The following is a 1,153,433-nucleotide window of genomic DNA, read 5'->3' as shown; positions in this document are numbered from 1 at the left end:
GAATACGATGGGAATAGAAGGATGAGGACCCGGAAGTGCGGAAGGTTTTAGTTCAGACATGCATCATGATCAGCTCAGGCTTCACGCTTGGAGGGCTGAAAGGCCTGTTCCTGTGCTGTATAGTTTTTGGTTCTTTGTTCTTTGAATGCCTCAATTGAACTGACGTCCACCACACTTTTAGTCTGTGTATCCCAGATCCTAACCACTTGCTGCGTGAAAATTTTCCATCGTTTTATTATTGTTTCTTTTCTCGATTATCTTAAATCTGTGACCTCCAGCCCTTGGCCTTTCCACCAATGAGAACAGTTTTTCCCTATCTACAGCAGTGTTGGGCAACCTAGGCGAGTGGGTGGACCACATGAGTGACACTCCTTCATCTCAGTGGGCCACAAGACTGAAATCGGGCTTGTTCACTAACCAGGCCCTATGAATAAGATTAAATATGCTTCACACGCTGACTATTTCCATAATGAGTTATAGAAAATGATTAAACGTCAGTGTTAAAGAGTAATGGTTTTACTGGAGACTATTTAACATATTTGTACAATGCTTTACTTATTGCTCTAAGGAAGCTGCTGATCCACTTAAAAACCATGAGCTAACAACAGTTCTAAATTAAAAGCTGGTGGAATGCCACTTTAAGGAGGCACATGCTGCTATTACTAACAATATTTGCTAAATTTAGAGCCACTAAACAGGTTTGCTGTTTAATATAATTTCTGAATAAAGTGAAAAAATAATCATTTTAAGAGCTTAGTGCTTGTCTTTTTTTCAGTTCAGTGCATTTTCCCTGCATGAACTAATATAGAGTGAGGAGTCACAGATTTGATTGGAGGGCCCAGTATCCAGCCTTCAGGATCTAAGCATTGACTCAGAGGATGACACATTAACTGTTTGAGAAAAGGAAACAGTTACTTTGTGCAGAGCTGGAAAATATTGAATTTTATTAAAACACACAAATAATTCAACATCTGAGACGGCAGTTAACTGAGGCATAATGATGTTTGGATGCAGAAGATTGGAGAATGTTATTTTTCTGAGAGCTGGGGAAAGCTAAAGGTTTCCTTAGCAACTGTGTCAAATGTGGAGTTCGGTGCTCTGGTTTTGACTTGTGTCGGACTCTGGTTTCTGTTACTCTCCATGCTTTATCTGATAGGTGGTTTGGCGAGAAGGGTATTGTCTGGGGCTCCAAGATGGCATTTCGACTTCCTCAAATTCCTACTGCTGTATGATTTACATATTTAATGGTCACTCTAGCCGCAAGCACAAATCCCGTAATAGTCATTAAATCTCGTGAGAGGCTGGAAACAGGATTTAGCCGGCGATATTTCAGTTTGAGATTTTTCACAAACCCATTCTGATGATGCAAGCAGGTTCATACCCAGGAAGGGCGCGACCCCGATTTGCATATATTAGCACATATTAAAATATTATTAGCGGGCTTGACGCCGCTAGTTATGCCCTTAATGCACATCCCACCCTGCTAGCATAGCGTTACCCCGCTGTGAATCACTACTGGTTTTCAAAAATGATGACAACGCCCGGGGTACACGGATATATATAAGCCCTGCACTGCCCCCTGGCACCCTGGCAGTGCCAGCCTATATATGCCAGGGTGGCAGTGCCGATGCCTTTGGGGGGAAAGTGCCCCAATTCGTTTAGGGGCGGGATAGTGCCCTGGTGTCTTTGGGGGGAGGGGGGGCCCGATGCTTGTGGGGGGGGGAGAGGGGGGGATCGCCCCGATGGTTGTGACGGGGGTCAACCCAATGCTTATGGGGGAATCCTCCTTGCCCATGGGGGTTGTGAGGGGCGCCCTTTAATCATAGAATTTACAGTGTAGAAGGAGGCCACTCGGCCTATTGTGTCTGCACCGGCTCTTGGAAAGTGCACCCTACTTAAGCCCACACCTCCACCCTATCCCCGTAACCCAGCAATCCCACCGAACCTTTTTGGACACTAAGGGCAATTTAGCCTGGCCAATGCACATCTTCTGACTGTGGGAGGAAACCCGAGCACCCGGAGGAAACCCACGCAGCCACGGGGAGAACGTGCAGTCTCCACACAGACTGTGACCCAAGCCGGGAATCGAACCTGGGACCCTGGAGCTGTGAAACAACTGTGCTAACAACTGTGTTACCGTGCTCCCTACATGGTCCCAGATCTTTGTGGAGCTGGTCTTGGCGGCTCCATGAGGCCCTGTCAGAATGGTGGCGGAAACCACGCCCCTAGCTTCCCTGTGCATCAAATGCCAGAGGATCTGAAGAGAACACACAGCTGTGCGGCTGGAGAGATACTCGCCAGTTGTCAGACTGAAACAAGCACTGACAAATTTTGGGAAGATTTCACCCCAAATCTTTCAGGGCCTCAGGACATACAACGTGCTTTATCGCCAATAACATACGTCTGAAGCACAGTAACTCTTTTAATGTAGAAAATGTAGCTGCCAATTTGTGGAGAGCGAGGTCTCTAATAAACAGCAATAAGTTAATGGCCACATAATCTGTTTTGTTGATTTTGGTTGTGGGGTGAATATTGCCCAAGTATTCCCCCTCAAGAATACCCTGCTCTTGTCTAAAATAGTGCAATGGCATCTTCTATATCCACCTGCCAGGAAGGCATTTCTTTAAACATCTCGGGCAGGATTCTCCGATGCACACATGATGATCCAGTGGACTCTTTTACCGTTGCAAAGTTTAATAATTATGGCGGTGCCTTCAGTGATTTTTTTTTTTCAAAGAGGCTTTTGGTGGAAACGGAAGGGGCAAGCAGGTGACATGGACTGGGAGCAGCTCCCTGAAAACAAGGATTCCTCTTGCCTTGTCTCCCGGGTTGACATCTCCTCACTAAGCTTTCACAGCAACAACTGGCATCCAGATTGTGCATGTAACATGGAAAAATATCCCAAGGCATTTCACTCATCACCATCAATGAAGGCAAAACTAACTATCACCTTCCACCAAAAAAAGAGTGGGGTGGATGTATTTTTAAAAAATTAATTTAGAGCACCCAATTCATTTTTTCCAATCACGGGGCAATTTAGTCTGGCCAATCCACCTACCCTGCACATCTTTGTGTTATGGGGGTGAAACCCACGCAAACACGGGATGGATATCTAGTTAATAGGTCAGCCCACATTGTGGAGGAAAGTGACAGAGGCATCATAAAGGCTGTGCAAAACATTGTTCAATGCGCTGTACAATACCCCGCACCCGATTGTGCCGCCCCCCCCCCAACCACCTTGGGCTCCATCGCCAGCACCCACCCGACTCCCTACCCCGGTGCCCTCAGTGATGCTCAACATGCCTGGCCCTCCTAGCTCTACCACTATGTCTTGGTGTTTCCCCAGGATGCACATCTGAGGTGGGGGCAGCCAGCTGCTTACCTGTGGCCTTCGATGCCCCTGGCAGGCGTCCTGTTGGAGCTCTGGAGCCGGAGGGCCCCTGCTCACTGGTCGGCGGCGGCACATGCACAGACGTGCCACCCTGTCCCGAGGGGTGGAACTCGGGGGAGCTGGTCCATGTGACGGGTCCGGGTTGGCACTCAGCGCTCTCTCTTCTCGATCGGAGCCCATAGGACCCTGGGGTTCACTTTGGGACAGAGGGGCAGTTAGTTTGAACCCCGGCTGCCCATGCATTATCTGGCTCTGCCAGCCCTGGTCCGCACCATCACGTTGACACCCTCAGCGATGCTCCTCAGTGACTGGATCACATCCCCCAGTGACCGGGCCATGCTTGCAGAGCCTCAGCCATGCCCACCTGCAGCACCTCGGCCATTCCCATCTGAGAGGGGGACATGTCCCGCAGAACCCCATCAAGGTCGGCCTGATACTGGGTGATACTCACCAGCGAGGCAGATATACCGCTGAGACCCTCAGACATGACCGTCACCGACTGCGCGACGCCTTGGACACCTTCACTCATGGTGCCAACATCGTGCACCAGGCTCTCTACTGCGGTCGCCACCCCAGCAGTGTTGGCCTCGATGCCACTCATTGCTGGTGACATCTCCTGCGCCCCTAGCCTCTGGACTCCTCCAAGCGACTATGGATCTGCTGCCATCTCCCTCTGAATGTCCTGGCCACTCCCTAACGTCTCCAGCAGCTCTGGGAAACTCTGTGCCAGGGTCGCAGAATCAGGCTGGGACCCAGCTGGGTCCTGGGATCCAGCAAACCTCCGACTGCTGTCTTGCCTGGGGGTTCCTGCCTCCACCAGATGTAGATCAGCAGCTGTGTGGTGCTCAACAGATTGTGCCCCCGAAGCCTGACCACTAACATTTCCCACTGAGGTGTGTGTATCTGCGCTGGTGGAGGGTGGGGATGTCAGCTATGCCGCGACTATAACAGTTGCATCCTCGGAGCTCTCCCAGTGTTCTCCCTGGAGTCAGGAGAGGTGCTGCTCGGGGTGAGCCGGCGCCGTCGGCTGGAGGACTTGCGGGAGAATGGACATGTGGTCAGTGGGAGGGATGGGTCAGTCAGTAATGTAATCACTACTCACGTTTGACAGGTTCTCCTGGTGGAGCCCGGTCGTTTCTCACCTCTGCGGTGTCCGCCAGCCTCCGCATGGATCACCGCGGTGTCCTCGGCCACACCGGTCACCGCCAGGGCACGCTCCACGAAGGTGGTGAGGATTCTCCAGTCTGGCACCCCACCGCCAGTCTGGGCCCTCACCCGCCGATTATGGGGGAGCTTTTCCTGAGGGGACACAGAGAGGGCACCGTTAGCCAAACACGTGATTCGCAGTTGTGGGGGGTTGTGAAGGGAGGGTTGGGGTGGAGGGAGGGTTGAAGGAGTGGGTGGAGGGAGTGTTGAAGGGGGATGAGGATGGAGGGAGGGTTGAGGGCCGCCTGGGGGGGTTACCCCCTTGGGGGTTGGAAGTTGGGACGTTGGTATCTACTCACACTGGCCGTCTGGTGTAGGTCGTTGACCTGCTTCTGACACTGGAGGTCAGTCCTCCTGGTCGCACTGCCCAAGCAGATTGTTCCCGTCACCTCACCCCAGGCAGCACTGGCTGCCTTGTGGCTCATCCTCCGTGATCCTCGGGGGAACTGGACAGCCCTCCTGGTCACCACTGTGTCCAGGAGCCTCCCCAGGTCAGCATCCCCGAATCTTGGGGCCGGTCTTCTCGGTGCCATTGTTGTGAGCTGGCTGGGGTTGGCTGAGCAGGTACAGCCTAAGTGCTGCTCGACCTTGTTTTAGCGCATGTGGGATGGTGAGCGTGGTCCCGGCGAATCAGCTGGTGAGCCGGCATTTGGAGTGAGAAGCCCGTGAGGCCCCATTAATTGGACCTATTAACGTTGAATAGTGTTGCCGGCCTCACCGGACCGAGTGCCAAGGAAACACGTGGCAATTCCCGCTCGCTACAGTACTTGGAAATGTTTCCACAGAATCGGGCCCATTCATATAATCTGTGAATCTCTCCAAGGTTAGATCATTGGATTCTAATATGTGGAATCAAATCAGCCCGAGCTGAATTATATAAATTCTTATGTTAAAATCATCCCAGAAATTTATTTTCACTGCCTTTGGGGTGCATTGTAATCTACCTCAGCAATGGAGTCCATGATAGTGGAGGTTTGGTATAATTGTCATGGGAATGTCACTTTAAGAAATGTTTATCTTCCTGGTACTCCGGTTTCGTCCGACAATCCAGGTTAGATGGATCGCCCATGCTAAATTGTCCGTTAATGACCAAAGATATGCAGGTTAGGTGGGATTACGGAGATCGGGCGGGTAAATGAGCCAATGTAAGGTGCTCTTTCGGCGCAGACTCGATAGGCCGAATGGCCTTCTTCTGTGCTGTTGGAATTCTGCTCTATGTTCCCATTGCATATTTTAAAGGGAGAAAAAAGTCGAAAGGAATGTATCTTCTGTAAAACAAAAACAAAGCCAGGAATCAATGGGTATTTATTTCCTCAGTTCTAATGTGAGAATGTAAGCTGGTTGGTGAATGCAGAACCTTGTCTCGTGGTCAAATTAATCTCACTAAGTTGCAGGCTCGGATAACATATTACAAATCTTGCTCCAGTCATCCGAACATGAAACTGTCCAAATGAGATAAACCTGCATTTGGGTTTTCCATCGATTGTTGACTTGATTCCAGCAATTGAAGCTATTTTCCTACTGTCTGCATGTGTCATTTTGAAGGTCTGTGGTTGCAATTGCCATTTGTGATGTATTTTTGAAACCACTTCAATGAACAAGGTCACCCAGCTGATAGCAAAATGATTCACCCTGGTTTTAATCCAAAAGGCTTTACCAGGTGTTGACTTCAATTGTTGAACAATCCCCTCACTGAGAACAGTTTATTTTATTGAGGAATCTCAGTGAAAAGCCACGATCTATTGGACACACCTCCCAGGTTTGAAGCAGTGTTCACTTTCTAATTAAGACTGCCAGGAGAAGCAGAAATGATGGATTTTCCTCCTTAACTAGTTCAGAGATAACTGGGGGGTGGGGGGCGGGGGGGGGTGAAGTTGGTTCACACCAGTTAGCAACTGGGCTCATGTTGAATTACTCTCCCATGTGGTGATATGCCTGTCGATAATATTACATGTACTCAGCAGTGTGACCTCCCGCCAGCAGGTGGCGTCAGACCATCAGTCAGGTGACACCCGGCTACCAGCAGAAGGTTGTAAGGTGTACACGAGGACAGTCGCACATAAGGGGAGTTCTGGGAGAGTCTAATCTAACTCTATGATAACTTGGGTCTGTATAAGATTCTGATCATTACCTTACCACATGTACATTAATAAATCATCATTCTGACTAAGTCACTAACAGTTCTGTAGAATCATTACAAGACAAGATCACGGAATACAACAACACAGTGCAATGGGGGTGGGGGGATGGGGGGGTGGAGATTGCGTGAGAAGGGAGGAGGACTTCCTTGTAAGCCTGCTCCTGGGTCAGACCAAGATGACCATTAACAGGTCCAGGCAGTGGGCGATCGAAGGGGGTCGTCCGGCCTGAACGTTTTGCCTCTTTTCCGTAGCCATGTTCATGGTTGAGTGCCCCTGAAGAGGCAGCATATGGTATCCACTGGTACATGTGAGGCCCTCCCTCATCAGCCCCAGGAATTATATTTTAGTTTGATTTCCCTTTGTAGATGTTATTTTTGTCATAGCGCCCTTTAAGGAGCGATCAAATTAATTTGTTATTTTATTGATTTATGGTTTTATTAAAAGGGCATATTGAATCGGCAGGTGACTTTCCACCATGCCCAATCTTGAATTGAAGTTCAGAGCAGCAGATCAAGCCCTTTATTGAAAATTAAAAAGTCTTGGCAATATTTTACAAGTCAATGGAAAATTTTAAAACATTGGCGCTGTGAAAAGCAAGCTGTCAATTCACTACTAAGTCGTTTTGCACTGCTGGTATTATTGGGATTTCACTCATACATTTAAAAAAAAATTAGAGTACCCAATTCACTTTTTTTTGCTCAATTAAGGGGTAATTTAGTGTGGCCAATCCATCTACTCTGCACATCTTTGGGTTGTGGGGTGAGACCCAGACAGACATGAGGAGAATGTGCAAACACCACGCGAACAGTGACCCGGGTCCCCAGCACCGTGCGGCAGCAGTGCTAACCACTGCACCAGCATGCCTCCTTTATTTTACCCATACTGAGTCCAATTGTGGCAGTGTTATCCCAGCCCAGGAGATCCACACACCCATCATAGGCCAGGAATCTGGGGCGAAATTCTCCCCCAACGGCGCGATGTCCGCCGACTGGCGCCAAAGACGGCGCCAATCAGACGGGCATCGCGCCGGCCCAAAGGTGCGGAATGCTCCGCATCTTTGGTGGCCTAGCCCCAACATTGAGGAGCTAGGCCGACGCCGGAGGGATTTCCGCCCCGCCAGCTGGCGGAAATGGCGTTTGTTGCCCCGCCAGCTGCCGCGGAAATGCGGCGCATGCGCGGGAGCGTCAGCGGCCGCTGTCAGTTTCCCGGCGCATGCGCGGGAGCGTCAGCGGCCACTGAAAGTTTCCCACGCATGCGCAGTGGGGAGAGTCTCTTCCGCTTCCGCCATGGTGGAGGCCGTAGCGGAGGCGGAAGGGAAAGAGTGCCCCCATGGCGCAGGCCCGCCCGCGGATCGGTGGGCCCCGATCGCGGGCCAGGCCACCGTGGGGGCACCCCCCGGGGTCAGATCGCCCCGCGCCCCCCCCCCCCCCCAGGACCCCGGAGCCCGCCCACGCCGCCTGGTCCCGCCGGTAAATACCAGGTTTGATTTACGCCGGCGGGACAGGCAATTTCTGGGCGGGACTTCGGCCCATCCGGGCCGGAGAATTGAACGGGGGGGCCCGCCAACCGGCGCGGCCCGATTCCCGCCCCCGCCCAATCTCCGGTACCGGAGACCTCGGCGGGGGCGGGATTCACGGCGGCCAACGGCCATTCTCCGACCCGGCGGGGGGTCGGAGAATGACGCCCAAGATCCAGGAATTTGTAATTTGATGATTTCGTATTTCCATGAATTGTGTTTTTGATTATTAACTCTTTAGAGGTATGCTAAGAAGAAATGTTTGTTTTAGGCCAGCACGGTGGCAAAGGTGCCTACGGCGCTGAGGGCCTGTGTTCAAATCTTGGCCCTGGGTCACTGTCCGTGTGGAGTTTGCTCGTTCTCCCTGTGTCTGCGTGGGTTTCACCCCCACAACCCAAAGATGTGCAAGGTAGGTGGATTGGCCACGCCAAATTGCCCCTTAATTGGAAAACATAATTGGGCACTCTAAATTTATAAGAAAAAAGGTACGTTTTTAAGCAGGTTTTAGAAAGAAGGAATAATTTGAACCTTGATATTTGACTCCCGTGAGGGTGACCCGTACATTACTTTATGATACACATTGGAAATGTTTTAGTCAGTTTGAAATCTGACTTTATTGGCCCAGGTAATCTGAGATCCTGGTGGCAACATAGGGATTAGACTGTCACTGCCAAAGCTGCGAGGGGCTGCAGAATCACTGGGAAATCAGGCAATCTGCATGAGGGGGCAGGAGACAGGAGCTAACATCCCTGGCCTAACCTTTGGACACATTCGCTACATCTCAATGATGTCAGTCTCACAGCCGCCTCTCGCTGCCTCCACACAGCTCCAGTTAATCAGTCATGGCGGACACATCACCCAAACACAGTGCAACAGTATCACTGACATTCCTCCCTTTCTCTTGTAGGACAAGGTGGCACAGAGCAGAATGAGCAGGGCAGAAGCAGCAGGACACAGGCACACCTGTATCTACTAAGTCCCATAGAGAAGATAGTTTTCTGCCTCTCAGATCCAGGTGCGACAGGCCATTGCATGCAGCATCACAGAACATTGAGGATGATGCACTGACCCTGATGCCCCTTCTCAAACCCCACCTCAGCCACATTCTACTACATGACATAAAGTAACCACTTTGGCTTTCAGGCCAGCCATTAAGGCCCCCACGCCAAAATCCTGATCAAGTAGGGAGTTCAAAGGTATTGCTTGGAAGATACAGGAGCATAACTTGTTGTAAACTGTCCTACATGCAACCTTCCACCACAGTAGATATCCATCAAATTGCTTCAAGGGAATCTCTGAGACTTGGATTGGCATCTGCTGAAAAGTTATCTCTGAAGGCTAGATTAACTCATGTGATATATTTATGCAGGATTTATAAATTGGCTGGGATTGAGTTAGGATTTATAGAATCCCCACACTGCAGAAGGAGGCCATTCAGCCCATTGAGTCCGCACTGACCATCCAAACAAGCACTCTACCTAGGCTCATTCCCCACCTACCCCCATAGCCCCACACATTGATTATGGCCAATCCACCTAATCTGCACATTTTTGGACACTTAAGGGGCAATTTGGCATGATCAACCAACCTAACCTGCACATCTTTGTAATGTGAGAGGAAACCGGAGCACCCGGAGGAAACCCACACAGACACAGGGAGAAAGTGCAAACTCCACACGGACAGTCACCCAAGTCCGGAATGAACCTGGGTCCCTGATGCTGTGAGGCAGTAGTGCTAACCACTATGCCAGTGTGCCACCCCTTGTTGAGGGGTTCCTTCATCCCATTCAAATATGATTCAAAGGGGCATGGTGTGTAATTAGTTGTGACCAAATGGGTGCTGGAAACTGGTCTGAGCTGCATCTTTTTACCTTGGACTGTAGATGAGGAACGTAGTCCATAGACAAACTCTAGGCATATTCTAGTATCTGTTTTACACTGCTCTATTAGTTCTACATCTAAACAGGTTACAGAGAAGTCATGTTGCTCCTAGATATAATTCCAACCTCTCTCTCTCTCTCTCTCTTACGTTGGTCCCTGTAACAAATTTAGTAATACCAATCCCTCATTGAAAAACAATGGAAAGATTTCCAATGCTTTATGCCATTGAACTGCCTGATGTTAACTTGTTAAACACCAGCAGATCTCCTACAAATGAAGATGTGACTGTTAATAACCTGTGCCGATGTTGTCCGTCCCTCTGCGGGGGAAAGTGTATGTCTTAGGTAAATGGCAAGTCCATCAGCATGGGTTCCTCATTCGTTTAGGATAAGCATGCTGGTTGGTTCACTGGGCGTGTGTGTCCAACAATCAGCTGCCTCAAAGAATTCCCTTTTAATTCACCAGGCATCAGATAATTGCCAAAGAACACGGGCAAACAGACCTGGTTTGTTCAGAAGATGATACGAACATGTCACTATTCAGCTGTCATTTTTCCAATTCTGAACCAGAAGTCCACAGGTTACAACACTGGCTCGACTGAGATGCATTCTCCCTGTTCGCTGTACCCCTATCATTTACACTTTGTGGGATGCGTATACCCTCTGTTGTAGTCCTGAGTCATTGTGTAGCCGGTATTAGGGGTATTACGGTACCTAGGTTGGAGTACCTGATGATGTAAGATCATTGGTGTTGGAGGTACCTGATACTGTAAGATCATTGGTGAAGCCTGCCTGCTGGTTCCGCCCATTAAGGCGGAGTATAGGAGTCTGTGTTTCTCTAGCTGCTGCATTCTGTACCTGCACTGCTGGGGGAAACATCTAGTTCAATAAAGCCTTCAATTGTCCTACAATCTCGATTCGGGAGTTATTGATCGTGCATCAATTTATTGAACTAGATTTGGAGCTCCGCATCAAGCTGGAGTGTCTGGAACTTGGGCCCCATGCAGCAAACTCAGCAGCGACCTTTAAACACTGGCTAGTGTGTTTCAACGGATATATCAGGACGGCCACAACTACATCCACAGAGGACCAGAAACTGCAGGTTCTCCATTCAAGGGTGAGCCCAGAAATCTACACGCTCAAAGAGGACGCGGACGGTTTTGCGGCCGCGATGACCCAGTTGAAAGAACATTGCATTCGCCCAGTAAATCATGTTTACACCCGACATCTTCTAGCTACCAGACGACATATTCCGGGGGAATCGCTAGACGAATTCTACCGTGCACTGCTGGTACTAGGTAGGAACTGTGACTGCCCGCAAGTTTCAGCCAACGACCACACCGAACCTTTAATCCGGGCCGCCTTCGTTGCAGGTATGCTGTCCTCCCAGATCCGCCAGAGGCTGCTGGAAAAGGAGACGCTTGGCCTCAAGGAGGCACGGGCCCTCGCAAGCTCCTTAGACATAGCCTCCCGCAACGCCCGAGCGTACGTCCCTGACCATGCGGCAGCCCCATGGGCAGCGTGGACCCCACCCGCAGCCGATTCCGGCGCATCCCCAACCCCCCACAAGCTTGTGCCGTGCAGCTGCCAGGCAACCCCGGAGGGCCCCGATGTTATTTTTGCCGGCAAGCCAAGCACCCCCGGCAACGCTGCCCGACCCGCTCCGCAACTTGCAAGGGCTGTGGAAAAAAGGGGCATTTTGTGGCGGTATGCCAGGCCCGGGTGGTCGCCGCTGTCTCTGGGGGCAAACCGGGACACCGCCATTACCCTCATCGCAGGCCACATGCGGCCCGTGGCGCTGCCATCTTCGATCCCGCGAGCCACGTGGGACCCCGGGTGCCGCCATCTTGTTCCTCAGAGACCAAGTGCGATTCGTGGGCGCCGCCATCTTGCCCACCCTCGGCCATGTGCGACCCGTGGGCGCCGCCATCTTGGCTGGAGTCGCAAGACCCCAATTCGGATGACCGCACACCGCCCGAGGAAATCCATCAGCTTCTGCCACGACTCGCCTCGGTGACTCTGGACCAGTCTCGGCCCCAAACCCTTTCGACCGCTACAACGTCTGTACTCATCAACGGACACAAGACATCCTGCCTGATCGACTCCGGGAGCACAGAGAGCTTTATACACCCCAACATGCTAAGGCTGTAGCGGGTTCCATTCTTGCTTTACTCCACTACTGGGCCGATATCTGAGGTTTGTATATCTGTGTGTGTCTCTCTCCAGCTGTCACTGAAACTTCAGAGACATGGGGATGCCGCACTGGGACACCTCCGTGGGAGAGAGCACTGAATCAAGCCTGCCATTTATCCCTAACCGGAAGCCTGAGGCTTATATCACACAGATATCCAGACCCCCACCTATGCCCAGGTGATTCTCTCTTTTGCCGGTGGTACAACACCCACCCTGTTCCTACTTCACTGGAGTAGCTTTCCCAAGAGAGAGAATAGGACACTGCTGTTTATCACGTAACCAGCAGCCTGTCCTGAGTGAACGGGTTCGAATCGTTCCAAGATTACCCTAGGTTCTCGACCCCGGAATTAGGGTGAGGAGTATTTTAAATGTGACTTGGTCAGAGATCGCTGTTGAGAGATCGAAGAATTGAAACGGACTCCAATTACAAACAAATCAAGGTTTATTGAAAAACCCAGGTCAAAATCACCAAAACAGAAGAAAATGCAATAAAAACCTTAAACTCTACCAAAACTATGCCTATCAAGAAATTGCTATAACGGACACAATGTAAAAGCTTACTGTTACACAGTTTCTTAGCAATGTTTCAAAACAATTAATAAACAAGTCAAACCCCCCTTTCCCCAGATTCTCAACACCTATGAATCTCTCGGGAAGCTTCGCAAGCTGCTTGAGGTACTCACAGTTTAAAAGGTCCGATTTCTCAGCAGACTGTAGACACAAAAACGGCAGGAGCGTAGAATCAGGAGCATTTAGAACTGAACTGTTCGCTCAACTGAACTTGAGTTACTTAGCTGAACTTGAGTCACTGGAACCACTTGATTGAACTGAAAAATGGCTGTCCTGGCCCCTTACTTTATAATATGATTTCAAAGCTCCCGCAGTCTCTGCCCACTCTCCAACAGGCAACGTTCCTATGACAAAAGCCACTATCTCTTTATCTGCAAGATAAAAGGACTTCTTAACAGCCGTTCCTTGTTTCTCCGGAGATTCTGAACTTACTTCCCCATCATGGTAATGGGTATCTCCTTACCCTGAGATAAGGCCGTTAGCACCTGTATTGAAGTCCAGTTTCTGTGCTCTGACCTCCTGCTGGTTGGGTCCAGGGCCATTATTACCTGTATTGAAGTCCAGTTTCTGTGCTCTTGACCTCCTGCTGGTTGGGTCTGGTGACATCATTCACTCCATTGTTCTGTTGGTTGAACTAATCAGTGGCTGTCTGGCATCTTGCAGTTTGTCAATTCAAAGGCTGGGGTTTCTCACACACACACACACACACCCACCGTTGCATGCTGAGCCTACTGGGAGATTTGGTCAGGTTTTGCAGCCAAACGTGGCCAACTTTCACAGTTCCTTGATTTCAATCCTCTCCCAGCTCAGAGAAAAGCCTGAGTTGCCCGAAAAACTTACAAGGCGCTGCTCCCTGCCTATACACCCAGTTAACCAGAAATTCTCCCTGGCCTCCGGGTCTCACTCTGTAGAAATCAAGGGGTACTGCATAGCTAACCTCACAGTCCAGGAAAGAGAATTTAACAATTTCTGACTCTATGTCCTCCCTCACCTCTGCGCTGCCACACTCCTGGGCTTGGACTTCCAATGTAACCTCCAGAGCTTAACCTTTAAATTCAGCGGCCCTACACCCCCTCTCACTGTCTGCAGCCTCGCGACCCTCAAGGTCGACCTGCCTTCCCTGTTTGCAAACCTCACCCCTGAATGCAAACTGTCGCCACCAGGAGCAGATGGTACAGTGCTCAGGACCGGACCTTCATCAGGTCGGAAGTCCAGCGGTTACTGAAGGAAAGTATTATCGAGGCTATCAACAGCCCTTGGAGAGCTCAAGTAGTGGTTGTAAAGACCGGGGAGAAGCACAGGATGGTCATTGATTATAGTCAGACCATCAACAGGTATACGCAGCCCGACACGTACCCTCTCCTCCGCATATCTGACTTAGTCAATCAGATTGCACAATACAAGGGGCGTCATTCTCCGACCCCCCAGATGGGCCGAAGTCCCGTCGACGTGATGACCGTTCACGTCGACGTAAATCAAACCTCCTTTTCATCGGCGTGAACCTGTGCTCCAGGTTCACGCCGACCAGCGTGGAGGTGAGTGACGGCCTGGGGGGTTGGCTCTGGGCAGGCGATGGCGTGGCCGCAGTCTAAATGTGTGGGGAGAGGTGTGTCTAGGGTTGTGTGTGTGTGTGTGCGGCGGGGGGGGGGGGGTTTAGAGTGGGATGGGCTCCGAAGGAGTGCCGGGAGGGGGGCCTGTGCCGGGGAGGAGATTGGGGTCCGTGCCGGGAGGGGGATGGGGGGTTCATGCCGGGGAGGGGGATGGGGAGTCCGTGCCGGGGAGGGGGATGGGGGGTCCGTGCGGGGGAGGGGGATGGGGATCCATGCCGGGGAGGGGGGGCCCGTGCCGGGGAGGGGGATGGGGGGTCCGTGCGGGGGAGTGGGATGGGGGATCCGTGCCGGGGAGGGGGGGCCCGTGCCGGGGAGGAGGTTGGGGTCCGTGCCGGGGAGGGTGATGGGGGGCCGGTGCCGGGGAGGGGGGGCCCGTGCCGGGGAGGAGGTTGGGGTCCGTGCCGGGGAGGGGGATGGGGGGTCCGTGCCGGGGAGGGGGGTGGGGGGGGTCCGTGCCGGGAAGGGGGATGGGGGGGTCCGTGCCGGGGAGGGGGATGGCGGGTCTGTGCCGGGGAGGGGGATGGGGGGGTCCGTGCTGGGGAGGGGGATGGGGGGGGTCCGTGCCGGGGAGGGGGATGGGGGGGGGTCCGTGCCGGGGAGGGGGATGGGGGGTCCGTGCCGGGGCGGGGGATGGGGGGTCCGTGCCGGGGAGGCGGGGCCCGTGCCGGGGAGGAGGTTGGGGTCCGTGCCGGGAGGGGGATGGGGGGTCCGTGCCGGGGAGGGGGGGCCCGTGCCGGGGAGGAGGTTGGGGTCCGTGCCAGGGAGGGGGATGGGGGGGGGGTCCGTGCCGGGGAGGGGGATGGGGGGGGGGGGTCAGTGCCAGGGAGGGGGATGGGGGGTCCGTGCCGGGGAGGGGGATGGGGGGTCCGTGCCGGGGAGGGGGAATGGGGGGGGGTCCGTGCCGGGGAGGGGGGGTGCGAGGACAAGTGAGTTGGTCCACCTGGCCAGGTGCCAGCCTCCAACAGTTGGACCCATGCGGTCCATGCCACCTGGCTGGGGGAAGGAGGGGATATGGGCAATGAAGATATGTCGTCATTCTCCTCCCCCCCCCACCCAACCAGGCCGTCATGTTTTCCGATCATCCAGCGATGTTGGCCGCCGTGGCGGCAGCCGCTAATGTCCATGTTGCCCTGGATGAGGAGGAGGAGCGTGCCAGAGAGGCAGCGCAGGCTGCCGCAGAGGGGCAGGCGGCAGCCGCCCAGGCTGGAGGGACACCTGACCGACAGGACAAGGATGGGGAGGAGGACGTCGCGGCCCCACAGCAACGGAGGCACCCGAGGGCGCCCCGTGTGTACCGGCCCCGGCAGTCATACCAGGACCTCACGGACCGGGAATGCAGGAGGAGACTCCGGATGAGCCGGGAAACCGTGGCACACATCTGCCACCTGCTGGCACACCTGTCACCGCGTGGCACTGGCGGGGGACACCCTCTCCCCGTGTCCGTCAAGGTTACGGTGGCCCTGAACTTTTATGCAACGGGGTCATTCCAGGCACCGAGTGGGGACCTGTCCGGCATATCGCAGACATCGGTGCATCCGGGCAGTGACAGGTGCCCTATATGCCATGGCGCACCGCTACATCCGCTTCCCTGTGGACCGGGCCAGCCAAGATGCCCGGGCCATGGGCTTCTCTGCCGTGGCCGGGTTCCCCATGGTCCAGGGCGCGATTGATGATTGATGGGATGCACGTCGCCGTGCGGCCACCTGCAGATAACAGGGCCGTGTTCACCAATAGGAAGGGGACCTATTCGATGAACGTACAGGTGGTCTGCGACCACCGCATGATGATCCTGCAAGTCTGCGCCCGTTACCCAGGCAGTGTACACGACTCATACGTGTTGTCGCGGTCATCCATCCCCAGCATGTTCGAGGGACGACATCCCCGGCTGAGGGGCTGGTTGCTGGGCGACAGGGGCTACCCATTGCAATCGTAGCTGATGACGCCTACACAGAGGTCACGCAATGAGGCAGAGAACCGCTACAATGATGCCCATGTAGCGACAAGGGGAGTGATAGAGAGGTGCTTTGGCGTGCTGAAGATGCGTTTCAGGTGCCTGGACCTCTCTGGGGGCGCCCTCCAGTATCGGTCAGATAGGGTCGGCCGCATCATTGTGGTGTGCTGCGTCCTGCACAACATAGCCCAGCAGAGGGGCGATGTGCCGCAGGCAGAGGAGGGCGGAGTGGAGGAGCAGCAGGAAGAGGCCCAGTCCTCCCCAGATGAGGGGGATGGGGGCAATGGTCAGAGCAGATGGGGTAGACACAGGCGGGTGGCTGTCCACCGTTACCAGCTGGCCCAGCGGGCACGGGACAGACTGATAGACGCCCGCTTCACTGACTAGATGGGCGTGGGAATCGGGTAGTATGGCCACAGACCGCACACCATGGCAACAGCCGACCACCCACACCCCCCACCCATCCACCCACCCAGCACCCTCACCTCCCTCCCCAACCCCACCCACCCCACCCGCATGCACACCACCCCCCCCATTGCCGATCCACCTGTGGCACAACGGGCCGGGCTCACACAGTTGCGGGTGGACGCGTGTCTATTGCAGGCCATGGAGGATGATGACAACCCACCCCGCGGTGAGCTCCTGGCTCCACATCGTTGGACTATGTCTGACCCATGGCCACAGTACCACCATCCACCCAGACCATCCCTGCATGCGGCTGTGACATTGCAGCGCATGGTCCCGTCCTCTGCCCGGGGGGATGTTGATGGCGGCCCAGGGGGAAGGGGGCAGACTCACCTGGGGCTGAGGAAAGACCACCCCTCACACACACACTTGCGCTCAGCGTACATGACACCCCCGCACGCTTTGGACAGAGCACAAAGGCAGCTTCTGTAGGTGTAACATTGACTTTAATAACCAAAGGAGTTCATGCACGTGCCCTAGCCCCTAAAACTCATCTGTGCCCTGCACCCGTGCCAACTTACTCAGTGTCTAATTGTTTGGCCTTACGGGCCCTTTGACTACGTCTACGTGGTTCCCCAGACGGTACAGCAGAACTGGAGGTGGACTCCTGTGATTCCTGCCCTCTGACACGGGATCCCTTTGGCGGCCGTTTCGTGGGGCGTCCTGGCCTAGATGGGCCAGGCTGCGGCCCGGGCGACTGGGATGGTGAGCTGCCAGCCTGTCCTGCCTGTTGCCCACTCGATGCACCTGGGACGGAAGGGGGGGAGTCCGAGGTGTCGCGGTGTTCCGGGACCTCCCCTACAGGGGGAGCCGGGACGGACCACACCACCTCCTCCTCCCTCGGTGTGCCCGATGGCCCCCAGGCCTCTACATGGGTGGGGGATGCAAACGGACTGGCCATCCGACGCCCCCCCGACATCTGGCGCTGCCAGTCCTGGAGGCCCGTGCTGGTATCGACAGGGGTCTGCAGGTTTGCAGCCATGGAGCCCAGGGGGTTGGCAAACCCTGTCTGTGACAGTGCGACGCCGGCTCGCACATGGCCACTGGCGCCGATGCCCTCAGCGATGGCCTGCAGAGACTGGGCCATGGCCTGCTGAGACTGGGCCATGGTCTGCAGAGACTGGGCTATGGCGTTGAGCGCCTCTGCCATCTGGCACTGGCACTGGCTCATGGCCTCCTGTGAGAGGGCAGCCGTGTCCTGGGCCACAGACGCCGCCTGCACGGAAAGCCCCGGCCTCGCAAACCGTTCCCCATGTCTGACACCGTCGCACCCATTGCCTCCACCGCGGACGCCACCCGTGCGGTGTCGGCCTGGGTGGCACGCATGACCGGCACCACTTCCAGCTCCTGGACGCGGGTGGACTCCTCCACCTGCGACTGCAGCCGCCGCAAGCCGGCCGTCACCCTCTTCGCTCGTCTCCGGGTCGGTGGTTGCATCGGATCTATGTGTGGGTGTGGAAACTCCAGGAACCCGGGATCCATCTGGGCGGCAGATGTTCGCTTGGGCTGGGCTGCCCTCCGACCGCCCGGCCCCTCTGCTGCTCCTACCTCCACCTGCTGTACCGGGACGGCTGTGTTGTGCGCACCAGTGAGTGTACCAGACGCCTCATCACTAAAGTGCCCAACCGAGGTGAGTGTTTCTGCGATGGTGGAGGGTGTTGGTGACAGCAGTGGCGTTGTGTCGTGCTCTTCGTCCCACTCTGAGTCCATGGCACTTTGAGGTGGGGGTTCGTCTCCACCCATCCACTCTGAGTCACTGTCCGGTATTTCGTCTTCCTGGGTAGTGCTGTCCCGGGTAGGGGTGTCCTGGGCAGTGCTGTCCCGGGTAGTGGTGTCCTGGGTAGTGGTGTCCTGGGTAGTGGTGTCCTGGGTAGTGGTGTCCTGGCTCGGATGTGACGGAGGCCTGTGGCTGCCCCCCTCGTCGCTGGGTGGTCGCTCCTGCACGTGACGGGGGTGTCGTCTCCCTGTTGCTCCAGGTCTCTCTGTCTCCCGTGGTGTGCGAGGGGCATCCTGCGGGCGTCGCATGCTGGAGTGTCCGGGTCTCTCTGTCTCCCGTGGCCTCCGAGGGGCATCCTGCGGGCGTCGCATGCTGGAGGGTCCGGGTCTCTCTGTCTCCCGTGGCCTCCGAGAGGCATCCTGCGGGCGGTCTGCATCTGCGGGGATGGGTGCCTGGACGTTTGGTCCTGCGATACACAATGAAGCATGCATGGTTAGACATCAGGCAGTGATCAGGTGATATGGGGGAGGGGGATATAGGGGAGGGGGGATATGGGTACGGGCTGTCGGTGGCTCACTTGCTAGTACGCCCCCGACCTCTGAATCAGCAACCTCCCGGTCCTCAGGTCCGCCAGCCAGTTCCAAGCACCTTTCCTCATGTACGGTCAGTGGCCTCTCATCAGCGGGGCCTCCTCCAGTCCTCACATGCTCCCTATAGTTGTGTGCGCACTTCTCCTGTTGGGCGGGGGGGGGGGGGGGGGGGGGGGGGGGGGGGGGTGGCAGGGGTAAAAGGCAACACTGTTAGGCAGGTATATGAATGCACGCCATCGGTTGCGCGTGCATTGCAGAGGTTAAGGTTAGGGCTGGATTCACTTGGGGATATGGGGGAGGGGGGATATGGGGGAGGGGGGATATGGGGGAGGGGGGATATGGGGGATATGGGGAGGGGGGATATGGGGGAGGGGGGATATGGGGGAGGGGGTACATGGGGGAGGGGGAATATGGGGGAGGGGGGATATGGGGGAGGGGGGATATGGGGGAGGGGGGATATGTGGAGGCTCACCCTGCCTGCTCTGACGAGGTCGTTCACCTTCCTGTGGCACTGGGTGCCTGTCCGTGGTGTCAGGGCCGCAGCGGTGACGGCCTCTGCCCCTTCCCTCCACAGACGCCGGCTGTGGCGTGGGGCAACTCTGCGGCCGTGCCCGGGATACAGGGCGTCCCTCCTCTGCTCCACTGCGTCCAGGAGCGCCTCTATATCCTGTGACTCGAACCTCGGGGCTGAGCGGCGGCCAGCCATCCAGTCGGGTGTTCCGGTCGGGTGTTCCGGTCGGGTGGGGGGGAGCAGCGCGGCCTTATGAGCCGTCATGCCGTGCGGCGCGTATGACGCTGCAGGGCGTCAACCACGTGCGCAAGCGCGGATCCCGTTACGTCGCTGCTGGCCCATTTCGGGCCGGAGACTTTCGACCCATTTTTCCGACGTGACGCAAGTCGGATTTGCGCCGTTTTTTTGCGCCGATCGGTGGACTTTGCGCCGATAACGGAGAATTTCGCCCAAGGTCTTTTCCACGGTGGACCTCAAATCCGCCTACCACCAACTCCCCATTCGCCCGGACGACCGCAAGTGCACTGCATTCGCAGCAGATTCGCAGCTCTACCACTTCCTAAGGGTGACCTTCGGTGTCACAAATGGGGTCTCGGTCTTCCAACGGGGAGATGGGCTGAATGGTTGACCGGTACGGTTTGCAGGCCATGTTTCCGTACCTCGACAACGTCACCATTTGTGGCTATGACCAGCAGGATCACGACACCAGCCTCCGCAAATTTCTCCATACCGCCAGTCTCCTTAATCTGACCTTTAACAAGGAGAAATGCGTATTCAGCACCGATCGTTTTGCCATCCTTGGCTACATAGTGCACGATGGAGTCATAGGCCCCGACCCCGAACGCATGCGCCCCCTCATGGATTTTCCCCTCACACACTGCTCCAAGGCCCTGAAACGTTGCCTGGGTTTTTTTTCAAATTACGCCCAGTGGGTCCCCAATTATGCGGGCAAGGCCCGCCCACTATTCCAATCCATGGTTTTCCCCCTGTCGGCAGAGGCCCGCCAGGCCTTCAGTCGCATAAAAGCAGACATCGCAAAGGCCATGAAGCACGCAATCAATGAGTCCCTTCCCTTCCAAGTCGAGAGCGACGCATCCGACGTAGCTCTGGCTGCCACCCTCAACCAAGGGGGCAGGCCCGTGGCCTTCTTCTCACGCACCCTCCATGCCTCCAAAATCCGCCATTCCTCCATTGAAAAGGAGGCCCAGGCCATAGTAGAAGCTGTGCGGCATTGGGGGCATTACCTGGCCGGCAGGAGATTCACGCTCCTCACTGACTAACGGTCGGTAGCTTTCATGTTCGATAATGCACAGCGGGGCAAGATAAAGAACGATAAGATTTTTCGGTGGAGGATCGAGCTCTCCACCTACAACTACGAGAATTTGTATCGTCCCGGGAAGCTAAACAAGCCTCCTGATGCCCTATCCCGTGGCACATGTGCCAACGCACAAGTGGACCGACTCCGGACCCTTCACGATGACCTCTGCCACCCAGGGGTCACTCGTTTCTTCCATTTTATCAAAGCCTGTAACCTGCCCTACTCCATCGAGGAGGTCAGGACTGTCACCAGGAACTGCGCGGAATGCAAGCCGCACTTCTACCGGCCAGAGAAAGCACACCCGGTGAAGGCTTCCCGCCCCTTTGAAAGCCTCAGCATGGACTTCAAAGGGCCCCTCCCCTCCACCGACTGCAACACGTACTTCCTGAACATGATTGACGAGTACTCCCGGTTCCCGTTCGCCATCCCCTGTCTCGACATGACTGCTGCCACCGTCATTAAAGCCCTCCATAGTATCTTTACCCTGTTCGGTTTCCCCGCCTACGTCTACAGCGATAGCGGGTCCCCTTCATGAGCGCCGAACTGCATCAATTCCTGCTCAGCAAGGGCATTGCCTCAAGCAGGACGACCAGTTACAGCCCCCGGGGAAATGGGCAAGTGGAGAGGGAGAACGGAACGATCTGGAAGACCGTCCGACTGGCCCTACGGTCCAGGAATCTCCCAGTCTCCCGCTGGAAGGAGGTCCTCCCCGATGCACTCCACTCCATTCGATCACTACTGTGTACCACGATCAACGAAACACCTCATGAACGTCTCCTTGTCTTCCCTAGGAATTCCTCCTCCGGGACCTCGTTCCCAACCTGGCTGGCAGATCCTGGACCCATTCTGCTCTGCAAACACGTGCGGGCGCACAAGTCGGACTCGTTGGTCGAGAGGGTACACCTCCTTCGTGTTAACCCTCAGTGGCGTAGCCCGACGTCGGCAGGATACGGTCTCCCTCCGGGACCTGGTGCCTGCTGGATCCCCACCCACACCCCCCTCACCAATCCCACCCATCCTCCCACCGGCACACCCCATGGCTGCCCCCTTCCCTGGGGGATCTGTCCTTCCACTGGTTCTACCCAGGGGTGATGAAACTGAAGACGCCACACTCCCGGAGTCACGGATGCCCAAGCCGTCGCCTGCATCACCGACGAAACTGTGATGATCACAGAGGACGACCAGGGCTCACGATCGACTAATAACTTCATTATGAAGTGTACCTGTAAATAAATACCTGTAAATAATTTGTGTGACATGTAAAAAGGCAAAACACTGTACCACCGACGGGTACCGCCATAACCTCCACCACTGTATAATGCAAGACCACCACCCCCGCCGGACTCTTTTTTTTAACAGGGGGTGAATGTGGTAGTTGGTATTAGGGGTATTACGGTACCTAGGTTGGAGGTACCTGATGCTGTAAGATCATTGGTGTTGGAGGTACCTGATACTGTAAGATCATTGGTGAAGCCTGCCTGCTGGTTCCGCCCAGTAAGGCGGAGTATAAGAGTCTGTGTTTCTCTAGCTGCTGCATTCTGTACCTGCGATGCTGGGGGAAACATGCTTCCTCTCCACTTGTGCGCCACAAACTTGGATTTTTTAGAAAGTTAAAATGATATTTTCATTTTGTCAGACAATATCAATAATTTAATATTGATATTGGAGGGGTGGGGGGGGGGGGGGGGGTGGGGGAGGTGGGGGCTGGCGGTGGAATCTCAGCCATATACCAGTTTTGACCCCGGTGTTCTCTGGGTTCAATTACCTAATTTCATCCTGCAGTATGACTGCTACAATTAATGGGTGGCACAATGATTAGCACTGCTGACTCACAGCATGAGGGTCCCGGGATCAATTCTGACCTTGAGTGGCTGCCTGTGTGGCGTTTGCAAGTTCTCCCCGTGAATGTGTGGGTTTCCTCCGGGTGATCCAGTTTTCTCTCACAGTCCAAAGATTTGCAGGTTAGGTGGCTCGGGTAAATTGCCCCGTAATGTCCATAGGTTGGATGGGGTTACAGGGACAGTGTGGGGATATGGGCCTGGGTCGAGTGCTCTTTCGGGGGTGTTGGTGCAGGCTCGATGGGCCGAGTGGCGTCCTTCTGCACTGTCGGTTTTCTATTAATGGGGGAAAAAAGTCATGTTTCAGCTGTAGCTAAGTCGCTCTCTAGCCACTGAGTCACACGATTCTGGCTTCAATTTCCACTCCTAGGTTCGAGCTCAAAAACCACTGGGGCAACATTCTCCGACCCCCCGCCGGGTCGGAGAATCGCCGGGGGCTGGCGTGAATCCCGCCCCCGCCAGTTGCCGAAGTCTCCGGCACCGGATATTCGGCGGGGGCGGGAATCGCGCCGCGCCAGTTGGCAGGCCCCCCCCCCCCCGCTCGATTCTCCAGCCCGGATGGGCCGAAGTCCCATCGATAAATTGCCTGTCCCGCCGGAGTAAATTAAATCACCTACCTTACCGGCGGGACAAGGCGGCGTGGGCGGGCTCCGGGGTCCTGGGGGGGGCGCGGGGCGATCTGACCCCGGGGGGTGCCCCCACGGTGGCCTGGCCTGCGATCGGGGCCCACCGATCCGCGGGCGGGCCTGTGCCGTGGGGGCACTCTTTCCCTTCCACCTCCGCCACGGTCTCCACCATGGCAGAGGTGGAAGAGACTCCCTCCACTGCGCATGCGTGGGAAACTGTCAGCGGCCGCTGACACTCCCGCGCATGCGCCGCCCGGAGATGTCATTTCCGCGCCAGCTGGCGGGGCAACAAAGGCCGTTTCCGCCAGCTGGCGGGGCGGAAATTCCTCCGGTGTCGGCCTAGCCCCTCAATGTTGGGGCTCGGCCCCCAAAGATGCGGAGCATTCCGCACCTTTGGGGCGGCGCGATGCCCGTCTGATTGGCGCCGTTTTGGGCGCCAAACGGCGGACATTGCGCCGTTTCTGGAGAATTTCGCCCCTGGGTAGTACTGAGCGAGTTGAAAGATTTTGGATGAGACCTTAAACCAAGGTGCCATCTGCCTGTTTGGCACAATGGCACTATTTTAAGGAAGAGGAGAGCACATTTTCCTGGCCAATATTTATCTCACAGTCAACACAGCAGAAGCAGATACCTCAGCTCATTGTGACATTGCTGTTTGTGGGAGCTTGCTATGATTGGCTCTCACCTATTCTAGATGACATCAGTGACCAGGCTTACTGATTGGCTGTAAAGCTATTTGAGATATCGGGCCCGTCATCAAAGGTACTATGTAATGGCACACCTTTCTTTCTTTGAGGATTTACACTTTAGATTTCTATCCAATGAACTCTATAGTGGAAGTGCACATGTGTGGATCTCAGGTGAAGATAGGGTGGGACACAGTTGCAGAAGCCCCCCTGGTTGAATTGCTTGCTTGTGTTGAGGCTCAAACATTACCAATGTGTAAGGCACAGAACACCTGAGGCGCTGTGTTGATGAAATGGGCCAAGGTCTTTAGAAGTGAGAAGAGGAAATTGGCAATATAAATAACGTGTTGTTGGAAAACGTCTGTTTGGCCACATTCCAAAATAGAAGGAACAAATGTTAACATAGGAATTTTACAAAATAAATCTTACAAACCTACTTAGAGATCAAATCAGCATTTAAATTACCTCAGGTCGGAAATGAGTTGTTCACATTTAGCATTTTAAAACATGTCTTGAGATGATGTCCTTGAGGCACCGAATGTTTAATGCCATGTTTATGTTTGTTAAATGAAGCATCCGGTTGGGGAGTGAAAGAAAGGTTTTCTTTCGCAAAATCTGCAAGTTCAGACCAGTACTCCTTTTCCCCCCATTTTTAGTGGTTTTGTTCCTACACATTGCCCATTTTCCAAATGCCAATCATCCTCCGGATCCTCCAATATGTTGGGAATAAAAGAGCATGGGCGTCATTCTCCGACCCCCCAGCGGGTCGGAGAATGGCCGTTGGCCGCCGTGAACCCCGCCCCCGCCGGTTGCCGAAGTCTCCGAAGGGAGAAAAGTCGGCGGGGCGTTAATGGCGCAGCTGCCGCGGAGAATGTCACGGGTCTGCGCAAGGCAGCCGATTTTCGGCCTGCCGATATTCTCCCTTCCGGATGGGCCGAAGTCCCGTCGACGTGATGACCGTTCACGTTCACGTCAACGTAAATTAAACCTCCTTTTCATCGGCGTGACCCGGTGCTCCAGGCTCACGCCGACCAGCGTGGAGGTGAGTGACGGCCTGGGGGGTTGGCTCTGGGCAGGCAATGGCGTGGCCGCAGTCTGAATGCGTGAGGAGAGGTGTGTCTCGGGTTGTGTGTGTGTGTGTGCGGCGGGGGGGGTGGGGGGGGGCGTTAGAGTAGGCTGGGCTCCGGGGGAGTGCCGGGAGGGGGTCCGTGCCGGGGAGGTGGATGGGGGGTCCGTGCCGGGGTGGAGGTTGGGGGGGGGGGTCCGTGCCGTGCCGGGGTGGAGGTTGGGGGGGGTCCGTGCTGGGGTGGAGGTTGGGGGGGGGTCCGTGCCGGGGTGAGGTTGGGGGGGGTCCGTGCCGGGGTGGAGGTTGGGGGGGGGTCCGTGCTGGGGTGGAGGTTGGGGGGGGGTCCGTGCCGGGGTGAGGTTGGGTGGGGGGGTCCGTGCCGGGGTGGACGTTGGGGGGGCTCCGTGCCGTGCCGGGGTGGAGGTTGGGGGGGGTCCGTGCTGGGGTGGAGGTTGGGGGGGGGGTCTGTGCCGGGGTGAGGTTGGGGGGGGGTCCGTGCCGGGGTGGAGGTTGGGGGGGGTCCGTGCCGGGGTGGAGGTTGAGGGGGGGTCCGTGCCGTGCCGGGGTGAGGTTGGGGGGGGGGTCCGTGCTGGGGTGGAGGTTGGGGGGTTCCGTGCCGTGCCGGGGTGATGGTTGGGGGGGGGGGTCCGTGCCAGGGTGGAGGTTGGGGGGGGTCCGTGCCGTGCCGGGGTGGATCTCGTTACGTCGCTGCTAGCCCATTTCGGGCCGGAGACTATCGACCCATTTTTCCGACGTGACGGATTTGCGCCGTTTTTTGCGCCGATCGGCGGACTTTCCGCCGATAACGGAGAATTTCGCCCAAAGTGTCCCTTCTTCCCACATCCATTGCAGGTCGCACTACGTGCCGGGCAGCGCTGCCTGGGGTGTTAGTTCGGCCTGCAAAAATAGCACTTGAGCCCCCCAGGGTTGGCTGGATGCTGCACGGCGCAGGCTTGCAATGAGCTGGAGTCGGCATCTGGTGGGGCCCACGATGCCCAGGAGGGTGCCGCGCGGTCGGGGGCGTATGCCTGGACATTACGGGAGGCCACTTCTAACGTGTTAGCGAGCTGCCTAGTTCCCGCAAGATCAAGCGTACCCCCATCCAGTAGCCGCTGGCGGATATGCTTTGGGCAGCACGGTAGCATTGTGGATAGCACAATTGCTTCACAGCTCCAGGGTCCCAGGTTAGATTCCGGCTTGGGTCACTGTCTGTGCGGAGTCTGCACATCCTCCCAGTGTGTGTGTGAGTTTCCTCCGGGTGCTCCGGTTTCCTCCCACAGTCCAAAGATGTGCAGGTTAGGTGGATTGGCCATGATAAATTGTCCGTAGTGTCCAAAATTGCCCTTGGTGTTGGGTGGAGGTGTTGAGTTTGGGCAGGGGGCTCTTTCCAAGAGCCAGAGCAGACTCGAATGGCCTCCTTCTGCACTGTAAATTAAATGATAATCTATGATTAATCTAGGACAAAGGTTCGGCACAACATCGTGGGCCGAAGGGCCTGTTCTGTGCTGTATTTTCTATGTTCTATGTTCTATACGCAGACCTCATGCCCATAGCGAAAGCATCTCGAATGAAAAGGTCTGTGTGCTGGACTGCCGAAACTGCCTGGCAGTCACAGTTCCTACCTAGGATCGGCAGGGCACGTAGAAATCATCCAGAGACACCCCGGGGAGTTGCTGTCTCGTGGCCAGGAGGTGCCTGGCGTATAGTTGATTTAATGGTTGAACGTAATGTTCCTTCAGGAGCTCCATCGCTTTGGAGTAAGTGGCGCATCCCGGATGAGAGGAATAATGTCAGGGCTTACCCGTGACTAAAGGACTTGGAGCTTCTGCGAGTCCGAGGGTTCCTCAGCGGATGTTCGGAGGTAGCTTTCGAAGCAGGCTAGCCAGTGCTCAAAGGCGGACGTAGCGTTGGCTGCTTGAGGGCTCAGCTGCAGGCGATCAGGTTTGATGCGGAGATCCATCGTTTTAAAAATCTTTGCTCAATTAATTGATGCACTATCAATTACCACAAGACGAGAGTCGTGGAATAATCGAGGCTTTATTGAGCAAGATGTTGTGCCTCCTGTAGCTGGAACCAGAATGGCTGCAGCACAGGCGAGCACACACATTTATACTCCGCCTACTGGGCGGAGCCAGCAGGCAGGGATTTACCCATGAACCTCTACTATACGGGCAGTACCGTAATACATGTAATGTACTACTAGTGGTGACTACCACAGCTTCTTGCAACTTTTATATCCAACATGTATTATTGGAACACACGGCAGCGTGGTCGCATAGTGGTTAGCGCAGTTGCTTCACAGCTTCAGGGTCCCAGGTCCTGCTTCGGTCACTGTGCGGAGTCTGCACGTTCTCCCCGTGTCTGCGTGGGTTTCCTCCGGGTGCTCCGGTTTCCTCCCACAGTCCAAAGATGTGCAGCGTGGATTGGCCATGCTAAATTGCCCTTAGGTTAGGTGGGGTTACTGGGTTACGGGGATAGGGTGGAGGTGTGGGCTTAAGTGGGGTGCTCTTTCCAAGAGCCGGTGCAGACCCGATGGGCCGAATGGCCTCCTTCTGCACTGTAAATTCTATGATCTCTATGAACACAGATTTAAAAAACTACATATTTTCCAGAAATAGCACACTTAAATAATTCTAGATGAGAGTGTTAGTTGAAGATGTATAATTGATTTTCCACATAGGGACCCAGAGGTAATTTCTTCACACCATGGAAACGTTGAACCCTGGCGTTTAGTTGGTGGATTTTCCAGCCGTATGGATTCTGCTGCAAATCTATCAGTGAAGCTAAAAGCCATAAAGCATTAGTTTGGATTCTCGCCTCTGAGCCAAAAGGTCATGGATTCAAATTAACTTAGCTTGGCACTTCAGTGCAGAACTGCTCTGTTGCGGGTTAAATTGCAATCTTCCTTGCATGCTGTAAAAGTTCAAAGCAGGGAGCTTTCTCAGTGTTTTCTTTTCAACATTTACCTTTTAACAAACATCATGAAAAACATTTGTCCCAAGATTATTCATCCCATTGCTGTTTGTGACACCTTGCTGCACACAAATTGTGTGTCATGTTTTCCCTATACTACTTTCCAAAGTGACTTGTGCTTGACTGGAATTCACTTTGGGGTGCGAGAAGCTATGAACGGCGCTATATACAAATCACTTCTTTCTTTGCAGGATGTAGTTTTACATTTTAAAAGGCATTTGTAGGAAGTTTTTGACCTGCCTCTCTCCAATTCAGCAGTACAGGTCAGCCCCATAAAGCAGCCTCAGGGGTGTACCGGCTGCATATCTAATGACCAGGGGTGCCTATTGGAATCCCTGTGATCTGAGCTGCATATTGTAATCCAATCTTTCCAAAGATAGGCCGAAAGACTGAGCAAGACAAAGCCAGGCAGAAATCTTTAAAACTGCTTTATTTCACAGGCAGCTTGTGAACGCAGAGTAACATGTTGCATCTTATGTCAACAAGCTGCAGAGGCCTCCTCGAGAAGAAGGGAAATGTAAGGTTCATTTAACTTCCTATTCAGACTCCTGTTTCTCATCGGCCTTGTGTGAGAGGTAGAGGAGGTTTTCCCACACTGGCCTGGCTTTCAGCCCAGATCTGGCTGGCTGACTGATCCGATGTTGTTTTATTTCTGTATTCCAAGTGAGCTGTTTTCCTCAGAACAGAGTTTAAGCGCATTTAAAATTAGGAAGGATGGGGGGGGTGGGGGGGAGTAGATAGAAAAAGATTATAATTGAGGGTAAAGGGGTGCAGATAAGATTAAATATGTAGGGCTGGATTCTCCGATTTTGAGGCTATGCCCCCACGCCGGCGTGGAAACGACAGACAAAATGGCGTAAAACAGCCACCGGTCCTCCGTTTGGCTGGGGTCTAGCATCAAGGCAGCGTAGAGACCCGGTTGTAGCTGCCGATACAGCCCGGAGAATTGCAGGGTCCGTGGCCGCGCATGCGCACGGTGCCGACATGCAGCGACCACACCGTGCAACATGGCAGCGGACGCTCGCGGACCCGGCCTGCGAAATAGTGCCACCCCCTTGGCCGGCTCGCCCGCCCTGGACCAGCCCCAACAGTGCCCCCAGCCCCTGGCAAAGTCCCCCCTATCTGCGGATTGATCCTACTCCCCACTGTGGCGGCGCTGAACTGAGTCCACAGCCACCATGCCGAGTTCCTGATGGATGAGACCACCCACGACTGACACTGCCGGGAACCCGGCCAGTCTGGGGCACAGAATCAGGGGGTGGGCCCAGGGAATGTCCTAAGGCCGTCGATACGGCGCGCGGCGTACTCTTCCAGTATGCTGCTTTGGAGGGGGCAGAGCATCGCAAAAGCGGCACCGCCCCCAATTCGGTTATGAACGGGGATTCTCCGGCCGATAACCGAATGCTATTTTGGCGTTGGTGACCGGAGAATCCCACCCATAAGGTTTGAGACAGAGCACAGATTTGTAATATGCCTTTAAGGGATAGCAGCTGAAACCACAATCACGTCATCCAGTTTTAGTTTCACTTTGACTGTGAGCAAAGTACAGCGCAGATAGCTCTGCTGCTGAGGTCTTTATGCTTTCTATCCATGTATAAGTGTTGCCATGTGCTGAATGTGATTAATTCGGAATTTTGTAATACTATAATACAATACTATATTGTATTGTAGGTATTTGTTGAAGAAAGGCTTAGAAACCTGGGTTAAAGTGTGCTGGAATGCTTAAATTATGCTTTAAAAGATTCTTAGGTTGGAAGCCAACAAAACTTACTGAAGCCATAGGTGCAATTAACCACCGTAAAAAGCTTGGGCTAATGCAATTTTGTTTTGGTTAAGAGTATTCCCTGGGAAGTTAATTAGTTTTCAGCTTGGTAAGGCGATGTCATTGCTGGGTGGAGCTAAGGCATCATGCTTTTTGAGAAAGCATTTTCAGTTCAGCTCTGATCTAGCTGAAGCTAGACAACCCTCAACACCCTGATCAGGCCGCAATGGAGTTGCAACATTGGGGGGTTGAAATCACAACATGGTGACTGTTGAACAATTTTGAAGACACAGGTCGGGCGTGTGCTAAGTAAAGACCTGGTAAACAGACGGATCCCTCAGTGCAGTGCACAGCCTGCAGGCTCCATGCATGAGACAGCACATCAAGAGGATCTTCACCAGGTTAGTTCAGTCACCTTGAATGACCAGGGTGTGGGCCAGGTCGATAGTGAATAAGGGAAGAGTCAAAACAAAACAAAAAACAATCAAAACCCTCATGAAACCCAGACCAGAGAAGGTTGCATTTAAAAGGGGATATGGTTTTGGAGTTGCTGAACAATACATTGCATAAACAAGGAGGAAGGTCATAGGGGTGTTGTTAAAATGTCCACAATTCCCCCCTATTTGAATTAGATGCTGTTGATCTATTAACCAAATTCAAAATGTTTAGACACTGTAAGGGTCCTTCCTGTTTACTCCCTGTTAATTCCCTTATTCCCCCTTTCTTTTATTATGCTGTTGCATTTTTGATCTATGGATGATTAATGGATTAATGATACGTTTTTCAGAGTCAGGTTTCATTCTGGCAGCCCTGTGAAGAGAGATCAAACTAACTCTCTCCAAAAAGATCCAGCTAATTCTCCCAAAAGGGCTCCTCTGAGGGCTGACTCTTTCTCCAGCAAGTTTGGGTGCTCGTCTCTTGAGACTGCAGAGACCTGGGGCGGGATTCTCTGACCCCCCCCCGGCGAAGCTCCGGCCCGCGATGGGCCGAAGTCCCGCTGCTGTAATGCCGGTCCCGCCGGCGTTAATTAAGCCACCTACCTTACCGGCGGGACCAGGCGGCGCGAGCGGGCTCTGGGGCCCTGCGGGGGAGGGGGCGGGGCGATCTGGCCCAGGGGGATTCCCCACGGTGGCCTGGCCCGCAATCGGGGCCCACCGATCCGCCGGCGGGCCTGAGCCGTGGGGGTACTCTCTTACTACGTGTCAGCCGTGTAGGTCTCCGCGATAGCCGACGTATAGGTGACCCCCCTGCGCATGTGCGGGGATGACTTCAGCAGCCGCTGACACTCCCGCGCATGCACGGACTTCCGCCGGCCGGCAGAGTTCCTTCGGCCCCGGCTGGCGTGCCGCCAAAGGCCTTCCACGCCAGCCGGCGGGACGGCAACCACTCTGACGCGGGCCTAGCCCCTAAAGGTTAGGGCCTGGCCCCTAAAGGTGCGTAGAAAACCTGGAGCTCATTAGCAAGGGTGCATTGACTGTCCATAACACTCCCCATTTAGGTTTAAGACCTATGACTTCCTAAATTCGCACCTTTGGGGCGGCCTGACGCCAGAGTGGTTCACGCCACCCCATCCCGCCGGGACCCCCCGCCCCCCCGGGTAGGGGAGAATCCCACCCCTGGGGCGAAATTCTCCCCCAAAGGCACGATGTCTGCCGACTGGTGCCAGAAACGGCGCCAATCAGACGGGCATCGCGCCGGCCCAAAGGTGCGGAATGCTCCGCATCTTTGGGGGCCGAGCCCCAACATTGAGGGGCTAGGCCGACGCCGGAGGGATTTCCGCCCCGCCAGCTGGCGGAAATGGCGTTTGTTGCCCCGCCAGCTGGCGGAAATGGCGTTTGTTGCCCCGCCAGCTGGCGCGGAAATGCGGCGCATGCGCGGGAGCGTCAGCGGGCGCCGACATTTTCCCGCGCATGCGCAGTGGGGAGAGTCTCTTCCGCCTCCGCCATGGTGGAGGCCGTGGCGGAGGCGGAAGGGAAAGAGTGCCCCCACGGCACAGGCCCGCCCGCAGATCGGTGGGCCCCGATCACGGGCCAGGCCACCGTGGGGGCACCCCCCCGGGGTCAGATCGCCCCGGCGGGGGGTCGGAGAATGACGCCCCTGAAGTTAAACCACGAGCAGGAAGCAAGGTTTGATGTGAAATCGTGTGTCTCTCTGCAGCAAGATAGAGGCCTGAATGTGAACCTAGAGCTGAAGGCCCAATTTGATGAGAAATAAGGGGCTGAATTCTCCGCCGTCGGGATTCTCCGTTTTGCCGACAGCCCGGGAGTTACCTGACGGCGTGGGGCTGCCACACAATGGTAAACCCCATTGAGCCTCCGGCGAAATGGAGAATCCCGACGGCGTACCACGCCAGAAATCTGGTGCGGTGGGATGGAGAAACCTGCCCACGTTGTCTCTCCAGAAAGCCTGCTGCCTGTGAGTGCCGGATTTTCCAAACTAGCGCGACCCTGAATGAATGACTCTACAAAAAAAACCATTACTGGCTGTAAACCAGAGATTTTGATCAGCAAGCTTGCTGTGAAGAAAGTGTGCTGAAGGACCACTATCTGAAGCAAAGACTCTTGAGCAGGATTCTCCATCCCGCCAATCCCGTTTTCCGAAACGGGACCGCTGTTCCAGCAGCCGGCCAAATGGGGTTTCCCATTGTGGCCATCCCACGCTTTCAGGAAACCGTCGGGCATGGGTGCGCTGTCGACGAAGAGGAGGATCCCATCGACAAAGAATTCTGCAGCTTATCTTTTGACCTTCATCCTTATTTTCTTAACCCTTTCCACCCCTCTGTGTTTATCTGTCTTGTGTGTAGGTCGAGGGTTGGACTAGGTATTAGCTTGTTGTTAACCAGTTGTATTTACTGTACATTTCATGATATAAATCCTTGTTATAAATTAAAAGTAATTGTGTGTAAACTTACAAATCTGGTGACTGCAATTATTGGGCACCAAGGGCCAAAGACTTTGAGTATTTTATAAGAATTATTGGTTAATCCATTATTTGTGTTGTGTCTCCGGGGCGTGTGGATTTGGAATTGACCATGCACTAGCCTAGGGTGTTGTAACAACAGCTTACAATACAGAGCTATAATTTCTTGATAAAGGTGCATCAGAACCAGATAAGCAACCCTTAAAATTTAGCCAAGCAATTGGGAATGAAGCTCTACACTGGCTGACCACATCAGGATTAACAGCACAAGAGCTAAATCCCCAAAAGATGTGGGGCTGTATTCTCCGCCCCGTTGAGCCACATTTCTGTTTCAGCACGGCAGCAGGATGCTCCGTTATGCTGGCTGATTAATGGGGTTTCGCATTGTGGGGCAGCCCCATGCCGTCAGAAAATCCCCGGGCTGCCGACAAAATGGAGCATCCCGCAGGCGGAGAATCCAGCCCATGGACTACATTGGATGATTGGTTCAATATCAGCTTAAACTTCCATGTTCATTGATGAGAGTTCATGTCATATTGACAGCAGCCGATAGAATCCATGGACAACTTCATCAGTAAATGCAGAGAAAAGGCTACATATTGTGATTTTTGAAATGCAGAACTAGCAGACTGAATTGTTGAGTTGGTGATATCATCTACTCCCATAATAATAATAATCGCTTATTGTCACAAGTAGGCTTCAATGAAGTTACTGTGAAAAGCCCATGGTCGCCGCATTCCGGCGCCTGTTCGGGGAGGCCAGTATGGGAATGAACCCACGCTGCTGGCCCTGTTCTGCATTACAAGCCAGCTATTTAGCCCACTGTGCTGAACCAGCACAATGGCAACATTCCGGCAAGATCTACCAGGAAAGTCCAAAACCATAGCATCGAAGAGGTACTCAACAATCAACATCAGTATGAAGTGATCTTCACAGGCCAACAAAGTTTACATGTCCTAAGTGAAATCACAATTGTTGATGCACTCACTAGAGCAACCAAGACAAGCAAGCATGTGGAAAGTGGGGTCTTCCTCCTTGCACGAAGAAAGCCCCCAGTTTTTCATCAATTCTGAAAGGCATGTGGCAGAAAGGGCCATTGGCAGTGGCAGTTCGCTGGAGCAAAGGCTGATACAGCTGCGAGGAGCTGAGCACTGATCCAAACAGACCATATACAATGGATCCCTTCAAGCAATAAGAATGACTAACTGGTATTTCACCAAAAACGTGTACATGGGTTGACTGGCAAACTGGAAAACAAGGAAAATGTGCATGATGAGACAAAGAGCAGTGAATACAGGTTTCACACCATCAATCTCATGGAAAACATAGACACCGTCACACTTTGCCAACATTTTAATTATCTGCCACAAAAAGTTGGTAACTACTCATTATTAGCTACGATTATTCGGGAAGTGCCAACATACTATTCTTATGAATTCTAAAACACATGCATCCACAGACATGGAAGGACATGGCGAAAGCTACTATTATGAAACTTTCGGCCCATAATGGTTCATGTGCAGGGTCCACAGTCCTGGAGAGAAAGTACAATCAATCCTTTTGGGTGTTACAAATGTTCTACGTTGTGGAGTCTTAAAGTCCTGTGATTGTGGATCTACTGGCCTGCTGTGACCTCACACTACTGACAATCTGTGGAATCAGTCAGACCTCCTACGGCAGATCAACTTGAGAAATCAGGCATAGCACCGCCGTTCATAACCAAACGTTGAAATATCCATAATATTTCAATAAAATTGTGAATTCAAAGGGAGGTGCAATATTACGCATGCAAAGAATGCTTGACAGTCAACTGATCTGGTACATTTTGCACAACACAAATGCCAGCAGCTACAACAAGAAATGGCAAAATATTCCACCCTACAGAAAGTGTGAAAACTATCATTGAAGGATGACCCGATTCAATTCAGCAAGCCCGTGAACACGTGAGACCACTTTAGCTTTACTGGGGCATGCTAGCCATCTCCAGGGTATCATTTTTAAAAGCAGACTGGTCATCATACTGGAGTCTTTGACCTGATATTTTTCAACGATTCCATCACTCACACAAGGGCATAGATCGGTTAAGAAGACATGAGGCGGGTGTTGAAGAAAATAATAGTCAGCACTTCAAGTTTTCATGGAAGGTCCTTTATTTAACACAAAGTTCTTGGGGGGATTAGATAGACCAAAGTCATTCCAAATGTCCCCTCTCTACAGAGGTAAGGCAAGCAATTTATATGTTACAGTGAGCAATATCTCGGACAAAATGCATTCTTTAGATAAGCAGAAAGACAGAAAAAATGAGCAGGCTTGAGTCCCTCGCCTAAGAAAAATAATAATTGCCTGCTGTCAGCAAAACAGTGTGCAGCTGTATGCTTGTTTACATTGTATGACCTTCTGGCTGTTTCATACAGAACCTCTTGACTAAAAAATAAGGCTAAATATCCATCATGCTTTGCCAAGTGCCTATTTCCATGAAATATAGTCAAGCTACCAGTTAAAATAAATACAGAGTATTAAGGCAGCTAATCCGCCAACTAAAGTCCCTTCTACAATTCCCTCCTTGTTGATCTTATGATCAACACATTGTTAGTACATTACAGTATCCTCAGCAGCAAAGGGTGGGTTATAATGTAAGGGGAATGGGCGTATGATAGGTACCTGATTGTTAAGTGGCTGGGACAATGGAGGCAATGCTGACATACTCGTCCCCATGCCCTGACAACATCCCAAGCAACACTTAAACAGTAACCATACGACGATCAAGATTACAACAATGATTATAATCCAGAACACAATCCTCTGTCCTGACGATCCTAACCACCCAAAGCCAAAGTCCCATCCCTCATTTTAATGTAATCTTGTCACCTCTCTACGAATGTGATCCACCAGATTTTCAATTTTTTCTGAGTTATCAGGGATGTACGCGCAGCAGTCACTTCCAATCAGGGCACAAGTACCTCCCTTTCCAGCTGACAGGAAATCAAGAGCCATTCTATTCTGCAGGGCAACCGCTCTTATAGCGACCATCTCAGTTTCTATCTGGTTAACAGCTTCTGCAGTGTCATTAGCTACCTGCTCAAGGATGTCTCGTAGTTTGTATGCATTAGTGGCTATTCCTAATGGTGGTATCATTATTCCCAACATTTGTGCCCATGTCATTATACTTTGTGTCGTCCTGTGATGGGAATGGTCCTGCAGTTGCTGAATGTGATGCACATAAGGGACTACCTATCCCAAATAGCAGGAGCCTTCACAATTTTCTGGTCTGGCCACAGATAAAATACGTGCCGTGATATGCGGTCAGGTTTCATTTACTATCAGTCATCATTAGTCGAATCGATCCCCTTCCCAGGAGCCTCCACTCGTTTGATTTTCAACTCTTGACCAATCAAAGATGAATTATCCTTTATCTGTAAGGTGGAACATAGGGGTTTGCCAATTCAAGGTCTGATCACACTGACTCGTACCTACTGAGTGGGTCCCATACGTTTTATGGTTCATAAAGCATATACTTCCTTTTGGGACTCCAGTATAATTGGGAAGGATCAGCCAGGGCGGTTGACGTGTTACATTAAACCTAGGCCCCCACCATTTCTCAAACCTATTCATATCTGTGGTGAATGTATTCACCATAATGCATGACACTGTAACCATTGTATCCACCTCATGTAACCTTTGACCTGGAAGTGGTGATACGAGCTGCTTCCAGGTACTGTACTGTAACCCTGGTGGGCTCCGCCTCACTGGGGCCATATATAACCTGGCCACCTACGAGTGGCACTCATCTGCACAACCGACTCTGGCTAGGCAAGTTCACGACTAATAAAGCCTTATGTTCACTCGCTCGCTCGGCCTCTTGGTGAATTGAAGGTATATCAATTTATTAGTCATTGACAGCCTGTGGAAGCCGCTCTAAAGCCAGACAGGCTCGAACTCGACGCCCGCGAGTCCGAAGCCAAGAAAATATTTGAACATTGGCTTCGATGGTTCAAGGCCTCCATCGACTCCTCCACAACGGCTCCCTCGGAGACCCTCAAACTGCGACTCCTCCACTCTCGGGTGAGCCATCGAATCTCGGTAATGATTGAGGAGGCGGTCGCAACCCTCAAGGCGCACTTTGTGAAGCCTGTAAACGAGGTGTTCGCTAGACACCTCCTCACTACTCGCCGTCAACGCGCCAGAGAATCGTTGGACGAGTACCTGGAAACACTGACTACTCGCGAGGAACTGCAGCTATCGAGATGTGACGGCGGAGGAGCATATGAACTCACAGATCCGGGACACCTACGTGGCGGGGGTCCGCTCGAACTATATCAGGCAGCGTCTGCTGGAAAACGGGACCTCCGACCTGCGGGACATGGTAAAGCTAGCTACCTCGCTAGAGGTGGCCTACCAGAACCTTAGCGTGTTCCCTGTGGGCCCGACAAACCTCTCATGGACACTATCGTCGCGGCCCCCTTCGGACCTGCCTACGTCGCAGGCCTGCGCCGCGTGTTTGCCAACCCAGCCCGGAGAACCGCAATGCTACATCTGCGGCCAGGGCCAACACCTCCGGCAGCGTTGCCCAACCCGCTCAGCGACGTGCAGCGACTGCAGGAAAAAGGGGTACTATGCGAGAGTCTGTCTGGGCCGACCTAAAGCCCAGAAATCGAAAATTCACCAGGCCCGACCTATGGACTCGCAGCCCCACAGAACCCGCAATGTGGCTGCGTGCCTGCCCGGACGCCCCCTCCAGATGCGTCATCGGCATCGTGCGAATCGTGGGGGCCGCCATCTTGGCCGCCGGCCCCAACACCGACTGACACGTGCGACTCATGGGGCCGCCATCTTGTCCGCCGACCCCGGCACTGACCGACACGTGCGACCGATGGGGGCAGCCACCTTCGATCCCGTCCGACACGTGTGACACATGGGGGGCGCCGTCTTGTGACTCCACCGACTACGCAGGCTACCCGCAGCTGGGCGCGGTGACCCTCGATCAGTCGCAGCCGAAACCGCTAAAGAACTCCATGATGTCGTCCGGGTCAACGGGCACGAGACCCCCTGCCTCTTCGACTCCGGAAGCAAGGAGAGCTTTGTCCACCCCAACACGGTAAGGCGCTGCTCCCTCCACACCTACCCCACCTCACAAACAATGTCCCTTGCCTCCGGGTCTCATTCGGTCCAGATCCGGGTATCTCGCAATCTCGCAATGCAGTGCGCGAATAATACCCGCTTTAAGCTCTACGTCCTCCCCTACATCTGCGCCCCCCTACTGCTCGGATTGGATTTTCAGTGTAATCACCGAAGCCTGACCCTACAGTTCGGCAGACCCTTGCCCCCACTTCACAGTATGCAGCCTCGTGACCCTCAAGGTCCCCCCCCCCTTCACTCTTTGCGAATCTCACTCCTGACTGGAAGCCCATTGCCACCAGGAGCAGGCGGTACAGCTCGCTAGACATGGTATTTATCAAGTCGGAGGTCCAACGACTGTTGAGTGAAGGGATCATAGAGGCCAGCAACAGATCCTGGAGAGCGCAAGTGGTGGTCGTCCGGACCGGAGAATAGAACCGGATGATTGTGGACTACAGCCAGACAATTAACCGGTTCAGTCAACTGGATGCGTACCCCCTCCCCCACATAGCGGAGATGGTGAAACAGATCGCACAGTACCGTGTGTTCTCAATGGTCGATCTGAAGTTGGTCTATCACCAGCTCCCAATCCGCCCGGAAGAGCGCCACTACACTGCTTTTGAAGCAGCCGGCCGATTCTTCCACTTCCTCAGAGTTCCCTTCGGCGTCACTAATGGGGTCTCGGTGTTTCAGAGAACGATGGACTGAATGGTGGACCAGTACGTACCCGTACCTGGACAACGTGACCATCTGCAGCCATGATCAGCAAGACCATGACGTCAACTTTCAGAGGTTCCTCCAGGCCGCCCAATCCCTCGATCTTACATACAGCAAAGAAAAGTGTGTCTTCCGTATTACCCGACTGGCCATCCTCAGCTACGTCGTGGAGAAAGGAGTCCTAGGGCCCGACCCCGACCGTATGTGCCCCCTCACAGAACTCCCCCCTCCCCACAGCCTCAAGGCCCTAAAACGATGCATGGGGCTGTTCTCCTCCTACGCCCAATGGGTCCCCAACTACGCGGACAAAGCCCGCCCACGTATTCAAAACACCAGTTTCCCCTGACATCACTAAGGCCGCAATGCACATGGTGGACGTGTCCGTCCCCTTCCAGGTAGAGAGCGATGCATCAGACGTCACCCTGGCCGCCACCCTCAACCAGGAGGGCAGGCCAGTAGCCTTCTTCTCTAGGACCCTCCACGCTTCTGAAATCCGACACTCCTTGGTCGAGAAGGAAGTACAAGCCATATTGGAAGCCGTGCGGCACTGGAGGCACTACCTAGCCGGTAGGAGGTTCATCCTCGTCACCGACCAGCGGTTGGTCGCCTTCATGTTCGACAACGCACAACGGGGCAAAATAAAAATGACAAAATCCTGAGGTGGAGGATCGAGCTCTCCACCTACAATTACGATATCAAGTATCGTCCTGGAAAGCTCAACGAGCCCCCAGATGCCCTGTCTCGTGGCACATGCGCCAGCATGCAAGATCACCGACTTCAGGGTATCCATAATGGCCTCTGTCACCCGGGGGTCACCCGGCTTACCCACTTCATGAAGGCCCGCAATCTGCCCTTCTCCACCGAGGAGGTCAAGACAATGACCAGGGACTGCCAAGTCTGTGCGGAGTGCAAACCGCACTTCTACCGGCCAGACAAGGCCCGCCTGGTAAAGGCCTCCCGGCCCTTTGAGCGCCTAAGTATCAATTTCAAAGAGCCCCTCCCCTTCACCAACCGTAATACATATTTTCTCACCGTCATCGACGAGTACTCCCGCTTCCCCTTTGCTGCCCCCTGTCCCGACATGGCCTCGGCCACTGCAATAAAGGCACTGCACAGCATCTTCACACTGTTCGGTTTCCCTGCCTACATCCACAGCGACCAGGGTACATCGTTCATGAGCAATGAGCCAAGCCAGTACCTGCTCAGCAAAGGCATCGCCTCAAGCAGGACTACGAGCTATAATCCGCAGGGAAACAGGCAGGTGGAGAGGGAGAACGCGACGGTATGGAAGGCCGTCCTTCTGACCCTCAGGTCTCGAAGTCTCCAATCTCCCACTGGCAGGAGGACCTCCCCGACGCCCTCCACTCGATCAGATCACTCTTCTGCACAGCCACAAATGAGACCCCTCACAATCGTTTGTTTATCTTCCCCAGGAAGTCCATCTCCGGGGTCTCAGTTCCACCTTGGCTGTCAGCTCCGGGACCTGTCCTTCTCCAGAGGCTCATGAGGAGCCATAAGACCGACCCGCTCATCGAGAGCGTCCAGCTGCTCCACACCAACCCCCAGTACGCCTACATCGCGTACCAGGACGGACGGCAAGATACGGTCTTCCTATGAGACCTGGTACCAGCTGGTTCCCCTGCCAACGCGCCACCCCCCGCTACCCGCCCCCACCCCCAGCGCACCGTACGCCCTCCTGGGTCTCCTGTACTTTCCCACACCGACACTGCCGCCATCTACCACCCCCCTGTCTACCCCCACACCCTAACCGTCTCCGACTCGCCGGACTGAGGCTCCAGCTCCAGACAAACGCCCCTGGTGTCACCACCTGCAACAACCGTGCCCGCCGCACCGCCAGAGCTGAGGAGGTCGAAGAGAACGATCTGGGCCTCCAGAGAGACTGAATATGTAATGACCCCACGTCACCCCCGCTGGACTTGATTTTTTAACAGGGGGTGAATGTGAAACTAAATTAAATGAAAATCGCTTATTGTCACAAGTAGGCTTCAAATGAAGTTACTGTGAAAAGCCCCTCGTCGCCACATTCCGGCACCTGTTTGGGGAGGCTGTTACAGGAATGCATTCACTATAATGCATGACACTGTAACCATTGTATCCACCTAATGTCACTTTTGACCTGGAAGTGGTGATACGAGCTGCTTCCAGGTACTGTACTGTAACCCCGGTGGGCTCTGCCTCTGTCTCCGCCCTCACCGGGGCCAAATATAACCTGGCCACCTGCGGGTGTCACTTATCTTCACAACCAACTCTGGCTAGGCAAGTTCACGACTAATAAAGCCTTATGTTCACTCGCTCTCTCGGCCTCTTGGTGAATTTAAGGTATATCAATATCGTATCCAGCTAATCTCCAATCTAACATATTCTGTGTATCCTTCCCATGCCATGTATTATTTCATCTTAGGGCCCACTTTACTATCTCGTTACTGATGAATGGGATGGGTCGCCCGGGGATGCCCTCCCCTCAGCATCTGGGAATTTGTGTATAAACCCAACAACTGAATTTATTTACCCTCTCTGCGTATGAGTGAGACATGTATATTAAGGTGTTAGTATGCAGTTTACCGCTACATGATGTTGGATTAATATGATAATATAAAAACATCAACGCCGTCATTCTCTTCAGGTCAGCGTTTCACTAGTATTCTCAAAGTTCGTATGATGTAGTTTACACGAGTTGCGTGGATCCTATCTGGCTTTCCTTTTACTTTAATGGCTGTTCGGGTTGTTAGCAGCACTTGGTAGGGTCCATTCCACCTAGGAGTAAAATAATCTTTGTTTAGAGTTTTCACATATACTTGATCTCCAGGTTTAAAGGGTGTGTATTTCTCTCTTTTCGATGCATCTGAGCCTGTCGCACCTTTTCATGGTTTTTTTTTCCGTTTCTTTTCCGTCAGCGGTTTCACACATGTCCTGGGCGTATTTTAGTGATGCCTCATCTGCCCATATTAAGGCTACTGCCGCTGGAGTCATTGGGGGTTTAATTCCACTTGTCATGGGACGTTCCATTAATATCTCATACAGGGTTAAACACTTATTACGATTTCTCGAATTTTGCAGGGCATACATTACTATGGGTATGCCATCTGGCCATAGCAGCCCATTATGTTGACACACTTTTGTAACTGCAGTTTTAATTATTCCATCCGCCCTTTCCACCATTCCTGAGGATTATGGCTCCTAGGCATATGCAATTTCCAATCAAATCCCATGGCTTCTTTTGGTGCTTTGGTCAATTTGCTAGTGAAATGAGTTCCCCTGTCACTGTTAATACCCATTGGTATCCCAATCCCAGGATATTCGTCATTCTACACTTCAGCCGTCGGATTCTCCACTGGCTTATCAACCACAGTAGGCATCACTCCCACCTGCGATCCTGCTATATCATTACCAAAGATAAACTGTATTCCTGGACAAGATAATTTATCTATTACTCCTACTACCACTTCACCACTCTTCACTGGACCTTCCAACCCCACCTTATATAATGGAACACTACTCCTCTCACCCTGAATTCCACATATTACCACCTTTTCTGGCAACATTCTTCCCAGACTACATAACTCCTCATCTCTTACCGTCAAAGATTAACTAGCTCCCGTATCTCTTAAAATTGTGACTTATTTACCTGCTCCTCCTGATACACATGAGTAAACTTTACCCACACAAGTAAATTCTTTCAAGAGATCTGGCACCTTCTTATCAATCACCTCTTGATCAGGCTGTACAATCTTTTGCACCTCCTTCGCTTCACTTGGGTTTTCCTTTACCACATTAACAAACCCCACTGTCTTATCCTGTTTCACCACATCAGCCTTCCCAGTGCTTTTCTTCAACCACCAACACTGTGAATATACATGGCCTAGTTTATTACAGTGAAAACATCTGAAACTTTTCATCTCTTTTCCACCCTCCTGGATTTCTTTTTTAATCTGAGGTACACTCTCCTTATTATCTCCCATCAGATCACCCCCACTCTTACCACTTGAGTATTTCTCATGTCCCCAGTTTCTACCCCTCACAGGCTGAAACTGATGTCGGAAACCAAACTTTGATTTATGAACTAATTCATAATCATCTGCCATTTCTGCTGCTAATCTCGTAGTTTTACCCCTCTGCTCTTCCACATGAGGGGCGAAATTCTCCGGAAACGGCGTGATGTCCCCCGACTGGCGCCCAAAATGGCGCCAATCAGATGGGCATCGCGCCGCCCCAAAGGTGCGGAATGCTCCGCATCTTTGGGGGCCGAGCCCCAACATTGAGGGGCTAGGCCGACACAGGAGGAATTTCCGCCCCGCCAGCTGGCGGAAACGGCCTTTGTTGCCCCGCAAGCTGGCGCGGAAATGACATCTCCGGGCGGCGCATGCGCGGGAGCGGTAGCGGCCGCTGACAGTTTCCCATGCATGCGCAGTAGAGGGAGTCTCTTCCACCTCCGCCATGGTGGAGACCGTGGCGGAGGCGGAAGGGAAAGAGTGCCCCCACGGCACAGGCCCGCCCGCGGATCGGTGGGCCCCGATCGCGGGCCAGGCCACCGTGGGGACACCCCCCGGTGTAAGATCGCCCCGCGCCCCCCCCCCCCCAGGACCCCGGAGCCCACCCACGCCGCCTTGTCCCGCCGGTAAGGTAGGTGATTTAATTTACGCCGGCAGGACAGGCAATTTATCGGCGGGACTTCGGCCCATCCGGGCCGGAGAATCGAGCGGGGGGGCCCACCAACCGGTGCGGCGCGATTCCCACCCCCGCCGAATCTCCGGTGCCGGAGACTTCGGCAACCGGTGGGGCGGGATTCACGCCAGCCCCCGGCGATTCTCCGACCCGGCGGGGGGGTCGGAGAATGCCGCCCGAGTTCTCACTACATCAGGAATTGAATTTTTAAACTCCTCCAAAAGTATAATTTCTCGGAGAGCTTCATACGTTTGGTCTATTTTCAAAGCCTTATCCAGCTATCCAAATTGGCTTGATAGCAACCTGCTTGCAGTTGTGGCTGCTGTTTGAGAGCCAATTCCTTTGCTATTTTATCAGCAAGCCTTTGCAGCATGAGACTTCATCGTCTGCGGGAGTATGTGCTTCACACAGCTATCTTGATGGGCAGCTGAACAGCATCTAGTAAATTTAAAACCAATTTAGTATGTTAAATAGGTTGGCCGAAGGAAGTTATGAATCCCCTATTTTTCCATATTTGGCCAAAATCATGTCCTACCCCAAAAACGGATCGGGAATCAGTATAAATATTGACTGTTTCATTTTCAGCTAGAATACATGCTTTAGTAAGTGCAAACTATTTGGCCGCTTGAGCAAACGTCCCCGAAGGCAGAGCAAAAGCTTCCACTATCTTGAATGGAGTTACTGTTGCAAAGCCGGCCAGGAGGGTCATATCATTTGGTCGGTTTACTGACCCATTGGTGAAAAAGATGATATCTGGATTTAAATCAGGTCGAGGGGTTGTGGTGGCTTCAACCAATTGTAAACAGTCATGATCAGACATATGTTCTGCTTCCGAGGGCGCGGGCAAGAAAGTAGCAGGGTTGACAGCTGGCACTCGCTTGCAGGTAAAGTTGGTTTTAGAGAGGATTACTTCGTACCCAGTGTGTCGAGCCGTAGTAAAATGCTGCATTGCGGATGAATTAAGCAGCAGCAAAACTGATTTTTTTTCTCCATGGCCGCTGTGGCTGCTGCTGCTCTTAAGCAATTTGGCATACCCTTTACCATAGCACATAGGGCCACCGGGTAATAGGCAAGGGGTCTTTTCCCTCCTCAATGCTCTTGCACCAGGACCCCTGTTGCAAATCCCTCTGCTTCATTCACATAAAGAGTAAAGGGCTTGCTGAAATTAGGAAGTGCCAAGGCAGGGGTGCTAATCATGGCTCGTTTCAAATTCCGAAATGCTTGCTCCCTCTTTGGGATCCAGGTAACAACTGAAGGGGCATTCTGTAGGGTAGCCTTGCGCAGTACTGCGTCCATCACCCTATAGTCCGGTATCCACTGCTTGCAATAGCCCACTATGCTGAGGAAGGTGAGGATTTCCTCTTTCGTACGCGGAGTTGGAACCCTTGCTACAGCCTGTATTCTTTCAGACCCAAGCCTCCGCTGTCCTTGCTGCAGCTGAAATCCCAAATAGTGAACTGTCTCCTGACAGAATTGCAGTTTGTCCATTGAGACCCTCTGCCCTCTTTCTGCCAGATGTGAGAATAACAAAAGTGTATTCTGTTGACAACCCTCCCTCTGAGCCTATCAATAAATCGTCATCATATTGAGAGAATGTTGAGCATGCAGACAACTGGCACTCGTCCAAGTCCCTTTTAATACTGTTAATTCCGATATGTAAAGCAAATAGATATTGGCTTTCTGGGTGCAATGGTATGGAGAAAAAGGCTGAGAAAGTATTCGTTGTTGGTGGTATAGAAGACAAAATGACATTTGTGTCCGGCATCAATGGAGCAATCGTGATAACAATTTTATTGATGGCTCTGAGATCTTGCACAAACCACCACTCGTTGGGTCTTCCTACCTTTGGAATGGGGAGTGTTGGGATGTTACAGGGGCTTTGTGTTCTCTTCAGCACCCCTTGCTGTAATAGTGCATTGATCACTCCCTCTCCCCCTTTTTCTGCTTCCGGTGCCAACCTGTATAGTTTTAAGCAGGGCAGGGCAACGCTCTTCTGTAACTGCACCCTATGCGCTGGGGCAGAATGTACTTTTCCAACATGATTTTTATGTTGGGCCCATAGATGTGCCAGTACCTGGGCCAGGATTGAAGGGAGTAAATGATGTCTCTCTCGGGGAGGTTGTTGTCTTTCAAATGTAGCGAGCCATTGCTCCTCTTTCCAGGTCACTCTGCCCTCCTGTTTGCCATAAAATTCTATCAGGCAATTTCGTCCGTCCATTTCAATATAAATCCCATGTATTACTTTTTTCCTTTGGCCTCTTTTATCACTTCTCCAATTTGCTTTGCCTTAGCGGGATGTCTTACGGCCAATGTTAAATGGGGTTCTGAAGTTAAACCCATCCTAAAAAGGTCCCTCTGACTATGGGTCAACTGTACTCACATTCCAAATCCCATAACACCGAAAAATAAAAATGGGGTGACATGCAATGAGGTCTGCTTTCCTAGATGACATTGCGCTTGTAAATTGTATATGGGCTCATCCTCACGAGCATACCAAGCCATGCAATGGTTCACGATATTCTCTCGGCTGGACACTATCAGGTGTTTTAATAGCTGTGCCCAAGGGTCATTAATCTTTTGTAAGGCTTCCTGCAGGTTTTAAAATCTTTTTTTTTAACAGCGGTACTGTAAGGGTTAACATTCAGCTGCCAGCAGACAACACAGACACATAGCGATCGGGCGCAGGTTCAGAAGTTATTGGACGTGATTCTCCGACGCCGCGCCGGTTGGGAGAATAGCCTGGCGCTCCATTTTTCCACGCGACGCCCTCCCGCGCTTCACCCAAGCGGCGAGATCGGCCCCGTCGAGTTCTGCGCGGCGCAGGCTGGAAAATTGCCCGAGACACCCAAAATGGCGATTCTCCGCTACCCCCACTGTTCTCCAGCCCAAATGGGCTGAAGTCCCGACGGCGTGACCCCAGTTCACACCGTCGCCGTTCACACCTGGTAAATAAAGTTGTCAGCCAGTCGTGCTGGCTGAAGCTGAGCAGTGAGGAGGTGAGCGGACTTTCCCGGAGCTCCTGCAGACCGGGTCGGCTTCCCCGAGAACGCTGCGGCCAACGGAGGGGGGGTGGGAGGGGGGGTGAGGGAGAGTGTGGAGTTGGGAGGGGGGGTGAGGGAGGGAGTGGAGGTGGGAGGGGGGTGAAGGAGGGAGTGGAGGTGGGAGGGGGGGTGAAGGAGTGAGTGGAGGGGGGGTGAGGGTGGGAGTGGAGATGGGGGGCGGGTGAGGGATGGAGTCGAGGTGGGAGGGGGTGAGGGACGGAGTGGGTGGGAGGGGGTTGAGGGATGGAGTGGAGGTGGGAGGGGGTGAGGGAGGGAGTGGAGGTGGGAGGGGGGTGAGGGAGAGTGTGGAGTTGGGAGGGGGGGTGAGGGAGGGAGTGGAGGTGGGAGGGGGGTGAGGGAGGGAGTGGAGGTGGGAGGGGGGTGAAGGAGTGAGTGGAGGGGGGTGAGGGTGGGGGTGGAGATGGGGGGCGGGTGAGGGATGGAGTGGAGGTGGGAGGGGGTGAGGGACGGAGTGGGTGGGAGGGGGTTGAGGGATGGAGTGGAGGTGGGAGGGGGTGAGGGAGGGAGTGGAGGTGGGAGGGGGGTGAGGGAGGGAGTGGAGGTGGGAGGGAGAGTGTGGAGGTGGGAGGGGGGTGAGGGAGGGAGTGGAGATGGGAGGGGGGTGAGGGAGGGAGTGGAGGTGGGAGGGGGGTGAGGGAGGGAGTGGAGGTGGGAGTGGGGTGAGGGAGGGAGTGGAGGTGGGAGGGGGGTGAGGGAGGGAGTAGAGGTGGGAGTGGGGTGAGGGAGAGTGTGGAGGGTGTCGTACATCCGTGGATGCCACATGTCAGCCGCCCTGATATGGCAGGACGGTGACGAGGACACGGCTGCAGGTTGTCATGTGGCTGATGGGCACAGGTGACTGGCACACTTGTGAGGAGGACGGTGTGAACTGACCGTTGGACGCAGACAGTGACCAGGTGTTAGGCTTGCTGCGTATCTTCAGCGCGACCAGGCCAATGGGGCACACAGTTATCCCATGCAACACGGCTGGCGAGGTGTGGAAGAACCTCCGTGTAACATGTCGTTTCTCTGCCCCTCACCACCCTCCTGCAGGTCACTATGTATGCCAACCAGACAGCGATGTTCACTGCCGTGGTTGGAGCCGCAGCACTGCAGGTGGCCATCCGGCAGCGTAGACTCAGACGGCCCACAGTGGCTGCAGATGCAGCGGCTTCTGCTGCAGCAGAGGGGATGGCCGCGGAGTGGCCCATCGTCGCCGTGCAGGCGCTCAGGCCCGGAATGTCCAGGTGGATGCCGAGGGGAACATTGACCCCCCCCCCCCCCCTCCGACGGCGAGGAATGCACAGGAAGCAGGCACTAATATCGAAGTGCTTGGGGGGGGAGGGGGGAGGAGGGGGAGGAGGAGGAGCCACTGATGGTGGTGCCAGGGCACCACAGGTGTCTAGCAAGGGGTACCGTGACAGAATGTCGTTCGATGCCCTACCGGACATTACATGCAGGAGGAGACTACGGTTCAGCAGGGCGACAGTCGAACATATATGCCACCTCGTGGCGCACCTCGCACCACTTGGAACGGGTGGAGGACACGCTATACCAGTCTCCGTCAAGGTGACGGTGGCCCTAAACTTTTATGCTACCGGTTCCTTCCAGGCACCGAGCGGGGACCTATCCGGGATCTCACAGGCATCAGTTCCCAGGTGCATCAGGGCCGTGACCGACGGCTTGTACGCCATCGCGGACAGGTACATTAAATTCCCCGAGGACCGAGCACAGCAGGAAGCACGGGCACACGGGCACATTGCCAAGGTGGCCGGGATACCGATGGTCCAGGGTGTCATCGATGGTGTGCACGTCCCCATGCGCCCACCTGCAGTCAACAGGGAAGTGTTCATGAACAGTAAGGGCGCATACTCCATGAATATTCAGGTGGTGTGCGACCTCCACATGAAGATCATGCACGTGTGTGCAAGGTACCCCGGGAGTGTGCATGACGCCTACATTCTGGCACAGTTGCTCATCCCCGCGATGTTCAATGGATGCCCCCCCCGGCTGAGGGTCTGGTTGCTGGGCGACAGGGGCTATCCGTTGAGGTCATGGCTGATGACGCCAATACGGAGGCCTCAGACCAACGCGGAGAGCCTATACAGCGAGGCCCATGCAGCAACCAGGGTTATGGTGGCGCGGTGCTTCGGGCTGCTGAAGATGAGATTCAGATGCCTGGACCACTCCGGAGGGGCCCTGCAGTACCGGCCCGACAGGGTCGGTCGCATAGTTGTGGCCTGCTGTGCGCTGCACAACATTGCCATGCAGAGGGGAGATGCCCTGGTGGAGGAGTCGGAGGGAGGACCCGACGGCACCGGAGCTAACGCAAACGAGGAAGAGGAGGAGGAGGAGGAGGATGGCATGCATCAGGGTGGGGGGAGGGGCGCAGGACACAGACACTGCCCGGGAGCTGGTTACGTCCAGGAGGCCGCACGACGGCACCGTCGAGGACAGCGGGCACGCGACGCGTTGGTGGCCACACGGTTCACGCACCGTGGGGGAGGGATTCGCCGAACACTGCCAGTTGCACCATCAGTCCTGAACACGGGCACCACACAGCACCCACCCCACCCCCCCACCCCCCCGCACCGCGTTCACGGCACCAATTCCACATCATCTCACCATTGCGGCACTACGGGATTGCACAACATTGACGATTGTGTAAGCGGGTGTGATCAGTGCCATGTTGAATGATGACAGCCCGCTCTGCGATGAGCTGTGAGCTCAGATTCACCAGCCGGGGTCTGACTCATGGCTATAGCTGAACCATACACTCCGGTGGTCACAGCCTTCGTAACGGACATTTCATCCCGTGCCCGTGTGGGGTAGCTGGCGTCAGAGTGCCGAGGACTATGGTGTCTGATTTTGGGAGGCAGGGAGGAAAGGGACAGCACATCCGGCACCAACGTTGAACCGCTCGTTAACCCAAGTGCCACTCGGTCACCCTCACGATCCCCCTGGCACCGGACATTGCACAGAGTCTTACAAGTTAAGTGCAACAGTGAGTTTAATTGTGACATTCACATACAGATGCCCTATCCCCTACAACTAAACTGTGCCCTGCACCCATGCCAACTTATTATGTTCCCAACTTCTTTGCCTTACAGGCCCAACCACTACGTCTAGGTGTCACCCCAGATGGTGCAGCAGGAGTGGAGGCGGACTGCTGAGAATCAAGCCCTGTGACATGGCTCCCCATTGGTAAACATTTCCTGGGGCGGCCCGGCGTCGATGGGCCAGGCTGCTCGGCGGGCGTGCTGGATGGTATGGTCCCACCATGTCCTGCCCGCTGCCCACCAGGTGCGCCAGGGACGGAACGGGGGGAGGCCGAGTGTTCAGGGACACCCCTTGCTGGCGGTACTGGGACGGGCCCCAGAACCTCCTCCTCCCTCGGGGAGCCCGGTGGCCCCGTCGCACCACCGACACCTGGCGCTGCCAGTCCTGGAGACCTGCAGCGGTATCGACCACGGTCCGAATGTTCGCAGAGACGGAGCCCAGGGTGTGCGACATTCCTGCCAGGGACTGTGCTATCTCAACCTGTGAGTGCGCTACGCCATCCATCACGTGCGCCAGGCGGTCAATGCTCTCCGCGACTGACTGCTGGGACTGTGCTATCGCCTGCTGGGACCGGGCCATGGCATGGTGAGACTCGGCCAGGGCCCGGAGAGCGGCAGCAATGCCGTGTTGGCTGTGGCGCATGGCTACCTGTGAGAGGGCAGCCCTCTCCTGGGCCATGGATGACGCGTGCACGTGAATCCCAATGCCTTGCAGAAACTGACCAATGGCCAAAACCGTTTCAACCATTGCCTCCACCGCAGAGGCCACCTGTGTGGTGTCGGCCTGGGTGGCTGCGATGAGCACCACTCCCTGCTCCTGGACGTGGGCGGGGATGATTCGCCTGCCCGCCTTCCGTCGGCGTTAGCAGGCCGTCTCATAGCGCAGGCCTGCGGGGTCAGGGGGAAGGTCTGTGGGGCTGCCGCTGCGGGGTGCCACGCAGTCCAGGGGGCCGCCGCGTGGTCGGGCGCATAGGACTGCGGGTTTTTGTAGGCAACGTCCATGGACCCTGCCAGGGCCCGTGCCTCTCTAAGTCCCAGGGTGTCCTTTTCTAGGAGTCTTCGGCGGATATCTGAGGAGCTCATACCTGCTACGAAGGCATCCTGATTAAAAGTTCCGTGTGCTTGCTCCCCGAAACTTGCGGGCAGCCACAGTTTCGGCCCAGCACCAGTAGCGCCCGGTAGAAATCTTCCAACGATTCCCCGGGGCTTTGCCGTCTAGTTTCAAGCAGGTGACGTGCGTAGACCTGATTTACAGGGCGGATATAATGTCCTTTTAGCAGTTCGAACGCGGCATCATAGTCCTTCGCCTCCTCGATAAGGGGGTAGACCCCAGGGCTGACCCTTGAGGGCAGGAGGTGCATTTTCTGTTCTTCTGAGGGTGTGCCTCCGGCCGTCTCGAGGTAGCCCTTAAAGCACGCCAGCCCGTGTTTAAATATTGCAGCCGAGTTCTCCGCGTGGGGGCTGAATTGAAGGCACTCCGGTTTGATTCAGAGATCCATCCTTCCAGTTTAAGACTAGTAGATTAAATTGATGCGCGATCAATTACACTCAAGACGAGGTGATTTCATAACTGAAGGCTTTAATCTACTAGAACCTGTTCCCCAGCAGCTTCGGTACAGAAAGTGAAGGCTGCTGGGACGGCACCGTTTCTTATACTCCGTCTGTCAGGGTGGAGCTACGTAATACAGCCAATGGTAGACTCCTGGGTCTAACCAATGGTCATCAGCCTCTTAGGTACCGCAATACCTGGTACTACCACAATGTGGTTGTGGGCTGTCTTATCCTGGGGGAGGGGAAGGGTGGGTTGGATAAAGCATCACAATTAGGCGGGTATCATCAGGGCGCGCAGATGTAGGCTACATTAATGCTGGATGGGGAGACAGTTGGAGCCACGCCATGGCACCTCTCCAGGGGGTCGCGGTGCTCATGTGGGTCGAGTACAACATTGTGCACCCTGAACCCCCCCCCTCCACTCCCCCACCCCACTTCTCCACCTCTTGCCCGGGGTGGGGGGGGGGTTTGTTGTGACCCGGGTGCACCCTCATGGCACTTACCCTGGCAGCCCGAGTGAGGTCGTACAGCTTCTTCCTACACTGCTCCCCATACCGGGCGGTGTGCCCCACAGCATTCACAGCGGTGCCAACTTCTAGCCAACTGCACCTCACCGTGCTGGACGGCTGGCGATGCCCACGTCTTGGGCAGAGGGTGGCCCTTAATTTTCAACCTCATCGAGGAGGGTGTCCAGGTCCGTGTCCCAGAACCTCGGTGCGGCTCATCGGGGCTCAGCCATCTCTCCTTCTTTTCCTCCTCCTGGGTCCTTCCGTGCGCGGATCGTGCCATTTATGGCGCAGCGCTGCTCCATTCGGGCATCGCGCGCTTACGACGCTGCTTTCACGCCACGCCCCCCCCCGGGTTCCTCGTGGCCCCGCTCCTAGCCCATTTTCGGGCCCTGAATCGATCGCGATCGGGGCCGTTTCGTGCCGGCGTGAAACTCGACAGCGTTCACGACGGCGTGGGCACTTAGTCGCGGGAGCGGAGAATCGCGGCCATTAAATTTTGCAGCTGGTGAGCTTGTATTTGAGACAGTTCTATAAACATTCCATTGTCAATGCAATGTATTACCGCTCCCAATTTGCAGAGTGTCTGTCTGCCTAATAGGGGAAGGTGTCGCTAGGTGAGGTACATCCTTCCTGGGGGTTAAATGCTTCTTGGCCCCTTGCATGATAGCTTCTTTCCCTCTATTTGCTAACCAGTGTTTGAGGGACTCATTTCCTTCATTCAAATCATTATCATTATTGGGAACCCAGGCCCATATTTATGCTGGACGAGACTGCAATCCCATCCTTCAAAGCTGGCCAAGATGCACCATAAGAGTATTTTAGAAGCAGCAAAACATCCAAGGGGAAGGGGCTATAAATACCACACATTTAAGTCAATTTCCAATGATTGATTTTCTAGGCATTAGTTATTCTTAGAGACGTATATTTTTCTTTGTCAATTCAGAAAAAGTCAACTGTCTGCTGAAATCGTTAATGTTTCCTGCAGAAATTAAGGGGCGGAGAACTTGGAATGATGCCATTTACGTATTTTCACGTAATCTAAAAAGTTATTCATATTCAATTACTTTTATTCGTAAAGGCACTTTCTTTCTTTTAAACTGATCGTAATTTCCAATGTTTCAGTTCATTAGAGAAATCTCAACAAAAATCACTTAAGTTATAGAGCGGGATTCTCCGACCCCCCCGTTGGGTTGGAGAATCGCCGGGGATCGGCGTGAATCCCGCCTCTGCCCCCGTCGTCCTCCGAATTCTCCGACCCCCAAAAATTTGGCCCCGCGTCAATCGCGCCACCTGCCTCAGAGATTGGGGGGGTCCGGCGCAACTCTATGGGCCCCGGGGCTGCCCGAATTCTCCAGGCCGGATGGGCCGAAGTCCCGCCGACATGACCACGGGTCAGGCCAGCGTAAATTGAACCACTTATATAACGCCATCAACCAGTTCTGATGGTTGACGGCGGACAGCGCGGAGGTAGGTCACGGCGTGGGGTGGCCGCAGGAGAAGTGACGGTGCGGCCGCAGTCGGAGTGGAGGGGGTGTGCATGTGTGTGGAGGGGGGGGTGTGGACGGGGGGGTGGAGAGGAGGTGTGTGAGGGGGGGGTGAGGGGGGGTGAGGGGGAGTTGTGTGCAGGGGGTTGCAGAGGTGGGGAGCGGAGGGCGAGTACCGGGTTGAGGGGGTGAGTGCCGGGGAGGGGAGGGCGAGTGCCGGGGTGAGGGGGTGAGTGCCGGAGAGGGGAGGGCGAGTGCTGGGGAGGGGAGGGCGAGTGCCGGGGTGAGGGGGCGAGTGCCGGGGAGGGGAGGGCAAGTGCCCGGGAGGGGAGGGCGAGTGCCGGGGAGGGGGGAGAGGGCGAGTGCTGGTGAAGGGGGGAGAGGGCGAGTGCCGGGGAGGGGAGGGCGAATGCCGGGGAGGGGAGCACGAGTGCCGGGGAGGGGGGAGAGGGCGAGTGCCGGGGAAGGGGGAGAGGGCGAGTGCCGGGGAGTGGAGGGCGAATGCCGGGGAGGGGGGAGAGGGCGAGTGCCGGGGAGGGGGGAGAGGGTAAGTGCCGGGGAGGGGAGGACGAGTGCCGGGGAGGGGAGGGCAAGTGCTGGGGTGAGGGGGCGAGTGCCGGGGAGGGGAGGGCGAGTGCCGAGGTGAGAGGGCGAGTGCCGGGGAGGGGAGGGCGAGTGCCGGGGTGAGGGAGCGAGTGCCGGGGAGGGGAGGGCGAGTGCCGGGGAGGGGAGGGCGAGTGCCGGGGTGAGGGGGCGAGTGCCGGGGAGGGGAGGGCGAATGCCGGGGAGGGAGTGCGAGTGCCGGGGTGAGGGGGCGAGTGCTGGGGAGGGGAACGCGAGTGCCGTGGTGAGGGGGAGAGTGCCGGTGAGGGGAGGGCAAGTGCCGGGGAGGTGAGGGCAGGTGCCGGGGTGAGGAGGCGAGTGCCGGGAAGTGGAGGGCGAGTGCCGGGGAGGGGAGGACAAGTGCCGGGGAGGGGAGGGCGTGTGCCGGGGTGAGGGGCGAGTGTCGAGGAGGGAAGGTTGAGTGCCATCAAGGGGAGGGCGAGTGCCACGGGGCGGGGAGAGGGCAAGTGCCGGGGAGGGGAGGGTGAGTGCCGGGGAGGGGAGGGCAAGTGCCGGGGAGGTGAGGGCAGGTGCCGGGGTGAGGAGGCGAGTGCCGGGAAGTGGAGGGCGAGTGCCGGGGAGGGGAGGACAAGTGCCGGGGAGGGGAGGGTGTGTGCCGGGGTGAGGGGCGAGTGTCGAGGAGGGAAGGTTGAGTGCCATCAAGGGGAGGGCGAGTGCCACGGGGCGGGGAGAGGGCATGTGCCGGGGAGGGGAGGGTGAGTGCCAGGGTGAGGGGCCGAGTGCCGGGGATGGGAGGGCAAGTGCCGGGGAGGGGAGGAGGGCATGTGCCGGGGAGGGGAGGGTGAGTGCCGGGGAGGGGAGGGTGAGTGCTGGGGAAGGGGGGAGAGGGCGAGTGCCGGGGAAGGGGGGGAGAGGGCGAATGCCGGGGAGGGGAGAGCGAGTGCCAGGGAGGGTAGGGCGAGTCCCGGGGAGGGGGGAGAAGGCGAGTGCCGGTGAAGGGGGGAGAGGGCGAATGCCGGGGAGGGGAGCGCGAGTGCCGGGGAGGTAAGGGCGAGTGCCGGGGAGGGGAGGGCGAGTGCCGGGATGTGGGGGCGAGTGCCGGGTAGGGGAGGGCGAGTGCCGGGGAGGGGAGGGCGAGTGACGGGGAGAGGGCGAGTGCTGGGGAGGGGAGGGTGAGTGCCGGGGGATGGGGGAGAGGGCGAGTGCCGGGGAGGGGAGAGCGAGTGCCAGGGTGAGGGGGCGAGTGCTGGGGAAGGGAGGGCGAGTGCCAGGGAGGGGATGGCGAGAGCCGGAGTGAGGGGGCGAGTGCCAGGGAGAAGAGGGCGAGTCCCGGGGAGGGGGGAGAGGGCGAGTGCCGGTGAAGGGGGGGAGAGGGCGAATGCCGGGGAGGGGAGCGTGAGTGCCGGGGAGGGGAGGGCGAGTGCCGGGGAGGGGGGAGAGGGCGAGTGCCGGGGAGGGGAGGGCGAGTGCCGGGATGTGGGGGCGAGTGCCGGGTAGGGGAGGGCGAGTGCCGGGGAGGGGAGGGCGAGTGCCGGGGAGGGGGGAGAGGGCGAGTGCCGGGGAGGGGAGGGCGAGTGCCGGGATGTGGGGGCGAGTGCCGGGTAGGGGAGGGCGAGTGCCGGGGAGGGGAGGGCGAGTGCCGGGGAGGGGGGAGAGGGCGAGTGTCGAGGAGGGGAGGGTGAGTGCCGGGGGATGGGGGAGAGCGCGAGTGCCGGGGAGGGGAGAGCGAGTGCCAGGGTGAGGGGGCGAGTGCTGGGGAAGGGAGGGCGAGTGCCAGGGAGGGGATGGCGAGAGCCGGAGTGAGGGGGCGAGTGCCAGGGAGGGGAGGGCGAGTGCGAGGGAAGGGATGGCGAGAGCCGGAGTGAGGGGGCGAGTGCTGGGGAGGGGAGCTAGTGCCTGGGAGGGGAGGGCGAGTGCCAGGGAGGGAATGGCGAGAGCCGGGGTGAGGGGGCGAGTGCCGGGTAGGGGAGGGCGAGTGCCGGGGAGGGGAGGGCGAGTGCCGGGGAGGGGGGAGAGGGGAGAGGGCGAGTGCCGGGGAGGGGAGGGCGAGTGCCGGGATGTGGGGGCGAGTGCCGGGTAGGGGAGGGCGAGTGCCGGGGAGGGGAGGGCGAGTGCCGGGGAGGGGGGAGAGGGCGAGTGTCGAGGAGGGGAGGGTGAGTGCCGGGGGATGGGGGAGAGCGCGAGTGCCGGGGAGGGGAGAGCGAGTGCCAGGGTGAGGGGGCGAGTGCTGGGGAAGGGAGGGCGAGTGCCAGGGAGGGGATGGCGAGAGCCGGAGTGAGGGGGCGAGTGCCAGGGAGGGGAGGGCGAGTGCGAGGGAAGGGATGGCGAGAGCCGGAGTGAGGGGGCGAGTGCTGGGGAGGGGAGCTAGTGCCTGGGAGGGGAGGGCGAGTGCCAGGGAGGGAATGGCGAGAGCCGGGGTGAGGGGGCGAGTGCCGGGGAGGGGAGGGCGAGTGCGGGGGAAGGGATGGCGAGAGCCGGGGAGAGGGGGCGAGTGCCGGGGAGGGGAGGGCGAGTGCCGGGGAGGGGAGGGCGAGTGCCGGGGAGAGGGCGAGTGCTGGGGAGGGGAGGGTGAGTGCCGGGGGATGGGGGAGAGGGCGAGTGCCGGGGAGGGGAGAGCGAGTGCCAGGGTGAGGGGGCGAGTGCTGGGGAAGGGAGGGCGAGTGCCAGGGAGGGGATGGCGAGAGCCGGAGTGAGGGGGCGAGTGCCAGGGAGGGGAGGGCGAGTCCCGGGGAGGGGGGAGAGGGCGAGTGCCGGTGAAGGGGGGAGAGGGCGAGTGCCGGGGAGGGGAGCGCGAGTGCCGGGAAGGGGAGGGCGAGTGCCGGGGAGGGGGGAGAGGGCGAGTGTCGGGGAGGGGAGGGTGAGTGCCGGGTGATGGGGGAGAGCGCGAGTGCCGGGGAGGGGAGAGCGAGTGCCAGGGTGAGGAGGCGAGTGCTGGGGAAGGGAGGGCGAGTGCCAGGGAGGAGATGGCGAGAGCCGGAGTGAGGGGGCGAGTGCCAGGGAGGGGAGGGCGAGTGCGGGGGAAGGGATGGCGAGAGCCGGGGAGAGGGGGCGAGTGCCGGGGAGGGGAGGGCGAGTGCCGGGAAGGGGAGGGCGAGTGCCGGGGAGGGGGGAGAGGGCGAGTGTCGGGGAGGGGAGGGTGAGTGCCGGGTGATGGGGGAGAGCGCGAGTGCCGGGGAGGGGAGAGCGAGTGCCAGGGTGAGGAGGCGAGTGCTGGGGAAGGGAGGGCGAGTGCCAGGGAGGAGATGGCGAGAGCCGGAGTGAGGGGGCGAGTGCCAGGGAGGGGAGGGCGAGTGCGGGGGAAGGGATGGCGAGAGCCGGGGAGAGGGGGCGAGTGCCGGGGAGGGGAGGGCGAGTGCCGGGGAGGTGAGGGCGAGTGCCGGGAGGGGGCAGAGGGCGAGGGCCGGGGAGGAGAGGGCGCGTGCCAGGGAGGGAATGGCGAGAGCCGGAGTGAGGGGGCGAGTGCCGGGGAGGGGAGGGCGAGTGCCGGGGAGGTGAGGGCGAGTGCCGGGAGGGGGCAGAGGGCGAGGGCCGGGGAGGAGAGGGCGGGTGCCAGGGTGAGGGGGCGAGTGCCGGGGGGGGGGGGTGGGTTGCCTGTGCCGGGGAGGGGAGGGCGAGTGCCGGGGAGGTGAGGGCGAGTGCCGGGCGGGGGGATAGGGCGAGTGCCGGGGAGGGGAGGGTGAATACCGGAGTGAGGGGGCGAGTGCCGGGCAGGGGAGTGCGAGTGCCCGGGAGGGGAGGGCGAGAGCCAGGGTGCGGTGGCGTGTGTCGGGGAGGGGAGGGCAAGTGCCAGGTTGCGGGGGCGTGTGCCGGGGAGGGGAGGGCGAGTGCCGGGGAGGGGAGAAAGGGCGAGTGTCAGGGAGGGTGGAGAGGGCCGTGGATGGGAGGGCAAGTGCCGGGGTGAGGGGGCGAGTGCCGGGGAGGAGAGGGCGAGTGCCGGGGAGGGGGGAGAGGGCGAGTGCCGGGGAGGGGAGGGCGAGTGTGGGGAGGGGTGGTCGAGTGCCGGGGAGGAGGGAGAGGGCGAGTGCTGGGAGGGGAGAGAGGGCGAGTGCCGGGAAGGGGGGAGAGGGTGAGTGCCGGGGAGGGGAGGGCGAATACCGGGGTGAGTGGGCGAGTGCCGGGCAGGGGAGGGCAAGTGCCCGGGAGGGGAGGGCGAGAGCCAGGGTGCGGTGGCGTGTGTCGGGGTGGGGAGGGCGAGTGCCAGGGTGCGGGGGCGTGTGCCGGGGAGGGGAGGGCGAGTGCCGGGGAGGGGATGGCGAGTGCCGGGGTGCGGAAAGAGGGCGCGTGCCGGTGAAGGGGGGAGAGGGCGAATGCCGGGGATGGGAGAGCGAGTGTCGGGGTGAGAGGGCGAGTGCCGGGGAGGGGAGGACGAGTGCCGGGGAGGGTAGGATGAGTGCCGGGGTGAGAGGGCGAGTGCAGGGGATGGGACGCCGAGTGCTGGGGAGGGTGCAGAAGCTGAGTGCCGGGTAGGGGAGGGTGAGTGCCGGGTGAGGGGGCGAGTGCCGGGGAGGGGGGAGAGGGTGAGTTCCGGGGAGGGGAGAAAGTGCGAGTGCCGGGGAGGGGGGAGAGGGCGAGTGCCGGGGAGGGGGGAGAGGGCGAGTGCCGGGGAGGGGGGAGAGGGCGAGTGCCGGGGAGGGGAGGGCGAATACCGGGGTGAGGGGGCGAGTGCTGGGCAGGGGAGGGCGAGTGCCCGGGAGGGGAGGGCGAGAGCCAGGGTGTGGTGGCGTGTGTCGGGGTGGGGAGGGCGAGTGCCAGGGTGCGGGGGCGTGTGCCGGGGAGGGGAGGGCGAGTGCCGGGGTGCGGGGAGAGGGTGGAGAAGCTGAGTGCCGGGTAGGGGAGGGTGAGTGCCGGGTGAGGGGGCGAGTGCCGGGGAGGGAGGAGAGGGTGAGTTCCGGGGAGGGGAGAAAGGGGGAGTGCCGGGGAGGGGGGGGAGTGCCGGGGAGGGGAGGGCGAGTGCCGGGGTGCGGGGAGAGGACGAGTGCCGGTGAAGGGGGGCTGAGGGCGAATGCCGGGGATGGGAGAGCGAGTGTCGGGGTTAGAGGGCGAGTGCCGGGGAAGGGATGACGAGTGCCATGGAGGGGGGAGAGGCCGATTGCCGGGGAGGGCGAGTGCCGGGGAGGGTAGGACGAGTGCCGGGGTGAGGGGGCGAGTGCCGGGGATGCGACGCCGAGTGCTGGGGAGGGTGGAGAAGCTGAGTGCCGGGTAGGGGAGGGTGAGTGCCGGGTGAGGGGGCGAGTGCCGGGGAGGGAGGAGAGGGCGAGTGCCAGGGAGGGGAGAGGGCGAGTGCCGGGGAGGGGGGAGAGGGCTGGGAGGGGTGGGAGGGCAAGGGGTGTCAGCCGCCTGGCCAGGTGCCAGCTTCCAACAGACACAACCGTGGAGCCCATGGCACCTGTCTGCGGGGTGTGGGGTGGGAGGGAGGGGGTGTACAGGCAATGCTGACATGTCGTCGTTCCCCCCCCACCCCCACCCCCAACCCCCTGCAGGTCGTTATGATCAGCCAGCGATGTTGGCCGCCATGGCGGGAGCCGCAGTTCTACATGTTGCCCTGGGGGAGCAGGAGGAGGACTGTGCCAGGGAGGCTGCGGAGGCTGCCGCAGAGGAGCGTGCCGCAGAGGGGCAGGCGGCAGCCGCCCAGGCTGGAAGGCCACCCGCCCGACAGGACAAGGAGCACGAGGAGCAGGAGGAGGGGGAGGAGGAGGTGGTGGCGCCACGGCGACGGAGATGCCCGAGGAGGTCCCGTGTGTACCGACCCCGCTCGTCGTATCAGGACCTCATGGATCGGGCATGCAGGAGGAGACTTCCGATGAGCCGACCACCGTGGCACACATCTGCCACCTGATGGCACACCTGGCACCGTGTGGCACTGGGAGAGGACACCCTCTCCCAGTGTCCGTCACGGTTACGGTGGCCCTGAACATTTATGCCCCGGGGTAATTCCAGGCACCGAGTGGGGACCTGTCCGGCATCTCGCAGACATAGGTGCACCGGCGCATCCGGCAGTGACAGACGCCCTATATGCCATTGCGGCCGCTACTTCCAGTTCCCTGTGGACTGGGCCAGCCAGGATGCCCGGGCAGCGGACTTCGCTGCCGTGGTCGGGTTTCCCATGATCCAGGGCGCTAGCGATGGGATGCACGTCGCGATGCGGCCATCTGCAGATAACAGGGCCGTGTTCACCAATAGGAAGGGGACCTATTCCATGAACATTCAGGTGGTCTGTGACCACCGCATGATGATCCTACAGCCGGTACCCGGGCAGTGTACATGACTAATTCGTATTGGCGCAGTCTTACATCCCCGACATGTTCAAGGGACGCCCCCCCGGCTGAGGGGCTGGTTGCTGGGCGACAGGGGTTACCCGTTGCGGTCGTGGTTGATGATGCCTAGACGGAGGCCACAGACTGACCCGGAGAACCGTTACAACGATGCCCATGCAGCGACCAGGGGTGTGATAGAGAGGTGCTTTGGGCTGCTAATAATGCATTTCAGGTGCCTGGACCGCTCTGGAGGGGCCCTCCAGTACCCACCAGATAGGGTCGGCCGCATTATAAGACCATAAGACCATAAGACATAGGAGCGGAAGTAAGGCCATTTGGCCCATCGAGTCCACTCCACCATTCAATCATGGCTGATTTCAACTCCATTTACCCGCTCTCTCTCCATAGCCCTTAATTCCTCGAGAAATCAAGAATTTATCAACTTCTGTCTTAAAGACACTCAACGTCCTGGCCTCCACCGCCCTCTGTGGCAGTGAATTCCACAGACCCACCACTCTCTGGCTGAAGAAATTTCTCCTCATCTCTGTTCTAAAGTGACTCCCTTTTATTCTAAGGCTGTGCCCCCGGGTCCTAGACTCCCCTGCTAATGGGAACAACTTCCCTACATCCACCCTATCTAAGCCATTCATTATCTTGTAAGTTTCTATTAGATCTCCCCTCAACCTCCTAAACTCCAATGAATATAATCCCAGGATCCTCAGACGTTCATCGTATGTTAGGCCTACCATTCCTGGGATCATCCGTGTGAATCTCCGCTGGACCCGCTCCAGTGCCAGTATGTCCTTCCTGAGGTGTGGGGCCCAAAATTGCTCACAGTATTCTAAATGGGGCCTAACTAATGCTTTATAAAGCTTCAGAAGTACATCCCTGCTTTTACATTCCAAGCCTCTTGAGATGAATGACAACATTGCATTTGCTTTCTTAATTACGGACTCAACCTGCAAGTTTACCTTTAGAGAATCCTGGACTAGGACTCCCAAGTCCCTTTGCACTTCAGCATTATGAATGTTGTCACCGTTTAGAAAATAGTCCATGCCTCTATTCTTTTTTCCAAAGTGCAAGACCTCGCACTTGCTCACGTTGAATTTCATCAGCCATTTCTTGGACCACTCTCCTAAACTGGCTAAATCTTTCTGCAGCCTCCCCACCTCCTCCATACTACCTGCCCCTCCACCTATCTTTGTATCATCGGCAAACTTAGCCAGAATGCCCCCAGTCCCGTCATCTAGATCGTTAATATATAAAGAGAACAGCTGTGGCCCCAACACTGAACCCTGCGGGACACCACTCGTCACCGGTTGCCATTCCGAAAAAGAACCTTTTATCCCAACTCTCTGCCTTCTGCCTGACAGCCAATCATCAATCCATGTTAGTACCTTGCCTCGAATACCATGGGCCCTTATTTTACTCAGCAGTCTCCCGTGAGGCACCTTATCAAAGGCCTTTTGGAAGTCAAGATAGATAACATCCATTGGCTCTCCTTGGTCTAACCTATTTGTTATCTCTTCAAAGAACTCTAACAGGTTTGTCAGGCATGACCTCCCCTTACTAAATCCATGCTGACTTGTCCTAATCCGACCCTGCACTTCCAAGAATTTAGAAATCTCATCCTTAACAATGGATTCTAGAATCTTGCCAACAACCGAGGTTAGGCTAATTGGCCTATAATTTTCCATCTTTTTCCTTGTTCCCTTCTTGAACAGGGGGGTTACAACAGCGATTTTCCAATCCTCTGGGACTTTCCCTGACTCCAGTGACTTTTGAAAGATCATAACTAACGCCTCCACTATTTCTTCAGCTAGCTCCTTTAGAACTCTAGGATGTAGTCCATCTGGGCCCGGAGATTTATCAATTTTTAGACCTCTTAGTTTCTCTAGCACTTTCTCCTTTGTGTTGGCTACCATATTCAACTCTGCCCCCTGACTCTCCGGAATTGTTGGGATATTACTCATGTCTTCTACTGTGAAGACTGACGCAAAGTACTTATTTAGTTCCTCAGCTATTTCCTTGTCTCCCATCACAAAATTACCAGCGTCATTTTGGAGCGGCCCAATGTCAACTTTTGCCTCCCGTTTGTTTTTAATGTATTTAAAGAAACTTTTACTATAATTCCTAATGTTACTGGCTAGCCTACCTTCATATTTGATCCTCTCTTTCCTTATTTCTCTCTTTGTTATCATCTGTTTGTTTTTGTAGCCTTCCCAATCTTCTGACTTCCCACTACTCTTTGCCACATTATAGGCTCTCTCTTTTGCTTTGATGCATTCCCTAACTTCCTTTGTCAGCCATGGCTGCCTAATCCCCCCTCTGATAACCTTTCTTTTCTTTGGGATGAACCTCTGTACTGTGTCCTCAATTACTCCCAGAAACTCCTGCCATTGCTGTTCTACTGTCTTTCCCACTAGGCTCTGCTCCCAGTCGATTTTCGTCAGTTCCTCCCTCATGCCCCTGTAGTTACCTTTATTTAACTGTAACACCTTTACATCTGATTCTACCTTCTTTCTTTCAAATTGGAGATTGAATTCTACCATATTATGATCACTGCCTCCTAAGTGCTCCCTTACTTTAAGATCTTTAATCAAGTCTGGCTCATTACATAACACTAAGTCCAGAATGGCCTGTTCCCTCGTGGGCTCCATCACAAGCTGTTCCAAAAAGCCCTCCTGTAAACATTCAATGAATTCCCTTTCCTTAGGTCCACTGGCAGCATTATTTACCCAGTCCACCTGCATATTGAAGTCCCCCATGATCACTGTGACCTTGCCTTTCTGACATGCACTTTCTATTTCGTGGTGCATTTTGTGCCCCCGGTCCTGGCCACTGTTAGGAGGCCTGTACATAACTCCCATTATGGTTTTTTTGCCTTTGTGGTTCCTCAACTCTACCCACACAGACTCCACATCATCTGACCCTATGTCATTTAGTGCTATTGATTTAATTTCATTCCTAATTAACAAGGCAACACCGCCCCCTCTGCCCACCTCCCTGTCTTTTCGATAGGTTGTGACTCCCTGGATGTTTAAATGCCAGTCCTGAACCCCCTGCAACCATGTCTCTGTGATGCCTACCACATCATACCTGCCAGTCACAATCTGGGCCGCAAGCTCATCTACCTTGTTCCGTACACTGCGCGCATTTAAATATAGCACCTTTAATTCTCTAATTGTTGTGGTCTGCTGCGTCCTGCACAACGTAGCCCAGCAGAGGGGCGATGTGCTGCAGGCAGAGGAGGGGGGAGTGGAGGAGCAGCAGGATGAGGCGCAGTCCTCCCCAGATGAGGAGGATGGGGGCAATGGTCAGGACAGACGGGCTGGACATGGGCGGGAGGCTGCCCACCGTTACCGGCTGGGCCAGCGGACACGGGACAGGCTGATAGCCGCCCGGTTCACTGACTAGGAGGGCGTGGGAATCGCCGAGTATGGGCACAGACCGCAATCCACGGCACCAGCCGACCACCCTCACCCCCTCCCTCACCCACCACCAACCACACTCAACCCCCCACCCACCCACCACCAACCACACTCACCAGCCACCCCCACCCACCCACCACCAACCACCCTCACCCCGCCCACCCAACACCAACCACCCTCACCCCACCTGCATGCACACCACCCCTCCATTGCACATCTACATGCGGCACAACGGCCGGGCTCACACGGTCGTCGGTGGAAGCATGTCTATTGCAGGCCATGGAGGATGATGACGACCCACTCTGTGGTGAGCTCTGGGCTCTACATCGTTGGACAATATCTGACCCATGGCCACAGTACGACCCTCCACCCGGACCATCCCTGCATGTGGCCGTGACACTGCAGCGCACAGTCCCGTCGTCTGCCCGTGAGGATGGCGAGGGCGACCCGGGGGGAGGGGGGGGCACACTCACCTGGGGCCGACGTAATACCACCCCTCACACACACACTGGCGCTCACCTCACACCACACCCCCGCACGCCACGGAAAGAGCACAAAGGCAGCTTCTGTAGGTGTGAAAGTGATTTTAATAACAAACAGTTCATACACGTGCCCTATCCCCTATAACTCGTCTGTGCCCTGCACCCGTGCCAACTTACACAGTGTCTAATTGTTTGGCCTTATGGGCCCTTTGACTATGTCTAGGTGGTTCCCCAGACGGTACAGCAGAACTGGAGGTGGACTCCTGTGATTCCTGCCCTGTGACTCGGGATCCCTTTGGCGGCCGTTTCCTGGGGCGGACCGGCCTAGATGGGCCACGCTGCGGCTCGGGCGACTGGGATGGCGGACTGCCAGCCTGTCCTGCCCACTGCCCACCAGATGCACCTGGGATAGAAGGGGGAGGAGTTTGAGGTGCCGTGGTAATCCGGGACCTCCCGTACAGGGGGACCCGGAACGGGCCCCAGCACCTCCTCCTCCCTCGGGGTGCCCGATGGCCCCCAGGCCTCCACATGGGTCGGGGGTGCGATCGGACCGGCCATCCGATGCCCCCCTGACACCTGGCGCTGCCAATCCTGGAGGCCCGTCCTGTTATCAACAAGGGTCTGCAAGTTTGCAGCCATTGGAGCTCAGGGAGTTGGCCATCCCTGTCTGTGTCTGGGCGATGCCGGCCAGCACCTGGGCAATGGCGCCGATGCCCTCAGCGATGGACTGCTGAGACTAGGCCACTGTCTGCAGAGACTGTGCCATGGCCTGCTGAGACTGGGCCACGGCGTTGAGCGCCTCTGCAATCTGCAGCTGGCTCTGGCTTATGGCCTCCTGTGAGAGGGCAGCCATGTCCTGGGCCACAGACGCTGCCTGCATGGAATGCCCCAGGCCTTGCATACTGCTCCCATGTCTGACACCGTCGCACCCATTGCCTTCACTGCGGAACCCACCCGTGCAGTTTCGGCCTGGGTGGCATGCATGACCGGCACCACTCCCAGCTCCTGGACGCGGGTGGACTCCTCTCTGCAGCCGCCGCAAGCCGGCCGTTACCGCCTTCGATCGTCCCTTGGTCCGTTACTGCATCGGGTCTATGGGTGGGTGTGGTAATTCCAGGAACCCGGCACCCGTCTGGGCGGCAGGTGGTTGCGTGCGCCGGGCTGCCCTCCGACCTCCCGGCCCCTCGGCTGCTCCTACCTCCTCCACCTGCTGTACCAGGACGGCTGTGTTGTGCGCACCAGTGAGTGTACCAGACGCCTCATCACTAAAGTGCCCAACCGAGGTGAGTGTTTCTGCGATGGTGGAGGGTGTAAGAGATAGCAGTGGCGTTGTGTCGTGCTCATCGTCCGACCCAGAGTCCATGATCCCCTGGGGTGGCGGTTCCTGTTCACCCGTCCCCTGTGTGTCAGTGTCCTGTGTATCGGTGTCCCGGGTAGGGGTGCCCTGGGTAGGGGTGCCCTGGGTAGGGGTGTCCTGGGTAGGGGTGCCCTGGGTAGGGCTGTCCTGGGTAGGGCTGTCCTGGGTAGGGCTGTCCTGGGTAGGGGTGTCCTGGGTAGGAGTGTCCTGGGTGGGAGTGTCCTGGGTAGGGGTGTCCTGAGTAGGGGTGTCCTGGGTAGGGGTGTCCTGGGTAGGAGTGCCCTGGGTAGGAGTGTCCTGGGTAGGGGTGTCCAGGGTAGTGGTGTCCTGGGTCGGGGTGTCCTGAGTAGGAGTGTCCTGGGTAGGGGTGTCCTGGGGAGGGGTGTCCTGGGTAGGGATGTCCTGTCTCAGCTGCGACGGGGGCCTGTGGCTGCCCCCCTCGTCGCTGGGTGTCGCACGCTTGTGTCGCCGCACTTGCACGAGACGGGGGCCTCGTCTCCCTGTTCCAGTCCTGTCCCAGTCCTGGGCGCCTGTCCCAGTCTCGTGGCCGCTGTGGGGCATCCTGGGAGCGTCGCATGCCGGAGGGGCCGGGCCGCTCCCTGTCTCTGGCCGCCCTGGATTGTCCTGGAGGCGATCGGCATCCGCGGGAACGGGTGCCTCGACGTTTGGTCCTGCAATACACAATACAACATGCATGGTTAGACACGCAGGCGGTGATCGGGGGATACAGGGGAGGGGGGTACGGGGGAGGGGGGATATGGGAGATATGGGGGAGGGGGGATATGGGGTAGGGAGGATATGGGAGATGGGGGATATGGGGATATGGGGAGGGGGATATGGGGGGTATGGGGAGGGATATGGGGAGGGGGATATGGGGTTATGGGGAGGGAGAATATGGGGGATATGGGGAGGGGGATATGGGGGTATGGGGAGGGGGAATATGGGGGAGGGGGATATGGGGGTGGGGGGATATGGGGGCTATGGGGGAGTGGGGATATGGGGGAGGTAGGATATGGGGGAGAGAATATATGGGGGATATGGCGGAGGAGGAGATGGAGAGGGAGGAATGGGGGATATGGGGAGGGGGGATATGGGGTTATGGGGAGGGAGATATGGGGGAGGGCGGATATGTGGGGTATGGGGAGGGGGATATGGGGGGATATGGGGGAGGGGGGATATGGGAGTTATGAGGAGGGGGGATATGGGGGAGGTCGGATATGGAGGAAGGGGGGCGGGCCGCGGAGGGTCTCACTTGGTGGTGCGCCCCCGACCTCTGCATCGGCAACCTCCCGGTCCTTGAGTCCACCTGCCAGTTTCAGGGCGCCTCTCCTCATGAATGGTGAGTGGTCTCTCATCAGCTGGGCCCCCTCCGGTCCTCTCACGCTCCCTGTTGTTGTGTGCGCGCTTCACCTGTGGGTGGCGGACAGGTGGGTGGCAGGGATAAAGGGCAACAGTGTTAGGCAGGAATATACATGCAGGCCAGCGGTTGTGCGTACATTGGTAGAGGTGCGCAGCACAGTAGGGTTAGGGTTAAGGTTAGGGCTAGGGTTAGGTTAGGGTTAGGGGTAGGGGTAGGGTTAGGGTTAGGGTTAGGGTTAGGGTTAGGGTTAGGGTTAGGGTTAGTTGCACCTGGGGATGTGCCGCACATAAGGGGGGGGTGCATTAGGGTTAGGGTTAGTTGCACCTGGGGATGTGCCGCACATGGGGGGGAGTTAGGGTTAGGATTAGGGTTAGGGCTAGGGTAAGGGTTAGGGTTAGTTGCACCTGGGTGTGTGCCGCATTTGGTGGGGGGGGGGGGGGGTACTCACCCTGGCTGCCCTGACAAGGTCATTCACCTTCCTGTGGCACTGGGCGCCTGTCCTTGGTGTCACAGCCACAGCCTGACGGCCTCTGCCACCTCCCTCCACAGGTGCCGGCTAAGGCGTGGGGCGACCCTGTGGCCATGTCCGGGGTACAGGGCCTCCCTCCTCTGCTCTACTGCGTACAGGAGGACCTCGATATCGCGCTCATGGAACCTCGGAGCTGCGTGGCGGGTGGCCATCATGACAGCTCTCCGGGGGGGGGAGGGCAGCGTTTTTTCTGCTGTGATGCCGCGCGGCGTCAATGACGCGGCGCCTCCGTGGCGGGTGACACCATCGCGAATGACATCACACCGCTACTAGCTCATTCCGGGCCAGAGACTTTGCGCCATTTGGGGGGGGCCCTTCGCTGGAGTGGTCCGCGCTGTTTTTGGCGCCGGGTTCCGGCGATCGCACCGATTATGGGAGAATCCCGCCCACAATCTCTGACTCACAATGACAGGCGATAAAAAATCCAACCCACTTCGCACTTCATGCTTTGACTTAAATTAATAGGTTAAACAAAACACACAGATTCTCACAGCTCTCACAGTTGACCGTTAGTCTTATCTCACACACAAATCTGAATTCCCTTTTCGACAGGAACCTACCTGTTATGCTTTTACCTTAATCTTCTATTTACTTTTACTCCCCTGTTTTTTTGTTTTGAGAGGGGGTCAGCTTCATTAGATTCCGATGCGGGACATATAGGTTTTCCTACCTCATTCCGTTGCTTTACGATTGTTTCTTTTCATTTTCTTACTCATTTTGACTCCATAATCTGTCCTCTTTAAGGAGTTCACCTTCTTTCTCGCTCCAGATGTCTTTACGTCATGTCAGCAAAATAGTATGCAGCTGTATGCTTATTTGCATTGTATGACCTTCTGACTGTTTCACACAGAACCTCTTGACTAAAAAATAAGGCTAAATATCCATCATGCTTTGCCAAGTGCCAATTTCCATGCAATATAGTCAAGCAGCCGGTTAAAATGAATACAGAGTATTAAGGCAGCTAATCCGCCAACTAAAGTCCCTTCTACAGCGGGATTCTCCGACCCCCCTTCGGGTCGGAGAATCCCCGGGGTGGGGCGGGGGGGGCAGTGCGAATCCCATCCCGCCGCCCCAACGCCGGCTGCCGTATTCTCCGGCTCTGTTTTTGGGTCAGGGGCGCGATTCACGCCATGCCGGTCGGGGGCCGTTGGCAGCGCCCCCCACCCCCCGGAAATTCTCCGGGTCCCGATGGGCCATGCGGCCGTCCGTTTTTGGTCAGTCATGCCAGCGCGTGGGATACGTATGATCCCACACGGTGGGACCTGGCAGGTAAGTCGGCGGTCCTCGGTGGGCCGCGGGGGGATCCGACCCCAGGAGGGCCCCCACCCTGGCCTGGCCCGCGATCAGGGCCCACCGATCTGCGGGCGGGCCTGTTCTGTGGGGGCACTTCTTTCGTCCGTGCTGACCCCTGTAGAGCTCCGCCATGGCCGGCGCAGAGAAAAGAACCCCCTGCACATGCGCCAAAATATGCCGGTCGGTCTGCACATGCGTGGAACCAAGTCTGCAGTACCACGCATGCGCAAGATCACATCGGCCCTTCGGCGCATGCGCGAACTCGCGCCGTCCCTTTGCTGCCGGCTGGAGTGGCACCAACCCCTCCGGCGTCCATCTAGCCCCCGAGACAGGTGAGAATTCATCACCTTGGGGGCCCATTGACGCCAGAGTCGTTGGTGCCGGTTTTCCTGCCGGCGTGGGAACTTAGTCCCCGAAAGTGAGGGCACCGGCCATGAAGAGGGATGGGGCTGGATTCTCCCCTGCTGTGCCAGATTTCTGGGGCGAGATTCCCGACCCCCCGCCGGATTGGAGAATCGGCAGGGGCTGGCGTGAATCCCGCCCCCGCCGGTTGCCGAATTCTCCGGCACCGGATATTCGGCGGGGGCGGGAATTGTGCCGCGCCAGTTGGCGGGGCCCCCCCAGCGAGTCTCCGGCCCGGATGGGCCGAAGTCCCACTGCTAGAATGCCTGTCGCACCGGCGTGGATTAAACCACCTCTCTTACCGGCGGGACAAGGCGGCGCGGGCGGGCTCCGGGTTCCTGAGGGGGGGCGCGGGGCGATCTGGCCCCGGGGGGTGCCCCCACAGTGGCCTGGCCCGTGATTGGGGTCCACCGATCCTGTGCTGTGGGGGCACTCTTTTCCTTCCGCCCTCGCCACAGTCTCCACCATGGCGGAGGCGGAAGAGACTCCTCCACTGCGCATGCGCGGGGATGCCGTGAGCGGCCGCTGATGCTCCCGCGGATGCGCCGCCCGGCAATGTCATTTCCGCACCAGCTGGCGGAGCGCCAAAGGACTTTCCCGCCAGTTGGCGGGGTGGAAATCAGTCCGGCGTGGGCCTAGCACCTCAAGGTTAGGACTCGGCCGCTCAAGGGGCGGAGGATTCCGCCCCTTTGTGGCGGCGCGATGCCGGACTGATTCGTGCCGTTTTTGACGCCGTTCGGCTGACATCGCGCCGATTACGGAGAATTTCGCCCCTGGTTCAGCACACCGGAGGGATGCTCCATTTCGCAGCTGGTCAATGGGGTTTCCCATTGTGGGGCAACACCACACCGTTGGGAAACCGCTGGGCTGCCGGCAAAACGGAGGATCCGATGGCGGAGAATCTAGCCCATAGTCTATTGACTGGGTATGAATAATGATACTGAAGTATGACGTCATCGTCAAGAAGTGCGAGGCATGCAAACAGCATGAGCGGGATTCTCTGCTGCCCAGTGCCGAAATCGGGAATGGTGATCGGGTGGAGAATGGCCCCGACGTCGGTTTGACTCCGGGTCGCCCCCTCCAAATCGGCATAATCGAGACTTGCGGCGGAACCCCATTGGACTATCACTAGCGGGCCCACCCATGATTCTCCACCTCCAATGGGCCAGGTTCCCGACGGTGCGGGCTATGTGTGGTCTCAGCGGTCGTGAGCCTGGCGTGACGGCTGTGGAGGGGAAGAGCGGGCATGTGGACAGTGTCCAGCACCGCTGCACTCTGCCGAGATCCGTGCCGCTGGCTGGGAGAGCTTCTTCCAGGGCTGGGGAGAGTAGTGGGAGGTGGCCAGGAGGTGGGCTGTCTGGTCGGCGTGGGTGGGTATGCGGTCCAGCACAACCGGTGCCATCTTTTCCGTCGCCGATTGGTGCGTGTGTGGGGAGTGTAGGCGGTCGCGTGGCTGCAGCTTGTCAACACTACACATGTCCAGCACGGACCTGGCGATTCTCCAACTGTTCTCCACACATTCTGCGGGTGTTTCACGCGGTGCCAGCCCCTCACCGGTCACAGAATCGGTGCAGCTGTGACACCGATGTTTCTGACGTGAAAGTCCACGGATTCTCCGTTGGCGTGAACACTTCGACTCAGAAACGGAGAATCCGGCCCCATATACCAAGTCAGCACAAAGGACCACTGATTATACATGAAGTTCCTACCCATCCTTGGTCTAAACTTGTGTCCACCTCTTTCATATCCATGGCATTGACTTCACCGTCATTGTCAACTTCTTTACTAAGTTCCACAATATTCAATAATTGCACAATTTGTCATGAACAACTGTTGCATACACCCTCAGTGCTGTTTTCAGCACTTGGTGTGCCTAGATGGATCATTATGGATAACGATCTGCAATTTATTGGTAAACCATTTCAGGATATGTTTGAGAAGTGAAATATTGAGCACACCAGTTCTTCACATCATTACCCTAGATTTAATAGTTGAGCTGAATGAATGATTCACATAGTGAAGTCCTTAATTCTCAAATGTAGACAGACAAAATGAGATCTCGACATTACAATGCAATGTTACATCTATCATAGATCATAGAATTTACAGTGCAGAAGGAGGCCATTCGGCCCATCGCGTCTGCACCGGACCTTACAAAGAGTACCCTATTCAAGCTCACGTATCTACCCTATCCTCCTAACACAGTAACCCCCACTTAACATTTTTGGACACTAAGGACAATTTAGCATGGCCAATCCACCTAACTCGCACATCTTTGGACTGTGAAAGGAATCCGGAGCACCCGGAGGAAGCCCACGCAGACACGGGGAGAGCATGCAGACTCTGCACAGACAGTGACCCAGCCGGGAATTGAACCTGGGACCCTGGAGCTGTGAAGCAACTGTGCTAACCACCATGCTACCGTGCTGCCCACGGTATCTATCTGAGAGTGAAAATTGTTTGTGCAAGTATTCCATTCCCGGCAGAACTCTTGTTTTGCAGACCAATGTGCTCCAGTCTACCTACGCTTATCCATTCTACTTTCTCAGAAACTAGAGAGCAACTTTTGAAACTGCAAGAGAAGATGACTAATGAATGTGATAAAAATGCAGAGACAGAATTTCTGAGTTTACCGTTGGGACAGTTTGTGTCCAGGATCCTACAGAAGGGTACATAGAAAGCAGGTGAGGGAACAAAGATTTGTTCGGAGCCAAGGTCCTATGAAATAATTACCCATAAAGGTGCAATAGTGAGACATAACGGAGGACAAATCAGATCCGTTTCATTTCCTCCATACAATCCTATTACATCTAAGACAAGATCCCAAATCCAAAATGAAAAACATCCAACAATGACCATCCCACAGATAACTGTGAGGAGTTAAAGACACCTTTGGGCAAGGTTACCATTAAAAGGTCTGGCAGGAGAAATAGATTACCTCTACACTTTAGAGACACATAAGTCACCAAACTTAAACACTCATGTAATGGTAAAGAAACATGAACAATATATTATGAATAGTCATATTTCTTTGGAAGAAGGGAAAGTTAAAGGGAGGGGGGATGTTGTAATGTGCCTTTAAGGGATAGCAGCTTGACATCCAGGGTTTTTAAGCTGAGGACTACACCATTGAAGTGTTGAAACTAAGACCATTAAAACATTTAAGAATAGGTTCAATAGATGGTTATAGGAAAGAAAAATAATAAGGGTATAGGATTAAGGTTATTACTCTTTTATGATCGCATGATTTCCATAGAGCTTTTGGTCTGATTCAGAGTGAGAACTTATGTGGAACTCTGGAGCACATGACTGGCAAGTGACATCTGCAATGATATCCTCCTCAATATCCATGCACAAGCAATGATCAATGAAGCATTTGAAGACACATAATCTGGCATCAATATTAGAGGTGGGCGGAGAGTCAGGGTGAATGATGACATCAGTTGGATTTGCAGATGACAAACACTTGTGGCATGCATGGAAGAAAGATTATCAGTGTCTCCACAGCACTCTGGGGTAGAGAATTGCAAATATTCACCGCCTTTCTGATCGACAAAATTCCTCCTCATCTCAATCCTAAATAGTCCACCTCTTATCCTGAGACTCAAACTGGTGAAAAATTATTTTCGGGGAAGCAAACATTAGTAGAAGTTATTCATAGGCCACCAAAGAGTAGTGCTAATGGAGGACATGGTATAAATCAGAAAATTAGAACTGCATATAACAGGGGTAATACAGTAATCATGGCTGACACCAATCCATATATAGACAGGGTAAATCTAATGAGCACTAATCCTGCAGCAGCAAATGGCTGAAGAATTCCGACCAAAGTGGGAAGACATGAAAGATGTTTTTAGTTTGGAGAAGTTGAGCTCAAAGAGATGTTGGAAGACAATGGAATCTGAGATGAAAAGGGAAAAAGATATTTTAGGAGAGATATTTAACTGCGTCATGGGGGCAATGTGGGGAAAAGGCCTGAAGACTGTGCTGAGATGGGTAAGTTATTAATTTGAAGCAGCTATCCAGTTTCAAGTCAGAAAAGTCTTTGGGTGGGATTCTCCGTTGGCTGACGCCAAAATCGTGAAACGCGCTTGGGCGGAGAATAGATTTGAGCGCTACAATTGTGGCGGGTACCAATTTGTCGCCTAGCCGCAATTCCCCATCACCTCAACGGGGGGGCGTCAATGAAGTCCAGAATGCACGCATTGTAAACACCATTTGTATGTCATTAACAGGCCCGACCCGATATTCTCCAAGGCCTCCATGATGCTCCACCTCCAATGGGCTGAGTTCCCGATGGCGCGGTTCACTTATGCTTTTAAAATCATGACACCAGCGTCATGGCTGCTGAGGGAGAGAGAGGGGGTACGGAAAGGAACCAACATCGCCATATTTGCTGACGGTAGTGCCGCTAGCCGGGGGACTTCTGCCAGGGCTGGGTGCAGTAGCGAGGGGTGGCCAGGAGGTGAGCTGTGGGGTCAGGGTGAACGGGCACGGAACGCCATTGCCGCAGTCGACAAGGCAGCCATGCAGCTGCTTAGGCCACTAACAGCCCACTGTGAACTTTGGGTCATAGCTCGTATAGGTGTCCCCCCTTGGCCACCCCCTGGGTGCTCTCTGGCCCCAGCCGAACAATCAGTTGTAGGGGCGCACTCCAACACATACAGTGCCATTTTGTTGGCTAGGATGAGTGTGTGTGGGGATTGTAACGTGTATATACGACTGCAGCTTGTCAGCCCCCCGAGTGTCAATCACGGACCCAGCAAATCCCGCACTGTTTTTCATTGGAATCGATTGTGTTCCACATGGCGCCGGTGCTAGCTCCTCCACAGTTAATGAATCGATCCAGGTTCAGCACCAGCTTTACTGTCATTAAAGTCTACAATTTCTGCGTCGGCGTCAACACTTAGTCCCAGAAACAGAGAACCCGTCCTTTGTTTTTTAGAAAACAGTTTGATTTTGAACCTTCTTTTTGGATTTAGCATCTGAGTGGGAGTATTTGAGGAGTTATGTGGTTTACCTTTATGTGATGAATGTAGGAATTTCAGATGTATTGTACTATAGGTATTTGGTGCATTAAAGGTTAAAAGCCTGCGTTAGTGTGTGTGTGACTACTGCAATCATGTTATAAAATAAATCCTAGTTTGAATGGCAAGTATATTTTGAGAGCCGGGGGTGCAATTAAACCATCTTAAAAGGCTTGGGATAATGCAATTTTGTTTGGATTAAGGGGATTCCCTGTGGAGTAATTAGATTTCAGCTTGGTACGATGCTGGGTGGAGCGAAGGCATCAGGCATTTTGCATAAAGCAGTTCAGACTTGAGCTGAATGAAGCTGTGACCAGAAGTGGTGCAGTTCGTTCTCACTGTAATTCAGTTAAAATAGGGAACGGTGTTTCAAGCAGTGCAGACTTGTCTGAGTAGAAAGAGGAGCTGAAACAAGCTGAGAAACAGCTTCTGAATTCATACAGCCCGAGTCGCTGCATGGTTATGACAGGAATCAAGTATTTTCTTTAAATCAGTGTCAAGAGATCTTTCTTTCACAAAGAACATCTCTGTAAAATATTCCTGAGTGCCAATGGTTTAACAGTGGGATGTGGGCTGAGATGTTTTTTCATATTGTTTGAATGGGAATAAAGATTACAGGTAAGTGTATTGTATTCACTGTATTGCGTAGCATTGATTAAGAGGTAATTGTAAGTTATACTCTGATGTGATGTTGATTATATTTTATTACTGTGTTAATAATAAAATTTGTTTTGGTACACCACATTCCTATTTCTTCGTATAATCACTCCTGGAGTGAGGTAGCCTTTATTCACAGTCTTACAAAATCAAAATCAAATATTAGGGTTTCTGTCCAGTACCTAGCCATTATTGGAGTCTGATCTGGGATCATAATGCTTTATTAAAGTGACAAATTCTCTGTTTTGTTTAAAATAAAGGAATTGTCATCAAGAAAGATGTTTATTTGCATATTTTATCAAGTGGGTTCTTGGGGTTGTTCTGTAAGACTTTTTTGAGTGTGTAACTTTAATCTTATGTGCCTAAGTATATTTCTTTTTTAATAAATCTTTTAATTTTAAAATCCCTATTATAACCCCCACGAGACCCAAGGAGATGAAGCGATTAATCTCCCCGTGAGACTCGTGGAATATGAGCTCCCCATTGAGGGGTGCAGATCCAGAAGCGGGTTATTGGACTTGGAACATGAAATATGGCCAAGTAGCAGCTGGGCTATTGTATGAAACCATGGCTGGGACTTGATTTGTTCTTGTACATAGTTTAATTTGACTATAAAACTTTTTTGTTGAACTCTCTTACTCTGTGACCACTAATTTGGCGATGAGGATGGAATCCCAATTTAGTGGTCACAGAGCAGTCTGGTTAGACCACAACAAGACATAGGAGCAGTATTAGGCCATTCGGCCGATGGGATCTGCTCCGCGATTCAATCATGGCTGACGTTTTTCTCATCCCCATTCTTCTGCCTTCCCCCCATAACCCCGATCCCCTTATTAATCAAGAACCTATCTATCTCTGTCTTAAAGACACTCAATGACTTGACCTCCACAGCCTTCGGCGGCAAAGAGTTCCACAGATTCACCACCATCTGGCTGAATAAATTCCTCCTCATCTCTATTTTAAAGGGCGTCCCTTCAGTCTGAGGCTGTGCCCTTGGGTTCTAGTTTCTCCTACAAGTGGAAACATAGGGCTGGTTTAGCTCACTGGGCTAGACAGCTGGTTTGCGATGCAGAACAAGGCCAGCAGCGTGGGTTCAATTCCCGTACCAGCTTACCCGACCGGGCGCTGGAATGTGGCAACTAGGGGCTTTTCACAGTAGCTTCATACTTGTGACAATAAAAGGCTATTATTATTATTATCCTTTCCATGTCCACTTTACCTAGGCCAGTCAGTATCCTGTAAGTTTCAATAAGATCCCCCTTGTCCTTCTAAACTCCATCGAGTGCAGACCCAGAATCCTCAACCGCTCATCATATGACAAGACCTTCATTCCGGGGATCATTCTTGTGAACATTCTCTGGACCTTTTCCAAGGTCAACACATCCTTCCTTAGATTCGGGGCTCAAAACTGCTCACAATATTCCAAATGGGGTCTGACCAGAGCCTTATATAGCCTCTGCAGTACATCCCTGCTCTTGTACTTTAGCACTCTCGACATGAACGCCAACATTGCATTTGCCTTCCTAACGGCCAACTGATCCTGCATGCTAACCTTAAAAGAATCCTGAAGTAGGACTTCTATGTCCCTTTGTGCTTCTGATTTTCGAAGCCTTTTCCTATTTGGAAAATAGTCTATGTATCTTTTCTGCCTACAAAAGTGCATAACTTCACACTTTTCTATATTGTATTCCATCTGCCACTTCTTTGCCCACTCTCCTACCCTCACCAGGTCCTTCTGCAGCCTCTCTGCTTCCTCAACACAACCTGCCCCTTTACATAACTTTATATCACCTGCAAACTTAGCAACAATGCCCGCAGTTCCTGCTTCAAGATCATTAATGTATATCGTGAACAGCTGTGGTCCCAACACTTTAAAAAAAATTTAAAGTAGCCAATTCATTTTTTTTCCAAATAAGGGGCAATTTGGCGTGGCCAATCCAACTACCCTGCTCATCTTTGGGTTGTGGGGGTGAGATGCACGCAAACATGGGGAGAATGTGCAAACTCAACACAGACAGGGCCGGAATCGAACATGGGTTCTTGCCGCCGTGGGGCAGCAGTGCTAATCACTGGGCCACCATGCCACACTGTGGTCCCAAACTGACCTCGGTGGAACACCACTAGTCATCAGCTGCCAAACTGCAGTGGTGAGGTTGGGAATGGCATTAAACAAGAAATTAGAGATGCATGTAACAAGAGAATATCGGTGATCATGGGTGATTTTAATCTTCACATAGATTGGGCAAATCAAATTCGCCACAATACCTTAGAGGAGGAATTCCTGGAGTATATACGGGATGGTTTTCTTGACCAATATGTGGAGGAACTAACTAGAGAGCAGGCTATCTTAGACGGGGTACTGTGTCATGAGACGGGGATCATTGCCAACCTGGCTGTGCGAGACCCCTTGGGGATGAGCCACCATAACATGATGGAATTTTTTATCAAGATGAAGAGTGAAGTAGTTGATTCAGAGACTAGGGTGCTGAATCTTAATAAAGGGAACTATGAGTACATGAGGCGTGAGTTGGCCTTGATAGATTGGGAAGAGTTACATAAAGGGATGACAGTGGATAGACAATGGCAAACATTCAAGGAACACATGGAGGAACTACAGCAACTGTTCATTCCTGTCTGGCACAAAAGCAAAGGGGGTAAGAGGGCCAATCCATGGCTTACAAAGGAAATTAGAAATAGTATCCAATACAAGGAAGAAGCATACAGATTGGCCAAGAATAATAATAGGTCTGAGGATTGGGAGCAGTTTAGAATTCAGCATAGAAGGACGAAGGGATTGATTAAGAAGGGGAAAGTGCTGTATGAAAGGAAGCTTGCAGGGAACATAAAGACTGACACTAAGAGTTTCTACAGATATGTGACGAGAAACAGATTGGTAAAGAGAAAGGTAGGCCCCCTACAGACAGAAACAAGGGCATGCATAATAATGGACAAAGAAATGGCTGGGCAATTGAATACATACTTTGGTTCTGGCTTCACAAATCTCGGGTGGGATTCTCCGACCCACGCCGGGTCGGAGAATCGCCGGGATCTGGCGTGATTCCCGCCCTGCCGGTTGCCCAATTCTCCGGCACCGGATATTCGGCGGGGGCGGGAATCACGCCGCACCGGTCAGCGAGCCCCTCCCCCCCGGCGATTCTCCGGCCCGCGATGGGTCGAAAACCCGCTGATGGAATGCCTGTCCCGCCGGCGAGGCTCAAACTACCTCTCTTCGTGGCGGGACTAGGCGGCGCGGGCGGGTTCCGGGGTCCTGGGGGGGCGCGGGGAGATCTGGCCCTGGGGGGTGCCCTCATGGTGGCCTGGTCTGCGATCGGCCCCGGAGCCCGCCCGCGCCACATTGTCCTGCCGTTCAAAAGGTGGTTTAATCCACGCTGGCGGGACAGGCATTCCAGCAGTGGGACTTCTGCCCATCGCGGGCCGGAGAATCGGCGGGGGTCGGCCCGCTGACTGGCGCGGCGCGATTCCCGCCCCGCCAAATCTCTGGTGGTGGAGACTTTGGGACACGGCGGGGGCGGGATTCACGCCAGCCCCCGGCGATTCTCCGACCCTTCGCGGGGGGGTTTGGAGAATCCCACCCATGATCCCAGGAATGTTGGAGAATGAAAGGTTTAGTGAGAGGGAAGAACTGAGGGAGATCAACATTCGTAGAGAAATGGTGCTAGGGACACTGTTGGGATTGAAGGTGGATAAATCCCCAGGGCCTGAGAATCTGCATCCCAGAGTGCTTAAGGAGGTGGCTCTGGAAATAGTGGATGCATTGTTGGTCATCTTCCGGGATTCTATAGACTCTGGAACTGTCCCTGCAGATTGGAGGGTGGCTCACGTCACTCCGATATTCAAAAAGGGAGGTAGTGAGAAAGCAGGGAATTATAGACCAGGAAGCCTAACATCGGTAGTGGGAAAATGCTTGAATCCATTATCAAGGACTTTATAGCGGAACATTCCGGTAGCAGTGGCAGGATCAGTCAGAGTCAGCATGGATTTATGAACAGAAAACCATGCTTGATAAATCTGTTGGAATTCTTTGAAGAGGTAACCAGTACAGTCGACAAGGGGGAGCCAGTCGATGTGGTATATTTGGACTTTCAGAAGGCGTTTGACAAAGTCCCGCAAAAGAAATTATTGTGCAAAATTAAAGCGCATGTGATTGGGGGAAATGTATGGAGGTGGATAGAAAACTGGTTGCCCGAGAGGAAACAAAGAGTAGGTATTAATGGGACCTTTTCAAATTGGCAGGCAGTAACTAGTGGGGTACCACAGGGATCGGTTCTGGGACCCCAGTTATTCACAATATATATTAATGATTTGGATGAGGGAACAAAATGTAACATCTCAAAATTTGCAGTTGATACCAAATTAGGTGAGAGGGTGAAATGTGACGAGGAAGCAGGGATCCTACAGCATGATCTGGACAGGTTGGGCGAGTGGGCAAATCAATGGCCGATGCAGTATAATTTGGATAAGTGTGAGGTTATTCATTTTGGAAGCAAAAACAGGAAGACAGATTACTACCTGAATGGTTGTAGCTTGGGAGAGGGGAGTGTGCAGTGGGACCTGGGTGTCCTGGTGCACCATTCGCTGAAGGTGAGCATGCAGGTGCAGCAGGCGGTAAAGAAGTCTAATGGTATTTTGGCCTTTATTGCAAGAGGTTTCGAGTATAGAAGCAGGGATGTGTTGCCACAATTGTACAGGGCCTTGGTGAGGCCACACTTAGAGTATTGTGTGCAATTTTGGTCTCCTTCTCTGAGGAAGGATGTTTCTGGAAATCCAAATAGATCACGTCCACTTGTTCTCCTTTGTCTATCTTCCTCGTTCCCTCCTCAAAGAATTCTAACAGACTCCCCTTGTCCAGAGTTCAACAAAACATTTTATTGTCAAAGTAAACTATGTACAAGCACAATTCAAGTCCCAGCCAGGACTGCACACAACAGCCGACCCCTACCTGGCCGGCTTTTATGTCCCATGTCCAATATCCCACTGAGGAGTCTCCGCCTCTCAACAAGGGTGGCATGGTAGCACAAAGGGTGGCACAGTAGCACTTTGGTTAGCACTGTTGCTTCACAGCGCCAGGGCCCTGGGTTCGATTCCCAGCTTGGGTCGCTGTCTGGGCGGAGCCTGCACGTTCTCCTCCTTTCTGCGTGGCTTTCCTCTGGGTGCTCCGGTTTCCTCCCACAAGTCCCGAAAGTCGTGCTTGTTAGGTGAATTGGACATTCTGTATTCTCCCTCAGTGTACTGTTATGGGTCCGGGTTTACAGAACCCCAAAGTGTTTCATGACGTTCAACCGACCCACAACTTTTAATAGATTGTGGTGTGGGAAGCACACGGCGTACTCTCCAGGTGTGATACAGCAGAAATGGACAAGTGGTTTTAAAAAAAAACAATGTTTATTTTATGAACTCAAGTTAACTTTTTTGAAACAAACATTGAATATCTTAACACCCATTACTTCAAATATAACCCCAAAAGACTGCAACACTAAATAATCCTTCAAACTGTTCCTTTAAACATCCAAAAGACTTCAAACCTTCCGAAATAGGAGCACATTAGGTTACATTCAATATATCTATAGTCTTTGCATTGCAGAAATCAACAGACCAGCTCTGTGTTTCTTCATGCAGCTCACAGCAAAACACACAGACACTCCAAGCTGCGTTCTCAAACTGAAACTCAAAAAGCAGAAGTGAGCTCAGCTTCCCCCCCACCCTCTGACATCACTTCAGTAATATGGTCAGCTCCATTTCTTAAAGGTACATTGCTTAAACATCCATTTCTTAAAGGTACTCTCACATGACAGTACCCGAACAGGCGCTGGAGTATGGTGACTAGGGGATTTTCCCAGCAACTTCATTGCTTTGTTAATGTAAGCCTACTTGTGACACTAATAAAGATTATTATTATTATACTCCACGAGGCTGATGGGGAGATTTAACGGTTCATACCCGTGGGCCAGTGGCAGTTATAACAAACCCTAAAGTATTTCTGGAATTCTATGCTTTTGGGTTCAGTAGCTCATCATTTGCAAATTACACAAAAAGGTTTACAGTCAGTAGCAGGTTTCATTTTGGGATGTAGCTTGCTCAGAAAATAACATCTACTGTGGTCATAACAACAATCATTTCTTTCAACACTGGAATGAAGATCATCAGGAACGGGGGATTCATCAACTTCCAGTCCCATTAACCTCTCCAGTACTACTTTTTCACTCATAGTACCTCATTCTCGCTAGGCCCTTGATTCTCTAGTGTTCCTGGGAGGATATTGTCTTTCTCCGCGAAGGCAGGGACAAAGTAATTGTTTAGTTTTTCTACGATTTCCTTAATCCCCATTATAAATTCTCCTCCTTCTGTTTGTAATGGGCCCACATTTGTCTTTGCTTAACATTTCCTTTCTACATACTTAGAAATGCTTTTTCAGTCGGCTTTTACTTTTCTCAAGAGCTCACATTCATATTCTATTTTCACTTTTTTAATCAGTTTCTTGGTCTTCCTTGGAGTGTTGTTTTGTTGGATGTGAGTCTTGGATCTTACAGAAAGAGGAGGCTAACTTGCTAAGTATGTTTAAAATGTGGGCATGGAGGAGAATGGGAAGTATGTGCTGGGTAGAAAAAATAACAAATAATGAGGAGAGTGAATGAACAAAGATATTTGCTGAGCGTAATTAGGAAAATGCAGAGATCCTGGGTACAGCACATCTTAGGAGCAAACAGACGAATAAGATATGTTATGGAGAGGATTTCAATGAGAAAGAGAAAGGGGAAGAGTGGGAATGTCAAGATTGGATGGCTTGAAAATTGAAGAAAGTTACTGGCAAATGGAAAGATTGACACGGGATGAAATGAAACAAAATGTCACCACAATCCCAGAGGACCATCGGCGGTTGTCCCGTTGAGTGGCAGAGAGCTGACTGATGGTGAATTACAGCACCTCAGGCAAGGAGCACGGTTAAGAAGGCAGGTCCTTCATGAACATGGTAGCACAGTGGTTAGCACTGTTGCTTCACAGTGCCAGGGATCCGAGTTCGATTCCTGGTTATGTCCCTGTCTGTGCGGAGTCTGCACGTTCTCCCCGTGTCTGTGTGGGTTTCCTCCGGGTGCTCTGGTTTCCTCCCTCAACTCACCTGTTTGTTAGGTGAATTGGATATTCTGAATTCTCCCTCTGTGTACCCGAACAGGCGTTGAAATATGGCGACTAGGCGATTTTCACTGTAAATTCATTGCAGTGTTAATGCAAGCCTGCTTGTGACACTAATAAAGATTATTATTGTTATTATTATCTCAAAATCTGCAAAGACAAAAGAAAAACCGAGACCAACATGGATGCTGTGCGAAAAACAGATAACTTCAAGATATCTGATAAATTAAGCTTGAATTGGAAAACCATCACGCAGCAGTTTGAAGTCTTTCTCTCTGCCTCTGCGCTTAACTCAGCTCCTGATGATAGAAAAATAGCTCTCCTCCTAAATCTGGCAGGTCCGCAAGCATTTGAACTGTTCAACTCGTTTGATTTCTCAGAAAATGAAGATAAAATTAGTATGAGAAAGTAATGGAAACATTTGACTCCCATTGCAAAAAACAGGTCAATGAGGTGTATGAGAGATACATGTTTCAAAAAGGGGCGCAGCTAAAAGGGGAATCTTTTGACTCTTTTCTAACTAATTTGAGGCTCTGGGAGCAGTCCTGCAATTTTTCCTCAATTACTGAATCAGTCCTGCGTGACCAAATTGTGTTTGGCATATTTGTAGAGCAAATGCAGGAATGTTTATTAAGAAAACCAAACTTAACTTTAGAAGAAGCCATCAACCTCTGTAAAGCAAGTCACCAATGACTATGCTGAATTCCGATCCCGTGAAAAGGGTGAGAACTTCAGCAAAGTGGTTGGAGCCATTGCCTTTGTGGCACAGTTTAAAACTAATCGCACTGCAGGAGGTAGCTGTTATCCGCAGACGCGGGTAAGAAAACACCACAAAACAGGTATTTGACGTTCTGCGCATGTGCAGGATTAGTTTGCACATGCACACGAGAGGTTTATGCATGACGCCACCAACGTAATGACGTGTAGATGCTGTGGACACTCCCACTTGGAGAAACAATATCCTGCATTGGGAAAAAGATGTACAACATGTAACAAACTCAATCATTTTGCTACAAAATGCCAATTTAACACATCAACACAGCAGAATAATTTAAAAAAGACATTTTAACAGCAGAAAAAAAGTTAACAGTATACAAAACATGGAAGAAGAAGAAAAATTTAAAATCAAAGATTCATCTCACTATGCCTAGTTCACTGGACAATATCATAATAGAAGCAATCACTAGAACAAATGGAAATTATACTGCTGATAAACCAATTAGGCAACTATCTGATAGAAATAAAGATTGGATAGAAACATTGATAATAAATTGATCAGAGGTACAGTTTAAATTGATCACTGGCGCACATGCTAATCTGATAACAGAATCAAATTTGGGCAAAGTAGAAACCTGTCCAAAATATAAAAAGATACATTGCAGGTTAACAGACTACAATGGAAATGAAATAGCAACAAAAGGTACATGCTACCTCATGGTTCAGAGCAGTGACATTAAAATTCCACTTGATTTTGAAATGTGGATGACACAAAATCCTCACTAATTGGAGTAGATGCATGTATCCAGCTAAACCTCATTCAGAGAATTCACAATGCTAAATCTTTCACTGATTCGCTGAACAACAACATTGAATCCATTTTGAGCAACTTCACGTATGTATTTAATGGAATGGGGACATTACCATTTACCTACTGCATCAAGTTAAAAGAGAATGCTAAACCTGTTATTCATGCTCCCAGACGAGTAACAGCACCTCTGAGAGAACAACTAAAGGAAGAACTAGATAGTATGCAGCAGAGTGGCATCATATCAAAAGTTACCGACCCAACGGACTGGGTAAGCTCAATGGTCTGTGTTAAAAAACCAGATGGCGACCTGAGAATCTGTATAAACCCCAAGGATTTAAATGAAAATATCAAACGCAAACATTATCAGATTCCAAAATGGGAAGAAATTACAGCAGAATGGTGCATACCAAGTTCTTTACCAAGCTTAACGCGTCTAAGGGATTTTGGCAACTATGTCTGAACAGGGAGAGTGAACAACTCTGCACTTTCAACACTCCTTATGGTCAATATTGTTTTAATCGACTGCCCTTCGGCATAATTTCAGCTTCCGAAATATTTCATCGCGCAATGGAAACAATCATTGAAGGCATTCCAGGTGTACCCGTGTATGTGCATGATGTCATCACATGGTCCAACACAAAGGAAGAACACTGTGAGAGACTGGTTAAAGTTCTCAAAAGAATTGACTCCTATGGACTCAAACTAAATGAAGGAAAATGCCAATTTGGCATTTAAAAACTAAAATTTTGGAGAGATGTCATCTCAAATGATGGAGTGCAACCTGACCAATCAAAGGTTGAAGCTGTTGATCATATGCAAACACCAAAGGACAAGAAATCCATATGGAGAATGCTCGGGGTTGTCAACTTTATAGGGAAATTCATTCCAAATTTATCAAGTAACCAGATAAAGAAAAATGTTGCATTAATTTGGACTCCACAACATGAAGAGGAATGGCAAGATCTGAAGTGATGATGTGGAGATGCATGCGTTGGACTGGGGTGAGCACAGTACGAAGTCTTACAATACCAGGTTAAAGTCCAACAGATCTGAAGTCACCGCACAAACAGTGACCCAGCCAGGAATCGAACCTGGGACCCTGGAGCTGTGAAGCAACTGTGCTGACCACTATGCTACCGTGCTGCCCAAAATGACTATGTTTATGGACTACTACACTTCTTCATTGAGACAGATCACCGTCCGCTGGTGAATATCATCAAGATTGAAATGACACTTTGCTGAGACTTCAACGCATGATGCTGAAGCTGCGTCGATATGACTTTGAACTAATATATACACCAGAGAAAGAATTAGTACTTGTGCATACGTTGTCCAGAGCCACAATGCACGAGGATAACAAAGTTGTTGACGTTGTACTCAGTATTGAAGCACAAGGCAATGCTACCTGTCACAGATGCTAAACTACAAATAATCAAGGCAGAAACTCTACTAGATATGACACTTCAGCAAGTGACATAATATCTACGTATTGACTGGCCAAAAGGGAAATGTGCAAACTTTCGCAACATCAAAGAAGACCTGACAATCATAGACGGCTTTCTATTGAAAGGGGACCGCATTATAATTCCATCATGGCTTAGACAAGACATTCACACACAAATCCACAAAGGACATTAAGGCATTGAGAAATGTAGAAGAAGAGCACGGCCATCGGTGTATTGGCCGGGAATCCGCAAGGATATAGACAACTACATTCAGCAGTGTTGGGTATGCCAAATGCACCAACCGGCACAATGTAAGCAAACTTTGGTGGAAAGTGAACTAGTTACTCCACCATGGGCAAAAGTTGCCATGGATATATTTTATTTTCAAGGCTGTGATTATTTGATAATCGTTGACTGTTACTCAAATTATCCGGAGGTTATCAAGTTATCCGACTCAACAACGCATTCAGTTATCAGGGAAACAAAAAATGTATTTGCCAGACATGGCATACCAGTTGGTGTTGTCACAGACAATGGACCGTGTTTTAGCAGCCTGGAGTGGTTACAATTTGCCAATGAATATAAGTTCACACATGTACCTTCCAGCTCACTATACCCGCAGGCAAACGGGAAAGCTGAAAAAGGGGTGGGAATTGTGAAGCAGCTTTTCAAGAAAGCAATGGATGACAAGAAGGAATTTGATTTAGCACTCTTAGCATACAGGGCTACACCATTGTTATCGGGGTTTTCTCCAGCATAACTATTGATGGGACGAAAATACGTACTACGTTACCAACTTTAATTGTTCCAAACAAAGATGAGCAAGTCATGCATCAAAAAATGCAGCAACTGAAGAACAAGCAAAAGGAATATTGTGACAAAAACCCCAAACCACTATCTCCTCTCAGAGAGGGTGATATTGTGCGCGTTTGTGGTCCTGAGGGTGGATGGATGGACATTGCAAAAGTACTCAATGAACTCACACCAAGATCATATGTGATCAGAACAGAATCTGGAAAGATTTTTCGCAGAAACAGAAGAGATCTCTTGAACCATAAACAACCTGTTACATTCACAGAATCAGCTACGACGAGTCAATAACTCATATTTCCTATCAATGACTTTCCAAAAGCTATATTATCAAATGTACCAGACAAGTCAAATAACAATGTTGTAACATTAAGAAGGTCTATAAGATGTAAGAAACTTCCAAATAGATTGAATCTGTAAATCTAACATTAGTTCTATCAGTGTTGACATGCTATATGATACTTTAAACAAGAAGATATATAGCCACTCAACCTTGTATGGAAAAGAAAAAAAAATGGAACATTTTGTTCTCGAAGAAAGGGGGATGTGACATTATACAGATGTACAGCATGTGAGAAGTTAATGTTATGTTAAGCCTAGCCACTAGAGGGAGCTAAGGGACAGTACTATAAATTGCACTGGCTCTTGGGCTCGGGGGAGGTGATTAGATTAGAGCTGAAGAATACAAGATTCGTAGTGTATTGCAGAGCTAGTTAAGATATAATAGTTATAGTTAGTAGATAGATATAGTGTTAGTGAGTGTAGTTCAATTCTGACATGTATGTTTGCTATTTAGAATAAGTGTCGAACTCAAATTTAGTAGTGTTCATAAAATTAGTTTCACTCTTCAAAAGAGCTCCATGTGTCTTTGTGATCACTACACCTTCCACACTGGAAACCCTCACAAAGATCACCACAACCCTCTGCACCCAGCCGATCCTTCACACTCTGAAGATGAGGCAGGTCGGAAGATCGATGAACATGTGGTTATTGGTGACAGTGGTACATACATTAACTGTGCCCTAGCCCCTAACGCTATCCTATGTGTTGCACCCGTGCCAAATTAACTGTTGTCTAACTTTCTAGCCTTAGGAGCCCTAATGCTCCTTCTAGGTGGTTCCCCCAGGCAATTGGCCTGCTGCGTATCTCACCCTTTGACCTGAGTCCGCTTTGGTGGACGTCCTCTGGAGCTGATGTTTTCCAGGTGTCATAGGTGGTGTGGTGCCACCCTGCTTTGCCTACTGCCCATCAGATGCGCCCAGGGCAGGTAGAGGGGTTTCAGAGGCACTACAGTGTTCTGGCACTTCCCATGTGGGTGTCACCGGCACGGGCCCAAGCACCTCCTCCTCCTGCATGGTGTCCTATGGTCCCTGGGTTACTCCTTGGGATGGGGGCGCAGTCTGAGCAAGCTCCTGGGGTTCCGTCATCAGCTGGTGCTGCCAGTCCTTGAGGCCCGCTCTCGTCTCAACCAGGGTCTCCGTGCTCACGGCCATGGAGCAGAGGGACTGTGCTGTGTCCTTCTGGGATTGTGCCACGCCACTCAGTGACCATGTCAGATCTGTCTGGGGCTGGATCAGGTCAGCCAGCAGCATGGCAGTGCTCTCGATGCCTGCAGTCATGGCCCATTGTGATTGGGCCGCACTCTAGAGCGCCACAGCAATGACCCTTGTAAACCTGGTACATGGCCACCTGTGACATGCCCATCCTGTCCTGTGCCTCAGCCACCGCCCACCAACTTTGCCCCAGGTTTTGGACTTCCTGACCCATGGCCAAACCTTTACACCCAAGGCCAAACCGTGGATGCCACCCATGCGGTGTTGGCCTAGGTGGCATGCATGATCAGTACTGCCTCCTGCTTCTGAAGGTGATTGGACTCCTCCAACTGCACCTGCAGACGTTGGGTGGTTGCTGACAGCCCCTCATGTTGCCCCTGACTCTGTGTCTGCATCTTCAGCATCGATGGGACTGCCCTTTCCAGAAGTGCAAGACCTATCTGGACGGCAGCTAGTTCCTTTGGTGGGGCAGCCCTCCAACCATTCGCCCTCTCGGGGGTTCTTACCCCCACCTGATGCACCGCTGCATGTAAGTGGTGCACACCAGATTGTGTCCCAGGACCATCTTCACCAACATGCCCAGCCAAGGTGAGTGTCCCTGGGACAGCGGAGGGTGCTGGTGACAACGGTGACACCTTCCATCACTTTACTGATGATTGAGGGTGGCCTTATGGGCGATAATTGGCTGGGTTGAGTTTGTCCTGCTTTTCATGGACAGTGCAATTTTCCACATTGCCGGCTAAATGCCAGTGTTACAGCTGTAATCAAACATCGTTGCTATTTCTGGAGTTTAAATATTCAGTACTACTGTCAGGGTGTTGTCAAGGTCCATAGCCTTTGGAGTATCCAGTGCCTTCAGCTGTTTCTTAAAGTGATGGAGTGAATTGAATTGGTTGAAGAATGGCATCTGTGATGCTGGGGTCCTCAGGAGGATGACACGATTGATCATCCACTCAGCAGCTCGGGTTGAAGGCAGTCGTAAATGCTACAGACTTGTCTTTTGTGCTGATCTGCTGCGCTCTCCCATCATTGAGGATGGAAATATTTGTAGAACCTCTTCCAGTTAGTTGTTTAATTGCCCACCACCATTCATAACTGCATATGCCATGACTGCAGAGCTTTAATCTAATCCGTTGGTTGTGGAATTACTTAGCTCTGTCTACTGCATGCTGCTCCTGCTGTTTTGACACACAAGTAGTCCTTGCGTTGTAGCTTCACCAGGTTGACACATGATTTTCGGTATGCCCGGTGCTGCTCTCGGCATGCTCTCCTGCACTCTTCATTGAACCAGGGTTGATCCCCCCGTTTGATGGTAATGATAGAGTGAGTGTCATTAAATTATTGTGGTCCAGTACAATTATGATGCTGGCATCCCATAGCAGCCCATGGATGGGTTATAAGTGGTAATAGCATCATTTTAGAGGCAACATTACTGATGTGGTACAATTAGACTGACCTGGAATTAGCATTTTGGTCTTAATTATTTTACAGCTGAGGCAAATGGTTTTTTTAGAACAAATTTCATCAACAGTCTTAGAAAAGGCCGAAATAAATTAAATTTCCCTGAATGCTTCCTTCACAGAATCAAATTACTTTCCATGCTATTTTACCAATATTAGTCACCCTGTGATCTTACTGGATGCAATGAGTTTTATCAAAGTAACAAACTGAAGACTCTGCTGTGAAATATTGAACAAGGAGAATGCATTACAAGGGGGACAGTTATGGAGGGTCAGTGGGCTCTAAGAAAAAGAGAGAGGATTGCTGGTGAAGTGCCCTGAATTCAGGGTGAAATGAGGGAACGGACATGGCAGCAATGAATGGGAAGTTTTAAGCTATTAAATGATGCAACTTCTTAGTGCAGAGTCACTCCCAGTTCAGGAGACCCTCTGGTGAGCATGTGATCTTTTGGAATGAACGTTGCATTTTCAGAAAAATGTCTTTCTCCAGAAGGCTGGGCAAACTTCTTCTTAACATCTTTGCTTATTACACCTCTTGAATCCAAGAATGAAGGAAGGTCTCCCTCCCTTGAAGATAGAATTAGCTTCCCACTTCAAATATTAAAGAGAATGAGAGCCCTCATACACTGGGGAATTCTCATGCTCCTCTGTTACAATCGTACTGGATGATTGACCAGAGAAACAAATGGCTGGCTGGCTGTCAACAGCCTTTTTGCTGATTCTCTAGGGTTCAATTATCTCCCACCTAAGACAGGAGACTAAGATCTTTGGTAGTATTTCACAGTCTTTGTATTACCTTTCCCCTCCCCCACACTCTCTAATTCTCAATTATTTTCTTCTGAAGAAACAAGTGCATCCTGGAAGATGGTGCAGCACAGGTCTCAGCTACCTTGTTCAGGAGAGAGATGTTCTCTGTTCCCTGCAAATGCAAGGAAGATATTACACTGTGAGGGCAATTACAACTGAGCTTGATCCTGTGCTTGCCTGATGCCAATGCATTTTTCATCGGAGCCTCTATTTAGTCAGATGCTTACATAAAGCTACTCGCTTAGAGCCACTTCAAATATTCACTCCCTTCATCACCATGAGTCCAGCGTGCACCATCTACAGAAATTCACTGCAGCAACAAGTCTTTGTCAACAACACCCTCCCAATGCATAATGGAGACACTACCACCTGCTAGGTCCCCTCCAAGTCACACGCCATCCTTACCCGGAAATGTGCTGCTGTTCCTTCATTGTAGCGGGGTTAAAACCCTGGAACTCACATCGCAAATGCACTATGGGCCTACTTATACCACAGTGATCCAAGAAGGGGACTTACCACCTTAATCTCAAGGGCAATTTGGGTTGATCATAAATGCTGGCTGAGCCAGTAACTTCCACATCCTGTGGAAATACAATTGTCTGCCCGAGGAAAGTTCCCATTTCCCCTGATCAGCCAATATTCGAAGGATTGATGGTAAAATTCCTGCTTTTAAGGATAACCTTCTCTGTCCAAGAAGGGAAAGAGAACCAGTTGGGATTTGTACTTGGGGTTCAATGGGAGTACATGGCTGCAAAGAATGGGAGAGACATTGTCAAAATAATGACAGAAATACGGGGGTACGACTATCTATAAATAATAATCTTTATTAGTGTCACAAGTAGGCTTCCATTAACACTGCAATGAAGTTACTGCGAAAATCCCCTAGCCGCCACACTCCGGCACCTGTTTCGGGTACATGGAGGGAAAGTTCAGAGTGTCCAATTCACCTAACAAACACGTCTTTTGAGACTTGTGGGAGGAAACCGGAGCACCCGGAGGAAACCCACTCAGACACGGGGAGAACATACAGGCTCCGCACAGACAGTGACCCAAGCCGGGAATCGAGCCTGGGAACCTGGTTCTGTGAAGCAACAGTGCAAACCACTGTGTTACAGTGCTGAATTGGCTGGGTCGCTTTCTCTTGAAAACATAAGTCCAAGAGGAGACCTTACAAAAATATGAAAATTATGAAGGGGTTCTACAGGATAAGCATAGAGAAGATGTTTCTATCTGTGTGAAGTGCAAAACTCAGGTCCATAAGTATAAGATGGTGACTACAAAATCCAGTCAGGAGTTCAGGAGAAACCTTTTTACTCAGGTTGAAATGTGAAACTTTCTGCCGCATGCGATGGCTGAGGTGAATAGCCACAGATGTGTTAAAAGGGAACATGAACGAGTGAAAAAATAATAGAGATAAGCTGAAAGAGGTAGATAATGCAAGTCGGAAGGGAACTTGTAAGCACCAGCATTGACATGGTGGACAAGTGGCCTATTTCTGTGCTGCAAGATTCAATACCATTTTATGTTAACGCAACTCCCAAGCTGGAATCTACTCAACAATGCTCAAACAAGTGGATCAAGGTGCCCAGGTCCTTGCTGGACCTTCAGTATCTCGCAGTGGGCATAGATCTTTTCTACGCACTGTATTGACTGAGTGTGGAAAAGATTTTAAATTGAGTATGTTGGAGGCACACAAATATGGCAGCTACATGTGGCACTTTGCTTCTTCCACCACATGAGCTCTTGTTATCTAAGTTATTTCTCAAGTGGAGGGGCTGCAAACCATCCAGGGGTAATTCATGAAACATGGCCACAACAAATGCGTCCTCATATGCGGATCATCCAATCAAAGCTTCAAATCAAGTGTATCATGGCTCAGTGGATAGCAATCTCATCTCTGAGTCAGAAATGTATGGGTTTATGCCCTGCCTCAGACCTGCGTACAAAATCCAGTCTGATACTGAAGTGCATTACTGAGGGAGAGCTGCACTGTTAGATGTGATGTCTTTTGGTTGAAATATAAAAACGAGATTCCATGTGTCATCTCAGGTAGTTGTATAATATCCCATGGCGTTATCTGATTCAGAGGAGGATGTCCTGATGAATTTAACCAACAATCAACACCTCAAAAATATAGGCAGCACGGTGGTTAGCACTGCTACCTCACGGCGCTGAGGACCCGGGTTTGATCTCAGCCCCGAGTCACTGTCCATGTGGAGTTTGCATATTCTTCCCGTGTTTGCATGGGTTTCGCCCCCACAACCCAAAGATGTGCAGGCTTGGGGGGTTGGCCACGCTAAATTGCCCCTTAATTGGAAAAGATAAGTGGGTACTCTAAATTTATTAAAAACAAATATGGAGCAAAGTCCTCTGGCCTCTCCCATGGCGTGTTCCCCGGTAGCAGGAGGAAGCCCGCTGTTAGCTGGCGGTGTGATCTTCTGGTCCCACCGCTGTCAATGGGATTTCCAATTGAATCCACCCCACGCCACCGGGAAACCTGTGGCGGAGGTGGGCCATCAGCACGACCAGGAGATTCCGCCGTTATGAACAGCTGGAAGATCGCGCCCATGATCTGGTCATTTGACCCACTGCAGTTTGTGGGGCTCTGCTGTGTGAAGTTTGGTAAGCTTGCATAGGTCATAAACACTAGCATCGATCGGTGGAGCCAATCTCCTACCTAAAATTGAGTGCACTTAAAATGCACTCTACATTTTGGGATGTCCTGTAGTGGAGAAAGGTGCTATATGGGGTGGTTATTGTGCAGCTTTGACAAGCGGCCATTTTAATGGCCTAGATCTTTTTTTTTTTAATTTAGAATACCCAATTCATTTTTTCCAATTAAGGGGAAATTTAGCGTGGATAATTCACCTATCCTGCACATCTTTTGGGTTGTGGGGGCAAAACCAACACAAACACGGGGAGAATGTGCAAACTCCACACAGACAGCGACCCAGAGCCGGGATCAAGTCTGGGACCTCGGTGCCGTGAGGCAGCAGGGCTAACCCACTGCGCCACCGTGCTGCCCTGGCCTAGATCTAAGATTTGGTCAGCAGGTAGATTTTCCCCTGGGATTAATTGCCGTAAGTGTAAAAAAGCACTGATAAATATGTGAGTCGATGAATTAATAGATGCTCTGTTGTCTGAATGGTTAAGATGTTTTATTCTGTTCACTTGAGTTAACAAGACGATATTAAAGTTAGCCATGATTTTGTAACAAAAACTAAGGTGAAGTTTACCGTTCTGGGGGTTTCTCACGAAGGAGGGTGATGGGAATTCATGCCAGAGCACGATGCTGGCCAAATTCATTATGCAATTAGCAGTTTCCCAAACATTTTGCTTGGTATGACATTCTGAAGTCTAATTGCTGGAGGCCTCCATCTTCCCTTCCAAGCTGTCCTAGGCCTTCTATGCAGGTAAGTCTGATATTTACGCACCACTTTAGTCCAGACATGTTTAGACTGCCGTGAATACCCACTGGCGGTATGGATGATTGGAAGTGGGGGGGAGGGGGAGGGGGGGGGGGGGGGGCGGTAGAAACAGATTTTTCGGCTCCCACCACATTGTTGCCCCCTCCACCCATGATTAAACCCGCCTTGCGGATGGCGTGTTCTGGAAATCCCGCCCCTAGTTTATTTAGGGGAAATTCTCAATGCTTGGCTTCCCACTGGTCTGTCCACATACGTCTTTTTTCACTCAATCACCAAGGAATTTAGGGATATTTTAATGGAACCAACCCCCTACAGCTGAGAGTAGGCGATGGGTGTGGGCTGGGAGGAAAGGAGGGGGTAGCCCTGCAGAAGTTTGAGAACACAATTATTGCAGCAGACATTGCCACAGCTCTTTAATTCAAACATAGCATTAGCATCCCACTTATCCAGACCTCTCGATCAATCACAGATTGTAGGCATGGTGACAGCTTGCACCAGTCAGTGGAATGGTTTTTAGTTAAAGGGATTGCGGCAGGGGTCAGAATGGCTGAATTCTACATTGACACTACAGGTCTGGCAACCACAGAAGGAAAGCCAGACGTGTGCACGCTGCCCTCACAGCTCCCGGTTCCCTAATTCTTTACTGGAGGATAAGGGGTGCCTCGGCGAAGGGCTTCTTCCTCAACAGAAGAAAGAGGCCAGTCCCACAGAACAAGGAACCTGACTGGGAGTTGCAGAATTAGCCTGCAGCAAGCATATGGTCTCCAGTTTCCACAGGGTGCAGGCAAGTGATGCAAGAAACTTGATCTAGTCTTGGTTTTAACACTGTAATAATCCTCATGAGACCCACAGGAACACTTCGATTGACCTCCCTTGTGGGACTCGTGCAATACGAGCTCCCCTGCTCATGGACGGAGGCCCATCAGCTGGGGCTCGTAAAGATCGCTTCATAAAACCGGGCCCGGACTGGGACCAGCGAGAACAGCAGTCACGTAGTGGGGCCTCTGTGAAGAGGATGTGATGAGTGGGGGTCTGGATTCAAGATGTTTAAAGAATGGGATGACCTTGAGGGGCATGGTGGTGCCTCAGATCAAGCCAGGTGACCCGCAAAGGGGTTCCCCCCACTTTGCCCGATGCCAGCTCGTGCAGATAAAGTTGCCATGCTACCTGCGTTGCCTACCTCCACCACAGGTTGACTACTGGCGGTGGCAGGATGAGGCTCTTTAGTGGTAATTAATTTGCCACTTAAAGGCCTCAATGGATCCAAGGGTGTGCGGGGCACCTAACTTACCACCACCCACAGGTTGCGGGGTGAATGAATAGGCGGCATTTTACATGCCCCCCCTCATCTTCAAATCACCTTCAATGGGAGATAAGCATAAGAAACAACCCATAGCTTTCCACTTTCATTTGTTGCAGAAGAAGAGCGCTCACAAATTCAGGGAGAGGCAGTGAACTAAGATGTAGTCGTTAAGTCATAGTCACCTTAACAGTGGCAGAGGAAGAGTTGAGCAGGGTGGCAGAATGTATGTGTGAAGGAGATGGAGAGATGGGGTTCACCTACTTCCAGAAATAGAGATCACACTGCCACTTGGCATATAAACGTGGTGAACCACTGTGACCACAAACTGAAATGTCAAGATCTGCACATTGTAGACATTTAATCGTTCATCAGGCACGAATCAGTGACCGCTTTGCCCCCGGCATGGATCTGGGAGCAATGGGTGAATTGTAGAAGAGCCCCAAATCAGGATACGGGCCAGGCGGCCCCCTCGCTGGGTGAGATCCAGATCTGCATATATAAATGAGGCATTCGGCTCACTTAAACTCCCCGTGGCCCCAAAAAATGGCAAAGTGCCAGTGAATAGCGGGGTGAATCTCAATGCTACAGCCACCAAGAAACACCCCGACAAACGCACCCAAAAGTGGAGTTTAACCTTTGTCCTCTCAATCGCGTTCATCATGTCAGTTTGAATTCATGACTTTCAAATCCCAGGAGTCTTTCAAAGATAACTCAGTAACAAGAGCAGGAGGAGATGAATGAGTCCTTGGAGAAGGAGTGGCATGATGGCACAGTGGTTAGCACTGCTGCCTCACAGCACCAGGGACCCGGGTTCAATTGCGGCCTTGGGTGACTGTCTGTGTGGAGTCTGCACATTCTCCCTGTGTCTGCGTGAGTTTCCTCCGGGTGCTCCAGTTTCTTCCAGTCAAAAGATGTGCAGGTTAGGTGGATTGGCCATGATAAATTCCCCTTAATGTCAAAAGGTTAGTTGGGATAGAGGGATAGGGCAAGGGAGTGGTCCTAGGTAGGCTACTCTTTCAGATGGTCAGTGCAGATTTGATGGGCCAAATGGCCTCGTTCTGCATTGTAGGCATTCTATGATTCTTTGAAGTGTGTGAACCCTGTGGAAGCAGCATTATGGAACTCATGAATTAACCCAGTCAACCCCCATCTGACAAAGTGAGAAGCTGGATTCAGTCTATCTTCAATACAGATTTATTCACAAACCTCAGGATAACATAAATGCAGATTATGCTTCCCATAACCACAACTAGAGCATGTTCCCAAACTAAAACAGAAAATACTGGACAATCTCAGCAGGTCTGACAGCATCTGTGGAGAGAGAAAGAGCTAACGTTTCGAGTCTGGATGACTCTTTGTCATGCAGAGCATGCACTCAATTGTCACAAATATTAATACCCTCCTGTAGCGCACAAAGACTCCGTGAGACGAATAGAGTGAAGTCGATGAGGCTTTATTAAGCGTGTCTGTTCCCCCGCAGCTCGATAGTAAACTGGCCTGCGGGGGAAGACTCCGGCTTCTTATACTCCGCCTTCAGGGCGGAGCTAGAGGTCAACGGCCAACCAGGACCCGGAATCTGTCAGCCAATGACATATGGGCTTCCTGTCCCACATGACCCCCAATACATACTACCACATTCACCCCTTGTCAAAAATGAACCCGGCGGGGTGATGCTTCGTATGGTGGTAAGGGTAGTATGAAAAGAACCCCAAGCAGAGTTTCAGGGCTTTTGGGCAGTGCGGGAGGGGAAATTCCATGAGTGCGCGCATACGTTCGGGGTCGGGGCCTATTATCCCATTGCGCACTACGTAGCCCAGAATGGCTAGCCGGTTGGTGCTAAAAACGCACTTGTCCTCGTTGTACGTGAGGTTCAAGGCTTTGGCGGTCTGGAGGAATTTTTGGAGGTTGGCGTCGTGGTCCTGCTGATCGTGGCCGCGGATGGTTACATTGTCGAGATACGGAACCCGTGGCCCGCAACCCATGTTGATCAACCATTCGGTCCATCTCCCGTTGGAAGACCAAGACCCCGTTTGTGACGCCAAAAGGGACCCGTAGGAAATGGTATAATCGCCCGTCTGCCTCGAAGCCTGTGTACTTGCGGTCACATGGGCGGATGGGGAGCTGATGGTAGGCGGACTTGAGGTCCACGGTGGAGAAGACTTTATATTGGGCAATCCGGTTGACCATGTCGGATATGCGGGGGAGAGGGTACGCGTCTAGTTGTGTGTACCTGTTGATGGTCTGGCTATAGTCAATGACCATCCTTTGTTTCTCCCCTGTCTTCACTACTACCACCTGCGCTCTCCAGGGACTATTGCTGGCCTGGATTATGCCCTCCTTTAGTAGCTGCTGGACTTCGGACCGAATGAAGGTCCGGTCCTGGGCGCTGTACCGTCTGCTCCTAGTGGCGACGGGTTTGCAATCCGGGGTGAGGTTCGCAAAAAAGGACGGGGGTTGCACCTTGAGGGTTGCGAGGCCGCAGATAGTGAGTGGGGGTATGGGGCCGCCGAATTTGAACGTAAGGCTCTGTAGATTGCATTGGAAATCTAATCCCAGCAAGGTGGGGGCACAGAGTTGGGGAAGGACGTTTAGTTTGTAGTTTTTGAACTCCCTCCCCTGCACCATTAGGGTAACTATGCAGAATCGCTGGATCTGTACGGAGTGGGATCCTGCAGCTAGGGAAATCTTTTGTGCGCTGGGATAGGTGGTCAAGGAACAGCGTCTTACCGTGTCGGGGTGTATAAAGCTCTCCGTGCTCCCGGAGTTGACTAGGCATGGCGTCTCGTGGCCGTTTATTAGCACCGTTGTCGTCGTCGTCTGGAGTGTCCGGGGCCGAGCTTGATCGAGCGTAATTGACGCGAGACATGGTTGTAGTAGTGGAGTGGGGTCCGTTGTTGCCGTCCAAGATGGCGTCGGGGATGGACAAAATGGCCGCCCCCATACATCGCACGTGGCTGGGGGGTCACAAGATGGCGGCGGGGGTGGAGAAAATGGCCACCCCCACGCGTCGTACAGGTCTGGGGCGGTCCAAGATGGCGGCGCCCCTCCTCCCCTCGTGGTGGCCGGGACCCAAAATGGCGGCGTCCGCGGGTCGCACATCGGCGCCCCTCCTCCCCTCGTGGTGGCCGGGACCCAAAATGGCGGCGTCTGCGGGTCGCACATGGTGTGCTGGGGGGGCTGGGGAGCACTAGGACCGCGAGCGCTAGGACCGCGAGCACTAGGACCGCGCGGAGCTCCCTCACCGGGGACAGCGGTGGTCGGGGCCGAAGTAGGTGGCGCCGGCGGGTCAGGCGTGGGGCGCGGGGTGGGGGTTAGGGTGGCGTTAGGGAAGCGCAAAACTCCCTCCTCTCCGTGGAGAGTGTTGGCCAGGACCCAAAGCGGTAGCGCCGGCGGCGGGTCATACATGGGCTGCGGGGAGGGGGGTTGGGGAGCGTAAGCGGTGTGCAGAGCTCCCAGTTCTCCCGGGACCGCGGTGGTCGGGACCCAGAGCGGCTGCGCCTGCGGGTCATACATGGCGTGCTGGGGGGGTTGGGGCACGTAAACTGCTTGCAGGGCTCCCTGTGCTCCCGGGACAGCGGCGACCTCGCGGGACCTGCACACAACCGCATAATGGCCCTTTTCCCCGCAGCTTTTGCAGATAGCTGCGCGGGCCGGGCAGCGCTGTCAGGGGTGTTTCGCCTGGCCGCAGAAATAACAGCGGGCGCCCCCGGTGCGACTTGGCGTTTGGACTGCGCAAGCCTGTGGGGTGTCCGGGGGGGGGGTAGGGGGTTTGCCGTGACGGGTACGTACGGAGCCCAATGGGTTGCTGCGCGGTCGGGGCCGTAGGCGCGGGTATTACGCGCTGCCACGTCTAGGGAGGCTGCTAGGGCCCGTGCCTCTGAGAGTCCTAGCGACTCTTTTTCTAGAAGACTTTGGCGGATTTGGGAGGATTGCATACCTGCCACAAAAGCATCGCGCATTAACATGTCCGTGTGTTCGTTTGCGTTCACCGACGGGCAGCTGCAGGCTCGTCCCAAAATCAGCAGCGCGGCGTAGAATTCGTCCATCGATTCTCCGGGAGCTTGCCGTCTCGTCGCGAGCTGGTAGCGAGCGTAGGTTTGGTTAACTGGGCGGACATAGAGACTTTTCAGTGCTGCGAACGCCGTCTGGAAATCCTCCGAGTCTTCGACGATGGAGAAGATCTCCGTGCTCACCCTCGAGTGCAGGACCTGCAGTTTTTGGTCTTCTGAGAACCCGGCCGGTGGTCGTTCTGAGGTAGGCCTCGAAGCAAGTCTGCCAGTGCTTGAAGGCTGCTGCCGCGTTCACTGCGTGGGGGCTGATCCTCAGGCATTCCGGAATGATCCTGAGCTCCATAGTCCTTTTTAGGCACGCTTAATAAATTGTAGCGCACAAAGACTCCGTGAGACGAATAGAGTGAAGTCGATGCGGCTTTATTAAGCGTGTCTGTTCCCCCGCAGCTCGATAGTAAACTGGCCTGCGGGGGAAGACTCCGGCTTCTTATACTCCGCCTTCAGGGCGGAGCTAGAGGTCAATGGCCAACCAGGACCCGGGATCTGTCAGCCAATGACATTAGGGCTTCCAGTCCCACATGACCCCCATTACATACTACCACACCCCCAAAAGCAGATATGGGCCATAACTTACTCAGAGTGGCAATCAGCATCAGGTTGCCACTCTGTACGCACTTACCTGTGCTAAAAGTCTTCTGTAGCAGGTCCTCTTGTCCAGCGGAGTCTAAAAAAATCAGAGGATAGGAGGTCATGCCCCCTTTTACATGACATTTGATGCCATAAAGGTCCCAATGAAAATATAACAGGCCAGGGAGAAAGAAGTGTCGAAGGTAAGCGGATGGGATTTGGGGTGTGCGGGTCATGAGGGGTCGGGGAATACTGTGCGAGTGTGGGTGGGGAGGGAGCGCCGGGTGTGAAGGATACTGTGTGAGTCCCATGCAGAGCTCAGTCTGGGTGTTTAAAATAGTTGTCCTGAAGTTAAAAGTTGTTTTACTTCTTCTAACTATTTAAAATAGCTGGTAGCGTAATACTGGCAGAACCATCCTGAGTTAGCGATTTAAATCGCTTTGTCAGACGGTTCCCAGTACAGTGCAATTGTCCAAGGAAGTTAGCGCTTTCTGGACAATTACTGTGTGAATACTGTTCCTCACCTGGAACCTCTGGGAGAGGCTCCCCAGCTCATCTTTTGGCTCCCCCCAAAACCTGACACTGGGAAGCCAGGAATTAAAAAAATTAACAAGTATCTTGATGGGGACTCGAGATTGTCACATGGCAAGCCATACATCCCAGTACAGCACCATTTTATACTGCCAGGGAAAGCATTGGAAAGTCCTTGTCGGAAGTCACAGAACATTCAAGTCTATTCAGTTCAATCCGCAAGGGAGTCCCCAGCATTCCACTACCCTGTCATTTTAAACTCCACACTACTCCGACTCTGACATCTCTGTCCTTGGCCTGCAGTGAAACTCAACATAAATTCAAGGAATTGGACCTCATTCTTTGATGAAGCATTTTACATTCTTCCACTTTCTGATTATAACCTCTGCCAATTTCTTTTTTTTTTGTAATGGCGACTGTTGGCGATGATTCTGCTATTTCCATTTACTTCTCTTCCAGACCCATCTTCTGTCTCTTTACTTGAGCCTTTACTGTCTTCTTTTACCTTGCACCATCATCCCGTTTGTCATTTAATCTCTCCTTTCTTCCACCCTGCCACCATCCCTTTTGTTCCCCCCCCCACCCCCCCCACCCACCCCATCTCCGTACAAGGTGGTGAAAGACGCTACATAAATGAAACTCCTTTATAAAAAATTTTTTTTAGAGTGCCCAGTCATTTTTTCCAATTAAGGGGCAACTTAGCGTGGCCAATCCACCTATCCTGCACATTTTTGGGTCATGGGGGTGAAACCCATGCAAACACGGGGAGAATGTGCAAACTCCACACGGACAGTGACCCAGAGCCGGGATCAAACCTGGGACCTCAGCGCCGTGAGGCCACAGTGCTAACCCACTGCGCCACCAGGCTGCCCTTAAATGCAATTCCTTCCTTGTCCAAATATTGACTCTGTGGGCGGGATTCTCCACTCCCGCGCCAAAGTGGCCGCGCCGTCGTGAACGCCGACGAGGTTCACGACGGCGCAAAACGGCCCTGATCCCGAACAATTCAGGCCCTGACAATGGGCTAAGATCGGGGCCGTGTCATCTACACGCGCCAGGCCTTGTCGCCCGCGTAAAGGCGGCGCCGCATAGATGACGCGGCCGGCGCCGCATAACTGGCATCATCCGCGCATGCGCGGGTTGGCCGGCGCCAAACCGCGCATGCGTGATTGCCGTCCTCTATAAGTCCGTCCCGCAAGAAGATGGCGGACGGATCTTGAGGGGCCGCAGAAGGAAGGAGGTCCTCCTTCAGAGAGGAAGCCTCGACGATCTGTGGGCACCGATCGCGGGCCACCCCACATTTGAGGTACCCCCCGGTGCAGGATCCCCCCTACCCCCCCCCCCCCCCTTGCAGGCCGCCCCTCCCAGCGTTCACGCACTGTTCACGACGGCAGCAACCAGGTGTGGACGGCGCCGGGGGGAACCCGCCGTTTTAGCCTGGCCGCTCGGCCCATCCGGGCCTGAGAAGAGCGGGGGTGCTGGAGAATCGCCATTTTGTGTGGCTCCGGCGATTCTCCGGCCCGCAGCCCGCGGAACTCGACCGGGCCGTTCCCGCCGCTTGGGAGAATCGCGCCGCTTGGGAGGGCGTCGGACCGGCGTCCCGGGAAATTTTGGCGGCCCAGGCGATTCTCCCAACCGGCGTGGGAGTGGAAAATCTCGCCCTGTATCTTTGCATTTTGTAGCGAATGTCACATTTTGACTTGTTCAGGCTCATCTTGAATTCTCTGACTGAAGCTCTGGCTGGATCGTAATTCATTAAAACCTGTCTCACTAGTTTCCCACAACCTCGCTATGTATTTGCTAGGATCATTGACGACAGAACCACCTTTGTGCTGATACTGTACTTAGTGGGATCTTTAGTTAATGTATTTGTCATTACCTCCAAAATAGATTTTGTGACAAGCTTAAAATGACAATTTCATTCACAAGCCTTGATGAATGAGATTTCACCTTGGGTTTTGTGTTTCCATTCCAGCCCAATGTGCAGACCGAATCCTTGGATCAGTAAGCACTGGAAAATCCTTGACGGAAGTCACAGAACATTATAAAGTCTGGAATAAGAAAGTTGAATAAAAGCTAAGCTGCACTGATACTAATGCAAGTGAATAACGTCCATCTCAATGTGAGAGAGCGGCAGGTTGTAATAAGCAGTGGTTCGTGATGCAGGTTTAAGATGATGATAATATTGCATTGCCTGCGGTTTATCAATAATTAAGCCGTTTACGGGGACCAGGAGCCAATTAATTTCATCCGGCAGTTTCTAAATAATTGCGTGCTAGGTTACTTGAATGTTTTCGACATTAGATCCAGTCAATATAATTGCATTCAATATGATGAATCTAGTTACCATACACTGCCTGGTAGTAATATAGAAAGCCACTGTTAGTGATCCAAGGAGGTATTATTCATCAGTACCCAGTACTGAGGAACATGCTCTGATGTGATTCAAAGCAGTACATTGCTTTATATCAGTATAATTAATATTTGAGTAGATATATGGTGTGAACTTTATCAATGTAATCCCATTTCACAGACAGGGCATGTCCACATGAATAACATATTGTCGGGAAGATTGAACCAATTCTCATCTCTAAGTCAGTACATAGTGAGCTCAAACCCCATTCCAGGCTTTGAGCAGAGATCAAAGAGGTTCATCGCCACCTTCTCAAGTGCTAGTCGGGACAGGCAATAAATGTTGCCCCAGCCAGTGATGCTCATACCCCAAGAATTAATTGAAAAAAGATAATTTAGGCTGATGATTCAGCACAGTACTGAGAGAGTGCTGCAGTGTTTAAAGTCTTATCCTTCAGATGAAAAGACAGACTTGCATTTATATAGCATCTTTAATGACCTCAGGACATCGCAAAGTGCTTCAGAAACAATGGCACACGTTTGAAATGTAGTCACTCCTGCAAGAAACACAGCAGTTAGTTTTCGCCGAGCGAATTCTCCCAAACAATGTGATTGTGACCAGATAAATCAGTTTTTGTGATCATGATTGAGCGTAAATATTGACCCGGACACTGAGGAAAACTACCCTGCTCTTCTTCAATACAGTGAGGTGGAACTTTGTATGGCCTTGGTTTGACACTTCATCCAAAAGATAGCACCTCCGATAGTACAGCACTCCCTCAGTACTACACTGGAACATCAGTTGAGATTTCTATGCTCAAGTGTTGGAAAATTGGATTAGAATAGATAGGTGTTTGATGGCCGGCACAGATGCGATGGGACGAGGGGCCTCTTTCTGTGCTATGTCTCAATGAGATTGAATCTACAATTTTCTGATGCAGAGGCAAGAAGTGTTACCACCTGAACCTCTGCTGACAGCAGGTCAGGTTTGATATTAAACCAGTGGCTCGGGGGGGACATCAAGGATTCCCTATTTGTGAAGTGGTTCTTGCATTTTCCTGCACAAAAACAATCATTATATTCAAAATCACTGCATACGATGTGCTTTGAGACATTTCTGTGATAGGATGCTGTGTAAATGTTAGTCTTTCTTTTATTTTTATTTCAAACCAGACCGCCCATTTCAGAACCAGTACATACTTAAAACTAGTAGATTTTCCCATTCCGGATGACACATTTCCTGGAATACTGAGGGAAATTAGGGAGCGAGTTTGTTGGCCATTGACATGAAGGGATCATTAAGAATTGATTAGGTTTTACAGGACTGGGAGCAAGTGAACGTAGTGTATTTATTTTAAAAGCTTGCCTAGCCAATTAGAGGTAAAATAACAAAGGTTATCCTGAATGTAGGTTGGGGGATTATTTGTTAACAGGAACAACTTGACAAAAGGTAGTCAGCACAGATTTAGAAGACCTTGCCTGGCAAATCCTAGAATCCCTACAGTAGAGAAGGAGACCATTTGGCCCATCGAGTCTGCACCGACTCTCCAAAAGAGCACCCTACCTGGGCCCATTCCCCCACCTTATCCCAGTAAGCCCACCTAACCTGGATATCGTTCGGACACTAACTGGCAATTTTATTTAGCATGGCCAATGCACCTAACCTGCACATCTTTGGACTGTGGGAGGGAACCAGAGCACCCGGAGGAAATCCATGCAGACACGGGGAGAATGTACAAACTCCACACAGAGAGTCACCCAAGGCCAGAATTGAATCCGGGTCCCTGGCTAACCACTGTGCTACTGCGCCACCCCAGAATGGTCTGATCTCATTCTGATGGGAGGAGCAAGTTTGAACATGGACATGCTGGATGACTAATTAAAGGAGGAGAGCAGGGTTGGGGGTTCACACTGGTTTACTTATTGTTGGACCTACTAAAGATGATAGTCATTTTCTGCTGTTTATAATGCAATAATGGCAGCATAGATATACTGGGCTTTCGATTTACTGAAAAATTGGCCTCCATAGATGATTTAGGATTGAGGATTTTGAAAATGAATGGGGTCTGAATGAATCATCTCACAGGAATGCTCTTACCTCATTTGGATGTTTTACTGCAGGCCAGGCTTTTGGCAGAGTCAGGCAAATTGTACTTAAAAATGCCACCATTCAGTTGCCAAGTTGCGTACGGAGATAATTATCATGCTTAAATATTTTTTTTTTAGATATACTAAATGTATGACCAGTGATGCAACAATGTCATCTCATCATTGAGTGCATCGTTTCAACATTAAAACATGGCATCCAGCAAGCCCTGTTATCATGACAATGCCACCCAACATTGGTGTAGAATGTCTTTCCTTTCTTGTTCACTCATTTAGGATCATGTCAGATTTAACCCATGAGACGCAATTTTAAGTTCAGCATAAAAACCTTTCCAACTTGTTGAGAAAGGTTGCTTCTTAGGGATGTGCCCCCGATCAGTGTGAACCCTGATTGTAGGAGCCGCTTTAATGAATATATGACCGGATTTGGAACTCAGTGCTTCCTGCAGCTACACATGGAAATGAGTCACAATGATTAATTCCATTTATTAATTCCATTCCTTGCCGTATTCATTACGGAATCATTTGACTGACCACATAGCAGGGACACTGAATATACCCTGTGTGTGTTATTTTTTGAAACACTGGATTTTCATTTATCTGCAAGTTATATAATCTCCCCATTTGAAAAAGATAGCTTGGACATTAACTCATATCTCATCAGCTTCAGGCAACAGAGTTTAGAGAATCCCAAATGGCAATATTAAAAGGAAACTAAATGTGAACAGAAGCATAAATGTGAAAACAGCTTCAAGAGCAGGTCTTTGTTCCAGCTGGAGAACGTCCACTGCTGTTTTTCTTTCAGTAAATAACGAGCAAACATTTTTTTTTAACTGTGATCTGTAAGGAGGGACGACCTGATTAGTGTTGCCAACCCACCAGAATTGCCCTAGGGTCTCCTGAAATTAAAGATTATTCATCAGGATACAACTGTGAGGAGCCCAACAGGAAAACCATAGGGACATTAAACATACTGTTTAATTGAACAATTTGGTGTTCCATTATGAAAAGGTCAGAGATGAGAGAAAGGGAAGATTTTCTAACAGACAGGGACCAGCTGTTTTGATACGGAATAGAATCATAGAGTTCCTACAGTACAGAAGGAAGCCATTCAGCTTATCGAGTCTGCACCGACCCTCTGAAAGAGTACCCTACCTCGGTGCTTTTCAAAGTTGGGGTCGGGTGGGTCGTGGGATGATGGAAAATGGGTCGCCAAAAGATCTCCAAAAATGATCCCCAAGGCCTGAGCTTTATTGACATTTTCTCCCTGGGTGAATTACACGAGGCTGATGTAGAGGCCAGTGCCGTGGACTTTCTGCCTTCCTGGGTCACTTTTATAGTCACCGCCATCAACACAACCTCCAGCAGCAACTCCCATTTCTGCAGCAGCTGATCAGCCAGGTTAGTCAATACCTGCACCTACACCTACACCTGAAGAGTTTAAGAGAAAAAAAAATCAATTCTCTTTAAATTTATTTCCTGCAGATGCTCCATCTGCACAAAGCTAGTTTCCAGCAGTGCTTTGCGCTTTTTGAAACCAGGCCTGTATCTCCCACCCGAAACCAAGTGACTGCTGACTGGAATTATATTTCCACAAGTACCCCAGTCAGTAACTCACAGCCAGAATACTCCCTTATACAGGATCAAGTAGATCATTCCTGTGTATCCTGTGAAAATCTTCCCACTTTACAATTGGTCCATTGTCACAAAGCTGATTTATCTTTGCCCCATTCTGAACTGGGTTCTGGGGCGGCGGGTGTGGGTTTGGGAACTTCTTCCATCCCAGTTGGGGGGGAAATGCATCTGTTTGTGTACAGTTCATAGCAAGCAGGGAGTCAATGATCACACAAAGGGACCGACCTCAGGGTTAACGTTCTGAATCGAATGCATGTTTAATGTCTTGCCACTGTTACCATTGTCAATTAATCTTGAATTTCTGTTACCATCAACGTTGTCAGTGTTGGTTCAATTTCTGCGACACTTAATCTTGTTGATGTCTGTTGAGTTTCAATTATTCTTAACCTTGTCAATTCGATCTATGTTTAAAGTTGTGCTGTGTGTGCGTAAGGGGTTTGATCTATATTTGAAATGGGGAGCCGCTCCCCGCTCACTTTCTGAGATCAGTCGCTCTCTCGGTGAGGATAACTTTGCGATCAAAGGTGAGTCTCCTTTTTTCCCCATCAGCCCGAACTCCAGGCGTGTTTCCCCCTTCAAAAACCTCAGGAATTCTGTGATCAAAATTCTTGAACACAGGTCTACTCAGAAATTGTTACTACAGGTCATTTAGATCTCCAAATAACAAGAGATAGAAAATATATATTCATTTACAATTGGCTATGGAGGTGGCTGTGCTGTACCAGGCTGGAACTGGGAATATTTGCAATATCTCAGTTTGCCATCTATTGTTTTGTAAGGAAGGTCACTTAATCTCTGCATTCATTGAGAGTTAACATCATTTCATACTCTCCTGCCAGAGAAAATCAGGTGGATTGAGCACACACTACTGATGGTGCAAAATGGCCAGTATCAAATTAGCCAGTATTATACTGATGATCCTTCCTTTCATGAACTTTAGTGCAAAGGAATATAGTACATAATTGGTGACTAATTCAATACAGCCTTCTTACACCATCACTGTTATAACCCACACGGAGGTCACGGGGTGTGGACAATTAGCTTCCCCGTGACCTTGGCAGAATATAAACTTCCCCGTTAAAGGGGTGGGTCTTCCCCTTTAAAAAGGAAGCCAGGCTGGTATAAAAGCCCCAGCCCAGATGTGGGCTGGGGCAGGAGTAGACTTCAGGGAGTAGAGGGTGTAGTTGTGTAATTGATTAAACCTTTTGTTTTGCCTCCAAACATTCTTTACTTGTGGTCATTCTGCTCGGATCCAACACTGGCCTCGAGGGTAAAGTGGAGCTGCTGGCAGAACCAATTTTTTCAAACTCGTCCCGCTTTACAAAGGCCTCAGGAGCCCACTTTACCAACAGCAGGGATGCCACACATTGAGAAACTCGAACCTTTTGATGCAGGTTCGAATGACTGATTCCAATATGTGGAACGAATGCAGTATTTTTTCCAAATGAATGCCATTAGCAAGGACATGCACAAGATGGTCATCCTCTTTACGGGATGTGGAATAGCCACTTACAACGTTATTTTTAAAAAAATTTAGAGTACCCAATTCATTTTTCCAATTAAGGGGCAATTTAGTGTGGCCAATCCACCTACTCTGCAGGGGGCGAAACCCACGCAAATACGGAGAGAATGTGCAAATTCCACACGGACAGTGACCCAGAGCCGGGATTGAACCTGGGACCTTGGCGCGGTGAGGCTGCAGTGCTACCCACTGAGCCACCGTGCTGCCCACTTACAGCGTATTTAAGAGCCTTTAAAAGATGCACTGGATTTATGGTCTTTGGCCGCTTCGGTAGTGTTATTGGGTGAGCATTTCAACCCCAAGCCCCCCATAATAGTCTCACATTTCCATTTTCATATGGCTGCTCAAAGTCAAAGGGAGTGCTGAGGAAACTCATGGAGTTTTGTGAGGTCGGAGTATCCTTGTCAGAAACATTTCAAGACAGATTGGTTTGTGGGATCCGTGATGCGACAACCTACAAGGAACTACTGGCCAAACTGCGCTTGGATTTGCAGAGGGCCGTTGAAATCGCATTGTCCCGTGAGAGTGCTGGTCATAATCCACTTGGCACAGTTCGTGGATTGGGTGGCTCCAGTCTTGCCTGTGCTGAAACCCGATGGCTCCATGTGCCTTTGTGCTGATTATAAGATGACGGTCAACCTGGTTTTCCGTTTGGACCGCTACCCCTTCCTGCATATAGAGGACCTCTATATGAAGCTCAGTGGAGGCTGCACCTTTAGGAAGATTCACGCAAGCCAAGCTTACCTCCATCTTATCTTGGGCTCATATTCCAGGAAATTCATGTGAATACGCACCACAGGCTGTATGAGTATACCCGTCTACCTTTCAAGGTATTGTCATCATGCAGCACAGTGGTTAGCACTGTTGCTTCACAGCGCCAGGGACCCGGTTTGATTCCCGTCTTGGGTCACTGTCTGTGCGGAGTCTGCATGTTCTCCCCATGTCTGCGTGGGTTTCCTCCGGGAGCTCTGGCTTCCTCCCACAAGTCCCAAAAGACGTGCTTCTTAGGTGAATTGAACATTCTTAATTCTCCCTCAGTATACCCGAACAGGCGTCAGAGTGTGGCGACTAGGGGATTTTCACAGTAGCTTCATTGCAGTGTTAATGTAAGCCTACTTGTGACACCAATAAAGATTATTATAGATTATTATCCTGCGCGATATTCCTGGATGAACATACTGCAGGGATTACGGAGTATCGTGATCTACCTCGACGATGTGCTGATTACCGGTTCAACGGATCAGGAACACTTACAGAACCTCAAAGAAGTCCTCCGATGTTTTGCGGCCACTGGCGTTCAACTACGCAGGGAGAAGTGTGTGTTTCACACTGCGCAAGTCACATTCTTGGGTTACTGCATAGACCCCCACAGCCTTCACCTGGCCGAGGACAAGGTACGGGCAATCCGACAGGCACCCATGCCGAACAGACCAATGGAGCTCCGCTCTTTTTTAGGGCTCATAAATTATTATGGGAAATTTATCCTGAACCTAGAAACTTTGCTGGTCCCCTTACACCATCTGGTGAAAAAAGGGTCAACTGTGGGAATGATGTCAACCACAATGTATGGCTTTTGCGGTGGCGAAAAACAACTCTTGTTCTCGCAGATGCTGACTCATTTCGACCCTGCCAAGCGACTGATACTGACCTGCAAAGCCTTATTTTACAGTGTCGGGGTGGTCTTGGCCCACAAAATGGATGGAGGCAAAGAACAACCAATCGCATTTGCTTCTTGGATGCAAATGGCCGAGCGGAACTTCACCCAGATTGAGAAGGAGGGTTTGCCAGTGGTTTTCGCAGTAAAGAAATTCCATCAGTATGTCTATGGCCAAACCTTTACAATGCTGATGGACCACAAGCCCTTGCTGGGGTTGTTTAAAGAGGACAGGGCGACTCCACCCATGTCATCACGGATTCAACGCTGGTTGTTGCTGCTGGCGGCCTATGAGTATGTGATGGAACACCGCCCCAGAGTGAGGATTCCTCATGCAGACACGGTAAGTCGCCTTCCCCTCCCAACCAGGCCGCTAACGCCCGCTTTCGCCAGTGAAGTCATAGCCGCCTTGCATTTTATGGAACATTGCCTGTCATGGCGTTCTGATGGATCCGCAGCTAGCCCATCTGCTACTAAGGGATGGGTGAAACTACGGGAAGAATAATGGTTAATGACAAGCAAAGCAGCAGGTTAGCATGTGGGGAGGAGGGTTCAAATACAGGGAAAATTATGAAAAAAGTTAAAGGGAAAAAGGAGACGTGTTAGGATTCAAAAAGAAGAAACAAAAATCTAGTATAGGGGCACTTTACTTGAATGCTCGTAGCATTGGAAACAATGTAAATGAGTTGGTGGCATAAATCATTGCGAATGAGTATGAGTATTTAGTGGCCATTACGGAGACATGGTTGCAGGGTGGTCACAATTGGGAGTTAAATATCCAGGTGTATCAGACTATTTGGAAGGACAGACAGGGAGGTAAGGGAGGTGGCGTAGCTCTGATATGTAAGGATGGCATTAGGGTGGTAGTGAGAGATGGTGTCGGTCTATGGAGAAACAGGCTGAATCCATTTGGGTGGAAATTAGGAATAGTAAGGACAAAAGGTTGCTGATAGCGGTCGTCTATCGGCCACCAAATAATAACATCATGGCCGGGCGGGCAATAAACAAAGAAATAAAGAAATAACTGATGCATGTAAAAATGGTACGGCAATTGTCATGAGGGATTTTAATCTACATTTCGATTGGGCAAACCAAGTCGGTCAAAGCAGCCTTGAGGAGGAGTTCATAGAATATATCCGCGATAGTTTCCTCAAACAGTAATGGGTTCATAAAAGGCAGGTTATGTTCAACTAATTTATTGGAATTCTTTGAGGACATTACGAGCGCAGTGGACATTGGGGAACCGGTGGATGTGATGTATCTGGATTTCCAGAAGGTATTCGACAAGGTGTTGCACAAAAGGCTGTTGCATAAGATAAGGGTGCATGGCGTTACGGGTAATGTATTAGCATGGATAGAGGATTGGTTAACTCACAGGAAGCAAAGAGTGGGGATAAATGAGTGTTTTTCTGGTTGGCAATCAGTGGCTAGTGGTGTGCCTCAGCGACCACTGTTGAACCGGTGGATGTGATGTATCTGGATTTCCAGAAGGTATTCGACAAGGTGTTGCACAAAAGGCTGTTGCATAAGATAAGGGTGCATGGCGTTACGGGTAATGTATTAGCATGGATAGAGGATTGGTTAACTCACAGGAAGCAAAGAGTGGGGATAAATGAGTGTTTTTCTGGTTGGCAATCAGTGGCTAGTGGTGTGCCTCAGCGGTTCCCAATTGTTTACAATTTACATAGATGATTTGGAGTTGGGGACCAAGTGTAATGTGTCAAAGTTCACAGATGACACTAAGATGAGTGGTGAAATAAAGTGTGTGGAGGACACTGAAATTCTGCAGAGGGATATAGATAGTTTAAGAGAGTGGGCAAGGATCTGGCACATAGAGTACAATGTTGGTAAAGTGAAGTAATCCATTTTGGTAGGAATAAAAGCAAAATGGACGACAGTAAAAAAAATTGCAGCATGCTGCTGTGCTGAGCGACAGGGCGCACTTGTGCATGAATCGTAAAAAGTTGGTTTCCAAGTGTCGCAGTCCTTCATTGTTAGAGGGATGGAGTTTAAAAGTAGGGAGTTTATGTTGCAGCTATATAGGGTGCTGATGAGGTCACACCTGGAGTACTGTGTACAGTTTTGGTCTCGTTACTTGAGAAAGGATGTACTGGCGCTGGAGGGTCTGCAGAGTTGATTCACTAGGTTGATTCCGGAGTTGAAAGGATTGGTTTATAGGGCGAGAGAGATTGAGTAGACTGGGACTGTACTCATTGGAATTTAGAAGAATGGGAGAGATCTTATTGAAACATAAATTTATGAAAGGAATACTTAAGATAGAAACAAGGAGGCGATTTCCACTGCTGGGTGAAACTAGAGCTAGAGGGCATAGCCTCAAAATAAGGGGGAGCAGATTTAGGACTGAGTTGAGGAGGAACTTCTTCACCCAAAGGGTTGTAATTCTGTGGAATTGCCTGTCCAGTGAAGTAGTTGAGGCAACCTCATTAAATGTTTTGAAGGCAAAGGAAGATAGACTTTTGAACAGTAAAGGAATAAAGGGTTATGATGAGCGGGTGGGTAAGTGGAGCTGAGTCCACAAAAAGATCAGCCGTGATCTTATTGAATAGCGGAGCAGGCTCGAGGGGCCAGATGGGCCCTCTGGGGGGTCATGCATCGTGATCCGGGTTAAGGGTCATGGCCCTATTCTACAGGACCTCCACAATGTCCATCTCGGGGTCTCGAAGATGAAGATGTTGGCCCGCAGCTATTTGTGGTGGCCAGGCATCGACGCTGACATAGAGAAGCTAGCCAACGATGCGGTCAGTGTCAGAAGCACAAGAGGTTTCCGCCGACGGTGCCACTCCACCTTTGGGAATGGCCGGGGCGGCCTTGGTCTCGCCTTCACATTGATTTTGCACGGCCTTTCCGAGTGTCTATGTTCTAATCGTGGTCGAGGCCCACCCCAAGTGGGTGGATATCCAACGCATGCAATTCACAACTTCAAAGGCCACGATTGAACGATTCCGCCAGATGTTCAGCATCCACGGCATTCTGGAGGTACTCATTTCCAACAATGGGATGGCAGTTACCAGCGCTGAATTCACCAGTTTTTTGAGGACTATCGGGATCCGCGAGGTCTGCACCACTCCTTACCACCCGGCCTCGAACGGGTTAGCTGAGCAGGCGGTACAGACTTTCAAGCATGGAATGCGAAAGCAGACAATGGGATCCCTTGAGACACGTCTGGACCATTTTCTTTTTTGTTATAGGACCACGTCACACGCCACGAGGTGTGGCACCGTCGCAGCTACAAATGGGATAACGCCTTCGCACATGCTTGGGTTGGGTGCTTCTAGACATTAGCAACAAGGCATGTAGTGGACAGATCCGTCCGAAGAGGATTCAGGCAGACGGGCACCCCGCGACGATTTTCACCGGGCGAATTTGTTCCTTCTGGACACTCTGCATGGATCCAACAATTATCCTCAGTTAAAGTTACACATTTGGGCTTTTTGCATGGACGTAAATATTAAGCCTCTGATTTTCTGTCATATAGAAGCCTATGTAACAAATAACTTCACCATCATATTGGATTTCAAGGTGTACCCATCTGCAGCAAATTACTCACCTCCTGACTCTCCAAAGCCTGTCCACCATCTATAATAATAATTTATAATAAGCTTTGTTGTCACAAGTAGTCATACATTAACACTGAAATGTAGTTACTGTGAAAACCCCTAGTCGCCACATTTTGGCACCTGTTTGGGTACACAGAGGGAGAAGTCAGAATGTCCAACTTACCTCACTACACCTCTTTCGGGACTTGTGTGAGGAAACCGGAGCACCAGGAGGAAACCCATGCAGACACGAGAAGAACGTGCAGACTCCGCACGGACAGTGATCCAAGCGGGAATTGAACCTGGGACCCTGGTGCTGTGAAGCCATATTGCTAACCACTATGCTACCGTGCTGCCCGCTTTACAAGGCACAAGTCAGGAGTGTAATGGAATATATTCTTCACTTGTGTGGATAAGTGTAGCTCCAACAAGAAGCACAACACTATCCAGGAGAAAACAGCCTGCTTGATTGGCACCCCATCCACAAATATTCGCACCCTTCGCTACCGATGTACAGTGGCAGCCGTGTACCATCTGCAAGATGCACTGCAGGAACTTAGCAAGGTTCTTTAGGCTGTACCTTCCAAACTCATGACCACTAACATCTATAAGGACAAGGGCAGCAGACACCTGGGAACACTGCATGGGAAGTTCCCCTCCAAGCTACTCAACACCCCGACTGGGAAATATATCACCTTTCCTTCACTGTCGCTGGGTCAAAGTCACAAAACTCCATCCCTGGCAGCACTGTGGGTGTTCCTACACCACATGGACTGCAGTGGTTCAGGATAGCTCAAGGGCAATTAGGGCTGGAAAATAAATGCCAACCTCACCAGCAATGCCCACATCCTGCAGACGCACCAGAGGGCAGTAGAGCAGAGCTGCTGATTGGCCGTTGCAGGGGAAATTTGAATACGTCCGTGTGCTCACCCTAACTTGGAGGCGTACCTGAACAAGAGACCTTAGCTGTTCAAGTGAAGGAAAGCATCCAGCAGAGGACAGTATAGCGGAGCTGCTGATTGGCCATTGCAGGGGAAATTTGCATACGTCCGTGTACTCACCCTAACTTGGAAGTAGTTTGTGGAGGAGCTCTTGTCAAGTGATTCTGGATAGGAGCGAAAGCAACAGGGTAGTTGTTATGGGGGACTTTAACTTTCCAAATATTGACTGGAAACGCCATAGTTTGAGTACATTAGATGGGTCCGTTTTTGTCCAATGTGTGCAGGAGGGTTTCCTGACACAGTATGTAGATAGACCAACGAGAGGTGAGGCCATATTGGATTTTGTACTGGGTAATGAACCAGGACAGGTGTTAGATTTGGAGGTAGGTGAGCACTTTGGTGATAGTGACCACAATTCGATTATGTTTACTTTAGTGATGAAAAGGGATAGGTATATACCGCAGGGCAAGAGTTATATCTGGGGGAAAGGCAATTATGATGCGATGAGGCAAGACTTAGGATACATCGGATGGAGAGGAAAACTGCAGGGGATGGGTACAATGGAAATGTGGAGCTTGTTCAAGGAACAGCTACTGTGTGTCCTTGATAAGTATGTATCTGTCAGGCAGGGCGGAAGTGGTCGAGTGAGGGAACCGTGGTTTACTAAAGCAGTCAAAACACTTGTCAAGAGGAAGAAGGAGACTTATGTAAAGCTGAGACATGAAGGTTCAGTTAGGGCGCTCGAGAGTTACAAGTTAGCTAGGAAGGACCTAAAGAAAGAGCTGAGAAGAGCCAGGAGGGGACATGAGAAGTCTTTGGCAGGTAGGATCAAGGATAACCCTAAAGCTTTCTATAGATATGTGAGGAATAAACGAATGACTAGGGTAAGAGTAGGGCCAGTCAAGGACAGTAGAGGGAAGTTGTGCTTGGAGTCCGAGGAGATAGGAGAGGTGCTAAATGAATATTTTTCGTCAGTATTCACAGAGGAAAAAGACAATGTTGTCGAGGAGAATACTGAGATTCAGGCTACTAGACTAGAAGGGCTTGAGGTTCATAAGGAGGAGGTATTAGCAATTCTGGAAAGTGTGAAAATAGATAAGTCACCTGGGCCGGATGGGATTTATCCTCGGATTCTCTGGGAAGCTAGGGAGGAGATTGCTGAGCCTTTGGCCTTGATCTTTCAGTCATCTTTGTCTCCAGGAATAGTGCCAGAAGACTGGAGGATAGCAAATGTTGTCCCCTTGTTCTGGAAGGGGAGTAGAGATAACCTCGGTAACTATAGACCAGTGAGCCTTACTTCTGTTGTGGGAAAAATCTTGGAAAGGGTTATAAGAGATAGGATGTATAATCATCTGGAAAGGAATAATTTGATTAGAGATAGACAACACGGTTTTGTGAAGGGTAGGTCGTGCCTCACAAACCTTATAGAGTTCTTTGAGAAGGTGACCAAACAGGTGGATGAGGGTAAAGCAGTTGATGTGGTGTATATGGATTTCAGTAAAGCGTTTGATAAGGTTCTCCATGGTAGGCTACTGCAGGAAATACGGAGGCATGGGATTCAGGGTGGTTTAGCAGTTTGGATCAGAAATTGGCTAGCTGGAAGAAGACAAAGGGTGGTGGTTGATGGGAAATATTCAGACTGGAGTCCAGTTACTAGTGATGTACCACAAGGATCTGTTTTGGGCCACCTCTGTTTGTCATTTTTATAAATAACCTGGAGGAGGGCGTAGAAGGATGGGTGAGTAAATTTGCAGATGACACTAAAGTTGGTGGAGTTGTGGACAGTGCTGAAGGATGTTACAAGCTACAGAGGGACATAGATAAGCTGCAGCGCTGGGCTGAGAGGAGGCAAATGGAGTTTAATGCAGAAAAGTGTGAGGTGATTCATTTTGGAAGGAATAACAGGAAGACTGAGTACTGGGCTAATGGTAAGATTCTTGGCAGTGTGGATGAGCAGAGAGATCTCGGTGTCCATGTACATAGATCCCTGAAAGTTGCCACCCAGTTTGAGAGGGTTGTTAAGAAGGCGTACGGTGTGTTAGCTTTTATTGGTAGAGGCATTGAGTTTCAGAGACATGAGGTCATGTTGCAGCTATACAACACTCTGGTGCGGCCGCATTTGGAGTATTGCGTGCAATTCTGGTCGCCGCATTATAGGAAGAATGTGGAAGCATTGGAAAGGGTGCAGAGGAGATTTACCAGAATGTTGCCTGGTATAGAGGGAAGATCTTATGAGGAAAGGCTGAGGGACTTGAGGCTGTTTTCGTTAGAGAGAAGGTCAAGAGGTGACTTAATTGAGGCATACAAGATGATCAGAGGATTGGATAGTGTGGACAGTGAGAGCCTTTTTCCTCGGGTGGTGATGTCTAGCACTAGGGGACATACCTTTAAATTGAGGGGAGATAGATATAAGACAGATGTCAGAGGTAGGTTCTTTACTCAGAGAGTAGTAAGGGCGTGGAATGCCCTGCCTGCAACAGTAGTGGACTCGCCAACACTAAGGACTTCAAATGGTCATTGGATAGACATATGGACAATAAGGGAATCGTGTAGATGGGCTTTAGAGTGGTTTCACAGGTCGGCGCAACATCGAGGGCCGAAGAGCCTGTACTGCGCTGTAATGTTCTATGTTCTATGAATGAATTAAAAAGAGCAGACACCTTCATTATCTTGGTAGCTTCACTTTCACAGCCACATGTTCATCTTGATGTGTTTTATAAGTAATGCCAAGATGCAGCCAGCAGAGAATGTTTTCCATGGTTCTGGTGGATGGTTATCTCGCTTTTATCATGCCTGTCCAAATGTTCAGCTGCAAACCTATAATGGCTGGTAAGCTGGAGAGTGAGATTCTGATTCAGTATGTAACTTTGGAAAAATCTATTTTGTGTTCTGGCTGTGGGAAATAATGACCAGATTGTATATCTTACATTTCCCTGGTCACCCTGGAAAGATGATAGTTGACCATATCGAGTAACGTTTCACAACAAATCATGATGGGATCTGATGAACCCCCGACAGTCCAATACTCAACTGATATTTGGTCGAACAACTATGAGAAAAGTATCTGCAGCATTCATTCTCCTGCTCAGGTTTGCTCTTTCTAGGAGGTAAAATATATTATATTATAGTCTTTCCAATTGAATTAATTAGGCTACCAACTGTGCAGCATAATTGGTTTAACTTGCAAGAAAGACCTGCCTGAGCATGCCAATAATGCTGCTAGTTGCCAACCTAGTTCCATAATTGTTCTCATTCTCAAGGGCATAAGCTAATCACTAGATGGAACTTTCACACGGGGTGATCCAATAAAGCAGCCATTCCAATACTGGCTTCACTTTTTATTCTTGTCATTATTCCCATCTCCATTTTCTCCCAGTTCATTCCTGATGGTGCTCTTCTGCCAGCGTTTGCTGAGCTTCAATATCCAATTGGCTTTGGCTCTCCATCCATTCAAGAGAGGAGTTTGCACGTTCTCCCCTGGTCTGCGTGTGTTTCCTGTGGATGCTCCAGTTTCCTCCTACAGTCCAAAGATGTGCCAGGTTAGGTGGATTGGCCATGCTTGCCCTTTTGGATTGTCGGTACAGATTTGATGAGTCGAATGGCCTCCTTTCGTACTGTAGGGATTCCACAATCTCCACAGCCACCTCTTTCAACACTCTGGGATGTGGATCATCTAGTCCAGAGGATTTATCTACTTTAATCCTATTGATTTCTATAGTAACATGTCTTTATGAATATTCGTATCTCACAGTTCCTCATTTACACTCGTCCCTTGGTTCTCCATCTTTTCTCGGATGTTTTTAGAAATTTCCTCCTGTAAGTAAAGTCGCCATAGTCCCAGCTGCTTTCCCCTTTGAGGGAGAGAGCTGACTGGTGGTGATTTAACTTGAGCATCACCACATTTCAGATGAAGGGCAATGTTGAGAAGGCGGTGTCGTCATGAATAGCCTCAGCTGGTACGGGAATTTAACTCGCGCTGTTGGCCTCAATCTGCGCAGCTGTCCAGCCAACTGAGCTAAACCGGCCCTCTCTCTGTGAAGACAGACACAAAGGGCAGAATTCTCCCATTTTGAGAGTAAGTCCAATGGTGGGAGTGGGACTGTGGAGTGTTTTCTAATGCAGAAACTGGCGGGGAAAGACATCTTTCTGCCCTGACTTTATTAATTATGCAACCGGGTGTTTTGCACCATATTCTGTGATGGGGCAGGCCTAATGGTGCGTAGTCTGCCATCCTATCTGGGAACCATCCTGAAAAGCGGCTCAACATTACTGACCCAGCAGTGAAGAAAGAAGGTGGATCCCCTGTAAAAGAGGATGAATGGGCAGAAACATTCTGTGGCGGATAGATGGACACCGAATCTGGAAGATCCGTCTGCAGATGCTCCTACCACCCATTGCTGTGGTGCTCAGGGTCCAGGGTTCCTGGTAGCCTCCATCTTGAATTCTGGTGGCAGCCCCAGGCATTATTCAGATGTCCTGCCATCTGTATGCCATGTTATTCCAGGCGCGCTTGACACCTGTGTGGTTTCCTGCTGGCATGCGGAGAATTGGACGTGGGTGGTCGGCCCTTCATCTGCATCCCATTAGCCGACCTCCATTGGCCTTGTCAATCCATCATGGTGGGCACCAGCGGAAGATCCTGCTCTTTCTGCCATCGTAAACAGGTTTTAGGACTTCCCGTTGAATTCTCCCATCGCCCATCTGCCATTGATCCCAACGTTGAGCGACTTCCTCCCAATGTATTTGTTTAGTTTCTCTACCATTTCCTTATTCCATTATAAATTCTCCTGACTCTTTTTGAAATGAATCCATATTTGTTTTTGCTAACCATATCCGTTTTACATAACTATCAAAATGTTTACAATTATTTTTTATGTTTTTAACTAGCTTACCCTCATTTTCTATTTTTCCTTTCTTAATCTTTATTGAGGTCCTCTTTTGCAGAATTCTAAAATGCTCCCAACTCTCAGGCTTATCTTTTCTTCAGCAACTTTAAACACTTCTTTCGTGGCTCTAATATGCATGGTAGCACAAGTGGATAGCACTGTGGCTTCACAGCGCCAGGGTCCCAGGTTCGATTCCCCGCTGGGTCATTGTCTGTGTGGAGTCTGCACGTTCTCCCTGTATCTGTGTGGGTTTCCTCCGGGTGCTCCGGTTTCCTCCCACAGTCCAAAGACGTGCATGTTAGATGGATTGGCTATGTTAAATTGCCCTTAGTGTCCAAAAAGGTTAGGAGGGTTAGTGGATTACGGGGATAGGGTGGAAGTTAGGGCTTAATGTGGATCAGTGCAGACTCGATGGGCCGAATGGCCTCCTTCGGCACTGTATGTTCTATGTTCTGAAGTCCTTCATTTCTTTTGTTAACCACGGTTGGAACACTTCCCCAGCTGGGCTTTTATGCATTAAAGGAGTGCATTTTTGTTGTAAACTATGAATTTGTTCTTTAAATGTAAGCCATTGCCGGTCTCGCATCATGGGTGGGATTCTCTGATCCCGAGGCTAAGTGTTGACGCCGTCGTAAACGCCGTCGCTAAGGAGCCCTAAGGAGCAGCAATTCTGACCCCGATAGGGGGCCAGCACGGCACAGGAGCGACCCACGCCGCTCCAGCTGCTGATGCCGGCGTCAAATCGGCGCCGCGGATCTGCGCATGCGCACTGTGACCGGTGCCAGTGTGTGCATGCGCAGTGGCTCCCTTCTCTGCGCCGGCCTCGACTCAAAATGGCGTAGGGCTACAGGGCCCGGCGCAGAGCAAAGGTGGCCCCCAGCCCGAGAGGCCGGCCCGCCGATCGGTAGGCCCTGATCGCGGGCCAGGCCACAGCGGAGGCTCCCTCCGGGATTGGACCCCCTCCAAACCAGGCCGCTCCGAAAAGATACACGCCGAGGTCCCGCCAGGTAAGACCACACGTGGACAACGCCAACAGATTTTTGTACAGCCGCTCGGCCCATCCCAGGTGGAGAATTGCCGGGGGAGCCGCGTAGAGCAGCCCCTGACCGGCGCCATGCTGAACCGCCGGTGCCAATGGCATAGATTCTCCGCTCTCCAGCGCCGGTAGAGGTATGCGCCGACTCTCCGGCCAGATGGGCCGAGTGGCCATCAACAAAAAGCCGAGACCCGCGGGCGCCATTCTAACATCCTCTGAGCCGGCGGGACCTCGGCGTTAAAGGGCCCGGAGGCGGCCTGTGGGGGGGGAGGTGGGGACCGGCCCCGGGGGGCCTCTGTAGTGGCCCGGCCCGTGATCGGGGCCCACTGATCGGTGGGCCGGCCTCTCTGTCCCCTGGCCTCCTTTCCTCCGCGCCATCTACTGTAGCCCTGTGTCATTTGGCATTGGGGCCGGCGTGGGGAAAAAGGCCGCTCCAGTGCCGGCCTAGACCCCTGTGGGCCGCAGAATGTTACATTCCCATTTTTACTCCGGCGTTGGCACTTAGCCGCCCATTGGGAGAATCCTGCCCAATGCATTGTTTCCTTTGTTTAGATTTGAGACCAGACTATCTGATTGAAATACATCACTTTCAAACTTTTAATGTAAAACTCTACCATATTATGGTCACTCTTTCCTGAAGGCTCCTCTACAACAAGATTATTAATGAGCACTTTTTCATTGCACAATACTTGATTAAAATAGCCCACTCAGTAGTTGGTTTCTCAACATCCTGCTCCAGAAAACCATCTTGTATACAGTCCAAAAATGTGTCCTCTACAACATTAGTACTAATGCAGTCCCAGTCTATATGCAGATCCGAATCCCCCATGATTACAGTATTAACCTTGTTACATGCACCTCTAATTTCCTGATTTATACTGCATATTACCACTGCTGTACTTCACCTACATCTTGATCTTTAGAATTAAGGTCATCTCTTTCCATAGTCCCAGTGCCTTCAATGAGTCATAGAAACACCCCACCACCTTTTCCCAATTTCCTGAATGTCACATACCCTTGGATATCCAGGTCCTAGCTTTGGTTTCCTTGACTCTGTAATGGCTATTGCGTCATACATATGAACTTCTGTTTGGGCAGATAATTCATTAGTTTTACTGTGAATGCCTTGGGCATTCAGATACAGAGCTCTTAATTCAGTTTTGTTTTATTGCTTTTCTAAACGCTGACCCTTACCAGTACACACTTACATTTTCAATCATTATCCCTGTGGTAGTCACCACTGTTGTATTATATTGTAGATATGGGTATTACGGTGAGGCCCCTGTACTACAGGTACGGGGGTAGATCCCTGCCTGTTGGCTCCGCCCAGGAGGCGGAGTATACATGTGTGTGCTCTCCGAGCAGCAGCCATTTCGTAAGCTGCTGTAGGAGGCCACACATCTCTGTGTAATAAAGCCTCGATTACATTCTACTCTTGTCTCGTCATAATTGAGAGTGCATCAATCCCTTCCTGCCATACTCTGATTATCATTACCTTTATCACCACCATGATCGATTGCCTTGTCATTTCCCTTTAATTTATTCAAACAACCCCAACATGATGCCTTCTCTCTTGGTTTAGTTTAAAGCCCATGTCATGCATCTTGCTCACTGATCCCATTACAATTCAAATGAAGTCCATTGATACAGCCCCCACTTTTCCCAGTACTGATGCCAGTGCTACATGAACCAGGACCTACTTCTCCGACATGATTCTTTGAGTCAAGTGTTCTCTCTTTAATTGCCATGTGCCAATAAACACGTGGTTATCCACAGATTGTAACCTTTGCATATCTGCTTTTCAATTTAGGATCTAGCTCTTCATAGTCTCCATCCAGATCCTCTTCTCTAATTCTACCCTATGTCATTGATGCCAAAACAACTGGATCCTTCCACTCCCACTGCGAGTTCTTCTGCAGCCCTGAGCAGATATCCTTAACCCTGGCACAGGGCAGCCAACACAGCTTTCTGGATTCTCACTCTTGACTGCAGAGGGTAGTGTCTAGCTCCCTGACAATACTGTCCCCTCCTACCACTACAAGTTGCAAGATCCTTAAACTTGTTGGTAGGTTACAAGGGCTGAGACTCCTCCACTCGCACTTTCTCGATCTCCTTGCCTACCTGTCTCGCAGTCAAAGCTGACCAAAACTGATTATCCTAACCCAAGGGGTGTGAATACCTTCTGGAATAAAGTGTTACCGGCATCTGAGGACTGTTAAGGGAGAGGCGTTTTCAGAATCCCAAAATGTATCATGGAGTTCAACCAACCTCCCCTTTTAATGTATGTGTTGCTTTTCCGAGCACACGGCTTGTTCTCCAGGTGTGGTATTACAATTATGGACACGTGGGTTTTTAAACACAAAACAATGTTTATTCCATGAACTCAACTTAACCCTTTTAAATAAACATTGGATCCCTTAACACCCCTTACTTCAAAGATAACCCCGAAAATATTACAACACTAAATAATCCTTCAGTTATTCCTTTCAACATCCAAGAGAGACTTAACACATTTAAACAGGAACACATCAGGTTAAAGGCTTTACTATTATGAGTTTAAATCACCCAAATGATCCAGAGATAGTCTTTCATGGCAGAGATCACAGCAGATCCAGCTCACTGCAAACACAGACACCCCCAGCTCTTTTCAAACTGTAACTAAAAACTCAGAACTAACCTCACAACGGCCGAACTGAGCTCGGCTCCACCCACTCTCTGACATCACTGCATTTCTTAAAGGTACATTGCTTAAACATCCATTTCTTAAAGGCACTCTCACATGACAGGACCAAAAGGCAACAGGTACACGCAGCAGCCCCCATTGCCATAAGTGTTCACTCCTGCCTGGAGGGAATATATGCTTTCTATTTCCCATGCTGTGAACCCACCCACCCACACCCCCAGTCTATCACTTCTTTCATTTGATAAAAATGTCGAACTTTGGTCAAATGAGAAGCAATTTCCTGCTGTTTTTTTTTTCCAAAGTTACGAAGCAGCAGATTGAGATAGCTCAAATTAATTTCAGAGTTCTCATCAAAGAGCCCACAACTGTAAAGTTAACTCATCTATTCTCACTAATGATGACTAACCTGCTGAGTATTTCTGATCCTCTGGGTTTTCACATAGGACATTAACGGATACAGGAGGCTTTGTTCTCATCAGTCTCAGCAGGATTGAAGCCCGGGCCTTGGAGGTGAGAGGTCAAGAGGCCAAGGTTGAGTCCCCGACATCCATTACGATTTTTAATCAGATTTACTGTTTGAGACATTAAATCGGAGAACTAATTTAAAACCTCAGAGTTATACAGCTCTTTTGCAAAATCACATGGGATTTAGTCGAACGTGGAATGCTAGGATTATAATCCTACTTGTGATTGAAAACTTATGAATGAAGAGCATTTTTAGAATCCTCTTTATGTTATGAGGGTTACTTACAACACAAGCCTGGTGACTTTTTCGACCTACCGGTGAGAAATGGAATTCTTTTATGATGGTGCAAAGATGGATGAGGCTGCAAATACGCGGGGGAATAATGTTGCAAATGCCAATTAAATCGCAGACATGATTTGAAACAACCTGGTGAAACACAAGTACTGATGGTAATATCAAACATTAATCCTGCAGCAGCCAGATCCGAACAATCGTGCATGATGTCGGAGAGGGCAAGCTGAACAAGGGAGCATTTGCAGCCACAGAAAGTGGGACCACTTCAGCAACAGCAGAAGATGATGTGGATTCATTAGGATGCCAAATAGAGCATGATGTGGAGATGCCGGCGTTGGACTGTGGTGAGCACAGTAAGAACTCTTGCAACGCCAGGTTAAAGTCCAACAGGTTTGTTTCAAACACTAGCTTTCGGAGCACTGCTCCTTTCACCTGAGGAAGGAGCTATGCTCCGAAAGCTAGTGTTTGAAACAGACCTGTTGGACTTTAACCTGGTGTTGTAAGACTTCTTACAATAGAGCATGAGTTTGCTCTACCAATCAATCACACTTCAAACTTCCTTTGTACTCCACCGTCCCCCAAGAATAAAACTTGCTGACATTCTTCATGAAATAGCGTCTTGGGTTGTACCGTAGCAGTCTCCACCCCCCACCGCCCCATCTGCCCACCTCCAAAGAAATGAATGAAGAAACAACGAGAGCCCACGGCTAGAATAACTTCTCAGGCCCAAACGTATATCAGGCATGGAAAAGCTATTCTCTCCTCCTTCAGAGACACACACTGACTTCTGTGTTGATATGTTACTTTGAGTAACATAAGCCACTACTTGGTGTCCGCGTTGCTGAAGGATACTCCAGACTCTGAGGTGAATTGAACGTATTTATTGAGCGATTAACAAAGTTCCTAAATGAGTTCTACACTCTACTAATCTGACTCTAGTAACACAGTATACTCTACTAACTATATGAGCTTGCTCTAGACCACGTGCTATGGTGTGACGGTGCTGTTAACGACACACGTCTTGCTCTCTTGGTTTCTGCCGGTGGAAGGGCCTGTGTGCTTTGTCCTTTTTATAGTGGTCATGTGGTGCCCTCGTGTGGTGATGCCACCTCTGGGTGTCCTGATTAGCCATTGGTTGTGTCTTGTTCTGATGACCCATTGGTTACGTTTCTGCATATCATGACATCTCTCCCCCTCTTTTTTTTCCATATGCCTGTCTAATGTGGTAATGGGAGCTATGGTTGACAGTGTTATCGAAAACAACCTGATATTCATGACTTGTATATACAGTGGTCATAAGAAGACAAATGTTCATAAGCCCAGTCTCTGGGGTCTCCATCTTATCCTTGATGACCTCTGGAGAGGTGGCGGAAGGGATGCCGCTGTCTTGATAGATGTGTGGGAGTCACGACTGGTGGAATCGTGGTTTGTGGTGTCTTGAGGTGGCGCTTCAACAGACGGAAGTGGAGGGGGAATTGGTTGTGGGCGTATGATTTTCCGAAGTGCCCTTCGATTTCGTCGAACGATGGTGCCATCAGCCGTTTTTATCACATAGGATCTGGGCGCGGCCTGCCGAATGATGACAGCTGGGGCAGAACACCCACCATCAGGTGTTTTGATCCTGACAGTGTCTGCTGGGGATAGCGCATCCAGATCGATGGCATGTGCGTTATAGTTCTGTTTCTGACTGTCAAAAGCTGTTGCATCTTTTGTAGTACCGGTTGGTGATCTGGGTTGGGCAGTTGTCGGGATGGAAGTGTTGTCCTCAGGTCCCTGTTCATCAGCAGTTGAGCTGGTGACATGCCAGTTGATAAGGGAGTCGCTCAGTATGTTAGCAGTGCAAGGTGTATGTCGGAGGCAGAGTCTGAGGCTTTGTGGATAAGTTGCTTGACGATGTGCACCCCCTTTTCAACTTTGCCGTTGGACTGTGGGTAGTGTGGACTGGAGGTAACGTGTTTGAAGTTGTAGCTTTTAGGAAACGTGGTCCATTTTCGACTGTGGAAACACAGGCCATTGTCGCTCATGACAGTATTCGGGTTGCCATGCCGTGAGAACGTCTCTTTGCACGCTTTGATGACAGTCTTTGAGGTGAGGTCGGACAGCTTCAGCACCTCAGGATAGTTTGAGAAGTAATCAATGAGTAGGATGTAGTCACGACCATTCGCATGGAATAGGTCAATGGCGACCTTGGACCATGGAGATGTTTCCAGGTTGTATTGTTGGAGTGTCTCCTTGCTCTGAGCTGGTTGGAACCTATGACAGGTCTCGCAGTCCAGGACCATGTCCGTGATGTCCTGTTTGATGCCGGGCCAGTAGATAGCTTGCCGGGCCCTGCGTCTACATTTTTCTTGTCCCAGGTGTCCCTCGTGAATCTGCCGCAGTACCATGCACTGGAGACACAGCAGGATCACTATTCTCTCCATCTACAACAGGATTCCGTTGATCAGCGTTAGGTCATCTTTGACGTTGTAGAATTGAGGGCATTGCCCTTTCGGCCACCCATTGTTGAGGTTGTGGATGACTCGCTGCAACAGGGGGTCTTTGGCCGTCTCTTCTCTGATGAGAACAAGTTTTTCGTCTGTTGCAGGGAGGTTGCTTGCGCACATTTGTACCTGCGATTCAATATGCTGGATGATCCCCAGTGGCTCACTCGGTGAGGTGACGGAGCCGGACAATGCACCTGCAATGATCAGCTCTTTGCCAGGCGTGTACACCAGATTAAAATCGTACCTCCGGAGTTTGAGCAGAATTCTCTGCGATCGGGGCGTCATGTCATTCAGGTCCTTTTGGATGATGTGGACTAGAGGTCTGTGATCTGTTTTAACGGTAAATGTTGGCAGGCCGTACACGTAGTCATGGAATTTGAGGATGCCGGTGAGAAGACCGAAACACTCCTTTCCAATCTGCGCGTACCTGGCCTCCACCGGTATCATTGCCTGAGGACACGTAAGCTACAGGGACCCATGATGATGTGTCGTTTTTCTGTAGCTGTACTGCTCCAATGTCATCCTGACTCGCATCAGTCGAAATCTTAGTTTCTCGATCTGGGTCAAAGAATGCAAGGACGGGTGCAGTGGTGAGCTTGGCCTTCAGCTCCAACCACTCTGTCTGGTGTTCCGTCTTCCACTTGAAGGCGGTTGATTTCTTGATCAGTTTTCTTTGGGATGAATTTGCCGAGGAAGTTTACCACTCCAAGGAAGCGCAGCACTGCTTTCTTGTCATCGGGGACTTTCATTGCCTCAATGGCTTTTAATTTGTCTGTGTCCGGGCGTACACCGTGTTTCGATATCTGATCACCCAGGAACTTCAGAGTCGACGTTCCAAAGCAGCACTTGGATTTGTTTAGCTGAGGCCATGCTCATGTATGCGTCGGAATACTCTCTTTAATCGTGACACATGTTCCTCCGGAGTTGAAGACCAGATTATGACATCGTCAACGGAGACACAAGTCGGCTGCTTCTACATATATGTTGGAATTTTTGTTTAAACGAACACCAGTTAGCACTAAGATTACCGATGGTCCTGAGTTGATGAGGAGCCTGTATCTTGTCCATCGTGCCTGGATTCGGTCGCTGTTTGTCTGAGTTTGTCTCTGACCTTACTGAGATGAACTAGGGAGATTGAGTACCCACTCCTGTACCATATGTTGTTGAGTAACATAAGCCGCTACTTGGTGTCCGCGTTGCTGAAGGATACTCCAGACTCTGAGGTGAGTTGAACGTATTTATTGAGCGATTAACAAAGTTCCTAAATGAGTTCTACACTCTACTAATCTGACTCTAGTAACACAGTACACTCTGCTAACGATGTGAGCTTGCTCGAGACCACGTGCTATGGTGTGACGGTGCTGTTAACGACACACGTCTTGCTCTCTAGGTTTCTGCCGGTGGAAGAGGCAGGGCCTGTGTGCCTTGTCCTTTTTATAGTGGTCATGTGGTGCTCTCTTGTGGTGATGCCACCTCTGGGTGTCCTGATTACCCATTGGTTGTGTCCTGTTCTGATGACCCATTGGTTACGTGTCTGCATGTCACTACAACTTCAGTTTCAGGGCAGACACCATGCTCCAAGCTCTGTGTGCTGCCAATTATATAACTCCTTTTATTGCTGATGTGCAGTTCTGTCTGCCTCTGTGCACACAGAGTCCCAATCTCAAACTTTATTTACTCAGAACACAGATAACCCATGGCATAATACAAAAAAGACATTGCTTTCAAAAGCATCAGAAGTAAACTGAAAAACTTAAACCACCCTCCCCGCCCCCCGCCTCCATCCCCTATTCTATCGGTCACCTAATTGCGCAGACATATAATGGATTTGTGACAAGTCGAGACTTTGCCTTCATGATTTACAGGACGCACGTTAACGGACAAGTTTCTAAGTGTGGTAACAAGCGATAACTGCCGCGAGCTTCTCGACAGTCGACCCAGCGAGGCCATCACCGGTATCAAACGTCAATCGGACCACTTAACGGGGCCTCGCAGGCTTCACGCCGCAAATGATTGTGCTGCTGACTGATTTGCTGGAATCACGTCCACCACTAAAAGGGGGAGCAGCTATTAAACCGATCCCGCAGAACAAACACCACACAGCGTGCAACCATGCCACCAAGGAGATCAGCTCAAGATTCAGGAATGCCAACCTGGCCAGAATGTTGGAGTCCAATGGGATGCCCTGTTCCTCTGAGGGACTCGGAGGGTCAGCCACAGGGCAGTCAGTGCCATCTGGGAGGAAGTAGCAGCGGCCGACAGCTCGGGGAGTGTCCCAGTCCCAAGTGGACTTTTCTGAGGGTTGTGGAGCATATCCCAGTCTCTGGTGGTCATTGCCAAGGCACTCCAGAGCACATCCCAGTCACTGGAGTCCATGTCCTGGACTCAGGTGGACTTTGCCGGGGCGCTCCAGAGAACGTCCCAGTCACTGGGAGCATCGTTGAGGGCAACGACACCATTGTTCAAACATTTGGGAGTTGGCAGAGCTGGCAGAGCAAGGTGAGGCAGGGGCATCCGGAGCTCAATCCAGCTGCCCCACCATCCCAAAGTGACCCCCAGGACCCTACGGGCACTGACCAAGAGGAAAGGGTGCTTGGTGCCAACCCTGAGCCTCATTATGGGTGGCGACAGTGGGCATGAGCTCCCCTGAGTCCCCCCCAACCCCGGACAGTGTCAGGTCTCGGAGTCAGCCTCCGGAACCTGGTGGCACAGAGAGGTATGTTCCACCGGCACCATTGGAGGCTAGGGGCAGATGGGGGTCACAATTGTACAACATTAAAGCACGTTGCACCCGAGACATGTGAAGCCTCTGGTATATCATTCTGCAATTCGGTTAACCTCCAAGCCAGGAATGGTGGTCCTGGATTTATTCCCCCCCCCCCCCCCAAGGCATACCACATGGAGGTGATGGGTGTGAACACGCACTCACTGTCCAGGCAAGTGTCAGGCTATGGCATAGATTGAGGAGCACCAGAGCTCAGATTACAGCGGGTTGTCATTACTGCCGGTTGTGACCAGATCGCCACTGGAAATGGCTGCTTTCGTAAAATATCTTTTAGAGCAGGAGCCATTTGGTTTGAATTATAGGAGGCAGGGTGGCATAGTGGTTAGCACTGTTACTTCACAGCGCCAGGGACCTGTGTTTGATTCCTGGCTTGGATCACTGTCTGTGCAGAGTCTGCACATTCTTCCCGTGTCTGCGTGGTCTTCCTCCGGGTGCTCCGGTTTCCTCCCACAAGTCCTGTGCTAGTTAGGTGAATTGGACATTTTGAATTCTTCCTCAGTGTACCCGAACAGACACCAGAGTGTGGCGACGAGGAGATTTTCACAGTAAATTCATTGCAGTGACACTAATTACTTATGACACTAATAAAGATTATTATCTGCTGCATGAAATTGAACCCCTGTCAGTATTAGAAATCCATACACAATCCAGTAACTTGTCTGCAAGCACAGGCAGGCAGGATGTGAGTGAACTAGAGGGTGTGCAGAGGAGATTCACCAGGATGATGCCTGGACTAGAGCATTTCAGCTATGAAGAGAGGCTGTATAGGCTGATGTTATTCTCCTTCGAACAGGGAAGGCTGAGGGGGACATAATTGAGGTGTACAAAATTATGATGGCCATAGATAACGTAGATAGGAAGGAACTTTTCCCCTTAGTTGAGGGGTCAATAACCAGGTTTAATATAAGGGGAGGAGATTTAGAGGGGATTTGAGTAAAAAGGTTTCCAATCAGCAGGTGGTGGGAATCTGGTATTCACTGCCTCAAAGTATGGTAAAGGCAGGAACCCTCATATTTAGATGAACACTTGAAACACCACAGCATACAAGGTTATGGACCAGGAGCTGAAATGTGATGTGAATAGATAGGTGCTTGATGGCTGATGCAGACACGATGGGTTAAAGAGCCTCTTTCTCTTCTGTAAAAGCCTATGACTGTGACTCAGGGATCTCTCAGTCAAACTTTATCAATTTCTTATACAACCTATCATATTCCAGAATATGCTCTGCCATGGACTAATTGTCCATTTTCTTAAAAATTATAAAAGGTTGTCCACGCTTCATAGGCTTCCAAAAGATCCTCTTTCTTGTAACTCCATAGCATCATAGAAGAGCTAATCCCTCTGTAGCATCCAGATCCAAAAATACTTTACTTCCCATCTTACGTTTTCTTGGCCGTTACAACACCAAGGCCATTCAGTGCTCCCTGTTGGAGAATGAAATAACGCTAGTCCACACCTGCACTTTATTTTTCCATTACTCATGCAGTTCAGACTCCAAAAATACACAACAATGGATGATTAAAGGTTGAAATTTGCATCAGACCTCAGCCATTTCACACTGGAGGCTGCAGGAACAATGGGCTGGATTCTCCGCACCCCGACGCCGAAATCGCATCCGGCGCAGGCGTGGAGTATCCAGTTTCACGCATGGAATCGGGACCCATGCTGATTCCTCGATTCTCCGGCCCCCGAAAAGCGGCGTACTCCTGCGCCGCATATCCACCACCTGCGCCCATTGCTTGTGGCCCGCCCCGCTATTCTCCACCCCCGACCGGCCAAAGTCCCGATGGCGTATTCTTAATATGGTCCCAGCTGTTCGGGAAACTCGCAATGGTCGGAGGCGGGCCGATCGTTGGGCAGGGGTGCCTCATACGGGACTGGGGGACTGGGCCTTTATTGTGCGGGTGGTCCGGGTCGGCCGATTGGGGGCACTATTTCCGCGGTCCCGGTCCGCGGTCTGAGTCCACCATGGAGCACGGTGTGGCCGCTGGAGGCCCGAAAGTGCTGGGGGGCCGTATCTGCAGCTGGAGTTGTGAGCTCCATGACGGCTCCCTGCTAGCCCCTGCAGGCCTGTGAATCTGTGGCCTTCTGACACCAGTTTTTCTGGCATAAAAGATCACAGTTTCACGACGGCGTGGGGACATAATCCAGCCCCATTACTTTAGTCAGAAAACAGGGAGGAAAATAATTCTTATTCAGTTACAACCTACCACAGATTGATGTTAATCCTCTGCTAACAATGTGAAATATTATTAGGAACATACAGAGATAGAAACATAAATAGGAAACAGATGCAGAAGGTCATTTGGCCCTTCAGGCCTGCTCCATCATTCATTATGATCATGGCTGATCATCAAGTTCAATACCTTAATCCAGCCTTCCCCCCATGTCACTTGATCCCTTTAGCCCAACGAGTTATATCTAGGTCAGCACGGTGGCACAGTGGTTAGCACTGCCACCTCATAGTGCCAAGGACCTGGTTCGATTCGGGACTTGGGTGACTGTCTCTGCAGTTTTCTCTTTCTCCCTGTGTCTGCGTGGATTTCCTCCGGATGCTCTGGTTTCAAAAGATGTGCGGGTTAGGTGGATTGGCTATGCTAAATTGCCCCTTAGTGCCCAAAAATGTGCAGGTTAGGTGGGATTATGGGGATAAGGCAGTGGAGTGAGCATAGGTAGGATGTTCCTTCAGAGGACCGGTGCAGAATTGATGGGCTGAATGGTCTCCTTCTGCATTGTCGGGATTCTTCGATTCTAGGATTGCTGAGCGAGCACCTGGTGAAGTAAGAAGATGGAGCCACTTTGTCTTCAACATCGGTTGACTCACAAAAGCCAGTAAAAGATGCATGCAGACTTTTCCCTTCTACAGTTCCTTCACCACTCAGTGAGAAACTGGTTCTTAAATGCGTGCCCTAACTGTCATAATATACACCAGTATATTATCATGCAGACACGCACACACACACTGATGGACATGCAGTGGGACCAATCAGCATACACAACACCGCAGCCAATCACCAGTGAGAGCACACGCACTATAAAGACAGGGGACAGGAGAGTTCCTGCTCATTCTAGTAGCATCCAGCTCGGAGCACAGAGCTCACAGCCTGCAACACAGACATTCACCATGTGCTGAGTGCATCACCTGGTTAGGACTAGGCAAGGGTCAACAGTTAAAGCTGGTATTGCATTTACCCACAGTTCAAATATGTTAATATAGTTAACCTTATAATAAAATAGAGTTGCACCACTTCCAGTGTTGGTGACCTATTTGTGATCCAGAACACCCAACACATCATGTACAAGGAGTGGTTGCATACTAGCACTTCTGAGACCCACCTGCAACTAATCAGCATTCTGGCATCCTGAAGTATGGAGAACATCAACCCGCCGCCGCTGCTCTGCATCGCCGGCAATCTCGGGGTCAATTGGAAGATTTTTAAACAGCGCTTCCAGCTCTTCCTCGAAGCCACGGACAGGGAGAACGCCTCGGACACCAGGAAGATTGCTCTGCTCCTCTCCACGGCCGGGCAACACACCATCCACATTTTCAACTCCCTCACATTCGCAGACGACGAGGACAAGACAAAGTACAAGACGGTTCTCCTCAAATTCGATACCCACTTCAGCATAGAGGTCAATGAAAGCTTCGAAAGATACCTGTTCCAGCAACGCTTGCAGGGTAACGACGAGCCTTTCCAATCCTTTTTAACACACCTCCGCATCCTTGCACAGTCCTGCGGTTACGGGCCCACCTCCGACTCCATGATACGCGACCAGATCATATTTGGTGTTCTGTTGGACCCCCTGCGTCAGCAGCTCCTCAAAATTAAGCAACTCTCCCTCGCGACTGCCATCGAGACCTGTGTCCTGCATGAAAATGCCACCAGCCGGTACTCCCACATCCAGGCGGCTGAAACGGCGCGGCAAGGTCCCCACGAGGCAGAACGGGTCCAAACAATTGAACACCTCCAAGGCTGCAGCCTGGATGAGGGCGGCCATTTCACGCACTTTTTGCGGCCTCACGCGCTTGTACGCGCCAAACGAGGGAACAGTGACGTGGAGGAACCTGATGCGCAGGCACGCACAATGCAGGACCGCACCGCGCATGCGCGATGGTGCAACGAGTGTATTGACGTCACGACGTGCGGCAACTGTGTCTCCGCCTATTTAAAGCAGCAATGTCCTGCAAAATCGTGACAATTCCTATGATGTGGCAGACTTGGCCACTATGCTGCCTGCTGTCGAGCAGCTCAGCCTGCCAATTTGCATTGCTTCAGCCAGCCTCTCAGTAACATTCGGGCATTCAACTCACGTTCACCGAGTCCGATTCCAACTTCCCGCAGATCAGTGACACCGAGGACCCGAGGGACCCTTTTCAAGTCACTGTTATAACAAAGAATAGGCTGTCCCCGAATCAAAACCACCAGCCGCTGTCGGTGCACAGCATTGATTCAGACGACGAGTGGTGTGCCACTCTGACGGTCAACCAATCCCAGATACGATTCCGCCTGGGCACTGGTACTTCCGCTAATCTCTTAGCGTGGTCAGACTTTCAGACCCTTGGGGTTAAACCAACCATTCTTCCGTCGACCTGCCAACTAGTGGACCATAATGGCAACGTCATTCCTGCTACCGGTTCATGCCAACTCGAAGTGACGCACAACTCGCGAAAAGCCATCCTTCCCATCGAGATCGTGGTCTCCTCAAAGGACTCTTTGCTCGGCGCATAGGCGTGCAAACTCCTCAACCTCGTTCAATGAGTACACTCTCTCTCTCCAGAGAACACGTCTGCCTTCCAGGATGCGGACTTCAGGGCGCAACTCAATGCCATCATCGACCAGCACCGTGACGTTTTCGAAGGCATGGGCACGCTTCCATACACTTACAAAATCCTGCTCAAACAAGACGCCACGCCTGTGGTTCATGCACCTCGCAGAGTCCCAGCACCCCTCAAGGACCGCCTCAAGCAGCAGCTGCAGGACCTCCAGGACCAAGGAGTGCTCTCCAGAGTGACGGAACCAACCGACTGGGTCAGTTCCATGGTGTGCATAAAGAAGCCTTCCGGCGAGCTCCGGATCTGCATTGACCCAACGGATCTGAATCGCAACATAATGAGGGAGCATTACCCTATCCCCAAGCGCGAGGAGATCACATGCGAGATGGCTCGGGCCAACACCTTCACCAAACTTGACACCGCGAAAGGTTTCTGGCAAATTCAACTAGACAGGTCCAGCAGAAAGCTGTGTACCTTTAATACCCCGTTTGGCAGATACTGCTACAACAGGATGCCGTTTGGGATTATATCGGCATCAGAAGTATTCCACCGGATCATGGAGCAAATGATGGAGGGCATTGAGGGTGTGCGCGTCTATGTTGATGACATCATCATTTGGCCCACCACCCCGCAGGAGAATATCAGTCACCTCCAGCACGTTTTCAAACAAATACGGGACCAAGGCCTTCGCCTCAACAGAGCCGAATATTCCTTCGGCCAGACGGAACTCAAGTTCCTAGGGGACCACATCTCCCGGTTGGGTGTGCGGCCGGATGCGGACAAGGTGGCAGCCATCACGGCCATGCAGCAGCCTGCGGATAAGAAGGCGGTCCTACGATTTTTGGGCATGGTCAACTTCCTGGGGAAGTTCATCCCCAACCTCGCCTCCCATACCACAGCTCTCGGAACCTGGTCAGGAAGGCGACAGACTTCCAATGGCTTCCCGCCTACTAGCGCGAATGGGAGGACCTTGAGACCAACGGCCCCGGTATTGGCATTTTTTGATCCCATGAAGGAAACAAAAATTTCAACGGATGCCAGCCAATCCGGCAATGGGGCAGTGCTCCTGCAACGCAATGAGGCCTCATCATGGGCCCCCGTTGCATATGTGTCACGTGCCATGATCCCCACGGAATAGTGCGACGCGCAGATCGAAAAGGAGTGCCTGGACCTGTTGACTGGGGTCGACAAATTTCATGATTACGTGTACGGCCTCCCCCAATTCACTGTCGAGACCGACCATCACCCGCTAGTCAACAATATACAAAAAGACATGGATGATATGACCCCTCGCCTCCAGCACATTCTGCTTAAACTCCGGTGGTACGATTTCCAGCTCCTATACACCCCGGGCAAGAACCTGATCATAGCCGACGCTCTGTCCAGGGCAGTCAACACCCCATGTGACCCAGAGGAGTTCATCTGCCAGGTTGACGCCCATGTGGCCTTCACGGCCTCCAATCTTCTGGCCACGGATGAACGCCTTATCCACATTCGCCGCGAGACTGCGGCTGACCCCCACTACAGCGTGTCATGCGCCACATGACGGACGGGTGGCTCAAAGGCCAATGCCCCCAGTTCTACAATATCAGGGACGAACTGGCAGTAGGCGATGGTGTCCTCCTGAAGCTGGACCGCATCGTGATCCCGCACAGCATGCGCCAGCTCGTTTTGGAACAGCTACACGAGGGCCATCTTGGCGTGGAGAAGTGCCGACGGAGGGCCCGAGAGACTGTGTACTGGCCCGGCATCAATGAGGACATCGCCAACACAGTGCTCAACTGCCCCTCCTGTCAGCGGTTCCAGCCGGCCCAACCACGTGAGACCCTACAGCCCCATGAGTTGGAAAAGTCCCATTGGTCTAAGGTAGGCGTTGACCTGTTCCATGCGCTCGGCAGGGACTATGTTCTGATTGTAGACTATTTTTGAACTACCCGGAGGTCGTACGCCTGCAGGACATCACATCATCGGTGGTCATTCGTGCCTGCAAGGAGTCCTTTGCTCGTCACGGCATCCCACTCACTGTGATGTCGGACAATGGTCCCTGCTTCGCGAGCCAGGAATGGTCCAACTTTGCCAGCAGGTACAACTTTGTGCATGTGACATCCAGTCCCCTGCACCCCCAATCCAATGGCAAAGCGGAAAAGGGCGTCCACATCGTCAAACGGCTCCTCTGCAAGGTTGCCGATGCAGGATCCGACTTCTACCTCGCTTTGCTGGCCTATCGTTCGGCCCCACTCTCCATGGGCCTGTCGCCAGCCCAGCTGCTCATGGGTCGCACCCTCAGGACCATGGTGCCGTCCATTCACGTCCCAGACCTCGACCACGTTCCGGTCCGTCAGCGGATGCAACAGTCTCGTGCACAACACAAGGCGACGCATGACGCTCGGGCGACTGATCTCCCTGCTCTGGCTCCAGATGACAACGTCCGCATCCATCTTCCGGAGGGTGGCTGGTCTGCAACTGCTGTGGTTCTTCAGCAGGTGTCTCCCCACTCGTTCCTGGTTCGTACAGATGGTTCCATTCGCCGCCGCAATCGGCGTGCCCTTCGTCTCGTTCCACGCTCGCTACGTGATCCTCCACCGGTGCCACGCCCTCCTGTTGTCCCTAACCTGGACGATGTGGAGATTCCGAATACTCTGCATCCTCCTCACTCTGCCGTGGCCCAGCCCGTTCCTCAGCCGGTGGCTCCTGACCCACCCTTGAGGCGGTCAACCAGAATTCGTCGCCCACCTCAGAAACTTGACGTATGAGTTTTACGATGTTGGACTCTTTGATCTGTTCTGTTATCCTGTTTCATCGTTCCAGTAGTTTGTATATAATGTTCATTTCGTTGTTGGTGTGACACCCTATTTCTCGGCACCAGGCACCTTCCTGTGTAAATAGATTAGCCTCATGTACATAGTCATGTAAATAACACGCACACACATAGGTACATTCACGACACAATATTTATTGTCACGCAGGCACATGTTCTTTATATAAAAGGGGGGATGTCATAATATACACCAGTATATTATGGTGCAGCCACACACACACACTGATGGACATGCAGTGGGACCAATCAGCATACACAACACTGCAGCCAATCACCAGTGAGAGCACACGCACTATAAAGACAGGGGACAGGAGAGTTCCCACTCATTCTAGTAGCAGCCAGCTCAGAGCACAGAGCTCACAGCCTGCAACACAGACATTCACCATGTGCTGAGTGCATCACCTGGTTAGGACTAGGCAAGGGTCAACAGTTAAAGCTGGTATTGCATTTACCCACAGTTCAAGTATGTTAATATAGTTAACCTTATAATAAAATTAAGTTGCACCACTTCCAGTGTTGGTGACCTGTTTGTGATCCAGAACACCCTAACCTTTCCCAATTAGTATCAGATGCTCTTAATCACAATGGGAGCAGACACTAAGTTGTCGCAGCATTTGCAATGCTAGCATGGGGAGGTTGCCAGAGCCAGAAGACCAGCCGGGTGCCCAAGGCACCTCTTCAAAGGTGCTTGCAAACATGACATGAAAGTCCTAAACATCTATTGTCACAGCTGGGAAACACCAAAGTGAAAGCAGCCACCTTGTTTTCTAATGGAAATTGGTCTGTCATTTGTTTTATTACTGCATGTTTACAGCAAACAGAGGCAGAAATTAAGACTGAAATGAACATTTGAAGTCAGTTAATCATAGGAATCCCAATTCTGTGCAGTAACATGGGCTGCATTCTCCGATTTTGAGGCTACGTCCGGAAGACGTGTCTGATTTTACAATGAAAAAGTCGGGGCCGCCCCTGCATCAATGCTCCGCCCGGTGGGAGAGTTAGCAGCTGTGCCACGTAAAGCTCCTGGCATTTCGTGGCCGCGCATTCGCACAGCAATGACCTGCAGTGGTCGCGCGTTACAACCCGGCTGGCCAAATAGTGTCCCCCTGGTCACAGCCTCGCCACCCCCTTGATACCCCCTAACAGTTCCCCCAGCCCTTGCCGGAAGCACCCCCCCCCCCCCCGCCTCACCAGCAGCACAATTCCCGCCCGACTGAGGCGGCGCTGGACACAGGGCGTAGCCGCCACGCCGGGTTTACGAAAACTCAGACCACAGGCGACCCGCGCGGTCGGGAACTCGGCCCATCGGAGGCAGAGCATCTGGGGAGGGCCTCAAAGCGATGCGCTGATGCTGTCGCAAGGTGTGCGGCGCGCGTCTCGATGACGCCGATTTAGTGGGGGCGGAGCATCTGAAAAAAGGCCGCCGCCCCGATTCGGTCACAAACAGGCATTCTCCACCCGACTTCTGAATCCGATTTTGGCGTCGGGCAACGGAGAATCCTGCCCCATGTCTTTGCACATCGAAGGAATTGATCAGTATATTCTGTTGGATAGCCTGTACACATAGTCAGCAGAAAGCCTATCATGAATTAATATAGTTTGGATTGTATGGAGCATATGTCAAAGGTTCCCAATCATAAAGTGTGGGTGAACAAAGGCTATGGAAGTTGGAGATTCAGTATAAATTATCATTCCGTGATTGCAGATCCAAAACTGCATTGTAGAAGAGTTCCCAGGTGAATTAGTGTAACCACATCAGGAATAACAATAGACAGACAATTAAAAATGAATCAACCGAACCTCTAACTGCACCAGACACTTTCCAAAGTTGAATTTGTGACTGCATCAGTTTCTTCATTGATGATTTAAGCCAAGGTTCTAGATTATGGTGGAAATTTATGTTGCTCACAGGTATTTTATTAAACTGAGCATATGTGCTTTGATCACATGCAACTGTGTTTCCAGATGATTTATCATAAGGTAACAAAATGCTCTTGGTGTGACTTAGATACCGAATGGTCAGGTCATCAAACCACACACCTAACTGCTGCTAGAGAGCTCTCTTTGATCAATTGATTGATGGAATTTATCCACATCTAAATGCTTCTGTTGGCTTTTGAAGTCTGCAGTTGAGCCTTGAACCTAGCCTTGAAAAAAAAAAATCTTTATTAGTGTCACAAGTAGGTTTACATTAACGCTGCAATGAAGTTACTGTGAAAATCCCTTTGTCGCCACATTCCGCCGCCTGTCCGGGTCCACTGTGGAAGAATTCAGAATGTCCAATTCACCTAACAGCACGTCTTTCGGGACTTGTGGGAGGAGACCGGAGCACTCGAAGGAAACCCACGTAGACACGGGGAGAATGTGCAGACTCCGCACAGATTGTGCAGGTATGCTTATTATATTCACCTGGGGGCCTATGTATGTCTGGATACAAACAAATTGCAAAGGATGCTCAAGTGATAAATAGTGTCAGTTGTTTATTTCCAAAGAATGTATATTCGTCTAAACTTAGAAATCACTATCAGTGCTGGGAGCAGATGATTAGCTAACACGGCGAGTCGGGATACCCGCTGGAGGTTGGCGAGAAATTGATTTCCATCACGTTAATGGGATGCAGATGAAGGCTTGACCAGAATCTTCCACCCATGCCTGATTGTCCGTGACGCCAGCGGGAAAACACGCCTGTGCAAAACATACCTGCACAGCGTAAAGTCGCCACAGTCCCAGGTGCCCTTTGAGTGGGGAGAGCTGACTGGTGGTGATTTAACCTGAGGTTCACTACACCTCAGGTGAGGGGCAAGTTGAGAATGTGGGCCTTCATGAATAATCTCAGCCAGTATGGGAATTGAACCCGCACTGCTGGCCTCGCTCTGCATCATGAACCAGCTGTCCGGCCAGCTGAGCTAAACTGGTCCCCAATGTCTGGTCAAAGAGATATGCAGATGCTGAGATTCCCCTGAATAATGCCATGGGCTGCTGGTGGAGTCGGGATAGAGACCACCAGAAATCCTGAGCCCCAGAACACCACAGCATTGGGGGGCCATCTGCAGGTGAATCTTCCAAATTGAATGGCCGGAATTCTCTCTCCATTTATGCCAGCGGGATTGGAGGATCACGCTGTAATGAATGGAGTTTTGGCAGAGCGCCAAGTTCTCCATTCTCACTGGCTGCAGTGGCGGGCAGCCGCGGATCTGAGAATTCCCGCCAGTGCCATCTGTCGTGTCAATCACCCTGGGGTAACATGGACTGTAACTGGGTGTAGTTGTACTGGAAAGTAGACTCCAAACTTTGGTGTTGGCTTTATTGAACTTGTTAAACTGTGCACACAGTTCCCCGTGGGTTTGACACTACTAATCTAAGCATGCTTACTACAACTAGACCAGACTAGCTCTGAGCCACGTGTAGAAGGTGCTAAATGATAAATACACCCTGACTGTCTCTCCAGTTGTCACCAGTGGAAAGAGGCAGAGTGTTTATAGTGGGAGACCACCTTCTAGCGTTCTGCCTGGTGATTGGTTGTGCTCTATCCTGTGTGTTGATTGGCTGTGCTGGGTGTCTGTCACTGCCTGTCTGTATCTCATTATGTGCATGAGTGCATATCATGACATCTCCCCCTTTAAAAAAAAAAATGGTTGGTTGCTTGGAGCATATGCGACTGTATTTACATGTAGAACTATTTACATTAAATGGCGAGTGGATGAATATATACATAAGAGGTGTCTAGCGTGCAGATACAGAACAAAATCTACGAGATAAATGTCTATAAGTCCAATCTTTGGTGCTTGCGTCTGATCCTTGTCGACCGCCTGAGAGGTGGAGGTGGGGACGACGGCGCCTTGACAGGCGGGATTGCTGCCAGATTGGTGGCCTCGTGGTGCGAGGTGTCCGGAGGAGGCACGACAACATATGGAAAAGTAGGATCTGGTGGTGGGCAGGCAACTTTGCGCAGCGCCCTTCTGTTGTGCCTGACAATGGAGCCATCAGCCATACGAACTACAAACGATCTGGGAGCAGCCTGTCGAACAACAACAGCTGGAGCTGACCAGCCTCCATCAGGTAGCTTGATCCGAACAACATCTTCCGGAGATAGCACAGGCAAATCGGTAGCATGAGCATTGTACGTCAGCTTTTGCCGGTTCCTGAGTTGCTGCACCTTTTGCAGCACTGGGAGGTGATCCAGGTCTGGTAAGTGTATGGCTGGAACAGTCGTCCGCAGGTCCCTATTCATGAGGAGTTGAGCCGGAGACATACCGGTGGATAGAGGGATTGCCCTGTACGCCAACAGCGCAATGTTGAAGTCAGAAGCAGAGTTTGCAGCATTGCAGAGCAGTTGCTTCACTATATGGACCCCTTTCTCAAACTTCCCATTGGACTGCGGGTAGTGTGGGCTTGAGGTGGTGTGGTTGAATTGGTACGACTTGGCAAAATTGGACCACTCTTGGCTGGTGGAAGCAGGGACCATTGTCACTCATGACAGTGAGTGGAACACCATGCCTGGCAAATGTCTCCAGGCAGGCCTTGATGACTGTCCTTAATGTGAGGTCTGACAGCTTCACAACGTCCGGGTAATTTGAGAAGTAATCTATGATGAGCACATAGTCACGCCCATTGGCGTGAAAAAGGTTGATTCCCACCTTGGACCACGGAGAGGTCACGATCACGTGTTGCTGGAGTGTTTATTTTGTTTGAGCAGGCTGGAAAAGCTGGCAGATCGCACAATTGAGGACCATGTTGGATAAGTCCTGGCTGATTCCAGGCCAATAGACAGCCTGCCGGGCCCTGCGCCTACACATTTTGACACCGAGGTGTCCCTCGTGGATTTGTTTGAGCACTAAGCTCTGCAGACTGTGAGGAATAACGATACGATCCAGCTTGAGGAGGTTCCCTTTGGCGACTGTCAGGTCGTCCTTCACATTAAAAAACTGAGGGCATTGCCCTTTTTGTCAGCCATTTGCGAGGTGGTGCATTACACGCTGCAGAAGAGAATCTTTGGCAGTATCTTCACGAATGCTGATCACTCTTTCATCTGAGGCCAGGAGGTTGCTAGCACACAGCTGCACCTGTGCCTCAATCTGGCGGATGAAGTCAATCTGTTCACAGGGCGAGGTGAAGGAGCGCGACAGGGCATCCGCAATTATCAGCTCCTTGCGTGGTGTGTATACTAACTCAAAATCGTACCTTCGGAGTCGAAGGAGAATGCGCTGAAGCCTGGGCGTCATGTCATTCAAGTCCTTATGAATGATATGGACCAAGGGTCTGTGGTCAGTCTCCACCGTGAATATAGGTAGACCGTAGACGTAGTCATGGAACTTTACAATGCTGGTTAGGAGGCCCAGGCACTCTTTTTCTATTTGGGCATACATCTGTTCAGTCGGAGTCATAGCACTTGACACATAAGCAACTGGAGCCCAGGACGAGGAGTCATCCCTCTGGAGGAGCACCGCACCAATGCCATCCTGGCTTGCATCTGTGGAAATTTTTGTTTCCCTGTCCGGGTCAAAAACGCTAGTAATAGAGCAGTGGTGAGCTTTGCTTTGAGCTCGAGCCACACTGCTTGATGTGTGGGTAGCCATTTGAATGCAGTGGACTTCTTCACCAGATGCCTGAGAGCCGTGGTGTGTGAGGCCAAGTTGGGAATGAATTTTCCCAAGAAGTTCACCATTCCGAGGAAGCGTAGTACCGCCTTCTTGTCTTCCGGGGTCTTCATGGCGTTAATGGCCTTGACCTTGTCCGAATCTGGTCGCACACCCTGCTGGGATATCTGGTTGCCCAAGAGCTTGATGGTTGACATGCCAAAGGAGCACTTGGCCTTGTTCAGCTTGAGGCCGTTTGCATGGACACGTCGAAAAACTTGTTTGAGGCGAGATATGTGTTCTTCGGGGGTCGTGGACCATATGATTACATCATCTACGTAGACACGCACACCCTCGATGCCCTCCATCATCTGCTCCGTGATCCTGTGGAAGATTTCAGAGGTTGAGACAATGCCGAACGACATACGGTTATAACAGTACCTGCCAAATGGTGTGTTGAATGTGCAAAGCTTCCTGCTGGACTCGTCCAGTTGTATCTGCCAGAAACCACGCGATGCATCTAGCTTCGTGAAGAATTTGGCGTGTGACATCTCACTGGTCAGTTCCTCCCACTTCGGGATCGGGTAGTGTTCCCGCATTATGTTCTGGTTAAGATCTTTGGGAACTATGCATATCCGCAACTCTCCTGAGGGCTCCTTCACAAAGACCATCGAGCTGACCCAGTCAGTCGGTTCCGTCATTTTGGAGATGATGCCCTGGTCTTGGAGCTCCTGCAGCTGCGCCTTTAAACGTTCCTTCAGAGGAGCCGGCACCTGGCGTGGTGCATGGATTACAGGTGTGGCATCAGGCCTGAGTAGGATCTTGTAACAGTATGGCAGAGTGCCCATTCCATCAAACACATCCGGATATTGAGCAAGGATGTCATCAATGTCAGCCTGAAGATCCACATTGGAAGAAGACATGGTATGGACTCGCTGTACGAGGTTGAGTAGCTTGCATGCATGGGCACCGAGCAGGGATGCCTTATCAGGCTTGACGATTTCGAATCGCAGTGTGACATTGATGGTCTTGTTGGAGACGAATAGATGACAAGATTCAAGTGCAGTTATGGCACTGACATTATAATCGAGGAGCTGGCAGGCTGGCGGAAGAATTTTGGGTTGCTTTTTAATGCGGTCAAAATCAGATTGAGAGATGAGATTGGCAGAAGCACCAGTGTCTAGCTTGAACTGGAGGCTGCATTGATGAACTTGTAAGAGAGCACGCCATTCGTCCGTGGAATCCACATTGAGGATAGATAGGCATCTTGCTGCATTTGAGGAGGCATACTCACATGTAGTGATGATGCCCACACGAGAGGGGGACTCCAGGCAGTTGTCCTCTGGATCCGAAGTGCTACCAGGATCAGAATCCAGTAAACCTTGCTGTACATATCGAACGCGCTTGTGTTGAAATTGGGATCGCTGGCCCTTGACTGGTGGTGCAGACCTGCACAAGGCTGCATAATGTCCAGGCTTCCTGCAATTTAAACATCGCCTATCTTGGGCAGCACGGTGGCGCAGTGGGTTAGCCCTGCTGCCTCACAGCGCCGAGGTCCCAGGTTCGATCCCAGCTCTGGGTCACTGTCCGTGTGGAGTTTGCACATTCTCCCTGTGCTTGCGTGGGTTTCGCCCCCACAACCCAAAGATGTGCAGCTTAGGTGGATTGGCCACACTAAATTGCTCCTTAATTGGAAAAAATGAATTGGGTACTCTAAATTTAAAAAAAAACATCGCTTATCATTTGCAGGGCATTGCCGCATTAAGTGGCCGATTTCTCGCATGCTCAGGCACTATACACGTCTCGATTGCAACTGGCAGGGTCATGTGCTTAATTTTGAGGAGATGGTCCCGCAAGGAATCGGAGTGCACCCCAAACACGATCTGATCCCTGATCATGGAATCAGCAGTTGCACTATAATTGCAGGACTGCGCTAATATACAGAGATGAGTTAGAAAGGATTGGAACGGTTCATCCTTACCCTGAAGGCGTTGCTGGAAGATATAGAGCTCAAAGGTCTTGTTTGTTTCGACTTCACAGTGACTGTTGAACTTCTCCAAAACCATCTTGAATTTGGTCTTGCCCTGGCCGTCGGTAAAATTAAGTGAGTTGAAAATCTGGATGGCTTGGTCCCCCGCAGTTGATAGGAGCTGTGCTGTTTTCTGGCATCGGACGCATCCTTGAGGTCAGAGGCCTCAACGTAGAGAAGGAACCTTTGCTTGAAGACCCGCCAGTTGGCGCCGAGATTGCCGAAGATCCGTAGCTGTGGAGGGACATGGATCTTCTCCATGCCGCTGGAAGGCACTTTCTGGTCGCCACAGAATCACTCGAGGTGAACCACTTAGAGATAGTAGACTACTGGTACCATGTCATGTTAATCACCCTGGGGTAACACACTGCAACTGGATGCAGTTGTACTTGAAAGTAGACTCCAAACTTTGGTGTTGGTTCAATACGCTTTATTGAACTTGTTAAGCAGTGCACACAGTTCGCTGTGGGTTTGACACTCTACTAATCTAAGCGTGCTTTCTATAACTAACTAGACCAGACTAGCTCTGAGCAACGTGTAGAAGGTGCTAACTTATATATACTGTCACTCCAGTTGTCACCAGTGGAAAGAGGCAGAGTGTTGATGCTTCGTATGTTTTATAGTGGGAGACCACCTTCTAGTGTTCTGCCTGGTGAATGGTTGTGTTCTGTCCTGTGTGTTGATTGGCTGTACTGGGTGTCAGTCACTGCCTGTCTGTATCTCATTGTGTGCATGAGTGCATATCATGACACCATCGAGGAGGCCCATCTTCCAGCCTCAGAATGGGAGATCGATCTTCACTTTCAGGAGGTCCATCTTCTTTCTTCAATAGTGGATCAGTCACGTTGGGTGGTTTTTATGACACCCAGACAAAACGGTGGACTATGCGCCATCAGGCCGACACCGCCATGGAATGTCATGCAAAACATCCTGTTGCAGAGTGAATGAGGTTGGGGCCAGATGGCATGGTATGGTTTCCCAACGGCTCCATGTTTCCGCCCCGGCCACGGGGATGAGGCCCAGATAAAGGAATTTTGCCCAGTGGTTCGCCCAGTACTGAGATGAGCCCGAATTTGATGCCTCTACAGTGGGGCTTAAGCCCATGGCTAGTGACCCAGAGCTGAGTGTACGAGAACTGAATCCAGGCTGACCTCCAAAACGTAGCATAAAGCCTCTGTGGAAAATAAACTATTGGTGCATTTTGTAGATTTTTCTTCACATTTTCACAATACTTGTTCATGTGCAGTCCCACACAAAGCTGCTCAGTCATGAAGATTATATCCCATGCTACCTGAGGTGTCAGCAATAGAAACTGTAGAAATTATTAAACAATTCAAGAGCTGTGAAGAATAAGATAGCTCAGAAATTATCTTTACTGTTTGACAGGGTTATTGAGCACTGCACATTCGGACCCTCAGGGCAGAGAATTACCAGTATAAATGTAATGCTGAATTGTTTTAAGAAAAATCCCGTACACAGCTTAAAAGTAAAATTTTCTTTTAGTGGCTTCTCTTAATACAATTTGCAAGAGATGAATTATGGTTATGTACGCCTAAAACAATCAGGACCAAAAATGCAATTTCACAGCCTATACATTGTAAAAGTCTCCGAATAGTTTAGTGAGCAAAATTAATGAGCTGGAAAGTTACTTAGATTGTGAGAGGCTCACCCTCAATTCCCAATCTCTTCTCAATTCACTGATCTCCAGTTTTGATAATGATAAGAACACTCACATTTACCTCCAGAGTATCTCCAGAGTAAGGGAGAGAATGATTAGCTGCGGCCCCAGCTTCTGGGGCAGGAGCCCCCTCTAGGAAGCGCAGGAAGAGTCTTTATTTGGGCATTGACCGAGGCCAGAATCATATTCAATTGTAACAAAGACAGAAAATGCAAGACAAACCTCAGCAGGTCTGACCGCATCGGTGGAGAGTGAAACAGAGTTTTCGAGTCCAATATGACCCTCTGTCATATCTTCAGATTCAACTGTCATGCCTTCTGCAAGCTAATAGACTGGCTTAGTCAGGATTAATAGAACATAGAACATAGAACGATACAGCGCAGTACAGCAGTACAGGCCCTTCGGCCCACGATGTTGCACCGAAACAAAAGCCATCTAACCTACACTATGCCATTATCATCCATATGCTTATCCAATAAACTTTTAAATGCCCTCAATGTTGGCGAGTTCACTACTGTTGCAGGCAGGGCATTCCACGGCCTCACCACTCTTTGCGTAAAGAACCTACCTCTGACCTCTGCCCTATATCTATTACCCCTCAGTTTAAAGCTATGTCCCCTCATGCTAGCCATTTCCATCCGTGGGAGAAGGCTCTCACTGTCCACCCTATCTAACCCCCTGATCATTTTGTATGCCTCTATTAAGTCTCCTCTTAACCTTCTTCTCTCTAATGAAAACAATCTCAAGTCCATCAGCCTTTCCTCATAAGATTTTCCCTCCATACCAGGCAACATCCTGGTAAATCTCCTCTGCACCCGCTCCAAAGCTTCCACGTCCTTCCTATAATGCGGTGACCAGAACTGTACGCAATACTCCAAATGCGGCCGTACCAGAGTTTTGTACAGCTGCAACATGACCTCATGACTCCGGAGCTCAATCCCTCTACCAATAAAGGCCAACACTCCATAGGCCTTCTTCACAACCCTATCAACCTGGGTGGCAACTTTCAGGGATCTACGTACATGGACACCTAGATCCCTCTGCTCATCCACACTTTCAAGAACTTTACCATTAGCCAAATATTCCGCATTCCTGTTATTCCTTCCAAAGTGAATCACCTCACACTTCTCTACATTAAACTCCATTTGCCACCTCTCAGCCCAGCTCTGCAGCTTATCTATGTCCCTCTGTAACCTGCTACATCCTTCCGCACTGTCGACAACACCACCGACTTTAGTGTCGTCTGCAAATTTACTCACCCACCCTTCTGCACCCTCCTCTAGGTCATTGATAAAAATGACAAACAGCAACGGCCCCAGAACAGATCCTTGTGGTACTCCACTTGTAACTGAACTCCATTCTGAACATTTCCCATCAACCACCACCCTCTGTCTTCTTTCAGACAGCCAATTTCTGATCCACATCTCTAAATCACCCTCAATCCTCATCCTCCGTATTTTCTGCAATAGCCTACCGTGGGGAACCTTATCAAACGCTTTACTGAAATCCATATACACCACATCAACTGCTCTACCCTCGTCTACCTGTTCAGTCACCTTCTCAAAGAACTCGATAAGGTTTGTGAGGCATGACCTACCCTTCACAAAGCCATGTCTACTTAAGGTCAGAGAAAGTATGTCGGGCTGGATTCTCCCAAAATGGGACTGTGTTCCCACGCCGGCGTAAAAAGGCTGGTGTTTCACTCCGGAGTTTCCTCAAACAAGAATAAGCAAATTCAATGCCCTGCAGGGGGCTATCAGGGACCTTGAGTGATTCACGTAGCTTTAGTTGCGGATACGAGCCCCCACACTTCCAGTTCCGAGTCCGCGCATGGCGGCGGCCTCTAGTGGCCGCGCCGAGCACCATGGCGGACTCGGACCGGGAAGGCAGCTTCGAAATGTAGGCCCCCCATCCCCCCGATCGACCGTGCGCCCTTGCATCTGACCACCCTGATCTGTCCCACGGCTGCCCAGAAGGCCCCTCCCGGTGCCCGGTCCCCCCACCCCCCATCAGCTATAATGGAGTCCGCAGCCGCCATTTAATGTTCCCTAACGGCAATAGGTGGTAAGAACCACGCCGACGGGAACTCGGCCAGTAGAGAGCGGAGGATCACTGGGCAAGCCTCTGCCAATGGCCCCCCAGCTGTGCGGAGTGCTCCGTGAACACGTCAATTCCCGGGTTCCGAAGAATCGGCGGACGGGTGCCGGGCCCTATTTCGGCGTGAAAGTTGATTATTCGCCCCAGCGTCAAATGCGATTTCGGCGCAGGGCTGCGGAGAATCCAACCCCTCGTGTTCATGGAATTGTGACTAGGCAAAGTGTTAACATCTTCAGAAAGAATGGGAGAAAGGAAGGCCTTACATTCACATAGTGCTTTTCATGACCTCAGAAGGCACAATGATTTAAGACCAACGTAACACTTTGAAGTGCAGTCACTGGTGGGGAATGCTGAAGAGCAGAAGGCAAGGGGAAATGGACAAAAATGAGCATCTCTGAGAAGTGTCCACACATCAGTCGGTAGGAGTTTCTACCATTATTGAAGCTATGGAGAGATGTCAGTGCTGCACCAGGTCTCCACTCGCTAGCTCCCGGGTCCGCCCTGCCTGGGACCCTTGATTTCAGGACCCTGGGCGTTTTCCCCATTGGTAGGGGTCAACGCGCTTCTGCGCGGTAGGCCCCAAGACAGTCACATGGATCGCGAGAGCTTGATCCTTAAAGGGGTGATGCCACCACAGTGAAGCATGAGGATAATGCAGAGAAAATCTATCAATTGTCCCAACTGTAGATGGGACCGTCAGTATCCTCACGACGCAGTTCGTAGCTGGGAACAGTTTGCCAATTTTCAAAATATGATTTTGATTGAGGGAGTTTAATGGCCGAGTGCTTATATTAGCAAAAGAGTACTGGATGTCCCATGTCATAAATAAGTGGGTAAATGGAGCTGAGGTTGAGCTAATTGAATAGTGGAGGAGGCTGAAGAGAAAAACTTGCTCCTGTTCTTAATGTTCCCAACGGCGAGTAAGTTACAAACTGTTTCCATAATTACAGCTTCACTAGCAGCAGCCATAAAGATCATAGCAAGAGCTGTTAAATTTGTTCTGTCATCGCTTTATAGATACCTTGTAGAAAGTACAGAGAGGTTAATCAAACATGCCACGGTGTTGGTTAGCTCAGTTGGCTGGACAGCTGGTTCGTGAAGAAGAGTTACGCCAACAGCAGGGGTTTAATACTGCCTCAGGTTATTCATGAAAGCCCCACGTTCTCAACCTTACCATTCACCCTCCAGTTAAATCACCACCAGTCAGTTCTCTCCCTCAAAGGGGTAAGCAGCCGATGGTCCTCTGGGACTGTGGTGACACTTTGCATACTAACGCATCGTTCAGCAGTACCTTCCAGTCATTTGTGTTATTGGCTGCAATCTGCGATTCTGTGTGCTACACCACTGTGTGGTTCGACTGCCAATACTCTTGATACCAGGGGCGTCATTCTCCGACCCCCCGCCGGGTCGGAGAATGGCCGTTGGCCGCCGTGAATCCCGCCCCCGCCCCCGCCGAAGTCTCCGCTCCCGGAGATTGGGCGGGGGCGGGAATCCGGCCGCGCCGGTTGGCGGGACCCCCCGCTGGATTCTCCGGCCCGGATGGGCCGAAGTCCCGCCCAGGAATTGCCTGTCCCGCCGGCGTAAATTAAACCTGGTATTTACCGGCGGGACCAGGCGGCGTGGGCGGGCTCCGGGGTCCTGGGGGGGGCGCGGGGCGATCTGACCCCGGGGGGTGCCCCCATGGTGGCCTGGCCTGCGATCGGGGCCCACCGATTCGCGGGCGGGCCTGTGCCGTGGGGGCACTCTTTCCCTTCCGCCTCCGCTACGGCCTCCACCATGGCGGAGGCGGAAGAGACTCTCCCCACTGCGCATGCGCGGGAAACTGACAGCGGCCGCTGACGCTCCCGCGCATGCGCTGGGAAACTGACAGCGGCCGCTGACGCTCCCGCGTGTGCACCGCATTTCCGCGCCTGCACCTTTGGCGCCCGCACCTTTGGGCCGGCGCGATGCCCGTCTGATTGGCGCCGGCTTTGGCGCCAGTCGGTGGGCATCCCGCCGCTGGGGGAGAATTTCGCCCCTAAAAACCACTCAAGATTGGGTTGTGCACAACAATCATTGTATCTCAAGATGTTGTTAATGCCTGACAGCCTTCATGAAATGAAGAGTTAGTGCAGATATACACCTGAACATTGCTGTCAATGCCCATATTTATATCAGCGTCTATTCTGCTTGACTCCTCAACACAATGAATAGTTAGCCCAAGTGGGCAATGTGTCAACTCACGTTTAATGCAGGTGGTTTGAAATCATAGAATCATAGAATTTACAGTGCAGAAGGAGGCCATTCGACCCATTAAGTCTGCACCGGCCCTTGGAAAGAGCACCTACTTTAGCCTACACCTCCACCCTATCCCCATAACCCAGCAACCCCAACTAACCTTTTTGGACGCTAAGGGAAATTTTGCATGGCCAATCCATCTAACCTGCACATGTTCGGACTGTGGGAGGAAACTGGGGCACACGGAGGAAACCCACGCAGACACGGGGAGAATGTGCAGACTCCGCACAGACAGTGTCCTAAGCCGGGGATCGAACCCTCGTCCCTGGTGCTGTGAAGCAATAGTGCTAACCACTGTGCTACCGTGTCACCCTTTTTAAAATTAATTTGTGGGATGTGTGTTGCTGGTTAGACCAGCATTTATTATCTATTCCTAATTACGCTTGAGAAGGTGGTGGCGAGCTGTCTCCCTGAATCGCTGCAGTCCATATGGTGTAGGTACACCCACGGTGCTGTTAGGGCAGGAGGTGCAGAATCTTGACCCAGCGACAGTGATGGAATGGCGGTGATATCTTTCCAAGTCAGGATGGCAAATGACTTAAGGGGAACTTCCAGGTGGTGGTGTTGGCTACGTTTATTTCGCTGCTGAAAAGGTAATACTGGCTAGTCATGCTTCTGAAGCTCCATCATTGTGTCAGCTAGAACCCTAAAGTATCATTCTCACCTTGGGGTCAGGAGACTGTGTTAAAGCCACACTCCTTACAACAGATCTGACATTGCAGTTGTAAATGAAAATGGGAAAGGAGAATGTAGTTTGGAACAAAATAAACAGAGTAAAGGAAGCATACAAAAATATAGGTAAAGGAACATACACAGAGGGAACGTCAGAGCGCTTCTTAAAAAAAAGCTTGAAGCCAGCAAGCACAGAAGAGGTTAAAAGTTTGTGAAAAACAGCAGGCATGGAAAAGGATGTTTAAGAATACTGCGAGTGTCTGAAATAGCCAGGATATAGCTGTCAATTAGTTTCAGAAGCGAAAGAGTCGTTAACATTTTTAAAAATTCTTTGAGAAAAAGGGAATAAATGAGGTTTTGTAAATCTGACAATCTTGAGAACAGGATGTGCCTGTTTTGGGAAAAATGTTACAAGTGGTTTTAAATGTACGGCAGTCTTAAGCCAGGTGCGAGATAGTGGGGTTTTTTTTGGAAATGTGCTGGAGAGGCGAATTCAAAAGTATAAAGTCTCGAATTGCCAGTGGCAAACACCCCATTCGGTACGAACTTTTTCTTCGATTCAATTCGAATCAGTTCACCGGTCCATGGTGATGTACCATCAATGACTACGAGACGAATGGTGAACAATTGAGGCTTTATTGGCTAGATGTTAAGCCTCCTGCAGCTGGAATCAGAATGGGGGCAGCGCAGGAGAGCATACACTTTTATACAGAGCCTGCTGGGTGGAGCCAGCAGGCCGGGATTTACTGTAATGACTGGAGTACAATGGCTGAGATACCCTCAATTACGACTCAGGAGAGAAGTTTGATAACACAAAGGCTTTAATAACCAGAAAACCAGACAGCTGCCAAGAAGTGTGCTCGCTGCACGCTGCCTACTGAACGTAACCTTATATACAGCTTTCTGGGGGCGGCGTCCCCCAGGGTTCCAAACCCGGTCTTAAAGGGGCCTACGCATTAAAGGTACATATGTATACAGATATCATTCATCACATTCACCCCCTGTTTAAAAAAAAAATGCATAGTCCATCGGGGGTGAAGTGGAATTACAAGTTCAGTCTTTTGGGTGGTCTGATTGCCCGTGTTGACCTTCTCAGCTCCGGTGGTGGTGCGGCGGATACAGTCGTCCTCGGTGGTGGTATATCCGGGAGCACGGTTGTCTGAGCCTTTGCCTGCATTGGGGCAAGGGGGGTATCCGGGATGACTAGGGTGATTGGTGCCGGCGCCGGCTGAGGGGAGGGGGGGCGCTATGGGGGGGGGGGGGCGCTGTCGGAGTCAACAGCCGGTGCGGGGAGGGGAGCGTCGGTGGAAGGGGGGGTGTCGGTGGGCGAGCCAGCAGGTGCCAGGTGTCGCAGGGAAACGGTGTCCTGCCTGCTGTCGGGGTGCTCGATGTAGGCGTATTGAGGGTTTGCGTGTAATAGTTGGACCCTCTCGACCAGTGGATCTGTCTTATGGCTCCTCATGTGCCCCCGGAGTAGAACTGGTCCTGGAGTCATCAGCCAACGTGGAAGCGAGACCCTAGAGGTGGACTTCCTGGGGAAGACAAACAAACGGTTGTGAGGGGTCTCGTTCGTGGCCGTACGGAGGAGCGACCTAATGGAGTGGAGGGCATCGGGTAGGACCTCCTGCCAGCGGGCAATTGGGAGACTTCTTGACCGTAGGGCTAGAAGAACAGCCTTCCAAACTGTTGTGTTCTCCCTCTCCACCTGCCCGTTTCCCCGCTGGTTATAGCTGGTCGTTCTGCTCGAGGCGATGCCCTTGTTGAGCAGATACGGACGCAGCTCATCGCTCATGAACGATGTACCCCGGTCACTGTGGATATAAGCGGGGAAACCAAACAGGGTGAAGGTGCTGTGCAGTGCCTTGATTACGGAGGCCGAGGTCATATCGGGGCAGGGGACAGCAAATGGGAAGCGGGAGAATTTGTCGATGACAGTCAGGAAGTAGGTGTTGCAGATGGTGGACGGGAGGGGCCCTTTGAAGTCCACGCTTAGTCGCTCAAAGGGCCCAGAGGCCTTTACCAGGCGAGCCTTGTCTGGTCGATAGAAGTGCGGTTTACACTCCGCACAGATCTCGCAAGCCTTGGTCATGGCCTTGACCTCCTCGGTGGAGTAAGGTAGGTTGCGGGACTTGATGAAATGGGCAAGCCAGGTGACCCCCGGGTGGCAGAGGTCATCGTGGATGGCCCGCAGACATTGACTTTCCCCGGACGATATGTAATATCGTACGTGTAGGCGGAGAGTTCGATCCTCCACCTCAGAATTTTATCATTCTTTATTTTGCCCCGTTGTGCGTTATCGAACATAAAGGCGACCGACCGTTGGTCGGTGACGAGGGCGAACCTCCTCCCAGCTAGGTAGTGCCTCCAGTGCCGCACAGCCTCCACTATGGCTTGTGCCTCCTTCTCGACTGCAGACTGGCAAATCTCCGAGGCGGTGAGGGTTCGGGAGAAGAACGCTACCGGTCTGCCTACCTGGTTGAGGGTAGCAGCCAGGGCGACGTCTGATGCGTCGCTTTCTACCTTGATGGGAATGGTTTCGTCCACCATGTGCATGGCGGCCTTGATGATATTGGCCTTGATACGGCTGAAGGCCGACTGAGCCTCAGCCGTCAGGGGAAAGACCGTGGTCTTAATGAGTGGACGGGCTTTGTCCGCATATCTGGGGACCCACTGGGCATAATAGGAAAAGAGCCCCAGGCACCGGTTGAGTGCCTTGAAGCTACAGGGGAGGGAAAGTTCCTTGAGGGGGCGCATGCGGTCGGCGTCTGGCCCTGGGACCCCGTTTTCCACAACGTAGCCGAGGATGGCTAGCCGGGTTGTGTGGAACACGCATTTCTCTTTATTGTATGTCAGATTGAGGGCCCATGCGGTCTGGAGGAACTTCCTCAGGTTTTCGTCATGGTCCTGCTGGTCATGGCCGCAGGTGGTGACGTTGTCCAAGTACGGGTATGTAGCCCGTGAGTCGTACTGGTCCACCATTTGATCCATCGCCCTTTGGAAAATGGAGACTCCGTTTGTGACACCGAAAGGGACCCTGAGGAAGTGGAAGAGCCGACCGGCTGCTTCGAGGGCCGTATAGGGGCGGTCCTCTGGGAGGATAGGGAGTTGATGATAGGCCGATTTCAGGTCGACCGTGGAGAATACTCGATACTGGGCGATTTAGTTCACCATTTCTGCTATGCGGGGGAGTGGGAACGCATCGAGTTGCGTAAAGCGGTTTATGGTCTGGCTATAGTCCACCACCATGTGTTGTTTTTCCCCGGAGCTGACTACCAGTACTTGTACCCTCCAAGGGCTGTTCCTAACCTCTATGGCCCCTTCTTTTAGTAGCTGCTGAACCTCTGACTTGATGAAAGTCATGTCTTGGGCTCTGTACCGCCGACTCCTGGTGGCGACGGGCTTACAGTCGGGGGTGAGGTTCGCGAAGAGGGGGGGCGGTGCAACTTTGAGTGTCGCCAGGCTACATACCGTGAGCAGGGGCAGGGGTCCGCCGAACTTCAGTGTCAGGCTTCGGTGGCTGCAATGAAAGTCCAGACCGAGCAGCAGGGAGGCACAGAGGTGAGGGAGGACATAATGTTTAAAACGGGCGTATTTGCGCCTTGAATAGCGAGGTTCGCGACACAATACCCCGTGATTTGGACCGAATGAGACCCAGATGCGAGGGCGATAGTTTGGGAGGCGGGATAGGTACGCAAGGAGCAGCGTGTTACCGTGTCTGGAGGGATAAAACTCTCTGTGCTCCCGGAGTCAAAAAGGCAGGGGGTGTCGCGGCCGTTGATTTGAACCTGCATCATTGAGTTTCGCAGGTGCTTCAGCCGAGATTGATCGAGCGTGATCGCTCCTAGTTGCGGGCTGTCAGAGTCCTCGGTTGAATCGGGAATCATGAGGGGTTCGCAAGGTCTGCGGAGTTCGTGCGGAGATTATGGCGGGCCGCTTCCACGGAAGAGGCGAGCATTACCGTGCCTTGGAGGTCCTTCGCTCCGTCTTCTAGGAGCCGCTGCCAGATGTACGTGGATCGGATCACGAAAGCATCACGAATATGTAAGTTCATATGGACTTCTGCCGTCACCTCTTTATGGTCGCAGTTCCTGGCAAGCGTGGTGAGTCTCTCCAAGTATTCATCTCGCGTTTCCCCGGAGCGAGTAAATCTCGAGAGTAAATGTCTGGCGTGTACCTCGTTTATCGGCTTTACGAAGCGCTTCTGTAGGATTTCGACCACCGTTTCATACATCGTAGATTTCCCGATCACGGAGGATAGTCGGTGGCCCACCCGGGCATGTAGTAAGCTCAGCTTGCGACGTCCGCCAACTTCAGTCTCTGAGGAATTCAGATAGGCCTCAAAGCACCGGAGCCAGTATTTAAAAATTTCAGTGGCTTCCGACGACCGAGCGTCCTAATTGAGCTTCTCCGGCTTTAGACCGCTGTCCATCTTGATGTAGTCTGATTATTTAATTGAGATACCCTCAATTACGACTCAGGAGAGGAGTTTGATAATACAAAGGCTTTAATTACCAGAGAACCAGACAGCTGCCGAGAAGTGTGCTCACTGCACGCTGCCTACTGAACGTAACCTTATATACAGCTTCCTGGGGGCGGTGCCGGAGGCGGAGTCCCCCAGAGTTCCAAACCCGGTCTTAAAGGGGCCTACGTATTAAAGGTACATATGTATACAGATATCATTCATCACAATGGCAGTATCGTAATGCACGCAGTGTATGATCAGTGGTGTTTACCACATTCACCCCCTGTTTAAAAAAGAGTCCAGCGGGGGTAAAGCGACGTTACAGGTCGAGTCTGTCGGGGGCTTTGACTCTCTGCCACGATCGCCTCAGTCCTGGTTGTGGTGTGGGCGCCGATGTGGGTACCTGCAACTCCAGGACCGTGTTGTCCTCTCCTTCTTCACCCAGTAGTGGATCCGGTGAGGGGACGGGCGCTGCCGGGGTGGGGGTTGCGGTGATTGTCGCTGGTGGGGAAGTGAACAGCACAGGGGCAGGGTGGAAACCGGAGGGGGAGGGGACGGTACCAGGTCGGGGGTGGTGGTGATGTTGGATGGGGAACCAGCGAGTCCTGCCACCCATCATGGTGTGCCACGTAGGCATACTGTGGGTTCGCATGGAGGAGGAGCACTTTTTCGACGAGGGGGTCTGATTTATGGCTCCTCTCATGCTTCCGGAGGAGGACGTGCCCAGGAACTGTCAGCCAGGTTGGGAGCGAGACCCCAGAGGTGGGCTTCCTAGGGAAGACAAACACACGTTCATGTGGAGTGTCATTGACCAGATGGAGTGGTGCGCATCGGGGAGGACCTCCTGCCAGTGGTAGACTGGGAGACTCTTAGACCGAAGGGCCAGCAGGATGGCCTTCCAGACCGTCGCGTTCTCCCTCTCCACCTGCCTGTTTCCCCAGGGGTTGTAGCTGGTCGTCCTGCTCGAGGCAATGCCTTTGCTGAGCAGGAACTGACGCAGCTCATCGCTCATGAAGGAGGATCCCCGATCGCTATGCATGTAGGTGGGGAAACTGAACAAGATGAAAAGTCTGTGTAGAGCCTTGATGACAGTGGCAGAAGACATGTCAGGGCATGGGATGGCGAAAGGGAATCGGGAGTACTCATCAATGATATTGAGAAAGTACACGTTACGGTCAGTGGAGGGGAAGGGCCCTTTGAAGTCCATGCTGAGGCGCTCAAAGGGGCTGGAGGCCTTTACCAGGAGTGCTCTGTCCGGCCGGTACAAGTGTGGTTTGCACTCCGCGCAGACCTGGCAGTCCCTGCTCACTGTCCTGATCTCCTCGATGGAGTAGGGCAGGTTGCGGGCCTTGATAAAGTGGAAGAACCGGGTGACCCCTGGGTGACAGAGGTCATTGTGGAGAGCATGAAGCCGGTCTGGGACAGCTTGTGCGCTGGCACATATACCACGGGATAGGGCATCTGGGGGCTCATTGAGCCCCCCAGGGTGATACAATATCTCGTAGTCATAGGTGGAGAGTTTTGGAGGCATGGAGGGTGTGGGAGAAGAAAGCCACAGGTCTGCCCGCCTGGTTGAGGGTGGCGACCAGAGCCACGTCTGATGCATCGCTCTCCACCTGAAAGGGGAGGGTCTCGCTGACCGCGTGCATCGTGGCCTTGGCGATGTCCGCCTTGATGTGGTTGAAGGCCCAGCGGGCCTCAGCTGTCAGGGGGAAAATGGTGGACTTGATGAGTGGGTGGGCCTTGTCCGCATAATTCGGGACCCACTGGGCATAATATGAGAAGAATCCCAGGCATTGTTTCAGAGCCTTGGGACAGTGATGGAGGGGTCGGGCCCTAGGACCCAATTTTCCACAACGTAGCCAAGAATGGCTAAGCGGGTTGTGTAGAAAACGCATTTTTCCTTATTATAGGTAAGGTTAAGGAGTTTAGCGGTGTGGAGGAATTTCTGGAGATTCACGTCGTGGTCCTGCTGGGCGTGGCCGCAGATGGTGACGTTATTCAGATACGGGAATGTGGTCCGCAATCCGTACTGGTCAACCATTCGGTCCATCTCTCGCTGGAAGACCGAGACCTCATTGGTGACGCCGAAGGGAACCCTAAGGAAATGGTAGAGGCGGCCATCTGCTTCGAATGCAGTGTATTGGTGGTCCTCCGGGCGGATGGAGAGCTGGTGGCATGCGGATTTCAAGTTAACTGTGGAGAAGACTCTATACTGCGCAATCTGGTTGACCATGTCAGATATGCGTGGAAGGGGGTACGCGTAGAGCTGCGTGTACCGGTGTTTCTCCCCAGTCTTAACTACCACCACTTGAGCTCTCCAGGGGCTGTTACTGGCCTCAATGACCCCCTCCCGCAGAAGCCTTGGACTTCCGACCTGATAAAGGTCCTGTCCTGTGCACTGTACCGTTTGCTCCTCGTGGCGATGGGCTTACAGTCTGGGGTGAGATTCGTGAAGAGTGAGGGGGGAATCGACCTTAAGGGTCATGAGGCCACAGACGGTGAGGGGGGGCAGGGGACCGCCTAACTTTAGAGTAAGGCTCTGGAGGTGGCACTGAAAGTCGAGACCCAGTAACAGGGCAGCGCAGAGGTGAGGGAGGACGTAGAGTCTGAAGTTGCTGCACTCTACGCACTGTACCGAGAGGGTCGTGACGCAGTACCCCCGGATCTGTACGGAATGGGATCCGGTGGCCAGGGACATATTCTGGGTGATGGGGAGAACCGGGAGGGAACAGCGCCTTACCGTGGCTGAGTGGTGAAACTCTCTGTGCTCCCGGAGTCGAAGAGGCAGGTCGTCGCGTGCCCGTTGATCCTGTAGCCATCTGGGATGGCCACTTACAGAACACAAAATGGATGCTCACAAAGAATGGAGGGAAATGTGGACACTGCTAGACAACAAGCAGGCACAGTGCCTGAATGTATATTTGGGAAGCAGTTACCAGACGGAATCAAAACTCTGGGTCGATTAACATATTGATGGCCCATCTCCGAGGATCAAAGGACTAACACTCAGGTAGTTGATACTGTTACAGACATTCCGCCGCCAGAAAGACACAGACAAAGCAAGGCCAACGGCCACCTAAGACACGCCCAGCCATCAGGGCACCCACCCCTTTTATTGGTTAAGATCGATAACAATGATCGAGAAGTGGCTCAATTAATTGGGACCAAGTTTAAGGCCCGCCTAAAAGCGCGCAAAGCCCCTCCAAGTATAAGAAGGAACCCCCACGAGAGATTCGCTCTCTTGGATTTGGCTCTCAGGCGGAGAGACCCATCCACCAGCATCACCAGAAGCAAGTATGTTCAAGGTCAACGTTCGCTACCAGACGGACGACCTTAGCTGTTCTCCTGCATCTCTTTGAACCCAACAGCCTCAGATCTGAACAATGGCCATTGTTCCTCTGACTAAGTGGGCACCCGAAGTTAAGTATAGGCGTTAGCGTTCGAGAGTTTAGTTTGTAGTACTGTTGTGCATGAGTAGATCTTACTGTGTGTGTAAATAAATAGTATTGACTTTGAACTAACTGACTGGTGTATTGGCTCTTTGATCGGTATTAGGGTTGAACCTTGTGACGGTATCGAGAGATACCTGGCGACTCTGAAAGTAGAAACATAATTAGGATTAAGAAAGGTGACCATATTGACCGCCATATTTATAACCAGATAAATAGAGCAACAATCCGTACGGTCATTGTAGTGGTCGCAAGGTTGCGAGGCCAAGACTGATCGAGGGTGATAGAGGCGAGCTGCGGAAGTTGGTGGGAGGGCCGATCGGCGGTGGAGGGGTATTGGCGACCAACGGACGGCCAGGCGTCCTGGGGTGCATTCCAAGATGGCGCCGAAGATGTCAGCGCCCACGGGGAGCACATGGCGGATGACATCCAAGATAGCGGCGCCCACAGGCCGCATGTTGCGGGCGGCGGGGGAGATGGCGGAACCCTGGATCGCACATGGGGGATGTAGCGATGCTGGGCCTAGAAATGGCAGCGACCGATCGGGCCTGACAAACGGAGACGCAGTGGCCCTTCTTGCCACACCCGTTGCAGGTCGAGCTCCGTGCTGGGCAGCGTTGTCTGGGGTGCTTGTTCTGGCCACAAAAGTAGCATTTGGGGCCTCCGGAGTTAGCTGGCTGCCGCGCGGCGCAGGCTTGCGGTGCACCCAGGTCGGATGATGGTGGGGCCCATGACGCCCACGAGGGTGCAGCGGGGCCGGAAGTGTAGGACTCCAGATTGCGGGAAGCCACTTCTAAGGAGATAGCGAGCTGTACAGTCTCCGTAAGGCCGAGTGTACCCCCCTCTAATAATCGCTGCCGGACGTAATTGGACTTAATGCCCGTGACATAGGCGTGTCTGATCAGCAGTTCCGTGTGTTGGACTGCCGACACCGCCTGGCAATTACAATTTCTGCCAAGTATCCGCAAAGCACGCAGGAAATCGTCCTAGGACTCCCCCGGGAGTTGCCGCCTCGTGGTCAGGAGGTGCCTGGCGAACACCTGATTAACAGTTTTGATGTACTGCCCTTTCAGCAGTTCCATCCCTTCCGTGTAAGTGGGAGCGTCCCGAATATGGAGGAAAACTCGTGGGCTCACCCGTGCGCAGAGTATTTGAAGCTTCTGTGTGTCTGAGATGACTTCTGCGGAGGCTCCGAGATATCCTTCAAAGCAGGCTAGCCAGTGCTCGAAAGTGTCTGTGGCATCGGCTGCATGAGGGTTCAGCTCCAGGCGATCCGGCTTGAGTAAGACGTTTATCTTCAAATTATAGCACAGTAAATTGATGTACCATCAATGAGTATGAGACAAATGGTGAACAATTAAGGCTTTATTGTGCTAGATGTTGTGTTGGGTGTTCTGGATCCGTGGAACACATACAGGTCACCAACACTTGAAATAGTGCAACACTATTTTATTGAACCATTAACTGTTTAACATACTCTGACTGTGAGTTAACACAATATTAGCTTTAACTAAAGACCTTTGCCTTGTGCTAACCAGTTGATGCACTCAGCACATGGTGAATGTCTGTGTTGCAGGCTGTGAGCTCTGTCCTCCCAGCTAGCTGCAGCTCGAATGAGCGGGAACTCTGATGCCCCCTGTCTTTGTAGTGCGTGTGCTCTAACTGGTGATTGGCTGAAGTGTTGTGTGTGTTGATTGGTCCCACTGTGTGTCCATCAGTGTGTGTCGGCACCATGATATACTGGTGTATATTATGGCAGATGTTAAGTCTCCTGCAGCTGGAACCAAAATGGGGGCAGCGCAGGAGAGCGTACACTTTTATACAGAGCCTGCTGGGTGGAGCCAGCAGGCCGGGATTTATTGTAATGACTGGAGTACAATGGCAGTACCGTAATACACGCAGTGTATTATCAGTGGTGTTTGCCACACATGGGAATCAGAAGAGGCTGGATGACCAAAGAATAAGAACAAGCTACCCAGACAGAAGAAGAATTTTTAAAGAGAGTTCTTGAAGTCTGATCAACTAAAAGAGTACTTTAAATACGAAGTAATTTGTGAAGATTTTGTGAAAGCAAATAAAAATGAGGGGCAGGGTTCTCCGACCCCCCGGCAGGTCGGAGAATCGCCGGGGGGCAGCGTGAATCCCGCCCCCGCTGGCTGCCGAATTCTCTGGCGCCAGGTGGCGGGAATTGCGCCGCGCAGGTCGGGGGCCGTTGGCAGCGATTCTCCGGCCCGCGATGGGCCGAGCAGCCGCCCGTTTTCGGCCGGTCCCGCCGGCGTAAATCACAACAGGTCTTTCCCGGCGGGACCTGACTCCACGGGCGGCCTGCAGAGTCCTCGGGGGGACGCGGGGGGATCTGGCCCTGGGGGTGCCCCCACGGTGGCCTGGGCGTGGAAAAGAACCCCCCTGTGCATGCGCTGGGATGACGCCAGCACACGCTGGCGCTCCCGCACATGCGCCAACTTGCGGCGGCTGGCGGAGGCCCTTTGGCGCCGGTTGGCATGGTGCCAAGCCCTTCCGCGCTGGCTGGCACGACAGCAAACACTCCTGCCCCAGCCTAGCCCTTGAAGGTGCGACGGAGTGGTTCATGCCACTCCTCGACGCCGGAGTGGCCCGTCCTGCCAATTCGCGGAGAAACCCGCCCAAGTTTTATTTTAAATATAAACCTGAAATAGTGATTTCCCCAAAAGTCTCACCTACACATCCTCAACAGATCCAGACACTTAAAGGACATTGAGTGGTAGGTGAGTTAAAATTCTTCCTTGTAGTTTTGGGTGCCTATAATAACTTGAAATATAGTTTGAAATAGGGCAGCACGGTAGCATAGTGGTTAGCACAGTTGCTTCACAGCTCCAAAGTCCCAGGTTCGATTCCCGGCTTGGGTCACTGTCTGTGTGGAGACTGCACGTTCTCCCCGTGTGTGCATGGGTTTCCTCGGGGTGCTCCGGTTTCCTCCCACAGTCCAAAGATGTGCGGGTTAGGTGGATTGGCCATGCTAAATTGCCCTTAGTGTCCAAAAAGGTTAAATGGGGTTACTGGGTTAAGGGGATGGGATGGAGGAGGTGTGTGCTTGAGTGGGCTGCTCTATCCAAGGGCCGGTGCAGACTCGATGGGCCGAATGGCCTCCTTCTGCACTGTAAATTCTATGAATCTATGATTAGTTCCCATCTGGTATCAGCAAGGGAGTCTAAGGGATAGAAGACCTTAGAGTAGCCAACTAGTTAAGAAGGCAGAGGGTATAGTAATTCAGAATGGATTAATATCTTTATTCTTCACGAGGGTTGACTGTAGAAATACACAGTAAAGCACTCCAGGAGATGTTTGTTGAATTTTCTGCCTCTGCAGCCATGTGTTTCTTGGCAGTACGCCGTCACTAGCAGCAGGATTCTCAGGTCCCGCTGCTGGCCAATGGGATTGCCCACTGTAGCCACCCCACACTTCTGGGAAACTCGCAGACGGAACGGGGAGCCCCGCCGGTAAAGAATTCACCCCTTTCTCTTTTGGATGCGATGATAAGCCAAGGCTCTCACTCTGCACTCAGATAGTTATGACGGCTGGAATTCTCTGATCATTGCGATTCACTGTTCCCGCCGGCAGCACATTCCGCCCGTGGGATTCCCGGGGTTTGGGGTGGCTTCTGGGAAAAATCCCATTGACAAACAGCGGGAGTAGTGAATTCCGCCACCACGGAACGGCGCCCCCGAGAAACTCACGACTGGGGGACTGGAGAATCCAGTCCAAGAGGTTTTATGCACTATTTCAAAAGAGAAGAGGGGATTCTCCCCAGCAGGTCGTGAGCAATATTTATTCCTCAAGCAGCATTACTCAGACAGGTTATCTAGTTGTTTAGGTCATCGCTGTCTGTGGGAGTTTACACTGCTTAAATTCATTCCCACGTGACTAGTGTCTACATTTCTTTGGCTCAGCAGTATGTTGGGACATCCTGAGGTTACAAAAGGTGCTATACAAATGCAAGATCTCTCTTTATTGTTCAGTGGGACTAAGAAGGGCTATTGTCTGTCGAACTGAAAACAGACAAGACAAAGACAGGAAGTCTTCTCTCTGCACAAATCTCTTCCACGTGAGAGAATTGGAGCTTTAACGCTTCGATCTTTCACCGAGGCAAGTTAGAATTTCTTGTCTTAAGTAAGAGAAATTTTAAGCAAGTTATTTCCCCAGCCCAATTGCCCTGTATGTGAGGCGTGCTGGAGAATATTCTGGATTGAAAGCTTTATTTGCAGTTCAGGAGGAACAAAATAAGCTCATCTCTCCTTACTGTGTGACTTGTAATGAATAAACAGAGCTCCTAGTGACCTGTAGCTGTTTTCTCATCATGTATGCTCTTGCACGTCTCCCCGTATGATTGGCCCAGCTCTGTTGAACCATGCCAGAAACACTGTCCTTTATTTCTGCTCGGACAAATTGAATCTTACGGCGTATTTGGAGATGACCAAATCAGCTGACCTTTGCTGGCTTGACTTTGTCTGATTCAATGTGACAAATGCCCATTAAAATCACCCTTGCCTTTGCTTTCTGTCTCCTCTTGTCTCATACAAAATACAAACAACACACTGTTGTTTTATGAAATGGCAATATCTTGTTTGCTGACACAAAATTAAACAAATTGAGGGTTTGAAAATAAATGCAAGGCCCTGGCATTAATACACAGGCTTCCCATCTCCCTACTCCTGCCCTGGTTTCATCCTCGGAAAAAGAATGGCAAATGTCACCCCGTCCCACGGCTTTGAAGTTTATGGCAACTTTTACCGGTGAATCTGCAGGTAGTCATATTGATGGATGTTTGAAACATGCACAACAAAGTTTGAAATGGGAAATAGAAACGTTCTTGCTGTTGGACTGTGGCCCATGAGGATGGACCTCAGAAGTTGGGGTTGAAGACACATTGTTGAGGCAGGAGCACACACAGAAGTAAGCTAAATAAACATGAGCTTTACTCTAGGCCCCGTCAATTTGGAAATTTTTCATGGCAAAATAAGCATTTCAGCCAGAAAATTGGGCAGAAATATAAATTTCACAGCACTTATGGAAAAAAATGTGTGTGAGTACAGAGTTAGAAATTGGTATTTTGTTCGGTTTAAGTTTATCAATGAGGAATTTACCCTCATTAGTTAGAAGCTTAAAAGTAAGCTTTTGCCATAAAATTATGGACTTGACTCGGGCGGTAACTTGTTCATGAAAAGCAATATGCCAACTTTTTTTTCTGAAGTGACTGCATTTTAGTGCCTCAGATTTCATGTGAAAATGGGGCTTATGAGAGTTTCTGAGCAGTGAGGTGGTTGGGGCAGACTTCAGCTTTTGAGCAGGGGGACCATGGCCGCCATTGTTACTTCTGAACTCGTGACCCCATGACCTCAACCTGTGACCCCACAGAATGTGTGACCCGGAATTGGGAGGACCTGTTCGACATAATTGCCTTCCTCTCAATGGTGGAGGTGCGTGTAGGGTGGAGGCTGGGCAGTGTGGAGGGCAGCAGGCAGGCCTGGGAGAGGGGAGGGCATTCCCATGACAGGGGACTGGCGTGAGGAGAGTCATGTGGGGTTGGTAGTTGGGGGCTGGGATGAGTCCCCTGGAGGGAGGGAGAGTCCCATGGGGTTCGGGAGTCCCTTGGGGAGGATTAGTGGGGGAGGGGGGTGGAGAATGGAGAGTTTCTTGGTGGGAGGGAGTCTGGAGGCAGGTGGGAGGTAGTCCCATGGGGTTGGGGAGTTCCATTGGGTAGGTAGTCGGATGGGGGAGTCCCGTGGAGTGGTAGTGATGAGGAGGGTAAAGTTCCCTCGGGATTTTGCAAGTGGTGGGGTTGACTGTCCCTTTGGGGTTTTGGGGCGGTGGGTGGTGTAGTCATGGCAGGAGTCCCTGGGGGAATCAGAGTGTGGGGGGTGGTGACAGAAGACCCCTTGCAGGTCCATGTAGATTTGTATATCGGTACAATAGTTACCCAAAAACGAGAAGTGGTTTACATTCTTCTAACTTTTCCTGGCAAACTAATGATGTAACATAGCTGTAATTATCCAAAGTTTGCAATTTAAATCACATTTTATGATGCTTCCCAGTGTAGGGTAATTGTCCATCGACATTTGCAGTTCCTGGGTAATTGTCATGCAGTCTTTACCTGGAAATATCCAATGATAGTTGGAGGAAATGTTCCCCACTTCATCTTTGAGGTACTTCCCAGATACATTGCCCCTGAACTTAGAAGTTACAGCCCATTATATCTCAAAAACTAATTGACCAACTCCAACAAAACTTGGCACACAGTTACGGCACAGCCCAAGGAAGAACTGATTAGTTTTCGGCAAAGACATGGATCTTAATTCAGATCCTGGACTTTTTTAAAGGATCTGACAAACGTTGGACATTGGCAAATTGACTTTTTTAGGAATATTGTGCATTGCCTCAGCTGTTGTGGTGCAATTTGTCATAGCTGTCAAAATGTGAATAGAGTTTTCAGAGCAGGTTGTTGGATGTGGATTGGCCTGAAGCTTCCTTGGTGAGACAAAAGCTCCTCATAAGACAATTTTGTTCCAGCTTTTATGATGACAGTGTAACAACCAGGCAGGGAAATGCCTCAAGGAAGAGCTGCATAATTGTAATAATATTGGGTAGGCAGAATGGCGGAGGCATGCACTCTAATGAATGCCCCCATCACTTATTAGAGCTGCATCTCAAGCTTAAGTCAAACCAGTATTTTGGTGTTAACAGTTTTAATTATTAAGTGTTTTCATAGAGTAACGAGGAAGAAATTGTTTCCACCAGCAGGAGGGTTGGTCTTCAAAGGACACAAATATAAAGATAATTGGGAAAAGAATGAGGGCAAGTCAGGAGGCTTTTTTTAATGCAGCCTGTTACCATGATCTCGCGTGCACTGTCTGAAAGGGTGATGGAAGAGATTCAGGAGTAACTTAGCAAAATGAATTGGTTAAATGTTTGAAAAAACTACAGTAAAAAAAAGAGAGAGGGGACTGATTAAAGAACTCTTTAAAACTGCTGGGGAGGCGGTGACATAGTGGTATTGCCACTGGACTAGAAAGCCAGAGGCCCAAAGTAATGCTCTGGGGACCCAGGTTCAAATTTCGCCACTACAGATGGTGAAATTTGAATGCAATAAAAGTCTGGAATTAAAAGTCAAATGATGTGCATGAAACATGAGGTACCCTCAATAATGACACTGGTGCGGCGGGCACGGACGTCCCGGTTGAGGGCACATCCGGGAGCACAGCGGTCGGAGCTTCGGTCCGGGTCGGGGCAAGGGAACTAGGCAGGGCCAGGGGTAGCGGAGTCAGCGCCAGCGGGGTGTGTTCAAGGGGGGGCGCACGGTAGGGGCTCACCAACTGGTGATAGGGCCGGAAGGGATTGTGTTTTAGGGGGCGACGGGTCCTGCAGGGGAGCGGCGCGGGAAGGGGCGTCTGTGGTGGAGGATCCAGCGGGTGCCAGATCCCGGAGGGAAACCGTATCTTGCCTGCCGTCGGAGTACTCCACGTAGGCGTAACTGGGGTTGGCGTGGAGCAGTCGGACCTTTCCAACTAGGGGGTCCGTTTTATGGCTCCTCGCATGCCTCCGGAGAAGAACAGGTCCCGGAACCATCAGCCAAGGTGGAAGCGAGACCCCGGAGGTAGACTTCCTGGGGAAGAGAAACAATCGGTTGTGAGGAGTCTCATTCGTGGCCGTGCAGAGGAGTGACCTAATGGAGTGTAGGGCATTGGGTAGGACCTCCTGCCAGCGGGTGGTTGGGAGATGTCTCGACCGCAGGGCCAGAAGGACAGCCTTCCACACGGTCGCGTTCTCCCTCTCCACCTGCCCGTTTCCCCGCGGGTTATAACTGGTCGTTCTGCTCGAGGCGATGCCTTTGCTGAGCAGATACTGACGCAGTTCATCGCTCATGAACGATGTACCCCGGTCGCTGTGGATATAAGCGGGGAAACCGAACAGGGTGAAGATGCTGTGCAGTGCCTTAATCACCGTGGCTGAGGTCATGTCGGGGCAGGGAATGGCGAATGGGAAACGGGAGAACTCATCGATCACGGTGAGGAAATAGGCATAACGGTTGGTGGACGGGAGGGGCCCCTTGAAGTCCACGCTCAGTCGCTCAAAGGGGCCCGAGGCCTTCACGAGCCGAAACTTGTCTGGCCGGTAGAAGTGCGGTTTGCACTCCGCACAGACTTGGCAGGCGCTGGCCATGGCCTTGACCTCCTTGGTTGAGTAAGGTAGGTTGCGGGACTTGATGAAATGGACGAGCCGGGTAACCCCCGGGTGGCAGAGGTCATTGTGGATGGCTTGCAGGCGGTCCTCCTGCGCATTGGCGCATGTGCCGCGGGACAGGGCATCTGGGGGCTCGTTGAGCTCCCCTGGACGATACTTGATATCGTACGAGTAGGTGGAGAGTTCGATCCTCCACCTCAAAATTTTATCGTTTTTTATTTTGCCCCGTTGCGTGTTATCAAACATATAGGCGACCGACCGTCGGTCGGTGACGAGGGTAAACCTCCTACCGGCTAGTTAGTGTCTCCAGCGCCGCACAGCCTCCACAATGGCTTGTGCCTCCTTTTCGACTGCAGAGTGTCGAACCTCGGAGGCGGTGAGGGTTCGGGAGAAGAACGCTACTGGTCTGCCTGCCTGATTGAGGGTAGCAGCCAGGGCGATGTCTGATGCATCGCACTCTACCTGGAAAGGGATGGTTTCGTCCACCGCGTGCATGGCGGCCTTGATGATGTCGGCCTTGATGCGGTTGAAGGCCAATTGAGCCTCAGCCGAGAGGGGAAAAGTGGTGGTCTTTAGGAGTGGGCGGGCTTTGTCTGCATACTTGGGGACCCACTGGGCGTAATAGGAGAAAAGCCCCAAGCACCGTTTGAGGGCGTTGCGGCTGCGGGTGGGAGGGAGTTCCTTAAGGGGGTGCATGCAGTCGGGGTCGGGTCCTAGGACCCCGACTTCCACGACATAGCCGAGGATGGCCAGCCGGGTGGTGTGGAAAACGTATTTGCCCTCGTTATAGGTCAGGTTAAGGGCTCGGGCGGTCTGGAGGAACCTTTTGAGGTTAGCGTCATGGTCCTGCTGATCATGGCCGCAGATGGTGGCATTGTCCAAGTACGGGTATGTAGCCCGCAAACCGTACTGGTCCACCATTTGGTCCATCGCCCTTTGAAAGGCGGAGACCCCATTTGTGACACCAAAGGGAAGTGGAAGTGGAAGAGCCGGCTGGCTGCTTCGAAGGCAGTATAGGGGCGGTCTTTTGGTCGGATGGGGAGCTGGTGGTAGGCAGATTTGAGGTCGACCGTGGAAAAGACTCGGTATTGGGCAATCCGATTTACCATTTCCGCGATGCGAGGAAGGGGGTACGCATCAAGCTGCGTGAATCGGTTTATGGTCTGGCTATAATCCACGACCATCCGTTTCTTCTCCCTGGACCGGACTACCACCATTTGCGCTCTCCAAGGGCTGTTGCTAGCCTCGATGACCCCTCTCCCAGTAAACGCTGGACCTCTGACTTGATAAAAGCCATATCTTGGGCACTGTAGCGCCAGCTCCTGGTGGCGACGGGCTTACAGTCAGGAGTGAGGTTAGCGAATAGCGAGGGGGGTGCGACTTTCAGTGTCGCAAGGCAGCACACCGTGAGGGGGGGCAAGGGTCCGCCGAACTTCAGTGTCAGGCTTCGGTGGCTACACTGGAAATCCAGTCCGAGCAGCAGGGGGGCACAGAGGTGAGGGAGGATATAAAATTTGAAACGGGTGTATTTGGCACCCTGGATCGAGAGTTCCGCAATACAGTACCCCGTAATTTGTCCCGAGTGGGGCCCAGATGCGAGGGCTATGGTTTGGGATGCGGGTGGGTGCGTAGGGAGCAGTGCCTTACTGTTTCAGGGTGGATAAAGCTCTCCGTGCTCCCGGAGTCGAAGAGGCATGCAGTGTCGTGCCCGTTGACCTGGACCTGCATCATGGAGTTCTGCAGGTGTTTTGGCCGAGTTTGATCGAGGGTGATCGCACCCAGTCGCGGGTAGTCAGAGTCGTCAGCCGAGTCGGACTCGTAAAATCGCCGCCGCCGCCGGCTGCGCGTGTCGGGTCGAGAAGGTGGCCGCCGACAAGATGGCCGCTCCTATGATTCGCACGAGGCTGATGACGCGTCAGAAGAGGCCGTGTCAGGTCGGTGCGCAGCAGCATTCCGAGGCCTGCGGGCCTGAGAGCCTGATTTTCGGGTCCAGCTGTTCTTTGTTTTTCTGGCCCCTGGGTCTGGCCAGGCAGACCCTTGCAAAGTGCCCTTTCTTCCCACAGTCGCTGCAGATCGCAGAGCGGGCTGGGCAGCGTGGGAGTGGGTGCTGGCCCTGCCCGCAGAAGTAGCATGGTGTGCCCCCATGGTGAGCGGGTCGCCGCGTGGCGCAGGCCTGTAATACGGTTGAGCCTGAGGAAGTCCGGGGGGGGCTGGCAGAGTCCGCGGGGTACGTACCCAAGTTATGTCGGGCCACCTCCAGCAAGGAGGCGTGCGTTAGCGTCTCCTGGAGGTCTTTTGCCCCGTTTTCAAGCAGCCGCTGCCGGATGTAGGTCGAGCGGATGCCGGACATGAAAGCGCCCCTGATGTGCAGGTTCATATGGACTTCCCCTGTCACATCCTGATGGTCACAGTCCCTGGCAAGCGCGGTGAGTTTCTCAACAAACTCGTCGAGCGATTCCCCCGAGTGCTGCCGGCAGGTAGAGAGCAGATGCCGGGCGTGCACCTCATTGATGGGTTTGACAAACCGCTTGCGGAGCAACTCGATCGCTTCCTCATAAGTCGTCGCCTTTTCGAGTGTGGCGGAGATTCTGTGACTCACCCGGGCGTGCAGTAAACGCAGTTTGCGTGGCCCCAGGGTGGGAGTCTCTGCGGAGTCCAGGTAGGCCTCGAAGCACCGCAGCCAGTATTTAAAAATTTCCTTCGCCTCCGGCGTTCGTGCTTCCAGATTGAGCTGCTCTGGTTTTAGGCCTGCGTCCATCCTGAATCTAGTTTAGTCTAATAAATTGAGGTACCCTCAATAATGGCACTTCGAGATTAAACTGTAAAGAAGGCTTTATTCGACTAATAACTATGCTAGAGCTAGAGACGAGAGCTGACTGTTACAGACCATGAGGCAGCCCTTATGTATGGCTCCCAGATGGGCGGAGCCAGAGGTGGAGTCCCCAGGGTTACAAGCCCGGTCTTAAAGGGGACATCACCTTACATGATGATAAGGCAGTAACCGTTCATCACAAAACCACTGTCAATTGTCGTAAAATCCCATCTGGTTCACTAATGTCCTTTAGGGAAGGAAATCTGCCTTCCTTACCTGGTCTGGTCTGGCCTACATGTGACTCCAGATCCACAGCAACGTGGCTGACTCTTAACTGCCCCGTCAGTGGTAATTAGGGATGGGCAATAAATGCTGGCCCAGCCGGCGATGCCCAAGCCCCATGAACGAATAAATAAAACATGCAGAACGGACTGAATGCTGACAATTCTGTGATTTATGCCTGAATAGGAATGCCATGATTGAACAGGCAACTGCTGACAGCAGTCGAGTGATACCAAAGTAAGACCACCTCAAAGAGATGCCTATCTTCACTATGAAGCACTCGTACCGGTTTTGAGTGAAATGCATGGGTTAAACATTCACAAATTCACCTTTGGCTTCAATCTCAAGTTACATGTTCATTCATCCACATCATTGAAATATAAATTTGTTTTCTGCTACTTTCATTTATTTTGGAACGTCAAATTAGAATTTAAAAAAACGGGCAGCCAAATATCGGTCAAATGCTGGCTGTTAGCAAACTACTTGAGAGTTGTTGTTGGCTTTCAATGCATTTGTAGTTTAAAAGCTGACTTCTGGGGCGTCATTCTCCGACCCCCCGCCGGGTCGGAGAATGGCCGTTGGCCGCCGTGAATCCCGCCCCCGCCGAAGTCTCCGGTACCGGAGATTGGGCGGGGGCGGGAATCGGGCCGCGCCGGTTGGCAGGACCCCCCGCTGGATTCTCCGGCCCGGATGGGCCGAAGTCCCACCCAGGAATTGCCTGTCCCGCCGACGTAAATCAAACCTGGTATTTACCGGCGGGACCAGGCGGCGTGGGCGGGCTCCAGGGTCCTGGGGGGGGGGGGCACGGGGCGATCTGACCCCGGGAGGTGCCCCCCCGGTGGCCTGGCCCGCGATCGGGGCCCACCGATCCGCGGGCGGGCCTGTGCCATGGGGGCACTCTTTCCCTTCCACGTCCGCTACGGCCTCCACCATGGCGGAGGCGGAAGAGACTCACCCCACTGCGCATGCGCGGGAAACTGACAGCGGCCGCTGACGCTCCCGCGCATGCGCCGGGAAACTGACAGTGGCCGCTGATGCTCCCGCGCATGCGCCGCATTTCCGCGCCAGCTGGCGGGGCAACAAACGCCATTTCCGCCAGCTGGCGGGGCGGAAATCCCTCCGGCGTCGGCCTAGCCCCTCAGTGTTGGGGCTAGGCCGCCAAAGATGCGGAGCATTCCGCACCTTTGGGCCGGCGCGATGCCCGTCTGATTGGCGCCGTGTTTGGCGCCAGTCGGCGGACATCCCGCCGTTGGGGGAGAATTTCGCCCCTGAAGTCTCACAGGTGGCTTAACATAAGACATCGAGTGGCAGACATTTTGAAGCAAATTTGAACTCTGACCCTCCTGCCTGGTGCAAATAAAGAAGACAATTAAGCAGTGACTTATAAGTATGACAGTTCTGTGAAAATATGCAAATATTTCCCATTGTTACATCTTCTGGAAAATTCTGTTAATTATCAGTAAAAATGAGGCTCTTTAATGCCTCACTAAGCAGGAATAATACAGCAATAACATAATTTTGGAACAGCTTATGGTAATTACAAGCTGTAGTTGAATGAATGATAGTAATGAGATTCAAGGTCATTAAGGAGCATAAAGATTGAGCCAAATGATAGATTTTTTTTTGTTATTGGTAAGTACTAATTTCCTGAAGCTCCTAGGCTATTTTGTTTGTAGTTATTTTTCAAACTATCTAAGCTGAAGCTCCAAAAGCAATAGCCAAAGACAATACACAACAACAAATCCTCTGTTTCTATCAACTGTTGATTTTGTCAAAGTTTCCTCCTTCTTATTTAGCTAATTACTAATTTCTACATCAAATACAATATCAACTTCTGTTTACAGAGTACGTTTAATGCACTTCGACATTCCAAGTTGCTTCCGCAGAGCACGATGGAGCAAATTTGAGAGCGAGCCACAGAAGGAGATAAAGGCCTGGATCTTGTTGTGTGGCCAGGTGTTCGATGTGGCGGTTTAGTTATGTGGCTGGGGTTAGTTGTGTGGGTTTAGTCGTGTGGCTGGGGGTTAGTTGTGTGGGGGTTTAGTCGTGTGGATGGGGTTAGTTGTGTGGGTTTAGTCGTGTGGCTGGGGGTTTAGTTGTGTGGGTGTTTAGTCGTGTGGCTGGGGGTAGTTATGTTGGGTTTAGTCGTGTGGCTGGGGTTAGCTGTGTGGGGCTTAGTCGTGTGGCCGGGGGTTAATGAATGGGTGTTTAGTCGTGTGGCTGGGGTTAGTCGTGTGGGGGATTAGTCGTGTGGCTGGGGGTTAGTTGTGTTGGGTTTAGTCGTGTGGCTGGGGTTAGTTGTGTGGGGTTTAGTCGTGTGGCCGGGGGTTAGTTGTGTCATGTTTAGTCGTGTAGCTGGGGGTTTATTTGTGTGGGGTTTAAACATGTGGCTGGGGGTTAATTGTGTGGGGGTTTAGTCGTGTGGCTGTGGTTAGTTGTGTTGGGTTACGTCCAGTGGCTGGGGGTTAGTTGTGTCGGGTTTAGTCATGTGGCTGGGGGTTAATTGTGTGGGAGTTTAGTCATGTGGCTGGGGGTTTAGTTGTGTGGGGTTTAGTCGTGTGACCAGGGGTTAGTTGTGTCGGGTTTAGTCGTGTGGCTGGGGGTTAGTTGTGTCGGGTATAGTCGTGTGGCTGGGATTAGTCGTGTGGGCGTTTAGTCGTGTGGCTGGGGGTTAGTTGTGTGGGGGTTTAGTCGTGTGGCTCGGGTTTATTTGTGTGGGGATTAGTCGTGTGGCTGGGGGTTAGTTGTGTCAGGTTTAGTCGTGTGGCTGGGTTTAGTTCTGTAGGAGTTTAGTCGTGTGGCTGGGATTAGTTGTGTGGGGGATTAGTCGTGTGGGCGTTTAGTCGTGTGGCTGGGGTTAATTGTGTGGGGGATTAGTCATGTGGCTGGGGGTTTACTTGTGTGGGTGTTTAGTCGCGTGGCTGGGGTTAAATATGTTGGTTTTAGTCGTGTGGCTGGGGTTTGTTGTGTGGGGTTTAGTCGTGTGGCCGGGGGTTAATGAATGGGTGTTTAGTCGTGTGGCTGGGGTTAGTCGTGTGGGGGATTAGTCGTTGGCTGGGGGTTAATGAATGGGTCTTTAGTCGTATGGCTGGGGTTAGTCGTGTGGGGGATTAGTCGTGTGGCTGGGGGTTAGTTGTGTTGGGTTTAGTCGTGTGGCTGGGGTTAGTTGTGTGGGGTTTAGTCGTGTGGCCGGGGGTTAATGAATGGGTGTTTAGTCGTGTGGCTGGGGTTAGTCGTGTGGGGGATTAGCCGTGTGGCTGGGGGTTAGTTGTGTGGGTGTTTAGTCGTGTGGCTGGGGTTAGTTGTGTCGGGTTTAGTCGTGTGGCAGGGGGTTAGTTGTGTGGGGGTTTAGCCGTGTGGCTGTGGTGTTAGTTGTGTCGGGTTTAGTCGTGTGGCTGGAGGTTTAGCTGTGTGTGGGTTTAGTCGTGTGGCTGGAGGTTAGTTGTGTGGGTGTTTAGTCGTGTGGCCGGGGGTTAGTTGTGTTGGGTTTAGTCGTGTGGCCGGGGGTTAGTTGTGTCGGGTTTAGTCATGTGGCTGAGGTTAGTTGTGTGGGGGTTTAGTCGTGTGGCCGGGGGTTAGTTGTGTCGGGTTTAGTCGTGTGTCTGGGGGTTAGTTGTGTGGGGGTTTAGTCGTGTGGCTGGGGGTTAGTTGTGTCGGGTTTAGTCATGTGGCTGGGGTTAGTTGTGTGGGTTTAGTCGTGTGGCTGGGTGTTTAGTTGTGTGGGGGTTTAGTCGTGTGGCTGGTGGTTAGTTGTGTCGGGATTAGTCGTGTAGCCGGGGGTTCGTTGTGTGGGATTTTAGTCGTGTGGCTGGGGTTTGTTGTGTGGGGGTTTAATCGTGTGGCTGGGGGTTAGTTGTGTCGGGATTAGTCATGTGGCTGGGGTTAGTTGTGTGGGGTTTAGTCATGTGGCCGGGGGTTAGTTGTGTGGGGGTTTAGTCGTGTGGCTGTGGTTAGTTGTGTGGGGGTTTAGTCATGTGGCTGGGGTTAGTTGTGTCGGGTGTAGTCGTGTGGCCGGGGGTTAATGAATGGGTGTTTAGTCGTGTGGCTGGGGTTAGTCGTGTGGGGGATTAGTCGTGTGGCTGGGGGTTAGTTGTGTGGGTGTTTAGTCGTGTGGCTGGGGTTAGTTGTGTCGCGTTTAGTCGTGTGGCTGGGGTGAGTTGTGTCAGGTTTAGTCGTGTGGCTGGGGGTGAATTGTGTGGCGATTTAGTCATGTGGCCGGGGGTTAGTTGTGGCAGGTTTAGTCGTGTGGCTGGGAGTTCGTTGTGTCGGGTTTAGTCGTGTGGCTGGGGGTTAGTTGTGTGGGGGTTTAGTCGTGTGGCTGGGGGTTAGTTGTTTCGGGTTTAGTCGTGTGGCCGGGGGTTAGTTGTGTGGGGGTTCAGTCGTGTGGCCGGGGGTTAGTTGTGGCAGGTTTAGTCGTGTGGCTGGGGGTTAGTTGTGTCGGGTTTAGTCGTGTGGCTGGGGGTTAGTTGTGTGGGGGTTTAGTCGTGTGGCTGGGGGTTAGTTGTGTTGGGTTTAGTCGTGTGGCTGGGGTTAGTTGTGTGGGGTTTAGTCGTGTGGCCGGGGGTTAGTTGTGTCATGTTTAGTCGTGTAGCTGGGGGTTTATTTGTGTGGGGTTTAAACATGTGGCTGGGGGTTAATTGTGTGGGGGTTTAGTCGTGTGGCTGTGGTTAGTTGTGTCGGGTTAAGTCCAGTGGCTGGGGGTTAGTTGTGTCGGGTTTAGTCGTGTGGCTGGGGGTTAATTGTGTGGGAGTTTAGTCGTGTGGCTGGGGGTTTAGTTGTGTGCGGTTTCGTCGTGTGACCAGGGGTTAGTTGTGTCGGGTTTAGTCGTGTGGCTGGGGGTTAGTTGTGTCGGGTATAGTCGTGTGGCTGGGATTAGTCGTGTGGGCGTTTAGTCGTGTGGCTGGGGGTTAGTTGTGTGGGGGTTTAGTCGTGTGGCTCGGGTTTATTTGTGTGGGGATTAGTCGTGTGGCCGGGCGTTAGTTGTGTCAGGTTTAGTTGTGTGGCTGGGTTTAGTTGTGTCGGGTCTAGTCGTGTGGCAGGGGGTTAGTTGTGTGGGGGTTTAGTCGTGTGGCTGGGGGTTAGTTGTGTGGGGTTTAGTCGTGTGGCTGCGGGGTCAGTTGTGTGGGGGTCTAGTCGTGTGGCTGGTGGTTAGTTGTGTCGGGATTAGTCGTGTAGCCGGGGGTTCGTTGTGTGGGATTTTAGTCGTGTGGCTGGGGTTTGTTGTGTGGGGGTTTAATCGTGTGGCTGGGGGTTAGTTATGTCGGGATTAGTCATGTGGCTGGGGTTAGTTGTGTGGGGTTTAGTCGTGTGGCCGGGGGTTAGTTGTGTGGGGGTTTAGTCGTGTGGCTGTGGTTAGTTGTGTGGGGGTTTAGTCATGTGGCTGGGGTTAGTTGTGTCGGGTGTAGTCGTGTGGCTGGGGTTAGTTGTGTAGGAGTTTAGTCGTGTGGCTGGGATTAGTTGTGTGGGGGATTAGTCGTGTGGGCGTTTAGTCGTGTGGCTGGGGTTAATTGTGTGGGGGATTAGTCATGTGGCTGGGGGTTTACTTGTGTGGGTGTTTAGTCGCGTGGCTGGGGTTAAATATGTTGGTTTTAGTCGTGTGGCTGGGGTTTGTTGTGTGGGGTTTAGTCGTGTGGCCGGGGGTTAATGAATGGGTGTTTAGTCGTGTGGCTGGGGTTAGTCGTGTGGGGGATTAGTCGTTGGCTGGGGGTTAATGAATGGGTCTTTAGTCGTATGGCTGGGGTTAGTCGTGTGGGGGATTAGTCGTGTGGCTGGGGGTTAGTTGTGTTGGGTTTAGTCGTGTGGCTGGGGTTAGTTGTGTGGGGTTTAGTCGTGTGGCCGGGGGTTAATGAATGGGTGTTTAGTCATGTGGCTGGGGTTAGTCGTGTGGGGGATTAGCCGTGTGGCTGGGGGTTAGTTGTGTGGGTGTTTAGTCGTGTGGCTGGGGTTAGTTGTGTCGGGTTTAGTCGTGTGGCAGGGGGTTAGTTGTGTGGGGGTTTAGTCGTGTGGCTGTGGTGTTAGTTGTGTCGGGTTTAGTCGTGTGGCTGGAGGTTTAGCTGTGTGTGGGTTTAGTCGTGTGGCTGGAGGTTAGTTGTGTGGGTGTTTAGTCGTGTGGCCGGGGGTTAGTTGTGTTGGATTTAATCGTGTGGCCGGGGGTTAGTTGTGTCGGGTTTAGTCATGTGGCTGAGGTTAGTTGTGTGGGGGTTTAGTCGTGTGGCCGGGGGTTAGTTGTGTCGGGTTTAGTCGTGTGTCTGGGGGTTAGTTGTGTGGGGGTTTAGTCGTGTGGCTGGGGGTTAGTTGTGTCGGGTTTAGTCATGTGGCTGGGGTTAGTTGTGTGGGTTTAGTCGTGTGGCTGGGTGTTTAGTTGTGTGGGGGTTTAGTCGTGTGGCTGGTGGTTAGTTGTGTCGGGATTAGTCGTGTAGCCGGGGGTTCGTTGTGTGGGATTTTAGTCGTGTGGCTGGGGTTTGTTGTGTGGGGGTTTAATCGTGTGGCTGGGGGTTAGTTGTGTCGGGATTAGTCATGTGGCTGGGGTTAGTTGTGTGGGGTTTAGTCGTGTGGCCGGGGGTTAGTTGTGTGGGGGTTTAGTCGTGTGGCTGGGGTTAGTTGTGTCGGGTGTAGTCGTGTGGCCGGGGGTTAATGAATGGGTCTTTAGTCGTGTGGCTGGGGTTAGTCGTGTGGGGGATTAGTCGTGTGGCTGGGGGTTAGTTGTGTGGGTGTTTAGTCGTGTGGCTGGGGTTAGTTGTGTCGCGTTTAGTCGTGTGGCTGGGGTGAGCTGTGTCAGGTTTAGTCGTGTGGCTGGGGGTGAATTGTGTGGCGATTTAGTCGTGTGGCCGGGGGTTCGTTGTGTCGGGTTTAGTCGTGTGGCTGGGGGTTAGTTGTGTGGGGGTTTAGTCGTGTGGCTGGGGGTTAGTTGTGTCGGGTTTAGTCGTGTGGCCGGGGGTTAGTTGTGTGGGGGTTCAGTCGTGTGGCCGGGGGTTAGTTGTGGCAGGTTTAGTCGTGTGGCTGGGGGTTAGTTGTGTCGGGTTTAGTCGTGTGGCTGGGGGTTAGTTGTGTGGGGGTTTAGTCGTGTGGCTGGGGTTTAGTTGTGTCGGGTTTAGTCGTGTGGCAGGGGGTTAGTTGTATGGGGGTTTAGTCGTGTGGCTCTGGTGTTAGTTGTGTCGGGTTTAGTCGTGTGGCTGGAGGTTTAGTTTTGTGTGGGTTTAGTCGTGTGGCCGGGGGTTAGTTGTGTCGGGTTTAGTCGTGTGGCTGGGGGTTAGTTGTGTGGGTGTTTAGTCTTATGGCTGGGGGTTAGTTGTGTGGGGGTTTAGTCGTGTGGCTGGGGGTTAGTTGTGTCGGGTTTAGTCGTGTGGCTGGGGTTAGTTGTGTGGGTTTAGTCGTGTGGCTGGGTGTTTAGTTGTGTGGGGGATTAGTCGTGTGGCTGGGGGTTTAGTTGTGTGGGTGTTTAGTCGTGTGGCTGGGGTTAATTGTGTGGGGGATTAGTCATGTGGCTGGGGGTTTACTTGTGTGGGTGTTTAGTCGCGTGGCTGGGGTTAAATATGTTGGTTTTAGTCGTGTGGCTGGGGTTTGTTGTGTGGGGTTTAGTCGTGTGGCCGGGGGTTAATGAATGGGTGTTTAGTCGTGTGGCTGGGGTTAGTCGTGCGGGGGATTAGTCGTGTGGCTGGGGGTTTAGTTGTGTGGGCGTTTAGTCGTGTGGCTGGGGTTAGTTGTGTGGGGTTTAGTCGTGTGGCCGGGGGTTAATGAATGGGTGTTTAGTCGTGTGGCTGGGGTTAGTCCTGTGGGGGATTAGTCGTGTGGGCGTTTAGTCGTGTGGCTGGGGTTAATTGTGTGGGGGATTAGTCATGTGGCTGGGGGTTTACTTGTGTGGGTGTTTAGTCGCGTGGCTGGGGTTAAATATGTTGGTTTTAGTCGTGTGGCTGGGATTTGTTGTGTGGGGTTGAGTCGTGTGGCCGGGGGTTAATGAATGGGTGTTTAGTCGTGTGGCTGGGGTTAGTCGTGTGGGGGATTAGTCGCGTGGCTGGGGTTAAATATGTTGGTTTTAGTCGTGTGGCTGGGATTTGTTGTGTGGGGTTTAGTCTTGTGGCTGGGGGTTAATGAATGGGTCTTTAGTCGTATGGCTGGGGTTAGTCGTGTGGGGGATTAGTCGTGTGGCTGGGGGTTAGTTGTGTTGGGTTTAGTCGTGTGGCTGGGGTTAGTTGTGTGGGGTTTAGTCGTGTGGCCGGGGGTTAATGAATGGGCGTTTAGTCGTGTGGCTGGGGTTAGTCGTGTGGGGGATTAGCCGTGTGGCTGGGGGTTAGTTGTGTGGGTGTTTAGTCGTGTGGCTGGGGTTAGTTGTGTCGGGTTTAGTCGTGTGGCAGGGGGTTAGTTGTGTGGGGGTTTAGTCGTGTGGCTGTGGTGTTAGTTGTGTCGGGTTTAGTCGTGTGGCTGGAGGTTTAGCTGTGTGTGGGTTTAGTCGTGTGGCTGGAGGTTAGTTGTGTGGGTGTTTAGTCGTGTGGCCGGAGGTTAGTTGTGTTGGGTTTAGTCGTGTGGCCGGGGGTTAGTTGTGTCGGGTTTAGTCATGTGGCTGAGGTTAGTTGTGTGGGGGTTTAGTCGTGTGGCCGGGGGTTAGTTGTGTCGGGTTTAGTCGTGTGGCTGGGGGTTAGTTGTGTGGGGGTTTAGTCGTGTGGCTGGGGGTTAGTTGTGTCGGGTTTAGTCGTGTGGCTGGGGTTAGTTGTGTGGGTTTAGTCGTGTGGCTGTGTGTTTAGTTGTGTGGGGGATTAGTCGTGTGGCTGGGGGTTTAGTTGTGTGGGTGTTTAGTCGTGTTTCTGGGGTTAGTTGTGTGGGGGATTAGTCGTGTGGCTGGGGGTTTAGTTGTGTGGGTGTTTAGTCGTGTGGCTGGGGTTAAATATGTTGGGTTTAGTCGTGTGGCTGGGGTTAGTTGTGTGGGGTTTAGTCGTGTGGCCGGGGGTTAATGAATGGGTGTTTAGTCGTGTGGCTGGGGTTAGTCGTGTGGGGGATTAGTCGTTGGCTGGGGGTTAATGAATGGGTCTTTAGTCGTATGGCTGGGGTTAGTTGTGTGGGGGATTAGTCGTGTGGCTGGGGGTTAGTTGTGTTGGGTTTAGTCGTGTGGCTGGGGTTAGTTGTGTGGGGTTTAGTCGTGTGGCCGGGGGTTAATGAATGGGTGTTTAGTCGTGTGGCTGGGGTTAGTCGTGTGGGGGATTAGTCGTGTGGCTGGGGGTTAGTTGTGTGGGTGTTTAGTCGTGTGGCTGGGGTTAGTTGTGTCGCGTTTAGTCGTGTGGCTGGGGTGAGTTGTGTCAGGTTTAGTCGTGTGGCTGGGGGTGAATTGTGTGGCGATTTAGTCGTGCGGCCGGGGGTTAGTTGTGGCAGGTTTAGTCGTGTGGCTGGGGGTTAGTTGTGTTGGGTTTAGTCGTGTGGCTGGGGGTTAGTTGTGTGGGGGTTTAGTCGTGTGGCTGGGGGTTAGTTGTGTTGGGTTTAGTCGTGGTGGCCGGGGGTTAGTTGTGTGGGGGTTCACTCGTGTGGCCGGGGGTTAGTTGTGGCAGGTTTAGTCATGTGGCTGGGGGTTAGTTGTGTTGGGTTTAGTCGTGTGGCTGGGGGTTATTTGTGTGGGGGTTTAGTCGTGTGGCTGGGGTTTAGTTGTGTCGGGTTTAGTCGTGTGGCAGGGGGTTAGTTGTGTGGGGGTTTAGTCGTGTGGCTGTGGTGTTAGATGTGTCGGGTTTAGTCGTGTGGCTGGAGGTTTAGTTGTGTGTGGGTTTAGTCGTGTGGCTGGAGGTTAGTTGTGTGGGTGTTTAGTCGTGTGGCCGGGGGTTAGTTGTGTTGTGTTTAGTCTTGTGGCCGGGGGTTAGTTATGCCGGGTTTAGTCATGTGGCTGGGGTTAGTTGTGTGGGGGTTTAGTCGTTTGGCCGGGGGTTAGTTGTGTCGGGTTTAGTCGTGTGGCTGGGGGTTAGTTGTGTCGGGGTTTAGCCGTGTGGCCGGGGGTTAGTTGTGTGGGTGTTTATTCTTATGGCTGGGGGTTAGTTGTGCGGGGGTTTAGTCGTGTGGCTGGGGGTTAGTTGTGTGGGTTTAGTCGTGTGGCTGGGGGTTTAGTTGTGTGGGTGTTTAGTCGTGTGGCTGTGGTTAGTTATGTTGGGTTTAGTCGTGTGGCTGGGGTTAGTTGTGTGGGTTTAGTCGTGTGGCTGGGGTTAGTCGTGTGGGGGATTAGTCGTGTGGCTGGGGGTTAGTTGTGTTGGGTTTAGTCGTGTGGCAGGGGTTAGATGTGTGGGGTTTAGTCATGTGGCTGGGGTTAATTGTTTGGGTGTTTAGTCGTGTGGCTGTGGTTAGTTGTGTGGGTGTTTAGTCGTGTGGCTGGGGTTAGTTGTGTCAGGTTTAGTCGTGTGGCTGTGGTTAGTTGTGTGGGGGATTAGTCGTGTGGCTGGGGGTTTGTTGTGTCGGGTTTAGTCGTGTGGCTGGGGTTAGTTGTGTAGGAATTTAGTCGTGTGGCTGGGGTTAGTTGTGTGGGTGTTTAGTAGTGTCGGTCGGAGTTAATTGTTTGGGTGTTTAGTCGTATGGCTGGGGGTTAGTTGTGTGGGTGTTCAGTCGTGTGGCTGGTGTTAGTTCTGTCAGGTTTAGTCGTGTGGCTGGGGGTTAGTTGTGTCAGGTTTAGTCGTGTGGCCGGGGGTTAGTTGTGTCGGGTTTAGTCCTGTGGCTGGGGGTTAGTTGTGTCAGGTTTAGTCGTGTGGCTGGGTTTAGTTGTGTCGGGTCTAGTCGTGTGGCTGGGGGTTAGTTGTGTGGGGGTTTAGTCATGTGGCTGGGGGTTAGTTGTGTGGGGTTTAGTCGTGTGGCTGGGGCTTAGTTGTGTGGGGGTTTATTCGTGTGGCTGGGGCTTAGTTGTGTGGGAGTTTAGTCGTGTGGCTGGAGTTTATTTGTGTGGGGTTTAGTCGTGTGGCCAGGGGTTAGTTGTGTCAGGTTTAGTCATGTGGCTGGGTTTAGTTGTGTCGGGTTTAGTCGTGTGGCTGCGAGGTTAGTTGTGTGGGGGTTTAGTCGTGTGGCTGGGAGTTAGTTGTGCGGGTGTTTAGTCGTGTAGCCGGGGGTTCGTTGTGTGGGACTTTAGTCGTGTGGCTGGGGTTTGTTGTGTGGGGGTTTAATCGTGTGGCTGGGGGTTAGTTGTGTCGGGTTTAGTCATGTGGCTGGGGTTAGTTGTGTGTGGTTTAGTCGTGTGGCTGCGGGTTAGTTGTGTGGGGGTTTAGTCGTGTGGCTGGGGGTTAATTGTTTGGGTGTTTAGTCGTGTGGCTGTGGTTGGTTGTGTGGGGGTTTAATCGTGTGGCTGGGGGTTAGTTGTGTCGCGTGTATTCGTGTGGCTGGCGTTAGTTGTGTAGGAGTTTAGTCGTGTGGCTGAGGGTTAGTTGTGTGGGGGTTTAGTCATGTGGCTCGGGGTTAATTGTTTGGGTGTTTAGTCGTGTGGCTGTGGTTAGTTGTGTGGGTGTTTAGTTGTGTGGCTGGGGTTAGTTGTGTGGGGTTTAGTCGTGTGGCTGGGGGTTAGTTATGTGGGGGTTTAGTCGTGTGGCTGGGGTTAGTTGTGTCAGGTTTAGTCGTGTGGCCGGGGATTAGTTGTGTCAGGTTTAGTCGTGTGGCCGTGGGTTAGTTGTGTGGGGTTTAGTCCTGTGGCTGGGGGTTTGTTGAGTGGGTGCTTAGTCGTGTGGCTTGGGGTTAGTTGTGTCAGGTTTATTCGTGTGGCTGGGGGTTAGTTGTTTGGGAGTTTAGTCGTGTGGCTGGGGTTTATTTGTGTGGGGTTTAGTCGTGTGGCCGGGGGTTAGTTGTGTCAGGTTTAGTAGTGTGGCTGGGTTTAGTTGTGTCGGGTGTAGTCGTGTGGCTGGGGGTTAGTTGTGTGGGGTTTAGCCGTGTGGCTGGGGGCTAGTTGTGTGGGGTTTAGTGGTGTGGCTGGAGGTTAGTTGTGTGGGGGTTTAATCGTGTGGCTGGGGGTTAGTTGTGTCGGGTTTATCGTGTGGCTGGGGCTTAGTATTGTGGGGTTTAGTCGTGTGTCTGGGCGTTAGTTGTGTGGTGGTTTAGTCGTGTGGCTGGGGGTTAATTGTTTGGGTGTTTAGTCATGTGGCTGTGGTTAGTTGTGTTGGGGTTTAGCCTTGTGGCTGGGGGTTAGTTGTGTCGGGTTTAGTCGTGTGGCTGGGGTTAGTTGTGTAGGAGTTTAGTCGTGTGGCTCGGGGTTAATTGTTTGGGTGTTTAGTTGTGTGGCCGGGGGTTAGTTGTGTCGGGTTTAGTCGTGTGGCTGGGGGTTAGTTATGTGGGGGTTTAGTCGTGTGGCTCGGGGTTAGTTGTGTGGGGTTTAGTCGTGTGGCTGTGGTGTTTGTTGTGTGGGTGTTTAGTCGTGTGGCTGGGGGTTGTTGTGTCAGGTTTAGTCGTGTGGCCGGGGGTTAGTTGTGTGGGGGTTTATTCGTGTGGCTGGGGGTTAGTTGTGTGGGGGTTTAGTCGTGTGGCTGGGGGTTAGTTGTGTCGGGGTTTAGTCATGTGGCTGGGGGTTAGTTGTGTTGGGGTTTGTCGTGTCGCCAGGTGTTAGTTCTGTGGGGGTTTAGTTGTGTGGCCGGGGGTTAGTTGTGTGGGGGTTTAGTCGTGTGGCTGGTGGTTAGTTGTGTCGGGGTTTAGTCATGTGGCTGGGGGTTAGTTGTGTCGGGTTTTGTCGTGTCGCCGGGTGTTAATTCAGTGGGGGTTTACTCGTGTGGCTGGAGGTTAGTTGTGTGTGTGTTTAGTCGTGTGGCTGGGGGTTTAATTGTGTTGTGTTTTAGGCATGTGGCTGGGGTTTATTTGTGTGCGGTTTAGTCGTGTGGCCGGGGGTTAGTTGTGTCGAGCAGCTGGAGAAATTTATTAAAGAGGGTTTCGTCAAGCAAAAGGAGGAAGGTTTAGACCCGATCAAGGCATCGAGCTACCCCCGTCGACAGACCTTGAGGATCGTCGACCTCCCTGAGTGCTGCAAGAGAATGGATGCAAGGGCCTATGTGGCGAATATGCTTGAGAAGTTAATGGGCGATGGGGCGCTTGCTCGACCCTTGGAAGTGGATAGAGCGCACAGAACGCTTGCGAGGAGACCGCATGTGAACGAGCCACCAAGGGCGATGGTGGTGCGAATGCACCGGTTCCTGGATAAGGAACATGTGGAACGTTAGAGGGCTGAATGGGCTGGTTAAGAGGGCTCGCATCTTCGCGCATTTGAGGGGATTGAAGGCAGACGTGGCAATGCTACAGGAGACACACCTGAGGGTAACATCTCAGACCAGATTGTGGAAACAGTGGGTCGGGTGGGTATTTCACTCGGGGTTGGACTCTAAGACTAGGGGGGTTGCGATCCTGATGAATAAACTGGTGGCATTTGAGGCGGGGAAAATAGTTGCGGATATGGGGGGCAGGTATATCATGATCAGCGGGAAGCTGGAGGGATGCTGGTGGTGCTCGTGAATGTCTACGCACCAAACTGGGATGCTGTGGAGTTTATAAGACGGGTGTCAGGGAAGACCTGGATTCACACAAGCTGATCATGGGGAGGGAGTTTAATACGGTCATTGATCCAAGGTTGGACCGTTCGAGCTCAAAGACAGGGAGGGTTCCAGCAATGGCGAAGGAACTAAAGGGGTCCACGGAGCAGATGGGTCCGACCCGTTAGGGGGATGGGAGAGATTATGAGGATTTTAGGGGTACAAATTGAATATGGGGAAATGTGAGATCCAGGCAAGGGGGCAGGAGAGGAGATTGGGAGAGCTGCCGTTCAGAGTGGTGGGAAGGAACTTTTGTTATTTGGGAATTCAGGTGGCACGGGACTAGGGGCTGTTCCATAAACTAAATTGACCCGGCTAGTAGAACAGATGAAGGAGGACTTTTGAAGATGGGACATGCTCCCGCTATCACTGGCAGGGAGAGTACAGACCGTGAAAATGGTTTCTTTTTGTTTTTCAGTGCCTCCCCATCTTTATCCCAAGGGCCTTTTTTAAACGAGTAAACAAAGGGCTGGTTTAGCACAGGGCTAAATAGCTGGCTTTTAAAGCAGACCAAGGCAGGCCAGCAGCGTGGGTTCAATTCCTGTACCAGCCTCCCAGAACAGGCCCCGGAATGTGGCGAGTCGGGGCTTTTCACAGTAACTTCATTTGAAGCCTACTTGTGACAATAAGCGATTTTCATTTCATTTCAAGGTGATTTGGGGTTTTGTGTGGGCGGGTAAAACCCCGCGAGTGAAGAAAGTGTTGCTGGAGCGTGGCTGAGGGGAGGGTGGGTTGGCGCTGCCGAACTTTAGCAACTATTACAGGGCGGCAAATATAGCCATGATTAGGAAGTGGGTAGTGGGAGGTTGGGGGGGGGGGGTGGGTCGTCAGTATGGGTGCGAGTCGAGGCGGCATCATGCAAGGACACAAGTTTGGGGCCATTGGTACGGCAGCTCTGCCATTCTTGCCGGCCTGACACTCAATAAACCCAGTGGTAGTGGCGGCCCAGAGAGTCTGAGGGAGGTGGAGGAAGCACATGAGAGTAGAGGGAGCTTTGGCCTGGGCTCCAATCGGCAATAACCATCGGTTTGTACTGGGAAGGCTGGATGGGGGGTTTCGGAGATGACAGAAAGCAGGGATTGAGAGGATGGGGGATCTATTTATAGATGGGAGCTTCCCCTGTTTGAAGGATTTAAGAGGAGAAATTTGAACTGCCAGCAGGAAATGGATTCAGATATCTGCAGGCACGGGATTTTCTGCGAAGGACCTCTCCGCTCCTACCGCCACGGGGGATACAGGACAGGGTAGTTTCCAGAATGGGGGTGGGAGAGGGCAAGGTTTCGGATATTTAGAAAGAACTCATGGAGTCGGAGGAAACACAGACAGAGAAGGTAAAGTGCAAATGGGAAGATGAGCTAGGGGGGGGAGATACAGGCAGGTCTTTGGGCGGATGCGTTAATCAGAGTCAGCATGTCGTCATCATGTGCCAGGCTCAGCCTGCTTCAGTTTAAGTTTGTTCACCGGGCACACATGACGGTGGCCCGGATGGGCAAGTTTTTTGCAATAGAGGACAGGTGTGCGAGCTGTGCGGAAGGGCCAACAAACCATGTCCATATGTTTTTGGCATGTCCGAAGCTTAGGGGATTTTGACAGGGATTTACAGATGTCGGGCGAGATTCTCCGACCCCCCCGCCGGGCAGGAGAATCACCGGGGGCGGGCGTGAATCCCGCCCCCGCCGGTTGCCGAATTCTCCGGCACCGGAGATTCGGCGGGGGCGGGAATCGCGCCGCGCCAGTTGGCGGGGCCCCCCCCCCCAGCGATTCTCCGGCCCGGATGGGCCGAAGTCCCGCTGCTGGAATGCCTGTCCCGCCGGCGTGGATTAAACCACCTCTCTTACCGGCGGGACAAGGCGGCGCCGGTGGGCTATGGGGTCCTGCGGGGGAGCGCAGGGCGATCTGGCCCCAGGGGGTGCCCCCACGGTGGCCTGGCCTGCGATCGGGGCCCACCGATCCGTGGGCGGGCCTGTGCCGTGGGGGCACTCTTTTCCTTCCTCCTTCGCCACGATCTCCACCATGGCGGAGGCGGAAAGACTCCCTCCACTGCGCGGGGATGCCGTGAGCGCCCGCTGACGCTCCCGCGCATGCGCCGCCCGGCAATGTCATTTCCGTGCCAGCTGGCGGGGCACCAAAGGCCTTTTCCACCAGCTGGCGGGGCGGAAATCAGTCTGGCTCGAGCCTAGCCCCTCAAGGTTAGGGCTCGGCCGGTCAAGATGCGGAGGATTCCGCACCTTTGGGGCGGCACGATGCCGGACTGATTTGCGCCGTTTTTGGCGCCGGTCAGCAGACATCGCGCCGATTAGGGAGAATTCCGCCCCTATGTCCACGGTGTTAAAAACAAGAGTGGTGCTGAGTCCAGAGGGGACGATTTTCGGAGTTTCGGAAGATACGGGAGACCAGGGGGTGAGAGAGGCTGACGTCTTGACCTTTGCCTTGGTAGCCCAGAGATGGATATTGTTAGTGTGGAGGGACTCGAAGCCCCCAAATTCAGAGTTCTGGCTTAGTGGCATGGCTTGGTTTCTCAGACTTGAGAAAATAAAGTTTGCTCGAAGAGGGTCAGTGCTAGGGTTCATCCGGAGGTGGCAGCCGTTTGTCGACTTCTTTGGAGAATACTAACTGTCAGCAGAGGTGGGGGGGTGGGGGGAGTTAGATTATTCTTTAGAGGAGGTGAGACTCATGAGGGAGGGAGCAGGTCTTTGCACCAGGTTTATATTTGTATTTGTACTGTTTACTTTTATTATTATAAAATTATAAATGCCTTAATAAAATGTTTTTCAAAAAAAAATTGGTTCCCACCACCTGGATTTCTCTGATTTCTCAACAGAGTATGTCTCCAAACTTATTGTGGTCCAGCTGTGGATTGCACCAGGTCGCCATGGGTGCAGCTGACTGCCTGCTCTGGCTGGGGCACTAGCAGAGTGTTGATAGTGGGGGCATAACAAGATCATTTTTGTCCCAGATCTTCCAGGTGGTCATAATACCTTCATTATCCAGCAGGTCGTGTGCCACTTGCTTTTGAGAAATCAGAAAGTGACTAACGGGCAATATAGGCTATCCATTGACCAGGTGGCTTCTGACGCCAGTGTGCTCCCCAAGCATCCACAGGTATCATGTATAAAGAAAGCCATGCAGATCACTGTGATGCTTAAAGAAATCTTTCACTGGCTGTGCCACTCTGGAGGAGCCTGACAGCACTTGGCAGACAGTTCAAGATTTATCATGGTCTGCTTCACAACCTCGCCAGCATGAGGGCACAGCAGCCACAACCACAGAAAACAATTGAAGAGGAGGAGCAGGGGGATTGGAGAATCTAAACAACACAGCCTTTTTCTAGCCAGGCTCTTTGTGTTTGGATCATCCCACTGTAGTACCGAATGCAGCCCCAATTTCCCTTCCTCTGTTAGCGAGCACCGCAATGTCCTCTTGGCCGCAATGCCAAAATAAAACCGTGCACAAAACCAAGGGTGGAATTCTCCCATCTGGAACTAAGTCCTGTGGCTGGGGCGGGGATGGAGAGTGTTTCCACTGTGGGAAACTACGCCATACCTTCCTGCCCCGATCTCATGAATTATGCATCTGGGGGTTTAGTGCCGTATTCCGTGGTGAGGTGGGGCTTGATTGCGTGCACCCAGCGTCATGGCTGGGTGCCATGTTGAAAAGGTGCCCAACATCACTGGCCCAATGTTGAAGGAAGAAGATGGATTTCCCGGAACATGCTGAGGCTGGAAGATGGACCTCCTCGCTGACACTGAAGCTGGAAGATCCATCTGATAGATGCTGTGGTGTTCCTGAGTCCAGGGCCACTGGTGGCCCCCATCCCAAACTCAGGAAGCAGCTCCAGGCAGTCTATAGGTAAATCCCACCGTCTGCACACCACATTGTTCCAGATGTGTCCTGGACAGGTGTGATTTCCCGCTGCCATCTCGGAGTATTAGATGGGGGGGGGGGGGGGGGAAGATAAGCAAGATGCAAATCAGTTTCATACCTGCCATCAGTGGGTTTCCCGATCTACCATGGTGGGCACCAGCAGAAGATGCCGTGGGAAATTCATACGGACGTAAAACTGATTTTTGGGCTTTACGCCGAGTTCTCTCTCCCCCCCCCCCCCCCCCCAACCCCCACCCCCCAGCATCCGCTCCCACTCTCACCCGCCAGCCTTGAACCCACCGGCGAGGGCATGGATGAATTCTACCCAAATATTTCAAACCAAATTTATGAATCATACCACACATTCAAAAGTGAACAAATCATCCTTGTGCCCGCTCTGTGCCTTTGCCTGACCCAACGCTCCGATACAGTGCTACCCCAGTGGCTGCAGCATGGCTGGTGAAATGGCTGCTGGATTTCAGTGGAGGAATCTGCAGAGGGCTTGTGGGATGACCTTGAGCAGGTCTCGGCCTTGAGACCCTGGCATCAGATTGCATAGGCAGCAGTGGACGGGGCAGACTGGCTGGCTGGTAGGCCGCAGAATGGGCACTCCCAGGGTAGCAGTGGTGAGAGGATATGCAAAACGTCGTGCAGAAATGTTTTAGTGGAAGCTGTTCACTGCGAAAATGACTGCCAGCCCTTCCTCCTTGATCTGAGCATGTTTAAGCTCTGCATCGGCCAAAGGCCTTGATGCATATGTTACTGGCCTCTCCATCCCGTCATCCATGTGATGGGATAACATTACCCCAATTCCATATGGGGAGGCGTCACGTGTGATCAAGAGTGACCTGGAAGGGTCACAGTGCACAGGTAGGCCCGAGGATGACAGCTGTTGCTTCTCCTTGGCAAATGCTTCTTCTTGTGGCGCCCTCCATGCCCAGCCTGAGTGTTATTTTAGTCGCACATGCAGTGGTGTTAGGATGGTTGCCATGTTTGGGATGAATTTGACGTACAAAGAACAAAGCACAAAGAAAAGTACAGCACAGGAACAGGCCCTTTGGCCCTCCAAGCCTGCGCCGACCATGCTGCCCGTCTAAACTAAAATCTTCTACACTTCCTGGGTCCGTATCCCTCTATTCCCATCCTATTCATGTATTTGTCAAGATGCCTCTTAAATGTCACTATCGTCCTTCCTTCCACCACCTCCTCCAGCAGCGAGTTCCAGGCACCCACTACCCTCTGCGTAAAAAAACATGCCTCGTACATCTCCTCTAAACCTTGCCCCTCGCACCTCAAACCTATGTCCCCTAGTAATTGACCCCTCTACCCTGGAAAAAGCCTCTGACTATCCATCCTGTCTATGCCCCTCATAATTTTGTAGACCTCTATCAGGTCTCCCCTCAACCTTCGTTGTTCCAGTAAGAACAAGCCGAGTTTATTCAACCGCTCCTCATAGCTAACGCCCCCCCATACCAGGCAACATCCTGATAATCTCTTCTGTACCCTCTCTAAAGCCTCCACATCCTTCTGGTAGTGTGGTGACCAGAATTGAACACTATACTCCAAGTGTGGCCTAACTAAGGTCCGAGACAGCTGTAACATAACTTGCCAATTCTTATACTCAATGCCCTGACCAATGAACGCAAGCATACCGTATGCCTTCTTGACTACCTTCTCCACCTGTGTTGCCTTTTTCAGTGACCTGTGGACCTGTACACCTAGATCTCTCTGACTTTCAATACTCTTGAGGGTTCTACCTGCATATTCCCTACCTGCATTAGACCTTCCAAAATGCATTACCTCACATTTGTCCGGATTAAATTCCATCTGCCATCTCTCCGCCCAAGTCTCCAAACGATCTAAATCCTGATGTATCCTCTGACAGTCCTCATCGCTATCTGTAATCCCACCAACCTTGGTGTTATCTGCAAACTTACTAATCAGACCAGTTACATTTTCCTCCAAATCATTTATATATACTACAAACAGCAAGGTCCCAGCACTGATCCCTGCAGAACACCACTAGTCACAGCCCTCCAATCAGAAAAGCACCCTTCCATTGCTACTCTCTGCCTTCTATGACCTGGTCAGTTCTGTATCCAGCTTGCCAGCTCACCCCTGATCCCGTGTGACTTCACCTTTTGTACCAGTCTACCATGAGGGACCTTGTCAATGGCCTGACTGAAATCCATATAGACAACATCCACTGCCCTACCTGCATCAATCATCTTTGTGACCTCTTTGAAAAACTCGATCAAGTTAGTGAGACACGACCTCCCCTTCACAAAACCATGCTGCCTCTCACTAATACGTCCATTTGCTTCCAAATAATTTACGAGTCCTACGAACAACCGTAGTTCGATCGTGTTCCCTGGCCTGGGGACTTGTTTGATGGACTGTACCTTCTCCTCCATCAGATGCAAGCCATATGTGTTGAGCCGGTACCCTAAGTACGTGACGTCTTTTGCGTGAAAAACACATTTGCCCTTTTTAAGGTGGAAGCCTGCCTCATAAAAATGGCGAGGACTTTCTCCAAGTTGCTCAGTTGCTCCTTCACGGTGGCTCTGGTGATCAGGACAACATTCAATAATAATAATAATATTTATTAGTGTCACAAGTAGGCTTACATTAACACTGCAATGAAGTTACTGTGAAAATCCCCTAGTCGCCACACTCCAGCGCCTCTTTGGGTACACTGAGGGAGAATTAAGAATGTCCAATTCACCGAACAAGCATGTCTTTCGGGACTTGTGGGAGGAAACCGGAGTACCCGGAGGAAACCTACGCAGACACGGGGAGAACGTGCAGACTCCGTACAGACGGTGACCCAAGCTTGGAATTGAACCCGGGTCCCTGGCACTGTGAAGCAACAGGGCTAACCACTGTGCTACCGTGCCTCCCACAAGCAAACTGTGACCCTTGGAAGCCCTTGGAGGATGCTTTCCAAGACTCTGTGAAAAATCGCGCAAGCTGATGATATCCTGAATGGCAGCCTTGTATATTCGTAAAGACCCCTATGGGAATCAATAGTCACGCACCTTCTGGATGGCCATGTCTTGCTCCAAACTGACTCATCAGGTTTTCAAAAGAAGTGCCCTCCAGCCTGCTTTTCATAGAGGTCCATGTTCAACATCAGGTACCCATCTAAATGAGGGGCCTTGTTCACTTGTAATCACCACATAGGTAGATGGTTTTAACTGGCTTCAGCACTGGGACTACAGGCACTGTCTACTCGCGAACTGCATAGGACGAATGATCCCCGACTTTCCAGCCGGTAGAGCTCATAGTCTACCTTCGTCAACAAGGCATAAGGAACTGGGTAGGCCCTAAAGTACCTCAGCTGTGCTTCTGCGTCTAAGTAGATTTTAGCCACGGCACCCTTTAATTTTCACAGGCCGTCCTGAGAAAACTTTCAAGTATTTCTCTAGGACCTCGTGCCCATCCTGAAAATCTGCTGCCAGGTGGAGCCTCTGCAGCAAGTCACAGCCCAACAGACTGGGTCTGTCCACTGTACCACTATCAATGGCAAACGGACAGACTGCTTCCCGGAGGCAACTGGGGTCATCGTCGTGCCCATGGTGGCCAACGGTTGTCCCGGGTACGTTGCCAAACATGCCTCAGTGTCCCTCAGGTCCAGGCATTGGATTCCTGTCTTCTCTTTCTGGAATGTTTGGCATCCTATTACTGAGACCACAGCCCCAGTGTCAAGTTCCATTACCAGTAGTTGGCCATTAACCGGGACAGTGACATTGATGGGGGCTACCCTCGGCACGTTGATGTACTTTAACTGCATGCACTCATCCTTGTTGCGCTGTGGCAGGTGGAAATCCCTGGCTCTAGGTGTGTACGTCCCCCAACCTGGGCGGCACACTTGTTGGCTGATCTGGTGTTCCTGGTCCCTCCAGTTCCACTGACCACAGACACAGCACCTATATGAGTTCTCCTCCTGGGGTTCAGGGGAGACATCTTACCAGGTTGCAAAGGCCCGCGCCAATGGGTCTGGCCCCGACGTTGCTTGGCAGTGGTTGGGTCCCAGAGGCTCTATTTGTAGGGGCACCATTCGCCTGTATGAGGGGCGTCCAGCACTATTCACCTCCACCTTTAACAAACCCTGGAGCTCCTGGACTCCCTTTTCCGTGCTTTCACGTGAGAGAGAGATCTCTATTGCCCTTTTCACGTTCAATGATTGTTCAAAAAGCAGCTCCCGCTAGTTTGCCATGTTGTTGATTCCGCACACAAGGCAGTCACTCAGCATCGCCGATCGGGATGGTACCTAATCACAGTGCTCAGCCAACTTGCGTAAGCTAGCCAAAGATTTTGTAACTGACTCCCCTGGGGTTCTCTCGGTCGTATTGAACCGGTATCTTTGGACAATGACCAAAAATTCTAGGGTCATCGTGGTCCACCACGAGCACCACCAGTTTATAAAGATTTTTGGAATCTGGGGCTGCAGGGTAGGTCAGGCTTGTAATGACACTAAAAATAGGGGCCCCACAGGCAGTCAGGAGTATCACCTTCTGGTGATCATCACCTATAATGACATTTGTCATGATATTCAAACACACACATCATGATAGACAGACCAACAGACCAATTAGCACACATAACACGACAGCCAATCACAGACAAGGACAGAGACAGTATAAGACAAGAAACACGACACCTGGTGGCCAGTCCATCTAGAGACCAGGACAAGGACAGGACCTGATTAACAACACACTCAGGGAGTCACCACGTGCAGAGTATCAAGACAAATCTGTAAATAGCAAGTTGGAATAAAACAGCGTTGTACCAATTGCAACCGTGTTGGTTCATCTGTACCTCAGAGCACCCAACACCACAACATTTGCCTTAAAAAAGTAACATATGCGCCCCGCGTACGGGCCTAGTCTTCTATATTCGCATCAAAAACATCAAGTCTTCCGGAGAGCAGCATTTTCATGTCTGTTCTAACCTTGCCCCTCTGCAGCCATGGTCTGGGCGTCCTGCTGCACCACCTGTAGTTAGGTTTTCTCCTCGCCATCAGTATTGTAATCGCGAGGAGCCCCGAAAAGGTTTGAAACAGACCACTTTATTCCGAAGCAAATTAAAGCCACAAAGCAGCAGGTGTACAACTAATTCCAGCTGGGACCATCCGAAGATGCCGGTCCCCTTCCGGGCCGGATTTTATCTGTGGACATTAACAAACCCCACTGTTGGGCTTCCGCCACTCAGCGGGGGAGCTCATTTTCCACAAGGCACATGGGGAGATCAATCAGGTCGCCCCTGTGGGTCTTGTGGGGGTTGTAACGTTCAAAATATTGAACAGTATTCTATGTAGCAGGCTATGTTTTAATGGATGGAATTGGACAGAGTTCAGTGAAGAACTAAAGGATACAGCTGTACATTAAAGAGCCTCAATTAAAACAGTTAAAACAAATACTGATGGGTAGAGTGGCAACTTTGGGAAGAGATGGATATATAAGGAAATTGTTAGTGACTAATGTGCACCTGAATGAAGGCCAAGATAACAGGAAACCTCAGAGTCAGGAAGGAAATATTGACCAGAAGGCATTTGTTTGAGACTGGATTGAGCACGCTGAAAATATGATGAGATGGCCAGGCCTGCCATCTATGGTTGAACTAAACAAAGTCCATTCACAACTGTGTCTGCCATTGAACTGTTGATTGCACATTCTATTGATCCACCTGAACTATGAATAAGATTGTACAAGGGGTCCTGGAAGGACTCTAAGGATGTATGAAATCTGGGAATGTTCTAAGTGGTGCATCATCAAGAGATGGATCCAAAGCAATAGGGCTGGTTTAGCACACTGGGCTAAATAGCTGGGATTTAAAGCAGACCAAGGCAGGCCAGCAGCACGGTTCAATTCCTTACCAGTCTCCCCGAACAGGCGCCGGAATGTGGCGACTAGGGGCTTTTCACAGTAACTTCATTTGAAGCCTACTTGTGACAATAAGCGATTTTCATTTTCATTTCATTTCAATGGCGAAGCTGTAGTGAATCAATTCAAGAAGGTATCCATCAAGAATACTCCGGTAATCCTCTCTTCCAATTTGGTCTACTGCATTCGCTGCTCCCAATGTGGTCTCCTCTATATCGGAGAGACCAAACGCAGACTGGGTGACCGCTTTGATGAGCATCTTCGGTCTGTGCGCTTTCAGGACCCTGACCTTCCTGTGGCTTGCCATTTTAACAAAAGACCCTGCTCCCATGCCCACATGTCTGTTCTTGGCCTGCTGCAATGTTCCAGTTAAGCTCAACGCAAACTGGAGGAACAACATCTCATCTTCCGGTTAGGCACACTACAGCCCTCCGGCCTGAACATCGAATTCAACAACTTCAGATGATCAGCTCTACCCCACCTCGACCCATTTGTTTTCATTTCATTTTAACTGTCTTTTACCATTTCTGTCTTTCTTAATATACATTTAATTTCGCCCCCCCGCCCCCCCCCAATCTTATCCACCTTTCCTTCACCTTTCTCCTCTTTGCTTCCCCCTTCCCCTCCCCCACATCTACAGTTCACCCTCTGATGTCAGTTTCCCTGCTGTTTGGCCTTTCACATCTTTTGTTCTCTCTGGGGACTGCCATTAGCACTCTTTCCCCTTGGTTTCTGTGGCCATTAGCACCCGATTTCCCTTGGACTCTGTGGCTATGACTCATCTTTCATTCTCACTTCTCAGTATAAATATTTCCCACTTTCTCTGTCTGTTAGCTTTGACAAAGAGCCATCGGACTCGAAACGTTAGCTCTTTTCTCTCTCTACAAATGCTGCCAGACTTGCTGAGATTTTCCAGCATTTTCTCTTTCATCAAGAATACTCCTTTTTTTTGGAAAATGTTTTTATTGGGAGTTTTTCATTTTATACACTACAAAGTAAACAAATCTGTACAAACCAAATGCAATTTGCAAAGACCAGACATTGAAAAAATACACCCCCAAAGCCAAACCCCTCTAACCCCTCCAACCCCATTCCCCCTTTTCCCCCCTTTTTGAAAATGTTTTTATTGCAGTTATTCATTTTATACACTGTATAATAGACAAGGGTCTGTGCATCGGCGACAATGTACAAGAACCTTTCCGTTGGTTTCGGCCCCCCTCTGTTTGGTTCTCCCACCCCCCCCCCCACCCCTTTTTGTTGCTTTAAGATACTTTCTTAGGTCACATATCATACAGTGGGCAATTATCATCTATTCACATATATGCGGATCTTTCCCCTTCCCGTTCTTTCCTTTGTCAATTGGCCCCGCCCCTTCTCCTCTCCCTCTCATCCTGTTTTAGGTGTTTCTTTGTGATCTTACTTTAGGCCCCTGTTATCCATTCCAGCGATTCTCCAGCCTCCCCCTCCTCTCTCACTGGCTTTTGCCACTCCCTTTCCCTCCCTGTCCGTACCCTGCTATCTCCTTGTCTCCCATGTGCCCCCCCACTTCCCTCGCTCTTTTGGCTGTTGGTTTCAAACAGGTCCTGGAACAAGTTGTTGAATGGCCTCCACGCTTTGTGCAAGCCATCCTCTGACCCTCGGATGGTCTGCAGCTGTGGAGGATGCTGTTGATCGCCAGCCGAGCAGGATTCTTTGACGGGCGATTAGGGAAGTAAAGGCAAGGGTGTTGATCCCTTTCCCCATAAATAGTACTGACTGGTCCGATACTCCAAAGACTGCCACCTTCGGGCTTGGCACCACCCTCACCCCCAAAACCTTGGGCATTGCATCGAAGAAGGCTGTCCAGAACCCGACAAGTCTGGAGCATGCCCAGAACATGTGGTTGGCCGGGCCTCCCTGACACTGCTCACGTTTGTCCTTCACCTCCGGGTAGAACCTACTCATTGCATTCTTGTCAGGTGTGCTCGGTGCACCACTTTCAATTGCATAAGGCCTTGCACAAGTGGAGGTGGAGTTGGCCCTGTTCAGCGCTTTGCTCCAGAGTCCCCACCCTATTTCCATACCTACTGCTTCCTCACATTTTTCATCCAGTGGGGAGCATGACCTTTCTAATAGTCACCCGTACAGGTCCCCGCAGTTCCCCCCTCCCAGGTTGCCCGCGTCCAGCAGTTTCTCCAGCATTGTGTGCCGGGATCCGCGGGTATGCTGCCGTCTCCTGGAGGAAGTTCTTAACCTGTAGGTGCCTGAGTTTGTTCCCGTTGGGTAGCCTGCCCTCTGTGTAAAAGTCCCTAACAGTCAGTGTCGCCCCATCCTGTCTCCATCTCTTATAGGTGGCATCTAGCATGGCTGGCACAAACTTGTGGTTGCCATGGTGGACATTTCAGTCAAGCCGAAGTAATGCCTCATATGGTTCCATTTTCAGAGTGTGGTTACCACCACTGGGCTTGTTGAGTGTTTTGCTGGTACTGATGGGAGCACTGTCATGGCAAGGGTCTGATGGTCATCCCTGTGCAGGAGCTAACCTCCATTCTCGCCCATTCCATTTCTGGTTCTTTCGCCCATCCCCTCACTCTTTCTGCCATGGCTCACCAGTGGCACTATTGTAGATTTGGGAGGGCCAGGCCCTCCACCCCCATGTTTCTTCTTCTCTGTAGGACTCTTTTGGGGATCCTTGAGTTTTTTCCCCCCCATCCCGCCGCAACCCCCTTCCCCCCCACACACAAACGCCATAATCATTTTGCGACCAAATTGACGAAGGCCTTGGGGGTGTAGATCGACATCAAGAACATCCCTAAGCATTATGCAGTCATCTTAGGGCTAACCACCTGAGGACTAACTGCGTGTTTTACAGAGGCTATTAAAACTTGCCTGAGCATTAGTTATTTAACAGAGGTGTTTCATTTAACCATGGCATTGAGAACATAATTCTCAGACTATTGAACATGGATTCTACATTGCTGAGTGGGATTGAAGATTAGAAGGATAGATGTAATTGGTTATGTGAGGAATTTAATGTTCCACATGCTCCTGTCAGGCATGGTTCATCTGGAGCACTTGGCTGTCCAAATTTAGAAGTGATGTAGAGATGTCGGCGTTGGACTGGGGTGAGCACAGTAAGAAGTCTTACAACACCAGGTTAAAGTCCAACAGGTTTGTTATGAATCACTAGCTTTCGGAGTATTGCTTCTTCCTCAGGTGACTCTTTTTCTTGGTGTGCATATAGGTGGCATTGTATCGTTGTCTCATCTGTTTGGCGGTGTTCCGCAGTTGGACTGCTGTATCCTGAGCGCAAGTTGAGAATATGGACTCTATCTTGGTTTCCAGGTTTCGGCGACTGCTGTAGAGCTGGTCTATGAGGTGGTTGAGGAGTGTGAGAGAGGTGCGATGGCAGAGTCTCTCAGCGTAGTCTGTGTTGTCGGTCGACTTGAGTGGGTCTGTGATCTGTAGCCCTTTTGGGACCTTGTCTGCTTTCTTGCATCTTTGTAGAAACTTAATGTCAGTGTCTATATGCGTGATCTTCTTGGAGATCCTCTCCACTTTGAGCCGACAGTTTGCGGTGTCGATGGTAGCCATGATGTGGAGATGCCGGTGTTGGACTGGGGTGAGCACAGTAAGAAGTCTTACAATACCAGGTTAAAGTCCAACAGCTTTGTTTCAAATCACTAGCTTTTGGAGCACTGCTCCTTCCTCAGCACTGCTCCTTCCTCCTTCCTTCAGCTGAGGAAGGAGCCGTGCTCCGAAAGCTAGTGATTCGAAACAACCCTGTTGGACTTTAACCTGGTGTTGTGAGTCTTCTTACTAGATTTAGAAGGGCATGGATTCCATCCCTCTCACTCCAGAGACTTGAGCATTGATGTAGCAGTGCTGGAGGAGAGCTGTACAGTTGGAGACACTGCCTTTCAGATGAAACGTTAAACCAAAGCCCGTCCACTCTCCCATGTGTATGTAAAAACTCCTTTAACACTATTCAGATGAGAACTAGGTGAGCGTCCCCCTGTGCGATGGAGGATCCCTCAATCAATAGCACAAGAATAAATTAGCTGGTCATTTATCTCATTGTGTTTGTGGGGTCTTGATGTGCGTAAGTTGGCTGCAGTGTTATATACAGTTACAGATGCATGGTCGGCTCTCAACAATGGCTAAGAAACTGGACCAGAGCCATAACCTTTTAAAGTTTTAAGATGGTACAGAAAGATCAATTAGTTCCAGGAGTGATAATATAAGTATTAGAGCTTGGTTATTTTAGAAACAAACTTTGGAAAACAATACAAAAAAAAACAATATTTAAACTTTTAAACTTTAACTCTAACACTTACAGATTACACATAGTTTCTTAATCTTAACACACGAGTTCCCATTAAACAGCATTTTAACAGAACACGCAGCTCTCATGCCACTTACACAGACAGACAAAAGCAATACTTGCATTTAACAAAGCACTTTTTCTTCTGTTCGCGACATTCTTTCAGAACGTTTTTCCAAAGCCTGCCTCGGTGGCAACTTTCATGATCTCTCTCGGTCGATTTCCAAAGCCTTCTGCTCTGTACCTGTTCCAAACAGGATAATTTTTCTCTTTATCTCTCTAAGCTCTGCCCAGCCCGTCAAACAATAGTTCTCTGGCGTTTTCAGAATTGAACCTATCATTATTATCTTGGCTGCTTGATTGCCCACTCCCGTTTATGCAAAATGATAATGATAATGATCTTTATTGTCACAAGTAGGCTTATAATAAAACTGCAATGAAGTTACTGTGAAAAGCCCCTCGTCGCCACATTCCGGCGCCTGTTTGGGTACACAGAGGGAGAATTCAGAATATCCAAATTGCCTAATAGCTCATCTTTCGGGACTTTTGGGAGGAACTAGAGCACCCGGAGGAAACCCACGCAGACACGGGGAGAACATGCAGACTCCGTACAGATTCCCAAGCCGGGAATCGAACCTGGGACCCTGCCGCTGTGGACCATAGTGCTAACCACTTGTTATGGGTGAGGCGTTTTCAGAACCCCAAAATGTATCATGGAGTTCAACCAACCTCTCCCTTTAATGGATTGTTGCTTTTGAAGCACGTGGCTTGTTCCCCAGGTGTGATATTACAATTATGGACACATCGGTTTTAACACAAAACAATGTTTATTCTATGAACTCAACTTAACCTTTCAAATAAACATTGGATCCCTGAACACCCCTTACTTCAACGATAACCCCGAAAATAACACACTAAATAATCCCTCAGCTATTCCTTTCAACATCCTTGAGACTTAACACCTTTAAACAGAAACACATCAGGTTAAAGACTTTACTATTATGAGTTTAAATCGCCCAAATGATCCAGAGATAGTCTTTCATGGCAGAGATCACAGCAAATCCAGCTCACTGCAAAACACAGACACACACCCAAGCTCTTTTCAAACTGAAACCAAAAGCAGAAGTGAGCTCAGCTCTCCCCCCTGTGACATCACTTCAGTAATATGATCAACTCCATTCCTTAAAGGTACGTTGCTTAAACATCCATTTCTTAAAGGTACTCTCACATGACATCTCCCCCCCAAGAAAAAAAAACCCATCAACTTCAAGATGGTTTCATTTTTCACTTTTGCACCATCCACTAAGAAATGCACACAGTAAAAATACACGCAAACAGCCATAATAATATAGTCCATTTTTCTTTGTTCTTCTTCCTCCAACCAAAATCCTTCTCGATTGACAGTCTCTTTGAACAAGAAAGTCTCTGCACAAGCCATCCACTCCTCTACACCTTGGCATTTCTCTTTAGAATCTGACCACAGAGCCCCTTGCAATTCTCCAATATAGGAGCATTGGTTACCACAGCTTTCGGGCAGTCAAATGCCTGTTGTCCATTGAAATTTTTGACGTTTCATTAGCAAGTCCATCAGTGGAGCAACCACGCTAAAAATCTTTTGCACAAAGGTTTGATCAAATTCATTCATGCTTAAGAGATCGCATTATTTCTCTTCGTCTTGAGGCTATCCCAGGGATGTTTAGCACAGGGCTAAATCGCTGGTTTTGAAAGCAGACCAAGGCAGGCCAGCAGCACGGTTCAATTCCCGTAACAGCCTTCCCGAACAGGTGCTGGAATGTGGCGACTTGGGGCTTTTCACAGTAACTTCATTTGAAGCCTACTTGTGACAATAAGCGATTTTCATTTTATTTCATTTTTCATTCATCAGAAACTCCGCAAGGAAAGTGATTCGGGCTACTCCAAATTCACTTTCGGCTAGGTTCATCACCAAACCCGCCTCCTGAATTCGATCGAAGAACTCCATAGGATGTTTGAAATGTTCTTTCCATGTCTGGAAGTTGTAAATAAAAGCAGATTGTCCCACTTTCTCAATGCAATCCTTCAAACGTGGGATAGGGTAAGAGTCCGTTCTTGTAACTGCATTCTCCTTTCTGTAGTCCACACACAACCATTGGGTACCGTCTGGTTTAGGTACCATCACTATGGGTGAGCTCCATTGGCTGCAGCCCACTTCAATTTTGCCATTTTTAAGCATACTCTCAACCTCTCTGTTAACCTGTGCCAATTTTAAAGGATTAAGTCGATATATATGTTGTTTGATAGGAACAGCATTTCCCACATCTACATCTTGTACAGCCATTTGAGTACTTCCCAATTTATCTCTACAAAATTGCCCATGTGATATCAATAACTCTTTCAGGTCAGTTTGTTTTTCCTCTGGAAGGTAACTTAACAATTCATCCCAATTTTTAAGAATGTCCTCATTTTCCAATTTAATTTGAGGTATGTCAAATTCACAGTCATCTGGATATCACCACCTTTTCTGGCAACATTCTTCCCAAACTACATAATTTCTCATCTCTTTCCATTAAAGGTTCACTAGGCCCTGTATCTCTTAAAATTGTGACTTCTTTACCTGCTCCACCTGATACACATGAGTAAACTTTACCCACACAAGTAAATTCTTTAAAGATATCTGGCACCTTCTTAACAATTACTTCTTGAACAGGCTGTACAATCGTTTGCACCTCCTTTGCTTCCCATGGGCTTTGCTTTACCACTCGAACAAATCCCACTGTCTTATCCTGTTTTACCACATCAGCCTTCCCAGTGCTTTTCTTCAACCACCAACACTGACTTTACATGGCCTAGTTTATTACAGTGAAAACATTTGAAACGTTTCCACCCTCCTGGATTTCTTTTTTAATCTGAGGTACACTCTCTTTATTGTCTCCCATCAGATCACCTTTACCTTTACCACTTGAGTATTTCTCATGTCCCCAGTTTCTATCCCTGACCGGCTGAAACTGGTGTTGGAAACCAATTTTTAATTCATAATCATCTGCCATTTCTGCTGCTAGTCTCGCAGTTTTAACCCTCTGTTCTTCCACATGAGTTCTCACTACATCAGGATTTGAATTTTTAAACTCATCAAAAAATATAATTTCTCTGAGAGCTTCATACGTTTGGTCTATTTTCAAAGCCCTTATCCACCTATCAAAATTACTCTGTTTGAGCCTTTCAAACTCCATGTATGTTTGACCAAATTCTTTCCTTCAATTTCTAAACCTTTGTCTGCAAACTTCAGGCACTAGCTCATATGCACTTAAGATGGATTTCTTCACCTCCTCACACGTTCCAGATACCTCCTCCGGTAGTGATGCAAACACTTCACTAGCCCTACCTACCAGCTTTGTTTGAATCAGTAATACCCACATGTCCTGTGGCCATTGCATTTTTTTAGCTACCTTCTCAAATGAAAAAGGCGTCTACCTCCTTCTCGGCAAACCTTGGCAATGCTTGGACATATTTAAATAGATCCCCATAAAGCATTCGTCTATGACGCTCTTTCTCATTATCCTCATCCAGCTCCTCCAACTGTACGTGTCCCTTTGCGTCTGCCAATTTTAACTGATTTTCATGTTTCAGAGCCATTTTCCGAAGTTCAAACTCTCTCTCTTTCCCTTTCCTCTCTATCTCTTTCTTTGTTTCTTTCTTCTTTCTCTTTTTCGTTTTCCTCTCTGTCTCTATCTCTTTCTTTTTCTTTCATTGCATATTCAAGACACTTTAATTCTTTTTCATGTTCAAGTTGCTTTAATTCTTTTTCATGTTCAAATTGCTTAATCTGCAACTGGAGGTTTGCCATATCTAATGAGTCAGAATGTATCACGGGCAAATGTAAATGCGCAGATACTGCGTTAAGTACTTCATCTTTTCGTAGTTTGCTAGGCAGTGTTAACTGCAATGCTTTTGCCAAACCTAATAGTCTGTCTTTACTCTCTGTCCGTAAGGTATCACCTGTTACCACGTCCAACCCCAAAATCTTCTGAGCCTCCGAAAGAGCCATTGTTCACAACACTCTCCCCACTTAAACTAAAATACCACACTGGAAAAGCAACAAACCTTCACTGTCTTTAAGTTCACAAAAGCCCATCTAATAGATAGACTTTTATCCCGGACAAGCCCCAATTGTTATGGGCGAGGCATTTTCAGAACCCCAAAATGTATCATGGAGTTCAACCAACCTTTCCTTTTATGGATTGTTGCTTTTGAAGCACGTGGCTTGTTCCCCAGGTGTGATATTACAATTATGGACATGTGATTTTTAACACAAAACAATGTTTATTCTATGAACTCAACTTAACCTTTTAAATAAACATTGGATCCCTGAACACCCCTTACTTCAACGATAACCCCAAAAATAACACAACACTAAATAATCCCTCAGCTATTCCTTTCAACATCCATGAGACTTAACACCTTTAAACAGAAAACATCAGGTTAAAGGCTTTACTATTATGAGTTTAAATCACCCAAATGATCCAGAGATAGTCTTTCATGGCAGAGATCACAGCAGATCCAACTCACTGCAAAACACAGACACACACCCAAGCTCTTTTCAAACTGAAACCAAAAGCAGTAGTGAGCACAGCTCCCCCCCGTGACATCACTTCAGTAATATGATCAACTCCATTTCTTAAAGGTACATCGCTTAAACATCCATTTCTTAAAGGTACTCTCACATGACACACTATGCTACCAAGAACAGAGCCATGCTATTGAGGTGCAACTAGCCTCCCATTGACAGACAAGGAGGCCATCAGACTCTATAGTGGGCTAACAGCTGGTCAGGCAGGAGTGCGCCGAGTAACAATGGTTTTGTGGAATCACGTGTATTCTCACTAATGAGTTTAAGTCTGACTGGGACAATGTAACCCGACCAGAAGTGGGTGTATCCCTCTGATTCCGTGCGAGGAAGTTTTTTTCCCCCTCAGTCTGTTTAACTTCTAAATTTCGTGCTGCATCTCAGGCCTCATTTCTGGGCACAATTTCCTAATATTTCCCATGCTTAACACTACGTCACAGCAGCGAATACACTTGGAAAGTATTTTATTGGTTACAAAGTGCTTTTGGACTACCTGAGGGCAGGCGCTATATAAATGTAAGTCATTGTCTATCTTGCGGCCAAGTACAGCTCAGGTTATATGATGTGGGATGATAAAGATTCGACAGGCACTAGTTCAGAGCAGTCTGACCTTTTTATAATAAAGTCTTCTCAGTATGAAATTCAGTTGATGAGGATATTGAAATAACAAAGCTGTTTTTGTGTCTGGTCCTGACAATCAAACAATCTCCGATGACATCTTTTATGAGTAGCTGAAAGAACAATCCTGAATGATTGCTCTATTCTGACTCTAATTAGCATCGACTTGTCATCGCGGACATGCTGTGTGTCTAGCTCAATGACACATGTAACCTTGATTGTTTCTACATTGATCTACACTGTGTCTTTCCAGACAGGCTATCCTTTTCCTGTCAGCCAACAACTTCACAGTATCATCAAGCAAACAAGCCTTGTTAATGTTTTCTACCTGAATGAGGAATCCATCCCGTTTCACAGTGAATTCAGTTAAAATAATCCAATATATTTTACAAATGGCACTCTGATCTCTCTATTGTGTTGTAGGCTTCTCTCCCCTCATTCGCCCCTCTATCCTCGGTACATCAAATGTCAGCCAATCCTTCATAATGATACTTGTATTAATATTGCACAAAATCATATCAAAATGATTTAGTGCTGCACGCAATGATCGATCTTTGTGGAATAGTGTAACTAGGGGATCTGTCATCTGTTTCACATCTCCCACAATTTCCATTTCCACTGACTTTGATTCACTATTACCTGTTTTACACTTCCTACACAGTCAAAATTTGCCCCAATCAATCACATTTGATGTGTTGTGACTGTTGCTATGTATTGCAAGTATATTCTCACTGTAACATACATGAAGTTTCCTCCCACAGGCTAAAGATGTGTAAGTTAGCTAGATTGGGCATTCAAAATTGCCCCTTTGGTGGGGCAATGGTGGATAGGGTTAACGGATAGGAGCTAAGTAGGGTGCTCTTTCAGATGGTCGGTGCAGACTTGACCGGCTAAATGACCTCCTTCTGCACTGTAGGGACTCCATAGATATGGAAATTCAGTAACCTGCATAACACTCATTTCTCCCTTCCTATTATCCTGTATTTATTCAAAAAAATAGTTGGATCCAAGATGATACGAATTCTCTGTGGAAAGTGCAGGTTTAATGTACCAAATGAAAGTTTCCACAATCTTGGCAATTATTTTATCCAGGTCAAGTTTAACAGCATAAAACAAACCAACTCTTTGAGAGATTTATCCATTTTGTCCTATTCTCTACCCTTTCCTCTCTCCACATTTTCTCAATATACCTCCACTTTTCTTTTACGAGCCATTTTTGATTTTGCTTCTGTCATAACCCCCACTAGACCCACGGGGGAATTATCGATCTCCCTGTGGGGCTTGTGGAGTACGAACTTCTCCAATAATGGGTGGAGGTCAACTCACCGCAGCTCATAAAACCGAGCACAAAATGCAAGCTGAGCAGGGATCTGACCCAATGGGTCTGTGATATGTATATTGTTATTGCTGTGGGCAGACTTTATGTTAAAGTAAAATAAACCTTTATCATTCCTACCGCCGGCTTCCTTGGTCATTAAACTGGCGATGAGAAAAAATAAACCTCCAGACTCTGTTACAAGACACCAAGTCATTCAATGAGTTATTTGCACTGGTGTCTGACCATCATCATCCAAAGCCATCAGTTATAATGCAACAGTACCGATTCAACAAGGCTGTGTGAATTACATGGGAGAGTCGGTGACTGAGTTTTTGACACGCCTCAAGCAGCTGGCAGAGCACTGTGAGTTCGGACAACCCCTATCTGAAATGTTGAGTGATAGGCTTTGTGTGGAATAAAAACAAAGCCACACAAAGGAAACTGTTGGCGGACCCCACATCGGACTTAAAGCAGGCTATTGAGTTAGCACTGTCCTGCAAACTTGTGGGGAAAAGGAATACAGGAGCTTCGGGGATCCATGGACTATGGGGTGACCCGACCTCCATATCTGACTTTGTGACATCCCAAGGCGGTGCCCGAATGGCCAAGTCACCTCCCAAGCGGCAACCAAAGGTACAATACAACACGATAGTCAGACCCAGTATTCAGGAGCCGCCTCAGACCTGCGAGACACCTCCCCCAAGGAAAAGGGGGAATTCTGACCACATTGCCAGATGTGTGGATGGAGAGCACACGGTAGTCAAGGCCTCCAGAATGGGAGGAGGGAACACCACCCAGGGCAGGCACTGAGGTCACAGCGGGCCAGGGCCTTGCATGTGGCCTCACCCGAGGAAGACAACATGAGGCAGCTAAACTACATCACCACCCCAAAGGTTGCACCAATCCGGGTCACACTACAATTGAACGGACATCCCCCACTGATCGAGATGGACAAAAGAGCTGCCAACTCCATCATTGGGCAGCAAAGCTTTCGCTGACTTTGTTCAGGGATTTGCCACTAACCCTACGAAACACAAAGGCCAGATTGGCGACTTATATGAGTGAACTACTGAGCATGGTTTGAACCACCCAGACCTCGGTGATGCATGGACAGCAAGCCGTCAGGCTACCTTTAGGCGTGGCGAGACGGCCGGGAGCTTACCGGCTGGGGCGTGATTAGCCAGTTTCGATTGGCAGCAGAGTTTCTAGATGGGCACGGGAAACTTGTATAGACGTCCTGGGAAAATATCAAGAAATATTCCAGGAGGGCCTGGGCAGAGTAAAGGCTCACATCTCCGTAGACCCAGAGACTCAGTCCAGGTATTTCAGGCCATGGCCCGGCACTTACGCCCTACTCGCCAATGTTGACGCAGAGCTGAAACACCTCGATGATCTGCAAATCATACGCCTTGTACAGTTATGAAGCCAGACAAACCTGTTTGACCCTGTGGGGATGACAAACTAATGATGAAGAGGCCTTCCCGCCAAATGACCGGAAGCCCTCGACGACCCTGGCTCAGAAGTGAACACAGAAGCATCTGCACGACAATGTTGTTTCCGGGGCTGAGATCCCGGCGAGAGCCCTCCTGAGGTTATCCAGGAAAAGACGGTCGCCACACCACCCAATGCAGTCCTGCCACCGCAGGCAGAGGCTTACCGTCGGGCAAAGCGGCACAGAAGGCCTCCTCAGATGATTGCAGAGAGGGAACATTCGGACTTGGGGGAAGGGTGTCACAGAACCCCACGAGGTCCACGGGGAAGCCATTATCGATCTTTCCCCGCAGGGTTCGTGGAGTACGAGCTTCCCTGATAGTGGTCCACTCAGCTGGGGCTTGTAAAACCAAACATAAAAACCCACCTGAGCAGGGACCGGCACGTTGGTTGTCCCAACGGGGACTGTGATATGTTTATAGTTATTTTTTAAAATAATTTTTATTAAGGTTTTCACAGAATATCAGTAACAAAATGAAAAAGGAACCCAACAGGGTTAAGTACAAAACACAGCCCAAAAAAGCAACCCTCCATACCCTCCTCCCCCCTGTAAATAAATAATAAATTAACACCCCGACTTAACACAAAGCAGACATAGCAAATATATACACCCCCTCAGACCCCCCAGTGTAAATAAACAAAAATAAAAAGAAAGTAACCCCCCCCGCCCGACTGACAGGAAGTCTAAGAACGGTTGCCACTGCCTAAAGAACCCTTGTACCGACCCTCTCAAGGCGAATTTCACCCTCTCCAACTTAATAAACCCCGCCATATCGTTGATCCAGGATTCCACGCTTGGGGGCCTCGCATCCTTCCACTGAAGAAGAATCCTCCGCCGGGCTACCAGGGACGCAAAGGCCAGAATACCGGCCTCTTTCGCCTCCTGCACTCCCGGCTCCTCTGCCACCCCAAATATTGCGAGCCCCCAGCCCGGCTTGACCCTGGAACCTACCACCCTCGACACCGTCCTCGCTACACCCCTCCAAAATTCCTCCAGCGCTGGGCATACCCAGAACATATGGGTGTGATTCGCTGGGCTCCCCAAGTACCTAACACACCTGTCCTCACCCCCAAAGAACCTGCTCATCCTTGTCCCGGTCATGTGTGCCCTGTGCAGCACCTTAAACTGTATGAGGCTGAGCCTCGCGCACGAAGAGGAAGAGTTCACCCTCCCTAGGGCATCTGCTCACGCCCCTTCCTCGATTTCCTCTCCCAACTCCTCCTCCCACTTATCTTTCACCTCCACCACCGGGACCTCCTCCTCCTCCTGCATCACCTGGTAAGTTTCCGAGATCTTCCCCTCCCCAACCCACCCCCCTGAGAGCAACCTGTCCTGTACTGTGTGTGGCAGCAGCCGTGGGAATTCCACCACCTGCTGCCTGGCAAACGTCCTTACCTGTAAGTACCTGAAGGTGTTCCCCGGGGGGAGCCCGTACTTCTCCTCCAGCTCACCCAGGCTCGCGAACTTCCTGTCCACAAACAGGTCTCCCAACCTTCGTATTCCTGCCCTGTGCCACTCCGAAAACCCTCCATCTGTTCTCCCTGGGACGAACCGGTGGTTCCCCCCATATTGGGGTCCACACCAAGGCCCCAACTTCCCCCCTGTGCCGCCTCCACTGCCCCCAGATTTTGAGGGCAGCCACCACTACCGGGCTCGTGGTATACCTCCTTGGAAGGAGCGGCAGCGGCGCCGTTGCCAGCGCCCCCAGACTCGTACCCACACAAGACGCCGTCTCCAGCCTCTTCCATGCAGCCCCCTCCATCACCCACTTGCGCACCATCGTCGCATTGGCGGCCCAGTAGTACCCACAGAGGTTGGGCAGCGCCATCCCCTCCCTATCTCTACTCCGCTCTAGGAACACCCTTCTCACCCTCAGAGTCCCTCGCGCCCACACAAACCCCATTATGCTCCTGTTGACCCGCCTAGAAAAGGCCTTTGGGATAAACACGGGGAGGCACTGGAACATGAACAAAAACTTTGGGAGCACCTTCATTTTGACTGACTGCACCCTACCCGCCAAGGACAGCGGCAACGCGTCCCACCCCTTGAACTCCTCCTCCATTTGCTCCACCAGCCTTGTGAAATTAAGCCTACGCAGGGCCCCCCAGCCCCTGGCCACCTGGACCCCAAATACCTGAAGCTCCTCTCCGCCCTTTTTAATGGGAGCTCGTTAATCCCCCTCTCCTGGTCCCCTGGGTGAACTACGAACAGTTCGCTCTTCCCCATGTTGAGCTTGTATCCCGAGAAATCCCCGAATTCCCTGAGGATCCTCATTACCTCCGGCATTCCCCCCACCGAGTCCGCCACGTATAGAAGCAATCCCTTTGGTCAGCTTCTCCAGCCCAATCGGGGCCCCCAATCCCGCCACCAGTCCCTCCTCCACCTTCGGAAACCTCAATTGGTCCAGAAAGCGGCCCATCCCTCCCTCCTGCAGTGGGGGTTCCCCATTATCGTCCTCATTGAGCGACACCCTATGCTCCTCCCCACCCCGCACCAACACCCTCCAGTTCCTCGACACCCTCAGTGCCATAGCCAGGGGTTCAATCGCCAGAGCAGGGGGGACAGGGGACAACCCGCCTCGTCCCTCGGTGCAATCAAAAGTACTCAGACCTCCTCCTGTTCGTAGCCACACTCGCCATCGGGACGTCATACAACAACCTAACCCACCTGACAAACCCCTCCCCAAACCCAAACCTCTTCAGCACCTCCCACAGGTACCCCCATTCTACCCTAACGAAGGCTTTCTCAGCGTCCATCGCCACCACTATCTCCGCCTCCCCCTCCCTCGCCGGCATCATGATAACGTTCAGAAGCCTCCGCACATTCGCGTTCAACTGCCTCCCCTTCACGAACCCCGTCTGGTCTTTGTGGATGACCTGCGGCACACAATCCTCAATCCTCGTGGCTAAGACCTTCACCAGCACCTTGGCATCTACATTTAGCAACAAAATCGGCCTGTAAGACCCACACTGCAAGGGATCCTTGTCCCGCTTCAGGATCAAGGAGATCAGTGCCCGGGACATCATCGGGGGCAAGGCCCCCCCTCCCTTGCCTCATTGAAGGTCCTAACTAGCAACGGGCCCAACAGGTCCATATATTTATAATAGAATTCGACTGGGAAACCGTCCGGCCCCGGTGCCTTTCCCGCCTGCATGCTCCCTATCCCTTTGGTCAGCTTCTCCAGCCCAATCGGGGCCCCCAATCCCGCCACCAGTCCCTCCTCCACCTTCGGAAACCTCAATTGGTCCAGAAAGCGGCCCATCCCTCCCTCCTCCAGTGGGAGTTCCCCATTATCGTTGGCCTCCAGATACCTCTCTATGCTTCCTCGGACCCGCTCACTCACCTCCTCGTCCGCCAACAGCCCCACCTCCAAGCACCACAACGGGCGCTGGTCCATCTCCTCCCCCAGCTCTAAGTCCACCCAATGCGGGGCGTGATCCGAAATGGCTATCGCCGAGTACTCGGTATCCTCTACTCTCGCTATCAGCACCTTGCTCAGAATAAAGAAGTCGATCTGGGAATAAGCCTTATGGACATGTGAGAAGAATGAAAATTCCCAGCCCCCTGCCTTGCAAATCTCCAAGGGTCCACCCCTCCCACCTGGTCCATAAACCCCCTCAGCCCCGTAGCCGCCGCCGGCTTCCTACCCGTCCTAGACCTGAAGCGATCCAGTGCCGGATCCAACACCATGTTAAAGTCTCCCACCATTATCAGGCCCCCCACTTCCAAGTCTGGGATCCGACCCAACATGCGCCGCATAAAACCCGCATCGTCCCAGTTCGGGGCATACACATTGATCAGTACCACCCTCTCTTCCTGCAACTTACCACTTACCATTACGTACCTACCGCCCTTGTCTGCCACAATGCTCAACACCTCGAACGACACCCTTGACCATAGCAGCAGCAACTCGATTCCCCCCCCACCAACCCCTTGATCGCACAGTCCTCCTTTTACAGGCCCAGTCCCCTCACCCCCGACTCAGGCCTCCCCCTCTCCCGTGGGGCCCCATCTCACTGCCGGCCATCCACCACTGTTCCTATGCTTACCCCCCTCCAAGAGCCCCCCCCGACCAACCCAACCAAAACAGTGCCCAACCCGCCCTAACCACCCGCACCGAACCAGAAAGAAAAAACAAGAGCAAAGGACCCCTCCTCAAAAAGTAACATATCAACCGCAATCCCCAAACGCCATCCCGACCCTCAATCTGTGTCCAACTTCTTGGCCTGAACAAAGGCCCACACCTCCTCCGGAGACTCAAAATAATGGTGCCGGTCCTTGTAGGTGACCCACAGTCGCGCTGCAACATGCCAAACTTCACCCCCTTCCTGTGCAGCACTGCCTTCGCTCGATTGTACCCGGCCCTCCTCTTCGCCACCTCCGCACTCCAGTCCTGGTATATTCGAACCTCAGCGTTCTCCCACCTGCTGCTCCTCTCCTTCTTGGCCCACCTGAGCACACACTCACGATCAGCAAACCGATGGAACCGCACCAGCACCGCCCGCGGAGGCTCGTTAGCCTTGGGCCTCCTCGCCAGCACTCTATGGCCCCCTTCCAGCTCCCGGAGCCCCTGGAAGGACCCCGCTCCCATCAGCGAGTTCAACATGGTGACCACACAGGCCCCCACGTCCGGCCCCTCCAGACCCTCTGGGAGGCCCAGAATCCGCAAGTTCTTCCGCCTCGACCGATTCTCCATCTCCTCGAACCGCCCCTGCCATTTCTTGTGGAGCGCCTCGTGCGCCTCCACCTTTACCGCCAGGCCTAAGATCTCATCCTCGTTGTCGGAGATCTTTTGTCGGGCCTCGCGGATCGCCACCCCCTGGGCCGTCTGTGTCTCCAGGAGCTTATCGATAGAAGCCTTCTTCAGCTCAAGCAGGTCCGCTTTAATCTCCCTGAAGCAGTGCTGGATACCCTCCTGTTGCTCCTCCGCCCACTGCATCCACACTGCCTGGTCCCCGCCCGCCGCCATTTTGTTCTTCTTCCCTCGCACATTCTTCGGGTCCACCACCACTTTTTTAGTAGCTCCACTCCTGGTAAAAGCCATATACTGTCGGGGAACTATTGTACTCTCCTTCCCACAGCGGGAAACATCGAAAAAAGTCCATTGGGGGCCCTGAAAAGAGCCCAAAAGTCCGTTTTTGGCAGGGGCTGCCGAATGTGCGACTTAGCTCCGCATAGCCGCAACCGGAAGTCCCATGTTTATAGTTATAATAATAATCTTAATTATTGTCACAAGTAAGCTTACATTAACACTGCAATGAAGTGACTGTGAAAAGCCCAGTCACCAGCGCCTGTTCGGGTACACGGAGGGAGAATTCAGAATGCCTAATTCACCTAAAAAAGCATGCCTTTTGGGACTTGCGGAAAGAAACCGGAGCACCCGGAGGAAGCCCACGCAGACACAGGGAGAACGCGCAGACTCCACACAGACAGTGACCCTAGCTGGGAATCAAACCTGGGAGCCTGGCACTGTGAAGCAACAGTGCTGCCCACTGTGCTACCATGCTGCCGTGGGCTGACTTTAAGTTAAAGTCAGATAAATCAAATAAATGAGATACAGAGTCTGGTGAACTGGTGCGACGACAATAATCTCTCCCTCAATGTCAACAAAACGAAGGAGATTGTCATCGACTTCAGGAAGCATAGTGGAGAACATGCCCCTGTCTACATCAATGGGAACAAAGTAGAAAGGGTTGAGAGCTTCACGTTTTTAGGTGTACAGATCACCAACAGCCTGTCCTGGTCCCCCATGCCGACACTATAGTTAAGAAAGCCCACCAACGAGTCTACTTTCTCAGAAGACTTAGGAAATGTGGCATGTCAGCTACGACCCTCACCAGCTTCTACAGATGCACCATAGAAAGCATCCTTTCTGGTTGTATCACAGTGTGATGAACGGTTCCTGTAGCACTGTACGCTTGTCATCATGTAAGGTGATGTCCCCTTTAAGACCGGGCTTGGAACCCTGGGGAACTCCTCCTCCGGCTCCCCCCATCTGGGAGCCGTATATAAGGGGCTGCCTTGTGGGCAGTGCAGTAGTTAGCACACGTCTCTGCACTAGTCTAGTTCTTAGTTTATTAAAGCCTTCTTTACTGTTTACACTCTAAGCGTCGTTATTGAGGGTACCACACACAGCTTGGTATGGAGCCTGCTTTGTCTAAGACCGCAGGAAACTACAAAAGGCCATGAATGTAGCCCAGTCCATCACACAAACCAGCCTCCTATCCATTGACTCTATCTATAATTCCCGCTGCCTCAGAAAGGCAGCCAGCATAATTAAGGACCCCACGCACCCCAGACATACTCTCTTCCACCTTCTTCCGTCAGGAAAATGATACCAAAGTTTGAGGTCACTTACCAACTGACTCAAGAACAGCTTCTTCCATACTGCCATCAGACTTTTGAATGGACCTACGTCGTATTATGTTGATCTTTTCACTACACCTTGCTCTAACTGCAACATAATATTCTGCAGTCTCTCCTTTCCCTATGTACGGTATGCATTGTTTGTACAGCATGTAAGAAACAATACTTTTCACTGCATACTAATACATGTGACAATAATAAATCAAATCAAATCTAAATCTAAATCTCACCGTTGGCTTTGTCGGTCATTAAAGCTTTCACTGTTGTCTCTAGTTGGCATCACCTGATCGCACAGTCCTCCATATCTCAGCTCAAACTTCTCCTAACCTCTCCCTTTTGTTCTTTTGATATGGACTCACTGCCTGTGGCAATCAAATTTTTCCCTGTCAACCTTCTTGGGGGAAAAAAATAGTCCCAGTATTCCAATCATTCCTGCAAAGATTATAAAGAATAATTCCATTGCTCTGCCAAAGATAGTGGATCACATTGCTGTAGGTCTGGAGTCATATGGAAGCCAGGCCAGATGAGGATGGTACATTTCATCCCCAAAAGGATACAAGTGAACCAGATGATTTTTACAGCAATCTGCAATAGTTTCCTGGACGTCATTAGACTTTTAATGAGAGACTTTTATAGAATTCAAATTTGACGCCTGATCATTTGATGATGCTGTGATTCTGGAGTCATTTTACTGACTTTATGAAGCTAAATGTAAACCTTGCTTGTTTTACATTGACTTGTTTCCTTTTTATTAATTTATTATTTGAATTTCCATTGAATGTTGAAGTTCCCTGAGGGAATAATCTGATGACTGTTTATTTTATTTATTATTCTTTATACATGTATTAAATTCTAATGAAGTTGATGAGAGGCTGGATCGGACTACATTTAGATGCAGTGGCTGGTGCAGTCTGACTGGAATTTGTTTCTGCATTTAGGTATAATAAAGTGTATAATAAAAAGGTAATTTAATTATTGTGCTGCATACTGCATCTACATTTGGCAAAATGCCTGAAAATGTATTTCGAATAATATTATCCATTGCCATTCAATGTTTTCTCTGCAGACCCTTGTGCTTTATACAATGAAGCATTTTTTGCGCAAAGATTTGGATCACATGGACTCAATATCATTATTCAGTGACCGTCAAACAGATCAATTGTGCAAAGGCTTATTGTAATAGTGGATCGCTCACACGAACAGTCGGAGAAGTAGATGTACCCAGCTCTTCTGATTGTTATTATTTTTAAATTAACACCCTTCAGAAAGGTTGGGCTGTGACCCAATGAGGTAGGCTACCATAGCAACCGTTTCTTTGCGCACAGTACCAGGTGACCAACTGCCCGATAAAAACACAGAATTGTCCTGTATTTACACTGTTTTTCCTGTGTGTTGTGTTGCCTCCACCCATGCTGCTTGTCCTGTGTTCAGCATTAGTGAATTTTGTGCTGTCTGCACATGTGCACCGTGATCTCCACGTGGCAGCTTGTTGTCTCGTACACCCCACCGATCTTCCAGGTCTGGCAGCAACCCGCCCACCAGGTCTGGGCCTGATTTTCAAAAACACCTCAAAAGTTTGGACGTGAGTTGGTATTCTGCCCAGTACAGCCAGAGATACCCTCCCTCCTGCCCCACAGCCCAACTCAGGGATATATGGCGCCACCACAGTTATAAAATTTGCAGTGCAAAAGGAGGCCATTCGGCCCTTTGAGTCTGCACCGGCCCTTGGAAAGGGCACCCCACCCAAGCCCATGTCTCCACCCTATCCCCGTAACCCCAGCTAACCTTTTTGGACACTAAGGGCAATTTAGCATGGCCAATCCACCTAACCGGCACATCTTTGGACTGTCGGAGGAAACCCACGCAGACATGGGGAGAACGTGCAGACTCCGCACAGACAGTGACCAGAGCCGGGAATCAAACCTGGGACCGTGGAGCTGTGAAGCAACTGTGCTAACCACTGTGATATCATGCTGCCCCTCTGTTCCTGGGTTAGTAATCCAGGAATCTGGTAGAAAATTGGTTCAAATCCTACCATGGCAATTTAAATCCAATTAAACAAAACTCTATGAATTAAAATAAAAGACCAGCTGTTTTGCTGAGGCCATTTAGGGAAGGAAACTAGCTGTACTTACCTGGTCCCAGCTTATGGACGGGATTTTCCCGAAAATGACAAAATGTAATTTTGGACGTGAAAGCCAGTGCAATTCCGTTGGCTCGGCCGGCCCAAAACTGATGCTGATCTTCCCACACTCAGTGCAATAAATGAACCCCCACGTGAAACACATGAGCCAGTGGGGTCAGGCATCTGATTTACCCAGCCTGGGGCACTGCGGTGCGCTGTTAACAACGGGAGTGGGGGCTGTCTTTAAACAGTCACTTGGCATTCACTCCCAGTCAAGCTGGAAGGGTGGCACCGCGGAGCCATACTCTTCACTTCCTGGAGGGAGGCCTGAACAGGCTTCTGGATGCCATGGAGTAGAGGCAGGGCACCCTGTGCCCCCGTGTGAGTAGGAGACCCCAACGTAATGTGACTAATCCCACCTGGGATGCGGTGGCAGCTGCAGCCACTGCCAGCAGCCTGGCAAGGAGGAACGGCGTCTCATGTCATAAGGAAATGAATGACCTCCTACAAGCTGAAAGGGTGAGTTTCCACCTGACTCCATCTGTCCCATCTGTCACCCCTGGAATCTTCCCGTTAATCCACTCCCTGCAACCCGCAGCATCCCAACATCTGATCTCTCAGTATCTTCCTCAGAACCTCCTGGCACTCCTCACCACTGCCTAGGTGTGATGCCCACATATGCCACTTGCCATAGACCCCCAACCGACCAGGCGTCCAGCTCACAATGTCCTCTTTGTGTCCCCACAGGGGAAGATAGCCCATAATAAAAGGGAGAGGGAGAAGGCAGGCGAGGGAATGCCCGAGTTACAACTCCCCACCCCCTATGAGGAAAGGGCGATGGAGATTGCAGGGGACACACAGGGGAGAGCTGTGACTGACTGCGTGGTTAGCCTGTGCCAGGGATGGGAGGATCCACTGTATCTTCATCCATTTGACCTATCTCAAGTGAATTCAAAGTTGCCCCAGAGCCTTGTCCTTCCCATTCACTACACAGCAGTTGATTCACATCAGGTGGAGGCAGGAAACGGGCGGTCGACGCCTGCTGGATCCCTGGAAACAGCTGGCCTCCAGCCAGATATCGAGCCTCTGGAAAAGATTCTCCGAGCTGCTGGAGATGCAAAGGCAGAGCCGGAAATTCCAGGAGGGGTTGACAGAAAAATCGCTGAAACTGCAAGGCCGATTGGAGGAGTCCCAAAGCCTTCAGTCGCAGGAGATGTTGTCAGCATTGAGTAGCATCCAAGCAAGGATGGTGACCTCAGTGGAAAGCCTAGGGCAAGATGTCCGAGCTATGAGTGGTAGAGTCTAAAGCATGGCTCAGTCCCTGAGGACTATGGCTGAGGGCCTCGAGAGTATGGCCCAGTCATAATGGACCATCACTGAGGGGCTCCAGGGCTTGGTTTGGATACAGAGGACCCTTGCTAAGGTCTTCAACACCATAGTGCAGACAATGACAGGCCTCCAGGACTGGCAGCACAGGTGACATTGAGGCTTCTGTAGCTCACACCAGCTGTTCCCGCATCCCATGGAGTAACCCAGGGATCCATGCGCATCCTAAGGGAAGAGGAAGCACTGGAGCCCATACCAGGGCCTTCCACCAAGTAAACTCTGGCGGTCTGCCCTTCTGTAACTGACCTTCCTCATATTGGCCAAGATAGGATCCCCTGTCTAAAGGAACCTTTTCCAGAGACCCATCCCACACAGACCCCTCCACCCCACACAGGAACCCCCCCCCCCCCTCCCCAGAAAAGGGACCAATGTCTGGAAGCTAACAGTCCAGACAGGGGCAGTGGGAAGCATTATAACTGTAATACTTACCTTGCAGCTCCCCATGTCCATTCCTGGAAGGAGAGCATCTGTGCCTGTGACTTTTTGGGACAAATTCCTTATTTGCAAGCCATTCATAGCTTTAGAGCAGTGATCTGTGATTGACAGTTCGTAAGAACCATCTGCAACGTTGATTCATTCATATCCTTTCACACTTCAGTGGTCCAAGTGGTGAAACTCCAATGTTTGTAAACATTGAGCACATCAAAGAGATGTAAGTGCATTCCAAGCAGTAAGTGCATTCCAATCACTCAAGAGTGTTTATTATTATTACAGAGGTCCCTGGGGATGGGCCCCCTATTACAGGAGTCTGTGGGGGGAGGGGGGCATGGGTGGGTTCACCCCTGTACTGGGGGGTAGGGCGGGAGGGCACCCAGGCAACTTTTCTTGGCCAATCTTTTAAATGTTATCTCCTTTTGTGCATGCTGGGAGAAGGGAATGTTTTGTGTGTGTATGTGTGTGTGTGTGTTTCTTGCATTTGTGGGAAGTTGGTTGTATTTGTACATTCTAAACCTTTTCTGTTAATTTCTGTCCCTTTACCTGAGTGAATTTTAGCAATCAAACAAACTGTTTACTTGTTAAGGAACCCAGCTGGCTTATTTCTTGCACCAAGCTGAACACGGTTAAGTAGATGTGTTGAATTAGCAATATCACCTTCCATTCAAATTCAAACTCTGTTATAACTAGCGCAGGAGTTGGACAGAGAGAGGAGTCAGTGCATCAACCCCAGCGCCACCCCTCCCCTGCTCCCCCATGCCCCCCTAAACTTGGCCTTAACAGAATAGATAAAGCATGGTGCATCTATTTGTGATGCAGCCAACATAACATGAATATGATATAGTTTGAGCTACGTTATTGACTGGTGTAGACATATCTATTTTTCCCTACATTCAGGAACTCAATCTCACTTCTGCTATCCTTTTATTCCTGTCACAAAATAAATATTGATTTTTTTTTGTCATATGAAGAATATCATAGTCTGAGTGTTTCAAGACCTTAGTATATCTCATTGTTCAGAAGATGCAGCTATGTCTTACAGAGTTTGAATCCACTGTTGAATGCCACCTCCTGCCATTTCATTAACGGACAAAGTGCTATTACCCCAATGGTGGTCCTGGCATCAGGACCATACAATTTCCCATGTCTTCCATGGAATATGAACTGCCCCTTTAAGGGGCAGGCCTTCCTCTGGTGGTGGTCCACAGGAGCGGGCTGATTTTGCTGGGGCGTGACTGGTTACAAAACCTACAACTGGATTGGCAGTGGGTGTCCCATATGCATCCATATGGCCCTGAAGGGTTTCTGACCAGGTTTCCGTCGGTATTCAAGAATGGCTTGGGAACCATCAAAGGGGCAGTGGCCTGAATAAGCATGGATCTGATGGCTCAACCACGCTACCTGTTCCATACACCTTATGATCCAAGATGGACACAGAATTGGACCAGGTGGAGAGTTTGGCCATCATACTCCAGGTGCAGTTCTCCGACTGGGCGGCACCAGTTGTCCCAGTCATGAAGCCTGAAGGATCAGTACGTTTATGCGGGGACTATAAGATGACGGTCAACCATGTGTCTTGGCAGGACCGTTATTTGGTCCCTCAGATCGAGGGTATTTATGCGAAGCTAAGCGGGGGTTGCTCTTTTACAAAACTCAACATGAGTTAATCCTGGTCCGAGTCCAGATGCTTCATCACTGTGAACAAGCATCAGGGGCTATACAAATACACCCGCCTGCCCTTTCGCGTTTCCTCCATGTGCACAATATTCCAGCGCGTAATGGAGAATGTCCTGCGATTTATCTGGATGACATCTTGATCACGGACTAACTCACTCGACCCATCACAACCGCACCTGTTGACCTGCGACGCTTCTCCATTTGGCTTTGGGGCCATGGTGGCCCAAACCATGGATGATGGATCTGAACATCCCATCGCCTTTGCCTCACAATCTTTGGCAGACACAAAGAAACGATACCTGCAGATGGAGAAAGAAGATTTGGCCATCGTGTTCAGACTCAAGAAATTTCAACAATATGTTTCTGGGCATCGCTTCACCGCCGTGAACCCCGCCGTGGGTTCTTCAAGGATTCTTCAAGGGTTCTTCAAGGAAGATCAGGCGCTTCATCCCATTGCTTCCACCGACGTCCAGCGCTCAGCACTGTTGCTCGCAGCATATGATTATGTCCTGGAACACCGCTCCAGAGTGACGATTCCCAACAATGATGCAATAAGTCATCTGCCTCTGCCATCCAGGCCACCTACACCAGTGGCGATCGGGTAGGTCGTATTTTCCCTCCATTTTATGGACTCGTTACTCGCGGGTGGATTCAAACTGACCCTCAGCTATCAAGCGTCCACCACATGGTGCAAGATGGGGCTCAGCACCGGGCTTTACCGTCAGACCTGAAGGCCTACACCATGAAGATGCAGGAGCTGAGCATGAAGGATGGAATACTCTTTTGGGGGACCCGGGTGGTGGCACAGCCCACTCCTGATAGACATCCAAAATGGACATTCAGAGGTGTCCGAGATGAAAAAGTTAGCTCGCAGCTACGTTTGGTGTGCCGGCATCGATGCAGACATCCTTTCAGGACGCAATGTTCCTCATCCTTGGCGATGCGAACTCCAAGTGGATGGAGGTCCTCAAGATAAGGGTGACAATGGCCCGGGCCACCACAGAGAAACTCTGGTACATTTTCAGCATGCACCGCATACCCGAGTTGCTAGTGTCAGACAATGGCACCAGTGCAGAATTTGCGGCATTCATATCCATCAACGGGATCTGTCACATGAGAATCACCCCAGACCACTTGGCTTCAAATGGGTGCAAACGTTCAAGCTTGGATTGAAGAAGCAGGCATCGGGTTCCCACATGCCACAACAGGCATTGCGCCAGCTAAGATGTTAATGGGTTGCTGTTCCCGACCCTGGTTAAATCTCGTCTTTCCCGATATTGGTGGGAAAGTCCACCGCGTTCAGGACCAAGCCAAAGCGATCGCAGGCTGCAGCAAGCCGCTGCGTGAGTTCATCCCAGGAGTCGTGGTATACGTCCAGAACTTCAGCAATGGAGCCAATTGGATCCCAGGCGTTGAGTTGGTGAAAAGGGGACCTGTTTCCTACCAAATGCGGGCACAGGGCTGCAAGTCTAATTACCACGTGGACTACCTTCAAAACCGCGTGCCATTCCGGCTGTTGATTCAGACATCCCAGTCCCACATCTGTCCCTGACACCCCAGTTACTGCCGCCGCCCCCGGCTCCCCAGCTGTCGAAGTTCCAGGGATCGGTTTTGAAGATACTGAGATGCTGGACGAGGAACCATCTCACTCCAACTCTGAGGCTGAGATGGACATTTCACGACTGCCAGTGGCACCTGTGCCGACTCTTGTGATCGCACTCACAATGCCGTCACTGCCCAGAAGCTCATCATGCCATCGCCAGTCCGATATACACCTCCTGACACTGCATGTTCTGTGCCTGAATATCGTCTGCGGGGGAAACAGTCAAAAGCCCTTACCCATGGATGTGAATGTTCCTCTGAACTTGGGGGGCTGGAAGATTGTTATTACTCCAATGGAGGTCCTGAGATCCAGACCATATGATTTCCCATGACCTTGGAATATGAATTGCCTCTTTAAGGGCGGAGCATGCCCTTAATATGGAGAGCCCCAACTCACATAAAAACCCCAGCCTGGTTGCAGATCGGGAAGGAGACCCTTAGGGGAGTTGCGGAGTTTGGATTTATATTGTAATAAACCTTGTACATTAATTTCTACCTATCCTCTATGCATCCTGCTTACCGCGGATTCAACATACAATTTCACGAGACAATAACTCAATTCAGTCGTTAGGTTCTCATTCATTTTCAGGCTTTCCCTGAGGGGGCCACACTTGGCAATGTCTGTCAGCGTTTCAGGGGAAGATAGCGCTAAGGTTTGACTCTGCCAACAGTGTTCGCATATGTCCCCTGGTGTTGGTGGTGTGGTGATGTGTCTGTTAATAAGATTGTATGCAGTTAGCAATGCAACCTCCAACCAGCTGGTGGCGTCAGACCTTGGTCACATGATGTTGCAGACTCACCAGTTGGTAGTAAGGTGTACAAACAGACAGTCGCACATCGGGTAGTTCCAGAGAAACCTAGTCTGTATAGCATTCTGCTTGCTATCCTTCCACATGTTAAATAATAAATCAGCATTCTAAGTAAATCAGAATTCTGTGAGTATCATTGCTACAGCAAGGCAACAGTACAAAACAGGTGGCATTCATGATGATTGCTGTAGGCCACCCTGGGTGTCGGCAGGACATGAGAAATGGCAAGTGATGCTCGATCGAATTGCTAATTTTAAAACTTAGATCGATAGATCTTTGTCAACCAAAGGTATTAAGGACATGAGGCAAAAGTGGGTATGAGGAATTAGGTCACAGATCAGCCATGATCTTATTGAATGACAGAATAGGTTCAAGGGGCTGAACAGCCTCCTCCTGAACCTACTGATTTGAGGCAACCTCAAACAAACCATTGTTTGCAGCAAACTACCCAGCCTTCAGAACAGTGACCACGACACCACACAACCCTGCCATGGCAATCTCTGCAAGACGTGCCAGATCATCGACATGGATACCACCATTACACGTGAGAACACCACCCACCAGGTACGCGGTACATACTTGTGCGACTCGGGCAACGTTGTCTACCTCATACGCTGCAGGAAAGGATGTCCCGAAGCGTGGTATATTGGCGAGACCATGCAGACGCTGCGACAACAAATGAACGGACATCGCGCGACAATCACCAGGCAGGAATGTTCCCTTCCAGTCGGGGAACACTTCAGCAGTCAAGGGCATTCAGCCTCTGATCTCCGGGTAAGCGTTCTCCAAGGCGGCCTTCAGGTCGCGCAACAACGCAGAATTGCCGAGCAGAAGCTTATAGCCACGTTCCACACACATGAGTGCGGCCTCAACCGGGACCTGGGATTCATGTCGCATTACATTCATCCCCCACCATCTGGCCTGCGAAATCCTACCAAATGTCCTGGCTTGACACAATTCACACCTCTTTAACCTGGGGTTACCCCATCTCTGGATCTGTAAAGATTTAATCACCTGCTAATGCTCGCATTCCAAGCATTGTCTGGCATCTTTGAATCTGTCTATATATATGTTTCTGGAGCATACCTCTTCATTCAACTGAGGAAGGAGCAGCGCTCCGAAAGCTAGTGACATGGAAACAAACCTGTTGGACTTTAACCTGGTGTTGTAAGACTTCTTACTGTACTGATTGCTGGCAGAAAAGCGTTTAACCTGAGGAGAAAAGGTAATAGCAATAATAGCATCCAGGGATGTGTAGGTTAAGTAGAGTTACGGGGATAAGATGGGGCAGTGGGCCTAGGTAGGGTACCCTTTCAGAGGGTGGGTACAGAATCTATGGGCTAAATGGCCTACTTCTGCACTGTAAGGATTCTATGGTTCCTGGACATGAAGTGGTAATTTTAGTATGACCAACCTGCACATCGATGGACTGATGGACTCTGCCTAAAATGAACAACTGTTACAATGTGCTGTTTGATTCAATCAGCTTGTCACTGGGGTGTACGGCCTATGTGCCTGGCATAGCGCTGGCACTGAAATTCATACACAATATTGCTCAGTTGTGTCGTAAGCAGAGCGCCGCATTGGACTGACAGCAGCATCCTGTGGAAAAGGCCCCTCGTGCAACCTCTGAATAGGGGCAGCTTGCTGAACGACTTGTGTAATACCCCATTGACCAGCCGGCGTAACGGAGAATCCCGCCGGCGGGTCGAGACAGAAAAGTGGCGTGGCGGGGCGGAAAATCCAACCCAAGGAGTTTCCCTCTCTTTCTTAGTGTTAGTGTGCGTGTATTGCAGCTAGAGGATAGACGTGGCCAGCTCAGAATGTAGTGTATTATATTCATTGTTAATTTAATCTAATCTTAGTTCATTCTATTGCTAGTCAAAGTATTGAAGTAAAAGAACTCACAAGTATATTATTTTGTTGCTCAAAAAATAATTTGTCATCAACTGGAAGACTTCGACTGTTTATCATCAAGTCAAATACAACTTGGCAAGACAAATGAGTAATATATATAGTACATCTCTGTAATATAACAGATTTAATAACTGGATGGCACAGTGGTTAGCACTGCTGCACCCGGTTCAATTCCGGCCTTGGGCGACTGTGTGCAGTTTGCACTTTTTCCCTGTGTCTGTGTGGATTTCTCTGGGTACTCCGGTTTCCTCCCATAGGTCAAAGATTATTATAGATTATAGAACATTACAGCGCAGTACAGCCCTCGATGTTGCGCCGACCTGTGAAACCACTCTAAAGCCCATCTACACTATTCCCTTATCGTCCATATGTCTATCCAATGACCATTTGAATGCCCTTAGTGTTGGTGAGTCCACCACTGTTGCAGCCAGGGCATTCCACGCTCTTACTACTCTCTGAGTAAAGAACCTACCTCTGACATCTGTCCTATATCTATCTCCCCTCAATTTAAAGCTATGTCCCCTCGTGCTAGACATCACCATCCGAGGAAAAAGGCTCTCACTGTCCACCCTATCCAATCCTCTGATCATCTTGTATGCCTCAATTAAGTCACCTCTTAGCCTTCTTCTCTCTAACGAAAACAGCCTCAAGCCCCTCAGCCTGTCCCTCATAAGATCTTCCCTCCATACCAGGCAACATTCTGGTAACTCTCCTCTGCACCCTTTCCAATGTGCAGTTTAGGTGGATTGTGTAAGGGTCCTTCCTGTTGATTCCTTTATTTCCCCTTTTTTTATTTTTGCCGTTATAACTTTTGATCCATGGATGCTTAATGGAAATGTATCTTTAAATCAAGCAGCAGAGAGAATGAGGAGTTCAAGAAGTTGCAACATAATATTTGATGCTAGTGTTCAAACAGGAGAACTCAAACTTTGTGACTCCCGAGAGATGGGATCCGACTCGGTTTGATTGGTTGGCTAGTGGCCAATGAATTGGCCAAAGGGACGTATTTTGCTCGCTAACAGGTGGTGATTGGGTCCTACTCGAGTGGAATGATTTTCAGAGGCACAAGGAGGTCAGTTTGAGTTCTGAGCGCTGAGAGAGAAGGATTTGCTCTCTCTTCTCTATTCCAGAAAGGCTTTTAATTGCTGGATTTCAGAAACTGCAGAGACCTGAATGAGTCTGCAGTGAAAACCATTACAGACTGTAAAGCAGAAATCTCGAACTGAAAGCCTGCTTTGAAGGACAGTGTGCTAGAAATAAACATCTGAAACAAAAGCTCTTGGCCGGGATTCGCCAAAAGCTCTTGGCCGGGATTCATGCCAGGTCGGAGAATCGCCGGGGGGGGAGAATCGCGCCACGCCGCCTCGGTGCCGCATTCTTTGGCGCTGATTTTCGGGCGTCCGCAGGATCGTCGCTGCGCCAGTCAGGAGCCGTTGAAAGCAGCCCCCCCCCCCCTACTAATTCTCCGGGCCTCGATGGGCCGAGTGCCCGCTGAGTTTGGCTGAGTCCTGCCGTCGTGTCTAACGTATGGTCCCACCCGGCGGGACCTCAGAGTTCTGTCTGCGGAAGCTGTTCTGGTCGGGGGGTGGGGGGATGCGACCCCGGGGGGGGCCTCCATGTGGCCTGGCCCACGATCGGGCATACCAATCAGCGGGTGGGCTAGTTCCGAGGGGGCCTATGTTCCGCCGTGCCGGGCTCCTGTAGGTCTCCATCATATTGCCCGGGGCCCAGCGCGGTGATGGGAACCCACGTGCATGCGCGAACCCGCGCCGGCCATGGCACACATGCGGGACTCGCGGCGGTTGTGGTGCACATGCGCGAACTCACGCCGGCTGTGGCATGCACGCCCGACCCGCGTCGGCCGTGGTGCGCATGCGCGGACTTGCGCCGGCTGTGGCGGACATGCGCAGACTCGCGCCAGCTTTCGGGTGCCGGAGCTGCAGACACCACTCCGGCGGTGTACTAGCCCCCTAGGAAGGGGTGAATACCTGCCAGTTGAGGCCCGTTGGCGCCGGAGTGGCATGCGCCGCTTTTCATGCCGGCGTCAGAACTTGGCCGCAGGATTGGAGAATCCCGGCCCTTATCTTTAAATTTAACTTTTTATTTCACCCCTCTCTTCCCCTCTGTGTTTCTCTATCTTGTGCGAGTGTGTGCAGAGGGTAGGACCAACTTTATGTGGGGGGAATTAGGAATTAGATGATACTTAACCAATTGTATTTGCTGCATATTTCATTATATTTCTTGTTATTAATAAAAAGTAATTGTGATTAAATTTACAAACCTGGGGCTGTAATTATTGGGCAGCCAAGTATCAAAGACTTTGGGTATTTTTCGAAGAATTATTTGTTAATTTAATTGTGTTGCGACTCAGGATCAAGGGTGTCTGGAATTGACCACGTCCTAGCCCAAGGTGTTGTAATAATTGACAATGCTTAGTGTCCAAAGATGTGCAGGTTAGGTGGGGTTATGGGGATAGGGAGGGGGCTTGGGTCTAGGTATAATGTCTTTCAGAGTGTCAGCGCAGACTTGATGGGCCAAATGGCTTTCTTCTGCACTGTAGGGATTCGATTGATCATCTATTCCTGTTTGGTGACGTTGAGTAGGTAAGCACCATGACACTGTGGATAACCTCCTGGCTCTTTTCTGAAATAACGCCACAGCAGTTTCACACCCAGAGGGGAGGGTTTAATCCAAACAAAAGCATCTTTAATTCTACAGGGAGTTTCAACAGTTTCCTCTGAACCATTCTGCTTAATGAATGAAAACCCAGTGCGAAGATTATTATCTTCTTTTGCTTTGTAGCAGCTGATTAAAGCTGACATTTTTTTCACCGTCCACCCGCCCTCCGCTGATTGCAAACTGCTCAGTGTTTCATTGTGAACCGAAAGAAGAAGATGGAGACGAAAGAACGACTTTTAAACAGCTTTAACCATGTCACTAGCGTGAGAGCAAAGTCACCGTACTCTGGATACAGCGATCTGTGTGTACCTTTGGGAATGAAATCGGCACTCTTCCAATTGGCCATTAAATTGAGAGTCTGCAGCAATCGTGACAAATTGAGACATTTCCAGTGGCAGGTGCTAAAAGCAGCCACCACGCTAATAGCAGACAACAAACAGCAATGTCTGAATCAGGACCACATGTTACCGCAGTGTGAGGAAAGAAATAGAACCTTACACCATTTTCTAACCCCTTTGAGGCACCTGATGCTATAATTTAAAACAACTAGGCTACTTAGAGCCACAGAATGGTGACAACAAATCATAGAACATACAGTGCAAAAGGAGGCCATTCGGCCCATCGAGTCTGCATCGACCCACTTAAGCCCTCACTTCCACCCTATCCCTGTAACCCCATAACCCAATAACCCCTCCTACCTCCTAACCTTTTTTTGGTCACTAAGGGCAATTTATCACGGCCAATCCACCTAACCTGCACGTCTTCGTGCTGTGGGAGGAACCGGAACACCCGGAGGAAACCCACGCAGACACGGGGAGAACATGCAGACTCCGCACAGACAGTGACCCAACGGGGAATCGAACCTGGGACCCTGGCGCTGTGAAGCCACAGTGCTATCCACTTGTGCAACCTGCTGCCCTAAATCAGGAGGCCATTCAGCGCATTGAGTCCTTACTGCAAGGACACTTGATCTAATCCCACTACTTCATCTTTTCCCTCCAGTCATAGAATCGCTACAGTGCAGAAGGAGGTCATTCAGCCCATCGGTTCTGCACCAACCCTCTGTAAGGGCACCCCAAGCCCACTCCCCCATCCTGTCCTGCATTATTTTGTTTCTCTTCAGGTGCTTATCTAATTGCCTTTTGAGAGCAAGGTTAGAATCTGCCTTCCCCACCCTTCAATGAGTTCTGAAGTTTAGCAGAACCATCGGGTGACTGGGCAAGTTTGAGGATATCCTTAGAAAGGTGACCATGGGACACTGGACAAGGGGTGCACTCCTAATGCCTTGCTTTGTGTTAAAGTTCACATTAACAAGTGCCCTTCATGGTCCAAACAAAAAATGCCTTATAGTGAAGGTTAGGACAATGCCTGAGTTTGAGGTGTGAGTTCAGGCTGCATTCGAGTGGTTGAAGCTGTCACCATTTGGTCATGTGGTGTGGTTGGTGCTAGCAGGTGGCTCTGGTCAACCATCATGCACACTAAACACTAAACATCAATGTGGTGGCCAAGACTCTGCCTTGCATAATGTGGCCTTCAGAGGCAATGAAGAATGGTCCTTAGCAGGCAAATCGTGACCATTGAGTCTCTCTCTTTGATTCTTTGATCTCTCTTCTCTTTATCTTAGGCAGTCCCCGGAGTGGAAGATGATTTGCTTTCACACTAAAAATGAGTTCTCAGGTGACTGAGGTGCCCAAAGCACGACCCACAGTCTCTGCCACAGGTGGGGCAGACTGTGGTTGGAGGAGCGGGTGGGTGGAGTGCCCGGATGGCCACGCGTTCCTTCAGCTGTTGACAATTGGCTTCAGCTTGCTCTCGGTGATTGAACACGGAGTGTTGAGCTCCTTCCCGGATGCTTTTTCTCCACTTTAGGCGGTCTTGTACCTGGGATTCCCAGCTGTTGGTGGGGATGTTGCACTTTTTCAAGGAGGGTTTGAGGATTTCCTTGAATCATTTCCTCTGCCCTCCGGGGGCTCACTTGTCATGTCAGAGCTCTGAGTTGAGCACTTGTTTCTGGAGTCTCGTGTCAGGCATGCAGGTGTTGTGCCCAACCCAGCAGAGCTGATTGAGTGTGGTCAATGGTTCAATGCTGGGGATGTTGGCCTGAGTGGGAACACTGATGTTGGAGTGCCTAACCCGCCAATAGATTTGCAGGATCTTGCAGAGGCAGCGCCAGTGGTACCTCTCCAGAGTTTTGAGGTGTCTGCTGTACATAGTCCACGTCCCTGAACCGTTTATGATGGAAAACAGCACTATTGCTCTGTAGACCATGAACTTGGTGTCAGGTCTGAGGCCCTGGTCAACTCATTTCCTCAGGCAACTGAAGACTGCCCTGGCACACTGAAGGTGATATTGCACATTGTCATCAATGTCTATCCTTGTTGCCAAGGTATGGAAAATGGTTCAGGATGTCCAAGGCCTCGACATGGATTTTGATATCTGGGAGCAGGTTGGTGGAGGACCTTTGTCTTACAGATGTTTGGTGGAAGGCACATGCTCTTGTACGCCTCAGTGAAGTTGTTGACCATGGCTTGGAGATTGACCTCCAGGTAGGCACAGAAGAGAGCATCGTCTGCACACTGTAGTTCAATGACAAAGGATGGGATGACCTTGGATCTGTCCTGCAGGCGATGGGGATTAAACAGGTTCTCGTTTGTGCCGTAGTTTTGCTCCACTCCAGCAGCGAGCTTGCTGATGGTGAGATGGAGCACTATGGTAAGGAAGATTGGGAATAGCATTAATGCAATGACACAGCCTTGCTTGACCCCAGTCCAAACATGGATTGGATTGTGGGAATCAGTTGGTCAGGATCATGGCTTGCATATCATTGTGGAGCAGGCGGAGGATGACGACAAACCTTTGGGGACAGCCGAAACGGAGGAGCAAGTTTCATAATCCCTCACGATTGACAGTGTCAAAGGCCTTTGTGAGGTCAAAGAATACCATGTACAAGGGTTGGCACTGTCCCCTGCATTTCTCTTGCTGCCCGACGAAGGACATGTCCCTCAGTGGGCAGAATCCCCATTGGAACTCTGGGAGGAGCTCTTCAGCCACTGGGAGAAGGCGATTAAGGAGGATTCTTGCAATGACCTCCAATAGCCTCTCTGCCATGTTTTAGTGCTTCGGCGAGACTTCTGGATGCTCCTGATTCCTTGTTGTCCTTTAGCTGTCCGATGGCCTTTTCTACCTCCTGCCGGGTTGGGGTTGTGCTGAGACGCTGGCTGAATAGGGCTCTCTTAACAGGGTCTTTGAGTGCCTCAGTGCCTGGTCGAGTGTCTCTGCACAGGTACTGATTATGGAGGTCCTGAGGGTAGACCGGGCTCTGTGAACACTCTGCTTCTCTGCACCACCAAAAACCATCAGATTGGCCTTGAGGCGCTGGCTGAATAGGGCTCTCTTAACAGGGTCTTTGAGTGCCTCAGTGCCTTGATTTTACTGCAGCAATGTTTCTGTTGCTGTTGCTGCATTGGAGTTACATTGACCTTGATCACAGAGTGGATTAGATGGTGTCGATCAAGCAGTTATCAGCTCCTGTCAAGGCGGGGGTGATATGCATGTCCTTGCGGTCCCTCGCACCGAGTAGGTGCCAGTGCTAGGAACAAGGGTGTTACCATGAAGCATCGTTCTTGTCTCCCTGATGGAACAAGGTGTTGGTTTCAACAAGGTCATGTTTTAGACGTTTTGTCAGGAGCAGGGTACCATTGGTTTGGATTTCTCTACATCCCTCTCTGCTGATTACACATCCCTAGAGATCTGTGTCCTTTCCTACTCTGGTGCTGAAGTTGTCAAGAAGGATCAGCTTGTTGCCCGTTGGGACCGGGCTCAGGATTGTTTGAGTTTGGAATAAAATTGTTCTTTGGACTTGTCTGTAGTTTCCCGTGTTGGGGTGTACATGCTGAGTATGGCAGCACACTGGTTCTCAGCTAGGTTGAGCGGAAGGTCCTGAGGCGTTCATTTATCGGGCAAGGGGAGTCGCTGAGACAGTCAACTAGTTTGTTTTTGATGGTGAAGCAAACCCTATGATGGTGGCTATCTTCCTCTGCTTGTTCTTTGATCTGGTCATCCCCTGCTCACTGGGTCTCACTTATGGTGGCAATGTCAATTTCAAATTGCCTCCGCTCCCACGCAACAATAGCAGTCCGTCGTTCTGATCTATTTCTGTTGGGATTCTCCATGCTGGCACCACATCCTGAATTTCATTTTAAGGGTTGAACGATGCCTGTGCGTAAATTCCTTCAATGTGAGGCGGCCATTGCACACAAGCTACCACAAGAGCTTGACGGAGCCAGCCCTTGGTCCAGAGATAAAGGGGCCCAAGACAGCTGGAGATCAGGCTGCACTGGATGGGCCTAGGACATAAAGGCACACATACTGCTCGTGTCTTCCTTTCGCCCTCCCACAGGAGCTCTCTCGGAGAGTCATAAAGTGCAACGGTGGCCTTATCAGCTCATGAGGGTGGTATCTTCTCACTGTTAATGACCGAATTACGCCTCTCTCACACTTAATTAGTACATTTCTCCTCTCACTGTTGATGGCCCCAGTCCTCCATTCTTGCTGTTATTGTTGCATTGATCCTCTCAGTGCTAATGACACCACTGCTCCACTATCGATGCTAATGGCCCCATGTGGTGGTATGTATTGGGGGTAATACGGTACACCACGTGTTGACAGGCTATTGGTGGAGGGATGCCAGGTCCTGATAGGATCTGCCACCTACCGGACTCCATCCAGAAATGCCGGTATAAGAACCCAGTTTTTCCCTCCATTTCCCTCAGCAGTTGCATTCTGTAACCACGCTGCTGGGGATAAAGTTCTGCTTAGTAAAGCCTTCAATTGACATTACCTCAACCTGCCTCGCGTCATATTGACGGTGCTACAATTTATTAAGCAGAATTTAAATTGAAGAAAACGACGTGGGAACATGGAGCTCCGAATCACCCGGAGTGCCTGCGCATCGCACCCCAAGCAGCTAACTCGGCTTCTATCTTCAAACACTGGATGGCATGCTTTGAGGGCTACCTCCGAACGGCCCCCGGCACACCGACTGACGAACAAAAGATGCAGGTCCTCTATTCCAGGGTGAGTCCTGACGTCTACTCCCTTATCGAGGACGAGGACGGTTTCACCGGTGCCATCGCCACGCTGAAGGATATCTACATCCGGCCCGCCAACCAGGTTTTTGCTCGCTACCAGCTCGCCACACGACGGCAATTTCCGGGGGAAACGCTGGACGAGTTTTATAACGCCCTGCAGATCCTGGGTCAAAACTGCAACTGTCCGGCGGTAACAGCGAGTGAACACACAGAGCTCCTGGTCCGCGATGCGTATGTGGCAGGTTTGGCCTCTTCCCAGATCCGCCAGAGGCTTCTGGAGAAAGAATCTCTGGGACTTACAGAAGCTCGGGCCCTGGCGGCATCCCTTGATGTGGCCTCGCGTAACGCCCGCGCCTACGCCCCCGATCGCACTACAGCCCCTTGGGCTCCGTGGACCCCCGCTGCGTCGACTCTCCGACATCCCCCCCACCCCCACAAACCTGCGCGGCCAAAACACCAAACCAACCGGGGGGACCCGCTGCTATTTTTGCGGCCAGCCGAAACACCCTCGGCAGCGCTGCCCGGCCCGCGCGGCTACCTGCAAAAGCTGCGGGAAGAAGGGCCACTACGCGACGGTGTGCAAGTCCCGCGGGGTCGCCGCTATCTCCAGGGAAGAAACGGGACCACAGACCCAGCCCCCCCAGCGATCCACGTGTGACCAACGGACGCCGACATTTTGGACCCCGGACGCCACGAGGGAGAGATGGGCGCCGCCATTTTGTCCACCCCCAACTGCGCTCGATCCGTGGACGCCGCCATCTTGGCTGAAGGACCCCGACACAGACGGCCACATACTGCCTGATTACGATGCTCAACTTCAACAACCACGTCTGGCTTCGACGACCCTCGACCAGTCGCGACCCCGGACGCTCCAGACTGCAACCACTACAGTCCTAGTGAATGGCTACGAGACGCCGTGTCCTATCGACTCTGGGAGCATGGAGAGCTTCATTCATCCGGACACGGTAAGGCGCTGTTCCCTTGTAATTCGGCCAAGCACCCAGAAAATTTTCCTGGCGGCGGGATCCCACTCCGTTCAGATCACGGGGTTCTGCATCGCTAACCTAACGGTGCAGGGGAGGGAGTTCCGAAATTACCGACTGTATGTCCTCCCCCATCTCTGTGCGCCCACACTCATAGAGTTGGACTTCCAATGCAACCTCCAGAGGTTAACATTTAAATTTGGCGGCCCTATACCCCCACTGACTGTCTGCGGCCTCGCGACCCTCAAGGTTGAACCGCCTTCCTTGTTTGCGAACTTCACACCGGATTGCAAACCCATCGCCACAAGGAGCAGACGGTACAGCGCCCAGGACCAAGCATTTATCCGGTCCGAAGTCCAGACCGGTCCGAATGCCAGAGGCTGCTGAAGGAAGGCATCATCCAGGCTAGCAACAGTCCCTGGAGAGCCCAGGTGGTAGTTGTTAAGACCGGGGAGAAACAGAGGATGGTCATCGACTATAGTCAGACCATCAACAGGTACACTCAGCTAGATGCGTACCCTCTCCCCCGCATATCCGACACGGTTAATCGGAATGCACAGTACAAGGTCTTTTCCACCGTGGAACTCAAGTCCGCCTACCACCAGCTCCCCATCCGTCCCGGTGACCGCAACTATACTGCCTTCGAAGCAGACGGGCGGTTATACCACTTTTTAAGGGTTCCATTCGGCGTCACGAACGGAGTCTCGGTCTTCCAACGAAAGATGGACCGAATGGTTGACCAGCACGGTTTACCGGCCACGTTCCCGTATCTCGACAACGTCACCATCTGCGGCCACGACCAGCAGGACCACGACGCCAACCTCCAAAAATTCCTCCAGACCACTCACGCCCTGAACCTCACTTACAACAAAAAAAATGCGTGTTCCGCACCGATCGTCTAGCCATCCTGGGCTACGTAGTGCGTAATGGAGTGATAGGCCCCGACCCTGAACGCATGCGCCCCCTCATGGAGTTCCCTCTCCCCCACTGTGCCAAAGCCCTGAAACTTTACCTGGGCTTCTTTTCTTATTACGCCCAGTGGGTCCCCCAGTACGCAGACAAGGCCCGTGCACTAATCCAGTCCACTACTTTTCCCCTGACGACAGAGGCATGCCAGGCCTTTAGCCGCATCAAAACGGATATCGCAAAGGCCACGATGCACGCCATCGACGAGTCCCTCCCCTTCCAGGTCGAGAGCGACGCATCGGATGTAGCTCTGGCGGCCACCCTCAACCAAGCAGGCAGACCCGTGACCTTCTTCTCCCGAACCCTCCACGCTTCAGAAATCCGCCACTCCTCAGTTGAAAAGGAGGCACAAGCAATAGTGGAAGCTGTGCGACACTGGAGGCATTACCTGGCCGGTAGGAGATTCACTCTCCTCACTGACCAACGGTCGGTTGCCTTCATGTTCGATAATGCACAGCGGGGCAATATCAAGAACGACACGATCTTGCGGTGGAGGATCGAACTCTCCAACTTCAATTATGAGATCTTGTATCGTCCCGGGGAGCTGAACGAGCCACAAGCCCTCCACGAGGACCTCTGCCACCCGGGGGTCACTCGTTTCTACCACTTCCTTAAGGCCCGCAACCTCCCTTACTCCGTCGAGGACGTCCGAACAGTCACCAGAAACTGCCAGATCTGCGCTGAGTGCAAACCTCACTTTTTCAGGCCAGATAGAGCGCACCTGGTTAAGGCCTCTCGACCCCTTGAACGCCTCAGTTTGGATTTCAAAGGCCCCCTCCGCTCCACCGATCGCAACGCGTACTTCCTGAACGTCGTTGACGAATACTCCCGTTTCCCTTTCGCCATCCCCTGCCCCGACATGACAGCGTCCACGGTCATTAAAGCCCTCGGTACCATTTTTACACTGTTCGGTTTCCCCGACTATATCCATAGCGACAGGGGGTCCTCCTTTATGAGTGACGAACTGTGTCAATTCCTGCTCAGCAGGGGCATAGCCTCGAGCAGGACGACCAGTTACAACCCCCGGGGGAGCGGACAGGTAGAAAGGGAGAATGGAACAGTCTGGAAGGCCGTCCTGCTGGCCCTCCGGTCTAGGAGCCTCCCAATTTCCCGCTGGCAGGAAGTCCCCCCGGATACCCTTCACTCTATCCGGTCCCTGCTGTGCACCACCACGAATCAAACGCCTCTCTCGCTAATAATGACCTCGTTGCTCCTCCTCTTTCCTAGGAAGTCCTCCTCTGGAACACCACTTCCGACCTGGCTAGCAGCTCCGGGACCCATTCTGCTCCGGAAACATGTGCGGGCGCACAAGTCAGATCCGTTGGTGGAACGGGTGCATCTCCTTCACGCCAACCCGCAATACGCCTATGTGGAGTACCCCGATGGGCGACAGGACACGGTCTCCCTGCGAGATCTGGCGCCCGCCGGAGCTACCCACACCCCCCCAACGCCAATCACCACCTCCTCACTCCCGCCGGTTCATCCCGCAGCCACCCCCTTCCCGGGGGGTTCGGTTCTCCTCCCAGACCCGCCCAGGAGAAAGGACACAGGGGACAGCGCAACGTTCCCAGAGTCGACGGGACTCGAGCCAGCGCCATCACCACCACGCCTGAGACAATCGGAAAGGACGACCAGGGTGCCCATCCGGCTCATCGAATCACTTCAACTCTCAACGTTTTCAGTTATTGTGTCTTGTTATAGTTATGGTATCATGCCGACCCTGTTTGGCCCGTTGGCCCAGTTGAAGCGATAATTTTGTGTTTTGTTCAAAGTTACGGCACAGTACCGACTCTGTAAACCCCTACCACCATGCGAACCACCATCCCGCCGGGTTTTTTTACAACAAGGGGTGAATGTGGGGGTATGTATTAGGGGTAATACGGTACACCACGTGTCGACAGGCTATTGGTGGAGGGGTGCCAGGTCCTGATAGGATCTGCCACCTACTGGACTCCACCCAGAAATGCAGGTATAAGAACCCAATTTTTCCCTTCATTTCCCTCAACAGTTGCATTCTGTAACCACGCTGCTGGGGACAAAGTTATGCTTAACAAAGCCTTCAATTGACATTACCTCAACCTGCCTCACGTCATATTGATGGTGCTACACCCCACTGCTCCTCTCTCGCTGTTAATGGACCCACTGCTCCTCTGTCACTGCTCCTCTCTCATTGCTAATGGCCCCACTGCTCCTCTCTCGCTGTTAACGGCCCCACTTCTCCTCTCTCACTGTCAATTACCCAGTGGCTCCTCTCTCATGGTTAATGATCCCATAGCTCCTCTCTTGCTATGAATGACCCCATTGCTTCTCACTCGCTGTTAATGGCCCAGTTGTTCCTCGCTCGCTGTTAATGACCTAGTTGCTCCTCTCTCAATGTTAATGACACCGTTGCTCCTCTCTTGCTACTAATGACCCAGTTGTTTTACTTTCGCTGTTAATGAATGAAAATGAAATGAAAATCGCTTATTGTCACATGTAGGCATCAAATGAAGTTACAGTGAAAAGCCCCTAGTCGCCACATTCCGTTGCCTGTTCTAGGTGGCTGGTACAGGAATTGAACTGTGCTGCTGGCCTGTTAATGACCTCGTTGCTCCTTTCTCGGTGATAATGACTGACTTGAAAATGAAAATAAAATGAAAATTGCTTATTGTCACAAGTACGCTTCTCTCTCGCTGATAATGACCCCGTTGCTCCTCTCTCGCTGATAATGACCCTGTTGATCCTCTCTCACTGATAATGACCCTGTTGATCCTCTCTCGCTGATAATGACCCCGTTGCTCTTCTCTCGGTGATAATGACCCCGTTGCTTCTCTCTAGCATTTAATGACCCCGTTGCTCCTCTCTCGCTGATAATGACCCCGTTGCTTCTCTCTCGCTGATAATGACCCTGTTGATCCTCTCTCGCTGTTCGTGACCCCGTTGCTCCTCTCTCGCTGTTAATGACCCCGTTGCTCCTCTCTCGCTGTTAATGACCCCGTTGCTCCTCTCGCTGATAATGACCCCGTTGCTCCTCTCTCGCTGATAATGACCCCGTTGCTTCTCTCTCGCTGATAATGACCCCGTTGCTCCTCTCTCACTGATAATGACGCTGTTGATCCTCTCTCGCTGATAATGACCCTGTTGCTCCTCTCTCGCTGTTAATGACCCTGTTGATCCTCTCTCGCTGATAAGGACCCTGTTGATTCTCTCTCGCTGATAATGACCCCGTTGCTCCTCTCTCGCTGATAATGACCCTGTTGATTCTCTCTCGCTGATAATGACGTTGTTGCTCCTCTCTCCCTGTTAATGACCCCGTTGCTCCTCTCTCGCTGATAATGACCCTGTTGATTCTCTCTCGCTGATAATGACCCTGTTGATCCTCTCTCGCTGATAATGACGCTGTTGATCCTCTCTCACTGATAATGACCCTGTTGCTCCTCTCTCGCTGATAATGACCCTGTTGATCCGCTCTCGCTGTTAGTGGCCCCGTTGCTCCTCTCTCGCTGTTAATGACCCCATTGCTCCTCTCTCGCTGTTAATTACCCCGTTGCTCCTCTCTCGCTGTTAATGACCCCGTTGCTCCTCTCACTGATAATGACCCCGTTGCTCCTCTCTCGCTGATAATGCCGCTGTTGATCCTCTCTCGCTGTTAATGACCCCGTTGCTCCTCTCTTGCTGATAATGAGCCTGTTGATCCTCTCTCACTAATAATGACCCCGTTGCTCCTCTCTTGCTGATAATGACCCCGTTGCTCCTCTCTCGCTGATAATGACCCTGTTGATCCTCTCTCGCTGTTAATGACCCCGTTGATCCTCTCTCGCTGATAATGACCCGGTTGATCCTCTCTCACTGTTGACGACGCTGTTGATCCTCTCTCGCTGATAATGACCCCGTTGCTCCTCTCTCGCTGATAATGACCCTGTATATCCTCTCTCGCTGATAATGACCCCGTTGCTCTTCTCTCGCTGATAATGACCCCTTTGCTCCTCTCTCGCTGCTAATGACCTCGTTGCTCCTCTCTTGCTGATAATGACCCTGTTTATCCTCTCACGCTGATAATGACCCTGTTGATCCTCTCTCGCTGATAATGACCCCGTTGCTGCTCTCGCTGATAATGACCCCGTTGCTCCTCTCTCGCTGTTAATGGCCCCGTTGCTCCTCTCTCGCTGTTAATGACCCCGTTGCTCCTCTCTCGCTGATAATGCCCCCGTTGCTCCTCTCTCACTGATAATGACCCCGTTGCTCCTCTCTCGCTGTTAATGACCCCGTTGGTCCTCTCTCGCTGTTAATGGCCCCGTTGCTCCTCTCTTGCTGTTAATGACCCCGTTGCTCCTCTCTCGCTGATAATGACCCCATTGCTCCTCTCGCACTGTTAATGACGCTGTTGATCCTCTCTCGCTGATAATGACCCTGTTGATCCTCTCTCACTGACAATGACCCCTTTGCTCCTCTCTCACTGATAATGACCCATTTGCTCTTCTCTTGTTCATAATGAGCCCGTTGCTCCTGTCTCATGTTAATGACCCAGTTGCTGCTCTCTCACTGATAATGACCCCGTTGATCCTCTCTAGCAGTTAATGAACCCGTTGCTTCTCTCTCGCAGTTAATGACCCCATTGCTCCTCTTTCGCTGATAATGACCCCGTTACTTCTCTCTCGCTGATAATGACCCTGTTGATCCTCTCTCGCTGTTCGTGACCCCGTTGCTCCTCTCTCGCTGTTAATGACCCCGTTGCTCCTCTCTCGCTGTTAATGACCCCGTTGCTCCTCTCGCTGATAATGACCCCGTTGCTCCTCTCTCGCTGATAATGACCCCGTTGCTTCTCTCTCGCTGATAATGACCCCGTTGATCCTCTCTCGCTGATAAGGACCCTGTTGATTCTCTCTCGCTGATAATGACACTGTTGATTCTCTCTCGCTGATAATGACGTTGTTGCTCCTCTCTCCCTGTTAATGACCCCGTTGCTACTCTCTCGCTGATAATGACCCCGTTGCTACTCTCTCGCTGTTAAAGATCCCGAAGCTCCTCTCTCGCTGATAAAGACCCTGTTGTTCGTCTCTCGCTGTTAAAGACCCCGTTGCTCCTCTCTCGCTGATAATGACGCTGTTGATCCTCTCTCACTGATAATGACCCTGTTGCTCCTCGCTCGCTGATAATGACCCTGTTGATCCTCTCTCGCTGTTAGTGGCCCCGTTGCTCCTCTCTCGCTGTTAATGACCCCATTGCTCCTCTCTCGCTGTTAATTACCCCGTTGCTCCTCTCTCGCTGTTAATGACCCCGTTGCTCCTCTCTCGCTGATAATGACCCCGTTGCTCCTCTCTCGCTGATAATGACCCTGTTGATCCTCTCTCACTGTTAACGACGCTGTTGATCCTCTCTCGCTGATAATGACCCCGTTGCTCCTCTCTCGCTGATAATGACCCTGTTGATCCTCTCTAACTGATAATGACTCTGTTGATCCTCTCTCGCTGAAAATGACCGCGTTGCTCTTCTCTCGCTGATAATGACCCCGTTGCTCCTCTCTCGCTGATAATGACCCTGTTGATGCTCTCTCACTGATAATGACGCTGTTGATCCTCTCTCGCTGATAATGTCCCTGTTGATCCTGTCTCGCTGTTAATGACCCTGTTGATCCTTTCTCGCTGTTAATGACCCTGTTGCTCCTCTCTCGTTGATAATGACCCTGTGGATCCTCTCTCGCTGTTAATGACCCTGTTGCTCCTCCCTTGCTGATAATGACCTCGTTGCTCCTCTCTCGCTGATAATGACCCCGTTGCTCCTCTCTTGCTGATAATGACCCCGTTGCTCTCTCTCACTGATAATGACTCCGTTGCTCCTCTCTCGCTGATAATGACCCCGTTGCTCCTCTCTCACTCTTAATGACGCTGTTGATCCTCTCTCGCTGATAATGACCCTGTTGATCCTCTCTCACTGACAATGACCCCGTTGCTCCTCTCTCACTGATAATGACCCATTTGCTCTTCTCTTGTTCATAATGAGCCCATTGCTCCTGTCTCATGTTAATGACCCAGTTGCTGCTCTCTCACTGATAATGACCCCGTTGATCCTCTCTCGCTGTTAATGAACCCGTTGCTCCTCTTTCGCTGATAATGACCCCGTTGCTACTCTCTCGCTGATAATGACCCTGTTGATTCTCTCTCGCTGTTCATGACCCCGTTGCTCCTGTCTCATGTTAATGACCCCGTTGCTCCTCTCACTGATAATGACCCTGTTGATCCTCTCTCGCTGATAATGACCCCGTTGCTCCTCTCTCACTGTTAATGACCCCGTTGCTCCTCTCTCGCTGATAATGACGCTGTTGCTCCTCTCTCGCTTATAATGACCCTGTTGCTCCTCTCTCGCTGATAATGACCCCGTTGATCCTCTCTCGCTGATAATGACGCTGTTGATCCTCTCTCGCTGTTAATGACCCCGTTGCTCCTCTCTCGCTGATAATGCCCCCGTTGCTCCTCTCTCACTGATAATGACCCCGTTGGTCCTCTCTCGCTGTTAATGACCCCGTTGGTCCTCTCTCGCTGTTAATGGCCCCGTTGCTCCTCTCTCGCTGTTAATGACCCCGATGCTCCTCTCTCGCTGTTAATGACCCCGTTGCTCCTCTCTCGCTGTTAATGACCCCGTTGCTCCTCTCTCGCTGTTAATGACCCCGTTGCTCCTCTCTCGCTGTTAATGACCCCGTTGCTCCTCTCTTGCTGATAATGACCCTGTTGATCCTCTCTCACTAATAATGTCCCCGTTGCTCCTCTCTTGCTGATAATGACCCCGTTGCTCCTCTCTCGCTGATAATGACCCTGTTGATCCTCTCTCGCTGTTAATGACCCCGTTGCTCCTCTCTCGCTGATAATGACCCTGTTGATCCTCTCTCACTGTTAACGACGCTGTTGATCCTCTCTCGCTGATAAAGACCCCGTTGCTCCTCTCTCGCTGATAATGACCCTGTTGATCCTCTCTCACTGATAATGACTCTGTTGCTCCTCTCTCGCTGTTAATGACCTCGTTGCTCCTCTCTTGCTGATAATGACCCTGTTGATCCTCTCACGCTGATAATGACCCCGTTGATCCTCTCTCGCTGATAATGACCCTGTTGATCCTCTCTCGCTGTTAATGACCCCGTTGCTCCTCTCTCGCTGATAATGCCCCCGTTGCTCCTCTCTCGCTGTTAATGGCCCCGTTGCTCCTCTCTCGCTGTTAATGACCCCGATGCTCCTCTCTCGCTGTTAATGACCCCGTTGCTCCTCTCTCGCTGATAATGACCCCATTGCTCCTCTCTCACTGTTAATGACGCTGTTGATCCTCTCTCGCTGATAATGACCCTGTTGATCCTCTCTCACTGACAATGGCCCCGTTGCTCCTCTCTCACTGATAATGACCCATTTGCTCTTCTCTTGTTCATAATGAGCCCGTTGCTCCTGTCTCATGTTAATGACCCAGTTGCTGCTCTCTCACTGATAATGACCCCGTTGATCCTCTCTAGCAGTTAATGAACCCGTTGCTTCTCTCTAGCAGTTAATGACGCCGTTGCTCCTCTTTCGCTGATAATGACCCCGTTGCTTCTCTCTCGCTGATAATGACCCTGTTGATTCTCTCTCGCTGTTCATGACCCCGTTGCTCCTCTCTCGCTGTTAATGACCCCGTTGCTCCTCTCTCGCTGTTAATGACCCCATTGCTCCTCTCTCGCTGATAATGACCCCGTTGCTCCTCTCTCGCTGATAATGACCCCGTTGCTTCTCTCTCGCTGATAATGACTCCGTTGCTCCTCTCTCACTGATAATGACGCTGTTGATCCTCTCTCGCTGATAATGACCCTGTTGCTCCTCTCTCACTGATAATGACCCTGTTGATCCTCTCTCACTGATAAGGACCCTGTTGATTCTCTCTCGCTGATAATGACACTGTTGATTCTCTCTCGCTGATAATGACGTTGTTGCTCCTCTCTCCCTGTTAATGACCCCGTTGCTACTCTCTCGCTGATAATGACCCCGTTGCTACTCTCTCGCTGTTAAAGATCCCGAAGCTCCTCTCTCGCTGATAAAGACCCTGTTGTTCGTCTCTCGCTGTTAATGACCTCGTTGCTCCTCTCTCGCTGATAATGACCCTGTTGATCCTCTCTCGCTGATAATGACGCTGTTGATCCTCTCTCACTGATAATGACCCTGTTGCTCCTCTCTCGCTGATAATGACGCTGTTGATCCTCTCTCGCTGTTAATGACCCTGTTGCGCCTCTTTCGATGTTAGTGGCCCCGTTGCTCCTCTCTCGCTGTTAATGACCCCATTGCTCCTCTCTCGCTGTTAATTACCCCGTTGCTCCTCTCTCGCTGTTAATGACCCAGTTGCTCCTCTCTCGATGTTAATGATCCCGTTGCTCCTCTCTCGCTGTTAATGACCCCGTTGCTCCTCTCTTGCTGATAATGACCCTGTTGATCCTCTCTCGCTAATAATGACCCCGTTGCTCCTCTCTTGCTGATAATGACCCTATTGATCCTCTCTCGCTGTTAATGACCCCGTTGCTCCTCTCTCGCTGATAATGACCCTGTTGATCCTCTCTCACTGTTAACGACGCTGTTGATCCTCTCTCGCTGATAATGACCCCGTTGCTCCTCTCTCGCTGATAATGACCCTGTTGATGCTCTCTCGCTGTTAATGACCCTGTTGCGCCTCTGTCGCAGTTAGTGGCCCCGGTGCTCCTCTCTCGCTGTTAATGACCCCGTTGCTCCTCTCTCGCTGTTAATGACCCCGTTGCTCCTCTCTCGCTGTTAATGACCCCGTTGCTCCTCTCTCGCTGTTAACGACCCCGTTGCTCCTCTCTTGCTGATAATGACCCCGTTGCTCCTCTCTTGCTGATAATGACCCCGTTGCTCCTCTCTCGCTGATAATGACCCTGTTGATCCTCTCTCGCTGTTAATGACCCCGTTGCTCCTCTCTCGCTGATAATGACCCTGTTGATCCTCTCTCACTGTTAACGACGCTGTTGATCCTCTCTCGCTGATAATGACCCCGTTGCTCCTCTCTCGCTGATAATGTCCCTGTTGATCCTCTCTCACTGATAATGACCCAGTTGCTCCTCTCTCGCTGTTAATGATCCCGTTGCTCCTCTCTCGCTATTAATGACCCCGTTGCTCCTCTCGCTGAAAATGACCCTTTTGCTCCTCTCTCACTGATAATGACTCTGTTGATCCTCTCTCGCTGAAAATGACCGCGTTGCTCTTCTCTCGCTGATAATGACCCCGTTGCTCCTCTCTCGCTGATAATGACCCTGTTGATGCTCTCTCACTGATAATGACGCTGTTGATCCTCTCTCGCTGATAATGTCCCTGTTGATCCTTTCTCGCTGTTAATGACCCTGTTGCTACTCTCTCGCTGATAATGACGCTGTTGATCCTCTCTCGCTGATAATGACCCTGTTGCTCCTCACTCGCTGATAATGACCCCGTTGATCCTCTCTCGCTGATAATGACCATGTTGCTCCTCTCTCGCTGATAATGACCCTGTTGATTCTCTCTCACTGATAATGACCCTGTTGCTCCTCTCTCGCTGATAATGACCCTGTTGATTCTCTCTCACGGATAATGACCCTGTTGATCCTCTCTCGCTGATAATGACCCTGTTGATCCTCTCTCGCTGATAATGACCCTGTTGCTCCTCTCTCGCTGATAATGACCCTGTTGATCCTCTCTCGCTGATAATGACCCTGTTGCTCCTCTCTCGCTGATAATGACCCTGTTGATTCTCTCTCGCTGATAATGACGCTGTTGATCCTCTCTCGCTGATAATGACCCTGTTGCTCCTCTCTCGCTGATAATGACCCTGTTGATTCTCTCTCACTGATAATAACCCTGTTGATCCTCTCTCGCTGATAATGACCCTGTTGCTCCTCTCTCGCTGATAATGACCCTGTTGATTCTCTCTCACTGATAATGGCCCTGTTGGTCCTCTCTCGCTGATAATGACGCTGTTGATCCTCTCTCGCTGATAATGACCCTGTTGCTCCTCTCTCGCTGATAATGACCCTGTTGATTCTCTCTCACTGATAATGACCCTGTTGATCCTCTCTCGCTGATAATGACCCCGTTGATCCTCTCTCGCTGATAATGACCCTGTTGCTCCTCTCTCGCTGATAATGACCCTGTTGATCCTCTCTCGCTGATAATGACCCCGTTGATCCTCTCTCACTGTTAATGACCCCGTTGCTCCTCTCTCGCTGATAATGACACTGTTGCTCCTCTCTCGCTTATAATGACCCTGTTCCTCCTCTCTCGCTGATAATGACCCCGTTGCTCCTCTCTCACTGATAATGACCCCGTTGATCCTCTCTCGCTGATAATGTCGCTGTTGATCCTCTCTCGCTGATAATGACACTCTTGATCCTCTCTCGCTGATAATGACCCTTTTGATCCTCTCTCGCTGTTAATGACCCAATTGCTCCTCTCTAGCTGTCAATGACCCCATTGCTCCTCTCTCACTATTAATGACCCCGTTGCTCCTCTCGCTGATAATGACCCCATTGCTTCTCTTGCGCTGTTATTGACCCCGATGCTCCTGTCTCATGTTAATGACCCCGCTGCTCCTCTCTCACTGATAATGACCCTGTTGATCCTCTCTCACTGATAATGACCCTGTCGATCCTCTCTCGTTGTTAATGACGCTGTTGATCCTCTCTCACTGTTAATGACCCCGATGCTCCTCTCTCGCTGTTAATGACCCCGTTGCTCCTCTCTCGCTGTCAATGACCCCGTTGATCCTCTCTCACTGATAATGACCCCGTTGCTCCGCTCTCACTGATAATGACGTTGTTGATCCTCTCTCGCGGATAATGACGCTGTTGATCATCTCTCGCTATTAATGACCCCGTTGCTCCTCTCACTGATAATGACGCTGTTGCTCCTCTCTCGCTGATAATGACCCAGTTGCTCCTCTCTCGCTGATAATGACCCCGCTGCTCCTCTCTCGCTGATAATGACCCAGTTGCTCCTCTCTCGCTGATAATGACCCCGTTGCTCCTCTCTCGCTATTAATGACCCCGTTGCTCCTCTCGCTGAAAATGACACTTTTGCTCCTCTCTCACTGATAATGACCCTGTTGATCCTCTCTCACTGATAATGACCCCGTTGCTCCTCTCTTGCTGATAATGACCCTGTTGATCCTCTCTCACTGTTAACGACGCTGTTGATCCTCTCTCGCTAATAATGACCCCGTTGCTCCTCTCTCGCTGATAATGTCCCTGTTGATCCTCTCTCACTGATAATGACTCTGTTGATCCTCTCTCGCTGAAAATGACCGCGTTGCTCTTCTCTCGCTGATAATGACCCCGTTGCTCCTCTCTCGCTGATAATGACCCTGTTGATGCTCTCTCACTGATAATGACGCTGTTGATCCTCTCTCGCTGATAATGTCCCTGTTGATCCTGTCTCGCTGTTAATGGCCCTGTTGATCCTTTCTCGCTGTTAATGACCCTGTTGCTCCTCTCTCGCTGATAATGACCCTGTGGATCCTCTCTCGCTGTTAATGACCCTGTTGCTCCTCTCTTGCTGACAATGACCCCGTTGCTCCTCTCTCGCTGATAATGACCCTGTTGATCCTCTCTCGCTGATAATGACCCTGTTGATCCTCTCTCGCTGATAATGACCCTGTTGCTCCTCTCTCGCTGTTAATGACCCTGTTGCTCCTCTCGCTGATAATGACGCTGTTGATCCTCTCTCGCTGATAATGACCCTGTTGGTCCTCTCTCGCTGATAATGACCCTGTTGATCCTCTCTCGCTGATAATGACACCGTTGCTCCTCTCTCACTGTTAATGACCATGTTGATCCTCTCTCGCTGATAATGACCCTGTTGATCCTCTCTCGCTGTTAATGACCCTGTTGATCCTCTCTCGCTGTTAATGACCCCGTTGCTCCTCTCTCGCTGAAAATGACCCTGGTGATCCTCTCTCGCTGATAATGACACCGTTTCTACTCTCTCGCTGTTAATGACCCCGTTGCTCCTCTCGCTGATAATGACCCCGTTGCTCCTCTCTCGCTGTTAATGACCCCGTTGCTCCTCTCACTGATAATGACCCCGTTGCTCCTCTCTCGCTGATAATGCCGCTGTTGATTCTCTCTCGCTGTTAATGACCCCGTTGCTCCTCTCTCGCTGATAATGACGCTGTTGATGCTCTCTCGCTGTTAATGACCCTGTTGCGCCTCTGTCGCTGTTAGTGGCCCCGGTGCTCCTCTCTCGCTGTTAATGACCCCGTTGCTCCTCTCTCGCTGTTAATGACCCCGTTGCTCCTCTCTCGCTGATAATGACCCTGTTGATGCTCTCTCACTGTTAATGACGCTGTTGATCCTCTCTCGCTGATAATGTCCCTGTTGATCCTGTCTCGCTGTTAATGACCCTATTGATCCTTTCTCGCTGTTAATGACCCTGTTGCTCCTCTCTCGCTGATAATGACCCTGTGGATCCTCTCTCGCTGTTAATGACCCAGTTGCTCCTCTCTTGCTGACAATGACCCCGTTGCTCCTCTCTCGCTGATAATGACCCTGTTGATCCTCTCTCGCTGATAATGACCCTGTTGATCCTCTCTCGCTGATAATGACCCTGTTGCTCCTCTCTCGCTGTTAATGACCCTGTTGCTCCTCTCGCTGATAATGACGCTGTTGATCCTCTCTCGCTGATAATGACCCTGCTGGTCCTCTCTCGCTGATAATGACCCTGTTGATCCTCTCTCGCTGATAATGACCCCGTTGCTCCTCTCTCACTGATAATGACGCTGTTGATCCTCTCTCACTGTTAATGACCCCGATGCTCCTCTCTCGCTGTTAATGACCCCGTTGCTCCTCTCTCGCTGTCAATGACCCCGTTGATCCTCTCTCACTGATAATGACCCCGTTGCTCCGCTCTCACTGATAATGACGTTGTTGATCCTCTCTCGCGGATAATGACGCTGTTGCTCCTCTCTCACTGATAATGACGCTGTTGATCATCTCTCGCTATTAATGACCCCGTTGCTCCTCTCACTGATAATGACGCTGTTGCTCCTCTCTCGCTGATAATGACCCAGTTGCTCCTCTCTCGCTGATAATGACCCCGCTGCTCCTCTCTCGCTGATAATGACCCAGTTGCTCCTCTCTCGCTGATAATGACCCCGTTGCTCCTCTCTCGCTATTAATGACCCCGTTGCTCCTCTCGCTGAAAATGACACTTTTGCTCCTCTCTCACTGATAATGACCCTGTTGATCCTCTCTCACTGATAATGACCCCGTTGCTCCTCTCTCGCTGATAATGACCCTGTTGATCCTCTCTCACTGTTAACGACGCTGTTGATCCTCTCTCGCTGATAATGACCCCGTTGCTCCTCTCTCGCTGATAATGTCCCTGTTGATGCTCTCTCACTGATAATGACTCTGTTGATCCTCTCTCGCTGAAAATGACCGCGTTGCTCTTCTCTCGCTGATAATGACCCCGTTGCTCCTCTCTCGCTGATAATGACCCTGTTGATGCTCTCTCACTGATAATGACGCTGTTGATCCTCTCTCGCTGATAATGTCCCTGTTGATCCTGTCTCGCTGTTAATGGCCCTGTTGATCCTTTCTCGCTGTTAATGACCCTGTTGCTCCTCTCTCGCTGATAATGACCCTGTGGATCCTCTCTCGCTGTTAATGACCCTGTTGCTCCTCTCTTGCTGACAATGACCCCGTTGCTCCTCTCTCGCTGATAATGACCCTGTTGATCCTCTCTCGCTGATAATGACCCTGTTGATCCTCTCTCGCTGATAATGACCCTGTTGCTCCTCTCTCGCTGTTAATGACCCTGTTGATCCTCTCGCTGATAATGACGCTGTTGATCCTCTCTCGCTGATAATGACCCTGTTGGTCCTCTCTCGCTGATAATGACCCTGTTGATCCTCTCTCGCTGATAATGACACCGTTGCTCCTCTCTCACTGTTAATGACCATGTTGATCCTCTCTCGCTGATAATGACCCTGTTGATCCTCTCTCGCTGTTAATGACCCTGTTGATCCTCTCTCGCTGTTAATGACCCCGTTGCTCCTCTCTCGCTGAAAATGACCCTGTTGCTCCTCTCTCGCTGATAATGACCCTGTGGATCCTCTCTCGCTGTTAATGACCCAGTTGCTCCTCTCTTGCTGACAATGACCCCGTTGCTCCTCTCTCGCTGATAATGACCCTGTTGATCCTCTCTCGCTGATAATGACCCTGTTGATCCTCTCTCGCTGATAATGACCCTGTTGCTCCTCTCTCGCTGTTAATGACCCTGTTGCTCCTCTCGCTGATAATGACGCTGTTGATCCTCTCTCGCTGATAATGACCCTGCTGGTCCTCTCTCGCTGATAATGACCCTGTTGATCCTCTCTCGCTGATAATGACCACGTTGCTCCTCTCTCACTGTTAATGACCCTGTTGATCCTCTCTCGCTGATAATGACCCTGTTGATCCTCTCTCGCTGTTAATGACCCATTTGATCCTCTCTTGCTGTTAATGACCCCGTTGCTCCTCTCTCGCTGAAAATGACCCTGGTGATCCTCTCTCGCTGATAATGACACCGTTTCTCCTCTCTCGCTGTTAATGACCCCGTTGCTCCTCTCGCTGATAATGACCCCGTTGCTCCTCTCTCGCTGTTAACGACCACTTTGCTCCTCTCACTGATAATGACCCCGTTGCTCCTCTCTCGCTGATAATGCCGCTGTTGATCCTCTCTCGCTGTTAATGACCCCGTTGCTCCGCTCTCGCTGATAATGACCCTGTTGATGCTCTCTCGCTGTTAATGACCCTGTTGCGCCTCTGTCGCAGTTAGTGGCCCCGGTGCTCCTCTCTCGCTGTTAATGACCCCGTTGCTCCTCTCTCGCTGTTAATGACCCCGTTGCTCCTCTCTCGCTGTTAATGACCCCGTTGCTCCTCTCTCGCTGTTAACGACCCCGTTGCTCCTCTCTTGCTGATAATGACCCCGTTGCTCCTCTCTTGCTGATAATGACCCCGTTGCTCCTCTCTCGCTGATAATGACCCTGTTGATCCTCTCTCGCTGTTAATGACCCCGTTGCTCCTCTCTCGCTGATAATGACCCTGTTGATCCTCTCTCACTGTTAACGACGCTGTTGATCCTCTCTCGCTGATAATGACCCCGTTGCTCCTCTCTCGCTGATAATGTCCCTGTTGATCCTCTCTCACTGATAATGACCCAGTTGCTCCTCTCTCGCTGTTAATGACCCCGTTGCTCCTCTCTCGCTATTAATGACCCCGTTGCTCCTCTCGCTGAAAATGACCCTTTTGCTCCTCTCTCACTGATAATGACTCTGTTGATCCTCTCTCGCTGAAAATGACCGCGTTGCTCTTCTCTCGCTGATAATGACCCCGTTGCTCCTCTCTCGCTGATAATGACCCTGTTGATGCTCTCTCACTGATAATGACGCTGTTGATCCTCTCTCTCTGATAATGTCCCTGTTGATCCTTTCTCGCTGTTAATGACCCTGTTGCTCCTCTCTCGCTGATAATGACGCTGTTGATCCTCTCTCGCTGATAATGACCCTGTTGCTCCTCACTCGCTGATAATGACCCCGTTGATCCTCTCTCGCTGATAATGACGCTGTTGATCCTCTCTCGCTGATAATGACCCCGTTGCTCCTCTCTCGCTGATAATGACCCTGTTGATCCTCTCTCGCTGATAATGACCCTGTTGCTCCTCTCTCGCTGATAATGACCCTGTTGATTCTCTCTCACTGATAATGACGCTGTTGATCCTCTCTCGCTGATAATGACCCTGTTGCTCCTCTCTCGCTGATAATGACCCTGTTGATTCTCTCTCACTGATAATGACCCTGTTGATCCTCTCTCGCTGATAATGATCCTGTTGCTCCTCTCTCGCTGATAATGACCCTGTTGATTCTCTCTCACTGATAATGGCCCTGTTGGTCCTCTCTCGCTGATAATGACGCTGTTGATCCTCTCTCGCTTATAATGACCCTGTTCCTCCTCTCTCGCTGATAATGACCCCGTTGCTCCTCTCTCACTGATAATGACCCCGTTGATCCTCTCTCGCTGATAATGTCGCTGTTGATCCTCTCTCGCTGATAATGACACTCTTGATCCTCTCTCGCTGATAATGACCCTTTTGATCCTCTCTCGCTGTTAATGACCCAATTGCTCCTCTCTAGCTGTCAATGACCCCATTGCTCCTCTCTCACTATTAATGACCCCGTTGCTCCTCTCGCTGATAATGACCCCATTGCTTCTCTTGCGCTGTTATTGACCCCGATGCTCCTGTCTCATGTTAATGACCCCGCTGCTCCTCTCTCACTGATAATGACCCTGTTGATCCTCTCTCACTGATAATGACCCTGTTGATCCTCTCTCGTTGTTAATGACGCTGTTGATCCTCTCTCACTGTTAATGACCCCGATGCTCCTCTCTCGCTGTTAATGACCCCGTTGCTCCTCTCTCGCTGTCAATGACCCCGTTGATCCTCTCTCACTGATAATGACCCCGTTGCTCCGCTCTCACTGATAATGACGTTGTTGATCCTCTCTCGCGGATAATGACGCTGTTGCTCCTCTCTCACTGATAATGACGCTGTTGATCATCTCTCGCTATTAATGACCCCGTTGCTCCTCTCACTGATAATGACGCTGTTGCTCCTCTCTCGCTGATAATGACCCAGTTGCTCCTCTCTCGCTGATAATGACCCCGCTGCTCCTCTCTCGCTGATAATGACCCAGTTGCTCCTCCCTCGCTGATAATGACCCCGTTGCTCCTCTCTCGCTATTAATGACCCCGTTGCTCCTCTCGCTGAAAATGACACTTTTGCTCCTCTCTCACTGATAATGACCCCGTTGCTCCTCTCTCACTGATAATGACCCCGTTGCTCCTCTCTCGCTGATAATGACCCTGTTGATCCTCTCTCGCTGATAATGACCCTGTTGATCCTCTCTCGCTGAAATGACCCCGTTGCTCCTCTCTCGCTGATAATGACCCTGTTGATCCCCTCTCACTGTTAATGACCCCGTTGCTCCTCTCTTGCTGATAATGATCCTGTTGCTCCTCTCTCACTGTTAATGACCCCGTTGATCCTCTCTCGCTGATAATGACGCTGTTGATGCTCTCTCGCTGATAATGACCCTGTTGCGCCTATCTCGCTGATAATGACCCCGTTGATCCTCTCTCGCTGATAATGACCCCGTTGCTCCTCTCTCGCTGTGAATGACCCCGTTGCTCCTCTCTCGCTGATAATGGCCCTGTTGATCCTCTCTCGCTGATAATGACGCTGTTGATCCTCTCTCGCTGATAATGACATGGTTGCTCCTCTCTCGCTGATAATGACCCCGTTGATCCTCTCTCGCTGATAATGACGCTGTTGATCCTCTCTCGCTGATAATGACCCAGTTGCTCCTCTCTCGCTGATAATGACCCCGCTGCTCCTCTCTCGCTGATAATGACCCAGTTGCTCCTCTCTCGCTGATAATGACCCCGTTGCTCCTCTCTCGCTATTAATGACCCCGTTGCTCCTCTCGCTGAAAATGACCCTGTTTCTCCTCTCTCACTGATAATGACCCCGTTGCTCCTCTCTCGCTGATAATGACCCTGTTGATCCTCTCTCGCTGATAATGACCCTATTGATCCTCTCTCACTGATAATGACCCCGTTGCTCCTGTCTCATGTTAATGACCCCGCTGCACCTCTCTCACTGAGAATGACCCTGTTGATCCTCTCTCGCTGTTAATGACGCTGTTGATCCTCTCTCGCTGTCAATGACCCCGTTGCTCCTCTCTCACTGATAATGACGCTGTTGATCCTCTCTCACTGATAATGACCCTGTTGATCCTCTCTCGCTGTTAATGACGCTGTTGATCCTCTCTCACTGTTAATGACCCCGTTGCTCCTCTCTCGCTGTTAATGACCCCGTTGCTCCTCTCTCACTGATAATGACGCTGTTGATCCTCTCTCGCGGATAATGACGCTGTTGATCCTCTCTCACTGATAATGACCCTGTTGATCCTCTCTCACTGATAATGACCCTGTTGATCCTCTCTCGCTGATAATGACCCTGTTGCTCCTCTCTCACTGATAATGACCCTGTTGATCCTCTCTCACTGATAATGACCCTGTTGATCCTCTCTCGCTGTTAATGACGCTGTTGATCCTCTCTCACTGTTAATGACCCCGTTGCTCCTCTCTCGCTGTTAATGACCCCGTTGCTCCTCTCTCACTGATAATGACGCTGTTGATCCTCTCTCGCGGATAATGACGCTGTTGCTCCTCTCTCGCTGATAATGACCCTGTTGATCCTCTCTCACTGATAATGACCCCGTTGCTCCTCTCTCGCTGTTAATGACCCCGTTGCTCCTCTCTCACTGATAATGACGCTGTTGATCCTCTCTCGCGGATAATGACGCTGTTGCTCCTCTCTCACTGATAATGACGCTGTTGATCCTCTCTCGCTATTAATGACCCCGTTGCTCCTCTCACTGATAATGACGCTGTTGCTCCTCTCTCGCTGATAATGACCCCGTTGCTCCTCTCTCACTGATAATGACCCCGTTGCTCCTCTCTCGCTGATAATGACCCTGTTGATCCTCACTCACTGTTAATGACCCCGGTGCTCCTCTCTCACTGTTATTGACCCCGATGCTCCTGTCTCATGTTAATGACCCCGTTGCTCCTCTCTTACTGATAATGACCCTGTTGATTCTCTCTCACTGATAATGACCCTGTTGATCCTCTCTCGCTGATAATGACCCCGTTGCTCCTCTCTCACTGTTAATGACCCCGTTGCTCCTCTCTCGCTGATAATGACGCTGTTGCTCCTCTGTCGCTCATAATGATCCTGTTGCTCCTCTCTCGCTGATAATGACCCCGTTGATCCTCTCTCGCTGATAATTACCCCTTTGATCCTCTCTCGCTGATAATGATGACGAATGTGATATAAAATAGTTACTTTAGAGATATTAGTTAATGTAATGTAGAAATAAGCCACTTTGATTCTGGCAAGTAGAGCCAAAGGATCTTAGACCGCATGGAAAAAAGCAGGAAGAGGTGTGTCTGTGAGAGTGATGCTGCATTGATAGGGGCCGGAGAAAGGGATTGGAAGTGAGCCAATCAGAATAGATCAAACAAGTCAGGAGGGACATAGGATGACCTATGGGTGTCGAGTATGTGAAACTTGATGCCATTTGAATGTATCAGTACTGATCTCTTTGTCTGGGACATTCACTTAGTCCCTGAGCTGCAGAGAGCAACATGTTATCTGTATCACTGTGGACTAAGTTTAGCTTGCAAGCTGAATAAAATAACTAATGTTATACTTGCAAATCCATCTCGACTTTTATTGAGGCCAGACTGACGGATAAAGAAATTTGGGATTCAACATTTGGTGCCGAAACCCGGGATTTCTCAGGACGATCCTGATCCAACTGCAAAATCAAAATTAGACTGATTATGAACAGGAAGATGGGGAACAAAGGGCCCTCAATGTAGAACTGGAAAACGACCGCACATTGATTGTTCCCCTCTTCTTATCGTCTGATTAGTCTGGTCACTCGCGGTTGGCACAGAAAGACCGCCTCGACGAAATCACACGTCAGTCTGGGGATTAGCAATTTAATTGATGGGATTTTATATTGTTGTTTCGGCTTGGGTTAGGGTTTTGGGTTGATGGGACATCTCAAATGATGATTCAATTCCAAGTATAAGGGTTCAGAGGCTGATGTGACTTCAGTAATGAAGGTTCAGTCTATTATATAGGTTCAGGGGCTGATGTGACTTCAGTAATGAAGGTTCAGTCTATTATATGGGTTCAGGGGCTGATGTGACTTCAGTAATGAAGGTTCAGTCTATTATATGGGTTCAGGGGCTGATGTGACTTCAGTAGATGAAGGTTCAGTCCAGTATAACTGTTTTTAAATCTGAAGATGGTTCAACTCTATGTGTGAGTGTTTTAAATATATAGTTGATTAAGCTAAAATTGTCTCCTTGGACTGTATTGGCGAAAAACGCAGTTCCGAGGTCTAGTTGAGATTGTGGGGAATGCTGCATATTGGTTGAAGCAGAAGTCTCTCAAAGGGTTAACGCAGCAGGCAAAGTTGAAAACAGACAGTGCTTCTCACTCAGGCCTTGAGATAACTGCACCAGTCGCTAGTGTAATCGGATACCTTTCCTTTGAGTCAGTGAACACCAGCAAAGTTACGTTTTGAATTAATTAAAGGAAACCAGTGGGTTTCTCCACCTCTTTGATAAAAGTTATTATTTTCGAAAGCAATTGATTGAAATTGCCAGAATCTTAAGTTTTATTTACTTGAAATAAGGTTTATCTCATTTTATCTGGAGATCAATAGAAACTTAAAGAAGATCATGGACACCATTTTAAAAAGTGTCAATCTGGAGATGATAGTTGATTTTGCTAATACTTATGTGTATGTAAAAGAACAAAAACTTGTTAAAAGAAAAATTGTTAAGATAAAAGAAATAATTAAGTTGTAAATGTTATACAAGTTTGTGTTAAGCAAATTGTAAATTTAGTTCTGAGTTGAGATCAGAGCTAAGCTTGCAAGTTGCAGTAATTCAATTTGAATTTTCAAACATTTTTAAGTTTAAAAAAAAAGAGCAAATAGAGAAAAGAAGGACACAGATCTTGAATGCGTTGAATAGCACATTTCAAAGGCCCATAAATCTTTCTGTTATCTTAGACCTAAAACCTAGGAAGACTGAGGAGCCAGAGGAGTTTCTGGAGCGTTTTAATGAAATCTACCGGGGGCCAGTCAGGCGATTTGCTGTCTCAAAATGGTCAGAATTCCCCTCAATACTGTGCTATGTTAATGCATTGCCTACCACCTTCTGTGGTTACTGCTGTGAAATGTAATAACATGAATTGGACAGAGAATGAACCTTCCCAGATGGCAAGGGCAGTCAGATTTTACTGGAAGGAGGGTATAGACCAAGAAGGAGGCTCAGTTACAAAGGTTAAGACTGAGTATGTAATGAAAAAGGATGATCTGCGACCCCAACAAGCGGCAGAAATGGTAGTTTACCAGCAGGAGCCCCAATATAGTGACTTTGGGTGGGTGGATCAGCGAAGAGGAGGATGAGACAACAGTGCTATATTTCTATCACCCCCCAGTGGTGGACGTTAGACGTTGAACAGTCACTGCATCACGTTACCCTGGCCTATGACAGAACTGGACGAAACAGGGAGTTGGAGGACAAATACCGGCCATTACTTGAGACCGAATGGCCAGTCAAGGTTACAGCCACAGTCACGGGAAAAGAAGGTACAGCCGATTTTGTTACAATATCACCACAATTATGGCCACAGTCAGCTTCGGTAAGCCCTCATATTACACGTCAGGTCCATGACCAGTACCATGCCAGGGATATGGGGCGAATGGTCAGCATCTTACCGCAGCTCGTCAGAATAGGTATGAGATATACCTTTTGAACAATCCACGTCTGACATTTAAATACTGTACCACTATCAATCCAGCCTGTTTTCTTAGCGGTCCCCCTGTCCATGAAGACGCACCTGGCCACGACTGTTTAGCCTTGATTCAGGAAACTACCACAATAAGGGGCGATTTGAGTGACATTTCGTCAGAACAACCTGACATGATTATGTGTGGTCAAATATCCCACCGGGGTTTAGTTAATGACCTACTGCAGGCCCTCCTTATGCCCGCGCAGATTTCCGTTATTAAATGCACTGCCCACACGAATGGTACAACCCCAGTTGACGTTGGTAATGAACGAGCAGATCGTGCAGCGCGAACAGCCGCGCAAATTCAGCAAGTGATGGTGCCTAAGATGTTGAGTCAGACTAAACGATCTACTATAAATATGTCTGCTTCTGACAAGTCAATGCCAACCATCCAAGACGTCATAAGGTTACAGGAGGACGCTCCTGAGAGTGATAAACAAATGTGGAAACGGTTAGGTTGTCCATATGATTCTGTTTCCTCTTTATGGACCACGCCTGCACATTAGACTTGTATGTCTGATGTGCTGGCTTCATGGGTCATTGAATGTGTACACTTTGCAACTCATTGTGGGGCTCGAGGGACTAGTGATTTGTTGCTGGACACTTGGTGGCACCCTAAAATGCAGGGGTTGGCCCAAAGTATCAGTAATCGGTGTTTGATTTGTCAGCAATATAACACCGGAAAAGGTATCCCTTGTGGGATGGGGCAAACCCCGTTGCCCAGTGGTCCCTTTGAGACGCTCCAAATGGATTACATTGAGTTGGAAAGGTGTCAATGTTATAAATATGTTTTGGTCATTGTGGATGTGTTCAGCAGATGGGTCGAGGCGTATCCGACTATCGATAATAAAGCTGCTACTGTGGTTAAAGTCTTGATGAGGGAAATCATTCCCCGGTACGGTATACCAGCTCAGTTAAGTTCTGATAATGGGCCTCATTTTATTGGACAAATTAACAAGGAGTTTTGCTCCCAGTTGGGCATACGCCAGCAGTTACACTGTGCTTACAGACCGCAGGCGGCCGGGTTGGTTGAGAGACACAATCAGACCCTAAAAACTAAATTGGCTAAATTAAGAGCAGACACGGGACTGACATGGCTTAAGTTGCTCCCCGTTGCCCTCTTCCAGCTGTGGGTTACACCTGCGGGACCGGCCCGGCTCTCTCCCGCCGAGATTCTTTATGGCAGGCCTCTTAGAACTCCCTGGAGCCTGCAGGTTCCCAGACTGGTTCAGTTTCATCAGATGACTGAAGAAATGGCCACCTATGTTCTAGCCCTCACGCAAGTGCTCAAGGAACTCCATGGCCAGGTCTGCGCGGCTCACCAGCCATTGCCCCCAGTACCTAGCTCACTTTCAGTCCAGCCCGGTAGTTATGTCATGGTCAAAAATTGGACTAGGAAGGGGTCGGAGCCGCGATGGGACGGGCCCTTCCAAGTTCTCCTTACCACCCCCACAGCAGTTAAAGTGGAGGGGCGAAGTGCTTGGGTCCACCTACATCACTGTAAATTGAGTCCATCTCCACTACTGTAAAAGGTCGGATACTAACCTGCCTCCCTTCTCCAGTGCTATTTTACAGGTGTGGAGCATGATGGAGTGGAACGCATCGTCTGTCTGATATTTGGCTTCACTTCGCTTGGCGTGTTATTGGCGATGGACATGGAAAAGGGGAATATTATGTATCTGTGTAGCCCCAACCAATCTACAAGGTTACATCACCTCTGCAAAGGTGATGTTCTTCGCTGCCCCCATATACGAGGACATGGTATCGTTTCATGGAAGGTCATCAAAGTCAAGGAGAATGCAGGAGTCATGAAGCAGTTGCACCGGTCCCGGCGATGGGAAGAGAACATTATATGGACATTGCCTTGTTTTTGGAATACATGTAAATTTGATTTTGGATGTGTTAAGAGTGGTACAATAAAGGTAAAATCAGGCTGTCAGAAGAGTGTAGGAAGAGGCTATGAGAAAGTGAAAGGGACTAGAGAGAGGACGGGGCGTATGAGAAGGGAAGTACAGCTAGAACGTAGGTTACCGGGAGATACACTTAAGTTAGTTAAAGGCCAAACTGAGGAAAACCCGGGTAGTAAACCTTGGGAGCCCTTGGGGCAATAACCAAGGAGTTGTCTCAGCTACGGTTGTTTGCAATGCAGAACCGGTATGCTCTTGACTATCTTCAGGCCCGTGAGGGTGGGGTATGCGCCATAGTACAGGGCAAGTATATCATGGGAGTTCAGGACATGACCGCTAACATTACTAAATTTATGGATCGCATACGGGATCACTTCGACGGGATGCAGGATCCTGGCTCTTGGGGTAACTGGGGATTTGGAGGATGGAAGGACTGGTTGATAAATATGGCCATGTATCTAGTGGTAGCTATCGGCTGCATCTTTGTGGGCCTGGCCATCCTTAAATGTGTGATGGGTAGAATGCGGGGCGCACTGGATCAGATCACCGCCCAAAAAAAAAATTTAACTGTTAAAATCCATGAGGGTGAGGCAGATGAAGGGGGGCTAAGACAGGAATTGGAAATGCAGCGACGGATCTTTTTAGATGGGGAACCGTAGCTATGGATTGGATAGTCCGGTTATTATGGAATGCTAAAAGGAGGGAATGACGAATGTGATATAAAATAGTTACTTTAGAGATATTAGTTAATGTAATGTAGAAATAAGCCACTTTAATTCTGGCAAGTAGAGACAAAGGATCTTAGACCGCATGGAAAAAAGCAGGAAGAGGTGTGTCTATGAGAGTGATGCTGAATTGATAGGGGCCGGAGAAAGGGATTGGAAGTGAGCCAATCAGAATAGATCAAACAAGTCAGGAGGGACATAGGATGACCTATGGGTGTCGAGTATGTGAAACTTGATGCCATTTGAATGTATCAGTACTGATCTCTTTGTCTGGGACATTCACTTAGTCCCGGAGCTGCAGAGAGCAACATGTTATCTGTATCACTGTGGGCTAAGTTTAGCTTGCAAGCTGAATAAAATAACTAATGTTATACTTGCAAATCCATCTCGACTTTTATTGAGGCCAGACTGACGGATAAAGAAATTTGGGATTCAACAATGACGCTGTTGATCCTCTCTCGCTGATAATGACCCTGTTGCGCATATCTCGCTGATAATGACCCCGTTGATCCTCTCTCGCTGATAATGACCCCATTGCTCCTCTCTCGCTGTGAATGACCCCGTTGCTCCTCTCTCGCTGATAATGGCCCTGTTGATCCTCTCTCGCTGATAATGACGCTGTTGATCCTCTCTCGCTGATAATGACGCTGTTGATCCTCTCTCGCTGATAATGACCCTGTTGCTCCTCTCTCGTTGATAATGACCCTGTTGATTCTCTCTCACTGATAATGACCCTGTTGATCCTCTCTCGCTGATAATGACCCCGTTGATCCTCTCTCACTGTTAATGACCCCGTTGCTCCTCTCTCGCTGATAATGACGCTGTTGCTCCTCACTCGCTTATAATGACCCTGTTCCTCCTCTCTCGCTGATAATGACCCCGTTGCTCCTCTCTCACTGATAATGACGCTGTTGATCCTCTCTCACTGGTAATGACGCTGTTGCTCCTCTCTCGTTGATAATGACGCTGTTGCTCCTCTCTCGCTGATAATGACCCCGTTGCTCCTCTCTCACTGATAATGTCGCTGTTGATCCTCTCTCGCTGATAATGACCCTCTTGATCCTCTCTCGTTGATAATGACGCTGTTGATCCTCTCTAGCTGTCGATGACCCCATTGCTCCTCTCTCACTAAAAATGACCCCATTGCTCCTCTCGCTGATAATGACCCCATTGCTTCTCTTGCGCTGTTATTGACCCCGATGCTCCTGTCTCATGTTAATGACCCCGCTGCTCCTCTCTCACTAATAATGACCCTGTTGATCCTCTCTCACTGATAATGACCCTGTTGATCCTCTCTCGCTGTTAATGACTCTGTTGATCCTCTCTCACTGTTAATGACCCCGATGCTCCTCTCTCGCTGTTAATGACCCTGTTGCTCCTCTCTCGCTGTCAATGACCCCGTTGATCCTCTCTCACTGATAATGACCCTGTTGATCCTCGCTTGCTGTTAATGACGCTGTTGATCCTCTCTCACTGTTAATGGCACCGATGCTCCTATATCATGTTAATGACCCTGTTGATCCTCTCTCGCTGATAATGACCCCGTTGCATCTCTCTCACTGATACTGACCCATTTGCTCTTCTCTTGCTCATAATGAGCCCGTTTCTCCTGTCTCATGTTAATGACCCCGTTGCTGCTCTCTCACAGATAATGACCCTGTTCATCTTCTCTTGCTGATAATGACCCTGTTGCTCCTCTCGCTGTTATTGACCCCGTTCCTCCTCTCTCACTGATAATGGCCCTGTTGATCCTCCCTCATTTTAATGACCCAGTTGCTCCTCTCGCTGTTATTGACCCCGTTGCTCCTCTCTCATTGATAATGACGCTGTTGATCCTCTCTCGCTGATAATGACCCTGTTGATCCTCTCTCGCTGATAATGACGCTGTTGATTCTCTCTCGCTGATAATAACCCTGTTGATCCTCTCTCGCTGATAATGACGCTGTTGATCCTCTCTCGCTGATAATGACCCTGTTGATCCTCTCTCGCTGATAATGACGCTGTTGATCCTCTCTCGCTGTTAATGACGCTGTTGATCCTCTCTCACTGATAATGACGCTGTTGATCCTCTCTCGCTGATAATGACCCTGTTGATCCTCTCTCGCTGATAATGACGCTGTTGATCCTCTCTCGCCGATAATGACCCTGTTGATCCTCTCTCGCTGATAATGACCCCGTTGCTCCTCTATCGCTGTTAATGACCCTGTTCCTCCTCTCGCTGATAATGACCCTGTTGCTCCACTCTCGCTGTTAATGACCCCGTTGCTCCACTCTCGCTGTTAATGACCCTGTTGATCCTCTCTCGCTGTTAATGACCCCGTTGTTCCTCTCTCACTGTCAAAGACCCAGTTGCTCCTCTCTCACTGTTAAAGATCCCGTTGCTCCTCTCTCGCTGTTAATGACCCCGTTGCTCCTCTCTCACTGTTAATGTCCCAGTTGCTCTCACTCGCTGTTAATAACCCCGTTGATCCTCTCTCGCTGATAATGACCCTGTTGATCCTCTCTCACTGATAATGACCCTGTTGATCCTCTCTCGCTGTTAATGACGCTGTTGATCCTCTCTCACTGTTAATGACCCCGTTGCTCCTCTCTCGCTATTAATGACCCCGTTGCTCCTGTCGCTGAAAATGACCCTGTTGCTCCTCTCTCACTGATAATGACCCCGTTGCTACTCTCTCGCTGATAATGACCCTGTTGCTCCTCTCTCACTGATAATGACCCCGTTGCTCCTCTCTCGCTGATAATGACCCTGTTGATCGTCTCTCACTGATAATGACCCTGTTGCTCCTCTCTCGCTGATAATGACCCTGTTGATCCTCTCTCGCTGTCAATGACCCCGTTGCTCCTCTCTTGCTGATAATGACCCCGTTGCTCCTCTCTCGCTGATAATGACCTTGTTGATCCTCTCTCACTGTTAATGACCCCGGTGCTCCTCTCTCACTGTTATTGACCCCGTTGCTCCTCTCTCGCTGATAATGACCCTGTTGCTCCTCTCTCACTAATAATGACCCTGTTGATCCTCTCTCGCTGCTAATGACCCCTTTGTTCCTCTCTCACTGTTAAAGACCCAGTTGCTCCTCTCTCGTTGTTAAATACCCCGTTACTCCTCTCTCGCTGTTAAAGACCCAGTTGCTCCTCTCTCACTGTTAAAGATCCCGTTGCTCCTCTCTCACTGTTAACGACGCTGTTGCTCCTCTCTCACTGTTAAAGATTCCGTTGCTCCTCTCTCGCTGTTAATGACCCCGTTGCTCCTCTCTCACTGTTAATGTCCCAGTTGCTCTCACTCGCTGTTAATGACACCGTTGCTCCTGTCTCATGTTAATGACCCCGTTGCTCCACTCTCACTGATAATGACGCTGTTGATCCTCTCTCGCTGATAATGACCCTGTTGCTCCTCTCTCACTGATAATGGCCCTGTTGATCCTCCCTCACTGAAAATGGCCCTGTTGATCCTCTCTCGCTGATAATGGCCCTGTTGATCCTCTCTCGCTGATAATGACCCTGTTGATCCTCTCTCGCCGATAATGACCCTGTTGATCCTCTTTCACCGATAATGACCCTGTTGATCCTCTCTCGCTGATAATGACCCTGTTGATCCTCTCTCGCTGATAATGACCCTGTTGCTCCTCTCTCGCTGTTAATGACCCCATTGCTCCTCTCTCGCTGTTAATGACCCTGTTGATCCTCTCTCGCTGTTAATGACCCCGTTGTTCCTCTCTCGCTGTTAATGACCCCGTTGTTCCTCTCTCACTGTTAAAGACCCAGTTGCTCCTCTCTCGCTGTTAAATACCCCGTTGCTCCTCTCTCGCTGTTAAAGACCCAGTTGCTCCTCTCTCACTGTTAAAGATCCCGTTGCTCCTCTCTCACTGTTAACGACGCTGTTGCTCCTCTCTCACTGTTAAAGATCCCGTTGCTCCTCTCTCGCTGTTAATGACCCAGTTGCTGTCACTCGCTGTTAATGACCCCGTTGTTCCTCTCTCACTGTTAATGACCCCGTTGCTCTTCTCTCACTGATAATGACGCTGTTGATCCTCTCTCGCTGATAATGACCCTGTTGCTCCTCTCTCGCTGATAATGACCCCGTTGCTACTCTCTCGCTGATAATGACCCTGTTGATCCTCTCTCGCTGATAATGACCCTGTTGATCCTCAACGCTGTTAATGACCCCGTTGCTCCTCTCTCGCTGATAATGACCTTGTTGATCCTCTCTCACTGTTAATGACCCCGGTGCTCCTCTCTCACTGTTATTGACCCCGTTGCTCCTCTCTCGCTGATAATGACCCTGTTGCTCCTCTCTCACTAATAATGACCCAGTTGATCCTCTCTCGCTGCTAATGACCCCTTTGTTCCTCTCTCACTGTTAAAGACCCAGTTGCTCCTCTCTCGTTGTTAAATACCCCGTTACTCCTCTCTCGCTGTTAAAGACCCAGTTGCTCCTCTCTCACTGTTAAAGATCCCGTTGCTCCTCTCTCACTGTTAATGACCCCGTTGCTCCTCTCTCACTGTTAATGACCCCGTTGCTCCTCTCTCACTGTTAAAGATCCCGTTGCTCCTCTCTCACTGTTAACGACGCTGTTGCTCCTCTCTCACTGTTAAAGATCCCGTTGCTCCTCTCTCGCTGTTAATGACCCCGTTGCTCCTCTCTCACTGTTAATGTCCCAGTTGCTCTCACTCGCTGTTAATGACACCGTTGCTCCTGTCTCATGTTAATGACCCCGTTGCTCCTCTCTCACTGATAATGACGCTGTTGATCCTCTCTCGCTGATAATGACCCTGTTGCTCCTCTCTCACTGATAATGGCCCTGTTGATCCTCCCTCACTGAAAATGGCCCTGTTGATCCTCTCTCGCTGATAATGGCCCTGTTGATCCTCTCTCGCTGATAATGACCCTGTTGATCCTCTCTCGCCGATAATGACCCTGTTGATCCTCTCTCGCCGATAATGACCCTGTTGATCCTCTCTCGCTGATAATGACCTTGTTGATCCTCTCTCACTGTTATTGACACTGTTCCTCCTCTCGCTGATAATGACCCTGTTGCTCCTCTCTAGCTGTTAATGACCCCATTGCTCCTCTCTCGCTGTTAATGACCCTGTTGATCCTCTCTCGCTGTTAATGACCCCGTTGTTCCTCTCTCGCTGTTAATGACCCCGTTGTTCCTCTCTCACTGTTAAAGACCCAGTTGCTCCTCTCTCGCTGTTAAATACCCCGTTGCTCCTCTCTCGCTGTTAAAGACCCAGTTGCTCCTCTCTCACTGTTAAAGATCCCGTTGCTCCTCTCTCGCTGTTAATGACCCAGTTGCTGTCACTCGCTGTTAATGACCCCGTTGCTCCTGTCTCATGTTAATGACCCCGTTGCTCCTCTCTCACTGATAATGACGCTGTTGATCCTCTCTCGCTGATAATGACCCTGTTGCTCCTCTCTCGCTGATAATGACCCTGTTGATCCTCTCTCGCTGATAATGACCCCGTTGATCCTCTCTCGCTGATAATGACCCTGTTGATCCTCTCTCGCTGATAATGACCCCGTTGCTCCTCTCTCACTGATAATGACGCTGTTGATCCTCTCTCGCTGATAATGACCCTGTTGCTCCTCTCTCGCTGATAATGACCCCGCTGCTCCTCTCTCACTGATAATGTCGCTGTTGATCCTCTCTCGCTGATAATGACCCTCTTAATGCTCTCTCGCTGATAATGAAACTGTTGATCCTCTCTCGCTGTTAATGACCCAATTGCTCCTCTCTAGCTGTCAATGACCCCATTGCTCCTCTCTCACTGATAATGACCCTGTTGATCCTCTCTCACTGATAATGACCCTGTTGATCCTCTCTCGCTGTTAATGACGCTGTTGATCCTCTCTCACTGTTAATGACCCCGATGCTCCTCTCTCGCTGTTAATGACCCCGTTGCTCCTCTCTCGCTGTCAATGACCCCGTTGCTCCTCTCTCACTGATAATGACGCTGTTGATCCTCTCTCGCGGATAATGACCCTGTTCCTCCTCTCTCGCTGTTAATGACCCCGTTCCTCCTCTCACTGATAATGACGCTGTTGCTCCTCTCTCGCTGATAATGACCCCGCTGCTCCTCTCTCGCTGATAATGACACAGTTGCTCCTCTCTCGCTGATAATTACCCCTTTGCTCCTCTCTCGCTATTAATTACCCCGTTGCTCCTCTCGCTGAAAATGACCCTGTTGATCCTCTCTCGCTGTTAATGACCCCGTTGCTCCTCTCTCGCTGATAATGACCCTGTTGATCCTCTCTCACTGTTAATGACCCCGGTGCTCCTCTCTCACTGTTATTGACCCCGTTGCTCCTCTCTCACTGATAATGACCCTGTTGATTCTCTCTCACTGATAATGACCCTGTTGATCCTCTCTCGCTGATAATGACCCCTTTGCTCCTCTCTCACTGTTAATGACCCCGTTGCTCCTCTCTCGCTGATAATGACGCTGTTGCTCCTCTCTTGCTTATAATGACCCTGTTGCTCCTCTCTCGCTGATAGTGACCCCGTTGATCCTCTCTCGCTGATAATGACCCCTTTCATCCTCTCTCGCTGATAATGACGCTGTTGATCCTCTCTTGCTGATAATGACCCTGTTGCGCCTATCTCGCTGATAATGACGCTGTTGATCCTCTCTCGCTGATAATGACCCAGTTGCTCCTCTCTCGCTGATAATGACCCCGTTGATCCTCTCTCGCTGATAATGACGCTGTTGATGCTCTCTCGCTGATAATGACCCAGTTGCTCCTCTCTCGCTGATAATGACCCTGTTGATTCTCTCTCACTGATAATGACCCTGTTGATCCTCTCTCGCTGATAATGACCCCGTTGATCCTCTCTCACTGTTAATGACCCCGTTGCTCCTCTCTCGCTGATAATGACGCTGTTGATCCTCTCTCGCTGATAATGACCCTGTTGCTCCTCTCTCACTAATAATGACCCTGTTGATCCTCTCTCACTGATAATGACCCTGTTGATCCTCTCTCGCTGATAATGGCCCTGTTGATCCTCTCTCGAAGATAATGACGCTGTTGATCCTCTCTCGCTGATAATGACCCTGTTGCTCCTCTCTCGCTGATAATGACCCCGTTGCTCCACTCTCGCTGTTACTGACCCTGTTGATCCTCTCTCGCTGTTAATGACCCCGTTGTTCCTCTCTCACTGTTAAAGACCCAGTTGCTCCTCTCTCGCTGTTAAATACCCCGTTGCTCCTCTCTCGCTGTTAAAGACCCAGTTGCTCCTCTCTCACTGTTAAAGATCGCGTTGCTCCTCTCTCACTGTTAACGACGCTGTTGCTCCTCTCTCACTGTTAAAGATCCCGTTGCTCCTCTCTCGCTGTTAATGACCCCGTTGCTCCTCTCTCACTGTTAATGTCCCAGTTGCTCTCACTCGCTGTTAATGACACCGTTGCTCCTGTCTCATGTTAATGACCCCGTTGCTCCTCTCTCACTGATAATGACGCTGTTGATCCTCTCTCGCTATTAATGACCCCGTTGCTCCTCTCACTGATAATGACGCTGTTGCTCCTCTCTCGCTGATCATGACCCAGTTGCTCCTCTCTCGCTGATAATGACCCCGCTGCTCCTCTCTCGCTAATAATGACCCAGTTGCTCCTCTCACGGTGATAATTACCCCTTTGCTCCTCTCTCGCTGTTAATGACCCCGTTGCTCCTCTCGCTGAAAATGACCCTGTTGCTCCTCTCTCGCTGATAATGACCCCGTTGCTCCTCTCTCGCTGATAATGACGCTGTTGATCCTCTCTCGCTGATAATGACCCCGTTGATCCTCTCTCGCTGTTAATGACCCCGTTGTTCCTCTCTCGCTGATAATGACCCTGTTGATCCTCTCTCACTGTTAATGACCCTGTTGCTCCTCTCTCGCTTATAATGACCCTGTTGATCCTCTCTCACTGTTATTGACCCCGATGCTCCTCTCTCATGTTAATGACCCCGTTGCTCCTCTCTCACTGATAATGACCCTGTTGATCCTCTCTCGCTGATACTGACCCTGTTGCTCCTCTCTCGCTGATAATGACCCCTTTGCTCCTCTCTCACTGTTAATGACCCCGTTGCTCCTCTCTCACTGATAATGACGCTGTTGCTCCCCTCTTGCTGATAATGACCCTGTTGCTCCTCTCTCGCTGATAATGACGCTGTTGATCCTCTCTCGCTGATAATGACCCAGTTGCTCCTCTCTCACTGATAATGACCCTGTTGATACTCTCTCACTGATAATGACCCTGTTGATCCATTCTCGCTGATAATGACCCCTTTGCTCCTCTCTCACTGTTAATGACCCCGATGCTCCTCTCTCGCTGATAATGACGCTGTTGCTCCTCTCTCGCTGATAATGACGCTGTTGATCCTCTCTTGCTGATAATGACCAAGTTGATCCTCTCTCGCTGATAATGACCTCATTGCTCCTCTCTCGCTGATAATGACGCTGTTGATCCTCTCTTGCTTATAATGACCCTGTTGATCCTCTCTTGCTGATAATGACCAAGTTGATCCTCTCTCGCTGATAATGACCTCATTGCTCCTCTCTCGCTGATAATGACGCTGTTGATCCTCTCTCGCTGATAATGACCCTGTTGATTCTCTCTCACTGATAATGACCCTGTTGCTCCTCTCTCGCTGATAATGACCCCGTTGCTTCTCTCTCGCTGATAATGACCCCGTTGCTCCTCTCTCGCTGATAATGACGCTGTTGCTCCTCTCTCGCTTATAATGACCCTGTTCCTCCTCTCTCGCTGATAATGACCCTGTTGATCCTCTCTCGCTGTTAATGACCCCGTTGCTCCTCTCTCGCTGATAATGACCCTGTTGATCCTCTCTCACTGTTAATGACCCCGGTGCTCCTCTCTCACTGTTATTGACCCCGTTGCTCCTCTCTCACTGATAATGACCCTGTTGATTCTCTCTCACTGATAATGACCCTGTTGATCCTCTCTCGCTGATAATGACCCCTTTGCTCCTCTCTCACTGTTAATGACCCCGTTGCTCCTCTCTCGCTGATAATGACGCTGTTGCTCCTCTCTCGCTGATAATGACCCTGTTGCTCCTCTCTCGCTGATAGTGACCCCGTTGATCCTCTCTCGCTGATAATGACCCCTTTCATCCTCTCTCGCTGATAATGACGCTGTTGATCCTCTCTTGCTGATAATGACCCTGTTGCGCCTATCTCGCTGATAATGACGCTGTTGATCCTCTCTCGCTGATAATGACCCAGTTGCTCCTCTCTCGCTGATAATGACCCCGTTGATCCTCTCTCGCTGATAATGACGCTGTTGATGCTCTCTCGCTGATAATGACCCAGTTGCTCCTCTCTCGCTGATAATGACCCTGTTGATTCTCTCTCACTGATAATGACCCTGTTGATACTCTCTCGCTGATAATGACCCCGTTGATCCTCTCTCACTGTTAATGACCCCGTTGCTCTTCTCTCGCTGATAATGACGCTGTTGCTCCTCTCTCGCTTATAATGACCCTGTTCCTCCTCTCTCGCTGATAATGACCCCGTTGCTCCTCTCTCACTGATAATGACGCTGTTGATCCTCTCTCGCTGATAATGACCCTGTTGCTCCTCTCTCACTAATAATGACCCTGTTGATCCTCTCTCACTGATAATGACCCTGTTGATCCTCTCTCGCTGATAATGGCCCTGTTGATCCTCTCTCGCTGATAATGACGCTGTTGATCCTCTCTCGCTGATAATGACCCTGTTGCTCCTCTCTCGCTGATAATGACCCCGTTGCTCCACTCTCGCTGTTACTGACCCTGTTGATCCTCTCTCGCTGTTAATGACCCCGTTGTTCCTCTCTCACTGTTAAAGACCCAGTTGCTCCTCTCTCGCTGTTAAATACCCCGTTGCTCCTCTCTCACTGTTAACGACGCTGTTGCTCCTCTCTCACTGTTAACGACGCTGTTGCTCCTCTCTCACTGTTAAAGATCCCGTTGCTCCTCTCTCGCTGTTAATGACCCCGTTGCTCCTCTCTCACTGTTAATGTCCCAGTTGCTCTCACTCGCTGTTAATGACACCGTTGCTCCTGTCTCATGTTAATGACCCCGTTGCTCCTCTCTCACTGATAATGACGCTGTTGATCCTCTCTCGCTATTAATGACCCCGTTGCTCCTCTCACTGATAATGACGCTGTTGCTCCTCTCTCACTGATCATGACCCAGTTGCTCCTCTCTCGCTGATAATGACCCCGCTGCTCCTCTCTCGCTAATAATGACCCAGTTGCTCCTCTCACGCTGATAATTACCCCTTTGCTCCTCTCTCGCTGTTAATGACCCCGTTGCTCCTCTCGCTGAAAATGACCCTGTTGCTCCTCTCTCACTGATAATGACCCCGTTGCTCCTCTCTCGCTGATAATGACCCTGTTGATCCTCTCTCACTGTTATTGACCCCGATGCTCCTCTCTCATGTTAATGACCCCGTTGCTCCTCTCTCACTGATAATGACCCTGTTGATCCATTCTCGCTGATAATGACCCCTTTGCTCCTCTCTCACTGTTAATGACCCCGTTGCTCCTCTCTCACTGATAATGACGCTGTTGCTCCTCTCTTGCTGATAATGACCCTGTTGCTCCTCTCTCGCTGATAATGACGCTGTTGATACTCTCTCGCTGATAATGACCCAGTTGCTCCTCTCTCACTGATAATGACCCTGTTGATACACTCTCACTGATAATGACCCTGTTGATCCATTCTCGCTGATAATGACCCCTTTGCTCCTCTCTCACTGTTAATGACCCCGATGCTCCTCTCTCGCTGATAATGACGCTGTTGCTCCTCTCTTGCTTATAATGACCCTGTTGATCCTCTCTTGCTGATAATGACCACGTTGATCCTCTCTCGCTGATAATGACGCTGTTGCTCCTCTCTCGCTGATAATGACCCTGTTGATCCTCTCTCGCTGATAATGACCCCGTTGATCCTCTCTCACTGTTAATGACCCCGTTGCTCCTCTCTCGCTGATAATGACGCTGTTGCTCCTCTCTCGCTTATAATGACCCTGTTCCTCCTCTCTCGCTGATAATGACCCCGTTGCTCCTCTCTCACTGATAATGACGCTGTTGATCCTCTCTCGCTGATAATGACCCTGTGGGTCCTCTCTCACTAATAATGACCCTGTTGATCCTCTCTCACTGATAATGACCCTGTTGATCCTCTCTCGCTGATAATGGCCCTGTTGATCCTCTCTCGCTGATAATGACGCTGTTGATCCTCTCTCGCTGATAATGACCCTGTTGCTCCTCTCTCGCTGATAATGACCCCGTTGCTCCACTCTCGCTGATAATGACCCCTTTGCTCCTCTCTCACTGTTAATGACTCCGTTGCTCCTCTCTTGCTTATAATGACCCTGTTGCTCCTCTCTCGCTGATAATGACCCCGTTGATCCTCTCTCGCTGATAATGACCCCTTTGATCCTATCTCGCTGATAATGACGCTGTTGATCCTCTCTTGCTGATAATGACCCTGTTGCGCCTATCTCGCTGATAATGACGCTGTTGATCCTCTCTCGCTGATAATGACCCAGTTGCTCCTCTCTCACTGATAATGACCCCGTTGATCCACTCTCACTGATAATGACGCTGTTGATGCTCTCTCGCTGATAATGACCCAGTTGCTCCTCTCTCGCTGATAATGACCCCGTTGATCCACTCTCACTGATAATGACGCTGTTGATGCTCTCTCGCTGATAATGACCCAGTTGCTCCTCTCTCGCTGATAATGACCCTGTTGATTCTCTCTCACTGATAATGACCCTGTTGATCCTCTCTCGCTGATAATGACCCCGTTGATCCTCTCTCACTGTTAAAGACCCCGTTGCTCCTCTCTCGCTGATAATGACGCTGTTGCTCCTCTCTCGCTTATAATGACCCTGTTCCTCCTCTCTCGCTGATAATGACCCCGTTGCTCCTCTCTCACTGATAATGACGCTGTTGATCCTCTCTCGCTGATAATGACCCTGTTGCTCCTCTCTCACTAATAATGACCCTGTTGGTCCTCTCTCACTGATAATGACCCTGTTGATCCTCTCTCGCTGATAATGGCCCTGTTGATCCTCTCTCGCTGATAATGACGCTGTTGATCCCCTCTCGCTGATAATGACCCTGTTGCTCCTCTCTCACTGTTAATGACCCCGTTGCTCCTCTCTCGCTGATAATGACGCTGTTGATCCTCTCTCGCTGATAATGACGCTGTTGATCCTCTCTCGCTGATAATGACCCAGTTGCTCCTCTCTCGCTTATAATGACCCAGTTGCTCCTCTCTCGCTGATAATTACCCTGTTGATCCACTCTCGCTGATAATGACCCTGTTGCTTCTCTCTCACTGATAATGACCCTGTTGATCCTCTCTCGCTGATAATGACCCCGTTGATCCTCTCTCACTGTTAATGACCCCGTTGCTCCTCTCTCGCTGATAATGACGCTGTTGCTCCTCTCCCGCTTATAATCACCCTGTTCCTCCTCTCTCGCTGACAATGACCCCGTTGCTCCTCTCTCACTGTTTTTGACACCGATGCTCCTCTCTCATGTTAATGACCCCGTTGCTCCTCTCTCACTGATAATGACCCTGTTGATACTCTCTCACTGATAATGACCCTGTTGATCCATTCTCGCTGATAATGACCCCTTTGCTCCTCTCTCACTGTTAATGACCCCGTTGCTCCTCTCTCGCTGATAATGACGCTGTTGCTCCTCTCTTGCTTCTCATGACCCTGTTGCTCCTCTCTTGCTGATAATGACCCCGCTGATCCTCTCTCGCTGATAATGACCTCGTTGCTCCTCTCTCGCTGATAATGACGCTGTTGATCCTCTCTCGCTGATAATGACCCAGTTGCTCCACTCTCGCTGATAATGAACCAGTTGCTCCTCTCTCGCTGATAATGACCCCGTTGATCCTCTCTCGCTGATAATGACCTCGTTGCTCCTCTCTCGCTGATAATGACGCTGTTGATCCTCTCTCGCTTATAATGACCCAGTTGCTCCTCTCTCGCTGATAATGACCCTGTTGATTCTCTCTCACTGATAATGACCCTGTTGATCCTCTCTCGCTGATAATGACCCCGTTGATCCTCTCTCACTGTTAATGACCCCGTTGCTCCTCTCTCGCTGATAATGACCCTGTTCCTCCTCTCTCGCCGATAATGACCCTGTTGGTCCTCTCTCACTAATAATGACCCTGTTGATCCTCTCTCACTGATAATGACCCTGTTGATCCTCTCTCGCTGATAATGGCCCTGTTGATCCTCTCTCGCTGATAATGACGCTGTTGATCCTCTCTCGCTGATAATGACCCTGTTGCTCCTCTCTCGCTGATAATGACCCCGTTGCTCCACTCTCGCTGATAATGACCCCTTTGCTCCTCTCTCACTGTTAATGACTCCGTTGCTCCTCTCTCGCTGATAATGACGCTGTTGCTCCTCTCTTGCTTATAATGACCCTCTTGCTCCTCTCTCGCTGATAATGACCCCGTTGATCCTCTCTCGCTGATAATGACCCCTTTGATCCTCTCTCGCTGATAATGACGCTGTTGATCCTCTCTTGCTGATAATGACCCTGTTGCGCCTATCTCGCTGATAATGACGCTGTTGATCCTCTCTCGCTGATAATGACCCAGTTGCTCCTCTCTCGCTGATAATGACCCCGTTGATCCTCTCTCACTGATAATGACGCTGTTGATGCTCTCTCGCTGATAATGACCCAGTTGCTCCTCTCTCGCTGATAATGACCCTGTTGATTCTCTCTCACTGATAATGACCCTGTTGATCCTCTCTCGCTGATAATGACCCCGTTGATCCTCTCTCACTGTTAAAGACCCCGTTGCTCCTCTCTCGCTGATAATGACGCCTTTGCTCCTCTCTCGCTTATAATGACCCTGTTCCTCCTCTCTTGCTGATAATGACCCCGTTGCTCCTCTCTCACTGATAATGACGCTGTTGATCCTCTCTCGCTGTTAATGACGCTGTTGCTCCTCTCTCACTGTTAAAGATCCCGTTGCTCCTCTCTCGCTGTTAATGACCCCGTTGCTCCTCTCTCACTGTTAATGTCCCAGTTGCTCTCACTCGCTGTTAATGACACCGTTGCTCCACTCTCGCTGTTAATGACCCTGTTGATCCTCTCTCGCTGTTAATGACCCCGTTGTTCCTCTCTCACTGTTAAAGACCCAGTTGCTCCTCTCTCGCTGTTAAATACCCCGTTGCTCCTCTCTCACTGTTAAAGACCCAGTTGCTCCTCTCTCACTGTTAAAGATCCCGTTGCTCCTCTCTCACTGTTAACGACGCTGTTGCTCCTCTCTCACTGTTAAAGATCCCGTTGCTCCTCTCTCGCTGTTAATGACCCCGTTGCTCCTCTCTCACTGTTAATGTCCCAGTTGCTCGCACTCACTGTTAATGACACCGTTGCTCCTGTCTCATGTTAATGACCCCGTTGCTGCTCTCTCACTGATAATGACTCCGTTGCTCCTCTCTCGCTGATAATGACCCCGTTGATCCTCTCTCGCTGATAATGACCCCTTTGATCCTCTCTCGCTGATAATGACGCTGTTGATCCTCTCTTGCTGATAATGACCCTGTTGCGCCTATCTCGCTGATAATGACGCTGTTGATCCTCTCTTGCTGATAATGACCCAGTTGCTCCTCTCTCGCTGATAATGACCCCGTTGATCCTCTCTCACTGATAATGACGCTGTTGATGCTCTCTCGCTGATAATGACCCAGTTGCTCCTCTCTCGCTGATAATGACCCTGTTTATTCTCTCTCACTGATAATGACCCTGTTGATCCTCTCTCGCTGATAATGACCCCGTTGATCCTCTCTCGCTGATAATGACCCTGTTGCTCCACTCTCGCTTATAATGACCCTGTTCCTCCTCTCTCGCTGATAATGACCCCGTTGCTCCTCTCTCACTGATAATGACGCTGTTGATCCTCTCTCGCTGATAATGACCCTGTTGCTCCTCTCTCACTCATAATGACCCTGTTGATCCTCTCTCACTGATAATGACCCTGTTGATCCTCTCTCGCTGATAATGACGCTGTTGATCCTCTCTCGCTGATAATGACCCTGTTGCTCCTCTCTCACTAATAATGACCCTGTTGATCCTCTCTCACTGATAATGACCCTGTTGATCCTCTCTCGCTGATAATGACCCTGTTGCTCCTCTCTCGCTGATAATGACCCCGTTGCTCCACTCTCGCTGTTAATTACCCTGTTGATCCTCTCTCGCTGTTAATGACCCCGTTGTTCCTCTCTCACTGTTAAAGACCCAGTTGCTCCTCTCTCGCTGTTAAATACCCCGTTGCTCCTCTCTCGCTGTTAAAGACCCAGTTGCTCCTCTCTCACTGTTAAAGATCCCGTTGCTCCTCTCTCACTGTTAACGACGCTGTTGCTCCTCTCTCACTGTTAAAGATCCCGTTGCTCCTCTCTCGCTGTTAATGACCCCGTTGCTCCTCTCTCACTGTTAATGTCCCAGTTGCTCGCACTCGCTGTTAATGACACCGTTGCTCCTGTCTCATGTTAATGACCCCGTTGCTGCTCTCTCACTGATAATGACCCCGTTGATCCTCTCGCTGATAATGACCCTGTTGATCCTCTCTCGCTGATAATAGCCTTGTTGATCCTCTCTCGCTGATAATGACCCTGTTGATCCTCTCTCGCTGATAATGACCCTGTTGCTCCTCTTGCTGATATTGACCCCGTTGCTCCTCTCTCACTGATAATGGCCCTGTTGATCCTCTCTCACTGATAATGACCCTGTTGATCCTCTCTCGCTGATAATGGCCCTGTTGATCCTCTCTCGCTGATAATGACCCTGTTGATCTTCTCTCGCTGATAATGACCTTGTTGATCTTCTCTCGCTGATAATGACGCTGTTGATCCTCTCTTGCTGATAATGACCCTGTTGATCCTCTCTCACTGATAATGACCCCATTGCTCCTCTATCGCTGTTAATGACCCTGTTCCTCCTCTCGCTGATAATGACCCTGTTGCTCCTCTCTCGCTGTTAATGACACCGTTGCTCCTCTCTCGCTGTTAATGACCCTGTTGCTCCTCTCTCACTGTTAAAGACACAGTTGCTCCTCTCTCGCTGTTAAATACACCGTTGCTCCTCTCTCGCTGTTAATGACCCTGTTGCTCCTCTCTCGCAGTTAATGACCCCGTTGCTCCTCCCTCACTGTTAAAGATCCCGTTGCTCCTCTGTCACTGTTAACGACGCTGTTGCTCCTCTCTCACTGTTAAAGATCCCGTTGCTCCTCTCTCGCAGTTAATGACCCCGTTGCTCCTCCCTCACTGTTAAAGATCCCGTTGCTCCTCTCTCACTGTTAACGACGCTGTTGCTCCTCTCTCGCTGTTAATGACCCCGTTGTTCCTCTCTCACTGTTAAAGACCCAGTTGCTCCTCTCTCGCTGTTAAATACCCCGTTGCTCCTCTCTCACTGTTAAAGACCCAGTTGCTCCTCTCTCACTGTTAAAGATCCCGTTGCTCCTCTCTCACTGTTAACGACGCTGTTGCTCCTCTCTCACTGTTAAAGATCCCGTTGCTCCTCTCTCGCTGTTAATGACCCCGTTGCTCCTCTCTCACTGTTAATGTCCCAGTTGCTCGCACTCACTGTTAATGACACCGTTGCTCCTGTCTCATGTTAATGACCCCGTTGCTGCTCTCTCACTGATAATGACTCCGTTGCTCCTCTCTCGCTGATAATGACCCCGTTGATCCTCTCTCGCTGATAATGACCCCTTTGATCCTCTCTCGCTGATAATGACGCTGTTGATCCTCTCTTGCTGATAATGACCCTGTTGCGCCTATCTCGCTGATAATAACGCTGTTGATCCTCTCTTGCTGATAATGACCCAGTTGCTCCTCTCTCGCTGATAATGACCCCGTTGATCCTCTCTCACTGATAATGACGCTGTTGATGCTCTCTCGCTGATAATGACCCAGTTGCTCCTCTCTCGCTGATAATGACCCTGTTTATTCTCTCTCACTGATAATGACCCTGTTGATCCTCTCTCGCTGATAATGACCCCGTTGATCCTCTCTCACTGTTAAAGACCTCGTTGCTCCTCTCTCGCTGATAATGACGCTGTTGCTCCACTCTCGCTTATAATGACCCTGTTCCTCCTCTCTCGCTGATAATGACCCCGTTGCTCCTCTCTCACTGATAATGACGCTGTTGATCCTCTCTCGCTGATAATGACCCTGTTGCTCCTCTCTCACTCATAATGACCCTGTTGATCCTCTCTCACTGATAATGACCCTGTTGATCCTCTCTCGCTGATAATGACGCTGTTGATCCTCTCTCGCTGATAATGACCCTGTTGCTCCTCTCTCACTAATAATGACCCTGTTGATCCTCTCTCACTGATAATGACCCTGTTGATCCTCTCTCGCTGATAATGACCCTGTTGCTCCTCTCTCGCTGATAATGACCCCGTTGCTCCACTCTCGCTGTTAATTACCCTGTTGATCCTCTCTCGCTGTTAATGACCCCGTTGTTCCTCTCTCACTGTTAAAGACCCAGTTGCTCCTCTCTCGCTGTTAAATACCCCGTTGCTCCTCTCTTGCTGTTAAAGACCCAGTTGCTCCTCTCTCGCTGATAATGACCCTGTTGCTCCTCTCTCGCTGATAATGACCCCGTTGCTCCACTCTCGCTGTTAATTACCCTGTTGATCCTCTCTCGCTGTTAATGACCCCGTTGTTCCTCTCTCACTGTTAAAGATCCCGTTGCTCCTCTCTCACTGTTAACGACGCTGTTGCTCCTCTCTCGCTGTTAATGACGCTGTTGCTCCTCTCTCACTGTTAAAGATCCCGTTGCTCCTCTCTCGCTGTTAATGACCCCGTTGCTCCTCTCTCACTGTTAATGTCCCAGTTGCTCTCACTCGCTGTTAATGACACCGTTGCTCCTGTCTCATGTTAATGACCCCGTTGCTCCTCTCTCTACTGATAATGACCCTGTTGCTCCTCTCTCGCTGTTAATGACCCCGTTGTTCCTCTCTCACTGTTAAAGACCCAGTTGCTCCTCTCTCGCTGTTAAATACCCCGTTGCTCCTCTCTCGCTGTTAAAGACCCAGTTGCTCCTCTCTCACTGTTAAAGATCCCGTTGCTCCTCTCTCACTGTTAACGACGCTGTTGCTCCTCTCTCGCTGTTAAAGATCCCGTTGCTCCTCTCTCGCTGTTAATGACCCCGTTGCTCCTCTCTCACTGTTAATGTCCCAGTTGCTCGCACTCGCTGTTAATGACACCGTTGCTCCTGTCTCATGTTAATGACCCCGTTGCTGCTCTCTCACTGATAATGACCCCGTTGATCCTCTCGCTGATAATGACCCTGTTGATCCTCTCTCGCTGATAATAGCCTTGTTGATCCTCTCTCGCTGATAATGACCCTGTTGATCCTCTCTCGCTGATAATGACCCTGTTGCTCCTCTTGCTGATATTGACCCCGTTGCTCCTCTCTCACTGATAATGGCCCTGTTGATCCTCTCTCACTGATAATGACCCTGTTGATCCTCTCTCGCTGATAATGGCCCTGTTGATCCTCTCTCGCTGATAATGACCCTGTTGATCTTCTCTCGCTGATAATGACCTTGTTGATCTTCTCTCGCTGATAATGACGCTGTTGATCCTCTCTTGCTGATAATGACCCTGTTGATCCTCTCTCACTGAGAATGACCCCATTGCTCCTCTATCGCTGTTAATGACCCTGTTCCTCCTCTCGCTGATAATGACCCTGTTGCTCCTCTCTCGCTGTTAATGACACCGTTGCTCCTCTCTCGCTGTTAATGACCCTGTTGCTCCTCTCTCACTGTTAAAGACACAGTTGCTCCTCTCTCGCTGTTAAATACACCGTTGCTCCTCTCTCGCTGTTAATGACCCTGTTGCTCCTCTCTCGCAGTTAATGACCCCGTTGCTCCTCCCTCACTGTTAAAGATCCCGTTGCTCCTCTCTCACTGTTAACGACGCTGTTGCTCCTCTCTCACTGTTAAAGATCCCGTTGCTCCTCTCTCGCTGTTAATGACCCCGTTGCTCCTCTCTCACTGTTAATGTCCCAGTTGCTCTCTCTCGCTGACAATGACACCGTTCCTCCTCTCTTGCTTATAATGACCCTGTTGCTCCTCTCTTGCTGATAATGACCCCGTTGATCCTCTCTCGCTGATAATGACCCCTTTGATCCTCTCTTGCTGATAATGACCCTGTTGCGCCTATCTCGCTGATAATGACGCTGTTGATCCTCTCTCGCTGATAATGACCCCGTTGATCCTCTCTCGCTGATAATGACCCTGTTGATTCTCTCTCACTGATAATGACCCTGTTGATCCTCTCTCGCTGATAATGACTCCGTTGATCCTCTCTCACTGTTAATGACCCCGTTGATCCTCTCTCGCTGATAATGACCCTGTTGATTCTCTCTCACTGATAATGACCCTGTTGATCCTCTCTCGCTGATAATGACTCCGTTGATCCTCTCTCACTGTTAATGACCCCGTTGCTCCTCTCTCGCTGATAATGACGCTGTTGATCCTCTCTCACTGTTAATGACCCCGTTGATCCTCTCTCGCTGATAATGACCCTGTTGCTCCTCTCTCGCTGATAATGACCCTGTTGATTCTCTCTCACTGATAATGACCCTGTTGATCCTCTCTCGCTGATAATGACTCCGTTGATCCTCTCTCACTGTTAATGACCCCGTTGCTCCTCTCTCGCTGATAATGACGCTGTTGCTCCTCTCTCGCTTATAATGACCCTGTTCCTCCTCTCTCGCTGATAATGACCCCGTTGCTCCTCTCTCACTGATAATGACGCTGTTGATCCTCTCTCGCTGATAATGACCCTGTTCCTCCTCTCTCGCTGATAATGACCCCGTTGCTCCTCTCTCACTGATAATGACGCTGTTGATCCTCTCTCGCTGATAATGACCCTGTTCCTCCTCTCTCGCTGATAATGACCCCGTTGCTCCTCTCTCACTGATAATGACGCTGTTGATCCTCTCTCGCTGATAATGACCCTGTTGGTCCTCTCTCACTAATAATGACCCTGTTGATCCTCTCTCACTGATAATGACCCCGTTGATCCTCTCTCGCTGATGATGGCCCTGTTGATCCTCTCTCGCTGATAATGACGCTGTTGATCCACTCTCGCTGATAATGACCCTGTTGCTCCTCTCTCGCTGATAATGACCCCTTTGCTCCTCTCTCACTGTTAATGACTCCGTTGCTCCTCTCTCGCTGATAATGACGCTGTTGCTCCTCTCTTGCTTATAATGACCCTGTTGCTCCTCTCTCGCTGATAATGACCCCGTTGATCCTCTCTCGCTGATAATGACCCCTTTGATCCTCTCTCGCTGATAATGACGCTGTTGATCCGCTCTTGCTGATAATGACCCTGTTGCGCCTATCTCGCTGATAATGACGCTGTTGATCCTCTCTCGCTGATAATGACCCAGTTGCTCCTCTCTCGCTGATAATGACCCCGTTGATCCTCTCTCACTGATAATGACGCTGTTGATGCTCTCTCGCTGATCATGACCCAGTTGCTCCTCTCCCGCTGATAATGACCCTGTTGATTCTCTCTCACTGATAATGACCCTGTTGATCCTCTCTCGCTGATAATGACCCCGTTGATCCTCTCTCACTGTTAATGACCCCGTTGCTCCTTTCTCGCTGATAATGACGCTGTTGCTCCTCTCTCACTTATAATGACCCTGGTCCTCCTCTCTCGCTGATAATGACCCCGTTGCTCCTCTCTCACTGATAATGACGCTGTTGATCCTCTCTCGCTGATAATGACCCTGTTGCTCCTCTCTCACTAATAATGACCCTGTTGATCCTCTCTCACTGATAATGACCCTGTTGATCCTCTCTCGCTGATAATGGCCCTGTTGATCCTCTCTCGCTGATAATGACGCTGTTGATCCTCTCTCGCTGATAATGACCCTGTTGCTCCTCTCTCGCTGATAATGACCCTGTTGCTCCACTCACTGTTAATGACCCTGTTGATCCTCTCTCGCTGTTAATGACCCCGTTGTTCCTCTCTCACTGTTAAAGACCCAGTTGCTCCTCTCTCGCTGTTAAATACCCCGTTGCTCCTCTCTCGCTGTTAAAGACCCAGTTGCTCCTCTCTCACTGTTAAAGATCCCGTTGCTCCTCTCTCACTGTTAACGACGCTGTTGCTCCTCTCTCGCTGTTAATGACGCTGTTGCTCCTCTCTCACTGTTAAAGATCCCGTTGCTCCTCTCTCGCTATTAATGACCCCATTGCTCCTCTCTCACTGTTAATGTCCCAGTTGCTCTCACTCGCTGTTAATGACACCGTTGCTCCTGTCTCATGTTAATGACCCCGTTGCTCCTCTCTCTACTGATAATGACCCTGTTGCTCCTCTCTCGCTGATAATGACCCCGTTGCTCCACTCTCGCTGTTAATGACCCTGTTGATCCTCTCTCGCTGTTAATGACCCCATTGTTCCTCTCTCACTGTTAAAGACCAAGTTGCTCCTCTCTCGCTGTTAAATACCCCGTTGCTCCTCTCTCGCTGTTAAAGACCCAGGTGCTCCTCTCTCACTGTTAAAGGTCCCGTTGCTCCTCTCTCACTGTTAACGACGCAGTTGCTCCTCTCTCACTGTTAAAGATCCCGTTGCTCCTCTCTCGCTGTTAATGACCCCGTTGCTCCTCTCTCACTGTTAATGTCCCAGTTGCTCTCACTCGCTGTTAATGACACCGTTGCTCCTGTCTCATGTTAATGACCCCGTTGCTGCTCTCTCACTGATAATGACCCCGTTGATCCTCTCTCGCTGATAATGGCCCTGTTGATCCTCTCTCGCTGACAATGACCCTGTTGATCCTCTCTCGCTGATAATGACCCTGTTGCTCCTCTTGCTGATATTGACCCCGTTGCTCCTCTCTCACTGATAATGGCCCTGTTGATCCTCTCTCACTGATTATGACCCTGTTGATCCTCTCTCGCTGATAATGGCCCTGTTGATCCTCTCTCGCTGATAATGACCCTGTTGATCCTCTGTCGCTGATAATGACCTTGTTGATCTTCTCTCGCTGATAATGACGCTGTTGATCCTCTCTTGCTGATAATGAACCTGTTGATCCTCTCTCACTGATAATGACCCCATTGCTCCTCTATCGCTGTTAATGACCCTGTTCCTCCTCTCGCTAATAATGACCCTGTTGCTCCTCTCTCGCTGTTAAATACACCGTTGCTCCTCTCTCGCTGTTAAAGACCCTGTTGCTCCACTCTCGCAGTTAATGACCCCGTTGCTCCTCCCTCACTGTTAAAGATCCCGTTGCTCCTCTCTCACTGTTAAAGATCCCATTGCTCCTCTCTCGCTGTTAATGACCCCGTTGCTCCTCTCTCACTGTTAATGTCCCAGTTGCTCCTCTCTCGCTGTTAATGACCCCGTTGCTCCTCTCTCACTGTTAATGTCCCAGTTGCTCTCACTCGCTGTTAATGACACCGTTGCTCCTGTCTCATGTTAATGACCCCGTTGATCCTCTCTCGCTGATAATGACCCCGTTGATCCTCTCTCGCTGATAATGACGCTGTTGCTCCTCTCTCGCTGATAACGGCCCTGTTGATCCTCTCTCGCTGATAATGACGCTGTTGATCCTCTCTCGCTGATAATGACACTGTTGCTCCTCTCTCGCTGATAATGACCCCGTTGATCCTCTCTCGCTGATAATGACGCTGTTGATCCTCTCTCGCTGATGATGACCCTGTTGCTCCTCTCTCGCTGATAATGACCCTGTTGATCCTCTCTCACTGATAATGACCCCATTGCTCCTCTATCGCTGTTAATGACCCTGTTCCTCCTCTCGCTGATAATGACCCTGTTGCTCCTCTCTCGCTGTTAATGACACCGTTGCTCCTCTCTCGCTGTTAATGACCCTGTTGCTCCTCTCTCACTGTTAAAGACACAGTTGCTCCTCTCTCGCTGTTAAATACACCGTTGCTCCTCTCTCGCTGTTAATGACCCTGTTGCTCCTCTCTCGCAGTTAATGACCCCGTTGCTCCTCCCTCACTGTTAAAGATCCCGTTGCTCCTCTCTCACTGTTAACGACGCTGTTGCTCCTCTCTCACTGTTAAAGATCCCGTTGCTCCTCTCTCGCTGTTAATGACCCCGTTGCTCCTCTCTCACTGTTAATGTCCCAGTTGCTCTCTCTCGCTGACAATGACACCGTTGCTCCTCTCTTGCTTATAATGACCCTGTTGCTCCTCTCTTGCTGATAATGACCCCGTTGATCCTCTCTCGCTGACAATGACCCCTTTGATCCTCTCTTGCTGATAATGACCCTGTTGCGCCTATCTCGCTGATAATGACGCTGTTGATCCTCTCTCGCTGATAATGACCCAGTTGCTCCTCTCTCGCTGATAATGACCCCGTTGATCCTCTCTCGCTGATAATGACCCTGTTGATTCTCTCTCACTGATAATGACCCTGTTGATCCTCTCTCGCTGATAATGACTCCGTTGATCCTCTCTCACTGTTAATGACCCCGTTGCTCCTCTCTCGCTGATAATGACGCTGTTGATCCTCTCTCACTGTTAATGACCCCGTTGATCCTCTCTCGCTGATAATGACCCTGTTGCTCCTCTCTCGCTGATAATGACCCTGTTGATTCTCTCTCACTGATAATGACCCTGTTGATCCTCTCTCGCTGATAATGACTCCGTTGATCCTCTCTCACTGTTAATGACCCCGTTGCTCCTCTCTCGCTGATAATGACGCTGTTGCTCCTCTCTCGCTTATAATGACCCTGTTCCTCCTCTCTCGCTGATAATGACCCCGTTGCTCCTCTCTCACTGATAATGACGCTGTTGATCCTCTCTCGCTGATAATGACCCTGTTCCTCCTCTCTCGCTGATAATGACCCCGTTGCTCCTCTCTCACTGATAATGACGCTGTTGATCCTCTCTCGCTGATAATGACCCTGTTGGTCCTCTCTCACTAATAATGACCCTGTTGATCCTCTCTCGCTGATGATGGCCCTGTTGATCCTCTCTCGCTGATAATGACGCTGTTGATCCACTCTCGCTGATAATGACCCTGTTGCTCCTCTCTCGCTGATAATGACCCCTTTGCTCCTCTCTCACTGTTAATGACTCCGTTGCTCCTCTCTCGCTGATAATGACGCTGTTGCTCCTCTCTTGCTTATAATGACCCTGTTGCTCCTCTCTCGCTGATAATGACCCCGTTGATCCTCTCTCACTGATAATGACCCCTTTGATCCTCTCTCGCTGATAATGACGCTGTTGATCCGCTCTTGCTGATAATGACCCTGTTGCGCCTATCTCGCTGATAATGACGCTGTTGATCCTCTCTCGCTGATAATGACCCAGTTGCTCCTCTCTCGTTGATAATGACCCCGTTGATCCTCTCTCACTGATAATGACGCTGTTGATGCTCTCTCGCTGATCATGACCCAGTTGCTCCTCTCCCGCTGATAATGACCCTGTTGATTCTCTCTCACTGATAATGACCCTGTTGATCCTCTCTCGCTGATAATGACCCCGTTGATCCTCTCTCACTGTTAATGACCCCGTTGCTCCTTTCTCGCTGATAATGGCCCTGTTGATCCTCTCTCGCTGATAATGACGCTGTTGATCCTCTCTCACTGATAATGACCCTGTTGATCCTCTCTCGCTGATAATGGCCCTGTTGATCCTCTCTCGCTGATAATGACGCTGTTGATCCTCTCTCGCTGATAATGACCCTGTTGCTCCTCTCTCGCTGATAATGACCCCGTTGCTCCACTCTCGCTGTTAATGACCCTGTTGATCCTCTCTCGCTGTTAATGACCCCGTTGTTCCTCTCTCACTGTTAAAGACCCAGTTGCTCCTCTCTCGCTGTTAAATACCCCGTTGCTCCTCTCTCGCTGTTAAAGACCCAGTTGCTCCTCTCTCACTGTTAAAGATCCCGTTGCTCCTCTCTCGCTGTTAATGACGCTGTTGCTCCTCTCTCACTGTTAAAGATCCCGTTGCTCCTCTCTCGCTGTTAATGACCCCGTTGCTCCTCTCTCACTGTTAATGTCCCAGTTGCTCTCACTCGCTGTTAATGACACCGTTGCTCCTGTCTCATGTTAATGACCCCGTTGCTCCTCTCTCTACTGATAATGACCCTGTTGCTCCTCTCTCGCTGATAATGACCCCGTTGCTCCACTCTCGCTGTTAATGACCCTGTTGATCCTCTCTCGCTGTTAATGACCCCATTGTTCCTCTCTCACTGTTAAAGACCAAGTTGCTCCTCTCTCGCTGTTAAATACCCCGTTGCTCCTCTCTCGCTGTTAAAGACCCAGGTGCTCCTCTCTCACTGTTAAAGGTCCCGTTGCTCCTCTCTCACTGTTAACGACGCAGTTGCTCCTCTCTCACTGTTAAAGATCCCGTTGCTCCTCTCTCGCTGTTAATGACCCCGTTGCTCCTCTCTCACTGTTAATGTCCCAGTTGCTCTCACTCGCTGTTAATGACACCGTTGCTCCTGTCTCATGTTAATGACCCCGTTGCTGCTCTCTCGCTGATAATGACCCCGTTGATCCTCTCTCGCTGATAATGACGCTGTTGCTCCTCTCTCGCTGATAACGGCCCTGTTGATCCTCTCTCGCTGATAATGACGCTGTTGATCCTCTCTCGCTGATAATGACACTGTTGCTCCTCTCTCGCTGATAATGACCCCGTTGATCCTCTCTCGCTGATAATGACGCTGTTGATCCTCTCTCGCTGATGATGACCCTGTTGCTCCTCTCTCGCTGATAATGACCCTGTTGATCCTCTCTCACTGATAATGACCCCATTGCTCCTCTATCGCTGTTAATGACCCTGTTCCTCCTCTCGCTGATAATGACCCTGTTGCTCCTCTCTCGCTGTTAATGACACCGTTGCTCCTCTCTCGCTGTTAATGACCCTGTTGCTCCTCTCTCACTGTTAAAGACACAGTTGCTCCTCTCTCGCTGTTAAATACACCGTTGCTCCTCTCTCGCTGTTAATGACCCTGTTGCTCCTCTCTCGCAGTTAATGACCCCGTTGCTCCTCCTTCACTGTTAAAGATCCCGTTGCTCCTCTCTCACTGTTAACGACGCTGTTGCTCCTCTCTCACTGTTAAAGATCCCGTTGCTCCTCTCTCGCTGTTAATGACCCCGTTGCTCCTCTCTCACTGTTAATGTCCCAGTTGCTCTCTCTCGCTGACAATGACACCGTTGCTCCTCTCTTGCTTATAATGACCCTGTTGCTCCTCTCTTGCTGATAATGACCCCGTTGATCCTCTCTCGCTGATAATGACCCCTTTGATCCTCTCTTGCTGATAATGACCCTGTTGCGCCTATCTCGCTGATAATGACGCTGTTGATCCTCTCTCGCTGATAATGACCCAGTTGCACCTCTCTCGCTGATAATGACCCCGTTGATCCTCTCTCGCTGATAATGACCCTGTTGATTCTCTCTCACTGATAATGACCCTGTTGATCCTCTCTCGCTGATAATGACTCCGTTGATCCTCTCTCACTGTTAATGACCCCGTTGCTCCTCTCTCGCTGATAATGACGCTGTTGATCCTCTCTCACTGTTAATGACCCCGTTGATCCTCTCTCGCTGATAATGACCCTGTTGCTCCTCTCTCGCTGATAATGACCCTGTTGATTCTCTCTCACTGATAATGACCCTGTTGATCCTCTCTCGCTGATAATGACTCCGTTGATCCTCTCTCACTGTTAATGACCCCGTTGCTCCTCTCTCGCTTATAATGACCCTGTTCCTCCTCTCTCGCTGATAATGACCCCGTTGCTCCTCTCTCACTGATAATGACGCTGTTGATCCTCTCTCGCTGATAATGACCCTGTTGGTCCTCTCTCACTAATAATGACCCTGTTGATCCTCTCTCACTGATAATGACCCTGTTGATCCTCTCTCGCTGATGATGGCCCTGTTGATCCTCTCTCGCTGATAATGACGCTGTTGATCCACTCTCGCTGATAATGACCCTGTTGCTCCTCTCTCGCTGATAATGACCCCTTTGCTCCTCTCTCACTGTTAATGACTCCGTTGCTCCTCTCTCGCTGATAATGACGCTGTTGCTCCTCTCTTGCTTATAATGACCCTGTTGCTCCTCTCTCGCTGATAATGACCCCGTTGATCCTCTCTCGCTGATAATGACCCCTTTGATCCTCTCTCGCTGATAATGACGCTGTTGATCCGCTCTTGCTGATAATGACCCTGTTGCGCCTATCTCGCTGATAATGACGCTGTTGATCCTCTCTCGCTGATAATGACCCAGTTGCTCCTCTCTCGCTGATAATGACCCCGTTGATCCTCTCTCACTGATAATGACGCTGTTGATGCTCTCTCGCTGATCATGACCCAGTTGCTCCTCTCCCGCTGATAATGACCCTGTTGATTCTCTCTCACTGATAATGACCCTGTTGATCCTCTCTCGCTGATAATGACCCCGTTGATCCTCTCTCACTGTTAATGACCCCGTTGCTCCTTTCTCGCTGATAATGACGCTGTTGCTCCTCTCTCGCTGATAATGACCCTGTTGCTCCTCTCTCGCTGATAATGACCCCGTTGCTCCTCTCTCACTGATAATGACGCTGTTGATCCTCTCTCGCTGATAATGACCCTGTTGCTCCTCTCTCACTAATAATGACCCTGTTGATCCTCTCTCACTGATAATGACCCTGTTGATCCTCTCTCGCTGATAATGGCCCTGTTGATCCTCTCTCGCTCTAAATGACGCTGTTGATCCTCTCTCGCTGATAATGACCCTGTTGCTCCTCTCTCGCTGATAATGACCCCGTTGCTCCACTCTCGCTGTTAATGACCCTGTTGATCCTCTCTCGCTGTTAATGACCCCGTTGTTCCTCTCTCACTGTTAAAGACCCAGTTGCTCCTCTCTCGCTGTTAAATACCCCGTTGCTCCTCTCTCGCTGTTAAAGACCCAGTTGCTCCTCTCTCACTGTTAAAGATCCCGTTGCTCCTCTCTCACTGTTAATGACGCTGTTGCTCCTCTCTCGCTGTTAATGACGCTGTTGCTCCTCTCTCACTGTTAAAGATCCCGTTGCTCCTCTCTCGCTGTTAATGACCCCGTTGCTCCTCTCTCACTGTTAATGTCCCAGTTGCTCTCACTCGCTGTTAATGACACCGTTGCTCCTGTCTCATGTTAATAACCCCGTTGCTCCTCTCTCTACTGATAATGACCCTGTTGCTCCTCTCTCGCTGATAATGACCCCGTTGCTCCACTCTCGCTGTTAATGACCCTGTTGATCCTCTCTCGCTGTTAATGACCCCGTTGTTCCTCTCTCACTGTTAAAGACCCAGTTGCTCCTCTCTCGCTGTTAAATACCCCGTTGCTCCTCTCTCGCTGTTAAAGACCCAGTTGCTCCTCTCTCACTGTTAAAGATCCCGTTGCTCCTCTCTCACTGTTAACGACGCTGTTGCTCCTCTCTCGCTGTTAATGTCCCAGTTGCTCTCACTCGCTGTTAATGACACCGTTGCTCCTGTCTCATGTTAATGACCCCGTTGTTCCTCTCTCACTGTTAAAGACCAAGTTGCTCCTCTCTCGCTGTTAAATACCCCGTTGCTCCTCTCTCGCTGTTAAAGACCCAGGTGCTCCTCTCTCACTGTTAAAAGTCCCGTTGCTCCTCTCTCGCTGTTAATGACCCCGTTGCTCCTCTCTCACTGTTAATGTCCCAGTTGCTCTCACTCGCTGTTAATGACACCGTTGCTCCTGTCTCATGTTAATGACCCCGTTGCTGCTCTCTCACTGATAATGACCCCGTTGATCCTCTCTCGCTGATAATGACCCTGTTGATCCTCTCTCGCTGATAATGGCCCTGTTGATCCTCTCTCGCTGACAATGACCCTGTTGATCCTCTCTCGCTGATAATGACCCTGTTGCTCCTCTTGCTGATATTGACCCCGTTGCTCCTCTCTCACTGATAATGGCCCTGTTGATCCTCTCTCACTGATAATGACCCTGTTGATCCTCTCTCGCTGATAATGGCCCTGTTGATCTTCTCTCGCTGATAATGACGCTGTTGATCCTCTCTTGCTGATAATGACCCTGTTGATCCTCTCTCACTGATAATGACCCCATTGCTCCTCTATCGCTGTTAATGACCCTGTTCCTCCTCTCGCTAATAATGACCCTGTTGCTCCTCTCTCGCTGTTAAATACACCGTTGCTCCTCTCTCGCTGTTAAAGACCCTGTTGCTCCACTCTCGCAGTTAATGACCCCGTTGCTCCTCCCTCACTGTTAAAGATCCCGTTGCTCCTCTCTCACTGTTAACAACGCTGTTGCTCCTCTCTCACTGTTAAAGATCCCGTTGCTCCTCTCTCGCTGTTAATGACCCCGTTGCTCCTCTCTCACTGTTAATGTCCCAGTTGCTCTCTCTCGCTGTTAATGACACCATTGCTCCTGTCTCATGTTAATGACCCCGTTGCTCCTCTCTCACTAATAATGACGCTGTTGATCCTCTCTCGCTGATAATGATCCTGTTGCTCCTCTCTCGCTGATAATGACCCCGTTGCTCCTCTCTCATTGATAATGACGCTGTTGATCCTCTCTCGCTGATAATGATCCTGTTGCTCCTCTCTCGCTGATAATGATCCTGTTGCTCCTCTCTCGCTGTTAAAGACCCCTTTGCTCCTCTCTCGCTGTTAATGACGCTGTTGCTCCTCTCTCACTGTTAAAGACCCAGTTGCTCCTCTCTCGCTTTTAATGACCCCGTTACTCCTCTCTCGCTATTAATGACCCCGTTGCTCCTCTCGCTGAAAATGACCCTGTTGCTCCTCTCTCACTGATAATGGCCCCGTTGCTCCTGTCTCATGTTAAGTACCCGTTGCTCCTCTCTCACTGATAATGACCCTGTTGATTCTCTCTCACTGATAATGACCCTGTTGATCCTCTCTCACTGTTAATGACCCCGTTGCTCCTCTCTCGCTGATAATGACGCTGTTGCTCTTCTCTCGCTTATAATGACCCTGTTGCTCCTCTCTCGCTGATAATTACCCCGTTGATCCTCTCTCGCTGATAATGACCCCGTTGATCCTCTCTCGCTGATAATGACGCTGTTGCTCCTCTCTCGCTGATAACGGCCCTGTTGATCCTCTCTCGCTGATAATGACACTGTTGCTCCTCTCTCGCTGATAATGACCCCGTTGATCCTCTCGCTGATAATGACGCTGTTGATCCTCTCTCGCTGATGATGACGCTGTTGATTCTCTCTCACTGATAATGACCCCGTTGCTCCTCTCTCACTGTTAATGACCCCGTTGCTCCTCTCTCGCTGATAATGACGCTGTTGCTCCTCTCTCGCTTATAATGACCCCGTTGCTGCTCTCTCACTGATAATGACGCTGTTGATCCTCTCTCGCTGATAATGACCCTGTTGCTCCAATCTCGCTGATAATGACCCCGTTGCTCCTCTCTCACTGATAATGTCGCTGTTGATCCTCTCTCGCTGATAATGACCCCGTTGATCCTCTCTCGCTGATAATGACCCCGTTGCTCCTCTCTCGCTGTCAATGACCCCGTTGCTCCTCTCTCGCTGATAATGGCCCTGTTGATCCTCTCTCGCTGATAATGGCCCTGTTGATCCTCTCTCGCTGATAACGACACTGTTGCTCCTCTCTCGCTGATAATGACCCCGTTGATCCTCTCTCGCTGATAATGACGCTGTTGATTCTCTCTCACTGATAATGACCCTGTTAATCCTCTCTCGTTGATAATGACCCCGTTGCTCCTCTCTCACTGTTAATGACCCCGTTGCTCCTCTCTCGCTGATAATGACGCTGTTGATCCTCTCTCACTGATAATGACCCTGTTGCTCCTCTCTCACTGATAATGACCCCGTTGCTCCTCTCTCACTGATAATGACGCTGTTGATCCTCTCTCGCTGATAATGACCCCGTTGCTCCTCTCTCACTGATAATGACGCTGTTGATCCTCTCTCGCTGATAATGACCCTGTTGCTCCAATCTCGCTGATAATGACCCCGTTGCTCCTCTCTCACTGATAATGTCGCTGTTGATCCTCTCTCGCTGATAATGACCCTCTTGATCCTCTCTCGCTGATAATGACCCTGTTGATCCTCTCTCGCTGTTAATGAACCCATTGCTCCTCTCTCGCTGATAATGACCCCATTGCTTCTCTTGCGCTGTTATTGACCCCGATGCTCCTGTCTCATGCTAATGACCCCGCTGCTCTTCTCTCACTGATAATGACCCTGTTGATCCTCTCTCACTGATAATGACCCTGTTGATCCTCTCTCGCTGTTAATGACGCTGTTGATCCTCTCTCACTGTTAATGACCCAGATGCTCCTGTCTCATGCTAATGACCCCGCTGCTCTTCTCTCGCTGATAATGACCCTGTTGATCATCTCTCGCTGATAATGACCCCGTTGCTCCTCTCTCACTGATAATGGCCCTGTTGATCCTCCCTCACTGAAAATGGCCCTGTTGATCCTCTCTCGCTGATAATGGTCCTGTTGATCCTCTCTCGCTGATAATGACCCTGTTGATCCTCTCTCGCCGATAATGACCCTGTTGATCCTCTCTCGCTGATAATGACCCTGTTAATCCTCTCTCACTGATAATGACCCCGTTGCTCCTCTCTCGCTGTTAATGACCCTGTTCCTCCTCTCGCTGATAATGACCCTGTTGCTCCTCTCTCGCTGTTAATGACTCCGTTGCTCCTCTCTCGCTGTTAATGACCCCGTTGATCCTCTCTCGCTGTTAATGACCCAGTTGCTCCTCTCTCACTGTTAAAGATCCCGTTGCTCCTCTCTCGCTGTTAATGACCCCGTTGCTCCACTCTCACTGTTAATGTCCCAGTTGCTTTCTCTCGCTGTTAATGACCCCGTTGCTCCTGTCTCATGTTAATGACCCCGTTGCTCCTCTCTCACTGATAATGACGCTGTTGATCCTCTCTCGCTGATAATGACCCTGTTGCTCCTCTCTCGCTGATAATGACCCCGTTGCTCCTCTCTCATTGATAAAGACGCTGTTGATCCTCTCTCGCTGATAATGACCCTGTTGATCCTCTCTCACTGATAATGACCCCGTTGCTCCTCTCTCGCTGTTAAAGACTCCGTTGCTCCTCTCTCACTGTTAAAGACCCCGTTGCTCCTCTCTCGCTGTTAATGACGCTGTTGCTCCTCTCTCACTGTTAAAGACCCAGTTGCTCCTCTCTCGCTGTTAATGACCCCGTTGCTCATCTCTCACTGTTAATGTCCCAGTTGCTCTCTCTCGCTGTTAATGACCCCGTTGCTCCTCTCTCGGTGTTAATGACCCCGTTTCTCCTCTCTCACTGTTAATGTCCCAATTGCTCTCTCTCGCTGTTAATGACGCTGTTGCTCCTCTCTCACTGTTAAAGTCCCAGTTGCTCCTCTCTCGCTGTTAATGACCCCGTTGCTCCTCTATCACTGTTAATGTCCCAGTTGCTCTCTCTCGCTGATAATGACCCTGTTGCTCCTCTCTCGTTGTTAAAGACCTCGTTGCTCCTGTCTCACTGTTAATGACCCAGTTGCTCCTCTCTCGCTGATAATGACCCATTTGCTCCTCTCTCACTGATAATGACCCATTTGCTCCTCTCTCGCTGATAATGACCCATTTGCTCCTCTCTCGCTGATAATGACCCCGTTGCTCCTCTCTCACTGTTAAAGACCCCGTTGCTCCTCTCTCGCTGTTAATGACCCAGTTGCTCCTCTCTCGCTTTTAAGGACCCCGTTGCTCCTCTCTCGCAGATAATGACCGCGTTGCTCCTCTCTCGCTGATAATGACCCCGTTATTCCTCCCTCGCTGATAATGACCCCGTTATTCCTCCCTCGCTGATAATGACCCCATTGCTCCTCTCTCACTGATAATGACCCCGTTATTCATCTCTCGCTGAATATGACCCCGTTATTCCTCTCTCGCTGATAATGACCCCGTTATTCCTCTCTCGCTGATAATGACCCAGTTGCTCCTCTCTCCTGGTGAGTGACCCAGTTATTCCTCTCTCACTGATAATGACCCCGTTATTCCTCTCTCACTGATAATGACCCCGTTATTCCTCTCTCGCTGATTATGACTCAGTTGCTCCTGTCTCCTGGTTAGTGACCCAGTTGCTTCTGTCTCACGGTTAATGACCCCATTGCTTATTTCTCACTATTAATGACCCCATGTGCTCCTCTCTCACGACTAATGGCTCCACTGCTCGTCTCTTGCCATTATGGACCCCGTTGTTACTCTCTCACTGTTAATCACCCCGTTGCTCCTCTCTCACTGATAATGACCCCGTTGCTCCTCTCTCGCTGTTAATGGCCCCGTTGCTCCTCTCTCGCGGATAATGGCCCCGTTGCTCCTCTCTCGCAGATAATGACCCCGTTGCTCCTCTCTCGCGGATAATGGCCCCGTTGCTCCTCTCTCACTGATAATGACCCCGTTGCTCCTCTCTCGCTGTTAATCACCCAATTGGGTCTCCCTTGCTGTTCATGACCCAATTCCTTCTCTCTCACTATTAATGACCCAGTTGCTCATCTCTCACTATTAATGACCCCGTTGCTCCTCCCTCGCTGTTAATCTCCCAATTGGGTCTCCCTTGCTGTTCATGACCCAATTTCTTCTCTCTCACTATTAATGAACCAGTTGCTCCTCTCTCACTATTAATGACCCAGCTGCTTCTCTCTCACTGATAATAACCATGTCGCTTCTCTCTCACTATTAATGACCCAGTTGCTTCTCTCTCATTATTAATGACATAATTGCTTCCCTCTCACTGTTAATGACCCAGTTGCTTCTCTCTTGCTGTTAATGACACTGTTTCCTCTCTCACATCGTTCATGACCCCGTTGCTTCTTCGCACTGTTAATGACCCCATTGCTCATCTCTCATTGTTAATGACCCTGTTGCCCCCCCTCTCACTGTTAATGACTCCATTGCCCCTCTTTCGCTGTTAATGACCCCGTTGCTCCTCCCTCACTGTTAATGCCCTCATTGCTCCTCTCCCACTCCAGTGTGGAGACTATCAGAGAGACGGAATCCGATCATCTCATGGCCTGACACATTGCTTGAGAAAAGTGGAGAAGAATGTTAGGGCAGCATTAAGTATTGTTGTACCGGACCAGACCTTAACAGTGGCTCGGATATTGGACAGAAACCTCAATATTTTATTTTTATTTTATAAGATTGTGAGGAAAGGATACTATGCTCCAGGAGTGATTTCACGATAAAAAGGGATATGGTATATTAAAACAAACTTTATTGCAGACACTTTATTTAAATGTCTTTAACATCACAGAAATAAATAGCTTACAATGACCTCTTAAACAATGCAAATCAATACAGTGACACAATAACCCTTAACTGTTATCTTTACTTCCCAAGCAGCAGAACCATCTCAGACCCCAATCCACTTTTAAACATAGTTATCTCTCATGTATACTTATTGTACAGCCATATCATAAATACTCCACTTTGAGAAAAAGAGATCATTTAAAACTGCTTGAAATAAAGAGACCTGACCCCCCTGTCAGAATAATGCAGAACCTCTGGCAGTATGTCCTAACCTCCATTGGCCAGCTGGTAGGGGGGAGGACCCCGCTGCCGGCGGGGGCATGCCATACCAGTAAACGGGTGCGGCGGGACGGAGAATCCGGCCCTATGTCTCGAATTAACTTCTCCGCAGGGAACCTTCTTACTATAAATAAACGTCCATTGGCTCAAATTTTTAGATATTTTAATTGCACCTCTGGCTCCAAGGTGCCTAGCTGTGTTGCAAACCAGAATTTTAAAAAACATGACTGCAGCAGTCACACCCACTAACGCAGGCTTTTAACCCTTACAGCTCCAATATATAGAATACAATATATCTGAAATTAATACATTTATCACACTGGCTTGCCAAAGGCAGGAGCAGAATCCTCAAGAGCAAGGGTGGCAGGGCCTCCAACACATGCAGAGAATGAACCCCTGCAAGCTGTCACCCATAGGTGCAACAGTAGACCCAGGGTCTACAGTCGGTGCTTGTCATTCCTGCAGATGACTGAGAACCAGTGCCACTGAAGACTGCGCATGTTTAGGGACCTATAATGAGAGGCTGGTTAGGCTGGGACTAATCTGCTCAGAGCAGAGAAGGTTGAGGGGAGGGCATCTTATTGAGCAGTATACATTTATGAGGGACATGGAAAGGGGGGATAAGAAGGAACTTTTCCCCTGAGTGGGGGGGTCAATAAGCAGTGAGGCATAGATTTAAGGTAAGGGGCTGGAGATTTAGAGAGTATTTGAGGAAAAATGTTTTCACCCAAAGGGTGGTGGGTATCTGGAACTCACTGCCGAAAAGGGTGGACGAGGCAGGAACCCTCACAAAGAAGCATTTAGATGCACACTTGAAGCGTCATAGCATACAAGGCGACCGGCCAAGTGCTGGAAAGTGTGATGGCCGGCACGGACACAATGGGTTGAAGCGCCTCTTTGCTGCAAAACTCTATGGGCTGAGTTCTCCGTCGGCTGACACTGGGATCTGGAAATGTGATTGGGTGGAGAATCAGTTCCGACGCCAAAATCGTGGCCGGAGGGGGTTTCATGCCAAATTGGAATTCTCCATTGCCTCGACAGCAGCGCCAATGGGTTCCACTCCGCACGTCAAGTAATCGGCGTTGGCATATCAGCTGGCCTGACCCGATATTTTCCGGGGCCTCCATGATTGTCCGCCTCCATTGGGGTGAATACCCTATGGCGTGGTTCACTTGTGCTTTTAAGAATCGTGAGCCCGGCACCATGGCTGATGAGGGAGAAACAGGAGGTAGGACACAGAGAAGTGCAACTGTGGACTGCCAGGCCAGACACTCGCCGGGCTGGCTGGGGTGAGGGAGGGCCCTGCCAAGGCCAGCGAGGGGTGGGGTGACAGGGGGAATGGGCCGTGTGGCCGAGGTGACCCTTACCAGAGCTGGGACATTGCCCAGGCATAGACCTCCATTGCCACGGCCTGCAAGACAGCCATATTGCTGCGCATCGCACTGATCACCCACTTTGGCCCCTGGTTGTGCAGAGTGACACTGGCCGTATGGGTAACACCACCCTACAACCCCCCGCACCCCAGCCCATACCCTACCGCACCCCACAATCCAACCACACCCTACAACACCCCCGCACCCCAGCCCCCACCCTACAACTCCCCCGCACCCCTGGCTTCACCTTACCATCCCACCCACACTCCACGCTCCACCCCCAACACCTCTCCACCTCTAACAACCCCACACCCCACCAGCCACACCCAACAACCCTGCACCACACAACTGCCGTACCCCCGCACCCCCCAACCGGCCGCCACTCACTGACGTGGAATCAGGCAGCCCACCCAGGGTAACAGCCACTGTAGCCTGACAGGGGTCACAGAGCGTACCGCTGGCATAGGCAGAGCCAGCTGGCAGTAACCCTGGTAACATGGATGGGCACAAGGGGCAGATGCCCCCATAGTGCCCGGAAAACCGGGGCCAGAGGTGCGGAGATTGGGGGAAACATGCAGGGGCAGAGCCCGCAGTTACAACCAATGCGACCATGTAGCCCGGTGGACCTGGTTGGGCAAGGGAGTACGCAACATGCTAACATGTCGGCCTTTCACCCCCTGCAGACAATGGATATTGGAAGTCTAGAGCAATAGTGGCCTTCCTCCTAGTCAGCATAGCCCTGGCGGATGATCGCCTGACACTGCTCGAGGAGGAGGAGGAAGCTGCAGCAGCACAGCGTGCCCCAGAGGAACAGGAGGCAGCCACCCAGGATGGAGAGCCAGCCGCCCAATGTGCTGAGAAGGATGTGGAAACGAGGTGCCACATGAGGCCTCGTGTGTACCTGCAGCGCCTGTCATTTGAGGACCTACCGGACCAGGCATACCGCCGAAGACTCCAACTGCACAGAACTGGCCTGGGGCACTGACAGCTCATCCCACCCCCACACACACTCCTCCTCCTGCTCGCCCATCCACGCTCTGTCTGCAACCCCCTCCATGATACACACCTGCCACACTGCGGGGTGGGGCCCTGGGTTGGCAGTGACACTGGGTCTGGTCCACGGGATGGAGGATGACCACCACCTGCTCTGTGATGAGCTGCGGTGTTCCACAAGCTATAACTACATTTGACTCCTGCCCACGGTAGCACTTTCCACCATCCACCTGGGTGATCCCTGCATGCGAGCTGGCCATTCCATCACACAGTCCTACCGAACCCCTGGGGTGACGGTGGTGGGGATGGTCATGGGGGGAGGGTGCGGGCCCAGGCAGCCCACAACGCCCACCCATTCCCCCCCACCCCCTCCATGCACCCCCTCTGTGGCAATCCCAGACCAGCTAGCATGTCACCCTGTTGCCGTGCCAGGTTGTGCAGGGCACACCAGGCCACCACAAAGCAGGATAACCTCTAGGGATGTACTGCAATGCACAGCCAGAGCCATCCAGGCAATGGAACCGTGTTTGTAGCACCCGATGCACCACTCAATGATTATAGTTTGTAGTTCCATGAACCTCATTGGAGTGGGTCTCTACCTCGTTCTGGGGCCTGCACACTGGCAGCATCAGCCATGATCTCAGCGTTTATCCCTTCACTACCACAAGACAACCCTCCAGCCTGGGGTGGTGCTCGGGGATCTCTGAGTGCTCCAGGTGTAGCTGTAATGCATGCTTCTAGGAAACCAGGCACACACTTGCATGATCCTGAGAGAGTGGTCATACACCATTTGGAAATTGAGAGAGAGGAACCCCTTCCTGTTAATCTAGGGCACTCCCTGATGTCACAGTGCTCGCAGTGTGACATGCATGCCACCTATGACACCCTGGACCTGGAATGTCCCAGAAATGGCTTTTTCCACACAGGAGTAGCTAGGCAGCAGTAGTATAGTATAGTTAGATCACAGCCTGGACACCATGTGTAGTTCAGATACAGTTTATATAGTTATATCTCATTATTTTATTTCTAGAGTTAGTTCAGTAGAGTGTCAAACTCATTTATTAGTTTTATCGTTACTTAATAAATGTGTTTACTTTACATCGAAGACTCGTGTATTCCTCAAGATCATCTGCAACCCGTAACGACAGATATTACTTTAACCAATAATACAACATGCTACCGGGAGTAGCAATATAATACAACAGAGAAATTTCTCTCAGACAGGGCACCTGATCTTTCGATGAGACTATTCAGAGTTTAGGGACCATCAAGTGCTATCCCTCCTTTGAGAAAGTCTTCAGCTGTCAAGCTAGAGGCTTGTCACAGTAAATGGGGTGTGACATGGAATGTAAACAATCAAGTACAAAGGTAGAAAATAGGGAAAACTACAACATTGAAACTACAGACCCTATTGGAACCTCAAGGGGACTGAAATGGTTATTAAGCTGCCCAGAACAAAGGGAAACTTCAAGGAGGGTAAAATGGACTTTCAAGAGACAAGCTGCAACATGGCTCTGTGCTGTGAGAGTTTTGTAGGACAAACAGGCTGCAGCTGTGGTTTGTCCTGTTATGGGTGTTCACAAGAAATAAAGATGACTTCAATGCTTCACATACCCAAATCCAACCCCCAGCCCAGGGGGCACCACAACACCCAGCCCCTTTGAAGGATCCACCCCCACAGTAACTGGCCAACAGTTGTGGTGCCCTTGAGCTGCATGGAGGTAAGTGGAGAGGGCTACTCACCTCCTTGCACCCCCTCAGTGTCCATGGTGCCTGGTTCCCTCTTTTGTAGAGCAGTACTAAATGATGCCCAATTGACTTCCCGCTGGGGCGGGGTCAGTGGTGGGTTGGGCACCCCCGGTCAGTTTCTCACCCTTTCTGGGCAAGGTCCTGATTATGCACAGCTGGAGCGGGCCGTGAGAATGGCAAATTGTTCAGCACCCGGCACGAACCACGTTTTGGGGCTCTCGCGCTATTCTCCCGACACAGTGGGATGGATGCCAGCTGCAACGTGGCTAGAGGGGATTTGGGTATGTAAAGCATTGAAGCCATCTTTATTACTTGTGAACATCCATAACAGGACAAACTACAGAGCCTATGGTAGCATTCTGACAAGAAGGGAATAATTATTGACAAAAGAACTAAAATAAATCCCCCCGCACACTTGGAGAGCTTTGTAAACATTAGCTATTGCCAGTTTTGTCCTAAGCACCTTGGTAAGTGGAGTGAGTTTCTAAAGGGACAGAGTGCACTTAATATGAAACAGAGAATGGTTCTCATTAATGTCACTTGGACGTCTTGAAGCATACTGATTTTCTCTTCTCTTGAAAGCGTGAAGTATTACTCAGAGCCTTTCTGGAAAATGGTACCTTCAGCAATGGCAAGGTTAGGGATCCCACCTCCCAATCCACCTCAATATACAGAAATCCTTTAACGGTGGTGTGGCAAGTCGATATGATGGTTTTGAATAGAAATTGAGTTACTTGGATTTAAAAAGAGAAAACAAAATAGAGCAATAGAATATGAACACAGAGAAATCATACTGGAACTTAATAATAAGTTGCCTGTCCCTGTGTTGGCTGCTGCTGCTCTGGTACTTAATGTCTCTGATGCTGTGGGTGCTAAGCTGCAGAGGACTGCTCATTCTCCTCGGTAGTCCACCCTACTTCAGGCTACGTTGAAGCCATGTTCCCGGGGAAAGTCCCAGGCTTAAAGGTCAAAAAGGCTGTTTGGATTTCAACTGGCTTCAGTGGAACTACACTAACGGTCTTGAATAGAATAGAATAGAATCCCGACAGTGCAGAAAGAGGCCATTCAGCCCATCGAGTCTGCACCGACCCTCCGAAAGACCACCCTAACCCAGGCCCAATCTACCACCCCATCCTGGTAACCCCACCTAGGGACAATTTAGCATATCCTATCCACCAAACCTGAACATCTTTGGACTGTGGGAGGAAAGCCACAGAACAAACCCACGCTGACACGGGGAGAATGTGCAAACTCCGCACAGACAGTCGTTCGAGTTCGGAATTGAACCCGGGTCCCTGGCGCAGTGAGGCAGCAGTGCTAACCACTGTGCCACCTAAAATTCTTTCTTCAGTGAGTACCTCCCATCAGCATGAGCCTTCCATTATAGCTGGCCCAGTGATTATCAATTTGTTCCTTTATACTGATGCTATTCTGTAAGGTGAATGCGCGATGACTTCCTGCTGTTCAGTCACCTTCTTTAACTTTCCATGTTGGTGACATGACCTGTGATCAGTTTGCAGCTGGAAAAGAGCCATTGCATTCGTAAGATGTTTTTTTTAAATGGCTCTTCAATTGCCTTAATTGATTCATCCACGCAATAGAGCCGACTGGGGAACAGGCAATTCTGGATTTGTGGTATGTAATGAGGCAGACTTGATTGGGGAACTTAAGGAGAAGGAACCCTGAGGGGACAGTAACCATAATATGACAGAATTCACCCTGCAGTTTGAGAAGGAGAAGCTGGAATCAGATGTAACGGGTTTTACAATTGAGTAAAGGTAACTACAAAGACATGAGAGAAGAGCTGGCCAGAGTTGATTGGCACGGGAGGCGAGGGGGGAAGACAGTGGAACAACAATGGTAGGAGTGTTTTGGGGTTATTCAGGAGGCACAACAGAAATTCATCCCAAGGAGGAGGAAGCATGCTAAGGGGAGGATGTGGCAACCATGGCTGTCAAGGAAAGTCGGGGACAGTATAAAAGCAAAGGAAAAAGCATACAAAGTGGCAAGGATTAGTGAGAAGCTAGGGGATTGGGAAGCCTTAAAAAACAAGCAGAGGACAGCTAAAAAAGCAATAAAGGGGAGAGAAGATGAAATATGAGTGTAAGCTAGATATTATTTTAAAAGAAGGTTGCAAGAGTTGTTTTCGCTATATAAAATGACAGGGAGAGGCAAGAATGGACATTGGACCACTGGAACCTGAGGCTGGCGAAGTAGTAATGGGGAACAAAGAAATGGCAGAGGAACTGAATAGGTACTTTGCAACAATATGCACAGTGGAAGACACCAGTAGCATACCAGAACTTCAAGAGAGTCAGGGGCAGAGGTGAGTGTAGTGGCCATCATTAAGGAGAAGGTGCTTGGGAAATGCAAGATCAGAAGGTGGATAAATCACCCCAACCGGTTGGTCTACATCCCAAGGTTCTGAACGAGATAGCTAAAGAGATTGTAGAGGCATTGGTGGTGATCTTTCAGGAATCACTGGAGGCAGGAAGAATCTTAGAAAATTGGAAAATGGCTAATGTAACACCCCTGTTTAAAAAGGGAGGGAGGCAGAAGACAGGAAATTATAGGCCTGTTAGTCTGACTTCGGTTGTTGGTAAGATTTTAGAGTATTATTAAGGATGGGATTGCAGCATGGTAAAATGACTGCGTCAACTCGATTTTGTCAAAGGGAGGTCATGCCTGAAAAACCTGTTAGAATTCTTTGAGGAGGTAACTAGGAGGTTAGGTAAAGGAAAACCAGTGAACATGATCTATTTGGATTTCCAGAAGGCCTTTGACAAGGTGACGTACAGTAGCCTGCTAAATAAGATAAGAGCCCATGGTGTTAAGGGTAAGATCCTGGCATGGATAGAGGATTGGCTGACTGGCACAAGGCAGAGAGTGGGGATAAAGGGATCTTTTTCAGGATGGCAGATGATGACTAGTGGTGTTCTGCAACAGTCAATGTTGGGACCACAATTATTCATGTTATAGATTAACAATCTGGAAGAAGGAACTGAGGGAATTGTTGCTATGTTTTCATATTACAAAGATATGTAGAGGGGCAGGTAGTGTTGAGGAAGCCGGGAGTCTGCAGAAGGATTTGGACAGGCTAGGAGAGTGGGGAAAGAAGTGGCATATAGAATACAATGTGGAAAAGTGTGAGGCTATACACTTTGGAAGGAAGAATGAAGGCAAAGACTATTTTGTAAATGGGAAAAAGTGTTGTAAATGTGAAGCACAAAGGAACTTAGGAGTCCTAGTTCTGGATTCTCATAGGGTTAACATGCAGGTTCAGTTGGCAGTTAGGAAGGCAAATGTAATGTTAGCATTCAGGTCGAGAGGGTTAGAATACAAAAGCAGGGATGTACTGTTGAAGCAGTACAAGGCTCTGGTCAGACCCCATTTGGAGTATTGTGAACAGTTTTGGGCCCCGTATCTGAGGAAGGATATGTTGGTCTTGGAGAGGGTCCAGAGGAGGTTCACAAGAATCACGCCTGGAACAAAGGACTTGTCGTATGAGGGGCGATTGAAGACTCTGGGTCTGTACCCGATGGAGTTTCGAAGGGTGAGGGGGGGGATCTCACTGAAACTTACAGAATACTCAGAGACCTAGATAGAGTGAACGTTGAAGAAATTAAAGCCCGAGGGCACAGCCTCGGACTGAAAGGATGATCCTTTAAAACAGAGATGAGGAGGAATTTCTTCAGCCAGAGGATGGTGAATCTGTGGAACTCATTGCCGCAGAAGGCTATTGAGGCCTAGTCAGTGAGTGTGTTTAAGACAGAGATAAATAGGTTCTTGCTTAATAAGATGATCAGGTGTTATGGGGAGAAGGTGGGAAAATGAGGTTGAGAAACATATCAGCCATGATTGAATGGTGGAGCAGACTCGATGGGCCAAATGGCCTAATTCTGCTCCTATACTTTATGGTCTTGTGACTCCCAATTTTACTGTGCCTTGGAAATCCAGGGTGTGGCATGAGAGTGTCGGGTTACTGTCCAATGTTTTTATTCTCAGATTTGCCAGCTCCACCACACCTGATCCAGTCCCCAACTGCCTGGTAAAATTCCACTCTACCCCTGAGGACCTATCCATCATTTTTCCAAATTCCCTTTGTCGGTTAACATGTTCAGCATTATCTCTTCAGACCTGACTGGGGAAAGAACCAGTTTCCAGTAGCATTTTGGACTCATTAAAGAAAGATTTATTGAGCAACAATTGGCTCATTTACAAACATCTCTGACCTCTGCACTTGCCAAATTATCTTGCCAATGTTTTTTTTGTTGCAGAAATTAAGTCATTAATCCTTTCAGCTTTCAAAATATGTGTCACCTTTTGTGCGATGGAATGGTTGATTTTCTGTTCATAATTAATGTTATTAAATAACTTCAAAAATACATTGAATCCCAGGGTATATTCAAATTCACAATATTCTGGGAAGTAATTCAAAACATTGCTGCAGTGTAAGATGATGGATAATTATCAGTTATTTACAGAGCAGTAATTCTATTGATGCTTTCTGGTGTTTGAAATTTGGGGTGAAAGTTCAAGTGATGAATGTTACTGCAGGCGTCATAGGATTTATTGCATTTTAAATGGTTCACTTGTTTCTTTATTACCACTAATGTGCATTATTAAATCATTACAAAGAAAGTATACATAATATATAGAGCACTAATACACACTATAAAGCACAACAACCAGCATACAGCACTAATCCACAATATCCATAGAATCCCCACAGAAGGAGGACATTTGGCCGATTGGGTCTGCACCGACCCTACAAAAGAGCACGCTACCTAGGCCCACTGGCCTGTCCTATCCCAGATCTCATGAATGCTTATTAAAACATTTGCCCTCTGGCATCCCATCAGTCCTTCCAATCTTGACAGTGTGAAATTATCTCGGTCTAAAACCCGATTGCTAATGAGTGGCATGCACAAGATGGTCCTCAGTTCACAAGAGACTTTGGGCATGATTTTTCCAACACGTCAGGGGACCGCCAGAGCGGTCAAGGCATCGGAACTGAATTTTCAACAGTCCGATGCACTGTTCAACGACAGCACTGGTGGCAAGGTGGGCCTCATTACCGATCGGGGCTCTGTCTCAGTCTCAGGCCTCCGCCCCGGCGTCATCTGCCATGTCCCCAGCGGGTAGCCCTTGTCCCCCACAAGCCAACCCGCCATCCTGGGGTGGGCCTCGAAGATACCGGGGATCTTTGAGTGCCTAAGAATTAGCTGCCTTGCATGCTCCCAAGGTAGCGGACACACATATGCATTATTCTGAGGCGGTGGCCACACAATCAGAACATTCAGGGACTACATTCCCTTCCTGTTAATATAGGTCACTCCCTGATGCCCGGTGTTTGCAGGGTGACATCCGTGCCATAGATAGCTCGCTGGATCTGGGGCATCCCAGCGAAGGGGGAAAATCCTGCCGTCCGGACATCTTCGTGGGCTGGTCCAGATCAAAGATGATGTAGTCTGATTCCCTGGCATACAGAGCATCTGTCACTTCCCAAATACACCTGTGGGTTATGCTAAACAGGTCTCTGTTTAAGTCCTGGAATGACCCGGCGGCATAGAAGTTGAGGGCGTGGGTGACTTTCATGGCCAATGGGAGTGGGTGTCCTCCTCCTCCTCCATGGGGTGTGAGATTTGTGAGGACATGGCACAGGTCCTACACTGCCTCTCTGCTGAGATGGAGTCTTCTGCAACATAGGGGGCGTCATTCTCCGACCCCCCGCCGGGTCGGAGAATGGCCGTTGGCCGCTGTGAATCCCGCCCCCGCCCCCGCCGAAGTCTCCGAAGGGAGAAAAGTCGGCGGAGCGTTAATGGCGCCGCTGCCACGGAGAATATCACGGGTCTGCGCAAGGCGTGATGACCGTTCACGTCGACGTGAATTAAACCTCCTTTTCATCGGCGTGACCCGGTGCTCCAGGCTCACGCCGACCAGCGAGGGGGTGAGTGACGGCCTGGGGAGTTGGCTCTGGGCAGGAAATGGCGTTGCCACAGACTGATTGCGTGAGGAGAGGTGTGTCTCGGCTTGTGTGTGTGTGTGTGCGGCGGGGGTGGTTAGAGTAGGCTGGGCTCCGGGGGAGTGCCGGGAGGGGGTCCGTGCTGGGGTGGAGGTTGGGGGGGGGGGTCCGTGCTGGGGTGGAGGTTGGGGGGGGGGATCCATGCTGGGGTGGAGGTTGGGGGGGGGGTCCGTGCTGGGGTGGAGTTTGGGGGTGGGGTCCGTGCTGGGGTGGAGGTTGGGGAGGGGGTCCGTGCTGGGGTGGAGGTTGAGGGTTGGGGGGGGTCCATGCTGGGGTGGAGGTTGGGGGGGTCCGTGCTGGGGTGGATGTTGGGGGTGGGGTCCGTGCCGGGGTGGAGGTTGGGGGGGGGGGTCCGTGCTGGGGTGGAGGTTGGGGGGGGGTCCGTGCTGGGGTGGAGGTTGGGGGGGGGTCCGTGCTAGGGTGGAGGTTGGGGGTTGGGGGGGGTCCGTGCTGGGGTGGAGGTTGGGGGTTGGGGAGGGGGTCCGTGCCGGGGTGGAGGTTGGGCGGTGGAGGTTGGGGGGTGGGGTCCGTGCCGGGGTGGAGGTTGGGGGGGGCTCCGTGCTGGGGTGGAGGTTGGGGGGGGGGGTCCGTTCTGGGGTGGAGGTTGGGGGGGGTGTCCGTGCTGGGGTGGAGGTTGGGGGGGGGTCCGTGCTGGGGTGGAGGTTGGGGGTTGGGGGGGGTCCGTGCTGGGGTGGAGGTTGGGGGTTGGGGAGGGGGTCCGTGCCGGGGTGGAGGTTGGGCGGTGGAGGTTGGGGGGTGGGGTCCGTGCCGGGGTGGAGGTTGGGGGGGGCTCCGTGCTGGGGTGGAGGTTGGGGGGGGGGTCCGTGCTGGGGTGGAGGTTGGGGGGGGGGTCCGTGCTGGGGTGGAGGTTGGGGGGGGGTCCGTGCTGGGGTGGAGGTTGGGGGTTGGGGGGGGTCCGTGCTGGGGTGGAGGTTGGGGGTTGGGGAGGGGGTCCGTGCCGGGGTGGAGGTTGGGCGGAGGAGGTTGGGGGGTGGGGGTCCGTGCCGGGGTGGAGGTTGGGGGGGGGGTCCGTGCTGGGGTGGAGGTTGGGGGGGGGTCCGTGCTGGGGTGGAGGTTGGGGGGGGGGTCCGTGCTGGGGTGGAGGTTGGGGGGGGTCCGTGCTGGGGTGGAGGTTGGGGGGGGGTCCGTGCTGGTGTGGAGGTTGGGGGTTGGGGGGGGTCCGTGCTGGGGTGGAGGTTGGGGGGGGGGGTCCATGCTGGGGTGGAGGTTGGGGGGGGGGGTCCGTGCTTGGGTGGAGGTTGGGGGTGGGGTCCGTGCCGGGGTGGAGGTTGGGGGGGTCCGTGCTGGGGTGGAGGTTGGGTGGGTCCGTTCTGGGTTGGAGGTTGAGGGTTGGGGGGGGTCCGTGCTGGGGTGGAGGTTGGGGGGGGGGTCCGTGCTGGGGTGGAGGTTGGGGGGGGGTCCGTGCTGGGGTGGAGGTTGGGGGTGTGGTCCGTGCCGGGGTGGAGGTTGGGGGGGGGGGTCCGTGCTGGGGTGGAGGTTGGGGGTTGGGTGGGGGGTCCGTGCCGGGGTGGGTGATGGGAGGGCAAATGAGTTGGTCCACCTGGCCAGGTGCCAGACTCCAACAGTTGGACCCATGCGGTCCATGCCACCTGGCTGGGGGGAGGAGGGGATATGGGCAATGATGACATGTCGTCGTTCCCCTCCCCCCCCCACCAGGCCGTCATGTTTTCAGACCATCCAGCGATGTTGGCCGCCGTGGTGGCAGCCGCTCATGTCTATGTTGCCCTGGATGAGGAGGAGGAGGAGGAGCGTGCCAGAGAGGCGGCGCAGGCTGCCGCAGAGGGGCAGGCGGCAGCCGCCCAGGCTGGAGGGACACCTGACCAACAGGACGAGGAGGACGTCGCGGCCCCACGGCAACGGAGGCACCCGAGGGCGCCCCGTGTGTACCGGCCCCGGCAGTCATACCAGGACCTCACGGACCGGGAATGCAGGAGGAGACTCCGGATGAGCCGGGAAACCGTGGCACACATCTGCCACCTGCTGGCACACCTGTCGCCGCGTGGCACTGGCGGGGGACACCCTCTCCCCGTGTCCGTCAAGGTTACGGTGGCCCTGAACTTTTATGCAACGGGGTCATTCCAGGCACCGAGTGGGGACCTGTCCGGCATATCGCAGACATCGGTGCATCGGTGCATCCGGGCAGTGACAGATGCCCTTTATGCCATGGCGCACCACTACATCCGCTTCCCCGTGGACCGGGCCAGCCAAGATGCCCGGGCCGTGGGCTTCTCTGCCGTTGCCGGGTTCCCCATGGTCCAGGGCGCGATCGATGGGATGCACGTCGCGGTGCGGCCACCTGCAGAGAACAGGGCCGTGTTCACTAATAGGAAGGGGACCTATTCGATGAACGTACAGGTGGTCTGCGACCACCGCATGAGGATCCTGCACGTCTGCGCCGTCACCCAGGCAGTGTACACGACTCATTCGTGTTGTCGCGGTCATCCATCCCCGGCATGTACGAGGGACGCCATCCCCGGCTGAGGGGCTGGTTGCTGGGCGACAGGGGCTACCCATTGCGATCGTGGCTGATGACGCCTATACGGAGGCCACGCAATGAGGCGGAGAACCGCTACAATGATGCCCATGTAGCGACAAGGGGAGTGATCGAGAGGTGCTTTGGCGTGCTGAAGATGCGTTTCAGGTGCCTGGACCTCTCTGGGGGCGCCCTCCAGTATCGGTCAGATAGGGTCGGCCGCATCATTGTGATGTGCTGCGTCCTGCACAACATAGCCCAGCAGAGGGGCGATGTGCCGCAGGCAGAGGAGGGTGGAGTGGAGGAGCAGCAGGAAGAGGCGCAGTCCTCCCCAGATGAGGGGGATGGGGGCAATGGTCAGGGCAGACGGGGTAGACACAGGCGGGTGGCTGTCCACTGTTACCGGCTGGCCCAGCGGGCACAGGACAGACTGATAGCCGCCCGCTTCACTGACTAGATGGGCGTGGGAATCGGGTAGTATGGCCACAGACCGCACACCATGGCAACAGCCGACCACCCACCCCCCCCACCCATCCACCCACCCAGCACCCTCACCCCCCTCCCCAACCCCACACACCCCACCCGCATGCACACCCCCCCCCCCCCAATTGCCGATCCACCGGCGGCACAACGGGCCGGGCTCACCCAGTTGCGGGTGGACACGTGTCTATCGCAGGCCATGGAGGATGATGACAACCCGCCTCCGATGAGATCCTGGCTCTACATCGTTGGACTATGTCTGACCCATGGCCACAGTACCACCATCCACCCGGTCCATCCCTGCATGCGGCTGTGACACTGCAGCGCACGGTCCCGTCCTCTGCCCGGGGGATGTTGATGGCGGCCCAGGGGGAAGGGGGCAGACTCACCTGGGGCTGAGGTAAGACCACCCGTCACACACACACTTGCGCTCAACGTACATGACACGCCCGCACACTTTGGACAGAGCACAAAGGCAGCTTCGGTAGGTGTACCATTGACTTTAATAACCAAAGGAGTTCATGCACGTGCCCCAGCCCCTAAAACTCATCTGTGCCCTGCACCCGTGCCAACTTACTCAGTGTCTAATTGTTTGGCCTTACGGGCCCTTTGACTACGTCTACATGGTTCCCCAGACGGTACAGCAGAACTGGAGGTGGACTCCTGTGATTCCTGCCCTCTGACACTGGATCCCTTTGGCGGCCGTTTCCTGGGGCGTCCTGGCCTAGATGGGCCAGGCTGCGGCCCAGGCGACTGGGATGGCGAGCTGCCAGCCTGTCCTGCCCGTTGCCCACCCGATGCACCTGGGACGGAAGGGGTGTCGCGGTGTACCGGGACCTCCCCTACAGAGGGAGTCGGGACGGATCACACCACCTTCTCCTCCCTCGGGGTGCCCGATGGCCCCCAGGCCTCTACATGGGTGGGGGATGCGAACGGACTGGCCATCCGACGCGCCCCCGACATCTGGCGCTGCCAGTCCTGGAGGCCCGTGCTGGTATCGACAGGGGTCTGCAGGTTTGCAGCCATGGAGCCCAGGGGGTTGTCAAACCCTGTCTGTGACAGTGCGATGCCGGCTCGCACATGGCCACTGGCGCCGATGCCCTCAGCGATGGCCTGCTGAGACTGGGCCATGGCCTGCTGAGACTGGGCCATGGCCTGCAGAGACTGGGCCATGGCCTGCAGAGACTGGGCTATGGCCTGCTGAGACTGGGCCATGGCCTGCTGAGACTGGGCTATGGCGTTGAGCGCCTCTGCCATCTGGCGCTGGCACTGGCTCATGGCCTCCTGTGAGAGGGCAGCCATTTCCTGGGCCACAGACGCCGCCTGCACGGAAGGCCCCAGGCCTCGCAAACCGTTCCCCATGTCTGACACCGTCGCACCCATTGCCTCCACCGCGGACGCCACCCGTGCGGTGTCAGCCTGGGTGGCACGCATGACCGGGACCACTCCCAGCTCCTGGACGCGGGTGGACTCCTCCACCTGCGACCGCAGCCGCCGCAAGCCACCCGTCACCCTATTCGCTCGTCTCCGTGTCGGTGGTTGCATCGGATCTATGTGTGGGTGTGGTAACTGCAGGAACCCGGGATCCATCTGGGCGGCAGATGTTCGCTTGGCCTGGGCTGCCCTCCGACCACCCGGTCCCTCTGCTGCTCCTACCTCCACCTGCTGTACCGGGACGGCTGTGTTGTGCGCACCAGTGAGTGTACCAGACGCCTCATCACTAAAGTGCCCAACCGTGGTGAGTGTTTCTGCGATGGTGGAGGGTGTTGGTGACAGCAGTGGCGTTGTGTCATGCTCTTCGTCCCACTCTGACTCCATGGCACTCCATGGGGTGGGGGTTCGTCTCCACCCATCCACTCTGAGTCACTGTCCGGTATTTCGTCTTCCCGGGTAGGGGTGTCCTGGGTAGTGGTGTCCCGGGTAGGGGTGTCCTGGGTAGTGGTGTCCCGGGTAGGGGTGTCCTGGGTAGTGGTGTCCCGGGTAGGGGTGTCCTGGATAGTGGTGTCCTTGCTCGGATGTGACGGGGGCCTGTGGCTGCCCCCCTCATCGCTGGGTGGTCGCTCCCGCACGTGACGGGGGTGTCGTCTCCCTGTTGCTCCAGGTCTCTCTGTCTCCCGTGGTGTGCGAGGGGCATCCTGCGGGCGTCGCATGCTGGAGGGTGCGGGTCTCTCCGTCTCCTGTGGTCTGCGAGGGGCATCCTGCGGGCGTTGCATGCTGCAGGGTCCGGGTCTCTCCGTCTCCCGTGGTGTGCGAGGGGCATCCTGCGGGCGTCGCATGCTGGAGGGTCCGGGTCTCTCCGTCTCCCGTGGTGTGCGAGGGGCATCCTGCGGGCGTCGCATGCTGGAGGGTCCGGGTCTCTCCGTCTCCCGTGGTGTGCGAGGGGCATCCTGCGGGCGTCGCATGCTGGAGGGTGCGGGTCTCTCCGTCTCCTGTGGTCTCCGAGGGGCATCCTGCGGGCGGTGTGCATCTGCGGGGATGGGTGCCTGGACGTTTGGTCCTGCGATACACAATGAAGCATGCATGGTTAGACATCAGGCAGTGATCAGGTGATACGGGGGAGGGGGATATAAGGGAGGGGGATATGGGGACGGGCTGTTGATGGCTCACTTGCTCGTGGGCCCCCGACCTCTGCATCAGCAACCTCCCGGTCCTCAGGTCCGCCAGCCAGTTCCAGGGCCCTTTCCTCGTGTACGGTCAGTGGCCTCTCATCAGCGGGCCCTCCTCCAGTCCTCACATGCTCCCTATTGTTGTGTGCGCGCTTCTCCTGTGGGGGGGGGGTGGTGGCAGGGGTAAAAGGCAACACTGTTAGGCAGGTATATGAATGCACGCCATCGGTTGCGCGTGCGTTGCAGAGGTTAAGGTTAGGGCTGGATTCACTTGGGGATATGGGGGATATGGGGGTGGGGGATATGGGGGAGGGGAGGATATGGGGGAGGGGGGGATATGGGGGAGGGGGGATATGGGGGAGGGGGGATATGGGGGAGGGGGGATATGGGGGATGGGGGGATATGGGGGAGGGGTGGATATGGGGAGGGGGGATATGGGGGAGGGGGATATGGGGGAGGGGGGATATGGGGGAGGGGGGATATGGGGAGGGGGATATGGGGGAGGGGGGGATATGGGGGAGGGGGGATATGGGGGAGGGGGGATATGGGGGAGGGGGGATATGGGGGAGGGGGGATATGGGGGAGGGGGGATATGGGGGAGGGGGGATATGGGGAGGGGGGATATGGGGGAGGGGGGATATGGGGGAGGGGGGATATGGGGGAGGGGGATATGGGGGAGGGGGGATATGGGGAGGGGGATATGGGGGAGGGGGGGATATGGGGGAGGGGGGATATGGGGGAGGGGGGATATGGGGCAGGGGGGATATGGGGGAGGGGGGATATGGGGGGTATATGGGGGAGGGGGGATATGGGGGAGGGGGGATATGGGGGATGGGGGATATGGGGGAGGGGGGATATGGGGGAGGGGGGATATGGGGGAGGGGAGATATGGGGGAGGGGGGATATGGGGGAGGGGGGATATGGGGGAAGGGGGATATGGGGAGGCTCACCCTGCCTGCTCTGACGAGGTCGTTCACCTTCTTGTGGCACTGGGTGCCTGTCCGTGGTGTCAGGGCCACAGCGGTGACGGCCTCTGCCACTTCCCTCCACAGACGCCGGCTGTGGCGTGGGGCAACTCTGCGGCTGTGCCCGGGATACATGGCGTCCCTCCTCTGCTCCACCGCGTCCAGGAGCGCCTCCACATCGCGTGACTCGAACCTCGGGGCTGAGCGACGGCCAGCCATCAAGTCGGGTGTTGCGGTCGGCTGCTCCGGTCGGGTGGGGGGGAGCTGCGCGGCCTTATGAGCCGTCACGCCGTGCAGCGCGCATGACGCTGCACGGCGTGAACCACTGCGCAAGCGCGGATCCCGTTACGTCGCTGCTAGCCCATTTCGGGCCGCAGACTATCGGCCCATTTTTATGACGTGACGCAAGTGGGATTTGCGCCGTTTTTTGCGCCGATCGGCGGACTTTCCGTCGATAATGGAGAATTTCGCCCATGGTGTCTGTCACCTCATGGAATGACCAACGACACCTACAGACTTTGGGACATCTCTTGCCTCCCCTTCTCACTCCTTCCTCAGTCTGATGGCCGGCTGGGTCTTAATGGTGCTACAGCCTCTAGTTGTCACTGTTACCATCTACAGTGACTGGCAGCCTCGGCTGCCATAATTAGCTTGAGGGCAGGCTCCATGGGATCAACAACAGCAAACATTTTTTGATCTGGATGGAATTGGGGAAGGAATTGGAGAAGGAGAGAGACCGACAATCAATTAGATCTTCCACCCCGGGATCCTCAAATCCCCCAAACCTCCCCCACACTTAGCATGGCTATCTCACCTTCTCTCAGGGTGCCATCCAGTGAGCCAGTTATGCTGGTAAACCTCATCCTGCACACTAACTGCAGGCCAGATCAGGACCTAGACTGCAGACCTCTGTCAGGAACATTAGAGATGCCATGTTCAGCTCCCCTCTGCTCATCCACACTTACCCTTTGGCTGCGAGATGCTTCTCAGTGGTGAAGCACTACTCTTTCGTATTTGATTGTTGGCAGCTACCTCTATGGTGCTGACACTCCTGAAGTTCAGGCTCAAGGTTTGCTGGACATGCAGTGCATTAATGCAACTGTGCCTTTGATGAGGAACTTGAGAGTTGAGGAGCATGAAGTGTTCTCACAACTAACAAGGCTAATTCCTAATTTGAAGTAGTCTTCAGCTGTGAAGCTAGAGGCTGCTCACAGTCAACCGGAGTGAAACTGACTTCAGGAGAGAAGCAACAGCAGGGCTCTGTCCTAAGAGTGTTTGGTAGGATAGGCAGGCTGAAGCTGAGGTTGCCCCTGTTTTGGGTGCCCACAATATTTAAAGATGGCTCGAAGGCCTCACAGATGTAAAGTCCCTCACCTTTCCCCTGCCCACGGTCAACACCCAACCTGGAATGCTTCTGCCTGCCGACTAAGCCCAACCCCCGTGAGGGGTTCCCCCAAGCACTGGGGCAGCATGTCCGATGCCCTTGAGCTGCACGTCGGAAAATGGAAATGGCTACTCACCTCCTCATTTCCCCTCAGTAGCCCTTGCGCCAGCTTCAATTTTTTGAAAATGAGCACTGAACGATGCCCGCGTGACTTGCCGCTGGGGAGTCGGGTAATTCCCGGGAGACTGCTAATGAGAATTGCAATGAATGCAAATGAGGGTTAATGATAACCTCGCCATTTTGGTCAAGTTCCTAAATTCGCCATCGGGAGTGAGCTGCAAAATAGTTTGCGCTTGATGTGAATCTTGGTTTTGCCCTCTCCTACTATTCACCCAACTATTCAGTCCCCCGATTCATGCCGGAAGCAACACGGTCGCTGAACCACCCCCATTATCTTGGATTTGTGCTGCTGCGATCCTTCTGTCATATTAACTGCTTTACCTCACTCGCTTTTTAATCAAAAAAACAGATGACCATTTAAGTACTTTCTTAAAAGCTTGAAATCTACCCGCTGTGAATCACACTCTGATTCACGTCATTAAAACTGACAGAAACAACCATCAGTTAAATTCCATGAATTTTACTCTACATACTGTAGATTTATCATTTCAATATTACCCACCAGGCCTATTACCTTGGAGGGTTTCAGGCAAGCTGGAATTGTGCCAATTCATTGCAACTTTTATTCGGGATTAACCATCAATCAGTGAGGCACATTTTAAGTAAGTAGCGCAGAGGGACATTCACCGAGAAATGGAGAGAATTTTGCTTCTGCTTATTCTTTAGTTGTCAGCATTACGGACTAATATCCGTAATCTGCCAACATTCATGAATGTGGTTAGCGCAAGCCGAACCAGGCATGACCTGCTAATATGGTAATAATGTTAAGTGCAAAATGTGTAAGTGGAGATAATCTAAAGGTCGGTGTTATATATTGTTGTGCTATCTGTAAATAGCAGTTTAGAATTCAGCAAAGGAGGACAAAGGGATTGATTAGGAAGGCAAGATAAAATATTGGCGTAAGCTTGTGGGGAACATAAAAACATAAAAACACTAAAAGATTCTATAGGTATGTGAAGAGAAAAAGATTGGTGAAGACAAATGTAGGTCCCTTATAGTCAGAAACAGGGAAATGTATAATGGGGAGAAATGGTTAAACAGCTAAACACATACTTTGGATCTGTCTTCACAAAGGAGAAGAAATATAACGTAACAGAAATATTTGGGAACACAGGGTTCAGTGAGAGGGAGAAAGTGAAGGAGACCAGCATCAGTACAGAAATGATGTTGGGGAAATTGATGGGATTGAAAGCTGATAAATCCCCATGGCCTGATAATCTACACCCCAGACTAGTTAAGGGAGTGGCTCGAGAAATAGTGGATGCATTGGTGGTCATCTTGCAAGATTCTATAGACTCTGGAACAGTTCCTACAGATTGAAGGGGAGCTAATGTAGCTCCTCTATTTAAAAAGGGAGATGGAAAGAAAACAAGGAACTGTAGACCAGTCAGCCTGACATCGGTAGTGGGGAAAATGCTGTGGTCCATTGTAAAAGAGTTAACAGCAGAGCACTTGGAAAACAGTGGCAGGATCGGAGAGAGCATGGACTTATAAATGGGAAATTATGCTTCATAAATCGACTGGAATTCTTCGAGGATGTAATTAGTAGAGCTGATGAGGGCGAGCCAGTGGATGTGGTTTATTTGGACTTCCAGAAGGCTTTCAACAAAGTCCCACATAAGAGATTAGCATGTAAATTTAATGCGCATGGGATTGGGGAAGGTATTGAAATGGATAGAAAACACGTTAGCAGACAGGAAACAAAGAGTAGGAATATGCAGGTCTTTTTCAAAATGGCAAGCAGTGACCAGTGGGGTACCACAGGGATCAGTGCTAGGACCCCAGCTATTCACGATATATATTAATCATTTAGATCAGGGAACTAAATGTAATATCTCCAAATTTGCAGATGACACAAAGCAGGGTGGGCGGGTGAGCTGTGAGGAGGATGCAGAAACAATTCAGTGTGACTTTAACAAGTTAAGTAAGTAGACAAATGCATTGAAGGTGCAGTATAATGTGGATAAATGTGAGGTTATTCACTTTGGTAGCAAAAACAGGAAGGCAGAATATTATCCGGATGGCTAGAGGTTGAGAGAGGGGAATGAGTAATGAGAAATGAGTGTCCTTGAACACCAGTCCTTGGAAATAAGCATGCAGATGCAGCAGGCAGTAAAGAAGGCAAATGGTATATTGTAGTAGTTAAACGACCCTTTAAGGGGGCAGGCTCCATTGGTCAGCTCGAGACACCACATTGGACACGAGATAGAAGTTTTCAATCGCAGCCAATCATAGAATTTACAGTGCAGAAAGAGGCCATTCGGCCCATCGAGTCTGCACCAGCTCTTGGAAAGAGCACCCTACTTAAGCCCATGCCTCCACCCCATCCCCGTGAGCCAGTAACCCCACCTAATCTTTTTGGACACGAAGGGCAATTTATCATGGCCAATCCACCTAATCTGCACATCTTTGGACTGTGGGAGAAAAATGGAGCACCCGGAGGAAATCCACGCAGACAGGGGGAGAACGTGCAGACTCCGTGCAGACAGTGACCCAAGCCGGGAATTGAACCTGGGACCCTGGAGCTGTGAAGCAACTGTGCTAATCACTGTGCTACCGTGCTGCCCAATGGCTGTTGCCAATTGAGGGGGGAAGGAAGGAGCAGTTGATAAAGTAGAGAAACTACAGCAAGATTCGGATTCATTCAAAATGTGAGTGGGAATGCCCATCATTGGGAAACTAGACCCATTAGACCAAGGGGCTGAGGATTGGAGTCAGTTATTTACTGTGAATGAGACCACACATGAGGACAAGCAGAAGGCCCCAAACGTATAATTTAATTAGGAACCCCACATCCTCGGAGGCTCCCGGCTTGAAGATCTTTGACCAGAGAATGAAATTGGTTAAAGAATATTTCAACCCAAGGCCCTCGATTATCCTCCAATATTATAAGTATAACTCTGCAATGATGAGCCATGAAGAGTCCGGCTCAGCTTTCATAGCCAGGCTTCACCAGCTTGCTGAGCAGTGTGAGTTTGGGACTGTGCTTCGTGACATGTTGTGCGACCGGCAGGTTTGTGGGATCCATAACCTTAACAGCCAGAGGAAGCTGCTGGCAGAGACCCCAATTATGTTGGATAATATCGGGATAGCTCAGGCAACAGACTGCGGGGAAAAAGGCGCCACTGAGCTGCAAAATGTGGCCGAAGGGGAGGTTAACCAAGTATGGGGCGGTACGGCCGTGAGGTCTGCGGCAGGATCAACAGGCAAGACAATTATGTTGCTTTTTTTGCCTTAGTTTATTAGCTCTGATTGTGTCACCTTTGCTCACGAGTCGCCAGGTATCTTTCTGATACCGCCACGTGGTTCAAGCTCGAGTTATGATTAATAAGTCAGCACACCGCTTAGTAAGATTGAAATCAACGGTCATTTATTATGTACAGCAATCAATACTTACACAATAATCCTACTATCTATATCAAAACCTACCACTACTGGCCAATACTTAACTTTAGGAGATGGCCCACCAGGTCAGGGAAACAAATAGTTTATCGAATTGGATCTGGCCTGCGGGATTCAAAAAGGCTGATACGGGTCGATGGCTAGGAATCTCTATCGGGTAGCGATAGCTGGAGTCAGACTTAGGGTTCTTTGTCGAAGGTTCTTGCGAAGGTTGCGAGCAGGTGAAGAAGGGAGAGAGAGCGATCTGAACTTGGCCCCTTACTTTATAGGGTCCAGGGGCTTCCCGCCTCTCGGGGCGGCCCTTGACCCTGAGTCCCAAGTGATTGGACTTGTTCCCAATCACTGGGTTCGATATGCTCCAATAATGGGGCGATTCCTCGATCGGGGGGGGGGGGGGGGGGGGTCATTCACCTGTCTTTGTTTTGGCCACTGCAGGCACCGACAGGTCTGGCCCGGCATTCAATTGCTAATATGTTGCAATTGTTCCCGGGGATAGCCGATTAAACTGCAGATGTCTGGGTTGATGTGCTGCTAATAGTCTTGAGTATCGATCTGGGCCGACTTCCCCAGAACCGAATACGCTATTCTGTCTGCAGCTGTCCGTTTGTGTCCTGTTGGCTGCTTTTCCCATCAGCCTTTTCGGTTAGCCATTTTAAATCGTGTTTTGGCCAAATTAATAGGGAATCAGTCATTTTAGGTGGCTACAGACTGTTATCGTTGCGGGTGACCATCTCCAGGAAATCTGTCATTTGGGAGTTTGTGTGTCATAAGGGTAAATGTTATATCCCTTAAAATGAAAGTGAATGGGATGGCACAGTGGTTAGCACTGCTGCCTAACGGCGCTGAGGACCCAGGTTTGATCCTGGCCCCGGACTACTGTCCGTGTGGTGTTTGCACATTCTCCCTGTGTCTGCGTGGGTCTCACCCCCAAAACCCAAAGATGTGCAGGTTAGGTGAATTGGCCACGCTAAATTGCCCCTTAATTGGAAAAAAATAATTGGGTACCCCAAATTTATTGTAAAAAATGGAAGTGAATTAGGAGGTTGATGCAGTGCTTAAGAGATTGGAAGAGCTAGGTATAATCAAGCCTGTTCAGTGTTTGCAAAGGGCGGCGCCGATAATCCCTGTCATTAAACAAGAACATTCGATAAGGATTTGCAGGGACAATAATCTGTCCATAAATGAAGCTGGCCAGGTTGATCGCTATTCAAATCCCCGAATCGAGGATCTCTACGCTAAGCTGGCGGGGCCGGTGGGGGTGGGGGGTTGTGGTGGGTGGGTGCGGGGGGCCTTACCCATTTAAAATTGGACCTCAGTCATGCCTAGCTGCAACTAGAGATGGATGAGGAGCTCAGACTTTTGTTACAATCGGTACCCACAAAGGCCTCTTCCACTATACCAGACTACCATTCGGCATTGCTTCAGCCTCGGCTATTTTCCAGTGCACAATGGAAAATCTCCTCCAGGGAATTCCCAAGGTAAGGGTTTACCTTGATAAGGTGCTAGTCAATGTCACTACACCAGAAGAACACATGGCCAGCTTAGAGAAAGTATTAAAGAGGTTTTAGGATGCAGGGGTCTGCCTAAAATGTGAGAATGTACCTTTCAGACCTCAGAAGTGACGTATCCAGGATTTTGCATTGATACAACAGGGTTGCACCCCCTAGAAGAAAAGGTCAAGGCCATATGAGATTCCCCACATGCAAAAATGTCAGTGAGCTTAAATCCTTCTTCGATATGGTTCATTACTTTGGTTAGGATACCAGACCAGACTCCAACGTTTGTTCGGATACCAGAGGAGTACCCCAAATACTTCACCCCAGGAGTGATGACTCTGTCCAATCTTTTACGTTAAAACACACTTTAATTTAAACACAGAATTAACCACATTAGCATCAAAGAAATATATTTACCATTATCAGTTAAATAGTTCATAAACAAAAGGAAAAAATGTGAACTGACTACCTGCACCTGCCACTAATTCCAATTAAGCAGCCCTATACAGTTCAAATACCAATTATAAATAAAGTTAGCAAAACAGGTTTACTTGCTTTAGAGAGACTTTTGGAGCGAGATCCTTTGAAGAGCAGATCCAGTACACCTCTGCTCATCCTAATAGCATTTGGCAAAACTGCAGTCAACCTAAAATCTTGTAACCATCTGAAAAACTACAGACAGATCTGGCTCTTCCCATTAATAACATCATCTGTATCCCACCAACTTCCATGGCCTGCTTAGCTAGGACTAAACACCACTCCCTCATAAATTCATAAATTATCTGCACTCCAGGGAATCTCCAGCAATCATAGCATGATTACATTAGCCCTTTATCTGTAACCAAGTAAGGGGTTGGAATCAATCATTACCACACCTTTTACGACTCTTTAATTAATTAGCAGACATATTGCCTGTTTGCATTTTAAACCACGGTTTTTCATGATATCTGCAACAGAATATAATATATAACAATTTCTACATTTTCACAAAGGTTCATTTCTAATTTAGCCACAACATTGGCACCATTACACCAGCTTTTAAGGAATAATTAGTGATAGCAATGTAGGGAGGCTCAAGAGGAAGCCTCCTGAGTCGTGAAGCAACATTTCAATCTTCAAACCTCTTGGCGCATTTTCACTCAGGGAGACCAGTCGTGCTGACATGTGATGCCCCTTATGGTATAGGTGCAGCTTTATCCCACAAAATGGGAGATGGTTCAGAGCGCAATAGCAGCTTTGCCTCAAGGTCCCTTTCTGAAGAACAAAACTGTCCAGTTTGAGAATAAGGGCTTAGTGTTTCAATTTGGTGTAAAGCAATTCTACCGATATGTGTACAGTCAACGGTTCGACGTAGTGACTGACCACAAGCCATTACTGGGTCTTTTAAGGGAAGATAGACCCATATCGCCTATGGGCTTGGCAAGGTTTGGCCATACTACTGGCGACCTACCACTGTGCTTTCCAGCACCGGCCTGGGATGCAAGTTGTTAATGTGGATGCATTAAGTTGCATATCCCTACCAAAGAGCACTCAGCCACCACCAGTACCACAGGAGATCATGCTGGCTTCAAACGTCCCAGACACTCTGTCAGTGTCCGCTGGATACATCCACAACTGGACCCAAAGAGACCCTGGGCGGGATTCTCAGGTCTCCGACGCCAAAATTGTGTTCAGCAATCGGCCGGAGAATCCCCGTTGGCACCGAAATCGGGGGCGGCACCGCTTTTGCGGTGCTCCGCCTCCTTCAAAATGGCATGCTCGCAGAGTACTCCGCACGCCGTCGGGACGGCCTCAGGACGTTACCTGAGGCCCTTCCCCTGATGCTCCGCCCCCTATAGGCTGATTCCCAACGGTGTGGGGCGGATATGGTATTTTTATTCGGGTACCCGGCAGGCGAGTACAGCGCCGCCACAGTCGGGGGCAACCGATCTGCGGGCAGGGGGGGCTTTGGCGGGCGCTGGGGCCACTGATGGAGGGCGGTCCTGCGGTGGCGAGCTTGGCCAAAGTGGGGGCCCTATTTGGCAGGCCGGGTCCACGCGCGGCCAGCGCCATGTTGCACAGCGCGGCTGCTGCAAGCCGTCGCCGTGCGCATGCGTGGCCACGGACCTGGCAATTCTCCGGCTGCATCCGCAGCTAGAGCCGGGGGCTTTACATTGCGTGCCTGCTAGCCTCCCACCAAATGGAGGATCGGTGGCGGTTTTGTGCCGTTTTTCAGGCGTAAAACACCACTGTTCCCATGCCGGCATCAGCACATGGTCTCCCAAATGGAGAATCCAGCCCCCTATTTTTTCAAAGGTTAAAAGAATGATACAGACTGGGTGGCGTTACGAGAAGTCTGAACAGCTGAGGTCCTACTTCCCTTGTCAGCATGAATTGACATGTCAGATGATCCAGGGTCCAGGACTGCCCTCTTGTGACCTGCATACTATTTGAATGATGAGGACGATTCCCAGCAGCAGCTGCACGAAGTAACTGCACTGTGAGTGGCCCCGATCCAGGTGGCTCTGTTAGTGAATGGGCACTCCATCACCATGGAGCTCGCTACCAGGGCATAGGTCTTGGTCGTTAGCTGCCGTACATTCAACCAAACCCGGTCCAGTCTCCAGACGCTGGCCCTCGGCAATACCGATGCCCGGTTGGCCACATACACAGGGGAATAATTGGCCATTGCAGGCAGCTCTCTGCTTCTAGTGTTGTGCGGCAACAATTGACATGAATGCCATTATCTTTATTCATAATAATAATCCTTATTTTTGTCACAAGTGGGCTTACATTAACACTGCAATGAAGTTACTGTGAAAAGCTCCTGGGCGCCACACTCTGGCGCCTGTTCGGGTACACTGAGGGAGAATTCAGAATATCAAAATCACCTAACAAGCACGTCTTTCGGGACTTGGGGGAGGAAACCGGAGCACCCGGAGGAAACCCACGCAGACACGGGGAGAACGCGTAGACTCCACACAGACAGCGATCCAAGCCGGGAATCGAACGCTGGTGCATTAGTGGTGGTCCGCTGTGGGGGACCAAGTTTATTCGGCCGTGACTGGCTGTGGCACTTAAAACTAGACTGTCAGAGAGTCTGCCGAATGTACCAGAATGGCCCCGAAGAGATTCTGGCAAAATTGTCCAAAGTCTTTGATCAAGGCCAGGGAACAATCAAAGGAGCAGTAGCCAGGATCCGCATGGACCAGTTAGTGCAACCACAGTATTTTAACTCAAAAACCCTGATTATCATCCGCATGTTCCGTTTTCATACGCCCACCCAGGCTCAAGGGGAGTCCAACAGCACTCTTTTGGCAAGGTTGTAAGAGCTGATCCATTCAAGTGCGCCCTGCGACTGAAAGTGGACGCCGAGTTGGGCTGCTTTCAGTGATTGAGCATTATCTGCCCCATCCAGTTCGCCAACTGGGCTGCCCCAGTGGTGCCCGTGCTGAAGCCTGATGGATTCTTGTACCTGTGTGTCGACTACAAGATGACGGTGAACTGTGTTTCCCATTTGGACTGTTACCCAGTCCCCCGAACTGGCCTCTACGGCAAGCTCAGCGTCAGCAGAACTTTCACGGAACTCGACATGAGCCATGTATACCTGCAGCTGGTACTGGACCCCTCTTCCTGGAGTTTCATCACCGTTAACAGCCACAGAGGGTTATTTGAATACACTCAGCTGCCATTTGGAGTTTCCTCGGCATGCTGAATTTTCCAACGAGTGATGGTGAACAACTTCCAGCGGTTGCCCAGAGTGGTGATCATTACTGATTCGTCCGTAAGACATAGGAGCAGAATTAGGCCACACGGCCCATCAAGTCTGCTCCACCATTCAATAATGGCTGATATGTTTCTCATCTCCATTCTCCTGCCTACTCCCCATAATCCCTGATCCCCTTATTAATCAAGAACCTATCTATCTCTGTCTTAAAGACACTCAGTGATTTGGCCTCCAATGCCTTCCACAGATTCACCACCCCCTGGCTGAAGAAATTCCTCCTCATCTCTATTTTAAAGGAACATCCCTTCATTCTGAGGTTGTGCCCTCTGGTTCTAGTTTTTCCTACAAGTCGAAATATCCTCTCCACGTCCACTCTGTCTAGGCCTCGCAGTATCCTGTAAGTTTCAATAAGATCCCCCTTCATCCTTCTAAACTCCAACGAGTACAGGCCCAGAGTCCTCAACCGCCCGTCATATGACCAGTTCTTCATTCCAGGGATCATTTTTGTCAACCTCCTCTGGAACATTTCCAAGGCCAGCGCATCCTTCCTTGGATGCGGGACCCAAAGCTGCCCACAATACTCCAAATGGCGTCCGACCAGAGCTTTATACAGCCTCAGAAGTACATCCCTGTTCTTGTATTCCAGCACTCTTGATTATTTGACAAACTTGTCCAAAGTCCTCCAGAGCTTCAGGGAGGCCAGCGTCTGTCTCTGTCATGAAAAGTGAGCATTCAATGCCCCCGAGGTCAAGTACTTTAGTTATAGGGTGGACCGGCATGGCTTACATCCTATGGAAGACAAGGTACAGGCTATCAGGCAGGCCCCATTCCTCGGGGACAGACGGAATTACGTTCTTTCCTGAGATTAGTGAACTATTATCGGAAGTTAATCCTGAAACTGGCAACACTACTCAGCCTTCTCCACCGGTTATTGAAGAAGGGGCACCCTTGGGAATGGGCCGACTCCTCTGGGCACATTTAAGCCTGGTCATCCCGGTCATTGGGAAGAAAGTCCTCCATGGTCAAGACCGATCCAAATCGGACACGTCTCGGCGCACGCCACTGCGCAGTTTCATGGCTGGAGACTCCGTCGACATTTGCAATTACAGCGATGTCACCACGTGGATTCTGGACATGATATTGCACCAGACAGGGCCGGTTTCCTATTCGTGAGGGCCCAAGGCAAATCACCATGTGGACCACATCTGTCGGTGCATCCAGAAGCAGCCAGAGCCTATCCCAGATGCCCGGTCCCACTTACCCTGCAGCCTCACGTGCCACCGCAACCATCAGATAATTTCACAAATAACTCATACTAAGTACTGTACAACAGACTGTGTGATGGAATAATCCAGCTACTCTCCAGACTTCCTGTCTTCAGTTTACATGGCAATATATATATATTCCTGAATATATACTGTATGATCTAACCAGCAGAGAGTTTCCCCGCTGATTCTATTGACTTCAGTTTAGCTCGTTTAGGGCTCCTTGATGCCATACTCGGTCAAATGCTGCCTTGGTGTCAAGGGCAGTCACTCTCACCTCACCTCTGGCATTAAGCTCGTTTGTCCATGTTTGAACAAATGAAATGAAGTCAGGAGCTGAGTGACCCTGGTGGGACCCAAACTGAGTGTCCGTGAGCAGGCTATTGCTGAGTAAGTGCTGCTTGATAGCACTGTTGATGACCCCTTCCATCACTTTGCCGATGATGGACAGTATACTGATAGGGCGGTAATTGGCTGGGTTGGATTTGTCCTGTTTCTTGTGTACAGGACATACCTGGACAATTTTCCACATTGCCGGGTCGATGCCAGTGTTGTAACTGTACTGGAACACCTTGGCTGGGGGTGTGACAAGTTCTGGAGCACAAATCTTCAGTACTTTTGCCAGAATATTGTCAATGCTCAGAGCCTTTGCAGTATCCAGTGCCTTCAGCCATTTCTTGATAGCGTGTGGAGTGAATCGTATTTGCTGAAGACTGACATCTATGATATTTGGAACCTCTGGAGGAGACTGAAATGGCATTTCTGGCTGAAGGTTGTTGCGAATGCTTCAGCCTTGTCTTGCACATAGAGTCACAGATGTTAACAGCATGGAAAAAGGCCCATCGGCCCAGCTGGTCCATGCTGCCCAGTTTCTATCACTAAACTAGTCCCACTTGCCTACATTTGGCCCACATCCCTCTGTACCCACCCTGTCCATGTAACTGTCTAACTGCTTTTAAAAGGACAAAATTGTACCAGCTTCTACCACTGCCTCTGGCAGCCTGTTCCAGATGCTCACCACCCTCTGTGTGAAGACATTTCCCCTCTGGTCTCTTTTGGATCTCTCTCCTGTCACCTCCAAACCTATGCCCTTTCGTTCTAGACTCCTCTACCTTTGGGAAAAGATGTTGACTATCTACCTTATCAATGATCCTCATTATTTTATAGACTTCTATAAGTCACCCCTAAGCCTCCCACGTTCTAGGGAAAAAAGTCCCAGCCTATCCAACCTTTCCCTATAACTCAGACCACTCACATATGTGCTGGGCTCCTCCATCATTGAGGATGGGGATATTTGTGGAACCTCCTCCTCCAGTGAGTTGATTAATTGTCCACCACCATTCATGGCTGGATGTTACAGGACTGCAGAGCTGATGCATTCATTGTGGAATTGTTCCGCTCTGTCCATTACTTGCAGCTAATGCTGTTTGGCACACAAGTAGTCCTGTATTGTAACTTCACCAAGTTGACACCTCATATTTTGTTATGGCTGATCTTGCTCCTGGCATGCTCTCCTGCACTATTCATTGAACCAGGGTTGATCCCCTGGCTTGGTGGTAATGACAGGGTGGGGGATATGCCAGGCTATGTGGTTGCAGATTGTGGTTGAGTAAAATTCTGCTGCTGCTGATGCCCACAGCGCCTCATGGATGCCCAGTCTCGAGTTGTTAGATCTGTTCGAAGTCTATCCCATTTAGCACGGTGGTAGTGCCACACAACATGATGGAGAGTATCCTCAATGTGAAGACGGAACTTTGTCTACGCAAGGACTGTGCAGTGGTCACTTCTCCCGATACTGTCATGGACAGATGCATCTGCAACAGGCAACATAGTGAGGGTGAGGTCACATATGTTTTTCTCTCTTGTTGGTTCCCTCACCACCTACTACAGTCCCAGTCTAGCAGCTATGTCCTTTAGGGCCTGCCAGCTCACTCTGTGGTGGTACTTCCCAGCCATTCTTAGTGACGGAAATTGAAGTCCCCCACCCAGAGCACTTACCTCCCCTCTGCTACCCTCAATGCCACCCTCACAGCTCCAAGGACCTGGGTTCAATTCCCACCTCAGGTGACAGTGTGTGTGTTAACACTTTCTACCCATGTCTGCGTGGGTTTCCTCCGGGTGCTCCGGTTTCCTCCCACAGTGCAAAGATATGCAGGTTAGGTGGCTTAGCCATGCTAAATTGTCCCTTAGTGTCCAAAAGATTTAGGTGGGGTTACTGGGTTACGGGGATAGGGTGGGGGTGTGGTCTTAGGTAGGGTGCTCTTTCCAAGGGCTGGTGCAGACCCGATGGGCTGAATGACCTTCTTCTGCACTATAAATTTTCTGATTCTACAACGCTTCCTCCAAGTGGTGTGCAACATGAAGGAGTGCTGATTCATCAGCTGATGGTGGCCGGAACATTGTAATCAGCAGGAGGTTTCCTTGTCCATGTTTAACCTGAAGTCATGAAACTTCATTGAGGTTCCCAGAGCAATTCCTTCCCGATTGTATACCACTGTGCCGCCACCTCCCCTGGGCCTATCCTGCCGGTGAGACAAGACATAACCGGGAATGGTGATAGTGGTGTCTGGGACATTGTCAGTGAGATACGATTCTGTGAGTATGACTATGTCAGGCTGTGACACAGCTCTCCCAACTTTGGCGCGGGCCCCCAGATATTAGTAAGGAGGACTTTGCAGGGTCGGCAGGGCTGGGTTTGCTGTTGTTATTCCCGGTGCCTTGGTCGTTGCTGGGTGGTCTGTCCGGTTTTATTCTTTTTTTGCCCACTTGATATCCTGGAGGCCGAGATGCCTGAGGCTGGTTTGTCAAAGCGGAAGCCGCGCCTCATTTACCGGGGAAGTTTGTATTCGGAGGTAGTCACGGGAAACAGGATGGTGCACACTCCGTGACCTCCTCGGGTATCATAATACCCTTCCCACCTCCAAGTCGGGAGAAAAGTCCATGTCCATTGGCTGTCGTGAGGGATCCTGGGCAGGGGCGCGTTGACGTCTGCTTGAGGGTGGACGTCCGTGGCAGAATCTGAATCAGACTCTTTGCCAAAAAAACAGCCTCAGGCATCTGGTACCGGTCCCACCGACAACGCAGGGGTTTCCCAGCGATGAGAGGTGCAGTCAATGGGAAATCCTATTGACAAAGGTGGGACCAGAATCCCGCTACCGGGCCGCCTCTGCTTCCGAAAAACACATGATGGGTTGCTTGGTAAATCTTAGGCTGGATTCTCCGCTCCATGATGCCGAAATCACGTTTGGCGACGGGGCGGAGAATCTGTTTTGCCGCCAATATCGGGAGCAGCGCCATTGCCTGAGGCCTGCCCCGCCCCCGACCGGCCGAGTTCCCGGCGGCATGGGACACTCATGGTCTCACCCGTCCCGGAACCTCGCGTGGTAGCTGCGGTCTCAGTTTGGGGCCGCCAGTCAGGGGAGGACCGATCCGCGGGCGTGTGGGGCTTCATTCGGGGCTGGGGCACTGTGGGCGGGCGGTCCGGGCCGCGCAAGCGGCCGATGGGGGGAACTAATTAGGCAGTCTGGGTCCGCGGGCTGAGTCTGCCATGGAGCATGGCGCGGCCGCTGTACCCGCTGCCGTGCACATGCTCAGCCTTGGAATTGGAAGTGTTGAGGGCTGTATCGGCAGCTAGAGCAGCGAGCTCTACGGTGCCTCCCTACTAGCCCTCAGCAAAACGGGGAGTCAGTGGCCATTTTACGCCATTTTTCCGAGCGTAAAGACCACCATTTTCATGGCGGCGTGGGGACTTAGTCCCCAAAACGGAGAATCCAGCCCCTTATTTCTGACGGAGGCATAAATCCACCCCTACGTTGAAGAATCTTCAAATGAAAGTACTGCCGAGTCCACATTGGCAGTTTCTAATTGGCTGATCTGACCCCTTAGACAGCAGAGAACGTCACACCTAAAGCTGGAGAGTGCACCTTCCGAGTAGCACAGCCAGTGGTCAGTGTGTGTTCTGCTGTTGCGATACAAATGATGAACGTCTCCAGAAGACTGCAAAATAGTTCTGTGTGAAAACGACTATTTGCCCTGTCTATAGGTGTAAACGGGGCTTCCATTGCACTTTCCATGTAATTAGACTGACGAATTGGGACCAGGTTCGAGGACATTCCCATCTAATATAGTGGAGGTAATTATAAGGGACTGGATTCTCCGGTCCCCAGATGTATGTTCCTCGGCGACACGCCATTCACTCACTGGTGGTGGGGTTCTCTACTCCCGCCGCTTGTCAATGTGATTTCACATTGAAGCCACCCCACGCCTTTGGGAAACCGGTGGGCGGGGGTGTGCTGCTGGCAGGGAAAGTGAACCTCAACAGCCCGAGAATTCTGACCCAGCCTACCCGTTGGGCAGGAAACCCATGGATCGCTTTTGTCTTTCAAACTTGTTTTAAAAGACAGTTGCTACTGGAATAAGCATAGATTCAACCCACTGCAGAACAATGCTTGTGTTAAATGGAGGAATAAAAATTAAGTGTACTTGCTGACATCAACAAATTTCTGGTTCGAGTTATGATTTATAAGATTGCCCAGCTGCAATAGTCACCTGTGAAAAGATAATAACATTTGAACTAGCGCAATCAAAGTGACATTCTTTAAAATCTCATTAAATATACAGCAGCTTCAGAAAACTACGCCATTCTCAAGTCTTCCCCACACTTGCATGATGAATGTCCTTCTGCAAGAAGCTATTCATATAAATTTTTGTAATCATTTATCTTTTTGATACATGTGGGGTTGTAGAATTCTGTAACATGATTATGATGAAAAATCAGTTGCCAGGGAATTATTGGAAGCTCCTTTACTTGCACGAGGGCAACTTTCCTTAATTTAAGCATTGGGCTTCTTTTTGCTCCACATTTGTTTCAAGGACAGGGGATAGTTTGAAATGAGAAGAGTGGGTGGCATAGTGGGACAGTCGAGGAAGGGGTCATCAGGCTGGTGGCAATGTTAACTCATGAACGATAGCCATCTCCTCTGCCCCTGCCACTTCAGATCAGCTAAGTAAGGGAAAATAGTTCTCCCTGTTGACAATCTATGAACTACTTCAGCTAAAATCCAAGAGAGTAATTAGAGATTCTTCTTTTTAAAAAAAACAGAGTGGGAATATTAAAGCATGGAATTTTTTGCCAGGAAAAGTGCTGAGAGCAGAAAAGCAAGTGGATAAGAATCCGAACAAGAAAAAGTTATGGGGCAAAAAAATGAGGAAATCGGCATAGGTGAATCGCTCCTTGAAGGAGTTAACATAGATGTGATGGGTTGAATGCCCTCTACGTCGGCTGGAACACCCAATGATTCACAGGAGTAGATTTCAATTCGCTGCCCAGTTGTAAAGACCACCTAGTTTTCATTTCCCGACTTGGGAAAATATCCCTTTATATTCTAACAGAAAAGGCTGAAAACACTCGGCAGGTCAGACAGCGTCTGTGTAGAGTGAAACAGGGTTAATGGGTGGAATTTTCCTATAATTTGTCAAGAGTGCCGGCTCTGACTGAAAATCGGCGTGTGTCTCTCCAGATGCACTGCCGAGTTTTCATACCAGCTCTTAAACCATTCGAACTAAAAGGGGTGCGTGGTTTACTCTGGCGGGGCCTGATAGAGTTAGCAAGGCTGGCTTCACTAGGATCGGGGTGCCAGCTGTAAAGGGCGTCCTGATCAGCACTGAGGGTAAACTCCCCGCAGCCACTGCCCAACCAGCAAGGTAGCGGAGGCTCACCCCACCACCCCCCACTGCACAATTATTGGGGCCTCTCCCACCATCGCCGGCACTCCCACCCACCCCATCACTGTTAATCCCCCCCTTCAACGGCAGTCTCCCCCCAAAGCTGGCACTGGCCAGTAATGTTCGTCTCCCCCTTAGGCCTACACCATGGGCAGCATGGTAGCACAGTGGGTAGCACTGTTGCTTCACAGCTCCAGGGTCCTAGGTTTGATTCCCGGGTTGCGCCACTGCCTGCGTGGAGTCTACATATTCTCCCTGTGTCTCAAGGGTTTCCTCCGGGCTCCTCGGTTTCCTCCAACAAGTCCCGAAACACGTGCTGTTAGGTAAATTGGAAATTCTGAATTCTCCCTTGGCGTACCCGAACAGGTGCCAGAGTGTGGCGACTAGGGGATTTTCACAGTAATTTCATTGCAGTGTTAAGTGTAACACTAATTTCATTAGTTTAAGTCTACTTGTGACACTAATAAAGGTTATTATTATTATAAAAGCACAGATAACAAGAACCCCTCCCCACCAACGTGGTTCCCCAGAGGCCGCACCCCTGATACCGCCCCCTGGTACAGGCTGGCACTGGCCAGAAATGTCCCTCTCCACCTGAGGGCTATACCTTGGTGCCCCCGGCCACATCTCCTGGCTGTTTCCTGTCTTCATAAAGCTGTTGTGATCCTCCCGACGTGACATCATATCGGAGGGTTGGGGGGGCGGGATTGGATGTCGGCAGGGGTTTAAATATCAGGAGGGTTTGCAGGGTGGAGAAGTGTGGTGGGTGCGGGGGGGCGGTGAGTGGGAGTCAGATGCGATCTGGGATCAGGGTCAGGTTGGGGAGGGGGTCCAATCAGTTTGGATTAGGGAGGGGAGAGGTGTGGAATCCAGTGCGGATGGGTGGTTGGTTAATATAGGGGAGGAGTGTCCTGTGGGGTCGCGAAGGTGTGGAGTAGGTGTTGGGGGGAGCAGGGGGTCCCTTGCAGGGATCGATCTGGTTATTTAAAATTGTTATACTGAAATTAGAATGGTTGTATTTCATCTAACATTTTCAGTGTAACTATGAACATGGGGCTGTCTCAACAGCGCACCCTCTGGCGAAGTGTAGAATCGCCTGACAGCAATCTCTATTTACGCTTTGACACATATTCGGACTCCTGACGTTGCTGTCGAGCAGCGTGACTCTCTCTGCCATTACTGCTGCAAACGTCAGGCCACAATTTCATGCTAATAGTCTTTTTCAGAACTGGAAGAGGCTTAATCGTTCGTAAATCTCTGCAATTGTTGGAGTTTCTCAATTCCTGCAGTTTTGATGAAAGGTCATTGACCTGAGACATTGAGCTCATCTTCCTAGCCACTCAGAGGCAGGCTTGAAGGCAGGACTGGAGGCAATTTTCCTGCCTCTGAGTGACTTTGCCGGAGGCCGGGATCCTGTGGTCGACGTTCCCTGCCACACTGGCAGCTGGGCCAGTTTTTAATTTAGAAAAAGTAAATACTTTGTCAGAAACTGCATCAAGGTGGAGGCACCCTCATGGCTCCTCTCTGGCAGTGACAATACTCATCTCTGCCAATTAGACTACCAGCCGTCCCCAGCTGTAGGTATTAATGAGAATTCCACTCTTACGCTGTTGGTCTTGTTGTCATAACCCTATTAAAAGTTACATCTTGTTGAATAAGGCATAACTTGGTTTACAATGACATATTAACTTCATAATTGCTGTTAACCAGCCTCCATGGTTCTGAGAACTTAATATTGGGCGAGTTAACAGCCAAAACACAGAGTCCCATTTTGGGCGAGTATAGTGGAGTCTTTCTCGATGCTGCAGCATTGAGAACGACCCCACTATCAATGGGCCCCTGTTGGTTTTTTTTAACCTCAGTGAGGAATGCCCTGCACAGGCCACGCTTACCTCACTTCCTGCGCTGAGAAAGAGATTGGGACGCCATTTTTAAATGCTGCTCCGATCTCTCAACCTCCCTACCATGGCCTCTGGACCCCCCAAACCCATTGCCCCAGCGTACCCCCTGCCCTCACCCCATCTATTAAGTACAGGGCAGCGCCAGGTCCGGTTCCTGGCACGGCAAACCTGGCACCTGGGCATCTTGACATTGCCAGCCTGGCACAATTTATCTTTGTTGGCAGTGCCCTGTCAGCCTGGCAGTGCCACCTGGGTATGCTAGAAGTGCCAGTGAATCGCTGTCAGAGTGCCCAGTTGCTGGTACTGTGCTGGCAGTGCCAAGATGCCCAAGTGCCAGCAGGACTGCTAGGGTACTACCCTGCCCAGAGCCCGACAACCCAGAACCTCTGATGGGCTGGTAGACCCCGGTGGGCGCCCAGGTGCCATTATGCCTGTTCACCTTTCTGTGAACCAGTGCTAAATAATGCCATAGGAAGGTGTTAGTTCCCGGGCACGGGAGAATTGGGCATCGACATATTTAAATGGGCCTAATGGCTCACTTAAATATGTCAATCTGGATTTCGCCCAGTGAGGGTGAGATCCAAATTGCGACATCTCGCACGATCTCGTTAGATCTCACGAGGCGTTCTCAGCGTAACAAATCTCTTAAAAGGCCTCTCGAGATTTAACAACCTCATCGCGTCACTGGGTCGGGTGCGATGAGGCCGTACAATTACACCATTTATCTTTGTGGAATGTTAGATTTCTCCATAGTGATAAAAGACATCACATTTTCAAATGAATACATTTATTTTAAACCTTATTTATCTTTATTTTAACGTCTCGATCCAATAACGATTATTTGATTGGAAATAAGAACTGTAAAGTGCTTTTAACTGTGTGTGAATATTTCAATGTGATTGGCTACTTGTCATGTGAGAGTACCTATAAGAAATGGGTGTTTAAAAAATGTACCTTTAAGAAATGGGTGTTTACCGGTGATATCAGAGTGTGGGTGGAGCTGGGCTGTCTGTCAGCTTTTTACTTTTGTTTTAGGCTGGTTGTTGCAGGGTGTGTTTTAGTGTTGTTTTCAGAGCTGGATAGCTGCAGTCACAGCCAGAAGGTGTATTAGTCTCTCTCTCTGTAATCTAAAAACCGTAAATCGATCCTTTGGTGATTTAAAGCCGATAACTGCTCTCAGTAGTGACTTTAACCTGATGTGCTTCTGTTCAAAGGTTTTGTTTAAGTCTTATGGATGTTAAAAGGAAAGCTTAAAGGATTACTTAGTGTTGTAGTCTTTGGGGGTTGTATTTGAATTGATGTTTGCAAAGAGGTTGACTGTATGTTTTAAAAAGTTAACTTAAGTTCATAGAATAAACATTGTTTTGCTTTAAAAAATACTTTCCCATTTCTGCTCTACCACACATGTAGAGTGGGCCGTGTGCTCCCCATACCACAATCTATTAAAAGTTGTGGGTCAGGTGAACTCCATGATACACTTTGGGGTTCTCTAAACCCTGGCCTATAACATACTTAATGCTTACCAACATCACTGCAGCTGCGGTGTCTAGAGATCCCCTTTACTTGGTGCCGGGTTTAAACTGTTGTCAGGAAAGAGGAAAAAAACAAATGCAGAGATCAGGGGCGCGATCTTCCCAAAAGGAAACAAAGTCCGTGAGAGAGCACGTTTAGCCACATGTTTCCCAGCACTTGCAACTATTCAACCTCCCCCCAGTCCGAACTCAACATCGGAGGATGGGAGGGTCCCCTCCTGCCTCCCCCTCCGCCACCCCTCAATACCCAGGGTAAGCATCCCCGGCCCGATTGTGCAGAAAATGCCAGTTGGCAGTGTCAACATGGCAGTGCCACCTGGACACCTTGGCAGTGCCAGGGCACCACCCTGCCCAAAGGTCATGCAGCTGGGGGCCTCCAATCCCCCTGGAGACCTACGCAAGTGTCATTCGCTCTGATCCTCATTTGTGGGGACTAATGCTGAGCGGCACTCGCCTGAGGTCTCCAAGGCAAAGGGATTGAATCCCAAACCCTCAGGTACTTGAGGTATCTGCATATTAGAATAAGGTTTACTGCCTCGCAGATTTGCCAAAAACTGATCCCACCCATTGTGTGCGGGATTCCCCTTGCAATGTCTCGCGAGATTGCGTTGCATTTTGTGAGGTGTTACGAGCCAGGGTAGACCCCGGGAGGGGGGTCATCCTGCTTTCACCAGCCATGCTGCGCCGCAGCGAGATGCTTTTCCGGCACAGCGTGGCTGGAAGATTGCGCCCCATTTGATCATTCTGGGCAGCTTTCTCTGAGGTCCATTATCAGCACTGATCCTTCACCACTGACCTCAATATCCAGCCCATTAACTCTATTTATCCCTCTACCGAAATATTCTGGTGAGCTGGGTTCCTCCAGCAATTTGTTTTGTTTTCATTTCATATTTTCGGTATCTGTGGTCTTTTGTTTCTCCTTTCGTTATCTGCCTGTTCAAATTCTTATTCCCTTTTGAAATGTTACACTGGTCTTTGACTGAGAAGTGACTTGGTTCTCGCTATCGCCCGTTTTGTGTTACTATCCAAGAGCAAATTTATTCCCCAGTGTGAGGAGATAAGTGGTGGCCTTTGGGTGCACTTGACTCTTAAGTAGAATGATTGGACATTCAGAGCGTGTCGGCATGCGTAACGATTTAATATTCTTCATATGTAGTTTGTTTCTTTGTGCCTTGAGCTCCAACACTTACTGCGAGCTATACAATTTTGTCTTCAAAAATAAGAGGATGAGGAATTACACACTGCGATTTGAACCATAAAATCTTCATCTCACCATAAAATCTATCTCCCATTATGCTGTGCATAATCCAATTTGCATTACTCTGCATTTCCACTTCTGGTTTATTTGTTGTATCATTGATAAAACTTCAGATATTAGAACAGTTTTGCACAGGCAGTTTCGTGCATAACCATATGTGTCTGCTTTACTGACAATATTCACATCTCACCTTTGTCCCCATGTTTTAGTTTTGTAGTTTCCTCCAGCTTCTCCAAGCTACTGATGCAGCACATTTAAACAAAAACAGAAAATACTGGACAATCTCACCAGGTCTGACAGCATCTGTGGAGAGAAAAGTGAGCTAACTTTTCGAGTCTGGATGACTCTTTGTCAAAGCATATTGAAATGTTGTACTGACAGACCAAAAAGATGTTTTATATCTCTTGCAAGAACTCGCCATCAACTCCCTTTGTCTTCAATTTCTTTTCAACTTCTTTCACTGAGTGTTGTATATTTTGCAGCTGGGTTGATGATTTATACTTAGTCAATTTTTTTCACTGATTATTTTAAACCAGTCTCTTTCCATTTACATCCGTGACTTCATCATTTTAACAATTTCCAGTTTTGTGCCCTGAACAACCTCCTCTTTACTATGGATGTCCAATCCCCCTACAACCTCCATCAACCACCAGGGCAGTCTGAGGGCTCCCTGCTTGTTCCTTGAACAAAACAGGTCCAACCAGTTCTCATGCAGCACATTCCCCCTCTCTGCCTGACCAAACTTCTTTCTCTCCATGAACCATTTCTCCTTTCACTCACCTCAGTTCCCCTAAATAAAAGGCATTGCTATGGCTACCTGCATGGGCCATAATTATGCCTGTCCTTTTTTTGGGCAGTATATGAAACATTCCTTGTTCCAGCCTTACACAGGTAGTTCCCCACAATTCTCTTTTTCTGCTACATCGATGACTGTGTTGGTGCCATTTCCTGCTCTCGCCCAGAACTGGAAAACTTAATCAACTTTGCTTCTGTTGTGTATTCATGTTTGGTCCTATTTGGAACAAGGTCACTTTTAGAGTTTGATCATGTGATGTAATGTCATCGGCAGTTTGGGCAGGTTAACAGTCTATCTAACAGTCTAGCAGCCCGTAGTGAAGACACCTTTCCAATAAAGCTCTTGTTTGTTTGTACCTTTGAGGTCTGCAAGCCTATCCTTTAAAAATACCACAGCTAGGTCAGCATGGTGGCGTAGTGGTTATCATTGCTGCCTCATGGCGCCGAGGACCAGGGTTCGATCCCAGTCCCGGGTCACTGTCTGCGTAGAGTTTGCACATTCTACTGTGTCTGTATGAGTCTCACCACCACTAACCAATATGTACAGGGTAGGTAGATTAGCCATGCTAAATTGCCCCTTAAGTGGAAATAAAATTCTTTAAAAACCCCACAGCTTTCAATTCCTAAACTTCTCTCACCTAACGACCATCTCTGACACTTCCTTGACTTCACACTCTTGCTTGACTTCTCTGTCTCCATTTCTGAGATAATGTTGAGTGAAAAATATACAGCTATTTGACTACACAGTACTTCACCGTCACACAAGACTAGACTTAGACTCTTCGAGTTATGAACAAGGCCTTTATTGCAGCTATAACTGGGCTGATGATGTTCCAAGCTGGAACGCCAAAGAGAGTCCTGATTCAAGGATTGCATGGACAGATAAACTTCAGATTCAGTTGCAAGAAATGAGCATACACCAATCATTTGTTACTGGTTATCCATATACAATCATGATTGTCGACTAGATTGACATCCTTCATAGTATATGAGAACATGTAACCAATTGCAACAAGTGTTTGCTTAATTATAATAGCCAATCAGTGCAAAGGCATGTCTGTGCTGTCTCCTCATATTTATTACCAGTTCCTCATTATCAAGAATGCAGGTATCAATCACCTCCCCATATCTAAGTATAATGGCCTTCCCAGGTAAAGGTGCCCACTACAATAACAATGCTGTATGATTATGTCTTCCTTACCAGACAACCTGACACCAGGATAAATGGTGAAAAGATCCCACATTGTTCGTTGCCAACTATCTGTTGTTTGCCTTTCCTGGGGCCCCATCACCAGCAAGATGTGTCCTTGGGTTGGTTTTCTGCAGCTAACAATTTCAGCTAAACAGTTTTTGTGTTCAATGCAGATCGTTACAGAAGGGTTTTAACCCCTTCAGTGCTTAATGGATAGCTAGAGTTTTAAAACGATATCTGATATACTGTCTAAAACTACACACTTTCATTAAGCTGTCCACTAATATTCATTACAAGTCCAGAAACTCCCTGATCTACTCGACTGCACCTTCTCACATTCTGCCTCCTGCAAGAACTCCGGTTCATTCTCCCAGTTTCTCTGTCTCCATTACATCTGTTCTGATGATACCACCTTCAGCAATAGTGTTTCTGATGTGTCTTTATTTTTCCTTAACCAAGGACACCTTCACTCTCCCCTCCCCTACTGTCGTTGACAGGATCCTCAACCATGTCTGAGCCATTTCCCACACCTCTGCTCTCACTCCTTCCCCCCTTTGCAGAACCATGGGGGACGATTCTCCGATATTGAGGCCAAGTGTTCGCGCCATCGTGAACGCCGTCGCATTTCACGACGGCACAAACAGGGCCCGGACATGACCTATTCTGGCCCCACAGGGGACCAGCACGGCGCTGGAGCGGTTCACACCGCTTCAGCGCCGCCGCGCCAACCTGCGCATGCGCAGTTGGGCTGCGCCATCCTGCGCATGCGCAGGGAACGTCTTACGCATGCCGGCCCCTCAACAACATGGAGCTGGTGTTCTGGGGCCGTGCACGGAAGGAGGTAGGCCCGGGAGGGGAGAGGCCGGCCCACCGATTGGTGGGCCCCGATCGCGGGCCTGACCCCATTGGAGGCCACCCCGATCAAGGAGCCCCCCCCCCCCCCCCCCCCACCACAGGCCGTCCCCACAGCGTTCCCGCATAGTTCCCACCGGCAGCGACCAGGGGTGGACGGCGCCGGCGGGAACCTTTCGTGTCATAGCGGCCGCTCGGCCCATCCAGCCAGAGAATCGTCGGTCGCCGGTTCTCCGAGCGGCCCGGTGCGAATCGCGTGCCGCTGGTTTCCAGGGGGTGGGAGAATCGCGTGCGGGGGTTGGGGTGGCGTGGCGCCCTGGCGATTCTCCCACCAGGCGTGGGGGGCGGAGAATAGCGCCCATGACAGGGTTCCCCTCGCCCTCACTTTCCACCCCACCAGCCTCCACATTCAAAGGTTCATCCTCCACCATTTCTGCCAACTCCAGCATGATGCCACCACTAAGCACATAATTCCCTTCCATTCCCTTTCAGCATTCTGAATGGACCGTTCACTCTGCAACACCTGGGCCCACTCCTCACTCAGCCCCAACACCCCGACCCCTTCCCAGAGCACCTTCTCATGCAAGCGCAAGAGGTGTAGTACTTATCCTTTAACCTCCTTTCTCCTCATCATCCAAGGCACATTTTCTACATAATCCAGTTCACAGATAGGTGGTATTTTCATCTCTGCAACACAGCATCTCCTTCCGAAGTCCAAGGCCACCTGAGAAATTTAACTCTGAATACTTGATGTATATAAGTTAGGAACTGGGGTACATTGTCAGGGGGCAATGGGGGTGGTTGGGTTCCCATGTCCTGGGGGGGCGGTGAGGGGAAGTGAAGCAGAAATGTACTTGTTTTTCTTTCAATTTAGTCCACTACACTCGTGCTCACAATGCAATCTCCGCTGCATTGGGGAGTCTAAAGGCAGACTGGGTGACTGCTTTGCAGAACACCTTTGCTCTGTCGGCAAGCAGGACTTCCAGTTGCTTGACATTTTAAATCACCAACGTTCCAGAGAAGCTCAGTGCAAGCTCCAGGAACACAATTGTAGATCTGTCGCTCTGTTCTGGAGAAGCTTATTGCAAACCCGAGGAACGGCGCCTCATCCTCCGATCAGGCAACTTACAGCTTTCTGGACTCAACACTGAGTTCAACAATTTCCGGGCCTAATTCTGTCCTCTATTTCAATGTGGAAGTCTGAATCTTGCCTTTTATCTATTTGTTTTCAGAGAGAGCTGTTCATTATTCATCATTCGCCTTCCAATCACACTGACTCTGGACAAATGATTTGTCTCTTTGCTTTTTGGTCCATGGCGTCTTTGTCCATTGAATCTCTCCTAGCATCTGCCATATCCCAGACCTTCCATTTTGTTTTTTTCCCCCCTCGACCCTTCCAATAGCAAAAAGAAAACCCAGCACATTTCTACCTTCCGGCAGTTCAAAAAAATACTTATATTCGACTTGAAACAATTGTGGAAGAGTAGCATTTTTGCTGGCTGAGATAGAGAAACCGGCTCACTGACTGTGCAGTTAGCATTTATCACCAGCTAATCCAGCACTTTATGCAGAAAGAAATCTGCAGTTGTGGCTGATGTCATCACGTTGCTGAGGTGGGAGCAGGAAAAGCCGAAAACATCGGAAATCCCAAGATCAGCCAATTTCCAATTTAAAAAAAAGCCCCCTCCCTGCCCACGCATAAGGGCAATTCCCACATCTCCTCACCCTCCCCATGACTCCCCTCACTGCCTCACCCCCCCAAAGGACATGGGAACCCAACCACCCCCATTGCCCCCTAACAATGTACCCCGGTTCCTAACTTATAGACATCAACTATTCAGAGTTAAATTTCTCAGGTGGCCTAGGACTTCGGAAGGAGATGCAGTGTCACGGAGATGAACGTACCACTTATCTGTGAACTGGATTATGTAGAAAATGTTGCTCAACGTTTTCTCCAGTCTGTCTGACACTTTCGCCTGGATCCGATGGCAAAAACAGACTCGGGATGGCTGGACTGGAAGTCAGCTGCAGTGAATGATGTCCTGGCATCTGGTGCCCACATACCGATGAGCTCAGTATCCCAGAGCTGTGCGACCCTGCCCTCTATTGGACCACCTGGTCGACCACAGCATGTGCCATGTACAAGAAAACTAAGTGTGTATCTACCCATTCCTGAAGAATAGTCTCCCAGAAATAAGCCTCTATCTAATTTAGCCCATCAGGCTGACACAGTTGTCAAGGGTGTGGCCATCACCTTGCACAAATGGCTAGCAAGAACAAAAGATGATACCAGAGAAGGTCTTGTGGTGCTCTGGGTAATGACCCTTCCTCTGTGCCAGAAGCTCCGGGCTCGAGTCCCATTCCGGGACGTGATGACCAAGAAAGGTGCGTTCATGACGAGGCCAAACAGGTTAAGTATCAACCTGCAAAATCCTCCTAAGAGATACTCCTGACATCCCTCAAGCTATAAGCCTCCGGCGACAGATGAGTGGCTTGTTCCGGGAATTGCCAGCTATGAAAACAGGCAAAAGTCCGCCTTAGTGCATTGGGGCGACATGCAAGCTCAGTGGTTAGCCCTGTTGCTTCACAGCACCAGAGTCCCAGGTTCAATTCCTGGCTTGGGTCACTGTCTGTGCGGAGTCTGCACGTTCTCCCCGTGTCTGCGTGGGTTTCCTCCGGGTGCTCCGGTTTCCTCCCACAAGTCCCAAAAGACGTGCTGTTAGGTGAATTGGGCATTCTGAACTCTCACTCCATGTACCTGAATAGGCGCCGGAGTGTGGCAACGAGGGGATTTTCACAGTAACTTCATAGCGGTGTTAATGTAAGCCTACTTGTGACAATAATAAAGATTATTATTATTAATAGGTGTGGGAAGAGAATTGGAATCGGATACCAGGGTTAATGGCGCTGCTCCTAATTCTCCACATTACATCCCAATCTTAACTCATTATGAAACCCTGCCCAACTGATGCCAGTTCTCGGATCAGGGGCAGAGGGTGGGCGGTTGAAGACTGTGCTATGACTCTACCTATTGTACTCAGAACTATTCTTCCCTTTCTTTCTACAAGGTAGGCTGTGATTCATTTTCCAAAACCCAAAGACAATTTGTATTTCCAGTCACAGCCTCAATACGTGTGATAGAAATAATGATAATAATCTAACCGTATAAATGAAAGAATGCAGCTATATTTCAGCTAGTGCGTTCCGCAGCCTGGCAATTGCAGTGTACAATGGTTTGATGACAAAATTGTCAACCAGTGTGAAATATAACACGCTTAAATTAAATAACATTTCAAAGGCATGTCTTTAGCTACTTCTATCATCATAGCTGATGACTGTAAAATAAATAACGTTGTATCTAAATAACCTACAATACATTACATTTGGAAGTCTGCCTATTATGTAATTTTATGTTAATATTTATTATTAACATCTCCATATATTTGCCAGAATAATAAATTGAATCACTGCTGATTATTTCCAACTGCTGCATGTCCCGGACATAAAGCGGTCCTCGAACTACCTGCTAGATTCAATAATAAATCTCAGTCTGGACATTCTTTTTACTCTGGTCTCATTGTGCTGCAAGTGATTTTTTTTCAGTTTATCAATGCATTGGGCTTTACTTATTTATTTTGCACTGCAGACCTGATGCTGTGCTCCCTATCATCTCTGCACAAGGTTTTAAGGCCAACCCAGACCCCTGGGATGAAGGTTTCCTCCTAACCCCAGTGATATAAGTCCAATTTTTTTTTAAAATGAGCTCAGTCAGTATTAGCCAAGTTCTAGGCACAGAAACAGTAATAGTTGGCATTAAATTTCCAGTCTCACTCAAAAGAGAGACGGGTGGTTATTACAGAAAGTAGAAAAGCAAACCTAAGATTTGAGGAGTTAAAGGATAGTCTTAATTTGCACATTCAACGGAGGAAGGTTTACTTTCTAATCCACTTGACTCAGCTGATAACAATATCCTCTGATTCAGGAAGACAATAGGGTGGGATTTTCTGACGCCCCCACCCCACACGGTGTGTTTTCCAGCGGCGGACGAGGCTTGCATTGTCTTCAGGTGGAATCTTCCAGTTCCGCCGATGACTACGCTTTTTTTTGTGGTACTGTGGGGCCAGGTGGTGGGACGGGGAGGGGGGGTTACCATCGACAGGACCAGAGGATCCCACCAGTGGGATGTGCCAGAAACTTCCACCCACGGGTTGAAGCCCTTCAATCTTTTATTCATTTGTGTTTACAGGATGTGGTCTCCGCTGGCTGGGCCAGCGTTTAATGCCCAACTAATTGCCCTTCAGAATGTGGTAGTGAGCTGCCTTCTTGAACTGCTGCAGTCCATATGGTGTAGGTGGAGAGTTCCAGGATGTTGGCTCAGCGACAGTGAAGGAGTGACAATATATTTCCAAGGCAGGATGGTGAGTGACTTAGATGGAAATTGCAGGTGGTGGTGTCTCCAAGTATCTACTGCCTTTGTCCTTCTAGATGTCAGCAGTTGCGAGTTTGGAAGATGCTGCCTCAGGAACCTTGATGTGTTCCTGCAGTGCATCTTGTAGGTGGTACACACAGCTGCCACTGTTCGCCGGTTGGGGAGACGGTGAATGTTTGTGGATGGGGTGCCAATCAAGTGGGCAGTTTTGTCCTGGATGCAGAGCTTCTTCAGTGTTGTTGGAGCTGCACTCATCCAGGTAATTGGGGAGTATTCCATCATACTCCTGACTTATGCCTTGTAGACAGTGGACAGGCTTTGGGGAGTCAGGAGGTAAGTTACTCGCTGCAGGATTCCTAGCCTCTGACCTGCTCTTGTAGCCACAGTATTTATACCACTAGTTCAGTTTAGTTTTTGGTCAATGGTAACCCCCCAGGATGTTGGTAGTGGGGATTCAGTAATGGTAATGCCATTGAATGTCGAGGGGGCGATGGTTTGATTCTCTCTTATTGGAGATGGTCATTGACTGGCACTTTTGTGGCACGAATATTACTTGCCACTTGTCAGCCCAAGCCTGCATATTGTCTAGGTCTTGCTGTATTTGCATGTGGACTGCTTCAAAGTCTGAGGAGTCGCGAAATGTACGGAACATTGTTCAATCATTAACGAACATACCCACATCTGCCCTTATTTTGGAAGGAAGGTCATTGATGAAGCAGCTGAAAATGGTTTAGCCTAGGAAACTACCCTGAGGAACTCCTGCAGTGATGCCCTGCGGCAGAGATGACTGACCTCCAGCAACCGTCTTCCTTTGTGCCAGGTATGACCCCAACCAGTGGAGAGTTTTTTCCCTGATTTCCATTGACTCCCATTGCTGGGGACCTCTGGCGGAGACCTAGATGGATCATCTACTCAACACTTCTGGTTGAAGATTATTGCTATTCTTTCAGACTTGTCTTTTGCAATGATTTACTGGTCTCCTCCATCATTGAGGATGGGGATATTTTTGGAGCCTCCTCCTCCAGTGAGTTGTTTAATTGTCTACCACCATTCACGACTGGATGTGGTAGGACTGCAAAGTTTACATCTGATCCGTTGGTGTGGGGTCACCTAGCTCTGTCTTTCATTTGCTGCTTCTGCTGTTTGGCACACAAGTGTCGTAGCTTAACCAAGTTGACACCTCATTTTTCGGTATGTCTGGTGCTCCTCCTGGCATGTCTTCCCTCACTCTTCATTTAACCAGGGTTGATACCCTGGTAGTAATGGTAGAGTGGGGGTTATGCCAGGCCAGGAGGTTACAGATTGTGGTTGAGTACAATTCTGCTGCTGCTAATGGCCCACTGCACCTCATGGATGCCCAGCATTGAGTTGCTAGATCTGTTTTGAATCTATACCGTTTAGCACGATGGTCGTGTCACACAACACAATGTAGAGTATCCTAAATGTGAAGAGGGGACAATTGACTTCAAGGCCGAGATGGATTCATTTTCATCAGATAAAGGAATCAAGGGATGGTGAGCTAAGGCGACTAAATAGGGTTAAGGACAGATCAGCCATGATCTAATGGAATGGCACAGACGGACAGCAGGTCATGTACTACAGAATTATAGGTTAATGTTAAACATTACAACATGCAGAAGATTAAAGGGTGTCCTAGATGCCACTAGGATTACCCAAAAACTTGAAACACCATCATTAACAGACAGAACTTTTTAACAAATGAATAACAGAGGTTACAAAGACAAATCTGTAGCCCCACCGATAATTCAGCCTAATGGAGTATGAAGTCAGTGTCTGATATTATTTAAATTTTTACGGTTAAATTGGAATTAAATCCTGTCTATTGGAAATATTAGGGGCGGGATTCTCCCAGCGGACGGCTAAGTGTTGACACCCATGCCGCTCCAGCTGCCGATCCCGGCAGTGCATGCGCAGTGGCCTTCTTCCCCGCGCCGGCCCCAACGCCAAATGACGCAGGGCGACAGGAGCCGGCGCGGAGGAAAGGAGGCCCCCAGCCAGAGAGGCTGGCCCGCTGATCGGTGGGCCCCGATCGCGGGCCAGGCCACTACGGAGGCCCCCCCCGGGGTCGGACCCCCCCACCCCCAACAGGCTGCCCCCGAACCCTTCAACGCCGAGGTCCCGCCGGCCCAGAGGATGTTAGAATGGTGCCGGCGGGACTCGGACTTTCTGTGACGGTCGCCCGGCCCATCCGGGCCGGAGAATCGGCGCGCCGGCCCGTTCCAGTCCGGGCCGGAGAGTCGGCGCACACCCCGACCGGCACCGCGCCGACCACGCCAGCGCTGATGGTGCCAATTCAGAATTGCGTCCTGGCGTTGTGGTCGGAGAATTCCGCCCCACAAATTTGACATGATCTACCCATAGAAGACCCACATCAGTGACACTGCCCCAAGATCCAGATTTAAAATCGCCAACTATGATCTGGTCGCTTTCCATGGCCATGGCAAGCATGTGGAGAAACGTATGTGCACGGTGACATCACAGATGCATCAATGAAACAAACATCTGGGGCTGGATTCTCTGGTCGCCGACTGTGAAATCGCATTCGGCAACCGGCCAGAGAATCACAGTTCCCGATCAAATCAGGGTCGGCGCCGCTTTTGCAATGCTCCGCTCCCTCCAAAGCGGCGAGTACCTCCAAAGCGGCGAGTACACCAGGCGATGTATCGATGGCCTCAGGGCATTGCCTGAGGCCCGCCCCCTGATGCTCCGCTCCCACCCCCCCGATGCTCCGCCCCCGACCGGCCGAGTTCCAGGCGGTGTCGGTCGCGTGTGGTTTCATCCGTCGGGAACTCGGCACCGTTCTCACACGTGGAGACATAGCCTCAAAATCAGCAAATCCAGCTCCTGATCTCTGTGACACCATCATGCTTCGAAACTACAGAGTTGCCAATGTGTATAAGCCTCCTTTTAACGCGTGGCAAGACTTTGCCTTTCCTGTCCTCCAACACCCAGCAGGCTAAGTGGGTGACTTTAACAAGGGTAACACTATCTGGGGTTGTGATATGCCAGGTACAGATGGCGAATGGCTCGCAGATTGGGTTTCTCAACTCAACCTGAACCTAGTCCTCAACCTCAAGCAACGGCACTCCTTCTGTTCCACTAGATGACGTTGTGAGTTATCCCCAGATCTCTGTTGGGTTACCCCCAGCAACGGATACCCTCTTCAAACTACATACCAAATCCTTAATTATTTTCAAAAAAATCAGCATTGGCCTATAATCACCCAGGTTGGGCTCCATATACTTCTCATTCGGTCAAAGTCAAGATGGAATTTACATACAGCGTGCTGGCAACAGTTCGCTCATCAACAATTCAAGTCCAGCATCTCGATCAAACAGATCCCAATCAACGAGGCAAACACACTTCACCAAGGCCATCTTTAAAGCTGCCAAAGCAAGTATTCCATGTGGGTTTCATCGAATGTACATTCCTTGCTTCGACTGTGAATGCCAAGGACTCCTCAAAGCATTTGAAGAATCTGGCGATCTAGATATTGTCGACCATCTCATCAAAACACCATACAATGCACACCACACTCACTGGGGAGAGCTCACTAGCAACCTGGACTGCACTCACTCCAACCAGAAAGGCTGGAGACTGATCCAGCAACTAGCTGCTGGGCAGCAACCTGCAACTTCCAATCGCAGCTGTGTTCGACTCAGTGCAGTGGGCAGTCACCTTGTCAAAGGTGGCAGAGATCTCGCCAGAGCGAGCCATAGACGCAATATTCCTATGGACTGGAGATGCTTCAAAGGGGGACGAACTCAAAACCAGGCCGACTAGCCAAAGCCATAAACACAGATGAGACCCAATCAGCAAACTGAAAGGTGGCAAACCTGTGGGTTACGACCAAATCTACACTGGATTCCTTAAGCACCTTGGCCGTATGGTGACAAAATGGTTTTCCGTATTCCTGACCAGAATCTTCCAGGAGAAGCACTGGCCGTTACCATGTACAACCTGTAAATAAATGACCTGCCAGCCACAAGTTCATCTATGCAGATGATGTCTGCTGTGCTCATCAAGCAAGAGATTACAAGGACCTTATCAGTGCTCTTAATGACGACTTTAATAAACTCAGACTGTTGTCAAAACTGGTGCCTCAAACGAAATGCTGCCAAAACCATATCATGTGTCTTTGACAATGCACAAAGTCACCAAGAATTTGACCTCTACCAAAATGGCAACTGCATCTAACATCACCCTGCGCCTACCTATCTTGATGTTGTTTTGGACTGCACACTGACCTTCAAACCACTAATTAGCTCCATAAAGTCTCAGCTAAACTGAATACTCATAACAATCCCATCAGCAAACTAGCAGGAAGCTCTGGGGAACCAACACCACGGGCGGGATTCTCCACTCCCACGCCGAAGTGGCCGCGCTGTCGTGAACGCCGTCGAGGTTCACGACGGCGCGGAACGGCCCCGGTCCCGACCGATTCAGGCCCTGACAATGGGCCAGTATCGGGGCCGCGTCATCTACCCGCGCCAGGCCTTGTCGCCCGCGTAAAAGCGGCGCCACATAGATGACGTGGCTGGCGCCGCATAACGGACGTCATCCGCGCATGCGTGGTTGCCGTCCTGTCCAAATCCGCCCCGCAAGAAGATGGGGGACGGATCTTGCGGGGCCGCGGAAGGAAGGAGGTCCTCCTTCAGAGAGGACGGCCCGACGATCGGTGGGCTCCGATCGCGGGCCACCCCACATTGCAGGTGAAGCCCAGTGCAGGATCCCCCTTCGCCCCCCCCACATGGCACCCCCCAGCGTTCACGCACCTCCCACGGCTGCAGCGACCAGGTGTGGACGGCGCCGGGGGGAACCCGCCGTTTTGGCCTGGCCGCTCGGCCCATCCGGGCCTCAGAATCGCGGGGGTACCGGAGATTCGCCATTTTGGGTGTCTCCGGCGATTCTCCGGCATGCGGCCCGCGAAACTCGACCGGCCGTTCCCGCCGCTTGGGAGAATCGCGGGAGGGCGTCAGACCGGCGTCCCCGGAAATTCTGGCGGCCCAGGTGATTCTCCCAACTGGCGTGGGAGTGGAGAATCGCGCCCCACAACTTTGAAAACCTTCTCTTTGGCTCTCTGCCACTCCGTTGCTGAGTACAGCACTTCTGTCTGCAAGAACTCTGCACACTGCAAACTGGTGGATGTCCAGCTGAATGAAACCACGAGGAACATTTCAGAAGTAATCGGGTCAACAAACATAAATTGGCTACCTATGCTCAGCAGCATTACACCACCACAAATCCGCTAATTAGCTAACGCAGCACGATCGCTGGAAAGCGTACACAAAAATCCGGATCTGCCACTGGTAGAAGACATCACCCACCCACCCAGCAAATGCCTCATCTCAAAGTGACTAATCCAGACCAAGCTGCCAAAGCCAGGCAGTTGTGCTGCAGACCCGTGAAATGGCCTGTCACACACCAACAACACAGCCCAGAGTCAGCACCCGGTTGACTATCCCACATTGGAAATACCAGGCTTCAACCTCCCATGCAGTGAATGGGTCAAATTGAATAGGTTTTGCACTGAAACCCTGCCGCATCAGCTCCCTCATTGGGAACACCATAGCCGGGATTCTCCGAGCCTCTGCGCCAAAATGGCACTCGGCGTGAGAGCGGAGAATGGGGCCTCAGAGTCCCGATCTGGTCCAACGCCGGGACTCGATTCTCCGGCGATTGGAGAATCCAACGCCAGTCGCGTGCGCGGTCGATGCGGTACCGGTCGGGGGCCATTGCAAGAGACCCCTGTGCCGATTCTCTGCGTTCGACCAGCTGAGATCCCGCTGGCGTGGTTCATGTATGGTTCCACCCAGCGGGAGCTCGGCGTCGTGTCTGCGGTGGCCATCCCGGTGCGGGGCCGGGGGATCAGTCTCCGGGGGGGGGGCGGGGGGCCTCCACGACAGCCAGGCCTGCGATTGGGGGCCACCAATCGGCGGGCGTGGCCGATCTGGGGGGGGGCCTACCTTCTTCTGCACCGGCCCGCTGTGCGGCTCCGCCATGTTGCGTGGCGCCGGCGTGCAAGCATGGCCACTGCGTGCATACACGGATCCGTGGCCGCCCGCCGCGCGGACCTGCAGCAAGCAGTGTAGGGCTGCGTATGGCAGCTGGAGCAGCGCGGAGCACTCGGCGCCATGCTGGCCCCCTGTGCGCTACAGAATCGCTGGGCAGAGAGGCCCGTTGATGTCGGCGTGAAACACTCCGGTGTTTACGCCGGCGTCAAAATTTAGCCGCGTTTTTAGAGAATCCCAGCCCGTGACTCACCCCTGTGCAAATGTGTCGAAGTGCAAACCACAGTGGATGTAATCGACAGGTGCCCTGACCTATGTTTCAGTGATGGTCCCACTGCTCTACACCAGGCTGATGAGAAGGCTGCCACTGGCTTTGACACCAAGCTGTTCATCAGTGCATTCGTTAGTAGTAGTAATAAAGTACTTTTCAAGTATAGTCACTGGAGCGAGTACAGGAGCTAATTTATACACAACGGCCGGGATTCTCTGAAAACGCGGCTAAGTGTTGACGCTGGCGTAAACACCAGAGTGTGTCACACTGGCGTTAACGGGCCTCTTGGCCCTGCAATTCTGTGGCCCACAGGGTGCCAGCACGGTGCCGGAGTGCTCCGCAGAGTGCTGTACGCGGTCCTGCACTGCACGCCGAGGGTCCGCGCATGACCGCGGCAGCCAGCCGCAGGTCCACGCATGTGCATGGCAGCCGCTTGCGGACCAGCACTACGCAACATGGCGGAGCCACACAGCGGGCTGGCACGTGGAAAGGTAGCCCCCCCCCCCCCCCCAAATCACACGCGCCTGCTGATCGATGGCCCCCCGATCGTGGGCCTGGCCGTCATGGAGCCCTCCCCCGGAGACTGATCCACTCGCCCCCCCACCAGGATGGCCACCACAGTCGCGACGCCGAGCTCCCGCCGGATGGAACCATACATGAACCACGCCGGCGGGAACTTGGCCAGTCGACCATGGAGAATCGTCGCAGGGGCCTCTTTCAACGGCCCCCGACTGGTGCCGTGTCGACCTTGCGTGCGCTACTGGTGCCGATTCTCCGGTCGCTGGAGAATCGCGTCCCGACGTCGGACCCGATCGCAGGTCTGAGGCCCTAGTGTCTGCCCCCATGCCGAGCGCCATTTCAGCGCAGAGGCTCGGAGAATCCCGGCCAACAGGTCCCAATAAACAGCAATGAGACAAATTGGTCAAATAATCTCATGTTGGTTAAAGATAAACGTTGGACAAGAAATCAATCATGCACTCATGCACTTCTTCAAACAGGAGAAAAGAAGCAGAACCACGATTAATCGTGACTCCTTAAAATGGTGATTTCAACCCTTTTAAGAGTAAATGAGACCGCCGTTTAATGTGTCATTTGAAAGAAGTCACCTCTAACAGTGCAGCACTCCCTCAGTACTGCAAGAAAGGGAAATTTAGTCTCTAGAATGGGCTCTACACCATCAACCTCTGACTCAGAATTGTGCATGTTACCACACAGCCAAGGCTATCACTCAACCCGGCTCATATTCGACATGAAACAAGTGTGGAATTTTATCAATTTTACAAAGACTACTGGTAGTAAATTTGTCATGGTGTAATTAACATCCTCCTTCTACTGGTGGCACAGCAGGACAAATGTTTGGAGGAGGCACAGTATTCGTTGCTGCTACTCTCCTAACCACGCAGATGCACATTTCACGATCTTTTAACGCTCAGCTATTTAGTCTTAGTACCAGACTTTCAACGAAACACTCAGCACTGCAGTAAGGGGCCCCAGCCAATGGGGGGCTGTAGTGGGGCGTGGGCAGGGCATGGAGAGGCGGAGCACCTTTTGGCGAGATGACTGTTGTGGTGGGAACATGAATCAGAGCCTTGGTAGTTCTAAATTTGTTGATAGGCTCAATCGAATTTCTTGAGCCCATCAGCAGGCAATACAGAACAACATTGGGCTCTGACTGATGGATTCCCCCTCAGAATGGGAAAACATTTGGCCAGGCAGTGAGAGGTGGGGAGATTTAGAGCAGTTCATACACAGACATCCTGAATTGGTGTGAAGTTTCTGAACTTTCAGCAGGCAGTTTCTGGCACTCTCTGGCGGGCAGCCTGAGGCAAAAGGGAGTTTGGCGATCTAACATTGGAGTGTGAGCCTGCAAAAGGCTTCAGCGAGGCGAGGAGGAGATGCTGGTCAGTGACTGTTGAGGTGAGTAGACGGGTGATTCTTACTCTTCAGGGTGGATAACCAACCAACCAAACAGAACAGAAGCCATCAGGCCGGATAGCCAGCAGCATCCAGCCAGGGACACATGCGGTCATCGAGGCTCGAGGCCCAGCCACTCGAGCGGAATAGCTGTCAAGAGGTGCAAAGAAGGCCAAGCAAGCGCTGGGAATCAGGGAGCAGTGGTCAGTCAGAGCGGGGCAACTTAATCAGAGTAAGAGGCCAGTCAGACAGCAGGGCTGCGAGTGAGAGGGCTGTGCTAGGCATAAACCGGATTGGGGAAAAAGGGCAAGAGAGCAGAGGCTGGCCAGATAACCAGCAGCACCAGCCAGGCAGCCAGCCAGGAACACACGCGGTCATACAGGGTCGAGGCTTGAGGCCTGGCCATATAAGCGAGAGCCTGGAGGTGAGCAGAACAGCAGTCAGAAGGTGTGAAGAAGGCCAGGCAAATGCCGACGTCATGTCCCGGGGAATCAGGGGGCAGAAGGAGTGCGGCAACTCGACCAGAGCCAGAGGTCAGTCAGGCAGGGCTGAGAGTGGGAGGTCTGGGAGGCAACCAACATCTTCATTCTTCTTGTTGTTTTTGCAATTTGAATTCACTGTCTCTTTTGATGTCAGTCATTTTGCTCTCTGATTGAGCCATGGCTCAATAGAACATAGAACATTACAGCGCAGTACAGGCCCTTCGGCCCCCAATGTTGCGCCGACCTGTGCAACCACTCTAAAGCCCATCTACACTATTCCCTTATTGTCCATATGTCTATCCAATGACCATTTGAATGCCCTTAGTGTTGGCAAGTCCACTACTGTTGCAGGCAGGGCATTCCACGCCCTTACTACTCTCTGAGTAAAGAACCTACCTCTGACATCTGTCTTATATCTATCTCCCCTCAATTTAAAACTATGTCACCTCATGCTAGACATCACCATCCGAGGAAGAAGGCTCTCACTGTCCACCCTATCCAATCCTCTGATCATCTTGTATGCCTCAATTAAGTCACCACTTAACCTTCTTTTCTCTAACGAAAACAGCCTCAAGTCCCTCAGCCTTTCCTCATAAGATCTTCCCTCCATACCAGGCAACATTCTGGTAAATCTCCTCTGCACCCTTTCCAATGCTTCCACATCCTTCCTATCGTGCGGCGACCAGAATTGCACGCAATACTCCAAATGCGGCCGCACCAGAGCTTTGTACAGCTGCAACATGACCTCATGGCTCCGAAACTCAATCCCTCTACCAATAAAAGCTAACACACCGTACGCCTTCTTAACAGCCCTCTCAACCTGGGTGGCAACTTTCAGGGATCTATGTACATGGACACCGAGATCTCTCTGCTCATCCACACTGCCAAGAATCTTACCATTAGCCCAGTACTCTGTCTTCCTGTTATTCCTTCCAAAGTGAATCACCTCACACTTTTCTGCATTAAACTCCATTTGCCACCTCTCAGCCCAGCGCTGCAGCTTAGCTATGTCCCTCTGTACCTTGTAACATCCTTCCGCACTGTCCACAACTCCACCGACTTTAGTGTCATCTGCAAATTTACTCACCCATCCTTCTACGCCCTCCTCCAGGTCATTTATGAAAATGACAAACAGCAGTGGCCCCAAAACAGATCCTTGTGGTACACCACTAGTAACTGGACTCCCGTCTGAATATTTCCCATCAACCACCACGCTTTGTCTTCTTCCAGCTAGCCAATTTCTGATCCACACTGCTAAATCACCCTGAATCCCATGCCTCCGTATTTTCTGCAGTAGCCTACCGTGGGGAATCATATCAAACGCTTTACTGAAATCCATATACACCACATCAACTGCTTTACCCTCATCCACCTGTTTGGTCACCTTCTCAAAGAACTCAATAAGGTTTGTGAGGCACGACCTACCCTTCACAAAATCGTGTTGACTATCTCTAATCAAATTATTCTTTTCCAGATGATTATACATCCTATCTCTTATAAACCTTTCCAAGATTTTGCCCACAACAGAAGTAAGGAGCACTGGTCTTTAGTTACCGGGGTTGTCTTTACTCCCTTCTTGAACAAGGGGACAACATTTGCTATCCTCCAGTCTTCTGGCACTATTCCTGTAGTCAAAGATGACTTAAAGATCAAAGCCACAGGCTCAGCAATCTCCTCCCTAGCTTCCCAGAGAATCCTAGGATAAATCCCATCCGGCCCAGGGGACTTATCTATTTTCACACTTTCCAGAATTGCTAACACCTCCTCCTTATGAACTTCAAGCCCTTCTAGTCTAGTAGCCTGAATCTCAGTATTCTCCTCGACAACGTTATCTTTTTCCTGTGTGAATACTGATGAAAAATATTAATTTAGCACCTCTCCTATCTCCTCAGACTCCAAGCACAACTTCCCACTACTGTCCTTGACTGGCCCTATTCTTACCCTAGTCATTCGTTTATTCCTGACACATCTATAGAAAGCTTCAGGGTTATCCTTGATCCTACCTTCCAAAGGCTTGTCATGCCCCCTCCTGGCTCTTCTTAGCTCTCTCTTTAGGTCCTTCCTAGCTAACTTGTAACTCTCGAGCGCCCTAACTGAACCTTCATGTCTCATCTTTACATTAGCCTCCTTCTTCCTCTTGACAAGTGTTCCAACTGCTTTAGTAAACCAAGGTTCACTTGCTCGACCACTTCCTCCCTGCCTGACAGGTACATACTTATCAAGGACACGCAGTAGCTGTTCCTTGAACAAGCTCCACATTTCCATTGTGCCCATCCCCTGCAGTTTTTCTCTCCATTCGATGCATCCTAAGTCTTGCCTCATCGCATCATAATTGCCTTTCCCCCAGATATAACTCTTGCCCTGCGGTATATACCTATCCCTTTCCATCACCAAAGTAAACGTAATCGAATTGTGGTCACTATCACCAAAGTGCTCACCTACCTCCAAATCTGACACCTGGCCTGGTTCATTACCCAGTACCAAATCCAATATGGCCTCGCCCCTCGTTGGCCTATCTACATACTGTGTCAGGAAACCCTCCCTGCACACATTGGACAAAAATGGACCCATCTAAAGTACTCGAACGATAGCGTTTCCAGTCAATATTTGGAAAGTTAAAGCCCCCCTAACAACCACCCTGTTGCTTTCGCTCCTATCCAGAATCATCTTTGCAATCCTTTCCTCTAAATCTCTGGAACTTTTTAGAGGCCTATAGAAAACCCCTAACAGGGTGACCTCTCCTTTCCTGTTTCTAACCTCAGCCCACTCCTGACATTGTCCTTGGGGGCTGGTTTAGCTCAGTTGGCTGGACAGCTGGTTCGTGACGCAGAGCAAGGCCAACAGCGTGGGTTCAATTCCCGTACCTGCTGAGGTTATTCATGAAGGCCTCGCATTTTCAACCTTGCCGATCGCCCGAGTTGATCCTCTGGTTAAATCACCGCCAGACAGCTCTCCCCCTCAAAAGGGAGGGGGAGCCTGTCCATTTGAGACCATGGAGACTTTACTCACTTAGGGTAGCACGGTGGCACAGTGGTTAGCACTGCTGCCTCATGGCGCTGAGGACCCGGGTTCGATCCCAGCCCTGGGTCACTGTCCGTGTAGAGTCTGCACACTCTCCCTGCGTGGATCTCACTCCCACAACCCAAAGATGTACAGGTTAGGTGGATTGGCCACGCTAAATTGACCCTTAATCTTTTTTTTTACGGGGCTGGTTTAGCTCATTGGGCTAAATCGCTGGCTTTTAAAGCAGACCAAGGCAGGCCAGCAGCACGGTTCAATTCCCGTACCAGCCTCCCCGAACAGGCCCCGAACAGGTACCGGAATGTGGCGACTAGGGGCTTGTCACAGTAACTTCATTGAAGCCTACTTGTGACAATAAGCGATTTGCATTTCATTTCATTTTGAGTCGATTTCGGTGTGAGAACAGCTGGTGAGTCAGTTTCAGCGGGAGCATTGCGGAAGTGGTTGCTGGGAGGTAAGTCTGTCCTTTAAAAGCACTTGTCTTCGCAGGGGCAGGCCAGTCGATTTCGGCGTGAGAACAGCTGGTGAGTCAGTTTCAGCGGGAGCATTGCGGAAGTGGTTGCTGGGAGGTAAGTCTGTCCTTTAAAAGCACTTGTCTTTGCAGGGGCAGGCCAGTCGATTTCGGCGTGAGAACAGCTGGTGAGTCAGTTTCAGCGGGAGCATTGCGGAAGTGGTTGCTGGGAGGTAAGTCTGTCCTTTAAAAGCACTTGTCTTTGCAGGGGCAGGCCAGTCGATTTCGGCGTGAGAACAGCTGGTAAGTCAGTTTCAGCGGGAGCATTGCGGAAGTGGTTGCTGGGAGGTAAGTCTGTCCTTTAAAAGCACTTGTCTATGCAGGGGCAGGCCAGTCGATTTCGGCGTGAGAACAGCTGGTGAGTCAGTTTCAGCGGGAGCATTGCGGAAGTGGTTGCTGGGAGGTAAGTCTGTCCTTTAAAAGCACTTGTCTTCGCAGGGGCAGGCCAGTCGATTTCGGCGTGAGAACAGCTGGTGAGTCAGTTTCAGCGGGAGCATTGCGGAAGTGGTTGCTGGGAGGTAAGTCTGTCCTTTAAAAGCACTTGCCTTTGCAGGGGCAGGCCAGTCGATTTCGGCGTGAGAACAGCTGGTGAGTCAGTTTCAGCGGGAGCATTGCGGAAGTGGTTGCTGGGAGGTAAGTCTGTCCTTTAAAAGCACTTGTCTTTGCAGGGGCAGGCCAGTCGATTTCGGCGTGAGAACAGCTGGTGAGTCAGTTTCAGCGGGAGCATTGCGGAAGTGGGTGCTGGGAGGTAAGTCTGTCCTTTAAAAGCACTTGTCTTTGCAGGGGCAGGCCAGTCGATTTCGGCGTGAGAACAGCTGGTGAGTCAGTTTCAGCGGGAGCATTGCGAAAGTGGTTGCTGGGTGGTAAGTCTGTCCTTTAAAAGCACTTGTCTTTGCAGGGGCAGGCCAGTCGATTTCGGCGTGAGAACAGCTGGTGAGTCAGTTTCAGCGGGAGCATTGCGGAAGTGGTTGCTGGGAGGTAAGTCTGTCCTTTAAAAGCACTTGTCTTTGCAGGGGCAGGCCAGTCGATTTCGGCGTGAGAACAGCTGGTGAGTCAGTTTCAGCGGGAGCATTGCGGAAGTGGTTGCTGGGAGGTAAGTCTGTCCTTTAAAAGCACTTGTCTTTGCAGGGGCAGGCCAGTCGATTTCGGCGTGAGAACAGCTGGTGAGTCAGTTTCAGCGGGAGCATTGCGGAAGTGGTTGCTGGGAGGTAAGTCTGTCCTTTAAAAGCACTTGTCTTTGCAGGGGCAGGCCAGTCGATTTCGGCGTGAGAACAGCTGGTGAGTCAGTTTCAGCGGGTGCATTGCGGAAGTGGTTGCTGGGAGGTAAGCCTGTCCTTTAAAAGCACTTGTCTTTGCAGGGGCAGGCCAGTCGATTTTGGCGTGAGAACAGCTGGTGAGTCAGTTTCAGCGGGAGCATTGCGGAAGTGGTTGCTGGGAGGTAAGTCTGTCCTTTAAAAGCACTTGTCTTTGCAGGGGCAGGCCAGTCGATTTTGGTGTGAGAACAGCTGGTGAGTCAGTTTCAGCGGGAGCATTGCGGAAGTGGTTGCTGGGAGGTAAGTCTGTCCTTTAAAAGCACTTGTCTTTGCAGGGGCAGGCCAGTCGATTTCGGCGTGAGAACAGCTGGTGAGTAAGTTTCAGCGGGAGCATTGCGGAAATGGTTGCTGGGAGTTAAGTCTGTCCTTTAAAAGCACTTGTCTTTGCAGGGGCAGGCCAGTCGATTTCGGCGTGAGAACAGCTGGTGAGTCAGTTTCAGCGGGAGCATTGCGGAAGTGGTTGCTGGGAGGTAAGTCTGTCCTTTAAATGCACTTGTCTTTGCAGGGGCAGGCCAGTCGATTTCGGCGTGAGAACAGCTGATGAGTCAGTTTCAGCGGGAGCATTGCGGAAGTGGTTGCTGGGAGGTAAGTCTGTCCTTTAAAAGCTCTTGTCTTTGCAGGGGCAGGCCAGTCGATTTCGGCGTGAGAACAGCTGGTGAGTCAGTTTCAGCGGGAGCATTGCGGAAGTGGTTGCTGGGAGGTAAGCCTGTCCTTTAAAAGCACTTGTCTTTGCAGGGGCAGGCCAGTCGATTTTGGCATGAGAACAGCTGGTGAGTCAGTTTCAGCGGGAGCATTGCGGAAGTGGTTGCTGGGAGGTAAGTCTGTCCTTTAAAAGCACTTGTCTTTGCAGGGGCAGGCCAGTCGATTTTGGCGTGAGAACAGCTGGTGAGTCAGTTTCAGCGGGAGCATTGCGGAAGTGGTTGCTGGGAGGTAAGTCTGTCCTTTAAAAGCACTTGTCTTTGCAGGGGCAGGCCAGTCGATTTCGGCGTGAAAACAGCTGGTGAGTAAGTTTCAGCGGGAGCATTGCGGAAATGGTTGCTGGGAGTTAAGTCTGTCCTTTAAAAGCACTTGTCTTTGCAGGGGCAGGCCAGTCGATTTCGGCGTGAGAACAGCTGGTGAGTCAGTTTCAGCGGGAGCATTGCGGAAGTGGTTGCTGGGAGGTAAGTCTGTCCTTTAAATGCACTTGTCTTTGCAGGGGCAGGCCAGTCGATTTCGGCGTGAGAACAGCTGATGAGTCAGTTTCAGCGGGAGCATTGCGGAAGTGGTTGCTGGGAGGTAAGTCTGTCCTTTAAAAGCACTTGTCTTTGCAGGGGCAGGCCAGTCGATTTTGGCGGGAGTGGAGCTGGCTGGTTAGTCAATTTCAGCAGGAGCTGAGAATTTTTCTTTTTTTTTAAATTAGTTTTTTAGGCGGGAACAGGAAGTCGACCCGCGGGCGTCTGGGAAGACCCTCACCAATAAATTCTGGTGGAGAGGAAACCCGAGACACTACACGTGTAGTGTCTCCCACCCGCCCTCCTCCTCTAACCTAATAATAAAACCCATTGGTCTGAGGTAAGTACCATATTTTATTATATTATTATTATTTTTTATAAAAATTTAATTTAGTTGGTAGCCAGATCTTGGTAGAAAGTTAGAGGAATGGCAGGGAAGGGAGTGCAATGTTCCTCCTGCAGGATGATTGAGGTGAGGGATGCAGTTAGTGTCCCTGCTGATTTTAGCTGCAGGAAGTGCTGCCATCTCCAGCTCCTCCAAGACCGAGTTAGGGAACTGGAGCTGGAGTTGGAAGAACTTCGGATCATTCGGGAGGCAGAAAGGGTCATAGATAACAGCTTCAGGGAATTAGTTACACCAAAGATTGGAGATAGGTGGGTAACTGTAAGAGGGACTGGGAAAAAGCAGTCAGTACAGGGATCCCCTGCGGTCGTTCCCCTGAGAAACAAGTATACCGCTTTGGATACTTGTTGGGGAGGGGGACTTACCAGGGGTAAGCCATGGGGTACGGGCCTCTGGCACGGAGTCTGTCCCTGTTGCTCAGAAGGGAAGGGGGGAGAGGAGCAGAGCATTAGTAATTGGGGACTCTATAGTCAGGGGCACAGATAGGAGATTTTGTGGGAGCGTGAGAGACTCACGTTTGGTATGTTGCCTCCCAGGTGCAAGGGTACATGATGTCTCGGATCGTGATTTCCGGGTCCTTAGGGGGGAGGGGGAGCAGCCCCAAATCGTGGTCCACATTGGCACTAACGACATAGGTAGGAAAGAGGACAAGGATGTCAGGCAGGCTTTCAGGGAGCTAGGATGGAAGCTCAGAACTAGAACAAACAGAGTTGTTATCTCTGGGTTGTTGCCCGTGCCACGTGATAGTGAGATGAGGAATAGGGAGAGAGAGCATTTAAACACGTGGCCACAGGGATGGTGCAGGCGGGAGGGATTCAGATTTCTGGATAACTGGGGCTCTTTCTGGGGAAGGTGGGACCTCTACAGACAGGATGGTCTACATCTGAACCTGAGGGGCACAAATATCCTGGGGGGGAGATTTGTTAGTGCTCTTTGGGGGGGTTTAAACTAATGCAGCAGGGGCATGGGAACCTGGATTGTAGTTTTAGGGTAAGGGAGAATGAGAGTATAGAGGTCAGGAGCACAGATTTGACGTCGCAGGAGGGGGCCAGTGTTCAGGTAGGTGGTTTGAAGTGTGTCTACTTCAATGCCAGGAGTATACGAAACAAGGTAGGGGAACTGGCAGCATGGGTTGGTACCTGGGACTTCGATGTTGTGGCCATTTCGGAGACATGGATAGAGCAGGGACAGGAATGGATGTTGCAGGTTCCGGGGTTTAGGTGTTTTAGTAAGCTCAGAGAAGGAGGCAAAAGAGGGGAGGTGTGGCGCTGCTAGTCAAGAGCAGTATTACGGTGGCGGAGAGGATGCTAGATGGGGACTCTTCTTCCGAGGTAGTATGGGCTGAAGTTAGAAACAGGAAAGGAGAGGTCACCCTGTTGGGAGTTTTTTATAGGCCTCCTAATAGTTCTAGGGATGTAGAGGAAAGGATGGCGAAGATGATTCTGGATATGAGCGAAAGTAACAGGGTAGTTATTATGGGAGACTTTAACTTTCCAAATATTGACTGGAAAAGATATAGTTCGAGTACAATAGATGGGTCGTTTTTTGTACAGTGTGTGCAGGAGGGTTTCCTGAAATAATATGTTGACAGGCCAACAAGAGGCGAGGCCACGTTGGATTTGGTTTTGGGTAATGAACCAGGCCAGGTGTTGGATTTGGGGACAGTGACCACAATTCGGTGACGTTTATGTTAATGATGGAAAGGGATAAGTATACACCGCAGGGTAAGAGTTATAGCTGGGGGAAGGGCAATTATGATGCCATTAGACGTGACTTGGGGGGGATAAGGTGGAGAAGTAGGCTGCAAGTGTTGGGCACACTGGATAAGTGGGGCTTGTTCAAGGATCAGCTACTGCGTGTTCTTGATAAGTATGTACCGGTCAGACAGGGAGGAAGGCGTCGAGCGAGGGAACCGTGGTTTACCAAGGAAGTGGAATCTCTTGTTAAGAGGAAGAAGGAGGCCTATGTGAAGATGAAGTGTGAAGTTTCGGTTGGGGCGATGGATAGTTACAAGGTAGCGAGGAAGGATCTAAAGAGAGAGCTAAGATGAGCAAGGAGGGGACATGAGAAGTATTTGGCAGGAAGGATCAAGGAAAACCCAAAAGCTTTCTATAGGTATGTCAGGAATAAGCGAATGACTAGGGAAAGAGTAGGACCAGTCAAGGACAGGGATGGGAAATTGTGTGTGGAGTCTGAAGAGATAGGCGAGATACTAAATGAATATTTTTCGTCAGTATTCACTCAGGAAAAAGATAATGTTGTGGAGGAGAATGCTGAGCCCCAGGCTAATAGAATAGATGGCATTGAGGTACGTAGGGAAGAGGTGTTGGCAATTCTGGACAGGTTGAAAATAGTAAGTCCCCGGGACCTGATGGGATTTATCCTAGGATTCTCTGGGAGGCCAGGGAAGAGATTGCTGGACCTCTGGCTTTGATTTTTATGTCATCATTGGCTACAGGAATAGTGCCAGAGGACTGGAGGACAGCAAATGTGGTCCCTTTGTTCAAAAAGGGGAGCAGAGACAACCCCGGCAACTATAGAACGGTGAGCCTCACGTCTGTAGTGGGTAAAGTCTTGGAGGGGATTATAAGAGACAAGATTTATAATCATCTTGATAGGAATAATATGATCAGGGATAGTCAGCATGGCTTTGTGAAGGGCAGGTCATGCCTCACAAACCTTATTGAGTTCTTTGAGAAGGTGACTGAACAGGTAGACGAGGGTAGAGCAGTTGATGTGGTGTATATGGATTTCAGCAAAGCGTTTGATAAGGATCCCCACGGTAGGCTATTGCAAAAAATACGGAGGCTGGGGATTGAGGGTGATTTAGAGATGTGGATCAGAAATTGGCTAGCAGAAAGAAGACAGAGAGTGGTGGTTGATGGGAAATGTTCAGAATGGAGTGCAGTCACAAGTGGAGTACCACAAGGATCTGTATCAATGACCTAGAGGAAGGCGCAGAAGGGTGGGTGAGTAAATTTGCAGACGATACTAAAGTCGGTGGTGTTGTCGCTAGTGTGGAAGGATGTAGCAGGTTACAGAGGGATATAGATAAGCTGCAGAGCTGGGCTGAGAGGTGGCAAATGGAGTTTAATGTAGAGAAGTGTGAGGTGATTCACTTTGGAAGGAATAACAGGAATGCGGAATATTTGGCTAATGGTAAAGTTCTTGAAAGTGTGGATGAGCAGAGGGATCTAGGTGTCCAGGTACATAGATCCCTGAAAGTTGCCACCCAGGTTGATAGGGTTGTGAAGAAGGCCAATGGAGTGTTGGCCTTTATTGGTAGAGGGATTGAGTTCCGGAGTCGGGAGGTCATGTTGCAGCTGTACAGAACTCTGGTACGGCCGCATTTGGAGTATTGCGTACAGTTCTGGTCATCGCATTATAGGAAGGACGTGGAGGCTTTGGAACGGGTGGAGAGGAGATTTACCAGGATGTTGCCTGGTATGGAGGGAAAATCTGATGAGGAAAGGCTGATGGACTTGAGGTTGTTTTTGTTGGAGAGAAGAAGGTTAAGAGGAGACTTAATAGAGGCATACAAAATGATCAGGGGGTTGGATAGGGTGGACAGTGAGAGCCTTCTCCCGCGGATGGATATGGCTGGCACGAGTGGGCATAACTTTAAACTGAGGGGTAATAGATAGAGGACAGAGGTCAGAGGTAGGTTCTTTACGCAAAGAGTAGTGAGGCCGTGGAATGCCCTACCTGCTACAGTAGTGAACTCGCCAACATTGAGGGCATTTAAAAGTTTATTGGATAAATATATGGATGATAATGGCATAGTGTAGGTTAGATGGCTTTTGTTTCGGTGCAACATCGTGGGCCGAAGGGCCTGTACTGCGCTGTATTGTTCTATGTTCTATGTTCTATGTTCTATACTACCTCAGTAGATGTGTCCTCATCAAATATTCTTTCTGCCACCTTAATACTGTCCTTGACTAACAATGCCACCCCTCCCCCTCTTTTACCACCTTCCCTGCGCTTACTGAAATATCTAATGTCATTGGGGGTGGGGCTTGACATCACTGGGGGTGTGCCACCACATCACCAGAAGGTGGGGCGTGACGTGGGGCCCCACAAAGAGGGCGAGCGCCCCCAAAAGTGTAAGTCTGCCTCTGAGCAGGCCTATTATCAAGGACGCTGTCAGCTGCAACTGCAAATACTAACCAAAGTGATGAATTTTCATCGAGAACATGGACTCCAGCTGATACTGGGAAAGGCTGGCACTGGTCCTGCTGCTGCTTCAGGTTGTTTTTTGAAAGGGAAGATCAGCGCTCAGGAAAATCAATTATTAAAGGACATAAAATCAAGGGTTGGGAAGGTACAATTTTCCAATGTGCGCTCCTCGAATACATAAGCATTTTTCATCACTTGTAAATCCCACTTCTGCTTAATGATCAATTCATGTTGTAGTCACAAACATAAAGCATGGCAAGCAAAATGGCATTCTTTTAGAGATTGCCTTGGGGATCAGATTTCACATCAACTTTGTCTTCTGCATCAGTTTATTCCTCAGGCGCTGAGAAAACCATCAACAACTTGTGTTTATTTGACAACTTTAACACAGTAAAATGTCGCAATGCTCTTCAAACAAATTTCACACTGATCTACCGAAGGAGATTTTAGGGCAGATGTCCACGGACATTATCAAATGTTCTGAGGAACATTTTAAAGGAAGATAGAGGGGTAGGGAGGTTTATAGGGAGGGAATCTCAAAACTGAAGGCATGGCTGACAATGGTTGACCAATTACAATCCTGCGGAGTGGGAGAGTGGTTAGCAGGACGAGAGAAGATTACAAACAGTCACGATGAGTGAGGCCATGGAGAAATTTGAAAACATGATATGGGAATTTTAAAATTGGGCTGTTGCTTAACTGGGTGTCAATGTACGTCAGTGGGCATTGGGATGATGGGCATCAAAGCAACTTCTGTCAAAGTCCATTCGCAAAAGGCTAGCCAGCCGAGTACATTCTCTCCTGCTGAAGCTCAGGACCACAAAACAGTTACACCCCTACTAAGTTCCTGTTTGCACTCATGCCAATGCCTACAGTTTCCATACAATCCCTCCAGTGCAGAAGGAAGCCATTCAGCCCATCAAGTCTGCACGGACCCTCTGAAAGAGCACCCTACCTAGGCCAACTCCCCCAACCTAGCCACATAACTTACGGGTCAATTGTATCCTGGCCAATCCGCCGAATCTGCACATTTTTGGATAATGGGAGGAGCACCCAGCAAAATCCCACTCTAACACGGGGAGAAAGCGCAAACTCCACACAGTCACCCAAGGCCGGAATTGTACCCAGGTCCCTGCCGCTATGGGGCAGCGGTGCTAACCACTGTGCCACCATGTCGCCCATCGTGCCAGCATGCCATTTCTCCCTCTTGACCATGTAGTATTAGTTCTCCTATGTGCCAATCCTGATCTAAGCCAGTAAATGCAGCTGCACATCCAACCAGGATACACAGCTTTCCCAGTCCAGGCTCATTGGCAAGGATTCAGCAAAACGGCGGCTAAGTGTTGATGCCGGCGTAAACACCGGAGTGTTTCAACAGGCCTCTTAACCCAGAGATGCCGTGGCCCACAGGGGGACAGCACGGCGCCGGAGTGCTCCACGCAGCTCCGGCTGCCAATACGCAGCCCTGCACTGCCGGCTGCAGGTCCGCGCATGCGCGCGGCGGCCGCTTCCGCGCCGGCCATGTGCAACATGGCGGACCCACACAGCGGGGCGGCATGGAAGAAGGTAGGCTCCCCCAAGATCGCGCGTGCCCACCAATCAGTGGCCCCTGATCGCGGGCCTGGCCATCGTGGAGGCCCCACCTGGAGACTGATCCCCCCCCCCCCCCCCACCAGGACGGCCGCTGCAGCCGTGATGCCGAGCTTCCGCCAGGTGGAACCATACGTGAAACACGCCAGTGGGAACTCAGCCGGTCGACCGCGGAAAATCGCCATGCGGGGCCTCTTTCAGCGGCCCCTGACCGGCGCCGCGTCGACCGCGTGCGCGACTGCAACCAATTTTCCAGTCGCCGGAGATTCGCCTCCCGGCGTCGGACTCGATCGCGGGTCTGATGCCCCATTCCCCGCCCCCGCGCCGAGCGCGATTTCGGCGCGGCGGCTCAGAGAATCCCGGCCATTACCATTTGCTCGTCCCAGGCCACCTTCAGCATCCTTGCCTTCTCCTAGCACTAGCCCTGAAAGAGACATTTCAAGCAATTAAGTTTTTTAAAACGTCACTTCCCAGGAACTCATTTAGAGAAACCACTTTCGGCCTAATGGGGCTTGTTACATAAATCCCTTCAGCTATGATAGGTCAGTCAGAAAGTCATTTCCAAGCACAAGCAGATGTTTTAAACAAAATACTTCGGTTCAAACAATTAGAATATCGACCAATTCAAAAGACAGGACTCGCATGCAGATGAGAATTAAGGATGTCCATGACAACCGTATCTTTATTCTCGAGGGCAAGACTCAGAATCAAAGCTGATGGACTGAATCATTCTCTACAGCTACTTATGTACAAATATAAAACCTAGCCTCACTCAGCCGCCTCGTTTTGTCATCTAGGCCAAAATCCTCTGGCCATTGGAATTCTCTGGTCCTGCCGGCAGTGCACCCTCTCCCACGGGTTTCCCAGCAGCGTGGGGTGGCTTCAATGGGAAATTCCCTTGACAAGTGGCGGGAGGATAGAATGCCGCTGCCAGTGAACGGAGCGCTGCCGAGAAACACGCGACGGGGGGGAACGGGGAATCCCGCTCCCTCGTCTTTTAAAAAAGTAATTTTAAATATTGCGCAACCAATCATTTCACCTGAACCATCAACAAAGTCTGTGAATTTGCCCAGAACAGCTGCTTGAATTTCAGATTTATGTCTGTTTATTCTTTTAAGCAGTAAAGCCAGTTTATATATTGCATAAATTTGCGTATTGCGCTGTTTTATTACTTTTAGAAATCGGCACAATCCCATATGTGCCTTCTCTTTCTTCCCACCTGCATGGAGGCAGAGAGCTGATCCTTTATGGGAGATAATGTTCAGAGCAAATGCCCTCTCCTGAATCTAAAAATCCCCATATATACACAAGCTTTTAACTTCAATTTGTTATGGGCCAGTGTTTAGAGAACCCCAAAGTGTATCATGGAGTTCACCAGACCCACAACTTTTAATAGATTGTGGTATGGGGAGTACACGGCCCACTCTACATGTGTGGTAGAGCAGAAATGGAAAAGTATTTTTTAAAGCAAAACAATGTTTATTCTATGAACTCAAATTAACCTTCTTAAAACAAACAGTGAACATGTTAGCAACCATTAATTCAAATACAACCCCCAAAGACTACAACACTAAGTAATGCTTTTGCTATCCTTTTAACATCCAGAAGACTTACAAAAAAACATAACCTTTAACAGAAGCACATCAGGTTTACATTCACTACTGAAAACATTTATAATTCTGAATTCACCAAATGATCAAGAGATAGTCTTTTCATGGCAGAGAGATCAACAGTACACCTGCTCTGTCTGACTTCAGCTCCAACACTGAAAACAAACTAAAACACACCCTGCAGCAAACCACCTAAAACAAAAGTAAAAAGCTGACAGACAGCCCAGCTCCATCCACTCTCTGACATCACTGCAGTAGTAAACACCCATTTCTTAAGGGTACTCTCACATGACAAACTTTAACATGCTTCGATTATACTGCTAAGCTGTCCGCCATTCATTTTCAAGAACACTTTCAGAATTACAGGGGCAATCCAAAATTTGGCTTTGCATTTAAAGAGGTCTATTATTAAAGTGTACAATGACACTGAGACCTATCCTGTAAAGTTTTGTAGATTTGCTGGGTGCTGAGAAGGGCTTCTGCAATTTTACATTAAAATGGTGCAAGGGCCCAATAAGACCTTGATTTGCATGTACTCATGAGGCCTTACCTATTCATGGGGAGCACGTCCACTGTGCATTTGAAATATGACAGTCGGTGAGAATACAGAGGTAAACCCTCTGCACTGATTTCAACCGCCCACCTGATATGTCTACACAGAAATTGAAGAATTTGGATTGAGTGCGGCTGGTGAATGGTAGATCAACATCGGACATGTGGGAGTCTTTTAAGCGACATTTGATTAACATTCAGAAAAGTCACGTTCATGAGAGAACAAAGAATAAGTATGGTATGTTTAGGGAGCCTTGGATAATGAGGGATATTGTGAACCTCGTCAAAAAGAAAAAGGAGACTTTTGTACGGTCCAGAAGGGTGGGGACAGCCGAAACCCTTGAGGAGTATAAAGAAAGTAGGAAGGTACTTAAGCGGGAAATTAGAAGGACTAGGAGGGGTCATGAAAGGCCTTGGCATGTAGGATTAAGGTGAATCCCAAAGCCTTTTGTTCATATGTAAAAAGCAAGAGGGTGGCCAGGGAAAGGATTGGACCACTTAAGGGCAGTGGGGGGAATCTACGTGTTGAGCCAGAGGAAATGGGCAAGGTACTAAATGAGTACTTTGCGTCAGTATTCACCAAAGAAAGGAACTTTGTTGAAAATGATTCTTGGGTAGGGTATGTGGACAGTCTGGATCATGTTAAAATCGAAAAGGAGGAGGTATTGATTCTTTTAAAAGATATTAAGGTAGATACGTCTCGAGGGCCGGATGGAGGTTATCCCAGAATACTGAGGGAAGCATGGGAGGAAATTGCTGGGGCCTTGACTGACATCTTTGTATACTCATTGGCTACAGGTGAGATCCCAGAGGACTGGAGAATAGCTAATGTACTGATGTATAAGAAAGGTAGCAGGGATAATCCTAGAAACTATAGGCAGGGGAGCCTCACATTGGTAGTAGGTAAATTATTGGAGAGAATTCTAAGGGACAGGATTTATATCCATTTGGAAACAAATGGACTCATTAGCGATAGACAGCATGGTATTGTTAAGGGGAGGTCGTGCCTCACTGACTTGATCGAGTTTTTTGAGGATTTAAAAAAAAAAAATTTAGAGTAATTATTTATTTTTCCAATCTAGGAGTAATTTAGCATGACCAATCCACTTAACCTGCACATCTTTGGGTTGTGGGGGTGAAACCCACACAGACACGGGAAGAATGTGCAAACTCCACACGGACAGTGACCCAGGGCTGGGATTCGAACCCGGATCCTCAGCACCGTAGGCAGCAGTGCTAACCACTGTGCCATGTGCCGTCCTCTGTGACAAAGATGATTGATGAGGGGAGAGTGATGAATGTTGTTTACATGGACTTCAGTAAAGTATTTGACAAGGTGCCTCATGGCAGACTGGTACAAAAGGTGCAGGCACAGGGGATCAGAGGTGCGGTGCTAAGATGGATACATAACTGGCTTGGTCACAGTAGGCAAAGGGTAGTAGTAGAAGGGTGTTTTTATGAATGGAAGGGTGTGACTAGTGGTGTTCTACAGGGATCTGTGCTGGGACCTCTGTAGTATACATAACCAATTTGGAGGAAAATGTAGCTGGTCTGATTAGTAAGTTCGCGGATGATACCAAGGTTGGTGGAGTGGCAGATAGTGTTGAGGATTGTCAGAGGATACAACAGGACATAGATAGGTTGGAGACTTTGGCAGAGAAATAGCAAATTAAGTTTAATCCGGACAAATGTCAGGTAATGCATTTTGGTAGGTCTAACACAGAGGGTAAATGTACCATAAATGGCAAAACTCTTAGGAATATAGAAGGTAAGAGAGATCTGGGCGTGCAGTTCCATAGATCTTTGAAGGTGGCAACACAAGTGGACAAGATAGTCAAGAAAGCATACAGAATGCTTGCCTTCATTGGACGGGGCATATAAAAACTGGCAAGCCATGCTACAGTTGTAAAGAACCTTGGTAAGGCCGCACTTGGAATATTGCGCACAATTCTGGTCGCCACACTACCAGAAGGATGTGGAGGCTTTGGAAAGGGTACTGAGAAGGTTTATCAGGATGTTGCCTGGTCTGGAGGGGGTTAGCAATGTGGAGAGGCTGAATAGACTCGGACTGTTTTCATTAGAAAGACGGAGATTGAGGCATGACCTGATAGAGATCTAAAAGATTATGAGGGGCATAGATAGAGTGGATGGGCAGGCACTCCTTCCCAGGTGGAGGGGGTCAGTCGTTAGTGGATATAGGTTTAAGGTCCGTGTGGAAACGTTTAGAGGAGATGTGCGAGGCAGGCTTTTTACGCAGAAGGTGGTGAGTGCCTGGAACATGTTGCCAGGGGAGGTTGTGGAAGCAGATACATTAACGGCGTTCAAAAGGCATCTTGACAAACACATGGACAGGGTGGGTACAGAGGGATACGACACAAGGAAGTGCTGAGGGTTTTGGCAAAGGTTGGTATCATGACCTGTACAGGCTTGGACGGCCGAAGGGCCTGTTCCTGTGCTGTATTGTATTTTGTTCTTTGTTCAGGCGGGTAAGGTTAAAAGGCAGGAGAATGGAAATGCGAAACATATCAGCCACCATTGAATGGCGGAGCAGACTTGATGGGCCAAATGGTTTAATTCTGCTCCTCTGTCTTATGGTCTTATGGTCTCCTTTGAACCGCTAAGCAATGCTAAAATTAACCTGCTCAGTAAGTGCATGCATTTTTTCTCGATTGTTTTCTGCCAGAGGCCAGAGCTGTCAATGGCATTTGAACTTTTCACTCCCAAAACAAGGCTGACAAGAGGGATGACATGCAAGACTAAGTACTCTGAACTAGCGGCTTTGCATTTCAAGAACTATGTTGCCTGTGCTCGGAATTTTGATAAGCAAAATCTGAAACATCCACCAGCTCATCATGTTAGCATCCAGTGTAAAATTCCAGGCCTGCAACAAAAGATCATTTGTACCGCCGAGGGGGTCATGGTTCATTGGTTAAAGCCTTTGTGTTGGTTGACATGTTTTTTTTTATTCTTGAGGTCTCAGTGGCGCAGTGCAGTAATTCAGAACAGTGCACTGAAAGCAAATGTCTCCGAAGTCTCGAAGGAACATGTCTAGTGTGCTGTAATAGCACTACCAGCATTAGGAAGAATAGGAAGAAGGGCAATGCGGGAGAGCATTGTTAAATGATTTACACAGTGTAATTTTAGAAAAAGGGGTTACTCCATGGGGGTCAATTTCGTCTTGATCTGCACTCTCCATACGACTATATTGGCTTGCATTCCGGGATAAGTAAAGCTCCACCAGCTTAAATTGATGTTCATAGCCTCTGAACTTTTAAGACACAATTTCTTTGCTAAGTGTTCACTTTACTGAACATTTCACTGCCCCCCTTGTTCCTGATCCTGCAACCTTCATTATTCAGCCTGCAGCCCCTGTCAATGATTAGCGCTAACAATAGGCACAACTTGTCTACTTGACACTTTGAGCTTGTGCGTGTTGTGTGACTATGCATGTGACAAAAGGTAACAGGAGATACCAAATCTGAGGCACTGAATCCTGCCAAAACCTTATCTACGATGTGATTCATCCGGGTCTGTGGTAGATGTGAATGCATTCTGATCCTACCAGTGCCAGGGCTTATCCAGACGTGTCCTCAACAGCATCTTGGCACTTTTCGGTGAATGTAATTGCTCCCTGAAAGACATATCTAGCCTTCTGGAACTTGTCGTTGGGTCAAAACTATGAGTTTGGCCACACATGGTTACATAATAATTCAAGCCCATATATGGAGAAGAAAGACACTCCCACCCCCGACTCCATCCACAAATTAACAAGAAATTCTCAAGCACAACAAAGAGAAACACTCATTCTAAAAGCAAGACCAATAAATCATCCATTTACAAACCCCCATGGTGGCGCACCCCAACCAGAGCTGCACCCCTCCTGCTTGTCCCCCAAACACTGACTAAAGTTAAGAAGGAAATAGATAAATCTCTAGACTCTAAATGTGTCAAGGTCTATGGGGACTGCATTGGGGAATGGCGTTCAGAGAGAGGATCAACCACGATCATATTGAATGGGGGGCCAGGCTCGAAGGGCCAAATGGCCTACTCCTGCTCCTAGTCTCTGTATTTCTATAAGAATGGCAGGAGAGGTCAGGTTGGGAACCCTCAAAAAGCAGGGAATGGTCTTTGCCTCACTAATGAGTAAAGATGAAGGTATTTTACAGTTCTCCTGGGAGTAGCAGCATCTTGGATATTATTGCTCTAGTTTGGACTGCTACATAGCACAAGGTGCTGTTGGAGGGTGTGTGTGTGCATTCATTGAATGCAGAATAGGAGTAAATATGGAGACGAAAAGGGAAAGGTGCTGCTTTAAATATGTTCAGATCTTTTCAAATTTTGGCAATACTTTTATTGGGAAGACAGAGCCATTGGCTGGACTTTTCCGCTCCCCTCGGGGCTTGTTTGGTGACATGAGCAGAAAATCTCACGAAAGGCCAAAATTGGGGGGAGGGGGGTTGGGGCTTTTTGTGATATCCGGACACCCGGGGCGAAATTCTCCGTTATCGGCGCTAAGTCCGCCGATCGGCGCAAAAAACGGAGCAAATCCGACTTGCGTCACGCCGCAAAAATCGTCGCGAAGTCTCCGGCCCGAAATGGGCTAGCAGCGACGTGACGGGATCCGCGCTTGCTCACGTGGTTCACGCCGTGCAGCGTCATACACGCCGCACGGCGTGACGGCTCAGAAGGACGCGCTGCTCCCCGCCACCCGACCGGAACACCCGACCGGAACACCCGACCGGATGGCCGGCCGCCGCTCAGCCCCGAGGTTCCAGTCACGGGATGTGGAGGCGCTCCTGGACGCAGTGGAGCAGAGGAGGGAGGTCCTGTATCCCGGGCACGGCCGCAGAGTTGCCCCACGCCACAGCCGGCATCTGTGGAGGGAGGTGGCAGAGGCCGTCACCGCTGCGGCCCTGACACCACGGACAGGCACCCAGTGCCACAAGAAGGTGAACGACCTCGTCAGAGCAGGCAGGGTGAGCCTCCCCCCCCACCGCCCGAAACCCATATCCCCCATATCTCCCCTCCCCCATATCCCCCCTCCCCCATATCCCCCCTCCCCCATATCCGCCATATCCCCCTCCCCCATATCCCCCATATACCCCTTCCCCATATCCCCCATATCCCTCCTCCCCCATATCCCCCTCCCCCATATCCCCCATATCCCCCCTCCCCATATCCCCCATATCCCCCCTCCCCATATCCCCCCTCCCCCACATCCCCCACATCCCCCTCCCCCATATCCCCCTCCCCATATCTCCCCTCCCCATATCCCCCATATCCCCCTCCCCCATATCCCCCTCCCCCATATCCCCCATATCCCCCCTCCCCCATATCCCCCCATATCCCCCCTCCCCCATATCCCCCCTCCCCATATTCCCCCTCCCCCATATCCCCCCTTCCCCATATCCCCCATATCCCCACGTGAATCCAGCCCTAACCTTAACCTCTGCAATACACGTGCAACCGATGGCGTGCATTCATATACCTGACTAACACTGTTGCCTTTTAACCCTGCCACCATCCCCCACCCCCGCCCCCCCCGCCACAGGATAAACGCGCACACAACACCAGGGAGCATGTGAGGACTGGAGGAGGCCCCGCTGATGAGAGACCACTGACCGAACACGAGGAAATGGCCCTGGAACTGGCTGGCGGACCTGAGGACCGGGAGGTTGCTGATGCAGAGGTCGGGGGCGTACTAGCAAGTGAGCCACCGACAGCCCGTCCCCATATCCCCCCTCCCCTATATCCCCCTCCCCCATATCACCTGATCACTGCCTGCGTGTCTAACCATGCATGCTTCATTGTGTATCGCAGGAGCAAACGTCGAGGCACCCATCCCCGCAGATGCAGACCGCCCGCAGGATGCCCCTCGGAGGCCACGGGAGACGGAGAGACCCGGACCCTCCGGCATGCGACGCCTGCAGGATGCCCCTCGCACACACGGGAGATGGAGAGACCCGGACCCTCCAGCATGCGACGCCTGCAGGATGCCCCTTACACACCACGGGAGACGGAGAGACACAGACCCTCCGGCATGCGACGCCCGCAGGATGTCCCTTGGAGACCACGGGAGACGGAGAGACCTGGAGCAACAGGGTGACGACGCCCCCGTCACGTGCGGGTGCGACGACGCAGGCGTGTGCCACCCAGCGACGAGAGGGGCAGCCACAGGCCCCCGTCGCAGCCGAGCCAGGACACCACTACCCAGGACACCCCTAACCGGGACACCCCTACCCGGGACAGCACGACCCAGGAAGACGAAATACCGGACAGTGACACAGCGTGGATGGGTGGAGACGAACCCCCACCCCAAAGTGCCATGGACTCAGAGTGGGACGAAGAGCACGACACAACGCCACTGCTGTCACCAACACCCTCCACCATCGCAGAAACACTCACCTCGGTTGGGCACTTTAGTGATGAGGCGTCTGGTACACTCACTGGTGTGCACAACACAGCCGTCCCGGTACAGCAGGTGGAGGTAGGAGCAGCAGAGAGGCCGGGCGGTTGCAGGGTAGCCCAGCCCAAGCGAACATCTGCCGCCCAGATGGATCCCGGGTTCCTGGAGTTACCACACCCACCCATAGATCCGATGCAACCACCGACCCGGAGACGAGCGTAGAGGGTGACGGCCGGCTTGCGGCGGCTGCAGTCGCAGGTGGAGGAGTCCACCCGCGTCCAGGAGCTGGGAGTGGTGCCGGTCATGCGTGCCACCCAGGCCGACACCGCACGGGTGGCGTCCGCGGTGGAGGCAATGGGTGCGACGGTGTCAGACATGGGGTACGGTTTGCGAGGCCTGGGGCCTTCCGTGCAGGCGGCGTCTGTGGCCCAGGACATGGCGGCCCTCTCACAGGAAGCCATGAGCCAGTGCCAGCGCCAGATGGCAGAGGCGCTCAACGCCATGGCCCAGTCTCTGCAGGCCATGGCCCAGTCTCTCAGGCCATAGCCCAGTCTCTGCAGGCCATGGCCCAGTCTCAGCAGGCCATATCCCAGTCTCTGCAGGCCATGGCCCAGTCTCAGCAGGCCATGGCCCTGTCTCAGCAGGCCATAGCCCAGTCTCAGCAGGCCGTAGCCCAGTCTCTGCAGGCCATCGCTGAGGGCATCGGCGCCATTGGCCATGTGCGAGCCGGCGTCGCATAGTCACAGACAGGGTTTGCCAATCCCCTGGGCTCCATGGCTGCAAACCTGCAGACCCCTGTCGATACCAGCATGGGCCTCCAGGACTGGCAGCGCCAGATGTCGGGGGGGCGTTGGATGGCCAGTCCGTTCGCATCCCCCACCCATGTAGAGGCCTGGGGGCCATCGGGCACCCTGAGGGAGGAGGAGGTATGGTCCGTCCCGGGTCCCCCTGTAGGGGAGGTCCCGGAACACCGCGACACCTCGGACTCCCCCCCTTCCGTCCCAGGTGCATCGGGTGGGCAATGGGCAGTACAGGCTGGCAGCTCACCATCCCAGTCGCCCGGGCTGCAGCCTGGCCCATCTAGGCCAGGACGCCCCAGGAAACGGCCGCCAAAGGGATCCCGTGTCAGAGGGCAGGAATCACAGGAGTCCACCTCCAGTTCTGCTGTACCGTCTGGGGAACCACGTAGACGTAGTCAAAGGGCCCGTAAGGCCAAACAATTAGACACTGAGTAAGTTGGCACGGGTGCAGGGCACAAATGAGTTTTAGGGGCTAGGGCACGTGCATGAACTCCTTTGGTTATTAAAGTCAATGTTACACCTACCGAAGCTGCCTTTGTGCTCTGTCCAAAGCGTGCGGGGGTGTCATGTACGTTGAGCGCAAGTGTGTGTGTGTGAGGGGTGGTCTTACCTCAGCCCCAGGTCAGTCTGCCCCTTTCCCCTGGGCCACCATCAACATCCCCCCGGGCAGAGGACGGAACCGTGCGCTGCAGTGTCACAGCCGCATGCAGGGATGGTCCGGGTGGATGGTGGTACTGTGGCCATGGGTCAGACATAGTCCAACGATGTCGAGCCAGGAGTTCATCGCAGGGCTGGTTGTCATCATCCTCCATGGCCTGCAATAGACACGCGTCCACCCGCAACTGTGTGAGCCCGGCCGATGTGCCGCAGGTGGATTGGCAATGGGGGGGGGGTGGTGTGCATGCGGGTGGGGTGGGTGGGGTTGGGGAGGGGGGTGAGGGTGCTGGTTGGGTGGATGGGTGGGGGTGGTCGGCTCTTGACATGGTGTGCGGTCTGTGGCCGTACTACCCGATTCCCACGCCCATCTAGTCAGTGAAGCAGGCGGCTATCAGCCTGTCCCGTGCCCGCTGGGCCAGCCTGTAATGGTGGACAGCCAGCTGCCTGTGTCTACCCCGTCTGTCCTGACCATTGCCCCCATCCCCCTCATCTGGGGAGGACTGCGCCTCTTCCTGCTGCTCCTCCACTCCGCCCTCCTCTGCCTGCGGCACATCGCCCCTCTGCTGGGCTATGTTGTGCAGGACGCAGCACACCACAATGATGCGGCCGACCCTATCTGACCGATACTGGAGGGCGCCCCCAGAGAGGTCCAGGCACCTGAAACGCATCTTCAGCACGCCAAAGCACCTCTCCATCACTCCCCTTGTCGCTACATGGGCATTATTGTAGCGGTTCTCCGCCTCATTGCGTGGCCTCCGTATAGGTGTCATCAGCCACGATCGCAATGGGTAGCCCCTGTCGCCCAGCAACCAGCCCCTCAGCCGAGGATGGCGTCCCTCGTACATGCCGGGGATGTATGACCGCGACAACACGTATGAGTCATGTACACTGCCCGGGTAACGGGCGCAGACGTGCAGGATCATCATGCGGTGGTCGCAGACCACCTGCATGTTCATCGAATAGGTCCCCTTCCTATTGGTGAACACGGCCCTGTTATCTGCAGGTGGCCGCACGGCGACGTGCATCCCATCAATTGCGCCCTGGACCATGGGGAACCCGGCCACGGTAGAGAAGCCCACGGCCCGGGCATCATGGCTGACCCGGTCCACAGGGAAGCAGATGTAGCAGTGCGCCATGGCATATAGGGCGTCTGTCACTGCCCGGATGCACCGGTGCACCGATGCCTGCGATATGCCGGACAGGTCCCCACTCGGTGCCTGGAATGACCCCGTTGCATAAAAGTTCAGGGCCACCGTAACCTTGACGGACACGGGGAGAGGGTGTCCCCCGCCAGTGCCACGCGGTGACAGGTGTGCCAGCATTTGGCAGATGTGTGCCACGGTTTCCCGCCACATCCGGAGTCTCCTCCTGCATTCCCATTCCTTGAGGTCCTGGTATGACTGCTGGGGCTGGTACACAGGGGGCGCCCTCGGGTGCCTCCATTGCCGTGGGGCCACGACGTCCTCCTCCCACTCCTCGACCTGTCGGTCAGGTGTCCCTCCAGCCTGGGCGGCTGCCGCCTGCCCCTCTGCGGCAGCCTGCGCCGCCTCTCTGGCACGCTCCTCCTCCTCCTCATCCAGGGCAACATAGACATTAGCGGCTGCCGCCATGGCGGCCAACATCGCTGGATGATCGGAAAACATGACGGCCTGGTGGGGGGGGTGGGGGGCGGAAACGACGACATGTCATCATTGTCCATACCCCCTCCTCCCCCCAGCCAGGTGGCATGGACCGCATGGGTCCAACTGTTGGTGGCTGGCACCTGGCCAGATGGACCAACTCACTTGCCCTCGCACCCCCCCTCCCCGGCACGGACCCCCCCATCCCCCCATCCCCGGCACAGACACCCCAATCCCACCTCCCCGGCACGGAAACCCTCATCCTCCTCCCCGGCCCTCCCCGGCACGGACCACCCCCATCCTCCTCCCCGGCCGTCCCCGGCATGGACCTCCCCATCCTCCTCCCCGGCACGGGCCCCCCATCCTCCTCCCCGGCACCGACCCCATCCTCCTCCCCGGCACGGACCCCTTCCTCCTCCCCGGCACGGAACCCGCCCCATCCTACTCCCCGGCACGGACCCCATCCTCCTCCACGGTTCGGACCCCCCATCCTCCTCCCCAGCACGGACCCCCCCCCCATCCCCGTCCCTGGTACGGACCCCACCCATCCTCCTTCCCGGCACGGGCACCCCATCCTCCTCCCCGGCACGGATCCCATCCTCCTCCCCGGCACGGACCCCCCCATCCTCCTCCCCTGCACGGACCCCCCCATCCTCCTCCCCGGCACAGGCCCCCCATCCTCCTCCCAGGCACAGACCCCATCCTCCTCCCCGGCACGGACCCCCCCATCCTCCTCCCCTGCACGGACCCCCCCATCCTCCTCCCAGACACGGACCCCATCCTGCTCCCCGGCACGGACCCCCCCATCCTCCTCCCCTGCACGGACCCCCCCATCCTCCTCCCCGGCACGGGCCCCCCATCCTCCTCCCCGGCACGGACCCCATCCTCCTCCCCGGCATGGACCCCCCCCATCCTCCTCCCCTGCACGGACCCGCCCTTCCTCCTCCCAGGCACGGGCCCCCCATCCTCCTCCCCGGCACGAACCCCATCCTCCTCCCCGGCATGGACCCCCCATTCTCCTCCCCGGCACAGACCCCCCCCCCTCATCCCCCTCCCCGGCACGGACCCCCCCATCCTACTCCCCGGCACGGCCACCTCATCCTCCTCCCCGGCACGGATCCCATCCTCCTCCACGGCACGGACCCCCCCCAACCCCTCCCCGGCACGGATCCCCCCATCCTCCTCCCCGGCACGGGCCACCCATCCTCCTCCCCGGCACGGATCCCATCCTCCTCCCCGGCATGGACCCCCCCCTCCCCATCCTCCTCCCCGGCACGGGGACCCCATCCTCCTCCCCGGCACGGATCCCATCCTCCTCCCCGGCACGGGCCTCCCCATCCTCCTCCCCTGCACGGACCCCCCCATCCTCCTCCCCGGCACGGGCCCCCCATCCTCCTCCCCTGCACGGACCCCATCCTCCTCCCCGGCATGGGCCCCCCCATCCTCCTCCCCTGCACGGACCACGCCATCCTCCTCCCCGGCACGGGCCCCCCATCCTCCTCCCCGGCACGGACCCCATCCTCCTCCCCGGCACAGACCCCATCCTCCTCCCCGGCACGGACCCCATCCTCCTCCCCTGCACGGACCCCGCCATCCTCCTCCCCGGCATGGGCCCCCCATCCTCCTCCCCGGCACGGACCCCATCCTCCTCCCAGGCACGGACCCCATCCTGCTCCCCGGCACGGACCCCCCCATCCTCCTCCCCTGCATGGACCCCCCCATCCTCCTCCCCGGCACGGGCCCCCCATCCTCCTCCCCGGCACGGACCCCATCCTCCTCCCCGGCATGGACCCCCCCATCCTCCTCCCCTGCACGGACCCGCCCTTCCTCCTCCCAGGCACGGGCCCCCCATCCTCCTCCCCGGCACGAACCCCATCCTCCTCCCCGGCACGGACCCCCCATTCTCCTCCCCGGCACAGACCCCCCCCTCATCCCCCTCCCCGGCACGGACCCCCCCATCCTACTCCCCGGCACGGCCCCCCCATCCTCCTCCCCGGCACGGATCCCATCCTCCTCCACGGCACGGACCCCCCCCCAACCCCTCCCCGGCACGGACCCCCCCATCCTCCTCCCCGGCACGGGCCACCCATCCTCCTCCCCGGCACGGATCCCATCCTCCTCCCCGGCATGGACCCCCCCCTCCCCATCCTCCTCCCCGGCATGGGGACCCCATCCTCCTCCCCGGCACGGATCCCATCCTCCTCCCCGGCACGGGCCTCCCCATCCTCCTCCCCTGCACGGACCCCCCCATCCTCCTCCCCGGCACGGGCCCCCCATCCTCCTCCCCGGCACGGACCCCATCCTCCTCCCCGGCATGGACCCCCCCATCCTCCTCCCCTGCACGGACCCCGCCATCCTCCTCCCCGGCACGGGCTCCCCATCCTCCTCCCCGGCACGGACCCCATCCTCCTCCCCGGCACAGACCCCATCCTCCTCCCCGGCACGGACCCCCCCATCCTCCTCCCCGGCACGGACCCCCCCCATCCCCCTCCCCGGCACGGACCCCCCCATCCTCCTCCCGGCACGGATCCCATCCTCCTGCCCGGCACGGACCACATCCTCCTCCCTGGCACGGGCCCCCCATCCTCCTCCCCGGCACGAACCCCCCCATCCTCCTCCCCGGCACGCACCACATCCTCCTCCCCGGCACGGACCCCCCCATCCTCCTCCCCGGCACCCAGTAGGGTGGGTTAAAGTAGAGCCAGCAGGACGTCGTGGATCCCATCCCTTCAACCTTTACGCTGTAACTTCTTGGCAATAGGGCAGAGAAAGCTGTTGCTGCTGCCGGTGGCTTCGATATCACTTTTCCCACCCGCTGCCAAGCTCTACAAAAAAAGAAAGTAAAATTCCACCCATTGTTTTCGTTCCCCACTCCAAACTCAATTCCATAGCTACTGACCTCTTCCCATTCCCTGGCAACAGTCTGAGGTTAAACTAACCTGTGTGCAACCTTGGTGTCACATGCCATCAGTAGGATTTCCTATTTCTACCTCAACAACGTCACCCAAGCTTCACCCCTACCTCAGCTCATCTCCTGCGGAAACCATCATTTATGCCTTCATGACCGCTAAACCTGACTATTGTGATAAACTCCTGGTTGATTTCCCATCTTCATCCCTTCATTACTTGAGCTAATTCGACTCTCTGTTGCCATGCCTCAGCTGTCAACGATTCCGTTCTCCTGTCACCCCTGTGCTCAATGACCTGCATCGGATCCCGGTCAAGTAATGCCTTAACTTTAAAATTCTCCTCCTTGTTTTTAAATCCCACCATGGCTTTGCCCCTCCCTATCTCTGCAATCTCCTCCAACTCCAGAATCCTCCCCAATAACTGCTCTCCTCTAATTCTGCCGACTTGTGCGCCCTGGAGTTTAATCGCTCTACCATTGGTCTTCAGCGGCCGAGCCCCCAAGCTCTGGAATTTATCTCCCCATCTCACTTCCTTCCTTTATGACGCTCCTTGAAACCCAACCCTTGGCCAAGCATTTGGTCACCCGATCTATGTCCTTTTGTGGCACAATATCATGCTTTGTTTTTTTCAAGCACCTGGGGATGTTTTACTGCGCTAAAGGCGTTATGTGAATATAAGTTGTTGTTCTTGTGTCTGAATAAAGTGATATATTAGAGTGGCAGCTGTCATGTTTGAAGTTTGTTCACCGACCAATAAACAATTAGTGTTGGGTTTCAGGTAATGCTTTGCACACTTTGACAACTATCTCGCAAGCTCCTCAAATCTCCTACTTGAGAAGGTAATGAAGCCTTAATATCCATGAGCACATTTTTAGAGATAATTAACTCCTTAAAATTATTTTTTAAATGAGCTGGGCAAATATTGAATCTGTTTGGGAATAGAACTGCTCATTAGGATTGCATTAGTTGTCACCAACAGAATCAAATATAATAGTTATTCTTTGTCCTGCGTGATTGATGAATGGTGTCTGATGATTTATGGGTCAGGGATGGATGGCAGAGGTGTTAAGATAAATGCATAATTTGAAGTTTTGCATAATTGTCTTTGGGATTAGGAATATTGCCTGCAGAACCCTCTCTCAAGTAGAGTCAGGACAGTAGCGTCCTCAGTAGATTCAATTCTAAATGATCTATAAAGGAGTCAACTTGAGGAATCAAATGGCCTTTCGTCCTTCCACACTTCACATCACTGTTACCCACATTAATGTATATTCAGTGGACCCATTAGGTACACAAACACTTTAATGTTGGGATATGAACATGGACTTTTAATGCAATACATGATTCGGAATAAAATGAAGGGAGAGCACAATAATACCCTGAGTGTCAGGCTAATTCTTTTTTGTTTTGGTTAATTGAAGAATCAGCTATCGATCGAAACAAGAGATTCAGCACCCCGCTCAACTAGATTAATATTCATACAGCCCAACTGAAAATCACGCAAGGCTACAGATTTTGCCTCACCCTCTGTACAGCTGTGAGGATTAGTGCTCATGAATAAAGAATGTCAATATGAAGCATCCATCTATTTTTATCCGTGGTAGGCTTGCTTTTACTCCCATAAGTACAACCACAGTCTCATACCTTTTAAATCCTTGAAGTACAGACTGTAAAAATCAGTAAAATAATGAAACACAATGGATTAACTTCTGCATTCTATGGAACATCATTTCTTGACAAGCTGCAACAACAATTAAGTCACTCTATGCAAGATTAAGAATCATGACTGCATTTTGTAATTCGCAGAAATAACACCCAACTGAGTTGTTGCTGAGTGTCTTCACATTGCAATTTGTTTCTATGGGGTGTCTGTTTTCAGTTTCTCTAAGCTAACTCATATCAGCTTTCCTCGTATGTGTAGCATGGTGTTGTATGCACCCTCACAATTCTTGGGTGAAGGAGCAGCCTGACAATAAATAGTTGTAGCCTGATGGGCATTTATAAAGACACCAGCAAAGCCTGATGGTTAAAAAGGCTAACTCTGTATCAGCATCAGTAGTATAAACAACAAAGGTCGGCAGTGAAGAAAAGGGGGTGGGATTCTCCGAGCCCCCGCACAGAAATCGTGCTCAGCGCGGGGGCGGAGAATGGGGCATCAGACCCACGATCGGGTCCGAAGCCTTCCCGCGATTCTCCGGAGACCGGAGAATTGGCGGCAGTTGTGCGCGATCAGTTGACGCGGCGCCGGTCGGGGGCTATTGAAAGAGGCCCCCACGGCCATTCTCAGCCGGCAGCTGGCCGAGTTCCCGCCAGCGTGGTTCCCTCATGGTTCCACCCGGTGGGCACTCGGAGTGGCGGCTGCGGACACAGTCCGCGTCCGGCCTGGTGGGAGTGGGGGGATCCGTCACCGGGGGGAGCCTCCAGGACGTCCAGGGTTGCGATCGAGGGCCACCGATCAGCGGGCGCGAACGATCTTAGGTGGGGCCTATATTGTTGGGGCCGGTTTACTATGTGGGGCCGCCATGTTGTTTTGTGGACCCGCGGCCAGAAGTGCAGGTCCCCATATCGGCAGCTGGAGCTGCGAGGACTACGGAGGACTCAAAACGGAGAATCACTTTGGACTTTCTCCAGAAAATTCCAGAGTGTTTCGCGCCCGTTTTCTCGCAGGCTTGGGGATATAGCCCCATTATCAGCGAATACCGCCAAGGATGTGCAGTCAGAGAGTGAACCCAGGAACATATTGGACAATGGTCATTGCTTTACATTGGACAGACAGTGATTGAACTCTGTAATGACCCTTCCTGTTGATTCCCTTCTTTCACCTTTCTTTATTTCGCTGTTATTATTTTTGATCCATGGATGCTTAATGGGGATAGACCTTTAAGTCGAAGAGGGGAAGTGAGGAATTCAAAAGTTACAAAACAGAACACTGTGCGAACCTTTGGACAGCAGCACTCAGACTTCTCGGCACTCGAGAAGTCGGTGGGACTCGGTTCAATTGTTTGACTGGTTGCCAGTGAATTACCAAACGGCCGTGTTCTTCCCGGTAACAGGTGGTGATTGGATCGTGCCTGAGTAGAATGAGTTTCGGAGAGTCAGGTGAAGCAGTCAGGTCCTGGACACTCAGAGGAAAGGAGCTCCCTCTCCCTCTCGCTCTTCTTTTCTCCAGAAAAGCTGCTGTATTTCTGAAAATGCCGAGACCTGAATGAATCTACAGTGAAAACCATTATAGACTGGAAACAGAAACCTCAAGCTGAAAGCCTGAATTGAAGAAAGGTGCAGGAAACAAGCATCTGAAACAACGACTCTTATCTTTTTATTTTCATTATTATTTTTACATCTCCCCTCTGTGTTTGTCTGGCTTGTGCATGTGTGTGTATGTAGAGGGTGGGAGAGTTTGATTGGGGGGGGGGGGGGGGCGGTGTTAGAAATTAGCTGATAGTTATCCTGTTGTATTTTCTGCATTTTAATTATAGTTACTCTTATTAATAAACTTAATTGTGTTTAAATTTACAAACCTGGTGACATTAGTTCTTGGGCAGCCAAAGGTCAAAGACTTTGGGTGTTTTTCTAAGGATTGTTTATTAATTTCAATTGTGTTGCAACTTCGGGTCAAGTCAGGCTGGAATTAACCACGCACTAGCCCAGGGGATCATAGCAACACAGACCCCTGGGTCGTGCTCCTGAGAGGAAATATGACCCCTGAGTGAGCCATGATTCTTTTAGCATTTGTGACCAAAAAAGACATTGATTGAATTGTGCTGTCCTGCAAGTGTGTGATTGGAAGCATGAGCAAGATCTGTGTATAAAGGAGAGACAAAGAGACTTCTGAAGCGATAACCTGCAGCAATCGTAAGAAGCCGTGCCATGGGCACGGGACCCAGAGAGGATACCGGGATCCACCACGAGCGAGTCTGATCACCTCGCCTCTTAACATATGACATTTAGGTCCAAGCCGTGAATTTTGATATTGTTGAGTTCAGGGAAGTGGCCATACAGGAAGCGTAAGGAACAAAAGATTTATTTACAGTAGAATGATGACTCTATGTATACTGGTCCCAGAAGGGACTACCCACACCCAGCACACACTCAGGCCGGGATTTTTATATCCTGATTTGTTCTCCCACTGATGAAGGAGCTCGGCTCCTCAGTGGGGAAGCTCGTACTGCACGAGACTCATGGGGCGCCTAATCAGCCTGGGCCTGTGGATCTCATGTAGGTTACAACAGATACCCTTGAAAAATAGAGTTTAAATATTATGTGTAACAGAGCTTTTGATACTTTGCGTAATCAAATTTTGATAGAGTGTATGATAGAACCTCTCTAGTAGTGGTGATAAGCATTGGGATTTTTATATTGTGTTTAATAAAGAAGTGATTTGATTCAAAGTTAAAGGTGTTGTGACTGTCAGTCGACTGGAGCACGGGTTCTGATCAACATAGTCTTAAGACTGAGGTAAGTACTGTCAATTGCAAGCCATTAATTCAGACAAATTGTTCAGCTGTAGGCAATAGTTCGACTTATCCAGTGAGCACACAAATTTACCAGCAGGACAGAGGTCAGAAATGTGCTCAGCATAGCTTAACTAGCAACATTCTTCTCCCTGGCCTGTCGATATGTCAGAAGTTTAAGATGACTGCCAAGGGGGATATTGCAGCACTGCACTGATGGGATGCTGCGTTGTCAGAGGTCCTTTAAAGGAAGTTTTCAACTGAGGTTCTGTCTGCTTGTGCAGGTGGATGCTAAATATCCCGTGGAGCTTTTGGAAGAAAAACGTGTATTTTCTGGATATCCCGACCTCCAGCAAACTCTGTGAGAGGAAACCGCTAACTGATTGTTTGTCTCATTGTTGTTTGAGGGGCTTCATTGATATAACATAGCAGCCAGACTGCAGCCACTGGCAGTCACTTTGTGGAAACATTCAGGATGTTTGGATTTTTTAAATTTATATATATATCATGGTCTTATTAATTCACAAGATGTAAGCCATCTCATAATCTTGAGGCAGGGAAATATTTCCTTGCTGTTCCTTAAAAAAACAGAGCAGAGCAGACCCTGACAAGCTGAATGCCAGTTGTGATAATGTGTTGTCTCTGTGAGCTGTGAAGGGATTCATAATTACATTGAAGGCATTTGATTTACTCTGATTTGGTGATCCCTGTCATTTTTACCTTTACTCCTGCCTGGAATTACTCAGCTATATAACCGCTTAGGTTTTCATGAATCACAAACTGCCATTTGTTTCCTGTATTCATCATATTTGTATCCGGAACATACATATATATAAAATATAAGGGATGGAATTCTCCCATTTTGAGACAAAGTGAGATGGCGGGCACCTTCGCCGGTGCCTGTCCCGCCAACTCAAATAGGGGGATCCCTCGCCAGATTCTGTGCTTGGAAGCTCATTAATTGTACACAAGTGAGTTCCCCTATGGCAGGACGATAGCTAATTTGTCCCCCTGCCCTCAGCTGACAGGTTTCAAGGTCCTGACGCAATATTTAAACACCAGTCCAGTACTCATATCACTCTCTCCTTTCCACCTATCTTCACCAGACCATGCAGGATGTCAGCAATCCAAAGGAAAGGCGCTAGCAGCCACAAGGAGAAGTCTGTCCCCCGATTCATCCAGCCTCACCCTGAGCTAATCAGCTGTGAGGCCCCTAGGCCCCACTTGGACCTCTATCCACTGCATCTGAAGTCTTTGTGCATCCCCTTCCACTAAACAATGTGGTATCCCTTTGATCCCCTTGTTCGAGAATGCTTCTGGCAGCCTTGTCGGAATCCAGCTTCCCTCCCCTTGATCTTGCCCCTGGCTTCCGTTCTTTGTCTACTTAATCCACCTCATTGCTCTGCTGCCTGCCATCGTGAGCCTTTGCCCTAACCCTTCCACATTGCCCCCCCCCCCCCACCCCCCCTCCCCCCCACTTGTCTTCATTAGGCCACACTCCCCTTACCGCCTGGCCTGACCTCGCACTTGGTCAAAGTTCGGACCTTTGTTGCAGTGGCAACATGGGTCCTGCAGCACAGACCTTTCCAGATATATACTGGTGTGTGGCGCTAGGGTGAGAAGCAGACCCCAACCCAGGTGCTGTGCTGGTCCAAGACAGTGACGTAGGAGGGTCCAGCAACATGATGCTGTCCATGAAGACCAGCTCAGCATTGAAATAGAGGCAGGAACCGGTCTGCCCCAGCAGGGTGGCGAACAGCATGTGAGGAGCAACACAGCGCTATGACAGAAAGTTGTTTCACTCAGATGCAATTCTTTATTTTCTGATCAATGGGCCTAGATCAGTAATAATTATTGAAAAAATACATGAAATGTATTTTATAATCCCAACACTTGTCCAAAACAGTTGGATAGAAACTAAACTATTGGTGTTTTGACCAGGTAAGAGCTTGCAGCACTAATGCTCCATTAAGACTTTGGTGTTACGTAAGCAACACTTTACGTTTTTTACCAGGTTGAAACCCATTACACTTGTTGCTGTTTTGACAGCCCTGCATTTGCTGCTTTTTAACACCACTTTAGCAGCTTTATATTTGCTTCTGCTAAAGATGTTATTTGCAAGAGTAATGGAATATCAAGATTGTAACCTGCCTGCATTTACCTTGTTAACATTTTCCTTTCAAATTCAATCCTAAAGCTGGCGGTATACAATCCATTTTCGAGGTCCCTTCCGAAACCACCTCATGCAACAAGCTACTGTTCCCTCAAATCCTTTTGCATAAAATGCCATAAAAATGTATTTAAGATAATATCTTAACTGCTGAGCATGGTTGCAATCAGCCTAGAGTGGTTGTGTAATATAAGTCTGCTTTACTCTGAAACTCAATCTTAACTGAAGGGCACTTGTGTGAAATAAAAGCGAAAGAATGTTGGAAATGCTGAGTGAAGGACACTTTTGCGATTTGTCAGTTATCTGTCACGGTGACACGACACATTCTTCACTTCCTGACAGGATTTAGCCCATCCAAAGCCCAAATGAAATTAGTCACAGTGATAATATCCCATCATCAGCCCACACACATTTCACCAAAAATATCCTAGTCAAATGTCAAAAGAGAAACATTCAAGGTGGATTAATATGTATTGCTGACGTCCATTGGGAACCTATATTGGTAATGTATGACATTATACATTTACAACCTTCTAAAAAAAAGGCATTTGTGGTTGAAGTTCATCCCACAGTTCATCTGATCTCACATCGCGCCATTTGTGAGGCCACACCTGGTATATTGCGTGCAATTTTGGTGTCCTTATCTGAAGAAAGATGTTCTTGGTATGGAAGGAGTGCAGTGAAGATTTACCAGGCTGATTCCTGGGATGGCGAGGTTGTCATGTGAGGAGAGAATAAGTCAGTTCGGATTATATTCATTCAGGTTTAGAAGAGTGACAGGGGATCTCATAAAAAATTATAAAGTACTAACAGGAATAGACAGGGTATGTTCAGAAAGAATGTTCCCAATGGTGGTGGAGACCAGAAGTAGAGGGTCATAGAACATAGATCATACAGAGCAGAAGGAGGCTATTCGGACCATCGAGTCTGCACCGATCCACTTAAGCCCTCACTTCCACCCTATCCCTGTAACGCAATAACCCCATCTAACCTTTTGGACACGAAGGGCAATATAGCATGGCCAATCCACCTAACCTGCACGTCTTTGGACTGTGGGAGGAAACCGGAGCACCCAGAGGAAACCCACGCAGACACGGGGAGAACGTGCAGACTCCGCACAGACAGTGACCCAGCGGGGAATCGAACCTGGGACACTGGCGCTGTGACGCCACAGTGCTATCCACTTGTGCTATCGTGCTAAGGGGGAAACCTTTTAGGAATGAGGTGAGGAGATATTTCTTCACCCAGAGAGTGGTTTATCTGTGGAGTTTGCTACCACCGAAAATAGTTGAAGCCAAAACAGTATGTAATTTCAAGAAGGAATTAGGTATAGCTTTTGAGGCTAAAGGAATCAAGGGGTATAGGGGAAAAACAGGGTCAAGGTATTGAACTTGATGATCAGCCATGATCATAATGAATAGCGGAGCAGACTCGAAGGGCTGAATGGCCCTCCTGCTTCTATTTTCTATGTATGTTTCTCTGTATTACCATCCTTTTAAAAGCAAAGAGTACAGGACATAGAAATATTTACTTAAAAGAAAACACCAAGTGCAGTTGTTTATTATTTGTACCATGAAGAGGGCACACAGTTTGGCAGTAGCAGATTCACTAAAAAACAGGCATTTATACAATCGCACTGGAAATTTCTATGCAACTTTGTGATACTCCAGCCTAAAATTGTACCGCACTAAATCTAAAAGTGGAAGGAGCTTATTGTGGATGCAACAGCAAATGGCGGTATTCAGGGGCTGTTTAGCACAGGGCTAAATCGCTGGCTTTGAAAGCAGACCAAGGCAGGCCAGCAGCATGGTTCAATTCCCATACCAGCCTCCCCGAAAAGGCGCTGGAATGTGGCAACTAGGGGCTTTTCGCAGTAACTTCATTTGAAACCTACTTGTGACAATAAGCCATTTTCATCTCAAATCAACTAGTACAGTCAGAGCAGACAGAGTCATACCCAGGGTGAATTGTCCAAACATAGAATTTTAATATGAGGAGAATGCATGACATTTATTGTAATTCTTAGGACCCGTTGTTAGAAGGGACCTTTCATGATTACCAGATGTCCCAAAGTGCTTTCCAAACAGGGATATACTTTTTCTGAAGTGTAGTCTAAATGTTGTCGAAGTGTAATCTAAATGCAGTCTACCTGTTCCAATGTAGGAAACACAAGTTAATTTTCCAGCTCCCATGACGACCAGTTGATCTGTTTTTTTCTGAAGCTGATTGAGGGATAGATAGCAGCCAGGACACAAGGGGTAATTCCCCTGCTGTTTTTTGAAATAGTGCCATGGGACCTTTTATACCCACTGACTGAGGGAGCAGCAAAATGATATCTCTGAGAATGCAGTAATCTCTTCGTCCTACACTGGAGTTTCAGCCTAAATTATTGTGCTCAATTCCTGGAGTGACCCCTTGAACCTACAGCCATCTCCGGCTCCGAGGCAAGAGGGCTATCAACACAGCTGACAGACTGATTTACGTTGAGGTCAACATTTTACTGTGTCGACTTGCGATATGCACCAACAACCTGCATCACAAAATTATCACCCCCATGTGGTGATTTTTCTGTCCATCAGCTTCAAAACGCAACACAATCACAGGTATTAAAGCAAAAAATTCCACAATGACTCATCAAGTATGGCAGCATCTGTGAGGAGGAAACACAGCGAATATTTTGAGTCTGCGTGACTCTTTTGAGCTGCAGAGAGGTGGGAATGTGATGGATTATATAGTTGGAGGCGGGATGCAGTATGTGGCGCAGAATAGAAGGTCAGGTAGAGGTGGGCGATCAGGAAAGATTTGACAAAGATCATGACACAAGACATTGGGAATTCTAAAGACCATTGAAGGTGCTTATAATTAATTATAGGTAAGGGAGCAGAATGTTTTCATAGTAGAATAAGGGCCAGCGCTTTGTGAAAGCAAAACAAGTTTCAGATGCCCATATGGGGGGAGAGTGTCAAGAATTTATTTTTAAAAGATCAAAATGGTGGCGCAGTGGGTTAGCCCTGCTGTCTCACGGCACCGAGGTCCCAGGTTCGATCCTGGCTCTGGGTCACTGTCCATGTGGAGTTTGCGCATTCTCCCCGTGTTTGCGTGGGTTTCGCCCCCACAACCCAAAGATGTGCAAGGTAGGTGGATCGGGTACGCTAAATTTCCCCTTAATTGGAAAAATGAATTGGGTACTCTAAATTTTAAAATAACAACAAGAAAAAAAGATCAAAATGGAAGAAGGAGTTCATGTTCTGAAGTCGTTGAACTCAATATTGGAGTCTTGAAAGCTATAACATGCCAAATCGGAAGATGAGATGTTGTTCTTCCAGTTTGTGTTGGGCTTTCCTGGAACCTTGCAGCAGGCCAAGGAGGGACAGGTGGACATGAGAGCAGGAGGTTGAATTGAAATGGCAAATGACAGGACGATTGGCATCAGACTTGTGTATTCAATGAAGGTATTCCTCAAAACGGCCATGCAATCTGCATTTAGTACCACCCCCTGCAAGTAGAGGAGACTGCATTAGGAGCAGCACTTGAAAGGAGTGTTTGGGACCTTGGATGGGGAGGAGGGAAGAGGTAAAGAGGCAAATCTAGTGGGCGCGATTTACTGGCCGCGTCCCATCAGAATCGGCGCAGGTTACGGCCGGAAAATCGCAGAGGAGGCCTCCCCCGGGATTACTGCAGTGATCCCGCTCATCAGAGCTCCTCAGTCTAGGAAATGACGCTAAGTGTGGTCTTCGGTTGCCGTTCCCCGCCGGGGACTGAAATAGAAACAGAGCACAGTTAAATAGTGGGGCTGTTCCCAGAGCTATAAGTGTCGGGAATGACCCCGCTTATGCCTCCCAGAACAGACTCAAATTTTTTTTGGGTTAGATCACGCCCAGTATCTTCTTCATTTGCATGCCTCGGTGCTTTGGGGAGTGGATTTCTGCATTTGGTCTCCCCAGCTGCAACCTACAATCGATCATTTTAATCGATCGTGGCCATAGCCTTTCTCCCCCCCAACCCCCCCACCTGCCCCATCTCCCTCCTGATTGGGCCTTCAACCTTCTGCTTCCCTCTCTGCTTCTACAGATCCTCAGAGAAAGTCTCCTGCTGCCAAATGTCCATTTGCATTCACCAGCCGGTCTCACAATCTGGTGAGGTATTGGCCTCAGTATAGAAATATTTGTTTACATTTAGGCCCCATTGTTAAGATAGCCCTCAACGTTGCCCCTATGATATATTTCAGCCCCAACTTCAGTGAGATTACTGGGTGTGTTCGGTGGTCAACTAAGCATCAAATATAAACAAGTTATGGCCAGTTTTATGTCGTGAACTACAGTGCTCACAAAATGGATTGAAATCATATCAAACACATTTAACATATGAGGAGGGCAGCATGGTAGCACAGTGGTTAGCACAGTTGCTTCACTGTTCCAGGGTCCCAGGTTCGATTCCTGGCTTGGGACACTGTCTGTGCGGAGTCTGCACGTTTTCCCCATGTCTGCGTGGGTTTCCTCCGGGTGCTCCGGTTTCCTCCCACAATCCAAAGATGTGCAGGTTAGGTGGATTGGACATGATAAATTGCCCTTCGTGTCCAAAAAGGTTAGGAGGGGTTATTGGGTTCTGGGGATAGGGTGGAGGCGTGGGCTTGAGTCGGGTGCTCTTTCCAAGGGCCAGTGCAGATTCAATGGGCCGAATGGCCTCCTTCTGCACTGTAAAACAATTCTATGAATATGAATACCTTACAGGCACCAAAGAGAATAAATATTCACCCTCTGAATCTGAGAAGAATTAAGACCTGTTTCTCAGAGATCATAAGACAATAAGATATAGGAGCAGAATTAGGCCATTTGGTCCCTCGAGTCTGCTCCACCATTCGATCATGACTGATATGTTTCTCATCCCCATTCTCCTGCCTTCTCCCCATAACCCATGTACCTCACTTATTAATGAGGAACCTATCTATCTCTGCCTTAAAGACACCCAATGACTTGGCTTCCACAGCCTTCTGGGGCAAAGAATTCCACAGATTCACCACTGTCTGGCTTCAGAAATTCCTCCTCATCTCAGTTTTAAAGGATCGTCCCTTCAGTCTGAGGCTGTGCCCTCGAGCTCTAATTTCTCCTGCTGGTGGAAACATCCTCTCCACACCACTCTACATCGGCCTCTTTATTCTGTAAGTTTCAATGAGATCCTCCCTCATCTTCTAAACTCCATCAAGCACAGACCCAGAGTCCTCAACCGCTCCTCATGTCATAAGCCCAAAGACAAGTTATTTTTTAAACTTCGATACTCTAGCCTTACAAGTGAAGTATTTCAATATGAAGGACTATTAAGCCTCACTTTAATAAATATTAGGTAACTCAGAGCTAAAGATGGTTAGGCTTCCACAATAGTTGATTTAATAAGTTTATTGGAGCTCTTTGAAGCTCATCCCAATCTTTATTTTGAATATTCTTGAGTTCTGCTGGTGCACCATAGATGCTTGTGGCATTGCCTGGTCAGTTCTTTAACACAAGGTGAGGCTCAAATATCATATGCCACAAATATAAAGGCCTCCAGTGATTTTGTTTCAATGAATTGTATGCAATTTTACTTCAGTCGATAATTCAAAGAAGTCCATAATAAAATAAGAGCCATCTATAATACATCACGAGGACTCCACAGTAATCAAAATCAAACAAAAGATTTGAAAGAGATTGGTGCAATTAATTAAATGTGAAAAAGAATTAGGAGCATAGGTCTTAGGAGCAGGATTAGGCCATTCAGCCCTTCGAGCCTGCTCCACCATTCAGTAAGATCATGGCTGGTCTGATTGTGGTCTCTACTTCACTTTGTCTCCATACATTGGATTACTTGTCTCTCAAAAATCTGTCTAAATCAGCCTTGAACAAATTTAATGATCCAGCCTCCACTGCTCTCTGGGGAAGATAATTCCACAGACTAACGACCTTCTGAGAGAAGAAAATGAACACTTGGTCATTTGCGGGGAGATACATGAAAAATTTACTGATGTTACAGAAATATTATTCAGATTATTACCATATTTTACTGAAAACTTAAAAATGATACAAGGTTTTAAAACCTTTCAGTTTCCCTTTCTTCTCTTGTCACCCATTCTGTCAGCTTTGTTCCTTTTATCTCCCCACCCTTCCATTGATTTCGACCATTGTCCGACCGATTCTGGCTTAGGGTGACTGTCCGTGTAGAGTTTACACTTCCTCCCCATGTCTGCGTGGGTTTCCTCTGGGTGCTCCGGTTTCCTCCCACAGTCAAAAATAATGCAGGTTAGGTGGATTGACCATGCTAAATTTTCCTTTATGTGAGAAGCTTGCCTTCGGGCTTGTGGCACTGATCAACAGTGTGGTTGAGGGAAGCTTGGTGAGCTTGGCGATCAAGGTGAAAGCAACGGTTGGAAGATTGAATTATTCGAATAATATCAAAAAATTCCCTGAAGCCTCAGCAACTGTGCATAATAGGTGACGATGTTACTTCATAGATATATGTAATACAGGATGCTCGGGCTAATGAAACACGTGAAGGATTTGTGGAGACTGACAGCTGAAGCATAAGCTAACAGGCAAGTGTAACAAATGAGCCGATGGCTTCAAGGCATGAATGTACCGAGGTACTGGAAGGGCATTAAATCCTTTAAAGAAAAGGAGACTCGCATTTCTCTAGTGGCTATCAGTTCAGGGCATTCCAAAATGCTTTACTGCCAATGAAATCTTCTGGAAGTGTAGTCACTATTGTAATTTAGGTGTTATTTTTAGTCTTATTTGATAGCACAGAATTATCGAGCATTATTGACTTCATGGGGAAGTTTTAGCAACACCCACCCCCACCGTGGCCAAAAAAAGTGGGTCTTAATTAGATGGGTGTTAAAAAATATTTAAATCTCAAACACAACCCCAATCTGCATTCAACGTGCCAGCTTCAGACTTTAACCAAGATAGGACAACAACAAGTAAACAATTAGCTTCCAGGAGATGGATCCATCATTGATATATTATAATGACTATCCGGAAAGATAGCAGCTGAAGGAAGAGAAGACAACTGTGTAGAAGAAACAAGTTATTTTAGGAATATAGGAACAGGACTAGGCCATTCAGTCCCTCGAGCCTGTCCTGCCATTAAATGAGATCATGGCTGATCTGAGGCCGAACTCCGAGGGCGGGATTCTCCTCAGTGCAGGGGTGAAGAATGGGTGTCAAACCCTAGATCAGGTCTGACGGCGCTCCTGCGATTCTCCGGTGCCCGGCACAAAAGCAAGTTTAGGAATTTAAAAGTGAAGTTTTAATCTTTCTCCTGGGGATAGCGTCATGGGGTGGAACTGAATAGTTAACTCGCTCTCACACTGATGAATGAATTGGGAGCTGACAGAGGAGGCAATGATCGGCAAAAGGCAACCTGGAGTCACACCGACGGTTCTGCTGTGCTCATCACAAGCCACTGCATTGATCTCTATCAAACCCAGAAGGGACGATTTGGATTGTATTGCTGCATTTAGTTGCGATATAAAAATTGCACTTTCTCACTTTTTTGTTCAACTTGTTGCAGGCAAAAGTGGAACCAACAGTTCTGGATCGGGACGTGCCCTCTTCAGAGTGCGGTGGACGGCAATGAATGATTGTCAGGAAAGCAAACACGACACATACACATACACACACCATTCATAGAAATCTAACAACGCAACCTTACTGTAAAATCAATGAAGCGAGGTGTTTATTCAATGAAAAGTTCGTATTCCGGCGACTAGTCATCATTCAGAACCTTTCCTAAAATTCAAAATTGAATTTAGGAGGTTCCTGGTGAAAGGAGCCACGCCTCGTCTGCAACATAAATAAGAGATCTCTCCAAACACTCCCAGAAAAGCAGGAAGCCAGTAGGATTACAGAAACCAGTGGCTCGTACAGAATAGCCGCTGGACTGCCAATCGTTGACATAAATGTGTCTCTGGACGCAAGGGGAGGTCTCGCATGGGTCGCTTCGCAAAGGCAAGTGCAGATGTGGTCGGCACTGGGGTGAGCGAGTCCTCCCAGATCCCAATCTCTTGTCTGCTTCGCAGGAGGGAGGATGCCTTTTAGGAGATGAGTGCCAACCGGGAGGACCATGTGATCCTGTGTCAAAAGGCCATCGGGCTGGTCAATGAATTGTGTGACAAGAACATTCTGGAGCAGGAAAAGTGCCTGGACTTTGTGCTGCCCTCCTCGGACCAGAGCCCCAGTGTAACTGAGACAGGTAAAGTGAGTAGCATTTTTTACAACCGATCACATTTGGAGGGCGGGAGTTTAACATTAATGAAAAAGAGAATCATTTCAACAAGTTTGGGTGAGAAATTAGTCGCCTTCCTTTAAGCTAAAATATTGAACTAAGCACAAAGAATTCCAGAATAACACAGGGTCTTCATGATGAGGACGGGGTATATATGTAGTTAGGTAGGAATGTATTGCTCATTCACTAATATGACTCATATGGTTAATAACGGAGTCTATAAAACTTAGAATGTGAAGTATCGAGCTGAAATCCTCTTTCAGAAAATATGCAAATCGATTGCAAAGCATGGTTTAAAAAACTCAGTCTGTAAAAGTGTCCAGGACGATATAGCTCGAAGTAAATAGAAGGTTCGCATCTGCTTTTTTTAAACTTCACTCTTCAGTGCAACATTAGGAAGCAAGATCACTTTTGCAATGCCTGGGATTGCAAGTTGTTCTCTGACAGCCTATTGGCACTAGAGGGAAACAGTGACCGGTTTCAACCAGGGCAGCAGCCAGCTCTCCGCCAGACGATCATATCAACCATCTCACTTAATCTGGCGGTACGGATAGAAGGAGCCAGGTATTTTTACACTGTCTCTTCTGCTGGAGAGCTGACTGTCCACAGCGCCGAGAGGGTTTTTTTCAAATAAGATTTTAAAATGGTTTTCTTTCTCTGAGAATCGACCGAAGATTATCGTGAGATCCGACCAGCCACAATAGATGGTAGGTCTGTTTGTGTGTTGATTTGCAGAGCACGATTGGAGTCCTCAGTTTTAGCCCCGTCAACGATTAGAATCGGCTGGGCGATGTGTGGGACTGTGATCCCTGTGCATCCATCTGGGGTTGGGGGTGGGGGGGGGGGGGGGGGCGGGGGGAGGAGGAGGAGTGGACCTCAGCCACTGAACCGAATATTCAACCTCTCTCTTGTCACATTGAATGTCCATTTGTGGCTTCCATTCCAATGGAAGTTTTTCCGCATGTGTCAGGGTCGGGTATCCATGTTCTGCCTGTCCTGAGGGCAACACGGTGAGGGGGTTCTGTGTCCCAGGCTCTCTTGGGTGGACAGTTAAAGTTGTCACTGGAGTTGCATTACGAAAGTTGGTTCGTTCGGGTACTTGTGACTTGGTGAGTTGATCCTGGCAGGTGTTGTTTTCGAGCCTGTGTGTTTGGGGATCCGAATTGTTTTCGGAGCTGTTCCAACCGGGAGCAGGGTTGCTGTAATTTCCCCATGCCATGCGGGGAGCTGTCCAGCACTGAAGCTCAGATTACATTGTGAGTCCAGAGGTAGCGGGGAGCTGTCCAGTGCTGAATTTCAAATAACATTGTGAGTCCAGAGGGAGCGGGGGAGCTGCCCAGGGCTGAATCTCAGATTACATTGTGAGGCCAGAGGGAGCAGGGGAGCTGTCCAGAGCTGAATCTCAGATTACATTGTGAGTCCATAGGGAGCGGGGGAGCTGTCCAGGGCTGAATCTCAGATTACATTGTGAGCCCAGAGGGAGCTCCACTCTTGTGTTGGAGAAACGTTAGCCGCTATATTTACCAGTGTTTCAGGATTGCACCGCCCCCCCCCTTTCCCGGCCCACCACCACCACCACAGGTGTTGTATTTGTAGGTGACAGTGCAGCTTTTTATTTCTCTTTCGAAGCTCCGTCAATAACTTAAAGTATTTTATTGGATTCATTTGGTGCTGGGCGTTAGTCAGCTCAGAATATCATGAGACCGATTTTCAAGATTTTAGAGCTATTCCTCTTCTTGTCATTGTTAACCTTTAATTCTGGCCTGATGTTGCCATTTAGATCGATTTTATTATCGATGATTTTGCGCGCTAAATAACGAGTTCACAAGAGGTGGTTTTCGATTGGAGCTGTTTTATTTTCAGTCAGCATTCGACAGCCAATCTCTGCGAATTGAAAGGAATCCAATTTACATTTCATTCCCGCCATTACCTGACAGCGCGAGGCTGTGTTTTGAGAATATTTGAATAAAATAGTCAGTATTGAATCTCTAGAATGCGAGAATTCGTTCACTATGAAGTATGTTCTGCATAAATTGGAAAGCGGTGCATTGCAATTAAAAAATAATTTAAATTTTACCGACACGTTGACTTTGGGGGCTGGCAAATACACCGTCCCTTGAGAGGGGGCAGGTTAATGCTGGATTTGTGTAGAAGCTGAATGTATAGGTTAGATGTCAAAGGTTTCTCCAAAGCATGGTGCAGGTTGAGTTCAGGTGGCAAAGCTGCCCCATGCCCTATCTCACTGACTTCTCCATGCTCTATCTCACTGACTGCACCATGCTCTATCTCACTGACTGCCCCATGCTCTATCTCACTGACTGCCCCGTGCTCTATCTCACTGATTGCCCCCTGCTCTATCTCACTGACTGCCCCCTGCTCTATCTCACTGACTGTCACATGCTCTATCTCACTGACGGCCCCGTGCTCTATCTCACTGACTGCCCCCTGCTCTATCTCACTAACTGCCCCCTGCTCTATCTCACTGACTAACCCATTCTCTATCTCACTGTCTGTCACATGCTCTATCTCACTGATTGCCCTGTGCTCCACCTGACTGACTGCCCCATGCTCTATCACACGGACTGCCCAGTGCATTATCTCACTGACAGCCCAGTGCTCTATCTCACTGACTACTCCGTGCTCTATCTCATTGCCTGCCCCGTGCTATATCTCACTAACTACCACATGCTGTTTAGCTCAGGGCTAAATCGCTGGCTTTGAAAGCAGACCAGAGCAGGCCAGCAGCACGGTTCGATTCCCATAACAGCCTCCCCGAACAGGCGCCGGAATGTGGCGACTAGGGGATTTTCACAGTAACTCCATTTGAAGCCTACTTGTGACAATAAGCGATTTTCATTCCATTTCATTTTCATGCGATATGTCACTGACTGCCCCATGCTCTATCTGACAGACTGCTCCATGCTCTATCTCACCGACTGTACCGTGCTCTATCTCATTGACTGTCCCGTGTTCTATCTCACTGATTGCTCCATGCTCTATCTCACTGACTGCCCAGTGCTCTATCTCACTGACTGCCCCATGCTCTATCTCACTGTCTGCTCCTTGGTCTATCACACTGACTGTCCCGTGCTCTACCTCACAGACTGCTCCATGCTCTCTCTCACTGACTGCCCCGTGCTCTATCTCACTGACTACCCCATGTTCTAACTCACTGGTTGCACCGTACTATAGCTCATTGTCTCATGTTATATCTCACTGCAAGCCCCATGCTATATCTCACTGACTGCACCGTGCTCGATCGCACTGACTGCCCCATGCTCTATCTCACTGACTGCCCAAAGGTGTCTCTCACTGACTGCCCATGCTCTATCTCACTGACTGTCCCGTGCTCTATCTCACTGACTGCCCCATGCTCTATCTCACTGACTGTCGAATGCTCTATCTCACTGACTGTCCCATGCTCTATCTCACTGTCTGCTCCTTGGTCTATCACACTGACTGTCCCGTGCTCTACCTCACAGACTGCTCCATGCTCTCTCTCACTGACTGCCCCGTGCTCTATCTCACTGACTACCCCATGTTCTAACTCACTGGTTGCACCGTACTATAGCTCATTGTCTCATGTTATATCTCACTGCAAGCCCCATGCTATATCTCACTGACTGCCCCGTGCTCGATCGCACTGACTGCCCCATGCTCTATCTCACTGACTGCCCAAAGGTGTATCTCACTGACTGCCCATGCTCTATCTCACTGACTGTCCCGTGCTCTATCTCACTGACTGCCCCATGCTCTATCTCACTGACTGTCGAATGCTCTATCTCACTGACTGTCCCATGCTCTATCACACTGACTACCCCATGCTCTATCTCACTGATTGCCCCCTTCTCTATCTGACTGACAAACCCATGCTCTATCTCACTGACTGGCCAAACGTGTGTCTCACTGCTTGCCCATGCTCTTTCTCACTGACAGTTCCGTGTTCTATCTCACTGACTGCCCCATGCTCTATCTCACTGACTGCCCGTGCTCTATCTCACTGACTGCCCCATGCCCTCTCTCACTCACTTCCCGTGCTCTACCTCACTGAATGCCCCTTGCTCTATCTAACTGACACCCCGTGCTCTATCTCACTGACTGACCCGTGCTCTATCTCACTGACTGCCCCCTGCTCTATCTCACTGACAGCACCGTGCTCCATCTCACTGACTGCCCCGTGCAGTATCTCACTGACTGCTCAATGTTGTATCTCACTGACTGCTCAATGTTGTATCTCACTGACTGCCCCATGCTCTATCTCACTGACTGCCCCATGCTCTATCTCACTGAATACCCCGTGCTCTATCTCACTGACTGCCCCATGCTCTATCTCACTGACTGTCCCATGCTCTATCTCACTGACTGCCTCATGCTCTATCTCACTGATTGTCCCCTGCTCTATCTGACTGACTACCCCATGCTCTATCTCACTGACTGGCCAAACGTGCATCTCACTGACTGCCCATGCTCTACCTCACTGACAGTTCCGTGTTCTATCTCACTGACTGCCCCATGCTCTATCTCACTGACTGCCCGTGCTCTACCTCACTGACTGCCCCCTCCTCTATCTAACTGACTGCCCCGTGCTCAATCTCACTGACTGACCCGTGCTCTCTCTCACTGACTGCTCAATGTTGTATCTCACTGACAACCCATGCTCTCTCTCACTTACTGCCCCGTGCTCTATCTCACTGACTGCCCCATGCTCTAACTCACTGACAGCCCCGTGCTCTATCTCACTGACTGCTCCCGCTCTATCTCACTGACTGCCCACTGCTCTATCTCACTGCCAGTCCCGTGCTCTATCTCACTGACTGTCCCCTGCTCTATCTCACTGACTGCCCCATGCTCTATCTCACTGACTGCCCCATGCTCTATCTCACTGACTGCCCCGTGCTCTATCTCACTGACTGCCCCATCTCACTGACTGACCCGTGCTCTATCCCACTGACTGCCCCATGCTCTATCTAACTGACTGCACCGTGCTCCATCTCACTGACGGCCCCGTGCTCTATCTCACTTACTGCCCCGTGCTCTCTCTCACTGACTGCCCCATGCTCTATCTCACTGACTGTCACATGCTCTATCTCAGTGACGGCCCATGCTCTCTCTCACTGACCGCCCGCTGCTCTATCTCACTGAGTGCCCTGTGCTCTATCTCACTGACTGCTCAATGTTGTATCTCACTGACTGCCCCATGCTCGATCTCACTGACTGCCCCGTGCTCGATCTCACTGACTGCCCCGTGCTCTATCTCACTGACTGCTCAATGTTGTATCTCACTGACTGCCCCGTGCTCTCTCTCACTGACTGCCCCATGCTCCATCTCACTGACTGTCACATGCTCTATCTCAGTGACTGCCCATGCTCTATCTCACTGACTGCCCGCTGCTCTATCTCACTGACTGCCACATGCTCTATCTCACTGACTGTCCCGTGCTCCATCTCAGTGACAGCCCCCTGCTCTATCTCACTGACTGCCCCATGCTCTACCTCACTGACGGCCCAGTGGTCTGTCTCACTGAATGCCCTCTACTCAATCTGAATGCCAGTCCCGTGCTCTATCTCACTGACTGTCCCCTGCTCCATCTCACTCACTGCCCCCTGCTCAATCTCACTGACTGCCCCATGCTCTAACTCACTGACAGCCCCGTGCTCTATCTCACTGACTGCTCCCGCTCTATCTCACTGACTGCCCACTGCTCTATCTCACTGACTGCCCCCGCTCTATCTCACTGACTGCCCCGTGCTCTATCTGACTGACTGCACCCTGCTCTATCTCACTGACTGTCCCATGCTATATCTCAATGACAGTTCACTGCTCAATCTCACTGACTACCCCCTGCTCTATCTCACTGACTGACCCCTGCTCTATCTCACCGACAGTCCACTGCTCTATCTCACTGACTGCCCCCTGCTCTATCTCACTGACTGCCCCCTGCTCTATCTCACTGACAGTCCACTGCGCTATCTCACTGTCTGCCCCCGGCTCCTTCTCACTGACTGCCCCCTGCTCTATCTCACCGACAGTCCACAGCTCTATCTAACTGAGTGCCCCCTGCTCTATCTCACTGACTGCCCCCTGCTCTATCTCACCGACAGTCCACTGCTCTATCACACTGACTGCCCCATGCTCTGTCTCACTGACTGCCCCCTCTTCTATCTCAATGACTGCCCACTGTCTATCTCACTGACAGTCCCGTGCTCTATCTCACTGACTGCACCGTGCTGTATCTCACTGAATTCCCCATGCTCTATCTCATTGACTGCTCAATATTGTATCTCACTGACTGCCCCATGCTCTATCTCACTGAAAACCCCGTGCTCTATTTCACTGACTGCCCCTTGCTCTATCTCACTGACTGCCCCATGAACCATCTCACTGACTGCCCCATGCTCCATCTCACTGACTGCCCCATGCTCTATCTCACAGACTGGCCCATGCTCTATCTCACTGACTGCCCCTTGCTCTATCTCACAGACTGCCCCATGCTCTATCTCACTGACTGACCCGTGCTCTATCTCACTGACTACACCATGCTCTATCTCACTGACTGCCCCGTGCTCCATCTCACTGACTGCCCAATGCTCTATCTCACAGACTGGCCCATGCTCTATCTCACAGACTGGCCCATGCTCTATCTCACTGACTGCCCCTTGCTCTATCTCACAGACTGCCCCATGCTCTATCTCACTGACTGCCCCGTGCTCCATCTCACTGACAGCACCCTGCTCTATCTCACTGACTGCCCCATGCTCTACCTCACTGACGGCCCAGTGGTCTATCTCACTGAATGCCCTCTGCTCTATCTCAATGCCAGTCCCGTGCTCTATCTCACTGACTGTCCCCTGCTCCATCTCACTCACTGCCCCCTGCTCAATCTCACTGACTGCCCCATGCTCTATCTCACTGACTGTCCCCTGCTCCATCTCACTGACTGTCCCCTGCTCCATCTCACTGATTGTCCCCTGCTCCATCTCACTGACAGCCGCATGCTCAATCTCACTGACTGCCCCATGCTCTATCTCACTGAATGCCCCATGCTCTATCTCACTGACTGACCCGTGCTCTATCTCACTGACTGCCCCCGCTCTATCTCACTGACTGCCCCGTGCTCTATCTCACTGACTGCACCCTGCACTATCTCACTGACTGTCCCATGCTCTATCTCACTGACGGCTCAGTGATCTGTCTCACTGACTGCCCCCTGCTCTACATCACTGACTACCCCATGCTGTATCTCACTGACTGCACCGTGCTCCATCTCACTGACTGGCTCCTGCTCTATGACACTGACTGCCCATGCTCTATCTCACTGACTGCCCCATGCTCTATCTCACTGACGGACCAGTGCTCTGTCTCATTGGCTGCCCCATGCTCTATCTCACTGACTGTCCCATGCTCTACCTCACTGACGGCTCAGTGCTCTGTCTCACTGTCTGCCCCCTGCTCTATCTCACTGACTACCCAGTGCTCTATCTTACTGACTGCACCGTGCTCCATCTCACTGACTGCCTCCTGCTCTATCACACTTACTGCCCCATGCTCTATCTCACTGACTGCCCCCTGCTCTATCTCACTGACTGCCCCATGCTCTACCTCTCTGACAGCCCCCCTGCTCTATCTCACAGACTGCCTCATGCTCTATCTCACTGACTGACCAATGTTGTTTCTCACTGACTACCCCATGGTCCATCTCACTGACTACCCCATGCTCTATCTCACTGACTGCCCCATACTCTACCTCTCTGACTGCCCCATGCTCTATCTCACAGACTGCCCCATGCTCTATCTCACTGACTGACCAATGTTGTATCTCACTGACTACCCCATGGTCCATCTCACTGACTGCCCCGTGCTCCATCTCACTCACTGCCCGCTGCTCTATCTCACTGACAGTCCACTGCTCTATCTCACTGACTGCCCCCTCTTCTATCTCACTGACTGCCCACTGTCTATCTCACTGACTGCCACATGCTGTATCTCACTGACTACCCCGTGCTCTATCACACTGACTGCCCCATGCTCTATCTCACTGACTGCCCCGTACTCTATCTCACTGACTGCCCCCTGCTCTATCTCACTGACTGCCCAATGCTCTACGTCACTGACGGCCCGGTGGTCTGTCTCACTGACAGTCCCGTGCTATATCTCACTGAATGTCCCCTGCTCTATCTCACTGCCAGTCCCGTGCTCTACCTCACTGACTGTCCCCTGCTCCATCTCACTCACTGCCCCATGCTCCATCTCACTGACTGCCCCATGCTCCATCTCACTGACTGCCCCATGCTCCATCTCACTGACTGCTCAATGCTCAATCTCACTGACTGGCCCATGCTCTATCTCACTGACTGCCCCTTGCTCTATCTCACAGACTGCCCCCATGCTCTATCTCACTGACTGCCCCGTGCTCCATCTCACTGACAGACCCCTGCTCTATCTCACTGACTGCCCCATGCTCTACCTCACTGACGGCCCAGTGGTCTGTCTCACTGAATGCCCTCTGCTCTATCTCAATGCCAGTCCCGTGCTCTATCTCACTGACTGTCCCCTGCTCCATCTCATTCACTGCCCCCTGCTCAATCTCACTGACTGCCCCATGCTCTATCTCACTGACTGTCCCCTGCTCCATCTCACTGACTGTCCCCTGCTCCATCTCACTGACTGTCCCCTGCTCCATCTCACCGACTGCCCCATGCTCAATCTCACTGACTGCCCCATGCTCTATCTCACTGACTGCCCCATGCTCTATCTCACTGACTGACCCGTGCTCTGTCTCACTGACTGCCCTCGCTCTATCTCACTGACTGCCCCGTGCTCTATCTCACTGACTGCACCCTGCTCTATCTCACTGACTGTCCCATGCTCTATCTCACTGACGGCTCAGTGATCTGTCTCACTGACTGCCCCCTGCTCTACATCACTGACTACCCCATGCTGTATCTCACTGACTGCACCGTGCTCCATCTCACTGACTGCCTCCTGCTCTATCACACTGACTGCCCATGCTCTATCTCACTGACTGCCCCATGCTCTATCTCACTGACGGACCAGTGCTCTGTCTCACTGGCTGCCCCATGCTCTATCTCACTGACTGTCCCATGCTCTACCTCACTGACGGCTTAGTGCTCTGTCTCACTGTCTGCCCCCTGCTCTATCTCACTGACTACCCAGTGCTCTATCTTACTGACTGCACCGTGCTCCATCTCACTGACTGCCTCCTGCTCTATCACACTTACTGCCCCATGCTCTATCTCACTGACAGTCCACTGCTCTGTCTCACTGACTTCCCCCTCTTCTAACTCACTGATTGCCCACTGTCTATCTCACAGACAGTTCCCTGCTCTATCTCACTGACTACCACATGCTCTGTCTCACTGACAGTCCACTGCTCTATCTCACTGAATGCACCATGCTCTATCTCACTGAATGCCCCCTGCTCTTTCTCACTGAGAGTCCACAGCACTATCTCAATGACTACCACATGCTCTGGCTCACTGACTGCCCACTGCTCTATCTCACAGAAAGTCCCAGGCTCTATCTCACTGACTACCACATGCTCTGTCTCACTGACTGTCCCCTGCTCTATCTCACTGACTGCCCCATGCTCTACCTCTCTGACAGCCCCCCTGCTCTATCTCACAGACTGCCTCATGCTCTATCTCACTGACTGACCAATGTTGTTTCTCACTGACTACCCCATGCTCTATCTCACTGACTGCCCCATGCTCTACCTCTCTGACAGCCCCATGCTCTATCTCAAAGACTGCCCCATGCTCTATCTCACTGACTGACCAATGTTGTATCTCACTGACTACCCCATGGTCCATCTCACTGACTGCCCCGTGCTCTATCTCACTGACTGCACATTGCTCTATCTCACTGATTGTCCCCTGCTCCATCTCACTCACTGCCCCATGCTCTATCTCAGTGATGGCCCATGCTCTATCTCACTGACTGCCCAGTGCTCTGTCTCACTGACTGCCCGCTGCTCTATCTCACTGACAGTCCACTGCTCTATCTCACTGACTGCCCCCTCTTCTATCTCACTGACTGCCCACTGTCTATCTCACTGACTGCCACATGCTGTATCTCACTGACAGACCATTGCTCTATCTCATTGACTACCACATGCTCTGTCTCACTGACAGTCCACTGCCATATCTCACTGACTGCCCCCTGCTCTATCTCACTGAGAGTCCATTGCTCTATCTCACTGACTGCCCCCTGCTCTATCTCACTGACAGTCCACAGCTCTATCTCACTGACTGCCCCCTTCTCTATCTCACTGACAGTCCACTGCTCTATCTCACTGACACCCCCCTCCTCTATCTCACAGACTGCCCCATGCTCTATCTCACTGACTGACCAATGTTGTTTCTCACTGACTACCCCATGCTCTATCTCACTGACTGACCCATGCTCTACCTCTCTGACTGCCCCATGCTCTATCTCACAGACTGCCCCATGCTCTATCTCACTGACTGACCAATGTTGTATCTCACTGACTACCCCATGGTCCATCTCACTGACTGCCCCGTGCTCTATCTCACTGACTGCCCATTGCTCTATCTCACTGATTGTCCCCTGCTCCATCTCACTCACTGCCCCATGCTCTATCTCAGTGATGGCCCATGCTCTATCTCACTGAATGCCCCGTGCTCTGTCTCACTGACTGCCCGCTGCTCTATCTCACTGACAGTCCACTGCTCTATCTCACTGACTGCCCCCTCTTCTATCTCACTGACTGCTCACTGTCTATCTCACTGACTGCCACATGCTGTATCTCACTGACTACCCCGTGCTCTATCACACTGACTGCCCCATGCTCTATCTCACTGACTGCCCCCTGCTCTATCTCACTGACTGCCCCCTGCTCTATCTCACTGACTGCCCCATGCTCTACCTCACTGACGGCCCGGTGGTCTGTCTCACTGACAGTCCCGTGCTATATCTCACTGAATGTCCCCTGCTCTATCTCACTGCCAGTCCCGTGCTCTACATCACTGACTGTCCCCTGCTCCATCTCACTCACTGCCCCATGCTCCATCTCACTGACTGCCCCATGCTCCATCTCACTGACTGCCCCATGCTCCATCTCACTGACTGCCCAATGCTCAATCTCACTGACTGGCCCATGCTCTATCTCACTGACTGCCCCTTGCTCTATCTCACAGACTGCCCCATGCTCTATCTCACTGACTGACCAATGTTGTATCTCACTGACTACACCATGCTCTATCTCACAGACTGCCCCCATGCTCTATCTCACTGACTGCCCCGTGCTCTATCTCACAGACTGCCCCATGCTCTATCTCACTGACTGACCAATGTTGTATCTCACTGACTACCCCATGGTCCATCTCACTGACTGCCCCGTGCTCTATCTCACTGACTGCACATTGCTCTATCTCACTGATTGTCCCCTGCTCCATCTCACTCACTGCCCCATGCTCTATCTCAGTGATGGCCCATGCTCTATCTCACTGACTGCCCCGTGCTCTGTCTCACTGACTGCCCGCTGCTCTATCTCACTGACAGTCCACTGCTCTATCTCACTGACTGCCCCCTCTTCTATCTCACTGACTGCCCACTGTCTATCTCATTGACTACCACATGCTCTGTCTCACTGACAGTCCACTGCTATATCTCACTGACTGCCCCCGGCTCTATCTCACTGAGAGTCCATTGCTCTATCTCACTGACTGCCCCCTGCTCTATCTCACTGACAGTCCACAGCTCTATCTCACTGACTGCCCCCTTCTCTATCTCACTGACAGTCCACTGCTCTAGCTCACTGACACCCCCCTCCTCTATCTCACAGACTGCCCCATGCTCTATCTCACTGACTGACCAATGTTGTTTCTCACTGACTACCCCATGCTCTATCTCACTGACTGCCCCATGCTCTACCTCTCTGACTGCCCCATGCTCTATCTCACAGACTGCCCCATGCTCTATCTCACTGACTGACCAATGTTGTATCTCACTGACTACCCCATGGTCCATCTCACTGACTGCCCCGTGCTCTATCTCACTGACTGCCCATTGCTCTATCTCACTGATTGTCCCCTGCTCCATCTCACTCACTGCCCCATGCTCTATCTCAGTGATGGCCCATGCTCTATCTCACTGACTGCCCCGTGCTCTGTCTCACTGACTGCCCGCTGCTCTATCTCACTGACAGTCCACTGCTCTATCTCACTGACTGCCCCCTCTTCTATCTCACTGACTGCCCACTGTCTATCTCACTGACTGCCACATGCTGTATCTCACTGACTACCCCGTGCTCTATCACACTGACTGCCCCATGCTCTATCTCACTGACTGCCCCGTACTCTATCTCACTGACTGCCCCCTGCTCTATCTCACTGACTGCCCCATGCTCTACCTCACTGACGGCCCGGTGGTCTGTCTCACTGACAGTCCCGTGCTATATCTCACTGAATGTCCCCTGCTCTATCTCACTGCCAGTCCCGTGCTCTACATCACTGACTGTCCCCTGCTCCATCTCACTCACTGCCCCATGCTCCATCTCACTGACTGCCCCATGCTCCATCTCACTGACTGCCCCATGCTCCATCTCACTGACTGCCCAATGCTCAATCTCACTGACTGGCCCATGCTCTATCTCACTGACTGCCCCTTGCTCTATCTCACAGACTGCCCCATGCTCTATCTCACTGACTGACCAATGTTGTATCTCACTGACTACACCATGCTCTATCTCACAGACTGCCCCCATGCTCTATCTCACTGACTGCCCCGTGCTCCATCTCACTGACAGACCCCTGCTCTATCTCACTGACTGCCCCATGCTCTACCTCACTGACGGCCCAGTGGTCTGTCTCACTGAATGCCCTCTGCTCTATCTCAATGCCAGTCCCGTGCTCTATCTCACTGACTGTCCCTTGCTCCATCTCATTCACTGCCCCCTGCTCAATCTCACTGACTGCCCCATGCTCTATCTCACTGACTGTCCCCTGCTCCATCTCACTGACTGTCCCCTGCTCCATCTCACTGACTGTCCCCTGCTCCATCTCACTGACTGTCCCCTGCTCCATCTCACTGACTGCCCCATGCTCAATCTCACTGACTGCCCCGTGCTCAATCTCACTGACTGCCCTCGCTCTATCTCACTGACTGCCCCGTGCTCTATCTCACTGACTGCACCCTGCTCTATCTCACTGACTGTCCCATGCTCTATCTCACTGACGGCTCAGTGATCTGTCTCACTGACTGCCCCCTGCTCTACATCACTGACTACCCCATGCTGTATCTCACAGACTGCACCGTGCTCCATCTCACTGACTGCCTCCTGCTCTATCATACTTACTGCCCCATGCTCTATCTCACTGACTGCCCCCTGCTCTATCTCACTGACTGTCCCATGCTCTATCTCACTGACAGTCCACTGCTCTGTCTCACTGACTTCCCCCTCTTCTATCTCACTGATTGCCCACTGTCTATCTCACAGACAGTTCCCTGCTCTATCTCACTGACTACCACATGCTCTGTCTCACTGACAGTCCACTGCTCTATCTCACTGAATGCACCATGCTCTATCTCACTGAATGCCCCCTGCTCTATCTCACTGACAGTCCACAGCTCTATCTCAATGACTACCACATGCTCTGGCTCACTGACTGCCCACTGCTCTATCTCACAGAACGTCCCCGGCTCTATCTCACTGACTACCACATGCTTTGTCTCACTGACTGTCCCCTGCTCTATCTCACTGACTACCACATGCTCTGTCTCACTGACTACCACATGCTCTATCTCACTGACTACCCCATGGTCTATCTCACTGACTGCCCCGTGCTCTGTCTCACTGACTGCCCCCTGCTCTATATCACTGACAGTCCACTGCTCTATCTCACTAACTGCCCCCTGGTCTATCTCACTGACAGTCCACTGCTCAATCTCACTGACAGCCCCCTGCTCTATCTCACTGACAGACCATTGCTCTATCTCATTGACTACCACATGCTCTGTCTCACTGACAGTCCACTGCTCTATCTCACTGACTGCCCCCTGCTCTATCCCACTGACAGTCCATTGCTCTATCTCACTGACTGCCCCCTGCTCTATCTCACTGACAGTCCACAGCTCTATCTCACTGACTGCCCCCTGCTCTATCTCACTGACAGTCCACTGCTCTATCTCACTGACTACCACATGCTCTGTCTCACTGACTGCCCCCTGCTCTATCTCACTGACAGTCCACTGCTCTATCTCACTGACACCCCCCTGCTCTATCTCACAGACTGCCCCATGCTCTATCTCACTGACTGACCAATGTTGTATCTCACTGACTACCCCATGCTCTATCTCACTGACTGCCCAATGCTCTGTCTCTCGGACTGCCCCATGCTCTATCTCACAGACTGCCCCATGCTCTATCTCACTGACTGACCAATGTTGTATCTCACTGACTACCCCATGGTCCATCTCACTGACTGCCCCGTGCTCTATCTCACTGACTGCCCATTGCTCTATCTCACTTTTTGTCCCCTGCTCCATCTCACTCACTGCCCCATGCTCTATCTCAGTGATGGCCAATGCTCTATCTCACTGACTGACCCGTGCTCTGTCTCACTGACTGCCCGCTGCTCTATCTCACTGACAGTCCACTGCTCTATCTCACTGACTGCCCCCTCTTCTATCTCATTGACTGCCCACTGTCTATCTCACTGACTGCCACATGCTGTATCTCACTGACTACCCCGTGCTCTATCACACTGACTGCCCCATGCTCTATCTCACTGACTGCCCCGTGCTCGATCTCACTGACTGCCCCCTGCTCTATCTCACTGACTGCCCCATGCTCTACCTCACTGACGGCCCAGTGGTCTGTCTCACTGACAGTCCCGTGCTCTATCTCACTGAATGTCCCCTGCTCTATCTCACTGCCAGTCCCGTGCTCTACCTCACTGACAGTCCCCTGCTCCATCTCACTCACTGCCCCATGCTCCATCTCACTCACTGCCCCATGCTCCATCTCACTGACTGCCCCATGCTCTATCTCACTGACTGACCCGTGCTCTATCTCACTGACTGCCCCCGCTCTATCTCACTTACTGCCCCGTGCTCTATTTCACTGAGTGCTCCCGCTCTATCTCACTGACTGCCCCATGCTCTATCTCACTGACTGACCCGTTCTCTATCTCACTGACTGCCCCCGCCCTACCTTACTGGCTGCCCCGTGCTCTATCTCACTGACTGCCCCCGCTATATGTCACTGACTGCCCCCTGCTCTATCTCACTGACTGGCCCCTGCTCTATCTCACTGACTGCACCCTGCTCTATCTCACTGACTACCACCTGCTCTATCTCACTGACTGCCCCATGGTCTATCTCACTGACTGCACCGTGCTCTATCTCACTGACAGTCCACTGCTCTATCTCACTGACTGCCCCCTCTTCTATCTCACTGACTGCCCACTGTCTATCTCACTGACTGCCACATGCTGTATCTCACTGACTACCCCGTGCTCTATCACACTGACTGCCCCATGCTCTATCTCACTGACTGCCCCGTACTCTATCTCACTGACTGCCCCCTGCTCTATCTCACTGACTGCCCCATGCTCTACCTCACTGACGGCCCGGTGGTCTGTCTCACTGACAGTCCCGTGCTATATCTCACTGAATGTCCCCTGCTCTATCTCACTGCCAGTCCCGTGCTCTACATCACTGACTGTCCCCTGCTCCATCTCACTCACTGCCCCATGCTCCATCTCACTGACTGCCCCATGCTCCATCTCACTGACTGCCCCATGCTCCATCTCACTGACTGCCCAATGCTCAATCTCACTGACTGGCCCATGCTCTATCTCACTGACTGCCCCTTGCTCTATCTCACAGACTGCCCCATGCTCTATCTCACTGACTGACCAATGTTGTATCTCACTGACTACACCATGCTCTATCTCACAGACTGCCCCCATGCTCTATCTCACTGACTGCCCCGTGCTCCATCTCACTGACAGACCCCTGCTCTATCTCACTGACTGCCCCATGCTCTACCTCACTGACGGCCCAGTGGTCTGTCTCACTGAATGCCCTCTGCTCTATCTCAATGCCAGTCCCGTGCTCTATCTCACTGACTGTCCCTTGCTCCATCTCATTCACTGCCCCCTGCTCAATCTCACTGACTGCCCCATGCTCTATCTCACTGACTGTCCCCTGCTCCATCTCACTGACTGTCCCCTGCTCCATCTCACTGACTGTCCCCTGCTCCATCTCACTGACTGCCCCATGCTCAATCTCACTGACTGCCCCGTGCTCTATCTCACTGACTGCCCTCGCTCTATCTCACTGACTGCCCCGTGCTCTATCTCACTGACTGCACCCTGCTCTATCTCACTGACTGTCCCATGCTCTATCTCACTGACGGCTCAGTGATCTGTCTCACTGACTGCCCCCTGCTCTACATCACTGACTACCCCATGCTGTATCTCACTGACTGCACCGTGCTCCATCTCACTGACTGCCTCCTGCTCTATCATACTTACTGCCCCATGCTCTATCTCACTGACTGCCCCCTGCTCTATCTCACTGACTGTCCCATGCTCTATCTCACTGACAGTCCACTGCTCTGTCTCACTGACTTCCCCCTCTTCTATCTCACTGATTGCCCACTGTCTATCTCACAGACAGTTCCCTGCTCTATCTCACTGACTACCACATGCTCTGTCTCACTGACAGTCCACTGCTCTATCTCACTGAATGCACCATGCTCTATCTCACTGAATGCCCCCTGCTCTATCTCACTGACAGTCCACAGCTCTATCTCAATGACTACCACATGCTCTGGCTCACTGACTGCCCACTGCTCTATCTCACAGAACGTCCCCGGCTCTATCTCACTGACTACCACATGCTTTGTCTCACTGACTGTCCCCTGCTCTATCTCACTGACTACCACATGCTCTGTCTCACTGACTACCACATGCTCTATCTCACTGACTACCCCATGGTCTATCTCACTGACTGCCCCGTGCTCTGTCTCACTGACTGCCCCCTGCTCTATATCACTGACAGTCCACTGCTCTATCTCACTAACTGCCCCCTGGTCTATCTCACTGACAGTCCACTGCTCAATCTCACTGACAGCCCCCTGCTCTATCTCACTGACAGACCATTGCTCTATCTCATTGACTACCACATGCTCTGTCTCACTGACAGTCCACTGCTCTATCTCACTGACTGCCCCCTGCTCTATCCCACTGACAGTCCATTGCTCTATCTCACTGACTGCCCCCTGCTCTATCTCACTGACAGTCCACAGCTCTACCTCACTGACTGCCCCCTGCTCTATCTCACTGACTACCACATGCTCTGTCTCACTGACTGCCCCCTGCTCTATCTCACTGACAGTCCACTGCTCTATCTCACTGACACCCCCCTGCTCTATCTCACAGACTGCCCCATGCTCTATCTCACTGACTGACCAATGTTGTATCTCACTGACTACCCCATGCTCTATCTCACTGACTGTCCCATGCTCTATCTCACTGACAGTCCACTGCTCTGTCTCACTGACTTCCCCCTCTTCTATCTCACTGATTGCCCACTGTCTATCTCACAGACAGTTCCCTGCTCTATCTCACTGACTACCACATGCTCTGTCTCACTGACAGTCCACTGCTCTATCTCACTGAATGCACCATGCTCTATCTCACTGAATGCCCCCTGCTCTATCTCACTGACAGTCCACAGCTCTATCTCAATGACTACCACATGCTCTGGCTCACTGACTGCCCACTGCTCTATCTCACAGAACGTCCCCGGCTCTATCTCACTGACTACCACATGCTTTGTCTCACTGACTGTCCCCTGCTCTATCTCACTGACTACCACATGCTCTGTCTCACTGACTACCACATGCTCTATCTCACTGACTACCCCATGGTCTATCTCACTGACTGCCCCGTGCTCTGTCTCACTGACTGCCCCCTGCTCTATATCACTGACAGTCCACTGCTCTATCTCACTAACTGCCCCCTGGTCTATCTCACTGACAGTCCACTGCTCAATCTCACTGACAGCCCCCTGCTCTATCTCACTGACAGACCATTGCTCTATCTCATTGACTACCACATGCTCTGTCTCACTGACAGTCCACTGCTCTATCTCACTGACTGCCCCCTGCTCTATCCCACTGACAGTCCATTGCTCTATCTCACTGACTGCCCCCTGCTCTATCTCACTGACAGTCCACAGCTCTATCTCACTGACTGCCCCCTGCTCTATCTCACTGACAGTCCACTGCTCTATCTCACTGACTACCACATGCTCTGTCTCACTGACTGCCCCCTGCTCTATCTCACTGACAGTCCACTGCTCTATCTCACTGACACCCCCCTGCTCTATCTCACAGACTGCCCCATGCTCTATCTCACTGACTGACCAATGTTGTATCTCACTGACTACCCCATGCTCTATCTCACTGACTGCCCAATGCTCTGTCTCTCGGACTGCCCCATGCTCTATCTCACAGACTGCCCCATGCTCTATCTCACTGACTGACCAATGTTGTATCTCACTGACTACCCCATGGTCCATCTCACTGACTGCCCCGTGCTCTATCTCACTGACTGCCCATTGCTCTATCTCACTTTTTGTCCCCTGCTCCATCTCACTCACTGCCCCATGCTCTATCTCAGTGATGGCCAATGCTCTATCTCACTGACTGACCCGTGCTCTGTCTCACTGACTGCCCGCTGCTCTATCTCACTGACAGTCCACTGCTCTATCTCACTGACTGCCCCCTCTTCTATCTCATTGACTGCCCACTGTCTATCTCACTGACTGCCACATGCTGTATCTCACTGACTACCCCGTGCTCTATCACACTGACTGCCCCATGCTCTATCTCACTGACTGCCCCGTGCTCGATCTCACTGACTGCCCCCTGCTCTATCTCACTGACTGCCCCATGCTCTACCTCACTGACGGCCCAGTGGTCTGTCTCACTGACAGTCCCGTGCTCTATCTCACTGAATGTCCCCTGCTCTATCTCACTGCCAGTCCCGTGCTCTACCTCACTGACAGTCCCCTGCTCCATCTCACTCACTGCCCCATGCTCCATCTCACTCACTGCCCCATGCTCCATCTCACTGACTGCCCCATGCTCTATCTCACTGACTGACCCGTGCTCTATCTCACTGACTGCCCCCGCTCTATCTCACTTACTGCCCCGTGCTCTATTTCACTGAGTGCTCCCGCTCTATCTCACTGACTGCCCCATGCTCTATCTCACTGACTGACCCGTTCTCTATCTCACTGACTGCCCCCGCCCTACCTTACTGGCTGCCCCGTGCTCTATCTCACTGACTGCCCCCGCTATATGTCACTGACTGCCCCCTGCTCTATCTCACTGACTGGCCCCTGCTCTATCTCACTGACTGCACCCTGCTCTATCTCACTGACTACCACCTGCTCTATCTCACTGACTGCCCCATGGTCTATCTCACTGACTGCACCGTGCTCTATCTCACTGACAGTCCACTGCTCTATCTCACTGACTGCCCCCTCTTCTATCTCACTGACTGCCCACTGTCTATCTCACTGACTGCCACATGCTGTATCTCACTGACTACCCCGTGCTCTATCACACTGACTGCCCCATGCTCTATCTCACTGACTGCCCCGTACTCTATCTCACTGACTGCCCCCTGCTCTATCTCACTGACTGCCCCATGCTCTACCTCACTGACGGCCCGGTGGTCTGTCTCACTGACAGTCCCGTGCTATATCTCACTGAATGTCCCCTGCTCTATCTCACTGCCAGTCCCGTGCTCTACATCACTGACTGTCCCCTGCTCCATCTCACTCACTGCCCCATGCTCCATCTCACTGACTGCCCCATGCTCCATCTCACTGACTGCCCCATGCTCCATCTCACTGACTGCCCAATGCTCAATCTCACTGACTGGCCCATGCTCTATCTCACTGACTGCCCCTTGCTCTATCTCACAGACTGCCCCATGCTCTATCTCACTGACTGACCAATGTTGTATCTCACTGACTACACCATGCTCTATCTCACAGACTGCCCCCATGCTCTATCTCACTGACTGCCCCGTGCTCCATCTCACTGACAGACCCCTGCTCTATCTCACTGACTGCCCCATGCTCTACCTCACTGACGGCCCAGTGGTCTGTCTCACTGAATGCCCTCTGCTCTATCTCAATGCCAGTCCCGTGCTCTATCTCACTGACTGTCCCTTGCTCCATCTCATTCACTGCCCCCTGCTCAATCTCACTGACTGCCCCATGCTCTATCTCACTGACTGTCCCCTGCTCCATCTCACTGACTGTCCCCTGCTCCATCTCACTGACTGTCCCCTGCTCCATCTCACTGACTGCCCCATGCTCAATCTCACTGACTGCCCCGTGCTCTATCTCACTGACTGCCCTCGCTCTATCTCACTGACTGCCCCGTGCTCTATCTCACTGACTGCACCCTGCTCTATCTCACTGACTGTCCCATGCTCTATCTCACTGACGGCTCAGTGATCTGTCTCACTGACTGCCCCCTGCTCTACATCACTGACTACCCCATGCTGTATCTCACTGACTGCACCGTGCTCCATCTCACTGACTGCCTCCTGCTCTATCATACTTACTGCCCCATGCTCTATCTCACTGACTGCCCCCTGCTCTATCTCACTGACTGTCCCATGCTCTATCTCACTGACAGTCCACTGCTCTGTCTCACTGACTTCCCCCTCTTCTATCTCACTGATTGCCCACTGTCTATCTCACAGACAGTTCCCTGCTCTATCTCACTGACTACCACATGCTCTGTCTCACTGACAGTCCACTGCTCTATCTCACTGAATGCACCATGCTCTATCTCACTGAATGCCCCCTGCTCTATCTCACTGACAGTCCACAGCTCTATCTCAATGACTACCACATGCTCTGGCTCACTGACTGCCCACTGCTCTATCTCACAGAACGTCCCCGGCTCTATCTCACTGACTACCACATGCTTTGTCTCACTGACTGTCCCCTGCTCTATCTCACTGACTACCACATGCTCTGTCTCACTGACTACCACATGCTCTATCTCACTGACTACCCCATGGTCTATCTCACTGACTGCCCCGTGCTCTGTCTCACTGACTGCCCCCTGCTCTATATCACTGACAGTCCACTGCTCTATCTCACTAACTGCCCCCTGGTCTATCTCACTGACAGTCCACTGCTCAATCTCACTGACAGCCCCCTGCTCTATCTCACTGACAGACCATTGCTCTATCTCATTGACTACCACATGCTCTGTCTCACTGACAGTCCACTGCTCTATCTCACTGACTGCCCCCTGCTCTATCCCACTGACAGTCCATTGCTCTATCTCACTGACTGCCCCCTGCTCTATCTCACTGACAGTCCACAGCTCTACCTCACTGACTGCCCCCTGCTCTATCTCACTGACTACCACATGCTCTGTCTCACTGACTGCCCCCTGCTCTATCTCACTGACAGTCCACTGCTCTATCTCACTGACACCCCCCTGCTCTATCTCACAGACTGCCCCATGCTCTATCTCACTGACTGACCAATGTTGTATCTCACTGACTACCCCATGCTCTATCTCACTGACTGCCCAATGCTCTGTCTCTCGGACTGCCCCATGCTGTATCTCACAGACTGCCCCATGCTCTATCTCACTGACTGACCAATGTTGTATCTCACTGACTACCCCATGGTCCATCTCACTGACTGCCCCGTGCTCTATCTCACTGACTGCCCATTGCTCTATCTCACTGATTGTCCCCTGCTCCATCTCACTCACTGCCCCATGCTCTATCTCAGTGATGGCCAATGCTCTATCTCACTGACTGACCCGTGCTCTGTCTCACTGACTGCCCGCTGCTCTATCTCACTGACAGTCCACTGCTCTATCTCACTGACTGCCCCCTCTTCTATCTCATTGACTGCCCACTGTCTATCTCACTGACTGCCACATGCTGTATCTCACTGACTACCCCGTGCTCTATCACACTGACTGCCCCATGCTCTATCTCACTGACTGCCCCGTGCTCGATCTCACTGACTGCCCCCTGCTCTATCTCACTGACTGCCCCATGCTCTACCTCACTGACGGCCCAGTGGTCTGTCTCACTGACAGTCCCGTGCTCTATCTCACTGAATGTCCCCTGCTCTATCTCACTGCCAGTCCCGTGCTCTACCTCACTGACAGTCCCCTGCTCCATCTCACTCACTGCCCCATGCTCCATCTCACTCACTGCCCCATGCTCCATCTCACTGACTGCCCCATGCTCTATCTCACTGACTGACCCGTGCTCTATCTCACTGACTGCCCCCGCTCTATCTCACTTACTGCCCCGTGCTCTATTTCACTGAGTGCTCCCGCTCTATCTCACTGACTGCCCCATGCTCTATCTCACTGACTGACCCGTTCTCTATCTCACTGACTGCCCCCGCCCTACCTTACTGGCTGCCCCGTGCTCTATCTCACTGACTGCCCCCGCTATATGTCACTGACTGCCCCCTGCTCTATCTCACTGACTGGCCCCTGCTCTATCTCACTGACTGCACCCTGCTCTATCTCACTGACTACCACCTGCTCTATCTCACTGACTGCCCCATGGTCTATCTCACTGACTGCACCGTGCTCCATCTCACTGACTGCCACCTGCTCTATCACTCTGACTGTCCCATGCACTATCTCACTGACTGCCTCGTGCTCTATCTCACTGACTGCCACCTGCTCTATCTCACTGACTGCCCCATGCTCTATCTCACTGACGGCCCAGTGCTCTGTCTCACTGACAGTCCCGTGCTCTATATCACTGAATGCCCCCTGCTCTATCTCACTGCCAGTCCCGTGCTCTATCTCACTGACTGTCCCCTGCTCCATCTCAGTCACTGCCCCCTGCTCTATCTCACTGACAGTCCCGTGCTCTATCTCACTGAATGCCCCCTCTTCTATCTCACTGCCAGTCCCGTGCTCTATCTCACTGACTGTTGCCTGCTCCATCTCACTCACTGCCCCCTGCTCTATCTCACTGACTTCCCAATGCTCTGTCTCACTGACTGCCCCCTCTTCTATCTCACTGACTGCCCCCTGCTCTATCTCACTGACTGCCACATGCTCTATCTCACTGACAGTCCATTGCTCTATCTCACTGACTGCCCCCTGCTCTATCTCACTGACTACCACATGCTCTACCTCACTGACAGTCCATTGCTCTATCTCACTGACTGCCCCCTGCTCTATCTCACTGACTACCACATGCTCTGTCTCACTGACTGCCCCATGCTCTATCTCACTGACTGCCCCATGCTCTATCTCACTGACAGTCCATTGCTATATCTCACTGACTGTCCCCTGCTCTATCTCACTGACAGTCTACTGCTCTATTTCACTGAAACCCCCCTGCTCTATCTCACTGACTGCCCCATGCTCTTTCTCACTGATAGTCCACTGCTCTATCTCACTGACTGCCCCCTCTTCTATCTCACTGACTGCCCACTGTCTATCTCACTGACTGCCACATGCTGTATCTCACTGAATGCCCCATGCTCTATTTCACTGACTGCCCTTTTCTCTAGCTCACTGACTGCCCCTTGATCCATCTCACTGACTGCCCCATGCTCCATCTCACTGACAGCCCCATGCTCCATCTCACTGACTGCCCCATGCTCCATCTCACTGACTGTCGCATGCTCCATCTCACTGCATGCCCCATGCTCCATCTCACTGACTGCCCCATGCACTATCTCACAGACTGCCCCATGCACTATCTCTCTGACTGAACAATGTTGTATCTCACTGACTACCCCATGCTCCATCTCACTGACTGCCCCGTGCTCTATCTCACTGACTGTCCCCTGCTCCATCTCAATGACTGTCCCCTGCTCCATCTCACTGACTGCCCCATGCTCAATCTCACTGACTGCCCCATGCTCTATCTCATTGACTGCACCCTGCTCTATCTCACTGACTGTCCCATGCTCTATCTCACTGACGGCTCAGTGATCTGTCTCACTGACTGCCCCCTGCTCTACACCACTGACTACCCCATGCTGTATCTCACTGACTGCACCGTGCTCCATCTCACTGACTGCCTCCTGCTCTATCACACTGACTGCCCCATGCTCTATCTCACTGACTACCACATTCTCTGTCTCACTGACTGCCCCATGCTCTATCTCACTGACTGCCCCATGCTCTATCTCACTGACAGTCCATTGCTCTATCTCACTGACTGTCCCCTGCTCTATCTCACTGACAGTCTACTGCTCTGTCTCACTGAAACCCCCCTGCTCTCTCTCTCTGACTACCCCATGCTCCATCTCACTGACTGCCCCGTGCTCTATCTCACTGACTGTCCCCTGCTCCATCTCACTGACTGTCCCCTGCTCCATCTCACTGACTGCCACATGCTGTATCTCACTGAATGCCCCATGCTCTATTTCACTGACTGCCCCTTTCTCTATCTCACTGACTGCCCCTTTCTCTATCTCACTGACTGCCCCTTGCTCCATCTCACTGACTGCCCCATGCTCCATCTCACTGACAGCCCCATGCTCTATCTCACTGACAGCCCCGTGCTCTTATACACTGAATGCCCCTTGCTCTATCTCACTGACTGCCCCTTGCTCCATCTCACTGACTGCCCCATGCTCCATTTCACTGACTGCCCCATGCACTATCTCACTGACTGCCCCATGCTCCATCTCACTGACTGCCCCATGCTCCATCTCACTGACTGCCGCATGCTCTAACTCACAGACTGCCCCATGCTCCATTTCACTGACTGCCCCATGCTCCATCTCACTGACTGCCCCATGCTCTATCTCACAGACTGCCCCATGCTATATCTCACTGAATGCCCCTTGCTCCATCTCACTGACTGCCCCATGCTCCATCTCACTGCATGCCCCATGCTCCATCTCACTGACTGCCCCATGCACTATCTCACAGACTGCCCCATGCTCTATCTCACAGACTGCCCCATGCACTATCTCTCTGACTGAACAATGTTGTATCTCACTGACTACGCCATGCTCCATCTCACTGACTGCCCCGTGCTCTATCTCACTGACAGCCCCATGCTCAATCTCACTGACTGCCCCATGCTGCATCTCACTGACTTTCCCGTGCTCTATCTCACTGACAGCCCCATGCTCAATCTCACTGACTGCCCCATGCTCTATCTCACTGACTGCCCCATGCTCTATCTCACTGACTGACCCGTGCTCTATCTCACTGACTGCCCCGTTCTCTATCTCACTGACTGCCCCGTGCTCTATCTCACTGACTGCACCCTGCTCTATCTCACTGACTGTACCATGCTCTATCTCACTGACGGCTCAGTGATCTGTCTCACTGATTCCCCCCTACTCTACATCACTGACTACCCCATGCTGTAACTCACTGACTGCACCGTGCTCCATCTCACTGACTGCCTCCTGCTCTATCACACTGACTGCCCCATGCTCTATCTCACTGACTGCCCCATGCTCTATCTCACTGATGGCCCAGTGCTGTCTCACTGACTGCCCCATGCTCTATCTCACTGACTGTCCCATGCTCTATCTCACTGACGGCTCAGTGCTCTGTCTCACTGACTGCCCCCTGCTCTATCTCACTGACTACCCGTTCTCTATCTCACTGACTGCACCGTGCTCCATCTCACTGACTGCTCTATCACACTTACTGCCCCATGCTCTATCTCACTGACTGCCCCCTGCTCTATCTTACTGACTGCCCCATGCTCTATCTCACTGACAGTCCACTGCTCTGTCTCACTGACTGCCCCCTCTTCTATCTCACTGATTGCCCACTATCTATCTCACTGACTGCCCCATGCGTTATCTCACTGACTGCCCCATGTTCTGTCTCACTGACAGACAATTGCTCTATCTCACTGACTGCCCCATGCTCTATCTCACTGACTGCCCCCTGCTCTATCTCACTGACAGTCCACTGCTCTATCTCACTGACTGCCCCCTCTTCTATCTCACTGACTGCCCACTGTCTATCTCACTGACTGCCACATGCTGTATCTCAATGACTGCCCCATGCTCAATCTCACTGAATGCCCAATGCTCTATGTCACTGACGGCCAGTGCTCTGTCTCAGGAAGAGTCCCGTGCTCTATCTCACTGACTGCACCGTGCTGTACCTCACTGACTGCTCAATGTTGTATCTCACTGACTGCCCCATGCTCTATCTGACTGACTGCCCCATGCTCTATCTCACTGACTGCTCAATGTTGTATCTCACTGACAGCCCCGTGCTCTATTTCACTGACTGCCCCTTGCTCTATGTCACTGACTGCCTCTTGCTCCATCTCACTGACTGCCCCATGCTCCACATCACTGGCTGTTCCATGCTCCATCTCACTGACTGCCCCGTGCTCTATCTCACTGACTGCCCCGTGGTCTATCTCACTGACTGTCCACTGCTCCATCTCACTCACTGCCCCATGCTCTATCTCAGTGATGGCCCTATGCTCTGTCTCACTGACTGCCCCCTGCTCTATCTCACTGATTGGCCCATGCTCTATCTCGCTGACTGCCCCGTGCTCTATCTCACTGACTGCCCCCTGCTCTATATCACTGACAGTCCACTGCTCTATCTCACTGACTACCCCATGCTCCATCTCACTGACTGCCCCGTGCTCTATCTCACTGACTGTCCCCTGCTCCATCTCACTGACTGTCCCCTGCTCCATCTCACTGACTGCCACATGCTGTATCTCACTGAATGCCCCATGCTCTATTTCACTGACTGCCCCTTTCTCTATCTCACTGACTGCCCCTTTCTCTATCTCACTGACTGCCCCTTGCTCCATCTCACTGACTGCCCCATGCTCCATCTCACTGCATGCCCCATGCTCCATCTCACTGACTGCCCCATGCACTATCTCACAGACTGCCCCATGCTCTATCTCACAGACTGCCCCATGCACTATCTCTCTGACTGAACAATGTTGTATCTCACTGACTACGCCATGCTCCATCTCACTGACTGCCCCGTGCTCTATCTCACTGACAGCCCCATGCTCAATCTCACTGACTGCCCCATGCTGCATCTCACTGACTTTCCCGTGCTCTATCTCACTGACAGCCCCATGCTCAATCTCACTGACTGCCCCATGCTCTATCTCACTGACTGCCCCATGCTCTATCTCACTGACTGACCCGTGCTCTATCTCACTGACTGCCCCGTTCTCTATCTCACTGACTGCCCCGTGCTCTATCTCACTGACTGCACCCTGCTCTATCTCACTGACTGTACCATGCTCTATCTCACTGACGGCTCAGTGATCTGTCTCACTGATTCCCCCCTACTCTACATCACTGACTACCCCATGCTGTAACTCACTGACTGCACCGTGCTCCATCTCACTGACTGCCTCCTGCTCTATCACACTGACTGCCCCATGCTCTATCTCACTGACTGCCCCATGCTCTATCTCACTGATGGCCCAGTGCTGTCTCACTGACTGCCCCATGCTCTATCTCACTGACTGTCCCATGCTCTATCTCACTGACGGCTCAGTGCTCTGTCTCACTGACTGCCCCCTGCTCTATCTCACTGACTACCCGTTCTCTATCTCACTGACTGCACCGTGCTCCATCTCACTGACTGCTCTATCACACTTACTGCCCCATGCTCTATCTCACTGACTGCCCCCTGCTCTATCTTACTGACTGCCCCATGCTCTATCTCACTGACAGTCCACTGCTCTGTCTCACTGACTGCCCCCTCTTCTATCTCACTGATTGCCCACTATCTATCTCACTGACTGCCCCATGCGTTATCTCACTGACTGCCCCATGTTCTGTCTCACTGACAGACAATTGCTCTATCTCACTGACTGCCCCATGCTCTATCTCACTGACTGCCCCCTGCTCTATCTCACTGACAGTCCACTGCTCTATCTCACTGACTGCCCCCTCTTCTATCTCACTGACTGCCCACTGTCTATCTCACTGACTGCCACATGCTGTATCTCAATGACTGCCCCATGCTCAATCTCACTGAATGCCCAATGCTCTATGTCACTGACGGCCAGTGCTCTGTCTCAGGAAGAGTCCCGTGCTCTATCTCACTGACTGCACCGTGCTGTACCTCACTGACTGCTCAATGTTGTATCTCACTGACTGCCCCATGCTCTATCTGACTGACTGCCCCATGCTCTATCTCACTGACTGCTCAATGTTGTATCTCACTGACAGCCCCGTGCTCTATTTCACTGACTGCCCCTTGCTCTATGTCACTGACTGCCTCTTGCTCCATCTCACTGACTGCCCCATGCTCCACATCACTGGCTGTTCCATGCTCCATCTCACTGACTGCCCCGTGCTCTATCTCACTGACTGCCCCGTGGTCTATCTCACTGACTGTCCACTGCTCCATCTCACTCACTGCCCCATGCTCTATCTCAGTGATGGCCCTATGCTCTGTCTCACTGACTGCCCCCTGCTCTATCTCACTGATTGGCCCATGCTCTATCTCGCTGACTGCCCCGTGCTCTATCTCACTGACTGCCCCCTGCTCTATATCACTGACAGTCCACTGCTCTATCTCACTGACTACCCCATGCTCCATCTCACTGACTGCCCCGTGCTCTATCTCACTGACTGTCCCCTGCTCCATCTCACTGACTGTCCCCTGCTCCATCTCACTGACTGCCACATGCTGTATCTCACTGAATGCCCCATGCTCTATTTCACTGACTGCCCCTTTCTCTATCTCACTGACTGCCCCTTTCTCTATCTCACTGACTGCCCCTTGCTCCATCTCACTGACTGCCCCATGCTCCATCTCACTGACAGCCCCATGCTCTATCTCACTGACAGCCCCGTGCTCTTATACACTGAATGCCCCTTGCTCTATCTCACTGACTGCCCCTTGCTCCATCTCACTGACTGCCCCATGCTCCATTTCACTGACTGCCCCATGCACTAGCTCACTGACTGCCCCATGCTCCATCTCACTGACTGCCCCATGCTCCATCTCACTGACTGCCGCATGCTCTAACTCACAGACTGCCCCATGCTCCATTTCACTGACTGCCCCATGCTCCATCTCACTGACTGCCCCATGCTCTATCTCACAGACTGCCCCATGCTATATCTCACTGAATGCCCCTTGCTCCATCTCACTGACTGCCCCATGCTCCATCTCACTGCATGCCCCATGCTCCATCTCACTGACTGCCCCATGCACTATCTCACAGACTGCCCCATGCTCTATCTCACAGACTGCCCCATGCACTATCTCTCTGACTGAACAATGTTGTATCTCACTGACTACGCCATGCTCCATCTCACTGACTGCCCCGTGCTCTATCTCACTGACAGCCCCATGCTCTATCTCACTGACTGCCCCATGCTCCATCTCACTGACTTTCCCGTGCTCTATCTCACTGACAGCCCCATGCTCAATCTCACTGACTGCCCCATGCTCTATCTCACTGACTGCACCCTGCTCTATCTCACTGACTGTCCCATGCTCTATCTCACTGACGGCTCAGTGATCTGTCTCACTGATTCCCCCCTACTCTACATCACTGACTACCCCATGCTGTAACTCACTGACTGCACCGTGCTCCATCTCACTGACTGCCTCCTGCTCTATCACACTGACTGCCCCATGCTCTATCTCACTGACTGCCCCATGCTCTATCTCACTGATGGTCCAGTGCTGTCTCACTGACTGCCCCATGCTCTATCTCACTGACTGTCCCATGCTCTATCTCACTGACGGCTCAGTGCTCTGTCTCACTGACTGCCCCCTGCTCTATCTCACTGACTACCCGTTCTCTATCTCACTGACTGCACCGTGCTCCATCTCACTGACTGCTCTATCACACTTACTGCCCCATGCTCTATCTCACTGACTGCCCCCTGCTCTATCTTACTGACTGCCCCATGCTCTATCTCACTGACAGTCCACTGCTCTGTCTCACTGACTGCCCCCTCTTCTATCTCACTGATTGCCCACTGTCTATCTCACTGACTGCCACATGCTGTATCTCAATGACTGCCCCATGCTCAATCTCACTGAATGCCCAATGCTCTATGTCACTGACGGCCAGTGCTCTGTCTCAGGAAGAGTCCCGTGCTCTATCTCACTGACTGCACCGTGCTGTACCTCACTGACTGCTCAATGTTGTATCTCACTGACTGCCCCATGCTCTATCTGACTGACTGCCCCATGCTCTATCTCACTGACTGCTCAATGTTGTATCTCACTGACAGCCCCGTGCTCTATTTCACTGACTGCCCCTTGCTCTATGTCACTGACTGCCTCTTGCTCCATCTCACTGACTGCCCCATGCTCCACATCACTGGCTGTTCCATGCTCCATCTCACTGACTGCCCCGTGCTCTATCTCACTGACTGCCCCGTGGTCTATCTCACTGACTGTCCACTGCTCCATCTCACTCACTGCCCCATGCTCTATCTCAGTGATGGCCCTATGCTCTGTCTCACTGACTGCCCCCTGCTCTATCTCACTGATTGGCCCATGCTCTATCTCACTGACTGCCCCGTGCTCTATCTCACTGACTGCCCCCTGCTCTATATCACTGACAGTCCACTGCTCTATCTCACTGACTACCCCATGCTCTGTCTCACTGACTGCCCCCTGCTCTATCTCACTGACTGCCCCGTGCTCTATCTCACTGACAGTCCACTGCTCTATCTCACTGACTGCCCCATGCTCTATCTCACTGACTGCGCCCTGCTCTGTCTCACTGACTTCCCCATGCTCTATCTCACTGACTGCCCCCTGCTCTATCTCACTGACTGCCTCCTGCTCTTTCTCACTGACTGCCCCATGCTCTGTCTCACTGACTGGCCCCTGCTCTATCTCACTGACTGCCCCCTGCTCTATATCACTGACAGTCCACTGCTCTATCTCACTGACTGCCCCCTGCTCTATCTCACTGACTGCCCCGTGCTCTATCTCACTGACTGCCCCCTGCTCTATCTCACTGACTGCCCTCTGCTCTATCTCACTGACTGCCCCATGCTCTGTCTCGCTGATTGGCCCCTGCTCTATCTCACTGACTGCCCACTGCTCTATCTCACTGACAGTCCACTGCTCTATCTCACTGACTACCACATGTTCTGTCTCACTGACTGCCCCCGGCTCTATCTCACTGCCAGTCCCGTGCTCTATCTCACTGACTGTCCCCTGGTCCATCTCACTCACTGCCCCATGCTCTATCTCAGTGATGGCCCTATGCTCTGACTCACTGACTGTGCCCTGCTCTATCTCACTGACTACTACATGCTCTGTCTCACTGACTTCCCCATGCTCTATCTCACTGACTGTCCCCTGCTCTATCTCACTGACTGTCTCCTGCTCTATCTCACTGACTGCCCCATGCTCTGTCTCACTGACTGGCCCCTGCTCCATCTCACTGACTGCCCCCTGCTCTATATCACTGACAGTCCACTGCTCTATCTCACTGACTGCCCCCTGCTCTATCTCACTGACTGCCCCGTGCTCTATCTCACTGACAGTCCACTGCTCTATCTCACTGACTGCCCCATGCTCTATCTCACTGACTGCCCCCTGCTCTATCTCACTGACTGCCCCCTGCTCTATCTCACTGACTGCCCCATGCTCTGTCTCGCTGACTGGCCCCTGCTCTATCTCACTGACTGCACCCTGCTCTATCTCACTGACAGTCCACTGCTCTATCTCACTGACTGCCACATGCTGTATCTCACTGACAGCCCCGTGCTCTATTTCACTGTCTGCCCCATGCTCTATCTCACTGACTGCCCCATGCTCTATCTCACTGACTGCCCCATGCTCTATCTCACTGACTGCCCCATTCTCTATCTCATTGACTGCCCCATGCTGTATCTCACTGACTGCCCCCTGCTCTATCTCACCGACTGCCCCATGCTCTATCTGACTGACTGCGCCCGGCTCTATCTCACTGTCTGCCCCGGCTCTATCTCACTGACTGCCCCGTGCTCTATCTCACTGACTGCCCCCTGCTCTATCTCACTGACTGTCCCTTGCTCTATCTCACTGCCTGCCCCGTTCTCTATCTCACTGACTGCCCCCTGCTATATCTCACTGACTGCCCCCGGTCCTGTCCCACTGACTGCCCCCTGCTCTGTCCCACTGAATGTCCCATGCTCTATCACACTGACAGTCCCGTGCTTTATCACACTGACTGCCCCGTTCTCTATCTCACTGACTGCCCCCTGCTCTGTTCCACTGACTGCCCCATGCTCTATCTCACTGACTGTCCCGTGCTCTATCTCACTGACTGCCCCGTGCTCTATCTCACTGACTGCCCCGTGCTCTATCTCACTGTCTACCGCCTGCTCCATCTCACTGACTGCACCGTGCTCCATCTGACTGACAGCCCCATGCCCGATCACACTGCCTGCCACTTGCTCTATCTCACTGACTGCCCCGTGCTCTGTCCCACTGACTGCCCCCTGCTCTGTCCCACTGACTGCGCCCTGCTCTGTCCCACTGACTGCCCCGTGCTCTATCTAACTGACTGCCCCGTGCTCTATCTCACTGACTGCCCCGTGCTCTATCTGACTGACTGCCCCCTGCTCTATCTCACTGACTGCCCCATGCTCTTTCACACTGACAGTCCCGTGCTCTATCTCACTGACTGCCCCCTGCTCTGTCCCACTGACTGCCCATGCTCTATCACACTGAGAGTCCCGTGCTCTATCTCTCTGACTGCTCCCATGCTCTATCTCACTGACTGCCCCCTGCTCTATCAGACTGACAGTCCCGTGCTCTATCTCACTGACAGTCCCATGCTCTATCTCACTGACTGCCCCGTGCTCTATCTCACTGACTGCCCCGTGCTCTATCTGACTGACTGCCCCCTGCTCTATCTCACTGACTGCCCCATGCTCTTTCACACTGACAGTCCCGTGCTCTATCTCACTGACTGCCCCCTGCTCTGTCCCACTGACTGCCCATGCTCTATCACACTGAGAGTCCCGTGCTCTATCTCTCTGACTGCTCCCATGCTCTATCTCACTGACTGCCCCCTGCTCTATCAGACTGACAGTCCCGTGCTCTATCTCACTGACAATCCCGTGCTCTATCTCACTGACAGTCCCATGCTCTATCTCACTGACTGCCCCCTGCTCTATCTCACTGACTGCCCCCTGCTCTATCTCACTGACTGCCCACTGCTCTATCTCACTGATTGCACCGTTCTCTATCTCACTGACTGCCCCGTGCTCTATCTCACTGACTGCCCCGTGCGCAATCTCACTGACTGCCCCGTGCGCTATCTCACTGTGCCCCTGCTCTATCTCACTGACTGTCCCATTCTGTATCTCACTGACTGCCCACTGCTCGATCTCACTGAATGCCCCCTGCTCCATCTAACTCACTGCCCCCTGCTCTATCTCACTGACTGCCCACTGCTCTATCTCACTGACTGCCCCGTTCTCTATCTCACTGACTGCCCCGTGCTCTATCTCACTGACTGCCCCGTGCTCTATCTCACTGACTGCCCCGTGCTCTATCTCACTGACTGCCCCGTGCTCTATCTCACTGACTGCCCCGTGCTCTATCTCACTGACTGCCCCGTGCTCTATCTCACTGACTGCCCCGTGCTCTATCTCACTGTGCCCCTGCACTATCTCACTGACTGCCCCGTTCTCTATCTCACTGACTGCCCCGTGCTCTATCTCATTGACTGCCCCGTGCTCTATCTCACTGACTGCCCCGTGCTCTATCTCACTGTGCCCCTGCACTATCTCACTGACTGCCCCGTTCTCTATCTCACTGACTGCCCCGTGCTCTATCTCACTGACTGCCCCCTGCTCGATCTCACTGACTGCCCCATGCTCTATCTCACTGTCTGCCCCCTGCTCCATCTCACTGACAGCCCCCGTGCTCTATCACACTGACTGCCTCCTGCTCTATCTCACTGACTGCCCCATGCTCTATCTCACTGACTGCCCCGTGCTCTATCTCACTGACTGCCCCGTGCTCTATCTCACTGACTGCCCCCTGCTCAGACAGACTGATTGCCCCCTGCTCTATCTCACTGACTGCCCCGTTCTCTATCTCACTGACTGCCCCGTGCGCTATCTCACTGACTGCCCCGTGCTCTGTCCCACTGACAGTCCCGTGCTCTATCTCACTGAATGCCCACTGCTCTATCTCACTGACTGCCCCGTGCTCTGTCCCACTGACAGTCCCGTGCTATATCTCACTGAGAGTCCCGTGCTCTATCTCACTGATTTCCCCCTGCTCTATCTCACTGACTGCCCCTGCTCTGTCCCACTGACTGCCCCATGCTCTATCACACTGACTGCTCAATGATGTATCTCACTGACTGCCCCCTGCTCTATCTCACCGACTGCCCCATGCTCTATCTGACTGACTGCGCCCGGCTCTATCTCACTGTCTGCCCCGTTCTCTATCTCACTGAATCCCCCTGCTATATCTCACTGACTGCCCCCGGTTCTGTCCCACTGACTGCCCCCTGCTCTGTCCCACTGACTGCCCCATGCTCTATCACACTGACAGTCCCGTGCTTTATCACACTGACTGTCCCGTTCTCTATCTCACTGACTGCCCCCTGCTCTGTTCCACTGACTGCCCCATGCTCTATCTCAGTGACTGTCCCGTGCTCTATCTCACTGACTGCCCCGTGCTCTATCTCACTGACTGCCCCGTGCTCTATCTCACTGTCTACCGCCTGCTCCATCTCACTGACTGCACCGTGCTCCATCTGACTGACAGCCCCGTGCTCTGTCCCACTGACTGCCCCCTGCTCTGTCCCACTGACTGCGCCCTGCTCTGTCCCACTGACTGCCCTGTGCTCTATCTCACTGACTGCCCCGTGCTCTATCTCACTGACTGCCCCGTGCTCTATCTGACTGACTGCCCCCTGCTCTATCTCACTGACTGCCCCATGCTCTTTCACACTGACAGTCCCGTGCTCTATCTCACTGACTGCCCCCTGCTCTGTCCCACTGACTGCCCATGCTCTATCACACTGAGAGTCCCGTGCTCTATCTCTCTGACTGCTCCCATGCTCTATCTCACTGACTGCCCCCTGCTCTATCAGACTGACAGTCCCGTGCTCTATCTCACTGACAGTCCCATGCTCTATCTCACTGACTGCCCCCTGCTCTATCTCACTGACTGCCCCCTGCTCCATCTCACTCACTGCCCCCTGCTCTATCTCACTGACTGCCCACTGCTCTATCTCACTGATTGCACCGTTCTCTATCTCACTGACTGCCCCGTGCTCTATCTCACTGACTGCCCCGTGCGCAATCTCACTGACTGCCCCGTGCGCTATCTCACTGTGCCCCTGCTCTATCTCACTGACTGTCCCATTCTGTATCTCACTGACTGCCCACTGCTCGATCTCACTGAATGCCCCCTGCTCCATCTCACTCACTGCCCCCTGCTCTATCTCACTGACTGATACCTGCTCCATCTCACTCACTGCCCCCTGCTCTATCTCACTGACTGCCCACTGCTCTATCTCACTGACTGCCCCGTTCTCTATCTCACTGACTGCCCCGTGCTCTATCTCACTGACTGCCCCGTGCTCTATCTCACTGACTGCCCCGTGCTCTATCTCACTGACTGCCCCGTGCTCTATCTCACTGACTGCCCCGTGCTCTATCTCACTGACTGCCCCGTGCTCTATCTCACTGTGCCCCTGCACTATCTCACTGACTGCCCCGTTCTCTATCTCACTGACTGCCCCGTGCTCTATCTCATTGACTGCCCCGTGCTCTATCTCACTGACTGCCCCGTGCTCTATCTCACTGACTGCCCCATGCTCTATCTCACTGTGCCCCTGCACTATTTCACTGACTGCCCCGTTCTCTATCTCACTGACTGCCCCGTGCTCTATCTCACTGACTGCCCCGTTCTCTATCTCACTGACTGCCCCGTGCTCTATCTCACTGACTGCCCCCTGCTCGATCTCACTGACTGCCCCGTGCTCTATCTCACTGTCTGCCCCGTGCTCTATCTCACTGTCTGCCCCCTGCTCCATCTCACTGACTGCCCCCGTGCTCTATCTCACTGACAGCCCCCTGCTCCATCTCACTGACTGCCCCCGTGCTCTATCTCACTGACAGCCCCCTGCTCCATCTCACTGACTGCCCCCGTGCTCTATCTCACTGACTGCCCCCGTGCTCTATCTCACTGACTGCCCCATGCTCTATCTCACTGTCTGCCCCCTGCTCCATCTCACTGACTGCCCCCTGCTCCATCTCACTGACAGCCCCATGCTCTATCTCACTGTCTGCCCCCTGCTCCATCTCACTGACAGCCCCCGTGCTCTATCACACTGACTGCCTCCTGCTCCATCTCACTGACTGCCCCATGCTCTATCTCACTGTCTGCCCCCTGCTCAATCTCACTGACAGCCCCCGTGCTCTATCACACTGACTGCCTCCTGCTCCATCTCACTGACTGCCCCATGCTCTATCTCACTGTCTGCCCCCTGCTCCATCTCACTGACTGCCCCCGTGCTCTATCACACTGTCTGCCCCCTGCTCCATCTCACTGACTGCCCCCGTGCTCTATCTCACTGACAGCCCCCGTGCTCTATCTCACTGACTGCCCCGTGCTCTATCTCACTGACTGCCCCGTGCTCTATCTCACTGACTGCCCCGTGCTCTATCTCACTGACTGCCCCGTTCTCTATCTCACTGACTGCCCCGTGCGCTATCTCACTGACTGCCCCGTGCTCTGTCCCACTGACAGTCCCGTGCTATATCTCACTGAGAGTCCCGTGCTCTATCTCACTGATTTCCCCCTACTCTATCTCACTGACTGCCCGCTGCTCTGTCCCACTGACTGCCCCATGCTCTATCACACTGACTGCTCAATGATGTATCTCACTGACTGCCCCGTGCTCTACCTCACTGACTGCCCCCTGCTCTATCTCACTGATTGACCCATGCTCTATCTCACTTACTGCCCCCTTCTCTATCTCACTGACTTCCCCGTTCTCTATCTCACTGACTGCCCCCTGCTCTATCTCACTGACTGCCCCATGCTCTATCTCACTGACTGCCCCTGCTCTGTCCCACTGACTGCCCCATGCTCTTTCACACTGACAGTCCCGTGCTCTATCTCACTGACTGCCCCCTGCTCTGTCCCACTGACTGCCCATGCTCTATCTCACTGAGAGTCCCGTGCTCTATCTCTCTGACTGCTCCCATGCTCTATCTCACTGACTGCCCCATGCTCTATCTCACTTACAGTCCCATGCTCTATCTCACTGACTGCCCCCTGCTCTATCTCACTGACTGCCCCCTGCTCCATCTCACTCACTGCCCCCTGCTCTATCTCACTGATTGCACCGTTCTCTCTCTCACTGACTGCCCCGTGCTCTATCTCACTGACTGCCCCGTGCGCAATCTCACTGACTGTCCCGTGCGCTATCTCACTGTGCCCCTGCTCTATCTCACTGACTGTCCCATTCTGTATCTCACTGACTGCCCACTGCTCGATCTCACTGAATGTCCCCTGCTCCATCTCACTCACTGCCCCCTGCTCTATCTCACTGACTGCCCACTGCGCTATCTCACTGACTGCCCCGTTCTCTATCTCACTGACTGCCCCGTGCTCTATCTCACTGACTGCCCCGTGCTCTATCTCACTGACTGCCCAGTGCTCTATCTCACTGACTGCCCCGTGCTCTATCTCACTGACTGCCCCGTGCTCTATCTCACTGACTGCCCCGTGCTCTATCTCACTGACTGCCCCGTGCTCTATCTCACTGTGCCCCTACACTATCTCACTGACTGCCCCGTTCTCTATCTCACTGACTGCCCCGTGCTCTATCTCATTGACTGCCCCCTGCTCGATCTCACTGACTGCCCCATGCTCTATCTCACTGTCTGCCCCGTGCTCTATCTCACTGACTGCCCCGTGCTCTATCTCACTGACTGCCCCCTGCTCGATCTCACTGACTGCCCCATGCTCTATCTCACTGTCTGCCCCCTGCTCCATCTCACTGACTGCCCCCGTGCTCTATCTCACTGACTGCCCCATGCTCTATCTCACTGACTGCCCCGTGCTCTATCTCACTGACTGCCCCGTGCTCTATCTCACTGACTGCCCCCTGCTCAGTCAGACTGATTGCCCCCTGCTCTTTCTCACTGACTGCCCCGTTCTCTATCTCACTGACTGCCCCGTGCGCTATCTCACTGACTGCCCCGTTCTCTATCTCACTGACTGCCCCCTGCTCTATCTCACTGACTGCCCCGTTCTCTATCTCACTGACAGTCCCGTGCTCTATCTCCCTGAATGCCCCCTGCTCTATCTCACTGCCAGTCCCGTGCTCTATCTCACTGACTGTCCCCTACTCCATCTCACTCACTGCCCCATGCTCCATCTCACTGACTGCCCCATGCTCCATCTCACTGACTGCCCCATGCTCCATCTCACTGACTGCCCCATGCTTTATCTCACTGAGACCCGTGCTCTATCTCACTGACTGCCCCATGCTCTATCTCACTGCCAGTACCGTACTCTATCTGACTGAATGCCCCCTGCTCTATCTCACTGCCAGTGCCGTGCTCTATCTCACTGACGGTCCCCGCTCCATCTCACTCACTGCCCCATGCTCTATCTCAGTGATGGCCCTATGCTCTGACTCACTGACTGTCCACTGCTCCATCTCAATGACAGTCCACTGCTCTATCTCACTGACTTCCCCATGATCTGTCTCACAGACTGCCCCCTCTTCTATCTCACTGACTGCCCACTGTCTATCTCACTGACTGCCACATGCTCTATCTCACTGACTGCCCCGTTCTCTATCTCACTGACTGCCCCCTGCTCTATCTCACTGACTGCCCCGTTCTCTATCTCACTGACAGTCCCGTGCTCTATCTCCCTGAATGCCCCCTGCTCTATCTCACTGCCAGTCCCGTGCTCTATCTCACTGACTGTCCCCTACTCCATCTCACTCACTGCCCCATGCTCCATCTCACTGACTGCCCCATGCTCCATCTCACTGACTGCCCCATGCTCCATCTCACTGACTGCCCCATGCTTTATCTCACTGAGACCCGTGCTCTATCTCACTGACTGCCCCATGCTCTATCTCACTGCCAGTACCGTACTCTATCTGACTGAATGCCCCCTGCTCTATCTCACTGCCAGTGCCGTGCTCTATCTCACTGACGGTCCCCGCTCCATCTCACTCACTGCCCCATGCTCTATCTCAGTGATGGCCCTATGCTCTGACTCACTGACTGTCCCCTGATCCATCTCAATGACAGTCCACTGCTCTATCTCACTGACTTCCCCATGATCTGTCTCACAGACTGCCCCCTCTTCTATCTCACTGACTGCCCACTGTCTATCTCACTGACTGCCACATGCTCTATCTCACTGACTGCCCCGTGCTCTATCTCACTGACTGCCCCGTGCTCTATCTCACTGACTGCCCCGTGCTCTATCTCACTGACTGCCCCGTGCTCTATCTCACTGACAGCCCCCTGCTCCATCTCACTGACTGCCCCCGTGCTCTATCTCACTGACAGCCCCCTGCTCCATCTCACTGACTGCCCCCGTGCTCTATCTCACTGACTGCCCCCGTGCTCTATCTCACTGACTGCCCCATGCTCTATCTCACTGTCTGCCCCCTGCTCCATCTCACTGACTGCCCCCTGCTCCATCTCACTGACAGCCCCATGCTCTATCTCACTGTCTGCCCCCTGCTCCATCTCACTGACAGCCCCCGTGCTCTATCACACTGACTGCCTCCTGCTCCATCTCACTGACTGCCCCATGCTCTATCTCACTGTCTGCCCCCTGCTCAATCTCACTGACAGCCCCCGTGCTCTATCACACTGACTGCCTCCTGCTCCATCTCACTGACTGCCCCATGCTCTATCTCACTGTCTGCCCCCTGCTCCATCTCACTGACTGCCCCCGTGCTCTATCACACTGTCTGCCCCCTGCTCCATCTCACTGACTGCCCCCGTGCTCTATCTCACTGACAGCCCCCGTGCTCTATCTCACTGACTGCCCCGTGCTCTATCTCACTGATTGCCCCGTGCTCTATCTCACTGACTGCCCCGTGCTCTATCTCACTGACTGCCCCGTTCTCTATCTCACTGACTGCCCCGTGCGCTATCTCACTGACTGCCCCGTGCTCTGTCCCACTGACAGTCCCGTGCTATATCTCACTGAGAGTCCCGTGCTCTATCTCACTGATTTCCCCCTACTCTATCTCACTGACTGCCCCTGCTCTGTCCCACTGACTGCCCCATGCTCTATCACACTGACTGCTCAATGATGTATCTCACTGACTGCCCCGTGCTCTACCTCACTGACTGCCCCCTGCTCTATCTCACTGATTGACCCATGCTCTATCTCACTTACTGCCCCCTTCTCTATCTCACTGACTTCCCCGTTCTCTATCTCACTGACTGCCCCCTGCTCTATCTCACTGACTGCCCCATGCTCTATCTCACTGACTGCCCCTGCTCTGTCCCACTGACTGCCCCATGCTCTTTCACACTGACAGTCCCGTGCTCTATCTCACTGACTGCCCCCTGCTCTGTCCCACTGACTGCCCATGCTCTATCTCACTGAGAGTTCCGTGCTCTATCTCTCTGACTGCTCCCATGCTCTATCTCACTGACTGCCCCATGCTCTATCTCACTTACAGTCCCATGCTCTATCTCACTGACTGCCCCCTGCTCTATCTCACTGACTGCCCCCTGCTCCATCTCACTCACTGCCCCCTGCTCTATCTCACTGATTGCACCGTTCTCGCTCTCACTGACTGCCCCGTGCTCTATCTCACTGACTGCCCCGTGCGCAATCTCACTGACTGTCCCGTGCGCTATCTCACTGTGCCCCTGCTCTATCTCACTGACTGTCCCATTCTGTATCTCACTGACTGCCCACTGCTCGATCTCACTGAATGTCCCCTGCTCCATCTCACTCACTGCCCCCTGCTCTATCTCACTGACTGCCCACTGCGCTATCTGACTGACTGCCCCGTTCTCTATCTCACTGACAGCACCGTGCTCTATCTCACTGACTGCCCCGTGCTCTATCTCACTGACTGCCCAGTGCTCTATCTCACTGACTGCCCCGTGCTCTATCTCACTGACTGCCCCGTGCTCTATCTCACTGACTGCCCCGTGCTCTATCTCACTGACTGCCCCGTGCTCTATCTCACTGTGCCCCTACACTATCTCACTGACTGCCCCGTTCTCTATCTCACTGACTGCCCCGTGCTCTATCTCATTGACTGCCCCCTGCTCGATCTCACTGACTGCCCCATGCTCTATCTCACTGTCTGCCCCGTGCTCTATCTCACTGACTGCCCCGTGCTCTATCTCACTGACTGCCCCCTGCTCGATCTCACTGACTGCCCCATGCTCTATCTCACTGTCTGCCCCCTGCTCCATCTCACTGACTGCCCCCGTGCTCTATCTCACTGACTGCCCCATGCTCTATCTCACTGACTGCCCCGTGCTCTATCTCACTGACTGCCCCGTGCTCTATCTCACTGACTGCCCCCTGCTCAGTCAGACTGATTGCCCCCTGCTCTTTCTCACTGACTGCCCCGTTCTCTATCTCACTGACTGCCCCGTGCGCTATCTCACTGACTGCCCCGTTCTCTATCTCACTGACTGCCCCCTGCTCTATCTCACTGACTGCCCCGTTCTCTATCTCACTGACAGTCCCGTGCTCTATCTCCCTGAATGCCCCCTGCTCTATCTCACTGCCAGTCCCGTGCTCTATCTCACTGACTGTCCCCTACTCCATCTCACTCACTGCCCCATGCTCCATCTCACTGACTGCCCCATGCTCCATCTCACTGACTGCCCCATGCTCCATCTCACTGACTGCCCCATGCTTTATCTCACTGAGACCCGTGCTCTATCTCACTGACTGCCCCATGCTCTATCTCACTGCCAGTACCGTACTCTATCTGACTGAATGCCCCCTGCTCTATCTCACTGCCAGTGCCGTGCTCTATCTCACTGACGGTCCCCGCTCCATCTCACTCACTGCCCCATGCTCTATCTCAGTGATGGCCCTATGCTCTGACTCACTGACTGTCCCCTGCTCCATCTCAATGACAGTCCACTGCTCTATCTCACTGACTTCCCCATGATCTGTCTCACAGACTGCCCCCTCTTCTATCTCACTGACTGCCCACTGTCTATCTCACTGACTGCCACATGCTCTATCTCACTGACTGCCCCGTGCTCTATCTCACTGACTGCCCCGTGCTCTATCTCACTGACTGCCCCGTGCTCTATCTCACTGACTGCCCCGTGCTCTATCTCACTGACTGCCCCGTGCTCTATCTCACTGACTGCCCCGTGCTCTATCTCACTGTGCCCCTGCACTATCTCACTGACTGCCCCGTTCTCTATCTCACTGACTGCCCCGTGCTCTATCTCATTGACTGCCCCCTGCTCGATCTCACTGACTGCCCCATGCTCTATCTCACTGTCTGCCCCCTGCTCTATCTCACTGACTGCCCCGTGCTCTATCTCACTGACTACCCCCTGCTCGATCTCACTGACTGCCCCATGCTATATCTCACTGTCTGCCCCCTGCTCCATCTCACTGACTGCCCCCGTGCTCTATCTCACTGACAGCCCCATGCCCTATCACACTGACTGCCTCCTGCTCTATCTCACTGACTGCCCCATGCACTATCTCACTGACTGCCCCGTGCTCTATCTCACTGACTGCCCCGTGCTCTATCTCACTGACTGCCCCCTGCTCAGTCAGACTGATTGCCCCCTGCTCTATCTCACTGACTGCCCCGTTCTCTATCTCACTGACTGCCCCGTGCGCTATCTCACTGACTGCCCCGTGCTCTGTCCCACTGACAGTCCCGTGCTCTATCTCACTGAATGCCCCCTGCTCTATCTCACTGCCAGTCCCGTGCTCTATCTCACTGACTGTCCCCTACTCCATCTCACTCACTGCCCCATGCTCCATCTCACTGACTGCCCCATGCTCCATCTCACTGACTGCCCCATGGTTTATCTCACTGACAGACCCGTGCTCTATCTCACTGACTGCCCCATGCTCTATCTCACTGCCAGTACCGTACTCTATCTCACTGAATGCCCCCTGCTCTATCTCACTGCCAGTGCCGTGCTCTATCTCACTGACGGTCCCCGCTCCATCTCACTCACTGCCCCATGCTCTATCTCAGTGATGGCCCTATGCTCTGACTCACTGACTGTCCCCTGCTCCATCTCAATGACAGTCCACTGCTCTTTCTCACTGACTTCCCCATGATCTGTCTCACAGACTGCCCCCTCTTCTATCTCACTGACTGCCCACTGTCTATCTCACTGACTGCCACATGCTCTATCTCACTGACTGCCCCATGCTCTATCTCACTAACTGCCCCATGCTCTATGTCACTGACGGCCCAGTGCTCTGTCGCACTGACAGTCCCGTGCTCTATCTCACTGACTGCCCCCTGCTCTATCTCACTGACAGCTCCGTGCTCTATTTCACAGTCTGCCCCATGCTCTATCTCACTGACTGCCCCATGCTCTATCTCACTGGCATTCCGTGCTCTTTCTCACTGACTGCCCATTCTCTATCTCATTGACTGCCCCATGCTCTATCTCACTGACTGCCCAGTGCTCTATCACACTGACTGCCCCTGCTCTATCTCACTGACAGCCCCGTGCTCTATCTGACTGACTGTCCCATGCTCTATCTCACTGACTACCCCATGCTCTATCTCACTGACAGCCCCGTGCTCTATTTCACTGGCTGCCCCATGCTCTATCTCACTGACAGCCCCCTGCTCCATCTCACTGACTGCCCCCATGCTCCATCTCACTGACTGCCCCATGGTTTATCTCACTGACAGACCCGTGCTCTATCTCACTGACTGCCCCATGCTCTATCTCACTGCCAGTACCGTACTCTATCTCACTGAATGCCCCCTGCTTTATCTCACTGCCAGTGCCGTGCTCTATCTCACTGACGGTCCCCGCTCCATCTCACTCACTGCCCCATGCTCTATCTCAGTGATGGCCCTATGCTCTGACTCACTGACTGTCCCCTGCTCCATCTCAATGACAGTCCACTGCTCTTTCTCACTGACTTCCCCATGATCTGTCTCACAGACTGCCCCCTCTTCTATCTCACTGACTGCCCACTGTCTATCTCACTGACTGCCACATGCTCTATCTCACTGACTGCCCCATGCTCTATCTCACTAACTGCCCCATGCTCTATGTCACTGACGGCCCAGTGCTCTGTCGCACTGACAGTCCCGTGCTCTATCTCACTGACTGCCCCCTGCTCTATCTCACTGACAGCTCCGTGCTCTATTTCACAGTCTGCCCCATGCTCTATCTCACTGACTGCCCCATGCTCTATCTCACTGGCATTCCGTGCTCTTTCTCACTGACTGCCCATTCTCTATCTCATTGACTGCCCCATGCTCTATCTCACTGACTGCCCAGTGCTCTATCACACTGACTGCCCCTGCTCTATCTCACTGACAGCCCCGTGCTCTATCTGACTGACTGTCCCATGCTCTATCTCACTGACTACCCCATGCTCTATCTCACTGACAGCCCCGTGCTCTATTTCACTGGCTGCCCCATGCTCTATCTCACTGACAGCCCCCTGCTCCATCTCACTGACTGCCCCCGTGCTCTATCTCACTGACTGCCCCCGTGCTCTATCTCACTGACTGCCCCATGCTCTATCTCACTGTCTGCCCCCTGCTCCATCTCACTGACTGCCCCCTGCTCCATCTCACTGACAGCCCCATGCTCTATCTCACTGCCTGCCCCCTGCTCCATCTCACTGACAGCCCCCGTGCTCTATCACACTGACTGCCTCCTGCTCCATCTCACTGACTGCCCCATGCTCTATCTCACTGTCTGCCCCCTGCTCAATCTCACTGACAGCCCCCGTGCTCTATCACACTGACTGCCTCCTGCTCCATCTCACTGACTGCCCCATGCTCTATCTCACTGTCTGCCCCCTGCTCCATCTCACTGACTGCCCCCGTGCTCTATCACACTGTCTGCCCCCTGCTCCATCTCACTGACTGCCCCCGTGCTCTATCTCACTGACAGCCCCCGTGCTCTATCTCACTGACTGCCCCGTGCTCTATCTCACTGACTGCCCCGTGCTCTATCTCACTGACTGCCCCGTGCTCTATCTCACTGACTGCCCCGTTCTCTATCTCACTGACTGCCCCGTGCGCTATCTCACTGACTGCCCCGTGCTCTGTCCCACTGACAGTCCCGTGCTATATCTCACTGAGAGTCCCGTGCTCTATCTCACTGATTTCCCCCTACTCTATCTCACTGACTGCCCCTGCTCTGTCCCACTGACTGCCCCATGCTCTATCACACTGACTGCTCAATGATGTATCTCACTGACTGCCCCGTGCTCTACCTCACTGACTGCCCCCTGCTCTATCTCACTTATTGACCCATGCTCTATCTCACTTACTGCCCCCTTCTCTATCTCACTGACTTCCCCGTTCTCTATCTCACTGACTGCCCCCTGCTCTATCTCACTGACTGCCCCATGCTCTATCTCACTGACTGCCCCTGCTCTGTCCCACTGACTGCCCCATGCTCTTTCACACTGACAGTCCCGTGCTCTATCTCACTGACTGCCCCCTGCTCTGTCCCACTGACTGCCCATGCTCTATCTCACTGAGAGTCCCGTGCTCTATCTCTCTGACTGCTCCCATGCTCTATCTCACTGACTGCCCCATGCTCTATCTCACTTACAGTCCCATGCTCTATCTCACTGACTGCCCCCTGCTCTATCTCACTGACTGCCCCCTGCTCCATCTCACTCACTGCCCCCTGCTCTATCTCACTGATTGCACCGTTCTCTCTCTCACTGACTGCCCCGTGCTCTATCTCACTGACTGCCCCGTGCGCAATCTCACTGACTGTCCCGTGCGCTATCTCACTGTGCCCCTGCTCTATCTCACTGACTGTCCCATTCTGTATCTCACTGACTGCCCACTGCTCGATCTCACTGAATGTCCCCTGCTCCATCTCACTCACTGCCCCCTGCTCTATCTCACTGACTGCCCACTGCGCTATCTCACTGACTGCCCCGTTCTCTATCTCACTGACTGCCCCGTGCTCTATCTCACTGACTGCCCCGTGCTCTATCTCACTGACTGCCCAGTGCTCTATCTCACTGACTGCCCCGTGCTCTATCTCACTGACTGCCCCGTGCTCTATCTCACTGACTGCCCCGTGCTCTATCTCACTGACTGCCCCGTGCTCTATCTCACTGTGCCCCTACACTATCTCACTGACTGCCCCGTTCTCTATCTCACTGACTGCCCCGTGCTCTATCTCATTGACTGCCCCCTGCTCGATCTCACTGACTGCCCCATGCTCTATCTCACTGTCTGCCCCCTGCTCTATCTCACTGACTGCCCCGTGCTCTATCTCACTGACTGCCCCCTGCTCGATCTCACTGACTGCCCCATGCTCTATCTCACTGTCTGCCCCCTGCTCCATCTCACTGACTGCCCCCGTGCTCTATCTCACTGACTGCCCCATGCTCTATCTCACTGACTGCCCCGTGCTCTATCTCACTGACTGCCCCGTGCTCTATCTCACTGACTGCCCCCTGCTCAGTCAGACTGATTGCCCCCTGCTCTTTCTCACTGACTGCCCCGTTCTCTATCTCACTGACTGCCCCGTGCGCTATCTCACTGACTGCCCCGTTCTCTATCTCACTGACTGCCCCCTGCTCTATCTCACTGACTGCCCCGTTCTCTATCTCACTGACAGTCCCGTGCTCTATCTCCCTGAATGCCCCCTGCTCTATCTCACTGCCAGTCCCGTGCTCTATCTCACTGACTGTCCCCTACTCCATCTCACTCACTGCCCCATGCTCCATCTCACTGACTGCCCCATGCTCCATCTCACTGACTGCCCCATGCTCCATCTCACTGACTGCCCCATGCTTTATCTCACTGAGACCCGTGCTCTATCTCACTGACTGCCCCATGCTCTATCTCACTGCCAGTACCGTACTCTATCTGACTGAATGCCCCCTGCTCTATCTCACTGCCAGTGCCGTGCTCTATCTCACTGACGGTCCCCGCTCCATCTCACTCACTGCCCCATGCTCTATCTCAGTGATGGCCCTATGCTCTGACTCACTGACTGTCCCCTGCTCCATCTCAATGACAGTCCACTGCTCTATCTCACTGACTTCCCCATGATCTGTCTCACAGACTGCCCCCTCTTCTATCTCACTGACTGCCCACTGTCTATCTCACTGACTGCCACATGCTCTATCTCACTGACTGCCCCGTGCTCTATCTCACTGACTGCCCCGTGCTCTATCTCACTGACTGCCCCGTGCTCTATCTCACTGACTGCCCCGTGCTCTATCTCACTGACTGCCCCGTGCTCTATCTCACTGACTGCCCCGTGCTCTATCTCACTGTGCCCCTGCACTATCTCACTGACTGCCCCGTTCTCTATCTCACTGACTGCCCCGTGCTCTATCTCATTGACTGCCCCCTGCTCGATCTCACTGACTGCCCCATGCTCTATCTCACTGTCTGCCCCCTGCTCTATCTCACTGACTGCCCCGTGCTCTATCTCACTGACTGCCCCCTGCTCGATCTCACTGACTGCCCCATGCTCTATCTCACTGTCTGCCCCCTGCTCCATCTCACTGACTGCCCCCGTGCTCTATCTCACTGACAGCCCCATGCCCTATCACACTGACTGCCTCCTGCTCTATCTCACTGACTGCCCCATGCACTATCTCACTGACTGCCCCGTGCTCTATCTCACTGACTGCCCCGTGCTCTATCTCACTGACTGCCCCCTGCTCAGTCAGACTGATTGCCCCCTGCTCTATCTCACTGACTGCCCCGTTCTCTATCTCACTGACTGCCCCGTGCGCTATCTCACTGACTGCCCCGTGCTCTGTCCCACTGACAGTCCCGTGCTCTATCTCACTGAATGCCCCCTGCTCTATCTCACTGCCAGTCCCGTGCTCTATCTCACTGACTGTCCCCTACTCCATCTCACTCACTGCCCCATGCTCCATCTCACTGACTGCCCCATGCTCCATCTCACTGACTGCCCCATGCTTTATCTCACTGACAGACCCGTGCTCTATCTCACTGACTGCCCCATGCTCTATCTCACTGCCAGTACCGTACTCTATCTCACTGAATGCCCCCTGCTCTATCTCACTGCCAGTGCCGTGCTCTATCTCACTGACGGTCCCCGCTCCATCTCACTCACTGCCCCATGCTCTATCTCAGTGATGGCCCTATGCTCTGACTCACTGACTGTCCCCTGCTCCATCTCAATGACAGTCCACTGCTCTTTCTCACTGACTTCCCCATGATCTGTCTCACAGACTGCCCCCTCTTCTATCTCACTGACTGCCCACTGTCTATCTCACTGACTGCCACATGCTCTATCTCACTGACTGCCCCATGCTCTATCTCACTAACTGCCCATGCTCTATGTCACTGACGGCCCAGTGCTCTGTCGCACTGACAGTCCCGTGCTCTATCTCACTGACTGCCCCCTGCTCTATCTCACTGACAGCTCCGTGCTCTATTTCACAGTCTGCCCCATGCTCTATCTCACTGACTGCCCCATGCTCTATCTCACTGGCATTCCGTGCTCTTTCTCACTGACTGCCCATTCTCTATCTCATTGACTGCCCCATGCTCTATCTCACTGACTGCCCAGTGCTCTATCTCACTGACTGCCCCTGCTCTATCTCACTGACAGCCCCGTGCTCTATCTGACTGACTGTCCCATGCTCTATCTCACTGACTACCCCATGCTCTATCTCACTGACAGCCCCGTGCTCTATTTCACTGGCTGCCCCATGCTCTATCTCACTGACTGCCCCATGCTCTATCTCACTGACATTCCGTGCTCTATCTCACTGACTGCCCCATTCTCTATCTCATTGACTGCCCCATGCTCTATCTCACTGACTGCCCCCTGCTCTATCTCACCGACTGCCCCATGCTCTATCTCACTGACTGCCCCCGGCTCTATCTCACTGTCTGCCCCGGCTCTATCTCACTGACTGCCCCCTGCTCTGTTCCACTGACTGCCCCATGCTCTATCTCACTGACTGCCCCGTGCTCTATCTCACTGACTGCCCCGTGCTCTATCTCACTGACTGCCCCGTGCTCTGTCCCACTGACTGCCCCCTGCTCTGTCCCACTGACTGCCCCCTGCTCTGTCCCACTGACTGCCCCGTGCTCTATCTCACTGACTGCCCCGTGCTCTATCTCACTGACTGCCCCGTGCTCTATCTCACTGACTGCCCCCTGCTCTATCTCACTGACTGCCCCATGCTCTATCCCACTGACTGCCCCATGCTCTATCTCACTGACAGTCCCGTGCTATATCTCACTGAGAGTCCCGTGCTCTATCTCACTGACTGCCCCCTGCTCTATCTCACTGACTGCCCCATGCTCTATCTCACTTACTGCCCCCTTCTCTATCTCACTGACTTCCCCGTTCTCTATCTCACTGACTGCCCCCTGCTCTATCTCACTGACTGCCCCATGCTCTATCTCACTGACTGACTCTGCTCTGTCCCACTGACTGCCCCATGCTCTTTCACACTGACTGTCCCGTGCTCTATCTCTCTGACTGCCCCCTGCTCTGTCCCACTGACTGTCCATGCTCTATCTCACTGACTGCCCCATGCTCTATCTCACTGACTGCGCCCTGCTCTATCTCACTGATTGCCCCGTTCTCTATCTCACTGACTGTCCCGTGCTCTATCTCACTGACTGCCCCGTGCGCTATCTCACTGACTGCGCCCTGCTCTATCTCACTGTGCCCGCTGCTCTATCTCACTGACTGCGCCCTGCTCTATCTCACTGATTGCCCCGTTCTCTATCTCACTGACTGCCCCGTGCTCTATCTCACTGACTGCCCCGTGCGCTATTTCACTGACTGCCCCCTGCTCTATCTCACTGACTGCGCCCTGCTCTATCTCACTGATTGCCCCGTTCTCTATCTCACTGACTGTCCCGTGCTCTATCTCACTGACTGCCCCGTTCACTATCTCACTGACTGCACCGTGCTCTATCTCACTGACTGCCCGTTGCTCTAGCTTACTGACTGCCCCGTGCTCTATCTCACTGTGCCCCTGCTCTATCTCACTGACTGCCCACTGCTCTCTCTCACTGACTGCCCCGTTCTCTATCTCACTGACTGCCCCATGCTCGATCTCACTGACTGCCCCATGCTCTATCTCACTGTCTGCCCCCTGCTCCATCTCACTGAATGCCCCGTGCTCTATCTCACTGACTGCCCCCTGCTCGATCTCACTGACTGCCCCATGCTCTATCTCACTGTCTGCTCCCTGCTCCATCTCACTGACTGCCCCGTGTTCTATCTCACTGACAGCGCCATGCCCTATCACACTGACTGCCTCCTGCTCTATCTCACTGACTGCCCCATGCTGTATCTCACTGACTGCCCCGTGCTCTATCTCACTGACTGCCCCGTGCTCTATCTCACTGGCTGCCCCCTGCTCTATCTCACTGACTGCCCCGTTATCTATCTCACTGACTGACCCGTGCGCTATCTCACTGACTGTTACCTGCTCTATGTCACTGACTGCCCCGTGCTGTGCCCCACTGACTGCCCCCTGCTCTGTCCCACTGACTGCCCCTGCTCGATCACACTGACTGCCCCGTGCTCTATCTCACTGACTGCTCCGTGCTCTATCTCACTGACTGCCCCCTATTCTATCTCACTGACTGCCCCATGATCTAGCTCACTGACTGCCCCATTCTCTATCTCACTGGCAGTCCCGTGTCTATCTCACTGACAGTCCCGTGCTCTATCTCAATGACTGCCCCCTGCTCTATCTCACTGTCTGCCCCCTGCTCCATCTCACTGACTGCCCCGTGCTCTATCTCACTGACAGCGCCATGCCCTATCACACTGACTGCCTCCTGCTCAGTCAGACTGATTGCCCCCTGCTCTATCTCACTGACTGCCCCGTTCTCTATCTCACTGACTGACCCGTGCGCTATCTCACTGACTGTTACCTACTCTATCTCACTGACTGCCCCGTGCTCTGTCCCACTGACTGCCCCCCGCTCTGTCCCACTGACTGCCCCCTGCTCGATCACACTGACTGCCCCGTGCTCAATCTCACTGACTGCCCCGTGCTCTATCTCACTGACTGCCCCCTGCTCTATCTCACTGACTGCCCCATGCTCTATCTCACTGACTGCCCCATGCTCTATCTCACTGACAGTCCCGTGCTCTATCTCACTGACAGTCCCGTGCTCTATCTCACTGACTGCCCCGTGCTCTATCTCACTGACTGCCACATGCTCTATCTCACTGACTGCCCCATGCTCTATCTCACTGACTGCCCCATGCTCTATCTCACCGACAGTCCAGTGCTCTATCTCGCTGACAGTCCCGTGCTCTATCTCACTGACTGCCCCGGGCTCTATCTCACTGACTACCCCGTGCTATATCTCACTGACTGCCCCATACTCAGTCAGACTGATTGCCCCCTGCTCTATCTCACTGACTGCCCCGTTCTCTATCTCACTGACTGCCCCGTCCGCTATCTCACTGACTGCCCCGTGCTCTGTCCCACTGACTGCCCCCTGCTCTGTCCCACTGACTGCCCCCTGCTCTATCACACTGACTGCCCCCTGCTCTATCTCACTGACTGCCCCATGCTCTATTTCACTGACTGCCCCCTGCTCTATCTCACTGACAGTCCCGTGCTCTATCTCACTGACAGTCCCGTGCTCTATCTCACTGACTGCCCCGTGCTCTATCTCACTGACTGCCCCCTGCACTATCCCACTGACTGCCAAATGCTCTATCTCACTGACTGCCCCCTGCTCTATCTCACTCACTGCCCCCTGCTCCATCTCACTGACTGCCCCGTGCTCTATCTCACTGACTGCCCCCTGCTCTTTCTCACACACTGCCCCCTGCTACATCACACTGACTGCCCCGTGCTCTATCTCACTGAATGTTCAATGTTGTATCTCATTGATTGCCCCTGCTCTATCTTACTGACTGCACGCTGCTCTATCTCACTGACTGCACCCTGCTCTATCTCACTGACTGCCCCCTGCTCTATCTCACTGACAGTCCCGTGTTCTATCTCACTGACTGCCCGCTGCTTTTTCTCACTGGCTGCCCTCTGCTCTATCTCACTGACTGCCCCGTGCTCTATCTCACTGACTGCCCCCTGCTCTATCTCACTGACTGTGCCGTGCTCTATCTCACTGTGCCCCTTGCTCTATCTCACTGACTGCCACATGCTCTATCTCACTGACTGATCCCTGCTCTATCTCACTGACCTCCACCTGCTCTATCTCACTGACTGCCCCCTGCTCTATCTCACTGACTGCCCCGTGCTCTATCTCACTGTGCCCCCTGCTCTATCTCACTGACTGCCCCATGCTCTATCTCACTGAATGACCCCTGCTCTATCTCACTGACTGCCCCGTGCTCTATCTCACTGTGCCCCTTGTTCTACCTCACTGACTGCCCCATGCTCTATCTCACTGACTGCGCCCTGCTCTATCTCACTGATTGCCCCGTTCTCTATCTCACTGAGTGCCCCGTGCGCTATCTCACTGACTGCCCCCTGTTCTACCTCACTGACTGCCCCATGCTCTATCTCACCGACAGTCCCCTGCTCTATCTCACTGACAGTCCCGTGCTCTATCTCACTGACTGCCCCGTGCTCTATCTCACTGGCTGCCCACTGCTCTATCCCACTGACTGCCAAATGCTCTATCTCACTGACTGCCCCCTGTTCTATCTCACTCACTGCCCCCTGCTCCATCTCACTGACTGCCCCGTGTTCTATCTCACTGACTGCCCCCTGCTCTATCTCACTCACTGCCCCCTGCTACATCACACTGACTGCCCCGTGCTCTATCTCACTGACTGCTCAATGTTGTATCTCATTGATTGCCCCTGATCTATCTTACTGACTGCACTCTGCTCTATCTCACTGACTGCACCCTTCTCTATCTCACTGACTGCCCGCTGCTCTATCTCACTGACAGTCCCGTGTTCTATCTCACTGACTGCCCGCTGCTTTTTCTCACTGACTGCCCCCTGCTCTATCTCACTGACTGTGCCGTGCTCTATCTCACTGTGCCCCTTGCTCTATCTCACTGACTGCCACATGCTCTATCTCACTGACAGATCCCTGCTCTATCTCTCTGACCTCCACCTGCTCTATCTCACTGACTGCCCCTGCTCTATCTCACTGACTGCCCCTGCTCTATCTCACTGACTGCCCCCTGCTCTATCTCACTGACTGCCCCGTGCTCTATCTCACTGTGCCCCCTGCTCTATCTCACTGACTGCCCCATGCTCTATCTCACTGACTGACCCCTGCTCTATCTCACTGACTGCCCCGTGCTCTATCTCACTGACTGTGCCGTGCTCTATCTCACTGTGCCCCTTGTTCTACCTCACTGACTGCCCCATGCTCTATCTCACTGACTGCGCCCGGCTCTATCTCACTGATTGCCCCGTTCTCTATCTCACTGACTGACCCCTGCTCTATCTCACTGACTGCCCCGTGCTCTATCTCACTGACTGCCCCTTGTTCTACCTCACTGACTGCCCCATGCTCTATCTCACTGACTGCGCCCTGCTCTATCTCACTGACTGCCCCTGCTCTATCTCACTGACTCCCCCCTGCTCTATCACACTGACTGCCCCATGCTCTATCTCACTGACTGCCCCATGCTCTATCTCACTGACTGCTCCCTGTTCTATCTCACTAAAAGCCATGCTCTATCTCACTGACTGCCCCCTGCTCTATCTCACCGACTGCCCCATGCTCTATCTCACTGACTGCCCCCGGCTCTATCTCACTGACTGCCCCGTGCTCTATCTCACTGACTGCCCTCTGCTCTATCTCACTGACTGTCCCTTGCTCTATCTCACTGCCTGCCCCGTTCTCTATCTCACTGACTGCCCCCTGCTCTGTCCCACTGACTGCCCCATGCTCTATCACACTTACAGTCCCGTGCTTTATCACACTGACTGCCCCGTGCGCTATCTCACTAACTGCACCCTGCTCTGTCCCACTGACTGCCCCATGCTCTATCACACTGACTGCCCCGTTCTCTATCTCACTGACTGCCCCATGCTCTGTCACACTGACTGCCTCCTGCTCTATCCCATTGACTTCCCCCTGCTCTGCCCCACTGACAGCCCCCTGCTCTATCACACTGACAGTCCCGTGCTCTATCTCACTGACTGTCCCCTGCTCTATCTCACTGACTGCCCCCTGCTTTATCTCACTAACTGCCCCCTGCTCCATCTCACTCACTGCCCCCTGCTCTATCTCATTGACTTCCACCTGCTCTGTCCCACTGACAGCCCCATGCTCTATCTCACTGACTGTCCATTGCTCTATCTCACTGACTGCCCCATGCTCTATCTCAATGACTGCCCCGTTCTCTAGCTCACTGTGCCCCCTGCTCTACCTCACTGACTGCCCCATAATCTATCTCGCAGACTGTCCCGTGCTCTAGCTCACTGTGCCCCCTGCTCTATCTCACTAACTGCCCCCTGCTCGATCTCACTGACTGCCCACTGCTCTATCTCACTGTCTGCCTCCTGTTCTATCTCACTAAAAGCCATGCTCTATCTCACTGACTGCCCCCGGCTCTATCTCACTGACTGCCCACTGCTCTATCTCACTGACTGATACCTGCTCTATCTCACTGACTGCCCCTTGCTCTATCTCACTGACTGCCACCTGCTCTATCTCACTTACTGATACCTGCTCTATCTCACTGACTGCCCCCTGCTCTATCTCACTGACTGCCCCGTTCTCTATCTCACTGACTGCACCGTGCTCTATCTCACTGACTGCCCGTTGCTCTATCTTACTGACTGCCCCGTGCTCTATCTCACTGTGCCCCTGCTCTATCTCACTGACTGCCCACTGCTCTCTCTCACTGACTGCCCCGTTCTCTATCTCACTGACTGCCCCGTGCTCTATCTCATTGACTGCCCCATGCTCGATCTCACTGACTGCCCCATGCTCTATCTCACTGTCTGCCCCCTGCTCCATCTCACTGAATGCCCCGTGCTCTATCTCACTGACTGCCACCTGCTCGATCTCACTGACTGCCCCATGCTCTATCTCACTTTCTGCTCCCTGCTCCATCTCACTGACTGCCCCGTGCTCTATCTCACTGACAGCGCCATGCCCTATCACACTGACTGCCTCCTGCTCTATCTCACTGACTGCCCCGTGCTCTATCTCACTGAGTGCCCCCTGCTCTATCTCACTGACTGCCCCGTTCTCTATCTCACTGACTGACCCGTGCGCTATCTCACTGACTGACCCGTGCGCAATCTCACTGACTGTTACCTTCTCTATCTCACTGACTGCCCCGTGCTCTGTCCCACTGACTGCCCCGTGCTCTGTCCCACTGACTGCCCCCTGCTCGATCACACTGACTGCCCCGTGCTCTATCTCACTGACTGCTCCGTGCTCTATCTCACTGACTGCCCCCTATTCTATCTCACTGACTGCCCCATGATCTATCTCACTGACTGCCCCATTCTCTATCTCACTGACAGTCCCGTGTCTATCTCACTGACAGTCCCGTGCTCTATCTCAATGACTGCCCCCTGCTCTATCTCACTGTCTGCCCCCTGCTCCATCTCACTGACTGCCCCGTTCTCTATCTCACTGACAGCGCCATGCCCTATCACACTGACTGCCTCCTGCTCTATCTCACTGACTGCCCCATGCTGTATCTCACTGACTGCCCCGTGCTCTATCTCACTGACTGCCCCGTGCTCTATCTCAATGACTGCCCCCTGCTCAGTCAGACTGATTGCCCCCTGCTCTATCTCACTGACTGCCCCGTTCTCTGTCTCACTGACTGACCCGTGCGCTTTCTCACTGGCTGTTACCTGCTCTATCTCACTGACAGCCCCGTGCTCTGTCCCACTGACTGCCCCCTGCTCTGTCCCACTGACTGCCCCATGCTCGATCACACTGACTGCCCCGTGCTCAATCTCACTGACTGCCCCGTGCTCTATCTCACTGACTGCCCCCTGCTCTATCTCACTGACTGCCCCATGCTCTATCTCACTGACTGCCCCATGCTCTATCTCACTGACTGCCCCATGCTCTATCTCACTGACTGCCCCATGCTCTATCTCACTGTCTGCCTCCTGTTCTATCTCACTAAAAGCCATGCTCTATCTCACTGACTGCCCCCGGCTCTATCTCACTGACTGCCCACTGCTCTATCTCACTGACTGATACCTGCTCTATCTCACTGACTGCCCCTTGCTCTATCTCACTGACTGCCACCTGCTCTATCTCACTTACTGATACCTGCTCTATCTCACTGACTGCCCCCTGCTCTATCTCACTGACTGCCCCGTTCTCGATCTCACTGACTGCACCGTGCTCTATCTCACTGACTGCCCGTTGCTCTATCTTACTGACTGCCCCGTGCTCTATCTCACTGTGCCCCTGCTCTATCTCACTGACTGCCCACTGCTCTCTCTCACTGACTGCCCCGTTCTCTATCTCACTGACTGCCCCGTGCTCTATCTCATTGACTGCCCCATGCTCGATCTCACTGACTGCCCCATGCTCTATCTCACTGTCTGCCCCCTGCTCCATCTCACTGAATGCCCCGTGCTCTATCTCACTGACTGCCCCCTGCTCGATCTCACTGACTGCCCCATGCTCTATCTCACTTTCTGCTCCCTGCTCCATCTCACTGACTGCCCCGTGCTCTATCTCACTGACAGCGCCATGCCCTATCACACTGACTGGCTCCTGCTCTATCTCACTGACTGCCCCGTGCTCTATCTCACTGACTGCCCCCTGCTCTATCTCACTGACTGCCCCGTTCTCTATCTCACTGACTGACCCGTGCGCTATCTCACTGACTGACCCGTGCGCAATCTCACTGACTGTTACCTGCTCTATCTCACTGACTGCCCCGTGCTCTGTCCCACTGACTGCCCCGTGCTCTGTCCCACTGACTGCCCCCTGCTCTGTCTCACTGACTGCCCCCTGCTCGATCACACTGACTGCCCCGTGCTCTATCTCACTGACTGCTCCGTGCTCTATCTCACTGACTGCCCCCTATTCTATCTCACTGACTGCCCCATGATCTATCTCACTGACTGCCCCATTCTCTATCTCACTGACAGTCCCGTGTCTATCTCACTGACTGTCCCGTGCTCTATCTCAATGACTGCCCCCTGCTCTATCTCACTGTCTGCCCCCTGCTCCATCTCACTGACTGCCCCGTTCTCTATCTCACTGACAGCGCCATGCCCTATCACACTGACTGCCTCCTGCTCTATCTCACTGACTGCCCCATGCTGTATCTCACTGAATGCCCCGTGCTCTATCTCACTGACTGCCCCGTGCTCTATCTCACTGACTGCCCCCTGCTCAGTCAGACTGATTGCCCCCTGCTCTATCTCACTGACTGCCCCGTTCTCTGTCTCACTGACTGACCCGTGCGCTTTCTCACTGGCTGTTACCTACTCTATCTCACTGACAGCCCCGTGCTCTGTCCCACTGACTGCCCCCTGCTCTGTCCCACTGACTGCCCCATGCTCGATCACACTGACTGCCCCGTGCTCAATCTCACTGACTGCCCCGTGCTCTATCTCACTGACTGCCCCCTGCTCTATCTCACTGACTGCCCCATGCTCTATCTCACTGACTGCCCCATGCTCTATCTCACTGACTGCCCCATGCTCTATCTCACTGACTGCCCCATGCTCTATCTCACTGACAGTCCCGTGCTCTATCTCACTGACAGTCCCGTGCTCTATCTCACTGACTGCCCCCTGCTCTATCTCACTGACTGCCCCGTGCTCTATCTCACTGACTGCCCCGTGCTCTATCTCACTGACAGTCCCGTGCTCTATCTCGCTGACAGTCCCGTGCTCTATCTCACTGACTGCCCCGGGCTCTATCTCAATGACTGCTCAATGATGCAACACACTGACTGCCCCGTGCTCTATCTCACTGACTGCCCCCTGCTCTATCTCACTGACAGGCCCATGCTCTATCTCTCTTCCTGCCCCCTGCTCTATCTCACTGACTGCCCCGTTCTCTATCTCACTGACTGACCCCTGCTCTATCTCGCTGACTGCCCCCCTGCTCTATCTCACTGACTGCCCCTGCTCTGTCCCACTGACTGCCCCATGCTCTATCACACTGACAGTCCCGTACTCTATCTCACTGACTGCCCCATGCTCTATCTCACTGCCCCCTGCTCCATCTCACTGACTGTCCCGTGCTCTATCTCACTGACTGCCCCATGCTCTATCTCACTGACAGTCCCGTGCTCTATCTCACTGACAGTCCCGTGCTCTATCTCACTGACTGCCGCCTGCTCTATCTCACTGACTGTCCCATGCTCTATCTCGCTGACAGTCCCGTGCTATAGCTTACTGACTGCCCCGGGCTCTATCTCAATGACTGCTCAATGATGTAACACAGTGACTGCCCCGTGCTCTATCTCACTGACTGCCCCCTGCTCTATCTCACTGATTGCCAAATGCTCTATCTCACTGACTGCCCCCTGCTCTATCTCACTGACAGGCCCATGCTCTATCTCACTTACTGCCCCCTGCTCTATCTCACTGACTGCCCCGTTCTCTATCTCACTGACTGACCCCTGCTCTATCTCACTGACGGCCCCCCTGCTCTATCTCACTGACTGCCCCTGCTCTGTCCCACTGACTGCCCCATGCTCTATCACACTGACAGTCCCGTACTCTATCTCACTGACTGCCCCATGCTCTATCTCACTGCCCCCTGCTCCATCTCACTGACTGTCCCGTGCTCTATCTCACTGACAGCCCCTTGCCCTATCACACTGACTGCCTCCTGCTCCATCTCACTGACTGCCCCGTGCTCTGTCCCACTGACTGCCCCCTGCTCTGTCCCACTGACTGCCTCCTGCTCTACAACACTGACTGCCCCGTGCTCTATCTCACTGACTGCCCCGTGCTCTATCTCACTGACTGCCCCCTGCTCTATCTCACTGACTGCCCCGTGCTCTATCTCACTGACTGCCCCCTGCTCTATCTCACTGACTGTCCCGTGCTCTATCTCACTGTGCCCCCTGCTCTATCTCACTGACTGCCCCATGCTCTATCTCACTGACTGATCCCTGCTCTATCTCACTGACCTCCCCCTGCTCTATCTCACTGACTGCCCCCTGCTCTATCTCACTGTGCCCCCTGCTCTTTCTCACTGACTGCCCCGTGCTCTATCTCACTGTGCCCCCTGCTCAATCACACTGACTGATCCCTGCTCTATGTCACTGACTGCCCCCTGCTCTATCTCACTGACTACCCCCTGCTCTATCTCACTGACTGCCCCCTGCTCTATCTCACTGACTGTTCCGTGCTCAATCGCACTGACTGCCCCGTGCTCTATCTCACTGTGCCCCTTGTTCGACCTCACTGACTGCCCCATGCTCTATCTCACTGACTGCGCCCTGCTCTATCTCACTGATTGCCCCGTGCTCTATCTCACTGACTGCCCCCTGCTCTATCTCACTGACTGCCCCGTTCTCTATCTCACTGACTGCCCCGTGCGCTATGTCACTGACTGCCACCTGCTCTATCACACTGACTGCCCCGTGCTCTATCTCACTGACTGCCCCGTGCTCTATCTCACTGACTGCCCCGTGCTCTATCTCACTGACTGCCCCCTGCTGAGTCAGACTGATTGCCCCCTGCTCTATCTCACTGACTGCCCCGTTCTCTGTCTCACTGACTGACCCGTGCGCTTTCTCACTGGCTGTTACCTGCTCTATCTCACTGACTGCCCCGTGCTCTGTCCCACTGACTGCCCCCTGCTCTGTCCCACTGACTGCCCCATGCTCGATCACACTGACTGCCCCGTGCTCAATCTCACTGACTGCCCCGTGCTCTATCTCACTGACTGCCCCCTGCTCTATCTCACTGACTGCCCCATGCTCTATCTCACTTACTGCCCCATGCTCTATCTCACTGACTGCCCCATGCTCTATCTCACTGACTGCCCCATGCTCTATCTCACTGACAGTCCCGTGCTCTATCTCACTGACAGTCCCGTGCTCTATCTCACTGACTGCCCCCTGCTCTATCTCACTGACTGTCCCATGCTCTATCTCGCTGACAGTCCCGTGCTATAGCTTACTGACTGCCCCGGGCTCTATCTCAATGACTGCTCAATGATGTAACACAGTGACTGCCCCGTGCTCTATCTCACTGACTGCCCCCTGCTCTATCTCACTGATTGCCAAATGCTCTATCTCACTGACTGCCCCCTGCTCTATCTCACTGACAGGCCCATGCTCTATCTCACTTACTGCCCCCTGCTCTATCTCACTGACTGCCCCGTTCTCTATCTCACTGACTGACCCCTGCTCTATCTCACTGACGGCCCCCCTGCTCTATCTCACTGACTGCCCCTGCTCTGTCCCACTGACTGCCCCATGCTCTATCACACTGACAGTCCCGTACTCTATCTCACTGACTGCCCCATGCTCTATCTCACTGCCCCCTGCTCCATCTCACTGACTGTCCCGTGCTCTATCTCACTGACAGCCCCTTGCCCTATCACACTGACTGCCTCCTGCTCCCTCTCACTGACTGCCCCGTGCTCTGTCCCACTGACTGCCCCCTGCTCTGTCCCACTGACTGCCTCCTGCTCTACAACACTGACTGCCCCGTGCTCTATCTCACTGACTGCCCCGTGCTCTATCTCACTGACTGCCCCCTGCTCTATCTCACTGACTGCCCCGTGCTCTATCTCACTGACTGCCCCCTGCTCTATCTCACTGACTGTCCCGTGCTCTATCTCACTGTGCCCCCTGCTCTATCTCACTGACTGCCCCATGCTCTATCTCACTGACTGATCCCTGCTCTATCTCACTGACCTCCCCCTGCTCTATCTCACTGACTGCCCCCTGCTCTATCTCACTGTGCCCCCTGCTCTTTCTCACTGACTGCCCCGTGCTCTATCTCACTGTGCCCCCTGCTCAATCACACTGACTGATCCCTGCTCTATCTCACTGACTGCCCCCTGCTCTATCTCACTGACTACCCCCTGCTCTATCTCACTGACTGCCCCCTGCTCTATCTCACTTACTGTTCCGTGCTCATTCGCACTGACTGCCCCGTGCTCTATCTCACTGTGCCCCTTGTTCTACCTCACTGACTGCCCCATGCTCTATCTCACTGACTGCGCCCTGCTCTATCTCACTGATTGCCCCGTGCTCTATCTCACTGACTGCCCCGTGCTCTATCTCACTGACTGCCCCGTGCTCTATCTCACTGACTGCCCCTTGTTCTACGTCACTGACTGTCCCATGCTCTATCACGCTGATTGCGCCCTGCTCTATCTCACTGACTGCCCCTGCTCTATCTCACTGACTGCCCCCTGCTCTATCTCACTGACTGCCCCCTGCTCTATCTCACTGACTGCCCCGTGCTCTATCTCACTGACTGCCCCCTGCTCTATCTCACTGACTGTCCCGTGCTCTATCTCACTGTGCCCCCTGCTCTATCTCACTGACTGCCCCATGCTCTATCTCACTGACTGATCCCTGCTCTATCTCACTGACCTCCCCCTGCTCTATCTCACTGACTGCCCCGTGCTCTATCTCACTGTGCCCCCTGCTCAATCACACTGACTGATCCCTGCTCTATCTCACTGACTGCCCCCTGCTCTATCTCACTGACTACCCCCTGCTCTATCTCACTGACTGCTCCCTGCTCTATCTCACTGACTGTTCCGTGCTCTATCTCACTGTCTGCTCCCTGTTCTATCTCACTAAAAGCCATGCTCTATCTCACTGACTGCCCCCTGCTCTATCTGACCGACTGACCCATGCTCTATCTCACTGACTGCCCCCGGCTCTATCTCACTGACTGCCCCGTGCTCTATCTCACTGACTGCCCCCTGCTCTATCTCACTGACTGTCCCCTGCTTTATCTCACTGCCTGCCCCGTTCTCTATCTCACTGACTGCCCCCTGCTATATTTCACTGACTGCCCCCTGCTCTGTCCCACTGACTGCCCCCTGCTCTGTCCCACTGACTGCCCCATGCTGTATCACACTGACAGTCCCGTGCTTTATCACACTGACTGCCCCGTTCTCTATCTCACTGACTGCCCCCTGCTCTATCACACTGACAGTCCCGTGCTCTATCTCACTGACTGTCCACTGCTCTATCTCACTGACTGCCCCCTGCTTTATCTCACTAACTGCCCCCTGCTCCATCTCACTCACTGTCCGCTGCTCTATCTCATTGACTTCCACCTGCTCTGTCCCACTGACAGCCCCATGCTCTATCTCACTGACTGTCCATTGCTCTATCTCACTGACTGCCCCATGCTCTATCTCACTGACTGCCCCGTTCTCTATCTCACTGACTGCCCCCTGCTCTATCTCACTGACTGCCCCATGCTCTATCTCACTGACTGCCCCGTTCTCTATCTCACTGACACCCCCCTGCTCTATCACACTGACAGTCCCGTGCTCTATCTCACTGACTGCCCCGTGCTCTATCTCACTGTGCCCCCTGCTCTACCTCACTGACTGCCCCATACTCTATCTCGCTGACTGTCCCGTGTTCTAGCTCACTGTGCCCCCTGCTCTATCTAACTGTGCCCCCTGCTCTACCTCACTGACTGCCCCATACTCTATCTCGCTGACTGTCCCGTGTTCTAGCTCACTGTGCCCCCTGCTCTATCTCACTGACTGCCCCCTGCTCTATCTCACTGACTGCCCACTGCTCTATCTCACTGTCTGCCCCCTGTTCTATCTCACTAAAAGCCATGCTCTATCTCACTGACTGCCCCCTGCTGTATCTCACTGACGGCCCCGTGCTCTATCTCACTGACTGCCCCGTGCTCGATCTCAATGACTGCCCCCTCCTCAGTCAGACTGATTGCCCCCTGCTCTATCTCACTGACTGCCCCGTTCTCTATCTCACTGACTGACCCGTGCGCTATCTCACTGACTGTTACCTGCTCTATCTCACTGACTGCACCGTGCTCTGTCCCACTGACTGCCCCCTGCTCTGTCCCACTGACTGCCACCTGCTCGATCACACTGACTGCCCCGTGCTCTATCTCACTGACTGCCCCGTGTTCTATCTCACTGACTGCCCCGTGCTCTATCTCACTGTCTGCTCAATGGTGTAACTCACTGACTGCCCCGTGCTCTATCTCACTGACTGCCCCCTGCTCTATCTCACTGACTGCCAAATGCTCTATCTCACTGACTGCCCCCTGCTCTATCTCACTGACTGGCCCATGCTCTATCTCACTTACTGCCCCCTGCTCTATCTCACTGACTGCCCCGTTCTCTATCTCACTGACTGCCCCGTGCGCTATCTCACTGACTGCCACCTGCTCTATCTCACTTACTGCCTCCTGCTCTATCACACTGACTGCCCCGTGCTCTATCTCACTGACTGCCCCGTGCTCTATCTCACTGACTGCCCCCTGCTCCATCTCACTGACTGCCCCCGTGCTCTATCTCACTGACAGCCCCATGCCCTATCACACTGACTGCCTCCTGCTCTATCTCACTGACTGCCCCATGCTCTATCTCACTGACTGCCCCGTGCTCTATCTCACTGACTGCCCCGTGCTCTATCTCACTGACTGCCCTCTGCTCAGTCAGACTGATTGCCCCCTGCTCTATCTCACTGACTACCCCGTTCTCGATCTCACTGACTGCACCGTGCTCTATCTCACTGAATGCCCCCTGCTCTATCTCACTGCCAGTCCCGTGCTCTATCTCACTGACTGTCCCCTACTCCATCTCACTCACTGCCCCATGCTCCATCTCACTGACTGCCCCATGCTCCATCTCACTGACTGCCCCATGCTCTATCTCACTGACAGTCCCGTGCTCTATCTCACTGACTGTCCCCTACTCCATCTCACTCACTGCCCCATGCTCCATCTCACTGACTGCCCCATGCTCCATCTCACTGACTGCCCCATGCTCTATCTCACTGCCAGTACCGTACTCTATCTCACTGAATGCCCCCTGCTCTATCTCACTGCCAGTGCCGTGCTCTATCTCACTGACGGTCCCCGCTCCATCTCACTCACTGCCCCATGCTCTATCTCAGTGATGGCCCTATGCTCTGACTCACTGACTGTCCCCTGCTCCATCTCAATGACAGTCCACTGCTCTATCTCACTGACTTCCCCATGATCTGTCTCACAGACTGCCCCCTCTTCTATCTCACTGACTGCCCACTGTCTATCTCACTGACTGCCACATGCTCTATCGCACTGACTGCCCCGTGCTCTATCTCACTGACTGCCCCCTGCTCTATCTCACTGACTGCCCACTGCTCTATCTCACTGACTGCCCCGTGCTCTATCTCACTGACTGCCCCGTGCTCTATCTCACTGACTGCCCCGTGCTCTATCTCACTGACTGCCCCGTGCTCTATCTCACTTACTGCCCCGTGCTCTATCTCACTGTGCCCCTGCACTATCTCACTGACTGCCCCGTTCTCTATCTCACTGACTGCCCCATGCTCTATCTCACTGACTGCCCCGTGCTCTATCTCATTGACTGCCCCATGCTCTATCTCATTGACTGCCCCCTGCTCGATCTCACTGACTGCCCCATGCTCTATCTCACTGTCTGCCCCCTGCTCTATCTCACTGACTGCCCCGTGCTCTATCTCACTGACTGCCCCCTGCTCGATCTCACTGACTGCCCCATGCTCTATCTCACTGTCTGCCCCCTGCTCCATCTCACTGACTGCCCCCGTGCTCTATCTCACTGACAGCCCCATGCCCTATCACACTGACTGCCTCCTGCTCTATCTCACTGACTGCCCCATGCTCTATCTCACTGACTGCCCCGTGCTCTATCTCACTGACTGCCCCGTGCTCTATCTCACTGACTGCCCCCTGCACAGTCAGACTGATTGCCCCCTGCTCTATCTCACTGACTGCCCCGTTCTCTATCTCACTGACTGCCCCGTGCGCTATCTCACTGACTGCCCCGTGCTCTGTCCCACTGACAGTCCCGTGCTCTATCTCACTGAATGCCACCTGCTCTATCTCACAGACTGCCCCGTGCTCTATCTCACTGCCAGTCCCGTGCTCTATCTCACTGACTGTCCCCTACTCCATCTCACTGACTGCCCCATGCTCCATCTCACTGACTGCCCCATGCTTTATCTCACTGACAGACCCGTGCTCTATCTCACTGACTGCCCCATGCTCTTTCTCACTGCCAGTACCGTACTCTATCTCACTGAATGCCCCCTGCTCTATCTCACTGCCAGTGCCGTGCTCTATCTCACTGACGGTACCCGCTCCATCTCACTCACTGCCCCATGCTCTATCTCACTGACTGCCCCCTGCTCTGTTCCACTGACTGCCCCATGCTCTATGTCACTGACTGCCCCGTGCTCTATCTCACTGACTGCCCCGTGCTCTATCTCACTGACTGCCCCGTGCTCTATCTCACTGTCTACCGCCTGCTCCATCTCACTGTCTGCACCGTGCTCCATCTGACTGACAGCCCCATGCCCTATCACACTGCCTGCCACTTGCTCTATCTCACTGACTGCCCCGTGCTCTGTCCCACTGACTGCCCCCTGCTCTGTCCCACTGACTGCCCCCTGCTCTGTCCCACTGACTGCCCCGTGCTCTGTCTCACTGACTGCCCCGTGCTCTATCTCACTGACTGCCCCGTGCTCTATCTCACTGACTGCCCCCTGCTCTATCTCACTGACTGCCCCATGCTCTATCCCACTGACTGCCCCATGCTCTATCTCACTGACAGTCCCGTGCTATATCTCACTGAGAGTCCCGTGCTCTATCTCACTGACTGCCCCCTGCTCTATCTCACTGACTGCCCCTGCTCTGTCCCACTGACTGCCCCATGCTCTATCACACTGAATGCTCAATGATGTATCTCACTGACTGCCCCGTGCTCTACCTCACTGACTGCCCCCTGCACTATCTCACTGATTGCCCCATGCTCTATCTCACTTACTGCCCCCTTCTCTATCTCACTGACTTCCCCGTTCTCTATCTCACTGACTGCCCCCTGCTCTATCTCACTGACTGCCCCATGCTCTATCTCACTGACTGCCCCTGCTCTGTCCCACTGACTGCCCCATGCTCTTTCACACTGACAGTCCCGTGCTCTATCTCTCTGACTGCTCCCATGCTCTATCTCACTGACTGCCCCCTGCTCTATTAGACTGACAGTCCCGTGCTCTATCTCACTGACAGTCCCATGCTCTATCTCACTGAATGCCCCCTGCTCTATCTCACTGACTGCCCCCTGCTCCATCTCACTCACTGCCCCCTGCTCTATCTCACTGACTGCCCACTGCTCTATCTCACTGATTGCACCGTTCTCTATCTCACTGACTGCCCCGTGCTCTATCTCACTGACTGCCCCGTGCGCAATCTCACTGACTGCCCCGTGCGCTATCTCACTTTGCCCCTGCTCTATCTCACTGACTGTCCCATTCTGTATCTCACTGACTGCCCACTGCTCGATCTCACTGAATGCCCCCTGCTCCATCTCACTCACTGCCCCCTGCTCTATCTCACTGACTGCCCACTGCTCTATCTCACTGACTGCCCCGTTCTCTATCTCACTGACTGCCCCGTGCTCTATCTCACTGACTGCCCCGTGCTCTATCTCACTGACTGCTCCGTGCTCTATCTCACTGACTGCCCCGTGCTCTATCTCACTGACTGCCCCGTGCTCTATCTCACTGACTGCCCCGTGCTCTATCTCACTGACTGCCCCGTGCTCTATCTCACTGTGCCCCTGCACTATCTCACTGACTGCCCCGTTCTCTATCTCACGGACTGCCCCGTGCTCTATCTCATTGACTGCCCCCTGCTCGATCTCACTGACTGCCCCATGCTCTATCTCACTGTCTGCCCCCTGCTCGATCTCACTGACTGCCCCATGCTCTATCTCACTGTCTGCCCCCTGCTCCATCTCACTGACTGCCCCATGCTCTATCTCACTGACTGCCCCGTGCTCTATCTCACTGACTGCCCCGTGCTCTATCTCACTGACTGCCCCCTGCTCAGTCAGACTGATTGCCCGCTGCACTATCTCACTGACTGCCCCGTTCCCTATCTCACTGACTGCACCGTGCTCTATCTCACTGAATGCCCCCTGCTCTATCTCACTGCCAGTCCCGTGCTCTATCTCACTGACTGTCCCCTACTCCATCTCACTCACTGCCCCATGCTCCATCTCACTGACTGCCCCATGCTCCATCTCACTGACTGCCCCATGCTCTATCTCACTGACAGTCCCGTGCTCTATCTCACTGACTGTCCCCTACTCCATCTCACTCACTGCCCCATGCTCCATCTCACTGACTGCCCCATGCTCCATCTCACTCACTGCCCCATGCTCCATCTCACTGACTGCCCCATGCTTTATCTCACTGAGACCCGTGCTCTATCTCACTGACTGCCTCATGCTCTATCTCACTGCCAGTACCGTACTCTATCTCACTGAATGCCCCCTGCTCTATCTCACTGCCAGTGCCGTGCTCTATCTCACTGACGGTCCCCGCTCCATCTCACTCACTGCCCCATGCTCTATCTCAGTGATGGCCCTATGCTCTGACTCACTGACTGTCCCCTGCTCCATCTCAATGACAGTCCACTGCTCTATCTCACTGACTTCCCCATGATCTGTCTCACAGACTGCCCCCTCTTCTATCTCACTGACTGCCCACTGTCTATCTCACTGACTGCCACATGCTCTATCGCACTGACTGCCCCGTGCTCTATCTCACTGACTGCCCCCTGCTCTATCTCACTGACTGCCCACTGCTCTATCTCACTGACTGCCCCGTGCTCTATCTCACTGACTGCCCCGTGCTCTATCTCACTGACTGCCCCGTGCTCTATCTCACTGACTGCCCCGTGCTCTATCTCACTTACTGCCCCGTGCTCTATCTCACTGTGCCCCTGCACTATCTCACTGACTGCCCCGTTCTCTATCTCACTGACTGCCCCATGCTCTATCTCACTGACTGCCCCGTGCTCTATCTCATTGACTGCCCCATGCTCTATCTCATTGACTGCCCCCTGCTCGATCTCACTGACTGCCCCATGCTCTATCTCACTGTCTGCCCCCTGCTCTATCACACTGACTGCCCCGTGCTCTATCTCACTGACTGCCCCCTGCTCGATCTCACTGACTGCCCCATGCTCTATCTCACTGACTGCCCCCTGCTCCATCTCACTGACTGCCCCCGTGCTCTATCTCACTGACAGCCCCATGCCCTATCACACTGACTGCCTCCTGCTCTATCTCACTGACTGCCCCATGCTCTATCTCACTGACTGCCCCGTGCTCTATCTCACTGACTGCCCCGTGCTCTATCTCACTGACTGCCCCCTGCTCAGTCAGACTGATTGCCCCCTGCTCTATCTCACTGACTGCCCCGTTCTCTATCTCACTGACTGCCCCGTGCGCTATCTCACTGACTGCCCCGTGCTCTGTCCCACTGACAGTCCCGTGCTCTATCTCACTGAATGCCACCTGCTCTATCTCACAGACTGCCCCGTGCTCTATCTCACTGCCAGTCCCGTGCTCTATCTCACTGACTGTCCCCTACTCCATCTCACTGACTGCCCCATGCTCCATCTCACTGACTGCCCCATGCTTTATCTCACTGACAGACCCGTGCTCTATCTCACTGACTGCCCCATGCTCTTTCTCACTGCCAGTACCGTACTCTATCTCACTGAATGCCCCCTGCTCTATCTCACTGCCAGTGCCGTGCTCTATCTCACTGACGGTACCCGCTCCATCTCACTCACTGCCCCATGCTCTATCTCACTGACTGCCCCCTGCTCTGTTCCACTGACTGCCCCATGCTCTATGTCACTGACTGCCCCGTGCTCTATCTCACTGACTGCCCCGTGCTCTATCTCACTGACTGCCCCGTGCTCTATCTCACTGTCTACCGCCTGCTCCATCTCACTGTCTGCACCGTGCTCCATCTGACTGACAGCCCCATGCCCTATCACACTGCCTGCCACTTGCTCTATCTCACTGACTGCCCCGTGCTCTGTCCCACTGACTGCCCCCTGCTCTGTCCCACTGACTGCCCCCTGCTCTGTCCCACTGACTGCCCCGTGCTCTGTCTCACTGACTGCCCCGTGCTCTATCTCACTGACTGCCCCGTGCTCTATCTCACTGACTGCCCCCTGCTCTATCTCACTGACTGCCCCATGCTCTATCCCACTGACTGCCCCATGCTCTATCTCACTGACAGTCCCGTGCTATATCTCACTGAGAGTCCCGTGCTCTATCTCACTGACTGCCCCCTGCTCTATCTCACTGACTGCCCCTGCTCTGTCCCACTGACTGCCCCATGCTCTATCACACTGACTGCTCAATGATGTATCTCACTGACTGCCCCGTGCTCTACCTCACTGACTGCCCCCTGCACTATCTCACTGATTGCCCCATGCTCTATCTCACTTACTGCCCCCTTCTCTATCTCACTGACTTCCCCGTTCTCTATCTCACTGACTGCCCCCTGCTCTATCTCACTGACTGCCCCATGCTCTATCTCACTGACTGCCCCTGCTCTGTCCCACTGACTGCCCCATGCTCTTTCACACTGACAGTCCCGTGCTCTATCTCTCTGACTGCTCCCATGCTCTATCTCACTGACTGCCCCCTGCTCTATTAGACTGACAGTCCCGTGCTCTATCTCACTGACAGTCCCATGCTCTATCTCACTGAATGCCCCCTGCTCTATCTCACTGACTGCCCCCTGCTCCATCTCACTCACTGCCCCCTGCTCTATCTCACTGACTGCCCACTGCTCTATCTCACTGATTGCACCGTTCTCTATCTCACTGACTGCCCCGTGCTCTATCTCACTGACTGCCCCGTGCGCAATCTCACTGACTGCCCCGTGCGCTATCTCACTTTGCCCCTGCTCTATCTCACTGACTGTCCCATTCTGTATCTCACTGACTGCCCACTGCTCGATCTCACTGAATGCCCCCTGCTCCATCTCACTCACTGCCCCCTGCTCTATCTCACTGACTGCCCACTGCTCTATCTCACTGACTGCCCCGTTCTCTATCTCACTGACTGCCCCGTGCTCTATCTCACTGACTGCCCCGTGCTCTATCTCACTGACTGCTCCGTGCTCTATCTCACTGACTGCCCCGTGCTCTATCTCACTGACTGCCCCGTGCTCTATCTCACTGACTGCCCCGTGCTCTATCTCACTGACTGCCCCGTGCTCTATCTCACTGTGCCCCTGCACTATCTCACTGACTGCCCCGTTCTCTATCTCACGGACTGCCCCGTGCTCTATCTCATTGACTGCCCCCTGCTCGATCTCACTGACTGCCCCATGCTCTATCTCACTGTCTGCCCCCTGCTCGATCTCACTGACTGCCCCATGCTCTATCTCACTGTCTGCCCCCTGCTCCATCTCACTGACTGCCCCATGCTCTATCTCACTGACTGCCCCGTGCTCTATCTCACTGACTGCCCCGTGCTCTATCTCACTGACTGCCCCCTGCTCAGTCAGACTGATTGCCCGCTGCACTATCTCACTGACTGCCCCGTTCTCTATCTCACTGACTGCACCGTGCTCTATCTCACTGAATGCCCCCTGCTCTATCTCACTGCCAGTCCCGTGCTCTATCTCACTGACTGTCCCCTACTCCATCTCACTCACTGCCCCATGCTCCATCTCACTGACTGCCCCATGCTCCATCTCACTGACTGCCCCATGCTCTATCTCACTGACAGTCCCGTGCTCTATCTCACTGACTGTCCCCTACTCCATCTCACTCACTGCCCCATGCTCCATCTCACTGACTGCCCCATGCTCCATCTCACTCACTGCCCCATGCTCCATCTCACTGACTGCCCCATGCTTTATCTCACTGAGACCCGTGCTCTATCTCACTGACTGCCTCATGCTCTATCTCACTGCCAGTACCGTACTCTATCTCACTGAATGCCCCCTGCTCTATCTCACTGCCAGTGCCGTGCTCTATCTCACTGACGGTCCCCGCTCCATCTCACTCACTGCCCCATGCTCTATCTCAGTGATGGCCCTATGCTCTGACTCACTGACTGTCCCCTGCTCCATCTCAATGACAGTCCACTGCTCTATCTCACTGACTTCCCCATGATCTGTCTCACAGACTGCCCCCTCTTCTATCTCACTGACTGCCCACTGTCTATCTCACTGACTGCCACATGCTCTATCGCACTGACTGCCCCGTGCTCTATCTCACTGACTGCCCCCTGCTCTATCTCACTGACTGCCCACTGCTCTATCTCACTGACTGCCCCGTGCTCTATCTCACTGACTGCCCCGTGCTCTATCTCACTGACTGCCCCGTGCTCTATCTCACTGACTGCCCCGTGCTCTATCTCACTTACTGCCCCGTGCTCTATCTCACTGTGCCCCTGCACTATCTCACTGACTGCCCCGTTCTCTATCTCACTGACTGCCCCATGCTCTATCTCACTGACTGCCCCGTGCTCTATCTCATTGACTGCCCCATGCTCTATCTCATTGACTGCCCCCTGCTCGATCTCACTGACTGCCCCATGCTCTATCTCACTGTCTGCCCCCTGCTCTATCTCACTGACTGCCCCGTGCTCTATCTCACTGACTGCCCCCTGCTCGATCTCACTGACTGCCCCATGCTCTATCTCACTGTCTGCCCCCTGCTCCATCTCACTGACTGCCCCCGTGCTCTATCTCACTGACAGCCCCATGCCCTATCACACTGACTGCCTCCTGCTCTATCTCACTGACTGCCCCATGCTCTATCTCACTGACTGCCCCGTGCTCTATCTCACTGACTGCCCCGTGCTCTATCTCACTGACTGCCCCCTGCTCAGTCAGACTGATTGCCCCCTGCTCTATCTCACTGACTGCCCCGTTCTCTATCTCACTGACTGCCCCGTGCGCTATCTCACTGACTGCCCCGTGCTCTGTCCCACTGACAGTCCCGTGCTCTATCTCACTGAATGCCCCCTGCTCTATCTCACAGACTGCCCCGTGCTCTATCTCACTGCCAGTCCCGTGCTCTATCTCACTGACTGTCCCCTACTCCATCTCACTGACTGCCCCATGCTCCATCTCACTGACTGCCCCATGCTTTATCTCACTGACAGACCCGTGCTCTATCTCACTGACTGTCCCATGCTCTTTCTCACTGCCAGTACCGTACTCTATCTCACTGAATGCCCCCTGCTCTATCTCACTGCCAGTGCCGTGCTCTATCTCACTGACGGTACCCGCTCCATCTCACTCACTGCCCCATGCTCTATCTCACTGACTGCCCCCTGCTCTGTTCCACTGGCTGCCCCATGCTCTATGTCACTGACTGCCCCGTGCTCTATCTCACTGACTGCCCCGTGCTCTATCTCACTGACTGCACCGTGCTCTATCTCACTGAATGCCCCCTGCTCTATCTCACTGCCAGTCCCGTGCTCTATCTCACTGACTGTCCCCTACTCCATCTCACTCACTGCCCCATGCTCCATCTCACTGACTGCCCCATGCTCCATCTCACTGACTGCCCCATGCTCTATCTCACTGACAGTCCCGTGCTCTATCTCACTGACTGTCCCCTACTCCATCTCACTCACTGCCCCATGCTCCATCTCACTGACTGCCCCATGCTCCATCTCACTCACTGCCCCATGCTCCATCTCACTGACTGCCCCATGCTTTATCTCACTGAGACCCGTGCTCTATCTCACTGACTGCCTCATGCTCTATCTCACTGCCAGTACCGTACTCTATCTCACTGAATGCCCCCTGCTCTATCTCACTGCCAGTGCCGTGCTCTATCTCACTGACGGTCCCCGCTCCATCTCACTCACTGCCCCATGCTCTATCTCAGTGATGGCCCTATGCTCTGACTCACTGACTGTCCCCTGCTCCATCTCAATGACAGTCCACTGCTCTATCTCACTGACTTCCCCATGATCTGTCTCACAGACTGCCCCCTCTTCTATCTCACTGACTGCCCACTGTCTATCTCACTGACTGCCACATGCTCTATCGCACTGACTGCCCCGTGCTCTATCTCACTGACTGCCCCCTGCTCTATCTCACTGACTGCCCACTGCTCTATCTCACTGACTGCCCCGTGCTCTATCTCACTGACTGCCCCGTGCTCTATCTCACTGACTGCCCCGTGCTCTATCTCACTGACTGCCCCGTGCTCTATCTCACTTACTGCCCCGTGCTCTATCTCACTGTGCCCCTGCACTATCTCACTGACTGCCCCGTTCTCTATCTCACTGACTGCCCCATGCTCTATCTCACTGACTGCCCCGTGCTCTATCTCATTGACTGCCCCATGCTCTATCTCATTGACTGCCCCCTGCTCGATCTCACTGACTGCCCCATGCTCTATCTCACTGTCTGCCCCCTGCTCTATCTCACTGACTGCCCCGTGCTCTATCTCACTGACTGCCCCCTGCTCGATCTCACTGACTGCCCCATGCTCTATCTCACTGTCTGCCCCCTGCTCCATCTCACTGACTGCCCCCGTGCTCTATCTCACTGACAGCCCCATGCCCTATCACACTGACTGCCTCCTGCTCTATCTCACTGACTGCCCCATGCTCTATCTCACTGACTGCCCCGTGCTCTATCTCACTGACTGCCCCGTGCTCTATCTCACTGACTGCCCCCTGCTCAGTCAGACTGATTGCCCCCTGCTCTATCTCACTGACTGCCCCGTTCTCTATCTCACTGACTGCCCCGTGCACTATCTCACTGACTGCCCCGTGCTCTGTCCCACTGACAGTCCCGTGCTCTATCTTACTGAATGCCCCCTGCTCTATCTCACAGACTGCCCCGTGCTCTATCTCACTGCCAGTCCCGTGCTCTATCTCACTGACTGTCCCCTACTCCATCTCACTGACTGCCCCATGCTCCATCTCACTGACTGCCCCATGCTTTATCTCACTGACAGACCCGTGCTCTATCTCACTGACTGTCCCATGCTCTTTCTCACTGCCAGTACCGTACTCTATCTCACTGAATGCCCTCTGCTCTATCTCACTGCCAGTGCCGTGCTCTATCTCACTGACGGTACCCGCTCCATCTCACTCACTGCCCCATGCTCTATCTCACTGACTGCCCCCTGCTCTGTTCCACTGGCTGCCCCATGCTCTATGTCACTGACTGCCCCGTGCTCTATCTCACTGACTGCCCCGTGCTCTATCTCACTGACTGCCCCGTGCTCTATCTCACTGTCTACCGCCTGCTCCATCTCACTGTCTGCACCGTGCTCCATCTGACTGACAGCCCCATGCCCTATCACACTGCCTGCCACTTGCTCTATCTCACTGACTGCCCCGTGCTCTGTCCCACTGACTGCCCCCTGCTCTGTCCCACTGACTGCCCCCTGCTCTGTCCCACTGACTGCCCCGTGCTCTGTCTCACTGACTGCCCCGTGCTCTATCTCACTGACTGCCCCGTGCTCTATCTCACTGACTGCCCCCTGCTCTATCTCACTGACTGCCCCATGCTCTATCCCACTGACTGCCCCATGCTCTATCTCACTGACAGTCCCGTGCTATATCTCACTGAGAGTCCCGTGCTCTATCTCACTGACTGCCCCCTGCTCTATCTCACTGACTGCCCCTGCTCTGTCCCACTGACTGCCCCATGCTCTATCACACTGACTGCTCAATGATGTATCTCACTGACTGCCCCGTGCTCTACCTCACTGACTGCCCCCTGCACTATCTCACTGATTGCCCCATGCTCTATCTCACTTACTGCCCCCTTCTCTATCTCACTGACTTCCCCGTTCTCTATCTCACTGACTGCCCCCTGCTCTATCTCACTGACTGCCCCATGCTCTATCTCACTGACTGCCCCTGCTCTGTCCCACTGACTGCCCCATGCTCTTTCACACTGACAGTCCCGTGCTCTATCTCTCTGACTGCTCCCATGCTCTATCTCACTGACTGCCCCCTGCTCTATTAGACTGACAGTCCCGTGCTCTATCTCACTGACAGTCCCATGCTCTATCTCACTGAATGCCCCCTGCTCTATCTCACTGACTGCCCCCTGCTCCATCTCACTCACTGCCCCCTGCTCTATCTCACTGACTGCCCACTGCTCTATCTCACTGATTGCACCGTTCTCTATCTCACTGACTGCCCCGTGCTCTATCTCACTGACTGCCCCGTGCGCAATCTCACTGACTGCCCCGTGCGCTATCTCACTTTCCCCTGCTCTATCTCACTGACTGTCCCATTCTGTATCTCACTGACTGCCCACTGCTCGATCTCACTGAATGCCCCATGCTCCATCTCACTCACTGCCCCCTGCTCTATCTCACTGACTGCCCACTGCTCTATCTCACTGACTGCCCCGTTCTCTATCTCACTGACTGCCCCGTGCTCTATCTCACTGACTGCCCCGTGCTCTATCTCACTGACTGCCCCGTGCTCTATCTCACTGACTGCCCCGTGCTCTATCTCACTGACTGCCCCGTGCTCTATCTCACTGACTGCCCCGTGCTCTATCTCACTGACTGCCCCGTGCTCTATCTCAATGACTGCCCCGTGCTCTATCTCACTGACTGCCCCGTGCTCTATCTCACTGTGCCCCTGCACTATCTCACTGACTGCCCCGTTCTCTATCTCACGGACTGCCCCGTGCTCTATCTCATTGACTGCCCCCTGCTCGATCTCACTGACTGCCCCATGCTCTATCTCACTGTCTGCCCCCTGCTCGATCTCACTGACTGCCCCATGCTCTATCTCACTGTCTGCCCCCTGCTCCATCTCACTGACTGCCCCATGCTCTATCTCACTGACTGCCCCGTGCTCTATCTCACTGACTGCCCCGTGCTCTATCTCACTGACTGCCCCGTGCTCTATCTCACTGACTGCCCCCTGCTCAGTCAGACTGATTGCCCGCTGCTCTATCTCACTGACTGCCCCGTTCTCTATCTCACTGACTGCCCCGTGCGCTATCTCACTGACTGCCCCGTGCTCTGTCCCACTGACTGCCCCCTGCTCTGTCCCACTGACTGCCCCCTGCTCTATCACACTGAATGCCCCCTGCTCTATCTCACTGACTGCCCCATGCTCTATTTCACTGACAGCCCCCTGCTCTATCTCACTGACAGTCCCGTGTTCTATCTCACTGACTGCCCCCTGCTCTATCCCACTGACTGCCAAATGCTCTATCTCACTGACTGCCCCCTGCTCTATCTCACTCACTGCCCCCTGCTCCATCTCACTGACTGCCCCGTGCTCTATCTCACTGACTGCCCCCTGCTCTATCACACTGACTGCCCCGTGCTCTATCTCACTGACTGCTCAATGTTGTATCTCATTGACTGCCCCTGATCTATCTTACTGACTGCACCCTGCTCTATCTCACTGACTGCACCCTGCTCTATCTCACTGACTGCCCCCTGCTCTATCTCACTGACAGTCCCGTGTTCTATTTCACTGACTGCTAGCTGCTTTTTCTCACTGGCTGCCCTCTGCTCTATCTCACTCACTGCCCCCTGCTCCATCTCACTGACTGCCCCGTGCTCTATCTCACTGACTGCCCCCTGCTCTATCTCACTGACTGTGCCGTGCTCTATCTCACTGTGCCCCCTGCTCTATCTCACTGACTGCCCCATGCTCTATCTCACTGACTGACCCCTGCTCTATCTCACTGACTGCGCCCTGCTCTATCTCACTGATTGCCCCGTTCTCTATCTCACTGTCTGCCCACTGCTCTATCTCACTGACTGCCCCATGCTCTATCTCACTGACTGCTCCCTGTTCTATCTCACTAAAAGCCATGCTCTATCTCACCGACTGCCCCATGCTCTATCTCACTGACTGCCCCCGGCTCTATCTCACTGACTGCCCCGTGCTCTATCTCACTGACTGCCCCCTGCTCTATCTCACTGACTGTCCCTTGCTCTATCTCACTGCCTGCCCCGTTCTCTATCTCACTGACTGCCCCCTGCTATATCTCACTGACTGCCCCCTGCTCTGTCCCACTGACTGCCCCCTGCTCTATCTCACTGACAGTCCCGTGCTCTATCTCACTCTGCCCCCTGCTCTATCTCACTGATTGCCCCGTTCTCTATCTCACTGACTGTCCCGTGCTCTATCTCACTCTGCCCCTTGTTCTACCTCACTGACTGCCCCATGCTCTATCTCACTGACTGTCCCGTGCTCTATCTCACTGACTGCCCCGTGCGCTATCTCACTGATTGCCCCATGCTCTATCTCACTGACTGTCCCGTGCTCTATCTCACTGACTGCCCCGTGCGCTATCTCACTGATTGCCCCGTGCTCTATCTCACTGACTGCCCGCTGCTCTATCTCACTGACTGTCCCGTGCTCTATCTCACTGACTGCCCCTTGTTCTACCTCACTGACTGCCCCATGCTCTATCTCACTGACTGCGCCCTGCTCTATCTCACTGACTGCCCCTGCTCTATCTCACTGACTCCCCCCTGCTCTATCTCACTGACTGCCCCCTGCTCTATCTCACTGACTGCCCCATGCTCTATCTCACTGACTGCTCCCTGTTCTATCTCACTAAAAGCCATGCTCTATCTCACCGACTGCCCCATGCTCTATCTCACTGCCTGCCCCGTTCTCTATCTCACTGACTGCCCCCTGCTATATCTCACTGACTGCCCCCTGCTCTGTCCCACTGACTGCCCCCTGCTCTGTCCCACTGACTGCCCCATGCTCTATCACACTGACAGTCCCGTGCTTTATCACACTGACTGCCCCGTTCGCTATCTCACTAACTGCCCCCTGCTCTGTCCCACTGACTGCCCCATGCTCTATCACACTGACTGCCCCGTTCTCTATCTCACTGACTGGCCCATGCTCTGTCACACTGACTGCCTCCTGCTCTATCTCATTGACTTCCCCCTGCTCTGCCCCACTGACAGCCCCCTGCTCTATCACACTGACAGTCCCGTACTCTATCTCACTGACTGCCCCATGCTCTATCTCACTGCCCCCTGCTCCATCTCACTGACTGTCCCGTGCTCTATCTCACTGACAGCCCCATGCCCTATCACACTGACTGCCTCCTGCTCTATCTCACTGACTGCCCCATGCTGTATCTCACTGACTGCCCGCTGCTCTATCTCACTGACTGCCCCGTTCTCTATCTCACTGACTGCCCCGTGCGCTATGTCACTGACTGCCACCTGCTCTATCACACTGACTGCCCCGTGCTCTATCTCACTGACTGCCCCGTGCTCTATCTCACTGACTGCCCCGTGCTCTATCTCACTGACTGCCCCGTTCTCTATCTCACTGACTGCCCCGTGCGCTATGTCACTGACTGCCACCTGCTCTATCACACTGACTGCCCCCTGCTCTATCTCACTGACTGCCCCGTTCTCTGTCTCACTGACTGACCCGTGCGCTTTCTCACTGGCTGTTACCTGCTCTATCTCACTGACTGCCCCGTGCTCTGTCCCACTGACTGCCCCCTGCTCTGTCCCACTGACTGCCCCATGCTCGATCACACTGACTGCCCCGTGCTCAATCTCACTGACTGCCCCGTGCTCTATCTCACTGACTGCCCCCTGCTCTATCTCACTGACTGCCCCATGCTCTATCGCACTTACTGCCCCATGCTCTATCTCACTGACTGCCCCATGCTCTATCTCACTGACTGCCCCATGCTCTATCTCACTGACAGTCCCGTGCTCTATCTCACTGACAGTCCCGTGCTCTATCTCACTGACTGCCCCCTGCTCTATCTCACTGACTGTCCCATGCTCTATCTCGCTGACAGTCCCGTGCTATAGCTTACTGACTGCCCCGGGCTCTATCTCACTGACTGCCCCGTGCTCTATCTCACTGATTGCCAAATGCTCTATCTCACTGACTGCCCCCTGCTCTATCTCACTGACAGGCCCATGCTCTATCTCACTTACTGCCCCCTGCTCTATCTCACTGACTGCCCCGTTCTCTATCTCACTGACTGACCCCTGCTCTATCTCACTGACGGCCCCCCTGCTCTATCTCACTGACTGCCCCTGCTCTGTCCCACTGACTGCCCCATGCTCTATCACACTGACAGTCGCGTACTCTATCTCACTGACTGCCCCATGCTCTATCTCACTGCCCCCTGCTCCATCTCACTGACTGTCCCGTGCTCTATCTCACTGACAGCCCCTTGCCCTATCACACTGACTGCCTCCTGCTCCATCTCACTGACTGCCCCGTGCTCTGTCCCACTGACTGCCCCCTGCTCTGTCCCACTGACTGCCTCCTGCTCTACAACACTGACTGCCCCGTGCTCTATCTCACTGACTGCCCCGTGCTCTATCTCACTGACTGCCCCCTGCTCTATCTCACTGACTGCCCCGTGCTCTATCTCACTGACTGCCCCCTGCTCTATCTCACTGACTGTCCCGTGCTCTATCTCACTGTGCCCCCTGCTCTATCTCACTGACTGCCCCATGCTCTATCTCACTGACTGATCCCTGCTCTATCTCACTGACCTCCCCCTGCTCTATCTCACTGACTGCCCCCTGCTCTATCTCACTGTGCCCCCTGCTCTTTCTCACTGACTGCCCCGTGCTCTATCTCACTGTGCCCCCTGCTCAATCACACTGACTGATCCCTGCTCTATCTCACTGACTGCCCCCTGCTCTATCTCACTGACTACCCCCTGCTATATCTCACTGACTGCCCCCTGCTCTATCTCACTGACTGTTCCGTGCTCAATCGCACTGACTGCCCCGTGCTCTATCTCACTGTGCCCCTTGTTCTACCTCACTGACTGCCCCATGCTCTATCTCACTGACTGCCCCGTGCTCTATCTCACTGTGCCCCTTGTTCTACCTCACTGACTGCCCCATGCTCTATCTCACTGACTGCGCCCTGCTCTATCTCACTGATTGCCCCGTTCTCTATCTCACTGACTGCCCCGTGCTCTATCTCACTCACTGCCCCTTGTTCTACGTCACTGACTGTCCCATGCTCTATCACACTGATTGCGCCCTGCTCTATCTCACTGACTGCCCCTGCTCTATCTCACTGACTGCCCCCTGCTCTATCTCACTGACTGCCCCCTGCTCTATCTCACTGACTGCCCCGTGCTCTATCTCACTGACTGCCCCCTGCTCTATCTCACTGACTGTCCCGTGCTCTATCTCACTGTGCCCCCTGCTCTATCTCACTGACTGCCCCATGCTCTATCTCACTGACTGATCCCTGCTCTATCTCACTGACCTCCCCCTGCTCTATCTCACTGACTGCCCCGTGCTCTATCTCACTGTGCCCCCTGCTCTTTCTCACTGACTGCCCCGTGCTCTATCTCACTGTGCCCCCTGCTCAATCACACTGACTGATCCCTGCTCTATCTCACTGACTGCCCCCTGCTCTATCTCACTGACTACCCCCTGCTATATCTCACTGACTGCTCCCTGCTCTATCTCACTGACTGTTCCGTGCTCTATCTCACTGTCTGCTCCCTGTTCTATCTCACTAAAAGCCATGCTCTATCTCACTGACTGCCCCCTGCTCTATCTGACCGACTGACCCATGCTCTATCTCACTGACTGCCCCCGGCTCTATCTCACTGACTGCCCCGTGCTCTATCTCACTGACTGCCCCCTGCTCTATCTCACTGACTGTCCCCTGCTTTATCTCACTGCCTGCCCCGTTCTCTATCTCACTGACTGCCCCCTGCTATATTTCACTGACTGCCCCCTGCTCTGTCCCACTGACTGCCCCCTGCTCTGTCCCACTGACTGCCCCATGCTGTATCACACTGACAGTCCCGTGCTTTATCACACTGACTGCCCCGTTCTCTATCTCACTGACTGCCCCCTGCTCTATCACACTGACAGTCCCGTGCTCTATCTCAGTGACTGTCCACTGCTCTATCTCACTGACTGCCCCCTGCTTTATCTCACTAACTGCCCCCTGCTCCATCACACTCACTGTCCGCTGCTCTATCTCATTGACTTCCACCTGCTCTGTCCCACTGACAGCCCCATGCTCTATCTCACTGACTGTCCATTGCTCTATCTCACTGACTGCCCCATGCTCTATCTCACTGACTGCCCCGTTCTCTATCTCACTGACACCCCCCTGCTCTATCACACTGACAGTCCCGTGCTCTATCTCACTGACTGCCCCGTGCTCTATCTCACTGTGCCCCCTGCTCTACCTCACTGACTGCCCCATACTCTATCTCGCTGACTGTCCCGTGTTCTAGCTCACTGTGCCCCCTGCTCTATCTAACTGTGCCCCCTGCTCTACCTCACTGACTGCCCCATACTCTATCTCGCTGACTGTCCCGTGTTCTAGCTCACTGTGCCCCCTGCTCTATCTCACTGACTGCCCCCTGCTCTATCTCACTGACTGCCCACTGCTCTATCTCACTGTCTGCCCCCTGTTCTATCTCACTAAAAGCCATGCTCTATCTCACTGACTGCCCCCTGCTGTATCTCACTGACGGCCCCGTGCTCTATCTCACTGACTGCCCCGTGCTCGATCTCAATGACTGCCCCCTCCTCAGTCAGACTGATTGCCCCCTGCTCTATCTCACTGACTGCCCCGCTCTCTATCTCACTGACTGACCCTTGCGCTATCTCACTGACTGTTACCTGCACTATCTCACTGACTGCACCGTGCTCTGTCCAACTGACTGCCCCCTGCTCTGTCCCACTGACTGCCACCTGCTCGATCACACTGACTGCCCCGTGCTCTATCTCACTGACTGCCCCGTGTTCTATCTCACTGACTGCCCCGTGCTCTATCTCACTGTCTGCTCAATGGTGTAACTCACTGACTGCCCCGTGCTCTATCTCACTGACTGCCCCCTGCTCTATCTCACTGACTGCCAAATGCTCTATCTCACTGACTGCCCCCTGCTCTATCTCACTGACTGGCCTATGCTCTATCTCACTTACTGCCCCCTGCTCTATCTCACTGACTGCCCCGTTCTCTATCTCACTGACTGCCCCGTGCGCTATCTCACTGACTGCCACCTGCTCTATCTCACTGACTGCCCCGTGCTCTGTCACACTGACTGCCCCCTGCTCTGTCCCACTGATTGCCTCCTGCTCTATCACACTGACTGCCCCGTGCTCTATCTCACTGACTGCCCCGTGCTCTATCTCACTGACTGCCCCGTGCTCTATCTCACTGACTGCCCCCGTGCTCTATCTCACTGACAGCCCCATGCCCTATCACACTGACTGCCTCCTGCTCTATCTCACTGACTGCCCCATGCTCTATCTCACTGACTGCCCCTTGCTCTATCTCACTGACTGCCCCGTGCTCTATCTCACTGACTGCCCTCTGCTCAGTCAGACTGATTGCCCCCTGCTCTATCTCACTGACTGCCCCGTTCTCTATCTCACTGACTGCCCCATGCTCTATCTCACTGAATGCCCCCTGCTCTATCTCACTGCCAGTCCCGTGCTCTATCTCACTAACTGTCCCCTACTCCATCTCACTCACTGCCCCATGCTCCATCTCACTGACTGCCCCATGCTCCATCTCACTGACTGCCCCATGCTCCATCTCACTGACTGCCCCATGCTTTATCTCACTGAGACCCGTGCTCTATCTCACTGACTGCCCCATGCTCTATCTCACTGCCAGTACCGTACTCTATCTCACTGAATGCCCCCTGCTCTATCTCACTGCCAGTGCCGTGCTCTATCTCACTGACGGTCCCCGCTCCATCTCACTCACTGCCCCATGCTCTATCTCAGTGATGGCCCTATGCTCTGACTCACTGACTGTCCCCTGCTCCATCTCAATGACAGTCCACTGCTCTATCTCACTGACTTCCCCATGATCTGTCTCACAGACTGCCCCCTCTTCTATCTCACTGACTGCCCACTGTCTATCTCACTGACTGCCACATGCTCTATCTCACTGACTGCCCCGTGCTCTATCTCACTGACTGCCCCGTGCTCTAACTCACTGACTGCCCCGTGCTCTATCTCACTGACTGCCCCGTGCTCTATCTCACTGACTGCTCAATGGTGTAACTCACTGACTGCCCCGTGCTCTATCTCACTGACTGCCCCCTGCTTTATCTCACTGACTGCCAAATGCTCTATCTCACTGACTGCCCCCTGCTCTATCTCACTGACTGGCCCATGCTCTATCTCACTTACTGCCCCCTGCTCTATCTCACTGACTGCCCCGTTCTCTATCTCACTGACTGCCCCGTGCGCTATCTCACTGACTGCCACCTGCTCTATCTCACTGACTGCCCCGTGCTCTGTCACACTGACTGCCCCCTGCTCTGTCCCACTGATTGCCTCCTGCTCTATCACACTGACTGCCCCGTGCTCTATCTCACTGACTGCCCCGTGCTCTATCTCACTGACTGCCCCCTGCTCCATCTCACTGACTGCCCCCGTGCTCTATCTCACTGACAGCCCCATGCCCTATCACACTGACTGCCTCCTGCTCTATCTCACTGACTGCCCCATGCTCTATCTCACTGACTGCCCCGTGCTCTATCTCACTGACTGCCCCGTGCTCTATCTCACTGACTGCCCTCTGCTCAGTCAGACTGATTGCCCCCTGCTCTATCTCACTGACTGCCCCGTTCTCTATCTCACTGACTGCCCCATGCTCTATCTCACTGAATGCCCCCTGCTCTATCTCACTGCCAGTCCCGTGCTCTATCTCACTGACTGTCCCCTACTCCATCTCACTCACTGCCCCATGCTCCATCTCACTGACTGCCCCATGCTCCATCTCACTGACTGCCCCATGCTTTATCTCACTGAGACCCGTGCTCTATCTCACTGACTGCCCCATGCTCTATCTCACTGCCAGTACCGTACTCTATCTCACTGAATGCCCCCTGCTCTATCTCACTGCCAGTGCCGTGCTCTATCTCACTGACGGTCCCCGCTCCATCTCACTCACTGCCCCATGCTCTATCTCAGTGATGGCCCTATGCTCTGACTCACTGACTGTCCCCTGCTCCATCTCAATGACAGTCCACTGCTCTATCTCACTGACTTCCCCATGATCTGTCTCACAGACTGCCCCCTCTTCTATCTCACTGATTGCCCACTGTCTATCTCACTGACTGCCACATGCTCTATCTCACTGACTGCCCCGTGCTCTATCTCACTGACTGCCCCGTGCTCTATCTCACTGACTGCCCCGTGCTCTATCTCACTGACTGCCCCGTGCTCTATCTCACTGACTGCCCCGTGCTCTATCTCACTGACTGCCCCGTGCTCTACCTCACTGACTGCCCCGTGCTCTATCTCACTGACTGCCCCGTGCTCTATCTCACTGACTGCCCCGTGCTCTATCTCACTGTGCCCCTGCACTATCTCACTGACTGCCCCGTTCTCTATCTCACTGACTGCCCCGTGCTCTATCTCATTGACTGCCCCCTGCTCGATCTCACTGACTGCCCCATGCTCTATCTCACTGTCTGCCCCCTGCTCTATCTCACTGACTGCCCCGTGCTCTATCTCACTGATTGCCACCTGCTCGATCTCACTGACTGCCCCATGCTCTATCTCACTGTCTGCCCCCTGCTCCATCTCACTGACTGCCCCCGTGCTCTATCTCACTGACAGCCCCATGCCCTATCACACTGACTGCCTCCTGCTCTATCTCACTGACTGCCCCATGCTCTATCTCACTGACTGCCCCGTGCTCTATCTCACTGACTGCCCCGTGCTCTATCTCACTGACTGCCCCCTGCTCAGTCAGACTGATTGCCCCCTGCTCTATCTCACTGACTGCCCCGTTCTCTATCTCACTGACTGCCCCGTGCGCTATCTCACTGACTGCCCCGTGCTCTGTCCCACTGACAGTCCCGTGCTGTATCTCACTGAATGCCCCCTGCTCTATCTCACTGACTGCCCACTGCTCTATCTCACTGACTGCCCCGTGCTCTATCTCACTGCCAGTCCCGTGCTCTATCTCACTGACTGTCCCCTACTCCATCTCACTGACTGCCCCATGCTCCATCTCACTGACTGCCCCATGCTCCATCTCACTGACTGCCCCATGCTTTATCTCACTGACAGACCCGTGCTCTATCTCACTGACTGCCCCATGCTCTATCTCACTGCCAGTACCGTACTCTATCTCACTGAATGCCCCCTGCTCTATCTCACTGCCAGTGCCGTGCTCTATCTCACTGACGGTACCCGCTCCATCTCACTCACTGCCCCATGCTCTATCTCACTGACTGCCCCCTGCTCTGTTCCACTGACTGCCCCATGCTCTATGTCACTGACTGCCCCGTGCTCTATCTCACTGACTGCCCCGTGCTCTATCTCACTGACTGCCCCGTGCTCTATCTCACTGTCTACCGCCTGCTCCATCTCACTGTCTGCACCGTGCTCCATCTGACTGACAGCCCCATGCCCTATCACACTGCCTGCCACTTGCTCTATCTCACTGACTGCCCCGTGCTCTGTCCCACTGACTGCCCCCTGCTCTGTCCCACTGACTGCCCGCTGCTCTGTCCCACTGACTGCCCCGTGCTCTATCTCACTGACTGCCCCGTGCTCTATCTCACTGACTGCCCCGTGCTCTATCTCACTGACTGCCCCCTGCTCTATCTCACTGACTGCCCCATGCTCTATCCCACTGACTGCCCCATGCTCTATCTCACTGACAGTCCCGTGCTATATCTCACTGAGAGTCCCGTGCTCTATCTCACTGACTGCCCCATGCTCTATCACACTGACTGCTCAATGATGTATCTCACTGACTGCCCCGTGCTCTACCTCACTGACTGCCCCCTGCTCTATCTCACTGATTGCCCCATGCTCTATCTCACTTACTGCCCCCTTCCCTATCTCACTGACTTCCCCGTTCTCTATCTCACTGACTGCCCCCTGCTCTATCTCACTGACTGCCCCATGCTCTATCTCACTGACTGCCCCTGCTCTGTCCCACTGACTGCCCCATGCTCTTTCACACTGACAGTCCCGTGCTCTATCTCACTGACTGCCCCCTGCTCTGTCCCACTGACTGCCCATGCTCTATCACACTGAGAGTCCCGTGCTCTATCTCTCTGACTGCTCCCATGCTCTATCTCACTGACTGCCCCCTGCTCTATTAGACTGACAGTCCCGTGCTCTATCTCACTGACAGTCCCATGCTCTATCTCACTGAATGCCCCCTGCTCTATCTCACTGACTGCCCCCTGCTCCATCTCACTCACTGCCCCCTGCTCTATCTCACTGACTGCCCACTGCTCTATCTCACTGATTGCACCGTTCTCTATCTCACTGACTGCCCCGTGCTCTATCTCACTGACAGCCCCGTGCGCAATCTCACTGACTGCCCCGTGCGCTATCTCACTGTGCCCCTGCTCTATCTCACTGACTGTCCCATTCTGTATCTCACTGACTGCCCACTGCTCGATCTCACTGAATGCCCCCTGCTCCATCTCACTCACTGCCCCCTGCTCTATCTCACTGACTGCCCACTGCTCTATCTCACTGACTGCCCCGTTCTCTATCTCACTGACTGCCCCGTGCTCTATCTCACTGACTGCCCCGTGCTCTATCTCACTTACTGCCCCGTGCTCTATCTCACTGACTGCCCCGTGCTCTATCTCACTGACTGCCCCGTGCTCTATCTCACTGACTGCCCCGAGCTCTATCTCACTGTGCCCCTGCACTATCTCACTGACTGCCCCGTTCTCTATCTCACGGAGTGCCCCGTGCTCTATCTCATTGACTGCCCCCTGCTCGATCTCACTGACTGCCCCATGCTCTATCTCACTGTCTGCCCCCTGCTCTATCTCACTGACTGCCCCGTGCTCTATCTCACTGACTGCCCCCTGCTCGATCTCACTGACTGCCCCATGCTCTATCTCACTGTCTGCCCCCTGCTCCATCTCACTGACTGCCCCATGCTCTATCTCACTGACTGCCCCGTGCTCTATCTCACTGACTGCCCCGTGCTCTATCTCACTGACTGCCCCCTGCTCAGTCAGACTGATTGCCCGCTGCTCTATCTCACTGACTGCCCCGTTCTCTATCTCACTGACTGCCCCGTGCGCTATCTCACTGACTGCCCCGTGCTCTGTCCCACTGACTGCCCCCTGCTCTGTCCCACTGACTGCCCCCTGCTCTATCACACTGAATGCCCCCTGCTCTATCTCACTGACTGCCCCATGCTCTATTTCACTGACTGCCCCCTGCTCTATCTCACTGACAGTCCCGTGTTCTATCTCACTGACTGCCCCCTGCTCTATCCCACTGACTGCCAAATGCTCTATCTCACTGACTGCCCCCTGCTCTATCTCACTCACTGCCCCCTGCTCCATCTCACTGACTGCCCCGTGCTCTATCTCACTGACTGCCCCCTGCTCTATCACACTGACTGCCCCGTGCTCTATCTCACTGACTACTCAATGTTGTATCTCATTGACTGCCCCTGATCTATCTTACTGACTGCACCCTGCTCTATCTCACTGACTGCACCCTGCTCTATCTCACTGACTGCCCCCTGCTCTATCTCACTGACAGTCCCGTGTTCTATTTCACTGACTGCCCGCTGCTTTTTCTCACTGGCTGCCCTCTGCTCTATCTCACTCACTGCCCCCTGCTCCATCTCACTGACTGCCCCGTGCTCTATCTCACTGACTGCCCCCTGCTCTATCACACTGACTGCCCCGTGCTCTATCTCACTGACTGCTCAATGTTGTATCTCATTGACTGCCCCTGCTCTATCTTACTGACTGCACCCTGCTCTATCTCACTGACTGCACCCTGCTCTATCTCACTGACTGCCCCCTGCTCTATCTCACTGACAGTCCCGTGTTCTATTTCACTGACTGCCCGCTGCTTTTTCTCACTGGCTGCCCTCTGCTCTATCTCACTGACTGTCCCGTGCTCTATCTCACTGACTGCCCCCTGCTCTATCTCACTGACTGTGCCGTGCTCTATCTCACTGTGCCCCCTGCTCTATCTCACTGACTGCCCCATGCTCTATCTCACTGACTGACCCCTGCTCTATCTCACTGACTGCCCCGTGCTCTATCTCACTCTGCCCCTTGTTCTACCTCACTGACTGCCCCATGCTCTATCTCACTGACTGCGCCCTGCTCTATCTCACTGACTGCCCCCTGCTCTATCTCACTGACTGCCCCGTGCTCTATCTCACTCTGCCCCTTGTTCTACCTCACTGACAGTCCCGTGCTCTATCTCACTGATTGCCCCGTTCTCTATCTCACTGTCTGCCCCATGCTCTATCTCACTGACTCCCCCCTGCTCTATCTCACTGACTGCCCCCTGCTCTATCTCACTGACTGCCCCATGCTCTATCTCACTGACTGCTCCCTGTTCTATCGCACTAAAAGCCATGCTCTATCTCACTGACTGCACCCTGCTCTATCTCACCGACTGCCCCATGCTCTATCTCACTGACTGCCCCCGGCTCTATCTCACTGACTGCCCCCTGCTCTATCTCACTGACTGTCCCTTGCTCTATCTCACTGCCTGCCCCGTTCTCTATCTCACTGACTGCCCCCTGCTATATCTCACTGACTGCCCCCTGCTCTGTCCCACTGACTGTGCCGTGCTCTATCTCACTGTGCCCCCTGCTCTATCTCACTGACTGCGCCCTGCTCTATCTCACTGACTGCGCCCTGCTCTATCTCACTGATTGCCCCGTTCTCTATCTCACTGACTGTCCCGTGCTCTATCTCACTGACTGCCCCGTGCGCTATCTCACTGATTGCCCCGTGCTCTATCTCACTGACTGCCGCTTGTTCTACCTCACTGACTGCCCCATGCTCTATCTCACTGACTGCGCCCTGCTCTATCTCACTCATTGCCCCGTTCTCTATCTCACTGACTGTCCCGTGCTCTATCTCACTGACTGCCCCTTGTTCTACCTCACTGACTGCCCCATGCTCTATCTCACTGACTGCGCCCTGCTCTATCTCACTGACTGCCCCTGCTCTATCTCACTGACTCCCCCCTGCTCTATCTCACTGACTGCCCCCTGCTCTATCTCACTGACTGCCCCATGCTCTATCTCACTGACTGCTCCCTGTTCTATCTCACTAAAAGCCATGCTCTATCTCACCGACTGCCCCATGCTCTATCTCACTGACTGCCCCCGGCTCTATCTCACTGACTGCCCCGTGCTCTATCTCACTGACTCTCCCCTGCTCTATCTCACTGACTGTCCCTTGCTCTATCTCACTGCCTGCCCCGTTCTCTATCTCACTGACTGCCCCCTGCTATATCTCACTGACTGCCCCCTGCTCTGTCCCACTGACTGCCCCCTGCTCTGTCCCACTGACTGCCCCATGCTCTATCACACTGACAGTCCCGTGCTTTATCACACTGACTGCCCCGTTCGCTATCTCACTAACTGCCCCCTGCTCTGTCCCACTGACTGCCCCATGCTCTATCACACTGACTGCCCCGTTCTATATCTCACTGACTGGCCCATGCTCTGTCACACTGACTGCCTCCTGCTCTATCTCATTGACTTCCCCCTGCTCTGCCCCACTGACAGCCCCATGCTGTATCTCACTGACTGCCCCGTGCTCTATCTCACTGACTGCCCCGTTCTCTATCTCACTGACTGACCCGTGCGCTATCTCACTGACTGACCCGTGCGCTATCTCACTGACTGTTACCTGCTCTATGTCACTGACTGCCCCGTGCTGTGTCCCACTGACTGCCCCCTGCTCTGTCCCACTGACTGCTCCCTGCTCGATCACACTGACTGCCCCGTGCTCTATCTCACTGACTGCTCCGTGCTCTATCTCACTGACTGCCGCATGATCTAGCTCACTGACTGCCCCATTCTCTATCTCACAGACAGTCCCGTGTCTATCTCACTGACAGTCCCGTGCTCTATCTCAATGACTGCCCCCTGCTCTATCTCACTGTCTGCCCCCTGCTCCATCTCACTGACTGCCCCGTGCTCTATCTCACTGACAGCGCCATGCCCTATCACACTGACTGCCTCCTGCTCTATCTCACTGACTGCCCCATGCTGTATCTCACTGACTGCCCCGTGCTCTATCTCACTGACTGCCCCGTGCTCTATCTCACTGACTGCCCCCTGCTCAGTCAGACTGATTGCCCCCTGCTCTATCTCACTGACTGCCCCGTTCTCTATCTCACTGACTGACCCGTGCGCTATCTCAGTGACTGTTACCTACTATATCTCACTGACTGACCCGTGCTCTGTCCCACTGACTGCCCCCTGCTCTGTCCCACTGACTGCCCCCTGCTCGATCACACTGACTGCCCCGTGCTCAATCTCACTGACTGCCCCGTGCTCTATCTCACTGACTGCCCCCTGCTCTATCTCACTGACTGCCCCATGCTCTATCTCACTGACTGCCCCATGCTCTATCTCACTGACATTCCCGTGCTCTATCTCACTGACAGTCCCGTGCTCTATCTCACTGACTGCCCCCTGCTCTATCTCACTGACTGCCCCATGCTCTATCTCACTGACAGTCCCGTGCTCTATCTCACTGACAGTCCGTGCTGTTTCTCACTGACTGCCCCGTGCTCTATCTCACTGGCTGCCCTCTGCTCTATCTCACTGACTGCCCCGTGCTCTATCTCACTGACTGCCCCCTGCTCTATCTCACTGACTGTGCCGTGCTCTATCTCACTGTGCCCCTTGCTCTATCTCACTGACTGATCCCTGCTCTATCTCACTGACCTCCACCTGCTCTATCTCACTGACTGCCCCCTGCTCTATCTCACTGACTGCCCCGTGCTCTATCTCACTGTGCCCCCTGCTCTATCTCACTGACTGCCCCCTGCTCTATCTCACTGACTGCCCCGTGCTCTATCTCACTGTGCCCCTTGTTCTACCTCACTGACTGCCCCATGATCTATCTCACTGACTGCGCCCTGCTCTATCTCACTGACTGTCCCGTGCTCTATCTCACTGACTGCCCCGTGCTCTATCTCACTGACTGCCCCTTGTTCTACCTCACTGACTGCCCGATGCTCTATCTCACTGAATGCCCACTGCTCTATCTCACTGTCTGCCCCCTGTTCTATCTCACTAAAAGCCATGCTCTATCTCACTGACTGCCCCTGCTCTGTCCCACTGACTGCCCCATGCTCTTTCACACTGACTGCCCCCTGCTCTGTCTCACTGACTGCCCACTGCACTATCTCACTGACTGATACCTGCTCTATCTCACTGACTGCCCCTGCTCTATCTCACTGACTGCCACCTGCTCTATCTCACTTACTGATACCTGCTATATCTCACTGACTGCCCCCTGCTCTATCTCACTGACTGCCCCGTTCACTATCTCACTGACTGCACCGTGCTCTATCTCACTGACTGCCCGTTGCTCTATCTTACTGACTGCCCCGTGCTCTATCTCACTGTGCCCCTGCTCTATCTCACTGACTGCCCACTGCTCTCTCTCACTGACTGCCCCGTTCTCTATCTCACTGACTGCCCCATGCTCTATCTCATTGACTGCCCAATGCTCGATCTCACTGACTGCCCCATGCTCTATCTCACTGTCTGCCCCCTGCTCCATCTCACTGAATGCCCCGTGCTCTATCTCACTGACTGCCCCCTGCTCGATCTCACTGACTGCCCCATGCTCTATCTCACTGTCTGCTCCCTGCTCCATCTCGCTGACTGCCCCGTGTTCTATCTCACTGACAGCGCCATGCCCTATCACACTGAATGCCTCCTGCTCTATCTCACTGACTGCCCCATGCTGTATCTCACTGACTGCCCCGTGCTCTATCTCACTGACTGCCCCGTGCTCTATCTCACTGACTGCCCCGTGCTCTATCTCACTGGCTGCCCCCTGCTCTATCTCACTGACTGCCCCGTTCTCTATCTCACTGACTGACCCGTGCGCTATCTCACTGACTGACCCGTGCGCTATCTCACTGACTGTTACCTGCTCTATGTCACTGACTGCCCCGTGCTGTGTCCCACTGACTGCCCCCTGCTCTGTCCCACTGACTGCCCCTGCTCGATCACACTGACTGCCCCGTGCTCTATCTCACTGACTGCTCCGTGCTCTATCTCACTGACTGCCCCCTATTCTATCTCACTGACTGCCCCATGATCTAGCTCACTGACTGCCCCATTCTCTATCTCACTGGCAGTCCCGTGTCTATCTCACTGACAGTCCCGTGCTCTATCTTAATGACTGCCCCCTGCTCTATCTCACTGTCTGCCCCCTGCTCCATCTCACTGACTGCCCCGTGCTCTATCTCACTGACAGCGCCATGCCCTATCACACTGACTGCCTCCTGCTCTATCTCACTGACTGCCCCATGCTGTATCTCACTGACTGCCCCGTGCTCTATCTCACTGACTGCCCCGTGCTCTATCTCACTGACTGCCCCCTGCTCAGTCAGACTGATTGCCCCCTGCTCTATCTCACTGACTGCCCCGTTCTCTATCTCACTGACTGACCCGTGCGCTATCTCACTGTCTGTTACCTACTCTATCTCACTGACTGCCCCGTGCTCTGTCCCACTGACTGCCCCCTGCTCTGTCCCACTGACTGCCCCCTGCTCGATCACACTGACTGCCCCGTGCTCTATCTCACTGACTGCCCGTTGCTCTATCTTACTGACTGCCCCGTGCTCTATCTCACTGTGCCCCTGCTCTATCTCACTGACTGCCCACTGCTCTCTCTCACTGACTGCCCCATGCTCTATCTCATTGACTGCCCCATGCTCGATCTCACTGACTGCCCCATGCTCTATCTCACTGTCTGCCCCCTGCTCCATCTCACTGAATGCCCCGTGCTCTATCTCACTGACTGCCCCCTGCTCGATCTCACTGACTGCCCCATGCTCTATCTCACTGTCTGCTCCCTGCTCCATCTCACTGACTGCCCCGTGTTCTATCTCACTGACAGCGCCATGCCCTATCACACTGACTGCCTCCTGCTCTATCTCACTGACTGCCCCATGCTGTATCTCACTGACTGCCCCGTGCTCTATCTCACTGACTGCCCCGTGCTCTATCTCACTGACTGCCCCGTGCTCTATCTCACTGGCTGCCCCCTGCTCTATCTCACTGACTGCCCCGTTCTCTATCTCACTGACTGACCCGTGCGCTATCTCACTGACTGACCCGTGCGCTATCTCACTGACTGTTACCTGCTCTATGTCACTGACTGCCCCGTGCTGTGTCCCACTGACTGCCCCCTGCTCTGTCCCACTGACTGCCCCTGCTCGATCACACTGACTGCCCCGTGCTCTATCTCACTGACTGCTCCGTGCTCTATCTCACTGACTGCCCCCTATTCTATCTCACTGACTGCCCCATGATCTAGCTCACTGACTGCCCCATTCTCTATCTCACTGGCAGTCCCGTGTCTATCTCACTGACAGTCCCGTGCTCTATCTTAATGACTGCCCCCTGCTCTATCTCACTGTCTGCCCCCTGCTCCATCTCACTGACTGCCCCGTGCTCTATCTCACTGACAGCGCCATGCCCTATCACACTGACTGCCTCCTGCTCTATCTCACTGACTGCCCCATGCTGTATCTCACTGACTGCCCCGTGCTCTATCTCACTGACTGCCCCGTGCTCTATCTCACTGACTGCCCCCTGCTCAGTCAGACTGATTGCCCCCTGCTCTATCTCACTGACTGCCCCGTTCTCTATCTCACTGACTGACCCGTGCGCTATCTCACTGTCTGTTACCTACTCTATCTCACTGACTGCCCCGTGCTCTGTCCCACTGACTGCCCCCTGCTCTGTCCCACTGACTGCCCCCTGCTCGATCACACTGACTGCCCCGTGCTCAATCTCACTGACTGCCCCGTGCTCTATCTCACTGACTGCCCCCTGCTCTATCTCACTGACTGCCCCATGCTCTATCTCACTGACTGACCCATGCTCTATCTCACTGACAGTCCCGTGCTCTATCTCACTGACAGTCCCGTGCTCTATCTCACTGACAGTCCCGTGCTCTATCTCACTGACTGCACCCTGCTCTATCTCACTGACTGCCCCATGCTCTATCTCACTGACTGCCCCATGCTCTATCTCACTGACAGTCCCGTGCTCTATCTCACTGACAGTCCGTGCTCTATCTCACTGACTGCCCCGTGCTCTATCTCCCTGACTGCCACATGCTCTATCTCACTGACTGCCCCATGCTCTATCTCACTGACTGCCCCATGCTCTATCTCACCGACAGTCCAGTGCTCTATCTCGCTGACAGTCCCGTGCTCTATCTCACTGACTGCCCCGGGCTCTATCTCACTGACTGCCCCGTGCTATATCTCACTGACTGCCCCATGCTCTATCTCACCGACAGTCCAGTGCTCTATCTCGCTGACAGTCCCGTGCTCTATCTCACTGACTGCCCGGGCTCTATCTCACTGACTGTTCCGTGCTATATCTCACTGACTGCCCCCTGCTCTATGTCACTGACTGCCCCGTTCTCTATCTCACTGACTGCCCCGTGCGCTATCTCACTGACAGCCCCGTGCTCTGTCCCACTGACTGCCCCCTGCTCTGTCCCACTGACTGCCCCCTGCTCTATCACACTGACTGCCCCCTGCTCTATCTCACTGACTGCCCCATGCTCTATTTCACTGACTGCCCCCTGCTCTATCTCACTGACAGTCCCGTGCTCTATCTAACTGACAGTCCCGTGCTCTATCTCACTGACTGCCCCGTGCTCTATCTCACTGACTGCCCCCTGCTCTATCCCACTGACTGCCAAATGCTCTATCTCTTTCACTGCCCCCTGCTCTATCTCACTCACTGCCCCCTGCTCCATCTCACTGACTGCCCCGTGTTCTATCACACTGACTGCCCCCTGCTCTATCTCACTCACTGCCCCCTGCTACATCACACTGACTGCCCCGTGCTCTATCTCACTGACTGCTCAATGGTGTATCTCATTGATTGCCCCTGCTCTATCTTACTGACTGCACGCTGCTCTATCTCACTGACTGCACCCTGCTCTATCTCACTGACAGTCCCGTGTTCTATCTCACTGACTGCCCGCTGCTTTTTCTCACTGGCTGCCCTCTGCTCTATCTCACTGACTGCCCCGTGCTCTATCTCACTGACTGCCCCCTGCTCTATCTCACTGACTGTGCCGTGCTCTGTCTCACTGTGCCCCTTGCTCTATCTCACTGACTGCCACATGCTCTATCTCACAGACTGATCCCTGCTCTATCTCACTGACCTCCACCTGCTCTATCTCACTGACTGCCCCCTGCTCTATCTCACTGACTGCCCCGTGCTCTATCTCACTGTGCCCCCTGCTCTATCTCACTGACTGCCTCCTGCTCTATGTCACTGACTGCCCCGTTCTCTATCTCACTGACTGCCCCGTGCGCTATCTCACTGACAGCCCCGTGCTCTGTCCCACTGACTGCCCCCTGCTCTGTCCCACTGACTGCCCCCTGCTCTATCACACTGACTGCCCCCTGCTCTATCTCACTGACTGCCCCATGCTCTATTTCACTGACTGCCCCCTGCTCTATCTCACTGACAGTCCCGTGCTCTATCTAACTGACAGTCCCGTGCTCTATCTCACTGACTGCCCCGTGCTCTATCTCACTGACTGCCCCCTGCTCTATCCCACTGACTGCCAAATGCTCTATCTCTTTGACTGCCCCCTGCTCTATCTCACTCACTGCCCCCTGCTCCATCTCACTGACTGCCCCGTGCTCTATCACACTGACTGCCCCCTGCTCTATCTCACTCACTGCCCCCTGCTACATCACACTGACTGCCCCGTGCTCTATCTCACTGACTGCTCAATGGTGTATCTCATTGATTGCCCCTGCTCTATCTTACTGACTGCACGCTGCTCTATCTCACTGACTGCACCCTGCTCTATCTCACTGACAGTCCCGTGTTCTATCTCACTGACTGCCCGCTGCTTTTTCTCACTGGCTGCCCTCTGCTCTATCTCACTGACTGCCCCGTGCTCTATCTCACTGACTGCCCCCTGCTCTATCTCACTGACTGTGCCGTGCTCTGTCTCACTGTGCCCCTTGCTCTATCTCACTGACTGCCACATGCTCTATCTCACAGACTGATCCCTGCTCTATCTCACTGACCTCCACCTGCTCTATCTCACTGACTGCCCCCTGCTCTATCTCACTGACTGCCCCGTGCTCTATCTCACTGTGCCCCCTGCTCTATCTCACTGACTGCCCCATGCTCTATCTCACTGACTGCCCCTGCTCTATCTCACTGACTGCCCCGTGCTCTATCTCACTGTGCTCCTTGTTCTACCTCACTGACTGCCCCATGCTCTATCTCACATACTGCCCCGTGCTCTATCTCACTGATTGCCCCGTTCTCTATCTCACTGACTGCCCCGTGCTCTATCTCACTGACTGCCCCGTGCGCTTTCTCACTGACTGCGCCCTGCTCTATCTCACTGATTGCCCCGTTCTCTATCTCACTGACTGCCCCGTGCTCTATCTCACTGACTGCCCCATGCTCTATCTCGCAGACTGTCCCGTGCTCTAGCTCACTGACTGCCCCCTGCTCTATCTCACTAACTGCCCCCTGCTCTATCTCACTGAATGCCCACTGCTCTATCTCACTGTCTGCCCCCTGTTCTATCTCACTAAAAGCCATGATCTATCTCACTGACTGCCCCTGCTCTGTCCCACTGACTGCCCCATGCTCTATCTCACTGACTGCCCCCTGCTCTATCTCACTGACTGCCCCCTGCTCTATCTCACTGACTGCCCCTGCTCTATCTCACTGACTGCCACCTGCTCTATCTCACTGACTGCCCCATGCTCTATCTCACTGACTGCCCCCTGCTCTATCTCACTGACTGCCCCTGCTCTATCTCACTGACTGCCACCTGCTCTATCTCACTTACTGATACCTGCTATATCTCACTGACTGCCCCCTGCTCTATCTCACTGACTGCCCCGTTCACTTTCTCACTGACTGCACCGTGCTCTATCTCACTGACTGCCCGTTGCTCTATCTTACTGACTGCCCCGTGCTCTATCTCACTGTGCCCCTGCTCTATCTCACTGACTGCCCACTGCTCTCTCTCACTGACTGCCCCGTTCTCTATCTCACTGACTGCCCCATGCTCTATCTCATTGACTGCCCCATGCTCGATCTCACTGACTGCCCCATGCTCTATCTCACTGTCTGCCCCCTGCTCCATCTCACTGAATGCCCCGTGCTCTATCTCACTGACTGCCCCCTGCTCGATCTCACTGACTGCCCCATGCTCTAATTCACTGTCTGCTCCCTGCTCCATCTCACTGACTGCCCCGTGTTCTATCTCACTGACCGCGCCATGCCCTATCACACTGACTGCCTCCTGCTCTATCTCACTGACTGCCCCATGCTGTATCTCACTGACTGCCCCGTGCTCTATCTCACTGACTGCCCCGTGCTCTATCTCACTGGCTGCCCCCTGCTCTATCTCACTGACTGCCCCATGCTCTATCTCACTGACTGCCACATGCTCTATCTCACTGACTGCCCCATGCTCTATCTCACTGACTGCCCCATGCTCTATCTCACCGACAGTCCAGTGCTCTATCTCGCTGACAGTCCCGTGCTCTATCTCACTGACTGCCCCGGGCTCTATCTCACTGACTAACCCGTGCTATATCTCACTGACTGCCCCCTACTCAGTCAGACTGATTGCCCCCTGCTCTATCTCACTGACTGCCCCATTCTCTATCTCACTGACTGCCCCGTGCGCTATCTCACTGACTGCCCCGTGCTCTATCTCACTGACTGCCCCTGCTCTATCTCACTGACTGCCCCATGCTCTATTTCACTGACTGCCCCCTGCTCTATCTCACTGACAGTCCCCTGCTCTATCTCACTGACTGCCCCGTGCTCTATCTCACTGACTGCCCCCTGCTCTATCTCACTGACTGCCCCATGCTCTATCTCACTGACTGCCCCATGCTCTATCTCACTGACAGTCCCCTGCTCTATCTCACTGACAGTCCCGTGCTCTATCTCACTGACTGCCCCGTGCTCTATCTCACTGACTGCCCCCTGCTCTATCCCACTGACTGCCAAATGCTCTATCTCACTGATTGCCCCCTGCTCTATCTCACTCACTGCCCCCTGCTCCATCTCACTGACTGCCCCGTGCTCTATCTCACTGACTGCCCCCTGCTCTTTCTCACACACTGCCCCCTGCTACATCACACTGACTGCCCCATGCTCTATCTTACTGACTGCACGCTGCTCTATCTCACTGACTGCACCCTGCTCTATCTCACTGACTGCCCCCTGCTCTATCTCACTGACAGTCCCGTGTTCTATCTCACTGACTGCCCGCTGCTTTTTCTCACTGGCTGCCCTCTGCTCTATCTCACTGACTGCCCCGTGCTCTATCTCACTGACTGCCCCCTGCTCTATCTCACTGACTGTGCCGTGCTCTATCTCACTGTGCCCCTTGCTCTATCTCACTGACTGCCACATGCTCTATCTCACTGACTGATCCCTGCTCTATCTCACTGACCTCCACCTGCTCTATCTCACTGACTGCCCCCTGCTCTATCTCACTGACTGCCCCGTGCTCTATCTCACTGTGCCCCCTGCTCTATCTCACTGACTGCCCCATGCTCTACCTCACTGACTGCCCCTGCTCTATCTCACTGACTGCCCCCTGCTCTATCTCACTGACTGCCCCCTGCTCTATCTCACTGACTGCCCCGTGCTCTATCTCACTGACTGCCCCCTGCTGTATCTCACTGACTGTCCCGTGCTCTATCTCACTGTGCCCCCTGCTCTATCTCACTGACTGCCCCATGCTCTATCTCACTGACTGATCCCTGCTCTATCTCACTGACCTCCCCCTGCTCTATATCACTGACTGCCCCGTGCTCTATCTCACTGTGCCCCCTGCTCTTTCTCACTGACTGCCCCGTGCTCTATCTCACTGTGCCCCCTGCTCAATCACACTGACTGATCCCTGCTCTATCTCACTGACTGCCCTCTGCTCTATCTCACTGACTGCCCCCTGCTCTATCTCACTGACTGTTCCGTGCTCTATCGCACTGACTGCCCCGTGCTCTATCTCACTGACTGCCCCCTGCTCTATCTCACTGACTACCCCCTGCTCTATCTCACTGACTGCCCCCTGCTCTATCTCACTGACTGCCCCCTGCTCTATCTCACTGATTGCCCCGTTCTCTGTCTCACTGACTGACCCGTGCGCTTTCTCACTGGCTGTTACCTGCTCTATCTCACTGACTGCCCCGTGCTCTGTCCCACTGACTGCCCCCTGCTCTGTCCCACTGACTGCCCCATGCTCGATCACACTGACTGCCCCGTGCTCAATCTCACTGACTGCCACGTGCTCTATCTCACTGACTGCCCCCTGCTCTATCTCACTGACTGCCCCATGCTCTATCTCACTGACTGCCCCATGCTCTATCTCACTGACTGCCCCATGCTCTATCTCACTGACTGCCCCATGCTCTATCTCACTGACAGTCCCGTGTTCTATCTCACTGACTGCCCGCTGCTTTTTCTCACTGGCTGCCCTCTGCTCTATCTCACTGACTGCCCCGTGCTCTATCTCACTGACTGCCCCCTGCTCTATCTCACTGACTGTGCCGTGCTCTGTCTCACTGTGCCCCTTGCTCTATCTCACTGACTGCCACATGCTCTATCTCACAGACTGATCCCTGCTCTATCTCACTGACCTCCACCTGCTCTATCTCACTGACTGCCCCCTGCTCTATCTCACTGACTGCCCCGTGCTCTATCTCACTGTGCCCCCTGCTCTATCTCACTGACTGCCCCATGCTCTATCTCACTGACTGCCCCTGCTCTATCTCACTGACTGCCCCGTGCTCTATCTCACTGTGCTCCTTGTTCTACCTCACTGACTGCCCCATGCTCTATCTCACATACTGCCCCGTGCTCTATCTCACTGATTGCCCCGTTCTCTATCTCACTGACTGCCCCGTGCTCTATCTCACTGACTGCCCCGTGCGCTTTCTCACTGACTGCGCCCTGCTCTATCTCACTGATTGCCCCGTTCTCTATCTCACTGACTGCCCCGTGCTCTATCTCACTGACTGCCCCATGCTCTATCTCGCAGACTGTCCCGTGCTCTAGCTCACTGACTGCCCCCTGCTCTATCTCACTAACTGCCCCCTGCTCTATCTCACTGAATGCCCACTGCTCTATCTCACTGTCTGCCCCCTGTTCTATCTCACTAAAAGCCATGATCTATCTCACTGACTGCCCCTGCTCTGTCCCACTGACTGCCCCATGCTCTATCTCACTGACTGCCCCCTGCTCTATCTCACTGACTGCCCCCTGCTCTATCTCACTGACTGCCCCTGCTCTATCTCACTGACTGCCACCTGCTCTATCTCACTGACTGCCCCATGCTCTATCTCACTGACTGCCCCCTGCTCTATCTCACTGACTGCCCCTGCTCTATCTCACTGACTGCCACCTGCTCTATCTCACTTACTGATACCTGCTATATCTCACTGACTGCCCCCTGCTCTATCTCACTGACTGCCCCGTTCACTTTCTCACTGACTGCACCGTGCTCTATCTCACTGACTGCCCGTTGCTCTATCTTACTGACTGCCCCGTGCTCTATCTCACTGTGCCCCTGCTCTATCTCACTGACTGCCCACTGCTCTCTCTCACTGACTGCCCCGTTCTCTATCTCACTGACTGCCCCATGCTCTATCTCATTGACTGCCCCATGCTCGATCTCACTGACTGCCCCATGCTCTATCTCACTGTCTGCCCCCTGCTCCATCTCACTGAATGCCCCGTGCTCTATCTCACTGACTGCCCCCTGCTCGATCTCACTGACTGCCCCATGCTCTAATTCACTGTCTGCTCCCTGCTCCATCTCACTGACTGCCCCGTGTTCTATCTCACTGACCGCGCCATGCCCTATCACACTGACTGCCTCCTGCTCTATCTCACTGACTGCCCCATGCTGTATCTCACTGACTGCCCCGTGCTCTATCTCACTGACTGCCCCGTGCTCTATCTCACTGGCTGCCCCCTGCTCTATCTCACTGACTGCCCCATGCTCTATCTCACTGACTGCCACATGCTCTATCTCACTGACTGCCCCATGCTCTATCTCACTGACTGCCCCATGCTCTATCTCACCGACAGTCCAGTGCTCTATCTCGCTGACAGTCCCGTGCTCTATCTCACTGACTGCCCCGGGCTCTATCTCACTGACTAACCCGTGCTATATCTCACTGACTGCCCCCTACTCAGTCAGACTGATTGCCCCCTGCTCTATCTCACTGACTGCCCCATTCTCTATCTCACTGACTGCCCCGTGCGCTATCTCACTGACTGCCCCGTGCTCTGTCCCACTGACTGCCCCCTGCTCTGTCCCACTGACTGCCCCCTGCTCTATCACACTGACTGCCCCCTGCTCTATCTCACTGACTGCCCCATGCTCTATTTCACTGACTGCCCCCTGCTCTATCTCACTGACAGTCCCCTGCTCTATCTCACTGACTGCCCCGTGCTCTATCTCACTGACTGCCCCCTGCTCTATCTCACTGACTGCCCCATGCTCTATCTCACTGACTGCCCCATGCTCTATCTCACTGACAGTCCCCTGCTCTATCTCACTGACAGTCCCGTGCTCTATCTCACTGACTGCCCCGTGCTCTATCTCACTGACTGCCCCCTGCTCTATCCCACTGACTGCCAAATGCTCTATCTCACTGATTGCCCCCTGCTCTATCTCACTCACTGCCCCCTGCTCCATCTCACTGACTGCCCCGTGCTCTATCTCACTGACTGCCCCCTGCTCTTTCTCACACACTGCCCCCTGCTACATCACACTGACTGCCCCATGCTCTATCTTACTGACTGCACGCTGCTCTATCTCACTGACTGCACCCTGCTCTATCTCACTGACTGCCCCCTGCTCTATCTCACTGACAGTCCCGTGTTCTATCTCACTGACTGCCCGCTGCTTTTTCTCACTGGCTGCCCTCTGCTCTATCTCACTGACTGCCCCGTGCTCTATCTCACTGACTGCCCCCTGCTCTATCTCACTGACTGTGCCGTGCTCTATCTCACTGTGCCCCTTGCTCTATCTCACTGACTGCCACATGCTCTATCTCACTGACTGATCCCTGCTCTATCTCACTGACCTCCACCTGCTCTATCTCACTGACTGCCCCCTGCTCTATCTCACTGACTGCCCCGTGCTCTATCTCACTGTGCCCCCTGCTCTATCTCACTGACTGCCCCATGCTCTACCTCACTGACTGCCCCTGCTCTATCTCACTGACTGCCCCCTGCTCTATCTCACTGACTGCCCCCTGCTCTATCTCACTGACTGCCCCGTGCTCTATCTCACTGACTGCCCCCTGCTGTATCTCACTGACTGTCCCGTGCTCTATCTCACTGTGCCCCCTGCTCTATCTCACTGACTGCCCCATGCTCTATCTCACTGACTGATCCCTGCTCTATCTCACTGACCTCCCCCTGCTCTATATCACTGACTGCCCCGTGCTCTATCTCACTGTGCCCCCTGCTCTTTCTCACTGACTGCCCCGTGCTCTATCTCACTGTGCCCCCTGCTCAATCACACTGACTGATCCCTGCTCTATCTCACTGACTGCCCTCTGCTCTATCTCACTGACTGCCCCCTGCTCTATCTCACTGACTGTTCCGTGCTCTATCGCACTGACTGCCCCGTGCTCTATCTCACTGACTGCCCCCTGCTCTATCTCACTGACTACCCCCTGCTCTATCTCACTGACTGCCCCCTGCTCTATCTCACTGACTGCCCCCTGCTCTATCTCACTGATTGCCCCGTTCTCTGTCTCACTGACTGACCCGTGCGCTTTCTCACTGGCTGTTACCTGCTCTATCTCACTGACTGCCCCGTGCTCTGTCCCACTGACTGCCCCCTGCTCTGTCCCACTGACTGCCCCATGCTCGATCACACTGACTGCCCCGTGCTCAATCTCACTGACTGCCACGTGCTCTATCTCACTGACTGCCCCCTGCTCTATCTCACTGACTGCCCCATGCTCTATCTCACTGACTGCCCCATGCTCTATCTCACTGACTGCCCCATGCTCTATCTCACTGACTGCCCCATGCTCTATCTCACTGACAGTCCCGAGCTCTATCTCACTGACAGTCCCGTGCTCTATCTCACTGACTGCCCCATGCTCTATCTCACTGACAGTCCCGTGCTCTATCTCACCGACAGTCCAGTGCTCTATCTCACTGACAGTCCCGTGCTCTATCTCACTGACAGTCCCGTGCTCTATCTGACTGACTGCCCCGGGCTCTATCTCACGGACTGCCCCCTGCTCTGTCCCACTGACTGCCCCATGCTCGATCACACTGACTGCCCCGTGCTCAATCTCACTGACTGCCACGTGCTCTATCTCACTGACTGCCCCCTGCTCTATCTCACTGACTGCCCCATGCTCTATCTCACTGACTGCCCCATGCTCTATCTCACTGACTGCCCCATGCTCTATCTCACTGACTGCCCCATGCTCTATCTCACTGACAGTCCCGAGCTCTATCTCACTGACAGTCCCGTGCTCTATCTCACTGACTGCCCCATGCTCTATCTCACTGACTGCCCCATGCTCTATCTCACCGACAGTCCAGTGCTCTATCTCACTGACAGTCCCGTGCTCTATCTGACTGACTGCCCCGTGCTCTATCTCACTGACTGCCCCGTGCTCTATCTCACTGACTGCCCCCTGCTCTATCTCACTGACTGCCCCCTGCTCTATCTCACTGACTGCCACATGCTCTATCTCACTGACTGCCCCATGCTCTATCTCACTGACTGCCCCATGCTCTATCTCGCTGACTGCCCCGGGCTCTATCTCAATGACTGCTCAATGATGTAACACAGTGACTGCCCCGTGCTCTATCTCACTGACTGCCCCCTGCTCTATCTCACTGATTGCCAAATGCTCTATCTCACTGACTGCCCCCTGCTCTATCTCACTGACAGGCCCATGCTCTATCTCACTTACTGCCCCCTGCTCTATCTCACTGACTGCCCCGTTCTCTATCTCACTGACTGATCCCTGCTCTATCTCACTGACTGCCCCCCTGCTCTATCTCACTGACTGCCCCTGCTCTGTCCCACTGACTGCCCCATGCTCTATCACACTGACAGTCCCGTACTCTATCTCACTGACTGCCCCATGCTCTATCTCACTGCCCCCTGCTCCATCTCACTGACTGTCCCGTGCTCTATCTCACTGCCAGCCCCATGCCCTATCACACTGACTGCCTCCTGCTCCATCTCACTGACTGCCCCGTGCACTGTCCCACTGACTGCCCCCTGCTCTGTCCCACTGACTGCCTCCTGCTCTACCACACTGACTGCCCCGTGCTCTATCTCACTGACTGCCCCCTGCTCTATCTCACTGACTGTCCCGTGCTCTATCTCACTGTGCCCCCTGCTCTATCACACTGATTACGCCCTGCTCTATCTCACTGACTGCCCCTGCTCTATCTCACTGACTGCCCCCTGCTCTATCTCACTGACTGCCCCCTGCTCTATCTCACTGACTGCCCCGTGCTCTATCTCACTGACTGCCCCCTGCTCTATCTCACTGACTGTCCCGTGCTCTATCTCACTGTGCCCCCTGCTCTATCTCACTGACTGCCCCATGCTCTATCTCACTGACTGATCCCTGCCCTATCTCACTGACCTCCCCCTGCTCTATCTCACTGACTGCCCCGTGCTCTATCTCACTGTGCCCCCTGCTCTTTCTCACTGACTGCCCCGTGCTCTATCTCACTGTGCCCCCTGCTCAATCACACGGACTGATCCCTGCTCTATCTCACTGACTGCCCTCTGCTCTATCTCACTGACTGCCCCCTGCTCTATCTCACTGACTGTTCCGTGCTCTATCGCACTGACTGCCCCGTGCTCTATCTCACTGACTGCCCCCTGCTCTATCTCACTGACTACCCCCTGCTCTATCTCACTGACTGCCCCCTGCTCTATCTCACTGGCTGTTCCGTGCTCTATCGCACTGACTGCCCCGTGCTCTATCTCACTGTGCCCCTTGTTCTACCTCACTGACTGCCCCATGCTCTATCTCACTGACTGCGCCCTGCTCTATCTCACTGATTGCCCCGTTCTCTATCTCACTGACTGCCCCGTGCTCTATCTCACTGACTGCCCCTTGTTCTACGTCACTGACTGTCCCATGCTCTATCACACTGATTGTGCCCTGCTCTATCTCACTGACTGCCCCATGCGCTATCTCACTGACTGCCCCTTGTTCTACGTCACTGACTGTCCCATGCTCTATCACACTGATTGCGCCCTGCTCTATCTCACTGACTGCCCCTGCTCTATCTCACTGACTGCCCCCTGCTCTATCTCACTGACTGCCCCATGCTCTATCTCACTGTCTGCTCCCTGTGCTATCTCACTAAAAGCCATGCTCTATCTCACTGATTGCCCCCTGCTCTATCTGACCGACTGGCCCATGCTCTATCTCACTGACTGCCCCATGCTCTATCTCACCGACAGTCCAGTGCTCTATCTGACTGACTGCCCCGTGCTCTAGCTCACTGACTGCCCCGGGCTCTATCTCAATGACTGCTCAATGATGTAACACAGTGACTGCCCCGTGCTCTACCTCACTGACTGCCCCCTGCTCTATCTCACTGATTGCCAAATGCTCTATCTCACTGACTGCCCCCTGCTCTATCTCACTGACTGCCCCCTGCTCTATCTCACTGACAGGCCCATGCTCTATCTCACTTACTGCCCCCTGCTCTATCTCACTGACTGCCCCGTTCTCTATCTCACTGACTGACCCCTGCTCTATCTCACTGACTGCCCCCCTGCTCTATCTCACTGACTGCCCCAGCTCTGTCCCACTGACTGCCCCATGCTCTAGCACACTGACAGTCCCGTACTCTATCTCACTGACTGCCCCATGCTCTATCTCACTGCCCCCTGCTCCATCTCACTGACTGCCCCCTGCTCTATCTCACTGACAGCCCCATGCCCTATCACACTGACTGCCTCCTGCTCCATCTCACTGACTGCCCCGTGCTCTGTCCCACTGACTGCCCCCTGCTCTGTCCCACTGACTGCCTCCTGCTCTACCACACTGACTGCCCCGTGCTCTATCTCACTGACTGCCCCGTGCTCTATCTCACTGACTGCCCCTTGTTCTACGTCACTGACTGTCCCATGCTCTATCACACTGATTGCGCCCTGCTCTACCTCACTGACTGCCCCTGCTCTATCTCACTGACTGCCCCCTGCTCTATCTCACTGACTGCCCCCTGCTCTATCTCACTGACTGCCCCGTGCTCTATCTCACTGACTGCCCCCTGCTGTATCTCACTGACTGTCCCGTGCTCTATCTCACTGTGCCCCCTGCTCTATCTCACTGACTGCCCCATGCTCTATCTCACTGACTGATCCCTGCTCTATCTCACTGACCTCCCCCTGCTCTATATCACTGACTGCCCCGTGCTCTATCTCACTGTGCCCCCTGCTCTTTCTCACTGACTGCCCCGTGCTCTATCTCACTGTGCCCCCTGCTCAATCACACTGACTGATCCCTGCTCTATCTCACTGACTGCCCTCTGCTCTATCTCACTGACTGCCCCCTGCTCTATCTCACTGACTGTTCCGTGCTCTATCGCACTGACTGCCCCGTGCTCTATCTCACTGACTGCCCCCTGCTCTATCTCACTGACTACCCCCTGCTCTATCTCACTGACTGCCCCCTGCTCTATCTCACTGGCTGTTCCGTGCTCTATCGCACTGACTGCCCCGTGCTCTATCTCACTGTGCCCCTTGTTCTACCTCACTGACTGCCCCATGCTCTATCTCACTGACTGCGCCCTGCTCTATCTCACTGATTGCCCCGTTCTCTATCTCACTGACTGCCCCGTGCTCTATCTCACTGACTGCCCCTTGTTCTACGTCACTGACTGTCCCATGCTCTATCACACTGATTGCGCCCTGCTCTATCTCACTGACTGCCCCATGCGCTATCTCACTGACTGCCCCTTGTTCTACGTCACTGACTGTCCCATGCTCTATCACACTGATTGCGCCCTGCTCTATCTCACTGACTGCCCCTGCTCTATCTCACTGACTGCCCCCTGCTCTATCTCAAAGACTGCCCCATGCTCTATCTCACTGTCTGCTCCCTGTTCTATCTCACTAAAAGCCATGCTCTATCTCACTGACTGCCACCTGCTCTATCTGACCGACTGACCCATGCTCTATCTCACTGACTGCCCCCGGCTCTATCTCACTGACTGCCCCGTGCTCTATCTCACTGACTGCCCCCTGCTCTATCTCACTGACTGTCCCCTGCTCTATCTCACTGCCTGCCCCGTTCTCTATCTCACTGACTGCCCCCTGCTATATTTCACTGACTGCCCCCTGCTCTGTCCCACTGACTGCCCCCTGCTCTGTCCCACTAACTGCCCCATGCTGTATCACACTGACAGTCCCGTGCTTTATCACACTGACTGCCCCGTTCTCTATCTCACTGACTGCCCCCTGCTCTATCACACTGACAGTCCCGTGCTCTATCTCACTGCCCCCTGCTCCATCTCACTCACTGTCCGCTGCTCTATCTCATTGACTTCCACCTGCTCTGTCCCACTGACAGCCCCATGCTCTATCTCACTGACTGTCCATTGCCCTATCTCACTGACTGCCCCATGCTCTATCTCACTGACTGCCCCGTTCTCTATCTCACTGACACCCCCCTGCTCTATCACACTGACAGTCACGTGCTCTATCTCACTGACTGCCCCGTGCTCTATCTCACTGTGCCCCCTGCTCTACCTCACTGACTGCCCCACACTCTATCTCGCTGACTGTCCCGTGTTCTAGCTCACTGTGCCCCCTGCTCTATCTCACTGACTGCCCCCTGCTCTATCTCACTGACTGCCCACTGCTCTATCTCACTGTCTGCCCCCTGTTCTAACTCACTAAAAGCCTTGCTCTATCTCACTGACTGCCCCCTGCTGTATCTCACTGACTGCCCCGTGCTCTATCTCACTGACTGCCCCGTGCTCGATCTCAATGACTGCCCCCTCCTCAGCCAGACTGATTGCCCCCTGCTCTATCTCACTGACTGCCCCGTGCTCTATCTCACTGACTGCCCCGTGTTCTATCTCACTGACTGCCCCGTGCTCTATCTCACTGACTGCTCAATGGTGTAACTCACTGACTGCCCCGTGCTCTATCTCACTGACTGCGAAATGCTCTATCTCACTGACTGCCCCCTGCTCTATCTCACTGACTGGCCCATGCTCTATCTCACTTACTGCCCCCTGCTCTATCTCACTGACTGCCCCATGCTCTATCCCACTGTCTGCCCCCTGCTCCATCTCACTGACTGTCCCGTGCTCTATCTCGCTGACAGCCCCATGCCCTATCACACTGACTGCCTCCTGCTCTATCTCACTGACTGCCCCATGCTGTATCTCACTGACTGCCCCCTGCTCTATCTCACTGAATGCCCCGTTCTCTATCTCACTGACTGCCCCGTGCGCTATCTCACTGACTGCCACCTGCTCTATCTCACTGACTGCCCCGTGCTCTGTCACACTGACTGCCCCCTGCTCTGTCCCACTGATTGCCTCCTGCTCTATCACACTGACTGCCCCGTGCTCTATCTCACTGACTGCCCCGTGCTCTATCTCACTGACTGCCCCCTGCTCTATCTCACTGACTGCCCCGTGCTCTATCGCACTGACTGCCCCCTGCTCTATCTCACTGACTGTCCCGTGCTCTATCTCACTGTGCCCCCTGCTCTATCTCACTGACTGCCCCATGCTCTATCTCACTGACTGATCCCTGCTCTATCTCACTGACCTCCCCTGCTCTATCTCACTGACTACCCCCTGCTCTATCTCACTGACTGCCCCCTGCTCTATCTCACTGGCTGTTCCGTGCTCTATCACACTGACTGTCCCGTGCTCTATCTCACTGTGCCCCTTGTTCTACCTCACTGACTGCCCCATGCTCTATCTCACTGACTGCGCCCTGCTCTATTTCACTGATTGCCCCGTTCTCTATCTCACTGACTGCCCCGTGCGCTATCTCACTGACTGCCCCGTGCTCTATCTCACTGTGCCCCTTGTTCTACCTCACTGACTGCCCCATGCTCTATCACACTGACTGCGCCCTGCTCTATCTCACTGACTGCCCCATGCTCTATCTCACTGTCTGCTCCCTGTTCTATCTCACTAAAAGCCATGCTCTATCTCACTGACTGCCCCCGGCTCTATCTCACTGACTGCCCCCTGCTCTAACTCACTGACTTTCCCCTGCTCTATCTCACTGCCTGCCCCGTTCTCTATCTCACTGACTGCCCCCTGCTATATCTCACTGAGTGCCCCCTGCTCTATCTCACTGACTTCCCCATGCTCTATCTCACTGACTGCCGCATGCTGTATCTCACTGACTGCCCCGTGCTCTATCTCACTGACTGCCTCCTGCTCTATATCACTGACTGCCGCCTGCTCTATCTCACTGACTGCCCCGTGCTCTATCTCACTGACTGCCACATGCTCTATCTCACTGACTGCCGCCTGCTATATCTCACTGACTGCCCCGTGCTCTATCTCACTGACTGCCCCGTGCTCTATCTCGCTGACTGCCCCCTGCTCTATCTCACTGATTGTCCCCTGCTCTATCTCACTGCCTGCCCCATGCTCTATCTCACTGACAGTCCCATGCTCTATCTCACTGACTGCCCACTGCTCGATCTCACTGACTGCCCCCTGCCCTAACTCACCAACTGCCCCGTGCTCTATCTCACTGACTGCCCCGTTCTCTATCTCACTGACTGCCCCCTGCTCTGTCCCACTGACTGCCCCGTGCTCTATCACACTGACTGCCCCGTTCTCTATCTCACTGACTGCCCCGTGCTCTTTCACGCTGACTGCCTCCTGCTCCATCTCATTGACTTCCCCCTGCTCTGTCCCACTGACAGCCCCCTGCTCTATCACACTAACAGTCCCGTGCTCTATCTCACTGACTGTCCCCTGCTCTATCTCACTGACTTCCCCCTGCTCTATCTCACTGACTGCCCCCTGCTCCATCTCACTCACTGCCCCCTGCTCTATCTCATTGACTTCCTCCTGCTCTGTCCCACTGACAGCATCCTGCTCTATCACACTGACAGTCCCGTGCTCTATCTCACTGACTGTCCCTTGCTCTATCTCACTGACTGCCCCATGCTCTATCTCACTGTGCCCCCTACTCTATCTCACTGACTGCCCCATAATCTATCTCACTGACTGTCCCGTGCTCTATCTCACTGTGCCCCCTGCTCTATCTCACTGACTGCCCCCTGCTCTATCTCACTGTGCCCACTGCTCTATCTCACTGACTGCCCCCTGCTCCATCTCACTGACTGATATCTACTCTATTTCACTGACTGCCCACTGCTCTATCTCACTGTCCGCCCCCTCTTCTATCTAACTAAAAGCCATGCTCTATCTCACTGACTGCCCCCTGCTCTATCTCACTGACTGCCCACTGCTCTATCTCACTGACTGCCCCGTGCTCTATCTCACTGACTGCCCCATGCTCTATCTCACTGACTGCCCACTGCTCTATCTCACTGTCTGCCCCCTCTTCTATCTCACTGACTGCCCCATGCTCTATCTCACTGACTGCCCAGTACTCTATCTCACTGACTGCCCCGTGCTCTATCTCACTGACTGCCCCATGCTCTATCTCACTGACTGCCCCCTGCTCTATCTCACTGACTGCCCCCTGCTGTGTCCCACTGACTGCCCCCTGCTCTATCTCACTGACTGCCCCCTGCTCTATCTCACTGACTGCCCCCTGCTCTATCTCACTGACTGCCCCCTGCTCTATCTCACTGACTGCCCCGTGCTCTATCTCACTGACTGCCCCGTGCTCGATCTCAATGACTGCCCCCTCCTCAGCCAGACTGATTGCCCCCTGCTCTATCTCACTGACTGCCCCGTGCTCTATCTCACTGACTGCCCCGTGTTCTATCTCACTGACTGCCCCGTGCTCTATCTCACTGACTGCTCAATGGTGTAACTCACTGACTGCCCCGTGCTCTATCTCACTGACTGCCCCCTGCTCTATCTCACTGACTGCGAAATGCTCTATCTCACTGACTGCCCCCTGCTCTATCTCACTGACTGGCCCATGCTCTATCTCACTTACTGCCCCCTGCTCTATCTCACTGACTGCCCCATGCTCTATCCCACTGTCTGCCCCCTGCTCCATCTCACTGACTGTCCCGTGCTCTATCTCGCTGACAGCCCCATGCCCTATTACACTGACTGCCTCCTGCTCTATCTCACTGACTGCCCCATGCTGTATCTCACTGACTGCCCCCTGCTCTATCTCACTGAATGCCCCGTTCTCTATCTCACTGACTGCCCCGTGCGCTATCTCACTGACTGCCACCTGCTCTATCTCACTGACTGCCCCGTGCTCTGTCACACTGACTGCCCCCTGCTCTGTCCCACTGATTGCCTCCTGCTCTATCACACTGACTGCCCCGTGCTCTATCTCACTGACTGCCCCGTGCTCTATCTCACTGACTGCCCCCTGCTCTATCTCACTGACTGCCCCGTGCTCTATCGCACTGACTGCCCCCTGCTCTATCTCACTGACTGTCCCGTGCTCTATCTCACTGTGCCCCCTGCTCTATCTCACTGACTGCCCCATGCTCTATCTCACTGACTGATCCCTGCTCTATCTCACTGACCTCCCCTGCTCTATCTCACTGACTACCCCCTGCTCTATCTCACTGACTGCCCCCTGCTCTATCTCACTGGCTGTTCCGTGCTCTATCACACTGACTGTCCCGTGCTCTATCTCACTGTGCCCCTTGTTCTACCTCACTGACTGCCCCATGCTCTATCTCACTGACTGCGCCCTGCTCTATTTCACTGATTGCCCCGTTCTCTATCTCACTGACTGCCCCGTGCGCTATCTCACTGACTGCCCCGTGCTCTATCTCACTGTGCCCCTTGTTCTACCTCACTGACTGCCCCATGCTCTATCACACTGACTGCGCCCTGCTCTATCTCACTGACTGCCCCATGCTCTATCTCACTGTCTGCTCCCTGTTCTATCTCACTAAAAGCCATGCTCTATCTCACTGACTGCCTCCTGCTCTATCTGACCGACTGCCCCATGCTCTATCTCACTGACTGCCCCCGGCTCTATCTCACTGACTGCCCCCTGCTCTAACTCACTGACTTTCCCCTGCTCTATCTCACTGCCTGCCCCGTTCTCTATCTCACTGACTGCCCCCTGCTATATCTCACTGAGTGCCCCGTTCTCTATCTCACTGACTGCCCCGTGCTCTATCTCACTGACTGCCCCTTGTTCTACGTCACTGACTGTCCCATGCTCTATCACACTGATTGCGCCCTGCTCTATCTCACTGACTGCCCCATGCGCTATCTCACTGACTGCCCCTTGTTCTACGTCACTGACTGTCCCATGCTCTATCACACTGATTGCGCCCTGCTCTATCTCACTGACTGCCCCTGCTCTATCTCACTGACTGCCCCCTGCTCTATCTCAAAGACTGCCCCATGCTCTATCTCACTGTCTGCTCCCTGTTCTATCTCACTAAAAGCCATGCTCTATCTCACTGACTGCCACCTGCTCTATCTGACCGACTGACCCATGCTCTATCTCACTGACTGCCCCCGGCTCTATCTCACTGACTGCCCCGTGCTCTATCTCACTGACTGCCCCCTGCTCTATCTCACTGACTGTCCCCTGCTCTATCTCACTGCCTGCCCCGTTCTCTATCTCACTGACTGCCCCCTGCTATATTTCACTGACTGCCCCCTGCTCTGTCCCACTGACTGCCCCCTGCTCTGTCCCACTAACTGCCCCATGCTGTATCACACTGACAGTCCCGTGCTTTATCACACTGACTGCCCCGTTCTCTATCTCACTGACTGCCCCCTGCTCTATCACACTGACAGTCCCGTGCTCTATCTCACTGCCCCCTGCTCCATCTCACTCACTGTCCGCTGCTCTATCTCATTGACTTCCACCTGCTCTGTCCCACTGACAGCCCCATGCTCTATCTCACTGACTGTCCATTGCCCTATCTCACTGACTGCCCCATGCTCTATCTCACTGACTGCCCCGTTCTCTATCTCACTGACACCCCCCTGCTCTATCACACTGACAGTCACGTGCTCTATCTCACTGACTGCCCCGTGCTCTATCTCACTGTGCCCCCTGCTCTACCTCACTGACTGCCCCACACTCTATCTCGCTGACTGTCCCGTGTTCTAGCTCACTGTGCCCCCTGCTCTATCTCACTGACTGCCCCCTGCTCTATCTCACTGACTGCCCACTGCTCTATCTCACTGTCTGCCCCCTGTTCTAACTCACTAAAAGCCATGCTCTATCTCACTGACTGCCCCCTGCTGTATCTCACTGACTGCCCCGTGCTCTATCTCACTGACTGCCCCGTGCTCGATCTCAATGACTGCCCCCTCCTCAGCCAGACTGATTGCCCCCTGCTCTATCTCACTGACTGCCCCGTGCTCTATCTCACTGACTGCCCCGTGTTCTATCTCACTGACTGCCCCGTGCTCTATCTCACTGACTGCTCAATGGTGTAACTCACTGACTGCCCCGTGCTCTATCTCACTGACTGCGAAATGCTCTATCTCACTGACTGCCCCCTGCTCTATCTCACTGACTGGCCCATGCTCTATCTCACTTACTGCCCCCTGCTCTATCTCACTGACTGCCCCATGCTCTATCCCACTGTCTGCCCCCTGCTCCATCTCACTGACTGTCCCGTGCTCTATCTCGCTGACAGCCCCATGCCCTATCACACTGACTGCCTCCTGCTCTATCTCACTGACTGCCCCATGCTGTATCTCACTGACTGCCCCCTGCTCTATCTCACTGAATGCCCCGTTCTCTATCTCACTGACTGCCCCGTGCGCTATCTCACTGACTGCCACCTGCTCTATCTCACTGACTGCCCCGTGCTCTGTCACACTGACTGCCCCCTGCTCTGTCCCACTGATTGCCTCCTGCTCTATCACACTGACTGCCCCGTGCTCTATCTCACTGACTGCCCCGTGCTCTATCTCACTGACTGCCCCCTGCTCTATCTCACTGACTGCCCCGTGCTCTATCGCACTGACTGCCCCCTGCTCTATCTCACTGACTGTCCCGTGCTCTATCTCACTGTGCCCCCTGCTCTATCTCACTGACTGCCCCATGCTCTATCTCACTGACTGATCCCTGCTCTATCTCACTGACCTCCCCTGCTCTATCTCACTGACTACCCCCTGCTCTATCTCACTGACTGCCCCCTGCTCTATCTCACTGGCTGTTCCGTGCTCTATCACACTGACTGTCCCGTGCTCTATCTCACTGTGCCCCTTGTTCTACCTCACTGACTGCCCCATGCTCTATCTCACTGACTGCGCCCTGCTCTATTTCACTGATTGCCCCGTTCTCTATCTCACTGACTGCCCCGTGCGCTATCTCACTGACTGCCCCGTGCTCTATCTCACTGTGCCCCTTGTTCTACCTCACTGACTGCCCCATGCTCTATCACACTGACTGCGCCCTGCTCTATCTCACTGACTGCCCCATGCTCTATCTCACTGTCTGCTCCCTGTTCTATCTCACTAAAAGCCATGCTCTATCTCACTGACTGCCCCCGGCTCTATCTCACTGACTGCCCCCTGCTCTAACTCACTGACTTTCCCCTGCTCTATCTCACTGCCTGCCCCGTTCTCTATCTCACTGACTGCCCCCTGCTATATCTCACTGAGTGCCCCCTGCTCTATCTCACTGACTTCCCCATGCTCTATCTCACTGACTGCCGCATGCTGTATCTCACTGACTGCCCCGTGCTCTATCTCACTGACTGCCTCCTGCTCTATATCACTGACTGCCGCCTGCTCTATCTCACTGACTGCCCCGTGCTCTATCTCACTGACTGCCACATGCTCTATCTCACTGACTGCCGCCTGCTATATCTCACTGACTGCCCCGTGCTCTATCTCACTGACTGCCCCGTGCTCTATCTCGCTGACTGCCCCCTGCTCTATCTCACTGATTGTCCCCTGCTCTATCTCACTGCCTGCCCCATGCTCTATCTCACTGACAGTCCCATGCTCTATCTCACTGACTGCCCACTGCTCGATCTCACTGACTGCCCCCTGCCCTAACTCACCAACTGCCCCGTGCTCTATCTCACTGACTGCCCCGTTCTCTATCTCACTGACTGCCCCCTGCTCTGTCCCACTGACTGCCCCGTGCTCTATCACACTGACTGCCCCGTTCTCTATCTCACTGACTGCCCCGTGCTCTTTCACGCTGACTGCCTCCTGCTCCATCTCATTGACTTCCCCCTGCTCTGTCCCACTGACAGCCCCCTGCTCTATCACACTAACAGTCCCGTGCTCTATCTCACTGACTGTCCCCTGCTCTATCTCACTGACTTCCCCCTGCTCTATCTCACTGACTGCCCCCTGCTCCATCTCACTCACTGCCCCCTGCTCTATCTCATTGACTTCCTCCTGCTCTGTCCCACTGACAGCATCCTGCTCTATCACACTGACAGTCCCGTGCTCTATCTCACTGACTGTCCCTTGCTCTATCTCACTGACTGCCCCATGCTCTATCTCACTGTGCCCCCTACTCTATCTCACTGACTGCCCCATAATCTATCTCACTGACTGTCCCGTGCTCTATCTCACTGTGCCCCCTGCTCTATCTCACTGACTGCCCCCTGCTCTATCTCACTGTGCCCACTGCTCTATCTCACTGACTGCCCCCTGCTCCATCTCACTGACTGATATCTACTCTATTTCACTGACTGCCCACTGCTCTATCTCACTGTCCGCCCCCTCTTCTATCTAACTAAAAGCCATGCTCTATCTCACTGACTGCCCCCTGCTCTATCTCACTGACTGCCCACTGCTCTATCTCACTGACTGCCCCGTGCTCTATCTCACTGACTGCCCCATGCTCTATCTCACTGACTGCCCACTGCTCTATCTCACTGTCTGCCCCCTCTTCTATCTCACTGACTGCCCCATGCTCTATCTCACTGACTGCCCAGTACTCTATCTCACTGACTGCCCCGTGCTCTATCTCACTGACTGCCCCATGCTCTATCTCACTGACTGCCCCCTGCTCTATCTCACTGACTGCCCCCTGCTGTGTCCCACTGACTGCCCCCTGCTCTATCTCACTGACTGCCCCCTGCTCTATCTCACTGACTGCCCCCTGCTCTATCTCACTGACTGCCCCCTGCTCTATCTCACTGACTGCCCCGTGCTCTATCTCACTGACTGCCCCGTGCTCGATCTCAATGACTGCCCCCTCCTCAGCCAGACTGATTGCCCCCTGCTCTATCTCACTGACTGCCCCGTGCTCTATCTCACTGACTGCCCCGTGTTCTATCTCACTGACTGCCCCGTGCTCTATCTCACTGACTGCCCCCTGCTCTATCTCACTGACTGCGAAATGCTCTATCTCACTGACTGCCCCCTGCTCTATCTCACTGACTGGCCCATGCTCTATCTCACTTACTGCCCCCTGCTCTATCTCACTGACTGCCCCATGCTCTATCCCACTGTCTGCCCCCTGCTCCATCTCACTGACTGTCCCGTGCTCTATCTCGCTGACAGCCCCATGCCCTATTACACTGACTGCCTCCTGCTCTATCTCACTGACTGCCCCATGCTGTATCTCACTGACTGCCCCCTGCTCTATCTCACTGAATGCCCCGTTCTCTATCTCACTGACTGCCCCGTGCGCTATCTCACTGACTGCCACCTGCTCTATCTCACTGACTGCCCCGTGCTCTGTCACACTGACTGCCCCCTGCTCTGTCCCACTGATTGCCTCCTGCTCTATCACACTGACTGCCCCGTGCTCTATCTCACTGACTGCCCCGTGCTCTATCTCACTGACTGCCCCCTGCTCTATCTCACTGACTGCCCCGTGCTCTATCGCACTGACTGCCCCCTGCTCTATCTCACTGACTGTCCCGTGCTCTATCTCACTGTGCCCCCTGCTCTATCTCACTGACTGCCCCATGCTCTATCTCACTGACTGATCCCTGCTCTATCTCACTGACCTCCCCTGCTCTATCTCACTGACTACCCCCTGCTCTATCTCACTGACTGCCCCCTGCTCTATCTCACTGGCTGTTCCGTGCTCTATCACACTGACTGTCCCGTGCTCTATCTCACTGTGCCCCTTGTTCTACCTCACTGACTGCCCCATGCTCTATCTCACTGACTGCGCCCTGCTCTATTTCACTGATTGCCCCGTTCTCTATCTCACTGACTGCCCCGTGCGCTATCTCACTGACTGCCCCGTGCTCTATCTCACTGTGCCCCTTGTTCTACCTCACTGACTGCCCCATGCTCTATCACACTGACTGCGCCCTGCTCTATCTCACTGACTGCCCCATGCTCTATCTCACTGTCTGCTCCCTGTTCTATCTCACTAAAAGCCATGCTCTATCTCACTGACTGCCTCCTGCTCTATCTGACCGACTGCCCCATGCTCTATCTCACTGACTGCCCCCGGCTCTATCTCACTGACTGCCCCCTGCTCTAACTCACTGACTTTCCCCTGCTCTATCTCACTGCCTGCCCCGTTCTCTATCTCACTGACTGCCCCCTGCTATATCTCACTGAGTGCCCCCTGCTCTATCTCACTGACTTCCCCATGCTCTATCTCACTGACTGCCGCATGCTGTATCTCACTGACTGCCCCGTGCTCTATCTCACTGACTGCCTCCTGCTCTATATCACTGACTGCCGCCTGCTCTATCTCACTGACTGCCCCGTGCTCTATCTCACTGACTGCCACATGCTCTATCTCACTGACTGCCGCCTGCTATATCTCACTGACTGCCCCGTGCTCTATCTCACTGACTGCCCCGTGCTCTATCTCGCTGACTGCCCCCTGCTCTATCTCACTGATTGTCCCCTGCTCTATCTCACTGCCTGCCCCATGCTCTATCTCACTGACAGTCCCATGCTCTATCTCACTGACAGTCCCATGCTCTATCTCACTGACTGCCCACTGCTCGATCTCACTGACTGCCCCCTGCCCTAACTCACCAACTGCCCCATGCTCTATCTCACTGACTGCCCCCTGCTCTGTCCCACTGACTGCCCCATGCTCTATCACACTGACAGACCCGTGCTCTATCTCACTGACTGCCCCGTCCTCTATCTCACTGACTGCCCCCTGCTCTGTCCCACTGACTGCCCCGTGCTCTATCACACTGACTGCCCCGTTCTCTATCTCACTGACTGCCCCGTGCTCTTTCACGCTGACTGCCTCCTGCTCCATCTCATTGACTTCCCCCTGCTCTGTCCCAATGACAGCCCCCTGCTCTATCACACTAACAGTCCCGTGCTCTATCTCACTGACTGTCCCCTGCTCTATCTCACTGACTTCCCCCTGCTCTATCTCATTGACATCCTCCTGCTCTGTCCCACTGACAGCATGCTGCTCTATCACACTGACAGTCCCGTGCTCTATCTCACTGACTGTCCCTTGCTCTATCTCACTGACTGCCCCATGCTCTATCTCACTGTGCCCCCTACTCTATCTCACTGACTGCCCCATAATCTATCTCACTGACTGTCCCGTGCTCTATCTCACTGTGCCCCTTGTTCTACCTCACTGACTGCCCCATGCTCTATCACACTGACTGCGCCCTGCTCTATCTCACTGACTGCCCCATGCTCTATCTCACTGTCTGCTCCCTGTTCTATCTCACTAAAAGCCATGCTCTATCTCACTGACTGCCTCCTGCTCTATCTGACCGACTGCCCCATGCTCTATCTCACTGACTGCCCCCGGCTCTATCTCACTGACTGCCCCCTGCTCTAACTCACTGACTTTCCCCTGCTCTATCTCACTGCCTGCCCCGTTCTCTATCTCACTGACTGCCCCCTGCTATATCTCACTGAGTGCCCCCTGCTCTATCTCACTGACTTCCCCATGCTCTATCTCACTGACTGCCTCCTGCTCTATATCACTGACTGCCGCCTGCTCTATCTCACTGACTGCCCCGTGCTCTATCTCACTGACTGCCACATGCTCTATCTCACTGACTGCCGCCTGCTATATCTCACTGACTGCCCCGTGCTCTATCTCACTGACTGCCCCGTGCTCTATCTCGCTGACTGCCCCCTGCTCTATCTCACTGATTGTCCCCTGCTCTATCTCACTGCCTGCCCCATGCTCTATCTCACTGACAGTCCCATGCTCTATCTCACTGACTGCCCACTGCTCGATCTCACTGACTGCCCCCTGCCCTAACTCACCAACTGCCCCGTGCTCTATCTCACTGACTGCCCCGTTCTCTATCTCACTGACTGCCCCCTGCTCTGTCCCACTGACTGCCCCGTGCTCTATCACACTGACTGCCCCGTTCTCTATCTCACTGACTGCCCCGTGCTCTTTCACGCTGACTGCCTCCTGCTCCATCTCATTGACTTCCCCCTGCTCTGTCCCACTGACAGCCCCCTGCTCTATCACACTAACAGTCCCGTGCTCTATCTCACTGACTGTCCCCTGCTCTATCTCACTGACTTCCCCCTGCTCTATCTCACTGACTGCCCCCTGCTCCATCTCACTCACTGCCCCCTGCTCTATCTCATTGACTTCCTCCTGCTCTGTCCCACTGACAGCATCCTGCTCTATCACACTGACAGTCCCGTGCTCTATCTCACTGACTGTCCCTTGCTCTATCTCACTGACTGCCCCATGCTCTATCTCACTGTGCCCCCTACTCTATCTCACTGACTGCCCCATAATCTATCTCACTGACTGTCCCGTGCTCTATCTCACTGTGCCCCCTGCTCTATCTCACTGACTGCCCCCTGCTCTATCTCACTGTGCCCACTGCTCTATCTCACTGACTGCCCCCTGCTCCATCTCACTGACTGATATCTACTCTATTTCACTGACTGCCCACTGCTCTATCTCACTGTCCGCCCCCTCTTCTATCTAACTAAAAGCCATGCTCTATCTCACTGACTGCCCCCTGCTCTATCTCACTGACTGCCCACTGCTCTATCTCACTGACTGCCCCGTGCTCTATCTCACTGACTGCCCCATGCTCTATCTCACTGACTGCCCACTGCTCTATCTCACTGTCTGCCCCCTCTTCTATCTCACTGACTGCCCCATGCTCTATCTCACTGACTGCCCAGTACTCTATCTCACTGACTGCCCCCTGCTCTATCTCACTGACTGCCCCCTGCTGTGTCCCACTGACTGCCCCCTGCTCTATCTCACTGACTGCCCCCTGCTCTATCTCACTGACTGCCCCCTGCTCTATCTCACTGACTGCCCCCTGCTCTATCTCACTGACTGCCCCGTACTCTATCTCACTGACTGCCCCTGCTCTATCTCACTGACTGCCCCCTGCTCTATCTCACTGACTGCCCCGTGCTCTATCTCACTGACTTCCCCCTGCTCTATCTCACTGACTGCCCCCTGCTCTATCTCACTGACTCCCCCCTGCTCTCCCTCACTGACTGCCCCCTGCTCTATCTCACTGACTTCCCCATGCTCTATCTCACTGACTGCCCCATGCTCTATCACACTGACTGCCTCCTGCTCTATCTCACTGACTGCCGCCTGCTCTATCTCACTGACTGCCCCATGCTCTATCTCACTGACTGCCCCCTGCTCTTTCACACTGACTGCCACATGCTCTATCTCGCTGACTGCCCCCTGCTCTATCTCACTGACTGCCCCCTGCTCTCCCTCACTGACTGCCCCCTGCTCTATCTCACTGACTTCCCCATGCTCTATCTCACTGACTGCCCCCTGCTCTATCTCACTGACTGCCCCCTGCTCTCCCTCACTGACTGCCCCCTGCTCTATCTCACTGACTGCCGCCTGCTCTATCTCACTGACTGCCCCATGCTCTATCTCACTGACTGCCCCCTGCTCCATCTCACTGACTGCCTCCTGCTCTATCTCACTGACTGCCCCATGCTCTATCACACTGACTGCCTCCTGCTCTATCTCACTGACTGCCGCCTGCTCTATCTCACTGACTGCCCCATGCTCTATCTCACTGACTGCCCCCTGCTCTTTCACACTGACTGCCACATGCTCTATCTCGCTGACTGCCCCCTGCTCTATCTCACTGACTGCCCCCTGCTCTCCCTCACTGACTGCCCCCTGCTCTATCTCACTGACTGCCCCATGCTCTATCTCACTGTGCCCCCTACTCTATCTCACTGACTGCCCCATAATCTATCTCACTGACTGTCCCGTGCTCTATCTCACTGTGCCCCCTGCTCTATCTCACTGACTGCCCCCTGCTCTATCTCACTGTGCCCACTGCTCTATCTCACTGACTGCCCCCTGCTCCATCTCACTGACTGATATCTACTCTATTTCACTGACTGCCCACTGCTCTATCTCACTGTCCGCCCCCTCTTCTATCTAACTAAAAGCCATGCTCTATCTCACTGACTGCCCCCTGCTCTATCTCACTGACTGCCCACTGCTCTATCTCACTGACTGCCCCGTGCTCTATCTCACTGACTGCCCCATGCTCTATCTCACTGACTGCCCACTGCTCTATCTCACTGTCTGCCCCCTCTTCTATCTCACTGACTGCCCCATGCTCTATCTCACTGACTGCCCAGTACTCTATCTCACTGACTGCCCCCTGCTCTATCTCACTGACTGCCCCCTGCTGTGTCCCACTGACTGCCCCCTGCTCTATCACACTGACTTCTCCCTGCTCTATCTCACTGACTGCCCCCTGCTCTATCACATGGACTGGCCCGTGCTCTATCTCACTGACTGCCCCATGCTCTATCTCACTGACTGCTCCCTGCTCTACCTCACTGACTGCCCCCGCTCTATCTCACTGACTGCCCCCGCTCTATCTCACTGACTGCCCCCTGCTCTATCTCACTGACTGTTCCATGCTCTAACTCTCTGACTGCCCTATGCTTTATCTCACTGACTGCCCCGTGCTCTATCTTAATGATTGTCCCCTACTATACCTCACTGACTGATCCGCGATACATCTCAAGTTAAATCGACACTGAACAGTTTAAAACTAATCTATCATCCAGCCTTGAGTGATTTCCAATTGACGCCGATTCTACATCAGTTCTTTAATGAGTGTCAATGATATTTGAACGTGCTGAATTCTCACACAGCTTTCATTCAGAATTCAGATATGCAGCACGGTGCAGAGTGGGGCCAGGCACGCTCTGATTTGTGAGTTGAGGCTACAGAATTCTAAAGCACCGCTGCTGAGATTTATTCTGCAAACATTTCCACTCTGTTGTAGCAGGAGTTGGCGGAAAAAAGCAATTGCGGTCATTTTGGGACAAATTTGGATGTTTTTCACCAACCCGTTTTCTATTTTACTTTGTCCCGCCAACAGGTCAGTGTATAGGGTGACTGATCATCTTTCCTCATGTCCACATATCTTACCTGTCACATTACTCGCTTCTGACTGCTGGCTTTTAACCTGTTACAACTGAATCTTCCCCCCTCACTATATTGGACCTCGCTTTTAATCGCCATCTGAAAAGCTTTCACCTGAAGTATTTTCCTCTTAAGCAGGGGCGGTTCCCTGGAAGCGTGGGGCCATTCGGCCAGATCCTTCCGCAGGTTGCACATTCCGCAGGATAGACCCAGGGACTTTGATGTTATTCACTGCGAGTTGGTCATTGACATCACCACCATCCCCCCCCCCCCCCCCCCCACCCACCTTTATGTGTAAGAGCTAAAATAATGACACTGTTACACGAGGAGAAAAGGGGTTGGAAAGAACCAGTAGCTGAAGATCACTGGAGCTGGTGGGTAGTGGTAATTAAACAGTTCATGTATATATTATTCTACAATGTGATTATGTCGGGGCAGGAGTGTGTCCCAGTCCATCATCGCGCTTCATTTTTCAACTCATGTTTTTTTACTCCAAAGATCATTGCATTTTTCGTAATCTGACGCACTGAAATGAAAAAATGAAATGAAAATCGCTCATTGTCACAAGGAGGCTTCAAAGGAAGTTACTGTGAAAAGCTCCTAGTCGCCACATTCCGGCACCTGTTCGGGGAGGCTGGTACGGGAACCACTGTGAAGAACAAATGATGTTTTCTTTCTAAGGGAAAAACTTCATTGTGTGTTCCTTTTTATGGACCTGTCACAAATTCGATCAGATATATAGATCATCAATACTCTGTATCTGGGTTAGAATAATGGTCAACAGGACTCATTGACTGTGCCCACTTTATGGCACCTAATGTTGTGAGATGGATATATTTCCTGATTTGGGCATTAAGAGGCATCGGTGCTGTGCCTTGGGAGTGGTGGTGGTGGGGGGGGGGGGGCGATGAGTGAATTAATTCAGTAAAATGAGGGCAGCGTTGCGGGTAGTAATTGGTCCTAATGGTAGAGAATACGAGAGCCCAGTCCAATGCAAAGACAACATGCTGTGCGGGTGGATGCTGGAATAGAAATCTGAAACTGCTGCAGGTACCCAACAAGTCAGGCAGCAACTGTGGAGGGTGGGACAAACTGACTGTTAAGCAAGTACAGAGGCAGGGAGAGGGGAAGGAGAGAGGAGAAGGGTAAATGTCTGATAGCATAGAAGGCAGGAATGATTAAAAAAGGGATAATGGTGCAAAACAAAAGGCTATGGCAATAGGACAAATAAAAGAGCAAAAGATGAGTCGAGAGGAGGTGTCAATGGCAACAGCAGAAACGTTACCCACATCTAGGGCAGCACGATGGCACAGTGGTAGCACTGCAGTCTCGGCGCCAAGGTCCCAGCTTCGATTGCAGCTCTAGGTCACTGTCCGTGTGGAGTTTGCACATTCTGCCCGTGTTTGCGTGGGTTTCGCCCCCACAACCCAAAGATGTGCAAGGTAGGTGGATTGAACACGGTAAATTGCCCCTTAATTGGAAAAAATTAATTGGGTACTCTAAAATTTAAAAAAAACATTACCCACATCTGCTGGCTGCAAAATGGGAGCAGTGGCTACAAGCTAAGATTGTTCAGTCTGAAAGAGTCCTATTGGATGACCTATGAACTCCTGATGTTGGGCTCCATACCAAAAGAGACTATTTAGTGGATCAATCTGATCTTGTTAGCTGAAAGTAATGGCTATCTATAGTTTAACTAGTGACCAATTTTATTTGTCTTTCTATTGTTTTGCTAAATACATGGGCAAATATTTTTTACTTCTTAAAATATCAGTTGGATGATCCACCATGATCATAATGAATGCTCGAGCAGGCTCGAAGGGCTGAATGGCCTTCCCTGCTCCTATTTTCTGTTTACCCCACCCCTCAGGTTTGGCAACCATGTTACATGTTTGATCACTGAGATGTAAGTAGGAATCATGAGGAGCACCTTATTTTCTGATTTTAGAATGAAATGTTTTCAATAATGCAACTTGCTTGGCCAGAAAACAATGTTTTCCTGTTTGAAATAAATATGTTTTGTTCAGGGTTTGTACCTGGTTTCTATCCCTTTGGTGAATTGACAATTATCCTCTTAAGGATGGAACGGTATGGTTTTTCTCATAGTCTATAACAGAAAGAAGGAACTGTGTGCATATTCATACTTACAAAATAATGCACCAATGTTGACTAGCTTAAGCGACAATAACTTGCATCGAATGAATGACGTGTGTAACCAATTAATTGGGCAGGAAACTTTATTTCTTTTGAAACATGAGGCTACTGTCCCACCACACATGTTTCTTTCTAGTAAGGGGCCTTGGGTTGTAAGTCTACATGTGGCTAGGACTAAGAAGCAAAGTTTAGCAATGCAGAGACACAGATGTAATTGTTCAACTATGGTGAGAGACTGGAAGCAAAAGGAAGCATTTAAAAAGAGGAGCAATCTTGAAACTTTGTGCCACTGTTATTGAGGAAAAGTTAAGCCAGCGGTTTAGAGTTTCATCTCCAGGTTGGAAAGGTTTTGGAGAGATTGCATTACAGAAGCACATTAACCTTCTAATTCCATTCTTTAGAATTATGAAATGATACCGAAGAGATTAAGGCATTCAGCCCTCTCCACCGGAGTTAACTCTTTGAAAGAGCTAGGCAATTAGAGCTCATGTTGGCTTTTCTGCCCAAGGTCCTGCAAATACTTACACTTCAAATATTTATGCTTCTTGAAAATTATCAAATCTCTTCCACTACCCATTCAGTCAGTCCCTTCCAGATTATGAAAACTGGGCACATTTTTTTCCTTCATTTTGTCTCTGGGTTTCATAAAGTCACAGAGGTCTTTCAGCACAGAAAAGGCCCTTCAGCCCATCGTATGTGCACTGGTCAAAAACAACAACTATTCTAATTCCATTTTCCAGGACTTGGCCCATAGCCTTGTATGCCTTGGCATAAATCTAAATACTTCTTAAATGTTACAAGTGTCTCTGCCTCCACCACCCTTTCAGTCAGTGAGTTCCAAACTCTCACCTCCCTCTGGGTGAAGAAGTTTTTCCTCAGATCCCCTCTAAACCTCCTGCCCCTTATCTTAAATCAGTGCTCCCTGGTCATCGATCCCTCCACCAAGGGGGAAAGTTTATTCCTGTCTACTCTATTTATCCTCCTCATAATTTTACACATCTCAATCGTGTCCCCTCTCAGTCTCATCTGCTCCAAGGAAAACAACCCCAGTCTCTAAGAGTGAACAACTTCATCGCTGGCTGATCCTGTTGCCAATTGCCTTAAATCCGTGTCCTCATATTACTAACCCACCTGTCATGGGAGACATCTGGTTAACATGGAGAGTGTGTGTTGGACCAGATTTATTTGCTGCACTGTGAATTTCTCGGGTACAGGTTACATTTTGCTTTTGTGCTACATTGTGCAGGGATGATAAGATTTGCAATAACAGCTGTGTAATAAAACAGTTTATGAAAGCAAAGGCACACTATCTATTCCAGAAACACAGTTAAATGTACTTCATATACTGTCGCTATGCTAAGTAAAGTTGCATTGATGTTTTATGTATTCAGATTGTTTATGTTGTCTGAGGTATATATGATGCTTCTGTTAAACAAGATCATGTTTGCTTATTGTGGATCTGTGAAAGTGACACCTGAATATGTTGCTTCTTCAGACTGTAGCCCTTAGCTAAACATTGTGAGTACATCTGTATATAGACCACTAGGAGATGATTGTGAGGATTCACGCTCGCATGGTTGCCAGAGTTTAAATGACAAACTGAAGGAGTGAGGTTGAAGTAGGTTAGATTGTTCTACCAGCACTTTTAGTACCTTCCCAACTAATATCCCAAGAATATATTAATCTTTTCAGTCTAATTAGCTCCATCAATCAAGTCCATGTTTGTGCTTGCTGCTGTCACTCACCTTTTATTGCTGCCACATATTTTACAGCCTCCTGACTTCTGTTGTGTAGTGTCATATCACGAGAGGAAATCATGAGCTTCACAGCAAAATGAAACCTATCATTTCCCTTGCATGCAACAAGGAACAGATTTATTGAGACTCTTCCTTAACCAGACCTGATGCTGCCTCTCAAGCATTAATGTATTTGTGTACTGTTCATTGTTCTGGTACATTGCTCATGATCCATCTCTGGTTCAGTAACCTGCTACTTCAGAGGCCCGCACAGAAAAAACCTTTTGTTTGGTGCAAGCTTGATATCCAAGGGGAATATAAGAATTTTTTTTGAAAAATCAAGTATTTTAAAGGTTGGTGCTTATTGAGCTGGGTGTATTTATTTCCTCATGTTGTCCTAGGAGAATCACCTCTCTCTCTGCAGGTTAATAGAGAGCTGGGTTTCGCATTCTTTTCTCCAAGGGAATGTTCAGTTCTCACACAACGCACTGAGACCCCAGCTCCGGTAATAGCATTCAGTACATCTCATACTGTTATAGACTTAAAATTGAATGTACCTATTCAACTAGATATTTCTTCCTGGATGTTGACCAAACATAGATGAAACAATAAAATTGTTTTTATGGTCCCTGCATTTTTCAGATTGTGTGTGTGTGGGCTGCAACTTGACAGTTTTACATGGAGCATAGATATGGTGCAGTAAGGATTGAGTTGAAGAGCCTAAGGTATAGAATAAAATGTGTCCTAAAAATAGCCAGATCCTAAGGACCTGTGGCCTTGGATTCAAGACAGCACAGTGTTAAAAAATGTTTTAATGAACATTAGTTTATTTCCTGCAGTGATGCTCATTAGCAGTTTGAAGTCCACAACTCCATAGTACTTTTGAACTGCTAGAGTAATGTTTAATCTTTAGTTTGGTCTATCCGTTCAGACCATTGTTCAACTATCCCTTATGATTTTGAAGCTACACAGGAACACTGGGTGTTATTTGCAGCTGATGAGACGAAGATTGGCAGCATTTATCAGTCAACACTTGTTTTGTTTCCTTTTTTGTTGTGTTTATTCCATGTTAAGCTTTCCCCTATTGTCAACCTCATTGTCATCCTTTACTCCCAGCAACTTTGTGATCCTCATGGCTACGTCCTTGAATTTATTCAAGGCTGAGTTTAGATAGATGGACAAAGGGCAGACGAGGAAAGTGGATTGGAGGGCACAGTGGGCATTCGACTCTTGGCCCATTGAGTCTGCACCAACCTTCCGAAGGAGCATTTTCCCTAGACCCACTCCTGCGCCCTATCCCCGTAACACCACCTAACCTTCTGGACACCAAGGGGCAATTTAGCATGGCCAATCGACCTAAACTGCACATCTTTGGACTGTGGGAGGAAACCGGAACACCCGGAGGAAGCCCACGCAGACACCCATGACCTTACTGAATGGAGGAGGAGTTTCAACCTACTCCTGCTCCTGTTCCTAAATCTGTTGCAAGGCTATGCCCAATTATATTTGAAAATATGGGCCAGAATTCTCCGTTTGGGAGACTATGTTCTCCTAGCGGAGATGAATCACCTTTGATTTATGCTCGTGCTGGGAGCAAGAATCCAGAAAGGGATTCACGCAAACCAATGCATGGCAGTGATTGCAAGGAGCTTCCCCCCATAATAGTGGCTACCATGCAGCGATCTCTGGAATGGAAGGGCTTTCAGGTAGGGGTCTCTGTAATAGTTGGCTTCCAGGCAGCGGTCTACCTAATGGGGGATCTTATGGTTGGGGGATTTTCGCGGTGGGCGGAGGGTTCTGGTTGAGGTCTCTATAATGGGGATCTCTGGTGGATGTCTCCTTTATGGCGGGGTCTCTGGTGGGCAGGTCTAATGGGGGTGCGATGGGCAGGATTTGTATTGTCAGAGGAAGGGTGGTCCTCAATTAGACTTTATGGTGGGGTCTCTGGTGGGCAGGTCTAATAGGGGTGCGATGGGCAGGATTTGTATTGTCAGAGGAAGGGTGGTCCTCAATTATACTTCATGGTGGGGTCTCTGGTGGGCAGGTCTAATAGGGGTGCGATGGGCAGGATTTGTACTGTCAGAGGAAGGGTGGTCCTCAACTCCCTTAAAGTGTTACCCCCTTGACCCACCGTGCCAGGGCCAATCTGGGAAATATCTGCACTAATTCCCAGCTATTTGCATCCTCTCACTAGCGTGGGGTGCGAACGCCGCCAGTGGGGGACCAGAGGATCATTACCCTGGGCAAATCTAATTTATTGCCCAACGCTGGATTCTCCGCAGCATCGGGAACTCCATTATGCGGCAGTGGGCGGCAGATAATCCAGCCCATGATTTTTCAGCTTTCAACTGACTGGACATTTCACAAATGAAATGAGACAGAGGAAACTACTTAAAAATACAAGACCACTCCCCAAGGTGAAGGTGAAACACAAAAAAATCACCTCAATGGAGTGTGAAGAGGGAGACCCATTGGAACCCATCACTAAGGAACATTAAAAGTGGAGATTGAAACAGTAGCTGCCACAGGCATATCCACCCAGAACCTCTTGGAAATATTCAATAGCAGTATTTTAGGGTAAAACTGCCAGGCACGGCAGAGAGATTGTAGGAAAGTTTTCAGCATCTGAAAACTGGGCTCTCTCCCTCTCTTTTTCTGGAACAAGTGTAGTACCCCGTTCAGAAGCCAACATTATGAAAAATCTACCAGCGAAACAGGATCTTGTGGTAATTGCAAGATCTATATCTTGACTGCATCCATGAAACCAGCTAATCCAGATCGGCCGCAACATTCAAAAATCTACACCCAAAGGACAATCTAAGGACACTTAACTATACATTCTTTCAGCTTTTTCTTTTGTTGCACTTTAACTTCCCATATATCTGATACATGTTTGTCTGATGTCACTTTTAAAAACATTCTTTGGGTTTAGCAGTTAATAAATTTGCTCTTTTATTTGACTCAAGGAAACCTTGTTTGAATTGACTCCTATTTTTCACAGCTTTAATAGTTTAATACATTCTGATCTGGAAAAGGGCATAGCCTTGTGAAAAAGAAACTTGAACCTTTGTTGCAGCTAAATGAGGGGACTGTAGAAGGGGTTTCACCCCTCCTCACCTGGTCATAACAAGTCCTAAGTTTCTTTACCTATTTCCTAAAACCTAGGTTCGCATTAGTGATCTTGACTTGTTGCCACAATGCAAACATCGTGGTCCCACAGGTTTCTGGAAATGCTAATTTCCAATAGCACGGTGACGTCAACAGGATATCGGAGATCTCCTGGAATAGTGTCTGTGGTAGTATGTATTAGGGGTCATGTGGGACTGGAAGCCCTAATGTCATTGGCTGACAGATCCCGGGTCCTGGTTGGCCGTTGTCCTCTAGCTCCGCCCTGAAGGCGGAGTATAAGAAGCCGGAGTCCTCCCCCATAGGCCATTCTACTATCGAGCTGCGGGGGAACAGACACGCTTAATAAAGCCTCATCGACTTCACTCTATTCGTCTCACGGAGTCTTTGTGCGCTACAATTTATTAAGCGTGCCTAAAAAGGACTATGGAGCTCAGGATCATCCCGGAATGCCTGAGGATCAGCCCCCACGCAGTGAATGAGGCAGCAGCCTTCAAGCACTGGCAGACTTGTTTCGAGGCCTACCTCAGAACGGCCACCGGCCGGGTCACAGAAGACCAAAAACTACAGGTCCTGCACTCGAGGGTGAGCACGGAGATTTTCTCCCTCATCGAAGACGCGGAGGATTTCCAGACGGCGTTCGCAGCACTGAAAAGTCTCTATGTCCGCCCAGTTAACCAAATCTACGCTCGCTACCAGCTCGCGACGAGACGGCAAGGTCCCGGAGAATCGATGGACGAATTCTACGCCGCGCTGCTGATTTTGGGACGAGCCTGCAGCTGCCCTTCGGTGAACGCAAATGAACACACGGACATGTTAATGCGCGATGCTTTTGTGGCAGGTATGAATTCCTCCCAAATCAGCCAAAGACTTCTAGAAAGAGAGTCACTAGGACTCACTCTCAGAGGCCCGGGCCCTAGCAGCCTCCCTAGACGTGGCCGCACGTAATACCCGCGCCTACGGCCCCGACCGCGCGGCAGCCCATTGGGCTCCATACGTACCCGTCGCGACAAACCCACCCCCCCCCCCCCCGGACACCCCACAGGCTTGCGCGGTCCAAACGCCAAGTCGCACCGGGGGCGCCCGCTGCTATTTCTGCGGCCAGGCGAAACACTCCCGGCAGCGCTGCCCGGCCCGCGCAGCAATCTGCAAGAGCTGCGGGAAAAAGGGCCATTTCGCGGTTGTGTGCCGGTCTCGCGAGGTCGCCGCTGTCCCGGGAGAACAGGGAGCCCTGCAAGCCGTTTACGCTCCGCAACCCCCCCCCCCAGCGCCCCATGTACGACCCGCAGGCGCAGCCGCTCTGGGTCCCGACCACCGCGGTCCCGGGAGAACAGGGAGCCCTGCACTCCGCTTACGCTCCCCAACCCCCCCCCGCGCCCCATGTATGACCCGCCGGCGCTACCACTTTGGGTCCCGACCACCGCTCTCCCCGGAGAAGAAGGAATTCTGCGCGTCTCTAACGCCCCCCAAACCCCCCCCCCCGCGCCCAACGTCTGAGCCGCCGGCGCTACCAACTTGGGTCCCGACCACCGCTGTCCCCAGAGATGAGGGAGCCCCGCGTGGTCCTAACGCTCCCCAACCCCCCCAGCGCCCCATGTGCGACCCGCAGGCGCCGCCATTTTGTGTCCCGGCCACCACGAGGGGAGGAAGGGCGCCGCCATCTTGGACCACCCCAGACCTGTACGACGCGTGGGGGTGGCCATTTTGTCCACCCCAGCCGCCATCTTGTGACCCCCCAGCCATGTGCGATGTATGGGGGCAGCCATTTTGTTCATCCCCGACGCCATCTTGGACGGCAACAACGGACCCCACTCCACTACTACAACCACGTCTCACTTCAATTACGCTCGATCAAGCTCGGCCCCAGACACTCCAGACGACGACGACAACGGTGCTAATAAACGGCCACGAGACACCATGCCTAGTCGACTCCGGGAGCACGGAGAGCTTTAGCCACCCCGACACGGTAAGACGCTGTTCCTTGACCACCTATCCCAGCGCACAAAAGATTTCCCTAGCTGCAGGATCCCACTCCGTACAGATCCAAGGTTTCTGCATAGTTACCCTAACGGTGCAGGGGAGGGAGTTCAAAAACTACAAACTACACGTCCTTCCCCAACTCTGCGCCCCCACTTTACTGGGATTAGATTTCCAGTGCAATCTACAGAGCCTTACGTTCAAATTCGGCGGCCCAATACCCCCACTCACTATCTGCGGCCTCGCAACCCTCAAGGTGCAACCCCCGTCCTAGTTTGCGAACCTCACCCCGGATTGCAAACCCGTCGCCACTAGGAGCAGACGGTACAGCGCCCAGGACCGGACCTTCATTCGGTCTGAAGTCCAGCGGCTACTAAAGGAAGGCATAATCCAGGCCAGCAATAGTCCCTGGAGAGCACAGGTGGTAGTAGTGAAGACAGGGGAGAAACAAAGGATGGTCATAGACTATAGCCAGACCATCAACAGGTACACACAACTAGACGCGTACCCTCTCCCCCGCATATCCGACATGGTCTATCGGATTGCCCAATATAAAGTCTTCTCCACCGTGGACCTCAAGTCCGCCTACCATCAGCTCCCCATCCGCCCAAGTGACCGCAAGTACACAGCCTTCGAGGCAGACGGGCGATTATACCATTTCCTAAGGGTCCGATTTGGCGTCACAAACGGGGTCTCGGTCTTCCAACGGGAGATGGACCGAATGGTTGATCAACATGGGTTGCGGGCCACGTTCCCGTATCTCGACAATGTAACCATCTGCGGCCACGACCAGCAGGACCACGACGCCAACCTCCAAAAATTCCTCCAGACCGCCAAAGCCTTGAACCTCACGTACAACGAGGACAAGTGCGTTTTTAGCACCAACCGGCTAGCCATTCTGGGCTACGTAGTGCGTAATGGGATAACAGCAGTGCGGGAGGGGAAATGCGCGCCCTCATGGAATTTCCCCTCCCGCACTGCTCAAAAGCCCTGAAACGCTGCCTGGGTTTTTTTTTCATACTACGCCCAGTGGGTCCCCCAGTACGCAGACAAGGCCCGCCCCCTAATACAGACCACGACCTTCCCTCTGTCGACAGAGGCTTGCCAGGCCTTCAGCCGCATCAAAGCGGATATCGCAAAGGCCACGATGCGCGCCATCGACGAGACCCGTGGCCTTATTCTCTCGAACCCTCCACGCTTCAGAAATCCGCCACTCCTCAGTGGAAAAGGAAGCCCAAGCCATAGTGGAAGCTGTGCAACATTGGAGGCATTACCTGGCCGGCAGGAGATTCACTCTCCTCACCGACAAGATCTTAAGGTGGAGGATCGAGCTCTCCACCTTCAACTACGAGATTTTGTATCGTCCCGGAAAGCTGAACGAGCCGTCCGATGCCCTATCCCGCGGCACATGTGCCAACGCACAAATTAACCGCCTCCAAACCCTCCACGAGGACGTCTGCCACCCGGGGGTCACTCGGTTTTTCCACTTTATCAAGTCCCGCAATCTCCCATACTCTTTAGAGGAGGTCCGTACAGTCACAAGGGACTGCCACATCTGCGCGGAATGCAAACCGCATTTTTTCAGGCCGGATGGTGCGCACCTGATTAAGGCTTCCCGCCCCTTTGAACGCCTTAGTCTCGATTTCAAAGGGCCCCTCCCCTCCACCGACCGCAACACATACTTTCTTAATGTGGTGGACGAATACTCCCGCTTCCCATTCGCCATTCCCTGCTCTGACATGACCGCGGCCACAGTCATTAAAGCCCTGAACACCATCTTCACACTGTTCGGTTGCCCCGCATACGTCCACAGCGACAGGGGGTCCTCTTTCATGAGTGACGAGCTGCGCCAGTTCGTGCTCAGCAAGGGCATAGCCTCAAGCAGGACGACCAGCTACAACCCCCGGGGAAACGGGCAAGTAGAGAGGGAGAACGGCACGGTCTGGAGACCGTCCTACTGGCCCTACGGTCCAGGGACCTCCCAGTTTCACGGTGGCAGGCGGTCCTCCCGGACGCTCTCCACTCCATCCGGTCGCTATTATGTACGAGCACTAATCAAATGCCTCATGAGCGTCTCCTTGTCTTCCCTAGGAGGTCCTCCTCTGGAACGTCGCTGCCGACCTGGCTGGCGGTCCCAGGACCCATCTTGCTCCGAAAGCATGTGCGGGCACACAAGGCGGACGCGTTGGTCGAAAGGGTTCACCTCCTCCACGCGAACCCGCAGTACGCTTACGTGGAGTACCCCGACGGCCGACAGGACACGGTCTCCCTGCGGGATCTGGCGCCCGCCGGCAACACACACACCCCCCCGACACCATTCACCCAATCCCCCCCTTCCTGCCACCGCCGCACCCCGCGACCGCCCCCTTCCCAGGAGGATCGGTTCCCCTCCCCTCAGGCCCGACCAAGAATAAAGCCCAAGCTGAAACCGTAAGGCTCCCGGAGACGACAACACCGGTACAAGCACCACCACCACCACCGGGGCCGAGGCGATCGACACGGACGACCAGACCGCCCGACCGACTCGTGGCGTCGATCTAAATCAATATATGGACTTTTCACAAGAACATTTTGCTTTTCTCCCGATACCTTCTGTAAATAGTTGAAACAGGACAAAATTGTACATACTGTATTGCCATGTGAATGTCTTCCTCCCAGGACCAGCCCTGTAAACCCTTACCACCATGCGAAGCATCACCCCGCCGGGTTCATTTTTGACAAGGGGTGAATGTGGTAGTATGTATTAGGGGTCATGTGGGACTGGAAGCCCTAATGTCATTGGCTGACAGATCCCGGGTCCTGGTTGGCCGTTGACCTCTAGCTCCGCCCTGAAGACAGAGTATAAGAAGCCGGAGTCCTCCCCCGCAGGCCATTCTACTATCGAGCTGCGGGGGAACAGACACGATTAATAAAGCCTCATCGACTTCACTCTATTCGTCTCACGGAGTCTTTGTGCGCTACAGTTTCCAAAGGTTTATCCCCTTAACCGTTGAAATTTAGGGATTGGTAAAGAAAGTGCAAGTATTGGGAAAGGATGTGGAGTCAATTAGAGTAAAATAGGAAACAAGAGTTTGGCTTAAGAGAGAGAAAAAACAGAGACAGAAAGAAAAAGAAAAGAAAATGTAAATCTAAACACCTCAGAGAAACTACTGATTTCCTGTAGGAGTGAGATTCTGTATTTTCACTGTTCCTTTTCCGGGCCTTCAAAGTTCATTTTCACATCAGGGGCGAGATTCTCCGATCCCCGCCGGGTCGGAGAATCGCCGAGGGCTGGCGTGAATCCCGCCCCCGCCGGTTGCCGAAGTCTCCAGCACCGGAGATTTGGCGGGGGCGGGAATGGGCCGAAGTCCCGCCGCTAAAATGCCTGTCCCGCCAGCGTAGATTGGACCACCTACCTTACCGGCGGGACAAGGTGGCGCGGGCGGGCTCCGGTGTCCTGGGGGGGGGGGCGCGGGGCGATCTGGCCCCGGGGGGTGCCTCCACGGTGGCCTGGCCCGCAATCGGGGCCCACCAATCCGCGGGCGTGCCCGATACGTGGAGTCACTCTTTCCCTTCCGCCTCCGCCACGGTCTCCACCATGGCGGAGGCAGAAGAGACTCCCTCCACTGCGCATGCGTGGGAATGCAGTCAGCGGCCGGAGATGTAATTTCCGCGCCAGCTGACGGGGCACCAAAGGCCTTTTCCGCCAGCTGGCGGGGCGGAAATTCGTCCAGCGCCAACCTAGCCCCTTAAGGTTGGGGCTCGGCCCCCAAAGATGCAGAGCATTCCGCACCTTTGGGGCAGCGCGATGCCCATCTGATTTGCGCCGTTTTGTGCGCCAGTCGGCGGATATCGCGCCGTTTCCGGAGAATTTCGCCCCTGGTCCGTAAATTGTTTCAGTAAGAGGGAGCAGAATTCTCCGGTTCCCCAGCTGTGTGTTTCTCAGCAGAGCGCCGTCGCTGGTGGCGGGATTCTATCCTCCCACTGCTTGTCAATGGGGATTCCCATTGAAGCCATCCCCACATTGCCAGGAAATCTATGGGCGGGCGTACGCTACCAGTGGAAGAGAATCCCGATAACTGGAGAATTTTTGCAACATGAAATAAATGGCTGTGGTGATATTCTTTTGAAATAACAATGACGATGCAGCAATTTCTGGACACTTACGGAGAGGTTGACATTGAGCTTCCATTTGTACGAGGTTAACAGCGGAGCACTGCCAATCGCCCAGCAATTAGTGGCAATTTGCAACTCACCACTTATATCTGAAAAAAAAATCCAAAACGATTTACCAGTTCCATTTATCTCAGTAGAAGGTTTCTTAGTAAGCGAAGTTTAGTAAGTGAAGTTTTTTAAAAATATAAACTTTTAAAAGCTATTAGTGCCACTGCACCTACAAAAAAAAAAAATTTTAAGAGCTTTCAAAGGCCATAAACCGGTACAATTAGCCAATTGTAAGTTGCATTGAGAAAGTCTTGCGTAAGTAGCATTCCTACATCTGGGTCAAAAGCTCCAGGTTCAAGTCCCACCCGAGGACTTAATGTCCAAGAAAGGTTGTTGATAATATGGCTAAATAGGTTCAGTATCAACCTGCAAATCCACCAACAAAAAGAGCGGGTGTGATTCTTGGTTAGCCATGTGATGGAAACATCATTGTTTATAACTCCCAGACTGCAATATGTATGTAAAAGTGTATATTGTCACAGCAACGTGGACTCCGAGTGAACTATAATCGACCACATCATTGCTTTGATTAATTTGCCCTGTAGGTAGGGCTGTCTTCCAAAATGTGTGGTTTTTTTAAAACTGTGTCGAAGATCATAGAAACAAGGGTTTTCTCAGACCACAATTTAAAATTTAATTCGTCCATCTCTTCCGCTGTTTGAGCTGAATTTGACCAATTTGCATGGGATAAATCAACACAACTCTGCCCCTTCTATGTACTGAGAGATATATGATTTGAAGTTATACTCAGCTGTTTTGCCCTGCAGATATAGTTTTGGGTCTCAACAGGTATTCTATATGTGCAGGACAATTGATCTGGCATTACATACCAACTGATGCTCTGTTAGTTATTTTTGTGTGGAAAATACATCTAATAAGATTGAATTCATATAATGTCCCATTTTATTTAATGTTCTTTGATATGTGCATAACTTTTTTTCAATTCATTTGCGGGATGTGGGCATCGGGCATCGTTGGTTAGGCCAGCATTTATTGCCCATCCCTAGTTGCCCTTCAGAAGGTGGTGGTGAGTAGCCTTCTTGAATTGCTGCAGTCCTTGAAATGTATACACCCACTCTGCTTTAGGGAGGGAGTTCCAGGAAGTTGCCCCAGCGACAGTGAATGAAAGGCAATATATTTCCAAGTCAGCATGGTGAGTGACTTGGAGGGAAACCTCCAGGTGGTGGAGTTCCGCAGGCATCTGCTGCTCTTGTCCTTCTAGATGGTACGCATGGTTGCCATATCGATAGTGGAGGGTTTGAATGTTTGTGGAAGGAGGAGTAATCAAGGGGGCTGCATTGTCCTGGATGGTGTTGATCTTCTTGAGTGTTGTTGGAGCTGCACTCATCCAGGCAAGTGGAGAGAATTCAATTACACTCCTGACTTGTGCCTTGTAGATGGTGGACAGGCTTTGCGGGGTAAAGAGGTTAGCTACTCGCCCCAGGATTCCTAGCCCTTGACCTGCCCTGGTAGCCATAGTATTAATGTGGCTAGTCCAGTTCAGTTTCTGATCAATGGTAACCCCCAGGATGTAGATTGTGTGGGATTCAGTGATGGTAATTCCTTTGAATGTGAAGGGGTGTTAGTTCGGCCCTGTCTTGTTGGAGATGGTCACTGCCTGGCACTTGTGTGGCGTGAATGTAGATGGACCAAATGAATTTTTCTCCTCCTTTTATACCTGTTTTGCTGATTTGTGTCAACTAGTGGAATTAACTTGCAGGGTTGGCAAGATAGTGATGAAGGACTTTCAGAGGAGGTTGGACAGGATAAGTGTCCTTCCATACATGCATTTTAGTATTGAGATATGCAGACTCATTTTATTGTTCCCTTCTACAATAGCTTTGCAATCAAAGTGCAGAAAAAAAGCCCTAAAGAGATTGCAATGGCAAACCTTCTAGCATGATGAAAGGTTGCAAGAAGATTTTCTCTGGACTACTTCCAGATTTGTAAATTTGTTATTTGAAACCCATTTACAATTTAGCTGGAAAAAGGAAATCATCAAAAATATTTACATAAACAGTGATCAAATCTTCACTTAATGTTGCCAAAGTTATATTTACATAAACAGTGATCAAATCTTCACTTAATGTTGCCAAAGTTAATTGATTGCACAATGGATTATATTCCTCTGATGAAGGATTGATGCTTAGAGATATGAGAATGAGAATAAGTGATAACTTGTAGTCCAAGTCCCAATACCAATGATTAGAATTTGAGTGTTGCATGATCAATGTTATTGTAATCTGCTGGTTGCATATGAACTGGAAACAAAGGGCATAATTGTACCACCTTAGCCACCACCAAAATGGAGGGACTGAAACCCAGCTCTGTGCACAGTGTGCCCAGCTGTTGTTCTTCATCAGACTTCCTGACCACTGAGGGAGAGGAGGTGAGATGACGGGTCTATTCTGTCGGAAGGAACCCAGCAGATGTCAGAAGAGCTCACTGGCACTTGATGTTGCTGCAACTGGAGATTGCAACCCCTACGGGGCTCATTCTTACACGGAGGACCAGCTGCAGCATAGAGGAGCTGCGGTGAGGTGACCTCTCCTGAGGCTAGGAGGAAGAGAATGACTGCTCCAACCAAGGCGGCAGGAGTGTGTGCTCCCCCCAACCAGGAGAAAGTGTACCAAAAGGATTCAGGACCTCAGCATGGAGGTGAGTGACATAAAGCCAAAGATGCTAAGACAATGCTTTTAATGTGAGCATTTGCAGGTAATTAAGTCTTTACAGATCCAGAGATAGGGGTAACCCCAGCTTAAAGCAGTGTGAATTGTCTCAAGCCAGGACAGATGGTAGGATTTTGCAAGTCCAGGCCAGATGGTGGGGGATGAATGTATGTGACATGGAATCAAAGCTCCCGGTTGAGGCCGTACTCATGTGTGCGGAACTTGGCTGTAAGTATCTGCTCGGCGATTTTGCGTTGTCGTGCGTCCTGAAGGCCGCCTATGCTCAAGTCGTCAGGAGTCGCGTCAATGTCAGATTCATCAGTCGCATTCACCAAGACAGCCCCGAACGTTACCAAAGCACAATGCAACGCCATCTCAAGATCAACCGCAACATAGTCATCGTCAGCAGACAAAGGAGGGGCCACCGTCCTACTGAACAGAAAGGACTACTGCAAAGAAGTGTACCGACAACTCAACAACCAGGACACTACAGACAGTTACCCGCAGATCCGACCAAGGATCACTGACTGATCAAGACCTTCAGATCACCCTACGTGCTCTCATCCCACGTACACCCCACGTTGGGGATCTCTACTGCCTCCCAAAAATACACAGGCCAACACACAGGCCGTCATATCGTATCAGGCAATGGGACCCTGTGTGAGAACCTCTGGCTACATGGAGGGCATTTTGAAACCCATCGTACAAGGAACGCCCAGCTTCTGTCGCGACACGACGGACTTCCTACAGAAACTCAGCATCCATAGACCAGTTGAACCAGGAACATTCCTCATCACAATGGATGTCTCGGCACTCTACACCAGCATCCCCCATGATGACGGCATTGCTGCAACAGCCTCCGTACACAACACCGACAACTGCCAATCTCCAGACGCAATTCTGCAACTCATTCGCCAACATCTTCACTTTCGACAAGTTCTTCACCCAGACGCTCGGAACAGCCATGCGGACCAAATTCGCACCTCCAATATGCCAACATCTTTATGCACAAGTTTGAACAAGACCTCCCCACAGCACAGAACCTTCAACCAATGTTATACACCAGATACATCAATGACATTTATTTCCTTTGGAGCAACGGCGAAGAATCACTGAAACGACTACACAATGACATCAATAAGTTCCATCCCACCATCAGATTCACCATGGACTACACTCCAAAATCGGTCACATTCTTGGACACACATCTCCATCAAGGACGATCACCTCAGCACTTCGCTTTACCGCAGGCCCACGGATAACCTCACGATGCTCCACTTCTCCAGCTTCCACCCTAAACCCACTAAGAAGCCATCCCCTATGGACAAGCCCTCCGTATACACAGATCTGCTCAGACAAGGGGGAGCATAACAGACATCTACAGATGCTGAAAGATGCCCTCGCACGAACGGGATATGGCACTCGACTCATCGATCGACAAGTTCCAATGCGCCACAGCGAAAAACCACACCGACCTCTTCAGAAGACAACATGGGATACAACTGACAGTACCCTTCATCATCCATAATTCCCTGGAGCGGAGGAACTACGACATCTTCTTTGCAGGCTTCAACACGTCATCGATGTGAAGACTAACATCTTCATACGAGTACTTACCTGCAAATGCTCACATTCAAAGCATTGTCTAAGCATCTTTGATAATGTTTCTGGAACATACCTCTTCATTCACCTGAAGGAGCAGTGCTCCGAAAGCTTGTGATTTGAAACAAACATGTTGGACTTTAACCTGGTGTTGCAAGACTTCTTACTGTGCTCACCCCAGTCCAACGCCGGCATCTCCATAATCATAATATTTCCAGGTGCCAATCTCCATACTCTTGACATGCCCAGCATTCTCCTGCACAGCAATATATCAAAACAATACACCTTGCAACTCCACTGATTCCAATCCCTTCAGAATCCCCATATCCTGATTTGACTGGCCAAAATTCATCCTCATCCTATTGTCCACTTGCATGAATGCTTCCATAGCCATCCTCGATCGATGTTGTTCCTCCCTCTGCTCCACACATGTATTACGAACACTTACACCTCTGCTTTTCCTTGCAGGAGAACAGAACACACAACTTGGTGAGAGACTGACACTTAGAGGTGGGGTTGGGTGGTTGGCCTTCCAGATACAGGCACCATGTTGGGCAATAGAATTATGCCCACTAGAAAGGAAATCTTTTGCCAAGCAATTTCAGACATCAGCAATGATATGCCTCGACTCTCCTGAGGCAGCTATGCTCCAACATGTCCACAGAGCTGATACCCTGCCTATATATCCTGTGTTTGATGTCTTACCTCCTTCCAACTGGATCTCAGGGGCCATTCCCTCTGCCTTCTGGAGACAGAGAAGGTCGTGAATAGAGGAGAAGGCAGTTGCCGCTGAGCATGTGGGCAGTGGTGTGGCTCATCAGAACTGCAAGGTGGATGTGCATAGACAGATGCCATGCCATTCTGAAGGCTGGAAGTTGGAAAGTACAGCTGAAGAGGAGTGAAATGCCTTCCAAAAAGTTGCCAATCACCTGCCAAACCATGGAAGTACTCAGAGAGAAAAGAGGTGCTTTGAACAGTAGGTTCTCAATGGTCATGGCTGGAGCTCTTCAGTTTAACTGATTAAAGCTTTCATAGTTTGAGAGTTTCCTTGAAGAAGCTGTTCTGCTATGCACTCGCCATAAAGACCTGGAGAATTGCTTATAGGTCAGGAAACAAGTCTGTCTGCCCTATTTTCCAATTTGGTAGTTAGTACAAACTGATGTTAATTGAACAATTTTATTTGTGCAGTGTCAACAGAAATATTTAAAGAACATGTATGTTGTGATGAACTACCTTGTACCCCTAAGTGTTATCTTTATCCACATAACACAGTCTCAATTGTCACAGTTGTGATTCTCTGTGGTGGCTCAAAGTTGTTTCTCAAATCCACCCCTAGTTCTTCCCTCTCTGCTCCAACGCCCTCCAACCCTCAATGCCCCTAGATCTTTTCATTCCTTCAATTCTGTCTTACTTGCACATCCCCCAGTTTCCAATGTTTCTCATGGTTAAGAGACATTGGGGTTGTTGGCGTTCGTTAGGCAGCACATATGAGATTGATTTTATGGAAGGAATCGCGTAACAGTCCTGGTAATCCAATGTAATTAAAAACAACTTGTCTTCAATCACTGTAGAAGAGCCACATTATAAATGAGAGTTGAAATTGTGGGTGGATTGGAATCTGTCATCAGTCTGATTCTCGATTCAAAACAAACTCAGAGCAAAAAGCTGACCGAGATAAAGTGGCATTTAGAAAATAAAATCTTTCATGGGCTGTAAGCATTTCTGGCAAGTCCAACATTTGTTTTCCATCCCTAATTGCCCTTCTTAAACCTCTGCCGTCCATGTGGCGCAGGTGCTATTATGGAGGGAGTTCCGATTCTTTGACCCACTGATCATAAAGACATTTACGGTACCTTGGTCGACACTGGGTGGTCTGTCCAGTTTTCTTCTTTTTCAACTTTTGTGTACCAGTTCGATGCACCCGAATGGCAGCCAAGAGTCAACCACATCATGTGGGCCTGGAGTCATATACAGGCAATTTTAGGTAAGGACACGACATTCCTTTCCCTAAAGGAGCCAGATTGGTTTTAGCTACAACCCAGTAGTTTCATGGTCATCATTCCGGAATTCTATTTTTTTTTTTTCAGGATTACTAATTAATTAATTTCAGTGCCAACCACTGTGGGTGAAATTTCATCCCATATCTCTGGAGCACTGGGCCAGGCCTGTGGATTACGAGTCCAGCAACATTACCACTCTGTTACTGTCCCCTCATGAGCTACTGACTATTTGACAGAAGTATTCTCAAAAGAGCAGAAACGATCTCCTTACAATTGACCCTGATTCTCCTCCTTTAAATATTGGGAGGTTTATTAGATTTGTAGTGTTCTCAATGTGGAGGATTTAAGGTTATTTACACCAATTGGGTTTAAATCTGCCACATTAATTATTTATGTTTCAGTCCACATTTGGCAGGGAAACGGCTTTATAATAATCAAATGACCTCAATAAATCCTCAGACACATTTCTCAGCGTGTGTCACCATTCAATCCAGATAGGGGTGAGCTATTAAAAAGAGTGTAATAAGATTCTGACTCTCTGAAAAAGGTAAAAGAATGATGTGTTAATTGCTTTATGCTTGTGGAATGCAATCAGTTCTGGTCTGTACACTCTAATAAGTGAAGTCATTATCTGGTTACCCAACGTATTTATTTCAAAATTTCATTGTGTTAGTCACAAAAGTCTTGAGTAGTTTAATTTAGACACAATGGGGTTTAAATTGGATAGCCCTGAAACCAGTATGGGGATCAAAATGCACTATTAACTTGTGCCCTTTTTAGTTTAATGCAAGCAACATGCCAATTCCATGCAGCCTGCTCATTTAGAATGATCTCTGCATTCAGCCAGTAGTAGCTGCACTGTTCATTAGCTGAATGGCTCGGCAGAGGGTCAATATCACCAATGACTAGCATCAATTAAAGCTAACTTGTCGTGCCCAAGGTTTGCCTGCTCTTAAAATGGAGGTGCCTTACAGATGGAGCTGGTGCCGGATGTTGCGAAGTTCGGGGAATGTCACAACAGGGGAGAACCTGTGTGCCAATGTTTTTGGGTGCTGCTCGGGAATCCTTGGAGAAGGAGGTTGGAAGGATAGGGAGAAGTTCTCTATCCGGAATCAAGGAGGCAGCCCTCCAGCAACGTGGTCAGGAGGCAGGTAGCCTATTTTGGAGCAGTTAAGCATGTTGGTCTATGCCAGATGTCAGGCCTCCAGAATATGTCAGCAGTGTTGCTAGAAGTGAACAATCTCACGCGAGTGGTGAAGATCAGTGAATGCACCTTCCAATGGCATACCCTACCAATTGTAACACTAGTCTACACTCTCACCATTCACTTACCAGAAATCTCCTATCAATCATGTATCATAAAAAACATTCATTTGAGTCACCTCACCCTCACACAATTAGCACTTCGGCAAGTCTTACACCCACAACTGCCAGCTATTCAACCATGGCAGACACATCATCCAAACATTTTCACACAACACTCACGGACACATTTCTCTCTTGCGAGCAGGATCAGCTGGTGTAGAACCCTAGGTATCAGGTATGAACTGGAAGGGGACAGACACATCCTTACGTCCATGGAGGACACGGTGTGGGCTATTGTTGGGACAGGGATTGTTGAGGGAATGGCCAGCAGCAGGGTGAAATTATGGATGTTGATGGTATCTACAGACCTAATCCTCCTCCTCACTTTCCCCTCATCCCAGACTCTTCTTCTGTTAAAGGTGTAGATGGTGTCAGCATGAACTTCTTACTTTCTGTCCCATTCCTGCGCCATAACTTTGTGCCTCTTCCATGCAGCTGCTTAAGAGATGTGACCTGGCCAGGCATCGGAGTAAGGACCAAAAATGTTGATAAAACAAACCTCTCACTTGTTTTCACACTCACATTACACCAACACACAAGCCCACTTTATCATCTTGTGCATTTTCTGGCATTCAATGCTGATCCAGCTCTATCACTACCTCAGCCTCGCACTGTGATTGAACCCCACACTTTTTGACACTTCAAAGATAAATGTCTTGAATAGTCTCCATGAACTTCTTGCCATGTCCACCCGGCATAAAAAACAGCAACTCATCCCCAACTCTGTCCCTAACATCCAGTACTATTGTTTTACAGTGACAGTCATCTGTTTCTGTTACACCAGATAATTGGTTTTGAGGAATCGTCCTATTTTCTATGGGGAATGAGGTGCAGGGATGATTTTAACAACCCATTCGCAAAAAGACCAGGCAGGTACTGGTTGGAAATGACCCAGTGTCTTGTTTCTCTTGCAAATAGCGATATGACCATTTTCCTCAGCAGATAGTTAAGGTGCCAGCCTGTTCTTGGTGAGAGTTTACCTTGAATATGCAGATGGCGGTCTCACACCAGCTTTGGGATCTTGAAGAAAGTTTGAGCTTCTGATCATCAGACTTTGAGTGACATAACCATTCCCATAAAAACAAAATGCTGCAAATGGCCAGCAGCTCTGGCAGTATCTATGTAGAGAAAACTGTTCAGGGTCGTTGACCTTCCATCAGTATTCAAAGTTGTGAAAGAAACTCCACTACTCAACCTAAACAGCTCTTTGCAGACTAGTGGTATATCAGGTAAAATGGGAGATTTTTGTTCAGGTAGAAGGTGCATGATTGCTTCTTCTAGCTCCGAAGGAGCTCCCAGGAGAAAATTCCCACTTTGGCTCTGTGCTGGAGGTACTGGAGTACCTGTCCCCTTTACTCCAGAACACAGTTATCATACTCTCTTTAGATTCCCATTAGCTTTACTTGACCTCCCCGCCATAATCTTCTCCAGGATTGTATTGACCAGTATCTTAAAAGTTAAAGGTAATTTGATCAAACCTTTCAAGATTTCAAAGGAGCAGGTAGGATGGGGAGGGAGAAACTATTTGCACTGGTTACGAAGTCTAGGACTAAGTGGCACTGTCTAAAAATGAGAGATAGAGAGACATTTCAGGAGTAAAATTAGGAGACACTCCCTACACAAATGGGTGGCAGACGTTTAGAATGTTCTTCTCCAAATTAGAATTGATATTGGATTTATTGTTAAGTTTTAAATTATGCTTGTTAGATTCTTTTCTTAACTGATGGTATTTGGGTTGATGGAGCTAAGACAGATTTATGGAGGTGGGTCACAGTTCTGCCATGATCTCAATGACTAGGCTTAGGGGACTCATTGACTTCCTTCTGTTCCTATGTTTATGTGCACTTCCACCTTAAATTCCAGCGCACATCCACTGCTCCTCTTTTTATTTCCTCTTTCTTCATTCCATCAAAAGCAAAATAATGAAAAAGCAAAGAACAATAATTATCTCCCACCTATTGTAGTTTCCAGAGGACCCAAAGCCAACAAAGTACTTTCGAAGCACAACTTTAATGTAGGGTAACACAGGGATTAATTTGCACACTGAGTCCTACAAACAGCAATGTGATAAATGATCAAATAATGTTTCCAGTGTGCTCGTTCAGCAGTAAATATTGACAAGGACAACAACATGACTAGGACAACAGCTGTGAAATCAGAAATCTCCTGGTCTTCTAGAGAGTACCATGTGATTTTTTAATGTCCACCAGAGAGGGCAACATGTGCGTCATCTGATTATTTTCCAAACAATATTGTCTCCTTCCCAAACCAGCTTCACAGTAAGGAAGTGTGTTCTTATTTGAGGTATTTATCATTCTCTGATTAATTTGTCATAAATGGTTTGTATGATCCATTACCTGTCTTATTTCATTACCTTAACTTAAGGGGCTTTGGTAATCAGTGGAAGAAAGTATATAAACACTTTTAATATACATTCTGTTCATGTATATCTGCACATCACATAAGCCAGAAGGAATAAGGACAGAGTAGGCCATTCGTCCCCTCAATCCTGCTCCACCGTTCAATCGGATCTAACTTTCCTCATGCTCATTTTCCTTTCCCCTTAACCTGACCTTTCCCTGTGACCCATGATTTTCCCTTACTGATCAAGAATCTATCTCAGCCTCAAATATACATAGTTCTCTGTGACAAGGAGGTCCAAAGACTCGCAATCCTTCAAGAGAAGAAATTCCTCTTCACTTCAGTCTAAAGTTGGCACCCCTTTATTCTGAGACTATGCACTCTGGTCAGAGACACTCCCATGAGGGAAACAGCTTCTCAGCATTTACCCATCAAGCTCCTTAAGAATCGTATATGTTTCAATGAGATCACCTCTCGTTCTTCTAAATTCCAATGAATAGCGTCCCAACCTGTTTAACCTTTGCTCATAAGACAATCCCTTCATACCGAGGATCATCTTAGTGAACCTTCTCTGAACCGCCCCCAGTGAAATAATGGCTGGGTGTTGCTAACTTTTGGTTGGCTCTTAAATCATAATTTGCTCTGTTTGTTTAACCTTTGCTCTAGAGTCGCCAGGTATCTTTATGATACCGCCACGAGGTTCAAGTAATGATCAATAATTCAACACCAATTAGTATGATTCAAATCAAAAAAAAAATTTCTACACAGTAAATCACTACTCATGCATAAACTCTACTTTCTAGACTATTCCTATCATTAAAAGGCCTATACTTATCTTCGGAATGGCCCACCAGGTCAGGGGAACAAATGGCCTTTCGTTCAGGTCCTGAGTCTGCAGGATTCAAAAGCTGGTATGGACTGGTAACTAGGAGCGCCTATCTCGTAGCGAGCGTTGACTTGAGACTTACTTGGTTGGAGGCAGCGAGGCAGGTCACTGTCAATGGTTGGTTCAAGTTGCTGAGTGACCCTGCCAAAGAAGAATGATTTGAACTTGGGGGCTTTACTTTATAGTCCCCAGGGGCTTCCCGCCCTTCGGGGCGGATCCCGTACCTAGTTCCAAGTGTTTGGACTACTTTCCGATCACTTCGGATCGATTTCTCCAATGCTGGAGCGGTTCCCGATCGCCAGGCGGTCCCCAAGTGTCCGTTGGCCTTCCTTTGTCTTGGCTCCTGCTGGCGCTGAGGAGTCTGGCTTGGCTTTATTCACCTTAACTGTTGCCATTGTGCCCTGGAATTGCTCATTACTAGACTATGCCGATGGCTGCTGGCTAGTCTATGCCGATGGCTGCTGGCTAGTCTATGCCGATGGCTGCTGGCTAGTCTATGCCAATGGCTGCTGGCTAGTCTATGCCGATGGCTGCTGGCATGACTATGCCGATGGCTGCTGGCATGACTATGCCGATGGCTGCTGGCATGACTATGCCGATGGCTGCTGGCATGACTATGCCGATGGCTGCTGGCATGACTATGCCGATGGCTGCTGGCATGACTATGCCGATGGCTGCTGGCATGACTATGCCGATGGCTGCTGGCATGACTATGCCGATGGCTGCTGGCATGACTATGCCGATGGCTGCTGGCATGACTATGCCGATGGCTGCTGGCATGACTATGCCGATGGCTGCTGGCATGACTATGCAGATGGCTGCTGGCATGACTATGCAGATGGCTTCTGGCATGACTATGCAGATGGCTGCTGGCATGACTATGCAGATGGCTGCTGGCGTGACTATGCAGATGGCTGCTGGTTTCAGTGCTGTCTGGTTCCTTACAGGTTCCAATATACATGATTTCTGTATTTGCTAGTCTTTGCCTGTGTTGGCTGAATTTCCCTTCAGCCTTTGCGGTTCTCCATTTTAAGTCGGGAAGTGGCCAACTCAGGTGGCTACATGGGATTCTCCATTCCAAGTCCGCTTCGGTACCGCTGCCAGTGACAATGGAGAATTTGGCACTGCAGCAGACCAGAGAATCCCATCGGCATGAAGAAAAGGGGGATCCTAACCAACATCGATCCTTAAATATGGGGACCAAAACTGCTCAGTGCTCCAGATGTGGTCTCACTAATACCTTGTACAGTTGCAGCAAGACTTCCACATTCTTACACTCCAGCCGCTTTGAAATAAGGGCCAAAGTTCAATTTGCCTTTCTGATTACCTGCTGCACCTGTGTGCTAGCTGTTTGTGTTTTGTGCACAAGTACCCCCCCCCCCCACCCCCCACCCCTCCCCACCCCCAAGTCCCTTTGTGTTGCAGCTTTCCTCCATTTAAGTTAAACTGTTCTTTTGTTCTCACTTCCAAAATGAACATCATCACATTTTCCCACTTGCCAAATTTATGTTGACTGACTTACTTAACCTATCGATATCATCTTTGCAAACTGTTGGTATCCATCTTGCAACTTGTTTTTCCACCTCTTAGTTGAGACTTCCTTGAAAAACTCTTATAAATTAGACACGCTTTCTCGTTCATGAAGCCATACGGTCTCTGCTTGATTAGATTGATTTTCCAAATGTGCTGCTTTTACTGCCTTATTCTGAAAGCTTTGTGCCTTTTTACCGTTTTTAATCATCCTAACATTTCTTTGTAATATGTCCCCATTTGCCTCTCACCCTTGATTACCCCGTCTACCGTTTTTGCATTTTACTCTTCTTTATTTTATTACTTTCCTTGTTCCTCATTCCCTTGTCACCCTGCTTCGGTTCCCATCCCCCTGCCATTCTAGTGTAAACCCTCTCCAACCACATGAGCAAACACTCACCCCAGGACATTGGTCCCAGGTATAACCTTGTAATGGTCCTACCTCCCCAGAACCAGTCCCAATGCTCCAGGAATCAGAAACCCTTCCCCTCACACCATCTCTTCAGACACATGTTCATCTGATATATCCAGCTATTTCGACTCTGACCAGCACATGGCACTGGTAATAATCCTGAGTAGTTACATTCACACCACACAAGTGCCAAGCAATGACCATCACATATTTTTCAACTTATCTCCTAACCCCCGGGCGGGATTCTCTGATCCGGAGGCTAAGTGCTGACGTCGTTGTAAACGCCATCACATTTCTCAATGGCATTAACATGCTGTTAGGAGCAGCGATTCTGATCCCTACAGTGGGCCAGCACAGCACTGGAGCGACCCACGCCACCCCAGCTGCCGATCCCGGTGTCAGATGGGCACCGCGGGTCTGCGCATACGCAATGGGACTGGCACCAATGCACACATGCGTAGTGGTCCCTTCTCCGCACCGGCCCCGAAGCAACATGGTGTCGGGCCACAGGGGCCGGCGCAGAACAAAAGGGGCCCGCAGCGCGAGAGGCTGGCCCATCGATCGGTAGGCCCCAATCACAGGCCAGGCCACAGCGGAGGCCCCCCACCAGGCCGCCCAATTATGCATTCATGCCGAGGTCCCACCGGGTAAGAGCACACCCGGATGGTGCTGACGGGACTCTTGATTTTTTGCCCGGCCACTCGGCCCATCCCAGGCAGAGAATCGGTAGAGCTCTCCGGAGAATAGGCAGACCGGCATTGCGTGACTCACACCCGTCCCGGCGATTCTCTGTCCCGGCCTGGGCTGAGAGAATTGCACCCCCTATATTTGGCTTTTAGGATCTCATCCCTTTTTAACCTATGTCATTTTTATTAATGTGTGCCACAACCACTGACTGTTCATCCTCCTCCTCCAGAATGTACTGTAGCTGTTCTGAATCATCTTGACCTGAGCACCAGGGTGGCAGCATGCCATCCTGGAGTCTCTTTCATGGCCACAGAAACACCCATCCTTTCCCCTTACAATTGAATCGCCTACAGTTATTGCATTCCCACACTTTTTACTCTTCCCCTGTGCAGCAGAGCCAACTGTGGTGCAACAAAATTGGCTGTTGCTGATTGCTCCCGAGAGGCCATTCCCCTCAACAGTATCCAAAATGGCAAATCTGTTTTGGAGGGGAATAGCCACATGTGATGCCTGCACTCCCTGCCTAGCCCTCTTGCTCTGGTGGTCACCCGTTACCTTCCTGCAGCTCACCGTATCACATGTAGGTGGAGAAATCTGGGAATGCTTTATTACCACGTTATGCAGAGGTTAAGCTGGAGTATATAACAAATGAGTGAACCCCGTTTGACAGTCATAACCAAAAGTGTACGTGGTGTCAAATTCCAGCTCGCTTGTACTAAAGACGTTGATCTCCTTCAAGCAGATGTAGTTTCCTTTTTGTGAGTGTTACTCTTCATATCCAAATGACGGCCCCTTTAGCCCACGGTTTAAAGCAGTGGGGTTATTGACTAGAGTTCCACCAATAATGGCGACCATGACTGGCATCTTAATGCTAATAATTTGAGGACCTCCCCAAAGGACATCATCAATCTTTGTGTCAGTTGTGACTTTGAGTTATGCAAAGTACAATTTATTTGGAAAGTTAAGCATGCTTAGTGGTGTGTTTACTGTTGCTTGGGAATTAAACGTTGTGATATAATCGTTGATGCATGTGTGGTTGGCCACTGCTTCAGCTGAGGTGTTAAGCTATTTATTTTAAATGACATTAAAATATTGAAGGCATTAAATATGACTAAGTTATGCTGTGTGATATTGGTTCATGAATGCTTAATTTCCAGGTTTAAATCAGTTAGATTCATCCATAACATTAAGTAAAGAACATATGATCTACGCAGTGGAGCTAGAGCAAGTTACCGATCATCTCAGATGCTTCGGTTATAATCCAACCCAGACTGCTGGGAATAAAGTCGCTTCAACCTAAAGCGTCTATTACTGCATATTAAATTGCTGTTAAATTCTGTTGCTTTGGACAAAGATAATTAGCTTGTGCGAGAAATTAGAAGTGTGACAGCACAGTAGTTGATGTCTCTGTGGATTTGAGGGTTTAGTTGCAGTGCTCGAGGGTTTAGTTGCAGTGCTCTCATAGAGTAGAGGGAGTCTTACTACACATCCTGCCCTTTATTATACATGACCTGGAAATGTTTGATGGTGACACTGGGAGATTTTCATAGATTTCATAGAATTTACAGTGCAGAAGGAGGCCATTCGGCCCATCGAGTCTGTACCAGCTCTTGGAAAGAGCACCCTACCCACGGTCAACACCTCCACCCTATCCCCATAACCCAGTAACCCCACCCAACACTAAGGGCAATTTTGGACACTAAGGGCAATTTATCATGGCCAATCCACCTAACCTGCACATCTTTGGACTGTGGGAGGAAACCGGAGCACCCGGAGGAAACCCACGCACACGCAGGGAGGATGTGCAGACTCCGCACAGACAGTGACCCAAGCCGGAATCGAACCTGGGACCCTGGAGCTGTGAAGCAATTGTGCTATCCACAATGCTACCATGCTGCCCCCACAATGCTGCCATGCTACCATGCTGAGATCGTTTTGTGAAACGTTGACAGCCTTTATAGAACTGGGCATGCAGATATCAGATTGTGCCTGGGTGAGACATAGACGGCTGCACAGTGACACAGTGGTTAGCACTGCTGCCTCACAGTGCCAGGGACCTGGGTTCGATTCCAGCCTTGGATGACTGTCTGTGTGGAGTTTGCACATTCTTCCCTGTCTGGTTCCTCTGGTTTCCTCCCACAGTCCAAAGATGTGCAGGTTAGGTGGACAGGCCATGCTGAATTGCCCCTGAGAGTGGCGTCATGGGGATAAGGCTGGATATTGGGCCTAGATAGTGTGATCTTTCGAAGGGTTGGTACAGACTCAATGGCTAAATGGCCTCCTTCTACAGTGTATTCGGGACAGAGAGGTGCTCCTTTTCCTCGACTGGTTGGTGAGTTTCCTTCCATATCTCCAAGCTAGATAAGTGCAACATTTGCATAAATGTTTAGCTAATTTATTAAATAAATTAGCCTGGACAAAAATGGAAGGGATGGTGGTGCTGCTCTGTGAGTGCAGCATGCGGGAATCTGTGGAATACTTGTAATCCTGAACAACATATCTGTAGAAATTGGGTTGGATTCTCCGGTCCCCCAGCCCTGTGCTTCACGGCGGCAAGCCATTCCCTGGTGGCAGGATTCTCTCTTCCTGCTGCTTGTTAATGGGATTTACCATTGGAGCCACTCCACAGCGTCGGGAAACCTGCGGGCGCGAAAAGCGAATCGCAACATCTGGAGAATTCCAGCCGTTGTCTGTAGCTTAGGCCACTTAGGAGGCAGCATAGTCAGAGGGACAGATACTGTTCTCTGCAGTCGAGAGCATGAGTCCAGACAACTACCAGGGTTCAAGATATCTGCTCAGGGCTGGAGAAGAACTTGCAGTGGGAGGGGGAGGATCCAGTGGTCGTGGTCCATGTAGGTACCAACGACATAGAAGCAGTTTCATCATCTAGCCTGTGTAGAAAATATAGGAGCTCGGCAATAAATTGAAAAGCAGAAACCTAAAGGTTGACAGCCTTTATTGAATGGGGCATGCAGATATCCGACTGTGACAGGGTGGATGTGGAAAAGATGTTTCCTCTTGGGGGAGAATCTAGAACTGTTTAAAAATAAGGTGCTGCTCATTTATGACAGAGATGAGGCAAATTATTTTTTCTCAGATGGTTGTGAGTCTCATGAACTTGTTTCCTCAAAGGGCGAAAGAAACAGAACCTTTGAATATTTTTAAGGCAGAGGTTGATAGATTCTTCAGAAGCGACGGAATGAAAGATTATCGGGGGTAGGAGGGAATATGGAGTTCAGGTTATAATCAAATAAGCCATGATGCATCGGGCTCAAGGGAGTGAGTGCCTACTCATGCTCCAAATTTGAATGTTTGTATGTTCACCATCATAGCAATAAAATCCACCCCAGTAATTTGAATCTTCCTCTCAGAAATTGGATCCAACCGGGTGATAGAAAGTTCTATCATTTGATGGAATCTATCACAATGGGGTTTGGCTACTTTTCTGCTCTACCCGTAAGGTGGTGACTGATGTCAGGTAAAGATTCCTCAGGCCCCTTGTGAATTACTGAAGTGACCATTCTTTATGTGGCCCAGACTGTGGCTATTGGTAAGCCAAGAAAGGATATCCTCCACCAATCTTCCTCCTGCCTGACATCCACACATTCTTTGCAGTGGGTAGGGCCAGTTCGCTCAGTTGGCTGGGCAGCTGGGTTGTGATGCAGAGCGAGGCCAACAGCACGGGTTTAATTCCCATACTGGATGAGGTTATTCATGAAAGCCCCGCCTTCTCAACCTTGCCGCTCACTTGAGGTGTGGTGATCCTCGGGTAAAATCACCACGAGTCGGCTCTCCCCTCGCAGCCTACGGTCATCTGGGACTTTACTTTTACTCACTGCTGTAGGTGACACGAAAGAGAATGATTGGAGGAAGAACCCAGACAACTCCCATCCTTCCCAAACTCCTCAACACCAAACCTCTTCCTTTATGGAAAGAATCCCTCCAGTGGACTTGGTCCATCAAGTCTGCACTGACCACTTGAAAGAGAACCCTATCTAGGCCCAATCTCCCACCCCATCACCACAACCCCACCGAACCTTTGGACACTTGGGGGCAATTTAGCATGGCCAATCCATTTAACCATTTTCACGGTAACTTCATTGCAGTGTTAATGTAAGCCTACATGTGACACTAATAACGATTATTATTAATACCTGCACATCTTTCGACTGTGGGAGCACCCGGTAGAAACCCACACATATATTGAGAGAACATGCAAACTCCAGACACACAGTCATCCGAGGTCGGAATCAACCTGGGCCCCTGGCGCTGTGAGGCAGCAATGCTAACTACTGTGACACGGTGCCGCCCCTTTCTCCCAGCTCTTCTTCAGGCTAATGAGCACAATTGTATCTCTATTGTTGCCCACCTGAAGTAAGTTGATTCAGCAAGGCTAATTGATTGAAACTGGGACCTCACTTCCAGCACCCAGAACTAAATCTTATGGTGCATTTATTCATTAATCTATGACGGATGTTATTGCTAAATCATCAACGCAGATTATCACTCTATTTAAGTTTCATTTTAATGTAGCAATTGTTATACGTGCGGGAGGCATTAAATTATAGAGTCGCGTGACAGATGCACTAAAATGATTCTGTACTCGAGGCTGAATGTTGCTTGCCTGGAAAATTAAGCTTTTGTGCTGATTAAAACAGGTTCACTTTGCAATCATTGTCAGGGATCTTTGTAGGGTGAAGTTGAGAAAACTAGCAAAGGCACATTGAGCAGCTTTAGAATAGAATAGGTTATCAGTTACCTGATAAAGGTCTGAGGCAAACCTGTAATTCCTATCACACTTCAGTGTTAGTATCCTGAAGGGTTGTAATCCTTTACTGACAGATGATCTGCTGTGTCAGCATGATTGTGATTTTTGTTGTGAAATTCAGACAGGCACAGACCAGAAAAGACTGCAGAGCTTCAAAACATGTGATTTGTATTGATCTGTTATTTTTAGTGCACAGCATGTAGCTATCTATCATATGAGCAGCTGCTGGGCAGTGGGAAACAATCAGAGAACGCCGTCTCCTCCCATCCGTTAACCAAATTCTAACAGTATTGATGGAAAACACACGTTTCCGAATGGATCACAAAAGCATAAATGGGCAGGAGTTTGAAAGCCTCACCCCATTTTTCCGGGAACAGCTGGGGGCTAGATTTCGGGGAGGCAGCAACTGTCCCACCACCCCAGGGCCGAATGTGGGTGGGGTGGGGGGAGGGAAGGGAGACATTCCCCTTCACAGCGGCACATACCCAGAGCTGCTTTTTGCTGGTTGTAGACAATAAGGCACTGCAGCCAAGGCCTGCCATCTTTTTAAAGAGATGTGCCCATTACCAAGAGCTGTCAGCTGAATCAGGGTTGGCAGCTCATGAGCCTAAGCAGCTACCAAAGATGGAGGGTGAGAAGGCAAAATCCAATACCAGTGTCTTGTGCTTAAACAAAGGAGACCACAATGGGATGAGGGAGTAGTTGGCGAGGGTAGACTGGGAGCAAAGGCTTTGCAGTGGGACAATTGAGGAACGTTGAGGGACTTTCAAAGCGATTTTTCACAGTGCTCAGCAAAAGGATATACCAGTGAAAAGGAAGGACTGTAGGAAAAAGAATAATCAGCCATGGATATCGAGGGAACTAAAGCAGGGTATGAAATCGAAAGAAAAAGCATACAAAGTGACAAAGATCAGTGGGAAACTAGAGGATAGGGAAATCTTTAAAGATCAACAGAAAACCATGATAAAAGTTATAAAGAACAGAAAACCGTGATAAAAGTTATAAAGAAAAGTAAGATAGATTATGAGAGTAAACTAGCTCAGAATATAAAAACATATAGCAAACGTTTATACAAATACATAAAACGAAAAAGAGTAGCTAAGGTAAACATTGGTTCTTTAGAGGATGAGAAGGCGGATTTAATAATGGGAAATGAGGAAATGGCTGAAGCATTGAACAGGTATTTTGTGTCGGCCTTCACAGTGGAAGACACAAATAGCACGTCAATAATTGTTGGCAAGGAGACGATGGCGAGGACCTAGAAATGATCATTATCACTAAGGAGGTAATGTTGGGCAAACTAATTGAGCTAAAGGTAGACAAGTCTCCAGGCCCTGACGGAATACATCCCAGGGTACTAAAAGAGATGGGGGAAATAGCAAATGCACTTGTGGTAATTTACCAAAATTCGCTGACCTAACTCTGGGGTGGTTCCGGCAGATTGACAAACAGCAGAGATGACGCCACTGTTTTAAAAAGGTGGTAGACAAAAGGTGGGTAACTATAGGCTGGTTAGTTTAACTTCTGTAGTGGGAATAATTCTTGAATCTATCATTGAGGAAGAAATAGCGCAACACCTGGATAGAAATAGACAAATTGTCGCATTGGGCAGGCGCAGCGTGGGTTTATGAAAAACGACTAATTTAACGGAATTCTTTGAGGACATTATGAGCTCAGTGGACAACGGGGAACCGGTGGAAGTGGTGTATCTGGATTTCCAGACGGCATTCAACAAGGTGTCGCACAAAAGACTGCTGCATAAGATAAAGGCGCATGGTGTTACGGGTAATGTATTGGAATGGATAAAGGATTGGTTAAGTGACAGAAAGCAAAGAGTGGGGATAAATGGGCGTTTTTCTGGTTGGCGATCAGTGGCTAGTGATGTGACTCAAAGATCAGTGTTTGGTCTGCAATTGTTCACAATTTACATAGATGATCTAGAGTTGGGGACCAAGTGTAATGTGTCACAGTTCGCAGATGTCTAAGTACAATTCTGCTGCTACTAATGGCCCACAGGACCTCATGGATGCCCAGTTTTGAGTTGCTATATCTGTTCTGTGTCTATCCCATTTAGCACGATGGTAGCATCACACAACACAATGGAGAGCATCCTGAATGTGATGGGACTAGTCGCCACAAGGACTCTGTGGTAGTCACTCCTACCAATATTGTCATGGAATGCTGTAATGCATCTGTGGCAGGCAGGTTGGTGGGTATGAAGTCTAGTATGTTTTTACCTCTTGTTGGTTCCTTTAACACCTGTCGCAGACACCCTTTAGCAGTTATGGCCTTTAGAACCCGGCCAACTCCGTGAGTAGTGGTGCTACAAAGCCATTCTTGGTAATGGAAACTGAAGTCCCCACCCAGAGGGTGGCCCTTGCGGGATGTTTCCTTGCCCATGTTGATTGATGCCGGTTGCTTTCTTTCCTTTTTATTGATCTTGTGGTGATTTGATACAACCACATTGCTTCCCTAAAGGGCATTAGAGAACCAGCTGGGGTTTTTAAAAAATGAAAATTGCCAACATGGTCATCATTTAGACTTTTAATTCCAGATAATTATTGGATTCAATTCCCACCATATGCTGTGGCGGGATTCAAACCCGGGTCCACTGGGTATTATCCTGGGGCTCGGAATCACCAGTCTAGTGACAATGCCACCGCCTCCCCATCCTACCTGGGAAATAGGATTTTGAAGTGCAGGATCCTTGACAGTGCAAACCTCCACTATTCTTCTCAAGTACTTGTTGTATTCCCTTGTCACTTAAAAGTTGAATCTAGAAGCAGCAGCAATATAACTGGACACTGGACGTGTGCGATAATAACAAACTAGTGTGTCGTACATACACTGGTATATTTTGAGATGCATTTACAGCGTGATAAATGTTGTCCTTATTCACAGATTATGAAACTCGGCAGAAAAATGCTGACACCAACCTTTTTCTTATTAAGTTGTTGGAAACCAGTGTCTTAACTAGGTGAACTTTTATTAAAAACAAATTTTCAGTATAATTCATATGATGGGAGCTTTCACAGACTGCAGTGCTTAACTGGAGAACTGTGTGAGGCCAGGGTCAACTAATTGTGTGAAAATAAAACTTCAGAGTAAAACAAAATTGCCACGAAATAAAGGAGTTCTCTCCTTCAATATTTTTGTTATTGAAATAAATGGCATTTTGCCTGTAGCTGGGAGACGCACCACCATTATATTTTTGATGCAATGTTTGCTTTTGTGTATAAATAGTACATTTTGAGCAACTGAGTAGCTTTATCTTAAGATTTTTTTTCTCCATCTAATGAAACTTGGAAAGAATTGCGAATCATTCATCGAACTACAGACCCATGAGTCTCACGTCAATGATAGGGAAACTATTGAGAAAATACTGGAGAGAATCAAGCTCCACTTGGAGAGGCAAGGTGTGATTAGGGATAGTCAGCATGGCTTTATCAGAGGGAGGTCATGCCAAACAAATTTGATTGAATTTTTTGATGAGGTGACTAGGTGTGTAGATGAGGGGAGTGCAGCTGATGCAGTTTACATGGATTTCAGCAGAGCCTTTGACAAGGTCCCACATAGGAGACTTATAAAGAAAACAAATGCACATGGGATACAGGGTAACTTGATAACGTGGATTCAAAATTGGCTTAGTTGTAAGAGACAGAGGGTGATGACAGGTGGCTGCTTTAATGACTGGAAGTCCAGTGGCGTACCACAGGGATGGGGCGGCACGGTAGCAGAGTGGTTATCACTGCTGCCTCACAGCACCAGGGACCCGGGTTCAATTCCGACCTCGGCCGACAGTCTGTATGGAGTTTGTACATTCTCCTCATGCCTGCATGGGTTTCCTCCGGATGCTCTGGTTTCCTCCCACAGTCCAAAGATGTGCAATTGGATATGGTAAATTGTCCCTCAGTAGGGTTACAGGGATAGGGTGGGGGATTGGGCCTGGGTTAGGCTGCTCTTTCGGAGGGTCAGTGCAGACTCGATGGGCTGAGTGGCCTATTTCTGCACTGTACGGATTCAATGATCTATGCTGGGTCGCTAATTATTCGTCATTTATATAAACGACATAGATGACTATGTGGGGGGGGTAGGATCAGTAAGTTTGCGGATGATACAAAGATTGGCTGGGTGGTTAACAGCGAGGTTGAGTGCCTTGGGTTACAAGAAGAAATAGACGTGTTGATCAAATGGGCAGATAAGCAGCAGGTGAAATTTAACCCTGAAAAGCATGATGCACTTTGGAAGGAGAAATTTGACAACTAAGCATTCAATGAATGGGAAGTCCTGAGGAACAAAGGACCTTGAGTGTTTGTCCATTGATCTCTGAAGGAAGGAGGGCAGAGTAATAGGGTGGTGAAAAAGGCATATGGGATGCTTGCCTTTATCAATCAAGGCATAGATTACAAAAATAGGGAGGAGTTGTACAGAACATTGGTGAGGTCACAATTCTGGGGCACAATTCTCTGGCCTCGTTTCACTCTCGCTCAAGCGAAGCGAGGCCAGTGAACAGCAGGAAGGAGAGGCCAAAAATGAGTACCACACCAGTCGCCAAACAGTTTGCTATGCAACCGGCCTGCTCCTGGAGGCGAAATCAGGATCTGACTGTAGTGTGGCGAGAAACCAATTATCACCACATAAGCCCCATTTCCATACAATTAATGAGAGAGACCCCATATCCAACAGCCTCCGGACATTCAGCGGTCTCCCCAGCGGTTCACGCTGATGCCGATTAGTACTCCTTTTGAAAAACTTGAACCTGGCGGAAGGTCTTTAGTTGGGAGCTGAGGAGCTGAATAGCCTTTTTCGCTCACAGGCAAAGAGCCCGGTGGTGCTGGGCTTGCCCCCCAGTTCTCGGCGTGGGGTGCCGCCATGGGAGTGAGGGGGCAACCATTTTTTGAACCACCATGCCAACCCCGAATCATGATTACCCATTCCTGGGACATCCCTTGTCCCTGCCTGTCTGCCCCAAAGACCATCCAAAACCCCCACCAACTGCCGAGGCCTCCGATGCCCCTGGTGGGCGTCCTCTGGGGGCTCTAAGTCCAGAGAACCCCGGCTCACTTGTCAGCGGGACATGCACAGTCGTGCCGCCCTGCCCCACGTGCTGGCTGGCTTTATTAAGCGTGACTTGTTCCCCGCAGTTCAGCAACAGACTGGCCTGCGGGGGAGAACTCCTGGTTCTTATACTCCGCCTTCAGGGCGGAGCTAGGGATCAACAGCCAACCAGGACCCGGGTTCTGTCAGCCAATGACATCACGGCTTCACAGTCCCACATGACCCCTAATGCATACTACCACACACGGCCTCATCAGAGGGGTGGAACTCGGGGAGCTAGTTGCCACTGGCGCCACACTATGGGACGCCACCGACTCCCGCTAGGTACCCATAGAGCCTTGGGGTTCACCTTGGGATGGCCGGGCAGCTGGTTTGAGCCCTGGCTGCCCCTGCTTCATCTGGCTCTGCCAGCCCTGGCAGTTCCCCATGAACGCACCATCGTGTTGACACCCTTGCTCTGCAGTGCTTTGGCAATGTCGACCTGTGACTGGGACATGCTCCGCAGTGCTTCGGCCATTCCCATCTGAGAGTGGGACATGTCCCGCAGAACCCCATCAAGGTCAGTTTAGTACTGGGTGATATCAACCAGTGATGCGGACATTCTATCGAGACCTTCAACCATGGCAGTCACCGATTGTGCGACACCTTGGAAACCTTCACTAATGGTGCTGACGTTGTGCACCAGGCTCCCCACTGCGGTCACCACCCTAGCAATGTTGGCCTCACTGTTACACATTGCTGGTGACAGCTCCAACACCCATAGCCTCTGAGACTCCTCCAAGCAGCTCTGGGTCTCTTGGAGTGCCGCTACCATCTCCCTCTGGATGTCCCGGCCGCACCGTATCGTCTCCATTAGCTTCTGGATGACCTCGTCCACAGGCTCAACACCAAGCTAATACCCAGCTGGGTCCTGGAATCCAGCAGACCTCCGACTGCTGTCTCACCTGGGGGTTTCTGCCTCCAGTTGATGTACATCAGCAGCAGTGTGGTGCTCACCAGATTGTGCCCCAGAAGCCTGACCCTAATATGTCCCTCAGAGGTGATTGCATCTGCGTTGATGGAGGGTGGGGATGACAACTGTGAAGTGACTATTATGATGGGCATCCTCGGAGCTCTCCTGCGAGGTGGTCTCCTGGGAGGCTGGAGAGGATGCCCCCTCGGGATATACTGGTGGCTGGAGGACCTGTGAGAGAATGGACATGTGGTCAGTGGGAAGGGTTGGCTGAGCAAGTGCAGTTTAAGTGCTGCTCGAACTTGTTAGCAGGGGGCTGGCGAGTGCGGTGTCGGCGAATCAGCTGGCGAGCCTTCATTTACGGCGAGAAGCCTGTGAAGCCTCGTCAAGTGGACCAATTAACATTGAATAGCATTGCTGGTCTCACCAAGCCGAGCACTGGGAAACTCGCGGCAATTCCCGCTCGTTACAACACTTCAAAATCTTTCTGGAGAATCACGTCCCAGTCACCACATTATAGGAAGGATGTGATTGCACTGTAGGGGTACAGAGGTGTTTCATTAGGATGTTGCCTGGGATGGAACATTAAGTTATGAAGAGAGGTTGGATACGCATGGGTTGTTTTCGCTGGAGCAGAGAAGACTGAGGGGCGATCTGATCACGATCTACAAGATTGAGGGGCATGGACAGGGTTGATAGGAAGCAGCTGTTCCCCTTATTTGAAGGATCAGTCACAAAGGTTCACAGTTCAAGGTGCGGGGTAGGAGGTTTAGGGGGGAATGTGAGGAAAAGCTTTTTTAAAAATTTAGAGTACACAATTCTTTCCTTTTCCAAATTGAGGGAAAATTTAGTGTGGCCAATCCACCTACCCTGCATATCTTTGGGTTGTAGGGGTGAAACCCACACAAACAGGGGGGGAGATTGTGCCAACTCCACATAGACAGTGACCCGGGATCGGAACAATGTCCTCAGCGCCGTGAAGCAGCAGTGCTAACCACTGTGCCGCCGTGCTGCCTCGGAAAACATTTTTTACCCAGAGAGTGGCGACGGTATAGAATCCGGGTTGCCTCACATGTTTTAAAAAGTACCTGGATGAGCGCTTGGCATGTCATAACTTTCAAGCCATGTGGCCAAGTTCTGGCAAATGTGTCAGTGCAGGCTCCATGAGCTGAAGGGTCTCTTCTGCACTGTGTTTTATGCGGTTCTGTGAATCATAGAATCCCTACAACGCAGGAGGCAGCCATTCGGCACACATCAAGTCTGAACCGAAACTCCAAAAGAGCAGTCCACCAAGGCCCACTCCCCCACCCTATCCTCGTAACTCCACCTACACTTTGGACACTCAGGGCCAATCTAGCATGGCCAATTCACCTAACCTGCACATCTTTTGACTGTGGGAGGAAACCGGTGCACCCGGAGGAAATCCACGCAGACACGGGGAGAAAGTGCAAACTCCACACGGACTCTCACTCGAGGTCGGAATTGAACCCTGGTCCCTGACACTGAGACATCAGTGCGAACCACTGTGCCACCTAATAGACTGTGAAACCCATGTTATGGGAATGATTGCCTTGTTCCCAATTCATAACATATAATATCTCTGGCAACATATTTTATTCACTTTCATTGATGATCTTTAAATTTGCAACATCTCTGATGTAGAACTGTTAAAAAAAGATGTTGAGGTTATGTTGCTGTTTAATTTTTCTGCACTAATGGTCTCCTAGGGGGCATTACCTCCCATGTTTAAGGATGCAGGCTGATGACCTGCAAGCAAGCTGAGAGATGTTGTGCAAGAACATCCTGTGGTTAGCTCTCTCTCTAGGCTGCCATCTGGTCTCCCCTTGACATCTTCCTGTTGTGGCACATCTGAGATTCATAACTCAGTGGTGAGGAGGAGCCTGTCCCCTTCTATTCCTTGATGTGTTTCATCCAGGCTCCAGAGTGTGGCACAGATGCAGAAATCTCAGACTGATCGCTGTTGGAAATCAGCACAAGGAGCTGATCGGACAACTGCATTAAAAAATTTTCCATGTTTTGCCAACCCCATCAACAGTATTTTTAATTTGACAAAAGTGGTTGTTTACAGACCATTCCGTTCTCCCAGGAAAGTTGACACAATTGCTGCTGCGCAGTTGTGCGTACTGTCCCTTCTTTGAATGCTTTATGCTCTGATGGGATTTCTTACTGTCTGTAATAATTAAATGAGTCAGCGAGGACAACTGTACATGAACTAGACCCGAGGCTTTGCTGGGAGCACATTTCAATCTGGAGAATTTGAATGCGAGTATCAGAAAATGAACCCGGAGCCAAACCATGGCCTGCTGCAGTTTTATTATGTGAATCCTTTTGAGTACTTCCGTGGAAAGATCAAGATTATCTGCGGCATCAGTGAGAATAAGGCAGACAAGGAAAAACAATATTCCAAGTCTCGCCACTGCAAATTTATGTAGACTCTTTTAACGGATATAAAACATTGAGGTGTAGTTTGTCATTCTTAAATCCAAGAATAGAGGTCTGACTTCAACACCAGTAACTCTTAAAATGCTGCTCTTATCATTGCACTTCTAGAGATAGGACCGTCTGCTTATCTCACAATGACAATTCAGAAGATGATCTTCTGAGGTATCCTCTGGTAATCTAACCTCATCCATTTTCCCAATCTCAATTGACATTTTACTCCAATGATTCCAATAGCAGGAGTTGGCAACAAATATCATTGCCTCAGGCATGGATATTATACGCCACTGGAGTTATTAAACTATACAAAGTGGGGAGTAACTGAGAACAACTTACGTGAAAGAAAACTTACAATTAAATCACACCTTTCCCCACCACAGGAAGTCCCACAAATAGCGATGAGATATGACTGGAGCATAGTTCTTAAGCGTTCATTTGAAATAGCGCTGAAGTAAACGACAAAGGGGAGTCCGAAGCCCTTCTCCCCCCTCAAAGTCTGAAAATTCGCTCAAAAACGACCGTGGGGAAGAGGACAAAAACAAATTGAGGAGAACAAAGAGGACAAAAAAATCCAGCATAACAAAACCGCAATGGCCAGGCGACAGCAATAAAAAATAAATAAAAAGGCGATCCGGACCCAATAAGGCTCCACAAAAATGGGGGAATAGAACAGACCGGCATGCACCCCACCTAACATTATGTCCGGCCCAACACCCCCACTAATCACACAAAGGGCAAAGCCGCTAACAGCCATACCTGGGATGGTGCGCACCATGGCATCTGACCCATCGACCGAAGGCCTTACAGGCACCACGTAACTTTCAGCTCAAGGAGACCCGATTGGCGGGGGGTGGGGAGGGGGTGGAGTTAATCAGTCAATGCCCAAAATTACACCCTATATACCCCCAAAAATGCTCGGCACCACGTCAATACACAAATAAGATGAATTAACCGCGCTCACCGAACACTCAGGGAGTTGTTGCCCCAGAATTTATACAATACTGATTCTGTCAGGCACATCACACAAAAAAAACACACAATCCACGCACCCAAACAGTGCCTGGAGCCACAAACCCTGCAGCAATGTGACAACACCGCCCATGTAAAATACCGCTGTCGTCCATCTCGTTATCCTAAACATCATTGAAGTCTTTCAAAATCAACACTGCACTCACAAGCCCTAACAACAGTCCAAAAATGCGGTGGCCAACTCCAATAAGAATTGCCCGATAAACAATTCTGTCACAGCAAGCCGGCATCGTGGTAAAGGCCACAAATGGAAACGGACTAAAACGTTGCACCACCATCACCAGAATTCACCCTGTTGATGTCGCTTCCGGTACTGCCGGATGTATCAGACCCTAGAACTCTCCCAGCACATGCGCGCCTAAAGCAGGCATCAATCTTTGGCTTGGCGCTCACCTGCCGTTTCAATACAGGTTCCGAAAAAAGTTCTCACAGCAACGAAAAGTCTGTACATCAGTCCACATACTGAAAAGAACATTTTCAGGGAAGGCAGCCAAAAGCTCCAATTTATCCTCGTCGCCAATGAAGTAAATGGCTAAGGGGGAGTCCGAAGAGCTCACCAGAAAGACGTTTATTCGGCATAATAACAGTATTTACACAGGACCCAGTTACACATCTCAGGGTCCTCACTTCTTTCTGACAGCTGCTACAGCAGCTGACCTGTTAAACTCGTGCTGGTTAATTCACAATCAGCACTAGGGAACAATCATCCCCAGCTGGATGAGTCCCATGCAGGGCTATAATAAGTGCCATGGGACCTTTTACACCCACCTGGGAGGGCAGACCGGGCTTCAGATTAATGTGTCAATTGAAAGATTGCACCTCTGACAATGCAGCACTCTTTTCACACAGCCTTACAACATCTAGGAGAGTGAGCAGCATAATAGCCACTTCACCATGATGAAATGTCAGAGATAATCTCTCTCCTCCTGCAGTTTAATATACCCTTCCTCACAATACTTTGATCAATGCTTATGTTCACAGTAGTAAGTCTCCCAACACCAGGTTGAAGTCCAACAGGTTTTTTGAATCATTAGCTTTTGGAGCGCAGCTCCTTCATCAGGTGAGTGAAGAGGTGAGTTCCACAAACACATATATAGACAAAGTCAATGATGCAAGATGATACTTTGAATGCGAGTCTTTGCGAGAGAGTTGCACCGTCTGGACCGGCTTGGGAAACTGTCTGTGCGGAGTCTGCACATTCTCCCCGTGTGTATTTGGGTTTTCTCCGGGTGCTCCGGTTTCCTCCCACAGTCCAAAGATGTGCGGGTTAGGTGGATTGGCCATGCTAAATTGCCCATAGTGTCCAAAATTTCCCTTAGCGTTGGGTGGGGTTACTGGGTTATGGGGATTGGGTGGAGGTGTGGACCTTTGGTAGGGTGCTCTTTCCAAGAGCCGGTGCAGACTCGATGGGCCGAATGGCCTCCTTCTGCACTGTAAATTCTATGATAAAGACTTAATTACCTGCAAAGACTGGCATTCAAAGTATCATCTTGCAACATTGACTTTGTCTATATATGTGTTTGTGGAACCCACCTCGTCACTCACCTGATGAAGGAGCTGCACTCTGAAAGCTAGTGAATCCAAACAAATCTGTTGGATTTTAACGTGGTGTTGTAAGACTTCTTCCCGTGCCCACCCCAGTCCAACACTGGCATCTCCACATCATGCGTTTCATATGTCGAGTTAGTTGCACCACAGAACATCCTCAGCTTCACTGACATGGTAGCTTGGGTCCACAAATGAAGTAGTTGAATGTGTTGTTAAGAGATGGATCTTCTTGACAAATAAATAACAAGTTTAACAAAGAGGACTAAACCAGAGGAACCAGGAACATGGGAAAACCTGTCTGAACTTGCAGGACTCTCTTACAGACTGAAACCCTGCCCAAAGACCACACATATTCAGGAGGGAGAAAATCCCACACATGCTCAGAACACGCCGTAACAACTGATGAAAAAGAATAAAACAAATGGAATAAAACACATTTCTTGGCTAGATGTTGCAACAGAATTTTTAAAATGCCATGGACCTGGGCCCAATCCTTGTATTCTCCAGGGGAGTTATCTTATTCCGATCCGACAGCTCATTTAAAACGTCAGCTTTATGACTTTACAATATTTAGACATGGTATTGATTACCGCTGTGACAGTGATAAATATTGAGGAGTGTCTGGACTCTGAGATTGACTATCTTACTTTGCAAAGGCTTGTAGTTAGTGACCTTGGGGGAAATCCTAGCCAATCAAAATATCAACATGTTTCCTCCCCTCTAACTTGAAAGCGGATTCCACAAATATCCAGATCGATCGCTACAAACCAAAATCCTGGAGTAAATGTACAGCAAATTAAATTAAAATTCACCGCAGATTGAGGGAAGCAATCAATCCGGGTGGCACAGGTTAGGTATAAAATGTTTTTGTGCCTGTACTGCAGGAACACCGGGACTTGTACCAGTGAACAATTTATGTCTGTACTGCAGAATCACCATAGCAGAAACCAGTGAAAAATGTGTGCCTGTACTGCAGAATCACCAGGGCATGTGCCATTGAACAATGTGTGCCTGTACTGCAGAATCACCTGAGCAAGTACCAGTGAACAATATGTGCCTGTACTGCGAGATCACTTTTGTATGTGCCAGTGAAAAATGTGTGCCTGTACTGCAGAAACATCTGGGCATGTTACCATTGAACAATGTATGCCTGTACTGCGGGATCACTTGTGTATGTGCCAGTGAAAAATGTGTGTCTGTACTGCAGAATTACCTGGGCATGCACCACTGAACAATGTGTGCCTGTACTGCAGAATCACCTGAGCAAGTACCAGTGAACAATATGTGCCTGTACTGCGAGATCACTTGTGTATGTGCCAGTGAAAAATGTGTGCCTGTACTGCAGAATCAACTGGGCATGTACCACTGAACAATGTGTGCCTGTACTGCAGAATCACCAGGGCATGTGCCATTGAACAATGTGTGCCTGTACTGCAGAATCACCTGAGCAGGTACCAGTGAACAATATGTGCCTGTACTGCGAGATCACTTGTGTATGTGCCAGTGAAAAATGTGTGCCTGTACTGCAGAATTACCTGGGCATGCACCACTGAACAATGTGTGCCTGTACTGCAGAATCACCTGGGCATGTACCACTGAACAATGTGTGCCTGTACTACAGAATTCCCTGGGCATGCACCACTGAACAATGTGTGCCTGTACTGCAGAATCACCTGGGCATGTACCACTGAACAATGTGTGCCTGTACTACAGAATCACCTGGGCATGTACCACTGAACAATGTGTGCCTGTACTGCAGAATCACCTGGGCATGTAACATTGAACAATGTGTGCCTGTGCTGCAGAATCACCTGTGCATGTACCACTGAACAATATGTGCCTGTACTGCAGAATCATTTGGGCATGTACCACTGAACAATGTGTGCCTGTACTGCAGAATCACCAGGGCATGTGCCATTGAACAATGTGTGCCTGTACTGCAGAGTCACCTGAGCATGTACCATTGAACAATGTGTGCCTGTACTACAGAATTACCTGGGCATGCACCACTGAACAATGTGTGCCTGTACTGCAGAATCACCTGGGCATGTACCACTGAACAATGTGTGCCTGTGCTGCAGAATCACCTGGGCATGTACCACTGAACAATGTGTGCCTGTACTGCAGAATCACCTGGGCATGTAACATTGAACAATGTGTGCCTGTGCTGCAGAATCACCTGTGCATGTACCACTGAACAATGTGTGCCTGTACTGCAGAATCATCTGGGCATGTACCACTGAACAATGTGTGCCTGTACTGCAGAATCACCTGAGCATGTACCATTGAACAATGGGTGCCTGTACTGCAGAATCATTTGGGCATGTACCACTGAACAATGTGTGCCTGTACTGCAGAATCACCAGGGCATGTGCCATTGAACAATGTGTGCCTGTACTGCAGAATCACCTGGGCATGTAACATTGAACAAAGTGTGCCTGTACTGCAGAATCACCTGGGCATGTACCACTGAACAATGTGTGCCTGTACTACAGAATCACCTGGGCATGTACCACTGAACAATGTGTGCCTGTACTGCAGAATCACCTGGGCATGTAACATTGAACAATGTGTGCCTGTGCTGCAGAATCACCTGTGCATGTACCACTGAACAATGTGTGCCTGTACTGCAGAATCATCTGGGCATGTACCACTGAACAATGTGTGCCTGTACTGCAGAATCACCTGAGCATGTACCATTGAACAATGTGTGCCTGTACTGCAGAATCACCTGGGCATGTAACATTGAACAAAGTGTGCCTGTACTGCAGAATCACCTGGGCATGTACCATTGAACAGTGTGTGCATGTACTGCAGAATCACTTAGGCATGTACCACTAAACAATGTGTGCCTGTACTGCAGAATCATCTGGGCATGTACCACTGAATAATGTGTGTCTGTACTGCAGAATCATCTGGGCATGTACCGGTGAATAATGTGTGCCTGTACTGCGGGATCACGTGTGCCTGTACTGCAGAATAACCTGGGCATGTACCATTGAACAATGTGTGTCTGTACTGCAGGATCACTGGGGCATGTACCATTGAGCAATGTGCGCCTGTACTGCAGGATCACTGGAGCATGTACCAGTGTTAAGGAAGTAGTCAGGGTATTAAAGATTAATTTGAATGTTGCCATTAGTCTTACACTCATATCATGGACTCTGCCAGCCTTTAAACATCTTTCTCAATGTTTGTTTCCATTAAAATCAATCGAGCAGAAAATGGGGAGAGGTGTTCAGCGAGTGACCAAGTGTTTTTACGTATTTTTCCTACGTCAAAATTAATGGTTTTATGCAGAACAGAAATTATTAGTGCTAACCAAAGCCTGATTGCATCATTTTGATGTCTCCCTGCCCAAAAGGAATGTCCCGCTAATTCAAAAATAAAGTAAATGACCCACCCAAACTAATATCACAATTAGCAATTTCAAAATCACAGGAATTTTGCAACACTTCAGCTAATTCCACACTGTCCCTTGTCATGGAAACCTCCCAGCGACTCAGTGAACGCTGGTTGGAAAGCGCACTTCCGCAATGTGTTTGATAAAGGTGCAGACATTGTCACACAGCTGGATTTTCTGTCAGAAAATCCTTCACATTCTAGACTGGCGGACAATTGATTTAGCCAAGGCAAGGATCAGAGCTAATCCCGGATCTAATCTAGGGGCTGTTTAACACAGGGCTAAATCGCTGGCTTTGAAAGCAGACCAAGGCAGGCCAGCAGCACGGATAAAAGAGCGCGAGGAGAGTGGTGGGGACACAGCTGCCGGAGAAGCGGTCTTCAGATTTTCGGCGGGAGCAGTGGCCAGGGGTCTGTCGGGAAAGTAAGCTTTCCTCTTTACAAACTTTAAAATCTTACCTTGAAGAGTGACATCACAGCAAAGCAGTGACCAGATTGGCTGGTAAGGAATGTGCTCCAATTAGCAGTAGCTGGGAGAAATTTAACTCTTTGTGTGTTGGTAAGTATTGTGATTGGTAAATAAAATCTTTATTCCTTTCACTTATTCATTATTTGATGTTATATTTGGAAACAGTTAAGGTAAAGTGTAAAAATGGCAGGAGATCCCAGACCCGTGTTATGCTCCTCGTGCTCAATGTGGGAGTTCAAGGACGCAGCCGATGCCCCGGACTCCTTCATGTGAAGGAAGTGTGTCCAGCTGCAGCTCCTGTTAGACCGCATGACGGCTCTGGAGCTGCAGATGGACCAACTTTGGAGCATCCGCGATGCTGAGGAGGTCGTTCATAGCACGTTCAGTGAGTTGGTCACACCGCAGATGAGGATTGCTGAGGGAGACAGGGAATGGGTGACCAAAAGGCAGAGAAAGAGCAGGAAGGCAGTGCAGGTGTCCCCTGTGGTCATCTTCCTCCAAAACAGGTATACCGTTTTGGATACTGTTGGGGGAGATGACTCACCAGAAGAAGGCAGTAGTAGCCAGGCTCATGGCACCGTGGCTGGCTCTGCTGCACAGAAGGGCAGGAAAAAGACTGGCAGGGCTATAGTCATAGGGGATTCAATCGTAAGGGGAGTAGACAGGCGTTTCTGTGGTCGAAAACGAGACTCCCGAATGGCATGTTGCCTCCTGGTTGCAGTAGTAATATTGGGGAACACTTCAATTAGGGGTTGCTCACAAATAAGCTGAAGAAGCTCTGTGCATTGCATTTTAGATGGCGTGTTTTCTTCTGTGTTCTGGGATTTCCAAAGGTGCAAATATTCTTTCAACTGATAACACTCGTTTACTAACTTGTGGTCAATATCATCTTTGTAATACGATATTATAAGTTTAATACTGTCCTCATCAATTTCAGAATTGTTCACCAATTCTGAGAGGAACTTGAACCTTTTTCGCAATCTGCTCATATGGGTCAATCCTCTTGCGTAATTGGATTATCAAGCAGTCATAGAGTTGATATAGAACTTCTATCCTAAATTTGGCAGCTCTTCTCAAAGAAGCAATACCACTTGTTCCATCTGAAAAGCTCCTTGTAACAATGCGTTTGGAAGCATCAGAATAACTTGAGGTGATATTTTCACACACACCTTTTGCTTCTGATTCATAGTGTGCAATCCTATCGGCTGAATTTTCTCTGAGTTCTTTAACAAACGAAAGTAAAGATGATAGCAGAAGATAACCTTCAAATACATCAAAACCAGGGGTTTGGAGTTTCTGACTTGTTTTGTTGAAACGCTCCAGCACTTCTTCCCAAACTACTGTTAAAATAGCATATTCCAGCTTTACCAACTTGTGGTATAAATTCTTTGCACCTCGTTTACATTCAGGCTTCTCTTCTGAGTCTTCAAAAATATGTTTGAGAGTTTGTAAAATACCCATATATCCATTTTTAATTCCCCGGACTGCTTCATAGTGTGCAGACCATCTAGTTACACTTAAGCTCTTTGGAGAAAAATGTAGATTGCCCTGTGTGTTTAAAATCCCCCATCTTCGTGGAGATCCAGAAAAGAAAACATACAGCTCCTGCAAAATGCCAAAATAGTCAACAACTTGAGGTACAGTAGACACTGCCTTTTATCCAACAAAGTTAAGTGAATGGGTTGCACATGGTACATAGTCTGCGTACCTGTTAATGCTTTTAAAGAGTGCTTGCAGCCCTTTCTCCGAGCCCTTCATGTTAGATGCATTATCGTAGGACTGATCATGGTTATTTTCAAGTGAAAGCTTATGTTCACCCATGACTTGTTGTATTTTGTTGAACAAGGTCGTGGATGAATGGTTTTCTATCGGTAAAAAATCTCACAGGGTTTTCCATTATAGCAGTATCGAACCACAATTACCAGCTGGTCAACATGTGTCAGGTCAGGCGTAGAGTCAACAATAATAGAGTAGTATATGGTGTCTAGGTTGTTGATTTGATTCACAATTTCATCTTGCACGTGTTTTCCCATGATTTCTATCAATACTTCATACACGGGTTTGGATAGGTAAGTAGCATTTACTTTTTCATTTTTACATTTCTCGAGATGTTCATGTAAAAATGGGTCGAACTCTGCAATAAGTTCAATGGCCCCCAAGAAGTTTACATTAGCCACAGCAGAATAGCCAACTTACCGCGACACTCCACCTTTACAACATCTGTGCTCCTGACTCTCAAACTTTGGGATTGTTGAAATAAATACAACAAAAAATTAATCAATTTGAGTCGTGCGACTATTGTCACATGCTTTGAAAGGAAAACATTTTAGGTCTACTTTCTGAGAAAGTAAAGTGCCATTTTTTAAGATTTATAATAAATAAGCTAAATAGGCTAAACAGGCTATGTTCAAGCTAGCCTACGCTAGGCTAGACTAAGTTAGGCAAGACTAGCCCATCAAAACTCATAGGCTAAGGTAATGGCTAAGGTAATGTAACACAATTTTACCATTATTTGAACACTTTTCATAATAAACACCTGTAATTTAACACAAATTCACCCTTTTATTACTTTTTCATAAATACTTGTAATACAGTATTAGCCTAGGCTATGCGGTCGTAGTCTACCTTCGGTTCACCTCTTCATAAAAACAATAGGCTTAGGCTAATCTAACACTATTTCACCTTTATTACTTACCTTACTTTTCCAAATATAGCATTTATTTTTGAGTAGGGGTAATTAAAATATTGTATCCTTATGAACACTTTATTGAAAAAAATTCTTGTCTAGATCGCTATGACGAGTGCTATCATGTTGAAAATTCACGTTAGCATTGTGATTGCCTTTTCAACGGCTCCCCTTTTTTGTTACGACATGTCATCTACTGTTTGTATTTTTGTCATAAATGTTAATAGTGTTTTAAATTATTTATAATTATTTTATATTAAATATATTTAGAATGAAATATCCTTAATGTGAACGTTTTTTCGTTTACGGCTAGCCTACATGATACTTTAATAACCTTTTAATTTTTATTTCAACTATTATTTTGTATTGAATTACGCTATTATTAATATTATTATTTTTTTAAAACCCCTTCTCATACAGTAGACCCAAAATTTTAAGCAGTGTGGACTAAAGTTGCTTCTGGGGCCCCTCCGGGATTAGGAGCCCTGAAGCTTAAGCTTCATTAGTTTCATAGTAGATCTGCCCCTGCTGGTGAAGGCTGCGTCACTATCGGACACCGACACTGAATGTGTTTGTAAGCCAGTCCATGGACTCCTTCATGCACCAGGACACGGAAAGTTGCCCCCTGGAATGGGCTGGTGAAGTCCATGGTAACTCATAACCATGGTTTCCCAGGCCATTCCCAAGATTGCATTGGATCAGGAGGTGGGACCTTCTGGTTCTCCTGGAAGGGCCGCAGCGCTAGTCCACCCTCTCAATGTTGGAGTCTATTCCAAGCCACCAAATGTAGCTGCTGGTGAGCATCTTCATCTTGGATGCCCCCTGGTGTCCAATGTGGAGGTTCTGCAGCAAAGCTGCACGGCGGCTCTCTGGGATGACCACCTGTCATGGTCTTGAACATTTGGACTGCCCGTTCCGCAAAACCGTTGGAGGCCAGGTGATACAGGGCAGTCCGCACATGTCGGAATCTCTTTGGCTCCATGAACGGCTCGAACTCCGTGCTGGTGTCCTCCACGCTAAGCTCCGCGAGCTTCGTCGTGTAAGCCCACAGGTCGTCAAGAATCTGTGCTGGGCCTCACACTGGACCATGTGCCAGACCATGGATAAATGCTGGTCACGAGCAGCCATGACCAGCAACTAGAGGGCTGCTATAACGTCTGCAGTCAAGGCGGGAGCCAGCGGCCTCATGGAGAGGGGCAGGCGGCTCAATCATCGGCATGCAGGATCAGTGTGCCCGGGTGCTGTTCCAATGTGTACTCGTAAGCTGCCAGGAGTAATGCCCACCACTGGACCCTGACGGACACGATCGGGGGAAATCAACCAATCCTCCTTGAGCAGCCCGAGCAGGGGCTCGTTGTCCTTATAGGCCATGAATGCATGGCCGGAGATGTACTGGTGCAACTTTTGCACTCCAAACATGACAGCCAGGCCCTCCTTCTCAATCTGGTGTAGTTACGCTCGGTGGCAGCAAGTGTGCGAGATGCGAAACCGATCGGCCACTCTGACCAATCGGGCATCCAGTGCGTGAGTACGGCCCCCACGCCATAAGGTGAAGCATTGCACCTCAGGGGAAGTGGTTTTTCTGGATCGAAGTGCGTAAGCTGCTTCTCCGAGGACGACCACTGCTTGACCTCTTGGAAAGCCTTTTGGTGCGGGGAGTCCCATTCTCACTGGTGCCCTTTCTTCAACAATTGGTGGAGCGGGCTGATCAGCGTAGTTAAATTGGGGATGAATTTTGTTTACTAATTGAACCTAAAAAGAGAGCAGAGCTCGATCTGACCTTTACGGATGGGGGCCTGCCGGATGGCCCGCAGCCTGTCTTCCACCGGGTGAAGGCCATGCTGGTCTAACCGATACCCCAAATAGTTGACCTCGGGGGCATTAAAAACGCTCTTCTCCCTGCGGAGGCGGATGCTGAAGTGTTCAACTGGTGGAGGACTTGAAATGAAATGAAAATCGCTTATTGTCACAAGTAGGCTTCAAATGAAGTTACTGTGAAAAGCCCCTGGTCGCCACATTCCGGTGCCTGTTTGGGGAGACTGGTATGGGGTACTTCTACCAGGTCTCCAAATGCTCCTGGTCCAAGGCCTCAGTGATGAGGATATCATCCAGGTATACGGCCACCCTGGGCAGAATGGTTTCCATCACTTGCTGGAAAATCGCACAGGCCGATGTAACTCCGAACGGTAACCGGGTGTATTTGGGTTGCTCTGTGGGTGTTGACGGTAACAAACCTCCAGTGATATGGCAAATTGCAGGTTTTGTCACCGTTTCTCCCCCGCTGAGCTTGGTATACAGGCCCTCGATCCGAGGGACAGGGTAACGGTTGACATGAGAAACCAGGTTCACCGTCATCTTGTAGTCTCCGCACAGGTGCACGGATCCATCGGGTTTTAACGCCAGGTTCACTGGCGCAGCCCAGTCGGCAAAATTCACAATCTGATTGTGCATTGCCCGTGGCCCCCCTGGGGTTGTAACACCGGAAATACTCAGCAAGTAATGCAGCATCTGTGGAGTGAGAAACAAAATTAATGTTTCGAGGCTAATATGACTTCTTCAGAACTGAAGGAAGGCAGAAGCATGATGGGTTTAACTCTGCTTCTCTGGGTGTTTCCAGCATTTACTGTTTTAATTTCAGGTGTCCCGCATCTACAGCATTTTGCTTTTGTTTAAGTAAATAAGCGATTCAGTCAGCTCCCGGACTAAGGTTTTTAAAATATGGGATCGAAGAAAATGCCTCTTTAAATGTGCAACTAAGACTAAATGCAAAGGACGGGATTCTCGCTCCCACCAGCTGGCCAATGGAGTTTCCAACTTTGGGCAGCCCCAAGCCGTCGGAAAATCCCATGGCGTGGGTGTGTTGCCGGTGCAACAGAGATCCCTGACAGCGGAGATTCCAACCCAAGGGGCGGGATTCTCCACTCCCACGCCGAAGTGGCCGCACCATCGTGAACGCCGTCGAGGTTCACGACGGCGTGGAACGGCCCCGGTCCCGACCGATTCAGGCCCTGACAATAGGCTAGTATCGGGGCCGCGTCATCTACACGCGCCAGGCCTTGTTGCCCGCGTAAAAGCGGCGCCGCATAGATGACGCGGCCGGCGCCGCATAACGGACGTCATCCGCGCATGCGCGGGTTGGCCGGCGCCAACCCGCGCATGCGTGGTTGCCGTCCTCTCTAAGTCCGCCCCGCAAGAAGATGGGGGACGGGTCTTGCGGGGCCGCGGAAGGAACGAGGTCCTCCTTCAGAGAGGACGGCCCGACGATCGGTGGGCACCAATCGCGGGCCACCCCACATTCCAGGTGAAGCCCGGTGCAAGATCCCCCCTCGCCCCCCCACAGGCCGCCCCCCCCAGCGTTCACGCACCGCCCACGACTGCAGCGACCAGGTGTGGACGGCGTCGGGGGGGAACCCGCCGTTTTGGCCTGGCCGCTCGGCCCATCCGGGCCTCAGAATAGCAGGGGTGCCGGAGAATCGCCATTTTCGGTGTCTCCGGCGATTCCCCGGCCTGCGGCCCGCGAAACTCGACCGGGCCATTCCCGCCGCTTGGGAGAATCACGGGAGGGCGTCGGACCGGCGTCCCCGGAAATCTTGGCGGCCGAGGCGATTCTCCCAACCAGCGTGGGAGTGGAGAATCGCGCCCAAGGAGTCTGTCCACTCTGACGGCCATAGCTGATATTCCGATAACGTTTCATCACCTTTCTCTGAAGTCTGATGATGTTGCGCATTTATCTCTTTAGCCGTTGTAACCTTGCTTTCACAGGGCTCTCTGAGCTATCCATGACACTTGAAGGTTGTTAACTTCGAGAAAAGTTCAGCAACTTTTTCATTCAGTCTGAGCTTAATGGAAAAATGTGTTCGCTGACAACATATTCACAGCTCAAATGAATGAACAGTTTACACATTCTCCCTTTGCTTGTCATCAACTTTCTTGCAAAGAGTTGCTTACTAGGCTGGTCCCCAAGGGTTTACTTGCACTATTCAGTCACATCGCTGCAGTCCAAACTCATGACCAATTCCTTTATCTATCAAATTGTTTTCCCATTGTGCGATAACCCAGTATAAAAAAAACATACAGATAAATAGTGAAGTGAAGCATCCTTCGACAGTTGCTTTGTTAAACAGACAATAATTAACAAACTGATTTAACTTGGACAGAATCATCTGAAGATTCTCACTAAACACAGATTTGTTGGATTTTTCCTGATGGCCCACAAAGTTGTGTCCAAATTCAATTTCGGCTGACTCTTCAGTACAATGCATAGAATACATAGAATCTCTACAGTGCAGAAGGATGCATTTGTCCCATTGAGTTTGCACCGATCCTCTGAAACAGCACTCATCCCAAGCCCACTTCCCTTCCCTATCCCTATAACCCCTTAACCTAACCTACACATCCCTGGACACTAAGGGGCGATTTCGGGTAGCCAATTCACCAAACCTGCACATCTATGGAGTGTGGGATGAAAATGGAGCACCTGGAGGAAATTCATGCAGATACGGGAGAACGTGCAATAACTAACAGTTATTCAAGGCCAGAATTGAGCCCGGGTTGCTAACCACTGTGCCACGGCAGTTGTGTTGCCGTTCTTTACCTTAGATATCAAACCTGCTACTTAATGATAAGCCAATGCTTAAAGGTCCTATGCACTGTTCAATTAAAGACAGGGGATTGCCCGATTGCCAAAATTACTCCCTCAACCAATTTGCGTGGGCAGTGGTTTGCTAGTCTTCACTTAGTGTTCTTCTACCTTTGTTACTGATATGCTTCAAATCAATTCATTGCAGCTGAATAGTTGAGATGCTTGCAGAATTTGATAAGAAGTTATCTGATCTGACTTGCCACTTCATCTTCTACAACAGTTCACACTTAATGTCTTGTACCTCGCTGTCTGTTTGCACATTCTCTGTAGATGAAGGGGCAGCACGGTAGCCTTGTGGATAGCACAATTGCTTCACAGCTCCAGGGTCCCAGGTTCCATTCCAGCTTGGGTCACTGTCTGTGCGGAGTCTGCACATCCTCCCCGTGTGTGCGTGGGTTTCCTCCGGGTGCTCCGGTTTCCTCCCACAGTCCAAAGATGTGCAGGTTAGGTGAATTGGCCATGATAAATTGCCCTTAGTGTCCAAAATTGCCCTTAGTGTTGGGTGGGGTTACTGGGTTATGGGGATAGGGTGGCGGTGCTGACCTTGGGTAGGGTGCTCTTTCCAAGAGCCGGTGCAGACTCGATGGGCCGAATGGCCTCCTTCTGCACTGTAAATTCTATGATAATCTATGATGGAGGAATCTTCTGCTTTAGCCTGTGCAGAGATTTGCTTGTGAATCCTTACAGTGCAGATGGAGGCCATTCAACCCATCAAGTCTGTACGGAGCCAGTGGTTTGTAAAATTGATCACATCAAAGAGAGGTAAGTGCTGTGAAATCACAAGCTTGAGTGATTGGAATGCATTCAGTGCTTGGACTGCATTTACATCTCTTTGATGTGGTCAATGTTTGCAAACATTGGAGTTTTAACACTTAGGCCACTGAAGTACGAAAGGATAAGAATGGAGGAAAGCTGTAGATGGTTTGGACACGCTGGCAATTACAGACAACTACTCAAAATCTATGAATGGCTTGCAGATAATGAATCTGTGGGAACCACACCAGGCACAGCTGCACTCCTTCAAGAAATGCTCACGTGAATCTGCAAGGTAAGTATTACAGCTTCCCACTGTCCCGGTCTGGACTGCTCTCCAGCTTCCAGACAGGGGTCCCTTTCTCTGGGGGGATGTGTGTGTGTGTGGGAGTGGGTGTCTGTGTGTGGGAGGGGTGGTTGGGAAGGGGGTTCATTTACGCAGGATGTCCCTTGGGGTCTTCCAATTACAGGGGCCTCTAGGAGGGCATCCCCCTCTTAAAGGGGCCTCTAGGAGGGGGTCCCCCTCTTACAGGGGTCTCTCGGGGCTCCCCCTATTACAGGGGTCTCTCGGGGCTCCCCCTATTACAGGGATCTCTCGGGGCTCCCACTATTACAGGGGTCTCTCAGGGCTCCCCCTATTACAGCGGTTTCTTGGGGGTCCCCCCTATTGGAGGGATCCTTGGGGGTGTCCCCCTATCACAGGGGTACCTGTGGGTTGGTTAGGTTGTAGTCTGCTCGAGGAGGTGTGAGCAGGCCGTGCACTGTTGGAGGGGGGGGGGCCCTTGGATGGGCTCAAATGGTCTCTGCCAATGGAGGCCTGCCATGGTTGACCTCACGGTGGGCCACCGCAAGACCCACTATGTCAGTTTCATGATTGCTGAGACCACAAGTGAACTGCATCCACGTGATTTCTGGCCGCGGGGACCAGTCAAACACAGAAAGCTGGAGCATATTGTGTGGGGCCCATTAGGGCAGCACGGTGGTGAGCACTGTGGCTTACAGTGCCAGGGTCCCATGTTCGATTCCCCGCTGGGTCACTGTCTGTGTGGAGTCTGCATGTACTCCCCGTGTCTGCGTAGGTTTCCTCAGAGTGCAGGTTCGGTGGATTGGACATTAGCGTCCAAAAGATTTGGGATAGGGTGAAGTGAGGGCTTAAGGTGGGTCGGTGCAGACTCGATGTGGCGAATGGTCTCCTTCTGCACTGTATGTTCTAAATACATCCTCACACCGGCACGCATCGTGGACTTTGTTCACGCTGCCAGCGGGGGTCGGAACAGGCGCCGATCCCGGGTTCCCCGCCCCCGCCCCCGCCCAATTCTCCATCCCAACAGTGAACACATTCTGGGCTTCCTGGGACGAGACATCCCGCCCCAGGAGTTCCGCAATTTACTATGTTGAAATGCTTTGGTAGCGCGCTCAGGTCTGCTGAGTCTTAGAGGTCCCATACTTTCAGGTGGTGATCAAACCTGGAGAGGATCAGTTACCTTCCTAAAGTACTAACCTTTTTCCCGTTGAAGCGGAGTACAAGGTAGAGAATTATTTTGGTCAGGGAAGGACTTTGGGCACCTCAGGTACAGAACTGTCTGGCCGATTTGGGGGGGGGAAGTGGTTTCCACCGATTGAACCGCTCCACTGGGAGTTCATTGTCACTGTGCTAACTTTAGGCTGCTTGAATATAACTTAAGGAAGAATGGGAGAAATTATTCCAAAGATCAGCTTAGATTTCCCAGGTGGACGTTTTGCGGGCTGGGCTTCCCATGTCCTGTCATTGAGAATGTCGATCTCCGCAGACTGCAACAGGAGGCTGTGCTGATTTGCATATATACTTGCATACAATAGGAGGCCAAAACTATTGGGCAAATAAGGAGTTTCAATATAAGTTCAATAATTATGTAAATCAAAGTTACATATTAAATAATAGGAGAGAAGAGAGAACAGTGGATGTTAATGCAATTAGCGGGTATTATGATTAAGCACCTGCAATTAATTGCCAGGGACTGGGATACACTTGTCTTGTGTTCCAATAACTATGGTGTCTTATTTTCTGCCGGAATAGTTGGATCAATTTAGGGATCTTGAAAGGGAACAGATATATCTGTGCCGGTTTAATTGATAGTTAATAACACCAATGAACCAAATAATCATGAGATCACTTTGAATTTACAAAGCAGTAGCAAGCCATTCAGCCCAGCTGACTCATGCTGGTGATAATACTCCACATGAGCCTCCTCTGACCCGACTCCACATAATCCGAGCAGCATGTCCTTCCGTTCCTTTCTCCCTTGTTTAGCTTCACCTTAAACACATCCATGCAAATCCTCTCAACTACTTTATTTGGCAGCAAGCTCAACCCTCTTTTTCCAGATCTCTGTATTTATTTGCCCCTATCCCTGTCCAAATTCCTTTTGAATCTGCTTCATCCACCCTTTCAGACAGTGCATTCCAGAGCGGAACAATGGGCCGCACAGAAAAGACATCATCACATTCTTTCTGTTCCTTTGATCAGTCACCTTAAACCTGTGTCTGCCGGTTACCAATTGTTTTTGCCATTGGAAACAGTTTCTGCTTACTTACCCCGCACCCCCCATGCCCCATCATAACTGCTCATGGGCGGGATTCTCCACTCCCGCGCCGAAGTGCCCAGGCCGACGCCAACCCGCGCATGCGTGGTTGCCGTCCTCTCTGAGTCCGCCCCGCAAGAAGATAGCGGACAGATCTTGCGGGGCCGCGGAAGGAAGGAGGTCCTCCTTCAGAGCGGACGGCCCGACGATCGGTGGGCACCGATCGCGGGCCATGCCACATTTGAGGTACCCCCCGGTGCAGGATCTCCCCCCGCCCCCCCCCCCCCCCCCTTGCAGGCCGCCCCCCCAGCGTTCCCGCGCTGTTCCCGACAGCAGCGACCAGGTGTGGACGGCGCTGGGGGGAACCCGCCGTTTTGGCCTGGCCGCTCGGCCCATCCGGGCCTGAGAATAGCGGGGGTGCCGGAGAATCGCCATTTGGGTGTCTCGGGCGATTCTCCGGCCTGCGTCGTGGGGAACTCGGCGGGGCCGTTCTCGCCGCTTGGCAGAATCGCGGGAGGGCGTCGGACCGGCGTCCCGGGAAATTTGGGCGGCCCAGGCGATTCTCCCAACCGGCGCGGGAGTGGAGAATCTCGCCCCATGATTGTGAAGACCTCTGTCAAGTCCCCTCTTAACATCCTCTGCTCTAAGGAGAACCAGCACAATTTCCCAATTGACTCTACATAACTGAAGTCTCTGTTAGTAAAGCGTTGGCGTACCTTCTTGAAGGCTTTGCCATGTCTTCAAATCTGGTGCCCAGAATTGCGGCCGAGCCAGTGATTTATTAAGATTTACCTTTGGTGCTATTTTTTTTTAAACCACTGAAGAAGGATGGTTTTAGGTTGGGCAGCAAATTAAAAGCACAACATTTTCAGGATCTGAACGCCCTGTCTACCCATCTTATATTTGATTTGTACCGCAGGCTCTTCTCGCTCACAAAACATGATGGCAATAAGTTTCTTTCACCGCAGGGCTGCAGGGTTACAAAATAAAGCGCAATAGATACATTGAGGGCAATAAATATCTAGCAGCGAGTTACAGGGATAATAATTAATTTACGTAATTTGGTCGGGTCTTAAGTCACAAGGGTAAAGCTGAACTGGTTTATGCAAATGTTTGATATGGAATTAATGACCTTAGCAACATTTTGTACATTCTGCAGCGCACAGTTTTATTATAAAACTAAGTTCGAGCTGTGGTTGGGTGATTGTTATTCAATATCCAGTTCAAGGAATCTTAGATAGAAACCTCGATGCAATCATCAGCGTCTAGAAAGGTAAGAGCAGCAGATACAGAACAACAACAATAGAGACATAAGAACTAGGAGCAGGAGTAGGCAAGTAAGCCCCTCGAGCCCGCTCTGCCATTCAATAAGATCATGGCTGATCTCCTCTTGGCCTCAACTTCACTTTCCTGTCCCTTCTCCATAACCCTTCAACCCATTACTAATTAAAAACCTATCGAGCTCCCCCTTAAATTTACTCAATGTTCCGGCATCCACCGCACTGTGGGGTAGTGAATTCCAGATAACAACTGTGCTACCGTGCCGCACATTCACCACCCTGTGAGAGAAGTAATTTCTCTTGAAATGAAAATCGCTTATTGTCACAAGTAGGCTTCAAATGAAGTCACTGTCAAAAGCCCCTATTTGCCACATTCCGGCGCCTGTTCGGGGAGGCTGTTACAGGAATCGAACCGTGTGTCTGGCCTGCCATGGTCTGCTTTCAAAGCCAGCGATTTAGCCCTCATCGCTGTGTTAAATTCGTATAGTTCCTTTATCATAATAAAAGGTTCCAAGGGACTTAATTGGTGTGTTACAAAGCACATCCTGACACTGACCCACATAAGAAAATATGAGAGCAGATAACCAAAAGCTTTTCAAAGAGGTAGGTTGGAAGGAGCAATGGGGAGGCTGAAGATGCCAGAATTATAGGAGTACGGATATCCCAGAGGAGTGTGAGGCTAGAGGAGATGAGGGATTTGAAAAGAAGGGTGAGAATTCTAAAATCAAGGTGTTATTTAACCAAGAGCAAGAACAGATCAGCGCGCAGAGATGTTCAGGTTTGCCACCAAGTTAAATTCCATCCTGATATGGATGAACATTGCATTTCTTCATTGTTGCTGGGTCAAAATCCTGGAGCACCAGACCCTACCAAACAACATTCTGATAATACCTTCACCACATGGACAGAAGCAATTCAAGGAATGGGCTAAACACCGCATTATCAAGGGATAATAAGGGGTGTGAAATCGACGCTGGCCAGTGATGCCAATAATCCCAAAAATTAATTTTCTAAAATTACTTTCAGAGAGAGGGTATTGAGGAGAGTTATGTGAAGTTACATGGCTTCATGTGAATGGCACTGTAGTCATTTTCATTACAGACCAATGGACAGTATGCATTATCGGACAGTAAGCAGTTGGATTTAGGTTGCTCAAGGAGCTCGACATCATCCAGGATGAAGCAGCACCACTTGATTGGCACCTCATCCACAAAAATTCACTCCCTCCACTGCCATTGCACAGTGGCAATCATGTATACCATTCACAAGATGCACTGCAGCAACTCACCAAGGCTCCTTCAACAACACCTTCCAAACCCACAATGACTACCACCTCGGGCAAGAGCAGCAGATACCTGGGAATACCACCACCTGGAGTTTCCATTCCAGGTCACTCAACACCCCGACTTGGAAATATATTGCAGCTCCTTCACTGTCGCTAAGTCATAATCCTGAACCTCCCTCCCTGTGGATGGTCCTACAGTTCAGTGACTGCAGCAAATACATGAAAGCAGCTCACTATCGCCTTCTCAAGAGCAATTTAGGATGGACTATAAATGCTGGCCTCACCAGTAAAGCCCACATCCCTTGAAAGAATTTTTAAAAGTTAATTGTGTCCCTTAATGGGATTTTTACTTTGTGTTGGAAAACCCAAGTAGTGATTGCTTTTATTAAAGATGGAATTTCTGCCACACTGGAAGCTAATTAAGTGAGTCATCCAACTCACAGCCATAACTGAAAAAGAGGCGATATGTGGCTGCAGTTAAAAAATTAAAAATGCCCGCCTCCAAAATTTCCCTAAACATAGAACCTGTATGTTGTTTACATCTCTGTAAATGTTTCCACTTATCCCAGTGTGTCAGGCAGAGATGAACACACTGGGCTGCATAACGTAAGAACAAACAAATTAGGGGGCAGCCTATTCTGCCATTCAATAAGATAATGGTTCATCTGACTGTGTCCTTAACTCCACTTTCCTGCCTGCCTCCGTAACAAAACCTCTTAAACCAAAAATCAGTCTAACTCAGTCTTAAATATATTAAGAAGTCTTACAACATCAGGTTAAAGTTCAACAGGTTTGTTTCGAATCACTAGCATTTGGAGCACTGCTCCTTCCTCGGGTGAATGAAGAGGTGGGTTCCAGAAACATATATATAGACAAAGTCAAAGATGCAAGATGATACTTTGAATGCAAGTCTTTGCAGGTAATTAAGTCGACAGGTCCAGACGGAGCAACTGGAGAGAGGGATTATCACAGGTTAAAGAGATGGGAATTGTCTCAAGCCAGGACAGTTGTAAGGATTTTGCAAGCCCAGGCCAGATGGTGGGGGATGAATGTAATGCGACATGAATCCCAGGTCCCGGTATGAGGCCGTACCCATATGTGCGGAACTTGGCTATAAGTTTCTGCTCAGCGAATTTGTGTTGTCGCGTGTCCTGAAGGCCGCCTTGGAGAATCGGAGGCTGAATGCCCTTGACTGCTGAAGTGTTCCTCAACTGGAAGGGAACATTCCTGCCTGGTGATTGTCGCGCAATGTCCGTTCATCCGTTGTCACAGCGTCTGCATGGTCTCGCCAATGTACCACACTTTGGGACATCCTTTCCTGCAGCGTATGAGGTAGATAACGTTGGCTGAGTCGCACGCCTATGTACTACGTACCTGGTGGGTGGTGTTCTCACGTGTAATGGTGGTATCCATGTCGATGATCTGGCATGTCTTGCAGAGATTGCCATGGCAGGGTTGTGTGGTGTCATGGTCGCTGTTCTAAAAGCTGGGTAGTTTGCTGCAAACAATGGTTTGTTTGAGGTTGCGCGGTTGTTTGAAGGCAAGTAGTGGGGGTGTGGGGATGACCTTGGCAAGATGTTCATCTTCAGCGATGACGTGTTGAAGGGCTGCGAAGAAGATGTCATAGTTTCTCCGCTCTGGGGAAGTACTGGATAACTCTGTCGGTTGTGTCCCATGTTTGTCTTCTGAGGAGGTCGGTGCGGTTTTTTGCTGTGGCGCGTTGGAACTGTCAATCGATAAGTCGAGCGCCATATCCCGTTCATACAAGGGCAACTTTTAGCATCTGTTACGATCCTCCTCGTCTGAGTAGATCCTGTGTATCTGGAGGGCATGTCCATAGGGGATGGCTTCTTTAATGTGCTTAGGATGGAAGCTGGAGACGTGGAGCTAGGTGAGGTTATCCATGGGCTTGCGGTAAAGCGAAGTGCTGAGGTGACCGTCCTTGATGGAGATGAGTGTGTCCAAGAATGCAACTGATTCTGGAGAGTAGTCCATGGTGAGTCTGATGGTGGGATGGAACTTATTGATGTCATCGTGCAGTCCTTTCAGTGATTCTTCACCGTGGGTCCAAAAGAAAAAAATATAATTGATGTATCTGGTGTGTAACATCGGTTGAAGGACCTGTGCGGTGAGGAGGTCTTGTTCAAACTTGTGCATGAAGATGTTGGCATATTGAGGTGCGAATTTGGCCCCTGTGGTTGTTCTGTGTGTCTAGATGAAGAACTTGTTGTCAAAGTTGAAGACGTTGTGATCCAGAATGAAGCGGATGAGTTGCAGAATTGCGTCTGGAGATTGGCAGTCTTAAATATGTTCAATGGGCCAGCATCCACTGCTCTCTGGGATCAGAGGCCCAAACCCCCAACATGGGGGGTTAGACCTCTTTCCATGATCAGGGATGTAAACTCTAGGATTGAGGATCTGATACGCTTCCCAGAGTCAGAAATTGGTCTCCCTAGGAATGAGATTTGGTCCACGTTCCTGGGATCAGGGATTAGATACCTCGCCTACAGGTTTGGAGGTGGTACTGTTTCCCTTCCAAGAGTCAGCCATCCCTCCACACACCTATTAACTCAGCAGCAACTGCCTTACCTGCTCCTGTGGCAATGGCCTCCTGTAGATAATTCTCTGCCCAACTGGGAGCCAAGCCTGTTAATCAAGCTGGGTTCCGGTGAAGGGTTGTGTGGGGAGGTGGGGGTGGGGGTGGGGGGGTGGAGGGGGGGGGGGGCAGTTTAAACAAAAACTCACTGCAGAACTCCACACCATATGGTCCTCAAGAATTTCCTAAACACAGTTCCACCCTCACGCCCCTGTTACGGACACCGCCCCAGTAAATACTGTGGCCTTGATATCCATTGATATGAGAAATTTATTGGCAATTCAACTCTTCCCATTCAAAAGCAGGGCAAAGTTATCAATAAATTCCTGGGATAGCTAAAGGAGAAGCTGTCAGGCAGCAATCACAATTCCTGTGGCGGAAATGAACCAAGTGCAGACTCTACACTTCAAACAAGCCCTGTCATTCCCCAATAGGCAGCTGATCAAAAGATTCCTTCCCCTGAACGTTGGAAGTGCGATATAAGCCAATAAACTTCATTTTACCATTAAAAAAGGAGACTGAAAGATCTAAATAATGGAAACACTGATAAATACTTTCACCAAGTAGTTGTAAAGGACACAATCTGCACTTGAAGAGGTAACTTTAATATAAATCTGTGGACACAATCGGGAAAGTTTAAACTTGCAAAAACAGGTGGGTTTGAATCAGCTGGTAGGATCTCAACTTGTCCCCAATTTACAGTTCTAACAGTGGTAGGATGGAGGGAGGGTGGAAGCTCATTTAAATATTATAATTACGCTACATGCCCCAGATTCCTGCTGTCTTCCAAGTTTAACCCTGACCAGACAGACATCCCAGGTCAGAAACCAACAGCTAAATGGAGACAAGGACTGCTGACTGTAAGAAGTAAATGTCTTTCCACTGCTCTTGGCCCAGGAGAAGCAGGAGTGCTTCCCCTAGTCACAGAAGTTATTGTGTTTTCCCCTCCTCCCCACCCCAGAATCAAACCTCTCCCTGACAAGATCACTCATCTCTCCCAACACCAGTGGAAGCCCACCCTCCCCTGCCAAGAATCGCATCCACAAAATATCGAGGGCAGGATTCTCTAAGCCCACGGCGGGTTGCAGAATCGCCGGGCCGGGCGCATTTCGCGTGACACCGCCCCGACGCCAGTCCGCCGATTCTCCGGTGACGTCCGATTCTACGCGCCCCCCCCCCGGCGATTCTCCGCCCAGGATGGGCCGGGTGGCCACCCAAAAAAGCTCGAGTCCCGCCGGCGCCGTTCTCATCTGGTCTTACCCAGCAGGATCTCGGCATACATCCTGTCTGGGGTGGCCTGGTGAGAGGGGACGGGGGGGTCCAACCCTGGGAGGGCCTCCACCGCGGCCTGGCCCACAATCGGGGCCTACCGATCGACAGGCCGGCCTCTCATGGTGGGGAGCTCTTTTGCTCTGCGCCGGCCCCTGTAGCCCTACACCATATTGCGTCGGGGCTGGCATGGAGAAGGAAGCTACCGCGTATGCGCGCATTCGCGCCGGTTGCAGTGCGCAAGCGCGCCGATCGCAGTGCGCATGCGCAGACCCGCGGCGCCCTTTGATGCCGGTATCGGCAGCTGGAGCGGCGTGGGTCGCTTCAGTGCCATGCTGGCCTCCTGGAGGGCAGAGGATTGCTACACATATCAGTCCGATGACGCCGTCGTTAAACTCTCCAGTTTTTACGACGGTGCCAACACTCTGCCTTAAGAAATGGAGAATCCCGCCCCTAGATCTCATCCCTCTGATTCAACTGATCCAATTATAGATTCTCTACCTAAATCTGAAAGGTTGTGGCCTCCTCTTGAATGTTCCAGGTGCATCAATCAGATTGGCTTCCGGATGGGAATCCCGTTGTGAGTTAAAAATATTTCAGTGAGCAGGTGGTCATCTACTGAATACACTTTCTGGGGCACCGATAGAAACAATTCTAGAAATTAAAAATAACTGCTACCTGATCAATTTGAAACATGGGTTGGTATCAGTAGAGCCCATCAGAGTGGGAATAATAGCACAGTTGATGGGGAGAATTGGGCGGGAGTAACCACAATGGATATCTCGATTGGGTAAGCTGGCCTAATTAACTTGGGAGAAGGGAAGGCCAGATGTGGGAATTCCTCCCACCAGCAGTGAGAAGGCAATTTGCTTAATTCATGATCTACTTAAAACCAGTAACCCCAGAGCCCACTAGAATTTAATGGTGGCTCAGGAATTAATGGGAGTTGTATAACCTTCTTTTACCTCCCAGAGGCTGTCGAGCAGTTCCTGTCAGGTTTGCCTCTGGCCTCAGAGGAGGAGGCCCCCTCATTGACAAGAATGATATGCCCTATACCTGAAACTGAGGATGGAGTGCTGATAGCCACCCCCTGCCCTTGTCACTCCAGCAACTCCCATCCCACCCTCACTCACCTGTGTTCTGAGATTTGGTGTCACTTCTGGGGCTGGGCATCTGTATTAATGATTTAGATGACAGACAGAGAGTAATGGATCTGGGTTTGCTGATGATACCAAGCTCAGTGGAAATACAAGCTGTGGGGTGTACACAAAGAGGCTGCAAAAATATTTGGACAGGTTACATGTACAGACAATGAAGTGACAGATGGAGTATAATGTGGGGAAATATAAGATTATTCATTTTGGTCATACGAATGGAAAAAGAGAATATTTTTGAAAAGGTGTGAAATTTTTAAATGTTGTCATTCAGGGACACATGGGTAGGCTTGTTTAAGGGACATCAAGCAGGCACAGGAAGTAGTTAGGAAAGCAACGGACGCAACAAGAATAAAGAAGTCTTGCTGTAATTGTACTGGGCATTGGTGAGTTCATACCTGGGATACTTTCAGTCTCCATATTTAAGGAAGGATACACTTGCAATGGAGGCAGCATAGTGGGTGTTTACTGGATTGGTCCCTGGAATGAATGGATTGCCCTATGACGAGAGGCTGTGTGAATTGGGTTCATCCTCCCTTTAGAAGAAGGAGAGGTGATCTCATGAATCATTGAAGATTACGAAGGCCCTTGACAGAGTAGATACTGGGTGGTTGTTTCTCCTGGCTAAAGGTGAGCATAATCATTTTGAATGGTGGAGCAGGATCTACATGTGGTCTATTCCTGCTTGTGGTCTTATGTGGCAACTGGTTGGGGGAGGGGTAGACCAATGTCACTGGAGCAACATCCAACCCATGATATTTGCGATGTATAGCATGGTTGGGAGGAGCCGATGATGTTGGACGCCCTGGTTCCCAAAGCTGGCTTGTACATTTGTTAAAGAGAGGAGTAAAAATGGCCTCGGTCGAATGGTTCACAGCACTGATGAAACCAGAAACATTGACTTGGATTGGAGATTGTGTGACAAATCTTGACTTCAACTGGAAGGAAGATGGGGCCGGGCGGGGGGGGAACAAGAGTACATATAATGGTAGATTTGCAACAACAACTTGCATTAATGCAGCACCTTTAATGCAGTAGACCGCCCCAATCCAGTTCGTAGCAGCCTAATCAGACAATAAATCTGATACTGAGCCAAAGAGGGAGACATTGGAACAGGTTACCAAAAGCTTTTTTAAAAATAAATTTACAGTATCCAATTCATTTTTTCCAATTAAGGGGCAATTTTAGCATGGCCCATGCACATCTTTAGGTTGTGGGGGTGAGACCCACACAGACACAGGAAAATGTGCAAACCCCACACAAGGACAGTGACCCAGAGCTGGGATCGAACCCGGTACTCAGTGCTGTGAGGCAGCAGTGCTAAGCACAGTGCACCGTGCCGCCCCACGTTACCAAAAGCTTGATCAAAGAGGTCGGTCTTACGGAGCACCTAAAAGGAGGAGAGAGAGGTGGAGAGGTGTAGAGAGAGAAATACAGAGCTGAGACAGCTGAAAGTACACCTCCCAATGGTATAAACCAGGATGCACACGAGACGATAATTTGAGGATAGAGATACCAAGACTGACCAATTAGAATCGCAATGATTTCCGGAACATTAATAGAACAGACAAAGCAAGAATGTTGTTCCGATATATTTGTTGCCAAGTAAGTGTCCAGACTTAATTCTCTGGCAGTTTATGCAATGCTCTATGTGCGAAAGATACAGCATAACAAAAGCTATGGGGCAGTAATGAAAAGATTTAAAGTTAAGATTTTAGTCAGTGCTTTCCTGCTTATTCACACGTTGAACCTCTCATTCGTGTCTTTGTTAATTCTTGACTAGGCTATTCCAGTGCTCTTCTGGCTAATCTCCAACCTTTCACTCTGTAAACTTGAGTGTATCGCAAGCTCTGCTACCCATATCCCAACTCACCGTGTTGTGTTCATCCACCACCCCCTGCGCTCCATGTCCGACAAAGCACAATTTCAAAATTCTCGCCCTGTTTTCAAACTTCTCCACTGCCATCAATCCTTCTCTTTCTCTGTCTGACTTCCTCCAGGTCCACAGATCTCTGTGCTCCTCTAATTTTAGCCTCTTGTACCTTCCTGATTGGACCATTCGTGGAATTCCATCAGTCTCCTGAGTACTAAGCTCTAGAATTCCCCCCATACACCTGTCTGTCTGTTTACATCTCTCTTCCCCTAGCTGACCCTCCTCACAAACTACTTATTTGACCAACTTTATAATCACCCGTCCTGAAATCGCCTCATGCATCAAATTCCATTTGTGAATAGTCCTGGGGGTGTGTTACTAAATTTAAGGTGCTGCAGGTTAACTCCCTACCTCTGTTTCGGAGGTTTACTTTGGGTATCAACAACTCAAGACTACCAAATTATTGCTTGCACATAGCACGTTTATTTAGCATTACAAAATCTGACATTCAATAAGAATTATAAGACGTGATCTAACTAAAACAAAATAGAGTCTGTTTTAGGCGGGAAGCGCTGGGAACAGCCCGCTATCTAACAGCACTGTTTTTTTCGGTGTCTCCCGATCCCAGCTCCCAGATGCCCTCCGCACCCCACCTCACACGAGTAGGGCACACCCAGGTCTGATCCCGGCATGAGCAAAATGCCAGCCTGACCACCCTGGCAGTTCCCCGGCCAATCTGTCAGTGCCACCTAGGCACCCTGACAGTGGCAGGCTGGCACCCGGTGGCACTGCCAGGATGCCCAGCTGGCATTTCCAGTGTGCCAGGCTGGCAGTGCCAAGGTGCCCTGGTGACAGCAGCAGTGCCAGGGTGCCACCCTGCCCATAGGCCGACCATCCTGAGGCCACCGATCGTCTGCGAGGCCCCACCAAGAGCTGTTCCGCTTGGTCCCCGTTTGTGGGAACCAGTGCTGAACTGCACCCTGCTGGAGTCTCCTCCGCAAGGCTTGTTGATGGCTTTTAAGCTCTTTTAACTATGTGAGTCTGGGTCCCACCAGGTCTCGCGAGATCTAACCATAACACCGTCAGAAATCCTGGGAGTGGCCTTTTCTGAGATCTACTGGTTGCATCCCGCCCTGATTCCGGCAGGACGCGGCCAGTAGAACGCACCCCTACTCATGCGTCCATGTGGGCAAGTTGCTTGTGTTTTTCTGAGACTTGGAACAGAGCGAATGATCAGTTCTCTCTTTCTGGTCTCCAATTAGATGATTAGACTTGGTCCCGAGATACTCTTACCTCAGGGCACAATTTCTTACACCCCATTCTGTGCATGCTGCCTGCATGATCAGCTCTCGATAGGCTGATCCTACCTCCTCGAGGCTCAGTGCTTGGCCAGTTGTTTGTTGACAGATGCCATGGGGGCGTAACATCCATCAAAGCCAGTCGACCGTCTCATGGGTCTCGCCATTATTGGCAGCCTCATCAAGTTTTGTCCACCTCGCATAGCAAGCTTCTTGTTCTTCAACCCATTTGTGGCAACAAGACACAAATACATCTCCACCGACTTCTTAGTCCTCAAGTAGCCAGCTCATGTGATGTGCCAGTTACACATTCAATGATAATTTGAGCAACATGTTGATGTTCACTTCCTTTTTTAACAGCACAACTTAATAGTACAATTTTATCCCATTCCAGACTTGGCACATACCGCTTCTTCCAGCTTTTAGAGACTTGAAATCTAAGTGGGGGGTTGCAATGTCCATCTCCAAGAGTGGCTTGGAAGCACAACTAAAGACCGAGCTGGCCGGGTTCTAAAGGACATAGCTGCTAGACTTGGTCGATGCACAGTGGCAGTCATGTGTATCATGTACAAGATGCACTGCAGGAACTCACCAAGTTTCTTTAGACAGCACCTTCCAAACCCCAACATTACCATATAGAAGGACAAGAACAGCAGATACCTGGGAACCCCACCACCCAGAGGTTCTCCTTCAAGTCACTCACCACCCTGACTTGGAAAGATATCACCGTTCCTTCACTGTTGCTGGGACAACATCCTGGAACTCCCTCCCTAACAGCACTGTGGGTGTATCTGCATCTCAGAGACTGCAGCAGTTCAAGGAGGCAACTCACCAGCTTCTAAAAGGCAGCCTGCGATGGGAAAAAAATGCTGGCCTAACCAGTGACTGTCACATCCTGTGAATAATAAAAAACACTTGCTCACCACACTCGGTGAAGAGGAAATGATAGACATAAATATGGGGAGACGGTGGAGTCTGGGCAAATAATAGCATATGGAGAGGCTGGGGCATATGGAGAGACGATAACTTATGGGGAGGTGGTGGCCTATAGGCAGACAATAGCGTCTGGAAATAATGTGGCATATGGGTAGATGGTGATGTAGTGGCAATGCCATTGGACTAAAATGCAGAGGCCTAAGCTAATATGCTGATGTCATGGGTTTCAATCCCAACATGGCAGCTGGTAGTATTTGACTTCACCTAATCAATAAAAAAAGTTCAATTGATTAATTTAAAAAATATGCAATTGGAAGCTAGTAATGGTAACCATATTATGAATTGTAAAAACCCATTTGGTTCACTAATGTCCTTTAGGGAAGGAAATCGTCCTTACCCGGTCTGGCCTACATGTGCCTCCAGATCCACAGCAATGTGGCTGACTCTTAACTATTCTTGCCGATGGCCTAGCAAGCCAGTCAGTTAAAGGACAAGTGGGATGGGCAGTAAATGCTGGCCCAGACAGCGACACCCACATCTCATGAATGAACAAAAAAAGACGATAATTATATTATCTTTGGGTTTTGTTAGATCAGATTCTCATTTGGTGCTTTGTGTCAAAGGTATTTTGAAAAGCTCACACACTTTTAGAATATCTGACAGTACACTGCCAAATCAGCAGCAATTACTACAATATATCTTAGGGAAATTTGACTGGAGGTTGAAACAAGAATCTCTAACCTTGTGCAGCTCATTAGTGATGCTTTAATGCATATACTGTGGTTTTGGCTACATGGCCTTCAAAAAGACATTGATGTGTAAGAAGGGATTCGGAAAGAAGCGACTTTTACTTGGAAGTTGAATTGAGATCATTATAATTGGAGCACTGGATGAAAAGCATACTGAAATCATTTGCTTCACATCTAGAGGCTGTTAAGGTGGAGAGATAAAATTAATAGAAAATCAGTACCCATCACAACATGGCCTCACATTGCCCACTTCTGTATTGTACATCTGCAGTTTGCATGCTCACCTCTTTCTTTGTCCCAGACAAGATCCATATCAGAAAAGTTGCCATTGTCCCAGATAAGCTGCTTTCCCCTGTGAGGGGGGAGAGCTGACTGGTGGTGGTTTAACCTGAGGATCACCACACCTCAGGTGAGGTGCAAAGTTGAGAAGGCAGATCCTTTGTGAATAACTTCATCCGGTATGGGAATTGAACCCGTGCTGCTGGCCTCGCTCACAAACCAGCAATCAAGCCAAGTGAGCTAAACCCCCTAACATCCATATTAACAAGTGGTGTCCATCAAGTTGCTTTGTATCTTTTTCTCACGGATCTCTCAGTTCACAGCAGTTCTGATTTGTTGCTATAGCCCCTATATTGGTCAACTTGCTTATACGCAGTGGAGCATCGGGTTGGAGGTGGGGTGGGGTCGGGTGGAGGGGGGTGGCGATGTATGGTGGGTGAGGAGGTGCTGCCAACAAACCCAAAAGTACAGGTTTCCCAAACGCACTGCAGGCAAGAGCTGCAGGGCATGTTCTGAATTTATTCTTCAAGGTTCCCACCTGACAACCAGTCTATTTGACCAATCATGGCTGGCGGCACTGTGATGGGGGAAACCTGCCGAAGAAGGACACAGCACAGGAGCAGGTAGGTCCAGTGGTGGGGGGAGATGAAGAAGAGGCTGATGTGGGTCGAGTGTGGCCAGGGGGTGGGGGTGGAGGCGATGAGGGATGTAGTCATAAAGGGATAGAGTATGAGTGGGGAGCACAGCCTGGTCCTGAGGTAGGGATGGGACAATGGGTCAAATTTGTGTTCAGATACCATGATGGTGAGAATATGGGCAGCCCATATTCGGCTTATTGAGCCTGTAGGAAACATAGCCTCTCCTTGCCCACAAGGAATATCGGCAGTTACCTAACGAATGGGAGACACGGTGGCACAGTGGTTAGCACTGCTGCCTCACAGTGCCAGGGACCTGGGTTTAAATGGCTACCGATTCCCTGTTTTGCAGGGGGGGGGGGGGGGGTAGAATGCCAGCAGCATAGAGCATCCGGCTCTAGCTGCCGATAGGGTTTGGAGAATTGCTGGGACGGTGGCCTGCGGCGGCCGCGTGCCATGTTACATGACGGAGGCTGTTCGCAGACACGGCCCACAAAATATTGCCCTCCCCTTTGGCCAGCTCGCTCATCCCGGACCACCCCCCCACAGTGTCCTCAGTACCTAATAAAGTCCCCCCCTGCCTGCGGATCAGCTCCCTCCGACTGTGGCGACGCTGGACTGAGTCATGCCAAGTTCCCGATGGAAGAGACCACACGCGACCGACGCCGTTGGAAACTGGGCCAGTCAGGGGCGGAGTATTGGGGGGGGGGGGGGGGGGCGGGGGCGGGCCTCAGGCAATGCCCCGAGACCGTCGATACATGGCGCAGAGTACTCGGAGAGTACGCCGCTTTGGAGGAGGCGGCACATCACGAACGTGGCGCCGCCCCCGCTTGGGTTGGGAGCTGTGATTCTCCGGCTAATCGGCAAACGCGATTTCGGCGTCGGTGACCCGAGAATCCAGCCCAAGGTCTTCATGTCTCATGGCAGAGATGCATCCCTTTCCTGAGCCCCCCACTTTGCCCTTTAAGCCTGGTCTCTCCCACCCAAATAACCTCACAGTTGCCCCCAGTGCTGACCCTCTGTATTAACCTCCTCCTGCCCACTGCCCAGATCCCACTATGGAAGCTACTCCCTCAGAGGCGATTTGCACAAAAACGCATCAAATGGGACATGGGAAGCGCTGCTTGCCAACCAGCCATCAACCCCTTTTAAGACAAAGATCACCCCAACATGAAGGGTAGGTAAAGCCAGCAAACAACCCTGCCCCTGAGTTCACAACACTGAAAGCCACCCCGAACCCCGAGTTGAACTTCGGTGTCCCCAGTGTGGTCTCTGGTGCCCCCTGAGCTTTCAACAGCCTGGAGGCTGATGGCTGCCTGAGGGATCTCCTCCGATATCCCCTTCGGAGCTGAGGTTGCCAGGTTCACATTTATGTAAAGCTGTTGTAAATGGCGTGATGTCACGATGGCGCCCGGTGCATATTCAGTGAGGCGCGGGGGGCGGGTGATGATGGCCTGGAGTGAGTGCTCGTTAATGACATGCTCATGTATTAAAATGAGGTCCCCGGGCTCCCCGCAACACGTTTCTGCTTACTCCGCCAGCGCGGGCGATTGGAATTCGCGATCCGTTGTTCGATTTTCTCTGTTTTTTGAGCCCACCCCACCAATCCTGTGCACGGCTAGACCGGGCTCAAAATCATCCCCGATATTGCAGAAAGACACCCAAACCTGAACCAGGATTCCGGAGGTATTGAAAGTTTTGGCCAGTGACTTGATCTGGTATCTAAGCATTGAATTTAAAATCAGTGCGGTTTTGCCTTTTGCTGTTTGTGGGTCTGATAATATATTCGTACTGAACTCTTGTGTGTCGATAAATGTCTTTAACAATAGTATTGGAAGCTAGTAGACAGGGTTTCACATGGACATTGAATTTGTCTGCTAACAGCAGTGCACAAATTAAAATGTCAATGGGTCGGATTTTGCTGTGAAAATAACAGAGGCGCTAACAGCGCTCAGCATTCTTTCTGCAAAAATTGGACAGCAACTTCCAGCAAGCACAAACGAAGAATTAAACGCAGCAATGCGGAAGTTGCTGTCTGAGATTCCCTGCTGTTTCTCGCCATCTGGCTCCTGTACAAATACACTAAACGGCATGACATTGCTGTGCCATCTCAAAGGTACAGATTGAACCTACCAGGAAAGGTTAATGTGTATCCATTCTAAAATAAGTACCTTTTTAGAGTGGTAAGTGTCAAAGACTCCAGAGTACCTCTCTGACACTGAACAATCAACCTTTACATCGAGTGAGACTCATTCCGTCAACTTTTAAATATTGTTTGGGTTTTAAAAAATTGAAATATGCCTCATTACTTTTTATTTAGGGCAGCACGGTGGCGCAGTGGGTTAGCACTGCAGCCTCACGGTGCCGAGGACCCAGGTTCGATTCCGGCTCTGGGTCACTGTCCGTGTGGAGTTTGCACATTCTCCCCGTGTTTGCGTGGGTTTCGCCCCCACATCCCAAAGATGTGCAGGCTAGGTGGATTGGAGGGCTGGTTTAGCACAGTCGGCTAAACAGCTGGCTTGTAATGCAGAACAAGGTCAGCAGCGCAGGTTCAATTCCCGTACCGGCCTCCCCGAACAGGCGCCGGAATGTGGCGACTCGGGGCTTTTTACAGTAACTTAATTGAAGCCTACTTGTGACAATGAGCAATTATTATTATTATTATTTCTTCCCATTTTAATTCTCTTTCTTAATACAGATTTTCTTTCCATCTATTATTTCATTGCATTTACCAGATTTGCCATTGTATCCAATCTTTCAACTTGCAATTCCTGGTTCAGACTTTGTGTTGCTCATAGATTCTTCGATCTAATTGTTCAGGGACTCGCTTACCCTGCTCAACATAATGGATGGCTGGCTGATTGGAACTTGCCATTGGAAAGCCTACAGAAAGTCTGTGGTGTTGCTGATTTTCTTCTTGGTTCAATTGCTCTGTTTTATTACCTTTGCTCTCAAGTCGGCAGGTATCTTTTTGATACCGCCACGAGGTTCAAGTCCGAGTAATGATCAATAACCCAATCCAATACACCGATTAGTAAGATTTAAATCAAAGCACATTTATTATACACAGTAATCGCTACTCATGCACAAATTCCATGTCTAAGCCAGTTCTACAACTAACAGGCCTATACTTAACTTCGGACTGGCCCACCAGGTCAGGGGAACAAATGGCTTTTCGTTCGAGTTCTGAGTCTGCGGGATTCGAAGTTGGTACGGATTGGTAGCTAGGAGCGCCTATCTCGTACCGAGCGTTGAGTTAAGACTTATTTCTGTCGGGAGTCACTGCACCGGTCACGGTCAATGTTGGTTCGTGTTGCCGGGTGACCCGGGCAGGACGCAGAGGTGAAGAGAGAGCGATTTGAACTTGGGGCTCAACTCTTATAGTTCCTAGGGGCTTCCCGCCTTTCGGGGCAGACCCTGAACCTGGTCCCAAGTGATTGGACTTTGTCCCAATCGCTTGGTTCGATTTCTCCAATACTGGAGCGGTTCCCTGATCGATGGGCAGTCTTGAGGTGCTCATTCACCTCCTTTGTGTTGGCTCCTGCTGGCGCCGAGGAGTGTGGTTTTGCTTTGTGTGTCCACAATGTTACTTATTGTTCCCGGGGATTGCTCATCAGTATGCAGATGGCTGCTACTTTGTTATGCTGATGGTCGCTGGTATCGATGTTGTCTGGCCTTTGCAGAGGTAAATACACAGCAAACCTGCAGCTGCTGGTTTCTGTCTATGTTGGCTGACTTTCCCATCAGCCTTTGCCGTTCGCCATTTTAAATCGGGAGTTGGCCAATTTAGGTGGCTCCAGTGGCAAGTGCAAGTTAGTTTGTCTGTGACTCGCAAGTTCTATAGCAGGAGGCAAGGACATGCACTCAACGGCGACTGACGTCTGGATTCTCCGTTTCTGCGGCTAAGTGCCGGCGTGAATGGCAATCCTCGGGAGGTTCATGACAGGAAAATTGGCATGAACCTCTCACCAATTCCGGTACCGGTGTGGGGATAGCACCGGCACCACACGATGGCGCCAAAAATGGCCAGTTCCCGGGCCACGCATGCTCATTCAACCACCAGTCCCATCTCCTTTTACTATTTCCCTTTAAAATTGACCCCAGTGTCAAAATTGCGAGCATTATTGAACGTGAGTATAAGTGCAGACAATAATTAACTCTTAAGTTTTCTTTATACTTTGGTATCCATAGTTAACATTCGTGTAATATAATCTTGTTCCTGTTGAATAACAATAATTCTGAATTAAAGAAACTGAATTTAAGTTGCCAAATGTTGTTTCAGGCTTTGCTTTGAGTCTCTCGCTCTCTCTCTCCCCCTCTCTCTGCCAAGGCAGACTAGTTAGATATGCTGGTGTAAGTATATATTTCAGTCAGAATGATAACCTATTTGTGGGGAGAGTACATTTCACTTCTCCATCTTATTCACCACGGAATGATATTGCTGTTATAATCTCCTTATTATGGTTTGATCTCGGCTCTCTTCCTCAATAGTTTAGCCACCTGTACAAGTTAACTTTCTTTTCTTGTTTCACTAGGTAATTAAATGCTATTTGGTGTTATTTTAACTCTTTTTACTTCAACTGCATCAATAACCATACTGTATGCTGTTACAAGCTATCCGAGACCTATGGGGTTGGAGTAATCAATGAGAAGTGTAGACATGGTGAATAGTTAAAAGCTTTTTCCCAGGGTGGAAGACTCAATTACAAGGGGGCACAGGATCAAGGTGAGAGGGGGAAAGTTTAGGGGAGATGTGCGGGGAAAGTTTTTCACACAGAGGGTGGTGGGTGCCTGGAGGTGGTGGAGGCAGGCATTGTTTAATATGTATCTTGATAGGCACAACAACAGGCAGGGAATGGAGAGACACAGATCATTTGGGCAATAAATAAGGAATCTGGATCGGCACAGGCTTAGTGGGCTGAAGGGCCTATTCCTGTGCTGTAATGTTCTTTGTTCTTTGCTCTTTGTTCTCCCTGTGAGTTTAGCTGAATACGTGCTCCCCCGCTAAAGGGGCAGGGGAACCCTAAATCATCCATAGTCAAGTTCTGTTGACCAGGTACAGTATGGACAGTTCAGACCCGGCTGGGATCTGGTGTGGTGTATATTGTAAGTACTGGTATGTGTTAATAAAGGAAGTTTTCTTAAATCTATTCAATCCAGACTCGTCATATGGTCTACATATACGGAATTGGGCAAAAACATTAACCGGTGCATCAAAGAGGGGTCATTAAACTTTTGCACCTTACTCATCGCTGTTTTATCCCTCCAGTCGCGGAGCATATCAAATGCGTGAACTGACTGGAGCTCTTAATTATACTATTTTTCTTGTGAAACATTAATTCCAGTTCAACCACAGGAAATCATGAGAAATGCAACTTATCAAAAGCCTTTCCATGTCCATAGGCTCCAATTTAAATCTCCAGCTGCAGTCTGAAGCTGATAAATTCATCCTTGCACTCAGTAATTTCAATAATAGTGCCAAGACACCTAAGGAACAGAAAAATAAGGAAAGGTTTGGGTTATTTTTAGCATTACTGCATCAGGAAACCGTATGGCTTTTTAAAACTGTGCAGATCAGCGGGAGTGGTGATAGAATTGGCCATTTGGGCAGGGGAGGGGAAGGAAAGTTGTGGGAAAGTTGGAGTGGATGAGCACAGGATGAGAATGAGAGCTCCCTCTGTCGTGTTATTCACCCTGGGGTAACACGGACTACAACTGGATACAGATGAATGGTAAAGCACACACCAAACGTAGGTGTTGGTTCAATACAATTTATTGAACTTCTGTAACAATGTACACAGCTGGCTGTGGGTTGACACTCTACTACTCTAAGTGTACTAACTCTAACTTACTAGACCAGGCTAGCTCCGGACCACGTGTAGAAAGTGCTGACTGATATATACACCCTGACTGTCAGTACAGTTGTCACCAGTGGAAAGAGGCGGAGTGCTGATGCCTCCTGTGTTTTATAGTTGGAAGCGCTCCTCTGGTGTTCTGTCTGGTGATTGGTTGTGTTCTGTCCTGTATGTTGATTGGCTAACGTGGGTGACTGTCACTGCCTGTTTTTACCTCATGATGTGCATGGGTGCATATTATGACATCCCCCCACTAAAAAAAAATTTGTCGGTTGCTGAGAGCATATACAACATATTTACAGATATAACTATTTACAGCAAATGGCGAGTGAATGCATATGTACATGTAAGGTGTCTAGCGTGCAGATACAGAACAATATGTACAAAGGAAATATTTATAAGTCCAATCTCTGGGGCTGGCGTCGGATCCTTGTCGATTGCCTGAGAGGTGGAGGTGGGGACGACGGTGCCTTGACAGGCAGGATTGCAGCCAGATTGGTGACCTCATTGAGCGAGGTGTCCGGAAAAGGCATAACGACAGCTGGGAACGTGAGATCCGGTGGTGGGCAGGCAAGTTTGCGTAGTGCCCTTCTGTTGCGCCTGACAATGGATCCATCAGCCATGCGAACCACGAACGACCTGGGAGCAGCCTGTCGAACAACAACAGCTGGAGCTGACCAGCCTCCACCAGGCAACTGGATGCAAACAGCATCTTCTGGAGAGAGCAGAGGCAAATCAGTACCATGAGCATCGTATGTCAGCTTTTGGCGGTTTCTGAGTTACAGCACCATTTGCAGCAGTGGGAGGTGATCCAGGTCAGGTAAATGAATGGCCGGAACAGTCGTCCTCTGGATCCGTGGTGTTACTAGGTTCCAATCCCAGCAGCTCTTGCTGCACACTTCAAACTCATTTGTGTTGGAACTGGGATCGCTGGCCCACGATCGGAGGTGCAGACCTGCACAAGGCTGCATAATGGCCAGGCTTCCCACAATTTAAACATCGCCCACTCTTGCAGGGCATTGCCCTTTCTGCCAACCATTTGCAAGGTGATGTATGACCCGCTGCAGAAGAGGGTCCTTGGCCGTCTCTTCTCGAATGTTGACGACTCGTTCGTCTGAGGCCGGGAGGTTGCTGGCACACAGTTGCACCTGTGCCTCAAATTGGCGGATGAAGTCCACCTGTTCACAGGGCGAAGTGATGGCGTGAGACAGGGCATCCGCAATGATTAGCTCCTTGCCCGGTGTGTAAACCAATTCAAAATCATACCTGCGGAGTTGAAGGAGAATGCGCTAAAGCCTGGGCGTCATGTCATTCAAGTCCTTGTGGATGATATGGACTAGGGTTCTGTGGTCAGCCTCTACTGTGAAGGTTGGTAGACCGTAGACGTAATCATGGAACTTTACAATACCGGTGCGGAGGCCCAGGCACTCTTTCTCTATCTGAGCATACCTCTGCTCAATGGGAGTCATGGCCCTGGACGATAGGCCACTGGAGCCCAGGACGAGGAGTCATCCTTCTGGAGGAGCACCGCACCAATGCCATCCTGGCTAGCGTTCGTGGAGATTTTTGTCCCCCGCTCTGGGTCAAAAAACGCTAATATCGGAGCAGTGGTGAGCTTTGCCTTTAACTCGAACCACTCTGCTTGATGTGTGGGTAGCCACTGAAAGGCAGTGGACTTCTTCACCAGATGCCTGAGAGCCGTGGTGTGTGATGCGAGGTTGGGAATGAATTTTCCCTGGTACCATGTCGTGTTATTCACACTGGGGTAACACGGACTGCAACAGGATGCAGATGAACGGTAAAGCATACACCAAACGTAGGCATTGGTTCAATACGATTTATTGAACTTCTGTAACAATGCACACAGCTGGCTGTGGGTTGACACTCTACTACTCTAAGTGTACTAACTCTAAGTTACTAGACCAGGCTAGCTCTGATCCACGTGTAGAAGGTTCTGACTGATATATACACCCTGACTGTCACTACAGTTGCCACCAGTGGAAAGAGGCGGAGTGCTGATGCCTCCTGTGTTTTATAGTTGGAAGAGCTCCTCTGGTGTTCTGTCTGGTGATTGGTTGTGTTCTGTCCTGTATGTTGATTGGCTAACCTGGGTGTCTGTCACTGCCTGTTTTTATCTCATGATGTGCATGGGTGCATATTATGACACCCTCCTCCATTATTGGGTGGCCCAGCAACCCTCCATGTGTAGACATGTATGTGAATAGTTTGGGTGAGCCACTAAACCGCTGCTACCTTCACGTCTGGAACATTCTTGCAAATGAATCTGAATCTTCGAGAGATGGAGAGAATGATGGAGTTTGAAGGGATATGGAAACTAAAACTTTAATGGGGTGGGAATAGTTTGTATTTTATCAGTTCTTGCCCATGACCCGAAGTGAGAGAAAGTACCCAACTGAGATGAAAACTTTGTGCGTATTCTCTCTTGCATACCCCAAACTCAAAATGTTGTTGGTTCGGGAATTGTGTAGTTTTCATATTTCATATTTCGGCAGAGGAACATTTCTGGAATGGTCCGAGAGATGAAGGATTCCAGTTACTACTCCTCAAAGCAGAGAAGGCAAGGGTGAGGATCGATAGAAGTCTTCAAAACCATAATCCATTTAGTTAAAGCAACGGAAGAGAAATTGGGGGGGGGGGGGGGGGGGGGGGGCGGTGGCTGGGGGCAGCTCCATCAGAACATCGGTTCTGACTGTGTCACCCTTCTCTCATGGGCTAAAGACCTCTGGACCTGCCTCCATATCTCTTTTCCCCTTCCGCATCTCCCTCCCCACCCTCCGCATCTCCCTCCCCACCCTCCGCATCTCGGTCCCCTCCCTCCCCACCCTCCGCATCTCCCTCCCACCCTCCGCATCTCCCTCCCCATCTCCGCATCACCTTCCCCCCTTCGCATCTCCCTCCCCCCCCCTCCGCATCTCCCTCCCCTCCCTCCCCACCCTCCGCATCTCCCTCCCACCCTCCGCATCTCCCTCCCCATCTCCGCATCTCCCTCCCACCCTTCGAATCTCCCTCCCCATCTCCGCATTTCCCTCCCCACCCTCCGCATCTCCCTCCCCCTCCGCATCTCCCTCCCATCTCCGCATCTCCCTCCCCATCTCCGCATCTCCCTCCTCACCCTCCTCATCACCCTCCCCCCTCCGCATCACCTTCCCCATCTCCGTATCTACCTCCCCCCCTCCGCATCTCCCTCCCCACCCTCCGCATCTCCCTCCCCCCTCCGCATCTCCCTCCCCCTTCGCATCTCCCTCCCCCCCCTCCGCATCTCCCTCCCTCCCCTCCGCATCTCCCTCACCCCCGCATCTCCCTCACCCCCCTCCGCATCTCCCTCACCCAGCTCCGCATCTCCCTCCCTCCCCTCCGCATCTCCCTGCCTACCCTCCGCATCTCCCTCCCCACCCTCCGCATCTCCCTCCCCATCTCCGCATCTCCCTCCCCTTCGCATCTCCCTCCCCTCCGCAACTCCCTCCCCCCTCCGCATCTCCCTCCCCATCTCAGCATCTCCCTACCCCCTTCGCATCTCCCTCCCCCTCCGCATCTCCCTCTCCCTCCGCATCTCCCTCCCCCCCTCCTCATCTCCCTCCCCACCCTCCGCAACTCCCTCCCCCCTCCGCATCTCCCTCCCCATCTCCGCATCTCCCTCCCCCCTTCGCATCTCCCTCCCCCCTCCGCATCTCCCTCCCCCCTCCGCATCTCCCTCCCCCCTCCGCATCTCCCTCCCCCCTCCGCATCTCCCTCCCCCTCCGCATCTCCCTCCCCATCTCCGCATCTCCCTCCCCCCTCCGCATCTCCCTCCCCCTTCGCATCTCCCTCCCCACCCTCCACAACTCCCTCCCCCCTCCGCATCTCCCTCCACATCTCCGCATCTCCCTACCCCCTTCGTATCTCCCTCCCCCCTCCGCATCTCCCTCTCCCTCCGCATCTCCCTCCCCCTCCGCATCTCCCTCCCCCCTACGCATCTCCCTCCCCACCGTCCGCATCTCCCTCCCCACCCTCCGCATCTCCCTCCCCACCCTCCGCGTCTCCCTCCCCATCTCCGCATCTCCCTCCCCATCTCCGCATCTCCCTCCCCACCCTCCGCATCTCCCTCCCCCTTCGCATCTCCCTCCCCCCCGCATCTCCCTCACCCCCCTCCGCATCGCTCTCCCTCCCCTCCGCATCTCCGTCCCACTCCGCATCTCCCTCCCCCCTCCGCATCTCCCTCCCCATCTCCGCATCTCCCTCCCCCCCGCATCTCCCTCCCAACCTCCGCATCTCCCTCCCCAACTCCGCATCTCCCTCCCCCCCTCCGCATCTCCCTCCCCCTTCGCATCTCCCTCCCCCCTCCGCATCTCCCTCCCCCCCTCGGCATCTCCCTCCCCGCTCCGCATCTCCCTCCCCCCTTCGCATCTCCCTCCCCATCTCCGCATCTCCCTCCCCCCCTCCGCATCTCCCTCCTCACGCTCCTCATCACCCTCCCCCTCCGCATCACCCTCCCCATCTCCGTATCTACCTCCCCCGCTCCGCATCTCCCTCCCCACCCTCCGCATCTCCCTCCCCACCCTCCGCATCTCCCTCCCCCTCTCCGCATCTCCCTCCCCATCTCCGCATCTCCCTCCCCCCTCCGCATCTCCCTCCCCACCCTCCGCATCTCCCTCCCCCTTCGCATCTCCCTCCGACCCGCATCTCCCTCACCCCCCTCCTCATCTCCCTCCCTCCACTCCGCATCTCCGTCCCCCTCCGCATCTCCCTCCCCCTTCGCATCTCCCTCCCCATCTCCGCATCTCCCTCCCTACCCTCCGCATCTCCCTCCCCACCCTTCGCATCTCCCTCCCCCCTCCGCATCTCCCTCCCCATCTCCGCATCTCCCTCCCCCCGCATCTCCCTCCCAACCTCCGCATCTCCCTCCCCATCTCCGCATCTCCCTCCCCCCTCCGCATCTCCCTCCCCCTTCGCATCTCCCTCCCCACCCTCCGCAACTCCCTCCCCCCTCCGCATCTCCCTCCCCATCTCCGCATGTCCCTCCCCCCTTCGCATCTCCCTCCCCTCTCCGCATCTCCCTCCCCCTCCGCATCTCCCTCCCCCCCTCCGCATCTCCCTCCCCATCTCCGCATCTCCCTCCCCCCTTCGCATCTCCCTCCCCCCTCCGCATCTCCCTCAGCCCTCCGCATCTCCCTCCTCACCCTCCGCATCTACCTGCCCCCCTCCGCATCTCCCTCCCCACCCTCCGCATCTCCCTCCCCACCTTCCGCATCTCCCTCCTCACCCTCCGCATCTCCCTCCCCATCTCCGCATCTCCCTCCCCCTTCGCATCTCCCTCCCCCCCATCTCCCTCCCTCCCCTCCGCATCTCCGTCCCCCTCCGCATCTCCCTCCCCATCTCCGCATCTCCCTCCCCCCTCCGCAACTCCCTCCCCCTCCGCATCTCCCTCCCCATCTCCGCATCTCCCTCCCCCCTCCGCATCTCGCTCCCCCCTCCGCATCTCACTCCCCCCTCCGCATCTCCCTCCCCCCCTCTGCATCTCCCTCCCCCTTCGCATCTCCCTCCACCCTCCGCGTCTCCTTCCCCATCTCCGCATCTCCCTCCCCACTCCGCATCTCCCTCCCCATCCCCGCATCTCCCTCCCCCCTCCGCATCTCACCCCCCCTTCGCATCTCCCTCCCCCCTCCGCATCTCCCTCCACCCTCCGTATCTCCCTCCCCATCTCCGCATCTACCTCCCCCCCTCCGCATCTACCTCCCCCCTCCGCATCTCCCTCCTCACCTCCGTATCTCCCTCCCCCCCTCCGCATCTCCCTCCCCCCTCCGCTTCTCCCTCCCACCCTCCGCATCTCCCTCCCCCTCTGCATCTCCCTCCCCACCCTCCGCATCTCCCTCCCCCTTCGCATCTCCCTCCCCATCTCCGCATCGCCCTCCCCCCTCCTCATCTCCCTCCCCACCCTCCGGATCTCCCTCCCCATCTCCGCATCTCCCTCCCCATCTCCCTCCCCCCTCCGCTGCTCCCTCCCCACCCTCCGCAGCTCCCTCCCCACCTTCCGCATCTCCCTCCCCCTCCGCATCTCCCTCCCCACCTTCCGCATCTCCCTCCCCCTCCGCATCTCCCTCCCCACCCTCCGCATCTCCCTCCCACCCTCCGCATCTCACTCCCCCCTCCGCATCTCCCTCCTCACCCACCGCATCTCCCTCCCCCTTCGCATCTCCCTCCCCATCTCCGCAACTCCCTCCCCCCTCATCTCCCTCCCCCCATCCGCATCTCCCTCCCCATCTCCCTCCCCACCCTCCGCATCTCCCTCCCCCCGCCGCATCTCCCACCCCCTCCGCATCTCCCTCCCCACCCTCCGCATCTCCCTCCCCCTCCGCATCTCCCTCCTCACCCTCCGCATCTCCCTCCCCCCTCCGCATCTCCCTCCTCACCCTCCGCATCTTCCTCCCCCTTCGCATCTCCCTCCCCATCTCCGCATCTCCCTCCCCCCTCCTCATCTCCCTCCCCCCTCCGCATCTCCCTCCCCCTCCTCATCTCCCTCCCCCCTCCGCATCTCCCTCCCCCCCTCGGCATCTCCCTCCCCGCTCCGCATCTCCCTCCCCCCTTCGCATCTCCCTCCCCATCTCCGCATCTCCCTCCCCCCTCCGCATCTCCCTCTTCACGCTCCTCGTCACCCTCCCCCCTCCGCATCACCCTCCCCATCTCCGTATCTCCCTCCCCATCTCCGCATCTCCCTCCCCCCTCCGCAACTCCCTCCCCCTCCGCATCTCCCTCCCCATCTCCGCATCTCCCTCCCCCCTCCGCATCTCCCTCCCCCCTCCGCATCTCACTCCCCCCTCCGCATCTCCCTCCCCCCCTCTGCATCTCCCTCCCCCTTCGCATCTCCCTCCACCCTCCGCGTCTCCTTCCCCATCTCCGCATCTCCCTCCCCACTCCGCATCTCCCTCCCCATCCCCGCATCTCCCTCCCCCCTCCGCATCTCACCCCCCCTTCGCATCTCCCTCCCCCCTCCGCATCTCCCTCCACCCTCCGTATCTCCCTCCCCATCTCCGCATCTACATCCCCCCCTCCGCATCTACCTCCCCCCTCCGCATCTCCCTCCTCACCTCCGTATCTCCCTCCCCCCCTCCGCATCTCCCTCCCCCCTCCGCTTCTCCCTCCCACCCTCCGCATCTCCCTCCCCCTCTGCATCTCCCTCCCCACCCTCCGCATCTCCCTCCCCCTTCGCAACTCCCTCCCCATCTCCGCATCGCCCTCCCCCCTCCTCATCTCCCTCCCCACCCTCCGGATCTCCCTCCCCATCTCCGCATCTCCCTCCCCATCTCCCTCCCCCCTCCGCTGCTCCCTCCCCACCCTCCGCAGCTCCCTCCCCACCTTCCGCATCTCCCTCCCCCTCCGCATCTCCCTCCCCACCTTCCGCATCTCCCTCCCCCTCCGCATCTCCCTCCCCACCCTCCGCATCTCCCTCCCACCCTCCGCATCTCACTCCCCCCTCCGCATCTCCCTCCTCACCCACCGCATCTCCCTCCCCCTTCGCATCTCCCTCCCCATCTCCGCAACTCCCTCCCCCCTCATCTCCCTCCCCCATCCGCATCTCCCTCCCCATCTCCCTCCCCACCCTCCGCATCTCCCTCCCCCCGCCGCATCTCCCACCCCCTCCGCATCTCCCTCCCCACCCTCCGCATCTCCCTCCCCCTCCGCATCTCCCTCCTCACCCTCCGCATCTCCCTCCCCCCTCCGCATCTCCCTCCTCACCCTCCGCATCTTCCTCCCCCTTCGCATCTCCCTCCCCATCTCCGCATCTCCCTCCCCCCTCCTCATCTCCCTCCCCCCTCCGCATCTCCCTCCCCCTCCTCATCTCCCTCCCCCCTCCGCATCTCCCTCCCCCCTCGGCATCTCCCTCCCCGCTCCGCATCTCCCTCCCCCCTTCGCATCTCCCTCCCCATCTCCGCATCTCCCTCCCCCCCTCCGCATCTCCCTCTTCACGCTCCTCGTCACCCTCCCCCCTCCGCATCACCCTCCCCATCTCCGTATCTACCTCCCCCGCTCCGCATCTCCCTCCCCACCCTCCGCATCTCCCTCCCCATCTCCGCATCTCCCTCCCCCCTCCGCATCTCCCTCCCCACCCTCCGCATCTCCCTCCCCCTTCGCATCTCCCTCCCACCCGCATCTCCCTCACCCCCCTCCGCATCTCCGTCCCCCTCCGCATCTCCCTCCCCATCTCCGCATCTCCCTCCCTACCCTCTGCATCTCCCTCCCCACCCTTCGCATCTCCCTCCCCCCTCCGCATCTCCCTCCCCCTCCGCAACTCCCTCCCCCCTCCGCATCTCCCTCCCCATCTCCGCATGTCCCTCCCCCCTCCGCATCTCCCTCCCCCTCCGCATCTCCCTCCCCCCCTCCGCATCTCCCTCCCCCCCTCCGCATCTCCCTCCCCCCGCATCTCCCTCCCAACCTCCGCATCTCCCTCCCCATCTCCGCATCTCCCTCCCCCTTCGCATCTCCCTCCCCACCCTCCGCAACTCCCTCCCCCCTCCGCATCTCCCTCCCCATCTCCGCATGTCCCTCCCCCCTCCGCATCTCCCTCCCCCCCTCCGCATCTCCCTCCCCATCTCCGCATCTCCCTCCCCCCTCCGCATCTCCCTCCCCCCTCCGCATCTCCCTCCCCATCTCCGCATGTCCCTCCCCCCCTCCGCATCTCCCTCCCCCCCTCCGCATCTCCCTCCCCATCTCCGCATCTCCCTCCTCACCCTCCGCATCTACCTGCCTCCCTCCGCATCTCCCTCCCCACCCTCCGCATCTCCCTCCCCACCTTCCGCATCTCCCTCCTCACCCTCCGCATCTCCCTCCCCCTTCGCATCTCCCTCCCTCCCCTCCGCATCTCCGTCCCCCTCCGCATCTCCCTCCCCATCTCCGCATCTCCCTCCCCATCTCCGCATCTCCCTCCCCCCTCCGCATCTCCCTCCCCCCCTCCGCATCTCCCTCCCCCCTCCGCATCTCCCCCCCCCCTTCGCATCTCCCTCCCCCCTCCGTATCTCCCTCCCCATCTCCGCATCTACCTCCCCCCTCCGCATCTACCTCCCCCCTCCGCATCTCCCTCCTCACCTCCGCATCTCCCTCCCCCCTCCGCTTCTCCCTCCCACCCTCCGCATCTCCCTCCCCCTCTGCATCTCCCTCCCCACCCTCCGCATCTCCCTCCCCCTTCGCAACTCCCTCCCCATTTCCGCATCGCCCTCCCCCCTCCTCATCTCCCTCCCCACCCTCCGGATCTCCCTCCCCATCTCCCCATCTCCCTCCCCCCTCCGCAGCTCCCTCCCCACCCTCCGCATCTCCCTCCCCACCTTCCGCATCTCCCTCCCCCTCCGCATCTCCCTCCCCACCCTCCGCATCACCCTCCCCCTCCGCATCTCCCTCCCCACCCTCCGCATCTCCCTCCCACCCTCCGCATCTCACTCCCCCCTCCGCATCTCCCTCCTCACCCACCGCATCTCCCTCCCCCTTCGCATCTCCCTCCCCATCTCCGCATCTCCCTCCCCCCTCATCTCCCTCCCCCCATCCGCATCTCCCTCCCCACCCTCCGCATCTCCCTCCCCCCGCCGCATCTCCCACCCCCTCCGCATCTCCCTCCCCACCCTCCGCATCTCCCTCCCCCTCCGCATCTCCCTCCTCACCCTCCGCATCTCCCTCCCCCCTCCGCATCTCCCTCCTCACCCTCCGCATCTTCCTCCCCCTTCGCATCTCCCTCCCCATCTCCGCATCTCCCTCCCCCTCCTCATCTCCCTCCCCCCTCCGCATCTCCCTCCCCCCTCCTCATCTCCCTCCCCCCTCCGCCTCTCCCTCCCCACCCTCCGCATCTCCCTCCCCACCCTCCGCATCTCCCTCCCCCTCTCCGCATCTCCCTCCCCATCTCCGCATCTCCCTCCCCCCTCCGCATCTCCCTCCCACCCTCCGCATCTCCCTCCCCCTTCGCATCTCCCTCCCACCCGCATCTCCCTCACCCCCCTCCGCAACTCCCTCCCTCCACTCCGCATCTCCGTCCCCCTCCGCATCTCCCTCCCCCTCCGCATCTCCCTCCCCATCTCCGCATCTCCCTCCCTACCCTCCGCATCTCCCTCCCCACCCTTCGCATCTCCCTCCCCCCTCCACATCTCCCTCCCCATCTCCGCATCTCCCTCCCCCCGCATCTCCCTCCCAACCTCCGCATCTCCCTCCCCATCTCCGCATCTCCCTCCCCCCTCCGCATCTCCCTCCCCCTTCGCATCTCCCTCCCCACCCTCCGCAACTCCCTCCCCCCTCCGCATCTCCCTCCCCATATCCACATGTCCCTCCCCCCTTCGCATCTCACTCCCCCCTCCGCATCTCCCTCCCCCTCCGCATCTCCCTCGCCCCTCCGCATCTCCCTCCCCATCTCCGCATCTCCCTCCCCCCTTCGCATCTCCCTCCCCCCTCCGCATCTCCCTCAGCCCTCGGCATCTCCCTCCTCACCCTCCGCATCTACCTGCCCCCCTCCGCATCTCCCTCCCCACCCTCCGCATCTCCCTCCCCACCTTCCGCATCTCCCTCCTCACCCTCCGCATCTCCCTCCCCATCTCCGCATCTCCCTCCCCCTTTGCATCTCCCTCCCCATCTCTGCATCTCCATCCCCATCTCCGCATCTCCCTCCCCCCTCCGCATCTCCCTCCCCCCTCCGCATCTCACTCCCCCCTCCGCATCTACCTCCCCCCTCTGCATCTCCCTCCCCCCTCCGCGTCTCCCTCCCCCTCCGCATCTCCCTCCCCCCTCTGCATCTCCCTCCACCCTCCGCGTCTCCTTCCCCATCTCCGCATCTCCCTCCCCATCTCCGCATCTCCCTCCCCCCTCCGCATCTCCCTCCCCCCTCCGCATCTCACTCCCCCCTCCGCATCTCCCTCCCCCCCTCTGCATCTCCCTCCACCCTCCGCGTCTCCTTCCCCATCTCCGCATCTCCCTCCCGACTCCGCATCTCCCTCCCCATCCCCGCATCTCCCTCCCCCCTCCGCATCTCCCCCCCCCCCTTCGCATCTCCCTCCCCCCTCCGCATCTCCCTCCACCCTCCGTATCTCCCTCCCCATCTCCGCATCTACCTCCCCCCTCCGCATCTACCTCCCCCCTCCGCATCTCCCTCCTCACCTCCGTAAAACCCTCCCCCCCTCCGCATCTCCCTCCCCCCTCCGCTTCTCCCTCCCACCCTCCGCATCTCCCTCCCCCTCTGCATCTCCCTCCCCACCCTCCGCATCTCCCTCCCCCTTCGCAACTCCCTCCCCATCTCCGCATCTCCCTCCCCCTCTGCATCTCCCTCCCCACCCTCCGCATCTCCCTCCCCCTCCTCATCTCCCTCCCCACCCTCCGGATCTCCCTCCCCATCTCCGCATCTCCCTCCCCATCTCCCTCCCCCCTCCGCAGCTCCCTCCCCACCCTCCGCATCTCCATCCCCACCTTCCGCATCTCCCTCCCCCTCCGCATCTCCCTCCCCACCCTCCGCATCTCCCTCCCCCTCCGCATCTCCCTCCCCACCCTCCGCATCTCCCTCCCACCCTCCGCATCTCACTCCCCCCTCCGCATCTCCCTCCTCACCCACCGCATCTCCCTCCCCCTTCGCATCTCCCTCCCCATCTCCGCATCTCCCTCCCCCTCATCTCCCTCCCCCCATCCGCATCTCCCTCCCCATCTCCCTCCCCACCCTCCGCATCTCCCTCCCCCCGCCGCATCTCCCACCCCCTCCGCATCTCCCTCCCCACCCTCCGCATCTCCCTCCCCTCCGCATCTCCCTCCTCACCCTCCGCATCTCCCTCCCCCCTCCGCATCTCCCTCCTCACCCTCCGCATCTTCCTCCCCCTTCGCATCTCCCTCCCCATCTCCGCATCTCCCTCCCCCCTCCTCATCTCCCTCCCCCCTCCGCATCTCCCTCCCCCCTCCTCATCTCCCTCCCCCCTCCGCCTCTCCCTCCCCACCCTCCGCATCTCCGTCCCCACCCTCCTCATCTCCCTCCCCCCTCCGCATCTCCCTCCCCACCCTCCGCATCTCCGTCCCCACCCTCCGCAACTCCCTCCCCACACTCCGCATCTCCCTTCCCCCCTCCGCATCTCCCTCCCCAGCCTCCGCATCTCCCTCCCCCCTCCGCATCTCCCTCCCCACCCTCCGCATCTCCCTCCCCACCCTCCGCATCTCCCTCCCCCCTCCGCATCTCCCTCCCCCCTCCGCATCTACCTCCTCCCTCCGCGTCTCCCTCCCCCCTCCGCATCTCCCTCCGCATCTCCCTCCCCGCCCTCCGCATCTCCGTCCCGCTCCGCATCTCCCTCCCCCCCGCATCTCCCTCCCCCCTCTGCATCTCCCTCCCCCCTCCGCATCTCCCTCCCCACACTCCGCATCTCCCTCCCCCTCCGCATCTCCCTCCCCACCCTCCGCATCAACCTCCCCCTCCGCATCTCCCTCCTCACCATCCGCATCTCCCTCCCCTTCGCATCTCCCTCCCCCCCTCCGCATCTGCCTCCCCATCTCCGCATCTCCCTCCCCACCCTCCGCATCTCCCTCCCCACCCTCCGCATCTCCCTCCCCCCTCCGCATCTCCCTCCCCACCCTCCGCATCTCCCTCCCCACCCTCCGCATCTCCCTCCCCACCCTTCGCATCTCCCTCCCCCTCCGCATATCCCTCCCCACACTCCGCATCTCCCTCCCCCCCTTCGCATCCTCATCCCCATCTTCGCATCTCCCTCCCCACCCTCCGCATCTCCCTCCCCCTCCACATCTCCCTCCCCCTTCGCATCTCCCTCCCCCTCCGCATCTCCCTCCCCATCTCCGCATCTCCCTCCCCCATCCGCATCTCCCTCCCCCCTTCGCATCTCCCTCCCCCCTCCGCATCTACCTCCTCCCTCCGCGTCTCCCTCCCCCCTCCGCATCTCCCTCCGCATCTCCCTCCCCGCCCTCCGCATCTCCGTCCCGCTCCGCATCTCCCTCCCCCCCCGCATCTCCCTCCCCCCTCTGCATCTCCCTCCCCCCTCCGCATCTCCCTCCCCACACTCCGCATCTCCCTCCCCCTCCGCATCTCCCTCCCCACCCTCCGCATCAACCTCCCCCTCCGCATCTCCCTCCTCACCATCCGCATCTCCCTCCCCTTCGCATCTCCCTCCCCCCCTCCGCATCTCCCTCCCCATCTCCGCATCTCCCTCCCCCCTCCTCATCTCCCTCCCCCTCCTCATCTCCCTCCCCCCTCCGCATCTCCCTCCCCACCCGCCGCATCTCCCTCTCCACCCTCCGCATCTCCCTCCCCTCTGCAGCTCCCTCCCCACCCTCCGCATCACCCTCCCCTCCAAATCTCCCTCCCCACCCTCCGCATCTCCCTCCCCCCCTCCGCATCTCCCTCCCACCTTCGCATCTCCCTCCCCATCTCTGCATCTCCCTCCCCCCCGCATCTCCCTCCCCCCTCCGCATCTCCCTCCCCCCCTTCGCATCTCCCTCCCCCCCTCCGCATCTCCCTCCCCCCTTCGCATCTCCCTCCCCACCCTCCGCATCTCCCTCCCACCCTCCACATCTCCCTCCCCACCCTCCGCATCTCCCTCCCCCCCTCCGCATCTCCCTCCCACCTTCGCATCTCCCTCCCCATCTCTGCATCTCCCTCCCCCCGCATCTCCCTCCCAACCTCCGCATCTCCCTCCCCATCTCCGCATCTCCCTCCCCCTCCGCATCTCCCTCCCCCTTCGCATCTCCCTCCCCACCCTCCGCAACTCCCTCCCCCCTCCGCATCTCCCTCCCCATATCCACATGTCCCTCCCCCCTTCGCATCTCACTCCCCCCTCCGCATCTCCCTCCCCCTCCGCATCTCCCTCGCCCCTCCGCATCTCCCTCCCCATCTCCGCATCTCCCTCCCCCCTTCGCATCTCCCTCCCCCCTCCGCATCTCCCTCAGCCCTCGGCATCTCCCTCCTCACCCTCCGCATCTACCTGCCCCCCTCCGCATCTCCCTCCCCACCCTCCGCATCTCCCTCCCCACCTTCCGCATCTCCCTCCTCACCCTCCGCATCTCCCTCCCCATCTCCGCATCTCCCTCCCCCTTTGCATCTCCCTCCCCACCTCCGCATCTCCCTCCACCCTCCGCAACTCCTTCCCCCTCCGCATCTCCATCCCCATCTCCGCATCTCCCTCCCCCCTCCGCATCTCCCTCCCCCCTCCGCATCTCACTCCCCCCTCCGCATCTACCTCCCCCCTCTGCATCTCCCTCCCCCCTCCGCGTCTCCCTCCCCCTCCGCATCTCCCTCCCCCCTCTGCATCTCCCTCCACCCTCCGCGTCTCCTTCCCCATCTCCGCATCTCCCTCCCCATCTCCGCATCTCCCTCCCCCCTCCGCATCTCCCTCCCCCCTCCGCATCTCACTCCCCCCTCCGCATCTCCCTCCCCCCCTCTGCATCTCCCTCCACCCTCCGCGTCTCCTTCCCCATCTCCGCATCTCCCTCCCCACTCCGCATCTCCCTCCCCATCCCCGCATCTCCCTCCCCCCTCCGCATCTCCCCCCCCCCTTCGCATCTCCCTCCCCCCTCCGCATCTCCCTCCACCCTCCGTATCTCCCTCCGCATCTACCTCCCCCCTCCGCATCTACCTCCCCCCTCCGCATCTCCCTCCTCACCTCCGTAAAACCCTCCCCCCCTCCGCATCTCCCTCCCCCCTCCGCTTCTCCCTCCCACCCTCCGCATCTCCCTCCCCCTCTGCATCTCCCTCCCCACCCTCCGCATCTCCCTCCCCCTTCGCAACTCCCTCCCCATCTCCGCATCTCCCTCCCCCTCTGCATCTCCCTCCCCACACTCCGCATCTCCCTCCCCCTCCTCATCTCCCTCCCCACCCTCCGGATCTCCCTCCCCATCTCCGCATCTCCCTCCCCATCTCCCTCCCCCCTCCGCAGCTCCCTCCCCACCCTCCGCATCTCCATCCCCACCTTCCGCATCTCCCTCCCCCTCCGCATCTCCCTCCCCACCCTCCGCATCTCCCTCCCCCTCCGCATCTCCCTCCCCACCCTCCGCATCTCCCTCCCACCCTCCGCATCTCACTCCCCCCTCCGCATCTCCCTCCTCACCCACCGCATCTCCCTCCCCCTTCGCATCTCCCTCCCCATCTCCGCATCTCCCTCCCCCCTCATCTCCCTCCCCCCATCCGCATCTCCCTCCCCATCTCCCTCCCCACCCTCCGCATCTCCCTCCCCCCGCCGCATCTCCCACCCCCTCCGCATCTCCCTCCCCACCCTCCGCATCTCCCTCCCCCTCCGCATCTCCCTCCTCACCCTCCGCATCTCCCTCCCCCCTCCGCATCTCCCTCCTCACCCTCCGCATCTTCCTCCCCCTTCGCATCTCCCTCCCCATCTCCGCATCTCCCTCCCCCCTCCTCATCTCCCTCCCCCCTCCGCATCTCCCTCCCCCCTCCTCATCTCCCTCCCCCCTCCGCCTCTCCCTCCCCACCCTCCGCATCTCCGTCCCCACCCTCCTCATCTCCCTCCCCCCTCCGCATCTCCCTCCCCACCCTCCGCATCTCCGTCCCCACCCTCCGCAACTCCCTCCCCACACTCCGCATCTCCCTTCCCCCCTCCGCATCTCCCTCCCCAGCCTCCGCATCTCCCTCCCCCCTCCGCATCTCCCTCCCCACCCTCCGCATCTCCCTCCCCACCCTCCGCATCTCCCTCCCCCCTCCGCATCTCCCTCCCCCCTCCGCATCTACCTCCTCCCTCCGCGTCTCCCTCCCCCCTCCGCATCTCCCTCCGCATCTCCCTCCCCGCCCTCCGCATCTCCGTCCCGCTCCGCATCTCCCTCCCCCCCCGCATCTCCCTCCCCCCTCTGCATCTCCCTCCCCCCTCCGCATCTCCCTCCCCACACTCCGCATCTCCCTCCCCCTCCGCATCTCCCTCCCCACCCTCCGCATCAACCTCCCCCTCCGCATCTCCCTCCTCACCATCCGCATCTCCCTCCCCTTCGCATCTCCCTCCCCCCCTCCGCATCTCCCTCCCCATCTCCGCATCTCCCTCCCCACCCTCCGCATCTCCCTCCCCACCCTCCGCATCTCCCTCCCCCCTCCGCATCTCCCTCCCCACCCTCCGCATCTCCCTCCCCACCCTCCGCATCTCCCTCCCCACCCTTCGCATCTCCCTCCCCCTCCGCATATCCCTCCCCACACTCCGCATCTCCCTCCCCCCCTTCGCATCCTCATCCCCATCTTCGCATCTCCCTCCCCACCCTCCGCATCTCCCTCCCCCTCCACATCTCCCTCCCCCTTCGCATCTCCCTCCCCCTCCGCATCTCCCTCCCCATCTCCGCATCTCCCTCCCCCATCCGCATCTCCCTCCACCCTTCGCATCTCCCTCCCCCCTCCGCATCTACCTCCTCCCTCCGCGTCTCCCTCCCCCCTCCGCATCTCCCTCCGCATCTCCCTCCCCGCCCTCCGCATCTCCGTCCCGCTCCGCATCTCCCTCCCCCCCCGCATCTCCCTCCCCCCTCTGCATCTCCCTCCCCCCTCCGCATCTCCCTCCCCACACTCCGCATCTCCCTCCCCCTCCGCATCTCCCTCCCCACCCTCCGCATCAACCTCCCCCTCCGCATCTCCCTCCTCACCATCCGCATCTCCCTCCCCTTCGCATCTCCCTCCCCCCCTCCGCATCTCCCTCCCCATCTCCGCATCTCCCTCCCCCCTCCTCATCTCCCTCCCCCTCCTCATCTCCCTCCCCCCTCCGCATCTCCCTCCCCACCCTCCGCATCTCCCTCTCCACCCTCCGCATCTCCCTCCCCTCTGCAGCTCCCTCCCCACCCTCCGCATCACCCTCCCCTCCAAATCTCCCTCCCCACCCTCCGCATCTCCCTCCCCCCCTCCGCATCTCCCTCCCACCTTCGCATCTCCCTCCCCATCTCTGCATCTCCCTCCCCCCCGCATCTCCCTCCCCCCTCCGCATCTCCCTCCCCCCCTTCGCATCTCCCTCCCCCCCTCCGCATCTCCCTCCCCCCTTCGCATCTCCCTCCCCACCCTCCGCATCTCCCTCCCACCCTCCACATCTCCCTCCCCACCCTCCGCATCTCCCTCCCCCCCTCCGCATCTCCCTCCCACCTTCGCATCTCCCTCCCCATCTCTGCATCTCCCTCCCCCCCGCATCTCCCTCCCCCCTCCGCATCTCCCTCCCCCCCTTCGCATCTCCCTCCCCCCCTCCGCATCTCCCTCCCCCCTTCGCATCTCCCTCCCCACCCTCCGCATCTCCCTCCCACCCTCCGCATCTCCCTCCCCCTCCGCATCTCCCTCCCCACCCTCCGCATCTCCCTCCCCCCTCCGCATCTCCCTCCCCATCTCCTCATCTCCCTCCCCCCGCCGCATCTCCCACCCCCTCCGTATCTCCCTCCCCACCCTCCGCATCTCCCTCCCCCTCCGCATCTCCCTCCTCACCCTCCGCATCTCCCTCCCCCCTCCGCATCTCCCTCCTCACCCTCCGCATCTCCCTCCCCCTTCGCATCTCCCTCCCCATCACCGCATCTCCCTCCCCCCCTCCTCATCTCCCTCCCCCCTCCGCATCTCCCTCCCCCTCCTCATCTCCCTCCCCCTCCGCCTCTACCTCCCCACCCTTCGCATCTCCGTCCCCACCCTCCTCATCTCCCTCCCCCCTCCGCATCTCCCTCCCCACCCTCCGCATCTCCGTCCCCACCCTCCGCATCTCCCTCCCCACACTCCGCATCTCCCTTCCCCCCTCCTCATCTCCCTCCCACCCTCCGCATCTCCCTCCCCCCTCCGCATCTCCCTCCCCCATCTCATCTCCCTCCCCCCTCCTCATCTCCCTCCCTCCTCCGCATCTCCCTCCCCACCCTCCGCATCTCCGTCCCCACCCTCCGCATTTCCCTCCCCACACTTCGCATCTCCCTCCCCCTCCGCATCTCCCTCCCCACCCTCCGCATCTCCCTCCCCACCCTCCGCATCTCCCTCCCCCCTCCGCATCTCCCTCCCCACCCTCCGCATCTCCCTCCCCACCCTCCGCATCTCCCTCCCCCCTCCGCATCTCCCTCCCCCCCTTCGCATCCCCATCCCCATCTTCGCATCTCCCTCCCCACCCTCCGCATCTCCCTCCCCCTCCGCATCTCCCTCCCCCTTCGCATCTCCCTCCCCCTCCGCATCTCCCTCCCCATCTCCGCATCTCCCTCCCCCATCCGCATCTCCCTCCCCCCTTCGCATCTCCCTCCCCCCTCCGCATCTACCTCCTCCCTCCGCATCTCCCTCCCCCCTCCGCATCTCCCTCCGCATCTCCCTCCCCGCCCTCCGCATCTCCCTCCCCACACTCCGCATCTCCGTCCCGCTCCGCATCTCCCTCCCCCCCCGCATCTCCCTCCCCCCCTCCGCATCTCCCTCCCCCCTCCGCATCTCCCTCCCCACACTCCGCATCTCCCTCCCCCTCCGCATCTCCCTCCCCACCCTCCGCATCTCCCTCCCCCTCCACATCTCCCTCCCCACCCTCCGCATCTCCCTCCCCCCTCCGCATCTCCCTCCTCACCATCCGCATCTCCCTCCCCTTCGCATCTCCCTCCCCCCCCCGCATCTCCCTCCCCATCTCCGCATCTCCCTCCCCCCCTCCTCATCTCCCTCCCCCTCCTCATCTCCCTCCCCCCTCCGCATCTCCCTCCCCACCCTCCGCATCTCCCTCCCCACCCTCCGCATCTCCCTCCCCACCCTCCGCATCTCCCTCCCCTCCGCAGCTCCCTCCCCACCCTCCGCATCACCCTCCCCCTCCACATCTCCCTCCCCACCCTCCGCATCTCCCTCCCTCCCTCCGCATCTCCCTCCCCCCTTCGCATCTCCCTCCCCATCTCTGCATCTCCCTCCCCCCCGCATCTCCCTCCCCCCTCCGCATCTCCCTCCCCCCCCTTTCACATCTCCCTCCCCCCCTCCGCATCTCCCTCCCCCCTTCGCATCTCCCTCCCCACCCTCCGCATCTCCCTCCCACCCTCCGCATCTCCCTCCCCCTCCGCATCTCCCTCCCCACCCTCCGCATCTCCCTCCCCCCTCCGCATCTCCCTCCCCATCTCCTCATCTCCCTCCCCCCCCGCATCTCCCTCCCAACTGTGTACAGTTCTGGTCGCCTCATTTTAGGAAGGATGTGAAAGCCCTGGAAAAGGTGCAAAGAAGATTTACCAGGATGTTGCCTGGAATGGAGAGTAGGTCTTACGAGGAAAGGTTGAGGGTGCTAGGCCTTTTCTCATTAGAGCGGAGAAGGATGAGGGGCGACTTGATCGAGGTTTATAAGATGATCAGGGGAATAGATAGAGTAGACAGAGACTTTTTCCCCAGGTGGAACACACCATTACAAGGGGACATAAATTTAAGGTGAAAGGTGGAAGATATAGGAGGGATATCAGAGGTAGGTTCTTTACCCAGAGAGTAGTGGGGCATGGAATGCACTGCCTGTGGAAGTGGTTGAGTCGGAAACATTAGTGACCTTCAAGCAGCTGTTGGATAGGTACATGGATTACGGGAAAATGTTATAGTGTAGATTTATTTGTTCTTAAGGGCAGCACGGTAGCATTGTGGATAGCACAATTGCTTCACAGATCCATGGTCCCAGGTTCGATTTTGGCTTGGGTCATTGTCTGTGCGGAGTCTGCACGTCCTCCCCGTGTCTGCGTGGGTTTCCTCCGGGTGCTCCGGTTTCCTCCCACAGTCCAAAGATGTGCGGGTTAGGTGAATTGGCCAATGATAAATTGCCCTTAATGTCCAAATTGCCCTTGGTGTTGGGTGGAGGTGTTGAGTTTGGGTAGGGTGCTCTTTCCAAGAGCTGGTGCAGACTCAGGGGGCCGAATGGCCTCCTTCTGCACTGTAGATTCAATGATAATCTATGATTAATCTAGGACAAAGGTTCGGCACAACATCGTGGGCCGAAGGGCCTGTTCTGTGCTGTATTTTCTATGTTCTATGTTCTATGTTCTATGTTCAACCTCCGCATCTCCCTCCCCATCTCCGCATCTCCCTCCCCACCCTCCGCATCTCCCTCCCACCCTCCGCATCTCACTCCCCCCTCCGCATCTCCCTCCTCACCCACCGCATCTCCCTCCCCCTTCGCATCTCCCTCCCCATCTCCGCATCTCCCTCCCCCTCATCTCCCTCCCCCCATCCGCATCTCCCTCCCCATCTCCCTCCCCACCCTCCGCATCTCCCTCCCCCCGCCGCATCTCCCACCCCCTCCGCATCTCCCTCCCCACCCTCCGCATCTCCCTCCCCTCCGCATCTCCCTCCTCACCCTCCGCATCTCCCTCCCCCCTCCGCATCTCCCTCCTCACCCTCCGCATCTTCCTCCCCCTTCGCATCTCCCTCCCCATCTCCGCATCTCCCTCCCCCCTCCTCATCTCCCTCCCCCCTCCGCATCTCCCTCCCCCCTCCTCATCTCCCTCCCCCCTCCGCCTCTCCCTCCCCACCCTCCGCATCTCCGTCCCCACCCTCCTCATCTCCCTCCCCCCTCCGCATCTCCCTCCCCACCCTCCGCATCTCCGTCCCCACCCTCCGCAACTCCCTCCCCACACTCCGCATCTCCCTTCCCCCCTCCGCATCTCCCTCCCCAGCCTCCGCATCTCCCTCCCCCCTCCGCATCTCCCTCCCCACCCTCCGCATCTCCCTCCCCACCCTCCGCATCTCCCTCCCCCCTCCGCATCTCCCTCCCCCCTCCGCATCTACCTCCTCCCTCCGCGTCTCCCTCCCCCCTCCGCATCTCCCTCCGCATCTCCCTCCCCGCCCTCCGCATCTCCGTCCCGCTCCGCATCTCCCTCCCCCCCGCATCTCCCTCCCCCCTCTGCATCTCCCTCCCCCCTCCGCATCTCCCTCCCCACACTCCGCATCTCCCTCCCCCTCCGCATCTCCCTCCCCACCCTCCGCATCAACCTCCCCCTCCGCATCTCCCTCCTCACCATCCGCATCTCCCTCCCCTTCGCATCTCCCTCCCCCCCTCCGCATCTGCCTCCCCATCTCCGCATCTCCCTCCCCACCCTCCGCATCTCCCTCCCCACCCTCCGCATCTCCCTCCCCCCTCCGCATCTCCCTCCCCACCCTCCGCATCTCCCTCCCCACCCTCCGCATCTCCCTCCCCACCCTTCGCATCTCCCTCCCCCTCCGCATATCCCTCCCCACACTCCGCATCTCCCTCCCCCCCTTCGCATCCTCATCCCCATCTTCGCATCTCCCTCCCCACCCTCCGCATCTCCCTCCCCCTCCACATCTCCCTCCCCCTTCGCATCTCCCTCCCCCTCCGCATCTCCCTCCCCATCTCCGCATCTCCCTCCCCCATCCGCATCTCCCTCCCCCCTTCGCATCTCCCTCCCCCCTCCGCATCTACCTCCTCCCTCCGCGTCTCCCTCCCCCCTCCGCATCTCCCTCCGCATCTCCCTCCCCGCCCTCCGCATCTCCGTCCCGCTCCGCATCTCCCTCCCCCCCCGCATCTCCCTCCCCCCTCTGCATCTCCCTCCCCCCTCCGCATCTCCCTCCCCACACTCCGCATCTCCCTCCCCCTCCGCATCTCCCTCCCCACCCTCCGCATCAACCTCCCCCTCCGCATCTCCCTCCTCACCATCCGCATCTCCCTCCCCTTCGCATCTCCCTCCCCCCCTCCGCATCTCCCTCCCCATCTCCGCATCTCCCTCCCCCCTCCTCATCTCCCTCCCCCTCCTCATCTCCCTCCCCCCTCCGCATCTCCCTCCCCACCCGCCGCATCTCCCTCTCCACCCTCCGCATCTCCCTCCCCTCTGCAGCTCCCTCCCCACCCTCCGCATCACCCTCCCCTCCAAATCTCCCTCCCCACCCTCCGCATCTCCCTCCCCCCCTCCGCATCTCCCTCCCACCTTCGCATCTCCCTCCCCATCTCTGCATCTCCCTCCCCCCCGCATCTCCCTCCCCCCTCCGCATCTCCCTCCCCCCCTTCGCATCTCCCTCCCCCCCTCCGCATCTCCCTCCCCCCTTCGCATCTCCCTCCCCACCCTCCGCATCTCCCTCCCACCCTCCACATCTCCCTCCCCACCCTCCGCATCTCCCTCCCCCCCTCCGCATCTCCCTCCCACCTTCGCATCTCCCTCCCCATCTCTGCATCTCCCTCCCCCCGCATCTCCCTCCCAACCTCCGCATCTCCCTCCCCATCTCCGCATCTCCCTCCCCCTCCGCATCTCCCTCCCCCTTCGCATCTCCCTCCCCACCCTCCGCAACTCCCTCCCCCCTCCGCATCTCCCTCCCCATATCCACATGTCCCTCCCCCCTTCGCATCTCACTCCCCCCTCCGCATCTCCCTCCCCCTCCGCATCTCCCTCGCCCCTCCGCATCTCCCTCCCCATCTCCGCATCTCCCTCCCCCCTTCGCATCTCCCTCCCCCCTCCGCATCTCCCTCAGCCCTCGGCATCTCCCTCCTCACCCTCCGCATCTACCTGCCCCCCTCCGCATCTCCCTCCCCACCCTCCGCATCTCCCTCCCCACCTTCCGCATCTCCCTCCTCACCCTCCGCATCTCCCTCCCCATCTCCGCATCTCCCTCCCCCTTTGCATCTCCCTCCCCACCTCCGCATCTCCCTCCACCCTCCGCAACTCCTTCCCCCTCCGCATCTCCATCCCCATCTCCGCATCTCCCTCCCCCCTCCGCATCTCCCTCCCCCCTCCGCATCTCACTCCCCCCTCCGCATCTACCTCCCCCCTCTGCATCTCCCTCCCCCCTCCGCGTCTCCCTCCCCCTCCGCATCTCCCTCCCCCCTCTGCATCTCCCTCCACCCTCCGCGTCTCCTTCCCCATCTCCGCATCTCCCTCCCCATCTCCGCATCTCCCTCCCCCCTCCGCATCTCCCTCCCCCCTCCGCATCTCACTCCCCCCTCCGCATCTCCCTCCCCCCCTCTGCATCTCCCTCCACCCTCCGCGTCTCCTTCCCCATCTCCGCATCTCCCTCCCCACTCCGCATCTCCCTCCCCATCCCCGCATCTCCCTCCCCCCTCCGCATCTCCCCCCCCCCTTCGCATCTCCCTCCCCCCTCCGCATCTCCCTCCACCCTCCGTATCTCCCTCCGCATCTACCTCCCCCCTCCGCATCTACCTCCCCCCTCCGCATCTCCCTCCTCACCTCCGTAAAACCCTCCCCCCCTCCGCATCTCCCTCCCCCCTCCGCTTCTCCCTCCCACCCTCCGCATCTCCCTCCCCCTCTGCATCTCCCTCCCCACCCTCCGCATCTCCCTCCCCCTTCGCAACTCCCTCCCCATCTCCGCATCTCCCTCCCCCTCTGCATCTCCCTCCCCACACTCCGCATCTCCCTCCCCCTCCTCATCTCCCTCCCCACCCTCCGGATCTCCCTCCCCATCTCCGCATCTCCCTCCCCATCTCCCTCCCCCCTCCGCAGCTCCCTCCCCACCCTCCGCATCTCCATCCCCACCTTCCGCATCTCCCTCCCCCTCCGCATCTCCCTCCCCACCCTCCGCATCTCCCTCCCCCTCCGCATCTCCCTCCCCACCCTCCGCATCTCCCTCCCACCCTCCGCATCTCACTCCCCCCTCCGCATCTCCCTCCTCACCCACCGCATCTCCCTCCCCCTTCGCATCTCCCTCCCCATCTCCGCATCTCCCTCCCCCCTCATCTCCCTCCCCCCATCCGCATCTCCCTCCCCATCTCCCTCCCCACCCTCCGCATCTCCCTCCCCCCGCCGCATCTCCCACCCCCTCCGCATCTCCCTCCCCACCCTCCGCATCTCCCTCCCCCTCCGCATCTCCCTCCTCACCCTCCGCATCTCCCTCCCCCCTCCGCATCTCCCTCCTCACCCTCCGCATCTTCCTCCCCCTTCGCATCTCCCTCCCCATCTCCGCATCTCCCTCCCCCCTCCTCATCTCCCTCCCCCCTCCGCATCTCCCTCCCCCCTCCTCATCTCCCTCCCCCCTCCGCCTCTCCCTCCCCACCCTCCGCATCTCCGTCCCCACCCTCCTCATCTCCCTCCCCCCTCCGCATCTCCCTCCCCACCCTCCGCATCTCCGTCCCCACCCTCCGCAACTCCCTCCCCACACTCCGCATCTCCCTTCCCCCCTCCGCATCTCCCTCCCCAGCCTCCGCATCTCCCTCCCCCCTCCGCATCTCCCTCCCCACCCTCCGCATCTCCCTCCCCACCCTCCGCATCTCCCTCCCCCCTCCGCATCTCCCTCCCCCCTCCGCATCTACCTCCTCCCTCCGCGTCTCCCTCCCCCCTCCGCATCTCCCTCCGCATCTCCCTCCCCGCCCTCCGCATCTCCGTCCCGCTCCGCATCTCCCTCCCCCCCCGCATCTCCCTCCCCCCTCTGCATCTCCCTCCCCCCTCCGCATCTCCCTCCCCACACTCCGCATCTCCCTCCCCCTCCGCATCTCCCTCCCCACCCTCCGCATCAACCTCCCCCTCCGCATCTCCCTCCTCACCATCCGCATCTCCCTCCCCTTCGCATCTCCCTCCCCCCCTCCGCATCTCCCTCCCCATCTCCGCATCTCCCTCCCCACCCTCCGCATCTCCCTCCCCACCCTCCGCATCTCCCTCCCCCCTCCGCATCTCCCTCCCCACCCTCCGCATCTCCCTCCCCACCCTCCGCATCTCCCTCCCCACCCTTCGCATCTCCCTCCCCCTCCGCATATCCCTCCCCACACTCCGCATCTCCCTCCCCCCCTTCGCATCCTCATCCCCATCTTCGCATCTCCCTCCCCACCCTCCGCATCTCCCTCCCCCTCCACATCTCCCTCCCCCTTCGCATCTCCCTCCCCCTCCGCATCTCCCTCCCCATCTCCGCATCTCCCTCCCCCATCCGCATCTCCCTCCACCCTTCGCATCTCCCTCCCCCCTCCGCATCTACCTCCTCCCTCCGCGTCTCCCTCCCCCCTCCGCATCTCCCTCCGCATCTCCCTCCCCGCCCTCCGCATCTCCGTCCCGCTCCGCATCTCCCTCCCCCCCCGCATCTCCCTCCCCCCTCTGCATCTCCCTCCCCCCTCCGCATCTCCCTCCCCACACTCCGCATCTCCCTCCCCCTCCGCATCTCCCTCCCCACCCTCCGCATCAACCTCCCCCTCCGCATCTCCCTCCTCACCATCCGCATCTCCCTCCCCTTCGCATCTCCCTCCCCCCCTCCGCATCTCCCTCCCCATCTCCGCATCTCCCTCCCCCCTCCTCATCTCCCTCCCCCTCCTCATCTCCCTCCCCCCTCCGCATCTCCCTCCCCACCCTCCGCATCTCCCTCTCCACCCTCCGCATCTCCCTCCCCTCTGCAGCTCCCTCCCCACCCTCCGCATCACCCTCCCCTCCAAATCTCCCTCCCCACCCTCCGCATTTCCCTCCCCCCCTCCGCATCTCCCTCCCACCTTCGCATCTCCCTCCCCATCTCTGCATCTCCCTCCCCCCCGCATCTCCCTCCCCCCTCCGCATCTCCCTCCCCCCCTTCGCATCTCCCTCCCCCCCTCCGCATCTCCCTCCCCCCTTCGCATCTCCCTCCCCACCCTCCGCATCTCCCTCCCACCCTCCACATCTCCCTCCCCACCCTCCGCATCTCCCTCCCCCCCTCCGCATCTCCCTCCCACCTTCGCATCTCCCTCCCCATCTCTGCATCTCCCTCCCCCCCGCATCTCCCTCCCCCCTCCGCATCTCCCTCCCCCCCTTCGCATCTCCCTCCCCCCCTCCGCATCTCCCTCCCCCCTTCGCATCTCCCTCCCCACCCTCCGCATCTCCCTCCCACCCTCCGCATCTCCCTCCCCCTCCGCATCTCCCTCCCCACCCTCCGCATCTCCCTCCCCCCTCCGCATCTCCCTCCCCATCTCCTCATCTCCCTCCCCCCGCCGCATCTCCCACCCCCTCCGTATCTCCCTCCCCACCCTCCGCATCTCCCTCCCCCTCCGCATCTCCCTCCTCACCCTCCGCATCTCCCTCCCCCCTCCGCATCTCCCTCCTCACCCTCCGCATCTCCCTCCCCCTTCGCATCTCCCTCCCCATCACCGCATCTCCCTCCCCCCCTCCTCATCTCCCTCCCCCCTCCGCATCTCCCTCCCCCTCCTCATCTCCCTCCCCCTCCGCCTCTACCTCCCCACCCTTCGCATCTCCGTCCCCACCCTCCTCATCTCCCTCCCCCCTCCGCATCTCCCTCCCCACCCTCCGCATCTCCGTCCCCACCCTCCGCATCTCCCTCCCCACACTCCGCATCTCCCTTCCCCCCTCCTCATCTCCCTCCCACCCTCCGCATCTCCCTCCCCCCTCCGCATCTCCCTCCCCCATCTCATCTCCCTCCCCCCTCCTCATCTCCCTCCCTCCTCCGCATCTCCCTCCCCACCCTCCGCATCTCCGTCCCCACCCTCCGCATTTCCCTCCCCACACTTCGCATCTCCCTCCCCCTCCGCATCTCCCTCCCCACCCTCCGCATCTCCCTCCCCACCCTCCGCATCTCCCTCCCCCCTCCGCATCTCCCTCCCCACCCTCCGCATCTCCCTCCCCACCCTCCGCATCTCCCTCCCCCCTCCGCATCTCCCTCCCCCCCTTCGCATCCCCATCCCCATCTTCGCATCTCCCTCCCCACCCTCCGCATCTCCCTCCCCCTCCGCATCTCCCTCCCCCTTCGCATCTCCCTCCCCCTCCGCATCTCCCTCCCCATCTCCGCATCTCCCTCCCCCATCCGCATCTCCCTCCCCCCTTCGCATCTCCCTCCCCCCTCCGCATCTACCTCCTCCCTCCGCATCTCCCTCCCCCCTCCGCATCTCCCTCCGCATCTCCCTCCCCGCCCTCCGCATCTCCCTCCCCACACTCCGCATCTCCGTCCCGCTCCGCATCTCCCTCCCCCCCCGCATCTCCCTCCCCCCCTCCGCATCTCCCTCCCCCCTCCGCATCTCCCTCCCCACACTCCGCATCTCCCTCCCCCTCCGCATCTCCCTCCCCACCCTCCGCATCTCCCTCCCCCTCCACATCTCCCTCCCCACCCTCCGCATCTCCCTCCCCCCTCCGCATCTCCCTCCTCACCATCCGCATCTCCCTCCCCTTCGCATCTCCCTCCCCCCCCCGCATCTCCCTCCCCATCTCCGCATCTCCCTCCCCCCCTCCTCATCTCCCTCCCCCTCCTCATCTCCCTCCCCCCTCCGCATCTCCCTCCCCACCCTCCGCATCTCCCTCCCCACCCTCCGCATCTCCCTCCCCACCCTCCGCATCTCCCTCCCCTCCGCAGCTCCCTCCCCACCCTCCGCATCACCCTCCCCCTCCACATCTCCCTCCCCACCCTCCGCATCTCCCTCCCTCCCTCCGCATCTCCCTCCCCCCTTCGCATCTCCCTCCCCATCTCTGCATCTCCCTCCCCCCCGCATCTCCCTCCCCCCTCCGCATCTCCCTCCCCCCCCTTTCACATCTCCCTCCCCCCCTCCGCATCTCCCTCCCCCCTTCGCATCTCCCTCCCCACCCTCCGCATCTCCCTCCCACCCTCCGCATCTCCCTCCCCCTCCGCATCTCCCTCCCCACCCTCCGCATCTCCCTCCCCCCTCCGCATCTCCCTCCCCATCTCCTCATCTCCCTCCCCCCCCGCATCTCCCTCCCAACTGTGTACAGTTCTGGTCGCCTCATTTTAGGAAGGATGTGAAAGCCCTGGAAAAGGTGCAAAGAAGATTTACCAGGATGTTGCCTGGAATGGAGAGTAGGTCTTACGAGGAAAGGTTGAGGGTGCTAGGCCTTTTCTCATTAGAGCGGAGAAGGATGAGGGGCGACTTGATCGAGGTTTATAAGATGATCAGGGGAATAGATAGAGTAGACAGAGACTTTTTCCCCAGGTGGAACACACCATTACAAGGGGACATAAATTTAAGGTGAAAGGTGGAAGATATAGGAGGGATATCAGAGGTAGGTTCTTTACCCAGAGAGTAGTGGGGCATGGAATGCACTGCCTGTGGAAGTGGTTGAGTCGGAAACATTAGTGACCTTCAAGCAGCTGTTGGATAGGTACATGGATTACGGGAAAATGTTATAGTGTAGATTTATTTGTTCTTAAGGGCAGCACGGTAGCATTGTGGATAGCACAATTGCTTCACAGATCCATGGTCCCAGGTTCGATTTTGGCTTGGGTCATTGTCTGTGCGGAGTCTGCACGTCCTCCCCGTGTCTGCGTGGGTTTCCTCCGGGTGCTCCGGTTTCCTCCCACAGTCCAAAGATGTGCGGGTTAGGTGAATTGGCCAATGATAAATTGCCCTTAATGTCCAAATTGCCCTTGGTGTTGGGTGGAGGTGTTGAGTTTGGGTAGGGTGCTCTTTCCAAGAGCTGGTGCAGACTCAGGGGGCCGAATGGCCTCCTTCTGCACTGTAGATTCAATGATAATCTATGATTAATCTAGGACAAAGGTTCGGCACAACATCGTGGGCCGAAGGGCCTGTTCTGTGCTGTATTTTCTATGTTCTATGTTCTATGTTCTATGTTCAACCTCCGCATCTCCCTCCCCATCTCCGCATCTCCCTCCCCCCTCCGCATCTCCCTCCCCCTTCGCATCTCCCTCCCCCCTCCGCATCTCCCTCCCCCCTCCGCATCTCCCTCCCCCCTCCGCATCTCCCTCCCCCCCTCCGCATCTCCCTCCCCGCTCCGCATCTCCCTCCCCCCTTCGCATCTCCCTCCCCATCTCCGCATCTCCCTCCCCCCTCCGCATCTCCCTCCTCACCCTCCTCATCACCCTCCCCCCTCCGCATCACACTCCCCATCTCCGTATCTACCTGCCCCCCTCCGCATCTCCCTCCCCACCCTCCGCATCTCCCTCCCCACCCTCCGCATCTCCCTCCCCCCCTCCGCATCTCCCTCCCCATCTCCGCATCTCCCTCCCCATCTCCGCATCTCCCTCCCCCCTCCGCATCTCCCTCCCCACCCTCCGCATCTCCCTCCCGCTTCGCATCTCCCTCCCCCCCGCATCTCACTCACCCCCCTCCGCATCTCCCTCCCTCCCCTCCCCATCTCCCTTCCCCTCCGCATCTCCCTCCCCCTCCGCATCTCCCTCCCCATCTCCGCATTCTCCCTCCCTACCCTCCGCATCTCTCTCCCCATCCTCCGCATCTCCCTCCCCCTCCGCATCTCCCTCCCCATCTCCGCATCTCCCTCCCCCCCGCATCTCCCTCCCAACCTCCGCATCTCCCTCCCCCTTCGCATCTCCGTCCCCCTCCGCATCTCCCTCCCCCTCCGCATCTCCCTCCCCATCTCCGCATCTCCCTCCCTACCCTCCGCATCTCTCTCCCCACCCTCCGCATCTCCCTCCCCGTCCGCATCTCCCTCCCCATCTCCGCATCTCCCTCCCCCCCGCATCTCCCTCCCAACCTCCGCATCTCCCTCCCCATCTCCGCATCTCCCTCCCCCCTCCGCATCTCCCTCCCCCTTCGCATCTCCCTCCCCACCCTCCGCAACACCCTCGCCCCTCCGCATCTCCCTCCCCATCTCCGCATCTCCCTCCCTCCTTCGCATCTCCCTCCCCCCTCCGCATCTTCCTCCCCCTCCGCATCTCCCTCCCCCTCCGCATCTCCCTCCCCCCTCCGCATCTCCCTCCCCACCCTCCGCAACTCCCTCTCCCCTCCGCATCTCCCTCCCCATCTCCGCATCTCCCTCACCCCTCCGCATCTCCCTCCCCCCTTCGCATCTCCCTCCCCCTCCGCATCTCCCTTCTCACCCTCCGCATCTCCCTCCCCATCTCCGTATCTACCTCCCCCCTCCGCAACTCCCTCCCCACCCTCCGCATCTCCCTCCCCACCCTCCGCATCTCCCTCCCCCCCTCCGCATCTCCCTCCCCATCTCCGCATCTCCCTCCTCATCTCCGCATCTCCCTCCCCCTCCGCATCTCCCTCCCCACCCTCCGCATCTCCCTCCCCCTTCGCATCTCCCTCCCCCCCGCATCACCCTCACCCCCCTCCGCATCTCCCTCCCTCCCCTCCGCATCTCCGTCCCCCTCCGCATCTCCCTCCCCCTCCGCATCTCCCTCCCCATCTCCGCATCTCCCTCCCTACCCTCCGCATCTCCCTCCCCACCCTCCGCATCTCCCTCCCCCCTCCGCATCTCCCTCCCCATCTCCGCATCTCCCTCCCCCCGTATCTCCCTCCCAACCTCCGCATCTCCCTCCCCATCTCCGCATCTCCCTCCCCCCTCCGCATCTGCCTCCCCCTTCGCATCTCCCTCCACACCCTCCGCAACTCCCTCCCCCCTCCGCATCTCCCTCCCCATCTCCGCATCTCCCTCCCCCCTTCGCATCTCCCTCCCCCCTCTGCATCTCCCTCCCCCCTCCGCATCTCCCTCCCCCTCCGCATCTCCCTGCCCCCTCCACATCTCCCTCCCCCTTCGCATCTCCCTCCCCCTCCGCGTCTCCTTCCCCATCTCCGCATCTCCCTCCCCCCTCCGCATCTCCCTCCCCATCTCCGCATATCCCTTCCCCCTTCGCATCTCCCTCCCCCCTCCGCATCTCCCTCACCCCTCCGCATCTCCCTCCCCCCTTCGCATCTCCCTCCCCCTCCGCAACTCCCTCCCCACCCTCCGCATCTCCCTCCCCCCCTCCGCATCTCCCTCCCCACCCTCCGCATCTCCCTCCCCCTTCGCATCTCCCTCCCCCCGCATCACCCTCACCCCCCTCCGCATCTCCCTCCCTCCCCTCCGCATCTCCGTCCCCCTCCGCATCTCCCTCCCCCTCCGCATCTCCCTCCCCATCTCCGCATCTCCCTCCCTACCCTCCGCATCTCCCTCCCCACCCTCCGCATCTCCCTCCCCCTCCGCATCTGCCTCCCCATCTCCGCATCTCCCTCCCCCCGTATCTCCCTCCCAACCTCCGCATCTCCCTCCCCCCTCTGCATCTCCCTCCCCCTTCGCATCTCCCTCCACACCCTCCGCAACCTCCCCACCCCTACGCATCTCCCTCCCCATCTCCGCATCTCCCTCCCCCTTCACATCTCCCTCCCCCCTCCGCAACTCCCTCCCCCCTCCGCATTTCCCTCCCCATCTCCGCATCTCCCTCCCCCCTTCGCATCTCCCTCCCCCCTCTGCATCTCCCTCCCCCCTCCGCATCTCCCTCCCCCTCCGCATCTCCCTGCCCCCTCCACATCTCCCTCCCCCTTCGCATCTCCCTCCCCCCTCCGCGTCTCCTTCCCCATCTCCGCATCTCCCTCCCCCCTCCGCATCTCCCTCCCCATCTCCGCATCTCCCTCCCCCCCTCCACATCTCCCCCCTCCTTCGCATCTCTCTCCCCCCTCCGCATCTCCCTCCACCCTCCGCATCTCCCTCCCCACCCTCCGCATCTCCCTCCCCCTCCGCATCTCCCTCCCCATCTCCGCATCGCCCTCCCCCCTCCTCATCTCCCTCCCCACCCTCCGCATCTCCCTCCCCCCTCCGCATCTCCCTCCCCACCCTCCGCATCTCCCTCCCCACCCTCCGCATCTCCCTCCCCACCCTCCGCATCTCCCTGCCCCTCCGCATCTCCCTCCCAACCCTCCGCATCTCCCTCCCCCTCTGTGGTAGTATGTATTGGGGGTCATGTGGGACTGGATGCCCTAATGTCATTGGCTGACAGATCCCGGGTCCTGGTTGGCCGTTGACCTCTAGCTCCGCCCTGAAGGCGGAGTATAAGAAGCCGGAGTCTTCCCCCGCAGACCAGTTTACTATCGAGCTGCGGGGGAACAGACACGCTTAATGAAGCCTCATCGACTTCACTCTATTCGTCTCATGGAGTCTTTGTGCGCTACAATTTATTAAGCGTGCCTAAAAAGGACTATGGAGCTCAGGATCATTCCAGAATGCCTGAGGATCAGCCCCCACGAGTGAACGCGGCAGCAGCCTTCAAACACTGGCAGACTTGCTTCGAGGCCTACCTCAGAACGACCACCGGCCGAGTCTCAGACGAACAAAAACTGCAGGTCCTGCACTCGAGGGTGAGCACGGAGATTTTCACCCTCATTGAAGACACCGACCATTTCCAGACGGCGTTCGCAGCACTCAGAAGTCTCTACGTTCGCCCAGTTAACCAAATCTACGCTCGCTACCAGCTCGCGACGAGACGGCAAGGTCCCGGAGAATCGATGGACGAGTTCTACGCCGCGCTGCTGATTTGAGACGAGCCTGCAGCTGCCCGTCGGTGAATGCAAACGAACACACGGACATGTTAATGCGCGATGCTTTTGTGGCAGGTATGCAATCCTCCCAAATCCGCCAAAGACTTCTAGAAAAAGAGTCGCTAGGACTCTCAGAGGCACGGGCCCTAGCAGCCTCCCTAGACGTGGCCGCGCGTAATACCCGCGCCTGCGGCCCCGACCGCGCGGCAGGCCATTGGGCCCCGTACGTACCCGTCGCGGCAAACCCCCTACCCCCACCCCCGGACACCCCACAGGCTTGCGCGGTCCAAACGCCGAGTCGCACCGGGGGTGCCCGCTGTTATTTCTGCGGCCAGGCGAAACACCCCCGACAGCGCTGTCCGGCCCGCGCAGCCATCTGCAAAAGCTGCGGGAAAAAGGGCCATTATGCGGTTGTGTGCCGGTCCAGCGAGGTCGCCGCCGTCCCGGGAGCACAGGGAGCCCTGCAAGCAGTCTATGCGTCCCAACCCCCCCAGCACGTCATGTACGACCCGCAGGCGCAGCCGCTCTGGGTCCCGACCACCGCAGTCCCGGGAGAACTGGGTGCCCTGCACGCCACCTACGCTCCCAACCCCCCTCCCTGCAGCCCATGTATGACCCGCCGCCGGCGCTCCCGCTTTGGGACCCGGCCAACACTCTCCACGGAGAGGAGGGAGTTTTTTGCGTCCCTAACGCCAGCCTAACCCCCGTCCCGCGCCCCACGCCTGACCCGCCGGCACCACCTACTTGGACCCCGACCACCGCTGTCCCCGGTGAGGGAGTTCCGCGCGGTCCTTGCGCTCGCGGCCCCACGCCTGACCCGCCGGCGCCGCCGACTTGGGTCCCGACCACCGCTGTCCCCGGTGAGGGAGCTCCGCGCGGTCCTAGCGCTCGCGGTCCTAGCGCTCGCGGTGAGGGAGCTCCGCGCGGTCCTTGCGCTCGCGGCCCCACGCCTGACCCGCCGGCGCCGCCGACTTGGGTCCCGACCACCGCTGTCCCCGGTGAGGGAGCTCCGCGCGGTCCTAGCGCTCGCGGTCCTAGCGCTCGCGGTGAGGGAGCTCCGCGCGGTCCTAGCGCTCCCCAGCCCCCCCAGGACACCATGTGCGACCCGCAGACGCCGCCATTTTGGGTCCCGACCACCACGAGGAGAGGAGGGGCGCCGCCATCTTGGACCGCCCCAGACCTGTACGACGCATGGGGGCGGCCATTTTGTCCACCCCCGCCGCCATCTTGTGACCCCCCAGCCACGTGCGATGTATGGGGGTGGCCATTTTGTTCATCCCCGACGCCATCTTGGACGGCAACAACGGACCCCACTCCACTACTACAACCACGGCTCGCTTCGATTACGCTCGATCAGGCTCGGCCCCGGACACTCCAGACGACGACGACAACGGTCCTAATAAACGGCCACGAGACGCCATGCCTAGTCGACTCCGGGAGCACGGAAAGCTTTATACACCCCGACACGGTAAGACGCTGTTCCTTGACCACCTATCCCAGCGCACAAAAGATTTGCCTAGCTGCAGGATCCCACTCCGTACAGATCCAGGGATTCTGCATAGTTACCCTTACGGTGCAGGGGAGGGAGTTCAAAAACTACAAACCTAACGTCCTTCCCCAACTCTGTGCCCCCACCTTGCTGGGATTAGATTTCCAATGTAATCTGCAGAGCCTTACGTTCAAATTCGGCGGCCCCATACCCCCACTCACTATCTGCGGCCTCTCAACCCTCAAAGTGCAACCCCCGTCCTTGTTTGCGAACCTCACCCCGGATTGCAAACCCGTCGCCACTAGGAGCAGACGGTACAGAGCCCAGGACCGGACCTTCATTCGGCCCGACGTCCAGCGGCTACTAAAGGAGGGCATAATCCAGGCCAGCAATAGTCCCTGGAGAGCGCAGGTGGTAGTAGTGAAGACAGGGGAGAAACAAAGGATGGTCATTGACTATAGCCAGACCATCAACAGGTACACACAACTAGATGCGTACCCTCTCCCCCGCATATCCGACATGGTCAATCGGATTGCCCAATATAAAGTCTTCTCCACCGTGGACCTCAAGTCCGCCTACCATCAGCTCCCCATCCGCCCAAGTGACCGCTAGTACACAGCCTTCGAGGCAGACGGGCGATTATACCATTTCCTACGGGTCCCTTTTGGCGTCACAAACGGGGTCTCGGTCTTCCAACGGGAGATGGACCGAATGGTTGATCAACATGGGTTGTGGGCCACGTTCCCGTATCTCGACAATGTAACCATCTGCGGCCACGATCAGCAGGACCACGACGCCAACCTCCAGAAATTCCTCCAGACCGCCAAAGCCTTGAACCTCACGTACAACGAGGACAAGTGCGTTTTTAGCACCGACCGGCTAGCCATTCTGGGCTACATAGTACGCGATGGGATAATAGGCCCCGACCCCGAACGTATGCGCGCACTCATGGAATTTCCCCTCCCACAATGCCCAAAAGCCCTGAAACGCTGCTTGGGGTTCTTTTCGTACTACGCCCAGTGGGTCCCCCAGTACGCAGACAAGGCCCGCCCCCTAATACAGACCACGACCTTCCCTCTGTCGACAGAGGCGTGCCAGGCCTTCAGCCGCATCAAAGCGGATATCGCAAAGGCCACGATGCGCGCCATCGACGAGTCCCTCCCCTTCCAGGTCGAGAGCGACGCCTCCGACGTAGCTCTAGCGGCCACCCTTAAACAAGCGGGCAGACCCGTGGCCTTTTTCTCCCGACCCTCCACGCCTCAGAAATCCGCCACTCTTCAGTAGAAAAGGAAGCCCAAGCCATAGTGGAAGCTGTGCGACATTGGAGGCATTACCTGGCCGGCAGGAGATTCACTCTCCTCAACGACCAACGGTCGGTAGCCTTCATGTTCGATAATGCACTGCGGGGCAAAATCAAAAACGACAAGATCTTAAGGTGGAGGATCGAGCTCTCCACCTTCAACTACGAGATTTTGTATCGTCCCGGAAAGCTGAACGAGCCGTCCGATGCCCTGTCCCGCGGCACATGTGCCAACGCACAAATTAACCGCCTCCAAACCCTCCACGAGGACCTCTGCCTCCAAACCCTCCACGAGGACCATCAAGACCCGCAATCTCCCATACTCGTTAGAGGAGGTCCGTACAGTCACAAGGGACTGCCACATCTGCGCGGAATGCAAGCCGCATTTTTTCAGGCCAGATGGAGCGCACCTGATTAAGGCTTCCCGCCCCTTCGAGCGCCTCAGTCTCGATTTCAAAGGGCCCCTCCCCTCCACCGACCGCAACGCATATTTTCTTAACGTAGTGGACGAATACTCCCGCTTCCCTTTTGCCATCCCCTGTTCTGACATGACCGCGGCCACAATCATTAAAGCCCTGAACAGCATCTTCACACTGTTCGGTTACCCCGCATACGTCCACAGCGACAGGGGGTCCTCTTTCATGAGTGACGAGCTGCGCCAGTTCCTGCTCAGCAAGGGCATAGCCTCAAGCAGGACGACCAGCTACAACCCCCGGGGGAACGGGCAAGTAGAAAGGGAGAACGGCACGGTCTGGAAGGCCGTCCTACTGGCCCGACGGTCCAGGGATCTCCCAGTTTCACGGTGGCAGGAGGTCCTCCCGGACGCTCTCCATTCCATCCGGTCGTTATTATGTACGAGCACTAATCAAACGCCTCACGAGCGTCTCCTTGTCTTCCCTAGGAGGTCCTCCTCTGGAACGTCGCTGCCGACCTGGCTGGCGGCCCCAGGACCCATCCTGCTCCGAAAGCATGTGCGGGCACATAAGGCGGACCCGTTGGTCGAAAGGGTTCACCTCCTCCACGCAAACCCCCAGTACGCCTACGTGGAGTACCCCGACGGCCGACAGGACACGGTCTCCCTGCGGGATCTGGCGCCCGCCGGCAACACGCACACCCCCCCGACACCATCAACCCAACCCCCCCCCCTTCCTGCCACCGCTGCACCCCGCGACCGCCCCCTTCCCAGGAGGATCGGTCCCCCTCCCCTTTGCACCGACAGCTGAAACCGTACGGCTCCGGGAGGACACAACACTGGTACAAGCACCACCACCACCGCCGGGGCCGAGGCGATCGACACGGACAACTAGACCGCCCGACCGACTCGTGGCGTCGATGTAAAACAAATAGGGACTGTTCACAAGAACATTTTGCTTTTCTTCCTATACCCTCTGTAAATAGTTGCAACAGGACGAACTGGTCCAATACTGTATCACCATGTGAATGTTTTGTCCTCCCAGGACCAGCCCTGTAAACCCTTACCACCATACGAAGCATCACCCCGCCGGGTTAAATTTTGACAAGGGGTGAATGTGGTAGTATATATTGGGGGTCATGTGGGACTGGAAGCCCTAATGTCATTGGCTGACAGATCCCGGGTCCTGGTTGGCCGTTGACCTCTAGCTCCGCCCTGAAGGCGGAGTATAAGAAGCCGGAGTCTTCCCCCGCAGGCCAGTTTACTATCGAGCTGCGGGGGAACAGACACGCTTAATAAAGCCTCATCGACTTCACTCTATTCGTCTCATGGAGTCTTTTTGCGCTACACCCTCCGCATCTCCCTCCCCCCTCCGCATCTCTCTCCCCACCCTCCACATCTCCCTCCCCCCTCCGCATCTCCCTCCCCACCCTCCGCATCTCCCTCCCCCCTCCGCATCTGCCTCCCCACCCTCCGCATCTCCCTCCCCCCTCCGCATCTCCCTCCCCCCCTGCGCATCTCCCTCCCCATCTCCGCATCTCCCTCCCCCTCCGCATCTCCCTCCCCCCCTTCGCATCTCCCTCCCCACCCTCCACATCGAACTCCCCACCCTCCGCATCTCCCTCCCCACCCTCCGCATCTCCCTCCCCATCTCCGCATCTCCCTCCCCCCCTTCGCATCTCCCTCCCCCCTCCGCATCTCCCTCCCCATCTCCGCATCTCTCTCCCCCCTCCGCATCTCCCTCCCCCCTCCGCATCTCCCTCCTCCCTCCGCATTTCCCTGCCCCCTCCGCATCTCCCTCCTCCCTTCGCATCTCCCTCCCCACCCTCCGCATCTCCGTCCCCCTCCGCATCTCCCTCCCCCCGCATCTCCCTCCCCCCTCCGCATCTCCCTCCCCCCTCCGCATCTCCCTCCCCCTCCGCATTTCCCTCCCCACCCTCCGCATCTCCCTCCCCATCTCCGCATCTCCCTCCTCACCCTCCGCATCTCCCTCCCCCTCCGCTTCTCCCTCCCCACCCTCCGCATCTCCCTCCCCATCTCCGCATCTCCCTCCCCCCTCGCATCTCCCTCCCCATCTCCGCATCTGCCTCGCCCCTCCGCATCTCCCTCCCCATCTCCGCATCTCCCTCCCCCCTCCGCATCTCCCTCCCCCTTCGCCTCTCCCTCCCCCCTCCGCATCTCCCTCCCCCCTCCGCATCTCCCTCCCCATCTCCGCATCTCCCTCGCCCCTCCGCATATCCCTCCCCATCTCCGCATCTCCCTCCTCCCTCCGCATCTCCCTCCCCGCCCTCCGCATCTCCGTCCCCCTCCGCATCTCCCTCCCCCCCCCGCATCTCCGTCCCCATCTCCGCATCTCCCTCCCCATCTCCGCATCTCCCTCCCCCTCCGCATCTCCCTCCTCCCTTCGCATCTCCCTCCCCACCCTCCGCATCTCCGTCCCCCTCCGCATCTCCCTCCCCCCGCATCTCCCTCCCCCCCTCCGCATCTCCCTCCCCCTCCGCATCTCCCTCCCCATCTCCGCATCTCCCTCCCCCCCTTCGCATCTCCCTCCCCCCTCCGCATCTCCCTCCCCATCTCCGCATCTCCCTCGCCCCTCCGCATCTTCCTCCCCCCTTCGCCTCTCCCTCCCCCCTCCGCAACACCCTCCTCCCTCCGCATCTCCCTCCCCGCCCTCCGCATCTCCGTCCCCCTCCGCATCTCCCTCCCACCCCGCATCTCCGTCCCCATCTCCGCATCTCCCTCCCCATCTCCGCATCTCCCTCCCCCCTCCGCATCTCCGTCCCAATCTCCGCATCTCCCTCCCCATCTCCGCATCACCCTCCCCCCTCCGCATCTTCCTCCCACTCTCCGCATTTCCCTCCCCAACTCCGCATCTCTCTCCCCACCTCCGCATCTCCCTCCCCACCCTCCGCATCTCCCTCCCCACACGCCGCATCTCCCTCCCCTCTCTGCATCTCCCACCCAACCCTCCGCATCTCCCTCCCCCCTCCGCATCTCCCTCCCCACCCTCCGCATCTCCCTCCCCACACGCCGCATCTCCCTCCCCTCTCTGCATCTCCCACCCAACCCTCCGCATCTCCCTCCCCCCTCCGCATCTCCCTCCCCACCCTCCGCATCTCCCTCCCCATCTCCGCATCTCCCTCCCCCCCTTCGCATCTCCCTCCCCCTCCCCCTCCGCATCTCCCTCCGCCCCTTCGCATCTCCATCCCCCCTCCGCATCTCCCTCCTCCCTCCGCATCTCCCTCCCCCCTCCGCATCTCCCTCCTCCCTTCGCATTTCCCTCCCCACCCTCCGCATCTCCGTCCCCCTCCGCATCTCCCTCCCCCCGCATCTCCCTCCCCCCTCCGCATCTCGCTCCCCCCTCCGCATCTCCCTCCCCCTCCGCTTCTCCCTCCCCACACTCCTCATCTCCCTCCCCCTCCTCATCTCCCTCCCCCTCCGCATCTCCCTCCCCACCCTCCGCATCTCCGTCCCCACCCTCCGCATCTCCCTCCCCACACTCCGCATCTCCCTCCGCCCCTCCGCATCTCTCTCCCCACCCTCCGCATCTCCCTCCCCCCTCCACCTCTCCCTCCCCCCCTTCGCATCTCCCTCTCCATCTCCGCATCTCCCTCCCCCCTCCGCATCTCCCTCCCCACCCTCCGCATCTCCCTCCCCACCCTTCGCATCTCCCTCCCACCTCCGCATCTCCCTCCCCCTCCGCATCTCCCTCCCCACCCTCCGCATCTCCCTCCCCCCTCCGTATCTCCCTCCCCCTTCGCATCTCCCTCCCCATCTCCGCATCTCCCTCCCCCTCCTCATCTCCCTCCCCCCTCCTCATCTCCCTCCCCACTCCGCATCTCCCACCCCACCCTCCGCATCTCCATCCCCACCCTCCGCATCTCCGTCCCCACCCTCCGCATCTCCCTCCCCACACTCCGTATCTCCTTCCCCCCTCCGCATCTCCCTCCCCACCCTCCGCATCTCCCACCCCCCTCCGCATCTCCCTCCCCCCCTCCGCATCTCCCTCCCCCTTTGCATCTCTCTTCCCATCTCCGCATCTCCCTCCCCCCTCCTCATCTCCCTCCCCCCTCCGCATCTCCCTCCCCACCCTCCGCATCTCCCTCCCCATCTCCGCACCTCCCTCCCACCCTCCTCATCTCCCTCCCCCTCCTCATCTCCCTCCCCACACGCCGCATCTCCCTCCCCTCTCCGCATCTCCCACCCTACCCTCCGCATCTCCCTCCCCCCTCCGCATCTCCCTCCCCACCCTCCGGATCTCCCTCCGCATCTCCGCATCTCCCTCCCCCCCTTCGCATCTCCCTCCCCCTCCCCCTCCGCATCTCCCTCCCCACCCTCCGCATCTCCCTCCCCATCTCCGCATCTCCCTCCCCCTTTGCATCTCTCTTCCCATCTCCGCATCTCCCTCCCCCTCCTCATCTCCCTCCCCCCTCCGCATCTCCCTCCCCACCCTCCGCATCTCCCTCCCCATCTCCGCACCTCCCTCCCACCCTCCTCATCTCCCTCCCCCTCCTCATCTCCCTCCCCCCTCCGCATCTCCCTCCGCATCTCCGTCCCCACCCTCCGCATCTCCCTCCCCACACTCCGCATCTCCCTCCCCCTCCGCATCTCCCTCCCCACCCTCCGCATCTCCCTCCCCACTCCGCATCTCCCTCCCCACCCTCCGCATCTCCCTCCCCCCTCCACATCTGCCTCCCCACCCTCCGCATCTCCCTCCCCCCTCCGCATCTCACTCCCCCCCCTTCGCATCTCCCTCCCCATCTCCGCATCTCCCTTCACCCCTCCGCATCTCCCTCCCCACCCTCCGCATCTCCCTCCCCCTCCGCATCTGCCTCCCCACCCTCCACATCTCCCTCCCCATCACCGCATCTCCCTCCACCCCCCCTTCGCATCTCCCTCCCCCCTCCGCATCTCCCTCCCCATCTCCGCATCTCCCTCCCCCCTCCGCATCACCCTCCCCATCTCTGCATCTCCCTCCCCCTCCGCATCTCCCTCCCCCCCTTCGCATCTCCCTCCCAACCCTCCGCATCTCACTCCCCACCCTCCGCATCTCCCTCCCCACCCTCCGCATCTCCCTCCCCATCTCCGCATCTCCCTCCCCATCTCCGCATCTCCCTCCCCCTCGGCATCTCCCTCCGCCCCTTCGCATCTCCATCCCCCCTCCGCATCTCCCTCCTCCCTCCGCATCTCCCTCCCCCCTCCGCATCTCCCTCCTCCCTTCGCATCTCCCTCCCCACCCTCCGCATCTCCGTCCCCCTCCGCATCTCCCTCCCCCCGCATCTCCCTCCCCCCCTCCGCATCTCGCTCCCCCCTCCGCATCTCCCTCCCCCTCCGCTTCTCCCTCCCCACACTCCTCATCTCCCTCCCCCCTCCTCATCTCCCTCCCCCTCCGCATCTCCCTCCCCACCCTCCGCATCTCCGTCCCCACCCTCCGCATCTCCCTCCCCACACTCCGCATCTCCCTCCGCCCCTCCGCATCTCCCTCCCCACCCTCCGCATCTCCCTCCCCCCTCCACCTCTCCCTCCCCCCCTTCGCATCTCCCTCTCCATCTCCGCATCTCCCTCCCCCCTCCGCATCTCCCTCCCCACCCTCCGCATCTCCCTCCCCACCCTTCGCATCTCCCTCCCACCTCCGCATCTCCCTCCCCCTCCGCATCTCCCTCCCCACCCTCCGCATCTCCCTCCCCCCTCCGTATCTCCCTCCCCCTTCGCATCTCCCTCCCCATCTCCGCATCTCCCTCCCCCCTCCTCATCTCCCTCCCCCCTCCTCATCTCCCTCCCCACTCCGCATCTCCCACCCCACCCTCCTCATCTCCGTCCCCACCCTCCGCATCTCCCTCCCCACACGCCGCATCTCCCTCCCCTCTCTGCATCTCCCACCCAACCCTCCGCATCTCCCTCCCCCCTCCGCATCTCCCTCCCCACCCTCCGCATCTCCCTCCCCATCTCCGCATCTCCCTCCCCCCCTTCGCATCTCCCTCCCCCTCCCCCTCCGCATCTCCCTCCGCCCCTTCGCATCTCCATCCCCCCTCCGCATCTCCCTCCTCCCTCCGCATCTCCCTCCCCCCTCCGCATCTCCCTCCTCCCTTCGCATTTCCCTCCCCACCCTCCGCATCTCCGTCCCCCTCCGCATCTCCCTCCCCCCGCATCTCCCTCCCCCCCTCCGCATCTCGCTCCCCCCTCCGCATCTCCCTCCCCCTCCGCTTCTCCCTCCCCACACTCCTCATCTCCCTCCCCCTCCTCATCTCCCTCCCCCTCCGCATCTCCCTCCCCACCCTCCGCATCTCCGTCCCCACCCTCCGCATCTCCCTCCCCACACTCCGCATCTCCCTCCGCCCCTCCGCATCTCTCTCCCCACCCTCCGCATCTCCCTCCCCCCTCCACCTCTCCCTCCCCCCCTTCGCATCTCCCTCTCCATCTCCGCATCTCCCTCCCCCCTCCGCATCTCCCTCCCCACCCTCCGCATCTCCCTCCCCACCCTTCGCATCTCCCTCCCACCTCCGCATCTCCCTCCCCCTCCGCATCTCCCTCCCCACCCTCCGCATCTCCCTCCCCCCTCCGTATCTCCCTCCCCCTTCGCATCTCCCTCCCCATCTCCGCATCTCCCTCCCCCTCCTCATCTCCCTCCCCCCTCCTCATCTCCCTCCCCACTCCGCATCTCCCACCCCACCCTCCGCATCTCCATCCCCACCCTCCGCATCTCCGTCCCCACCCTCCGCATCTCCCTCCCCACACTCCGTATCTCCCTCCCCCCTCCGCATCTCCCTCCCCACCCTCCGCATCTCCCACCCCCCTCCGCATCTCCCTCCCCCCCTCCGCATCTCCCTCCCCCTTTGCATCTCTCTTCCCATCTCCGCATCTCCCTCCCCCCTCCTCATCTCCCTCCCCCCTCCGCATCTCCCTCCCCACCCTCCGCATCTCCCTCCCCATCTCCGCACCTCCCTCCCACCCTCCTCATCTCCCTCCCCCTCCTCATCTCCCTCCCCACACGCCGCATCTCCCTCCCCTCTCCGCATCTCCCACCCTACCCTCCGCATCTCCCTCCCCCCTCCGCATCTCCCTCCCCACCCTCCGGATCTCCCTCCGCATCTCCGCATCTCCCTCCCCCCCTTCGCATCTCCCTCCCCCTCCCCCTCCGCATCTCCCTCCCCACCCTCCGCATCTCCCTCCCCATCTCCGCATCTCCCTCCTCACCCTCCGCATCTCCCTCCCCCTTTGCATCTCTCTTCCCATCTCCGCATCTCCCTCCCCCTCCTCATCTCCCTCCCCCCTCCGCATCTCCCTCCCCACCCTCCGCATCTCCCTCCCCATCTCCGCACCTCCCTCCCACCCTCCTCATCTCCCTCCCCCTCCTCATCTCCCTCCCCCCTCCGCATCTCCCTCCGCATCTCCGTCCCCACCCTCCGCATCTCCCTCCCCACACTCCGCATCTCCCTCCCCCCTCCGCATCTCCCTCCCCACCCTCCGCATCTCCCTCCCCACTCCGCATCTCCCTCCCCACCCTCCGCATCTCCCTCCCCCCTCCACATCTGCCTCCCCACCCTCCGCATCTCCCTCCCCCCTCCGCATCTCACTCCCCCCCCTTCGCATCTCCCTCCCCATCTCCGCATCTCCCTTCACCCCTCCGCATCTCCCTCCCCACCCTCCGCATCTCCCTCCCCCTCCGCATCTGCCTCCCCACCCTCCACATCTCCCTCCCCATCACCGCATCTCCCTCCACCCCCCCTTCGCATCTCCCTCCCCCCTCCGCATCTCCCTCCCCATCTCCGCATCTCCCTCCCCCCTCCGCATCACCCTCCCCATCTCTGCATCTCCCTCCCCCTCCGCATCTCCCTCCCCCCCTTCGCATCTCCCTCCCAACCCTCCGCATCTCACTCCCCACCCTCCGCATCTCCCTCCCCACCCTCCGCATCTCCCTCCCCATCTCCGCATCTCCCTCCCCATCTCCGCATCTCCCTCCCCCTCGGCATCTCCCTCCGCCCCTTCGCATCTCCATCCCCCCTCCGCATCTCCCTCCTCCCTCCGCATCTCCCTCCCCCCTCCGCATCTCCCTCCTCCCTTCGCATCTCCCTCCCCACCCTCCGCATCTCCGTCCCCCTCCGCATCTCCCTCCCCCCGCATCTCCCTCCCCCCCTCCGCATCTCGCTCCCCCCTCCGCATCTCCCTCCCCCTCCGCTTCTCCCTCCCCACACTCCTCATCTCCCTCCCCCCTCCTCATCTCCCTCCCCCTCCGCATCTCCCTCCCCACCCTCCGCATCTCCGTCCCCACCCTCCGCATCTCCCTCCCCACACTCCGCATCTCCCTCCGCCCCTCCGCATCTCCCTCCCCACCCTCCGCATCTCCCTCCCCCCTCCACCTCTCCCTCCCCCCCTTCGCATCTCCCTCTCCATCTCCGCATCTCCCTCCCCCCTCCGCATCTCCCTCCCCACCCTCCGCATCTCCCTCCCCACCCTTCGCATCTCCCTCCCACCTCCGCATCACCCTCCCCCTCCGCATCTGCCTCCCCACCCTCCGCATCTCCCTCCCCCCTCCGTATCTCCCTCCCCCTTCGCATCTCCCTCCCCATCTCCGCATCTCCCTCCCCCTCCTCATCTCCCTCCCCCCTCCTCATCTCCCTCCCCACTCCGCATCTCCCACCCCACCCTCCGCATCTCCATCCCCACCCTCCGCATCTCCGTCCCCACCCTCCGCATCTCCCTCCCCACACTCCGTATCTCCCTCCCCCCTCCGCATCTCCCTCCCCACCCTCCGCATCTCCCACCCCCCTCCGCATCTCCCTCCCCCCCTCCGCATCTCCCTCCCCCTTTGCATCTCTCTTCCCATCTCCGCATCTCCCTCCCCCCTCCTCATCTCCCTCCCCCCTCCGCATCTCCCTCCCCACCCTCCGCATCTCCCTCCCCATCTCCGCACCTCCCTCCCACCCTCCTCATCTCCCTCCCCCTCCTCATCTCCCTCCCCACACGCCGCATCTCCCTCCCCTCTCCGCATCTCCCACCCTACCCTCCGCATCTCCCTCCCCCCTCCGCATCTCCCTCCCCACCCTCCGGATCTCCCTCCGCATCTCCGCATCTCCCTCCCCCCTTCGCATCTCCCTCCCCCTCCCCCTCCGCATCTCCCTCCCCACCCTCCGCATCTCCCTCCCCATCTCCGCATCTCCCTCCTCACCCTCCGCATCTCCCTCCCCCTTTGCATCTCTCTTCCCATCTCCGCATCTCCCTCCCCCTCCTCATCTCCCTCCCCCCTCCGCATCTCCCTCCCCACCCTCCGCATCTCCCTCCCCATCTCCGCACCTCCCTCCCACCCTCCTCATCTCCCTCCCCCTCCTCATCTCCCTCCCCCCTCCGCATCTCCCTCCGCATCTCCGTCCCCACCCTCCGCATCTCCCTCCCCACACTCCGCATCTCCCTCCCCCCTCCGCATCTCCCTCCCCACCCTCCGCATCTCCCTCCCCACTCCGCATCTCCCTCCCCACCCTCCGCATCTCCCTCCCCCCTCCACATCTGCCTCCCCACCCTCCGCATCTCCCTCCCCCCTCCGCATCTCACTCCCCCCCCTTCGCATCTCCCTCCCCATCTCCGCATCTCCCTTCACCCCTCCGCATCTCCCTCCCCACCCTCCGCATCTCCCTCCCCCTCCGCATCTGCCTCCCCACACTCCACATCTCCCTCCCCATCACCGCATCTCCCTCCACCCCCCCTTCGCATCTCCCTCCCCCCTCCGCATCTCCCTCCCCATCTCCGCATCTCCCTCCCCCCTCCGCATCACCCTCCCCATCTCTGCATCTCCCTCCCCCTCCGCATCTCCCTCCCCCCCTTCGCATCTCCCTCCCAACCCTCCGCATCTCACTCCCCACCCTCCGCATCTCCCTCCCCACCCTCCGCATCTCCCTCCCCATCTCCGCATCTCCCTCCCCATCTCCGCATCTCCCTCCCCCTCGGCATCTCCCTCCGCCCCTTCGCATCTCCATCCCCCCTCCGCATCTCCCTCCTCCCTCCGCATCTCCCTCCCCCCTCCGCATCTCCCTCCTCCCTTCGCATCTCCCTCCCCACCCTCCGCATCTCCGTCCCCCTCCGCATCTCCCTCCCCCCGCATCTCCCTCCCCCCCTCCGCATCTCGCTCCCCCCTCCGCATCTCCCTCCCCCTCCGCTTCTCCCTCCCCACACTCCTCATCTCCCTCCCCCTCCTCATCTCCCTCCCCCTCCGCATCTCCCTCCCCACCCTCCGCATCTCCGTCCCCACCCTCCGCATCTCCCTCCCCACACTCCGCATCTCCCTCCGCCCCTCCGCATCTCCCTCCCCACCCTCCGCATCTCCCTCCCCCCTCCACCTCTCCCTCCCCCCCTTCGCATCTCCCTCTCCATCTCCGCATCTCCCTCCCCCCTCCGCATCTCCCTCCCCACCCTCCGCATCTCCCTCCCCACCCTTCGCATCTCCCTCCCACCTCCGCATCTCCCTCCCCCTCCGCATCTCCCTCCCCACCCTCCGCATCTCCCTCCCCCCTCCGTATCTCCCTCCCCCTTCGCATCTCCCTCCCCATCTCCGCATCTCCCTCCCCCCTCCTCATCTCCCTCCCCCCTCCTCATCTCCCTCCCCACTCCGCATCTCCCACCCCACCCTCCTCATCTCCGTCCCCACCCTCCGCATCTCCCTCCCCACACTCCGTATCTCCCTCCCCCCTCCGCATCTCCCTCCCCACCCTCCGCATCTCCCACCCCCCTCCGCATCTCCCTCCCCCCTCCGCATCTCCCTCCCCCTTTGCATCTCTCTTCCCATCTCCGCATCTCCCTCCCCCCTCCTCATCTCCCTCCCCCCTCCGCATCTCCCTCCCCACCCTCCGCATCTCCCTCCCCATCTCCGCACCTCCCTCCCACCCTCCTCATCTCCCTCGCCCCTCCTCATCTCCCTCCCCACACGCCGCATCTCCCTCCCCTCTCCGCATCTCCCACCCAACCCTCCGCATCTCCCTCCCCCCTCCGCATCTCCCTCCCCACCCTCCGGATCTCCCACCCCATCACCGCATCTCCCTCCCCCCCTTCGCATCTCCCTCCCCCTCCCCCTCCGCATCTCCCTCCCCACCCTCCGCATCTCCCTCCCCATCTCCGCATCTCCCTCCTCACCCTCCGCATCTCCCTCCCCCTTTGCATCTCTCTTCCCATCTCCGCATCTCCCTCCCCCCTCCTCATCTCCCTCCCCCCTCCGCATCTCCCTCCCCACCCTCCGCATCTCCCTCCCCATCTCCGCACCTCCCTCCCACCCTCCTCATCTCCCTCCCCCCTCCTCATCTCCCTCCCCCCTCCGCATCTCCCTCCGCATCTCCGCCCCCACCCTCCGCATCTCCCTCCCCACACTCCGCATCTCCCTCCCCCCTCCGCATCTCCCTCCCCACCCTCCGCATCTCCCTCCCCACTCCGCATCTCCCTCCCCACCCTCCGCATCTCCCTCCCCCCTCCGCATCTGCCTCCCCACCCTCCGCACCTCCCTCCCCCCTCCGCATCTCACTCCCCCCACTTCGCATCTCCCTCCCCATCTCCGCATCTCCCTCCACCCCTCCGCATCTCCCTCCCCACCCTCCGCATCTCCCTCCCCCTCCGCATCTCCCTCCCCACCCTCCACATCTCCCTCCCCATCTCCGCATCTCCCTCCACCCCCCCTTCGCATCTCCCTCCCCCCTCCGCATCTCCCTCCCCATCTCCGCATCTCCCTCCCCCCTCCGCATCTCCCTCCCCATCTCTGCATCTCCCTCCCCCTCCGCATCTCCCTCCCCCCTTCGCATCTCCCTCCCCACCCTCCGCATCTCACTCCCCACCCTCCGCATCTCCCTCCCCACCCTCCGCATCTCCCTCCCCATCTCCGCATCTCCCTCCCCATCTCCGCATCTCCCTCCCCCTCCGCATCTCCCTCCGCCCCTTCGCATCTCCATCCCCCCTCCGCATCTCCCTCCTCCCTCCGCATCTCCCTCCCCCCTCCGCATCTCCCTCCTCCCTTCGCATCTCCCTCCCCACCCTCCGCATCTCCGTCCACCTCCGCATCTCCCTCCCCCCGCATCTCCCTCCCCCCCTCCGCATCTCGCTCCCCCCTCCGCATCTCCCTCCCCCTCCGCTTCTCCCTCCCCACACTCCTCATCTCCCTCCCCCTCCTCATCTCCCTCCCCCTCCGCATCTCCCTCCCCACCCTCCGCATCTCCGTCCCCACCCTCCGCATCTCCCTCCCCACACTCCGCATCTCCCTCCGCCCCTCCGCATCTCCCTCCCCACCCTCCGCATCTCCCTCCCCCCTCCACCTCTCCCTCCCCCCCTTCGCATCTCCCTCTCCATCTCCGCATCTCCCTCCCCCCTCCGCATCTCCCTCCCCACCCTCCGCATCTCCCTCCCCACCCTTCGCATCTCCCTCCCACCTCCGCATCTCCCTCCCCCTCCGCATCTCCCTCGCCACCCTCCGCATCTCCCTCCCCCCTCCGTATCTCCCTCCCCCTTGGCATCTCCCTCCCCATCTCCGCATCTCCCTCCCCCCTCCTCATCTCCCTCCCCCCTCCTCATCTCCCTCCCCACTCCGCATCTCCCACCCCACCCTCCGCATCTCCGTCCCCACCCTCCGCATCTCCCTCCCCACACTCCGTATCTCCCTCCCCCCTCCGCATCTCCCTCCCCACCCTCCGCATCTCCCACCCCCCTCCGCATCTCCCTCCCCCCCTTCGCATCTCCCTCTCCATCTCCGCATCTCCCTCCCCCCCGCATCTCCCACCCCACCCTCCGCATCTCCCTCCCCACACTCCGCATCTCCCTCCCCCTCCGCATCTCCCTCCCCACCCTCCGCATCTCCCTCCCCATCTCCGCATCTCCCTCCCCGTCCTTCGCATCTCCCTCCCCCCTCCGCATCTCCCTCCCCATCTCCGCATCTCCCTCCCCCCCTCCGCATCTCCCTCCCCATCTCCGCATCTCCCTCCCCCCCTCCGCATCTCCCTCCCCATCTCCGCATCTCCCTCCCCCCTCCGCAACTCCATCCCCCCTCCGCATCTCCCTCCCCACTCCGCATCGCCCTCCTCCCTCCGCATCTCCCTCCCCCCCTCCGCATCTCCCTCCCCCCCCGCGCATCTCCGTCCTCCCTCCGCATCTCCCTCCCCCCTGCATCTCCCTCCCCCCTCCGCATTTCCTTCCCCCCTCCGCATCTCCCTCCCCCCCTCCGCATCGCCCTCCCCACCTCTGCATTTCCGTCCCCATTTCAGCATCTCCCTCACCATCTCCGCATCTCCCTCCCCCCCTCCGCATCTCCCTCCACCTTTGCATCTTCTTCCCCCCTCCGCATCTCCCTCCCCCCTAAGCATCTCCCTCCCCCCCTCCGCATCTCCCTCCCCCCCACCGCATCGCCCTCCCCACCTCCGCATCTCCGTCCCCATCTCCGCATCTCCCTCCCCATCTCCGCATCTCCCTCCCCCCTCCGCATCTCCGTCCCCATCTCCGCATCTCCCTCCCCATCTCCGCATCTCCCTCCCCCCGCATCTCCCTCCCCACCCTCCCCATCTCCCTCCCCAACTCCGCATCTCCCTTCCCACCTCCGCATCTCCCTCCCCACCCTCCGCATCTCCCTCCCCACCCTCCGCATCTCCCTCCCACACTCCGCATCTCCCTCCCCCCCTCCGCATCTCCCACCCCACCCTCCGCATCTCCCTCCCCACCCTCCGCATCTCCCTCCCCCCCTCCGCATCTCCCACCCTACCCTCCGCATCTCCCTCCCGATCTCCGCATCTCCCTCCCCCCCTTCGCATCTCCCTCCCCATCTGCATCTCCCTCCCCACCCTCCAAATCTCCCTCCCCATCTCCGCATCTCCCTCCTCACCCTCCGCATCTCCCTCCCCCCTCCTCAACTCCCTCCCCCCTCCGCATCTCCCTCCCCACCCTCCGCATCTCCCTCCCCATCTCCGCATCACCCTACCACCCTCCTCATCTCCCTCCCCCCTCCTCATCTCCCTCCCCCCTCCGCATCTCCCTCCGCATCTCCGTCCCACCCTCCGCATCTCCCTCCCCACACTCCGCATCTCCCTCCCCCCTCCGCATCTCCCTCCCCACCCACCGCATCTCCCTCCCCGCTCCGCATCTCCCTCCCCACCCTCCGCATCTCCCTCCCCCCTCCGCATCTCCCTCCCCACCCTCCGCATCTTCCTCCCCCCCTCCGCATCTCCCTCCCCACCCTCCGCATCTTCCTCCCCCCCTCCGCATCTCCCTCCCCACTCCGCATCTCACTCCGCCCCCTTCGCATCTCCCTCCCCAACTCCGCATCTCCCTCACCCCCTCCGCATCTCCCTCCCCATCTCCGCATCTCCCTCCCCTCCCTTCGCATCTCCCTCCCCCCTCCGCATCTCCCTCCCCATCTCCGCATCTCCCTCCCCCCTCCGCATCTCCCTCCCCCCTTCGCCTCTCCCTCCCCCCTCCGCAACTCCCTCCTCCCTCCGCATCTCCCTCCCCGCCCTCCGCATCTCCGTCCCCCTCCGCATCTCCCTCCCCCCCCCGCATCTCCGTCCCCATCTCCGCATCACCCTCCCCATCTCCGCATCTCCCTCCACCCTCCGCATCTCCGTCCCCATCTCCGCATCTCCCTCCCCATCTCCGCATCACCCTCCCCCCTCCGCATCTCCCTCCCCACCCTCCGCATTTCCCTCCCCATCTCCGCATCTCCCTCCCCTCCCTTCGCATCTCCCTCCCCCCTCCGCATGTCCCTCCCCATCTCCGCATCTACCTCGCCCCTCCGCATCTCCCTCCCCATCTCCGCATCTCCCTCCCCCCTCCGCATCTCCCTCCCCCCTTCGCCTCTCCCTCCCCCCTCCGCAACTCCCTCCTCCCTCCGCATCTCCCTCCCCGCCCTCCGCATCTCCGTCCCCCTCCGCATCTCCCTCCCCCCCCCGCATCTCCGTCCCCATCTCCGCATCACCCTCCCCATCTCCGCATCTCCCTCCACCCTCCGCATCTCCGTCCCCATCTCCGCATCTCCCTCCCCATCTCCGCATCACCCTCCCCCCTCCGCATCTCCCTCCCCACCCTCCGCATTTCCCTCCCCAACTCCGCATCTCCCTCCCCACACTCCGCATCTCCCTCCCCCCTCCGCATCTCCCTCCCCCCTCCGCATCTCCCTCCCCACCCTCCGCATCTCCCTCCCCATCTCCGCATCTCCCTCCCACCCTTCGCATCTCCCTCCCCCTCTGCATCTCCCTCCCCCTCCGCATCTCCCTCCCCCTCCGCATCTCCCTCCCCACCCTCCGCATCTCCCTCCCCATCTCCGCATCTCCCTCCTCACCCTCCGCATCTCCCTCCCCCTTCGCATCTCTCTTCCGATCTCCGCATCTCCTTCCCCCCCTCCTCATCTGCCTCCCCCCTCCGCATCTCCCTCCCCACCCTCCGCATCTCCCTCCCCATCTCCGCACCTCCCTCCCACTCTCCTCATCTCCCTCCCACTCCTCAGCTCCCTCCCCCCTCCGCATTTCCCTCCGCATCTCCGTCCCCACCCTCCGCATCTCCCTCCCCACACTCCGCACCTCCCTCCCTCCCTCCGCATCTCCCTCCCCACCCTCCGCATCTCCCTCCCCCTCCGCATCTCCCTCCCCACCCTCCGCATCTCCCTCCCCCCTCCGCATCTGCCTCCCCACCCTCCGCATCTCCCTCCCCCCCTCCGCATCTCCCTCCCCATCTCCGCATCTCCCTCCCCCTTTCGCATCTCCCTCCGCATCTCCCTCCCCATCTCCGCATCTCCCTCCCCCCTCCGCATCTCCCTCCCCATCTCCACATCTCCCTCCCCCCTCCGCATCTCCCTCCCCCCTTCGCCTCTCCGTCCCCCCTCCGCAACTCCCTCCTCCCTTCGCATCTCCCTCCCCCCTCCGCATCTCCCTCCCCATCTCCGCATCTCCCTCCCCCCTCCGCATCTCCCTCCCCATCTCCGCATCTCCCTCCCCCCTCCGAATCTCCCTCCCCCTTCGCCTCTCCCTCCCCCCTCCGCAACTCCCTCCTCCCTCCGCATCTCCCTCCCCCCTCCGCATCTCCCTCCTCCCTCCGCATCTCCCTCCCCGCCCTCTGCATCTCCGTCCCCCTCCGCATCTCCCTCCCCCCCGCATCTCCCTCCCCTCCCTCCGCATCTCCCTCCCCCCTCCACATCTCCCTCCCCACCCTCCGCATCTCCCTCCCCCTCCGCATCTGCTTCCCCACCCTCCGCATCTCCCTCCCCCTCCGCATCTCCCTCCCCACCCTCCGCATCTCCCTCCCCCCTCCGCATCTCCCTCCCCCCTCCGCATCTTCCTCCTCCCCCTCCGCATCTCCCTCCCCACCCTCCGCATCTCCGTCCCCACCCTCCGCTTCTCCCTCCCCACAGTCCGCATCTCCCTCCCCCTCCGCATCTCCCTCCCCACCCTCCGCATCTCCCTCCCTCCCTCCGCATCTCCGTACCCCCTTCTCATCTCCCTCTCCATCTCCGCATCTACCTCCCCCTCGGCATCTCCCACCCCCCTCCGCATCTCCCTCCCCCCTCCGCATCTCCCTCCCCCCTCCGCATCTCCCTCCCCCCCGCGCATCTCCCTCCCCTCCGCATCTCCCTCCCCCCTCCGCATCTCCCTCCCACCCTCCGCATCTCCCTCCCCCCCTCCGCAACTCCCTCCCCCTCCGCATCTCCCTTCCCCCTCCACACCTCCCTCCCCCCTCCGCATCTCCCTCCCCCCTCCGCATCTCCCTCCCCCCTCCGCATCTCCCTCCCCCCCTTCGCATCTCCCTCCCCATCTCCGCATCTACCTCCCCCTCCGCATCTCCCTCCCCCCTCCGCATCTCCAACCCCCCTCCGCATCTCCCTCCCCCCTCCGCATCTCCCTCCCCCCCCGCGCATCTCCCTCCCCCTCCGCATCTCCCTCCCCCCTCCGCATCTCCCTCCCACCCTCCACATCTCCCTCCCCCCTCCGCATCTCCCTCCCCCTCCGCATCTCCCTTCCCCCTCCGCACCTCCCTCCCCCCTTCGCATCTCCCTCCCCATCTCCGCATCTCCCTCCCCCCCGCATCTCCCTCCCCATCTCCGCATCGCCCTCCCCATCTCCGCATCTCCCTCACACCTCCGCATCTCCCTCCCCATCTCCGCATCTCCCTCCCCACCCTCCGCATCTCCCTCCCACCCTCCGCATCTCCCTCCCCCCTCCGCATCTCCCTCCCCACCCTCCGCATCTACCTCCCCATCTCCGCATCTCCCTCCCCCTCCGCATCTCCCTCCCCCTCCGCATCTCCCTCCCCCTTCGCATCTCCCTCTCCCCTCCGCATCTCCCTCCCCCCTCCGCATCTCCCTCCCCACCCTCCGCATCTCCCTCCCCATCTCCGCATCTCCCTCCCCATCTCCGCATCTCCCTCCCCATCTCCGCAACTCCCACCCCCTTCGCATCTCCCTCCCTACCCTCCGCATCTCCCTCCCCCCAGCATCTCCCTCCCCCCTTCACATCTCCCTCCCCATCTCCGCATCTCCCTCCCAGCCTCCGCAGCTCCCTTCCCCCCCCCCCCGCATCTCCCTCCACCCCTTTGCATCTCCCTCCCCATCTCCGCATCTCCCTCCCACCCTCCGCATCTCCCTCCCCCCCGCATCTCCCTCCCCCCTTTGCATCTCCCTCCCCATCTCCGCATCTCCGTCCCCCTCCGCACCTCCCTCCCCCCTTCGCATCTCCCTCCCCCCTCCGCATCTCCCTCCCCATCTCCGCATCTCCCTCCCCCTTCGGATCTCCCTCCCCATCTCCGCATCTCCCTCCCCCCTCCGCATCTCTCTCCCCATCTCCGCTTACTCCCTCCCCACCCTCCGCATCTTCCTCTCCACCCTCCGCATCTCCCTCCCCCCTCCGCATCTCCCTCCCCCCTCCGCATCTCCATCCCCATCTCCGCATCTCCCTCCCCATCTCTGCATCTCACTCCCCCTCCGCATCTCCCTCCCCCCTTCACATCTCCCTCCCCCCTCCGCATCTCCCTCCCCACCCTCCGCATCTCCCTCCCCCCCGCATCTCCCTCCCCCCTTCGCATCTCCCTCCCCATCTCCGCATCTCCCTCCCGGCCTCCGCAGCTCCCTTCCCCCCCCCCCCCGCATCTCCCTCCACCACTTTGCATCTCCCTCCCCATCTCCGCATCTCCCTCCCACCCCCCGCATCTCCCTCCCCCCTTTGCATCTCCCTCCCCATCTCCGCATCTCCGTCCCCCTCCGCATCTCCCTCCCCCCTTCGCATCTCCCTCCCCCCTCCGCATCTCCCTCCCCATCTCCGCATCTCCCTCCCCCCTTCGGATCTCCCTCCCCATCTCCGCATCTCCCTCCCCCCCTCCGCATCTCTCTCCCCATCTCCGCTTACTCCCTCCCCACCCTCCGCATCTTCCTCTCCACCCTCCGCAACTCCCTCCCCCCTCCGCATCTCCCTCCCCCCTCCGCATCTCCATCCCCATTTCCGCATCTCCCTCCCCATCTCTGCATCTCACTCCCCCTCCGCATCTCCCTCCCCCCTTCACATCTCCCTCCCCCCTCCGCATCTCCCTCCCCACCCTCCGCATCTCCATCCCCATCTCCGCATCTCCCTCCCCATCTCCGCATCTCCCTTCCCACCCTCCGCATCTCCCTCCCACCCTTCGCATCTCCCTCCCTCCCTCCGCATCTCCCTCCCCCCCGCATCTCCCTCGCCCCCTTCGCATCTCCCTCCCCATCTCCGCATCTCCCTCCCCCCTCCGCATCTCCCTCCCCATCTCCGCATCTCCCTCCCCACACTCCGCATCTCCGGCCCCATCTCCGCATCTCCCTCCCACCCTCCGCATCTCCCTCCCCACCCTCCGCATCTCCCTCCCACCCTTCGCATCTCCCTCCCTCCCTCCGCATCTCCCTCCCCCCCGCATCTCCCTCGCCCCCTTCGCATCTCCCTCCCCATCTCCGCATCTCCCTCCCCCCCTCCGCATCTCCCTCCCCATCTCCGCATCTCCCTCCCCACACTCCGCATCTCCCTCCCCATCTCCGCATCTCCCTCCCCACACTCCGCATCTCCGGCCCCATCTCCGCATCTCCCTCCCACCCTCCGCATCTCCCTCCCCACCCTCCGCATCGCCCTCCCACCTCCGCATCTCCCTCCCCACCCTCCGCATCTCCCTCCCCCCTCTGCATCTCCCTCCCCACCCTCCTCATCTCCCTCCCCACCCTCCGCATCTCCCTTCCCACCCTCCGCATCACCGCATCTCCGTCCCCATCTCCGCATCTCCCTCCCCCACTCCGCATCTCCCTCCCCACCCTCCGCATCTCCCTCCCCACCCTACGCATCTCCCTCCCCCCTGCATCTCCCTCCCCACCCTCCGCATCTCCCTCCCCACCCTCCGCATCTCCCTCCCCACCCTCCGCATCTCCCTCCACCACTTTGCATCTCCCTCCCCATCTCCGCATCTCCCTCCCACCCTCCGCATCTCCCTCCCCCCCGCATCTCCCTCCCCCCTTTGCATCTCCCTCCCCATCTCCGCATCTCCGTCACCCTCCGCATCTCCCTCCCCCCTTCGCATCTCCCTCCCCCCTCCGCATCTCCCTCCCCATCTCCGCATCTCCCTCCCCCCTTCGGATCTCCCTCCCCATCTCCGCATCTCCCTCCCCCCCTCCGCATCTCTCTCCCCATCTCCGCTTACTCCCTCCCCACCCTCCGCATCTTCCTCTCCACCCTCCGCATCTCCCTCCCCCCTCCGCATCTCCCTCCCCCCTCCGCATCTCCATCCCCATCTCCGCATCTCCCTCCCCATCTCTGCATCTCACTCCCCCTCCGCATCTCCCTCCCCCCTTCACATCTCCCTCCCCCCTCCGCATCTCCCTCCCCACCCTCCGCATCTCCATCCCCATCTCCGCATCTCCCTCCCCATCTCCGCATCTCCCTTCCCACCCTCCGCATCTCCCTCCCACCCTTCGCATCTCCCTCCCTCCCTCCGCATCTCCCTCCCCCCCGCATCTCCCTCGCCCCCTTCGCATCTCCCTCCCCATCTCCGCATCTCCCTCCCCCCCTCCGCATCTCCCTCCCCATCTCCGCATCTCCCTCCCCACACTCCGCATCTCCGGCCCCATCTCCGCATCTCCCTCCCACCCTCCGCATCTCCCTCCCCACCCTCCGCATCGCCCTCCCACCTCCGCATCTCCCTCCCCACCCTCCGCATCTCCCTCCCCCCTCTGCATCTCCCTCCCCACCCTCCGCATCTCCCTCCCCACCCTCCGCATCTCCCTTCCCACCCTCCGCATCTCCGCATCTCCGTCCCCATCTCCGCATCTCCCTCCCCCACTCCGCATCTCCCTCCCCACCCTGCGCATCTCCCTCCCCACCCTACGCATCTCCCTCCCCCCTGCATCTCCCTCCCCACCCTCCGCATCTCCCTCCCCACCCTCCGCATCTCCCTCCCCACCCTCGCCACCTCCCTCCCCACCCTCCGCATCTCAAACCACCTGTGTCTTCCGCTCCCCTCCGTGTCTCCTCCCCTCCACATCTCCCCCCCCCCCCCCCCCCCCGCGTCTCCCCCTTCTGCATCTCCACCTCCCTCTTCGTTCACTCCCCCTCTCGGCGTCTCCTCCCCCCCTCAGCATCTCCTCCCCCCTCCATGTCTACTCCCCTCTGCATCTCCTCCTCCACAACTCCCTCCACATCTCCACCATCACGCTCCATCTCCCTCCATCTGAAACATTCAGTCATGGAAAAAGAGCTGGGAAGTGGGACTAACTAGATTACTCTCTGAAAGAGCTGGAACAGACCTCTTGGGCCAAATGGCGTCTTTCCGTGCTGCACTATTCCAAAAGTTTGTGATATATAATTGGTAAGGTGCAACCATTTTATTTGGATATCTCCCTCCCCCCTCCGCATCTCCCTCCCCATCTCCGCATCTCCCTCCCCCCTCCGCATCTCTCTCCCCCCTTCGCCTCTCCGTCCCCCCTCCGCAACTCCCACCTCCCTCCGCACCTCCCTCCCCCCTCCGCATCTCCTTCCCCCCTCCGCATCTCCTTCCCCATCTCCGCAACTCCCTCCCCCTCCACATCTCCCTTCCCCCTCCACACCTCCCTCCCCCCTCCGCATCTCCCTCCCCCCTCCGCATCTCCCTCCCCCCTCCGCATCTCCCTCCCCCCCTTCGCATCTCCCTCCCCATCTCCGCATCTACCTCCCCCTCCGCATCTCCAACCCCCCTCCGCATCTCCCTCCCCCCTCCGCATCTCCCTCCCCCCCCGCGCATCTCCCTCCCCCTCCGCATCTCCTTCCCCCCTCCGCATCTCCCTCCCACCCTCCACATCTCCCTCCCCCCTCCGCATCTCCCTCCCCCTCCGCATCTCCCTTCCCCCTCCGCACCTCCCTCCCCCCTTCGCATCTCCCTCCCCATCTCCGCATCTCCCTCCCCCCCCGCATCTCCCTCCCCATCTCCGCATCTCCCTCCCCATCTCCGCATCTCCCTCACACCTCCGCATCTCCCTCCCCATCTCCGCATCTCCCTCCCCACCCTCCGCATCTCCCTCCCACCCTCCGCATCTCCCTCCCCCCTCCGCATCTCCCTCCCCACCCTCCGCATCTACCTCCCCATCTCCGCATCTCCCTCCCCCTCCGCATCTCCCTCCCCCTCCGCATCTCCCTCCCCCTTCGCATCTCCCTCTCCCCTCCGCATCTCCCTCCCCCCTCCGCATCTCCCTCCCCACCCTCCGCATCTCCCTCCCCATCTCCGCATCTCCCTCCCCATCTCCGCATCTCCCTCCCCATCTCCGCAACTCCCACCCCCTTCGCATCTCCCTCCCTACCCTCCGCATCTCCCTCCCCCCCGCATCTCCCTCCCCCCTTCGCATCTCCCTCCCCATCTCCGCATCTCCCTCCCAGCCTCCGCAGCTCCCTTCCCCCCCCCCCCGCATCTCCCTCCACCCCTTTGCATCTCCCTCCCCATCTCCGCATCTCCCTCCCACCCTCCGCATCTCCCTCCCCCCCGCATCTCCCTCCCCCCTTTGCATCTCCCTCCCCATCTCCGCATCTCCGTCCCCCTCCGCACCTCCCTCCCCCCTTCGCATCTCCCACCCCCCTCCGCATCTCCCTCCCCATCTCCGCATCTCCCTCCCCCCTTCGGATCTCCCTCCCCATCTCCGCATCTCCCTCCCCCCCTCCGCATCTCTCTCCCCATCTCCGCTTACTCCCTCCCCACCCTCCGCATCTTCCTCTCCACCCTCCGCATCTCCCTCCCCCCTCCGCATCTCCCTCCCCCCTCCGCATCTCCATCCCCATCTCCGCATCTCCCTCCCCATCTCTGCATCTCACTCCCCCTCCGCATCTCCCTCCCCCCTTCACATCTCCCTCCCCCCTCCGCATCTCCCTCCCCACCCTCCGCATCTCCCTCCCCCCCGCATCTCCCTCCCCCCTTCGCATCTCCCTCCCCATCTCCGCATCTCCCTCCCGGCCTCCGCAGCTCCCTTCCCCCCCCCCGCATCTCCCTCCCCCCTTTGCATCTCCCTCCCCATCTCCGCATCTCCGTCCCCCTCCGCATCTCCCTCCCCCCTTCGCATCTCCCTCCCCCCTCCGCATCTCCCTCCCCATCTCCGCATCTCCCTCCCCCCTTCGGATCTCCCTCCCCATCTCCGCATCTCCCTCCCCCCCTCCGCATCTCTCTCCCCATCTCCGCTTACTCCCTCCCCACCCTCCGCATCTTCCTCTCCACCCTCCGCAACTCCCTCCCCCCTCCGCATCTCCCTCCCCCCTCCGCATCTCCATCCCCATCTCCGCATCTCCCTCCCCATCTCTGCATCTCACTCCCCCTCCGCATCTCCCTCCCCCCTTCACATCTCCCTCCCCCCTCCGCATCTCCCTCCCCACCCTCCGCATCTCCATCCCCATCTCCGCATCTCCCTCCCCATCTCCGCATCTCCCTTCCCACCCTCCGCATCTCCCTCCCACCCTTCGCATCTCCCTCCCTCCCTCCGCATCTCCCTCCCCCCCGCATCTCCCTCGCCCCCTTCGCATCTCCCTCCCCATCTCCGCATCTCCCTCCCCCCCTCCGCATCTCCCTCCCCATCTCCGCATCTCCCTCCCCACACTCCGCATCTCCGGCCCCATCTCCGCATCTCCCTCCCACCCTCCGCATCTCCCTCCCCACCCTCCGCATCGCCCTCCCACCTCCGCATCTCCCTCCCCACCCTCCGCATCTCCCTCCCCCCTCTGCATCTCCCTCCCCACCCTCCGCATCTCCCTCCCCACCCTCCGCATCTCCCTTCCCACCCTCCGCATCACCGCATCTCCGTCCCCATCTCCGCATCTCCCTCCCCCACTCCGCATCTCCCTCCCCACCCTCCGCATCTCCCTCCCCACCCTACGCATCTCCCTCCCCCCTGCATCTCCCTCCCCACCCTCCGCATCTCCCTCCCCACCCTCCGCATCTCCCTCCACCACTTTGCATCTCCCTCCCCATCTCCGCATCTCCCTCCCACCCTCCGCATCTCCCTCCCCCCCGCATCTCCCTCCCCCCTTTGCATCTCCCTCCCCATCTCCGCATCTCCGTCCCCCTCCGCATCTCCCTCCCCCCTTCGCATCTCCCTCCCCCCTCCGCATCTCCCTCCCCATCTCCGCATCTCCCTCCCCCCTTCGGATCTCCCTCCCCATCTCCGCATCTCCCTCCCCCCCTCCGCATCTCTCTCCCCATCTCCGCTTACTCCCTCCCCACCCTCCGCATCTTCCTCTCCACCCTCCGCATCTCCCTCCCCCCTCCGCATATCCCTCCCCCCTCCGCATCTCCATCCCCATCTCCGCATCTCCCTCCCCATCTCTGCATCTCACTCCCCCTCTGCATCTCCCTCCCCACCCTCCGCATCTCCCTCCCCACCCTCCGCATCTCCCTTCCCACCCTCCGCATCTCCGCATCTCCGTCCCCATCTCCGCATCTCCCTCCCCCACTCCGCATCTCCCTCCCCACCCTCCGCATCTCCCTCCCCACCCTCCGCATCTCCCTCCCCACCCTCCGCATCTCCCTCCCCACCCTCCGCATCTCCTTCCCACCCTCCGCATCTCCCTTCCCACCCTCCGCATCTCCCTTCCCACCCTCCGCATTTCCCTCCCCACCCTCCGCATCTCCTTCCCACCCTCCGCACCTCCCTCCCCACCCTCGCCACCTCCCTCCCCACCCTCCGCATCTCAAACCACCTGTGTCTTCCGCTCCCCTCCGTGCCTCCTCCCCTCCACATCCCCCCCCCCCCCCCCCCCCCCGCGTCTCCCCCTTCTGCATCTCCACCTCCCTCTTCGTTCACTCCCCCTCTCGGCGTCTCCTCCCCCCCTCAGCATCTCCTCCCCCCTCCATGTCTACTCCCCTCTGCATCTCCTCCTCCACAACTCCCTCCACATCTCCACCATCACGCTCCATCTCCCTCCATCTGAAACATTCAGTCATGGAAAAAGAGCTGGGAAGTGGGACTAACTAGATTACTCTCTGAAAGAGCTGGAACAGACCTCTTGGGCCAAATGGCGTCTTTCCGTGCTGCACTATTCCAAAAGTTTGTGATATATAATTGGTAAGGTGCAACCATTTTATTTGGATATCTCCCTCCCCCCTCCGCATCTCCCTCCCCATCTCCGCATCTCCCTCCCCCCTCCGCATCTCCCTCCCCCCTTCGCCTCTCCGTCCCCCCTCCGCAACTCCCACCTCCCTCCGCACCTCCCTCCCCCCTCCGCATCTCCTTCCCCCCTCCGCATCTCCTTCCCCATCTCCGCATCTCCCTCCCCCCCTTCGCATCCCCCTCCCCCCTCCGCATCTCTCTCACCATCTCCGCATCTCCCTCCCCCCTCCGCATCTCCCTCCCCATCTCCGCATCTCCCTCCCCCCTCCGAATCTCCCTCCCCCCTTCGCCTCTCCCTCCCCCCTCCGCAACTCCCTCCTCCCTCCGCATCTCCCTCCCCCTCCGCATCTCCCTCCTCCCTCCGCATCTCCCTCCCCGCCCTCCGCATCAACGTCCCCCTCCGCATCTCCCTCCCCCCCGCATCTCCCTCCCCTCCCTCCGCATCTCCCTCCCCCTCCACATCTCCCTCCCCACCCTCCGCATCTCCCTCCCCCTCCGCATCTCCTTCCCCACCCTCCGCATCTCTCTCCCCCTCCGCATCTCCCTCCCCACCCTGCGCATCTCCCTCCCCCTCCGCATCTCCCTCCCCCTCCGCATCTTCCTCCTCCCCCTCCGCATCTCCCTCCCCACCCTCCGCATCTCCGTCCCCACCCTCCGCTTCTCCCTCCCCACACTCCGCATCTCCCTCCCCCTCCGCATCTCCCTCCCCACCCTCCGCATCTCCCTCCCTCCCTCCGCATCTCCCTCCCCCCTTCTCATCACCCTCCCCATCTCCGCATCTACCTCCCCCTCCGCATCTCCCTCCCCCCTCCGCATCTCCCTCCCCCCTCCGCATCGCCCTCCCCCCTCCGCATCTCCCTCCCCCCCGCGCATCTCCCTCCCCCTCCGCATCTCCCTCCCCCTCCGCATCTCCCTCCCACCCTCCGCATCTCCCTCCCCCCTCCGCATCTCCCTCCCCCTCCGCATCTCCCTTCCCCTCCGCACCTCCCTCCCCCCTCCGCATCTCCCTCCCCCCTCCGCATCTCCCTCCCCCCTCCGCATCTCCCTCCCCCCCTTCGCATCTCCCTCCCCATCTCCGCATCTCCCTCCCCCCCTTCGCATCTCCCTCCCCATCTCCGCATCTCCCTCCCCCCCCCCGCATCTCCCTCCCCATCTCCGCATCTCCCTCCCCATCTCCGCATCTCCCTCACACCTCCGCATCTCCCTCCCCACCCTCCGCATCTCCCTCCCACCCTCCGCATCTCCCTCCCCCCTCCGCATCTCCCTCCCCACCCTCCGCATCTCCCTCCCCATCTCCGCATCTCCCTCCCCCTCCGCATCTCCCTCCCCCTCCGCATCTCCCTCCCCCTTCGCATCTCCCTCCCCCTCCGCATCTCCCTCCCCATCTCCGCATCTCCCTCCCCATCTCCGCAACTCCCACCCCCTTCGCATCTCCCTCCCTACCCTCCGCATCTCCCTCCCCCCCGCATCTCCCTCCCCCCTTCGCATCTCCCTCCCCATCTCCGCATCTCCCTCCCAGCCTCCGCAGCTCCCTTCCCCCCCCCCCCCCTGCATCTCCCTCCACCCCTTTGCATCTCCCTCCCCATCTCCGCATCTCCGTCCCCCTCCGCATCTCCCTCCCCCCTTCGCATCTCCCTCCCCCCTCCGCATCTCCCTCCCCATCTCCGCATCTCCCTCCCCCCTTCGGATCTCCCTCCCCATCTCCGCATCTCCCTCCCCCCCTCCGCATCTCTCTCCCCATCTCGGCTTACTCCCTCCCCACCCTCCGCATCTTCCTCACCACCCTCCGCATCTCCCTCCCCCCTCCGCATCTCCCTCCCCCCTCCGCATCTCCATCCCCATCTCCGCATCTCCCTCCCCATCTCTGCATCTCACTCCCCCTCCGCATCTCCCTCCCCCCTTCACATCTCCCTCCCCCCTCCGCATCTCCCTCCCCACCCTCCGCATCTCCCTCTCCATCTCCGCATCTCCCTCCCCATCTCCGCATCTCCCTTCCCACCCTCCGCATCTCCCTCCCACCCTTCGCATCTCCCTCCCTCCCTCCGCATCTCCCTCCCCCCCGCATCTCCCTCGCCCCCTTCGCATCTCCCTCCCCATCTCCGCATCTCCCTCCCCCCCTCCGCATCTCCCTCCCCATCTCCGCATCTCCCTCCCCACACTCCGCATCTCCGGCCCCATCTCCGCATCTCCCTCCCACCCTCCGCATCTCCCTCCCCACCCTCCGCATCGCCTTCCCACCTCCGCATCTCCCTCCCCACCCTCCGCATCTCCCTCCCCCCTCTGCATCTCCCTCCCCACCCTCCGCATCTCCCTCCCCACCCTCCTCATCTCCCTTCCCACCCTCCGCATCTCCGCATCTCCGTCCCCATCTCCGCATCTCCCTCCCCCACTCCGCATCTCCCTCCCCACCCTCCGCATCTCCCTCCCCACCCTACGCATCTCCCTCCCCCCTGCATCTCCCTCCCCACCCTCCGCATCTCCCTCCCCACCCTCCGCATCTCCCTCCCCACCCTCCGCATCTCCCTCCCCACCCTCCGCATCTCCTTCCCACCCTCCGCATCTCCCTTCCCACCCTCCGCATCTCCCTCCCCACCCTCCGCATCTCCTTCCCACCCTCCGCATCTCCCTCCCCACCCTCGCCACCTCACTCCCCACCCTCCGCATCTCAAACCCCCTGTGTCTTCCGCTCCCCTCCGTGTCTCCTCCCCTCCACATCTCCCCCCCCCCCCCCCCCCCGCGTCTACGCGTTCTGCATCTCCACCTCCCTCTTCGTTCACTCCCCCCCCTCGGCGTCTCCTCCCCCCCTCAGCATCTCCTCCCCCCTCCATGTCTAAAACCCTCTGCATCTCCTCCTCCACAACTCCCTCCACATCTCCACCATCACGCTCCATCTCCCTCCATCTGAAACATTCAGTCATGGAATAAGAGCTGGGAAGTGGGACTAACTAGATTACTCTCTGAAAGAGCTGGAACAGACCTCTTGGGCCAAATGGCGTCTTTCCGTGCTGCACTATTCCAAAAGTTTGTGATATATAATTGGTAAGGTGCAACCATTTTATTTGGATTTTTCTCTGCATCCAACACAAGAATGGATTATGGAGCTGCTTTAGAATTCACACAGACAACCTAATCAGACCAGGCTAGAAAATGGAGATTGATTTCAACAAAACTATTGTTCAGTTTGTGATTTTAAGAAAAATTAGACTTAAGAAAAATCTGCAAAAGCCTCGGTGGAGCCTCTGCATGTGATGTAGGTCAAACAATTTGTGCGTTGTCTTCAAGACGGAAGCAGCCTTGTCTGGAACCAGGAATGATCTAATTTCACTTTCACTCAGACCAATACTATCCAACGGCCTAATTTGCAGGAGACATGATTGAGTGAGTGGAACTAAAGGATGAAAAATATGCACATCTTTGGAATTTTTATCCTTTGGGCAGAGGTACATTTTATTTTCTACAAGTATGTCAGCCATTACATTATGGGTGAGCGATAAATATTTAAAATCATAAATCAGTGCCCACAGAAGCAAGAGGCATGATTAGACTCACCGGAATCGGAACATCCTGCAGAATACCTGACTAACATGGAGAAAACCAAAAATACAGTGTGGAATTTATTGGAAAAATTCATTTGTGGTGGATTCTTCAGGGAGTTTCCCACTGACTCTGCTGGCAATTTCCCCACCGCTATCAAACGACACTTAGAGTGCGATTCTCTGGCCTTGTTGCGCTCTCACTCGAGCGAAACGAGGCCGATGAATAGCGGGAGAAGTAAAAAAACAAGAACCAGGACAGGCGCCAAACAGTTTGCAATGCAACCAGCCCACTCCAATAGGCGAAATCGGGATCTCGCCGTAGTGCAGCACTACCTAAGCCCTATATCCATACAATTAACAGGAGCGACCCCACAATCAACAGCCTCCTATCATTCATCGGCCTCCCCAGCATGTGCTCATGCTGGCCCCGATTAGTACACCTTTTGAAAAATGTGAAACTGGCGGAAGGGCTTCTCTGCGGAGCCGAGGAGGTGAGTAGCCATCTTTGCTTACAGGCAAAGAGCTTACGGGCGCTGGGCTTGCCACCCCAGTGCTTGGCATGGGTTAGGGGACCCTCAGGTGAGGGTGGGGGCCCTCCATAGGGATGGGCCACCATGAGAGGGTGTGGGGGAGGTGCTGGGTAGGGGGTGGTAATCACACGTGGCACCACCATGGCAACCCCTGGATCAGGTGTACCTGTTCCAGGGCAACCCTTGCCCCTGCCCGTCTACCCCACCAACCACCCATAACCCCCTTGACTCTCTGGCCATGTGGCTGAAGGCTATTGCTAATAAGGAATTGGCAATCGCGTTTAAGTGAGCACTCCACACAATCCAAGTGGATTCTGTGAGTGGGCGGGCCATGTAGCATATGGGAATCAGAGCCCAGCATCCTAATCACATCTTGATGCATGGACACTGTGTTTGAACACTGCGTGAGGCAACACCACACACGCAGAAGCCAACATCCAAAAACCCAGGGGTGGGACACAGCTCCGGGGACATATCCATGGCCAGAGGGTGGGAGACTGCCATAGGGAAGGGGATACCTGGAGAGATGGGCCAAGGGTTCAGAGGTCGGCCCGCATTGTGACAGAGGTATCATACTGGTTGTGCACCAGCGTGTTTATTGTGGTCAATAATTTCCCACTCTCCTGATGGTACCACCCCCCCTCCCTCTTGCCCTTGGTGATCCTTGCTATGCTTTTCCTTCTATGCTGTACTGATACGTCTAGCTGTGTTCCAGGATGCACATCAGAGGTGGAGGCAGCCAGCTGCCTACCATATCCCGTGGTCTTCAAAGCCCCTGGCCGGGTGACTTCTGGGGCCGGAGGGCGCTGGCACACTTGTAGGCGGCGGCACATGCACAGCCGTGTCGCCCTGTTCCGGTACTGGCTGCAAGTCGTGGCCCCATCAGGGGGTGAAACCCGGGAGAGCTGGTGGCCACCATCGCTATGCCATGGGATGGTTCCGGGTTGCCACCAGTGTCCCCTCCCCCTGGTTGGTTCACCATGAGAAGGAGGGGCATCACCTGACTCTGCCAGTCCAGGCGGTTCCCCATGATTTACATTTTGACGTCCTCGGCGATGCTTCTCCGTGATTGGCACATGCTCTGCAGTGCCTTGGCAATGTCCACTTGCGACTGGGACAAACTCTGCAGTGCCTTGGCCATGCCCATCTGAGAGCGGGGCATGTCCTGCAGAACCTCATCAAGGACAGCCTGGTACTGGTTGACATCTCCAGCGAGGCGGACAATCTGCCTAGACCCTCCGCCATGGCCGTCATCGACTGCATGATGCCTTGGACACCTCCACTGATGGTGCTGAGATCGTGCACCAGGCACTCCACTGCAGTCGCCAACCTAGCAATGTTGGCCTCGGTGCCACTCATTGCCGGTGACTTCTCCTGTGCCCGTAGCCTCTGGGATGCCTCCAATCGGCTCTGGACCTGCTGAAGTGCCGCTGACATCTCCTTTGAATGTCCCGGTCGGACCCTAATGTCTCCATCAGCTTCGGGTAAATCTGTTCCAAAGGGTCAGCATCTGGCTGAGATCCAGCTACGTCCCTGGGTTCCAGCAGACCTCCGACAGCTGTCTCGCCTGAGGGTTCCTGCCTCCACCTGATGTGCATCAGCAGCTGTGAGGTGCTCACCAAATTGTGCCCCAGATGCCTGATCACGAACATTTCCCCCTGGGGGGGCTGTATCTGCGCTGGTGGAGGGTGGGAATGACCGCTGTGACGTCTCATTCGTGTCTTCCTTGGAGCTCCCCTCTGAGGTGTTCTCCTGGGAGGCGAGAGAGGGGGCCAGCCAGGATGGGCTGGCGCCATCGGTTGGTGGACCTGCGGGAGAATGGGTTAGTCGGTAAGGCAATAACAACTCACACGACAGGTCTTCCGGGTAGAGCTCGGTGGTGCCTCTCCTCTGCGGCATCTGTCCTCAGCCACCCCAGTCACCACCAGGGCCCACTCCCCGAAGGAGGTGAGGATTCTTAAGTACAGCACACCACCGCCAGTCTTGGCCCACTGCCGACGATTGAGGGAGAGCTTTTCCTGAGGAGACACACAGAGGGCATAGTTAGCCATACACTTGGCTCAATGGTGGGAGTGAAATGTGAAGGAAGGTTTGAGGGATGAAGGGAGGGGAGTGAAGGGAGGGTTGGGGATTGAAGGGAGCCGGGTGGAGGAAATGTTGGGGGTCACATGGTGAGTTGGGAGGGTGGATGTCCGCGTGGGGGTGGAAAGGTCGCGGGGGGTGAAACCTTGGTGTCTATTCACTTGTGCTGCTCGGTGCAGATCGTTGCCCTTTTTCCGGCACTGGTGGCCAGTCTGCCTGGTTGCCCTCCTGGTTGCACTCCCAGTGCTCACAGCCGCCGTCACAAAGAACAAAGAACAAAGAAATGTACAGCACAGGAACAGGCCCTTTGGCCCTCCAAGCCCGTGCCAACCATGCTGCCCGACTAAACTACACTCTTCTACACTTCCTGGGTCCATATCCCTCTAATCCCATCCTATTCATGTATTTGTCAAGATGCCCCTTAAATGTCACCATCGTCCCTGCTTCCACCACCACCTCCGGTAGCGAGTTCCAGGCACCCACTACCCTCTGTGTAAAAAACTTGCCTCGTAGATCTACTCTAAACCTTGCCCCTCTCACCTTAAACCTATGCCCCCTAGTAATTGACCCCTCTACCCTGGGGAAAAGCCTCTGACTATCCACTCTGTCTATGCCCCTCATAATTTTGTAGACCTCTATCAGGTCGCCCCTCAACCTCCGTTGTTCCAGTGAGAACAAACCGAGTTTATTCAACCGCTACTCATAGCTAATGCCCTCAATACCAGGCAACATTCTGGTAAATCTCTTCTGCACCCTCTCTAAAGCCTCCACATCCTTCTGGTAGTGTGGCGACCAGAATTGAACACTAGACTCCAAGTGTGGCCTAACTAAGGTTCTATACAGCTGCAACATGACTTGCCAATTCTTATACTCAATGCCCTGGCCAATGAAGGCAAGCATGCCGTATGCCTTCTTGACTACCTTCTCCACCTGTGTTGTCCCTTTCAGGGACCTGTGGACCTGTACACCTCGATCTCTCTGACTTTCAATACTCTTGAGTGTTCTACCATTCACTGTATATTCCCTACCTGCATTAGACCTTCCAAAATGCATTACCTCACATTTGTCCAGATTAAACTCCATCTGCCATCTCTCCGCCCAAGTCTCCAAATGATCTAAACCCTGCTGTATCCTCTGACAGTCCGCATCGCTATCCGCAATTCCGCCAACCTTTGTGTCATCTGCAAACTTACTAATCAGACCAGTTACATTTTCCTCCAAATAATTTATATATGCTACGAACAGCAAAGGTCCCAGCACTGATCCCTGCGGAACACCACTAGTCACGGCCCTCCAATTAGAAAAGCACCCTTCCATTGCTACTCTCTGCCTTCTATGACCTAGCCAGTTCTGTATCCACCTTGTCAGCTCACCCCTGATCCCGTGTGACTTCACCTTTTGTACCAGTCTACCATGAGGGACCTTGTCAAAGGCCTTACTGAAGTTTATCTAGACAACATCCACTGCCCTACCTGCATCACTCATCTTTGTGACCTCTTTGAAAAACTATCAAGTTAGTGAGACACGACCTCCCCTTCACAAATCCATGCTGCCTCTCGCTAATACGTCCATTTGCTTCCAAATGGGAGTAGATCCTGTCTCGAAGAATTCTCTCCAGCAATTTCCCTACCGGGAAGGCTCACCGGTCTGTAGTTCCCTGGATTATCCTTGCTACCCTTCTTAAACAGAGGAACAACATTGGCTATTCTCCAGTCCTCCGGGACATCACCTGAAGACAGTGAGGATCCAAAGATTTCTGTCAAGGCCTCAGCAATTTCCTCTCTAGCCTCTTTCAGTATTCCGGGGTAGATCCCATCAGGCCCTGGGGACTTATCTAACTTAATATTTTTCAAGACACCCAACACCTCGTCTTTTTGGATCTCAATGTGACCCAGGCTATCTACACACCGTTCTCCAGACTCAACATGCAAAGTATTCATTTAGTACCTCACCCATTTCCTCTGGGTCCACACATAGATTCCCTTGCCTATCCTTCAGTGGGCCAACCCTTTCCCTGGCTACCCTCTTGCTTTTTATGTCACTTTGATCCTGGCAGCACTGGCTGCCCTGTGGCTGACCCTCCAGGATCCTCGGAGGAACAGGACATCCCTCCTGGCTTCCACTGTGTCTAGGAGCTTGGCCAAATCAGCATCTCCGAATCTTGGGGCTGGTCTCCTGGGCGCCAGTGTTGCGAACTGGTTGAGGTTGACTGAGTAAGAGCTGTTAAAGTGCGGCTCGACCTTTTTAGTTAGCGAGCACAGTGCCGGCGAAATGTCTGGCGAGCCTTCATTTGCGGCGAGAAGCCCGCGTGGCCCCGTTAAGTCGATCAATTAACGTTGAATAGTGTTGCCAGTCTCGTTGGGCCGAACGCCGGGAAGCTCGCGTCAGGTCCCCCTCGCTACTCAGCTTAGAAATCTTTCCAGAGAATCCTGCCCTTTGTCACTTTTTTGGGCCCCAGGAAGTTTCTCACCAGTTTAGCCCCCACTTTTTCAGCACTTGGAAGCTGAACTTGGAGGTCGGGCCACCATTTTGAAAGTGTGCCCTGATCTCTAAGTGAACTTGTGGGTGCCCCACACCCCCCACCTATGAGCAATGTCAACCCCCCCCCCACACCCCATTACAGCCCTCCTTTTCCAGGGCCTCCACCCATAACCGACAACGTCCCAGAAGCCCCTACCTGCTCTGCAGCCCAACCCCCACACCTCAAACCCCTCCTCCACCCTCCTTTCATGGGCATGCCCCACCCTAATGCTCTGACCCTTGGCAGTGCCACTCTGGCGCCTGGGCACCCTTTCACTGCCACCCTGGCATCCTGGTAGTGCAGCTGCCAGCTTGGCAGTGCCACCCAGGCACCTTGACAGTGTCAGGATGGCAGTGCCAAGGTGCCTGCCTGGGCAGTGCCAAGGTGCCCATGTTCCCAGGGGGAGGCAAGGGAGCCACAATGTTTTGACCCTGACAACCCAGCGCCTTCCGATGGACCAGGAGACCCTCCTTGGGTGCCGATCAGCCTGGTCCACGTTTGTGTGGACCAGTACTGAACGGTGCCCAGCTCCAGCCTTGTTGGGGAGGTTGGTAGATCCGGTGATGCCCAGGTAAGTGTGCCTAAGTAGGTTTAACCCCCACTTCGGTACGCACCATGTGGCCACGCTGCTGATTCCGATTCCAATGCCTCACAGGATTTGGGTGAATCTCACGAGACTTGAAAGCTGATGGCTAGCCTGCAGGCGGTCTACCGGTTGCGTTGCACTCGAGCGAGAGCGCCACTTGGCCAGTAGATCACGCTTATATGGTTCGCACTTTATTCCACAGGAGTGTATTATTTCACTCCTAGTATTTTGAGGGGTCTGTTCCGTTTCTGCTTCCTATAAACACGTGGCATAAAACGTGATAACTTGTGGTTACTGACAGGGATGGAAGCTATCCTGTGAAAGAAGAACTTGCATTTACGTAACACCCTCAGGTCATCCCAATGTGTTTCATAGCCATATTATCTAGCAGGCAAATGGCGTAAGCTATTTGCACACAGCAAGGTCTTCTTTGCAGCCTATGTTCAGGTACACGGAGGGAGAGTTCAAAATGTCCAAATCCACCTAATCCGGGACTTGTGGGAGGAAACTGGAGCACCTGGAGGAAACGCACTCAGACACAGGGAGAACATGCGGACCCTGCACAGACAGTAACCCAAGCTGGGAATCAAACCTGTGACCTTGGCGCTGTGAAGCAACAGTGCCACACACAGTGCTGCCGAGCCACCTCAACTTAGTCCTAAAAGACTCATTCACCTGAGGAAGGAGCAGCGCTCCGAAAGCTAGTGACATCGAAACAAACCTGTTGGACTTTAACCTGTTGTTGTAAGACTTTGTACATTAGCTTATTGGTAATGTTGTCGTTTCTGGATTACAAGAGCAGGCCCGATGAGTAGAGGTTAGAATATGGCCTTGAACTATTGACTCATGTCCATATGGAATGCCGACTGGCTCAGTGTTAGTGTTCCAGCCTCTGAGTCAGAAGGATTGCGTTTTGAGTCCCACTCCAGTTGGCATTGTTGAGCAGAAGCCAGAGCACCGGCTGTGAGGATTAAAAAAAATATTTAGTGTACCCAATTCATTTTTTTTTCAATTAAGGGGCAATTTAGCGTGACAAATCCACCTAACCTATACATCTTTGTGTTGTGGGGACGAAACCCACGCAAACACGGGGAGAATGTGCAAAAGCTACACGGACAGTGACCCAGAGCTGGGATTGAACCTGGGACCTCGGCGCGGTGAGGCAGCAATGCTAACCACCGTGCCACCATGTTGCCTTCCTGAATACTGAGTTGACGTAGTGGAAATATTAATCTGAGATGTGGTTATTCATGAAGGCCCCGCATTCTCAACCTTACCCCTTGCCTGAGGTGCGGTGACCCTCTGGTTAACTCACCGCCAGTCAGCTCTCTCCCTCAAAGGGGAGAGCAGCCTGTGATCCTCTGGGACTGTGGTGCCATTTACATTTGTGTGAAATGGTTGCATGCGGTGAGACTCTCTAATGTTGGTGGCGGCCCATCCAGGTGAATTTTGCATCATTAGATGTGAAGAAGTAAAAACTGATATGCTTCCTTGGCAGGAGACCAGAAAGTCTCATGTTTGAATCTGCATTTCAGAGACCTGCTCTTAGAGCAGAATAAAATGTATCAACTGCCTTTCTATGTCACTTTGAAGGTTTTGTGTCTGACATGTCATCGCACTTGGCTATAGCTACAAAACCCTCTTAGAAGCACATGTCTAACATAGGTTGAATTCTACCAGCCCGCTGGAAACAGGGCAGGAGGCCTTGTAGGTTGGTGGAAGGCTTTGACAAAGAGTCATCCAGACTCGAAATGTTAGCTCCCTTCTCTCTCCACAGATACTGTCAGACCTGCGGAGATTGTCTAGTGTTTTCTGTTTTTGTTTCAGATTCCAGCTTCCGCAGTAATTTGTCTTGATTACGATGAGCTGGGTTTGCCCCCAACTTACCCCCTTTCCTCAGCGGGACTTGGGAGCACTGATACCAATTGGAAGAGGGCAGAATAGGAGCTTTTAGGCTTGCCTATTCCTGAACAGTTCCTCAGGCAACCAACTTGTGTTCAAATCAGAGCAGATCCACCCAGTACACCCCACAATCTTCACAAGAATAGGAAGAAAGTGTGTGTCCCCCCCTCCCCATACACTCTTCCCATTCAAATGATGGCTCCTCAGATTTGCTGTCTCTGTCTTCCTGGAAATCATTTTGTCAGAAGAAATAGACTCTGCAGCAGGAACATGAAGGATCAAAGCTAAAGCCACACTGCACCTTAAGTAACTTATTCTGTGTATGGTGTTTGTGTTTGGGAAAATTAGGCGGCTGTATCACGATACATCATATTCATGAACTGGAGGTGGACACTTGAAAATAAGCACACAAGTGATTTATTTTCTTGCGAGACGCGAATGATTTTCAGCTAAATACACTTTTCATGATATTGGCTCAGGTTTCTTATTAATGAGAGTCTATGGATACAAATCTTTGAGATGCCCTCCTCCACAACATCATTCTCTAAAATCACATTGGTGAACTATCCTGTCACAAGTGTTGGTTGCCCTTTACAAAGCAAACACTTCCTAAATGTGCTAATGTCCTTCTTGCGCAGTGAGGTTAATCAGAATGAGTAAATCAATTACTGTACATGTCTTTACAGATTTTACATTAATCTACTATTTCTTTTTTCCCATGATAACAATGTTCGGCGTGCATTTTAAATATTTTTTTAAATTCTCCTTTTTCACATTTTCTCTCAAATTTGCACCCAACAATAAACAATAATCAGTAACGAATGTAATGTCAATCCCCATATCAGCAACAACAATCCCATCCTCCCACCAAACCCCAGACATTGGCCCGCATGTTAACATAAAGAAATGATGAAAAGGAATCAGGAATCGCCCATAGTCACCATTAACACATACAGTCTCCCTCCCCCAACCCTCCCAGCCCCCAACCCCACTAATGTTCGATGTGATCCAATTCTTGAAAGTGCATAATGAATAATGCCCATGAATTGTAGAACCCCTCCATCCTTCCCCTCAGGTCAAATTTGATCTTTTGAAGCATTAAGAAATCCAGCAGGTCTCCCTTTGACACCTCACCCGTGCAGTTAAAACGTACATATTCCTCGATTACTTTTTCAATTTTGTCACAGAACCCTCGGTCCCCCAACATTCCCGCATCTAACTTCCACCCTGGTCACTGTACCATCCCCTTCTCCAGTACCATATCCACCCAATGTGGAGCATGATCTGACACTGCAATTGCCAAGTACTCCAACCCTTTTACCCCAGCCAGCAGCGCCTTCCCCACCATGAAAACGTCAATCCGCAAGTACATCTTATGGACCGCTGAGAAAAACGAGTACTCCCGTTTCCTCGGGTGCAGAAACCTCCAAGGGTCCACCCCTCCCATTTACACCATTAGCCCAGCCAGCGCCTTCGCTCCCCCTGATGGGGCCAGCGAGCCGTGACCTGTCCAACCTTGACTGCTGCACCAAGTTCCAGTACCCCCCCCCACTATCAGTTTGTGTGTGTCCAAGTCAGGGATGGCCCCACACACCTTCTTTGCGAATCCCACATCGTCCCAATTGGGACCATATTCACTTACCAGCGCCACTAGCCTCCCCTCCAGCGCCCCTATCACAATCACATACCTACCCCCCTGATCTGCAACCACCTTCTCCATCTGGAACCGTACCTTTTGCTGACCATTACCACTACCCCTCGAGCTCTTCCGCAAATCCAGAATGAAACACCTGACTAACCCAGCTCTTTTTAAGTCTCATTTGGTCCTTCACCCTCAGGTGAGTTTCCTGCAGCATTGCTATATCGGCCTTCAAACTTTTAAGATGCGCAAGCACCCTTGACGTCTTCACTGGGCCTCCCAGCCCCCTCACGTTCCACGTGACTATCCTAACTGGGGGTCTCCCACCGCCCCCCCCCTTCTTATCCAACATCATCATACCACCGGGCCCTCCCCATGAGCCTGACCATCCCTTTCCATTATTAACATTGAACCCCCCTCCCGAATCTCCCCCCCCCCCCCCCGCACTTCCCCTCGAGAAAAATCTCCCCCAGTGTCGACCCCCCCCCCCCATCTGCTCGTCTCGTAGGCCCATCGAAACCTGATAACCAGGCTCCAATGTCCGCAGCCTTCCTCTCACCTCACCTCCGTTCACGAGCTGACTTTAGTTAGCTAGTGCGGGTAGTGCCCCTCTCCCCTAAAAAGGCATACTGTCCTCTCCCAGAAAAAAAGGAAAAACAATCCAACCCATGCAATTCAATGAAATAACATATATAGCGTTGCAACAAAAAAAGGGAGCAAAAATGCCAATCAAACCAAACAGAAAGTTAAACTCTATAACAATGTGAAGTCAAGTAAGTTACAATACAGGTCAGTGAAAAGAAAGTTATAACATTTATACATTTTCCAGCTCCCCAATCACAGTCCATGACCTCTCTTCCAGCTCCACTCCTCACTTCTGTCCCAAGCCTTCTGCCTTCATGAATGCCTCAGCCGCCTCCACCGTTTCAAAATAAAAATCTTTGGCGTTGTACGTCACTCTCAGCTTTGACGGGTATATCATATCAAATCGCAGTCCCTTGTTGTACAGTGCCGCCTTCACTCGGCTGAACGCCGCTCGTCTCTTTGCCAACTCCACCGTGAAGTCCTGGTAAATCCGAACTCTAGCACCATCCCACTGCACCTCGCGCTTCTGCTTCGCACAGTTTAACACCTTCTCCTTCATGTGGTATTTATGGAAACAGATAATTACTGCTCTTGGCGGTTCATTTACTTTGGGATTTGACCTTAACGGCCGATGAGTTCGGTCCAGCTCATACCGGGAGAGGTCTTCACCCTCCCCCATCAACTCAACCAGCCTCTTAGCAAAGTACTCAGTTGGCCTTGAACCCTCTGTCCCTTCAGGTAAGCTCAGATTTTGCAGCCTTGAGCGGTTCTCCAAGTCCTTGAGCTTTGCTTGGAGTCCTCTGTTGACCTCCACCACCCTCTGCAGCTCGTCCCCCATTGAGGTGAGCTGGTCGCTGTGCTGCGACATGGCCTCCTCCACTTCCTTCATCTTCTCGCCCTGCTCTCTCACCTCGGCCGATGTCTTTGCCACATCCACCCTCACCGGGGCGATTGCCTCCTCCACCTATGATCTCAGTGCAACCGTCATCTCCTTCCTCAACGCCTCCATGTGCCTCACAAACTGCTTCTCCAGCTCCACAGCCATCACGTCGGTCACCCTTTCCACTGTAAGTAGTGCGGCCCCACCACGCGGTCCGGCCTCCGCCATCTTGTCAGCGCTTTTACTGGTCCTCTCCTTTCGCGGCGAACCCGCATTTCCTCCCTTCTTCACAGCTGTTTTTGGCATCCCTTAACCACTTAATATTTTTCTTCTTCTTTCTTCAATCTTGAGATAAATAATAAAATAATATTTTTCTTCAATCTCGAGATAAATAATAAAATACAATAAATTTTAAAAATCTAAACATTGAAAAATTACATAAAATTAAAAACTTTTTTTTAAAATAAAAAAATAATTTTAAATTCCAAAAATCAAAGTTCAAAACATCTCTTCTCCTGGGATCGGACTTCAAATTGCTCCCCCTCTACATTCGTGCTGGATTCAGGCCTCGCCTCAGGCCATGCTCCTCCCCCGCTGCTTGCTTCGGGCTCGATGTCCCTGCTCCTCCGATCACGGGGGTCCCTACGGGCTCCAAACTGGCCCTACGCTGCGCCCGTCCCTCAGGCTCCAACGGCCGGAGCCCCTCTCCAGCCCGTCCACTCCGCTCGCTCGCGCCACCGGAGGTGTAGGCGTGAATTTTAACAACCAAAAGCGAGTGGACTAGAGTCAGGTCAGATGTTAAAACTTTAAAATTCTCAAACCAAATCAGAATCTGCCTCCGACACGTCCAACCTTGGGATTGACAGAAGCTGGACAAGGGGCAGGCAATCAATTTGCCCCCAGGAGGCTGGTAGTCTGTTTAAATATTGTAATGAGGCTGGTAGCCTTGCATTTAACCTTCTTCATAGTTTCACCCAGACTGGCCGGATTTCCCAAGCCTCAGGGAGCTCAAACATCTGAAGGGAAGTGAGGATCAGAAATACTCTTACAGCATGGCTTGTGGGCCAGCAGGAGTGGATTACCTCAGATGCCCAGGATTTCTCTCTTCCCTCAGATCAAACCTTTCCCTCCCCCTCAGGTCACCCCATATCAAAATTCCTCTCCAATACATTCCCCCAACTTGCCCCGTCCCCCCTCCCCATCCCCGATAAGCTTCCACTTGCCCCTAAAGGCACCCTGGGTGGGGCTGTGGCTTTCGGAGGGCTGAACCTATCAATTCGATGACTTCCAAGCAGGGATGTAGGGAAATAAATGATAAAAATGCATGGAATGAAGTTAAAATCCAACAGGATGTAGGGACACTTAGAATTCTGGTTTCCTACCCACTGCTGTTAAGATCAGATATTTTTTCCAGTCATGATATGAGTTAGGGATATTTAGAGATGAGCAATAAGTGCAGCATGACCCACCCCCAACCCCATCCCCACCCATTTTGACTCCAGCCCACCAGCAGTAATATCATTCCTAGCACCTTTGAGTAGTTGGCAGTGTCAGGAATTCTCAGGAACGAACTTGTTTTATTCTTCACTCATGGAATATTAGCGTCATTGGCAAGCCCAGCATTTATTACCTATCTGTAGCTGAGAAGGTGATGCTGAGCCATCCTGTTCACTGCAACCTGCACAGTGCACTTAAAATGTGTTGCTGCTAGATAGGGAGTTCCAGGATCTTGACCCAGCGACAGTGAAGGACTTGTGATAGAGGGCAAGATTCTCGGTGGGGTAGGGAGTGTTGGCTGACGGTGAGATCTCCTGGTGCCTCCGCTCTCAAAGGTATTCCCCATTGAATCCACCCCATATTTCCGGGAAACCCGGATGTTCCCGCCAGCGTGAATTACCAGAAGATCTTGGCCTGTATAGTTCCACGTCCGAAGACTGTATGACTTGGAGGTGGTGTGTTTCCATGTGTCGGTTGCCTTTGTCTTTCCAGTTAGTAGAAGTTGTGTGTTTGGAAGGCGTTGTTGATGGAGCCTTGATGAGTTGCTACAGTGGATCTTGTAGATGGTACAAACTGTTGCCACTGTGCATTGGTGATGGAGGGAGTGAGTGTTGAAGGTTGTGGAGGGGGCACCAATCAAGTTGGTTGGAAGATGTTGAGCTTCTTGAGTGTTTTTGGAGATGCACTCATCGAGGCAAGTGGAGAAGATTCCATCGTAGAATCATATAATCCCTCCAGTGTAGAAAGAGGCCATTTGGCCCATCAGGTCTGCACCGACCCTCCGAAAGTGCACCCTAACCTCGCCCTATCCCTGTAACCCCACCTTAACATTTGGACACTGGGGGGCAATTTTCACATGGCCAATCCATCTAACATGCACATCTTTGGACTGTGGGAGGAAACCGGAGGATCCGGATTAGCCCCATGCAAACAGGGGGACAATGTGCAAACTCCACACAGTCACCTGAGGTGGGAATCAAACCCAAGTTAGGACGTTAAATACTTGCTGTGGAATTTCCAGGCTCTGACCTCCTCTTGCAGTCGCAATACTTACATGAATTTCCCATATGATTTTCTTGGTAACACCCAGGATGTTAATGGGGTGGGCTTTCAGTTCCCGGGTTTCAGTTATGAAGAGACAAAACACATCCTGCCATGGATTAAAATAAGCTCCAAAGCCATATGAGGAAAGATTAAAGAGGTTGGGTCTGTATGCCATGGAGTTCAAAAGAATAAGAGGTTATATAATTGAAACAGACAAGGGGCTGGATTCTCCATTGCCCGATACCGATCGGCAATTGGGCAGAGAATGGGCTCCGACGCCCAAATCGGAGCCGGCGCCAGTTTGACGCCGGATGCCATGCTCCGCCCCCTCTGAAATGGCGTCATGCGTCGCGCGCCATTGCAACGGTGTTGGCGCGTCCAGTGATGCTCCGCCCCCAATGAGCCGAGTTCCCGACCGCGCAGTGCACGTGTGGTCTCAGCAGTCAGGAACCCGACGAGGCAGTTGCGGACTGTGTCTAGCACTGCCACACTCGGCCGGTATCCGTGCCGCTGGCTAGGGGGTCTTCCGAGCGGGCTAGGGGACTGGGGAGGAGTGGACAGAGGGTGGCGGATGGCGGGTCGGGTCCATGCATGGTCGGCGCCATATTCTACGGCACGACCGCTGCAGGTCGGCACCATCCGCATGCACAGCTAGGGACCCGGCCATTCTCCGGTCATTTTCGGCGCAGGAGCCGGAATCGGTGAGAGTTCAGCCCCGATTTTCTGGTTATAAAACGCCCGCGAATTCTCCATTTGAGCCCGGCACATAGCCGCTGAAACGGAGAATCCAGCCCTTTTTTAGAGGATTAGAGAAGTAAATGTTGGGAGGATGTTACCACTCATGGGAGAGTGGGCCAGAGGACAGGGTCACAAAATATGAGGGTGCTCATTTAAGATGGATTTGAGGACTAATTCTTTCTCTCAAAGAGTGGTGAATTTTTGGAATTCTTCACCTCAGGAAGCTGTAGAGGCCGAGTCCTTGAATATTTTCACAGCTGAGATCGATAGGTTTTTAATCAGTGGGGGAATTAAGGGTTATGGAGATGTTGACTTCTATCTCTTTTACTATTAATAACCACAGCTTGCGCGTGTACTCCGTGTATTGGACAAATGACCACACAAGTATTTAGTATAATCACAGTTTATTATTGAACATAGGGTTAGTTCTCTACTTAATAAATCACACGCGACTACACATTAGACTATAGCTGTCAGTTTAAACAACCTTTACTTAACTTCCATGTGACCGACTCTGTGCAGGGTAGATAAGGCCTTTATCTGGTTCCTCACGTGTGGCGGCTGGAGGTTAGCTGGATTGTCTAGGCTGAGTGTCGTCCTCAGGTGGAGGTCGCGGGTCCTTGAACTTGGCTGGTCGGTGCGCTGCAGTTGGTAGACAGAAGCCGGTCCCAAAAGAGACAGAATGTTGGTTGCGCAGTTCTTCCTATCCTCCGATCTTTCACGCTCTTTTGTGCGGTCCCAGGTAGGGATCCAATGGATCGATAGAATTTTGATCACCCTAATCGATCCTGGCCAATTAGGGGCGGGTCCAAGTCGGTCATGGCTGTTATTGTCCAAGGCACGTAGGCACTCCCAAATAAGGCAAACAGGCGCCCCCGAGTCTGCCGCTTATGGTAAGTTTCAATCTGGAGCCCATTGGCCCGGGAAAGCCTGTGAGTGGCCTCTAGCAGGTGTGAGTTTCTGCATAAGTCTGAGTTGTTGTTTGCAATATACACAAGTTGTATCCTGTCTGTGTCCCAACCTGACCACGATTGTCATCATCCTTTGCAGGTGGCCATTTTAGATGGCCACATATAGATAAGGCTGGAAAGTGGAATGTGTTATGGGCCAGGGTTGAGAGAACCCCAAAGTGTATCATGGAGTTCACCTGACCCACAACTTTTAATAGATTGTGGTATGGGAGCACACGGCCCACTCTACAGTGTGGTACAGCAGAAATGGAAAAGTATTTTTTAAAGCAAAACAATGTTTATTCTATGAACTCAAGTTAACCTTTTTAAAACATACAATGAACATCTTAGCAACCATTAATTCAAATACAACCCGCAAAGAATACAACACTAAGTAATCCTTAAGCTGTCCTTTTAACATCCATAAGACTTAAAAAAGAACTTTTAACAGAAGCACATCAGGTTAAAGTCACTACTGAGAGCAGTTATTTAGCAACCATTAATTCAAATACAACCCGCAAAGAATACAACACTGAGTAATCCTTAAGCTGTCCTTTTAACATCCATAAGACTTAAAAAAGAACTTTTAACAGAAGCACATCAGGTTAAAGTCACTACTGAGAGCAGTTATTTAGCAACCATTAATTCAAATACAACCCGCAAAGAATACAACACTGAGTAATCCTTAAGCTGTCCTTTTAACATCCATAAGACTTAAAAAAGAACTTTTAACAGAAGCACATCAGGTTAAAGTCACTACTGAGAGCAGTTATTAGTTTTCAATCACCAAAGGATCGATTTACAGTCTTTAGATTACACAGAGAGAGACTCACACCTTCTGGCTGTGACTGCAACTATCCTCCTCTGAAAACGAAACTAAAACACACCCTGCAGCAAACAGACTAAAACGAAAGTAAAAAGCTGACAGACAGCCCAGCTCCATCCACACTCTGACATCACTGATAAACACCCATTTCTTAAAGGTACATTTCTTAAACACTCATTTCTTAAAGGTACTCCCACATGACAAGTGTCAGATCAGCCATGATCTTATTAAATGGCAGAGGGGGCTCAAAGGGCCGAGTGGCCTGCTCCTGTTTTTATTTTGTATGTTCATATGGTCTTCATCCCACTTTCCCTCACCGCTCACCCCATTCAGTGACAGGAAACACGTCCTTTGGCAGTATTGCGTTTTAGATCATTGGTAACCTTAGCAGAATGAAAGGGGATCATCTGAACCTCGCCCAGCTGACCGCCACTGATTGCTCAGGCTCCCATTTTATACCCAGTCCAATTTCATTCACCTTGATGGAAAGTAAAATGGTTCAGGATGTAAAATAAGTGTCTTATCTGATCTTTCCGCTGGTTAAATTGAATTGATACTCAATATAGATTCCAATATTAGATATTATGGCAATAATTTAAGCGCACTATAAAGCGCACTGTCGACAAGGAAGTTACGGAGCAAGCCACAGGATAAAAGACAGACAACAGACTCCTCCCTCACTTGGATACATTTGAGGATGCATTTCGAGTTGTTTATGAATGCATGTGACACATTGATATAAACAGTGTTCAAAAGTGCTGTCCAATCAATTGCGATGTCATAAATGGAACTGGTGCCTGGATTCCCATTTTGTAAAGCAAGCTAATGTTTGCCAAACATTTTCTGCACCGGGAGCTGAAAAAGAGCAACAATAACTTGGAGCAGTTGCAACTTGGAAGTCAATACAGAGACAGACATATCTGGCATCCACATCTGACAAGCTGAGCAGATTGAATGGAACAATCTGGTTGAAAACTCCCTGCCAGCATATTCAATGAACAAAGTTCATTTGCTATGAGACCTGAAATGGAGAGATTGCCTGAGAAGAAAGAATAAATTCATTAGCCATGATGAGCCAGGTTTTTTAGTTTGGATAAGCACTAAGATTATTTAAAATTCCAAGCAGATCCAACTTAAATATAATCAGAGGTTTACAAAACGTGCACCATTCAAACAATTTGTGTGCAAATGAGGATCATTTATTCAACTTCCCTGAAGATTTCAAGGACATCAAAACTTTGGGCTTGAGCTTTCAAAGCAGAAGGTTAAAAATTCAGATTGTGCATGATGCATTCATACAATGCATTCATACAATGTTCCTGTGTTTCATCCTTGTGCGTAAACAGAGCAGCCTGATTCACAATTCTGCTCCTCATAATGGCCTTAGTGTTAAAAGGGTCCTTAATGTTCATTCCCTTATTTACCCTTTCTGTTATTTTGCCATTATTATTTTTGATCCACAGATAATTAATGGACCTGTATCTTTAAGTCAAGCAGGATTTATGGACATGTATGTATAAGGCAAGCAGCAGAATGCAGAAGTTACCGGAGAGCATACTAGTTCCTTCGGCTTTGAAAAGGAGGTTACAGACTTGTTAGCACCAGAGAGAGAGATATGGGGCAAGATTCTCCATTTGCGATTGGGCGGAGAATAGGTTCCGGCATAAAATTGCGGTGGGCGCCGATTTGACGCCAAATTGTGATTCTCAGTCACCTCGACAGCGGCATCAATGCATACCGGAACGCACATATTGCAGACACCGTTTGCATATCATTAGCGGGCCTGACCCGGTATTCTCCGGGGCCTCCACGATACTCCTCCTCCGAGGGGCCGAGTTCCTGATGGCGCCGTTCACTTGTGCTTTTAAAAATCGTGAAACCGGCATGGTGGCTGATGACAGAGAGAGAAGAGGTAGGACACAGAAAGGAGCAACTGTGGGCTGCCAGGTCAGACACTGGCCGGGCTGGCTCGGGTGGGGGTGTCTTTGCCAGCGCCGGGGAGGGGTGGTGATGGGGGAACAGGCTGAATGGCCAGGGTGACCCCCCATGGGACTGGGGCTGTGTCCAGTCCCGGACCGCCATTACTGCAGAATGCTGCGCATCCACTCACCACCCACCTTGGCCCCTGTTCTGCAGAGTGATACCGGCCGTATGTGCGCCGCCACCTGCCACCTCCCCTCCCCTGCACATCTCCCCCACCCGGCCGTCACCCGTCGGCGGCTCACCCAGGGCAATGCCCAGAGTAGTCCCACAGTGAGGGGCCGAAGATCCGATGATCTCCCTTGTGTCTTCTCCTGCTCTCGACAGTTATGCGCAGCCCTTTCCTGGGGGTGGGGGGTGGGGGTGGGGGGTGGAGCAAACAGACAACAACAGCGTTAGACAGTCCGATGCATTCAGCCCAGAGGGTGGGTAATTGGTGGCCTAAGTGACCAGTGCACTCGGCCATGGGAGCCGGTATAGCTGCTGACACGTGGTGCAGGGTAAGGGTTTGGCCATCCTTGGGTGGGGGGGGGGGGTGGGCTGGGTTACCGGGGTTCATGCCAGTGGCACAGTATTGCCTACCTATCCTGGCCTCCCTGGGGAGGTCGTGCATTTTTTTTACGGCACTACCGGCTGGTCCAGACAGTATTGCCCGCTGTGCTGACGGCTCCTGCCATCTGCACCCCAGCACGGGGAACAGCGGCAGCGGCAGCCTCCTCCCCGGGCTGGGGTACAGGGTCATCCGCCTCTCCTCCACTGCGTCCAAGAGGGTCTCCAGCTCGGCATCAATAAACCGCATAGCTGCTCTCCTTGCTGCCATTTTGTTGGCTGGGATAGTATGTGTGGGGATTGAAGAGTGGATCTGCAGCTGCAACTTGTCAGTTTCCTGTGTGTCAATCGTGGTCCTGGTGAATCTGGCACCATTTCTCATTGAAATCGATTTTGTTCCCTGTGGGGCCAGTGCTAGCCCCTTAACAGTATTGCTCTAGGTGCAGCCCCAGGTTTTCTGTCATGAAAGTGCACAAATTCTGCGTTGGCATCAACACAGTCTCAGAAACGGAGAATCCCATCCATGGGGTGGGACTCAGTTTGATTAATTGGCTGGTGGCCAATGAATGGACCAAAAGGCTGTACCCTGCCTGGTAACGGGTGGTGATTGGATCCTATCCCAGTAGAATGCTTTTCAGAGTCCTAAGGATATTGACTTTGACTCCTGACAGTTTAGAGAAAAGATCCTATTCTCTTTCCTCCATGTTTGTCTCCAGAAAACCTGTGAGTGCTGCATTTCTGAACCTACAGTGTACCTGAATGAGTCTATCTACTTGGGAATCAGTACAGGCTGCAAACAAAGACCAGAAGCTGAGATATTTCTCTGGACAGGCTGTGATTGCTGTACTTCTGAAGTTGCAGAGAACCTGGTTAAATTAATCTACAGAGAAGACCATTACAGGCTACGGCCAGAGACTTTAACCTGCAAGCTTGTTGTGAAGAATGGTGTGCTAAAAATTATCATCCGAAACAAAGACTCTTTTTCCTTTTTGCTTATTATTTTTACTCCTTTCCACCCCTGTGTTTTTCTGTCTTGTGTGTGGAGAGGATAGTGGGCAAGTTAAAGGGGAGAATAGTTAACAGTTAACCAGTTCTTTTGCTGCATAGTTCATTATAGTTCTTGTTAAAAATAAACAGTAATTCTGTTTAAATTTAGAAACCTGGTGATTGTACTTATTGGGCAGCCAAGAGCCAAAGATTTGGGGTATTTTTATAAGAATTATTGGTTAATTCACCTGTGTTGTGACTCTGGGACAAGATTGCACACTTGCCCAGGGTGTCATAACAGTGTGTGCCTGATTCCTGGCCCAGCCTTTAGTGTGGCCCTAATTCCTCAGCCAGATCCCAGTGTGGGCCTGGTTCCTGGCCCAGCCTTTAGTGTGGCCCTGATTCCTGAGCCAGATCCCAGTGTGGGCCTGGTTCCTGGCCCAGCCTTTAGTGTGGCCCTGATTCCTGAGCCACATCCCAGTGTGGGCCTGATTCCTGTCCCAGCCTTTAGTGTGGCCCTGATTCCTCAGCCAGATCCCAGTGTGGGCCTGATTCCTGGCCCAGCCTTTAGTGTGGCCCTGATTCCTGAGCCAGATCCCAGTGTGGGCCTGATTCCTGGCCCAGCCTTCAGTGTGGCCCTGATTCCTGAGCCAGCTCCCAGTGTGGGCCTGATTCCTGGCCCAGCCTTTAGTGTGGCCCTGATTCCTGAGCCAGATCCCAGTGTGGGCCTGATTCCTGGCCCAGCCTTTAGTATGGCCCTGATTCCCGAGCCAGATCCCAGTGTGGGCCTGATTCCTGGCCCAGCCTTTAGTGTGGCCCTGATTCCTGAGCCAGATCCCAGTGTAGGCCTGGTTCCTGGCCCAGCCTTTAGTGTGGCCCTGATTCCTCAGCCAGATCCCAGTGTGGGCCTGATTCCTGGCCCAGCCTTTAGTGTGGCCCTGATTCCTGAGCCAGATCCCAGTGTGGGCCTTATTCCTGGCCCAGCCTTTAGTGTGGCCCTGATTCCTGAGCCAGATCCCAGTGTGGGCCTGATTCCTGGGTCAGCCTTTAATGTGGCCCTGATTCTTGAGCCAGATCCCAGTGTGGGCCTGATTCCTGGCCCAGCCTTTAGTGTGGCCCTGATTCCTGAGCCAGATCCCAGTGTGGGCCTGATTCCTCTTTTTATAACATTTTTCCAATGAAGGGGCAATTTAGCAGGGCCAATCCACCTACCCTGCACATCTTTGGCTTGTGTGGGTGAGACCCACACAGACACGGGAAGTATGTGCAAATTCCACACGGATGGTGGGCCGGGATTGAACTTGCGTCCTCAGTGCCGTGAGGCAGCAGTGCTAACCACTGTGCCGCCCTGTGTGGACCTGATTCATGATCCTTATTCACAACGTACCCAGTGTGTATTTAATTGAACATCTGCTAAACTAATTCAATTTATTTCTTTGTTTACAAAGACAATCCATTAGACTCTCCATATTATACTGATTTAAGTTATTGCATGCTATTTTGGTAGCTTTCATACCAATCAAACTATAATTATTTAAGATTTTCATGAAATCAAATAAATATGGACTTCACATTTCACTCTCGCCTGTTCCACAACTATTGTTTCTGGACACACGCGTATACCTAAGCCATCTGTCAACACATTATCAGGAGTCAGTCTGTTGGCTATGATCCAATGGCCAGCCTGCACCAGAAAAGCGTCTTGCCATGGCACAGCATGGCCGATATAAGCTCCCGGCATCTACCCTGCTCGCAATGCCTCGCGAGATCCAATGCAATCTCGCGAGATGTTGCGGTGTAAATCCCGCCCATTGAGGGCCGGATCACTTTTTGAAAAATCTGCATATTATAGTGAGACAGGAAGTCTCACTCCAATGTGTAAATTCCCGAGGTATCTGAGGCTTTGGGATTCATCGCCTTCGCCTCAGAGACCTCAGGCAAGCCCCGTTCAGCACTAGTCTCCACAAATGGAGACCAGACAGAACGGCACTCGTGGGGTCTCCCTGGGGATTGGAGGCCGGCAGGTGTAGGGCCTTTGGGCAGGATGGTGACCTGGCACTGCTGGTGTCGGCTGACACCCTGGCAGTGCCACCTGGGTGTTAGCCTGACACATGAAAAATTGACCAGGTGTAATTGGCAGCTAGTGTGGCCACTGCCAAGGTGGCACTACCAAGGTGCCAAGCTGGCACTTTTTGCGCTTGCGTGATTTTGCCGGGGTGCCCTGTATGGGTGTCGAGGGGAGTGCGCGGGGCGGGGGGTTGCATGGACCCTCCCATAGTGTCTTCGGGCTGGGGGGGAGAAGGTTGGGATCGCTTCGCGGGCCTCGATAATTGGGATACCATTTACAAATGGCGCACCGATCTCTCGCTACATTGGGGAGTTCCGACGAGTGGAACTCCCCAGTGTATAAAACGGGGCAATGTGCGGCCTTGGCCACACTTTTCCCATTGAGGCCCCTTATACAACGTGAGTCACATTGAATAGCCACATGTGTTTCTCGGCAAAGCGAGCGCCGGGAAACACGTGGCTAAACATGCTCGCTATGGGACTTTGTTCCCATTTTGATGAATTGTTCCCATTTGGATGAATTGTGCAAGTTGTCTTTCAAAGACATTGACTCTCCCTTCCGGTGGAAGGCACGGCAAATTTTTTTGGCAACTCGGCAGTACCTTGTAATTTCACTCAATAACAAGCAGCGGGTAACTTTGCGCAGTCCATGTGTTAGATCAGCTCGACCCACTTTCAAGGATCCAGTGCTTTCACTGGACTCTGGTTGGTGGAAAAACTGAAAATAGGGTAGTTCATACTCTGCAAGTGCCTCGTCCTGTTTGATGTGGAATTTTGGAACCTTAGTTCCACATTTCCCTCGGCTCTTGACTGAAGTGTTTGCCCAGGTTATGTGCCTGGATCCTATAGCTGTGCTAGGATAACACTATTCAAGTAATTGTGGGGGTTGATTAGCTCAAATGGTTCAAATGCAAGCAAAGTCAGGTCATTAGGTTCAATCCCTGTACTGGCTGTGGTAGTTCATGGATGTCTGCCTCCTCACCTTGCCCCATGCTTGTGGATTGGCACCACTCAGGGTATATACAAATAATTGTATCTTGACTGGAGAAGGATGCCTTTGATACTTTGTGGACTGCTAATTAGCCTACCTACCTATTCAGGCAATTGCATAAGAAATTACATTTCTGAATCAATGAGGATAATGGCACTTTCTATGTTTCCTACAATAAGGCCAGGCCCAGATTTTCACCAATGCAACTTTGAACTCAGCACAAGCTTTAATTCCTCCTTCAAGAACAAAATCCTACAGTCCCTGCAGCACCCCCCAGCCCCCTGCCACCCACCCCTCATAACTGTGTCTAGTTTCTTTACTAAGTGAATCCAGTGACCTCTTGGTCCCACTCAGAAATGATTTTGACCCATTTAAAAGGGCTTCCTCCTCCTCTGGGGTTTTACAGGTAGGGCACCATGATTAGTAAAGCTTTAAAATTTCATTGGGGTGCTAATAACATCATATGTTAATGAGGCTCCAATCTAAGCATGAGGATGCCTTGCCCCACGAAAAATGGGACCCACGTTGGGTGGGAATCAAGTAGGGCCAGAACAGTGAGACCTTGTAAACAAAAATAGAAAATACTGGGCAGGTCTCAGCAGGTCTGACAGTGTCATAATATACACCAGTATATCATGGTGCAGCCACACACTGATGGACACACAGTGGGACCAATCAACACACACAACACTGCAGCCAATCACCAGTTAGAGCACACGTACCATAAAGACGGGGCATTAGAGTTCCCGCTCATTCGAGCTGCAGCTAGCTCGTAGGACAGAGCTCACAGCCTGCAGCACAGACATTCACCATGTGCTGAGTGCATCAACTGGTTAGGACAAGGCAAAGGTCTTTAGTTAAAGCTAGTATCGTGTTAACCCACAGTGACAGTATGTTAAACAGTTAATGATTCAATAAAATATGTTGCACTATTTCAAGTGTTGGTGACCTGTATGTGTTCCACGGATCCAGAACACCCAACACAACATGGTACCAGGAGTTGAGGGATATTAGCACTTCTTAGACCTACCTGCAAGTGATCTGCCTTCCGCCAGCATTCCGTCATCCTGCAACATGGACAACATCTGCCCGCCTCCGCCGCTTCGCATCGTCGGCAACCTAGGGGCCAACTGGAAGATATTCAAACAGCTCTTCCAGCTCTTCCTTGAGGCCACAGAAAGGGAAGACGCCTCGGATACCAGGAAGATTGCTCCCCTCCTATCCACGGCCGGTGACCATGCCATCCACATTTTCAATTCTCTCACCTTTGCGGATGATGAAGATGAAACAAAGTTCAAGACGGTCCTCCTCAAGTTTGACACTCACTGCAGCATAGAGGTGAATGAAAGTTTCGAACGCTATGTGTTTACAACAGCGTTTGCAGGGTAAGGATGAACCTTTCCAATCCTTTCTCATGCACCTCCGCATCCTTGCGCAGTCTTGCAGCTACGGGCCCACCTCCGACTCCATGATACGCAACCAGATCGTTTTCAGTGTTCAGTAGGACCCCCTACGACATCAGCTCCTCAAAGTAAAGCAGCTCACCCTAGCGACCGCCATTGAGACCTGTGTCCTACACGAAAACGCCACGAGTCGGTATTCCCACATCCAAGCGGCTGAAACGGAGCGGCAAGGTCCCCACGAGGCGGAATGGGTCCAAGCAATTGAGCAACTCCAGGGCCTCAGCCTGGATGAGGGGGGCCATTTTGCGCGCTTTTCACGGACTCCCGTGCTTGTGCGCACCAAACGAGTGGACGGCGACGTCGAAGAACGCAATGCGCAGGTGCGCACCACGCACGACCGCACCACGCATGCGCGGTGGTGCAGCGAACCTGCTGACGCTACGACGTGCGGCAACTGTGGCTCCGCCCATTTAAAACGGCAATGCCCTGCCAAATCTCGACAATGCCTACGATGTGGCAGACTTGGGCTCTATGCTGCCTGCTGCTGAGCAGCTCTGCCTGCCAATTCATATCGCTTCAGCCAGCCTCTCAGGAATGCCCGGGCAATTCAACCCACGGTCACCGAGTCCGATGCGGACCTCCCACACAGCAGTGACACCGAGGACCCGAAGGCGCCTTTTCGAGTTGGTATCGTGACAAAAAACAGGCTTTCCCCGAAGCAAAGACACCAGCCGCTGTCGGTATACAGCATCGATCCAGAAGATGAGTGGTGTGACACCCTGACAGTCAACCAGTCCCAAATACGATTCCGCCTGGACACTGGTGCCTCTGCCAATCTCATGGCGTGGTCTGATTTCCAAAGCCTTCGTGTCAAACCAGCCATCCTTCCATCAACCTGCCAGCTATTGGATTACAAAGGCAATTCCATTGCTGCCAGCGGCTCGTGCCAACTTGAAGTGACGCACAGGTCACGCAAAGCCATCCTTCCTTTTGAAATCGTGGGCTCCTCGAAAACCTCCCTGCTTGGCGTGCAGGCATGCAAGCTGTTGAACCTAGTTCAGAGAGTTCACTCTCTCTCTCCTGATGACACGTCTGCCTTTCAGGACACTGACTTCAGGGTGCAACTCGGCGCCATCATCAACCAGCACCACGACGTCTTCGAGGGCATGGGCACGCTCCCGTACACCTACAAGATCTTATTGAAACCGAATGCCACGCCTGTGGTGCACGCACCTCGCAGGGTCTCAGCACCCCTTAAGGACGGCCTCAAGCAGCAGCTGCAGGACCTCCAGGACCAAGGAGTGATTTCCAGAGTCACGGAACCAACCGATTGGGTCAGTTCCATGGTCTGTGTAAAAAAACCTTCCGGCGAATTGAGAATTTGCATTGATCCCAAGAATCAAAATCGCAATATCATGAGGGAGCATTATACAATTCTCAAGCGCGAAGAGATCACATGCGAGATGGCTCGCGCCAAGCTCTTCACCAAACTCGACACCTCAAAAGGATTCTGGCAAATCCAGCTCGACAAATCCAGCAGGAAACTGTGTACATTCAATACCCCCTATGGCAGATATTGTTACAACAGAATGCCGTTTGGGATCATATCTGCTTCAGAAGTGTTCCATAGGATTATGGAACAAATGATGGAAGGCATTGAAGGTGTTCGCCTTTATGTCGACGTCATAATCATTTGGTCCACCACCCCACAGGAGCATGTCAGTCGCCTCCATCGCGTATTCAAACGCATACGTGAGCAGGGCCAAATGCTCTTTTGGTCAGACGGAACTCAAGTTCCTCGGGGACCACATCTCCCAGTTGGGTGTGCGGACAAGGTGGCTGCTATCACAGCCATGAAAACGCCAGAGGACAAGAAGGCGGTCCTCCGATTTCTGGGCATGGTCAACATTTTAGGAAAGTTCATCCCTAACCTCGCCTCTCAAACCACGGCTCTCAGGAACCTGGTCAGGAAGACGACAGACTTCCAATGGCTCCCTGCCCACGAACGCGAATGGAGAGAACTCAAAAACAAACTCACCACAGCCCTGGCCTTAGCTTTCTTTGATCCAGTAAAAGAGACCAAAATTTCGACCGATGCTAGCCAATCTGGCATTGGGGCAGTGCTCCTGCAACACGATGAGGCCTCATCATGGGCCCCCGTTGCATATGCGTGACGCGCCATGGCCCCAATGGAACAGCGCTACGCGCAGATAGAAAAGGAGTGCCTGGGCCTTCTGACCGATGTGATTAAATTTCACGATTATGTGTACGGACTTCCTCAATTCACCGTCGAGACCGACCATCGCCCGCTGGTCAATATAATACAGAAAGACTTGAACGACACGACTCCTCGCCTCCAACATATTCTTCTCAAGCTCCGGCGATATGACTTCCAGCTGGTATACACCCCAGGCAAAGACCTCATCATTGCTGACGCTCTTTCCAGGGCAGTCAACACTACATGTGACCCAACGGGATTCATCTGCTAGATTGACGCCCATGTGGCCTTCGTGACCTCCAATCTACCTGCCACGGATGAACGCCTCGTCCAAATTCGCTGCGAGACGGCGGCTGACCCTTTGCTACAGCGTGTCATGCGCCACCTAACAGACGGGTGGCTCAAGGGCCAATGCCCTCAGTTCTATAATGTCAGGGATGATCTGGCGGTAGTAGACGGAGTTCTTCTGAAACTGGACCGCATTGTCATCCCGCATAGCATGCGCCAGTTCGTCCTGGAGCAGCTACAAGAGGGCCATCTTGGTGTGGAAAATGGCGCCGACGGGCCCGAGAGGCAGTGTACTGGCCCGGCATTAATGAAGACATCGCCAAAACAGTGCTCAACTGTCCCACTTGTCAGCGCTTCCAGCTGGCCCAACCACGTGAGAACCTGCAGCCCCATGAGTTGGTCATGTCACCTTGGACCAAGGTGGGCATCGACCTGTTCCACGCGCTGGGTAGAGACTATGTCCTGATCATGGACAAAGAGTCTACGGAGGGATACAGGCAGGTTAAGTGAGAGGGCAAAACATTTGGCAGATGGAATATAATGTGAAGATATGCACTTTGGTAGGAAAAATAAAGGAGCTGAATATTGTTTAACTGGAGAAAGATGACTGAAAACTGCAGCACAGAGGGATTTGGGGCTCCTCTTGCATAAATCACAAAAGGCTGGCATGCAAGTTCAACAGGTAATTGAGGAAGCAAAGGGAAAGTTAATCTTTATTTCAAAGGGAATGGAGTATAAAAATAAGGAACTCTTGTTAAAACTATACAAGGAATTCGTTATCCACACCTTGAATACTGTGGTCCTCTTTTCTAAGGAAAAATATGCTGGCATTGGAGGTATTCCAGAGAAGGTTAATTAGGTTGATTCTCGATATGGAGGGATTTTCTTTCAAGGTGAGGTAGAGTAGATTAGGCCTATCCTTATTGGAGTTTAGAAGAATGGGAGGTGACCTTATTGAGACATATAGGACTCTCAAGGGATTTTATAGCCCTCATGGAGATCATTGCATCAGGACTATCAGATTCCTCATGACTTCCACTGACTACGAACTTCCCCGGTAACAAGGGAATGAGGCTTCACCTGAACAGGTGTGGTAGTCACCACTGTTGTATTGTATATACCGCATACGAGGGGTATTACAGTAAGGCCCCTGTACTACAGGTACGGGGGTAGATCCCTGCCTGCTGGCTCCGCACAGTAGGCGGAGTATAAATGTGTGAGCTCTCTGAGCTGCAGCCATTTCAGCAGCAGCTGCAGGAGGCTACACATCTCTGCGTAATAAAGCCTTGATTACTCTCTACTCTCGTCTCATGGTAATTGATAGTGCATCAATTTATTATGCAGAGATTTTACAACGATGGATCTCCGCATCAAGCCTGATCGCCTGCAGCTGCACCCTCAAGCAGACAACGCCAAGTCAGCCTCGCACATTGGCTAGCTTACTTTGAAGTGTTATGGGCGAGATGTATCATGGAGTTCAACCAACCCCCCCTTTTCCTAGCACACGGCTTGTTCCCTAGATGTGGGATTACAATTATGGACATGTGGGTTTTTAAACACAAAACACTGTTTATTCCATGAACTCAACTTAACATCTTAACTAAACATTGGATCTCTTAACACCCCTTACTTCAAAGATAACTCCGAAAATATTACAATAGTAAATAATCCCTCAAAATGTTCCTTCAAACTTCCAAGAGACTTAACACCTTAAACAGAGTCACATCAGGTTAAAGGCTTTACTATTATGAGTTTAAATCACCCAAATGATCCAGAGATAGTCTTTCATGGCAGACATCACAGCAAATCCAGCTCACTGCGAAACACAGACACTCCCAAGCTCTTTTCCTCCAAACTGCAGCTCTCTGGAAACACACAGACACACACAAGCTGCTTTTTCAAACTCCAAACGGAAACTTCAAAATGGCTGGTCTAAAGCCCAGCTCCACCCACTCTCTGACATCACTGTTTTCTTAAAGGTACACTGCTTAAACATCCATGTCTTAAAGGTACTCTCACATGACACCTCCCCCAAGAAAAAATAAATAAACCATCAACTTCAAGATGGTTTCAATTTTCACTTTTGCACTATCCACGAAGAAATATACACAGTAAATATAACTTTTCGTTCATTTTTTAAAAAAACAACACATGCAAACAGGTATAATAATATAGTCCATTTTTCTTTGTTCTTCTCCAACCGAAATCCTTCTCGATTGACAGTCTCTTTGAACAAAGTCTCTGCACGATCCATCCATTCCTCTACTCCTCGGCAATTCTCTTTAGAATCAGATAATTTAGTTCAATCTGACCACAGAGCCCCTTGACATTCTCCAATACAGGAACATTGGTTACCACAGCTTTCAGGCAGTCAAATGCCTCTTGAAAGTCCGCTTTCCATTGAAATTTTTTACATTTCTTCAGCAATTCCATCAGTGGAGTAATCACGCCACAAAACGTTTGCACAACTGTTCGATCTAATTCATTCATGCTAGGAGATCGCATTATTTCCCTTTGTCTTGAGGGTATGGGAAACTCCGCAAGGAAAGTGATTCGGGCTTCTCCAAATTCCCTTTTGGTTAGGTTCATCATCAAACCCGCCGCCTGAAGTCGATCAAAGAACTCCATACGATGGTTGAAATGTTCTTTCCATGTCTGGAAGTTGAAAATAAAAGCAGATTGTCCCACTTTCTCAATGCAATCCCTCAAACGTGGGATAGGATAAGAGTCCGTTCATTGTAACTGCATTCCTCTTTCTGTAATCCACACACAACCGGTGGGTATCGTCTGGTTTAGGTACCATCACTATGGGTGAGCTCCATCGGCTGCAACCCACTTCAATTATGCCATTTTTAAGCATACTCTCAATCGCTTTGTTAACCTGTGCCAATTTTAAAGGATTAAGTCTATATGGATGTTGTTTGATAGGAACAGCATTTCCCACATCTACATCATGTATAGCCATTTTAGTACTTCCCAATTTATCTCTATAAACTTTCCCATGTGATATCAATAACTCTTTGAGGTCAGTTTGTTTTTCCTCTGGAAGGTAACTTAACAACTCATCCCAATTTTAAAAAACATCCTCATTTTCCAATTTAATGTGAGGTATGTCAAATTCACAGTCATCTGGATTTGATTCGTCACTTTGAGTTAGAATCATTAAAACCTCCTTTTTCTCTCCTTCCCTTTCAAAGTACCTTTTAAGCATATTCACATGACACACTAGGTGAGTCTTCCTTCTATCTGGTGTTTTTACCACATAATTCACCTCACTAAATTTCCTTTCAATCTGATGCGGTCCACAAAACCTAGCTTTTAATGGCTCACCTACCACTGGTAACAACACTAAAACTTTATCCCCACTGGCAAAACTACGAACTTTGGATTTCTTGTCCGCTACCGTTTCATCACATTTTGTGCAACTTTCAAATGTTGTCTAGCCAATTCACCTGCTCTATTTAATCATTCCCTAAAATTTGACCGGTAATCCAATATTGTAATTTCCGATTTCTCACCCACCAATTTTTCCTTAATCAATTTAAGTGGTCCTCTTACCTCATGACCAAAAATTAGTTCAAAAGGACTAAATTTGGTAGACTCATTAGGTGCATCCCTAATTGCAAACAATACGAATGGAATTCCTTTATCCCAATCCTCTGGATAATCTTGACAATACGCCCTCAACATTGTCTTTAATATCTGATGCCACCTTTCTAACGCTCCCTGCGATTCTGGATGGTACGCAGTTGATTTAAATTGTTTTATTCCGAAGCTATCCATAACTTCTTTGAATAACTTTGAAGTAAAATTTGATCTTTGATCCGATTAAATTTCTGTGGGTAGTCCATATCTAGTCAAGAATTTAAGTAACTCCTCCACAATCCTTTTAGCTGTAATATTACATACTGGAATGGCCTCTGGAAACCTAGTAGACACATCCATTATAGTCAAAAGATATTGATTCCCACTTTTTGTTTTAGGAAGTGGTCCTACACAATCAATTATGACCCTTGTAAAAGGTTCCTCAAATGCTGGAATGGGTATTAAGGGCGCTGGTTTTATCACTGCTTGAGGTTTCCCTATCACTTGACATGTGTGACATGATTGACAAAATTTAACTACATCTTTATGTAGTCCAGGCCAATAAAAATGTTTCTCGATTTTAGCTTGAGTTTTCCTTATTCCCAAATGACCTCCCACTGGTACCTCATGTGCAACTCGCAACACCTCCTTTCTATACCCTACCAGCAATACTACTTGATGAACTTCTGCCCACTTTTCATCCGCCTGCATATGTACAGGTCTCCATTTTCTCATCAAGACATCATTTTTACGGTAATAACACTCTGGTATACTCTCAGATTCCTCTTCCGTATATGCTTTCTGATATATCCGTTTTATTTCTACATCTTTCTGTTGTAACTCCGCCAATTTTCCTGAACTAAAAATATCCACCTCATCCTCCACCTGTTCTTGTTCTTTTTCAACCATCTGATCAAAAATCGTTTCTGATAATTGCACTTCAACTTCACCTTCACTCTTAGATTTCTCCTCTTGTCTTAACCTGTGACTTTGCGACCTTGTTATTACACAATCCAGATTAATCCCAGGATATTCGTCCTTCAACCCTTCAGTTGTCTGATTTTCAACTTGCTTATCAACCACAGTAGGCATCACTCCCACCTGCGATCCAGCTATATCATTACCCAAGATAAACTGTATTCCTGGACAAGATAGTGTCTCTATTACTCCTACTACCACTTCACCACTCTTCACTGGACTTTCCAACCTTACCTTATATAATTGAACACTACTCCTCTCACCCTGAATTCCACATGTCACAACCTTTTCTGGCAACATTCTTCCCAAACTACATAATTCCTCATCTCTTACCACTAAAGATTGACTAGCCCCTGTGTCTCTTAAAATTGTGACTTCTTTACCTGCTCCTCCTAATACACATGAGTAAACTTTACCCACATAAGTAAATTCCTTAAACACATCTGGCACCTTCTTAACAATTACTTCTTGAACAGGCTGTACAATCATTTGCACCTCCTTCGCTTTCCTTGGGCTTTCCTTCACCACTCTAACAAACCCCACTGTCTTATCCTGTTTTACCACATCAGCCTTCCCAGTGCTTTTCTTCAACCACCAACACTGTGCTTTTACATGGCCTAGTTTATTACAGTGAAAACATCTGAAACTTTTCATTTCTTTTCCACCCTCCTGGATTTCTTTTTTAATCTGAGGCACACTCTCTTTATTTTCTCCCATCAGATCACTTTTACCTTTACCACGTGAGTATTTCTCACGTCCCCAGTTTCTATCCCTCACCGGCTGAAACTGATGTCGGAAACCAATCTTTGATTTTTATAACTAATTCATAATCATCTGCCATTTCCGCTGCTAATCTCGCAGTTTTAACCCTCTGTTCTTCCACATGAGTTCTCACTACATCAGGAATGGAATTTTTAAACTCCTCCAAAAGTATAATTTCTCTGAGAGCTTCATAACGTTTGGTCTATTTTCAAAGCCCTTATCCACCGCTCAAAATTACTGAGCCTTTCAAACTCCATGCATGTTTGACCAAATTCTTTCCTTAAATTTCTAAACCCTTGTCTGTAAGCTCCAGACACTAGCTCATATGCACTTAAGATGGATTTCTTCACCTCCTCATACGTTCCAGATACCTCCTCTGGTAGTGATGCAAACACTTCACTAGCCCTACCTACCAGCTTTGTTTGAATCAATAATACCCACGTGTCCTGTGGCCATTGCATTTGTTTAGCTACCTTCTCAAATTAAATGAAAAAGGCTTCTGCATCCTTCTCGTCAAACCTTGGCAATGCTTGGACATATTTAAATAGATCCCCACCACGTCTTCGACTATGACGCCCTGTCTCATTATCCTCATCCATCTCCTCCAACTGTACGCGTCCCTTTGCGTCTGCCAATTTTAACTGATTTTCATGTTTCAGAGCCATTTTCCGAAGTTCAAACTCTCTCTCTTTTTCCCTTTCCTCTCTATCTCTTTCTTTGTTTCTTTCTTCTCTCTCCTTTTCTTTTTCCTCTCCAACTCTTTCTTTCTTTTTCCGCTCTCTCTCTTTCGTATTCAAGCCGCTTTAATTCTTTCTCATGTTCCATTTGTTTAATTTGCAACTGAATTTTTTGCCATTTCCCATGAGTCAAACTCTATCTCAGGCAACTTTAAATGCTTAACCACCGCCATAATTACTTCATCTTTTCGCAATTTGTCAGGTAATGTTAACTGCAATGTTTTTGCCAGACCCAACAGTCTGCTTTTTGTCTCTGTCTGTAAAGTACTGCGTGTGACAGTCTCCACCCCCAAAAACTTCTGAGCCTCTGAAAGAGCCATTGTCCACAACACACTCCCCACTTCAACTAAAATACCATACCGGAAAAGCAACAAACCTTCACTGTCTTTAAGTTCACAAAAGCCAATCCAATAGATAGACTTTTATCCCACTCGAGCCCCCAATTGTTATGGGCAAGCCGTTTTCAGAACCCCAACATGTATCATGAAGTTCAACCAACCTCCCCCTTTAACGTATTTGTTGCTTTTCCTAGCACACGGCTTGTTCCCTAGGTGTGGGATTACAATTATGGACACGTGGGTTTTTAAACACAAAACAATGTTTATTCCTTGAACTCAACTTCACATCTTAACTAAACATTGGATCTCTTAACACCCCCTACTTCAAAGAAAACTCCGAAAATATTACAGCAGTAAATAATCCCTCAAAATGTTCCTTCAAACTTCCAAGAGACTTAACACCTTTAAACAGAATCACATCAGGTTAAAGGCTTTACTATTATGAGTTTAAATCACCCAAATGATCCAGAGATAGTCTTTCATGGCAGACATCACAGCAAATCCAGCTCACTGCAAAACACAGACACTCCCAAGCTCTTTTCCTCCAAACTGCAGCTCTCTGGAAACACACAGACACACACAAGCTGCTTTTTCAAACTCCAAACTGAAACTTCAAAATGGCTGATCTAAAGCCCAGCTCCACCCACTCTCTGACATCACTGTTTTCTTAAAGGTACATTGCTTAAACATCCATGTTTTAAAGAGCGTAGAGTAGAGCAACTTCAGGCTCTATGTCCTCCCTAATCTCTGTGCGGCCCTGTTACTAGGTGTTGATTTTCAATGCCACCTCCAAAGCCTTACTTTGAAATTCAGCGGACCCCTACCCCCCCCCATCACCGTCTGCGGCCTCACGACCCTTAAGTTCGATCCACCTTCACGTTTTGCAAACTTCACCCCGGACTGTAAACCCGTCGCCATTGGGAGCAGACGGTACAGTGCCCAGGACAAGACCTTCATCAGGTTGGAGGTCCAACGGTTTCTGCGGGAGGGGATCATTGATGCCAGCAACAGCCCCTGGAGAGCTCAAGTGGTGGTAGTGAAGAAGCACAGGATGGGGAGAAGCACAGGATGGTCTACACTCAGACCATCAACCGGTACATGCAGCTTAACGCGTACCCCCTCCCACGCATATCTGACACGGTCAATCAGATTGCGCAGTATTGAGTCTTCTCCACAGTAGACTTGAAGTCCGCCTACCACCAGCTCCCCATCCGCCCAGAGGACCGCCAATACACTGCGTTCGAAGCAGATAGCTGCCTCTATCATTTCCTTAGAATTCCCTTCGGCATCACTAATGGGGTCTCGGTCTTCCAACGAGAGATGGACCGAATGGTTGACCAGTACAGGCTGCGGGCCACCTTCCCATACCTAGATAATGTCACCATCTGCGGCCACGGCCAGCAGGACCACGACGCAAACCTCCAAAAATTCTTCCATACCGCCAAACCCCTTAACATCACCTACCAGAAGGAGAAATGCGTGTTCTGCACCAACCGCTTAGCCATCCTTGGCTAATAAGTGGAAAATGGAGTCCTAGGGCCCGACCGCGACTGGATGCACCCCCTCCTGGAACTCCCTCTTCCCCACTGCCCCAAGCCCCTGAAACGATGCCTGGGGTTTTTCTCATATTACGCCCGGTGGGTCCCTAATTATGCGGACAAGGCCCGCCCACTCATCAAGTCTACAGTTTTTCCCCTGACGACTGAGGCCCGCCAGGCCTTCAACTACATCAAGGCGGACATCGCCAAGGCCACGATGCACGCAGTCGATGAGTCCCTCCCCTTTCAGGTGGAGAGCGATGCATCAGACGTAGCTCTGGCCGCCACCCTCAACCAGGCGGGCAGACCCGTGACTTTCTTTTCCTGCACCCTCCATGCCTCCGAAATTCGGCACTACTCTGTCGAATAGGAGTCCCAAGACATTGTGGAAGCTGTGCGACATTGGCGGCATTACCTGGCCGGCAGGAGGTTCACTCTCCTCACTGACCAATGGTCAGTTGCCTTCATGTTTAACAATACGCAGCGGGGCAAGATCAAAAATGACAAGATCTTGAGGTGGAGAATCGAGCTCTCCACCTATAACTATGAGATCTTGTATCGCCTGGGGAAGCTCAATGAGCCCCGAGATGCCCTGTCCCACGGTACATGTGCCAGTGCACAAGTGGACCGACTCCGGGCTCTCCACAATGACCTCTGCCACCCGGGGGTCACCCGGTTCTTCCATTTTGTCAAGGCCCGCAACCTGCCCTACTCCATTGAGGAGGTCAGGACCGTAACCAGAGACTGCCAAGTCTGCTCAGAGTGCAAGCCGCACTTCTACCGGCCAGATAGAACGCACCTGGTGAAGGCCCCTGCCCCTTTGAGCGCCTCAGCATGGACTTCAAAGGGCCCCTCCCCTCCACCGACCGCAACGTGTACTTCCTCAACGTAATTGATGAGTACACCCGGTTCCCTTTCGCCATCCCATGCCCGACATGACTTCTGCCACGGTCATCAAGGCCCTGCACAGCATCTTCACCCTGTTCGGTTTCTCCACCTACATCCACAGCGATCGGGGATCCTCCTTCATGAGTGATGAGCTGCGTCAGTTCCTGCTCAGCAAGGGTATCGCCTCGAGCAGGACGACCAGCTACAACCCCCGGGGAAATGGGCAGGTGGAGAGGGAGAACGGGCTGGTCTGGAAGGCCGTCCTGCTGGCCCTTCGGTCTAGAAATCTCCCGGTCTCCCGCTGGCAGGATGTCCTCCCCGACGCGCTCCACTCCATCCGGGCGCTCCTATGCACCGCTACTAATGAGACCCCTCACGAACGTGTGTTTGCCTTCCCTAGGAAGTCCACCTCTGGGGTCTCGCTCCCAACATGGCTGACAGTTCCTGGAACTGTCCTCCTCCGGATGCATGTGCGGAGCCATAAATCGGATCCCTTGGTTGAAAAAGTCCACTTCCTCCATGCAAACCCACAGTACGCCTACGTGGCACACCCCGACGGGCGACAGGACACTGCCTCCCTCCCCGGTTGCCTCGTTTACCCCTGCGCCACCCACTCTCCCACCAGCGAACCTCACCGCAGCCCCCACCCCAGCAGGATCCGTCCCCCCACTGGATCCACTAAGGGGTGACAAAGCAGAGGACAACACGCTCCCGGAGTCGCAGGTGACCACGTCAGCGCCCACATCACCATCAGGACTGAGGCTTTCGCAGCAGAGGCTCAAAGCCCCCGACAGACTCAATCTGTAATTTTTTCTTCACCCCCGCCGGAATTTTTAAAACGGGATGAATGTGGTAAACACCACTGGTAACACATTGCATGTATTACGGTACTGCCATTGTATTACAGGTACCACAGTAAATCCCAGCCTGCTGGCTCCTCCCAGCAGGCGACGTATAAAAGTGTATGCTCTCCTGCGCTACTCCCATTCTGGTTCCAGCTGCAGGAGGCACAACATCTTGTGCAATAAAGCCTCGATTGTTTCACCATTCTCGTTTTGTGGTAAATGATGGTACATCATGGAGTTTGCACATTCTCCCCGTGTTTGTTCGGGTTTCACCCCCACAACCCAAAGATATGCAGGTAGGTGAATTGGCCACTCAAAAATTCCCCTTAATTTAAAAAAGATATATGATCCTAAGGACGTACACTAAAGTGGTCTTACCATTAAAAGGATGCATTATGGTGAAAGTAGAAGCAAATGGGCAGAAGGCGAAGTTGCCTCTTCATGTTGTCCGTGGAAATGTTCCTGCCCTATTTGGTAGAGCAAGGTTGAGTAAGATTAGACTTAACTGGGAAACAGTCAATTAATTTGCGGATTCAAAGAGCAACTGGCAACAACTTCTGAAGAAGTACGAGAAGGTGTTCGAAGATTCACTAGGCTCTATGACTGGAGTTGAGCTCCACCTAAAAATCAAGGCAAACAGTACACCCAAATGCCTCAAAGCTAGAATCATACCATGTACTATCAGGCCTAAAGTTGAAGAAGAACTAGAAAGATTAGTTTTGACAGGAGTCATTGAACCTGTCACTACAAGTGATTGGGCAACACCAATCATTCCTGTATTGAAACGGGATGGCTCAGTGAGAATTTATGTCAATTTTAAAACTACTATTAACACAGTTTTGTGCGTAGATCATTATCTACTGACGTAGATTGAAGGCTTGTTTGCTGGACTTTCTGGAGGACAGAAACTCAGTAAAATTAATCTTTCACAGGCACATCTGCAGATGAATGTGGCTGCTGAATCACACCCACTACTTATCATCGTAACACACAAAGGTCTGCCTCATTCCAGAAGACTTCCTTTTGAGATAACATCTACACCTGCTCTTTTTTCAAATGTCCGTGGATCAAATTTTAAGTGGCTTGAATGGAATGCAATGTTATTTGGATGACATACTCATCAATGGTTCAAGCGAACAGGAACACTTGGAGAATTTGGAAGCTACCCTGAAGCGGTTCAGGCAGAGCCACGACCTGAGAGCTAAGAAGGAAAAGTGTGGCTTTTTCAATTATTATGGTAAGCAATACACATATTGCTATGTGTCAAACAGGCATGACACTGGTGAGAAGAATGTGAAAATGCATGCAACAAAGTAAAAGAAGCTTTACTCAATTCAGAGCTACTGGTTCATTATAATCCAAAAGTGAAGCTGCAATTAGCTTGCGTTGCCTCACCCTTTGGGGTTGGTGCAGTTGCCTCACACATTATGCCTTCAGGAGAGGAACGACTGATAGAATTCGCTTCAGGCACCCTTACTAGCACAGAAATTAATTGTGCTCAGCGAGAAAAAGAAGCTTTGAGCATCATTTCCGGTGTAAGAAGTTTCCACCAAGACCGTTATGGGCGTCATTTTACTCTTTTATGGATCTTCAACCTTTGATGACAATCTTCGGGCCCTATAAAGGTATACCTTCTTTGACAGCTAGTACATTGCAAAGATGGTCATTGATATTGTCAGCACACACGTACGATATTTAATATAGCAAGTCCAAGCAGGATGCAAATGCTGGTGCTTTTTCACGATTGCCGTTCCAAGTCAAGCATGACCCAGAAGAAAATTTTGTCAATATTTTGTATTTCTCGCTCATGGATAGTGTACCTGTGATTCCATCTCAAGTTCAAAGATATACAAGAACCGATCCAGTGATGGGGAAGGTGATGGACTTGATCCAAAAAGGAACGCTGTCACGCATTCATAGGAAAAATCCAGACATCAAACCTTACATCACATGAAGACTTGAGTTGGCAGTAAAGAATGGAGTTCTATTGTGGAGAATCCATGTGATGATTCCTCTGTTTACGTAGTACAGTTCTTGGTGGGCAATGCCAATCTTGTGCAAAACTAAGGGACACTCTGCCATTTTAACCATTACATCCGTGCAAATGGCTGACACAGCCATGGCAGAGAATACACATCGATTATGCTGGTTCTCCAGAGGGACACATTATCTTAGTGATTGTGGGCGTGCACTCAAAATGGACAGAAGTGCCGATAATGAAGTCAACGACGACTGAGCAGACTATTTGAAAACTAGATGAAATATTCACAAGATTTGGAACACCGGAACAGATCGTCGGTTTATTTAGAAGGAGTTTGAAGACTACCTGACAGGGAACAGTATACACCATATCAAGTCAGCTCCATGTCATCCAGCAACGAATAGATTTGCTGAACATTTTGTGCAATCATTAAAATATTCTATCAGAGCATTGAAGGACCAGGGAACATTATCAAGAAGTGTAAACAAATTTCTAATATTTTATCAGAATACTGTACATGTTACAATGCAAAGTTCACCGGAAAACTTCTGTTTAAGAAGAAACTACGAACACAGTTTGATTTGTTAACTCCACCTGATACTTCAGAGCTTGTCAAACAACAACAACAAACACAAATTGCTAAGAGGGAGAAAATCTCCAAAAGACCAGGGGTGGGATTCTCCCCTACCCGGCGGGGCGGGGAGTCCAGGCGGGATGGAGTGGCGTGAACCACTCTGGTATCGGGCCGCCCCAAAGGTGAGGAATCCGCACCTTTAGGGGCCAAGCCCTCACCTTTAGGGGCTAGGCCCGCGCCGGAGTGGTTGGCGCGCCACCGGCCGGCGGGAAAGGCCTTTGCCGCCACGCCAGCTGGGGCCGGTCACCTCCGCGTCGGCCATCGCGGAGGCTCATGGCCGAGGCGGAGGGGAAAGAGGGCCCCGACAGAACAGGCCCGCCCGCGGATCGGTGGGGCCCGATCGCAGGCCAGGCCACCGTGGGGGCACCCCCCGAGGCCAGATCGCCCGCGCCCCCCCAGGACCCCAGAGCCCGTTCGTGCCACCTGGTCTCGCCGGTAAGAGAGGGGTTTAATTCACGCCGGCGGGACTGGCATTACAGCAGCGGGACTTTGGCCCACCACGGGCCGGAGAATCGCCGGGGGGGGGGGGTAGACCGGCACGGCGCGATTCCCACCCCCGCCGAATCTCCGGTGCCGGAGAATTCGGCAGGGGCGGGATTCACGCCGCCCCCCCCCCCCCCCCCCCCAGCGATTCTCCGACCCGGCGGGTGGTCGGAGAATCCCACCCCAGTATTCAATCCGGGAGAGAGGGTGCTCGATAGGAATTACACCACCAGTGAGAAATGAGTACCTAGAACAAACAAAGAACAAAGAAATGTACAGCACAGGAACAGGCCCTTCGGCCTCCAAGCCCGTGCCGACCATACTGCCCGACTAAACTACAATCTTCTACACTTCCTGGGTCCGTATCCTTCTATTCCCATCCTATTCATATATTTGTCAAGATGCCCCTTAAATGTCCCTATCGTCCCTGCCTCCACTACCTCCTCCGGTAGCGAGTTCCAGGCACCCACTACCCTCTGCGTAAAAAACTTGCCTCGTACATCTACTCTAAACTTTGCCCCTCTCACCTTAAACCTATGCCCCCTAGTAATTGACCCCTCTACCCTGGGGAAAAGCCTCTGACTATCCACTCTGTCTATGCCCCTCATAATTTTGTATACCTCTATCAGGTCGCCCCTCAACCTCCTTCGTTCCAGTGAGAACAAACCGAGTTTATTCAATCGCTCCTCATAGCTTATGCCCTCCATACCAGGCAACATTCTGGTAAATCTCTTCTGCACCCTCTCTAAAGCCTCCACATCCTTCTGGTAGTGTGGCGACCAGAATTGAACACTATACTCCAAGTGTGGCCTAACTAAGGTTCTATACAGCTGCAACATGACTTGCCAATTCTTATACTCAATGCCCCGGCCAATGAAGGCAAGCATGCCGTATGCCTTCTTGACTACCTTCTCCACCTGTGTAGCCCCTTTCAGTGATCTGTGGACCTGTACTCCTAGATCTCTTTGACTTTCAATACTCTTGAGGGTTCTACCATTCACTGTATATTCCCTACCTGCATTAGCCCTTCCAAAATGCATTACCTCACATTTGTCCAGGTTAAACTCCATCTGCCATCTCTCCGCCCAAGTCTCCAGACAATCTAAATCCTGCTGTATCCTCAGACAGTCCTCATCGCTATCCGCAATTCCACCAACCTTTGTGTCGTCTGCAAACTTACTAATCAGACCAGTTACATTTTCCTCCAAATCATTTATATATACCTGTTATGATCCTAGTGAAAACAGTCTAAAATCATAAACTAGTGTTTTACAAATTTTTTTCCCCGGAAACCACTTTTGCCAACTGACTGATCTTCGTGTCCCACTTGATGGCCAGCACAGACCTGATGGGCCGAAGGGCCTCTTTCTGTGCTCTGTGTGGTAAAACTATATGACTCTCAAAAGTAGAGATATATTCAAAGTGCAGAGGAGAGCCACGAGGTTGATGTCAATGTTTGAAGTTGTTGTGAAAGAGTCCAAATGTGATTATTCTGTGCCAAGTTTAATTTGATCCCTCTTTACGGGCAGCACGGTAGCACAAGTAGCTAGCACAGTGGCTTCACAGCGCCAGGGTCCCAGGTTCGATTCCCCGCTGGGCCACTGTCTGTGCGGAGTCTGCACGTTCTCCCCGTGTCTGCGTTGGTTTCCTCCGGGTGCTCCGGTTTCCTCCCACAGTCCAAAGACGTGCAGGTTAGGTGGATTGGCCATGATAAATTGCCCTTAGTGTCCAAAAAGGTTAGGGGTTATTGGGTTATGGGGATAGGGTGGAAGTGAGGGCCTAAGTGGGTCGGTGCAGACTAGATGGGCCGAATGGCCTCCTTCTGCACTGTATGTTCTATGTTAGTACAGTTTAAATCTTTCAATACATAATTAAAATTTCAGTGAATTTTGCAGCGGGGGAGGATCGACACCTAGTCCCAGAAAGAAAGAAGACAGTTTTCTCCAAACGCTATTATCCCTCACACATTTTGAATGGATGCGTAAAATCTCCAACCTGGGGCTAGATTCTCCACAGCCCTGCGTGGAAATCACGGGCGAAATTCCCCTACCCGCCCCGCCACATTTCTGCCCCGACCGGCCGGCGGGAGTCTCCGTAACACCGGCCGGTCAATGGGGTTTCCCATTATGGGGCAGCCCCACGCCGTCGGGAAACTCCCGGGCGCCGGCAAAACGGAGACTCCTGCCGGCGGAGAATGACGCCCCACGTTCGATGCGGGGGCGGAGAATCCAATTTCACCCTGAAATCGGGCCCGGCGCCAATCCAGCGATTCTCCGGCACCCGAGAATCGGCGTGATCACAGAGACTCTGCGTGGCTGGGGGCCCATTGACAGAGGCCAGCCTAGCAATCCTCCGCTCCCAACCAGCCGAGTTCCCAACGGCGTGGAACTGCCGGTCGGGATGCTCGCGTGGCGGCTGCGGACTCAGTCCGCTGCCACCCTGGTGATGGGGGGGGGAGGGGGGGAGAGGATCGGACACCGGAGGGGCCTTATAGGCAGCCGGGGGAAAGGTCCGTGGGGTTAGATCCATGGGCACGTGGCCGATTGGGGGGGGTCTAGTTTTTATATGTGGTTCCATGGTCCGAGTCCGCCATGGCACTCGGTGCGGACGCTGGAGGCCGCCTCCATGCGCATGCACGGACTGAAAACCGGGAATGCGGGGGCCCGTATCCACAGCTAAAGCTGCGTGAATTATTCTGGGTCCCTGCATGTCATTGAATCAGTCCATCTTTTCTGCAGGAATCTCCAGAGTAAAACGACAACGTTTTTACGCCAGTGTGGGGACACAGTCCCATTTTGGGAGTATCCTGCCCCTGGCGTTTGGCTTCCCAAAAGATCCTTCCAACGAGTGGACCAAGAGAGAGAGTGTGTAAGCGGAGGGTTTGCAGGGTGGGGGGGTACTGTGCTTGTTTCTCTACAGAAATGGGAACTGAGTCTCTTGGTGGGTGAACCTGAAAAGCAACTCAATTTAAGTTTAGTTGATTGTAAGATTTCAGTTCAGTGAAGATTCGGATTGATTGGCGACGACATGATGGCCCGTCACTCGGCTTCAGTGTTATCCGTGTGATGGTTCCAAATTACAGCTAACCGTCTGGCTTGCTGCTGGGATGTCTATCAGCCTGCCAGTCTACTCTGCCTCTTACTCCTGGGTCATGCATTCTCCATATCTTCCCTCACAAAATCCATTTTCGTGGAACGTTTTCTGTTTGTCATCCTGATCTTACCCAGTAGTTAGGATACCTATGTTAATTTCAGGGTGTACCGCGACCCTTTTTACACCTACCCGCGACACCCACTTTGAAAAAGCCTGTCATAAACCATACTGACAGAGGATGAAAGGGTTTGGCGACTTCATGCTGATCAGTTACTTGCTGCACGAAGTGCGTTTTCAGAAACTTCTCAAGAGATTCCACTTTTAGAAGACATAGAGAGCTATATTTTGGAATGAAGACCAGAGACAGTGATGAGTTCAGATTCTGTTTCTGAGGACTTTTCACTGTCTATCCTGGCAGATACTGAAATAACTACCCAAGAATTACTATCTACAAAAAGCAATGAGAACACTTCCGAGGTCTCAAGTAGCCATGTTCAAGAACGCCGACTTCTATTAAAAAGGAATAGACGTCTACCATAGAGAATATGTTATTGAATTGTTTGTATGTAGAGAAATATCAGGTCAGGGGATCTGTTGTATAAATATTAATTGTTGTCATTGCACTTATGAAGGAAAGATGGAGGGAGGGAGGGCATCTGCGAATACATTGTTTCTGGTTCTGCATCACGTGATGTGTAGTGTCGTTAGCAGAGTGTTTGTGTGGACTTTGAGCAGTTCACCATCTTGTTTGTATGAGCAGCACCCTTAATAAATCTCTCATCATGTTTTACAAGAATCCAGTGTGTGGGAACCTCCAGATATTATCTCTTTGTGGCAACAAATAAATATAACAAAAGCCTTTAGCATCTCTGCCATCATTGGCTGAACAGCCCAAAAATGATCACTGAGTGATAGCTCTAAATTCAAAATTGGAAAAGACTACAGACGAGCTGCTATAGAATCAGAAAGAGAAAAACGATTATCACAGAATCACAGAATTATTATAATGCAGAAGGAGGCCATTTGTCTTATTGTGTCTGCATTGGCTCTCCAAACGAGTATCATGACTTAGTGCCATTCCTCGGCCTTTTCCCCGTACTCCTGCATGTTGCTCCTTTTCAAGTAATCATCTAATGCCCTTTTAAATGCCTCGATTGAACCTGCCTCCATCACACTTCCAGGCAGTGCATTCCAGACCAGAGCCACTCATTGTGTGAACAAGTTATTTCCCATATCACATTTGCTTATTTTTGAAATCACCTTAAACCTGTGCCCTCTCGTTCTTGATCCTTTTATGAGTTTCTCCCTGTCTATTCTGTCCAGCCCCCTCATGATGTTGAAACCCTCTATCAAATCTCCTCTCAGCCTTCTTCTCTCCAAGGGGGACAGTACCAAATTTTCCAACCTATCCTGATAACTAAAGTTTCTCATCCCTGGAAGCTTTCTTGTAAACCTCTTCTGCACTCTCTCCGGTGCATTCACATCCTTCCTGAAGTGTGGAGCCCAAAACTGTACACAATGTTCACAATAGGTGTGGACTTGTATAAATTCAGCATAACCTCATTGTTCTTGTACTCTATGCCCCTATTAATAAAGCTCAGAATATTATATGCTATATTAACTGCTCTCTCCACCTGTCCTGCCACCTTCAATGATCTATGCACATGTACACCCATGTCCCTCTACTCCTGCACCCCTTTGAGAATTTTATTCCTTATTTTATATTGTCTCTCCATGTGCATCCCACCAAGATGCATTATCTCACACTTCTCCGCATTGAGCTTCATCTGCCACCTATCTCTACCAACCTGTCTATGTCCTTCTGAAGTTCTGCACTGTCTTCCTCACCATTTACGCTTTTTCTGAGCTTTATTTCATCTGCAGACTTTGAAATTGTCTCCTGCACACCAAGATCTAGATCATTAATATATATCAAGAAAAGCCCAAACCGACCCCAGGGAACACCGCTACAAACCTTCCTCCAGCCTGAAAAATATCCATTGACCGTTGCTCCCTGCTTCCTATTATTCTGCAAATTTTGAATCCATATCACTACTTTCCTTTTTATTCCATGAGCTTTAACCTTTCTGACTTGGGCGGCAAGGTAACACAGTGGTTAGCACTGTTGCTTCACAGCGCCATGGACCCAGATTCGATTCCCCGCTGGGTCACTGTCTGTGCGGAGTCTGCATGTTCTCCCCGTGTCTGTTTGGATTTCCTCTGGACACTTCAGTTTCCTCCCACAGGTCCCGATGTGCTGTTAGGTAATTTAGACGTTCTGAATTCTCCCTCTGTGTACCCGAACAGGCACCGGAATGTGGCGACTAGGTGCTTTTCACAGTAACTTCATTGTTAATGGGCAGCACGGTAGCATAGTGGTTAGCATAATTACTTCACAGCTCCAGGGTCCCAGGTTCGATTCCCGGCTTGGGTCACTGTCTGTGCGGAGTCTGCACGTTCTCCCCGTGTGTGCGTGGGTTTCCTCCGGGTGCTCCGGTTTCCTCCCACAGTCCAAAGACGTGCAGGTTAGGTGGATTGGCCATGCTAAATTGCCCTTAGTGTCCAAAATTGGCCTTAGGGTTGGTTGAGTGGGGTTACTGGGTTATGGGGATAAGGGTGGTGTGGGCCTCGGTAGGGTGCTCTTTCCAAGAGCCGGTGCAGACTCGATGGGCCGAATGGCCTCCTTCTGCACTGTAAATTCTGTGATTCTGTAATGTAAGCCTACTTGTGACACTAATAACGAATATTATTATAAAATCTGTTGTGTGGCACTGTATCGAATGCCTTCTGAAAGTCCATGTACACCATATCAGCAGCATTACCCTCATCGACCCTTTCAGTTACCTCCTCAAAAAACTCCAGCAAGTTAGTTAAACACAATTTACCCTTTAGACATCCATACTGTCTCTTCCTAATTAACCCACATATTTCCATATGACTACTATTTCTATCCTGAATAATTGTTTCTAGAAGCTTGCCCACCACTGACGTTACATATACTGCGTATACTCCGTATACACAGGATCTGCTCAGACGAGGAGGAGCGTAACAGGCATCTACAGACGTTGAAAGATGCCCTCGTACGAACGGGATATGGCACTCGACTCATCGATCGACAATTCCAACGCGCCACAGCGGAAAACCGCACCGACCTCCTCAGAAGACAAACATGGGACACAACCGACAGATTCCCTTCGTAGTCCAGTACTTCCCCGGAGCGGAGAAACTACGACATCTTCTTCACAGCCTTCAACACGTCATTGATGAAGATGAACATCTTGCCAAGGTCATCCCCACACCCCCACTACTTGCCTTCAAACAACCGCGCAACCTCAAACAAACCATTGTTTGCAGCAAACTACCCAGCCTTCAGAACAGTGACCACGACACCACGCAACCCTGCCATGGCAATCTCTGCAAGACGTGCCAGATCATCGACATGGATACCACCATTACACGTGAGAACACCACCCACCAGGTACGCGGTACATACTCGTGCGACTCGGCCAACGTTGTCTACCTCATACGCTGCAGGAAAGGATGTCCCGAAGCGTGGTACATTGGCAAGACCATGCAGACGCTGCGACAACGAATGAACGGACATCGCGTGACAATCACCAGGCAGGAATGTTCCCTTCCAGTCGGGGAACACTTCAGCAATCAAGGGCATTCAGCCTCTGATCTCCGGGTAAGCGTTCTCCAAGGCGGCCTTCAGGACGCGCGACAACGCAGAATCGCCGAGCAGAAACTTATAGCCAGGTTCCGCACACATGAGTGCGGCCTCAACCGGGACCTGGGATTCATGTCGCATTACATTCATCCCCCACCATCTGGCCTGCGAAATCCTACCAACTGTCCGGGCTTGATACAATTCACACCTTTTTAACCTGAGGTTACCCCATCTCTGGATCTGTAAAGATTTAATCACCTGCAAATGCTCGCATTCCAAGCATTGTCTGGCATCTTTGAATTTGTCTATATATGTGTTTCTGGAACATACCTCTTCATTCACCTGAGGAAGGAGCAGCGCTCCGAAAGCTAGTGACATCGAAACAAACCTGTTGGACTTTAACCTGTTGTTGTAAGACTTCGTACTGTGCTCACCCCAGTCCAACGGCGGCATCTCCATATCATGGTTACATATACTGACCTGTAATTGCTGGGACTGTCCTTGCAAACCTCTTTGAATAAGTGCATAATATTTGTAATTCTCCAGTCCTCTGATATCTCTCCTATTTTCCCTACCTTTGCATTTTAAGGGAATATACCTTGACTGCTCAGACCATTTTTGTTTTGAAGTTTGCACATTGTCCAGATACAGTGGGCTCGGTTCTCGAATAGTAGGAGAGGCCGAAAACCAGAACCGCGGCAGGTGCCAAACAGTTTGCGATGCAACCAGCCCGCTCCCATAGGCAAAATCGGGATCTCGCCGTAGCGAGAGAAACCAATTATCACCACTTCAGCCCAATTTCCATACGATTAACGGGAGCGACCCCATATCCAACAACCTCCCATCATTCATTGGTCTCCTCAGCAAGTGGTCACGCTGGCGTCGATTCGTACTCCTTTTGAAAAACTTGAACCCGGCGGAAGTGCTTCTGTGGTGAGCCGAGGAGGTGAGTAACATCTTTGCTCACAGGCAAAGAGCCCGTGGACGCTGGGCTTGCCACTTCAGTGCTCAGCAGGGAATGGGGGAATCCTCGGCTAGGGAAGGGGGACCCTCAGCTCGGGAAGGGGGAGTGTGGAGGAAGGTACCAGGAGGGCAACTGCGCGCGCCACCACCATGCCAACTCCTGGATCATGTGTACCCATTCTGGGAGCAACCTTTGTCCCTGCACGTCTGCCCCACCGACCACCCATAACCCTCATCGACTGCTGAGGCCTTTGGCCGTGCAGCTGAAGGCTATTGCTAATCGGGAACTGGCAATCGTGGTGAAGTGAAAACTTCACACAACCCATGTGGATTCCTGTGGGTGGACAGGCCATGTAGCATGTGGGAGTCATTGCCCAGCATCCCAATCACACCTTGATGCATGGACACTGTGCCTGAACACTGTGGGAGGCAACACCACACGTGCAGCAGCCAACATCCCAACACCCAGATGATCGGGCACAGCTCCAGGGACATGCCCACGGCAAGGGTTGGGTGAGTGCCACGGGGGTGGGGGGGGGTGCATTCTTCAGAGATGGGTCAAGGGATCTGAGGTCTGCCTGCATTGCGGAAGAAAGTGACAGAAGCATCATCCTGGTTGTGCACAAGGGTGTTTATTGTGTGTACCAATTCCTCACTCTCTCAATGGTGCCTCCCCCCCACCCATTCATCCCCACCCCCTCGCTCCTTCCCAGTGCTGCCAGTGTTCCTTGATGTGCTTTGCCTTCCGAGCTCCACCCCTACGTCTAGGTGCGTACACAGGATGCACATCAGAGGTGGAGGCAGCCAACTGCTTACCACATCCCGTGGCCTTCGATGCCCCTGGGGGTTTTGGGGCCGGAGGGCCTTGGCTCACTTGTCGGTGGCACATGCACAGCTATCTCACCCTGTTCGATGTGCTGACTTTGAGATGTGGCCTCATCAGAGGGGTGGAACCCGGAGGAGCTAGTGGCCACCTTCGCCACTCCAATGGACGTTTCCGGGTTGGCACCCAGTGCCCCCTCCTCCTGGTCGGTGCACATAGGGCCCTGGAGTTCACCTTGGGATGGAGGGGCAGCTGGTTTGAGCCTCGGCTGCCCCTGCATCTTCTGACTCTGCCAGCCCTGGCGGGTCCTCATGGTCTGCACCATCATGTCGACACCCTCAACAATGCTCCTCAGTGACTGGGACAAGCTCCACAGTGCCCCAGCAATTCTCATCTGTCCCGCAGAACTTAATCAAGGTCAGGCTGCTACTGGGTGACTTCCCCCAGCGAGGCAGACATTCTGCCTAGACCTTCAGCCATGGCCGTCACCAACTGCGCGACCCCTTGGACACCTCCACTAATGGTGCTGACATCGTCCTCTCCACTGTGGTCGCCACCCTAGCAGTGTTGACCTCAGTGCCACGAATTGCCTGCGACATCTCCTGTGCCCGTAGCTTCTGGGATTCCTCCAATTAGCTATGAACCTGCTGGAGCGTCGCTGAGATCTCCCTCTGAATGTCATAGCCGCTCCCTAATGTCTCCATCGTCTCCAGGGAAATCTCTTCCACAGGCTCCGCATCGGGCTGGGACCCAGCTGGGCCCTGGGATCCAACAGACCTCCGGCCTGGGGTTCCTACCTCTACCTGATGTGCAACAGCAGCTGTGTGGTGCTCACCAGATTGTGCCCCAGCAGCCTGACCACTAACATTTCCCACTGAGGTGTGTGTATCTGTGCTGGTGGAGGGTGAGGATGATAACTATGGTGCCTCGATCGTGTCTTCCTCGGAGCTATCCTCCGAGGTGTTCTTCTGGGATGGGCCGGCACATTGGCTGGAGGACCTGTGGTCAGTGGGAGGATTGGGTCAATCAGTAAGGCAAGTCACGTTTGACAGGTCCTTTGTCTGGGGCCCAGTGGTTCCTCATCTCTACGGCGTCCGCCAGCCTCCGCATTGGTGGCTCTGTCCTCGGCCACCCCAGTTACCTCCAGGGCCCACTCCTCGAAGGAAGAGAGGATTCTTATGTCCGACACTCCTCCGCCAGGCTGGGCCCTCCCCCAGCAATTGTGGGAGAGCTTTTCCTGAGAAGACAGAGGGCATCATTAGCCACACGCATGGTTCACAATGGTGGGAGGGGTGGTGTGAAGGAAAGGTTGAGGAGGGTTGAAGGGTGAGGGGGGATGGAAGGAGGGTTGGGGTTGCATGTAGAGTTGGGTTCCTGTGGGAGCAGAAAAGTCTCGGGGCGGGGGGGGGGGGGGGGGTTGGTGTCTACTCACTCGTGCTGACTGGTGTAGATCATTGACCATTTTCTGGCACTGGAGGCCAGTCCTCCTGGTGACATTCCTGGCACTCATGGCCACCACTACTTTGTCCCTGGCTGCCCTGTGACTGACCCTCCGGGTCCCTCGGGAGAACAGGACATCCCTCCTGGCCTCCAGTGTGTCTAGGTGCCTGGCCATATCTGCATCCTCGAATCTTGGGGCAGGTCTCCTGGACGCCATTGTTGCGAGTTGGCTGGGGTTACCTGCGCATGAGATGTTTAAGTGCTGCTCGATCATTTTACCTGGCGAGCGTGGTGCCGGCGAATCAGCTGGTGAGCCTTCATTTGCAGCGAGAAACCCGTGAGGCATCGTTAAGTGGAACAATTAACATTGAATAGAGTTGCTGGTCTCACTGGGAAGCTCGCGGGAGTTCCCGTTCACTATCACACTTGGAAATCTTTCCAGAGAATCCTGCCCAGTTTTCCCACCAACCTTTCATTCCAGTCTAACCGATGCAGCTTCATTCTTGCCCCTTTGAAGTCAGCTCTCCTCCAGTTAATTGTTTTTACTCTGGGTTGCCTATTTTCATTTTCTATCATCATCCTAAAACCCACGATACAATGACACTGTCTCCTAAATGTTCCCCCACTGACACTTAATCTACTTGATCCACCTCATTCCCAAGAACCAGGTGCAACAGTGCATCATTTCTTGCTGGACTTGACTCATGCTGCTGGAGAAAATTATCTTAAACACAATCTCGATACTTTTGTCCCTCCACCCTTTACACCACCACTGTCCCAATATACATTCAGATAATTAAAGTTCCATTAAAACTGCTCTATAATGTTGGCATCGCTCTGTAATTTCCCTGCAGATTTCTTATTCTACATCCTTCTCTTTAGTTGGCGGTCTATAGACTACATCGAGCAACGTAATTGCATCCATTTTGTTCCTTAGTTTTTGCGAAATTAATTCTATCCATGAATCCTCTGGGACATCCACTTTCTCCAGAATTATAATGTTCTCCTTAACCAATACCACCACTTCTCCCCGTTTCCTTCATTTCCTATCTTTTGTGAACACCTTGCACCCAGGAATATTTAACACACAGTCTTGCCCTTCCTTGAGGCAAGCATCTGTTATCACCACAGCATCATCTTTCCACAATACAATCTGTGCCTGTAACTCCCCAATCTTATTTGCAATTCTCTGTGCACTCACATACATGCTCAGTAGCTCAGATTTAGACATAATTACTTCCTCCAACTTCACTTACTAACTTACTGTTCTCGATACTAGTGCTTTCAGTCCCTCCAAATATTTTGTGCACCCTGGTATTCTTCTCTAATACTTCCTCTTGGTTCCAAAACCCCTGCCGAGTTAGTTTAAAGCCCTCCCGACAACACTAGCAAAACTCCCTGCAAACTCTGTTCAGGTGCAACCCGCCAGTTTATACAGGTTCCATCTCCCCCAGAGCCAGTCCAGTGTCCCAGGAATCAAAAGCCCTCCCTCCTGAACCATCTTTCCAGCCACGCAATGTCCTGCAGCTGCTCTGTGACATGCTTGAATCTAGCACTAGGAAGGCAACATACCATCCTGGAGTCACGTCTAAGGCACAGAAACGCCTGTCTGTTCCCTTAGCTAATGAATTCCTTACCACTATTGCTCTTCCCATCTTCTTCATCCCCTCCTGTACAGCTGCTCCACTTATGGTGCCACAAACCTAGCTCTGACTGTAGTTATCTGAGGAACCAGGACCCTCAACAGCTTACAAAATGGAAATACGATTTCTGAGTGGGATCCCAGGGGACTCCTGCATGACCTGCCTAGCTCTCTTGGACTGCCTGGTGGTCACCCATTTCTCCTCTGCCTCCGGGCCTTAATCTGCAGTGTGACCACCTCTCTGAATGTGTTATCCACATTTATCTCAGCCTTGTGGATGCACCACAGTGACTCCATTCACCAATCGAGCTCTCAAACCCGAAGCTCAAGTTTATGCACCCGGGCAGCACTCCTGCACATATGGCTGTCGAGGACACTGGTAGCATTCATGACTTTACACATATTACAGGACACGCATTCCATTTGACAAGGTTGCCCTGCCATGTCTTAAACTTTACTTCCCTTCTGTTAACCCTATTCTATTTAGGGTTACTTGCCTCATCTTCCTATATTAGGCCCTAACTTTTCCTTCTTTCAGACATTGGTCTTTCACACGCTGACCTTTACACTGAGCACTTCCCAGCCAATCAACTTACCAGTTTCCTGTGATGTCATTTTTTTTTTTGTTCCCCAAGTGTTGCCTCACAGTAGCTGAAATACTCACCAAATAACTCACCTAATCTCCGGTAGCAGGACAACACCACTCTCTGAAGGATGTAAACGTTAGAAAGCAAAAAGCAAAAGAGCACCTCGTTCCCCTCTGCACCGAATTGCCACTTTGATCCAAATTCCCAGATATACTCACTTGGACTGTGTCTCACTCAGGATGAGGTCTCTCCCTCAGCTTGTGCATCACTTACTTATCACCCAGTAAAAGTTGTGGAGCTGCTGATTTTAAAATAAAGGTGGTGCGCTGAATATTGAAGAATGGGGGTTCTTTATCCAAATTCAGCCAGTATTCTGGAGGTCAAAATCCAAGGGTAATCTTTCCAAAATTATTCCTTGCCAATGTCTATTGTACTAAAATCCATCAGCTTTTATTGGGGGAGTGGGAGGATGATTTGCCAATTGTTTGCATGTCCACATTGATGGGGTTAAAAATAATGAAAATATTTGTATTTAGATAATGCTTAATATGACCTCAACGTGTCCAAAGGTGCTGTAGCAGTGGATATCAAGGGAAATGGGGAGTGGACCATGACCGGATTGATGAATGGAGGCTTTTGTCGTCAACGGGTGGGATTGTCCTGTTCTGTCCGCTGCCAGACCGGAAATGCCTGCCCGAAATCAACAGACCTATTGCTGTTCCATCAGATTTTCCATCCCACCTGCAATGATTCTCATGGCTGGCGAGACTGGAACATCCTAGCCCATGTTCCTTGTTGCTCTCACATTTATGATTAGCCTCGCTTGACTTAACAATTCACTCGCTTGAAATATTTACACAAATACGCCATTTTGCATCTTTGTAAGATAAATATTAGTGAACTTAATATTGCAATGATGTTTTTTTTTTAAAGTAGCCTAACCTAGAAGTTCATCAAAAAACCAATAATAGTTTGCTGTGGGAATGTGAGGCGAGTCTCTAGATTTTTATTATGTTTAGCCTGTACATTGTGCTGCCGTGCACAATTCAACTGAGCAGTTTTGTCGTATCATTATAATGATATAAATCCTTGAGCTGCATAAGACACAAGGTGCAAATTGGTCAGAAGGGATTGGATCAATAGGTTGTGGGTTCATTTGTTAAAACTAAAAAAATGCAAACGTCCCCACAGTCTGCTCTCCTGTTTGAGAACTGACTAGTGGTGATCGCCACATCTCAGGTGAAGGACAAAGTCGAGAAGGCAAGGCCTTCATGAATAACCTCAGCCAGTATGAGAATTGAACCCATCCTTTTGGCATTACTCCACATTATGAAGCAGCCGTCCTGCCAATGGAGCTAACATGAGGACAGGGATATTTGCTTGAAGGCATCCGAGCAGTGCTTTCGGGTAACCAAAATTAACTAAATCAACAAACTGAGCTATGCGTTAAAAGGCAGCCCCTTAAATGGACACTGCATCAAAGTAAAGGGAATTCCAAAGGAAATTTGAAGCATCAAAATAAAATGTGATTGGTGGAATCGATAAAACACTCCGTTCTCCATGGTGTCCACTGGGCACAGGAGGCCTTGATCGGGCCGACGGACACGGTGTGCTCCCTTTCCAGGGACATTTGGCAGCTAACATAGCCATGGAAGAGAGGCAGACAGTTGTGACGGATGAAGAAGAGGTGCAGACAATTGGGACGGATGACCCCTTGACTGCCTTCTGCCTGGACCTATTAATGGCCAATTTTGCCAGGCCCAGGAGCAGGGCCATGAGGAGGCCCTCCTCCCTTCCGTCACCCTCCACACTGGATGCCCAACGATCAGGAGTGTGGGACGGAAGTGCAGCCAAAAAGAAAGTAATAGATTTCTCAGAAAATTAAAATCGGGGTGCAGCCTAGGACAACTTACATATGCGCGGTCCATGGGCTCCACCAGCCCACAAAAGACACATGCATCTTGGAAGTTTGTGAACCAATGGAACCAACAGTTTTTGAGACTGCTGTGTGCACTATCCTCCAACCCTGATGCAGGAAGGTTAAGGGGGAAGACTCCCACATAGAGAACCCTCTACTGGGGACCTCAGCTGCTGGGCAGCAACAAGTGGTGCCAGGGCATGGTTGGACAGCAGGTGGAGGCAGCAGCCCATGTAGGAAAGCCCTCCGCACTGTGCTAACGGGCACAGATCGCATTTCCGTGAGGCGACTTAAATTGTGCGACCCTGGCACCCAAAGGAGGGTTGAGGGGATGGGGCCAAGGTGAAATTCTGTCCGAGCAGGGGTATGCTCAGAGGGAGTCCACCACACAGCTGAGCATTCTTGAAGGCCACTGGGGCTGAAAACCAGCATTTTAAAGTGATGGATAGCCTCTGCTCTGAGCTGGATATCCACTAACCCCTAATGCGCCAGTTCAAAAGAGGCCATCCAGCCCACTCCTCTGCTACCCAGCACAACCCCAATTTTGGTCACCACAGCAGACATAGTCCTCCTCTCCGCCAGCCACCTGAAGCTATCATGGTGGTGGTGCGGATTCTTGAGCAGCAGCTGCCTGACGATAGCCATTACTCCTGATGGGGGTGAACTGCAGTGCGAGGCAGTTGTTCTCTAGAATTTGATGAGTTCCTGGTAAAAGGCAGGAAATGCCTGGAAGGAGTTTTGAAGGCCCCTCAGGTCTATGAACAGGAGATGCATGTCATGGTTCAGGCCATGCACCAGATGGAAGAAATATGTCACCAGGGCACACCATCTAGGAGGTGGCTCGACACAGAGGTATTGCTTCAGGGTCTGAAGACGGAAAGTCGCCATCTGGGTGCGAAGCAGTGACCCAGTGCAACCATTTGTCCCAGAAGAAGTCGATAACCATCTTCTGAATTTTTGCGACAAGCTTCGGAAACAGGGTCAAAGTGACCAAATGAACTCCTGAAGTAGGGTCAAAGTGACCAGCCGAACTCCGGAAGGAGGGTCAATGACACCAGCCGAACGCCGGAAGCATTGTCAAAGTGACCAGCCGAACTCCGGAAGGAGGGTCAATGACACCAGCCGAACGCCGGAAGCAGCGTCATAGTGACCAGCCGAACTCCGGACGCAGTGTCATAGTGACCAGCCGAACTCCGGAAGCAGGGTCAAAGTGACCAGCCGAACTCCGGAAGCAGGGTCAAAGTGACCAGCTGAACTCTGGAAGCAGGGTCAAAGACACCAGCCGAACTCCGGAAGCAGCGTCAAAGTGACTAGCCGAACTCTGGAAGCAGGATCAAAGTGACCAGCCGAACTCCGGAAGCAGTGTCAAAGTGACTAGCCGAACTCCGGAAGCAGGGTCAAAGTGACCAGCCGAACTCCGGAAGCAGAGTCAAAGTGACCAGCCGAACTCTGGAAGCAGGGTCAAAGTGACCAGCCGAACTCCGGAAGCAGAGTCAAAGTGACTAGCCGAACTCTGGAAGCAGGGTCAAAGTGACCAGCCGAACTCCGGAAGCAGGGTCAAAGTGACCAGCCGAACTCCGGAAGCAGAGTCAAAGTGACCAGCCGAACTCTGGAAGCAGGGTCAAAGTGACCAGCCGAACTCCGGAAGCAGAGTCAAAGTGACTAGCCGAACTCTGGAAGCAGGGTCAAAGTGACCAGCCGAACTCCGGAAGCAGGGTCAAAGTGACCAGCCGAACTCCGGAAGCAGAGTCAAAGTGACCAGCTGAACTCCGGAAGCAGTGTCAAAGTGACCAGCCGAACGCCGGAAGCAGTGTCACAGTGACCAGCCGAACTCCGGACGCAGTGTCATAGTGACCAGCCGAACTCCGGAAGGAGGGTCAAAGTGACCAGCCGAACTCCGGAAGCAGGGTCAAAGTGACCAGCTGAACTCTGGAAGCAGGGTCAAAGTGACCAGCCGAACTCCGGAAGCAGGGTCAAAGTGACCAGCCGAACTCCGGAAGCAGGGTCAAAGTGACCAGCCGAACTCCGGAAGCAGGATCAAAGTGACTAGCCGAACTCCGGAAGCAGGATCAAAGTGACCAGCCGAACTCCAGAAGCAGAGTCAAAGTGACCAGCCGAACTCCGGAAGCAGTGTCAAAGTGACTAGCCGAACTCCGGAAGCTGGGTCAAAGTGACCAGCCGAACTCCGGAAGCAGAGTCAAAGTGACTAGCCGAACTCCGGAAGCAGTGTCAAAGTGACCAGCCGAACTCCGGAAGCAGTGTCAAAGTGACCAGCCGAACTCCGGAAGCAGTGTCAAAGTGACCAGCCGAACTCCGGAAGCAGAGTCAAAGTGACCAGCCGAATTCCGGAAGCAGGGTCAAAGTGACCAGCCGAACTCCGGAAGCAGTGTCAAAGTGACCAGCCGAACTCCGGAAGCAGTGTCAAAGTGACCAGCCGAACTCCGGAAGCAGGATCAAAGTTACCAGCCGAACTCCGGAAGCAGGGTCAAAGTGACCAGCCGAACTCCGGAAGCAGGATCAAAGTGACCAGCCGAACTCCGGAACCACAGTCAAAGTGACCAGCCGAACTCCGGAACCACAGTCAAAGTGACCAGCCGAAATCCGGAAGCAGTGTCAAAGTGACCAGCCGAACTCCGGAAGCAGGGTCAAAGTGACCAGCCGAACTCCGGAAGCAGGGTCAAAGACACCAGCCGAACTCCGGAAGCAGCGTCAAAGTGACTAGCCGATCTCCGGAAGCAGCGTCAAAGTGACCAGCCTAACTCCGGAAACAGGATCAAAGTGACCAGCCGAACTCCGGAAGCAGGATCAAAGTGACCAGCCGAACTCCGGAACCACAGTCAAAGTGACCAGCCGAACTCTGGAAGCAGGATCAAAGTGACCAGCCGAGCTCCGGAAGCAGGATCAAAGTGACCTGCCGAACTCCGAAACCACAGTCAAAGTGACCAGCCGAACTCCGGAAGCAGAGTCAAAGTGACCAGCTCAACTCCGGAAGCAGGGTCCAAGACACCAGCCGAACTCTGGAAGCAGGGTGAAAGACATCAGCCGAACTCCGGAAGCAGGGTCAAAGAGACCAGCCGTACTCCGGAGGCAGTGTCAAAGTGAACAGCCGAACTCCGGATGCAGGATCAAAGTGACCAGCCGAACTCCGGAAGCAGGGTCAAAGTGACCAGCCAAACTCCGGAAGCAGGGTCAAAGTGACCAGCCGAACTCCGGAAGCAGGGTCAAAGTGACCAGCCGAACTCCGGAAGCAGAGTCAAAGTGACCAGCCGAACTCTGGAAGCAGGGTCAAAGTGACCAGCCGAACTCCGGAAGCAGAGTCAAAGTGACTAGCCGAACTCTGGAAGCAGGGTCAAAGTGACCAGCCGAACTCCGGAAGCAGGGTCAAAGTGACCAGCCGAACTCCGGAAGCAGAGTCAAAGTGACCAGCTGAACTCCGGAAGCAGTGTCAAAGTGACCAGCCGAACGCCGGAAGCAGTGTCACAGTGACCAGCCGAACTCCGGACGCAGTGTCATAGTGACCAGCCGAACTCCGGAAGGAGGGTCAAAGTGACCAGCCGAACTCCGGAAGCAGGGTCAAAGTGACCAGCTGAACTCTGGAAGCAGGATCAAAGTGACCAGCCGAACTCCGGAAGCAGGGTCAAAGTGACCAGCCGAACTCCGGAAGCAGGGTCAAAGTGACCAGCCGAACTCCGGAAGCAGCGTCAAAGTGACTAGCCGAACTCTGGAAGCAGGATCAAAGTGACCAGCCGAACTCCGGAAGCAGGGTCAAAGTGACCAGCCGAACTCCGGAAGCAGGATCAAAGTGACCAGCCGAACTCCAGAAGCAGAGTCAAAGTGACCAGCCGAACTCCGGAAGCAGTGTCAAAGTGACTAGCCGAACTCCGGAAGCAGGGTCAAAGTGACCAGCCGAACTCCGGAAGCAGAGTCAAAGTGACCAGTCGAACTCCGGAAGCAGGATCAAAGTGACCAGCCGAACTCCGGAAGCAGGATCAAAGTGACCAGCCGAACTCCGGAAGCAGAGTCAAAGTGACCAGCCGAACTCCGGAAGCAGTGTCAAAGTGACCAGCCGAACTCCGGAAGCAGGATCAAAGTGACCAGCCGAACTCCGGAAGCAGTGTCAAAGTGACCAGCCGAACTCCGGAAGCAGTGTCAAAGTGACCAGCCGAACTCCGGAAGCAGGATCAAAGTGACCAGCCGAACTCCGGAAGCAGGGTCAAAGTGACCAGCCGAACTCCGGAAGCAGGATCAAAGTGACCAGCCGAACTCCGGAACCACAGTCAAAGTGACCAGCCGAACTCCGGAACCACAGTCAAAGTGACCAGCCGAAATCCGGAAGCAGTGTCAAAGTGACCAGCCGAACTCCGGAAGCAGGGTCAAAGTGACCAGCCGAACTCCGGAAGCAGGGTCAAAGACACCAGCCGAACTCCGGAAGCAGGGTCAAAGTGACCAGCCGAACTCCGGAAGCAGGATCAAAGTGACCAGCCGAACTCCAGAAGCAGAGTCAAAGTGACCAGCCGAACTCCGGAAGCAGTGTCAAAGTGACTAGCCGAACTCCGGAAGCAGGGTCAAAGTGACCAGCCGAACTCCGGAAGCAGAGTCAAAGTGACCAGTCGAACTCCGGAAGCAGGATCAAAGTGACCAGCCGAACTCCGGAAGCAGGATCAAAGTGACCAGCCGAACTCCGGAAGCAGAGTCAAAGTGACCAGCCGAACTCCGGAAGCAGTGTCAAAGTGACCAGCCGAACTCCGGAAGCAGGATCAAAGTGACCAGCCGAACTCCGGAAGCAGTGTCAAAGTGACCAGCCGAACTCCGGAAGCAGTGTCAAAGTGACCAGCCGAACTCCGGAAGCAGGATCAAAGTGACCAGCCGAACTCCGGAAGCAGGGTCAAAGTGACCAGCCGAACTCCGGAAGCAGGATCAAAGTGACCAGCCGAACTCCGGAACCACAGTCAAAGTGACCAGCCGAACTCCGGAACCACAGTCAAAGTGACCAGCCGAAATCCGGAAGCAGTGTCAAAGTGACCAGCCGAACTCCGGAAGCAGGGTCAAAGTGACCAGCCGAACTCCGGAAGCAGGGTCAAAGACACCAGCCGAACTCCGGAAGCAGCGTCAAAGTGACTAGCCGATCTCCGGAAGCAGCGTCAAAGTGACCAGCCTAACTCCGGAAACAGGATCAAAGTGACCGGCCGAACTCCGGAAGCAGGATCAAAGTGACCAGCCGAACTCCGGAACCACAGTCAAAGTGACCAGCCGAACTCTGGAAGCAGGATCAAAGTGACCAGCCGAGCTCCGGAAGCAGGATCAAAGTGACCTGCCGAACTCCGAAACCACAGTCAAAGTGACCAGCCGAACTCCGGAAGCAGAGTCAAAGTCACCAGCTCAACTCCGGAAGCAGGGTCCAAGACACCAGCCGAACTCTGGAAGCAGGGTGAAAGACATCAGCCGAACTCCGGAAGCAGGGTGAAAGACATCAGCCGAACTCCGGAAGCAGGGTCAAAGTGACCAGCCAAACTCCGGAGGCAGTGTCAAAGTGACCAGCCGTACTCCGGACGCAGGGTCAAAGTGAACAGCCGAACTCCGGATGCAGGATCAAAGTGACCAGCCGAACTCCGGAAGCAGGGTCAAAGTGACCAGCCAAACTCCGGAAGCAGGGTCAAAGTGACCAGCCGAACTCCGGAAGCAGGGTCAAAGTGACCAGCCAAACTCCGGAGGCAGTGTCAAAGTGACCAGCCGAACTCCGGACGCAGGGTCAAAGTGAACAGCCGAACTCCGGATGCAGGATCAAAGTGACCAGCCGAACTCCGGAAGCAGGGTCAAAGTGACCAGCCAAACTCCGGAAGCAGGGTCAAAGTGACCAGCCGAACTCCGGAAGCAGGGTCAAAGTGACCAGTCGAACTCCGGAAGCAGGGTCAAAGACACCAGCCGAACTCTGGAAGCAGAGTCAAAGTGACCAGCCGAACTCCGGAAGCAGGTTGAAACTGATCAGCCGAACTCCGGAAGCAGGGTCAAAGTGACTAGCCGAACTCCGGAAGCAGTGTCATAGTGACCAGCCGAACTCCGGAAGCAGAGTCAAAGTGACCAGCCGAACTCCGGAAGCAGAGTCAAAGTGACCAGCCGATCTCCGGAAGCAGGATCAAAGTGACCATCCGATCTCCGGAAGCAGGGTAAAAGACATCAGCTGAACTCCGGAAGCAGGGTCAAAAGCACCATCCGACCTCCGGAAGCAGGGTCAAAGTGACCAGCCGAACTCCGGAAGCAATGTCAAAGTGACCAGCCGAACTCCGGAAGCAGGATCAAAGTGACCATCCGATCTCCGGAAGCAGGGTAAAAGACATCAGCTGAACTCCGGAAGCAGGGTCAAAAGCACCATCCGACCTCCGGAAGCAGGGTCAAAGTGACCAGCCGAACTCCGGAAGCAATGTCAAAGTGACCAGCCGAACTCCGGAAGCAGGGTCAAAGTGACCAGCCGAACTCCGGAAGCAGTGTCAAAGTGACCAGCCGAACTCCGGAAGCAGGCTCAAAATGACCAGCCGAACTCCGGAAGCAGGGTCAAAGTGACCAGCCGAACTCCGGAAGCAGGCTCAAAATGACCAGCCGAACTCCGGAAGCAGGCTAAAAGTGACCAGCCGAACTCCGGAACCACAGTCAAGGTGACCAGCCGAACTCCGGAAGCAGGATCAAAGTGACCAGCCGAACTCCGGAAGCAGGGTCAAAGTGACCAGCCGAACTCCGGAAGCAGGGTCAAAGTGACCAGCCGAACTCCGGAAGCAGTGTCAAAGTGACCAGCCGAACTCCGGAAGCAGAGTCAAAGTGACCAGCCGAACTCCGGAAGCAGGATCAAAGTGACCAGCCGAACTCCGGAAGCAGGGTCAAAGTGACCAGCCGAACTCCGGAAGCAGTGTCAAAGTGACCAGCCGAACTCCGGAAGCAGGGTGAAAGTGACCAGCCGAACTCCGGAAGCAGTGTCAAAGTCACCAGCCGAACTCCGGAAGCAGGCTCAAAATGACTAGCCGAAATCCGGAAGCAGTGTCAAAGTGACCAGCCGAACTCCGGAAGCAGGGTCAAAGTGACCAGCCGAACTCCGGAAGCAGGGTCAAAGTGACCAGCCGAACTCCGGAAGCAGTGTCAAAGTGACCAGCCGAACTGCGGAAGCAGTGTCAAAGTGACCAGCCGAACTCCGGAAGCAGTGTCAAAGTGACCAGCCGAACTCCGGAAGCAGAGTCAAAGTGACCAGCCGAACTCTGGAAGCAGGGTCAAAGTGACCAGCCGAACTCCGGAAGCAGTGTCAAAATGACTAGCCGAAATCCGGAAGCAGTGTCAAAGTGACCAGCCGAACTCCGGAAGCAGTGTCAAAGTGACCAGCCGAACTCCGGAAGCAGTGTCATAGTGACCAGCCGAACTCCGGAAGCAGGGTCAAAGTGACCAGCCGAACTCCGGAAGCAGTGTCAAAGTGACCAGCCGAACTCCGGAAGCAGGATCAAAGTGACCAGCCGAACTCCGGAAGCAGGGTCAAAGTGACCAGCCGAACTCGGGAAGCAGTGTCCAAGTGACCAGCCGAACTCCGGAAGCAGGATCAAAGTGACCAGCCGAACTGCGGAAGCAGGGTCAAAGTGACCAGCCGAAATCCGGAAGCAGTGTCAAAGTGACCAGCCGAACTCCGGAAGCAGAGTCAAAGTGACCAGCCGAACTCCGGAAGCAGGGTCAAAGTGACCAGCCGAACTCCGGAAGCAGGATCAAAGTGACCAGCCGAACTCCGGAAGCAGGGTCAAAGTGACCTGCCGAACTCCGGAAGCAGGGTCAAAGTGACCAGCCGAACTCCGGAAGCAGGATCAAAGTGACCAGCCGAACTCCGGAAGCAGTGTCAAAGTGACCAGCCGAACTCCGGAAGCAGGGTCAAAGTGACCAGCCGAACTCCGGACGCAGGGTCAAAGTGACCAGCCGAACTCCGGAAGCAGGGTGAAAGTGACCAGCCGAACTCCGGAAGCAGTGTCAAAGTGACCAGCCGAACTCCGGAAGCAGTGTCAAAGTGACCAGCCGAACTCCGGAAGCAGTGTCAAAGTGACCAGCCGAACTCCGGAAGCAGGGTGAAAGTGACCAGCCGAATTCCGGTAGCATGGTCAAAGTGACCAGCCGAACTCCGGAAGCAGGATGAAAGTGACCAGCCGAACTCGGGAAGCAGTGTCCAAGTGACCAGCCGAACTCCGGAAGCAGGATCAAAGTGACCAGCCGAACTGCGGAAGCAGGGTCAAAGTGACCAGCCGAAATCCGGAAGCAGTGTCAAAGTGACCAGCCGAACTCCGGAAGCAGGGTCAAAGTGACCAGCCGAACTCCGGAAGCAGTGTCAAAGTGACCAGCCGAACTCCGGAAGCAGTGTCAAAGTGACCAGCCGAACTCCGGAAGGAGGATCAAAGTGACCAGCCGAACTCCGGAAACAGGGTCAAAGTGACCAGCCGAACTCCGGAAGCAGGGTCAAAGTGACCAGCCGAACTCCGGACGCAGGGTCAAAGTGACCAGCCGAACTCCGGAAGCAGGGTGAAAGTGACTAGCCGAACTCCGGAAGCAATGTCAAAGTGACCAGCCGAACTCCGGAAGCAGGCTCAAAGCGATCAGCCGAACTCCGGAAGCAGGATCAAAGTGACCAGCCGAACTCCGGAAGCAGTGTCAAAGTGACCAGTCGAACTCCGGAAGCAATGTCAAAGTGACCAGCCGAACTCCGGAAGCAGGGTCAAAGTGACCAGCCGAACTCCGGAAGCAGTGTCAAAGTGACCAGTCGAACTCCGGAAGCAATGTCAAAGTGACCAGCCGAACTCCGGAAGCAGGGTCAAAGTGACCAGCCGAACTCCGGAAGCAGGGTCAAAGTGACCAGTCGAACTCCGGAAGCAGGGTCAAAGTGACCAGTCGAACTCCGGAAGCAATGTCAAAGTGACCAGCCGAACTCCGGAAGCAGGGTCAAAGTGACCAGCCGAACTCCGGAAGCAGGGTCAAAGTGACCAGCCGAAATCCGGAAGCAGTGTCAAAGTGACCAGCCGAACTCCGGAAGCAGAGTCAAAGTGACCAGCCGAACTCCGGAAGCAGGGTCAAAGTGACCAGCCGAACTCCGGAAGCAGGATCAAAGTGACCAGCCGAACTCCGGAAGCAGTGTCAAAGTGACCAGCCGAACTCCGGAAGCAGGGTCAAAGTGACCAGCCGAACTCCGGACGCAGGGTCAAAGTGACCAGCCGAACTCCGGAAGCAGGGTCAAAGTGACCAGCCGAACTCCGGACGCAGGGTCAAAGTGACCAGCCGAACTCCGGAAGCAGGGTGAAAGTGACCAGCCGAACTCCGAAAGCAGTGTCAAAGTGACCAGCCGAACTCCGGAAGCAGTGTCAAAGTGACCAGCCGAACTCCGGAAGCAGTGTCAAAGTGACCAGCCGAACTCCGGAAGCAGGGTGAAAGTGACCAGCCGAATTCCGGTAGCATGGTCAAAGTGACCAGCCGAACTCCGGAAGCAGGATGAAAGTGACCAGCCGAACTCGGGAAGCAGTGTCCAAGTGACCAGCCGAACTCCGGAAGCAGGATCAAAGTGACCAGCCGAACTGCGGAAGCAGGGTCAAAGTGACCAGCCGAAATCCGGAAGCAGTGTCAAAGTGACCAGCCGAACTCCGGAAGCAGGGTCAAAGTGACCAGCCGAACTCCGGAAGCAGGGTCAAAGTGACCAGCCGAACTCCGGAAACAGTGTCAAAGTGACCAGCCGAACTCCGGAAGCAGGGTCAAAGTGACCAGCCGAACTCCGGACACAGGGTCAAAGTGACCAGCCGAACTCCGGAAGCAGGGTGAAAGTGACCAGCCGAATTCCGGTAGCATGGTCAAAGCGACCAGCCGAACTCCGGAAGCAATGTCAAAGTGACCAGCCGAACTCCGGAAACAGGATCAAAGTGACCGGCCGAACTCCGGAAGCAGGATCAAAGTGACCAGCCGAACTCCGGAACCACAGTCAAAGTGACCAGCCGAACTCTGGAAGCAGGATCAAAGTGACCAGCCGAGCTCCGGAAGCAGGATCAAAGTGACCTGCCGAACTCCGAAACCACAGTCAAAGTGACCAGCCGAACTCCGGAAGCAGAGTCAAAGTCACCAGCTCAACTCCGGAAGCAGGGTCCAAGACACCAGCCGAACTCTGGAAGCAGGGTGAAAGACATCAGCCGAACTCCGGAAGCAGGGTGAAAGACATCAGCCGAACTCCGGAAGCAGGGTCAAAGTGACCAGCCAAACTCCGGAGGCAGTGTCAAAGTGACCAGCCGTACTCCGGACGCAGGGTCAAAGTGAACAGCCGAACTCCGGATGCAGGATCAAAGTGACCAGCCGAACTCCGGAAGCAGGGTCAAAGTGACCAGCCAAACTCCGGAAGCAGGGTCAAAGTGACCAGCCGAACTCCGGAAGCAGGGTCAAAGTGACCAGCCAAACTCCGGAGGCAGTGTCAAAGTGACCAGCCGAACTCCGGACGCAGGGTCAAAGTGAACAGCCGAACTCCGGATGCAGGATCAAAGTGACCAGCCGAACTCCGGAAGCAGGGTCAAAGTGACCAGCCAAACTCCGGAAGCAGGGTCAAAGTGACCAGCCGAACTCCGGAAGCAGGGTCAAAGTGACCAGTCGAACTCCGGAAGCAGGGTCAAAGACACCAGCCGAACTCTGGAAGCAGAGTCAAAGTGACCAGCCGAACTCCGGAAGCAGGTTGAAACTGATCAGCCGAACTCCGGAAGCAGGGTCAAAGTGACTAGCCGAACTCCGGAAGCAGTGTCATAGTGACCAGCCGAACTCCGGAAGCAGAGTCAAAGTGACCAGCCGAACTCCGGAAGCAGAGTCAAAGTGACCAGCCGATCTCCGGAAGCAGGATCAAAGTGACCATCCGATCTCCGGAAGCAGGGTAAAAGACATCAGCTGAACTCCGGAAGCAGGGTCAAAAGCACCATCCGACCTCCGGAAGCAGGGTCAAAGTGACCAGCCGAACTCCGGAAGCAATGTCAAAGTGACCAGCCGAACTCCGGAAGCAGGGTCAAAGTGACCAGCCGAACTCCGGAAGCAGTGTCAAAGTGACCAGCCGAACTCCGGAAGCAGGCTCAAAATGACCAGCCGAACTCCGGAACCACAGTCAAGGTGACCAGCCGAACTCCGGAAGCAGGATCAAAGTGACCAGCCGAACTCCGGAAGCAGGGTCAAAGTGACCAGCCGAACTCCGGAAGCAGGGTCAAAGTGACCAGCCGAACTCCGGAAGCTGTGTCAAAGTGACCAGCCGAACTCCGGAAGCAGAGTCAAAGTGACCAGCCGAACTCCGGAAGCAGGATCAAAGTGACCAGCCGAACTCCGGAAGCAGGGTCAAAGTGACCAGCCGAACTCCGGAAGCAGGGTGAAAGTGACCAGCCGAACTCCGGAAGCAGTGTCAAAGTCACCAGCCGAACTCCGGAAGCAGGCTCAAAATGACTAGCCGAAATCCGGAAGCAGTGTCAAAGTGACCAGCCGAACTCCGGAAGCAGGGTCAAAGTGACCAGCCGAACTCCGGAAGCAGGGTCAAAGTGACCAGCCGAACTCCGGAAGCAGTGTCAAAGTGACCAGCCGAACTGCGGAAGCAGTGTCAAAGTGACCAGCCGAACTCCGGAAGCAGTGTCAAAGTGACCAGCCGAACTCCGGAAGCAGAGTCAAAGTGACCAGGCGAACTCTGGAAGCAGGGTCAAAGTGACCAGCCGAACTCCGGAAGCAGTGTCAAAATGACTAGCCGAAATCCGGAAGCAGTGTCAAAGTGACCAGCCGAACTCCGGAAGCAGTGTCAAAGTGACCAGCCGGACTGCGGAAGCAGTGTCAAAGTGACCAGCCGAACTCCGGAAGCAGTGTCAAAGTGACCAGCCGAACTCCGGAAGCAGTGTCATAGTGACCAGCCGAACTCCGGAAGCAGGGTCAAAGTGACCAGCCGAACTCCGGAAGCAGTGTCAAAGTGACCAGCCGAACTCCGGAAGCAGGATCAAAGTGACCAGCCGAACTCCGGAAGCAGGGTCAAAGTGACCAGCCGAACTCGGGAAGCAGTGTCCAAGTGACCAGCCGAACTCCGGAAGCAGGATCAAAGTGACCAGCCGAACTGCGGAAGCAGGGTCAAAGTGACCAGCCGAAATCCGGAAGCAGTGTCAAAGTGACCAGCCGAACTCCGGAAGCAGAGTCAAAGTGACCAGCCGAACTCCGGAAGCAGGGTCAAAGTGACCAGCCGAACTCCGGAAGCAGGATCAAAGTGACCAGCCGAACTCCGGAAGCAGGGTCAAAGTGACCAGCAGAACTCCGGAAGCAGGATCAAAGTGACCAGCCGAACTCCGGAAGCAGGGTCAAAGTGACCAGCCGAACTCCGGAAGCAGGATCAAAGAGACCAGCCGAACTCCGGAAGCAGTGTCAAAGTGACCAGCCGAACTCCGGAAGCAGGGTCAAAGTGACCAGCCGAACTCCGGACGCAGGGTCAAAGTGACCAGCCGAACTCCGGAAGCAGGGTGAAAGTGACCAGCCGAACTCCGGAAGCAGTGTCAAAGTGACCAGCCGAACTCCGGAAGCAGTGTCAAAGTGACCAGCCGAACTCCGGAAGCAGTGTCAAAGTGACCAGCCGAACTCCGGAAGCAGGGTGAAAGTGACCAGCCGAATTCCGGTAGCATGGTCAAAGTGACCAGCCGAACTCCGGAAGCAGGATGAAAGTGACCAGCCGAACTCGGGAAGCAGTGTCCAAGTGACCAGCCGAACTCCGGAAGCAGGATCAAAGTGACCAGCCGAACTGCGGAAGCAGGGTCAAAGTGACCAGCCGAAATCCGGAAGCAGTGTCAAAGTGACCAGCCGAACTCCGGAAGCAGGGTCAAAGTGACCAGCCGAACTCCGGAAGCAGTGTCAAAGTGACCAGCCGAACTCCGGAAGCAGTGTCAAAGTGACCAGCCGAACTCCGGAAGGAGGATCAAAGTGACCAGCCGAACTCCGGAAACAGGGTCAAAGTGACCAGCCGAACTCCGGAAGCAGGGTCAAAGTGACCAGCCGAACTCCGGACGCAGGGTCAAAGTGACCAGCCGAACTCCGGAAGCAGGGTGAAAGTGACTAGCCGAACTCCGGAAGCAATGTCAAAGTGACCAGCCGAACTCCGGAAGCAGGCTCAAAGCGATCAGCCGAACTCCGGAAGCAGGATCAAAGTGACCAGCCGAACTCCGGAAGCATGGTCAAAGCGACCAGCCGAACTCCGGAAGCAGTGTCAAAGTGACCAGTCGAACTCCGGAAGCAATGTCAAAGTGACCAGCCGAACTCCGGAAGCAGGGTCAAAGTGACCAGCCGAACTCCGGAAGCAGGGTCAAAGTGACCAGCCGAAATCCGGAAGCAGTGTCAAAGTGACCAGCCGAACTCCGGAAGCAGAGTCAAAGTGACCAGCCGAACTCCGGAAGCAGGGTCAAAGTGACCAGCCGAACTCCGGAAGCAGGATCAAAGTGACCAGCCGAACTCCGGAAGCAGTGTCAAAGTGACCAGCCGAACTCCGGAAGCAGGGTCAAAGTGACCAGCCGAACTCCGGACGCAGGGTCAAAGTGACCAGCCGAACTCCGGAAGCAGGGTCAAAGTGACCAGCCGAACTCCGGACGCAGGGTCAAAGTGACCAGCCGAACTCCGGAAGCAGGGTGAAAGTGACCAGCCGAACTCCGAAAGCAGTGTCAAAGTGACCAGCCGAACTCCGGAAGCAGTGTCAAAGTGACCAGCCGAACTCCGGAAGCAGTGTCAAAGTGACCAGCCGAACTCCGGAAGCAGGGTGAAAGTGACCAGCCGAATTCCGGTAGCATGGTCAAAGTGACCAGCCGAACTCCGGAAGCAGGATGAAAGTGACCAGCCGAACTCGGGAAGCAGTGTCCAAGTGACCAGCCGAACTCCGGAAGCAGGATCAAAGTGACCAGCCGAACTGCGGAAGCAGGGTCAAAGTGACCAGCCGAAATCCGGAAGCAGTGTCAAAGTGACCAGCCGAACTCCGGAAGCAGGGTCAAAGTGACCAGCCGAACTCCGGAAGCAGGGTCAAAGTGACCAGCCGAACTCCGGAAACAGTGTCAAAGTGACCAGCCGAACTCCGGAAGCAGGGTCAAAGTGACCAGCCGAACTCCGGACGCAGGGTCAAAGTGACCAGCCGAACTCCGGAAGCAGGGTGAAAGTGACCAGCCGAATTCCGGTAGCATGGTCAAAGCGACCAGCCGAACTCCGGAAGCAATGTCAAAGTGACCAGCCGAACTCCGGAAGCAGGCTCAAAGCAATCAGCCGAACTCCGGAAGCAGGATCAAAGTGACCAGCCGAACTCCGGAAGCATGGTCAAAGCGACCAGCCGAACTCCGGAAGCAGGGTCAAAGTGACCAGTCGAACTCCGGAAGCAATGTCAAAGTGACCAGCCGAACTCCGGAAGCAGGGTCAAAGACACCAGCCGGCACCACAACATGTAGACAATCAGCTGGCTTTTGGCCATTCGACAATCCCTGTAGGACAGCACTCAGAGAAGTCCTGTCCAGCTTTCCAGGTGAGTGGTCACTTTGGCCTCCCGTTCCTGACAATTCGCTGGCCAGGATTCCTCAGCAGTGCAGAGGAGATAGTGGAAACTGGTCCTGCTCCAGGTGAAATGTCTGAGCTCCTCTGGGAGTGGGCCCATCTGCCATGGATCGACAATAGTCTGAAACATTTGGCCCAGTTGATTCAGGCAGACGATACAGCAGAGTACACAGCCTGGCACTCGTGTGTCATCCGCAGGTCAGCCGGGTCTGTGAACATGAAGAGCACGTCATCAGCGATGGTCGAAAGGACCAGCCCGATGCTCGGCTTGTGCAGAAGCAAACCCTCACCACCTTCTCAAGAGGCGCAGGAAAGGTTCTGTGCAAATAGAATATAAAAGGCTGGACAGTGAGGCACCCCTCTCTCAGAGTAAAGGTATCCCGTCAGGGATCCGTTAACCTTAATTATACACTTTGCGGCAACATATAGACGTCAAATCCTGATGACAAAATGCATCTTGAACTCGACTGCCCACAGAGTCCTGAATACATTTTTGCGATCCACTCTGTCGAATGGCTTCTCCTGGTCGAGAGTCAGGAAAGCTCTTGATAGACCAGCCCTGTGGGAATAATGGTTTAGGTCCCAGGCCAGATGGATGTTCTCATGGATGCTCTGGTCCTGGAATTTGTAGGTCTGGTCAGGGTGGATCATGTGGTCTAGCATGGGGTCAAGGTGCTATCACCCCAGCAAAGATTTTACACACCGTGCTGAAGAACGAGACCAAGTGACAGGTCGTAAGGTGGCAGAGATCCCATTGCTTAGGCAACAGGGCAATAAGTGCCCTGCGCCACAAAAGGGACATCTCCCCATTTGTAATACTCTCCTCCAGGTCCAGCACTTGATCATTCCCCAGGACATCCCAGAATGCTTGAAGATCTCCATGGTTAGCCCATCCAGCTCCAGGGTCTTGCCCCTGGAGAGGCTGTCGGGAGTGCTGGTCAGATCCCCAGGCTGATAAGGGTATCGAGCTTTCCAGCACCCTCTGGGCTAACCTGCAGCAGGTCCTCCCATTAAACTCTGAGAATATCCTCACTGGTCGGATCTGGAGAGAACAGAATGGAATATTAGGCTTGAGTTTGATCTACATCCTCAGGATCTGGGACAAGGGTTCTGTCATCAGCCGGCAGTTTAAGGAGTTGCTTAAGGGCCCTCTGCCTTTTTTCCAGCAAGTAGAAGAAGGGGGAGCTGCGGTCTAGGTACTTAAGGAACAGGATCCAGGACCACACATACACGCCTCAGGACCTGACGAAATGCAGATCCCGTAGCGTCCCTCTTCTCTTCAAAGGCCAGCCGCAAGGGCAGGTCTTCATCGGGCTGACCGAGAACTCCTTATCCAACTCCTCGATCCTTGATTTCCGCCTCGTCTCACCCCATTCGCACACTCCTGACAGAAGACCCAGATGCGAGTCTTGCCAATGTCCCACCATTGCCTCAAGGAGGGGAAGCCTCCCTGTTTCCTTCTTCAGCCGACCCCAGAAGCGATAAAGCGAGTCCAGGAACCACTCACCCCATAGAATCCATAGAATCTCTACAGTGCTGAAGGAGGCCATTTGGTCCATCGAGTCTGCACCGACCCTCCAAAAGAGCACCATACCTGTTTTGTTACCTGTGTGGTAGGTAACATGTGCTTCTCAATCCTTGGTTAGTGATGAGGTATTCTGAATCCTGATGAAGAAGATTCGAACTCTTCCAGTAGTAACAAAAAGTTTATTGAGTAACTACAACAATATTTACATGAGTTCTTTACTTTAACTTTGATACTAGTGATAAGGTTAACAAGATCTAACTATGGTAACTAGACTTAACTCCACTGGCCATCTAAACTAGTCTGCTGTTGCTTTGATCACAGTGCACCCACGGGAGAGCGAGAGCCCCAATGTGGCTGCCTTTTATGCCCCTGTTTGTCCGGTCCTCTAGTGATCATGTGGTGCTACTGATGACACATTAGCCCCTTGTGTACATGTACACATAGAGATCACCACATCCCCCTTTTTTTCGTGTTACATATTTTCTGTATGTTGTAAAGAAAATTGAACAAACATAATGGATGCAGTTTGCAAAGGCATTACATAAAATCAATGAGTTAATCCGTCAAATGTTAATACATTTAGTCTCTTAGGTTGTTTTCCCTTGCATGAAACAGGTAGACAAATGGTGTTATGTATGTGTTGTGATGATCTTGATGATTGTACAAAGCCAATCAATATTTATGACTCCAATCTTAATAAATAAATAAAAATTTGTGAGTCTAAACTTTCGGTCGAGTTGCTCTCTTCTTCCGTAGTTGAAGTGGTGATGTCGATGTTATTTCTTTGTGAACGTCATCAGTGTTCCTGTGTTTAAGTAGCCAAGAAGTCATCAATGAAGTATTTGAATGGTCGAATCACTTTGTTGTCTGATTTATGCTTTTTTTTTTCTATGCTTGTGGTAGCGATTCTGTATGTCATCTTTGTTGTCTGACCTGGACTTTTTCTTGTGTTTGTGGTATTGATTCTGCATTTCATTCTTGAAAGCTGGTTTGCTTGTTTATTGTGGAGCAAATGTGAATTTTTGAGATTTGTTGCCATGCCATGGCATGTTTGTACGCTTGCCATTGTTTTGCAGTGTGCTGTGGCATTTTCCTTCATGTGCAGAGTTGTACCATGTTGTACAGGTCATTGTTTCATTGTTGTCATTTCTGTCTTGGTCGTTTTCGTCCTCATTTTTGTTGTTGTCGTTCTTGTTATTGTTTTCGTCATGCTTGTTGTTTCTGTTTTTGTTGTTTTCGCTGTTGTTCTTGTTGTTTTTCTCGTCATGCTCATTGTTTCTGTTTTTGTTATGCTTCTTGTTGTGTTTGTTGTTGTTCTTGTAGTTTTTGTTGTTGTGCTTGTAGTTTTTGATGTTGCTGTCGTTGTTCTTGTTTCTGCAGCGCTTCGTGTTGTTGCTCTTGTTGCGCTGCATGTTGTTTTCGTTGTTGCTGTTGTGCTCAATGAGTGTTCCGTTTGGATGGTATGAGTCATTGTCACAGTTATTGGTGTCAGTGCCCATTGTGGTATCTGTTACATTGAGCGTTTCTTCTTGAGAATTGTGAGAATGATCTGATGTTGCATTGATGTTGATGACATCAGTCATTTGTTGTGGATTTGATTCCTCTTCTTTGCTTCCTTGGTACTTCTCTTCTACAGTCATTTCGGGTTCACTTGAATCATCTGTGATCGCTTTGTGCTCCTCTTCTGGAGTTATTTCTGGTTCATTTGAATCACCTTTGGTTTCTTGGTGCTCCGCTTCTAGAGTCAAAATCTTCAGGATTTCTATTGACGTGGTCACTCTGGACTCTTGGTGCTCCTCTTTTGGAGTCAAAATCGTCACAATTTCATTTGACGTGGTCTCATTGGACTCGTGAGTAGCCGTCCTCTGATTGTTGAGTGATACTGTGCTCTCTGTGTGGCATCGTCTTCTTCTTGGGTATTGCTGTCATCCAATATATCGACGATCTGCCGTGGCATCATGGCATTGGATTCATCTACCATGAGAAGAGTCTAGTTGAGCTTTTCAACCGTGTATTGATGCAATGATCACGAATTCCGAATAACTCTTCCATGTCTGAGCAGTAGTCTTTAATGAATAAATCATCCCTTTTTGTTTCAGAGTTGTTATCGTTCTCTTCATGTTCAATGAACAAATCATCTTCTTTGGTTTCGGATTTTTCATTGTGCTCTTCACTTTGGGTGGTGCAGACTGCTTGTCCCAGAGTGTTGTGAAAGCTATTTTCAACTGCTAGTGTAAGTTCGGGCATTGGTCTGTCTTTTGAGGTAAGAAAATTGGGTTTTGCAGCTTTAAATTTCTTTTTGTTCATTTTCGTGCATTTCCCTTTTAAGTGGGCATGGTCCGGGTCCGCTGACGTCATGACGCTCATGCGCAGGACTCGGTTGCGCATGCGCAGTTCGAGTTTCCTTTACTGTGCGCTCTCTGCGCAAATGCGCATGCGCATAACACTTTTGACGGTTAGCGTCCTTTAGGGAAGTGTGCATGTGTGCGGCTCCTTTATCAAGATGGCTGCCAATCAAAAAGAGCTGTTGCATCAAGTGAGATCCTGCCTCTGCCTCGTGGTTCGTTTTGCCGATTTTTACCGATTTTGTTTTCTCGACACTGATTCTGTGTTTGTAAAGACTCACAGTGTTGATTTTGTTTTGTTCATAAGCAAGGCATTTTTGTGTAGCAGTTTCTAGAGTTAGATGCTTATTTTGTGATAGTTCTTCCCTCAAATTTTTATCAGATAGTCCAGAAATTAATTGATTCATTATCACAGTGTCTCTGAAATCAGCATAATCACAGCCTTGTGGTATTAAATTGAGATTTATAATAAAATCAGTGATGGGCCCTCCATTTCTCTGTCATTTATGACAATTGTTAGATCTTTCCAGCATCTCACCAGAGTGACTCTTACAGTGTTCATCAAATGTTTTGAGTATTACTTCTATTTTGGTGTCGTCTTCACCTTCTAAGTAATTAAAGCAATTATAGATTTATCTAGCTTCATGCCCTCCTATTGAGAGTAGTAGTGCTATTTTTGTTGTGGTAGAGACCGTGCTTAAACCATTAGCTGCGATAAATATTTGGAATATCTGTTCAAATCTTTTCCAGTCATCACTACCAGTTCTTTCCAGCTGCCCTAGAGGTCCATTGAGTCCCATAGTTAGTCCTCGAGGATCCATTTGCTGCAAAGTCTTCCACAGTCGAATGTCCAGTCTTCTCTTTTTCTTTTCTTTTTGTCTAACCTAATCTAACTAGTTCTGTTAAAGCCACTCGCCTGGTACCATGTTTTGTTACCTCTGTGGTAGGTAACATTTGCTTCTCAATCCTTGGTTAGTGATGAGGTATTCTGAATCCCGATGAAGAAGATTTGAACTCTTCCAGTAGTAACAAAAGGTTTATTGAAGTATTACAACAATATTTACATGAGGTCTTTACTTTAACTTTGATACTAGTGATAAGGTTAACAAGATCTAACTATGGTAACTAGACGCAACTAAACTAGTCTGCTGTTGCTTTGATCACAGTGCACCCACGGGAGAGAGAGTCCCCAAATGTGGCTGCCTTTTATACCCCTGTTGGTCCGACCCTCTAGTGATCATGTGGTGCTACTGATGACACATTAACCCCTTGTATACATGCACACATAGAGATCACCACAATACCTAGGCCCACTTCCCCGCCCTATCATCATAATTCCACCTAATCTAATCTTTGGACACTCAAGAGCAATTTAGCATGGCCAATCCACCTAACCTGCACATCTTTGGACTGTAGGAGGAACGCGGAGCACCCGGTGGCAATCCACGCAGGCACGGGGAGAATGTGCAAACTCCACACAGACAGTCACTCAAGACCGGAGTCGAACCCGGGTCCCTGGTGCTGTGAGGCAGCAGTGCTAACCACTATGCCACCGTGCCACCCTCCAGCAGCAGGTTCTTAAAGTACCAGTACACAGACCCCGCCCGAGCGCAGAATGGCACGAGTTCCACACTCACCAGACAATGGTCCAAGAACAGCATTTTGCTCACAGAAGCCACTGGAACGCACAGCATGTATGCCTTAGAAATGTAAAGGCGGCCAATTCTGGACTCCAACTTCAGGCAACACAAAAGTGAAAACTTTGGAGTCAGGATGGAGATGTCGCCAAATGTCCACCAAGTCGAATAGCCTGATCAGGTTCCTCAACGTCCCAATCGAGGCTGAGCAGCGGTGGGCACCGCTATGGTCCCTGACCCTGAGAGTGCAATTAAAATCCCACCTTGCAGCGTAGACAATGCACTCGCCCTCATCAATGGAGCTGAGATGAGCGAGCACTTCAAAGAAGCTCCTTTACTGCATCCCAGCCCGGGAACATTCAGATTCACAAAGTGAAGTGTGGGGCTCCCTAAGCAGTCAGTGAGGTGCAGCGATCAGCCTGGCAATTGCTCCTTGACCCCTAAGATCTCTGGCTGAAAAAGTGAGGCCAACATGATAGTCACCCAGCCCGAATTGGAGGCCAGGGAACTCACGTAGAACCTTCCCCCACCACCGCCCCTGCCGCTCCAGGAGCCATGTAGCTTTGTCTCCCAAAATGCTGTGTGTTTCTTGCAGGAAGCACATCCCAGTCCTTGAGGATTGAGAAGTTCTGGAACCTACACTCTGCTTCTCTGCTGCGGTTGATGTTAAGGCTGGCTATGGTTATCCTCATTATCAGAAGTGAAACCGTCACCAGCACCCAGTGTACAATGTGAGGGGGAGGTGGAGTGGTGAGGACTCCTAATATTCGCCCTCTATCAGGAGCCCAGCGAGAAATGTCTGGAACCGTCGCTTAGCATTCCGATTCAGCTGGGTAACTCCCGGTCGCACGAGCGGGCCAAAATATAAGCGGAAACAAACGCCACCAGTCCAGGGCTGACTGTCTCGGTGACCGTGATTGCTCAACATAAAGTGCTGGAGTTTCCATGCAGGGATGAGGGGAGAATCAGTGTTGGCACTAGTGCATCCACCACCTCACCAGACAATGACTCTAGGTTGTTCCCAGTGCTCGCCACATAAACCCCATCCTCCTCCAGGAAGTCACCTCCAGCTTCCGACCCTTCCCCAGATTGAGTGTGGGAGGCAGCGCAGAGTCACCAGTCAGCTCAACGTCTGTCACCATTCCTGCCCCAGGATCATCGGCAGAGGGGTCCTCTCTGGTCTCCGCCAACAGTATTGAGTCGCAGGTGGTTGCAGCTCGGGGTCTTGCCCCACTCCCCCTGGCAGGTCACTTGGCATCTCAGGTACAATTCCTGTTGCAACGGCTGCACGAAAATAGAGGAGGGGGCAAGGGAGGCCTCCCCTTCGCCATTGCCGCCCAACGACCCAGTGGACAAGGAGTCTAATGGAAAGGGTTAGTGGGCACCTCCAGGTCACAGCAGGACACAGGAGGAGATGCACCTTCAGGAGTCACATCTGTGCCACTACCAGAGATACCCGGCTCGGATGACTGCGACAGTGTCCCTCCTCTCAGACACCTCTCGAGGGCAGAAGGATGATTTTTCAGGGAGGAGATGCCACGCCCTTTTCATCATGGGAAGGAAATGTACCTGATGGTACAATCGGTAAAGTCCTCCCCTCCAAGGGGAAGGGGACAAAGGGGTTTGGGGCCAAGGAGACTTCTATATTTGCAGGGTCTTCCTTATCGCCCCCTGGCACTCCGCCCTCAGGGATTTCAGCAGGTCAATTTGCCTCAGTAATACGATGGGCTCAGGGCCACGGCAAGGCAGGGCCGACATAGTGGGGTGGTGGGAATCCCACGCTACCTCGACGAACCCTGAGAATTCTCTGTGGGCCCAGAGTTGGGCTCAGGGGTTGGTACACCCTTTACAGGCTCGGGGTCAGGATTGGCAATGATGTTATGTGTGGGCTCACCCCAGATTTTTTCACTTTTTTCTTGACCCTCCTGCTGATCGGGAAGCAAACCCCCTGCCACGCTTCCATGATGGTCTGTAAAACCATCGGTGAGCACCGGTTCAGACCCATCCTGTGGAACCTGGGATTGACTTGCGGGGAAGGGAAGGAGTGTGTACAGCACCAGCCGTGGCCGCCTTGGTGATGCTGGCAACCTTGGAGGTGGTCAATTCTCCCACAAGTGCCCCACCTCCTTACAGAGATGGTCCACAGACCAGAAGACCTCATAATATGTGCCTTTGTGCTGGATAAGAATTGAGCCCTCTCAGGCTCGGACATTAAAAGCCAGGTGCTGGAAAGAGTAAATGTGCTGGAGGCTAGGATCTCTGCGGTTGAGTGGGATTGGCACCATCCCAGACCTGACCTCCCCAAGTATGGGATGAGGAGCTCACTGGGATAAAGAACGGGATGTTCAATAACTTTACCCACTGCGTGTTGACATTCAGAAGGCTGACATTCAGAAATGCCCCACCCACCCTCAGGCCCTTGACCAGGGAGAGGTGCACCATCCAGTGGGTCTTCAGGAAAAACACCGCCTTTCTATATAGATGCAAGGCTGCGACTATGGTTAAGGGGCCGACAACCCCAGACATAGCCTTCACACAAGTATCGATGGTCATTTACAGGGTGGATTTTGAAAAAATTAATTCACGGGATGTGAGTGTTGCTGGTTAGGCCAGCATTTATTGCCCATCCCTAGCTCTTTACTCCGAGATGTTTGGTGGTGTAGCTTTTTACCTGGAGATGATGAGGCGGAATGGTGACTGGGTTACAGGAGCAGCAGAGGGACCAATGAAGCAGCTGCTCCTGCAGATGTTATTGTGGTGGGCCCCTCCACCGGTAATGGTGTTGTCACAACGAGGCCCTTGGAAGGCTCCACCATTGACAATAGTGCTTCTGCCATGAGGTACTAGCTATACCCACTCCAAACTCTTGTATTGGTGCCAATATTTATACACCAAGTAGCTGGTACTGCTTGGCACAAAGATGTTTTCTTTTCCTTTTTCACCAGGCAGCACCAGTCGTAGATTATCATAGAATTTACAGTGCAGAAGGAGGCCATTCGACCCATCGGGTCTGCACCGGCTCTTGGAAAGAGCACCCTACCCAAGGTCAACACCTCCACCCTATCCCTACAACCCAGTAACCCCACCCAACACTAAGGGCAATTTTGGACACTAAGGGCAATTTATCATGGCCCATCCACCTAACCTGCACATCTTTGGACTGTGGGAGGAAACCGGAGCACCCGGAGGAAACCCACGCACACACGGGGAGGACGTGCAGACTCCGCACAGACAGTGACACAAGCCGGAATCAAACCTGGGACCCTGGAGCTGTGAAACAATTGTGCTATCCACAATGCTACCGTGCTGCCCCACCATGGAGGAAGAGCGGGAGAGGATGGAAGCTAGAGTCATACATGCACACACACACCCTTCTCTCTCAAGCCTTTCAAATGATCTTACTTTCCTCCCCCTTGAAAGCACAGAGAGTACTTCAGAGGTGCAGCACCCACCCCCCCCCCCTCACCCCACCCCACAAAAAGTCCAGACACCCACCATGGTTGTTACAATAACATTTATTTTCTCCCAGTCTTCCAGCTCCTCTCTTCCCTCCAACTCCTCGGATCTTGCAGGCTCCAAGCCCTGCAATCCAAGCAAGAGCAGCAGGCTCTGAGTGAGGTAGCTGAAGAAGCAGTTTTTCTTGCAGCTCAAGTCCCAAGGCAGATGTTAAATAAAATAAATTAGTCGACACTTCCAGGCTTCATCCACCACACAAAGTAAAGATACAGGAATGAGCTTCCAGCAGAGCTGTGCGTCTATGCTTTGCGCAAAGCAAAAGTGAAACTAAGACTTGATCACATGACATATTTCCCTTCTAGTGATGTTGTGCTGATATCCTTCAAAGGCACATTCCCAGTGTACCTGTTGGTTGGTGAAGTTTGTAACGACACAGCATGTTTTTGAATTTTAGCTTGTGCTGAAAAGTCAGCAGGTGCCAACTGATGACATATTAGCCAAGCCATAATGTTAGTAACCAAATCACATTGATATCCTGTGGCATGAATGGGAGCACTACACGCTAATCGTACCCAAGGACAGCTTCCTCCAGCCACAATGACAGTAATGCCAAAAGATGTTGAGTCACAAGCACTTCCTGTTGTGTTTTGAAAGTGATTTAACATTACATAATGCAAATTGCAGCAAAGGAGAAGTCACTACAGATATCATTTGTCAAACTCACACACTGTTTTCGGGGCAGGATTCTCCGTCCAGTGATGCTGGAAGCGGGAAACATGATTGGGCGGAGAATCGCGTGTGAGGAGAAAATCGTGGCCAGCGCTGGACGTCCGACAGAATGCCATGTCCTGGTGCCTCGTCAGCAGCGTCAATACATTCTACTCTGCACAGACAGGAAATGACATTGGCCTAGTTGGGGCTGGTTTCGCACAGTGAGCTAAATAGCTGGCTTGTAAAGTAGACCAAGGCCAGCAGCGCGTGTTCAATTCCCGTATCAGCCTCCCCGAACAGGCGCCGGAATGTGGCGACTTCATTTGAAGCCTCCTTGTGACAATCAGCAATTTTTATTTAATTTAATTTCAAATCATTAACGTGCCTGACCCGGTATTCTCTGAGGCATCCACAATGCTGTGCCTCCACCAGGAGGAATTACCGATGGCGAGGTTCACTTGTGGTTTTTAAAATCGGGAAACAGGCTCTGTGGCTTCTGAGGGTGAGAGAGGAGGTAGGACATGTTCACAGTGGCGCGACCGTGGGCTGCCGGTCCTGCCGCTAACATGGTTGGCTGCGTGAGGGGGGGGGGTGGAACATCTGCCAGAGCTAGGTGGAGTTGTGGCAGGGTGACCAGGGGATGGGTCATGGGGTCGGGGTGGCCTCATGGGACGGGGGTGGGCAGGCACAGACTGTCACTGCCGCAGCCTGCTAAGCAGTCAACTTGCTGCACACCCCACTGACCTCCCACCGTAGCCCGTGGTTGCAGAGTGACCATATGGGTCAGACCATGCTCAGTGTGAGACACTCAGGCGGGAACAGGTTAGCCCACCTCTCCACCATGGCGTCCAGCAGGGTCTCCAGCTTGGCTTCTGCAAAACGGAGTGCCGCTCTCCATGCCGCCATCACGTTGGCTGGGATGAGAGTGTGTGGGGAGTGGAGCTCTAATATGCGGCTGCAGCTTGTCAGCTCCTCGAGTGTCAATCCTGACCCCAGTGAATCGGGCACGGTTTTTCATTCGAATCGATCGTGCTCCACGTGGCACTGGTGCTCGCCTATTAACAGATCCTGAATTGCTCCAGGACTGGTGCCTGTCATGATATGCAGACACACACATGATGATATACAGACAAGCAGCTAATGGACACAGAGGACAGGACATGACCAATAAGCAGGCAGGACACTCAGGGGTGGGATCTGACTATAAAAGACACGAGGCACTCACACTCCACCTCTTTCCACTGATGAACATCTAGAGAGTCAGTCAAGGGTGTTGTTACAATCTCACCCCCCCCCCCCCCCCTACCAAGTGGCTAAGAGCTAGTCTGGTTCAGTCAGACAGAGTAACCACACTTAAGTTAGCAGAGAGTCAAACTCACAGAGAACTGTGCTAACTGTGCTATTAGTTCAATAAACCTGATTGAACTAACTACAAGGTCTGGAGTATCTTTTTGACCTATGCTGCATCCAGTTGCAGCCAGTGTTATACTAGTGTACCTAACACAACAGGGACAATATACTTATCTCAGATGTCCATTGATTCAGTCCCGGCGCGACATTGTTTCTTAAATGGAGAATCCCGTCGAAGCTGAATGAACCTTTATGTCCATGGTTGCCAAGTCAATTAGGTTTATGATCTGGGGGCAGCACGGTGGCACGGTGGTTAGCATTGTTGCCTCATGGCACCGAGGTCCCAGGTTCGATCCTAGCTCTGGGTCACTGTCCGTGTGGAGTTTGCACATTCTCCCCGTGTTTGCATGAGTTTCGCCCCCCCAATCCAAAGATGTGCAGGTTAGGTGGATTGGCCATGCTGAATTGCCCCTTAATTGGAAAAAAATGAATTGGGTACTCTAAATGTATTTTTAAAAAGGTTTACGAACTGAAATTGGACCAGATTTCAACACAAAAGGAAATAGTTGGAGCCTATGATACAAAGTGGGCAGCACGGTAGCATTGTGGATAGCACAATTGCTTCACAGCTCCAGGGTCCCAGGTTCGATTCCGGCTTGGGTCACTGTCTGTACGGAGTCTGCACGTTCTCCCCTTGTGTGCGTGGGTTTCCTCCGGGTGTTCCAGATTCCTCCCACAGTCCAAAGATGTGCAGGTTAGGTGGATTGGCCATGATAAATTGCCCTTAGTGTCCAAAATTGCCCTTAGTGTTGGGTGGGGTTACTGGGTTGTAGGGATAGGGTGGAGGTGTTGACCTTGGGTAGGGTGCTCTTTCCAAGAGCCGGTGCAGACCCGATGGGTCGAATGGCCTCCTTCTGCACTGTAAATTCTATGATAATCTACGACTGGTGCTGCCTGGTGAAAAAGGAAAAGAAAACATCTTTGTGCCAAGCAGTACCAGCTACTTGGTGTATAAATATTGGCACCAATACAAGAGTTTGGAGTGGGTATAGCTAGTACCACTCTCTGACATCACTGCAGAAGTAAACACCCATTTCTTAAAGGTGCTCTCACTACAGATATTTACTACACACCCATTTATAAACACCCATTTCTTAAAGGTACTCTCACATGACAGTGTCCCTGGGCGGTGCTTAAGAGTATTCATAAGTTGCCTACAACAATATTGGATCCGAACCGAGTCATTTTACCCTCTTTGAAAAGGCCCAACAGGTGTTTATGGTCTGTCATGATTGTGAAATGTTGGTCACAGACATAGAGGTAGAATTTCTTCACCCCCAAAATAACAGCCAAATATTCCTTTTCGATCTGAGAATAACATCTTTCCACATCGCCAAGGTTCTGGATATATATGCTATAGGTCTCTCTGTGCCATTGTCCCATCGATGGGAAAGGACCGCCAATACTCCATAATGAGCCAGGATGTTTGACGATAGTGACTACTGCTTCACCTTCACAAAGGTTTCATCCTGTGGCCACGACCACTTCCAGTGTTTTTTTAACAGTGTGTGTAGGGGTGATAATGATGTGGCCAAGTTTGGGCTAAATTTCCCATGGTAGTTTACGAGATTTTAATTCTGGCATACTTTGTGGGGTCGGTGCCTCTTTGATGGCCTTAACTTTATCCTCCATGAGGTGTAGGCCTTTTGTATTGGCTCAGTACCATGGATAAATCATTTTGCCTGCCTGGAACACGCATTTTTCTCTTTTGAGACAGAAATTGCATCAGAAAATCATCTCAAATCCTCCTCCAGGTTTACTAGGTGCTCATTTTCATGGCTCCTGTTATTAGTATGTCATCTAAGTGTATGCCACCTTAGCTAGCCCTTGGGGAATGCTCTCCATCACGCATTTTAATATGGTGCATGCTGAAGACACTCCAAAGGTCAGAAATCCTTATGAGTGTTAATCCTCATGTACTTCCTGGATAACATGTCTAGTTCTAGCTGGAAGCACATATTGATCATATCTAGTTTGGTGATGCTTTGACCCCCTGCCAGTTTGGCATATAGATCTTCTATGCATGCCATGGGGTGAGGCTTTATTAGTTTATACTCCCCACAAAGGTGGACCGACATGACGGGCTTGAGGATGAGGACTGCTGGTGCAGGCCACTCTGCAAACAGCACTGGCCATATTATCCGGAGGTTGTCTAACCGCTCGGGTTCAGTCTCTACTTTGTTAAGTATGGGACTGGCCCACTGAAATATTTGGGTAGGGTGTTGGGGTCCACATAAATCTTTTCCCTTGCTTCCTTTATTCTGCCAAGACCTTCTTGGAATACCTCAGGATATTTGCCAATGACCACATACAGTCCATTGGTTCTTAGTTTATAAATTTGTAGCCAGTCCTGACGGATCCTCTGGAGCTAATCTCTGCCCAAGAGGCTGAGTCCTGGTCCTCGTACAACCATGAGCGGGAGTCAGGCCATCAGCTGCCCATTGGTAACCGGGGTCATAATGGTCCCCATAATCTTCCACGTTTCCCCTGTATATGTGGCCAACCAGGCTCTGGCGCCTCGTAGGCCTCGGGGCAAGATACCCACCCAGAGTCGCCAGAAGGTCTGTTCCTGAACAAGGGAGACAGCAGCTCCTGTATACACCTCCATTTCTAAGAAATGGCTGTTGACCAAGAGTGTTAGGGATGATTTGCAATTTAGCTGCATCGTTTCATCCTCTACGGGCTGCTAGACTTGCAAGGTCCAGGCATGAGGGCACTTTGACCTCCGGCCTGGACAGCACGTATACTACTGATTCTCGCAACCTTGCCTGGGTCATGTCCTTTGGCCACATGAGCAGCCTTGCGGCTGACACTTGTAGTCCTCCGGGGAGGCTTCCATCTTACTTCTAGAGTTATCCGGCCGTCTTTTGAGATGCCAGAATGTTCTGGCTGAGTGTTGATTTGGTGGGTGCGGATGCATGTGGGAGCCGTACTGGGAATGCTAACTTTTCTGTATGAGGGTATTCCCCCCACCAGCCTGAAAACGCTACTGTCCATCATCTCTTGGAGTTCCTGAGCCCTGTTCTTGGTATTCTCCAAAGATAGTGCTAATTCTACAGCCCTTTGAAATGAAATGAACATGAAATGAAATGAACATGAAATGAAAATGGCTTATTGTCATGAGTAGGCTTCAAAGAAGTTACTGTGAAAAGCTCCTAGTCGCCACATTCCGGCGCCTGTTCGGGGAGGCTGGTACGGGAATCGAACCATGCTGCTGGCCTGCCATGGTCTGCTTTAAAAGCCAGCGATTTAGCCCAGTGAGCTAAACCAGCCCCTAAAATTGCTTATTGTCACAAGTAGGCTTCAAATGAAGTTACTGTGAAAAGCCCCTAGTCGCCACATTCTGGCGCCTGTTGGGGGAGGCTGGTACGGGAATTGAACCGTGCGGCTGGCCTGCCTTGGTCTGCTTTAAAAGCCAGCTTTTTAGCCCAGTGTGCTAAACCATCCCCTGAGATCTAGGGTTGGTTTTGCCAACACGCTTTTTTGTCTCATGACATTCTTGATCCCACACATTAGCCGGTTGCATATCAGTTCGGTCAAGAATGGGCCAAACTCACAGTATTTGGCGAACTTCCTTAATTTAGCCAGGAATGCTGTCACATTGTTGAATCGGTAATGTTGGAGGATTATGGGCGGCTTTGAGTTGTAATATTTATTTGCTAGATCCACAAGCTTGTTGAAACTTTTAGTGTCAGGGGCTGGAGGATAAGTTAAACTCTCAATAATGCTGAATGTTGTGGCCCCAAAAGGATGACTCTATGTCTGTCATCCCCTTCTATGCAGTTGGCATGGAAGAAGTAGTGCATGCGTTCGGCACACTGGGGACCAGTCCTCCACATCCACATCATAAGGCTTGAGCTTCCCAAACAAGGGCATGTCTGGGTTTTTATCTTTGCTTTGTTTCGTATCAGAGTTGTCGTCGAGGAGTTTTTAAAAGGCTGCTCAGAATCCCATGCTTGATCCTCATTGCCAATGTAATAATTCCAGCTGGCGTGGAGTGAAAGGCCAAACTGGTTTATTTTAATCTGAAAATAAAGCTGCTATCGTAGCACACAAAACAAATGTTCCAAGACTATCATGAAATACGGGTCTGTGTCTGGGCACTACTTTTAAAGATCCCGCTAATGAGCCCAAGCTGGGTGGACCTCTGCCCGCTCCCCATGGGAACATATCGTCTACAAATCCAATGAGGAGGTTAATCAGCAATCCCCCGTGGGCCTCGTGAGGGTTTTCACAGCATTGTTAAGTATATAAGGAGTGGTGATTACTGGAGAACTGTGCATGTATATGTTAAACTACAGGAGCGTAGAGTTGTCCCTGTACAATCTTCACCTGAGCATAAAGAGAGACAAATTATAGGTTTCTGGGGAAACGACAGGATCATGAGTCTAGCTGAGTAGCCCTCACAGTGAGCCAGCATGGGCATGTCAGGTTGAATCGCCTCCTTCTGCGCAATAATCAATCTATGATTCTGTGACCAGTTTGCGGAACAGCTTCGAAGGGGTCCTATGGATTATTTCTTGTTTTGTTGATGCGGGAAACGTGACAACCCGATTCTGCAGAGGCAGCTCCAAGAAATAATAATGTGATAACAACCTTTAGACCTCTTTAGTGATGTAGATTGAGGGTTAATACTGGCCAGATTCTGGGGGAAACACTTCCGCTCTAGTTTGAAGTAATAACATGCTACTTCCACTTGAAGAAGAAAATGAGGCTCCAGTTTCATATCATGTCTGAAATGCAGCAACCCTGACAGTACTGGTCTCCTTCCATCCTTTTGCGCTAAAACCCCTGGCATCGGACTAACACCATCGTGAAGAGTTCCTACTCGTATCTTCATTGCTCTTGGGAATTGAAGAGAAGGCCAGCCACACCACCACCACTGCCAATATAGTTGGGGGAGAAAACACAGAGTCAATACTTGATTGCTGTGAAACACCTCTCCTGCAATCAGTTCAGAGAAGTATTGTTTTCAGCTCTGGAGTAAGTATGCTTGCTCCAGTTGCAGTTGATGTATGGGACTCAGGTGATATTAGAAAAGGAGAAAACGTCAGTCAGTTTTCACCTAAATACAAAACAGCCTCACGTTTGGATATCCCCGGTTACACTAAGCTGACAGCAACCCATTGGGCTCAAACATCGTTCAGACCATTTTAAAATTCCCATGGCAACGTCCAATAATCCCAGACTCTGCCATGAGTTTCCACAGCGACATAGGAAGGAAATGTTGGCCCATATTTTCTCCAGAATAAATCCTAGCAATATCTCTGCATTTTGGACAACTAAGGCACTCTTTACTATTACAGAATGAAAAATCAGGCTTGGGATTTTCAATCATCTGTGGGGGCGAGTACAGGTGTGGGCCCACTTTGAAAACCACACTCCAGGAGGGAATATCAGTGTCCTTTCCTGACGCCTTCGAGGCCCGCTGGAATATTGAAAGTGAGGATGGAGGATTTGGATAACCAGGAACCCACTCAGCTCCAAATAACGGCCAATTAAACTCCTTGAGGAGCTTGGTAATTGACCGTGGAGGACCATTTTAAAATCTGAAATTGTCAAACGCACAGTTTGGTGCATGTTCGTGCACAACTGTCAGGTTCAATGAAGGAAACAATTAAGAATGCTTTTAAGATTAAATATTTTTTGCACTAGGGGTATTTATTCAAGATTGGGTACAGAATCTTTCAGCTTATCATCTGGCTATTTGTATGTGCGGTGGCGCTCCTGTACTTCCAATCTGTTGTATTTGTTTTCATTCGGCAGGCCCCATCATGGCTGCCATTTGCCTTTGATTCTTGTGTTATTCAGGCAGATCCCACTTCCTGGTAACACTTGGCGTCACTGATTGAATTCCAAGCTTGCCTCTGGCCCAATTAGGACATTTACATTTGTAGATTGTGTCCCGTGAGTAATGCAGATGCGCCGAGGGGCTGGGAACGGGAAATTACCTGGACATTGAGTTTCCAATTTCAGATTAAAAATTAAACCCAGAAGAACCGCTGAGAATTGAGTATCTGCAAAGTTCCTCAGTCAAGCCAGTTTTGAGATAGATGAACCATTTACTATTGTATATGGATGCATCTATTCGAGGATATGAGGGTCAGCATGTCTTCCCCTTTGAGTTTTTCCGAATATGGAGACTATGTCCTTATCTTTCCATCTGCGCCCAATCTTGAAATTGTCTCCATTTTATTTCTCTCCTTTCCTTTTTGCTCCCTCCCACTCTAGATTTTTTTGCACTTTCTTTTTTTGCTTGCAATACCTTGGACCAGCTACCCTTCATTATAAAGACCATATAGATTTTAAAGTGAATGGTATATTGGTCTAACACCAGCTCTCGTGGTTATGGTAAACTGAGGCAATTGGAGCCCTGTGTGTTCTGGATTAATAGCAATCTCCGGGAGAGTGAGTGGGGATGTGCCTCTCTCTCAGTTGCGAAGAAAGTCAAGTGAAAGTCTCATGGATAGTTAGTTTCAGTCCTCTTCTCAATGGAGATGAGCTCACAGCACAAAATGAGATCATCTATCCTAAATAGAGCCAACTGCCAGATTCATTTAGAAACCAACAGGATTGCAAGCACAGGATGTGGAGACTGACGCTGGGATGAAACTCTCTTGAGGATGGAGTTGAGATATATTATTGGGGCAATTATGTAGGTTGATTGAGCTAGATATGGCCACCAGTTACTTGATGCTGTCACAAAATGTAAAGGTAAAATGTGGACTAGCTAAGACCGAAGTGAAGCAAAGCCCAGGGTGGGGATTTGGATTGGTGACCCCATGACATATAATTGCCGTACATTATTGATGAGCTGTTGAACATGTCTTTTTAAATTGTAATGTATTTGAATATGCGGTTATACGGCATTGATTCAATCCTGCCCGAATTTATCTGGTCAAAAAACATGTTAAAATTTCAATGGTTATAAATCAACCTTCATTTTCACTTCTGCTTGGCATTGGAAAAATATCAACATGTTCTGTCTGAATGTTTAGGTGAGTAGAGGTTAGGGTGAAATTGGGGTATTGGTTTATTGTAATAGAAAAATGTGAATTCTCGTTGTTTTGGTTCAAGGTGAGAGTAAGCTCATTTTATAGAGGCCAGAATTTATACGCCTCCATCAGAAGCCCCGTTCTAACTGTTGACACCCTCCCCTTAAGGTCCAGTGACCTCTCGACCTCCCTCCCCTCGCGACTCCGATTAACCTCCACCCCCCTTGCAACCTCCCAGATGTTCCCAACCCCTCTTGCCCTGGGACCTCTGCCACTTACCTTTCCTCTGGTGCCTGGGACTTTGTTCCAGACAACTCCCTGCAGTGCCTCTTCTGGCTACTGCAGCACAGTTCCTGGGGATGGGCGGAAGCGGTGGAACTGGAGAGCTGCAGGCCAATCGGGTTGTCTGGCAGCTCTCCTGGTGGGGCTATCTCCCAAGTGAGGATGGAAGTTCCACCAATCAACGCTTGTTAGAGCACAATATGGCATCAGGGCGACGGGAGTTGGTGTGGATGGCTGAGTCTTCACCATGCTGAGCAGTGCAGCCATGGAACAAGGAGTTTGACTGTGAACTTGTCTGACAAACTCTGAAACGAGTCTCTCAAAGATCTTTCCTTTCTTGAGAGCTACTTTGCAAAGTGCCCATTTCCATTACCGTGGCAAAGGCAGCAGCTGGTTCCAGGTAATACTTTACAGACAGCTGGTGCTGAGAGATTGTATTAACTTCCTCAGTTGGTCCTTCAATTGCCTGTATAACTCACAGCCCCCACCCTCGGCTGGTTGACATGCAGTCCAATCATTAATGCACTATTCTGAACTCAAGCTGCAATGTTCATAAGTATCTCTTCTTTCAAGAAGCAGTGACTTTAAAAATCAAACGCCTTAGATGTTTTTACCTCGAGATGCTTTCTGAATTATCACCAATGATGTCTGCACCCAATTCCATTGAATACTCATGAACGGTATTCAATTCCACCATTAAGCTACAGCTTTCTGCATTAATTTTTGTTGTTTTTGCATCTCTCCTTCATTTGTCCACATTCCTTTTTCTCTTTAACCAGTGTTTTCCTCTGTCTTTCATCTTTGAACCTATTATAGTTCTGCCTGTACAATGTGTGGAAGCCAGGATTGTGGATGCCAGCATTGAGTTGGGGAAGGGACGAGCATCAGAAGCAACTGAAGGGGTCCTATCATGACTTCACTCAGATCTATCGGCTGATAGACACTCAACAACTCAATTTGGACCATGTAGGTCCAGTGGATGAATTCACTGGTCATTCACCAAAGTTCAAGCATTCAGTTGCAAGAGGCACCCAACACCAGCATTTCTTAAAAGCCCATGCACCCAGCTTAAGGATAAAGCCATTTTGATAACTTCTGCTGTTGCAAAGTCTCTGGAAGTATTCTGGAGTGTTTTGGAGCTGCAGTGAGTTACTAGGTTTGCCAGAGTATACTGTTCCACCCTCACAGGGAGGGCAGGGGTTGGGTGATCTGTCCACACAATGGCTGCAACAGGTATGGGGGCAGAAGTGAGAGTGTCTCTCGGTCTGCAGGATTTCAAGGGGGTGAAGCAGAGGCTGTGGCGAGGGAAAGCTTGTGCCATCCTTTCTGCCAAGTTGGAACTGGGCTCCTCCATGCTCCTTGACGGTGACAGGACACTGTCTGACAGGCCGGCCAATGCACTAATGCATTGCGAGCCCTGTAAGCCTCAAACACAGCTCTCCCTGGCCTCATGTACCTCCAGCTATTCAGTTATGACAGGCATATTAACCAAACAAAGTGCAACACCATCACTGTCCCTCTGTCTTGCAGAACAAAGTGGCACACAAACAAACAAAGGGACCAGGGCAGGACCGGTGGGGGGCGTCAATGACATCTGCAGCTCCTTATCCCAATGGAGGAGATAGCTAGATGCATCATGGGTCTAGTTGCAACAGGGCCCATAGGTGTCATTGAGAAGATTGAGGGTGACAGTATGTTCATGCCCTCATCCTGGTATATGGAATGATGAGCAAGCTCCTGATGGTGTGACCAAGAACCTCTTGCTTTCTGCCCCACCCTCACAACAACTCTCCCAATTCCGATTTCCTGCCTTTAGATACCCAACAATTACCACCTACACACCCATGCCAGTCCCAGGACCAGGGTAGATGTAACATCACATCACTGATGTAGAGGTCATGTCCCTTGACCTAATACTGGTAACCACCAGCTTAAATATTGGCACTGAATGTAACTTAATGGCTTGCACAGTGTTGGGATTGGCATGTGATGAGTCATGAAGGCACCAGTGTGCTGCAGCCAGGCCAGGGGTGAACAATGATTCCTTTGCCTGCTCACTGATGGGCAAGCTTGCAGATGGTTTTGCTCCAGAGACTCAGATGAGGACCTTAACTGCGCAGCGCACGGCACAACACTGATGGATGTGTAGATGGTAATTCTTGGCTATCTAAAGGCAGGAAATCGGAATTGGGAGAGTTGTTGTGAGGGTGGGGCAGAAAGCAAGAGGTTCTTGGTCACACCATTAGGAGCTTGCTCATCATTCCAGATAGCAGGATGAGGGCATGAACGTACTGTCACCGTCAATTTTCTCAATGACACTGGATGCTATGGGCCCTGTCGCAGCTGGACCCATGATGCATCTGGCCATCTCCTCCATAGGGATAAGGAGCTGTAGATGTCTTTGACCCCCCCCCCCCCCCCACACTATTCTGCCCTGGTCCCTTTGTTTGTATGCCACCTTTTTCTGCAAGACAGGGACGAATGTCAGTGATGGTGTTGCACGGTGTTTAATTAAAATGTCTGTCGTAACTCAATAGTTGGAGGTACATGAGGCCAGGGAGAGCTGTGTATGAGGTTTACCGAGTTGGCAGGTAAAGTGAGGGCATAGATGAGTCCTGAGGGCTGTCGTATTAGGTACACTGGTCTAACACTGGCTGCAACTGGATGCAGCTTAGATCAGAAAGATACTCCAGACCTTGAAGTTAGTTCAATCAGGTTTATTGAACTAATAGCACAGTTAGCACTGGGCTCTGTGAGTTTGACTCTCTGCTAACTTAAGTGTGGTTACTCTGTCTGACTGAACCAGACTAGCTCTTAGCCACGTGGTGGAGGTGTGAGATTGTAACAACACCCTTGACTGACTCTCTAGATGTTCATCAGTGGAAAGAGGTGGAGTGTGAGTGCCTCGTGTCATTTATAGTCAGATCCCACCACTGAGTGTCCTGTCTGCTTATTGGTCATGTCCTGTTCTCTGTGTCCATTAGCTGCTTGTCTGTATATCATCATGTGTGTGTCTGCATATCATGACAGGCACCAGTCCTGGAGCAATTCAGGTTCTGTTCTCCGTGTCCATTAGCTGCTTGTCTGTATGCCATTATGTGTGTGTATGCCTATCATGACAACGGCCTGTTAGTAGGTCAACTGAAATCTAGACAATAGGTCCCCTGGTGACAGTGCTGCTGGGTGATTGATGTGGGTGTGGTGCATTGTGAGAGGTTGGCGGAATGATGGACAGGAGATGTCATGTAAAGGCATTCAGTGACCTTAATCATCCTGTTAGCAGTTATTCAGGCCCAGACTCTGCAAGTTGATCTCCCTGCCCTTTCTGAGGGTGAACCATGAAGGCCTCCTGTCCCACTATACCTGCCCCTGCAAAACCAAAGCATCCTCCTGTGTGCCTCCGCGACTAAAGCTTCCAGGACAATGGGCGGGATTCTCCACAAACTGGTGCGGTGTCCGCTACCCGGCGGCAAAAACGGCGCGGATCACTCTGGCGTCGGGCCGCCCTTTGAATTCGCCGCACCTTGAGGGGCTAGGCCCCCGCCGGAGTGGTTTCTGCTCCGCAAGCTGGCGGGAAAGGCCTTTGGCGCCACGCCAGCCGGCGGCGAAAGGACTTCGCCGGGCGACGCATGCGCGGGAAGGTCAGCGGCCGCTCACCTCATCCCCGCGCATGCGCAGGGGAGGGGGTCTCTTCCCCCTCCACCATAGTGAAGACCATGGCGAAGGCGGAAGAAAAAGAGTGCCATCATGGCACAGGCCCGCCCGTGGATCGGTGGGCCCCGATCGCGGGCCAGGCCAGCGTGGGGGCACCCCTCGGGGCCAGATTGCCCCGCGCCCCCCCCGGGACCCCGGAGCCCGCCCGCGTCACCTTGTCCCGCCGTTCAAAAGGAGGTCTAATCCACGCCGGCTGGTGAGGGTTGACAGCGGTGGGACTTCGGCCCATCGAGGGCCGGAGAATCGCCGGGGGTGGGTCCGCCGACCGGCGCGATTCCCGCCGACCGGCGCGGCGCAATTCCCACCCCCGCCGAATCTCTAGTGGCGGGGATTTCGGGACACGGCGGGGGCGGGATTCACGCCAGCCCTCGGCGATTCTCCGACCCGGTGGGAGGTCAGAGAATCGCGCCCAATATCTGTGAACCTGTGATGTCAGCCATGGCTCAGTGGGTAGCATTCTCACGTCTGAGTAAGACGGTTGTGGGTTCCCACGCCAGACACTTGGGAACAGAAATCTAGGCTGACAGTCCAGTGCAGTACTGAGGGTGTGTTGCACAGCTGGAGGTGCTGTCTTTCAAATTAGACATTAAACAGAGTCCCCCCCCTCTGCTCTCTCAAGTGAATATAAATGATCCCATGATATTATTTTGAAGAGAAAGGGGAGTTATTCCTGGTATCCTGGTCAATTTTCATCCTTCAATCAACATCACAAAAACACAGATTGTCTGGTCACTGTCTCAGTGCTGTTTGTGGGAAGTTGGGTGTTACAATTGACTGCTGTTGCAACAGTAATTGCAGTCCGAAAGTGTTTCGGTTGCTGTAAAGTGTTTTGAGACATCTGACATCGTGAAAGACACTATATAAATGCAAGCCTTTCTTTCTCTCCGACCAGGTGTTTTCCTTGTTTTCAATTCGAGTAACACCCTATAGTTCAGTGTAGCTTTCCTTAAAGGGGCACAGCCTGCCTTTATGAACAGAAGACTGGCTATTGGCACGATGCTGATCAGCTCCCCACTGAACTCAGAGGCAGCCAGCACCATGGGAGATGCTTTGCCCAATGCTAAGATCAGGTGAGTTAGGTAGTCGCAGCAAATTGGTGTGCTGCCTCACTCCACCTCAATGGCCAAAGGCAAGCCCTGTGCCCAAGAATTGTCGTGGACCAATTTTGAACCCATTCTGTCACTGGGAGAGTTCTTGACAGAATCTACCTCTGCTATTAACCTGCGGCAGTCCAGAAAGGTGCAGGGTACCGCTTCAGAAAATATCCTGCCTTGCTGTTTCTAGAAACATTACATTATGTACAGAATTCATCTATTAAACTACACTCACAAGGAATGGTCTAACACTAAATCGGGCGGAATTCTCCGTAGCCTAACGCCAAAATCAGGATCTACGATCGGGCGGAGAATGCCATCCGACGCTGTAATCGCGGCAGGCACTGGTTTGATGAAGTTCGTGATGCTCTGCCCCCTCCAAATTTGCAGCATCGGGACACACACCATGGACAGTCGCAAGGCCGTTGGCATGTCATCCGCCGGCCCACCCATGAGGATCCACCCCCGGTGGCCGAGTTCCCGATGGCGCAGGCCATGTGTGGTCCCAGCGGTCAGGAACCTGACGTGTCTAGCGCCACCACAGTCGACCTGGATCTGTGCAGCTGGCTGGCGGGGCTTCCACTAGGGCTGGGGGGAGTAGTGGGGACGGTCAAGGGTTGGGCTGTGGGCGTGGGCAGGTTTGGGTTCCAGCATGGCCGCGCCATGTTTTCCAGCACGACCTGTGCAGGTTATCAGCCCTGCGCATGCACAACTCGGGACCTGCCGATTCTCCGGCCATGATCCGCGGGTGCTCCACGCGGCACCAGTGCTAGCCCCTCACGGGTACCGGAATCGGTGAGGGGTTCGCACCAATTTTACCGTCGTGAAACACCCACAGATCCTCCGTTGGCGCTGGCACTTAGCCTCAAGAATGGAGAACTCCGCCCAAGAAGGCACAAGCTCAGGTATTAATGCAAATGTAAATTTAATTCTGGTCTAGGGGATCTTCGATATTTTCATTTCATTCCAAGCTCAAATGTAGCAAAAATATACTCTTTGGATGACGTTTTATTTCTCAATTTCCTTCTGGTTGAGTCAGTTGCTGTTGGGAACAACACATTCTTATCCCAAAAACAATTCTCCACTTTGCCAATGTAAACCTAACCATCAAGTTGATGAGACTTTGCTCCCGGGCCAAACCATTTATCATGAAATGCCCCACAGTGGAAAAGCACATTTACAAATGGAAAAGTGGTTTGAGATTGTACCTGCTTAATTACCAGCACGGGTGTCAGAATAGAAAGGAAGTACGCTTGAGATGAGACTACAAAATGAGCAGCGAGCCAAGGAGATTATAATCTGTGCTGGAAAACTGGCACTAACAAATAGACGATTGATTCTTAAGCATGTGTACTCCGATGCAGTAATTGAAGCAGGATTTCTTTCATGTCGGAGTTTATTTAATATCAACAATGGACGAAGTTCGCCCTATTCAGCAAAGGAATTTTGAACACAGCACATGCGAGGAAATAAGCTGTAAGAAATACTTTTTTGTAAATCGGGCAGGAAGATGTACGATGGCACAGTGCTGCCTCACAGCCCTAGGGACCCGGGTTCAATTCCAGCCTTGGGTGACTGTGTGGAGTTTTGTACATTCTCCCTGTGTTTGTGTAGGTTTCATCCAGGTGCTCCGGTTTCCCGCCACAGTCCAAAGATGTGCATGTTAAGTGAATTGGCCACGCTGAATTGTCCCCTTAGTGTCCAAAGGATGTGCATGTTGGGTTACTGGGTGCTGCAAGGGGGTGGGCCTACGTAGGGTATTCCTTCAGAGGGTCGGTGCATATCCGATGGGCTGAATGTCCTCCTTCTGCACTGTAGGGATTCTATGATTCTATTCTATGAAAGGTTTTTAACTTGTAGGAGCGCTTGGGCTGGGAAGCAGGTAGTGGAGGTTTTCAAACTGGAGAAATTGGCAGAAAGCTGGCTCCAATCCAATCCACATTTACATTCCGTTCACATTCCCTTTGTCTTTTTGTCCACAGCATCTTTGTCAGTCTCCACCTACTGCTGGCCCTCTAACCAGCCCAATTGCTCCACGCACCACGCTCCCACCCACTCCCTACAACAGTATAAATATCATCCTACTTCCAGTTCTCCCTAGCTTTGACAAAGCATCATCCAGGCTCAAAATGTTAGCTCCGTTCTTTTTTTAATATTCATTTACAGGATGTGAACGTTGCTAGTTAGGCCAGCATTTATTGCCCATCCCAAATTGCCCTTTAGAAGGTGGCGGTGTGTTGCCTTCTTGAACCACCGCAGTCCTTGAAATGTAGGTCCTCCCACTATGCTGGTAGGGAGAGAGTTCCAGGATTTTGTCCCAGTTACTGAAGGGACGCCCAATATATTTCCAAGTCAGGGTGGCGAGTGACTTGCAGGGGAACCTCCAGATGATGGGGTTCCCAGATATCTGCTCCTCTTGTCCTTCGAGATGGTCATGGTTATGGGTTTGGAAAGTGCTGTCTAAGGAGCCTTGGTGAGTTGCTGCACTGCATCTTGTAGATCGTACAATTGCCTGCCACTGTTGGTCGGTGATGGAGGGTTTGAATGTTTGTGGAAGGGGGGAGTAATCAAGCTCGTTGCTTTGTCCTGGATGGTGTTGAGCTTCTCTCCTCAGATGCTGTCAGACCTGTTGAGATTTTCCAGCATTTTCTGTTTTTGTTTCAGATTCCAGCATCCGCAGTAATTTGCTTTTATCCAATCCACTGGCCTCTGCATACTGATGAATCTAAAGCAAATCACTACAGATGCTGGAGATCGGAAATAAAACAGGAAGTGCTGGAAATACTCAGCAGGTCTGGCAGCATCTGGGAGAGAGAAACAGAGTTGACGTTTCAGGTTCAATATGACTCTTCTTGCATATGAGCAATGCCCTCGGGAGAGTGAAGTTCTCAATTCTAAATGTTAATCGCTTAACCGTTTTAACATGGCATTTGCCAAATGTAACTTTAGATCCATCGGCTTCCAGGTTTCCAGCGAGAACAAGGTGAGAACAAAATGACAGTTGGAAGCACTGGAGACATGACAGGGTGATAAGTCAATAAGTACTGAAACTTGACCACTGCTTTCTTACCTGCTTGTGGGAAAGGCATTGTTCACAGTGCTTGTGCTAAGAGGTAACTTTCACAATGTTAGTTGTTCAATTCATAACATTGGCGCTTATTCTGATAGACTTAGATGTTTGGATGCCTGTGTCATGGGAATGGCACTTTAAGAAATGTTTGTCAGCTCAAGTGGCTGCAGTGATGTCAGAGTGGTGGAGCTGAGCTCTGGCTCTGTGCTTTTTATAAATGTTTGAGAAAAGCTTGGGTGTGTCTGTGTTTTTTGGTTTTGTTATAGTGTTGGAGCTGAAGCCAGCCAAAGAAGGTGTAATTACAATCTCTCTGCCATCTAAAGACTGTCTCTAGATCATTTAGTGAATTCAGAGTGATAACTGCTCTCAGTAGAAAATTTAAACCTGTTGTGCTTCTGTAAAAAGGATTTTTGTCTTATGGATGTTAAAAGGAAAGTTTAAGGATTACTTATAGTGTTGCATTCTTTGGGGGGTGTATTTGAATTGATGGTTGCCAAAATGTTCACTGTGTGTTTTAAAAAGGTTAACTGAGTTCATAGAATAAACCTTGTTTTGCTTTAAAAATTACTTTTAAATTTCTGCTGCATCACACCTGTAGAGTGGGCCGTGTGATCCCCAAACCACAATCTAGTAAAAGTCGTGGGTCAGGTGAACTCCATGGTACACTTTGGGGTTCTCTAAACCCTGGCCCATAACACCTGATCTCCACTTTGGACCCGAGATCTATGTGCTCAGTATGTGTTGTTTTACCTTGGACCTCAGATGAGGACAAGGACAGCCAGTGCAGCTCACAGAAAGCAATAACTCAAAACAGGACCTACAGTCAAAGATCCATCGACATGTCGGACCAGCAGTGCCTCAGGGGTTTTAGTCCACAGGCAGACTTTGGCAATTTGCTTGAACAAGACCTGCTGCCAAGGGGAGAGGGCATCTACACTTTACCAGCACCTGTCAAAGTCACCACTGCCCTCAACCTCATTGATCCTTCCAGACCTCTGCTGGAGATACTTGCAGAATATCCCAGTCGAAAGTCCATAACTGGATAGGGCAGGTGGACGGATAACTTGTTTGCCGGACAGGAAATTATCACAATGTTTCCACTGGTGATGCCAGCCAGAATGAGCAGTCTATGATCCCTAGTCTCCTCGTGCCTTGAAGCAGAGTTATTGGCTTGCTTCTCAGGGACAAAACATTCCCACTAAAAACACACGAGGAACCCAAGAGGTTTATAGTGGGTCCGTCTGTGGCAGCCATTGTTCCAACATCCAGTATTTTTCATTTTTGGCATCCCTTCCTTTGGCAATTATGAGTTTTGATCAGTGTCTGGATTATATGAAATGTCTCTCTCTTAACATTACCCTGAGGGTAATTTTTTTGGTTTCTCACCTTCACCTTGCAATGTGACCTTGCATTTTTTGTCTCAGTTCAAAATTTATAGACTGTCCAAAATTGAAAAAAAAAAATCAGGATTTCAAAAATAGAGGGACGTAGCCTCGCAACCTAATGCAGTGGTTGGGCTGAAAATCCAAGCATGGACTTCCAGGTCTCGTACACGCTATTGGAGTTTTCCCCCATGCCCAACATCTGGAATTTAATAGCCATCCCTTCGGTTCTGTTAAGGATCTGCTCTGATATGCACAACATATCAAACCATGACAAGTTGAATAGTAAGGACTAATGGTGTTAAGCTGTTTAAACATTTATAAGCCTTAGTTCCCAACATGAAGTTCTTCCCTACGATGAAGCAGCAGCTCTTCTATTTTTCAAGTGAAGTGCAGTGATGAATAAACCAATTCTACCGCAAGAATAGTTTTGACAGTTTCATTGTCAGGCACGAGATATGTTATTAAAACAAGTATTATGATTAACTTGAAAGCTAGCCATTAATATTGATAAAATCTCATGTTCTTGGAACACAATAAAACAGATTCAAAGTGATATCCATGAATTTTCATTTGATTGGTTCTGGCAATTGCGGAGGCGGGTCGCAGACCTGGAGAGGGGGAGAATATATGATGTACTTTGGGGTTTTTTAATCACGAAGGGAATCAGGAGGCTGGATGGATGAAGGTACTTTTGAGTCTAGACCCTGGAGAGATGATTATAAGGTATGGAAACAGCAATCTAAATACAATTTGAGGAGAAACTTCTTCACCAGGAATTAAACTTATGAATAGACTGCCACTGAGAGCCTTGAATGCCAACTCTTGAACACACAATCACACATTGTTCTGAGCACTTCAGATGCCAGCAAGTCCATGGAACTGAGATGATCCATAGGCTCACTATTGTTTAGTATACCAGGACACCAAAGTAAGCATTAATATAATATCAATATATTAACCCTGCTCAATTAAAATCTCATTTTAAATAGCAGAAAAGAAACCTCAGTTTGCCTAGTCCCTTATGAATTCATCTGAAGAGCAGTCACTGCTGCTATATTAGAATAAGCAGCAGTTGTTTTGTATACAATGTTGCAATATCGCTTTAAGAGTTGATATGCTAGAGAGTAACTTGCCAGGATGTAAACCATGTGACCAGCAGACATTGTTCAGAGGGGCTTTCGATTAAGCCACTCGCATGTGGCGTGAAGGAGTTGCAACTATGTTTTCCTGTCAACAATAGCTGTTGATTCTTTATAGTAAACCTATTTGCTGAGCAATCTGTTTTTTAAAGTATTTTTATTCCACAAATTGTCAACATTTTTACAATTTACCACAACCCCACCAACCCCCTAACCCACCAAGCTCCCATCACTCCTGTCCCTCCCTCAGCAAACAATGGTAACCAACTCCCCAAAATGCAGAATAAACAAACCCCAACAATTGTAGAACCCCATCACTCACTCCACCCTCAGAGCAAATTTCACTTTTTCGAGAGTCAGAAACTCCAAACTGGTCCCCTTGCCAAGCTGAGGGACAGGGCAGAGAAGCTGATTTGTGCTATCCACAAGGCAGCACGGTAGCCTTGTGGATAGCACAATTGCTTCACAGCTCCAGGGTCCCAGGTTCGATTCTGGCTTGGGTCACTGTCTGTGCGGAGTCTGCACATCCTCCCCGTGTGTGCGTGGGTTTCCTCCGGGTGCTCCGGTTTCCTCCCACAGTCCAAAGATGTGCGGGTTAGGTGGATTGGCCATGATAAATTGCCCTTAGTGTCCAAAATTGCCCTTAGTGTTGGGTGGGGTTACTGGGTTATGGGGATAGGGTGGCGGTGTTGACCTTGGGTAGGGTGCTCTTTCCAAGAGCCGGTGCAGACTCGATGGGCTGAATGGCCTCCTTCTGCACTGTAAATTCTATGAAATTCACCCCAACAAGACTCGCCTGCAAGCAATCAGCAAGGCGAAGGCTAAAACATCTGCCCCCCGCACCCGCCGGCAGCTCCGGCCGGTCCGACACCCCGAATATGGCTTCTCGGAGACCGGGCTCCACATCCACATGTAGAATCCCCGAAATGGTGCTGAACACCGTCGTCGAAAACCTTTCCAGCTTCGGGCAGGCCCAAAACATGTGCACATGGTTCGCAGGGCCCCTCCGACAACACTCACAGATATTCTCCACCCCTTCGAAAAGCTGGCTCATCCTAGACTTTGGAAGGTGCACTCTGTACGCTACTTTCAGCTGTATCAGCCCCAGCCTCGCACTCAAAGTCGAGGAATTTATCCTCTGCAGCACCTCACACCACAATCCCTCCTCCAGCGCGCCCCCAACTCTACGGCCAGTCTTCATGGAAAGGACAAATATTCTACATGGTGAACACAAGCAGACGAGCAGTAACAGAGCGACCGGTGTGTACAAAACTCAACATTGTGACCATATGCAATACCACTAAGATACCAATTGTAGTAGAAGAGTGAAAAATAATAACATTGAATCAGCCCATGACCTGGACAATAGATGTACCCAGACAGATTCGATGCTCTGGGGAACTTCAGAGGTGATAATGTATTACAGCTCAGAAAAGGTGCAATTACATCAGTTGATCCTCCTAGAAAGTGCAGATGCAGGAGAAACTTAAGAGTGATTTGGTTGTAATGGAGTGCAACTGCATTATCCATTGAGTGCATCAGCATACCAACTGATGCAGTTCCATCACATGTAAACTGTCATGTGAGGGTACCTTTAAGACGTGGATGTTTAAGCAATGAACCTTTAAGAAAACAGTGATGTCAGAGAGTGGGTGGAGCTGAGGTCAGGTCAGCCATTTTGCAGTTTAGTTTTGCAGTTGGAAAAAGCAGTTTGTGTGTGTCTGTGTGTTTCCAGAGAGCTGCAGGAAGAAAGCAAGGTGCTGGAGCTGAAGTCAACCAAGCTAATATATCTCTGCCATTCTACAGAAAATATAGAAATCCTTTAACCTGATGTGATAATGTTTAAAAGTGTTAAGTCTCTTGGAAGTTTGAAGGAACATTTTAAGGAGTTATTTACTGTTGCAATATTTTCTGAGTTATCTTTGAAGTAAGGGGTGTTAAGAGATCCAATGTTTATTTAAGATGTTAAGTTGAGTTCATGGAATAAACAGTGTTTTGTGTTTAAAAAACCCACGTGTCCATAATTGTAATCCCACACCTAGGGAAAATGCCGTGTGCTAGGAAAAGCAACACATCCATTAAAGGGAGAGGTTGGTTGAACTCCATGATACATTTTGGGGTTCTGAAAATGCCTCACCCATAACAATTGGGGGCTCGAGGGGGGATAAAAGTCTATCTATCGGATTGGCTTTTGTAAACTTAAAGACAGTGAAGGATTGTTGCTTTTCCGGTGTGGTATTTTAGTTTAAGTGGGGAGTGTGTTGTGGAAAATGGCTCTTTCAGAAGCTCAGAACTTTGGGGGTGGAGAAGGTCACACGTAGTACTTTACGGACAGAAACAAAAAGCAGACTGTTAGATTTGGCAAGAACATTGCAGTTAACATTACCTGACAAAATGCGAAAAGATGAGGTAATTATGGCGGTGGTTAAGCATTTAAAGTTGCCTGAGATAGAGTTTGACTCATTGAAAATGGCAAAATGGAACATGAGAAAGAATTATAGCGGCTGGCATACGAGAGTGAGAGAGAGGAAAAAGAGTGAAAGAGAGAGAGAGGAAAAAGAAAAGGAGAGAGAGGAAAGGAGAAAAGAAAGAATGGCCCTAGCAGAACAAAAAGAAAAAGAAAGGGAGATACAGATCAGGGAAAAAGGTAAAGAGAGGGAGTTTGAACTTCAAAAAATGGCCATGAAACATGACAATCAGTTAAAATTGGCAGACGTAAAGGGAAATGTACAGTTGGATGATAGTGATGAGGATAGTCAGAAAGAGCGTCATATTCGAAGGGTTGGTGGGAATCTATTTAAATATGTCCAAGCATTGCCAAAGTTTGATGAGAAGGAAAGGGAAGCCTTTTTCATTTCATTTCAGAAGGCAGCTAAACAAATGAAATGGCCACAGGACATGTGGGTGTTACTGATTCAAGCAAAGCTGGTAGGTAGAGCTAGTGAAGTGTTTGGATCACTACCGGAGGAGGTATCTGGAACGTATGAGGAGGTGAAGAAATCCATCTTAAGTGCATATGAGCTAGTGCCTGAAGCTTACAGACAAAGGTTTAGAAATTTAAGGAAAGAATTTGGTCAAACATACATGGAGTTTGAAAGGCTCAAACAGAGTAATTTTGACAGGTGGATAAGGGCCTTGAAAATAGACCTAAACGTATGAAGCTCTCAGAGAAATTATACTTTTGGAGGAGTTTAAAAATTCAATTCCTGATGCAGTGAGAACTCATGTGGAAGAACAGAGGGGTAAAACTGCGAGATTAGCAGCGGAAATGGCAGATGATTATGAATTAGTTCATAAATCAAAGATTGGTTTCCGACATCAGTTTCCGCCAGTGAGGGATAGAAACTGGGGACATGAGAAATACTCAAGTGGTAAAGGTAAAGGTGACCTGATGGGAGACAATAAAGAGAGTGTACCTCAGATTAAAAAAGAAATCCAGGAGGGTGGAAAAGAAATGAAAAGTTTCAGATGTTTTCACTAATAAACTAGGCCATGTAAAGTCACAGTGTTCGTGGTTGAAGAAAAGCACTGGGAAGACTGATGTGGTAAAACAGGATAAGACAGTGGGGTTTGTTAGAGGGGTAAAGGAAAGCCCAAGGGAACAAAGAACAAACAAAGAACAAAGAAATGTACAGCACAGGAACAGGCCCTTCGGCCCTCCAAGCCCGTGCCGATCATGCTGCCCGACTAAACTACAATCTTCTACACTTCCTGGGTCTGTATCCCACTATTCCCAACCTATTCATGTATTTGTCAAGATGCCCCTTAAATGTCACTATCATCCCTGCTTCCACCACCTCCTCCGGTAGCGAGTTCCAGGCATCCACTACCCTCTGCGTAAAATACTTGCCTCGTACATCTACTCTAAACCTTGCCCCTCTCACCTTAAACCTATGCCCCCTAGTAATTGACCCCTCTACCCTGGGGAAAAGCCTCTGAGTATCCACTCTGTCTATGCCCCTCATAATTTTGTAGACCTCTATCAGGTCGCCCCTCAATCTCCGTCGTTCCAGTGAGAACTAACCAAGTTTATTCAACCGCTCCTCATAGCTAATGCCCTCCATACCAGGCAACATTCTGGTAAATCTCTTCTGCACCCTCTCTAAAGCCTCCACATCCTTCTGGTAGTGTGGCGACCAGAATTGAACACGATACTCCAAGTGTGGCCTAACTAAGGTTCTACACAGCTGCAACATGACTTGCCAATTCTTATACTCAATGCCCCGGCCAATGAAGGCAAGCATGCCGTATGCCTTCTTGACTACCTTCTCCACCTGTGTTGCCCCTTTCATTGACCTGTGGACCTGTACACCTAGATCTCTCTGACTTTCAATACTCTTGAGGGTTCTACCATTCACTGTATATTCCCTACCTGCATTAGACCTTCCAAAATGCATGACCTCACATTTGTCCGGATTAAACTCCATCTGCCATCTCTCCGCCCAAGTCTCCAAACAATCTAAATCCTGCTGTATCCTCTGACAGTCCTCATCGCTATCCGCAATTCCACTAACCTTTGTGTCATCTGCAAACTTACTAATCAGACCAGTTACATTTTCCTCCAAATCATTTATATATACTACAAACAGCAAAGGTCCCAGCACTGATCCCTGCGGAACACCACTAGTCACAGCCCTCCAATTAGAAAAGCATCCTTCCATTGCTACTCTCTGCCTTCTATGACCTAGCCAGTTCTGTATCCACCTTGCCAGCTCACCTCTGATCCCGTGTGACTTCACCTTTTGTACTAGTCTACCATGAGGGACCTTGTCAAAGGCCTTACTGAAGTCCATATCGACAACATCCACTGCCCTACCTGCATCAATCATCTTTGTGACCTTCTCGAAAAAATCTATCAAGTTAGTGAGACACGACCTCCCCTTCACAAAACCATGCTGCCTCTCACTAATACGCCCATTTGCTTCCAAATGGGAGTAGATCCTGGCTCGAAGAATTCTCTCCAGTAATTTCCCTACCACTGAAGTAAGGTTCACCGGCCTGTAGTTCCCTGGATTATCCTTGCTACCCTTCTTAAACAGAGGAACAACATTGGCTATTCACCAGTCCTCCGGGACATCACCTGAAGACAGTGATGATCCAAAGATTTCTGTCAAGGCCTCAGCAATTTCCTCTCTAGCCTCCTTCAGTATTCTGGGGTAGATCCCATCAGGCCCTGGGGACTTATCTACCTTAATATTTTTCAAGACGCCCAACACCTCGTCTTTTTGGATCTCAATGTGACCCAGGCTATCTACACACCCTTCTCCAGACTCAACATCGACCAATTCCTTCTCTTTGGTGAATACTGATGCAACGTATTCATTTAGTACCTCGCCCATTTCCTCTGGCTCCACACATAGATTCCCTTGCCTATCCTTCAGTGGGCCAACCCTTTCCCTGGCTACCCTCTTGCTTTTTATGTACATTTAAAAAGCCTTGGGATTTTCCTTAACCCTATTTGCCAATGACTTTTCGTGACCCCTTCTAGCCCTCCTGACTCCTTGCTTAAGTTCCTTCCTACTTTCCTTATATTCCACACAGGCTTTGTCTGTTCCCAGCCTTTTAGCCCTGACAAATGCCTCCTTTTTCTTTTTGACAAGGCCTACAATATCTTTCGTTATCCAAGGTTCCTGAAAATTGGCGTATTTATCCTTCTTCCTCACAGGAACATGCCGGTCCTGAGTTCCTTTCAATTGACACTTGAAAGTCTCCCACATGTCAGATGTTGATTTGCCCTCAAACATCCACCCCCAATCTAGGTTCTTCAGTTTCCTCCTAATATTGTCAAAATTAGCCTTCCCCCAATTTAGCACATTCACCCTAGGACCACTCTTATCCTTGTCCACCAGCACTTTAAAACTTACTGATTTGTGGTCACTGTTCCCGAAATGCTCCCCTACTGAAACTTCTACCATCTGGCCGGGCTCATTCCCCAATACCAGGTCCAGTAACACCCCTTCCCTAGTTGGACTGTCTACATATTATTTTAAGAAGCCCTCCTGGATGCTCCTTACAAACTCCGCCCCATCTAAGCCCCTGGCACTAAGTGAGTCCCAGTCAATATTGGGGAAGTTGAAGTCTATCATCACCACAACCCTGTTGTTTTTACTCTTTTCCAAAATCTGTCTACCTATCTGCGCCTCTATCTCCCGCTGACTGTTGGAAGGCCTGTAGTAAACCCCCAACATTGTGACTGCACCCTTCTTATTCCTGATCTCTACCCATATAGCCTCACTGCCCTCTGCGGTGTCCTCCCGTAGTACAGCTGTGATATCCTCCCTAACCAGTAGCGCAACTCTGCCACCCCTTTTACATCCCCCTCTATCCCGCCTGAAACGTCTAAATCCTGGAACTTTTCGCTGCCAATCCTGCCCTTCCCTCAACCAGGTCTCTGTAATGGCAACAACATCATAGTTCCAAGTGCTAATCCAAGCTCTAAGTTCATCTGCCTTACTCGTAATACTTCTTGCATTAAAACATATGCACTTCAGGCCACTAGACCCGCTGTGTTCAGCAACTTCTCCCTGTCTGCTCTGCCTCAGAGCCACACTGTCCCTATTCCCTAGTTCTCCCTCAATGCTCTCACCTTCTGACCTATTGCTCCCGTGCCCACTCCCCTGCCATACTAGTTTAAACCCTCCCGTGTGACACTAGCAAACCTCGCGGCCAGGATATTTATGCCTCTTCAGTTTAGATGCAACCCGTCCTTATATAGGTCAAACCTGCCCCGGAAGAGCTCCCAGTGGTCCAGATAACGGAAACCCTCCCTCCTACACCAGCTGTTTAGCCACGTGTTTAGCTGCTCTATCTTCTTATTTCTAGCCTCACTGGCACGTGGCACAGGGAGTAATCCCGAGATTACAACCCTAGAGGTCCTGTCTTTTAACTTTCTGCCTAGCTCCCTGAACTCCTGATGCTGGAGCTCATGCCCCTTCCTGCCAATGTTGTTAGTACCAATATGTACAACGACTTCTGCCTGCTTGCCCTCCCCCTTCAGGATACCCTCTACCCGGTCGGAGACATCCTGGACCTTGGCACCAGGGAGGCAACATACCATCCTGGAGTCTCTTTAACATCCACAGAAGCACCTATCTGTGCCCCTGACTATAGAGTCCCCTATTACTATTGCTCTTCTGCGCTTTGACCCTCCCTTCCGAACATCAGAGCCAGCCGTGGTGCCACTGCTCTGGCTGCTGCTGTTTTTCCCTGATAGGCTATCCCCCCCGACAGTATCCAAAGGGGTATACCTGTTCGAGAGGGGGACAACAACAGGGGATTCCTGCACTGACTGCCTGCCCTTTCTGGTGGTCACCCATTTCTCTGCCTGCACCTTGGGTGTGACCACATTTATATACCTGCTATCTATGACGCTTTCCGCCACCTGCATGCTCCTAAGTGCATCCAATTGCTGCTCCAACCGAACCATGCGGTCTGTGAGGAGCTCCAGTTGGGTGCACGTTCTGCAGATGAAGCCATCCAGGACGCTGGAAGCCTCCCAGACCTGCCGCATCTTGCAGTCAGAGCATTGCACCCCTCGAACTGACATTGCGTCAATTAATTAGTAAATTAAAGTTAAAAGTTAAAAACATTTTTAAAAAGTTACTGTTAACTATCTGTTTCCTAGCACTAGATTTCTACTATATATGGGAAAGCTAAATATAGTACTCTCCGATTTCTGGCTTAGATACCCTTCTAAATTATAATTAAGTAATTATGTTTAATTAGTTACCAATGCTTAATTTTTTTAATTTAGTGTAGATTCCCAACCAGCCACTCAGGTCACAGCTTTTCTGTGATGTCACTTCAGTCCCCCCCCCCACACACACACACACACAATTTGAAAAGGTAATAAAAGTGAAAATGGGTAAAAATCACTTACTTCCCTTCTGCGGGTCTCAGATGTTAACATGTTCTCTCCCTGCTGATTAAAAGTTCCAGGCCAGAAGAAGGAGAGAGAACAAAACACTAGGGAAAAAGCACCTTCTCCCACTCTTCACCGAATTACCTCACTGCACCAAATTACCAAGTTTCAAATTCTCACTCTGTCTGTGTCTCACTCACTGAGGCTGTGACTCTTTGACCAGCGCAACGCTTACTGAGTGCGCTTTCTGTCTGTCTTTTATACAGACTTTAGGATGACTCACACTACTTAAACTTCAAAGAGAAGAATACAACGTGTACCTTTGTGCCCCTAAACAGGACTCAGGTGACTGCCAGATAACTGCCTCTCAACAGTTAGGGTGGGGGCAGCTTCAGCCAATCAGACACTAAACTACACTGCACTTTTAACTGAAAAACAACAGAATTAGATTTATCACTTACCTTTCCTGGTTACCTCACTGCACCAAATTACCAAGTTTCAAATTCTCACTCTGTCTGTGTCTCACTCACTCAGGCTGTGTCTATTGACCAGCGCAACGCGAAGGAGGTGCAAACGATTGTACAGCCTGTTCAAGAAGTAATTGTTAAGAAGGTGCCAGATGACTTTAAAGAATTTACTTGTGTGGGTAAAGTTTATTCGTGTATCAGGAGGAACAGGTAAAGAAGTCACAATTTTAAGAGTCAATCTTTAATGGTAAGAGATGAGGAATTATGTAGTTTGGGAAGAATGTTGCCAGAAAAGGTGGTGATATGTGGAATTCAGGGTGAGAGGAGGAGCGTTCCATTATATAAGGTAAGGTTGGAAAGTCCAGTGAAGAGTGGTGAAGTGGTAGTAGGAGTAATAGATAAACTATCTTGTCCAGGAATACAGTTTATCTTGGGTAATGATATAGCTGGATCGCAGGTGGGAGTGATGCCTACTGTGGTTGATAAGCCAGTGGAAAATCAGGCAACTGAAGTGTTGAAGGACGAATATCCTGGGATTTTTCCGGATTCTGTAGTAACAAGGTCGCAAACTCACAGGTTAAGACAAGAGGAGAAATCAAAGAGTGAAGATGAGGTTGAAGTGCAATTATCAGAAACAATTTTTGATCAGATGGTTGAAAAAGAACAAGAACAGGTCGATGATGAGGCGGATATTTTTACTTCAGGAAAATTGGCGGAGTTACAACAAAAAGATGTCGAAATAAAACAGATATATCAGAAAGCATATACGGAAGAGGAATCTGAGCGTATACCAGAGTGTTATTACTGTAAAAATGATGTCTTGATGAGAAAATGGAGACCTGTACATATGCAGGCAGATGAAAAGTGGGCAGAAGTTCATCAAGGGGCAGCACGGTAGCCTTGTGGATAGCACAATTGCTTCACAGCTCCAGGGTCCTAGGTTTGATTCCGGCTTGGGTCACTGTCTGTGCGGAGTCTGCACATCCTCCCCGTGTGTGCGTGGGTTTCCTCCGGGTGCTCCGGTTTCCTCCCACAGTCCAAAGATGTGCAGGTTAGGTGGATTGGCCATGATAAATTGCCCTTAGTGTCCAAAATTGCCCTGAGTGTTGGGTGGGGTTATGGGGATGGGGTGGCGGTGTTGACCTTGGGTAGGGTGCTCTTCCCAAGAGCCGCTGCAGACTCGATGGGCCGAATGGCCTCCTTCTGCACTGTAAATTCTATGTAAATTCTATGTAAAGTAGTATTGCCGGTAGGGTATAGAAAGGAGGTTTTGCGAGTTGCACATGAGGTACCAGTGGGAGGTCATTTGGGAATAAGGAAAACTCAAGCTAAAATTCAGAAGCAGTTTTATTGGCCTGGATTACATACAGATGTAGTTAAATTTTGTGAAACATGTCACACATATCAAGTGATAGGGAAACCTCAAGCAGTGATAAAACCAGCGCCCTTAATACCCATTCCAGCATTTGAGGAACCTTTTACAAGGGTCCTCATCGATTGTGTAGGACCGCTTCTGAAAACAAAAAGTGGGAATCAATATCTTTTGACTGTAATGGATGTGTCTACTAGGTTTCCAGAGGCCATTCCAGTACGTAATATTACAGCTAAAAGGATTGTGGAGGAGTTACTTAAATTCTTTACTGGATATGGACTACCAACAGAAATTCAATCGGATCAAGCAACAAATTTTACTTCAAAGTTATTCAAAGAAGTTCTGGATAGCTTAGGAATAAAACACTTTAAATCAAGTGCGTACCGTCCAGAATCGCAGGGAGCGTTAGAAAGGTGGCATCAGACATTAAAGACAATGTTGAGGGCGTATTGTCAAGATTATCCAGAGGATTGGCATAAAGGAATCCCATTCATTTTGCTTGCAATTAGGGATGCACCTAATGAGTCAACCACCTTCTCCCTCAACCTCTTATGGCTATCCGCCACCAGCACCATCTCTGCCTCCAAATAGGCCAGCCGGTCCTCGTGCTCCCCCATTGACTCCTCCACCTTCTGGAGTGTCAGGCTCTGTACCTCCAGCCTCTGCTCCACTCTCTCGACAGCTGCCCGAAGCGGTTTCAGCACCATAGCTAGGTCTTCTGACGCCTCCTTCCTCTGCTGCTGGAACTTGTTCAAAAGGTTCACGAGCTGATCTGTTCACCCACGAGCAGGCAACGATGCCTCAGTCCCTGCCACCCATCTTTTTCTGTGTCGCACCTCGACTATTCTCATGTTCTTCTTTGTTACACTCCGGTACCCATAAACCGGCCCCACCAGAGGAGCATTGCAATCCTTCACTGCTTATACACCATTCACCCTCAAATCGATTGGGGAAGGACCAGAAACTTCTACCTCGAGCAGGAGCCACCAAATGTGCAACCAATCACTCCGTGGCTGCCACCGGATGTCCCAGTGTAGACATCGATACAGAAGATGTGCTCAAGGTCGTTCTGATTAGTTTTGGTCAACAGAAGTGCAACCAACTTCAAGAGGAAACAGAACATGATCCACAGCTGAAGATATTATAGAGAGTTATTGCAGAAGTTGCTGTGATATGATAAAAGACAAATGCATCCATGGCAGACACAAGTCAATAACACACAAGTGATAAGTACAGATCTCAGGAAGGTCATACTATTATGAGATCTGGGAAGATTTTTAATTCACCTATATGTTATACAGACTCTTAAACTCTTAAATTCTTAAATCCTTAAACTCTTGAACAGATATTTATTTTTATTGTAAATACTTTTCACAACAACCCCAAAGTAAATGTATTTTCACACTTAGGTAGGGTATTTCAGATGATGGGGTCTTCCTTCCTACCATCCAAAGAGTCGGTGGGGGACACATCCCCACCGACACTACCTGTCCTGCAGACATCTCAGGCGCAAATGAGCTTCGATTGGCTTCCGGCGAGCTTCCACCCCTCACTCAAAAGTACTGATTGGCCAGTAGCTCTTGAGTCTCTGCTGTGACAGAAACCACTGTGGATAGAAGATGAACTTCAAGAAGACGATGGAGCCTAAGTTTCAGGACTGGACAGAATGTTTGTTTTGGGATCTCTGGTGGGGAGGAGAGGGAAGACCTTGGGAGCGTGGAAAGTGGGCAACTGAGGTGTCGGGAGAAGCCAGGGTCCAACAGCCATTGGACCTTAAGAAGAACGGGTGCCTGTAGCACAATCAATCACTCACGAGACGAGATGAGAAGGAGTCGAACGATGGCTTTATTATGTAGACTTGTTCCCCAGCAACACAGTTACAGAATGCGGCTGCTGGGAGAACCCGGGCTCTTATACTCCGCCTTGCTGGGTGGAGCCAACAGGCGGCTGATCCAATCGGGATCCAGTGTCTATCTACCAATAGCCTCTCGGCATCCCAGGGTACCTGAAGACCCCTAATTCATACCACCACATTCACCCCATGTTAAAAAAGAACCCGGCGGGGTAGTGGGCCGTATGGTGGTAGGGGTTTCCAGAGTCAGTACCTAGGATGCCGTTAACACAGCGGCTATGCTCCGATATTAACTACTTACAATGCCGCTTTTACTGGGCAACCAAACCAAAAAAAGTATTTACAGAGGCATTTCGTGCTTCATTATACAGATTCGATGAGTCGGATGGGTGCCCTGGTCGTCCTCGCCGATCGTCTTAGCCCTGGTGGTGATGCAGACGCAGGTTCCGGCCTCGTCATCTCTGGAAGCGTTGCGATGCCTCGTCCCGCTCCAATATCCCTATTCGGGGCCGTGGGAAGGACCGATCCACCCTGGAAGAGGGCGGCTGTGGGGTGTGCCGGCGGGAGGGAGGGGGTGATCGGTGTTGGGGGTGTGTGCGTGGCTCCAGAGGGGGGTCACTGGTGTTGGGGGGGGGGTGTTGGGGGGGGGGCTCCGGCTGGTGCCAGGTCCCGCAGGGAGACCTTGTCCTGTCGGCCGTCGGGGTATGCCACGTAGGCGTATTGAGGGTTCGCGTGGAGGAGATGAACCCTCTCGACCAACGGGTCCGATTTGTGCGTCCGCACATGCTTTCGGAGCAGGATGGGTCCCGGGGCTGCCAGCCAGGTCGTAAGTGACGTTCCGGAGGTGGACTTCCCAGGGAAGACAAGGAGGCGTTTGTGGGGTGTTTGATTCGTTGTTGTACACAGCAGCGACCGGATGGAGTGGAGGGCGTCCGGGAGGACTTCCTGCCAGCGGGAAACTGGGAGACTTCTGAACCGCAGGGCCAGTAGGACGGTCTTCCAGACCATTCCGTTCTCCCTCTCTACCTGTCCGTTCCCCCGGGGGTTGTAACTGGTCGTCCTGCTCGAGGCGATGCCCTTGCTGAGCAGGAATTGACGCAGTCCGTCGCTCATGAAAGAGGACCCCCTCTCGCTATGTATGTAGGCGGGGAAACTGAACAGTGTAAAGTTGGTGCCGAGGGCTCTAATGACCGTGGCCGCGGTCTTGTCGGGACAGGGGATGGCGAATGGGAACCGGGAGTATTCGTCAATCACGTTGAGGAAGTACGTGTTGCGATCGGTGGAGGGGAGGGGGCCTTTGAAGTCCAGGCTGAGGCGCTCAAAAGGACGGGAAGCCTTTATCAGGTGCGCTTTATCTGGCCGATAGAAATGCGGCTTGCACTCTGCGCAGATTTGGCAATTCCTGGTGGCGGTCCTGACCTCCTCGATGGGGTAGGGCAGGTTGTGGGTCTTCACAAAGTGATAGAACCGAGTGACCCCTGGGTGGCAGAGGCCCTCGTGGAGGGTTTGGAGACGGTCCACTTGTGCGTTGGCATAGGGCATCGGAAGGCTCGTTCAGCTTTCCGGGACGATACAAGATCTCATAGTTATAGGTGGAGAGTTCGATCCTCCACCGCAAGATCTTGTCGTTCTTGATCTTGCCCCGCTGTGCAATATCGTACATGAAGGCCACCGACCGTTGGTCAGTGAGGAGAGTGAATCTCCTGCCAGCCAGGTAATGCCTCCAATGTCGCACAGCTTCCACTATGGCTTGGGCCTTCTTTTCCACTGAGGATTGGCGGATTTCTGAAGTGTGGAGGGTACGTGAAAAAAAGGCCACGGGTCTGCCCGCTTGGTTGAGGGTGGCCGCCAGAGCTACGTCAGATGCATCGCTCTCGACTTGGAAGGGGAGGTACTCATCGATTGCGTGCATCGTGGCCTTTGCGAAATCCGCTTTGATGCGTCTGAAGGCATGGCGGGCCTCTGTCGACAGGGGAAAAACCGTGGACTGGATTAGCGGACGGGCCTTGTCCGCATAGTTGGGGACCCACTGGGCGTAATAAGAGAAGAAGCCCAGGCAGCGTTTCAGGGCCTTGGAGCAGTGAGGGAGGGGGTTACTCCATGAGGGGGCGCATGCGTTCGGGGTCGGGGCCTATCATCCCATTTCGCACTGCGTAGCCAAGGGTGGCTAGACGATCGGTGCTAAACACGCATTTCTCCCTGTTGTATGTGAGATTGAGGGCGTTTGCGGTCTGGAGGAATTTGCGGAGGTTGGCGTCGTGGTCCTGCTGGTCGTGGCCGCAGATGGTGACATTGTCGAGGTACGGGAACGTGGCCCGCAAACCGTACCGATTAACCATTCGGTCCATCTCCCGTTGGAAGACCGAGACCCCGTTAGTGACGCCGAATGGAACCCTTAAAAAATGGTAGAGCCGCCCGTCTGCTTCGAAGGCAGTGTATTTTCGGTCACTCGGGTGGATGGGGAGCTGGTGGTAGGCGGACTTAAGGTCCACCGTGGAAAAGACCTTGTACTGTGCAATCCGATTGACCATGTCGAATATGCAGGGGAGAGGGTACGCATCCAGCTGCGTGTACCTATTGATGGTTTGACTATAGTCTACTACCATCCTCTGCTTTTCCCCGGTCTTTATGACTACCACCTGGGCTCTCCAGGGACTATTGCTGGCCTGAATTATGCCTTCCCTCAGCAGCCGCTGGACTTCTGACCAGATAAAAGATCGGTCCTGGGCGCTGTACCGTCTGCTCCGAGTGGCGACTGGTTTGCAATCCGGGGTGAGGTTCGCGAACAGGGAAGGCGGATCGACCTTGAGGGTCACGAGGCTGCAGATAGTGAGTGGGGGTATAGGGCCGCCGAATTTAAACGTTAAGCTCTGGAGATTGCACTGAAAATCCAATCCCAGGAGTGTGGCAGCACAGAGGTGGGGAAGGACGTACAGCTGGTAGTTTTTGATGCAGATCTTTTATCTCTACCGAATGGGACCCCGCCGGCAGAAATTTCTTTTGATTACTCGGGTGGATCGGAAGGGAACAGCGTCTTACCGTATCAGGATGTATAAAACTCTCCGTGCTCCCAGAGTCGATCAGGCAGGGCATCTCGTACCCGTTTACGAATATCGTTGTTGATGCCGTTTGGAGTGTTCGGGGCCGCGACTGGTCCAGGGTCACCGAAGCCAGTCGTAATTGTTGCACCGGGGCGTTTTCTTCAGGCCCCGTGTGGCCATCCATCTCGGGTTCCTTAGACGTCAGCCAAGATGGCGGCGTCCACGGGTCGCACATGGTCGCGGGTGGGCAAGATGGCGCCGCCCAAGGGTCGCACGTTGCTGGCGGGGCACAAAATGGCGGCGCCCACCCCTCCCACGTGGAGTCCGGGACACAAGATGGCGGCGCCCGTTGGCCGCACATGGATCGCTGGGGGGGGTTGAGTTTGGGGTTCTCCCCCGGAGATTGCGGTTACCCTCCGGGCCTGGCACACAGCGATGAAATGCCCCTTTTTCCCGCACCCTTTACAGAGGGCCGAGCGGGCCGGGCAGCGCATCCGGGGGTGTTTCCCTTGCCTGCAAAAGTAGCAGCGGGGCCCCCCGGGTGATCTGCCACTCTGGCAGCGCAGGCCTGCGGGGGGACGGTGGGGCCCGGGGGTTCGGTCGCGACGGGGGTCCACGGTGCCCAAGGGGCTGCCGCGCGGTCGGGGGCGTAGGCGCGGGCGTTCTGTGACGCCACATCGAACGAGGCCGCGAGGGCCCGTGCCTCTTTGAGGCCTAGTGTGTCTCTTTCAAGCAATCGCTGGCGAATTTGGGATGAAAGCATACCTGCCACAAATACATCTCGGTCCAGCAGCTCTGTGTGTTCATTCGCCGCAACAGGTGGGCAGTTGCAATTTCTCCCCAGTATCAACAGTGCATTGTAGAATTCATCCAGCGATTCCCCGGGGTTCTACCATCTCGTCGCGAGCTGGTGGCATGCGTAGACCTGGTTGACGGGCCGAACGTAGATCCAAATCAGCATCGCGATCGCCGTCGGGAAATCCTCCGCATCCCCCAGGTTTGCACTGAGTGCTGAATTTGGTGCATTTTGAGTGCTATAGTAAGAGTTTGGTGACCGAGGGAGTTAGGTGAGGAGGGAGTAAGGTGCTTCTTTCATTTTGTTTCCGACATTTCCGCAAAGAGTGAGAAGAGAGCCAGGAGTTTACAGAAAGTGTAGCTGACTGGGAGCAGAGTCGGAGGGCGGAGATCGAGTTAGTCCACAGGGCAACTATATTCTGTCAGGTAAGAGGGGATGGAGGCTAGGCCAGTTGCATGCTCCTCCTGTAGGATGTGGGTGGTGAGGGATCCCCGCTGACTATACCTGCGGGAAGTGCACCCAACTTCAGCTCCTCAAAGACCGTGTTAGGAAACTGGAGCTGAAGATGGATGAACTTCGGATCATCCGGGAGGCAGAGGGGGTGATTGAGAAGAGTTACAGGGAGGTAACCACACCCAAGGTACAGGACAAGAGTAGCTGGGTTACAGTCAGGGGGAAAAAACAAACAGGCAGACAGTGCAGGGATCCCTTGTGGCCGTTCCCCTTCAAAACAAGTATACCGTTTTGGATGCTGTTGGGGGGGATGACCTACCGGGGGAAGGCCCTAGCGGCCAGGTCTCTGGCACTGAGTCTGGCTCTGGGGCTCAGAAGGGAAGGGGGGAGAATAGAAAAGCAATAGTTGTAGGAGATTCAATGGTTAGGGGAATAAATAGGAGATTCTGTGGTCGCGAGCGAGACTCCCGGAAGGTATGTTGCCTCCCGGGTGCCAGGGTCAGGGATGTCTCGGATCGTGTCTTCAGGATCCTTAAGGGGAGGGGGAGCAGCCAGAAGTCGTGGTGCACATTGGTACCAACGACATAGGTAGGAAAAGGGGTGTGGAGGTAATAAACAAGTTTAAGGAGTTAGGCTGGAAGTTAAAAGCCAGGACAGACAGAGTTGTCATCTCTGGTTTGTTGTCGGTGCCACGTGATAGCGAGGCTAGGAATAGGGAGAGAGTGCAGTTGAACACGTGGCTGCAGGAATGTTGTAGGAGGGAGGGCTTCAGGTATTTAGATAATTGGAGCGCATTCTGGGGAAGGTGGGACCTGTACAAGCAGGACGGGTTGCATCTGAACCAGAGGGGCACCAATATCCTGGGAGGGAGGTTTTCTAGTACTCTTTGGGAGGGTTTAAACTAATTTGACAGGGGAATGGGAACCGGATTTGAGGTCCAGCAACTAAGGTAGCCGATATTCAGGACGCCAAAGCGTGTAATGAGGCAGTGGGGAAGGGAACACTGACAAAGGAGAGTACTTGCAGGCACGGAGATGGGTTGAAGTGTGTATATTTCAACGCAAGAAGCATCAGGAATAAGGTGGGTGAACTTAAGGCATGGATCGGTACTTGGGACTACGATGTGGTGGCCATCACGGAAACCTGGATAGAAGAGGGGCAGAAATGGTTGTTGGAGGTTCCTGGTTATAGATGTTTCAATACGATAAGGGAGGGTGGTAAAAGAGGTGGGGGGGGGTGGCATTGTTAATTAGAGATAGTATAACAGCTGCAGAAAGGCAGTTCGAGGAGTATCACCCTAATGAGGTAGTATGGGTTGAAGTCAGAAATAGGAAAGGAGCAGTCACCTTGTTAGGAGTTTTCTATAGGCCCCCCAATAGTAGCAGAGATGTGGAGGAACAGATTGGGAAACAGATTTTGGAAAGGTGCAGATGTCACAGAGTAGTAGTCATGGGTGACTTTAACTTCCCAAATATTGAGTGGAAACTCTTTAGATCAAATAGTTTGGATGGGGTGGTGTTTGTGCAGTGTGTCCAGGAAGCTTTTCTAACACAGTATGTAGATTGTCCGACCAGAGGAGGGGCAATATTGGATTTAGTACTTGGTAATGAACCAGGGCAAGTGATAGATTTGTTAGTGGGGGAGCATTTTGGAGATAGTGACCACAATTCTGTGACTTTCACTTTAGTAATGGAGAGGGATAGGTGCGTGCAACAGGGCAAGGTTTACAATTGGGGGAAGGGTAAATACGATGTTGTCAGACAAGAATTGAAGTGCATAAGTTGGGAACATAGGCTGGCAGGGAAGGACACAAGTGAAATGTGGAACTTGTTCAAGGAACAGGTACTACGTGTCCTTGATATGTATGTCCCTGTCAGGCAGGAAAGAGATGGTCGAGTGAGGGAACCATGGTTGACAAGAGAGGTTGAATGTCTTGTTAAGAGGAAAAAGGAGACTTATGTAAGGCTGAAGAAACAAGGTTCAGACAGGGCATTGGAGGGATACAAGATAGCCAGGAGGGAACTGAAGAAAGGGATTAGGAGAGCTAAGAGAGGGCATGAACAATCTTTGGCGGGTAGGATCAAGGAAAACCCCAAGGCCTTTTACACATATGTGAGAAATATGAGAATGACTAGAGCGAGGGTAGGTCCGATCAAGGACAGTAGCGGGAGATTGTGTATTGAGTCTGAAGAGATAGGAGAGGTCTTGAACGAGTACTTTTCTTCTGTATTTACAAATGAGAGGGGCGATATTGTTGGAGAGGACAGTGTGAAACAGACTGGTAAGCTCGAGGAAATACTTGTTAGGAAGGAAGATGTGTTGGGCTTTTCACTGTCAACAGGGGTGGTACCAGGGGATTGGAGAGTGGCGAATGCCGTGCCCCTGTTCAAAAAAGGGACTAGGGATAACCCTGGGAATTACAGGCCAGTTAGTCTTACTTCGGTGGAAGGCAAAGTAATGGAAAGGGTACTGAAGGATAGGATTTCTGAGCATCTGGAAAGACAATGCTTGATTAGGGATAGTCACCACGGATTTGTGAGGGGTAGGTCTTGCCTTACAAATCTTATTGAATTCTTTGAGGAGGTGACCAAGCATGTGGATGAAGGTAAAGCAGTGGATGTAGTGTACATGGATTTTAGTAAGGCATTTGATAAGGTTCCCCATGGTAGGCTTCTGCAGAAAGTAAGGAGGCATGGGATAGTGGGAAATTTGGCCAGTTGGATAACGAACTGGCTAACCGATAGAAGTCAGAGAGTGGTGGTGGATGGCAAATATACAGCCTGGATCCCAGTTACCAGTGGCGTACCGCAGGGATCAGTTCTGGGTCCTCTGCTGTTTGTGATTTTCATTAATGACTTGGATGAGGGAGTTGAAGGGTGGGTCAGTAAATTTGCAGACGATACGAAGATTGGTGGAGTTGTGGATAGTAAGGAGGGCTGTTGTCGGCTGCAAAGAGACATAGATAGGATGCAGAGCTGGGCTGAGAAGTGGCAGATGGAGTTTAACCCTGAAAAGTGTGAGGTTGTCCATTTTGGAAGGACAAATATGAATGCGGAATACAGGGTTAACGGTAGAGTTCTTGGCAATGTGGAGGAGCAGAGAGATCTTGGGGTCTATGTTCATACATCTTTGAAAGAGCTGTGAAGAAGGCCTATGGTGTGCTCGCGTTCATTAACAGAGGGATTGAATTTAAGAGCCATGAGGTGTTGATGCAGCTGTACAAAACTTTGGTAAGGCCACATTTGGAGTACTGTGTACAGTTCTGGTCACCTCATTTTAGGAAGGATGCGGAAGCTTTGGAAAAGGTGCAAAGAAGATTTACCAGGATGTTACCTGGAATGGAGAGTAGGTCTTACGAGGAAAGGTTGAGGGTGCTAGGCCTTTTCTCATTAGAACGGAGAAGGATGAGGGGCGACTTGATAGAGGTTTATAAGATGATCAGAGGAATAGATAGAGTAGACAGTCAGAGACTTTTTCCCCGGGTGGAGCAAACCATTACAAGGGGACATAAATTTAAGGTGAAAGGTGGAAGATATAGGAGGGATATCAGAGGTAGGTTCTTTACCCCGAGAGTGTAGTGGGGGCATGGAATGCACTGCCTGTGGAAGTAGTTGAGTCGGAAACATTAGGGACCTTCAAGCAGCTATCGGATAGGTACATGGATTACGGTAAAATTATCTAGTGTAGATTTATTTGTTCTTAAGGGCAGCACGGTAGCATTGTGGATAGCACAATTGCTTCACAGCTCCAGGGTCCCAGGTTCGATTCCGGCTTGGGTCACTGTCTGTGCGGAGTCTGCACGTCCTCCCCGTGTCTGTGTGGGTTTCCTCCGGGTGCTCCGGTTTCCTCCCACAGTCCAAAGATGTGCAGGGTAGGTGGATTGGCCATGATAAATTGCCCTTAGTGTCCAAAATTGCCCTTGGTGTTGGGTGGAGGTGTTGAGTTTGGGTAGGGTGCTCTTTCCAAGAGCCGGTGCAGACTCAGGGGGCCGAATGGCCTCCTTCTGCACTGTAAATTCAATGATAATCTATTATTAATCTGGGACAAAGGTTCGGCACAACATCGTGGGCCGAAGGGCCTGTTCTGTGCTGTATTTTCTATGTTCTATGTTCTATAAGCGTGTAGATATCAGGGCTCACCCTGGCATGCAGGACCTGGATTTTCTGTTCCTCTGTAGGTATGTTGGGGGCCGTTCAGAGGTATCCCTGGAAACACGCTAATCAATGTTTAAACGTGGCCGCTGAGTTTGCCATGTGGGGGCTGATTCGCAGACACTCCAGCATGATTCTGAGCTCCATGTCCTTAAAAGTTTGCATAATAAATTGTAGCACAATCAATCACTCACGAGACGAGATGAGAAGGAGTTGAACGATGGCTTTATTATGCAGACTTCTTCCCCAGCAGCACAGTTACAGAATGCGGCTGCTGGGAGAACCCGGGCTCTTATACTCCACCTTGCTGGGTGGAGTCAGTAGGCAGCTGATCCAATCTGGATCCAGTGTCTATCTACCAATAGCCTCTCGGCATCCCAGGGTACCTTAATACCCCTAATACATACCACCACAGTGCCCAAAGTGGAAGGGGACCCCTGTGGAGACGCCTCTCACCCGAGGCCTAAACCAAATCATTTTCAGGCATCCCCCACGTGTGAGAAATCCTCCTACCAGCCTAAGAATTGAGGCTGGATGGGAAACGGCCCTGTACGTGGCTCATAATTGCCCACTTAAGGGCCTTAATTGGGGAAAGGGTGAATGGCTCGTCTGAGGTCTCGTGCACCCCAGCGTAAAATCACTGAGAGGTCGGGCCAGGCAAGAATCCAGTGCGAAGCTAATTCATCCTCTTTCAAGTTCTCCTACCTAGAGACATGCGGGTGAGGGAGTGTGAAATTTAGGCCCTCGTATCTGTAATGTTACCTTGGGAAAAAAAGAGGATGTTTTGATATGCTGGGAACATGGATGGTCTGCTGAAATTAATGGCTGGACCTCAAAGGTGTGAAGGCAATGATCTATGTAGAGCCAGAAGCAACACAAAACGTTTTTTGCTCCAGACCTGTGCCTTATGCTCTACATCAAAATGTGGAGGTGGAGTTGAAGTGTCTGGAACGCTTTAGGGTAATTACTCCAATACAGTTTTCAGATTGGGCAGCACCCATCGTACCTGTTTGAAGCTGAACCGCACAGTCCGAATCTGCAGTGATTACAAAATGACGGTGTAAAGGACTGTTAGAGTAGATAAATATCCTATTCCTAGGATAGAAGATTCATATGCCAAGTTGGATTTCAGCCATGAGTACCAGCAGCTTGAACTATAAAGCAAGCCAAGAAATTTTGTTACCATAAATAGCCATTGTTATATATTTGTTATATATTTGTTGTTGCTGCAAAGAGAAAAAGAAATAGAGGTGTCACGCTTTAATTACGTAAAAACATAGTGCAGGCTTTATTAAGAGATGTTGCCGCTACAGGATAAGATGGTGAACTCTTCAAAGCCCGCGCAAATACTTCACTGACATCACTGTGTATCACGCGACATTTCACCAGCCAATCGAGTTACTTGAATGCATAACACCTTTACTCCTTTAGAACCAACAACATTTCTTTTAAACACTTAAAACAGCAGATCCAGCACAATATTCATTACATTACATCATCATGTTATTGATATATTATATAAGGCTGTCTCTTTGGCAGCCTGTTTTGTTTAATTAATATCTGACGTTCAGGGATTTGGCTCTTTGAGATCATGGAAGTGTCTTCCCGTTCACTTGTTGGTACTTCTTGTGAAACTAACTCAGTTTCTGTCTCTGGAATTGACGATTCTGTAGTGACAGACTCAGTAATTTTTGCAGGAGTAGATCTCAGTTCTGACGTATCACTGTCACACTCTCCGATGTGAATATTTCTGGTGAAGACTCTGTACATTCATTTCGTAAAGCTAATAACTGGTCAGAATTCTGACGCCAAACTCGTTCATCGTCTGTTTGAACTGTATGAGATATTGCACCTGTCTTGGCTTGAATAATTCCTAACTTTGGACTGCACGGTAGCACAAGTGGATAGCACTGTGGCTTCACAGCGCCAGGGTCCCAGGTTCGATTCCCCGATGGGTCATTGTCTGTGCGGAGTCTGCACGTTCTCCCCGTGTCTGCGTGGGTTTCCTCCGGATGCTCCGGTTTCCTCCCACAGTCCAAAGACGTGCAGGTTAGGTGGATTGGCCATGATAAATTGCCTTTAGTGAGAAAATATGTTAGGAGGGATTATTGGGTTACGGGGATAGGGTGGAAATGAGGGCATAAGTGGGTCGGTGCAGACTCGATGGGCCTCCTTCTGCACTGTATGCTCTACGTTCTCCACAGTCAAAGACTCTACTCTTCAAGTTTTGCTCTCTTCTAACCATTTGTGTTTGATGCTGTCATCTGCTAATTTCAGAAGTTGCAGGTGGTGTCAAGAGGTTGAATTGCTTCTCAATTTCCTCTTGAATAGTAGCATCAGCAGTGAGATTTATCTGTATGATATTAGATAATTGTTAACACATCTTGGTAAAGAACTTTGATCTCTCGATGCCTTTACTGCGTGTTTGAGTGATTGTACAAAGTGCTCGGCTAACCCTTTGCCTGCTGGGTGATATGAAACAGATTTAATATGGCAGATACAAATTTCCTTCAAGTAATTTACAAACTCTATTGATGTAAATTGAGTCCCACTATCACTCCCAAGTTGCTCCAGCCTTCCGAACCTTGCGAATATCTCATCGAGTTTCTCAGTTGTCTGATTGGTTGTTGTGGACTTCATGATTGGGACCCCTGGTCACCTAGATTGTGCGTCAACTATACACCCCTCAATTGGACCAGAATAGTCAATATGAATGCTCTGCCATGCTGTGTAGGCCATTCCCATGGATGCAAAGGTTGCAGGTCACTTGGGAGTGATAATGGGACTCAATTTACATCAATAGAGTTTGAAAATTACGTGAAGGAAATTGGTATCTGCCATATTAAATCTGTATTCCTTAATGTAATGCAGGGTTGGCATAGGCCCACCTTCTCCTCAATTTGGGCATCTAATCCCTGCCACCAGAAGTAGCTGCATGCCAACTCCTTCATCCTCACCACACCAGGATGTCCTTCATATAGCTGTTCAAGGAACCTGTTTTATAGACACGGCAGAATGAGCACTTGAATAGCCCATAGTAGAACTCTACTCTCAACTGTCATGTCAAGATGTAGGACTTGATGTCTGGATTATTTCGGTGAACATTGGTTAAAGTGTCTTTTTGGGACATGTCCATAACATTCCCCATCACTGGATCAATTTTTGCATACCTTTGTACTTCAGGTGAAGTTACCAGTATGTTTTTAACATGAGAGAGAAGGTATTTACAAAATTTCATCAGATTCTTGTTTGACTTGTTGATCTTGTTTCACTTGTAGCAGCAGACGAGATAAAGTGTCTACATTTGCGTACTGCTCTGACTTACAATACTGTAATTGTGTGCTGACAAGATTAAAGATCATCTTTGCAATCAACTAGCTGTGAAAGAAGGAATAAATATCCTTATATGGCCCAAAGATTATTGTTAACGGTTGATGGTCTGTCAATACAGTAAAATGATGTCTCTAAAGGAAATGGCAGAACTGTCTTACGCCGAAAATGATGCTCAAAGCTTCCTTTTATAGCTGGGCATAGTTTAACTCAGCACTAGTTAATGTCCTGAAGCCATTTTGTATGAGACAACTGCACCAAACCCATATTGTGCCACAAGCAAGCTGTAGCCTCAGCTTTGGATTATAATGGACCAATACTCCCGACATCTTTTAAAACTTTTTGACATTTTGGTAAGCATTTTCATTCTTTGGTCCAGTGCCAAGCTTGTTTGACACAAAGCAAAATCCTGAATGGCTTCAGCTTCATTTCTAAGTTAGGAACGCATTTGGCATAATAACTGAACAATCCTAAAAAAGACCTCAACTGCATCACATTCTGTGGACGTGAAGCTTCTAGGATCTCAGCCATCTTCTTTGGTCTTTACGTAAACCATCTTTCTCAATGATATGACCCAGATAGTTGATAGGAGGTTTTAAAAAAATCACACTCTTCTTTCTTGACTTTAAGGTTGTGATGTTGCAAACATGCAAGAGTAGCTTTCAAATCCCTTACGTGTTCACTCAAATCTGTAATAAGAAAGTCATCTAGTTAACATTGTACACCAGATAGGGGTTTCGCTGAGCAGAGCTCCTCATGGAGGAAAAAGGGGCTAAGTGTAGCCTCAGCCGTGCGTTCCCCATTGAGGCCCCATAGAGGCCCCAGGAGGTAGGCAGAAAGCGGGTAATTATAGGCCAGTGAACTTAACTTCGGTAGTAGGGAAGATGCTGGAATCTATCATCAAGGAAGAAATAGCGAGGCATCTGGATGGAAATTGTCCCATTGGACAGACGCAGCATGGGTTCATAAAGGGCAGGTCGTGCCTAACTAATTTAGTGGAATTTTTTGAGGACATTAACAGTGCGGTAGATAACGGGGAGCCAATGGATGTGTATATCTGGATTTCCAGAAAGCCTTTGACAAGGTGCCACACAAAAGGTTGTTGCATAAGATAAAGATGCATGGCATTAAGGGGAAAGTAGTAGCATGGATAGAGGATTGGTTAATTAATAGAAAGCAAAGAGTGGGGATTACTGGTTGGCAATCAGTAGCTAGTGGTGTCCCTCAGGGATCAGTGTTGGGCCCACAACTGTTCACAATTTACATAGATGATTTGGAGTTGGGGACCAAGGGCAATGTGTCCAAGTTTGCAGACGACACTAAGATAAGTGGTAAAGCAAAAAGTGCAGAGGATACTGGAAGTCTGCAGAGGGATTTGGATAGGCTAAGTGAATGGGCTAGGGTCTGGCAGATGGAATACAATGTTGACAAATGTGAGGTTATCCATTTTGGTAGGAATAACAGCAAAAGGGATTATTATTTAAATGATAAAATATTAAAACATTCTGCTGTGCAAAGAGACCTGGGTGTGCTAGTGCATGAGTCGCAGAAAGTTGGTTTTCAGGTGCTACAGGTGATTAAGAAGGCAAATAGAATTTTGTCCTTCATTGCTAGAGGGATGGAGTTTAAGACAAGGGAGGTTCTACTGCAATTGTATAAGGTGTTAGTGAGGCCACACCTGGAGTATTGTGTTCAGTTTTGGTCTCCTTACTTGAGAAAGGACGTACTGGCACTGGAGGGTGTGCAGAGGAGATTCACTAGGTTAATCCCAGAGCTGAAGGGGTTGGATTACGAGGAGAGGTTGAGTAGACTGGGACTGTACTCGTTGGAATTTAGAAGGATGAGGGGGGATCTTATAGAAACATATAAGATTATGAAGGGAATAGATAGGATAGATGCGGGCAGGTTGTTTCCACTGGCGGGTGAAAGCAGAACTAGGGGGCATAGCCTCAAAATAAGGGGAAGTAGATTTAGGACTGAGTTTAGGAGGAACTTCTTCACCCAAAGGGTTGTGAATCTATGGAATTCCTTGCCCAGTGAAGCAGTAAAGGCTCCTTCATTAAATGTTTTTAAGATAAAGATAGATAGTTTTTTGAAGAATAAAGGGATTAAGGGTTATGGTGTTCGGGCCGGAAAGTGGAGCTGAGTCCACAAAAGATCAGCCATGATCTCATTGAATGGTGGAGCAGGCTCGAGGGGCCAGATGGCCTACTCCTGCTCCTAGTTCTTATGTTCTTATGTTCTTATGTTATATCTAACCGGAGTCGCGTTAGATAGCAATATGTTTCTCGGCACTGCGAGAGCCGGGAAATACGTGGCTGAACTTGCTCGTTGTGAGACATAGTTCCCATTTAATTCGATCGCGCCCTTTGATTCTTTTGTTTAAACAATATGCTCCAGTAACTCACAGTTGTGTCCCAATTAATTTCGGAAACCCTTATTTTGTATCTGCAGCTGGAGCAATCGATCTATCGATTGACTCACCGATGCCTCTCTACGACCGGAAAGATTTTCTTTTTTTTACTTGCCACAAACTTGTCGATGATTTTCAGCCTGAGTGTCAATGATGGATTTTCTTCAGACCTTCAAATCTTCATCGATGCTCATTTAAGGCCCAAATCCTCATCAATAGTTTTTTTTATGCCCAAATCTTCATTGCCGGTTTTCTCTTCTGTTATATATTTGTTGTTCCCGCAAAGAGAAAAAGAAGTAGAAGTGCCAAACTTTGAGTTCGTAAATACATAGTAGATGATTTAATGAGAGATGTTGGGTGGGATTCTCCACTCCTGCGCCGAAGTGGCCGTGCCGCCGTGAACGCCGTCGAGGTTCACGACGGCACGAAACAGCCCCGATCCCGACCGATTCAAGCACTGACAATGGGCTAGGATCGGGGCCGCGTCATCTACACGCGCCAGGCCTTGTCGCCCACGTAAAGGTGGCACCGCATAGATGACGCGGCCGGCGCCGCATAACTGGCATCATCCGCACATGCGCGGGTTGGCCGGCGCCAACCCGCGCATGCATGGTTGCCGTTCTCTCTAAGTCCGCCCCGCAAGAAGATGGCGGACGGATCTTGCGGGGCCGCGGAAGGAAGGAGGTCCTCCTTCAGAGAGGACAGCCAGATGATTGGTGGCCACCGATCGTGGGCCACCCCACATTTGAGGTACCCCCCGGTGCAGGATCCCCCCTCGCCCCCCGCAGGCCGCCACCCCAGCGTTCGCGCGCTGTTACCAATGGCAGCGACCAGGTGTGGACGGCGCCGGGGGGAACCCGCCGTTTTAGCCTGGCCGCTCGGCCCATCCAGGCCTGAGAATAGCGGGGGTGCCGGAGAATCGCCATTTTGGGTGTCTCCGGTGATTCTCCGGCCTGCGGCCCGCGGAACACGACTGGGCCGTTCCCGTCGCTTGGGAGAATCGTGGGAGGGCGTCGGACCGGCGTCCCGGGAAATTTTGGCGGCCCAGGCGATTCTCTCAACCGGCGCGGGAGTGGTGCATCTCGCCCGTTGTTTCTACAAGGTAAGATGGTGAACTCCCCAAAGCTTGCAAAATACTCCACTGACATCACTGCATATCACGTGACATATCGCCAGCCAATAGTGTTACCTGAATGCATAACATCCAGAAAGACTTGTTCCAATATACAATATTGCCTTTCAGGATTTTGACGGCCCATATGACATTCCAACGTACAATGGAGAATCTTTTGCAGGGAATTCTGATGGTTGTGTATCTGGATGATGTCCTAGTGACAGGGGCAACACCAGAGGAACGCAAAGCGAATTTGGAAGAAGTCATCAGGAGGTTCAAAGAAGCGGATATTCGGTTAAAGTGAAGGAAGTGCACATTTCAGGCTGATGATATCACATATTTAGGTTTCGGAGTTGGTGCGAATGGGTTACACTCACTCGAAGATAAGATAAAGGCAACAGAAGGGGTCCCAGAATCAAGCAATGCATCAGAATAGAAGGGCTTTCTAGGGGTGGTCAATTATTTCAGCCAGTTTTTATTCAACCTGTCCGCCACTGGGAGGATTCCCAGAGGAAGTATATTGATCGGATCAAGTAGGCTCTGCAGTCGTTGACCTCACTGGTCCATATCAACCTTGTGCTGCATATCACTTGTGCTGCATCACCATATGGCATCGGTGCGGTACTCTCACACAAGATGGAAGATGGTGTGGAAAGGCCTGCCACCTTCGCATCCAGAACACTGTCACATGCTGAAAGGAAATATTCCCAGATCGACAAAGAAAGTCTGGCGGTCATTTATGCCGTAAAATATATTTCAGCAATATGCTTATGGCAGGCACATTCCCACCGTCTCGGACCATAAACCACACTTGGCAATTTTTGTGAAGATAAACCCGAGCTGCCAATAGCATCAGCCCGGGTACAAAGATGGGCACTGCTCTTCACGGCATATTCGTATACCTTTCAGTAGAGACCGGAAACCTAAATATCAAATAGGGATGCTTTGAGCAGACTTCCACTGCCACAAACAATATCCAAACCTCCCACTCCGCAAGATATCATCCTGGTTCTAAAGTTTCTTGATTCTTTATCTATTTCATCCAGCCACATTAAAGTATTGGTCAACAGAGATCCTGGGCGAAATTCTCCACCAACGGCGCGATGTCCGCTGACTGGCGCCAAAAACGGCGCCAATCAGACGGGCATCGCGCCGGCCCAAAGGTGCGGAATGCTCTGCATCTTTGGCGGCCTAGCCCCAACATTGAGGGACTAGGCCGACGTGGGAGGGATTTCCGCCCCGCCAGCTGGCGGAAATGGCGTTTGTTTCCCCGCCAGCTGGAGCGGAACTGCGGCGCATGCGCGGGAGCGTCAGCGGCCGCTGACAGTTTCCCGGCGCATGCGCGGGAGCGTCAGCGGGCGCCGACAGTTTCCCGCGCATGCACAGTGGGGAGAGTCTCTTCCGCCTCCGCCATGGTGGAGGCCGTGGCGGAGGCGGAAGGGAAAGAGTGCCCCCACGGCACAGGCCCGCCCGCGGATCGGTGGGCCCCGATTGCGGGCCAGGCCACCGTGGGGGCACCCCCCGGGGTCAGATCGCCCCGCGCCCCCCCCCCCCCCCCAGGACCCCGGAGCCCACCCACGCCGCCTGGTCCCGCCGGTAAATACCAGGTTTGATTTACGCCGGCGGGACAGGCAATTTCTGGGCGGGACTTCGGCCCATCCGGGCCGGAGAATTGAGCGGGGGGTCCCGCCAACCGGCGCGGCCCGATTCCCGCCCCCGCCCAATCTCCGGTACCGGAGACTTCGGCGGGGGCGGGGGCGGGATTCACGGCGGCCAACGGCCATTCTCCGACCCGGCGTGTTTTCAGGAGTTAAAAGAATGGTTCTCACGGGCTGGCATTTTGAGAAGTCAGGACAGATGAGGCCCTGTATGCAATGTAGGGATAAAATCAATTGTGAGGACGGGGACCTCCAGTGGGTTTACAGCCTCTTCTTCAGCTATTACACTGTGGTCACCCAGGATAATCTAAAACAAAGGTACTGGTCAGTTTTGGCCTACCTTGGGGATCGACAAGGATATCGGAAGCATGATCAATCGATGCGACCGCTGTCAGTCTCAATACATGCCTGCAGCATATTTGCACCCATGAGAGTGCTGGGTCGTCCGTGGGCTCGACTTCACATAGACTTTGCGGATCCCTTTTTTGATATGATGTTTCTGATTGTCGTAGGTGCCCACACAAAGTGGCTGGATGTTCAGCCTATGCGTTCGACCACGATGGCAGGCACAGTGGACAAGCTACACCAAATCTTTGCCATTCATGGCCGACCCAAGATGATTGTCTCAGACAGTGGTACTGTCTTCACAACTGAAAAGTTTCAACTCTTCGTTCAGTCCAATGGGATTTAGCACATAAAGACATCTCCCTAACACCCTGCATCAAACGGGCTGGCTGAAAGAGCTGTCCAAACTTTCAAAACATCAATGAAAAAACTAATTATCCATTACTGCCAGACTTGACGGACTTCTTGCTCTTGTGTAATTCAACTCCAGATAATGAAATGGGCTCACCCTAGCTGAGTTGTTAATAGCCAGGCATCTCAGGTAGATGGCAATTTGTCAGGGAGGGTGGAGGCGAAACAATCCTCACAGAAAGCCCCCACGATACAGTCAAGGACAGGTTGTTTTATGCAGAATATTTAATTACGTGCGGGACCTTGGCGGAGGACCAGATTGGTTACCTGGAAGAGCTGTTGCCAGGATTAGGCCATTATCTTATGTTATAGACCGACAGGGCCGTAAGGCTAGAAAACACGTTAATCGTTTGAGAAGGAGAGAAATCGGCATCCCCGAAAAAGGGAAGGTGGACCCAGTCCCAGCTACCAGTTTACCACTGACCAAGGCGGTGGTGTTAGAACCGAGATCATCTCAAGGCGATTCATAAGGCCACAGAAGGAGGTCAAGAGGCAGTCAACACAGCCCCTGTTTTGGACTCTACCGATTTGTTGCCCTCACTGTAGACTCGGATGCCTCTATTCTAGAAGAGCCAGTGGCCAAGTTGAGACGTTCAACAAGAGTTAGGAAGTCACCTGACAGACTTAGATTTGTTTTGAGCTCCATTACTGTAACTCTCTTTGTCCGGATATAACTGCAAGTGTGAGTTTTTGTATTTCAGGGATCTGTGAGGAAACTTAAGGGTGGAGGAATGTGGTAACGTGTCCCCTGTAAGGGGCGATACTTTATGGGCCAGGTGACGGGCCCTGCGTCTGTGGCGATGGAGTGCGTGAACATTAGCCTTTCTGGAGTTCGGATGGGGTTCTGACTATCGGGGCTTGGTCAGAATTAGCCCAGCAGTCATGGGAACAAGACCTGTGTAGTAGTTGTGCTGTCCAGCGTATATAGTTCTGCTTAATTCAATAAACCTCTTTTATGTGTGGACACTGCCCCACCGATTGCCTCGCAATATAGCTGATAAGTTTGAGATGACATGCTTATTGCAAGAAATGTGCTGTCATTAAGTTTAATTTTTGCTTCATTTAAGAATCTATCGGGTTGCCAGGCCGTATTTTAGCAAATAGAAAAATCAAATCAAGTTCAAAGTCTCGGGAACTAATAGTATCTGGCAAAGCTCCACATGAACTGTACTCTACTCAGAGAGTGAGCATCTAAGCATGGCAACATTAAAGATTTTACAGGCTGGATTCAAAGGAGACAATGGATTTCAGTCAGCATCCACAACACAGGCAGATCTCAGCTTTAAACAATGAACGATGGCAGAATGGCACTTTTTTAATCAAAAGGAAACAAAATAGAATTCAGTTAATCTAATTTGTTACAGCCTCCATGAAATGTCCTGCCCCAATACTTGGAGGAAGTTACATTCAAGAACAGTTGTGAATGAAGTACTTGTTGATAAATGAGTTGGGTCTTGTCACTTCTGGGATTGAGTACTATCTACCTCTGTGAAGAACTGTGCCAAGACCTGGTGAAATGTATCTGATCCAGATGCTTGGTAGGTATAGGATTTGACTTGCCGGATCTGGACATTCAGCACGCATCTAATGGCCCAATCCTGTCATCCAGCTTTGATGTGTAGACTGACCACAAGGAAAGCACCCCCCCCTCCCCCCCACCCCCTCCCCTCACTCCTGAGCCACCCCAGCCCCCTCCCCCGAAGCAGACCCTTCTCATTTCAAAGGGAATCCATTCTCCTGGTTCAGAATTCTGAAAACCTCTCCAGCACCCAGAGAATAAATCAGATGGCAAGCCGAGCAGTGTGAGGACTGAACAGTTCATTTGTCCCTCTCCAGTTTTCTCCCTTTTGAAGAGAGTCATTCACACCAATTTACATTCCACGTCCCTCTGAATAAAATAGTTATTGATGAAAGGCATGGAAGGGTGATCCTGTGCCTGCCAATATTCCAGCGTTACAATCCGATCTGGATACTGTGTTTACCAACTTACCTGTATGAGTGCAGCTCCAGTAACACTCAAGAAGCTTGACATCATCCAAGACAAAGCAGCCCACTTGATTGGCACCCCACCCACAAATATTCACTCCCTTCACCAATGACAAACAGTGGCAGCTGTGTGTACTGTCATGTGAGAGTACCTTTAAGAAATGGATGTTTAAGCAATGTACCTTTAAGGAATGGAGATGATCATATTACTGAAGTGATGTCATAGGTTGGGGGGAGCTGAGCTCACTTCTGCTTTTGGTTTCAGTTTTGCTGAGAGCAGCTGAAAAGTGCCTGGCTATTTTGCTGTGAGCTGCTGAAAAGGAGAAAGCCAGTTTGAGACAGCAGCTTGAGAAGTTCTAGTTTGCTGTGAGCTGCTTGAAGGGAGAAAGCCAGTTTGAAAATCAGCTTGGGTGTGTCTGTGTGTTTCCAGAGAGCTGCAGGAAGAAAAGCAAGGTGCTAGAGCTGAAGTCAACCAAGCTGATATATCTCTACCATCCAACAGAAAATATATATATTCTATGACCTGGTGTGTTACTGTTTTGAAGGTTTGAAGCCTTTTGGATTTTTGAAGGACTATTTTGAGGGATTATTAAGTGTTGTATTATTTTCGAGGTTATCTTTGAAGTAAGGGGTGTTAAGGAATCCAATGTTTATTTAAAAGGTTGAGTTCATGGAATAAACATTGGTTTGTGTTAAAAACCATGGCGTCATTCTCCGACCCCCCGCCGGGTCGGAGAATGGCCGTTGGCCGCCGTGAATCCCGCCCCCGCCCCCGCCGAAGTCTCCGGTACTGGAGATTGGGCGGGGGTGGGAATCGGGCCGCGCCGGTTGGCGGGACCCCCCGCTCAATTCTCCGGCCCGAATGGGCCGAAGTCCCGCCCAGAAATTGCCTGTCCCGCCGGCGTAAATCAAACCTGGTATTTACCGGCGGGACCAGGCGGCGTGGGCGGGCTCCGGGGTCCTGGGGGGGGGGGGGCGCGGGGCGATCTGACCCCGGGGGGTGCCCCCACGGTGGCCTGGCCCGCGATCGGGGCCCAACGATCCGCGGGCGGGCCTGTGCCGTGGGGGCACTCTTTCCCTTCCGCCTCCGCCACGGCCTCCACCATGGCGGAGGCGGAAGTGACTCTCCCCACTGCGCATGCGCGGGAAACTTTCAGCGGCCGCTGACGCTCCCGCGCATGCGCCGGGAAACTCAGCGGCCGCTGACGCTCCCGCGCATGCGCCGCATTTCCGCGCCAGCTGGCGGGGCAACAAACGCCATTTCCGCCAGCTGGCGGGGCGGAAATCCCTCCGGCATCGGCCTAGCCCCTCAATGTTGGGGCTAGGCCGCCAAAGATGCGGAGCATTCCGCACCTTTGGGGCGGCGCGATGCCCGTCTGATTGGCGCCGATTTGGGCGCCAGTCGGCGGACATCGCGCCGTTGGGGGAGAATTTTGCCCCATGTGTCCATAATTGTAAAATCACACCTAGGGAACAAGCCGGCTGCTTCAAAAGCAACAATCCATTAAAGGGGGAGGTTGGTTGAACACCATGATACATTTTGGGGTTCTGAAAACGCCTCGCCCATAACAGTACCGTCTGCAAGTCTCCTTGGGCAGCACCTTTCAAACCCCCGACCACAACTACCTAGAAGGACAAGGGCAGCAGACACACGCAGATGCCACCAACTGGAAGTTCGCCTTCCAACTCATTCACCATCCTGACTTGGAAATATATCACCGTTCCTTCACTGTCGTGGAGTCCAACTCCTGGAACTCTCGCCCTAACAGCACTGTGGGCGTATCTACACCACAGGGACTACAATAGTTCAAGAAGGCGGCTCAACCACCACCTTCTCCAGGGAAATGATGGATGGATGATGAATGCTGGCTGAGTCAGTGAAGCACACAACCCCAGAAATGAACTTGTAAAGAACTGGGCTACAGTGAGAGCATTCCGAACGTTTCTGTGATTGACACTTGGACACATTTGTCTTTTGGGTCCAGTGCAAAGGTGCCAACAACGTAAAGAAAATAGGAATCAAGATAACTTGAAGGATCATTTCTGAAGTCTTGACAGTTGGTAATTAGAAGGAAAAATGACATGCAAATAATCAAATCATAAATGTGGCTAAATTCAAGCGTTTGATGGAGTTGAGAACATTGAGAAATAAACAACCAAAGGTTCTGAGGAGTTTTCATATCAATATACCTTCCCCAGTATAATCACACAGTATTATCCCCAGAGTATACTTACTCATCTATGAGAAAAACAGGCTCCGTATTGTGCCTGAGGTCTGTAAGTACTATGAATGACTTTTATCTCAATTTCCTTTTCATATGTGATAGTGCCCATCAGTAACTGACCTTGAGACGGTGTTGGTGAGCTGCCTTCATTAACTTCTGCAGTCCAGCTGGGGTGGGTACATGCACAGTGCTGTTAAGGAGGGAGTTCCATGATTTTGGCCCAGCGACAATAAAGGAACAGCGACATATTTCCAAGTCAGGATGGTGCGTGTCTTGGAGGGGAACCCCCAGGTGGTGGTGTTCCCATGTACCTGTTGCCCTTGTTGTTCAAGGTGGTAAAGGTTGTGGGTCTGGAAAGTGCTGTCAAAGAAGTCTTGGTGAGTTCCTGCAGTGCATCTTGTAGGTGGTACACACTGCTGCCACTGTGCATTGGTGGTGGAAGGAGTGGCTGTTGAAGGTGGTTGATGGAGTGCCAAACAAGTGGAATGCTGTGGCCTGGATGTTGTTGAGCTTCTTGAGTGTTGGTGCAGCTGCACTCATCCAGGTAGGTAGAGAGTATTCCATCACACTCCTGACTTGTGCCTTGTAGATGGTGGACAGGATTTGGGGAGTCAGGAGCTGGAAATTCCAAGCTCAGACTTGCTCTTGTAGCCACAGTATTAATATAGCTATTCCAGTTCAGTTTCTGATCAATGGTAACCCCCAGGATGTTGATTGTGGGGGATTCAGTGATGGTAATGCCATTGAATATAAAGGGAGACTGTTGGATTTTCTCTTGTTCCAAGTGGTCATTGCCTGGCACTTGTGCGGTGCCGATGTTACATGCTACTTATTAGCTCAAGCCCGAATGTTGACCAGGTTGTGCTGTATATGGGCTGGGGCTGGTTCAATATCTGTTGAGTTGCGCATGGTGGTGAACATTATGCAATCATCAGTGAACATCCCCACTTCTGACCTCATGATGGAGGGAAGGTTATTGATGAAGCAGCTGAACAATACCCTGCAACTCTCAGCTGACAACCATTACCTTCTCACTTCCCTAGAATTCTCCTCCGCATTCCAATGTTGCTGTCATATGCATTCCTCTCTCTTCAACCTCCACCACATATTTCCATCTCAACAAACAGGATTCACATTCACCCTCACCCTGTTTCCCTTGTACAATTACTCCTCCAATGTGTACATTCTCAGCAATCAGGTTACAATTGACAGTTTGCTGGAGCAACACATTGTCGAACCAACTAGCGATAAAGCTATCTGTGGCCAATCCACCTATCCTGTATATATTTGGGTTGTGGGGGTGGGACCCACGCAGACACGGGGAGAATGTGCAAACTCCACAAGGGTGGTGACCCGGGGCCGGGATCAAACCTGAATCCTCGGCAACTTGAAGCAGCAGTGCTAACCATTGCATCACCGTGTCATAATCTCATAGTAAATGATTGAATGGGAAATAGTGACCATAATACAATTGAATTCCATGTTAAGATTGAATACAACATGCTCCAATCAGAAACAAGGGGGGCACGGTAGCACAGTGGTAGCACAGTTACTTCACAGCTCCAGTGTCCCATGTTCGATTCCCGGCTGGGTCACTGACTGTGTGGAGTTTGCACTTTCACCCCGTGTCTGCGTGGGTTTCCTCCGGGTGCTCCGGTTTCCTTCCACAGTCCAAAGATGTGCAGGTTAGGTGGATTGGATGTGCTAAATTGCCCTAGTGTCCAAAAATGTTAGGTGGTGTTGTGGGGATAGGGTGGAGGTGTGGGCTTAGGTAGGGTGCTCTTTCCAAGGGCCGGTGCAGGCTCGATGGGCCTCCTTCTGCACTGTAAATTCTATGAATCTATGAATCTATAAGAATCTTGAACTTAAACAGACCCAATTAAATGGGTATGAAGGGAGAACTTTCTAAGGTTAATTACATAAATAGATTAAAGGGTTTGACCGTAAATAAACAATAGGGATTAAAGGAACAATTCAAAATATTCAAGAAGAACATATTCGATTAAAAATCAAAAACTCAGCAAGAAAGATCCATCTGCGGCTTATTCTGAAAGTTAAGGCTAATATTAGATTAGAAAAAGAGGCTTACAAGGTTGCAAAAAACAGTAGCAAGCCTAAAATGTTGATATAAAGGGAAAATAGAATATCAGAGCAAGTTCATAGAATTTACAGAGCAGAAGGAGGCCATTCGGCCCATCGAGTCTGCACCGGCTCCTGGAAAGAGCACCCTACCCAAGGTCAACACCGCCACCCTATCCCCATAACCCAGTAACCCCATAACCCAGTAACCCCATAACCCAGTAACCCCACCCAACACTAAGGGCAATTTTGGACACTAAGGACAATTTATCATGGCCAATCCACCTAACCTGCACATCTTTGGACTGTGGGAGGAAACCGGAGCACCCGGAGGAAACCCACGCACACACGGGGAGGATGTGCAGACTCCGCACAGACAGTGACCCAAGCTGGAATCGAACCTGGGACCCTGGAGCTGTGAAGCAATTGTGCTATCCACAAGGCTACCGTGCTGCCCAACTCTAAAAATAACATAAGACTATTTACAAATATGTGAAAAGGAAGAGGATAGCTGAAGTAAATGTTAACAGCAGACACAGGATAAATTATTATAGGGAATGAGGAAATGGCAGAAACATTAAGCAAATATTTTGTGTCTCTTCACAGTAGAAAGCACAAGTTACATATTCGGTGAATTGGACATTCTGAATTCTCCTTCAGTGTACCCACTACAGGTGCCATAGTGTGGCGACCAAGGGATTTTCATACTAACTTCATTGCAGTGTTGATGTAAACTTACTTGTGACATTAATAAAGATTATGATAAAGTGTGATTATTATCATTATATACTAGCAATGGGGGACAGGCTAAGAGCTAAATTGAGTGAGGAATCTTGGGAAATTAATATCAGCAGAGGAGAAGTACTGTAGAGACTTAAAAGCATCTAAAATCTGACAAACCACTAGAGCTGCAGGAAGTGGTAATGGAGTCAGGCCAAGGTCTGCACATGTGCAATATTTGGAGGTAGCTGGCCATTTACATCACCAGCTTCTTGCACTGAAGTAGGATTTTGGTAAGCCAAAAATGTGAAACCTGGAGTGTGCAGATTAGATCAGGCATCCACTGGTCTGAACTTGATGGATTCATTTGGATAGACAGAGTACCCCTTTGGAGAGGTCAGGTCCCACTTTGGATATGGCCTGGGAAAATCTTTGGACTAGGTAAGACACCATTTTGGAGAGGTAACGCACCCTTTGGGATTATTAAAAGTAAATATTATTGTCCGGAATAAGTCGATAAATTCATTGGAACTGTCAATGTCTGTCAAAGAACTGCCAATACTGTTCAGCTTTCAAAGAACTATCAAAGCATCAAAGAACTGGCAAAGTTGCCAATGCTGCCAAAGCCGTAAATAACTGTCAAGATGTCAAATAAATGTCAGGATGTCAAAGAACTGTCAAAGGATACTCGATGAGTTGGCATTGTAGGGGTGAGAACAAAGGTGGGTAGAGGCATTGGCATTGGCTTCAATTGTCACTAAGTTGGCATAAGTGCTGGAAAGATTTATGGGGATGTGAGGTGCATAGATGGGAATAGGAGGCATGAGGGGTGGGTAGAGAGTATGGGTTGTTATAGGGGAATGGGACCATGGGTGGGGGCGTGTGGTGGAACAGTTTGGCATGGAAGGGGCATGGAATTGTGTGGGGATTGAGGGAATGAGGGCTGGAGCAATGTTTCTCATTTCAAACTTGTTAAAAATTAATTTCAACAAAGTGTCAGAGCACAGAGGCAGGCTTTTTGCCCAGCCAGCCTCCACACCCGGCAGCTTCCACACCGGTTTCGGGGGCAGCAATGGCATAATGGTGACGGTATTGTTACTGGATCGTAATTCAGAGACCCACCTAATATGCCGGGGAATGGGGTTCAAATCCTACCATGGCAGATAGTGAAAATTGAATTCATTAAAATTCTGGAATTAAAAGTCTAGATGATGACCATTAAACCATTTTTGATTGTTGTAAAAACCCATCTAGTTCACTAATGTCTTTTAGGGATGGAAATATACCGACCTTTTTTGACTGGCCTACATGTGTCTCCTGACCCACAGCAATGCGGGTGACTCTTAACTGCCCATTCAGTTCAAGGGGCAATTAGGCATGAGCAATAAATGCTGGCCCAACCAGCGATGGTCACTTCCAATAAATGAATCAAAAAAAAGCACATTCAACATCTGACCAAGCCCAACTCCTTCTGGTTCCCTACACCATAATGAACATCCAACCTGCGGGTGGGCATTTTTCAAAGGCTGGGTCCTCAGAGTCGGGATTTCTTTCATCTCTGTGCAGCAGACTAGGGAGCAAAATAAATTGAGCCTCTACCTTGCCCCCACCTCTCTGGAGAGAAAATGAAAGGAGCCCTTTGAATTGAGGTGGGCCTGCCGAGCCGGGGAATTTCCTGGCTTAAGTTACGAACTTTGGCAGTGAATATTTGGCCTGTGCGGTTACTATCACAAGAGCAGCGTCCCTTTGCTCTGTGTAGGTATGTATGCGTTTGTTTGAATGTGTGTCCCATCTCCTAATGCTCCTCTCCTTCAGCCTCCACCTCACCTCCCCCCACCCAATTTCTTACAATCTCTATCTTTCTCTTTTCCACTGGCCTTGTCCACATTTGTCACTGAAACAAATTTGTTTTCATGAATGATGTTGCGATGACTTCATAAACCTAAATCAGAGAAATCCCTTTGATAAAATGTTCCAGTGAAATGAAAACCAAAGTCAGATTTCGACTGATCGGTATGAAAACATAGGGATAGCTTTAAAGCTGCTTTCACATCGTTTCTATTTGGATGAATCCTTCTTAATGAAATCTTTGGCTACTATATGAAAATTACAATGTCACTTTGTCAACAATTTAACTTGAATCAATTTCCAATAAATAGAATATTGGGTGTCATTTTCAGTGAGATCCAGACCCCAATTTTCAGGCATGAGAAAATATTTTTTCCCCCACATAATGAACACCGCGCCTGAGGCACAAAGCATCTGATATGCTCCAGAGCTCCACAGCATGGATGGATGGATGGATGGATGGATTTGTTTATTGTCACGTGTACCGAGGTACAGTGAAAAGTATTTTTCTGCGAGCAGCTCAACAGATCATTAAGTACATGAGAAAAAAAGGGAATAAAATAAAATACATAATAGGGCAACACAACATATACAATGTAACTACAAAAGCACTGGCATCGGATGAAGCATACAGGGTGTAGTGTTAATGAAATCAGTCCATAAGAGGGTCATTTAGGAGTCTGGTGACAGTGGGGAAGGAGCTGTTTTTGAGTCTGTTCGTGCGTGTTCTCAGACTTCTGTATCTCCTGCCCGATGGAAGAAGTTGGAAGAGTGAGTAAGCCGGGTGGGAGGGATCTTTGATTATACTGCCCGCTTTCCCCAGGCAGCGGGAGGTGTAGATGGAGTCAATGAATGGGAGGCAGGTTTGTGTGATGGACTGGGCGGTGTTCACAACTCTCTGAAGTTTCTTGCGGCCCTGGGCCGAGCAGTTGCCATACCAGGCTGTGATGCAGCCTGATAGGATGCTTTCTATGGTGCATCTGTAAAAGTTGGTAAGAGTTAATGTGGACATGCCGAATTTCCTTAGTTTCCTGAGGAAGTATAGGCGCTGTTGTGCTTTCTTGGTGGTAGCGTCGATGTGGGTGGACCAGGACAGATTTTTGGAGATGTGCACCCCTAGGAATTTGAAACTGCTAACCATCTCCACCTCGGCCCCGTTGATGCTGACAGGGGTGGCTACAGTACTTTGCTTCCTGAAGTCAATTACCAGCTCTTTCGTTTGGCTGGCATTGAGGGAGAGATTGTTGTCGCTACACCACTCCACTATGTTCTCTATCTCCCTCCTGTATTCGGACTCGTCGTTATTCGAGATCCGGCCCACTATGGTCGTATCGTCAGCAAACTTGTAGATGGAGTTGGAACCATGTTTTGCCACGCAGTCGTGTGTGTACAGGGAGTAGAGTAGGGGGCTAAGTACGCAGCCTTGCGGGGCGCCGGTGTTGAGGACTATTGTGGAGGAGGTGTTGTTGTTCATTCTTACTGATTGTGGTCTGTTGGTCAGAAAATCGAGGATCCAGTTGCAGAGTGGGGAGCCAAGTCCTAGGTTTTGGAGCTTTTTGTTCCCAACCAAACCAGAGGGGGTGGCAACAAGGGGGACCTCAGCCGTTTGCTGGATGCCATGGAGAAGAGGTCTGCTACAATTTGCCCTCGGGCTGACAGGAGGCCCTCACATTCTTTAACCCTCCGACAAGTGGCATAGCACTTCTCCCTATGTTAACACAATTGTTCTCACTGGCACTCCATGCCTGCCAGATAATTCGGCCCTCTTCGTGTGAATGTTTCATTCGCAGTGATAGGACTCAAGCAGGATTCAGTGAACCCTGGACCCTCGCCCCTAATCCCCCTCTAGAGCTAAGGGACAAAGGGATGTAAGACAGAACCTCATGCAGACATGAGCCGGGGAGTCAGTATTCTGGCCAGTAGCAGCAGTGTCTCACTGCCCGCGGCCAGGAGTCAGACATAAACAGCAGCTGAGGACTATCATAGTCCTCAGAAACAGTGGCATGAAGATATCACATGATGTTGCAACTATTGGCCATTCTCCTTATGGTTGTCAATGTGTTTTAATACCTTAAAAAGCTAAATACCTTAAAAAGGGTGGCACAGTGGTTAGCACTGCTGCCACACAGCACTAAGGACAGCACTAAGGACCGTGTTTGATCCCGGCCCTGGATCACCGTCCGTATGAAGTGTGCACATTCTTCCCATGTCTGCATGAGTCTCACCCCCACAACCCAAAGATGTGCAGCGTAGGTGAATTGCCCATGCTAATTGCCCCTTAATTGGTAAAAAAAATTAATTGGGTACTTTACATTTATTTTTTTTAAAGGTGAAATTCTTCTATGCTACTCACATTGATTTAGAAATAAATACAATGCAGCCTTCCAGGCATAAATTGCACGTTTTTGAGCCTGGGAAGTGCTTTGGGATACTTTACTATATTAAAGTGCTATATAAATGCAAGGTTGTTGTGGCAGCTGTTTCATGAAAATTCTATGAAATTTAATCTGCACATGCAATCGGCTATGAAAATGGAAGTAAAATCATCCCTGCTCACGATCAGGATAAGCAGCTTGAAGTTACAGGTGAGCTGGAGCAAGCAAACCTTAATCATATATCAATAACGAGAAGCAGATGCTTGCTGATTAGAAACAGGCAACAGAAAAGCCTGAGGCGATGGTTTGGCATAGCGCATGTGTTATTATAGTCTACTTGAGAGATTCTGTGCAGGAATTGAAAGCAAACGTGGAGATAAAGGAAGAGGCTAAGGCTAGTGTTCGTGGTGTTAGTTTAATCATTGGAACAGTAGCGGGCTCCCCAAACCTGTAACACCGCCATTCAATTAGATTACAGCTGATCTGTTCCTCACCTGTATTTAATCATCTTAGCTCCAGATCCCTAGGTACCCTCGCCAAATAAAAATCTGTCAATCTCAGTATATAAAAACATTACTGAATCAGAATCCACAGATTTTTACAGGAGAGAATTCCAGATTTTCATTACCCTTTATTTGAAAAAGGGCATCCCAATTTCCCTCCTAAATGACTGAACTCTAAAGATTGAGCCCCTGTGGTCTGGATTTGTCCACCCGAGGAATACGTCTCTCCATCTACCCTTTCAAATGTCTTTATCGTTTTCAGCATCTTGATAAGGTCACCCTACAACCTTCTAATCTAAAGGGAAATAAGCCATCTTTATGATTCCTGTCTTCATATTTAGGCCCGGATTTTCGCCTCGACAGACAGCCGATCTGTCATGGTGAAAGTGGTGGATGAGTCTGGAAATCCTCAACCCCACCCCTGAACACAGCACTTCCCATTTCCATGGAGTCGGGACGGTGTTCGCGCATGCGTGCTTTACGGAGGTTGGTGACTCTTTAAATCCAGAACCAAAATCAGAACTGCTGATGGCCATTTTCACTAGTCGGGTTTGCAGAGCTGAGAATTCGCCTGTCTCTCCCCACCCAAGCCACTCTGGGCCTTAGGGTCATACACAGATGTACAGTAAATGTAAAATAAAGTTACCATAGTCCTAGATGATCACAGGCTGCTTTCCCCTTTGAGGGGGGAGAGCTGACTGGTGGTTATTTAACCTGAGGACCTCAGGCGAGGGGCAAGGTTGAGAGCCGGGCCTTCATGAATAACCTCAGCCAGTATGAGAATTCAACCCACGCTGTTGGCCTCGCTCTGCATCACAAACCAGCTGTCCGGCCAACTGAGCTAAACTGGCCTGATATACAGCTCCTTATTAATAACTGAAGCACCAGCACAGATCCGTGGAGAACCCTCCTAATTTTCACTCAAATAAATCTATGTTAAGCCCCTCCAAGACCATACCTTTTCCGAGGTGTGGTGCCGAAACTGAACACACTACTTTTGCTGGGATCTGATCCATGTTCTGTATGACTGAAGCATTAATTTCCTCTCTTTTATATTCAGACCTCTCTGAGAAAAGGGCCAACATTGCCTCATGTTTTTGTTAAAGTTTTTGCATTGAAGCTGCGCACTTGGTCCTAGTCATTTGGGTACCTGGACAGGATGGCACAACATTAGGGTTGCCAACTGTGATTAAATGTATTCCTGGAGATTTCATAACATCACTTATCCTCACGCTCCAGCCATTATTCGGCCAACACACCCATTCCTGTGACGCAAGGCTTTTCTACACCAATTGGAAAGCAAAAGGTCTCATTACCCAATTTGATTGTCAGTCAAACAGTCTTTTTTTCCCATTTTTTCAATATTTTAAAATCTGATAAAGAGAAATGTTCAAAGAACTTAAGTGAGAGAAAAAACCCACAATATTTTTAATGTCCCAATGATTTTTCGCCAACGTTGCGCACAGCAATGTCCTGGTGATTGATCTTCAATTCCTGGAGATTCCAGGCCAATCCCGGACTGTTGGCAACGCTACGGCAAGATTACTGTGTTTTTATTTTGTCAATGATCTGGGAAGAGTTGACTTCTCCTTGTAGTCAACATAAAATTGACCGCAAAAGGTTAGGGGAATATGCCCCATTTCTAATTTCTATTTGTATGAAAGCTCTGGGGCGAAATTCTCCGTTATCGGCGGAAAGTCCGCCGATCGGCGCAAAAAATGGCGCAAATCCCACTTGCGTCACGTCATAAAAATGGGCCGATAGTCTCCGGCCCGAAATGGGCTAGCGGCGACGTGACGGGATCCGCGCTTGCGCAGTGGTTCACGCCGTGCAGCGTCATACGCGCTGCACGGCGTGACGGCTCATAAGGCCGCGCAGCTCCCCCCCACCCGACCGGAACACCCGACCGCAACACCCGACTGGATGGCTGGCCGTCGCTCAGCCCCGAGGTTCGAGTCACGCGATGTGGAGGCGCTCCTGGACGCGGTGGAGCAGAGGAGGGACGCCCTGTATCCCGGGCACGGCCGCAGAGTTGCCCCACGCCACAGCCGGCGTCTGTGGAGGGAAGTGGCAGAGGCCGTCACCGCTGTGGCCCTGACACCACGGACAGGCACCCAGTGCCACAAGAAGGTGAACGACCTCGTCAGAGCAGGCAGGGTGAGCCTCCCCCATATCCCCCCTCCCCCATATCCCCCTTCCCCATATCCCCCATATCCCCCCTCCCCCATATCCCCCCTCCCCCATATCCCCCCTCCCCCCTCCCCATATCCCCCCTCCCCCATATCCCCCATATCCCCCCTCCCCATATCCCCCCTCCCCCATATCCCCCCTCCCCCATATCCCCCCTCCCCCATATCCCCCCCTTCCCCATATCCCCCCTCCCCCATATCCCCCCCTCCCCCATATCCCCATACCCCCCTCCCCATATCCCCCCTCCCCCATATCCCCCCTCCCCCATATACCCCCCTCCCCCATATCCCCCCTCCCCCACACCCCCCCTCCCCCATATCCCCCATATCCCCAAGTGAATCCAGCCCTAACCTTAACCTCTGCAATGCACGCGCAACCGATGGCGTGCATTCATATACCTGCCTAACACTGTTGCCTTTTACCCCTGCCACCACCCCCCCCCCCCACAGGAGAAGCGCGCACACAACAATAGGGAGCATGTGAGGACTGGAGGAGGGCCCGCTGATGGGAGGCCACTGACCGTACACGAGGAAAGGGCCCTGGAACTGGCTGGCGGACCTGAGGACCGGAAGGTTGCTGATGCAGAGGTCGGGGGCCCACGAGCAAGTGAGCCACCGACAGCCCGTCCCCATATCCCCCCTCCCCTATATCCCCCTCTCCCGTATCACCTGATCACTGCCTGATGTCTAACCATGCATGCTTCATTGTGTATCGCAGGACCAAACGTCCAGGCACCCATCCCCGCAGATGCACACCGCCCGCAGGATGCCCCTCGGAGACCACAGGAGACGGAGAGATCCGCACCCTCCAGCATGCGACGCCCGCAGGATGCCCCTCGGAGACCACGGGAGACGGAGAGACCCGGACCCTCCAGCATGCGACGCCCGCAGGATGCCCCTCGGAGACCACGGGAGACGGAGAGACCCGGACCCTCCAGCATGCGACGCCCGCAGGATGCCCATCGCACACCACGGGAGACGGAGAGACCTGGAGCAACAGGGAGACGACACTCCCGTCACGTGCGGGAGCGACCACCCAGCGATGAGGGGGGCAGCCACAGGTCCCTGTCACATCCGAGCCAGGACACCACTACCCAGGACACCACTATCCAGGACACCCCTACCTGGGACACCACTACCCAGGACACCCCTACCCGGGACACCACTACCCAGGACACCCCTACCCGGGACAGCACTACCCGGGACAGCACTACCCGGGACAGCACTACCCGGGACAGCACTACCCAGGACATCCCTACCCGGGAAGACGAAATACCGGACAGTGACTCAGAGTGGATGGGTGGAGACGAACCCCCACCCCAAAGTGCCATGGAGTCAGAGTGGGACGAAGAGCACGACACAACGCCACTGCTGTCACCAACACCCTCCACCATCGCAGAAACACTCACCACGGTTGGGCACTTTAGTGATGAGGCGTCTGGTACACTCACTGGTGCGCACAACACAGCCGTCCCGGTACAGCAGGTGGAGGTAGGAGCAGCAGAGGGACCGGGCGGTCGGAGGGCAGCCCAGGCCAAGCGAACATCTGCCGCCCAGATGGATCCCGGGTTCCTGCAGTTACCACACCCACACATAGATCCGATGCAACCACCGACACGGAGACGAGCGAATAGGGTGACGGGTGGCTTGCGGCGGCTGCGGTCGCAGGTGGAGGAGTCCACCCGCGTCCAGGAGCTGGGAGTGGTCCCGGTCATGCGTGCCACCCAGGCTGACACCGCACGGGTGGCGTCCGCGGTGGAGGCAATGGGTGCGACGGTGTCAGACATGGGGAACGGTTTGCGAGGCCTGGGGCCTTCCGTGCAGGCGGCGTCTGTGGCCCAGGAAATGGCTGCCCTCTCACAGGAGGCCATGAGCCAGTGCCAGCGCCAGATGGCAGAGGCGCTCAACGCCATAGCCCAGTCTCAGCAGGCCATGGCCCAGTCTCAGCAGGCCATAGCCCAGTCTCTGCAGGCCATGGCCCAGTCTCTGCAGGCCATGGCCCAGTCTCTGCAGGCCATGGCCCAGTCTCAGCAGGCCATCGCTGAGGGCATCGGCGCCAGTGGCCATGTGCGAGCCGGCATCGCACTGTCACAGACAGGGTTTGACAACCCCCTGGGCTCCATGGCTGCAAACCTGCAGACCCCTGTCGATACCAGCACGGGCCTCCAGGACTGGCAGCGCCAGATGTCGGGGGCGCGTCGGATGGCCAGTCCGTTCGCATCCCCCACCCATGTAGAGGCCTGGGGGCCATCGGGCACCCCGAGGGAGGAGGAGGTGGTGTGGTCCGTCCCGGCTCCCTCTGTAGGGGAGGTCCCGGTACACCGCGACACCTCGGACTCCCCCCCTTCCGTCCCAGGTGCATCGGGTGGGCAACGGGCAGGACAGGCTGGCAGCTCGCCATCCCAGTCGCCCGGGCCGCAGCCTGGCCCATCTAGGCCAGGACGCCCCAGGAAACGGCCGCCAAAGGGATCCAGTGTCAGAGGGCAGGAATCACAGGAGTCCACCTCCAGTTCTGCTGTACCGTCTGGGGAACCACGTAGACGTAGTCAAAGGGCCCATAAGGCCAAACAATTAGACACTGAGTAAGTTGGCACGGGTGCAGGGCACAGATGAGTTTTAGGGGCTAGGGCACGTGCATGAACTCCTTTGGTTATTAAAGTCAATGTTACACCTACCGAAGCTGCCTTTGTGCTCTGTCCAAAGTGTGCGGGCGTGTCATGTACGTTGAGCGCAAGTGTGTGTGTGACGGGTGGTCTTACCTCAGCCCCAGGTGAGTCTGCCCCCTTCCCCCTGGGCCGCCATCAACATCCCCCGGGCAGAGGACGGGACCGTGCGCTGCAGTGTCACAGCCGCATGCAGGGATGGTCCGGGTGGATGGTGGTACTGTGGCCATGGGTCAGACATAGTCCAACGATGTAGAGCCAGGAGCTCATCGGAGGCGGGTTGTCATCATCCTCCATGGCCTGCGATAGACACGCGTCCACCCGCAACTGGGTGAGCCCGGCCCGTTGTGCCGCCGGTGGATCAGCAATTGGGGGGGGGGGTGGTGTGCATGCGGGTGGGGTGTGTGGGGTTGGGGAGGGGGGTGAGGGTGCTGGGTGGGTAGATGGGTGGGGGGTGTGGGTGGTCGGCTGTTGCCATGGTGTGCGGTCTGTGGCCATACTACCCGATTCCCACGCCCATCTAGTCAGTGAAGCGGGCGTCTATCAGTCTGTCCCGTGCCCGCTGGGCCAGCCGGTAACGGTGGACAGCCACCCGCCTGTGTCTACCCCGTCTGCCCTGACCATTGCCCCCATCCCCCTCATCTGGGGAGGACTGGGCCTCTTCCTGCTGCTCCTCCACTCCGCCCTCCTCTGCCTGCGGCACATCGCCCCTCTGCTGGACTATGTTGTGCAGGACGCAGCACACCACAATGATGCGGCCGACCCTATCTGACCGATACTGGAGGGCGCCCCCAGAGAGGTCCAGGCACCTGAAACGCATCTTCAGCACGCCAAAGCACCTCTCGATCACTCCCCTTGTCGCTACATGGGCATCATTGTAGCGGTTCTCCGCCTCATTGCGTGGCCTCCGTATAGGCGTCATCAGCCACGATCGCAATGGGTAGCCCCTGTCGCCCAGCAACCAGCCCCTCAGCCGGGGATGGCGTCCCTCGTACATGCCGGGGATGGATGACCGCGACAACACGAATGAGTCGTGTACACTGCCTGGGTGACGGGCGCAGACGTGCAGGATCATCATGCAGTGGTCGCAGACCACCTGTACGTTCATCGAATAGGTCCCCTTCCTATTAGTGAACACGGCCCTGTTCTCTGCAGGTGGCCGCACGGCGACGTGCATCCCATCGATCGCGCCCTGGACCATGGGGAACCCGGCAACGGCAGAGAAGCCCACGGCCCGGGCATCTTGGCTGGCCCGGTCCACGGGGAAGCGGATGTAGCGGTGCGCCATGGCATAAAGGGCATCTGTCACTGCCCGGATGCACCGATGCACCGATGTCTGCGATATGCCGGACAGGTCCCCACTCGGTGCCTGGAATGACCCTGTTGGAGGCTGGCACCTGGCCAGGTGGACCAACTCATTTGCCCTCCCATCACCCACCCCGGCACGGACCCCCTCCCCAACCTCCACCCCAGCACGGACCCCCCCCAACTCCCAACCTCCACCCCGGCACGGACCCCCTCCCCAACCCCCAACCTCCACCTCAGCACGGACCCCCCCCCCAACCTCCACCCCGGCACGGACCCCCTCCCCAACCCCCAACCTCCACCCCAGCACGGACCCCCCCCAACCTCCACCCCGGCATGGACCCCCTCCCCAACCCCCAACCTCCACCCCGGCACGGACCCCCCCCCAACCCCCAACCTCCACCCCAGCACGGGCCCCCATCCCCAACCTCCACCCCGTCAGGGACCCCCTCCCCAACCTCCACCCCAGCACGGACCCCCCCCCCAACCTCCACCCCGGCACGGACCCCCTCCCCAACCCCCAATCTCCACCCCGGCACGGACCCCCCCCCAACCCCCAACCTCCACCCCAGCACGGACCCCCCCCCCCAACCTCCACGCCGGCACGGACCCCCTCCCCAACCCCCAACCTCCACCCCAGCACGGACCCCCCCCCCCAACCTCCACCCCGGCACGGACTCCCTCCCCAACCCCCAACCTCCACCCCAGCACGGACCCCCCCCCCCCCAACCTCCACCCCGGCACGGACCCCCTCCCCAACCCCCAACCTCCACCCCAGCACGGACCCCTCCCCCAACCTCCACCCCGGCACGGACCCCCTCCCCAACCCCCAACCTCCACCCCAGCACGGACCCCCTCCCCAACCTCCACCCCGGCACGGACCCCCTCCCCAACCCCCAACCTCCACCCCAGCACGGACCCCCCCCCAACCTCCACCCCGGCACGGACCCCCTCCCCAACCCCCAACCTACACCCCAGCATGGACCCCCCCCCAACCTCCACCCCGGCACGGACCCCCTCCCCAACCCCCAACCTCCACCTCAGCACGGACCCCCTCCCCAACCCCCAACCTCCACCCCAGCACGGACCCCCCCCAACCTCCACCCCGGCACGGACCCCCTCCCCAACCCCCAACCTCCACCCCAGCACGGACCCCCTCCCGGCGCTCCCCCGGAGCCCAGCCTACTCTAACCACCCCCCCCCCCCCCGCCGCACACACACACACACACAAGCCGAGACACACCTCCCCTCACGCAATCAGTCTGTGGCCACGCCATTTCCTGCCCAGAGCCAACCCCCCAGGCCGTCACTCACCTCCTCGCTGGTCGGCGTGAGCCTGGAGCACCGGGTCACGCCGATGAAAAGGAGGTTTGATTCACGTCGACGTGAACGGTCATCACGTCGACAGGACTTCGGCCCATCCGGAAGGGAGAATATCGGCAGGCCGAAAATCGGCTGCCTTGCGCAGACCCGTGACATTCTCCGCGGCAGCGGCGCCATTAACACCCCGCCGACTTTTCTCCCTTCGGAGACGGGGGCGGGGGCGGGATTCACGGCGGCCAATGGCCATTCTCCGACCCGGCGGGGGTCGGAGAATGACGCCCAAGGTTTAACAGCGGTTTAGTTTTATTTACCATGGGGCTCATTCTAATTTTTATTTATTTCCTGGGTCCTAAATAGTAGTTCAGCTGAATTTTAATTTGTTTGTTTGTTTGTCCATGGAAGATGGATCAATGTTACCCCTCTTTGTGTGGATGTGATGTGTTAGGTCTCACTGTGGTAGTTCCAGCAATGTCAGAGTCTAAGGTCAGAATTAAGCACAAGGAACAATTACCATGATAGCTGTTTTTGCTTTGTACAAAGACTTAAAAGCTTCAAGATGAAAGATGGTTTGCTGCTTATTAAGTGGGGTGAGGGGAGGTCTTGAAAATCCCCTAACAGGTACTCGGCACAACAGGCACCAAGAAATACATTGCTAAACGCACCTTAAATTGGACTCTGTCTTTTTCCCGTTAAATCCAAAGCTTGAAAACAAGTTCTATACATTCCACTAATGTATAGAACATTATACATATATGAAGTGAATAAAACTTCCAAATGTGTCACTGTGCACACAGATCTCAAACATTCAACTTAACCAGTTGTCTCCATCCTCGCCCATCCCTTCCACCATCAACCCTTTGTTCCGCATGAAGTACGAGAAGGACTGAAGCGGTTCCAGAAGAAGGCTCGTCATTATCTTCCCAAGGGAAAATGCTAATGGTCAAAATAATGCCTTGCCCAAGAATTAAGTTTTAAATGTTTTTGGTTATTCCAATCCAGACCGATCCCTCAGGCCTCCAATCCTGTTCCAAACCAGTTGCTTATTCGGTTACTTTTTGTAAGCGTGGATTTTCACCAGCCTGACTCCTTTTTCCTCAGTCATATTTCTACTAGACTATGTGGTGGGAATATTATTCCTCACCTCAAGTTCATTTTGTCCTACTTTGACTGCAAGCCTTAATCCTTTAGCTCCAAACCCACTGTACGAGTCAAATAAGCCATCTGTAGCTAGATTTGAAGATGCTGATTCGGTGCCTCCCTCAAGTCTTTCTTTTCTCAGTGAAGCAATTTCAGCTCCGTCAATGTGAACTATGATCTCTGGCTCTATTTACTACGAACCAATACAGAAATACCCTTTTAAAGTTAAAAGTCCCCAACATTGTTTCAAGATCTATTGGTCTGAAATTTCAGTTCAGTTGTAAGAGTGTTTAGTTGAAAACCCATTTACGAGTTACACGTTATTTTTAGTCAGAACCTGAGTTTGACTCATCTACCGTGACTCTTAAATTATTGTACAGAGCTGGTGATTTCTATGGTTTATGATTTCATTCAGGAGTTTCTTTGTAGAGCCAGCAGTAAGATTTACAGCTGTATTTACTGACATCATAAGCAGATTATCACCTGCAATACTCTCTATGTGTAAAAGGTTATCAAGGATGGTGCAAACAGTTCCAAATAAATCATCTATTGAGCAGGAAAGGTATTGAGAGATGTGCCTGCATTCCATTGTAATGTAAAGTGTCATAATATACACCAGTATATTATGGTGCAGACACACACACACACACACACACTGATGGACATGCAGTGGGACCAATCAGCATACACAACACCGCAGCCAATCACCAGTGAGAGCACACGCACTATAAAGACAGGGGACAGGAAAGTTCCTGCTCATTCTAGTAGCAGCCAGCTCGGAGCACAGAGCTCACAGCCTGCAACACAGCTATTCAGCATGTGCTGAGTGCATCACCTGGTTATGACTAGGCAAGGGTCAACAGTTAAAGCTGGTATTGCATTTACCCACAGTTCAAGTATGTTAATATAGTTAACCTTATAATAAAATAGAGTTGCACCACTTCCAGTGTTGGTGACCTGTTTGTGATCCAGAACACCCAACACATCATAAAGGTGCTCGGCAATCTCGAGAATAACATCCCCCAAGGTACGACGCCCAGAGTCACATGTTAAGAGACTCTGGCAGAACAGTCAAGAAGCAGAATGCTGCAGGCAGCCTAACTGTAAGGAACAGTTCCATGCGTGACCGTACCTTGGATCTATGAACGGTTAAAGGTCAACAATAAATTGTTCATGTTTAAACATACAAGTCTCAAACCCTCACTAACCAGGCATCACCATGCATCGTAAGAACCCGTGTTATAACAAAAAGGGACCTAGATAGGAGAGCATCAGTATTTAAAGATACATTACTAGAGCCATGAGGCTATTGTGAAGACAAATAGAATTCCAGATTGTACAACAAAACAATTTAATATTAACAACTTTGTGGTTTTGTTAAGCTGGATTCTCCGAGCTGGGTGTTTCTCGGCAGCGGTAGGCGACATGCCGTTCACTGCCCGCGGGATTCTCTGTTCCCATTGCTGTCAATGAGAATTTCCATTGAAACCACCCCACACCACTGGGAAACCCACTGGCGGAGTGCGCTACTGGTGGGACCAAAGAATCCCACCGCCAGGGAACGGCTGGAGAATTCCGGCCATGGTCCTCTCACACAGTGGGTGATACTGAAACCCTGGGGAAGATTTAAAGGAAGACCCTTCGAATGATCCTTGCTTTAATATCCATTAATTAAAACTATCAACAGTTGTTGTAAAAACCCATCTAGTTCACTACTGCCCTTTAGGGAAGGAAATTTGCCAACCTTACCTGGCCTGGCCAACGTGTGACTCTTAGCTGCCTTCATAGCAGTGGTCTTGCAAACCACTCAATTCAGGCCCAATTAATAATGCACAATGAATGCTGGTCTTACGGATGAAACTGAAAAAAAATTATACAACTAGCTTAGAGATGGGGGACTTGAGGAAAGCATAGACTGCAATGAAATTTAAATGAACTATTTAAAATAGTTTAACGATTATACTGTCTCTGCATTCAGACGTTTTGAACCACAGAGGTTAAGGAATGCAAGGTTTTTGTTTTAAAATGAACTATCAAGATATGAATATTGTCAGCAAGGCCAGCATTTATTGACCACCCCTAGGAATGCAAGGTTTTTGTTCTAAAATGAAGTATTGGGATATGAATATTGTCAGCAAGGCCAGCATTTATTGACCACCCCTAGTTTCTTTATTCGGGGTTTATTGTTCAGGCTGTGCACACTATTACAAGCATTGTGAATAAACACAATGGTTTCAGTTCAAAAGGGGCTTTGTTGACTTATGGAAGCCTAGTCAAGCCATGAAACTAGAGTGTGTTTTGCTGCGAATAAGGCCAGACAATAATGATACAATCATGAGGACAAAATATCACTTTCCTACTCCTGAACACTGTATGTTGAGGATCCGATGAATTATCAGAAGAGAGCAGTGTCTTAATCAATGCTAAAACCTTGCATTCCTTAACCTATCTAGTTCAAAACGTCTGAATGCAGAGACAGTATAATCGCTAAACCATTTTGAAAATGAAATTAAATGAAAATCGCTTATTGTCACAAGTAGGCTTCAAATGAAGTTACTGTGAAAAGCCCCTAGTCGCCACATTCCGGTGCCTGTTCGGGGAGGCTGGTACGGGCATTGAACCCGCGCTGCTGGCCTGCTTTGAAAGCCAGCTATTTAACCCTGTGCTAAACCAGTCCCAGACTGTTCAATACTAGAACAGTAATTGGCCAGTCATCTTATAGGAACATATAAAATAAGAATAAGAATAGGCCATTCTGCCCCTCAAGCCCCCTCTGCCGTTTGATAAGATCATGCCTGATCTTCAACTTTTCCGTCTGATCCCTATATCTCTTAATTTTGCTGGAATCTAAAATATTATCAATCTCAACCTCGAATATGCTCAGAATCCACAATCATCCAAGTGAAGAAATATCTCTGCATCTGAGCCCTAAACCTAAATGGCCATGGCTTTATCCTGAGATTGACATTTAATTCTAGAGTCTTCAGCAAGGGGAAAACAGCCTCTCTGCATCTACCCTGTCAAGCCCTTTCTGAACCTTCCGTTTCAATTATATCACTTCCCATACTTCTAAATTCCAAATGGTAAAGACCCATCCTACTTAATCTCTTCTCATAGCTTACTGGTCTTATCCCAGGAGTCCTCCCAGTGCTGATATGTTACGTGGGTTGAAACTGGCTGACTGCACTTCAAAATAATTTGATGGATGCAAATTGCTACATGTCAGGTGGGATGCCTGAATGGAAAGGATTAGGGAGGTGTTGGAGAAATTAGCAAAGAGACTTAACAAATATTTGTGGGTTAAAAAAAAATTGTGTTCAAAGTAATATAAAGGATTTCATAGCAAGTGAAAAATGTTAAACTAAAGGTAAACATGGTCGTAGGATTGAATGGGATCCATCCAAGGATCAAAGGGAAATTAATGTACTCATTGGTATGAATGGTTTTCAAAGTGAATAGTACTCAGGACCATTGCTCTCTACATACAAGAGGATCGTTAAAGTCCGAATACCTGCATTTATTGATAGAGAAATAGATTTCAAGGCAAGTTATGCGAAAACTTTATAAATCACTAGCCATACCTCTGCTTACGTAATGTGTTGAATTCTGGGAATTACTCTTTTCCAAAGGATCTGAAGACCTTGAGTGAGGGGGGGAAGGGGGTAAGGCAGAAATTTACGAGAATATTGCCAGGGATGAGGGAGTTGCATGACGAGACTAAAGAAACTGAGGTTGTTCTCCAATAAAGGTTCAAAGATCAAGGGGCGATTCAATTCAGGCGCTCGATGTTATAAAAATAACCAGAAAATGCTGGAATCTAGTGGGTCCCACATCACCTGTTTAGAAATAAACAGTGTTAACTTTTCAAGTCATCTGAATTTTCCGGCCCTACCCATGAGAGGGATCGTCTGGTCCTACCGATAGCAACCTTCTTCCAGAGGGTTCCCTGGACACGCAGCCAGCGAACAACGCCAAGCGCCATTGACACGGTGGGAAATCCCTTGAATGGCCAATGATAAGCTGCCTGCGCCACCTGGAAAACACGCCATGGTGGGGGGTGGGGAGGGGAGTGGGGTGCAGAAAATTCCACCCAGTGACCTTTTATTCCAAGACCTTTCATCAGCAAACTGAAAGGTTCGATTGAATCTTAACTTGCAACAGTGGGTGGGTTGGGGTCAGGTCAGAGGTGAAAACTTTAAAAAATGAAAAGCAGAGTCCCAATCTACTTTGAGTATACCCGTTTCAAGTTTTAAAGTATTTATATCAAGGCACTTTATAGCCAATTAAGTAGTTTAGGAGTGTAATCCCCATTGCATGTTGGAAACATGGCAGTCCTTTTCCATACAACATAACCCAATAAACAGCATTGTGGTGTGACCAGTCTGTTTTATGTGAGGTTGTGATGTTGGTTGTGGATAAATATTGGCCAGGACCCCAGGGGTCACTCCTCAGTTCTTCTTCAAAATAATTATCTGGGATCTTCTACCTCCACTGAAGAGGGAAAGAGGGGTCCTCACCAGAAATGTGGCATCTTAGACAGTGCAGCACGCCCTCAGTACTGCACTGGAGTGTCAACCTTGAATTTTGTGCTCCAAATCATGGGATTGCTATTTAAACAGGCACTTAAGTAGCCAGCAAGAGACATTCCCCCGGATTTTGGATTCCATAGCCAGAAACCCTGGCTGGGATTCTCTGTGCGGAGAATGGGTCTCAGACCCGTGGCGCCGGGACGCGATTCTGCACGGACCGGAGAATCGCCGCCAGTCGCGCGCGTTTGATGCGGCACCGGTTGGGGGCCGTTGAAAGAGGCTACCGGAGCGATTCTCCACGATCGACTGAGTTCCCACCGTGTTCCGCCGCCATGGTTTCCAACCTGGTTCCACCCGGCGGGAGCTCGGAGTCGCGGCCGCGCTGGCCATCCTGGTGGTGGGGTGAGGGGATCAGACTCCGGGGGGGGGAGGGGCTTCATGACAGACAGGCCCGCGATCGGGGGCTATCAATTGGCGGGCGTGCGCGATCTGGGCGGGCCTATCTTCTTCCGTGCTGGCCCGCTGTGTGGCTCCGCCATGTTGCGCGGGGGCCGGGTCGAAAACGGCCGCCGCGTGCATGCGTGGACCCGCGGCCGGAAGTGCTGGGCCCCGTATCGGCAGCAGGAGCTGCGCGACGCATGCTGGGGCCCTGCTATCCTTCTTAAAACCGGAAAACCGGAAAAGTCTGGAGTGATTCGCGCCCATTTTCCAGAGAATCCCAGCCCCTGATTCCCTCCCTGTGGAGTTTGCACATTCTCCTCATGCCTGTGTGGGTCTTGTCCCCACAACCCAAAGATGTGCAGGGTTAGGTGAATTAGACATGCTAAATTGCCCCTTAATTGAAAAAAAATTGAATCGGGTATAAAAATTTTAAAAAGGAATCCTGACTCCCAAGAGTTGCAGTCCAATCAGGGGCCTGCATCATCTGTCCAATGCAAGCATTGTCAGTGGACATGGTAACAGCGGCCAGCAATGCATCTAGGCCTAGGATTGCCAAGGGACCCAGGCCACAGGTGAGTGAGGGTGGGATGGGGTTGCAGGGTGGGGAGGGGAGAGGGTCATTGAGGAAGGGGGAGGGGAAGCAGAAAGGTGGTGGACCTCCAATGCTGGGTCCCTCAATCAGGCACTGAGTGCTTTTGAATGAGGCCTCCCCAACGAGCCTGTGAGGAACCCCGCAAACATTTGCTTCCCACACAGCGACTGCTCCACTACTACTGGATGACTACCAGCAGCAGCAGAGTGAGATCCATTAGTGGGCATTAAAAAAGTTCCTCAATTGGCAGAGGACTGGTAAACTGCCTACCACAGGTAGCTTTCCTATCCCAGACTTAATCAAGCAGGAATGGAAACGTGGCCATATCCCCGCTTGGCACCCTCTCCCACCTGATTAACTGTGCCCCCCCACTCCACCCCCTCCAAACCCACCAAGGGGGAGGACATTAAATTCCACCCCTTGAATGGAACTTGAACGTGGATCCTTCTGATTCCCGCCTGTGGTATCTTTCGCTCCTGCCGAAGTCAATCGGGGATTTGAATGGCCCACCATATCCACCGTGGGGAATCCTACCACAGAGGGGTGGGAAAATCCAGGCCTCTGATTCTAGAATCAGTGAAGGCCTTCAAAATTACATTCTTGGGTCAGTGTGAGTCAATGTATGCTCAAGGATTGGAGGGTGGCTAAAATAATAAAGTTCTTCCACTTAAAAATCCCGCTCTCATAATGAGGAGTTGCAAAACGTGGTCAAAAACTGATAGGTAATGGTGATTTTAAAGCTCCCTGCTCATTATGGGCAAAAACAGTTTTGCTCACTTACTAATTCATGCCTTGTTGAAGAGCACTGACTGCACAAAACAAGCTTAAGTAAGTAGATAATATCTCACTAATGTTCAATTACCTCTTGTGAATTGAAACCCTTTCTAATTCCCTCAAAACGCTTTGGGATTACAGTTTGTATTTAGCGCTGACTGGAAGTTATACAAAACGTCACTGGAAGTGGAAAATGTGTCAGTCCGCGGAAGGAACATTTTTCTGGAATTCTGGCATGGTGGCGCAGTGGTTAGCACTGCTGCCTACGACGCTGAGGACCCAAGTTCGATCCTGGCGCTGGGTCACTGTCCGTGTGGAGTTTGCACATTCTCCCCGTGTCTCCATGGGTTTTACCCCCACAACCCAAAGATGTGCAGGTTCGGTGGATTGGCCACGCTAAAATTGCCCCTTAATTGTAAAACAATAATTGGTTACTCTAAATTTATAAAAGAAAAAGCAATTCTGTGATAATGTTGTTGCCCTGTTAACATTTGTAGCAGGCAAAGATGTTTGCACGAATATGATAAGTGATGGGAGCAGTACCTATTTTCAAAGAACAGAAAACAAGTAATGACTGAGCAGTTGTGCCAACATTTGTTGTTGGACAAATTACATTTTAACAACAAAATTATTAAATATCCGAATGGTGAAAAAGAAGCAGACAGCAAAGATGATGCTGCTTAACAACCCTGATGTGAATCTTTGAATAAAGGAAGACCTTGGTGCCTCTTCCTTACACCAGGATGTCCCACAATGCAACTCGGGTAATGATTTTAAAAAGTGGAAAGTACCAGGCCTGGTGGAAATGCAGTGGATGCGATGCACATGGACTTTCGAAAGATCTTTGACAAGAAACCACAGTGAGGAATTTAGGTAGTATGGAATTGGGCAACTAGATGGTTAGAGGGGGAGGTGGCTGAAATAATTAAAGAGTGCTTCTTAGACTGGTTGGCTGTAGTTTCACAGGTTTCTGCTTTGGGACTTCTTCTGGTCAATGTGTACATGCATAGAACTAGAGGAAGTAGCATCCAAGTTTTTCAAAATACTACAAAGTATTCTAAATAATTCTGAGGAGTGAAGCCATGAGCAAATATTGAAAAGATTGTGAAATGGGCAAAGAAGTAGCAGATGGATCTTAAAGATAAATAAATGTGAGGTAGATCCACTTTGGAAAAAACAAAGAATAATCGTATTCAAGATGGGGAAGCTGGGTGATGTGGAAGAACCGAGGGGCATTGGGGCGCTCAAGTTCACAAGATACTAAAAGTACCACCTCAAACGGGTCAGCCTACAAAGAAAGCTGATGGATTACTGGATCTTATGGAAAAGGATTTAGAATTCAAAAGTCAATTTGTAATGGGAAATCTATATAAAACCTTTGTAAAACCAAAGTTAGAGTATTGTGTGTGTTTGGAGCTTTGCACTCTAAGCCTGGGATTTTCTTCAATATCAGCAAAGGCCAATGTTGAGCGAGAAAAGCGGTGTTGGACTGTGGACAGCAATAGCGACTTTCTCCACGGTATAGTACAGCACTTTGAAAAAGTTTCACTCAGGAGCGAGAGGATCAGGGTGCCATTTTTATAATAATGTTTATTATAATAATCTTTATTAGTCCACAAGTAGGTTTACATTACACTGCAATGAAGTTACCATGAAAATACCCTAGTTGCCACACTCTAGCGCCTGTTCGGGTACACTGAGGGAGAATTCAGAATGTCCAATTCACCGAACAAGCACGTCTTTCGGGACTTGTGAGAGGAAACCGGAGCACCCGGAGGAAACCCAAGCAGACACAGGGAGAACGTGCAAACTCTGCACAGACAGTGACCCAAGCGGGAATCGAACCCGGGTCACTGATGCGTTAAAGCAAGTGTGCTAACCACCGTGCCGCCCATGAAAGGCCCACTCCAGCGCAGAGTGAGCAAACCAGTTCGCCCTGGAACCCTCCCCAGGCACTGCCTGGGCATTGCCCTTAGCACTAGCCAAGCCAACCCCCACCACTACCCGGGCACTCCTGACACTGCCTGGACACCCCCTGACACTACCTGGACACACCTGGCATTGGGGGTGCTCAGGTAGTACCAGGAGCTGTGCCTGGGTAGTGTCTCGGGTTGAGCGGGCACAGTCTGGGCATGGCCCTTTTCCCTTGAGCCCTCTGTTCACCTGAGCTCCCCTGAGAGGCCTGCTTGCCACAGGCACATCTTGTAAAACCAGTAGCCATTCCGTCACCACGCCAACATGAATGGATTTTCTGACTGTTGGGTGGTGCGGGGGACGGGAGGATGATGGGGGGATGATTTTGGCATAATAGCCTGATAATGATATGTTAATCTATTATAATTATATTCCCAACACTCAGTGACATCACTGACATCGGGAGGTGACAATTGCATCATGTGTTTATGTCAATGAGATTTTCCACTCCCGCCCCCGAACCCGCCTGACAGAAACGGGGCCGGAAAATCTCGGCCTAGTAAGCATATTGAGGCAATAGGGAGGATTCAGTGCAGATTCACTCAGACATATCATCATATGAGGTAATAAGAAGATTTTGAGCCTACTGTTGAAACGAGAAGGATTGGGGACTGAAATGTGGATTATTTGAAGCTTTGCTGGGTGGTTGAAGTCAGGGAGAATAAAGAGATGCAGGAACAGGGTGGCACCTGAGATTTTGGACGCTGCTCAAGTGTGGGACAAGTATCACATTGCGTAATAGTCTGTTATAATTTCTGTGTGATTTGATGATTCTCAGATGCAACATGTAAATGTTACTGTATAAAATGTCAGTGTGCAGGAACCGTTCATTGTTCATGTAGCGATTGTGTGAATTCATGGATGGCATCCACCAGATGACAAGCCAGAATAGCCAGTATTATCGGTGCTTGGGTTGATGCCTGTGGATGTTTGCCAACAGAGCAAAATTCATCCTGTTGTGACATATTTTTCTAACTTCACTATTTTTTCCCACCAATTATTCAAAGCAGGAGGTCTGCTAAACATACTCCAGTTTGCATCGGTAGAGGTAATGACTTGTTTGTGTAATTAGAAAGGGAATAAACCTAAAGGTAGATTTGATTGTTCCACTGTCTCACTCAAGCTTATTTATTCCAATTGATATGAATACGCAGACTTTGGATGAATAGACCCCATTTTCTGAGGTGGTACGAATACCCTTAGAGATTGGAAACAGTGTCTGTACTACCTGTACACTCCTGGTGCGAGTTCCATCACACACCACATTGGTGAGGGTCAGTGAGCCTGCACGCGAGCAGTGAGTGTCTACCGGAAGTATGCAGACTAGGCAGATAATAATATCAATCTGCTTGTAATGCTAATTTGAAGCTGACATTGCCTGTATGGAGCTCAACATGCCAACTAAAGCTGTCTCTTAATCACATATGGCTGAACATGTGCTCAATAGGAGGAAGGTCGCACCGCCAATGCCATTTAAAGGGATCATCGGTTACTTGTAGGTTGTTAGTCAATTTCTACTGGTTATTGCTACTATAGTGCTTTTTAGTTGGTGCTTTCTAGAATTTTGTTTACTCATTAAAGGTCTACAGGGAATGGTGTGGCAGATGCTGGAGTATTTTCTCCTAACTTCAATACTTCTTCACAAAGCAATTCCTCATGGACATTCTCCTTGGAATGTAACAGGACTTGTACAATGAAAAGAGGTCATGCAGGGCAGGACATGTTGCCTGAAGAGGGAGGAAGAGGAGGGTGGGGTGGGGTAAGGGCTCCCAGCAGGAGGCTGTATCCACTAAGGGTGCTCAGAGATCCAATCTCCTGCCTGAATATCAGTGAGGAATTGTTAGAGGTGAAAATATTCACATGAAGGCCTGAGTATAAGTTAAAAAAAGCAGTTTATGCCAGAATTTTGGAAGAGAAGGCCTGAGACTCCGTAGCCTATTGACAGCACCTTTTCTCACTTGAGCTAAGGCTCACACGGGTTAATATACAGATTCAAGGGGTGGATTCTTATTTACATACAACTAATCAACTATATTCGCATCACACTTTATTACATGCAGTCAATCAATTTTCTTAATATCCCAGTTATCACATATGGTTAAAGTGGGTGTTGTTTTACCCGCCCCTAACTTCATACAGAAGTCATTCAAAACTAACACAAGGATATGGCCTGTCTACAGCTGTGGACCTTGAGCTTTATCAAAGATACATTGCATGTCTTGTTCTGTGAAGCTGTTATCAGCAGGTGTTGGGCTACTCCCTGTACATACCCACAGTTGGTTCTCAAGAGACAGTTTACAGGGAATGTGGCTTGTTCAGCCATTCTGTGTCTTTAATATCACAAAATAGCTAACAGCCATTTTGTGTCTTTTCTGATATTAACACCATTGTGTAGACACTATCTTTTTTGTTATGCTCTTGACTTGGCATAAGCTGCTTCCTTGATGTGCACTCTGACAAAGGAAGGTTCAGACTTGGAGATAGCTTCAACACGTTTATTTAACTGTTAACAATTCTCCTACTTGGATTTGACTCTCCTGTTAATCCTGCTATAGCTACTCAGAGTAACTAACCAGTCTGCTACAATCCACGTGGTGGGTGTGATGTTCAATCAACCCTCTGTACTCACTAAGTGTCTACACTGGAAAGAGACTGAGCATGTGTGCTGTGTCCTTTTATATGGGTTGGTGTAATGCCCTCCTGTGGTAATGTCACCTCTGTGTGCCCATTGGTCGTGTCCTACCTTACTGGCCTATCAGTTGAATGTCTGTGTATCATGTCTCTGGTGCTCCCTCTAGTGTCTAGCTATGTACATTAAGCCTTTGTGTATTTACAGTGGTGCATATCACCACATCCCCCCTTTTTTGTGTTACATATTGTCTGTACAGCGTTAAAGAAAATTGAACAAAAACAGGTAGATAAGTGATGCTATACAAGTCATGATGACTGTGATGACAATACAATAGTATACAAGATTAAATAATGGTTGCGATGACTTTGAGGATAAGACAATACAAAATAAAAGTTATGAGTCCAAAGTTCATGAATTTATTTGGCCTGGTATAAAAGTGTCATGGTGACGTTGTCATTCCCTTGTGAATGCTGTCAGTGTCCTGGTGTTTGGTCATCAGGAGGTGTTCAAGTGTTCAAATCACTTCATTGACTGATTTGGAGTCTCCTTCTTTTTTTTCCGATGCTGATGGCAGCAATTCTGGATGGCATCTGTCCTGAAAGCCATGTTGCCTGTTGGTAGTGCAGCAAACGTGAACTGGTAAGATGCATCGTCCTGCCATGGTATGTCATTGTACTGAGCTGAGCAGTAACAGTGTCCCTCATTTGCAGAGTTGCACCATGTCGTACCAGTCGTAGTTCCATTGTTGTTTTTGTCGTGCTTGTTGTCGATGTTGTTGCCTCTGGTACGCTTCTTGCTATTGTCTTTGATGTTGTTGTGTTGGTTGATTTTGTTGTAGTGTTTACTGCGCTCAAGGACCACACTCTGGATAACACGAGTCCTTCACACAGTTACTCATGTCAACGTCCTTTGTTTCATCTGCTGTCTCCTTGAGCATGCCATCACTGAGTTTGCGGCGCTCCCCGTCTGGAGTCATGTCCGGCTTTCTGGAATCAGCTTTGGCTTATCGATGCTCCCCGTCTGGAGTCTGGTCTGTTTCACCGGAGTCAGTTCTGGCTTCTTGACGCTCCCCATCCGGAGTCATTGCAGGTTCACTTGAGTCTTCTGAAGTTTCGTGATGCTCCCCGTCCGGAGTCAAAACATTCAGGAATGCATTTTCTTGTTGAGAGGTTCGAGCGGATGAGGTTTGAATTAATGTGGTGTCACTGGAGTCACCAGTATTACCGTGATTGTCAAGCTGAGGTCTGTCACATTACACATCTGGGGCGTCATTCTCCGCCGGCGGGAGTCTCCGTTTTGCCGGCGCCCGGGGTTTCCCGGCGGCGTGGGGCTGCCCCACAATGGGAAACCCCATTGACCGGCCGGTGTTACGGAGACTCCCGCCGGCGGGTCGGGGCAGAAATGTGGCGGGGCGGGTAGGAGAATTTCGCCCTGGTATGGGAAGTGGGATGCCGTCGTCACTTGTCGTACATACAGTGGGTAGAGCCTTAGTGTCTTCTTGTCGTTCACTTGAGCTGGGTAGACTGTCAGAGTCTTCTTCTGGTGGCTCAAATAATTTGGGTGGACTGTCATAGTCGCTTTGTTGTTCACGTGAACGTGTTAGACTGTCATAGTCTTCTTGCTGTGCCCTTGAGCGTGGCAGACTGTCATAGTCTTTCTGTTGTTCACTTGAGCGTGGCAGACTTGCATTGTCTGCTGCTCGTTGCTCAGAGGAGGTTGCTAGACCCTCATGGTCTTGTTCATGCAAGGACTGGGCTCTGGAGTCTTGCGTTCCTTCCATCGTCCACGACTCTGTCCACGAGCTCGCTGTGGAGGCTTGTGTCACTCCCTCTGTGGAGTCTTGCAGCATTCCCTATGTGGAATCGTGCATTGGTCTCGCTGTGGAGACTGTCATCACTTCGTGTTCATGCAAGGACTGCGCTCTGGAGTCTTGCATTGCTTCTATCGTGGAGGCTGTCCACAAGCTCGCTGTGGAGGCTTGGACCCTTCGTGGTGCGTGGACCACTCTCTGTGTGGAGTCGGGGAGTCTTCGCGGTACGTGGACCACTCTCTGTGTGGCAGCAGGCCGCTCTCTGTGGGCTTGTACCGCTCTCTGTCTCTTGGCGTCAGGCCGCAGCATAATCCTACACTCACGAGTCGGGATGTCATAAGCGCTGGGCTGAGGATTCCCCAATCCGAACAACTCGTCGCCTGGGTCTTCAATGTACAACACTTCTAGTTGCGGTTCGGATTTGGTAGTGGGGTAGCCACCTCCCAAATGAAATCATCATCTGAGTCGTAGTCTTCTGGGACCCTAGCATCACGTTTTGTGTCGGAGCTGGCATTGGGCTCGCGATGTCCAAAGAAGAATTCAAGGTCTGAGTCATAGTCTTCAAGGACTGTATCATCTCTTTGGGCGGTGCTAACTGCTTGTTGCAGGGTTCTGCGGAGGTTACTTTCAGCTACTGGTCGAATTGCAGGCATTGTGCTGTCGTTCCAGGTGAAAGAATCTGGTTTTGAGGCTTTAAAGATTTTTTTTCTTATCTTGGGACATTTGCCCTTTAAGTGGGCGTGGTCCGGGGCCTCTGACGTCATGATGCTTGTGACGTAGAGCATAGGAAGTGATTGCGCATGTGCAGATCGCTGTTCCTTTACTTTGCGCATTTCTCTCAACTGCGCATGTGCAGCACCTTTTCCAAGATGGCCACCAATCAAAATTGTCGTTCATTGCTCCAGTGCCTCGTGGTTAGTATTGGCGCCTCTTTTACTGTTTTCTAGTGTTTTCCTTGCAGTGTCATTCAAACTTTTCCAGGACTGCCTGTAAGTCGCTCTTGTTTTGCTCCTTTGAGTATTTGAAGGTCTGGACGATTTCAGCTGCTCTTGGACCCGTGATGGTAAGTAGAAGCTTTATTTTCTCTGCATCCGCCATGCCATCTAAGTTGGATGCTACCAGGTAGATCTCGAATCTCTGCCTGAACGCACGCCAGTTTTCACTGAGATTGCCTTGGGACATGAGCTGCTGTGGAACTGGAATCTCGAACATCATCTTGCCTGGGTGCCGTTGCTGGCTGTCACTGTTTGCCGAGTTGTAACTATATGAATTTAAACAGTTCACTCCGTAGTACCATGTTTTGTTATGCTCTTGACGTAGCATAAGCTGCTTCCTTGATGTGCACTCTGACAAAGGAAGGTTCAGACTTGGAGATAGCTTTAACACATTTATTTAACTGTTCACAATTCTTCTACTTGGATTCGACTCTCCTATTAATCCTACTATAGCTACTCAAACTAACTAACCAGTCTGCTACAATCCACATGGTGGGTGTGATGTTCAATCAACCCTGTGTACTCACTAAGTGTCTCCACTGGCAAGAGACTGAGCATGTGTGATGTGTCCTTTTATATGGGTTGGTGTAATGCCCTCCTGTGGTAGTGTCACCTCTGTGTGTGTCTTGAATGTCCATTGGTCGTGCCCTATCTTACTGGCCTATCGGTTGAATGTCTGTGTGTCATGTCTCTGTTGCTCCCTCGAGTGTCTAGCCAGGTGTAGTGTATGTACATTAACCCTTTGTGTATTTACAGTGATGCATTTCACCACACTATCTATTTTTACCAATTGCCTCTTCTAATCAGACATCTAAGCCAATGAGTACCTTTTGTCTCATCAGAACTATTCAAAGTAATATAGGAGCACAAATGTAGTTACAGGGCCACCTATAATTTATATCATAGTCCAGTATCAGAAAATGCCCTCCAACAGAAATAATGGAGGCGAGGTCTGTGCTTCATTAAGCCAGAGCTGAAGATATTCACAACATCTCATAGTTTGCTGTCCACTCTTGAGTAAGGAGTGGTCGCTGAGGTATTTTTGCACAGACTGCTGACTGCATATCATTCTCTCTTGCCAGTGAGTAGCTGGCACACCGAGGATTGCAGGTTTCTGCATGATGCCAGGAGCCAACACATCATTTAACTGACATCAGATGTTAACAGTGAGGTGTACTTCAACAGGAAAGGACTCCACTTCCTCAACATCCAACTAGTGTGTGAACAAATGCAGCACAATGCCATTTAAAGGGATCATCTTACTTACAGGTTGTTCATCAATTTCTACTGGTTGTTGCTACTATAGTGCTTTCTAGTTGTAAACTGTAACAACAGCCATAATTCCCCATTCACCAACAGTCCCAAACCTCACCTCCTCTTGTCACCATGACAGCATCTGCAAAAATACAAAAACAAAATAAAATAGACAATCCAAACCACATTTTGAAATAAAAGCACATTATAAGCAGATAAGCATTAACTCAATACCCCTTCTGCCTTCCCTTAGTGCCTGTCTTATGTGTGCCTTTGTCTGTCAAGTTCTCCTCCACTGATATACCTCAGCGGCTGGAGCTTGACTAGTGGAAGTTGACCATGCAGGATGACCTCGAGCATCTCTGAGCCTAAACGTCTCGGCTTTGGATGTAAGTCGAGGCAGCAGCCTGGCTGATAGCTGACAGGAAAGACACTGCCAGAGTGGCAATGGTGTCAGCATAAATGGTGCCTCCTCGAAATGTGGCAGAAGGTTTGTGCTTCATGGAGCATCTGCAACCCCCTTGGGGTGGTGCCTCAAGCCAAGTAATCTGTGATACCACGTTGGACAATGCTATCCACAGCCACCATGGCAATAAGCTGAGTTTGGGTGAGAGCTGTCTGACCTTCCACAGCAACAAGCTGCCCTTGCATGACCAAAATCTGAGCATCCACCTCAGCACTTGAGATGACCTTTGCTTTGAGCTTCAATGGAAGCTGTAACCGCCCATCAGGTATGGCATCATGGTGGGTTTCAGAAGCACCTTAATTGAGCTGACCACCAGTCATATGCTGCAAAGTATGGGTTACAGGATCTGAATGAAACCCTGTGTAATGTTCGCACAGAATCCTCCATGCTCCTTGACATTTCATGCAGGTTTCCTGACAAGTCTGCCGATGTAGCAATCATTCCTTTGTGTTTACCCAAGTCCCTGTAGCCAGCTGCATCAAAGTGCTCACCTGTGTCCCCTGCAGCAAACCCATGTGTGACCTTGCTCCCAGGTGAGCTGGAAGTGCACTGTCCTTACCCATCTGACCTGGCTGCTCATGACCAGTGTTTCACAACGTGTAGGTCCTGTCTTGATGTTAGCCACTAGATCAAACTGGGAGACTGGGTCAAAATCCTGGAACTCCCTCCCTAACATCACTGTGGGTGTACCTACACCACAGGGACTTCAGCGATTCAGGAACAAAACTCACCACCACATTCTCAAGGGCAATCAGGGATGGCCAATAAATACCTGCCTAGACTATGATGCTCACATTCCGCAAAGTAAATTCAGAAATAAACATGCAATATCTGACCTGGTGGCCACACATGTTAACTTCAGTGGCATGGTGTCTTCATCAACAGTGCCTTGTGCTCTTTCACTCGTCTCCCCAGGTAGCAGCTCTTGGGTATCTGAATGGAGAACGGCATTGGGATAAAGTTTTGGTGAGGGCATCATCTGCATTCTGAAGACGTTGGTGGATCAAGGGGAAGTGGAGAGGAGGATTGGATCTGAGGACAACATCACTTTTCATGGCTTTTTCCTATCACTGGCTATGGCCTCAGCGACGAACATCACAACGATGGCCAGCAGTGTCTCCTCCATGGGGTTTAAGATACATATGGGTACCTGCCCATTCACGGATAGCTCCCGCTGCCTCCGGTTGTGTGCCACCTTCTCATACAAGAGAGGAACGTGAGTCAGTAAATGTCTTGGCGTCTGTTTGGATGATGTCGCTTTCATGGTAAAATAGTGGCAGTGTGGGTGCTAACTGTGAAACGTGGATGTGAGGCTATGGCTGGATTCTCCGTTTGGGAGACTAAGTGTTGACGCCAGCAGAGCATGTGTGGACTTTCATGACCGAAAAATCGGCATGAAATCCTCACCGATTCCAGTACTGGTGAGAGGCTAGCACCGGCGGCGAGTGAGTGAAACCCCTGCACACCGCGCCAAAAATGGCCGGAGAATGCCCAGGTCCCGGGCTGCGCATGCGCTCGGCTGACAACCTGCACCAGTTGCGCCGTACAACATGGCGCCGGCTTTTGCGCGAACCCAACCCGCCAACCGTGACCCCACAGCCCATCCCCTGGGCACCTGCCACCCATCCCCCCAGCCCTAGCAGAAGACCCCCTGGCAGCGGCGCGGTTCCCCGCCTCGAGTGGTGGCACTGGACACAGTCCACAGCAGGCACTCCGGATTCTCGCATGCTCGGGACCCGCGCCATGGGGAACTCGGCCCATCGGGGTGGGAGCATCATGGTTGGGCCAGCCAATGACGTGCCAATACCGTTGAAATGGCATGCAGTGCGCGTCACGATGACGCCGGTTTGGACTGGGCGGAACGTGGCAGACCGGCGTCAAACCGGCGCCGGTCCCGTTTCCGCCGTTGGAATCCATTCTCCGCCCAATCGCCGATTACGATTTCGGCATCAGGCTATGAAGAGTCTCGCACTTATCTGGTGGTGAGGTGAAGCTTTCAATGATAGTGAAGAGTCTTGATTTATAGAGATTACTGACAGATGAATGATGGGGGTGCAGTGAAGTGAACACTGGCTGTGGCTAGTGGTGTATATAGTGGTGACAGAGTTACTGAGACAGACATTTACAGATGCAATCACTGGCCTTGACCACTTGAGAAGATCATTGTACTTTTTTGCATTACTGCATTCAGTTTTCCGGGGATTGACTCCTGGCATTGATCGGCATGGTGATCTTACTGCCTTCTCTGTGTTTGTCTGGAGAATCTCTTGATCCATTGTAAGATACAGCACTTCTCTCCTCCTCCATGGCCTCCAAGTCATTTGGAGCCTCCTCCCTCCCATATTGTGCCATTATTCTGTCTTTTTCCACATCAGAGTGACTTGGACAAAGGCTTCCACCAGCTCTTGCAACCAGAGTGAACTTCTCCTTCAAAAGGAGTGCAGACTGTCTTTAGGTAGTGCAGGCAACCTTTAATACACACATTTCTGGGTGCAGCCAGTAAACAGCACAATTAGCATTGGATAGACACTGTACCTATGGTAGTGAGCAGGCAGCATGAAGTTGGCATGCTGTCTGCTTCACATGGAAGGAGCACAGACTAATTGCACAACATTGGTCCCATGCCCATTTTTCTTTGACGGCGTGGGTGGTATTGAGGGGGGTGGGAAATGCCCAATTTATTCGCCTTTCAATTTACCTCCTGCGATCGAAGCATTTTTTTTTTGTTAACCTGCACAAACCAAACCTATAACGTTCTACGGTTGCTCTCAACTCAGAACAATGTACACAGCTGGTTCTTTGTCAGTTCAAGATTATTGTGGGTTAGTCTATGATAGAACTTGTATATAATTACATTTTATGAGTTTGTTGTAGTAGGCGTTTTTATTCTCTGACACTTGCTTTTTTTAATTGTTAGGTTTTAAATCAAAATTATTCTGTTCCCTGCGAGATGACACATAGATATGTTGATTGCACAGAATGGGTGCCATCAGTACAAAATATGTTGTGAATTGATGGTATCGAGAAGATGTTATATTTAAATTCCAAGCGTAACACAAGAACAGTTGTGGATGATTCAGCCCATTGAGCTTGCTCCGTCATTCATTTAGTATGTGTTCAGAATCTTATATCTACTTACCCACCTTGGTCCTGTACCTTTAAATAGCCTTTCCTCACAAGGTCTATCAATCTCGGGTTTGAAACATCCAATTGTCAGTCAGCCTCAAGCGCTACTTGTATGAATCTGAACATCCGGGATCTCTCCGGTTTGCCACGCCTCGCGAGATCGTGCTGGATCTCATGAGAGGTCACAATGTGAATCTCGCCCATTGTGGGTGAATCACTTTTTAGCAAATCTGCATATGAGAGCGAGACAGCTAGTCTCACTCTAATATGCACTGTCACGATCAAACCAAGACGTTGGGGTCTAACACCTTCGTCTTGGAGATCTCGGGCAAGCACCATTCAGTGCTGGTCCCCACAAATGTGAACCAGATGGAACGAGACTTGTGGGGGTCTCCCAGGGTATTGGTGGCCCCCAGTGCTTTCCCTCTGGGCAGGGTGGCACCCTGGCTCTGCTGGTGCCACCTTGGCACTGCCAGCCTGTTACCTGGGTGCCAGGCTGGCAGTGCCAATCTGACATTTTTACCATGATGGGGATCGGGTCGAGGGTACCTTGCCCCGGTGCAGGGGGTGCGGTGAGGCCTGAGGACCTCCTTATAGATGAGTTGGGGGTTTTGGGTCACATGGGTGTCGAGAGATCTCCTTCTCGAGACAGAGATTGGTTTCGTTGATGAGCCAACGACTCCATTATTGTTGTATTCTGCACAACCAAGATGGTAGAAGGTGAATGTTGACCTATTCCATCTAGCAAGGCCCATGCTCAAGATTGGTCAACATTTCTCCTGCTGAGAAGTGTTCAGATGTTGGTGCAGCTGAGAACACGATGATCATCAGCATTCTAATTTTAGTCAAGAAAGCTTGCGTTGCCAAAAGACTTTGAGCTGCATTCTCCGGTCCGCCAGCCGTGTGTCTTTTGACGGCCGGCTGTTCGCTGGTGGCAGGATTTTGTCTTCCCACCATTCGTCAATGGGCTTCCCATTGTAACCACCTCACGCCGCCAGGAAACCCGCGGGTGGGAGTGAGCTGCCGGTGGGAAAAGTGAATCGAAAAAGATGGAGAATTCCGGACTTCCCTTTTATTCAAATAATAAATTGAATGGCCAGTTTTACAGGTGACTGGAGGAAACGCACCATCTTTCCCCAGTCTGATCGATATGTCACTCCAGTCTCACGCCAAACTGGTTGACTCTAAGGGCCAGTCAAGTTGCATCAAAGTGCCACAAAGGATGACAAGAATGCATTGAGTGGCAGTATTTCACAAAGGATCACTAGCTATCTGGGTAACGAGAGGTGGGTAACCAATGGCAAACTTGTCTGTGAATGGATACTGTCAAAGTCCATGGAGCCAAAACGCAGCAACTGCACCGGCTGAAGAGGAGGAAAAAAGATTGGAAGCAGCAGTAACCAGGAAAAATCGAGACAAGAAATGGTGCATAGAATAGAAAACAACTAGAAGAAGGAGCAGCTGCTGAGATGACTGCAGGAGAGTTAAAAGCCTGGGGTGGTGAAGTCACACTAGGTTACATGGATCCAAAAGCTACACGGTACCAGTTGTGAGTGAGTGACTGGATTCGCTTTACCTGTCGCGTGCGGTGCTGACAGCTGCACACAAGCCAGGCAGCGCTGTCAGCTGTTTCTTTTGTGCCATTGTGAAGGGACCTGGCTAGTGTTCAGGAAATAGAAATACAGGCCATGCAAACCTTGGAAAGTGACTGTAAGACATGAATGCAGCCACACGCCGCTCCTTTTAAGTGGTGACTTCAAGGTGCATTCACTGGCCGTGCACATTTTACTTAACTCTTGATCATATTTCGAAACCGGCACCTCATAAAGGACTGGAGGAAGAGAAGAGAATGAATTGTTTTAACAGGAGCTCACATATCTGATTAAAGGCAGCGCACCTGCCTCTTTTTCCTTGTCTGTCATCTTGTCACCTGGCATGTGAGAGGGCTTTCCACGTCCAAATGATCCGTGTAAACAGAAACAATCCGAATCATAGCAGGGAACTCTGCTGAAGTTTTTATCTGTAACATGTACCTGATGCACACCAGCTATGCCTTAGCCACTCACTATAGTATTATAAGACTGTACATCTCACTTTGAAAAGCAAATGGGAATGTGAGTGATTTACATGCCCACGCCAAAACAGGAGCAAGATCTATCACAAGGGGCTCAGCAAGTTCTGCCACTCTGCTGGACAGGACACTAGAAAGGGTTTTAATTGACAAGTCCTTCCTCTGATCACTAAACCTCCCTCTCCATCACAACCTCTCTTCATTACTAAGTACCTTGCTCTGTCAAACTATGCTCTTCTCATTTTCCCTAGTATCATTCTAAGCATTCTTCCTCCTGCCAACAAGTTGAAATCAAAGTGTAGAAGGCAGTACAATAAGCCAATACCTCCTATCTCGGGAAGGTTTTAGGTTGCTTTTGTAGACCACAAACAAGTCCGGACCAAATAGATTAAAGAAAGCTTGGTTCATTACAGCACGCTAATATTTACAATATACATCAGATCCCAGCCGGGTCTGACCTTACCTGGCCGATTTGATCCAAAACTTTACCATGAAGGATTTTGGGCTCCCTGCCTCTTTAGTGGGGGAGCTCACATTGGCGAGACTCATGGGGAGATTGATTGCTCCCACACCGTAGGTCTCGTGCAGGTCATAACAGTTGCCTTACTTTGTTGCCAATCTTCTCTTCCTTCTCGAGTCGTTTTTAAAATCTAGACATTGCAGCACCTAACCACTGCATGTTAATTGATTTCACCATGTCACAGTGGGCGGGATTCTCCACTCCCGCGCCGAAGTGGCCGCGCCGTCGTGAACGCTGTCGTGGTTCACGACGGCGCGAAACCCCGATCCCGAACGATTCAGGCCCTGACAATGGGCTAGGATCGGGGCCACGTCATCTACACGCGCCAGGCACTGCCACCGCGTAAAGGCGGCGCCGCATAGTTGGCGCGGCCGGTGCCGCATAACTGCCGTCACCTGCGCATGCGCGGGTTGGCCGGCGCCAACCTGCGCATGTGTGGTCGCCGTCCTCTCTGAGTCCGCCCCGCAAGAAGATGGCGTACGGATCTTGCGGGGCCGTGGAAGGAAGGAGGTCCTCCTTCAGAGAGGACAGCCCGACGATCGGTGGGCTCCGATCGCGGGCCACCCCACATTTGAGGTACCCCCCGGTGCAGGATCCCCCCTCGCACCCCCCCCGCAGGCCGCCCCCCCAGCGTTCGCGCACTGTTCCCGACGGCAGAGACCAGGGGCAAAATTCTCCCCCAACGGCGCGATGTCCGCCGACTGGCGCCAAAGACGGCGCCAATCAGAAGGGCATCGCGCCGGCCCAAAGGTGCGGAATGCTCCGCATCTTTGGCGGCCTAGCCCCAACATTGAGGGGCTAGGCCGACGGCGGACGGATTTCCGCCCCGCCAGCTGGCGGAAATGGCGTTTGTTGCCCCGCCAGCTGGCGCGGAAATACGGCGCATGCGCGGGAGCATCAGCGGCTGCTGTCAGTTTCCCGGCGCATGCGCGGGAGCGTCAGCGGCCGCTGTCAGTTTCCCGCGCATGCGCAGTGGGGATAGTCTCTTCCGCCTCCGCCATGGTGGAGGCCATGGCGAAGGCGGAAGGGAGAGAGTGTCCCCACGGCACAGGCCCGCCCGCGGATCAGTGGGCCCCGATCGCGGGCCAGGCCACCGTGGGGGCACCCCCCGGGGTCAGATCGCCCCGCGCCCCCCCCAGGACCCCGGAGCCCGCCCACGCCGCCTGGTCCCGCCGGTAAATACCAGGTTTGTTTTACGCCGGCGGGTCAGGCAATTTCTGGGCGGGACTTCGGCCCATCCGGGCCAGAGAATCCAGCGGGGGGTCCCGCCAACCGTCGCGGCTCGATTCCCGCCTCCGCCCAATCTCCGGTACCGGAGACTTCGGCGGGGGCGGGGGCGGGATTCACGGCGGCCAACGGCCATTCTCCGACCCGGCGGGGGGTCGGAGAATGACGCCCCAGGTGTGGATGGCGCCGGGGGGAACCCGCCGTTTTGGCCTTGCCGCTCGGCCCATCCGGGCCTCAGAATAGCGGGGGTGCCGGAGAATCGCCATTTTCGGTGTCTCCGCCGATTCTCCAGCCTGCGGCCCATGGAACTCGACCGGGCCGTTCCCGCCGCTTGGGAGAATCGCGTGAGGGCGTCGCACCGGCGTCCCAGGAAATGTTGGCGGCCCAGGCGATTCTCCCAACCTGCGCGGGAGTGGAGAATCTCGCCCCTAATGTTTTCCATCTGAACAAGACATTGCCCTATGCATCTCCAGCTACGTTACTCCATTCACGTAAGTATCACAAGAAGATTTATTTCAATTGTTATTGTCGGCGTATCTTCGCAGCCATATACGTTTTGATTACCCTTTGGGTATGTAATTGGTTGCATGCTACAGACTTGATCAGGAACACAAAGGATATTTATTAACAGGGAAAAACAGTACAGAGGCTAGCCAGCCCCGGCTTACCGGAGCAGCAGTCCCCTGGCTGCTCCAGTCCTTACATGGGGCTGAATTCTCCTCCTCGTGCTACCAGAATCCAGCATTTGGGAGAAAACGGGATCAGCACCCCGATGCTCCGGCCCCCCCTCTGGCGTCGGAATCGAGGAACACGTCCTGCTCCTGAGGGAGGATACAAATAAGTATTAAGACCCATTTGCATCCACGGAATGGGCACTGTATTCACCGGGCCCACATGATTCTCCAGTCCTCTGGGCCGGTAATAACGCGGATGAGAATCACCACTGGTCCTGACAAACGTGGCCCTGACACAGTGGGCGCGATTGTCTGAAATGGAGACAGAGTGTTTGTGCCGTTGTGAACGCCGTCAAGGTTCACGATGGCGCGAAACGGCCCTTATCCCGACCGATTCAGGGCCCGAAAATGGGCTAGGAGCGGCGCCGCGTCATTTACGCGCACCAGGCCTTCCTCCCCGAGTCCACCCCGCAAGAGGATGTCCGACGGATCTTACGGGGCTGTGGAAGAAAGGAGGTCCTTCTTCCAAGAGGCCAGCCCGACGATCGGTGGGCACCAATCGCGGGCCAGACCCCATTTGAGGCCCCCCCGATGCAGGATCGCCTCCCCCCGCCTCCCCCCCCCCCACAGGCCGCCCCCCCCAGCATTCCCGCGCTGTTCCCGCCGGCAGCAACCAGGTGTGGACGACGCCGGGGGGACCCCGCCGTTTTGGGCAGGCCGCTCGGCCCATCCGGCACTGAGAATCGCGGGGGTACCGGTGAATCGCCATTTTGGCTGTCTCAGGCGATTTACTGCACCGCGCCGCGCAAAACGAGATTGTGCTGATCTGGGCGCTTCCGTGAATCGCGGGAGGGCGTCGGACCGGTGTCGCGGGAAAATTTGGAGACCCAGGCGATTCTCTGAAACGGCGCGGGAGCGGAGAATCGCGCCCGGTGGACCTCATGGTGGCCAAGGGGATAACTCTTCAAGGTAACTCTCCCATACCCACAATACCCCACCCCACCCCACCACCAGAGACCCCGTAAATAAAGAAACACCCCAGAGACCACCTAAATAAAGAAACTCCCTCCCTCCCCCAGAGTCACAGAAGTGGAACCCCTGTCAGGAAGCTCCCAGAAGAGAGAGCCCTATCTGGAAGCTAGAGAGCAGAGCGAAAAATCATGGGCTGAATTCTCCGATTTGAAGATCTGACGCCGCCGTGGGAACAATTACATTTTATGCCAGTGAAAACGGCATGAAAGCTACACAAATCCTCCATCCGGTTGGGGGCTAACAGCCACGCAGCGTAAAGCTCCCAGCTTTACTTGCGGATACGGCCGGAGAATTGCCGAGTCCGTGGCTGCACATGCGCGCGGCCGCCGCACCTTACAACATGGTGCCAGCCTCGCGTGGATCCGGCCTGCCACATACTGTCCTGCTGTAACCCCCCTCGCCACCCTCGGATCACGCCCCACCATCGAAAAAAGAACACAGAACATACAGTGCAGAAGGAGACCAATCGGCCCATCGAGTCAGCACTGACCCACTTAAGCCCTCACTTCCACCTTATCCCCGTAACCCAATAACCCCTCCTAACTTTTTTGGTCACTAAGGGCAATTTATCATGGCCAATCCACCTAACCTGCACATCTTTGGACTGTGGGAGGAAACTGGAGCACCCGGAGGAAACCCATGCAGACACGGGGCGAACGTGCAGACTCCGCACAGTCAGCGACCCAGCAGGGAATCGAACCAGGGACCCTGGCGCTGTGAAGCCACAGTGTTATCCAATTGTACTACCGTGCTGTCCCCAGCACCATACGGCTGTTGGCCAGAGCCAACTTAGTCCGCAGCCGCCATGCCGGATTCACGAAAAAAAATAGCATGAGTGACCCACGCCGTCGGGAACTCAGCCCATCGGGGGAGGAGTATCGGGGGAGGGCCTCAGGTGACATCCTGATGTCGTCTAGTTTTGAGGGGACGAAGCCCCGGTCTTGAGGGGGTGGAGCACCGCAAAAGCGGTGCCGCCCCTGATTTCGGCGCAAACGGGGATTCTCCGGCTGACCGCCGAACGCGATTTCGCCGTCGACAACCGGAGAATCCCGCCCCATTGCATTAACACTCACCTGGGCTCAGACACAGCAAGCAGCACCTTTTAGTTCCTGGAAAGAGAAAAACCTGTACTCAATATTTAATCACTCCACCAAGTCTTTGTTGTGAATTTGTGCCTGCTAGGTATACCTTCTCGGGTTCAATGGTGTTACTGACATAAGGGGCTGGATTCTCCTGTGCCCCAATCATGATTCTCTAATTCTGGGGCTATGTCCCCATGCTGGCGTGGGAACGGTGGTGTTTTACGCCAGGAAAGCTGGTGTCCAAGCAACTCTTCATCACCTAGATCGTTTGGAATGGGCTTTGCAGTACACTCTTAAGAGTGAACACAAGTTTGTGGTCAACTGTTGCATGCTGCATAGCTTTGCCATCATGAGGGAGCAACCTTTACCATCTTGTAAGCAACAAAAAGTGAAGCAGGAGAAGGAGCAGGAAAAAGAGGAGGAAGGGTGGGAGTGGCCACGACCCCCAGTGCCTCTAGCTACCAGAGCTATCAGAGGTATGCCCCCAGGAGTACTTTACATGAACCATCACTCCATCCCCAACACTGCAACAGTTCCACAAGTCTTATGACCACTGTCCTCACTGCCACAATCCAATTGTCTTTCTTCGTGCCTGCCTCATGGGCCTTCCTCTCTGTTCACTTCCAGTGTAAACAATAACAAACAAAGTCTGAAACTAAAACAAGTTTAATAAATAATTGAATTCCACCTATGAATGTCAATAAGTAGACCCCACCACATACAACCTCAGAAACCCTACAGTGCAGAAGGGGGGCGTTTGGCCTATCGAGTCTGCACCAATCCTCCGAAAAAGCACTCTACATAGGTCCACTCCCCCATTCCCCGCCCTATCTCCATAACCCTGTAACCTAACCTGCACATTCCTGGACACTAAGGGGCAACTTAGCATGGGCAATCCACCCAACCTGCACATCTTTGGACATGGGCATGTTTGTGCTGTAAACATGTAGCAAATAGCATTGTTGAAAATAACCAGGATATTTCCCTATTCAAGGTGGAAATATTTTGCATTAGGTTTAAAACAAAATCAGACTTGAGGCAGAATATGAGAAGTTCCCAACCATCCACCGATCTCCCAAACTTTCTGATGGAACAGATTGAAAATTTGAATTTGCCCTAAATCAGTAAATCCAAAAGGTTGGGCGAATTTGCCACTTCCAACGGCGATGTGAGATATTACTGAGTTTTACTCAGCATCCTTGCCACATTGTATTTGCTTCCTATGGTAAATTTCAAGCGATTAGCGTCAATTGCCTGATATAGGTGACTGTCTATGATAAGTGTGGATGGGGACAGTAGGTGGGGTCTGTCTCTCGGTCTCTTTAAATACACCCTTATTGACGTTGCATCTATCACGTTGCATAACAGCCTTCCTTCATTCTCACATTGCCTCACACAAAGATGTTGGGTGGAGAATCCGCAGGTGGTTCATGACAGTAAAATCAGCACGAACCCCTCACGGCTTCCAGTACCAGTGAGGGGCTAGCACCTGCATCGCGTGAACCACCTGCGGATCACATGGAAAACGGCAGGTGAATGGCCGGGTCCCGAGCCCCGCAAGTGCAGGGCTGATGGCCTGCACCGGTCGCGCTGAAAAACATGGCGCTGGCCATGCTGGAACCCCAATCCGCCCACCCTGACCCCACAGCCCACCCCCTGGCCGACCCCACCAGTCCCCCAGCCCGAGCAGAAGCCCCCCCCCCCCGGCCAGCAGCTCGGATCCTGGACGGGTGTGCGGCGCTGGACACATTCCGCAGCCGGCACGCCAGGTTCCGACCGTTGGGACCACACGTGGCCTGTGCCGTTGGAAACTCGGACCATCGCGTAGCATCGCTGGTGGGCTGGCCGATGATGTTCAAACGGCCTTGTGACTGTGCGTGTCCTGATGACCTCAGTTTGGAGGAGGCAGAGCATCGCAAACCGGCGCCTGCCCCGATTCCGCCGTTGGAATCCATTCTCCGCCGGATCGCGATCCTGATTTCAGCATCGGGCTGCGGAGAATCCAGCCCGTTTTGTTTCCTCTGAATTGAACTAGTTTAAATTGAATTCTTATTCTGCTTATTCCTCTGTCAGAAATTCCTTTCATTGAACCACTGCCGACTGCTCATTATTTAGCCTCTTTGTCTCTTTGGAATATGACCAGCCTATTCTCATAAATCCATTCTTTTGCCCCCACCAAAGCTTCTTACCGTGCGGCATCTGAAAGAACTTCCTTGCTCTTAGATGCTAAACGTTTTGTGGTGCAGCCCAACATCTGATCAGTCTTTGTGTTTGTGAGCCAACGCTTAGTGACTTATGTACCTCGATCCTCCCTATGTTCAGCTAATCTGCTTAGAGCTTTTCCAATTGGATTCTACATCTATCTGCCATTCTTATATCCAATGTGTACAACTTCACACTTTGCTGTATTAAAGGGCATCTGCCATAATTCTGCCAATTCAATTATCAATCTACATACCTGTTGCCATTTACTCCATATCTCCTCGCATTATTATGATTTGCAAGCTTGTATTGCAGATGAATGTGGTTCCAATTTGTTCTTTTTAATTTTCTTTTTGCTGACTGTCCATACAAACTGTCAGTTATGCAATATATATATATGGCTTTCACATAGAATTTGCAGTTCAAAAGAAGCCCATTCAGCCCATCTCTCTGGCTGGTGTTTATACTCCACATGAATCGCCTCTGATCCCATAATAATAATCACAAGTAGGCTTACATTAACACTGCAATGAAGTTACTGTGAAAATACCCTAGTCGTCACACTATGGCGCCTGTTCGGGTACACAGAAGGAGAATTCAGAATGTCCAATTTACCTGACAAGCATGTCTTTTGGGCCTGGTGGGAGGAAACCAGAGCACCCGGAGGAAACCCATGCAGACAGTGGGAGAAAGTGCAGATTCCGCACAGACAGTGACCCAAGCCGGGAATCAAACACAGGCACCTGGCAATGTGAAGCAACAGCGCTAACCATTATGTTACCGTGCCGCCCTACTTTACCCAACAAATTCTGCATCTCTATTCCATTCTCTTTCATGCAAATTGCCCCTTCCTGGGTGTAGACTACCTGGTCTTGTATGATGCAAACGCCCATCCAATTTTCTGTCTCAAATTTCATCATTAAATAATTTCTGAAAATCAATATAAGCACCATCTATTGACCTTCTCTTATTTAGTACCTTGCTAGTTCTATCAAACACCCATAATAAATTAGGTAAAATGTTGACTCTTCCTAATTAACCTCACGTACAAACAAAGGAACAGGAGTAGTCCACTCGGCCCTCCAAACCTGCTTCGTCATTCAATAAGACCATGATCGATCTGATTGTAACCTCAATCCCATTTTCCTGCCAATCACAGATAACCTTTCACCCCCTTGTTAATCAAGAATCTATCTAGTTATTCCTTAAAAATATTCAAAATCTCTACGTTCATTGCCTTTTGAGGAAGAGAGATCCAAAAACACACGAGCCCTCTGAGATAAAACATTTCTCCTCATCTCTGTCTTAAATGGGTGATGTTTATTTTTAAACAGCGACCCCTAGTTCTAGATTCTCCGACAAGAGGAAACATCTTCTCCACCTCCACATTGTCAATACCCCTCAGAATCTTAAAGGTTTCAATCAAGTTGCATCTTTTTTTTTCAATATAAATTTAGATTAGCCAATTATTTTTATTTTTCCAATTAAAGGGCAATTTAGCATGGCCAATCCACCTAACCAGCACATCTTTGAGTTGTGGGGGTGAAACCCACGCAGACATGGGGGGAATGTGCAAACTCCACATGGACAGTGATCCCAATCAAGTTGCCTTTTACGTTTCCAAATTCCAACCTTTCCTCAGAAGACAACTTGACCATTCCAAGTGTTAGTCTGGTAAACCTTCTTTTAAATGCTTCTCACACATTTACATATTTTCTTAAATAAGGAGACCAATATTGTGCTCTGTACTCCAAAAGAATGGTAACATTCTATTAGCTTTCCAAATTACTTGTTGTACCTGCATACCAGCCTTTTGTGATTCATGCACTAGGATACCCAGATCCCTCTGAATCTCAGAACTCTGTAATCTCTCACTATTTAGATGAAAGTTTTATTTTGCCAAAATAGAGATTTTCACAATTGACGTTATACTCCATTTGCCAGATCTTTTCCTGCTCACTTAACCTATTGATGTCCCTTTGTAGCCTTTTTGCAATCTCATCACACTTTATTTTCCTATCCATCTTTGTGGCATCAGCAAATTTAGCAACCATACCTTCAGTCCCTTCATCCAAGATATTTGTATATATTGTAAAATGTTGAGGCCACAGCACTGATCCCTGTGGCACATGTGATGAATGTAGGGATTTAGATGTGTTGTATGATAGGTATTTGGTGCAGTAAGGGTTAAAAGCCAGGACTCATGTGTGTGTGTGACTGCTGCAGTCATGTTTTAAAAGAAATCTTAGTGTGAAAGGTTGAGAGCCGGGGTGCAATTAAAGCATTGTAAAAAGCCACCCACTTTTGTGCAATTTAATGCTTTTCTTTAAGTTTAATACTGGGCAGGATTCTCCGTGAGGGAGACTATGGGCTACATTCTCCGGATTTGAGGCTATGTCCGGAGCATGTTTCTAGTCTTAGGACCAAAAAGTCCGAAGGCCGATGCTCCGCACGGTGGGGGGCAAGCAGCCACGCCAGGTAAAGCTCCCGGCTTTATCTGCAGATACGTCAGAGAATTGCCAGGTCCATGGCTGCGCATGCACACGGTGGCGACCTGCAGCGGCTTTGGCGTACAACATGGCACCAGCCACGTGCGAGCCCGGCCTACTAGATAGTGCCCCCCTGTGACCCCCCCCTCGCCACCCCCGGACCATCCCCCACCAGTCCCCCCAGCCCCCGCCAAAGACCTCCGGCCAGCAGAACGGCTCCCCCCCCCCCACCCCCCCCCCGACTGTGGTGGGGCTGGACTCAGTCCGCAGCTGCCACGCGAGGTCTCCGAAAACTGTGAGCACACGTGTCCCACACTGCCGGGTAGTCTGAAATCATGGGCGTCATTCTCCGCCGGCGGGAGTCTCCGTTCTGCCGGCGCCCGGGGGTTTCCCGACGGCGTGGGGCTGCCCCACAATGGGAAACCCCATTGACCGGCCAGTGTTACGGAGACTCCCGCCGGCCGGTCGGCGCAGAAATGTGGCGGGGCGGGTAGGAGAATTTCGCCCCAGGAGTGGCGCATCAGGGGAGAGCCTCAGGTGACGCCCTGAGGCCGTCCCAATGGCATGCAGCGTAGTCAGCTGTTTTTAAGGGGGTGGATCATCCGCAAAAACGCGCCGCCCCAGATTTCAGCGTTGGCAATCGGAGAATCCAGCCCTATGTCCTCCCATCAAAGTTGAATTGCACCTGATTTGCGCTCATGTTTGGAGCCCAAAGCAAAAAGTGATTCCCAGTCCTTAGCCATTCATGGTGAGGATTGCAAGGACTTCTCTAACAGTTCTGAGAAACTGTCCCAAAAACATTCTATGAACTCCTTATCTGCGCCACCTTTGTCTATCAGATTTTTCTAATTGATATGTAGATTAAAATCCCCCATGATTATCTCGGTCCCTTTTTGACAATCTCCCATTATATCTTCCTTTATATTCAGTTCAGCCGTGTGGTTCCAATTAAGAGGCCTGTACATGACTCTCACAAGTGACTTTTTGCCTTTATAATTTCTCATCTCAACCCAAACCGCTTCTAAATCCTGGCTTCCTGAACTTAGGTCATCGCTCTCTAATGTGCTAATACCATCATTAATTGAAAGAACTGCCCCCTCCACCTTTTCTTACGTTCCTGTTCTAAACGTCATGTACCCTTCAATACTCAGGTCCCAATCTGTGTCATCCTGTAGCCATGATTCTGCAATGGCTATAAGATCATAAACATCATAGAATCCCTACAGTGCATAAGGAGGCCATTCGGCCCATGGAGGCTGCACCGACCCTCTGAAAGGACGCTTTACCTGGGGTCAGACTCCCGCCCTATCCCCGTAACCCCACCTACTCTTTTGGACATTAAAGGGCAATTTAGCATGGCCAATTCACCTAACCTGCACATCTTTGGACTGTGTGAGGAAACCGAGGCACGCGGAGGAAAGCCACAAACACGGGGAGAAAGTGCAACCTCACATGGACAGTCACCTGAGGCTGGAATTGACCCGGGTCCCTGATGCTGTGATGCAGCAGTGCTAATCACACTGCCACCATGCCACTTATTACCTTACTTATTAATTTCAATTTGCGCTATCAGTTCATCTGTTTTGTTTCAAATGCTTATGTGCATTCAGATACACAGCCTTATCTGGGGATTTATTCTGAGATTTGGGGGAAGATTTAACCACCGCATTGCGCCCAGCGTGGATCGGAACGTGCCGGGTGAATAGGGGGAAAGGCCAGAATCGAGATTGTGGCAGGAGTGAACTAGTTTGCAATTCACCTGGCCCAGTCCTTGAGGGGGCTTGGACTTGGTCAGGGGGCTGAAGCATTTTAGGTCGCGGGTCGCCCTGGGCGGGTGGTGGTGGGGGCAGCTGGTAGGCTTTGCATCTGTGAGGCCCTCAAGCCAGCTTTCATTATGGTGGAGAATCATAACAGGGTCAACCACAGCTGCAGTCAATTTTACCCCCTTTGACTGTGACCAATCTCTAGCTTCACAGCTGAAGGCTATTTCAAATCCGGAATTAGCTTGATTATTTGTTGAGAATACTTCACATTCCTCAACTCTGAAGTGCTTCTTCGAGGGCACAAGAGCCATGTCTCAGAGGATGATTAGTGCACAGATTGAGTGTGACCACCGCCTCCTTATCATGCACACGTGTGCCCGTTACCAGAGAGCGAGCATGACAACTACATCCTAGGGCATTGGGAGATCCTTTGAGGACATTGAGGTGTCCTCGAGGACCACCAGAGGATAACAGGTTGGCTGATGGGGGACAAGGGATACCTGCTGAGGTCTTGGCTAATGATGCTGGGATAGAGGTCTGAGACCGAGGCGGACGGCTGATATAATGATGCCCATGCTGCCACCCGTACTGTCATTGAGCGGTGCATCGGATTGATGAAAATGCGGTTCTGATGCCTGGAGCGCTCTGGTGATGCCCAGTACTACACCCCCAGAAGGTCTCCCACTTTGTGGTAGTCTGCTGTGCCCACCAAAATGTGGCACAGCAGTGTGACGACATGCACATCGGAGGTTGAGGCAGCCTACTGCTTTTTGCACCCTGTGGCCTTTGATGCCATTGGCGGACGTCATCAGGAGAGTCTGGAGCCGGAAGGTCCCGGCAGACCTACTGGTGTCATAGGCGTCGCCGTGCCACTCTGATCTGCCTGCTGCCCTTGAGAATCGGCGGTGTCAGGAGGGCACGATTCGGAAGAATTAGAGACCACCATCATCACCATGGTGGCAGGAACTGGCTTGGGCTTCAGCGCTTCCTGATGATGCCCATAGGGCCCTGGAGGTCTCCATCGGACAAAGGGACTGCTGGAGTGAGCTCCAGAAGCCTCTGAGTCATCTGGTTCCACCAGTCCTGGAGGTTCCACATCCTCTGCACTCTGCTGTCAACCCCCTCAGCATGCTCCTCAGTAACTGGGCCACGCTCTGGAGTGTCGCGGCAATGTCCACTTGCTTCAAGGACATGTCCCTCATTGACAGGGACCTGATGTCAAGACCCTCAGCCATTATTGTCACAGACTGGGTCATGCCTTGGTCACCACCACTCAAGACTCGGACGCTGTGCTACAGGTTTTTCGCTGCGGCCGCCACCCTAGCAGTATTGACCTTGGCGTTGTTCATTTTGACACCTTCTCCTGCACCTGAAGCCTTTAGGACTCCTCCAATTGGCCTTGCAGTCACTGGAATGCCGCTGACACCACATCCTGAATGTCATGGCTGTCTCCTACCATCTGCATCAGCTCTGAGATAACCTTGTCCAGAGGCTTGGCATCTGACTGGGACTCAGCTGAGACCTGGGACCCCGCAGACCTCTGACTGCTGACTCCCTTGGATGTTCCTGTGAGGAGGGTGCAAGGTGTCAGCCAGTGATTGCTTGGGGGGGGGGGTGGTTAGCATGCAGAACTTATGCCAGGAGAGAGGTGGTAACTTACCTTGCTGTTCGGTGGAGATCATTAGTCTTCTTCTGACATTGGACGCAGTCGTCCAGGTCATACTGTCTGAACTGACAGTGGCTGCCACTGCCTCCCAGACAGTAATGCTGACCCTGTTGCTGGTCCTCCGGAGCCCTGGGGGAACTCGGTGGCCCGCCTCTCAACCACAGAGTCGAGGGGCCTGGCTAGGTCGGCAGCGCCAAAGTGAGGAGCAGGTCTGCCCACTGCCATATTTGTGTGTTGACTGGGAGTGAGTGGTGAGGGAGTGCTTAAAAGGAGCTCCCATTTGTTAGTGGCGAAAAGCTGAGGCATGAGTCAGGCAAATCAGACAGCCAGGGAGCCAGTAATGTTGATAATCTCGCGGGGGCTAAGTTTTGGCACTAAGTGCCGTTGAATATAGACCGCGATCTCGCCATCACGGCTGTTGAGAAACACCCTGACAATCACATCCAAAATGATACTTTGAAATGTTTCCGTTAAATCGTGCCCTTGTACTCTTTGTCCCTTCCTGTCATAGTTTGTTTATCTTTTCCCACATTAATACCATTCTCTCTTGCCTTGCCTCTACTCTTTGGTTCCTACCTCTTCACAAATTTGATTCCTTGCCCCCACTATTCCATTTGAAATCCCCTCTACTTCCTACATTTTGCAGCTTGCATGACACCAGTCCAAAAAATGTTTCAGGTGGAGACCATCCCAATGGTACAGATTCCACTTGCGTCAGTGCCTCATGAACCAGAATCCACTTCACCCGCACAGGTCTTTGAGCCAGTCATTCGTTTCTTTGATCTTATTTGTCCATTGTCAATTTGTATGTGGCTCAAGCAATAATGGAGAAATTATTACCTCTGATGTTTAGCTTCTTAATTTGCTGCCTAGCTCCTCATATTGTCTATATAGAATCTCCCTCCTCACCTTGCCTAAGTTTTTGGTACCTACATAGATCAAGACCACTAGATCCTTTTGGTTCCTCTCTCCAGCCCTGAGTAAATGTCTCGAACAGGCAGCATAGCCATCTGCACTTTCACGCCTTGTCACAGAGAACAGTGTTTATCCCCCTTACTACACTGTGCCCTACTGCCACTACATACCTCTGCGATCCTCAACTTGAATGGTTTCCTACCACAGTATCATTGTCAGTCAGCTTATCCTCTCTGCAGCCCCCACTCACCATCCAAGCAAGCTTAAAGAGCTCAAACCAGTTGCACTCTGGGTCCCCTTACCTGCCTCAGCTGCAGTTACACCCTCCTGTCCCTGACCACCTTCCAAATCAAAAGACCCTATCCTAAGGGTTGTGACCACCTTCTTATACAAAGCGCCCAGATAATTCTCTCCCTCCCTGATGTGTCGCAGTGTCTTCAGCCCATCCTCCAGTTGAATGACTCCGAAGCTCCTCAAACCACAGACACTTACTATCCTGGATCACATTGGTACCCAGAATCCCCTGCAAGTTGCAGCCATGAAACACAGCTGTCCTGCCATACTTATAGGCTTTAATTAATTACTTAATTATTTTAATCATTTTTAAAATATATATTCATTAATCTCATCAAAATTTGAATACTATTTTAAACCTTAGGAACAGAATAGACTTTGACTACTTATCGGATACTCCTTCTTCACTGTAGTAGTGCGCGAACCAATTCCTTAGGGTGCAAATATGAGGGAAAAAATGAAGGAGTAGCTTCCAACCCTCCTGGAACTTTCTCAGCTCATTAAACTGGTGAGACTCCGAACTATTTCTTTTTAAAAAAATTTTTTTTAATTCTCCTCCATTTTCACATTTTCTCCCACATTTACATCCATCAACAATAAACAATAATCAGCAAGATATGTCAGTCCCCATAATAACAACAACGATCCCATCTACCCACCAACCCCCAAACCTCAACCCGCATGTTTACATAAACAAATTACAAAAATAAATCAGGGATTACCCGTAGTCACCCTTAATCTTACACAGCTCCCACCCCCCCACCCCTCACCACCCACCCCAGGTCTCCAGCTCCTCACGTCCTCTGCCTCTTGTAAAACTCCTCCCCCTACCCTCGGTTCCTTCACCCCCAACTTTCCACCCCGGCTAGACCACTCGGACCCTGTTCTGCCAGGTTCCGATGGCCGCAGCCCCTCCCCGCACCTCACTCCCGTTCACTGGCCGGCACACACCGGCCAGCGTGGAGGCCCCCGCCCGGGTCCCTTTCCCACTTGCCCAGCCCCAGGAAAGCCCAAAGATCCCCTTTTAGCACAAAAACCCCGCCTATCCACCTACACCCCAAAGAACTCTCATTTCGAGTGAAAGTCCCGTCCCTTCCCTCGTCCAAATATATACCACCTTGGCTCCTTTAATCTCTACACCCGCGCGCAGTGATACAAAAAAGAAGAAAATACAGTCATGAGGTTACATCGGCACATGGCCATTCCTCAGTTTGTCAGTTCTGCCACAGTCCTTCTGCTTTCGCAAACTCCTCCGCTGCTTCCGCCGTTCCAAAATAAAAGTCCCTGAGCTTGTAAGTCACCCTCAGCTTCGCTGGATATACAATGCCGCACCGCACCTTGCTAATGTACAGTGCCCTCTTCACCCGGTTGAAGGCAGCCCGCCTCCTTGCCAGCTGCACCGTAAAGTCCTGGTATACACGTATACCAGCTCCAGCCATCTGCACCACCCGCTTCTGCTTGGCCCAGCTCAGGACTTTCTCCGTCACCGTGTACCTACGGAAGCACAGAGTCACTGCCCTTGGCGGCTCACTCGCCTTTGGTACAGGCCTCCACGACCGATGAGCCCGATCCAGTTCATATCGGGAGGGGTCCTCCCCCTCCCCCAGTAGTTTTGCCAGCATCGCGGCAAAATACTCAGTCGGCTTCGGTCCTTCAACTCCTTTGGGCAGCCCCACAATCCTCAAGTTCTGTCGCCTGTATCTATTTTCCAGGTCTTCCATTTTTCCTCGCAGATCCTTGTTAGTATCCATCACCTTCCGCATCTCTTTCCCCATCGAGGCAAGTTGATCACCGTGCTGCAATAACGTCTCCTTCACTTCCTTCAGCGCCTCCCCTTGCTCTCGCACCTCCACCACTGCGCTCGCCACCTCCGTCCTCACTGGGGAAACCGCCTCCTCCACCAGCACACTCAAAGCCTCCCTCATCTCCTTCCTCACCGTCTCCATGCATTTCGCAATCTGCGCCAACTGCTTTTCAAATTCCGCAGCCATCACCTTGGTTATTTCTTCAGCCGTAAGCAGTACGGCCTTCCCTGGTGCTCCAGCCTCCATTTTTCCTGGTGACCCCGCGGTGACCTTTCCACTCCCCGACGGACCTCCAGCTGGTTTTTTTTCGGCCGTTTTTCTGCTCACCATCGACATTTTTCTTTGGGGTTTTTTCCCTCCTGTGTCTTCTGAGTGCCTCCTCCGTGCCTTCTCCCTTTTTCTGCCGCCTCCGCGGACCCTGGGACCGGGCTTAAAGCCTCGAAATTGCCGTTCCCGAGTGGGGGCTCTCCATTGTGCGGCCGCCTCCCGCCCGCCGTCACCGGAAGTCGACTCCAAATTTTTTCTGGTCATTACTCAGAATGAACTCAAATATCGTCAATTGCCTTGGGTTGAAACAATGCTGCTTTCGGAAATTATCTTGAATGCATCTTCCTTTTTGCCTGCTTTGCTATACCTACTGAGGTGGTCTTGTGATGCAGTGGGTAGTGTCCCTGTCTCTGAGCTAGAAGCTCCGGGTGGGAGTCCTACCCCAGGACTTGACGGCCAAGATAGGTACATTCATAACACGACCAACAGGCTGAGTATCAATCTTCAAAATCCTTCCAACACGCCGATGGCAGGCAGTAAGAGTAGGAGAGAATCCTGGTCAGCCACGCTTGATGTGGAGTAGAGCCCCTCAAGCTGTAAACCTCTGGTGACAGACTAGCACCTGTTTCAGGAAAACCTCACTTAGGGAGCAGATAAAAGTCTGCCATCTGCACCATGAACGTGATTTAACACAAAGCGGGGTGGCAGGTGTCGAGAACAACCATGCTTCTAATGGGACTCTGCCTCTTTTTTTAGGCCTCGGTCCTCCAGCAAGGCCTCTGGACCTGCCGACTGCCCCAACCTACCTCTTAGGAGGTCCTCGAGGACAACCTGGCACCTGAGCATCTTGGCACTACCAGTCTGACACATGGCAGTGACAACTGAGTGTACTGCCAGGGTGCCAGCGGGAGTGCAAATGTACCACCCTACCCAGAGCCTGACCACCCGGAGTCCCCAATGGCCTGGGAGGTCCCCCCCCCCCCCCCCCCCCGTCCCCCCCCCCCCCCCGTGCCGTTACTCTGGCCCAAGTTTGTGTGGACCAGTGCACATGGCGAGGTCTCCCAGGCCAGGCCTCAGGAAAATCCGACCTAGATCTATTTAAATGAGCTAAATGGGCCACTTAATCATGCTAATCTCAATCTCGCCCAGCAAGGGCGCATCCAGATTGTGACATTTCACGAGATCTCATTAGATCTCGTGAGGCATTCCGACTGTCATTTTACCCGCGAGAGCCCTCTTGCGACCTTTAATGGCTTCACCACATCACCGGGTCGGACGTGACGAGGCCATCAATAGGTGTGGGAAAAGAAAAAACAACTATACCTATCAGTTTATGTAGGTAAAATCTCCCATTATTGCCCATTATTATTTTCTTTGATCTGCATATATATGAAAATACATTCTCCTGTTAGGTTGTCAAAATCAGCATTTTGCATCTTGTTTTCTTTTTCTTAGTTCTACGCTGATTATACTTGTTGAGTTTCACTCTTGCTACCATCACTTATGACAATTTGTCTCAGTCCCTCCTCACTTCCAAGCCTCCCTCCATTCTAAATATCCTAAATCTTGATACATTTTAAAACCCAATCATGTCTACTTTCGTATCAGCTCACTGCAAAATACAGACCACCTACTGTCTCTGTGTTTGCACGTGGAAATGGAAATGATTTTTGCAGGAGCTGTGAAAATCTTCATATCCAGAGAAGAGAACAATGTTCAGAGAGGAGTTATTGGTTTTCACCGATTGACTATTGTTCAAATATTTAAAACCAGGGATTGACAGAATGAGGGAATAGCCAAAGGGTGAACAATTTGAAAAAGTGTTCCTGACGTTCATCACCTCTAAATCAATATTGTTATTACATCAAAAGAAATGAAATGTTACCCAGATCCCAAGAAATTCATGATGTCCACAATTGTCCCGAAATATTGCTTGTGCAGCCGCTTTTGTGAAAGCATTTGAAGATAGTTTAGCTCAGTTACCATCTCTGTGGAACTTCGTCAAAGTTGATCCCAAAGTGTTGAATTATTTATACTTCAGTCAAAAAAAAAAGTAGCTTGTGAAGTATTTGGACTGAAATGTTTAATTGTATCACTGAGTCAGAAGCTCAACCTTTCAGGAGGGAGTGGTTTGTAAAGATCTTCCTTCTTGAATTATTCAGTGTGGGTGGAGCCAATTGGAATTGTACACACAGAAGAAGGCCATTCAATCCATCACATCTCTGTCAGCTTCTCCAATGAGCGATCCAATCAGTCCCAATCTCCCTGTTCTTTCCCATAAGTACAACTTATTCTTTGTTAAGTTATATATCCAATTCCCAATTAGTGAGGAAATTGTATCCTCTGTTGGAAGAGTTGGCTTGGTGAGCCAAATGTTGTTTTTGTTTTAAAACCACCACACAGTCTACCATTGACCTTAATGCATTAATAACTGTTCCATTATGCCTTCTTCTCCAAATAAACTGGTTAAAGTAGTTCTTTAATGTCATTGCTCCTGGCATGCCCTCTACTCTTCATTGAACCAGTATTGGCTTCCCCGGCTTGATGGTAATAGGAGAGTGGGGGGATGAGGTTGTCCTCATTAAAATGCAGGCATTGGAGGTGAGCAGCCATTTTGCTCCATCAGTGTCAATGTGGTGAGCGTGCACCCTTATTAAATTAAATTTTAATTTGCTGGGCCAGCATTTATTGCTCATTCCTAATTGCCCTTGAACTAGGAGCATTCCAGAGTCGTGGTTCTGGAGTCATAAGTGGGCCAGACCAGGTAAGGATATCGGGTTTGTGTCCCTAAAGAACATGAGTAAACCAGATGGATTTTAACGACAATGTTCATCATTAGAATTTTAATTGCAAATTTTTTATTGAATTCAAATTTCACCATCTGCTGTGGTGGTATTCGAAGCTGGAGCATTATCCTGGGGTATCTGGATTACTAGTCCTGTGACAATAACATTATATCATCGCCTCCTCCTACCTCGCTGTGACTGTGAACTCAGGAACAATGAACGAACCCTGATGGGTGTTCAGTCAGGATGGTATATGACAGAGGGATTCTTTAGAATATGTAATGTGTCATGAGGAATACGTTGTACTTAAGTGGATGCATCTGTTTACATTTTTTAAAAAACAGGGTAATAATGAAATTTGAAGTTACTTCAGGCATATCCTTTCAACTGCAGTAATTAACCTCCTGCTTCTAATGATAAGAGGCAGATATTTAAACTACTTATCTTCAGAACAAAAGAAAGGTAATAAATCAAATCAGGCCTACCCTCAGTTTGAGGCCAATTATTCCAATTAGCAGTTACTCTATGGTGTTGCTGATAATTCCCTGTTAATCGGTTTGGACAGTGACTACAGATTAATTGGAAAACAGCCCTCCTCAAAAGAGGATAACAGCGAGAAATGAACAGGACTGCAACCACACTCAGATGAGTGTGCCTTTTGAGCCAATTTTGAAGACTGTCCAACTCTGCACCCTGTACTGATTCACTGAACGTGAGCCAAGCTATTTCAATTCTTCGTAAAACAGAAATACACACATACATATATATATGTGTGTGTTTGTGTGTGAGCTTTTCCTACTTGCCATAGGAATTCCTATTTTTCTCCAGTTCTTGAAATTTTTCAATTACATTGCAATCATAAAACTGGGCATCGCTACATGACAGCAAGATCAACTCTTGAAAGGTTTTGCACTTTGTACAGAATGTAATATATGAAGCCCGATGGTCTCTGAATTCTTAAGTACTTGTATAGATCCGTTATGTTGCAGCACTTGCTTCGCCACATTTGGGAGTATCAATCAGCAGGGGTCGGAATTGATAGCAGCCAGGTAGCTAGTAGCTTTTAAACTGTTATTCAGAAAACAATATTTCAGATGTTGAAACATGCTGAATGCGTCTTTTCCCCTCAATATTCAAAAATAAAAATCCATCTATGGGGAATCATTGCTGTCTGCAGTGATGAAGGAAACATTTTTCACAGTTGAGGAAATGAGACTTGTTTGGTTTTTGATTGTTATGATGCAGCAATCCTCTCAGAAGGCTGTGAGTTCTAATTTTTTAACTAATTTTAAAAAAAATTCATTTACGGGATGTGGGCTGGTTAGGCTAGTATTTATTGCCCATCCCTAGTTGCCCTTCAGAACATGATGTGGGCTGCTTTATTGAACCACTGCAGTCCTGTGTAGGTGCACCCACAGTGCTGTTAGGAAGGGAGTCCCAGGGTTTTGACCCAGAGACAGTGAAGGAACGGTGTTATATTTCCAAGTCAGGTTGAAATGAAATGAGAATCGCTTATTGTCACAAGTAGGCTTCAAATGAAGTTACTGTGAAAAGCCCCTAGTCGCCACATTCCGGCGCCTGTTCGGGGAGGCTGGTACGGGAATTGAACCGTGCTGCTGGCTTGCCTTGGTCTGCTTTCAAAGCCAGCTCTTTAGCCCTGAGCTAGATGGTGAGTGACTTGAAGGGGAACCTCCAGTTGGTGGGGTTTCCAGATATCTGCTCCTCTTGTAGACGGTAGTGGGTTTGGAAGGTGCTGCCTAAGGAACCTTGGCGTGTTACTGCAGTGCATCTTGTAGATGGTACACACAGCTGCCACTATTCGTCCGTGGTGGAGGGATTGAATGTTTGTGGAAAGGGGAGCAATCAAGCGAGCTGCTTTGTCCTGGATGGTGTCGAGCTTCTTTTTTTTTTTAATAAATATTTTATTGAAAATTTTTGGTCAACCAACACAGTACCTTGTGCATCCTTTACACAACATTATAACAATACAGATAATAATGACCTTTTTTATATAAACAAAAAACAACAAATAAATAAATATTAAATAACAAAAATGAAAACTAGCCCTAATTGGCAACTGCCTTGTCACAGGCTATACCCCCCCCACCCACCCCCCCCCCATCCCTCCCCCCCCCCCCCCCCCCAAGTCCTGGGCTGCTGCTGCTGCCTTCTTTTTTCCCCCATCTATCTTTCCGCAAGATATTCGACGAACGGTTGCCACCGCCTGGTGAACCCTTGAGCCGACCCCCTTAGGACGAACTTAATCCGCTCTAGCTTTATGAACCCCGCCATATCATTTATCCAGGTCTCCACCCCCGGGGGCTTGGTTTCTTTCCACATTAGCAATATCCTGCGCCGGGCTACTAGGGACGCAAAGGCCAAAACATCGGCCTCTCTCGCCTCCTGCACTCCCGGCTCTTGTGCAACCCCAAATATAGCCAACCCCCAGCTTGGTTCGACCCGGACTCCTACTACTTTTGAAAGCGCCTTTGTCACCCCCACCCAAAACCCCTGTAGTGCCGGGCATGACCAAAACATATGGGTATGATTCGCTGGGCTTCTCGAGCACCTCGCACACCTATCCTCCACCCCAAAAAATTTACTGAGCCGTGTTCCAGTCATATGTGCCCTGTGTAATACCTTAAACTGAATCAGGCTTAGCCTGGCGCACGAGGACGACGAGTTTACCCTGTTTAGGGCATCTGCCCACAGCCCCTCCTCGATCTCCTCCCCTAGCTCTTCTTCCCATTTCCCTTTTAGTTCGTCCACCATAGTCTCCCCTTCGTCCCTCATTTCCCTATATATATCCGACACCTTACCATCCCCCACCCATTTCTTTGAGATGACTCTGTCCTGCACCTCTTGTGTCGGGAGCTGCGGGAATTTCCTCACCTGTTGCCTCGCAAAAGCCCTCAATTGCATGTACCTGAATGCATTCCCTTGGGGCAACCCATATTTCTCGGTCAGCGCTCCAAGACTTGCGAACTTCCCGTCCACAAATAGATCTTTCAGTTGCGTTATTCCTGCTCTTTGCCACATTCCATATCCCCCATCCATTCCCCCCGGGGCAAACCTATGGTTGTTTCTTATCGGGGACCCCCCCAATGCTCCGGTCTTTCCCCTATGTCGTCTCCACTGTCCCCAAATCTTCAGTGTAGCTACCACCACCGGGCTCGTGGTGTAGTTCCTCGGTGAGAACGGCAATGGGGCTGTCACCATAGCCTGCAGGCTGGTCCCCCTACAGGACGCCCTCTCTAATCTCTTCCACGCCGCTCCCTCCTCCTCTCCCATCCACTTACTCACCATTGAAATATTAGCGGCCCAATAATACTCACTTAGGCTCGGTAATGCCAGCCCCCCCCTATCCCTACTACGCTGTAAGGATCCCTTCCTCACTCTCGGAGTCTTCCCGGCCCAAACAAAACCCATGATGCTCTTTTCTATCCTTTTAAAAAAAGCCTTCGTGATCACCACAGGGAGGCACTGAAACACAAAGAGGAATCTCGGGAGGACCACCATCTTAACCGCCTGCACCCTCCCTGCCATTGACAGTGCTACCATATCCCATCTCTTGAAATCTTCCTCCATCTGTTCCACCAACCGCGTTAAATTTAGCCTGTGCAATGTGCCCCAATCCTTAGCTATCTGGATCCCCAGGTAACGAAAGTCTCTTGTTACCTTCCTCAACGGTAGGTCTTCTATTTCTCTACTCTGCTCCCCTGGATGCACCACAAACAGCTCACTCTTCCCCATGTTCAATTTATACCCTGAAAAATCCCCAAACTCCCCAAGTATCCGCATTATTTCTGGCATCCCCTCCGCCGGATCCGCCACATATAGTAGCAGATCATCCGCATATAAAGATACCCGGTGTTCTTCTCCTCCCCTAAGTATTCCCCTCCATCTCTTGGAACCTCTCAGCGCTATCACCAGGGGCTCAATCGCCAGTGCAAACAGTAATGGGGACAGAGGACATCCCTGCCTTGTCCCTCTATGGAGCCGAAAATATGCCGATCCCCGTCCATTCGTGACCACACTCGCCACTGGGGCCCTATACAACAGCTGCACCCATCTAACATACCCCTCTCCAAAACCAAATCTCCTCAACACCTCCCACAGATAATCCCATTCCACTCTATCAAATGCTTTCTCGGCATCCATCGCCACTACTATCTCCGTTTCACCCTCTGGTGGGGCCATCATCATTACCCCTAACAGCCTCCGTATATTCGTGTTCAGCTGTCTCCCCTTCACAAACCCAGTTTGGTCCTCGTGAACCACCCCCGGGACACATTCCTCTATTCTCATTGCCATTACCTTGGCCAGGACCTTGGCATCCACATTTAGGAGGGAAATTGGTCTGTAGGACCCGCATTGTAGCGGATCCTTTTCCTTCTTTAAGAGAAGCGATATCGTTGCTTCAGACATAGTCGGGGGCAGTTGTCCCCTTTCCTTTGCCTCGTTAAAGGTCCTCGTCAGTACCGGGGCGAGCAAGTCCAAATACTTTCTGTAAAATTCAACTGGGAATCCGTCCGGTCCCGGGGCCTTTCCCGTCTGCATGTTCCTAATGCCTTTCACCACTTCTTCTACCGTGATCTGTGCTCCCAGTCCCACCCTTTCCTGCTCTTCCACCTTGGGAATTTCCAGCCGATCCAAAAAATCCATCATTCTCTCCCTCCCATCCGGGGGTTGAGCTTCATACAATTTTTTATAAAATGTCTTGAACACTTCATTCACTCTCTCCGCCCCCCGCTCCATCTCTCCTTCCTCATCCCTCACTCCCCCTATTTCCCTCGCTGCTCCCCTTTTCCTCAATTGGTGTGCCAGCAATCTGCTCGCCTTCTCCCCATATTCATACTGTACACCCTGCGCCTTCCTCCATTGTGCCTCTACAGTGCCTGTAGTCAGCAAGTCAAATTCCACATGCAGCCTTTGCCTTTCCCTGTACAGTCCCTCCTCCGGTGCTTCCGCATATTGTCTGTCCACCCTCAATAGTTCTTGCAGCAACCGCTCCCGTTCCTTACTCTCCTGCTTCCCTTTATGTGCCCTTATTGATATCAGCTCCCCCCTAACCACCGCCTTCAACGCCTCCCAGACCACTCCCACCTGAACCTCCCCATTGTCATTGAGTTCCAAGTACTTTTCAATACATCCCCTCACCCTTAGGCACACCCCCTCATCCGCCATTAGTCCCATGTCCATTCTCCAGGGTGGGCGCCCTCCTGTTTCCTCCCCTATCTCCAAGTCTACCCAGTGTGGGGCATGATCCGAAATGGCTATAGCCGTATATTCCGTTCCCCTCACCTTCGGGATCAATGCCCTACCCAACACAAAAAAGTCTATGCGCGAATAGACTTTATGGACATAGGAGAAAAACGAGAACTCCTTACTCCTAGGTCTACTGAATCTCCACGGGTCCACACCTCCCATCTGCTCCATAAAATCCTTAAGCACCTTGGCTGCTGCCGGCCTCCTACCAGTCCTGGACTTCGACGTATCCAGCCTTGGTTCCAACACCGTGTTAAAGTCTCCCCCCATTATCAGCTTTCCCGTCTCTAGGTCCGGGATGCGTCCTAGCATTCGCCTCATAAAGTTGGCATCATCCCAGTTCGGGGCATACACGTTTACCAAAACCACCATCTCTCCCTGTAATTTGCCACTCACCATCACGTATCTGCCCCCGTTATCCACCACTATAGTCTTTGCCTCGAACATTACCCGCTTCCCCACTAATATAGCCACCCCCCTCTTTTTCGCATCCAGCCCCGAATGGAACACCTGCCCCACCCATCCTTTACGCAGCCTAACCTGGTCTATCAGTTTCAGGTGCGTTTCCTGTAACATAACCACATCTGCTTTAAGTTTCTTAAGGTGTGCGAGTACTCGTGCCCTCTTTATCGGCCCGTTGAGCCCTCTCACGTTCCACCTGATCAGCCGAGTTGGGGGGCTTCCCACCCCCCCCCCCTGCCGGTTAGCCATCATCTTTTTCCAGCTTCTCACCCAGTTCCCACGCAGCTGTATCTCCCCCAGGCGGTGCCCCCCCGCCCATCCTCTCCCGTACCCACTCCCCCCTTTCCCCAGCAGCAGCAACCCAGTAATTCCCCCCTCCCACCCCCCACGCTAGAGCCCCCGCTAGCGTAATTACTCCCCCCATGTTGCTCCCAGAAGTCAGCAAACTCTGGCTGACCTCGGCTTCCCCTCGTGACCACGGCTCGCACTGTGCGACGCCCCCTCCTTCCTGCTTCTCTATTCCCGCCATAATTATCATAGCGCGGGAACCAAGCCCGCGCCTCTCCCTCGGCCCCGCCTCCCATGGCCAACGCCCCATCTCCTCTCCCTCCCCACCTCCCCCCATCACCACCTGTGGGAGAAAGAAAAGTTACCATACCGCAGGATTAGAACATAAAACCCCTCTTCGCCCCCCCCCATTCGCCCCACCACTTTGTCCAAACGTTCTTTTTCATAATCCACTCATTCCAGTTTTTCTTCTACAATAAAAGTCCACGCTTCATCCGCCGTCTCAAAGTAGTGGTGCCTCCCTTGATATGTGACCCACAGTCTTGCCGGTTGCAGCATTCCAAATTTTATCTTCCTTTTGTGAAGTACCGCCTTGGCCCGATTAAAGCTCGCCCTCCTTCTCGCCACCTCCGCACTCCAGTCTTGATAAACGTGGATCACCGCGTTCTCCCATTTACTGCACCGAGTTTTCTTCACCCATCTAAGGACCATTTCTCTATCCTTAAAACAGAGGAATCTCACCACTATGGCTCTGGGAGTTTCTCCTGCTCTCGATCCTCGCACCATAACTCGGTACGCTCCCTCCACCTCCAACGGACCCATCGGGGCCTCCGCTCCCATTAACGAATGCAGCATCGTGCTCACATATGCCCCGACGTCCGCCCCCTCCACACCTTCAGGAAGGCCAAGAATCCTCAGGTTGTTCCTCCTTGCGTTGTTTTCCAGTGCCTCCAACCTCTCCACACATCGTTTCTGGTGTGCCTCCTGTATCTCCGACTTCACCACCAGGCCCTGTATATCGTTCTCATTCTCGGCTGCTTTCGCCTTCACGACCCGAAGCTCCTGCTCCTGGGTCTTTTGTTCCTCCTTTAGCCCTTCGATCGCCTGTAGTATCGGGGCCAACAACTCTTTCTTCATTTCCTTTTTTATCTCCTCCACGCAGCATTTCAAGAACTCTTGTTGTTCAGGGCCCCATATGAAACTGCCACCTTCCGACGCCATCTTGGTTTCTGCTTGCCTTCCTTGCCGTTGTTCCAAAGGATCCGCTGCAATCCGGCCACTTTCCTCTCCTTTTTCCATCCGTGTCCAGGGGGAACACCCTCCTGGTTTACCGCACGGTGTTTTTAGCCGTTAAAATTGCCGTTGGGGCTCCTATCAAGAGCCCAAAAGTCCGTTTCACAGGGAGCTGCTGAAACGTGCGACTCAGCTGGTCATCGCCGCACCCGGAAGTCGGTGTCGAGCTTCTTAAGTGTTGTTGGAGCTTCAGTCATCCAGCAAGTGGAGAGTACTCTATTACACTATTGAATTGCGCCTTGTCGATGATGGACAGGCTTTGGGGGGTCAGGAGGTGAGTTACTTGCCGCAGGTTTCCTAGCCTTTGACCTGCTCTGGTAGCCATAGTATTAATATGGCTAGTTCAGTTCAATTTCTAATCAATGGTAGCCCCCAAGATGTTGATTTAGCAATTTCCTTCTGTCACACAGACTACCTCATCATACACAATTGCCTCTGCTTTGTTTTTTGTTCATTGGATGTGGGCATCATTTATTGCCCATTTACTGAATGGTTCGCTGAGCCATTTCTGAGTCAACCACATTGCTGTGGGTCTGGAGTTGCACATAATGATGGTAGATTCCCCTAAAGGGCATTAGTGAACCAGATGGGTTTTAACAATTACGGTTTCTTTGTTTGACTTTTAATTCCCAGATTTTATTGAATTCAAATTTCAACATCAGCCATGATGGGATTCCTCAAACCCAGGTCCCCTTGCCCTTGGTTTTGAGATTACTAATCCAGTGACAATACCATCATGCCATCGCCTCCCTTTTCTGTTGGCTCTTTCTGCAGGTATGCAAATTCGTCAACGGGTCAAACATCAGCTTATGTATTTCCTGAGTTCAGGTTCACATTGGATGTTCGCAAAGTTAGTCTGTCGATTATTTAAATGCCCCAAAAGTCTTCAATTCATGGCTTCTGAACCATAGGAGTTCCACGCTTTAAAGCATTTCCTGGAATACTGTGAAGTGGCATTAACCAATCCATGTCATTTTAAAGTTAGTTTGCTGCCTCTTGTGTGGCGTCATAATTGATTTGCTGAAGTCTTCTGACAAAACCCAAAGCTTTGGACATCCTGGTGATTTTGATTCACAACTGAGTCAATGAGAAGAGGCACAGTCAATAATTTGCTACAACCCTTTACAGACCAGAAGAACTCAGATTAACTGTTGACTGTGAACCTAAACTATTCATTCCGCAAGCCACAGCTAGTAGACAGACTGGACTAGTCAACATGATATTAGCACTTGAGAGTGTGGAAAGATAGAAAATGTGTTCAGTAATCTAGTTATGTTGACAGGTTGCTCCTCAATTCCTTATTAGATTTATTATTTTATATTTATGGCTTTGAGCTTTGGACACCCCACAAATGGAAGCATTTTCTTCTCTACATTTATCTTTATTGAACTCATTTCTAAAATTAAGTACTTCTATCAGATTACCCCTGGGCTTTCTCTTTAAAAGTCATCGGGACAGGTTTTCATGGGGGAGGGAAGAGGTTCAAACACACTTTCCAACTCGACTCCTTTAAAAAGGCCCCCTCCTGCCACATTTCAGTCCTGGCGAGACTGGGCAGATTGAACCATTGATGATGCAGCTAAAGTTGGTTGGACTTAGGATACGGGCAGCACGGTGGCACAGTGGTTAGCACTGCTGCCTCACAAAACCAGGGACCCAGGTTCAATTCCGGTCTGGGTGACTGTGTGGAGTTTGCACGTTCACCCCGTGTCTGCTTGGGTTTCCTCCCGCTGCTCCAGTTTCCTCCCACAGTCCAAAGATGTGCAGGGTAGGTGGAATGGCCTTTCTAAATTGCCCATTAGGATCCAAAGGTTAGGTGGGGATACCGGATTACGGGGAGTTGATCCAGGTAGGGTGCCCTTTCAGTGGGTTGGTGCAGACTTGATGGGCCGAATGGCCTCCTTCTGCACTGTAGGGAGTCCATGGACATGATCTCGAGGAACTCTTGCAGTGATGTCCTGGGACCCGATGATTGACCAGTGATGTCCAGATGATTCACCTCCAACAACCATCTTCCTTTGTGCCAGGTATGACTCCAAGGGGAGAGGTTTCCCCCTAATTCCCATTGATTCCAGCTTTGCTCAGGCTCCTTGATGCCACACTTGTCCAAATGTTGCCTTGATGTCAAGGACAGTCACTATCATCTCACCTCTGGAGGTCAACTTTTTGTCCATGTTTTCATCAAGGCTGTAATAGAACAAAGAACAAAGAAAATTACAGCACAGGAACAGGCCCTTCCGATCCAGATCCTTTATCTAAACCTGTCTTCTATTTTCCAAGGATCTACTTGCCCGCCTCTACCACCCCTGCTGGCAAAGCGTTCCAGGCACCCACCACCCTCTGCGTAAAAAACTTTCCACGCACATCTCCCTTAAACTTTCCCCCTCTCACCTTGAAATCGTGACCCCTTGTAATTGACACCCCCACTCTTGGAAAAAGCTTGTTGCTATCCACCCTGTCCATACCTCTCATAATTTTGTAGATCTCAATCAGGTCCCCCCTCAACCTCCGGCTTTCCAACGAAAACAATCCTAATCTACTAGCTAGCACCCTCCATAACAGGCAGTATCCTGGTGAACCTCCTCTGCACCCTCTCTAAAGCATCCACATCCTTCAGATAATGTGGTGACCAGAACTGCACGCAGTATTCCAAATGTGGCCTAACCAAAGTCCGATACAACTGTAACATGACCTGCCGACTCTTGTACTCAATACCCCGTCTGATGAAGGCAAGCATGCTGTATGCCTTCTTGACCACTCTATCAACCTGCGCTGCCACCTTCAGGGTACAATGGGCCCAGATCTCTCTGTACATCAATTTTCCCCAGGACTCTTCCATTGACCGTTTTGTCCGCTCTTGAATTATATCTTCCAAAATGCATCACCTCACATTTGCCTGGATTGAACTCCATCTGCCATTTCTCTGCCCAACTCTCCAATCTATCTATATTTTGCTGTATTCTCTGACAGTCCTCCTCGCTATCTGCAACTCCACCAATCTTAGTATCATCTGCAAACTTGCTAATCAGACCACCTATAACTTCGTCCAGATCATTTATGTATATCACAAACAACAGTGGTCCAAGCACGGATCCCTGTGGAACACCACTAGTCACCTTTCTCCATTTTGAGACACTCCCTTCCACCACTACTCTCTGTCTCCTGTTGCCAAGCCAGTTCTTTATCCATCTAGCTAGTACACCCTGAACCCCATACGACTTCACTTTTTCCATCAACCTGCCATGGGAAACTTTATCAAACGCCTTACTGAAGTCCAACAAATATGACATCTACAGCCCTTCCCTCATCAATTAACTTTGTCACTTCCTCAAAGAATTCTATTTGGTTTGTAAGACATGACCTTCCCTGCACAAAACCATGCTGCCTATCATTGATAAGTCTATTTTCTTCCAAATGTGAATAGATCCTATCCCTCAATATCTTCTCCAACAGTTTGCCTACCACTGACGTCAAGCTCACAGGTCTATAATTCCCTGGATTATCCCTGCTACCCTTCTTAATCAAAGGGACAGCATTAACAATTCTCCAGTCCTCCGGGACCTCACCCGTGCTCAAGGATGCTGCAAAGATATCTGTTAAGGCCCCAGCTATTTTGTCCCTCACTTCCCTCAGTAACCTGGGATAGATCCCATCCGGACCTGGGGATTTATCCACCTTGATGCCTTTTAGAATACCCAAAACTTCCCCCTTCCTTATGCTGACTTGACCTAGAGTATTTAAACATCCATCGCTAGCCTCAACATCCGTCATGTCCCTCTCCTTGATGAATACCGATGCAAAGTACTCATTAAGAATCTCACCTATTTCCTCTGACTCCACGCATAAATTCCCTCTTTTGTCTTTGAGTGGTCCAATCCTTTCTCTAGTTACCTTCTTGCTCCTTATATACAAATAAAAGGCTTTGGGATTTTCCTTAACCCTGTTAGCCAAAGATATTTCATGACCCCTTTTAGCCCTCTTTATTGCGCGGTTGAGATTTGTCCTACTTTCCTGATATTCCTCCAAAGCTTCATCAGTTTTAAGTCACCTAGATCTTATGTATGCTTCCTTTTTCATCTTAGCTAGTCTCACAATTCCACCCGTCATCCATGGTTCCCTAATCCTGCCATTTCTATCCCTCATTTTCACAGGGACATGTCTGTCCTGCACTCTAATCAACCTTTCCTTAAAAGACTCCCACATTTCAAATGTGGATTTACCCTTAAAGAGCTGCTCCCAATCCACATTCCCTAGCTCCTGCTGAATTTTGTTATACTTGGCCTTTCCCCAATTTAGCTCTCTTCCTTTAGGAGCACTATCGTCTTTGTCCATGAGTATTCTAAAACTTACGGAATTGTGATTGCTATTCCCAAAGTAATCACCGACTGAAACTTCAACCACCTGGCCGGGATTATTCCCCAATACCAGGTCCAGTATGGCCCCTTCCCGAATTGGACTATTTACATACTGCTCTAAAAAACTCTCCTGGATGCTCCTTACAAATTCTGCTCCATCTACGCCTCCAACACTACATGAGTCCCATTCAATGTTGGGGAAGTTAAAATCTCCCATCACGACCACCCTATTGCTCCTACATTTTTCTATAATCTGTCTACATATTTGTACCTCTACTTCATGCTCGCTTTTGGGAGGCCTGTAGTAAAGTCCCAACAATGTTTCTGCACCCTTCCTATTTCTTAGCTCTACCCATATTGCCTCAGTGCTCGAATCCTCCATCGTGCCCTCCTTAATCACAGCTGTGCTATCATCTCTGACCAGTAATCCAACTCCTCCACCCCTTTTACATCCCTCACTATCCCTCCTGAAGCATCTATACCCTGGGATATTTAGTTGCCAGTATTGCCCTTCCCTCAACCAAGATCAGTAATACCAATAACATCATATTCCCAGGTACTAATCCAAGCCCTAAGTTCATCTGCCTTACCTGCTACACTTCTTGCATTGAAACAAATGCACTTCAGGCCACCTGTCCCTTTGCGTTCATCATCTCATCCCTGTCTACTCTTCCCCTTAGTCACAATGAGCTTATTATCTAGTACCTTACTGGCTTTAGTTGCTGCCTCTTTACTGACCTCTAACTTCCTAATCTGATTACCATCCCCCTGCCATATTAGTTTAAAACCTCCCCAACAGTGTTAGCAAAAGCACACCCAGGACATTGGTTCCAGTCCTGCCAAGGTGTAGACCATCCGATTTGTAATGGTCCCACCACCCCCAAAACCGGTTCCAATGTCCCAAACATCTGAAACCCTCCCTCCTGCACCATCTCTCAAGCCACGTATTCATTCTGACTATTCTTGAATTTCTACTCTGACTGTCTCGTGGCACTGGTAGCAATCCTGAGATTACTACCTTTGAGGTCCTACTTTTTAAACTTATCTCCTAACTCCCTAAATTCTGATTGTAGGACCTCATATTGTTTTTTACCTATATCGTTGGTGCCTATATGCACCACGACAACTAGCTGTTCACCCTCCCCCTTCAGTATGTCTTGCAGCTGATCTGAGACATCCCTGACCCGTGCAACCAGGAGGCAACATGCCATTCGGGAGTCTCGTTTTCGACCACAGAAACGCCTGTCTACTCCCCTTACGATTGAATCCCCTGTGACTATAGCCCTGCCAGTCTTTTTCCTGCCCTTCTGTGCAGTAGAGCCAGCCACGGTGCCATGAGCCTGGCTACTACTGCCTTCTTCTGGTGAGTCATCTCCCCCAACAGTATCCAAAACGGTATACCTGTTTTGGAAGAAGATGACCACAGGGGACACCTGCACTGCCTTCCTGCTCTTTCTCTGCCTTTTGGTCACCCATTCCCTGTCTCCCTCACCAATCCTAATCTGCGGTGTGACCAACTCATTGAACGTGCTATCCACGACCTCCTCAGCATCGCAGATGCTCCAAAGTTAGTCCATCTGCAGCTCCAGAGCCGTCATGCGGTCTAACAGGAGCTGCAGCTGGACACACTTCCTGCACATGAAGGAGTCAGGGGCATCGGCCGTGTCCCTGAACTCCCACATTGAGCACGAGGAGCATAACACGGGTCTGGGATCTCCTGCCATTTTTACACTTTACCTTTACTGATTCCAAATATAACATCAAATAATGAATAAGTGAAAGGAATAAAGATTTTATTTACCAATCACAATACTTACCAACACACAAAGAGTTAAATTTCTCCCAGCTACTGCTAATTGGAGCACATTCCTTACCAGCCAATCAGGTCACTGCTTTGCTGTGATGTCACTCTTCAAGGTAAGATTTTAAAGTTTGTAAAGAGGAAAACCTACTTTCCCGACAGACCCCTGGCCACTGCTCCCACCGAAAATCTGAAGACCGCTTCTCCGGCAGCTGTGTCCCCACCGCTCTCCTCGCGCTCTTTTATCCTGTGTCTCCGCTGCTCTCCTCGAGCTCTTTTATCCTGTGTCCCCGCTGCTCTCCTCGTGCTCTTTCACTAAGTCTCCGCTGCTCTCCTTGCGCTCTTTCACTGAGTCCCTGCCGCTCTCCTCACGCTCTTTCACTGAGTCCCTGCCACTCTCCTCGCGCTCTTTCACTGTAAATACAGGTAAAAATAAAACACTTAACCAGCAACCACTGTGCCCCACACGAGAACAGCAATCAGCTGTTATGGGCCTTGGCAAACAATTTAAATCTTTACTACTTACCCATCAGTCACTCTGTCCTCACTCCGACTGGATTCAGCTGGAAACTCCCAACAGTAAGTTTTAAAAACAATTTACTCCCCTTCTCAGCAAGCACTCACTCAGCAACCACTGCGCCCCGCACGATAACACCTCAGGGAAAAGAAAAACGATTTACCAGTCACCAGCCAATCACTTACCTGCAGACTGTGACTTCACGTTCAACTTCTTTCTACTTCTACCTGCCCGGCAGGTCGAAGTCATCAGACAAGTCTCCAAAACCCTGGGTGGATGTTGTTGAGGATGAATGTGGAGTTTGGGCGCTGCTCAATATTTCAAATCTTTTAAAGTGAAGTGCCAAACTGTCTTTTTGCCTAGCTTCATCCTCTTGCCTCGCCTTCAACTTCCTGCATTATTGACTGCCATACTGTCCTTTCATATTGACCGGGGGGTGATCTGTCTTGATTTCAGCGATTCACGAATATGAATCTTCAGAATCTTCTGTTAAGTGAATCCTCCTTACGCAAAAGCAGCCGATTGCCTAAGCTGCTCAAAAGCAGTGATGAATTAAACAAGGCTTATGAGTTGGTAGGGGGTAGTTTTTGGAAATTGTGAAAAGAATTGGTGTGAGGATGAGTCAGAGTTCACGGCCTAAATCCCTACCAGAGTAACTGCTTACTGGCATTTTTGGGGAAAGCTGTGATATCGATGGTCAAAGGTGAAACCGGCATCATTCAGAGAGAGAAATAGCCCCAAAAAAGGCAGTAAATTCAAAGTGCAAAAACAAGAAGAAAGAAGATGTTGTTTGCTGCCTGGCCCTTTCACTCTCAGCCCAGGCTGGCCTTCGGCTCTGGTCGAGTCGCCCTGATTCTGCTGGTATCTGACCTAGCCTTTGCTCTCTCACCCACGCTGCCCAGTCCGGTTGCCTCCCAGTACAGCCCTCTCACTCTTTCTCTGGCTGGCCTCTGGCTCTGGTCGAGTCGCCCAGCACCCACTGGCCGATGCTCCTGGATTCCCTGAGACATGATGCCGGCACTTGCCTGGCATTACTCGCCTTTCCCGACTGCTTGGCTCTCGCTCGGGTAGCTGGGCCTCGAGACTCGACGACCGTGTGTGCTGCTGGCTGGCTGCTCCTGCTGGCTATCTGGCCTGGCCTCTGTTCTTTGTTTCATTGGTTCGTTGCCTGCCCGCCCTCCTCAAACCTGGCCTGGAGGCTGAAAGTCGCTCTGCTGCTCCCCTCGACGGCCGTTGGCTGGAACCTCCGCTTCCGCTTCGCATCGGCTTTGCAGGCTCTGGCACTCTGATGTTTGGTTGGCGACCTAATTTGTGCCTCAGGCATCCCACTGGGCCAAAACGCCAGAAACATGGCTGCTGTTTTTGCACCTTTTACTCCATGAAAGTTCAGAAACTTTACACTAATTCATGAGATCCATGTCTGAATTCCTCTCCGTTCTCACCATCTCTCAATGTCTGGCAAACTGTTTACCCGTTCTAAAGGCGAGTCAACCAATCAGAGCCCGATGTTGTTCTGTATTGCCTGCTAATTGGAACCTATCAGCTACCAGGGTCTGATTGGTATTCCCACACAACACTCAAGTCTCAGCATGGGGGCTCCCCCATTGGCCAGGGCGCCGTGCTGTAACGCTGTATATTTCATTGAAAGTCCGCCTCTGCCCAGGGCAATTCCTTCCTGACTTTGTAGAACTGTGCTGCCACCTCTGCTGGCTCTGCCCTGTCAATGGGACAGGAGATGCTCAGGGATGGTTATGGTGGCATCCAGGGCATTGTTTGTAAGGTATGATTCATGAATATGACGATGTTAGGCTGTGGGACAGGTCCCCTAATTTTGGCACAAGCCACCAAATGTTCGTAATGGGATCTTCAGTGCTTCATCAATGACTTTCCTTCCATCATAAGTGGGTTGTTCACATTGTTCCATGTTCAGTCCAATTCCTGACTCCACAGAAAATGAAACAGTCTGTGCCCATATGCAGCAAGGCCTGGACAATATTCAATCCTCAGTTGATATGAGGCAAATAACATTTGCACCACACAAGTGCCATGCAATGATCATCTCCAACAAGAAAGAATCTAACTATTTCCCCATGACATTCAATGCCATTAACATCACTGGATTTCCTTCTCTCAACTATCATATGGGCAGCACGGTACCACAGTGGTTAGCACTGTCACTTCACTGCTCCAGGGTCCCAGGTTCAATTCCCGGCTTGGGTCACTGTCTGCGCGAAGTCTGTATGTTCTCCCCCTGTCAGCGTGGGTTTCCTCCGGGTGCTCCGGTTTCCTCCCACAGTCCAAAGATGTGTGGGTTAGGTGGATTGGACATGCTAAATTGCCCTTAGTGTCCAAAGGGTTTGGGTGGGGTTACTGGGTTGCGGAGATAGGATGGAGGTTGGACTTAGGTAGCGTGCTCTTTCCAAGGTCTGGTACAGACTTGATGGGCCGAATGGTCTCCTTCTGCACTGTAAATTCTATGTCCATTAACGAGAAACTTAACTGGACCAACCATATAAATACTGTGGCTACAAGATCAGGTCAGAGGTTGGGCATTCTCTATGGGGAGTGACTCACCTCCTGACTGCCAAAAAAGACATATTAAGTCAGGAGTGTGAAGGAATAGTCTCTAATTGCCTGGATGAGTACAGTTGCAATAACACTCCAGAAGCTCGACACCAACCAGAACAAAGCAGACCGCTTGATCAGGACCCCACCCACCACCTGTAACATCCACTCTCTCCGCCACACTGGTGCACAGTAGCAGCAGTGCACACCATTCACAGGATGAACTGTAGCACCTTTCAAAACCCAAGATTCCTGCCACCAAGAAGGGCAAGGGCAGCAGATGCATGGGAACCCCTGCAAGTTCACCGTCCCCAAAGTTTTATATCGTAAATAAGCATATTGCTGCCATTCTTCCCAGTAACAGTGGAAAAATCCTGGAACTCCCTCCCTAACAGTCCTGTGGGTGTACCTACATCAGTTGGAGTGCAGCGATTCAATGGCTCCCGGCCACTTTCTCAAGGGCAGTGAGGGAGAGTTGGGCAATAAATGCTGGCCTTACAGTGATGCTCACATCCCATGGACATATAGAAGGAATGTTAGTTTTGTCATCAGTGGGTGTTGGTTACTCCTGAAGAATGGTACATGTCCAGCTATTTATTAAAGCTCAATTTTGTGGCGGCGTTCAAGTTTGCTGAGGTGTTGAAAGAAGAACCAGACCTCATTGGTTCACCTAGCCACAGGAGTCTTGCAAACATTTATTCATCTTCCTCACACAAATTAGGTGACCATTACATATGTGTGTATGTGTGCATATTCATGCCTTACCACCCTTCAGAACACAATTGTGTTGGCGGGATGCCTAACAACATCACCAAAGAGAGAAAGGGGGAAAGCCAGATGTAACAAAAGTTAGCAGAAATGGTCCACTATGATCTAATCAAATGAAAGAGCAGGTTTGAGAGGCTGAATGACTGACTACTGTTCCTGTTGTTCTGACACCAGAAATCCAGTCCCACTGTTCAGTCAACCATTTTATCTTCCCTGTCTCTGGGAAAAAATCCACAAGCAACTCGATAATATTCTTTGCACAGAAGGATAGAGAATTTGATTAAACTTCTGATGATTTCATTGGGTTTTCAGCATAAATTAAAAATGTGATAGTGTTTGCTTCAGCTGCCAGTCTGAGATAGGAGCACATTTTGTCATGTTCCTTTTCAATTTTAAATAGCTTGCCATAAGTGGGTCATGAGACAGCAGCGTACAAAAAAACTTCAAAGCTCTCTGTGATGGTAGTGGCGACTGTAGCTGACGATCTATTGTGTGTGTTTTCTTTGGGCTTGTCTGCAGAGTGTCCTCCTCTTTACAATTCAGCAGGCGCATGGTCTAGTGTTGACTATATCTCATTGTTCTTCAAACTGTTCAGAGGAATTAGCCTTTTTCTGGCTTTTCTGAACATTTTTAATTAATACCTCTGCTGTGCTATAGAAAAATCTAAAGGCTTCATAAGCAAAGGAGTTGAACAAAAAAAGTTGATTCATATCAGTAATCTACTTGGATGGCCATAAAAGAGTATCTAGGAGTTCATTTGTACTACAGCTGTACTGTCAGTGCAAAGTACTTCTACATTTGATTGAAGCGGTGATTATATTATATACCCTGGGTAGATCATGGTATCTATTCCGCCTGCCTTTCTGTACAGGCATTATACCCAATGCCTAATTTATACGGCCCCTTTTTTTAGATTGACAGTCTAGAATAGTTGTTATGCTTCAATTTGTAAACTAGATGCCTAATTCCTGTCACGGAAACCTTTTGAGAAATTAATAATAATAGTAATCTTTATTAGTGTCACCAGTAGGCTTACACGACAATGAAGTCACTGTGAAAATCCCTTAGTCACCACACTCCGGCACCTGTTCAGGTACACCCATGGAGAATTCAGAGTGTCCAAATTACCTAACAAGCACATCTTTTGGGACTTGTGGGAGGAAACCGGAGCACCTGGAAGAAACTCACGCAGGCATTGGGAGAATGTGCAGACTCAGCACAGACAGTGACCCAAGCCTGGAATCGCACCTGGGACCCCGGCGCTGTGAGTCAACAGTGCTAACCACTGTGCAACCATGCCTCCCATAATGGATGCCACATGATAGAGCAGACGACAGGCCAAGCTCGCTTATGGATTCTTCGGTGTCACAAAAAAAAAGGGGCCGGAATCTCCGTCCCACTGTACCAGTATTCTGGTGCAGCCCCCCCCCCCCCCAGCGGCTGCGGGATTCTCCGTCGCGCCAGCCAGCCAATGGGATTTCCCATTGTGAGCAGCCCCACGCCGTTGGGAAATCTCTGGGGCGTGGGTACGCTGCCAGCATAACGGAGAATCCCAACTGTGGGGAATCCAACCCATGTTTTAGGAGGATTTTATTTTCCACCTGTAGCCCGCCCTAGCGTCTCTCCTGGAACATTCGAGAGGGCCAGGCACGAGGCACGATATTGGTTGCTCCCATAAGGCGAGCACACTCTTGAGTATTGAGATCATACCTGAGGTTGAAGTTCTATCTATTCTCAAGTCTCCTTTTATCTTCTGCTTTGCCTCAGGGGTGCTGAGATTGGAACCGATGGTAGGCCCAGAATAATCTACACCCTGCCTGAATGCTCGGCGAGGCTCTTTCCAAGAGCCGGTGCAGACTCGATGGGCCGAATGGCCTCCTTCTGCACTGTAAATTCTATGATAAAACGGGCACCAGAATGAAGTGCAGTGAAAATTCCTGGCAGACGGAGTCTCCTCGGTGCCCTGCCTCACACTCAGTTTGCCTTTCACATCTGGAGCACACTCCAAGTTTAATGTTAGTGGTGAGGAATCCTAGGTGAGTAACTCACCTCCTGACCCCCCAAAGGGGCTGGTTTAGCACAGGGTTAAATTGCTGGCTTTGACAGCAGACCAAGGCAGGCCAGCAGCGCGGTTCAATTCCCGTACCAGCCTCCCCGAACTGGCGCTGGAATGTGGCGACTAGGGGCTTTTCACAGTAAATTCATTTGAAGCATACTTGTGACGATAAGCGATTTTCATTTCATTTCATTTTCACCTGTCCACCATCTACAAGGCACAAGTCCGGAGGGTAATGGAATACTCTCCACTTGCCTGGATGAGTACAGCTCCAACAACACTCAAGAAGCTTGACACCATCCAGGACAAAGCAGCCCGCTGGATTGCTCCCCCTTCCACAAACATTCAAACCTTCCGCCACCGACGAACAGCCATGTGTACCATGTACAAGATGCACTGCAGGAACTCACCGAGGTTCCTTAGACAGCACCTTCGAAACCCACAACCACTGCCATCTAGAAGGACAAGAGCACCGGATACCTGGGAGCCCTACTTCCCCTCCAAGTCACTCACCATCCTGACTTGGAAATATATTGCTGTTCCTTCACTGTTGCAAAGCCAACATCCTGGAACTCTGTCCCGAACAGCAGAGTGGGTGTATCTACACCTCAAGGACTGTAGCAGTTCAAGAAGGCAACTCATCACACCTTCTGAAAGGCAAATAGGGATGGGCGATAAATGCTGGCCTAACCAGAGATGCCCACATTCCACAAAATTAATTTAAAAAAATCTGATTTTGGCTTTGCAGCAGGGCCAATCGGGTGGAGTCTGCATGTATTGTGGCAAAATAAATTGTTTGGGAAGGAACAGTACAAAAGCAACTTGATGAAAGCTGGTCATGAACTAATGCTGGTGCAGAAAGAGCTGACATTACCTTGTTTTGGAGAATGTCAGTGAAAAAAATAATTTATTGGTATTGATTAATAAAGATTTATTTTCCCTCCCTGTTCAATGGAATAGGGGGGAAATAAATTGCAACTACACACTATTAACCCTTTTGGAGATGTTTTATTTCAGTGCTAATTTTGTTTTTCCATTTGGAACCAACTGTAATGTTAGCATGAAAAGATTAAAATTTAATGAAACTTAATATTAAATAGATGGACCGAAGTGTTACTGCCTCTGTATACATCTTTTTGTCTCTCTATATCTTTCTCTCTCTCTACTGTTGAGTTCTGTGATATAGCCATTGTCATGATGTACACAGAATATCTAGTTGTTTAACTAGAAAGATGATTTATTAACAAACACGTGGAGCGATAACTAACAGACTATTGTACCAACAATGGCTACTAGGTAAATTCAGTGAATTCTCCTGGAGCTACTCTAAGTGCAACTATTTTCTTGTACATCTTACAACCAACTGGCGGGTGTCTCGAGTCACGTGATGGGAGTCTGACGCCACCTGCTGGTCGGAGGTCGTACCGATAACTATGTGCACTGATATAAACCATATAAATGTATGTGTACATGCATATTACCACATCTACCTTTCTCTCTCTCTCTCTAACTTTCTCCCTATCTTTCTCTCTCTCTCTCTCTATCTTTCTGTCCACCTTTCTCTCGCTCTATCTTTCTCCCTCTCTTTATCGGAAAATTTTCTAAGCGTGGCAGCGAGCGGGAAATGCCGGATGTTTCCCAACAGCTGAACCGCCGAGGTTGTCACTGGTATCTAATGTTAATTAGGGCACTTCATGATGGATAACACTGTGTAGTTGTAAATTTTTCCCCACCTATTCCAAGAAGATTAATGTAAGTGTTCATAGAACAGTGAGGGAAAATAAGTCTTTATTAATCATTGCCAATAAATTCTCTTTTTCACTGACATTCTCCAAAACAAGGTAATTTCAGCTGTATCTGCACTAGCATTAGTTAAGGACTAGCTGTCATCAAGTTGCTTATGCCATAAATGACTGTCCCGCTGGCTGATTCGCCGGGACTACGCCCTGCAGCTTCCCGCTAACGAGGGGGAGCAGCACTTAAAGCAATCCCGCAGAGCAAACCCCAGACAGCACGCAGCCATGCCATAGCGCAGACCAGCTCCACGATTCGGGAATGTCGACCTGGCTAGACTGATGGAGGCAATCCAGTCCAGACAGGATATCCTGTTCCCCTGAGGGGCTCGGAGGGTCAGCCACAGGGCAGACAGTACCACCAGGGAAGAAGTGGCAGCAGTCGTCTGCATGGGGAGTGTGACAAGGAGGACCGCCACCCAGTGCTGCAAGAGGTCAACAATCTCCACAACCCAAAGACGTGCTGGTTAGGTGGATCGGCCACACTAAATTGACCCTTATTTGTAAAAAAATAATTGGGTACTCTAAATTTTTTTTTGAAAGGCAATAGCCTTCAGGTGTGTGGCCAGCAGCCGCCACAATCAGCGGGGGTTAAAGTGACTTTCACCATATTAGCACAGATGGGGCTCTGTCCTGGGGGTGTTCAGTGGGATGAACAGCCAGCAGCTGGAGCTGTCCCCGCTATGGATATCCAGAATTCGGATAGTCACATGGCAGATCCGTGCTGAGTACATTCACCCCCCCCCTCCTATCGCCAACAATGCCGGCCCACGAACGAGCTGCTCCCCCCCTGCCCCGCCGCCCCCCATGGGGGCTCCTCCCAATCCCCCGATGAGCACTGAGACAGTGGCCCTGTGCCCCCAGGATGACTGCCCAGATTTGAAGATGGCTACTCACCTCCTCGGGTCCCCACAGCAGCCATTATGCTAGCTTCACTTTTTTAAAAAGATGTACTACACGGCACCCATGTGACCGCTTGCTGGGAAGGCCATTAAATCACGGGAGGCCGTTCAATAGGGAGTGCTTCTTATGAATGGGATCGAGATTGGTCTTAATTGGTAATTCTGGTTTCTCGCTTCTCACCAACACGAGTGGGCCGGTTAGGTCGGACAACAATCGGCGCTCAGCATGGTTCCTGAAAACGGGCCTGCTCATTTTCACGCCCAGCACGATGCGGCCAGAGATCACGCCCTTTCTCTTTCTCTCTCTCTGTCCATAGACCAAAGTTTTCCATCCTCGCTCGCAGCTGGGATTTCCTGGTGCTGCTGACAGTGAATACCATATTGGCTGGAAGCTCACGTTTTCCGTCCTTGCTCACAAAGGGTCCCACTGTGGAAAAATCTGGAGAATCCCGCCCTCTACCTCTGTTCTTTTGCTCCATCTTTATCTCTCTCTATCTCTTTCTCTTTCTCTTGAATATGGTGTTGCGGTAAATTGCAAATTGGACTATTTTCTACAATTCAGGATGTTATTAGCAAAATGTGCTAATCAATGTGTTACAGGAAAGGCAAGCTATCAATAATTGTAGATAAATAAATATGTTTTGTTTTTCATCAAAATAATGGTTGGAAAAGTCTCTCTGCGCCACATATCTAGCTAATGTGCATTTGCTAATTTCATCAGGTTTTATTGAATGTCATTTCATTTATTGTTTAATCAATGTGGCCTGTATTGAGTGGCATTTGGTGCAATTGTGCTGAAAATATCAATCATGCATCATTCAGACGTTGTGAAATGGTTGGCAACAAATTGTTTGTCTTTTTTACATCTTACTGAATTTCTTCTTCTTTAACTTCAATTATCGTCCAAAAGTCCAAACTACACCCGGGAAGCTTAACAAAATTATCGAAATAAATTGAAGGCACGATTCAGGGGCCCAACTTGGCTCCACGCCAGGCCGATCGTGAATCACCCGACTCTCTCCACCTGGCGGAATCTGATGGCTTCTTTAAATACAAGGATGCCGGATTCACCAGGTGGTGGAAAGTTGGCGGCCGTGTCTGCGAGACCTCGCCAAGGCGCCATTTAGTATTGATTCACACAAACGTGAACCAGGCATAACGGCACCTCCGGATGGCTGGGAACAGAGCAGTGAAGTACCCTGACACTTCTCCTGGCACATGAGCACCCTGCAATCCCCGGGTAGCACTTCCAGGGTGCCAGCAAACTGCCAGAGTGCCTGGGTGACAGGTTGGCACTGTCAGGGTTCATGCCCGGGGTCCTTGCCCATGGGGGGGAGTGAAGGCGGGCGTTGATGAAGGGGGGGGGGCAATGATCGGGCCTGCTGGTTAAAATGGCGACCCAATCGGTGAGCAGCCATTCAAAATGATACCCCTACTGGCGAGCAGCTGTTCTTGCAGCTCATGAGCAGTAGTTCAACTGTAGCGTGGCCTCTGTGGGGAGAAACTCCCCAAGGCCAAAAATAATGGCAAAGTGCCGTTGAATAGTGGGGTGTTTCTCAGTGCTGCAGTCACCGAGAAACACCCTGCCAAATGCGCCCAAGAGCGGACTGCAACATATATCTGCTGAATCACGCCCTCTGATTCCCTGAGCTATGGACTAGCAGCAGTGTGGTTTCACCTCTGGCCACAGGTTAACTTCCATTCCAATCTAGTGCTCAAAGTTTCACTGCTCTTTGTGAAGCCTGCTTCTTGATGAGGCAGAAGCAAGTGGCCACCTTGCTTTTGGAATGAACCATATTTGGAAACCTTGATTTAAACCCCTATAACAGAGAGACAGGCCTGATGTATAAATGATGAACAGAATACAAAGAAAACAAGGTAAGATTGTGACGAGTTCCAATCCAGGCCTCTCCAGTTGGCTATTTCCACCTCTCTATCTAGTTTTTACACATTTTGCCAGCTGTATATACAGTTCATGCTGAGCAATTACTGTGTAAAATATGGGGTGAGTGGCTCATCTGCAGGCAAACTGGATAAAGCCATGTACCCAGTAAAACAGGCAAGACTTAAGTATTGGACAAGTGATAGAGAAGCTGATATAATATTGGCACCACGTAGACTGCAGTTGTTCAAGAAGGCAGCTGACCCCACTTTCTCAAGGGCAGTTAGGGATGGGCAATAAATGCTGACCGAGCCAGTGATACCTTCATTCTATTGATGAATGAAAGGAAAGGTAACCCGGATAGATAACACCATTTCACAACAGTGTGCCTTTCCAAGGATCACGTTTGGACAGTGGTGTACCGTCACTTATTTAAGCTTCGACAAGTAGAAACAAGATAAAACTGAAATTTTATCTAACTTTCATATTGGAAACTTGATTTAATTATTTATATTGCTTCAGTGGGAAATTAAAGGTGAACATGATGTTCATTTAATCACAGGGTATTCATAGAATGGGAACATTGGCAGCTAAATTGGTCTGGATTAGGTTCAGGTTCATCGTGATAGAGCATAAACTATTTCTTGAAAAATAATTTTCAGGCTTTTCTCACAGCTTTTTTTTCTTCTTTCTCTCCCTTTGTCCTTTGTCTGTGTGTCGTTACCTTGTCACTCGCTACTCCTCTGTTCTGTTTCCAGATCTCTCGGTCAGCTTACTTGCAGTGATACTTATTTTCTGTGGACTCGGCCTGGTGGCGGTCTTTCTCTTTGTGTTCTGGAAGCTGTGTTGGGTCCCCTGGAAGAACAAGGTTCTCTCTAACACCTCCCTCCCCGGGGACACAGTCAACGTCACCAGCACTGACTGCGACAAGGAGATGACGGATAAACCCAAAGAATCCACTTCCATGAGCTTCCTCGAGGCAGCCATGAAGATCAGCCACACATCTCCCGATATCCCAGCAGAGGTTCAGATGTCAATGAGAGACCATATCCTGCGCCACACACGGATACAGAGACAGATAACGGAGCCAACTTCTTCATCCAGGTCAGTGTCTCAACCTTGATTCCAGAGATATATTGTGCATGTATCTGCTGCCTTGCCTGGAATTTAAAACAAAAAGTTTCAGTTAACTTTAAGATGTTGCTTTTTTAAATTGTTGAACTTCTTCTATGGGATGTGGATGGGCATCATTGGCAAGGCCAGTATTTGGTCTTCAAACCCCAAGTGGCTTGGTAGACCATTCCAGAAGGTAGTTGTGGGCCTGGAGTCACGTATAGACCAGATCAGGTAAGACTGGCAGATTTCCTTCCCTTTCAGGCACTATCCATGGAATTGCTACAGTGCAGAAGGAGGCCATTCGGTCCACCCATTCTGCAAAAACCCTCCAAAAGAGCACGCTACCTAGGCCCATTCCCCTGCCCTATCCCCGTAACCCTGCACATTGATCGTGGTCAATCCACCTAACTGTGGGAGGAAACCGGAGCATCCGGAAGAAACCCACACAGACACGGGGAGAACCTGCAAACTCCACACAGTCACCCGGGCTGAAATCAAACCCGGGTCCCTGGTGCTGTGAGGCAGCAGTGTTAACTACTGTGCCACCATGCTGCCCCTTCAGTGAATCAGATGGGTTTTTACAGCAATCAAAGATAGTTTCATGGTTACCATTACTGAGACTAGCTTTCAATTCCAGATTTTTATTAACTGAATTTAAAATTCTACACTGAAGTTTCCCTGATACAAATCCTCACAGACCGGATTTGAACCTGTGCCCCTAGAGTACTAGTCTGGGCATTATGCGTTCAGTGATGTACCACTTTACTATCACCTCCCCTGCCTGGTTACATGGTCAAAAGGGAAATAATGTCTAGGGGAAATGCTCATTTTCTTTTGATGTCCAGCAATGGTAAACTGGTCAAGTGGAGTTGAAGCCAATCAGCGGAGATGGTCTGTGACATAGCACCCACGAGGACCACAGGGAAATCATTGTTGATCTTGCTGTGGGACTCGTGGAGTACGAGCTTCCCAGATAGGTGGCAGAGGCCACCCGCTTGGGGCTCGCAATGTACTGATATAAAAGCTGACCCACAGCAGGGCCTGATTTGTTAGGCAGGTTGGTTCGATGTGGACTGCACTCAATGCAGGGAAGTTAGAAACAGACGTCTAACACAGGAGAAGATCCAACACTGTTTTATTCAAACTAGATGAACTGCTGTACATATTCAGCTGTGGGTCTACACTATACTGATCTGACTAGTGACCTTGTAGTAGCCTGACCAGACTTATTAGCTACCGCATGATGTTTGTGCTTGCTAGCTCGTGGACTCTGACTATCTTAGTAGCTGGGTCCCGAGAGAGCGGGAAACCTAGTGCCCTCTGGCTTTATAGTGGTGGTGTCCTGTCTGGTGATTGGCTGTGCTGTGCTGTATGCTTACTGGTCATCCTATGTGTCAATCACTGCCTGTCTGCATCTCATTATAAACGTGAGTGGATATTATGACAGGGCCTGGTGCGGTTAGTTCTTCCAGCAAGGACTGTATTGGGAGTGATATGCTGCTTTGAGCAGAACTCTGTAAATAGTTTGATAAATTAATGTTTATTTTCCACCGGCATCCTCATTTCATTAAAGTCAATGCCGCTCAGCCTTGGTGATATGATAGAGGAGTTTGGCAGAGCATGCAGCTGACAGAATATCTAAGGCAAACAATCAGTAAGAATGAACAACAACACCACCTCCACAATAGTCCTCAACACCAGGGCCCCGCAAGGCTGCGTACTTAGCCCCCTACTCTACTCCCTGTACACACACGACTGCGTGGCAAAACGTGGTTCCAACTCCATCTACAAGTTTGCTGACGATACGACCATAGTGGGCCGGATCTCAAATAACGACCAGTCAGAATACAGGCAGGAGATAAAGAACCTAGTGGAGTGGTGTAGCGAAAGCAATCTCTCTCTCAATGCTAGCAAAGCTAAAGAGCTGGTCATTGACTTCAGGAAGCAAAGTACTGTACACATACCTGTCAGCATCAACGGGGCCGAGGTGGAGATGGTTAGCAGTTTCACATTCCTAGGGGTGCACGTCTCCAAAAATCTGTCTTGGTCCACCCACATCGACGCTACCACCAAGAAAACATCCTATCGGGCTGCATCACAGCCTGGTATGGCAACTGTTCAGCCAAGGACCGCAAGAAACTTCAGAGAGTCGTGAACACCGCCCAGTCCATCACACAAACCTGCCTCCCATCCATTGACTCCATCTACACCTCCCGCTGCCTGGGGAAAGCGGGCAGCATAATCAAAGATCCCTCCCACCCGGCTTACTCACTCTTCCAACTTCTTCCATCGGGCAGGAGATACAGAAGTCTGAGAACACGCACGGACAGATTCAAAAACAGCTTCTTCCCCACTGTTACCAGACTCCTAAATGACCTTCTTATGGACTGACCTCATTCACACTACACCCTGTATGCTTCATCTGAAGCCAGTGCTTATGTAGTTACATTGTACATTGCCCTATTATGTATTTTCTTTTATTCCCTTTTCTTCCCATGTATTTAATGATCTGTTGAGCTGCTCGCAGAAAAATACTTTTCACTATGCCTCGGTATGCGTGACAATAAACAAATCCAATCCAATCCAATCCAATCTATATTTAAATGATTACAGAAATTTTACTTTTTTTTATAGGATAGAATAGAACAGAATTCTTTACAGTGCCGAATGAGGCCATTCAGCCCATCGGGGCTGCATGGCCCTTGGAAAGTGCACCCTATTTAAGCTTATGCCTCCACCCTTTCCCCGTAACCCCACCTAACCTTTTTTTTTGGACACTAAGAGGCAATTTAGTGTGGCCAATCCACCTAACCTGCACATCTTTGGACTGTGGGAGGAAACCGGAGCATCCGACACAGACTTGGGAAGAATGTGCAAACTCCACACAGGCAGTCACCTGAGGCCAGAATTGAACCTGGGCCACTGGAGCTGTGAGGCAGCCATGCTAACCACTGTGCCACTTTTTAATAAGGGGAAGGACTGAATACTTTGAATAAAATGTACCCACTTTCAACTCCCTTTTTATGTTTTCATGTTTAATGTGGGTCGAGGGGTTAATAACTTTTGAGAGTACAAGGAAATCTGGAGATTTAAAAATGACCAATGGTGCAGTAAATTGGAAGAAATCCTACATATACATATGAAAGGAAATTACTGTGGATGCTGTTGCTAACTTTTGGTTGGCTCTTAAATGTTGCTCATTGTGTCTTTACTTAATTTGCTCTGTTTCTCTGACCTTTGCTCTCGAGTCGCCAGGTACCTTTATGATACCACCACGAGGTTCAAGTTCAAATACTGATCAATACCTCAATACACCAGTTAGTACGTTTCAAATCATAACATATTTATTATACACAGTCAATCACTACTCATGTATAAAACTCTACTTACTAGACTATCTCTAACACTAAAAGGCCTATACTTAGCTTTGGAACTGGCCCATCAGGTCAGGGGAACAAATGGCCTTTCGTTCGATCCTGAGTCTGCAGGATTCAAAGCTGGTATGGATTGGTAGCTAGGAGTGCCTATCGCATAGCGTGCGTTGACTGGAGACTTACTTGGTTGATGCAGCTACTAGGCAGGTCACGATCAAGGGTTGTTTCGAGCTGCTGAGATGACCCTGCCAAGAAGGACGAATTGAACTTGGGGACTCTATTTTATAGTCCCCAGGGGCGTCGCACCATTCGGGGCGGACCTCATACCTGGTTCCAAGTGATTGGATTAAGTTCTGATCACTTGGATCGATTTCTCCAATACTGGAGCTGTTCCCTGATCGCTGGGCGGTTCCTAAGTGGCCGTTGGCCTTCCTTTGTCTTGGCTCCTGCTAGCGCCGAGGGGTCTGGCTTGGCTTTGTTTACCTTAACTGTTTCCAATTGTACCCGGGGATCGCTCATTAATATGTAGATGGTTGTTGCTTTCAGTGCTGTCTGGGTTCCTGCAAGTTCTGATACACAGGAAACTTCGCACCTGCTGTTTTTCCTGCGTTGGCTGAATTTCCCTGCATTCTTAGCGGATCTCCATTTTAAGTCGGGAAGTGGCCAACCCAGGTGGCTACAATGCTGGAATCTGAAACCAAAGAGAAAATGCTGGAAAACCTCAGCAGGTCTGGCAGTATCTGTAGGGAGAGAAAAGAGCTGCTGTTTCGAGTCCAGGTGACCCTTTGTCAAAACTATAGTACAGAGAAAGTGGGAAATGTTTATACTGTGGAGTGAGAATGAAAGATGAGTCATGCCAGCAAACTCATCTGATGCCAGCAAAACTAAAGAGCTGGTCATTGACTTCAGGGAGCAAAGTACTGTACACACACACCCCTGTCAGCATCAACGGGGCTGAGGTGGAGATGGTTAGCAGTTTCAAATTCCTAGGGGTGCACATCTCCAAAAATCTGTCCTGGTCCACCCACGTCGACGCTACCACCAAGAAAGCACAACAGCGCCTTTACTTCCTCAGGAAACTAAGGAAATTCAGCATGTCCACATTAACCCTTACCAACTTTTATAGATGCACCATAGAAAGCATCCTATCGGGCTGCATCACAGCCTGGCATGGCAACTGCTCGGCCAAGGACCGCAAGAAACTTCAGAGAGTCGTGAACACCGCCTGCCTCCCATCCATTGACTCCATCTACACCTCCCGCTGCCTGGGGAAAGCGGGCAGCATAATCAAAGATCCCTCCCACCCGGCTTACTCACTCTTCCAACTTCTTCCATCGGGCAGGAGATACAGAAGTCTGAGAACACGCACGGACAGATTCAAAAACAGCTTCTTCCCCACTGTCACCAGACTCCTAAATGACTCTCTTATGGACTGACGTCATTAACACTACACCCTGTATGCTTCATCCGATGCCAGTGCTTATGTAGTTACATTGTATATGTTGTGTTGCCCTATTATGTATTTTCTTTTATTCCCTTTTCTTCCCATGTATTTAATGATCTGTTGAGCTGCTCGCTGAAAAATACTTTTCACTGTACCTCGGTACACGTGACAATAAACAAATCCAATCCAATCCAATATATAAAGTAAGACAAGAGAGAAAGAAATGGTAAAAGACAGTGAAATGAAATGGGATGAAAACAAATGGGTCGAGGTGGGGTAGAGCTAATCATCTGAAGTTGTTGAATTTGATGTTGAATCTGCAGATACCGTTCCCTCCGAGATAATCTAGTCCACTCCTTCACCATACCTAACTCCTCTCCCATCACCCATGGCACCTTCCCATGCAATCGCAGAAGGTGTAACACTTACCCATTTACCTCTTCCATGCTTAACATCCCAGGCCCAAAACAATCATTGCAGGTTAAGCAGCGTTTCACTTGCACCTCTTTCAATCTGGTCTATTGCATTACCTGCACCCAATATGGTCTCCTCTATATCGGACAGACCAAACACAGACTGGGTGATCGCTTTGCTGAGCACCTTCGGTCTGTGCGCATTCAGGACCCTGACCTTCCCTTTGCTTGCCACTTTAACACAAGACCCTGCTCCCATGCCCACATGTCTGTCCTTAGCCTGCTGCAATGTTCCAGTGAAGCTCATCGTAAACTGGAGGAACAACATCTCATCTTCTGGTTCGGCACACTACAGCCTTCTGGTCTCAACATCGAATTCAACAACTTCAGATGATTAGCTCTACCCCACCTCGACCCATTTGTTTTCATCCCATTTCATTTGAACTGTCTTTTAACATTTCTTTCTCTCTTGTCTTTCTTTATATATATTTAACCCCCCCCCCCATCTTGTCCACCTTTTCTTACCCTTTCTCCCCTTTGCTTCCCCCTTCACCTCCCCCCACATCTACATATGTCACAGTTCACCCTCTGATGTTAGTTTCTCTGCTGTTTGGCTTTTCATACCTTTTGTTCTCTCTTGGGACTGCCATTAACACTCTTTCCCCATGGTGTCTGTGGCTATTAGCACCCCGTTTCCCTGGGTTTCTATGGCTATGACTCACCTTTCATTCTCACTCCACAGTATAAATATTTCCCACTTCCTCTGCTTTGACAAAGGGTCAGCTGGACTCGAAACATTAGCTCTTTTCTCTCCCTACAGATGCTGCCCGACCTGCTGAGATTTTCCAGCATTTTCTCTTTGGATATATAAATATATATGATGGGGCAAACCTATTATAAAAGTTCAGGAGGCCCGAGAAATAAGTTAAACAAGTTTAATAAACCAACACGAAGTAAAGGCCGCAACGTGGCGTACAATCAAATGGTCCCAACCGGAACTACCGATCCTGCCGGTCCCAGTCTGGGCCGGCTTTTATAAGGCGGACTTATGAGCCCCAGCCGGATGGGTCTCCATCCACGAACGGACAAGTTCATATTCCACCAGTCCCACGGGGAGATCAATTGAGGTGTTCCAGTGGGCTTCAAGAGGGTTATTGCACCTATCACAGGCTTGTTGAACATTGGAGGAAATGGATGTATGTTCAAAATCAGCCTCCACACAATTTACCTTTGCCCAAATTAGGAATGATGTACGTTCCAGGAAATTGTTTTACTCACTGGCCTACGGGGCAGGATGTTCCACTGGCTCTTCTTATTTATTATTTAAAGAGCCACAATGAGGGAAAAAAATCAAAATACAGTAAAATCTTTATTATCTGGCGCGTGCAGGAAATGGGTGGTGCCGGTTAATCAGAAATGCCGATTAATTGAGAGTTCCATTTACCAGTGGAATACAACACGCAAGTCCTCAGGAAGTAAAGAACAGCATTTGTATTACTTCTTAACCTTCAACAGTACATTAAAGCATCGATGATAAAATTATACAGTATACATGTACGGGCTACAGATAGCTTTGTGATTCCTTCAAGCTGATGAAATAACAATTGGGTGTTAGGGGAAGATCGGAAATTCTAGTTAATAGGGTTGGTGGGGTGCTGGATAACACAGTTTACTGTGTAGGTAAGTTTAAATATTTTATAACAACTCAGAGGAAGCTGTTGTAAACAAAAATGGATTTATTTACTTATTTACAAGTGTGCGTCATGAAGCATCTCACTCCCCACAATCCTAATTGGGAGGACGTGTTGCATCAGGCCCTGAGTTGGGCCTGCTTTTATATCTTGCTCATTACAGGCCGCAGATGATCTGCTTCTGCCCCTGACCTAGGGGAGCTTGTGCTCCACGGGTCCCATGAGGAGATTGTTTACCCATGGGGGTCATGGCATTTTTGATATCTGCTGTGGTGAGCAGAGTATTCCTTTTGCAAGGATTGACTCCAATCTTTAAGGACTAGTGTCCCAAGCTTTAACTTTTCTTCATTCAAAACACCTGGAATTTATTCAATTGGGTGGCCATTTTTTCACCTTCTGCTACCTCATGCTCTTGTTTGAAACTCAGTACAATTTTCACTTCCCAACAAGCCGGAATCTGCCTGTTTCAACAGTGCCACCTATGGGAACTATATGGAACAGGAACGAGTGTTTGGAAATTTTGGACTTTGAATTCTCAGTCCTCAGTTTGAAATACCAGAATCTGGGATTGGGTTGGTTGTGTGGCTACCAGGCAATTTGGCTAAATTCTTCTTACAGTTCTCTCTCTTTCCCATTTAGCCACCATAGGCCAAAATCAGCAAGTTTGGGGTTAAGCACAGTGAAAAGCTACGGGAGTGGTCTTTTCAGCCTAACTTTACACATTTCTTTGGAAACTTAGTCCAGCAAATTGCCTTGGAGTCCATTGATCTGAATCTCAACGTCTTGTCTGCGAGACTTCCCTGCAAAATGGATGCTACCTGTGGCTGCAGTACTGAGGTGGGACAGCAGGTTGAATGGAGGCCCTGCAGCCTCAGCGATCGGGGCAGCAACTCCAGCAGCAGTAGCTGGCTTCTGAGAGACAAGGGGTACCTGCACAACCATTGCTGCTGATGTTAGTGAGGAACCCTCCCACAGAGGCACAGGAAAGGTACACCAAGAGCCATGTCAGCACTTAGACAACATTAGAACATGTCATTGAAATATTCGTTGTAACTTTGGGAGATGAGTTTGTTCGAAATTTTCTTTGCCCTTACAGTGCTTATCCTACATCTTGGCAGGCTTGAATTTTGCAGGGGTGGCATGGTAGCATAGTGGTTAGCACTGTCGCTTCACAGCTCCAGGGTCCCAGGTTCGATTCCCGGCTTGGGTCACTGTCTGTGTGGAGTCGGCACGTTATCCCAGTGTCTGCGTGGGTTTCCTCCGGGTGCTCGGGTTGGGTGGGGTTACTGGGTTGCGGGGATGGGGTGGAGGTGTGGGCTTGGGTGGGGTACTCTTTCCAAGCGCTGGTGCGGACTCGATGGGCTGAGTGGCCTCCTTCTGCACTGTAAATTCTACGATTCTATGAGATCTTCTATGATGTGGACTTCCAATGGGCAGATCACATTCTGAGTCTCCATGAGGTTGGCCACTCTTTCAGTGGAGGTGATCATCAATGCAAATCTCCTGAGGCATCATGGCACTCATGCTAGAGATGGACTTCTCCATTTTGTGTACGGGATGTGCAGTGCCATTGAATGTTGGCAGAAACACATGACTTTCCAATCGCTGCTCCCTTTTCTTTGGTGGCCCCAGAGGCTCTGCACAGCTGTTTCCAGCAGAGATGGAGTGCCCTGCTCCTCTGAAGGAGACTCTCCACTGCTGTTCCTGTCCCCAACACCTCCTCCAGCTCCCATGTGATGTTCTGCTCACCATGCCAGACCCTACCTCTCCTGAGATGTTGAACCATCAAGTAATGTGCATCTGTGATGGACGAGTCATGGGCAATGCATCCTCAGAATGCTGGATCTCCTCCGAGAGCTCCCCAGGCTTCCCTCCATCTCCTCCATCACAACCCAAAAAGAACTTGTGAGAGGTGAAAGATTTCAGTGCTTGAAAGGAGGTGAAATTGGGTTCCAAGTTAACATAGCGCAGATCATGGCATTTTGAGTCTTGGAGACTTCAATTCACTGTGAGTGATAGTTAGCGCAGATCATGGCATTTCAAGTCTTGGAGACTTCAATTCACTGTGAGTGATAGTTAAATGCCAAGTGGCAATGCTTCATCTAATGCTGTACTCAAGTCTCTCGGATGTCCCCCCACCATTACTTCCACTGCCCTGTCAATCTCAAGGGCTTCCTCCTTCATCATGGCCAAGGTCACTGTATCTATAGATCCACCCCTGGTTTACTGCCTCTCAATGGGTTCTCTTCTCCTGTAATGAGAAAGAGATATGGCTTTTTAAGAGCACTCACACATGAATAAGGACTACTTGAGTGAAGTAGCAGAGAGCACTTATGTGTCCGACAGCCAGCGAGGATGAAAGCAGCTGGAGAGAGAATTAAGTTGATTTTAACTCTTGGGTAGCCATCTAGAGGCCTGGTCTATTTTAAGGGTCAGGCCTCGATGGTCCCAGTGAGCAGACATCATGCTACTGCTCACCAGTTCTGGGACTGTGCAGTGTCAAGTGGCCGGGAGCACAAAAGGAGGGTGGGGGGAGTGGGGAATAGATGACTGCGGAAGTAGTGGGGCCCAGGCAACAGCTGCCCACATTAGCTGTTCCTCATGGCCAGAGGAGAATAATTCTTTACTTGTGTTTTTGGAGTCTCTTCCTCTTATCATCCAGTTCAAATTGATGGAGCGTGCGTTCCTCACACTCTGCCCAATTGTCCCTTAAAGTTTCTTCGGGGTCCTGCGTACATCACTTGTTTGCTGGTAGAAGGTTCACGGCTGAATCAGGCAAATGCTTGGGCTGCCAAGTGGAGGATTCTGCTAAACGTGGCAAAGTGCAGGCCTCATCACTACAACTCTGCTATCAGCCCATTGGCATCAGGCCGATGGAGTTAAAACCAGCTCTAAAATTTTGTGATGGAAGAGATGCAATTCCAGCACATACATTTAAAAAAGAAACAACTCCTCTTGAGTTCAACCAGACTGCAACAAAACGACAATCTTGTACAACATGGTACACGGTGCACAATGGGGACCAGGCCTGTAAAACAGCCTTGGCATCTGAATGATCTGTAACCAGTTTAAACGGTGGTAACAGGTCACTTGTACTTCCCTCCACTCATGCCCTGGCGTCAGAGTATGTGCATCGCGGCCTAATTCTGCCTTTTATTTGATTCCATTGCCAAACTCTGAAAGGATTTGGAGACAGCCGTATTAATGAATCAAACGCTAAAAGCTGCAAACCGATGCAAAAAATTAGATCTTCATCCATCCGAGGGAAAAAAAACAGACCAAAAACAAGATTTGCCCTGACTTTTTTAAAATTCAGGTGTGATCGCTTCAGACTAGATGTCAGCACAATACTTCAGTTTGACACAAGCACAAATCAGATTCTCTGCTGGGAGATCTCATAGCTTTACTACATTGAGCTGCCCCTGTAAAATATTTGTCATCTGGGCACTATTTCCAAGCTCGCTAGTAAAATCTTTTTTTCCCCAATAAACCTTTCAAGCGTTGTGCAACTGGAAGTAAGACACACTCAATTGATGAAACTTATTTTAATTTTAATAAAATCATTTACTCCGCCTTCCTGCAGGACACAATTTCCTTTCATGGGCAGATGTGGTTTGAGTGACAGCCTCTTCTCAGAGCTAACCCTAGTGTCGCATCTCCACTTTGAAGGATGCTTCAGCAGGGCAGAAATAATCCACACTTGGTTTGCCCATTCCCTATTGTATTCCAAGGTAATAGAAGCTGAGATTGAGCCTTGGGGCCTCTGGGATATTCCAAGAGTGATCGATGAAGCTAATCATCATCAAAAGATCTGAAGCATGGGGTTGAATGATGATGTTACACATTGGTAAACCACAGGGCAGTTCCTCACACATCAAGCTCTTATTTTTGATTCTGCGACAGAACAAGTCGAGATGCAACCTGAGTTGGGTAAGAGAGGAAGGAATTTGACAGCGTCGAACGCAATCAAATGAATGGAACATGGAATTGGGAACATTTCTTCTATTTTTATTGGATAAGTGTAGGGAGTGATATGTCTCCAAGGCAGTTGAGACACGGATCAGCCATCATCTGACTTGGGGCAAAATTCTCCGTAATCGGCGCGATGTCCGCCGACCGGCGCAAATCAGTCCGGCATCGCGTCGCCCCAAAGGTGCAGAATCCTCCGCATCGTGAGCGGCCGAGCCATAACCTTGAGGGGTTAGGCCCGCGCCGGACTGATTTCCGCCCCGCCAGCTGGAAAAGCCTTTGGTGCCCCGCCAGCTGGCGCAGAAATGACATTGCCGGGCGGCGCATGCGCGAGAGCGTTAGCGGCCGCTCACGGCATCCCCGCGCATGCGCAGTGGAGAGGGTCTCTTCCGCCTCCGCCATGGTGGAGACCATGGAGAAGGCGGAAGGAAAAGAGTGCCCCCACGGCACAGGCCCGCCCGCGGATCGGTGGGCCCCGATCGCGGGCCAGGCCACCGTGTGGGCACCCCCCGGGGCCAGATCGCCCCGCGCCCCCCCCAGGACGCCGGAGCCCGCCCGCGCCGCCTTGTCCCACCAGTAAGAGAGGTGGTTTAATCCACGCCGGTGGGACAGGCATTCCAGCAGCGGGACTTCGGCCCATCCGGGCCGGAGAATCGCCGGGGGGGGGGCCCGCCAACCGGCGCGGCGCGATTCCCACCCCCGCCGAATCTCCGGTGCCCGAGTATTCGCCAACCGGCGGGGGCGGGATTCACGCCAGCCCCCGGCAATTCTCTGATCCGGCGGGGGGTCGGAGAATCTCGCCCCAGAAGCTTTGCTCAGAGAGCAGTTAGAATATGGAACTCACTTCCACATAGACTGGTTCAGGTAAATTACACCACAGCATGTAAAGGGGAGCTAGATAAAGGCATGAAGGGGAAAGGATGAGAAGGATAGACTGATAATGTTCAATGAAGAGGGGCCTTGGGTGCAGCGTCAACACCAGCATAGACCAGTTGTTTCTGTGAACCGTCAGCGAGAACGACAATGCAGGCGGAAAATACAGCGAGAATCGGAAAACACAGGTGAGATTGTGTTTTCCGATTTTCCAGGCCCCTTGCCAGTGGCATAACGAGAATCCCTCCACGGAAGGCCAGGAACCTCATTTAAATACATTTATAATTTCATTAGTGAGCCCCCTTCTTGCTGAATATTCAGCCATTGCCTGCAGCCCTGTAAGTTACTGCCGCTCTGAACCTCTGTGCCAGTGGCTTGTTTCATGGCAGCATAAGGCGACCTGTGCGGCATTTCCCAGTCAGCAGCACAGAAGTGCATAAGGGAGGTCATGGATGCGCTGTTTACGAGTGCCAACATGTCATCAACTTGGATTGGGACCAGGCAAGTCAGGACACCAGGACCATGGGCTTCGCCCAAATAGCGGACACGCCGCAGGTGCAGGGTACCATCGGCTGCACCCACGTACCTCTGCGTTCGTTATGGAGGCATCGATCACCATTTTTGAACCACAAGAAAATACCACAATGTCAATTTCCAGTTTGTCTGTGACTACACAATGTACATCGTGCAGGTCTGTGCCCATTTCCTGGGGAGCACTTTCCTGCATCGTCAATGTGGGAGTAGAGAGAGACTTGTGTTGCCATTCTCACACGGCACAGGGAGGAAGCCACAGAGTTTGCGTGGGGGGGGGGGGTTTGCGGAGCATGGCACCATGACATGACAGGATGGAGGCACTTTAGGGTGATCAAAGTGATTTCTAATATCAGCTAGTTATTACAATAGTGTATTTTCTCTACTAATGCCAAGGTTCGCTGGTGCCCACTCCGTGCCTATCTTTTCTTAATCCCCTTCACCGCAGCCCCCCCCCCCCCTCCCCCCGCTACATCTAGGTGTATCCCCAGGATCTACAGCTGAGGTTGAGGTGGCCTGCTGACTTCCATGCCTTGTTGCCTGAGATGACCTTGACGGGCATCCCCTGGGGGGCGGGGTGGGGGGGGGGGGTGCCTTGAGGGTCCCAGCCTGCTGTCAGGCAGCAGTGCTGTCCTTCTCTGTGTTCAGAGCTGGAGGTATATCGCTCAGAGGGAGGAGGGTGTCGGATGGGCTAGATGTCCCCAAAGTTTACATGAGTGGAAGGCTCTGGGCTGTGGTGCTGCCGATCCACTTCCCTTTGGGTTCCTTGGCTCCTCCATGAGATAGAGGGGCACCCGGAGTGACATCCAGAAGCCCTGCTGTCCTCTGGCACTGATACTCACGAGTTCCCACTAGTGCACCATGCAGTTGAAGACCTGCACCATGAAACTCATGCTCTCAGCCAAGGACGTCCTGAGTTGAACCATGGAGCGGACATCTCCTGCCGTAAAGTGCACGTCCTGTGCCAAGATTTCCACTGTGGGCGTCACTCTGGCAGTGTTTGCCTCGTTGCTTTGGACTGATGGCACCATCTCCTCGGACAGGAGCTGACGGGACTTCTCCAGTCATCTTGCAGTCTTAGGAAGGTTGTTGTCATCCCTTCCTGATGCTTGCGACTCTGCCTTTACACTTCCAGCAGCTCTGGGATAACCGGACACCGGGTACGTCATCAGCCAGGGTCTCAGCAGTGTCTTGAGGACCGGCATCCCTTTGAGTGCCGGATCCCTGCCTCCGGCTGCTATGGATCGTCAGGTGTGAGGTGATCACCAGTGAGTGACCCAGAAACCCGCCTACCAATTAATCCCACCGAGGTGTGAGTATCTGCACTTGTGGAGGATGTGGGTGACACCTGTGAAGCTCGTCTCCGAGATACCTCCCCCTGAGATGCTCAGGTCTGTGGTGTCCAGGGGCCAGGGGCAAGGCCCGGGCTGGTCTGCTGATTGACCTGCAATGGAAGGGAGATGGCATTAGCACAGGACAGCTGAACTTATAGAAGAAAGGTCACTCATGTGAGGCTTGTGCCGTGGCTGGATGTGTTGAGGTTCTTTGGCCCTGACCTCGCCTTGTGCAGAGGAGCGGTCCTGCTCCTCCCCAGCCAGCTCAAGAGCTCGTTCTTCAAAGAGGTTAAGGTCTTGAGTTCCGGAATCAGTCTGGCTGGCTGTGCTCGGGTTTGTCTTGCAATTAACCAGATGGCGAGAGTGGAGGAAGAAATCGTGCCATGTCAGAAGTCTGACATGTGTCGAAGGTGAGTGGGAGTAGGCATTTGAGGGATCCGGAGCTACGAGAGGGGATTGACAGGGGATGGTGAGAGAGGTGGTGACAATACTGTGACTCCGCGAGGTGGGTGGGTGTGAGATCACCATAGAGGTGTAGGGGGGTGTTTTAAAGGGTGCTAAGGGAGTCATGAGGAGGCAGACTTACCCTGACTGCACGAAGAAGGTAATATATCTTCTTACAACACTGCAGCTCTGTCCTCTTTTGGAGTGAGCTTGCAAAAATGGCAGTCACCGCCTCTCAGGTGGGCTGGGTCACTTTACTGAACACATCTGCCTAATTGTGGGTAGATAGTTTCCAGCCTCTGCTCGATCTCATCGAAACGTTTCCTGGGAGACTCCTCTGTAAAACGTGGCACTGTCTTTCCGGCAGCCATACCCCCGATTGGACTTGGAATGGTGGGGAGGTGTTTAAAAGTTTTACACTGGTGACAGAGGGGACGAATCTCTTGTTTCAGGATGAAATGCTCCCACCAGAGGGAGATCCCGTGCACCCTCTTCCATCCCTGCCACCCCAAGGCTATGAAAACTCTGCCCTATAATATTGATGCAACTTATCTTAATGATAAGTGTGGTGGATCGAGGAAATACATCACACTTGCCATGTTTAATCTGAAGGTTTAAGGTCCTTCATCTAAATTCCTCTCCACTTTGTCCGCTGAAGTTGTGGTTTGCTGCTTTGTTTTCTGAATTGGCATGTTTTGGTTGACGCAGCAATGTGCCTGAATATAGCCCTTCCTATTGCACTGAAAACAAAATAACTCCCTGCAGTGACACGATTCCAGGGGGTGATCTCCCGTGTACCAATAACAGTCAACTTGACTTCTGGGCTGATGGCCCAATTTCTTCCCTGGCCACTGACTACGATCCTTTTTTCTGAAAATTTAGGGTATCCAATTATTTCTTTCCAATTGAGGGGCAATTTAGCATGGCCAATCCAGCTAACCTGCTCGTCTTTGGATTGTGTGGGTGAGACCCAGGCAGACATGGGGAGAATATGCAAACTCCACACAGTGACCCAGGGTCGGGATTGAACCCAGGTCCTCGGTGTCGTGAGGTAGCAGTTCTAACCACTGCGCCACCATGCCGCCCCAACTACTGTTCCTGGGATTGTGACTGAACTTCCTCTGTCCCGGTCGACCAGGAAGTGTGCCTGCTCGCCATGCCGCCCCACTACTAGTTCACCTCGCCCTCTTGCACACTTTGAAGCTGTGATGCATTCATCTCAGTGCACTCAGTTGCCTCGGGTAATCTTCGTCTCAGCCAGAAGCTTCTTTTGCAGTTATGTTGTTAATACCGCATACTAAACAATCACGCAGCATATCACCAAGTGCTGCACCAAACACACAATGCTCAGCCATTTGCCTGAGTCTGGCAACAAAGGTGGAAATTGTTTCTCCTGGGCCCCTGACAGCTAAGTTGAATTTGTAACGCTGCAGTATGATCTAGGGTCTGGGGTTGGAATGCTTCCTGACCAACTACACCAACTGGTCAAATGACTTTGTGTCAGGAACTTCCACAGACATCAGATTTCTTGTAAGGTTGTTGGCTCAAAAATGGTGAATAGGATAACTTCCTGTTTATCCTCCCCCGTTATTTTATTTGCCGTGAAGAAGTAATGAAGCCGTTCAAAATATTGGCTCCGGTTTTCAGTCCCCTAGTGGGCATTTTTCACTCACTGTGCTCTGGTCTCATTGACGCTTTCTGACTCTGTGCTCATCTTGGTGGCTTCTCCCTTCCCCCTTGAATGACTGCAGCTTGTGATCGATCCAGTTCGGACATGTCACCAATGTGGTGGTTTGAGGCAATTCCAGGTAGACGTCAGTTTTGTAAGGGCCACGAAGAATCCAGCACGAGTTTTAAGGATACAAAATAATAAAGTTTATTTACTATAACAATATATACATAACAGTAGCAGTAACTTCCCTTGCTACCTTCTCCTTCCTGCTGGTTCCGGAACTGGCCAGCTTATTTATACTAGGAGTTTCTCCGCCCCCCTCATTGGGGAAGTTCATACACCCATAGGATTGTGGGATAGTCATTAGTCCCCAGCCAATCGTAAGTAGGCAGGTTATAACATCCCTCCCCCCCAAAGTCCAAGGAATCCACCGAAGACCCTGGCGAAGGAAGGCGTCGAACTCGTTTGGCCGCAGGCCGGACGCCATTTGCACGCGGCACTGGATCAGGCGGCGTGTAACGAGACGGAGACCGGCGCTTCCGTGATGAACGGCGCGGTTGTACATCCACGGCCTGTGGACCCGAGGATTCCCCCTCTGATGCATCCTGTGTCTCCATCTCGGAGTCAGAGTCTGCTGCCTCCGTCATGTCAGCGTCTCTATCTCCATTCGGTCCCGTAACGACCTGCGCAGGCTTCAAGTGAGGCACCAGTGGAAGATTTTGAGGACTACCTTCCCTTGTCTCTGGTTTTTGCGGCTGTTGAAACGAGCTCCGGGGGCGGGGAATCTTTTGAGGGGATGATCTTCTGGACCGGACGTGGTCTACATGTTTTCGCTGGAGACGACCCTGGGCTTGCACTTGGTAAGATATAGGGCCCGTTTGGCGAAAGATTACACCAGGAACCCATTGGGCACCACCAGCAAAATTCCGCACGAATACTGGGTCACCGGGCGCAAACTGCCGAATCGGACGATGCCGAGACAATCCCTGTCCCTGCCGTTCTTGTGTGCGGCGTACTTTTGCGCCAATGTCCGGGAAGACCATACTAAGGCGAGTGCGAAGTCTTCGGCCCAATCGGAGTTCTGCGGGAGCTACCCCAGTCACTGCATGGGGGGTGGTCCTGTACGTAAACAAAAAGCGAGCCAGTCTCGTGTCCATTGATCCGGAAGACTGCTTCTTTAGGCCTCTTTTGAATGTTTGCACTGCACGCTCTGCCAACCCATTTGAAGCCGGGTGGTAAGGGGCAGTGCGGATATGGCGGATGCCGTTCATCTTTGTAAACCGAGCAAACTCCTCACTCGTGAATGGAGTGCCATTATCCGTGACCAGCACCTCGGGGAGGCCATGCGTACTAAATGATAAACGCATCTTTTCAATTGTTGCGCAGGACGTTGTCCCCTGCATCTTATGCACCTCCAGCCATTTGGACTGGGCGTCAATTAGTAGAAGGAACATGGATCCCTGAAAAGGGCCTGCAAAATCTGCATGTAAGCGTGCCCAAGGCCGCCCTGGCCATTCCCAGTGATGTAGGGGCGCGGCCGGCGGAAGCTTCTGATGCTCCTGGCAAATGGAGCAGTTTTGGGCCACCTTCTCAATGTCGGTGTCGAGGCCTGGCCACCAGACATAACTCCGGGCCAACATTTTCATCTTGGTCACGCCCGGATGCCCATTGTGCAAGTCTGATAATATCAGCTCCTGGCCTTTTTCCGGGACAATCACACGCGTCCCCCACAAGAGGATGCCGACTTCCACGCTGAACTCTGACAGCTTGGAGGAAAATGCCCGCAACTCGCCTGGGAGCTGTCTATGCTGCCCACCATACAGGACTATGTGCCGAACCTTTGACAAGACTGGCTCCGTCTGGGTCCACTCACGGATCTGTGATGCCGTGACAGGCAAGGTGTCCATAAAATTTAGGGTTGCAACCACCTCACCGGTCGTGGGGGTCGACATGGGGCCGGTCGATAAAGGCAATCGGCTCAGTGCGTCGGCATTTGCTATCTGCGTACCTGGTTTGTGCTCCAGAGAATACTCATATGCAGCAAGCAACAAAGCCCAGCGCTGGATCCGTGCAGAAGCAATGGGCGGTATTGGCTTATCCTCTCTGAAAAGTCCCAGCAGGGGCTTATGATCTGTCACGATAGTGAAATGGCGTCCGTACACATACTGGTGGAAGCGTTTCACCGCGAAAACCACTGCCAGGCCCTCCTTCTCGATCTGCGCGTACTTTTTCTCCACTGCAGTCAATGTGCGGGAGGCGAAAGCTATCGGTCGCTCGGCCCCGTTCTCCATCTTGTGGGACAGGACAGCCCCAATACCATACGGGGATGCATCACATGTGACGAGTAAAGGCTTTCCCGGATCATAGTGGGTTAGTAACCCAGACGACGACAATTGTTGCTTTACCCGCCGGAAAGCGGTTTCTTGCGGCTGACCCCAAACCCAGGTGTGATTTTTCTTTAACAGCAGGTGCAAGGGGGCCAGCGTAGTTGCCAGATTGGGGAGGAACTTCCCGTAATAGTTTACGAGACCGAGAAAAGAACGAAGATGCGAAGTGTCAGTCGGGGTGGGGGCATGTTGAATTGCACGCACCTTCTCTGCGACGGGGTGCAGACCCTCGCGTTCCACCCGATAACCTAGGTAGACTACTTCTTTTGCCTGAAATACGCACTTTGTGTGACGTAAACGGACTCCAGCCTCCGAAAGGCGTCTAAGGACAGCCTCCAGATTTTCCAAATGCTCTTGCTCCGACGTCCCTGTAATCAACACGTCATCTAGGCAGACAGCCACACGTGGTAAACCTCTCAAAATGCCCTCCATAACACGTTGAAAAATTGCGCAGGCAGAGGATACTCCAAAGGGCAACCGTGTATATTCATACAGGCCCCGGTGTGTGTTAATTGTTACATATGGTCGGGAGGCAGGGTCCAGCTCCAACTGCAGGTAGGCGTGACTCATATCTAATTTTGTGAATGAGAGTCCACCTGCAAGTTTCGCGTAGAGATCCTCTATGCGAGGCATTGGGTATCGGTCGAGTCGGGAAACTATATTCACTGTAAGTTTATAGTCGCCACACAAGCGAACTGTGGCATCTGGCTTCATTATTGGTACAATTGGTGCTGCCCAGTCAGCAAAACGGACGGGCCTGATAATACCCAAACTCTCCAAACGAGTGAGCTCCCCTTCTACCTTCTCGAGCAAAGCGTAAGGCACTGGGCGCGCCCGGAAATAGCGCGGCGTGGCTCCTGGTTCTACTTGGATACGGGCTACGGCCCCTTTTATTTTCCCCAAACCAGGCTGGAATACCTCTGGGTATCATCCTAGCACCTCAGTCAACCCTCCAGAAACTGTTTGGAGGATGTGCTGCCATTGCAACCGCAAATGGCGCAACCAGTCCCGACCCAACAGGCTGGGCCCATGGCCACGCACTACGATAAGTGGGAAACGCCCCTCCTGGCATCCATAGACAACAGGGGTCATTGTAGTTCCTGCAATGTCCAGTGGTTCCCCCGTGTAGGTGGCCAACCTGGCCTGTGAGTCAGTTAATGTAAGGGTCTGTATACCCTGCTTGATGCAGTCGAATGTCCTCTGGGCGATCACGGAGACCGCTGCGCCAGTATCCAACTCCATCTCCAGCGGGTGGCCATTGACCCGTACTGTCACCTTAATGGGGGCCACACGGGGAGCTGCCACACAATGCAGCTGCAGGCAGTCGTCCTCCGTCTCCACGTCCTCAGGAGTGGTCGCCGCAGGTTCATCCACATGGAAGGTACGGCCCCTGGGCTGGTCCCAGTTACGGCCCCTGGGCTGGTCCCAGTTTCGGTCGGAACGACGGCGCCTCTGGCGTCCCCAGGATCGCCGTCTGCGACAGGGTCGGCGCCTACAAGTCTGACACGGACATGGCTCCTCATCCATTGGCTCTGGAGAAGGCTCCCTTCGGGGAGGAATGTCCGATGGCCACTGGCGTCGGTCCGGTCGTTGCCTCGCCCAAGGTACCGCAGGAGTGCGGGGGGACTTTTTGGGCGGAAAGGGTTGTGCCCTAAGGCATGCACTTCCATTCCCTGTAGCTCCTGTACTCCTCGCTCTGCGCTCTCTCGGGACAAGACTATTTGTATTGCCTGTTTAAAAGTCAATGTTGGCTCCGCTAACAACTTTCTCTGGGTGGCCGCATTGTTAATACCGCAAACCAAACGGTCGCGTAACATTTCTGACAAGGTCTCACCATAGTCACAGTATTCTGCAATCCCGCGTAGCCGGGATAAAAAAATCGGCAAGGGATTCTCCAGGGGTCCTCTCAGCGGTATTAAACCGGTAACGCTGGACTATCGTGGACGGGGTTGGGTTAAAGTGTTGCCCCACTATATTCACAAATTCGTCAAACGTTTTGGTGTCCGGCACAGCTGGGTACGTAAGGCTCCTAATCACCCCAAACGTATGCGGCCCGCAGGCGGTGAGCAATATGACCACCTGGCGCTCGTTTTCAGTGATATTGTTTGCCCGGAAATAGTAACGCATCCGTTGTGTGTACTGGTTCCAGCTTTCCAGGGCAGCATCAAAAACATCCCAACGTCTGTACAGAGGCATGGTATAATAGGAAACAACTTCCAACCTGTATCCAACAAAAAATCCAGGGAGGTGGCTTCAGCAGTGTAGACAGCTATTCACTTTTACCTTCGTCGCCAGTTTTGTAAGGGCCACGAAGAATCCAGCACGAGTTTTAAGGATACAAAATAATAAAGTTTATTTACTATAACAATATATACATAACAGTAGCAGTAACTTCCCTTGCTACCTTCTCCTTCCTGCTGGTTCCGGAACTGGCCAGCTTATTTATACTAGGAGTTTCTCCGCCCCCCTCATTGGGGAAGTTCATACACCCATAGGATTGTGGGATAGTCATTAGTCCCCAGCCAATCGTAAGTAGGCAGGTTATAACATCCCTCCCCCCCAAAGTCCAAGGAATCCACCGAAGACCCTGGCGAAGGAAGGCGTCGAACTCGTTTGGCCGCAGGCCGGACGCCATTTGCACGCGGCACTGGATCAGGCGGCGTGTAACGAGACGGAGACCGGCGCTTCCGTGATGAACGGCGCGGTTGTACATCCACGGCCTGTGGACCCGAGGATTCCCCCTCTGATGCATCCTGTGTCTCCATCTCGGAGTCAGAGTCTGCTGCCTCCGTCATGTCAGCGTCTCTATCTCCATTCGGTCCCGTAACGACCTGCGCAGGCTTCAAGTGAGGCACCAGTGGAAGATTTTGAGGACTACCTTCCCTTGTCTCTGGTTTTTGCGGCTGTTGAAACGAGCTCCGGGGGCGGGGAATCTTTTGAGGGGATGATCTTCTGGACCGGACGTGGTCTACATGTTTTCGCTGGAGACGACCCTGGGCTTGCACTTGGTAAGATATAGGGCCCGTTTGGCGAAAGATTACACCAGGAACCCATTGGGCACCACCAGCAAAATTCCGCACGAATACTGGGTCACCGGGCGCAAACTGCCGAATCGGACGATGCCGAGACAATCCCTGTCCCTGCCGTTCTTGTGTGCGGCGTACTTTTGCGCCAATGTCCGGGAAGACCATACTAAGGCGAGTGCGAAGTCTTCGGCCCAATCGGAGTTCTGCGGGAGCTACCCCAGTCACTGCATGGGGGGTGGTCCTGTACGTAAACAAAAAGCGAGCCAGTCTCGTGTCCATTGATCCGGAAGACTGCTTCTTTAGGCCTCTTTTGAATGTTTGCACTGCACGCTCTGCCAACCCATTTGAAGCCGGGTGGTAAGGGGCAGTGCGGATATGGCGGATGCCGTTCATCTTTGTAAACCGAGCAAACTCCTCACTCGTGAATGGAGTGCCATTATCCGTGACCAGCACCTCGGGGAGGCCATGCGTACTAAATGATAAACGCATCTTTTCAATTGTTGCGCAGGACGTTGTCCCCTGCATCTTATGCACCTCCAGCCATTTGGACTGGGCGTCAATTAGTAGAAGGAACATGGATCCCTGAAAAGGGCCTGCAAAATCTGCATGTAAGCGTGCCCAAGGCCGCCCTGGCCATTCCCAGTGATGTAGGGGCGCGGCCGGCGGAAGCTTCTGATGCTCCTGGCAAATGGAGCAGTTTTGGGCCACCTTCTCAATGTCGGTGTCGAGGCCTGGCCACCAGACATAACTCCGGGCCAACATTTTCATCTTGGTCACGCCCGGATGCCCATTGTGCAAGTCTGATAATATCAGCTCCTGGCCTTTTTCCGGGACAATCACACGCGTCCCCCACAAGAGGATGCCGACTTCCACGCTGAACTCTGACAGCTTGGAGGAAAATGCCCGCAACTCGCCTGGGAGCTGTCTATGCTGCCCACCATACAGGACTATGTGCCGAACCTTTGACAAGACTGGCTCCGTCTGGGTCCACTCACGGATCTGTGATGCCGTGACAGGCAAGGTGTCCATAAAATTTAGGGTTGCAACCACCTCACCGGTCGTGGGGGTCGACATGGGGCCGGTCGATAAAGGCAATCGGCTCAGTGCGTCGGCATTTGCTATCTGCGTACCTGGTTTGTGCTCCAGAGAATACTCATATGCAGCAAGCAACAAAGCCCAGCGCTGGATCCGTGCAGAAGCAATGGGCGGTATTGGCTTATCCTCTCTGAAAAGTCCCAGCAGGGGCTTATGATCTGTCACGATAGTGAAATGGCGTCCGTACACATACTGGTGGAAGCGTTTCACCGCGAAAACCACTGCCAGGCCCTCCTTCTCGATCTGCGCGTACTTTTTCTCCACTGCAGTCAATGTGCGGGAGGCGAAAGCTATCGGTCGCTCGGCCCCGTTCTCCATCTTGTGGGACAGGACAGCCCCAATACCATACGGGGATGCATCACATGTGACGAGTAAAGGCTTTCCCGGATCATAGTGGGTTAGTAACCCAGACGACGACAATTGTTGCTTTACCCGCCGGAAAGCGGTTTCTTGCGGCTGACCCCAAACCCAGGTGTGATTTTTCTTTAGCAGCAGGTGCAAGGGGGCCAGCGTAGTTGCCAGATTGGGGAGGAACTTCCCGTAATAGTTTACGAGACCGAGAAAAGAACGAAGATGCGAAGTGTCAGTCGGGGTGGGGGCATGTTGAATTGCACGCACCTTCTCTGCGACGGGGTGCAGACCCTCGCGTTCCACCCGATAACCTAGGTAGACTACTTCTTTTGCCTGAAATACGCACTTTGTGTGACGTAAACGGACTCCAGCCTCCGAAAGGCGTCTAAGGACAGCCTCCAGATTTTCCAAATGCTCTTGCTCCGACGTCCCTGTAATCAACACGTCATCTAGGCAGACAGCCACACGTGGTAAACCTCTCAAAATGCCCTCCATAACACGTTGAAAAATTGCGCAGGCAGAGGATACTCCAAAGGGCAACCGTGTATATTCATACAGGCCCCGGTGTGTGTTAATTGTTACATATGGTCGGGAGGCAGGGTCCAGCTCCAACTGCAGGTAGGCGTGACTCATATCTAATTTTGTGAATGAGAGTCCACCTGCAAGTTTCGCGTAGAGATCCTCTATGCGAGGCATTGGGTATCGGTCGAGTCGGGAAACTATATTCACTGTAAGTTTATAGTCGCCACACAAGCGAACTGTGGCATCTGGCTTCATTATTGGTACAATTGGTGCTGCCCAGTCAGCAAAACGGACGGGCCTGATAATACCCAAACTCTCCAAACGAGTGAGCTCCCCTTCTACCTTCTCGAGCAAAGCGTAAGGCACTGGGCGCGCCCGGAAATAGCGCGGCGTGGCTCCTGGTTCTACTTGGATACGGGCTACGGCCCCTTTTATTTTCCCCAAACCAGGCTGGAATACCTCTGGGTATCATCCTAGCACCTCAGTCAACCCTCCAGAAACTGTTTGGAGGATGTGCTGCCATTGCAACCGCAAATGGCGCAACCAGTCCCGACCCAACAGGCTGGGCCCATGGCCACGCACTACGATAAGTGGGAAACGCCCCTCCTGGCATCCATAGACAACAGGGGTCATTGTAGTTCCTGCAATGTCCAGTGGTTCCCCCGTGTAGGTGGCCAACCTGGCCTGTGAGTCAGTTAATGTAAGGGTCTGTATACCCTGCTTGATGCAGTCGAATGTCCTCTGGGCGATCACGGAGACCGCTGCGCCAGTATCCAACTCCATCTCCAGCGGGTGGCCATTGACCCGTACTGTCACCTTAATGGGGGCCACACGGGGAGCTGCCACACAATGCAGCTGCAGGCAGTCGTCCTCCGTCTCCACGTCCTCAGGAGTGGTCGCCGCAGGTTCATCCACATGGAAGGTACGGCCCCTGGGCTGGTCCCAGTTACGGCCCCTGGGCTGGTCCCAGTTTCGGTCGGAACGACGGCGCCTCTGGCGTCCCCAGGATCGCCGTCTGCGACAGGGTCGGCGCCTACAAGTCTGACACGGACATGGCTCCTCATCCATTGGCTCTGGAGAAGGCTCCCTTCGGGGAGGAATGTCCGATGGCCACTGGCGTCGGTCCGGTCGTTGCCTCGCCCAAGGTACCGCAGGAGTGCGGGGGGACTTTTTGGGCGGAAAGGGTTGTGCCCTAAGGCATGCACTTCCATTCCCTGTAGCTCCTGTACTCCTCGCTCTGCGCTCTCTCGGGACAAGACTATTTGTATTGCCTGTTTAAAAGTCAATGTTGGCTCCGCTAACAACTTTCTCTGGGTGGCCGCATTGTTAATACCGCAAACCAAACGGTCGCGTAACATTTCTGACAAGGTCTCACCATAGTCACAGTATTCTGCAATCCCGCGTAGCCGGGATAAAAAAATCGGCAAGGGATTCTCCAGGGGTCCTCTCAGCGGTATTAAACCGGTAACGCTGGACTATCGTGGACGGGGTTGGGTTAAAGTGTTGCCCCACTATATTCACAAATTCGTCAAACGTTTTGGTGTCCGGCACAGCTGGGTACGTAAGGCTCCTAATCACCCCAAACGTATGCGGCCCGCAGGCGGTGAGCAATATGACCACCTGGCGCTCGTTTTCAGTGATATTGTTTGCCCGGAAATAGTAACGCATCCGTTGTGTGTACTGGTTCCAGCTTTCCAGGGCAGCATCAAAAACATCCCAACGTCTGTACAGAGGCATGGTATAATAGGAAACAACTTCCAACCTGTATCCAACAAAAAATCCAGGGAGGTGGCTTCAGCAGTGTAGACAGCTATTCACTTTTACCTTCGTCGCCAGTTTTGTAAGGGCCACGAAGAATCCAGCACGAGTTTTAAGGATACAAAATAATAACGTTTATTTACTATAACAATATATACATAACAGTAGCAGTAACTTCCCTTGCTACCTTCTCCTTCCTGCTGGTTCCGGAACTGGCCAGCTTATTTATACTAGGAGTTTCTCCGCCCCCTCATTGGGGAAGTTCATACTCCCATAGGATTGTGGGATAGTCATTAGTCCCCAGCCAATTGTAAGTAGGCAGGTTATGACAGTCAGTAAGGAAGAAAAAGTGTTTATTGGCAACTAACAAAGGTAGATAGGCCCAGAGCTTCTATATAGGTGTTCACACTCTGGCTCCCGGCTCACTCTGACCAGAAACCGCTCCCGGAGCCCTGTGCTTTTCCCTCATTGATCGGGGGTTCACGCGTTCCCACACAATAGGCCCCGAGCCAGTCACACGACTGCGAGGCACATTCCTTGCAGGAGTCGCACTACCACAATAATAAGCAAAACAAAGCATTTATTCATATTTTTTGCTGGAGTTCCTGGAGAACGAGATTTCAAGCAAGTGACGTTTAAGTTGTTAAAATGTGACATATGTGGCTCCTGAGATCAGTCTTTCAACTATCATATTGTCAGGGATAGTGCCCATGCTCCCAGATTAGATGCCCCACCTCATAGTGCCCAGTAGCCTGTTCTTCCCCCAATATCTCTACCTTTCTCTTGTATATTATCCTGCCCTCTGTCTGTGTTACTGATTGGTGTTCAGTACATCCAATATCCAGTTTCCCTGCAGTGATAAAGGTTTGTTTTGTTATCCAACCACATACTACAAGATCCCTGTGCTTCCTTGTAAAATGACAATGCCATCTCACATTATCCAGTCAGTGATTTAGCTTGGAAAAGAAACATCTAATTGAAAGAATTTGAGGGGGTACCAGGGGCTGTTGCAGATGGTGGTAATGTGCACTTTAACCCTCCAAATAAATCAGTAAGAGAATCAAAGATTATGGGGATAAGGCAGAAAAGAGGAGTTGAGAATTATATCTGATCTGCCGTGATCTCATTGAATGGCGAAGCAGACCCTATGGGCCGAATGGCCTATTTCTGCTTCTACGTCTTTTGGTCTTATGGGTGGAGTTAAGGTAGGGCAGTTAATCTGGGAGCATGGATCAACCTGCCTGCTCTAGGGCACTCGTACTCCCAGTTTCCACTCAACTTGACTATTGCATACTCTCTGTGTTGATCCTCCACACCCTGCATTCCATAAACTTGAGCTCATCCGAATCTCTGCTGTCCCTGTCTTAATTTGCCCAATCGTCCCTGTGGCTCGCTGACCAACATTGGCTCCCAGTCAAGCAACATCTAAATTTTAAAATTCCAATCCTTGTTTTCAATATCTCCACGGCCTTATTCTCCACCCCACCCCCACCCCCATCCCCCTACCCCATCTCTGTCAGCTCCTTCAGTCCCTCAATCTTCCCAGGTATGCTAGCTCTTCTAATCTTGGCCTCGTGTGCATCCCTGATTTTAATTGTTCTACAATCAGTGGCCATGCCTTCAGTTACCTCGGCTCTAAGTTCCGGAATTCCCCACCTCTCCCACTCTCCATTTCAATTTCCTCCTTTAGGACAGTCATTCCTTAAAGCCTACCTCTCTGATGATCCTTTTGGCCATCTGAGTGCTTGCTGATGCTTGCCTCAAAACACTACCTGGGATAGATCGCTGTCATGTCTTCTTTCATAATGCTCCTGAGTAGCAGCTGGGAGTGCTTCATTATGGTAAAGGTCCTATATAAATATATTGTTGTTGTTAATCTCGCCCTGTGTCTTTGGGTTTTCCCTTTTCTTTCTGTTTCTTTCCTTTCTTTTATCCTCTCCCTTCATCCTAATCCCTGCTCCTCGCTCTCCTGCTCGCTGAAATCCCTGTTTCCAAAATTGGCAGCTGTGAACACGAAGAAGCGACGATTCTTTGAGGGTGGCAGGAAATTTCCAACCATCTCCTTTCTCCGGCTCACAGTTACTTGCCACCTTTCTCTCTTTTCTCGCTCTCCTCCCAACTTTTGGTTGGTTCAATTATTTTCCTTTTTGTATTTTTCCTCACCGGTCCCTGTATCTGGTGCCATCTTTTCTCCCACACAATCTGCTGTTAATTGCATTGACTATGAATCCCTCTGTTTCCCCATGGCTCTTGTATAAGTGGACTGTGCGCTATATATAATGATCCTCCCGTTCCACTTCCTGAACAGGCGATCTGTGTAGCACATGAACTGCCCTCTGCTCTGGCGACCTGGACAGCTGGTCAGTACCCATTTCGCAGCTTGGAATGATGAAACAGATAAATGAATGCTGCACAGAACTTACTCGGGGATCCCTGTGACTGTCGGCTTTGCAAGTGGCACAAGCTGTACTTGTTCACCAACTGTGCTAATCAAGTGCATGATGGACCCTTATAAACACTTTGAGTTTGTGCAATCTGTGTTCATCTCTGTGCGCCACAATTTGGCGTAACTTCCAGGGTCTGAAGAGTAGAAATTGGTCTTCATTATGCCTATTCTAAAGGTGTAAAATGAATGCAAAGGACGCGATCCAACAGCCACACTGCACTGGAAAAGCAGCTCGCCGCGGCGATTGAAAGCCGGGAAACCCGCTCCCAGGATCTACACGGCTCGCCAAACCTCACCAGATTCAATGCGATCTCGCGAGATGTTGTGACGTGAATCTTGCCCACAATGGGCAGGATCACTTTTTTGCAAATCTGCACATTAGAGTGAGGCTAGGCTGACTGCTTCGCTCTAATGTGCAGATTCCCTAGGTGCCTGAGGTTTTGGGATACAACCCTTTTGGCTCTGAGATCTCGGGCGAGCACCGTTTGGTACTGGTCCCAACAAACGGGACAACAGATGGAACGGCACTCATGGGGGTCTACAAGGGGATTGGGGGCCCCCAGCTGCATGTTCTTTGGGCAGGGTGGTGTCCTAGGCACTCCTGGTGCCACCTGGTCACCCTGGCAGTGCCACCTGTGTGCCAGCGTGGCACTGCCAAGCTGGCATTTGTTGAGTGAGCTCAATGGGGCCGGGGTTGCCTTGCATGGGCGTTGGCGGGTGTGGGGGGGGGGGGGGGGTTGCGGGGTCCCTCCCATATTGCATTCCGGCTAAGCGGGAGGTTGGGGATTGTTTCGGGGGCCTCAGAAATTGGGATGCCATTTAAAAATGGCGGAGCTCCTCACTGTACAAAACGGGGCTATGTGCAGCCTCGGCCATGCATTCCCGTTCAGGCCCCTTATTGAATAACCATGTGGTTCCCGAGTGACGGGAAACACACGGCTAATCGCACTAGCGAGGGGACTTTGTTCCCTTTTGGGAGAATCTCGCCCCAAGAGGACCAATTTCAGGTGAAATATCCTGTGCCCCAAGGGCAACTGTAAAGCTCCAACCCAAAAATGGTTCCGGCTGTTTCTCGGACATCCGGGCCAGCCACATAAGACTAATGTTAGATCCCTTGCTTTCACTAATGTAGGGTCTAGCAGCCAGCCATATAGGATCTGACAAGAAACTAGGCAGAGAAAGCCCAAGGCCTTAGTCTGGCCACCACTGTGGACATTTTTAATTTCAGTGGAGCCAGTATGTGCCAAAATATTCCATTGTTGCTCACAAATACTTGGGATTTACGAGATGGCCATTGCCTACATGACGGAAGCATCTAAATTGTGAGCTACCAGTGGAGGCTGACAGGTACTACCACTCACCCTGAACATCAGAACATAAGAAATAGGACCAGGAATAGGCCATGAGCACCACCAATCAATAAGATGATGATCTTGACCTCAACATCACTCATTCCCTATAATCCTTGACTCCTTTCTCATTAAAGAATCTGTCTTTCTCCTTGAATATACCCAATGACCGAGCCTCCACTGCACTCGAGAGAATTCCAGAGATTCTGGGCTGCATACTCCGTTCCTGCGTCTAATTGCTGATGCCAATGGAGTACCCGTGAAGTTCCACGATGGAAAAATCAAAACCACACCCATACCAATTCCGCTACCCGTGAGGGGCTTGCACCAGCGCCGAGCAAAACACCCGCGGAACATGCGGAAAACTGTGGGAGAATTGCCAGGTCCGTGCTGGACACGCGGAGGGCTGACAAGCTGCAGCCACACGTACACTTACACCCCGCACACACACCGATCGTACCCGAAAAGATGTCACCTGTTGTGCAGGATCGCGTACCCGTCCACCCCGACCCACAGCCTACCACCTGGCCACCCCCCACTACTCCCCCCAGCCCTGGCAGAAGCCCTCCGACCAGCTTCACGACCAGCTTGTTGGCGATGCATGGTTGTGCTGGACCCTGTCTGTACGCCCTCTCTCTCTCTCCGCAGCCACCACGCCAGGCCAACGACTGTTGAGACAACACATGACCTGCGCAGTCGGGAACTCGGCCCATCAGAGGTGGAGCATCGCGGGTGGGCCCGACAATGAGATGTGAATGCGGTTGCAACTACGCGCAATGCGCGTCGCAATGATGCCGATTTGGAGGGGGCAGAGCATCGGGATCTGGCGTCAAACCGGCGTCTGCTACGATTTTGGTGTTGGGAGCTATTCTCCGCTCCATCGCTGTTCCCAATTTCAGCATCGGCACACAGAGTCCCACCCTCTGTCTCTGAAGAAGAGGGGCGGGATTCTCCGACCCCCCGCCGGGCCGGAGAATCGCCGGGGGGGCGGCGTAAATCCCGCCCCCGCCGAGTGCCGAATTCACCGGCGCCTGAGTTTTGGCGGGGATGGGAATCGCAGCCTGCCGGTCGGCGGACACCGGCAGCGGCCCCCCTGGCAATTCTCTGGCACGCAATGGGCCGAGCGCCCGCCGGTTTTAGGCCGGTCCCGCCGGCGTAAATTAGACCTGGTACTTATCGGCGGGACCTGGCTCGGTGGGCAGCCTCCGGGGCCCTCGGGGGGGGGGGGGGGGGGGGGCGGGGGATCTGGCCCTGGGGGGTGCCGCCACCGTTGTCTGGCCTGCGATCGGGGCCTACCAATCCGCGGGCGGGCCTTGCCATGGGGGCACTCTTTCCCTCCGCTCCGGCTGCTGTGGACCTCCGCCATGGCCGGTGCGAAGACGAACCCCCCTGCGCATGCGCTGGGATGACGTCAGCACACGCTGGCGCTCCCGAGCATGCACCAACTCGCGCCGGCCGGCCGGCGGAGGCCCTTTGGTACTGGTTGGCATGGCGCCAAGCCCCTTCCGCGCCAGTTGGCGTGGCGCCAACCTCGCCGGCGCCGGCCTATCCCTTGAAGGTGCGAAGGATTCCGCACGTTCCGGGTGGCCCGACGCCGGAGTGGTTCACGTTACTCCTCGGCGCCAGGACCGCCCGCCCCGCTGGGTAGGGGACAATCCCGCCCGGGAACTCTGGTCATCTCCATCTCAAATGGATGATCTCTTATTCTGAAACTACTCCCCAGTTATAGATTGCCCCATGAATGGAAACATCCTCTCAATATTTAACCCGTTAAGACACTTCAGAATCTGGGGCTGGATTCTCTGACCCTACTCGCCGCAATCGCGGCCTGTGCGGGGGCGGAGAATAGCCGTTTACGCCGGAAATCCGGCACGACGGCGCTTCCGCGATTCTCCGTGGATCTGCCAGTCCCCTACGTGCAGTCGACGCAACGCCGGTCGGGGGCCGTTGGATCAGGCCCCCGCGGCGATTCTCCGCGGTCGACCGGCCGAACTCCCGCCGGCGTGGTTTACATGTGGTACCACCCGGTGGGAGCTGGGACCCGCGGCTGCTGGGACCCGCGGCTGCGGTGGTGGACCTGTTGGGGGACGGGGGAGTATCTGTCTCTGGGGGGGGATCTCAGCGGTGGCCAGGCCCGCAATCGGGGGCCACCAATCGGCGGGCCATCGCCATCTGGGCGGGTCCTATCTTCTTCCACACGAGCCCGCTGTGTGGATCCGCCATGTTGGCGACGCCCGCTCCGAGGTGGGCCGCCGCGTGCATGTGCGGACCCGCTTACAGCCGCCCTGCGCGTGCACGGTTGCGTGGTCTGGCTGGCAGCACCCCGCCTGCAGCCAGAGCTGCGGGATGCATGCCGGGGATCTGCCAGCCCCCTGGAAAACGGAGAATCACCCTGGACCTTCGAGGAAAACGTCCGGAGTGATTCTCTCCTGTTTTCTGGGGCGCGTGGGGTCTTAGTCCCCAGAAGGGATAATCCTGCCCCCTGTTTTTCAATATGATCACCCTCATTCTAATGAGTTTGGTCCAAGGTGCTGAATCTTTCCTCATTTGATGAAGACTGTGGACCAAGTTATTTGTGCCCCTCGGGTATTCGTCTTCAAACATGGAGGTTATTTCCTCTGCCTAGTTGCCACTGGCTGACCAACCGTAACCACTTTCAATCTCACTCCTGTTTACACACATAAGGAATAGGAGCAACAGTAGGCCATTCAGCCCTTCGAGCCCGCTCTGCCATTCAATGAGATAATGACTGATCTTCTACTTCAACACTGTTTTCCTGCACTACCTCCGTATCCCTTGAATTTTTTAACATGTTGAAGTCTAGCGATCTCAGTTTTGAACATACTTAGTGAAGGTTCTCCCTACAGTGCATTATTGACAAAAGGTTAAGTTTAAAATCCTGGTTCAAGCCCATTTATCCACCAGGGCACTCTTTCAGATTTACACTGCTCAGGAGTTTGGGCACATTTATTTGAACTTTGAAGAAGGCAGCCGGGCAGTGTAGATATTCACTGACTTCAACGGTGCATCAGTACTAATATAAGGTGAACATGGAAATTCCTCTGCTCTGCAGCCCCAGTACTGAGAAGGATATTTAGTTTGAATGACAGAAGCTTTGATAAAAGAATACAAGAACTTAGGCAACACTTAACAAGAATATTGCATCAATCAATCCAGCCAGAACATAAATAATTACATTCATAATTCAATTGTCATTAGACAGATACAGAATATGGTAGAAATGCTTGGACAACCTCAGTATCTTTTGATCTCCATACAAACACAACAACAAATTACAGACTAAAACTGAAGGGGGAGAAAAATCCGAACCCAAATACCACAAATTAATTGCCACAGAGCCAAGATTTTCATTGCTTTAAATGCTATTTTGCTTCCAGAAGGAGACAAAATACAGTGTAAACGAGGAAATAAGAATACTGGTTGGAACTGTTTTTTCCTATTGGGTTCTGCGGTGTATGCTCACACTGTCCTAGCTGGTGTTTTGAGCAGGGCGTTAGCAAGGACACAGGGAGTGTCCACAGCAAGCATACAGAGCAGGCTGAACAAGATGCCTTGATGCCAGTACTGCCATTCTGGAGATCAAACTTCCAGATTACGCCATCTCTTAAACACACAAAATCGAACTTGCGGAATTTTTTGAGGTGCGTAGAACTTGAAAGGATGAGACCGGTAAGGTGAGCAGAGTATGGTGCATGTGCAGAATTACTGGCACCTGACGTAAATGTGCATTTTATTCACACCTGGAAAGAAATTGTTGAAATGAAGAGACAGATATCAGCAAAAAGGGGCCTCTTAGCAATATGCCCTTTAAAAATCCCAAGAGACAACTTGAGATCATTAATACTGCTACTCATTCCAATTTATAATATCCCACTAACTGGTGATACCACGACTTACCCAAAGGTGCACCTCGGAAGATTGAGTGCGATAAAAAAAGTATTTGTGAAGCTTCTGTCGCGGTCATTTTCAAAGCAATGGATTCCTAACACAGGGCTTGGAGCTCTGCTGGAATATAGAGCATTGTTGAGCTAATTCAAAGGTGTCTCTCCAACCAATAAAAAGGATGCTGTGGACCTGATGCATGTTTAAGTTCATGAACACGTTTGAGACGGTTACGCTGAAGTGTCTTGTTGACACTATTAAGTGAAGTGAATGAGATAACAAAACACACCTTAAATATGAATCATCCAATTACTGTTTAGCTCACACACCAAGGATTCATCAGATAGTTGCAAGAATTATATCCTGACTGCCATAACAAGGCTAGATCAAAGGCCTCAAGGTACTTCAGTGAATTGTATCTTCTATATGTTTGATTAGGTCGGACAAATGTGGTAGAATGTGTCATTATATTCAGTGTGTATGCTATTGGTACACATAAGCTCATATTGTTCTGAGGTTGGCTCCTATTATTTGTTGTGCAAACCCATTATTGTCATTGGCTGTTAATTAAACTCTGAACATTCTCAGCAGCTTCCAATGCCCTATCCTTTTCCAGTTCACCCATAGCTAACACATAATGCATAACCAGTCCCACGCTACACTCCTGCACTCATTGACTAATTTACTATAAACCCACCATCTTTCTTGGCTTCTTTAATAAGGTAATGTTGCCTGACATTGTATCGCTGCTGCGAGACAATTGTTTGATATGTGATGTTGTGGTGAATGTATAGTTACTGATAATTCACCAGTGCACTGTGTTATGTTATTAACCCTGTGGGCTCTACCTATGGGCCATTGTGTGGCTTCACCCACAGGGGATATGTTGGGGCATGTACGGGCTCTGTCCATGGCTCCACCCCCTTTAAAGGAAATATAAGAGCTGCTGACCTGCAGACCCGCCTTCAGTGTTGTACCGGTCACAGGCAGGCTCAGTTCTAAGCTGATTAAAACCACGGTTTACTTCTCCACGTATCTTTGAGTGAATTGATGGTCGCATCAGATGTTATATCTTATCTTAAGAAAATCTTAATTTTGTTGTTCTACCTGATGCAGCTAAACTTACAAGGTTGCTACGTATTTCAGCGATTTACTTTAAGTGTATCTTCCAAATGTCACTCTGGTGTATCAAATGACTAATGTTAAAGCAAAATACTTCAGAGATAAAACAGAAAGTGTTGCAAAATATCAGCAAGCCTGCCAGCATCAGCAGAGAGAGATATAGAGGGTGATATTTCCTCCCCGCCCCCCCATCACCAACATGGCATGTTTTACGGCAGTGGAAGCAGTCCGCCATTGGGATCTTCAGGTCCCGCTCCTGTTGATTGATTTCCCCTTTGTTGCACCCTCCACTGCCTGGGAATCCACGGCGGGGAGGTGGCTACCATCTATGGGACTGGAATATCCAACCAATGGGACCGGCTGGAATATTTCAGCCAAAGTTTTGAGTCCAATGTGACTCTGAAGAATGGGAGAAATGTGATGGGTTCTATGCTGTTCAAAAAGGGGAACAGAGGGGAGGGTTAGGATGAATAAAAGGGAAGGTCAGGAATAGGTTAGAGGGCCAGAGAGATCAAATAACACAGATGTCATGGAATAATAGGAAAAGAGAACGGCATTGGTTGCAGAAAAAAACCAAAGCATGATCCAGAAGAAATGTTAATGGCAGAATAATGAACAGCTCTCTCTGAAAGCAAAAACATGGAACCATGATACAGACCGGCACTCGGCAAATTAACAAAACACAAAACTAAGGACAGATTTTGTCGTCTGAAGTTGTTGAACTCAGTGCCTAATCGGAATATGAGATTCTGTTCCTCATGCTTGTGTTGGGCTTCACCGGAACACCTGCCCTAGGCCGAGAACATGAATGCGAGGTGATGCACGATCAATGACCACTAAAGCGAGGTTGTAGTCCAACTGGAGGCTTTAATAAGCTAGATGTTTCCCCCAGCAGCTCAGGTACAGAATGAAGGCTGCTGAGGCGGCACGGGCTCTTATACCTCGCCTTGCAGGGCGGAGCTACCATACAGCTTGACCAATAGGAAGCATACAATATCTACCAATGGTGTACCAGGTACTGTAATACCTGTACACAGACTACCACATTCACCCCCTGTTAAAAAAGGGTCCGGCGGGGGTGGTGGCCTGATATTACAACATGGTAACGTGGTAGAAATGATAGTTATGGAGGTACCGTAATACCTCCGTACAGCGTTTTGTAACTATTTACAATTCTAATTACTATTTACAAGTTATGATCCATAATTAAATATACACTTTAAAATGAAGCAATCAGTCAATCGGGGGCCCTAGTCGTCCTCTGTGATTGTCGAAGCTTCGGTGGTGACTCCGGTGGAGGCTTGGGCGTCTGTGACTCCGGGAGCGTGGCCTCGGTCTCTGTGGCAGCTTCGACATCCCTAAGACGGCGCTGGTGGAGAAAATGGTTGACCTGGGAAGGGAGCGTCTGCGGGGTGCGTCGGTGGGTGGGGGGGGGGGGGCTAGACTGGGCCGACGGAAGGACCGATCCTCCTGTAAGGTGCACTGGTGTGAGGGAGGGTGGGACTGGTGGCTGGGGTGCGCGTGGGGCTCCGGCGGGCACCAGATCTCGTAGGGAGATCGTATCTTGTTGGCCGTCGGGGTCCGCCACGTAGGCGTACTGGGGGTTAGCGTGGAGAAGGTGGACCCTCTCGACCAACGGGTCCAACTTGTGCGCCCGCACGTGTTTTCGGAGCAGGATGGGTCCAGGAGCTGCCAGCCAGGTCGGGAGCGAGGTCCCAGAGGAGTACTTCCTGGGGAAGACAAGGAGACGTTCGGGAGGTGTTTGGTTGGTTGTGGTACAAAGCAGTGGAGGGCATCCGGGAGGACCAGCGGGAGACTGGGAGATTCCTGGACTGTAGGGCCAGTAGGATGGTCTTCCAGACTGTTCCATCCTCCCTCTCTACCTGTCCGTTACTCCGGGGGTTGTAACTGGTCGTCCTGCTCGAGGCGATGCCCTTGCAACCAGGTTTTTGTGATTAAATTCTGCGGTCATTGTTAAAGGGGATGTTGAATGACAATTAACACGGAAAATGTGTTTCCTGGTTCGAACCTGTCTCAATCTCAGAGTGTTCTCCTCCAACAATATGTTGGTTAACTGGATCTCTGATAACTGGTATGAGTTGGTGGTTGCTAATGTCATTCCACCAATTATTTTAAGGGTATGCAGAAGTTCTCCTGATCTTCTGGTCGGCATTTCTGTCTTAGTCCATGCCACCAAGATTAATGGTTTGTTCAACTTAGAGCTGTTAATAGGACAATTGCGTGTGCAGAATGGCTGCTGCACTTGTCTGTATACCATTTCCGGCCCTTCAGTTGTATTTACTTGTGTGTGATGTGCTTTAAAATGTTTTGATGTGGTAAGATGCCATATGCATCTTATGCAAGTTTCTACAAATACATAAAACAAAAAAGAGTGGCTAAGGTAAATATTGGTCCTTTAGAGGATGAGAAGGGAGATTTAATAATGGGAGATGAGGAAATGGCTGAGGAACTGAACAGGTTTTTTGGGTCGGTCTTCACAGTGGAAGACACAAATAACATGCCAGTGACTGATGGAAATGAGGCTATGACAGGTGAGGACCTTGAGAGGATTGATATCACCAAGGAGGTAGTGATGGGCAAGCTAATGGGGCTAAAGGTAGACAAGTCTCCTGGCCCTGATGGAATGCATCCCAGAGTGCTAAAAGAGATGGCTAGGGAAATTGCAAATGCACTAGTGATAATTTACCAAAATTCACTAGACTCTGGGGTGGTCCCAGCGGATTGGAAATTAGCAAACGTGACACCACTGTTTAAAAAAGGAGGTAGGCAGAAAGTGGGTAATTATAGGCCAGTGAGCTTAACTTCGGTAGTAGGGAAGATGCTGGAATCTGTCATCAAGGATGAAATAGCGAGGCATCTGGATGGAAATTGTCCCATTGGACAGACGCAGCATGGGTTCATAAAGGGCAGGTCGTGCCTAACTAATTTAGTGGAATTTTTTGAGGACGTTAACAGTGCGGTAGATAACGGGGAGCCAATGGATGTGGTATATCTGGATTTCCAGAAAGCCTTTGACAAGGTGCCACACAAAAGGTTGTTGCATAAGATAAAGATGCATGGCATTAAGGGGAAAGTAGTAGCATGGATAGAGGATTGGTTAATTAATAGAAAGCAAAGAGTGGGGATTAATGGGTGTTTCTCTGGTTGGCAATCAGTAGCTAGTGGTGTCCCTCAGGGATCAGTGTTGGGCCCACAACTGTTCACAATTTACATAGATGATTTGGAGTTGGGGACCAAGGGCAATGTGTCCAAGTTTGCAGACGACACTAAGATAAGTGGTAAAGCAAAAAGTGCAGAGGATACTGGAAGTCTGCAGAGGGATTTGGATAGGCTAAGTGAATGGGCTAGGGTCTGGCAGATGGAATACAATGTTGACAAATGTGAGGTTATCCATTTTGGTAGGAATAACAGCAAAAGGGATTATTATTTAAATGATAAAATATTAAAACATGCTGCTGTGCAGAGAGACCTGGGTGTGCTAGTGCATGAGTCGCAGAAAGTTGGTTTTCAGGTGCAACAGGTGATTAAGAAGGCAAATGGAATTTTGTCCTTCATTGCTAGAGGGATGGAGTTTAAGACTAGGGAGGTTCTGCTGCAATTGTATAAGGTGTTAGTGAGGCCACAACTGGAGTATTGTGTTCAGTTTTGGTCTCCTTACTTGAGAAAGGACGTACTGGCACTGGAGGGTGTGCAGAGGAGATTCACTAGGTTAATCCCAGAGCTGAAGGGGTTGGATTACGAGGAGAGGTTGAGTAGACTGGGACTGTACTCGTTGGAATTTAGAAGGATGAGGGGGGATCTTATAGAAACATATAAGATTATGAAGGGAATAGATAGGATAGATGCGGGCAGGTTGTTTCCACTGGCGGGTAAAAGCAGAACTAGGGGGCATAGCCTCAAAATAAGGGGAAGTAGATTTAGGACTGAGTTTAGGAGGAACTTCTTCACCCAAAGGGTTGTGAATCTATGGAATTCCTTGCCCAGTGAAGCAGTAGAGGCTCCTTCATTCAATGTTTTTAAGATAAAGATAGATAGTTTTTTGAAGAATAAAGGGATTAAGGGTTATGGTGTTCGGGCCGGAAAGTGGAGCTGAGTCCACAAAAGATCAGCCATGATCTCATTGAATGGTGGAGCAGGCTCGAGGGGCCAGATGGCCTACTCCTGCTCCTAGTTCTTATGTTCTTATGCTGAAAGGATATTTCCTCTTGTAAGTTTAGGACTAGAGGACATAATCTCACAGTAAGGGTTATCCCATTTAAAACAGAGATGAGGGGGATTTCTTCTATCAGAGGGTGGTGCATTAGTGGAATTCTTTATAAAGGCTGAATCATTCAGTACATTCAGGGTTGAGATAGATAGATTTTTCATCAAGAAAGGAATCAAGGGTTATGGCGATAAGGCGGGAAAGTGTTGAGGATTATCATATCAGATCAGTCATGATCTCATTGAATGGTGAAGCAAACCAGATGGGCTGAGTGGCTTACTTCTGCTCCCACGTCTTATGGCCATATGAGAGGGTAATTATTATTGACAAATGCCATTTTGTTCTGTGCTTCGAATGACTCAATCAAGAAATTAAAGAGAGAGTGAAAGAAAAACTAGCATGGGCCCAGTTCTCTTCCCTCACCTGGTGGTGCATTAAGGCAGACTTTTGTCCATTTCCATAGTTATTCTTGGAACAGGTCGCTGGTGTGTTGCCAGTGACTTATAGCTTGAGGGGCACCACTCCATATCAAGCATTGCTGACCAAACGTCTCTTCCACTCTTACTGACAGTCATTGGTGTGTTTGGAAGGATTTGCACATCCACACACTCAACCTGTTTGGCGGTGTTATGAATGCATCATCCTTGGGCATCATTGGGGTGGGACTCAAACCCAGGGCTTCTGGTTCAGAGGCAGCGACACTACCCACTGTGCCACAAGACCATCAACACAAAGTAATGAATGGCAATCACTTTTGTCATCCACCTTGAGTCATTGACAACACTCTCAACTCTGAGTCAGAGTTTGTGGGTTCAAGTCCCAGTCCAGACATTGGAGCATGCAATGAATATTGCAATACTTGACGGAGTTCTGTAATGTTGGAGATACCAGCTTTTAGATGAGATGTTAAATTGTCATGTCATGACACCCCTCCGTGGACATAAAAGTAATATTTGTTCCTCACAAGTGGCAAGCAAAGACCATCCCCAACAAGAGAGAACCTAACCATCTCCCCCATGACATTCAAAGGTGTTACCATCACTGAATCGCCCACTATATGAATACTGTGGCTGCAATAACAAGTCAGAGGCTTAGACTTCTGCATTGAGCAACTTACCTCCTGACTTCCCAAATCCTGTCCACCACCTACAAGGTATAAGTCAGGAGTGTGATGGAACATTCTCCACTTACCTGGATGAGTGCAGCTCCAACAACACCCAAGAAGCTCAACACCATTCCGGACAAAGTGGCCCGCTTGACTAGCTACCCATAGACCACCTTAAACATTAATTCCCTCCACCACATCGCATAGCATCTATAAGTCACACAACAGCAACTCACCAAAGCTCCTTCAGCAGCACCTTCCAAACCCATGAGCTCTACCACCTCAGACCAGGGCAGCAGATACCGTAGAACCATAGAAAAGATACACACAAAAGGGAACCATTCAGCTCATCCTGTCTATGTCGACCCAAAGACACCCATGTGCCCTTTCTTATCCCATTTCCTGCACACGACCCGTAGCCCTGCAGCTTACAACATTATGGATGCAGATCCAGGTACTTTTTAAAAGAGTTTAGGTTCTCTGCCTCCACCACCAACTCAGGCAGCAAATTCCAGACACCCATCACCCTCTGTTTAAAAACGTTTTTCCTCATATGCCCTATAATTCTTCTTGGATCCTGCATCACCACCCTCAAGTTGCCTCCAAGCCACTCACCATCCTGACTTGGAAATATCTTACCGTTTCTTCACTGTCGCTGGGTCTAAATCCTGGAACTCCCTCCCTAACAGCACTGTGGGTGTACCTATGCCTCAGGAACTGCAGGGCTTCAAGAATGCAGCCCATCACCACATTATCAAGGACAATTAGGGGTGGCCAATAAATGCTGGGCTAGCCAGTGATTCCCATACCCTTGAATGAATAAATAATATAAAGAAATCCCATGGCATTTTTCAAAGAAAAGCAGGAAATATCGCCCCAATGTCGTGGCCAATATTTATCCTTCAACCCACGTCAGGTTATTTGATTGATATCCCATTGAAGTTTGTTGGATCTGGCTATGCGCAAATTGACTGTTGCTATTCCTACAAGATTATAGTAATTGCACTCAAAGCATTTGATTGGCACAAACACTTTTGGATCATAACAGGTGCGATATAAATGTGGGCCAGGATTCTCCATTGCGAGTCCGCCCCATTACCACTGCTTGCGTTATGGAGAATCTCCCATTCACTGCAGCAGGATCGGAGAATCCCACTACCATGAATGGATGGAGAATTCCGCCTGTGATTTCCTTCCTTGCTGTTGTACACCTGATAACTAGTTGGTGAAGGAAGAACCAGAGCCAGTCTTTATTCACAGATTGAAACTGTACAGGTATATATCTTATGATTCCTCAGTAAGTGTGTTAGGGTAGGAGCACTTGTAAAGACAATGCATGCCCACTACCTGTATGTAGTCAACTTGATTTGATACAATTAACACTTTCTTCTTTTCTTCCCAGCTCCCATTTCCCAAACCATTGAGTGCACATATCAATTTAATTTGCTTTTAATTATTTATTCTAGGCACAGCTCTTTTAAGAGACACTTGCCAAGGCAGATGCATGTATCGAGTGATGACTTCAGCACGGACTCCATACCACAGAAGGAACAAGCCACGAGTATCGGGCGGATCAAACCAGAGCTCTACAAACAGAAATCCGTGGATTCAGAAGACACAAAGAAAGACAATGGGAAAACCTGTGGGAAAATCAACTTCATGTTAAAATACGACTATGAAAATGAAATGTTGATTGTTACAATCCTCAAGGCTTTTGACCTGCCTGCGAAAGACTTTTGTGGGAGCTCGGACCCCTATGTAAAAATATACCTTCTTCCCGATCGGAAAAGGAAGTTCCAGACCCGAGTGCACAGAAAGACACTCAATCCTACCTTTGACGAGAGCTTCCAATTCCCTGTATCATATGATGAACTCACCAACAGGAAGCTGCACTTAAGCGTATATGATTTTGACAGGTTTTCCAGACATGATATGATTGGGGAGGTGATTTTAGAGAACCTATTTGAGATCTCTGATCTCTCCCGGGATACCTCCATCTGGAAGGATATTCAGTACGCCACAACTGTAAGTATTTGAGTCTCTTTATCTATGCCAGTTTCAATGTGCATGAGGAATTTGCCTCTGACTTAGCCCAATTGCTCTTACACTCGAGGTTAGCAAGTTATGAACTACAGCAGCACTGCAAGACCTGGGCACATAAACGAGGCTGGCATTTCACTGCCACTGCCTGGGGTGTCAGGGCTGTGGTTCCCCCAGATGTGATAGTCCAGTAGAGAAATATTGGGTAATAATGGGCGATTTCTAATTGGGAGCCCAATTTATACTCTGCCTGATTTCTCACCCATAGAAGACATCCCACCATTTGAAACCCAGGCCTCATTAGGAGGGTCGCTATTTAAAGCACTTCCTCACTCCACTCTCATACGTTCGACCAATTTACTTACTCAAACGTTTTACTCAGGTGCCCTTATTTGCGAGATGAACAAAGGACAAAACAGGTTCACGGTTCAACACAATTTATTCACAATTCTATTACTCAAGAAAATATGACTCAGACTCACAGGGTTTTACCCACACTTAGTAAAGGAGGCTGGCAGGCTATGATCACTTGATGTGGATGTCTTTTCTGGGTTCGAAACCCTGGGTCCTTTCTTCTTGCGATGGTTGTGCCTGGGAACTCCCAGGTTATTGCTCAAGATCTGTTTGATGCTGCTTTCTTTATACTGGGAAGCTTGGATTGAGTCATATGTGTACGCCCACCAGTGGCCATTGTCCGCGCCAGACCCCAACTGGTTAATGAGAAGGGCATGTTTATCCATGGTGGATAAATCAAGACCCATTGTGCTCTAAAGCTCCCTTTGTCTGACCAGCCATCAGCTCATTAAGGAGTCTGATTACTTCTTTTGTGTGTTCTTCGTCCTGCTGCAAAGCAGATTATCTGTATCTGGAAGTTTGTTACATATTTATAGACTTGGAGTGGGTAATCACAAAGTCCATATAGCAATAACAGGTTTATGCATTAATGTGGGTGCTGTTACAGATGGCCAGTATCGATTCCAGCCAGGATCTCATGAGAGTTTCTTTTCCTGGCCTATGTGTATCTTCTCCGTCTGTATTCAGTACCACAGTAGTTACTCTTACTAAAACCAAAGGTGGGGATGTTCAACATTTTGATTTTACTTTTGCATTTTGTCAAAATGATGCAGTAAGCCTTCATCAGAAACATTCTACTCAATGAAATGCAACTGAGGATCAAAGTGAAAATGACCATTAAGAGCAAGGGAAATAACTTTTATCTGTGGTTTTTGGCAATACAACTTGCTTCATCAAGTGTAACTTAGTTAGCTCTCCATCCCACCGACTATGGTATATCTGGTTTTAGATATATTACAAAGATCTCATTGGAAACAGGACATTAAACATCTATTTTAACAGGATGAATTTTATGTTTGGAAATCGGGACTGTGTGAAATGTGATGTGATGATGGATGTGAACCTGAGGTCAGTTCCCCACAATACAAAAGTTAGGTGCTGTCGACTTCAGCAGCCCAACCGTCTGCCTACCATTTTTAAAAACCTCATCAAAGGGTGATTCAACATTTTGCCACAAAATCCCTACAATGTAGAAGTAGGACATTCAGCCCATCGAGTCTCCACCGACCCTTAAAAGAGTGCCTTACCTAGGCCCACAGCTCCACCCTATCCTCATAACCCCATAACCCCACCTGACCTGCACATCTTTGGACTGTGAGAGGAAACCGGAGCACCTGGAAGAAACCCACGCCGACACGGGAAGAAAGTGCAAACTCCACATCGACAGCCGCCCAAGACCAGAATTGAGCCTGGGTCCCTGGCGGTGTGAACCAGCAGTGCTAACCACTGTGCCACTGTGCTGCCCAGACAGTGGCGCCCAACATGGGACTTGTTAACAAACTAATTGACCTGAACAACATGTTGCACAATTATGTGGTGGCTGAGTCAGTGTGAGTTATGTTTTTCAGTGAAGGGTGCTGCAAAGACAGTATGAAGGCTGTAAGTGGACCTATGCCTGTCTTTACCAGAACAGGACTGGGAGACTTTGGTGTGACCTTTACAATTATTTTTCACTGAATTTAAAGCCCTGCATTCCCGAGGGAAGGGAACAGCCGAGAAGTGTTGCGATTCCAGGCAAAATTGTGCTCCGCAGCAATTGTAGTCAACATTGCTGTGCCTAATGGGATTAGCCCATTCATTGGCAGGCTCTTCCTCCAGAATAGAGGAGGACGAGAAGGAGGTGGGAAACTGTTCAAGGACAGGTGCGGCCTTTCCAGGAAAGTGATGCGGAGCAATTAAAGGAACTGCCAAAGGGGAGGCAACAGCAGTTGGCAGGTAGACAGAGGAAAGGCACTACCCTGCCATCTGCGTCTACAGAGCCAGGATGTCTTACTTCTAAATGTCAGAATAACTGCCTCTGAAGACTGTGGTTGTCTGAGGAGAGAGTCACAGCAATCTGCTGACATTGAATCCAACACTGTGTTTGGCCCACAATGCCTGTAATAGTGAGGGTAACAGTGGCCCTGAATTATTTCCACCACGGTCTTACAGGCCTCAGTAGGAGCCCTGCGTGGGATTACGCAGAAGGCTGCCCATTGCTGCATAAATTCCGTGACTGATGCGTTGTTCAGGTGTGCGTATGAAGTTATTTCATTTATTGACCACATGCCAGTCAGGCGGAAAGAGTCAGAGGATCTGCCAGTATTTGCAGTTTTTCCAAAGGTACCAGATATCATAGACTGCACGCCTATAGCCAGTAAAGTAACTTCTGGACAACGAGGGGCCTTTGTAAACAAGAAAGGATATCATTTCCTGAACATGCAGCTGGTATTTGGCCACAGGCCATGCATTCTGCTGTTCTGCACACTCAATCCAGGCAGCAGCCACAATGCCAACAGACAGAGGCACTCCCAAGTGTCAGGGATGTTCAAGCTATGTGCGGCTGGATTTTGGGTAACAGAGGATGCCCCTGAAGGAGAGGAAAGCAAAATACAGCGGATTATAGAAGCATAGAATTTACTGTGCAGAAGGAGGCCATTCAGCCCATTGAGTCTACACCAGCCCTTGGAAAGAACACCCCACCCAAGCCCAGACCTCCACCCTATCCCCACAACCCCACCCGACTTTTTTGGACACTAAGGGCAATTTTGCGCGGCCAATCTACCTGACCTGCACATCGTTGGACTGTGGGAGGAAACCGGAGCACCCGGAGGAAACCCACGCAGACACTGGGAGAATGTGCAAACTCCACACAGTGACCCAGCGGGGAATCAAACCTGGGACCCTGGCGCTGTGAAGCCACAGTGCTAGCCACTATGCTACCATGCTGACTGCTGGAGTGCAGGCATTTTGCAGTTTAATGAACACCTGGGGTGAAATTCTCCGGTATCGGCGCGATGTCCACCGACCGGCGCCAAAAACGGCGCAAATCAGTCCGGCATCGCGCCGCCCCAAAGGTGCGGAATCCTGCGCATCTTGGGGGGCCGAGCCCTAACCTTGAGGGGCTAGGCCCGCGCCAGACTGATTTCCGCCCCGCCAGCTGGCGGAAAAGGCCTTTGGTGCCCCGCCAGCTGGCACGGAAATGACATTGCCGGGCGGCCACTCACGGCATCCCTGCGCATGCGCTGTGGAGGGAGTCTCTTCCGCCTCCGCCATGGTGGAGACCGTGGCGAAGGCGGAATGAAAAGAGTGCCCCCACGGCACAGGCCCGCCCACGGATCGGTGGGCCCCCGATCGCGGGCCAGGCCACCGTGGGGGCACCCCCCGGGGCCAGATCGCCCCGCCCCCCCCCAGGACCCCAGAGCACGCCCGCGCCGCCTTGTCCCGCCGGTAACAGAGGTGGTTTAATCCACGCCGGCGGGACAGGCATTCTAGCTGCGGGACTTCGACCCATCCGGACCAGAGAATTCGGCAACCGCGGGGGCGGGATTCACGATAACCCCAGGCGATTCTCCGACCCGGCGGGGGGTCGGAGAATCTCGCCCCCCTGGTATTTAAAATGTTTCAAGGAATTGTTGAACTGAAGTTGGGTTTTGTCTTTCAAGTACAACTTTCATCCTTGCACCTGTCGATCTTTATTAGAGCAGTTTCAACAAGATTTCCCACAATTAATGCTGGTAACTGAACTGTTAAAGTGGAAAGTTCCAAGCGTTTATTTTAAAACCTATTTTGTGGCGCGAAGGGGGGGGGGGTTCAAGAACCAAGAGTTGTTACCATGCATTTTGACTGTGTGTGAAATTGCAGTGTGCCCGCACCAATTATAAACAAGATGATTTGCCTGAAGCCACAACCTGGGTGGAGTGGGAATGTGGGGCTGTGGAGGTGGAGACTTAATCTCGGATATATGGGTTTATACCTAAATGCATTCAACCTGCAAGTGCCTCGGTGCTGTTACGCCCTACTGTTCTATTTTTTTCCTAAGCATTGGGTTTACTGAAATCTGCATCATCTGTGTGGTATCACAGGCACTCCATTCAGAAGTGTGTCCTGTGCACTCACAGCATCCCCAAACTCAGTCAGAATAATTTCATCATTAGGTCAATGATTCCGTTAATGTTTGGCCATATTTCTCAGATGCCTTGATGTGCATTACCACACTCCAAGGGGGGACAAATTCAATGCCAATATTACATAACAAGCCTTATCTCGCTTGCTGCCCAGACCCGCTAAGACCTTACGACCTGAAAATTAGTTTAGACCAGGATTTGAAGAGCTTTATCAATGCAGGGAAAGATTCCTGTGTCCAAAGATGGAGGTCTATGTATAGCACTGAACTGATCCTCAGGTTTCTAGATTAAATGTAACAAGATGCCAGTGACCATTGCACTTCCAAAAGCAGTTCACCTCATTGCAGAATTATTTCAGGCTGTTTAACTCACTGACAGCAGCCTTCAACTAAGTGCTGGTTTGGAGAGGTGACAGCAGGAGATTGGCATGTTGTGTGCTAGGATGAGCACTCCCACTTCGGCATCAAGTTTGAAAAGAAAGTCACCTCTTTGGTGCTGATCCCTTCCTAAGTCACAAGCATTAGGGTTGCCAATCCTGTCAGAATGGCCCAGAGTTCCATTGGATTTGCCCGCAACCTTCTAGCAGTTATTAAAAGCAATTCCGAAGAATTTAATGTGATAGAATTACATTAATCGGCTCCTGTTAGCCACAGACTGCATTTAATTAAACGGTGATGGGTGATTGCATTTGCAGGCAGCACTCCCACACAAGTGCAACGTGATGACATACAACATTTATGCTGTCGAGGCACATGTATACTGCGCTCACAGGCATCGCTGCCTGCTGCTCTACCCAGTGTTTTCCTGATGGCGGCTTGCACAGAGTGTGAACGGGCCTCGAGTTGAGACTGAGAGAGGAGTATGAGAACAAAGGAAGGAGACACAGACAAAGCGGAGGTGAAGGATGAACGATTAAGGGAAACTCTCTGAATTTTCAACTACCCCTACCTGTCTGCCTGGAAGATTCATACCCCCAGGTCCGGCCCAGCAAGCTTTAGTAGCTCTGCTAACCCCAGCTGAAAGGAAATTACCAAGACGCTGACTGGAGGTAAGCAGAAACGTTGCTTCCAGCTTCCTGCTAAGCTGCTGGGCACAAAAAATTGCACTGATTAAGAAACCTTAAGGCCAAACGTAGAAAGCTTTCTCCCATTGGCGTTGAGTCCCGGTTGGTGGAATTTTCCCGCAATCTGGCAGAGTTCACCTTCAGGTTGAAAACTGGCTTGTATCTCTCCAGCTGCACAGCCGAGTTTTCTCTCCAGATTTTCTGGCACTTGATGCACAGAGAACCTGGGATGAGGTTTGCACCATCACTCGGGCGAGGTGGAGCCTGACAGAACCGGCAAGGCCGGCTCCGCAGGGTTCAGCGTGCCATCTTTAAAGGGCACCGCGATCTACACCGAAATAAACTTCCCTCCCAATAGCATTGAGATGACCTCCCCATGCAGGTATTGTGGCACCGCCCTTCCCCACCTCTCACACAGATATTGCAGCATTTCCCTCACAGGCACCGCTGCGCCCCACCCCCCCCCCCCCCCCTCACAGGCATCAGGGTGCATACCTCCCTACCACATATAAGGGAAACCCCAAATGGGGCTCACCAGAGTGTCTGTCCCTGGCAGCACTAACCCGGCATTGCCACCCTGCCATGTCCCTCACACCCTGGAGCTAAACTTACCTGAAAACCAGTAATGATTTGCGCCAGCGTGATGTCATATCGGTTGTTTGGGATGATGTGGTGAGGGCAGACGTAATGGCGTTGAGGCCTACAATAATATTCAAATTTATTATTCAAAAAATGTTCTAATCAGGCTCACGCCCTTCCTGGGCGTGAACCGGATTGCATCATCTGAGGGGGGACCCGGGGTTTGTGAGGGCCATGAAGGATCCAGCACGAGTTTGTAGAGTCAAACAAAAAGTAACTTTATTTCCAAAAATATATACACAGCACCAGTAGTTCACTACTGGTTCCCTCTCTAGCTGGTACCACCCTGGCCAGCTCTATTTATACAGCTGCAAAGCTAATGATTGCCCGACCCTCCTTCATTGGGGGAGCTCATATACCCCAAGGTAACCAATTGTCCCCAGTCAATAGGATCCAGGCAGGTTATAACAGTGGGAATGATCACTAACCGAAATCTCGCCAGCGCAAATCCCGTTTTGGGTCTCTTGCGAGATTTAGCAGCTATTACGAGATTTGCGCACATGGCTAGTGCAGCTACTTGATCACGGCCAGAGTATCTCGCTAAAATAAAATGTGATGGCTTTACTGTGCATGGGTTCAGAAAAGACAGGTCGAAGGGTCAATTGATGACTTCACAAAGGTTGGAGAATTGAGTTGGCTGCCCTCACGACCCAAAAACCTTTGAGCTGAGTGAACCTGATGACGGTGCCCCTCAAGTAGCCTACTTTGACAGAGGTGTTCTAAATGAGGCATCAGTCCCAATTAGTATCGGCAAAGGGCTTAACTGTGGTTGCCTGATATATGCCTGAAAAATGGTCATAAAATTGCAGATGTCACCGAACCTTAAAATTGGACTGTCTTCTGCCTGTGAAACATTAGAGGCAGGATTTTCCAGTCCTTCCTGCCAGTGGGATCTTCCGTTCCTGCAGAAGGCAATCTTCTGCCCCATGTTCCCTGGATTCCCTGGAGGAAGGACGGGCAATCCACACGAGAAGCTGTATACAGCGGCACGGTGGCACAGTAGTTAGCACTGCTGCCTCACACTGCCCAGGGACCTGGGTTCAATTCTGGCCTTGGGTGACTGTCTGTGTGGAGTTTGTACATTATCCCCATGCCTGCGTGGGTTTCCTCCGGTGCTCTGGTTGCCTCCTACAGTCCAAAAATATACAGGTTAGGTGGATTGGCCATGCTAAATTGCCCTTTAGTGTCCAAAAGGTTAGGTGGGTTCCAGGAATAGGATGAGGGTGTGGGCCAAGATAGGGTGCTCTTTCAGAGGGTCTGTGCAAAGTCGATGGGCCGAATGGCTTCCTTCACACTGTAGGGATCCTATGAATCGATGGGACTGGACGATCCCGTTGGCGGCCTAGAGCGAGCCAGCTCCATTGCTGGAAAATACACCAACGGAAGCCAAGAAAATCTGGTCCTAGGCAATTAGATCCAATATCTATCCCTGTAGATCTCAATAATTTACCCCTTACATTTTGCTCAGTGTATATTAAATATTAAGGCCCTTTCTCAAACAACTCAATGCATAAAGCTTTTCCCACCACCTTACTGGTGATATCTATTTGATTAAATCCCTCCGAACAATGTATTTTTTTCATTGGATGGATAATGATAATTGATTTGAGACTTTCCCAGCGTTCTGTTTCTAGTCCTATCCCTGTGCTTCGATAATGTCTTCTCCTGACATGCTGGAGTAATATCAAACCATATAACTTATCATTTCTCCACCAGAAACCTTGCAGAGCAAAATGTTCAGAGTTCCTTGACATTCCAATCAGGGAACAACTGCTGTTAACAGTTTTATTTCCGTATCATTCTACTTTGCAATCTGCATGAGAGTTGCAGAATCTGAAGTGACGAAATGATGGAAAACCCAGCAGCAGAAACCTATCTCTGGGAATTAAATCTCTGTAGTGGGGCAATAATGCAAATAGTTGAATCATACTTACTGAAAGTGGAATAAGTTGGAATACTTTAGTGCATTCATCTCATTAGTTCTTAAATTTACTCTTGGTGACATTCATTTCCTAAAAGTTATTGGTCACCAGTAATAAGGGGCTGAATTCTCCGCTTCGCGACACCAGGGGCGGGAATCTCTGATCCTGAGACTAAGTGTTGACAGCGTCGGAAACGCCGTCGAGTTTCTTGATGGCGTCAACATGGTCTCAGGAGCAGCGATTCTGACCCCTACAGGGGTCAGCACGGTACTGGAGCGACCCATGTCGCTCCAGCTATCGATCCCGGCGCATGCACAGTGGGGCCGGCGCCAACGCGCGCATGCTCAATGGGACCGGCGCGATTGCCGCACATGCACGGTGGCTCCCTTCTCCGCGCCGACCCCGACGCAACATGGTGTAGGGCTACAGGGGCTGGCGTTTAACAAAAGAGGTCCCCAGCCCGAGAGGCTAGCCCCGATCGTGAGCCAAGCCACAGCGGAGGCCCCACCTGGGGTCGGACCCCCCTCCTCCCCCACCAGGCCGCCCCCAGATCCATTCACGACGAGGTCCCGCCGGGTAAGACCAGGTGTGAACAGTGCCGGTGGGACTTGGGTGTTTTTTTACGGCCGCTTGGCCCAACCTGGGCTGAGAATCGCCGGAGGGGACCTGTAGAGCGGCCCCCGACTGGCGCCGCGCTGACCGCGCCGGCGCCAATGCCACAGATTCTCCGCTCTCCGGAGAATCGGCGGACTGGTGTCGGGGCAGCATCGCGCGATTCACGCCCGTCCAGGCGATTATCCGGCCCTGCCTGGGCTGAGAGAATCCAGACCCAGAAGCGTGAATCACGATTGGGCGGAGAATCGCGCAAAAGTCAAAGATCGAGGTTTGCGCCTGGGGCCAATTCGGACGCCATGCACCGGTCTCTGGCAGGCGGCGATATTGATGTTTGCACTTCGCACTGACGGGCCAATGCACATGTGGAATTTGCATGGATTTCAATATCATTGGCGGCTTAGACACTTTCATGCTCCACCCGTCCATGTTGCTCCGCCACTCTTAGGTGGGGGTCTTGGGGGCGCGAAGTGGTGCAGGTATTTACAAGCAGGAAATGGACGCCATAGCTGTGGAAGGGGAGTGGGATGTTAGAAAAGCACTGAAAAATCTTCCACAATTGTGAGGCTTGCTGGAGGGCTGACTGCCGGGCCAGGAGGAGCGGGGAATGAATTGGTGCCAAGTCCGTGGTCTCGAGGTATCCTCCTCGGGATCGGGGTCTCTGGCTCACACTACCATTGCTCCAGTGTGTGTTTTAAATGTACTTCCCTGGTGCTACTTACAAGCTCCTGGCTGCTCACACTGCTGAGTGCTGCCTGTGTCATGTGAATGCTCAAAGAGTCTCTAGTCATCTTGAAGCCCACGCAGGCCTCCCCCCATGGACACCCTCATATCCCAATTGCAGACCCACCCAGTGTTGGCATTCCTCATAAGTGCTGTCGCACTGCAGAGGAAGCAGGGGATCAGCTGAGCTCACTGCAACCAGAGGACACCTGCACTTTAGAACCCTTCCTGGTTCTCTGACACATTCAGGACAGAGGCCTCAACAGTGACCCTCAACCCTCAGGTGCACCAGCTATCACCTCCTGGTGAGGCTGGCAGCACTGACTGCCTCTGCCATCACGTCTCAGGCTCTGTTCAGGAGGGCAGACTTGAGGCTGTGGCCCACACCACAAGAGAGCGTCCCTCCTCTCCTCACTAGCATGGAGCTGTGGCTCCTCCTCGGACTCCCAAACTCGGCGGGGTGGGGGGCAGATTTTCTGTGAACCACCTTCTTGGCTGAAGTGAGCGCGTGGTAAGTTAAGCGCTTAAAAACTATCAGGCTCTTTGGTGCTAACTCCAGCCCCAGCGGTAACAAAGCCAGCGGGACTAGAAATTGCTTTGAATTTGTCCCAGCAGTGTGCTAGCCCATTTGCACGTCCTGACGCACTTACCGAATAACACACCCAACAGAAGTGTGAATCTCACGCTTTTTAGTGCCAGTTAGGCTGCGATTCAACTCCGCTCCGCACGCAACGGGTGTATTGTGCAAAAGCCCCAAATCAGTCTTCGTGCACAGCCTTCACAAATCAACTGACTCGCTCTACCCAGTCCGATCTGGATTTCGCCCTCGCAGATCCATATCTGCATATTTAAATATGCATATTAAAATGACTCATTTAAATAAAAAACGGCAAAGTGCCATTGAAGAGTGGGGTATTTCTCGACGCTGCAGCCACCGAGAAACACCCCGCTAAACGCGCCCGACAGCGGACTTTGTATTAAGTCAGCTGGATTGCGCCCTTATTCTCCCAAACGGAGAATTCCGGCCAATATCTCCTTGTGTGGCTCAGTGTGAAATGTTGCTTGTTAATTCTACTGAAGCATTTTAATTCATTAAATATGCTCTTTAAACATAAAGATCGTGGCCCAGGGATTAATTTCTGGTGCTGGCCTTACTGTAGCAAATGTGGCCAATCTCAACTGGGATTGTCTTGCTTCACACTTCTGGGGCGAAATTCTCCCCCAACGGCGGGATGTCCGCCGACTGGCGCCAAAGCCGGCGCCAATCAGATGGGCATCGCGCCGGCCCAAAGGTGCGGAAGGCTCCGCACCTTTGGCGGCCTAGCCCCAACATTAAGGGGCTAGGCCGACGCCGGAGGGATTTCCGCCCCGCCAGCTGGCGGAAATGGCGTTTGTTTCCCCGCCAGCTGGCGCGGAAATGCGGCGCATGCGCGGGAGCGTCAGCGGCCGCTGTCAGTTTCCCGCGCATGCGCAGTGGGGAGAGTCTCTTCCGCCTCCGCCATGGTGGAGGCCGTAGCGGAGGCGGAAGGGAAAGAGTGCCCCCACGGCACAGGCCCGCCCGCGGATCGGTGGGCCCCGATCGCGGGCCAGGCCACCGTGGGGGCACCCCCCGGGGTCAGATCGCCCTGCGCCCCCCCCCCCCCAGGACCCCGGAGCCGGCCCACGCCGCCTGGTCCCGCCGGTAAGTACCAGGTTTGATTTACATCGGCGGGACAGGCAATTCCTGGGCGGGACTTCGGCCCATCCGGGCCGGAGAATCCAGCGGGGGGGGTCCCGCCAACCGGTGCGGCCCGATTCCCGCCCCCGCCCAATCTCCGGGAGCGGAGACTTCGGCGGGGGCGAGATTCACGGCGGCCAACGGCCATTCTCCGACCCGGCGGGGGGGTTGGAGAATGACGCCCCTGAAGTGGTTTAGCATTCATGTAACTGGTATATGTAACACCTGGCAGTATAAAGCCAGGTCGCAGAATGCACGCACTTGCGGGACTACTTTGTCTCAGTCTCACACAGGAGGATCTCTGTCTAAACTTGTAGATGTGTCTTCGAAAAGGGATATAGAGACTTTCTGCACGCGGTGAGTATTAACATTGGAAAGGCCAGATGTCATCATGTCCTGCAAGCAATGACCAACGAGGTGAAACTCTGATCTGCCTGTACCAGGGATGAAGTCAGGAAGAAGGTCAACAACATAAAAATGTTCATGGTGACCTACCATTGATGTAAAGAAGAAAAAACGAGGACAGATAGAACGTTCTATCTTTGGCTGATTGTTTATACTCCCAATGGCATATTGCCATCACAACATAAGGCAAATATATCAACAATTAAAAGGAATGTGCAAATGGGTAACAGATTGTGCCAACCCCTCTCTACATATGTGAAACAGCATGGTTCTCAATTTCAGTACATGGAAGAGCAGTTTCTTAAAGGCAGGTGGCACTTTGAAATGGGGAAAAGTGTCCTATTTGATACCTCAATGTTCATTAATGCACTGTGCTTGAAATGACATGAATGGATTAGTATGCTCCTCCTGGATTTTGATACACTGGGAATTTACATATCTACCTGGATCCTGTACCACACCTGCAGGTAAAACAGTTCAGTCTGTGCACTTTTTTCAATTGTTAGAGGTAGCACCAAGGGGATGGTTATAGGAGCAGAACCTGGTGCCCTTAGAGGGTCATCTAGTTTAACTTATTGGCTGTGGATAACAATAATCTTTATTATTGTCACAAGTAGGCTTATATTAACCCTGCAATGAAGTTCCTGTGAAAATCCCCTAGTCGCCGCCTGTTCGGATACACTGAGGGAGAATTCAGAATATCCAATTCACCTAACAAACATGTATTTTGTGGCTTGTGGGAAGAAACCGGAGCGCCCGGAGGAAACTACCGCAGACCCGGGGAGAACGTGAAGACTCCACAGAGACAGTGAGGCAAGCTGGGAATCGAACCCGGGTCCCTGGCACTGTGAAGCAACAGTGCTAACCACAATAACATTATAAATAACAGTAAAATATGTCCACTTTGGAATACATTGGAAGGTCTGTGCATTAAAGTCTCAGGAGACCTGAATGGTTCATGGGTAGCAATGTGAATTACCTGGTAATGAAGAAAGATTCTCCAGTATGTGGGCAGCCAAGGAACTCACTAATTGGCTCAGTGGGTGCACCTCTGAGCCAAAATGTTGTATGTCCAAGTCCCTCATCCAGGCCGTGAACACAGTCCAGTGTGGTGCTGAGCGAGTGGAGCACAGATGGAGTTACTGTACTCAGGGGACACATTATGCTGAGGCTTGACCTGCCCTCTGAAGTTGCTATAAAAGATCCCATGATATTATTTCTAAGAAGATCAGGGGTGTTACTTTGGACGCTTGGCCAATGTTTATCCCTCAGATTATATCACAAAAACTGATTAGCTGGTCATTTATACTTTGCTGTTTGTGGGAGTTTGCAGTGAGCAAATTAGTTGCTGCATTTCTCACATTTACCACAATGATTACACTTCCAGAGTGCTTCATTGGTTGTCAAGCACTTTGGGATGTCTCATGGTCATGTAGCACACTAAATATGTGCATTTTCTTTTCCCGAAGAATTGAACGTGTATCATTCATGGATGCTGACATTGCAGCCATTTACATATTGGGTGTCAAACACAGGAACCCCGAGAACCAGCTATGACTCTTACCGCTAGCCCAGCATGAAGTTGTGAGCAGCACCATTCCATGCTTCCCACGAGCCCATCCCTTCCCGTAGTCTCAGGCGGTGAAGTGGCTTCTGGATTAGCAACAATCCCGTGTGGGCATTGAGCCCAGCAGTGTCAGTCAGTAAACTCTTGGATTTGGGTCTGTGATCCTGAGATGACTGGGGAACTAATCTTGGTGTATCAGGGTGAATAAAAGCAAAGAACCACCTCATATCCTAAGGTTAGATAGTGAAGGTTCAGGACCGCCAGCAACTAGGGACCAAATAGATTAAAATAAGTAGCTTTGAAAAGAAACAAAATAATCAACACATAAAAGAACAGTGGTGCCACACGAACAGACAATTAACCTCTGACCTGCACTGAATTCCTGTTGAAGTGTTGTTAAATTATGACAGCTGATTAGCTTATCAGTGTTGTTAATGTTAGTGTTCCTCAGCAAGCAGTGGAGGCTGAGTCACTGAATACATTCCAAGCTGAACTAGAATGTCAAGGGCTATGCGGGACAGGTAGGAAAGTGGAGTTAAGGGTCACAATAAGATCAGCCATGATCGTACTGAATGGCAGAGGGGGCTCGAGAGGCTAAATGGCCCACTCCTGCTTCTTGAGGTTCCGAGGAAGTGCGACATTGTCCCAGATGCATGCATAAAACATTAAACCGAGGGTTGCTCAGCATGTGAGCTGCACTTATTGCCTATCCTCAGTTGTTGGAAAGCGACTTTGTTTATCGTCAAAAGAGGCTGTTTAACTTTAGAATTTGAGGCTGACGTCGATGAAGAAGAAACAGATTCATTCCCCTGAGGGAATTGATGAACCAGCTGAATTTTTATGACAACCAGTTTTCATGGTCTGCTGCAGATTTAATTAATTTGGTTTCACATAACTTGCACATGATCAAATCTGCATTCTGAGCTGCTAGCTCAGTGTTACAACCACAAGACAATATCATTAGCTTGTTAGTGCTTACACTACTGGGCAGAACAATCCTATGACACTGTGCCTAGAAGGGCAGTACGGTGGCACAGTGGTTAGCCCTGTTGCCTCACAGCGCCAGGGACCCTAGTTCAATTCTGGCCTTGGGTGACTGTCTATGTGGAGTTTGCACTTTCTCCCCATGTCTGCGTGGGTTTCCTCCGGGTGCTCCGGTTTCCTCCCACAACCCAAAGGTGTGCAAGCTAGGTGGATTGGCCATGCTAAATTGCCCTTTAGTTTCCAAAGGTTAGGTGGAGATATGGGGATAGGGCGGGGGAGTGGGCCAAGGTAGGGTGTTCTTTTGGAGAGCTGGTGCAGACTTGATGGACCGAATGGACTCTTGTACTGAGGGGATTCTATGACACTGTATAAAACTGGCTTCTATTAGTCTCCCAGTGTTCTGGCAACAGCTCACATCTCATAGAGAAATCTCATAGAATTTAGAGTGCAGAAGGAGGCCATTCGGCCCATCGAGTCTGCACCGGCTCTTGGAAAGAGCACCCTACCCAAGTCCACACCTCCACCCTATCCCCATAACCCAGTAACCCCACCCAACACTAAGGGCAATTTTGGATACTAAGGGCAATTTATCATGGCCAATCCACCTAACCTGCACATCTTTGGGCTGTGGGAGGAAACCAGAGCACCCGGAGAAAACCCACGCACACACGGGGAGGATGTGCAGACTCCGCACAGATAGTGACCCAAGCCGGAATCGAACTTGGGACCCTGGAGCTGTGAAGCAATTGTGCTATCCACAATGCTTCCGTGCTGCCCTAAATGTCACCAACCCCACCAGAAACAGATTAACCAATCATTCATCTTAGTTGCTGTTTGGCGAAATTGGCAGCTTTGCTTGCCTCGGGAGCAGAGGCGACCACAGTTCAATCCAAATCAATTGTAAGATCAGAGAATTGGGGCTACAATATGATCGTGGCCACTTTGAGTGTAGTGCCCCTGCTAGAAGCTAGAGGATTGCTTGATCAAATGAATTACTGCAGAACACATGAAAGATGAGGCACACACATTCTGCACCAGGTTCAGCCTTGTCTCACCCCTTGTTCTTAGTGTTGGAAAGTCCAGCACTTTGGAACAGAAATCGTTGGCCAAAAGGAAGCGCTAGATTCTCCAGGCCTTCCTTTCTTGCTTAACCCTTTTGGCAGGACTTTGTTGAGGGTCCTCTGTTTCTATTCTGCAGGGGCTTTCCTCACTTCAGGCATGGCTGGAGCACAAGATAAAGTAAAGCACCTCGTGCCTCACCTTTACCCCAGAAGGCCTGTCCCAACCTTTTCCCTCCCAATGGTGTGGCATGACTCATTCCAGGCTTCCTCCCCAACCTCCTCCCTCTCTCTCGTGCGTGACCCACCCCAAAGTTGCACCTTGCTGCAACCCCATGATTAATACAAGTGACCAGGGAGGAGCAAATGTTCTCCACTATACTCGGGCCATCACTGAGGTACTGCAAAACCCATAGCCAGCAACAAAATGATGAATTAGGATGCAACATATTGAAAGCTGTTAACTTGACAACTTTGCAAGGCAGCTAACCTTGAATAGCCTTGTTGCGTTCACATTAATCTTAGACATTGACTGGAAACCTGTCCGAAGTAGAGTCAGGTTGGTGTTAAATTATTGTGAAACATTAAAAATGCAATGATTTAAACTCTATCACGTATTTAGCATACTTTGTTGGGCCCTTCCCAACCCAATCTCCTCCTCCTCATAATATGGCTCTGGGTCACTTTGTCAATTAGTTTATAGAGTGCCTTTCACAACTTTACAAACATGCTTCTCTCCGGAGTCTCAGCTGCAGTGAAGTACTTCTGTAGTCAATGTTGTTATGTAGGGAATCCTAATACACATTTCCACTTTGCAAAATTAACAAACAGAAGGCTCAGTTCCTCTCACCTCCTAATGTGTCCCCCTCTCCCAACAACCAAATACCTGAGGTGAGAAAAGGCTGCTTCAACATTATAAATGAGGTCTCCGAGCTCGGGAACTGTTGGCAAGGCTGTCATTTAGGGTTTATCACTGAGTGGCTTGTGATAAGCTTTCCTCTAGAATTTCTGAGTACACATGGTGAAGTTAATCCCACGGTGCTGTTAGATTAATCTTTACCCAGTAACAATGAGGGAACTGCTATATTTCTATATATGTCCTGGAATGATGCATGACTTTTAAGGATTTCTGTCTAATGGACCTTCTTTCAACCATGTGTTAGCCATTTACTTTATTGAGTTCATTCTCATAACTCCATGCCCCTTTCAAAAACCAATTAATCAATGCTATTAATATATCTATAGCTTTCCATCCAACTCTCAGCCGATATCAATAATCCACAGAAAGTAATGAAAGTCAATCGGGGGAGATGGTAGCATTGTGTCACTGTCACTTGACTCATAATCCTGAGACCCTGGCTAACACGCTGAACACATGGGTTCAAATCCGCACAATGGGTGGAATTTAAATTCAGATTTAAAAAATGGAATTAAAAAGGGAGTGTCGGAGGTCTTGAAAAGCATTGATTATCATTTTAAAATTAATCTGGCTCTCTAATGCCCTTCTAAGGAAGGAAATCTGCCATCCTTAACTGGTCTGGCCTACATGTGACTTCACAGCGATGTGGTTTACTTTTAACTGCCTTTTGAAATTGCCGAGCAAATTCAAGGGCAATTAGCGATGGGCAACAAATTCTGGCCGAACCAGCGAAGCCCACATCCCGTGAAAGAATAAAGGGGAAAAAAGAATGAAAATCCATCCATCGTTCAAAGTTAGGAAGCAACACTCTTTGCCTAAGGTCAGGGGAGAGGGGAAAAGAAACATAAATAGAAAACATATAATTTTGAAGTTTTGTTGAATTGCAGTTATTTGCTTCTGTCTTGTTTAATCTTCTTATTGTTAAGCTGCAAATTTCAAACATGGCCAGTTACAATGCAGTTGAAGTTCATCAGATACATTTTTAACTCCAAGCTTGTATCAAGAGAGCAATCATAAACCTTCTGTCAGATGGCATCAGTGACGAAAGCTATTGATTAATGATATGGAACTAATGACATGGAAAATAATCCATGAAAATTATGAATAAATATGAAATTTGCCAGTGAAGTGCTAAACAGGCTGGTCAGCATTGGGAAAGAGGTTAAACTTTCATTCCTGATCACAGTACGAAGTCTTACAACACCAGGTTAAAGTCCAACAGGTTTGTTTCGATGTCACTAGCTTTCGGAGCGCTGCTCCTTCCTCAGGTGAATGAAGAGGTCTGTTCCAGAAACACATATATAGGCAAATTTAAAGATGCCAAACAATGCTAGGAATGCGACCATTAGCAGGTGATTAAATCTTTACAGATCCAGAGATGGGGTAACCCCAGGTTAAAGAGGTGTGAATTGTCTCAAGCCAGGACAGTTGGTAGGATTTCACAGGCGAGATGGTGGGGGATGAATGTAATGTGACATGAATCCCAGGTCCCGGTTGAGGCCGCACTCATGTGTGCGGAACTTGGCTATAAGCTTCTGCTCGACGATTCTGCGTTGTCGCGGGTCCTGAAGGCCGCCTTGGAGAACGCTTACCCGGAGATCAGAGGCTGAATGCCCTTGACTGCTGAAGTGTTCCCCGACTGGAAGGGAACATTCCTGCCTGGTGATTGTTGCGCGATGTCCGTTCATTCGTTATCGCAGCGTCTGCATGGTCTCGCCAATGTACCACGCTTCGGGACATCCTTTCCTGCAGCGTATGAGGTAGACAACGTTGGCCGAGTCGCACGAGTATGTACCGCGTACCTGGTGGGTGGTGTTCTCACGTGTAATAGTGGTATCCATGTCGATGATCTGGCACGTCTTGCAGAGATTGCCATGACAGGGTTGTGTGGTGTCGTGGTCACTGTTCTGAAGACTGGGTAGTTTGCTGCACACAATGGTTCGTTTGAGGTTGCGCGGTTGTTTGAAGGCAAGTAGTGGGGGTGTGGGGATGACCTTGGCAAGATGTTCATCGTCATCAATGACGTGTTGAAGGCTGTGAAGAAGATGGCGTAGTTTCTCCGCTCCGGGGAAGTACTGGACGACGAAGGGTATTCTGTCCCATGTTTGTCTTCTGAAGAGGTCGGTCCGGTTTTTCGCTGTGGCGCGTTGGAACTGTCGATCGATGAGTCGAGTGCCATATCCCGTTCGTACAAGGGCATCTTTCAACGCCTGTAGATGTCTGTTACGCTCCTCCTCGTCTGAGCAGATCCTGTGTATACGGAGCGCTTGTCCATAGGGGATGGCTTCTTTAATGTGTTTAGGGTGGAAGCTGGAGAAGTGGAGCATCATGAGGTTATCCGTGGGTTTACGGTAAAGCTAAGTGCTGAGGAGACCGTCCTTGATGGAGACCAGTGTGTCCAAGAATGCAACTGATTTTGGAGAGTAGTCCATGGTGAGTCTGATGGTTGGATGGAACTTATTAATGTCATCGTGTAGTCGTTTCAGTGATTCTTCGCCGTGGGTCCAAAGGAAAAAACTGTCATCGATGTATCTGGTGTATAACATCGGTTGAATGTCCTGTGCGGTGAGTAGGTCCTGTTCAAACTTGTGCATGAAGATGTTGGCGTATTGGGGTGCGGATTTGGTCCCCATGGCTGTTCCGTGCGTCTGGATGAAGAACTTGTTGTCGAAGGTGAAGACGTTGTGATCCAGAATGAAGCGGATGAGTTGCAGAATTGCGTCTGGAGATTGGCAGTTGTCGGTGTTGAGTACGGAGGCTGTTGCAGCAATGCCGTCGTCATGGGGTTGCTGGTGTAGAGTGCCGAGACGTCCATTGTGACGTGGAATGTTCCTGGTTCAACTGGTCCATGGGTGCTGAGTTTCTGTAGGAAGTCCGTCATGTCGCGACAGAAGCTGGGTGTACCTTGTACGATGGGTTTCAAGATGCCCTCGATGTAGCCAGAGAGGTTCTCACACAGGGTCCCATTGCCTGAAACGATAGGGCGGCCTGGTGTGTTGGCCTTATGTATTTTTGGGAGGCAGTAGAGATCTCCAATGCGGGGAGTACGTGGGATGAGAGCACGTAGGGTGCTCTGAAGATCTGGATCTAAGGTCTTGATCAGTCTGTTAAGTTGGCGGATGTGTTCCTTGGTCGGATCTGCAGGTAACTGTCTGTAGTGTTCTTGGTTGTTCAGTTGTCGGTATACTTCTTTGTAGTAGTCCGTTCTGTTCAGTACGACAGTGGCCCCCCCTTTGTCTGCTGGTTTGATGACGATGCTGTGGTTGGTCTTGAGAGCGCGGATGGCATTGCGTTGTGCTTGGGTGACGTTCGGGGTTGTCTTGTGAATGCGACTGATGAATCTGGCATTGACGCGACTCCTGACGGCTTGAGCATACATGTCGAGTCTAAGGCAGCGGCCTTCCGGAGGGGTCCAATTCGACTCTTTCCTCTTCGGTTGCGAACCTCAGATCTCTCGGTCTGCTGTTCCGGTTCATTGGTAGTCTGCTTGGGTTCGCTGTTGGCCTCTTGGGGTCTGTGGAAGAATTCCCGGAGCCTCATTCGCCTGATGAATTCCTCCGTGTCTGCCGCGAGACTGATGGGGTCCATTTTGGTGGTGGTGCAGAAATTAAGCCCTCTGCTGAGGACTTCGATTTCGTCTGGTTGAAGGACGTAGTCTGACAAGTTGACAATAGATTTCCCTGTATTGTTTTCTACTGTGACACCGGGGGTGGCTTGGTTGCTGCCGGTGGTGATGCCAAGTTTCTCAAGCTTTCTGTTCTTGGTATGCATATAGGTGGCATAGTATTGTTGTCTCATCTGTTTGGCGGTGTTCCGCAGCTGGTCTGCTGCACCCTGAGCGCAAGTTGAGAATATGGCCTCTATCTTGGTTTCCAGGTTGCGTTGTCTGCTGTAGAGCTGGCGGACGAGGTGGTTGAGGAGTGTGAGAAAGGTGCGACGGCAGAGTCTCTCAGCGAAGTCTGTGTTGTTGGTCGACTTGAGTGGGTTTGTGATCTGTAGCCCTTTCGGGATCTTGTCTGCTTTCTTGCATCTTTGTAGAAACTTAATGTCAGTGTCTATATGCGCGATCTTCCTGAAGATCCTCTCCACTTTGAGCCGGCAGTTTGCGGTGTCGATGGTAGCCATGATGTGGAGATGCACCCTAAACACATTAAAGAAGCCATCCCCTATGGACAAGCGCTCCGTATACACAGGATCTGCTCAGACGAGGAGGAGCGTAACAGACATCTACAGACGTTGAAAGATGCCCTCGTACGAACGGGATATGGCACTCGACTCATCGATCGACAGTTCCAACGCGCCACAGCGAAAAACCGGACCGACCTCTTCAGAAGACAAACATGGGACACAACCGACAGAATACCCTTCGTCATCCAGTACTTCCCCGGAGCAGAGAAACTACGCCATCTTCTTCACAGCCTTCAACACGTCATTGATGACGATGAACATCTTGCCAAGGTCATCCCCACACCCTCACTACTTGCCTTCAAACAACCGCGCAACCTCAAACGAACCATTGTGTGCAGCAAACTACCCAGTCTTCAGAACAGTGACCACGACACCACACAACCCTGTCATGGCAATCTCTGCAAGACGTGCCAGATCATCGACATGGATACCACTATTACACGTGAGAACACCACCCACCAGGTACGCGGTACATACTCGTGCGACTCGGCCAACGTTGTCTACCTCATACGCTGCAGGAAAGGATGTCCCGAAGCGTGGTACATTGGCGAGACCATGCAGACGCTGCGATAACGAATGAACGGACATCGCGCAACAATCACCAGGCAGGAATGTTCCCTTCCAGTCGGGGAACACTTCAGCAGTCAAGGGCATTCAGCCTCTGATCTCCGGGTAAGCGTTCTCCAAGGCGGCCTTCAGGACCCGCGACAACGCAGAATCGCCGAGCAGAAGCTTATAGCCAAGTTCCGCACACATGAGTGCGCCTCAACCGGGACCTGGGATTCATGTCACATTACATTCATCCCCCACCATCTCGCCTGTGAAATCCTACCAACTGTCCTGGCTTGAGACAATTCACACCTCTTTAACCTGGGGTTACCCCATCTCTGGATCTGTAAAGATTTAATCACCTGCTAATGCTCGCATTCCTAGCATTGTTTGGCATCTTTGAATTTGTCTATATATGTGTTTCTGGAACAGACCTCTTCATTCACCTGAGGAAGGAGCAGCGCTCCGAAAGCTAGTGACATCGAAACAAACCTGTTGGACTTTAACCTGGTGTTGTAAGACTTCGTACTGTGCTCACCCCAGTCCAACGCCGGCATCTCCACATCATTTCTTTCCTGATCAGTCAGTAAAAGAAAATCAACTTTAAATGTCCTTTAGCCAAAAGGAGAAAATGCTGGAAAACCTTAACAGCATCTGGCAGCATCTGTAGGGAGAGAAAAGAGTTAACGTTTTAAGTCCAGATGACCCTTTGTCAAAGCTAAAAGACATAGAAAGTGGGAGATATTTATACTGTAGGGTGGGGGAATGAAAGATCAGTCATAGTCACAGAAACCAAGGGAAAAGAGTGCTAATGGCAGTCTCCAGAGAAAATAAAAGGTGTGAAAGGGCAGACAGCAGAGAAACTAAGATCAGAGGGTAGATGTAGATGTGGGGTAGGAGGGACATGGATGGGAAGGGGGAAGTAAAGGGGAGATAAGGTAAGGAAAGGGGGGATAAGATAGGGGGGGAATATATATAAAAAAGACAAAATAGAAATAAATGGTAAAAGATAGTTAAAATGAAATGGAATGAAAACAAAGGGGTTGAGGTGGGGTAGAGCTAATCATCTGAAGTTGTTTCATTCGATGTTGAGACTGGAAGGCTGTAGCATCAGGTCCCGCCACGACCGGGCCGGAAAATCCAAAGTTGCAACCTGTTTTCAGCTGTTCTTCACCAAGTTGTGAAGATGCAATGGAGCATCATCCTGAATATTCCCCTCTCGCTCCTCTCGGCAATTGGTTCAAAATGGCAGTGGCAGAGGCACCAGACTTTTGTACCCCCAGAAGGACAGGTGTTGAAAGGAAAAACTGGAGCTAATCCTTACACTTTTATCAACATTTCTATGTGGAGATACGCAATACAAACTTCTCCTAAACCAGTGCTTTTCAAATTTTTTGCCCAGGCCCCATTTTTACCATCCGGCCATCCTTCACGATCCATGCCGGCCACCCCCACCTGAAACATCTCGACTCACCGTTTTCACTTCCCTTTAATATGACAGGTGAGCCTCCTTGATCCTCACGATCTCACTTGCTTTGTTATTCAAAGTTACATTCTTGCTAAGGACTTCAGCTGATGATTTAAGATCTCACTGCATCCGTTCAAAACAATCAAGAGGTTTGTCCTCGAACTCGCCATGCTCCGTCTTGAATTGCCTTTGATGTTTTGAGGGGTTTAATCTTTAATTTGCCAGTGCTTCCCTGCATATAACACACATGAACTTTGCATCCTTATTTGCAGTGGCACAATTAATACAGTCATACCTCAAGAAATTATCTTAATGCTGCATTGTTCCTGTTTTCAGCTCCTTCTTCATGGGTTGTTCACCAGAGACCCTGGAGCTCACACCAGCAGTGCTGGCAATTACAAAATGGAGGAATCTCTCTCGCGCCCAGAGCATGTGACGACAGTGTATGGGGCCCATGACCCACTCCCTGCTGCCACTTCTGGAGAAAAGACTCTAGTGATTTTTAGAAGAATCTCCTCCTGGGTCAGCACACTGACGTCAGGAAGCAACCATCTGCCTCGCTGCACTCTGGGCCTGCATACTGCTGAGGGGGGACGCACGGACGGGAAGGCCGGCATTCTGAAAGCCGGTCACAGCCGACATTTTAAAAGCCGGTCGCGGCCGTTGGGCACTTATTCCCACGATAGGGAATGCCGCGACTGATGGCCCCGCGACCCTCCCGACACCCGCCAGCGACGCACACGTGGGTCTCGACCCTGACTTTGAAAATGACTGTCCGAAACCAACAACCACAATATCTGTCTGATTCTATTTAAAAGAGCACAAGTGAATCCCTACTTAATGCACATAATTAAACACAATTAATTTATAATTAACAAGAGCAGGGCACCTTCCACCTTCTTGGCTGTGTTGACATTGGATACAATGTAGCACAGGTAGTTTCAAATGAGAGACTGGAATTGGGGAGGAGTTTTTGAGCCTAACGAGTGTGGAACACTTGAGGAGGGATTACTGCTGTGGGGAATAACTGCAGTACTAATTTATTTTGTTGCCTTTTTTTGCCTGCAAAGCCTTTGCCTGCAGAATGTGAACATGTTGACAGAATTTGATTCCCCACCTCCACACACACACCAAGTAAGACCCTGCTTGATCAACTGTGACATTTCTTATGGGAAGCGAGTATACTAATGTGTGCTATGTCCTAGAGGAGGAGGACTAAAAGCAGGAGGGGATGGAAGAAAAAGGAACTAATTGCCAGATGACTATATTCTAACAAAAATTTCTTGATCAGTCTTGAAAATGTTATTGGCCCAGTATCCATAGCCTTTTGGGTTGGGGGTCCCAGATTCCCAGTCCCCTTGGTATGAAAAGTACTTCTTAATTTCCCTCTTAAATGGCCAAACTGTAATTGGCCCCTCCAAGGCCAATATATTTTTCCAAAGGTTTGGCAATCAAAACTCAAGGCAGTGTCCCAGATGGGGTTTGGCCGAGACTCTGTACAGCTGGAGTATAACTTTCTCATTTTTGACTTCCAAGCTTTCTTGAAGATAAAATTTCAGTAGCCTTCTTGATTCTTTCACGGGATGTGGGCGTCACTGGCAAGGTCAGCATTTGTTGCCCATCCAATCGCCATTGAGCTGAGCATCTTACTAGACCATTACAGGGGGCAGTAAAGAGACAATGGGCAAGATTTTCTGGCCACCCCACAGCGTGGTTCTTGGTGGAGGGAGGTAGCCCGCCATTGGCTGGTGGTGGGATCTTCTCATTCCGCCACTGTCAATGGGACTTCCCATTGAATCCACCCCCGCTGCCTGGACACCCAGCGGTGGATTGTCGGGGGAACCAGAAGATCTCACCCAACATTACTGTGGGTCTGGGGTCACATGTAGACTCTACCAGGTAAGCACGGCAGATTTCCCTCTCAAAAGGACATTAATGAAACTGAAATGATAGCTGTCATGGTCACAATTACTGAGACGAGCTTCATATTCCAAATGTATTAATTGAATTTATATTCCAATAGCTGCCATGGTGAGCTTTGAACCTACATCTTCCAAATCATTAACCATTCTCTGGATTACTAGTCTAGTGACAATACAGCTACACCACCATCTCCCCTAAATTGATTAGATCCATACACTTTGTAATATAGAAGTGATATGTATTGCTTCCCACTATCCAATGGTAGCAGACATGGGCTTGGATTCTCTGATCGGTCTTGTTTTACTGACTGAGGAGCCCATTTAAAAATTGGGTTACAATCAATGTTAACATAACACCACTCAGAGAGTCTGGGTTGTGATGCTTAAGGGTGCACTGTCTAAATTATTTACTGCTCAACAGACTGTATGACTGTCAAGCCTTGATCTGATTCTGGTATACAAACATAACATTCTCCTCAAGGAGCCAACCGCACACTATTGGCTTTGACACTGCTATGTTGGACAGAGTTTAAAAAGTATCGAGGAATTTGTTGGACCTTCTGGGCTCTTTGCAACTTCGGGCAGAATTCACAGAATTGTTGCGGTGCAGATGGAGACCATTCAGCCCATTGTGTCTGCACAGAGTTCCTTTCTTGTTTAATGTTTGAAGTGTCCGAGTGTCCCACTTGCGCTCGCAGGAGGCATTGCTAATTGTGCAGGAAATGCAGGTCTGCAAACCAGGGGAAGTATGCAAGCACAGAGTGCTGCGATGTTGGTGGAAATGTGGTTCACAGCAACAGAAAATAAGTATTCCCAAAGACAAACTTATCCCTGAGATCCCAGGGACTCAGGCCAGCATTGCAGCCCAATATACAATGCCTAAATTGTACCTCTACACAGTTATTTTCCCAACATCGAGAGATTCATAACTCCTAATTGCCCCACGGGTGATCAATCCGATCTTTAAAGAAACAATATTCTCAGAGCTCCTTGTGCTTAGCGAGACACCTGGTTGATTAATTGAATACCATCCCTATTGACTCAGGCAGCTTGCAAACTCCAGAAAACTTTGCTATAAATTCACATATATACATACATAAATATTTATATCTTCCCTGATGTGAATAATCAATTCATGCAGGAATGAAATGTTTGCTACTCCAGTGGAATAAATTGCATGTTAAACATGTTGGAAACCTTAGTCGCTGCAATAAGACTGCAAACAGCTTACAATGATAGAAACTAACACAGTCACAGGAGAGGCAATGTTAACAAATTAGCCATTTAACACACATTGGATGCTCATCATGGGTAGACAACTAGTGTGCACATTGGCTTTAGAGACTAGTTTGCGTTCCTCTGGAGGGTCATCAGGAGGGAGATTGTGGATTTCTTTGCATCTTTTGCATGATAATTGCATATATTTGAGCTTTCCCACTATACCTATTAGTCACGCTCTGAGAATTACTAAGAGGTGGAGAACTGCTTGCCAGGTAGTTGTAGAGAAAGAACTAGGCCGTTTCACAAACCATTGAGGAGTGGCTCATCTTTTCAGCTGCAATTCCCATAGAGGCACTTTTAAAGATACCTCCGTATCCGTACACTTGGCTGACTGGATGTGATTTTTTTTCAGATCATGGAGATGAGGGAAGGCTGTGAACAAGCTTGGAGATTTAGATATACATTGACCAGGGTTGGGGGTCCAGATAGTCATCGAAACAATTAGGATTTGAAGTAAGGAAAGAAATATTCTACATTTCTAAAGCACCTTTCACAACTCTGGGATATTTCAAAGCACTCAGCTAATGAAGTGTAATCACTGTTGTAGTTCTGGAGTACCATGAGACAGAATGATATTTGAATCTTTTATTGGATATAGTGTGCAGTGGTCTGCCAAATGAACAGAACCTACTGGATTTGAGACTCCTATGGTGCCACATTATTAGAACGCTCCTATTTTTTGATTGGTAGATATAATAACCCTCATGAGACCCACGGGGTTACATCAATTGATCTCCCCATGGCACTCATAGAATACGAGCTTCCCCACTAGTGGGCGGAGACCCATCCAGCTGGGCCTCGTAAATTCGCCCTTTAAAAGCCAGCCCAGACTGGGACCGGCACTTCCCATTGTTCCAACTGGGACCTGTGAGCTGTAAGCTATGTAGCGACATTTATTTTATGTTTATGAACAAAATATTGTTTAATTTACCTATTCAGGCCTCCTGAGCTTTTAAAGTAGAGGAGTAGCATTGCAAGCCAATCGGTTTATTTGAGGATGAGTCAAATTGATCCAATGAATGAAACTTGCACTGTCAAGGCAGGTTTGCACATGGTTCCGGCATAGACCAGACGTTCTCCAGTTTATGAAGTACAGAGTAGCCTAGATTTTCGCTGAGTCATGTATACTCCATGGCTTGTCCAAAATGGCACTGGGAACCTGGATCCGGAAGTCCTGTACCCATTTCTGACAGATCCTACCTGCCTTGGTAAGGAAATGGGGGCAGGACACAGTGGCAGATTTACAGTTAGTGGAGACCTGTGCTCATACTTGGAACCACTCCCTGCCACCGACCCAGGAGCCCCCTCCCCCCAGGACCCAAAAACAAAGCCAAGAAAAGGCTCAAATTGATCGGTGTTTCTTCACTTGTGAAAACATGTTTGTTTGAATAATTGCCTTGTTGAAATCCAAGCTTACCTCTTTTGGGTTTCAAAAGACTGCAGTCTTTGTCTGTCAGGATCTTATGTTCTGTTTTCATTTCCAATGCGAAATTACAGGCTCGTAAACAAGTAAAAATAAGGGTGTCAAGTACCTTGAGGCACTGGGTAAGTTCATTGTCATTGGCTGCTACTTCGCAGCCATTTATGTGGATTCCCTGATTCAGGAGAAGTCAGAGTGTCTCAGTGGACCACATGGGTTGCCAGGTCTGAACCACCGAATTATAACAGACTTGAATTTTCCCCGACCCGAATCACAATTAAACTGAGTTGACCTCGACGGAGACATCACTTGATGGACTGGCTACTCTGCAGTTTGAAAAATATGGGGGAAGCTATTCAGCTAATCACAGGCTGATTCCTCTCCACATTTGCAGCTGATAGGCTCACTCTGGCTGCACTGGACAGCCTGGAATGTGGGTTTAATTTGACACTCGAGACCGCGCATTCTTGTTTTTTTGGAAAATATTTTAATTAAATTTGTAACATTTTATACATAAGCAACAGTCAAACAATAACATATGCGTCAACAACCTCAACAAACATGTTAAAACAAAATCCCCGCCAACAATTACAACCCCCCCCCCCCAATATACCAGCCCCCCAACAGCTAACAGATCCTTGAAATGCAATATAAACGGTCGCCATCTACGATAAAACCCATCCATCACTCCCAACACCGTGAATGTGACCTTCTCGAGGTGCAAGAACTCAAATCACCCAGCCACGCTGTGGCACTGGGAAGTGTCGCCTACCTCCAACTCAGCAGACTCCGCCGCCAAGCCAACAATGAGGCAAAGACCAAAAACATCCGCCATCAGCCCAGTCCTCAATTCCAACTGGTCTGACACCGCAAATATCGCTACTCATGGGCAGAGCTCAAAATTCATATTTAAGATTGCCGAAATGGTGTTGAAAAAAGACTCCCAAAAACCCACCAATTTGGGACAGGGCCAAAACATGTGCGCATGATTCGCAGGCTCTCTCAAGCACCACTCGCACCTATCGTCAACCACTTAAAAAAACAGACTCATTCTGGCCTTAATGAGATGTGCCCTAAACATAACTTTGAGTTGTACCAAACTTAGCCTCGCACATGATGATGTGGCACTCACTCTGCAGAAAGACTCACCCCACATCTCCTCCTCCAAAATGGGACCCAACACCTCCTCCCACCTAGCCTTCACCTCCTCCACCAAAATCTGCTCTTCCCCCGTGATCTGACCATATAACTTGGATGTCCCGCCCTCATTCAACCCTAAAGGAGGGCGGGACATCCAAGTTATATGGTCAGATCACCTGAAGTCCCTTTACATATCAGTGTCAATTAACGGATACTTAACATAAATGAGACAACTAATTGCAATGTCTCTTAACCCATTACTTAACAGGGGTCATGTAAGCGGGTATGTTTGGAAGTGTTGGTGGTGGCTACGCTGGCATTTGCGCCGGCAAAGTATTTGTTGAATCCGGTGGTTATCTCCATGGTAATGATATGGCAGCTGTTCTGCCAGCATTTTAAGCTGGGGGCGTTGTCAAGGTGGCCCACTGTGTGCAGGAATCATTTGTTCCAACCGGGGAAACTTGATGCCACCTTTGGGGGGTGGAATGTTAAGGTGCTGGAGAGGGTAAATTACTTATTTTTGGAGGGTCGGTTTGCTGACTGGAAGGAGCTGAGGGAGAAAGCAGGTTTTGGTGGGGTGGATATGTTTAGGTACTTTCAGGTGTGTGACTGGGTCCAGTGACCTTTTTCGACATTCCCGAGGGTGCTGGAACAGATTCACTCCTGTGCAGGGTGGAATACTAAACTGATAGAACAGGTTAGTGACCGCTGTAAAGTTTGGAGAAAGTACAGAAGGATACCAGCACGACCGATGGTAACCCTACCTTTGGCCAGGGATTTTAACGACATTGTGGCCATGGACCTTAAGATCTGGGATAAAGCAAATAATATATTTATTTAACATTTTGTAGATTTAGCAACCAGATTTAGTCAATCAACGATTCTACGAAGTAAAGAAAAGAGAGTAATTCTGGATCAAATCGTGGAAAAATGGATAGGGACAGGAATGGGTCCACCAGCAAAATTCCTTATGGACAACGGGGGAGAATTTGCTAATGATGAGTTTAGGGATATGTGGGAAAACATGAATATCAGAGTTATGAATACGGCTGCAGAAAGCCCATTTAGTAATGGTGTCTGTGAAAGAAATCATGCTGTCATCGATGACATGCTTCAGAACATTTTGGCAGATCGACCAAATTGCAGGCTAAATTCAGCTTTAGCATGGGCAGTACATGCAAAGAATTCATTGCAGATGGTTGGGGGCTATAGTCCTTATCAACTAGTGTTTGGTAGAAATCCTAAAATTCCGTCCATTTTGGATGACCAGCCTCCAGCTTGGGAGGGGACTACAATTAGCTCTGGTTTTGCTGAACATTTAAATGCATTACAGAGCAATAGAAAAGCTTTTTTGGAAGCAGAAGTCTGTGAAAGAATTCGCAGAGCTTTAAGACATAACGTACGGCCATATGATGCTGTTTTTCAGCAAGGAGGCATGGTATACTATAAGAGAGACAATTCTAATGAATGGAAAGGCCCAGGGAAGATCATAGGCAGAGATGGCGAAACAATTATTTTGCAACATGGTAATCAAACTGTTAGGGTCCATTCATCAAGGATAATGGGTACAGATTACAAATTTTCAAAATTAGACAGAGCAGACAGACATGACGAGGAACCAGAGTCATCTGGTACGCATGTGTTATAGAACTATGAGGACCAATTAACTGATATAGACAGGGTTTCTGTGGAGGGACACAACACTTCTGGTGAATTAAAACAGGCCATTTTTCTGAAAGGGCAACTGCCAAAAGTTGGTACAAAAGTGACATACTTGCCTGAAGGGTCTAGTCAATGGAAGGATGCAACTGTTATTAGTAGAGCAGGGAAGGCCACTGGAAAGTATAAACATTGGTTGAATGTACAGCATTCAGGGGAAGGAGTCAAGACAATGGATTGGGAAAACGAAGTTCAAAAATGGAGGGCACAGAAACGTAATGCCAGTTCAGATAGTACATCGGATAGTGAACAGGTCCGCAGGAAAAGGTCGAGAACTATTGAAAGGACATCCCACAGCAGAAGGGAAAGATCAAGGAGTAGCAGTACAGAACGAGATACAAGGCGGGAGAGGGGATGTAGTTTATCAAGATCTCAGAACATGAGTAAGGCTACGAATACTAATAGGAGTAGAAGCCCACATGCACGTAAGATTTTGGTGGCTTCAAATAAATTAGATGAAAAAGTTATCAAAGAAGCTAAACAGCAAGAATTGCATAGTTGGAGTGAATTTGGGGTATACACGGAAGTACCGGATAGGGAACAAAGAGCTCTATCCCACAGATGGATTTGCATGGAAAAGGTTCTTTCGGATGGAACTTATAAGGCAAAGGCCAGGCTTGTGGCAAGGGGATTTGAAGAAAACTTAGAAGATTAGGATTTAAGGGTAGATTCACCAACAGAAGGAAAGGTTATTTTAAAGATCTTCTTGGCTCTGTTAGCCACAAAGGCATGGGAATGCAAATCTATAGATATAAAAGCTGCCTTTTTGCAGGGGCATCAGCTCCAGAGAGACATTTTTCTCCGTCCTCCTAAAGAAGCAGCTAACACAGAAGGGGTACTCTGGAAGTTGAACAAATGTGTATATGGATTAAATGATGCATCTAGAGTCTGGTATTTGTAGGTAAGGTCAGTTTTGTTAAAGTTAGGCTGTTGCCAGTTGAAAGCAGATCCTGCAATGTTTTACTGGCACTATAAAGGAAATCTTTCTGGCATTTTTATGATGCATGTCGATGATTTTTTGTGGGGTGGGACTAGTGATTTTGAAGCTATTGTAATTTCTGGTTTGAGGAAAGAATTCAGAGTTGGAAGTCAGGCTTCCGGTGCATTTAAATATACTGGACTGGAAATTGGACAGATTAAGTTAGGGGCAACTTTACGTTAGCAATCTTTTTTGGAAAGCATCAGCCCAATAGCAATTAGTTGTGGCCAAGTTTCACAAAAAGACGCAATGGTTTTAAAGATAGAAAAAGAGCAACTGCGAAGTTTAATTGGACAACTGAACTGGTTAGGTAGACAGACTAGACCGGACATGAGTTTTGATGTCTTAAGAGTTGAGTACAAAAATGAATGATCCCAAAGTGGAAGACATAATAAGAGCAAATAAAGCATTGGCCAAACTAAAAATGCAGGAGTGTGTTTTGAAGTTCCCGGTTTTAGGTGACCTTAGGCACTTGAAACTCATAGTTTATAGTGATGCGTCCTACGCAAATTTATGTGATGGGGTTTCAAGCGCAGGAGGTTTTATAATTTTCCTTTTGGGGAACAATGGTAAATGTTGCCCGCTTGTGTGGGAAACAAAGAAAATAAGGAGAGTGGTAAAAAGCACTTTGGCTGCTGAGACGTTAAGTCTTGTAGAGGCGGTGGATATGGCCTTTTATATAAGTATGATATTGACAGAAATTTTGGGTTTGGGGATTTGGGTAATATACCTATTGACTGTCACATTGACAATAAATCCCTGTGGGAAAATGTGCACTCTACAAAAAGTGTCAATGAAAAGAGGTTACGGATAGACATCGCAAGTTTGAAGCAGATGTTGGACAGAGGGGAAATAACAAAAATTAAATGGGTCGACAGGAGCTATCAACTTTCAGACTGTTTTACGAAAAGAGGGGCGAGTTCACAGAAACTTTTGGATATTGTTAATGAAGGGCGTTTGTTTCTGTGACTTTTCTTTTCTCGTCCAAACAAAAAAAAAAAGAAAAAAGGGGGGGAAATCATGTGTGTGTTTTTGAGTTTCTTGAAATTTTGTTTTCACCTAATTATTTTTTTTCTCCAAGGAAGGGGAGACTGCTAAGTAATGGGTTAAGAGACATTGCAATTAGTTGTCTCATTTATGTTAAGTATCCATTAATTGACACTGATATGTGAAGGGGCTTCAGGTGGCCTCTGTCAGGTGTTGTATAGTTAGAGTTTTGTGCAAAGGCTGTTGGAATGAAATAAATGTGTGTTTGTGAAAAAGGAGCAGAACTTTAGACTCTTCATATCACAGCAACTAAAACGTTGAACGACCCAGACTCCATTTGTACCCAGGCAATCTCCTAGTCCCCGAACCAACATAACACCTTCTCCGCATTGGCCGCCCAATAGTAAAATAACACAAACAAACCCCGTTATAAGCCACTCCAGCTCCCGGAAAAACACTTTGGGCAGGAAAACCAGAAGTCACTGAAACAAAAACATGAATCTTGACAAGATATTCATCTTAATCGCTTGTACCCATGTCCGCCAGTGACAATGGAAGGCTGTCCGCCAGTGACAATGGAAGGCTATCCCATCTCTGCAAATCTGCCCTCACCCTACTGCCAAACTAGTAAAGTTCAGCGCGCAAAGCCACGCCCAATCCCGTGCCGCCTGGACCCCAGATAGCAAAAGCTAGCCCTAGCGCAGCAGAAAGGCAACCCCTCACCTCAGCTACCCCCCTGGCTCACCCAAGCTTCCCACAATCTGATCTGGTCCCACACACACAGGAACACCACATCAGCTCCCAAACCTCTCAAATTGAAAAAAACCCTTGCCTTGTTCGCAGGCCCCCACTACGCCCTGCATGTTGCAGGTGGTCAACCTTGTCAGAGGTCTCTCACACCCCCTCAGGTCAGCCATGAACACCTTGAATTAATGTACCTACCTAAATTCCCAGATCCCAGGCCCACCTAAGGTGACCACTAAAATGGAACAAAGAAAAAACCCACCTGGACCATTAACCGCCTGGTGCCACATCCCCCCAGCACACAAACAACGATCTAGGCCCATTGCAACCCATCCATACAGGCCCAAAAGACCACAGCCTCTCTCTCCCCCCCCCCCCCCCCCCGCCCCCCTCCACTCCCATTTGCTAGGCTCCCATCCCATCATTGCTAGCAAAGTGGCCCCCAGCCAGGGCCTTACTCCAACTGTCCCTCAAATCCAACAACCACCCCCATCCCTTCTGGCCCATACTCCCCACCAACATGCCCAAACCCCACCATCATTAACAAACTTCTTCAAGGGCAGCACGTGGCGCAGTGGTTAGCACTGGGACTACGGCACTGAGGACCCGGGTTCGAATCCCGGCCCTGGGTCACTGTCCTTGTGGAGTTTGCACATTCTCCCCATGTGCAGGTTATGTGGATTGGCCACACTAAATTGTCCCTTAATTGGAAAAATAATAATTGGGTACTCTAAATTTATTTGAAAAAAACCTCTTCAACCTCCAGGACGAACAGAACAATCCCATATTTTTTATTAAAGTCCCTCCCCCACCCAACAAAGCCAAAAGGATATAACACCCAAAAGCACAAAGGCTTAAGTATAGTACACAAGTACCCTCTTCATGCCCAGAGCACCAAACACTCCTCACAGCGGCCCCAGCGTCTTCTCTCTGATGAAGGCCTCTGCCTGCTCCGGCATATTGAAAAACTGATCTTTCGAGTCCATGGTGACCCGCAACCTCGTTGGATATGCCACCCCAAATCGCACACGTTTGCTGTAGAAAACAGCTTTCACCCTGTTGAAGGCCGCATGCCTCTTTGCCAGCTCACTACCAATGTCCTGGTATATCCGTACAATGTGCTCTTCCCGTTGATATTCTGAATCCTCTTCGCCCACTCCAAGACCCTCTCCTTCCATTGGAAATTCTGAAAAGCGGATACTCACCACCCACGATGGCTCATTTGGCCTCAGCATTTGCCTGATCTGTCCAATTCCGGAGGGGAGAACACCTCATCCCCTCCCACCAACCGAGAAAACATCTCAGAAAAGTATTGGGTCGGCTTCGAGCCCTCCAAACCCCGTCCGGCAGCCCCACCAACCTGAGATTTAACCGCCTTGACCTGTTCTCCAGATTGTCCAGCTTCAGTTTCAGGCCTTTGTTGTTATCCGCCACCATCAGCAACTCACCCTCCATCGAGGCAAGCCGATCCTCATGCTGTCACAGGACTTCCCCCACCCCCTTCAATGTCTCCCCCTGCACATTAACCACATTTGAGGTCGTCACCAGCTGCTCCCAAAACGGGCCCAAAGCTTCCTCAACAGTGGCTTTAAAGGAATCTTTTGTCTCCTTGCCCTGCCGCTTGAATTGCCGGTCCATTTGCTGGCCAAACATCTCCAGCGCCATCACTTCCCCCAACGTGTCTAAAGTAATAATGGCATAGTGTAGGTTAGATGGCTTTTGTTTCGGTGCAACATCGTGGGCCGAAGGGCCTGTACTGCGCTGTATTGTTCTATGTTCTATGTTCTAATAGGTACGGTGGCTATCGTCCTTCTTTCACCTTCCTTCAACAGGCTACCCTCCTGAACTTTCTTCGAGGTGAGCTTCTTTGTCGACATTTTCGACATGTCTCCATCAGGAGACTTGCTAAACCCAGAACAGGAGCTTGTTCATCAAAACCCCCTGTAACTTCAGGTGAAAGGGATCAAAACAAAATACACAGCCGGGATCCACTTTTCGTTCACCTTGCTCCTACAGGACGTCACCGGAAGCCTCTGACCATGTGTTCTTTTGCCGATATCTCACAGTCGGGTTCAGGGGGAGTAGATTCTCTCCGGTTCCAAGTATTAACTGGAAGGAATATTTTGAATTGACAGTACAGCACCTCCTCGGAACTCCAGAGTGCCATTCCATTGATCCAGGGCTGACACCTACTGCCAACTGAGGCCAAATATCAAACTGATGTGTGCTGACCCTGAAACTGGTGATCGCAATTCCGGAAAGAACCATGGGCGCTATTCTCTCCTCCTTCCGCGCGCGCGGCCCCAGAACACCGCCGCCATGTTGTTGAGGGGCCGACATGCGTAGACGTTGCCCATGCATGCGCAGAATGGCGCGGCACAACTGTGCATGCGCAGGATTGGGCTGCCCCGACTGCGCATGCATGGGTTGGCGCGGCGAGGACGCTGGAGCAGTGTGAACCGCTCCAGCGCTGTGCTGCCCCCTGTGGGGGCCAGAATAGGGCGTGCCCGGGCCCTGTTCGCGCTGTCGTGAAACGCGATGGCGTTCATGATGGCGCAAACACTTGGCCTCCAGAAAGGGCTGGGGAATGGGAAGAGGAGCATGGGTTATTACAGTAGACCGATTGCATGGTGGCCCAGTGGTTAGCACTGCTGCCTTACAGCGCCAGGCACCCAAGTTTGATTCCAGCCTTGGGTGACTGTCTGTGCGGAGTCTGCACGTTCTCCCTGTGTCTGCGTGTGTTTCCTCCGGGTGCTCCAGTTTCCTCCCACAGTCCAAAGATGTGCAGGTTAAATGGATTGGCCATGTTAAAGTGCCCCTTAGTGTCCAAAGATGTGTATGTTAGGTGGATCGGCGTTGCGGGGATGGGGGGTGGGGGTGAGGGCCTGGTTGGATTCTCTTTTGGAAGGTCGGTATAGATTTGATGGGCCGAATGATCTCCTTCTGTATGGTAGGGATTTATGAAGATATCAAACTGAATAGGATGTTGAAGAGAATAGGGACCAGGAATTATATAATTAATAAGCAGATGGTGCTCTGCATCTTAACTTGTGCTATTAATGTGGAGAATGCTGTCATGGCATTCGAGTGTGGGTGATGTCACTTGAATGTTGCACTCATCTCCTCAGTATTGACATTTTCTGAAATATTCATGTATCAGTTACAGTATATCTCTCATCGCATCAAGGTGATTGTAACTGGTACATGTCATTGGATTAAGCATGGGGGCACCGCAGAACTGTAGCCTCGCCCCTGCTATTTCCAACAAACTTAAAATTGCAGTCTTGACCATGAAGATCATAGAATCCCTGCAGTGCAGAAGGAAGCTATTCAGCCCATCAAGTCAACACCGACCCTCTAAAGGAGCGCCCTACATTGGCCCACTCTCTCCCACATCACTGTAACCCCACCTAACCTTTGGACACCAAGGGGCAATTTTATCATGGCCTAACCACCTAACCTGCACATCTTTGGGCTGTGGGAGGAAACCGGAGCACCCAGAAGAAACCCACGCAGACAGGGGGAGAACGTACAAAGTCACACAGACAGTCATCTGAGGCTGGAATTGAACCCGGGTCCCTGACATTATGAGCAGCAGTGCTAACCACTGTGCCGTCCTTATCCGATTTTAAAGAAATCCCAATCTGCACAGGATGGCAGATTTAATGATCATATCTGTCCTGTGTTATGAATTGAGACAAAACGCAGAGTTAAAATTCAGCGCTAGCTTTAAACCTTTGCTGCAAATAATCTGCAACATCACATTACAGGGGGAAAATGGAACCTTGCAAAGGTTGGTCGTGACACAAAAACAGAAAATACTGGACAATCTCAGCAGGCCTGACAGCATCTGTGGAGAGAAAAGGGGGCAAACGTTTTGAGTCGGGACAACTCTTTGTCAAAAATTTTCTTCGAGAGGTCTGGAGTGGCAATCCTACTGATTGATTAACTTCTTTATCCAGAAGTTTTGGAGACTACTTTTTTGTTCCAATTAACTGAGATTACCTGCTTCAGAACAGACCAAGTGTTGAATCTTGGAATTGCTTGGTTTGTAAAGCTTAGAATTCTACTGGAAAATCCATTTAACCTTTGGAGAACAAGTAAATATTGTGAAGTTGAAACAAATTTATTAATTTTGTAATAATCTTTATTGTCATTAATAGGCTTACATTAACACTGCAATGAAATTACTGTGAAAAGCCCCTAGTCGCAACATTCTGGCACCTGTTCGGGTATACGGAGGGAGAATTCAGAATGTCCAATTCACCTAACAAGCACATCTTTCAGGATTTGTGGGAAGAAACCAGAGCACACGGAGGAAACCCACGCATACACAGGGAGAACGTGCAGACTCCTCACAGACAGTGACCCAAGCCTGAATCGAACCTGGGACCCTGCCCCTCGCCTCCACATTCCGGCACCTGTTCGGGTACACAGAGGGAGAATTCAGAATGTCCAATTTGGGGGGGGGGGGGGGGGGGGGTGGGCCTGTCCTTTGCGGACCCTGTGCAGCAGCAGTTATTTCATTATAATTCTGCCAGCTGCAGGTCAAGACTCACACATGGCATTGAGTAACTCACTTCCTGAGTCTCCAAAACCTGTCCACCATCTACAAGGCACAAGTCAGGAGTGTGATTGAATACTCTCCACTTGCCTGGATGCGTGCAGCTGTAACAACACTCAGGAAACTCAACACCATCCAGAACAAGCCAACCCGCTTGATTGGCACCCCTTGCACAAACATTCAATCCCCCTGCCACTGAAAACAGTCATGTGCACTACCTACAAGTTGCACTGCAGGAACTCACCAAGGTTCCCTTGGCAGAACCTTTGAAACCCACAATCATTGCTATCTAGAAGGACAAGGGCAGCAGATACCTGGGACCCCACCAACTGGGGGTCCCCTCCAAGTCACTCACCATCGTGACTTAGAAATATATCGCCGTTCTTTCTTTGTTGCTGAGCCGAAATCCTGGAATTCCCTCCCTAATAGCACTGTGTGTGTACCTACACATCAGAGACTGCAGCGGTTCAAGAAGGCAGCTCACCACATTCTGAAGGGAAACAAGGGATGGGTAATAAATGCTGGTCTAACCAGCGACGCCCACATCCCGTCAATGGAAAAAATAAGGAAACCGGAAACCAGCAGCGCAATTTGAACTCCGTGCTGTGTGCAAGCAAACTCCATTTTCACGCGATGGAGGGCCTTATCATGCAGTGTGTGAGTTACGATATTTTTAGAGTAGACATAAATATTCATAAAATGCTGATAAGTTCTGTGGAACAGTCAGACTGTTAAATTATCTAAATGGACAGCACATCAAATTTTGGACAAAAAAGCAACCTGCCTATGTTTGCGAGGTGAAAATATCTGTTTATTCCAGCCAGCACATTCAGCTCCACTCAAACCAAATTAGCAGCATTTGCAGAATCTAAAACCAGCTTAGATATTAGCAGCTGCTAAATGATCATTCAGCATTTACAAGCTAAAGTGCTGTCAACATTACTGTGATAAACTCTCAGTAATAAGACTGCACATTCTTGAAATATTTCTCAATGATGAGGTTCGAGATCTTTGCATACAAACTGTTGTGGTCTTTTATTTGTGAAGATTCTGCTTTTATTCGGTGTTTGTTAACATAACCCTGTGTTATTAATACAGCATCAATGCTGCTTGAATGCTATCATTATCGCAGTGGGGGGCTGTAAGTTCACAGTTTTATTGACAACTCCAAGAGGTTTTTAAGGGATTAGCTGTTTATAATATTGGATTATGAATACAGATGTTTGTATTTATATTGGATTAAGCACTTGATGGAATTTAAATATATTGACTGAGTTTTTATGAATGAATATATTTTGTATGTTGTGAAGTCTGTAATACATATTTCAAAATGTATTTTATTATATCTTGGGCATGGTTCCTGATGTCTGTCCATAATGGATACTTGTTGAGTTAACATGGAGGGTGTCATGTCAAAGGGTAGTAGGTGGTGGGCATACATTGACATGAGTTAGCATAGGGGCATAAAGGGCCATGGGGATGAGTTGGAGGGTGTCATGAGCTCACCTATGTTGGGCACTAAGTTGGCATTGGGATGAATAAACCCATGAGAATGAGTGGGGCGCATCTCGTGGAACTAAATTGACATATGGGTAATAAGAGATCATGGGGATGAGTGGGAAGTTATGGGTTGGCACTAAGTTTGCACAGGTGCTGTGAGGATGAGTCATTGCATGGATTGACAGGGAGGGTATGAGGGACCATGGAGCAGGTGGGAGTTATGGATCAGCATGGATCGAGAGTGGAGGGGGGGTGAGGGTTACAAGGCCTAATATTTAACAACACGACCTTTCAATCAGCTTGCCGTGGCACTTTGCAGCACCTTGGGCCGCTTCCAATCTGTGTTTGGGGCCGGTGAGCCTTACTACAGCGTGCACCTGCTCCTCCAAACCATCCCTGATCCCCCACTCCAATTGGCAGTGTGTTGCAAGTTATAAAATTTCCTGACTCTGTGTGCCTGCCTCTGGAGTGAAAAGCCAGTCCAGTTTGTGTGTAAACTCACTGATAGTACAGGTACTTCAATGTGCCCCTTAAATGTCTGCAGCTTATTGGCCAGGAGCAATGGAGAACAGAAAGCTCACTCCTGGCCCTGCCAACTCCAGATGAATCCAGGCAGCTGGCCAATAGATACTGTAGCTGCCAAGCTGTGCTAGTCTAATTTACACCCTCAGCTCATCGGGACCATTATTGCAGCATTTCAAAAGTAACTGCAGTTACTTAATCTATTTGGACCAGTGTAAGAAAACTAGGGGCTTGTAGTGTGGATGTAAAAATGTGTCTTTGAAGGAAACTTTGTTTTTTAAAACTGCCAGGCTTCAATTTATTTTAAAGATTGCGACAGTGATTCGGCAAAGTTCCCGATCCTCATCATTGAGTGATATTGCGAGAATGTGCTGTCTTATCACTGATGTGAGAATTTATCGCAGTAATATTGACAGTACTTTTGTTTGTAAACACTGAATGATCATTTAGCAGCTGCTAATACCTAGGCTGCTTTTTAGATTTTGCAAATGCTGCTAATTTGTTTTCGGGAGAGCTGAATGTGATAGTTGGAATAAACAGAAGGATTGCTGTAGACATAAATTGGCTCTCCAGTCCAATATAAATATGTTTTAATGAGGTATCAAAGGCTTACACCCTGCAAACGGATAAATAAACTGTAACAAAATGAAGACTGGCTGAATGGACATCGCAGTTACCAAGGCAAACCACATTTTTCTGCAAAATTATTTTCAATTGTGCCCCAGTCTGACAGCCTGAAGGATAATTTTTTTTTTGGATTTGATTTGATTTATTTTTTTGATTTGATTTATTATTGTCACATGTATTAGTATACAGTGAAAAGTATTGTTTCTTGCATGCTGTACAAACAATGCATACTGTACATAGGGAAGGAAGGAGAGACTGCAGAATATAATGTTACAGTTATAGCAAGGTGTAGAGAAAAGATCAACATAATACGAGGTAGGCCCATTCAAAAGTCTGATGGCAGTAGGGAAGAAGCTGTTCTTGAGATGGTTAGTACGTGACCTCAAACTTTGATATCTTTTTCCTGACGGAAGAAGGTGGAAGAGAGAATGTCCAGGGTGCGTGGGGTCCTTAATTATGTTGGCTGCCTTTCCGAGGCAGCGGGAATTGTAGACAGGGTCAATGGATGGGAGGCTGGTTTGCATGATGGACTGAGCTACATTCACAACCTTTTGTAATTTCCTGGGGTCTTGGGCAGAGCAGGCTCCATACCAAGCTGTGATACAATCAGAAAGAATGCTTTCTATGGTGCATCTGTAGAAGTTGGTGAGAGTCGTAGGTGACATGCCAAATTTCCTTAGTCTTCTGAGAAAGTAGAGTCGTTGGTGGGCTTTCTTAACTATAGTGTCAGCATGGGGGGACCAGGACACGTTGTTGGTGATCTGGACACCTAAAAACTTGAATCTCTCGACCCTTTCTATTTCGTTCCCATTGATGTAGGCAGGGGCATGTTCTCCACTATGCTTCCTGAAGTCGATGACAATCTCCTTCGTTTTGTTGACATTTAGGGAGAGATTACTGTCGTCGCACCAGTTCACCAGATTCTCTACCTCATTCCTGTACTCTGTCTCATCATTGTTTGAAATCTGACCCACTACGGTGGTGTCATCAGCAAATTTGAAAATCGAGTTGGAGTGGAATTTGGCCACACAGTCATAGGTGTACAAGGAGTATAGTAGAGGGCTGAGGACACAGCCTTGTGGGCACCGGTGTTGAGGATGATCGTGGAGGAGGTATTGTTGCATATCCTTACTGATTGTGGCCTGTGGGGTAGAAATTTCAGGATCCAGTCGCAGAGGGAGGAGCCGAGGCCAAGGCCACGGAGTTTGGAGATGAGTTTCGTAGGAATGATGGTGTTGAAGGCTGAGCTGCAGTCGATAAATAGGAGTCTGACATAGGTGTCTTTGTTATCTAGGTATTTCAGGGTAGAGTGCAGGGCCATGGAGATGGCGGCTGCTGTGGACCTGTTGCAGCGGTAGGTGAACTGTATTGGATCAAGGCAATCCAGGAGGCTGAAGTTGATTTGTGTCACGACTAACCTTTTGAAGCATTTCATGATGATGGATGTCAGAGCCACTGGACGATAGTCATTAAGGCATGCTGCTTGGCTTTTTTTTGATACAGGGATGATGGTCGTCTTCTTGAAGCAGATAGGGACTTCAGATTGTTGTAAAGAGAGGTTGAAGATGTCTGCGAATACCCCCGCCAGCTGATCCGCGCAAGATCTTAGTGCTCGTCCGGGTACTCCATCCGGTAATTTGCAGGGGTTCATAAAGAAACAATGTCCCTTTTGTGTAAAGCTGACAAGGGTGATATTTCTTTAAGATTACATAAAATCAAAGGCTGCCAGGGAGGACCAGCTGGATCATCAACCCTATTACACACTCATGTTGCGTTTCCTGTAGCTCCCTCCCACTCTTACTAGTTTCAAGCCTTTTTCCCCTCCCTATTTACACTTTACAATCCGATTTGATCCCGTGCTGGTATAGGTGGCGTCCATCTCATCTGTATAGTTCCCCCCTGTCCCAGAACTGTGGACCTGTCCCACGAAAAGGAAACCCTCTTTCTCTCAGTGACCATTTAGCCACATGCTAATTCTCTTGTACTCCTTCGCTAGAATTCTCTGGCCGTTCGCTGGTGGTGGGATTCCCTAGTCCCACCAATAGCGCACCCCCACCCACGGATTTCCCGGCCTGGTGGGGTGACTTCAATGGGAATTCCCATTGACAGTGGTGGGAGCAGAGAATCCTGCCGCCAGCAAATGGTGTGTCGATTTCCACTGCCGAGAAACACACATCTGGGAGGTCAGAGAATCCCACCCCTTGTTCCAATGCCACATTGCTTGTGCTTCAGGCAATAATTGGAGATGATTACTCCCAATGTCCTGCTTTTTGATTCAGAGACTAGCTTCTGATACTCTTTTGTTAGAATCTCCTTCCTGTTGCTACTTAGGTCATTTGTTCCAATATGGACCACAACAACTGAATTTCTGCCTGCCTTTCCATAACTTGATCTGCCACCTTCCCTCGGCTCAATTTACATACATTATGGTAATTGGAACTATGCACCAGATTGAACTATGCACCAGATTGCAAGTGTGGTCGACTCGAGGCACAATGCAAGTTAGCTTAACATCTCTACTTTTCAATTTCATTCCTCTAAAATTAAACACTCATGTAATTGATTTCCTTTTTTTTGCATTTCCTTATTAACCTGTATTGCTACTTTTTGGAGATTTGTGCACTTGGACTCCCAGATCTTTTGCTTCTCTACCCTGTGTGGATTCTTATTTCCCAAGGAAAATGTAACCTCCTTATTTTTCTGCCAAAATAAAATGCCTCCCATTTACTTAGGTTGTAAATCAGTGCCAATTATATGCCCATTCTGTAAATCTATTAGTGTTGCCTTGTCACCACTTGCGGTTTACCCAATAGTGACTATAACCTCAAGTGGGAGTAATCTGCAAATTTGGGAATTGTGTTTTTGATGCCAACATTTAAATTGTTAGCTTAAATTGTGACAACTGTGATCTGAACACCAACCCATATGGGACCCCAATTCTCACCTTACACCACATAGGTTTATCACTATTCTCTGTTTGGCTACTTCTCCCTAAACCCTGCAAACTTCGACTATATTAATTAGTCCATTATGTGATACCTCATTAAAGGCCTTTTTAAAAGCTAGATATGTTAGATCCACTACATTATCTGAGTCTACTCTCTCTGTTATCTCTTCAAAGTATTTACTGAGGTTGGTAAAGCAAGATTTTACCTTTGGAAATCCGTATTAACTATTAATGATATTTTTTGGTTTCTAGCTGGATTAATTTATTTTCTCCTTTCGTATAAATTCCATTACGTTTCTTGCAATTGATATTATATAGACATAGAACATACAGTACAGAAGGAGGCCATTCAGCCCATCTAGTTTGCATCGACTCACTTAAGCCCTCACTTCCACCCTACCCCCCTAACCCAATAACCCCTCCTAACATTTTTTGGAGCCTAAGGGCAATTAGCATGGCCAATCCAACTAACCAGCACGTCTTTGGACTGTGGGAGGAAACCGGAGCACCTGGAGGAAACCCATGCAGACACAGGGAGAACGTGCAGACTCTGTATAGATAGTGACCCAGCAGGGAATCAAACCTGGGACCCTCGCACTGTGAAGCCACAGTACTAACCACTATGCTACCATGATGCCCCTGATTATGCTGATTAGTTTTCTGTATCATGTTCTTGTGTTAATTCCTCCCTTCCTAACTATAGCTATAAATATTAAAAATCATACTAGAGTGATTGAAATTAGCCAACTAACCTTAAATTAGGAGTTAAGATTGACCTATGTAATTTTGTGTGACACTGGCTGGTACCTTCTCTCCACTGGACATTCGCACTTAAATAATAAAAAAGTCTATTGCATGACCTTCTCCCAACCCAAGCTGTGTAAGTGAAGATTATTAGATTTAAAGAAAGCTTTTTTAAATAACTATGGTCTTGGAAATGACATCATAAAGGGACAAACATAATCCATGGTAAATATATTGAAATAAATGCTCTGTTACAGTTTCAAACCTATATATATGAACATCCGTTCATATTCCATCATTAATCACCTTTGTACAATGTACTTGAGGTGATGTGAAAAATGACCTTGGGCTTTGGTTTGTCGTTCTCCCTCATTAGCTATCTGTAAGGACCAATAGGCTGTGAAGTCATTCTAATTGAAGACAAAAGAGAATGCAAAAGAGAAATACTTCTTTGCTAAATAATTTGTGAGATGGCTTTCAGGAAAAACTAGTTAGTATTCAGATAGTGTTGCGATATTTCTCACCACAACAGAGGACATGTCTTCCTCTTATCTACAGACTTTCCTGTACTTTAATCAATACTGTCCTAGTTCTCTTCAGTTTATGCAATCATCTTGGCCATGTGACAGGGAGGTGAGCATTCAAGGTCAATGTGGCTATTACTGTGGTACCTCATAAGCTTGTGAGGTAGAAGTTGAGCAATCTTCTGAATAGCCCAAAGAATATCAAGACTTCTATTTTCCTCTTTTGCACAGAGATCACGAGTGATATTGCAGAATGTGATTGGGAGGTCTGGCTGTTGAACGCCATACCCCAATGGTAATAATGGAGGTGGCAGGAACAAGAGGGAGATTTATCCTTGTTGACAAACACGCTGTAAAAGCTGAACGTGTAACGCACTCTGTTGTTGCCAAGTGATTAACAGAGATAGGTCTCCCACTTGCCTATCAGGGTTGGCCGTATCACCTCACAAAAATGACTGTCCCTGTCTCGAGGTAAATTAGGGATGGACAACAGATCCTGACCTAGTCAGTGATGCCCCATGCTAATAAATTAAAAATATACATACATTAATGTTTGATAAATTATATCATTTATAAATATATAGGAACATAAATACAGAAGTCAGACATTATGTCCCTTGAGCCTATTCTGCTATCAGTAAGATCATGGTTAATTATATTGTTGTTGAGCCTCCTCCAACTGTTTAAATGTCCACCACCTTTTGTGTTTCGATGTGGCAGGACTGCCAAGCTCAAAACTGATCTGTTGATTCTGGGATTGTTTAACTCTGTCTATTGAATGCTACTTCCACTGTTTGGCATGCAAGTAGTCCTGTGCCATGGCTCAACAGGTTTTCGCTTCATTTTAGGTATGCCTGGTGCTGCTCCTTGCATGCCCTTCAGTACTCTTCATTGAACCAGGGCTGAGCCCCCTACTTGATAGTAATGGGAGGGGGGCAGGGGCTATGCCAAGTCATGAGGTTTCTGATTGTGGTTGAATACAGTTCTGCTGCTGTTGATGGCCCATAGCACCTCACAGATGCCCAATTTTGAGTTGCTAGATCTATTTGAAATCTATCCCATTTAGCATGGTAGTAGTGCCATACAACACTTGATCTTCTATACTCAAAGGAGTATAAGTACAATACCCCCATACCTACCAATGCCCCTCCTCCCATCACCTTTTGCCCTTACGTCCTCCATTCCAAAAGACCTAGGACGAGATTCGCCGATATCGCGGCCAAGTGTTGACGCCAGCGTCAAAACTGGCGCAAGTGACGCCGGCGTCAATGGGCTTCCAGGCCCAGTAATTCTCCTCTCCTTCGGGGGCTAGAACGGTGCCTGAGTGCTGTGCGCTGCTCCGGCGCTGAAAGCTGGCCCTACATGGCCGGCGCGGGTCCGCGCATGCCCGTCATGGCCGTCTCTGCGCCGGCGCATGCGCATGGTTGCCATCTCCGTGCCGGCCCCCGGGCAACATGGTGAAGCCCTACAGGGGCCCGGCACGGAGGAACATAGGCCCCTCCCCGGAATGAGCGCGCCTGCCGATCGGTAGCCCCCGATCGTGGGCCTGGCCACTGTGGTGGCCCCCCTCAGAGTTGGCTCCCCCGCTCCCCCAACAGGACGGCCCCTGAAGCCAGAATGCCGAGGTCCCACCGGGTGGGACCATATGTAAACCACGCCGGTGGGACTCGGCGGAACCGGGCGGGCACTCGGCCCGTCGAGCGCGGAGAATCGCCACAGGGGCTGCTTTCAATGGCCCCCGACCTGACGCGGGCTCGGAAAATCCCGGCCCTAGTATTTTTTGGTAGTTCCTCAACAACTTGACAGTTCTTTGGCAGTTTGACAGTTTCGAGTTTATGCACCTTTTATGCACAATCATGTTTACTTTGACAATCCCAAAGGGTGCCTTACCTCCCCAAATGAAGCCTTATGTCACCTAAGAAGTGCCTTACCACGCTCAAGATATTCCAGTACCAGATTCAAAGAGATGCGTTACTTCTCCAAAGGAGTATCCTGACTATCCAAACTAATCTACTTTGAGCTGGCCTAATCTATACGCTACAAGTTTCACACCCCTTTCCTCCAAAAGTCCTACTTCAGCCGAAGCAGCTGATGACCTAAATGGTCAGCTGTCTCAGTAAACTGTGCATCGATGGACACCAGCCCATCTATACACCCAGCCCTATGAAAATGGAACACAGCGTGTTCATGGGTGGGACTTAGAATTTCCATAGATTTCTGGGATTTTCACCCTGACAGGCCCTCACTATGGCAAAAGTCTTAACCTTTATATCAGGCATGCCAAATGGAAAGTGGCTGTTTATTACTGACTTGGCCGGGATTTTAATATTTTTATACAGGACATGGATCTCCAGCACAGTGTGTGAGCTGAATTGAGGGATGAGCGCCTGGTGCTAAGACGAGCTGGTTGGAAGCCCATCTCAGTCCTCAATTCCCAATATTATTATGTCCCTACTAAGCCGGCATTCAACCCCTCACCCCAATCCAGCCCATGTTCCCTCCATTCCCCCGCAGGTTCCATATGCCACCTCCATGCCCCCATACTCCTCAGAACCTCATGCCACCCCATACTCCCTCATATTACCTCATGCCACTTCCATGACCCCATTTATCTGCCATAGCCGCTCACCAATTTCCACCAAGTAGAGTCCGCAGGAGCATTGCAACAGCAGTGGAAATTCTTTGAAGTGCAGATGTAAAAAATTAAATCTAAGATATTGAAAGAAAACTGTCAATCAAAAATATGTAATTGGTACTACAAAAATTCCTGTACTCCTATCGGAATCTCTCCCCCACAAATGGTCATTAAGTTATGTAAACCAATAATCATGTACTCAGAAACCACATTAAAGTCAGGAGCGGGATTCTCCGTCAGCTGACACCAGGGGCGGGTTTCTCTGACGCCCCGCCGGGTCGGAGAATCGCCGGGGGGCGGCATGAATCCCGCCCCCGCCGGCCGCCAAATTCTCCGGCACCGAAAATTATCCACCGCCGGTCAGCGGGCCCCCCCCCGGCGATTCTCTGGCCCGAGATGGGCCAAAGCCCCGCTGCTGTCATGCCAGTCCCGCCAGCGTGAATCAAACCACCTACCTTACTGGCAGGACTGGCGGCGCGGGCGGGCTCCGGGGTCCTGGGGGGGGCACTGGGTGACCTGGCCCCGGGGGGTGCCCCCACGGTGGCCTGGCCCATGATCGGGGCCCACCGATCCGCGGGCGGTCCTGTGCCGTGGGGGCACTCTTTTCCCTCTGCCTCGACCACAGCCTCCGCGATGGCCGACGCGTAAGAGTCACCCCCCCTGCGCATGCGCGAGGATGAAATCAACGGCCGCTGATGCTCCCGCGCATGTGCGGACTTCCGCTGCCCGGCGAAGTCCTTTCAGCCCCGGCTGGCATGGCGCCAAAGGCCTTTCCCGCCAGCCGGTGGAGCGGAAGCCACTCCGGCGCCTAGCCCCTCATGGTGAGTGCTTGGCCCCTACTCCATCCCGCCGGGACCCCCCGCCCGCCGGGTAGGGGAGAATCCAGACCCAGATTCGTGAAACAAGATTGGGCGAAGAATTGCGCTTCAGCCGAAAATCTTGGCCGGTGCCGGGCGCCAAACAGAATGCCTTGCTCCAGCCCCTTGACAGCGGCGTGAATATGTTCTATGCCTCACTTCGGCGTGGCCATGCAAATTGTACAGACAATGCCGTTGGCACATCATGAACAGGCCCACCCCGGGCCTCCAGCAATGCTCCGCCTCCTCCAGGAGGAATTACCAATGGCGAGTTTCACTTGTGGTGTATAAAATCAGGCTGCAGCTGGGGGCTCGCAAAGCCAGCAGGTCCCACCCAATCACTGAATGAGTCTTGGAAAGGATGGCAAATGCTTCGGAGGTTAAAATTCCATCCTGTTTTTCCATCATAACTTCAGACAGAAATACGATAGAAACTGCACTCACTGTAACTACATCAAATTGCAATCTTTATGCAGTATTTAGAGGCAAACAATTTGGCTCATTGCAATTTAGGCAGTTTGTAAAACAGCCACATGGGCAAGTCAACTGGGGACTATGGCATCAATTCCCATGAGAATTCACACGGAGTACTTGAGGTTTGTTTCTGATCACAATGTAGGCAACCTGTGAATTTAAATACTGGCCGAGATTTTCCATTGCAAGTCTGCCCTGCTACCTCCGCTAGAGCTACCACCGCTCGCTGATAGTGGGATACTCTACTCCTGCCGTTTGACCTTGGGATTTCTCATGCAAACCACTCCACACCACCGGGAAACCCAAGGGCAGGGGTTTTCTGCCGGCAGGAACAGAGGATCCCGCCACTAGCGAATGGCTGGAGAATACCACCCACTGTATCCGAAGTTAAATTTGGCAATGATGGGAGCTGGTGGTTTTTTTTTTCAAATAGTTCTTTTGAATGCCAGCATCATTGTTAAGGACCAGTATGTATTGTCCATCTCTAAGTGACTGTGAGAAGGCTTGAGATGGGCCTTTGTCTTTGCTTTGTCCGTGTTGTAAAGCTGCCCCATAATGTTATTAGAGAGGATTTGGAGCCGTTGACAGTGTACAAAAGGCAATATTTGTCCAAGTCAGTACAAATGTGCTGCATAAAGGAGGATATGACAGCATTCCTATTTGCCTGCTCAGTTTTAGTTGGCTGGATTCTTTGGTCCCCCAGCCGCGTGTTTCCCGGTGGCGTGCCGTTCGCTGGCAGCAGAATTCTACTCCCGTTGCTTGTCAATGGGGTTTCCCAGTGAAGCCACCCCACACTACTTGGAAACCCGTGGGCGAGGGTGCACAGCCAATGGAAACAGAGAATCCCAACAGCCAGAGAATTCGGGCCAGTGTTCGAGATCACAGTTTCAAGAAGTGAAATGTACCATGTTACATAATTGCATAAAAAGCGGGAAATACTATCAGATTTTAGAGCAGAAAATAGGCGATGGTTTTAGGTCAGGTTAATTTGGAAATTGATCAGGATGAAGAGACTTTGTGCAATTTAATTTATTCCTCAACCCTTGTTAAGTCCTCCTCATATGTCAATCTACGCCTATGAATGATAAATTGATCCTTCATGCTCCATTTAACATTCTTCTTATTCAGGTTGATTGCTTCAATGTACAATTGAAAGAGGTAGTGCATATGGGACAATCATTGGGTGCCGCACTGTCAACTTCCAATCTGCATGATCAGAAGGTATCCCGATGAACCTTTGATTATTGTGGTAACTTGAGAGCACAGAAAAGGTAGTTGATTGTGTTATTTAAAGAATGAAATTGTTTATATGAATAAATAACAGACTTCAACAATAAGAGTAATAAGTATGAAAACAGGAGCAGTAGTAAAGCAGGTCTTGCACGCAGGTCGCTTATTGCAGACTGGAAAATTCACCCAAATCTCGCACATTCTCAGAACCCTCAGCAGATGCCTGTAAAACTATTACATAGGAGAAAGAACACTTTGAGTTCAATGGTTAGCTTTGCAGATCTCTAAAACTGAAGGAAATGATGTGATTATTCTACAGGTTTTATTTGTGACTAAAGGCTTAGGGTAGCATTTGAAGCTTGCAGATGTCCACTGGCTGTAGAGCTGGTAGCAACCGAAACACAGTCATTCTGCACCCTCCAACCATTGCCCCTCCCCCCCACCTTCCAGGTACCTGATTTAGTGCAACTCAGACATTTACATGCTCGGAGTTGGGGTCCTTGTGGTCCTCTGAGGGCTACCATCTGATCAGACACCAGCAGCCCTCCATTACCGGCGGCACCACTGGGGATGGTCAAGGAGGCCCCAGCCAAGAGCAGTTGAAAGGTTAGTTGTGGAGAATGCAGCAGGCCTGCCACCACCCACCAGTGGGGCATCAGCGGCCACTCAAGGGCAATTCACCTTGTGGCTCCAACGGGGACGCCGAGCTGAGGCCATGCTGTAGCTTTGGCAAGGAAACCACCAGCCGACGATACTCCTGGCACCAGGGATGGGCGGCAGGCCCAGAGACCCCCACAGTGACGGGAACCGACGGGGCCAGGGGTGCGGAGATGGGGGGGCATGCGGCGGCAGAGCCCACAGTACCAACTGGGGCCACCATGGAGCAGGTGGATCTGGTTGGGCAAGACGGTACAAACCATGCAAACATATTGGCCTTTCACCCCCTGCCATGGATATTGGAATTCAACCAGCAATATTGGCCTTCCTGCTGCTCGCTGCAGCCCTGGGGATGCCTTGCAGCTGTACGAGCTGGCGCTGCTCGAGGAGGAGGAAGCTGCAGCAGCGGAGTGAGCAGCAGTAGAGCGTGTCACAGAGGAACTGGAGGCGGCCGCCCAGGATGGAGAGCCAGCTGCCCAACAGGCCGAGAAGGTGGAGGAGGTGGAAAGGAGGCGCCGCATGAGGCCTCGTGTGTACTATGTGGGGGTTTGGTGCCTGGGAGACAGAGGTTATCCACTGCGTGCGTGGCTGATGGCACCTATCTGGATGCCACAGACCAACGCGAATACCCGCTGCAGCGAAGCCCATGCTGCGACCAGGAGCGTGATCGAGCGGTGCTCAAGCCTCCTGAAGATGCGGTTCAGGTGCCTGGACCGCTCTGGAGGGGCCCTCCAGTATGATGCTGGGAGGGTTGCCCGCATCATAGCAGCCTGCTGAGTCCTCCACAACATCGCGCAGCAGAGGGGCGACCTGCTGGAGGAGGAAGATGAACACCAGTCCTCATCTAACGAGAGGATACAGGAGGGCGAGGATGGGTAATTGGTGGATCCGAGGCAAGCATGGGAGGCTGCATGACGTGTGCGCCGGGGCCAGTGTGCATGGAACGCTCTGATCACCTCCAGGTTCACTGACAGGGGCGCAGAAACTGTCCAGTGGCACAGACCCTGCATCCGACCACCACCCCTCCGGATACCCCCTCACCTGCAAACCCCTCCGTGATACACACCTGCCTCACTACAGGGTGCAGGCCCTGGGTAGGCAATAATACGAGATCTGGTCCATGGGATGGAAAATGATGACAATCTGCCCTGCGATGAGCTCTGGTGCTCCACGTCGTATGACAACGTCGACTCCTGCCCACAGTAGCACTTTCCACCGTCCACCTGGGTGATCCCTGCATGTGAGCTGGTCATTCCATCACATGGTCCCATCGATTCCCTGGGGTGACAGTGGTGGGGATGGTCAGGAGTGGGGAAGCTTTGGAGCCCAGGCCACCCGCAATATATGCCCATTCCACCCCCCACCCCCCTCCCGTGTCCCCTCTCTGGCCAGATCAGACCAGCCCACTCCTCACAAGCATTTGCAGAGCACCGAGACAGCTTGTAACAGTTTGAACAGATGTTTAATGTGACAACATATATACAGAGTCGTGCCCTAGCCCCTATAACTAAACTGTGCACTACACCCGTGCCAACTTAACTAGTGTCTAGCTTTCTGGCCTTAAGGGCCCTGACACTACATTTAGGTGGTTCCCCAGAGATCGGGGTTGAAGCGGCCTGCTGTGATTCCTGCCCTGTGATCTGGGTCCCCGTTAGCGGCCGTCTTCGGGGGCGATCGGGCCTGGATGGGCCCGGCTGCTGCTCGTATGTCCCAGGTGGCATGGCACCACCCTACTCTGTCGCTGCCCACTAGATGTGCAAGGGACAGGTGGGTGGGGGGAGTCCGAGTGCCGCAGTGTTCCAGCACGTTCCCTGTGGGAGTCACTGGCATGGGCCCCATCACGTCATCCTCCCTCGGGGTGCCTGGTTACTCGATGGGTGCGAGCAGAGCTATCCCCTGAGGCTTCCCACCACCTGGCACTGCCAATCCTGGAGGCTCGCTCTGGTCTCGACCAGGGTCCGTATGCTCGCGTCCATGGAGCACAGGGAGTGGACCATCCCCGTCTGGACAGCACCACATCACCCATTGACTGTGCCATCACCTTCTTGGACATGCAGATCCATAGCCACAAACCTCACCCCCAATGCCTCCACCATGAATGCCACCCATGCGGTGTTGGCCTGAGTGGCACACATAATCGGCACCACTTCCTGCTCCTGCACGCGGTTGGACTCCGCCAATTGCACCTGCAGGTGCTGGATGCTCAGTGACACCCCTCATGTAGTCCCTGGCTCTGCGACTGCATCTCCACAATTGATGGACTGTCCGTCCCAGAAGCCCGAAACCCGTCTGGACGGCAGCTAGTCCCTGGGGTTGGCATGCCCTTCGACCATCTGCCCCCTCAGGAGTTCCTGCCTCCACCTGATGTACCGGAGCATACGTGTGGCGCACACCAAAGTTTCTCCCACTCCCGGCGGTTATGGATGGCCTTCTCCTGGGGGTAGGGGGATGGTGGTGGAAATAGAAAATGACTGTGTTAGACAGTCCGACGCATGCAGCCCAGAGAGTGGGTAACTAGTATCCTCAGTGGCCAGGGCACCCAGCCATGGCAGCCGGTATGGGTGCCGCATGTGGTGCAGGCTGGGTTTCGGCCACACTCTGGATGGGTGGGGGTGGGGGGGGGGGGGGGTCGGGTGTGTGGGACAGGGGTTGGTGCCAGGGGCACAGTGTTGCTGACTCAGCCTGGCTGCTCTAAGGAGGTTGTGCAGTTTTTTACAGCGCTGCTGGCCGGTCCAGACGGTGTTGCTCATGGCGCTGACCGCGTCTGCCAGGCACGGTGAATGGCGGCGGCTGACATCATCCTTTCCAAGCTGGGGTGCAGGATCAATCCCTCCTTCTCCACCGCCTCCAGGATGTTCTCCAGCCCAGCATCAGTGAATCTTGCCCCTTAATAGACATTGAACCACTGGAAAATGTAACTGGAGAAGTAATGATTGGAAACAAAGGAATGGCAGAGGAACTGAATAGTTACTTTGCATCAGTCTTCATGGTGGAAGACACCAGTGGGATGCCAAAGCTCCAGGAAAATCAGGGCGCAGAGGTGGGTGCAGTGACCATCACTAAGGAGAAGGTTCTGGGGAAACTGAAAGTTCTGAAGGTGGATAAATCACCTGGACCGGATGGACTACACCCCAGGGTTCTAAAAGAGATAACTGAGGAAATTGTGGAGGCATTACTGATGATCTTTCAGGAATCACTGGAGGCAGAAAGGGTCCCAGAGGACTGGAAGGTGGCTAATGTAACACCGCTGTTTAAGAAAGGAGGGAGGCAGAAGATGGGAAATTATAGGCCGTTTAGCCTGACTTCGGTCATTGGTAAGATTTTAGAGTCCATTATTAAAGATGATATTGCGGAGTACTTGGAAGTGCATGGTAAAATAGGACTGAGTCAGTATGGCTTCGTCACGGGAGGTCATGTCTGATAAATCTGTTAGAGTTCTTTGAGGAAGTAACAAGGAAGTTAGACAAAGGAGAACCAGTGGATGTGATTTATTTAGATTTCCAGTAGACCTTTGACAAGGTGTTGCAAAGGAGACTGTGAAATAAGTTAAGAGCCCATGGTGTTAAGGGTACGATCCTGGCATGGATAAAGGATTGGCTGACTGGCAGAAGGCAGAGATTGTGGATAAAGGGGTCTTTTTCAGGATGGTAGCCGATGACTCGTGGTGAGTCTCAGGGGTCGATGCTGGGGCCACAACTTTTCACAATATACATTAATGATCTGGAAGAAGGCACTATTGCTAAGTTTTCAGGTGATATAAAAATCTGTAGAGGGACAGGTAGTATTGAGGAAGCAAGCGGTTGCAGAAGGACTTGGACAGGCTAGGAGAGTGGGCAAATAAGTGGCAGATGGAATACAATGTGAGAAAGTGTGAGGTTATGCACTTTGGAAGGAGAAATGGAGGCATAGACTATTTTCTAAATGGGGAAATACTTAGGAAATCAAAAGCACAAAGGGACTTGGGATTCCTTGTTCACGATTCTCTTAAAGGTGATGTGCAGGTTCAGTCGGCAGTTAGGAAGACAAATACAATGTTAGCATTCATGTCAAGAGGGCTAGAATACAAGACCAGGGATGTACTTCTGAGGCTAGATAAGGCTCTTGTCAGTCCTTATTTGGAGTATTGTGAGCAATTTTGGGCCCCATATCTAAGGAAGGATGTGCTAGCCTTGGAAAGGGTCCAGAGGAGATTCACAAGAATGAAACCTGGAATGAAGAGCTTGTCATCTGAGGAACGGTTGAGGATTCTGGGTCTGTACTCATTGGAGTTTAAAAGGATAAGAGGGGATCTTATTGAAACTTACAGAATACTGCGAGGCCTGGGTAGAGCAGACTAAAGGGACGATCCTTTAAAACTGAGATGAGGAGGAATTTCTTCAGCCAGAGGGTGGTGAATCTGTGGAACTATTTGCGCAGAAGGCTGTAGAGGCTAAATTACAGAGTGTCTTTGAGACAGAGATAGATAGGTTATTGATTAATAAGGGGATCAGGGTTATGGTGAGAAGGCAGGAGAATGGGGATGAGAAAAATATCAGTCATGATTGAATAGCGGAGCAGACTCGATGGGCCGAATGGCCTAATTCTGTTCCTATGCCTTATAGTCTAATGGTCTTAACAGTAGCGTAATTGGTCCAGGTGCGGTGCCAGATTTGCTGCCGTGGAAGTCCACGAATCCTGCACCAGCATCCGCTGACTATATCTGAAATCCCTACATCCATCACACACTGTTTACTTTTAAACCAAGCTCACCACTCCAGTTAAATCTCAGAGAAAACTATGGACCAACAACTCCTATTGATGCATGGGAGTAAATTTGTCTCTGCACTTTCCATTTTGTACGTGCAAACCCAGCAGAGACTTGCAAGCACTGTGAACAACCTTGAGCTTTAAGTAACCTTTGAGCTTTACCCAATTGCTATACAATGCTTACCAACGCTCTTGAGCCAGTAGCATTCTGGCTATAGTGTTATGACCAAGTTCGGAGGGAGTATAAATTCCTCTTTCTCTCCTGAGAGTGACGGAGTTTGAAATTTTAAAAAGTTGGAATTTTTCAACCTATATGAATGAAATGCTATGTAAAGCTATCTGAAGAAATAAGCCAGCTTGATCTCTTGAGTTAACAACTAAGGGGTTTGTTTTATTGTTAAAAATTCGCTCAAGTAACAATACAGGATCTTTTACAAAAGGTAATAACACATCCTGAATCCAGCAATATAAATGTATACACATTGAACGGGTGGGGAATGGAGGGAAACAGATAGTTTGGGCAATGAGTAGTAGGCCTAAATAAGGAGTCAGGATCGGTGAAGGCTCAGTGGGCCGAGGGGCCTATTCTTGTGCTGTAATAGTCTTTGTTTTTTATTAGCTTGCAGAACAGAGCAAGTTACAGAGTGGAGGAGGTGGTACTGATGAGAGTTTAAGTCCGTAAGAAAAATAAAACAATATACATTCCAATGTTCCTTTGGTGGTCCTGAAATCCGGGCTGATATAAACCGATTATTATTCTGGGGAGCGCTAGGGTTTGCTAGTGTCCAGGGGGGCTGCCTGGCTGGGCTACCAGATGACCAGAGGCTCTCTGAGCATTCAAAGGACACAGGCAACACTCAGCAGAGTGAACAGCCAGGGACCTGTAAGGAGCACTGAAGGGGTGTGTTTAAAAGAAAGACTGCAGCAATGTCCTGAGTCCAGGACCCTGACACCAAGTCGCCCCCCGCGTTTCCGGTGTCGGGAAACGGAGAATTCAGCCCAGTGTCTTTGCAGATCTAGCTGTGCCTTTTCTTTTTGTGGGAACAATCCGAGGGAATACACCAGCCAATGAAACTAACGATTAATATTCCACATTGCACATGACAATCCTTGTTTCAATAACTAAAGAGTTCCTGATCAGTTCCGGAGTGATCAACCTCTCTGAACAATGCAGATGAGTGATGGTGCTGAATGCTGTAAAGTACCAGTCACATCAAAGGAAAACACAGCCGTCACCTTGGATGAGAATGAATTGTTGTTGAAGACATAATTATAACTGAGACTGGTCAGGAGGAATTATGTTAGACCTGTAGGTCTGACCTGAGAGAATTTCCCTGTGATAGGAACAAAGCTGTAAACAGCATTACTGTATCTACAGGGTTGTAAGATATTGCAGCTGACCTGTTATTTGAAAAATCCAGCCTCTCTCTCTATTTCTCTCTGGGCAAGATTCTTTGTTGTATAGACTACGTGAGGCGGGATTCTCTCAGCCCGGGGTCGGGCCGGAGAATTGGCGCAACCAGCGCGAATCGCGCCATGCCACCCCGCCGCCAGGACGTGATTCTCTGCTCTGCAGAGAATCGGCACCATTGGCGCCGGCGTGGTTGGCGCGTGCCGGCCGAGGGCTGCTCTACGGGGCCCCACCAGCGAATCTCCGCCGAGGATGGGCCGAGCGGCCGTAACAGAAAACCCAAGTCCCGCCGGCGCCGTTCTAACCTGCTCTTAGCCAGCGGGGCCTCGGCGTGGAACCGTCCAGGGGCGGCCTGTGGGGGGGGAGGGGGGGTTCAATCCCGGGGGGAGGGGCATCCATTGTAGCCTGGCCCGCGATCGCGGCCCACCGATCGGCGGGCCGGCCTCTCGGGCTGGGGGCCTCCTTTCCTCTGCGCCGGCCCCTTTAGCCCTACGCCATGTTGCGTCGGGGCCGCCGCAGAGAAGGGAGCCACTGCGCATGCGCGTGTTGGCGCCGGTGCCACTGCGCATGCGCGGATTACGCGGCTCCCAGTTGACGCTGGGATCAGCAGCTGGAGCGGCGAGGGTCACTCCAGTGCCAGGGGGCCAGAATTGCTGATCCTGAGGCCATGTTGATACCATTGAGAAATGCAGCAATGTTTACGATGGCATCAACACTTAGCCTCAGGATCAGAGAATCCCGCCCGTGTTTCCGCCGGGACTGAATTGCATCTGGGTTGGGTTCCCGTTGGGGGGCACTATTCAGGGACCAAGTCAGGACATGCAAAGGGTCTAGCACTTTGCCCAAGTGAATCTCGGACAATTCCCATTTCCACTGGCGTCTGATTCGCTGGGGCTGGAATTGGCGCTGGAGAGCCTGACAAGCTGGAGCTGCTTATAAGTGCTCCACTCCCCACACACTCTCATTCCAGCCAAGAACATGTCTCCACGGTGACCTGCCCCCAGATTTATAGAGTCAAAGCTGGACAGAATGCTGGATGCACTGGAGGGGCAGAGGGACTCCCTGTTCCTCGGGATGGGCAGGAGACTCAAGCTCACCATCCTAAACAGGACCTGGCAGGTTGTGGCAGGCATGGTGAGTGCTGCCAGACTGACGAGCAGGACTGAGACCCAGTGCAGGGAGAGGATGATTGACCTCCTTAGGGCAGATCGGGTGAGTCACCACCTTTGTGTCCCTGGCATCACTCCTGTCCCTCATCACTCACATCCCCACTCTCCTAACTAACCAAAACCCACCTGCCTGCATCTCCCTTTCATCCCACCCTTCATCAAACCCCTACACCCTCACACACACATGCCACCAGCTACAATACCCTCATAGAACTCGCCTCCGTGTGTTTCACCATGTCCTTAATGTGTCTCCTCGCACAAGGCGACCTATAATCACAGGGAGCACTAGAAAACTGGCAGGGGCATCACAGACCTGCAAGTGCAGACCCTTGGGAGCAGAGAGTGATGGAGCTAACGGGCGGGGCCGAGAAAAGGGCAGTCTAGGAAGTGGATGTCGGCATTGCGGCAACCAAGTGAGAGTCCAACCCCCAACTCTACAGCAGGTGAGTTACCCCTCGCCCACAGACCACTCTTTCCCTAGATCACACCATGTCTCTTGTCTTTTAGCTTGCAGGATCACCATCAGTTCAGGCCACCTGCCCAGGATACCTCGCTCCCGGCCAGAAGTACAGCGTGGATGATCCATCTCAGTCTCCTCTGGAGGTCCTCAGCATCATAGATACCAATCTTTAGACAATACAATTCACTCCACATGATAGCAAGAAACAGCTGAAGGTTGCAAAGTCTATGGGCGTTGACAATATTCTGGCAATAGTATTGAAGATTTGTGCTCCAGAACTTGCTGCACCCCTAACCAAGCTGTTCCAGTACAGCTATAAAACTGGCATCTACCTGGCAATTTGGAAAACTGCCCAGGTGTGTCTTGTCCACAAGAAACAGAACAAATCCAACCCACCCAAGTAGCGCCCTATCAGTCTACTCTCCATCATCAACAAAGTAATGGAATAAGTGCTATCAAGAGCACTTACTCAGCAATAACCTGCTCACGGACACTCAGTGTGGGTTCACTCAGCTCCTGACTTCATTACTGCCTTGGTACAAACATGGACAGAAGAACTCATTGCCAGAGAGTGACTGCCCTTGATATCACGGCAGCATTGGACTGAGTGTGGCATCAAGGAGCCCTAGCTAAACTGGAGTCAATGGGAACCAGGGAGAAAACCTTCCGCTGGTTGGAGTCATACCTGGCACAAAGGAAGATGGAAGATGGTTGTGTTGGTTGGAGGTCAATCATCTCAGCTCCAGGGTATCAATGCAGGTGTTCCTCACGGTAGTGCCCTAGGCCCAACCGCCTCCAGCTGCTTCATCAATGACCTCCCTTCCATCTTAATGTCAAAAGTGGAGATGTTTGCAGATGACTGCACAATGTTCAGCACCATTCGCAATTCCTCAGATAATGAAGCAGTCCATATCCAATTGCTGCAGACCTGGATAATATCCAGGCTTGGGCTGACAAGTGTCAAGTTACATTCGTGCCACACAAGTGCCAGGCAACAACCACCTCCACAATCTACTATCGCCCCTTAACATTAATTGGCGTTACCATCACTGAATTGCCCACAATCAACATCCTGTGGGTTACCAATGATCAGAAACTGAACTGGACTAGCTTTTCAATACTGTGGCGAGGAATTCTACGGTGAGTAACTCACCTCCTGACCCCTCAAAGCCTGTCCACCACCTGCAAGGCGCAAGTCAGGAGTGTAACGGAATACTCTCCACTTGCCTGAATGATGCAGCTCCAACAACACTCACGAAGCTCAATCCAGGCCAAAGCAGCCCTCTTGATTGCTCCCTCTTCCACAAACATTCAAACCCTCTGCCACCGACGAACAGTGACAACCATGTGTACCACTTACAAGATGCACCGCAGTAACTCACCAAGGTTCCTTCGACCTTTCCAACCCCACAACCACAACCATCTAGAAAGACAAGAGCAGCAGATACCTGGGAACCCCACCACCTGGAGGTTCCACTCCAAGTAACTCAGTAATCCAACTTGGAAATATATCGCCGTTCCTTCACTGTCACTGGGTCAAAATACTAGTATTCCCTCCCTAACGTGTTCCTGCACCTCAGGCACTGCAGTGGTTCAAGAAGGCAGCTCACAACCACGTTCTGAAGGGCAACAAGGGAGGGCAATAAATGCTGGCCTAATCAGCAATGGCCACATCCCATAAATGAATTTTAAAAAAAGCCACATCCACAGCACCCCAGGAGCACAAGTCCGGGAAGGCATTGACTTTTTGTCACTGCTGTCACCTGCACCCTCCACCATCGCAGAGGCTATCAACTCGGTGATGCATTGTAGTGAAGAGTCTCCTGGGTCACCTTTTTATACATACTTCACAAAAGCTGAAGTATATCAGGTGGAGACAGGGACACCCAAGAGAGCGGGTGGTTGGAGGGCCGCCCGATCCCAGGGAATAGCTGCAATCCTGACAGATATAGTGGTTCTGGAAAGTATGATCCCATAACTGGTACAGATGCAGACACAGAGCCATGATTTACAGGAGGGGATGTCAATGACTTTCCATCGCCTACAGGTGCAGCTGGAGGGGTCCAAACACATTCATCCACAGGAGATGGTGCTGATAATGCATGGTACCCAGGCCAACACTGACTGGATGGAGTCCGCGGTGGGAGCCTTGGGTCAAAACGTCCATGGGGTGATCTGTGCAGTCGATGGCTAAGGTGTATGACAGGGGAGCCCAATCATAGGCAGACATGTATCGGACCCACATGGACATTGCTGTGGTGCTCCAGAGGTTGGCCCAGTCACAAAGGGTCATGACTGAGGACATTAAGAGCATTGGTTGGGCACTGTCTCCAGCCGGCGACCACACTGAGAAATATTTTTTGGAGAATTGCGCTCAATAGGCGTGCGTTAACGGGAGAAAAACAGTGTCAAGTTGTGGGCACATTCAAAGGGGTCTGTTTTTTCTCTGGCCCCGGCAAGGAATGCCCTATTAAGGCTCAGCTTAACTTCATTTCCGGCACTGACGAGTGCAGGGCAGGAAATTATTTGGGTGCCATTTTTAAATGCTGACCCAATCCCTTAACTCCGCACCACAGCCTCCGTACCACCCACCCTCAACTTACTTGTGCGGAGGTCCTCGAGCCCCTTCACCCCACCTCATAAGGGAAAAGCATCCCAGGCCTGATTGTCGGCATGGGAAACATGGCACCCTCGAAGGGTGCCCAGGTGATAGCGCCAAGCTGTAAGGCTGGCAGTGCCGAGATACCCGGATGGCAGTGGGACTATCAAGGTACCACCCTTCCCAGAGCCCGACCACCTGGAGGCCTGCTATGGCTTGGGCGACCTCCCCCCAGGTGCATTTACCCCTGGGGCATTTTCTTTGGCTAAATGCAAATCTGGATCCCACCCACCGAAGGCGGGACCTAGATTGCGACGTCCAAGCATCTCATATCTCACAAGAGGACTCTCGTAAGATTTAATAACCTCGTTGCGTCCCGAGTCAAGGCCATTCATTCGGGTTCTATGTCTCCATTCAGAAAGCCCAGGATCCTACCTACCTTTCTCACTGCTTTCTCAAACTGCCCTTCCGCTTCAATGACTTCTGCACTTATACTCCTCGGTTCTTCTGCTACTTCTCCCTGTTTCAGATTATCCCCTTTATTTTTTACACAGGTTCAGTGCCTCAAAACTGGCAACTGAGTCTGTGCCGCATTTCGAATGCTGCTGGTTCTCGGGTTGACCAGCTGAATCTGGGTAAGGTGGATCAGGAAGTGTCAGGTGGGGGCCAAGGGTCACTCAGACCACTCGGCGTGCGGGTAAAGGATCTGTGCGCAGAGCTGACAACTATCCCAGTATGCCAATGCGGCACCTAACTGAGCAAATCAGTGAGTTACTTTACACATTTAATAAGAAATAAAATTCATGCTCAACCGAAAAATGTCTGGTTTTCAGATTCACCGGTTTTCAGGTAGCCGGATTTGAGACACCGTACCGGTGTTGCATCTTTCAAATGAGCAGGCCCCATCCGCCTTCTTGGGGAGGCGTAAACAATCCCATGGCAACATTTTGAAGAAGTGCAGGGAATACCCTGGCTAACGTGGGCAGCACGGTAGCATTGTGGATAGCACAATTGCTTCACAGCTCCAGGGTCGCAGGTTCGATTCCGGCTTGAGTCACTGTCTGTGCGGAGTCTGCACGTCCTCCCCGTGTGTGCGTGGGGTTCCTCCGGGTGCTCCGGTTTCCTCCCACAGTCCAAAGATGTGCAGGTTAGGTGGATTGGCCGTGATAAGTTGCCCTTAGTGTCCAAAATTGCCCTTAGTGTTGGGTGGGGTTGCTGGGTTGTGGGGATAGGGTGGAGGTGTTGACCTTGGGTAGAGTGCCCTCTCCAGGAGATGGTGCGGACTCGATGGGCCGAATGGCCTCCTTCTGCACTGTAAATTCTATGATAATCTATGAAACATTCATTCTTCATCCAAAATCACAAATACAGATCATTTCTTTTTTTGATATTTGTGGAGCTTGCAATGCAAAAATTGCTGTTGAGTTTCGTTCATCACAACAGTGACTACACTTAATAAGGTACGTCATTGGCTGTAAAATGCTTGGGGTTATCTTGAGATCATGAAAGTCTCCCCTTGATTGCAGGCCATTCCTCTCTTCGACAGAAAATGACTTTTTCTTCCGAATTACACTGGAAGGATATTATTCCAGTCTTTCATAAAGCACACACATTCTCTCAGCAAACTTTCCTTCAGCTCATTAATATTTGCCCAAATGTTTCAGAATGAAAAACTGTATCCCAACAATTCATCATCAAGATTTCTTGACAAACCAATTGAGTCGCAAGAAATGCTTTTTAAAAAACAGAAAGTCTGTCTGCTTTGCTTTCTCAAAGGCTGAATTTTCTCATGTTCAACATTTTCAAAGAGTTGTAATGAAAATTTCACTTTTTAAGTTAAATTACATTTAAATTTCTCAATTATAGAATTCGTACAATGCAGAAGAAGGCCATCCAGCCCATCGAGCCTGCACCGGCCCTTGGAAAGAACACCGAGGGCGCGATTCTCTCCCCCCCCCCCCCCACGCCTGGTGGAGAATCACCGGTGTGCCGCGCGAATCGTGCCACACCGCCCCGATCCCCGCACGTGATTCTCCCACCCCCCGGAAACCAGCGGTGCGCGATTCGCACTGGGCCGCACGGAGAACCGGCGACGCCTATTCTCCGGCCCGAATGGGCCGAGCGGCCGCTACGACAAGAAAGGTTCCCACCGGCGCCGTCCACCCCTGGTCGCTGCCGGCGGGAACTCTGTGGGAATGTTGGGGGGGGGGCGGCCTGTGGCAGGAGGGAGGGGCCTCCTTCACTGGGGTGGCCTCCGATGGGGTCTGGCCCGCGATCGGGGCCCACCGATCGGCGGGCCGGCCTCTCCCTCCCTTGGCCTGCCTCCTTCCGCGCGCGGCCCCAGAACACCGACGCCATGTTGGTGAGGTGCCGGCGTGCGTAAGACGTTCCCCACGCATACGCAGGATGGCGCGGCACAACTGCGCATGCGCAGGATTGGCGCGGCACCCATTTGGCACCGCGTGAGGACGCTGGAGCTGCATAAACCGCTCCAGCGCCATGCTGGCCCCCTATGGGGGCCAGAATAGGTCATGCCCGGGTCCTGTTCGCGCCATCGTGAAACGCGACGGTATTTCACGGTGGCATGGGCACTTGGTCTGCGCCGCGGAGAATCGCCACCCCCCTATTTAAGCCTGCATCCATCCCCGTAACCCAGTAACCCTACCTAACCTTTTGGACACTAAGGGGCAATTGATCATGGCCAATCCACCTAACCTGAACATCTTTGGACTGTGGGAGGAAACCGGAGCTCCCGAAGGAAGCCAACACCAACACAGAGAAAATGTGCAAACTCCACACAGTCACCCAAGGCCGAAATTGAACCCAGGTCCCTGGATCTGTGAAGCAGCAGTGCTAACCACTGTGCCACCGTGCCACTCTATCAAAACAATATCAATCATAGATTTACAAACCAAATTGTCTTTTTTATCCAATGCGTGGATTTAGCCCTGGAAATTGCATAAATTGTGCACATTCATAATGCAGAAACATGATTCAAAACTCTCCAATGGTTCCAAAGTAAAACAATTCCCCAGTTAAAAGTTCAAGTTAAACCTTCAGTTAATGTTTCTCTTTTAAGGTCTTAGTCTCTCTGTCCCAAAGCCTGGGCTTCAACTGCAGTCTTTGTTTTACCTTCAAACAGTTGAAGAGCATTTAATCACATTTGGGCACATTTATAATTTATATAACTTTCTGGCATGAATCTTTGCATTTCCGTAAGGATTGAAGAGTTCCTTTACTTCTCTTAAAAAAGTTGAAGACTGAATTCTCAAAGATTTTGGATTTCAGACTAATGATCTCGCAGACATTCGCAATCAGGTGCACTGTGTTTTTGAAAACACCACTATTCTTAGAAGTCCCCCTGTACCAAAAAGGGACGACATTCTAAATGGTGATCAGGGATTCACACTCCCTGACTCCGATGCAAGCTTCAGTGGGTGCTATTCAGGTCAAACTATATTTTCAAGTTATCCCCCAGTATAACCCATACCTTCGCCAAAGATTTCATCTACTTACCACTTAGTAGCATCGATCCTAGGTCCCACATTGCTAAGTAAGGAAAGGAGACTAATAACCACTGTTTCAGGTGAAAACTTTTAAGTTATTTTATTATTATATATTTTTTCCTCTTTTAAAAGATGCAATCACTGTCTTTGCAGAAAAGTAAAAAGATCTTGCTGCTGGATATTTCTGGTTGGTTGAAGGGACCTTCAGGCCCAACTTGACAATCAATCTTCTTCAAAGTCTGGTCTTCTTTAGATGTATTCGCTGATGAGCTCAGTTGCTGTGTCCTATCTTTCCCATGTACCGAGCTATGAGAGCTGGCTCTGAGCTGAATCTGCCTAAATTCTAGTCTTCCTTAGATGTATTAGCTATTTTAGCTCAGCTGCTTTGCCCTGCCTCTTTCCCATGACCGAGCTGACTGTAATCTGTCTCTGCTTCTCCCCTCTCTCTCTCTGAGCTCTGGTTGTCATTCTTGTAGCTCCTGCTCTTGTCTCTCGGTTTATATTCGCTTTCTAACAATTAAGTTTTTATGATGTTATTGTAAAGTAACTCTTATTTTCTTTAATTGTAAAAAGTATCTTTTGATCTAAACCTTTTAATCCAACTAAGTATACATTTTGACATCACTTCATCTCATAGATCTGATTACATTGTTTCCTTTGTGGTGTTCAAAATGCTGTGGTTTCAATAGAGGTGTTACTTTTAATTCCTGTCATTTCTATAGTTTTATTTTCCAATTGTGTCCTCAGCTCAATTTTGACTTTGATTTTGTCTTTGAATTAAGTTTCCCTTAGACTGATAGCCTCCAGTTTTCTTTAATTTACCTGGTATTAGCAAATTTTCACACCTAGAACCTCATCCTTTCTTTTCCAGATCCTTACTAAGATAATTACTTTCAATGAAGGTGTGAGCCATTGTTTTTGGCTTCATTCAAAATCCTGTTTGTCATGTTTGCTCAGCCTGCTTGACCAAGGCTATCTTCATTTTACAATCCTTCCCTGACAGCTGCTGTTAACCCTTTGTGGGATCTTTCCTTGTATCCTCTCATGTTTCTCTCAGACCTGCTTCTATCCCTGACTTCCTCCACATTAATGTCTAACATTGTCCTGAACCATGTATGTCTGCCAACCCCTGGTGTACATGAGAGAATATCTTTCTGACAAATTTCCTTCAAATCCCTTTCGTCTGTTATAATTTCCCTTACAACATTTGCAATACAATATGCCGACAGTATTCACAAAACCACATCGAACTATCACTATTTCCAAATAAATTCTCCTTATTGTTGAATACACAGTTAAAAAAAAAATTAAGTCTTATCTTAACACATTACTCATTACCTAACCACACAAATAGACCGTGTGTTGCAACTTTACATATTTACAACTGTTATCACAATTTCAATACTAAAATTTAAGTACAATATCATCACATCCCTTCTAGGCTTTGGAACCAATAGTCATTATGTACTAAATAACATCAATATTATTTGTGATGTTCTATTTAGTTAAATCAAGAAAACACACTAAAATGCCACTGTACCCCTCTATTAAAACATTCACATAGTTTAGAAATGCTGATCAAGGTCCTTAAATGGCACACATACCCCCATTGTCATAACATAACAGTCCCTACAATTTACATGACATTCCTTTTTTAATAACGATTACAGCTCTTCAATGCAATATTGTTTGCTGCATTGGTAATAATTTTCCCACCGTGGCATCAAGCTACAAAAATTCTTAAACTTTTGTCATTTATCATATTGGGGTTCCTCGTCAGTCGCTGCTGTCTGCCGAGACCCTTAATAACTCCACCACGTAGTACATACCGCGTGGAGACCACAGATCATCCATCAGCTGATGTCCAATTAGAGATGTCTGACCGGTGGTTTCACTGTTCAGTAATAATTTGATATTTTGATTTGTTTCTAACCCGTAAAGTTTTCCTCCGGGCTCTTGTCGTTTAATTCCCTCAAATATGTAACCAATTGTATCATTTGTTTCCCCCGAATCCTATCTAAAACATTATTTTCTGGAGTGTAGTTCTCTTCCTTCTTGTGAACTGGTTTGTCTGTTATTTATTTTTTCCATCTGAAAAATCAAATGCACAGGTCAAGGGTGGAGAGGGCCCTATTCTTTAATTTGTACTTTCTATCTTCGTTTGAACACTCCAGACGTGCCCTCTCCAGGACTTCCGGATTTCTTTTGCCACCATTTCTTTCTTTTTTCTTTTTGAACTGGTTTATTTTCCTTATCCTTTATGTCCTTCATACAATTAAGACCTCCTCCTTCTGTCATTGCCACCCCTGAGTGAGATTCGAAGAATCTCAAATACCTCCTCTTTTGCTCACTCTGATCCAATCTGTCGAAGCCTTACCCTGATATATTCCTGATATTGCTACTGCATTTACTTTAATTACTTTATTTTGATTACGACTGGATCTTTATGAAAGTAAGTTCCAAACATGACATTGTAACTTCATCATCTGTCCAATCAATGCTTCTAACGGGTTTTAATTCACTGTCTTCGCACCAATTGATTATGTGTCTTAATTGTGATACAATTTCTTTTGCTCCAGACACCATGCTTCTCTAAGTCAACTATGTTTACTCAAATTCTGAACAATCTTGTCTTTACATTTTACAGCTTCACTGATTATTTCCCCTGCAGTTTTAGTTGGTAGCTTCACCCAAACTTCCTCTGTGTTATCAATTGTTTTAATATCTTAATTTTACGACCTGCATTTATTTTTATCAAATCTTTCCCTGCCATCAGATTCTCTTTTCCTTATACTTCAAGTAATTCTCTTATCGAACTGTTGGTCCAATATCTTTATTCTCCAAAGCTCCTTCTTCAATGTATTTAACATTCTAAACATCATTATTTTTGCTGGTGACGTTCTTGTGCTCATCGGGCCCTAGGACCCTGCGGAGCTATGCAGTGTCAATTTCAATGCTCAGTTTCAAAGCCTGCAAGCAGTTGACTGCTGCCCAGTACAAACTCTTTATCCGTTTATTCTAAGACTAATTTAGTTCTGAACATACTGATTTACCACCTCATAATACTGATCACATTTCTACCTACCATTTATAACTTCTAATTGATGTGAAACTCGGTTTTACAAAATACAACATTTTTAAAAAATACAAACACCAAAGGAAATTCAAAATTCCTTATTAGACACACACTCATTCATCCACTCAGATCTTGGATCTCTACTTTGTAGGATTTCACAAATCCTTTTTGAACACACACTCATTTATCCACTGAGATCTTGGATCTCTATTCTGTAGGGTTTAAGTTACTTTAACAAAAATCGAGACCCCTCCATGCTGATAAAGTGTCACGTATGCCGGAGTTTTTTGCCTCTGTTAATTTCTTCCACTCTTGTTTCATTGCTTCAACTCTCTTGACCGTGTTTCAGAGCAAGAGGATTATTCTAATTGCCATTTTGTTCCTGGTTGTCCCTTTCAGTTGCAATCTGAAATTAAGGATAAGTACCCTTTCTGCGCCCTATCCAAGGCTGACTAAGGCACTATCTTCCCGTTTTAGTTAAGGGTCGATTGGTTATTGGTCTCTAAAGATTCTAGGCATCCCCTATTTCTCCAGGATGTAACCTCACAATCTGCCTTACTCTAAGGATGATTTATTTTTTGGCCTCTTTTTACCAGTAATGGATGCAAGGTTTTTAGTGCTGTCACCAAGATGTCTTGCAGACTTTTTCTCAGGGTCAGCATCTTCTAGTCTGCTGATTTTACACACCTAACCTGAGCTTCAGTCCCCTCGATCCACAGAATATCCTTACAAAAGTCAATCCCACATGACTTACCAGACTAAACTCGGCTGGTAAAGTCTGACTCACACATAGACCAGAAACATCTAATATCCTAGCCTCTGTGCCGGTTAGAAACGTCTAATATTCCAACCGTTTCTTGGGAACTAGAAACTTCTAATATTCTAGCCCCACTCTGCTCAACTAGAAACTTCTAATATTCGAGCCTCGCTTTACCTAGAAACTTCTAATATTCTAGGCCTCCACGCTGGATGCCATGGAGAAAGTAAAACAACCGGCTGGGCGTAATTAACACAGTGTTAACATGACGGGTGCCATGTAGAAAATACAGCAACCTGCTAGGCGTAATTAACACGGTTTTAATAAAACGTCCCTGTTCGGGCGCCATGTTTTTGAAAACTCACCACTATTCTTAGAAGTCCCCCTATCCCAAAAAAGGGCTGACATTCTAAATGGTGATCAGGGATTCTCACTCCCCGACTCCGATGCAAGCTTCAGTGGGTGCTATTCAGGTCAAACTATATTTTCAAGTTATCCCCCAGTATAACCCATACCTTCGCCAAAGATTTCATCTACTTACCACTTAGTAGCATCGATCCTAGGTCCCACATTGCTAAGTAAGGAAAGGAGACTAATAACCACTGTTTCAGGTGAAAACTTTTAAGTTATTTTATTATTATATATTTTTTCCTCTTTTAAAAGATGCAATCACTGTCTTTGCAGAAAAGTAAAAAGATCTTGCTGCTGGATATTTCTGGTTGGTTGAAGGGACCTTCAGGCCCAACTTGACAATCAATCTTCTTTAAAGTCTGGTCTTCTTTAGATGTATTCGCTGATGAGCTCAGTTGTTGTGTCCTATCTTTCCCATGTACCGAGCTATGAGAGCTGGCTCTGAGCTGAATCTGCCTAAATTCTAGTCTTCCTTAGATGTATTAGCTATTTTAGCTCAGCTGCTTTGCCCTGCCTCTTTCCCATGACCCAGCGGACTGTAATCTGTCTCTGCTTCTCCCATCTCTCTCTCTGAGCTCTGGTTGTCATTCTTGTAGTCCCTGCTCTTGTCTCTCGGTTTATATTCGCTTTCTAACAATTAAGTTTTTATGATGTTATTGTAAAGTAACTCTTATTTTCTTTAATTGTAAAAAGTATCTTTTGATCTAAACCTTTTAATCCAACTAAGTATACATTTTGACATGACTTCATCTCATAGATCCGATTACATTGTTTCCTTTGTGGTGTTCAAAATGCTGTGGTTTCAATAGAGGTGTTACTTTTAATTCCTGTCATTTCTATAGTTTTATTTTCCAATTGTGTCCTCAGCTCAATTTTGACTTTGATTTTGTCTTTGAATTAAGTTTCCCTTAGACTGATAGCCTCCAGTTTTCTTTAATTTACCTGGTATTAGCAAATTTTCACACCTAGAACCTCATCCTTTCTTTTCCAGATCCTTACTGAGATAGTTACTTTCAATGAAGGTGTGAGCCATTGTTTTTGGCTTCATTCAAAATCCTGTTTGTCATGTTTGCTAAGCCTGCTTGACCAAGGCTATCTGCATTTTACAATCCTCTCCTGGCAGTTGCTGTTAACCCTTTGTGGGATCTTTCCCTGTATCCTCTCATGTTTCTCTCAGACCAGATATTGCCAGACTTCCATGTTTCAAATGACAAGGCTTTCCATATTATCAATTACAACTGTCGCTGTGACGGATGCCTTACTTGCCCAAGCAGTAGACTATATAAACTTCAGTCTGAACCAGGCACACCAGGATGCCCGGGCAGCAGTGATTCGCCGCCATTGTCGGCATGCCCCAAGTTAAAGGTGTGATCGATGCAATATGTTTCTATCTGCGAACACCGGCTCATCAGGTTGTGCCCTTCATAAATAGGAAGGGCTTTCACTCGCTGAATGTGCAGTTAGTGCATGACCACCAGCTGCATGGCTGCGCCCAATATCCTGGCAGCATGAATGACATTTACATGGAGGAGGAGGAAGAACGACAGGCCTCATCTGGCGAGGAGGATTTCCAGGACGAATCAGGCATGCAGCCCCGGGTTGCATAGCAGGCTGGCCAACATGTACTCCAGGACCGCCGCACATGGAACAACCTCATCACCTCCCGATTTGCCGGCTAAGAGGCCTGGTCACCGACAGATCCAGCGCTGGGTGGGTTGGCAGGATCCCAGGTGAATGATACCCTGTTAAGGGTGTCACCAAATGGTCCACCCTTTGGCAGTGCCAACCTGGAACTGCCAGGATGCCAGGGAGCAGCACGATGGCACTGCCCTACCATGTCCCTGACCACCCAGCACTGCAATGTCCTCAAGAGCCCCCCAGTGTGGTCATCATGCCTTATCTCCAGAGGTGACTCCCACTGGATTTACGTTGTGCCAGCATGGGATAATACCAGGTGCCGGGAGAATCGGTCTACAAACAGTCCAGCATATGATTTAAATATGCTAATCTGGTTCATGCAGAGAGAGGTCCTGAACCAGATTACACCGACTGCAGTGGCCGGGAGCATTGCGCACTGTTCTGAGGCCGGTGGAAATCCCGGGGCTAGATTCTCCGTTTCAGCGGCTAAGTGCCGGCACAAATGGAGGATTTGTGGCCGTTTTACGATGCCAAAATTGGCGCTGAACCCTCACCGATTCCTTGACCAGTCAGGGGCTAGCAGTCGCACCATGTAAAGCCCGGCTTTACCTGCCGATTCAGATGCCGAATGGCCGGGTCCGTGACCATGCATGTGCACGGCGGTGGCCTACAGTGGTCGTGCCGTACAACTTGGCGGCGGCCTCGCCCGGACCCGATCTGCCAAAAACTGCCCCCTGTAACCCCCCACGCCACCCGCGTATCACCCCCACCAGCAATCCCCCGAGCCCCCACCGAAGTTCCCCCTGCCAGCGGAACGCTCCCCCCTCCCCGACTATGGCGGCGCTGGACACAGTCCGCAGCCACCGCACAACGTTTATGAAAAGTGAGAGAACACGTGTCCCACGTCGTCGGGAAATCGGCCCATCGGGGGCGGAGCATCGGGGGAGGGCCTCAGGTGACATCCTGAGGCCGTCCCGATGGTGGAGTACGCTGTTTTTGAGGAGGCGGAGCATCGGAAAAACAGCATCGCCCCCGATTCCGGCATAAAAATGGATTCTCTGGCTGATTGCCAAACGCGATTTCCCCAGTTTGGGGGCACTCCCGCTATTCTCCCGACATAGCGGGATTTGCGCCGGGCACAACATGGCCAGAGAATCACCCCCATGAACTACAAAAGCAGGGAAGTTAAAGTGAACCTCTAAAGAAAACTCTAGTTTGGCCTGAACCAAAGCATTAATGTCTAATTCTGGGCAGCACACTTTAGAAATGCTCTGGCAGAGAAGTTTCTGGGAATGGGAGACTTTAATTTTGAGGATTGATTGGAGAATATAAGGCATGTTCCCTTTAGACATGAGAAAGGGGGGAGGTTTAATAGAGGTGTTCAGAATCATGGGGGAGGTGTCTGGACAGTGTCGATAGGGAGAACCTGTTCCCATTGGTGGAAGTGTTGAGAACCGAAGGAACAAATTTAAGGAAGAAGAACAGGAAACATGAGGAAAAGCTTTTTAACCAGCAAGCGGTTCAGATCTGGAGTGCGGGCACAGCCTGAGAGTATGGTGGTGGCAGATACAATCATGACTTTCGGAATGAAATTATTCAATTATCAAAAGAGAACAAAATTGCAGAGCTATTGTGAAAAGTCAAGGATGTGGGACTAACTGACTCGCTGCAACAGAGATCCTGTATGAACACAAAGGAATGAATGGCCTTGTTCTGTGTTGTAAACATTCTATGTTTCTGATTCTGCAGCATTCCCTTAGTCCTATGTAAAAGTGTACTGGAAGCTTGATTTCTACTGAGATACGGCAATCATTCAGTCCGAGGTGGAAAGCTTCATCCTTGCCTCCAGGCACATATCAGACAATTACCACAGTTCACAAGTTTCCTTGTTCCTCTCTCCATTATTTTGATTTAAACAGTCTGTTAGTGCACTGACAGAACAGGACTGGTGAGCTGAGCGGAACATTTCATTCATTGGAGTTGATTCTGAATTATTTCTGGAAAGCAATTACTTTATGTTCAAGAAAATGGTGAGTTTGCCAGAACCCAATGTTACTTCATGTGGCGTGTTGCATTCCCAAGGCAGGTCAACTGGATTAAACCGGTGAGCCACTTACGAATGCAATACCTTTCTATTATCTCGCAATCTATCGACTTTATCTTCATCATTATTTATCTTTACCCTTAAGGTGTGCGAGTATCCGTGCCCTCTTTATCGGCCCGTTCAGCCCTCTCACATTCCACGTGATCAGCCGGGTTGGGGGGCTCTTTACCCCCCCCCCCCTTGTCGATTAGCCATCCCCTTTTATCCAGCTCCTCACCCGGTTCCCACGCAGCTGTGTCCCCCCCAGGCGGTGCCCTCCCGTCCCGCCCACCCCACCCCATACCAGCTCCCCCTTCTCCCCAGCAGCAGCAACCCAGTAAATCCCCCCTCCCACCCCCCCCCCCACTAGATCCCCCACTAGGGTAGTTACACCCCCCATGTTGCTCCCAGAAGTCAGCAAACTCTGGCCGACCTCGGCTTCCCCCCGTGACCTCGGCTCGCACCGTGCGACGCCCCCTCCTTCCTGCTTCCCTATTCCCGCCACAATTATCATAGCGCGGGAACAAAGCCTGCGCTTCCCTTTTGGCCCCGCCCCCAATGGCCAACGCCCCCAGCTCCTCCACCTCCCTTCCTCCCTCCCCCACAACCTGTGGAAGAGAGAAAAGTTACCGGGTCGCAGGACTAACAACATAAAAATCATCTCTACCCCCTCTTCGCCCCCCATATTCGCCCCGCCACTTTGTCTCAAACGTTCTTTTTTAATAACCCGCTTATTCCAATTTCTCTTCAACAATAAATGTCCACGCCTCATCCGCCGTTTCAAAGTAGTGGTGCTTCCCTTGATATGTGACCCACAGTCTTGCCGGCTGCAGCATTCCAAATTTAATCTTCTTTTTATGAAGCACCGCCTTGGCCCGATTAAAGCTCGCCCTTCTTCTCGCCACCTCCGCACTCCAGTCTTGATATACGCGGATCACCGCGTTCTCCCACCTACTGCTCCGAGTTTTCTTTGCCCATCTGAGGACCATCTCTCTGTCCTTAAAACGGAGGAATCTCACCACTATGGATCTGGGAATTTCTCCTGCTCTCGGTCCTCGCGCCATCACTCGGTATGCTCCCTCCACCTCCAACGGACCCGTCGGGGCCTCCGCTCCCATTAACGAGTGCAGCATCGTGCTCACATATGCCCCGACGTCCGCTCCCTCCGCACCTTCAGGAAGGCCAAGAATCCTTAAATTCTTCCTCCTCGCATTATTCTCCAGCACCTCCAGCCTTTCCACACATCGTTTATGGTGTGCCTCGTGCATCTCCGTCTTCACCACCAGGCCCTGTATATCGTCCTCGTTCTCAGCAGCCTTTGCCTTCATGACCCGAAGCTCCCGCTCCTGGGTCTTTTGCTCATCTTTTGGCCCTTCAATCGCCTGTAATATCGGGGCCAACAGCTCCTTCGTCATCTCCTTTTTAAGCTCTTCCACGCAGCATTTCAAAAACTCGTGTTGTTCAGGGCCCCATATTAAACTACCACCTTCCGACGCCATTTTGGTTTTTGATTGCCTTCCTTGCCGCTGCTCTAAAGGATCCACCGCAATCCGGCCACTTTCCTCTCCTTTTTCCATCCGTATCCAGGGGGGATTCCCTTCTGGTTTACCGCACCGTGCTTTTAGCCGTTAAAATTGCCGTTGGGGCTCTTATTAAGAGCCCAAAAGTCCGTTCCACCGGGAGCTGCCGAAACGTGCGACTTAGCTGGTCATCGCCGCACCCGGAAGTCTTTATCTTTACCCTTTATCTATCTGTATTTCTATCTTATTGATCTATCCAAAATTTAACAGCAATATATAATGCTATGTAGCTGTTTGTTCAGCTTCTGAATAAAGAATACTTAAATCTCTGTGCTCCTTTCAGTTTGCCAGTTGAAGATTCAGCGTCAGGCATTTTTGTCCTAAATTACTCGTGGACAGGGTTATCGCGTTCATCATTGATGCAGGTGGTGGCTTTTTTCTCAGTAATTTCTGAGGTGCTGTTTGTGTCTGCACTTTTTTTCCCCTTTATGTTTGGTTGAACAGGTGAGGGAGGAATATTACAGGCAGCACATCCCTAATATTTGGAGATATTCTTTGAAGCATGTCAGCCAACGAGACAGCAACACTGCAAGTAATGCAAATTCTAACCCAAAGGCAAAAGGTGGTGTTAGAATTCCTGGGAAAAGGAACACTACGGCTCTTTTCTCTCAGATATAATGCAGTCCAACTTTTTTTTCTCCATTTTATCAATACTACCAAGGAGCTCCTTTCAAAGTTCGGTTCCTATTTCTATTTGGAAAAGCATGACATTTCTGCTTGCGTTCAATTGTGTAATACAAGCTTGAATGAGAGCCAACATTAGGCTTTATCACAATGGGGGATGTTGAGTTTCATCTGGTCTGGATTAGATGGTTGCCTTAATCTTGGCCAATTCCAGCCATTTCAATGGGTGCATTTCAGCTCTTTGCACTCAAATTGCAGCTGTGGTTAAACTTGCTTCCTCTCCTTGAGAAAGGGTGATGAGCGGCCAAATTTACCCACAGGGGCTAAGCAAATGTAAAACAGGCGATCTCTCTGTTAGCTGTTTCAGAATTGAGAAGAGGTGTCATTTTGCAAGGAATAATTCAAGTCGGTTAAGATATCCAAACAGATGTACTTGATATTGTGTGTAGCATGGCATCTTCAATAAGCTGTTTTTGATGGGATTTCAACAATTGGCGGAATTCATACAAAATATTACGAAATGATAAATTCTCTGCCTCGCGCCGCTGGTAGCAGAGTTACCGATGAGGTGGAGAATCCAATGATAGTGAAGAAAACGGAATTGGCGCCGACCAGTTTCCAATGTTCCAGCTCCCCCTCCCTGCCGGCGTTGGGATTGAGGTTCACACCCCATGCCAGTGGGAGGATTCAAATGGGTCATTAAGACCCATTTCCATCCACTCAGCGAGGCACTGTATTCTCTGGACCCATGTGATCCTCTGGTCCTTTGGGCGGGGAATCACATGGGTGGGGACTGATGCGGTTCTTGCCAAGTGTGTATCTGACATGGTGGACCTCGCAGTGGGACAAGGGAGTAATTCTTTTAGGGAGTTGCCCCCAAAGTCCATCCAAGGGCTACCCTCCCACCCACACAATGCAAAACCTGCCCACCCCTGCCCCCCAGAATCCCCCCACAGCCCCCCACCAGGAATCCCCTAAATAAAGAGACCACCCCCCAGAGATGATTAAATAAAGAGGCTCCTCAGAGACCCCCTAAATAAAGAGATACCCCCCGAGTGCCCTTAAATATAAGGAAACCCCCAGAATTTGGCGACCCCTCCAGGAAAGAGACTCCTGTCAGGAAGCCCCCCAGAACAGAAACCCCTGTCAGGAAGCCCCCTAGAACAGAAACCCCTTTCAGGAAGCCCCCCAGAACAGAAACCCCTTTCAGGAAGCCCCCCAGAACAGAAACCCCTGTCAGGAAGCCCCCCAGAACAGAAACCCCTGTCAGGAAGCCCCCCAGAACAGAAACCCCTTTCAGGAAGCCCCCCAGAACAGAAACCCCTGTCAGGAAGCCCCCCAGAACAGAAACCCCTGTCAGGAAGTCCCGCAGAACAGAAACCCCTGTCAGGAAGCCCCCCAGAACAGAAACCCCTTTCAGGAAGCCCCCCAGAACAGAAACCCCTGTCAGGAAGCCCCGCAGAAGAGGGACCCCTGTCCGGAAGCTAGAGAGAAGTCCAGACAGAGCAGTGAAAAAAATCACTGCTTGAACATTCACCTGCTCACTACACCTGTACCATTCTCACCAGCATCAACACCCTCTCACCACCCTCTCCATGCCCCTCCCCCAGGATCTCTGGTATTGGGCCCCTCCCAATGGGCTTCCCTTGAGACAACCCCCCCTTTTCGATGGCATCAGCACCTCCCCCCACCCCGACAATCGCCAGTACCAGCGCCACCACTACCCCCCAGGTGAGCAACACCCCACTCTGTGGTCATAAAATCCCCCCGCTTCGGGACTCCCCCTTCGTGTTCTCTTTTCAGGTCCCACCCCTTTCAGACCCCACCCCTCGGAACCGCCAATTTGAGTTTTCCCACTGCAGAGGCAGCTCACTATTGCCCGCCAGCGGGATCTTTCGGTCCATCGAAGGCTCAGGGGTTTTGACTGCTCACCCGTCCTGCCCACTGAGGATCCCATTGCAAGGTTGACTTCAGCTGGACAGAAAGATCCTGCCCAAAGCATATATAAACCAACATCTGACATGTCGTCCATTCTAAGAAGTCTGGTTACTGAGTTCCAAGATGGGGCATTAGGGAGACCAGACTCCTGCCACAGTTCAAAGCAACATTTCTCCTCCTCCCCATCCTTTACAACATTGAACATTATCATCTGAGTTGCAGAGAGATGTAAATCCCCAAATTATTGGACTGGTTATCCAACATCCAGTACAAATGAGCACAAATATCCTCATTTAATGTTGGGAAGACCAAAGCCATTTATCTGGTCCCTGCTCCAAATCCTGTTCCCTAGTTACTGACTCCATCCCTCTCCCTCCCAACAGTATAAGATTAGCCCAGTCTGTTTACAATCTTGAATGTGACCTAATCCTGAGGTGAGCTTCTGACCTCCAATTTGTGCCATTACTATTTCCACCTCTGGTAACATTGCCTGGCTTTGCCCCCTGCCTCAGTTCACCTTCTGCTGAAACCCTCATCCATGCCTTAATTGCCCTCCGCTCATCTATTCCAGCGCATTCTTGATCTCACACATTTTACCCTCCATAAGCTTGAGATCATCCAAAACTCTGCTACCTGTGTTTTAACTCGAAGCAAGTTGTGTTCCCCTATCACCCCTGTGCCCGCTGACCTCCTCTGCCTCTCAGTCAAGCAAAGGCTTTTAAAAAGCTCATCCTTATTTTTGAATCCCTCCATGGTCTTGCTCCTCCCTAATCTCTTCCAGCCCCACAACCTTCTGAGATATCCGTGTTCCTCTAATTCTGGCCTTTTGGGCATCCCCATCTTGTTCCATATTTGTTCCATCTTCAAGGCTATGCCTTCAGTTGCCTAGCTCCTGGGCCTTGGTCTACAGTCCCTGTACCTCTTTGGCCCTCTGCCATGTTTTCTTTTCATAAGACACTCCTTAGAACCTACCTCCTTGAACAAGCTTTTAGTTATTTGAAAGCTAGTTGAATCTCCTGGAATGAAGGACATTTCTTCTGAGGAAAGGTTAAACAGGTTGGGCTCATACTCACGGGAGTTAGAAGAATGGGAGATAATCTTATTGAAGATCATGGGCGGGATTTTCCATCCCGCCGCACCAGTTCTCTGGTGAGGCCGACCCCACCAGTGGAGAAATTCTCCCTCTCGCCAGCCGGCAAACGAGGTTTCCCATTGTGGGAAGCCCCACGCTGTCCGGAAATCCCCTGGCGTTGATGCGCTGTCGGCACAACGGAGAATGCCAACAGCGGAGAATCCAACCACCTGAGAGGACTTGACAGGGTAGATACTGGGTAGATGCTTCAACATGTGAGGGGAGACTAGAATCATGGGGCATGGTCCCCCTTTAAAGAATGAGATGAAGAGAATTTGTTTCTCTTGCAGGGTTATTAGTCTGTGGAAGTCTCTTTCCTAGAAAGCAGTGGAGACTGGGCCAATGAATTTATTCAAGGCAGAGTTGGATAGATTTTTGATAGACAAGGGAGTCAAGGGTTATGGGGACATACAGGAAAATGGAGTGGAGACCACAATTAGATCAGCCGTGATCTTGTTAAATTATGAAGCAGACACAAAGGGCCGAATGGCCTACTTCTTCTCCTAAATCCTATGTTCCTTATGTGGCTCAGTAAACTTCCTTCCAAATTGAATTACAACCCTCCGTTGTCTATCACTTCGTCAATATTTATCCTTGCTGCCCATTTGGTCCTCTGGGTCTCAATTCTGCTAACAAGTTATTATTAACAAAAACCTTTTGAAAGTCCATATGCACAGGGCTCTCCTCCCTGTTATTTCATTAAAAACTTGAATATAGTCAAGCATAATTTCTTCTTAACAAATTCTGGCTCTCTTTTAGTAGTCCATGCTTGTTTGGGTGGCTGTTAATTTTATCCCAGGGTATTGTTCCTAAAAGCTTCCCCATCACCGAACAGTGAACTGATTGTCCTGTAATTACTAGGTTGATCCTACAACCCCATTTTGGAACAAGGGTGCAGAATTTGCAACCATCCATTCCTCTGGAATACTCCTACCCTGAAGAAGGATTGGACGATTATGGTTGGTACCTCTGCGTATCCCCTACCCTTACATTCTTCAGTGTTAATGTTCAATGTTATAATCTTTACAGTCCATGCAGAGATCTTTTCAATGATGTTAACAGCCTACTGGTCCTGAAAATCTGCAGCTTCAGACCAGAGGAGTGCATAATGATGAGAAAACCCTTCGTGATGAGTGACCACAATATGGTGGAATTCTTTATCAAGGTGGATAATGAGGGAGTTGATTCTGAGGCCAGGGTCCTAAACCTCAATAAATGATGGCATGAGCTGGCTATAATGGACTGGAAACATGACTGAAAGGAAGGGCAGTGGACAGGCAATGGCAGGATTTAAAGGAACAAATAATGAACTCCAAAAGTTGTTTATTCCTATTTGGCGCAAGAGTAGATAGGGAACCATGGCCTAACCATGGCTTACAAGGAAAATTAGAGATAGTATTAGATTCAAAGAAGAGGCACACAATTTACAAGAAAAAGCAATAGACCTGAGGATTAGGAACAGTTTAAAATTCAGCAAAGGTGGTCCAAAGGATTGATTATGAAGGGGAAGACAAAATATGAAAGGAAGCTAGCATGGGACATAAAAACTGACTGTAAAGTTTCTATAGGTATGTAAAGAGAAAAAGACTGATAAAAACTAATGTAGGCCCCTTACAGCCAGAAATGGGGGAATTCATCACAGGGAAACACAGAAATTGCTGAGAAAGCCAAATAAATTCATACTTTGCTTCTGCCTTCACAAAGGAGGTAATGAATAATATACAGGAAGTTCTGAGAAACACAAGCTTCAGTGAGTATTACTAAATAAATACTTTGGGGGAAATTAATGGGACTGAAGGCGGATAAATATTCACGGCATGATAATCTTCATCCCAGAGTACTTAAGGAAGTGGCCCTTGAAATAGTAGATCCATTGGTGGTCATTTTCCAAAATTCTTTGGACTCTGGAATGGTTCCTACAGATTGGAGGGGAGATAATGTAACCCCGCTATTCAAAAAGGAGGTAGCGAGAAAACAGGGAACTGTAGACCAGTGAGTCTGACGCCACTAGTAGTGAAGTTGCCAGAGTCCATTATCAAGGATTTCATAGAACAACATTTGGAAAGCAGTGGTATAATCAGACAAAGTCCGCATGGATTTATGAAAGGAAAATCATGCTCGACAAACCTACTAGAATTCTTCAAAGATGCAACTAGTAGAATTTCCAGGTAGAACCAATGGATGTGGTTTCTTTAGACTGTCAGAAGGTCTTACAAAGCAGATTACTATGTAAAGTTAAAATGCATCGGATAGCGGATAGTGTTTCGCGATGGGTAGAAAGTTGGTTAGCAGATGGGAAGCAAAAAGTTGGAATAAATGCGTCTTTTCCTGATTGGCAGACTGTGGCTAGTGGGGTACCGCAGGGATCTGTGCTAGGAATCTAACTGTTCACAAGATATATTAATGATTTGGATGAGGGAACTAAATGTATTATCTCCAAATTTACACAATGATACAAAGTTGGGTGGGAGGGTGAGCTGTGAGGAAGATACAAAGATGCTTCAGTGGGATTTGGACAGACTGAGTGAGTGGGCATATGCATGGCAGATGCAGTAAAATGTGGATAAATGTGAGCTTATCCATTTTGGTCGCAAAAATAGGAAGGCAGATTCTTATTTGGTTATAAATTGAGAGAGGTGGATAGTCAGGGTGGGATTCTGTGATCCTGAGGCGAAGTGTTGACGCCGTCGGAAACGACGTCGCATTTCTCAACGGCATCAACACGGCCTCAGGATCAGCAATTCTGGCCCCTACAGGGGGCCAGCACAGCACTGGAGTGGTTCACGCGTCACCACGGGATCCGCGCATGCGCAGTGGCTTCCTTCAAGGCACCGGCCATGACGCAACATGGCGCAGGACTACAGGGGCTGGCGCGGAGGAAAGGAGGCCGCCTCCGGGGTCTGACCCCCCCCCCCCCCCATAGGCCGCCCCTGATCCTTCCACGCCGAGTTCCAGCCGGCTGAGAGCAGGTGTGGACGGCGCCGGCGGGACTCGCCATTTTTACGACGGCCGCTCGGCCCATCCCAGGCCGAGAATCGGCGGGCCGGCCGCGTAGAGCCAATGTCGCCGATTCTCCGCTCCGCGGCTTGGCGCGATTCGCGCCGGTGCATGGATTCTCCGGCCTGTCCCCGGGCTGAGAGAATCCCGCCCTCCGTGTCCTGGTGCATCAGCCGCTGAAAGTAAGCGTGCAGGTACAGCAGGCAGTAAAGAAGGCAAATGGTATATTGGCCTTCGTAGCGAGAGGATTTGAGTATTGGAATAGGGATGGTTTACTGCAATTGTATAGGACAGGATTTTTCAAAGTACAGGTAGTGACCTGCGGGTGGGTCATGGGCGGGTGTCAGAAAGGACGGGAAGGCCGGATTGAATTGCCTCTTGCTGTGCCTATCTGCCTCTAACGTAAAGTTTTCCAATGGCAGCATTCAGAGGCTTGCAGGGTAAATCCTACCTAAAATGACAATTCAGTCCTCTCCTTAAACAATTACAATAAGGACATATTTGACAGTTAGAATTCTGGCCTATTGCACCAAATTCATGGGCTGGATTCTCCGCTGAGGGATGCTCCATTTTGCCGGCAGAATGGGAAACCCCATTGACTAGCCGGCGTAACGGAGCATCCCGCCAGCGGAGTGAAACAGAATAGTGGCGCGGCGGGGTGGAGAATCCATCCCCATGTTTATCAGTATTTCTCCTTTAATTACTTTAAATAAGTAATTTCAGTGCACTGTAATTGGTTTGGGAGACATAGGAACTGATGGACATACATTTGTCAGGAAATTCACACTAGAGTGAATGCAACTCGGGGGAAGTGACCATGTGCCCACCATTGTAGGTCAGAACAAAACGGGGCTTCATATCTTAACATCCTTTCTAATTTGTGATCAGCATTTCTGTCCAGAAATGTGATAAATCCGGGCCCTGATGAGTGAAGGGAGTTTAAGGTGGCATTTGATTAACCTACCAAATCGTTAAAGTTCAGAGGCAACTTCTCTATTGAAGAGCAGGATTGGCAAGATCATAAACATTGTAGCTAATCGATTTATCTGTCTAATTAAGGGAGGGAGTCACCTACTCTCATTAAAGATCGAGGTAAAGTTGGACATTGGTTCAGAGGCAAATTTATATGTCCCTATCCGAAATTCAGTTCTAATTGCTGAATATAATTGAGCATTGGGGCTCTTTAGAAAGCTCTGCAAATGGGATTCAGATTGTTTTGTGATTCTGCACATATTTGTTTTTAACCCTGCCGCACCACTAACCACAAAATCTGTCCGTCCCTTCTCTTTGTTTTAATTAAGTGCCTGGCCACTGTGCTGATTTTATGTGTCTGTGAACGTGTGTGTATTCAATCACACATTCAGCCTGTTAATGTAAATCCCAGCAGTTTCAACACCTGGAATATGGAAGACACCATATTGCTGAGAAAGGGGAGACAGAATGCCTGAAAAAGGATACGCCTTTTACTTCCCCACACCCTTCATTTTAGCTTAAGCTGCGTTTCAATGTTTAATGATAAATAAAGAAATGGCTGAATGTTTCAGGTCGATGGCCTTCCATCACAGCCATCAGACGCTGCCTGACCTGCTACCTATTTCCAGCATTGTCTGTTTTAAATTCAGCTACTTTGCTACTTTTGAGGGTCGGTTAGCTCAGTTATCCTGTCCTCACTCAATGTTGACAAAAACTCAATGCACCAGGGCTACTGGATAGTGATTTAAAAACAGGAACATTTGAGAATTTTCTTTCTCTCTGTTACCTGGGGCAAGTAAACTTTAGTGTCCCAAACACTGCCTTGTTCTGGAAAGAGTGGGTCCCAAAGGTCAGCCGGCGTGGGTTCCGAAACTTGGCCAGTTGACAAAAGTGGGTCCTGGGAAAAAAACGTTTGTAAAGCACTGTTATAGGGCATTGGTGAGGCCATACCTGGTGTAGTGTGCAGTTTTGGTGTCCTTATCTGGGGAAAGATGTTCTTGCTGTGGAGCGAGTGCAGCAAAGGCTTGCCAGGCTGATTCCTGCGATGGCAGGACTGTCATATGAGGAGAGATTAAATTGGTCAGGATTATACTCACTGGAATTTAGAAGAGTGGGAGGGGATGTCACAGATAAATTCTAACAGGATTAGACAGGGCAGATTCAGAAAGAATGGGGGAGTCCAGGACTAGGGTCATAGTTTAAGTTAAGGGGTAAATCTTTTAGGACTGAACCAGAGAGTGGTGAATCTGTGAATTCACTGCCACAGAGAGTAGTTGAGGCCAAAACAATGTGTAATTTCAAGAAGGTATTATATATAGAGCTGTTGGGGCTAAAGGAATCAAGGGATATGGGGGAAGGTGGATTCAGGCTCGAAGTGCCAAATGGCCTGCTCCTGCTTCTATATCTGTTTCTATAACATTGATGGGAGTAGGTCAGAATGGCAGGGGAACCCACTAACTCGGTCAAGGCCTAGAGACTCAGATTCCTGGTCATCTTGTTGGGGCAGAGCCTTGACACAGCCTCTTGTGAGACCAGTGATGCCACCCAGGGTACTCCAGATGTCTGAGGTTCCATGCCTTGGCCTTCCTCAGGGCCAGAAATATGATTGGTGCAGGTGCACAGGGAAGCAGCTGACCACGAATAGATGAAAACTCACGAATAGGTCCAGCTCGGGGTCATGGACAGTGCCCTGTGAAGACCATTGGAGGTTTTAGGTTGCAAAGAGAAACATGGCAACTCTAAAGCCCCATCTTGGAGTTCATTGGCCAGACTTCCTTGGGTGGGAAGCATCTGACATGCTGAGTTATAATTTTGCGATAGATTTAAGTGGATGCTTTACACAGGGAACATTATTTACCGTGATTATCTGGAACACGGAGAGCATTGGCCGGAATGTTCCGGCTGTTACCCGCCGGCGGGACCGTCCAGTCCCACTTTCCCAGCGGTGGGGGTGCATACAATGGGAAACCCCATTGACAGTAGTGGAGTGAGAAGATCCCGCCATCGGCCAATGGCAGGCTGCCTCTGCCGCCGTGAAACACGCCGTGGGAGGGGGCAGCAGAAAAATCCCACCCCAGTCAGCTGTGCAAAATCTTTGTAGTGTAAATCTCTCATTCAACTGCACATCAATTGCATTTTTTAATTTAAGCCCATTAAATATATGTTATTGATGATATCAGGCTCACAATACCCGGATATGTCAAATATATCTGTTTGGATCATTTAGTCCACTCGAGTTATTTATAGCTTACATACCAAAATGCCCTGGAAACAAACATTGTCTCTTTTCAATTCCGAGGCGGGTAACAGACAGGTCTCCTACTTCACATTTATTTTTCCCCTGTGGGTAATTGGAGCTCCATCAATGAGACTGAACACGCTTAACCACAGATAGAGTTTGAATGTCAAGGGCTGAATGAAAGGGTTGAAAGATTGAAAGGAATCAGCTCTCACTGAATCTGGACCGACTGTTAGTCACCATCCTCCATCACCCTGTGCTCAGTGATGAAGTGTAACGTTGGGTCTCTGTCAGGCTTGTCACGCACAGGTGAGTGCAAACTGAAATGTCAAGTTTCGCCGAATAAAAACAGGAACACCACTTTAAAGGCGGTTCCTCAGTGGTATTGATAAAAGGAAGAAAAAACTGGACTGCATTCTGTCTTAGCATAACAGCACCAGTGTCCCTTCCATAGAATAGAATCCATAGAATTCCTACAGTGCAGAAGGAGGCCATTTGGCCCATGGACCCTCTGAAACAGCACCTTACCCAGGCCCATTCCCCCACCTTATCTTCATAGCCCCCCTAATCTGCACATTATGGATATCTTTTTAAAAAAATTTAGAGTACCCAATTTATTTTTTTCTAATTAAGGGGCAATTTAGCATGGCCAATCCACCTACCCTGCACATCTTTGGCTTGTGGGGGTGAAACCCACACAGACATGGGGAGAATGTGCAAACTCCACACGGACAGTGACCCAGGGCCGAGAGTCGAACCCGGGTCCTCAGCACCATAGGCCCAGTGCTAACCACTGCGCCACATGCCCTACATTCCTGGATATCTAAGGGGCAGTTTTAGCATAACCAATTCACCTAACATGCACATCTTTGGAGGAAATCTGAGCACCTTGAGGAAACCCACGCGGACAAGGGGAAAAAGTGCAAACTCCACACAGTCAACCGAGGCCGGAATCGAACACACAGCCCTGCCGCCGTGAAGCAGCAGTGCGAACACTTCTTTCCCCGCCCAGAACAATGCCATCCCCACCTTTTGCAATTTGCATCACCTTTTGATTTCACACCCCGATTGCAGCAAGGACGCTGAAATGAAAAGCCAATTTGTTTCAATAAATTCCCTCAGATATTAGGATTGTGGTGTTCACATGAAATAGGAGCATGAGTGGACTGCATGACCTACTCCACCATTCAGTATGATCCTGGCTGATCTTGGGCTTCAACTCCATTTTCACGCCGGCTCCCCATATCCCTTAATTCCCTGAGAAAATAAAAATCTGTCCGTCCCAGCCTGAAATATATTCAACGTTGGAGCATCCACAATCCCCTGGGGTAGAAAATTCCTTCCTAAGATTCACAACCCTTTTGAGTGAAGATATCTCTCCTCATCTCAGCTAGTTAGTCATTTATCCTGAGATTGCGGTCCCCACGTGTTTTAGATTCCGCGGCCAGGGAAAACAATTTCTCCCTGCCCGCCCTCACCTTTTCAATCAGAGTAAAGTACCAACACAAACAACACTCGAGAAACTACTCCGGAAGAAGCCACCATCTGCATCTTGGCAATAGGGAACATATTACTCTCTTCACCTATCTAATTGTCAGTAATTCAGGAACACAAAAACCTGAGACTGAATCCAAATTAAAATTTTAACTGGATAATTGAAAGACAGACGAGAGGTCTCTTCACTCTGGACCCAGGTGCTGCAATTCCAATTCCAACCCTCTTCCCACACCTAGTGATGCACGAAGGCAGACTTTTGTCTGTTTCCCTAGCTAGTAATTCCCAGAACAGGTCACTAATTTGTCACCATTGGCTTATAGCTTGAGGGGTGCCACTCCACTGACACACTCAACCTGTTTTGTTGCGTTGTGAATGCACCTTCCTTGGCCATCAGGTCCTGGGATGGGACTTGAACCCAGAGCTTCTGTCTCAAAGGTACCCTCTGCACCACAAGACCTCCTGCTGCAATTCAATAGTAATGTGATGGTCATTACCATTGCATTAGTGCTAAAAGTTTGGATGAATAGATAGGAGAGAGAGAGAGATATATATAGATAAAGCTCGATAGGTAAAATTAGGCAGGAAAGTGTTGCATCAATAAATGACCCAACTGCTTCAGTCCATTTGACCTGCCAAACTGTTCTCTCAATCATGGGTTAATGTGATAGCTCGGCCCCTTTCAGGGGGCAGGCTCGATGGACCACATGACTGGCTTGTGGCCAATCACATGGGAACATGCGAACCCTGGCCAATAGGGAGTTTGATCATGAACGAGATCACAGGCAAGGACAAACAGAAGGTGACAGCTTGTTTTCCACAAACATATAATTTAATTTAGAACCTCACATCCCCGGAGGCACCCAACTCTTAAACACCTGTGATCGGATAGTTAGGTTGGTCAAAGAACACTTCAACTCAAAGCCTTCGATTATCATCCAACATTATAAATTCAACTCCGTGGTGAGGGACTATGTAAAGACCATCTTCGCCTTCATAGCCAGGCTTTGAAATTCCCTGGGCACTGTGAATTTGGGACTGCGCTTAGTAATATGTTGTGTGGCCGACTGGCTTGTGGGATCCATAATCTCAATATCCCGAAGAAATTCCAGGCTGAAACCACTATTACATTGGAAAAGGCAATCAAGATAGCTCAGGCAATGGAGTACGCTGAGAAAGGCGCCACTGAGTTCCAAAGTGTAGACAATCAAGTACGGGCAGTATGGCCACGAGGTCCGTGGCAGGATCAACAGCCACAGCAGAGAACCAGACACAGTCCTCGGGACTGGACCAGAGTCAAGGGACCAGAAAAAGAATGGGACATCAACCCAAGTCTTAGGTGGACTGTTATCATCGAGGGGGGCTGGTGGGATTGTCCCCAAGAGACCTGCCATGTTCGGGAGTTTGTGTGTTTCAAGTAATATCGCAGAAGTCACAATCAGGCACGTTGCCATGCTAGGCAAAGTACACCAATGCAAAAAAAAATAAGAGCAGCAGCAGTCCACAGTGCCACTGAACATAGTGGAGAAGTGCTCTAAAGAAGAGCACGCATTGTATCGGTTGAGTGCAGTCCAATTGAATAAGACAGCTTCGATTGAAATTGTCTTAAGGATAAGTGGCAAACTCCTCAAAGTGGAAGTCGACACTGGGGCGTAGGTGACCATTATAGGAGAGCAGACTTTCAAGTATATCCGTGATGGATATGAACAGCACCACAGCCAAGCTTTCTACTTACACTGGAAACCTTGAAAATCCTTGGGACCACCAATACACCAGTGGCTTATAAAGAGCAATAGGCCAGTCTGCACTTGGTTGTTGTGGAAGTGTACAGACCCAGCCTGATGGGAAGGGACTGGTGACAGAAGATTAAGCTCAATTGGATGGAATTTTTTCTAATTTCCAATGGCATCCTCCAAGATGTCCTGATACGGTAGGAAGATGTTTTTCACAAAGAACTAGGTCGGATCAAAGGCGTCAAAGTCAAAATCCATGTCAATTCAGATTCGACATCCAAGTTCTTTAGAACCAGACCAGTTCCATATGCCCTGCATTAGAAGGTTGAAGCTAAGTTTAAGAGATTAGAAGAGCTGGGCATAATCAAACTGGTTCAGTTCTCTGAGTGGGCGGCACACACAGTCCCCATTCTCAAACCAGATTGCTCAATAAGAATCTGCGGGGACTACAAACTAACCATAAATCAGGCTGTCCAGGTAGATTCCCCAGATCGAGTTCCCCTACGACAAGCTGGCGAGGGCCTTACCTACCTATCTCAGTACACAAGACTGTCATTAGGCATCACTTCAGCCAGTGCTATTTTCCAGCACAGGATGGAAAACCTCCTCCAAGGAATTCCCAAGCTGATAGCCTACTTCGACAATGTTCCAGTCACCAACAGCACCCCCAAAGCGCTCATGGTTAACCTGGAGAAAGTGTTAAAGAGGTTTCAAGTCGCGGGGATCTGTCTCATAAGGCCTCAGAAGTGACATAACTAGGATTTTGTGTTGATGTGAGAGGTTTGTGTCCCCTGGAAGAAAAGATGAAGTCCCAGCACCCAAAAATGTCAGTGAGCTCAAATCCTTCCTCAGAAAGTTAAACTATCATGAAAGATTCATTTCAAATTTAGCCATAACATTGGCACCATTACACCAGCCACTAAAATAAATTGTTGGTGGCAATGGAGAGAGCCCCAAGAGGAAGCTTTATGAGTGGTGAAGCAAGCTTTGCAGTCCTCGAACCTCTTGGTTCACGTCGACTCTGAGAAACCGATTGCGTTCACATGTGATGGTCCACTTGTGGTATAGGGGCAGTATTGTCTCACAAGATGGGGAGGTGATTCAGGGTGTCCTGTTGCCTTTTCCTTGAGGACCCTTTCAGAAGAGGAACCTTTCAGAAGAGGAACGAACTATGCCCAGATTGAGAAGGAGGGTGTGAAATGGTGTGAAAAAATTCCACCACTCCGGATGCCAATTTGTTATTGTCACCGAGCATAAGCCATTGCTGGGATTTTTAAGGGAAGACAATCTCATATTGACAATAGCCTCAACTAAGGCGCAGTATTGGACCTTGCTGCTGGTGGTCTTCAATGTGCTTTCCAGCAGTGGCCTGGCGTGCAGATTGCCATTGAAGGTGCATTGATCTAGCTCCCTCTGCTAAAGAGTATTCGGCCTCCACCAACACCCCAGGAGGGTGTTGGCTTTGAACTTCTTAGAGACACTGCCAGTGTCAGCTGGACACATTCGGAACTGGACCGAGGGAAACCTCATATTATCAAAAGTGAAGAGAATGATACAGACTGAGAAACACTACGAGAAATCTGAACAATTCAGGCCCTCTTTACCCAGCAGGATTAATTGACCTGTGAAGATAGGCATGCATGGTAGCACAGTGGTTAGCACAGTTGCTTCACAGCTCCAGGGTCCCAGGTTCGATACCCGGCTGGGTCAGTGTCTGTGAAGAATCTGCACATTCTCCCCGTGTCTGTGTGGGTTTCCTCCAGATGCTCCGGTTTCCTCCCACAGTCCATTGATGTGCGGGTTAGGTGGATTGGCCGTGCTAAATTGCCTTTAGTGTCCAAAAAATGTTAAGTAGGCGTTACTGGGTTACGGGGTAGATACGTAGGCTTCAGTAGGGTGCTCTTTGTAAGGGCTGGTTCAGACTCGATGGGCCGAGTGGCCTCCTTCTGCACTGTAAATTCTATGATTCTATGATTACAAGTAGTCATTCCCCTCCAAACAGGGGACCACTCCTACAGGAGCTGCATTGTGCCCACCCAGGGAAGACCCAGATGAAGATGCTGGCATGCAGCTACATTTGGCCAGCCACAGATAAAGCCATTGAAGAATTTGTAACAGTGCCACCTTGTCAAACACAGCAGATCCTGCCTCCGCTGGCCACTCTCCACCCTTGGGATTGAACAGATAGCCTGTGTACCCAGGTCTAAGTTGACCATGTGGGCTCTTTCATGGGCACAATGTTTTTAGTTCTGGTGGTTGCCCGCTTTGAAGTTGTTGTCTATACAGGAGTTAGGAACCACAACCTCAGCAGCGACAGTGGATACCTTGTGTCGAATGTTTGCTGTTTAAGGACTCCTGGAGTTCATTGTGTCGGAAATGGCACCCCTTTTACGAGAAATGATTTTCAGGTTTTCGTCTGAGCCAATGACATATGGCATACAAGGATGGCCCTGTACCACGCGGCCTCAAACTGGTTTGGCCAAGAGGGCCGCTCAGACATCCAAGAATGCACTGCAGCAACAGTCTGACAAACCACTACGCCAATGAAGGCCAATTTTGTATTGTCATATAACTGAAATCCCCACACCATCACGCGGGTCACACCTGCTGAGCTGCTCAAGGGCCATTGCCTCAGATCCCAGTGGATTTCGTGTTTTGCAGGGAGGGTGGAGGCATGTCAGGACTCCCAGAGAGCTGCACAGATGGGTGACAGATTGTTCTGGGAGGGGGTTCCAGTTTTGGTTCATAGTTTCACCTCACGGCTGCCTTAGCTAGCTGGATAGATTCCGGTCCAATCAGGGCCCGTGTCAAACAAAGTCAATGTAAATGGAAGGATTGCCAAAAAGCACGTTGACCGCTTGGGGTGACAACCCCCAATTTGAAGTCAACAAATTACACCAGTGTTAAAGACATACCTGTAAATGTTTCTGACCAAATAAAACCGAGGATTCCTGAATCCACTCAACCAGCTGTACATGTGGAAGCCGGCGAGGCCAGTTCTCCTGTCGTTGAGGTGGTGCCAACTGAAGTCTCACCAGCTGTTGACAACTTGACTACCTCGAATGATGCCGAGCCAGTAGGTGGGCTGTGAAAGTCATGGAAGACTCGGAGGTCTCCGGACCGATTGATTTTTTGATGGACTCTTCTTTTCTCTGTTATCCTTTGTTAGTTTGTAAACTCTGTGTAGTATGTTATCAGGGACAGGGGGGGGATATGGTAACGTGACACCTTTAAGTGGACCAGTTCGCCGGACAACGTGACCGGCTCGTGGCCAATCATATTGGTGCATGCAAACCCTGGCCAATAGGGAGCAAGACCCCAGGCAGTGTGGATCCTGGAGTCAAAGTGATCAGACCTGTTAGATTGAGTTCTGTGCCTGTTACTTAACTGCCTTGCTTTTCATCAATAAACCACTTGTTAACTACTGGAAGCCTCTAGTGTGTGTCCTGAGCCACCACAGTTAACCTGGAGGGAGAGGTTTAGATGGGCAGGGTGGTGGTGAACTCAGAGAAGCAAGGGCAAGGGGATCTGAGATGAAGAGAATGCATCCGCTGTGCTCTTTCAGGTTGCTAACAGGCAGTGTGGTTAATGATTTGGCACATCAGCGTGATGAGTGCTGCTGACACTTGGGAGCTGGAAGTCTATTATTAACTTGAGGTTTTCACATCTATGCTGGAGGGATTGACTAAACATTCTCCTGACATCCTGGAGAAGCAATGTATCCACCTTTAATGAGGTCCCGTAATGACCTTCCCTAAATCCTGCAGTGCCAGTTAGTACTATTCTTAAAAGCAACATATTCTGTTGATAGTTTGAGTTATAGTTTCTGGAGTCTCTGTTCAAGAACACAGTAGAGGATTGGAACTTCAGCAGAATTTGTACAGATCATTTTCCCATGACATGTCCTGTATGAGGATTCTATAGAAGGTTACTGGGTATTGGGGATCGGGTGGAGGTGTGGGCTTGTGTAGGGTGCTCTTTCCAAGAGCCGGTGCAGACTCGATGGGCCGAATGGCCTCCTTCTGCACTGTAAATTCTATGATTCTATGATAGGTTTGGTTCAGCTGTGGGCTGTGAGGAGGCAGGTAGCAGGCCTCAACATGACTGCCCTCTGCCTTTGTTGCTGGCACTCGGCATGAACTCCCACCTCCTGGAGGTGCTCAGTGCTACATCTGAGATGCATGCTCGCTTCCTGCCCAATTGGGTCATTTAAATTTTAAAATATCACCATGAGAACAACGCAGCATTCATCCAAGTGAGGGGCCCAAAATGCTCCAAACTGATGGACTAACAAGAGAGTTATCTGGGACATGAAAAGGCAATCTCACCTCTAATTTGAGTCATTCGTATGTACCCAATTACATGGCGTACTCCAGCTCTTCCAAGGTTACACTGCACTGATCAAACAGTTATAAACTTTCGAGACAAGGGGCGGGATTCTCTGACCCCCCGCATGCGCGGACTTCCGCCGGCCGGTGGAGTCCCTTCGGCCCTGGCTGGCGTGGCGCCAAAGACCTTCCATGCCAGCCGACGGGACGGCAACCACTCCAGCGCGGACCTAGCCCCTAAAGGTGAGGGCTTGGCCCCTAAAGGTGCAGAGAAATCCGCACCTTTGGGGCGGCCTGACGGTGGAGTGGTTCATGCCACTCCATCCCGCCGGGACACTCCGCCTCGCCTGGTAGGGGAGAATCCCGCCCAAGATCAGGAAGTTGTTTCTCACAGCATCATATAAGTAATATCACCTGGCCAAACTCCAGTTCTGGACAATATTTACCAGTGAGCATATTCATTAAGTAACCATAAGGCCATTCCCTCTGAGGCAAGAAGCATCCATTTTTGTCCGACGATAATAATTTTGAAACCATGCAGACAAATTTTTATAGAATCCCTACACTGCAGAAGTAAGCCATGTGGCCCATTGAGTCTGCTCCGACCTTCTTTGAGAGCATATATCTGGGTCCATTTCCCTGCCCATCCACCCTATCTCCGTAACCTAACCTGCACATCCTTGGATACTAAGGGCAATTTAGCATGGCGAAACCACCTAACCTGCACATCTTTTTCCGTGGGAGGAAACCAAAGCACCCAGAGAAAGCCCATGCAGTCACAGGGAGAATGTGCAAGCTCAACACAAACCCAAGACCGGAATTGGACCCGGGTCGTTGCCACACTGAGACAACAGTACTAACCACTGTGCCACCATGCTGCCCTTTTCCCCAATTTCCATTCCTAGAATCAAAGCTAACTATTGGCTGAAATGGTTACGATTGGATAGGATCCACCTTGTCTCGCAGCTGTTCTTCCATCCTCTCCTACCTTGGAAACCTCTCTGTCCATCGCCATTGCTTTTATTTGAGGTTTTGTACCAATAACATGCTGAATTGTCTTCACAAATTATGGCCATGATGGAATGACAATGAGGATTGGATGCAGGGCCAGGTTGTTTTTGATCAAATTATGATTAACTGTGAAGCTAAAATCCTTCAGGCTTTTCTTATAAGAACTTTGCAGCAGTTGTGAATGAATGGGCTCATCAACAAGAAAAGAAGCAGCAAAATGACTTCTACCTTGAAGAAGAATTAGTCTTTTCTGCTTCCTCTGCCCATTGAGGCCTGCTGGACAACATACTTGTGAGGATGGCTGTGGTCATGTCCACAAATAACTTGACGAGATTCAATGTTTGAACTAGCGTACAGGGAAAATGTACTTTATGATGGATTGACATGAAGGAAAATTACACCTGGTAAATCTTGCTGAATTCCCAGTATATTCAAGCAAAAGCCTACCTGCAATAAATCAACATCTGCTAGCCCCAATCCCCATCAAGGTCGGAGTATCTTTGAGGCACCAGACAATCGTCCCTGATAATGAAGTTGAAATGGGAAAAGAACATGCGCTCTCAAGCCTGCCCAATTCCTCAGGCTCTCGATGATACAATATTCAGTATATCCTTTATCATCTCCCATTGCCTTCACTTCTTCCTCTTCCACCAAGTGTATAAATGGATCCAATAAATATTTGGACCCATTCCACAATATCTTTTGTTTTAATTTAAAGTACCCAATTTATTTTTTCCAATTAAGAGGCAATGTAGCGTGGCCAATCCACCTAGCCTGCACATCTTTGGGTTGCGGGGGCGAAACCCACGCAAACACGGGGAGAATGTGCAAACTCCACACAGACAGTGACCCAGAGCCAGGATCGAACCTGGGTCCTCGGCGCCGCCATTCCACAATATCGAGCTGAGAGCTCCTCTTGTTCCCATTTACTGGATTGCTCCATTTCCATTTTTTTACTCTGACTGAAAGGCAGATATAAAACCTATAAAACCTTTGGCTTTTCATTGTCATTGGGTTGCACGCCAAAAGAGAACCTTTGCCAAAGATGATAATGGTGCTGAATTGCGGTTTTGCTCCAACATCCCTTTTGTCATTTAATCTCTCCTACCTTCAGCCATCACAGACCTTCGCTTTCATTCGCTCCCCTCAATCCTTTCACAGCTTCTTTATTTGCATATCAACGGTAACATCGCAAACATAGAACATAGAACATACAGCGCAGAAGGAGGCCATTCAGCCCATTAAGTCTGCACCGACCCACTTAAACCCTCACTTCCACCCTATCCCCGTAACCCAATAACCTCTCCTAACCTTTTTGGTCACTAAGGGCAATTTGTCATGGCCAATCCACCTTACCTGCACGTCTTTGGACTGTGGGAGGAAACCGGAGCACCCAGAGGAAACCCACGCAGACACGGAGAGCGTGCAGACTCCGCATAAACAGTGACCCAGCGGGGAATCGAACCAGGGACCCTGGCGCTGTGAAGCCACAGTGCTATGCACTTGTGCTACCGTGCTGCCCAAACGTCTGACACTTCTCACGTCTGATGTCCTGGCTAATGTTTATCCCTCAATCGACGTGAACCATTAAGAGTTTCCCTCTCCTCAGAGGCTGCCTGACCTGCTGAGCATATCCAGCATTTTCAGATAGTATGTTCGAGTTGTATTCAGTAGCTTGTGTTGGAGGGCAGCAAAACTACCTTAACATTATTCTCAGAACCTTTAACATCCTCACTTGCTTCAGATGAACTAATGCTAATCTGAAGGGAGCAACAAGCAAAATACAAAATACTGCTGGAGCTGTCAGGCTTAAACAAAAAAAAGAACATGCAGAAATACAAGCATCCGTGGTGAGAACAGTCTCCATTTCCGTCACTCAAAATTAATGGACGGACAAGCTTATTAATGCACTCAGAAAGGGGGCAGTGGTGGTTGTCATGTTATTTGAATGATACAGTACATTGGACATTGTGGTAGTATGTACTGGGGGTCATGTGGGACTGGAAGCCCGAATGTCATTGGCTGACAGATCCCGGGTCCTGGTTGGCCGTTGACCTCTAGCTCCGCCCTGAAGGCGGAGTATAAGAAGCCGGAGTCCTCCCCCGCAGGCCAGTCTACTATTGAGCTGCGGGGGAACAGACATGCTTAATAAAGCCTCATCGACTTCACTATATTCGTCTCATGGAGTCTTTGTGCGCTACAGACATATTTACTGTACAATACTCAAGCCACCAATCGTTCATAAGGAATTGAGTAAACTCATTGTGGGTTCATTTAAAATGAGACACATAGAATCATAGAACACGTACAGTACAGAAGGAGACCATTCGGGCCATCAAGTCTGCACCCACCCTCTGAAAGAGCACTCTACATGTGCCCACACCCCTGTCCTATGCCCATTATCCCACCTAACCTTTGGACACTAAGGGGCAATTTAGTACAGTCATTCTACCTAACCTGCACAATTTTGGACTGTGGAAGGAAACCGGAGCACCTGGAGGAAACCCACACAGACATGGAGAGAGAGAGATGAGAACAGTTCTGTACATAGATATAAAGCTTAAAGACATAGGAATGTCTGCACTTTGCTCAAAACAAAAGTGAAACTAAGACTGCATCACATGACACATGTTATAACCTGCCTACTTAACTGCTAGGGACTAATGACAATCCCACAATCCTGTGGGAGTATGAGCTTCCCCAATGAGGGGGGGGGGGGCGGAGAAACCATTAGTAAACTCCTAGTATAAATAAAGCTGGCCAGTTCAGGAACCAGCAGGAAGGAGTGTGCAGCAAAGGAAGTTGCTGCTGCTGTTATATATATATGTTATTGTAAATAAATGTTATTACTTTGTATCCTTAAAACTCGTGCTGGATTCTTCGTGGCCCTCACAAAAACACACTTCCCCTCTAGTGATGTCAGGCTGATGACCATCGGTTAAAGGTATATTACAACATCCCCTTTTCCTTTTGAAGATAACTTGCCACCTTTCAAAGAAGTATGACTGTTTACAACACATGTTCATATTTAGTTACTATCACGTGCGTAGAACTGATGAATATAAGTGAAGAGGTAATCTTCTGCTATGCTCAGATCCTATCATGGATGTTTCTTTAGTAATCTGTGGGGTTTTTCATTCTTGGATATTCTCCCTGATTGCATTTTGGATTGTGTCCTGGATGATTGTTCAGTGATTGAGGAGCAGGGATGGATCTTTTTTGTCCTTGGTTACATGTCAGCGTTGTGACTTTGTGTGTAATGACTTCATAGTAACTTGGTGCCAAACAAATCCTTGTCACCTCGACTGGTGGCCACATGCGTCCTGTGGGATCCTGGGTGCAAGATTGTTGTCCCAACTATTAACTTGTCAGATCTGTACCTGCATTGTTAGTGTGCATGTTGATTCACAACGTCAGGGACCCGGGTTTGATTTCCAGTTTGGGTCACTGTCTGTGCGGAGTCTGCACGTTCTCCCCGTGTCTGCGTGGGTTTCCTCCGGGTGCTCCAGTTTCCTCTCACAAGCCCCGAAAGACATGCTTGTTAGGTGGATTCTCACTCAGTGTACCCGAACATGCTCGTGAGTGTGGCGACTAGGGGATTTTCACAGTAACTTAATTGGGGTGTTAATGTAAGCCTACTTGTGGAGAGCGGTCGCGGGTGGAGGAGCTCCTGGGGGGAACAAAGTTGCATCCCACTCCTCGCCGAGAACTTGCACCCGAGCGCGCAAATTCATCCGTTTGGGGCCCCGGCAACAAGAGAGTGGGGACGAAGAAGAACCCGGACTCCAAAGCTCATTTAAGTGGGAGACCTGGGCGCTCGGGAGTGGAGCGATCCGCGCCCCCCCCCCCCCCAACCCCCACCCATGCACGCCAGCAGAACACGGGGCAGGACGAGCGGCGGCCTGGAACAAAGCGGGGACCGAGCGGGGATCGAGCCAGCAGCACCCCCCCCCACTGGCGGGGACCACCATGAGGCAGGCGGCGGAACAAACAGGGACTCCCGGCCCGACCAGAAGCCTCTCTCTCTCTCTCGACCCCGGGTGAGTGAGGGGAAAAACAAAAAAAGAACTTCCCCTTTCTCAAAAAAAAACTTTGAAAAGTAAACTTTAAAGAGAAAGAATTTTTTTCACTTTAAAAAAAAAAATTCTTGAAAAGTGTTTTATTAAAAAAAAGTGTTAAGGGAGAGAAGGGAGGGGAAAAGAAAAAGGGGGGAAAAGGGGGAAAAAATAAGAAAGGAGGGAAAAAAGGGGTAAGGGGGAGGGGAAATGCCAGAAGGGAGCCAAAGCAGAGCGAGGAAGGGCACCAAAAGCAGATGGGGCAATGGGCGAGCCCGTTCAGACGAGCTAATCGGCCCATGAAGCGGCAGAATGGAAGGTTCGCCGCAATAAAAAGAACTCAACAGACAGGAGCATTTTCCCCTTGGGCCAGGGGGGAACTGGAACTGGAAGGCAACCTTTGCCGAGGCGCTGAGGGAACATCAGCAGGAAAACAAGGCAGAGGCCAGAGCAGACATAGAGGCCGCCGTGCAGGCAGCAATGGCCAAGGCCCTGGCGAAGCTGCAGCTCACCTTGAGCAGAGGAGAAACTGGAGGCCCAAGCGGAGAAACTGGAAGCCCAAAAGGCAACCATTAAGGAGCTGGAAAAAGCCAGGACTGACATGAGCGACCGGATCACAGCCCAGGAGAAGGAGGTGGCTGTGGTGATATGCATCACTGTAAATACACAAGGGGTTAATGCAAATACGCTAAGTCTAAATAAACACTAGAGGGAGCACAAGAGACATCATGACACACAGACATTCAACCAATAGGTCAGTAAGATAGGACATGAACAATGGGCAGTCAAGACACACACAGAGGTGACACTACCACAAGGGGGCTGCCCATATAAAGGGATAGGGCACAGATGCTCTTTCTCTTTCCATAGGCAACACTCAGAGACATAGGGGCAGATCAGGAAGCATCACACCCACCGCATGGATTAGAGCAGACTGGTTAGTTAGACTGAGTTACTATAGCAAGATTAGCAGGAGAGTCGAACTCAAGTAGGAGAATTGTTAACTGTTCAATGAATGTGTTGAACCTATCTCCAAGTCTGAACCTTCCTTTGTCAGAGTATACATCAAGGAAGCAGCTTATGCTACATGAAGAAGCATAACACAACAGTGGCGAGACTGAGCACAATGCAGGGGAGCCTGAAGGGCAGAGTGGACAATCAGGAAAACTACCGAGAAGGCAAAATGTCAGGATCGTGGGCCTACCAGAGGGGATCGAGGGTAAGAAACCCCACGGCATATGTGGCCGAGATGCTGGGCAACTTACTTGGGGAGGAAAACTTTCCCCAACCCACCAGAAATGGACAGAGCACACCGGGTCGATTCGCCCGAAGCCCAAGGCAGGGGACCACCTGAGGGCAGTTGTAGCTAAACTGCACCGGTACCAAGACAGGGAAACAATCCTGCGCTGGGCCAGGCAAAACAGAACCTGCAAATGGGAAGCACAATTCATTAGAGTTTATGAGGACATTGGGACAGACCTAGCCAGGAGACGGACCGAATTCAATAGAGCGAAAGCAGCTCTTCACAAGAGCGACGTGCGTTTTGGTATGTTATACCCAGCGAAACTCTGGGTCACATACCAAGAAAGAGAGTACTTCTTCACAGCCCCTGCCGAAGCAAACAAGTTTGTCGAGGAACACGGGCTGGAGAACCAACGTCTAAGGTAGAAATAAGGGGCCCCTGACAAGGGGCAACAACACGCCGACGGGGGGGGGGGCAACGCCAGGCCCCCCCACTCTCGGGCCAACCCGACGACTAATTCTGAGCCACAAAAGGGGCCAGCTGCTGATCCCGGCTTGAACTGGACGCCGCGGGATCCGCGAATGCGCAGTGGCACCGGTGGCCTCCTTCAACGCGCCGGCCCCATCGCAACATGGCACAGGACTACAGGGGCCGGCGCCGAAGAAACGAGGCCCTCAGCCAGAGAGGCCAGCCCGCCGATCGGTGGGCCCCGATCGCGGGCTAGGCCACATCGGAGGCCCCCCCTGGGGTCGGACCCCCCCTCCCCGCCCCCACAGGCCTCCTCCTCTGACCCTTCAACACTGCGGTCCCGCCGGCTGAGAGCAGGTGTGGACGGCGCCGGCGGGACTCGCCGTTTACACGATGGCCGATCGGCCCATCCCTGGCCGTGAATCGGCAGGCCGGCCGCGTAGAGTGGCCCCCAACCGACGCTGCGCCAACCACGCCGCTGCCAATGGCGTGAGAAAATCCCGCCCAGTATTCTTCATTGAATTTGAATTTCACCCTCTGCTGTGGTGGGATTTGAACCTGGGCCCCAAGAGTTTTATCCTGGGTCTCTGAATGATTACTCCAGTGAACATACCATTATGCCACTGGCTTTCCCCGGTATAAAGCCGCAAAGGTATGGTATGATGGCCTGCCAACCTTTAAAAATAACTCCATTAGAGAAGTCAAGGTTGTCCTGATAAGGCCAGAATGGTCTCTCCTGTTTGTGGACTTGTTGAATTGAATCAGGCCTGCCTTTGAAAATGGTTTTCCAATTTCTTTACTTTGTAATTAGCTGCTGACATTTGCATTGCACTAAATGTTCCAGAGCTATTTGGAGAACACCTTCAAGTTTGATTTCAATTCAGTCAACTTGTAGATCTCAGGATATATCTTCTGTTTCGCTGAGTTTGGCAATCTTCTAAACATATCCAGGGTGATCATCAGGTTTCCTGGCTTGTCAATCACCTCACGCAGATGTTTCTGATGGAATGCCAGATGGTCTTTCTTATTGCTTTAAGGTACCCATTATGGATGGTTTTCTTGCATTAGTGAGCAGTTCTTTGCAGCTGTATCAGTCTTTGCACTGGTGCACTGCCGCTGTCAATGGCCCTTTCTGTTGCATGCTTCGCAGAATTGATGAAAACTAGGTATTTCCTTGGTGCCTGCAGAAGGCCGCACTTTCCACATGTCTTGCTAGATTTCAGGGTGCTCGTGAGTATGTCAACAATTGGGATCGTACTTAAGGATCTGAAAGCTCTGTTGCACTACAAGTGGTCTCCTTTTGTGGAAAAAAGAGTTAAATTTGCTTTCTGTTTAAATATAGTGACTATATGTAGTAACCTGACCCTGTCATCTGAGGATGTCAGAGCCCTGACTACAATGTTTCACCGGTCTTTATTCCCTTCAGTTTCCTCCTAACTGTGATGATCCGCTGCCATTTTTGCTCGATGCTTTCTACATATCTTTCCTCCCTCTTGTCCCGGCTGTGTTTGGATGAGTGGCAATTTCTTAGTTTGCAGTTCTGGAGTAAGATTTACGTCCAAATGTTGCCCTCTCCCCTTTAAAGCCTTGTTGTTATAATCCAACGCTGGAACATTGTAAATAATGACATTAGCTGATGGTTAACAAGAATGTGGTCCACCAAGACTAACACATAGTTAAGGTATCATGCCAGATTGTGATGTTATTTACTGTAGATTGATTGAGGAATAATCATTAGTTTGTTATTCGATATCCAATAAATATACTGAGGCACCAAAAGTGGGAAGAAGATGGAGAAACAAATTTGCAAGCAAATTACTGAAATACGCAAGAATTTCACAATCATGAGTGGCATCAATTGCCTTAACATAGACTGGGTTAATGTCATGAGAATGTCGCTTTAAGAAATGTTTGGCTGCTCAGGTTACTGCAGTGATGTCAGAGTGTGGGTGGAGCTGAGCTCTGGCTCTGCTTTTTAGTTTCACTTTGAGAAAAGCTTGGGTTTGTCTGTGTCTTTTTGGTTTCATTTTCAGTGTTGGCGCTGAAGCCAGACAGAGCAGGTGTACTGTTGTTCTCTCTGCCATGAAAAGACTATCTCTTGATCGTTTGGTGAATTCAGAATTATAAATGTTCTCAGTAGTGAATGTAAACCTAATGTGCTTCTGTTAAAAAGTGTTTTTTTTTGTCTTCTGGATGTTGTTTGGGAAGTTATTAAGGATTACTTAGTGTTGTATTCTTTGGGGGTTGTATTTGAATTGATGGTTGCTAAGATGTTCACTGTATGTTTTAAAAAGGTGAACTTGGGTTCATCATAGAATTTACAGTGCAGAAGGAGGCCATTCGGCCCATTGAGCCTGCACCGGCTCTTGGAAAGAGCACCCTACCCAAGGTCATTCATAGAATAAACATTGTTTTGTTTTTAAAAATACTTTTCCATTTCTGCTGTACCACACCTATAGAGTGGGCCGTGTGCTCCCCATACCACAATCTATTAAAAGTTGTGGGTCAGGTGAACTCCATGATACACTTTGGGGTTCTCTAAACCCTGGCCCATAACATTAATAACAGTGCTAAAAACAAAAAGGACACTAATTCCTGAAAGGTGTACAAGACTTTTCTTGTGCAGTGTCCTTCCAGCCCAATATGGAAGGAAACAATGTGAGGCCTAGTTCTGGGGAATGAAGTGGAGCAGTGCAACATGTTTCCGAGGGGAGCGTTTGAGGAACACTGATCATTGGATAACTGTGGGAATGGTGCAATCAAGTATAAAAGAGCCAGAAACGGCACAATGAAAGATTTTGTTTTACACAGCCAGTTGTTGTGATCTGGAACACATTGCGTGAAAGGGTGGTGGAAGTCAGTTCAGTCATAACATTAAAAAGAGAATTGGATAGATACTTGAAAGGGAATATATATATATATATACACAAGGCCATAACAAAGGAGCAGAGGAATGGGATTCATTGGATAGCTCTACAAAAGAACACTGGTGAATACAGGTACTATGGGCAGAATGTCCTCCTTATCTGCTGTATCACTTCATGATTCTATGATTCTAAGTGAATTGGTCAGAGATTTTTCAAGTGAAGAGGCAATTCATCAATCATTTCCTTTTGTGGGGAGAGAGTTAAATTTGCTTTCTGTTTAAATATAGTGACTATATGTAATAACCTGACCCTGTCATCTGAGGATGTCAGAGCCCTGACTGCCAAAGCAAATCTTCTATGCCCAGCTCAAGAAGGTTTCCGAACAAGAGGAGGACAAAGGAAGACACCTTGAAGGCTTACCTCAAAAAATGCAGCATCGACACCAATACCTGGGAGACCCTTGCTCATAAGAGGCCTACTTGGAGGAACTTCCTGATTGAAGGGACACAATTTTTCGAGGACACCCAATGGCAAAAGGAGGCCTGGAAAATGAGCCTGAGAAAGAAATACCAGCGATACACAGTCCAAGGACTGACTCCAGCTCCCGGAAACTCCTGCCAAGTGTGCAGTCCGAAAATGCAGCTCTAGGATCGGGCTCATCAGCAAGGACCCACAGAACCCATGACCAGTAACACAGGGTTTCTTAGGTGGACAATCATACTTGTTAGCGAGTGATCGCCAAAGAAGAAGACTACTTTTAAGTCTGTACCACTCAGTTGACTCCCACTGAATACATCCTTCATCTACCAATCCAATCTGTCAACCTTTGCTCTCCTCAGTTGAACCAAATTCCTAACCTTGTTCCCAATTAATCACTTTTTAATGTTGAACACATGGGATACATTCTCATCTTCATGACCTGGGTATTAATCACATGGTTCAGATACCTTTACCGATCTCCATTCCACCATTTGATAAAGAATATGGTCTCGCACTCAGTAACAGTAGGTACCATTCTGACAGATTAGAGTCAGTAAAAACAGGGTGTCGGTATAGCAATGGTCACCAATCAAAGAATCACTACAGTGCAGAAGGAGGCCATTTGGCCCATCAAGTCGGCACCGACCCTCCGAGACAGCACCCTACCTTGTCCCTAGCCCCGTAATCCAATGACCCCACCTAACCTTTTGGACACTAAATGGCAATTTTACAATGACCAATCCACCTAACCTGCACATCTTAGGACCGTGGGAGGAAACTGGAGCACCCGAAGGAAACTCATGCAGACACGGGGACAAAGTGCAAACTCCACACAGCCAGTCACTCAATACTGGAAATGAACCAGGTCCTGGCGCTGTGAGGCAGCAGTGCTAAGCACCGTACCGTAGGATTCATGCTGATAAAACATCAACAGAAGTGTATTTGGTGAAATTTGTGAGGTTTACTTTTACTCTGAACTTAATAATGCAGAGAAGGTCTTTAGATATTGAATCTTGATAAGTGTGATGGGTCAGTATTTGCATCCCACAAGATTGGCATGTGACCTCGTAATGTGTACCAAACTGGCATTCAGGAGGATTTAAATCTGAAATTAGAACAATAATTGTCACTTTATACTATGTGATAGATTGTTCTGTTTGGTTTAGTTATCTGTAGTACAAGAAGTAACAAATGTTAATATGTAGCAGGAGAAACAATGAATAAAATCATATCACAAGGATGCAAACGGGAATCTATTGAGCTGCTCGAGATACAGGGTTCTTACCAGTTCTAATGTCACATTATAGCCACCTCCCTGCATAATGTTTTCAATTGTTAATAGGCATATTTGAGAAAGGGTTTAGCCATTATTCTTATTGTAACATGGTTTGAGAATATAAATCAGGCCATGATGATTTGCTTGAAATAGTGAATGCCATATCACTGCAAAATATGTAGCTGGATAAAGATTCAGGTCGAGAGCTTCCAGTTCTATAACAGTAACAATCAAACTCTGCCTCCACTATTAACATCGGAGGCGCTTTCTTTCATTGATAAATCAAAGTTTTTAAAAGGAGAGAAGACATTGTAAGTCATGACACATTGGATGAGAGATGATCCTCCTCTGAGCAGACGGTGTCGGACAGGGTCTGACAATTAGCTGAGGCCCCTGGAACATCCACAGGACTTGGTGATGTGAGAAAATAAGTGAAGGATAACCCATAAGAACCAGGACTATCTGAATACAATTGCATCCTTGTTTCCAATGTCACATGTAGGAAATCTTAGTTGAGACAATTAAATCTTCACTCAAAGTCTCCTGTGAACTATTCTCATGAGTGGAAGATGTGCCTTAAGAAGTGTCTATTCTGTGTGTCTGCTTCTCTGCTATCTTAGGCACTGTATTTAACCACTTCACCCCATCAGGAATTCCATTCTAAACATTTTAACCTTAGAAACAAAGAATTCCTACAGTACAGAAGTAGGCCATTCAGCCCATTAAATCTGCACCGATCCTCTGAAAGAGCATCCTGCCTTGGTCCACCCCACCCTATCCCCATAATCCCATAACCCCATCTAACCTGCACATTTTTGGACACTAAGGGGCAAATTTAACATGGTCAATCCACCTAATCTTCACTGTGCCATTGTCCGCCCTTGTAAGATTTCAGAAATTTTATAAGATTTCTTGACACCTTTATTAACCACATGTCATGGGAGACAAAGGATGCAACTATTCTTGAATAGCTGCAGTTTGCTGTTCAGTTATACTCATTTATTCTCGTTAGCAAGGCCTAAGGGTATTCTGGAGACCTGGGCTGCCTTTCAGACCTTTCAACCATTTCCCCTTTTAGGCCTGCTCAAGTCCTACAGCCAACAAGGTGATAACATGTTGAGGTCATGCAGTTAAAGGTGCTACATTAATAGAAGCTGTTGTTGCTCTTGATTCTATCAACGCAACTTCCTTGCCCCAGATTGGAACTGAGTCAGAAATTCGTAACAAAGCTGCAGATCCTTTACTGAGTTTGTTGATCTCAACGGGGTTAGGAGTTAGATTGCTACAATGGGCCTCAGTGGCCTGGCCAACAAAGAGGGCCTGGGGCACTTTTGACTTGAACAAAAAAAGGTGGTTTGTTTTGGGTGAGGAGTTAAAGTCAGGTTTCCGAAACCAAACCTGCCTCTAACCCGTCCATTTCCAGCTTTAACTGAGGTTGCTAGGTGGGTGGATGATCAATCTAATCCAAGGAGGCAGGTTAGCCATTTAAGAATGATACTGATGCTGTGAAGTCAACTGATTTCAGCTGGAATCCCCAAGAAATGGAAAATCCTGCAACATCAACCTGGTGGGAACCTGCTGAATCCAGGAGATGTGTGTGGTTTACATCTACATTTTGTTTTGAGTGCCTGCCTGAGGATTCTTTGCAATTGGGCACCTAGTCACTGACCTTCTTCCCGAGGTCTCCAATCCGACCACCAAACTTCCAAACTCTTCCCTCACCATGGGCCCTGCAACCATCCCCCACAATGCCACTGAATGCCCCCCCCTCAAGAATCATTAGCCCACCCAATTGTTCCCCCTCTTCCTGATGGACCCTTTTCCATTCCCCAACCTGATCAATCACCCTTCTTCTCACCTGACCAAACACTTCCTGCCACCAATAAATCCTCTTTGTTCCCTGCAATCATTCACCACCCCCCCAATCCATAATCATATTCCTTCGCTCAGTTGACCCCATCCTTCCCCAGATCAACCCGCATTTCCCTCCATTCCCAATCTTTCCTCCCGTTGACCCACCCTCCATCATTCACCCCCTTTTCCTCCATCCGCAATTCATACCACTCACCCTGCCTCTTCCCCAATTCCCCACCCTGGTGAGGACTTACCTGCTGCTCTGACCTTTGCTGTCCAGCTCACCACCCGACTGAAGAGGCTGCTGTGTACCAGGCTGCCCTCCATCCGGGGCAGCGATTGTTAACACCACAAAATCCTAAATTGCATGTTCCCCAATGTCTTCTGACCAACTCGCTCGCCCCATGCCAGGGACGGGTGGCAGCTGTGATGCTGCCCGCAGCTGAATAGCCACTGCAATTGCCCGTCCTGTTTCAGACGTGAGGATTGAGTACTCACACCAAAAACTTTATTCCAGTCATGAGAATCCTCAGGAGAAGTGGAGGTCTTGTTTTGTGATGTGAAAGATTCCACACATTGAACACAATTTCTAATTAACATGGCGATGATCGTAAAGTGCTTAATGAATCTGACTAATTTTGCGGAATGTATTAGCTTGATTTCCCTGGCTAATAGCACAGTGGGTGTACCTACACCTCCGGGACTGTAGCGGTTCAAGAAGGCAACTCACCACCACCTTCTGAAGGGCAACTAGGGATGGGCAATAAATGCTGGTCTAACAGCAACACCCACATCCGTAAATTAATTTTAAACAATTTAAATCTCTTAAATGTTTGGAATTGGAAGATGGAGAAATAATGATGTTATAATTGATCACAGAATCATAAAAAAATACAATATTTACTCTTGAATGTTGCTGAACTGCCCCATTAAACTCATAAACAGGATGCAGCATAAATTGATAATCTCAGACGACCATATTATCAAGTGGGATTATCAGCTAATGCATGGCATGGTGCTGTACTGAGATCAAAATGAAGATGTAATCTGGTGACGTTAGATGTTAAAACTGGCTGGAATAAATGGGACTGGTTTATGTTCTCAGGTTTTATGTTGTTCTGTGCAATATCCAGCAAAGATATGAGGGGTAAAAGGTGTTTTAAAAACTTGCTGGTTGGTTTATTTGCCTGCTTGCACAAGTAGTTAATCTCCCTATTTAAAACACTATTGACTGGTAATGGATTTAAACTATTAAGATTTGTGGCCTTACAGCAGAATATTTTCATTAGCGCAATAGAGTGAGAGAGGACATGAGTTTTCGTTTTAAAAGCTGAAAGACAAAGCTAATGTCGATGTGTGTGGAGATTCTTCAACTCTGAATTTAAATGTTGTTCTTGAGGGCAAGGTGAAGCCTTGACTGAGATTAGGGATAAGAAGGGATCCATTAAAAAAAAATGAATTCTGGAGCACCGGGCATGGTGTTTCCTGGTTGCTCCATGTGTTAGTGTCATATTATGGGAACGTTTCTGAGTTCAAAAACATTTCCAAAATAGCAATCCCTCCCTCCTGAAACTCCCTCTCAAAATGATGGCACTGACAGTCATTTTTTTAGAATGCCAATAATTTTAAAAACGCATTGACCCCACACTACAGATCTTTCGAAACTGAATGGTTGAAGGTCTATTCCAGTTTGACCTTTTTATTGCAGGTCTCCGACAATGCTGCCTCCATGCTTTACCATTCAGTCGGCGTTGCCGCAATGCTCCAGGCCTTGGTGTTGCCGCCTTCACATCCCAACCTTCCGTCAGTGTTGTCTCCATGCTCCATACCCCTGCCAATGATGACTCAGTGTCCCTGGACTCTGCCAGTGTTGCATCAGTAACAAAAGATTCTGCCAGTGTTGCCTCTGTTCTCCAAGCATCTTCCAGTATCGACTCAATGTCCCAAGTGTTGGCTGCTGTTGTCTCGGCTGTCCAGGATTCCTTCAGTGTTGTGTTGGTGGTCCAGACCTCTTCCAATGTTATTTCACTGCCCCAGGCCTTTTCCTCTTTTGTCTCAGTTCCCCAGAATTCTCTTGATGTAATCTCACTTCTCCAGTCCTCTTCCAGTGCTGCCTCCATTCCCCAGGACTTTGTTGGGGGTGCCTCTATTCTCCAGTCCTCTTCCAGTGCTGCCTCAGTGCCCCAAGATTCTGTTGGTGTTGCCTCTGTGCTCCAAGTCCCTTCAAGTGTTGCCCCCGTACACCAGGACTCAGTCGGAGTTGCTTCTGCTCTCCAGTCCTCTTCCAGTTCTGCCCCAGTGCCCCAGGAGTCTAGCGATATTGTATCTACCCTCCAGGCCTTTCTGACTGTTATCGCAGTGTCCCAGGACTCTGTCGGTGTTGCCTTGATATTCAAGGCCTCTTCTAGTGCTGCCTCACCACCCCAGGACTCGATCAGTGTTGTCTCTTTTCTCTGGGCCACTTCTAGTGCTGCCTCGTCACCCCAGGACTCGATCAGTGTTGTCTCTTTTCTCTGGGCCGCTTCTAGTGTTGCCTCATGGTCCCAGGGCTCTGTTGATGCTGTCTCTACTTCCCATGCTTCTCTCACTGCCGCCCCAATGTCCCAGGAATCAGTCGATATTGCCTCTTTTCTTGAGGCCTCTTTCTGTGTTGGCTTACCACACCAGGATTCTGTACTCCAGGCCTCTTCCAGCCTTGCCTCAGTGCTCCAAGACTCTGGTTGAATTGCCTCTGATCTCCAGGCTTCTTCTAGTCCTGCCTCAGTGCTCCAGAAATCTGTTGGCTTTGCCTCTGATCTCCAATGCTTTTCCAGCCTTGCCTCAGTCCTCCAGACCTTTGATGGCATCGTCCCTGATCTCAAAGCCTCTTCCAGCCTTGTCTCAGTGCTCCAGGACTCTTCCAGCATTGTTCTTGTGCTCCAGGCTTCTGCAAGCATGGTCTTGGTGCTCCAAGCCTCTGCCATCATTGCCTCAGTACTCCAGGCCTCTTTCAGTCTCGCCTCCATGCACCAGGCCTCTGTCAGTTTTGTATCCATGTTTCAGGTCTCTGCCCGTATTACCTCAGTTCTTTCACTTCTCAGGAGATCTGTATGAAGCTAAGGTGAATGTTACTTTTTGAAAATGTTAGCCATGACTGATCTCACAGTATTTTATATTTCAATAACAAGAGACATTTAGTACATAAACACTGTTATCGTCAGTTAGATTTCATCCCACAAGGGGCAGTCTTTACTTATTTCCCAATTGATTTAAATTATTTCTCTCATAACCTGAAGAGCTCTCCTAATGTCATTCTTGACTCAGATAGTGGGCGGGATTCTCCGTCCAGTGACGGTGGAATCGTGAATCGCATGTCAGCCGGAAATCGAGGCTGGTGCCGGGCGCCCAGTGGAAAGCCATGCTCCTGTGCCCCAACAGCGGCATGAATGCTTTCCACAGCACATGGCAGCTTGGGCAGGCAAATTGTACAGTAAAGGCCATTGGCATATCATTAATGGGCCTAACCCGGCATTCTCTGGGCCTCCTGCGATGCTGCCAGGCGGAATTACCAATGGCAAGGTTCACTTGTGATTTTTAAAATTGGGAAACAGCTGCTGTGGCTGCTGATGGAGAGAGAGGAGGTAGGACGTGTTTCCAAAGACACTGGAGTGGGCAGCCAGTCCTGTTGCTGGCTGGGAGGGTGTCTGCCAGGGCTGGGGGGGGGTAGCGGGAAGTGGCCGTGGAGTCAGGGTTCCCCCCCGGGACTGGGGTGTCCAGGCTTAGACCACCATCGCTGTGGCCTGCAAGGCAGCCACCTGGCTGCACACCGCACTGACTGCACACCGTGACCCTTGGTTGCGCAGAGCATCACCAGCCATCCACCCCCCCCCCCCCCGCCCCAAGAACCAGGCGCCACCCTGCTGGCAGAGCATCACACGGCCCACCCAAGGAGGACGTCCACAGTTGACCTCACAGGGTGGTGCCGGACAAGGGCCAGAGAGCGTACTGCGAGAATGGGTAGTGCCAGCCACCGGTACCCCTGCTAGTAGGGATGGTTGCCGGAGTCCGAGGCCTCCCCAGTGCCAAGCACCGATGAGACCAGGGGTGCAGTGCAGAGGGCAAAGTGTCAGGGGAACGGCCGGGGGTGGTGGAGGGGCTGGGAATGCAGGGGTGGGGTGTTACATACGGGGCAGGAGCCACAATGCAGGCTGGGGCCACAGAGTAACTGGTTGGGCAAGGGGGTACCCGCCATGCGAACATGTCCGCCTTCACAACCTGCAGACAATGGATTTTGGTATCCAACCAGGAGTGCCTAGCCACCACAGCCCTGGAGTATGCAATGAGGCTGTACGAGCAGGAGCTGCTCGGGTAGGGACCTGCAGTAGTGGAGCTTGCACCAGAGGAACAGGAGCCTGCTGGTGAGGATGGAGAGCTGGCTGCTCAACAGGCCGAGGAGGAGGTGGGAAGGCGGTGCCGCATGACACCTCGTGTGTTCCGGCAGTGCCTCTCATTCAAGATGCCGGACAGGGCATGTCGCCGAAGACTCTGGCTGACTAGGGAGACCGCACCTTGAACCGTGAGGGTATGGGGGAGGAAACTGGCTCTCCGGTGGACATCAAGGTGATGGTCTCCCTGAATGCCACGGGGTCCTTCCAGACGCTGAGTGGGGACCTGTGGGGAATCTCGGTGCACACTTGCATCTGCTCCATAACGGAGGCCCTGTATGCCCGGGCGGCGCAATACATCAACCTGAATATGGACCAAGCCCACCAGCTTTCCTGGGCAACAGGGTTTGCTGCCATCACCAGGATGCCTCAGGTCCAGGGAGTGATCGACGGGACGCATGTCCCCCTACAAGCACTGGCGTATGAGGGTGTGCACTTCACGAACTGCAGGGATACCACTCCATGGATATGCAGCTGGTGTGTGACCATTAGCTGCACATCATGCACGTCTGTTCCCAATATCCAGGCAGCATGCACAATCCCTTCAACCTAACATACTTGATGGTACCCGATACCTTTGAGGCGTTCCCCACCCCCCAGTGAGGGTTTGGCTCCTGGGTGACAGGGGTTATCTGCTTTCTGGAGACCACAGCCCAATGCAGAAAATTGCAACAAAGACGTCCATGCCACGACAAGGAGCATCATCGAGCGGTGCACCGGCGTCCTGAAGATGCAGTTCATGTGTCTGGACCTCTCTGGAGGGGCCCTCCAGTATAGCCCCAGGAGAGTCTGCCACATTGTGTTGGCATGCTGCATCCTCCACAATATTGCGCAGCAGAGTGGCAACATGCTGGAGGATTAGGGTGAACGCCAGCCTCATTTGATGAGGAGGTTGTGGAGGAGGGACAAGATGGGCATGGGGCACAGGCAGCCACAGGAGGTTGCAGAACATGTGCGCCAGGGCCGCAGGTTTGCTGCCTGGGGGGGCTGGCCGGCAGTTGCTCGAACCACCCATCCCGGCCCCTGGCCAGTCAACCCCTCTCCTGTTCACCCTCCTTGAACCCCCTGCATCCCCACACCTGGACCACCCCCCACCATTCTCCTGCCACTCTCCCATGCTTCCTACCTGCTTCGCTATAGGGTGGTAGCCCTGGGTTGGCAGTATCAGCGGGTCCGATCCATGGGACGGAGGATGATGACGAACCACTGCGTAATGAGCTCTGGTGCTCCGTATCATTTGACAATGTCTGATTCCTGCCCTCGGTAGCAGTTTCCACCATCCGCCTAGGTGATTCCTGCATGCGTGCTGCCAATTCCGTCTCACGGCCCCATCAAGCCGTCAAACCGCTGGGGTGGCGAGGGTGAGGACGGGATCTGGGGTGGGAAGGGGGAAGGGTCTGGGCTGGGTACCAGGTCACTGTGCGGGGGTCAGTCATGCACCAGTTGGGCCCAATCACTTGGTGCCCCAACATATTTGGTCCATTCGTCTTGCACCTCCGGGGTGACACCTGGGATGACCTTCAACTGCCCTAGGGGTCCGGTCCCATGGCCACCTCCAACGCCCGCGCACCACACCAGCAGTCACCCACCCCCGCGGGGACCCTCTGCATCCAGCCCATCCCTCACAACGTTCTGACAGAGCACCAAGGCAGATCCAAACGTTGGTGAACAAGTATTTATTGTGATTTTTATACAAATATTATGTCCAAGCCCCAATTGCTAACCTATGAGCTTCACCCATGCAAACTTAACTGGTGTCTAACTTTCTAGCCTTACATTCCCGAACGCTCCATCTAGGTGGGTCCCCAGGTGGTCCATTAGAAATGGAGGCGGCTTGCTGTGAACCCCGCCCTGTGACCTGGGTCCCCTTTGGTGGCCGTCCTCTGGATGAACAGGCCTGGATGAACCTGCCAGTACACCGGTTGTCACAGGCGGTGTGGTGTCACTCTCGTCTGTCTGCTGCCCATCGGATATGCCAGGGGTAGGTGGGAAGATTCAGAGGCGCTGAGGTGTTCCAGCAGCTCCCCTGCGGGAGTCACCGGCACGGGCCCTATCACCTCCTCCTCTATTGGGTGCCTGATGGCCCCCCGGGCTACTCCTTGGGAAGGGGGGGCTCCCCCGTCCCCTGGTGCTGCCAGTCCTGCAGGCCCACTCTCATCTCAACCAGGGTCTCCATGTTCGCAGCCATAGGGCACAGGGATTGGGCCACATCCCTTTGGGTCTGTCCCTCTGGAACTGTGCCACATCACTCAGCGACCGTGCCAGGTCCCTCTGTGACTGGCTGAGGTCAGCCAGTGCCAGGACAATGCCCTTGATTCCTGCATTCATCGCTCATTGTGATTGTGCCACGCTCGGGACCGCAGCAGCAATGTCCATGTGGCCCTGGCACATGGCTGCCAGTGACATGGCTGCCAGTGACATGGCTGCCAGTGACATGGCCTCCCTGTCCTGTGCCTCGGCCACTGCCACACACTGTACCCCAAGCTTGGACTTCCTGACTCACGGCCGAAACCGTCGCACCCAAGGCCCCCACCATGCTTGCACATGCATGGTAGCACCCCCTCTTGTAGCCCCGGCTCTGTGACTTCATCTCCATTATCTGGCCTTTTCCAGAAGCCCGAAACTCGTCTGGACAGCAGTTAGTCCCTGGGGTCGAGCTTCCCTCTGACCATCCTCCCCCTTGGGGGTTCCTATCTCCACCCGTTGTACCACAGCATCTGTGTGGTTCACACCAGATAGTGCCCCAGGAACCTTTTCACGAATGTGCGCGACCCATTTGAGCATCTCTGTGATGGTGGAGGGTGTTGGAGATAGCTGTGACGAGAAGTCGATGTCGTCCCAGGACGTGTGCCCGGGGGGGGGGTGTCACTGGGTTGCAGCTGCGGGCACGGTTCACCAGCAGGTCCCGCTTCATTGCCAAAGGCGTTGTGACGTTGCGGCTGGGGGCAGGGGGGACACCAGGTGGACCCGTCTCGACGTCAGGTGATCCTGCAAGACAAAAGACAAGAAGCATGGTTAGATCACGGGTGGGGATGGTGTGTGGGGGAGGAGTGCCTCACGTGATACAGGGTCATCGTTACTCATTGCAGGCTCACTTGGATCTCCGATACAGGCCTCCGCCTCAGCGACTGCCCGCTCGCTCCAATCCCAGCGACCAAGTCCAACATCTAATGGACACTTGGACACCGGGAGCACAAGGGGTCCACGACTGGTGCCGTGTGTGCAGCGCACCTGCCCATGGCAGGTGGCATGGGTGTTGGCAGGTGGTGCAGGTGGGGTGCGTGCCAACTGCCGGTGGGTGAAGTTTCATCTCCCTCTAGTTGGGCTTGGGGTGGCTACGGGTGTGTGGGACATGGGTTTTGGCCTGGGGCATAATAGTGGAGGTGGCACATCCTGGTTAGCCTGGGAGTTGTTCACACTCCCTGAGGGCACGGTAGTTGCTGCCTACTAGCCTGCCAGGTGGGGGCCGTGTGGGATGCGTGGTGGGGGACATCGGTGTGGGGCATGTGGGATGGGGTGGTGCCAGGGGCACGGATGTGGTGGCTCACCCTGGCCATCCTGAGAAGATTCTGCAGTTTTTTCCTGCACTGCTGGCCGGTCTTGGCACTCACAGCCTCTGCCACCTGCACCGAGGCTTGGTTGACATCCATGGTTCCAGCCTCCTTCCCACCCCGGGGAACAAGGTGTCTTGCCTCTCCTCCATGGCATCCAACAGTGTTTCAAGCTCGGCATTGTTGTGTTTTGCTGCTTCGTGTAGCATAAGCTGCTTCCTTGATGTATGCTTTGACAAAGGAAGCTCCAGACTATGAAATGAGTCCAACTTGTTTATTGAACTATTAACACAGTTCTTAAATGAGTTCGACTCTCTGCTAATCTAGCTGTAGTAACTCAGTCTATCTTTACCAGCCTGCCCTGAGCCACGTGCTGGGTGTGATGCTGTTGATTAACCCTGATGTACTCTCTAGATGTCTGTCTGTGGAAAAAGGCAGAGCGTGTGTGCCCTGTCCTTTTAAATGGGTTATGAAGTGCCCCCTTGTGGTAATGCCACCTTTGGGTGTCCTGATTACCCATTGGTTGTGTCCTGTTGTAATGACCCATTGGCTGTGTGTCTGCATGTCATGACATCTCTGGTGCTCCCTCTAGTGGTTACTTAGTTGTAGTGTATTTACATTAACCCCTTGTGTATATACAGTGATGCATATCACCACATCCCCCCTTTTTTCGTGTTACATATTTTCTGTACTTGGTTAAAGAAAATTGAACAAAATAGGTAGATAAGTGATGACATGTACAAGTCATGATGACAGTGATGATTATACAATACCAAATAATATTTATGAGTCCAAAGTTCTTGAATTTATATGGTTGAGTGGCTTTCTTGTTTTGTTATTGCAGTGTCGATGTTGATGTTGTCATTTCCTTGTGAATGCCACAGTGTTCCTGTGCTGAAGGAACCAAGAAGTCATCAGGTGGTGTTCAAATGGTCAAATCACTTTGTTGTCTGATTTGGACTTTTTTTTTTCGATGCTTGTGGTAGCGATTCTTGATGTCATCTTTCCTGTCTGACCTGGACTGTGTTTGCGGTATTGATGACGTATGTCAGCTGCCTTGAAAGCTGGTCTGCTTGTTTGCAGTATAGCAAATGTGAATTTGTAAGATGCGTTATCATGCCATGGTATGTCTGCACACTTGCCATTGCCTTGAGCTGTGCTGTCACATTGTCCTTCATGGGCAGAGTTGTACCATGTCGTACAAGTCATTGTTCTAACATTGTTTTTGTTGTGCTTGTTGTTGTCGTTGGTGCCTTTGGTACGCTTCTTGGTGTTGTCTGTGTTGTTGTTTTTGTAGGTTTTGTTGTTGTGTTTGTTGTGCTCAATTACCATTCCAAGTGGAGAAGTTGCGTCCTTCACAAAGTTACTTGTGTCAGTGGCCTTTGTGGCATCTGCTGTTTCATTGAGCGTTTCGTCTTTGATTCCTCGGTGCTCACAGTCTGGAGTCATGTCCGGTTCACTTGAATCATCGTTGGTTTGTTGATGCTCCCCGTCTGGAGTCATTTCAGGTTCTTGTGGAGAGGCTCGAGTAGATGAGGTTTGAATTGACGTGGTCTCACTGGATGCACTAGGAGTCTCACTTTGATTGTCGAGTGCCTCTGTACATACGAGCTGAGAGCCATCAGTCTCGCTGTGATGTTGCACACTTTGTATGGGAATTGTGATGCCTTCATCACCTGTCTCACATGCAGTGGGTAGACCTGCAGTGTCTTCTTGTTGGTTAGATGAGCTGGGTAGACTGTCAGAGTCTTCTTCTGGTGGCTCAAGTAACCTGGGTAGACTGTCATAGTCTTTCTGTTGTTCACATGAGCGTGGCAGACTTGCATCGTCTGCTGCTGGTTGCTCAAATAAGGTGGATAGACCTTCATGGGCTTGTTCATGCATGGACTGTGCTCTGGAGTCTTGCATTGCTTCCATCGTGGTGTCTGTCAACGACCACTCTGTGGAGGCTTGTATCGCTCTCTTTGTGAAGTCTGGCATCGTTCCCTGTGTGGAGTCGTGCAGTGGTCTCACTGTGGAGTCGATCTGTGCGCTCTCAACGGAGTTGTGCAGTGGTCTCGCTGTGGAGTCGATCTGTGCGCTCTCAACAGAGTCGTGCAGTGGTCTCGCTGTGGAGTCTTTCATCACTTTCTGTGTGGAGTCGTGCAGTGATCTCATAGTGGAGTCTTTCATCACTTTCTGTGTGGAGTCGTGCAGTGATCTCATAGTGGAGTCTTTCATCACTTTCTGTGTGGAGACGTGCAGTGATCTCACTGTGGAGTCTTTCATCGCTCCATGTGTGGAGTCGGGGACTCTTTGCGGTGCGTGGACCACCCTCTGTGTGGAGTCGGGGACTCTTCGCGGTGCGTGGACCACCCTCTATGTGGAGTCAGGGACTCTTCATGGTGTGTGGACCACTTTTCGTGTGGCATCAGACTGCTCTCTGTGGGCTTCGTCTTCTTCGTGGGTATTTGACAGGTTACTGTCATCCAATGTATCGACGATCTGCCATGGCATCATGATATTGGATTCATCTACCATGAGTAGAATCGTTTTGAGCTTTTCAACCTTGGCGCTGATGCTTGTATGATCATCATATCCGAATAACTCAGCCATGACTGAGCAGTATTCTTTGATAAACCAATTATCGTCTTGTGTTTCGGTATTGTTATTGCGTTCTCTGTGTCCAAGGAAGAAATCATCGTCTGAGTAGTTGTCTTCAAGGACCAAATCATCTCTTTGGGCGGTGCTAACTGCTTGTTGCAGGGTTCTGCGAAGGTTGATTTCAACTACTGGTAGAAGTTCAGGCATTGTTCTGTCTTTCGAGGTGAAAGAATGGTGCTTTGCGGCTTTAAAATTCTTTACACTTTTCGGACATTTCCCCTTTAAGTGTGCGTGGTCCGGGGCCTCTGACGTCATGGCGCTCATGACATAAAGCATAGGAGTGGACTGCGCATGCGCAAATCGCTTTTTCTTTACTGTGCGCCCTTTTCGCAACTGCGAATGCACGGCTTCTCGCGCATGCGCAAAACACTGTTTTGCCGGTTCGCGTTTCCAGGGAACTGCGCATGTGCGAACTGAGCCGGCTGGATACGCGCAAGATGGCTGCCAATCAAAATTGCCGTTTGCTTCTGTTGCAACGTTACCTCTGCCTCGTGGTGAGTATTGGCGCCAGTTGTACTGATTTCTTTTGTGTTTACCTCGCAGTAGCTTTCAAATTTGTCCAGGACTGTCTGGAATTGCGTTCTGTCCTGCCCTTTGGAATATTTAAAGGAGCGGAAGATCTCTGTTGCATGTTCACCCGCAATGGTGAGTAGAAGAGCAATCTTATCAGCATCGGCCACACCATGTAGGTCGGATGCTTCCATGTAAAGCTGAAATTGTTGCTTGAATGCACGCCAGTTGGCACTGAGATTGCCGTGGTACCTGAGTGGATTAGGAACCGGAATCTCAATCATCGTGCCTGGGTTCGGTTACTGGTTGTCACGGATTTTGCTGAGTTGAACTAAATAGATTGAACAGGCACTCCTGGTATCATGTTGTGTTATGCTCTTCGTGCAGCATAAGCTGCTTCTTTGATGTATGCTTTGACAAAGGAAGCTCCAGACTATGAAATGAGTTCAACTTATTTATTGAACTATTAACACAGTTCTTAAATGAGTTCGACTTTCTGCTAATCTAGCTGTAGTAACTCAGTCTATCTTTACCAGCCTGCTCTAAGCCACATGCTGGGTGTGATGCTGTTGACCAACCCTGATGTACTCTCTAGATGTCTGTCTGTGGAAAGAGGCAGAGCATGTGTGCCCTGTCTTTTTATATGGGTTATGAAGTGCCCCCTTGTGGTAGAGCCACCTCTGGGTGTCCTGATTACCCATTGGTTGTGTCCTGTTGTAATGACCCATTGGCTGCATGTCATGACATCTCTGGTGCTCCCTCTAGTGGTTACTTAGTTGTAGTGTATTTTCATTAACCCCTTGTGTATATACAGTGATGCAGATCACCACAGGCATCAGCGAACCTTGGTGCCGCTCTTCGGGGTGGCATCTCCTTGGCTGAAATGGGAGTGTGTGGGTAGTGGAGTGCTTGTATACGGCTGCAGCTTGTCAGGCTCTCGAGTGCTATTCCCAACCCAAGCGAATCACATGCCAGCATTTGTTGCAATGACATTAGTTCCACATGGAACAGGAGCTAGTCCATTAGGATGCCCTGAATTGCTTCGGGACTGGCGCTGCTTTCGGGGCGGTAGAACTCTCGCGATTCAGTCCTGGCGTCAGCACTTAGTCTCTGAAATGGAGAATTCGGCCCAGTGTATGTTCAGCATGAGTTTGCTCAAACACCAATAATAGCATATGTCAATTCTATAGGAACCCATTAAATGAATGTTAATTGGTTGAAAATTACAAAAGGTGGTTTGCTCTGTGTGGTAATACCAGGTATTGCGGTACCTGAGAGGTGGATGACCATTGGTTAGACCCAGGAGTCTACCATTGGCTAACGTACATAGCTCCGCCCTGAGAGGCGGAGTATAAGAACCGATGCCGTCCCAGCAGCCTTCACTTTCTGTACCGAAGCTGCTGGGGAAGAGTTCTAGCAGATTAAAGCCTATTAGTTATGCCTCACCTTGCCTTGAGAGTAATTGATTGCGCATCACTCTGCTCTTCCTTTCTCTGGACTTTTTGTTCAATTGCATTGTTTTAACCTGTTAGGTATTTGGCAAAGCATTAACTTTGTCCCCCAAACATTGACCAAGGTATTTGCCACCTTCCCTGTAGAGAAGATTTTGTACCAGATTACCTCGCTGTGTTTATCACTGTACACTGGGCAGTGAGTTGTCCTGACAACCCATAGCCCCATTGGATCAGAGCATCTTATTTTTGTTAAGCAGTTAAGAAGACTACGCAGAATTTGCAATATTTCAATTCCAGTACAGTTTTCCTTTCTTTCTTAAAGGTGAGGGGGGAGAGGGGTTGGGCCGTTGGGTGTTCGGAACATCTATATTAATCTCATTTCAGCCCTTTTAAAACTGAAAATGAGGTCGTAGGAGAAGAACAAAAATGAAACTGACTCGCTGACTTACCACTGATTGTCCTCTTGTCCCAGTTTGTGAGTAGACGCCAGAGTCGGCAGCCAGGGATTGGACATGCTTCTGCTGGCATTGCAGCATTCCCTCAGTTCAGCACTGGAGTATCAGCCTAGACTATGTGCTGAAGTCTGTGTGATGGGACTTGAACGCACTACCCTCTGACTCAGAGGTATGAGTGTGAGCAATTGGACCAAATCAAACATGACAGGGCAGAGTCCTGGCGTGGGAGTCACCGTTCCCCGATTACGTAATCGGCGATCGGGCAGAAAATCCCTTTTGATGCCGAAATTGGGGGAGGCGCCTGTTTGACGCAGGCTTTGTATGCTCTGCCCCCTCCAAAATGGTGTCATCGCATCACGCGCCGCACGGTGTTGGGTCAATCTCGGTGCATCACCAGAACGCCCTCTCCTGCTGGTCCACACCCGATGGGCCGAGTTCCCGACCGCGCGGTTGATGTGAGGAACCCGGCGTGGTGGTTGCGGACTGTGTCCAGCGCCGCCGTAGTCGGGCGGGAGCCGTGCTACTAGCCGGGGAGACTTCCGCGAGGGCTGGGAGGACTGGTGGGGCGGTGGTCAGGGGGGGACCAGGGGGGCTCTATCTGGCAGGTCGGGTCAGCGCACGGCCGGCGCAATGTTTTTCGGCGCACCTGCTGCAGATTGTCGTCATGCGCAGGCGCGCCCGTGGACCTGGCCATTCCCCACGCATTTTTATCATGGGAGCCGGTTTTTTGACGTAAAACGCCACAGATTTTCCGCAGGAAGGCTCACAAACGGTGTTTGCAGAGATTGCAGGAATCTCACAATTTCAGGACGTATCAGCGATGACCAAATCATCTTGCAGACCCCTTCTCACAACCCCACTTCCTTCATAAACTGTAATGGGCTGGATTCTCCGTTCCTGAGTCTACGGAGAATCCGTGGAGTTACTCGTCAGAAAAAGCAGAGCCACATTGGCACCGCTACCGGTGAGGGGCTAGCACCGGCACCACGTGGAACACCATCAAAACCCACAAGAAATGGTGCGGGAATCACCGGGCCCATGATGGACACTCACAGGGCTGACAAGCTGCAGCCGCACTTAAACTATACACCCTTCACACACACTGATCGCGGCCGAAAAGATGGGACAATTTGTGCTGGAGCGCCCATACAGCTGATGGGTCGACGACCCAGGGCACCAGATTTATAGCGGGCTGTCAGCGGCCAGCGTGGTGATGGTGTTGCGTCTCCATCCACCCTGACCCCCACAGCCCACCTCCTGGACACCCCCGCTACTCCCCCCTTTCCTGGCAGAAGCCTCCCAGCCAGCGGCACGACTGTCGGCGATGTATGACGGTGGTGGACACTGTCTGTACACCCTCTCTCTCCCTCTCTCCGCCACCCCCACGCCAGGTTCACAATTTGTGAGAGCACACATGGACCGTACTGTCGGGCCCATCGGAGGTGGAGGGGAATGGAGGAATGGGCAGTGGGGGCCAGGGTGACCCCCATGGGGGGACTGGGGCAGTGTCCAAGCATGGACCGCCATTGCCGCGGCTTGCAAAGCAGCCATCTTGTTGCACACTCCACAGAACACCCACCTTGGCCCCTGAATCTGCAGAGTGACACCGGCCAGATGGGTGCCCCCATCCCACCAGCCCCGCACCTCACCTTCCACCATACCACCCCCCCCGCTGGTGGGGCACCATGCGGCCCACCCAATGGCAACGCCCACAGTAACACCTACAGGGAGGCGCTGGATGGGGGCGGCGGACCATACCACTGGCAAGGGCAGTGGCAGCTGACAGTAGCCCTGGCAACAGGGATGGGCACCAGGGCTGGAGACCCCCATGGCGGCGGGCCCTTACGTGGCCAGGTATGTGGCGAGGAGGGGGACATGCAGGGGCAGAGTCTGCAGTGTCAACCGTGGGCACTGTGTATCCTGTTTGACCTGGTTGGGCATGGGGGTACGCACCACGCTAACATGTCGGCCTTTCAACCCCTGCAGACAATGGATATTGGAATAAATCCAGCAGTGTTGGCCTTCCTCCTAGTCGCTGCGGCCTGGGGGGATGGCCCTATGAGCTGGAGCTGCTCGAGGAGGAAAAAGCTGCAGCAGCGGAGCCGACCCCAGAGGAACAGGAGGCAGCCGGTGAGGATGCAGAGCCAGCCGACCAACAGGCCGAGGAGGAGGAGGTGTAAAGAAGGTGCCACATGGGGCCTCACATGTATTGGCAGCGTCTGTAATTCAAGGACCTGCCGGACCAAAGACTCCGGCTGAGCAGTGGACAGTGCAACGTATCGGCAGATCATGCCGCACCTGGCACCTGGGGGGTTTGGGAGAGGACACCCGCTCCTGGTGGCGATGAAGGTGATAATCGTCCTGAATTTTTACGTGACATGGTCCTTACAGGCGCTGAGTGGAGACCTGCCCGGGATCTCACAGACCTTGGCTGCACAGGTGCATACGCGCCATCACAGAGGCCCTCTTTGCCCAGTCAGCACAATACATCAATTTCAATGTGGACTGAGCCCACCAGGATGATGAGCATCTGGGCAGCGGGGTTCGCCACCATCGCCGACATTCCCAAGGTCCAGGGGGTGATCGACAGGATGCAGGCCCCCCCCTATGAGCACCTGCAGATGACAGGCTTCTTACACAAACCGAAAGGGGTTCCACTCGACGAACGTGCAGCTGATGTGTGACCATCAGATGCGCATCATGCACGTCTGCGCCCGATACCTGGACAGTGTGCACGATGCCTTCTTCCTGGTACATTCGACAGTTCCCGGCCTCTCCAAAGCACAGCCCCAGCATGGGGGTTGGCTCCTGGGTGTCAGGGGTTATCCCCTGTGGTCGTGGCTGATGACGCCTCTCTGTAGGCCACAGACCGACGTGGAGACCTGCTACAGCGATGCCCATGCCGCGACCAGGGCACAATTGAGTGGTGCTTCGGAAATCCTGAAGATGCGGTTCAGGGCCTGGACCACTCTGGAGGGGCTCTCCAGTATGACGCTAGGAGGGTTGCCCGCATCGTGGCGGCCTGCTGCGATCTCCACAACTTTGTGTAGCAGAGGGCAATATGCTAGAGGAGGAGGATGAACGTCAGTCCTCGTTCGATGAGGAGGATGTGGGGGGGGGGGGGGGGCGAATATGAGTAGGTCATGGGGTCCAGGCAGGCATGGGAGGCCGCACAAAGTGTGCTGCAGGGCAAATGCGTATGGGGCACTCTGATCGCCTCCAGGTACACCGGCTAGTGGGGGCTGGCCAAGGAAACGGACATTGCATCCCACCCCCACGTGCACCCACACCGGCCACCCCCCTGCCTGCAACCCCCTCCATGATACATACCTCCGCAGGGTGTAGGCCCTGAGTTATCAGTAACAGCGGGTCTGCCACATGGGATGGAGGATGATGACAACCCGCCCTGCGATGAGCTCTGTTACTTCGCATCATTTGACAACGTCTGACTCTTGCCCACAGTAGCACTTTCCACAATCCACCTGGGTGAACCCTGCATGCGAGCTGGCCATTCCATCACATGGTCCCATCAATTCCCTTGGGTGGCGGTGTTGGGGATGGTAGGTGGGAAGATGGGGAATGGGACACCGGAGCGATGAGTGCTGGCTGAACTGTGGACCCAAGCCAAGCCCACCCCCAACATCTGCCAATCCCCCACCCCAGACACCCCCTCCACGGTCACCTCAGACTAGCCCACCCCTCACACTCTTCTGACAGAGCAGCGAGGCAGATTATAACATTGTGAACTTGTGTTTAATGTGACAATATATATATAGATTTGTGTCCGAGACCCATCACTAAACTGTGCCCTGCACCTGTGCCAACTTAACTTGTGTCTAACTTTCTGGCCTTGCGGGCCCTAATGCTACGCCGAGGTGGATCCCCAGACGGTACATCAAGAGTGAAGGTGGCCTGCTGTGATTACCGCCCTGTGACCTGGGTCCCCATTGGCAGCCATCTTCTGGGGCTAGCAGGCCTGGATGGGCCCGGCTGCTGCTCGGGTGTCCCAGGTGGCGTGGTGCTGCCCTGTTCTGCCTGCGACCCATGTAATGCGCTAGGGACAGGAGGGGGAGAGTCCGCGGAGCTGTGGTCTTCCGGCACGGGCCCCATTACTTCCTCCTCTTTCGGGGTGCCCGATGGCCCTCGGGCTACCCCATGGGATGGGGGTGCAAGTGGAGCTTTCCCTTGAGTCTCCCCTGCCAGGCCTGTTAGCCCACTGCCATCTCGGCTAGGGTCTGCATGCTCGCGACCACAGAGCACAGGGACTGAGCCACATCACGTTGCGACTGTGCCACCACCTTCTTGGTCTGTGCCACATCAGCCAGTGACTGCACCATGTCCCTCTGGGACTGGGCCACCCTCCCTAAGCGTCTGTGCCCCATCAGCCAGTGCCTGGGTAGTGGCACCGACACTCTCCGCCTTTGCCTTGCTGTGATCAGGAGCTCCTCTGCAATGTCCAGGTGGCTCTGGCACATGGCTGCCTGTGAGAGGGCAGACGTGTCCTGGGGCTTGGCCATCGCCTGCACAGAATGCCCCAGGCCTTGGACATGCTGATCCATAGCCGATACACTCGCCCCCAAGTCCTCCACCACATACGTCACCCGTTCGGTGTTGGCCTTTAACCTTTATTATTATTGTCAGAAGTAGGCTCACATTAACACTGCAATGAAGTTACTATGAAAATCCCCCAGTCACCACACTCCGGCACCTGTTCGGGTACACGGAGGGAGAAGTCAGAATGTCCAATTCACCTAACAGCACGTCTTTTGGGACTTGTGGGAGAAACCGGAGCACCCGGAGGAGAATGTGCAGACTCCGCAAAGACAGTGACTCAAGCCAGGAATCACACCTGGGACTTTGGCGCTGTGAAGTAACAGTGCTAACCACTGTGCTATGGTGCCGCCCGATTTCACCACCTCCTGTTCCTGCACATGGTTGGACTCCTCCAATTGCACTTGCAGGTGCTGGATGCTCGCCGACATCCCCTCATGTAGTCCCTGGCTCTGCGACTGCATCTCCACTATCGATGGGACTGTTTGTTCATGAGCTCGAAACCCCTCTGGACGGCAGCTAGTTCCTGGGGTCAGCCCACCCTCCGACCATCTGCTCCCTCAGGAGTTCCAACCTCCACCTCATGTACTGGAGCATCTATGTGGTGAACACCAGAGAGTGTCCCAGGAGCCTCTTCACTAAAGTGCCCAACCGAGGTGAGACTCTCTGGGATGGTGGAGGGTGTTGGAGACGGGAAATCTGTGTCAGCATCAGACCCGAGCTCCGGGGTGGCCTGGGTTTTGGGCATATGGGTCCCCTCCGTGATGATGTCATCGTCACTCCTCGACACGTAAGGAGGTTCTGGCTGTGGCTGGGGACGGGATGGATCAGAAGGGCCCCCTCCTGCAAGGCACAAGACAGGATGCATGAGTAGACCATGGGCTGGGGGTTGTGGGGGTGTGAGGGTGTTGGGGTGAGGATGATGTGGGTGCGAGGGTGGTGTGGGTGTGAGGGTGGTGTGGGGGTGAGGACGGTTTGAGGATAGAGTGGGGGTGAGGGTGGTTTGAGGGTGGTGTGGGGTGGTGTGGGGGTGCGGGTGGTTAGAGGGTGGAGTGGGGGTGAAGGTGGTTTGAGGATGGTGTGGGGCTGGAGTTGGGGTGGCGTGAGGGTGGTGTGGGGGTGGAGCGGGGGTGAGGGAGGTTTGAGGGTGGTGTGGGGCTGGAGTGGGAGTGGTGTGAGGGCGGTGTGGGGGTGGTTTTGTGGGGGTGAGGGTGGTTTGAGGATGGTGTGGGGCTGGAGTTGGGGTGGTGTGAGGGTGGTGTGGGGGTGGAGCGGGGGTGAGGGAGGTTTGAGGGTGGTGTGGGGCTGGAGTGGGAGTGGTGTGAGGGTGGTGTGGGGGTGGTTTTGTGGGGGTGAGGGTGGGGGTAGTGTGGGGTTGGAGTGGGGGTGGTGTGAGGTTGGTGTGATGGTGGAGTGGGGGCTGTGTGGGGGTGGTGTGAGGGTGGTTTGGGGGTGAGGGTGGTGTGGGGGTGGAGTGGGGGTGGTGTGAGGGTGGTGTCGGGGTGGTGTGGGGCTGGTGTGAGGGTGGTGTGGGGGTGGTGTGAGGGTGGTGTGGGGGTGGTGTGGGGGTGGTGTGAGAGTGGAGTGAGGGTGGTGTGGAGGTGGTGTGGGGGTGGAGTGGGGGTGGTGTGGTGGTGGGGTGAGGGTGGTGTGGGGGTGGTGTGAGTGTGGTGTGGGGGTGCTGTGGGGGTGGTGTGGGGCTGGTGTGAGGGCGGTGTGGGGGTGGTGTGAGTGTGGTGTGGGGGTGCTGTGGGGGTGGTGTGGGTGGTGTGGGGTTGGAGTGGGGGTGGTGTGAGGGTGGTGTGGGTGTGGTGTGGCTGGTGTGAGGGTGGTGTGGGGATGGTGTGAGGGCGGTGTGGGGGTGGTGTGAGTGTGGTATGGGGGTGCTGTGGGGGTGGTGTGAGGGTGGTGTGGGGTTGGAGTGGGGGTGGTGTGAGGGCGGTGTGGGTGTGGTGAGGCTGGTGTGAGGGTGGTGTGGGGTGGTGTGAGGGTGGTGTGAGGGTGGTGTGGGGGCGGTGTGGGGCTGGTGTGAGGGTGGTGTGGGGATGGTGTGGGGGTGGTGTGAGGGTGGTGTGAGGGTGGTGTGGGGGTGGTGTGAGGGTGGTGTGGGGGAGGTGTGGGGCTGGTGTGAGGGCGGTGCGGGGATGGTGTGAGGTGGTGTGGGGGTGGTGTGGGGGTGGTGTGAGGGTGCTGGGGGGGTGGTGTGGCTGGTGTGAGGGTGGTGTGAGGGTGGTGTGGGTGAGGTGTGGGGCTGGTGTGGGGAGGTGTGGGGCTGGTGTGAGGGCGGTGTGGGGATGGTGTGAGTGTGGTGTGGGGGTGGTGTGAGGGTGGTGTGGGTGTGGTGTGGGAGTGGTGTGAGGGTGCTGTGGGGGTGGTGTGAGGGTGGTGTGGGTGTGGTGTGGGGGTGGTGTGAGGGTGGTGTGGGGGTGGTGTGAGGGTGGTGTGGGGCTAGTGTGAGGGCGGTGCGGGGATGGTGTGAGGGTGGTGTGGGGGTTGTGTGAGGGAGGTGTGGGTGTGGTGTGTGGGTGGTGTGAGGGTGGTGTGGGGCTAGTGTGAGGGCGGTGTGAGGGCGGTGTGGGGGTGGTGTGATGGTGGTGTGGGAGTGGTGTGGCTGGTGTGAGGGTGGTGTGAGAGTGGAGTGAGGGTGGTGTGGGGGTGGTGTGAGGGTGGTGTGGGATGGTGTGAGGGTGGTGTGGGGGTGCTGTGGGGGTGGTGTGGGGCTGGTGTGAGGGCAGTGTGGGGGTGGTGTGAGGGTGGTGTGGGGGTGGTGTGAGGGCGGTGTGGGGGTGGTGTGGGTGTGGTGTGGGGGTGGTGTGAGGATGGTGTGGGGGTGGTGTGGGGATGGTGTGGGGGTGGTGTGGAGGTGGTGCGGGGATGGTGTGAGGGTGGTGTGGGGGTGGTGTGGGGGTGGTGTGAGGGTGCTGTGGGGGTGGTGTGAGGGTGGTGTGGGGGTGGTGTGAGGGTGAGGGTGGTGTGAGGGCGGTGTGGGGGTGGTGTGAGGGTGAGGGTGGTGTGAGGGTGGAGTGTGGGTATTGTGGGGGTGGTGTGGGGGTGGTGTGAGGGTGCGGTGGGTGTGGTGTGGGGGTGGTGTGAGGGTGGTGTGGGGTTGGTATGAGGGTGGTGTGAGGGCGGTGTGGGGGTGGTGTGAGGGTGATGTGGGGGTGGTGTGGCTGGTGTGAGGGTGGTGTGAGGGTGGAGTGAGGGTGGTGTGGGGGTGGTGTGAGGGTGGTGTGGGGGCGGGGTGGGGTGGTGTGAGGGTGGTGTGGGGTGGTGTGAGGGTGGTGTGGGGGAGGGTGGTGTGGGGGTGGTGTGAGGGTGGGGTGGGGGTGGTGTGGGGCTGAGGGTGGTGTGCGGGTGGTGTGAGTGTGGAGTGAGGGTGGTGTGGGGGTGGTGTGGGGGTGGTGTGAGGGTGAGGGTGGTGTGAGGGTGGAGTGTGGGTAGTGTGGGGGTGGTGTGGGGTGGTGTGAGGGTGGTGTGGGGGTGAGGGTGGTGTGGGGGTGGTGTGAGGGTGCAGTGAGGGTGGTGTGAGGGCGGTGTGGGGCTAGTGTGAGGGCGGTGTGGGTGTGGTGTGTGGGTGGTGTGAGGGTGGTGTGGGGCTAGTGTGAGGGCGGTGTGAGGGCGGTGTGGGGGTGGTGTGATGGTGGTGTGGGAGTCGTGTGGCTGGTGTGAGGGTGGTGTGAGAGTGGAGTGAGGGTGGTGTGGGGGTGGTGTGAGGGTGGTGTGGGATGGTGTGAGGGTGGTGTGGGGGTGCTGTGGGGGTGGTGTGGGGCTGGTGTGAGGGCAGTGTGGGGGTGGTGTGAGGGTGGTGTGGGGGTGGTGTGAGGGCGGTGTGGGGGTGGTGTGGGTGTGGTGTGGGGGTGGTGTGAGGATGGTGTGGGGGTGGTGTGGGGATGGTGTGGGGGTGGTGTGGAGGTGGTGCGGGGATGGTGTGAGGGTGGTGTGGGGGTGGTGTGGGGGTGGTGTGAGGGTGCTGTGGGGGTGGTGTGAGGGTGGTGTGGGGGTGGTGTGAGGGTGAGGGTGGTGTGAGGGCGGTGTGGGGGTGGTGTGAGGGTGAGGGTGGTGTGAGGGTGGAGTGTGGGTATTGTGGGGGTGGTGTGGGGGTGGTGTGAGGGTGCGGTGGGTGTGGTGTGGGGGTGGTGTGAGGGTGGTGTGGGGTTGGTATGAGGGTGGTGTGAGGGCGGTGTGGGGGTGGTGTGAGGGTGATGTGGGGGTGGTGTGGCTGGTGTGAGGGTGGTGTGAGGGTGGAGTGAGGGTGGTGTGGGGGTGGTGTGAGGGTGGTGTGGGGGCGGGGTGGGGTGGTGTGAGGGTGGTGTGGGGTGGTGTGAGGGTGGTGTGGGGGAGGGTGGTGTGGGGGTGGTGTGAGGGTGGGGTGGGGGTGGTGTGGGGCTGAGGGTGGTGTGCGGGTGGTGTGAGTGTGGAGTGAGGGTGGTGTGGGGGTGGTGTGGGGGTGGTGTGAGGGTGAGGGTGGTGTGAGGGTGGAGTGTGGGTAGTGTGGGGGTGGTGTGGGGTGGTGTGAGGGTGGTGTGGGGGTGAGGGTGGTGTGGGGGTGGTGTGAGGGTGCAGTGAGGGTGGTGTGAGGGCGGTGTGTGGGTGGTGCGAGGGTGAGAGTGGTGTGGGGGTGGTGTGAGGGTGGTGTGGGGGTGATGGTGGGGTTGGTGTGTGGGTGGTGTGGGGTTAGGTGAGGGTGAGGGTGGTGTGAGGGTGGTGTGGGGGTGGTGTGAGGGTGGTGTGAGGGTGGTGTGGGGGTGGTGTGGGGGTGAGGGTGGGTGTGGTGTGCGTGTGGTGTGAGGGTGGGGGTGGTGTGAGGGTGAGGGTGGGGGTGGTGTGAGGGTGGTGTGGGGGTGGTGTTGGTGTGGTGTGGGGGCGGTGTGGGGGTGGTGTGAGGGTGGTGTGGGGGTGGTGTGGGGATGGTGTGGGGGTGGTGTGGAGGTGGTGCGGGAATGGTGTGAGGGTGGTGTGGGGGTGGTGTGGGGGTGGTGTGAGGGTGCTGTGGGGGTGGTGTGAGGGTGGTGTGGGGGTGGTGTGAGGGTGAGGGTGGTGTGAGGGCGGTGTGGGGGTGGTGTGAGGGTGAGGGTGGTGTGAGGGTGGAGTGTGGGTAGTGTGGGGGTGGTGTGGGGGTGGTGTGAGGGTGGTGTGGGGTTGGTATGAGGGTTGTGTGAGGGCGGTGTGGGGGTGGTGTGAGGGTGATGTGGGGGTGGTGTGGGGATGGTGTGGCTGGTGTGAGGGTGGTGTGAGGGTGGAGTGAGGGTGGTGTGGGGGTGGTGTGAGGGTGGTGTGAGGGCGGGGTGGGGCGGTGTGAGGGTGGTGTGAGGGCGGGGTGGGGTGGTGTGATGGTGGTGTGGGAGTGGTGTGGCTGGTGTGAGGGTGGTGTGAGAGTGGAGTGAGGGTGGTGTGGGGGTGGTGTGAGGGTGGTGTGGGGTGGTGTGAGGGTGGTGTGGGGGTGCTGTGGGGGTGGTGTGGGGCTGGTGTGAGGGCGGTGTGGGGGTGGTGTGGGTGTGGTGTGGGGGTGGTGTGAGGATGGTGTGGGGGTGGTGTGGGGATGGTGTGGGGGTGGTGTGGGGGTGGTGTGGGGGTGGTGTGGGAGTGGTGTGAGGGTGCTGTGGGGGTGGTGTGGGGATGGTGTGGGGGTGGTGTGAGGATGGTGTGGAGGTGGTGCGGGGATGGTGTGAGGGTGGTGTGGGGGTGGTGTGGGGGTGGTGTGAGGGTGCTTTGGGGGTGGTGTGAGGGTGGTGTGGGGGTGGTGTGAGGGTGAGGGTGGTGTGAGGGCGGTGTGGGGGTGGTGTGAGGGTGAGGGTGGTGTGAGGGTGGAGTGTGGGTAGTGTGGGGGTGGTGTGGGGGTGGTGTGAGGGTGCGGTGGGTGTGGTGTGGGGGTGATGTGAGGGTGGTGTGGGGTTGCTATGAGGGTTGTGTGAGGGCGGTGTGGGGGTGGTGTGAGGGTGATGTGGGGGTGGTGTCGGGATGGTGTGGCTGGGGTGAGGGTGGTGTGAGGGTGGAGTGAGGGTGGTGTGGGGGTGGTATGAGGGTGGTGTGAGGGCGGGGTGGGGTGGTGTGAGGGTGGTGTGGGGTGGTGTGAGGGTGGTGTGGGGTGAGGGTGGTGTGGGGGTGGTGTGAGGGTGGGGTGGGGGTGGGGTGGGGCTGAGGGTGGTGTGGGGGCGGTGTGGGGGTGGTGTGAGGGTGGTGTGGGGGTGCTGTGGTGTGAGGGTGGTGTGTGGTGGTGTGGGGGTGGTGTCAGGGTGGTGTGGGTGTGTTGTGAGGGTGGCGTGGGGATGTGCGTGGTGTGGGGGTGGTGTGGGGTGTGGGTGTGGTGTGGTCGTGGTGTGAGGGTGGTGTGGGGGTGAGGGTGGTGTGGGGTGGTGTGAGGGTGGAGTGGGGGTGGTGTGGTGGTGGAGTGAGGGTGGTGTGGGGGTGGTGTGAGTGTGGTGTGGGGGTGCTGTGGGGGTGGTGTGGGGCTGGTGTGAGGGCGGTGTGGGGGTGGTGTGAGTGTGGTGTGGGGGTGCTGTGGGGGTGGTGTGGGTGGTGTGGGGTTGGAGTGGGGGTGGTGTGAGGGCGGTGTGGGTGTGGTGTGGCTGGTGTGAGGGCGGTGTGGGGGTGGTGTGAGTGTGGTGTGGGGGTGCTGTGGGGTTGGAGTGGGCGTGGTGTGAGGGCGGTGTGGTTGTGGTGTGGCTGGTGTGAGGGTGGTGTGGGGTAGTGTGAGGGTGGTGTGGGAGCGGTGTGGGGCTGGTGTGAGGGTGGTGTGAGGGTGGTGTGAGGGTGGTGTGGGGGTGGTGTGAGGGTGTTGTGAGGGTGGTGTGGGGGAGGTGTGGGGCTGGTGTGAGGGCGGTGCGGGGATGGTGTGAGGTGGTGTGGGGGTGGTGTGGGGGTGGTGTGAGGGTGCTGGGGGGGTGGTGTGGCTGGTGTGAGGGTGGTGTGGGGTGGTGTGAGGGTGGTGTGAGGGTGGTGTGGGGGAGGTGTGGGGCTGTTGTGCGGGAGGTGTGGGGCTGGTGTGAGGGCGGTGTAGGGATGGTGTGAGTGTGGTGTGGGGGTGGTGTGAGTGTGGTGTGGGGGTGCTGTGGGAGTGGTGTGAGGATGGTGTGGGGTTGGAGTGGGGGTGGTGTGATGGTGGTGTGGGAGTGGTGTGGCTGGTGTGAGGGTGGTGTGAGAGTGGAGTGAGGGTGGTGTGGGGGTGGTGTGAGGGTGGTGTGGGGTGGTGTGAGGGTGGTGTGGGGGTGCTGTGGGGGTGGTGTGGGGTTGGTGTGAGGGCGGTGTGAGGGTGGTGTGAGGGTGGTGTGGGGGATGTGTGAGGGCGGTGTGGGGGTGGTGTGGGTGTGGTGTGGGGGTGGTGTGGAGGTGTAGCGGGGATGGTGTGTGGGTGGTGTGGGGGTGGTGTGGGGGTGGTGTGAGGGTGCTGTGGGGGTGTTGTGAGGGTGGTGTGGGGGTGGTGTGAGGGTGAGGGTGGTGTGAGGGCGGTGTGGGGGGGGTGTGAGGGTGAGGGTGGTGTGAGGGTGGAGTGTGGGTAGTGTGGGGGTGGTGTGGGGGTGGTGTGAGGGTGCGGTGGGTGTGGTGTGGGGGTGGTGTGAGGGTGGTGTGGGGTTGGTATGAGGGTGGTGTGAGGGCGTTGTGGGGGTGGTGTGAGGGTGATGTGGGGGTGGTGTGGGGATGGTGTGGCTGGTGTGAGGGTGGTGTGAGGGTGGAGTGAGGGTGGTGTGGGGGTGGTGTGTGGTGGTGTGAGGGTGGTGTGGGGGTGAGGGTGGTGTGGTGATGGTGTGAGGGTGGGGTGGGGGTGGGGTGGGGCTGAGGGTGGTGTGGGGGCGGTGTGGGGGTGGTGTGAGGGTGGTGTGGGGGTGCTGTGGTGTGAGGGTGGTGTGTGGTGGTGTGGGGGTGGTGTCAGGGTGGTGTGGGTGTGGTGTGAGGGTGGCGTGGGGGTGTGCGTGGTGTGAGGGTGGTGTGGTGGTGGTGTGGGGGTGGTGTGGGGTGTGGGTGTGGTGTGCTGGTGGTGTGAGGGTGGTGTGGGGGTGAGGGTGATGTGAGGGTGGTGTGGTGGTGGCGCGGGTGTGGATTCGGGGTGGTGTGGGGTGGTGTGAGGGTGGAGTGGGGGTGGTGTGGTGGTGGAGTGTGGGTGGTGTGGGGGTGGTGTGAGTGTGGTGTGGGGGTGCTGTGGGGGTGGTGTGGGGCTGGTGTGAGTGCGGTGTGGGGGTGGTGTGAGTGTGGTGTGGGGGTGCTGTGGGGGTGGTGTGGGTGGTGTGGGGTTGGAGTGGGGGTGGTGTGAGGGCGGTGTGGGTGTGGTGTGGCTGGTGTGAGGGTGGTGTGGGGATGTTGTGAGGGCGGTGTGGGGTGGTGTGAGTGTGGTGTGGGGGTGCTGTGGGAGTGGTGTGAGGGTGGTGTGGGGTTGGAGTGGGCGTGGTGTGAGGGCGGTGTGGTTGTGGTGTGGCTGGTGTGAGGGTGGTGAGGGGTGGTGTGAGGGTGGTGTGGGGGCGGTGTGGGGCTGGTGTGAGGGTGGTGTGAGGGTGGTGTGAGGGTGGTGTCGGGGTGGTGTGAGGGTGGTGTGAGGGTGGTGTGGGGGAGGTGTGGGGCCGGTGTGAGGGCGGTGCGGGAATGGTGTGAGGTGGTGTGGGGGTGGTGTGGGGGTGGTGTGAGGGTGCTGGGGGGGTGGTGTGGCTGGTGTGAGGGTGGTGTGGGGTGGTGTGAGGGTGGTGAGGGTGGTGTGGGGGAGGTGTGGGGCTATTGTGGGGGAGGTGTGGGGCTGGTGTGAGGGCGGTGTGGGGATGGTGTGAGTGTGGTGTGGGTGTGGTGTGAGTGTGGTGTGGGGGTGCTGTGGGAGTGGTGTGAGGGTGGTGTGGGGTTGGAGTGGGGGTGGTGTGAGGGTGGTGTGGGTGTGGTGTGAGTGTGGTGTGGGGGTGCTGTGGGAGTGGTGTGAGGGTGGTGTGGGGGTGCTGTGGGGGTGGTGTGGGGCTGGTGTGAGGGCGGTGTGGGGGTGGTGTGAGGGTGGTGTGGGGGTGGTGTGAGGGCGGTGTGGGGGTGGTGTGGGTGTGGTGTGGGGGTGGTGTGAGGATGGTGTGGGGGTGGTGTGGGGATGGTGTGGGGGTGGTGTGGAGGTGGTGCGGGGATGGTGTGAGGGTGGTGTGGGGGTGGTGTGGGGGTGGTGTGAGGGTGCTGTGGGGGTTGTGTGAGGGTGGTGTGGGGGTGGTCTGAGGGTGAGGGTGGTGTGAGGGCGGTGTGGGGGTGGTGTGAGGGTGAGGGTGGTGTGAGGGTGGAGTGTGGGTAGTGTGGGGGTGGTGTGGTGGTGGTGTGAGGGTGCGGTGGGTGTGGTGTGGGGGTGGTGTGGGGTGTGGGTGTGGTGTGCTGGTGGTGTGAGGGTGGTGTGGGGGTGAGGGTGATGTGAGGGTGGTGTGGTGGTGGCGCGGGTGTGGATTCGGGGTGGTGTGGGGTGGTGTGAGGGTGGAGTGGGGGTGGTGTGGTGGTGGAGTGTGGGTGGTGTGGGGGTGGTGTGAGTGTGGTGTGGGGGTGCAGTGGGGGTGGTGTGGGGCTGGTGTGAGTGCGGTGTGGGGGTGGTGTGAGTGTGGTGTGGGGGTGCTGTGGGGGTGGTGTGGGTGGTGTGGGGTTGGAGTGGGGGTGGTGTGAGGGCGGTGTGGGTGTGGTGTGGCTGGTGTGAGGGTGGTGTGGGGATGTTGTGAGGGCGGTGTGGGGTGGTGTGAGTGTGGTGTGGGGGTGCTGTGGGAGTGTTGTGAGGGTGGTGTGGGGTTGGAGTGGGCGTGGTGTGAGGGCGGTGTGGTTGTGGTGTGGCTGGTGTGAGGGTGGTGTGGGGTGGTGTGAGGGTGGTGTGGGGGCGGTGTGGGGCTGGTGTGAGGGTGGTGTGAGGGTGGTGTGAGGGTGGTGTGGGGGTGGTGTGGGGGTGCTGGGGGGGTGGTGTGGCTGGTGTGAGGGTGGTGTGAGGGTGGTGTGAGGGTGGTGTGGGGGAGGTGTGGGGCTATTGTGGGGGAGGTGTGGGGCTGGTGTGAGGGCGGTGTGGGGATGGTGTGAGTGTGGTGTGGGAGTGGTGTGAGTGTGGTGTGGGGGTGCTGTGGGAGTGGTGTGAGGGTGGTGTGGGGTTGGAGTGGGGGTGGTGTGATGGTGGTGTGGGAGTGGTGTGGCTGGTGTGAGGGTGGTTTGAGAGTGGAGTGAGTGTGGTGTGGGGGTGGTGTGAGGGTGGTGTGGGGTGGTGTGTGGGTGGTGTGGGGGTGCTGTGGGGGTGGTGTGGGGCTGGTGTGAGGGCGGTGTGGGGGTGGTGTGAGGGTGGTGTGGGGGTGGTGTGAGGGCGGTGTGGGGGTGGTGTGGGTGTGGTGTGGGGGTGGTGTGAGGATGGTGTGGGGGTGGTGTGGGGATGGTGTGGGGGTGGTGTGGAGGTGGTGCGGGGATGGTGTGAGGGTGGTGTGGGGGTGGTGTGGGGGTGGTGTGAGGGTGCTGTGGGGGTGGTGTGAGGGTGGTGTGGGGGTGGTGTGAGGGTGAGGGTGGTGTGAGGGCGGTGTGGGGGTGGTGTGAGGGTGAGGGTGGTGTGAGGGTGGAGTGTGGGTAGTGTGGGGGTAGTGTGGGGGTGGTATGAGGGTGCGGTGGGTGTGGTGTGGGGGTGGTGTGAGGGTGGTGTGGGGTTGGTATGAGGGTGGTGTGAGGGCGGTGTGGGGGTGGTGTGAGGGTGATGTGGGGGTGGTGTGGGGATGGTGTGGCTGGTGTGAGGGTGGTGTGAGGGTGGAGTGAGGGTGGTGTGGGGGTGGTGTGAGGGTGGTGTGAGGGCGGTGTGGGGTGGTGTGAGGGTGGTGTGGGGTGGTGTGAGGGTGGTGTGGGGGTGAGGGTGGTGTGGGGGTGGTGTGAGGGTGGGGTGGGGGTGGTGTGGGGCTGAGGGTGGTGTGGGGGCGGTGTGGGGGTGGTGTGAGGGTGGTGTGGGGGTGCTGTGGTGTGAGGGTGGTGTGTGGTGGTGTGGGGGTGGTGTCAGGGTGGTGTAGGTGTGGTGTGAGGGTGGCGTGTGGATGTGCGTGGTGTGAGGGTGGTGTTGTGGTGGTGTGGGGGTGGTGTGGTGTGTGGGTGTGGTGTGGTGGTGGTGTGAGCGTGGTGTGGGGGTGAGGGTGGTGTGAGGGTGGTGTGGTGGTGGCGCGGGTGTGGATTCGGGGTTGTGTGGGGTGGTGTGAGGGTGGAGTGGGGGTGGTGTGGTGGTGGAGTGAGGGTGGTGTGGGGGTGGTGTGAGTGTGGTGTGGGGGTGCTGTGGGGTTGGTGTGGGGCTGGTGTGAGGGCGGTGTGGGGGTGGTGTGAGTGTGGTGTGGGGGTGCTGTGGGGGTGGTGTGGGTGGTGTGGGGTTGGAGTGGGGGTAGTTTGAGGGCGGTGTGGGTGTGGTGTGGCTGGTGTGAGGGTGGTGTGGGGATGGTGTGAGGGCGGTGTGGGGGTGGTGTGAGTGTGGTGTGGGGGTGCTGTGGGGTTGGAGTTGGCGTGCTGTGAGGGCGGTGTGGTTGTGGTGTGGCTGGTGTGAGGGTGGTGTGGGGTGGTGTGAGGGTGGTGTGGGGGCGGTGTGGGGCTGCTGTGAGGGTGGTGTGAGGGTGGTGTGAGGGTGGTGTGGGGGTGGTGTGAGAGTGGTGTGAGGGTGGTGTGGGGAGGTGTGGGGCTGGTGTGAGGGCGGTGCGGGGATGGTGTGAGGTGGTGTGGGCTGGTGTGGGGGTGGTGTGAGGGTGCTGGGGGGGGTGGTGTGGCTGGTGTGAGGGTGGTGTGGGGTGGTGTGAGGGTGGTGTGAGGGTGGTGTGGGGGAGGTGTGGGGCTATTGTGCGGGAGGTGTGGGGCTGGTGTGAGGGCGGTGTGGGGATGGTGTGAGTGTGGTGTGGGGGTGATGTGAGTGTGTTGTGGGGGTGCTGTGGGAGTGGTGTGAGGGTGGTGTGGGGTTGGAGTGGGGGTGGTGTGATGGTGGTGTGGGAGTGGTGTGGCTGGTGTGAGGGTGGTGTGAGAGTGGAGTGAGGGTGGTGTGGGGGTGGTGTGAGGGTGGTGTGGGGTGGTGTGAGGGTGGTGTGGGGGTGCTGTGGGTGTGGTGTGGGGGTGGTGTGAGGATGGTGTGGGGGTGGTGTGGGGATGGTGTGGGGGTGGTGTGGAGGTGGTGCGGGGATGGTGTGAGGGTGGTGTGGGGGTGGTGTGGGGGTGGTGTGAGGGTGCTGTGGGGGTGGTGTGAGGGTGGTGTGGGGGTGGTGTGAGGGTGAGGGTGGTGTGAGGGCGGTGTGGGGGTGATGTGAGGGTGAGGGTGGTGTGAGGGTGGAGTGTGGGTAGTGTGGGGGTGGTGTGGGGGTGGTGTGAGGGTGCGGTGGGTGTGGTGTGGGGGTGGTGTGAGGGTGGTGTGGGGTTGGTATGAGGGTGGTGTGAGGGCGGTGTGGGGGTGGTGTGAGGGTGATGTGGGGGTGGTGTGGGGATGGTGTGGCTGGTGTGAGGGTGGTGTGAGGGTGGAGTGAGGGTGGTGTGGGGGTGGTGTGAGGGTGGTGTGAGGGCGGGGTGGGGTGGTGTGAGGGTGGTGTGGGGTGGTGTGAGGGTGGTGTGGGGGTGAGGGTGGTGTGGGGGTGGTGTGAGGATGGGGTGGGGGTGGTGTGGGGCTGAGGGTGGTGTGGGGGCGGTGTGGGGGTGGTGTGAGGGTGGTGTGGGGGTGCTGTGGTGTGAGGGTGGTGTGTGGTGGTGTGGGGGTGGTGTCAGGGTGTTGTGGGTGTGGTGTGAGGGTGGCGTGGGGGTGTGCGTGGTGTGAGGGTGGTGTGGTGGTGGTGTGGGGGTGGTGTGGGGGTGATGGTGGTGTGAGGGTGGTGTGGTGGTGGCCCGGGTGTGGATTCGGGGTGGTGTGGGGTGGTGCGAGGGTGGAGTGGGGGTGGTGTGGTGGTGGAGTGAGGGTGGTCTGGGGGTGGTGTGAGTGTGGTGTGGGGGAGCTGTGGGGGTGGTGTGGGGCTGGTGTGAGGGCGGTGTGGGGGTGGTGTGAGTGTGGTGTGGGGGTGCTGTGGGGGTGGTGTGGGTGGTGTGGGGTTGGAGTGGGGGTGGTGTGAGGGCGGTGTGGGTGTGGTGTGGCTGGTGTGAGGGTGGTGTGGGGATGGTGTGAGGGCGGTGTGGGGGTGGTGTGAGTGTGGTGTGGGGGTGCTGTAGGGTTGGAGTGGGCGTGGTGTGAGGGCGGTGTGGTTGTGGTGTGGCTGGTGTGAGGGTGGTGTGGGGTGGTGTGAGGGTGGTGTGGTGGCGGTGTGGGGCTGGTGTGAGGGTGGTGTGAGGGTGGTGTGAGGGTGGTGTGGGGGTGGTGTGAGGGTGGTGTGAGGGTGGTGTGGGGGAGGTGTGGGGCTGATGTGAGGGCGGTGCGGGGATGTTGTGAGGTGGTGTGGGGGTGGTGTGGGGGTGGTGTGAGGGTGCTGGGGGGGGTGGTGTGGCTGGTGTGAGGGTGGTTTGGGGTGGTGTGAGGGTGGTGTGAGGGTGGTGTGGGGGAGGTGTGGGGCTATTGTGCGGGAGGTGTGGGGCTGGTGTGAGGGCGGTGTGGGGATGGTGTGAGTGTGGTGTGGGGGTGGTGTGAGTGTGGTGTGGGGGTGCTGTGGGAGTGGTGTGAGGGTGGTGTGGGGTTGGAGTGGGGGTGGTGTGGGAGTGGTGTGGCTGGTGCGAGGGTGGTGTGAGTGTGGAGTGAGTGTGGTGTGGGGGTGGTGTGAGGGTGGTGTGGGGTTGTGTGAGGGTGGTGTGGGGGTGCTGTGGGGGTGGTGTGGGGCTGGTGTGAGGGCGGTGTGGGGGTGGTGTGAGGGTGGTGTGGGGGTGGTGTGAGGGCGGTGTGGGGGTGGTGTGGGGGTGGTGTGGGGGTGGTGTGAGGATGGTGTGGGGGTGGTGTGGGGATGGTGTGGGGGTGGTGTGGGGGTGATGCGGGGATGGTGTGAGGGTGGTGTGGGGGTGGTGTGGGGGTGGTGTGAGGGTGCTGTGGGGGTGGTGTGAGGGTGGTGTGGGGAATGGTGTGAGGGTGAGGGTGGTGTGAGGGCGGTGTGGGGGTGGTGTGAGGGTGAGGGTGGTGTGAGGGTGGAGTGTGGGTAGTGTGGGGGTGGTGTGGGGATGGTGTGAGGGTGCGGTGGGTGTGGTGTGGGGGTGGTGTGAGGGTGGTGTGGGGTTGGTATGAGGGTGGTGTGAGGGCGGTGTGGGGGTGGTGTGAGGGTGATGTGGGGGTGGTGTGGGGATGGTGTGGCTGGCGTGAGGGTGGTGTGAGGGTGGAGTGAGGGTGGTGTGGGGGTGGTGTGAGGGTGGTGTGAGGGCGGGGTGGGGTGGTGTGAGGGTGGTGTGGGGTGGTGTGAGGGTGGTGTGGGGGTGAGGGTGGTGTGGGGGTGGTGTGATGGTGGGGTGGGGGTGGTGTGGGGCTGAGGGTGGTGTGGGGGCGGTGTGGGGGTGGTGTGAGGGTGGTGTGGGGGTGCTGTGGTGTGAGGGTGGTGTGTGGTGGTGTGGGGGTGGTGTCAGGGTGGTGTGGGTGTGGTGTGAGGGTGGCGTGGGGGTGTGCGTGGTGTGAGGGTGGTGTGGTGGTGGTGTGGGGGTGGTGTGGGGTGTGGGTGTGGTGTGGTGGTGGTGTGAGGGTGGTGTGGGGGTGAGGGTGGTGTGAGGGTGGTGTGGTGGTGGCGCGGGTGTGGATTCGGGGTGGTGTGGGGTGGTGTGAGGGTGGAGTGGGGGTGGTGTGGTGGTGGAGTGAGGGTGGTGTGGGGGTGGTGTGAGTGTGGTGTGGGGGTGCTGTGGGGGTGGTGTGGGGCTGGTGTGAGGGCGGTGTGGGGGTGATGTGAGTGTGGTGTGGGGGTGCTGTGGGGGTGGTGTGGGTGGTGTGGGGTTGGAGTGGGGGTGGTGTGAGGGCGGTGTGGGTGTGGTGTGGCTGGTGTGAGGGTGGTGTGGGGAGGTGTGGGGCTGGTGTGAGGGCGGTGCGGGGATCGTGTGAGGTGGTGTGGGCTGGTGTGGGGGTGGTGTGAGGGTGCTGGGGGGGGTGGTGTGGCTGGTGTGAGGGTGGTGTAGGGTGGTGTGAGGGTGGTGTGAGGGTGGTGTGGGGGAGGTGTGGGGCTATTGTGCGGGAGGTGTGGGGCTGGTGTGAGGGCGGTGTGGGGATGGTGTGAGTGTGGTGTGGGGGTGGTGTGAGTGTGTTGTGGGGGTGCTGTGGGAGTGGTGTGAGGGTGGTGTGGGGTTGGAGTGGGGGTGGTGTGATGGTGGTGTGGGAGTGGTGTGGCTGGTGTGAGGGTGGTGTGAGAGTGGAGTGAGGGTGGTGTGGGGGTGGTGTGAGGGTGGTGTGGGGTGGTGTGAGGGTGGTGTGGGGGTGCTGTGGGTGTGGTGTGGGGGTGGTGTGAGGATGGTGTGGGGGTGGTGTGGGGATGGTGTGGGGGTGGTGTGGAGGTGGTGCGGGGATGGTGTGAGGGTGGTGTGGGGGTGGTGTGGGGGTGGTGTGAGGGTGCTGTGAGGGTGCTGTGAGGGTGGTGTGGGGGTGATGTGAGGGTGAGGGTGGTGTGAGGGCGGTGTGGGGGTGATGTGAGGGTGAAGGTGGTGTGAGGGTGGAGTGTGGGTAGTGTGGGGGTGGTGTGGGGGTGGTGTGAGGGTGCGGTGGGTGTGGTGTGGGGGTGGTGTGAGGGTGGTGTGGGGTTGGTATGAGGGTGGTGTGAGGGCGGTGTGGGGGTGGTGTGAGGGTGATGTGGGGGTGGTGTGGGGATGGTGTGGCTGGTGTGAGGGTGGTGTGAGAGTGGAGTGAGGGTGGTGTGGGGGTGGTGTGAGGGTGGTGTGAGGGCGGGGTGGGGTGGTGTGAGGGTGGTGTGGGGTGGTGTGAGGGTGGTGTGGGGGTGAGGGTGGTGTGGGGGTGGTGTGAGGGTGGGGTGGGGGTGGTGTGGGGCTGAGGGTGGTGTGGGGGCGGTGTGGGGGTGGTGTGAGGGTGGTGTGGGGGTGCTGTGGTGTGAGGGTGGTGTGTGGTGGTGTGGGGGTGGTGTCAGGGTGTTGTGGGTGTGGTGTGAGGGTGGCGTGGGGGTGTGCGTGGTGTGAGGGTGGTGTGGTGGTGGTGTGGGGGTGGTGTGGGGTGTGGGTGTGGTGTGGTGGTGGTGTGAGGGTGGTGTGGGGGTGAGGGTGGTGTGAGGGTGGTGTGGTGGTGGCCCGGGTGTGGATTCGGGGTGGTGTGGGGTGGTGCGAGGGTGGAGTGGGGGTGGTGTGGTGGTGGAGTGAGGGGGGTCTGGGGGTGGTGTGAGTGTGGTGTGGGGGAGCTGTGGGGGTGGTGTGGGGCTGGTGTGAGGGCGGTGTGGGGGTGGTGTGAGTGTGGTGTGGGGGTGCTGTGGGGGTGGTGTGGGTGGTGTGGGGTTGGAGTGGGGGTGGTGTGAGGGCGGTGTGGGTGTGGTGTGGCTGGTGTGAGGGTGGTGTGGGGATGGTGTGAGGGCGGTGTGGGGGTGGTGTGAGTGTGGTGTGGGGGTGCTGTGGGGTTGGAGTGGGCGTGGTGTGAGGGCGGTGTGGTTGTGGTGTGGCTGGTGTGAGGGTGGTGTGGGGTGGTGTGAGGGTGGTGTGGTGGCGGTGTGGGGCTGGTGTGAGGGTGGTGTGAGGGTGGTGTGAGGGTGGTGTGGGGGTGGTGTGAGGGTGGTGTGGGGGAGGTGTGGGGCTGATGTGAGGGCGGTGCGGGGATGTTGTGAGGTGGTGTGGGGGTGGTGTGGGGGTGGTGTGAGGGTGCTGGGGGGGGTGGTGTGGCTGGTGTGATGGTGGTGTGGGGTGGTGTGAGGGTGGTGTGAGGGTGGTGTGGGGGAGGTGTGGGGCTATTGTGCGGGAGGTGTGGGGCTGGTGTGAGGGCGGTGTGGGGATGGTGTGAGTGTGGTGTGGGGGTGGTGTGAGTGTGGTGTGGGGGTGCTGTGGGAGTGGTGTGAGGGTGGTGTGGGGTTGGAGTGGGGGTGGTGTGGGAGTGGTGTGGCTGGTGCGAGGGTGGTGTGAGAGTGGAGTGAGTGTGGTGTGGGGGTGGTGTGAGGGTGGTGTGGGGTTGTGTGAGGGTGGTGTGGGGGTGCTGTGGGGGTGGTGTGGGGCTGGTGTGAGGGCGGTGTGGGGGTGGTGTGAGGGTGGTGTGGGGGTGGTGTGAGGGCGGTGTGGGGGTGGTGTGGGGGTGGTGTGGGGGTGGTGTGAGGATGGTGTGGGGGTGGTGTGGGGATGGTGTGGGGGTGATGCGGGGATGGTGTGAGGGTGGTGTGGGGGTGGTGTGGGGGTGGTGTGAGGGTGCTGTGGGGGTGGTGTGAGGGTGGTGTGGGGAATGGTGTGAGGGTGAGGGTGGTGTGAGGGCGGTGTGGGGGTGGTGTGAGGGTGAGGGTGGTGTGAGGGTGGAGTGTGGGTAGTGTGGGGGTGGTGTGGGGATGGTGTGAGGGTGCGGTGGGTGTGGTGTGGGGGTGGTGTGAGGGTGGTGTGGGGTTGGTATGAGGGTGGTGTGAGGGCGGTGTGGGGGTGGTGTGAGGGTGATGTGGGGGTGGTGTGGGGATGGTGTGGCTGGCGTGAGGGTGGTGTGAGGGTGGAGTGAGGGTGGTGTGGGGGTGGTGTGAGGGTGGTGTGAGGGCGGGGTGGGGTGGTGTGAGGGTGGTGTGGGGTGGTGTGAGGGTGGTGTGGGGGTGAGGGTGGTGTGGGGGTGGTGTGATGGTGGGGTGGGGGTGGTGTGGGGCTGAGGGTGGTGTGGGGGCGGTGTGGGGGTGGTGTGAGGGTGGTGTGGGGGTGCTGTGGTGTGAGGGTGGTGTGTGGTGGTGTGGGGGTGGTGTCAGGGTGGTGTGGGTGTGGTGTGAGGGTGGCGTGGGGGTGTGCGTGGTGTGAGGGTGGTGTGGTGGTGGTGTGGGGGTGGTGTGGGGTGTGGGTGTGGTGTGGTGGTGGTGTGAGGGTGGTGTGGGGGTGAGGGTGGTGTGAGGGTGGTGTGGTGGTGGCGCGGGTGTGGATTCGGGGTGGTGTGGGGTGGTGTGAGGGTGGAGTGGGGGTGGTGTGGTGGTGGAGTGAGGGTGGTGTGGGGGTGGTGTGAGTGTGGTGTGGGGGTGCTGTGGGGGTGGTGTGGGGCTGGTGTGAGGGCGGTGTGGGGGTGATGTGAGTGTGGTGTGGGGGTGCTGTGGGGGTGGTGTGGGTGGTGTGGGGTTGGAGTGGGGGTGGTGTGAGGGCGGTGTGGGTGTGGTGTGGCTGGTGTGAGGGTGGTGTGGGGAGGTGTGGGGCTGGTGTGAGGGCGGTGCGGGGATCGTGTGAGGTGGTGTGGGCTGGTGTGGGGGTGGTGTGAGGGTGCTGGGGGGGGTGGTGTGGCTGGTGTGAGGGTGGTGTAGGGTGGTGTGAGGGTGGTGTGAGGGTGGTGTGGGGGAGGTGTGGGGCTATTGTGCGGGAGGTGTGGGGCTGGTGTGAGGGCGGTGTGGGGATGGTGTGAGTGTGGTGTGGGGGTGGTGTGAGTGTGTTGTGGGGGTGCTGTGGGAGTGGTGTGAGGGTGGTGTGGGGTTGGAGTGGGGGTGGTGTGATGGTGGTGTGGGAGTGGTGTGGCTGGTGTGAGGGTGGTGTGAGAGTGGAGTGAGGGTGGTGTGGGGGTGGTGTGAGGGTGGTGTGGGGTGGTGTGAGGGTGGTGTGGGGGTGCTGTGGGTGTGGTGTGGGGGTGGTGTGAGGATGGTGTGGGGGTGGTGTGGGGATGGTGTGGGGGTGGTGTGGAGGTGGTGCGGGGATGGTGTGAGGGTGGTGTGGGGGTGGTGTGGGGGTGGTGTGAGGGTGCTGTGAGGGTGCTGTGAGGGTGGTGTGGGGGTGATGTGAGGGTGAGGGTGGTGTGAGGGCGGTGTGGGGGTGATGTGAGGGTGAAGGTGGTGTGAGGGTGGAGTGTGGGTAGTGTGGGGGTGGTGTGGGGGTGGTGTGAGGGTGCGGTGGGTGTGGTGTGGGGGTGGTGTGAGGGTGGTGTGGGGTTGGTATGAGGGTGGTGTGAGGGCGGTGTGGGGGTGGTGTGAGGGTGATGTGGGGGTGGTGTGGGGATGGTGTGGCTGGTGTGAGGGTGGTGTGAGGGTGGAGTGAGGGTGGTGTGGGGGTGGTGTGAGGGTGGTGTGAGGGCGGGGTGGGGTGGTGTGAGGGTGGTGTGGGGTGGTGTGAGGGTGGTGTGGGGGTGAGGGTGGTGTGGGGGTGGTGTGAGGGTGGGGTGGGGGTGGTGTGGGGCTGAGGGTGGTGTGGGGGCGGTGTGGGGGTGGTGTGAGGGTGGTGTGGGGGTGCTGTGGTGTGAGGGTGGTGTGTGGTGGTGTGGGGGTGGTGTCAGGGTGTTGTGGGTGTGGTGTGAGGGTAGCGTGGGGGTGTGCGTGGTGTGAGGGTGGTGTGGTGGTGGTGTGGGGGTGGTGTGGGGTGTGGGTGTGGTGTGGTGGTGGTGTGAGGGTGGTGTGGGGGTGAGGGTGGTGTGAGGGTGGTGTGGTGGTGGCCCGGGTGTGGATTCGGGGTGGTGTGGGGTGGTGCGAGGGTGGAGTGGGGGTGGTGTGGTGGTGGAGTGAGGGTGGTCTGGGGGTGGTGTGAGTGTGGTGTGGGGGAGCTGTGGGGGTGGTGTGGGGCTGGTGTGAGGGCGGTGTGGGGGTGGTGTGAGTGTGGTGTGGGGGTGCTGTGGGGGTGGTGTGGGTGGTGTGGGGTTGGAGTGGGGGTGGTGTGAGGGCGGTGTGGGTGTGGTGTGGCTGGTGTGAGGGTGGTGTGGGGATGGTGTGAGGGCGGTGTGGGGGTGGTGTGAGTGTGGTGTGGGGGTGCTGTGGGGTTGGAGTGGGCGTGGTGTGAGGGCGGTGTGGTTGTGGTGTGGCTGGTGTGAGGGTGGTGTGGGGTGGTGTGAGGGTGGTGTGGGGGCGGTGTGGGGCTGGTGTGAGGGTGGTGTGAGGGTGGTGTGAGGGTGGTGTGGGGGTGGTGTGAGGGTGGTGTGAGGGTGGTGTGGGGGAGGTGTGGGGCTGGTGTGAGGGCGGTGCGGGGATGTTGTGAGGTGGTGTGGGGGTGGTGTGGGGGTGGTGTGAGGGTGCTGGGGGGGGTGGTGTGGCTGGTGTGAGGGTGGTGTGGGGTGGTGTGAGGGTGGTGTGAGGGTGGTGTGGGGGAGGTGTGGGGCTATTGTGCGGGAGGTGTGGGGCTGGTGTGAGGGCGGTGTGGGGATGGTGTGAGTGTGGTGTGGGGGTGGTGTGAGTGTGGTGTGGGGGTGCTGTGGGAGTGGTGTGAGGGTGGTGTGGGGTTGGAGTGGGGGGTGGTGTGATGGTGGTGTGGGAGTGGTGTGGCTGGTGCGAGGGTGGTGTGAGAGTGGAGTGAGTGTGGTGTGGGGGTGGTGTGAGGGTGGTGTGGGGTTGTGTGAGGGTGGTGTGGGGGTGCTGTGGGGGTGGTGTGGGGCTGGTGTGAGGGCGGTGTGGGGGTGGTGTGAGGGTGGTGTGGGGGTGGTGTGAGGGCGGTGTGGGGGTGGTGTGGGGGTGGTGTGGGGGTGGTGTGAGGATGGTGTGGGGGTGGTGTGGGGATGGTGTGGGGGAGGTGTGGGGGTGATGCGGGGATGGTGTGAGGGTGGTGTGGGGGTGGTGTGGGGGTGGTGTGAGGGTGCTGTGGGGGTGGTGTGAGGGTGGTGTGGGGAATGGTGTGAGGGTGAGGGTGGTGTGGGGGCGGTGTGGGGGTGGTGTGAGGGTGGTGTGGTGGTGCTGTGGTGTGAGGGTGGTGTGTGGTGGTGTGGGGGTGGTGTCAGGGTGGTGTGGGTGTGGTGTGAGGGTGGCGTGGGGGTGTGCGTGGTGTGAGGGTGGTGTGGTGGTGGTGTGGGGGTGGTGTGGGGTGTGGGTGCGGTGTGGTGGTGGTGTGAGGCTGGTGTGGGGGTGAGGGTGGTGTGAGGGTGGTGTGGTGGTGGCGCGGGTGTGGATTCGGGGTGGTGTGGGGTGGTGTGAGGGTGGAGTGGGGGTGGTGTGGTGGTGGAGTGAGGGTGGTGTGGGGGTGGTGTGAGGGTGGTGTGGGGGTGCTGTGGGGGTGGTGTGGGGCTGGTGTGAGGGCGGTGTGGGGGTGGTGTGAGTGTGGTGTGGGGGTGCTGTGGGGGTGGTGTGGGTGGTGTGGGGTTGGAGTGGGGGTGGTGTGAGGGCGGTGTGGGTGTGGTGTGGCTGGTGTGAGGGTGGTGTGGGGATGGTGTGAGGGCGGTGTGGGGGTGGTGTGAGTGTGGTGTGGGGGTGCTGTGGGGTTGGAGTGGGCGTGGTGTGAGGGCGGTGTGGTTGTGGTGTGGCTGGTGTGAGGGTGGTGTGGGGTGGTGTGAGGGTGGTGTGGGGGCGGTGTGGGGCTGGTGTGAGGGTGGTGTGAGGGTGGTGTGAGGGTGGTGTGGGGGTGGTGTGAGGGTGGTGTGAGGTTGGTGTGGGGAGGTGTGGGGCTGGTGTGAGGGCGGTGCGGGGATGGTGTGAGGGTGGTGTGGGGTGGTGTGAGGGTGGTGTGAGGGTGGTGTGGGGAGGTGTGGGGCTATTGTGCGGGAGGTGTGGGGCTGGTGTGAGGGCGGTGTGGGGATGGTGTGAGTGTGGTGTGGGGGTGCTGTGGGAGTGGTGTGAGGGTGGTGTGGGGTTGGAGTGGGGGTGGTGTGATGGTGGTGTGGGAGTGGTGTGGCTGGTGTGAGGGTGGTGTGAGAGTGGAGTGAGGGTGGTGTGGGGGTGGTGTGAGGCTGGTGTGGGGTGGTGTGAGGGTGTTGTGGGAATGCTGTGGGGGTGGTGTGGGGCTGGTGTGAGGGTGGTGTGGGGGTGGTGTGAGGGCGGTGTGGGGGTGGTGTGGGGGTGGTGTGGGGGTGGTGTGAGGATGGTGTGGGGGTGGTGTGGGGATGGTGTGGGGGTGGTGTGGAGGTGGTGCGGGGATGGGGTGAGGGTGGTGTGGGGGTGGGGTGGGGGTGGTGTGAGGGTGCTGTGGGGGTGGTGTGAGGGTGTTGTGGGGGTGGTGTGAGGGTGAGGGTGGTGTGAGGGCGGTGTGGGGGTAGTGTGAGGGTGAGGGTGGTGTGAGGGTGGAGTGTTGGTAGTGTGGGGGTGGTGTGGGGGTGGTGTGAGGGTGCGGTGGGTGTGGTGTGGGGGTGGTGTGAGGGTGGTGTGGGGTTGGTATGAGGGTTGTGTGAGGGCGGTGTGGGGGTGGTGTGAGGGTGATGTGGGGGTGGTCTGGGGATGGTGTGGCTGGTGTGAGGGTGATGTGACGGTGGAGTGAGGGTGGTGTGGGGGTGGTGTGAGGGTGGTGTGAGGGCGGGGTGGGGTGGTGTGAGGGTGGTGTGGGTGTGGTGTGGGGGTGGTGTGAGGATGGTGTGGGGGTGGTGTGGGGATGGTGTGGGGGTGGTGTGGAGGTGGTGCGGGGATGGTGTGAGGGTGGTGTGGGGGTGGTGTGGGGGTGGTGTGAGGGTGCTGTGAGGGTGCTGTGAGGGTGGTGTGGGGGTGATGTGAGGGTGAGGGTGGTGTGAGGGCGGTGTGGGGGTGATGTGAGGGTGAAGGTGGTGTGAGGGTGGAGTGTGGGTAGTGTGGGGGTGGTGTGGGGGTGGTGTGAGGGTGCGGTGGGTGTGGTGTGGGGGTGGTGTGAGGGTGGTGTGGGGTTGGTATGAGGGTGGTGTGAGGGCGGTGTGGGGGTGGTGTGAGGGTGATGTGGGGGTGGTGTGGGGATGGTGTGGCTGGTGTGAGGGTGGTGTGAGGGTGGAGTGAGGGTGGTGTGGGGGTGGTGTGAGGGTGGTGTGAGGGCGGGGTGGGGTGGTGTGAGGGTGGTGTGGGGTGGTGTGAGGGTGGTGTGGGGGTGAGGGTGGTGTGGGGGTGGTGTGAGGGTGGGGTGGGGGTGGTGTGGGGCTGAGGGTGGTGTGGGGGCGGTGTGGGGGTGGTGTGAGGGTGGTGTGGGGGTGCTGTGGTGTGAGGGTGGTGTGTGGTGGTGTGGGGGTGGTGTCAGGGTGTTGTGGGTGTGGTGTGAGGGTAGCGTGGGGGTGTGCGTGGTGTGAGGGTGGTGTGGTGGTGGTGTGGGGGTGGTGTGGGGTGTGGGTGTGGTGTGGTGGTGGTGTGAGGGTGGTGTGGGGGTGAGGGTGGTGTGAGGGTGGTGTGGTGGTGGCCCGGGTGTGGATTCGGGGTGGTGTGGGGTGGTGCGAGGGTGGAGTGGGGGTGGTGTGGTGGTGGAGTGAGGGTGGTCTGGGGGTGGTGTGAGTGTGGTGTGGGGGAGCTGTGGGGGTGGTGTGGGGCTGGTGTGAGGGCGGTGTGGGGGTGGTGTGAGTGTGGTGTGGGGGTGCTGTGGGGGTGGTGTGGGTGGTGTGGGGTTGGAGTGGGGGTGGTGTGAGGGCGGTGTGGGTGTGGTGTGGCTGGTGTGAGGGTGGTGTGGGGATGGTGTGAGGGCGGTGTGGGGGTGGTGTGAGTGTGGTGTGGGGGTGCTGTGGGGTTGGAGTGGGCGTGGTGTGAGGGCGGTGTGGTTGTGGTGTGGCTGGTGTGAGGGTGGTGTGGGGTGGTGTGAGGGTGGTGTGGGGGCGGTGTGGGGCTGGTGTGAGGGTGGTGTGAGGGTGGTATGAGGGTGGTGTGGGGGTGGTGTGAGGGTGGTGTGAGGGTGGTGTGGGGGAGGTGTGGGGCTGGTGTGAGGGCGGTGCGGGGATGTTGTGAGGTGGTGTGGGGGTGGTGTGGGGGTGGTGTGAGGGTGCTGGGGGGGGTGGTGTGGCTGGTGTGAGGGTGGTGTGGGGTGGTGTGAGGGTGGTGTGAGGGTGGTGTGGGGGAGGTGTGGGGCTATTGTGCGGGAGGTGTGGGGCTGGTGTGAGGGCGGTGTGGGGATGGTGTGAGTGTGGTGTGGGGGTGGTGTGAGTGTGGTGTGGGGGTGCTGTGGGAGTGGTGTGAGGGTGGTGTGGGGTTGGAGTGGGGGGTGGTGTGATGGTGGTGTGGGAGTGGTGTGGCTGGTGCGAGGGTGGTGTGAGAGTGGAGTGAGTGTGGTGTGGGGGTGGTGTGAGGGTGGTGTGGGGTTGTGTGAGGGTGGTGTGGGGGTGCTGTGGGGGTGGTGTGGGGCTGGTGTGAGGGCGGTGTGGGGGTGGTGTGAGGGTGGTGTGGGGGTGGTGTGAGGGCGGTGTGGGGGTGGTGTGGGGGTGGTGTGGGGGTGGTGTGAGGATGGTGTGGGGGTGGTGTGGGGATGGTGTGGGGGAGGTGTGGGGGTGATGCGGGGATGGTGTGAGGGTGGTGTGGGGGTGGTGTGGGGGTGGTGTGAGGGTGCTGTGGGGGTGGTGTGAGGGTGGTGTGGGGAATGGTGTGAGGGTGAGGGTGGTGTGAGGGCGGTGTGGGGGTGGTGTGAGGGTGAGGGTGGTGTGAGGGTGGAGTGTGGGTAGTGTGGGGGTGGTGTGGGGATGGTGTGAGGGTGCGGTGGGTGTGGTGTGGGGGTGGTGTGAGGGTGGTGTGGGGTTGGTATGAGGGTGGTGTGAGGGCGGTGTGGGGGTGGTGTGAGGGTGATGTGGGGGTGGTGTGGGGATGGTGTGGCTGGCGTGAGGGTGGTGTGAGGGTGGAGTGAGGGTGGTGTGGGGGTGGTGTGAGGGTGGTGTGAGGGCGGGGTGGGGTGGTGTGAGGGTGGTGTGGGGTGGTGTGAGGGTGGTGTGGGGGTGAGGGTGGTGTGGGGGTGGTGTGATGGTGGGGTGGGGGTGGTGTGGGGCTGAGGGTGGTGTGGGGGCGGTGTGGGGGTGGTGTGAGGGTGGTGTGGGGGTGCTGTGGTGTGAGGGTGGTGTGTGGTGGTGTGGGGGTGGTGTCAGGGTGGTGTGGGTGTGGTGTGAGGGTGGCGTGGGGGTGTGCGTGGTGTGAGGGTGGTGTGGTGGTGGTGTGGGGGTGGTGTGGGGTGTGGGTGTGGTGTGGTGGTGGTGTGAGGCTGGTGTGGGGGTGAGGGTGGTGTGAGGGTGGTGTGGTGGTGGCGCGGGTGTGGATTCGGGGTGGTGTGGGGTGGTGTGAGGGTGGAGTGGGGGTGGTGTGGTGGTGGAGTGAGGGTGGTGTAGGGGTGGTGTGAGTGTGGTGTGGGGGTGCTGTGGGGGTGGTGTGGGGCTGGTGTGAGGGCGGTGTGGGGGTGGTGTGAGTGTGGTGTGGGGGTGCTGTGGGGGTGGTGTGGGTGGTGTGGGGTTGGAGTGGGGGTGGTGTGAGGGCGGTGTGGGTGTGGTGTGGCTGGTGTGAGGGTGGTGTGGGGATGGTGTGAGGGCGGTGTGGGGGTGGTGTGAGTGTGGTGTGGGGGTGCTGTGGGGTTGGAGTGGGCGTGGTGTGAGGGCGGTGTGGTTGTGGTGTGGCTGGTGTGAGGGTGGTGTGGGGTGGTGTGAGGGTGGTGTGGGGGCGGTGTGGGGCTGGTGTGAGGGTGGTGTGAGGGTGGTGTGAGGGTGGTGTGGGGGTGGTGTGAGGGTGGTGTGAGGTTGGTGTGGGGAGGTGTGGGGCTGGTGTGAGGGCGGTGCGGGGATGGTGTGAGGGTGGTGTGGGGTGGTGTGAGGGTGGTGTGAGGGTGGTGTGGGGAGGTGTGGGGCTATTGTGCGGGAGGTGTGGGGCTGGTGTGAGGGCGGTGTGGGGATGGTGTGAGTGTGGTGTGGGGGTGCTGTGGGAGTGGTGTGAGGGTGGTGTGGGGTTGGAGTGGGGGTGGTGTGATGGTGGTGTGGGAGTGGTGTGGCTGGTGTGAGGGTGGTGTGAGAGTGGAGTGAGGGTGGTGTGGGGGTGGTGTGAGGCTGGTGTGGGGTGGTGTGAGGGTGTTGTGGGAATGCTGTGGGGGTGGTGTGGGGCTGGTGTGAGGGTGGTGTGGGGGTGGTGTGAGGGCGGTGTGGGGGTGGTGTGGGTGTGGTGTGGGGGTGGTGTGAGGATGGTGTGGGGGTGGTGTGGGGATGGTGTGGGGGTGGTGTGGAGGTGGTGCGGGGATGGGGTGAGGGTGGTGTGGGGGTGGGGTGGGGGTGGTGTGAGGGTGCTGTGGGGGTGGTGTGAGGGTGTTGTGGGGGTGGTGTGAGGGTGAGGGTGGTGTGAGGGCGGTGTGGGGGTAGTGTGAGGGTGAGGGTGGTGTGAGGGTGGGGTGTTGGTAGTGTGGGGGTGGTGTGGGGGTGGTGTGAGGGTGCGGTGGGTGTGGTGTGGGGGTGGTGTGAGGGTGGTGTGGGGTTGGTATGAGGGTTGTGTGAGGGCGGTGTGGGGGTGGTGTGAGGGTGATGTGGGGGTGGTCTGGGGATGGTGTGGCTGGTGTGAGGGTGATGTGACGGTGGAGTGAGGGTGGTGTGGGGGTGGTGTGAGGGTGGTGTGAGGGCGGGGTGGGGTGGTGTGAGGGTGGTGTGGGGTGGTGTGAGGGTGGTGTGGGGGTGAGAGTGGTGTGGGGGTGGTGTGAGGGTGGGGTGGGGGTCGGGTGGGGCTGAGGGTGGTGTGGGGGCGGTGTGGGGGTGGTGTGAGGGTGGTATGGGTGTGCTGTGGTGTGAGGGTGGAGTGTGGTGGTGTGGGGGTGGTGTCAGGGTGGTGTGGGTGTGGTGTGAGGGTGGCGTGGGGGTGTGCGTGGTATGAGGGTGGTGTGGTGGTGGTGTGGGGGTGGTGTGGGGGTGGTGTGGTGGTGGTGTGGGGGTGGTGTGGGGTGTGGGTGTGGTGTGGGGGTGGTGTGGGGTGTGGGTGTGGTGTGGTGGTGGTGTGAGGGTGGTGTGGTGGTGGCGCGGGTGTGGATTCGGGGTGGTGTGGGGTGGTGTGAGGGTGGAGTGGGGGTGTTGTGGTGGTGGAGTGAGGGTGGTGTAGGGGTGTTGTGAGTGTGGTGTGGGGGTGCTGTGGGGGTGGTGTGGGGCTGGTGTGAGGGCGGTGTGGGGGTGGTGTGAGTGTGGTGTGGGGGTGCTGTGGGGGTGGTGTGGGTGGTGTGGGGTTGGAGTGGCCGTGGTGTGAGGGCGGTGTGGGTGTGGTGTGGCTGGTGTGAGGGTGGTGTGGGGATGGTGTGAGGGCGGTGTGGGGGTGGTGTGAATGTGGTGTGGGGGTGCTGTGGGAGTGGTGTGAGGGTGGTGTGGGGTTGGAGTGGCCGTGGTGTGAGGGCGGTGTGGTTGTGGTGTGGCTGGTGTGAGGGTGGTGTGGGGTGGTGTGAGGGTGGTGTGGGGGCGGTGTGGGGCTGGTGTGAGGGTGGTGTGAGGGTGGTGTGAGGGTGGTGTGGGGGTGGTGTGAGGGTGGTGTGAGGGTGGTGTGGGGAGGTGTGGGGCTGGTGTGAGGGCGGTGCGGGGATGGTGTGAGGTGGTGTGGGGGTGGTGTGGGGGTGGTGTGAGGGTGCTGGGGGGGGGTGGTGTGGCTGGTGTGAGGGTGGTGTGGGGTGGTGTGAGGGTGGTGTGGGGGAGGTGTGGGGCTATTGTGGGGGAGGTGTGGGGCTGGTGTGAGGGCGGTGTGGGGATGGTGTGAGTGTGGTTTGGGGGTGGTGTGAGTGTGGTGTGGGGGTGCTGTGGGAGTGGTGTGAGGGTGGTGTGGGGTTGGAGTGGGGGTGGTGTGATCGTGGTGTGGGAGTGGTGTGGCTGGTGTGAGGGCGGTGTGAGAGTGGAGTGAGGGTGGTGTGGGGGTGGTGTGAGGGTGGTGTGGGGTGGTGTGTGGGTGGTGTGGGGGTGCTGTGGGGGTGGTGTGGGGCTGGTGTGAGGGCGGTGTGGGGGTGGTGTGAGGGTGGTGTGGGGGTGGTGTGAGGGCGGTGTGGGGGTGGTGTGGGTGTGGTGTGGGGGTGGTGTGAGGATGGTGTGGGGGTGGTGTGGCGATGGTGTGGGGGTGGTGTGGAGGTGGTGCGGGGGTGGTGTGAGGGTGGTGTGGGGGTGGTGTGGGGGTGGTGTGAGGGTGCTGAGGGGGTGGTGTGAGGGTGGTGTGGGGGTGGTGTGAGGGTGAGGGTGGTGTGAGGGCGGTGTGGGGGTGGTGTGAGGGTGAGGGTGGTGTGAGGGTGGAGTGTGGGTAGTGTGGGGGTGGTGAGGGGGTGGCGTGAGGGTGCGGTGGGTGTGGTGTGGGGGTGGTATGATGGTGGTGTGAGGGCGGTGTGGGTTGGTGTGAGGGTGATGTGGGGGTGGTGTGGGGATGGTGTGGCTGGTGTGAGGGTGGTGTGAGGGTGGAGTGAGGGTGGTGTGGGGGTGGTGTGAGGGTGGTGTGAGGGCGGGGTGGGGTGGTGTGAGGGTGGTGTGGGGTGGTGTGAGGGTGGTGTGGGGGTGAGGGTGGTGTGGGGGTGGTGTGAGGGTAGGGTGGGGGTGGTGTGGGGCTGAGAGTGGTGTGCGGGTGGTGTGAGTGTGGAGTGAGGGTGGTGTGGGGTAGGTGTGTGGGCGGGGTGGGGGTGGTGTGGGGGTGGTGTGAGGGTGAGGGTGGTGTGAGGGCGGTGTGGGGGTGGTGTGAGGGTGAGGGTGGTGTGAGGGTGGAGTGTGGGTAGTGTGGGGGTGGTGTGGGGGTGGTGTGAGGGTGGTGTGGGGGTGAGGGTGGTGTGGGGGTGGTGTGAGGGTGCAGTGAGGGTGGTGTGAGGGCGGTGTGTGGATGGTGCGAGGGTGAGAGTGGTGTGGGGGTGGTGTGAGGGTGGTGTGAGTGCGGTGTGGGGGTGGTGTGAGGGTGGTGTGGGGCTAGTGTGAGGGCGGTGTGAGTGCGGTGTGGGGGTGGTGTGAGGGTGGTGTGGGAGAGGTGTGGCTGGTGTGAAGGTGGTGTGAGAGTGGAGTGAGGGTGGTGTGGGGGTGGTGTGAGGGTGGTGTGAGGGTGCTGTGGGGGTGGTGTGGGGCTGGTGTGAGGGCGGTGTGGGGGTGGTGTGAGGGTGGTGTGGGGGTGGTGTGAGGGCTGTGTGGGGGTGGTGTGGGGGTGGTGTGGGGGTGGTGTGAGGATGGTGTGGGGGTGGTGTGGGGATGGTGTGGGGGTGGTGTGGAGGTGGTGCGGGGATGGTGTGAGGGTGGTGTGGGGGTGGTGTGGGGGTGGTGTGAGGGTGCTGTGGGGGTGGTGTGAGGGTGGTGTGGGGGTGGTGTGAGGGTGAGGGTGGTGTGAGGGTGGAGTGTGGGTAGTGTGGGGGTGGTGTGAGGGTGCGGTGTGTGTGGTGTGAGGGTGGTGTGGGGGTGGTATGAGGGTGGTGTGAGGGCAGTGTGGGGGTGGTGTGAGGGTGATGTAGGGGTGGTGTGGGGATGGTGTGGCTGGTGTGAGGGTGGTGTGAGGGTGGAGTGAGGGTGGTGTGGGGGTGGTGTGAGGGTGGTGTGGGGTGGTGTGAGGCTGGTGTGAGGGTGGTGTGGGGTGGTTTGAGGATGGTGTGGGGGTGAGGGTGGTGTGGGGGTGGTGTGAGGGCGGGGTGGGGTGGTGTGAGGGTGGTGTGGGGTGGTGTGAGGGTGGTGTGGGGGTGAGGGTGGTGTGGGGGTGGTGTGAGGGTGGGGTGGGCGTGTTGTGGGGCTGAGGGTGGTGTGCGGGTGGTGTGAGTGTGGAGTGAGGGTGGTGTGGGGTTGGTGTGTGGGCGGGGTGGGTGTGGTGTGGGGGTGGTGTGAGGGTGAGGGTGGTGTGAGGGTGGTGTGGGTGTGGTGTGAGGGTGAGGGTGGTGTGAGGGTGGAGTGTCGGTAGTGTGGCGGTGGTGTGGGGGTGGCGTGAGGGTGAGGGTGGTGTGAGGGTGGAGTGTGGGTAGTGTGGGAGTGGTGTGGGGTGGTGTGAGGGTGGTGTGGGGGTGAGGGTGGTGTGGGGGTGGTGTGCGGGTGCAGTAAGGGTGGTGTGAGGGCGGTGTGTGGGTGGTGCGAGGGTGAGAGTGGTGTGGGGGTGGTGTGAGGGTGGTGTGGGGGTGATGGTGGGGTTGGTGTGGGGGTGGTGTGGGGTGAGGTGAGGGTGAGGGTGGTGTGAGGGTGGGGTGGGGGTGGTGTGAGGGTGGTGTGGGGTTGGTGTGAGGGTGAGGGTGGTGTGGGAGTGGTGTGAGGGTGGTGTGGGGGTGAGGGTGGGTATGGTGTGCGTGTGTTGTGAGGGTGGGGGTGGTGTGAGGGTGAGGGTGGGGGTAGTGGGTGTGCGTGTGGTGTGAGGGTGGGGGTGGTGTGAGGGTGAGGGTGGGGGTGGTGTGAGGGTGGTGTGGGGGTGGTGTTGGTGTGGTGTGGGGGCGGTGTGGGGGTGGTGTGAGGGTGGTGTGGGGGTGCTGTGGTGTGAGGGTGGTGTGGGGGTGGTGTGAGGGTGGGCTGAGGGTGGTGTGTGGTGGTGTGGGGGTGGTGTCAGGGTGGTGTGGGGGTGGTGTCAGGGTGGTGTAGGGGTGCGCGTGGTGTGAGGGTGGTGTGGTGGTGGTGTGGGGGTGGTGTGGGTGTGGGTGTGGCGTGGTGGTGGTGTGGGGGTGAGGGTGGTGTGAGGGTGGTGTGGTGGTGTGGGTGTGTATCGGGGTGGTGTGGGGGTGCTGTGAGGGTGGTGTGGTGGTGGTGTGGGGGTGGATTCGGTGTGGTGTGGGGGTGGTGAGGGTCGTGTGGGGGTGAGGGTGGTGTGAGGGTGGTGTGGGGGTGGTGAGTGGGTGGTGTGGTGTTGGTGTGAGGGTGGTGTGGGGTTGGTGTGATGGTGGTGTGAGGGTGGTGTGGGGGTGAGGGTGAGGGTAGTGTGAGGATGGTGTGGCGGTGGTGTGAGTGTGGTGTGAGGTGGGGGTGGTGTGAGGGTGAGGGTGGTGTGGGGGTGGTGTGGGGGTGGTGTGGGGGTGGTGTGGGGGTGGTGTGGGGGTGAGGGTGGTGTGGGAGTGGTGTGAGGGTGGTGTGGGAGTGAGGGTGGTGTGTGGGTGGTGTGGGGGTGGTGTGGGGGTGGTGTGGGGGTGGTGTGGGGGTGGTGTGTGGGTGAGGGTGGTGTGGGAGTGGTGTGAGGGTGGTGTGGGAGTGAGGGTGGTGTGTGGGTGGTGTGGGGGTGGTGTGGGGGTGGTGTGGGGGTTGTGTGAGGGTGGTGTGTTGATGGTTTGGGGGTGGTGTGAGGGTGGTGTGGGGGTGAGGGTGGTGTGGGGGTGGTGTGGGGGGTGTGTGAGGGTGGTGTGGTGTGAGTGTGGTGTGGGGTGGGGTGGGGGTGGTGTGAGGGTGGTGTGGGTGTAGTGTTGGTGTGGTGTGGGGGCGGTGTGGGGGTGGTGTGAGGGTGGTGTGGGGGTGCTGTGGTGTGAGGGTGGTGTGGGGATGGTGTGAGGGTGGTCTGAGGGTGGTGTGTGGTGGTGTGGGGGTGGTGTCAGGGTGGTGTGGGTGTGGTGTGAGGGTGGCGTGGGGGTGCGCGTGGTGTGAGGGTGGTGTGGGGGTGGTGTGGGGTGTGGGTGTGGTGTGGTGGTGGTGTGAGGGTGGTGTGGGGGTGAGGGTGGTGTGGTGGTGGTGTGGGTGTGGATTTGGGGTGGTGTGGGGTGGTGTGAGGGTGTTGTGGGGGTGAGGGTGGTGTGGGGGTGGTGTGGGGGTGGTGTGGGGTTGGTGTGAGGGTGGTGTGGGGTTGGTGTGAGTGTGGTGGTGGTGTGGTGGTGGTGTGGTGGTGGTGTGCGGGTGTTGTGAGGGTGGTGTGGGGGTGAGGGTGGTGTGAGGGTGGTGTGGTGGTGGTGTGGGTGTGGATTTGGGGTGGTGTGGGGGTGCTGTGAGGGTGGTGTGGTGGTGGTGTGGGGGTGGATTTGGGGTGGTGTACGGGTGGTGTGTGGGGTAAATTCACACATGTGTCACGGGTAACCACAACTCTGTAGGGTCTCATTTCCTCTCCCGATCTCTGGCCCACTGAGCACATGCAGGGGCAGCTGCTCTGCCATGTTGAGGGGCCACAAGTCCGGCGGTCCCACTCCAGTCTTCTCCCGCTTCCTGCGGTTATGTACGACCTTCTCCTGAGTTGGGGATAGGTGGGGTGGGAGGTTGGGTAAAAGAAAATGCACGATGTTAAACAGTCCAACGCATGCAGCCCGGGGGTTGGTAGCTGGTGGCTTTAGTGGTCAGGGCACCCGGCCATGGCGGTCTGTATGGGTACCAGCATGTGGTGCAGGTTTGGGGTTCGGACACCCTCGGGTTGGGGGGAGGGGGTAAGGTTACGGGTGTGTGGGACGGGCGTTTCTGCCAGAGTCACAGTCCTGTCTACTGATCCAGGCCGCTCTGAGGAGGTTGTGCAGTTTTTACAGCACTGCAAGCAGGTCCAGGTGATGTTGCTCGTAGCACTTACTGTTACCTGCACCCAGGCATGGCAAACGGCAGTAGCTGGCAGCCTCCTTCCCGGACAGAGATACAGGGTGGCCAGCCTCTCCTCCACGGCATCCAGGAGAGTCTCAAGCTCGGTATTGATGAATCTTGGGGCTGCTCTCCTTGCTGGTATCTTGTTGGCTGGGATGGTGTGTGTGGGGAGTGATGTGTGTCTATGCGACTGCAGCTTGTCAGCCTCCAGAGTGCCAATCGTGAATCCGGCACTGTTTCTCTTTGGAATCGACTGTGTTCCACGTGATTCTGGTGCTAGCCCCTTAACAGTCGTTGAATCAGTCCAGGTGCGGCCCCGGTTTTGCTGTCATGGAAGTCCGCGAACCCTGCCCCAGCGCCTCAGGAACAGAGAATCCAGCCCAGGATCTTTATTTAACATCTCGGTTGAAAAATGGCACCCCGGGCACTTAGCACTCTCTCAGTTTGACACTGGTGTGTCAGCCTAGATTATGTACCCGAGACACTACACGTGTAGTGTCTCCCACCCGCCCTCCTCCTCTAACCTATAATAAAACCCATTGGTGTGAGGTAAGTGCCATATTATATTATTATTTTTCTTTTTTTTTTTAATTTTTATTAGCCAGATTTTGGTTGATAGTTAGAGGGATGGCAGGGAAGGGAGTACAATGTTCCTCCTGCAGGATGTTTGAGGTGAGGGATGCCGTTAGTGTCCCTGCTGATTTTACCTGCAGGAAGTGCAGCCATCTCCAGCTCCTCCAAAACCGAGTTAGGGAACTGGAGCTGGAGTTGGATGAACTTCGGATCATTCGGGTGGCAGAGGGGGTCATAGATAGCAGCTTCAGGGAATTAGTTACACCAAAGGTTGGAGATAGATGGGTAACTGTTAGAGGGACTGTGAAGAAGCAGTCAGTGCAGGGATTCCCTGCGGTCGTTCCCCTGAGTAACAAGTATACCGCTTTGGATACTTGTGGGGGGGGGACTTACCAGGGGTAAGCCATGGGGTAAGGTCCTCTGGCACGGAGTCTGTCCCTGTTGCTCAGAAGGGAAGGGGGGAGAGGAGTAGAGCATTAGTAATTGGGGACTCGATAGTCAGGGGCACAGATAGGAGATTTTGTGGGAGCGAGAGAGACTCACGTTTGGTATGTTGCCTCCCAGGTGCAAGGGTACGTGATGTCTCGGATCATGTTTTCCGGGTCCTTAAGGGGGAGGGGGAGCAACCCCAAGTCGTGGTCCACATTGGCACTAACGACATAGGTAGGAAAGGGGACAAGGATGTCAGGCAGGCTTTCAGGGAGCTTGGATGGAAGCTCAGAACGAGAACAAACAGAGTTGTTATCTCTGGGTTGTTGCCCGTGCCACGTGATAATGAGAGGAGGAATAGGGAGAGAGAGCAATTAAACACGTGGCTACAGGGATGGTGCAGGCAGGAGGGATTCAGATTTCTGGATAACTGGGGCTCTTTCTGGGGAAGGTGGGACCTCTACAGACAGGATGGTCTACATCTGAACCTGAGGGGCACAAATATCCTGGGGGGGAGATTTGTTAGTGCTCTTTGGGGGGGGTTTAAACTAATGCAGCAGGGGCATGGGAACCTGGATTGTAGTTTTAGGGTACGGGAGAATGAGAGTATAGAGGTCAGGAGCACAGATTTGAAGTCGCAGGAGGGGGCCAGTGTTCAGGTAGGTGGTTTGAAGTGTGTCTACTTCAATGCCAGGAGTATACGAAATAAGGTAGGGGAACTGGCAGCATGGGTTGTTACCTGGGACTTCGATGTTGTGGCCATTTCGGAGAAATGGATAGAGCAGGGACAGGAATGGATGTTGCAGGTTCCGGGGTTTGGGTGTTTTAGTAAGCTCAGAGAAGGAGGCAAAAGAGGGGGAGGAGTGGCGCTGCTAGTCAAGAGCAGTATTACGGTGGCGGAGAGGGTGCTAGATGGGGACTCTTCTTCCGAGGTAGTATGGGCTGAGGTTAGAAACAGGAAAGGAGAGGTCACCCTGTTGGGAGTTTTCTATAGGCCTCCAAATAGTTCTAGGGATGTAGAGGAAAGGATGGCGAAGATGATTCTGGATAGGAGCGAAAGTAACAGGGTAGTTATTATGGGAGACTTTAACTTTCCAAATATTGACTGGAAAAGATATAGTTCGAGTACATTAGATGGGTCGTTTTTTGTACAATGTGTGCAGGAGGGTTTCCTGACACAATATGTTGACAGGCCAACAAGAGGCAAGGCCACGTTGGATTTGGTTTTGGGTAATGAACCAGGCCAGGTGTTGGATTTGGAGGCAGGAGAGCACTTTGGGGACAGTGACCATAATTCGGTGACGTTTACGTTAGTGATGGAAAGAGATAAGTATACACCGCAGGGCAAGAGTTATAGCTGGCGGAAGGGCAATTATGATGCCATTAGACATGACTTGGGGGGGATAGGTTGGCGAAGTAGGCTGCAAGTGTTGGGCACACTGGATAAGTGGAGCTTGTTCAAGGAACAGCTACTGCGTGTTGTGGATAAGTATGTACCGGTCAGGCAGGGAGGAAGGCGTCGAGCGAGGGAACCGTGGTTTACCAAAGAAGTGGAATCTCTTGTTAAGAGGAAGAAGGAGGCCTATGTGAAGATGAGGTGTGAAGTTTCAGTTGGGGCGATGGATAGTTACAAGGTAGCGAGGAAGGATCTAAAGAGAGAGCTAAGACAAGCAAGGAGGGGACATGAGAAGTATTTGGCAGGTAGGATCAAGGAAAACCCAAAAGCTTTCTATAGGTATGTCAGGAATAAAAGAATGACTAGGGTAAAAGTAGGGCCAGTCAAGGACAGGGATGGGAAGTTGTGTGTGGAGTCTGAAGAGATAGGCGAGATACTAAATGAATATTTTTCGTCAGTATTCACTCAGGAAAATGATAATGTTGTGGAGGAGAATGCAGAGACCCAGGTTATTAGAATAGATGGCATTGAGGTACGTAGGGAAGAGGTGTTGGCAATTCTGGACAGGCTGAAAATAGATAAGTCCCCGGGGCCTGATGGGATTTATCCTAGGATTCTCTGGGAGGCCAGGGAAGAGATTGCTGGCCCTTTGGCTTTGATTTTTATGTCATCATTGGCTACAGGAATAGTGCCAGAGGACTGGAGGTTAGCAAATGTGGTCCCTTTGTTCAAAAAGGGGAGTAGAGACAACCCAGGCAACTATAGACCGGTGAGCCTCACGTCTGTTGTGGGTAAAGTCTTGGAGGGGATTATAAGTGATAAGATTTATAATCATCTAGATAGGAATAATATGATCAGGGATAGTCAACATGGCTTTGTGAAGGGTAGGTCATGCCTCACAAACCTTATAGAATTCTTTGAGAAGGTGACTGAACAGGTAGACGAGGGTAGAGCAGTTGATGTGGTGTATATGGATTTCAGTAAAGCGTTTGATAAGGTTCCCCGCGGTAGGCTATTGTAGAAAATACGGAGGCTGGGGATTGAGGGTGATTTAGAGATGTGGATCAGAAATTGGCTAGCTGAAAGGAGACAGAGGGTTGTGGTTGATGGGAAATGTTCAGAATGGAGTTCAGTTACAAGTGGCGTACCACAAGGATCTGTTCTGGGACCGTTGCTGTTTGTCATTTTTATCAATGACCTAGAGGAGAGCGCAGAAGTGTGGGTGAGTAAATTTGCGGACGACACTAAAGTCGGTGGTGTTGTCGACAGTGCGGAAGGATGTAGCAAGTTACAGAGGGACATAGATAAGCTGCAGAGCTGGGCTGAGAGGTGGCAAATGGAGTTTAGTGTAGAGAAGTGTGAGGCGATTCACTTTGGAAGGAATAACAGGAATGCGGAATATTTGGCTAATGGTAAAGTTCTTGGAAGTGTGGATGAGCAGAGGGACCTAGGTGTCCATGTACATAGATCCCTGAAAGTTGCCACCCAGGTTGATAGGGTTGTGAAGAAGGCCTATGGAGTGTTGGCCTTTATTGGTAGAGGGATTGAGTTCCGGAGTCATGAGGTCATGGTGCAGCTGTACAAAACTCTGGTACAGCCGCATTTGGAGTATTGCGTACAGTTCTGGTCACCGCATTATAGGAAGGACGTGGAAGCTTTGGAGCGGGTGCAGAGGAGATTTACCAGGATTTTGCCTGGTATGGAGGGAAAATCTTATGAGGAAAGGCTGATGGACTTGAGGTTGTTTTCGTTGGAGAGAAGAAGGTTAAGAGGAGACTTAATAGAGTCATACAAAATGATCAGGGGGTTAGATAGGGTGGACAGTGAGAGTCTTCTCCCGCGGATGGAAATGGCTAGCACGAGGTGACATAGCTTTATACTGAGGGGTAATAGATATAGGACAGAGGCCAGAGGTAGGTTCTTTACGCAAAGAGTGGTGAGGCCGTGGAATGCCCTACCTGCAACAGTAGTGAACTCGCCAACATTGAGGGCATTTAAAAGTTTATTGGATAAGCATATGGATGATAATGGCATAGTGTAGGTTAGATGGCTTTTTTTTTTGGTGCAACATCGTGGGCCGAAGGGCCTGTACTGCGCTGTATCGTTCTATGTTCTATGTACTGTTGGGATCAATTTAACTAATTGGGAACAATGTCCCATAGTGAGCGCGTTTAGCCGTGTGTTTCCTGATGCTTGCAGGGCCAAGAAACACAATTCTAAGCAACGTCACTCAAGTTAGATAAGGGGCCTCAGCTGAGAACACACGGCTGAGGCCGCACACAGCCCATTTTCTGCACTGAGGAGCTCCGCTCGCTGGAACTCCTCAGTGTAGCGTGACATTGGGACACCATTTGTAAATGGTGTCCCGATCTCTGGAGCTCCCAACGTAACCCTCCCCCCCCCAGGTGTCAACTCACTGTGGGAGGGTTCCAGGACCCCCACCCCCCACAACCCCCCAACACCCACACGAGTCACATTTGGCATGATTGCTACCACGGGAAAAATGACAGCTTAGCACCTTGGAAATAACAACCTGGGGCACGATTCTCCGACCCCCCACCGGGTCGGAGAATCGCCGGGAGCTGGCGTGAATCGCGCCCCCGCCGTGTCCTGAATTCTCCACCACCAGAGATTCGGCGGGGGCGGGAATCGCACCGTGCCAGTCGGCGGGCTCCCCCCCGGCGATTCTCCAGCCCGCGATGGGCCGAAGTCCCGCCGCCAGCCGGCGTGGATTGAACCACCTACCTTACCGGCGGGAACAGACAGTGTGGGCGGGCTCCGGGGTCCTGGGGGGAGCGCGGGGCCATCTGGACCCGGGGGGGGGTGCCCCCACGGGGGCCTGGCCCACCATCGGGGCCCACCGATCGGCGAGCGGGCCTGTGCCATGGGGGCACTCTTTTTCTTCCACCTTCGCCATGGTCTCCACTATGGCGGAGGCGGAAAAGACCCCCTCCACTGCGCATGCGCGGGGATGCCGTGAGCGGCCGCTGACGCTCCCGCGCATGCGTCGCCCGGCGAAGTCCTTTCGGCGCCGGCTGGAGAATTCCGCACCTTTGGGGCGGCCCAATGCTGGTGTTGTTCACGCCATTCCTTTACGCCGGATTCCCCCCCCACGCCGGGTAGGGGAGAATCCCGGCCCAGGTACCCTGGCCGTGCCTCTGCCAGCTGAAAGTGCCACCTGGGCACTCTGGAAGTGCCTGGCTGGCACCCACATGGCACTGCCAGGGTGCCCAGGTGGCACCAGCAGTGCCGGGGTACTACTCTTCCCAAAGGAAGTGCGCTTGGGAGCGTCCTATCCCGTATGAGACTCCCATGAGAGCCATGGAGATCAGTACTAAACGGCACTCGCCCCAAGTCTACAAGTCGAAGGGGATGAATCGGGTGCCTTGGGAAACTGGATATTTAAGTGACACCAGCTGCCTCGCTCTAATATTTCGATTTGCCAAAAATTGATCCCACCCACAATGAATGGGATTCACATTGCAAAGTCTCGCAAGATTGCGTTAGATCTCCTGAGGCGTTGCGAGCTGGGTAGATCCCGGGAGTGGTGTTCCCCAGCGGGAATGAGGCACCGCAGCGCGCTGCCTTTCAGGGCAACGTGGTCACTGAAGTATGCCCAAAGTCTTGAGAGTGCGACATGCATCCACATCCTTCTGCTCCAAAAACAAGAGCGCAATCAATTGAACCAAGTCTGCCCTTCAGGACAGAGCTCCAGGGTTTGCATAGATTGCAGGATTTCCTTAATCCAGGGTGGATCAACTGTGACCATATCATCTGACAGGCCCCTTCTCACAACCCCACTTCCTTCATAAATCATAAGAGCTTCCAAACCATTGCTGTGCAACTGCTGCACCATGAGCACTAGCTAATTGAAGAATGTTTTGGCTGATGACTCATTGTTCCTTTGAATTAAAAGTCATATCCAGCATCTATCTCAGTCCTTCCACCCTGGAATAACTTGCATCTGTCCAAAGGTATTCATGTCAACATAGATATTGATGTCAACCGACATTGCAGATGATCTGCACACAGGGCTTAATTTTGTTGAGGCAATGAAGGCCCTGACAACAGGCCGAAAACCCCCTTGGCTATTTTGGGGACCTCTGGCCAATTGAAGAGCTGGTTGCTCTTCAAACTCAACAGTGACACAAGTGTGGTGGCCAGTACTGGGACGACAAACAGCCGTCCTTGCAGCAAGATGAGTCAGGTTAAAAGTAATTGGCATCAGTCAGACATGCCTTGGTGAGGGCCAGGTCGAGTTGCTGAGGACAGAGGAGGTGTCTATTGAGCTGGCCACTGGTGCCTGGATGGAAGGGTGTGGGGGATGGGGTGGGGGGTGGTGTGGCGGAAGTGCTTTGTGGACCACAGGTAGCCGAATTAGAAAGTTTGCCCGTGAAGCCTGTCAGGAAAATGGACCGCCTGCCAGTAGTAAAATGCCAGTGATGGCAGGAAGAAGCTCTTAATTAGCCACTCAAATTGCTCATTTGGCCCCTGGCAGGAGGGCTATTTTCCACCTTTCCTGTCATTGGCAGAATGATATGGCGGTGCACTAATGATGAACAGTCCACCCCTGCGTTACCTCACCAATTCACAAGCTCCTAACCTCCCGTCCAGTTCCTAAAGGGCCAATGAAATCCATCCCAAATATTTTACAATTACAGTAATTCCACTTCTTAGAATCATAGAATTTACAGTGCAGAAGGAGGCCATTCGGCCCATCGAGTCTGCACAGGCCCTTGGAAAGAGCACCCTACTTAAACCCACACTTCCACCCAATTCCTGTAACCCAGTAACCCTATCTAACCGTTTTGGACACTAAGGGCAATTCACCTAACCTGCACATCTTTGGACTGTGGGACGAAACCAGAGCACCCGGAGGAAACATGCACAACACAGTTAGAACATGCAGACACCGCACAGACAGTGAACCAAGCCGGAAATCGAACCTGGGACCCTGGAGCTGTGAAGCAACTGTGCTAACCACTGTGCTACAAGTTGCACATCTTTACACAAGTAACTGTAAAGTTATTAGCACTCAGATTGGAATCCATGGTGCCTGTACAACGTGTTCTTTGAGCGATTCTGGGGCTCCCATCAGCCGTGCCATCACTGGTATGTATATTGGTGGTGGAATGCTGCTCTGGCTGAGGGTCTGGAAATGCTCGTGACTGGTGAGATCTTGCAGTTAAGAATTAAGAGAAGCCAGCAGAAGATCACAGCAACATGGTCATTTTGTGGACAATCTGGAACACCTTCATTTCTGGAACTAAGACAGGGGTTCATTAAGGTGCGGTGATGGTGCAGACACAATTGTTGTGCTGAAAGAAGGCATTCCAGTGGGGAACAACTGGTCCTGCCATTGGAATGCAGCTCAGCACTCCCACCGATTGGCAGGAAAGCCAATGGGAGATTTGTGACCTGTTTGAGCCCCGTCCATTCTTTTGCCTAGCCTTTCAAAGGAGGAGATGGGGTCTTGGAGCCTGCTTGGTCCCACAGTGCGAACATCACTTGTATGATCCTCTGGTACCAACGGCTTCTACAAATAAGAATCTCCACTGAAGGGGACGACACATTCCCTGCAGAGTGTCAACTGTTCTTTCTTTGTTCACCCAACCATTGTGAACCAATCTAAGTTACATTTTTGCTAAGTTAAATTTGGCCCCACCTCAGTCTGCTTTTGGGAGTTTGGGGAAATGCACGGTGAAGGCTCTAGTATCCAGTCCATTTAACATAGTACTTTTGTAGTACAACTGAAGGTAACACTGCTATATCACTACATAGTGAGCTCCTGAGTGGTGCACAGGACATGGGATTTGCCTACAGGAGGGATCAGTGACGGTGGACACCATAGACTGTAAATGTGAAATCTTCACCATATACGTTCCCCTAGGGACCTTCCTTATATATACACATATATATCCTATGTATTTTATATAGTGGAATTCTGCTTAATTCTTCTTTCTCTACATGGGTTGTACAGTGGCAGCAATGGAATTTACCTCAACTCAGTGAACATCATTTAGATTTCAGCCTCGGTGGTGAACATCAACAGGTATTTGACGTTGGAGGCCCAATTCTAGCCCACTTCTGTCTTTGCTCCGTAGTCACACAGGCGTCCTATCCAACAGCAATCACTTGATTTACCATCTGTAGCCGAGCGTAATTGCTAATCAATTAGTTTAGTCACCAGGAATTGAAATTGGGACCTTTCTCTATCTGTATAGCTCAGTGTCTCACTGAATGGTGCGTTCATTACTGAGACAAGAGGAGAGTTATTGGGGCTGTGTTATGTGGTTTCAAAATTTATTGATTTGACTGAGGTTAGCAGCAGTGATGGTGGAAGATGATTGCTGGTGCACCATGGGTAACCAAGCCTACAAAGTCACCAGTGTGATGTCACAATCTCCTGCCCACCCCCCTCAGTACTGCCCCCGGACGTGTGTTGTGCTTGTTTCTCATCACCTCCTCCTTTGCTGCCATTTATTGTGGCAAGTTAGTCAGGGATCAGTGACAGAAATCTGTGCCTGAGTCTGAAGGTCTGCAACATGGCTACTCACTTGATCACACAATCCAGGCAGCCACTCCAGTGGAGTACTGCTGGGGTGCTGCCTTTCAGATGCCATGGTAAACCCAGGCCCTGTCAGACCACTCAGGAGGGCTGAAAAATATCTAAGGTCGCTATTAAAAGAAGAGTGGGCAAGCTCTCTCGATGTCCTAGCTTACACCTCTCACCCCACCAGCTTCGTTAAAACAGACTTGCTGGTCATTTGACTGATTGCTGTCAGTGGGATCTTGCTGTGTGTGGGCTGATTGGACGCCACCCTTCCCTAAATGACAGCAATCACTCAAATGCATGGACTGGCAGCATAGTGGTAATGTTGATGGGCTAGTAAGCTAAGGGCCAGGACTAATGCTGGGGAAATATGAGTTCAAACCTCCCCACTGGCAGCTGGAGAAATGTAATTTATAGTTCCGAAATAAAGACCCAATTTCAGAACTAGTGAGCATGAAACTGCTGGATTGAAATCTGGTTCATTAATGTCCTTTAAGGAAGGAAAGCTGCTGCCCTTACCTGTAAGATTTGATCCAGGCTTCTCAACTACTGAAAAGAAATTACCAGGAGTAACAAATGCGAAGCAGCAAGGTAATGGTTCAAATGAAGGACATTATCGGAATAAATGGATACACGGTTGAGCACAGTTTACTGATGCTGGATCACATGGACGGAGGTGATAAGATAACTTACTCTCTTTTGCTTGTGGTTATAAACTTTTCTTCTTTCATCCCTCTTGAACTGATTGGAGATACTAAGCTGAAGCTCGTGTGGGTCGGCCTTGAGAAAACTTTCTCCTCAACAGCTATGGAGCGGCATTCTCCGGCTGATGCCGGAATCGGGAAACGTGATTGGGCAGAGAATCGGTTCCGACACCAAAACGGTAGCGAGTGCTGATTCCATGCCAAATCACAATTTTCCGGTGCCATGAGAGTGGCAGCAAAGTGTTCCAATCTGCACGTACAATGACGCTATTGGCATATGAGCGGGCCTGACCCGGTATTCTCCGCCTCCACCGAGGGGAACCCCCGATGGCGAGCTCACTTGTGGTTTTAAAAGTCGATAAACTGGTGCTGTGGTTGATGAGGGAGAGAGAGGTGGTAGGGCACGGAGAGACGCAATCATGGGCTGCTGGGCTGGACACTGGCTGGGCTGGCTGGGGATGGAGGGGGGGGGGGGAAGACTCAGCGGGACAGGCCTTGGGGCCGGGGTGACCCCTCATGGGATTGGGGCGGTGCCCAGGCCCGGACTGCCATTGCCGGGGCCTGCAAGGCAGCCATCTTGCTGCACACCCACTGACTACCCAACTTGGTCTTGGTTCTGCAGAGTGACACCAGCCGTATTGGTGACACCACCCCACCACTCCCGTACCCCAATTTCAGCCATACCCCCCCCCCCCCCCCCCCACCTCCACCAACTAGCTATAATCCGCCGGTGGGGTATCATGTGGCCCACTGAAGGGCAATGGCCACAGTAGACCCTACAGGGGGGTGCCGGATGGGGGACATGGAGCATACTGCTGGCAAGGGCAGTACCAACCGACGGTACCGCTGACAACAGGGACAGGTGCCAGAGCAAGAGACCCCCATGGTGCCGGGCACAGACAGGGCCAGGGGTGCAGGGAAGGGGCCTTTCACCCCCTGCAGACAATGGATATTGGAATACAACCAGCAATTGTGGCCTTCCTCCAACTCGCTGCAGCCCTGGGGGATGCACTGTGGCTGTGCGAGCCGGAGCTGCTCGAGGTGGAGAAAGCTGCAGCAGCGGAGCCTGCCTCAGAGGAACAGGAGGCAGCCGGTGGGGATGGAAATCCGGCAGCACAACAAGCCAGGGAAGAGGAGGAGGTGGAGGGGGTCTAAAGGAGGCACCGCATGAGGCTTTGTGTGTACCGGTAGCGCCTGTCATTGGAGGACGTACGGGACCGGACATGCTCCGGCAGAGCAGGGGGACAGTGTGACATACCTGCCAGATTATATCGCACCTGGCATTGTGGGGGAATGGGGGAGGACCACCGCTCCCGGTGGCCGTCAAGGTGATGCTCGCCCTGTATTTCTATGCAACGGGGTCCTTCCAGGCGCCGAGTGGGGACTTGTCCGGGATTTCACAGAGCTGGGTGCACAGGTGCATCCACGCCATCACAGTGACCTTATATGTCCAGTCTGCGCAGTACATCCATTTTAATGTGAACCGAGCTCACCAGGATGCCTGGATAGTGGGGGGGGGGGGGGGGACGCCATCGCCGAGATGACCTGTGTCCAAGGGGTGATCGATAAGATGCATCGACCAGTAACTTGATTGAGCGGTGCTTTGGAATCCTGAAGATGCAGTTCAGGTGCCTGGACCGCACTGGAGGTCACCCGTATTGTGGTGGCCTGCTGCATCCTCCACAACATCGCACAGTAGAGGGGCGACGTGTTTGACAATGTCTGACTGCTGCCCACGGTAGCACTTTCCACCGTCCACCTGGGTGATCCCTGCAAGCTAGCTGGCCATTCCATCACACGGTCCCATCGATTCCCTGGGGTGGCGGAGCCTCTTCACTAAAGTGCCCAACCGAGGTGAGTGTCTCTTGGATGGTGGAGGTTGTTAGAGACAGCTATGATGGGAAATCTGTGTCAACATCGGACTCAAGCTCTGAGGTGTCCTGGGTCTTGTGCCAATGGCTCACGTCGGTGTCCTCGTCACTAATCAGCACCTGGAGTTGTGGCTGAGGCTGGCTGCGGGGGCAGTGGACACCAGAAGGGCGGCCCCATCATCAGCAGATTCTGCAAGACACAAGACAAGATGCATGATTAGACTGTGGGCTGGGAGGAGTGGGGGTGCTAGAGGTATGTTGGGGAGTGGGGGAATTGTTTGGGAGGGGGGAATAGGGGTGGTGGTGGTGGTGGTGGAGCAGGGGTGTGGGGTGAGGGAGAGAGGGCGATGTGGGGGTGGTGAGTGTGGGGTGGGGGCGAGAGGATAGTATGGGGGTGAGGGTGGTGTGAGGGTGGTGGCCAATCCACCTAACCCACACATCTTTGGACCGTGGGAGGAAACCGGAGCACCCGGAGGAAACCCACGCAGACACGGGGGGAACATGAAGACTCCGCACAGACAGTGACCCAAGCTGGGAATCGAACCTGGGACCCTGGAGCTGTGAAGCAACTGTGCTAACCACTGTGCTACAGTGCTGCCTACCAATGCCCAGCCAATGTGGGCCCTTCCATGCCAACATTGAGGTCATCCCCTCGCTGATCTCGTGAGTGTGCATGTGAAGATCTTTCTTTTTAACCAGACCGTATGTTTTAGAACTGTCGGCATGAGGATTCATCTTATCTGGCCCAGAAACACGTACACAAAGGCCTATGCTTAAAATAATGTCCTTGGCAGAGATAAAAGGCTTTGTGAGAAATCCTCACTCTGCTGCTCTGCACCTGTGTGAGCTCTGGCAGGCTGTTAAATTAGAGTACTCCGCTGGAGGAAGATCTGTTCTGATAATGTGTTTGATTTGAACTATTACCAATTTGATCCATTTCAATAATATTTCATTCATTTCTCAAGACTGAATAAGGCCAATAGGCTACCATTTATCTGGACTGGTCTGGCCTACGAGTGACCCTAGTATCACAGCAACAGCCCTCTGAAATGGTCTAGCAAGACCCTCATTTGCATCAAACGGCCATAAAAAGTTGAATAAGAATACAGTTGAATTGAGCATCTGCCATCCCTCTAGGCGCTAGATACAACAAAGCGAAGCCCAGTTCACCAAAGTCCTCCTCACTAACATCTGAGGAGATGTGCCAAAAGTGAGAGATTTGTCCCAGAGACTAGTCAACCTGACAGAGTCATAATCACTGAATCTTGCCTTTCAGTCAAAGCCTCAGGATCTTCCATCAGCATCTTTGGATAAGTCCTGTCCAAATGGTAAAGAAGACCCAGCAGAGGTGGTGGCACAGTGGCATACTGTCAGGAGGTGGCATAACTACTGACTGAGATGGCCAAGCCCTGAAGGACACAACTGCCAGATTGAGCACGTTGCAGATGGTGACAGAATTAACACTTGACCTCACAAATACTGATCACAGATGTATCCAAGACAGTTCTGGTAGAAGTGGCCACTGTACAGTCATTGTGGAGATTGTGTAACTACCATCGTTCTAAATGGGATAGATTCAGAACAGGGCTAGCCGTGCAAAATTGAGCATCCATAAGGCGCTGTGGTCATCCTCAGCAGCTGAATTGCACTCTGCCACAATCTACAGCCACAAGTCACATGGTCCAACATATCTCTCACTCAACCATTACGATCAAGAGAGGGCCCAACCCTAGTTTAATGAGGATTGTAAGAGAGAATGCAAGGAGAAATGCCAGGAATACCTAAACATTAGGTGCCAACCTTGTTAAGCTACAACATGTGACTACAAGAATGCTGAAGAGTGAAATAGAATATTATAGAGAATGCTAAGAGAATACCAATGGATCAGAGCCGAGTTTTGTAACTGTCGTATCATGTCATGAATGGTGGGGGACAATTAAGCAACCAATGGAGGAGCGGCTCCACATTCATCCCCATGTTCAATAATAGTAGAGCCCAGTACATCAGCACAAAAGACAAGGATGAAACATTTGCCACAATCTTCAGCTAGAAGTTCCAGGTGGACGATCCATCTTAGCCTCAGCCTAAGGCCCTCAGCATCATGGATGGATGGATGCAAGTCTTTAGACAATCTGATTAATGCAACATGATACTAAGAAGTGGCTAATGTCACTGGACATAGCAAAGACTCTGGGCCTCAACAGCATCCTGCCTGGAGCACTGAAGTCTTGTGATCTAGAACTAGTTACGCCCTTAGCCAACCTGTTCCAATAGAGCTGCAACACTGACACCTACCTGACAATGTGGAAAATTGCCCAGGTATGTCCTTTCCATAAAACTCAGGATAAATCCCATTCAGCCAATTTTGATCCCAATCCTCCACTCAAAGTGACAGGAGATTTCATCGACAATGCTATTAAGCGACACTTAATCAGTAATAACCTGCTCACCCAAGCTCAGTTTGGATTATGCCAGAATTACTTGACTCCAGATGTCCTTACAGCCTCGAACCGATGCAATTGATCTGCTGCGGGATTCTCCGTCGGCGGGATCATCCACTTCGCCGGCAGTGCACCCACGCTCGCAGGTTTCCCAATGGCGTGGGATGGGCACAATGGGAAACCGCATTGGCCGGCTGCCTGAACGGAGGATCCTGCTGCCGGCAAGGGGCATGCCGCACTGGAAAACAGGGCAACTGTGACCTTATCAAATGGTGGAGTAGGCTTGAGGGGCTGAATGGCCTATTCCTGCTCCTGATTTGAATGTAAGTGGAGAGTCACTGAAAGAGTTGATGTCCTGTTACCTCGACCCAAGAGTGGTGGATGCAGAAAATACACTTTTGCTTCGAGTTAATCCACAGCTGGTTGCCAGGAGATATGAGCATAACAAACAAAACTAGTCCTTTGGACTTATCAACAAGTCCAAGCAGTCTCATTTTTAAGGCCTGATATTGGCCATTTTAAGCACTTTATTCAGTCTGTTTAATATGATTTAAGTATTTTAAACCCCTGACACTATGTTACATTTCTTCACTATTTAAAGGAAAGCGTGGATCTGGGGGAAATCATGTTCTCTCTCTGCTATCTGCCTACTGCTGGACGACTAACATTGACAGTCATCAAATGCAGGAATCTCAAAGCCATGGACATCACTGGCTTCTCTGGTGAGTGTGTGCCATTTTCTTTACAAAAAGTAAAATTGTGTATTTATCAATGTGAAAGTTACGGGTTCAAAACTTAGACAGCCAGACAAGGAAATGTTCATTCAGACTAAGCTACATGAACTGGAATAGAAACAGAAACTGTTAAAGATACACAGTCACCACCTGAATTAGGGTCATGAAGGTAAATTAGCTTCTTGAATGTTGTTGGAACTGCACTGATCCAGGCAAATGGAGGTTATTGCATCACATTGCTGACTTTTCCTTTGTAGATGTTGGACAGACTTTGGCAAGTCAGGAGGTGAGCTATTTCATTGAATCATAGAATTTACAGTGCAGAAGGAGGCCATTCAGCCCATCGAATCTGCACCAGCCCTTGGAAAGAGCACGCTACCCAAACCCACACCATCACCCTATCCCCACACCTCCACCCTATCCCCACACCTCCACCCTATCCCCGTAACCCCAACTAACCATTTTGTTTGGGCACTAAGGGCAATTTACCATAGCCAATCCACCTAACCTGCACATCTTTGGACTGTGGGAGGAAACCGGAGCACCTGTAGAAAACCCATGCAAATACGGGGGAAACGTGCAGATTCCACACAGACAGTGACCCAACCGGGAATCGAACTTGGGACCCTGGAGCTGTGAAGCAACTGTGCTTTCCAACCTCTGACCTGCTCTTGTAACTGCAGTGTTTGTATCATAGAGTCATAGGGTGGGATACACCGGTCCGGCACCCATGTGTTTCTCGGCCTGGTGCTATTCGCTGGCGGCAGTATTCTATCTTCCCGCTGATTGTCAATGGGATTTCCCATTGACCCCACTCCACTCTGCACGGAACCCTCTCGCAGGGCTAAGTTGCCGGTGGGAAAATTGGATCAAAATGACCAGAGAATTCCAGCCATAGTGCAGAAGAAGGCCATTCGGCCCATCGATTCTGCACTGATTTCTGAAAGAGAACCATACCTAGGCCCGCATCCCTGCCCTCTCCCACAACTCCACCTAACCTCTGGACACTAAGAGGCAATTTAGCATGACCAATCCACCTAACCTCCACACCGATGGATTGTGGGAGGAAATCCATGCAGTCACGGGGAGAATGACAGGCACCCAAGGTCAGAATCGAATCCTAGTGCTGTGAGGTAGCAGTGCTAACCACTGTGCCGCTGTCCTACCCCTGATGTGGCTAATCCAGTTCAGTTTCTGGTCAATGGTAACCCCCAGGATATTGATGTAGGGGGATTCAGCGATGGTAATGCCATTGAACGTCAATCGGAGATAATTCAATTCTCTCTTGTTGGAGATGGTATTCACCTGCAAATCTTTGCTTGCTCCAATTACACACCACCTCTGCCAACATCCATCTAGGACTACCTCATTACAAACATCCTCCTCCCCCTAGAAGTTTAAGGAGCTAAGGATAGTGGACGATTATCACATGGGATGGTGATGACTCATCCCCCATACAACATCCGGCCCTCCCTCCCCAGAGGATACAGGCTTTGCACTGATATTCATAAAGCTATCATGAGCCATCTCTCTACTTCTTGCCTACTTTATCAAGGCCATGAGGGGCGGCACAATGGCACAGTGAGTAGCACTGCTGCCTCACAGTGCCAGGGACCCGGGTTCAATTCCGGCCTTAGGTGACTGTGTGGAGTTTGCACGTTCTCCCCGTGTCTGCGTAGCTTTCCTCCGGATGCTCCGGTTTCCTCCCACAGTCCAAATATGTGCATGTTAGGTGCATTGGGCATGCTAAATTACCTGTTAGTGTCCAAAAGGTTGAATGGGATTGCGAGGATGGGGCAAGGAGTGAACCTGGGCAGGGTGCTCTTTCAGAGGGTCGGTGCAGACCGTATGGGCCGAATGACCTTCTTCAGCACTGTACGGATTCTATTCTATGATTTTATGACTGCACAAACATCACGTCACTCCTCACGTCCTCAATGACATCGGCCAATCTGCTTGGCAAGTCCTGCAGGTGCAACTATGTTGCCTAGAAAATACAAATTATTGCCTCACACATTACTATCCAATAAAGACTGACCTATAAACCACTGCCAAATTATTGCCTACACAGATGAGTTGTCCCTCAGTCCTCTTCATTCAGTAACGTTTGACATTCAAAGCTTTCAGAAGGAAATTGGACAAAATTGCAGGGAAAGAGTAGGCGAGTGAACCTAACTGGAATTGCTATGAAAGAAAGAGTCTTGATGGACTGATTGACCTTCTCCTGTGATGTACAGTTTTATGTTTCTCTGAATCTATTTCAGTATTAATAGTTTTTCATTTCTCTTAACAAAGTCATAGCGTCGTACAGCGCAGAAACGGCCCTTTGGCCCATTGAGTCTGCACCGACAATAACTACCCCTAATCTCGCGCTAATCCCACTGACCAGCACTTGTCCCATATTCTTGAATGTGACGGTGTTTCAAGTGCTCATCTAAGTGCCTTTTACAGGTTGTGAGGTTTCTAGCCTCCACTACCTTCCCAGTCAATGCATTACAGGTTCTCAGCACCATCTGAGTGAATTTTCTTTCCTCAAATTCTCTTGGAATCTCCTGCCGCTCACCCTAAAACTATGCCCCCTTGTGATTGACCCCTCAACTGAGGGGAACAGCATTTTCCTATTTACCCTGTCCAAACCTTTCATAACCTTATACACCTCAAAAATATCCATCCTCAGCCTTCTCTGCTCTGAAGAAAACAACTCAAGCCTATCCAGTCTCTCTTTATAGCTTAGATGCTCCATCCCAGGCAACATCCTGGTGAATCTCCTCTGTACCTCCTCCAGTGCATTCACCTCCTTCCTATAGTGAGATGACCAGAAATGCACACATTACTCCAGCTGTGGCCTAACCAACTTTCTGTACAGCTCCAACTTAACCTCTTTGCTCTTATATTCTATGCCATGCCCAATAACGGCAAGTGTCCCATATGCCTTCTGAACCACCCTAGTCACCTGCTCTGTTGTCTTCAGGGATCTGTGAACAAGTACCCCAAGATCCATCTGTTCCTTTGAGCTTGACATTTATTACAGACTCCATTGTCCAGTTTCTTCTTCCAAAGTTCATCATCTCTTGGCAGCGTTAAATACCATCTGCCACCCCTCTGCCCATCTGCCCAACACATCTTTATCTTCCTGTAACCTATGAACCTCTTCTTCGCCGTTAACCACCCCACCAATCTTGGCGTCATCTGCAAACTTACTTATCAGTCCCCCCACGTTCTTGTCTATATCATTTGTATATATATATCAATTTATAAAACAAACAACTTGGGACCAAGTGCTATGTTGCTGGACACTGGCCTCCAGTTACTCATACAGCCTTGGTGTCCTATTGCTAAAGCAGTTTCGGATCCATCTCGACAAATTTCCTTGTATTCCATGTTCTTCAATCTTCTCAATCAGTCTCCCATGTGAGACCTTGTCAAAGGCTTTGCTAAAATCCATATTAACTTCATCAACGGCACTTCCTTCACCCACACACTCAGTCATTTTATCCAAATATTCTGTAACATTTGTTAGGCTGATCCCACTCTGACAAAGCCATGCTGACTATCCCTAATCAACCTATGCCTTTCCAAGTGGAAATTAATTCTCTCCTTCAGAATTTTCTCCAATTGTTTCCCTACTGACATGAAACTCACCAGTTTGTAATTGCCTGGTTTATCTCTACCACCCTTCTTGTAAAATGGACCAACATTAGCTTTCTCCAGTCCTTTGGCACTTCCCCCAGGGCCAGAGAGGAATTAGAAACTTGAGCCAGAACCCCTGCAATTTCCTGTCGTGGCTCCCACAGCATCCTGGGATACAATTCATCCGGGCCTGGAGATTTGTCTGGAGATTTGTCTGTTTCAAACCCATCAAAGCCTCCAATACCTCCTCACTTCCTGTGTCAAACTGCTCAAGGTCCTCATGGTCCCATTTCCTGAATTCTGCACCTGTGTCCTTCTTTTGAGTGAACATCGATGAGAAGTATTAGTTTAAGAGTATTGACCCACTTTTTTCTAAAAGCCACTGTACAACGATTTTAATTAAGAAAACAAACTCTTTTTACTTTACTTGTTTGATGAGAAAGCACTTTTCAATTCTCGGGCACGAGCCCAGAGCTATAACTTAATTGCAGCGTTAATGTAAGCCTACTTGTGACACAAATAAAGATTATTATTATTATTATTATCATCATGGGGGTCCTTGCCATGGAAGTGAACTTACCATTTATACCTTGCCTATATTGAGTGCGTTATGGGGCTAATTATTTTTTTATTTAAACTGGACAAAGGGTTTAAAATGACTGAAGCCATGGCTGGCTATGAAACAAACAAAAATTACTTTCTGGCATTCAGGTAAGCTGACACCTCATAGAGTGGGATTCTCGGCCGGAGAATCCCCGTTTGTGCCAAAATCGGGGACTGCGCCGATTTTGCGATGCTCCGCCTCATTAAAAATGGCAAACTCGGTGAGTACGCCGCACGCCGTATGGGCGGTCTCAGGATGTCACCTAAGGCCCTCACCTAATGCTCCTCCCCTGATGGGCCGAGTTCCTGTCGGCTTGGGTCATTCATGCTATTTTTTTTCGTGGACCCCAGGTGACAGCTGCGGACTGAGCCCAGCGCCCCCACAGTCGGAGGGGGAGTCGTTCTGCGGGCAGGGGGACTTTTGCGGGGACTGTGGACATTGGTGGGGCGTGGTCCTGGGGTGGCGAGGGGGGTTACTGGGCGACAGTATATGGCAGGCCGAGTCCACGCTCGGCCGGCGCCATGTTACTCAGCGTGTCCGCCACAGGCCACCTTGCACATGCGTGGCCACGGACCCGGCAATTCTTCGGCCGTATCTGTAGGTAAAGCCGGGGGCTTTACGCTCGCAGCTGCTAGCCCCCCACCGGATGGTAGGTTCGGTGCAGCTTTTGCTATGTTTTTTCTGGCGTAAAACACCACTGTTCCCATGCTGGCACTTAGTCTGCAAATCAGAGAATCCAGCCCATTATCTCTAAAGAGATGCTAATGACCACCTGAGACGGCAGAGATTAAATCCAAGGGAATTGTACAATGGCATTTTGCATTTCTTAGGACAGGACCTACCAGTCTGATAGGTGAAAGGACCGGAAATCCCTTTTTGAAATTATTAAGGATTGAAGCGTTAACAATCTAAAGAATCCAAACCAAGGAATATGCATCCCTTGTGTCATGTGAGAGTACCTTTAAGAAATGGGTCTTTATAAATGGGTGTGTATATAAATATCTGTAGTGAGAGTACCTTTAAGAAATGGGTGTTTATTACTGCAGTGATGTCAGAGAGTGGGTGGAGCTGGGCTGTCTGTCAGCTTTTTACTTTCATTTTTGAGCAGGCTGCAGGGTGCGTTTTAGTTTCGTTTTGAGACCTGGATAGCTGCAGTCACAGCCAGAAGGTGTATGAATCTCTCTCTGTAATCTAAGGACTGTAAACCAATCTTGGTGATTTAAACTCATAACAGTAGTGAATTTAACCTGATGTGCTTCTGATAAAGGTTTTGTTTTTATGGATGTTAAAAAGGAAAGCATAAAGGTTCACTTAGTGTTGTAGTCTTTGGGGGTTGTATTTGAATTAATGGTTGCTGAGATGTTCACTGGATGTTTTAAAAATGTTAACTTGAGTTCATAGAATAAACATTGTTTTGCTTTAAAAAATACGTTTTCCATTTCTGCTGTACCACATCTGTAGAGTGGGCCATGTGCTCCCCATACCACAATCTATTAAAAGCTGTGGGTCAGGTGAACTCCATGATACACTTTGGGGTTCTCTAAACCCTGGCCCATAACAAATTGGGTGCTCATCCGGGATAAAAGTCTACCTATTGGATTGGCATAGTGAACCTGAAGACAGTGAGGGGTGAGCTTATTATGGTTGCATTTCAGGTGTGGTATTTTAGTTTAAGTAGGGAGTGTGTTGTGGACAAAGGCTCTTTCAGAGGCTCAGAAGTTTTTGGGGTGGAGACGGTCACACGCAGTACCTTGCAGACAGAGACTAAAAGCAGACTGTTAGATTTGGCGAAAACATTGCAGTTAACATTACCTGACAAAATGCGAAAAGATGAGGTAATTATGGCGGTGGCTAAGCATTTAAAGTTGCCTGAGATACAGTTTCGCTCATTGGAAATGGCAAAAATTCAGTTACAATTTAAGCAAATGGAACATGAGAAAGAATTAAATCAGCTTGAATATGAAAGAGAGAGAGAGGAAAAAGAGAGCGAAGAAAGGAAAACAGAAAGAATAGCCCTCGCAGAACAAAAAGAAAGAGAAAGGGAGATACAGATCAGGGAAAAAGAGAAAGAGAGAGAGTTTGAACTTCAGAAAATGGCCATGAAACATGAAAGTCAGTTAAAATTGGCAGACGTAAAGGGAAAATAACAGTTGGAGGATAGTGATGAAGATAGTGAGAAAGAGTGTCAAAGTCAAAGGCTTGGTGGGGTTCTATTTAAATATGTCCAAGCATTGCCAAGATTTGACGAGAAGGAGGCAGAAGCCTTTTTCATTTCATTTGAGAAGTTGGCTAAACAAATGAAATGGCCACAGGACATGTGAGTATTACTGATTCAAACAAAGCTGGTAGGTAGGGCTAGTGAAGTGTATGCATCATTATCAGAGGAGGTATCTGAGTCGTATGAGGAGGTGAAAAAATCCACCTCAGGTGCATATGACTTAGTGCCTGAAGCCTACAGACAAAGGTTTAGAAATTTAAGGAAAGAATTTGGTCAAACATACATGGAGTTTGAAAGGACCAAACAGAGTAATTTTGGTAGGTGGATAAGGGCTTTGAAAATAGACCAAACGTATGAAGCGCTGAGAGAAATTATACTTTTGGAGGAGTTTAAAAGTTCAATTCCTGATGTAGCGGGAACTCATGTGGAAGAGCAGAGGGTTAAAACTGCGGGATTAGCAGCAGAAATGGCAGATGATTATGAATTAGTTCATAAATCAAAGCTTGGTTTCTGACATCAGTTTCAGCCTGTGACGGATAGAAACTGGGGACATAAGAATACTCAAGTGGTAAAGGTAAAGGTGATCTGATGGGAGATAATAAGGAGAGTGCATCACAGATTAAAAAAGAAATCCAGGAGGGTGGAAAAGAAATGAAAAGTTGCAAATGTTTTCACTGCAATAAACTAGGCCATGTAAAGTCACAGTGTTGGTGGTTGAAGAAAAGCACTGGGAAGACTGATGTGGTAAAACAGGATAAGACAGTGGGGTTTGTTAAAGTGGTAAAGGAAAGCCCAAGTGAAGCAAAGGAGGTGCAAAAGATTGTACAGCCTGATCAAGAGGTGATTGCTAAGAAGGTGCCAGATCTCTTTGGAGAATTTACTTGTGTGGGTAAAGTTTACTCATGTGTATCAGGAGGAGCAGGTAAAGAAGTCACAATTTTAAGAGATACGGGAGCTAGTCAATCTTTAATGGTAAGAGATGAGGCGTTATGTAGCCTGGGAAGAATGTTGCCAGCAAAGGTGGTAATATGTGGAATTCATGGTGAGAGGAGTAGTGTTCAATTATATAAGGTAAGGTTGGAAAGTCCAGTAAAGAGTGGTAAAGTGGTAGTAGGAGTAATAGATAAACTATCTTGTCCAGGAATACAGTTTATCTTGGGTAATGATATAGCTGGATCGCGAGTGGGAGTGATGTCTACTGTGGTTGATAAGCCAGTGGAAAATCAGACAACTGAAGGGTTGAAGGACGAATATCCTGGGATTTTTCCGGATTGTGTAGTAACAAGGTCGCAAAGTCACAGGTTAAGACAAGAAGAGAAATCAAAGAGTGAAGATGAAGTTGAAGTGCAATTATCAGAAACGATTTTTGATCAGATGGTTGAAAAAGAACAAGAACAGGTGGAGAAAGAGGCAGATATTTTTAGTTCAGGAAAATTGGCGGAGTTACAACAAAAGGATATAGAAATAAAACGGATGTATCAGAAAGCATACACGGAAGAGGAATCGGAGTGTATACCAGAGTGATATTACCGTAAAAGTGATGTCTTGATGAGAAAATGGAGACCTTTACATATGCAGGCGGTTGAAAAGTGGGCAGAGGTTCATCAAGTCGTATTGCCGGTAGGGTATAGAAAGGAGGTGTTGTAAGTTGCACATGAGGTACCACTGGGAGGTCATTTGGGAATAAGGAAAACTCAAGCTAAAATCCAGAAACATTTTTATTGGCCTGGACTACATAAAGATGTAGTTAAATGTTGTCAATCATGTCACACATGTCAAGTGATAGGGACACCTCAAGCAGTGATAAAACCAGCAGCCTTAATACCCATTCCAGCATTTGAGGTACCTTTTACATGGGTCCTAATTGATTGCATAGGACCGCTTCCTAAAATGAAAAATGGGAATCAATATCTTTTGACTATAATGGATGTGTTTACTAGGTTTCCAGGGGCCATTCCAGTACGTAATATTACCGCTAAAAAGATTGTGGAGGAGTTACTTAAATTCTTTACTAGATTATGGACTACACTCAAAAATACAATCAGATCAAGGATCAAATTTTACCTCAAGGTTATTCAAAGAAGTTATGGATAGCTTAGGAATAAAACAATTAAAATCAACTGCGTACCATTCAGAATCACAGCGAGTGTTAGAAAGGTGGCATCAGACATTAAAGACACTGTTGAGAGCTTATTGTCAAGATTATCCAGAGGATTGGGATAAAGGAATTCCATTCGTACTGTTTGCAATTAGGGATGCACCTAATGAGTCAACCAAATTTAGTCCTTTTGTACTAATTATTGGTCATGAGGTAAGAGGACCACTTAAATTGATTGAGGAAAAATTTGTGAGTGAGAAATCGGAAATTACATTATTGGATTACGTGGCAAATTTTAGGGAATGATTAAACAGAGCAGGTGAATTGGCTAGACAACATTTGAAAGTTGCACAAAATGTGATGAAACGGGTTGTGGACAAGAAATCCAAAGTTCGTAGTTTTGCCAGTGGAGATAAAGATTTAGTATTGTTACCAGTTCTAGGTGAACCTTTAAAAGCTAGATGTTGTGGACCTTATCAGATTGAAAGAAAATTAAGTGAGGTAAATCATGCGGTAAAAACACCAGATAGAAAGAAGACTCACCGAGTGTGTCATGTGAAAATGCTTAAAAGTTACTTTGAAAGGGAAGGAGAGAAAAAGGAGGAGGTTTTAATGATTCTAACTCAAAGTGATAAACCAAATCCAGATGACCGTGAATTTGACATACCTCCAATTAAATTGAAAAATTAGGATGTTCCTAAAAATTGGGATAAATTGTTGAGTTCCCTTCCAGAGGAAAAGCAAACTGACCTGAAAGAGTTATTGATATCACATGGGCAAGTTTGTGGAGATAAATTGGGAAGTACTAAAATGGCTCGACATGATGTAGATGTGGGAAATGCTGTTCCAATCAAACAACATCCATGTAGACTTAACCCTTTAAAATTGGCACAGGTTAACAAAGAGATTGAGAGTATGCTTAAAAATGGCATAATTGAAGTGGGTTGCGGCCAATGGAGCTCACCCATTGTGATGGTACCTAAACCAGATGTTACCCAACAGTTGTGTGTGGACTATAGAAAGGTGAATGCAGTTACAAGAACGGATTCTTATCCTATCCCACATTTGGAGGATTGCATTGAGAAAGTGGGGCAATCAGCTTTTATTTCCAAACTGGATTTACTTAAAGGTTACTGGCATGTACTTTTATCCGAAAGGGCGAAGGAGATTTCAGCTTTTGTGACTCCAGATGGTCTATACCAATTCAAAGTTATGCCATTTGGCATGAAAAACGCACCAGCCACATTTCAACGGTTAACTAACAAAGTTGTTTCAGGATTACCCAATTGTGCGGTATCCATCGACGATTTGGTAATTTTCAGCGAGACATGGAAAGAACATTTAAAACATCTGCTGGAGTTATTTGATCGACTTCAGGAGGCGGGTTTGGTGCTAAACCTAGCCAAAAGTGAATTTGGAAAGGTCCAAGTCACTTTCCTTGGCCATACAATCGGACAGGGTCGAATGGTCCCACGGGATGTGAAAACAAAAGTTATTGGGGAGTTTCCGATACCCTCGACACGACAGGAAATATTGCGATTTCTTGGTATGAGTGGATTTTACCAGAAATTTGTCCCCAATTTTAGCAGTGTGGTCGCTCCACTGACGGACTTGCTCAAGAAGCGTAACAAATTCCAGTGGACAACGGAGTGTCAACAGGCATTTGACGTCCTGAAGGCTGTGGTAACCACTGCTCCTGTGTTAGCGGTCCCAAATTATACAAAACCATTCAAAGTGGCGGTTGATGCGAGTGATGTGGGCGTAGGTGCGGTGCTTCTACAAGACGACAACGAAGGGCTAGAGCGGCCTATTGTTATTTTTCAAAGAAATTGAATTCGCACCAGAAAAGTATTCCACGATTCAGAAGGAGACTTTGAATTTGGTGTTGGCTTTGCAACATTTTCACATTTATGTGACCAGCAATCCGTCTGACACCATTATATATACTGATCATAATCCGTTGACGTTTTTGGAGCATTTCCAGAATAACAATGCACGGCTGTTTCGCTGGAGTTTATTGTTGCAGCAATTTCATTTTAAAATAGTACATGTGACAGGACGAGAAAATGTGACATGTGAATGTCATGTGACAAGAGAATGTGATGAACGGAAGCAATTTCAGTTGGAGGAAGAAAAACGAAAAAAAAAAATGGACTGTATTATTATACCTGTTTGCGTGTGTTTTTTTTTAAACAAAAAAGTACATTTACTGTGTGCATTTCTTAAAGGATAGTGAAAAGGTGGAAAATGAAACCAACTTGAAGTTGGTGGGGGTTTTTTTTCTTGGGGGGGAGGTGTCATGTGAGAGTACCTTTAAGAAATGGGTGTTTATAAATGGGTGTGTATATTAATATCTGTAGTGAGAGTACCTTTAAGAAATGGGTGTTTATTACTGCAGTGATGTCAGAGAGTGAGTGGAGCTGGGCTGTCTGTCAGCTTTTTACTTTTGTTTTTGAGCAGGCTGCAGGGTGTGTTTTAGTTTCGTTTTCAGAGCTGGATAGCTGCGGTCACAGCCAGAAGGTGTATGAATCTCTCTCTGTAATCTAAAGACTGTAATTTGATCCTAGTGATTTAAAACTAGTAACAGTAGTGACTTTCACCTGATGTGCTTCTGATAAAGGTTTTGTGTTTTAGTCGTATGGATGTTAAAAAGGAAAGCTTAAAGGTTTACTTAGTGTTGTAGTCTTTGGGGGTTGTATTTGAATTAATGGTTGCTAAGATGTTCACTGTATGTTTTAAAAAGGTTAACTTGAGTTCATAGAATAAACATTGTTTTGCATTAAAAATACTTTTCCATTTCTGCTCTACCACACCTGTAGAGTGGACCGTGTACTCCCCATACCACAATCTATTAAAAGTTGTGGGTCAGGTGAACTCCATGATACACTTTGGGGTTCTCTAAACCCTGGTCCATAACACTTGTCCAAACCAAAGTTGAGAAGTGGGAGTCATATGATCCATCCTAGCTGGGAGAACCAATTGCCTGGTTTTACTGGAGTTGTAAAGCAGATTGCCATCTTCCCATCTGACAAGGAACAGCTCAGAACCAGTGCTCTGTCCAGGTTTAACTGTCTGACCTAACCTGTTTCTACTGGAACTTCTGAACCTCTATACTACAGCCTGCAAGACTAATTAATTTCTATGTGCCTATCCCATCATGGATGTCATAGCTACTACAAAAGTGAATCATCCAGGATCAGTTTTCAACCTGCTGGTGCTCTCAACGAAAACACCATTGGACTTTGATTCTGGACTCTGGATTCAATGTGAAACAATATATATATTTTATTCTGTGTCTTTGCCTTTGCATTCTCTATTCACTCCTGAAAAAAGACTGCGCCCACTCCTCTTCTGCCTGAGTGTATGCGAATAAACTACTTATCTGAGCTTTCTCTGTCTCAAGTTTGCTGTGAGTTGTTCGTGGAAATTGGATCACATCAAAACTGAGGGCTGAGTACCATAGAATCCCCACAGTGCAGAAGGAGGCCATTTGGCCCATTGAATCTGCACTGACCCCCGAAAGAGCACTGCACCTAGGCCCACTTCCCCTCCCCATCTCCATAGCCCCACCTAACCTGAACATCTTTGGACACTGGAGGGCAATTCAGAATGGCCAATCCACCTAACCTATATATCTTTGGGCTGTGGAAGGAAACCGGAGAACCCGGAGAAAACCCACGCAGACGCGGGGGAGAAAGTGCAAACTCCACACAGACAGTCGCCCAATTGAACCCGAGTGCCTGGAGCTGTGAGGCATCAGTGCTAACCAGTGTGTCCTGTGCCAACCCATTGGGGAAAAAGCCGACCATTTATAAAGAGGAAATCAGAAATTGAAACAACTTTCTGTTTATGGGCGGGTGCTGAGAGGAGAAATCAGGGCTGTTTAAACTAACCACCTCCTGTCCATAACAAGTGCCATTGGTCAAAGGGAAGACCTATTTTAGGTATGACACTAAACTGAACTCATAAGGATATTCTTTACAAGCAAGTTGCACAATTTTCCAGCACCAAACAAGAATCTTTCTCTCCTGAACATTTCTCGAAATATCCAATGATGTCTTTTGACCTCTTTGTTTCTGATTTTTAAACCACATACTTCAACCTTTCTTTCAGAGATGTTCTGAGCTCCCATCACCTTTCAGTCTTCTGAATTCCATGGGATACAACTCAACTTGTTTAATCTTTCCTCACCTGTCAGTCCCTCCACACCTGGGATCATCCTCGTAAACCTCCTCTTATGCCTCCAATGATAATGGCCCTTTCCTTAAATAAGGGGATCAAAATTGTTCACTGTATTCTAAATAGACAGCTGCAACTGTACTACCTTGTACAGTTGCAACAACACGTACTTTTATACTCCAATCAGCTTGAAATAAAAGCCAGCATTCCATTTGCCTTCCATATTGCCTTCTGCGCCTATGTGCGAGCTTTCTGAGTTTCATGAACACCAAAGTCCCCAAAGTCCATTTGTGTCCCAGTTTTCTGAAGTTTAAATAATAATCCGCTTTCTCCTTATTTCTTCCAAAATGAACAATCTCACATTATGTCACGTTGAATTTCATTTGCCTATTTTTTTTCCCACTCACTTAACTTGTCAATGTTTCTCTGTAAACTATTTACATCCTCCTGACAACCTGCCTTCCCTCCCACCTTTGTATCATCCACAAATCCGTCCAAAATACTCTCTGAACCTTCCTTCAAATCATTAATATATATTGTAAAGAGTGCGGTCCTGGTACTGATTCCTGTGGCACTCCACTGGCTACTGCCTTCCAACCTGAGAAAGACCCCCTTGGCGCTACTCGCTGTTTACTGTTAGCCAAGCCGCTATCCGTGCCACAATAGTACCTCCAACACCTGGGCGGGGTTCTCCGAGCCCGCTCCGGGTCGGATAATTGGCAGGAGGGTGGGAAATTCCCACCACACCGAGAATCGCCGCCAATCGCGCCTGCGTGGTCGCCGCGGAGCTGAAAGTGGCCCCCGCAGCGATTCTCCGTGGGCAACCAGTCGAACTCCCGCCGAGTCCCATCGGCGTGGTTCCAACCTGGTGCCACCGGGTGGGAGATCGGACCCGCGGTCGTGGTGGACGTCCTGGTGGGGGGGTGGGGGGACCTGACTCCGGGGGGGAGGGGGAGCCTCCAAGGGGTCCAGGCCCACGATCGGGGGCTTCCGATCAGTGGGCAGCCACGATCTGGAGGGGGGGGGCTACCTCCTTCTGTGCGGCCCGCTGTTAGGTCACCGACATGTTGCTCCGCGCCAGTGCGGAGACGGCAACCACGCGCATGAGGCGGCGCGGAGACGGCAAACACACGCATGCGCCAGGGTGTGGACCGGCCGTCGCGCTTGAGCGGACCCGCGCCGGCCATGCAGGGCCACCTTTCGCCACCTGAGTAGCGTGCAGCACTCCGGCGCCATGCTAGCCCCCTGAAGACCGGTGAATTGTTGTGCCAGGTGGCCCGTTGATGCCGGCGTACACCCCTCCGGTGTTTACACAGGCGTCAACACTTGGCCGGGGTTTCAGAACCTTATCAAATGCATTTTGAAAATCCAAATGTACAACATCGACTTGCACAATTGCTTCACAGCTCCAGGGTCCCAGGTTCGATTCCGGCTTGGGTCACTGTGCGGAGTCTGCACATCCTCCCCGTGTGTGCGTGGGTTTCCTCCGGGTGCTCTGGTTTCCTCCCACAGTCCAAAGATGTGCAGGTTAGGTGGATTGGCTATGATAAATTGCCCTTAGTGTCCAAAATTGCCCTTCGTGTTGGGTGGGGTTACTAGGTTATGGGGATAGGGTGGAGGTGTTGACCTTGGGTAGGGTGCTTTTTCCAAGAGCTGGTGCAAACTCGATGGGCCGAATGGCCTCCTTCTGCACTGTAAATTCTATGATAATCTATGATAATCTATTTAGGCTGATACCTCCTCAATGAAGTCTAGTAAATTTATCGGACATGAATTCCCCTTCATAAAACCATGCTGACTCTGCTTTTTCAGATCATGACTTTCCACAGTCTTTACAAAGACATTACACTACTATTGTCTCCTTAACAATCAATTCTAATATTTTTACAATAACTGAGGTTAGATTAACTGGCCTGTGGTTTCCTGCATTTTTCCAATTTCCCTTTTCAATAAAGCATTTGCAGTGTTCAAATCCTTTGCCACAGTTCCAGAATCCAAGGAGTTTTGAAAAATGACGACCAGTGCATCTACAATCTCTGTAACTACCTTCTTTAAGATTGTGGCGTGCAAACCTTCAGGTCCATGGAACTTGTTAGCCTTTAACCCTATTAGTTTGCCAAAAATTAATTCTCTGGTGATGGTGACTGCACTTAACTCCTCCCCCGTATGCAAAATATCTGTTTAACTCCTCTGCGATTTCCTTCCTGATTATCTCTTTAACTCATCTTTGCTGCTTTCTCAACCTATCCCATTACTCTGGCCTACCACTAACCTTTGCCATCTTATATGATTCTGCTTTCAACTTAATACCCTCCTTAACTTCCTTGGTTATCCAATGTAGGTTCTTCCTCCCCTTAGAGTGTCCCCTCCTCATTGAGATGCTATGGTTGCCGGGAGTCATGAATTATCTCCCTCAAGTCTGCCACTATTCCTCTATTGTATTACCAACTAAACTATATGAGCAGTCCACCAATTCCTTCCACATACCTTTGTAGTTCCCCTTCTTTAAGTTTAACACTGATATTTCAGTCTCACACTCAAGCTGAATGCTAAATTCTATCATACTGCAATTGCTGCTTCCTAGGGGATCCTTAACCTTGAGATCATTTATTCAACCTACCTGATTACACATTACCAGATCCAAAATAGCCTGACCCCAAAAAAAATTCCAAATGCCCTTTATGAATTCATTCTCTTGACTGCCATTTCCAAGTTGATTAGCCCAAGCTGTATGCAAATGAAAGTTGCCCATGATTAATGCAGTGCTCTTTTTACATGCATTTTTTAATTCTTGGTTTAAACCTTTTCCTACAGTGTGGCTATTTTGGGAGAGCCGAGCACCAGGGAGGCACATACCATCCTGGAATCACTATTGTGGCTACAGAAAGACCTAGTTGTTCCCCTTACAATTCAATTCCTGATCACTCTGGGCCTACCCCTCTTTTTTTCCTCGGCTGCACAGTTGAGCCAACTGAGGTACGATGGACTTGGCTTTCATCACATTTCCCTGAGAAGTCATTACCCCCAAAAAGCAGTACACCTGTTTAAGAGGGATATGGCCGCAGGGTACATCTACTTGTACTCTGCCTGGCAGTCACCCATTCCCATTCTGCCTGTGCAGACAGACTCAACATGTGCTATCCATGAAAAGTTCAGCATTGTGGTGTCCATATCTTTTGGGGATCCTTGAGCCGCTGATCACCGGACCCCACACCCTGCACCCCAGACACCCACAAGTAACGTTACCTGGACCAGGCACAGGTTCCCTCCCCGGTGCACTCACCCCTCCCCACTCCGGCTGCGGTAAAGTCCCCACGGCAAGGGCCCAGACCCAGGGTGTCCAGATGTTGGATGCTGCATCCATGGTGTTGCTTCCTGCAGTGTTCATGCATAATGTCCAGGCAACATGGTCTGATTGGGATTCTAGGCAATAACTCCCACATGCTACAAGGCCCACCTACCCACGAGGATCCACTTGGGAAATGTGAGGTGCTCACTTAACTATAATTGCCAATTCACAATTAGCAATAGCCTTAAGCCACGCAGCCAGAGGCCTCCACAGGCAGTGGGAGTTATGGGTGGTTGGTGGGGAAGACAGACAGGGGCTAGGGTTGTCCTCGGAATGGGTACACATGATCCAGGTGTTGGCATGGTGAACCCACGGACGCTTAGACCCCACCGCCCAGCCGAGACCATGGGCGCCCAACCCCCCAGCTCCACACCCCTCACCCCCTATTGCAGCCCACCCCTACCGACGCTGGCCCCCGGTTGCTCCCCAACCCCTCTGAGCACCAGGGCAGCAATCCCAGTGCCCTAAGGCTCTTTGCCTGTGAGCGAAGATGACTACTCACCTCCTCTGATCCCGGCAGCAGTTACTCTGCCAGTTTCACATTTTTAAAAAGAAGTATTAATCGGCGCCCACGTGACTACTTGCGGGGGAGGCCGTTAGATCATGTGGGGCCATTAGATAGGGGGTCATTCCCGTTTATTGTATGGCGATTGGGTTTCAGTGTTCATTATTGGTTTCTCGCCAGGCTAAGGCGAGATGCGGATTTCGCCAAGTGGAGCGGGCCGGTTAGATCGTGAACAAATCGGTGCACGGCACGGTTCTCGTTTTGGGCTTCTCTCACTATTTAACAGCCTCGTTGCTTAAGCGCAACAAGACCATTAAATCTATATGTAGCTGGGGGGAATGGAAATTACAAATGTTCACAATTAAAATATGTTACACCTGATACATATGAAGCCTCTGTCACCTTAATCTTCACAGCGGGCATGCCTTTACCCTTACCCTATCTGGACCTCTGCTCCCCATCCCCTGGCCCCAGTCACAGTTGTCCAAGATAAAACGCCCCTGATGCAGACCCCATTCAGAGGATAGGTGTGGGCACGCTGTCAGCAGAAAGGCAGGAGTCAGACTTTGGCATAAACTGAGGAGCACCAGGGCTTACCTCACAGCGAGTGATCATCACTCTCAGGCCTTGTGTATTAACCCAGTGGCAGTGCCGACAATGGCCGATTACCTTGGGGTTATGTCACACGGAGCCTTGGAGGGTAGAACATAGTAGACAGGGGTGGGGGGAGGGGGGGGAGTTAGGGAATGGGGAGAAGGAGGGGAATGAGGGGAGGGAGTGAGGTGACAAACAAAGCCTCATCCTATGAGAAGCGGGCAAGATTGAGGGTCTCCCTGGTCCACCAGGCATGCTGGATCCTTGCTGCTGCCTGTCATCCACCCTTCAGCTCCTCCTCCGGGTCCTCCCCAGGTTCGTCCACTATCTCCCCCTATTTCACCGCTCCTCCTCCTACTAGGATGAGGCCGCATCTCCCTCCTCCTCCAGCATGTTGCCCTGTTGCTGTGCCAGGCTGTGGAGGGCACTGCAGTGCATGACCAGAGCGGTCCAGGCATCGGGACTGTATTTTTCAGCAGTCTGATGCACCGCTTAATGACAGTGTGGGTGGAAACATGGGCCTCGTTATTTTGGGTCTCCATCTTGTTCTCCAGTTTCCGCACTGGTGTCATCAGCCAAGTCCTCAGCGGGTACCCCTTATTCTCCCAAGAGCCAATCTGCCACCCTGGGGTAGTCTTCGAAGATGATGAGGATCACCGAGTAACTCAGGTCGTAGCTGTCATGCACGCTCCCTGGGAAGTGTGCACACGCGTGTATGATCCAGAGATGGCGGCCGCACAAAAGTTGAATATTCAGCAAGTAGAACCCCATCCTGTTAAAGAAGGGAACCTCCTGATGCCCTGGTGCGCAGAAGGCGACATGTGTGCCATTCAATTACCCCCTGGACCTGGGACATTCCAGCGATGGTGGAGGATTCTGCAGCCTGGGCATCTTGGTGGGTTTAGTCCACCTCAGAGTTAATATAGAACATAGAACGATACAGCGCAGTACAGGCCCTTCGGCCCACGATGTTGCTCCGAAACAAAAGCCATCTAACCTACACTATGCCATTATCATCCATATGTTTATCCAATAAACTTTTAAATGCCCTCAATGTTGGCGAGTTCACTACTGTTGCAGGTAGGGCATTCCACGGCCTCACTACTCTTTGCGTAAAGAACCTACCTCTGACCTCTGTCCTATATCTATTACCCCTCACTTTAAAGCTATGTCCCCTCATGCCAGCCATTTCCATCCGCGGGAGAAGGCTCTCACTGTCCACCCTATCTAACCCCCTGATCATTTTGTACGCTTATAGTCAGCTGCCTGGGCAAACAGGGAATCCGTGACCTCATGGATGCACCCGTGGGCTTTAGCTTGTGAAATGCCACACAAGTGCCCACCTGAGCCCTGGAATGAAGCAGTGGCATACAAGTTCAGGGCTGCGGCGACCTTACCAGCCACCGGGAGTGGGTATCCTCCTCCTCCAGGGAGTGCCAAGCCCGCGAGGACATGGCACAGGTGTCGCACTCTTTGTTGAGATGGAGTCTCCAGCATCACATGTTGTCTATCAACTCCTCGAAAGACCAACAACGCCTGTACACCTCGGGCTATCACTACCGTCCTCCTCTGGGTTCCTCCTCGGTCTGTTGGGTGGCCAGGTCTTCAAGATGTGCACATGGGGTGCTGTCTACAGCCTGTGTCGAGGCTGTTGCCTTCTCCGATGACTGGCCATCTGGACTGCTCCCAGCATCACAAGGCTATCCTCTGAGGGATAAACACCGCCATCCATTTAGCGATCTGCAAGGAATTGGAGAAGGAGACAGATCAACAGTCAGTTTGGACTTCGAACCCGGGACCCTCAAATCCCCCAAGCCTCCCTATCCTTACGTGTCTTTCCTTCTCTTAGCGTGCCATCCACCGAGCCAGATTGACTGGAAAACCTTGCTCTGCATTCTCACCCCGGTCACAGCAGGAGCCCTTGGACCCCGTGCATTTAACATAACCCCTTGGGCAGCAAGGTAGCACAGCGGCTAGCACTGTGTCTTCACAGCGGCAGGGTCCCAGGTTCACTGTCTGTGCCGAGTCTGCACGTACTCCCCGTGTCTGCGTGGGTTTCCTCCGGATGCTCCGGTTTCCTCCCACAGACCAAAGATGTGCAGGTTAGGTGGATTGGCCATGTCAAATTGCCCTTAGTCTCCAAAAAGGTGAGTCGGGGTTATTGGGTTAGGGGTATAGGGTGGAAGTGAGGGCTTAAGTGGGTCGGTGCAGACCCGATGGGCCGAATAGCCTCCTTCTGCACTGTATGTTCTATGACACCAGACCCCTGCCGGGAACATTAGGGAGCCGGGCTCAGGTATCTTCCCCTGATCCACACACTCACCCTTTGGTCGCGAGGATATCCCCAGTGCTGAAGCCCAGCTCTCGAGTGTTTGATTGTTGGTTGCTGCCTCTATGGTGCTGACGTTTCTTGAGGTCAGGCAAACTGTTCAGGCTTGAAAGTTTAATTGAAATGCGATGCAATAATCACCGTCTGAGACATGGCACGTGTACCCATGAGGAGCCACTTGAGAATATTTTGTTTATTAAACAGTCAACAGGAACAAATTTTTGAAAATCAACTGTGCACCATTCCACATATCACACTAACTATTCAACAACAAAGAAACATCACCATTCCATAGTGGTACCAATACAAAGCTACATCAGCTGATTTTCACAAAAACAATCAAACACACGGTATCACCCCTGGCAGGTTCCTCAACAGAAATGGAGGATAAGCCTGAGAATGTGTTATCATGTCCAGAACGTTGTTGTGGACATGATCCGTCCATCAATGTGTTATTTGTTCCACTTGTTCACCATATCAGTGCCATTCTCCGTCCAGGAGCTGCAGCTGTGCAGGCCCTCCAGCACCGCCCAATCTCACTGGAACCAAATCCTGGCATCCTCAAATTCTACTGGCGCTCAAGGTGCAGTTGAACATCTGGTCATCATATTTGGGTGTGATCTGAAACTCACCATCGGGAGTGGGCTGGTTAGATAGCAAACTGATTTGCGCTCTGCGCATATCTCGATTTTTGCTATTTAACCAGCGTGCCCAGATCTGCGGCAGGCGCAATGCTATGGTTAAATCATGCCCAAAATTTTTTTATTGATAAAGTGACACTATATACAGGTGTTTGCAGTCCTAGCTGTGCTGGAGCAGCAGCCCTCTGGTTGCACCCAGATCCTCTACATCGCTACAGTACTCTGCCCCATAGAGGACTCCACCCTCTGGGATGATCACCCATTCTCAGTACCCATTGGTCTTCAAGCCAGGTTACCCACTTCTGCTGTGCTATCTCCAAGAGACAGTCACCATGTCACTACGTCCTTCCATCTTTAACTTTTTGATATGATCTTCAAAATTAATCTACTCAAACCCAAATTCTAAATAAACATTATACGCACAAGTTAGACATTTGTAGATCAATGTAACGATTGTTCACTGATTAGGTCTTGAGGCTTGCATTTAACATAACACTTCTCCTAGCAGGTTTCAATTATGCACAGTTCCAAATATAGTCTTGCATTGGGCTCTTCCATACAGCTTGCCTCTTCCCGAGTTTGGTTCCAGACTCTGCGCTGACCGGGGACGACATACTTTACTGGGGACGATGTCACTCTCCAATCCTCCATTGATCCTTTTCTCTGTTGTGGTGGTATGTATTAGGGGTAATACGGTAATACGGTAATACAGGTGGAGGGATGCTGGGTCCTGATAGGATCTGCCACCTACTGGACTCCACCCAGAAATGCCGGTAGAAGAACCCAGTTTTTCCCTCCATTTCCCTCAGCTGTTGCATTCTGTAACCACGCTGCTGGGGATAAAGTTCTGCTTAATAAAGCCTTCAATTGACATTACCTCAACCTGCCTCGCGTCATATTGACGGTGCTACAATTTATTAAGCAGAATTTAAATTGAAGAAAACGACGTGGGAACATGGAGCTCCGAATCACCCCGGAGTGCCTGCGCATCGCACCCCAAACAGCTAACTCGGCCTCTATCTTCAAACACTGGATGGCATGCTTTGAGGGCTACCTCCGAACGGCCCCCGGCACACCGACTGACGAACAAAAGATGCTGGTCCTCTATTCCAGGATGAGTCCTGACGTCTACTCCCTTATCGAGGACAATGACGGTTTCACCGGTGCCATCGCCGCGCTGAAGGATATCTACATCCGGCCCGCCAACCAGGTTTTTGCTCGCTTCTAGCTCGCCACACGACGGCAATTTCCGGGGGAATCGCTGGACGAGTTTTATAACGCCCTGCAGATCCTGGGTCGAAACTGCAACTGCCCGGCGGTAACAGCGAGTGAACACACAGAGGTTCTGGTCCGCGATGCGTATGTGGCAGGTTTGGCCTCTTCCCAGATCCGCCAGAGGCTTCTGGAGAAAGAATCTCTGGGACCTACAGAAGCCCGGGCCCTGGCGGCATCCCTCGATGTGGCCTCGCGTAACGCCCACGCCTACGCCCCCGACCGCACTACAGCCCCTTGGGCTCCGTGGACCCCCGCTGCGGTCGACTCTCCGACACCCCCCCCCACCCCCGCAAACCTGCGTGGCCAAAACACCAGACCAACCGGGGGGGCCCCGCTGCTATTTTTGCGGCCAGCCGAAACACCCTCGGCAGCGATGCCCGGCCCGCGCGGCTACCTGCAAAAGCTGCAGGAAGAAAGGCCACTACGCGACGGTGTGCAAGTCCCGCGGGGTCGCCGCTATCTCCGGGGAAGAAACGGGACCACAGACCCAGCCCCCCCAGCGATCCACGTGTGACCAACGGACGCCGCCATTTTGGACCCCGGACGCCACGAGGGAGAGATGGGTGCCGCCATTTTGTCCACCCCCGACCGGGCTCGATCCGTGGACGCTGCCATCTTGGCTGAAGGACCCCGACACAGACGGCCACATACTGCCTGATTACGATGCTCAACTTCAACAACCACATCTGGCTTCGACGACCCTCGACCAGTCGCGACCCCGGACGCTCCAGACTGCAACCACTACAGTCCTAGTGAATGGCTACGAGACGCCGTATCTTATCGACTCTGGGAGCACGGAGAGCTTCATTCATCCGGACACGGTAAGGCGCTTTTCCCTCGTAATTCGGCCAAGCACCCAGAAAATTTTCCTGGCGCCGGGATCCCACTCCGTTCAGATCACGGGGTTCTGCATCGCTAACCTAACGGTGCAGGGGAGGGAGTTCCGAAATTACCGGCTGTATGTCCTCCCCCATCTCTGTGCGCCCACACTCCTAGGGTTGGACTTCCAATGCAACCTCCAGAGTTTAACATTTAAATTTGGCGGCCCTATACCCCCACTGACTGTCTGCGGCCTCGCGACCCTCAAGGTTGAACCGCCTTCCTTGTTTGCGAACCTCACACCGGATTGCAAACCCGTCGCCACAAGGAGCAGACGGTACAGCGCCCAGGACCGAGCATTTATCCGGTCCGAAGTCCAGAGGTTGCTGAAGGAAGGCATCATCCAGGCTAGCAACAGTCCCTGGAGAGCCCAGGTGGTAGTTGTTAAGACCGGGGAGAAACAGAGGATGGTCATCGACTATAGTCAGGCCATCAACAGGTACACTCAGCTAGATGCGTACCCTCTCCCCCGCATATCCGACATGGTCAATCGGATTGCACAGTACAAGGTCTTTTCCACCGTGGACCTCAAGTCCGCCTACCACCAGCTCCCCATCCATCCCGGTGACCGCAACTATACTGCCTTCGAAGCAGACGGGCGGTTATACCACTTTTTAAGGGTTCCATTCGGCGTCACGAACGGAGTCTCGGTCTTCCAACGAGAGATGGACCGAATGGTTGACCAGCGCGGTTTACGGGCCACGTTCCCGTATCTCGACAACGTCACCATCTGCGGCCACGACCAGCAGGACCACGACGCCAACCTCCAAAAATTCCTCCAGACCGCTCACGCCCTGAACCTCACTTACAACAAAGAAAAATGCGTGTTCCGCACCGATCGTCTAGCCATCCTGGGCTACGTAGTGCGTAATGGAGTGATAGGCCCCTACCCTGAACGCATGCGCCCCCTCATGGAATTCCCTCTCCCCTACTGTGCCAAAGACCTGAAACGTTGCCTGGGCTTCTTTTCTTATTACGCCCAGTGGGTCCCCCAGTACGCAGACAAGGCCCGTGCACTAATCCAGTCCACTACTTTTCCCCTGACGACAGAGGCATGCCAGGCCTTTAGCCGCATCAAAACGGATATCGCAAAGGCCACGATGCGCGCCATCGACGAGTCCCTCCCCTTCCAGGTCGAGAGCGACGCATCGGATGTAGCTCTGGCGGCCACCCTCAACCAAGCAGGCAGACCCGTGGCCTTCTTCTCCCGAACGCTCCACGCTTCAGAAATCCGCCACTCCTCAGTGGAAAAGGAGGCACAAGCAATAGTGGAAGCTGTGCGACACTGGAGGCATTACCTGGCCGGTAGGAGATTCACTCTCCTCACTGACCAACGGTCGGTTGCCTTCATGTTCGATAATGCACAGCGGGGCAAGATCAAGAACGACAAGATCTTGCGGTGGAGGATCGAACTCTCCACCTTCAATTATGAGATCTTGTATCGTCCCGGAAAGCTGAACGAGCCATCCGATGCCCTATCTCGCGGTACATGTGCCAATGTACAAGTGGACCGTCTACAAGCCCTCCACGAGGATCTCTGCCACCTGGGGGGTCACTCGTTTCTACCACTTCCTTAAGGCCCACAACCTCCCTTACTCCGTCGAGGACGTCCGAACAGTCACCAGAAACTGCCAGATCTGCGCTGAGTGCAAACCGCACTTTTTCAGGCCAGATAGAGCGCACCTGGTTAAGGCCTCTCGACCCTTTGAACGCCTCAGTTTGGATTTCAAAGGCCCCCACCCCTCCACCGATCGCAACGCGTACTTCCTGAACGTCGTTGACGAATACTCCCGTTTCCCTTTCGCCATCCCCTGCCCCGACATGACCGCGTCCACGGTCATTAAAGCCCTCGGTGCCATTTTTACACTGTTCGGTTTCCCCGACTATATCCATAGCGACAGGGGGTCCTCCTTTATGAGTGACGAACTGCGTCAATTCCTGCTCAGCAGGGGCATAGCCTCCAGCAGGACGACCAGTTACAACCCCCGGGGGAACGGGCAGGTAGAAAGGGAGAATGGAACGGTCTGGAAGGCCGTCCTGCTGGCCCTCCGGTCTAGGAGCCTCCCAATTTCCCGCTGGCAGGAAGTCCTCCCGGATGCCCTTCACTCTATCCGGTCCCTGCTGTGCACCACCACGAATCAAATGCCTCACGAGTGCCACCTCCTCTTTCCTAGGAGGTCCTCCTCTGGAACGCCACTTCCGACCTGGCTAGCAGCTCCGGGACCTATTCTGCTCCGGAAACATGTGCGGGCGCACAAGTCAGATCCGTTGGTGGAACGGGTGCATCTCCTTCACGCCAACCCGCAATACGCCTATGTGGAGTACAAAGAACAAAGAACAAAGAAATGTACAGCACAGGAACAGGCCCTTCGGCTCTCCAAGCCCGTGCCGACCATGCTGCCCGACTAAACTACAATCTTCTACACTTCCTGGGTCCGTATCCTTCTATTCCCATCCTATTCATGTATTTGTCAAGATGCCCCTTAAATGTCACTACCGTCCCTGCTTCCACCACCTCCTCCGGTAGCGAGTTCCAGGCACCCACTATCCTCTGCGTAAAAAACTTGCCTCGTACATCTACTCTAAACCTTGCCCCTCTCACCTTAAACCTATGCCCCCTAGTAATTGACCCCTCTACCCTGGGGAAAAGCCTCTGACTATCCACTCTGTCTATGCCCCTCATAATTTTGTATACCTCTATCAGGTCTTCCCTCAACCTCCTTTGTTCCAGTGAGAACAAACCGAGTTTATTCAACCTCTCCTCATAGCTAATGCCCTCCATACCAGGCAACATTCTGGTAAACCTCTTCTGCACCCTCTCTAAAGCCTCCACATCCTTCTGGTAGTGTGGCGACCAGAATTGAACACTATACTCCAAGTGTGGCCTAACTAAGGTTCTATACAGCTGCAACATGACTTGCCAATTCTTATCCTCAATGCCCTGGCCAATGAAGGCAAGCATGCCGTATGCCTTCTTGACTACCTTCTCCACCTGTGTTGTCCCTTTCAGTGACCTGTGGACCTGTACACCTCGATCTCTCTGACTTTCAATACTCTTGAGGGTTCTACCATTCACTGTATATTCCCTACCTGCATTAGACCTTCCAAAATGCATTACCTCACATTTGTCCGGATTAAACTCCATCTGCCATCTCTCCGCCCAAGTCTCCAAATAATCTAAATCCTGCTGTATCCTCTGACGGTCCTCATCGCTATCCGCAATTCCACCAACCTTTGTGTCGTCTGCAAACTTACTAATCAGACCAGTTACATTTTCCTCCAAATCATTTATATATACTACAAACAGCAAAGGTCCCAGCACTGATCCCTGTGGAACACCACTGGTCACAGCCCTCCAATTAGAAAAGCATCCTTCCATTGCTACTCTCTGCCTTCTATGACCAAGCCAGTTCTGTATCCACCTTGCCAGCTCACCCCTGATCCCGTGTGACTTCACCTTTTGTACTAGTCTACCATGAGGGACCTTGTCAAAGGCCTTACTGAAGTCCATATAGACAACATCCACTGCCCTACCTGCATCAATCATCTTAGTGACCTCCTCGAAAAACTCTATCAAGTTAGTGAGACACGACCTCTCCTTCACAAAACCGTGCTGCCTCTCACTAATACGTCCATTTGCTTCCAAATGGGAGTAGATCCTGTCTCGAAGAATTCTCTCCAGTAATTTCCCTACCACTGAAGTAAGGCTCACCGGCCTGTAGTTCCCGGGATTATCTATGCTACCCTTCTTAAACAGAGGAACAACATTGGCTATTCTCCAGTCCTCCGGGACATCCCCTGAAGACAGCGAGGATCCAAAGATTTCTGTCAAGGCCCCAGCAATTTCCTCTCCAGCCTCCTTCAGTATTCTGGGGTAGATCCCATCAGGCCCTGGGGACTTATCTACCTTAATATTTTTTAAGACACCCGACATCTCGTCTTTTTGGATCACAATGTGACCCAGGCTATCTACACCCCCTTCTCCAGACTCAACATCTACCAATTCCTTCTCTTCTCTATTGTTTTAAGAAGCCCTCCTGGATGCTCCTTATACAGGTCACACCTGCCCCGGAAGAGCTCCCAGTGGTCCAGATAATGGAAACCCTCCATCCTACACCAGCTACACCGATGGGCGACAGGACACGGTCTCCCTGCGAGATCTGGCGCCCGCCGGAGCTACCCACACCCGCCCAACGCCAATCACCACCTCCTCACTCCCGCCGGTTCATCCCGCAGCCACCCCCTTCCCGGGGGGTTTGGTTCTCCTCCCAGACCCACCCAGGAGTAAGGACACAGGGGACAGCGCTACGCTCCCAGAGTCGACGGGACTCGAGCCAGCGCCATCACCACCACAGCGCCATTACCACCATGCCCGAGTGGATCGGAAAGGACGACCAGGGCGCCCATCCGGCACATAGAATCACTTTAACTCTCAACGTTTTCAGTTATTGTGTCTTGTTATAGTTATCGCATCATGCCGACCCTGTTTGGCCCGTTGGCCCAGTTGAAGCGATAATTTTGTGTTTTGTTCAAAGTTACGGCACAGTACCGACTCTGTAAACCCCTACCGCCATGCGACCCACCATCCCGCCTGGTATTTTTTCAACAAGGGGTTGTGGTGGTATGTATTAGGGGTAATACGGTACACCACGTGTCGACAGGCTATTGGTGGAGGGATGCCAGATCCTGATAGGATCTGCCACCTACTGGACTCCACCCAGAAATGCCAGTATAAGAACCCAGTTTTTCCCTCCATTTCCCTCAGCAGTTGCATTCTGTAACCACGCTGCTGGGGATAAAGTTCTGCTTAATAAAGCCTTCAATTGACATTACCTCAACCTGCCTCGCGTCATATTGACGGTGCTACATCTGTCAAGCACTTTACTCTCCAATGCATACAGGTACCATCATCACAATACAACACAGTTTTATGTCTCGGCAGCTCATTCACAAACTCGGTCTGTCACTTATGAAGGAAATGGTTATGGTACTCTACTTCTGGTGCTTATATCGTGTGTTAAATTTCCTTCTCGTTCTAGCATTTCTATTCAGCATATTTTCCATCGACCATGTTACCGTTAGTTTTTGTGTATTTCTATTAGTGTGACCATTTCAGCAATCTTGTTCTGGCACGTAATCTCAGTTTCCTTCTCTGCCTGAATTGCTGCTTTGTCTAGTTCTCTCCGGCATAACTTCCACAGCTGAGTCGCTTCATTTTCCAATCTCTTACTCAATTGAGAGCTGATTTGTATCCGATGATTAAGCTGTTCTGCTTGGTTTCTGAATCTCCTTCTCGGTATCTGCAAGTTTTACTCTCAGTCTATTTGTCTCCTGTAAACGTTGCTCCATCAGTATTCCAACCTTGATTTCCAGCTCTTTGTGAAAACTTCCCAATCCACTGACATTTTTCACCAGCTTAACAATCTGTGACTGAACACATCAGAGTTTTCCCTCAATCATTGTAGCTATTTCTCTGCCATAATAACATTCTCTTGCCAAAAAGAATCGCAATCATTCTTTCGTCCGTCGCTCTGCTTTTGCAATCCATTCAGTTTATCCGTTTCTGAGATTCTTCCAAGGCAATTCCAACATTCTCTTCGAACAACATTTGATAACAATCTCTCCTTCTCATGCTTTGTAAGTTTTCTGACAACTGCTATGTTCCTTTTGTTGTGGTTGCATCAAACTCTACTTCTATGTTCAACATTTCTTTCTTATTCCTGTTATATTTATTCGACAATTCTCCTGAATTGCTAACTTGTTCCAACAGTTGTGTTCTCTCTTTGAGTTTGTCCACTGCTATGTCCTCCTCAGCATCATCAAACAGCGAACAGTTATTGCCTCTCTGCAGAATACCAATTTCTCGAGTTTATTTGTATTTTCCACATGATTGGTAGCTTGATCAATCAATTGATCAATTAAACTGGGTTTAAACTAGTTTGGCAGGGGGATGGGAACCAGAGCTATGGATCAGAGGATAGGGTAGCTGTTGAACAGGCAGAAATAGAATGCAGCGAGTCTGTGAGGAAGGATAGACAGTTGATAGGGAAAAGTTGCACTCAGTGGAATGGGTTAAAGTGTGTCTGTTTCAATGCAAGGAGTGTCAGGAATAAGGGAGATGAACTTAAAGCATGGATCAGTGCTTGGAACTACGATGTTGTGGCCATTACGGAGACATGGATTTCACAGGGGCACGAATGGCTGTTCAATGATCCGGGGTTTAGATGTTTTCAGAAGAATCGGGAGGGCGGTAAAAGAGGAGGGGGAGTTGCACTGTTAATTATGGAGTGCATCACAGCTGCAGAAAAGGAGGTAGTTGAGGAGGGCTTGTCTACTGAGTCAGTATGAGTGGAAGTCAGAAACAAGAAAGGAGCAGTCACTTTATTGGGAGTTTTTTATAGACCCCAAAATAGCAGCAGAGAGATAGAGGAACAGATTAGTCGGAAAATATTAGAAAGGTGCAGAAGTAACAGAGTTGTTGTCATGGGTGACTTCAATTTCCCTAATATTGACTGGAACCTCCTTATTGCAAATGGTTTGGATGGAGCAAATTTTGTCAGGTGTGTACAGGAAGGATTCCTGACTCAATATGTAGATAGGCCGACTAGGGGGGAGGCTATATTGGACTTGGTGCTCGGCAACGAACCAGGTCGTGTGTCAGATGTCTCGGTGGGAGAACATTTCGGTGACAGTGACCACAACTCCTTTGATCTTTACCATAGTCATGGAGAGGGATAGGAACAGACCGTATGGGAAGGTATTTAATTGGGGGAGGGGAAATTATACTGCTATTAGACAGGATCTAAGGAGCATAAAGTGGGAACAATTGTTCTTGGGGAAATGCACAACAGTCATGTGGGGGTTGTTTAAGGAGCACTTGCTGCGAGTGCTGGATAGTTTTGTTTCCCTGAGACGAGGAAGGAATGGTAAGGTCAAGGAGCCTTGGATGACAAGAGACGTGGAGCTTCTAGTCAAGAGGAAGAAGGAAACTTACGTAAGGTTGAGGAAGCAAGGATCTGGCACGGCTCTGGAGGGTTACAAGGTAGCCAGGAAAGAACTCAAAAATGAACTGAGGAAAGCTAGAAGGGGGCATGAAAAAGCACTGGTGGGAAGGATTAGGGAAAACCCCAAGGCGTTCTACACTTATGTGAGAAATAAGTGAGGGTAGGGCCGATCAGGGATAGTGGAGGGAACTTGTGCCTAGAGTCTGAGGAGATGGGGGAGGCCCTAAATGAATATTTTGCTTCAGTATTCACTAGAGAGAGGGACTTTTTTGCTAATGAGAACAGTGTGAACCAGGTTAATAGACTTTAACAGGTTGATATTAAGAAGGAGGATGTGCTGGAAATTTTGAAAAGCATCAGGCTAGATAAGTCCCCTGGGCCAGACAGGGTTAAAGGCAGGATTCTTGGAAATGTGGAGGAACAGGTCTTGGGGTCCACGTACATAGATCCCTCAAAGTTGCCACCCAGGTTGATCGGGTTGATAGAAGGCGTATGCTGTGTTGGCTTTCATTAACAGGGGGATTGAGTTTAAGAGCCGTGAGGTTTTTTCCTGCAGCTTTATAAAACCCTGGTTAGACCACACTTGGAATATTGTGTCCAGTTCTGGTCGCCTCATTATAGGAAGGATGTGGATGCTTTGGAGAGGGTACAGAGGAGATTTACCAGGATGCTGCCTGGACTGGAGGGCATGTCTTATGAAGAAAGGTTGAGGGAGCTAGGTGCTTTTCTCACTGAAGCGAAGAAGGAAGAGAGATGACTTTATAGACATGTACAAGGTGATGAGAGGCATGGATAGAGTGGATAACCAGAGACTTTTCCCCAGGGCGGAAATGGCTGTCACGAGAGGACATAATTTTAAAGTGATTGGAGGAAAGTGTGGGGGCGATGTCAGAGGCAGGTTCTTTACACAGAGAGTGGTGGGTGCGTGGAATGCACTGCCAGCGGAGGTGGTGGAGTCAGAGCCATTAGAGACATTTAAGCGACTCTTGGACAGGTACATGGACAGCAGTAAATTGAAGGGGTGTAGGTTTGGTTGATCTCAGATTAGGATAAATGGTTGGCACAACATCGTGGGCCGAAGGGCCTGTACTGTACTGCACTGTTCTATGTTCTATGTTCTAATTGGATCTCTAAAGAAATCTCAATAATGGCTCTGGTAAAAGACACCTCTGCTCTAATTTCTTTCTCAACAGTAGGGTGACCCTTGCAGTAGATGATACATGATGTCATATCTGAGCGGCATGGATCAAATCATTGATGTGTTTCACTCTGGGACTAGCTGTCCTCTCACCCATCACAAAATTGATTGCCTCCATTCTATGGGATTTCCTTGCCTCTACTCGAGTTCCATGCTATGACCTCTGTTGCTGAGTTCTGTTTGTACTTTTTCTCTCAATCCTTTTTATTCCTTATTCACATCTTCACACTCTAACCCCAGTTCCCTCACACTTTACTGGTGAATGTTGTATTGGTCCTTACTGACCTTCATAGATTTCCTGGAAACTTCCACCTTTTTTGTTGTGTTTCCTTTTTCTTTCTTGGCTTTGATGTAGCTGGGCTTCTTCCCATTTGGATCGGGATCACAAATTTTTCCTATTTTCTATTTGCTGTTGTTTTAAGTGAAGTTTATCCAACACTTTTTTTCTTCATTCTGAGTTATTGTTCTCCTGTGGCTTGTCTTACATCTGACTGATTACAGCTTTATTACTTGCCTGTAGTTTACGGCCAAAACTTTAGAGTAACTTCTAGTTATGATACAAAGGGATGGGACTCAACCAAATCTTGTTGCCTTCAGGTCTTCATTTAGTCCTTTAGGGTCTCCTGTTGCCCTCTTTCTGGGTTCTCTCTCTGCCCCTCCCCCCCCTCTCTGGGGTTCTCCAATGCTCCCCCTCCCACTTTGAGGTTTTTCAAAGCTCCATCCACTCTGGGGTCTTCAAATGCGTTTCCCTCTCCTGGGTGTTTTACTGCCTTCTCTGAGTCTGGCATAGCCTCTGCCTTGAGGACATAATTGCTTCCTTTGAGGTCTTCTTTGCCTCCTTTGAGGTCTTGTGTTGCTTACCATAGAATCCCTACAGTGCAGAAGGAGGCCATTCGGCCGATCGAGTCTGCACCAACCCTTTGAAAGAGCACCCTACCTAGGCCCAATCCTCTGCCCGCCCTATTCCTGCAACCCACCCTAAGGGACAATTTAGCATGGCCAAGCCACATAACCTGCACATCTTTGGCTGTGGGAGGAAACTGGAGTACCTGGAGGAAATCCATGCAGACAGGGGGAGAATGTGCAAACTCCACACAGTCACCCGAAGTCGGAATTGATCCCGGATCCCTAGCGCTATGAGGCAGCAATGCTAACCAATGTGCCACCCTGATAGACCCCTTTTTTAGAGTGTCCCTCTATAAGGGATCTTCTCTGATTTTCCTACGCCTTGTTTTTTGTTCCTGCTTACAGTTGTTGCATTAAATGTTGTGCACTTTTAAATACATTGCCGCTTTAACACTGTCAACCTATTTTTCTAACTGCCCATAGCTGCTCTCTTTTTCTTTCTCTCTGTCTGTGTAATTCCCATACTTCTGGGGGTTCAGTGCAAAATTGGCAGGCCCTCCCTTGAACCTTTCTTTCCTCTGAAAACTTCTCTTTAACTGTTAGAAAACTCTCTTAACATCTCTGCAACTTATTTTTCTTTTTGTTACCTGGAGAGTCCGTTTTCTTTTCTTTTTCTGATGTGACGTTAACATTACTTACAGCGGGCGCTGTCCATTTCTGGACCATCATTTTCTGAACACTTTTAAACTTTTTTTTTTACTTCTCCTCACCTAAAATCTTTAAAACGTCAGTGCCTGTGTGAACATAATTTATTCATCTCATTGCCAATATGTTGTAGTGTTGTCAAGACACTTTAGGCAGGAACAAAATGTACTTATTGATAAAAAGAAATGCGTACAGGTGTTTGCAACCCTAGGCTGTCCTGGAGCAACAGCCCCAGCTGCTCCAGTCCTTACATGCTCACGACATGGCTTTCAGATATACTCTTCTCGAGAAAGGACTCAACCCTCTGGGGTGACCACCTCCTCTCGATCCCCATTGATCCCTCAAGTCAGGTGACCCGCTTCTGCTGTACTGTCTTAAAGAGACAGACACTACAATCACTAATCCACCCAATCAAGCTTCTGTGGGTTTCTCCTCAAATCCCCCCCAGATTTTTATTTTTAATTATTGTCACGTGTACCAAGGTACAGTAATTGTTCTACCATGAGTCAACTGAGTTGACTGGATGCTGGCTTCCACATGAGTAATTTCAAATTTCTCTTTCAAAAAGGGCAGCACAGTAGCACTGTGGCTTCACAGCACCAGGGTCCCAGGTTCGATTCCCCGCTGGGTCACTGTCTGCACGTTCTCCCCGTGTCTGCGTGGGTTTCCCCTGGGTGCTCCGGTTTCCACCCACAGACCAAAGACGTGCAGGTTAGGTAGATTGGACATGCTAAATTCCTCTTTGTGTCCAAAAAAAAGCTTAGGAGGGGTTACTGGGTTATAGGGATAGGGTGGAAGTGAGGGCTTAAGTGGGTCGGGCCAGACTCGATGGGCCGAATGGCCTCCTTCTGCACTGTATGTTCTATGTTCTATGTATAAAAAGACAAGCCTTGGAATCTGCTTTCAAACAATGCCTTCCCTCAACTGTTTCCAGAAAGGATCCACTTCCAGGATTTCCAATACTCCATTCAGTATTCCTTTGTCTTGAGTAATCAAGACCTTTCAAACTTTCACACAATGGGTAATTATTCCGGGTGCGTTATTACTCTGGACAGATAGTTACTACAGTTGGGTAATTATGCTGGGTGTGTCATTACTCCATGTGGGTACTAACTCCAGGGTAGGTAGTTACTCAGGGTGGGTAGTTACTCTGAGTGGGTAATTACTACTGGTGTGTTGTTACTCTGTACAGGTAGTTACTTCAGGTGGGTAATTACTCTGGGTGGGTAATTCCTCTGAGTGGGCTGTTACTCCAGGTGAGTAATTACTCTGGGTGTTTCATTACTCTGTATGGGTAATTACTCCAGGTGGGTAATTACTCCAGGTGTGTTGTTACTCTGGATGGGTAATTAGTCTGGGTGTGTAGTTACTCTGGGTGGCGAGTTGTTCTGGGTAGGTAGTTACCCCAGATTGGTAGTTATTCTGGGTGTGTTGTTATTCTGTACAGGTAGTTACACTGTACCGCTACTTACTCTGGGTTGGTAATTACTTTGGGCGTACCGTTACTCCTTACGGGTAGTTACTCTGTCGGAGTAGTTGTCCTGAATGGGTAGTTACTTAGGCTTTGTCATTACTCAAGGCGGGTAGTTACTCTGGGTGGATAATTACTCTGGGTGGGTAATTACTCCAGGTTTATTGATACTCCAAATGGGTAGTTACTCTTTGCAGTAATTACTCTGTGTGGGTAATTACTCTGGATGTGACATTATTCTATGTGCATAGTTCCTCTGGGTGGCTGGTTACTCTGGGTGGGTAGTTACAGTAGGTGGGTAGTTACACCAGGTGGGTAGGTACTCCAGATGTGTCATTACTCTTTACAGGTGCTTACTCTGTACAGGTAGTTACTCTGGATGGGTAGTTATGCCATATGGTCAGTTACTCTGGGCAGACAGTTACTCCAGGTGTGTCATTACGCTGTGCAGATACTTACTTCATGTAGGTAGTCACTCTGGGTGGGTAATTACTCTGGCTGCATTGTTACACCATACAGGCAGTTACTCCATGTGGGTAGTTACTCTGGGAGTGTTGTTACTCCATTCGGGCCGTTACTCCATAAGGGTAGTTCCTCCGAGTAGGTAGTTACGCTGTACAGGTAGTTACGCTGTGTGGGTAGTTACTCTGGATGGATAGTTTCTCTGGGCAGGTAGTTACTCTGAGTGGGTAGGTACTCCCGGAGGGTAGTTGCTCTGGGTGTGTTGATACTCTACGTGATAGTTACTCTGGGCAGGTAGTTATGCCAGGCTGGTAGTTACACCAGGTGGGTAGTTACTCTGGGCGGGTAGTTACTCTGGATGTGTAGTTGCTCTGGGCAGGTTGTTATGCCAGGTGGGTATTTATTCTCGGCAGATAGTTACTCAAGGTGAGCAGTTACACCAGGCAGGTAGCTATGGCAGGCGGGTAGATACTCTAGGCAGATAGTTACTCTGGGCAGGTAGTTACACCAGGCGGGTAGTTATGCGAGGCGTGGTATTACTCTAGATGGGTAGTTATTCTGGGTGGGTAGTTACTCTGGGCAGGTAATTACTCTGGGAGGGTCGTTATACCAGGTGAGTAGTTACTCTCGGAAGGTAGTTAGCCTGGACGGGTAGTTACTCTGGGAAGGTAGTTACTCTGGGCGGGTACTTATGACAGGCGGGTAGTTACACAACGTGGGTCGTTACTCCGGGCGGGTAGTTACTCTGGGCAGGTAGTTACACCAAGCTGGTAGTTACTCTGGGAAGGAAGTTACTTTGAATGGGTAGTAAATCTGGGGGCCGGTGTAGCTCAGTTGGCTTACTCTGGACGCTAGTTACTCTGGGTGGTTTGTTACTCGAGGTGGGTAGTTACTCCGGGTGGGTACTTATTCCAGGTGCGTTGTTGCTCCCAGGCAGACAGCTGAAAGATTACCTCCTGATTCTAGGCTTCACATACAGGACAGGTCGATAATACTGGATCCAAGAGAATATCAGTGCAAACATGAGTGGAGATTGCTGAGGAGAGGTTTGTTGTGCCTGACTGGAGAATAATGGAGAGCTCCCATTGTGACTGGATTGCTCTGAGCAGGAACATTGTCTGCATTACAGCATAATAGCCTAGGTGTCAGTTGTGATTCAGTGGTGGTGAGCACGTTGTTTGTTCAAGTACCAATCCCGAACCATGAGCAAATAATCCTGGCTGACACCTCAGTGTTGGACTGTTGGATGAATTGTTCAACCAAGTATCTGTCTATCCTCTCGATTAGGTGTGAGAATTCCCATTTGTGGTAGTATGCATTGGGGTCATGTGGGACTGTGAAGCCGTGATGTCATTGGCTGACAGATCCCGGGTCCTGGTTGGCTGTTGACCTCTAGCTCCGCCCTGAAGGCGGAGTATAAGAACCAGGAGTTCTCCCCCGCAGGCCAGTCTGTTACTGAACTGCGGGGAACAAGTCACGCTTAATAAAGCCTCATCGACTTCATCTCTATTCGTCTCTCGTGAGTCTTTGTGCGCTACAATTTATTAAGCGTGCTTAAAGGACTATGGAGCTCAGGATCATCCCGGAATGCCTGAGGATCAGCCCCCACGCAGTGAACTCAGCAGCAGTTTTTAAACACTGGCAGACTTGTTTCGAAGCATACCTCCGAACGGCCCCCGGCCGGGTCACAGAAGACCAGAAACTACAGGTCCTGCACTCGAGGGTAAGCCCAGAAATTTTCCCTCTCATCGAAGACGCAGAGGATTTCCAGACGGCGTTCGCAGCACTAAGGAGCATCTATGTTCGCCCAGTGAACCAGATCTACGCACGCTACCAACTCGCAATGAGACGGCAAAGTCCCGGAGAATCGCTGTACGAATTCTACGCCGCGCTGCTAATTTTGGGACGGGCCTGCAGCTGCCCGCCGGTAAACGCGATTGAACACATGGACATGTTGATGCGCGATGCTTTTGTCGCAGGTATGAACTCTCCCCAAATCCGCCAAAGACTTTTGGAAAAAGAGTCTCTGGGACTCTTAGAGGCACGGGCCCTTGCAGCCTCCCTGGATGTAGCCGCGCGAAACGCCCGCGCGTACGGCCCCGACCGCGCGGCAGCCCCTTGGGCTCCATGGACCCCCGTCGCGACAACCCCCCCCCCCCCCCACCCCACAGGCTTGCGCGGTTCAGACTCCAAGTCGTCCCGGGGGGGCCCGCTGCTATTTCTGCGGCCAGGCGAAACACCCCCGGCAGCGCTGCCCGGCCCGCGCAGCGATTTTCAAGAGCTGCGGGAAAAAGGGCCATTTCGCGGCTGTGTGCCGGTCCCGGGAGGTCGCCGCTGTCCCAGGAGAAGAAGCAGTCCTGCGCGTTTCTAACGCTCCCCAACCCCCCCAGCGCCCTATGTACGACCCGCAGGCGCAGCAATTTTGGGTCCCGGCCACCGCTGTCCCCGGAGAACAAGCAGTCCTGCGCGTTTCAAACGCTCCCCAACCTCCCCAGCGCCCCATGTGCGACCCGCAGGCGCCGCCATTTTGGGTCCCGGCCACCACGAGGGGAGGAGGGGCGCCGCCATCTTGGGACCCCCAGCCCTGTGCGACGCATGGGGGCGGCCATTTTGTCCACCCCCGCCGCCATCTTGTGACCCCCAGCCATGTGCGATGCATGGGGGCGGCCATTTTGTTCACCCCCGCCGCCATCTTGGACGGCAACAATGGACCCCAGCATCGACGCTTCAACGGGGTTCGAGGAAGATGCTGAAGCACTACGACCACGTCTGGCCTCAATGATGCTGGACCAAGCACGGCCCCGGACGCTCCAGACGACGACAACAACGGTGATGATCAACGGGCACGAGACACCATGCCTGGTCGACTCCGGGAGCACAGAAAGCTTCATCCACCCCGACACGGTAAGACGCTGTTTTTTGACCATCCGTCCCAGTGCGCAAAAGATTTCCCTAGCGGCAGGATCCCACTCCGTACAGATCAAAGGCTACTGCATAGTGACCCTAACGGTGCAAGGGAGGGAGTTTAAAACTACAGGCTCTACGTCCTTCCCCAACTCTGCGCGCCCACATTACTGGGATTAGACTTCCAGTGCAACCTGCAGAGCCTAACTTTCCAATTCGGCGGCCCAATACCCCCACTCACTATCTGCGGCCTCGCAACCCTCAAGGTTGAGCCCCCATCATTGTTTGCAAACCTCACCCCGGATTGCAAACCCGTCGCCACGAGGAGCAGATGGTACAGCGCCCAGGACCGGACATTCATTCGGTCCGAAGTCCAGCGGCTACTGAAGGAAGGCATAATCCAGGCCAGCAATAGTCCCTGGAGAGCACAGGTGGTAGTAGTAAAGACAGGGGAGAAGCAAAGGATGGTCATAGACTATAGCCAGACCATCAACAGGTACACACAGCTAGATGCGTACCCTCTCCCCCGCATATCCGACATGGTCAATCGGATTGCCCAATACAAGGTCTTCTCCACCGTGGACCTCAAGTCCGCCTACCATCAGCTCCCCATCCGCCCAAGTGACCACAAGTACACAGCCTTCGAGGCAGACGGGCGATTATACCACTTCCTAAGGGTCCCATTTGGCGTCACAAATGGGGTCTCAGTCTTCCAACGAGAGATGGACCGAATGTTGATCAACACGGGTTGCAGGCCACGTTCCCGTATCTCGACAATGTAACCATCTGCGGCCACGATCAGCAGGACCACGACGCCAACCTCCAAAAATTCCTCCAGACCGCTAAAGCCTTGAACCTCACATACAACGAGGACAAGTGCGTTTTTAGCACAAACCGGCAAGCCATTTTGGGATATGTAGTGCGCAATGGGATAATAGGCCCCGACCCCGAACGTATGCGCCCCCTCATGGAATTTCCCCTCCCTCACTGCTCCAAAGCCCTAAAACGCTGCCTGGGGTTCTTTTCATATTACGCCCAGTGGGTCCCCCAGTACGCAGACAAGGCCCGCCCCCTGATACAGACCACGACCTTCCCTCTGTCGACAGAGGCTTGCCAGGCCTTCAGCCGCATCAAAGCGGATATCGCAAAGGCCACGATGCGCGCCATCGACGAGTCCCTCCCCTTCCAGGTCGAGAGCGACGCCTCCGATGTAGCTCTAGCGGCCAACCTTAACCAAGCGGGCAGACCCGTGGCCTTCTTCTCCCGAACCCTCCACGCCTCAGAAATCCGCCACTCATCAGTGGAAAAGGAAGCCCAAGCCATAGTGGAAGCTGTGCGACATTGGAGGCATTACCTGGCCGGCAGGAGATTCACTCTCCTCACTGACCAATGGTCGGTAGCTTTCATGTTCGATAATGCACAGCGGGGCAAAATTAAAAATGACAAGATCTTAAGGTGGAGGATCGAGCTCTCCACCTTCAACTACGAGATCTTGTACCGTCCCGGAAAGCTGAACGAGCCGTCCGATGCCCTATCCCGCGGCACATGTGCCAACACACAAATAGGCCGTCTCCAAGCCCTCCACGAGGACCTCTGCCGCCCGGGGGTCACTCGGTTCTACCATTTTATAAAGTCCCGCAACCACCCCTACTCTGTGGAGGAGGTCCGTACAGTCACCAGGAACTGCCACATCTGCGCAGAGTGCAAACCGCACTTTTTCAGGCCAGATAGAGCGCACCTGATCAAGGCTTCCCGTCCCTTTGAACGCCTCAGTCTGGATTTCAAAGGGCCCCTCCCCTCCACCGACCGCAACACATACTTCCTGAACGTGGTGGACGAGTACTCCCGTTTCCCCTTCGCCATCCCCTGCTCTGACATGACAGCGGCCACAGTCATTAAAGCCCTTAACACCATATTCACACTGTTCGGTTGCCCCGCATACGTCCATAGCGACAGGGGGTCCTCCTTCATGAGTGACGAGCTGCGCCAGTTCCTGCTCAGCAAGGGTATAGCCTCGAGCAGGACGACCAGCTACAACCCCCGGGGGAACGGGCAAGTAGAGAGGGAGAACGGCACGGTCTGGAAGACCGTCCTACTGGCCCTACGGTCCAGGGATCTCCCAGTTTCACGGTGGCAGGAGGTCCTCCCGGACGCCCTCCACTCCATCCGGTCGCTACTGTGTACCACTACTAACCAGACGCCTCATGAGCGCCTCCTTGTCTTCCCCAGGAAGTCCTCCTCTGGAACGTCGCTGCCGACCTGGCTGGCGGTCCCAGGACCCATCTTGCTCCGGAAACATGTGCGGGCGCACAAGTCGGACCCGTTGGTCGAGGGGGTTCACCTCCTCCACGCGAACCCGCAGTACGCCTACGTGGAGTACCCCGATGGCCGACAGGACACGGTCTCCCTGCGAGATCTGGCGCCCGCCGGCAACACGCACACCCCCCCCGACACCTATCACCCCCTCCCTGCCACCGGCGCACCCCGCGACAGCCCCCTTCCCGGGAGGATCGGTCCTCCTCCCAGGTCCGACCAGAAGTGAAGCTGAAGCAGAAACCGTAAAGCTCCTGGAGGCGACAACACTGGAACAAGCACCACCACCACCAGGGCTGAGGCGATCGACAAGGATGACCAGACCGCCCGACCGACTTGTGGCATTGGTGTAACACTAGAATGTTGTGGACTTTATTGAGAATTTTTTTCCCTTTTTCCCTCTTACGAATACTGTCAATAGTTCAAAACAAAAAATACCCTGTACATACTGTGATGACATGCAAACGTTTTCCTCCCAGGACCAGCCTTGTAAACCTCTACCACCATGCGAAGCACCACCCCGCCGGGTTCATTTTTAACAAGGGGTGAATGTGGTAGTATGCATTAGAGGTCATGTGGGACTGTGAAACCGTGATGTCATTGGCTGACAGATCCCGTGTCCTGGTTGGCTGTTGACCTCTAGCTCCGCCCTGAAGGCGGAGTATAAGAACCAGGAGTTCTCCCCCGCAGGCCAGTCTGTTACTGAACTGCGGGGAACAAGTCACGCTTAATAAAGCCTCATCGACTTCATCTCTTTTCGTCTCTCGTGAGTCTTTGAGCGCTACACCATTGCACTATTAAAGGAAGAGACGAGCAGTTCTCCAAATGTCCAGGTCAACATTTAATTCTCAAGCCAAATCACGCGATAACATATCACCTGGTCCTTCTCACATTACTTTTTTTAAGACGTTGATCCACACAGATTGGCATTTTCCTTATTTACAACAGTGACTTCACTTTAAAAGTATTTCAATGGCTGTAAAGCCCATGGGAACATCCTGAGGCAGTGGAATGTGCTACATTGATCTTTTGTTGGTCGCGGAAGAGAAAATATTTACTTCTCAAAAAGGACAGAAGGTTTATATCCTCAAAATTAGACCTCAGCCGTAAGGCCAGGATATTTTTTTAAAGTGTTAAAATTAGCATTGGTGGCAGGAGAGTAGAGTGTTGTACACAAATTGAAAACGGGTGACATTTATTTTTTTGAAAAATGAATCAAACATCTTCCACAATTCCACTGACAACTTTGGCTCGTGTGATTCCAATCATTGTTGTAAACCATTAAATTAACTTTCAGTTTTGTCTGGGGAAATTAACCTGATAGAATGAAAATGACACACATAAGTAATGACTGTTCAGTTGGTGGATTAAAGCTAATGAACTGAGAATTATTTGCACTGTCATTAAGCAGTGTTTGTTAAAAGAACTATTCACCCCAAAATATGTCACTCCGTGATGAGAATCGGAATTACCTTCTCCTCCTCAAGTAGATCATTTAAATAAAAAGCTCACGTACTTTCCCTCAGTGGTTCTCCACAGAAATAAGGGACGCGATTCTCCACTCCCGCGACTTAGTGCCCACTCCGTCGTGAACGGAGTCGAGTTTCACGACGGCACGAAATGGCCCCGATCGCGATCGATTCAGGGCCCGAAAATGGGCTAGGAGCGGGGCCGCGAGGAACTCGGGGGGGCGTGGCGCAGAAGCAGCGTCGTAAGCGCGCGATGCCCGAATGACGAGGCGCTGCGCCATAAATGGCGCGATCCGCGCACGGAAGGACCCAGGAGGAGGAGAAGGAGGAGAGATGGCTGAGCCCCGATGAAGCGCACCGAGGTTCCGGGATACAAACCGGGACACCCTCCTCGATGAGGTTGAAAAGCAAAGGGCCACCCTCTGCCCAAGACGTGGGCATCGCCAGCCGTCCAGCATGGTGAGGCGCGGTTGTCGTGAAGTTGGCACCGCTGTGAGTGCTGTGGGGCACACCGCCCGGTATGGGGGGCAATGTAGGAAGAAGCTGCATGACCTCATTCGGGCTGCCAGGGTAAGTTCCATGAGGGTGCCCCCGGGTCACAACAAACCCCCCCCCCCCACCCCCCCCCGGGCACGAGGGTGGGAAGTGGGGTGGGGGGGTGGGGGGGGGGAGTTCAGGGTGCACAACCTTGTACTCGACCCACATGAGCACCACGACCCCCTGGAGAGGTGCCATGGCGTGGCTCCAACTGTCTCCTCACCCAGCATTAATATAGCCTATATCTGCACGCCCCGATGACACCCGCCTAATTGTGATGCTTTATCCAACCGCCCCCCCCTCCTCCCCGCCCCCCCTCACCCCCGCAGGACAAGACAGCTCACAACCAACGTGAGCGTATGAGAACCGGAGGGGCTTCTCCGGTCCTGCACCCCCTAAATGTTCACGAGCAGAGGGCCCTGGACCTCGCTGGGGGATCCGCTGGGGGATGCCACTGCACCCTCGATCCCCTCCCCCCTCACACTCATGCCACTGCACCCTCGATCCCCTCCCCTCTCACACTCTGGCCACTGCACCCTCGATCTCCTCCCGCTCACACTCATGCCACTGCACCCTCGATCCCCTCCCCCCTCACACTCATGCCACTGCACCCTTGATCCCCTCCCCCCTCACACTCATGCCACTGCACCCTCGATCCCCTCCCCCCTCACACTCATGCCACTGCACCCTCGATCCCCTCCCCCCTCACACTCTGGCCACTGCACCCTCAATCCCCTCCCCCCTCACACTCATGCCACTGCACCCTCGATCCCCTACCCCCCTCACACACTGCCCCCCCACGACCATACACCTGGCCCAGTGTGTTTAACAAACCCCGGATCGTTGTGTTCCCCAGGGCCAGCCGCCGAATGTCCAGTGTCGCCTCGGCAAAGACACAGCCGACCATCTCCAACCTCAAGCGCACCCAGGGACGCACGCCAGAGGGTGGCAGTCGGTCGGACAGGAGGGCCATCCTCTCAGTATGGGACGCTGGATGGGGACGCACATACGATGGACAGAGACAATACTGAGGGGCACAGGATGGACAGTGACGATGACGCACAGAGAATGGCCACACAGTCGCGGATTCACCTGGAGGGCAACGTGACATGGGCCGCATGCACCTTGCGCTGGGCCATGAGGGGGACCAGTACACACCAGATGTCCTAACGGATGATGACCTCGAGCTAGCAGCACTGCTGTCTCCCACACCATCCACCATCGCAGAGACACTCACCTCGGTTGGGCAGATAAGTGATGAGGCTCCCGGGTTACGGTCTGGTGCGCACCACACAGCTGAGCCGGTACAGCAGGTGGAGTTTGGACCAGCCGAGGGGCTGGACGGTCAGAGGGCAGCCCAGGCCCAGCAAACAGCTGCCGCCCAGACGGTTCCCGGTTCCTGGATGTACTTGACCAACCCGGACAACCGATGCATGTGGACACCGAGGGACTGAATAACGGGATGAGGGCCATCTGCCAGGACCTGCACACGCAGTTGGAGGAGTCCATCGCATCCAGGAGCAGGGAGTGGTGCCGTCCCATCAGCCACACGACAACCTGCGGTCGTGTCCTCGTCACCGTCCTGCCATATCAGGGCGGCTGTCATGTGGCATCCGCGAATGGACGACACCCTCCACACTCTCCCTCACCCCCCCTCCCACCTTCACTCCCTCTCTCACCCCCCTCCCACCTCCACTCCTCCCTCACCCTCTCCCACCTCCAAGCTCTCCCTCCCCCCCTCCCACCCCAACTCCCTCCATCACCCCCCCTCCTACCTCCTCACTCTCCCTCTCCCTCCCACCTCCACACTCTCCCTCCCCCCTCACCTCCACACACTCCCACCCCCCTCCCACCTCCACTCCCTCCCTCAGCCCCCTCCCAGCTCCACTCCCTCCCTCCCCCCCTCCCACCTTCACTCCCTCCCTCACCCCCCTCCCACCTCCACACTCTCCCTCCCCCCCCCTCCCACCTCCACACTGTCCCTCACCACCCCCCCCCCCCCCCCCACCACCACCACCCCCGTTGGCAGCAGCATTCTCGGGGAAGCCTACCCGGTCTGCAGGAGCTCCAGGACAGTCCGCTCACCTCCTCACTGCTTTATTTACCAGGTATGAACAGCGACGGCTGTTGTGAACTGGGGTCACGCCGTCGGGACTTCGGCCCATCCGGGCCGGAGAATAGCAAGGGTAGCGGAGAATCGCCATTTTGGGTGTCTCAGGCGATTCTCCGGCCTGCGTCACGCAGAACTCGACGGGGCCGATCTCGGCGCTTGGGTGAATCGCGGGAAATGAAATGAAATGAAAATCGCTTATTGTCACGAGTAGGCTTCAATGAAGTTATTTTGAAAAGCCCCTAGTCGCCACTTTCCGGCGCCTGTTCGGGGAGGCTGGTACGGGAATTGAACCGTGCTGCTGGCCTGCCTTGGGCTGCTTTAAAAGCCAGCGATTTAGCCCGGTGAGTGAAGGGGCTGGGAGGACGTCGGACCGGCGTCGCGTGGAAAAATGGCGCGATCGGCGATTCTCCCAACCGGCGCGGCATCGGAGAATCGCTCCCAAGGCCTGTAGAGGGCTCATCCTGAAGAATGGTCTTACTGGCCGAACTTGGGCGGCAAGTTTAGTATTGTTCAGTGGAGCAGTCACTGGCAGTCCCATGATGCTCACTGCCTGTCCCAAATGAATACTTCAAGTATTGCAATTGGGGTCCTACAATGCGCGATAACCCTGATTTGAGGTCAATCGTGTGTTTTTTTCCAAAGCTTTTTTGATGTTGTCAAGGAACCACTGTCCTTTAGGGGTGTCTTATTTTGATTCAATTTTTGTGGACACTTTATACAGTCCAAATTGTCTATAAATCAAAGATCTAAGATCACCCAATATATCACCAACAGAGACATCCGGTACAGCACGACCTCCCTTGGACGTTGTGAGAAGTAGTTCTCTACCATTTGAAGGTTCTGAATCTATTTTAGGAGTCATGTCCGTCATAAACTCAGTCTTACACCCAATTTTTGGGTCATCAACTATGTTTTTGTGCAATCTTTGTACATTACCGCGACTATTCACTATTCAGTCCCGTTTTATTTTAGATCCTATGACCGGCACCTGATTGAATAACACAGTCTGAAAAAGGTCCTTTCTAAGGTGTCGAAGCACTGCTTGATACAGCTTTAAGACTTTTAATGGGTGAAAAAGATGTTTCTTATCCCAGTCTAGCCGTTTTCTGGATAGATGTCTTTGGGTCTTCCGTCTTTCTGGTCTTTCTTCGGTCTTCCGATGACCTCCGACTCTGCGCTCCTCCTCTTTTGCCAAACTACGCCAAATTGAAGAGATCTACCATGCGGAATTAGTGAAGTCTTGCGACACTAAAACTCAGTAGAAATTTGAGATAAACTTCTCATATGCAAACAAGAATCTTTATTGCCTCTATTTGATTACAATTAGGAGAAACTTAAATCTATTCTCAATAAAATACTTCAAGCATTGCAATTGGGGTCCTACAATGTGCGATAACCCTGATTTGAACCGCCCAAGCAAGCGGACTTACTGTTCACCCATGTTCAGACCTAAATGAAAATTGCACTTGGGCCTCAGGAATTGAATAAAATTCTTAGACCATAAGACACAGGAGCGGAAGTAAGGCCATTCGGCCCATCGAGTCCACTCCACCATTCAATCATGGCTGATTTCAACTCCATTTACCCGCTCTCTCTCCATAGCCCTTAATTCCTCGAGAAATCAAGAATTTATCAACTTCTGTCTTAAAGACACTCAACGTCCCAGCCTCCACCGCCCTCTGTGGCAATGAATTCCACAGACCCACCACTCTCTGGCTGAAGAAATTTCTCCTAATCTCTGTTCTAAAGTGACTCCCTTTTATTCTAAGGCTGTGCCTCCGGGTCCTAGTCTCCCCTGCTAATGGAAACAACTTCCCTACGTCCACCCTCTCTAAGCCATTCATTATCTTGTAAGTTTCTATTAGATCTCCCCTCAACCTCCGAAACTCCAATGAATATAATCCCAGGATCCTCAGACGTTCATCGTATGTTAGGCCTACCATTCCTGGGATCATCCGTGTGAATCTCCGCTGGACCCGCTCCAGTGCCAGTATGTCCTTCCTGAGGTGTGGGGGCCCAAAATTGCTCACAGTATTCTAAATGGGGCCTAACTAATGCTTTATAAAGCTTCAGAAGTACATCCCTGCTTTTATATTCCATGCCTCTTGAGATAAATGACAACATTGCATTTGCTTTCTTAATTACGGACTCAACCTGCAAGTTTACCTTTAGAGAATCCTGGACTAGGACTCCCAAGTCCCTTTGCACTTCAGCATTATGAATTTTGTCACCGTTTAGAAAATAGCCCATGCCTCTATTCTTTTTTCCAAAGTGCAAGACCTCGCACTTGCCCACGTTGAATTTCATCAGCCATTTCTTGGACCACTCTCCTAAACTGTCTAAATCTTTCTGCAGCCTCCCCACCCCCTCCATACTACCTGCCCCTCCACCTATCTTTGTATCATTGGCAAACTTAGCCAGAATGCCCCCAGTCCCGTCATCTAGATCGTTAATATATAAAGAGAACAGCTGTGGCCCCAACACTGAACCCTGCGGGACACCACTCGTCACCGGTTGCCATTCCGAAAAAGAACCTTTTATCCCAACTCTCTGCCTTCTGCCTGACAGCCAATCGTCAATCCATGTTAGTACCTTGCCTCGAATACCATGGGCCCTTATTTTACTCAGCAGTCTCCCGTGAGGCACCTTATCAAAGGCCTTTTGGAAGTCAAGATAGATAACATCCATTGGCTCTCCTTGGTCTAACCTATTTGTTATCTCTTCAAAGAACTCTAACAGGTTTGTCAGGCACGACCTCCCCTTACTAAATCCATGCTGACTTGTCCTAATCTGACCCTGCACTTCCAAGAATTTAGAAATCTCATCCTTAACAATGGATTCTTGAATCTTGCCAACAACCGAGGTTAGGCTAATTGGCCTATAATTTTGCATCTTTTTCCTTGTTCCCTTCTTGAACAGGGGGGTTACAACAGCGATTTTCCAATTTTCTGGGACTTTCCCTGACTCCAGTGACTTTTGAAAGATCACAACTAACGCCTCCACTATTTCTTCAGCTATCTCCTTTAGAACTCTAGGATGTAGCCCATCTGGGCCCGGAGATTTAGCAATTTTTAGACCTCTTAGTTTCTCTAGCACTTTCTCCTTTGTGATGGCTACCATATTCAACTCTGCCCCCTGACTCTCCGGAATTGTTGGGATATTACTCTTGTCTTCTACTGTGAAGACTGAGGCAAAGTACTTATTCAGTTCCTCGGCTATTTCCTTGTCTCCCATCACTAGATTAGCAGCGTCATTTTGGAGCGGCCCAATGTCTACTTTTGCCTCCCGTTTGTTTTTAATGTATTTAAAGAAACTTTTACTATCATTACTAATGTTACTGGCTAGCCTACCTTCATAATTGATCCTCTCTTTCCTTATTTCCCTCTTTGTTATCCTCTGTTTGTTTTTGTAGCCTTCCCAATCTTCTGACTTCCCACTACTCTTTGCCACATTATAGGCTTTCTCTTTTGCTTTGATGCATTCCCTAACTTCCTTTGTCAGCCATGGCTGCCTAATCCCTATGATAACCTTTCTTTTCTTTGGGATGAACCTCTGTACTGTGTCCTCAATTACTCCCAGAAACTCCTGCCATTGCTGTTCTACTGTCTTTCCCACTAGGCTCTGCTCCCAGTCGATTTACAACAGTTCCTCCTTCATGCCTCTGTAGTTACCTTTATTTAACTGTAACACCTTTACATCTGATTCTACCTTCTTTCTTTCAAATTGGAGATTGAATTCTACCATATTATGATCACTGCCTCCTAAGTGTTCCCTTACTTTAAGATCTTTAATCAAGTCTGGCTCATTACATAACACTAAGTCCAGAATGGCCTTTTCCCTCGTGGGCTCCATCACAAGCTGTTCCAAAAAGCCCTCCTGTAAACATTCAATGAATTCCCTTTCCTTGGGTCCACTGGCAGCATAATTTACCCAGTCCACCTGCATATTGAAGTCCCCCATGATCACTGTGACCTTGCCTTTCTGACATGCACTTTCTATTTTGTGGTGCATTTTGTGCCCCCAGTCCTGACCACTGTTAGGAGGCCTGTACATAACTCCCATTATGGTTTTTTTGCCTTTGTGGTTCCTCAACTCTACCCACACAGACTCCACATCATCTGACCCTATGTCATTTAGTGCAATTGATTTAATTTCATTCCTAATTAACAAGGCAACCCCGCCCCCTCTGCCCACCTCTCTGTCTTTTCGACAGGTTGTGAATCCCTGGATGATTAAATGCCAGTCCTGAACCCCCTGCAACCACGTCTCTGTAATGCCCACCACATCATACCTGTCAGTCACAATCTGGGCCACAAGCTCATCTACCTTGTTCCGTACACTGCGCGCATTTAAATATAGCACCTTTAATTCTCTACTGACCGTCCCTTTTTGTTTTCTTAGTGTGGTGGACCTTGGTTTACTGAGCCTTTCCATACACTGTGTCATATTTTGTGGGATGGAGACTATCGTAACCTCTCCTGAGTTTTGTCTTTTCGTGCTTTTTTGTATTCCTAAGCAGCTACGCTCCCCACTGATTACTTCACCTCTTGGTTCCCTGACTTTCCCTTCCCCCCCCCCCAATCTCTAGTTTAAAGTCCTATTGACCACCCTATTTACTCTTTTCGCCAGAACACTGGTCCCAGCTCGGTTCAGGTGGAGACCATCCCAACGGTATAGGTCCCCCCTGTCCCAAAACTGATGCCAGTGTCCCATGAAAAGGAACCCCTCTTTCCCACACCACTCTTTCAGCCACGTGTTAACTTCCCTTATTCTTGCCTCCCTATGCCAATTGGCACGTGGCTCTTTCATGGGATGTGGGCGTCGCTGGCAGACCAGCATTTATTACCCATCCCTAGTTGCCCTTGAGGAGGTGGTGGTGAGCTGCCTTTGTGAACGGCTGCAGGTCATGCGGGTTAGGTACACCTACCGTGCTGTTCGGGAGGGTTCAGGAATTTGACCCAGCGACAGTGAAGGAACTTGTCCATATACTTTAAAGTCAGGATGGTGAATGACTTGGAGGCGAAGTTGCAGGTGATGGTGTTCCTGATTTCCAACTGCGAGGCAGCTCATTTTAATTAGGGACGTTGGAATTGAAAAGCAAAATGGCCAGTTTCCATCTAATTCACCTTCAATGGCATAGTTGGTAGTACTGTTGCTTCACAGCGCCCTTCAATAGCATAGTTGGTAGCACTGTTGCTTCACAGCGCCAGGGACCCGGGTTCGATTCCCGGCTTGGGTCACTGTCTGTGTGGAGTCTGTACGATCTCCCCGTGTCTGCGTGGGTTTCCTCCGGGTGCTCTGGTTTCCTCCTAGAAGTCCCGAAAGACGTGCTTGTTAGGTGAATTGGACATTCTGAATTCTCCCTCAGTGTACCTTAACAGGCGCTGGAGCATGGCGACTAGGGGCTTTTCACAGTAACTTCATAGCAGTGTTAACGTAAGCCTACTTGTGACAATAATAAAGTTTATTATTATTATTATCCTGGCAGTCGCATGACACAACAATAATGGAGCTGTCAACCAATCATTGCACTCAATGTAGATCAGTTCGTCGACAGTACAATCGGACACATTGAGGAAAGGATAGGCATGGTTAAAAATTGCCCCCACTAAACGTAAGGTTGCCCATCAGAATGGGAGGTCTTGTCATGCAGTGGGTAGCATCACTGCCTGTGAGGCAGAAGCTCTGTGTTTGAGTTCCACTCCAGGACTTGATGCAGAGGAAGGTGCGTTCATAGAAGATTGTGTCTCAACCTGCAAAATCCTTCAAACATGCCAATGGCAGGGGGTAAGAGCGGGGAAATCTCCTGGTCAGCCATGCTTGAGGCGGAGTGGTATCCCTCAAGCTAAAGTCCACTGGCAGCAGACTAGTGACCTTTTCCAGGAAAAAAACAGTTTGGAAATAGATGAAAATCTACCTTGTGCAGCACTAGGTGCAGCAAGAGAAACAACAGCTTGATAATCATTTTGCCGCTATAACAAATCAAGTAAATTGTGCTGAAACAGAATTTGTTGCATTTATTAAATATTGATAGTCTCTTGTCAGTACAGAACTTCAGTATTGCTGAAAAAAGAGACATGCTGTTGAAGGTTTTCATTTTGTACTCATCAGGACAGGTACAAGAATGCCAAATTTCAAAGGGAACAACAATATAGGTAAAAAACGATGTAGGTAAAAAAACGGGACGAGGTCCTACAAGCTGAATTCAGGGAGTTAGGAGTTAAACTAAAAAGTAGGACCTCAAAGGTAGTAATCTCAGGATTGCTACCAGTTCCACGAGCTAGTCAGAGTCGGAATGTCAGGATAGATAGGATGAATGCGTGGCTCGAGAGATGGTGCAAGAGGGGGGGATTCAAATTCCTGGGGCATTGGAACTGGTTCTGGGGCAGGTGGGACCAGTACAAACCGGACGGTCTGCACCTGGGCAGGACTGGAACCGGTGTCCTGGGGGGGCGTTTGCTAGAGCTATTGGGGAGAGTTTAAACTAATGTGACAGGGGGATGGGAACCGATGCAGGAAGGTGATAGGTAGTAAAACAGGGACAGAAACAAAAGGCAGTAAGGGGGAAAGTGTAAGGCAGAGAAGCCATAGTCAAAAATCAAAAAGGGCGACAGTACCAGGTCCAGTGACTGAGGGGAGTTCAGTGAATAGGACCAGTAATACTAAAAGGAATAAAACGGGAAGGGAAAACATTAATGGTAAGCGACGCGGCAGGTTGTTACATAAAGATATGGGTTCAACGACAAGGAAAATTAGGAGAAAGGTTAAGAGGAAATACAACTTAGGAGAGGTTACTGATCGAGGTGTTAAGATTCAGAACAGAGGTAAAAAAGACAATATAAGTGTACTTTACCTGAATGCTCGTAGTATTCGGAATAAGGTAAATGAGTTGATGGCGCAAATCATTGTGAATGACTATGATTTAGTGGCCATTACTGAAACATGGTTAAAGGATGGTCACAACTGGGAGTTAAATATCCGAGAGTATCAAACTATTCGGAAGGACAGAGTGGATGGTAAGGGAGGTGGTGTATCTCTGTTATTTAAGGATGACATCCGGGCAACAGTAAGGGATGACATCGGTGCTATGGAGGATAAGGTTGAATCCATTTGGGTGGAAATCAGGAATAGTAAGGCGAAAAAGTCACTGATAGGAATAGTCTATAGGCCACCAAATAGTAACATTATGGTGGGGCAGGCAATAAACAAAGAAATAACTGATGCATGTAGGAATGGTACAGCAGTTATCATGGGGGATTTTAATCTACATGTCGATTGGTTTAACCAGGTCGGTCAAGGCAGCCTTGAGGAGAAGTTTATAGAATGTATCCGCGATAGTTTCCTAGAACGGTATGTAATGGAACCTACGAGGGAACAAGCGGTCCTAGATCTGGTCCTGTGTAATGAGACAGGATTGATTCAGGATCTCATAGTTAGGGATCCTCTTGGAAGGAGCGATCACAATATGGTGGAATTTAAAATCCAGATGGAGGGTGAGAAGGTAAAATCAAGCACTCGTGTTTTGTGCTTAAACAAAGGAGATTATAATGGGATGAGAGAAGAACTAGCTAAGTTAGACTGGGAGCAAAGACTTTATGGTGAAACAGTTGAGGAACAGTGGAGAACCTTCCAAGCGATTTTTCACAGTGCTCAGCTAAGGTTTATACCAACAAAAAGGAAGGTCGGTAGAAAGAGGGAAAATCGACCGTGGATATCTAAGAAAATAAGGGAGAGTATCAAATTGAAGGAAAAAGCGTACAAAGTAGCAAAGATTAGTGGGAGACTAGAGGACTGGGAAATCTTTAGGGGGCAACAGAAAGCTACTAAAAAAGCTATAAAGAAGAGTAAGATAGATTATGAGAGTAAACTTGCTCAGAATATAAAAACAGATAGTAAAAGTTTCTACAAATATATAAAACAAAAAAGAGTGGCTAAGGTAAATATTGGTCCTTTAGAGGATGAGAAGGGAGATTTAATAATGGGAGATGAGGAAATGGCTGAGGAACTGAACAGGTTTTTTGGGTCGGTCTTCACAGTGGAAGACACAAATAACATGCCAGTGACTGATGGAAATGAGGCTATGACAGGTGAGGACCTTGAGAGGATTGTTATCACCAAGGAGGTAGTGATGGGCAAGCTAATGGGGCTAAAGGTAGACAAGTCTCCTGGCCCTGATGGAATGCATCCCAGCGTGCTAAAAGAGATGGCTAAGGAAATTGCAAATGCACTAGTGATAATTTACCAAAATTCACGAGACTCTGGGGTGGTCCCGGCGGATTGGAAATTAGCAAACATGACACCACTGTTTAAAAAAGGAGGGAGGCAGAAAGCGGGTAATTATAGGCCAGTGAGCTTAACTTCGGTTGTAGGGAAGATGCTGGAATCTATCATCAAGGAAGAAATAGCGAGGCATCCGGATGGAAATTGTCCCATTGGGCAGACACAGCATGGGTTCATAAAGGGCAGGTCGTGCCTAACTAATTTAGTGGAATGTTTTGAGGACATTACCAGTGCGGTAGATAACGGGGAGTCAATGGATGTGGTATATCTGGATTTCCAGAAAGCCTTTGACAAGGTGCCACACAAAAGGTTGCTGCATAAGATAAAGATGCATGGCATTAAGGGGAAAGTAGTAGCATGGATAGAGGATTGGTTAATTAATAGAAAGCAAAGAGTGGGGATTAATGGGTGTTTCTCCGGTTGGCAATCAGTAGCTAGTGGTGTCCCTCAGGGATCAGTGTTGGGCCCACAACTGTTCACAATTTACATAAATGATTTGGAGTTGGGGACCAAGGGCAATGTGTCCAAGTTTGCAGATGACACTGAGCAAAAAGTGCAGAGGATACTGGAAGTCTGCAGAGGGATTTGGATAGGCTAAGTGAATGGGCTAGGGTCTGGCAGATGGAATACAATGTTGACAAATGTGAGGTTATCCATTTTGGTAGGAATAACAGCAAAAGGGATTATTATTTAAATGATAAAATAGTAAAACATACTGCTGTGCAGAGAGACCTGGGTGTGCTAATGCATGAGTCGCAAAAAGTTGGTTTGCAGGTGCAACAGGTGATTAAGAAGGCAAATGGAATTTTGTCCTTCATTGCTAGAGGGATGGAGTTTAAGACTCGGGAGGTTATGCTGCAATTGTATAAGGTGTTAGTGAGGCCACACCTGGAGTATTGTGTTCAGTTTTGGTCTCCTTACTTGAGAAAGGACGTACTGGCACTGGAGGGTGTGCAGAGGAGATTCACTAGGTTAATCCCAGAGCTGAAGGGGTTGGATTATGAGGAGAGGTTGAGTAGACTGGGACTGCGCTCGTTGGAATTTAGAAGGATGAGGGGGGATCTTATAGAAACATATAAAATTATGAAGGAAATAGATAGGATAGATGTGGGCAGGTTGTTTCCACTGGCGGGTGAGAGCAGAACTAGGGGGCATAGCCTCAAAATAAGGGGAAGTAGATTTAGGACTGAGCTTAGGAGGAACTTCTTCACCCAAAGGATTGTGAATCTATGGAATTCCTTGCCCAGTGAAGCAGTAGAGGCTCCTTCATTAAATGTTTTTAAGATAAAGATAGATAGTTTTTTGAAGAATAAAGGGATTAAGGGTTATGGTGTTCGGGCCGGAAAGTGGAGCTGAGTCCACAAAAGATCAGCCATGATCTCATTGAATGGCGGAGCAGGCCCGAGGGGCCAGATGGCCTACTCCTGCTTCTAGTTCTTATGTTCTTATGTTTTTATGTAAGTGCTATCTAATCACAGAATAAGACCAAATGTTGGACATTATGTTGTGAGCTTTCAAGCATGGGCTGATTGATTACTAAGGTTAGATATGGTTTTACAATTGGATAGCACGTGCTGAATAATCACATCACCAGGATTTTCCATCCCTCACAACCAATAGGATTTTCCAGGCCCCACGAAAGGTGACTCCCCCCCCCCCCCACTCCCCCCCCCCCCCCCCCCCCCCCCCCTGTGCGCTGTGGGTTTGCTAGCTATGTTGGCGGCAAGCAACATAAATGGCCATTAACTTTGGGGGCCCGGAAAATCTCACTCCCAGCCAATGGCAAGCCATCTTCCCACTGGAAAACCCGCCACGGGGGAGAGGGGGGGGGGGGTATTCCAGGAAACCCGGTCCATTGAACAATTAAAAATCAGTTCCAATAGTGGTTAGCACTATGGCTTCACAGCGCCAGGGTCCCAGGTTCGATTCCTGGCTTGGTTCACTGTCTGAGCGGAGTCTGCATGTTCTCCCCGTGTCTGCATGGGTTTCCTCCGGGTTCTCTAGTTTCCTCCCACAAGTCTCGAAAGACGTGCTTTTCGATGAATTGGACATTCTGAATTCTCCCTCCGTGTATCCGAACAGGCGCCGGAATGTGGCGACTAGGAGATTTTCACAGTAACTTTATTGCAGTGTTATTGTTGGCCTACTTGTGACAATAACGACTATTATTACAATTTACCCCACAATACCACTAGATCGTGATCTTTTGAAAGCAGCGCCTTCGCTCAAGTTTGTGAATTTTTATTAACCACAAGCAATCTGATTAATGTTGATTTACTAAACCTACGTAGGAGGATCGGTGAGCTTATCACAGGAAATCCGAGCTACAATGACAAAATCCTCTCTCCTTCCTTAAGCAGTGATTCCCAATGGGTTCACAAATATTTACCTTATGTACAAATTCTCTAAGTAGCCTTTCCTAATGTACACTATGCATCACTTGGTTGATGTAACATCTGCTCTCTCAGTCTCGTTCATTATTTACGAAAACCCTCACTCAGGAGAGCCGTGGTACTGCATACATAAAGCAGTGCTAACGTGCAATCCTTCGAAAGCATAATATTGCCATTAACATTCTGCGATAATTCTTTTCACTGATGTTGCCTGACACTTATTATCCATTGCTGGGAAAAGCAAAATGTTGAAAATGAGTTGAGGCGGTGCAGTGGGATTTTATTTTTCAACTGTAAGCCGAGACGGGATTGAAAGAAACGCGAGTTGATAAAACAGCGAAAGAAGAAATTAATCATTTATACAATGCCTTTGATGGCCTGAAGATCTAGAAACTTGGTTCACAACTAATGAAGGATTTTCTGGAGCCTAGTCACTGATATAATGTAGAGAAATGCAGCATCAGTTTACACATAGCAAGCACCAAACAAATGGTCATGGAATTAATGACCAAATCATCTGTTTTCTAATGATATAAAAACAGAAAATTATAGAAATGCTCAAGGACATCAGTGGAGAGAGAAGGTAATCATTTTCTCATTCCAAATTTTAATTGTTCCACCCATTGTTGGCTGTTCCTTCAGTTGCCCAGGTCCCATGCCCAGTATTCCCTCACTACTCTAGTGATGTCTGTATGCAATAATACATGATCAGGCTATGTTACGCTAGTACAGGCAACTGAACACTAGATGGCACACTATCAAGAGCTATTTAAAGGTTTTCCCGCTCTTTCCTAGTGAAGAATGTGTCTGGAGTGCAGAGAGCACAGAGCTAGAGAGAAGTAGTTAATAGATATCAGTATTTAACATTATACATAGATACATAGAAGATAGGAGCAGCAGGACGCCTTTTGGCCCTTCGAGCCTGCTCCGCCATTTATTAGGATCATGGCTGATCATCCAACTCAATAGCCTAATCCTGCTTTCTCCCCATAGCCTTTGATCCCATTTTCCTCAAGTGCTATATCCAGCCGCCTCTTGAATATATTCAAAGTTTTAGCATCAACTACTTCCTGTGGTAATGAATTCCACAAGCTCACCACTCTTTGGGTGAAGAAATGTCTCCTTATCTCTGTCCAAAATGGTTTACCCTGAATCCTCAGATTGTGACCCCTGGGGCGGGATTCTCAGACCCCCCGCTGGGTCGGGGAATCGCTGCGACCGGCGTGAATCGCGCCACGCCGCCCCAAAGTCTGGATGTGATTCTCTGCAGGGCGGAGAATCGGCGCGCGGTCGGTGCGGCGCCGGCCAGAGGCCGCTCTACGGGGCCCCCCGGTGATTCTCCACCCTGGATGGGCCAAGTGGCCGGAGCGAAAAACCCGAGTGGGGTTGCAGGTGAACCTGATAGTGAGTAGAGAAATTATCGAGGTTGGGAGCGGAAAGGGTTTGAATTATTTTTGACCAGTGTCCACCCAGCAGCCAACCAGATTGATGGCCTGGGTCAAGGGCAGGAGCAGTCGGTGGGGACAGGAAGCCGCAGCTGAACAGGGGGCCAAGGATGGAGGTAGAATTCCAAGCAGTAATTAAGGTTTGTTTGAGGGCTGGAGTTTTAAATGTGAGGTTTGGAGGGAGTTCCACCTGTCCCACAATGAGTGCTAAAGCCAATGATCTTCACAACTTAACCTGAGGGAGTCAGTGACTTTGCTTTGGATTTGCTGCATGAATGCAACAGAGTCTCCAACTGATCTACAGTTTAGTTCAAGTCACAATGTTGATGCAGTGATAAGACTGCAACTTTTGGATGTTATTTAGGCCCCTGTCAGGCGCAGCACATTGGCGCGGTAGTTAGTACTGTTGCCTCACGGCACCGAGAATCCGGGTTCAATCACGGCCCCGGGTAACTGTCCATGTGGAGTTCACACATTCTCCCCGTGTCTGACTGGGTCTCACCCCCACAACCCAATTATGTGCAGGGTAGGTGAATTGGCCACGCTAAATTGCCCCTTAATTGGAAAAATAGATTTGGGTACTCTAAATTTTAAAAAAAAATTTAAGCCTCCAACCTCATCGATCGTCTGATTTGGATTTAGAAAATAATTAAACACTAATTACCGAATTAGGTCAATTCACAGTGTTTTCAATTTTCCTTTATAGTGGAACATGTCTTTAATTTCATCTCTATTGTCAATGAGAACAGGCTTTCATCTGTTATTTTGGACACAAGATAGCCCATTCCTTCAATCGCACTTCCTCCAGTACTGTCAATGTATTTGCACCAGCTCTTCCTCGTGTTCTTGTTGAGTTTTGGTTTGGTCAGTGTTCTCGGGGATGACGGGGCGGGGGTGGCGGGGGGTTCAAGGTCAATATTTCAGTCTATGACATTTGACTTATGGGAGCTGATTGTGAGCCTGCACTAGCTGTGTGCGGGACCGGTGGCACGAGTGGAAAATCCGGTGAGAATCGTGAAACGTAATTCTCGCCGGAGGGATTGCATTTCCCGATTTTCTCCGCACCTCGCCGACGACATCGCAAACCTCATTTGAATAGATTTGCATAAGTTTCAATTTTATTTGCGGGTCCCCAGCATCAAATAATCATATCTCGCTGACGCAACGTCATATCGCCGAGGTTTACAACGGGTTCGGTCAGATGCGAAGCAGGTCGAGGGGATCCCTCCTGGGGTGCAGAGGTAACTATAATCCCTAGGGATGGCGAGGGACATTCCTGCACTGCCCCCAGGACACTGCCAATCTGGCACTGCCACCCTATGCCTGGACAGTGCCAAGGACAGGTGCTAGTGGGGGATGTGTTGATATGTGGTAGGGAGGAGCGCAGATACTGAGCATGGGGTGGGGGAGTATCGTCTATTCTTCCGCGATGTTGATGGGGGGCAGTGGGGGTGGAATGCTGGTGACGATGTCGGTGGGGGGGGGGAATGTCAGGATTGTCAGGGGGGCGGGGGAGAAAGCTGGCGAGAATTGTCAGGATGGGGGGGGGGGCATTAGGCTGCAGCGCTGATTGGGTTGCCGGCTCTATGAGACCCCACCCGCCAGAGTGAGGGCATAAACCACACCCACTCATTTTCTTTTCTCTGAGAGGATAATATTTTGAGCGGAAACTGGTTTGGGCGACTGGAGAGTTATAGGCCAGTTTTCAGTCTGAACCTGACGCGTTGCCAAATTCTGATAAGATTCTGCCCAGAGTGTCAATAGTTACAAAAAAAAACTTTCATTAAGCTCTTCAAACATAAGGCAGTCTCCAAGTAAAACAGGTGGGTAGCAGGAAAAAGTGGGAATCATTTTGGGGATGGGTATCGTGTAGAGTATCCTAGAGGAATTTAGGAGGAACTTCTTCACCCAAAGGGTTGTGAATCTATGGAATTCCTTGCCCAGTGAAGCAGTAGAGGCTCCTTCATTAAATGTTTTTAAGATAAAGATAGATAGTTTTTTGAAGAATAAAGGGATTAAGGGTTATGGTGTTCGGGCCGGAAAGTGGAGCTGAGTCCACAAAAGATCAGCCATGATCTCATTGAATGGCGGAGCAGGCTCGAGGGGCCAGATGGCCTACTCCTGCTCCTAGTTCTTATGTTCTTATGTTCTAAATCGAAGTAGGGGTCTCTGCTCTATGTGCCTGCTTTCAAAAATGTAATGAAAGTTGGTCAGCTTCACTGGTGCAGATTCGATGGGCCAAATGGCCTAATTCTGCACTGTAGCAATTTTATGATTCTAGACTGAGGGTGAAAGGCAGATTGAGTCTGATGAAAACAGTCAAGGAAGACAGAGGAACATAGAAAATGTTAGCAAGTCGGCAGAAATGTGGCAGATGGAAAACAATGCAGTTCAATGTGAGAAGAAAATATGTGGTCCGTATTAATAATGAGTCAGGCTTACATGGTGAGATGGTTAAATAGATTGGAGAGTCATAAAACCAGCTGGGAAACATTGCAATTAAACTAATAAATCATTAGAGATGACAGCAGTGAAATCTGTAATAACGGTTGGCACAAGGGAAGCGCCAGACTAGTGACAAAAATGTAGGAAATTTAGAAAGGCTTAGAAGATATTGCACCCAAGAGGAGACCCTGCTGGAGCTGGAGACCAAGAAGAAGAAGAGAAAGGAAACTCTATTTGTAGGCATAAAACCAGAGAGAAATGCTGGATCATCCCAGCAGATAATCCTGTGTCCTGATGGCTTTGATATGAGCAGTTCTCACATGTCCTTACTTTGCCCAAAGAACCTATTCACAAGGCCAGCCTGGTGATTTGATTCTCTGCATGCCCTTTCCACGAGGCAGAGCGTGCAAAATGGGAAAACTGGGGAGAAGATGAACGTTAATTGGTCTCTGATTTCCTGAAAAATTTCTGGAAAAAGCATCCCATCAAATTAAACTAATTAATCCCATGAACACGACAAAATGTGTACCGAAATTAAGTTTTTAGTTCAAGTGTAAGCAAACAGATGGTTTATCGAAATTAATATCTCAGTACCAGCAGCCTGTCTGTTTAACTGAGCACTCAAACAAAAGATTCTGTGGATGTTATAAACTAGGGTTCCAACTGGATTATGAAAACCAGTCGAAGACCTCTTTAATAAGAAAATTTAATTATAAGGAGTGACTAGTAAAATATATTCTTCACAACCTGAAAATGATTATGAGCGGGCCTCATGGAAATATGTAACATGACAATGTTACCTACCTTTGATTTTATCTTCAGCTTCTCCACCACTGAAACTCTTACGAATCATACTTCCATCAGTCTCAGACCTAACCTGCTCTGGTTTTCTCCTTGTGTTACCATTGTTACAATTGCCATGGAGGCTGATAACTTTTAAGAAGAGATTAATTTCCTAGTGACTGACAGAAAGCACCAAAAGGACAAGATTTCACATTTTAAACCTTTTACGGTAACAAACAAACTAAAATCAACATAGATCAAACATTAATTAATGAGTAATAATACACCAAACTAAAGAAAGGTAAGTTTTGCATTCACTAATGTATCCAAAATATGTCTGATAAAACACTTGAACACAATACCTGACTTCTGAGTGATATGTAGCTTTATAGGAACAGTTCCATAGTTAATCCCAGCTTGCAAGTGGAATTTCACTTCCCTGCCACACGAGGTCACAACTTTCAATGTCCTTTGACAATCATTCCACTCAGCCTGCGTTTTTCCCAGATATGATCATCTCCAGCATAGGACATCTTGGCATCTCCATTCCTGAATTCTTCAAGAGCCCCGCTTGTTCTGTTTCCTTTTTTTTAACAGAAACTGGCCTCTCAACATTATCCTGCCTGGTTGTTCCCACCAGAGTTCATTCTGTTTCCTTCAGCAATAGCTCCTTTGTTTCTGTGTCTCATACAACAGCTGACCTTCTTCCTGTGATGTTCTGTGAAGGGCTGTCAAAAATGCCAGCCCACTTCAACGGGTTTCTGTTTGAATTTCTCTCCCCAATAGCAACCAGATCACAGGGATATATCTCCAAGCTGAGGTTTATCCATAATTTTTATATTTACTTTGAGCTAAAGGTACATTTCAAGATATAACCGTGCTATAAAGTCCAGCCTTCATGACAATGTGTTAAGATTAGAGATACACAAGGCTTATGGTAGAATGTTTTACATATCCAATCGCTTTCCTCAGAACACATCATGAGTTGAGACTCCCAGTAAAGAGCTTTGCTTACCAAAAGCATAGATTAGACATACTGAATTGGATTGAATTTGCAGATCGGTATTTCCCATTCACTTCAACTTTGAACATCTAACCTTTAACCACAGCAGCAGTGGCCAGAGTGGTGGCACCGTGGCTGGCCCTGCTGTACAGAGGAGTGGGGGGGGGGGGGCAAAGCATAATAGAGCAATACTAACTGGGGATTTGATAGTCAGGGGCACACATGGGTGATTCTGTGTCGCGAAAGAGACTCCAGGATGGTATGTTGCCTCCCTGGTGCAAGGGTCATGGATGTCTCTCAGTGGGTGCAGGACATCCTGAAACGAGAGGGCAAACAGGTAGAAGGCATTGTCCGCATTGATACAAATGACATATGTAGGAAGAGGAGCAAGGTCCTACAAAGACATTACAGGGAGTTAGGTAGTAAGCTAAAAAGCAGGACCTCCAGTGCAGTCATTTCAGGATTATTCTCCCTGCCACAATTCTAGTGAGGGTAGGAGCAGAGAGATACTACAATTGAATACGTGGCTAAAGAGCTGGTGTAAGGGGGAGGGCTTCAGATATGTGGATCATTGGGATGTCTTCCAGGTAAGGTGGGACCGATACAAACAGGACGGGTTGCACCTAAACTTGTGAGGCACTGATATCCTGGCCGGGAGGTTTGCTAGTGAGGTTTGGGAGGGTTTAAACTAGCCTGGCCGGGGAGTGGGAACTGGCTCAGCAGGCCAGCAATTGTAGAGACTGTGGAAGAGCTTGAGATTAAGATAAATACAGCAAAGAGGGAGAGCAGGCAGAGGGAAGTTGCTGATCTCAGTAGGTCTGGAGTGCGTTTGCTTCAACGCAAGAAGTATAGCAGGTAAGATGCATGAACTTAGAGCTTGGATTAATGTGGGGAACTATGATACTGTTGCTATAACGAAGACTTGGTTAAAGGAGAGACAGGACTGGCAGCTTAACGTCCCGGAATATTGATGTTTTAGACGAGACAGAGGGGGTAGAAGAAAGTGTGGGGGAGTTGCATTGCTGATTAGGGAGCATATCACAGCTGTGATAAGGGAGGATATCTTGGAGGGATCCTGCAGTGAGGCATTGTGGGTAGAACCCACGAATAGGAAGGGTGTAATCACAATTTTGGGATTGGACTATAGGCCTCCCAATAATCAGCTGACGACATATATGTTGGGGAGGAACAGATTTGAAATCAGATTCTGGAAAGATGTGAAAATTGTAGGGTTGTTGTGATGGGTGATTCTAAATTCCCCCATATTGACTGGGACTCCCTTCGTGCCAGAGGTTCAGATGGAGAGCAATTTGTTAAGTATGTCCATGAGGGTTTTTTGAAACAATATGTTGATAGTCCAACCAGTGAGGGGGGCTTACTGAACCGAGTATGAGGGAATGAGCCTGGCCAGGTAACCAAAGTTTCAGTAGGGGAACATTTTGAGAATAGTGATCATAATTCCATAGGCAGGATTTTCCGGTCAAATCGCGCTTGGCTCAGTCGCCGCTGCAGGCGGGGGAGGGCCGATCCGCGGGCAGGGGAGACTTTGTCAGGGGCTGGGGCACTGTTGGGGCGTGGCCTGGGGCTCATGAGCCGGCCAAAGGGGGGGCACTATTTTGCAGGCCGGGTCCGCGTATGGCTGGCGCCATGTTGCATGGCGCGGCTGCTGCACAGACCCGGCAATTCTCTGGCCCTATCGGCAGCTAGAGCCGGTGTTCAATGCTGCTGGCATGCTAGCCCACAGCCAAACAGAGGATCAGTGGCCATTTTGCACCAAATGTTCGGGCATGAGGACATAGCCTCACAATCGGAGAATACAGCCTTAATTTCAAATAACCATGGATAAGGACAAGAGTGGTCCTCGAGTGAGGGTGCTAAATTGGCGGAAAGCAAACAATAACAGAATTGGGCAAGAGCTGGAGAATGTGGATTGGGACCGGCTGTTTGAGGGTAAATCCGCCCTTGATATGTGGGAGTCTTTTAGAGACCAGTTGATTAGAGTTCAGGACAGGCATATCCCTGCGAAAATGAAGGACAGAAATGGCAGGATTAGGGAACCATGGATGACAAAGGAAATTGTGAGACGAGTCAAAAAGAAAAAGGAAGCAAATATTATGGGCGGGATTCTCCGCTTCTGAGACTAAAGGCGGGATTCTCCGATCCCCAACGTCAGTCTCGTAGTTGGCGATCGGGCGGAGAACCCCTTTTGATGCCGAAATCGGGGGCAGCGCCTGTTTGACGCGGGTTTTATATGCTGCGCCCCCTCCTAAACGACATCATTGCGGCGCGCACCGCACGGTGCGATGGCCTCAGCGAGTCACCTGAAGGCCCTCCCCCGATGCTCCGCCCCCGATGGGCCAAGTTCACTATGGCGCAGTTCACTTCTGGTCTCAGCCATGCGGGAACCCGGAGTGGTGGCTGCAGACTGTGCCCAGCGCAGTTCCGCTGCGATAATGCCCGGGGGGCATTATCCATGTTTTACGGCGCGACAACTGCAGGTCGTGCGCATGCATGGTCACTGACCTGGCCATTCTCCAGCCGTTTATTTCGTGGAGGCCGGGCGTTTTACTTGGCGCAGCTGCTATAGCCCCTCACCAGTTGCAGCATCAGTGAGGGGGCGGCGCCGATTTTGTTCCACGTAAAATGCCACAGATCCTCCAGGACAGAATTTGTGGACATTCACGACAGCAAAACTGGTACCGAACCCGGAACGATTCAGTAACTGTTAAGGGGCTAGCACCGGCGCCACGTGGAACACAATCACCGTACGGAGTTCGCACACTCTCCCTGCTTATCAAAGCATTACCATTGTGCTACAATCGGAGCCAAATCAAACCCTGCAAATTATATTTGGACTCTTCATAACAGTGAAATGAAGGTGAATGACACTGAGTCATCTTTGTGCTTCACTGAGTTGTGAGAAGGAACAACAAAATTGCTGCCTCCTATTTGGGATTCTTTCGAAGTCAAGGCTATCCATTGACAATACATACATGTTATATAAAGCCTCTGCTTTATTTTCTAGATCCATATGTTAAGGTGTCTTTGCTGTGCGAAGGACGACGGTTAAAAAAGAAGAAAACAACCATAAAGAAAAACACATTAAATCCTTCTTACAATGAGGCAATTATCTTTGACATTCCTCCAGAAAACATGGACCAGGTCAGCTTGCTGATCTCAGTCATGGACTATGACCGGTGAGTACCAGAGTCCTTATTGCACTGACTGACTGACAAGACATGAGATTGCACTTCAGACCAATGCATTATCAGGGGAAATGCATCTGACACCAGATTGAAAGATTCCTGGTCTAAGCTCTTATTCTGCAATGTGTAGCATGAGTGAGACACTGGGATGTGGATAATAAATAAAGTGAATTATTATTTCGGGAATCCATTTCAGTCAAAGCAAAAAGCATTGTTAATCCTAGAGCCAATACTGGGCATTGCCAGTATTGCCAAGACAAAGCAGCCCGCTTGATTGCTACCCCTACCACAAACATTCGATCCCTTCACCTCCAATGAACAGTGGCAGCCGTGTGCACCATCTACAAGATGCACTGCACCAACTCTCCAAGGCACCTTAGGCAGCACCTTCCAAACCTATTACCATCTAGAAGGACAAGAGGGGCAGATACATGGGAACCCCACCACCTAGACGTTCCCCTCCAAGTCACTCACCATCCTGACTTGGAAGTATGTCTCCGTTCCTTCACTGTTGCTGGGTGAAAATACAGACACCACCTTCCTAACAGCACAGAGGGTGTACTTACATCATACGGACAGCAGCGGTTCAAGAAGGCAGCTCACCACCACCATGTTCATCATGGCAATTATGGATGGACAATAAATGCTGACCTAGCCAGCGACACCCACATTTCATAAATTAATTTTTTTTAAATTGTGCGCAACTTCATACCCTATATATTAAGTGGTTGAGGCAAATTCCGTTGCACCTTCTCTCTCCACCGCAGTGTCAAAGATTATTGTTGGCCTTCCTTTGACCAATCCCCTCTCACCTGATCGCCCCACTCTCTCCTGCTCTAATCCACTCTCTCTTCTGATTGTCCCCTCTAATCCAATTTCCTCTCCATCCTGATAAACCCCCAAACATCCTACACTCTCCCGATTGCTCCCCTTTACTGATCACTCTACTCTTGCCTGAATTCTTTCCCGTGCTCTCCCCATTTCTCCCCGGATCTCCCCCTCTCCTGATCACCCTCCCAATCAACTCCCTCTCTGATCACATCTTCTTTCTTGCAATTGCCTCTCCCTATTGCATTCCCCTCTCTTCCAGTTGCCGGCCTCCACTATCCCAGTAGCTCCACCTCCCTCCATCACTTCACTCTCCCAATCACCTTCCTCCCCTCCCATTTCTGACATGTTCTCTGATAGGCAATTAATACGATAGTGGTTAATGTTCATAGAATATTAAAATGCAGGAGTGGACCTATTAACCCACCTTGGCTATCCAGTCAGCCAACCCCACCCTCCCACTCTTTCCCCATAACCCTTTTTTGCTTTTCCTTTTTAAGCAATTATAAAATTCCTTTGTGAAAGTAAAAGGAACATTAAACCTGGGATACATCCAACTAAATGGCAGGTTATAAAAGAGGCAGCGATAGTTCACAGGAGATGCTGCCTACTGGTAGCAAGCAATTTGCAGCTGTAAAAGTCATTGGAGAAACGTATATTTTAATAATCATAGCCCTGGAAATCTCGGGCGAAATTCTCCCCCAACGGCGGGATGTACGCCGACTGGCGCCAAAGCCGGCGCCAATCAGACGGGCACCGCGCCGGCCCAAAGGTGCGGAAGGCTCCGCATCTTTGGTGGCCTAGCCCCAACATTGAGGGGCTAGGCCGACGCCGGAGGGATTTCCGCCCCGCCAGCTGGCGGAAATGGCGTTTGTTTCCCCGCCAGCTGGCGCGGAAATGCGGCCCATGCGCGGGAGCGTCAGCGGCCGCTGTCAGTTTCCCGGCGCATGCACGGGAGCATCAGCGGCCGCTGTCAGTTTCCCGCTCATGCTCAGTAGGGAGAGTCTCTTCCGCCTCCGCCATGGTGGAGGCCGTGGTGGAGGCGGAAGGGAAAGAGGGCCCCCACGGCACAGGCCCGCCCGCGGATCGGTGGGCCCCGATCGCGGGCCAGCCCACCGTGGGGGCACCCCCCGGGGTCAGATCGCCCCGCGCCCCCCCCCAGGACCCCGGAGCCCGCCCACGCCGCCTGGTCCCGCCGGTAAATACCAGGTTTGATTTACGTCGGCGGGACAGGCAATTCCTGGGTGGGACTTCGGCCCATCCGGGCCGGAGAATCCAGCGGGGGGTCCCGCCAACCGGCGCAGCCCGATTCCCGCCCCCGCCCAATCTCCGGGAGCGGAGACTTGGGCGGGGGCGGGATTCATGGCGGCCAACGGCCATTCTCCGACCCGGCGGGGGGTCAGAGAATGACGCCCCTGTTTTTCCCTTATTCACTCCTAGTTTAAAATTAATGGTGCATGAATTGCATACGGATTGCACACCCATTCCCATTGCCATAGAGATCAGCTCAATTCTTTGTATTTCTCCCCCACAAATTTTCCTCTTCTACATTTGAAAGTAAGCAGTCAGGTTGATTGCAGCTGTATGTGTATTGACTCCTCTGCGGTGCATAAGCTAAATGGTATTCTTTAAGTGAAACCAGATGGTGCATATTAACATTTACGGTCGATCCTTTGTCCATACACTTACTTTCCAGGTCCATTTACTGGGAAGTAACCAGAAATAGAAATTCTGGCTGACTTTAAACCTTGCAAGCTCAGGGGCAGGGAGGCCAATTGTAAGACCCTTACTTTATATCCTCTTGAGATCAGTGAACTCAATGCAGACTGGGGCTGGAGCCATGATTTCTACAGCCCAGGTTTACTTTGGAAAGCCAGTTAGATACTAAGCCATTTCAGGAGATTAGCTGGTTATTTCCTGGCATTGCTCAGGTTTGATCCATTTCTGCTACTGTGAATAATTGAGGTTGCACAAAGGAATTTTTGTTAATGAGAATTTTCTTCCCTCCATAATGGTTAGTGTTGGACATAATGAGATCATTGGAGTGTGTCGTGTGGGCATCAATGCTGAAGGCCTAGGGAGGGACCACTGGAATGAAATGTTGGCATACCCACGCAAGCCAATTGCACATTGGCACCCCTTGGTGGAGGTAAGAGAACTTCAGACTGCTCTGTGATGAATGTACAAAACATGCATGTCGATGATAGTATGTGACCAGAGTTATATCCTTTGTATACAGTCTTACAATTGAATACAAACAGGTTGTAAATATTGATTCCTGAAATAATGTAGCTGAAATGAAAAATCTTTATGTTAAATTTGAGGTCATATACTTAAATCATGTGTGTCTTAATGAGAGTTGTATCCAGAGGGGCTGAGTTCTGTGGGGGTTACAAAGTGATGTAGTACACACTGAGTGTAATAGGTGTATTGCTTATCTTTACCAGTTGAGTAGGAACCTGCCAGTTGAAAATGCAACAGGGTACACACTGGGCACTGCGCTCACTTTCCCAGACTGGCACTCAGGTGTTGAAGGTGAAAATTACCCCTGTCGGTTTTCCCAGCAGCTCCAACCTTCTATGAAGCCTGGATCCTTTCCATGTCTTCCATGCGGTTCCCATACTTTTTTCATTCTTTCACAGGATGTGGATGCTGCTGGTCGGGCCAGCTTTCCAATGCCCATAAATTGCCCTTGAGGAGGCGGTAGTAGCTGCCTTTTTGAACCATGTGGTGTGGGTACACCCACAGTGCTGCTCAAAAAGGACATCCAAGTTTTGACACATCAATAGTGAAGAAACAGCGATGAGGCTCCAAGTCAGGACGGCGTGCCTGTGTCAGGATGGTCTGGGAGGCTCTTTGCATGGGTTGTCTTCAGCTCCGATCAGGGTCCAACAGAAACCCACTGGCCAATGGGCATTCTTTTTCTCATCTAGCATCCAATCTCTCACTCCATCACAATTTTAATGATATTGCTGTTGTCAGCACTATACATTCAGCCTCCTTGCATTTCCAGGGCACCAGTCCTACACACAGGTCGCCATTATGTTAAAATTGAGGAAGTCCATCAACTCAGGCAGTCATCTTTTAATTCCCCAAACATCAAAACTATGGAGCTCCTTACCTCTTCCTCTTTACAGATCGGTATCATCCGACCGTTACTTGATTTTTTTTCTCATATTCTCTCCTATTTTATTTTCACCTTTGTTCGTATTATACCTTCCAGACCTGGAGCCTTAACCAATGTTCCTCAGTAAGAGTTATTACTGATGTGAACTGTGAAAGGCTAGACAGCATTGTTCTGCTCCGAAACATTAGCTCATTTATAGGGCACGATCCAATGCCACACTGCGCCTGAAAATCAGCTCGCTGCAGTGCAGCATGGCCGTCGAAAGCCAGGAGACACCGCTTCCGGGATCTACCCGACTTGCCACCCATACCGAGATCCAACGGGATCTCGTGAGACGTTGCGATGTGAATCCCGCCCACAATGGGCGGGATCACTTTTTGGCAAATCTGCATATTAGAGCGAGGCAGTAAGCCTCACTCTAATGTGCAGATTCCCCAGATACCTGAGGCTTTGGGATTCATAGCCATCACCTCAGAGACCTCGGGTGAGCGCCGTTCCCACAAATGGAGACCAGCTGGAACAGCACTCGTGGCGGTCTCCCAGGCTGAGGCCGCATTTATCTTCATTCCCTGTACTGATGAGCAAAACGTGCCATCCCCATAGGACCCCCCCCCCCCCACAATGCCCCAACGTACCTGTCAGGGAATCCTTAAGCCCCCCTCACCCCACCTCATAAGGGCTGGGGACCCCTGGGCCCAGTCCCTGTCTTGGGGAACCTGGCAACAGGAACTTGGCACTGCCAGCCTGGCACCGCCACTCATACACCTTGGCTGTATCCAGGTGGCAGTGTCAAGGTGCCTGAGTGCTAGTGGGAGTGCCAGGGTAGCACCCTGCCCAGAGCCCAAATATATGGGGGCCTCCTATGGCCTGGAGGACCCCATCAGCTGACATTATGCCTGGTCCACGTTCGTGTGGACCAGTGCCAAACGCGTACAAACTCCCAGTCAAGACCTCCCAGGCATGAAAGTTGATTCCTGGGCCTCAGGATAATTGGGCGCTGCTTATTTAATTATGTAAATCTGGATCATGCGGCATCGGAGAATTGCGCCCAAGGCCTGTAGAGGGCTCATCCTGAAGAATGGTCTTACTGGCCGAACTTGGGCGGCAAATTTAGTATTGTTCAGTGGAGCAGTCACTGGCAGCCCCATGATGCTCACTGCCTGTCCCAAATGAATACTTCAAGCATTGCAATTGGGGTCCTACAATGCGCGATAACCCTGATGGGGTTCCCTGGCAAATAACCCAAATGGCCATTGATTTTGGCAGGAACGGAAGATCCCGCTGACAGCCAATTGCGGGCTGCCTCTGCTGCCAGAAAACGTGTGGTCGGGGGCGGTTGGAAAATCCCGGCCTTTGTATGTGGCCGTGTTTTCGAATTTCATCACTCCAACGGTCTGGCTCTAATGTTTAAACTCCCAACCAGCAGAAATAGTGCCACCCTATCTAATCTGCCTGTTCTTCATAATACTGAGAAAACTTCTAAAAAATTTCACCTCAACCATCTAAATTCCTGGCAATGCCACCTTAGATTGTACAGCCTCACCTCGTAATTTGACATTTGGAATCCAAGTATCATTTCGGTAAAACTGTGCTGCATTCCCTCCAAGACTAAAATAACTTTCCTAAGTTGTGGTGCTCTAATACTCCAGATCTGATCTACCTCAGGCTTTGTATAGCTGATTGCTTCCCCCTTGCATTAGAATCTACCAGATATAAGGGCTAGCCATTCATTAACCTTCTTGATTATTTTTAATGCTTGCCCATCACATTTCAACAATCTATGTAAGTAAATCCCAAAGTCTCTTTGAGCCTCCAGTGCTTCTAGCTTTTCACCATTTAGAAAATAATCTGACTCATGTTTTGTAGTCCCAAAGTGGATAGTCTCCCACCTGCCAACACTCAAATCCATATGCCACTATTTATCCATTTACATATTAATAGATTTGATGCATGAACAATTGCACAAAGACTTGAGTTGGGTACAACTGAGGCTTTATTGCTCTAAGATGTATGGCCTCCCACAGCAGCTGGCGAAATGGCGGCAGCATGGAGGACACACATTTATACTCCGCCTACTGGGCGGAGCCAGCAGGCAGGGACGACCAACGTACCTGTAGTAAAGGTCCTACCATACATCACCTAATAGAGGTGCAACAGTGGTTTACCACATTCACCCCCTTTTAAAATTGAGTCCGACGGGGGGGGTTGGAGAACTATATACAATAAATGGTTTTCTTTTTACATTTACATTTACAAATTTTGATAGAGAGGGAAAAAAATGTCTTTTGAAGTCCAGTGGACCAGTTAGAGGTTTAACCGGTCTGGGACCTTGATGTGCCGCAGGGAGCGACGTAGTGGTGGCGGCGATGACGATGCTGGTCTGATGTTCGGTGACTCCGAGAGAGTGCCGAAATCCTCTTCATAATCGAGCGTGGGCAGGGGGAGGACGGATGGTCCCGGGGTGCTGCTGCTGGGAGCGCCGGGGGAGGGGAGGGTGGTGCCGGGCCAGCGGTGTGTGTGTGTGTGTGACCTGCTGGTGCTAGGTCCCTGAGGGAGACAGTATCCTGGCGGCCGTCGGGGTACGCCATGTATGCATACTGGGGGTTTGCATGGAGCAATGGCACCCTTTCCACCAACGGGTCCGCCTTGTGGAGTCGAACATGCCTACGGAGAAGGACGGGTCCTGGAGCTGCGAGCCAAGTCGGGAGCGACACCCCGGATGTGGACTTCCTGGGGAAGGCAAAGAGATGTTCATGGGGTGTGTTGTTAGTGGCGGTGCACAGTAGTGACCAAATGGAGTGGGGAGGACCTCCTGCCAGCGGGAGGCCGGGAGGTTCCTGGACCGTAGGGCCAGTTGGACGGCCCTCCATACCGTCCCATTCTCCCTCTCTATCTGTCCGTTTCCCCGGGTGTTGTAGCTTGTCGTTCTGCTGGAGGCGATACCCCTGCAGGAACTGACGCAGCTCATCACTCATGAAGGAGGATCCCCTGTTACTGTGGATGTAGGTGGGGAAACCGAACAGAGCGAAGATTGTGTTGAGGGCTTTGGTGACGGTGGCGGACATCATGTAGGGGCATGGGATGGCGAAGGGGAATCTGGAGTACTCATCTACCACACTGAGAAAATATGTGTTACGGTCGATGGAGGGGAGGGGCCCTTTGAAATCCACACTGAGGCGCTCAAAGGAGCAGGAGGCCTTCACCAGGCGCACACGGTCCGGCCGGTAGAAGTGCGGCTTGCACTCCGCACAGACCTGACAGACCCTGGTGATTGTCCATACTTCCTCGATGGAGTAGGGCAGATTGCGGGCCTGTATGAAATGGTACAACTGTGTGACTCCCAGGTGACAAAGACTGTCGTGCAGGGTCCGGAGTCGGTCAGCCTGTGCGCTGGCACATGTACCTCGGGATAGGGCGTCTGGGGCTCGTTGAGCTTACTGGGGTGATACAAAATCTCGTAATTGTAGGTGGAGAGCTCGTTTCTCCACCTCAAGATCTGGGGCTGGTTCAGCACATTGGGTTAAATCGATGGCTTTTAAAGCAGACCAAGGCAGGCCAGCAGCACGGTTCAATTCCCGTACCAGCCTCCCCGAACAGGTGCCGGATTGTGGCGACTAGGGGCTTTTCACAGTAACTTCATTTGAAGCCTACTTGTGACAATAAGCGATTTTCATTTCATTCTTGATCTTGCCCCACTGTGTGTTATTGAACATGAAGGATACCGACCGTTGGTCAGTGAGGAGAGTGAATCTCCTGCCGGCCAGTTAATGCCCCCAATGCCGCACAGCTTCAGTGATAGCTTGGGCCTCTTTTTCGACGGATGAGTGCCGAATTTCTGAGGCATGAAGGGTGTGGGAAAAGAATGCCACGGGTCTGCCTGCCTGATTGAGGGTAGCGGCTAGGGCGACGTCTGATGCGTCGCTCTCTACTGCGTGCATGCCGGCCTTGGCGATATCGGCTCTGATACGGGCAAAGGCCTGTTGTGCCTCAGCCGTCAGGGGAAAATGAGTGGACTGTATGAGTGGGCGGGCCTTGTCCGCATAGTTTGGGACCCACTGAGCGTAGTACGAAAGGAACCCCAGGCAGCGTTTGAGGGCCTTGGGGTAGTGGGGGAGGAAAATCTCCATGAGGGGGTGCGTGCGGTCGGGGTCGGGCCCCAGAATTCCGTTCTGGACCACATAGCCGAGGATGGCTAAGCGGGTCGTGCTAAACACGCATTTCTCCTTGTTGTAGGTGAGGTTTAAGAGAGTGGCGATGTGGAGAAATTTGGCAAGGTTAGCGTTGTGGTCCTGCTGATCATGGCCGCAGATGGTGACGTTGTCTAGGTACGGAAAGGTGGCCCGCAAACCGTACCGGTCGACCATTCGGTCCATCTCCCTTTGGAAGACCGAGACCCGTTGGTGACGCCGAAGGGAACCCTGAGAAAGTGATAGAGGCGACCCTCTGCCTCGAAGGTAGTTTATGGATGGTCCGATTTACGAATGGGGAGCTGGTGTTCGGCGGATTTGAGGTATACAGTTGAGAAGACCCAGTACTGTGCAACCTGATTGACCATATCAGATATGTGTGGGAGGGGGTACGCGTCGAGCTGCGTGTACCGATTGATGGTCTGGCTGTAGTCCACGACCATTCTGTGTTTCTCCCCAGTTTTAACTACTACCACTTGGGCTCTCCAGGGGCTGTTGCTGGCCTCGATGATGCCTTCCCGAAGCAGCCGCTGGACCTCAGACCTGATGAAGGTCCTGTCCTGTCTGTACCGTCTGCTCCTGGTGGTGACGTGTTTGCAATCCGAGATTAGATTTACGAAGAGGGAAGGCGGATCGACCTTTAGGGTCGCAAGGCCGCACACAGTGAGGAGTGGTAGGGGCCCGCCGAATTTCAGGGTTAGGCTCTGGAGGTTGCACTGGAAATCCAGGCCTAGCAGTATGGCAGGGCAGAGGTTAGGGAGGACGTAGATGAGGAGGCCGCTGAATTCTACGGCCTGGACCGTGAGTGTGACCGTACAGTATCCCTGGATCGCCACGGAATGGGATCCGGAGGCCAGGGAGATTCTTTGATTGGTGGGGTGTACCACGAGGGAGCAGCGCCTTACCGTATCCGGGTGGATGAAGCTCTTGGTGCTTCCGGGGTCCAGCAGGCAAGAGGTCACGTGTCCGTTGACTTTCACGCTGGTCGATGCGGTGGCCAGGTTGTGCGGATGAGACTGGTCGATGGTCACTGAGGCGAGTCATGGTCGGTCGTCGCTGGTGTAGGATAACGGGGAGCCCAGGGGGGCCCTGGTCCTGGAACGCTGGCAGTGCCCAAGTGCCGTGGGGGAGACAAGATGGCGGCGCCTGAATATCTCGAGGTGGACAAAATGGCGGCTGAAGATCTAGAGGAGTACAAAATGGCGGTGCCCATGGGTCGCACGTGATGCTCGGGGGGAAGATGGTGGCGCCCAATGGCCGCGCTTGGTCTGAGGGAGCGAAGATGGCGGCACCCACTGGCCGCGCGTGGTCTGAGGGGGAGAAGATGGCGGTGCCCACTGGCTGCGCGTGGTCTGAGGGGGAGAAGATGGCGGCGCCCACTGGCTGTGCGTAGTCCAGGGAGGCACCCATTGTCCGTAAACAAGGGGGGTGGGGGCGATAGCGGCGACTGCACGGGCCTAGCACACCGCGGTGAAGTGCCCCTTCTTGCCGCAAGTCTTACAAAGGGCAGCGCGGGCCAGGCAACGGTGGGGAGGGTGTTTCTGCTGGCCACAAAAATAGCATCGGGGACCCCCGGGGTTTGCTGTCTGGCGCGTGACGCAGGCATATTGGCTGGCTAAGGCCCCCGCTGGGGTGGCCGTCTGGGGGTGTAGGCCTGAACCTTGCGCGAGGCGACCATCATGGAGAGCGCTAGTTTCTTTGTCTCCGCTAGGTCGAGCGTGGCCCCTTCTAACAGTCGCTGGTGTATGAGGTCCGGCCCAATCCCTGTGACAAACGCAGAAGGAGGTTTGAATGTTCAGTGGCCGTAATGGCCTGACAGTCACAGTCCCGGAAGAGTGGGACTAGGGCCCGCCAAAAGTCTTCTATGCACTCACCAGGGAGTTGAGAGCGAGTGGCGAGTACGTGCCTGGCGAAGAGCGTGTTTGTCTTCTGAGCGTAATTCTCCTTGAGAAGCGTCATGGCTTCGGCGTAGTTTGGCAGGTCCTGGATTAGCATAAAGACGCTGGAGCTCAACCTTGAGTACAGGATCTGTATCTTCTGAGCCTCCGAGACAGGGGTGGATGCCGAGTTGATGTACGCCTCGAAGCAAGCTAGCCAGTGTTGAAAGTCCTTTTTGGCATCGCTTGAATGCGGCTCCAGCTGCAGGCGATCCGGTTTGATACGGAGGTCCATCTTTTGAAAATCATAGAGCAATAAATTGATGCACGATCAATTGCACAAAGACTTGAGTTGGGTACAACTGAGGCTTTATTGCTCTAAGATATGTGGCCTCCCACAGCAGCTGGCGAAATGGCTGCAGCATGGAGGACACACATATTTATACTCCACCTACTGGGCAGAGCCAGCAGGCAGGGACTACCAACGTACCTGTAGTACAGGTCCTACCATATATCACCTAATAGGGCATCACCTAATAGGGCAGCACGGTAGCATTGTGGATAGCACAATTGCTTCACAGCTCCAGGGTCCCAGGTTCGATTCCCAGCTTGGGTCACTGTCTGTGCGGAGTCTGCACATTCTCCCCGTGTGTGCGTTGGGTTTCCTCCGGGTGCTCCGGTTTACTCCCACAGTCCAAAAATGTGCGGGTTAGGTGGATTGGCCATGCTAAATTGCTCATAGTGTCCAAAATTGCCCTTAGTGTTGGGCGGGGTTACTGGGTTATGGGGATGGGGTGGAGGTGTGGACCTTGGGTAGGGTGCTCTTTCCAAGAGCCGGTGCAGACTGGATGGGCCGAATGGCCTCCTTCTACACTGTAAATTCTATGATTCTATGAGTAGAGGTGCAACAGTGGTTTACCACAAGATTAATCTTAGATTATCTCACTGTAATGTTGCACTTGCTTGTCAGTGGCCAGCGGTGGGATCCAATTGGCCAGTCCTCTTGCATTACATCACAAGATGTTAAAAGCGTTTAGTTCTTGGTGTTTTCCTATCTTCCTGCTGTATCCCTCGTGTGACACACGGGGGCATTCTCAGGCTGATTAACAATCTGAAAAACCATGATGCAAACACAGCTTTTGTGCTTGCAACCATTTTTACACCCCTCAATAGTCCAACGTAACACGATGGTCCAGCCACACCCATTGGACTTGAATATGTCAACCCTGAATTCAGATTCCAAACTCTGGTCTCTGTTTGTCAGACTGTCTGGAGCAGGGTTTGAACCCTGCACCTCCAGATTCAGATATGGAATGCTCCCATTCATCCACAGGCTCCGTCCAAAGTGTTTATTGAGGACAAATTATATGTGTCCTGCGGGAGCTGAATAGTATTGAGATGATGAATTGGATAACCAGCCCACATCTGCCACCACCCTCACATCTCCCCATCTCCCACTCCTCCCCTTTGCCTGTCTGACTGTGCTCAGAATTCCTCCCCTGATGGGGTGAAAAGTCAAAGGTTGAGGGGCAGAGTTGTTGCTGTTCTTTGAGATTGATCCTGGGTCATTTTCATCTTCAACTTAAAATGGATAGTGTGAAAGCCCCTCTATCATATGGAATAATTCAGATGCCAGAAATGGCGAGGTGAGGGGGGGAGAGGGGGGGGGGGGGGGTGATGTCAAGTGCAGGAAATGAGGAACTACATATCCTGAGGCTTTTAATGCTTCCCCTTTGTCTTAGGCTGTGGGTGAAGCCGCACTTGCGGGGGAAGGAAGCGGTTGTGAAGGGTATAGTGGTACCTCCTGCACGTTGCTGGTAAGTTGTGGGTGGTGTTCAGTACTGTGAGGGGAAGAGGGTGGGAAATGAGAGACATGCCGATGATAATGCGTTGTTGGACTGTCTTCCTGTACCTTGGCTGCCCCAGTGGAGTCATTGAACTTCTTCCGGCACTGAGTGAGCACACGGAGGTTTGTGTAGGTGACACTGACAGCCTCGACATCCTCCTTCCAATGTGCCTGGACGCTTGTTTTTCTCATTGGTCTCCTTCCCTCTGTTTTGAATATTTTCTCATAGAATTTCTATACACTGTTGAATGACTTAGGGATACTATTGTTTTGTTGAACTACCTGAAGAACTTGCTCCCAATTTTAACATTTTTGACCTGTTCCTTTTGAGCTGCTCCAGCTATTTAAATGCTGCAGTGTTGCTAGATTGCCAGGCCCACCAAAGTGGTGCTGGGGACCTGCTTTCCGAGTCTGGCTCAGCAAAGTTCAGCAGGGGCAGAGCAAGATCATGCCAGTGACCGAAAGTCCCACTCCACACCTCTGGCATGAACCCAGTGAATTAGAAAATCCATCTTAAATTTGGTGACATTGCTCCTTTACAAAGAAACTTTGCACCTGCAGTGGCATTATGCAAATAAGCCCCCTTATTAAATGCAAATTTGTAACTTAAAGCTGTTTAAAGAAACATTCCACTCCAAGAGGTGGCTAAGTGACAGACATCTTTGTACAGCGGCTGAAACATAACATTTGGCTCTCACCTGGTGGAGCATCATATTTTTTTCCTTTGCCACAGAAACAGGGTGAAGTAAATACCCTCATTCACAGCCAGCCACCATGAGAGATTTAAAGGAGGCCATATTTTTTTCATTGACAACTTGATTGTGGTTCCTGGTGCAAGAGTGTTATTCATGTAATGTAGATATATGCTAAATCGGACAAATAAGGAGAGTGTAAATCTTTGCTGATATCTGCTCATCACTGTCGTGAAAATGTGTTGTTTGGTCTTTGAGCACTTGACACACATTTTGAGTTCTTGAACTGTTTCTCCTTGGACGAGCTATAAATTCCTTCAGTAAAACATTTGGAAGACTGAAGCAACAATCTTCAGCTCCCTCCACAAATTATGGTCCTTCAGGATTGACTCCGTCCCTGACCGTGGTAGATTGTTTGCAACCTCAGAATCCTGCTCAACCCTAATCTGCGTTTTTGACCCATCTCCATCACAAAGACTACCTACTTCCAATTCCTTAATATTCCCTTCCTCAGACCACCCACTGCTGCAACTCACAAACATACCATTATCATAGAGACTAATTCACATTGCTGTCCTTGCCAGCCACCAGTCCCAATTTCCACAGGCTCAGGCTTTATCTCAACATTGCTGCCCCTTGCCTATCCTGTAGCAGTTCCTGCTTTCCCACCACCTCATCGTTATTGGGATTAAGGGCCAACAACGCCTCAAAATTAAAATTCTTGTTCTTGTCTTTAAGGCGTCGGGCCCGCCACTTCACGACTCTCGTCCAGTCCTGCGTCTGGCTTCCCAAACAGCATCTAATCTAATTTTGGCCTCATTCTTCTCCTCCAGGCTTCACTCTCTGTTGTGGCATCTCTAAACATTCCCACATTACTCTCCTCCTTTGAAATCTTTGGGAATGCTGTAAACAACCCCTCATACTCTCTCCATTGGCTCAGCCTCCATTTTCCATATGCCTTCCTTGAGATTATTTTTGGTGTTAAACTAATTATGCGAATACAAACTTGTTCATTAAGGAAGTGACACAAAGGTTTATCTTTTTCTTTTCAGTGGCAAGGCCGTACTGCCAGCTTCGACAGCCAAGGGTCCTGTCCATCTCCTAAACCTCCAGCAACACCTTGACGTCCAGTGCAGAGAGAGTCTGTGGATCCTTCAGTGTTCTGAACATAATGTAATGTCAGTAGTTCAGTTTCTTTCCTTACAGGAAAAAACACATTGTACTCTGCAAAATGGACACAAGTATCTTGGAAGTAGCTTGTTTTAAGCTTGTTGCTTGGATAGAAAGCAAATCCAAACATTGGGAGACTTTCAGATGTTGTGCAAGAAGGATACAGGATTATTATTGTGCAGCCATAGGTGTAAATAAGGGGAAGGCACAAGAGAACACTGTTCTGCACTAGGGAGAGAAGTGGAACCAAATGTTGTCGGTGATGTGTGAAATTTAAGTCCATCTGTAGCACAGCTTGAACCAATACATAGGTTTGAGTAACGTGCCTCAAAAATGATTCTGGTCTGTGTTAAAACTTGCATCACTTGTGTTTTTTTATCATGGAGTCAATATAGTTTCTCAGTTCCATAAATGACCAAACTATAGATTTATCATGGATTAAAACTCGCAATAGTTTGCAACCTCAGGCCATCAAAATACTAGTCAGGCAATTCCATTTTCAATGTTTTGATTGTATAGAAAGCATTATTGTTGTACAAAATAATTACTTTAATTTTTATTTGAATAAGCAAGCTTAAAAGGTGATGCGTTGCCATGTACTATGTCAAAGGAAGCAAAAGGATTCTTGATTTTGGATTACCAAATGCTTTCGGACTCCTGAAATGAATGAACAGTTGGGATCCTATAAGTTAACAAATCTAGCTGCAGGCCTGATATAACTGTTGAATCAGTTGATTGAGGAATGTTTCTTTAGGACTTTGTATGGTCCTCGACCTTGCTGACAACCTCCTCTCTTCAAACCCTAAACTTGAATACTCTACTCTATTTTATTGGTTGATCAGAATAGAGGAGTGTTTGCATTGTTTACGGAGAGGACTTGGCATCCGCCATCGGAAATAAGGACACATGTCCTAAAGCTGAAGTGCATTTCTCTCCCAGGCGAATGGTCTGGAAAATGCACAGATATTTATGTCCCGAACTCTATGATCTGAATCTGGCTCAAGCAAACTGGATTCAAAGTGCTCCTTCGGTATTGATTAAGAGCATTTTTAAAATCAGCTCTTTTGGAAAAAAAATACACCAATGTTAAGGTTAAGTGAAACTGGGAGTGGCTTCATAAATCTGCCCTTACATGGCATAGGTTCAAATCCGGGGCGAAATTCTCCCCCAACGGCGCGATGTCCGCCAACTGGCGCCAAACATGGCGCCAATCAGACAGGCATCGCGCCGGCCCAAAGGTGCGGAATGCTCCGCATCTTTGGCGGCCTAGCCCCAGCATTGAGGGGCTAGGCCGACGCCGGAGGGATTTCCGCCCCGCCAGCTGGCGGAAATGGCGTTTGTTGCCCCGCCAGCTGGCGCGGAAATGCGGCGCATGCGCGGGAGCGTCAGCGACCGCTGTCAGTTTCCCGGCGCATGCGCGGGAGCGTCAGCGGCCGCTGTCAGTTTCCCGCGCATGCGCAGTGGGGAGAGTCTCTCCCGCCTCCGCCATGGTGGAGGCCGTGGTAGAGGCGGAAGGGAAAGAGTGCCCCCACGGCACAGGCCCGCCCGCGGATCGGTGGGCCCCGATCGTGGGCCAGGCCACCGTGGGGGCACCCCCCGGGGTCAGATCGCCCCCCGCCCCCCCCCCCCCCAGGACCCCGGAGCCCGCCCACGCCGCCTGGTCCCGCCGGTAAATACCAGGTTTGATTTACGCCGGCTGGACAGGCAATTTCTGGGTGGGACTTCGGCCCATCCGGGCCGGAGAATCCAGCGGGGGGTCCCGCCAACCGGCGCGGCCCGATTCCCGCCCCCGCCCAATCTCCGGTACCGGAGACTTCGGCGGGGGCGGGATTCACGGCGGCCTACGGCCATTCTCCGACCCGGCGGGGGGTCGGAGAATGACGCCCCAGATGTTTACCTTTTTTTAAAAATCTGAAATTTGGCTGAATAAGGGATATAACTGAAAGTTGCAAAATTGTTTGGGTCCGACTGAATGTATTACGGCTGTAATGCACCCCTGAAAAAAGATGCCTCATCAATATTTATTCTCCTATTTCAAAATACAATTCTGGGGCGAAATTCTCTGCAATCGGCGGGATGTCTGCCGACCGGTGCCAAAAACGGCGCCAATCAGTCCGGCATCGCACCGTCCCAAAGGTGCGGAATCCTCCGCATCTTGAGCCGCCGAGCCCTAACCTTGAGGGGCTAGGCCCGCCCCGGACTGATTTCCGCCCCGCCAGCTGGCGGAAAAGGCCTTTGGTGCCCCGCCAGCTGCCGCAGAAATGATATTGCCGGTCGGCGCATGCGCGGGTGCGTCAGCGGCCGCTCACGGCATCCCCGCGCATGCGCAGTGGAGGGGGTCTCTTCCGCCTCTGCCATAGTGGAGACCGTGGCGAAGGCGGAAGGAAAAGAGTGCCCTCACGGCACAGGTCCGCCCGCGGATCGGTGGGCCCCGATCGCGGGCCAGGCCACCGTGGGGGCACCCCCAGGACCCCGGAGCCCGCCTGCGCCGCCTTGTCCCGCCGGTAAGAGAGGTGGTTTAATCCACGCTGGCGGGACAGGCATTCCAGCAGCGGGACTTTCGCCCATCCGGGCCAGAGAATCGCCGGGGGGGGGGCGGTGGGGGGGCCGCCAACCGGCGCGATTCCCGCCCCCGCCGAATCTCCAGTGCCGGAGAATTCGGCAACCGGCGGTTGCGGGATTCACGCCAGCCCCGGCGATTCTCCGACCCGGCGGGGGGGTCAGAGAATCCCGCCCCAGAATCCACACTGTGTTAGCTCGCCGTATCTTTGTATTTTTTAATTTAGAGTACCCAATTCTTTTTTTCCAATTAAGTGGCAATTTAGCCTGGCCAATTCACCTACCCTGCACATCTTTTTGGGTTGTGGGGTGAGACCTACGCAGACACGGGGGAGAATGTGCAAACTCCACACGGACGGTGACACGGGGCCGGGATCCAACCCGGGTCCTCGGCGCCGCGAGGCAGCAGTGCCAACTATTGCACCACCATGCCACCCTTAGCCATCTTAACCACCATCTCACCTGAACTATTTCTAGCTAGAGAAATGTGTTTAAAATCTCTAAGTCAGCCTCTCCAATACCTGGCTACATTTAACTTGTCATTTTCCAATTCACATTAGAAATGAGCTGCTTCCTCTCCAGTTCCCCTGAGTTCAAAAGAGAAAGCAGGCTCCAACTGCAGTATAGATTTGTGATGTTCTGCAGTGAGGGTTTCTTTTGTGTTTTCTTGTTTCACTCATTGAATCAAAAACTAAATCTATCATTTCAGGAAACTCTCCAGGTTTATAACAGAGCAGCAGGCAAGATTCCAATGGCATTTAATAAACTGAGATACCAAATTATTGAATACCTAAATAAAGCAAAACACTGCAGGTGCTGGAACTCTGAAATAAAACAGAAAATGGTGTTTTACAAAATACATTGTACAGGTCTTGCAGTTTCTGTGGCGACAGAAGCAGAATTAACATCTCGAGTCCAATAACCCTTCCACAGAACTGAAGAGGGATAGGAATTTAGTGAGTTATATATTGGGAAAGAGGGGGGTCGAGTGGGGGTGCAGCAGAATGGAAAGTCAGATATAGATCGGAGCGAAGGAGAGATGAACAAAAATGTCATTCAAATGAGACAAAGTGGCTGTTAATGGTGCAATTAGGGACTGAAGTGTGTTAACAGTGGCAAAGGTAGGATAGCAGAATGTGTTAATAGCAGAACATGTCAGTGCTCAGTGGGAGAAAAACTGAGCAACAATGAACAGTGGCCATGTGGGGAGGGGGAGACCTGCTGAGTTTATCCAGCATTTTCTATTTTTATGAACCCTAAGTTGGCCTGAAATCCTCTTCAAAAATGTGCGGTTGATACAAATTGTCTACAGCCCAGGTAGGATGTGTGTTGGAGGTTAATATGGACCTAATCATTTTTACATTTAAGCTTTACATTTGGGTACACTGTTTGTGATATCGAACCGCACTGAGTGGGGGAGCCTACAGGGAAACTGTAGGTTATTACTGGTAGGTGAGTACTGTACACAGCCGATATGTAAAGTTCTTCCCAGTGTCGCCAAAGTGGGGAAGATTCCCCTTAAATCTTCTCATTTATAGCAGAATGGAGTGTGCTTATTGGAATGTCAGTTTTACAATTAGGGATTCTATTGAGACGATATAGAAAGAGCTTTGGCTTGCATTAATCATATTATCTAGCTAACTTGGAGTACTTAATGGTGAAGTGGAGTACAAGAAGTGAAAGTGTTCTCTTTATTACAAGCATCCTTTCACGAGAACCATATTCATTCTTGAAATATATTTGAAATCAATAAATACTTTGGTGGGGTGCTTTATGAAGTCCAAGTAGACTGACACCAGATTTATCCAACACAACAGAAGATAGTAAAACTACTTTGAAACTTCCGTGCCGGCTTCATTTGCTACCAGTGGCTGTTTGCAGTTTGATAATGCATTGCACACATTTTGGGCATGTTACAATAGTTAACATACTGAGCATGACATCATTATTTTGGGCAATGGCACAACTTTATGGTTTACAAGAGTATTGGTGACGTTAATTGTACTTACTGGTCAGTCCGCTCATGACAGGACTGAACTTGTGGCCACAATATGACCCACTCTCGAGCGATAGCCAAACTTCCATTCCACTCAGGGAGCATTGATGATTATGCTCATGAAGGTATCTTTGAAGTTGACCATTTTATTTACCTGGCTGCAAGGATTCATGTGATGACAAATAAGGAATTATTTTTTTTACAAGATTCATTTGCTAACATCTTCAAATATGTAAGTTATAAACATACGCTTTACCAACCGTGGCAGAAGACTTCTCATGACTATTGCTGTCTTTGACACTGAGCAAATTTGAGGTCTACACGTGATGCCATGGTAACATATGTCTGAACAACTAGCACAAGCTGGCTTCAAGGTTAACAGGGTGGAAGGGGAGTTGGTAAAATTCAGAACCTGAAATATCAGGATAATGAGACCAGTGGGGAAGAAAAAGAGTGAGATTTAGCGGTATGTAAACTGCTGTGCTACCGTTACCATTCAAAGCTTTCATTTCAGTTTCCAGCATTATAACAAGTTGACACAGATTGTTTTAAAACAAGTGAAACATTGCAAGATCAAGTGAGCTCAGAAAAGGGTTGGTCAGCTGGGATTTGGCTAAGCCTTCCCCACTTCCTGTTCAATTTTCACTATTGCAGGCTCGCTTGGTTCAGTCAGGTCTTCAGATGTGTGACAATTAAAAGCTCTTTTAAGACACCTCATTGAAAGTCATTAAATGAAAACATTGATGACCAAAGCGTTCACATTTGCTGGCAGTGACTAGACTCACAATAAGCTGACAAAGCTCAGCACAACATCGGGGGTTGAAGGGCCTGTTCTGTGCTGTACTGTTCTATGCTCTATGATGTCTTGTGTGCCAGGAATTAACAAGAAACTGAAGATAGAGGCAAGGCTATTGATTGGAAGCGTTTAAATATGTCATTCTGAAGCATTGCAATGACCTGTTTTGTGTTGTGTAGTGCAATGCTGCAAAACCAGCAAAGAGCTTAATTTACACAGGTCGAAAGACAGTCACCTCCAATAATCAAACCATCTTCAGGCTTTTGTTGGAGTCAAAATACTAGAATGAGATTTATCTCAGTGACTAACTCAACTGGTGGAATTAACAATGTGACTGGAAGGTTTCCCGATGTCCATTAACACTACTACCCTGTTTGTCTTTAATGAGATCCTTGTTTCTGGATCATTCTCAAAATTTCCACCAAATGCACAGAAGACGATGATGCATCCTAATATTGACTGTAACACAATGCAAAAATCTAGTCGGCATTCAGTTATTTATTAAATTGAGTCTGTTTGGAAAGACTGAACACAAAAAGCTAGAAACGGATATGTGGAAAATTTTATTTTTTAATCATCACCCATTTTATGGATTTTGACGAGGTGGCCTTTTTAAATTATTTTTTTAAAAATAAATTTAAAGTAGCCAATTCTTTTCTTTTCCAATTAAGGGGCAATTTAGCGTGGCCAATCCACCTACCCTGTACATATTTAGGTTATGGGGTGAAACCCACACAGACACGGGGAGAATGTGCAAATTCCACAGGGACAGTGACCCGGGGCCGGGATTGAACACGGGTCCTCGGTGCTGTGATGGAACAGTGTTAACCCCTGCACCACTGTGCTTCCCCTTTGCCATTTTATTATGTACACAGGTGATCTCCCTATAATGCTGGTCTCATTAAAATGCAAGTGTGTGGTTTAAACTGTGCAGAATTCAGGTGACACTACCAGAAATGTGAAGATGAATTTTAAGTTATTCAGAGTTCTCATTTAGTCCTATTCAACCCATCTGTAGAAATGTGAAGATTACCATTGGTATCTTATCTCTCTAAATGTTCGGCCAGTGGGATACAGGGGACAGCTTGTCATCAAAGCCGTGTTTTTTGATGCATTGATGAAGCAAAGAATGTAGAGAAAATCATCTACTCAATGACTGCAGCATGTTCAGTTCGTATTACAAATTAATCACACAACAACAATCCACCTGGCTAATTCTTACCACCATTATAAATTGATGGGCGGCACGGTGGCACAGTGGTTAGCGCTGCTGCCTCACAGCTCCTGGGTTCAATTATGGCCCCAGGTGACTGTCTGTGTGGAGTTTGCACTTTCTCCACGGTTGCCTCCCACAGTCCACAAATGTGCAGGTGGATTGGCTATGCTAAATTGCCCCTTAGTGTCCAAAAGGTTAGGTGGGGTTACTGGGTTGTGGGGATGGGGTGGAGGCATGGGCTTAAGTAGGCAGCTCTTTCCAGGGGCTGGTGCAGACTCGATGGGCTGAATGGCCTCCTTCTGCACTGTAAATTCTGTGATTCTATGATAACCAGGAGATTGCCTCAGGTTATTAAGCAATAAGTGTAACATGAATGGAGCTTTAAACTTCCTTCATAGAGTGAGGTCCCTATCACTGCAGGAGTTCCTCAGGTAACGGTCCGAGGACCAACCACCTCCAGCTGCTCCCACAATGACCTTCCCTCCAACATAAGGTCAGAAGTGGGGATGTTTGCTGATGATTGCACAATCTGTAATTCCTCAGATAATGAAGAAGTCTTTGTTCAAATGCAGCTAGGTCTGGGCAATAGTCAGGCATGGACTGATAAGTGGCAAGTAACATTTTCCCCACGCAAGTGCCAGGCAATGACCATCTCCAACAAGAGAGAATCTAACCAATGCCCCTTGCTATTCAAAGGCATAACCATTGCTGAATTCCTCACTATAAATATCCTGGTGGTTACTATTGACCAGAAACTGAACTGGACTAACCATATAAATACTGTGGCAACAAGAACAGCTCAGAGGCGGGGTGGTCTGTGGCGAGTAACTCACCTCCTGCCTTCCCAACGACTGACAAGCAACTTCTCGGCTCAAGTCAGGCGTGTGATGGAATACTCCTCACTTGCCTGGATGAGTGCAGCTCTAACAACACTTAAGAAGCTTCGTACCATGCAGGACAAAACAGCCCGCTTGAGTGGCGCCCCATCCACCACCTTAAACAGTCATTCCTTCCACCACCATTGCACAGTGGCAGTAATGTGTACCGCATACAAGACAACTCACCAATGCTCTTTTGACAGCAGCTTCCAAACCCAGGACCTGGACCGCCTAGAAGGACAAGGGCAGCTGATTAATGGAAACACCATTACCTGCAAGTTCCCTTCCCTTTGTTTTGAAAGGGGACCTCGCAGGTTGAGTCAAGAACCAAGGGGAGTATAAACTTGTTTTTAAAAGGTTTGCATTTCAGTAGCGTTTTTGGGCAGCACATAGTGGTTAGCACAGTTGCTTACAGCTCCAGAGTCCCAGGTTCAATTCTCGGCTTGGGTCACTGTCTGTGCGGAGTCTGCACGTTCTCCCCGTGTGTGCGTGGGTTTCCTCCGGGTTCTCCGGTTTCCTCCCACAGTCCAAAGATGTGCGGGTTAGGTGGATTGGCTATGCTAAATTGCCCTTTGTGTCCAATAAAAAAGGTTAATTGGGGTTGCTGGGTTCAGGGGATGGGGTGGAGGAGGTGTGGGCTTGAGTGGGGTGCTCTCTCCAAGGGTCGGTGCAGACTCGATGGGCCAAATGGCCTCCTGCACTGTAAATTCTATGATGGAGACATTCTATTTTGGTAGTATAATGCCGTTTCTTCACTGTCATTGGATCACAATCCTGGGGCTCCTTTCCTCTGTCACATCTCATCCTGCAGCATACCTCTCAAGAGCATCTCTTCTTTCCTGTCATTGTACCTGCAAACCAGATAGACTGCAATGGTTCAATAAGGCAGCTCACTTCCGCTTTCTAAAGAACAATTAGAGATGGGCGACAGGTCTTGGTATTGCCTGCAATGCCCACATCGCATTCAAAGAATTTTTAAAATTCTTGTTGCCCCTTTTCATTATTACTTTCACTTTCTGTAGTCCAACCTTGAAAATAACATTGAAATAATCGGGTTTCCAACCCATTGGCTGTGAATAAGCAGAAAACATGTATACTTGACTCACAGCCATGTTACATTATTTAGAATTATTTATTGTTCCCAGTAGACTTTTGGGCATCAAGTTCATTTCTGTAATACCAGCGGGTGAGATTTTCTCTAAAATTGTCAAAGGTCGATGTCGAGCAGGAAGAATGACATTGAATCCGCCAACGGCAATGACGGCTTTTCACACAATATCCGCGCATGGATTTTCGTGCATGGGCTCCACATTGTATTGCTAGCGGGGCAGCCTCTGATTCACCTGCCCCATCATCACATCAGTGCTTTAATCATCGGGGCCCCACATTTAAAGGCAACCCCAGCACACAACAGCTACAGAGGATGCCAAGGTAACTTGCTCTTTTCATCTCTCTAAACTCACACACCCATCACACACCCATGTCACATCCATAGGGATCTCACTCAACGCCAGGTCAAGGGACACTTTTTTGCCACTCGCCCTCCCACACACATCTTCATCTCCCCTGTGGATCGTGTCCTCATCACCTCACTGGTTCCACTCACCATCCACACATGCCAGGCAACCTTATCATCTGCAATGACATGCGTCCTCTTGCACTCTGTCTATTTTCATGCAGGATAAGCTGGCACACAACAAGAGGGAGAGATCCCAGGCGGGCAGAGGAATACCAGAACTGAAGGTCCTCACCGACTTTGAAGGGAGAGTCATCCAGCTGGTTGGGAAGGACATTGACCACTCCTGTGCTGATGGTGAGGTCGGTGATAATAAACCAAGTGAGGATTCAACACTGCAACATCCATCAAACAACAATTCTGTGAATCATGTCTCCTGCTCCTCACACCACTGCCATGTGATGTGTTATGTACTCTGGGATAACACAGGCTGCAACTCGATGCAGCTTTGACCAAAAGATACTCCAGACTTTGAAGTAAGTTCAATGTGATTTATTGAACCATTAGCACAGTTCTCTATGAGTTTGACTCTACTGCTAATCTTGCTATAATAACTCAGTCGAACTAACCAGTCTGCTCTAAGCCACGTGGTGGGTGTGATGCTTCTGATCTGCCCCTGTCCTACTCTCTAAGTGTCGCCTGTGGAAAGAGGCACTTTGCACATGCGCAAAACACTGTTTTGCCGGTTCGCGCCTTCTGGGGAACTGTGCGTGTGCGGCTCCTTGCGCAAGATGGCTGCCAATCAAAATTGCCGTTTGCCTCTGCTGCAAGCCAACCTTTGCCTCGTGGTGAGTATAGGTGCCAGTTTTACCGATTTCTTTTGTGTTTACCTCGCAGTAGTTTTCAAACTTGTCCCGGACTGTCTGGAAGTCTCTCTTATCCTGCCCTTTGGAGTACTTGAAGGAGTTGGAGATTTCTGTTGCACTTTCACCCGCAGTGGTGAGTAGAAGATCTATCTTCTCAGCATC

General features: G+C 51.6%; 2 protein-coding genes across 3 annotated transcripts; one reads left to right on the top strand and one right to left on the bottom strand.

Annotated features, from left to right (window-relative positions):
* Positions 1-384,732: 384,732 nt before the first annotated feature.
* On the top strand, positions 384,733-1,144,992 carry LOC140393920 (synaptotagmin-6-like). The gene is made up of 8 exons (XM_072480561.1): positions 384,733-385,023; positions 857,364-857,709; positions 898,222-898,780; positions 1,066,767-1,066,887; positions 1,129,597-1,129,768; positions 1,132,625-1,132,754; positions 1,141,539-1,141,613; positions 1,143,387-1,144,992. Exons 1-8 carry the CDS (start codon positions 384,873-384,875, stop codon positions 1,143,456-1,143,458), a joined length of 1,626 nt encoding a protein of 541 aa, XP_072336662.1. The 5' UTR covers positions 384,733-384,872; the 3' UTR covers positions 1,143,459-1,144,992.
* On the bottom strand, positions 1,004,293-1,060,884 carry LOC140393921 (uncharacterized). 2 transcript variants are annotated; one of them, XM_072480563.1, is made up of 3 exons: positions 1,060,596-1,060,884; positions 1,015,264-1,015,342; positions 1,004,293-1,005,784 (listed from the first exon to the last, which is right to left on the bottom strand). In XM_072480563.1, the coding sequence occupies exon 3, from the start codon at positions 1,005,722-1,005,724 to the stop codon at positions 1,004,315-1,004,317; it is 1,410 nt and encodes a 469-aa protein (XP_072336664.1). In that variant the 5' UTR covers positions 1,005,725-1,005,784; positions 1,015,264-1,015,342; positions 1,060,596-1,060,884; the 3' UTR covers positions 1,004,293-1,004,314. The 2 variants fall into 2 exon arrangements, with proteins under 2 accessions (XP_072336664.1, XP_072336663.1); XM_072480562.1 differs by lacking the exon at positions 1,015,264-1,015,342.
* Positions 1,144,993-1,153,433: the final 8,441 nt, after the last annotated feature.

This window comes from Scyliorhinus torazame, chromosome 17, assembly GCF_047496885.1.
Source record: "Scyliorhinus torazame isolate Kashiwa2021f chromosome 17, sScyTor2.1, whole genome shotgun sequence".
Classification (NCBI taxonomy): domain Eukaryota; kingdom Metazoa; phylum Chordata; class Chondrichthyes; order Carcharhiniformes; family Scyliorhinidae; genus Scyliorhinus; species Scyliorhinus torazame.
Note: the sequence above shows the minus strand (reverse complement) of the source record. Positions and strands in the feature narration are given on the sequence as shown.

Bases quoted from the DNA above. Each gene is read 5' to 3' on its own strand.
- LOC140393920 (XM_072480561.1), top strand. From the start codon at position 384,873: ATGAGTGCCAACCGGGAGGACCATGTGATCCTGTGTCAAAAGGCCATC. The intron at 1,066,888-1,129,596 runs GTGAGTGTGTGC...TTTATTTTCTAG, and splicing joins GGACATCACTGGCTTCTCTG to ATCCATATGTTAAGGTGTCT. The intron at 1,132,755-1,141,538 runs GTAAGAGAACTT...CCTTTGTCTTAG, and splicing joins ATTGGCACCCCTTGGTGGAG to GCTGTGGGTGAAGCCGCACT.
- LOC140393921 (XM_072480563.1), bottom strand. From the start codon at position 1,005,724: ATGGATACAAAACTGACAGAGGCCTGGTGCATGGAGGCGAGACTGAAA.